General features: G+C 44.3%; 5 protein-coding genes and 1 long non-coding RNA gene across 15 annotated transcripts; 4 read left to right on the top strand and 2 right to left on the bottom strand.

Annotated features, from left to right (window-relative positions):
- Positions 1-85,421: 85,421 nt before the first annotated feature.
- LOC137325582 (complement C1q tumor necrosis factor-related protein 3-like) lies at positions 85,422-138,238 on the top strand. Of its 2 annotated transcripts, none has more exons than XM_067990923.1 (6): positions 85,422-85,572; positions 87,895-88,009; positions 108,301-108,455; positions 111,181-111,310; positions 128,630-128,729; positions 137,144-138,238. In XM_067990923.1, exons 1-6 carry the CDS (start codon positions 85,489-85,491, stop codon positions 137,301-137,303), a joined length of 744 nt encoding a protein of 247 aa, XP_067847024.1. In that variant the 5' UTR covers positions 85,422-85,488; the 3' UTR covers positions 137,304-138,238. The 2 variants fall into 2 exon arrangements, with proteins under 2 accessions (XP_067847024.1, XP_067846984.1); XM_067990883.1 differs by having other exon boundaries at positions 85,422-85,788.
- A 109,246-nt stretch (positions 138,239-247,484) lies between these two features.
- amacr (alpha-methylacyl-CoA racemase) lies at positions 247,485-320,788 on the top strand. Of its 9 annotated transcripts, none has more exons than XM_067984194.1 (7): positions 247,497-247,591; positions 268,871-269,027; positions 287,609-287,862; positions 299,712-299,855; positions 301,885-302,045; positions 302,566-302,752; positions 320,320-320,788. In XM_067984194.1, the coding sequence occupies exons 3-7, from the start codon at positions 287,619-287,621 to the stop codon at positions 320,727-320,729; spliced, it is 1,146 nt and encodes a 381-aa protein (XP_067840295.1). In that variant the 5' UTR covers positions 247,497-247,591; positions 268,871-269,027; positions 287,609-287,618; the 3' UTR covers positions 320,730-320,788. The 9 variants fall into 9 exon arrangements, with proteins under 9 accessions (XP_067840252.1, XP_067840321.1, XP_067840295.1 ...); XM_067984167.1 differs by lacking the exon at positions 247,497-247,591 and adding an exon at positions 248,884-249,133; XM_067984151.1 differs by lacking the exon at positions 268,871-269,027 and having other exon boundaries at positions 247,485-247,591.
- A 30,636-nt stretch (positions 320,789-351,424) lies between these two features.
- Positions 351,425-441,022, top strand: slc45a2 (solute carrier family 45 member 2). The gene is made up of 7 exons (XM_067990784.1): positions 351,425-351,927; positions 352,342-352,518; positions 367,714-368,060; positions 368,689-368,832; positions 404,862-404,985; positions 418,297-418,502; positions 438,546-441,022. The coding sequence occupies exons 1-7, from the start codon at positions 351,492-351,494 to the stop codon at positions 438,768-438,770; spliced, it is 1,659 nt and encodes a 552-aa protein (XP_067846885.1). The 5' UTR covers positions 351,425-351,491; the 3' UTR covers positions 438,771-441,022.
- LOC137321648 (uncharacterized) lies at positions 393,020-399,403 on the bottom strand. Its single transcript, XR_010962874.1, has 2 exons — positions 399,324-399,403; positions 393,020-399,167 (listed from the first exon to the last, which is right to left on the bottom strand). It is a non-coding gene; the product is annotated as an uncharacterized lncRNA (long non-coding RNA).
- Positions 441,023-471,041: 30,019 nt separating the features above from the next.
- rxfp3 (relaxin family peptide receptor 3) lies at positions 471,042-473,063 on the bottom strand. Its single transcript, XM_067990654.1, has one exon. The coding sequence runs from the start codon at positions 472,932-472,934 to the stop codon at positions 471,651-471,653; it is 1,284 nt and encodes a 427-aa protein (XP_067846755.1). The 5' UTR covers positions 472,935-473,063; the 3' UTR covers positions 471,042-471,650.
- Positions 473,064-485,850: 12,787 nt separating this feature from the next.
- Positions 485,851-1,041,892, top strand: LOC137323130 (A disintegrin and metalloproteinase with thrombospondin motifs 12-like). Its single transcript, XM_067986912.1, has 26 exons — positions 485,851-485,974; positions 486,156-486,514; positions 584,474-584,578; positions 670,231-670,275; positions 685,141-685,168; positions 685,766-685,929; positions 692,460-692,543; positions 696,054-696,178; positions 697,554-697,703; positions 698,972-699,115; positions 713,893-714,037; positions 740,205-740,297; positions 781,203-781,348; positions 798,784-798,953; positions 807,659-807,792; positions 875,012-875,132; positions 933,050-933,294; positions 937,804-937,945; positions 948,502-948,628; positions 952,871-953,081; positions 968,488-969,717; positions 976,261-976,413; positions 978,208-978,381; positions 978,511-978,657; positions 987,115-987,271; positions 1,041,119-1,041,892. The coding sequence occupies exons 1-26, from the start codon at positions 485,851-485,853 to the stop codon at positions 1,041,298-1,041,300; spliced, it is 4,905 nt and encodes a 1,634-aa protein (XP_067843013.1). The 3' UTR covers positions 1,041,301-1,041,892.
- The last annotated feature ends 111,541 nt before the right edge of the window (positions 1,041,893-1,153,433 follow it).

Here is a 1,153,433-nt window from a genome sequence, read left to right as displayed (position 1 = left end):
ATTGAGGTAAAAATATTACAGGGCTGATTTTCCTGACCTTTGCTCCCAAAGAACATTCAGTAACTTTCAGTGCAAATGTAAGGAAAAAGGGGCGGACACCCAGATCACCAGATCTCCTCACCTTTTAATATTGCTTCAGATTTATAGAGCTTTGCTGGGGGGTGGGTAATAAAACTTGGCCTGAACCTGCAATAATGAGGCATGAAGGGACGTTCCTGGACTCCTGCCTTATTGTCCTGTTTGACCACTTGCTGAGCACTACAGCACAGGGGCATCAGAAGATCATGATACTGTGGCCTGCCTCCAGACCCCTTGCCAATCATACAGTTGTTGGGGGTCCTGGGGCAGGCTGAAGAAATAAGGTGAATGCATTGTTTAATCCCCTCCCCACCACCCTCACAGGAACTTTTTGTCCAATCAGGAATTTCTGACTGCTGATCATTGTATGTTACAGCACAGAAGGAGGCCATTCAGCCCATCATGCCTGCGCCAGCTCTTTGAAAGAGCTATCCAAGTAGTCCCACTCCCCTGCTCTTTCCCCATAGTCCTGTAAATTTTTTCCCTTCAAGTATTTATCCAATTTCCTTTTGAAAGTTATTATTGAATCTGCTTCCACTATCCTTTCAGGCAGAGCATTCCAGATCATTGCAACTCTCTGTGTAAAAAAAAATGTTTCCTCATGTCGCTTCTGGTTCTTTTGCCAATCACCTTAAATCTGTGTCCTCTGATTACTGACCCTTCTGCCGCTGGAAATAGTTTCTCCTTATTTACTCTATCAAAACCGTTCACGATGTTGAACACCTCTATCAAATCTCGTGGACACCTCTATCAAATCTTCATTGCTAGCCAGAAGCTCCCAATCTCTGAAGCCTGAGAAACAGCTGCAGGTCTGACTACGTCTCTTATTCCTGTCCCTTCAACTGGTTCTATGCCCTGCCAGCAGGAGGGCTCACACTGGGGGTGCCCCGAGGACAGGAAGTTCTAGTTGGTTCTGGGACTGACCAGAAGTAGTGCACTTTGGGGAGAGGCAGGAAAATCTGCCCTTACATACTGAAAGGTTCGGGCCTCACAGATATAAGCACAAATTTTGTGAGATCGGTAATATTGAGGTTGTGCTTGTCTGCTGTATAGGTGAACCCATGGTGGCAACAGGAAGAGCTGTCCTTACTGAATTTTGTGAGGCAAGCCTCTCCTGTTCACTTCAATAGGTTTTCTGTACATGGAAAACGTGCACAGGGAAGCTGGGTGGGAGCATTATCGGCTGAGGGGGGTGGAAAATCCTGTCAGGCAGCAACTCTTTAAAGCTTGCTTCTAGCCCTTAAAGGGGAGCTAAATTCTTGGTGGCCAAAAAAGACCATACTGGCAAAAGAAATAGATGCAATAAGACATGCAGGCAAAATATTTCCATTTGCTTACAACACCTTGGAAGTCCTGCTGTAGGACGTGCAGCAAAGGAGAATGCCTCTTGTTAGGGTAAAAGCCCAGCCTTCTGTGAAGCCTAAAATGCAAACAGCATAGAAGAATCTTTCAAAGTGAGGTTAATGCAGTCTTCCAGATCCATCATCTCAGGGATCAGTTTGCTGTTTGTCTACAAAAGGCTTGGCCTCAGTGGAAATTTGTCTCCTCTGCACCCCCAATAAGGTAGCATATAGAGAACACTGACCCCTATTTCCAATGCTCCTTCATACAACAGAAAAAAAGAGGGCATAATTGCAGTGGGGCGCATTAATATCTTGCAGTTTATATAGTACTGTCATCAGAATCATCATGTAAGCTAATTTTTCAAAGTTCTGATCGAAGGAAGGAGATAGCCTGTGCAGTGGGGCGCCATTTGAGGTGGTTAGATAGTTGCTACCATCTTCCTAAATGTGTTCTGCTTACAGGCTAAGGCAGAACACAATAACTGAAAGTGAACAAGGACAGGCTATGGACTGCTAAAGCAGCTCATCAGCTAAAGGAGATAGCCGTGGCCTTTTTGGCTGAATATTTGTGGAAGGGACTATGCAGACAAGGGTTTGAAGCTGTAGTGCCCAATACCCAGCAAATATCCTCTATTATTAGTCTCCCTGTACTCACTTTCTTAATCCGCCCCACATGGGATACACCTGCTCAGAACAGGAAAATGTCTTATGGTTTTAATTCTCTTTGATTCATTGTAAATCATCTTCCTTCTCTCTTTCTATAGTTTCTTCTCCAGATAAAGCAAGAACAAGTCGTACCATGGACTCTGCCAAATCACAGTATCAGATATGAAATGGGATGAAAGATGGTAGGCGTCTTTTACTGAATGTAATTCTTGATTACTATATTTTAGGCCACTTGCCCTCCCTTTACATCATTGACCTCCATCTCTGACTCCTTCTTGTCATCGGTCTCTTTTTGTAAGACTGTTGCCCGATTGGCCTCCTCAACCTTTTCTGCATGCTCATTCTTCTTTGTATAACATATTTGTGCAGCATACATCAGATAGAGATCATCCTAGATGAAAGGTGACAAAAACATGTTTTGTCTGACGTACCCAAGTAATGAATGGCATTATCTGTAAACATAGGTCCTCGAATGTTGACAGCAAAGAACATCCTCCCCAAGGCGTTGTACCACTTGATGTTGTACCACTTGATGTTGTACCCTTATGAATTGGCTCTTCTCATCTAATTCATGTAGCACTGTGGGAGTAGGCAAAGGGATTCCCTTCTGCTCAACTTTGCTCATGTGTGCCAATAGCCCAGGAAAGTTCTTCAGGATCCCTCACGGCTTTGGGCCTTTCAGTGGTGCGTTGTAGTGGGTGGCTCTGAAATGCCTTTGCAGCCATGGACTTCCCACCTGACCATTTTAATAATCTAGTCCCTGAGATTTTGGATGGGATCTTCATGGGCTGACAGAAGTCTGCTCCATTGCACTTGCACTGGCTGAGGGAGATTCCCTGAATTTTGGGCCCTAGCACCGAGAATTTACTTGGAGGTTCTCTGGTAGGTGATTGGCGGAATCCCCAGAGAATGGCATAAACTGCTAAAAACGGCCATTTACACCACTTCTCCAGGCTTCCTCCGAACTTCCACCAAAATAATGGCAGAAATCAGAAGAACCTGCATAAGTTCTTCCACTAGTTGTTTAAGAATCTCATAGCCAATGAGACAGGTAATTGCACTACAACAATGACCTGACAGAAAGGTCACACCCTGAAATAGCAATTCTCTATGGCAGGCAAATTAAGATATTAAAATGAATATTAGCAAATAATCTCCTTCCAGGTAAAAGTTACCTTCTTTAGGTGTGTTTAAAAATAATACAAATGGGGTCTTTTTTTATACAAAGCATTCTTCATAGACTTTAATTCTGCTTTAACGTACTCAAATATTTTATTTTTAAATTCTTTAACCATTGTCCCATTAAGCAACATGAAGGAGCAGACACTGAGTCCTAGACTCTGGACGCTGAGTTCAGCACTCCTTGTTTTCAATCCTGAGCCAAGCATTTGACTATAAACTTTTAATAGGAATACATACATGGTGAGAGCACAGAAAGAACTGGAGAAATTGTGCTGGGTTGTCAGTGGGCAAGCCAGAGCTTTTCTATAGCCTTATTTCATGCTCCAAAAACCCTGTTTAGGAAGGAATTGATAGCTTTGCATTTGTAGTTCTTTGTACAGAATTCGACGTTGTGTAGATTGTTACAGCTGTATTTGCTGCTTGAACTCTGTGGAATCTATCTGTGTGAATCAGTCTCACTGTGATCTCTTTGGTTTATCTGTTTCTATGATTGATTCGTTTTCCTATTACATAAAGTTGAACTTCCTGCTGTGACACCTTGTGCAATCAGTCTGTGTGGATCATGGAAAACCTCACATGTTGTCAGAAGTTGAATCATATTCACTGAACACAAAAGTAAATGGTTAATCTAAACTGCTGAAGTGTTCTCAGTAATCAAGAAAGAAAACAGAAGCCAGTATGTAGGAAAGTCAAAGGTATGTGAAGCGCAGGTGAAACACTGTTAGGAGATTCCAAAAGGCGAGTTTAGTTTCAATCAAAATTAATTATTACAGGAATTGAGATATCTAAGCTTCTCAAGCCAAATTTAATTTTTTCTAAGTCTGAGGAATGGCTGAGCTGGAAAAAGCATTGGGACTGCCATCATATTGCATCAGAACGAATGGATTGAGTGGAAATTAGACTAGTAAATGAACTGACTTACTGTTTGGGTGATAAAGCAGTGGATATTCTGGCATTATTCATTCTAACAGATGGATAAAGCTTGACACAATGATGGAAAAGCGAAGCATTTCACCATCAAGGTAAAGGTGATTTATGAAAGAACATTTGAGCAAATGTCATTGGTCAAAGCAGGTGATCCACTGTAGGCACTACAAGCAGCGGCATCCACAGATGCAAACAAGTGCATGGACAAGGTAATATGTAAGTTCAAGTGCAAGAAATGTTATATTATGTCTGGCAAGTGTAATAGATATGCATATCTGGCAAAGAATTTCTAACTGACTTGTATGTTGTTTCCCTGTTGGAATTAGGAGCAGTGGAAAATAATGCCGATTGTGTTGAAGACATCATGGTTGGCAACACTAAAATTAATTTCAAGCATAATCGACAGCAGTACACAAGCTAACATCATAAGACAGGAGCACCACAACAAGATATAGCTTAATGACAATGGCCTGGATTTTAACTGCCAGAGGATTTTCAGCAGAAAGCCACACTGGTGAGTTTACTTGTTGCCCACCTGTGACAGAATGAAGCTTGGCCTCTTCTGTCCCGGGTTGGCCTGGTAGGAAAGATGTAGCGACTTCCCCACTCAGGCCTGAGTTAAAATAGTGGGTACTGTAGCGTAGTGGTTATGTAACTAGTAATCCAGAGGCCCGGATGAATAATCCGGAGTCATGAGTTCAAATCCTGCCATGGCAGCTGGGGAATTTAAATTTAATTAATTAAATTAAATCTGGAATAATAAAAAAAAAACTAGTATCAGTAATGGTTGCCATGAAACTACGGATTGTCGGAAAAACCTATCTGGTTCACTAATGTCCTTTAGGGAAGGAAACCTGCCGTCCTTACCCAGTCTGGCCTATATGTGACTCCAGACCCACAGCAATGTGGTTGATTCTTAATCGCCCTCTGAAATGGCTTAGCAAGGCACTCAGTTGTACAATCTCGCTACAAAAAGTCATAATAAGATTAAAACCGGACGGACCATCCGGCATTGCACCACTAGGCACCGGGCACGACAAAAGCAAACCAAGCCCAGTCGACCCTGCAAAGTCCTTCCCACTAACATCTGGGGACTTGTGCCAAAATTGGGAGAGCTGTCCCACAGACTAGTCTAGCAACAGCCTGACATAGCTATACTCACAGATTCATAACTTTAAGCCAATGGCATAGACTCTCCCATCACCATCAGAGGTGGCGGTACAGTGATATACAGTTGGGAGACTGGGAGTCCTCAACATAGATCCGGACCCCATGAAATCTCATGGCATCAGGTCAAACATGGGCAAGGAAACCTCCTGCTGATTACCATCAACCGCCCTCCCTCAGCTGATGAATCAGTCCTCCTCCATGTTGAGCACCACTTGGAGGAAGCACTGAGGGTAGCAAGGGCACAGAATGTACTCTGGGTGGGGGACTTCAACGTCCATCACCAAGAGTGGCTCGGTAACACCACTACTGACCGAGCTGGCCGAGTCCAGAAGGACATAACTGCCAGACTGGGCCTGCGGCAGGTGGTGAGCAAACCAACAGGAGGGAAAAACCTACTTGAACTTGTCCTCACCAATTTACCTGTCGCAGATGCATCTGTCCATGACAATATCGGTAGGAATGACCACCGCTGAGTCCTCGTGGAGATGAAGTCCCATCTTCACACTGAGGACTCCATCCAACGTGTTGTGTGACACTGACACTGTGCTAAATGGAATAGATTCAGAACAGATCTAGCAGCTCAAAACTGGACATCCATGAAGCGCTGTGGGCCATCAGCAGCGGCGGAATTGTATTCCAGCACAATCTGTAACCTTATAGCCTGGCATATTCTTCACTCTACCATTACCAACAAGCCAGGGGATCAACCCTGGTTCAATGAGGAGTGTCGAAGAGCATGCCAGGAGCAGCACCAGGCGTACCTAAAAATGAGGTGCCAACCTGGTGAAGCTACAACTCAGGACTATGTGCATGCTAAACAGTGGAAGCAACATGCTATAGACAGAGCTAAGCGATTCCACAACCAACGGATCAGATCAAAGCTCTGCAGTTCTGCCACATCCAGTCGTGAATGGTGGTGGACAATTAAACAACTAACGGGAGGAGGAGGCTCTGTGACCATCCCCATCCTCGATGATGGCGGAGTCCAGCACGTGAGTGCAAAAGACAAGGCTGAAGTATTTGGAACCATCTTCATCCAAAAGTGCCGAGTGGATGATCCATCTCGGCCTCCTCCCGATATCCCCACCATCACGGAAGCCAGTCTTCAGCCAATTCGATTCACTCCACGTGATATCAAGAAACGGCTGAGTGCACTTGATACAACAATGGCTATGGGCCCTGACAACAACCCGACTGTAGTGCTAAAGACTTGTGCTCCAGAACTAGCTGCGGCTCTAGCCAAGCTGTTCCAGTACAGCTACAACACTGGCATCTAACCAACAATGTGGAAAATTGCCCACATATGTCCTGTCCACAAAAAGCAGGACAAATCCAATCCGGCCAATTACAGGCCCATCAGTCTACTCTCAATCATCAGCAAAGTGATGGAAGATGTCGTTGACAGTGCTATCAAACGGCACTTACTCACCAATAACCTGCTCACCGATGCTCAGTTTGGGTTCCGCCAGGACCACTCGGCTCCAGACCTCATAACAGCCTTGGTCCAAACATGGACAAAAGAGCTGAATGAGATGAGAGTGACTGCCCTTGACATCAAGGCAGCATTTGACCGAGTGTGACACCAAGGAGTCCTAGTAAAAGTGAAGTCAATGGGAATCAGGGGGAAAACTCTCCAGTGGCTGGAGTCATACCTAGCACAAAGGAAGATGTAGTGGTTGTGGACAGCCAATCATCTCGGTCCCAGGACATGGCTGCAGGAGTTCCTCAGGGCAGTGTCCGAGGCCCAACCATCTTCAGCTGCTTCATCAATGACCTTCTTTCCATCATAAGATCAGAAATGGGATATTCGTTGATGATTGCACAGCGTTCAGTTCCATTCACAACCCCTCAGATAATGAAGCAGTCCGTGCCCACATGCAGCAAGACCTGGACAACATCCAGGCTTGGACTGATAAGTGGCAAATAACATTCATGCCAGACAAGTGCCAGGCAATGACCATCTCCAACAAGAGAAAGTCTAACCACCTCCCCTTGATGTTCAACGGCATTACCATCGTCAATTTTTAAAAAAATTGTTCATGGGATGTGGGCATCGCTGGCAAGGCCAGCATTTATTGCCCATCCCCAATTGCCCTTGAGAAGGTGGTGATGAGCCTCCTTCTTAAACTGCTGCAGTCCATGTGGTGAAGGTTCTCCCACAGTGCTGTTAGGAAGGGAGTTCCAGGATTTTGACCCAGCGACGATGAAGGAACGGCGATATATTTCCAAGTCGGGATGGTGTGTGTACTGGAGAGGAACGTGCAGGTGGTGTTGTCCCCATGTGCCTGCTGCCCTTGTCCTTCTAGGTGGTAGAAGTCGCAGGTTTGGGAGGTGCTTTCGAAGAAGCCTTGGTGAGTTGCTGCAGTGCATCCTGTGAATGGTACACACTGCAGCCACTGTGAGCCAGCGGTGGAGAGAGTCAACGTTTAGGGTGGTTAATGGGGTGCCAATCAAGCGGGCTGCTTTGTCCTGGATGCTGTCAAGCTTCTTGAGTGTTGTTGTATCTCCATTCATCCATGCAAGTGGAGAGTATTCCATCACACTCCTGACTTGTGCCTTGTAGATGGTGGAAATGCTTTGGGGAGTCAGGAGGTGAGTCACTCACCACAGAATACTCAGCCTCTAACCTGCTCTTGTAGCCACAGTATTTATGTGACTGGTCCAGTTAAGTTTCTGGTCAATGGAGACCCCCAGGATATTGATTGTGGGGGATTCGGTGATGGTAATGCTGTTGAATGTCAAGGGGAGGTGGTTAGATTCTCTTTTGTTGGAGATGGTCATTGCCTGGCACTTGTCTGGCGCGAATGTTACTTGCCACTTATCAGCCCAAGCCTGGATGTTGTTCAGATCTTGCTGCATGCGGGCACGGACTGCTTCATTATCTGAGGGGTTGTAAATGGAACTGAACACTGTGCAATCATCAGCGAGCATCCCCATTTCTGACCTTATGATGGAGGGAAGGTCATTGATGAAGCAGCTGAAGATGGTTGGACCTCGGACACTGCCCTAAGGAACTCCTGCAGCAATGTCCTGGGGCTGAGATGATTGGCCTCCAACAACCACTACCATCTTCCTTTGTACTAGGGCTCCTTGGTGCCACACTCGGTCAAATCCTGCCTTGATGTCAAGGGCAGTCACTCTCACCTCACCTCTGGAATTCAGCTCTTGTGTCCATGTTTGGACCATGGCTGTAATGAGGTCTGGAGCAGAGTGGTCCTGGCGGAACCCAAACTGGGCATCGGTGAGCAGGTTATTGGTGAGTAAGTGCCGCTTGATAGTACTGTCAACGACACCTTCCATCACTTTGCTGATGATTGAGAGTAGACTGATGGGGCGGTGATTGGCCGGATTGGATTTGTCCTGCTTTTTTTGGACAAGACATACCTGGGCAATTTTCCACATTGTCGGGTAGATGCCAGTGTTGTAGCTGTACTGGAACAATTTGGCTAGAGGCGCGGCTAGTTCTGGAGCACAGGTCTTCAGCACTACAGCCGGGATGTTGTCGGGACCCATAGCCTTTGCTGTATCCAGTGCACTCAGCCATTTCTTGATATCACATGGAGTGAATCGAATTGGCTGAAGACTGGCTTTTGTGATGGTCGGGATATCGGGAGGAGGCCGAGATGGATCATCCACTCGGCACTTCTGGCTGAAGATGGTTGCAAACGCTTCAGCCTTGTCTTTTGCACTCACGTGCTGGATTCCGCCATCATTGAGGATGGGGATGTTTGCAGAGCCTCCTCCTCCCGTTAGTTGTTTAATTGTCCACCACCATTCACAACTGGATGTGGCAGGACTGCAGAGCTTTGATCTGCTCCGTTGGTTGTGGAATCGCTTAGCTCTGTCTATAGCATGTTGCTTCCGCTGTTTAGCATGCATGTAGTCCTGAGCTGTTGCTTCACCAGGTTGGCACCTCTGTTTTAGGTACACCTGGTGCTGCTCCTGGCATGCTCTTCCGCACTCCTCATTGAACCAGAGTTGATCCCCTGGCTTGTTGTTAATGGTAGAATGAGGAATATGCCAGGCCATGAGGTTACAGATTGTGCTGGAATACAATTCTGCTGCTGCAGATCGCCCACAGCACCTCATGGATGCCCAGTTTTGAGCTGCTAGATCTGTTCTGAATCTATCCCAATTAGCACGATGATAGTACCACACAACACTACAATTACATTTGCTTTGGCATCAATCCCAGGAGTTTAATTCTGTCAGCAGGGAGCAATTCACAATGCCAGCAACTGAATATATTGGCCCTGAAAATCCAGGTGGGTGCAACCCTGGTAGTTACTGCAGGTTCATACATGAGTGGAATTCTGCCGTTGATCCTGCTAAGAAAATTCCACAGAGATCCACAGGGCAATGCTGGTTATATTTAACCATTTTATTGCAATATGGGAAATGCTTGTGTATTTCTCAAATCCTTCCAATAAATGCTGGTGTATGGGTAACACTCATTTGTAGTTTTAAGTCAGCTTTTCTTCGGGTAAAAATGCATGCTCCAATGACTAGGGTTTTCAGGAATGGTAAAATAAGCAACTCCTAACAGGTAAGGGTTTGTTTTGAATATTTGGTTTGTTTAAAAATAATACAATTTGGGAGTACTTTGTACAGTAGTTATTCTTCCTAGCCATTCAAACTTACCTTAACTTACCAAAATATTTTCTTCATTAGTCCTTTAACAGATGTCCCATTCAGTGAGAAGAGTGTGAAGGTAAATGCTGGAAATGCAAAATTAACAGAAAATACTGGAAACACCAAGCAGGTCAACCAGCATCTTAACGAGACAAAAAGAGATTAATGTTTTGAGTAACCCTTTGTAAAAACTAAAAGTTTTCTTTTACTTTCAGACGCTGTGCATTTCCGGTACTTTCTGTTTTTTTACTCCGTTTTACTTGTTTGATTTACTATTTGTTTTGGATTTTTAACAGTTTGTCAAAGATCTTTGCTTTGCTAACCCAAACAAATTTATTGGTTTATAGAAGAGATCTTCATGTATTCAGTAATAACATCAAACCCACTTAGAGCAAAGTGTAGCACACAAGATTAAGATAAGCAGTATAGATATTCCTCCTAATTCAGATAGAATGGGATTCGGAGAACATTTTGTTCATTAGTTTGTGGAGAGATGGCCAACGGACACATGAAGTGAAGAATATCCAGATACAAACCCCTCTCTCCCCAGCATTTGATAAAAAGAACGTTAAGAAATACAGCGATTAATGGTAAATATTTTGCAGTGTTTAATTTCCAGCCATAAAATAAGAACATTTTTAGAGATTAATAAAATAATTTTAAGCTGTACAAGATCAGATCTAGGTTAGATGTCAGGAGGTGATTCTTTTCCCAGAGAACAGTGGACCTCTGGAACAGGCTGCCAGCTCATGCGGTGGAAACTGATTCACTGAATTCCTTCAAGCGAGAGCTGGACCTGTTTCAGGCTGGGGCGGAGATCACCTCTTACAAAAGGTAGGTAATGTAATGCATAGAATTATCAGGGCCAGAGTGATCTCCTGGACTAGTTTCGATCGCCAAAGGTGTCGGAGAGGAATTTCCCAGATTCTTTTTTCTCCCAAATTGGCCTGGGCTTTTAATCTGGTTTTCCACTTCTCCCAGGAGATCACATGGTGTGGGGTGGGGAGTGTAAATATTGTGATATGCAAGGTATCATGATTGTGTGGGACAGGCTGGCTGGACCAGAGGGTCTTTTCCTGTCCGTCATTGTTCGTATGTTCGTAATACTTGCCTGGTCGACCTGCCATTTTTGACAGTTTTTGTTTTTGTTACGTTGTTTTCCTTTGTCACCCAGATGTTATGGGGTAATTCCCTGACTCCAGCTGTGGTTGTGTTGAGGAAAGGGCACAGGCCTCAGTGGCTGCCAATTGGACATGTTGTTCACTGTGGTGAAGAGGTCAAATGTAAAGGGAAATAACTGTGAAAGATGAGAGATCTATCTTGTTTAGAATCATAAAAGGCTCTGGAGCCGAAATTTATCAGGAACGCAATCCTTTCTTGAAAAGCAGTAAGGGCCTGCATGTAAGTTTTCTGGATGAAAAAAATCTCACTCTAATCTTCCCCGGGGAAAAGGCCAGTGTGTGTCAGTTCTCACTGGGCATACTCGTCTGCAAAGATGCTTCCACCTTCTGCGAGGCTGAGATCATTGGAACTGTCAACAACTGTCCCTGCTCCTGGCCCCAGCCATTCAATGTCACTGGCCTTATAACGGGGCAGTCACAGGCTCTGCCCCTTACAAGGCCCCATGGGAACTCCCAGTGCAGGCTCGGACCTGACATATCCGTGTGCTGGCCTATTTTACAGCCCTTCAGTCACAAACCCACCAGTGTTATGGCAAAATTGTTTTAGAAGGACCAAAGAATTTTCTATTTATATTTTTAGTATTTCTTTAAGGCAATTTGTATATTGGTAGGATTGTGAGTTTAAAATGTTTCCATTATGTTGCATAAGGCTGTCTGTTTCTTTGTACTGGGGGAAATATATGTCTTGACTAATACACGACAACGCAAAATCGTCGAGCAGAAATTGATAGCCAAGTTCCGCACCCATGAGGACGGCCTCAACCGGGATCTTGGGTTCATGTCACGCTACACGTTACCCCACCAGCGAACAAATGTTATCTGTTTTTAATATAATGGGTCATTTGCTGGCTCTCTCTGCCTTCCGGATGTTTCTGCCTCTCTCTCTGTTTTTTTTTCTCTGTTTTTTTTCCCTGTTTGTTTTTTTATTGAATGTGTATTCGGAGGTTCTGCAGGTAACACCTCTCTGTCTGAACACGGTGATTGCCTTGGCAACGGGCAGTTGCAGGGGCAGTCTGTAAACACCATTTATTATTGTTCAATATGTATAAATGCGTAGGCTTCAAGGAGATCTTGAAACATTTGCCTGAGGAAGGAGAAAATCTCCGAAAGCTTGTGAATTTAAAATAAAATTGCTGGACTATAACTTGGTGTTGTAAAATTGTTTACAATTGACTAATAAATTATTGCCATTGTGACAAAAGTAAATGGTTCAAAATTGGTCTTTAGGCCTCATTATTGTGTGAGCTGCCAGTACCTGTCGCACCTCCACAGGCAGCTCGCCTCTTCTCTAAAGGTGAATTTCAGGCCCTGTGCCTCGCCGGCAGCGGCCTGAAGGTAAGACCCAAGAGGAGGTTTGAAGCGGCAATGGCGGGGGGAGGGGGGGTTGATGCTGACTGCGAGTGCTGTGAAGTTGGGGGAGCACTCCTGCTCAGCAGCCATGATTGCTGATTTTTTAAAAAATAAAATAAACTTATGTTTCGTTGGCGGCCGCAGGGGCCGCTGAAGAATCGCGAGCAGATCCTGCTCCGCTCATCGCCAATCAATTTCAACAAAGGTTAGGCTCCTCAATTACAAATGTAAGAGGGAGGCCTAATGCCTGTGTTAGCCTGCCACCAGTGGTGCCTGAAAAACGGGCTTGACAAATTTTGCATTGGCCCGAACGCCCTCACAGATTGGGTACGTGCCGCACCACTGCTAAATTGGTCATTGCTGTGCCTGTCTTACATCCGAAAAATGCATACCAATTTCTACCCCAGTCTGTCTGGACCTTCTGAAGGATATTAGTCAAGCTAGGTAACTTACATAGTTGGTGAGAAAGGGTAAAGGAGCCACCCCATAAGAAAATGACTTATACCCTAGTTTAGCATAGCACTTACAAACTATGGAGCTGAAGATCTGCAGCCCTAGTGCACCCCCCATACATCTATCAGGAGTGCTGTGGCAGTGCTAGAATTGAGGCCAGGTTGTGGATACGCTGGACCCTGTCCGTTAGAGGACTCTGCCTACTCCAAACAAGGACACCAGTTAAGAGAGGGTATGGCTGGGGCAGGGGATTCTTGTGGGGAGTCCAGCTTGGCAAGTGAAAGTTTGCCGTCTTGGGGCCTATTTGATGTCCAGGCTTTGGTCGTGGCCTGGACTCCCAAAAATTGTCAACATTTTTGAAGAGTTATTGGCCTCTGAGAAAATTGGCCAATGAGAAAACCATGCTTGTGGAGCCTTGATGTATGCAAATTAGTTACCGCATTTGCCTACAGTCTAGATATTTCGGGGGGGGATTTAGCACTCTTTGTGGTGTAGGTGTGGGATTAATGGCCCCCAGGGTTCAGCATCTGTATCCAGCTGACCAGAGCTCGGCGAGGAGTGTGCCCCCCCCCCCCCGACGTGGACTCTCCAGAGCTGTCCCTGCCACCTCTCTGCTTGTGCTTACTTGTGAACTCTGACTCACCAGGTGTTAACGCAACTAGCTGTCTAACAGGACCCACCGAAGTGCGAGTATTTGCGCTGGTGCCTGGTAGTAAGTCTTGTGACGGTGCACCCTTAGAAGGAATCAGGTCTTCTGAGGAATTATCCTCCGGAAAGTCGACAGATTGCTGCTTTATGTATGAAGGCCCTGAAGGAGAGAAGAAACGGATATGAATTAGTACTGGGAATTAACAATGTTGTCACTCAGCATTATTACGCTTATCATATTTCACTCATTGCTGAAATGAAGTCAACATGATTTGGTCTTGTATGAGATGTGGGTCAGAGATGTTTTTAATTCTGTCACCAGGCAGCTGCGAAGTCTCAATCTCTCCATCTCTGATGGTCAGGGACGCAGAGATGTCACTGATCTCCATGGACTCTTCCTCTGCAGCTGTTAGCTGTACAATCTGTGGCAGGCCACCTCCAGCCCTCTCTCTCTCCCTTGTGTTTTGTGCTCTCTTCTCCTGCAACGGGGAAAGAACAGACCTATGAGTGACTTCATCCGATGGATGCAGTGCATTCGGTGAGGGTGACTATCAGGCAGATGCATCACATTCCCTAAGGATTGGGGTGAGTGGCAGTGGTGGATGGATAAAGGAGGACATGAGAAAGTGAATAGAAAGTGAACGGTGGGTGCTCTTGAAACTTAAGTAGCTGTGAGGAGTGATGTCATGGAGTGGGCTTGACAAGACAGAGTGGGGGAGGGGCAGGTATTGTACACTACAAGATGTAGGTGAATCTGCAACTGTACTGACCTTTCCTGACCTGATTAGGTTATTAAATTACTTCCTGCTCTAGATCCAGGAATGGGCCACATTACTCCTACTGCTGACCTCCTCAGCCACCTCCAACCATACCTCCCACGAGGCAGCAGCAGGTTTCTTCCTCTCTTTACTGAGGAAGATTATCTCCTTTCTGCTCCTCACTGTACCCAGCAGTACTTCACGTGATGCGTCGTTAAATTGGGTCACAGCCCTTGATCGCCCAGAATCCATGTTTAAATTTCGCCGTCTCTTTGCACAAACTCCTAACTTCTCCCATTTCCATCTTTGAATTGGCCCTTTAAATAGTCGAGTTGAGATTGAGACATACGAGTGCGCATCACACCCGCTGTCGAGCATTGGAGACACGAAACCCTGAAGTAAAATTATAATTAGGCAGCCATGTTGAAATCGGACATTCCGATGCACCGCAACTTCTTTCAGGTTTCGTGCTCGCTACTGCCCCCCCCACCGCTCAGAACCCACCTCCGCGTAATTATCAGGTCCTTTGTCTTGGTAATAACCAAATTCAAATCAAAACAAGAAGTTAAAAATCACGAATTAAGAGTGAGAAAGGAAATTGGGCAGACCTTTTCACCCAAAAGTTAATTAAATTGTGGGATAAATTACCAAGTGTCAGCCTTGGCTCAGTTGCTAGCACTCTCACCTCTGAGTCAGAAGCTTGTGGATTCAAGTCCCACTCCAGAGACTTGAGCACATAATCCAGGCTGACACTCCAATGCAGTACTGAGGGAGTGCTGCACTGTCGGAGGTGCCATCTTTTGGATGGGACGTTAAGCCAATGCCCCGCCTGCCCCCTCAGGTGGAAGAAAAATCATCACATGGCACGATTTCAAAGAAGAGCAGGGGAGTTCTTTCCAGTCTCCTGGCCAATATCTATCCCTCAACCGACATCACTAAAAAAACAGATTATCTGGTCTTTATCTCAGTGCTGTTTGTGGGAGCTTGCTGTGCACAAATTGGCTGCCGCCTTTCCTACATTACAACAATGACGACACGTCAAAAGTAATTCATTGGCTGTAAAACACTTTGGGACATCCTGAGGTCATGAAATGCTTTATATAAATGCAAATCTTTATTTTTCTTTTTTCTTTCAGAAGGTTGTGAGCTCAATCCCCACTCCAGAAGCTTCAGAATTAGGAATTGACGGATATGACAAAAAGTCAGGCAGATGGGGTTGTTCTATGGAAAAGTGATGGTATTTTTGGGCTGGTTCTTAAAAATAGTTTGCCTTAACTTTACACTGTATGATATTGGTATACGAACGCACGCACAGCGTAAATGCAAGGTTCTTGTGTCGTTTAGATATGCCTCTTCCTTTTGCAAGCTGGTCCTGGGGAGGATCATGGCATTAAGATAGAGACCTTCTGCCCTGCTATTTCTTTGTACTGGCTTATGCTCCTCAGTTGTCGCTGGAAACTTTGATTCCTTCCTCTTCCATCTAATGTGGGATATATCACCTTTCTCCTTAGGTGCCATAATGACTTCTTTATCTAATGCACCAGCTGTCATTTGCAATACGCTGATGGAATTCCATGAGGCATTTTTAGGTACAGCAGGGACTAATGTATCCTCTTTCAGACAAGCTTGATTTCAAGTTGGCAACTGTATCAAATTTTCCATTTAATATAGCAGTAAGTATTTCCAGCAGCAGATGCAGCTGTAACAATATTTAGGTTAATTTTAATGTAGAAATTGTGAATATTTGACTCTATTGTTCATTGTCTGAGGAGGATATATTTTAAAAATGACTGACTAGAACTCTATTTTTGGTTTTAATTCTTCAGCTGGCAACTGGTCCATGGAAATTCAAAACTCCCTGGGCTAGCCATTTTTAAAATTTCCAACTCACACACCTGCGATGCCTGTCAGAGGAGAGGATCCTGCAATTTTCCTGGTTTGGGTATACTCCCAGGACAAACCTGTACCCTGGCTGGGCCTTGCACCAGACAGCATGACAGGAAACAGGAGCACAGTTGTAGGCCTGAGAGGCTTGCAGTACACTCTTGGCCACTGGCATCAAGGCCTTTTGGCTATTGCTCGAGAACAGTAGCCGGAAGGTCCCAAGGTCCAAAGATCATCCAGGGTGTGGGAAGTAAAAAGTACCTAAAAGCAGTCATCCAGGTCTACTCTTTGATCTTCAGGCTCCCCCTGGGACTCTTGTAGTCCCTCCAGTGTTTGGGGGTCTGGGCTCAAGCCCTATTACCAGGTTTCTTCTGGCATGCCTGCTCCAGGCGCAGGTCCAGCGATCTCAATTTGGGAAGCCCCATGAAACTCCAGGGCAGAGACCTGACGTAATGAGTTCCCACTGCGTATTCCTCCTTACTACAGCTGGGGATTCGGCATTCCCCAAATGCAATGAAGAGGAAAATCCAATCTACTGTTACTAATAGTAAAAGAGCTACCCAAGAGTTCTACCCATAAGTTTATTCATGCAATATTCACCCTATTCATCAAAAATTAATTAATAAAATTAATACATTTTAAAAAATGTAAACACCAGTCGGGTTCATTTTCCAGCAGTGGATATTGGAAATTCGGGCATGTGCTGCACATGATTTTCCGACCATTTAATCCTAACCCTTTTATTTCTGCTCACTCTAACTTCCTACTGTAACTGTTCTATTTTTATTATTTGAACTTTTACTTTTATTATTATTATTCTAACTGGTGTTCTTTATAATCTTTATAATCTAACCATTTTCTAACTTGGAAATCTTTCATTTGCTTTCTTTCTACTTTTAGTTCACACTGTCTAGTTGGAGATGTGAGCAACTTAAAAAAAAATTAAAATTGCCCAAAATCTGTCTCCAAAGGCATTTTTTCAACAAATAGAAGGGTAGTGGAGGGAGATCATACAGTCCTGATGCAGAGAATTCTTGGGCACTGCATCTTGGGTTCTGCACGCGTTCTATAGTGCATTGTGCTTTAAAGCAAGGTTAGCTCACTTCAGTAATTTTTAATGCTCCCAGGGCATAGCACCTGGTATGCTGGGAGCATGCAGGGATAGAGGACAGAATATCCAGCGCTGTGTGTCCTGGTTGTAGGAAGGCATGAGGCAGACCAGTACCACTCCAAGATTTTGCTATGGAGATGCTTTGTAGAAGGTAGTACGGAGAAGAGTGGATTTTCTGGAGTGGAGGGGCACTGTTCAGTCAAGGCTACTGCCAAAACATGGAGGTTGCAAAGATGGTTAATGCCATCTCATCTGTGGCCTGAATGAGGAGCAGGTGTGGAAGAAATTCACTGGGCTACGTAAGGTATCTTAACAGCACTTCACTGTAAGCTTGATTACAGTATCACAAAGTGACAAGGCATGGCTCTCTAGCAATTGTTCATCTACTTCTTCATCATCTTCAGCCAGAAGTGCCGAGTGGATGATCCATCTCAGCCTCCTCCCGATATCCCCACCATCACAGAAGCCAGTCTTCGGACAATTCGATTCACTCCACGTGATATCAAGAAACGGCTGAGTGCACTGGATACAGCAAAGGCTATGGGCCCCGACAACATCCCAGCTGTAGTGCTGAAGACTTGTGCTCCAGAACTAGCTGCGCCTCTCGCCAAACTGTTCCAGTACAGCTACAACACTGGCATCGACCCGACAATGTGGAAAATTGCCCATGTATGTCCTGTCCACAAAAAGCAGGACAAATCCAATCCGGCCAATTACCGCCCCATCAGTCTACTCTCAATCATCAGCAAAGTGATGGAAGGTGTCGTCGACAGTGCTATCAAGCGGCACTTACTCACCAATAACCTGCTCACCGATGCTCAGTTTGGGTTCCGCCAGGACCACTCTGCTCCAGACCTCATTACAGCCTTGGTCCAAACATGGACAAAAGAGCTGAATTCCAGAGGTGAGGTGAGAGTGACTGCCCTTGACATCAAGGCAGCATTTGACCGAGTGTGGCACCAAGGAGCCCTAGGAAAATTGAATTCCATGGGAATCAGAGGGAAAACTCTCCAGTGGCTGGAGTCATACCTAGCACAAAGGAAGATGGTAGTGGTTGTTGGAGGCGAATCATCTCAGCCCCAGGGCATTGCTGCAGGAGTTCCTCAGGGCAGTGTCCTAGGCCCAACCATCTTCAGCTGCTTCATCAATGACCTTCCCTCCATCATAAGGTCAGAAATGGGGATGTTCGCTGATGACTGCACAGTGTTCAGTTCCATTCGCAACCCCTCAGATAATGAAGCAGTCCGAGCCCGCATGCAGCAAGACTGGACAACATCCAGGCTTGGGCTGATAAGTGGCAAGTAACATTCGCGCCAGATAAGTGCCAGGCAATGACCATCTCCAACAAGAGAGAGTCTAACCACCTCCCCTTGACATTCAACGGCATTACCATCGCCGAATCCCCCACCATCAACATCCTGGGGGTCACCATTGACCAGAAACTGAACTGGACCAGCCATATAAATACTGTGGCTACGAGAGCAGGTCAGAGGCTGGGTATTCTGCAGCGAGTGACTCACCTCCTGACTCCCCAAAGCCTTTCCACCATCTACAAGGCACAAGTCAGGAGTGTGATGGAATACTCTCCACTTGCCTGGATGAGTGCAGTTCCAACAACACTCAAGAAGCTCGACACCATCCAAGATAAAGCAGCCCGCTTGATTGGCACCCCATCCACCACCCTAAACATTCACTCCCTTCACCACCGGCGCACTGTGGCTGCAGTGTGCACCATCCACAGGATGCACTGCAGCAACTCGCCAAGCCTTCTTCGACAGCACCTCCCAAACCCGCGACCTCTACCACCTCGAAGGACAAGAGCAGCAGGCGCATGGGAACAACACCACCTGCACGTTCCCCTCCAAGTCACACACCATCCCGACTTGGAAATATATCGCCGTTCCTTCATTGTCGCTGGGTCAAAATCCTGGAACTCCCTTCCTAACAGCACTGTGGGAGAACCGTCACCACACGGACTGCAGCGGTTCAAGAAGGCGGCTCACCACCACCTTCTCGAGGGCAATTAGGGATGGGCAATAAATGCTGGCCTCGCCAGCGATGCCCACATCCCGTGAACGAATAAAAAAAAACTTTCCAAATTCATTAGGAATGCCCATGTTTTACCAGGACACTTTGCATTGCTGTCGGTGCAATGTATTTGCTCTGTGCCTTCTGAAATATTTTAGGTAATAAACACCAAGCATGTTGCCCACATAAAATACCTGTCATTTCCATGTTCATGTGCTCACATAAAGTGGCTGCTGCTCTGGGCGTTTGGGGACACACATCTCTCATATTCCTTATTCCAACATATATTCCTTTTCAATCTGCTTCTAGCGAATGCAGACAGGAGGCGGAGACACTTAACTTGAAAAAATAGTGCCATGGGATCTTTTACATCCACCGGTGAGGTCAGATGGGGCCTCAGTTTTAACGTCTCATCCGAAGGACGGCACTTTCGACTTTAGATTTTGGGTGTGGGGACATCGAGGGTGGGGAGGACGGGGGAGTTCAGAGGCATCTCCCAAACTCATCCTTTGTTCTATCTCCCTGTTCATTTATTCGTTCACTCCTTCACACATGCGTGCACTGTAGCATTACAGTACAGCACACTACAAAGCCTTGCCATGCAAATTCTCTTTAGAGGGTTATCTTACTGCTAACATTTTAAAATAATCATCTTCTTCTCATATCGATAGATGGCCTCAATCAAGCACCTTACAGCATTTTGCATCATGGCAAAAGAACCAAAGGCGACGTGAGGAAAAACTTTTTTACGCAATGAGTAGTTATGATCTGGAATGCATTGTCTGAAAGGGTGGCGGATGTAGATTTAATCATGGCTTTCAAAAAAGAATTGGATAAATATTTGAAGGGAAAAAATTTGCAAGGCTATGGGGAAAGAGCAAGGGAATGGGACTAACTGGCACTCTTACAAAGAGCCGGCACAGGCTCGATGGGCCGAATGGCCTCCTTCTGTGCTGTAATGATTCTATCCGTTCCTACCCTGGTGATCAGGCCCACCTGCTGCTTGACCTGATTGTCGAGGCTGCAGCTCCTCCTCTTCCTTCAACTGTTACTCCATCTAAAGCAATGAAGCAAAAATTGGCACTCATGATAAGCTGTAAGAGGTTAATCGGGGTGAGTAAGGCAAAAAAAACCAGCAACAAGCATTCTCCAAGCTAAAAAATCCCTTGGAAATCCACTAAGCACAAGAACACACAAATTCCTGAGTGCTCCTTTAAATTCTGCTTCCGGTCAGTGCCTGTAGCCAATCCCATGAGGTTTTACTCAGCGATTTGGCTGCTGGGCGAGACTTCCGTCCCGCCCAGTTAAAATCTCATCAGGGTCCTAATTACAATATAGGACCCCGATTTGCTTGAGGCACCGCCTGATTCTGGTGGGCATGTCAGCCGCCTAATGAAGTGAGGAGTTAAAATGGTGGTCAGCGGGACTGGGGCGGTAAGTCGACTCAATTGATTTTAATGGTTCCCCATCCGATTCTGCCAGATGGGGTGGGATAAAAATGACTCCTAAGTTGTAGATACAGTAGAAAACTTAAGTGGATTATGTAGTTTCGATGTGACAACAGAACAGAGGGAGACAGAGACAGTAAATTTCCTTTTTCTTATTTCTTTTATTGACCATTTCTGACTATACATACAACCAATTAATATTCTGATTTTTCTCTATTTACACCTAGGTTATTTGTATCTCAGGAAATGTAGTTTTCTTGACCTTTTCTTGCCTTAAGCAATTATTTCTATATCCCCCCCCCCCCCACCCCTGTATCAACTTTTGTTTTCTCAAGGGGCTCCTTGAGTACATCTGATATGTGATTGGGTCATTCTGTATCTTTCCACTTTGTACATTAACTCCAAGAATTACTTTCTTTACTGTGGGTGATACATTAATTTACATTTTGTTAACAGCAGTAATTAGTCATACAATTCCAATAATTTCAACAAAATCGGTAGTCAAAATCCAACATATGGGAGGAGTCCGTGACCCACATCTGTGGAGTGCTGCATGACTACCTGACTGAGCTGTTGATCACCTTGTAAAGCGTAGCCACTGTAGGGTCTGTGCAGCAGAGCCTTACTTGGCTGAGGTTCAAACTCAAGCATAGCTTTCATCACAAATGCTTTGACTGGGGCTCTTGAACCTGGGCTCCAATCTACAGAGGCCTGAGTTGTATGGATCCACCATATTGGAGAACACAGGGCTGCAACAACTTAATTGCTGCACAATGGTCTGCTTTCACATCGATTTCCAGCCATGCTGAAGGAATGCCCACTTAACGTTTAATGGCAAGAGCTGCCGTGGATGATGGAGACGTCTCTCAGGGAGGATGGCCTAAAAATGTGAATAATAGTGTTTGTAACAATATTTATGAGCTCTAGGGAAACAGAAAGAGCTAATGCCAAAAAGCTATGGGTACTTCAGACAGCCTATCTGAGAACAAAGTATCTAATTAGTGCCAGACCTAGGGGCACCTGGGCTTGTCATGGTTGAATGGAAGGATTATGTTGTTGTTTGACCAAAATACATGTATCTGAGCCTCTTAAGAAAAGAAACTCTTATCTTTCCTTTTCTCTCTGCTGATATTTACGCCTGGAAAAAAGGCAGGGAGTTTTTGTAATTATTGAGCATATCAGGCTTCATTCAAGTAATTAAAAATTTGCTCTTATAAATTCTTGACATGTGAATGGTAAATCTCTCTGGTAAGGAGTTAAGGTGAAGGGATTAAAAATTTGTCTGGTACTCTTTGATTAATAATCCTTGTAAGGTTTATGGATTCTCCCATGTCACATCCATAACAGCCAGTCATGCTGTTCAAATGACTTCAGATATGACTGATAGAATACAGGCCCAGGTAACCACTGTATCAATGTTAATCCAATACAGTGAGATAGCGGATCACCTCCTTCCCTAAAGGCAGACTGTTGTAAATTTGGGTCCATTGTAAATACCTTCTCAGGTACAGTGATGCCCACTGATCTGAGCATCTTACTTTTTTGGGAATTGACTCATTGCCCTATTTCTACATGTACTATAGTGTGATCTAGGCTTGTAACAATCGTACACACTTGTGACCTGAATTGGATATTTGTGTCTTTCTTCAATCTCAAGGTGGACCAGGCAAATACTTGGTGAGAAGAAGTCACATTGGAATTATGAAGCTGATGGGACTGCCCTTGCATGGTTCCACCCTTAGCTATCCAGTCATAGCTAGAGAATCTCCTGCAGTGGCTTCTCTTTCCACCCCCACACCATGACCTCTGGAGACGCCCATGAATCTATCCTTGGCCCTCTCCTATTTCTTATCTAAATGCTGCTCCTCGGTGACATCATCCGAAGACATTTCTGAATCTCAACTGAACCTGTCCAGTTCCGTTTTGAAACCCATTATGGTTTCTTGTCCCACCACCCATGCTGGTAATCTGCTCCACCTACTTACCACCCTTTTAGTAAAATATTTCCTCCTGCAACCAAGCAATGAAATATGCCCATGAAAACAGATGGGGTCCAGCCTTAAGGATCTCTGAGTAAGTTAATTTCTTGAAAAACAGCTGAACAAGTTAACAGAAAAAGAGCTAAATAACAAAGAAGCTTTGAAATGAGTAGAATGAAACAACAGGTACTGGCAGCAAGTCGGTCACTTTTAAGGTAAAGGACCCAACTTATGGGAAGGGGCTTCACATGTAGGATCCATTTCATACAGGCACTGAGCGTTTGGAGTGTTGTTCAGGGAAGCTTCACACAAATTATGGGGCCCTTATTGGGTGCACAATAGGTACGCAGGCTTTCAATACCACAGATGCAATAATGTATGCTCTTCAAACGGATACTTAGCAGGCCTCAGTATCCCATAATATGGAGTGCCCTTGCATGGTTCCCATTTGTGGGATGTGTAGCAGCAAAGTGGAAACCAAAGATTGCATTATTGGCCCCCAAGGTTAGAACAGTGTTAATTGATATGACTGGTTCAACTTGACCTATTTTTCACATCTAAGTATGAAGTGCATCCCAATTAATTAATGGGCCAACCCAAAACACAAGCAGATGTGTCAGAGGTTTTCTAAGTTTTCAATTTTGCAAGGGCTCCTTGGTGCCATTCTCAGTCAAATGTTGCCTTGAAGTTGAGGGCAGCTACTTTCATTCCTCATCTGGCTCTTGTGTCCATGTCTGCATCTAGGCTGTGAAGAGGTCTGAAGCCAAGCAGTTCTGGGAGAACCCAAACTGAGCATTAGTGAACAGGTTATTGGTGAGTAGGTGCTGCTTGATGGCACTATTGATGACTTCTTCCATCACTTTACTGATGATTGGGAGGAGGCTGATGGGGCACTAATTGGATTTTTCCTGTTTTTTTTGTGGATAGGACAACCTAGACATTGTTGGGTAGATGCCAGTGCCATAGCTATACTGGAATAACTTGGCTAAAGGAGCAGTGACTTCTGGTGTGTGGGTCGTCAGCACCGCAGCTAGTGCTCTCAACTGTTTCTTAATGTCACATGGAGTGACACTGACATCTATGATGGTGGGGACCTCGGCAGGAGGTCAAAAATTTGGCAAGATTTTTGCAGTAGTTTTGAGGCCACTTCTGGCCCATTTTACTAATCGTTTTTTTCCCCTCCTCCTGGTTCTCATGAGATTTTGTGCCATCTGTTTAATTTTTTTCTGGCACCATTACTGGGATCAATAGATTTTCCAATGGGAATCCCCCTGTTTGCGATGCTTGGGAGAAGAGGAGGACCACCGAAGAGATAACTGGCACAAGGGGCTGTTTAAAAAAAACAGGCTTCATGAATGCGCAATAGGCACAAGGTCTTCTCTTGAGATTCCCCCCCCCCCCCCACCACCATGCCAGTCTTGCACACGTGCGACTAATGCAGACAAACATAATATGGGCCCGATATTAGCACCCGCTATCGCGAGCGTTCCTGGCGGGGGGGGCTTCGAAAATCGGGGATTCCCGGAGCGGGTCGGGAGCCCGGCTCCAACCCGCCCACTTCTGGGTTCCCCACAGACGCGCGACGTGTGCGCGCAGCCCCCGCATGTGGGAATCCCGCAGGCAATTAAAGCCGGCAGGGTGCCACTTGAGAGTATTTATTCTGCTATTTCAGGTCGTTAACGGACCTGATTAAGGGAATATGTCAGGAGGGGTGGGATTTTAGAAACAACTGGGACTGTTTCCCGTACTGGGGGAAACACTCCCAGTTCAAATGGACGTGTTGCAGCTATCAGCCTGTGGCAGCTGCAAAGGTCCATTTGACAGGTGGGGGGAGACCCTCACTCATTGCAGGAGGCCGCTCTGTCACTTTGGACAAAGTTTGGCCTCCACCACCCTCCTCCTAACAATCAAATTCACCAACTTGCACACTTACCCCGGGGTCCAGACACATGTACCTACCTTGCGGACCCCCTCAGATGTACATCTTCCGGATGGGGGCCGCCGTAGCTGCAGTCATGACCTCCTCGGAGGATGAACAGCATCACCAGCCTCGTCGGCCACGCCGTCCACCTCTGACTCGTGGAGCTCCAAAACACAGTGCGTGACACATCCACCTGCACAGCAGGAGGGAGGGCAAAGGCAGAGAGAGATGCGTCACAGAGGGCACTACCCTCGCCACAGGGCCCACAGACCGAGGCTCAGCCTCCTGGACCTCTCTGAGCAGCAGTGCACATGGAGGCTCAGAGTCACTCGACATGTAGTCGTGGACATCTGCAGCCTCCTTCATGCCGAGCTGCCCCCGGCTGGTCCGAGCACCATCTTCTTACCTGTCGCTGTCAAAGTCACCACTGCCCTCAACAACTTTTCCTCCGCATCCTTCCAGGGTGCCACCGGGGACATCGCCGACGTCTCTAAGTCGTCTGCACAATAGAGCCCTGCAAATACACCTATACCCACTCTATAGTGACCACTGGGTGGCATCAGTTGTGGGTCTTCATTGTGATCCTCAGGAAAGGGCATTGTTGCACGAACCAGACAAGATTCGCAAAGACGTGGCAGTAGGGGTGCCAATATAATATGTGATGTGAGTTGATCAGACATTAAATATAAGTAACAACCATGACAAACCCTCAAACACCCTTGTGCATCCCCTTCATGCTCACGACATGTTTGCCTTACGCTTCCTACTGCACATATGTGATGCATGCCCTGTGGCTGCAGCACAGGTAGTGGCAGGTTGAGTGAGGCTGACCGTGAAAGAGATGCATGAGAGGGTGAGTATGAGATAGAGCCATGAGACTGGGACTTTTTTCCCTGGAGAGTAGGAGGTTAAGGGGTGATCTTATAGAAGTCTATAAAATAATGAGGGACATAGATAAGGTCGATAGTCAAAATCTTTTCCCAAAGGTAGGGGAGTCTATAACGAGGGGGCATAGATTTAAGGTGAGAGGGGAGAGATACAAAAGGGTCCAGAGGGGCAATTTTTTCACTCAAAGGGTGGTGAGTGTCTGGAACGAGCTGCCAGAGGCAGTAGTAGAGGCGGGTACAATTTTGTCTTTTAAAAAGCATTTGGACAGTTACATGGGTAAGATGGGTATAGAGGGATATGGGCCAAGTGCAGGCAATTGGGACTAGCTTAGTGGTATAAACTGGGCGACATGGACATGTTGGGCCGAAGGGCCTGTTTCCATGTTGTAACTTCTATGATTCTATGATTGTATGAGGATTGGGTTGAGTGGTAGTGGCGGGATGAGTACTGGCGTGGTGAGTAAGTGCAGGTAAGATGATGAGCTTTGAGTGGGTGTGAGGGGTGATGTGACAGAGTAGTGTTGGCAGTGCAGAAGGAGATGTGGGGTGGGGGCGGTGATGTGGCAGATGGAGCGTAGGGGAATGAGTAAGTGTACTCACTTCGGCTGACCTACTTAGGTCATTGCAGCGCTGCCTGCACTGTATGCAGGTGTGCAATATGTTGGTGGTGCAGGTGACTTCCTCTGCCACCTCGAGCCAGGCCTTCTTGGTGGCAGAGGCAGGCCGCTTCCTCCCGCCCGCCGGGGGGAAGATCTCTGTCCTCCCCCTCCTCCTCACCCCCTCCTCCTCACCCCATCCAATGATGTCTGGAGTGAGGCATCATTAAACCTGGGAGCAGCCTTCCCCCTGGGCTGCTCCATGCTGTAATTTTTCCTATTTGTTGCAGCATCAGTCAGTGGAGGACTGCCCCTTTAAATCGAGCTCCTCCAGCTGACAGACCTTACTGCGCATGCGCAGTCAGCCCGCCGCGCAGCTCTGCAGCGGGGGACCCGGAAGACCAGGTAAGTGGATCCAATTAGGCTGCGATTGTGCGCGGGGCAGACTGATTTCACCGGGCGCGTTACCCATGCGCCCGATAGCCCCCCGCCACGAACCCGCCGCCCTCCTAATATCGAGCCCATTTGTGAAATTGGACATGGACATGGACGGGGACAGAAAACGGGCAGAATCATGTTTGCCGACTTTTGTACAATGCACCCAATATTTAGTTCTATGAAGTCAACAGAACAGAATATCGGACGGGGCGTATAACAGGTGACAGATATGATACCACCTGGTTTCAGCAGCTGCCGAAAACTAATTTTTACCCCAGGATTTCAGTGGATCAATTGCTGGTCGGAGTTTACCTGAATGAAATCATGGACCTTCCTGGTCTGTATGGATCAGTTCGTCCTTAACTACTAAGCCATTGGTGGAATTTGGTCAGACTTTTACAAATTAGCAATTCATATTTGGGACATGGGATTGTCATAACTTTGTTGAAACTTAACTATTCCTGTGCAGGCTTTATGCTGCACTGTATTAAGCAAAATGTAATTGCATTTTTCACACAACTACACTTTCTCCTGTGTTCTTTGTTGTGAAAAATAGCAGTTTGAAATGATTTTGAAATCCTTATTCAAAGTACCTTTGAGAAGCCAAGAAGTGGTTTGCTGTCTTCTTTACCTTTCCATGCTGTAGTAAATGGAATAAAGATTAACTGATAAAAGATAATTCACGAGTGACTGGCATGAAATGTTTGACGATTCTTTTCACAATTAATGAAAAGCAAGCATGACTAAAGAATATTTATTTCAATGTATATTTCCACAAAACAGAAAGACCCATGAGAACAGGAAAAATAAAACTAAACTGACAGTGTGGTAAGACTTGAAATAAATTGGAATATGAATTGCTCTACCTGGGTTACTTAGCTTTTTATGTTTTAAAATTATTTTGACCTTATCTGTGTTTTAGTATTCACTGAAAACTTTCATGTTCAGTAAATTATTAAGTCAATGTAAACAGCCTCTTAATTTGTGGTACTTTATTCTCAGAGGTCTATTGATTTTTTTTGTTTAGGCATAATCACTGATATAGACTAGTTGGGCCGAATGGTCCGTTTCTGTGCTGTAAATTCTGTGTGACATGAAGCAAAATGGTCCCTGCTGCTTCATTAGATACGCATTCATCTGAAGTGGGATCTGTCATGGAATGATACATGGCCTCCACAACTAAATCAGTCAGAGCGTGAGCGAACAATTTACCCAGAATATTGCACACATAACCAGTAACAGTTCTCAAAGAGTCAGAACAACTGATACCCTTTGAAAGTATCTCTGAAATAACTTGGATCACAGAAAATAAGCTCAGAAAATGGATGACTCCAAAAGGACTGGAGCATCAATGTGTGAAAACAATCAGTTAAGAAGCCAATCCTACAATATCTCATTCTTGTCTTTCCTGTACCTTGAGTGTGAAGAAATTTTGATGGACAGAAATGTTCCATTTAAAATGTGTTTCATTTCTATTTGCCTTCAATAATGTAAATAAAATGTCCACTAAAAAATATCCATTGTTGTGGCTCATTTATTTGAATGTTCCTTTGGTAATTTTGTGCACATTAATTTAGATAATAGGCTTTGTGATAGGACATTGGTTTCTCACTGAGTCTGAATCTGTCAAAACTAACAACAAAATCGATTACAGCAGGAAAATTGCAAGAAATACTGAATAATAAAAGTTTGTACTGAATTAAATAATTGTGTTTATACATTGGGAAAGCTCTGATTGTGTGTGATTAGGAGGATATGGAGGTGAAATTCTCTTTGATTGAGAAATGGAAAGATGTCAGTTTTTCTCCATAATGACAGCTTGCTGATGAGTTTGCATTCCTAGAAATTGCATATTTCAGTGCCACACAATTTTATTAGTGGGTCATTAATTATGAAGAGTCATTCTTCTGATTTTCATTGAGAGCAATTTCAGGACTCAGAGAGGGACAAGAATGCGGCCCATATGCCTCGTCACACACAGCACTGTGCAAAGTGCTGGGAGTGCCAGAGTTGGCGGATACCAGCAGTCAGTGAGAGCGTGATGGCTCGCAGTTAATGTGTCAGATATATTCCCGTCATGGGGGGATTGGCACCAGGAACATGGGATGCCGGACATTGAGGACACTGGTGCCAGGGTACCAAAGGTTGAAGAGATAACATCATGTACCGCTGTGGTTAATGTGCTGCCTCCCCACCATGGCCCGAGAATAATTCCTACTATAGAGTTTGAATGAAAATATTATTACATTGTGCAGTATAGATGAGATAAACTTTAAAAACATGGTGATCAAAGCAGCCATTTTAAAGTTTGCTTTTACTGTGTAAAAATAAGCATGTAATTTATTTACTGCCTTTTATTTGCAGACATTTTAATTATGATCTCATCATCAGTTTATTTTTCCTACAGTGACATTTCTGTTTAAAAATAAATTGTTTCTTGACAGAAAACAATTCCCCCTTTTCATGGAACACATTTTCTAAATAGTTCTGACAAATGCTGCATAATTTTATACTCTGGGTTCTCATTCCTTAATTCATGCATGTAGAATGTCTTTGGCTAATACCTTGCAAATAACCATGATGTCGTGTGAAACATTCAATTATAATACTGTCTTGACTACAAGGGTAGCTAGCAGAATATTAATACGTGCAAAAAATTAATAATACAAAGTGCAAGTATCAATGCAAGTGTATGAAGAATTCCTTCATGCACAGCTTACATAGTTCCCAATAACTAGCTGCATTTGGTATTTTAGTCAACTTGACATTCTTTTAATAGTATGGGAAAGATATTAGAGTAAATTTGCTATTTTCAGCTCATGGGATGGAGCCCTCTGGAAGTGCACACAGGAAATCATGGGGGTTAAATTGGATGATCCCCAAAAATGGGCGAGGGGATCGTGGCCCTCAATTAACCCACACCCGTTCATTGTGCAGCAGGCAGCATGTTAAATTGATGCTGCCTGCTGATTTCCATGATTCCTGGGTGCAGCCAGCACTACCTGCGCTGTTCATTGGCTGCACATATCAACTGGGGGCCTGATTTTGTGAGTGCCTAGCGCTACTTAAAGGCAGCCTGTACCTCTTAAAGGGGAGGTGCATTGTGGCTGCAAGAGGTGGTGGGAGTCCTTTGAAAACTGTATCTGATACTTTGAGGAATGGCTTAACATGCAAGACAGCGTGCACCAAGGTTTTCTGATAATACACTGGAAGCATTGATGCAAGAGGTGGAGAGAAGGAGAGACATCCTGTATCTGCAGAGGGGTAGAAGGCCCTCGAGTCATATGTTCAGGAGGAAGTAGCGGTGGAGGTCAATGCCAGGAATATAGCTCCAAGAACATGGATACAATGTAGGAAGAAGTTTAATGATCTGAAACGAGTCGTCAAGGTGAGTGAGTTCAATCTTCAAATGGCATATCCTAACAACTGTACCACTAGCCTCATCTACTGCTCAATTCACTACACCCCCATCGCTCACCTACCAACAATCTCTATCAATCAATACTCAACCTTTCAATTCATCGAGTTACATTGAAACTGCAGCACAGAAACAGGGCATTTGGCCCAACTGGTCTAGGCCTGCATTTATGCTTGACACGAGCCTCCTCCTTCCCTACTTCTTCTAACCTTATCAGCATGCCCTTTTAATCCTTTGTCCTTCATGTGATTATCTAACTGCTTCTTAAATGTATCCAGGCTATTCACCTCAACTACTCCTTGTGGTAGCGTGTTCCACATTCTTACCACTCTTTGGGTAAAGACGTTTCTCCTGAATTCCCTATTGGATTTATTTAGCGATTATTTTATATTTATGACCTCTCGTTTGGACACCCCCCACAAGTGGAAACATTTTCTCTACATCTACCCTATCAAACCCTTTCATTATCTTCAAGATCTCTATCAGGGATCGGTGCTGGGACCACTGTTGTTCACAATTTACATTAATGATTTGGACTTGGGAATCGGAAGTACAATTTCAAAATTTGCAGACGACACCAAATTGGGATGTATGGTTAATACAAGGGAAGAATGCGAAAAAATACAGGAAGACATTAATAAACTTGCAGAATGGACTTGTAAATGGCAAATCAATTTCAATATAGATAAGTGTGAGGTGGTGTATTTTGATAGGAAGAATAAGGAGGCCACATACTGCGTGGATAATCAGAGTCTAAATGGGGTAGAGGAGCAAAGGGATCTCGGGTTACAGATACACAAATCACTAAAAGTAGTAATGCAGGTTAATAAGGCCATAAAAAAAGCAAACCAAGCACCAGGGTTCATTTTGAGAGGGATAGAATTGAAATGCAGAGATGTTATGTTAAACTTGTATAGAACCTTGGTTAGACCACACTTGGAGTATTGTGCATAGTTTTGGTCTCCATATAGAGGCATTGGAGAGGGTGCTGTCGAAAACTTAATTACCCCTTATATACAATGCATTAACTCCAAACACTTATTTTCAGGCAAGTAAGAATTTTAATTAAAAGAAACTTGAGCTCAAGGGAAGATCTGCTCTGACAATGGTCAGAACTACCACTTCCCTGGACAAAGGACACAGTTCACATTTATACAGTTCAATCAGCAATATCTGTCTATCATAGAATATGGGCGTACATGTACATTCCCCATTAGTTCAAGTGGTTAGTCAATGGTCTTTATGGTTTTCCACAGTGCAAACAAGATTCACAAGGATGATACCAGAACTGAGAGGATATACTTATTAGGAAAGGCTGAACAGGCTGAGGTTCTTTTCTCTAGAAAAGAGAAGGCTGGGGAGTAAGCTGATAGAGGTCTTTAAGATAATGGAAGAGTTTGATAGGGTAGACATAGAGAAAATATTTCCATTTGTAGGGGTGTCCAAAAGGAGAGGTCATAAATATAAGATAGTCACTAATATATCCAACAGGGAATTCAGGTGAAACTTCTTTTCCCAAAGAGTGGTAAAAATGTGGAACATGCTACCACAAGGAGTAGTTGAGGCAAATAACATAGATGCATTTAAGGGGAAGCTGGATAAGCAAATGAGGGAGAATGGAAAAGAAGGATATGCTGATAGGGTTAGATGAAGAGGTGTGGGAAGAAGCTCACGTGGAGAATAAATGCCAGCATAGACAAGTTGGGCTGAATGGCCTTTTTCTATGCTGTAGACTCCATGTAACTCTATGTAACTATGTAGTCACCAGCTCAGAGACTGCACTCAGTGTACTTTAGAGGCTAGGATAGAAGAGGGATCTGCACGTAGTGAGACACCGGACACAAGTGTGCAGGAACCAGGGGGGCAGAAAGCATACTGCAGGTGCCAGCTTGCCACTAATTCTGCTGCAGAGGAATCAGAAGAGGACTTTGATGGGCCAGGGTACAGAAGAAGGCTGGTAGGTGTACACAACCTTGATGCACTGGAAAGCCTGCCAGAACAATGTCAAGGGGCATGGAGGAGTCCAGCTCCAACTTGGCACAAGGCTTTGTGCAGAGCTTGGAGCCTATCCTTTCCAACATGGAACGGCTGGTCACATCCATCAGTACACCTGTGGAACTCATCATGATACAGCGTCTGATGACTGATGTCACAGCTTCCATTGCAGCACAAATAGCTTCCATCGAAGCTCTGGCTGCTGCCTTGGAAGCTCAGATTGCTGCCATTGTGGCTCTGTTGAAAGGAGCTTCCAGGGCATCACAGCAGTCCAGCAATCTGTTCTCCTACAGATCACCAGGATTGCTGAGACGCTGCCCAGGGAGAATGCCCTGTGGCTCCATGGAATAGGTACCTGCTGTCTGCTCTCACCCTGCCACTCCACCAGCGCCCTTGCTGTTGCCTGTCATCCAGACAGCCCAGACTGCTGCAGCCCAGGCCAAGATGGTGCAGGCTGAATCCAGGCCCTCCCGGCCCAGAGCTGCTTGAGGGCGTCCTCCAAGGCCATCTGCACGCTCCTCAGTCGAAGGTCAGCAGCCTTCCACCTCCCACCTTGTAGGTGCACTAGGAAAGGTAAAGGCACACGAACAACAGACACTAAGGGAATGCACAAGAGTGCCTTAGTTTCATTTTGTATGCATTATTTAACGAGTGAATTGATGAATTTGGATTTGAATTTGCATTTGGCGGTGGTTTTTATTTCTGCGGTGAACTGAGGGAGGAACCAATATGTGTCGTCAGAAAGAAGACAATGTGATGGTCAGTGATAGAGGAAAGGTAAGGAGTGTGGGACCATTGGTAAATGGGGAGGTGCATTTGAGGTTACTGGTATCGCTCATTAATAATCTGATCACGCAAAGCCCTGGCAGAAAGGGACGTTGTAGCCTCCCTTCCTCTTCCTCCACTTCCACTTGCACTTCTTGCCCCTCCACTTCCTCCTCCTCCTCTTCCTCGTGTTCCAGCTCCTCAGCTTCTCCAGCAGCAGCCTGAAAGGAGCCAGAGGCATAAGTATTAAGAGCCATGGTTACCTTGACAGCCACAGACAATGCTGTCGTTGCCCTGCTTTGAGGCTGCAGTTGTGGCTGCAGTAGTTGACAGATTTCACTCACAACCTCTTTTGTGAACCAAAGACGTCTGATACACTGGTCATCACTGAAGTTGAAGTAAGAGAATTGCTCCCTGAAGACCCTTCGCGTATTTGGCCTCCTGCCCTGCTCCACCTCCTCCTCCCTCTTCTAGCAACTTGTCCTGCTCTGTGTGGCCTCTCTTCATTCTCCCAGTCATGTTCAATTCCCAGAGGAAGCCCTAGCAGGTCACTCATGTCTGGAAGCAATTTCTTTCAGCACAATATTTTAAATTACATAAAAAGTACTACAAGACCATCCAGTCCACTCCCTGTAGAGTACAGAAAACTTCAGTATAGGAAACCTCCAAAAATGTGTACAATTGCACCAGCAGCCAGAAGAAATAATCCAGCAACTAACCTTTAAGTACTTCATGATCCCTTTAAATAGCGCTGGTGAGGGTCCTTCATCCCGTTTAACATTGTGTTCAGGTGTGTGAGGTTAAGACTGGCTGCAGTGTGGAGGTTGACTGAAGTGTGGAGTTTCAAAATGGCAGTGGTGGCTTCAAATCAGCGTTGCACACTGATTCGCGTCATGATCTCGTTAGGCATGTGCGTGCAAACCCCTTTACCAAAATGGTGTCCTGCGCACTTTCCATTTTAGAGCAGTCAGAACTCTTCCAACTGCTACTATATTGCCATTGGTGACATATACATTCTGGAATGAAATTATCCTTAGCACACAACAACAAAGAACAACAACAATTTGTATTTATATAGCGCCTTTAACACAGTAAAATGTCCCAAGGCGCTTCACAGGAATGTTATCAAACAAAATTTGACACCAAGCCACATAAAGAGATATCAGGACAGGTGGCCAAAAGCTTGGTCAAAGAGATAGGTTTTAAGAAACGTCCTGAAGGAGGGAAGAGAGGCTGAGAGGTGGAGAGGTTTAGGGAGGGAATTCCGAGATTAGGGCCTAGGCAGCTGAAGGAACGGCTGCCAACGGTGGGGCGATGGAAATCGGGGATGTGCAAGAGGCTGTAATTGGAAGAGCGCAGCGATCTCAGAAGGTTGTAGGGCTGGAGGAGGTTACAGAGATTGGGATTGCTGAGGCTATGGAGGGATTTGAATGCCATTCGAGGTGATACCGGACCGGGAGCTAATGTAGGTCAGCGAGCACAGAGGTGATGGGTGAATGGGATTTGGTGCGAGTTAGGATAAGGGCAGCAGAAATTTGGATGAGCTGTAGTTTATGGAGTTTGGAAGGCTGAAAGCCGGCCAAGAAAGCATTGGAATAGTGGAGTCTGGAGAACAAAGGCATGGATGAGGGTTCACCTGCCGATGGGCTGAGGCGGGACAGAGAGGGGCGATATTACGGAGGTGAAATTAGGCTGTCTTGGTGATGGAGAGGATATGGGGTTGGAAGCTCAGCTCAGGGTCAAATAGGATGCCGAGGTTGCAAATAGTCTGGTTCAGCCTCAGATAGATATAAGCTTTGCATTAAACAGGAGTTAAAATGTTTGCTCATTTTTTTAAATGCTCACAGGAACACGCAACTTTACTCTGTGCCCTTTCTGGAAGCTCGGGTGTACTTCTGCAAAATTGCTACCAAACTAATTAACCAGCTGTTTCACCGGTATAATAGAGCAGTGTGGGTCTTTATAGCTGTGGAATGACAATTTCTATGAGAAATGGAGGGAGAGCATGGAAAGCATAAAGATAATGATTTGTAGGTCATAGTGGCGGGTGCGGTGAAGTGGTCTCCACCTGAGAGGACAAAATTATCAATTTGTAGGCAATGATCACAAAATGGTGGAGGTATTTAATAAGTACTTTGCATTGGTCTTTATTAAAGCAAAGGATGTCAGAAAAGAGCTGAATCCTGAAGTGGTTGAGAGTGAGACATTATGATGGATAAAAGGAAAATTTTATGTAAGTTATTTAGGCTAAAGTAAGACAAGGCATCAGGGATAAATCCTAGGATCCTGAGGGAGATAAAGGAGGAAATTGCTGAGGCCCTAGAAATTATTGTGTGTGCCAAAGGAATGGTCAATGTAATACATTTTCTTAAAAGGGATTCAGAACTAATCCAGGTAATTATAGGCCAGTTAATTTAAACTCTGTAGTATGGAAAATTTTAGTGCCTTTAATTAAGGTTGAAATGACCATGTATCGAGATAAAGAGAAAATAGTTAGAAGTAGCCATCATAGATTTCAAAAGGAACAATCATACTTAACAAACCTCAGAATTCGGAGGAAGATGCAGTATTCAAGGTGCAGTCTGACTAAAGCATTAGAAAGTTTAATCATTACCTCCTCTGACCTATATTCTACTGTTTTGGCTATGTGGTTCAACATTCTATTGGCTTTGGTGATTGTTGCTCTACATTGGTTAGACATGTAGAGCATTAAGGCTAGTAAGACACCTAGGTCTCTTTGAGCTTCATCCGTAACTATTTCAACACCATTCCTGGAGTTATCTATTTTTTCTTCCTATGTGCAGACTCTTGGCCTGAACTCTGTGCTGGGAATGGCCAACTCCAAGCAGCCCCTCCCCTCACCAGATGTCTTCTGATAGGCGCAGCTCCTGCTTGTGCTGGTTGCTGGTGCTGCTGCTGCTCCGCTTCCTGCAACTGTTCCTCCAGCCAGAATAAAGTAGCAATGATTGCCCTCAAAATAAGCACAAACAGCTTATTGAGAGTTATAAGGCCAAAACAGTGCGAAAGAAGTGATCTGGAAGTTGGAAACTCTCCTGGAAAACCAGACATCTATGAACCAAAGAGCTGCAGCTGAGTGTCTTTTTATATACAGTTTCAGTGGCTTTGAGGCACCAATCCAGCCAGGTTTTACCTGCGGGTCCAGGACTGGGCGTCACTGCCACAACTTTCAGTTAAAATGTCAAGTGTCGAGATCTGGATGATGTCAACGGAGCGCGATTTTTGCATTTTAATTAGGCCCCCCCTAACTGTGACAGACACCCCCCCCCCCAAATAAAAAATCACGCAGTTAAAATGGCGGTGGGCACGAACTCGTTGGGAATGCAGCGGGAAGTACCTGACTGCCATTTTCACCATCTGTCTTCCCCATTTCCACCGGACAGGTAGGGTTAAAATCGGTCCTTGAGTCATTTATGTAAATTAGAATTGGCAGTGATTCTAGCACTGAGCCCTGAAGCACCCTACTCAGTAGCCCCCCCACCCACACTCCCCCCACTCTCACATACCTCCTCTAACGAGCACTGGTTATTTCCTATACTTCAATCAGTTTCTGATCCATTCCCAGGGCTTACCTTGAATCCCTACATCTTTGAGTTTCATTAATAGCCTTTCACGAGGAACTATGTCAAATGCCTTTTTGAAGTTGAGGTACACCACATCATACAGCTTACCACAGTCCACTTGGGTTATCGCTGCTGCAAAAAAATTGAAGAAGTTGGCCAAGCAGGATCTTCCTTTTCTGAATCCATGTAGACTTCTGTTTATTGGATTGATATTGTACAGATGACCCTCAAGTTTACTCCTGATAATCGGTCCCAATATTTTGCATGGATTGAAAGTAAGTCTAATGCGTCTGTAGTTTCCTGTGTCTGTTTTGTCACCTTTTTTGAATATGGGCACCTCATTAGCTTATTTTCAATCTTCAAATCCTTCCCCAGTTTCCATTGACTCCCTGATAATGATCGTCAATGCTTCATAAATCTCTTCTCTAGTCTCCATCATCATTCTGGGATCAATGCCATCTATCACTGGGGATTTATTTATTTGCATCTGATTAGCTTGTCGCGGACTTCCATCTCATTTATAACAAAGTCATTGATTATACTTGGGATATCTTTGTTTGACGAGGGTATGGTTGTACATGTCTTCCCTTGTACCAAAGGTACTAAGGATATGGGCCAAAGGCAGGTATATGGAGTTAGATCACAGATCAGCCATGATCTTATCAAATGGCGGAGCAGGCATGAGGGGCTGAATGGCCTACTCCTGTTCCTATGTTCCTATGTTGTGAATATTTGGAGGAAATAGCCATTCAGAATAGTTACTATTTTATTCTCATCCTCAGTTTCAAGCCCATTTGCATTCTTTATGGTTTTCACCTCTTTTCTGACTGCCCTCTTATGTTGGGAATTTCCTCAGGGCTTCTCCAAATTGGCCGCTGTACCTTCGGCAGAAACCCCGGATAAAACACTTAAATAGGGTTTTTCTTTGAAGTTACAGCGGCCAATCGGTGAACCACCCCAAGGAAATTCCCAGCAAATGTGTTCTCACCAAGCATCGGTGACATCGGTCCTTGTTACAATTGTGTCTAGCTGCACTCTGCTATTGTGCTATCTAATACACAAACAGGAGAAAAAAAGAACGGAAACCCAATCCTACTCCCAGCGGTTAATTTCCAGATTTCCACAGTCTGGCTGATTACATCATGGAATGCTGCTGGGTCAGGATTGAAGCACGGCATATGGGTTGAATTAATGAACATCTGCTTTATATTTCATTTCTATTAGCTATATTGCACTTTATCAAATCTGAACAGAAGCACACACTATTTTGGGTTTGTTTCAGATGGGCTCATACATCCAAACTTCATGCACAGAATGTCCCTTTTAGCTTGAAGAGACACATTGGGAGCACTATTTTCATGCTACTTAGTGTCAGGCAAAGAATTGCAAGTTAGCAATTAATCTTTGTTTGATAGTGCAATGTCACATTTCTAAGTATGATTTAATTCTGCTGGACTGCAGAGATTTCTATTTAAGTTTTAATCTGCACAGGGGCAATCCTCTCTCTTTCCACGATGGATCTAGATCAGTCCTTTCTCGACAGATACGAGTGGTCCAACTTGGAAGCACTGTATTGTGCGTGGTCCTGAATGATGCTATTTTTTCTGTTTAAAAAATGTAATTTTGTTTTTGCTTGTACGTACTAGAAAATCTAAAAGGATTCTTTTAGTCGATCTAATTGAGCAAAGTGTTGTTCTGCTGCAGCAGGCAGAGTAAAGTCACTGAATTGTTTTGTTTTTCCTGTTACTTTGTTGCAATGAACTCCTTCTCTCTCACAAGAACCTGCCTAGCACACCACATGACTCTGGAAATTAGTAATGAAGAGGCCCAGCTGCAGGTCAAGGGGAGGAAGTTGGGCCATGAGCACAGGTCTTTGTTACTTGTTTAGGATACATATTGCAGGTATCCTAAACTTAAATATTAGGCAGAAGGAAAGGTAGGTGTGAAATCAGTGGGGCCACTTTCGAAGTGAAAGTGTTGAAGTGCTAGAAAGGCACCTCCAGGGTGGGCAGGGAAGAAAAGGGATTACATAAGAACATAAGAAACAGGAGTAGGAGTAGGCCATACGGCTGCTCGAGCCTGCTCCGCCATTCAATCAGATCATGGCTGATCTTCAACCTCAACTTCAATTTCCCGCCCGATCCCCATATCCTTTGATTCTCCCAGAGTCCAGAAATCTGTCTATCTCAGCCTTGAATATACTCAATGACTCAGCATCCACAGCCCTCTGGGGTAGAGAATTCCAAAGACTCACAACCCTCTGAGTGAAGAAATGCTTCCTCATCTCAGTCTTAAATGGCTGACCCCTTTATCCTGAGACTATGCCCACTAGTTCTAGACTCTCCAGCCATGGGAAATAACCTCTCAGCATCTACCCTGGTCAAGCCTCCTCAGAATCTTATGTTTCAATGAGATTACCTCTCATTCTTCTAAACTCCAGAGAGTATAGGCCCATTCTACTCAACCTCTCCTCATTGGACAACCCTCTCATCCCAGGAATTATTCTAGTGAACCTCCGTTGCACCCCGTCTAAGGCAAGTATATCCTTCCTAAGATAAGCAGACCAAAACTGTATGCAGTACTCCAGGTGAGGCCTCACCAAAGCCCTGTACAATTGTAGTAAGACTTCCTTACTCTTGTACTCCAACCCCCTTGCACTAAAGGCCAACATGCCATTTGCTTTAATAATTGCCTGCTGTACCTGCATGCTAACTTTTTGTGTTCTTGTACCAGGTCTCTCTGGACACCAACATTTAATAGTTTCTCACCATTTAAAAAATATTCTGCTTTTTTATTCTTCCTATCAAAGTGAATAACCTCACATTTCCCCACATTATACTGCATCTGCCACCTTCTTGCCCACTCATTTAACCCGTCTATACCCCTTTGCAGACTCTTTCTGTCCTCCTCACTGCTTATTTTCCCACCTAGCTTTGTATCGTCAACAAACTTGGATACATTACATTCGTTCCCTTCATCTAAGTCATTGATGTAAATTGTAAATAGCTGAGGCCCAAGCACTGATCCTTGCGGTACCCCACTAGTTACAGCCTGCCAACCTGAAAATGATTTGTTTATCCCTACTCTCTGGTTTCTGTCCGTTAACTAATCCTCTATCCATGCTAATATGTTACCCCCAACCCCATGAATCCTTATCTTGAATAACAACTTTTCATGTGGCACCTTATTGAATGCCTTTTGAAAATGCAAATATACTACAGCCACTGGTTCCACTTTATCTACCCTGCTAGTTACATCCTCAAAAAACTCTAATAAATTTGTCAAACATGATTTCCCTTTCATAAAACCATGTTGACTGTGCCTAATCATTTAATGATGTTCTAAGTGCCCTGTTCCCACTTTCTTAATTATGGATTCCAGCATTTTCCCGACGACTGATGTCAGGCTAACTGGCCTGTAGTTCCCTGTTTTCTCTCTCCCTTCTTTCTTGAATAGCAGGGTTACATTTGCTACCTTCCAATCTGCTAGGACCGTTCTAGAATCTAGGGAATTTTGCAAGATCACAACCAATGCATCCACTATCTCTGCAGACACTGCTTTTAGAACCCTCAGATGTAGGCCATCAGGTCCAGGGGATGTATCGTCTTTTAGTCCCATTAGTTTCTCAAGTACTTTTTCTCTATTGATAATAATTACTTTAAGTTCCGCACTCTCATTAGCCCCTTGGTTCCCCACTATTTCTGGTATGCTTTTTGTGTCTTCTACTGTGAAGACTGATACAAAATATTTGTTTAACTCATATGCCATTTACTGATTCCCCAATATAATTTCTCCTGTCTCAGCCTCTAGGGGACCAACGTTTACTTTTGCTACTCTCTTCCTTTTTACATACTTGTAGAAGCTCTTACAATCCGTTTTTATATTTCTTGCTAGCTTATTTTCATGTTCTATTTTCTCCTTTTTTATCAATTGTTGTCGTCCTTTGCTGGTTTCTAAAACTCTCCCAATCCTCAGGCTTACTATTCTTCTTGGCAGCATTATAGGCCTCTTCTGTTAATCTAATACAATCCTTAACTTCTTTAGTTAGCCATAGGTGGATCTCTTTTCCTGTGGAGTTTTTATTTCTCAATGGAATGTATATTTGTTGGGAATAGGCAAGGAGTATGTTACCTTGTCTGCCTTAGTAAGGTCATTGATCTGGTCAACAGTCCTGGGGGGTGAGAGAGTTGTGAATCAATGCCAGTGCCACCTCCCTCCAGGACATTCCTGGCAGGTTTGCTGGCATGGACACCCAGGAGTCTGTGCCTCCCTAATTCAATTTCCTTTAAAAGGGCTTGGAGGTCCGAGTTAGTAAAATTCAATTTTACCACCCACCCCCCCCCCCAACCCCCCGACGGTCAGGAAAGGATCAGGTGAGGGGTTAAAACAGCGTAAATGGCGATCCCGCCCAACCCGTCTCGTTCCAGTCCGCTTCAATATTAAAGGCGCCAAGTAGTGGGACTGACGAGCCTCTCATTATCAAGAGGTGGGTGGCTCGTGAATAGTCTGGATCCGATGATGCAATTAAGATGGGGTTGTTATTTTAACTGCTGCCGCACCTGAAACACAGAGTTTGCGAACATTGCTAGGGGAACCCTAGCGGGATTAGATTGGCACTGTTCAGTATGCTGGAAGTAAAGGGGCCACAATGACAATACAGCTGCAACAATGGTTTTTCACTGCATAGCGGGCTGTGACTTTATAGTCAGTGTTGTGCTTTTTTGGAATTTAATGATTCTTCCTAGAAAGTCGGAAGAGGTCAGTGGCCCCACCTACTACGTGTGGAAGTTGTACACCAACATAATATGCACAATATCCTGTCCACCACACATGCTGGATGAGTGGTGGGCAAGATGGGGAGATTGGGGGCTAAATTGGGCCATGTAGCGCCCATCTTATAGGCGCTACATGGGCACCTAATTCCCGAAAATGGTGTCTGAGATGTGCGCGCACACATTTCCGATGTGAAGTGCGCAGGGCACCATCTTGGTAAAGGTGGTTGCGCACGGGCACCTAACGATCAGTGGCAGCACATAGATTAGGGAGATTATGATGCGAATCAGTGTGCAACGCTGATTTGAAACAACCGATGCAATTTTGGAACTCCACGTTCCAGCCAACGCGCTGTCTTAACCTCGAACAGCTGAATAGGGCTTAAATCGCATGAAGGACCCCCTACCAACACTATTTAAAGGGATCATTAAGTACTTACAGGTTATTTATTCTGGCTGCTGGTGCAATTGTACGCGTATAGGAACATAGGAACAGGAGTAGGCCATTCAGCCCCTCGTGCCTGCTCCGCCATTTGATAAGATCATGGATGATCTGTGATCTAACTCCATATACCTGCCTTTGGCCTATATCCCTTAATACCTTTGGTTGCCAAAAAGCTATCTATCTCACATTTAAATTTAGCAATTGAGCTAGTATCAATTGCTGTTTGCGGAAGAGAGTTCCAAACTTCTACAACCCTTTGTGTGTAGAAATGTTTTCTAATCTCACTCCTGAAAGGTCTGGCTCTAATTTTTAGACTGTGCCTCCTACTCCTAGAATCCCCAACCAGTGGAAATAGTTTCTCTCTATCCGCCCTATCTGTTCCCCTTAATATCTTATAAACTTCGATCAGATCACATCCTTAACCTTCGAAACTCTGGAGAATACAACCCCAATTTGTGTAATCTCTCCTCGTAACTTAATCCTTGAAGTCCGGGTATCATTCTAGTAAACCTACACTGCACTCCCTCCAAGGCCAATATGTCCTTCCGAAGGTGCAGTGCCCAGATCTGCTCACAGTACTCCAGGTGTGGTCTAACCAGGGTTTTGTATAGCTGCAGCATAACTTCTGCCCCCTTGTACTCCAGTGCTCCAGATATAAAGGCCAGCATTCCATTAGCCTTATTGATTATTTTCTGCACCTGTTCATGACACTTCAATTATCTATGTACCTGAACCCCGAAGTCCCGTTGGACATCCACTGTTTTTAACTTTTTATCATTTAGAAAGTACCCTGTTCTATCCTTTTTTGATCCAAAGTGGATGACCTCACATTTGTCCACATTGAATTCCATTTGCCACAGTTTTGCCCATTCACCTAATCTTTCAATATCGCTTTGTAATTTTATGTTTTCATCTACACTGCTTACAATGCCACCAATCTTTGTGTCATCAGCAAACTTAGATATGAGACTTTCTATGCCTTCATCTAAGTCGTTAATAAATATTGTGAATAATTGAGGCCCCAAGACAGATCCCTGCGGGACTCCACTAGTCACATCCTGCCAATGTGAATACTTACCCATTATCCCTACTCTCTGTCGCCTTTTGCTCAGCCAATTTCCTAACCAAGTCCGTACTTTTCCCTCGATTCCATGGGCTTCTATCTTAACTAACAGTCTCTTATGTGGGGCCTTATCAAATGCCTTCTGGAAGTCCATATAAATAACATCCATTGACATTCCCCTGTCCACTAATTTAGTCACCTCTTCAAAAAATTCAATCAGGTTTGTCAGGCACGACCTACCTTTCACAAATCCATGCTGGCTCTCCCTGATTAACTGAAAATTCTCGAGGTGTTCATTCACCCTATCCTTAATTATAGACTCCAGCAATTTTCCCACAACAGATGTTAGGCTAACTGGTCTATAATTCCCCAGTTTCCCTCTCTATCCTTTCTTAAAAAGCAGAGTGACATGTGCAATTTTCCAATCCAGAGGGACAGTTCCTGAATCTAGAGAACTTTGAAAGATTATAGTTAGGGCATCTGCAATCTGCTCACCTACTTCCTTTAAAACCCTGGGATGGAAACCATCTGGTCCTGGGGATTTGTCACTCTTTAGTGCTATTATTTTCTTCATGACTGTTGCTTTACTTATGTTAATTTTATCGAGTCCCTGTCCCTGATTCAATATTAGTTTTCTTGGGATTTCCAGCATGCTATCCTCTTTTTCTACTGTAAATACTGACGCAAAGTAATCGTTCAACATGTCCGCCATTTCCCCATTGTCAATGACAATATCCCCACTTTCAGTTTTTAAGGGGCCAACACTGCTCCTGACCACCCTCTTTTTCCTAATATGACTATAAACGTTCTTCGTATTGGTTTTGATATCCCTTGCAAGTTTCTTTTCATACTCTCTTTTTGTAGTTCTTACCATCTGTTTTGTGACCCTTTGTTGATCTTTGTATCTTTCCCATTCGCCAGGATCTGTGCCATTTTTTGCCTTTTTGTATGCCCTTTCCTTATGTCTTATACTGTCCCTTACCTCTTTAGTTGTCCGTGGCTGTTTTTTTTTTGGCAAGTAGAGTTCTTGTCCCTCAGGGGTATAAACCGGTTCTGTATTTCATTAAATGTTTCTTTGGACATTTCCTATACTTGGATAAAGTTGCAATATTCCAAAGATAGTGGTCTGGCTGGTCTTGCAGTACTGTTAGTGGCATTTAAAATATAGCGCTGAAAAAAGTTGCTTCCTGACATGGGTGGCCTGCGAGGGCTTTCTCTGGGAGTTGAACATGATTGGGAGAATGAAGAGAGGCCATGCAGAGCAGGACAAATTGCTAGAAAAGGGAAGAGGAGCAGGACACTCAGCAGGAGGCCATATGCAAGGAGGGTCTTCAGGGACCAATTTCCTTACCTCAACCTCAACGACGACCAGGACATCAGCTCGCAGTTTGCAGTGCACTACTGCATAAGGGAGGTCACTGAAGCTCTGTACGCACTGAGAAACATCTCATTCCCCCTTGTCAGAGACAAGCAGGAGGAGCGAGCAGATTGGAATGCATACTCCACATCTGAACTTGGCCATATTCATGAACAGAAAGGGATTCCACTCCCTCAATGTGCAGCTGGTGTGCGATCACACAGTGCATCATGCAGATCAATGCCTGCTCTCCTGGCAGCAGTCATGATTCCTTCAACCTGCAACGGTCCTCTGTTCCACTTATATTTCACCCAGCACGACAAGTCAAATGCTGGCAACTGGGCGTCAAGGGTTATCTGCTCACGAAATGCTCATTACTCCGGTCCCGAGCGCATGCACATGTGCACAGCAGGCCTGCAATGAGAGCCTCACAGAATGCTGCCACACAGAATATCATAGAGCACACCATTGGTGTCCTCAAGCAATGCTTACGCTGCTTGGACCGCTCTGGAGGTGCCCTGCAGTACTCAGCTGAGCGGGTATCAAGATTTGTTGTTGTATGCTGCATGCTGCATAAACTTGCCATTATGAGGGAACAGCCTTTGCCATCGCCTCTCAAGCGTTAACCTGAGCCAAGAGGAAAAGGCAGAGGAGGAAGAAACAGAGGAGGAGGAGGAGGACGAGATTGAGGAGGAAGCTGGCGAGCTTGCACCTGCGGTATCCGTTCTCCCCACCCAGCTCCTGCGCACTTGTGCTCGGTGTCTCATCACATGCAAATCCCTCCTTTATCCTAGCCTCTAAACTACACGCAGTGTCAGTATCTGAGCTAGTGGCTGCGAGTGTAAGATCTACTGACGGTGTGTCTTTTTTTTTATTCGTTCATGGGATGTGGGCGTCACTGGCGAGGCCAGCATTTATTACCCATCCCTCATTGCCCTTGAGAAGGTGGTGGTGAGCCACCTTCTTGAACCGCTGCAATCCGTGTGGTGAAGGTTCTCCCACAGTGCTGTTAGGGAGTTCCAGGATTTTGACCCAGCAACGATGAAGGAATGGCAATATATTTCCAAGTCGGGATGGTGTGTGACTTGGAGGGGAACGTGCAGATGGTGTTGTTCTCATGTGACTGCTGCTCGTGCCCTTCTTGGTGGTACAGGTCGCGGGTTTGGGAGGTGCTGTCGAAGAAGCCTTGCCGAGTTGCTGCAGTGCATCCTGTGGATGGTACACACTGCAGCCACTGTGCGCCGGTGGTGAAGGGAGTGAATGTTTAGGGTGGTGGATGAGGTGCCAATCAAGCGGGCTGCTTTGTCTTGGATGGTGTCGAGCTTCTTGAGTGTTGTTGGAGCTGCACTCATCCAGACAAGTGGAGAGTATTCCATCACACTCCTGACTTGTGCCTTGTAGATGGTGGAAAGACTTTGGGGAGTCAGGAGGTGAGTCACTTGCCGCAGAATACCCAGCCTCTGACCTGCTCTTGTAGCCACAGTATTTATATGGCTGGTCCAGTTAAGTTTCTGGTCAATGGTGACCCCCAGGATGGTGATGGTGGGGGATTCAGCGATGGTAATGCTGTTGAATGTCAAGGGGAGGTGGTTAGACTCTCTCTTGTTGGTGATGGTCATTGCCTGGCACTTATCTGGCGCAAATGTTACTTGCCACTTCTCAGCCCAAGCCTGGATGTTGTCTAGGTCTTGCTGCATGTGGGCATGGACTGCTTCATTATCTGAGGGGTTGCGAATGGAACACAGGAACACATGAATAGGAATAGGCCATTCAGCGCATCGAGCCTGCTCTGCCATTTGATAAGATCATGGCTGATCTGTAATCTAACTCCATGGGCTCGATTTTAGGGTCGGGTTACCTGCGGGTTTCCAGCGGGGGGGCCCCGAAAATCCCGATCTCCGATCACGTGACCGGATTCGGACGAAATCCCGGCCACTTCCGGGTACCGCGCTGACGTACGGGGCTGCGCGCGCAAGCCCCGCTGGTGGGAATCCCGCAGGCAATTAAAGCCAGCGGGGTTCCACTTGAGAGCACTTAACTTGCTCGTTGTGGTCAGTTAATGAGCTGAAGCAGCTGTCAAAAGAGGAAGTGTGGGATTTTACGTTCAAAGCAGTCAGTTTCCCACACTGGGGGAAACAGGACCCTTCAAAACAGGCGTGTTGCAGCCAGCAGCCTGTGGCAGGTGCCAAGGTGCGCTCCACGGGGGAGCGCCCTCACCCACGCAGGAGGCCACCGCGTCACATAGGGCAACCCCTGCCCTCCACCAACCCCCGCCAAGCCAGAGTACAGACCGACACGAAACCGCAGCCCCAGTCCGAGGACCCACCCACCTACCCTGCACAACCCCTCACACCAACACCTGCCAGATGGGTGGTGCGTTGACATCGTCGGAGGACGAACAGGATGACCAGCCCCAGCAGCCTCGCAGTCCACGCCGTCCGCCTCGGAGAGGTGGGGCCCCCCAACACGGTGCTGCGGCACACCCACCTGCACAGCAGGAGGGAGGGCAACCGCAGAGAGAGATGCGTCGCAGGAGGCACTACCCTCCGCACAGGGTGTACAGAGCGAGGCTCAGCTTCATGGACCTCTCCGAGGAGCAGTGCATACGGAGGCTCAGAGTCAATCGCCAGGTAGTCGCCGACATCTGCAGCCTCCTTAACGACGAGCTGCTCCCTGATGGACCAAGCAGCATCTTCTTACCTGTCGCCGTCAAAGTCACCACTGCCCTCAACTTCTTCGCATCCAGTTCCTTCCAGGGTGCCACCGGGGACATCACCGGGGTCTGTCAGTCCTCTGCACACAAGTGCATAAGGCAGGTCACCGATGGGTTGTTCCGCAGGGCCTCCCACTACATCAACTTCGCCATGGACGAGCGCAGCCAGATGGAGAGGGCGGTTGGATTCCATGCCATGGCCGGCTTCCCACGGGTGCAGGGTGTAATCGACTGCACCCACATCGCAATACGGGCACCTCCGCATGAGCCAGGGCTGTTCATCAACAGGAAGGGGTATCACTCCATGAACGCCCAGCTCATCTGCGACCACCGCCAGAGATTCCTACACGTGTGCGCCAGATACCCCGGCAGCTGCCACGATGCCTTCGTCCTCAGGGAGTCCGCCGTCCCGCCCATCCTGCAGGCACCCAACGCCGGCAACGGCTGGCTCCTCGGCGACAAGGGGTATCCCCTCCACACGTGGCTCATGACACCTCTGAGGAACCCCATCACCGAGCCGGAGCGTCGGTACAATGACAGCCACACTGCTACCAGGTCTACAATTGAGCAGACCATAGGGCTTCTCAAGATGCGCTTCAGGTGCCTTGATCGTTCTGGGGGAGCGCTCCAATACACACCATTCAGAGTGGGACGAATCATAGTTGTCTGCTGTGCCCTGCACAACATGGCCCAACAGAGAGGGGTGCCGCTGGAGGAGGCCCCATCCACACCCGCCACCCACATTGAGGAAGGCGAGGGCGAGGAGGAGGAGGAGGAGGAGGCGGAGGAGGAGGAGGCGGAGGAGGAGGAGGCGGAGGAGGAGGACGCGCCCGAGGATGTTGGACGACCCATGCGCCGAGCCGCGACTCACCGGGATGGTCGCCGGGCCAGGGACGCACTCATACGTCAACGGTTCTCCTAGAGTCAGACACTGCGAGGCGCTCGCATCTCCTCACCTGCACATGCGAGCGGCCATACCAGCCCCCTCCACTGAAGAGTGCTGCCAGTAATCCTGCACCCACAGCAGTGTGCCCAATGGGTGGCAGCAGGTGTTCGCCGTCATGATGGCCTCCACGGAACGCAACTATTGCACAAGCCGCGGAAGAATGGACGAGAGGTGGCAGGAGTGGTGAGAATAGACTATTTAATATCTGGAATGTGACATCATTTAAGAAACAAAGTACAAAATAATAAACACCCTGGTGTATTCCCTTTGTGATTATAAGGCCTTTGGAATTCTTCTCCGGGAACCCCTACGTGGTGCTACCCCTGTGGCTCCAGCAGAGGTAGTGGCAGGTTGCTCGTCTTCTTGCCTTGACCGGGTAGATGCTTTTGGCGGACGGCCCCTGGGTTTCGGTGCCCGTGAGGGCACCTCCACAGACTGCTCCTCCTGCACCGGGGCAGGGGCAGACTCGGCCACCTGGAGAGGAGGCACCATTGCGGGTGCTGGTTGAGAGGTGGGCGACGGGTGGGACGTGGGGACGCCTTGAGAGGCGTCCCCGCTTCCATGTCCCCGGTCACCATCATCCCTCTCTTGGCCTCGGCCCACATCACCCCTTCCACCCTGCTGGACGGCAGTTTGGATGGCATGTGTGAGGCCTTGCAAGGCCACCCCTAGTGTATCCCTCAGCCTGTTGGTGGCGTCGGAATGTTGCTCACCCTGAATCCGTACAGACGTTGTCAGGACCTGCAAGGACTCGAAGTGGAGCTGTGCGTGACGCTCGAGGGAGGCCAGCCTATCCTCCACCGCAGACAGTCCCGCACCTACCCGCGACACTGTGTCGCCGGTACCCTCCTGTGCCTGCGCCACCAATGCCCACATGCAGGAGGTGGACTCCTCCATCGCCTGCGCTATTGTGGACAATGCGCGCGGCACCTCTGCCAGCACCTCAGCAATTAGCTGGTGGCCCTGGACGACTCTCCTTTTCTCTGGTGGCCCCCTGGGTTCAGCATCTGGGTCCGGCTGAGCAGAGCCTGGAGATGAGTGCTCCCTCCGTCGCGGACCCTCCGCGGCTGCCCCTGCCACCAGGGTCTGCTCATGCTCACTCGTGCGCAGTGACTCACCAAGTGCTACCCCAACTAGTTGGCGAGGGGGACCCACCGAGGTGCGTGTCTCTGCGCTGGTGGATGGTTGGCTCTGATGTGACGATGCACCCTCAGAGACCGCCATGTCCTCTGAGGAATCGCCCTCCACGCTCGCTTGATCCAAAGACGGACCTGCAAGAGAACAGAGGGCACTTTGAGGCATGTGGACCAACTTGACAGTGCGCCTGATGGCAGGTGATGATACGGTCACTCGCGATCATGGGTGTTGAGTGTCAGCTTTCCCTTACCGGCCGTTTCGGCAGCGACACACTCGCCATCGGCCACCGACAGGCAATGTCGCGTGCGGGCGAGGTCGAGCGCCTCCACCTCTGCGTCGGTGAGCTCCACCACTTGCGGCGGCCCACCTCCGGTGCGTGCCCTTTCGCGGTTGTTCTTGCTCCTCTTCTCCTGTGAAGGCAAAACACAGATGTGTGAGTGGGTGCGTCTTGCATCGTGAGACGCATCGAGCATCGGTGTGGTTGGGTTGAGCGTGGCGCGGAACGGATGGGAGGAAGTGTGGGCCACGTGCCCATCCCATTGCATGGGGATTGGGGTGTGTGGTAGTGTTCGGGTGGGGTCAGGGACAGTGGGTACTTGCGTGCACGGCGAGGATGGTGAATGAGTGGCTGTGAGGATTGCTGATGGAGCGCAGTGGTGGCTGTGCAGGAGGGGGTTGTGATCTGCTTGGCGTGATGGTGGGGACGGGATGTGGGAGGGTGCGTTGGTGTACTCACCTTGCCAGACCTAGTCAGGTCATTGAAGCGCTTGCGGCACTGCTCCCAAGTCCTTGGGGTGTTGCCCCTGCTGCTCACCTCCGCCGCCACCTCTGCCCATGCCTTCCTGGTTGCGGCGGCAGGGAACTTGCGCCCATCCTCAGGGAAGAGTGTTTCCCTCCTCCTCCTCACGCCCTCCAGCATCAGCTGCAGTGCCAGATCTGAAGAACGGGGCGCAGCCTTTCCCCTTGGTTGAGCCATTCTCCCAGACCTCTTGCTTGCAGCAGGAGGGGCTTTGGGAGACTGCCCCTTTAACTGGAGCTCCTACATCGCGTCGACGGTACTGCGCATGCGCAGCCGGCCGGCACGCAGCTGGGGAGCGCAGAACCCGGAAGCAGGGCTTAATGGGTCCAAATATCCCGCGATCGCGTGGGGGACGCACACAATTACCCGTCCGCGTTTTCCACGCTCCCGGAGGACCACCCGCTGGGAACCCGCAGGCCTGCTAAATTCGAGCCCCATATACCTGCCTTTGGCCCATATTCCTTTATACCTTTGTTAGCAAAAAGCTATCTATCTCAGATTTAAAATTATCAATTGAGCTAGCATCAATTGCCGTTTGTGGAAGAGAGTTCCAAACTTCTACCACCCTTTGTGTGTAGAAGTGTTTTCTAATCTCACTCCTGAAAGGTCTGGCTCTAATTTTTAGACTGTGCCCCCTACTCCTAGAATCCCCAACCAGCGGAAATAGTTTCTCTCTATCCACCCTATCTGTTCCCCTTAATATCTTATAAACTTCGATCAGATCACCCCTTAACCTTCGAAACTCTAGAGAATACAACCCCAATTTGTGCAATCTCTCATCGTAACTTAACCCTTGAAGTCCGGGTACCATTCTAGTAAACCTATGCTGCACTCCCTCCATGGCCAATATGTCCTTCCGAAGTTGCGGTGCCCAGAACTGTTCACAGTACTCCAGGTGTGGTCTAACCAGGGTTTTGTATAGCTGCAGCATAACTTCTGCCCCCTTGTACTCCAGTCCTCCAGATATAAAGGCCAGCATTCCATTAGCCTTATTGATTATTTTCTGCACCTGTTCATGACACTTCAATGATCTATGTACCTGAACCCCTAAGTCCCTTTGGACAGCCACTGTTTTTAACTTTTTATCATTTAGAAAGTACCCTGTTCTATCCTTTTTTGATCAAAAGTGGATGACCTCACATTTGCCTTCATTGAATTCCATTTGCCACAGTTTTGCCCATTCATCTAATCTATTAACATCCCTTTGTAATTTTATGTTTTCATCTGCACTGCTTACAATGCCACCAATCTTTGTGTCATCGGCAAACTTAGATATGAGACTTTCTATGCCTTCATCTAAGTCGTTAATAAATATTGTGAATAATTGAGGCCCCAAGACAGATCCCTGCGGGACTCCACTAGTCACATCCTGCCAATGTGAGTACCTACCCATTATCTCTACTCTCTGTCGCCTTTCGCTCAGCTAATTTCCTAACCAAGTCCGTACTTTTCCCTCGATTCCATGGGCTTCTATCTTAGCTAACAGTCTCTTAAATGGGACTTTATCAAATGCCTTCTGGAAGTCCATATAAATAACATCCATTGATATTCCCCTGTCCACTACTTTAGTCACCTCTTCAAAAAATTCAATCAGGTTTGTCAGCCATGGCCTACCTTTCACAAATCCATGCTGGCGCTCTCTGATTAACTGAAAATTCTCGAGGTGTTCAGTCACCCTATCCTTAATTATCGACTCCAGCATTTTCCCCACAACAGATATTAGGCTAACCAGTCTATAATTCCCCAGTTTCCCTCTCTCTCCTTTCTTAAAAAGCGGAGTGACATGTGCAATTTTCCAATCCAGAGGGACAGTTCCTGAATCTGGAGAACTTTGAAAGATTATAGTTAGGCATCTGCAATGTGCTCACCTACTTCCCTTAAAACCCTGGGATGGAAACCATCTGGTCCTGGGGATTTGTCACTCTTTAGTGCTATTATTTTCTTCATTACTGTTGTTTTAGTTATGTTCATTTTATCAAATCCCTGTCCCTGATTCAATATTAGTTTTCTTGGGATGTCTGGCATGCAATCCTCTTTTTCTACTGTAAATACTGACGTAAAGTAATTGGTGCCACATTCGGTCAAATGCTGCCTTGATGTCAAGGGCAGTCACTCTCACCTCACCTCTGGAGTTCAGCTCTTTTGTCCATGTTTGGACCAAGGCTGTAATAAGGTCTGGAGCTGAGCGGTCCTGGCGGAACCCAAACTGAGCATCAGTGAGCAGGTTATTGGTGAGTAAGTGCAGCTTGATAGCACTGTCGACGACACCTACCATCATTTTCCTTATGATGGAAAGTGGACTGATGGGGCGGTAATTGGCCGGATTGGATTTGTCCTGCTTTTTGTGGACAGGACATACCTGGGCAATTTTCCACATTGTCGGGTAGATGCCAATGCTGCAGCTGTACTGGAGCAGTTGTTAACCCTTGTTAAATGCATCTCCTGACCAGTGTCGGGCACAAACCTTTTTTAAATGAAACTCACTGTGTGGAAATTCTCCCCCCACCATGTACTTTCATGCAACAGTAGGTTCAGTGAATGTAAACTAATTGAAATAAAAAATAAAACAAAGGCAATCTAGCCTATGGCTGGTAAATGATTTTATCTTGAAATGGATATAAAACCACATGAATGATTCCCTGTCGATTATAAGGTAAATTTTACAAGGCTCCACTCATGATGCAAAGCTTTGCCGGTGGTAGGCACAGACCAGAAAATTGGGTTCTGATCTTGTGCACTCAAATCACAAAATGACATATTTTGTGCAGTGCTATTTTTGAGTTTGAAGAAGGATATGTTGCAGCAAATGGGAACATCATTTAAATGTGATATTTATTCACATTAAGTCCCGCACTGAATATTGCATATAAAAACCAGGTCTGGCCTGCTTTGCACCAGTTGTTAAAGTGTGCTTTTATTTCATTTTGATGGGTAGAAAATCACGGGGAGCAAGAATATAATTCCTGATTTTACATGCTTGGTATGTGAGGCTCTGTACCAGGTGTGTGATTTTGTTAAATTATTCCTTATTCGTTTGTTTAGCTATGAGTCAAATTGTGTTTCTCATCTTTTTTCAAAGTTTCAGATAGGCAGGAAGATGATAGGGAAGATGTTCCAGATTGAGATAGGTGAGGGCTTGCAGCCGTACTGGAAATGGGGAGGTCATGTGGTTTGGTAGTGTTAGGAGGCTGTGAATATGATGATAATGAATTCTCAGAGCTCAGAGGAAAAATATCTTTGTTCGTGGACTTACTGATGTCCAGGACTGGAGTTTCTGAATATGGTGTCTAACTTTCTACTCTCAGCGGCCCTCCTACTATTCCATCACCAACTCCCTCCACAACGACGCCTCCCCATGGAGAATAAGCACAGAAAATGCTGGAAATGCTCAGCAGGTTAGGGCAGCATCTGTGGAGAGAGAAGCAGAGTTAACGTTTCAGGTCGATGACCACATGGAGTAGTTGAGGCGAATAGCATAGATACATTTAAGGGGCTGCGAGATAAGTATATGAGGGAGAAAGGAATAAATGGATATGCTGATAGGGTTAGATAAAGTAGGGTGGGCGGAGGCTCGTGTGGAGCATAAAGACCTGATGGGCCGAATGGCCTGTTTTTGTGCTGTAATTTCTATGTAATTCCTGCTCTGTCCAAACACTTTTTTTTGAACTTTTGGTAACAAATGCTGCATGAGTCAGATTTACCTGTGGCATTTTCGGAATGGATTTCTGCAAAAGTAAATTGTTTTGACAGAAAATCAATCTAATAGCTATGTCATGCAAGCAGAGGAATGATCTGTGTCGTGTGCAAAAATTGATTGATCATATGCTGCGAGGATCAGTGCTGAGCTACAGCTATTTACAATCTGTATTAATGACTTAGATGAAGGGACCGTGTGTAATGTATCCAAGTTTGCTGACGATAAAAAGATAGGTGGGAAAGTAAGCAGTGAGGAGGACACAAAGGGCTCAATTCTGAAATGGTGGTGGTTGGCAGCGGGGGGAGGGTTAAGGTCCGCATGACAAACCCAAATAAAAAAAACATACCTTTTCCGATGTGACCGTGATGTAATTGATGGTGATTAAAGTTGTTTCCGGATTTCGCAGCAGGCAGCCAGCCTGATTGACAGCTGGCTGCCAACATTAGCTGCAAAGCCGAGGTGGGGGGAAGAGGGGGGAAAGAGAGAGAGAGCCTTCATCTGGTGCTCGAACAGAGAGTGGAGGGCACTGAAGATTGGGGGGGGGGAAAGAGGGGGAGGTGGGGGGGAGAGGGGTAGATCGGAGAGGGACATCGGGGGGGAAGGGGGAGATCAGAGAGGGAGACCTTGGGGGCTGAGAAGGACATCGGAGAGGGAGACATCGGGGGCTGAGAGGGACATCAGAAAGGGAGACATCAGTGGATTGGAGAGACATCGGAGAGGAAGACAACGGGGGCTAAGAGGGACATCGGAGAGGGAGACAACGGGAGCTGAGAGGGACATCGGAGAGGGGGATATCGGACATCGGAGCAGGGTGGAAAGGTAGGTTTATTTTGTTTTTCAACTTTGTGCAATGGTTTTCTTTTAATTTATTTCATTTACTTTTGCCTGGTTTCACCAGATGTGAATCGGAAGCCGTGGGAAAGCCGCCCAGGTAAGTTTAAAATCGTTTTAACTATCTACTTTGTCAGAAACAAAGTACCTTTAGTACCTCAATGAGGTACATTTGCTTCTTTAACTATCATCCTTCCGGCTTTAATTGCCTGCGGGACTTCCTCATTCGGGAAGCGCGCTCGCACACAGACGCGTCTGTGGGAAACCCGGAAGTTGGCAGGTTGGGGCCGACTTCCTCACCTGCTTGGGATTTCCCTGATTTTTGCAGCCCCCCGCCCCCAACGCACCCACAATTTCATTTGAAAATCAGGGCCAAAGAGTCTGCAAAGGGATATAGTCGGGTTAAATGAATGGGCAAGAACGTGGCAGATGGAGTATAATGTGGGGAAATATGAGGTTATTCACTTTGGTAGGAAGAATAGAAAAGCAGAATATTTGTTAAATGGTGGGAAACTATTGAATGTTGGTGTTCACAGAGATCTGGGTGTCCGCGTACAAGAAATAGACAAAGTTAACATGCAGGTACAGCAAGCAATTAGGAAGGCAAATGGTATGTTTGCCTTTATTGCAAGGGGTTTGGAGTACAAGAGTAAAGAAGTCTTGCTGCAGTTGTAGAGGGCTTTGGTGAGAGCACGCCTGGAGTACTGTGTACAGTTTTGGTCTCCTTATCTAAGGAAGGATATACTTGCCTTGGAGGCGGTGCAACAATCTCAATCATCAGCAAAGCGATGGACGGTGTCGTTGACAGTGCTGTCAAGAAACAATTACTCACCAATAACCTGCTCACCGATGCTTAGTTTGGGTTCCGCCAGGACCACTCGGCTCCAGACCTCATTACAGTCTTGGTCCAAACATGGACAAAAGACTGAATTCCAGAGGTGAGGTGAGAGTGACTTCCCTTGACATCAAGGCAGCATTTAACCGAGTGTGGCACCAAGGAGCCCTAGTAAAATTGAAGACAATGGGAATCAGGGGGAAAATTCTCCAGTGGCTGGAGTCATACCTAGCACAAAGGAAGATTGTAAACAATTTTACAACACCAAGTTATAGTCCAGCAATTTTATTTTAAATTCACAAGCTTTCGGAGATTCTCTCCTTCCTCAGGTAAATGTTCAGGATCTCCTTGAAGCCTACGCATTTATACATATTGAATAATACATGGTGTTTACAGACTGCCCCTGCAACTGCCCGTTGCCAAGGCAATCACCGTGTTCAGACAGAGAGGTGTCATCTGCAGAACCCCCGAATACACATTCAACAAAAAAACAAACAGGGAAAAAAAACAGAGAAAAAAAAAACACAGAGAGAGGCAGAAACATCCGGAAGGCAGAGAGAGCCAGCAAATGACCCATTATATTAAAAACAGATAACATTTGTTCGCTGGTGGGGTAACGTGTAGCGTGACATGAACCCAAGATCCCGGTTGAGGCCGTCCTCATGGGTGCGGAACTTGGCTATCAATTTCTGCTCGACGATTTTGCGTTGTCGTGTGTCTCGAAGGCCGCCTTGGAGTACGCTTACCCGAAGGTCGGTGGATGAATGTCCATGACTGCTGAAGTGTTCCCCGACTGGGAGGGAACCCTCCTGTTTGGCGATTGTTGCGCGGTGTCCGTTCATCCGTTGTCGCAGCGTCTGCATGGTCTCGCCAATGTACCATGCTCTGGGGCATCCTTTCCTGCAACGTATGAGGTAGACAACGTTGGCCGAGTCACAGGAGTATGAACCATGCACCTGGTGGGTGGTGTCATCTCGTGTGATGGTGGTATCTGTGTCGATGATCTGGCATGTCTTGCAGAGGTTACCGTGGCAGGGTTGTGTGGCGTCGTGGACGCTGTTCTCTTGAAAGCTGGGTAGTTTGCTGCGAACGATGGTCTGTTTGAGGTTGGGTGGCTGTTTAAAGGCGAGTAGTGGAGGTGTGGGGATGGCCATAGCGAGGTGTTTGTCCTCATTGATGACATGTTGAAGGCTGCGGAGAACATGGCGTAGTTTCTCCGCTCCGGGGAAGTACTGGACGACAAAGGGTACTCTGTTGGTTGCGTCTCGTGTTAGTCTCCTGAGGAGGTCTATGCGATTTTTTGCTGTGGCCCGTCGGAACTGTCGATCGATGAGTCGAGCGTCATATCCCGTTCTTACTAGGGCGTCTTTCAGCGTCTGTAGGTGTCCATCGCGTTCCTCCTCGTCTGAGCAGACCCTGTGTATTCGCAGGGCCTGTCCATAGGGGATGGCCTCTTTGACGTGGTTAGGGTGGAAGCTGGAAAAGTGGAGCATCGTGAGGTTGTCCGTGGGCTTGCGGTAGAGTGAGGTGCTGAGGTGCCCGTCTTTGATGGAGATTCGTGTGTCCAAGAAAGAAACTGATTCTGAGGAGTAGTCCATGGTGAGCTTGATGGTGGGATGGAACTTGTTGATGTTATCGTGTAGTCTCTTTAGTGATTCCTTGCCGTGGGTCCATAGAAAGAAAATGTCGTCGATGTATCTGGTGTATAGTGTTGGTTGGAGGTCTTGTGCAGTGAAGAAGTCCTGCTCGAACTTGTGCATGAAAATGTTGGCGTATTGGGGTGCGAATTTGGTCCCCATGGCTGTTCCGTGTGTTTGGGTAAAGAACTGGTTATCGAAGGTGAAGACATTGTGATCCAGGATGAAGCGGATGAGTTGTAGGATGGCTTCCGGAGATTGGCTGTTGTTGGTGTTGAGTATTGATGCTGTCGCAGCGATGCCGTCATCGTGGGGGATACTGGTGTATAGTGCCGAGACGTCCATCGTGGTGAGAAGTGTTCCTGGTTCAACTGGTCCGTGGGTACTGAGTTTTTGTAGGAAGTCTGTAGTGTCGCGACAGAAGCTGGGGGTTCCCTGTACGATGGGTTTCAGGATGCCCTCGATGTATCCAGAGAGGTTCTCACACAGGGTTCCGTTGCCTGATACGATGGGACGTCCGGGTGTGTTGGCTTTGTGTATCTTTGGGAGGCAGTAGAAGTCTCCCACGCGGGGATTACGTGGGATGAGAATGCGTAGGATGCTTTGAAGGTCTGGATCGAAGGTCTTGATCAGTTTGTTGAGCTGGTGGGTGTGTTCTTTGGTCGGATCTGCGGGTAACCGTCTGTAGTGTTCCTGGTTGTCCAGTTGTCGGTATGCTTCTTTGCAATAGTCTGTTCTGTTCTGTATGACTATGGCTCCTCCTTTGTCCGCTGGTTTGATGACGATGTTGCGGTTGGTAGTGGTTGTTGGAGGCCAATCATCTCAGCCCGAGGACATTGCTGCAGGAGTTCCTCAGGGCAGTGTCCTAGGCCCAACCATCTTCAGCTGCTTCATCAATGACCTTCCCTCCATCATAAGGTCAGAAATGGGGATGTTCACTGATGATTGCACAGTGTTCAGTTCCATTCGCAACCCCTCAGATAGTGAAGTAGTCCATGCCTGCATGCAGCAAGACCATGTTACTTGCCACTTATCATTCCGAGCCTGGATGGACAACATCCAGGCTTGGAATGATAAGTGGCAAGTAACATTCACGCCAGACAAGTGCCAGGCAATGACCATCTCCAACAAGAGAGTGTCTAACCACCTCCCCTTGACATTTAACATCATTACCACCGCTGAATCCCCCACCATCAGCATCCTCGGGGTCACCATTGACCAGAAACTTAACTGGACCAGCCACATAAATACTGAGGCTACAAGAGCATGTCAGAGACTGGGTATTCTGCGATGAGTGATTCATCTCCTGACTCCCCAAAGTCTTTTTTTTTTTTTATTCGTTCACGAGATGTGGGCGTCGCTGGTGAGGCCAGCATTTATTGCCCATCCCTAATTGCCCTCAAGAAGGTGGTGGTGAGCCGCCTTCTTGAACCGCTGCAGTCCGTGTGGTGACGGTTCTCCCACAGTGCTGTTAGGAAGGGAGTTCCAGGATTTTGACCCAGCGACAATGAAGGAACGGCGATATATTTCCAAGTCAGGATGGTGTGTGACTTGGAGGGGAACGTGCAGGTGGTGTTGTTCCCATGCGCCTGCTGCCCTTGTCCTTCTAGGTGGTAGAGGTCGTGGGTTTGGGAGGTGCTGTCGAAGAAGCCTTGGCGAGTTGCTGCAGTGCATCCTGCAGATGGTGCACACTGCAGCCACAGTGCGCCGGTGGTGAAGGGAGTGAATGTTTAGGGTGGTGGATGGGGTGCCAATCAAGCGGGTTGCTTTATCTTGGATGGTGTCGAGCTTCTTGAGTGTTGTTGGAGCTGCGCTCATCCAGGCAAGTGGAGAGTATTCCATCACACTCCTGACTTGTGCCTTGTCGATGGTGGAAAGGCTTTGAGGAGTCAGGAGGTGAGTCACTCGCCGCAGAATACCCAGCCTCTGACCTGCTCTTGTAGCCACAGTATTTATATGGCTGGTCCAGTTAAGTTTCTGGTCAATGGTGACCCCCAGGATGTTGATGGTGGGGGATTCGGCGATGGTAATGCCATTGAATGTCAAGGGGAGGTGGTTAGACACTCTCTTGTTGGAGATGGTCATTGCCTGGCACTTATCTGGCGCGAATGTTACTTGCCACTTATCAGCCCAAGCCTGGATGTTGTCCAGGTCTTGCTGCATGCAGGCTCGGACTGCTTCATTATCTGAGGGGTTGCGAATGGAACTGAACACTGTGCAGTCATCAGCGAACATCCCCATTTCTGACCTTATGATGGAGGGAAGGTCATTGATGAAGCAGCTGAAGATGGTTGGGCCTAGGACACTGCCCTGAGGAACTCCTGCAGCAACCCACTCATCTCAGGCACAAGTCAGGAGTGATTTGCAAAACTCTCCACTTGCCTGGATGAGTGCAACTCTAACAACACTCAAGAAGCTCGACACCATCCAGGACAAAGAAGCCCACTTGATTGGCACCCCATCCACCACCCTAAACATTCATTCCCTTCACCATCGGCGCACCGTGGCTGCAGTGTGTACCATCCACAGGATGCACTGCAGCAACTCGCCAAGGCTTCTTCGACAGCACCTCCCAAACCCTCGACCTCCACCACCTAGAAGGACAAAGGCAGCAGGCACATGGGAACAACACCACCTGCACATTCCCCTCCAAGTCACACACCATCCCGACTTGGAAATATATCGTTGTTCCTTCATTGTCGCTGGGTCAAAATCCTGGAACTCACTACCTAACAACGCTGTGGGACAACCTTCACCACACGGACTGCAGCGGTTCAAGGCAACGGCTCATCACCACCTTCTCAAGGGCAATTAGGGATGGGCAATAAATGCTGGCCTTGCCAGTGACGCCCACATGAACGAATAAAAAAAAATCAAAAAAGATATGAAGACATTTAGATAGAAAGGGGGGAGATAATTGATAAACTAATTAAACTTAGAGAGGATGAAACCCTGGTCCGGAAGGATTGCATCTGTGCATATTAAAAGTAGTTAAGGAGGAGATAGCAGAGGAACCATTACATATATATAAAAATACATTAGAAAAGGGAATAGTGCAAGAGGACTGGCGGACAGCTAATGTTATTCCTATATTTAAAAAGGGAGATAGAACAAATCCAGGGAACTATCGACCAATTAGCTTAACATTGGTGATAGGAAAGATAATGGAATCCTTACTCAAAGATTAAATAGAAAGATATCTAGAAACTGAAAATATAATAAAGAATAGTCAGCATGGATTTCAAAAGTGAAGGTCATGCTTGACCAACCGTACTGAATTCATTGAAGATGTAACAGAAAGAGTAGACAAGGGTAATGTAGTAGATGTAATATATTGGATTTTGAAACAGCATTCGATAAGGTGCCACATAGTAGGCTCATGACTAAGGTCAGAGCATGTGGAGTCAGGAGACAAGAAGCAGAATGGATACTTAAGCAAGCTGGCTACTAAACAGAAACAGAGAGTAGTGGTTAAGGTAGTTACTCAGATTGGCAAAGGGTGGGAAGTGGTGTTCCACAATGATTGGTGCTGAGACCACTGTTGTTCATCATTTACATAAACAATTTGGACTCAGGAATTGGATTTACAATTTCAAGATTTGTGGATGGGGATAATAATTAATACTGAGGAGGACTACGACAAAATACAGGAAGACATTAATAAACTTGCAGAATGGGCGTGTAATTGGCAAATCAATTTCAATATAGATAAGTGTGAGATGGTATATTTTGGTAGGAAGAATAACAACTCCTTGGAAAGTAAGAGTCTAAATGGGATAGAGGAGCAGAGGGATCTAGGGGTACAGATACGCAAATCATTAAAAGAAGCGATGCAGGTTAATGAGGCCATAAAAAAAGCAAACACAGCACTGGAGTTCATTTCTACAGGGATACAATTGAAAAGCAGGGAAGTTATGTTAAGCATAAGCGTAAGAAATAGGAGCAGGAGTAGGCCATAAGGCCCCTCGAGCCTGCTCCACCATTCAACAAGATCATGGCTGATCTTTGACCTGAACTCCACTTTCCTGCCTGATCCCCATATCCCATGATGCCCTTAGAGTCCAAAAATCTATCGCTCTCAGTACATAAGAATATAAGAACATAAGAAATAGGAGCAGGAGTAGACCATCCAGCCTCACGAGCCTGCTCCGCCATTCAACATGATCATGGCTGATCTTCTACCTCAACGCCATTTTCCTGCACTATCCCCATATCCCTTGATACCTTTAATATCTGTAAACAATCTTACAACACCGGGTTATAGTCCAACAATTTTATTTGAAAATCACAAGCTTTCGGAGGCTTCCTCCTTCATCAGGTGAATGTGGAAATCCTTGAACGTTTCGCATTTATATTCAGAGAACAATACCTGGTGATTACAGATAATCTTTCCAACTGCCCGTTGTCATGGCAATCAAAGTGTTCAGACAGAGAGGTGTTACCTACAGGACCACCGAATATACAAACGGCCAGAACACAAAACAGAGAGAGAGAGGGAGAAACATCCGAAAGGAAGAGAAAGACAGAAAATGACCCGTTGAATTAAAAACAGATAACTTTATTCGCTGGTGGGGAATATCTAGAAATCTATTGATCTCTGTTTTGAATGTACTCAATGACTGAGCTTCCACAGCCCTCTGGGGTAGAGAATTCCAAAGATTCACCACCCACTGAATGAAGAAATTTCTCCTTATCTCAGTCCTAAATGGCCTACCCCTTATTCTGAAACTATGACCCCTGGTTCTAGACTCCCCAGCTAGGGGAAACATCCTCCCTGCATCTACCCTGTCAAGCCCTGTAAGAATTTTGAATGTTTCAATGAGATCACCTCTCATTCTTCTAAACTGTAGAGAATATAGGCCTAGTCTACTCAACCTAGGACAACCTTCTCATCCCAGGATTCAATCTAGTGAATCTTTGTTGCACCGCCTCCAAGGCAAGTACAGCCTTCCTTAAGTATGGGGAGCAAAATTATACACAGTACTCAAGGTGTGGTCTCACCAAAACCCTGTACAATTGCAGCAAGTCTTGCTTACTTTTGTACTCCAACCCCTTTGCAATGAAGGCCAACATATCATTTGCCTTCCTAATTGTTAAATTTGTATAGAACCTTGGTTAGACCTTACTTGGAACATTGTGAACAGTTCTGGCCTCCATATTATCATAAGGATATAGAGGCATTAGAGAAGGTACAAAAAGATTTACTAGGATGATACCAGAACTGAGAGGTTATACCTATCAGGAAAGATTAAACAGGCTGCTGTTCTTTTCCATAGAAAAGAGAAGACTGAGGGGTGACTTGATAGAGGTCTTTAAGATTATGAAAGGGTTTGATAGGGTAGGTGTAGAGAAGTTGTTTCCACTTGCGGGGGAGACCAGAACTAGGGGCCATAAATATAAGATCATCATTAATAAATCCAATAGGGAATTCAGGAGAAACTTCTTTACCCAGAGAGTGGTTAGAATGTGGAACTTGCTACCACAAGGAATAGTTGAGGTGACTTGCATAGATGCATTTAAGGGGAAGCGAGATAGACACATGGGGGAGAAAGTAATAGAAGGTTATGCGGATAGGGTTAGATGAAGAAGGGTGGGAGGAGGCTTGTGTGGAGCATAAACACCGGCATGGACCTGTTGGGCCAAATGGCCTGTTTTTGTGCTGTACAAAAAAATATAAAATATAAAAATATAAATCTCCTGCTATCCTGTCTAATCCTGCAGATCTCCTTCAGGACCCCAACAAAAGAAAAATGTGATATCATGCCATCAATAAAATATCACACACAGATTGATTTCCTTTATTCACATTTAAGTTTGCCCTTTGAAATGCGTTTGCCATTCATAATTTTGCAGAGTGAGAGAAGATCATAGCACATTTCCTGGATAATGGATGTCAACAAAGGGTCAAAAAAATAAATGAAAGAATGTGAACCAACTGCAACAGGCATTGGCAACTAATGATGGAATCTATGTGGATCTACATAGCAGCTGCCCTAACTCAATCATTTTCTGACGGAATGAAATCCCCTTTTTTGCACTTGTTTACTTTTCCTCTATGCAGTTTTGCAGGTGGGCATCCAACACCCAGACAGCCCCATATATTGCTTTTCAACGAACTGGGTGGCACAACACACCAGGTTGTGGGTGATTTTCACTTCCCACACGAGAAAGCATCTGTTTCTCCACAGCACTGTGGCAGTGGGCGATTCTGTGTTGATCGAGCACACTGCTCCACTGAGCTGTCAAATAATCACCAAATTATACAAAGTATTCCGAAGTCATAGAAAATCTCAATCACATTCAGAGAGTGAATGGGTGACCAACAGACAGAGGAAGAGTAGGAAGGCAGTGCAGGGGTCCCCTGCGGTCATCTCCCTCCAAAACAGGTATACCGTTTTGGATACTGTTGGGGGAGATGGCTCACCAGGGGAAGGTGGCAGTGGCCAGGTTCATGGCACCGTGGCTGGCTCTGCTGCACAGGAGGGCAGGAAAAAGAGTGGCAGAGCTATCGTGATAGGGGACTCGATTGTAAGGGGAATAGACAGGCGTTTCTGCGGACGCAACCGAGACTCCAGGATGGTATGTTGCCTCCCTGGTGCAAGGGTCAAGGATGTCTCGGAGCGGCTGCAGGACATTCTGGAGGGGGAGGGTGAACAGCCAGTTGTTGTGGTGCATATAGGCACCAAAGATATAGGTAAAAAACAGGATGAGGTCCTACAAGCTGAAATTAGGGAGTTAGGAGTTAAACTAAAGAGTAGGACCTCAAAGGTAGTAATCTCAGGATTGCTACCAGTGCCACGGGCAAGTCAGAGTAGGAATGACAGGATAGCTAAGATGAATACGTGGCTTGAGAGATGGTGCAAGAGGGAGGGATTCAAATTCCTGGGCCATTGGAACCGGTTCTGGGGGAGGTGGGACCAGTACAAATTGGACGGTCTGCATCTGGGCAGGACTGGAACCAATGTCCTAGGGGGAGTGTTTGCCAGTGCTGTTGGGGAGGGTTTAAACTAATGTGGCAGGGGGATGGGAACCGATGCAGGAAGTCAGTGGGAAATAAAATGGTGACAGAAACAAAAGGCAGTAAGGGAGAGTGTACAGAACATGACCGGACAGATGATCTGAGAAAGCAGGGCAAAGACCAAGGGAAGTCTAGATTAAACTGCATTTATTTCAATGCAAGAAGTCTGATGGGCAAGGCAGATGAACTCAGGGCATGGATGGGTACATGGGACTGGGATGTTATAGCTATTACTGAAACATGGCTAAGGGAGGGGCAGGACTGGCAGCTCAATGTTCCAGGGTACAGATGCTATAGGAAAGATAGAGCAGGAGGTAAGAGAGGAGGGGGAGTTGCGTTCTTGATTAGGGAGAACATCACGGCAGTAGTGAGAGGGGATATATCCGAGGGTTCGCCCACTGAGTCTATATGGGTAGAACTGAAAAATAAGAAGGGAGAGATCACTTTGATAGGATTGTACTACAGACCCCCAAATAGTCAATGGGAAATTGAGGAGCAAATATGTAAGGAGATTACAGACAGCTGCAAGAAAAATAGGGTGGTAATAGTAGGGGACTTTAACTTTCCCAACATTGACTGGGACAGCCATAGCATTAGGGGCTTGGATGGAGAGAAATTTGTTGAGTGTATTCAGGAGGAATTTCTCATTCAGTATGTGGATGGCCCGACTAGAGAGGGGGCAAAACTTGACCTCCTCTTGGGAAATAAGGAAGGACAGGTGACACTTTGGGACCAGTGATCATAATTCCATTAGTTTTAAGATAGCTATGGAGAAGGATAGGTCTGGCCCAAAAGTTAAAATTCTAAATTGGGGAAAGGCCAATTTTGATGGTATTAGACAGGAACTTTCAGAAGTTGATTGGGAGAGTCTGTTGGCAGGCAAAGGGACGTCTGGTAAGTGGGAGGCTTTCAAAAGTGTGTTAACCAGGGTTCAGGGTAAGCACATTCCTTATAAAGTGAAGGGCAAGGCTGGTAGAAGTAGGGAACCTTGGATGACTCGGGAGATTGAGGCACTAGTCAAAAAGAAGAAGGAGGCATATGACATGCATAGGCAGCTGGGATCAAGTGGATCCCTTGAAGAGTATAGAGATTGCCGGAGTAGAGTTAAGAGAGAAATCAGGAGGGCAAAAAGGGGATATGAGATTGCTTTGGCAGATCAGGCAAAGGTGAATCCAAAGAGCTTCTACAAATACATAAAGGGCAAAAGGGTAACTAGGGAGAGAGTAGGGCCTCTTAAGGATCAAAAAGGTCATCTATGTGCGGAACCACAAGAAATGGGTGAGATCCTGAATGAATATTTCACATCGGTATTTACGGTTGAGAAAGGCATGGATGTTAGGGAACTTGGGGAAATAAATAGTGATGTCTTGAGGAGTGTACATATTACAGAGAGGGAGGTGCTGGAAGTCTTAACGCGCATCAAGGTAGATAAATCTCCGGGACCTGATGAAATGTATCCCAGGACGTTGTGGGAGGTTAGGGAGGAAATTGCGGGTCCCCTAGCAGAGATATTTGAATCATCCACCGCTACAGGTGAGGTGCCTGAAGATTGGAGGGTAGCAAATGTTGTGCCTTTGTTTAAGAAGGGCGGCAGGGAAAAGCCTGGGAACTACAGACCAGTGAGCTTGACATCTGTAGTGGGTAAGTTGTTAGAGGGTATTCTGAGGGACAGGATCTACAGGCATTTGGAGAGGCAGGGACTAATTAGGAACAGTCAGCATGGTTTTGTGAGAGGAAAATCATATCTCACGAATTTGATTGAGTTTTTTGAAGGGGTAACCAAGAAGATAGATGAGGGCTGTGCAGTAGACGTGGTCTACATGGACTTCAGCAAAGCATTTGACAAGGTACCGCATGGTAGGTTGTTACATAAGGTTAAATCTCATGGGATCCAAGGTGAGGTAGCCAATTGGATACAAAATTGGCTTGACGACAGAAGACAGAGGGTAGTTGTAGAGGGTTGTTTTTCAAACTGGATGCCTGTGTCCAGCGGTGTGCCTCAGGGATCGGTGCTGGGTCCGCTGTTATTTGTTATTTATATTAATGATTTGGATGAGAATTTAGGAGGCATGGTTAGTAAGTTTGCAGATGACACCAAGATTGGTGGCATTGTGGACAGTGAAGAAGGTTATCTGGGATTGCAACGGGATCTTGATCAATTGGGCCAGTGGGCCGATGAATGGCAGATGGAGTTTAATTTAGATAAATGTGAGGTGATGCATTTTGGTAGATCGAATCGGGCCAGGACCTACTCCGTTAATGGTAGGGCGTTGGGGAGAGTTATAGAACAAAGAGATCTAGGAGTACAGATTCATAGCTCCTTGAAAGTGGAGTCACAGGTGGATAGGGTGGTGAAGAAGGCATTCGGCATGCTTGGTTTCATTGGTCAGAACATTGAATGCAGGAGTTGGGATGTCTTGTTGAAGTTGTACAGGGCATTGGTGAGGCCACACTTGGAGTACTGTGTACAGTTCTGGTCACCCTATTATAGAAAGCATATTATTAAACTAGAAAGAGTGCAGAAAAGATTTACTAGGATGCTACCGGGACTTGATGGTTTGACTTACAGGGAGAGGTTAGACAGACTGGGACTTTTTTCCCTGGAGAGTAGGAGGTTAAGGGGTGATCTTATAGAAGTCTATAAAATAATGAGGGGCATAGATAAGGTCGATAGTCAAAATCTTTTCCCAAAGGTAGGGGAGTCTATAACGAGGGGGCATAGATTTAAGGTGAGAGGGGAGAGATACAAAAGGGTCCAGAGGGGCAATTTTTTCACTCAAAGGGTGGTGAGTGTCTGGAACGAGCTGCCAGAGGCAGTAGTAGAGGCGGGTACAATTTTGTCTTTTAAAAAGCATTTGGACAGTTACATGGGTAAGATGGGTATAGAGGGATATGGGCCAAGTGCAGGCAATTGGGACTAGCTTAGTGGTATAAACTGGGCGACATGGACATGTTGGGCCGAAGGGCCTGTTTCCATGTTGTAACTTCTATGATTCTATGATTCTAGGACAAAGGACAAGGACAAGGCCCTAAACCAAGTTTCCCCCTCCCACAGACTCATCCTACTTTGCACACCATTCCAGGATGCCAAGACACCCTTCTTCACACTTCCGCCCAGACCAACAGCAATAGGAACCCTGATGCCAGTCATGGAAGACCATTTCCTGCACTCCTGAGAACAATACACTCTGAAACATGACTAAAGTGGAATAAGACGGTCCCTAGCAATGGAATGCAAAAATATTACATCCAAAGATGACCATTTGGACCTAAATGCAGAATTGCAAAGAAATAAGAACATAAGAACATAAGAAATAGGAGCAGGAGTAGGCCATCCGGCCTCTCGAGCCTACTCCGCCATTCAACAAGATCATGGCTGATCTTCTACCTCGATGCCATTTTCCTGCACTATCCCCATATCCCTTGATGCCTCCAATATCTAGAAATCTATCGATCTCTGTTTTGAATATACTCAATGACTGAGCTTCCACAGCCCTCTGGGGTAGAGAATTCCAAAGATTCACCACCCTCTGAGTGAAGAAATTTCTCCTCATCTCAGTCCTAAATGGCCTACCCCTTATTCTGAGACTGTGACCCCTGGTTCTAGACTCCCCAGCCAGGGGAAACATCCTCCTTGCATCTACCCTGTCGAGCCCTGTAAGAATTTTGTATGTTTCAATGAGATCACCTCTCATTCTTCTAAACTCTAGAGAATACAGGCCTAGTCTACTCAATCTCTCCTCATACAACAATCCCGCCATCCCACGAATCAGTTTGGTGAACCTTCGTTGTACTCCCTCTGTGGCAAATATATCCTTTGTGAATAATGAAAACCGTCTGTCCACCATGCAGGACATGCGCTCAGAATTCCATGATGCAAACTCCCAAAACAGAGCATCAGATCAAGGAAACATTGACCCATGTCTTTGAAGGTGATGAAATGGCAGCAGTGCTGCAAGCCCAACTAACCTGCCTACTTCGGAGGAACCAGGAAATAGCTGCTAACGTAGATTCCTTCAACAATTGAAAAGGCATCAAAACAATATCCAGATCTTTGGCATCTCTGAAAGTCAGGGACAACAGCTCAACTGCTGTTGTTGGTGGAAGAAAGGCTAATAATCTATCAACAATAAACAATTGATTACAATTTTGTTTTGCCCCCAAAATAATTTCAAGCCTTGCCACTTTCAATGTGGGCACACTGAGTAGACTACAGCAGCATTTTCCTGCCCACCTGCAGTCTGATCCAGTTCATCAGCTGATCGTAAGACAGCATCAGAGGCAATTAGATAATCACTGCAAATATCATTCCCTCTGACCCAGAAGGAAGACAGCACCAGCTGGGCTATAGGTGAAATAAATAAATTTTAACAAACAAATATTAATTTCACAATAGAAGTACTTTCTGGAAGAAAAAAGTACGATATGCTCATTAAAAGAAATCTGTTGTAGCCTATTTATAGCCTTCCAGAATACCCAATTTGCAGCCTTTAGGTGTCAGCTGTGGCTCAGTGGTAGCACTCTTGCCTCAGAGATAAAAGGTTTTGGGTTCAAGTCCCACTCCAGAGTTTTGAGCACAAAATCTAGGCTGACACTTCAGTGCAGTACTGAGGAAGTGCTGCACTGTTGGAGATGCCACCTTTCGGATGAGACATTAACCTAAGGCCCTGTCTGGAAGCAAAAGTTCCCATGGCACTATTTTGAAGAAGTGCAGGGGAGTTTTCCACGGTGTCCTGGTCAATATTTATCCTTTAACCAACATCACTAATCAGATTATCTGGTCAATATCACATTGCTGTTTGAGGGACCTTGCTGTGCGCAAATTGGCTGTTGCATCCCCTACATTGCAACTGTGACTACACTTTTAAAAAAAGTACTTCATTGGCTGTAAAGCTCTTTGTTTCTGAGGTCGTTAAAGGTGCTTTATAAGCGGAAATCTTTCTTTCTTTAACATCTTCAGCTAATTTGATGACTTTTAGGATTGCTCTCTAATGACTTTCAAGGTTAAAATCCCATTTCTGTCATTAATAAGAGAATAAAAGGGAAATATTTAAAATAATGTAAAATCAGAAAAAGAATAAAACTTAAAAAAGAGATGAACATTGTGTTTGCATTAGCCAAATCTATGCAATTAGCTGGACTGACCTCCCCCTTCCCCTCATATATTCTCGCACGGATAAGCTGTGGTGAATCCTAACTGGAAAATGTTAGGAGGTGATAAAGTTAGTTGGTCATGGATATGGTAAGGATGGCTTGAAAATCAACTACGACTGTAATCATATAACCTGCTAAATCTAATTTTAAAATCTTGCGTGTTTCTAACAGTGATGTGATTTTCCTCTTTTCCATTGTAGGGGAATGCTTAGTTTTATAAAATGTAAAACTGACAACGGGAGTGTAACCTCTGGATTTATTACTTCTGTCTGAGTTCTGTTTATAGCTTAAGTACTTCCATAATGTGCTGACTGAAAGTAACTTAAAAGTTCCATTGTTTCATCTGGCATGCTTGAGATTCCAGTAATCAGAGGCTTAATGATTTCAGCACCTGCTGTTTCTTATGAAAACATGGGCATCTGTCTTTTAGCAATGTCTTGCATGAGTTGTCCTTATTACTTATAACTCAGCTTCTGTTTAAAGCTGCTACAAATAACATTGTCAACTTAATGTCCATAATACAGCTGCCACATCAGTTATTATATAGTGAAGCATTCTTTTCTTTTGCTCTCCCAACCCAGTTCATTTCTGCTTCGATTATCCTTCGAAACCCTTAACTTTCAACATGTGAGAATTATTCTGTTATTGTTTCCTTTATTCCTCCTTCACCAAGATTCTGTTCTTTTCATTTAAACATTTGCCTTTTATATTTTTAAATTTAATTTGTAACTTACTTTAGGCAGCGAACTTGCTCCAGGCCTCTGCCTATACTATTTTGGAGCTGGGCACTCAAAGGCGCCAGAATGTTTCAAGGAGTGACTCACTTTTTGGTATTCTTTCCATCCCAGTGAAAAGATACCTGGATTCCACTTGATGCCATGACCTTGATGCAATGGCCAAGGTTGGAGGCTCAGTGCATGCTGGAATACGAACTCAAGTCGGTGCCCTGGTACAGCATATTGGAGTATCACTGCACGCTGTCCAACTTTGCCACTGTTATTCTTCAGTCATTACCTTTATTCTCTTTCCTATAATTAAAAGAAGTTCAGATGACCAAGTGCTCCAGTAGCACAATATGATGGTATACCAATGGGCTGTGCAACAGAGCAATAGAAAATGAATGGTTACTTACAATTCACTGCATAACAATTTTCTGATCTCTGTCAGATTGTAGATTGGCATTTAGAAGAAGACTAGGAGCAGGGGACCAAATTTCTCTGCAAATTTTAGCAAAAGATAGATGTGCAAAAGGAAAGAAATACTTGAATTTATATCTCTTGGAGGTGGTGGATAATTACTATAATCTCAATCTCGCCACATAACTGAAGTCTCTCATCCCTGGTATCCTCCTGGTAAACCTCCTCTGTACTCTCTCCAAGGCCTTGACATCCTTCCTAAAGTGTGGTGCCCAGAATTGTACACAATATTTCAGCTAAGGATCTCAAACTAATCTGGCTTGCAAGAAACACAATTCTGTTAACTACCTCATCTGTTAACCCAGCTAACTGACCTAATTAACATCATAGGTAGTTGGTGTCTTTGGCAAGTTTACCCTTTGTAATCCAAATATAACTTCATAGCAACAATGCTAATTAACTTGAAAACCCTTTCTAGGTCAAATAGGTTAAGCATTTTGAAACATGACACCCAACATGCAACATTCTGCTCAAGTTTGTTATCATTGTGGGCGCATATTCACAAATCTTTGCAGGTGGCAGGGCAAGTTGGTAAGACGGTTAAGAAAGCGTATGGGTTACTTGGCTTTGTAAATAAGGGCATTGAATACAAAAACAAGGAAGTTTACAAATCACTGGTTAGGCCTCAGCTGAAGTATGGTGTACAATTCTGGACGCCACACTTTAGAAAGGATGTCAAGGCCTTGGAGAAAGTACAGAGGAGGTTTACCAGGAGGATACCAGGGATGAGGGACTTCAGTTATGTGGTGAGGTTGGAGAAGCTGGGATTGTTCTCCTTAGAACAGAGAAGGTTAAGGGGAGACCTAATAGAGGTATTTAAAATAATGGGGGGGTTTAATAGAGCAAATAGGGAGAAACTGTTTCCTCTGGCAAGTGGGTCGATAACCAGAGGTCATAGATTTAAAATAATTGGCAAAAGAACTAGAGGGGAAATGAGGAGAAATTTTTTCACACAGAAGGTTGTTAAGATCTGGAACACACGACCTGACAGGGTGGTGGAAGCAGATTCCATAGGAACTTTCAAAAGGCAATTGGACATGTACTTGAAAGGGACTAATTTGGAGGTTATGGGGAAAAAGCTGGGGTGTGGGACTAAATTGGACAGCTTTCAAAGTGCCAGCAGAGGCACAACGGGCCAAATGACTTCCTTCTGTGCTGTAAGATTCTATGATTGGCCTGTAAAAAGGATCTAATAATCAAAAGGCAATGGAAATGAAAATGGGGAGAGATGTATAACGGGTGACTGATCCAATATCGCCTATCGTACACTCTTACCTAAAGTCAAAATTATCCCCCTAGAGTTCAAATCCCATCATCGCAGTTTGAGAATTTGAATTCAGCTAAAAAAAATCTGGAAATTAAAAGAAGCTCTTATCAATTAAAATACATTGGATTGTTGTAAAAGCGCAACTGGTTCACTAATGATCTTTAGGGAAGGAAACCTGTTATTCTTACCCAGTCTGACCTATATGTGACTCCAATCCCATACCAAATGTGGTTGGCTCTTAACTGCCCTCTAAAGTGGCCTCGCAAGCCACTCAATCATATCAAACTAAAGGTGGGCAATAAATACTGGCCTTGCATTTAATTTTTAAAAAGAGTCTAATTGATGGCTTCCCAGGGTAAATGGTGAGCTGTGTGAGAGACAAAAGACCTGATTCAGTGACTAACCCTACTGTAACTCCAGGAATGTCCTTTGCTGGAATCACTGCTTTCAGAATTGGCGCCTGTAGTTATTTCTGCAGGACTATATAAAGGCACAGACTGCTGCTAATATGATTGCCAACCACTTGCTCCTATGCCTCCCTGTGAATGTCACAGCTGGAGGCCATCTGTGTATCTAACAGATTTCCTACCTGAAATTTATGGGTGGAGTCTTAACACCTCTGTGCTCCCCATCTTTACTCCAAGCAGTCTCTCCAATTAAAGGAGAGGGATCAGCATATCCTTCTGCCACTACCGTCTGAGCCAATGGAACAAAGGACATTTAGGACTGAGATGAGGAGAAATTTCTTCACTCAGAGGGTGGTGAACCTGTGGAATTCTCTACCACAGAAGGCTGTGGAGACCAAGTTACTGAATATATTTAAGAAGGAGATGGATAGATTTCTAGACAGAGAAGGCATCATGGGGTATGGGGAGAGAGCGGGAATATGGTATTGAGATAGAGGATCAGCCATGATCATATTGAATGGTGGAGCAGGCTCGCAGGGCCGAATGGCCTACTCCTGCTCCTATTTTCTATGTTTCTATGTTTAATCCCTATATTTGAAAAGGGAGATAGAACAAGTCCTGAAGGGAAAATGCAGCTCAAACATTCAGAGAACTTTACTTCAGCAGTAGTATAATGGGCTGGACTTTGCTGTGAGAAGCAAACGAATGGTGCTAGCCGTTCGGTAGACTTGCACTAGCCCATAGACTCTCTATGATCTTTTGCATGGCAAGTTACTCTAAGTTAGAGATCCATTCAGCACGGCGCCCTCTACAGGGCATCTGGGACCTTTGTGAACAGGACAAGCAACTGTGTATCTCCTTAACCAATCAGATTGAAGAATCGCTAATGAGCAGCACAAAGACTGAACCAGGAAGTGTAAGAATAGTGAATTCAATGTCAAATCAGATACAGAAAGCAAAACAAAGAGAGGGAAAAAAAGATTGGATTAAGAGACTGAGATAAAAGAGACAGAAAGAAAAAGTAAGAATTTTTTTAAATTTAAATTTTAAAAACAATTTCTAACAATAATTAAAAGCTGAAGGAATGAGACTCCACACTTGTAAAAGTTAATTTTCAGTGCCAGAGAGGTCGTTTGGCAGTAATTAATACTTACTACACCATTAAAAAGGTGCTGACACTGGAAAGGACAAGCCCTTACTATACCTTACTTTATTTGGTTAGTTTAGTCCGTACTACGACGTCAATATGCTGTTCAATTCATTTGAATGGTGCGTCAGCCAGCGAGATGTTGTTTTCACGTAGCTTTTGGAGAGCAGGGTATCTTGGTCAGCAACTTCCCGATTCCCGTGTTTAACTGCGTATGTGCGGTCGCCAAAAGTTACTGTTCGATTTGCACATATATAATGGTGAGTCCTGTTAGCCTCTCCGGTATTTTTACAGAAAAATACGGCCCAATATATTGTTTAACTGTGAACTGAATGTTTTAAACATAGTGACATAAACTAAATTTAAGATAATTAGCAAAAGAATCAGAGGCGAGACGAGGAGAAATATTTCAAGCAGCGAGTTGTTATGATCTGGAATGCACTGCCTGAAAAGGATGGTGGAAGCAGATTCAATCGTAACTTTGAAAAGGGGATTGGATAAGTACTTGAAGGGGAAAAATTTGCAGGGCTATGGGGAAAGGGCAGGGGAGTAAGACTAATTGGATAGCTCTTTCAAAGAGCCGGCACAGGCATGGTGGGCCAAATGGCTTCTTTCTGTGCTGTATTATTCTATGATTCTATTATTATATGATTCTACATTAGTAACGTATGGGGCATTAACCTTCACCTCACAATGTGCAATATTGACTTTTAGTTACTGAACTAATGCTGAAAAAATAAATTGATTAATATTAATATATATATTCTCTTTATTTTCCTTTTTTTGTCTACTGTATTTTTGTTTATGCTTTTCAGTTTAGCAAATTTCTGGCCTTTTTGAGATATCTCAATATGCATTTAAACTTGTTTTCCTGCTGTTTTGCTGAGCCATGAATAATGTTACATGGACTGGTTGAGCTGAATGGCGTGTCTCACACAAAGACCTGGTTAGCCCACACCTGTGTCCAGTTCTGGGCACTGCACCTTAGAAAGGATATATTGGCCTTGGAGGGAGTGCAGAGTAGATTTGCTAGAACGATACCTGGACTCCAAGGGTTAAATTACAAGGAGAGAATACAAAGGTTATATTCCCTGGAATTTAGAAGATTAAGGGGTGATTTGGTTGAAGTTTTCAAGATATTAATGGGAACTGATAGGGTAGATAGAGAGAAATGATTTCCACTGGTTGAGGAGTCTAGGATTAAGGCCCATAGCCTAAAAAGTAGAGCCAGGACTTTCAGGAGTGAAGGTGGTAGAAAACACTTCTACACATAAAGGGTGGTAGAAGTTTGGAACTCTCTTCCGCAATCAGTAGTTGATGCTAGCTCAATTGTTAATTTTAAATCTGAGATTGATAGATTTTTGTTAACGAAAGGTATTAAGGGATATGGGGCTAAGGCAGGTCTATGGAGTTAGGTCACAGATCAGCCATGATCTCACTGAATGGCAGTACAGGCTCGAGGAGCTAAATGGACTACTGCTGTTCCTATGCCTCCATGTTATAACTTCTCTGTGCATTTGAGACTGACTATGGAGTGATGGGTCCTTATGCGTCTTAAAATCCCAGCCCTTTATGCTCCCGTTATTTAGTCATGAAAACATGTCCACTGTACTCTTAAAAACTTCTTCTGTCTGGAAATTTTCATCTTGCTTTTTTAAAAAAAAGTTTCTTTTGCTTTTCAAATTTTTTTTCTCTTCTGAATATGTTGCCTTTTGCTGGCTTGCAGATTCACATTGGGTGACATTCTTCAATCATACTTCATTCAAATAACATTCTTTATGCCTGAACATATAGTACTGTGGGCCATTCAAGGAGTGGAGGAGAATGCAAATCGAGTGCATTGCTCATTTGGGGTGGGGTTGCATAATTCAGTGAGGAACCGAGATCCATGGTTTTCCGTCCCATTTGGGTTCCATCAAAAATCCCAATCACGTCTTCCACCCGCTCCATTTACTTCCAGCAGCGTTCCTGGTCTCCTCTGGGAATTTTACCCAGGACACCACTTGATGGGCCCAGGAGGACTTGTGCCTGCTAAGAGCAGGCTTAAGTCCCGCACTGGGCTTTAAGTAGGCCTCAAGATTAAGTAGGCCTCCAGAGGGATTGATTACATTTTAATTTGACCCCATAGCTTCCTGAGGAGTAGTCAAAAAAAATTGCTGCCATTTATTTTTGGTTCTTCCCAGGCCCAAGGTTCGCCCTGTCAGAGCAGCACCTCATTGGTGAGGCACCTCTGCAGGCACAGGCTGCCCCTTCCTGACTATGTAAATGACCCAGTCCCTAAGACTTGGGATGGTATTAATGCTAGGGCACAGTGGCAGCCAAAAGTCCCTCCCCACCACAATTCTGGCAGCTGTAAGGAATTCCTTATTTTGTGTGATTCTTGGACACTGGACAAATAGTCAAGCAAAGAAAGTCACCCTCACTCGTGGTAGTTTCGTTAATCAAAAGTAATTATTTAATAATGTTATCATTCGTACAAGCATTTATGAAGCAATATCAAACCATACATATGGCTTTCCTCTATAAAATCCAGTCATACTCTTAATAATTCATAACATTATTATGTAATGACTTAACAATTCATACACATATCAGGCAAATCATTAATACATATACAACCTTTAAACCAAGGATTTTGCTCATCGGGCCTGAAGGTTGATCAGCTCTTCAGAACTCGAGGTCCTCTTCTTCTTGCGAGATGTTCAACTGCAGTGTGCGTTCCTTGTGACTGCCGGGTAGTGAAGAAGAGAAGAGACTGTTCTTCTCTCAAAGTATTTTTATATTGTTTTTAACCAACATGACGTAGGATTGGGGGGGGGGGGGGGGGGGGGGGCATTCTTTTTGTCCAATCGATCCCTGTTGCTATGCCTCAATCATTAACATACTTCAATGATTGACAGTTTAAGCTTTGATCATGTGACTGGAGACCTTTTGATGCAGAATCATAGAAAAGTTACAGCACGGAAGGAGGCCATTCGGCCCATCGAGTCCACGCCGGCTCTATGCACGAGCAATCCAGCTAGTCCCCCTCCCCCGTCCTATCCCTGTAACAGTCCTTGCATCTTGGGAAGCGAGATGTTCATAACTGAGAAGCCTACAATTTCTCCCCCCACCCCAGGACAGGTTTTCTCAGCTGAAAACCATTGGAAAGCACAAATGTGACCGTCAATCTCATAAATCAATGTCTCAAATAAACTGTCTAGTGACTGGGAGAATTCTCTTATCAGCTATTAGCTCAGCGAGTCTCCATTTTAGTCCTGTAGTATCCCCCCCAAGAAAAGCATTACACAAGAGACAGAAATTTACATTTCCATGAAAACCACTCCATGTCCTTTAGCGCTATACAGAGAGCTGGGGTGTTGCTCCTAATACTGTGCAAGGGGGCAATAAACCTGTTCTCTTTGGAGAGATTACAATAACATGGGGAGGGGGAACAGTAGCCAAATCATTAAGTGCTTTGGGTGCAGCCACTTCAGGATACACCATTCTATCAACTAGTCCCTTATAAAATTCAACATAGTTTTTGCATTTCATTGACACAAAACAGCTGAAATACAACTGCAGTAAAGCAATCATTCTAATGGCACAATAAATTCTAGCAATTGTTACTGGACCATCTTGAGTAACCAATTGAATAGGAAACACCAACATTACAAATACTTACATGGTACTGCTGCAACAGTTTTCCAACCAGGGAATTGATGGTGGCACCACCAAGTGTTCTGGGCATGGGAAGAGAGGGAAAAAAAGAGCCAGGGGTGTTTTTGCCCCCAGTTGTTACCCAGTGACTCCCTGCTGGAAAGTACACGTGCGGATGTCAGGTGAGGATAGAATGTAGGTTGGCTTTGATGCTCCACTCAATAACCGGCCACTCTCTTGGCTCACACATTAAGAATGACCACTTGGCTAAAGCACTGGACATCCTCCAGCCGGCACAACTGTAAAATCAGCACAAATCACAGTCTTCAAGAAAAGAGGGTTTTTCAAAAAAAGTGAAAATTTTGGGAGTGGGGGGGAATTCCATGCACGTCTGGTACATTCTTACCTACTCTCAAACTATCCCATATTCAATTCTCAGGATAACCTCCTAATTAATCATTCAAAATAATTAGGGAGTGATGAACCAGATTTATTAATTCTCAATTTGTTCTAATTAGCACTGTAATATCACCCAAGAACTACAGCCTCAGGGATTCATAATAACAATCAGCTTTACAGCTTACAGTAAAAAGGATTCTGCAAAATAATCAACTCTGCTTTCAAGTAATGTTCCACTTTCTAGGAAAATAAGTTAACAAAGCATTATTTTGTTTTGGCATTGTAAAAAACATTTTTTTGTCTGTCCTGAAAGAAGTTGCAACTCAACCCTGCACTTGATGAATAATTGTGAAAGCAAAGTTTGTAGTAATGTATTGTACTTGTGAAAGGATTCAACACAAAGAATTATGTACCACTTTCAACATTCGTTTCTAATTATTATCGATCTGTTGGCAATAGAAAAGGTTTACTTCAGAAAAGACCATGTGCTTGATTGATAGGTTGTTAAAGGCCCCTTTACTGTCTCTATTTATGGCCTTTCATGTAGAAATAACCCCCTTGCATTTCTACGCCCAGACATTCTTAATGCTTCATTGGCTTCAAGTCCATTCCCTATACCATTTGACCAGATGCTGGATGCAATGCTATTTGATGTTTTACAAATCCCAGTTATATTGAACAGATTACCAGATAGGAATGAGAGGCCAATGCTTTTATCACACATATCATTGCTTTCCTGATCCGAAGCCTTTGATGTATGTCCTTGTTGAAAAGCTTGTTGAAAAGTGTTTTGAAAGCCTGACAACGCTTTAAGCTCAATATCATCCATCTAGCTTTTTTATTTAATAATCTAGATATCTATTCACAGTACAATGTCTTCGATCCTGAAACTCATACTTCTCCAATGCCATCAGTGCCATTGAGGAAAAAACAGAATTTGCGAGAACGGAGTTCATCACATTACTGTGTTTGCAGGCTTTCAAATGTCTTTGTTTAAAAGGGGTACAGTTAACCCTTTCCTTCAAATGTCTTTTGTTAAAAGGGTTTTGAACCCTACAGGATGGAGTAGTGCTCCAGGAATTTTAGCTCCAGTGAGTGTTGTCAGGCAATTCAATAGTGCAAGGTATCCCGGTGGAGCCAATCCCACCCTCAGCTGACACACACAAAGGTGCACTTTCTAGACGGGGGCCACTGGATAGCGATCATGAGTATGAATCTTGGCCAATTTTTGTCCTCTCTCCTTAGGGGCACTGAAGTAGTTGTAACATCCCTACTCCTTAGTGGACTTTAAAGGTTCTCTGGCACTATTCAAAGAAGAGCAGGGAATTTCCCCAACATTCCTCCCTCCGCCAATGCCACCAAAAAAAATGATTATTTTAATATTTGTGAAATGTTATTGATGTAGAATAGCTGCTCTTTCTGTCTACATTGCTGTAATTCATTGTATGAATTGACTTGAGACATTTTGACATGACAAATATTGGATCAATGCCAGTATCTCGCAAGCGTACATTTATAAAAGTGCGTTTTAATCTTCAGCCTACTGAAAACCTGAAAATCAATTTAAATTTGTTGTGAAAATCATTAGCAGGCTGAGAGTTAAATATATTTGTGTAAAGCTGAAGCCTCATCACAGAAACATCCTGGCAATGAGCAGAATACTCCTTTTACCCAATTATTTGAAAGAAGGAAATACAATCCAAGGGTTAGACTACCACTACAGTCAATGGGTGAAAATCTAACTGAAACAGTGTGCTATTGTTAAATGGCAATAATGTATCTTGTAAGCAAAGTAGTCATTAATTACCTTCCAACATCTGATCTGCATTAGTTAATAAAGAAGTTTAAAACTATTCCACTGAGCACCTTAGCATTTGATCACTTTCTACTGAAAATACAGTCAATGTTGTTCTTTGAAAAAAAAACTAATTGGCACTCAACACAAGGAATCGCAATACTTGATTAACTATGTGAAAATATAATTTTGTTTCTAATTTTGATTTAACGATTACAGTGTATCCTGGTGGGAAGAGAGGTTAGGAGAAATTTGTTTAGGCAGAGAGTTGTTGGAGCATGGGATGCTTTGCCACAGTAAATAGTTGAGGCAGAGATCATTAGGTCGTTTTTTTAGGAAAAATGGATAAATATTTGAAGCAGAAGAAGATATGGGGCTACAGGGAGAGGGCAGAACATTAGGATTAGTTTTGGACTGTTCTTGCAAAGAGTCAGCATAGACACAGTGAACAGAATGGCTTCCTTCTTTGCTGTAAACTTCTATGGTTCTAAATATGATATTAAATAAGGCCTGAAATTACGATTGTGCCCTGGATGAAAGTGGGGCAGATCAATTCACAGGAGACCAGAAAATGGGGCGGAATATGGTTCTGCCGGCATTCTGCCCCATGCTTTCTGTTCTGCCGTTTTCCAGTGGAGTGGGCCATGGATGGATCTTCTGCCTACTCCCTCATATCAAGGGGAGGTGTCTGGGGAGTTCCCAAGCTACCCTGGGAATTCTACCATTTGCACCTTTTGTAGGCTTCAGTGGAACTCATGCCAGCTGAGACTAAGAAAGGCAATCAATCCTGAAGGAGGTCAATTACCTTCCACAAGAGGCCTGCAGGCTCCTTTGGGAGCAAAATAACTAAAAAGAATGCTTTTCTCTGGTGCCTCCGCTATTGGAGCAGCATGGCATTCTGCTGGCAGTTCAAGGTGACATCACTGATGCGTCCTTGCAAGCACAGGCAGCCTGGTCTGGCCAAGCAGATGATCAATCTCTGGGATTTTGGATGAGGTCTCCACCTTAGGTGGTCGGGGTTCCGCCAACAGAGTGGCCCCCCAGAATTTCAGGCATATAGTGTAACATAGTTGAATCCAAAATTGATGCATGTAGACAATTTGCAGTGTGCCCTACCTAAATAGGTAGCCTGTGGCAGTTCCGATGTAACAGTCGATGACAGCACCCAACAATCTACTGATATCACAGCTTCATCATACATATTGCATTACTACCCCATGTAATTATTGGTATGTGCTAGGCACTCTACCTTCAAACTGGTAGACTCACATTGCTAAGTAGATTTAAAGGCATGTGGCTGGGTAAAGCAAACTACACAAAGAACTAATTGCACCTATGCACTCAACACCCTGTGTACATATCTGCATATGTGCACTTGTATTACAAATTTTGACCAAAATCAAAGTGTTGCTGACTAGGGTAAGGAGAACTCTGCTTCCATAAGTGAGATGGCATTATTTACTAACCTTAGCTGCACTAGCAGCCTTACTAGAACAAAGGCATAGGAGACCAAGTTTTAATCCCATCATCAATATCCCATCATCACTCATACTTACATTTCCCTGATATGGTGACTTTTGCCAGTCTTGATTCGGGTCTCCAGGTGGTAGAGAGAAATTAGGGGATAGCAAGTCTTCCCTTTCTCATCAGGCTTGCATTTTGACTGATTGACCAAGGAAAAACATTGGTATTTTTGGAGATATGAGATGGAATGAAGAGACTAGCTGTAGACTCCAAGAAGATATCAATGGGTTGGTGGAGTGGGCGGAAAAGTGGCAAATGGAGTTCAACCCGGAGAAGTGTGAGGTAATGCACTTAGGGAGGGCAAACAGTAAAAGGGAATACACAGTAAATGGGAATATATTGAGAGGGGTAGAGGAAGTGAGAGACCTTGGAGTGCATGTGCACAGGTCGCTGAAGGTGGCAGTACAGGTAGATAAGGTTGTGAAGAAGGCATACGGAATGCTCTCCGTTATTAGCCAAGGTATAGAATACAAAAGCAGGGATGTAATGATGGAACTGTATAAAATGCTGGTAAGGCCACAGCTGGAGTATTGTGCACAGTTCTGGTCATCACATTGCAGGAAGGACGTAATTGCTCTGGAGAGAGTGCAGAGAAGATTTATAAGAATGTTGCCAGGGCTTGAAAATTACAGCTACAAGGAGAGATTGGATAGGCTGGGGTTGTTTTCCTTGGAGCAGAGGAGGCTGAGGGGTGACTTGATTGAGGTGTACAAAATTACGACAGGCCCAGATAGAGTAGACAGGAAGTACCTGTTTCCCCTAGCGGAGGGTTCAAGAACTAGAGGATATAGATTTAAGCTGATTGGCGGAAGGATTAGGGGGGACATGAGGAAAAACTTTTTTACCCAGAGGGTGATGGGTGTATGGAATTTGCTGCCTGAATTGGTGGTAGAGGCAGGGACCCTCAACTCTTTTAAAAAGTACCTGGACCCGCACCTAAAGTGCTGTAAGCTGCAGGGCTACGGACTGGGTGCTGGAAGGTGGGATTAGAATGGGCACCTGGTGTTCTTCGAGCCGGCGCAGACACGATGGGCTGAATGGCCCCCTTCTGTGCTGTATCTTTTCTATGGTTCTATATCTGCACCAGAGACTGTCCCATAATCTCCAGACCAACAAGCAGAGAGGATTAAAATTTGAGAAGGAACACAGGATAAAAATGGAAAATAAAAGTACTTAGATTTGCTAATTTGAAAGTGGATCTGTTGCAATGCTGCCTACGCGCTGTGCTTAGCAAACAAGCTGAAAGCAAAAGATTAGAAAAGATGCAGGTTGAAGTCCTGCTCCACTCAGATCCTAATATGAGTCATGCCAGGCATGGAGGTGCTGAATGGAGATCTCAGCATATCCCAGCAGGGGGAAGGGAAAATTGGAGAGGAGAGAAATGACTCAGCAATTCCTGGCACCTCCTGGCAGCTGGCTACAAGGAGTATTGGCAGCTCCCAGGGAACAAGTCTTGCATCTGCTTTCTTGGCTGTAGGATTCAGATGAAGTGAACTAAAAAAAAACTGGGAAACACACGCAAAACACATTTCTCCTCATAAAAATAAAGCTTAAAAAAATGCAATGAGATTTAACTCCCAGCATGGGGTGGGGGGGGAGGGAAAATTGGAGAGGAAGGGGCTAATTTTCGGAGTTGGGTGCACATCGAGTGGGCGGTGGTCAGAGTGATCGCGCTGCCTGTCCGATGGCACCAATAGGAACCCTGTACTATTTTCACGATCGGGTCTCATCTGCACAATTTCAGAGAACTGCTCGCGTTCAGCAAGCAATGACAATCAGCTCACTGATCGAGGTGGGGGGAAATCGACAGTTCCTCTGCAGAGCCAAGCTGGAAGTATTCCCTTAAGGTGGGGGGGGGGGGGGAAATCAATTCCTAAAGCTATACGCATTCTGAAACACTATCTTATGTTCATTACTTTCCACCAAAGTGCAGTTTCCGCACTGATGCCACATAAATCATGCAAAAAAACCTAGAAAAGCATAAATGATCTTTGTCAGGTCAGACAGTGGTACATTCCTTGCATCTTATGTCATCTTACATTGCGCTCCCTGACCAAAAGTCACTAGGCAGATATTGTCAGCAACAATTCATGCTCATCTTACCTCAACCCTTGCTCCTTTACTCCTGAATCTTCTATCTTTCTTTCATCTATCCACCTATTCTTTTTCATTTGCTTAATTTATTTTGTGCCTTCGTTCTATTTATCTATTTTCCTACCTTACAACAGTGACTACACTTCAAAAGTACTTCATTGGCTGTAAAGCGCTTTGAGGTCCTGAGGTCATGAAAGGCGCTATATAAATGCAAGTCCTTCTTTCCTTTCTTTAATCTAAATACATATTTATCTATCTAGCCATAATCACTTTGTTATTCAATTATGCCCCATCAATTAGAATAGTTCTAAACACTATCCTCGGTACAGGTGGAATTAAAACTATGCAAGGGTAACAAATAGTGCCTGATGTACCCCATGATCTCCTGCTACCAAAGGAAAGAAAGACTTTTGGGAATATTATGACTGATAGAAAAATGTCAAACATCACAATAGCTAAAGACTTTTGACATGTATCCACACAAAATTGTGACCGTGCATACATTTTTTATACTTCAATCAGTAATTTAGTTCCACAATTTTTCATGGCTTCTGTTGATTTCTGTTCTTCGGACTTGAACTTTCCTTGCTGTGCATTAGTCCAGTTATGGGAAAGTGTCATCAGATATTATTTCAAAGATTTAAAGGGGAAATGCTTCTACAAAATTGCCCCTTAATGGTAAATATTACAAATAAAGATATCTTTACAGTTATCAGTATTGTTCAGTCATCCCCCTAGAAATGCTGGCTCGAGACAGTCTGGGAGCAGACACTTTTTATAGTGTTCCCTCTGCTGCCATGACATCAGAAAATTTAGCTCCAGTGAAATCATGAAGTTCATACCATCATAGCAGTAAGGAATACCACACAAATACCTGCTCCTGGCTGACAATAGCCAGCACAGAACAGCGTAGCAAGAGATGACTGCAAGACACCTGTAAATGTACAGATATTGAGGTAGGCTTTAGCTTTCACCTCCGGATGGAAAACTGACGGTAGTGGATCGACTGCCCATTATACATGTTACCTGATTTTCCTTTCTTTGAAAGTAAATGGAAAGAAAATTCAGGTGTAGTGTGTAATGGGCAGCCGATCCACTACCACCAGTTGTCCGCCCGCCAATGAAAGTTAAAATCTACCTCATCATCTTCCGGATGTTTTAGATTATAATTCCCCCAACATTCTTCCCTTCCTTTATTTTTAAATGAAAGATATAGTTAATCAGATATAGTTAGATTGGCCCTGACTTTTACGGGGAGGCCGGGAGGGAGCGGGGTGATCGTAAGCAGCTGGGAAACCCGGAAATGTGGGAAAGGCGGAAGTCCTGCCAAATTGTGACCGTGCATACATTTCTTAGATCTCAATTCCAGATTGAAGGCTGGCAGGCTGCTGGGTTAGAAGGCCTGCTGTACGACGCTGCAGCAGGGGACCGGAAGAGGAGGGAGGGAGGGAGGGAGGGAAGGATAGATCGCACGGGGTTGGGGGGTGGTTTGGGAGAGATAGCCGGGGTGTCGGCAGTTCATGGCGGTGGGGAGAAACATTGGATTGCAAAGGGTTAGGCAGATAGTGGAGGATGGGGGAGAGATTGGCGGCAAGTTTGTTGAGGGGAAGCACTCCTGCTCCTCTTTTTTTTATTCATTCATGGGATGTGGGCGTCGCTGGCGAGGCCAACATTTATTGCCCATCGCTAATTGCCCTTGAGAAGGTGGTGGTGAGCCGCCTTCTTGAACCGTTGCAGTCTGTGTGGTGAAGGTTCTCTCACTGTGCTGTTATAAAGGGAGTTCCGGGATTTTGACCCAGCGGCGATGAAAGAACGGTGATGTATTTCCAAGTCGGGATGGTGTGTGACTTGGAGGGGAATGTGCAGCTGGTGTTGTTCCCATGTGCCTGCTGCCCTTGTCCTTCTAGGTGGTAGAGGTCATGGGTACTAGCCCACAAGCAGTGCTGGTAAAGCACTTACTTGTTGGATTCAGCAGTTCTCGCCTTCCCTGGGAAACCCGGCTTGGAGCTGTTAAATCCAAATGGCAGCTAAAATCTAAGGCTCGCAGCCTTATTAACATATTCTAATTACCAACCTGCCTCTCGAGAGTGGGTTACTTGCCTGCCCCCGAACCACCAGGTTAAACCGGAAATAGGCCCGTTTTTAGCGGGTTGGAGTCGGGTTTACCATTTTTAAGAATCTAACTCCTCCACCACCCCCCCTGCCCCTCTCCCGCCCATCCTGGGGGGTTAAATTTCTGCCCATTGTTTCCCATCACTTACAAATAGAATGAGAGAACTCTTTGACATTTTCAAAGATTCATTCAGACACGTGGGGATTTCAAATCTCAATTTAATTCTTACTTACTGAAAATCTGTGCATTTTTATATATAACATAATGTCTGGTTTTGTAATGAGTCACCCCTTGGCAAAAGTCCCAATGTTCAACAACATCATTCTTAGTGCAGTGCCATTAATCACATTGACTGAAATGAAAGAACAGTTTGTCTGTTGCCTCACTCTGTTTGTCATACACAGCATCTTTATGCAACAAATTGTGAGAAAAAGTATCTAGGTCATGTATAATCATTAACGGTGTTGAATATTTTGAAAGTTATTACAAGTGCATCATCTTCTTCCCTTTGAAATATATTTGTTGCCAAAGTTGCTACATATTTAATATCTGGTAGGTTTAACAAAAGTTCCAAATGTTTGGACTTTAATTAAAAAAAAAACAAGCCATGCATTTATCCAGTTAGGGATGTCAGTATAACGAGATTACCACATGGTTCCATTTAGGAAAATTCTGCATTAGTCACAAGTTCTCACTTTCAACAAAGTTTTTCACACTTGAGCAAAAACAGATCTACTCCGAATGTTAAATGAATAACTGACACTAAAATATGGGAGACAAGGGAACTCTCAATATGGGTAGACTTAATCCATGAAAATCCACCTCTTTGTGTGACTGTGGTTAATTGATGAAGAAGTCACACTTCATTTAAGTAATATGATCCATTTTTCTCGATAGGTTCAACCGATCACAGCTGAGAGATTATATCACTGGGCTGTCCCAGAGTTTTCTGTACCACGAGCTGACAGTACTATAAAACTGTACGCTTGGTGCAGGCTTCATTGGGATTGAATTTGACTGGAGGATAAGACTGGCATCTCGCTGCTGGCCCCATCCCATAGAATATGGCGCTGAAGGCTTGTGTACGCTGGTCCCTGCTCATTTTCTTCTTCCTTCCGTTTTGCCTATGTCAGGAAGAATACTCGGAGGTGAGCGTGAAAGGTATTGCAAACTTGACAAAAGTAGTTGAAAACCGTGAAGCTTCCAGGTATTTAAAGAGCGAACAGCCTGAAGCTGCAAACCACACAGGTGGGTTAAACTCCAGACCGACCTCAGCTGACAAGACAGGAAAAGTACAAAAAAAGCCGAAAAGAAACAAATTTGAAACTAAGGTGATAGAACAGCCAACTCCTAATAGCATCCAGGTACTCCAAACTGATTTTATACACAAAGATAGTAATAGTCCTGAGGCAGTTTGGCTTCGACTGGCTTAAACTGGAACAATTTGAATTTTAGGATAACAAAGTTTAGTTGATTTTCAGTTAATGCTTGAACTTCCTGTCTCCTCAAATTCCATTAAGAATTTTGTTGAAAGGGAAAAGAGAAACGTCTTTGAATGTTTATTACAGCTCCAGTCATTAATTTCTTCTGTTGCTTGTAAAATAAATTAAAACCAACTGTTGAAACAGGATTGAACACTTTTCAAATTGAATAGTCATGTGTTTCATATTTAACTCTTATTAAAAAAGTACAATTTAAAATACATTTCCTTTCCTATTTCCTAAATTATGGGGCAGTTGAAATTTATAAATTAATTTTCTCTCATTATATCCTCCCTAAATTTAATGATGGAAAATATATGAGAATTAATTAGAATTTTAATTTGTTACAACCCTTATTGGAAATGTTAGAAGTTACAATTTTAATATTTGAATCAGATATGATTATCTATTGTCAGTCTAATTTGAACAGGGTTGTAGGTGGTAGGGTGAGGAGGGATCAATTATTTTAACAATATCAAATTAGACAATGTACTTCCAGAAGAAATGGTAAGGAATTCAAGGGACTCTACAGACTCTGAATGTTTCAGTTATGATATAGTCTAAATTATGCACTGCATAATTACTTTAATGGCAACTTTTCTCTATGATAATACAGCAGTGATTTGTCTCACAAAAATTTGCATTGAGCTGTGACGTAAATGTTATTAATATAAATTAGATACTTAGCTCAGGCAAAATGGAAAATGTTTAATGAATTGCATAGCAGCTGTCAAATTATACTGATATATTCCCATCAGCTACCTTTTTTTCATTTTTTCAGTAAATGTAGTATTGTATCCAATCGAGTAATATAATAAACAGACCCCGATCTTATACATGAGCCTCCAAATAAAACAATGGTCAGAATGTAACTGTTTTTGTCAAAATAGAGCAAATAACATAAATAAAAATGACACTTCAACCTGTGTGTGTCATAGGAATTTCAGCACAGAAGTAGCTCATTTGGCCCATCATGCCTGTACTGGTGCTAGCTCCATTTCAGAGCTATCTACTACAGTGTAACTTCCTTGTCTTTCCTCATACCCTTTAATATTTTTCTTCTTGAAGTTTTATCTAATTCCCTCTTAAATATTGTAACTCATTTGATTTCAATATACTGTGGCAATGCATTTCATATTCTAACACCATTGTGGAGGCACATCATCACAAAGACTACAGCAGTTCAAGGAAAAGGCTCATCACCATCTTCTCAGGGCAACCTGGATGGCAATAAATGTGTCTTCCACAACCCGAGAACAAGTATAAAAACAAATCTTATTAACTAAATAAAAGTTGTGTCATAAATCTGCCAAAAGCTTGACTTATGTAAAAGAGGAAGTTGCATAGGTTTGAAACTGTGATGATTATGGATCCTTAAGGTAATGTTTTATTCTGTAGTTGATTTTTCAGATGCCTGTTATGGTAATAAATATATTTTTGTTTATGTTCTGATTGTTCTGAATCTATACTTCAAATTTTATTTCTTTTATTATATATTTAAACATTCCTTAAATATTAGCCATGTGATGGAAATATATGCTGGATAATTAATCCCATGTATCTTAAAAACTGTATTATGACATGTTATAAAAGGCTGATTAATTTTGGTTACCTGATTGCCATGACCTCTTCACTTATGCTATAAGTGTGTCCTGAATCAGAAAATCCGGGGGTGATTTTCAATTGCTGGCCAGCCATTTCTTGCCCGACAAACACTTCTCCAATCAATAAAAACACTGAGAAGATTCTAACATTTTGTAAAAATAAAATAGCTACCAGTGTGATATAATATTGACATAACTAATTTACCTGAACCATGGGATACACTCTTTTTCTCTCCAAGAAACAAAGTCAAAAGTAATAAAAAGGAAACTTGTTATCCTAAAATCAGATCAGTTGCCTTTAGTGACTTTTTTGGCTGGTTAATTTAGATTGTTGCTAAAGTACTAAAGTAAACTTGCAAATTAAGAATTCATTTTCTTTTTTGAGGAACAACATGAGGTTGTGGATAGGCCTTCTCATTTAGAATGTAGCCAGTGCTGTCACCGAGGAGAGACTGGTCCCCGTGGATGGCCTGGTCCTCCTGGCCAATCTGGAATTCCAGGTAAGTCATTATTGTATTGTTTTTATGTTTCTTTTTTCTCCTCCAATTTTGTCATCTCCTTTCCTCCTGAAGTTAATTATTCTTGCTGGGGTATCATTCCACAGGGGCCAGTAGATGCTTCAGTACCTCACCCAAAATACCAGCAGGCCATTCAATTCTGGGAGATCAGGGGCTTGATTTTAGCACCCGCTATTGGGTGCGTTCTCGGCGGGGGGGCCCCGAAAATCGGGAAATCCAGGAGCGAGACCGGATCCCGCCTCAATCCCGCCCACTTTCGGGTTCCCCGCTGACGCGCCGGCGTGCGCGCGCAGCCCCCGCTGGTGGGAATCCCGCAGGCAATTAAAGCCAGCGGGATGCCACTTGACAATATTTAGTTTGGTATTTCAGGTCATTAACTGACCTGATTAAGGGACTATGTGGGATTTTTGAACAACATGGGACTGTTTCCCACACTGGGGGAAACACTCCCAGCTCGAATGGACGTGTTGCAGCTGTCAGCCTGTGGCAGCTGCAAAGGTCCATTTGACAGGTGGTGGGGGGGAGACCCTCACTCATTGCAGGAGGCCACTCTGTCACTTGGGACAAAGTTTGGCCTCCACCACCCTCTTCCTGACGGTCAAAGTCACCAACCTGCACACTTACCCCGGGGTCCGGAGACATGTACCTACCTTGCGGACCCCCTCAGATGTACATCTTGCGGATGGGGGCCGCCGTAGCTGCAGTCATGACCGCCTCGGAGGGCGAACAGCATCACCAGCCTCACCAGCCTCGCCATCCATGCCGTCCACCTCTGACACGTGGAGCTCCACAACACAGTGCTGTGACACATCCACCTGTACAGCAGGAGGGAGGGCTACTGCAGAGAGAGATGCGTCGCAGAGGGCACTACCCTTGCCACAGGTTCCGCAGACCGAGGCTCAGCCTCCTGGACCTCTCCGAGCAGCAGTGCACATGGAGGCTCAGAGTCACTCGACATGTAGCCGTGGACATCTGCAGCCTCTTTCATGCCAAGCTGCTCCTGGCTGGCCCGTGCACCATTTTCCTACCTGTCGCTGTCAAAGTCACCACTGCCCTCCCGAACTTCTCCTCCGCAGCCTTCCAGGGTGCAACTGGGGACATCGCCGATGTCTCTCAGTCGTCTGCGCAGAAGTGCCCTGCAAATACACCTACACCCACTCTGCAGTGACACAATGGGTGGCATCAGTGGTGGGTCCTCATAGTGATACCCAGGAGCGGGCATTATTGCACAAACCGGACAGGATTCGCGAAGACATGGCAGTAGTGGTGCCAATATAATGTGTGATGTGAGTTGTTCTGAAATGCAATATAAGTAACAACCATGACAAACCCTCAAACACCCTTGTGCATCCCCTTCATGCTCACGACACGTTTGCCTTACGCTGCCGACTGCACATATGTGATGCATGCCCTGTGGCTGCAGCACAGGTGGTGGCAGGTTGAGTGCCGCTGGCCGTGAGAGAGATGCACGAGAGGGTGAGTATGGGATAGAGCCATGAGATTGTATGAGGATTGGGTTGCGTGTTAGTGGCGGGGTGAGTACTGGCGAGGTGAGTAGGTGCAGGTAAGATGAGGATGGGGTTTGAGTGGGTATGAGGGGTGATGTGACAGAGTAGTGTTGGCAGTGCCGAAGGAGATGTGGGGTGGGGGCAGTGATGTGGCAGACAGAGTGTAGGGGAAGGATTACGTGTACACACTGTGGCTGACCTACTGAGGTCATTGGACCGCCTCCTGCACTGTGTGCAGGTAGGCGATATGTTGGTGGCGCAGGTGACCCACTCTGCCACCTCGAGCCAGGCCTTCCTGGTGGCGGAGGCGGGCCACTTCTTCCCGCCCGCCAGGTGGTGGATCTCTGTCCTCCCCCTCCTCCTCACCCCATGTATTGATACCTGGGGTGAGGCATCATTAAACTGGGAGCAGCCTTCCCCCTGGGATGCTCCATGCAGTCATCTTTGCTATTGGTTGCAGCATCTGTCAGTGGAGGACTGCCCCTTTAAATAGAGCGCCTCCAGCTGACAGATCTTACTGCGCATGTGCAGCCCGCCCGACGCGCAGATCAGCAGCGGGGAACCCGGAGGAGCAGGTAAGTGGATCCAATTAGTGGTTTGCCTGCTACGATCGCGCTGGAAACCCACTAATTTCACCGGGCGCGTTACCCACGCGCCCGCTAGCCCATCCGCCGAGAACCCGCAGCCCTGCTAAAATCGGGCCCCAAGTCTCATTTTCAGCTTGTGGGAGCGGCTGAGGGTGGGTCATTGGATGAGAAGTAAAATCCTGGCTGATTATTTTCTATTCTCTAGCCAAGAAGGCTGAGTGACTCTTTTTTCTTCTACGCTTTCTTATAGGAACATGGGAACATAGGAACAGGAGTAGGTCATTCAGCCCCTCAAGCCTGTTCCACCATTCAATGGCTGATCTGTATCTTAATTCCATCCACATGCCTTGGTTCCATATCCTTTAATACCCTTGGCTAGCAAATATCTATCGATCTTAGATTTAAAATTATTAATTGAGCTAGCATCTACTGCTTTTTGTGGGAGAGAGTTCCACACTTCCACCACCCTTTGTGTGAAGAAATGTTTCCTAACTTCTCTCCTGAATGGCCTGGCTCTGATTTGAAGGTCATGTCCCCTTGTCCTAGACTCCCCCACCAAGGAAAAAGTTTCTCTCTATCTACCCTATCAATTCCTTTCAAAATCCTAAAAACCTCAATCAAATCACCCCTTAACCTTTTATATTCCAGGGAATACAAGCCCAGTTTATGTAATCTCTCCTCATAATTTAACACTTGGAGCCCTGGTAACATTCTGATGAACCTGCACTGCACTCCTTCCAAGGCCAATATATCCTTTCTAAGGTGCGGTGTCCAGAACTGTACACAGTACTCCAGATGTGGTCTAACCAGGGCTGTAGCAAAATTTCCTCCCATTTAGATTCTCGCCCTCTAGTTATAAAGGCTAACTAGCCTTTTTGATTATTTTTTGTACCTGACTCCTACATTTTAGCGATCTCTGTACATAGACCTCCAGACCCCTAAATCTCTTTGGACCTCCACTGTTCCTAAATTTCACCATTTAAAAAATACTCGGATCTATCCTTTTTTGGTCCAAAATGGATGACTTCACACTTATTTGCGTTGAAATCCCATCTGCCACATTATGGGGTTTAAATTGGTTAACCCCCAAAAATGGGTGCTGGGATTGTGGTGCGCAATTGACCTGCGTCCATTGGTTGTAATTCGTGACATACCATTCGTGCTGCCTGATGATTTCAATGATATCTGTGTGCAGCGAGTGCTACCTGCACTGTTGATTGGCTGCACACATCAGCAGGGGGCCTTGATATCGGGACTGGCTAGCACTACTTAAAGGCAGCCTGCACCTCTAAATGGGGAGGTGCACTGTGGCTGCAGGAAGTACTGGAAGTGCTATGGGAAGCGAATCTGTGGTGGAATATACTGAGAGAGAAAGCATGCACGAAAGGTTCTCAGACGGTGCACTAGAGGCCTTGGTGGAAGAGGTGGACAAAAGGAGGATCAGCCTTTATCCGCGAGGGGGCAGGAGGCCCTCCAGACACATCCTCAAGAGGCAGTGGGAGGAAGTCACGCACAAAGTAAATGCCAGGAGAATCGCACCACGTACATGGATGCAGTGAAGGAAGAAGTTCACGATTTGGCACGAGTGGTCAAGGTGAGTGAATTCAGTTTTCAAGTGTCATCTCTTACCACCTGCACCACTAGCCTCATCCACTGCTCCACAGCACTGTACCCCCCATCACCTACCTACCAACAAACTCTTTTGTTTACTACTCAACCCTTCAAATTAGATGCTTCATCTCATCCTTTGTAAACAATTTTACAACACCAAGTTATAGTCCAGCAATTTTATTTTAAATTCACAAGCTTTCGGAGGCTACCTCCTTCCTCAGGTGAACGATGTGGAAATGAAGTCCTCGAAATGAAGTCGCATTTATAATTCACAGAACAATGCTGGTGATAACAGACAGTTTTTTCAACTGCCCGTTGCCAAGGCAATCAGTGTGCAGACAGACAGGTGTTACCTGCCAGGTCTCAGAATATACAAATCACCAAAAAAAACAACAAACAAAAAAAAACAGAGATAGAGAGGTAGAAACATAGAAAAGACAGCAACTGACCCGTTCTATTAAAAACAGATAACATTTGTTCGCTGGTGGGGTAACGTGTAGCGTGACATGAACCCAAGATCCCGGTTGAGGCCGTCCTCATGGGTGCGGAACTTGGCTATCAATTTCTGCTCTACGATTTTGCGTTGTCGTGTGTCTCGAAGGCCGCCTTGGAGTACGCTTACCCGAAGGTCGGTGGCTGAATGTCCTTGACTGCTGAAGTGTTCCCCGACTGGGAGGGAACCCTCCTGTCTGGCGATTGTTGCGCGGTGTCCGTTCATCCGTTGTCGCAGTGTCTGCATGGTCTCGCCAATGTACCATGCTCCGGGGCATCCTTTCCTGCAACGTATGAGGTAGACAACGTTGGCCGAGTCACATGAGTATGAACCATGCACCTGGTGGGTGGTGTCCTCTCGTGTGATGGTGGTATCTGTGTCGATGATCTGGCATGTCTTGCAGAGGTTACCGCGGCAGGGTTGTGTGGTGTCGTGGACGCTGTTCTCTTGAAAGCTGGGTAATTTGCTGCGAACGATGGTCTGTTTGAGGTTGGGTGGCTGTTTAAAGGCGAGTAGTGGAGGTGTGGGGATGGCCATAGCGAGGTGTTCGTCGTCATTGATGACATGTTGAAGGCTGCGGAGAACATGGCGTAGTTTCTCCGCTCCGGGGAAGTACTGGACGACAAAGGGTACTCTGTTGGTTGCGTCCCGTGTTAGTCTCCTGAGGAGGTCTATGCGATTTTTTGCTGTGGCCCGTCGGAACTGTCGATCGATGAGTCGAGCGTCATATCCCGTTCTTACTAGGGCGTCTTTCAGCGTCTGTAGGTGTCCATCGCGTTCCTCCTCGTCTGAGCAGACCCTGTGTATTCGCAGGGCCTGTCCATAGGGGATGGCCTCTTTGACGTGGTTAGGGTGGAAGCTGGAAAAGTGGAGCATCGTGAGGTTGTCCGTGGGCTTGCGGTAGAGTGAGGTGCTGAGGTGCCCGTCTTTGATGGAGATTCGTGTGTCCAAGAAAGAAACTGATTCTGAGGAGTAGTCCATGGTGAGCTTGATGGTGGGATGGAACTTGTTGATGTTATCGTGTAGTCTCTTCAGTGATTCCTCGCCGTGGGTCCATAGAAAGAAAATGTCGTCGATGTATCTGGTGTATAGTGTTGGTTGGAGGTCTTGTGCAGTGAAGAAGTCCTGCTCGAACTTGTGCATGAAAATGTTGGCGTATTGGGGTGCGAATTTGGTCCCCATGGCTGTTCCGTGTGTTTGGGTAAAGAACTGGTTATCGAAGGTGAAGACATTGTGATCCAGGATGAAGCGGATGAGTTGTAGGATGGCGTCCGGAGATTGGCTGTTGTTGGTGTTGAGTATTGATGCTGTCGCAGCGATGCCGTCATCGTGGGGGATACTGGTGTAGAGTGCCGAGACGTCCATCGTGGTGAGAAGTGTTCCTGGTTCAACTGGTCCGTGGGTACTGAGTTTTTGTAGGAAGTCTGTAGTGTCGCGACAGAAGCTGGGGGTTCCCTGTACGATGGGTTTCAGGATGCCCTCGATGTATCCAGAGAGGTTCTCACACAGGGTTCCGTTGCCTGATACGATAGGACGTCCAGGTGTGTTGGCTTTGTGTATCTTTGGGAGGCAGTAGAAGTCTCCCACGCGGGGATTACGTGGGATGAGAGTGCGTAGGATGCTTTGAAGGTCTGGATCGAAGGTCTTGATCAGTTTGTTGAGCTGGTGGGTGTGTTCTTTGGTCGGGTCTGCGGGTAACCGTCTGTAGTGTTCCTGGTTGTCCAGTTGTCGGTATGCTTCTTTGCAATAGTCCGTTCTGTTCTGTATGACTATGGCTCCTCCTTTGTCCGCTGGTTTGATGACGATGTTGCGGTTGGTCTTGAGAGCGTTGATGGCGTTGCGTTGTGCTCGGGTGACATTCTGGACTGTCTTCTGAGTGCGGCTGATGAATCTGGCATTGACGCATTTCCTGACAGCTTGAGCATACATGTCCAGCTGAGGGCAGTGACCCTCTGGAGGAGTCCAGTTTGACTCTTTCCTCTTCGGTTGCTGTACCGCGGATCCCTCTGTCTGCTGTTCCGGATCGTCGATTGTCTCATTGGGTTCGCTGCTGAAATTTTGTGGTTTGTGGTAGAATTCCCGGAGCCTCATTCTCCTGATGAATTCCTCTGTGTCCGCCGCGAGACTCGTGGGGTCCATTTTGGTAGTGGGGCAGAAATTGAGCCCTCGGCTGAGAACTTCGATTTCGTCTGGTTGAAGGGTGTGGTCGGACAAATTGACGATAGACTTCCCTGTGGTTGCAACCGTGGTACCAGGGGAAGCTTGGTCGATGCTGGTGGTGATGCCGAGTTTCTCAAGCTTCCTGCTCTTGGTTTTCATGTAGGCAGCGTAGTTCCGTTGCCTCGTCTGTTTGGCGGTATAACGTAGCTGGTCTGCTGTGTCCTGAGTACAGGTTGAGAGTGTGGACTCTATCTTGGTTTCGAGGTTGTGGCGTCTGCTGTAGAGTTGGTGTACGAGATGGTTGTTTACAATTGTCAACCCCAGTCCATCACCGGCATCTCCACATCATGACTACCATCGACACCACAAACTGCCGGCTCACAGTGGAAAGGATATCCAAGAAGATCGCGCATTTAGACACAGACATCAAGTTTTTACAGAGCTGCAAGAAAGCAGACAAGATCCCGAAAGGACTCCAGATCACGAACCCACTCAGGTCCACATACAACTCGGATTATGCTGAGAGACTCTGCCGCCGTACATCTCGCACACTCCGCAACCATCTCGTACACCAACTCTACAGCAGACGCCACAACCTCGAAACCAAGATAGAGTCCATACTCTCAACCTGTACTCAGGACACAGCAGACCAGCTACGTTATACCGCCAAACAGACGAGGCAACGGAACTACGCTGCCTACATGAAAACCAAGAGCAGGAAGCTTGAGAAACTCGGCATCACCACCAGCATCGACCAAGCTTCCCCTGGTACCACGGTTGCAACCACAGGGAAGTCTATCGTCAATTTGTCCGACCACACCCTTCAACCAGACGAAATCGAAGTTCTCAGCCGAGGGCTCAATTTCTGCCCCACTACCAAAATGGACCCCACGAGTCTCGCGGCGGACACAGAGGAATTCATCAGGAGAATGAGGCTCCGGGAATTCTACCACAAACCACAAAATTTCAGCAGCGAACCCAATGAGACAATCGACGATCCGGAACAGCAGACAGAGGGATCCGCGGTACAGCAACCGAAGAGGAAAGAGTCAAACTGGACTCCTCCAGAGGGTCACTGCCCTCAGCTGGACATGTATGCTCAAGCTGTCAGGAAATGCGTCAATGCCAGATTCATCAGCCGCACTCAGAAGACAGTCCAGAATGTCACCCGAGCACAACGCAACGCCATCAACGCTCTCAAGACCAACCGCAACATCGTCATCAAACCAGCGGACAAAGGAGGAGCCATAGTCATACAGAACAGAACGGACTATTGCAAAGAAGCATACCGACAACTGGACAACCAGGAACACTACAGACGGTTACCCGCAGACCCGACCAAAGAACACACCCACCAGCTCAACAAACTGATCAAGACCTTCGATCCAGACCTTCAAAGCATCCTACGCACTCTCATCCCACGTAATCCCCGCGTGGGAGACTTCTACTGCCTCCCAAAGATACACAAAGCCAACACACCTGGACGTCCTATCGTATCAGGCAACGGAACCCTGTGTGAGAACTTCTCTGGATACATCGAGGGCATCCTGAAACCCATCGTACAGGGAACCCCCAGCTTCTGTCGCGACACTACAGACTTCCTACAAAAACTCAGTACCCACGGACCAGTTGAACCAGGAACACTTCTCACCACGATGGACGTCTCGGCACTCTACACCAGTATCCCCCACGATGACGGCATCGCTGCGACAGCATCAATACTCAACACCAACAACAGCCAATCTCCGGACGCCATCCTACAACTCATCTGCTTCATCCTGGATCACAATGTCTTCACCTTCGATAACCAGTTCTTTACCCAAACACACGGAACAGCCATGGGGACCAAATTCGCACCCCAATACGCCAACATTTTCATGCACAAGTTCGAGCAGGACTTCTTCACTGCACAAGACCTCCAACCAACACTATACACCAGATACATCGACGACATTTTCTTTCTATGGACCCACGGCGAGGAATCACTGAAGAGACTACACGATAACATCAACAAGTTCCATCCCACCATCAAGCTCACCATGGACTACTCCTCAGAATCAGTTTCTTTCTTGGACACACGAATCTCCATCAAAGACGGGCACCTCAGCACCTCACTCTACCGCAAGCCCACGGACAACCTCACGATGCTCCACTTTTCCAGCTTCCACCCTAACCACGTCAAAGAGGCCATCCCCTATGGACAGGCCCTGCGAATACACAGGGTCTGCTCAGACGAGGAGGAACGCGATGGACACCTACAGACGCTGAAAGACGCCCTAGTAAGAACGGGATATGACGCTTGACTCATCGATCGACAGTTCCGACGGGCCACAGCAAAAAATCGCATAGACCTCCTCAGGAGACTAACACGGGACGCAACCAACAGAGTACCCTTTGTCGTCCAGTACTTCCCCGGAGCGGAGAAACTACGCCATGTTCTCCGCAGCCTTCAACATGTCATCAATGACGACGAACACCTCGCTATGGCCATCCCCACACCTCCACTACTCGCCTTTAAACAGCCACCCAACCTCAAACAGACCATCGTTCGCAGCAAATTACCCAGCTTTCAAGAGAACAGCGTCCACGACACCACACAACCCTGCCGCGGTAACCTCTGCAAGACATGCCAGATCATCGACACAGATACCACCATCACACGAGAGGACACCACCCACCAGGTGCATGGTTCATACTCATGTGACTCGGCCAACGTTGTCTACCTCATACGTTGCAGGAAAGGATGCCCCGGAGCATGGTACATTGGCGAGACCATGCAGACACTGCGACAACGGATGAACGGACACCGCGCAACAATCGCCAAACAGGAGGGTTCCCTCCCAGTCGGGGAACACTTCAGCAGTCAAGGACATTCAGCCACCGACCTTCGGGTAAGCGTACTCCAAGGCGGCCTTCGAGACACACGACAACGCAAAATCGTAGAGCAGAAATTGATAGCCAAGTTCCGCACCCATGAGGACGGCCTCAACCGGGATCTTGGGTTCATGTCACGCTACACGTTACCCCACCAGCGAACAAATGTTATCTGTTTTTAATAGAACGGGTCAGTTGCTGTCTTTTCTATGTTTCTACCTCTCTATCTTTGTTTTTTTTTGTTTGTTGTTTTTTTTGGTGATTTGTATATTCTGAGACCTGGCAGGTAACACCTGTCTGTCTGCACACTGATTGCCTTGGCAACGGGCAGTTGAAAAAACTGTCTGTTATCACCAGCATTGTTCTGTGAATTATAAATGCGACTTCATTTCGAGGACTTCATTTCCACATCGTTCACCTGAGGAAGGAGGTAGCCTCCGAAAGCTTGTGAATTTAAAATAAAATTGCTGGACTATAACTTGGTGTTGTAAAATTGTTTACAATTGTCAACCCCAGTCCATCACCGGCATCTCCACATCATCTCATCCTCACACTTTACCACTCTTGCAAGCCGTGTACCCACAACTCACAGGTCACACACACTGGCAGCTATTCAACCATGACAGCCACATCACCCAAACATCTTACAGGTCACTCACTGACACACTTCCCTCATTCTTGCAGGAGAAGGTGGCGCACAACAGCTGGAAGCAGGAAAGACTGGACGGAGGACAGGCTTGCCTACACACCTCACCCCCATGGAGGAGACAGTGCTGGTGATAATTGGGTGGGCCGTGGGAGAGCCCGTGCCAACTGGCAATGCTGGAGGGATCGATGATGAGGGTCTGTGCATACCTAATCCTCCTTCTCACTTTCCACGTCTCCCTCATCCCACAATCTTTTCTGACACACATGCTGCAGATGGTGTCAGCACGCATGTCTTACTTTCTCCTCTCTCCTCACCACAGCTCAACCCGTGTCCCTTTGTCATTTCATATACCCAAGAACTGGAACCTGCCCAGTCAGAGGAGACAGAGGCAGACGACAGTGATGATGCAGACACACCGTCACTCAATCTTACACTCGCAGCCACCAGCTCAGATACTGACACTGTGCATAGTTTAGAAACTAGGATAGAGGAGGGATCTGCAAGTGGTGAGACACTGGGCACAAGTGCACAGGAGAAGGGGCGGGGGGAGCAGATACCACAGGGGTGCCAGCTCGCCGGAGGGCGAGGTCACTCAATGGTTCTGTTGTGGAGGAGTCGGATGATGACTTCGATGGGCCAGGGTACAGAAGAAGGCTGATGGCCATACACCAACAAATGCTTGGTGCACTGGAAAGCCTGCCAGAAAGCCTGCACACAATGTCAAGGAGTATGGAGGAGTCCAGCTCCAACTTGACACAGGGCTTTGTGCAGAGCTTGGAGCCCATCCTTTCCCACATGGAACGGGTGGTCACCTCCATTAGCACGCCTGTGGAACCCACCATGACACAACATCTGATGACCAATGTCACTGCTTCCATTGCAGCACAAACATCTGGCACCCAAGGTCTGACTGCTGCTTTGGAAGCTCAAACCGCTGCTATTGTGGCTCTGGGTTCCACTGTTGAAAAGGGCTTCCAGGGTGTCACAGCAATCCAGCCATCTGTTCTCTAGCAGGTCACTAGAATTGCTGAGGCGCCGCCCTGGGAGAGCAGCAGTGGCATCATGGAAGAAGAACCTGTTGTCCTCTCTCAGGATGACAGCATTCCTGCTCCCACCCCTGCCAGTCCGCCAGTGCCCTCGCTGTTGCCTGTCAGCCAGACAGCCCAGACTGCTGCAGCCCAGGCCGAGATGGTGCAGTCTGAAGCTGGGTCCTCCCGGTTCAGAGCTGCTCAAGGTCGTCTTCCACGACCATCTACATGCTCCTTAATTGAAAGTCAGCAGCGTTCCACCAGCCACGCTCCAGCCACTGGGGATGCACCTCGTAGGAGCACTACGACAGGCACTAAGGGAATGCACAAGGGTGAACAGTATCAGTTTGTTTGAATCATTTGTTGTGTAAATCTGTAAATGCGGTTATGAATTTGTATTTAGTGTTGGTTTTTATTTCTGCGATGAACTGAGGAAGGAAGCAATGTGTAATCATAAGGAGAACGATTTGGTGGTCATGTGGGAGAGGAAAGGTAAGGAGTGTGGGACTGTTGTTGAATGGTTAGGTGTCATTGAGGTTACTGGTATCGCTCGTTAATCATCTGATTACGCAGAGCCGTGGCAGACAGGGCCTGCCTACCTTGTTGCCTCCCTGCCTCTTCCTCCACTTCCTCCTCCTCCACTTCCTCCTCTATCTCCTTCTCTTCCTCCTACTCCCTCTTCTGCCTGCTTGCTATGCTCTGTGTGGCCTCTCTGCATTCTCCCAGTCATGTTCAATTCCCAGAGGATGTCCTAGCAGGTCACCCATGTCTGGAAGCAACTTTGGTCAGCACACTATTTAAAATGCCACTAACAGTACTGCAAGACCAGCCAGACCACTCTCTAGGTAATATTGCAACTTTCTCCAAGTATAGGAAACTGCCACAAACACCCACAATTGTACCAGCAGCCAGAATAACTGATCCAGCAACTACTCTGTAACTCTTGCATGCTCCCTTTAAATAGCTCTGGTGCGGGGTGGGGGGCGTCCTTCATGCCCTTTAACTCCTGTTCAGCTGTGGGACGTTAGGTCAGTGCGTTGGCTGGAGCGTGGAGTTCTAAAATGTCGCCAGCTGCTTCAAATCAGCGTTGCACCCTGATTCGCGTCATAATCTCCCTACTTTACATCCTTCTGGCGATCGTTAGCTGTGCAACCACCTTTACCAATATGCTCACGTCACGCCGGAAGTGCATCTCGGACATCATTTTGGGGGCTTAGATGTCCGCGTAGCGCCTACAAAACGGGCGCTACGGGGCCCAATTTAGCCTCTTATGTATCTTATGCATTTAGAATATCTGCAAGTTGATTGCAAAAGGGGTTGATTCCAAGGCAGTAATGGTAAATATTAATGTTCAACATATTCCTTTTTCCCATATTAACGGAAGTAAGCAATGACCTTGCTGGTGATTACATACTTTGCACAATTCTGTCAGATTCAAGTCGCTTATTCCATACAAAAATACTGAAAATACACACCAGGTCCTTCAGCATCTGTAGAAAGCAAAGATTGGTGGGTCTGGTAGTGTAGTGGTTATGTTACTGGACTAGTAATTCTAGAGACTAATAATCCAGCACAAGTGAGTTTAATTCCTACCATGGTAGTTTGAGAATTTGAATTCAATTTACAAAATCTGGAATTAAGAAGCTGCTATCAGTAAAAGTAACCATGAAACTGTTGGATTGTTATAAAAACCCATCTGGTTCACTAACATCCATTAGGGAAGGAAATCTGCCATTCTTACCTGCTCTAACCTATATGTGATTCTAGTCCCACACCAAGTGTGGTTGAGTCTTATAGTGGTCTAGCAAGCCACTCAATTGCATCAAACTTCTTCAGTTCAAGAAGGCCCACCACTGCTTTCTCAAGGCAACTAGAGATGGGCAATAAATTGTCAGCCTTGCCATTGAGACTCACTTCCCAAGAATGAGTTAAAAAAAGTTTAACCTTTATAATGTTGGTTTAAGCTTCATGAGTTACCGTAGAATTTTTTTAAGCCATTGCATATTCACAAGTCCTAATCACTTATTGTGTAAAAAAAAAATCAGCATCGGCTGTTTACCTTCAATAATGTATAATTATAATTTAGTATTCCTACTGGATGTGTTTTACATTCAAGCCTTACAGTGTCAGCAGGCCCAAGGAACTCCAGCAACACTGAACTAGCTATTTTCACTCAGGTTTTTACTTGACTCAGTGCAACACTGAAACAAGCCTTAATATCTCAGTAATAAATGTGCTCAAATGTCAAAAGCAGTTTTATTACAGTAAATATTATTCCTACACAACAAAAAGAAGTTAAGGAATTGTAAATAAAAGAATTTGGAGGTGAAATTGTCCAATGCCAATAGCACAGAGCGGGCTCATAGCAAATCGGCAGCCCATTGACTTCACTGGAAAAGAAAATTGGGCGTGGTGTAAAATGTGCTGATGAAGGAGGCATATGACATGCATAGGCAGCTGGGATCAAGTGGATCCCTTGAAGAGTATAGAGATTGCCGGAGGAGAGTTAAGAGAGAAATCAGGAGGGCAAAAAGGGGATATGAGATTGCTTTGGCAGATCAGGCAAAGGTGAATCCAAAGAGCTTCTACAAATACATAAAGCGCAAAAGGGTAACTAGGGAGAGAGTAGGGCCTCTTAAGGATCAACAAGGTCATCTATGTGCGGAACCACAAGAAATGGGTGAGATCCTGAATGAATATTTCACATCGGTATTTACGGTTGAGAAAGGCATGGGTGTTAGGGAACTTGGGGAAATAAATAGTGATGTCTTGAGGAGTGTACATATTACAGAGAGGGAGGTGCTGGAAGTCTTAACGCGCATCAAGGTAGATAAATCTCCGGGACCTGATGAAATGTATCCCAGGACGTTATGGGAGGTTAGGGAAGAAATTGCGGGTCCCCTAGCAGAGATATTTGAATCATCCACCGCTACAGGTGAGGTGCCTGAAGATTGGAGGGTAGCAAATGTTGTGCCTTTGTTTAAGAAGGGCGGCAGGGAAAAGCCTGGGAACTACAGACCAGTGAGCCTGACATCTGTAGTGGGTAAGTTGTTAGAGGGTATTCTGAGGGACAGGATCTACAGGCATTTGGAGAGGCAGGGACTAATTAGGAACAGTCAGCATGGTTTTGTGAGAGGAAAATCATGTCTCACGAATTTGATTGAGTTTTTTGAAGGGGTAACCAAGAAGATAGATAAGGGCTGTGTAGTAGACGTGGTCTACATGGACTTCAGCAAAGCCTTTGACAAGGTACCGCATGGTAGGTTGTTACATAAGGTTAAATCTCATGGGATCCAAGGTGAGGTAGCCAATTGGATACAAAATTGGCTTGACGACAGAAGACAGAGGGTGGTTGTAGAGGGTTGTTTTTCAAACTGGATGCCTGTGTCCAGCGGTGTGCCTCAGGGATCGGTGCTGGGTCCGCTGTTATTTGTTATTTATATTAATGATTTGGATGAGAATTTAGGAGGCATGGTTAGTAAGTTTGCAGATGACACCAAGATTGGTGGCATTGTGGACAGTGAAGAAGGTTATCTGGGATTGCAACGGGATCTTGATCAATTGGGCCAGTGGGCCGATGAATGGCAGATGGAGTTTAATTTAGATCAATGTGAGGTGATGCATTTTGGGAGATCGAATCGGGCCAGGACCTACTCCGTTAATGGTAGGGCGTTGGGGAGAGTTATAGAACAAAGAGATCTAGGAGTACAGATTCATAGCTCCTTGAAAGTGGAGTCACAGGTGGATAGGGTGGTGAAGAAGGCATTCGGCATGCTTGGTTTCATTGGTCAGAACATTGAATGCAGGAGTTGGGATGTCTTGTTGAAGTTGTACAGGGCATTGGTGAGGCCACACTTGGAGTACTGTGTACAGTTCTGGTCACCCTATTATAGAAAGGATATTATTAAACTAGAAAGAGTGCAGAAAAGATTTACTAGGATGCTACCGGGACTTGATGGTTTGACTTACAGGGAGAGGTTAGATAGACTGGGACTTTTTTCCCTGGAGAGTAGGAGGTTAAGGGGTGATCTTATAGAAGTCTATAAAATAATGAGGGGCATAGATAAGGTCGATAGTCAAAATCTTTTCCCAAAGGTAGGGGAGTCTATAACGAGGGGGCATAGATTTAAGGTGAGAGGGGAGAGATACAAAAGGGTCCAGAGGGGCAATTTTTTCACTCAAAGGGTGATGAGTGTCTGGAACGAGCTGCCAGAGGCAGTAGTAGAGGCGGGTACAATTTTGTCTTTTAAAAAGCATTTGGACAGTTACATGGGTAAGATGGGTATCGAGGGATATGGGCCAAGTGCAGGCAATTGGGACTAGCTTAGTGGTATAAACTGGGCGACATGGACATGTTGGGCCGAAGGGCCTGTTTCCGTGTTGTAACTTCTATGATTCTATGATTCTATGATTCGATATGAGCCGTTTCATGCTACTGGCATAGACCAATTACACCTCCTTTAACTTTACAAGTTCTGACTTCCTGTTTTCTGCACACTCTATTTGAAACTGTCTCACTTTTATTTTAACTTTAATTTTACTTCTACTTTATTTATCACTAATATAACCTGTTCTAACTACCCTATACCTTTAAAAAAAATTGCAAATTGAAAATACTTTACTTACCCAATATCCAACATGGAAAAACTTGACCTCTGTTTGGCGCAAAACTGATTCGAATGGTCAGTTTTCCAGCCAATGGAATACACAAAGTCTGATAATTGTATGGTCATACAAAAGACAATATAGGTCAATGTTTGTTGCATTTTACATGCCTGATTGCACTCAGATGAGGTAGCTCATTCATTCTTCTCCCAGTCTTCAAAACACTGGAATGTTTTTGGAAACACCCATTCCCTGGGTAAAAAGGTCAGGAAAAAGGGGATGGAGATCCATAATGCTGGATCCCCACCCCTTTACATTGCCCTGGGGGGGGGAGGGGTGAAGCTAAGTCTATGTGATGCAGGCCTATTGCTGTCATGTTAATAAGATGGGAGGCGGCATTCACGGCCTCCCAGCATTTTTCTTGTATTTGAGACACAGGTGAGTCCCAATAAGCTAGCAGAGTGCTTTTGCTGGGACACGCCTCTTGAAAGTTCTGTGGGGGGCCTGGAAGAAAGCAAAGGAGGAACCCAAAAGCACATTTAAAAAGGCAAGTTTTTAAAAACTACCCACCAGATATTTGGGCATTGGCTTGGCTGCTGCTCCTTCTTCCTACCCTATTTTCTGGTGCTAGGCCCAACTTGGAGAGGTGAACCTGGACTGGGGTGTCACTGGGCCGTGTTAATGTCCTGGGAAAGGAAACTCAGGAACACGTGGGCCTGGACAGTTGCAGCGCACTTTGGACGCAGAACTCCTGTTCAGTATAGGGGGTTAGGAAAATTGGCCCCACCTTCTCCACAAAGCATAAGAACACAAGAAAGCATGGGATGAAAAAAATCCATTCAGCTCATCAAGCCTGGTTCTATCATCATCTGAAATTTGCAACATGTTTTTTGTAGCAAGAGTAACTGAATAATGATCAGGATCAGGACCTTTGCTTATTTTTCTCCTTGCTAACCCAGGAGTACTGAGTCCAATTGCAGTGTCCCTACCTTCCACCTCTACTAACTTAGCAGAGAATCTGGACCCTTCCTGGTTCACAATGGCTCAGTTCCAGAACCTGTGCAATTATCAACTGAACCACTGGAGAACCCAGTTTTCTATTTTTGGCCATGAAGGATATTAGTCTAGGTATTATCTTTATTTGTTATTGTCTAAACGAAACTGGTAACAATCAAATTGACTCCTACAATACAAATAATAGAATCATAAAATCATAGAATGGTTACAGCATGGAAGGAGGCCATTCAGCCCGTCGAGTCCGTGCTGGCTATCTGCAAGAGCAATCCAGCTAGTCCCACTCCCCCACCCTATTCCCGTAGCCCTGCAAATTTTTTCCCTTAAAGTACTTATCCAATTTTCATTTGAAAGCCATGATTGAATCTCCCTCCACCACACCCTCGGGCAGTGCATTCCAGATCCTAACCACTCGCTGTGTAAAAAAAGTTTTTTCTCACGTCTCCTTTGGTTCTTCTGCCAATCACCTTAAATCTATGTCTCTGGTACTTGACCCATCCGCCAATGGGAACAGTTTCTCTCTCTCTACTCTGTCCAGACCCTTCATGATTTTAAATACCTCTATCAAATCTCCTCTTAACCCTCTCTGCTCTAAGGAGGACAACCCCAGCTTTTCCAGTCCATTCATCAGTAACTGAAGTCCCTCATCCCTGGAATCATACTAGTAAATCTCTTCTGCACCCTCTCTAAGGCCTTCACATCCTTCCTAAAGTGCGGTGACCAGAACTGGACACAATTCTCCAGTTGTGGCCAAACCAGTGTTTTATAAAGGTTCATCATAACCTCCTTGCTTTTGAACTCTAAGCCTCTATTTATAAAGCCCAGGATGCTATATGCTTTCTTAACTGCTTTCTCAACCTGCACTGCCATCTTCAAGGATTTGTGCACATAAACCCCCAGATCTCTCTGTTCCTGCATCGCTTTTAGAATTGTACCCTTTACTTTATATTGCCTCTCCTCATTCTTCCTACCGAAATGTATCACTTCGTACTTTTCTGCATTGAAATTCATCTGCCACGTGTTTTTTTTTTTATTCGTTCACGGGATGTGGGCGTCGCTGGCGAGGCCAGCATTTATTACCCATCCCTAATTGCCCTCGAGAAGGTGGTGGTGAGCCGTCTTCTTGAACCGCTGCAGTCCGTGTGGTGACAGTTCTCCCACAGTGCTGTTAGGAAGGGAGCTCCAGGATTTTGACCCAGCGACAATGAAGGAACGGCGATATATTTCCAAGTCGGGATGGTGTGTGACTTGGAGGGGAACGTGCAGGTGGTGTTGTTCCCATGCGCCTGCTGCTCTTGTCCTTCTAGGTGGTAGAGGTCGCGGGTTTGGGAGGTGCTGTCGAAGAAGTCTTGGCGAGTTGCTGCAGTGCATCCTGTGGATGGTACACACTGCAGCCACAGTGCGCCGGTGGTGAAGGGAGTGAATGTTTAGGGTGGTGGATGGGGTGCCAATCAAGCGGGCTGCTTTATCTTGGATGGTGTCGAGCTTCTTGAGTGTTGTTGGAGCTGCACTCATCCAGGGAAGTGGAGAGTATTCCATCACACTCCTGACTTGTGCCTTATAGATGGTGGAAAGGCTTTGGGGAGTCAGGAGGTGAGTCACTCGCCGCAGAATACCCAGCCTCCGATCTGCTCTCTTAGCCACAGTATTTATATGGCTGGTCCAGTTCAGTTTCTGGTCAATGGTGACCCCCAGGATGTTGATGGTGGGGGATTCGGCGATGGTAATGCCGTTGAATGTCAAGGGGAGGTGGTTAGACTCTCTCTTGTTGGAGATGGTCATTGCCTGGCACTTATCTGGCGTGAATGTTACTTGCCACTTATGAGCCCAAGCCTGGATGTTGTCCAGGTCTTGCTGCATGCGGGCTCGGACTGCTTCATTATCTGAGGGGTTGCGAATGGAACTGAACACTGTGCAGTCATCAGCGAACATCCCCATTTCTGACCTTATGATGGAGGGAAGGTCATTGATGAAGCAGCTGAAGATGGTTGGGCCTAGGACACTGCCCTGAGGAACTCCTGCAGCAATGCCCTGGGGCTGAGATGATTGGCCTCCAACAACCACTACCATCTTCCTTTGTGCTAGGTATGACTCCAGCCACTGGAGAGACTTCCCCCTGATTCCCATGGACTTCAATTTTACTAGGGCTCCTTGGTGCCACACTCGGTCAAATGCTGCCTTGATGTCAAGGGCAGTCACTCTCACCTCACCTCTGGAATTCAGCTCTTTTGTCCATGTTTGGACCAAGGCTGTAATGAGGTCTGGAGCCGAGTGGTCCTGGCGGAACCCAAACTGAGCATCGGTGAGCAGGTTATTGGTGAGTAAGTGTCGCTTGATCGCACTGTCGATGACACCTTCCATCACTTTGCTGATGATTGAGAGTAGACTGATGGGGCGGTAATTGGCCGGATTGGATTTGTCCTGCTTTTTGTGGACAGGACATACCTGGGCAATTTTCCACATTGTCGGGTAGATGCCAGTGTTGTAGCTGTACTGGAACAGCTTGGCTAGAGGCGCAGTGTCCGCCCATTCCACTAGCCTGTCTCTGTCCTCTTGAAGTCCATCACTATCCTCCTCACTATTCACTACACTTCCAAGTTTTGTGTCATCTGCACATTTTGAAATTGTGCCCTATACACCCAAGTCCAGGTCATTAATATATATCAAAAAGAGCAACGGTCATAGTACTGACCCCTGGGGAACACCACTGGATACCTCCCACCAGTCTGAAAAACAACCGTTCACCACTATTCTCTGTTTCCTATGACTTAGCCAATTTTGTATCCATGCTGCCACTTCCCCCTTTATTCCATGGGCTTCAACTTTGATGACTATTATGCAGCACTTTATCAAATGCCTATTGGAAGTCCATATGCACCATATCAACCGCATTGCCCTCATCGACCCTCTCTGTTACCTCTTCAAAACACTCAATCAAGTTGGTTAAACACGATTTGCCTTTCACAAATCCGTGTTGGTTTTCCTTTATCAATCCATACTTGTCCAAGAGACTCTTAATTTTGTCCCGGATTATCGTTTCTAAAAATTTCCACACTACCGAGTTAAACTGGATTTATCCTTGCACCCTTTTTTGAACAAGGGTGTAACATTTGCAATTCTCCAGTCCTCTGGCATGACCCCTATATCTAAGGATGATTGGAAGATTATGGCCAGTACCTCCGCAATTTCCATCCTTGCTTCCCTTAGCAACTTAGGATGCATCCCATCCGGACCGAGTGACTTATCTACTTTAAGTACAGCTAGCCTTTCTAGTACCTCCTCTTTATCAATGTTTAGCCCATCCAGTATCTCAACTATCCCTTCATTTACTGTGATTTGGCAGCATCTTCTTCCTTGTTAAAGAGAGATGCAAAATACTCATTTAGTATCTCTGCCATGCCTTCTGCCTCCATAAGAGACCATAGAGCATAAGACCATAAGACCATAAGAGATAGGAGCAGGAATAGGCCATTCGGCCCCTCGAGCCTGCTCCACCATTTAGTGAGATCATGGCTGATCTGATTTTTACCTCAACTCCACTTCCCCGCCCTTTCCCCATATCCTTTGGCTCCCTTGCTGATCAACGAGTAGATCTCCTTTTTGGTCCCTAATAGGTCCCACCCCTCCTCTTACTACCTGTTTACTGTTTACATGCATATAGAAGACTTTTGGATTCTCTTTTATGTTAAGTCTATTCTCATACTCTCTCTTTGCCTCTCTTATTTCCTTTAATTAATTAAATAGGAAACCATGGAAACAATGGAAATAATGGGCTCCCAGGACATGAGGGCATCAAGGGTGAGCAAGGTAATAAAGGGGATTTGGGACCACGAGGAGAACGTGGACTGCAAGGAATTCAAGGAGAGAAGGGACAAGCTGGGATTCCATCAGAACTCAAAGTAAGAATGATTATATTCTGTTCACAATAAACATACTACATATTACAGTCCAGCATTGTGTGAAGCTAATGGACAATAAGTTAGTCAATATGCAGCAAATTACATATTCAGGAACAAAACAATGACATAATATGAAAATAATCTTATTTCTCAACAGGTTGGTGTACATTACTGTGTCACCAAGCAATTAGCACAAATTATGAATTAGGCACACTAATTTTTGATACCATTTTGCACATTATTGCTGTTATTATCTGACCTTTAATTATAATGTACACACAATGCCAGTCTTATTTTGAAATTTTTTTCTCATCAATTTAAATGTTGTACTATACTGAGAACATTTTTATAACAGCTATTGGCAATCTTTGTTAGGCCATCACTACTACCACTCCATGATTGTTAGGAGTTTGCATTCCTGAATGGTTTTTATGAGAATAAAAGAAATAGAATGGTAACCAAATCCATGATACTTTTGAAGTCTTGTGCAATAAATGTGTTATTTTCTATAATTGCTTAATTGGTAGATTGCTACAATGAACAATTGTCTCATTGAGAAATCAAAGCATGAAGTTGGTTATTATTCTGGCTGTAATAATATTTCTTTGCAATATACAATAATCTCTGTTGTGCATAATTATAGCCTTAATATAAATCTTGCCTTGCAACAGTAATCACCAGGAGAGAAATTTGCCAGTAACAACAACCTGCATTTTCATAGCACTTTTAATATAAGTCATTGCAAAGTGTTTTGGCTGCTATGCCCTCAGCTGCCTAGGCCCTAAGCTCTAGAATTCCCTTTTTAAACCTCTCCACTTCTCTTTCACTCTCACCTCCTTTAAGACACTCCATAAAACCTACTTCTTTGACCAAGCTTTTAGTCACCTGTCCTAATATCTCTTTATGTGGCTTGGAGTCAAATATTGTTTGATAACGTTCCTGTAAAGCATCTTGGGACATTTTACTACTTTAAGGTACTATATATTAAATAGAGAATTACAGAGTCTACAGTACAGAAACAGGCCATTCGGCCCAACTGGTTTATGCCGGCATTTATGCCCCACGTGAGCCTCCTCCCACCCCTCTTCATCTAATCCTATCAGCCTATATGCAAGTTGTTGTTTTACAGAGTCAAAAATAACTGGACACTGAGCAGTAGGTGGAGAAGGATTAGGGTTAATGAAGGCATGATCAAAGTAAGAATTTGGAGGAGGATTTTGAAAGAAGGGAGAGTTGACAAAATGACTGAGCATTTGAACAAACATGAGCTGATCAAAGAAAGTCAGGATGGATTTGTGAAGGGTAGATCATGTCTGACTAATCTAGTTGAATTTTTTGAGGAGGTCACTAACAAGATGGACAGGGGAGTGGCTATGGGTGTTGTCTATATAAACCTCCAGAAGGCATTTGATAAGGTTCCATGCAAGAGATTATTAGCAATAAATGAAAGCACATGAAATTGGAGGTAACCTATCGGTTGGTAATTTGCTGTGAGATAGGAGACAGAGTAGAGAAAAAGGAAATGTACTCTGGGGAATTGTGAAAGGAGGTATTTCCCAGGGATCTGTACTAGGGCTTCAGCTTTTCATCATATACATCAATGACTTGGATGAAGGAATAGAGAGTTGTACATCCAAATTTGCAGAAGTCATTAAATTAGGAGGCATAGTAAGTTGTGTAGATAGGATCAAGATGTTACAAAGTGACATAGACAGATTAAGTGAGTGGGGAAAACTATAACAGATGGCGTTCAATGTGGGGAAATGTGAGTTAATCCACTTTGAATCCAAGAAGGACAAATCAGAATATTTTCTTAATGGCAAGAGACTAGAAACTGGAGTAGCAAAGGGATTTTGGTACCAAAAGTGATCAAAAAGGCTAATGGAATGTTAGCCTTCACCTCAAGGTGGCTGGAATTCAAAGGGGAGAAAGTTGTGCTTCAGTTGTAAAGAGCCTTAGTCAGATCCCATCTGGAGTACTGCGTTCAGTTTTGGGCACTGCACCTAAGGAAGGATATATTGGCCTTGGAGGGCAGATTCATCAGAATGATCCCAGGGCTTAAAGGGTTAAATTACAAGGATTCCCCTGAGTTTAGAAGGCTGAGGGGTAATCTAATTGAGGTGTTTAAAATGATAAAAAGATTTGATAGAGTAGATACAGAGAAGTTACCTCCTCTGGTGGGAGAATCCAGGACAAGGGAGCACAATCTTAAAATTGGAGCTAGGCCATTCAGGAATAAAATCAGGAAGCATTTTTTCACACAAAGGCTAGTGGAAATGTAGAATTCTCTCCTCCAAAGTATGTGGATACTGGGTCAATTGAAATTTTCAGGACTCATATTAATAGATTGTTATTAGGTAAGGGTATCAAGAATATGGATCAAAAACAGGTAAATGGGGTTGAGGTACTGATCAGCCACAATCTAATTGATCCAGGAGTTAAAATGACTTGGGCCTCACGCTGAACTCTCTACGGAGATTTCCCTCCCACCCTGATTGCGTTAAAATTGACCCCACTGAATCACATTTATTCAAGTAGCATTTTGATGTGAAAGAACAAAGGTCTACCATGCACAGAGCTCTATTATCTCTGGTTTGAAAGTAATTGTGGTAATTGTCCTATGTTCCTATGTTCCTTTAATAATATTGGCAATTTTGTACAAATCAAGTGTTACCTGATGTAATTTGCTTTTCTCATTTTAATTAACTCCTTTGAGTTTTCATAGGTTGCTTTTATGGCTTCTATGGCAACCCATTTCACAAACCAGAACAGTGGCATCATTTTCAGCAGTGTGGAGACCAATGTTGGGAGCTATTTTGATGTTATGACTGGAAGATTTAGTGCACCTATAGCAGGTAAGTTGATGACATTATAGTTGGTTGATTTGCAAAAAAGTATGTAAAGCTCTTTTACTTTTTCACACAATGGGTAATAGAAATCTAGAACTCTCTCCCCCAAAAGGTTGTAGATGCTAGGACAATTGGAGCTTTCAAGTCTGAGATAGATAGATTTTTGTTAGGTGAACGCATCAAGGGATGCGGAGCAAAGGCGGGAAAATGGAATTCAGGTGCAGATCAGCCATGATCTAATTGAATGGCAGAGCAGGATCAAGGGGCTGAATGGCCTACTCCTGTTCCTGCATTCCTATTTGCAAAATGTATGTAAAGTACAAAACCGGTGTGCAATTAATGAGTGATTACTAATTAATGGTTATAAATAATTATATTTCTGAACTTTCTGTGTGAATGTTAATGCTCATCAAGGTGAGGAATGTGGTACTGTGGAATGGAAAACTGTTCATTTTAGACCCTCTGAATTCATCAAGCACTCTCAGGTCAGGTACGGCACAGTTAGATGTATACTAAAACTCCTGCTACTCTACATCAGCAATATGCCTCAGCCTCAATATTTGAAGAACTCCTCCTATTGCACCAGGACACATTCATAAAACAGCTAGAATCTTTAATGGGAAGATGGTAGGTATTCTAGAAGGATGAGATCAAATAGGCTGAAGGGTCGTCTTCATTCAAACAGTGAGGTTTCCAGTTTAAGAAGCGAACTTGCTCTCAGCAGTATTTGTAACACAAGTGTGCGTGTATGCAATTCTAAGCATTATTTGTGCACATTCATTAACCTGTTTCCTTTAAATGTCAAACACAGTTGACAACAGTTTTTAACCCCTTATTTTCAATTAATTCTGAATTAACAGCATTTGGAAAAGAAACCTCCAGATGACCTTGCTGAAGTTTTCAAGGTTCTGAAGCTGATCCAGATAAATTGTTCACTATGGGAATCTATTCAAATACCAGGAGACACAATTTAAAAACAAAAACAGTAAAAAGCTGGGAGTACTCGGCAGGTCAAGCAATATCTGTGAAGAAACATAAGTCAGTCAGTTGACGTTTCAGGTTTGAGACCCTTCCTTGGGACATTTCCTACCAGCTTTGAGGAAGGGTCTTAGACCTGAGACATCGGCTGACTGGTCTCCATTTTTCCACAGATGCTGCCTGACCTGCTGAGTATTTCCAGCTTTTTTAGCTGGTTTTGTTTTCAAATTTCCAGCATCTTTAGTATTTTGCATTTTTGATTTAATTCGAGAGCTGATTTTAACCCAGCCTGTCTGACAGGAATGAGGTGGACAGGGTGTTAAAAATGCATCTGGGGGCTCGCCACGCCTATCCTGCATTGTTCCTACCCCCCACCATTTTAACTCTGCAGTTTCTGGTTGTGCGTAGGGCGCCCGCCTTAGGCAGGTAGGGTCTTAATTAAAAGGACAATGTCGCACTCTGATGGCGTCTTACCCGCCCCACTGCATTTTAAATAGCGGACGTCCCGCCCATTCCTCGACCCACCAGCAAAACCTGCCGAGATTGGTGTCTAACAGCTTCTGAAGCACTACAAACGGGGGCTCTCAGATGCAGCTCACTGGATCTGAGAATCTTATGTTGTCTGGTTTGCTAGGAGAGTTTCCAGCTTCCAGATCACTACTTTTACACTTTAAGTGCCTTACAATCTTTTAGTAGGCTTTCTCTACTTACTATGGATGCCATTCTTGCTTCTTTGTTCTGGATGGAACAAGACTTGGAGGAGGAGGAAGAGCAACAGCAGCTTCAGCAGCCACCATCATCAGCACCTGCACCACTCAGTAGACAAAAGGTGAGGGAGGCACGGAGGAGGCTATACCCAGCACACAGGGTCTACAGGCCAAGAGTCACCTTCTTGGGCCTATCTGAGCAGCAGTGCAGGAGGGGGCTGCACTTCTCCAGGCAAGCTGTTGCTGACTTTTCAACCTCCTGCAACAGGACCTGCTGTCTGTTGGACCAGAGGGCATGCCATGCTAATGGCCCTCAGAGTCACCGCAGTCTTGAATTTTTGTGTGACCGGATCCTTTCAGTCTGCTACGCAGGACATCAGCTGCATTTCCCAGTCTGTAGTTCACAGCTGCATTAAGCAGGTGACTGATAACCTTTTTGTCAGGGTCAAGCAGTATATCCTCTTCCTCACTGGCCTCAGCAGTCAACAGGAGAGAACTCGTGGCTTTGCAGCAGTGGCTGGCTTCCTTCACATGCAGGGCATGACTGACTGTACACACGTGGCCATCAGGGCACCGGAGCACGAACCATCAACATCCATCAACAGAAAAGGATACTCTATCAATGTACAGCTACTGGCCGATCACAGGAACAACATCATGCAGGTCTGTGCAAGGTACCCAGGCAGCTGCCACAATGCTTTTATACTCAGGCATTCTACCATCACCAGCACTATTCCGACACTGTGAGGAAGGTGACAGGGTGGCTGCTAGTGGACAAGGAGCCCCCCTGCAGACCTGGCTGATGACATCCCTGCACAGCCCCCACCACGCCCGAGCAACACAGATAAAATGAATGTGGTGTGAACAACATAGATGATGCGGCAAAAGGTTGAGAAGTTGCATGACTTACGATAGATCACAAAAGTAAAGCATGAATATTATAGTAAAATTGTAGGGACATGGAGGAATTTTGTATTCACTAAAAATATATGCCAAAAACAATGCAATGTCACAGAGGGAGTGGATTTTAACTCACAGTGGGTTTCCAGCAGGAAACCACACTGGCGAGTTAATTTCCCACCCGTCTTGTGGCCATGCCGATTTTAACTGCTGGGCCTCATTAACATGCCACCGGCTGACTTCTCACCTGCCGAATCCGGCGGGACGTATAACGGGGCAGTCAATCACCTGCCACAGTTGAATTTAATCCCCAAAACTACTTAGAGCAAACTGTTACTGGTCTATTTGGGAGGAAAAGCTGGGATATGTAGAGGTTGGATGAAAGCACATCATTTGTTTCGATGTTTCAAAACAGTTCTGACAATTGTGTTGCTGATCATAAATTACAAAGAAAAACAAACATTTCTCCTGTTTTCTTTACAAACAGAAGAAAGTATGAACCCTAGTTATGAAGTTTTTGCATTCCATTTTGCTTTGTAGAATGATTAGCAGATCAATTTTAAATGTAAAAATAATCATTTACTTTTTTTCATTACCAATTGAAACTGTAAATGGGATGATGACATTTTCATATCTGGATCATTTAACTTGATATCTTGCTTTTAGTAATGAGGCATTTTCAACATGAGGGAGAGTATGTTAAATTACAACTTGTAACCAACCAAAAATTAATCTATTCATTTGAGAGGAATTCCTGATGCTGAGTGTTAAATGAGCTGATGATTTGAATAAATCAATTTTACACACACAACTTTCAGTAAATTCATGAAACTAACTCACAAACTCCTACAAAATACAATTAAGAAATTAAGTAATTCTATTAAAGTGGAGAGGCAGGGATTTAAGTGACAGAAAGAAACCGGCAACTAAAGCCAGAGCTCCCTGGATGACAAAAGAAATAGAGAGCAAGATGAAGCAGAAAAAAGTGGCATATGACAGATGTCAGGTTGATAATACAAGTGAGAACCAGGCTGAATATAGAAAGTTCAGTGGGGAAGTGAAAAAGATAATAAGAGAGGCAAAGAGAGAGTATGAGAATAGACTGGCGGCCAACATAAAAGGGAATCCAAGAGTCTTCTATAGGCATGTAAACAGTAAACGGGTAGTAAGAGGAGGGGTGGGGCCGATTAGGAACCAAAAAGGAGATCTACTTATGGAGGCAGAGGGCATGGCTGAGGTACTGAATGAATACTTTGCATCTGTCTTTACCAAGGAAGAAGATGCTGCTAGAGTCTCAGTAAAGGAAGATGTAAGTGCGATACTGGATGGGCTAAAAATTGAGAAAGAAGAGGTATTAGAAAGGCTAGCTGCATTTAAAGTAGATAAGTCACCCAGGCCGGATGGGATGCATCCTAGGTTGCTGAGGGAAGTAAGGGTAGAAACTTGGGGAGGTACTGGTCATAATCTTCCAAACATCCTTAGATGCAAGGGTAGTGCCTGAGGATTGGAGAATTGCAAATGTTACACCCTTGTTCAAAAAAGGGTGTAAGGATAAACCCATTAATTATAGGCCAGTCAGTTTAACCTCGGTGGTGGGGATACTTTTAGAAAGGATAATCCGGGACAGAATTAGCAGTCACTTGGACAAGTGTGGATTGATTAGGGAAAGCCAGCACGGATTTGTTAAAGGCAAATCATGTTTAACCAACTTGATAGAGTTTTTTGATGAGGTAACAGAGAGGGTCGATGAGGGCAATGCGATTGATGTGGTGTATATGGACTTTCAAAAGACGTTTGATAAAGTGCCACATATTGGGCTTGTCATCAAGATTGAAGCCCATGGAATAAAGGGGGCAGTAGCAACATGGATATGAAATTAGCTAAGTGACAGGAAACAGAGAGTAGTGGTGGACAGTTGTTTTTCGGACTGGAGGGTGGTGTACAGTGGTGTTCTCCAGGGGTCGATGCTGGGACCACTGCTTTTCTTGATATATATTAATGACTTGGACTTGGATGTACAGGGCACAATTTCCAAATTTGCAGATGACACAAAACTTGGAAGTGTAGTGAACAGTGAGGAAGATAGTGATGGACTTCAAGAGGATATAAACAGGCAGGTGGCAGGGGATAATGAAATTCAATGCAGAAAAATGCAAGGTGATACATTTCAGTAGGAAGAATGAGGAGACGCAATATAAACTAAAGGGCACAATTCTAAAAGGGGTACAGGAACAGAGAGACCTAGGGGTTAAAAAACATACAGGACCCTGGGCTTTATAAATAGAGGCATAGAGTAAAGCAAGGAAGTCATGATGAACCTTTATTAAACACTGGTTCGGCCATAATTGGAGTAATGTGTCCAGTTCTGGGCACCGCACTTTAGGAAGGATGTGAAGGCCTTAGAGAGGGTGCAGAATAGATTTACTAGAATGATTCCAGGGATGAGGGACTTTAGTTACGTGGATAGACTGGAAAAGCTGGGGTTGTTCTCCTTGGAACAGAGAAGGTTGCGAGGAGATTTGATAGAGGTATTCAAAATCATGAAGAGTCTAGACAGAGTAGATAGAAAGAAACTGTTCCCATTGGCAGAAGGATCAAGAACCAGAGGGCATAGATTTAAGGTGATTGGCAAAAGAACCAAAGGTGACATGAGGGAAAAACTTTTTTACACAGCGATTGGTTAAGATCTGGAATGCACTGCCCGAGGGGGTGGTGGAGGCAGATTCAATCGTGGCCTTCAAAAGGGAACTGGATAAATACTTGAAAGGAAAAAAAATTGCTGGGCTATAGTATAAGGGCGGGGGAGTGGAACTAGCTGGATTGCTCTTGCATAGAGCTGGCACGGACTTGATGGGCCGAATGGCCTCCTTCCATGCTATGATCTTTCTATGATGCTATGATTCTAAAGGAAAGTAACTGAAGAACATCAGAAATCATAAAATGAGAAAAGACCATTTGGGATGTCAGATTTTTACATCTGCTCTTTCATGGACTTCATCCAACTAATTTAATCTTCTGAAAGTTTCTCTCCAGCTCCATGCAAATATGAATCAAACTAAACTCCAGAATATCTATCCAGCTTGTACGCCCTATGTAATTTATTGGTGCCCAATTGCCATTCTTTGCATGACAGTTCCATGGTCACCATAGGTCAGACAGGAGCTATCATATTTCACACAGCATTTACTCATTTCTACCTGCATACGAACATACGAAATTGATGGGCAGGAAAAGACCAGCTGGTCAATCCAGCCTGCACCACACTATGATGGCTGGATCAGCATGACTGGACATTTCCTTATCCCCCACCGCAGCTATGTAATCTCCAGGGAGAGGCAAAAAAATCAGAGAAAAAATGCAAGACCAATAAGGGAAAAAATACTCTGGAAAATTTCTCTCCAATCAAAACCAATCCACAAGATCACAGGGACCAAATGTTATCTATAAAGACATTTATCTTCAATATGATGTGATCTCTGCCCCAGTCAAGAACTGATTCAGCCCACCCTTGAAGGCATAGAGAGTCAGCACCCACCACACCAGCCGGCAATATATTCCAGAGGTTCACTACTCACTGGGATAAGAAGAACTGCCTAACATCAAGTCTATTCCTACTCTTACATAATTTAAACTCATGTCCCCTGGTCCTCCTCAATCTGTTAAACTGGAATAATCTATCATTTGGCACACTATCCAGCCCTTTAATTATTTTATAGATCTTTATCATTTGTCCTTATAACCATCAGCCATATTCCAAACATTTATATTTGCAGATATATTTTATGAAGCCATTGTATCTTTTGATTGCACAATGCTTGTGAGAAGGTTCTTGACATTGCTGTGCATGCACCAGGAGCAATGCTGATCTAGGAGTTAAAGAAACTTGTTCAATCTTGCTTTGTGAGGGTTCATTAGACCTAGGAACCAAAGGAGGATGGTAAAAGAGGCCTCTCATATCCTTGCTCATATTGATTAAGATTGCTTCCTTTCATGGTCAGTGGGTCGGTTGCTGTGCTATGGAAGGCGCTTTTCGCTCAATGAACCTCTCCAGACTGCTTGGTGTTTTTCCAGGTCCTAGTGAAGGTGAAACATCACTTTCTCTGATTGGGATTTCTCCAAAACTTGAGTGCAAAAGACAAGGCTGAAGCGTTTGCAACCATCTTCAGCCAGAAGTGCTGAGTGGATGATCCATCCCGGCCTCCTCCCACGATCCCCACCATCACAGAAGCCAGTCTTAAGCTATTTTGATTCACTCCAGAAATGGTTGAGTGCACTGGACACAGCAAAGGCCATGGGCCCCGACAACATCCCGGCTGTAGTGCTGAAGACTTGTGCTCCAGAACTAGCCGGGCCTCTAGCCAAGCTGTTCCAGCACAGTGACAACACTGGCATCTACCCGACAATGTGAAAAATTGCCCCGGTATGTCTTGTCCACAAAAAGCAGGACAAATCCAATCCGGTCAATTACCGCCCCATCAGTTTACTCTCAACCATCAGCAAAGTGATGGAAGGTGTTGTCGACAGTGCTATCAAGTGGCACTTACCAATAACCTGCTCACCGATGCTCAGTTTGGGTTCCGCCAGGACCACTCGGCTCCTGACCTCATTCTAGCCTTGGACCAAACATGGACAAAACAGCTGAATTCCAGAGGTGAGGTGGGAGTGACTGCCCTTGACATCAAGGCAGCATTTCACTGAGTGTTACACCAAGGAGCCCTAGTAAAATTGAAGTCAATGGGAATCAGGGGGAAAACTCTCCGGTGGCTGGAGTCATACTTAGCACAAAAGAAGATGGTAGTGGTTATTGAAGGCCAATCATCTCAGCCCCAGGACATCGCTGCAGGAGTTCCTCAGGGCAGTGTCCTAGGCCCAACCATCTTCAGCTGCTTCATCAATGACCTTCCCTCCATCATAAGGTCAGAAATGGGGATGTTCGCTGATGATTGCACAGTGTTCAGTTCCATTCGCAACCCCTCAGATAATGAAGCAGTCCGTGTCCGCATGCAGCAAGACCTGGACAACATCCAGGCTTGGGTTGATAAGTGGCAAGTAACATTTGCGCCAGACAAATGCCTGGCAATGACCATCTCCAACAAGAGAGAGTCTAACCACCTCCCCTTGACATTCAACGGCATTACCATTGCCGAATCCCCCACCATCAACATCCTGGGGGTCACCATTGACCAGAAACTTAACTGGACCAGCCACATAAATATTGTGGCTACAAGAGCAGGTCAGAGGCTGGGTATTCTGTTGCGAGTGACTCGCCTCCTGACTCCCCAAAGCCTTTTCACCATCTACAAGGCACAAGTCAGGAGTATGATGGAATACTTTCCACATGCCTGGATGAGTGTAGCTCCAACAACATTCAAGAAGCTTGACAGCATCCAGGACAAAGCAGCCCGCTTGATTGGCAACCCATCCACCACCTGAAACATTCACTCCCTACACCACTGGTGCATCGTGGCTGCAGTGTGTACCATCTACAAGATGCACTGCAGCAACTCGCCAAGGCTTCTTCGACAGCACCTCCCAAACCCACGACCTCTACTACCTAGAAGGACAAGGGCAGCAGGCACATGGGAACAAAACCACCTGCACATTCCCCTTCAAGTCACACACCATCCTTACTTGGAAATATATATCCGTTCCTTCATCGTCGCTGGGTCAAAATCCTGGAACTCCCTACCTAGCAGCACTGTGGGAGAACCTTCACCATACGGACTGCAGCAGTTCAAGAAGGCGGCTCACCACCACCTTCTCGAGGGCAATTAGAGATGGGCAATAAATGCTGGCCTCGCCAGCGACGCCCACATCCCATGAGTAAATAAAAAAGAATGTATCTCAGGCACATATTTGTTTTGGAGAGGACTGCACTTTGCCACAGAGTGGGGAAGCAACTTCTTTCAGTTAGCTGCATCTGATCGCTTGCTTACTGTGGGAGACACTCACTCCCAAGTGGGCAGGCCCAACAATCACTCGGCTTGGTCCTCTGGAATTGCAAGAATTGTCCTGATCCTTATGATTTCTCAGACTGCTGTCCATATATTCATTCAACTCTTTTTTTAAAGGTGGAAACAAAACACTGGCTTGGGGAAAGGTAATTATTGTGCATGTTATAGTAATTTGATATATTACCACTGACGAAGTGGTTGCTAACTTTTACCCAAGCTCCTAATATCACTGCTCGGAGTAAAGTGGTTTAACACACTTTAATATACTGACCCTGTGTTAATACTGTTTTTGGTTATTAAGGATTAATTGAAGGGATTATTCAAAAACTCCCTAGGCTTGACATTTAGCAGAAAAATTGTGTATAACATCTTTTCAGATCTGTCATTAGAGCAGTGGAAAGAATTGGAAGGTGTGTGAAATGACTTGAAGCTGATAAAACCTACTGACATTCAACTTGTTATTACCAGGACATTATTGTATTTAAATTTTCCACAGACTAAAGGCATTTAAGTCATGGTTTTAAAAAGTACTCCCAAACATGCATATGTTTACAGGTTGTGATGTGTCAAAATGACTCCAAAGTGAACACAGGTGTTGGCTGCTGCTATTGTAACTAGAACCAGAAACTATATAAAGCATTGTACATGACCTATAGGTTCTACATTGATCTTCAATCATGTAATTTTGTTTTATGAAATATATGTGTGATTTAGTTCTTAAATCAAGAGATCAAGCTATTCTTTGTATGATAAATACATAGCAATACCAAGGTACAGATCAGTACAAGGACATACAGAATAAGTAACTAAAATGTACAATTAGTTTGGGTTGCAAGATGCAAAACTTATTTTATTATTACTTTGTTTCATGCCACAGGAGTGTAGAGGACCAGAAAAAACCATTACGGTCTATTTGGTTGTCCTGGTATAGTGGTTCCACATAAATATACCAAATTTTGGAAAAAAAATACAAAGCAAAACTAAGATCATTAGCTTCGCATTAAATGTTCCGTTGAAGTACAGTAATACTTGCATTCTTTGTGACTTTGCAATGCAAAATAATGAACATTTTTTAAGATACCATGGGCATCATTTTAGCACCCGCTATCGGGTGCGTTCCTGGCGGGGGGCTCCGAAAATCGGGGAACCCCGGAGCGGGACCGGAGCCCGGCTCCAACCCGCCCACTTCCGGGTTCCCCACTGACGCGCGGGATGCCACTTGAAAGTATTTATCTTGCTCGTTCAGGTCGTTTACAGATCTGATTGAGCTGTTTTATTAGGAGGGGTGGGATTTTACACTGAACTGAGACTGTTCCCCATACTGGGGGAAACACTCCCAGTTCAAACGGAGGTGTTGCAGCCAGCAGCCTGTGGCAGCTGCAAAGTTGCATTCGACAGGTGGCCACTCCGTCACATTGGACAAAGTTTGGCCTCCACCACCCTCCTCCGTGAGGACAACACAGTGTGCTGAGAGTTCGGTACGTGTGGGAGTTTGGTAAAGTGGGGGAAGGAGGTGCTGCTTTGCCTTGCTTTTCCTGCAGAGCGGTAGTGGACCTGAGAGCGGTGAGCGGCGGTAAAGAGCGAGACCAGAGCGGGGATAAAAACAGCGCGGAGAGAGCGAGAGTCCAGTCGGTGAGCGGCGGTAAAGAGCGAGACCAGAGCGGGGATAAAAACAGCGCGGAGAGAGCGAGAGTTCAGTCGGTGAGCGGCGGGAGAGAGCGAGACCAGAGCGGAGATATAAACAGCGCGGAGAGAGCGAGAGTCCAGTCGGTGAGCGGCGGGAGAGAGCGAGACCAGAGCGGAGATATAAACAGCGCGGAGAGAGCGAGAGTCCAGTCGGTGAGCGGCGGGAGAGAGCGAGACCAGAGCGGGGATATAAACAGCGCGGAGAGAGCGAGAGTTCAGTCGGTGAGCGGCGGGAGAGAGCGAGACCAGAGCTTACTCTGAGAGCGAGACTCTGAGACCAGCGGCAGAGTTCAGGGTGACGTCACCAGTCAAAAAGTGACGCGGCACAGGGGAGGCAGCTGATTGGTGAGTAGGTTTCAGGTGAGTATTTCTACCATTTTACTGTAAGTAAAGTAATAAGAAAGGGAAGATCTGCAGGTTTTATAGCAGATAGTGTTTTTTTTTAGTGAACCTAGGTCCCTAGTATAGTTAACATTTTCTAATTTCAACGTAATTTAAAAGGGGTAACTAAGCTAAGGCAAGTCATGGCAGCAGACCTCGCACCCGTGATATGCTCCTCCTGCAAGATGTGGGAAGTCATGGACACTACCAGTGTCCCTGCCGACCATGTGTGCGGGAAGTGTGTCCACCTGCAGCTACTGACCGATCGTATCTCGGAGCTGGAGCTGCGGGTGGACTCACTGTGGAGCATTCGCGATGCAGAGAAACTCGTGGATAGCACGTTTAGCGAGTTGGTCACACCGCAGGTAAAGGGTATACAGGCAGGAAGTGAATGGGTGACCACCAGGAAGAGTAAGAGATGCAGGCAGGTAGTGCAGGGGTCCCCTGTGGCCATCCCCCTCTCAAACAGATATGCCACTTTGGATGCTGTTGGGGGGGATGACTTATCAGGGGAAGGCAGCAGCAGCCAACTTCCTGGCACTACGGGTAGCTCTGCTGCACAGGCTGGGAGGAAAAAGAGTGGCAGAGCTATAGTGATAGGGGACTCAATTGTAAGGGGAATAGACAGGCGTTTCTGCGGCCGCAACCGAGACTCCAGGATGGTGTGTTGCCTCCCTGGTGCAAGGATCAAGGATGTCTCGGAGCGGCTACAGAACATTTTGGAGGGGGAGGGCGAACAGCCAGCTGTCGTGGTGCACATAGGCACCAACGATATAGGTAAAAAAGGGGATGAGGTCCTAAAAGCAGAATATAGGGAGTTAGGAGGTAAATTAAAAAATAGGACCTCAAAGGTAGTAATCTCAGGATTGCTGCCAGTGCCACGTGCTAGTCAGAGTAGAAATAGGAGGATATTTCAAATGAATACGTGGCTAGAGGAATGGTGCAAGGGGGAGGGATTCAAATTCCTGGGACACTGGAAACGGTTCTGGGGGAGGTGGGACCAGTACAAACCGGATGGTCTGCACCTGGGCAGGGCCGGGACTGCTGTCCTAGGAGGAGTGTTTGCTAGTGCTGTTGGGGAGGGTTTAAACTAAAGTGGCAGGGGGTTGGGAACCTGAGCAGGGAGAGAGAGGAAAGCGTAACAGGAAGGGACAGAAGGTATGGAGTAATAGGTAAAGTGTTAAAAAAGGAAAAAGCAGGAACTAAGCGTCACAAAACAGATTTGAAAGTTCTTTATCTGAACGCACGTAGCATTCGTAATAAAATGGACGAGTTAACGGCACAAATAACTACGTATGGGTATGCTCTTGTGGCCATTACAGAAACATGGCTGCAGGGTGACAACGACTGGGAATTAAATATGCCAGGGTATTTAACAATCAGGAAGGACAGGCAGGAAGGAAGGGGAGGTGGGGTGGCTATGTTAATAAAGGAAGGAATCACTGTAATACAGAGAAATGATATTGGGACAAAGCATCAAGATAATGAAACAGTTTGGGTGGAGATAAGGAATAATAAGGGAAAAAAAACATTAGTGGGCGTAGTATATAGGCCTCCTAATAGTTGCAACTCTGCTGGAAGAAGTATTAATCAGGAGATAGTCGGGGCATGTAATAAGGGAACAGCCATAATTATGGGGGATTTTAATTATCATATTAACTGGACAAATCAAATTGGGCAGAGCAGCCTTGAGGACGAGTTCATTGAGTGCATCAGGGATGGATTTCTTGAGCAGTATGTAACTGATCCTACAAGGGGGCAGGCAACCTTGGACCTGGTCCTGTGTAATGAGTCAAGATTAATTAATAATGTCCTAGTTAAGGATCCCCTTGGAACGAGCGACCACAACATGGTTGAATTCCATATCCAATTAGAGGGTGAGAAGGTTGATTCTCAAACAAGCGTACTGAGCTTGAATAAAGGAGACTATGATGGTATGAGAGCGGAATTGATTAAAGTGGACTGGGAAAATAGATTAAAGGGTAAGACGGTACATGAGCAGTGGTGTTCATTTAGGGAGTTATTTTACAACTTTCAAAATAAATATATTCCACTGAGGAAAAAAGGGTGTAAAAGAAATGACAGCCATCCGTGGCTAAGTAAAGAAATCAAGGATAGTATCCGACTAAAAACAAGGACATATAAGGTAGCCAAACTTAGTGGGAGGATAGAAGATTGGGAATTCTTCAAAAGACAGCAAAAAGTAACTAAAGGATTGATTAAGAAAGGGAAGTTAGATTATGAAAAGAAATTAGCAAAAAATATAAAAACAGATAGCAAGAGTTTCTATAGTTATATAAAAAGAAAAAGGGTGGCTAAGGCAAACATAGGTCCCTTAGAGGATGAGACCGGGAAATTAATGGTGGGAAACATGGAGATGGCAAAAATACTGAACAAATATTTTGTTTCAGTCTTTACAGTAGAGGACACTAAGAATATCCCAACACTGGACAAACAGGGGACTCTCGGGGGGGAGGAGCTAAATACAATTAAAATCACTCAAGAGATGGTACTCAGTAAAATAATGGGACTCAAGGCGGATAAATCCCCTGGACCTGATGGCTTCCATCCTAGGGTCTTGAGGGAAGTGGCAGTAGGGATTGTGGATGCTTTGGTGATAGTTTTCCAAAATTCCCTGGACTCAGGAGAGGTCCCGGCAGATTGGAAAACTGCTAATGCAACACCGTTATTTAAAAAGGGTAGTAGGCAGAAGGCTGGAAATTATAGGCCAGTTAGCTTAACATCTGTGGTGGGTAAAATTTTGGAGTCTATTATTAAGGAGACAGTAACGGAACATTTAGATAAGCATAATTTAATAGGACAAAGTCAGCATGGCTTTATGAAGGGGAAGTCATGTCTGACAAATTTGCTTGAGTTCTTCGAGGATATAACGTATAGGGTGGATAAAGGGGAACCAGTGGACATAGTGTATTTAGACTTCCAGAAGGCATTCGACAAGGTGCCACATAAAAGATTATTACTTAAGATAAAAAATCACGGGATTGGGGGTAATATTCTGGCATGGGTGGAGGATTGGTTATCGAACAGGAAGCAGAGAGTTGGGATAAATGGTTCATTTTCGGACTGGCAACCAGTAACCAGTGGTGTTCCACAGGGGTCGGTGCTGGGTCCCCAACTCTTTACAATCTATATTAACGATTTGGAGGAGGGGACCGAGTGCAACATATCAAAATTTGCAGATGATACAAAGATGGGAGGGAAAGTAGAGAGTGAGGAGGACATAAAAAACCTGCAAGGGGATATAGACAGGCTGGGTGAGTGGGCGGAGATTTGGCAGATGCAATATAATATTGGAAAATGTGAGGTTATGCACTTTGGCAGGAAAAATCAGAGAGCAAGTTATTTTCTTAATGGCGAGAGACTGGAAAGTACTGCAGTACAAAGGGATCTGGGGGTCCTAGTGCAAGAAAATCAAAAAGTTGGTATGCAGGTGCAGCAGGTGATCAAGAAAGCCAACGGAATGTTGGCTTTTATTGCTAGGGGGATAGAATATAAAAACAAGGAGGTATTGCTGCAGTTATATAAGGTATTGGTAAGACCGCACCTGGAATACTGCATACAGTTTTGGTCTCCATACTTAAGAAAAGACATACTTGCTCTCGAGGCAGTACAAAGAAGGTTCACTCGGTTAATCCTGGGGATGAGGGGGCGGACATATGAGGAGAGGTTGAGTAGATTGGGACTCTACTCATTGGAGTTCAGAAGAATGAGAGGCGATCTTATTGAAACATATAAGATTGTGAAGGGTCTTGATCGGGTGGATGCAGTAAGGATGTTCCCAAAGATGGGTGAAACTAGAACTAGGGGGCATAATCTTAGAATAAGGGGCTGCTCTTTCAAAACTGAGATGAGGAGAAACTTCTTCACTCAGAGGGTGGTCGGTCTGTGGAATTTGCTGCCCCAGGAAGCTGTGGAAGCTACATCATTAGATAAATTTAAAACAGAAATAGACAGTTTCCTAGAAGTAAAGGGAATTAGGGGTTATGGGGAGCGGGCAGGAAATTGGACATGAAGCTGAGTTCGGATCGGTCAATGCCCTGTGGGTGGCGGAGAGGGCCCAGGGGCTATGTGGCCGGGTCCTGCTCCGACTTCTTGTGTTCTTTAGATTTGTGGTTGGGATCAGATCAGCCATGATCTTATTGAATGGCGGAGCAGGCTCGAGGGGCCGATTGGCCTACTCCTGCTCCAATTTCTTATGTTCTTATGTTCCTAACAAGAAAATTCACCGACCTGGAACCGCAACCCCGGTATGAGGACACACTTACCTACTTTGTGGACCCCCTCAGATGTACATCTTCCGGATGGGGGCCTCCGTAGCTGCAGTCATGACCTCCTCGGAGGGCGAACAGCATCACCAGCCTCGCCGTCCACGCCGTCCACCTCTGACACGTGGAGCTCCACAACACAGTGCTGTGACACATCCACCTGCACAGCAGGAGAGAGGGCAACCGCAGAGAGAGATGCGTCACAGAGGGCACTACCCTCACCACAGGGTCCACAGACCGAGGCTCAGCTTCCTGGACCTCTCTGAGCAGAAGTGCACACGGAGGCTCAGAGTTACTCGACATGTAGTCGTGGACATCTGCAGCCTCCTTGATGCCGAGCTGCTCCTGGCTGGCCCGAGCACCATCTTCTTACCTGTCGCTGTCAAAGTCGCCGCTGCCCTCAACAACTTCTCCTCCGCATCCTTCCAGGGTGCCACCGGGGACATCGCCGACGTCTCTCAGTCGTCCGCACAAAAGAGCCCTGCAAGTACGCCTACACCCACTCTGCAGTGACACAATGGGTGGCATCAGTTGTGGGTCTTCATAGTGATCCTCAGGAAAGGGCATTATTGCACAAACCAGACAAGATTCGCAAAGACGTGGCAGTAGTGGTGCCAATATAATATGTAATGTGAGTTGATCAGAAATTAAATATGAGTAAAAACCATGACAAACCCTCAAACACCCTTGTGTATCCCCTTCATGCTCACGACACGTTTGCCTTACGCTGCCTACTGCACATATGTGATGCATGCCGTGTGGCTGCAGCACAGGTAGTGGCAGGTTGAGTGAAGCTGACTGTGAAAGAGATGAATGAGAGGGTGAGTATGAGATAGAGCCATGAGATTGTATGAGGATTGGGTTGAGTGGTAGTGGTGGGATGAGTACTGGCGAGGTGAGTAAGTACAGGTAAGATGAGGATGAAGTTTGAGTGGGTGTGAGGGGTGATGTGACAGAGTAGTGTTAGCAGTGCAGAATTAGATGTGGGGTGGGGGTGGTGATGTGGCAGATGGAGTGTAGGGGAAAGAGTAAGTGTACTCACTTTGGCTGATCTACTGAGGTCATTGGAGCGCCTCCTGCACTATATGCAGGTGGGCGATATGTTGGTGGTGCAGGTGACCTCCTCTGCCACCTCGAGCCAGGCCTTCGTGGTGGCAGAGGCAGGCCGCTTCCTCCTGCCCGCCGGGGGGAAGATCTCTGTCCTCCCCCTCCTCCTCACCCCATCTAATGATACCTGGAGTGAGGCATCATTAAACTGGGAGCAGCCTTCCCCCTGGGCTGCTCCATGCTGTGATTTTTTCTATTTGTTGCAGCATCTGTCAGTGGAGGACTGCCCCTTTAAATAGAGCTCCTCCAGCTGACAGATCTTACTGCGCATGCGCAGCCCGCCCGACGCGCAGATCAGCAGTGGGGAACCCGGAAGACCAGGTAAGTGGATCAAATTGGGCTGCGATCGCGTGGGGGGCTGATTAATTTCACCGGGCGCGTTACCCACGTGCCCAATAGCCCCCCCCGCCGCGAACCCACTGCCCTGCTAACATCGAGCCCCATGAATTAATTCTCTCTGTATTTCAGTGTAAAAATGTCTCCCAATAATATATAAAGCCTCAAGGCATATGTTATGCTCAGCTCCTCACGGTTTTTAAAACCATCACTAGCCTAGGTGTTCAGCTCTTTAAATTGAAGGAGTTAGTGGCCCAGTTAAAATAGTGGGAGAGGAATTTGAGAGGATTAAATGTTCATATAATAACATCATGCACAGTAATTTCCAGGGTACAACATTGAAAATGAGCATAAAAAAGTCAATAGCAAGTAACAATCTAGTTGCATGAACAAATAACACATATTGAATCTTTTTTTTTAAAAAAAGGTAAATGGGTAATTTTAACTCTTGGCGATAGAATCGGCCACCTGTTATACACCAAGGAAAATCGGAAGAGATGCATATTAGATGGCCATTCCGATATCGCCAATTTTACACTATCAAAAGTTAAAGTTACTCCTAAGGAAGTCGTTATGTGGGGGTCAATGGCATAGATCAGTGCACAACTTATATATATTTCTTAAGTGGAATGTTAAGATATTAATTGACAAAAATGTACAGCCAAAACTTCAGGCTTCAAACTGATCCAGACATTTGACCAGCTACTCCTTGGACGATCAAATAACTGGAGTTGGGTATCATGACTGATTGTGTAGAAGATGATGGGACTCTCACCCACTGTATGTGGTATCACACAGTCTTGTATCACTGGTTAGTGGTGGGGGTCTGACACATGAAGATATCCAGCCAGAGTCAAGAAAGATTACAATTCACGGTTTGGTATTGCTACAAATATAGCATAAGCTTTGTGAAAATGACCATTAAATGAAACAAATTAAAAATGGCAAAGATATCAGCAGAGCGATTGAATTTGTTTTATTTTCTTACAGGAGTTTATTTCTTTATTTTCAACATGATGAAGCATGAAGATGTAGAAGAGACTTCTGTCTACCTCATGCACAATGGAAATGCCATCATAAGCATGTATAGGTATGAAACCAAACTTCACCAATCAAGTGAATTTTAACATTTTAATTTTCAAAACAAAGTCTACAGATTTCCCAGGCAGTTTGCTAGAGGGCCTGCAAGATTTTAATGGCACCCAAGTGAATTATTTTCTAATACTAAAAAATGTGGCTGCCATTGAACTCTATCCACACATATGAACAAATATGAAGCATATTTGGCTATGATGTATCATAGTATTGATTTCTTTCTTTTATAGGGTTAAAAACTAGATTCACTTAGAGAAAATGGCCCATCTCGTTTTGATGCACAATAGCTTCAGAATATAGATATATCTGCCCCAGGGAGGGGCCAAGCTTTCCATTCAAATACAAGCATCTTGTGGGTTTTGCTTGTATATATGTTTGACTGGCAGTTATTTTTGAGTTTAAAAGACTCATTAGAATTTCCTTTTCCCGGTCACATTTTGTAAAGTATTTCTCATCCTCTCTTGTTCTAATTCAGTAATCTGTTTGAAGCTATCGCAGAGAGATAGATAGTTCAGACAAAATCCATAGATGGTCCGCAGCAATCCATCATGTAAATATTCAGAGTGCCTTGGCTAGGCTTAGTTCACAGTACCACAGCAAGTGCTTCTGTTTGTTACTTTCTATCATCTGATAGTTAATCCTGTAATAACTGTAAATCTGCAATGTGTCATTGCTTCTGTTCATTTTAACATTTATCGGTTAATAAGTCTGTTTGATGGTTTATAGCCTAAGCGCAGTTTAAAAGAATGGTTATTTAACCACCTGCCGAGGTCAAGAAAGATTATCTGAGGGCATGTGATATGACCAGTAAACCAAAATAAAGTGATCAAGTTTTTCTGTTCAATTCTCGGGCTAGCAACAAAAGACTTTGGGCAGGTTAAGGTAGGGATCAAGGCACAGGAATAGTCTGAGATATGGGGCACGATTTTAACATTGAAAAACCGTTGGGCTGGGGGCAAGGGGCATTCAAAATCGCAACCATTTCAGACGTGCCACCAACCCACCTCCAACCTGCTCATTTCCGGTTTTCACTGGGGCAGGACGAGGGGCGGGTGACCAACCCGCTCCCAAGAGGCAGGTTGGTGATTAAAACTTTTCAAGGAGGCTGCTGCCCTCCATTTTTACAGATTTTGCAATTTCAACCCCTGGGGGCCGGGATTCCCAGGCCTCCTCCTTCGCACCACGTGAAAGGAGGCGAGAAGGCCCGAAAATGCAGGTAAGTGCCTTTCTGGCACAGCTTGTAGGCCCAACAAGCCTACCTGCAGTGGCCCTCCAATGATCACTGACCTCCCCCCACGATCTCCAACACCCCTCCCAATGAATGCGGACCCCCCCCCCCACGATCTCCCCCATCCCCCCCACCAACGAACGCAGGCCCCTGCAATGACCCTCGACCCCCCCCCCCAACGATTGCGGACCCCTGCAATGGCCCCCAATCCTGACACGCCCCCCCCACCCCCCGTGACTGACCCTCCATCCCTTCCCCCATGACTGACTCCCTCCCCGTGATCCCCATGCCCACCTGTGTCCCTGTGCCCACCCATGATGCCCCCCCCCCCATCCATACAAACAAAGACTTACCTGAACACGTCCTCTCCCTGGCTGCTCTCCCATCCGACTGAGGTCAGTCTGTCAATCAGACCGGTCAGTTGGACGGCAAACCGACAAAAAAAAATAAAAGATGTCCTTATGTCAAAATCGTAAGGACGTCTGGGAAACCTGTTACTTTCCCATCCACAATTTGACCCCCACCACCCCATTCCCGGCTCAGGGTCAAAATAATGCCCATGCTCTTCAAAGAGTTGGGACATATGACAATGAAACAGATTTTGCTTTCTTCACATTAAACTCTCTTGTGGGCTGGTTTGATATTTGCATAGGCTCGCCCCATCCTGAATTTAAGTGACCTGAAGCAGCACACCACAATGTCTTTACATGATGCCATGATCCTCCGCACATATGTGTTAGACTGAATCTCACGCCCAGTTTTTAACTGCCCCCACCTGCCGGAAACCAGGCGAGGGGTGGCAGTTAAAATAATGCAAGTCACTTACCCCCTCCGATCCCACTGCCTTCCTGCCGTGTCCCGATATTAACCTGTTCTTTCGAGCAGGGCACCCACAGAAAGGAAGTGGGTTCTACTTTAAATATGCAGATCGGGTCCAATAATGTCATCAGGTCATGGTCTGCAATTTCAACCTGAGTCCTGAGCCGGGGGGGCAGTGTCGGCTCCCCCGTCAGGCAAACTTGTCGGGAGATGCATCCCGGACCAGAAGAGGCCCAGAGGGTTAGTTTTAAAGTTTTGTTTTCGGCTTCCTTGTGGGCCAGGAGGGGCAGGTGTGCTGCTCCAGACCTCCAATCATGCCCTGCCTTACTGATTTTGGATATAAAATTAATTAAAAGTGTCCAGTTGTAGAAGCAGTGAAAAGGAGCCAATACTTTTATATTCAAGATTAATGAAATACCAAGTAAGCAGGACACTCTCTCATTTGAGGTGCTGTGGCATTGTGAGAGGAATAAATATACCCCTTTTCCACCCACCAACTTTTAACTCCCCACAAATCCCAAGTATGTCTAAGACTTTGATACTATTCCCGTATCTTGGGAGGCTCTTCAAACTCCTTTCTTGCACTTCTGGATTTAAAAAAAAGCCTGTTGTCTGATCCTTCTCTCACCTTTAGCTGCTAACCTCTCCCTCTTTCTCTCTATGTTGCAACCTAGTGTGTCTCTCTGTTTTTATTGGTACTACTTCAGTCACTGCTCCTCAGAGCAGGGTTATTCAGGTTACAAGTCACACTGTGCTAGTTCAGGGGCCTCGGAGAGTCCACGAGGGGCTGCCTCCTCTGGGCTGAAGGGACTTAGGAGAGGCAAGCATGGCTTCACCACAGTATTGCACCTTTTCACTTCTGTCAACTAAAACTTACTTTTCCATTATTCCATGGGAGTAAATTTTGACCTTTAGCATTTCCATTGCAGTCCATCTTTCTCTAGTTTCTCTCCTTTCTCCCCTAATGCAGACTCCAAGCTCATCTTATCCATGAAACCCACCTCCTGCTCTGTGGACCCTTTTCCCTCTAAACTGCTGACCACCCAACTTTCCTTCCTGGCCCCCATGCTATCTAATAGCCCTGGTATTAGCCATGGCTCAGTTGGTGGAACTCTTTCCTCTGAGTCAGAAGATTGTGGGTTTAAGTCCCAGTCCAGAGACTTGGGGCATGATTTTAACCCTGAAGAATGGGTGGTTTGGGGGAAGAGGGGGGCAGTAAAAATTTGGAGTGGGAACGAGTCTCGGCTCCAACACGCCGAAAAATAAGTGTGACCCAGATGTGCGTGCGCTTCGGAAACCCGGAAGTCCTGCCGGCAATTAAAACCGGTGGGATGACATTTAAAGGGGGAATTAAGAGCGTTGAAGTTACTTAAAGCAATTAAATATGTGGGGATTGAGGCAGACAAACGATTTTAACTCTGCCTAAACATGTCTCCCATGGCCTCTAAAACACGCCATGGAAATGGAGGTGAGTTGCAGCCAGCAGCTGTTTGGACATTTAAACCAGTGATTGACAAATGGGGATAAAAGGTGAGTTTTTGCAGCAGGGCAAGCAGTTCTCTCAGACAAATATTTGACTGGGAGTTCTTAGTGTTTAGACTGAGATTTCTTTGTTCACACTCGGAATTCTTCTGTTCACACATATTTGCTTGCATTTTGGACCTCCTCAAACCGACACCATTAGGATTGGGGGGCGCAATGGATGTATTCAGCATTACATCTGAGGAGAAGGCACATCACCATCCACGCCAGGTATGGCGTGCAGTTATGGGAGTTGCAGCTGCACAAGACAGAGGTGCGCCACATGGACCTGCAGAAGAGCAGAGAAGGGAACAACAGGGGGCCTGACGTCGCAGAAGGCACGACCCTCGTGAGAGGCTGTACAGGCAGAGGCTGAACTCCCTGGACCTCTCTGAGGAGCAGTGCCTACGAAGGCTAAGATTGAGTGGCCAGGTGATCACAGACATCTGCAGGTTCCTTCATGCAGAGCTGCTCCCGGCTGGGCCTGATGGCCATGCATTGCCCGTCACAGTTAAAGTAACCACTACCCTCAATTTCTTCACCTCCGGATCGTTCCAGGGCGCCACCGGTGACATCACCAGGATTTCTCATTGTCTGCCCATAAGTGTATGCGACAGGTCACGAATGGCTTGTTTGCCGGGTCATCCGACCATGTCAACTTCCCCATCGATGATATCAGCCAGACTGAGAGAGCAATGGGTTTCCACTCTCTGTCTGGCTTCCCACGGGTACAGGGCACAATTGATTGCACACACGTAGCAATCCGAGCACCTCTACGTGAGCCAGGACTGTTCATCAACTGAAAGGGATATCACTCCATCAATGCGCAGCTGGTTTGCGACCACTGGAAGAGGTTTCTGCAGGTGTGTGCCAAATTCCCTGGCAGCTGTCATGATTCCTTCATTTTGCGTGAATGCAACATCCCGGCCCTCTTCCACACACAAGACACACTTAAGGGCTTGCTCCTTGGAGATGGGGGATGCCCCTGCACACGTGGCTCATGATACCTGTGAGGAACCTCACCAGCGAGGCATAGCAGCAGTACAACGACAGTCACAGCACCACCAGGTCTATCATTGAACAAGCCATAGGAATGCTGAAGATGCGCTTCAGGTACCTGGATTGATCGGGGGGAGCCCTTCAGTACTCACCAGCGAGGGTGTGTAGAATAATAGTCATTTGTTATGTCCTGCACAACATCGCTCAACAGAGAGGGTTACCGGTGCATGATGTCCCATGCCCTCCAGAAGCAGCCAGACCTGCCAACAACATTGAAGAAGATGATGAGGATGAGGAAGAGGAGGACGACAATGATGGGTGAACCATCAGCAGAGCAGCGTCTCATCTGGCTGCTTGTCATGCCAGGGAGTCACTCATATTTGATAGATTCTAATAGGAAGATCTGCAAAGTGACTACAGCCAAGTACTGAAACCACCTGTAAGGACCACCATAACCACAAACCACACCTCCCTCCGCACCCCCCCACCCCGGTTCCACAAAATAGTCACATGGTGCATCCCCAGTGGCTGCAGCAGAGGGAGTGGCAGGTTGCTCGGATTCATGCCCTGACTGCTTAGATGCTTTCGGCCTATGACCTCTGGGTATCGGAGTCTGTGAGGGCCCCTCCAAAGACTGCTCCACCTGCACCTGTGCAGGGGCAAACTCGGCCATCAGGAGAGGAGACAGCATTGCAGGTACTAGTGGGGGGGGGCAACGGGTAAGACGTGGGAGTGCTTTGAGTGGCGTCCCCACTTCCATGTCCCCTCTCGCCATCATCCCTCTCCTGGACTGTGGCCACATCATTCCTTCCACTCTGCTGGACAACAGCTTGGAGCAGATCTGTGTCTCGTTCGAAAGCCACGGCTGAAGTATCTCTGCTTGCTTAAGGCGGCAGACATGTTGGCATCCAGGGTCCGCATAGCCGTTGACAGGGCTTACATGGACTCATTTGTGAGCCATGCTTGAAGCTCAATAGAGGCTGCCATTCTCTCCATCGCAGACATTTCCACACTTTACCAGTACCAACAATCCACCAACGATGGAGTTGGACTCCTCCATCCTCTCCGCTATTGTGGCGTGTGCATGGCACATTTTCCACTCCCTCGCAAAGTTGCTCATGTACCTCTATCATTCTCCTTTTCAAGGATGGCCCCCGGGGTTCAGCATCTGTGCCCAGCTGAGCACAGTTTGGAGAGGAGTGCGCCCCCCTGATGGAAACTCTCCACAGCTGCCCCTGCCACCAGTGTCTGCTCATGCTCACTTGTGTGTGGTGACTCACCAGGTGACAACCCAACTCCCTCTCTAATAGGACCCACCGTGGTGTGAGTATCTGCGCTGGTGGATGGCTCACTGAGATGTGACGGTGCGCCCTCAGAGGCAGGGAGCGCCTCTGAGGAATCGCACTCAACCACGTCTTCTGCCCATGACGTTTCTGGAAGAGAACGTACAGTAATACTAATAATCATCTCAGAAGTAATGTTGCGATGAGCATACTGAGGTGTGCAACAGGTCAATCATTGATAACAAAAATCCATGTTGTGTGCGAGGGATGTTTGCAGCGTGCCAGTCTCGGCATCCCCTACGGCCAGGCACTCCACTGTTCGGCTTATCTCCAACCCTCCTCCTCCACTTCTGTGAGGGCCATGATTTGAAGGCCCCCCTCCAGTCCTCACCCTCTCCCTTGCATTTTGCACTCTCTTTTCCTACAATGGGAGAAAGTACAGATGTGAGTGAGGGTGACGTGGTCACCTGATGGATGCATTGCTTTGGGTCAGGATGAAAATGAAGCAGATGCATCAGAGGGTGACTATCAGACAGATTGATCACCCTGCATCAGGATTGGGGTGAGTGGGAGTGGTGGGTGCAAAAATGGGGGGTGAAGAAGTGCACAGAAAGTGAAGGTAAGTCGAGACTGAGCCTTAAATGGGTGTGAGGAGTGAAGTGATAGAGTAGGCTTCGCAGGGCAGTGTGAGAGTGTGGGGGTGGGATTAATGTTCACCATGGAATGCAGGTGAATAGGTAACTACTCATTTTTCCTGACCTGATCTGCCACCTCCAGCCATGCCTTACTCCTGTCTGCTGAATAAAGCATCTCCCTCCTGCTTCGCACTGCCTCCAGGGCAGCGTCGGAGAACCTAGATGCTGGCTTGGCTCTGGAATGTTGCATAGTGATTGTAGGCATTGATGGAGTGGCCCTTTAATTAGTGGCTTTAAACGCGTCACGCGGGTGCGCAGTCCATCCGCTGCGCAGCTTGAGGACGCGAAACCCGGAAGTTCAGTTAAGTGGCTTCAATTGAGTGATGATCGCTCGGGAAACTAAACGATTTTTTTCTCTGGGCTTCCCACACTATTATTAAACCCCCCTCCCCCCAGCTAAGATCCCGCCACCATGTTAAAATCATGCCCCTGAGCACAGAATCTAGGCTGACACTCCAGTGCGGTACTGGGGGAGAGCTTCACTGTTGGAGGAGCCATCCTTTGGATAAGACATTAAACCAAGGACCCATCTGCCCTCTCAGATGGACGTAAAGGATCCCACACCACTATTTTGAAGAAGAGCAGGGGAGTTCTCCCCAGGACTTCTGATTAGGAGTTGTCCTGGTCAATATTTAATCTCTCAACCAACATCACTAAAACAGATTATCTAGTCATTTTCTCATTGCTGTTTGTGGGACCTTGCTGTGTGCAAATTGGCTGCTGTGTTTGCTACATTACAACAGTGATTACACTTCAAAATTATTTCATTGGCTGTAAAGCACTTTGGGGCATCCTGTGCTTGGGAAAAGCACTATATAAATACAATTCCTCCCTCCCTCCCTCCCCACCCCTCAGTCCTTGCAAACTGCCGAGGTATAGAATACAAAAGCAGGGATGTAATGATGGAATTGTATAAAACGCTGGTAAGGCCACAGCTGGAGTATTATGAGCAGTTCTGGTCACCACATTACAGGAAGGACGTAATTGCTCGGGAGAGAGTGCAGAGAAGATTTATAAGAATGTTGCCAGGGCTTGAAAATTGCAGCTATGAGGAGAGATTGGATAGGCTGGAGTTGTTTTCCTTGGAGCAGAGGAGGCTGAGGGGAGACTTGATTGAGGTGTACAAAATTATGAGGGGCCCAGATAGAGTAGACAGGAAGTACCTGTTTCCCCTAGTGGAGAGTTCAAGAACTAGAGGACATAGATTTAAGCTGATTGGCGGAAGGACATGAGGAAGAACCTTTTTACCCAGCGGGTGGTGGGTGTATGGAATTTGCTGCCCGAATTGGTGGTTGAGGCAGGGACCCTCAACTCTTTTAAAAAGTACCTGGACCTGCACCTAAAGAGCTGTAAGCTGCAGGGCTACAGACCGGGTGCTGGAAGGTAGGATTAGAATGGGCACCTGGTTGTTCTTCGAGCCGGTGCGGACACGATGGGCTGAATGGCCCCCTTCTGTGCTGTATCTTTTCTATGGTTCTGCTGCTCCATCTCCAACTTCCCTTTCCTCTCCAAAGTCCTCGAACATGTTGTCACGTAATCAAAGTCACAAATGAAATACTCTGTGACAGTGCACCTTGGTCACAATCACTCCTCATCTTTCTCAACCTGTCTGCAGCCTTTAACATGGAACAGAGTCTCACAGTTCTGGGGCTATTGTTTTAGTATCTCATCCAAACTAGTTCTCCTAATTGTGCCATCAGCCTCTATACACGTGTACATTTTTAAATCAATTAATTGAAAAAAAAAGTTGTTTGATCATAATTCTTTTAACTGTTTTATCATTTTAACAGACGATATGGATGGTGAGGTCCCTTCTTTATCAAATATGTTGTATTTCTCTTATTTTGTTTTGTCACCTTTTCAGCTCTGAATCCAAGGGCAAACACGATACTGCAGGAAACAGTGGCGTGCTTAAGCTTGCAACGGGAGATGAAGTGTGGCTGCGGATGGGGAATGGAGCACTGCATGGTGACCACCAAAGATACTGTACATTTTCTGGCTTCCTCCTTTTTGAGAGTATCTAAAAACCTTAGTTATTAATGCTGTTCCTCAATAACATTAGATGCACCATGCTGAGAATATAATAAAACATTCTGACCTAATTTAACCCATTATCATGCCATGGTCCATTCAGAGTGGTGAGGGAAGCTTCATTAAAACATAAAGGGGCCATTCTTCCTTCCGTGCTTGGCTTTGAACCAAGTATTTTTAGTGTTTTCATTCTTACGCTGCCCTCCTCCATCCTAGCCTATGGTTACTGGTGCTGGAAAGATTGTGTCTGGTCCATGGATAAATGTCATGCTGGTCAAGATGAGGGCACACTGATATTTCGTGCATCCCGCCTCAAAACATTTCCTTGTGGAGCAGACATAAGGCAGTCTAAAAGTATATGCACAGTCAAGACATGCATAAAGGAGGTTTCACCAGTGGACTCCAGTGCCAATGCAGACAATAGCCTAGTCTGTGAGCTGCCCTGCTCTTTCCAATGTTTTATAGCATAAAATGTAGGCAAAACCTGGAAGTAATACATCTATCGTTTGACTGCCACCTGCTCCCATTCTCCACGCATAGCTCAGAAAATAGCTAGCGAGTGTGCTATAGCAAATTTTCTTATGAATATTTTGGCTCTGAGCAACAAACAAGAAAATTATAATTTTGAGCATGGTCACAAGTTGGATATGTCCATATAATGGTCCATATGATGGTCCATATAATTAACAATGACATATTATTAATGCATGACATTAATAAAATGTACTTTATGTAGAAATTTTAAGTAAGGTTAAATGTTTTTGTCAATTCAGACAATTTTTGGCAAGATTATGTCTAGAGAGTTGATAATTTCAGGGGTAAATTTTAAAAAACCGAAGCATCATAATGCAATTTAATTAACATGTGTAAAGTACACATGCTGGTAACATATCCAGGGTTAACATCTTTAGTGATAGAGACTGTACAATGCCAGCAAATAAATCTATATACACAACACCACTGATCCTTGATTCGTTATGAGTTGTGTTACTCTATGTTAGTTGATGTTGTGATATTCTTTATTATATATCTGGTCATATTTTTTGTTTAATTTTGTTTCCATATATCTTTGATACTCATAATATGGCCTGGTGACCATTTACAGTCGGCCTTCCTTTAAAACCTTGGCCTTGTCAGACTTGCTGCTTGTGTCTTCATTACCGGCCATGGGATCAGCAAGGACTCAATGTTTTTCCCTTTATTTTGCCCTTCAGCAAAGAAGCCAAGAGAATGCTATTTGGAGGCTTCATTATTCCAGCATCCACGTAACATGTAAAAAGAAGCCCATTTAAGAATGAACTACTACTTTTCCCCTTACACAAGTGAAGAGGTACCTAGCATCCACTTGACAACTGCCCACAGTAATATGATTGAAATTGGGAACACACTGGGATCCCATTCCGGCAGCGAAGGCCAGAGCCATTTTGAGGCCAAGATTTTATTTAAATGGAGCCGACGAGCTGAGGTTGCCAAATATACGTCCCGAGTCTCAGAGAGTGCATGGCATAGGACCCCACTTTACATATTAAAAGGGGCCTATAGCCTGAAACAGGCAATGGCTTCGGCCACCCAGCGGTAGGCCCCTGTAAAAGTGGCAGCGGGCCAATTGTCAGCGTTAACTGGCCGGTAAGTCTCCTGACCCCATTTTAAGCCGTTACTGTGCCATTAATCCTGATTTCAGTAAAATTGACCCCACTGTGTGGGGAATCACAAATGCAAACTCACCCCTTACTTGGTGTTATAACGTATTGCAGCAATTTTGAGAGTGGCATTTGAACAAAATACTGATTGGGATCGAATAAAAAGTTAGTCAGTAAAGCTGCCTTATGCATACCCAATAATGTTTTGATTTGGAATTTATTTATACTGTACCTTCTCCTGCTTTTGTTGCATCATTTTTGTAAACCATCTGAAATATACAGATACATTCATGCGCCATTGTCAGGAATACTCCAGAGACTTGAGCTCAAAATCTAGGCTGACACTCCAGTGCAGTTTTGAGAGAGTGCTGCACTGTCAGAGGTGCTGTCTTTCGGCTGAGATATTAAACTGAGGCCCTACCTGCCCTCTCAGCTCGTAAATGATCCCATGACACTATTTCAAGAAGAGCAGGGGAGTTCTCCCCGGTGCCCTGGCCAATATTTATCACTCAACCAACATCGCTAAAACAGATTATCTGGTCATTCTCACATTGCTGTTTGTGGGACCTTGCTGTGCGCAAATTGGTTGCCGCATTTCCTACATTACAACAGTGACTACACTTCAAAAGTACTTCACTGACTGTAAAGCACTTTGGGACGTCCTTAGGTCATGAAAGGCACTATATAAATGCGAGTCTCTTTCTTTTAGTGGTTTGCAGTGACTGAACAAATAAAATTCCACTGTTATGTGATTCTGGCTGGTGCTGTTGGGATCACTAGCTGTTTTTGTTGCATTTCATGCATTCCATTTTTTTTCTGTGAAAATGGAAAACCAATGGCCTTGCCGATAATATGCAAAAAAGCTGTGGTCCCCTATGGTCATTGTCACTGGATTATGGTGACTGAATACGTGGTATTCTGGGATTTTTATCAGTATTTTGAGGATTGAATTTCATGATTTTTCTTCGAAAACTGAGAACTAGTAGCCTCGACTGCAGCTTTTGTGATAACGTGCATTTTCCTTATTATGGTCGTCACTGCCATGAACAATTTAACAAACCTGTCTAAGCTCCCATCTCCCATATCACTCATTTATTAGTTCAAATGTAATGATTCATGAGCACAATTACAGGTTCTGGTTGCCGCATGACTATCCTTTTAAATTCGATTGAAAGGAGCTCAGCATAATCGAAAAACGTCAGGAAAATTTATCTCTGCCCAGTTTGCAACCTGAGTTGAAATGTTCTCAAACAGAAAATGTGGCCAGATTCTTTACACATCTTCATTATTTTACATTATATAAATCATAAACAAGCATGGAACAAGAAAAGGCAAACTACCATAATGACCAACAGACCAGATAAAATCCTTCCTGTCATAAACTACCCCATTTATTTAACCTCCGGAGGCAAAATTCTGTATAAAATGCTTCCTTATTCACGAAAGCAATCAGGAGAAACTTAACTATCTATCCATTTCCACTATTCAGACCTGCCCTCCACCGATCACAACTGTCACAAACCTCATCACAGGAACCATCATGCCTCATTGCGGTATGATTATCTCAGCATATATATCAGTGAAGGAAGAAAGCATGATGGTAGAGAGCATTGTGGAGGAAAATATATTTAAATTGTGAATTGAGGGACAGTGGGGGCGATCTTTGACTACTGCCCAAAACAGGCGTGAGGACGGTGAAGTAGCCAAGGGCCCCACCAAAACTGACTTCGGGAGGCCTGAACCATTCCAGAGCACTAAATGAGCAGGGAGGGAAAATCGGTCGGTTCCAAAGCTAAGCCGGCCAGCAGGTCAGGTCAGGCCAGGGGTGGGGAAGGGGCGGGTGGTGGAGGTGATCCTGGAATGGGTCCCACATGGGCCGGCCGTGGACTGGGGTCCAGGAGGATTTGTACCTCAAAATTGCCACTGGGGGTCCTACAACCACCGTAAGACACAAATTTGCATACCTAAGCATCCTTCCATCGGCAACAGGCTGCTCAGCCATTTACAGGCCCGCCTGAAAATTGTATCAGGTGGGCCTTGGGCATCAAGTGGACGGACGATGTGCCCCCTCCACCTCTAATTTCAACTGTTGGACACTTGTTTCTCAGGTGAGTAACGGGCAACCGACAGTTTAGGATTGATGCATAGTACTGTGACATAAGTATACTGTGTGATTTGTTTAGATTTGTGCAGGACTTGCAACTCTTTTTGAATTTAGTTGTCAATTTATTCAAATGCATAAGCTCCAGTAACTGTTTGGGAGCATTTGTGAATCTGAGCTATTCAATGGTGGTGACATTTCTTTAAGCCCATTTTCGGCCCGGAAATGGGTGCCGCACAATTGGGCGTCGGGCCTCATTAATATTATTTGGGTGAGCTTTCTGGTGCCTGACATGCAGCTTGCCCATTTTAAGAAAACAAACATTTGGGTGCTTGCCTCGCCAACATTGGCCTGAAGATAAGTCTCGGCAAGGGGGCGGAGCAGCAACAGGGGGGTGGTGAATGAGATACTGTGGAGTCAGGGGAGAAGGGAGCACTCCTGCTTCTCCTGGTGCCACACCAACAATTATTAATTTTTTTTAAAGAAAACTTGCCCGCCGCTGAAAATTTCTGAGCAGATGGGCTGGACTCCTGCTCTGCTCATCAGTACCCGATTTCGGCAAGGGGCCTAAAACAGGCATTAGGTCCCTCATTTACATATACCAAGGACGCTTGGAAAAATAGTTCTACCCAATATAGGCTTACCTTGGGCGAGGGACGTGGGCCCCGAAATCTGCCCTCGTTTTGCCTGTTTTGCATCTATAAAATGGGCGCAACAAGGTCCAATATCTACCCCATTGAGTCAGTCTGGAACTTTGCAGACATAGTTCCCACAGTTGGTAAGAATATAAGAAAGGAATAACAGCATGTATAAAAGTTAATTATAAAATATATAGTGTAGTATGAAAATTGTGAGCTATTTATTATTTTCCTTCTTTTGAGGAAGTTAGCATAGCCTATCTGCTGTAAATGTTTTGATTTATTCACTTGTTCCTCTATTGCCCATTAAATTCACTTGGCATTTAAACCATAAAATAAGGTCTGGTCATGTGATATTTTACCACTTCTCAGAAGATGCAAGAAGAATTCCATGGAAGCACAGGATAGATCCAGAAGCTAAAGAAATCTAAAGATTTTCTGTTTGTTATTCTGAGCATGTTATCAAAAATTACCGAGACATCAGACCGAGTAAATACATTATTCAGGCCATAGATGGTTAAGAGTCATCTATGAGAGTATTTTAACACATGTAAGCTGAAATGTCTAGAGTACGAAGTGTAGAAAAGACCACAAAACATGCCATAATATATTAAAGAGCGGTTACAATTCACAGCAGCTTATTACCAACTGCCAAAACAGGAATCTGGTTTTCTAAATTACAAATGTGGGAGTACAGTTCCTTACCTGTTTTTATTATTTGGAGACCATCACTATGACAAGAGATATTTTCTTAACAGCGAGAGACTAGAAACTGTGGAGGAGCAAAGGTGTTTGGGTGTCACATGACCAGGCCTTATTTTCTGGTACACAAATCACTAAAAGTTAGTGCACAGGTACCAAAAGTAATCAAAAAGGCAAATGGAATGTTGGCTTTTATCTCAAGAAGGTTGGAATACAATAGACAGGAAGTTATGAACTGGGTACGACACCTCAGGAAAGATATATTGGCCTTGGAGGGGGTACAGCACAGATTTATTTATTTATTTATTTATTTTTATTCGTTCACGGGATGTGGGCATCGCTGGCAAGGCCGGCATTTATTGCCCATCCCTAATTGCCCTCGAGAAGGTGGTGGTGAGCCGCCTTCTTGAACCGCTGCAGTCCGTGTGGTGACGGTTCTCCCACAGTGCTGTTAGGAAGGGAGTTCCAGGATTTTGACCCAGCGACAATGAAGGAACGGCGATATATTTCCAAGTCGGGATGGTGTGTGACTTGGAGGGGAACGTGCAGGTGGTGTTGTTCCCATGCGCCTGCTGCTCTTGTCCTTCTAGGTGGTAGAGGTCGCGGGTTTGGGAGGTGCTGTCGAAGAAGCCTTGGCGAGTTGCTGCAGTGCATTTACCAAAATAATACTATGGCTTAAAGGGTTAAATTATGAGGATTGGTTGCATAAGCTTGGGTTATACTCCCTTGAGTTTAGAAGATTAAGGGGTGATCTAATTGAGGGATATGGATCAAAGGCAGGTAAATGGAGTTGAAGAACAGATCAGGCATGATCCAATTAAATGGAAAAACAGGCTCGATTGGCTCAATGGCGTACTTCTGCTCCTGTGTTTCAATGTTCCTAGATGATAAAACATGGTGTAATCTGTCATTAGGATAGTGTTGGTGACTGCTGTAAAACCATCAAGAAAAGCAGGACCAAATCCATTCACATATTTTCTTTTTGCTGCGCTGCCAAATTTGACGTGCAGCTTCCAATAATAAAAATGTGAATTTTACAGAGCTCTGGATTGAACAAGAAGCAGCTAATATAATGCCTGCAAAACGACACTTACTATACTTCAAAGTAATCCATGTTATATGTGAAGCGCTTTGAGACATATGGGGCTCGATTTTCGGATGTCTGAGCCGGCAGGTTCATGGCAGAGGGGCTTCGAAAATCGGGGATTCCCGGGGCGGGTCCGGAGCCTGGCTCCAACCCGCCCACTTCCAGGTTCCCCAGTGACGCGATTAGATGGGCGCGCAGCCCCCGCATGCGGGACTCCCGCCGGCAATTAAAGCCGGCGGGATCCCACTTAAATCAATTAAGTAAATAGTTCAGGTCGCTTGCAGACCTGATTTGTAGGATATTTTAGGAGGGGTGGGATTTTCAACTCAACTGAGACTGTTTCCCGTACTGGGGGAAACACTCCCAGTTGAAATGGACGTGTTGCAGCCACCAGCCTGTGGCAGCTGCAAAGGTCCATTTGACAGGAGTGGGGGGGGGAGACCCTCACTTATTGCAGGAGGCCACTCTGTCACTTTGGACAAAGTTTGGCCTCCACCACCCTCCTCCTAACAAGAAAATTCACAAACTTGCACAATTACCCCGGTGTGCAGACACATTTACCTACCTTGCGGACCCCCTCAAACGTACATCTTCCGGATGAGGGCCGCCGTAGCTGCAGTCATGACCTTATCGGAGGACGAACAGCATCACCAGCCTTGCCGGCCACGCCGTCCACCTCTGACACATGGAGCTCCACAACACAGTGCTGTGACACATCCACCTGCACAGCAGGAGGGAGGGCAACCACAGAGAGAGATGTGTCGCAGAAGGCACTACCCTCGCCACAGGGTCTACAGACTGAGGCTCAGCTTCCTGGACCTCTCTGAGCAGCAGTGCACACGGAGACTCAGAGTCACTCGATGTGTAGTCATAGACATCTGCAGCCTCCTTGATACGGAGCTGCTCCCGGCTGGCCCGAGCACCATCTTCTTACCTGTCGCTGTTAAAGTCACCACTGCCCTCAACAACTTCTCCTTCACATCCTTTCAGTGTGCCACTGGGGACATGGCCGGCGTCTCTCAGTCGTCTGCACAAAAGAGCCCTGCAAAAACACCTACACCCACTCTGCAGTGACACAATGGGTGGCATCAGGTGTGGGTCTTCATGGTGATCCTCAGGAAAGGGCATTATTACGCAAACCAGACAAGATTTTCAAAGACGTGGTGGTAGTAGTGGTGATAACAATTTTTAATGATTTTTTGCAAAACAAAGGAAAATAAATCAAAAACATGACATTTCATCTTACACCCTTTGTGCTCACAAATCCTTCGACTTACGTTTACGGAAACCCCTACGTGGTGCTACCCCTGTGGCTTCAGCAGGGGTCAACAGTTTGGAGGACTTTTGTGAAGCCTTGGAAGGCCAGTGGTAAGGTATCTGTCAACCTGTTTAAGGCGGCAGAATGTTGCTCACCCTGAATCCGAACGGCCGTTGTCAGGGCCTGAATGGACTCATTGTTGAGCTGTGCTTGAAGCTCGATGGAGGCTAGCCTTTCCTCCATCGCAGACATTCCCGCACCTACCCATGACACTATCTCAGAGATCTCAGAGATGCCTTCATGTCCCTGTGACAGTTTTCCACTCATGCAGGAGTTGGACTCCTCCATCCTCTGCGCAATTGTGGAGAGTGCACGTGGCAACTGTTCCAGTACCTCGGCAATGTGCTGCTGCCCCTCAATGACTCTCCTTTTCATGGCTGGCCCCCAGGGTTCAGCATCTGGGTCCAGCTGAGCAGAGCCTGGAGAAGAGTGCTCCTACCGACGCGGACTCTCCACGGCTGCCCCTGCCAACAGGGTCTGCTTGTGCTCACATGTGCGTGGTGACTCACCATGTGCAAGCCCAACTAAGTGAGGACGGGGACACACCGAGTTGTGTGTATCTGCGCTGGTGGATGGCTGGCTCAGACGTGACGATGGACCCTCAGAGGCCGGCAGGTCCTCTGAGGAATCGCCCTCCACAGTCACGGCGCTTGCAGATGGCCCTGCAAGAGGGCATAACCTTAAAATCATAGCCAGGCTGTTCAGGGTTGATGTCAGGAAGCACTTATGAGGCCAGTTAGCCTGATATCAATGGTAGGGAAAATGCTAGAATCTATTATTAAGGAAGTAGTAACAGGACACTTAGAAAATCATAATATGATTAGGCAGAGTCAACACGGTTTTATGAAAGGAAAATTGTGTTGACAAATCTATTAGCGTTTTTTGAGGGTGTAACTAACAGGGTAGATAAGGGGGAACTAGTGGATGTAGTATATTTGGATTTTGAAAAGGCATTCGATAAGGTGTCATACAAAAGGTTGTTACACAAGATTAGGGCTGATGGGATTGGGGGTAATATATTAGCATAGATTGAGGATTGATTAACGGACAGAAAACAGAGAGTATAAATAAACAGGTCATTTTCAGGTTGGAAGTTTGTAACTACTGGGGTGCCGCAAGGATCGGTAATGTATCCAAGTTTGCTGACGATACAAACTGTCGATAGGTGGGAAAATAAGCTGTGAGGAGGATGCAAAGAGGCTGCAAAGGGATATGGACAGGTTAAGTGAGTGGGCGAGAAGGTGGCAGATGGAGTATAATGTGGGGAATTGTGAAATTATCCATTTTGGTAGGAAGAATAGAAAAGCAGAATATTTTTTAAAAGGTGAGAGACTAAGAAATGTTGGTAGTCAGAGGGATTTGGGTGCACTTGTACAAGAATTAGAGAAAGTTAACACGCAGGAACGGCAAACAATTAGGAAGGCAAATGGTATGTTAGCCTTTATTGCGAGGCGGTTGGAGTATAAGAGTAAGAAGGTTGTACTTATATAGGGCTCTGGTGAGACCACACCTGGAGTACTGTGTACTCATTATTTAAGGATGGATATACTTGAATTGGGGAGGGGGGTGCAACAAAGGTTCACTAGATTAATTCCTGGGATGAGAGAGTTGTCCTATGATGAGAGATTGAGTAGATTGGGCCTTTACTCTCTGGAGTTTAGAAGAATGAGAGGTGATCTCATTGAAACATATAAAATTCTTAGAGGGCTTGATAGAGTAGATGCTGAGAGGCTTTTTCCCCTGGCTGGAGCGTCTAGAACTAGGGGTCATAGTCTCAAGGGGTTGGCCACTTAGGACCGAGATGAGGAAAAATTTCTTCACTGAGGGTTGTGAATATTTGGAATTCTCTACCTCAGAGGGCTGTTGATGCTTAGTCGTTGAATATATTCAAGACTGAGATCGATGGATTTTTGGACACTAAGGGAATCAAGGGATATGGGAATAGGGCAGGAAAGTAGAGTTGAGGTTGAAGATCAGCCATGATCTTATTCAATGGCAGAGCAGGCTCGAGGGGCCGTATGGCCTGCTCCTGCTCATATTTTTTATGTTCTTATGTTCTTCACACAAAAGGTAATGGAAATCTGAAACTCTCTTCCCACTTCAATTTCAAAACTGAGATTGATAGATTTTTGTTAGGCAAGGGTATTATGGGTTACGGAACCAAGGCGGGTAGATGGAGTTATGATACAGATCAGCCATGATCTAATTGAATAGTGGAACAGGCTCAAGGGGCTGACTGTCCTACTCCTGTTCCTGTGTTCCTATGTGTCAAGATACTACCTGGCCTGCTGAGTGTTTCCAGCATTTTCTGTTTTTTAAAGAAAAAGGAAGACAGGCATAAAGCCCCGAATTTCCTCATGGATTCCACCTGACCCCGGCCATAATTCTGACAAGACTTCGACGGAACCCACCAGGGAACGACAAGAATGACCCGGCTCTCCGATTAATGGAAACGTTTTATTTTAAGTGTTTGATATGAATCGGCCCCCCTACATCGGGTCTAAGAGGGCACTCAATGTGGTCTGGGGATGCCAGGGTAACTGTCACCCAATAGCAGCGAGCACCAGATTTTCTGGCAGTTTGGGACAGGCAGGTGCCGGAGATGTCCCCGTAGTGGTTATGCAGTGAGCGGGGAATAGTTACATACTATAAATTGATTATTTCTCCAGCAAATGCAGTGAGTGGAGGATAGTTACATTCAAATTATGTCTGTAAAATCAATCCCAGTCACTTACAGCAGTGCGATCTCCAGGCACGATTGACGGGGGAATTACCCAATAATCTCCATTCTGGCCGGGTATAGTGGTGTCACTACATGCAGCTGAGCTACTAACATCCTTCAATCTTTGAGGAACTCCGATTTTCCTCAGTATTGCTTTCCTCCTGCAATATACAGGTTTTTAAAATCCAGCTTCATTCTGATCTTTTCTGCTATTCTTTTCAACCTTCGTAATGTCCTGTGCCCTTTCCCTTAACAAAATACAAAAAATAGCATTATCAGAAACACTGAAAAGAAGCAGTACATTTTATTTTAGATATACATAAATATGTTTTATACATGCCAAGCCACACTGTATGACTGATGATAGGCCATAATAATAAAGGCTGTCAGGGCTGCAAATGTGTAAAACTTTACTGTTGTTCATGAACATCATATTCAAAGCATTATTAGAAGTAATTCTGGTTGGAAAAGTTGTCTGTCAATTTTATTGGCCTCTCCAGAGTTAGAAGCTACGAAGCAGAAAACAAACTTAATTACCTTCATAAAACAATGTTGAAGTTAAGATGCTGTAAATCCTTTGGGTGTAACTTTTGCTGACACAGTAAAGAACATGTGGTGCTGTGATCTGCCAAATAGTTATACACTAAGCATTATATAACAACAACAACTTGCATTTAAATAGCACCTATGAAATAGAAAACATCCCAGTGTACTCAGAGGACGAATAGCAACAAGAGGTTGCATGATCAAATACATAGGTTTTGAGAAAGTCTTTAAAAGCGAGGAAACAAGCAGCAAGACAAAGTGGTTTAGGGAGAGAGATCTAAAGAGTATGGCTGAGGTGGCTGAAGACTGCCACTGATGATGGAGTGGAGGAAGGAGATGCAAAGGAGGACAGAATTGAAGGACTGAAGAGCACAAGCTGGGATGTAGCGTTGGAGGAGGATGAAGGGATAAGGTGTAGTGGGGTCATGGAGTGACTTTAATATGGGGAAGAGCATTTTGAATTTGACATGGATGGGCAAGTGGGTCTTAAGAGAGACTGCACAGCAGCAGTGGCATTTTGGACAAGTCACATTTTGTGTCTGGTTGAGCTTAGGATGCCAGTGAGTCTGGAGTTAACAAAAACATGGAAATGGGATTCGGCAGTGGTATGGTTGAGGTAAGGGCAGAGGCAGGCAAGATTATAGAAGCAAGTGGGATTGTTGTTGAATGGCATATGGGAAGCTCAACTCAGGGTCAACAGTACACTGAGGATTTGCAAAGTTTGGTTCAATCATGGTGAGCACCTGAGTAGGGAAATTGAATCAGGGGCGAAGGTACATAATTGTTGGTGGGAATTGAGGAAGGTGGCTTTGGTCTTCCCAATGTTCAATGGAGATGGAGCACTGATGAGAGGTGGTGGAGAAGGATGGATTGGTTGACTATGCCGAATGCCACAGAGATGTCAAGGAGTAAAGGAAAGATAATGCACCATGGTTGCAGATACACAGGGTGTTGTTGGTGACTTTGAACAGGATAGTGTCAATGCTGTGGGTAGGAGGAAGCCTGACTGAAAGATTTCAAACCGAGGATTGTGGGAGAGGTAAGCATGTTCAAGAACCATTAGGGGAAAAAGGGGGTTCAAGGTAGATTGCAGTTGGAGAGGACAGAAAGGTTGCAGCAAGTGAGCAAGGGGAGGGGAATGATGCCTATGCAAAAAGATTTATTTATGATGTCAGTGAACACTAGGGGAGGGAAAGGTTGGTTAGGTGTGTTCTGGGAACACTAAGTCCAGCAAAGTTATCAGGTGGCTTAACAAACACACAGATCTTTTCCAGAAATATACACAGACTACCAAATGGATATATATATATATACACAGAGAGGCAGTCTACACATTCATATATACAGGTATAGACGATAAACTGTAAAATAATTCTACTCATATCTCTCATACAGTTTCTTCAACCAAGATAGTACAACCATAACCAGCACAGTGTCTTTGAAAGAAAACAAGGAAACTATCAGTGTATACGAGTAGCGTGTGAAACTGGACACAGGGAAATGTTTGATTAAAGGCCTTCTTCCGTCAAATCCATAGCTGATTCAAAAAATATTATACAAATGTATCTCTTGTGGGTATAATTAGTTCTGAATCTCCAGATCTGAGGTTGGCTGTGTTAGATCAAGCTTACATGAATTGCAATTTTTTCTGCTGACTGAACTATCATAGGAACATAGGAACAGGAGTAGGCCATTCAGCTCCTCGAGCATTTTCCACCATTCAATGAGATCATGGCTGATCTGTATCTTAGTTCCATCCACCCGCCTTGGTTCCATATCCCCTAATACCCTTGGCTAGCAAAAATCTATCGATCTCAGATTTAAAATTATTAATTGAGCTAGCATCTACTGCTTTTTGTGGGAGAGAGTTCAACACTTTCACCACTCTTTTTGTAAAGAAGTGTTTCCTAACTTCTTTCCTGAATGGCCTGGCTCTGATTTTAAGGAATCTTACAACACCAGGTTATAGATTGTTGTACGATTCTTTACAATTGTCAACCCCAGTCCATCACCGGCATCTCCACATCATCTGATTTTAAGGTCATGTCCCCTTGTCCTAGACTCCCCCACTAAGGAAAAAGATTCTCTATATCTACCCTATCAATTCTTTTCAAAATCCTAAAAATCTTATTCAATTCACCCCTCAACCTTATATATTCCAGGGAATACGAGCCTAGTTTATGTAATCTCTCATCATAATTTAACCCTTGTATTGCATCCAACATATGGTCAAATGATATAAGGAATGGATTTGAAACCATTGAAGCAATTAAAATTGGAGACATCAGGACCATTAAGAATGTCTGTGCATAGAAATGAAAGGGACTATCTCTACATGAAAGGCTATAAACATAGATAGTAAAGGGGCCTTTTATGTTCCATCTTCGATCCCGAAACTCAGGAGTCCTGATAACATTCTGGTGAATCTGCGCTGCACTCTTTCCAAGGTCAATATATCCTATCTAAGGTGCAGTGTCCAGAACTGTAGACAGTACTCCAAATGTTGTCTAACTAGGGTATTGTATAGCTGTAGCAGAACTTATTTCCCTTTATATTCTAGCCCTCTAGTTATAAAGGGTAGTATTATCTAGAATATTCCTTATTTCCTGTGATTCTTGGAACTGGACGAATAGTCAAGCAAAGAAAGTCACCCTCACTCATGATAGTTTCATTCATCAAAAGTAATTATTTAATGATGTTATAATTATATGAGGATTCATGAAGCAAAATCAAACCATACATATGAATTTCCTCTATAAAATCCAGTTATACACTTAATAATTCACAATGTAATTATGTAATGACTTAACAATTCATACAGACATCAGGCAAATCATTAATACATATACAACCTTTAAACCAAGGATTTTACTCATCAAGGCAGCTCAGAAGTAATCAGCATTTTGTATCTCAAGGTGCTCGTGCTCGTGCTCTTGCTCTTGCTCTTGCTCTTGCTCTTGCTCTATGTCCAACTGCAGTGTGCGTTGCTTGTGATTGTAGTGTGGTGAAGAGACTGTTCTTCTCTCAAAGTCTTCCTTTTATATTGTTTTTTACCAATAGGATGTAGCATTGGGGAGGGTCATTCTTTTTGTCCAATCGCTCCCGTTGCTATGTCTCAATGATAAACATACCTCAATGATTGACAGTTTAGGCTTTGATCATGTGACTGGAGATCCATGATGTAGAAAAGACCATGTGCTCGAATGATGGAACATAAAAGGCCCCTTTACTATCTCTGTTTATAGCCTTTCATGTAGAGATAGTCCCTTTCATTTCTATGCACAGACATTCTTAATGGTCCTGATGTCTCCAATTTTAATTGCTTCAATGGTTTCAAATCCATTCCTTATATCATTTGACCATATGTTGGATGCAATACTATTTGATGTTTTACAAATCCCAGTTCTTTGAACAGATTATCAGATAGGAATGAGAGGCCCATGCTTTTTTCACATATATCATCGCTTTCCTGGTCCGAAGCATGTCCTTATTGCCTTTTCTTACATTACCCTCTGCTGTGTTGAAAAGCTTGTGCTTCCAAAAGCCTATGTGTTTTGGAAGTCTGACAATGTTTTAAGCCCAATATTATCCATCTAGCTTATTTATTTAATAATCTAGATATCTATCCGCAGTACAATGTCTTCGATCCCGAAACTCATACTTCTCCAATGCCATCAGCGTCATTGAGGGAAAACAGGATTTGCGAGAGTTATATTACTGTTTTTACAGGCTTTCAAAAGTCTTTGTTTAAAAGGGGCACAGTTAACCCTTTCCTTCAAATGTCTTTTGTTAAGGGGGTTTGAACCCCACAATCCCTCCTCAAGTGGGTCTTTAGGAATCTTCTGACTGATCCATTTCATACCTTGAGCATTGTCCTTGGTTGTTAAGTTTTTATCATTGATTCCCGTTTAGGATGGGCTGGCCATGACAGACACAAAAATAATATTTCTTTTCCATGTTTTCTAATCAAATGTTGCATTATACATAAGCAAATTATCATAATAAACACTAGTATACATTGCATATATCTTAAAGTTACACTAATTATTCTGATCCAAGGGTGTTGTCCCATATTATACACTGATTCCCACCACTCATGGTCTCTGAGCTTTTCTACTGTGTTCTATAAGCACATTGGCTTGTTTCATTTTAACTGGGTGGTGAAGTGAGATTAACACGTATCTCCACTACATTGTGTGGTCGCACTAGCATGAGAATATGTTCCCCAACCTGAGTAATTTCCGTAGGGGTGAGAAAGAAAGGAGAATAAGTGATAGGACAGATAGTAGTACTGTGCCTGAATGTAACGTCACTGGTGGTTATACAATACCGACCTCGGATTTGAATCGGTCACAAGGGTATCAACCCACCTATTGATAACGCTCACCAGGCATTCAGAGTCCTCATCCCCCTTATTTATACCTTGTAAAATACCTTTTAGTTGTTTCTGCATCGATTCATCATGTTCCCACATTGATTCAATATATAATCTATTCCATGTTGCAGTGCCTGCAGTAGCCCCAATATCTATCCACTCGGCTACACCCTTTTATGTATGTTATGGCCAGGTCTGTGAGGTTGTGGGGGCCATGCTTGGTCTAAACCCTGACCTGCATTTCACTGGTGAAAGTGATGTACTATCTCCTGCGGTATTGCACAATATGATTTACTGTGGGCCTGATGACATTGCCTTGATAGAAAGGCTATCTCTGAAAGGGATGTTAACACCGGTACCAACTCATAATGGACATCATTATGAACTCCTTGCCGAGTCCGGATAATGACTATCTTACTTCATTACACAACCATTCACGAATTTCAACAGACCGTTTCCGGGTCCTAGATTTAGGATTGGGCAGGGTGGCTCCCCAGCTTCAGTCCCAATTTTATTGTTAACTCAAAGGAACCCAACCCTGAATTTGGTAATCCAAGTTTTTATGACCCTCTTTACTTTAATTTCAATCCCTCTGATAGGTACTAGTTGTTTAACTCTATCCTGATTATTTCATTAATTAGTCGGTTTCACTATGGAGGATGTGTCAGTGCCTCCTCTCCTGAGCCACATTAACCATTTCATCTCCCTCTGCAGGGTCCCAATGTCTCAGGTAATGGTCAGGCTATCAAATGCAGTTTTCTCATTGTTCAGCATAGGCAAGGACACAAATATCTCCAAGAGAAAGCTATCAATCAACCATTTCACCTCATTCATCAGATCTCTAGAGGAACTTTACAGTCCAATGCAATATTTACATTAACCCTTAAAACATAGATTAGATGTTTCCAACCTGGTCCAAGTTATACTTAATACATTTTTGATTATTGTTCCTAAACTCTTCTTGCACCACTTTTATTCCCAAAGTATTCAAAAAGTATCATTTCAAAATGATCCCATTTACAGAGAGCAGTATTATTGGACTGACAGGACTTGTCAATGTACAATTTTATTTCCCCAAAATATTTCCTCTGATACATAGCACTGGACAGCAACCACTTGGACTGGATTCTTTTTGTTTTAAATAAATTTGATCATCCCCTTAAATTTTAAACAAATTTTCCCTTCTCAAGTGTTTGAACAGCAATTCTTATCAATTACAATTGTTTTACCGATTTCAATTTCATAAACAAGTTATAACCAGGCTTAGTGGTTTTACAGTAAAGACAGAAGTGCTTGGAATTACTTTTGGAGGTAACTCCCATATCTTCCCCTCCTCGAGCACTTTGTCTCCGAAAATAGCAAATAACCCTGAATTGGTTAAAACTGAGCCTTTGAGAGGCAAAGTTTTGGTCCACCATGTTGTGACATTTGGGGCTCGATTTTAGGAGGGAGGTGGGTTGGCAGCGGGGTGGGGGGGGGTCGACTGGTTGCGTGGGTAACGCGCCCAGTGAATTCAGGGTGCTCCGCACATGATCACAGCCTAATTGAAGCCACTTACCTTGGCTTCCGGGTTACGCGCTGGAAAGTTGCGCAGTGGGCGGACTGTGCACCCGCACCATAGGCTGTCAGCTGGAGGAGCCCTATTTAAAGGGGCAGTCCTCCACTGACTGATGCTGCAGAAAGGAGCCAAAATTACAGCATGGAGCAGCCCAGGGGGAAGGCTGCTCCCAGGTTTGATGATGCCTCACTCCAGATCCTACTGGATGGGAGGAAGTGGCCTGCCTCTGCCACCACGAAGGCCTGGCACAAAGTGGCAGAGGAGGTCACCAGCACCACCAACATATCACGCACCTGCATACAGTGCAGGAGGCGCTTCAATGACCTAATTAGGTCAGCCGAAGTGAGTACACTTACTCATTCCCCTACACTCCGTCTGCCACATCACCGCCCCCACCCCACATCTCCTTCTGCACTGCCAACACTACTCTATCACATGACTCCTCACACCCACTCAAAGCTCAACCTCATCTCACCTGCACTTACTCACCTCGCCAGTACTCATCCCACCACGACCACTCAACCCAATCCTTATACAATCTCATGGCTGTGTCTCATACTCACCCTCTCATGCATCTCTTTCATGGTCAGCCTCACCCCACCTGCCACTACCTGTGCTGCAGCCACAGGGCATGCATCACATATGTGCAGTAGGAAGCGTAAGGCAAACATGTCGTCAGCATGAAGGGGATGCACAAGGGTATTTGAGGGTTTGTCATGGTTTTTATTTATTTTTGATTTCCGGTCAACTCACATTACAGATTATATTGTCACCACTACTGCCATGTCTTTGCAAATCTTGTCTGGTTTGTGCAATAATACCCTCTCCTGAGGATCACCATGAAGACCCAGAACCAATGCCACCCATTGTGTCACTGCAGAGTGGGCGTAGGTGTATTTGCAGGGCTCTTTTGTGCGGACGACTGAGAGACGTCGGCGATGTCCCCGGTGGCACCCTGGAAGGATGCGGAGGAGAAGTTGTTGAGGGCAGTGGTGACTTTGACAGTGACAGGTAAGAAGATGGTGCTCGGGCCAAACGGGAGCAGCTCAGCATGAAGGAGGCTTCTGATGTCCATGACTACATGTCGAGTGACTCTGAGCCTCCGTGTGCACTGCTGCTCAGAGAGGTCCAGGAAGCTGAGCCTCGGTCTGTAGACCTTGTGGCGAGGGTAATGCCTTCTGCGACACATCTCTCTCTGCAGTTGCCCTCCCTCCTGCTGTGCAGGTGGATGTGTCACAGCACTGTGTTGTGCAGCTTCACGTGTCAGAGGTGGATGGCGTGGCCGGCGAGGCTGGTGATGCTGTTCGTCCTGCGAGGAGGTCATGACTGCAGCTACGGCGGCCCCCCTCTGGAAGATGTACATTTGAGGGGGTCCGCAAGGTAGGTAAATGTGTCTGCACACCGGGGTTGAGGTTCCAAGTTTGTGAATTTTATTGTTAGGAGGAGGGTGGTGGAGGCCAAACTTTGTCCAAAGTGACAGAGTGGCCTCCTGCAATGAGTGAGGGTCTCCCCCACCACCTGTCAAATGGACCTTTGCAGCTGCCACAGGCTGATAGCTGCAACACATCCATTTCAACTGGGAGTGTTTCCCCCAGTACGATGCTCAGTTTGGTTGAAAATCCCACCCCTCCTAAAATATCCTACAAATCAGGTCTGCAAACGACCTGAACTATCACATTAATTGGTTTAAGTGGGATCCCACTGGCTTTAATTGCCGGCGGGAGTCCCACATGCGGGGGCTGCGCGCGCATCTAAGCCCGTCACTGGGGAACCTGGAAGTGGGCAGGTTGGACCCGGGCTCCGGATCCACCCCGGGAATCCCCGATTTTCGGAGCCCCCCAGCCACGAACCCGCCGTCTCCGACGTCCGAAAATCGAGCCCTTGATATCTGCCAATGTCTGCAGATAAGGTCTTAAATTCCTAACGTCACTGGATCACTTCCTGCACCAAAAGGGTGAGAAATGCATCAAATTCTCCTGTTATTGATCATGTCATTATATTAATACTAATTTCTCCTCCCTTCGTTTATGATATAGGATTGGGGAGGGCCATTCTTTTTGTTGAATCGATTCCTGTTGCTATCCCTCAATCATTAACATACCTCAATGGTTGACAATTTAAGGAGTCGCACAACACCAGGTTATAGTCCAACAGCTTTATTTGAAATCACAAGCTTTCGGAGCTTTGCTCCTTCGTCAGGTGAGTGAAGGGTTACATAAAGGCACAGCATTCACCTGACGAAGGAGCAAAGCTCCAAAAGCTTGTGATTTCAAATAAAGCTGTTGGACTATAACCTGGTGTTGTGCGACTCCTTACATTTGTCCACCCCAGTCCATCACCGGCATCTCCACATCACGTTGACAATTTAGGCTTTGATCATGTGACTGGAGACCCTTTGATGTAAAAAAGACCATGTGCTCGAACCATGGAACGTAAAAGGCCCCTTTACTGTCTGTTTATGGCCTTTCATGTAGAGATAGCCCCTTTCTTTTCTATCCACAGACATTCTTAATGGTCCTGATTGTTTCAATGGTTTCAAATCCATTCCTTATATCATTTGACCATATGCTGGATGCAATACTATTGGATGTTTTACAGATCCCAGTTCTTTGAACGGATTACCAGATAGGAATGAGAGGCCCAAGCTTTTATTGCACCTATCATTGTTTTCCCGATCCAAAGCCTTTGATGCATGCCCTTGATGTCTTTTCTTACATTACCCTCCCCTCCCGTGGTTCCAAAAGCCTATGGGGGTTATATTGGATAACCCCCAAAACCGGGTGCGGGGGTCACGGTGTGTGATTAACCTGTGTCCGGTCATTGAGACACAGGCAACACGTAACATTCGTGCTGCCTGGTGATTTACCTGATTGCTGCATCCAGCCAGCATTACTTGTGCTGTTGAGTAGCTGCTCACCAGCAGGGGGCCCAGATATCACAAGTGGCTAGCACCACATAAAGGCAGCCTGCACCTCTTAAAGGGAAGGTGCACCGTAGCTGCAGGAAGTGGTGGAAGTCAATTGCGAAGTGAAACTGTGCTGCAACTGTGATGGGACCTCTGGAATTTTTAATGAGCAACAACTGAGCTGCTCAACGTTTGCGGGACTCCGATAATTGCAAAATATAAGATACAGATCTGCATGGAGTCTGAATGGAGATCAGATATCGCACATGTAAAACACAGATGTAGGTCCTGTCCCCATGTTTACAAACTCTTGAGTTATTTTAAAACATTGAATAAAGGTTGCGTACTACTAAATCCCACATCCTCCAATCTGCACACCAGACCTCACCTTGGTGAGACCACACCTGGAGTACTGTGTGCAGTTTTGGTCTCCTTACCTAAGAAAGGATATACTTGCCATAGAGGGAGTGCAGCGAAGGTTCACCAGACTGATTCCTGGGATGGCAGGACTGTCGTATTAGGAGAGATTGGGTCAACTAGGCCTGAATTCACTAGAGTTTAAAATTCTGACAGGGCTAGACAGACTGGATGCAAGGAGGATATTTCCCCTGGCTGGGGGGTCTAGAACGAGGGGTCATAGTCTCAGGATACGGGGTAGGACATTTAGGACTGAGATGAAGAGAAATTTCTTCAGTCAGACGGTGGTGAACTTGTGGAATTCTCTACCACAGAAGGCTGTGGAGGCCAAGTCACTGAATATATTTAAGAAGGAGATAGATGGATTTCTAGACACAGAAGGCATCAAGGGGTATGGGGAGAGAGCTGGAATATGGTGTTGAGATAGAGGATCCGCCATGATCATACTGAATGGCGGAGCAGGCTCGAAGGGCCGAATGGCCTACTCCTGCTCCTATTTTCTATGTTTCTATGTAATCTGCTGATCTGAGTTTGTACCAGGCCTGCGAGAGACCATGCACCAAGGTTTCCTGATGATGCACTAGAGGCCTTGGTGCAAGAGGTGGTTAGAAGGAGGGGCATCCTATATCAGCAGGGGGCAAGAGGCCCTCCAGACATATGCTCCCGAGGCAGTGGCAGGCAGTAGGGGACAAAGACAATGCCAGGCACATAGCACCACGAACATGGATGCAGTACAGGAAGAAGTTCAATGCTTTGACACGAGTGGTCAAGGTGAGTGAGTTCAACTGTCAAGTGGCATCTCCTACCAACTGCATTATTGGCCGCATCCACTGCTCCATGCACTACACCCCCCATCACCCACATGCCAACAAACTCTTTCAATCAATACTCAACTCTTCCAATCAGATGCTTCCTCTCACTCTCAACCTCACACATTACCACTGTTGCATGCCGCACACCCACAACTCACAGGTCACACACACTGGCAGCTATTCAACCATGATAGCCATATCACCCAGACATCTTGCAGGACACGCACATACACATGTCCTGTTTTCTTGCAGGAAAAGGTGGTGCATAACAGGAGGCAGCACATGGCAGTGGCTCCATGGAACGTGAACCTGATGTCCTCTCTCAGGGTGACAGCATTTCTGTCCCACCCCTGCCACTCCGCCAGTACCCTTGCTGTTGCCTGTCAGCTAGCCATCACACTCCCTGTAGAGTATTGAAACTTTATTATAGGAATATAAGATAGGAACAGGAGTAGGCCATTTAGCCCCTCGAGCCTGTTCCGTCATTCAGTGAGATCTTGGTTGATCTGTGACCTAACTCCATATACCCGCCTTAGCCCCATATCCCTTAATACCTTTGGTTGACAAAAAATCTATCAATCTCAGATTTAAAATTAACAATTGAGCTAGCATTGACTGCCGTTTGTAGAACAGAGTTCCAAACTTCTACCACCATTTGCGTGTGGAAGCATTTCCTAACTTCACTCTTGCAAGTCCTGGCTCTAATTTTTAGGCTATGTCCCCTAGTTCCAGCATTCAAGTATAGGAGACCTCCAAAAACAGGTACAAATGCATCAGCAGCCAGAAGCAATAATTCAGCAACTAACCTGTAACTCCTGCATGATCCCTTTAGATAGCGCTGGTGGGGGGGTCCTCCATGCTGTTTACGATCTGTTCAGCTGTGCAAGGTTAAGACAGTGTATTGGTTGGAGTGTTGAGTTCCAAAACTGCACCTATCCCTTTAAATCAGCATTGCACACTGATCTACTGCATATTCTCCCTACTTTACATGCTACCAACGTTTGCTATCTGCACATGCGCGAATGCCTTTGCCAATGTGGCTTCCGGTGCACGTCATGCTAGAAGTGTGTGCGTGCATTCTGGATGCCATTTTGGGTCCTTAGAAGTCCATGTAGCGCCTACACAACAAGCGCTATGTAGCCCAATTTAGAGCCCTTAGTGTTTTGAAAGCCTGACAACACTTTAAGCTCAATATTATCCATCTAGCTTGTTTATTTAATAATATAGATATCTATCCGTAGTACAATGTCTTCGATTCCGAAACTCATACTTCTCCAATGCCATCAATGTCATTGAAGGAAAACAGGATTTGCGAGAACACAGTTTATCACATTACTGTGTTTGCAGGTTTTCAAATGTCTTTGTTTAAAAGTGGCACAGTTAACCCTTTCCTTCAAATGTCTTTTGTGAATGGGGTTTCGAACCCCACACATCCAATTGGCCTATTTGATTATTTTTTGTACCTGACTACTACATTTTAGTGGCCCACTAGCTAATCCACACCAAAAAGTAAAGAAGTTCTAAAGATCCACCAAAGCCACTATTCCAATAATCTGTTTTATAATGACTCTGGTGGATGAATGGACCTTGTTGCAGCAGCACTCGGCTGGTGTCCTATGAAAGCACCCAAGTGTATTGCTGTAGAGGATAACCATGATTTCCCAGGATCCACCCAGATACGCAGTTGCCAAACATTTTCTTTTCATACCGAAAAATAACTTTTCCAAGCCCCCATTCATGATATTCATGCAGGGGCCTGTGAAACAGTTGGTTTCCCAGCAGCAAGTCCTGAGAAATCTCCTTAAACTGTCCCATCTCTGGCGCATCACCATGCATGCAGGCAGCACACAGATTTTCCACAGGTGCTGTCCTCCGTCCTCCCAATGATTCATCTCAACCTCTCTCCGGTCATTTGCTTTTGTATGAACCAGTGCTCGAGTCGTGACTCCTGAATGTCTCCCATGCGTTGTTCTTCCATTGTGACTGTTGAGAACAGCACCCCTCAGTCTCTCCGTATATGATACATGACTTTGGAAGAGGAGCATATGGAGGTTGTTTGAGTATCGCTCTCCTATAACGTATCAATAAAGTAATAGCACCTCGTGATCCTGCCAGGGAACATATTAGGTACAATAACATAGACTTTGGAAACTTTATATAAACTGACAGTTGCATTCTGAAGCTTCATGGTTGTTTTGCAGAGCAGTAGAATATATGATAGCATTAGTGCAGTCGATCAGCTGAGCTATCACAAGAGGTGAGCAATAGAGGCTTTGCATTGATTCTAAGGTTCACAGAATGACTATTGACAAGTTTCAGCATAGAGCATTGCTGTATGTTAAAGAAATGCTTTCATGTATAAACAATTCAGCTGAGTTGACTTCGGTCAATTTATTTCTCATCCCTTCGAAGTTAGCCTTAATTAAATTTAAAAACTTGGTTTGTGACTCTTCCTCCTCCCTCTCAAACTTAATGGCCTGGAAATTGATCATAAAATAACAGCAAAGCTAACAGGGATCACTATTATTTCAGAGCAAATAGAAGAGCAAGTAACAGTGAGGGCACATGCGCAGTCAAACGCAGAAATCCGGAAATTGCTCTAACATTTGCTCTGCTCATTTGAAAGCTGTGTGGGAAGGTCAGCTCGCCGGCTGAATGAATGGACCAGCACAAACTTGCTCTCCTGCTCGGCTGGAAACAAACTAATCTCTCCATAAAAAAGTTGCGCTGGGTTTTTTAGGCCTAAACTAACTTTAATGTAAGTCGTAATGACTGCCAAACAACCTCCCTGGCACTGAAAATTAACTCTTAAAAATGTGGAGTCTCATTACTTCTGATATTAATCGTTGTTGGACATTATTTTTTTTACTTTTTCTGTCTGTCTCTTTTATCTCTGTCTTTTAATTGGATATTTCTTACACTCTCTTTAATTCACTTTCTCTAACTGATTTTACATTGAATTTACTGTTGTAGCTTTCACTTCCTGGTTCTGATTCTGCGCGGCTTGTCAAGGATGCTTCAAGCTGATTAGTTGAGGAGAGAGATCCTTTCCACGCTCTCACAGCTCACAGGAGCCCAGGAAAGGACATTGCACTTTTTGCAGCTCACCATTAAAGGAAATTCCTGCACGAAAGCCTGTGAATAGTTTGTGGGTGAGTTTATAACTAACGAGTGGCAGGTGATGCTCGTTCGCCACTCAGCACAATTTCCGGGCCATTAAATCATATTATAATCACTAGATAAGGAGTTCCAGAATTTTGACCCAGCAACCTTGAAGGAACGGCAATATGTGTCCAAGTCAGGATGTTGTATAGCTTGGAGGTTATGGTGTTCCCATGATCCGCTGTCCTTGTTCTTCTAGGTGGTGGAGATCATGGGTTTGAGAGGTGCAGCCGGAGAAGCCCTGGAGAGTTGCTGCAGTGCATCCTGTAGATAGTACACATTGCAGTCCTCATACACTGGTGGTGGATGAAATGACAATCAAGCAGGTAGCTTTATCTTGGATGGTGTCAAGCTTCTTGAATGTTGTTGATTTTTCACCCATCCAGGCAAGTTTATTTTATTCATTCATGGGATGTGGGCGTCACTGGCAAGGCCAGCATTTATTGCCCATCCCTAACTGAGCTTGAGAAGGTGGTGAGCCGCCTTCTTGAACCACAACAGTCCATGTGGTGAAGGTGCTCCCACAGTGCTGACAGGTAAGGAGCTCCAGGATTTTACCCAGCAACGATGAAGGAACGGCAGTATATTTCCAAGTCAGGATGGTGTGTGACTTGGAGGGGAATGTGCGGGTGGTGGTGTTCTCATGCACCTGCTGCCCTTGCCCTTCTTGGTGGTAGAGGTCGCGGGTTTGGGAGGCACTGTTGAAGAAGCCTTGGCAAGTTTTTGCAGTGCATCTTGTAGACACACTGCAGCAACGGTGCGCCGGTGGTGGAGGGAGTGAATGTTTAAGGTGGTGGATGGATGTTGTTGAGCTTCTTGAGTGTTGTTGGAGCTGCACTCATCCAGGCAAGTGGAAAATATTCCATCACGACCTCTGACTTGTGCCTTGTAGATGGTGGAAAGGCTTTGGGAAGTCAAGAGATGAGTCACTCGCTGCAGAATACCCAGCCTCTGACCTGCTCTTGTAGCCACAGTATTTATGTGGCTGGTCCAATTAAGTTTCTGTCAATGGTGACCCCCAGGATGTTGATGGTGGGGGATTCGGCGATAGTAATGCCGTTGACTGTCAAGGGGTGGTGGTTAGACTCTCTCTTGTTGGAGATGATCGTAGCCTGGTGTTTGAAAGGGGACCAGGAATATTAAGTAAAAGAGGACACTGGCATTACTTGGTTGGTACCAAGCTATCAGACTCTTTCTGGCCCACGCCCTCAATTGAGTTGTCTCCAATTATTTGCAGGTCTGCCACCTTGTGTCTTCTCAAGTTGCAGGGTTGCCATCTATCCTGTTTGTCTTCCTTAGGTTGTTGAAAACCATCTCCTTTAAAGCCATCTGCTTTAACAGCAGCTGCTCTGTAGACGTCCTACTCCTTGTCAATCATAGCACCCTCTCCGCTTAAGAAAAACATACAGAGAACGTATTCTAATTATATTCGTGAGCTCACCTCACAGATTTTGGCGAGGTCAGCTGTCCAGTTCTGTTGCGCAATGTCCTGTGAGAGCGCAGTGATCCCAGGGCCATCGTTAGCAAGGTTTCCTAAATCAGCCCCGTGGTGCAAAATACAGTAAAATTTGAGTGGACGCTATCAAAGAGGAAATACATATAGGTCAGCCTTGCCATCTCCAGAAAAGTAAATAGAAAAAAGTTACAGAACTCCTGAGAACTAAAGGCATGACAAACCCAACAAGACTTATTCCCGAGCATACCCTGGAAGTATGCAAATATTAAATGAGTACATTCTATTTTCATAAAAGCAGGTCCAAGCAGCAAAATACCACAAATACCAGCCCTCCCTCCAAACACCACCCCAAAGAAAAATGAGCAGAATGCAAAGGTAGCTCACTGTGGTCTGGTGTCCTTACTCTGCAACGGAAACCATAGATAAATCCATAGTTGCTGATGCAAAAAAAGTTTATTGCAGTACATAGGACAGCAACACCCACCACCACCACTACCAACAACAACTTACATTTATATAGAACTTTTAATGTAGAAAAAACATCTCGAGGCGCTTCACAGATACATAAGCAAAAAATGGACATTGAGCCAAAGAAGGAGATATTAGCAGGGGTGACCAAAAGCTTAGCCAAAAAGGTGGGTTTTAAGGAAGGTCTTAAAGGAGGAGGGGGTGGTGGAAAGGAGGAAGGGTTTAGGGAGGGAATTCCGGAGCGTAGGGACTGGATGGCTGAAGGCATGGCCGCCAATGGTGGGACAAAGAGCGAGGGGATTGATAAGAGGCCAGGGTCAGAGGCGATGAATGGTGGCAGGGGCAATAAAGGAAAACACAAGAATTATTCCTACACTATCAGGCCAATGATTAAGAAAAGAATTATTATGAAACAAAATAGTATGAAATAAAAAGAAGGCCAACTAAAGTAAATGTATGGCAGCTGTCCCTATAGCCAAATATATTGCATAGCAACAGAAAAACAAACCAAAACCATAGCTTTTGCTCTCCAGCAAAATAATACTCAACCCCTCCTCCCCATTACAAGAATCTGAAAACTAATAATACCCAAAGCACAATACTTGCAAATCTTCAGCATTAGTACTGACTGTCAAGCTTCTTTATCCCTTCTACAATAAACACCTTGTGTTCAGCAGAATACAGCAAGCTCTTTCAATGGATTATGATAGTTGCCATAATCATTTAAATTGAACAACTTAGGATGAAGATTTACTTTGGGTTAGCAAAACCGTGGGTTGGATTTTCAGCCCTTCCGCCTATCGCTGGGTGGCCAGAGTGACCCATGGAATGGTGGTAGGCCAGTTTAAGATGGAAATCAGGGTCTGATGATATCAATAGAAATCAGTTTGCCATTTTGGGATGGATCTGGCCAGAGCTTGCGCTGTGCACACTGTGACACCGCATCAGGCGGAAGACCAGCCAAAGATGACCCGAAAGATGAGATCATTTTTTGTGGAGCTGATAGGAGCAGCAGTGCTCCTCCTGGCCCCGCAAACCGAGCCTGCACCTTTTCTGCTCCGGCTCCCCTTTCTCCGCAGATCGGGTCACCCCCAGAAACCTATTTTCCTCCGGTCCAGAGGTCGACCAGATTGCCCAATAATTGCAGCGGTTTGGAATTGGTGGGCTTCCCTGGGATGCTTGGTTTTCGGCTGGTGAGTTCTGCCAGCCTACAGCCCGGATAATGCTTGAGGGTAAAATCCACTCTTGTCATTCTGTTCTCTTATATTACTTAGAATTTTGTTACAAATAGTGAACACTGGAAATCTTGGTACTATTTTAACAATGCCACTAACACAAAATGACAGAAAAAATTTCTCCCCTTAGACTGTTCCTAAGTATTTCATTGAGAAGTATTACAACTTGCCTGGATGAGTACAGCTCCAACAACACTCAAGAAGCTCAACACCATCCAGGATAAAGCAGTCCACTTGATTGGCACCCCATCCACCACCTTAAATATTCACTCCCTCCACAACTGGCGCACCATGCAGTGTGTGCCATCTACAATATGCACGGCAGCAACTCTCCACGGCTTCTTCGACAGCACCTCTGAAACCTGCAAACTCCACCTTCTAGAAAGACATGGGCAGCAGGCACATGGGAACACCACCACTTGCACGTTCCCCTCCAAGTCACACACCATCCTGACGTGGAAATATATCGCAGTTCCTTCATCGTCGCTGAGTCAAAATCCTGGAACTCCCTTCCTAACTGCACTGTGGGAGAACCTTCCCCACATTGAATGCAGTGGTTTAAGAAGGTGGCTCATCACCACCTTCTCAAGGGCAATTAGGGATGGGCAATAAATGCTGGTCTTGCCATCGACGCCCACATCCCAATGAACAAAAAAAAACTCAGCTAAATATTTCAATGGTAGCATTCCCAAGAATAACTGGTAACAGTTTAACAACAACAATAACTTGCATTTATATAGCACCTTTAACATAGTGAAACATCCCAAGGCGTCTCACAAGAGCAATTTTCAAACAAAATTTGAAACTGAATCACATTAAGGAGATATTAGGACAAGTGACCATTAGAATAAATCGAGTCTAGAGGTAACAAAGGAATGGATGAGGGTTTCAGCAGCAGATGAGCTGAGGCAGGGATGGAGACGGGTGATGTTACGGAGATAGAAGTAGACAGTCTTGGTGATGGAATGGATATGTGGTTGGAATCTCATCTCAGGGTCAAATAGGATGCCAAGGTTGCGAAAGGCCTGGTTCAGCCTTAGACAGTGGCCAGGGAGAGAGATGGAGTCGTGGCTAGGGAACGGAGTTTGCAGCTGGGAGCAAAGACAATAGCTTCGGTCTTTCCAATATTTAAGTGGTTTTTAATTAATTAAATAAATCGTGTGTGGAAGGCTCTGTGCAAAGTGTCAAGCAGCTATTAAATGCCAGAAGAAATATCCACCCAAAACCATTGTGGGAGCATTTTCACTGCAAGGACAGCAGTAGTTCAAGAAGAGGGCCCACCACTTCAGGGCAACTAGGGATGGTCAGTAAATGCAGCCAAACCAGCATCAACCTCACCTTGTGAACAACAATAACAACAACATGCATTTGTATAGTGCCTTTTACATAGAAAGATAGCCCAAGGCACTTCACAGAGGCATATGGAAAAATGAACTCCTAGCTATTGAAGGTGATATTAGCAGCGGTAACCAAAAGCTCGGCCAAAGAGGTTTTTAGGAGAATCTTAAAGGAGGAGAGGGAGATAAGAAGAATGAAAGAAAGAACTTGCATTTATACAGTGCCCCTGGACATCCCAAAGCGCTTTATAGCCAATTAAGTACTTTTGAAATGTAGTAACTGTTGTAATGTAGGAAATGCAGCAGCCAATTTGCACACAGTTGGAGAGGCAGAAGGGGTTTAGGAGGGAATTCCAGAGCTGGGGCATAGGTGGCTGAAGTGGCAGAGTCAGAGGAATGGAGAGTTTAAGGGGTTGTAGGGCTGGAGGAGGCTACAGATATTGGGAAGGGTGAGCCCATGAAGAAAAGCATTCATTACAGTGATTGTAAACAATTGGGTTAGCCCGCAACAGGTGCAGAGTCTAGAAGAATGGAAATCTGATTTTACATTCATATAGCGCCTTTTCACGTCTCTCAGAAACCTTTCAAAGCTCCTTACAGTCTATTAATTTCAAGTGCAGTGATTGTTGTTATGTAGGCAAATGCAGCAGCTATTTTGTACACAATGATTCCACAAACAGCAGAGAAAAATGATCATTCAATATATTTTTGCTGATTTGGATTGAAACAGGAATGTCAGACAAGACAGCTAGAGAACTCTCTTCCTCCTTGAATAGTGTTGTGTAACCTTTAACATCCACTTGAATTATAGGAACAGGAAGATGATGCCTTGGTTTAACATCTTATCCAGAGGACAGAACCTCCGACAATGCAGCTGTACATTAGTTGTGCTCTTGAATGTCATGCTCAAGGCATGTGCGCTCAAGGCTTTAAGTAGGGCTTGAACCTATAACTTCTAAGTCAGAACTAATGGGACTTTCAACTGATTGAAACTGACTCGAGACAATCAGCCAGGCAGAAAAACTAAAGTTCAGATTGGCTGTGAACAAATATATTGTCTTCCCAGATATACACATGATGAAAGACTGATTAAACAGATCCGGCAGCATAAAACATTAACAAATTATAAAAATGAAGACAAGACAAATGGTAACCCTGCCTTGTAGTATGTAAACAAAGTCAGCAGGTCACAAGAACAAGTGAGGGATCACAGAGGAGCAGCTATCGATGGAGTCTGGTTTCAACAAAGCCTATGGGCTCGATATTAAGAGGGAGGCGGGTTGTCAGCGGGAGATTGACTGTGCGGGTGGGTAACCTGCCCAGTAAAATCGGTGGGTTCCCCACGCGATCGCAGCCTTGGCTTCCGAGTTTCGCGCTGGAAAGCTGCACAGCAGGCGGACTGCGCACCCGCAGCATAGGCTGTTAGCTGGAGAAGCCCTATTTAAAGGGGCCGTCCTCCACTGCTGATGCTGCAGAAAATAGGCAAAATTACAGCATGGAGCATCCCAGGGGGAAGGCTGCTCCCAGGTTTAATGATGCCTCACTCCGGGTCTTACTGAATGGGGTGAGGAGGAGGAGGAGGAGGAGGAAGAGGAGGAGGGAGATCTTCCACCCAGCGGACAGGAGGAAGTGGCCTGCCTCTGCCACCACGAAGGCCTGGCTCGAAGTGGCAGAGGAGGTCACCAGCACCACCAACATATCACGCACCTGCATACAGTGCAGAAGGCGCTTCAATGACCTCAGTAGGTCAGCCGAAGTGAGTACACTTACTCATTCCCCTACACTCCGTCTGCCACATCACCGCCCCACCCCACATCTCCTTCTGCACTGCCAACACTATCACATCACTCCTCACACCCACTCAAAGCTCATCCTCATCTTACGTGCACTTACTCACCTCGCCAGTACTCATCCCACCACTGCCACTCAACCCAATCCTCATACAATCTCATGGCTCTATCTCATACTCACCCTCGCATGCATTTCTTTCACGGTCAGCCTCACTCAACCTGCCACTACCTGTGCTGCAGCCACAGGGCATGCATCACGTATGTGCAGTAGGAAGCGTAAGACAAATATGTTGTGAGCATGAAGGGGATGCACAAGGGTGTTTGAGGGTTTGTCATGATTTTTACTTATATTTGATTTCTGATCAACTCACATTACATATTATATTGTCACCACTACTGCCACTTCTTTGCAAATCTTATCTGGTTTGTGCAATAATGCCCTCTCCTGAGGATCACCATGAAGACCCACAACTGATGCCATCCATTGTGTCACTGCAGAGTGGGTGTAGGTGTATTTGCAGGGCTCTTTTGTGCAGACGACTGAGAGACGCCGGCGATGTCCCCGGTGGCACACTGGAAGGTTGCGGAGGAGAAGTTGTTGAGGGCAGTGGTGACTTTGACAGCAATAGGTAAGAAGATGGTGCTCGGGCCAGCCGGGAGCAGCTCAACATGAAGGAGGCTGCAGATGTGTATGACTACATGTCGAGTGACTCTGAGCCTCTGTGTGCACTGCTGCTCAGAGAGGTCCAGGAAGCTAAGCCTCGGTCTGTAGACCCTATGGCGAGGGTAGTGCCTTCTGCGACGCATCTCTCTCTGTGGTTGCCCTCCCTCCTACTGTGCAGGTGGATGTGTCACAGCACTGTGTTGTGGAGCTCCACGTTTCTGAGTTGGACTGCGTGGCCGGCGAGGCTGGTGATGCTGTTCGTCCTGCGGGGAGGTCATGACTGCAGCTATGGCGGCCCCCATCCGGAAGATGTACATTTGAGGGGGTCCGCAAGGTAGGTAAATGTGTCTGCACACCGGGGTTGAGGTTCCAAATTTGTGAATTTTATTGTTAGGAGGAGGGTGGTAGAGGCCAAACTTTGTCCAAAGTGACAGAGTGGCCTCCTGCAATGAGTGAGGGTCTCCCCCACCACCTGTCAAATGGACCTTTGCAGCTGCCACAGGCTGGTGGCTGCAACACGTCCATTTCAACTGGGAGTGTTTCCCCCAGTACGGGAAACATGCTCAGTTTGGATGAAAATCCCACCCCTCTTAAAATATCCTGCAAATCAGATCTCCTAACGACCTGAACTATCACATTAATTGCCTTCAGTGGAGTCCCACATGCGGGGGCTGCGCGCGCATCTAAGCACGTGACTGGGGAACCCGGAAGTGGGCGGGTTAGAGCCGGGCTCCGGACCCGTCCCGGGAATCCCTGATTTTCGGAGCCCCCCGCCATGAACCCGCTGGCTCGGACGTCCAAAAATCGAGCCCTATAATTGGGAATTTGGTGAGGGGATTTTTAATGGTTGATTTTTATCTAAAATTTGACTAAGTTTGGCAACAAGCATTTAACTTAAATTTAATCTTAACTTGCAGTTTTCAGTTAGTGGTAAACAAGCAACCTGAAGTGGCAGTTGGTCACCTAGTTAATTAGGTGACTGGTTAGAACTGGAAATCTACTGTCAGCTGGGGCTGACTCAGGTGACTGACATTCTAGCTAGCATAAATTTGAAAGGATTTTGCTAATGCATGGGGTGAGGGAGTATGGAGTAGCAGCCATTGATGGAGTCTGGTTTCGACAGAGTCTATAATTGGGAATTTGGTGAGTGAGGGGATTTGGTGCAGTAAGGGGTGAGGTGCGTTAGTTTAGACAGCAGAGAGGAGCGTACCGAGAGTGGGTCTCAGTAACAACAAAACCAAACTGCAGTGTAACGTCACAGGTAAGGCTGGTAGGTGATTGGTGGTGAGTATCTCTTCTGTTTTCTTCTTTCTTGGGACTGTGGGCGAAGTAATATAGCATAAAACTACATTTAAAAAAAAACTAAACTTAATTTAATAAATTCAACAAGGCCAGTACTTGGTTCAACCTAAAAATAATTTGATTGGCATTGTAGTAATCAATTGAATAAATAAAATAGTTATGACAGGGCAGGAGATGTGTTGCAGCTGCAATATGTGGGAGCTACTGGACAGTTTTGTCCAGGGCGACTACATCTGCGGTAAATGTCTGCAGCTCGAAGAACTTCGGCTCCAAGTTGAGGAGCTGGAGTCTGAGCTGCAGACATTGCGAGGCATCAGGGAGGGAGAAAGTTACCTGGACACTTTGATCCAGGAGGCAGTCACGCCCCTTAGATTAAATACTGTAGGATTGGCACATGGTCAGGGATAGGAGGGTGTGACTGCGAGTGAGGCAGGTACGAGGATCCAGGAGGTAGCATTGCAGGAGCCTCAGCCTCTGCACTTGTCCAATAGATATGAGGTTCTTGCAGCCCTTGTGGACGAGTGCAGGGACTGCAGGGTGGATGAGCAAACTGGCCATGGCACCGTGGTTCAGGGGACCATTCAAGTGAGGGGAGTAAAAAGGAATGTGGTTGTAGTAGGCGACAGTATAGTTAGAGGGATAGACACTGTTCTTTGCAGCCAAGAGCGAGAGTCCCGAAGGCTGTGTTGCCTACCCAGTGCCAGGGTTAAGGACATCTCCTCAGGGCTGGAGAGAAACTTGGAGTGGGAGGGGCAGGATCCAGTTGTCGTGGTCCACGTAGGCACCAACGACATAGGTAGGACTAAGAAAGAGGTTCTGCTGAGGGAGTTTGAGCAGCTAGGGACTAAATTAAAAAGCAGAACCACAAAGGTGATAATCTCCTGATTATTACCTGAGCCATGAGCAAATTGGCACAGGGTAAATCAGATCAGAGAGATGAATGCGTGGCTCAAAGATTGGTGTGGGAGAAGTGGGTTTTGATTCATGGGGCACTGGCACCAGTACTGGGGAAAGAGGGAGCTGTTCCGTTGGGACGGGCTTCACCTGAACCATGCTGCAACCAGTGTTCTGGCAAACTGAATAACTAGGGCGGTAGAGAAGGCTTTGAACTAAATAGAGGGGAGGAGGGCTCGTGTGGGGCAAAGTTTAGATTGATAAAGAGAAAAGACAAGGAAGTAGTACAGGAAAGTGATGGGGGTAATGATAAACAGAGTGTCAGGAAGGGACAGAGCGTACTAGCAAATGGGGCCGGGGTAGGAATGAATGATAAAAAGACAAAATTAAAGGTTCTTTATCTGAATGCATGCAGCATTCGTAATAAGATAGATGAATTGACGGCACAAATAGAAACAAATGGGTATGATCTCGTGGCCATTACAGAGACGTGGTTGCAAGGTGACCAAGGTTGGGAGCTAAATATTCAGGGTTATTTAACATTTCAGCAGGATAGGAAAAAAGGTAAAGGTGGTGGGGTAGATCTGTTAATAAAGGATGAAATTGGTATAATAGTGAGAAATGATCTTGGCTCAGAAGATCAAGATGTAGAATCAATTTGGGTGGAGGTAAGAAATAGCAAGGGAAAGAAATCACTGGTGGGAATAGTATATAGGCCCCCTAACAGTAGCTAAGGGGGGGGGCTTGTAAAAAAGGTAATGCAATAATCATGAGCGATTTTAACTCTCACATAGATTGGGCAAACCAAATTGGCAAAAATAGCCCTGAGGAGGAGTTCATAGAGTTTCTTAGACCAATACATTGGGGAACCAACCAGTGAACAGGCCATTTTGGATCTGGTAATGGGTAACGAAACAGGATTAATTAATGATCTCAAAGTAAAGGATCCCTTGGGAAGCAGTGATCATAACATGATAGAATTTCACATCCAGTTTGAGAGTGTGGATCTTGGGTCTGAAACTACTGTATTAAACTTAAATGAGGGCAATTATGAAGGAATGAGGGCGGAATTGGCTAAAGCGGACTGGGTAAACAGATTAGATGGTATGATGGTGGATAAGCAGTGGCAAACATTTAAAAAGATATTTTATGACTCGCAAAAAAATATATCCCTGTGAGGAGGAAAGACTCCACAAAAAGGGTGAACCAACCATGGCTAACTAAGGATGTAAAGGATGGTATCAGGTTAAAAGAAAAAACACACAACATGGCAAAGATTACTGGTAAGCCCGAAGATTGGGAAAACTTTAAAAACCAGCAAAGAATGACTAAAAGAATAATAAAGAGGGAGAAAATAAATTATGAGAGTAAACTAGCAAGAAATATAAAAACTGACAGTAAAAGCTTCTACTAGTATATAAAAAGAAGAGGGTAGCTAAAGTAAACATTGGTCCCTTAGAGGATGAGACTGGGGAAATAATAATGGAAAACAAGGAAATGGCAGAGGAATTGAACAGATATTTTGTATCTGTCTTCACAGTAGATGACACTAATAATATACCAATAATAGTAGAAAATCAATGGGCAAAGGGGAGGGAGGAACTAAAATCAATCACTATCACTAGGGAAAAAGTACTATGTAAACTAATGGGTCTAATGGCTGACAAGTCCCCTGGACCTGATGGCTTGCATCCGAAGATCTTAAAGGAAGTGGCTACAGAGATAGTGGATGCATTGGTTGTAATCTTCCAGAATTCACTAGATTCTGGAAAGGTCCCAGCAGATTGGAAAACCGCAAATGTAACACCCCTATTCAAGAAGGGAGTGAGACAGGAAGCAGGTAACTATAGACCAGTTAGCCTAATATCTGTCATTGGGAAAATGCTAGAATCCATTATTAAGGAAGTAGTAGCAGGACATTTGGAGACTCATAATACAATCGAGGAGAGTCAACATGGTTTTTTGAAGGGGAAATCGTGTCTGACAAATTTATTAAAGTTCTTTGAGGAAGTAACGGGCAGGGTGGATAAAGGGGAACCAATGGATGCATTATATTTGGATTTCCAAAAGGCATTCGAAAAGGTGTCACATAAAAGATTACTGCACAAGATGGTGTTAGGGGTAATATACTGGCATGGATAGAGGATTGGCTAACTAACAGAAAACAAAGAGTCGGGATAAAAGGGTAATTTTCAAAATGGCAATCTTTAACTAGTGGGGTGCCGCAGGGTTCAGTGCTGGGGCCTCAACTATTTACAATATATATCAATAACTTGGATGAAGGAACAGAGTGTCTTGTGGCCAAATTTGCTGATGATATAAAGATAGTTGGAAAAGCAAGTTGCGATGAGGACACAAAGTGTCTGCAAAGGGATATTGACAGGTTAAGCGAATGGGCAAAAATTTGGCAGATGGAATATAACATGGGAAAATGTGAAGTCATCCACTTTGGGAGGAAAAATAAAAAAGCAAAATATTATTTGAATGGAGAAATACTACAAAATGCTGTGGTACAGAGGGATCTGGGTGTCCTCGTATATGAAACACAAAAAGTCAACATACAGGTGCAGCAGGTAATCTGGAAGGCAAACGGAATATTGGCCTTTATTTCAAGGGGGATGAAGTATAAAAGCAGGGAAGTCATGCTACAACTGTACAGGGTGCTGGTGAGACCACACCTGGAGTACTGCGTACAATTCTGGTGCCGTTATTTAAGGAAGGACATACTTGCATTAGAGGCAGTACAGAGAAGATTCGCTAGGTTGATTCCGGGTATGGAAGGGTTGTCTTATGAGGAGAGATTGAACAGGTTGGTCTATACTCATTGGAGTTTAGAAGAATGAGAGGAGATCTTATTGAAACATACAAGATTCTGAGGGGACTCGATAGAGTAAATGCTGAGAGGATGTTACCCCTCATGGGGGAATCTAAAACTAGGGGGCATAGTCTCAGAATAAGTGGTCACCCGTTTAAGACGCAAATGAGGAGGAATTTCTTCTCCCAGAGGGTCGTAAATCTTTGGAATTCTTTACCCCAAAAAGCTGTGGAGGCTGAATCATTGAATACATTCAGGGCTGAGTTAGACAAATTTTTGATCAGCAAGGGAGTCAAAAGATATGGGGAAAAGGGCGGGAAAGTGGAGTTGAGCTAAAAATCAGATCAGCCATGATCTCATTGAATGGCGGAGCAGGCCTACTCCTGCTCCTATCTCTTATGGTCTAATGGTCTAAGAACAGCCTGCGAAGTCCCTGACAGAAAGCTAATGGCTAACCTAATCACCAAAGTAATCACCGAATTATGAATCAAGTTGCAGCATTCTGCGAGAACAATTAGAGGAACTATTTCATCATTGAGCAACTGAGAAAAGCAATTAAACACCTAATTGCTCAATTAACAAGCTGAAAAGGGAGAGATGCAACAATAAAATTATGTATCTCTCGGGAATGGCCTAAATATGATTAGAAGAGTTAGCTGAGGAGGACTGGGAGTGCGAGTGATTGGACCTGGAGTAGTCCTTCTGACTTGAGTCCTATGGAGCTTGTCCAGAGGATGTGGTACTGTTGCAATCTTATCGTTCATTAGCCTGTAATTGAAGATCCTGATATTAATGCCACCAAAGGATTTTCAGGTATGAATGCATTGCAGCTAGGAATTTCCATGCAATCTCTAGAGATATGAAGGGCATTTCACCTACTTGACTACCAGGTAGGGTAAAGCATTCAATATCAATTGCTTTCTTCTCTCAGTACTTGTTTGCTATTATCAAAGAGGGAACACTACTTAAAAAGCCCTGGGAACAAGTCTCCATAAAAAGAGAGACTGTTGATTGCATACTTCAACAAACTTGACAAATGCACAAATGTTGATTGGGTAGCCATTTTATAACGTGTTAGCTAAGTTTCTTTATACTTTTGCCTGAAGCCATATCGTCAAAGATTACAACCAGTGAGCTAATGTAAAATTGGGCAAAGATCAATAAATAATTAAAGATGTGAGAATAGGTGGTAGTGAGTTTGGTAGGCAGAAGTAAACTAGCTTGAAATCATTCCACAGACCTCCATTATTAAAATTTCTTGAGGCCTGGGAGTAAAATTGCCCGAGTCTCATGCTGGCATGTTTGTGGGTCTTTCCCTCCCACTCTGGCCCTTGCACACCACACTTCTGGCCCAGGTTAAAATTGGGGCGTTTGAGTTTTCCTTCCTCTGCCTCTTTTACATAGAATTACATAGATTTTACAGTACAGAAACAGGCCATTCGGCCTAACTAGCCCGTGCCGGTGTTTATGCTCCATACTTCATCTAACCCTATCAGCATATCCTTCTATTCCTTTCTCCCTCATGTGCTTTTCTAGCTTTCCCTTAAATGCATCTCTGCTATTCGCCTCAACTATTCCATATAGTAGCGAATTCCACATTCTAACCACTCTCTGGATAAAGAAGTTTCTCCTGAATTCCTTATTAATGACTATCTTATATTTATAACTCCCAGTTTTCTCTTCTCTACGTCTATCCTGTGGCCACTCTTTCTTCTAACTGTATTCTTTCTTCTCTATTCTTTCTTCCTTCTCTCCTTCTTGACTACTTTCTCCTTCCTTCCTTCACATCCCTGTCTTCATCCCCTATTTTTCTCTTCTGCTGTTTTTATTTATACCTTTTCTCTTGCTTGTTTTTCTCCCCATCTCCTATTCCTCTTCTCTGCTCTTTTATTTTTCTTCCTGTGTGTGCCTGTGTCCTTCAGCAGTCAAGCTACCATGTGGGGAGGCTGCAGAGGCCAAGTTGCGGATGGCTCAGACAGCTGAGGTTGACATGATTATTTATTTAATTTTTTCTTTAGCCCTTTAGTAATACAGGATCCATTTCAAATTGCTATAGCCCGATGGAACAGCAAGTACTTGGTCCCCTGTGATAAAGGAGTGAGGTGCCATGAGTCCCCCATGACTGATTGTTTTCTTTCTCCTCTCTCTGGTAAGGTGTGTGATATTTTTAATTCAAACAGTCTCTACTGAAGTTTTGGCAGAACTCCACCAGACCCTGATTCCAGAGGCCGAGTCACCAGTTAAAAAAAAAATTAAGCAAATAAATGACTGGATGCCTGCAGATTTTAATAACGAGCAATGTTTGTGCATTTGCCAGTACAATGGCATAACCATTAAAAAAAATCATAATTTATGTTTGTTCTAGTTATGGATGAAAGCGCATAACAGCTTTTGCTGTATTGATGCCAATAATCCATGGTAGAAAGGATTACTGTAAGAGCATCTGATTTAATATAGTATGATTTCATCGTTTTGGAGCTGTCAGACACGCAAGAAAATATCGCTGCTCAGACTTCTCACACTGCAGTGGTGACAAAATAAATCTAAATCTAATTACTGTACTTTTCCAAGCAAATAAATTTCTGTTGCAGATTAGTATAGAGACAGTCGATTGTCTTATAGAATACAAGATTTAATTTTAAGCGTTCATGAGGCATGAATGTGAACAATTTTTGCTTCATTTATTTATTTTACTGGATGTGTAATGGAAAGCTTCTATCTCATGTTAATCTTCCAAACTTTCTGTCTATGTTAGCCTCCAATGTAATGACTCTCGACACCACCATTAGAACAGTGGCAATGCAATGTCTGCTGAGATTTAAACCAGTGGCTAACTAGGTTGTTAGGAGACATGGTACAAAACCAACTTGCATTTATATAGCACCTTTAACATAGAAAAACGTCCCAAGGCACTTTACAGAGACATAATCAAAAAATGGATGCTGAGCCAAAAAAGGGGTATTAGGAAAGGTGATCAAAAGCTTGTTGAAGAGGTGAGTTTTAAGGAGGGTCTTAAAGGAGGAATGGTAGATGGAGATGTAGAAGGGTTTAGGGAGTTAATTTCAGAGCGTAGGGCCTAGGCAGCTGTTGGCACAGCCACCAATGGTGGGGCAAAGGGAGGAGGGAGGCAAAAGAGCCTGGAATAAGAGAAACACTGGTTCAACCACAACTGGAGTATTGTGTCCAGTTCTGGGCACCGCACTTTAGGAAGGATGTCAAGGCTTTAGAGAGGGTGCAGAAAAGATTTACTTGAATGATTCCAGGGATGAGGGACTTTAGTTATGTGGATAGACTGGAGAAGCTGGGGTTGTTCTCCTTGGAACAGAGAAGATTGGGAGGAGATTTGATCGAGGTATTCAAAATCATGAAGGGTCTAGACAGAATAGATAGAGAGAAACTATTTCCATTGGCAGAAGGGTCAAGAACCAGACGACATAGATTTAAGGTGATTGGCAAAAGAACCAAAGGTGACATGAGGAAAAACCTTTTTACGCAGTGACTGGTTATGATCTGGAATGCACTGCCGGGGTGGGTGGGGGGGGGGTGCAGGAAGGGGGGTGGAGTCAGATTCAATCATGGCTTTCAAATGGGAACTGGATAATACTTGAAAGGAAAAAAATTGTTGGGCTACTGGGATAGGGCGGGGGAGTGGGGCTAGCTGGATTGCTCTTGCATAGAGCCGGCATGGACTCAATGGCCGAATGGCCTCCTTCCGTGCTGTAACTTTTCTATGATTCCATGATTCTAAACAGAGAGTTCAGGGGGGTTACTGCACCAGAGAAGCTTATGGAGCTCGGGAGGGGCAAAGACATGGTAGGATTTAAACAAAGAATGCAAAATTTAAACTTGAGGTGTTTGGAGGGTCCGGGAGCCAATGTAAATCAGTGAGGACAGGAATGATGGCCAAGTGGGACTTGGTGTATAATAGGATACGGGCAGCAGAGTTTTGAATAAGCTGATGTTTACAAAGGGTGGTGGATGGGAGGCCCTTCAGAGGAGCATTGGCCAAGTAGGAGACAGGTGATGGAAGTGATCTTTGTGATTGGAGAGCACATAGGGCTGGAAATTCAGCTTGGGGTTGAAATGACACTAAGGTTACAAGCAGCCTGGTTCAACCTGAAACAGTGGCCAGGGAGGGAGATGGAATCGGTAGCACTGATACGGAGTTTGTGGTGAGGGACAAAGACGATGGCTTCAGTCTTCCTGATATTTATCTGGAGGAAATTGTGGCTCACCTAAGACTTGATGTTGGACAATGAGTCTGACAACCCAAAGATAGTGGAGCGCTCGAGTGAAATGGTGAAGAGGTAGAGCTAGGTGTCATCAGTGTACATGTGGTAGCTGATCCCATGCCTGTGCTTGATGTCACCAAGGGGCAGCATGTAGATGAGGACTAAAAGAGAGACTAAAAGCCAACAAATGCACTAGACCTGATGGCCTACATCCTAGGGTTTTAAAAGAGGTGGCTGCAGAGATAGTGGATGCATTGGTTTTGATCTTCCTAAATTCCCTAGATTCTAGAACGGTCCCCGTGGATTGGAAGGTAGCAAATGTTACCCTGCTATTCAAGGAAGGAAGGAGGGAGAGAGAAAACAGGGAACTATAAGCCAGTTAGCCTGACATCAGTAGTAGGAAAAATGCTGGAATCTATTATTAAGGATGTAGTAACAGGGCACTTAGAAAATCATAATATGATTAGGCAGAGTCAATACGGTTTCATAAAAGGGAAATCGTGTATGATAAATTTATTAGAATTTTTTCGGGGGTTTAACTAGCAGGGTAGATAAGGGGGAATCAGTGGATGTAGTACATTTGGATTTTCAAAAGGCATTCAATAAGGTGCCACACAAGAGCTTGTTACACAAGATTAGGGCTCATGAGATTGGAGTAATATATTGAGGATTGGTTAACGCACAGAAAACAGAATAAGAATAAACGGGTCATTTTTGGATTGGCAGGTTATAACTAGCAGAGTGCCATGAGGATCAGTGCTTGGGCCTCAGCTGTTTACAATTTATATCAATGACTTAGATGAGGGAACTGAGTGTAATGTATCCAAGTTTGCTGACGATACAAAGCTAGGTGGGAAAGTAAGCTGTGAGGAGGAAGCCAAGAGAATGAAAAAGGGTTATTGACAGGTTAAGTGAGTGGGTGAGAAGGTGGCAGATGGAGTATAATGTGGGGAAATGTGAGGTTATTCACTTTGGTAGGCAGAATAGAAAAGCAGAATATTTTTTAAAAGGTGAGAGACTAAGAAATGTTGGTAATCAGAGGGATTTGGGTGTCCTTGTACACGAATCACAGAAAGTTAATATGCAGGTTCAGCAATCAATTAGGAAGGCAAATGGTATTATTGCAAGGGGGTTGGAGTATAAGAGTAAGGAGGTCTTGCTGCAATTATACAGGGCTCTGGTGAGACCACACCTAGAGTATTTTGTACAGTTTTGGCATCCTTATCTAAGGAAGGATGTACTTGCCTTAGAGGTGGTGCAACGAAGGTTCATTAGATTGATTCCTGAACTGAGAGGGTTGTCCTATAAGGACAGATTGAATACAATGGGCCTATATTCTCTGGAGTTTAGAAGAATGAGTGGTGACCTCATTGAAACGTATAAAATCCTTAGAAGGCTTGACAGGGTAGATGTTGAGAGACTGTTCCCCCCTGGCAGGAGAGTCTAAAACTAGAGGTCATAGTCTCAAGATAAGGGGTCAGCCATTTAGGATTGAGATAAGCAAAAATTTCTTCACTCAGAGGGTTGTGAATCTTTGCAATTCTGTATCCCAGAGGGCAGTGGATGCTGAGTAATTGAGTATATTCAAGATGTGGAGATGCCGGTGATGGACTGGGGTTGACAATTGTAAACAATTTTACAACACCAAGTTATAGTCCAACAAATTTATTTTAAATTTCACAAGCTTTCGGAGGCTTCCTCCTTCCTCAGGTGAATGTTGTGGAAGAAAACATTTCCACAACATTCACCTGAGTATATTCAAGACTGAGATCAATGGATATTTGGACACTAAGGGAATCAAGTGATATGGTGATGGAGCAGGAAAGTGGAGTTGAGGTAGAAGATCAGCCATGATCTGATTGAACGGGGGATCAGGCTCAGGGAGCCCTACGGCCTACTCCTGCTCCTATTTCTTATGTTCTTAAGAGGAGGATAAATCCTTGGGGGGCTCCTGCGGTGGCAGTGTAGCAGTGAGAAGAGAAGCCATTGGTGGAGTCATATATAAAACAAAACTTTTGTAATGAACGTTGAATGGTCTCTTTGATTCTCCCAATTTCCTGCAGGAGATTGGCGTAAACCCCAAGGAAACTGCATAAACAGCCATTTTTAGCCAATTATACTGTTATTCTGCGGCTTCACCAATCATCCACCTGACTACCTCATTGAAATTTCAGACGTTTAAATGTAAGAAAGGAAAGCAGATGCTAGCAAGTTTTCCATTGTTCTCAGAGTGGGGATTGTCATTGACTTCAAATTACTGTTACTGGCCTCTTAGCCGTAAGCAGAACCATTTCTTATCTCTGGACAGGTTAATTGTGTTTCCTTTGTGAAGTTCTTGCTAAAAAAAAGTTCTTGCAATGTTGTAAATTAAGTAAAATGTTTGTAGAGATAAATGAATGTTTCCACTAAATGATGTTGGCTTCTCACAGGCCCAAATGTGTATTCCCATCAATTGGATTTTAGGTAGGTATGTAAATTATGGCCTTTGTTTTGTTGAATTGTATCTCATTATGCAACATATTGAAAATGTAAAGATAACTAGTGGATCTCCCATGGTCTTACTCTGGGGGTAATACATATAATTTACTGAAACATTATACCACGTGGCTGACTCAAGGTAAAAATGTGACATACCTTACTGATTGGAAGGATATGGGCATCACAAATATACCATTTATAATATTATTTACCACTTTAAAAATCATTCTTAAGATGCAAGTGACTGTTTTTGTTCTTCCCTCCCCAAATCCTCTTAGCTCCCAATTACATTCTAAAATACTTTTTTGCCTCATCTCCCACAGTGAATTTACAATGTTTGATTCATTTCAAGTACTCTAAATATTTGTTTATTCTTCCCTCCTCTCTCCCCAAAAGCTTACTTCTGTTTCTATGTTATTTACAAGATTATAAAAGATATTGTTCTCCCTTTTACACCCATGGTGGATTTATATTTCTTGCTGAAGCTGTCAGAGGTATGGCACTATCTTGGAAGGCTTTTCTCACTGTAGAGTCTCCAGTAACTAGAATTGACTGGCTTACTGACTGCAGCACAATGTTTGAAGTCAGCATCAAAGCACCTCATAAACACTCCCCTATCAGTCCAGTGCATATACAAATCTCCTTAAGCGACAAAAATACTTCATCCCAAATTACATTATTGGTCAGAATTTTTATTTTGCAGCTTAAACTGCAAAAAACACTGAGAAAAATAAAATTTTTATTTTAATATTTTTTCTACCACTTGTACTGCTTGTATCAAGCAATTTTGTTGTACTTTTCTGCCTAGTTAATAGAATTATAAAAAGTGCAGCAGAGAAGGATACCATTCAGCCCTGTGCTGGTGCTAGCTCATCAACTGAAGCTATCTCCTGTATCCTATTTCTATTGGCTGTCACAATATACACCAGGCATTGTAGTTCCACAGGAGCAGGTTGAAAAATACAACTACTATGATGAATCTCTCTCACATACATACAGAATTTTCCAAAGGAGCTCCAATCCCTTGGTCATTTTCTATTTGGTTGTCATGTTTGGTATGGTACATTCTTGGTATTGTAGTTCCACAGTAGCAGAGTGAAAATTACAACTGTCATGATGCACCATTCTCAAACACACAAAGAATTTGTCCACAGCAACTGCAAATTCCAAGGCCCATTGAAAATTCCAACTCAAGCTCCAGACAGAACATGGGGAAAGTCTTGCTGGCATTTCTAATATTATATAGTCAATTCTACGGGTGTGTTTTAGTGATTTTGTGCAATTTTTTATGTGTTACGCTATAAATTTTAGAGTAATTTAGTTTTAATTTCTTCACATATTGTCAGCCTTGGCTCAGTGGTAACACGTTCACCTCTGAGTCTGAAGGTTGTAGGTTCAAGTCCCACTCCAGAGAATTGAGCACATAATCTAGGCTAGCACTTTAGTGTCGTACTGAGGGAGTGCTGCACTGATGGCGGTGCTGTCTTTCAGATGAGATGCTAAACCGAGGCCCAATCTGCCCTCTTAGGTGGATGTAAAAAACACCATGGCACTATTGGAAGAAAAGTAGGGGAGTTCTCCCAGTGTCCTGGCCAACATTTATCCCTTAACCAACACCTAGCAAACAGATTATCTGGTCATTTACTTCACTGCTGTTTGTGAGAGCTTGCTGTGCGCAAATTGGCTGCCGCGTTTCCTACATCCCTACAGTGACGACACTTCAAAAGTACTTAATTGGCTGTAAACCGCTTTAGGACATCCTAGGGTTGTGAAAGGCACTATATAAATGGAGGTCTTTCTTTATTTGGTTACTTAACGGATAATTGGTTATTTGTGCCAATCATGATATTTTTGGCCAGCATACATGACAGTTCAGAGGTGCGATGTCAAAGTGTGACACTTTTGAGGTGTGACACCTCTGAGGCCACACTGCTGATAACTTTGAATGGTGTGATGTGATTTTCATGTGCTGGAACCAAAACGTACATGGATGAATGGTGCAATACTTCATTTATGTATTTACCAACTGTAGTTTAATGGCAAGATTTGATATTGTTACTTCAAATGTTTTGTTTTTATCAGAGTAGACCACAGAAAGATAGTAGATGCACAATAAGGCTAAAATTTCCCCTTTTGGATTAAAAATTTATTTACCTACATATATCATTCAATTTCAAGTAGCCTGAGGTTAACAAATTGTGAACAAATCACACTGGATCTTTTTATGTTTTAACATAGTTGTTTTGTCTTCTGGCAGTAGCTTTGGAAAACGATGATAAAGCTCACCTTGTCATACTTTGACAGAGCAAGGTCATTAATTAAAGACTTGACGGATCTTTCAAGTTTAAACTCAAAGGCTGAAGTTAGCAGCACTGCCCTTGGGCACTGATCAGCTTTCCTCCTTTATCATAAATTACATGTCACCACTTTTAGACATTAAAATAGTCAAGAAAGTGTTTCTGGTATGACCCTACACATTCATTTTCTTTGCAGTAAGTCTAGATTGATTAGCTTCCTGAAAGTTGACAATAATCCCTTCAGGCTTTACTAATCATTTTTTTAAAATGCAAATGACCTAATTTGTCATGTCAAGGCCCTTACAGAAAAGAAGTATGTTACTGCATAGAGGAAGAGGCAATGAGATTAATTACCTTTTGAGTTTGAAGAAGATAAGGGGAGATAGAAATTGCTATAAGATGACAGCTTGCTATTGACAGGCACATAGTAATACAATAGTAAAATACATAACACAAATATGATCATTCCCCTTTCCTACTGGTTGGCTATGGAAGGGAATAATTGGGTCATATAAATTCCAAGAGGTACCTGTACTACACTGGCTTGATAGCTGATTTGATGCTATCACTTCTTAATTTAAGTATGTCAGCAGATACCCAGTAGATAAAGAACTTAGGCCCATAGTCCAGGTGCAGCCAAGGGTAAAAAGAGAGGGTCTGGGATAAATGAAAAAAAGTGGTGATGAAATTATGTTAAGTTTGGATTTTAGAAGCCTGTAGATTTTAGGAGGAAGGAAAGATTGTGGAAGGTAAGGACATTTTTAAGATTCTGAGAAATAGCTAAAGCAGGAGATGGTGTGATGAGTCATGATTTCAATGCATTGGGGTGGAGGAAGGAGGAAGGGACTGTGAGAGCATGAGGAATAAGAGAGGAGAAATCACCATTGTAATAAAAATAAAATAGAGACAACAGAGCTGCAATTGGGAGGGAGGTTGAAGAAAACAGTTGGGCCTCGTACCTTTTGTTCTGTCTTCCCTTTTTTTTTATTCGTTCATGGGATGTGGGCATCGCTGGCGAGGCCGGCATTTTATTGCCCATCCCTAATTGCCCTTGAGAAGGTGGTGGTGAGCCGCCTTCTTGAACCACTGCAGTCTGTCTGGTGAAGGTTCTCCCACAGTGCTGTTAGGCTGTTTAGCTGGAGAGCATCTTTTTCTCCTGAGTAATAATGTCTATCGAGCAAAAACTCCACTTAGTAGCAGGGTTGAAAACCAAAGAAAACAATTTTCCCAAATCTGATAAGTAACTCATGATCTTATAGGGAACTATTACATTAACCATTAACCTGATTGTCTCAGAGAAGGTTTCTTTTTCATCACCTATTGTATTGATAATAATAATTGAAATAATAGGGTCAATTTTAACTCCCCCCTTCCAGCGGAAACCAGATAGAGGGACAGTTAAAATGGAGTGGGAAATTCACCCTCTCAGTTGCCACCCTGATCTAGCCAACTGAAAGTGCAGGCAGCAAGGACACCCAACCAAAGCCGCTTCGGCCCTTCTTTAAATGTGCAGCTGGGGCTCCAATGATGTAATCGGGGCCCGATTGCTATTTTTAGCTGAGGCCTAAGTGGCATAGCAGCGGTTGCAACCTTGCCACACTAAACCTGCCGGGAGCTGGATTGAGGGCCAGAAGAGTAAATTTTAAATTTTTGATAGGTTTCCTTGTGGACTAGGAGGAGAAGGAGTGATAGAACATCATACCACAATGAAGTTATTTGGCCCTATATGACCATCCAAGTCATAATCACCTGATTGAATGGGGGGTAATTTAAACCCCCCAAAGAACGGGTGAAATGTAAAAATAACAGCTTCCGCGTTTAATCCAGGCATGTTTGGATGTGCGCACACATTGGAAAGCTGGAAGTCCCGTCCCCATTTAATACCATTGGGCGGATTATTAAAGGGGCAATGTATCACATTGCAATGGGTGAGACATTTAATTTTTTGTGTGTTATGAAGGTGAAACAAATTTAACCTTACCTGCATGGGTTTCCCACGGCTTCTGATTCTCGTCAGGTGAAAGCAAGTGAGAAGGGCCGTATCCATGAGGTGAGTGCCTTTACCGCACTGTTTGTGGGTCCAGAGGAGCAGGATTGCTTCATCCAGGCCCAACAAGCTCACCTGGTGTGATTGGACCCCCGCGATCGGCCGACCGCACCCCCCCCATGGTAGACCCTCCCCCATGGCAGACCCCCTCATCTCTGACTTTTCACCCGACCTCCGATCTTTCCTCCCAAACTGCGACCTCTTCGACCAACCTCCGATCTCTTCTCCCGATCTGCAACCTCTTCACCCGACCTCCAATCTTTTCCCCCCAACTGCGATGTCTTCACCTGACCTCCGATCTCTTCTCCTGATTTACGACTTCTTCACCTGACCTCCAATCTCTTCTCCTGAACTGTGATCTCTGACTCTCCTCATGAAGGTTTGGCAACAGGTTTGACTAGGAGGATTTGTATTGATTATGGGATGGAACTATTATATAGGAAGGTGGAGGGAGGTCTCCTGTCATTTGATAGCGGCTCTGGGAAGAGTTGGCAAACATCATCATCAGCTGTCAAGAGGGCATATAGTTGTTGCTCTTCATCTGCCTTTGATCTCCTCCGGGCATCACGCAACCCCCCCACCCCAATCACCACCTCCGGCATCAGAACCCCCCCCCCCAACCTTGGATCTCCACCCCCGGCATCACCCCCCCACCCCAATCTCCATCCCTGGCAACACCCACCCGACCTCCACCCCCAGCATCAAACACCCCCACCCTTGATCTCCACTCCACCCCCAGCATCAGAACCCCACCCCCCGATCTCCAATCCTGGCATCACCCCCCCACCCCATCGATCTCCACCTCCGGCATTACCTCCCCCCCTCGATCTCCATCCCAGGCATCAGACCCCCCCCCCCCCCACCACCAATCTCCACCCCCGGCATCACCCCCCACCCTCCTCCGATCTCCATCCCAGGCATCAGACCAACCCGCCAATCTCCACCCCAGGCATCAACCCCCCCCCCCTTCCCCCACCTTGATCTCCACCCCCGGCATCAGACCACACCGCCCATGATCCCTCCCTCCCTCTTCTCTGATCCCCAGCCTTCCTGCCCGACAGCCTATTAATCAGACTGGCTGCCACGTGCGAAGCCCAGAAGTAAAATTTATTGCCTCAATTGCATCTCTTGACCTATTGCCTGGGCAACTTGGTGTTGCCTTTTGCGTACCATTTGTGTTGTGCTCTGAGTGGGAAGGTGTGGCATGTGTTGTTGTCCTCAGAAATGGCAGCTTCATGCAGGCCAACTCCAGCTGTTGTCATTCCACTGGGCACTAGATCTGTGCCCCCATCGATCAGAGGGCTAGCCGGTCTGATGGCCTCTATCAAATTTTAAAGTACTGTGAGACAGCAGCCTGCATATCGGCTCTCAGGGTGTGAAAGCTGGTATGAATGGCGCCATCTATTCTCTCCACTACTGCCACAAGGGCAGCCGTCTGTGCTTTGGTGGAGGGAAAGGCACTTCTGAGGTGGGCGCCTGTCACAAATTTCAGTGAAGGTGCCACAGGCTTCATTTATGGCTGCAATGAAAAAAATTGCCCTGAGGGGGCAGCAAATGAAGGCTGCGGATTCTAGAGTCACACCTGTCAATTGCTACATATTCTCGGAGACTATTTCACTTAGTTGTGACGTTCCTTCTTTTCAAGCGAGTTTTAAAAAATTCGTTCATGGGATGTGGGCGTCGCTGGCAAGGCGGCATTTATTGCCCATCCCTAATTGCCCTTGAGAAGGTGGTGGTGAGCCGCCTTCTTGAACCGCTGCAGTCCGTGTGGTGAAGGTTCTCCCACAGTGCTGTTAGGAAGGGAGTTCCAGGATTTTGACCCAGCGACGATGAAGGAACGGTGATATATTTCCAAGTGCCTATGAGATCTGAGTCCCACGACTCTGAAGACACGGTCATCCATTCTTCTTAATCAGCTTAACTGAATGTCATAAATGTATAAGTTTTTAAGAGATGTGCTCGATAAAGTCCCGCACAGGAGACTGGTCAAGAAGGTACGAGCCCATGGAATCCAGGGTGCCTTGGCACTTTGGATACAAAACTGGCTTAGTGGCAGAAGGCAGAGGGTGATGGTCGAAGGTTGTTTTTGTGACTGGAAGCCTGTGGCCAGTGGGGTACCACAGGGATCGGTGCTGGGTCCCTTGCTGTTTGTGGTCTACATTAATGACTTGGATATGAATGTAAAAGGTATGATCAGTAAGTTTGCTGATGATACAAAAATTGGTAGGGTGGTAAATAGCGAGGAGGATAGCCTCAGTCTGCAGGACGATATAGATGGGTTGGTCAGATGGGCGGAACAGTGGCAAATGGAATTTAACCCGGAAAAGTGCGAGGTGATGCACTTTGGAGGGACGAACAAGGCAAGGGAATACACAATGAATGGGAGGACCCTAGGCAAGACAGAGGGTCAGAGGGATCTTGGTGTGCAAGTTCACAGATCCCAGAAGGCGGCAGAACAGGTAGATAAGGAGGTAAAGAAGGCATATGGGATACTTGCCTTTATTAGCCGAGGCATAGAATATAAGAGCAAGGAGGTTATGATGGAGCTGTATAAAACACTGGTTAGGCCACAGCTGGAGTACTGTGTGCAGTTCTGGTCGCCACACTACAGGAAGGATGTGATCGCTTTGGAGAGGGTGCAGAGGAGATTCACCAGGATGTTACCAGGGCTGGAGCGCTTCAGCTATGAAGAGAGACTGGGAAGATTGGGTTTGTTTTCCTTGGAGCAGAGGAGGCTGAGGGGGGACATGATTGAGGTGTACAAAATTATGAGGGGCACAGATAGGATGGATACTAAGGAGCTTTTTCCCTTCGTTGAGGGTTCTATAACAAGGGGACATAGATTCAAGGTAAAAGGCGGGAGGTTTAGAGGGGATTTGAGAAAGAACTTTTTCACCCAGAGGGTGGTTGGAGTCTGGAACTCACTGCCTGAAAGGGTTGTGGAGGCAGGAACCCTCACAACATTCAAGAAGCATTTGGATGAGCACTTGAAATGCCATAGCATACAAGGCTACGGACCAAATGCTGGAATATGGGATTAGAGTAGACAGGGCTGATGGCCGGCGCGGACACGATGGGCCGAAGGGCCTCTATCCGTGCTGTATAACTCTATGACTCTATGATAGCCGTAAATGTTGTACATCCGTTATCTTACTGTTCTTTATTAAAGACATTACATAACTGCAAGTTGTTATCATGAGCTTTTGCCTCATCGGGCATCCATTACCAACAATGGTCACTAGATTGTGGACCCCTGGATACTTTCTCCTCCTAGCCCAGGGATGATGAAGCCAAATGTAGCACCCTTACTGCCACCCCGGCTGATATCTTTAATTCAAAATAAACTGGGGATTGAATCTAGGACCTTCCTCATTTGTATGACTCAGTTATTCACTGGATAAGCTTACTGTGCTATTGGAAATGACCTCATCTGATGGATTCTCTGCAGCAAAGAACTCTCTGGCCTAGAAATTAATTTGGCCCATTTTCAGGCCTACGCTCGGCGCCGCTTGACCAGCGGGTGCCCGAGCCGAGAGGCCTGAGGATCAATGGAATTAGGTCCATGGACTTTATCAACATCCTTGGTAACACCTCCACAGGCAGCTCACCCAAGTAAACACATCAGTGTCGGACTGCCTACCTCGCCGGCAGCAGCCCTCTATTAAGTCCTGGGAGGGGAAACTGAAGCAGGCTACGGTGGGGGGGGGGGGGTGGCGGGGAGAGCTAGATTGTGACTCCTGTTGAGTTGGAGGAGCACTCATGCTCCTCCTGGCTCCACAGGAAGAGATTTTATTTTATAAATAATTTATTTGACGGCTGTGGAGGTCGCTGAAAAGTCCTGAACGAGGTAGCCCTGACTCCTGCCTCACTCATTGCCGCCGAATTTGAAAAGGGGTCCTTTGGCAGGCCTTAGGCCCCAAATTTACATACTTAAAGATCTTAGCGCCTGTTTTAGGTAACCCTAAAAACAGGCTCCCAGTGAATTTAGCAGTGGGATCAACGCCTGTGCAGATTAGGCGCAGGCTGTCCCAGTGCTAAAATACTACACGTTGTGCCCATTTTACTCCCGAAAAATGGGCGCAACGCATACAAATTTCCAACTTTTTGTCTTCATTCATGACTTTTTGAAATGATGAGATGCCAGTGAACTGGTAATTTCCGGGAACATGACCAATACCATGTGGGCCAAAACATAGGGGAAGCCTAGATGGGATAAAAGACCACAAGTGAGGGAAGCCTCCAAAATTAGACAAAGTAAGAAATCTGAACGACTACTCAGCATTTCAGTGCTGTACCTCACTGAGCTGTCACCCTAATTTGCCTTGCCATAAGGCCGAAATGGCATTAAAACCATGCCTGGACACAGGGTTATACTGATAAATTGGTGTGTGTGACATTGTATGGAGCCAATACAGTGTCTGGTGCTGCTATATAACTTGGCTGTGCTCCATAGCCATATTGCTCACTGTGTTATCATGTAATTGATTTGATTACTTTAAATACAAAATTAGATCATCAGGAATTAAAAGCTATAGCTCTTATATGACAAACTAGAGTCTGCAAACAATTAATTGAAGTAAAAATCAAATACAATTTAATTTCTGCCATGGCTGGTCCATGTGCCTGCTCTCTCACTGTGTACAGAGGAAAAAATAGCTGCCATGAGGTATTGGCCTGGATATTAACTTGGAGCCGGGAAGAGAGCGGAGGCGAAGTTTATCAGAAGGGAAACCCAGAAGTGAAGTTAGCGGGTCGGAATCTACGATCACAGTATAATTGAAGTGATAAATTTTTTCTTCCAGATTTCGCGTCTCGCAGCGGGCGTACTGTGTACCCGCATGACGCAATCTGAAGTCCACTATTTAAAGGGCCAGTGCAAAAATGGAATTTGGAGGAGAAAGGAGGAAGTGAAGCCATGGATTCACAGAAAGCAAGTCCAGCACCCAGATTCACAGATGCTTCCCTTGAAGTACTGCTGGGTGTAGTGAGGACCAGGAGGAAAATAATTTACCCCAGCAATGGGAGGAAGAAACCTGGTTCTGCTAACATAAAGGCATGGCTGGAGGTGGCTGAGGAGGTGAGCAGTGGGCGCATGGTGCCCAGGTCTTGGTTGCAGTGGCTGGAGGTGGCTGAGGAGGTGAGCAGTGGGCGCATGGTGCCCAGGTCTTGGTTGCAGTGGCTGGAGGTGGCTGAGGAGGTGAGCAGTGGGAGCATGGTGGCCAGGTCTTGGTTGCAGTGGCTGGAGGTGGCTGAGGAGGTGAGCAGTGGGACCATGGTGCCCAGGTCTTGGTTGCAGTGCAGGAAGCATTTTAATGACCTAACCTAATCAGGAAAAGTGAGTACAGTTGCTGATTCACCTACATTCTGTGGTGTACAACACCCCTCTCTCATTCTGTCTTACCCAGCGCACGCATCATATCACTCCTCACACCCACATAATTTTCAGCAGCAACCATCCTTCACTTTCTATGTACTTCCTCACCTCCCCATTTATCCATCCACCACTGTCACTCACCCCAATCCTTATGCAATTTGATGCATCTGTCTGATAGACACCTTCTCCCAATGCACTTTATCCATTGGGTGAATACGTGACCTACAGTCATTCACAGGTCTCTTCTTTCGCCCCTTGTGGGATACAAGAGCGCAAAATGCAAGGGAGAGGGCGAGGACTGGAGTGACCTTCCATTAATAATGCAGCTTACACATGCAGAGGAGGATGCCATTGAGTCAAGTGGCACATCTGCATCCCTCTCAATCGGAGATGGAGAGACTGGGAACTCGCAGATACCTGGTGACAGAATTTAAACATCTTTCACAAACATGATGACTTTATTTCATCAATGACTGACTGAACTATGAGAAGACTGAGTTTGGTGATTGGCAAGATTGTTAGTTTGTCATGACTAATTCATATCGCATTCTTTTGTCTTCCAGGGCCTTCACATGTACAAGAAGAATGTGTGGAGATACATGACAACGATGAGGGTGCATCGTTACAGGGCACACAGCTTTGCACCAGCACAGATACTGGCACTTTGGTGGGTCATGTTTGCCAGTTAGTTGGGTTGTCACCTGATGATTCACCACTCACAAGTGAGCACGAGCAGACACTGGTGGCAAGGGCAGCTGTGGAGAGTCCACATCAGGAGGTGCACTCCTCTCCAAGCTCTGCTCAGTTGGACACAGATGCTGAACCCCGGGAGCCATCATTGAGAATGAGAATGATTGAGGTACAGCTGCAACTTTGAGAGGTACTGGAAAACATGCCAGGCACACTCTCCACAATAACAGAGAGGATCATAGAATCATAGAAAGTTATGGCACAGAAGGACGCCATTCGGCCCATCGTGGCCATGCCAGGAACTAAATTTAAATTCTCACAACTGCCATGGTGGGATTTGAACTCACATTCTCTGGAATGATTGGTCCAGGCCTACTGGATTAGTAATCCAGCAATATAACTACACCACCGTACCCACTTAGAGGATGGAGGATTCCAACTCCAACTGTAGTGGGTTGATGTTTCAGGTAATAGCGAGAATGTCTGCCATGGAGAGAATGGCCTCCTCGATGCAGCTTCAAGCACGGCTCTCAAATGAGTCTATGCAGGCCACGATCATGGCCGTGCAGACTTTGGAAACTAGCATGTCTGTCGCTTTAAACAGGATGACAGAAATCTTATCCATGGCATTACAACATGTCACTGATCTGCACCACGCTGCTCTCAAGCAGAGTGGTAGAAGTGATGTGGCGCTGGCTCTGAAGAGGGATGATAGCAAAAGGGGACATGGAAGTGGGAACTTCACTCAAAGCGCACCCATGTTGCCCGCCTACCCCCCCCACCGCCCCCAAACAGTGCCCAACATGCTGCCTCCTCTCCCAATGGCCGAGTCTGCTCCTGCACAGGTGCAGGTGAATAAGTCTTTGGCGGGGCCTTCACGGGCTCAAGACCCAGAAGTCGTAGGCCAAAAGCACCTAAGCAGTCACGGCAGGGATCAGAGCAGCCTTCCTCTACCTCTGCTGAAGCCACATGGGATGCACCACGTAGGAGCAGTAGGAGACATATGTTCAAGAAATTGTAGTTCACCAAGGGTATGCACATGGGTGTTTGACAAAATGTTATGTTGTGAAGTTTCCTTTTTTTAATACTGGCATATAAAATTTATGGATTACCACCACTTTCACGTCTTGACCGTTGTTGTATCCTGAGTGCCAACTTGCCCTTTCATTTGCTTCATGATGAATGTCAAGACATGACGGGACCCATTGGGCAGATGTGAAATGGGTGTATGCTTGGTTAAAGTACTGTTTTGTGCAAGGGGTGGGGGGGCGGGGGGGTTGACGGTGGTGGTGGTGGGAGCCAGCCACAGTAGTTTAATGTTTCTTTTTTCCCACACTGACTAAGAGAATCTTTGAGATATGAGGGCCTCTCTGGCAACCCGGGCAGCAATGAACGTGGCTAGTCTGGCAGTGGATGCCCCATCTTCATATTGCTCATCGTCTTTCTCCTCCTCCTCTTCAGTGTTGTTGCCATCAGAAGATGATTGAGGTGCGCCTTGGTCATCCTCCACCTTTAATCTTCCCTGCTGCGCAATGTTGTGCAGGATGCAGCACACCACAATGATTCTTGAAGATGTCGAGTATTGGAGGGTGCCTCCAGATCTATCTAGGCACTTGAAGCGTATCTTCAACATGCCGATGGCTTGCTCAATGACACATCTGGTGGTCATGTGGCTCTGGTTGTAGCACTCTTGCGCCTCATTGGTGGGGTTCCTCACAGGTGTCGTAAACCAAGTTTGAAGGGGGTATCCCTTGTCTCCAACAAGCCAGCTCTTAAGTCTGTCTCCTGGTAGGAAGAGGTCTGGAATGTTGGACTGCTGCAGTATAAAGGCATCATGACAGTTGCCAGGGAATCCAGCGCACACCTGCATGAATCTCTTCTTGTGGCTGCACACCACCTGTGCATTGATGCATCCCATATGGTTGATGAAAACTCCTGGTCCATGTGGTGGTCCTCAGATTGCCATGTGTGTGCAATCGATTGTGCCCTGCACCTGTGGGAAGCCAGCCAGAGAGGCGAAACCAACTGCCCGCTCATTCTGGCTATTGCAGTCGCGGGGGAAGTTCACATAAGTGGACACTCTGGCAAATAACCCATCAGTCACCTGCCTTATGCATTTATGTGCAGACGACTGAGACACCCTGGAGATGTCTCCGATCTTTGTTGTGCACTTCTTTCTTGCGCACCTGCAGATCCCAACAGAGCACGACGTCGCTGCTGTGGATGGTCAATGTCTTCCTCCTCCAATGCCCTCTCCAATACATTCATTGCACTCCCCAAAGTTTTGAAAAAGCTGTATCAACACAAGAACTCTCTGCCAAACGTTTGCCAGAGGGAACTGAGACACCAGCTGTAATAACTGAGTTTTTATTCTCATCGGACAATCACAACTTTAAATACCCGCATGATCTGCGGCTCCATTTTGCCTCCGTTTCACTGGCAAGATTCACGAGTCCCAAGAAACCCGTGCTGGAAGCGTTAACTTTACAGGTAAGTGAAATTAAATTTAAAAAGACCTAATTAATGTCTCATAAGGACGTTAATTGCTGCGTTAATTACCTGCCCACCTGATCTAATTAAGGTCCCAACTACGTGAGTAGGTTATTCCCATGCATCCAAATGTGCCTCCGTTAAACCCGGTAGTGGGCGTGTTGGAGCCGGCTTGCTGTCACACTCCAATAATCAAATATTTTAACGACCCACGAGCCCCCAACCCACCCATTCTTGGTGGTTAAAATTCCTCCCAGTTTCCAGGCTCCCATTGCTCAGTAGTGTACACCATTCTCCACCACTGCAGCACTCTTGGCCAGGATTGAATTTCAAAACGATTTACAGCCCCGAACAAGAAGGATACAGTCTCCACTGATTTTTAAAATATATATATATAGATATTGTTAGACAGCACTATCGTCTCTGAGCCTCTTTTGTCCCACAAGCAGTAATCCTAGAACAAACCGTACTTAAAACACTTTTTATATAGTTACAAAACACAAAACTACACACTACATTGTACACAGACCAATGTCCTCGCAGGGAGGTTAACTAGTGCTGTGGGGTAGGGTTTAAACTAATTTGGCAGGGGGGTGGGCACCAGAATGAAACATTAGAGAGGAGAAACAAGGTGCACAGAGGACTGGGTGGGACAAGTAGCACTAAAGTAAAGAATAGTTCAGAAATTGGAAGGATCAGACAGGGGGCAAATGCTAGGCAATCTAAGATGAGTTTAGAGTGCATGTGCATAAATGCACATAGCGTGGTAAATAAGGTTGGTGAGCTGCAGGCTCACGTCGTCACATGGGGCTATGAAGTAATGGCAATAACAGAGTCCTGGCTCAAAGAAGGGGAGGATTGGGTATTCAATATTCCTGGCTACAAGGTATTCAGGAAAGATAGGGAAGGAAAGAAATCTGTTCTTGGGTTTTGGCAATACTGGCAAGGCAGTATTTATTGCCCATTCCTAGTTGCCCTTTCAGGGTCAATTTTTCTGGTACTACCCCACAAATTACCAGATTTATTGAATTCACGATAGGATTTGATTTCCTAATGTCTGGGTTACTAGTCTAGTCCCATAACCACCAGGGGACGTATTTGCTCCTGTAGTTTGGCCATGGGAATCATCTGACAATTTCTGAACCTGAAATGTCAGATATCATGAAGTTTGCAGGGAGGAATTAAAAGATAGATATTTTTTCTTTAAGGTAGGAAATTTTTTTTTAAATGTGAAATTCCTAAAAGAGAGGAATCATTTGCATTGGTTGTCGTCCCTCTTACAGGATTGTGATATACTTAGTAGATTTTACTTCTATTTGATAGCAATTAGCTTTCTAACTCACTCTTAAATTCTCACTGTGTTTGATAATCTGTTTCAATAATGCTTTACAACTGCCTTTGATCTTCTAGAAATTGCCCAGCTAATACCTTAGCTATCAGAAAGGAAATCCCACTGGTGGGACATGACTATTAGTGACCAATAAAAATGATCAACTCAATCACATGGATCCTTTTTATTCAAATGGACAGAGACAAGTCAGAAACTGAAATTGCTTAATTTTAAAATTAGCTTGACAGATGACAAACCTTTAATGAGATGCTTCGCTCTACTGGTTTATAATGCTTAAACCATTCCTGATATTAAGGACAATAACATGTTAATCATATTGATCTGTGGCAAGTGATTCAGGCGGTACATGATATTCATGCTGCCTGATCATTTGTCAGGCCCCGTTCAATTGGCACCAGAGTTTCAATCGGAAATATTTAGATGAACCATAATGTGTGAATCCTTTGCCTGTGATTTGTGTTGAAGAATTTGGCGGCAAGCAAAGATTAACCCTTCTAATTTTCCCAGAATGTTTTCCGTGCGTCCATAAATGTACCAGTTTTCCTACTATATACATATTATGGTTATTGTATGGGATGAAGCATTCATATTTCCTACACCCATCTGGACATTTTCCCCTTCATCCCGGTGGAAGCAATTAACTTAGCCCCCATTTTGCATCTCTCACTTAATGTTTCCTCTACAACCTCTACCACTAAGAAGGACAAGAGCAGCAATATTGTGGGAACACCATCACCTCCTAGTTCACCTCTGAATCACATACTGTCCTGAATTGGATATATATTGCCATTCCTTCATCTTTTTTGGGTCTGAATTCTAGAATTCTCTACCTAACACCGTCATCATCATGAGGACTTTGTAGATTTAAGGAGCCGGCCCACCACCACCTTCTCAGGGTAACTAGGGATGGGCAATAAATGTGGCCTTGTCAGTGCTGTCCAAATCCCGAGAACACGTTTTTAAAAAAAAAATTCCAATGACTAGTTGGACCAAAGTGGATATTTATTGTCTTTGGTTTTATATTGTTTTAAATAGTTACAGTATATCGGTATTAAAAATAGTATCAAGTACCCTTGTCTCTGGGATGTCTTTATGAAATTTATTTTGTGGCAACATTAGTTTGTGGATGTCCAATCCATGTAACTGTCTGCAATGCAAATTGCCTCATCAACTTATTTAACATGAATGTCAGAACTAAATGTATTTTTGATGACTGGATGCCCAAAACATAGCCCATTACTTGTTTCCATGAGGTCCTCCTCAGAGCTACTTTATTTGAATTTATCTTGATCATTGCAGTCTAAAAAGGTAGTTTTGAATTGTTGTCAAGTACTAAAATCAGTCTAGTTACAAACATGTAAATGCTACTGAAAGGAGACTTGATTCCAGAGCTATTCATCATCCCTTATTTGCTGAATTGGTTACAAACAGAATTTAAGCAATCTTTGAGGAGACGATCAATATATAAATGTCAAGCCTCATAGCTGTTCCTCAGTTTCAAAATCATCATGCCGCTGCACAGATAGGAAGAATAGAACTCTGTAAGCAAAAAGCCTGCTTTTCTAAGAATTTGCTGAGAGACTCTTGAAGAAACCAGTCTCTTTTTAAAATGGTCACAACAGTTTGTAGGAAAGAGGCTCCACGATCATTATAAAACCTTATAACAGTGAGCCTAGGTTGGAGAACCGTGGATTTGGTGAATCCGACTCATGCTCGCTGCTAGTGAGGCTCCTCCGTCGACAGTGGGGTCTCACAACATATCCGATGCACTGTAAGCTTGACAATTGTGTCGTACAGTCATTTTCAAAAGCCTTTCCACTTCTGTGTATTTTATCTGTAAATTGATCTTGACAGCAATTTGGACCTGTACAGAGTAGTCTAGTGGTGTGGTATTTTCCACCATCAGGAGACCATGGTGAACATCCTACTTATTTTTCAGCAAGCAATGTTACCACGATTGGGGTTGTTAGACCTGGGCTAGGCCAATCTATTTCCAGCAGAGAATAAAGAAACACATTTCATTTCATAAGAGACTCAGGCCTAGAAATCCAATCACTCAGAATCGGGCACGCAGGGGGCAAGGGATGCACTGCATGCGCCTGTTGCAAGTAACTCAGACAGCACTTGATATTTGTGCTGCTTGATCATTAACATCATGCAGGCGTGCAGCCAGTGCTAACCGCTCTACTCATTGGCTGCACACTGGATATCGGGTGTCTATGACGCCACTTAAAGGCAGCCAGCACTTCTTAAAGGGGAAGTGCATTCTGGCTGCTGACACCAGGGAAACAGTTCTGCTTGAAGATATGGCTGAAACAAGTAGGGAGAGGGCACCAAGTCTCTCTGATGCTGCCTTGGAGGCTCTGGTGCAGGTAGTAGACAGGAGGGGGAACATCCTCTCCCCCGCAGGGGGCAGGAAGCCTATGTGATGCATTACATGTGGTCGTAAACCAGCTGTAGATAAGGGAGTGTAATCCCTTTCGATTGATCAAGGTGCCATGCTTGTGATAGGGAGCACACAAGGCAATATGTGTCCAGTCTATGGCACCATGTACCCTGGGAAAGTCTGCCCTGTGGGCAAAAGCTAGTGCTCTCTCGTTCTTAGGGAAGGATATGTAGGTGTTCCTCATGGCATAGAGAGTCTTGGTGACCCCCCGATACATCCGTGCACTGCAAACTGTGTGATAGGGCTGATGTCAACTGTTTCAGCCTGAAAGGAGCCTGTGGCATAAAAGTTAAGGGCCAACATGACCTTGACAGCCACAGGCAGTGCTGTCCATGCCCTGGTTTGTGGCTCAAATTGTGGCTACATCAGGTGACATAGCTCGGTGGCAGCCTCCTAATGAAGCGAAGGCGCCTGAGACATTGCTCCTCAGTAAGGTTAATGTAGGAGAAGTGCTGCCTGAATACCTGCTGTGGATATGGCCTCCTGCGTAGTGCCCTCCCCCTCCTCCCTCTTCTGGCAGCTGCTGTTGCTCTGTGGTGTCTTCCTTGCTGCTCCTACTCGTCCTCCAGCTCCGAAGGCAGCCCTATGAAATCTCCCATGAATACAGTCAAACAATTTCTGAGGCAGCAAAAAACAGTGCAAGGCATAGAAAAAACATAGAAACATAGAAAAATAGCAGCAGGAGTAGGCCATTTGGCCCTTCGAGCCTGCTCTGCCATTCAATATGATCATGGCTGATCCTCTATCTCAGTATCATATTCCCGCTCTTCCCCCATGCCCCTCGATGCCTTTTGTGTCTAGAAATCTATCTAGCTCCTTCTTAAATATATTCATGATGTGGAGATGCCGGTGATGGACTGGGGTTGACAATTGTAAACAATTTTACAACACCAAGTTATAGTCCAGCAATTTTATTTTAAATTCACAAGCTTTCGGAGGCTTCCTCCTTCGTCAGGTGAACGATGTGAAAATGAAAACCTCGAAATGAAATCGCATTTATAATTCACAGAACAATGCTTGGTGAGTGCAGACAGTTTTTTCAACTGCCTGTTGCCAAGGCAATCAGTGTGCAGACAGACAGGTGTTACCTGCCAGGTCTCACAGAATATACAAATCACCAAAAAAAAAACAACAAACAAAAAAAAACAGAGATAGAGAGGTAGAAACATAGAAAAGACAGCAACTGACCCGTTATATTAAAAACAGATAACATTTGTTCACTGGTGGGGTAACGTGTAGCGTGACATGAACCCAAGATCCCGGTTGAGGCCGTCCTCATGGGTGCGGAACTTGGCTATCAATTTCTGCTCGACGATTTTGCGTTGTCATGTGTCTCGAAGGCTGCCTTGGAGTACGCTTACCCGAAGGTCGGTGGATGAATGTCCATGACTGCTGAAGTGTTCCCCGACTGGGAGGGAACCCTCCTGTTTGGCGATTGTTGCGCGGTGTCCACGGACCAGTTGAACCAGGAACACTTCTCACCACGATGGACGTCTCGGCACTATACACCAGTATCCCCCACGATGACGGCATCGCTGCGACAGCATCAATACTCAACACCAACAACAGCCAATCTCCGGACGCCATCCTACAACTCATCCGCTTCATCCTGGATCACAATGTCTTCACCTTCGATAACCAGTTCTTTACCCAAACACACGGAACAGCCATGGGGACCAAATTCGCACCCCAATACGCCAACATTTTCATGCACAAGTTCGAGCAGGACTTCTTCACTGCACAAGACCTCCAACCAACACTATACACCAGATACATCGACGACATTTTCTTTCTATGGACCCACGGCAAGGAATCACTAAAGAGACTACACGATAACATCAACAAGTTCCATCCCACCATCAAGCTCACCATGGACTACTCCTCAGAATCAGTTTCTTTCTTGGACACACGAATCTCCATCAAAGACGGGCACCTCAGCACCTCACTCTACCGCAAGCTCACGGACAACCTCACTATGCTCCACTTTTCCAGCTTCCACCCTAACCACGTCAAAGAGGCCATCCCCTATGGACAGGCCCTGCGAATACACAGGGTCTGCTCAGACGAGGAGGAACGCGATGGACACCTACAGACGCTGAAAGACGCCCTAGTAAGAACGGGATATGACGCTCGACTCATCGATCGACAGTTCCGACGGGCCACAGCAAAAAATCGCATAGACCTCCTCAGGAGACTAACATGGGACGCAACCAACAGAGTACCCTTTGTCGTCCAGTACTTCCCCGGAGCGGAGAAACTACGCCATGTTCTCCGCAGCCTTCAACATGTCATCAATGAGGACAAACACCTCGCTATGGCCATCCCCACACCTCCACTACTCGCCTTTAAACAGCCACCCAACCTCAAACAGACCATCGTTCGCAGCAAATTACCTAGCTTTCAAGAGAACAGCGTCCACGACACCACACAACCCTGCCACGGTAACCTCTGCAAGACATGCCAGATCATCGACACAGATACCACCATCACACGAGAGGACACCACCCACCAGGTGCATGGTTCATACTCCTGCGACTCGGCCAACGTTGTCTACCTCATACGTTGCAGGAAAGGATGCCCCAGAGCATGGTACATTGGCGAGACCATGCAGACGCTGCGACAACGGATGAACGGACACCGCGCAACAATCGCCAAACAGGAGGGTTCCCTCCCAGTCGGGGAACACTTCAGCAGTCATGGACATTCATCCACCGACCTTCGGGTAAGCGTACTCCAAGGCAGCCTTCGAGACACACGACAACGCAAAATCGTCGAGCAGAAATTGATAGCCAAGTTCCGCACCCATGAGGACGGCCTCAACCGGGATCTTGGGTTCATGTCACGCTACACGTTACCCCACCAGTGAACAAATGTTATCTGTTTTTAATATAACGGGTCAGTTGCTGTCTTTTCTATGTTTCTACCTCTCTATCTCTGTTTTTTTTTGTTTGTTGTTTTTTTTTTGGTGATTTGTATATTCTGTGAGACCTGGCAGGTAACACCTGTCTGTCTGCACACTGATTGCCTTGGCAACAGGCAGTTGAAAAAACTGTCTGCACTCACCAAGCATTGTTCTGTGAATTATAAATGCGATTTCATTTCGAGGTTTTCATTTTCACATCGTTCACCTGACGAAGGAGGAAGCCTCCGAAAGCTTGTGAATTTAAAATAAAATTGCTGGACTATAACTTGGTGTTGTAAAATTGTTTACAATTAAATATATTCAGTGACTTGGCCTCCACAGCCTTCTGTGGTAGAGAATTCCAGAGGTTCACCACTGTCTGAGTGAAGAAATTTCTCCTCTTCTCAGTCCTAAATGTCCTACCCCGTATCCTGAGACTGTGACCCCTCGTTCTGGAGCCCCCAGTCAGGGGAAACATCCTCCCTGCATCCAGTCTGTCTAGCCCTGTCAGAATTTTATATGTTTCAATGAGATCCCGGTCATTCCTCTAAACTTGAGTGAATACAGGCCAAGTCGACCCAATCTCTCCTCATATGACAGTCCTGCCAACCCAGGATTCAGTCTGGTGAACTCGCTGCACTCCCTCTATGGCAAGTATATCCTTTCTTAGGTAAGGAGACCAAAACTGCACACAATACTCCAGATGTGGTCTCACCAAGGCCTTGTATAACTGCAGTAAGACATCCTTGCTCCTGTACTCAAATCCTTTTGCAATGAAGGCCAACATACCATTTGCCTTCCCAACTGCTTGCTGCACCTGCATGTTTGCTTTCAGTGACTGGTGTACAAGGACACCCAGGTCCCTTTGTACATCAACATTTCCCAATCTATCACCATTTAGATAATACTCTGCCTTTCTGTTTTTCCTTCTGTAGTGGATAACTTCACATTTATCCACATTATTCTGCATCGGCCATGTATTTGCCCACTCCCTCAACTCGCCTTGAAGCCTCTTTGCATCCTCCTCACAACTCACGATCCCACCTAGTTTTGTGTCATCAGCAAACTTGGAAATATTACATTTGGTTCCCTCATCCAAATCATTGATATATATTGTGAATAGCTGGGGCCCAAGCACTGATCCCTGCGGTACCCCACTAGTCATTGCCTGCCACCCTAAAAAAGACCCATTTGTTCCTACTCTCTGTTTCCTGTCTGTTAACCAATTTTCAATCCATGCCATTATATTACCCCCAATCCCATGTGCTTTAATTTTGCACATTAACCTCCTATGTGGGACTTTATCAAAGGCCTTCTGAAAATCCAAATAAACCACATCCACTGGTTCTCCCTTATCTATTCTACCAGTTACATCCTCAAAAAACTCCAGTAGGTTTGTCAAACATGATTTCCCTTTCATAAATCCATATTGACTTTGTCTAATCCCATTGTTATTTTCTAAGTGTCCTGTTATCACATCCCTTATAATAAACTCTAGCATTTTCCCTACTACTGATGTTGGGCTAACCAGTCTGTAGTTCCCTGTTTTCTCTCTCCCTCCTTTTTTAAATAGTGGGGTTACATTTGCCACCCTCCAATCTGCAGGAACTGTTCCATAATCTATAGAATTTTGGAAGAATTCAACTAATACATCCACTATTTCCATGGCTACCCCTTTTAGTACTCTGGGATGCAGATTATCAGGGCCTGGGGATTTATTGGCTTTCAGTCCCATTAAGTTCTCCAGCACTATTTTTTTACGAATACTAATTTCCTTCAATTCCTCCCTCTCACTAGTCCCTTGGTTCCCTAATATTTTGGGAAGTTATTTGTGTCCTCTTCCGTGAAGAGAGAACCAAAGTATTTGTTTAATTACTCTGCCATTTCCTTGTTCCCCATTATAAATTCTCCCATTTCTGACTGTAAGGGACCTACATTTGTCTTCATTAATCTTTTTCTTTTTGCATACTTGTACAAGCTTTTACAGTCCACTTTTATGTTCCTTGCAAGTTTACTCTCATACTCTATTTTCCCCCTCATAATCAATCTCTTGGTCCTTTTTTGCTGAATTCTAAACTGTTCCCAATCCTCAGGCTTGCTACTTTTTCTGGCAACTTTATGTGACTCCTCTTTGGATTTGATACTATCCTTAATTTCTTTTGTTAGCCATGGTTGGGCCACTTTTCTTTTTGTGTTTTTGCACCAGAAAGGAATGTATAATTGTTGCAATTCATGCATTTGTTCCTTAAATGTTAGCCATTGCCTATCCACCATCATGCCTTTTAATGAAGTTTCCCAATCTATCATAGCCAATTCACTCCGCATACCTTCGTGGTTTCCTTTGTTTAGATTTAGGACCCTAGTTTCGGATTGGACTATTTCACTTTCCATCTTAATGAAGAATTCTATCATGTTATGGTCACTCTTCCCTAAGGACCCCGCACAACAAGATTATTAATTAACCCCTTCTCATTGCACAATGTCCAATCTAGGATAGCGTGTTCCCTGGTTGGCTCCTCAACGTACTGGTCTAAAAAACCATCTTGTACACACTCCACGAATTCATCCTCCACAGTATTATTGCTAATTTGGTTTGGCCAATCTATATGTAGATTAAAGGCACCCATGATTACTGTAGTACCCTTGTTACATGCATCTCTAATTTCCTGTTTGATGCCGTCCCCTACATTACCACTACTGTTTGGAGGGCTATGGACAACTCCCACCAGTGTTTTCTGCCTCTTGGTGCTTCTTAATTCCACCCAGACTGATTCTACATCCTGATTTTCTGAGCCAATGTCCTTTCTCATTATTGCTCTGATTTCATCCTTTACTAACAACGCCACCCCACCTCCTTTTCTTTTTTGCCTGTCCTTCCTAAATATCGAATACCCTTGGACACTCAGCTCCCAGCCTTGGTCACCCTGCAGCTATGTCTCTGTAATTGCAATTATATCATATCCTTTTACATCTATTTGTGCTGTTAATTCGTCTACCTTATTATGAATGCTTCCTGCATTCAGCTACAGTGCCTGTAGATTTGTCTTTTCAACATTTTTAGACATCTTAACATTTTTTGTACGATGGCCCTATTTGTCTTATTACCATTTTTTCTTACCCGGACCCTATTTGTTAGTGCACTCTTTTGTTTGTATGCTCTGTCCCTTCCTGACACAATCTGGTTATCCTTACCCCAATCAATTTCCTGCATTCTAGATTTCTCTCCACCGGGACCCTCTCTTCCCACCGCCCCCCCCCCCCCCACCCGCCTTATTTAGCTTAAAGCCCTATCTACCTCCCTAGATATTCAATTTGCTAGAACTCTGGTTCCAGCATGGTTCAGGTGTAGTCCGTCCTAACTCTCTCTTTCCCCAGTACTGGTACCAGTGCCCCACGAATCGAAACCCACTTCTCCCACACCAATCTTTGAGCCACACATTCATCTCTTTGATCTTATTGACCCTATGCCAATTTGCTCGTGGCGCAAATAATCCAGAGATCATTAACTTTGTGGTTCTGCTTTTTAATTTAGTCCCTAGCTGCTCAAACTCTCTCAGCAGAACCTTTTTCTTAGTCCTACCCATGTCCTTGGTACGTACGTGGACCACGACAACTGGATCCTTCCCCTCCCACTCCAAGTTCTTCTCCAGCCCGGAGGAGATGTCCTTACCCGTGGCACCGGTTAGGCAACACAGCCTTCGGGGCTCATGCTCCTGGCTGCAGAGAACAGTGTCTATCCCCCTAACTATACTGTCGTGTACTACAACCACATTCCTTTTTACTCCCCCCCACTTGAATGGCTTCCTGTACCATGGTGCTGTGGTCGGTTTGCTCATCCTCCCCTCAATCCCTGCACTTTTCCACAAGAGTTGCAAGAACCTCAAATCTATTGGACAAGCGCAGGGACTGAGGCTCCTGCAATACTATCTCCTGGATCCCCGTACCTGCCTCACTCGCAGTCACACCTTCCTGTCCCTGACCACGTGTCAATTCTAAAGTATTTAATCTAAGGGGGTGTGGCTGCCTCCTGGAGCAAAAGGTCCAGGTAGCTTTCTCCCTCCCTGATGTCTCGTAATGTCCGCAGCTCGGACTCCAGTTCCTCAACTCGGAGCTGAAGTTCCTCGAGCTGCAGACACTTACTGCAGATGAAGTCGCCCCAGACAAAAATGTCCACAAGCTCCCACATATTGCAGCAGCAGCACATCTCTTGTCCTCCCATTATTTTATTTATTTAATTAATTAATTTAGTGTTAATCAAATTATTTACCTCATTTAATTTATTAGATTAATTAAATTAAATTTAGTTTTAAAAATGTAGTTATATGCTATATGTTAATTAACACTTAGCCCACAGTCACTACCAATCACTTACTTGTCTCACACTGCAGTTTTCTCTTGTTGCAAGACCAGCAAAATCTGTCTGTGTTTACAATTGTAAACAATTTTACAACACCAAGTTATAGTCCAGCAATTTTATTTTAAATTCACAAGCTTTCGGAGGCTTCCTCCTTCCTCAGGTAAACATTTACCTGAGGAAGGAGGAAGCCTCCGAAAGCTTGTGAATTTAAAATAAAATTGCTGGACTATAACTTGGTGTTGTAAAATTGTTTACAATTGTCAACCCCAGTCCATCACCGGCATCTCCACATCATGTCTGTGTTTAGACAAAGTAAACTTTCCATAGTGATAAAACACATCAATATACAAGCAGAAGTCAACCAGCAGGCTGAAATGAGAAACCAACAACTGAACTGTAAGTACAGCATGATCCCTTTAAATATCGTTGATGGCAGCCTTCCTGCCATTTAGCGCCAAGTTGTGCTGTGCGAGTTCAGCACGTGGCAAGTGAAGCATTGGGGCATTCGAAAATGGAGACCGGATCCTGCAAGAAGCACAGGACAGTAATTTGAATGAATTATTTCCCCCTTTAAATGTTCCCGGCGTGCGCTCCTAATGCCAGTGCAGCTACCTTCACCAATATGATGGTTGGGTGCACTTCCAGCCGGAAATGTGCGCACACTTCCTGCCCACTATATTGGGACCTTGGTCAGCGCCCAAAAATCAAGTGCTGCACGGCCAAGTTTCTAGGCCTCAGTGTGCTTCTGGAGAAAGGTGTTGGCAATAGCTTGAACTATAACAGACCTACTGGGAACTCACATGTGGGGAATGACAAGGGTAAATCTACCTTTGCTATGATACAATACTAAGATTTTTTTTTAAATAAAAAGATAATGACATATTGACAAAATTGCTGCAGCACATTACTTCTGAACTCTCAAAACCATATAATATGTGATCTGAAGAGAAGACTCAACAGCCCAGATATTTATGGGAGGCGGGGAGGGAGTGGGGGTGCAGCGGCTGGGAAACCCGGAAATCCGGATTTCCCGGAAGTCCGGCCCAATTTAACGGCAGGACCTAATATAAATTTTTGGACTCTGTTTCCCGGCCACTGCCAGCCAGATCGAGAGGCTGGCTGGCTGTCGGGTGGATTGGCCTATGGCACCAGACCGCAGCTGGAGAGCGGAGAGGAGGGAGGGAGAGATCGTGGGTCAGGAGGACATCGGGGGGGGGTTAGGGGGGGTGGATCGATCAGGAGGGCCTGAGGCAATGGGGCGGAGACCCGGAGACATCAGAGGAGCCGGAGACATCGGAGGGCCCAGAGAGATCGGTCATGGGGGTACATCGGGGAGGGGGACCTGGAGAGATCAGTCAGGGGTTAGAGAGATGGGTTGAGGGTTGAAGAGATCGCTGGGGGGTGGGTATTGGGATTGCGGGGGGGGGCAATCCAGAGAGATCGGTCAGGTGCTGGAGAGATTGCAGGAGAGAGTGGTCCAATCACAGGGGTCCGGAAAATGGGGGTGGGGTGGGGCCAGAGACACCGATGGGGCCATTCTCACCTCCCTTCAGCTGCCGGGTTTCCCAAGCCCTGGAAATTACCCCCAATAAGACTATCAATGAAGAACAAGCTGAGAAATCCTTTAACTGAATTTGAAAGTTACCTGATGGTTGCATCCAGTTGAAAATACCTTGTTAAGCTTGTGTATTGACCATTACTTCTCTCAGAAGACTTGTTCTGAGACTGGATGCTGGAATCAATTTTATCCCATTGATACAGTCATCCCATTTATTTTGCAATCTGCTGATGTGAACTAAATCCTTGTGTAAGTTATAGCTAATTTAGTCATGATAAGATGGCAACTATAATTCATGGAAGAAAATATTTGAAGAGTATTGAATAGGTAGAGCTGAGAAAGCAGATTTTATATGACACAACACTTAAAGCAAAAGTGTGCACAGAAAATATCCATAATGGCAAAAGCATGGAGAAAACATCTTCTCTGCTGGGGACATCTAACTAAATTGCTGCTACTGAATTAGAGAAATTCTATAAAAACTATTGATATATGACAGTTCATTTTATGAATTTGCACTCCTGGCACAAAGGTTCGTACACAAGAACACATATCAGGGATTCGGGCACTTCAAACTGTCCTGCATCACCTTTAATAAATGATATTGGGGCTGATTTTCCTCTCTGGATTACCAATGGGCACCCGACAGATGCAACATACCAGAGATGCGCTGCACCTGTGAGGAGAGGAAGACACTCAATTTTCCAAGCCTGAGCATTAACATAAGAACTGAAGAAATAGGAGCAGGAGTAGGCCATATGGCCCCTCGAGCCTGCGCCGCCATTCAAGAGATCATGGCTGAACTTCAACCTCGACTCCACTTTCCCGCCTGATTCCCATATGCCTTGATTCCCCTAGAGTCCAAAAATCTATCTATGTCAGCCTTGAATATATTCAATGACTCAGCATCCCACATCCCTCTGGGGTAGAGAATTCCAAATAGTCACAGCCCTCTGAGTGAAGAAATTCCTCCCAGGTTCAGTCTTAAATGGCTGACTTCACCAGATATGCTACGGTAGGCGACTCCACCCTAAACTTATATTAATGTTATGTATTAAATATGCATGGCAAAAATTAATTACCTCTCACCCACATAGTCTTATGGTGGTTTCAAAGCTTCTCATCACTGCCCATTATGTACCAGGTTACAATTCACAGCAGCTCCCCTTCCCATTAATGCATCCTTTCATCACATCCTCATCTACTGTTCTCCCCCTGACAAATTTTTCCATGTACTGCACCTGCATGAAGCATGTCCCTGTACCCACATTCGGCAACATGCTGATACATGCGTGTCAACATACAGCCTCCTGTCAATACTATTGAACCCCCTTCAATTCTAATTTTGGATGACTGCACATAACAAAAGAGAGCAAAGAAGCACACGAAAAGGACTTCCAACCATTTTCTTCTTACTTACTTTGAGATGGCAGCACAAGCAATCAAGGCAAAAGAAAATGGAGGAGACAGGCGGATGAGAAAGTGCCTGGCCTCTTCTCATGGCTCATTTGCCAAATAACCACTCCCAGCTTTTACAATCTCCAAAATAAAAACAGAAAATGCTGGAAAAGCTCAGCTAGTTAGGAACATAGGAACAGGAGTAGGCCATTCAACCCCTCGAGTCCGCTCCGCCATTTGATAAGATCATGGCTGATCTGTGATCTAACTCCATATACCTGCCTTTGGCTCATATCCCTTAATACCTTTGGTTGCCAAAAAGCTATCTATCTCACATTTAAAATTAGCAATGGAGCTAGCATCAATTTCCGTTTGCGGCAGAGTTCCAAACTTCTACCACCCTTTGTGTGCAGAAGTGTTTTCTAATCTCACTCCTGAAAGGTCTGGCTCTAATTTTTAGACTGTGCCCCCTACTCCTAGAATCCCCAACCAGCGGAAATAGTTTCTCTATATCCACCCTATCTGTTCCCCTTAATATCTTATAAACTTCGATCAGATCACCCCTTAACCTTCTAAACTCTAGAGAATACAACCCCTCTAGAGAATACAACCCCTGTTAGGCTGCATCTCTGGAGAAAGAAACAGAGTTTACGTTTCAGGACGAAGACCTTTCGTCAGAACTGGAAGATTGTAAAGAATTAACAGTTTTTAGGCAAGTACAGAGCCAGGGAAAGGGTTGAAGGTGGCGGGGGGTGGGGGGAGGAAAGAACAAAAGGGAAGTTCTCTGATAGGATGGAGGGCAGGAGTGATTAAATGATGTCGAAAACTTAATTACCTATTATACACAATGCATTAACTCCAAACACTTAATTCAGACAAGTAAGAATTTATTAAGAAACTTGTACAAGTTGGAAGCTGTGTCCAAGCAATGGTTGGAACCACCTCTTCGCTGAGCAGATGAAATGGTTAACTTTTATACGGTTCAATTAGTAATGTCTGTCCATCATAGAATATGGGCGTACATGTACACTCTCATTGGTCAAGTGGTTAGTCAATCAAAAATAGGGACCCCAACCTTTTTGGTTCCCATGCCTGTTCAACATCACGAGACAATGTCTAGGGGAAAGTGGCTTTCCCCTAAGAAAGTGTTTTTATTATCAGTTTTGTACTCAGTCTCAAGGCTATATAGTCATTCATTTCTGCTAGTCAGACAGTTATCTCATAAGCAGACAATAGCTCTTCTGTGTGTCTTTGCTGGGAACCGAACATAAGCGTTCTATTGTATTCAGCTGGTCAGCTAACATGGTCAACTTATTCCATCATGCTTTGCTTCTTTTATGGTTCAGTATTTCTACATTAATATGGTCAGCTTTATGGTTTAAGTGTATTAGAAAGTCAATTTAGTAAGGCAAAGCTTATAGTTTTCCACAATGACAAAAGGGATGATGGTGCAAGGCAAGGAGGGTGGTAATGGGACAAATAAAGAAACAAACAATGAGCCGTAAATGGCAACAGGAGAACCATTACCAGCAGCTGCAGTCCCACAAAAAAAATGGAAGCAGTGGTTATGGTCTGAAGTTATTGAAATCAATGTCGAGTCCAGAAGGTTGTAAAGTGCCTAATCGAAAGATGAGATGCTGTTCCTCAAGCTTATGTTGAGCTCCATTGGAACAATGTAAGAGGACAAGGATAGAGAGGTCAGAGTGGAAGTGGGACGGGGAATTAAAATGGCAAGTGACCGGCAGGTCAGGGTTACGCTTGCCATTTTAGTGGAGGTTTTCAGCAAAGCGATCACCCAATCTGCGTTTGGCCTCCCCAGTGTAGAGGAGACCGCATTGTGAGCAGCAAATACTGTGTAGTAAATTGAAAGAAGTACAAGTAAAATGTACAAAACAATGGGTGCTACACGGCCCAATTTAGCACCCTAAGAGGCTAAATGGGGTAGAGGAGCAAAGGGATCTAGGAGTATAGATACACAAATCACTAAAAGTAACGATGCTGGTTAATAAGGCCATATAAAAAGGCTAACCAAGCACTGGCATTCATTTCTAAAGGAATAGAATTGAAAAGAAAAGTTATGTTAAACTTATATGGAAGCTTGATTAGACTATACTTGGAGTACTGTGCATAGTTCTGGTCTCCATATTATAAAAAGGATATAGAGGCAGTGGAGAAGCTGCAAAAAAGACTCACAAGGACGATGCCGAACTGAGAGGATATACTTATGAGAAAAGGCTGTACATGCTGGGGGTCTTTTCTCTGGAAAAGAGAAGGCTGAGGGATGACCTGATAGAGGGCTTTAAGATTATGAAAGAATTTGATAGGATAGACATGGAGAAGATACTTCCACTTGTGGGAGAGTTCAAAACTAGAGGTCATAAATATAAGATAGTCACTAATAAATCCAATAGGGAATTTAGGAGAAACTTCTTTACCCAAAGAATGGTAAGAATGTGGAATGTGTCACCATAAGGAGTAGTTGAGGCGAATAGCATAGATGCATTTGAAGGGAAACTAGATAAGCACATGAGGAAGAAAGGAATAGAATGATACACTGATAGGATTAGATGAAGAGGGTTAGAAGGAGGCTCATGTGGAGCATAAACGCCAGCACAGACCAGTTGGGCCAAATGGCATGTTTCTGTGCTGTAGGCTCTATGGGCTAGAAATTGGGCCATGTAGCGCCCGTTGTTTCGACGCTACGCAGCCTCCTGAACATCCAAGATGGCGTCTTGGCTGCGCATGCACGTTTCCAGCGTGACGTGCGCCAGATGCTATGGTATAGGTATTGGCGCACGCACAATATACCAAACACCGGCAGCATGTAAAGTAAGGAGAAAATGGATACAATCAGTGTGCAATGCTGAGTTAAAGTGATAGACACCATTTTGGAACTTAACGCTCAACTCAATGCACAGTCTTAACCATGACCATCTGAATGTGTCTTAGAGTCTTGGAGGACCCCCACCAGTGCTATTTAAAGGGACCATGCAGGATTTACAGGTTAGTGGCTGGATTATTGCTTCTGGCTGCTGAGACACTTGTAACTGTTTTTGGAGGTCTCCTTTACTTGAAGACTAGATATGGGGACATGGCCAAACATTTAGAGCCAGGACGTGCAGGAGTGAAGTTAGGAAACGCTGCTACACGCAAAGGGTGGGAGAAGTTTGGAATGCTCTTCTGCAAACGGCAGCTGATGCTAGCTCAATTGTAAATTCTAAATCTGAGATTCATAGATTTCCATGAACCAAGGGTATTAAGGGATAATGGGCTAAGGCGAGGAAATGGAGTTAGGTCACAGGTCCACCATGATCTCATTGAAAGGCGTAACAGGCTCGAGGGGCTAAATGCCACTGCCACTTGCTGCCTCCTGATATGCGCCACCTTCTCCTGCAAGAAAGCGAGACGTGTGTCTGGGTGATATGCCTGTCATGGTTGAACAGCTGCCAGTGTGTGTGGCCTGTGAGTTGTAGGTGGGCAGCTTGCAACAGTGGTAATGTGTAACGGTTGGCAGGTTTGAGTGCTGATGGAAAGAGTTTGTTGGTATGTGGGTGATGGGGGGGTGTAGTGCATGGAGCAGTGGATGTGGCTAGTGATGCAGTTGGTCGGAGATGCCACTTGACAGTTGACCTCACTCACCTTGACCACTTGTTTCAAAGCATTGAACTTCTTCCTGCACTGCATCCATGTTCATGGATGCATGCACCCCCCCCCCCCAACGGGGATATAGGATGTCCTTCCTTCTGTCCACCTCTTGCACCAAGGCCTCTGGTGCATAATCTGAGAACCTTGGTGCACGCACTCTTGCTGGTACAAACTCAGATCGGCAAATTGGTAAGGTCTGGCGTGCAGATTTGAAGATGTGGGATTTGGTAGTGCGCAACCTTTATTCAATGTTTTAACATAACTCATCAGGGACAGAACCTGCATCTGTGTTTTACGTGTGCGGTGTCTGATCTCCGTTCAGACTCTGTGCAGACAGCAGACTGTTATTTTTAGCAAATAACAGGTACCGGCTACCTTTAAGAGATTTTAAGAGACATCCTCCCTGTAAGAGATTGGGGCTTCCCCCTGCTGGTGGAAGTGCAAATTGCATCGAATCCTCACGTCAATGCTGATTTCCAACGTTACTTGCAGGTAAGTCCTCAGGCCTGACGAAAGTCTCATCCTGCCTGCGGAGGGGCCATTGGGCACGGGTTAATAGCAGATCATGCTGCTCATACCCAATAACAGGCCTTATTGAATTTTCCCCCCTATGTAACTCTATGTAATTCCCATTGCTGATCAGTTTTTTTTATGATGTGGAGATGCCGGTGATGGACTGGGGTTGACAATTGTAAACAATTTTACAACACCAAGTTATAGTGAAAGCTTGTGAATTTAAAATAAAATTGCTGGACTATAACTTGGTGTTGTAAAATTGTTTACAGTTTTTTTTAGTTATTAAATGGAAGGGAAAACTGCCAAACAGAACTGTAGATCTGCAATCGGAAATAATTAAAGGTGAGATGTAAAGGATACAACACAAACATATTCCTCTATTTTTTCCAGCAAACCCACTTTCTACATATACTCACACTTCCAAAAGATTTTCTTTCATATAACATTTCAGCACTTCTTCAAAAACCTCTATTAAATTTGTCTAACACACTTGCCTTTAACAAATTCATGTTGGCTAGCCTTTGATTAACCCATACATTCCTAAATGCTGGCTAATGAGATTAACTGGTCCATAGTTACCTGATTAACCTTCTCTCTCTTCTTGAACAAAGGTGTTACATTGCTTATTCTCCAATCTAAGGGCACAATTTAGATATTTAAGGAGGATTAAAACATTATAGTCAGAGCCTCTGTTATCTACTCTGATTTCTTAACAACCGAGTGTGCATGCCATCAGGGCTCAGTTACCTATTCGCACAGAGATAGAATTTCCATAGATTCTATCAATCCCTCCTGGATTGCGCCATGGCTGGCACCTATGTCTTGATCCTCCTAGTCTTCCTCTCCTTAGCCTGCCCAGCTCGTGGCACAGGAAACAATGTGGAGATGACCGCCCTTCAGATCTTATTTTTCAATCTAGTGCCCAATTCTTTAAATTCTCCCTGCAAGACTTCAAATGTGCTTTTATCTATTTCATTGGTTCCAACATGGACCATGAAATTTGGCTGCTCTATTTCCCTTTCCAAACGTTTTTCCAACCAATCTGTGAAAGGTCATCAACCTGAAACATTAATTCAGTTTCTCTCTCTGCAGATGCTTCCTGACCTGCTGGGTGATTCCAGCGTTTTCTATTGTTCTTTACTCTGGCACCAGAAGTACAAACATACTATTCAGGACTCCTGGTCATGACAGCAAAAAAAGGCCATCTATACCCCTAACCATGGAAACTCCCGGTGTTACTCTCCTAATCATCTAGTCTATCTGCCTCTCATCTCCTTATATAGTTTCTTGCTCCAAGGTGCCACAATATTGTTCAGGACCACTGTTCTCAATACATTATCACCAACCACCTCATTGTTGTCTAACACTACAGTATTGAATTTCTGTGGGAGTTCTTCTGATCAACCGTTGTAATCTAGGTGGAAGATCCACAAAAACCCTGGAGAAACAGGATAAACCCCCATGGAAATTCAAGCCTATCTATTGGACTTCAGAATATTTTCCCAAATAGGGCAGCAGTGCAGCATGCTTTCAATAAACTGAGGCATAAAAAATAAAGATACCATCACAGCCACTGACAGTGCTGCGCTTGTGATAGAGTTTGAATATTTGACCATTTGGTCCATCTAGCCTGTCCCAAATAGTTTTGATGCCCGATGCATTATGATACATACACTCCCTACCCACCTGGAGCCATGTAATCTCCAGGGAGAGAGGAGAAACCTGATAAAGAGCTAGGCCAATTAGGGAAAATTCAAGTCAGATTGCAGCATCTATTACTGCCTCCCTGGTAAATCAGAGCCTTTGCACAGAGAGTTCCTTGAACATATCCAGGTAGGCACGCCTCTGCCTAAGTATTACAGGTGAAAGGGTAACAGCAGATAGCCTGTTGTGGTATAACCTCACTTATGTTAACTCTCTGTTGTTCCTCCTCTTCCTGCCATAATTGCAGCATGTGGGAGTTTGTGGAGAGCGGCATGATCCCAGGCAGCCACATCTGCAGTAAGCGTCTGCAACTCGAGGAACAAGAGTTGTTGAGCTGGAGTTCGAGGTGCAGACATTGTGATTCATCAGGGAGGGGGAGAGTTACCCCGACACTTTGACCAAGGAGCCAGTCACACCCCTTAGGTTAGGTAGTGGTTTAGATTTGGTTAGTGGTCAGGGACAGGAGGATGTGACTGCAAGTCAGGCAGTTAAGGGGACCCCAGATGTAGTGGTGAAGGAGCCTCAGCCTTTGCCCTTGTCCAACAGGTTCGAGGTACTTGCTACCTGTGTGGATGAGAACAAAGGGAGGATGCAGGGAGGATGGGCAAATTGACCACGGCACCGTGGTACAGGAGGCCATTCAAGTGGGGGGAGCAAAAAGGAATGTGGTAGTGTTAGGTGATAGTATAGTCAGGGGGATAGATACTGTTCTCTGCAGCTGCGACCCATGAGTCCCGAGGCTGTGTTGCCTGCCCGGTGCCAGGTTTAAGGATATCTCCTCATGGCTGGAGAAGAATTTGAAGCAGGAGGGGGAGGATCCAGTTGTCGTGGTCCATGTAGGAACCAACGACATAGGTAAAACTAGGAATGAGGTTCTGCTGAGGGAGTTTGAGGAGCTAGGTTCCAAATTAAAAAGCAGAGCCTCAAAGGTAATAATCTCTGGATTACTAACTGAGCCACGTGCAAATTGGCATAGGGACAAACAGATTAGATGGTTAAATGCGTGGCTGAAAGAGTAGTGTTGGAAGCAGGGGTTTCAATTCATGAGGCGCTGGCACCAATACTGGGGAAAGAGGGAGCTATTCTGTTGGGATGAGCTCCACTTAAACTGGGTAGCCCTGATATAAAGGATGAGATAAAGACAGTAGTGAGAAAGGATCTTAGCTCAGAAAATCAGAATGTAGAATCAGTATGGGTGGAGCTAAGAAATAACAAGGAGCAGAAAACACTGGTGGGAATAGTTTATAGGCCACCTAACAATAGTTAAAATATTGGACAGAGTATAAATCAGGAAATTAGAGGAGCATGTAACAAGGGTAATGCAATAATCGTGGGGGACTTCAATCTTTATATAGACTGGGCAAACCAAATTGGCGGTCTGAAGGATGAATTCACGGAGGACGGTTTTCCAGAACAATATGTCGAGGAACCATCTAGATCTAGTATTGTGTAATGAGACAGGGTTAATTAGTCATCTTACAGGTAAGGATCCTCTGGGGCAGAGTGATCATAATATGATAGAATTTCATATTGAGTTTGAGAGTAATGCAGTTAAGTCTGAAACTAGCATCTTAATTTTAAGCAAGCTAATTATGTAGCTCTGAGGGGCGAGTTGGCTAAGGTAAATTGGGAAATTAGATTAAAAGATATGATGGTAGATAAGAACTGGCAAACATTTAAAGAAATAATTCATAATTCTTAACAAATATACATTCCCTTGAGAGATAAAAACTCCATGGGAAAAGTGATCCAACCGTGGCTAACTAGAGAAGTTAAGGATAGTATTAGATTAAAAGAAAATGCTTACAATGTTGTCAAAATGAATAGTAAGCCTGAGGAGTGGGGAGGGTTTTAGAAATCAGCAAAGGATGACTAAGAAATTGATAAGGAGTGAGAAAATTGAATGAGAGTAAACTAGCAAGAAATATAAAAACAGATTGTAAGAGTTTCTAGAAGAATGTAAAAAGGAAGAGAGTAGCAAAAGTAAACATGGGACCCTTAGAGGCTGAGACAGGAGTAATTATAATGGGAATAAAGAAATGGCAGAGATGTTAAACAAATATTTTGTATCTTTCTTTGCAGTAGAAGACACAAAAAAATACCGTAAATAGTGGGGAACCAAGGGTTTAATGGGAGTGAGGAACTTAAAGTAATTAATATTAGTAAAGAAAAAGTACTGGAGAAATTAATGGGACTAAAAGCTGACAAATCCCCTGGACCTGATGGCCTACATCCTAGGGTTCTAAAAGAGGTGGCTGCAGAGATAGTGGATGCATTGGTTTTGATCTTCTAAAATTCTCTAGATTCTAGAACGGTCCCAGCAGATTGGAAGGTAGCAAATGTAACCCCGCTATTCAAGAAAGGAGGGAGAGAGAAAAGAGGGAACTATAGGCCAGTTAGCCTGAGATCAATAGTAGGGAAAATGCTAGAATCTATTATTAACGACGTAGTAACAGGACACTTAGAAAATCATAATATGATTAGGCAGAGTCAATACGGTTTTATGAAAGGGAAATCTATTGGAGTTTGACAAATCTATTAGGGTTTTTTGAGGATGTAACTAGCAGAGTTTTTTATATTCGTTCATGGGATGTGGGCGTCGCTGGCAAGGCCAGCATTTATTGCCCATCCTTAATTGCCCTTGAGAAGTGGTGGTGAGCCACCTCCTTGAACAACTGAGTGGTTTGCTAGGCCATTTCGGCAGGCGATTAAGAATCAACCACATTGCTGTGGGTATGGAGTCACATATAGGCCAGACCCAGTAAGGACAGCAGGTTTCCTTCCCTAAAGGACATTAGTGAAAACAGATGGGTTTTTACGACAATCTGGTTGTTTCATGGCCACCATTACTGATACCAGTTTTTTTTAATTCCAGATTTTATTTAATTAATTGAATTTAAATTCCCCGGCTGCCGTGGTGTGATTTGAACTCATGACTCCGGAATATTAGTCCAGTAACATAAACACTATGCTACCGTACCCGAAAATGTAGATAAGGGGGCACCAATGGATGTAGTACGAACATACGAACATATGAATTAAGAGCTGGAATAGGCCATTCGGCCCCTCGAGCCTGCTCTGCCATTTGATAAGATCATGGTTGATCTGATTGTGACTTCAACTCTACTTTCCCATCTACTTACTATAACCTTTGACTTCCTTGTTAATCAGGAATCTATCTAACTCAGCATAACTTTAAGTATATTTGGATTTTCAAAAGGTGCCACACAAGAGATTGTTACACAAGATTAGGGGTAATATATTAGCATGGATTGAGGATTGGTTAACAGACAGAAAACAGAGAGTAGGAATAAACGGGTCATTTTCGGGTTGGCAGGTTGTAACTAGTGGAGTGCCACAAGGATCAGTGCTTTGGCCTCAGCTGTTTACAATATATATCAATGACTTAGATGAGGGGACCGAGTGTAATGTATCCAAGTTTGCTGATGATACAAAGCTAGGTGGGAAAGTAAGCTGTGAGGAGAACACAAAGAGTCTGCAAAGGGATATAGACAGGTTAAGCGAGTGGGCAAGAAGGTGGCAGATGGAGAATAATGTGGGGAAATGTGCAGTTATTCACTTTGGTAGGAAGAATAGAAAAGCAGAATATTTTTTAAAAGGTGAGAGACTAAGAAATGTTGGTATTCAGAGGGATTTGGATGTCCTTGTACATGAATCACAGAAAGATAACATGCAGGTACAGCAAGCAATTTTTTTTTATTCGTTCATGGGATGTGGGCGTCGCTGGCGAGGCCGGCATATATTGCCCATCCCTAATTGCCCTTGAGAAGGTGGTGGTGAGCCGCCTTCTTGAACCGCTGCAGTCCGTGTGGTGAAGGTTCTCCCATAGTGCTGTTAGGAAGGGAGTTCCAGGATTTCGACCCAAAGACGATGAAGGAACAGCGATATATTTCCAAGTCGGGATGGTGTGTGACTTGGAGGGGAATGTGCAGGTGGTGTTGTTCCCATGTACCTGCTGCTCTTGTCCTTCTAGGTGGTAGAGGTCGCTGGTTTGGGAGGTGCTGTCGAAGAAGGCAAATGGTATGTTAGCCTTTATTGCAAGGGAGTTGGAGTATAAGAGTAAAGAGGTGTTGCTGTAATTATATAGGGCTCTGGTGAGACCACGCCTGGAGTACTGTGTACAGTTTTGGTCTCCTTACCTAAGGAAGGATATACTTGCCTTAGAGAGGGTGCAGTGAAGGTTCACTAAATTGATTCCTAGGATGAGAGGGTTGTCCTACGAGGAGAGATTGAGTAAAATGGGCATATATTCTCTGGAATTTAGAAGAATAAGGGATGATCTCATTGAAACATATAAATTTCTTAGAGGGCTTGATAGGGTAGATGCTGAGAGGCTGTTTCCCCTGGCTGGAGAGTCTAAACTCGGGGTCATAGACTCAAGATAAGAGGTCGGCTATATAGGACCGAGATGAGGAAAAATGTCTTTAGTCAGAGGTTTGTGAATCTTTGGAATTCTCTACCCCAGAGGGCTGTGGATGCTCAGTCGTTGAGTTTATTCAAGATCGATAGATTTTTGGACACTAAGGGAATCAAGGGATATGGGGATAGGCCAGGAAAGTGGAGTTAGGAACATAGGAACAGGAGTAGACCATACAGCCCCTCATGCCTGCTCTGCCATTTGATAAGATCATGGCTGATCTGTGATCTAGCTCCAAATACCTGCCTTTGGCCCATATCCCTTAATATCTTTGGTTGCCAAAAAGCTATCTATCTCACATTTAAATTTAGCAATTGAGCTAGTAGAAGATCAGCCATGATCTTATTGAATGGCGGAGCAGGCTCGAGGGGCCTACTCCTGCTCCTATTTCTTATGATCTTATGTTTCTCCCAAAAAGACAAAACTACTGAGATTGCAATAGGTCAACTCATTATCCCACATTTTGACTTAAGCAAAATCTGTTCTGAAAGAACGCTTCTCAACAAATAAGTGGGCAAATAAAAGGGGCGTCAAAAAAGGACAAAACGACTTATAAAGCATCCTCCTGAGCATTAGTTTGATTTTCTTATGCCTTTAAATCGCCTTTTCAGCACTGAACAGCTGCTCAGCAACACTGGGTCTCTGTACATGGGGATATCAATGGTTGAATTTAGAACCATTGTAAACATCAGGAAATTGCAGAGACATCTATATATAGCTTCATCCCCTCATCAAAATATTAAATGAAGCTCCTAGAATTATAGAATCATAGAATGGTTACAGCACAGAAGGAGGCCATTTGGCCCATTGAGCCCATGCCGGCTCTTTATAAGAGCAATCCAGTTAGTCCCATTCCCCTGCTCTTTCCCCGTAGTCCAGCAAACTTTTTCCCTTCAAGTATTTATCCAATTCCTTTTTGAAAACCATGATTGAATCCGCTTCCACCACCCTTTCAGGCAACGCAGTCCAGATCATAACTACTCGTGGCGTAAAATTTTTTTTCCTCATGACGCCTTTCGTCCTTTTACCAATTAACTTAAATATATGCCCTCTGTTTCTCAACCCTTCCGCCAATGGGAACAGTTTCTCTTTATCTACTTTATCTAAACCCTTCATGATTTTGAACACTTCTATCAAATCTCCTCTTAACTTTCTCTACTCTAAGGAGAACAACCCCAGCTTCTACAGTCTATCCACATAACTGAAGTCCCTCCTCCCTGGAACCATTCTGGTAAATCTTTTCTGCACCCTCTCTAAGGCCTTTACATTCTTCCTAAAGTGCGGTGCCCAGAATTGGACACAATACTCCAGCTGTGGCCGAACCAGTGTTTTATAAAGGTTCAACATAACTGCCTTGCTTTTGTACTCTATGCCTCTATTTATAAAGTCCAGGATCCCATATGTTTTTTTAACCGCTTTCTTAACCTGTCCTGCCACTTTCAAAGGTTTGTGCACATATATTCCCAGGTCTCTCTGTTACTGCACCCCCTTTAGAATTGTACCATTTAGTTTATATAGCCTCTCCTCATTCTTCCTGCCAAAATGTATCACTTCGCACTTCTCTGCATTAAATTTCATCTGCCATGTTCCGCCCATTCCACCAGTCTGTCTATGTCGTCTTGAAGTCTGTTATAATCAACCTCACTGTTTACTATATTTCCAAGTTTTGTGTCATCTGCAAATTTTGAAATTGTGCCCTGTACACCGAAGTCCAAGTCATTAATATATATCAAGAAAAGTAGTGGTCCTAGTACCAACACTTTGGGAACACCACTGTATACCTTCCTCCATTCTGAAAAACAACCATTTACCACTACTCTCTGTTTCCAGTCACTTAAGCCAATTTCGTATCCATGCTGCCACTGCCCCTTTTATTCCATGGGCTTCAATTTTGCTGACAAGCCTATTATGTGACACTTGATCAAACGCCTTTTGAAAGTCCATATACACATCAACCGCATTGCCCTCATCAACCCTCTCTGTTAGCTCATTAAATAACTCAATCAAGTTAGTTAAATATGATTTGCGTTTAACAAATCCATGCTGGCTTCCCTTATTAATCCACACTTGTCCAAGTGACTATTAATTTTGTCCTGGATTATCGTTTCTAAGAGCTTCCGCACCACCGAGGTTAAATTGACTGGCTTGTATTTGCGGGGTTTATCCTTACACCCTTTTTTAAACCAGGGTGTAACATTGGCAATTCTCCAGTCCTCTGGCACCATCCCCATATCTAAGGAGGATTGGAAGATTATGGCCAACACCTCTGCAATTTCCACCCTTACTTCCCTCAGCAACCTAGGATACATCCCATCCAGACCATGACTTATCTACTTTAAATACAGCCAGCCTTTCTAGTACCTTCTCTTTAGCAATTTTTAGCCCATCCAGTATCTCAACTACCTCTTCTTTTACTGTGACTTTGGCAGCATCTTCTTCGTTGGTAAAGACAGATGCGAAGTACTCATTTACTAGCCATGCCTTCTGCCTCCATGCGTAGATCTCCTTTTTGGTCCCCAATCAGCCCCACCCATCTTCTTATTACCTGCTTACTATTTATATGCCGTTAGAAGACATTTGGATTCCCTTTTGTGTTTGCCACCAGTCTATTCTCATAATTTCTCTTTGACCCTCTTATTTCCTTTTTCACTTCTCCTCTGTACTTTCTATAGTCAACCTGGTTCTCACTTGTATTATCAACCTGACATCTGTCACACGCCCCTTTTTTCAGCTTCATCTTACTCTCTATCTCTTTTGTCATCAAGGGAGCTTGGGCTTTGGTTACCCTACCTTTCCCCCTTGTGGAATGTACCCAGACTGTACCCAAACCATCTTCTCTTTAAACGGCCTGATCCGTTCTCAATCCATTAAAATTGGCCCTGCTCCAATTAAGTATTTTTACTCTAGATTGCTGCTTGTCCTTTTCCATAACTAATCTAAATCTTATGACACTATGATCACTGTTCCCTAAATGTTCCCCCACTTGCTCCATTTGTCCCACTTCATTCCTCAGAACCAAATCCAGCAATGCCTCCTTCCTCATTGGGCCAGGAACACACTTATCAAGAAAGTTCTCCTGAACATGCTTCCGAAATTCCTCCCCCTCTTTGCCCTTTATACTATTCAGGAGTGTGATGGAATACTCTCCACTTGCCTGGATGAGTGCAGCTCCAACAACACTCAAGAAGCTCGACACCATCCAAGATAAAGCAGCCCGCTTGATTGGCACCCCATCCACCACCCTAAACATTCACTCCCTTCACCACCGGCGCACTGTGGCTGCAGTGTGCACCATCCACAGGATGCACTGCAGCAACTCGCCAAGGCTTCTTCGACAGCACCTCCCAAACCCGCGACCTCTACCACCTAGAAGGACAAGGGCAGCAGGCGCATGGGAACAACACCACCTGCACGTTCCCCTCCAAGTCACACACCATCCCGACTTGGAAATATATCGCCGTTCCTTCATTGTCGCTGGGTCAAAATCCTGGAACTCCCTTCCTAACAGCACTGTGGGAGAACCGTCACCACACGGACTGCAGCGGTTCAAGAAGGCGGCTCACCACCACCTTCTCAAGGGCAATTAGGGATGGGCAATAAATGCCGGCCTTGCCAGCGACGCCCACATCCCGTGAACGAATAAAAAAAATTAAAAAAAACTATTTCTATCCCAGTCTATATTAGGATAGCTCAAGTCCTCCATTATCACTACTCTATAATTTTTGCACCTCTGTAATTTCCCTGCAAATTTGCTCCTCTATATCCTTCCCACTGGTTGGTGACCTATAGAATAATGATGCCTCTATTGTTTCTTAACTCTAACCAAATAGATTCTGTCTTTGCCCCCTCAAGGCCATCCTCTCTCTCCAGCATTGCAATATTCTCCTTAATCAGGACTGCCACCCTGCCTTCTTTTTTTCCTTCCCTATCTTTCCTGAACACCTTGTATCGAGGAATATTTAGTATGGAATCCTGCCCTTTTTTGAGCCAGGTCTCCGTTATCACCACTACATCATATTCCCATGTGGCTATTTGTGTCTGCAGCTCAAATAATGTTAGGTTGCATACTTGATCATCTATACTGTACTTGTTCTTATGGCATTCAAAACTGAAATCTGGTTCCTTTGTTACAGGAATTAATTGATATGGAATTAAGTGATTTTGGTGCGATTTTATGATTACTTATTACTATGTAGGGAAAAAAATGTTCTGCTCCTTGATTTCATTTGAATCTTGCCAGTTTTCTACACATGTTAGTGTTCTGCAATTGCAATCAGTATAATTAATTGGCTATGCATTTCAGCATTGTAAAGACTTAGATGGCAACCCCCCAATCTTCTTTTTTCCAATAAAAAAGTTAAATTCACTTATTTATCTTCTAACTTAAGAACAAAATCAATCTTGCTGTTCTTCTCTGAATCTTCTCCAATGTATAAATGTCTTTTTGAAATTGGATGGGTGTTGCATTTTTCAGTCTTTTCTAACTCTCATACCTTGTTGTATGTTTGTGTACAAATAGGAAGCAGTAAAGCAAAACTGGAACAATTGAAGCATCAATTCCCTTTGGAGCTGATAAAACAACCATTAATACTCACAGCTCCAAAGGCCAGTTTGTACTATGTTCGCTGTCATGTTATGAAACATTATCTTGTAATTTAAGTGATGCTCTTGGAATAATAAGGCTATGTATTAGCATGACTATCAACTTTTGGAAAGGCTTGGAGGCAGATTTTACATAGAAGTTTATGGAAGTGGGCACCAAATGTGCAAATTCTATCTAGAGTTCTGACAGCATGTTTCCCCAAGACATTTTGTAAAAATAAGGAACAGGACTAAGCTATTCAGCCCCTTAAGCATATTCCACCATTGAATTAGATTATGGCTAAACTGTGTCTTGGAAGTTTAGAAAGTTTTGTAATGCAGGAGAATGAAGCAGCCAATATGTGCACAGCAAGGTCCCAGGGACAGCAACAAATAGATGATCATATGATCTGTTTTTGGGGTATTGGTTGAGGGAGTAAATATTGACCAGGATACTGGGAGAACTTCCCTGCTCTTCTTCAAATAGTGTCATGGGTTCTTTTACTTCTGTCTGAGCAGGCAGAGGTGCCTTGGCTTAATGTTTCCTCTGAAAGACAGCACCTACTACAATTTATTGATTGGTTGGTGTACCCCAGCTTCATTAATTTATTGATTTGTTTCTGTGCTCATTACTCTATGAATTTATTAATTCAGTATGCCCGGTGCTTCATTCATTTATTAATTGTTGATGCCTACTTCTTTTATAATTCATTCTCCAGATGTGGATGTCGCTGGCGAGGTCAGCATTTATTGCCCATGCCTCGTTGCCCTTGAGAAGGTGGTAATAAGCCTTCTTCTTGAACCGCTGCAGTCCGTGTGGTGAGGATGCTCCCACAATACTGTTCAGTAGGAAGTTCCAGGAATTTGACCCAGCAACCACGAAGGGACAGCGATATATATCTAAGTCAGGATGGGGAGTCTTGGAGGGGAACTTGGAGGTGATGGTGTTCCTATGCACCTGCTGCTCTTGTCCTTCTAGGTGGTGGAGGTCATGGGCTTGGGAGGTGCCATCAAAGAAGTCTTGGCGAATTGCTGCAGTGCATCCTGTAGAGCGTACACATTACCACAACTGTGTGCCGGTGGTGTTGGGAATGGATATTTAAGGTTTTGGATGGGTTGCTGATCATGCAGACTGTTTTGTCCTGGATGGTGTCAAGCTTCTTGAGTGTTGTTGGAGCTGCACTCATCCAGGCAAGTGGAGAGTATTCCATCACACTCCTGACTTGTGCCTTGTAGATAGTGGAGAGGCTTTGGGGTGTCAGGAGATGAGTCATTTGCCAGAATACCCAACCTCTGACTTGATCTAGTAGCCACAGCATTTATGTAGCTGGTTCAGTTCAGTTTCTGATCAATGGTGACACCCAGGATGTTGATGGTGGGTGATTTGATGCTATTGAATGTCAAGGGGAGGGGTTAGGCTCTCTCATGTTGGAGATGGTCATTGGCACTTGTGTGGTGTGAATGCTACTTACCATTTATCAACCCAAGCCTGGATATTGTCCAGGTCTTGCTGCATGCGGGCATGGACTGCTTCATTATCTGAGGAATTGTGAATGGAGTTCAACACTGTGCAATCATCAGCGAACATCCCCATTTCTGACCTTATAATGGAGGGATGGTCATTGGTGAATCAGCTGAAGATAGTTGGGCCTAGGATGCTGCCATGAGGAACTCCTGCAGCGATGTCCTGGGGCTGAGATGATTGGCCAACAACAACCACAACCACCTTCCTTTGTGCGAGGTATGGCTCCAGCCGCTGGGGAGTTTTACCTCTGATCCCCATTGACTTCAGTTTTACTAGGGCTCCTTGGTGCAACGCTTGATTGAATGCTGCCTTGATGTCAAGGGCAGTCACTCTCACCTCACCTCTGGAATTCAGCTCTTTTGTCAATGTTTGGACCAAAGTTGCAATAAGGTCCGGAGCCAAGTGTCAGCTACAGCTCAGTGGTAGTACTGTCACCCCTGAGTCGAAAGGTTGGGCATTCAAGTCCCACTCTAGAGACTTGAGCACATTATCTAGGCTGACAATTATGTGCAGTACTGAAGGAGCGCTGTACTGTCTAATTTTTAAAAATTCGTTCATGGAATGTGGGCATCGCTGGCAAGGCCAGCATTTATTACCCATCCCTAATTGCCCTTGAGAAGGTAGTGATGAACGGCCTTCTTGAACCGCTGCAGTCCGTGGGGTGAAGGTTCTCCCAGAGTGCTGTTCGGTAGGGAGTTCCAGGATTTTGACCCAGCGACGATGAAGGAATGGCGATATATTTCCAAGTAGGGATGGTGTGTGACTTGGAGGGGAATGTGCAGGTGGTGTTGTTCCCATGTGCCTGCTGCCCTTGTCCTTCTAGGTGGTAGAGGTCGCGGGTTGGGAGGTGTTGTCGAAGAAGCCATGGCGAGTTGCTGCAGTGCATTCTGTGGATCGTACACACTGCACCATGGTGCGCCGGTGGTGAAGGGAGTGAATGTTTAGGGTGGTGGATGGGGTGCCGATCAAGCGGGCTGCTTTGTCCTGGATGGTGTCGAGCTTCTTGAGTGTTGTTGGAGCTGCACTCATCCAGGCAAGTGGAGAGTATTCCATCGCACTCCTGACTTGTGCCTTGTAGATGGTGGAAAGGCTTTGGGGAGTCAGGAGGTGAGTCACTCGCCACAGAATACCCAGCCTCTGACCTGCTCTTGTAGCCACAGTATTTATGTGGTCCAGTTAAGTTTCTGGTCAATGGTGACCCTCCAGGATGTTGATGGTGGAGGATTCGGTGATGGTAATGCCGTTAAATGTCAAGGGGAGGCGGTTAGACTCTCTCTTGTTGGAGATAGTCATTGCCAGGCACTTGTCTGGCGCGAATGTTACTTGCCACTTATCAGCCCAAGCCTGGATGTTGTCCAGGTCTTGCTGCATGCGGGCACGCATTGCTTCTTTATCTGAGGGGTTGTGAATGGAACTGAATACTGTGCAATCATCAGCGAACATACCTTTTTCTGACCTTATGATGGAGGGAAGGTCATTGATGAAGCAGCTGAAGATGGTTGGGCCTAGGACACTGCCCTGAGGAACTTCTGCAGCAATGCCCTGGGGCTGAGATGATTGGCCTCCAACAATCACTACCATCTTCTTTTGTGCTAGGTATGACTCCAGTCACTGGAGAGTTTTCCCTCTGATTCCCATTGACTTCAATTTTACTAGGGCTCCTTGATGCCACACTCGGTCAAATGCTGCCTTGATGTCAAGGGCAGTTACTCTCACCTCACCCCTGGAATTCAGCTCTTTTGTCCATGTTTGGACCAAGGCTGTAATGAAGTCTGGAGCCGAGTGGTCCTGGCGGAAGCCAAACTGAGCATCGGTGAGCTTCTCTTGCTCCTCTTCCCCCAGCCTTGCAAATGCGGTGCCTCCTTTGCCCTCTTGCTCTCCAATGTGCCTCAGTTGACCTCTTCAAACTTTGCTGCCTTCAGTAAGAGTTCCTGTTAATTTTTGTTATTTCATTATTCATGGGATAGAAGAGCTCAATAGTCATGCATGTTTTGCGTTTGGCGAAGGAACAGTTGGATGTGGGACAAACTTAAATCTGCTTAAACTATTCAATGTGCAGATGAGATGATGTGTTTGAAGGATGAGCAATGAGCAACAACGAGAAAAGCTGCAGCTTTTCAGCTTTAAAAAGAAACATTTCACAGCTGATCTTGTACATATAAGGTAGCCAAACTTAGTGGGAGGATAGAAGATTGGGAAGTCTTCTAAAGACAGCAAAAAGTAACGAAAGGATTGATTAAGAAAGGGAAGATAGATTATGAAAATAAATTAGCAAAAAATATAAAAACAGATAGCAAGAGTTTCTGCAGTTATATAAAAAGAAAAAGGGTGGCTCAGGCAAACGTAGGTCCCTTAGAGGATGAGACCGGGAAATTAATGGTGGGAAACATGGAGATGGCAAAAATGCTGAACAAATATTTTGTTTCAGTCTTTACGGTAGAGGACACTAAGAATATCCCAACAGTGGACAAACGGGGGGCTCTATGGGGGGAGGAGCTAAATACGATTAAAATCACTAAGGAATTGGTACTCAGTAAATTAATGGGACTCGAGGCGGATAAATCCCCTGGACCTGATGGCTTACATCCCAGGGTCTTGAGGGAAGTGGCAGTAGGGATTGTGGATGCTTTGGTAATAATTTTCCAAAATTCTCTGGACTCGGCAAAGGTCCCGGCAGATTGGAAAACTGCTAATGTAACACCGTTATTTAAAAAGGGTAGTAGGCAGAAGGCTGGAAATTATAGACCAGATAGCCTAACATCTGTGGTGGGTAAAATTTTGGAGTCTATTATTAAGGAGACAGTAGCGGAACATTTGGATAAACATAATTTAATAGGACAAAGTCAGCATGGCTTTACGAAGGGGAAGTCATGTCTGACAAATTTGCTTGAGTTCTTTGAGGATATAACGTACAGAGTGGATAAAGGGGAACCAGTGGATGTAGTGTATTTAGACTTCCAGAAGGCATTCGACAAGGTGCCACATAAAAGATTATTGCTCAAGATAAAGAATCACTGGATTGGGGGTAATATTCTGGCATGGGTGGAGGATTGGTTATCTAACAGGAAGCAGAGAGTTGGGATAAATGGTACATTCTCGGACTGGCAACCAGTAGCCAGTGGTGTTCCGCAGGGGTCGGTGCTGGGTCCCCAACTCTTTACAATCTATATTAACGATTTGGAGGAGGGGACCGAGTGTAACATATCAAAGTTTGCAGATGATACAAAGATGGGAGGGAAAGTAGAGAGTGAGGAGGACATAAAAAACCTAAAAAGGGATATAGACAGGCTGGGTGAGTGGGCAGAGATTTGGCAGATGCAATACAATGTTGGAAAATGTGAGGTTATGCACTTTGGCAGGAAAAATCGGAGAACAAGTTATTGTCTCAATGGCGAGAAACTGGAAAGTGCTGCAGTACAAAGGGATCTGGGGGTCCTAGTGCAAGAAAATCAAAAAGTTAGTATGCAGGTGCAGCAGGTGATCAAGAAGGCCAACGGAATGTTGGCTTTTATTGCTAGGGGGATAGAATATAAAAACAGGGAGGTATTGCTGCAGTTATATAAGGTATTGGTGAGACCGCACCTGGAATACTGCATACAGTTTTGGTCTCCATACTTAAGAAAAGACATACTTGCTCTCGAGGCAGTACAAAGAAGGTTCACTCGGTTAATCCCGGGGATGAGGGGGCGGATATATGAGGAGAGGTTGAGTAGATTGGGACTCTACTCATTGGAGTTCAGAAGAATGAGAGGCGATCTTATTGAAACATATAAGATTGTGAAGGGGCTTGATCGGGTGGATGCGGTAAGGATGTTCCCAAGGATGGGTGAAACTAGAACGAGGGGGCATAATCTTATGATAAGGGGCTGCTCTTTCAAAACTGAGATGAGAAGAAACTTCTTCACTCAGAGGGTGGTAGGTCTGTGGAATTTGCTGCCCCAGGAAGCTGTGGAAGCTACATCATTAAATAAATTTAAAACAGAAATCGACAGTTTCCTAGAAGTAAAGGGAATGAGGGGTTATGGGGAGCGGGCAGGAAATTGGACATGATTTTAGATTCGAGGTTAGGACCAGATCAGCCATGATCTTATTGAGTGGCGGAGCAGGCTCGAGGGGCCGATTGGCCTACTCCTGCTCCTATTTCTTATGTTCTTATGTTCTTATGTTTACACTTAACGGGATAGAGAAAGCACACTTTAGGATATCCTGACGCACCACAGAGAGGGAGGTGCTGGAAGTCTTAACGCGCATCAAGATAGATAAATCTCCGGGACCTGATGAAATGTATCCCAGGACGTTATGGGAGGTTAGGGAGGAAATTGCGGGTCCCCTAGCAGAGATATTTGAATCATCGACAGCTAGAGGTGAGGTGCCTGAAGATTGGAGGGTCGCAAATGTTGTGCCTTTGTTTAAGAAGGGCGGCAGGGAAAAGCCTGGGAACTACAGACCGGTGAGCCTGACATCTGTAGTGGGTAAGTTGTTAGAAGGTATTCTGAGAGACAGGATCTACAGGCATTTGGAGAGGCAGGGGCTGATTAGGAACAGTCAGCATGGTTTTGTGAGAGGAAAATCATGTCTCACGAATTTGATTGAGTTTTTTGAAGGGGTAACCAAGAAGATAGATGAGGGCTGTGCAGTAGACGTGGTCTACATGGACTTCAGCAAAGCCTTTGACAAGGTACCGCATGGTAGGTTGTTGCATAAGGTTAAATCTCACGGGATCCAAGGTGAGGTAGCCAATTGGATACAAAATTGGATTGACGACAGAAGACAGAGGGTGGTTGTAGAGGGTTGTTTTTCAAACTGGAGGCCTGTGACCAGCGGTGTGCCTCAGGGATCGGTGCTGGGTCCGCTGTTATTTGTTATTTATATTAATGATTTGGATGAGAATTTAGGAGGCATGGTTAGTAAGTTTGCAGATGACACCAAGATTGGTGGCATTGTGGACAGTGAAGAAGGTTATCTAGGATTGCAACGGGATCTTGATAAATTGGGCCAGTGGGCCAATGAATGGCAGATGGAGTTTAATTTAGATAAATGTGAGGTGATGCATTTTGGTAGATCGAATCGGGCCAGGACCTACTCCGTTAATGGTAGGGCGTTGGGGAGAGTTATAGAACAAAGAGATCTAGGAGTACAGGTTCATAGCTCCTTGAAAGTGGAGTCACAGGTGGATAGGGTGGTGAAGAAGGCATTCGGCATGCTTGGTTTCATTGGTCAGAACATTGAATACAGGAGTTGGGATGTCTTGTTCACGTTGTACAAGACATTAGTAAGGCCACACTTGGAATACTGTGCACAGTTCTGGTCACCCTATTATAGAAAGGATATTATTAAACTAGAAAGAGTGCAGAAAAGATTTACTAGGATGCTGCCGGGACTTGATGGTTTGACTTATAGGGAGAGGTTGGATAGACTGAGACTTTTTTCCCTGGAGAGTAGGAGGTTTAGGGGTGATCTTATAGAAGTCTATAAAATAATGAGGGGCATAGATTAGGTAGATAGTCAAAATCTTTTCCCAAAGGTAGGGGAGTCTATAACGAGGGGGCATAGATTTAAGGTGAGAGGGGAGAGATACAAAAGGGTCCAGAGGGACAATTTTTTCACTCAAAGGGTGGTGAGTGTCTGGAACGAGCTGCCAGAGGCAGTAGCAGAGGCGGGTACAATTTTGTCTTTTAAAAAGCATTTGGACAGTTACATGGGTAAGATGGGTATAGAGGGATATGGGCCAAGTGCAGGCAATTGGGACTAGCTTAGTGGTATAAACTGGGCGACATGGACATGTTGGGCCGAAGGGCCTGTTTCCATGTTGTAAACTTCTATGATTCTATGATTCTATGTACAAGTTACAGGATATCAGCTAGTAATATATGAATAGTCTTGTATCTGCATGCACTTCCTGTTGTGTAACATTTACTTTCTGTAACACTTTTTGTGCTAAGTCACATTTGTGTGTAACTATTTAATAAAATAAAATTTAAATTTCAACCTTTTATCAAAACTAGGTGGGATTGTGAATCAAAACTAGGTGGGATTGTGAATCAAAACTAGGTGGGATTGTGAGTTGTGAGGATGATGCAAAGAGGCTTCAAGGCGACTTAGACAAGTTGGGTGAGTGGCAAATATATGGCAGATGCAGTGTAATGTGAATAAATGAGAAGTTATCCACTTCAGAAGGAAAAATGGTGATAGATTGGGAAATGTTGATGTACAAAGGGACCTGGGTGTCCTTGTACACCAGTCGCTGAAAGCAAACATGCAGGTGCAGAAAGCAGTTAGGAAGGCAAGTGATATGTTGGCCTTCATTGCAAGAGGATGACAGTACAGGAGCAAGGATGTCTTACTGCAGTTATACAAGGCCATGGTGAGACCACACCTGGAGTATTGTGTGCAGTTTTGGGCTCCTTACCGAAGAAAGGATATACTTGTCATAGAGGGAGTGCAGCAAAGATTCACCAGACTGATTCCTGGGATGGCAGGACTGTCGTATGAGGAGAGATTGGGTCGACTCGGCCTGTATTCATTCGAGTTTAGAAGAATGAGAGGGGATCTCATTGAAACATATAAAATTCTGACAGGGCTAGACAGACTGGATGCAGGGAGGATGTTTCCCCTGGCTGGGGGGGTCCAGAACGATGGGTCATAGTCTCACGATACAGGGTAGGACATTTAGGACTGAGATGAGGAGAAATTTCTTCACTCAGAGGGTAGTGAACCTATGGAATTCTCTACCACAGAAGGCTGTGGAGGCCAAGTCACTGAATATATTTAAGAAGGAGCTAGATAGATTTCTAGACACAAAAGGCATCAAGGGGTATGGGGAGAGAGTGGGAATATGGTATTGAGATAGACGATCAACCATGAACTTATTGAATGGCGGAGCAGGCTTAAAGGGCCGAATGGCCTACTCTTGCTCCTATTTTCTATGTTTCTATACCTCTTAATTTCTGTACTGTAGCCCCTGCACCTGACTGTTCCCTGAGCTGTTGGGACCCCAAATGGTGACTTACTCCTGCCACTTTTACCATCTCCCTAGCTTGATCCACCACCTTTGACCTCCCCCACTCATTCTCAGCTGCTGCCCAGCCTGCTCCCTGACAGCTTGCTATTCGGGTCTCAGCTACTTTGTATTCCTCCTATGGCTATTGGACCTCTGATCAGGCTGTTTCCCATGCCCTTGTCTTTGTCCTTCTGTTTCCATTGTCATCTTCCTTGTAGCCTTTCATCTTTGCTGACAGTTTTTTTTAAGTGCTTATAACATCATAGTCTATTGACAGGTGTCAGCCTCGGCTCAGTGATCGTACTCTCGCCTCGCATCCAGAAAGTTTGTAGGTTCAAACCCAACTTCAGAGACTTGAGCACATAATCTCGGCTGACACTCCATTGCAGTACTGAAGCAGTGCTGCACTGATGGAGGTGCCCTCTTTCAGATGAGATGTTAAACCAAGGCTCCATCTGCCTTCTCAGGTGGATGTAAAGGATCCCATGGCACTATTTGAAGAATGGTATCCTGGCTAATGTTTATCCCTGAACCAACAAAACAGGTTATCTGGTTGTTTATCTCTTGTTGACCTTCCCTTGTGCAATTTGGCAATCACATTTCCCTACATCACAACAGTGCCTGGACTTCAAAGGTAATTAATTGGTTGCAATGCATTTGGGACATCATGAAAGACATTAAATAAATGAAAGTTCCTTCTTTTTTTCTTCTGTGTCATTGAATCAGTCAAATGTATGCTAAACAATTTCAAAATGTATCTAAATTTCTTGAATAGTGATGTACATGTTTATCCCTGAATTGCCAGAGTGGTCCTGCACCCGGTCTACCATGCAATCCTAGCGTTTTTTTTTGTTTTTTTTTTATTCGTTCACGGGATGTGGGCGTCGCTGGCAAGGCCGGCATTTATTGCCCATCCCTAATTGCCCTCGAGAAGGTGGTGGTGAGCCGCCTTCTTGAACCGCTGCAGTCCGTGTGGTGACGGTTCTCCCACAGTGCTGTTAGGAAGGGAGTTCCAGGATTTTGACCCAGCGACAATGAAGGAACGGCGATATATTTCCAAGTCGGGATGGTGTGTGACTTGGAGGGGAACGTGCAGGTGGTGTTGTTCCCATGCGCCTGCTGCCCTTGTCCTTCTAGGTGGTAGAGGTCGCGGGTTTGGGAGGTGCTGTCGAAGAAGCCTTGGCGAGTTGCTGCAGTGCATCCTGTGGATGGTGCACACTGCAGCCACAGTGCGCCGGTGGTGAAGGGAGTGAATGTTTAGGGTGGTGGATGGGGTGCCAATCAAGCGGGCTGCTTTATCTTGGATGGTGTCGAGCTTCTTGAGTGTTGTTGGAGCTGCACTCATCCAGGCAAGTGGAGAGTATTCCATCACACTCCTGACTTGTGCCTTGTAGATGGTGGAAAGGCTTTGGGGAGTCAGGAGGTGAGTCACTCGCCACAGAATACCCAGCCTCTGACCTGCTCTCGTAGCCACAGTATTTATATGGCTGGTCCAGTTAAGTTTCTGGTCAATGGTGACCCCCAGGATGTTGATGGTGGGGGATTCGGCGATGGTAATGCCGTTGAATGTCAAGGGGAGGTGGTTAGACTCTCTCTTGTTGGAGATGGTCATTGCCTGGCACTTATCTGGCGCGAATGTTACTTGCCTCTTATGAGCCCAAGCCTGGATGTTGTCCAGGTTTTGCTGCATGCAGGCTCGGACTGCTTCATTATCTGAGGGGTTGCGAATGGAACTGAACACTGTGCAGTCATCAGCGAACATCCCCATTTCTGACCTTATGATGGAGGGAAGGTCATTGATGAAGCAGCTGAAGATGGTTGGGCCTATGACACTGCCCTGAGGAACTCCTGCAGCAATGCCCTGGGGCTGAGATGATTGGCCTCCAACAACCACTACCATCTTCCTTTGTGCTAGGTATGACTCCAGCCACTGGAGAGACTTCCCCCTCATTCCCATTGACTTCAATTTTACTAGGGCTCCTTGGTGCCACACTCGGTCAAATGCTGCCTTGATGTCAAGGGCAGTCACTCTCACCTCACCTCTGGAATTCAGCTCTTTTGTCCATGTTTGGACCAAGGCTGTAATGAGGTCTGGAGCCGAGTGGTCCTGGCGGAACCCAAACTGAGCATCGGTGAGCAGGTTATTGGTGAGTAAGTGCTGCTTGATAGCACTGTCGACGACACCTTCCATCATTTTGCTGATGATTGAGAGTAGACTGATGGGGCGGTAATTGGCCGGATTGGATTTGTCCTGCTTTTTGTGGACAGGACATACCTGGGCAATTTTCCACATTGTCGGGTGGATGCCAGTGTTGTAGCTGTACTGGAACAGCTTGGCTAGAGGCGCAGCTAGTTCTGGAGCACAAGTCTTCAGCACTACAGCTGGGATGTTGTCGGGGCCCATAGCCTTTGCTGTATCCAGTGCACTCAGCCGTTTCTTGATATCACGTGGAGTGAATCGAATTGGCCGAAGACTGGCTTCCGTGATGGTGGGGATATCGGGAGGAGGCTGAGATGGATTATCCACTCGGCACTTCTGGCTGAAGATGGTTGCAAACGCTTCAGCCTTGTCTTTTGCACTCACGTGCTGGACTCCGCCATCATTGAGAATGGGGATGTTTGCAGAGCCTCCTCCTCCCGTTAGTTGTTTAATTGTCCACCACCATTCACGACTGGATGTGGCAGGACTGCAGAGCTTTGATCTGATCCGTTGGTTGTGGAATCGCTTAGCTCTGTCTATAGCATTGTTGTCCCACGATGTTAGCTGTATGTTGCTTCCGGGTTCTGCAACAGGCTGCCTCCACCTGTCCCTCCACCACCTAAATGAATTAAACATGCCCCACAAATGGTGCACCCTACTCCCAACCGGGCAGTAAACCACATGGCCCCCTATGTCTCCTTCAGAACACATAAGACACATAAAGCTATTGCAGCCTACATGCTGTGTGGTGCCAACATGCTTCCCAAATATTCCATATCCTCCTGTGTGGATAAGCACACTCTCGCAAGATATGGTGCCCTTTTAAATTCAGTGGGTGAGGTGAGGGTTAAACTTGCTGCCTGCCTTTCTCTGAGCCCTTGGGTGTGGATGACAGGTTGTACCTCCTCCAGCCGCCTCCGTTAAGTATTATCCAGGGTTCTCTGAAATGTGAAACCCCTAGCAACAGGGCCTGTCAGATGTTGCACAATGTGGATAAATGTGAACTTATCCACTACGGAAGGAAAAACAGAAAAGCAGAGTATTATTTAAATTGTGATAGATTGGGGAATGTAGATGTACAAAGTGACCTCCACTTTAGCCTTCTGGGCATCTTCTGATGTGGGGTACCTTGGGCAAGTCGATCAGCAACTTCTGCAGCAATTGAGGCTGCAGCGCCCTGATCTTTTTTTCCCGAGCTGGTTGTCTATAACCTTCTCTGTAGCTACATCATTCCCTATCAAGAAGTCAAACGGCATGTAGGAATAAAATTTCATTTTCATGACCCCACAGTATTTCAGTCAGTCTCTCACCATGGGTACTTCTGTGGTCATTCACAGCCCCTGAATGCAGGCAAGTTTGTCTTTTATGTAATCGTTGCCCTTCACCAGACTACCATGCACTATTGTGAATGAGCAACCAGTGTCTCGCAACCCCCTTACATGCATCCATTCATAGTGACTGGGTAAAGGTAAGTCAATCAGTCTACATCAGCAGGTACTGTAGAATGCAGCCCCCAGTTTCAGTCGCAGGATTCCCTAGAGACCAGAACTCATTTGTTTTGTGGCCTGCTGTGCCACATTTAAAACATGATTTTGGGTCGACTCGGCCTGTATTTGCTCGAGTTTAGAAGAATGAGCGGGGATCTTATTGAAACATATAAAATTCTGACAGGGCTAGACAGACTGGATGCAGGGAGGATGTTTCCCCTGCCTGGGGGGTCCAGATCGAGGGGTCACAGTCTCAGGATACAGGGTAGGACATTTAGGACGGAGATGAGGAGAAATTTCTTCACTCAGAGGGTGGTGAACCTGTGGAATTGTCTGCCACAGAAGGCTGTGGAGGCCAAGTCACTGAATATATTTAAGAAGGAGCTAGATAGATTTCTAGACACAAAAGGCATCAAGAGGTATGGGGAGAGAGCAGGAATATGGTATTAAGATAGAGGATCAGCCATGATCATACTGAATGGCGGAGCAGGCTCGAACGGTCAAATGACCTACTCCTGCTCCTATTTTCTATCTTTCTATGTTTAATACATGGAACTATAGTTAGTAGAAGGGGCCAGAGGCACCAGGCACAGGGGTTGCATGTTGATTTCCACACAGTACATGGGCTTCCGGAGTATGGGAGAATCGGTCGATGTGGGAGCGCACCTAGTGAGGGGCGCATGGTTTTTGGTCCACAGTTAACCAGCTGCCTGAGGATAGGGTTTATATACTAACATAACCTAAGCCTCCTATTACGACTGTGCAATATAGACTATAAACTCTGTTCAGTGATTATTGTAACCCAAGACTTTGAAAGGTACTCTGTCATGCAGCTAAGTGAAACCCAGCTAATGCTGAAATATTGTATTAAAGTCAAGTTTAACATTTTATTAACTTAAATTCTGTTGGTCTATGCTACAAGGTAGAAATGAAGGTCACCTCTCCAGTCACTGTCTCAGTTACGGTCACGGTCTGGCCTATATGTAACTCCAGACCCACAGCAATGTGGTTGATTCTTAATTGCCCTCTGAAATGGCCTAGCAAGCCACTCAGTTGTAATACCTCACTAAAAAAAGTCACAATAAGAATAAAACCGGACGGACCACCCGGCATCAGACCACTAGGCACCGGACACGACAAAGGCAAACCAAGCCCAGTCGACCCTGCAAAGTCCTCCTCACTAACATCTGGGGACTTGTGCCAAAATTGGGCGAGCTGTCCCACAGACTAGTCAAGCAACAGCCTGACATAGCCATACTCACAGAATCACACCTTTCAGCCAATGTCCCAGACTCTTCCATCACCATCCCTGGGTATGTCCTGTCCCACCGGCAGGACAGACCCACCAGAGGTGGCGGTACAGTGATATACAGTCAAGAGGGAGTGGCCCTGGGAGTCCTCAACATTGACCCTGGACCCCATGAAATCTCATGGCATCAGGTCAAACATGGGCAAGGAAACCTCCTGCTGATTACCACCAGACTGGGCCTGCGGCAGGTGGTGAGCGAACCAACACGAGGGAAAAACTTACTTGACCTCGTCCTCACCAATCTACCTGTCGCAAATGCATCTGTCCATGACAGTATTGGTAGGAGTGACCACCGCACAGTCCTCGTGGAGATGAAGTCCCGTCTTCACACTGAGGACACCATCCAACGTGTTGTGTGGCACTACCATCATGCTAAATGGGATAGATTCAGAACAGATCTAGCAGCTCAGAACTGGGAATCCATGAGGCGCTGTGGGCCATCAGCAGCAGCAGAATTGTATTCCAGCACAATCTGCAACCTCATGGCCCAGCATATTCCTCACTCTACCATTACCAACAAGCCAGGGGATCAACCCTGGTTCAATAAGGAGTGTAGAAGAGCATGCCAGGAGCAGCACCAGGCGTACCGAAAAATGAGGTGAAGCTACAACTCAGGACAACATGCATGCTAAACAGCGGAAGCAACATGCTATAGACAGAGCTAAGCGATTCCACAACCAACGGATCAGATCAAAGCTCTGCAGTCCTGCCACATCCAGTCGTGAATGGTGGTGGACAATTAAACAACTAACGGGAGGAGGAGGCTCTGCAAACATCCCCATCCTCGATGATGGCGGAGTCCAGCACGTGAGTGCAAAAGACAAAGCTGAAGTGTTTGCAACCATCTTCAGCTAGAAGTGCCGAGTGGATGATCCATCTCAGCCTCCTCCCAATATCCCCACCATCACAGAAGCCAGTCTTCAGCCAATTCGATTCACTCCACATGATATCAAGAAATGGCTGAGTGCACTGGATACAGCAAAGGCCAAAGGCCCCGACAACATCCCGGCTGTAGTATTGAAGACTTGTGCTCCAGAACTAGCTGCACCTCTAGCCAAGCTGTTCCAGTACAGCTACAACACTGGCAGCTACCCAACAAGGTGGAAAATTGCCCAGGTATGTCCTGTCCACAAAAAGCAGGACAAATCCAATCCGGCCAATTACCGCCCCATCAGTCTACTCTCGATCATCAGCAGTGCTGTTGGGGAGGGTTTAAACTAATGTGGCAGGGGGATGGGAACCGATGCAGGAAGTCAGTGGGAAATAAAATGGTGACAGAAACAAAAGGCAGTAAGGGAGAGTGTACAGAACATGACCAGACAGATGGTCTGAGAAAGCAGGGCAAAGACCAAGGGAAGTCTAGATTAAACTGCATTTATTTCAATGCAAGAAGTCTGATGGGCAAGGCAGATGAACTCAGGGCATGGATGGGTACATGGGACTGGGATGTTATAGCTATTACTGAAACATGGATAAGGGAGGGGCAGGACTGGCAGCTCAATGTTCCAGGGTACAGATGCTATAGGAAAGATAGAGCAGGAGGTAAGAGAGGAGGGGGAGTTGCGTTCTTGATTAGGGAGAACATCACGGCAGTAGTGAGAGGGGATATATCCGAGGGTTCGCCCACTGAGTCTATATGGGTAGAACTGAAAAATAAGAAGGGAGAGATCATTTTGATAGGATTGTACTACAGACCCCCAAATAGTCAATGGGAAATTGAGGAGCAAATATGTAAGGAGATTACAGACAGCTGCAAGAAAAATAGGGTGGTAATAGTAGGGGACTTTAACTTTCCCAACATTGACTGGGACAGCCATAGCATTAGGGGCTTGGATGGAGAGAAATTTGTTGAGTGTATTCAGGAGGAATTTCTCATTCAGTATGTGGATGGCCCGACTGGAGAGGGGGCAAAACTTGACCTCCTCTTGGGAAATAAGGAAGGGCAGGTGACAGAAGTGTTAGTGAGGGATCACTTTGGGACCAGTGATCATAATTCCATTAGTTTTAAGATAGCTATGGAGAAGGATAGGTCTGGCCCAAAAGTTAAAATTCTAAATTGGGGAAAGGCCAATTTTGATGGTATTAGACAGGAACTTTCAGAAGTTGATTGGGAGAGTCTGTTGGCAGGCAAAGGGACGTCTGGTAAGTGGGAGGCTTTCAAAAGTGTGTTAACCAGGGTTCAGGGTAAGCACATTCCTTATAAAGTGAAGGGCAAGGCTGGTAGAAGTAGGGAACCTTGGATGACTCGGGAGATTGAGGCACTAGTCAAAAAGAAGAAGGAGGCATATGACATGCATAGGCAGCTGGGATCAAGTGGATCCCTTGAAGAGTATAGAGATTGCCGGAGTAGAGTTAAGAGAGAAATCAGGAGGGCAAAAATGGGATATGAGATTGCTTTGGCAGATCAGGCAAAGGTGAATCCAAAGAGCTTCTACAAATACATAAAGGGCAAAAGGGTAACTAGGGAGAGAGTAGGGCCTCTTAAGGATCAACAAGGTCATCTATGTGCGGAACCACAAGAAATGGGTGAGATCCTGAATGAATATTTCACATCGGTATTTACGGTTGAGAAAGGCATGGATGTTAGGGAACTTGGGGAAATAAATAGTGATGTCTTGAGGAGTGTACATATTACAGAGAGGGAGGTGCTGGAAGTCTTAACGCGCATCAAGGTAGATAAATCTCCGGGACCTGATGAAATGTATCCCAGGACGTTATGGGAGGTTAGGGAGGAAATTGCGGGTCCCCTAGCAGAGATATTTGAATCATCCACCGCTACAGGTGAGGTGCCTGAAGATTGGAGGGTAGCAAATGTTGTGCCTTTGTTTAAGAAGGGCGGCAGGGAAAAGCCTGGGAACTACAGACCAGTGAGCCTGACATCTGTAGTGGGTAAGTTGTTAGAGGGTATTCTGAGGGACAGGATCTACAGGCATTTGGAGAGGCAGGGACTAATTAGGAACAGTCAGCATGGTTTTGTGAGAGGAAAATCATGTCTCACGAATTTGATTGAGTTTTTTGAAGGGGTAACCAAGAAGATAGATGAGGGCTGTGCAGTAGACGTGGTCTACATGGACTTCAGCAAAGCATTTGACAAGGTACCGCATGGTAGGTTGTTACATAAGGTTAAATCTCACGGGATCCAAGGTGAGGTAGCCAATTGGATACAAAATTGGCTTGACGACAGAAGACAGAGGGTGGTTGTGGAGGGTTGTTTTTCAAACTGGATGCCTGTGTCCAGCGGTGTGCCTCAGGGATCGGTGCTGGGTCCGCTGTTATTTGTTATTTATATTAATGATTTGGATGAGAATTTAGGAGGCATGGTTAGTAAGTTTGCAGATGACACCAAGATTGGTGGCATTGTGGACAGTGAAGAAGGTTATCTGGGATTGCAACGGGATCTTGATCAATTGGGCCAGTGGGCCGATGAATGGCAGATGGAGTTTAATTTAGATAAATGTGAGGTGATGCATTTTGGTAGATCGAATCGGGCCAGGACCTACTCCGTTAATGGTAGGGCGTTGGGGAGAGTTATAGAACAAAGAGATCTAGGAGTACAGGTTCATAGCTCCTTGAAAGTGGAGTCACAGGTGGATAGGGTGGTGAAGAAGGCATTCGGCATGCTTGGTTTCATTGGTCAGAACATTGAATGCAGGAGTTGGGATGTCTTGTTGAAGTTGTACAGGGCATTGGTGAGGCCACACTTGGAGTACTGTGTACAGTTCTGGTCACCCTATTATAGAAAGGATATTATTAAACTAGAAAGAGTGCAGAAAAGATTTACGAGGATGCTACCGGGACTTGATGGTTTGACTTACAGGGAGAGGTTAGACAGACTGGGACTTTTTTCCCTGGAGAGTAGGAGGTTAAGGGGTGATCTTATAGAAGTCTATAAAATAATGAGGGGCACAGATGAGGTCGATAGTCAAAATCTTTTCCCAAAGGTAGGGGAGTCTATAACGAGGGGGCATAGATTTAAGGTGAGAGGGGAGAGATACAAAAGGGTCCAGAGGGGCAATTTTTTCACTCAAAGGGTGGTGAGTGTCTGGAACGAGCTGCCAGAGGCAGTAGTAGAGGCGGGTACAATTTTGTCTTTTAAAAAGCATTTGGACAGTTACATGGGTAAGATGGGTATAGAGGGATATGGGCCAAGTGCAGGCAATTGGGACTAGCTTAGTGGTATAAACTGGGCGACATGGACATGTTGGGCCGAAGGGCCTGTTTCCATGTTGTAACTTCTATGATTCTATGATTCTATGAAAGTGATGGAAGGTGTCATCGACAGTGCTATCAAGCGGCACTTACTCACCAATAACCTGCTCACCGATGCTCAGTTTGGGTTCCGCCAGGACCACTCGGCTCCAGACCTCATTACAGCCTTGGTCCAATCATGGACAAAAGAGCTGAATTCCAGAGGTGAGGTGAGTGCGACGGCCCTTGACATCAAGGAGCCAGAGTAAAATTGAAGTCAATGGCAATCAGGGGGAAAATTCACCAGTGGCTGGAGTCATATCCAGCACAAAGGAAGATGGTAGCGGTTGTTGGAGGCCAATCATCTCAGCCCCAGGGCATTGCTGCAGGACTTCCTCAGGGCAGTGTCCTAGGCCCAACCATCTTCAGCTGCTTCATCAATGACCTTCCCTCCATCATAAGGTCAGAAATGGGGATGTTCGCTGATGATTGCACAGTGTTCAGTTCCATTCGCAACCCCTCAAATAATGAAGCAGTCAGAGCCTGCATGCAGCAAGACCTGGACAACATCCAGGCTTGGGCTGATAAGTGGCAAGTAACATTTGCGCCAGACAAGTGCCAGGCAAAGACCATCTCCAACAAGAGAGAGTCTAAGCATCTCCCCTTGACATTCAACGGCATCACCATCGCCGAATTCCCCACCATCAACATCCTGGGGGTCACCATTGACCAGAAACTTAACTGGACCAGCCTTTTAAATACTGTGGCTACAAGAGCAGGTCAGAGGCTGGGTGTTCTGCGGCGAGTGACTCACCTCCTGACTCCCCAAAGCTTTTCCACCATCTACAAGGAACAAGTCAGGAGTGTGATGGAACACTCTCCACTTGCCTGGATGAGTGCAGCTCCAACAACACTCAAGAAGCTCGACACCATCCAGGACAAAGCAGCCCGCTTGATTGGCACCCATCCACCACCCTAAACATTCACTCCCTTAATCAGCGGTGCACAGTGGCTGCAGTGTGTACCATCCACATGGTGCACTGCAGTAACTAGCCAAGGCTTCTTCGACAGCACCTCCCAAACCCGCGACCTCTACCACCTAGAAGGACAAGAGCAGCAGGGGTACATGGGAACACCACCACCTGCACATTCCCCTCCAAGTCACACACCATCCCGACTTGGAAATATATCGCCGTTCCTTCACAGTCGCTGGGTCAAAATCCTGGAACTCCCTACTTAACAGCACTGTTGTAGAAGCTTCACCACACAGACTGCAGCAGTTCATGAAGGCGGTTCACCACCACCTTCTCAAGGGCAATTAGGGATGGGCAATAAATGCCGGCCTCCCCAGTGACGCCCACATCCCATGAACGAATAAATTTTTAAAAAGTTTGAACCAGACCGTTTGCAACTTGCCATCCTACTCAACCCAGAGCTGAGCGTCCAACCCAATATCCTCTTCATCACAAAAAATGCCTACTTGTACCTCCACCCATAACCCCCTTCCACCTTTGACCACTACCTACTCATCTCCTCGCCCGCCCTCTCTATTCTCCTCCCCTAGCCTACCCGCCCCTTTTTCTCTACCAGCCCACGAGCCCCTTCTCCTCTTCCACCCAGCTCGTCTTCTCCAGCTCCTCCCCTCCGACTAGCTCCTTTCTCCTCCCCCCAGCCTGCCTGCCCTTGCTCCTCTTCCCACCCAGCCAGCCCCCTTCCTGCTCACTTCTCCTCCTCGCAGCCCGTCCCCTTCTCCTGCCCCCACCCCTTCCCCGTCTTCTCCGCCCCCCCCCCAGCCCATCCCCTTCTCCTTCTCCCCCAGCAGTTTCCCTCCCTCCCCTTCCCCCACCCAGCCTGTCCACTTCTCCTACCCACCCTACCACCCTCCATCTGCTCCTTTCCCCACCCACCCCCTTTTCCTCCACGCCCACCAGCCTTCTTCTCCTCCTCTCTCTCCTTCATCTCCCCCTACCCGAAGCTTTCTCCTCCCCCTCAACCACCTCACCATCTTCTCCCCGGCCTCCTACCCACAAGCCTGCCCTCCCCTTCTCCTCTCCCATCCAGCCCGTCCTACTCCTCCCCCTCACCTGTCCACTTCTCCTCTCATGCCCTTCTACTTTCCGCCACTTCTCCTGCCCCCAGTCCAACCTCTCCCTTCTTCATCACCCAGGTCGCCCGCCCCTTTTACATCCTCCCATCCCGCACCCCTCGTCCCCCCACCACCTCCCCTTCGCCCTCCGTTCAACTCCTCCTCCCAAGCCCCATTCGCCGCTTCCACCGCCCCTTCTCCTCCCCCCCCATTCGCTAATTCCCAATCGCCCCCTTATCCTTTCCTCATGCACCCCCTATTCCACCACGCCGACTTCCACCTTCTCCTCCTCCACCCACTCCCTGCTCCTCTCTCCCCAGCTGATCACCCCTCTCGCTACCCCTTCCGCCCGCCTCTTCTCCTCAACCAGCTCACCCACTCCTTCTCCTCCCCCAGCTCGTCTTTCTCGTTCCCGCCTTCTTCTCATCCCCGCCTCCCTGCCCTATTTTCCTCTCCCCTCCCCTCACTCCCTTCTCCTCCAACAACTCCGATCCCGCCTACCGTCCCTATTCCTCGCCCCTCATCTGCCCCCTTCTCCTCCCCTCCCTCACCCCTTCTCCTCCCTCCATCTCCCTACTCCCCACCCCTACTCTTCACCTCCCTCCATCTCCCTACTCCCCACCCCTACTCTTCACCTCCCATTGTTCTCCCTACTCCCCACCCCTACTCTTCACCTCCCTCCATCTCCCTACTCCCCACCCCTACTCTTCACCTCACATTGTTCTCCCCCTCCACCACGTCTCCTCCCTGCCCATCCGCTTCTTCACCCCTCACCCGCTCCTTCTCTTCACCCACCCCCTTCTCCTCCCCTCATCCCCAACTCGCCCTTCTCCTCCTCACCTTCCTTCTCCTCCTCTCCCTATCCCGCCCCCTTCTGTTCCCTCCCTCACCCGCCTGTTCTCCTTCCCCTTCATCTGACTCCTTTTCGCCCCCCCCTTCTCCTCTCTCCCCAAACTCATCCCCTTCTCCTCCCACTCCACCTCCCCCTTCTCCAACCCCACCCACTTCTCCCCCTCACATGACTCCTTCTCCACCTCCGTTTTCTTCCTACTCCCTACCCCTCCCCATCCCTTGTTCTCCCACTCCACCACCCCGTCTTCTCCCCTCCCCCTCCGCTTCTCCACCCCTCACCCGCCCCCTTCTCTTACTCTTACCCTTACCCTCATCCTCCCTCTCCTCCCTTCCTTCTCCTTCCCCTCAGCTGCCCCCTTCACCTCTCTTCCCCAGCTTGCACCCTTCTCATCTCTCCTCAGCCACCCCATTCTCCACTCCCCCATCCCCCTCTTTCCCTCAACCACCCCTGACTCGGCCCCTTCTCCTTCTCCCCCTGCCCCTTCTCCATCTCCACCATGCCCCTTCTCCTCTCTGCCCCTGCCCCTCCTCCACATCCTCTCCCCTCCCCCCATTGCCCCCCTCCCCTCCCCCATTCCTCCCCCTCCCCTCTGCCCCTCCCACCATTGCCCCTCCTCTCTCCTCCCCCTCCCACCATTGCCCCTCCCCCTCCCACCATTGCCCCTCCCCCCTCCCACCATTGCCCCTCCTCTCCTCCCCCTCCCACCATTGCCCCTCCTCTCCCTCCCTCCCACCATTGACCCTCCTCTCCTCCCCTCCCTCCCACCATTGCCCCTCCTCCCCTCCTACCATTTCCCCTCCTCTCCTCCCCCCGCCTCCCACCATTGCCCCTCCTCTCCTCCCCCTCCTCCCACCATTGCCTCTCCTCTCCTCCCCCCCATCATTGCCCCTCCTCTCCTCTCCTCCCCCCCGCCCACCCTGCCCCTCCTCTCCTCCCCCCCATCATTGCCCCTCCTCTCCTCCCCCCTCCCACCATTGCCCCTCCCCCTCCCACCATTGCTCCTCCCCCTCCCACCATTGTCCCTCCTCCCCTCCCACCATTGCCCCTCCTCCCCTCCCCCCCCACCATTGCCTCTCCTCCCCTCCCCCCCACCATTGCCTCTCCTCCCCTCCCCCCATCATTGCCCCTCCTCTCCTCCCCCCTCCCACCCTGCCCCTCCTCTCCTCCCCCCATCATTGCCCCGCCTCTCCTCCCCTCCTCCCACCATTGCCCCTCCTCTCCTCCCCCTCCCCCCATTGCCCCTCCCACCATTGCCCCTCCCCCTCCCACCATTGCCCCTCCCACCATTGCCCCTCCTCTCCTCCCACCCTGCCCCTCCTCTCCTCCCACCCTGCCCCTCCTCTCCTCCCCCCCTGCCCCTCCTCTCCTCCCCCCTCCCACCCTGCCCCTCCTCTCCTCCCCCCCATCATTGCCCCTCCTCTCCTCACCCCCTCCCACCATTGCCCCTCCTCCCTCCCACCATTGCCTCTCCTCCCCTCCCCCCCACCATTGCCTCTCCTCTCCTCCCCCCCATCATTGCCCCTCCTCTCCTCCCCCTCCCACCCTGCCCCTCCTCTCCTCCCCCACACCATTGCCCCTCCCACCATTGCCCCTCCTCTCCTCCCCCCTCCTCTCCTCCCCCCTCCCACCATTGCCCCTCCTCTCCTCCCCCCCTCCCACCATTGCCCCTCCTCTCCTCCCCCCCTCCCACCATTGCCCCTCCTCTCCTCCCCCCTCCCACCATTGCCCCTCCTCTCCTCCCCCCTCCCACCATTGCCTCTCCTCTCCTCCCCCCCATCATTGCCCCTCCTCTCCTCCCCCCTCCCACCATTGCCCCTCCTCTCCTCCTCCCCTCCCCTCCCACCATTGCCCCTCCTCTCCTCCCCCGCTCCCACCATTGCCTCTCCTCTCCTCCCCCCCATCATTGCCCCTCCCACCATTGCCCCTCCTCTCCTCCCCCCGCCCACCATTGCCCCTCCTCTCCTCCCCCCCTCCCACCATTGCCCCTCCTCTCCTCCCCCCTCCCACCATTGCCCCTCCTCTCCTCCCCCCTCCCACCATTGCCCCTCCTCTCCTCCCCCCCTCCCACCATTGCCCCTCCTCTCCTCCCCCCTCCCACCATTGCCCCTCCTCTCCTCCCCCCCTCCCACCATTGCCCCTCCTCTCCTCCCCCCCTCCCACCATTGCCCCTCCTCTCCTCCCCCCTCCCACCATTGCCCCTCCCACCATTGCCCCTCCCCCCTCCCACCATTGCCCCTCCTCCCCTCCCACCATTGCCCCTCCTCCCCTCCCACCTCCCACCATTGCCCCTACCCCCCTCCCACCCTGCCCCTCCTCTCCTCCCCCCCTCCCACCCTGCCCCTCCTCTCCTCCCCCCCATCATTGCCCCTCCTCTCCTCCCCCCTCCCACCATTGCCCCTCCTCCCTCCCACCATTGCCCCTCCTCCCTCCCACCATTGCCTCTCCTCCCCTCCCCCCCACCATTGCCTCTCCTCTCCTCCCCCCCATCATTGCCCCTCCTCTCCTCCCCCTCCCACCCTGCCCCTCCTCTCCTCCCCCACATCATTGCCCCTCCCCCTCCCACCATTGCCCCTCCTCTCCTCCCCCCTCCCACCATTGCCCCTCCTCCCCTCCCCCCCATCATTGCCCCTCCTCCCCTCCCCCGCATCATTGCCTCTCCTCCCCTCCCCCCCACCTTTGCCTCTCCTCTCCTCCCCCCCATCATTGCCCCTCCTCTCCTCCCCCTCCCACCATTGCCCCTCCTCCCCTCCCCCCCCCCACCATTGCCCCTCCTCCCCTCCCCCCCCCCACCATTGCCCCTCCTCCCCTCCCCCCCCACCATTGCCCCTCCTCCCCTCCCCCCCATCATTGCCCCTCCTCCCCATCATTGCCTCTCTTCCCCTCCCCCCCACCATTGCCTCTCCTCTCCTCCCCCCCATCATTGCCCCTCCTCTCCTCCCCCTCCCACCATTGCCTCTCCTCTCCTCCCCCCCACCATTGCCCCCCCTCTCCTCCCCACTCCCACCATTGCCCCTCCTCTCCTCCCCCCTCCCACCATTGCCCCTCCTCTCCTCCCCCCTCCCACCATTGCCCCTCCTCTCCTCCCCCCCTCCCACCATTGCCCCTCCTCTCCTCCCCCCTCCCACCATTGCCCCTCCTCTCCTCCCCCCCTCCCACCATTGCCCCTCCTCTCCTCCCCCCTCCCACCATTGCCCCTCCTCTCCTCCCCCTCCCACCATTGCCCCTCCCACCATTGCCCCTCCCACCATTGCCCCTCCCCCCTCCCACCATTGCCCCTCCTCCCCTCCCACCTCCCACCATTGCCCCACCCCCCCTCCCACCCTGCCCCTCCTCTCCTCCCCCCCTCCCACCCTGCCCCTCCTCTCCTCCCCCCCATCATTGCCCCTCCTCTCCTCCCCCCTCCCACCATTGCCCCTCCTCCCTCCCACCATTGCCTCTCCTCCCCTCCCCCCCACCATTGCCTCTCCTCTCCTCCCCCCCATCATTGCCCCTCCTCTCCTCCCCCTCCCACCCTGCCCCTCCTCTCCTCCCCCACATCATTGCCCCTCCCCCTCCCACCATTGCCCCTCCTCTCCTCTCCTCCCCCTCCCACCATTGCCCCTCCTCCCCTCCCCCCATCATTGCCCCTCCTCCCCTCCCCCCATCATTGCCTCTCCTCTCCTCCCCCCCATCATTGCCCCTCCTCCCCCCCATCATTGCCCCTCCTCCCCTCCCATCATTGCCCCTCCTCCCCTCCCCTCCCCCCCCCACCATTGCCTCTCCTCTCCTCCCCCCCATCATTGCCCCTCCTCTCCTCCCCCCATCATTGCCCCTCCTCTCCTCCCCCCCATCATTGCCTCTCCTCTCCTCCCCCCTCCCACCATTGCCCCTCTCCTCCCCCCTCCCACCATTGCCCCTCTCCTCCTCCCCATCATTGCCCCTCCTCTGCTCCCCCCCTGCCCCTCCTCTGCTCCCCCCCTGCCCCTCCTCTGCTCCCCTCCCCTCCTCTGCTCCCCTCCCCCCCTGCCGCTCCCCCCCCCCTGCCCCTCCTCCCCCCCCCCCTGCCCCTCCTCTGCTCCCCTCCCCCCACCATTGCCCCTCCTCTCCTCCCCCCACCATTGCCCCTCCTCTCCTCCCCCCCATCATTGCCTCTCCTCTCCTCCCCCACCATTGCCCCTCTCCTCCCCTCCCCTCCTCTCCTCCCCTCCTCCCCACCATTGCCTCTCCTCTCCTCCCCACCATTGCCTCTCCTCTCCTCCCCCCCACCATTGCCTCTCCTCTCCTCCCCCCCATCATTGCCCCTCCCCTCTCCTCCCCACCTGCCCCTCCCCCCTCCCCCTCCCACCATTGCCCCTCCCCCTCCCACCATTGCCCCTCTCCTCCCCCCTCCCACCATTGCCCCTCTCCTCCCCCCTCCCACCATTGCCCCTCTCCTCCCCCCTCCCACCATTGCCCCTCTCCTCCCCCCTCCCACCATTGCCCCTCCTCTCCTCCCCCCCATCATTGCCTCTCCTCTCCTCCCCCACCATTGCCCCTCTCCTCCCCTCCCCTCCTCTCCTCCCCTCCTCCCCACCATTGCCTCTCCTCTCCTCCCCACCATTGCCTCTCCTCTCCTCCCCCCCACCATTGCCTCTCCTCTCCTCCCCCCCATCATTGCCCCTCCCCCCCATCATTGCCCCTCCCCTCTCCTCCCCACCTGCCCCTCCCCCCCTCCCCCTCCCACCATTGCCCCTCCCCCTCCCACCATTGCCCCTCTCCTCCCCCCTCCCACCATTGCCCCTCTCCTCCCCCCTCCCACCATTGCCCCTCTCCTCTCCTCCTCTCTCCCACCATTGCCCCTCTCCCCTCCCACCATTGCCCCTCTCCTCTCCCACCATTGCCCCTCCTCCCCCCCACCCACCATTGCCCCTCCTCCCCCCCACCCACCATTGCCCCTCCTCCCCCCCACCCACCCACCATTGCCCCTCCTCCCCCCCACCCACCCACCATTGCCCCTCCCCCTCCTCTCCCACCATTGCCCCTCCCCCCTCTCCGGGCGGGTCGTCACCTTGTGACGTCAGTATTCGGTTGGTGACGGGGACACGTTCTAACTGCGCGCGGCCCGAATGAGCCTCCTGTCCGGGGCGGGGCCTCCTTCACAGGCTGGGAGGAGGAGAGAGGGGAGAGTGGTATTGTCTGTTTGATGGTGTCGGTTGTTGGCAGTCTTGTAAGTTTAAGGCCTTCGGCGGCCCGGTGTCTTATGTATTTGAGCCGTGAATTGTCCTTTCGCAGGACAGGGGCCGCCTGTTCTGTTGTGGTGGTGGGGTCGACAGCTGGGAAGTTGAGGACGAGTTGAGTGTTCCCGGTAGGAAAGGTGCTCCTTCCTGTTGTTGCAGACATGGAGCCTGTTCACGGGTGAAAGTGCGTGGTTCCCGCTGGGGCGCAGTGTTTGCCTCTAATATCAGTAATCTGAACGAGTTAATGCAGCAACTGATTGTGTTTTCCTAACGAGCTCTGAAGATATTGAAATGGCAGTGCTGTGCTTTAATAAGTATGCACTGCACAAAAATATTAGCATAAACCCAGATTCACTGACCATAACAGGAGGAGGTTCTTGGCTTTGTGGAAAAATATTTAAACTATGGAGAGTGTGTTCCCCTTTCTCTTCCCGAGACCTAACATTTCCTGTTCCAGGGAACTGTTCAGCTGACTTTAGCCCTATATCATACACTTAGACATCGTTTGCAATACTGAATATTAATCCAGAGGCATCTATGTAGGGGACCCTGTAATAAAGCTGCAGCCGGATAATTCATGAGGAATATTAACCAAAAGGTGCTAGATAAATCTTTACCCCTTTTTTACCACAATTCCATAAGAAAACTGTTTGTTTGGAAGTTAAAATCCATATCTAAGGGAGATTAGAAGCCTAAAAAAGTGTCTGACCGGACTGTTATATTAACTAGTTGAAGTATATGGACAGTTACACAAACAAACACTACTTACAAACTAAACATACTACATAAGAAAGAGTACTCAACTGAATGAACTAGTTGACTTCTGATTTCCATTATACTCAAATAACAGTCTGACTGAAAATAACAATCACTTTTTTATTTGCCACTTGGCAAAATCCCTAGTGTCAAAGGTTTGAATTCTGAAAAAAGATTGGAGAAATTTGGGCTTTTTGGCCCAGAAAGAAGGCATCATGGAGGTGCGGATATTACACAGTGTGCTGAGAGTTCGGTACGTGTGGGAGTTGAAGGGTTAATCTCTTTAAATCTAGTGCATATTGCTTCAACTGTTTAAGGTCAATTTAAAAGTTTAAATTTCTAAGTTTCTGTCAGGCTTCAGCAGAGAGCTGCTGTAGCAAGTTAATTGGTTAGCTAGATTCAATTGGTCCCTGAAGGTGGGGCAGGCCTGACTCATCTGAGTCTCAACTGTAGAAATACAGGGGCCTGTCAGTGCGGACTGCACGGTGTGCGGATATTACACAGTGTGCTGAGAGTTCGGTACGTGTGGGAGTTAGGTGAAGTGGGGGAAGGAGGTGCTGCTTTGCCTTGCTTTTCTTGCAGAGCGGTAGTGGACCTGAGAGCGGTGAGCGGCGGGAGAGAGCGAGACCAGAGCGGGGATATAAACAGCGCGGAGAGAGCGAGACCAGAGCTCACTCTGAGAGCGAGACTCTGAGACCAGCGGCAGTTCGGGGTGACGTCACCAGTCAGAAAGTGACGCGGCACAGGGGAGGCAGCTGATTGGTGAGTAGGTTCAGGTGAGTATTTCTACCATTTTACTGTAAGTAAAGTAATAAGAAAGGGAAGATCTGCAGGTTTTATAGCAGATAGTGTTTTTTTTAGTGAACCTAGGTCCCTAGTATAGTTAACATTTTCTAATTTCAACGTAATTTAAAAGGGGTAACTCAGCTAAGGCAAGTCATGGCAGCAGACCTTGCACCCGTGATATGCTCCTCCTGCAAGATGTGGGAAGTCATGGACACTACCAGTGTCCCTGCCGACCATGTGTGCGGGAAGTGTGTCCACCTGCAGCTACTGACCGATCGTATCTCGGAGCTGGAGCTGCGGGTGGACTCACTGTGGAGCATCCGCGATGCAGAGAAACTCGTGGATAGCACGTTTAGCGAGTTGGTCACACCGCAGGTAAAGGGTATACAGGCAGGAAGTGAATGGGTGACCACCAGGAAGAGTAAGAGATGCAGGCAGGTAGTGCAGGGGTCCCCTGTGTCCATCCCCCTCTCAAACAGATATGCCACTTTGGATGCTGTTGGGGGGGATGACTTATCAGGGGAAGGCAGCAGCAGCCAACTTCCTGGCACCACGGGTAGCTCTGCTGCACAGGCTGGGAGGAAAAAGAGTGAAAGAGCTATAGTGATAGGGGACTCAATTGTAAGGGGAATAGACAGGCGTTTCTGCGGCCGCAACCGAGACTCCAGGATGGTGTGTTGCCTCCCTGGTGCAAGGATCAAGGATGTCTCGGAGCGGCTACAGAACATTTTGGAGGGGGAGGGCGAACAGCCAGCTGTCGTGGTGCACATAGGCACCAACGATATAGGTAAAAAAGGGGATGAGGTCCTAAAAGCAGAATATAGGGAGTTAGGAGGTAAATTAAAAAATAGGACCTCAAAGGTAGTAATCTCAGGATTGCTGCCAGTGCCACGTGCTAGTCAGAGTAGAAATAGGAGGATATTTCAAATGAATACGTGGCTAGAGGAATGGTGCAAGGGGGAGGGATTCAAATTCCTGGGACACTGGAAACGGTTCTGGGGGAGGTGGGACCAGTACAAACCGGACGGTCTGCACCTGGGCAGGGCCGGGACCGCTGTCCTAGGAGGAGTGTTTGCTAGTGCTGTTGGGGAGGGTTTAAACTAAAGTGGCAGGGGGTTGGGAACCTGAGCAGGGAGAGAGAGGAAAGCGTAACAGGAAGGGACAGAAGGTATGGAGTAATAGGTAAAGTGTTAAAAAAGGAAAAAGCAGGAACTAAGCGTCACAAAACAGATTTGAAAGTTCTTTATCTGAATGCACGTAGCATTCGTAATAAAATGGACGAGTTAACGGCACAAATAACTACGTATGGGTATGATCTTGTGGCCATTACAGAAACATGGCTGCAGGGTGACAATGACTGGGAATTAAATATGCCAGGGTATTTAACAATCAGGAAGGACAGGCAGGAAGGAAGGGGAGGTGGGGTGGCTATGTTAATAAAGGAAGGAATCACTGTAATACAGAGAAATGATATTGGGACAAAGCATCAAGATAATGAAACAGTTTGGGTGGAGATAAGGAATAATAAGGGGAAAAAAACATTAGTGGGCGTAGTATATAGGCCTCCTAATAGTTGCAACTCTACTGGAAGAAGTATTAATCAGGAGATAGTCGGGGCATGTAATAAGGGAACAGCCATAATTATGGGGGATTTTAATTATCATATTAACTGGACAAATCAAATTGGGCAGAGCAGCCTTGAGGACGAGTTCATTGAGTGCATCAGGGATGGATTTCTTGAGCAGTATGTAACTGATCCTACAAGGGGGCAGGCAACCTTGGACCTGGTCCTGTGTAATGAGTCAGGATTAATTAATAATGTCCTAGTTAAGGATCCCCTTGGAACGAGCGACCACAACATGGTTGAATTCCATATCCAATTAGAGGGTGAGAAGGTTGATTCTCAAACAAGCGTACTGAGCTTGAATAAAGGAGACTATGATGGTATGAGAGCGGAATTGATTAAAGTGGACTGGGAAAATAGATTAAAGGGTAAGACGGTACATGAGCAGTGGTGTTCATTTAGGGAGTTATTTTACAACTTTCAAAATAAATATATTCCACTGAGGAAAAAAGGGTGTAAAAGAAATGACAGCCACCCGTGGCTAAGTAAAGAAATCAAGGATAGTATCCGACTAAAAACAAGGACATATAAGGTAGCCAAACTTAGTGGGAGGATAGAAGATTGGGAATTCTTCAAAAGACAGCAAAAAGTAACTAAAGGATTGATTAAGAAAGGGAAGTTAGATTATGAAAAGAAATTAGCAAAAAATATAAAAACAGATAGCAAGAGTTTCTATAGTTATATAAAAAGAAAAAGGGTGGCTAAGGCAAACATAGGTCCCTTAGAGGATGAGACCGGGAAATTAATGGTGGGAAACATGGAGATGGCAAAAATGCTGAACAAATATTTTGTTTCAGTCTTTACAGTAGAGGACACTAAGAATATCCCAACACTGGACAAACAGGGGACTCTCGGGGGGGGGGGGGGGGGAGGAGCTAAATACGATTAAAATCACTCAAGAGATGGTACTCAGTAAAATAATGGGACTCAAGGCGGATAAATCCCCTGGACCTGATGGCTTCCATCCTAGGGTCTTGAGGGAAGTGGCAGTAGGGATTGTGGATGCTTTGGTGATAGTTTTCCAAAATTCCCTGGACTCAGGAGAGGTCCCGGCAGATTGGAAAACTGCTAATGTAACACCGTTATTTAAAAAGGGTAGTAGGCAGAAGGCTGGAAATTATAGGCCAGTTAGCTTAACATCTGTGGTGGGTAAAATTTTGGAGTCTATTATTAAGGAGACAGTAACGGAACATTTAGATAAGCATAATTTAATAGGACAAAGTCAGCATGGCTTTATGAAGGGGAAGTCATGTCTGACAAATTTGCTTGAGTTCTTCGAGGATATAACGTATAGGGTGGATAAAGGGGAACCAGTGGACGTAGTGTATTTAGACTTCCAGAAGGCATTCGACAAGGTGCCACATAAAAGATTATTACTTAAGATAAAAAATCACGGGATTGGGGGTAATATTCTGGCATGGGTGGAGGATTGGTTATCAAACAGGAAGCAGAGAGTTGGGATAAATGGTTCATTTTCGGACTGGCAACCAGTAACCAGTGGTGTTCCACAGGGGTCGGTGCTGGGTCCCCAACTCTTTACAATCTATATTAACGATTTGGAGGAGGGGACCGAGTGCAACATATCAAAATTTGCAGATGATACAAAGATGGGAGGGAAAGTAGAGAGTGAGGAGGACATAAAAAACCTGCAAGGGGATATAGACAGGCTGGGTGAGTGGGCGGAGATTTGGCAGATGCAATATAATATTGGAAAATGTGAGGTTATGCACTTTGGCAGGAAAAATCAGAGAGCAAGTTATTTTCTTAATGGCGAGAGACTGGAAAGTACTGCAGTACAAAGGGATCTGGGGGTCCTAGTGCAAGAAAATCAAAAAGTTGGTATGCAGGTGCAGCAGGTGATCAAGAAAGCCAACGGAATGTTGGCTTTTATTGCTAGGGGGATAGAATATAAAAACAAGGAGGTATTGCTGCAGTTATATAAGGTATTGGTGAGACCGCACCTGGAATACTGCATACAGTTTTGGTCTCCATACTTAAGAAAAGACATACTTGCTCTCGAGGCAGTACAAAGAAGGTTCACTCGGTTAATCCCGGGGATGAGGGGGCGGACATATGAGGAGAGGTTGAGTAGATTGGGACTCTACTCATTGGAGTTCAGAAGAATGAGAGGCGATCTTATTGAAACATATAAGATTGTGAAGGGTCTTGATCGGGTGGATGCAGTAAGGATGTTCCCAAAGATGGGTGAAACTAGAACTAGGGGGCATAATCTTAGAATAAGGGGCTGCTCTTTCAAAACTGAGATGAGGAGAAACTTCTTCACTCAGAGGGTGGTAGGTCTGTGGAATTTGCTGCCCCAGGAAGCTGTGGAAGCTACATCATTAGATAAATTTAAAACAGAAATAGACAGTTTCCTAGAAGTAAAGGGAATTAGGGGTTATGGGGAGCGGGCAGGAAATTGGACATGAAGCTGAGTTCGGATCGGTCAATGCCCTGTGGGTGGCGGAGAGGGCCCAGGGGCTATGTGGCCGGGTCCTGCTCCGACTTCTTGTGTTCTTTAGATTTGTGGTTGGGATCAGATCAGCCATGATCTTATTGAATGGCGGAGCAGGCTCGAGGGGCCGATTGGCCTACTCCTGCTCCAATTTCTTATGTTCTTATGTTCTTATGTATAGTGGTATATCAGATCCTGCAGGGATTGGTGCTTGGGCCCCAGCAATTCACAATGTATATCAATGATTTGGATGAGGGGATCAAATGTAATATTTCCAAGTTTGCTGCTGATACAAAACTAGGTGGGAATGTGAGTTGTGAGGAGGATGCAAAGAGGCTTCAAGGGGATACAGACAGGTTAAGTGAGTGGGCAAGAACATGGCAGATGGAATATAATGTGGAAAAATGTGAAGTTATCCACTTTGGTAGGAAAAACGGAAATGCAGAGTATTTTTTAAATGGTGAGAGATTGGGAAATATTGATATTCAAAGGGACCACTGTATCCTTGTACACGAGTCACTGAAAGCTAACATGCAGGAGCAGCAAGCAATTAGGAAGGCCAATGGTATGTTTGCCTTTATTACAAGAGGATTTGAGTACAGGAGTAAAGATGTCTTACTGCAATTATATAGGGCCAAAGTGAGACCACACCTGGAGTATTGTGTAGAATTTCAGTCTCCTTACCTAAGAAAGGATATACTTGCCATAGAGGGAGTGCAATGAAGGTTCACCAGACTGATTCCTGGGATGGTGGGATTGTCATATGAGGAGAGATTGAGTGGACTAGGCCTGTATTCTCTAGAGTTTAGAAGAATGAGAGGTGATCTCATTGAAACATCCAAAGTTCTTACAGGGCTTGACAGGGTAGATGCAGGGAGGATGTTTCCCTTGGCTGGGGAGTCTAGAGCCAGGGGTCACAGTCTCAGAATAAGGGATAGGCTATTTAGGACTGAGATGAGGAGAAATTTCTTCACTCAGTGTGGTGAATCTTTGGAATTCTCTACCCCAGAAGGTGTGGAGGCTCAGTCATTGAGTACATTCAAAACAGAGATCAATAGATTTCTAGATATTAAAGGCATCAAGGGAGATGGGGATAGTGCAGGAAAATGGCGTTGAGGTAAAAGATCAGCCATGATCTTGTTGAATGGCGGAGCGGGCTAGTGGGGCCATATGGCCTACTCCTGCTCCTATTTCTTATGTTAAGATAATTAAGGGAAAGGAAAAGGTAAACCTAGAATATTATTTTAAGTTAAATGATGAATACAAGGGGATGTAGATTCAAACTAGTAAAAGGTAAATTAACTGACATCTGGGACCAGGATAAGGAGGGCAGGTTCTGTGTAATTTCCTCTAGAAGTTTCCTTGTTGAGACTGAAGTGTTGCATCTTTTGAGTTTTTTCTCCAGATAATTTTCTGTGGTTTAGTGTCTCAGACTACGCCTGTTAAGTGAGTCCTTGCTTTCTATGACTCAAAGAGGGCCATTATCCACTGAAGATCCAGATAAATTTTAGGAAGCTCAGGGGTTAAACAAAACCCTTGTAACTGTACCTCAGTCACAGTACATAATGCTTTCAGTGGCAGTGATGAATAGCAAGTCTAGCTTGCTTTGGACATAGCAACCATTTCAGCAGGCCCTGGAACACCTACTTGGCCATGACTGTGGGAAACTGTCTTTTCAAGGAGTGCAAGAATACCTGTAGCTACCATGCAACATCTGGCTGGCATGTTCAGTGACAGTGTTAGCAAGAAAGTACTTGCATTCTTTTACTTCTTCAGAATGTCCCAAGCCAATTAATTACTTTGGAAGTATAGTCACTGTTATTTTGTAGGCAAACGCAGCAGCCAATTTGCACACAGCACGGTCCCACAAATAACAGTGTGATAAACGACCAGTTAATCTGTTATGGTGGTGTTGGTTGGAACACCAGGGGAACTCCCCTCCCCGAATGATCAACTGTTGCCTGAAACTTGGTTCCAATTCCTTGCCTCAGCTGCAGTGCTGAACTATGAGATGGTGGTGTGGAGTGGCACAGAGGACCATTGTCTTTGCAACCACCTCATGCAGCACCTTCTCCACTTAATCATCCATCAAACAGAGGGTTGTGTCCTGGGCTGCTGCTTCAATTACATGCAGACTAATGCCTGAAGTTTTAGTTCCATTTCCCTTCATTTTTGACTCTTTTTAGTCCCTGATCCTTTAGCCTTAGTAACGGCTGATAATAGGTTGAGATGCTTAATCTGGCTTTTAGATTTTTTGCCATCCTATTATGCTCCCATTTAATTGTCCCCATCCCTTTAATTTTCATTGACATGCAGTTTTCCACTCTCAATAGTGTGCTCCCTGCATCTTAAGCTATTCAAATTTGGATGCAAATAGCCCATGTCCATTTCCACCTGTCTAAAACTCAGCAGTAGCCATACGAATTAAGAGCAGGAGTAGGCCATTTGGCCCCTCGATCCTGCTCTGTCATTTGATAAGATCATGACTGATGTGATTGTGACCTCAACTATACTTTCCTGTCTACCTACTATAACCTTTGACTCCTTTGTCAATCATTAATCTATCTAACTCAGCCTTAAAAATATTCAATGACCCTGCCTCCACCGCTATCTGGGGAAGGGCGTTACACAGACTCACGACCCTCTAAGAGAAAACATTTCTCCTCATCTCTGTCTTTTAAATGGGAGACCCCTTATTTTTAAACTGTGGCCCCTAGTTCTAGTCTCTCCCACAAGGGGAAACATCCTCTCAGTATCTACCCCTTCTAGTCCCCTCAGGATCTTATATGTTTCAATAAGATCACCTCTCATTCTTCTAAACTCCAGTATATACAGGCCCAACTTGTCTAATCTTTCCTCATAAGATAACCCCCTCATCCCAGGAATCAGTTGAGTGAACTTTCTCTGAACCACCTCCAAAGCAATTATGTCCTTTCTTAAATAAGATGACCAAAACTGCACACAGTATTCTAGATGTGGTCTCACCAATGCACTTTACAACTGTAGCAAAACACTTCAACTTTTATATTCCATTCCCCTTGCAATAAATGACAACTTCTATTTGCCTTCCTAATCACATGCTGGGTGTACCTGCATACTAACTTTTTGTGATTCATGTACTGGGACACCCAGATCCCTCTGTATCTGAGTTCTGCAATCTCGCTCCATTTAAATAATATACTGCTTTTTTATTCCTCCTGCCAAAGTGGACAAGTTCATATTTTCCCACATTGTACTCCATCGGCCAAATTTTTGCCCACTCACTTAAACTATCTATATCCCTTTGCAGACACCTTATGTCCTCTTCACAACTTACTTTCCTACCTACCTTTGTGTCATCAGCAAATTTAGCAACCATACATTCGGACCCTTGATCCATGTCATTGATATAGATTGTAAATAGTTGAGGCCCACGCACTGATCTCTGTGGCACTCCACTCGTTACATCTTGCCAACCCGAAAATGACCTATTTATTCCTACTCTCTGTTTCCTGTTAGCTAACCAATCCTTTTTCCATGCTAATATGTTACCCCCTACACCATGAGCTCTTATTTTGTGCAGTAGCCTTTGATGTGGCACCTTGTCAAAAGCCTTCTGGAAATCCAAGTACACCACAGTCACAGGATCCCCTTTATCTACGTTGCTTGTTACTTCCTCAAAGAACTCTAATAAATTAATCAAATACGATTTCCCTTTCACAAAGCTGTGTTGACTCTGCCTGATTGCATTGAGATTTTCTAAGTGCCCTGCTATAACCTCCATAATAGATTCTAGCATTTTCCCTATGACAGATGTTAAGCTAACTGGCCTGTTGTTTCCTGCTTTCTGCCTCCCTCCTTTCTTGACTAGAGGAGTTATATTTGCTATTCTCGTGATTCATGTCTTAAACTATGCCAAAAGTAGAAAGTCTAGGCTTTTAGATCTCATGGTTGGCATTGGACTGATCCATTCATAGGACTTGTACTATCTCTTTAACAAAGGATGGAATGTACTATTCTCATGAGAAAACTAGTTGAAGTTGTTTTGTGATGTCTTGTATGTGTGAAAATATAGTTTTTGTTTCAACTGTTAGAGAACTCAAAGTTTGCTAAACCAAGGCCAGTTTTTTTTCCAAGGTCAACAATAACAGCTTTGCTATTTGTCTAGTGTCTTCCAAGGCCAAAAACCTCCTCCCTGGCCTGTTCTTCTCAGATTAGCACGAAATGCCATAGCTTGCTTTATGTCTGTTTTCTGTCAGCGGTGCTGCCTTCTCTTGGTATCCTGATGAGAGAGAGTTAAGAAATGGTGAGGGTTCAGATTTGTCAGCAGTGTGATTGCTAATATTGTAATTATATTAACAATGTTGTCAAATTTTTTTTAGGTCTTTACAGTTTTCCTTAAAAATAAGGTACCTCTGCCTGAGCTGTTGTTTTCTTTGAAGGGGCTGAAGCAACAGGAGTAGCAGCAGCAAGAATCTGAATGCAGGGCCATGATTGCTGAAGGCTCTGCCAGAAATGGTGAAGCAGAGCAGAGAGGGGACATAGATTAAAGTCCAAGTCAAAAGGGTGGAACATTGGGCTGGAATAAGTTGTAGATAAGCCCACAAAAAGATTTGGAAATAAGGGCAAGAATTATGAGGTCACCGTGCTGCAGCATGGGGAGGTTGAGAAAAGCAAAGCCTGATAAGAGTGGGACATAATATATGATAGGATGTGAGTCAAGTTGGTGTTTGTGAAGGTTGGCAGGAAAGCATTGGCAAAGTCACTTGATGTGCTTTCCTTGCAACCAGCAGCCTGATACCATTCCTCAATCATTAAATGCTGGAGAAGTAAAAGTGATGGGCTCACTGTTGTTAGTCTGTGACTTTATATGACCCTATCAACAGCGTAATACAATTTGAATTTGCTAGATTGAGGTATGGTCACCTAATTTAATGGAATTAAAAAATAAAACCTCAGAAGCAATGAGGTTAAGAAATGAATTGTTTCTTTCAATTTTTATCTTCAGTTCATGTTTATAATTGTATCTTTACATGCCTCAATGCCTTGCATGTCTTTTCAGACGGCCTTTGATAAAGTCCCACATAAGAGGTTAGTGTGCAAAATTAAAGCACATGGGATTGGGGGTAATATACTGGCATGGATTGAAAATTGGTTAACAGACAGGAAACAGAGTAGGAATAAATCGGTCTTTTTCGGGGTGGCAGGCTATGACTAGTGGGGTACCGCAGGGATCAGTGCTTGGGCCCAGCTATTCACGATAGATATCAATGATTTGGATGAGGGAACCAAATGTAATATTTCCAAGTTTGCTGACAACACAAAACTAGGTGGGGTTGTGAGGAGGATGCAAAGAGGCTACAAGGTGATTTAGACAAGTTGAGTGAGTGGGCAAATACATGGCAGATTCAGTATAACATGGATAAATGTTAGGTCATCCACTTCGGAAGGAAAAACAGAAAGGCAGAGTATTATTTAAATGGTGATAGATTGGGAAATGTTGATGTACAAAGGGACCTGGGTGGAAAGCAAACTTGCAGGTGCAGCAAGCAGTTAGGAAGGCAAATGGTATGTTGGCCTTCATTGTAAGAGGATTTGAGTACAGGAGCAAGGATGTCTTACTGCAGTTATACACAGCCTTGGTGAGATCACACCTGAATTATTGTGTGCAGTTTTGGTCTCCCTACCTAAGAAAGGATATACTTGCCATAGAGGGAGTGCAGCAAAGGTTCACCAGACTGATTCCTGGGATGGCAGGACTGTCGTGTGAGGAGAGATTGGGTCGACTCGGCCTGTATTCACTCGAATTTAGAAGAATGAGGAGGGACCTCATTGAAACGTATAAAATTCTGACAGGACTAGACAGACTGGATGCAGGGAGGATGTTTCCCTGGCTGGGGAGGTCTAGAACAAGGGGTCACAGTCTCAGGATATGGGGTAGGACATTTAGGACTGAGATGAGGAGAAATTTCTTCACTCAGAGGGTAGTGAACCTGTGGAATTCTCTACCACAGAAGGCTGTGGAGGCCAAGTCACTGAATATATTTAAGAAGGAGCTAGATAGATTTCTAGACAAAAAAGGCCATCAAGGGGTATGGGGAGAGCGGGAATATGGTATTGATAGAAAATCAGCCATGATCATATTGAATGACGGAGCAGGCTTGAAGGGCCGAATGGCCGACTCCTATTTTATATGTTTCCTTCCTGGCTTGCCTCGTCTGAATTTTGATGTATTTCTTTATCCTATCTCTTTACCTGCCTCCCCATCTTCATTTTGATTGACCCCTGCTAATTAAGAGGGTGGATAAAGTTGAGGTTTGACTCGGTTTTAGAAAAGGCATACGGTTGATTCACATCCCGATATTGCTATTGGAGTTGTGAAGGGTTTAGCTTCGTACCAGAGCCCTCTTAGTTTTAGTGTTATTTTAAAATGACTGGATAGCACAATGGGTGTCTAGAAGGAATGGTGTTAATCCCCCAGTGCTTGGCACTATGTCATAATAAATTAGCACATTGATATTAATATTGGGCTCAAAGTTCCCATTTGATAAAATACTGAGGAACTCCAGCAGCAATATCCTGGGGCTGAGATGATTGGCCTCCAACAACCACCACCATCTTCCTTTGTGCTAGGTATGACTCCAGCCACTGGAGAGATTTCCCCCGATTCCCATTGATTTCAATTTTACTAGGGCTCCTTGGTGCCACACTTGCTTAAATGCCGCCTTGATGTCAAGAGCAGTAACTCTCACCTCACCTCTGGAATTCAGCTCTTTTGTCCATGTTTGGGCCAAGGCTGTAATGAGGTCTGGCCCGAGTGGTCCTGGCGGAACCCAAACTGAGCATCGGTGAGCAGGTTATTGGTGAGTAAGTGCCGCTTGATAGCACTGTCGTCGACACCTTCCATCACTTTGCTGATGATCGAGAGTAGACTGATTGGGCGGTAATTGGCCAGATTGGATTTGTCCTGCTTTTTGTGGACAGGACATACCTGGGCAATTTTCCACATTGGCGGGTGGATGCTAGTGTTGCAGCTGTACTGGAACAGCTTGGCTTGAGGAGCGGCTAGTTCTGGAGCACAAGTCTTCAGCACTATAGCCGGAATGTTGTCGGGGCCCATAGCCTTTACTGTATCCAGTGCACTCAGCCGTTTCTTGATATCATGTGGAGTGAATCGAATTGGCTGAAGACTGGCTTCTATGATGGTGGGGATATCGGGAGGAGGTCGAGATCGATCGCCCACTTGGCACTTCTGGCTGAAGATGGTTGCAAATGCTTCGGCCTTGTGTTTTGCACTCACGTGCTGGACTCTGACATCATTGAGGATGGGGATGTTCAGGGAGCCTCCTCCTCACTTTAGTTGTTTAATTGTCCGCTACCATTCACGACTGGGTACGGCAAGACCGCAGACCTTTGATCTGATCCGTCGGCTGTGGAATCGCTTAGCTCTGCCTACAGATGTTGCTTATAGAATCATAGAATCATAGAAGTTTAAAACATGGAAACAGGCCCTTCGGCCCAACATGTCCACGTCGCCCAGTTTATACCACTAAGCTAGTCCCAATTGCCTGCACTTGGCCCATATCCCTCTATACCCATCCTACCCATGTAACTGTCCAAATGCTTTTTAAAAGACAAAATTGAACCCGCCTCTACTACTGCCTCTGGCAGCTCGTTCCAGACACTCACCACCCTTTGAGTGAAAAAATTGCCCCTCTGGACCCTTTTGTATCTCTCCCCTCTCACCTTAAATCTATGCCCCCTCGTTATAGACTCCCCTACCTTTGGGAAAAGATTTTGACTATCGACCTTATCTATGCCCCTCATTATTTTATAGACTTCTATAAGATCACCCCTAAATCTCCTACTCTCCAGGGAAAAAAGTCTCAGTCTATCCAACCTCTCCCTATAAGTCAAACCATCAAGTCCCGGTAGCATCCTAGTAAATCTTTTCTGCACTCTTTCTAGTTTAATAATATCCTTTCTATAATAGGGTGACCAGAACTGTGCACAGTATTCCAAGTGTGGCCTTACTAATGTCTTGTACAACGTGAACAAGACATCCCAACTCCTGTATTCAATGTTCTGACCAATGAAACCAAGCATGCCGAATGCCTTCTTCACCACCCTATCCACCTGTGACTCCACTTTCAAGGAGCTATGAACCTGTACTCCTAGATCTCTTTGTTCTATAACTCTCCCCAACGCCCTACCATTAACGGAGTAGGTCCTGGCCCGATTCGATCTACCAAAATGCATCACCTCACATTTATCTAAATTAAACTCCATCTGCCATTCATCGGCCCACTGGCCCAATTTATCAAGATCCCGTTGCAATCCTAGATAACCTTCTTCACTGTCCACAATGCCACCAATCTTGGTGTCATCTGCAAACTTACTAACTATGCCTCCTAAATTCTCATCCAAATCATTAATATAAATAACAAATAACAGCGGACCCAGCACCGATTCCTGAGGCACACTGCTGGTCACAGGCCTCCAGTTTGAAAAACAACCCTCTACAACCACCCTCTGTGTTCTGTCGTCGATCCAATTTTGTATCCAATTGGCTACCTCACCTTGGATCCCGTGAGATTTAACCTTATGTAACAACCTACCATGCGGTACCTTGTCAAAGGCTTTGCTGAAGTCCATGTAGACCACGTCTACTGCACAGCCCTCATCTATCTTCTTGGTTACCCCTTCAAAAAACTCAATCAAATTCGTGAGACATGATTTTCCTCTCACAAAACCATGCTGACTGTTTCTAATCAGCCCCTGCCTCTCCAAATGCCTGTAGATCCTGTTTCTCAGAATACCCTCTAACAACTTACCCACTACAGATGTCAGGCTCACCGGTCTGTAGTTCCCAGGCTTTTCCCTGCCGCCCTTCTTAAACAAAGGCACAACATTTGCGACCCTCCAATCTTCAGGCACCTCACCTGTAGCGGTGGATGATTCAAATATCTCTGCTAGGGGACCCGCAATTTCCTCCCGCTTCCGCTGTTTAGCATGCATGTAGTCCTGAGTTGTAGCTTCACCAGGTTGGCACCTCATTTTTCGGTACGCCTGGTGCTGCTCCTGGCATGCTCTTCTACACTCCTCATTGAACCAGGGTTGATCTCCTGGCTTGTTGGTAATGGTAGTGTGAGGAATATGCCACGCCATGAGGTTACAGATTGTGCTTAATACAATTCTGCTGCTGCTGATGGCCTACAGCGCCTCATGGATGCCCAGTTTCGAGCAGCTAGATCTGTTCTGAATCTATCCCATTCAGCACGATGGTAGTGCCACACAACACATAGGATGGTGTCCTCTGTGTGAAGACGGGACTTTGTCTCCACGAGGACTGTGTGGTGGTCACTCCTACCAATACTGTCATGGACAGATGGACCTGCGACAGGTAGATTGGTGAGGACGAGGTCAAGTAGGTTTTTCCCTCATATAAGTTCACTCACCACCTGCCGCAGGCCCAGTCTGGCAGCTATGTCCTTCAGGACTCGGCCAGCTTGGTCAGTAGTGGTGCTACCGAGCCACTCTTGGTGATGGACATTGAAGTCCTTCACCCAGAGTACATTCTGTGCCCTTGATACCCTCAGTGCTGATATTAATTACTTTAAGTTCCACAGTCTCATTTGCCCCTTGGTTCCCCACTATTTCTGGTATGCTTTTTGTGTCTTCTACTGTGAAGACAGATACAAAATATTTGTTTAACGTCTCTGCCATTTCCTTATTCCCCACTATAATTTCTCCTGTCTCAGCCTCTAAGGGACCAATGTTTACTTTTGCTACTCTCTTCCTTTTTAAGAAGCTCTTACAATCCGTTTTTATTTTTTTATTATTCGTTCATGGGATATGGGCGTCGCTGGTGAGGCCAGCATTTATTGCCCATCCCTAATTGCCCTTGAGAAGGTGGTGGTGAGCCGCCTTCTTGAACCGCTGCAGTCCGTGTGGTGAAGGTTCTCCCATAGTGCTGTTAGGAAGGGAGTTCCAGGATTTTGACCCAGCGACGACGAAGGAACGGCGATATATTTCCAAGTCGGGATGTTGTGTGACTTGGAGGGGAACGTGCAGGTGGTGTTGTTTCCATGTGCTTGCTGCCCTTGTCCTTCTAGGTGGTAGAGAAAGTGGGTTTGGGAGGTGCTGTCGAAGAAGCCTTGGCGATTTGCTGCAGTGCATCCTGTGGATGGTACACACTGCAGCCACAGTGCGCCGGTGGTGAAGGGAGTGAATGTTTCGGGTGGTGGATGGGGTGCCAGTCAAGCGGGCTGCTTTGTCCTGGATGATGTCGAGCGACTTGAGTGTTGTTGGAGCTGCGCTCATCCAGGCAAGTGGAGAGTATTCCATCACACTCCTGACTTGTGCCTTGTAGATGGTGGAAAGACTTTGGGGAGTCAGGAGGTGAGTGACTCGCCGCAGATTACCCAGACTCTGACCTGCTCTTGCAGCCACAGTATTTATATGGCTGGTCCAGTTAAGTTTCTGGTGACTCCCAGGATGTTGATGGTGGGGGATTTGGCGATGGTAATGCCATTGCATGTCAAGGGGAGGTGGTTAGACTCTCTCTTATTGGAGATGGTCATTGCCTGGCACTTGTCTGGCGCATTTTTATATTTCTTGCTAGTTTACTTTCATATTCTATTTTCTCCCTTTTTATCAATTTTTTGTTCATCTTTTGCTGGTTTCTAAAGCTCTCCCAATCCTCAGGATTACTACTCTTCTTGGCAACATTATAAGCCTCCTCTTTTAATCTTATACTATCCTTAACTTCTTTAGTTAGCCACAAATGAATCACTTTTCCCGTGGAATTTTTATTTCTCAATCGAATGTATATTCTTTGAGAATGTGGAAATATTTCTTTAAATGTTTGCCATTGCTTGTCAATCGTCATACTCTTCAATCTATTTTCCCGTCTAGCTTTGTCAACTTGCCCCTCTTAGCTGTATAATTGGCTTCATTTAAGTTTATGACTCTAGATTCTGACTTAAGTACGTCACTCTCAAACACAATGTGAAATTCTATCATATTATGATTACTCTTCCTCAGGGGATCCTTTACTGTATGATTACTAATTAACCTTGTCTTATTGCTCAGTACAAGATCTAAAATAGCCTGTTCTCTGGTTGGTTCCATAATGTATTGTTATAGAATCATAGATTCAGAGAAACATAGAATCATAGAAAATTTAAGGTACAGAAGGAGGCCAATCGACCTATCGTGTCCACGCCGGCCGAAAATGAGCCACCCAGCCTAATCCCACTTTCCAGTACTTGGTCCATAGCCTTGTAGGTCACTGCACTTCAGGTGCACATCCAGGTACTTTTTAAATGAGTCGAGAATTTCTGCCTCTACCACCCTTTCAGGTGGTGAGCTCCGGTACCCCTACCACCTTCTGGGTGAAAACATTTTTCCTCAGCTCCCCTCTAATCCTTCTACCAGTCACTTTAAATCTATGACCCTGGTTATTGACCTCTGCTAAGGGAAATTGGTCGTTCCGATCCACTCCATCTCAGCCACTCATAATTTTGTAAACCTCAATTAAATCACCCCTCAGCCTCCTCTGTTCCAAAGAGAACAACCCCAGCCTATCCAATCTTTCCTCATAGCTAAAATTCTCCAGTCCTGGCAACATCCTTGTAAATCTCCTCTGTACCCTCTCTAGTGCAATTAACTCCCTGTAATGTGATCAGAACTGTACATAGTACTTAAGCTGTGGCCTAACCAGTGTTTTATACAGTTCCAGCATAACCTCTCTGCTCTTACGTTCTATGCCTCTGCTAGTAAAGTAAAGTATTCCTTATGCCTTCTTAACCACCTTATCTACCTGTCTTTCCACCTTCAGGGATCTATGGACATGCATTCTAACGTCCCTCACTTCCTCTACACTTTTCAGTATCCTCCCATTTATTGTGTACTTTCTTGCCTTGTTTGCCCTCCCCAAATGCATTACCTCACACTTCTCCGGATTGAATTCCATTTGCCACTTTTCTGCCCACCTGACCAGTCCATTGATATCTTCCTGCAGTCTACAGCTTTCCTCCTCACCATCAACCACACGGTCAATTTTTATATCATCTGCAAACTTCTTAATCATGCCCCCTACCTTTAATTTCAAATCATTAATATATATCACAAAAAACAAGGGACCTAGTACTGAGCCCTGCGGAACCCCATTGGAAACAGCCTTCCAGTCACAAAAACACTCGTCGACCATTACCCTTTGCTTCCTGCCACTGATCCAATTTTGGATCCAACTTGCCACTCTCCCTTGGATCCCATGGGCTTGTACTTTTTTGAACAGTCTGCCATGTGGGACCTTGTCAAAAGTCTTGCTAAAATCCATGTAGACTACATGAAATGCACTATCCTCATCAACCCTCCTTGTTACCGCCTCAAAAAATTCAATCAAGTTAGTCAGACATGACCCCATAACAAATACATGCTGACTGTCCTTCATTACTCCATGCCTTTCTAAGTAACGGTTTATTCTGTCCCTCAGAAATGATTCCAATAATTTGCCCACGACCGAGGTTAGACTGACTGGCCTGTAATTACTTGGTCTATCCCTTGCTCCCTTTTTAAACAATGGTGCAACGTTAGCAGTCCAGCAATCCTCCGGCACCACACCTGTATCCAGTGAGGATTGAAAAATGATGGTCAGATCCTCCGCTATTTCCTCCCTAGCTTCTTTTAACAGCCTGGGATACATTTCATCCGGCCCTCATAATTTATCTACTTTCAAAGATGCTAATCCCCTTAATACTACCTCCCTCACTAAGTTTATCCCATCCAATATTTCACACTCCTCCTCCTCCTTAACTACAATGTCTGCATTGTCCCTCTCTTTTGTGAAGATGACGCAAAGTATTCATGAAGAACCATACCAACATCTTCCGCCTCCACACATAGGTTACCTTTTTGGTCTCTAATAGGCCCTACTCTTTCCTTAATTATCCTCCTGCTCTTAATGAATTTATAAAACATCTTTGGGTTTTTCTTGATTTTACTTGCCAGTATTTTTTCATGTCTGCTCTTTGCTTTCCTAATTTCCTTTTTAATTTCACCCCTGCACTTTCTATACTCCTCTAGGCTTTCTGTAGTATTGAGTTCTCGGTGTCTTGACATAAGCTTTCCTTTTCTGCCTTATCTTACCCTGTTTGCTCCTTGACATCCAGGGGGCTTTAGATTTGGCAGCCCCACCCTTTTTCTTTGTGGGAACATATTTATTCTGCACCCCTTGAATCTCCCCCTTGATTGCCTCCCACTGCTCTGACATTGATTTACCTTCAAGTAGCTGTTTCCAATCCACTTTTGCAAAATCACTTCTTAGTTTAGTAAAATTGGCCTTTCCCCAGTTGAGAACTTCTACTGCTGTTCCATCTTTGTCCTTTTCCATAACGATGCTAAAACTAACTGAATTATGATGACTGCCACCAAAATGCTCTCCCACTGATACTCCTTCCACCTGCTCAGCCTCATTTCCTAAAACTAAATCCAGAACTGCCCCCTATCTTGTTGGGCTTGCTACGTACTGACTAAAAAAAGTTCTCCTGAATGTAATTTAAGAATTTTGTGCCCTCTATACCCTTCAATCTGTTTGTGTCCCAGTTAATATTAGGGTAGTTGAAATCCCCTACTATTACTGCCCTACTGTTTTTGTACTTCTCAGAAATTTGCCTACATATTTGCTCTTCTATCTCCCTCTGACTGTTTGGAGGTCTATAGTACACTCCCGGTAGTGACTGCCCCTTTTTTGTTCCTTAGCTCAACCCATACAGCCTCATTTAATGCTTCTAACATATCATCCCTTCTCACAGCTGTAATTGTTTCTTTAACCAAAATTGCCACCCCCCCCCCCCTCCTTTATCCCCTTCTCTTGTTCTAGGAAACTGTCTCGAATGCATTCCATGAACACGTTCTCCAGACTACCTTTGCCAATTTGATTTGTTCAGTCCATATGTAGATTAAAGTCCCCCATGATTATTGCATTACCTTTGTTACAAGCTCCTATTATTTCTTGATTAATACTCTGTCCAATGATATTGCTACTATTAAGGGGGCCTGTAAACTACTCCCACCAGCGTTTTCTGCCTCTTGTTATTTCTTATTTCCACCCCTACTGATTCTACTTCTGATCTTTCGAGCTAAGATCCTTTCTCACCACTGACCTTGTGTCATCCTTTATTATTAGGGCTACACACCCTCCTTTTCCATTCTGCCTGTCTTTTCGGAATGTCAAGTACCCTGGAATATTTAATTCCCAACCTTGGTCACCTTGCAGCCGTGTCTCCGTAATGACTATTGGATCAAACCCATTTATCTCCATTTGTGCAACTAATTCGTCTGTCTTGTTACGAATCCTCCGTGCATTCAGATAAAGAGCCTTTAATTTTAACTTTTTACCATTTTTCCCTGCTTTGACCTTATTTGCTGATGCACTATTACCATTAAACTCTCTGACCCTTCCTGCCACACTCTGCTTATCTTTACCAAATCACTACACTGCTCTGTTGCCTTGACTTTTCTCATTAGATTTCTAAATTTCCCCTCACCTGACCCCTCCCCCTTTCTTTTTAGTTTAAAATCCTATCTACAGCCCTAGTTATTCGATTCGCCAGGACACTGGTCCCAGCCCGGTTTAAATGGAGCCTGTCCCAACAGAACAGCTCCCTCTTTCCCCAATACTGGTGCCAGTGCCCTATGAATCGAAACTCCTGTCTCCCGCACCACTCTTTGAGATACACATTTAACACTCTGGTCTGTTTGTCCCTATGCCAATTTGCACATGGCTCAGGTAGTAATCCAGAACTTATTACTTTTGAGGTTCTGCTTATTAATTTAGACCCTGGCTCCTCAAACTGTCTCAGCAGAACCTCCTTCTTAGTTCTACCTATGTCGTTGGTTGCAACGTGGACCATGACAACTGGATCCTCCCCCTTCATGCTCCAAGTTCTTATCCAGCTGTGAGGAGATGGCCTTAACTCTGGCACCGGGCAGGCAATACAGCCTTTCAGACTCTTGGTTGCGGCTGCAGAGAACAGTGTCTATCCCCTTGACTATACTATCCCCTACCACTACCACATTCCTTTTTACTCCCCCACTTGAATGGCCCCCTGTACCACAGTGCTGTTGTCAGTTTGCCCATCCTCCCTGCAGTCTTTGTTCTCATCCCTACAGGTAGCATATACCTCGTACCTGTTGGACAAGGTCAAGGGCTGAGGCTCCTCCATCACTACATCCTGGGTCCCCATTACCTGCCTGACTCGCAGTCACATCCTCCTATCCATGACTACTGAACAAATCTAAACTGCTACCTAGCCTGGATCAAAGTGTCCAGATAACTCTTTCTCCCCCCCCCCCCCCCCCCCCCCCTCCCGGATGCATCGCAATGTCTGCAGCTCGGTCTGCAGCTTGGACTCCAGCTCAGCAACTCTGAGCTGAAGTTCCTCGAGCTGCAGACACTTACTGCAGATGTGGTTGCCTGGGATCACGCTGGTCTCCACCATTTCCTACATGCTGCAGTTATGACACACCTGCCATCTCTAACCTTGTTTTATTTAATTCACTTTTAAAAAGTTTTTATTCAGTCGGTTATTTATAGTTTTATTGTTTTATTAATCTAGTTTAAGTAATTAATATAATAGAGTAATAGCAGTTTTTTTCTCCCAGTTTTTCATTTAATTCTACCCATCACCCTAACTGAGAGGAAAACAAATGCTGTAATACTCACCAGCCAGTCACCGTACCTGCTGTTCTGTGACGCCGCTGCTTGTTTTTTCTTCGATTCCACCGACCAGGTTTGCTCCCGCCCCCTCTGCTGCTCCAGGTGAGTTTAGGCCTTCGAGCTGCGATTTTTATTTGCTTCCCTCTGCTGCTCCGTTTCTCGTCCAGGTCCGCTCCCACCACCTCTGCTGCTTACAACGCAGTTTCTTAACAACATGTCTTTTGTTGCTGTTCTGATCAGGTTTCCTGTAGAAAAGAGCTCTGTAATTTATGGACCAACTATTCAGAACATAGGAAATAGGAACAGGAGTAGGCCATACGGCCCCTCGAGCCTACTCCGCCATTCATTAAAATCATGGCTGATCTTAGACCTCAGCTCCACTTTCAAATGTTGTACTTGAAAATTCTGCTGTGGAAATTTAAGCATCTGTTAGAAGAATAGGAATGATATACTGAATGACCTTTTCTCTTTTCATCAGTCTTTTGGATGAGACGTTAAACCTCTCAGATGGACGTAAAAGCTCCCATGGCACTACTTTGAAGAAGAGCAGGGGAATGCCCCTAGTGTCCTGGCCACCTCAACCAACAACACTTAAAAAAAAAATGATCTGGGCATATATTGCTGTTTGTGGGGCCTCACTGTGCGTAAATTGGCTGCCACATTTCCTACTTTCCAAAGTAACTACACGTATTCATAACACTGCAAAGGATGTAAGACTGGTAGGAGTTGTCTCAAGGCCTCCTGATAGAAGTGATGTAGTAGGGGATGTATAAATACGGAGATCAGGGAAGCATGTAGCAAAAACAATGTGCTTATAATGGGAGATTTTAACTATGGCATAGACTTTTGAGAAGCAGAACAGCTCAAATAGTAAAGGCAATTAATTTCTAGAATGTATTCAGGGCAGTTTTCTAGAACAATATATTTTAGAACCGACAAGGGAACAGGCCATACTGGATTCAGCGATGAGTAATGAACCAGAATTCATTAACAATTTGACAGTAAGGAATCATCTTGCAAATAGTAACCATAATATGATTGAATTTGATATTAAACTCGAAAGAGAGACAGGAGAGTCCTACACTGAGGTTTTAAATTTAAGGAAAACTTTGAAGGGATGAGAAATGAAAGGGTTAAATTATGAGGACAAGTTGCATAGACTAGGCTTGTGTTGGGTGTGTGTGTGTATATATATATATATATATATACACACACACTCGGTCTTAGGGGAGCCCCTGCTCCGCTACTCACTTACCAGGTTCGAAAGATTCGAGTCATAGAAACATAGAAAATAGGAGCCGGAGTAGGCTACTCGGCCCTTCGAGCCTGCTCCGCCATTCAATATGATCATGGCTGATCCTGTATCTCAATACCATATTCCTGCTCTCTCCCCATGCTCCCTGATGCCTTTTGTGTCTAGAAATCCTTCTAGCTCCTTCTCAAATATATTCAGTGACTTGACCTCCACAGCCTTCTATGGTAGAAAATTCCACAGGTTCACCACCCTCTGAGTGAAGAAATTTCTCCTCATCTCAGTCCTAAATGTCCTAACCCGTATCCTGAGACTGTGACCCCTTGTTTTGGACCCCCCAGCCAGGGGAAACATCCTCCCTGCATCCAGCCTGTCTAGCCCTGTCAGAAATTTATATGTTTCAATGAGATCCCCTCTCATTCTTCTAAATTCGAGTGAATACAGGCCGAGTCGACCCAATCTCTCCTCATATGACAGTCCTGCCATCCCAGGAATCAGTCTGGTGAACCTTCACTGCATTCCCTCTATGGCAAGTATATCCATCCTTAGGTAGGGAGACCAAAACTGCACACAATACTCCAGGTGTGGTCTCACCAAGGCCTCGTATGACTGCAGTAAGACACCCTTGCTCCTGTACTGTCATCCTCTTGTCTTGAAGGCCAACATACCATTTGCCTTCCCAACTGCTTGCTTCACCTGCATGTTTGCTTTCAGTGACTGGTATACAAGGACACCCAGGTCCTTTCGTACATCAACATTTCCCAACTATCACCATTTAAATAATATTCTGCCTTTCTGTTTTTCCTTCCGAAGTGGATAACTTCACATTTATCCACATTATACTGAATCTGCCATGTATTTGCCCACTCACTCAACTTGTCTAAATCGCCTTGCAACCTCTTTGCATCCTCCTCACAACTCACAATCCTACCTAGTTTTGTGTCGTCAGCAAACTTGGAAATATTTCATTTGGATCCCTCATCCAAATCATTGATATATATTGTGAATAGCTGGGACCCCAGCACCGATCCCTGCGGTACTCCACTGGTCACTGTCTGCTCCCCCGAAAAAGACCCTACTCTCTGTTTTCTGTCTGTTAACCAATTTTCTCTTTCTTGTCTGTTAATCAATTTTCAATCCATGCCAGTATATTACCCCCAATCCCATATGTTTTAATTTTGCACACTAACTTCTTATGTGGGTCTTTATCAAAGGCCTTCTGAAAATCCAAATAAACCACATCCACTGGTTCTCCCTTATCTATTCTACCAGTTACAGTCTCAAAAAACTCCAGTAGGTTTGTCAAACATGATTTCCCTTTCATAAATCCATGTTAACTTTGTCTAATCCCGTTGATATTTTCTAAGTGTCTTGTTATCACATCCTTTATAATAGACTCTAGCATTTTCCCTACTATTGATGTTAAGCTAACCGGTCTGTAGTTCCCTGTTTTTTCTCTCCCTTTTTTAAATAGTGGGGTTACATTTGCCACCCTCCAATCTGCAGGAACTGTTCCATAACCTATAGAATTTTGGAAGATGACAACTAATGCATCCACTATTTCCATGGCTACCTCTTTTCGTACTCTGGGATGCAGATTATCAGACCCAGGGGACTTATCGGCTTTCAGTCCCGTTAATTTCTCCAGCACTATATTTTACTAATACTAATTTCCTTTAATTCCTCCTTCTCACTAGTCCCTTGGTTCCCTAGCATTTCTGGGAAGTTATTTGTGTCCTCTTCCGTGAAGAGAGAACCAAAGTATTTGTTTAATTGCTCTGCCATTTCCTTGTTCCCCATTATAAATTCTCCCGTTTCTGACTGTAAGGGACCTACAGTTGTCTTCACTAATCTTTTTCTTTTTATATACTTGCAGAAGCTTTTACAGTCCACTTGTATGTTCCTTGCAAGTTTACTCTCATACTTTATTTTTCTCCTCATAATCAATCTCTTGGTCCTTTTTTTGCTGAATTCTAAACTGTTCCCAATCCTCAGGCTTGCTACTTTTTCTGACTATGTGACTCCTCTTTGAATCTAATACTATCTTTAATTTCTTTTGTTAGCCATGGTTGGGCTGCTTTTCCTTTTGTGTTTTCGCACCAGAAAGGAATGTATAATTGTTGCAATTCATGCATTCGTTCCTTAAGTGTTAGCCATATCTACCATCATGCATTTAAATGAAGCTCCCCAATGTATCATAGCCAACTCACTCCTCATACCTTCGTAGTTTCCTTTGTTTAGATTTAGGACCCTATTTTCGGATTGGACTACTTCACTTTCCATCTTAATGAAGAATTCTATCATGTTATGGACACTCTTCCCTAAAGGACCCCGCACAACAAGATTATTAATTAACTCCTTCTCATTGCACAATACCTAATCTAGGAAAGCCTGTTCCCTGGTTGGCTTCTCAACATACTGGTCTAAAAAACCATCTTGTGCACACTCCAGAAATTCATCCTCCACAGTATTATTGTAAATTTGGTTTGGCCACTCGACCCCAACTGGTTTCAGTGGTGCATACTTTATTATGAAGAACAGCTTAATACACCTGTATTTAAGCAGCAGTTTACAGGATGGAAACTGGAGGTATGTTACCCACTTCCACTCTGGGTAGGGCTCATGCCTTGGCCTTTCATGATCCTCACGGCCTCCACCCTCTTGGATCCCACAGATCCTGCCTTTTGCAGACTTCTTTCCTTGTTCCGACACGGGCGTTGGGCTCCTGCCAATACATCCGCGTTAATAACTGGTATGCTGCCTTGGAGGGACCCCCTACGAAGATACTAGGTTGAACTGTTTGTTTGTACACTGTTCAGCAGGATGTCCTGTTGTGTGCCGACTACACATCCCCAGCCCAGATGATGAGGTAGGATAAGTGATGCAGTTCATCAGCTTGACAAAAGAGTCTTGAGCGGCTGGCACCAAGCTGACATCATCGACTTGCAAGAAATTCAATCTCATTAGGAGGAGCTGGGTTAATGTTCCTAATGTAAGGAGTTGCACAACACCAGGTTATAGTCCAACAGCTTTATTTGAAATCACAAGCTTTTGGAGCTTTGCTCCTTTGTCAGGTGACGAAGGAGCAAAGCTCCGAAAGCTTGTGATTTCAAATAAAGCTGTTGGACTATAACCTGGTGTTGTGCACCTCCTTGCATTTGTCCACCCCAGTCCATCACCGGCATCTCCACATCAATGTTCCTAATGACATGGAACAATGGCGAGGTACTCAACCTCATCAAGAGGAGATGGGCTGTTATCTCTCTGGGAGCCGAGACAATGGCAAAGCCCTTACCCAGTCATCTCAAACCAAGGGTGAGCTGTCTCTCTGGAATATACATCTCCCTGCTGATCACCTTAAGATGCTGGGTGTCTGTGGCTGTCCCCAGGAACAGCCCCAAGTTACAGGCTTATGATTTATACAGCATGTGGTTACAGTTAAAAGTATTTCATGATACATAGAGTGTGTAAAACCAGTTCTTTGATATTCATTGCACACAAACCTGCATAATCTAACACTTGTATTCCCTTGAGTATGGAAGATTAAGGGGTGATTTAATTGAGGTGTTTATATGATGATTAAAGGAGTGGATGGAGTAGATAGATAGAAAGAAACTATTTCCTTTGGTGGGGGAGTCCAGAACAAGGGGGCATAACCTTAAAATTAGAGCTAAGCTGTTCTGGGATGATATCAGGAAGCACTTCTGCACACAAAGGGTAATGGAAATCTGGAAAACTCTCCCTCCAAAAAGCTGTTGAGGCTAGATCAATTGAAAATTTCAAAACTGAGATTGATAGATTTTTGTTAGACAAGGGTATTAAGGGTTACAGAACCAGAGCAAGTAGATGAAGTTAAGATACAGATCATCCATGATCAAAGTAAATGGCGGAACAGGCTTGAGGGACTGATTGGCCTACTCCTGTTCCAATATTCCTATGATCCAAAAGTCTGGATTGTAAAGCTGGCTGAGGTGATAAGCCTTTTCTTGTTCTCAATCTGAATAATAGGTTCAATTGTTGAATAAGACCTACTAATTTATCTATGCTGACTGTTTTGTGAAAGATTACTGTTGAGCATATATCATGATCAGCAGAGTGACAAAATAAACATGCACACAAATAGGGTGACTGGGTGGTGTAATGGCAAGTTCCAAATCAATTCACGGTCAGCAAATTGTTCCCAATTTTCAACAAATTGGTATTCATGCTCAGAGTTCACAAGAAGGCTGATATTGGAAGTCAATATCTGAAAGAGAAAGATAGATGAATGTTTGGGGTGGGAATCTTCATCAGAACTTGCTGCAATTGGGGCACATGATGTTGAAGCTCAAGGCACATTATTTGGACGAGTAGATGTAACTTTACATGCTTCCGTGCAATATTTGATGTGGGAATGCTTGATATTAATACTTGATGCATAAAGTAAGGAAATGTCCCTTTTTTTGTATTAATATCCTTCGCTTTGAGCACAGAAATTCAACAATAGAACAATCTGAATTGAAATCTTGCAGTATATAGAAATGTACAGGACTGGAAAAGACCATTTCAATCCATCCGGTTGACCCAGAGTTGAAAAACAGAATGCACAGCTATCTACCTAAATCCCTCAATTGACTCATGTCAAATGCCTGGCCAACTGCCTCTTTAAATTATTGCTGTTACCAGCCTTGATTGCCTCCCTGGCAGTCCATAACAAATGTTCACCATACCCGCTGTGACATAGAAACATAGAAAATTGATGGCACAGAAGGAGGTCATTCAGTACATCGTGTCTGTGCCAGTTGAAATAGAGCGACCCAGCCTAATCCCACTTTCCAGCACTTGGTCCTTAGCGTTATAGGTTAAGGCATGTCAAGTGCACATCCAAGTACCTTTTAAATGCGATGAAGGTTTCTGCCTCTACCACCTTTCAGGCAGTGAGTTCCAGACCCCCACCACCCTTTGTGTGAAAAAAATTCTCCTCAGCTTCCCTCTAATCCTACCAATTACTTTAATTCTATGCCCCCTGGTTATTGACCTCTCTGCTAAAGGAAATAGGACCTTCCTATCCACTCTATCTAGGCCCCTCATAATTTTATACACCTCAATTAAATCATCCCTCAGCCTCCTTTGTTCCAAAGAAAATAACCCCAGCCTATCCAATCTTTCCTCGTAGCTAAATTTCTCCAGTCCTGGCAACATCGTCATCAACCTCCTCTGTACCTTCTCTAGTGCAGTCACATCTTTCCTGACTAGAACCATATGCATTACTCAAGCTGTGGCCTAACTCGTGTTTTATACAGTTCTAGCATAACCTCCCTGCTCTTAGATTCCATGCCTTGGCTAATAAAGGAAAGTATCCCGAATGCCGCCTTAACCACCTTGTTTACCTGCCCTACTACCTTCAGAAATCTGTGGACATGCACTCCAAGGTCCCTCTCTTCCTTTACACCTCTCCGTATCCTTTCATTTATTGTGTATTCCCTTGCCTTGTTTGCCCTCCCCAAATGCATTACCTCCCACTTCTCTAGATTGAATTCCATTTGCCACTTTTCTGCCCACCTGACCAGTGATATCTTCCTGCAGTCTACAGCTTTCTTCCTCACTATCAACCACACTGCCAATTTTTATATCATCTGCAAACTTCTTAATCATGCCCCCTACATTTAAGTCTAAATCATTAATATTTACCACCAAAAGCAAGGGACCTAGAACTGAGCCCTGCAGAACCCCACTGGAAACAGCCTTCCAGTCACAAAAACACCCTTTGACCAGTACCCTTTGCTTCCTGCTACCGAGCCTATTTTGGATCCAATTTGCCACTTTCCCTTGGATCCCACTGGCTTTTACTTTTTTGACCAGTCTGCCGTGTGGGACCTTGTCAAAAGCCTTGCTAAAATCCACGTAGACTACATCAAATGCACTACCCTCATCGACCCTCCTTGTTACCTCCTTAAAAAATTTGATCAAGTTAGTCAGACACTAACTTCCTGTAACAAATCCTGCTGACTGTCCTTCATTACTCCATGCCTTTCTAAATGACGGTTTATACTGTCCCTCAGAATTGATTCCAATAATTTGCCCACCACTGAGGTTAGACTGATTGGCCTTTAATTACTCGGCCTATCCTTTTCTCATTTTTTAAACAACGGCACAATGTTAGCAGTCCTCTAATCCTCCGACACCACGCCTGTAGCCAGGGAGGATTGGAAAATGATGGTCAGAGCCTCCGCTATTTCCTCCTTTGCTCCTTTTAACAGCCTGGGATACATTTCATCTGGGCCTGGCAATTTATCTACTTTCAAAGATGCTAAACCCCTTAATACTTACTCTGTCACTATGTTTAGCCCATCCAATATTTCACAGTCCTCCTCCTTAAGTACAACCTCTGCATCGTCCCCCTCCTTTGTGAAGACAGACGCAAAATATTCATTAAGAACTATACCCACATTTTCCCCCTCCACACATAGGTTACCTTTTTGGTCTCTCTGAGGCCGTACCCTTTCCTTAGTTATCCTCTTGCTCTTTATGTATTTATAAACCATCTTTGGGTTTTCTTTAATTTTACTTGCCAGTATTTTTTTTCATGCCCTCTCTTTGCTTTCCTAATTTCCTTTTTAATTTCACCCCTGCACTTGCTTTAGTTATGTCTAGTTATAGTTATGTCTAATTTATCCATTCATCTTTCCTCTTCTATAGTTTATGGGGCCATTAGAGTTTCTCAGGGTTCAACTCGTCGAAATCCTAAAGGATCTTGAATACCTCAGTAATATTCCCGCAGTCTTCTCTTTAAGAAAGAACGAGCTTGCATTTATTCATGTACTCCATGAATGGTGTTGAAATTGCTAAGGATGAAGTTAAAAGAAATCTAAGAGTCGTGATAGACTCACCACTAAACACGTCCAACCAATGCAGAGCAGTAATCAACAAAGCCAATAGAATGTTCAAACTTCATAGCTGAAACAGTAGAATATGTTAGAGGAGGTTGTGATCAAACTGCAGTGCTCTGGTCAGACCTCAGCTTGAGTGCTGTGACCAATTCTGATTGCTGAAATCCAAGGCAGGCATTCAAGTGCTGGAGGCAGTGCAAAGAGCCATAAGGCTGGTCCCTAGTATCGGAGGAAAGACTGGAGGAGCTTGGGGTCTTCAGCCTGGAAAGGATGTGTCTGAGAGGTGATCTTACAGAGGTATGCAGGATAGTTATGGGTATGGAAAAGGTAAATCCAGAATATTACTTCAAATTAAATTGTGAGAATAGGCTGGGTCACAGGTTCAAACTAGTAAAAGGCAAACTTAGGACTGATAACAGAAAATTCTTCACAGAGAATGATTGATGTATGGAATGGACTCCTATATGTAGTAATAGAGATGAAAACCCTGCAATCATTCAAGAAACAAATGGACACTGCAATGTGGGGACCGTAAAGCATTTCTGGATGAATGTATTAAGATAGGCCAAATTGCCGCCCTCATCATAATTGTTATGATCTTATGATATAGTGCCCTTCATGTCCCCACAATATCCCAGTGAACTTCATGGGCAATGAATTACTTTTAAAGTTTAGTCATTTTTTTAAGTAAACATGGCAGTTAATTTTGCACATAGCACAGTTCCACAAAGAGCAAATGAGATGTATGACCAGTTAATCTGTTCTGGTAATTTTGGTTGAGAAATTTATTTGGCCAAACTCTGCCTTTCTTCGGAAAAAGTACCATTGATTCTATTCTATCCGTCTGAACAAGGCCTTGTTTTAATGTTTCATTTGAACGATAGCACCTAGGACAATGCAGCACTCTGCACTGAAGTGTCAGGGTGGATTACGTACAGATGTCCTGGATTGAAGCTTGAACTCGCAATCTTATGACTCAGAAGCGAGAATACTATCACTGAATTATGCTGACGCGGTAAGAAAACTCAGGATCTAGAATCTCTTCAGGCACCTGAATAGCTCAGGTGCCTGATACCAGGTATTAGACAGGTAGTCCTTTACCATATTTCCAGTGCCATGTTATCCTTGTAAAATGTTGACTGAACTGCATGCATTAATCAATATGGGTTTGAACCACTGCTAAGCTTAATATTACGTTCTGTGATTTGTCTTCTATTCTACGCGTTATACACACAAGTTCCAATCTGTTCATCAATACCCTCAAGTCCACTGTCAGTTTCTATATGTGCACTAGTGATCCCTAACTCTGTTTCTGTCACCAGCATCGGCTACAAGGCTATTGTTGTAATAGGTTTAACTGCTTCTTTCTACTAGTAGTCGGCACATTTTACCTTTTATCTGTTAATCTCCTCTACCATTTTGGTTTGGTCAGCCCTATAAAGGAGCTAGCCTGCCTGCCTTTTTCAGCTCTGTTGAGGGTTCTGCGCTCAAAACATTAACCCATCTTTTTTCCTTTCAGATGCCGATGGACATGCTGTGTATTTCCACCATTTTCTAATTCTATAAGATTTCCATTTTTTTATGTCTACTTATCAATATTATTACAGACACAGTGAAATGCGCAGGGATAGCCTCAGTAAAAATATCAGAGGGCAGTAGATGGTTATTGAGAGCTAGCATTGATAATATTACAGTATTGATCAGATTAGTATAAAATGGGTTTTAACAGGGAATACAATGGGATTGTAAAGTCAAGTATGGCTGTAAGATGAAATGGTATTGTAAATAAAGGTAAAATAGAGCAGCGAGGGACAACAAAATAAGTTTGTAAAATTGATCAGGCTATTAGGGATAAAGTGTAGTAACAGGGTTCTAAAATAAATAATTTAACTGTAAAAATACTGTAATTAGATGATAAGTCATTGAAATTGGATAAACTAATGTTAAATTTGGTAAGAGAAAATGAAATTGGACAAAGTGACAATTGATAACAACCTAAAGTGCAAGGTGAACAAGTGGATAGAGGTAAGTAAGAGGCTGCAGGAGTTGTAGTGTGATCGTAATGGCACTTTTCAATAGCCCAGAAGTAAAATGGACAGAACAGGGGCGTGTGAAAGTACAATTAATTTGAAAGGTAAACAGTGACTGCTTTTTAACATGGCGTGTGAAGCTGAGGTACTATGACAGATGGTACACATATTTTGTAGACCACCAGAATTATTTTAATAACCTGGAAGTGAGTGAAAACATTGTTTTTGGATTTAATAATGTAATTAAGTGTGCCACAAACTCTGGCATCAGTTGACATAGGTTAAAGCTTAGAAGAGGGAATGTGCACGTCAGTGTACAATACTGTATGTGGAATGTAGTGAGAGGGGCGGGGAGGCGGGTAGAATGGAAAAACCGAAGGGAGAATTGAGATTGTGAGGTATAGATTTTTGAAACTAGCCAACATTAAAGCCTTTTCTGGTCCTGTACTTTCCTGTATTTCTATCTTCCTAAGACTAAGGCCAAAATTAACAACGTACATTTGTGAAACTTGAGAACAGCAAACTGAAGCTGTGAGAAAAGTTAAAGGGATGATTAAATGGGGGAGTGGACAGGAAGGATAATACAGGAAATGGAATTATTGTAAGGCTGCTTTAAGGTGTAAGAAAATAGAAAAATATCAAATTTAAGACCGCAGTAGCTTGCTTAGTAGACCATATGCAATCCAAAGGTGAAGCAAAAGTATTCTATAAGTTACAAAGAAATAGAGCTATGAAGACTGAGTCATGCAAACGTCAATTGTGGATAATATCCTTGTTATCTCCCCCAGCCCTACAACCCTCTCAGATCTCTGCGCTCCTCTAATTCTGGTCTCTTGCGCAACCCCGATTTTTATCGTTCCACCGCTGGTGGCCGTGCCTTCAGCTGCCTAGTTCCTAAGCTCTGGAATTCCCTCCCTAAACCTCTCCTCCTCTCTACCTCTCCTCATTTGAGACGCTCCTTAAAACCTGCCTCTTTGACCAAGCTTTTGGTCACCTGTCCTAATATCTCCTATGTGGCTCACTGTCAAATTTTGTTTGATAACGCTTCTATGAAGCGCCTGGGGACGTTTTACTACATTAAAGTTGCTATATAAAAGCAAGTTGGCATTGTTGTAATGTGGAGAGCCTTGGCTTTTCAGAAGATGTTTAATAAAGTTTACAAGAAAAATTAAGCAACATGCAATTGAGTGCAACCTCATGAAATGGATTGGAAACTGGTTGGGAGGTAGGAGGCAGAGTGCTGGGATAAAAGGTACTTTTTTGGATTAGTGGGAAATGACAAGTGGTGTCCCTTAGGGATTAGTGGTGCGGCCCCAGTTTTTCATTCTATGTATAAATGATCTGGGTTTGGAAATATAGGGGAATATATTTAAATTTACATATGCTACTTCAGTGGAAGCTGTGGTGAATTGTGAAGTAGAAAATTGCAAAGGGACACTGGCAGATTAAGGTGGAACAGTGGCAAATGCAGTTCAACCTAACAAAATGTGAAGCAGTATTTTTTGGATGTAAAAATGGCAAATGGAAATCACCTGAGTGGGGGCGGGGGGGAGGAATAGCTGGAGTTGAACAAAATGACTTAGGGGTCCAAGTAGATAAGTCATTTAAAGGTGGCTCACTGGTGCAAAAACTGTTCAATGGCCTGCTAGGCTTCATCATAAGAGATATAGAATATAAGATCAATAAAGTACTACTGCAGTTATAGAGTGTGCTGGTCAGACATTATTTGGAGTATTGTGTTCACTTTGCAGGCACCTCACCTTTGAGAGGATATACTGGTTGCAGGAGTCCAGTGACAATTTGCCATGGTGGAACATAGAAACAGAAATTTTAGTACAGGAGGAGCCCATTAGGCCCTTCTTGCTTTAGCTAAATTTAGGACGCTGTCAAATGCTGATTTTACAAAGCTGTCCAGTGCATATAATTTCCTTGGATTTTCAGAAGGCATTTATTAAAGTTCTGTATGCAAAGTTTTCACCAAGATTTGGCTCAAGGAATTGATGGTTTATTAGTTGCATTGAAAACATTCTTGGCAGTAGAAAGCAGTTGACAATGAAGAGAAAAAGCTGTGACTTGGCAAAGGGGATAGTGCCTGAGAATGGAGTTCTCTGCTGTTTGTCATATACGTAATGTGAAGGATACTTCTTTTCATAAGAACATAAGAAATAGAAGCAGGAGTAGGCCATCCGGCCCCTCGAGCCTGCTCCGCCATTCAACAAGATCATGGCTGATCTTCTACCTCAATGCCATTTCCCTGCACCATCCCCATATACCTTGATGCCTTTAATATCTAGAAATCTATCGATCTCTGTTTTGAACGTACTCAATGACTGAGTCTCCACAGCCCGCTAGGGTAGAGAATTCTAAAGATTCACCACCCTTTGAGTGAAGAAATTTCTTTTTCTATCACTTTTCCTATGGAATTTGCTAATGAAACATGAGTGACTAGAAGAATACATATAGGATACTGATTTTATTGAAACACAGGATTAGAAGAATTCTCTGCCCTCCCCAAATAGAAGAGTAAATTAGTGTAACAAAGTTCCAACTAAAGTCAATTGATACTCCTTCAGAAAGGCTTGCTAAGCAGCCTGGTTAGAAATAGAATCGATAATTATATGACTAGGTGAATGTATATTGGATATTGATACCTGAAGAAGGGTAATGGAAGTGAAGAGATGTGACCAACCTGCAGTAATTGCATGAAAAATATTTGATCTTCTTTGCTCCCTGTGGCTATACAGTATTCCTGTTTGGCTTATTACAGTAGGACCTTCCAGGTATATAGAGGGTACAAGGTGAATGCCAGTGAATTAGATGGCAGCTATCCGATCAAGAATTGGATTATTGAGTGTAATTCCCAGACTTCAGCGTTTATGCATTTTTATTTATTAAAAAATTCAAAAATATTTTTCCTGCTGTCAGAGCATTGATTATATGCATTGTTACTTAAGATCTCACAGGATTACTGATTCCCGTGTCAGCCATATCTATGGGCCCTTATACCTCCTAGGGTTCATACAGGGAGAATCAGGTGAAAGCAACTTGCATGTGCTGCTCTCCCGTTTTTATATTGATCTCTTTAAAGGCCTGTTGGTCCCTATCTTCCAGACAGTGTAGTGCCAATTTTAGAAATGGGTACATTATACTTCAAGTATAAAGGATTTATATTTCTGAGCAGAATTATGGATATGCAGAAAAATTAGATTTTTGACACTTTGTTGCTTTCACCAGCGTTTTAATTTACTCTATATGTGTGTGGGTGTATAAATATCAAATATATGTATTTTCTAATCTGTACGCTGCTAAATATGAGAGAATATTCCCCACCGAGCTGGATTGAAAACTATTATGGTGAGTCATGTACGTCATGGCAATCTATTAACGAAATAATACATTTGCTGCTTACTATACCACTATACTTTAAGCTCAGAAATTACTGCTGTGATATTAGTATGATACTCTGCTGACTTAACAAGGGCATTAACCCATTTATTTTAAACCGATAAACACCTCAGTTAAGCATTTGTCTACTAAAATCACCAATAGTAATTTGCAGGCTTTGGTCTCAAAATGCATTCCGTAATATAAAACAAAAATAGCTCTTTATTGTAGTAATTGCCACAGAACCGTATGATTTTCATTTCTACATTACAACATTGATGACACTTCAAAAAGCGTTTCATTGGCTGAAAAGCACTTTGGGATGTCCTAAGGTCATGAAAAGCACTATATAAATGCAAGTACTTTCTTTCTTGCTAATATTACCTTGACCTTAAGAACATAAGAAATAGGAGCAGGAGTAGGCCATACGGCCCCTCGAGCCTGCTTCCACCATTCAATCAGATTATGGCTGATCTTCGACCTCAACTCCACTTTCCTGTTCGATGCCCATATCCCTTGATTCCCCTAGAGTCCAAAAATCTATCTATCTTAGCCTTGAATATATTCAATGACTCAGTATCCACAGCCCTCTGGGGTAGAGAATGCCAAAGATTCACAACCCTCTGAGTGAAGAAATTCCTCCTCATCTCAGTCTTAAATGGCCAATCCCTTATCCTGCGACTAAGCCACCTTGTGTGATATGTCATCTTGTCTTTAAGACCTAAAACCCTTAGCCTTTAAAAATAAAACATGGATATACTCAGTATACCCTTGATTACATGCTTCCAAAAAGTGGGCATACTATTGCCTTTAAAAATAAAAATATGGGTATCTATACCCCTGCCTGTAGAGCTAATTTTATCTGAACTTAAGCACATTGTTTCTATGCACGCACAAATATCTTGTGAAATGCACATTAATGTGGATGGGCCATGGGCACCAATGTCGTGCATCAGTGCATTTAGCAGACTGGAGGAGAAAACATAGATCTGATAGCAAAATCCAAGCTGCATGAAAATCATGGGTCACTACCGCTTTCGGCTCTTTTTGTGGTCGTACCATTTGTATTCAGGTGTCTTGACAATGGATGGAGTAAGATTGTCAATTTGAGTGCTATCAGTGCTGAATTGCAAACAGTTTTGTGTTCTGGGCCTGCAGGCACTAGGAACTGTTTTTAGATTGATCCAGCTCATTTCATGTGTGATCCATGCAGTTCAGTAATGATCCACCTCAGCTGAGTTAACAGGAATGTTAATACCATCCAACTCAATGTATTATTATATAACTGATCTCTGATGATATTCACATGAACAAAAAAGTATATATTTTCCAGTAACTGACTGTACTCCAGTGAAAGTGCAGTGGAATAACAGGTATACCTGAAACTTCAATTATGACAAACCCAACATTCCATTTTTTTTTTGTATGGTGGAAGATTGTGGCAAAAATTGAGGTGATTTTCCCTCATTTTCTGTGGAGAAATTGCAAGCTGTTTTCTATGTATTGGTACTCTGTTTTGTTTTAACATTTTTTTATATGGGTGTCACATTAGCACTCTCTCTTCCCCCCTCCCCCCGTTCATGTTGCCACTTCCAGTTCCCAATTCATGTTGCTGCTTCAGGGGATGGAACTCCACTGAGAGTGGGAATTTCTCATCTCTCAAAGCTATTGTGTGAATTCCTGCCCACAGTAGCATTCCAATCCCCAGACCAGCAGCAAAATCAGGTGGGAGACAGGAACAGCACTAAGGGACAAAGTCAAATACAGAAAAGTAGACACTGACCTCAAAACACTGCCAAATACTATTAATGGCCCAGCTCCAGGACACCTGGCTGCCCTTGCTAATATATTGTGCCAGGAGACTAATCTAAATAAGTTACTTAGTACCAGGCCAGTGGACTTTGATTAGAGAATGAGCTGCTTTCTGTGGTGGGCAATCATTAACAACCTGTGCCTCAAAATAAGATCTCTTTAGAATGTAATTCAAAGTACAAAATAGTGTCCAATGGAGGAAACATTGTTAATTACTTAATCTTTACTGGGAAGTGAATTTAGTAATGCCTGAAAGAATATGTTCCACAGAGAAAAAAATATAAACTGGCAGAAGCAAGCAGGAAACAGAGAAAAATATGGAAAGAAACAAAAGCTCAACGGAAAAACTCAGGTGATAAACAGTTGACTTGAGATGATGGAAAAAGCCAAATTTCAGAGGAACGGCATCAGTAGAAAGCCCCATAACTATCGTAAATGGACAGGTACCAAGGCCGAGCAAACAGCATTCATTCGTTGAGCAGTGGAGCCGCTTTCCCTTTCCCTCTTCTCCCTCCCTCTCTTCACATGAATGAGCAAGTATACGGCCCCCTCCCCATCTCCCCTTCCTTGCCTCTCCATTCCCCTCCTATTTTCCTCTCCTTTTTCCTCCCCCTTCCCTGCTTCCCTACATTGGTTCCATTATGCTTCACCCTCTAATCCTGTTTGACCTGAAAAAATCAAATTGGTCTTGACCAACTGTGTGCAATGCCTTAAGAGGTAAAATAATATATGCTAAAAAAAAATAACACATGAAAAGGAAAAGACAGACCCAAATAAAAGCAGAATGCAGAAGCAGCAGACCTTGCTTTGGTAGAACCTCTTCAGACAGTTAATATTATTAAATATGTAAGATGGGCACAATGAAGGTCTCTCTTGCCCCTCAGCAGCACTCCAAGTTCCTTCTTGTTGCTACAGATTTGGGGGAACAGAACTTTATGGTGGACAGGAATTTCTGATCTCCTAACATGATTGCAAGTATCCTACCCACAGCAGAATTCCACTTCCACAGGGCAGCAACGGGCAGGAGCTGGGAGCGTTGCTGGAGACTGGCTCAGATTTTGTGTACACACATATGAATGTTGACTGTTACCATGTATGATTCTGGCAAACCAAGACATTATAGTAGCAATGGGCAGCTCATTTTCAAAAGCTGGTTCACCAAGTATTGTATCGTGTCAGTTGGTATTGTCACTATATTTAAGGAGCATTTTTAGAACATTCTTTTTGCGGGGACGGGTGAATAACACTAACAAGGGCATGAAAATATAAACTGAAAAATGTATGTTTTTCCTTTAATGTGCTATTTATCTAACGGCAGAAAATTGGCATTCAAACAAGTAAAGTAATTAAACACACAGATTTTCAGCATCTGAGACAAGAACACAAAATGCTGGAAACATCTCTGGAGAGATGAGATGACTTAACATTTTAGGTGTCATTTTGCACTAAGTTAGGGTCTAAACTTTTCAATAGATTGAGCTTGAGTCTATTTTGAGAATATTTGACCAGTTTTGATACTCCTGCATTTGTGTTATTTGGCCTTTTCCTATGTTTGCACCACATTTGTATAAATAGAATAGTTTTAAAAAATTCACCACTATTGGTATATTACGGTGTTTAAAAAAAAAATGGACAGTAAAATAAATACTGCAGATGCTGAAAATCTGAGACAAAAATACAAAATGCTGGAAACACTCAGCAGGTCAGTCAGCATCTCTGGAAAGAATAGATGAGTAGACTTACTTCAGGTGTGGACTCTGTCAGAATGCTAAAAAATAGAATCTCTGAGAAAAACACAAATATGGTTAGTAAGAGTCTGCATTATGGATTCAACTAAACTATGGAAAATCCATCTTTCATACCTGTTATTAACCAGTTAGCCTAACATCAGTAGTGGGGAAAATGCCAGAGTCTATTATAAAAGATGTGATAACAGAACACTTGGAAGGCATTAACGGAATTGGACAAAGTCAGCATGGGTTTATGAGGGGGAAATCATGCTTAACAAATCTACTGGAGTTTTTTGAGGATGTAACTAGTAGAATAGATAGGGGAGAACCAGTGGATGTGGTGTACTTGGATTTTCAGAAGGCTTTTGATAAGGTCCCACACAAGAGGTTAGTGTGCAAAATTAAAGCACATGGGATTGGGAGGAATATACTGGCATGGATTGACAGACAGGAAACAGAGAGTAGGAATAAACTGGTCTTTTTCCAGGTGGCAGGCAGTGACTAGTGGGGTACCGCAGGGATCAGTGCTTGGGCCCCAGCTATTCACAATATATATCAATGATTTGGATGAGGGAACGGAATGTAACATTTCCAAGTTTGCAGACGACGCAAAGCTTGGGTGGAATGTGAGCTGTGAGGAGGATGCAAAGAGGCTCCAATGTGATTTAGCCAAGTTGGGTGAGTGGGCAAGAACATGACAGATGCAGTATAACGTGAATAAATGTGAGGTTATCCACTTTGGTTGTAAAAACAGTAAGGCAGATTATTATCTGAATGGTGATAGATTGGGAAAAGGGGCAATGCAACGAGACCTGTGTGTCCTTATACACCAGTCGCTGAAAGCGAGCATTCAGGTGCAGCAAGCAGTTAGGAAGGCGAATGGTATGTTGGCCTTCATTGCAAGAGTATTTGAGTACAGGAGCAGGGTTATCTTATTGCAGTTGTACAGGGCCTTGGTGAGAACACATCTGGAGTATTGTGTGCAGTTTTGGTCTCCTTATCTGAGGAAGGATGTCCTTGTTATGAAGGGAGTGCAATGAAGGTTTATCAGACTGATTCCTGGGATGGCAGGACTGACTTATGAGGAGAGATTGGTCGACTAGGCCTATATTCACTAGAGTTTAGAAGAATGAGAGGTGACCTCATCGAAACATATAAAATTCTAACAGGACTAGACAGACTAGATGCAGGGAGGATTGTCCCGATGGCTGTGGAGTCCAGAACTAGGGGCTGCAGTCTCAGGATACGGGGTATGCCATTTAGAACTGAGATGAGGAAAAATGACTTCACTCAGGGTGGTGAACTGTGGAATTCTCTGCCACAGAAGGCAGTGGAGGCCAAGTCATTAGATGTATTCAAGAAGGAGATAGATATATTTCTTAATGTTAAAGGGATCAAGGGATATGGGGGGAAAAAGCAGGAACAGGGTACTGATTAGACGATCAGCCATGATCATTTTGAGTGGCGGAGCAGGCCCAAAGGGCCGAATGGTCTACTCTTGCTCCTATTTTCTATGTTTCTATTAACAGGTTGCTGTTATTATATCTGAAAGCTAGACTTCCTGCAATTACTGTTTGTTTAACAAAGAACCATCTTTCTTTCACAGCTGAAACAGAATGGCTCTGGCAGGAATCCGTGTAATAGAACTTGCTGGTCTGGCACCTGGTCCCTTGTGTGGAATGATTCTGGCAGATTTCGGTGCCAAGGTTGTGCGCATAGATCGAACAAGGACAGCTACAAATGACGTGTTGGGACGAGGCAAACGCTCAGTGGCCTTGAATCTGAAGAAACCAGAAGGAGCAGAAGTGCTGAAGCAGCTTTGTAATCAATCTGATGTTCTCATTGAACCTTTCCGTAAAGGTAAGATGCTAACAAATCTCACTGGTGCATTCTTAGATACCAATGTATCATTGTATTTAAAAATATATACTTTGGCAAATTTTAAATGCAGTTTAAAGTATATCCCCATAAATGATACAAAAACAGCAAATGCTGAAAATAACACACAGGGTCATTCACCAGCATCTTTGAAGAGAAAAGCCCAGCAAACGCTTCAAGTATAAACCTTCATCGAAACTTAGTTGACTGATTTATTGTGTACTTCCAGCGTTTTCATTTTCGTTTGATTTCCAACATTTGCATTTCTTTTGATTTATCCCTATAAATGCGTGTCAGGAACTAATCAGGCCAATGAGGGAATGAAAGCAATAATTTGATATCCGTCATCATACTGGAGAGTATTTTTAAAAATGAATTATAAAATCAGTACTGCAACCAAGTAAAGTAAAATACTGCAGTCTGTTTTCTCCACAGCTGTTGACTGACTTGCTGTGTTTCCAGCATTTTCTGTTTTTGAAGAAGAGTCCTTATACTCAATATAACATGGTTACACTGGTGGGATATGAAGTGTTCCAATTCACAATTTAAAAAAAAAATCAGTTTACAATGCAGCAGAATTTGGCATATGAACAGCTCAACAGAGCAGAATCAGAAACTTGTGGCTGTCATCACCGTGAATCTGAACTAAAAGTTATGTAGTAGTTGTTCTGATTTTCAAGCCCTGCATTGTAAACCTGATTTTCTTTGTCGATTTCCTGGATCAAAGCAGTATTATAATATTTTCTCACATTAATTGGGTAGAGTTCTGTATTCCTTTCACATTTTCCCCCTGATTTCTTCTGCTTGTTGCCTTTAACTGAGATTACCCGCCTATAGTTGATTCTTGGTCTGCCTGCTAATGATCATGTCCCATTATGGTTTCTCTAGCCTGGACTCCTTAATTAACTTCAGGTTTTGTGTTATCTAGCACTAAGGTAGGGTCTTAACTTTTCCATTGATTGAGCTCTAGTCTTTTTTGATGTATTTGGCTAGTTTTGATACCACTGTATTTGTGGTATTGGGTCATTTCGTATATTTGCCTTGCGTCTGTATAAATAGAATAGTTTTTTTTAAAAAACTGGCCACTGTTGATATATTGCAGGTGTTATTTCACATATGAAGAAAAACCCATCAAAACTCCCTTGAAAGTAATGGTGATGGATGACTTCCAGCAGTCAATTTCATGTAATTTTAAAGTTGACATCTTTCTGAAAATGTCAGGATAATGAAATGCCATTTGCTCAGCTTCTGATGCATATTGATACATTTTTGTCAGCTACAGAGAACTTAAACATACAGCAAGAGCCAAATGAACACATGAAAAGAAACACAAGAAAAGACTGAAGTACACCCCATCCAATTAATGTGCAACTTCATACACCGTTCTTGTACTCAACCACTCAATCTCCTGGGAAAGACAAAAAAGAATTGTGGCCAATTCAGGAAATACTCTGAAAATTTATCTTCAACACCCTAAGGCAATCAAGCAAACTCCGATATTAAAGACCCCCCCCCCCCAAATGGGGGAGTGGGGGCCATGGGTTAAAACGTCAAATACTCTTTGCCGTTTTTACAGCAGCGGATATCGGGGCGTCCGAGTATCCCGCCGTGGAAAGGCAGGTGTGTCATTAACATATTTAAATCGGGTTCCCACAGTGCAATTGTGAGCCCGACTTAAAATTCGTTGCTGTGCGGATTTCCCAGGGGTCGAGAAACCTGGCAGGGAGGCGGGAGCTGCCAGCTTCACAAGGTAAGTGCCTTTTCCTGCACTACTTGTGGGCCAGGAGGAGCAGGAGTGCTCCCCCCAGGCTCCTCAAGGAAGCCATTGGCCTCCTCCCAGCCCTGATTGCCGGCCTCTTTCCCCACCCCCCCCCACCCCAACCACAGCCCCGATTATACCCATTAAGTGCGATTGACCACATGCAAGCCCATGTAAATTGGTCTAAAACCTATTGATTTGGTCTGAATTACTAATCCTCTTGCACTTTTTTGTATTATCTGCAAAATTAAGAATAATTCAATTTAATCCCTCCTCTGAACATTAATGACAATGAAAGATCAGCACAGTCCCAGTATTGATCCTTGTAGAGTTCCATTTGTAACTGATCCACTCCCCTGCGCGCTCCATCACCATTATGGTCACTTTCTCAAAGAATTCAATCAAGTTAGTGGTGCAGGAACCAAGTTTCTTGAAGCTATGCTGGGTATCCCTATTAGCCACCTAATTCTCCATGATTATATATTACAACCTGTATATATTACAGAGGCCAAACTCATGTTATTTCCAGGGCCCAATTTCTTAAATAAGGGGACCAATATAAACTGCCCTCCGATCAATGGGAACAAATGCAGACCTGAATGAAATATCTCTGTTGTGATCAGCAGTTTGCAGGTCACTTAACACATGGCTCTCTCTGTAATTGATATATCTGTTGGTTCTTTCCCCCTCTCCTCCTTTTCTCTCTCTTTTTCCAACTTTACTAAAATTACTATTTATCTCTCAGCCTTCAGTTCTGATGAAGGGTACATGTCGCAAATGTCATAAGCTGCCTTTTCTCTTTACAGCACTTTTTGTTTTTATTTCCTGAATGATCTATTAATGATATGCGCCAGCGGTTCACATGTGACCTCCCCCATTTCACTGAACTGCGGTAAATAGCATCAGGTCATAAAACACTCTCGGCCTTAAGCTACAATCATTCCGCAGTTACTTCTAAAGCAATTACACTTGCCCTGTAATACTGGGACCATGGCACTGTCTTCAGAAATGAAAACTGATGCAAACATCTGTTTAGCTCTTCAGCTATTCCTTTATTTTCATGCCTAACCTACCCTGACGAAGGGTTAAAAGAGATAAAGGTACAAAAAATAATTAAAAAGGCTAATTGAATGTTGGCCTTTATCTCACAGGGGCTGGAATACAAAGGGGTGGAAGTTATGTTAGTTATATAAAGCTCAGATTAGACCCCATTTAGAGTACTGTGTTCAGTTCTGGGCACCTCACCCCAGGAAGGATATATTGGACATGGAGGGGGTGCAGCGCAAATTCACCAGAATGATGCCTTAGCTGAAAGGGTTATGTTATGAGGACAGGTTGCATAGACTAGGCTTGTATTCCCTTGAGTATAGAAGATTAAGGGGTGATGTAATTGAGGTGTTTAAGATGATTAAAGGATTTGATAGGGTAGATAGAGAGAAACCATGTCCTTTGGTGGGGGAGTCCAGGAGAAGGGGGCATAACCTTTAAATTAGAGCTAGGCAGTTCAGGGGTGATATCAGGAATCACCTTTTCACACAAAGGGTAGTGTAAATCTGGAACTCTCCCCAAAAAACTGTTGTGGCTAGGTCAATTGAAAATTTCAAAACTGAGATTGATAGATTTTTGTTAGGCAAGGGTATTCAGGGTTACAGAACCAACGTGGGTAGATGGAGTTAAGATACAGATCATCCATTATCTAATTGAATGGCAGAACAGGCTCAAGGGGCTGAATGGCTTACCCCTGTTCCTATGTTCCTAAAGCCCTCATAGGACCAATGTGGTCCTTGATTGTTTTATGACTTGTAACAAAACTAAAAAAGCCTTGCTATCACCACCACAATTGTCCACTATCCTTTGTTCTAATACCATTTCACCATTCCTAATACTCGGTTTCGTTATCCTTGGTTGTTTCTTTTTCATACATATTCCAACTTTCCTGACAATTGAACCTTTTAAACATAGTGAAATTCTTTTTCGTTTGGTTCATTTCGTGATGAACATTCCTATTTAGTTATTTTGCCTTCCTTTTGTAAGGCCTCCTTGCCATTTAGCATAGATTTAAAAGTACTTTTTCTTCTTTATCATTTTAGTGCCCAGCAGCATACCCTAATGTGCCTTTTCCAAATCTTTCCTCGTAACTGCAAAATTGTCCCTCCTGAAACAAGGCACTAACATTAAATTATCAGCAGTATAAATTCATCCCAGCAACTGAAATTTAACAATATACTAATTACTTGCCCAGATGCTCCCTCCACATTGAGATAACAGGCAAGAAATTCCTTTGCAGGGTCAGGTAATTAGAAAATGCAGAGGCTTGTCTAAACACAGTCTACAAGGTCTCAGATAATTTAGGAGGACTGGGCTTGAAAATATTGAAGAGGCTGGATTTACACCCTGAATGGCTGCCATGGAGGGAAGTGGAGAATACAGATGGGAGCAGAAAAGACCTGTGTAGTAACAGGAAATAAAACCTGCTGTTGCTTAAGAAGGAATTGACAGCACTGGAAGAAGCAAGAAATTTGGAAGACAGTGATGGCAGCCAGAACCAAGAGGAGAGCAGTCAATTTTAGAGACTCGGACCTGGATGTCTCCCAATTGGAGATACACAGCAGAAGTCAGCCCTGGCTCCCAAACCTCAGACTTGGATCTCTGGGATCCTGCTCTAAAAAACAAAATGCTGGATGAGCATTACACTGACACGGAGGCACTGAAGATCATCTTAGAGGAGCTTAACACACACGGCACAGTGGTGTCCTTTGCCATCTGAGTGCCAATATCCAAGAAAAATTTTACACAATGCAGTGCCACCTGGAGTGAATGGCAGCATCAGGAATATCTGCACCTGTGTGTCCTGACACAGGCCTCCACACCAGCCAGTGTATCCAACCAGGATGATTTGACCAGTGGTTTTCAGACCTTGAGGAAATGTCTGAAGAAAAAGATGGCAAACAGCTTCCAAGAAATTTGAGGCAGCATCTCTCAGGGTCTGCAGTATCAAAGCGATATCAACAATCAGATCCAGATGCCAGCACAAGTGGCTCGGCTAGAATCCTCTTTCATAATGACAGTTCATATTACTTTTCCAGCTAGCCCCCTCAGATGGCTATTCGTGTTTGACAGCAGGATACAGGATCAGGCTGCCCATGCATCTGCAGTGGTGATGCAGTTTGCAGAAGAGTAAAGAAGTTTCCAAGACTCAGAAGCCTCCTCGGTCCCAAGAAGATAGTGATACCACACTGCAGTCAATCACCATTGGCATCCCTGTTCCTCAGGTAGCATCAGAATAGGTTTAAGAGAGGGCATGGTTTAAGAGGAGTAGGCACAGTGATTAAACAATGGTTGTAAATAAATACTTTGATATGAAGTCCAGTGTTCCAAAGTATGGCTGTTCTATGTTTGGTTTTGTGTTTGAGGGGACGTTTGGAGGTCAATTTGAAAGGAAACACAGTTCCTTCCATGCCTTAATGAACCATTGCATCCTTAAGCAAACCTTTTCATCGAGTGAGCGGGTGGTTTGTACACTCTGGTGTAGCGTTATCCCGCATGCCTCTGTCTTTTCCTCTTACTCCTGTTCCTGTTTTGCCTCATTATCCTGTCATTTGCATACATGCGCCACTTTAGGTGTGGGGGTGGAGGGGGGCATCTTCTGCCACCAGCCAAATCTACCAGAATTTAGAACACGTTTAATTCTGGTGTATCTGATTTATTCCCCATATTCCAGTTTCCCACACCAAAATTACACCACATTTGCACAAAAAAATTGGAACTTCAGAGCCATCCTCTCTGGAACACCTAAATCTAGTACTTTCCTTAACATGCTTAACAAGGAAACAATCATCACAGGATGACTACGTAACCCAGTCTTTTCTCCCTCTTGGCTGCTGCGCAGTAGACCACTCGATGGGAGGATAGTTAAAGTCCTCCATGATAACATTTACACTTCTGCTTTTCTAATTGAGGACAAATCTCTCTTCTGTTCTATCTGTTGCCCCTCAAGCATTTTTTTAAAACATTTCTGAGCTATTATAAATTTTCACGAACCTCATGAACAACTCTAAAATTGTTGAGTTTCAGGAAGTAGCAGCCCAATGTTTTAGACATTTATTTGATATTTTTGTGGTAATTGGGATGAGGATTATTGAAGCTGGAAAACAGACCATAAATGGTCAGGGAACAAATAAGTGCAAAATGACTGTTAAAAACAAAGTGAGGGGAACAATTATTAAAAACAAATTAAATTGCTTGTACAGCAATATGCACAGCATCTGAAACAAAATGGGGGAACTAGAAGCAATAATTCGTAGCGAGGAGCCAGATGTAGAAGGGATAACTTAAACATGGCTTAATAAAGAATAGGACTGGCAGTTAAATATTGCAGGATAAAACGTATTTAGAAAGGATAGGGAAGGAAGAAGGCGGGGAGGGGTTGGGGTAGCTGTACTAATAAGTGACAGTAATATTACTTCTGTCCCTTTTTTCTACTACCATTATGTATTATAATGGTAGTAGAAAAAAAGGACAGAAGTAATGTTAAGATAGAAAACAAAACCATATGGATTGAGACACAGGATAAGAAGGGATCTATCACGTTAATAGGTATATTCTACAGACCACCTAATAGTCGAAGGGAAGTGAGGATGAAATATGTAGGCTAATCTATGAAATGAGTAAAAAACATCAAATAATAATCATGGGAGATTTCAACTACCCCCAAATAAACTGGCAAGAAGAGGTAGGGAAAGGGGAATGGAGTTTTTACAGAGTGTACAGGACTCCTTTCTTATCCAGTATGTGAGAAGCCCAACCAGAGAGGAATCACTGCTGGATCTAGTATTGGGAAATGAACGGGAGCAGATAGGACAAGTAAGCATAGGGAAACACCTAGGCAATAGTGATAATAACACAGTAAGGATTAAAAGACTTAAGTGAGACAAAGACGAAAGTAATAAATTGGAAAAAAGCTAATTTTGAGGGGATGAGAATGGAACTAGGGATGGTAAACTGGATAATTTTATTGACAGATAGAACAGCAGTGGGAAATATTTAAAACAGTGATTAATAGACAGGAGAAATATAATCCTTTTTTTAAAAAAAACAAGAACAAACTAGCCAACAAAGAGATCAGGGTAAAATTGAAACTGAAGAAAAAGGCATACTGTAAGTACATAGACAATAAAGGAGAGGATGACAAAAGGCAATATGAAGAGGTTAGGAAGCATGTCAAAAAAAACATTAGGAAATGCAAAGAGGAACTACGAAATTAAGTTATCAAGGAATCTAAAAAGAAATAGTAAGGTATTCTATAGACACAAATAGAATCATAGAAAGGTTACAGCACGGAAGGAGGCCATTCGGCCCATCAGGTCCGCGCCGGCTCTATGCCAGAGCAATCTCCGGCCCTATCCCCGTAGCCCTGCAAATTTTTTCCCTTAAAGTATTTATCCAGTTCCATTTTGAATGCCATGATTGAACCTGCCTCCACCACCCCCTTGGACAGTGCATTCCAGATCCTAACCTCTGTGCACAAAAAAAAAAGTTTTTCCTCATGTCACCTTTGGTTCTTTTGCCAATCACCTTAAATCTACATCCTCTGGTCCTTGACCCTTCCGCCAATGGGAACAGTTTCTCTCTATCTACTCTGTCTAGACACTTCATGATTTTGAATACCTTGATCAAATCTCCTCGCAACCTTCTCTGTTCAAGGAGAACATCCCCAGCTTCTCCAGTCTATCCACGTAACTAAAGTCCCTCATCCCTGGAATCATTCTAGTAAATCTCTTCTGCACCCTCTCTAAGGCCTTCACATCTTTCCTAAAGTGCGGGGCCCAGAACTGGACACACTACTCCAGTTGTGGCCGAACCAGTGTTTAGTAAAGGTTCACCATGACTTCCTTGCTTTTGTATTCTATGCCTCTATTCATAAAGCCCAGGATCCCGTATGCTTTTTTAACCGTTTTCTCAACCTGCCCTGCCACCTTCAACGATTTGTGCACATATACCCCCAGATCTCTCTATTCCTATACCCCTTTTAGAGTTGTCCTCTAGTTTATATTGCCTTTCCTCATTCTTCCTACTGAAATGTATCACTTCGCATTTTTCTGCATTAAATTTCATCTGCCACGTGTCCGCCAATTCCACCAGCCTGTCTATAACCCCCTGACGTCTATCACTATCCTCCTCACTGTTCACTACCCTTCCAAGTTTTGTATTATCTGCAAATTTTGAAATTGTGCCCTGTACACCCAAGTCCAAGTCATTAATATATATCAAGAAAATAACAAAAGAAAAATCAGGATAGGGATGCACAAGATAAACTCATAGGTAATAACAGCGAAATGGCAGAAATATTGAATAGTTACTTTGCCTCAGTATTTACCAGGAAGACTAACAAGGTGGGTATGATATTAGAAGAAGAGATCAAGAAAGATATAAAGACATGTAAGATAGAAAGGGGGGAGATAATTGATAAACTAATCAAATTTAGAGGGGATAAAACCCCTGGTCCGGATGGATTGCATCTGTGCATATTAAAAGAAGTTAGGGAAAAGACAGCAGAGGCACTATTACACAGAGATAAAAATTCATTAGAAAAGGGAATAGTGCCAGAGGACTGGCAGACAGCTAATGTTATTCCTATATTTAAAAAGGGAGATAGAACAAGACCAGGAAACTATAGACCAGTTCGCTTAACATTGGTGGTGGGAAACATAATGGAATCTTTACTCAAAGATGTAGTGGAAAACATCTAGAAAACAAAAATATAATAAAGAATAGTCAGCATGGATTTCAGAAGGGAAAGTCATGTTTGACCAACCTGATTGAATTCTTTGAAGAAGTAACAGAAAGAGTAGACAAGGATAACATGGTAGATGTAATATATTTGGATTTTCAAAAGGCCTTTTACAGTGCAAGGTACTGCATTGTAGACTCATGACTAAGGTCAAAGCATGTGGAGTCAGGGGACAGGTAGCAGAATGGATACAAGCTGGCTACAAAACAGAAAAGAGAGTAGGGATTAAGGTAGCTGTTCAGACTGGCTAAAGGTGGGAAGTGGTGCACCACAGGGATCAGTGCTGGGACCATTGTTGTTCACAATTTATATTAACGATTTGGACTCTGGAATCGGAAGTACAATTTCAAAATTTGCGGACAACATGAAATTTGAGGTTTTTTTTATTCAATCATGGGATGTGGGCGTCGCTGGCAAGGCCAGCATTTATTGCCCATCCCTAATTGCCCTTGAGAAGGTGGTGATGAGCCACCTTCTTGAACCGCTGCAGTCTGTGTGGTGAAGGTACTCCCGCAGTGCTGTTAGGTAGGGAGTTCCAGGATTTTGACCCAGCAACGATGAAGGAATGGCGATTATATATGGTGTTTGTCATGGAGGGGAACGTACAGGTGGTGTTGTTCCCATGCACCTGCTGCTCTTGTCCTTCTAGGTGGTAGAGGTCGCAAGTTTGGGCGGTACTGTCGAAGAAGCCTTGGCGAGTTGCTGCAGTGCATCCTGTAGATGGTACACACTGCAGCCACGGTGCGCCGGTGGTGGAGGAAGTAAATTTTAAGGTGGTGTAGTTAGTACAAGGGAAGAATGCATCAAAATGCAAGAAAACATTGCTAAACTTGCTGAATGGGTGTATAATTGGCGAATGAATTTCAATATAGATAAGTGTGAGGTGCTGCATTTTGGTAGGAAGAATAAGGCGGCCACATACTGCTTAGATAATAGTCTAAATGGGGTAGAAGAGCAAAGGGATCTCAGGGTACAGATTTACAAATCACTAAAAGTAATGACGCAGGTTAATAAGACCAGAACAAAAAGTCATTTCTGGAGCGATAGAATTGAAAAGCAGAGAAGTTATGTTACCACACTTGGAGTCGTGTGCAGAGTTCTGGTTTCCAAATTATAAAAAGGATATAGAGGCATTGGAGAAGATACAAAAAAGATTCACAAGGATGATACTGGAACTGAGAGGATACACTTATCAGGAAGGACTAAACAGGTTGGGGCTCTTTTCACTAGAAAAAAGAAGGATGAGGGATGACCTGATAGAGGTCTTTAAGATAACAAAAGGGTTTGATGGGGTAGATGTAGAGAAAATGTTTCCACTTGTGGGGAGTCCAAAACCAGAGGTTGTCAATAGAAGATAGTCGCTAATAAATCCAATAGGGATTTCAGGAGAAACTTCTTTACCCAAAGAGTGGTAAGAATGTGGAATGCGCTACCACAAAAAGTAGTTGAGACAAATAACATAGATGCATTTAAGGGGAAGCTAGATTAAAAACAGGAGGGAGAAAGGAATAAAAGGGTATGCTGATAGGGTTAGATGAAGTAGAGAGGGAGGAGGCTCGTATGGAGCATAAACGCCTGGGCTGAATAGCCTGTTTTGTTGCGTAGACTTGCTACTGCATTAGATTTTTGGACTTTAAGGTAATTAAGGGATACAGGATCAGGCGGGAAAGTGGAGTTGAGGTCGAAGATCAGCCATGATATAATTGAATGGCGGAGCAGGCTCGAGGGGCCGTATGGCCTACTCCTCCTATTTCTTATGTTATTAGTGTAATTTTTCCATTTGGCACACCAGTTATCTGTACAGCTTCCCTGAAGGAAATTATTAACTCATTGCCACTTTGTGCTGAATTACAGGCAATACTGTACTGCGGAACTGTGCTCACTATAATTGGATGGAGACTGTCAAAATTCAATCTACTTCGGATCCATATAACTTAATCCACTTAGGACCATTGTAACTAGCAGAGAGGGGAGATGTTGTTCAGTCTCTCTGGGCTAGCCTCAAGCACTGGAGTAGAACATGAACCCACAACCTTGTGACTCAAGCGAGAGTGATACCCACTGAGCCGTGGCTGACCCTTTGACAGGACTTGGTATCACTTCAAGGTTCTACGTAAATATGTGCAAATTCAGAACTTACCTCCTGTATCTGTCTTGGACTCTTTTACTGTTTTTGACTGTAGTTGCAGCAGATTAACTAGTATATAGTATACATAGTTTTTTGCTTTTGAAGTTACATACATTTACTTTGCTTTTGATCTTTTATACAAAAAACAGAATTCTGATTACTTTCACAGCCCTTAAAAATAGTTTCTGTGGGGGTTTTAGTTCTCAGTAATTTTCAATGATGGGAGTGGGAGAGAGGAAGTGATCACAAATGACAAATCCTGGCATGGTCTCTGAATGTTCAGCCTTGCTATCAGTCAATGTCTGGGAGTTGTGCCACAGGTGCATGTGGTGTACTGTAGCCTACTACCTTGCTGAGTTTCTTCAGCTGATGGCAGTAGATCCGGAAAATCATACAAATCTGGGGCTAAGGCTTCACAAATAGATGAAGGTCCCCAGTGAAACATATTGTTAGATGCATTTAAGGGGAAGCTAGATAAACACGGAGAAAAGATTAGAAGGTTATGCTGATGGGGTTAGATGAAGTAGGGAGGTAAGATGCTCGAGTGGAGCATAAACACCGGCATAGACCTGCTGGGCTGAATGGCCTGTTTCTGTGCTGTACGTTCTATGTAATTTCTATGTTTTAAAAAAAATCCATATTCTAGAAGTGAAATCACAGTGCTTTAACCCACTGCAAAAAACAGTGCCCCTTAGTAGCTGAAACTGTTAAATGGAAATCTCTACTGTGGAATATTTCTATTTTGTGTTAGAGGTAAAATTTGTTTACAGGACAATGGGAGTATCAATCCCCAGAAAAATTAAGTGATAAACTACTAAAATAATCTGAGTAAAAACAAAATACACTGGCTAGAATCATAGAATCGTGCAGCACAGAAGGAGACCATTCGGTCCATCGTGCCTGTGTCAGCTCTTTGAAAGAGCTATCCGTTTAGTCCCACTCCTCTGCTTTTTCCCCATAGCCCTGCATATTTTTCCTTTTCAAGTATATATCTTCTGCATTCCCATCAGGCACCAGCTGCCTACCATGGAATATTTACTTGCATTACTTTTCACTTTCTTGCCTTACTTTTATGCAACATTGTTATTGTGCTCTTCAAAGAGTTAGATGGTTCCTGGCTGATCCAAGTGCACTAAACTGGTGTCTCTTCATAGGTGTCATGGAGAAGCTGGGTCTTGGCCCTGAAAATATACTTGGGCAGAATCCAAAGCTTATCTATGCCAGGCTAACTGGGTTTGGACAGAGTGGACTATATTCCAGAAATGCCGGGCATGATATAAACTACATTGCTGTGTCAGGTAATTGGAATGGTTTTATCATCATCATGTTCATCAGAAATGAATTAATGTTGTCATGATCTGGAATGCAATGCCTGAAAGGATAGTGGAAGCAGATTCTATAGTAACTTTGAAAAGGGAATTAGATAAATACTCGAAGGGAAAAAAATGACGGGAATAGGACTAATTGAATAGCTTTTCCAAAGAGCCGGCAGAGGCACGATGGGCCGAATGGCCACCTCCTGTGCTGCATCTACTATGATACTATGTTACTCTGTGTCCAATGGGCTATTGTAAAATGACCACTTACACAGGAGTTAAACAGATTTTGACAGGAGGGGGAGATTCAACTAAAATGCTATTCTGATAGATCAGCTTAGGTTTGCATTTTACTGAATCCTTTCTAATTTTTTTTGTTTTTGCAATTATTTTCCTTGGAACTTTAAATTCTTGCTATGACTATAATATTTATATGACAAATCGATCCAACTGAATAATGTGCAAGTTGTAAAACTGAGGCAGACATGCAGCAAATGAAAGTTACACATCAGTTAGTGATATCATACAGTGTAGTCTGGAAATAGTTTTTTGATGTTTGCTCATGGGTTGAGCAGTGTAACTCATGGTGTAAAATACTCCCTGACTGAGAAGGAGTAAGCAAGTTATTCTCAGGCTACCTCCTATTTGCCTGTTCATTGGACCACTATGTAGGGATATCATTAATTTGTTTTCCCCTTCAGTATTAGTTGTTTTGTTGCCAGCCTACAGCAGCGACACTAGCTATAGAACATTTTAAAGTGGCACTAAGGCACCTTCATGCAGAAGTGCTTTTTTTTCTCAAATTGTTCTGATTACCAAAAATATAAAATGCAACTCTGCTTATCCAGATAATGCAGATTAAGAAATATTGGGACCAGATTTCGCCCCCTCTGCCAGGCACAAACAGGGAGGTAGCACGATTAAAATAGCAGTTACTGTCCGGTTTCCGCTGCCATTTTGGTGGGACATTTAAGTGGTGGTTCAGATGCCCATAGGAATCGAGCAGGGACCTCATTAGCCCATGAAATTGGAGTCCCATGATGATAATCTTCAAGTACCAATGGGTGGAGTGTGTGCAGTGCACGCTCTCCCGATTGGTACTCAGTGATAAACGGCCTAACCCGCAGTCCTTAGAGGGATTGCTGCAAACCACTGCAAAAAGCTTTTTTAAAAAAACAATGCAGGTTTGTAAGTGATGTTTGTGGGGTCAGGAGGAGCACTAATGCTTCGCCGACCCCACAAAAATCAATCTCCACGATGCTTGACCCTCCATGGCCCTCCCTCAAGATTGTCTCCCCCTTTAATTTAATAAATGGGGTAAGGACGGTCTGAAGGAGAGTTGATGCAGGCTACTATCAAGGAAACAGACGGTAATGTACAGTTGGCTACTTCTATAGCCAACAACACTAAATAAAACTGACTCCATCAATTCACTCTTATTCCTCTCCATATGAAATATTGGTTTGTATCCTTTAAGGTCAGGAATGTGATGGAATACTCTCCACTTGCCCGGATGGGTGCATACACAACAACACTCGCGAAGCTCAACACCATTCAGGGAAAGCAGTCTGCCTGATCAGCATCCCATCCACCACTGGTGCACCGTGGCTGCAGTGTGTACTATCTACAGGATGTACTGCAGCAAGTTGCCAAGGCTTCTTCGGCAGCACCTCCCAAACCCATGACCTCCACCACCTACAAGGGCAGCAGATGCTGGTAACACCATCCTGACTTGGATATGTATTGTCATTGGGTCAAAGTCCTGGAACCACCTAACTAACAGCATTGTAGGAGTACCTTCACCACATGGACTGCAGCAGTTCAAGAAGAAGCCCACCAGTATCTTAAGGGCAACTAGGGATGGCAACAAATGCCTGCTTTGCCTGCAATGCCCATAATCCCGAGAATGAATTAAAAAATGTTTAACATTAAGATCTGTTTCTCTGCAGGAAAATTTGTACAGCTGTGTTTTTGTTAAACAATTTACTAACAGCATTTATTTGGAACTTAGGTCTGCTGTCAAAATTTGGCAAGAAAGGTGAGAATCCCTATGCACCATTAAATATTGTAGCCGACTTTGCTGGAGGTGGGGTTATGTGTGCTATGGGTATAATCATTGCTCTGTATGAGAGAATGCAATCTGGAAAAGGACAAATCATCGATGCGAGCATGGTGAGCTGATTTTTTTATCGTAGGTAGTCAGTTGCATGTTTATCTATAGAAACCTTAAAACTTAATTTCTTAAGCATTAAATGGAACTGATTTAATTTTTTTTTTAAAGTTGGAATTGCTTCAGCAATCCTTTTTCTGCATGCCTTAACTAAGTGATTAGATAATTAAAAGGTCGGTATTGTTCCTGTGGGAAAATTATTTGTGCTCTATCAAAATAAAGGTGCACTTTGTAATTTCCTAGAAATGGATATTTATAAATTCTGAGTTGAATTCTGTGATAATTATTCAAAATCCACATGTGTTTGTATTTTTGCAAAAGCTTGTTTGGTGTCACATTACAAACATTAAACTACAGATGCAGAGGATTTGATATTTTTAAAAATGTATAAAATTAGAGGAAAATTCCAATGGTGCTTCTTGTGTTCACGGATCTGAAAATGAGCAGGTTTCATTGTGCTGATTTTCAAATTTCCTGCATTACCACGTTTCTATTAGTTTAAATCCGTCTGGTGTTTGTCAGGTCGAAGGATCAGCTTACTGTGGCACCTGGTTTTGGAAATCACAAAATTTGAGTATTTGGAATCGGCAAAGAGGTGAAAACCTACTGGACACTGGAGCGCCATTCTATGAAACATATAAGACTTCTGATGGAAAGTACATGGCTGTCGGTGCATTGGAACCTCGATTCTATGACCAGCTGATAAAAGGCAAGTGTGTTATTTTTAAGTTCATATGTAGTGCATTTTAACTGTTTTGTGCCGCCCTCCGCCTCCACAAGTTAATCATTTGATTCCAAAAGTCTAATCCAGCGTAACAGTGGATTTCTCATGGTGTTGCTGCCGGTGGGTCAGAGGATACGTTGTATTGTAATGACTAGGTTAAAACCAATAATGTATTATTTTATAACGAGAAACACAATCACTCGGTGTGCGCTGGAATACTTCCTCAAGGACTGTTAACAAGGGATTGTTTGCATTTCCTGTACTTTACTTCCCTAGGTCCTCACTTTTTTAAGTGTAGATCAAGTATCAGCTTTGACTGTCTGAGCAGGTGATTTTCTTGTTCTTTGAGAAAATTCCTGAGAGTTGCTTTGAAAAGTAACTGGAAGAAATGTACTTATAACAACTGAGGAAGAGAAGAAAATCCCTTTCTCCTAGAAAGGAAATATTTCTTTTGATGGCATTGCTCTAATGGAAAAAAATATGAAACGGGGAAACAGTAGAAAATGTACAATTTATTAAACTTTGTGCTCATCAAGAAAGGAGATGTTAGTGCTGGGGAATGAAACTCTTTCAATTTCAGACACCCAGAGGGTAATTTTAACTTGCCGGGCAGGAAACCCACTGGATTGGGTGGAACACCAGTTTTACACCCCACCCAATATTACCCTGCATTGACTTCAGCGGAGATTAAAATTGATAGGGTGTAAAAGCAGCGTTGCACCGATCTCGTCAGTTTCCCGATGGGTAGGTCAGGTTAAAATCGCCCCCTCCACCCCCCCACCCCCAGTTTTAGCAGTAAACATTCCATGCTCAAGTTCAGTACAGTAAAGACCTCTTTGTCCTGCCCCAACAACATGCTTCAGCCCCAACCTCTCAAGAGCACCCCATGCTGCACACATGTGACAGTTTTTACCATTTATCACATGACGTTACACCGGTAATCTCATGGATGGGCAGTATTGCCTGTATTTCTGTTTGGTTTGCCTTAGCATTGTGCAGATCTGATGCTGGTGACAGATAATCTGTGATTTACCCTCTTCAATTGTGACTGTTTTTACAAAAGCTATTATTCTGAAGAACTAACAAGCTTACAATTTTTGTTTTATGCCCAAGATACTTTCATTATTGTCAATTGGATCTTTCAACTTATTTTAATTTTGCTTTCATAACAATTCAAATGTGTAGAGAATCATTCTGTTCTATGGAAGAAAATGAGTCTCTGTTTTGAAATTTGAAAGTTTTTTATTTTTACAATCTACCATCATCATTTAAAAGTCTTCTATATGTTGTGCATTTACTATACACATTGCCCTTACTTCCTGTGATGTGAATTTTCAGTAATGCAATTACATCAACATTTATAATGTAAACATTTCTACTGGGAATTCCTGTATTAACAATGTGCGCACTTAACTGTCACATTGTAAATAGGTTTCCTGCCACTGGGTGGCACTGTAGACCCTCCCCATCCCACCACCCAGCTATTAAACTTCCACCAGAAAATATTCTGTTTATCTGCCTATTGCGTCCTTGCTTGTAAATGAAACATTTTCTCAAGTAAAAAAAATATTAAATTCTAGCTGTTTGCTGCAAGTTTTAAATTTCTTTACCTCAAGCCCTGTTCTCTCTGAGGCTTCTGGCCTGATGCGCACACTCATTTTCTGGCCTCTAGTACTCTCCGTGCTCGAGCCAAGGCATGCTCAATTTTCCTTGCCTCAACCTAGCTGCCAGCCCCGCTCACTTAGCTCTCTTGCATCTGGCCCAGTTGTTTTAGGTCCCAGAAAAGCTGTTTTAGACCCTGGCCTCAATCAGATTTCCCCTATACCTAGACCTGCTTAAATTTGAATGCCTCCCATCTTCCTGGTATCGAGTAACCATTCCCCCTGAGTTTTCTCCATCCACACTCTTTATGAATGAATGAAAAAGGCATGATTCTACTCTTGGTGACCAGCTCCCTCTGACCTCCTTTACCCAAATTTAAATGGCTCTCTCCCGCCCTGCTCCCCGCTACTCTTGCTCTTGCTCCTGTTGCCTGATGTCCCTCTGGCCTCTTTAATGTTTCGCTTGCTCCTCTTAACCCTATCTTGCTCTCTGGCATATTTCCTCTTGCTCCCAATGTGCCTCAGGTGACCTCTTCTAACTTTGCTGCCTTCAGTGACATCAGCAGGAATTAAAGAGAACTTATCTCCAAGCAGGCAATCTTAGTAGCTAACAATTTCTTCTCAGTCATAGGATACAGCCAAAGGAGACTTAGACTTGACAGGAAAGGGAACATTACAGTTCAGTGCAGGAAGATCAGAGTTTAGAGAAAGAAAATGTTTCCATAAAGTATGATTACATTTTACAGGAAGGGAATTATTTCACTCAGTTGCTGAGTATAAGAATGTTTAGTTAGGAACATGTTAATGTTTTTTTCCCATTGCCTGTAAATGTGCAGAAATCATAAGTACCTCAGTAGCAGTTCCTGTCGATCTTATTTCATTATTCATGGGATAGAAGAGCTCAGTAGTCATGCATGTTTTGCCTTTGGCGAAGGAACAGTTGGATGTGGGACAAACTTAAATCTGCTTAAACTAGACATGGTGCAGATGAGATGATGTGTTTGAAGGATGAGCAATGAGCAACAACGAGAAAAGCTGCAGCTTTTCAGCTTCAAAAAGAAACATTTCAGAGCGGATCTTATAGATCTTTATACTTAATGAGATGGAGAAAATACACTTTAGAATATCCTGACACACCATGTACGGTTGATTTGCTAGTTATGTAAGAATAGTCTTGCATCGACCTGCACTTCATGTTGTGTAACTTCTATTTCCAGTTACACTTTCTTTGTCACATTTTTGTATCAAGTCACACTTGTCACATTATTTAAATAAAATGAAATTTGAATGTAAACGTTGTATCAAACCTCTTAATTTCTGTTTTGTGGCACCCGCCCCTGACTATTTCCTGCCACTGCTGGGACCCTAAACGTTATTCCTGCCACTATTGGCCTCGTATCTGTTCCATCCAATACCTTTGACCTCCCCCAACCATTCTCAACCGCTCCACTCAGCCTGATCCCTGCCACCTTGGTATACGGCCTCAGTTACTTTGTTTTCTACCTATAGCGTTTGGACTGCGGATCTGGTTCGTTTACAGGCCCCTGTTCCTGTCCTTCTGTTTTCATTATCATTATTCCTCGCCATCCTTCATCGTCACTGACAGTTCATTTTTAAAGTGCTTAGAGCATTGTGGCCCATTTATAGGTATCAGCCTTGGCTCAGTGATAGCACTCTCGCCTCTGATTCAGAAGGTCGCGTGTTCAAACCCAACTTCAGAGACTGAAGCGCATTATCTAGGCTGGTGCTTCAATCTAATACTGATGGAGTGCTGCATTGTCGAAGGTACCGTCTTTCAGATGCAATGTTAAACCAAGGTTCTGTCTGCCCTCTCAGGTAAACGTAAAAGATCCCACGGTATTATTCGAAGAAGAGCTGGTGAGTTCTCCCTGGTGTCCTGGCCAACATTTATCCCTCATCCGACTTTGCTGAAACAGACGCTAAAACTGATTATCTGGTCATTTACCTCATTGCTCTTTGTGGCATATGTGTGCAATTTAGCTGCCATGTTTCCCTGCATTACAACAGTGACTACATTTCAAAAGTGCTTAATTGGCTGTAAAGCACTTTGGGAAGTCCTGAGGTTGTGAAAGGCCCTATATAAATGCAAGTTCGTTATTTCTTTCTGAAATAAAAATTTGATGTTTGTCCAGTTTAGTGCTCTCTGGCCAGGCTGAGGAGGGGAAGTAAGGGGACAAGGGAGGAGATGGGGGTGAGGGGAAGGGGAGGATACGGAGGTAGTGGAAAGGGTTGGAGGGAAGCAAGAAGGATGGAAAACAGATGTGATGTGAAGCAGAGGCAAGGCCGTATTGCAGCAAGGGTAAGTGGATAATAAAGGAGTAAGGGAGATGATGGAAATGAGGCAGTTGTGGGATGAAGAAGTACTAGAGGAGGTGCCAGAGTATGGAGCTTTGGGTGCAGATATGGGGTAAAAAGGTAAATGCTGCACCCCCTTGTTGCTTTCTGGAGCCACCTATAACTTGATGCCTGGCCAGATTCCTACCCCCCCACCCATGACCCTAAAGCAAACTTACAGCCATGGCTGGATCTGTCCTTCACCTACCACCTACCACCCAGCACCTGCAACCTGCCACCTTAAAGCAAGCCTGCAGCTGTTGGCCAGATTCCTCCTTCACCTGGCACCTGGAACCAATTAGCCTGCAGCCCTTAGTGGATAGCTATCCACACTGAGAATGCGGTCTACGGCTGCCTACCCCTCCCTTCTTTGCTCGACCGAGCACCAACGGAAAATATGGCCTGCAGTCCTCGACAGCTCTGTTTCCCGCCATGGCCACTATCTCTCACCCAAAAGGAAAGAATTGAGAGATAGGGGAAAAAGAAGAGTGAGAGAAAGCATAGCCAAAAAAAGAGAAAGAAGACAGAAAAAAGCAGCAACACAAAGACAGAAGACATTATTCATGGGATAGAAGAGCTTTGCGGGAGGTTCATTAGTAAATATAGTTTTTTGGGTGGGTTCTTAAGACCATAGAGAAATACTTGCATTTCACTTGGATTTGAAATGAGGTGAACAGACTTCTGATCCAAAGTAATCAAGACATTGTAAATGATGTTTCATCTTAAGATTTCTTAAAGCTCTTTCAATTTAATTGCAGTGACCGCTTCAGTTCAGAATTCAGTTGAGCAGTTTGCATTAATATAAGTTTTCTGAATTCTATCGCTAAAGCTACCTTTTCTCTCCCACTACATGTAGAGTCCAAGAATGTGTAGATGATGTAGAAGCTTTACAATTATCTGATTCTTACAGGAGATGGCTGTGGTAATCCTGTGGGCTACCTTCACCTCTTAAAAGTTCAGTAATTCATTTAATGTATACCAAAATGTTTTAAAGGTTCCACATACATAGTGTTCCCTTTGAGCACCTTCAGGAATTAATATTGAGATTATTTATCCCATTACCAAGTTATCCAACTTAGGCCCTGATTTCAATTGATCATCTTTGAAAGACCAGTGTTGTTACTGAACTGCTTTCTTCCGAACATTGCCATGGTTCCCATTTTGGAATCGCGACACCAAGAAATAAGTTACGATATGATGCATTTGCTACAGCATTACAGCAACGTACTTTGTTTTAAGAAAAAAAGTAATTTTTACAAATTGCAGGAAGATGCCAAGAGCATTTATTCCAACAATTTTCTTCAGTTAAAACCATTGTACTTGCATAGTATTTCTACTTTATAGTTTCTTTAAGTCCTAATTTTGAATTTGGTTGCTGAAATGCAGAGATTGAGCAATTTTCCTGCTAGATACCTCTTCCCAGAATGTTAACAAAATCTGTATAACTTGTATACATAAGAGATTGAGTTATTTGTTGGAGTCAGGGAAATTATTTGGTGCACTTGGAAGCACTGATGGTCCGAAGGATATTAGTGTCTGGTCCTCTGTCAACTACTATTTGTGATTTCGGACATCTCCCTCCATTAATAAAAGGGGAGGCCTGGGTAATACAATGTGTTAGTACATTATCTTTTTGGCTTCTAGATTCAAGTCCTGCTGACACTAATGAAATGAAAGTCTCTCCTCTATTGGTTGTAAAGGTCCAAAAGATTTGAGCAGTTTCCTGTGGGCTTTAGCCCATAGCAAAAATTTGGCATAATTCAGCACTAAATTGGCAGTCTCATTCAGAAGCTACTTGAAGGGCTGGTGTGAGAAGTGGAAAGATTGAAACTGTTGTGGTGGAGTTTGCTTTTCAGATATTGGGGTTAAGGTGCACTGTTGCACTAGAATCATGGGAGCTAAATCTGCGCTGGTAGTACTATATATTACGTATGTCCAACCTTTTGGAGTAGGTAGCCGGATCCTGTTGGCAGAGCCTTTGAGTGGGCCACATATTACTGAAATTCAAAGTTCACCCAAGCTACAAATTCCAACCACCATACATAAAATCATACCTCCCCACACTAAAAGTCATACCACCTTTCCTTTATCTTCTCTCGGGTACTTCGCCCCTGCACACTAAATCCCTACCCCATCCCTTCACTGTTCTTCTGCCCCCCTCCTCTCCTGCTGCCATCCCAGGCTTGAATCTCACTTGGAAAAGCCCACAGCTATCCTCTGAGCATCTCTTGACATTCTCCAAGCTGTTCATCGAGGCACCGGTTGTTCCCTAAAATGAGCAGCATTCCCAACTGCCCCATCTTCCTCTTACTGACCTTCCTGCCCAGCATGCCTGCTGGGGGCTAATTTTGCCAACCACCTTCCCAGCCCACACTGCTGACCCCTTAGACTTTGCCAGCAGTTCAACAATCACTGCCTCTCTCTGAATTTTCCTCCAGAATGTACATTCACTCGCCAACAAGGCCCTTGCCATCCACAACCTCTTTGATGATCATTGCAATCATCACTTTGACAGAAACTTGTCTCATGGGTGGTGACACCTTGCCCATTGCTGAATCCTCTCTGCCTGGCTATATTTTCCATCAGCTGCCCTGCCCAAACCACCATGGTGGCAGTGTGGCCATTATCATCAAATCTCCCTTACTCCTCTGGAACCTCCTCTTATGATCACCTCATCTTGTTCAACCCCTCTCGCCTCTCCTTTAAATTCCTCGTTCTCTACTGCCGCCCCCAAGCCCCACCTTGAGTTTCTCACCAAGATATCTTCACTCCTGTCCTCATTCAGTGTCTGTACTGAGTAACTCCGTATCCTCAATGATTTCAATCTCCATCTCAGCTCACCTTGCCCTTTCTGCTCTGATTTCACTGCCCTACTGTCCTCCTTGAACCTGTGTCACTGTATAAACTTTCTTATCCATTTTCATGGCCATCCACTTAACCTTGCTATCTTATGTGGCCTCTTTACTCTCATCGTCTCAATCACAGACAATCACTTTCTTGCCCCCCTCATCACTCACTTCCTCCAGCTCTTTCCAACCCCACTTCCTTCTGTATCCACCCCTGGAAGAAGGGTTGAAGATTTGTACATATCTGGCACACAACTGGTTTAGCCATCCATCGCCAGATTTGGCTGGACCACATCAAGCACTGTCGGGCCCTGCTCTCCTCTAGCAAAGCTTCTTAATGTTCCAGGATCATCCTAGAATGCAAAGGTAAACCCCGGCTTCTTTTCTTCATTACCATCCATCTCCGTAAAGCCCTCTCATCTGCCCCCTCCACCCTCGCCTCCAACAAGGGCGAGGAGCTCATGGACTTCTTTGGCACTAAGATTGAGACCATCCATTGAGCTGCCTCTGCCGCACCCTCCCCTTCCCCTTTCCCACCAGATTTCCAGCAAGGTTCCCCCCACATATCCAAGCTTGCCGATGAAACAAAGATAGGCAGCATTGTAAGCAGTGTAGATGGAATCATAAAATTACAGAGATATTAATAGATTAAGTGAATGGGCAAAACTGTGGCAAATGGCTTTCAATGTAGGCGAGTGTGAGGTCATCCACTTTGGACCTAAAAAGGATAGATCAGAGTACTTTCTAAATGGTGAAAAGCTCAAAAAAGTGGAGGTCCAAAGAGACTTAGGGGTCCATGGACATAGATCATTAAAATATCATGAACGGGTACAGAAAATCAAGAAGGCTAATGGAATCCTGGCTTTTATATCTAGAGGACTAGAATACAGGGGGTAGAAGTTACGCTACAGCTATACAAAACTCTGGTTAGATCAGACCTGGAGTACTGTGTTCAGTTCTGGATATATTGGCCTTAGAGGGAATACAGTGTAGATTTACTAGAATGATACCTGGACTCCAAGGGTTAAATTACAAGAAGAGATTACACAAACTAGAAACATGGAAAATAGAAGCAGGAGTTGGCCATTCGGCCCTTCGAGCCTGCTCCGCCATTCAATATGATCATAGCTGATCCTCTATCTCAATACCATATTCCCGCTCTCTCCCCATTACCCCTTGATGCCTTTTGTGTCTAGCTATCTATCTAGCTCCTTAAATATATTCAGCTCCTTAAATATATTCAGCCTTCTGTGGTAGAGAATTCCATAGGTTCACCATCCTCTGAGTGGAGAAATTTCTCCTCAGTCCTCAATGTCCTAGGACTAGGGTTGTGTTCCCTGGAATTCAGAAGAATAAGGGGTGATTTGATCAAAGTTTTCAAGATATCAAGGGGAACTGATAGGGTAGATAGAGAGAAACTGTTACCGCTGGTTGGGGAGTCTAGCACTAGGGGACGTAGCCTAAAAATGAGAGCCAGGACTTTCAGGAGTGAAGCTAGGAAACACTTCTACATGCAAAGAGGGTAGAAGTTTGGAATTCTCTTCCGCAAACGGCAGTTGATGCTAGCACAATTATTGTTTTAAATCTGAGGTTGATAGATTTTTTTGTTAACCAAAGGTATTAAGGGATATGGGGCTAAGGCGGCGATATGGAGTTAGGTCACAGATCCACCATGATCTCATTGAATGGCAGAACAGGCTCGAGGGGCTAAATGGCCTACTCCTGTTCCTATGTTCATTTCCCAAGAATTGTTCAGTGTTTCTTTTTTTTTCTTTCAATTTTTTCTTCTTTCTGGGCTAATTCCCAGAAGCTGCCACACTAATTGTCTACAAATAGTGACACCAGCCTCCAGTTCACATACTACTGGCACTGTTTTCACTCTTTCATAAGTCTGAATGGCCAACTTTTTTGAGCCCTAGTGCCGGAACACTGCAAGCTGTCCATAGTGACAGCCACGGGTTTGAAGCTGCCTTCTGCCATTCATCGGCATCATATTTTTTGTACTGCTCTGCACGTGATAATTCTTGTGCAGATTTTAAGGAACAAGTTGCTACTTGGGCTAAAAACATAGAATGTACCGAGAAACAAGCCATTCGGCCCAACAGGTCCATGCCAGTGTTTATGCTCCACACAAGCCTCCTCACTCCCTACTTGATCTAATCCTATCAGCATATCCTTTTATTCCTTTTTTTCCCTCATGTGCTTATCTAGCTTCCCTTTATATGTATCTATGCTATTTGCCTCAACTACTCCTTGTGATAGCGAGTCCCACATTCTTACCACTCTCTGGGTAAAGAAATTTCTCCTGAATTCCCTATTGGATTTATTAGTTACTGTCTTATATTTATGGCCCCTAGTTCTGGTCTCGCCCGCATGTGGAAACATCTTCTCTACATCTATCCTATCAAACCCGTTCATTATCTTAAAGACCCCTCTCAAATCACTCCTCAGTCTTCTCTTTTCTAGAGAAAAGAGCCCCAACCTGCTCAATCTTTCCTGATAGGTATAACCTCTCAGTTCTGGTATCATCCTAGTAGATCTTTTATGCACCTTCTCCAGTGTCTCTATAGCCTTTTAATAAAATGGAGACCGGAACTGTTCACAGTAATCTAAGTGTGGTCTAACTAAGGTTCTGTACAAATTTAACATAATTTCTCTGATTTTCAATTCTATCCCTCCAGAAATGAACCCCAGTGCTTGGTTTGTTTTTTTTATGGCCTTATTAGCTGGTGTCACTACTTTTAGTGATTTGTGTATTTGTACCCCCAGATTCCTCTGCTCCTCAACCCCACTTAGGCCCTTATTATACAAGTAGTATGTGCCCTCCTTATTATTCCTACCAAAATGCAACACCTCACACTTATATTAAAATTCATTTGCCAATTACATGCCCATTCTGCAAGTTTATTAATGTCTTCCTATATTTTGTCTGTCTTCCTCAGTATTAACTATACTCCCCAATTTGATGATGTCCGCAAATTTTGAAATTGTACTTCCGATTCCAGAGTCCAAATCGTTTATGTAAATGGTGAACAACAGTGGTCCCAGCACAGATCCTTGTGGAACACCACTTCCCACCTTTTAAGGTGAGAGGGGAGAGATACAAAAGGGTCCAGAGGGGCAATTTTTTCACTCAAAGGGTGGTGAGTGTCTGGAACGAGCTGCCAGAGGCAGTAGTAGAGGCGGGTACAATTTTGTCTTTTAAAAAGCATTTGGACAGTTACATGGGTAAGATGGGTATCGAGGGATATGGGCCAAGTGCAGGCAATTGGGACTAGCTTAGTGGTATAAACTGGGCGACATGGACATGTTGGGCCGAAGGGCCTGTTTCCATGTTGTAACTTCTATGATTCTATAACCCCTACTCTCTTTTCTGTTTTGTAATCAGCTTGCTATCCATTCTGCCACTTGTCCCTGACTCCATATACTCTGACCTTAGTCATGAGTCTACTATACTGTACCTTACCAAAGGCCTTTTGAAAATGAAAATATATTATATCTACCGCATTACCCTTATCTACCCTTTCTGTAACTTCAAAGAATTCAAGGATTGTATCAAGATGAGCAAATTTCTCAATCTATGAATCTAGGATGTCCCAGGTAATTAGAGATGCATGCAACTTATGACCATAAGAAGTAGTTCATATTGAATCTGTGCCAGTATGAAATAATGAAGTACAGTCCTAAGAGGTTGAATGCACCTTCCTACAGCACAGAAGTACATCTACTAAAACAATTTTAGATAATTTATTAACCACTCGTTTCATCTTTTCTATAATAGAAGAGGTGCTAAAATAACTATTACATATGAAGCACATTTCTACTGGGATGAAACCAAATATGGGCCCATCCAAGTTTGTTAATTCAGAACTGATGCAAAAACTGAGCTAGCTTACTGCAGTCTATCTGATTCATCAAAGAGGGTTCTCCTTTGCATTCTAATAAATAACCCAAGTACTGTATATACTTATCTCTTATGATAAGCTACATATAAGTCATCCCCCCGACCCTCTCGCTTTCCTGCCTTAAACCCTTCAAACAACGATGTGGAGATGCCGGTGGTGGACTGGGGTTGACAATTGTAAACAATTTTACAACACCAAGTTATAGTCCAACAATTTTATTTTAAAATTCACAAGCTTTCGGAGGCTTCCTCCTTCCTCAGGTGAATGTCAAGAGATCCTCGAACCTCTCGCATTTATAAATCACAGAACAATGCCTGGTGATTACAGAAAGTCTTTTCAAACAACAGCAGAGCAAAGCAGGAGCTCTACGATCAAACAGCATCGGATTCAAATTTCAATTACAGTTGCAGAAGCTCTCATTGCACTCAAAGTTCTCTGACTCCTGCTCAGCCTTCTGGCTTTCTTCTTCCCACCTGCTGGTTCCCAGTCTCTTGCTGTCTTTGTGATTCCCACTCCCTTGCTCCTGAATTATGTTGGCAGTAGCAATACATGAAATAGTCAGTGCATGTTAAAATCAAATTTCCTGCTTCTTTTGGAGTTGTGTGACTTATGGGACGACAACGTGCATAGAATGATACAGCACAGAGGAAGGCCATTTGGCCCATCCTGCCTGTACCGGCTTTTTGAAAGAGCTATCCCAATAGCTTTTGAAAGTTATTATTGAATCTGCTTCCACCACCCTTTCAGGCTGTGCATTCCAGGTCATGACAACGCACCTCTTTTTTTTGCCAGTTACCTTAAATCTGTGTCCTACCCTTCTGCCATTGGAAATGGTTTAAGAAACATAAGAAATAGGTGCAAGAGTAGGCCATACAGCCCCTCGAGCCTGCTCAGCCATTCATTAAGGTATTGGCTGATCTTCGACCTCAACTCCACTTTGCCACCCGATCCCTTGATTCCCTTAGAGTCCAAAAGTTTCTCCTTATTTACTCTTATCAAAACCCTTCTTGATTTTGAAAACCTATATTAAATCTTCCCTTAACCTTCCCTGCTCTAAGGAGAACAACCCCTGCTTCTCTAGTCTCTGCAGGAAATTTAATTTTAAAATGACTATTATTCCAGTCAACAGCCTTATAAATGCTGTGCACGCCATCTTAGGAAGTCGCTATCATTTGAGTGAAATAAGCATTAGTCTTTACCAGAAGGCTGCTCCCTGCTTGTCAGTCACAGTAAAAAAATGCGTTCAAACAATTTACCTATCCTGTGCCTGATGGGTTTTCGGAGAAGGTGCGTATGGAAATACCTTGTGACAAATAGAATTTTGCATAATTTTGAGAAAAAAATTAGGATATGGCCCGATATGTGGAAAATCTTTTTTACACAGCGAGTGGTTATGATCTGGAATGCACTGCCTGAGGGGTGGTGGAGGCAGATTCAATTGTGGCTTTCAAAAGGGAATTGGATAAGTACTTGAAGGGAAAAAATTTGCAGGGCTATGGGGAAAGGGCGGGGGAGCGGGACTAGCTGGATTGCACTTGCGGAGAACCGGCACAGACTCGATGGGCCGAATGGCCTCCTTCCATGCTGTAAACCATTCTATGATTCTATGACAGCTTTGTAGATTCACCACGTGAGATGCAATTGATCCCCAATCAAAGTCAAACTTGTTCTTCATGGTAAAACTAAAGCTGTTAAAATTCATATTCGAAATTTTATCTACTTAATTTCAATGATTCACATTGAGAGTGGATGAACTTATTTAAATCCCATGCTAAGGCAATGGAAGGTGCAGCGATGTTCTGAAGTTATTTTGTTTAGATATGAAATTAAAAGGGAATTTTAGAAACATAAACTGCAGCAATTATCACTATGAAGCTAAAAATCTTTTGTCATTTTAAACTTTTAAGACATAACACATCTTAATAGGAGTAATCCTAAAGCCTGTCCTTTCAACAGCAATGAAATCAAATTGAGGCTTCCTTGGGCGAGAACAATATATGGTTGTAAATATATCCCTGATATTATTGCCCTGGCAAGAAACCTGACTGGTGATCCTATACTGGGTGAGAAAGTTGGAACAGCAGTGATTTCTGAGCCCAAATATGATGGGCAGAGCTCCATCTATCCTGCAAATGTGGAAAAGGAGAAAGCGTATAAGAATTTGATTTTCTGAGAAAAGATAGCCAAGACCGTTTAGGGCTGCTCTAGTACCCTGTTATTGAGTAGTATCCAACGGAGAATTTCATCAGAAGACATGGCTAACAAATCCACATCTGAGCTAAGTGTCCATTTGTGGAAATATGCTTTAATATTGGGCACCACACTTTAGGAAGGATGTGAAGGCCGTAGAGAGGGTGCAGAAGAGGTTTACTTGAATGGTTCCAGAGATGAAGGACTTCAGTTACGTGGATAGACTGGAGAAGCTGGGGTTGCTCTCCTTAGAGCAGAGAAAGTTGAGAGGAGATTTGATATCGGTATTCAAAATCATGAAAAGTCTAGATAGAGAGAAACTGTTCCCATTGGCGGAAGGGTCAAGAACCAGAGGGCTTAGATGTAAGGTGATTGGCAAAAGAACCAAAGGCTACCTGAGAATCTTTTTTACATAGCGAATGGTTATGATCTGGAATCCACTGCCTGAGGGGATGGTGGGGGCAGATTCAATCATGGCTTTCAAAAGGGAATTGGATAAGTACTTGAAGGGAAAAAAGTTGCAGGGCTACGGGGAAAGGGCGGTGGAGTGGGACTAGCTGGATTGCTCTTGCAGAGAGCTGGCATGGACTCAACGGGGCGAATAGCCACCTCCTGTGCTGTAACCATTCTATAATTCTATATTGCAAAAAGCATCCACCACTATATTGTCTACACCCAGTATTTACTGAATTGAACATTTATTTAGTATTCATGGTATAATCAGGAAGGTGTGCCAGTGTATGGGTTAGGAACAGTTTCTATCCACCCCTCCCCATTCATTATTCACCTTGATGTAGTACAGAGGTGAGTAACCAGGATAATTCTGGGTATCAGAAATCTAAATTATGAGGAGAGATTAAGGAAATGGAGCTTGTTCATTTTGGAAAAGAGGCTTTGAGGTGAAGTTTGCAGTATGAATCAGATTTGCAAATTGTTCACTATTCTAAAGGATTAAAATACTAGCAGATACAAGATCATTCAAAAAGGGATTGGATTTTTAGGCATAATAGCCTTTTCCTGTTCCTAATATTTCTTTTGCATACCTTTTAAAAGTTTACTGTTGGATAATAGTGTGAACAAACTGTAATGCTAGCTACATGAATTGAAATTTGAATTGGAATTTGTCATGGATTCATTGGGTGGCTATTATTTCATCCTTAAAATGAACATGATGTACTGTAAGCTAAATTCAAGATTACAGTACTGTATTATTTTGCAATCAGTACAAAATTGTTTCCAAATCAATCAAAATATGTTTTGTTTTAAAAACATTTTGTTTTTGATCTTGATCCTGAGAAAATAATTCAATTAAATCAATAACTTGCTATTACTTAAAGATTGATAGATTTTGGATTTTATAGAATCAGTTTAGTCATCAGAATTTCTGTTATTTACTGTGGAAGCTGACGACACTGGTTTTAGATTGATTTGGAAGAAAAAGTGATTAATGCAGTTAGTATTATTATTATCATGAATTTACCCCTGTATTTATGTGCTTGGCTGACCGCCATCTCAGCAGATAACCACATGATCTCGCAGCTGACATCTGTTCTTGGAGAAATGGCCTTGTTCTCAAAGACTCCTGTGTACTTTGTAGAAATGGAATGTGTGTGACTTTATTAGCAGGAGAGGTCTCAATACTTAGTTGGAATAACTGATAAGAGAAGTCTCCCACTGTTAAACAGTAATTCCAGGTTTGAATTTGTCATGACAAATCTAACCCATGTTGGACTATTAGGTTGCAGTTATATTGAAGTCAGTGTGCAGCCAAAGTAGTGCAGGACTACTGGAAAGGATCTTGCCCCCTTACCTAAACTGCAGTCTGGTCACAACACCCAAATTACACCACACAGTTTCTGTCAGTGTGAAGCTGGCTTCACATCAATTAAAATGGCTCAAGATTTAAATGATCTAGAATGACATAGACTTTACAGCACAGAAACTGGCCATTTGGCGCAACTGGTTTATGCTGGTGTTTATGCTCCACATGAGGCTCCTCCCACCCTACTTTGACTCTATCAACAAATCCTTCTATTCCTTTCTCCCTCAAGTACTTATCTGGCTTCCCCTTAAATGCATCTATGAAAATGTAACTAGAAGAGAGTCTTTAAGATATCAAATGCTTGTGTTCTTTACATTAATTTAGGTAAAATGTTAGTATACATATTACAATCAGATGAATAAGTATTAATGTGCATTGAAGTGAATCTAAATTATTAAAAGCAGTACCACTCGCATTCTTTAACTCCTACTATAACATTTTCTTTTATCCAGGTAGAAGAATAACCTGTCACATATTTTATGCTAAAATAAGGCACTGAGAGTCAAATTAAAGCATGAAGCGCCATTCTCTGTTCTTATCCAGTAAAAAAAGCGCAAATACTTTATCATACATCATTGACAGTTAATTTCCAGTAGTAACTGTTAATTATCACTTAGATTTGCAGTGTTTGTAACACAGTCATTAATCTTTCAGTGAGGATGTCATCAAAATAAAATAGCATTAGATTTAACCCATGTTGAACTATTAGGTTGTAGTTATATTAAAGCCAGTGTGAAGCCAAATCTTCAATTAACAATGAAAATAAAATAGCATTAGATTGACACAAAATGCTAATTCTTCCTCTAGGCCCGGGGTAGCCAATCAGTGTCTCATGAACTGTATGAAACTCCACTGTAGTTGAAGTGCAGCCCTTTGATGCTTTGTTTACCTACCCACTCCATTCCAATGTCAGAGGTGCTGAATAATACAAATTAACAGAGAAACACGATCAGCCACAACACCAAAACAGTCTTCCTTCCCAGGTAACCTTTATTTTTGGAATAGGCCCGGATAGCACTCATTGGTGCCCTCCAGAGCTGACCCTGCTTTCGTTGGTGGCGTCAGCAGGAGGGCATCTACCTTGAATAGGCTGACAGGCGTCTGGTGCCCACCTGACCCATGCAGCTGGAGACTCCGACGCCTTGCTTTGGAGGGAGGGGGGGGGCGCATAGAATTACATGGACTTTACAGCACAGATTTTTTAAAGAAAGACTTCTGGCCTTTCTGTGCAGGGTCTAGGCTGCTTTCCTGACCTGGACCTTCCTGGGGAAGCCTGTTACTGCTAATCTGGAGGCTGGTATGCCTGATCTCACTTGGAGTGCTGGCCTCCAATCCAATGCTGGGTCCCAACTGAGCTGCAGAAACAGGAACTCTGACATAGGGAGTCAATGACCTGCCTCTGGGGCTGCGCCGTCGGTGTTATTTGCCTTGTATGGGGAAAATGGAGATTCTTCTCCTTACAAGATTGGTTGGAAAATCCTGGAAATAGCAGAGACCTGGAGCACCCAGGTTCCTGTTATTTTCTGAGATTCTGTAGGAATTACGTCAAGACTCCAGCAAAACCCCTGCAGATTTTGGGGGCTAGAAATCCTAAACTCAGGTTTTAAAGCTTTTATTTGTATAATCAGTCCTTTTTTAGGGAATAGACTTTATGGTCTTCTGAACCAAACCCCTTCCAAATGTTAATATTGGATTAATTAGAAATTTTTAATGTTAATGTGTTAAACGCAGTACTTTTTTATCTCTGATTCATGAAGATGGTTATCTTCCTGATTACAGCAAGGTTGCAAGATCTGCCTGTAGGTTGTAGTCATCTCTGCAAAATGTCTTTTTTTATTAAGTTGATTCATTTCTTGGGGTGAAGGTTAATAAAAACATCTTGCATTTATTTAGCATCTTTAACGCAGGAATACATCCCAAGGCACTTTACAGGAATATAATTAGACAAAAATTGACACCGTGTCAAAGAACAAGGTATTAGGAAGGGTGACTAAAAGCTTAGTTAAATAGATAGGTTTTAAGGAGGGTCTGAAAGGATGAAAGATAAGTGGAAAGGGCTGAGAGATTTAGGAAGGGAATTCTCTAAAAACTCCGATGAAAATCGGGGCCCAAATCTAAGATTTCTAAGCTGAGAACCACTCGTGTATAGATTTATTTTTTGGTCAGCATATTGTCATATGGGAAATCTGTCACCACGTTTAAGAATCTCCAAACCAAATTACTAAGAAATCCACATAAGTAGAGTTTCAATCTGCATGACATGGATTGTGTAGTTTCTTCCTGTAGGGACTCATCTTATTTACTTAAGCCCAGACAAATCTTAGGTACAGATAGGTAAGAGCCAAGGCTTAGAGACCACAAGTGTGTATATCTGCTACTTATCAGCACAAAGCACCGAGCTTCCCACTGCTTGTCCAGCAAGGAACATCCTTCTCATGTTGGCTTAGTAGGTAGTGCTCTAGCTTCTGAGTCAGAATGTTGTGGATTCAATCCTCACTATGGACTTCAGCACATTATCTTAGCTGACACTTCAGTACATTACTGAGGGAGTCTCAACAATGCAGCACTCCCTCAGTACCGCACTGAAGTGTCAGCCAAGGCTTTTGGAAATTAAACTGAGGCCCCTAAATGCCTGCTCAGATTCCATGGCATTATTCAAAGAAGAGCAGGGAGTTCTCCCAGTGAATACCAAGTCAATCACTGTTCTTTTTAAAAAGAACCCTTCAAAGTCAGTTCGCTCTGAATTAAGTGTTAGGATTGTTTATTTTCTAACCTAGATTTGATGATGGTTTCTTGTGCAATTGATCCTGTTTTTCTCTGTATTTGATTGTAGGTCTCGGCTTGGATTCTACCAAACTCCCCCCTCAGATGAGCCAATCTGACTGGCCAGAGTTGAAAAGAATCTTTACAGAAGCATTTGCTACGAAGACCCAAGAAAAGTGGACCGAGATCTTTGATAGGACTGATGCTTGCGTCACTCCTGTTTTGTCATTGCAGGAAGCTGTCAATCATCCACACAACCAAGAAAGAGGATCTTTTATTACTAATGTGGAAGGACAAGTCTGTCCTCGGCCAGCTCCTCTCTTGTCGCGGACCCCAGCCACTATGAGTCTGGAAAGAGACCCGGAAATCGGAGAACACACACAACGTGTGTTGATTGAATATGGTTTCACCAACGAGCAGATAAATAAGCTGCTGTCTGCTGGGGTTATTGAATGTAATAGATTAAAAGCTTGTTTATAACAAATTTATATATATAACTTCATTATATGGCAATAAAATTTAGTGCCTTTGTACAACAACATGATTTGCCACTGTTTTAATTTTTCTCCACCAAATTTATTTTATATTATGCATACTGAACAGTAAGCAATTAAAAATTAGTTCTCTAGAGGGTTAATAAACAGTTGAACCAAATGCATCTACACAAACCAAATGAACCCAATCACATGCTGTCAAAAAGTACCACATTGGGAAAGATGGAATTAAATGATCAAGGTATTCATAGAAATTTTTGTGCCGATGTTGGCCTAGAGATTCAGCCCTTTAGCCACTGTTTTTCAGGCACTAAACAGCCTCCAATATGGTGGATAGGAAGCGCATTTATGAGCCAGAAAAGCGCTGCCTGCCATATTGGTAAAAGCCAAAAAGGGTACAATGCCCACACCTGAAACAGGCCTTTGGCCCTTTGCAAATTAGGGGCATAATGTCTGTTTGAGGCCCCCACTGCAAGATTGATTTGCCCTGAGGCAGCCAGCTGCATTCAGGAGAATCAGGTCTATATTATGCCGCAACCAGCATGGTATGATTTTTAAATAAACTTACCTGAATGTGGAGCTGGGAGGAGCAAAAGCTCATTTTCCCACCACCCGATCATTCCCGCTTCCGCTCGTCCCGATCGTCGCTGCACCCCAACCCCCCCGATCGTCTGCACTGCCCCTTCCCATCGATCGTTGCCGCTCCCCCTCCCCGAATCATTGTCCCCTCCCTGGATCATCTTCGCTCCCCTCCCCACAATCGTCTCCGCTGCTCTCCCCCCGATAGTCTCCGCTCCTCCTCCCCCCCCCCCCCCCCACCCCTGATAGTCTCTTCTCCTCCTCCCCCCCCCCCCCCCCCGATAGTCTCCGCTCCTCCCCCCCACCGATCGTCTCCACTACCATCTCCGGGTGACTGTCTCAGCTCCACACCTCCCCCAATCGTCGCCGCTTTTCCCCACCCTCGATCGTATTGTGTCTGTGCTGCTTCTTGCTAAAGCAATCCAAAATCAATCCCACTGCCCTGCTCGTTCACTCTTCATCTGTCCGAAGTTTTTGAAAATTCACTCTCGGGATATGGGCGTTGCAGGCAAGTCCGAAATTTGTTGCCCATTCTTAGTTATACTGAGAAGCTGGTGATTGGCCGCCTTGAACCGCCGCAGTCTAAGTAGGGAATTCCACAATTTTGGCCCAGCAACGACGAAGGAAGGGCAGTATATGTCCAAGTCAGGATCCTGTGTGACTTATAGGTGCTGTCGAAGAAGCCTTGGCCAGTTGCTGCATTGCATTCTGTAGATAGTACACATTGTAGCAATGGTAGGCCATTGTGAAGGGGGGTGAATGTTTAGGTTAGTGGGTGAGGTGCTGATCAAGTGGACTGCTTTGTCCTGGATGATGCCGAGCTTCTTGAGTGCTGTTGCAGCTGCACCCACCTGGGTAAGCATACTCCTGACTTGTGTCTTGTTGGTGACGGAGAGGTTTTGCGGAGTCAGGAAGTGCGCTACTTCCGCAGAATACCCAGCTGTTTATCCTGCTCTAGTAACCAACGCATTTATGTGGCTGGCCAATGGTCACATCCCCCCCACCTCCAGAATAGTGGTGGGATTCTCAGCGATGGTAATGCCATTGAATGTCAAGTTAAACTCTTGTTGGAGATTGCCATTGCCTGTCATGAATGTTACTTGGCACTCATCAGCTAAAGCCTGGATGTTGTCCAGGTCTTGCTGCATGTGGGGAAGGACTGCTTTATTATCTGTGGAATTATGACAAGAGCTGTACAAGAAAAAAACAGGGAGGTGGGGAGAAAAATTGCTGACCTGGAAGAAGCACATGGCTGAAGAAAATAGAGATTTGATAAGTGTTTTGAAAGCCTCTATCAGATTACCCTTCTCAGTTCTAGTGAAAATAGCTCTAACTTGTTAAGTCTGTCTTCATAGACAGTGAGAGTGGGGAAAAAAGCAGCAGCAGATCTGCAACAAGAGAAAACTACTGTGCGACGTCGCAGGTAAGACAGGAGAGTCCAAGAGGTGAGCACATTATAAAAGGAGAGACCGAGAGCGGGAGGAGAGTCTGAGAGGTGAACGCAGTGAAAATCCAAGGCAAGTCATGGCAGCAGAGCTCGCACCCGTGATATGCTTCTCCTGCACTATGTGGGAAGTCATGGACACTACCAGTGTCCCTGGTGACCATGTGTGCAGGAAGTGTGTCCAGCTGCAGCTACTGGCAAACCGCATTTCTGAGCTGGAGCTGCGGGTGGATTCACTGTGGAGCATCCGCGATGCTGAGACTATCGTGGATAGCACGTTCAGTGAGGTGGTCACACCGCAGGTAAAGATTACGCAGGCAGAAAGGAAATGGGTGACCGCCAGGCAGAGTAAAAGGTCTAGGCAGGTAGAGCAGGAGTCCCCTGGGGCCATCTCCCTCTCAAACAGATATTCTGCTTCAGATACTGTTGGGGGAGATGGCTTATCAGGGGAAAGCAGCAAAAGCCAAGTTCGTGGCACCACGGGTGGCTCTGCTACACAGGAGGGGAGGATGAAGACTGGCAGGGCTATTGTGATAGGGGATTCAATTTTAAGGGGAACAAATAGACGTTTCTGCGGCCGTAAACGTGACTCCAGGATGGTATGTTGCCTCCCTGGTGCTAGGGTCAAGGATGTCACGGAACGGCTGCAGGGCATTCTGGAGGGGGAGGGTGAACAGCCAGTAGTCGTGGTCCATATCGGTACCAACAACATTGGTTAAAAAAAAGGGATGAGGTCCTGCAAGGTGAATTCAAGGAGTTAGGAGATAAATTAAAAAGCAGGACCCCAAAGGTAGTGCCACGTGCTAGTGAGTACAGGAACAGGAGAATAGACAGGATGAATGCGTGGCTGCAGGGATGGTGTAGGAGGGAGGGATTTAGATTCCTGGGACATTGGGACCGGTTCTGGGGAAGGTGGGACCTGTACAAGTGGGACGGGTTACACCCGAGCAGGACCGGGACCGATGTCCTCGTGGGGGTGTTTGCTAGTGCTGTTGGGGAAGGTTTAAACTAGAGTGGCAGGGGGATGGGAACCTTAGCGGGGAGGCAGAAGGGAGTAAAGTTGAGAGCAGCAAGAGAGGGGAAGACCCAGGGGAAATTTACAATACAAATAGTACAAACAGTTGTTCAAGAACAAGTGAAAGGGAAAAGCGTAGAGCAGCAGGATCTAAGACTATAGTGGGAGTTGTGTATAGGACCCCTGGCAGCAGCTCTGAAGTGCTCGATTGTATAAATGCAGAGATTAGACAAGCGTGTAACAAAGGCATAGTGGTCTTAATGGGGGACTTTAACCTTCACATAGATTGGGAAAAGCAGACTAGCAACTGTCAGAAAGATAGTGAATTTCTTGAGTGTGTCCGGCAAGCCATACTCGATTTAGTAATGAGTAATGAACCAGATTTAGTTAACAGCTTAACTGCGTGAACATCTATCCAATAGCGATCATAACATGATCAAGTTCAATGTAGTGTTTGAAAGGGAAAAAAGTGAATCAGCTACTCAGATTCTAGACTTGGGTAAGGCCGACTTCAATGGGATGAGACAGAGATGGTCGACAGTAAACTGGGCAAATCTGTTAATGGGTAAAACGACTGATAATCAGTGGGAAATGTTTAAAGAAACATTTAACGAGATACAGAACCGGTTTATACCCCTGAGGGGCAAGAACTCTACTTGACAAAAAAAACCAGCCATGGACAACTAAAGAGGTAAGGGACAGTATAAGACATAAGGAAAGGGCATACAAAAAGGCAAAAAATGGCACAGATCCTGGTGAATGGGAAAGATTCAAAGATCAACAAAGGGTCACAAAACAGATAGTAAGAGCTACAAAAAGAGAGTATGAAAAGAAACTTGCAAGGGATATCAAAACCAATACGAAGAACTTTTATGGTTATAGTAGGAAAAGGAGGGTGGTCAGGAGCAGTGTTGGCCCCTTAAAAACTGAAAGTGGGGATATTGTCATTGACAATGGGGAAATGGCGGACTTGTTGAATAATTACTTTGCATCAGTATTTACAGTAGAAAAAGAGGATAGCATGCCGGAAATTCCAAGAAAACTAATATTGAATCGGGGACAGGGACTCGATAAAATTAACATAAGTAAAGCAACAGTAATGAAGAAAATAAGAGCACGAAAGAGTGACAAATCCGCAGGACCAGATGGTTTCCATCCCAGGGTTTAAAGGAAGTAGGTGAGCACATTGCAGATGCCCTAACTATAATCTTTCAAAGTTCTCTAGATTCAGGAACTGTCCCTCTAGATTGGAAAGTTGCACATGTCACTCCACTATTTAATAAAGGAGAGAGAGGGAAACCGGGGAATTATAGACCAGTTAACCTAACATCTGATGTGGGGAAATTGCTGGAGTCTATAATTAAGGATAGGGTGACTGAACACCTCGAGAATTTTCAGTTAATCAGAGACAGCCAGCATGGATTTGTGAAAGGTAGGTCGTGCCTGACAAACCTGATTGAATTTTTTGAAGAGGTGACTAAAGTAGTGGGCAGGGGAATGTCAATGGATGTTATTTATATGGAATTCCAGAAGGCATCTGATAAGGTCCCACATAAGAGACTGTTAGCTAAGATAGAAGCCCATGGAATTGAGGGAAAAGTAGGGACTTGGTTAGGAAGTTGGCTGAGCGAAAGGCGACAGAGAGTAGGGATAATGGGTAAGTACTCACATTGGCAGGATGTGACTAGTGGAGTCCTGCAGGGATCTGTCTTGGGGCCTCAATTATTCACAATATTTATTAACGACTTAGATGAAGACATAGAAAGTCTCATAGAAAGCCGATGACACAAAGATTGGTGGCATTGTAAGCAGTGTAGATGAAAACATAAAATTACAAAGGGCTATTGATAGATTAGGTGAATGGGCAAAACTGTGGCAAATGGAATTCAATGTAGACAAATGTGAGGTCATCCACTTTGGATCAAAAAAGGATAGAACAAGATACTTTCTAAATGGTAAAAAGTTAAAAACAGTGGATGTCCAAGGGGACTTAGGGGTTCAGGTACATAGGTCATTGAAGTGTCGTGAACAGGTGCAGAAAATAATCAATAAGGCTAATAGAATGCTGGCCTTTATATCTGGAGGACTGGAGTACAAGGGGGCAGAAGTTATGCTGCAGCTATACAAAACCCTGGTTAGACCGCATCTGGAGTACTGTGAGCAGTTCTGGGCACCGCACCTTCGGAAGGACATATTGGCCTTGGAGGGAGTGCAGCGTAGGTTTACTAGAATGATACCCGGACTTCAAGGGTTAAGTTATGAGGAGAGATTACACAAATTGGGGTTGTATTCTCTCAAGTTTCGGAGGTTAAGGGGTGATCTGATCGAAGTTTATAAGATATTAAGGGGAACAGATAGGGTGGATAGAGAGAAACTATTTCCGCTGGTTGGGGATTCTAGGATTAGGGGGCACAGTCTAAAAATTAGAGCCAGACCTTTCAGGAGTGAGATTAGAAAACATTTCTACACACAAAGGGTGGTAGAAGTTTGGAACTCTCTTCCGCAAGCGGCAATTGATACTAACTCAATTGCTAAATTTAAATGTGAGATAGATAGCTTTTTGGCAACCAAAGGTATTAAGGGATATGGGCCAAAGGCAGGGATATGGAGCTAGATCAGAGATCAGCCATGATCTTATCAAATGGCAGAGCAGGCACGAGGGGCTGAATGACCTACTCCTGTTCCTGTGTTTCATACATGTAACTCCGAGAGAATTTATGTTGTGACTTTGCTATTGCTTTTATATCCTTCCTATAATGGTGTGCCAAAACTGTACACAATACTCCAACTGCAGTCTAATTAAATTCAACATTATCTCTTTATTTTTCTGTACCTCTAGATACAAAACTAAGGATTCTCTTTGCCTTTTCCATGGCTTTATCTACTTGCGCTGCCACCTTTAAGGACCTTAATAAGATTGAGAACATTTATTCAGCTGCACCATCTCTAACTATCCTCAGTTCTCCAGCCACTGTTTCATGTTGAACCAGACAGTTTGCACCCTTGGCATCCTATTCGATGCTTAGCTGAGTTCCCCATTCTCTATCCTCTCTGTCACAAAGACTACCCACTTCCACATCCATAGCATTGCCCGTTGACTTCAGTTCAGGCTCCTTGGTGTTACAGTTGGTAAAATGCTACCTTGATGTCAAGAGTCGTCATTCTCCGCTCACCTCTGGAATTCAACTCTTCTGCCCATATTTGGACAAAGGCTGTAATGAGGACCAAAGTCAGGTGGTCCTGGGGAACTGAGTATCGGTGAGTAAGTTATTGCTGAGTAAGTGCCACTTGATAGCAATGTCAATGACTTCTTCCCTCACTTTGCTGATGAATGGGAGATGGCGGATAGGGCAGTAATTGTTTAGCCACCTTTCCCTTAAAAGATTTAATAATTGAGTCTGGAGGTGACAAAGGCATAGATGAAGGTTTCAGCAGCAAATGGGCTGAGGCAGGGGTGAAGGCGGACGATATTATGGAGGTTCAAGTAGGTGCTCTTTGTGAAAGAGAGGATATGGGGTTGGAAGCTCAGTTCAGGGTCAAATAGGATGCTGAGGTTGCGAACAATTTGGTTTAACCTGAGACAGTGACCAGGGAGGGGATGAAATCAATGTCAAGGGTATGAAGTTTGTGGTGGAGGCCAAAGACCATGGTTGCAGTCTTCGCAATGTTTAACTGAAGGAAATTGTGTCTCAAATATTACCACAAGGAGTAGTTGAGGCGAATAGCATGGATGCATTTAAGGGAATGAGGCATATGAGGGAGAAAGAATCAAAGATTATGCTGATGGGGTTAGATGAAGTGAGGTGGGGGGAGGCTCATGTGGAGCATAAAACCCGCCATAGACCTGTTGGGCCAAATGGTCTGTTTCTGTGTTGTGCATTCTATGTAATCCTATGTAATCCACAATTGGATATACAAGATTGGAAAGTTGAATCTGCTATTTCAATTTGTTACAAGGAACATGCGTACTAGTGTTTAATAGGTGTTAACGTTATGCTACTCTAACCAAGACATAGTCAATGACGGTGGATTCATTGCCAGAACTACAGCTTGGGAATCTTTGATAGATGAGGATATGGTGGTCTGATCTTTTGATTCCAATCTGGCAAATGGACTATGAGGTAAATGCAGTGCACCTCAGTTTGCTCCCTCAAATTTTCATCCAAACTGGGATTTAATAACACCTTCAGGAGAAGTGGAGGGGGAGGGGGGTAAAGAAAATTGGTTAAAAAGATTAAAGGTGTGTATTGGGAACTAACACCTCTTTACACAAGGTGCTAATACAAAGTGGGAAACCAATGAATTGCCATCTGAATTAATTGAAACCAGGGAGAAAGTTGAAGATGACTCAGAATATTCCAGGAAAATATTCCACACAACAATTAAGACATGAATAATGCTGAAAATCTAATCTATTAATGTTAAAAGAACTTCTAAATGTACTAAAGGTTATTAATAAAAACAGAAAATGCTGGAAACACTCAGCAAGTCAGGCAGCATCAGTGGAGAGAGAAACAGAGTTAACGTTTCAGGTTGATGGCCTTTCATCAGAACTGAAAGAAGTTAAAGATTTAACTGTTTATAAGCAAGAACAGAGCCAGGGAAAAGGGAGAGGAGGGGACGAAAGAACAAAAGTGAAGATCTGTGATAGGGTAGCGGGCAAGATGACGAAAGGGACGATGGTGCAAGGCAAAAGGGGATAATGGGAAAAGTAAAGAAACAAACGATGGGTATAGAGAAGCTGTAAATGGCAACAGCAGAACCATTACCAGCAACTGCTGTCTGAAAAAATGGGAGCAAAGGTTATTATTGCAAAGGCAGTATTGATTAAGGAGAATATTGCAGTGCTGGAGAGAGAGAGGGGTCAAGGACAGAATCTATTTGGTTAGAGTTAAGAAACAATAGAGGTGCCATCACACTACTGGGTGTATTCTATAGGTCACCAACTAGTGGGAAGGATATAAAGAAGCAAATTTGCAGGGAAATTACAGAGGTTCAAAAGCCATAAAGTAGTGTTAACAGGGGACTTCAACTATCCTAATATAGAAATAATATAAAGGGCAAAGAGGGGGAGGAATTTTTGAAGTGTGTTCAGGAGAACTTTCTTGACCAGTACGTTTCCGGCCCAATGAGGAAGGAGGCATTGCTGGACTTGGTTTTGGGGAATGAGGCGGGCCAAGTGGAGCAAGTGTCAGTGGGGGAACATTTAGGGAACAGTGATCATAGTAGCATAAGGTTTAGGATTGCTATGGAAAAGGACATGGACCATGCTAAAGTAAAAATTCTCAATTGGAGGAGGGCCAATTTCAGTGGGATGAGAACAGATCTGGCCTGGGTAAATTGAAATCAAAGATTGGCAGGCAAAACTGTAATTGAACAATGGGTGGACATTAAGGAGGAGATGGTTCAGGTACAGTCTAGGCACATTCCCACAAGGGAGGAAGGAAGGGCAATAAAGCCAGAGCTCCCTGGATGACAAAAGAGATAGAGAGTGAGATGAAGCAGAAAAAAGGGACATATGACAGATGTCAGGTTGATAACACAAGTGTGATCCAGGCTGAATATAGAAAGTTCAGAGGGGAAGTGAAAAATGTGATAAGAGGGACAAAGAAAGAATATGAGAATAGACTGGTGGCAAACATAAAAGGGAATCCAAAAGTCATCTAAAGGAATGTAAACAGTAAACGGGTAGTAACAGGAGGGGTGGGGCTGATCTGAGACCGAAAAGGAGATCTACTCATAGAGGCAGAGGACATGGCCAAGGTACTAAATGAATACTTTGCATCTGTCTTTACCAAGGAAGAAGATGCTGCCACAGTCCCAGTAAAGGAAGATGTAGTTGAGATACTGGATGGGCTAATAATTGATAAAGAGGAGGTACTAGAAAGGCTAGATGTACTTAAAGTAGATAAGTCACCCGGTCCGGATGGAATGCACCCTAGGTTACTGAGGGAAGTAAGGGTGGAAGTTGCAGCGGTACTGGCCATAATCTTCTAAACATCCTTAGATACGAGGCGATGCCAGAGGACTGGAGAATTGCAAATGTTACACCCTTTTTCAAAAAAGGGTGTAAGGATAAACCCAGCAACTACAGGCCAGTCAGTTTAACCTCGGTAGTGGAGAAACTTTTAGAAACGATAATCCGGGACAGAAATAACAGTCACTTGGACAAGTGTGGATTGATTAGGGAAAGCCAGCATGGATTTGTTAAAGGCAAATTGTGTTTAACTAACTTGATAGAGTTTTTTGATGAGGTAACAGAGAGGGTAGATGAGGGAAATGCAGTTGATGTGGTGTATATGTACTTTCAAAAGGCGTTTTATAAAGTGTCGCATAATAGGCTTGTCATCAAGATTGAAGCCCATGGAATAAAGGGGGCAGTAGCAGCATGGATACAAAACTGGCTAAGTAACAGGAAGCAGAGAGTAGTGGTAAACGGTTGTTTTTCGGATTGGAGGGAGGTGTACAGTGGTGTTCCCCAGGATTCGGTACAAGGACCACTGCTTTTCTTGATATATATTAATGACTTGGACTTAGGTGTACAGGGCACAATTTCCAAATTTGCAGATGATACAAAACTTGGAAGTGTAGTGAACAGTGAGTAGGATAGTGATAGACTTCAAGAGGATATAGACAGGCTGGTGGAATGGGCGGACACGTAGCAAATGAAATTCAATGCAGAAAAGTGTGAAATTATACATTTCGGTAGGAAGAATAAGGAGAGGCAATATAAACTAGAGGGCACAATTCTAAAAGGGGTGCAGCAACAGGTAGACCTGGGGGTATATTTGCACGAATCGTTGAAAGTGGCAGGGCAGGTTAAGAAAGCGGTTAAAAAAGCATACGGGATCCTGGGCTTTATAAATAGAGGCATAAGAGTATAAAAGCAAGGAAATCATAATGAACCTTTATAAAACACTGGTTTGACCACAAATGGAGTATTGTGTCCAGTTCTGGGCATCGCATTTTAGGAGAGATGTGAAGGCCTTAGAGAGGGTGCAGAAAAGATTTACTAGAATGATTCCAGGGATGAGGGACTTTAGTTACATAGAAGCTGAGGTTGTTCTCCTTGGAACAGAGAAGATTGCGAGGAGATTTGATAGAGATATTCAAAATCATGAACGGTCTAGACAGAATAGATAGAAAGAAACTGGTCCCATCGGCGGAAGGGTCAAGAACCAGAGGACATAGTTTTAAGATGATTGGCAAAAGAACCAAAGGTGACATGAGGAAAAACTTTTTTACGCAGTGAGTGGTTAGGATCTGGAATGCACTGCCCAAGGGCTAGTGGAGGCAGATTCAATCATGGCCTTCAAAAGGGAACTGGATAATATTTGAAAGGAAAAAAATTGCAGGGCTACGGGGATAGGGTGGGGGAATGGGACTAGCTGGATTGCTCTTGCACAGAGCCGGCACGGACTCGATGGGCCGAATGGCCTCTTTCCGTGCTGTGACCTTTCTATGATTCTAATGCTATTTAGAGCTCCCCTGATGGCCTGGTGGGGAAAGATCAATATATCTCCAACCCATATAGACAGAAGGTCCGAAGTGCAATTTCCGGTCTATGCTGAATAAGCTAATTGCATATGGAGTGTTACAGCTGGATATTCCTGGATTTGGAAGGGAACAAATCAGCCAGGGTTCCAACTCCCTTGCTATGGGCAGCCTTGCTCAACTCCCTTGCTCAAGGCAGCCTTGAGGAAGAGTTTATTGAGTCTATTAGGGATGGATTTCTTGAGCAGTATGTAACTGATCCTACAAGGGGGAAAGCAACCTTGGACCTGGTCCTGTGTAATGAGCCAGGATTAATTAATAATGTCCTAGTTAAGGATCCCCTTGGAATGAGTGACCATAACATGGTTACATTCCATATCCAATTAGAGGGTGAGAAGGTTGGTTCTCAAACAAGCGTATTGAGCTTGAATGTAGGAGACTATGATGGTATGAGAGCAGAATTGATTAAAGTGGACTGGGAAAATAGATTAAAGGGTAAGACGGTACATGAGCAGTGGTGTTCATTTAAGGAGTTATTTTACAACTTTCAAAACAAATATATTCCACTGAGGAAAAAAGGGTGTCAAAGAAATGACAGCCATCCGTGGCTAAGTAAAGAAATTAACGATAGTATCCGACTAAAAACAAGGACATATAAGGTAGCCAAACTTAGTGGGAGGATAGAAGATTGGGAAGTTTTCAAAAGACAGCAAAAAGTAACTAAAGGATTGATTAAGAAAGGGAAGATAGATTATGAAAATAAATTAGCAAAAAATATAAAAACAGATAGCAAGAGTTTCTACAGTTATATAAAAAGAAAAAGGTGGCTAAGGCAAACATAGGTCCCTTAGAGGATGAGACCGGGAAATTAATGGTGGGAAACATGGAGATGGCAAAAATGCTGAACAAATATTTTGTTTCGTCTTTACGGTAGAGGACACTAAGAATATCCCAACACTGGACAAACAGGGAGCTCTGGGGGGAGGAGCTAAATATGATTAAAATCACTAAGGAATTGGTACTCAGTAAATTAATGGGACTCAAGGTGAATAAATCCCCTGGACCTGATGGCTTCCATCCTAGGGTCTTGAGGGAAGTGGCAGTAGGGATTGTGGATGCTTTGGTAATAATTTTCCAAAATTCTCTGGACTCGGCAAAGGTCCCGGCAGATTGGAAAACTGCTAATGTAACACCCTTATTTAAAAAGGGTAGTAGGCAGAAGGCTGGAAATTATAGACCAGTTAGCCTAACATCTGTGGTGGGTAAAATTTTGGAGTCTATTATTTAGGAGACAGTAGCAGAATATTTGGATAAACATAATTTAATAGGACAAAGTCAGCATGGCTTTACGAAGGGGAAGTCATGTCTGACAAATTTGCTTGAGTTCTTTGAGGACATAATGTACAGGGTGAATAAAGGGGAACCAGTGGACGTAGTGTATTTAGACTTCCAGAAGACATTCGACAAGGTGCCACATAAAAGATTATTGCTCAAGATAAAGAATCACTGGATTGGGGGTAATATTCTGGCATGGGTGGAGGATTGGTTATCTAACAGGAAGCAGAGAGTTGGGATAAATGGTTCATTCTCGGACTGGCAACGAGTAGCCAGTGGCGTTCCGCAGGGGTCGGTGCTGGGTCCCCAACTCTTTACAATCTATATTAATGATTTGGAGGAGGGGACTGAGTGTAACATATCAAAGTTTGCAGATGAGACAAAGATGGGAGGGAAAGTAGAGAGTGAGGAGGACATAAAAAACCTACAAGGGGATATAGACAGGCTGGGTGAGTGGGCGGAGATTTGGCAGATGCAATACAATATTGGAAAATGTGAGGTTATGCACTTTGGCAGGAAATATCAGAGAGCAAGTTATTATCTTAATGGCGAGAAACTGGAAAGTACTGCAGTACAAAGGGATCTGGGGGTCCTAGTGCAAGAAAATCAAAAGGTTAGTATGCAGGTGCAGCAGGTGATCAAGAAGGCCAATGGAATGTTGGCTTTTATTGCTAGGGGGATAGAATATAAAAACAGGGAGGTATTGCTGCAGTTATATAAGATATTGGTGAGACCGCACCTGGAATACTGCATACAGTTTTGGTCTCCATACTTAAGAAAAGACATACTTGCTCTCGAGGCAGTGCAAAGAAGGTTCACTCGGTTAATCTCGGGGATGAGGGGGCGAACATATGAGGAGAGGTTGAGTAGATTGGGACTCTTCTCATTGGAGTTCAGAAGAATGAGAGGCGATCTTATTGAAACATATAAGATTGTGAAGGGGCTTGATCGGGTGGATGCAGTAAGGATGTTCCCAAGGATGGGTGAAACTAGAACTAGGGGGCATAATCTTAGAATAAGGGGCTGCTCTTTCAAAACTGAGATGAGGAGAAACTTCTTCACTCAGAGGGTAGTAGGTCTGTGGAATTTGCTGCCCCAGGAAGCTGTGGAAGCTACATCATTAAATAAATTTAAAACAGAAATCGACAGTTTCCTAGAAGTAAAGGGAATTAGGGGTTACGGGGAGCGGGCAGGAAATTGGACATGAATTTAAATTTGCGGTTAGGATCAGATCAGCCATGATCTTGTTGAATGGCGGAGCAGGCTCGAGGGGCCGATTGGCCTACTCCTGCTCCTATTTCTTATGTTCTTATGTTCTTATCCGGTGATCCCTGCTGCAAAGTGCACATGTGTCAGGTGAAGAAAAGATCATGCTCAACTATGATGAATCATAGAATCATAGAATGGTTTCAGCACGGAAGGAGCCCATTTGGCCCGTCGAGTCCATGCCGACTCTCTGCAAGAGCAATCCAGCTAGTCCCACTCCCCCGCCTTTCCCCGTGGCCCTGCAAATTTTTTCCTTTCAAGTACTTATCCAATTTCCTTTTGAAAGCCACGATTGAATCTGCCTCCTCCACCACCCCCTCGGGCCATGCATTCCAGATCATAACCACTCGTTGTGTAAAAAAGTTTTTTCTCATGTCGTCTTTGGTTCTTTTGCCAATTACTTTAAATCTATGTCTTCTGGTTCTTGACCCCTCCGCAATTGGGAACAGTTTCTCTCTATCTATTCTGTCCAGACCCTTCATGATTTTGAATATCTCCTCTCCTCTCAAGCTTCTCTGCTCTAAGGAGAACAACCCCAGCTTCTCCAGTCTATGCACGTAACTGAAGTCCCTCATTCCTGGAATCATTCTAGTAAATTTTTTCTGCACCCTCTCTAAGGCCTTTACATCCTTCCTAAAGTGCGGTGCCCAGAACTGGACACAATACTCCAGTTATGGCCGAACCAGTGTTTTATAAAGCTTCTTCATAACCTCCTTGCTTTTGTACTCTATGCCTCTATTTGTAAAGCCCAAGAACCTGTATGCTTTCTTAACCACTTTCTCAACCAGCCCTGCCACCTTCAACTATTTGTGCACATATACCCCAGATCTCTCTGTTCCTGCACCCCTTTTAGAATTGTACCCTTTAGTTTATATTGCCTCTCATTGTTGTTCCTACTGAAATGTATCATTTCACACTTTTCTGGGTTGAATTTTATCTGCCACGTGTCTGCCCATTCCACCAGCCTGTCTATATCCTCTTGAAGTCTATCACTATCCTCCTCACTGTTCACTACCCTTCCAAATTTTGTGTCATCTGCAAATTTTGAAATTGTGCTGGGACACCACTGTATACCTCCCTCCAGTCTGATAAACAACTGTTCACCACTATTTTATATAGAAAACATGTTTCCTCAATAAATTAGATTCTTCACGCGCATACTGAATTTCAATTGTACATTTAAGTGCACTGAATACCTGGAATGGATTAGAATCATAAGCAAAATGCCCTTGATATTTACCAACAGACATCATTATAAGGGGTATTTTTTCACTAAGCGGCAAAATATAAATGTCAGAAACTTTCAAGGCATAAAGGATGAAACATATTGGCCTCGATATTAACTCCTGCATGACAGGCAGGTTAAACCGTCAAATGCACAAAATGCGATCCTAGCAAGACATGGATGCGCCTGTTGCCGTTTAAATGGCAGTGGGTTTTGAGGCATCCAAGTGTCCCACTATGGAGAGGCAGGACACTTCAATAACATATTTAAATCGGACTCCCACAGTGCAATTAGGAGCCCGACATAAAATTCACTGCTGCTGCACGGGTTTCCCAGAGGTCGGGAAACCCAGCAGTGAAAAGGAGGCGGGAGCTGTCGGCTCCAGAAGTGCATTTTCCAGCACTCCTTGTGGGCCAGGAGGAGCAGGAGTGCTTTCTCTGGACCCTCAATGAAGCCTTCGGCCTTCCCTCTGCTGATTGCGGCCTCTCTCTCCCCCACCTGATTGCCAACCTCCTCCCTCTCCAGCCCTGATATCCTCTTTCTCCCCCTGCCCCAATGTCCTCTCTTCCCCTGCTATAATGTCTTCTCTTCCCTCCCACTACTGTGCTGTCCTCTATTCTCCCCCCCGCCGCGATGGCCAATCTTGGTCCCCATCTGCGGCCTCCTGCTGTTGGTTTTCCCTCCCGGCTACCGGCCTGGCTGTCAATTTGTCCGGCTGCCATGCGGGAATCGGATCCAAAAAATGATAACGGGATTCTGCCGTTAAGTTCGGAAGGACCTCCGTGTCCCTGGCTTTGCTGTGTTCTTCGGCTGTTTTCAGCCTCCCCCGTGCCCTCCCCGCCTCCCCGTAAATATTGGGGCCATTGAATCCTTTGTGGTATATGAAGATAAAGATGAATTCAGTCCGATTTTAACACTGGGCTGGTGGGTGATGAGGTGAGTTGGAAAATCACCCGCTGCTGCAGAAATCAGGCCTGGGCTATTTTAACTTCCCGGCTTAGTCAACATGTTGCTGGTCGACTAGGGGCAGTGTAAAATCAATCAACCCAGAGATCACCCGCCAACACAAGGTAGGTGGCGGTATCGGTCCCGGGACGCCTCGTGTGTGTTTTGCATTTGGGAAGGGGGAATGGGGAGGTCAGGGCTGGGGAAGCCTAAGTTTTCCTTGTGGGACCCTCCTGCTGCTCCTGGCTCCACAAATGAAAGAAAAAATAAATGTTTTCAGCCTCTTCTGGGTCTGATCTTCTTCTGTCCCGGGTTGGCCTGGCAGAAAGCCGCAGCCTGATTTAAAATTGTAGTCGGGGGTCCTGTTGACGTCATTGGGACCTGACATGCATATGTAAAGAAGGATCACGTCCTTGGGCGGGTGTTCCAGTTGCCTGCCCAGGAGAGCAGGTTAAAATTGCAGACAGTGGGATCCAGATGGTTCAGGACCAGATAAGTAGCTCGGGGTATTTTAACTGTCTAACCACCTAGTTTTTTCCAGGTGGGTAGGCTTAAAATCACCATTAATTTTTTATTTAAAAGCACCTATCAACAACAGGATGGCGATCCTGATCAGCAGGATTCCGATAACGAGTCGGCATGGTTCCTTGTTTTCCAACACAAGTGAATTCCAAGCTTCAAGTAAAGCAAATTGCTACAATCCTTACACTTGCATTTCTCTGAGAGCAAGCACAAACATGAGAGGGAACCTCATCATATCAAAGTATTTCTCATGAAAGTACAATCAAAAAGTACAGTGGTTTTATGGACCATATATGGGAATATAACCTCTTGAAAAAAAAATAGTAGAAAAATGCAATTACAAACAGTTCAACCTAGTATCTTCGTAGGGGGTCCCTCCAAGGCAGCATACCAGTTATTAACGCGGATGTATTGGCAGGAGCCCAACGCCCGTGTCGGAACAAGGAAAGAAGTCTGCAAAAGGCAGGATCTGTGGGATCCAAGAGGGTGGAGGCCGTGAGGATCATGAAAGGCCAAGGCATGAGCCCTACCCAGAGTGGAAGTGGGTAACATACCTCCAGTTTCCATCCTGTAAACTGCTGCTTAAATACAGGTGTATTAAGCTGTTCTTCATAATAAAGTATGCACCACTGAAACCAGTTGGGGTCGAGTGGCCAAACCAAATTTACAATAATACTGTGGAGGATGAATTTCTGGAGTGTGCACAAGATGGTTTTTTAGACCAGTATGTTGAGAAGCCAACCAGGGAACAGGCTTTCCTAGATTAGGTATTGTGCAATGAGAAGGAGTTAATTAATAATCTTGTTGTGCGGGGTCCTTTAGGGAAGAGTGTCCATAACATGATAGAATTCTTCATTAAGATGGAAAGTGAAGTAGTCCAATCCGAAAATAGGGTCCTAAATCTAAACAAAGGAAACTACGAAGGTATGAGGAGTGAGTTGGCTATGATACATTGGGGAGCTTCATTTAAATGCATGATGGTAGATATGGCTAACACTTAAGGAACGAATGCATGAATTGCAACAATTATACATTCCTTTCTGGTGCGAAAACACAAAAGGAAAAGCAGCCCAACCATGGCTAACAAAAGAAATTAAAGATAGTATTAGATTCAAAGAGGAGTCACATAAAGTCAGAAAAAGTAGCAAGCCTGAGGATTGGGAACAGTTTAGAATTCAGCAAAAAAAGGACCAAGAGATTGATTATGAGGAGAAAAATAGAGTATGAGAGTAAACTTGCAAGGAACATACAAGTGGACTGTAAAAGCTTCTACCAGTATGTAAAAAGAAAAAGATTAGCGAAGACAAATGTAGGTCCCTTACAGTCAGAAACGGGAGAATTTATAATGGGTAACAAGGAAACGGCAGTGCAATTAAACAAATACTTTGGTTCTGTCTTCACAGATAAAGACACAAATAACTTCCCAGAAATGCTTGGGAACCAAGGGTCTAGTGAAAAGGAGGAATTAAAGGAAATTAGTATTAGTAAAAAACTAGTGCTGGAGAAATTAATGGGACTGAAAGCCGATAAATCCCCAGGGCCTGATAATCTGCATCCCAGAGTACTAAAAGAGGTAGCCATGGAAACAGTGGATGCATTGGTTGTCATCTTCCAAAATTCTATAGGTTATGGAATAGTTCCTGCAGATTGGAGGGTGGCAAATGTAACCCCACTATTTAAAAAAGGAGGGAGAGAGAAAACAGGGAACTGCAGATCGGTTAGCATAACATCAGTATTAGGGAAAATGCTAGAGTCCATTATAAAGGACGTGATAACAGGACAGTTAGAAATTATCAACGGAATTAGACAAAGTCAACATGGATTTATGAAAGGGAAATCATGTTTGACAAACCAACTGGAGTTTTTTGAGAATGTAACTGGTAGAATCGATAAGGGATGCGGTGTATTTGAATTTTCAGAAGGCCTTTGATAAAGTCCCACATAAGAGGTTAGAGTGCAAAATTAAAGCACATGGGATTGGGGGTAATATACTGGCATGGATTGAAAATTTGTTAACAGACAGGAAACAGAGAGTAGGAATAAATGGGTCTTTTTCAGGGTGGCAGGCAGTGACTAGTGGGGTACCACAGGGATCAGTGCTTGGGCCCCAGCTATTCACAATATATATCAATGATTTGGATGAGGGAACTAAATGTAATATTTCCAAGTTTGCTGACGACACAAAACTAAGTGGGATAGTGAGTTCTGAGGAGCATGCAAAGAGCCTTCAAGGCGATTTAGACAAGTTGAGTGAGTGGGCAAATACATGGCAGATGCAGTATAATGTGGATAAATGTGAAGTTATCCACTTCGGAAGGAAAAACAGAAAGGCAGAGTATTATTTTTAAATGGTGATAAATTAAGAAATGATGATGTACAAAGGGACCTGCATGTCCTTGTACACCAGTCACTGAAAGCAAACATGCAGGTGCAGCAAGCAGTTAGGAAGGCAAATGGTATGTTGGCCATCATTGCAAGAGAATTTGGGTACAGGAACAGGGATGTCTTACTGCAGTTATACAGGGCCTTAGTGAGACCACATCTGGAGTATTGTGTGCAGTTTTGGTCTCCTTACTTAAGAAAGGATATATTTGCCATAGAGGGAGTACAGCTAAGGTTCACCAGACTGATTCCTGAGATGGCAGGACTGTCGTATGAGGAGAGATTGGGTCGACTCGGCCTGTATTCACTCGAGTTTAGAAGAATGAGAGGGGATCTCATTGAAACGTATAAAATTCTGACAGGGCTAGACAGACTGGATGCAGGGAGGATGTTTCCCCTGGCTGGGGAGGTTTAGAACAAGGGGTCACAGTCTCAGGATACGGGGTAGGACATTTAGGACTGAGATGAGGAGAAATTTCTTCATTCAGAGGGTGGTGAACCTGTGGAATTCTCTACCACAGAAGGCTGTGGAGGCCAAGTCGCTGAATATATTTAAGAAGGAGAAAGATAGATTTCTGGACACAAAAGGCATCAAGGGGTATGGGGAGAGAGCAGGAATACCGTATTGAGATGGACATAGGAACATAGGAACAGGAGTAGGCCATTCAGCCCCTCGTGCCTGCTCTGCCATTTGATAAGATCATGGCTGATCTGTGATCTAACTCCATATACCTGCCTTTGGCCCATATCCCTTAATACCTTTGGTTGCCAAAAAGCTATCCATCTCACATTTAAATTTAGCAATTGAGCTCGTATCAATTGCCGCTTGCGGAAGAGAGTTCCAAACTTCTACCACCCTTTGTGTGTAGAAATGTTTTCTAATCTCACTCCTGAAAGGTCTGGCTCTAATTTTTAGACTGTGCTCCCTACTCCTAGAATCCTCAACCAGTGGAAATAGTTTCTCTCTATCCACCCTATCCGTTCCCTTTAATATCTTATAAACTTCGATCAGATCACCCCTTAACCTTCGAAACTCCAGAGAATACAACCCCAATTTGTGTAATCTCTCCTCGTAACTTAATCCTTGAAGTCCGGGTATCATTCTAGTAAACCTAAGCTGCACTCCCTCCAAGGCCAATATGTCCTTCCAAAGGTGCGGTGCCCAGAACTGCTCACAGTACTCCAGGTGCGGTCTAACCAGGGTTTTGTATAGCTGCAGCATAACTTCTGCCCCCTTGTACTCCAGTCCTCTAGATATAAAGACCAGCATTCCATTATCCTTATTGATTATTTTCTGCACCTGTTCGTGACACTTCAATGATCTACGTACCTGAACCCCTAAGTCCCTTTGGACATCCACTGTTTTTAACCATTTAGAAAGTACCCTGTTCTATCCTTTTTTGATCCAAAGTGGATGACCTCACATTTGTCCACATTGAATTCCATTTGCCACAGTTTTGCCCATTCACCTAATGTATCAATATCGCTTTGTAATTTTATGTTTTGATCTACACTGCTTACAATGCTGCCAATCTTTGTGTCATCGGCAAACTTAGATATGAGACTTTCTATGCCTTCATCTAAATCGTTAATAAATATTATGAATTAATAATAGACATAGTTTCCGAGAAATCGATCTACTAGGTGAATCTGCTCTGCGTAATCTCTTCAGAGAGCACAGTTTCTCGGCTTTGATCCATTTTGCGGGGTTGAAGGCTGTGGGAGAGTCTGTCCAGAAGCCTCTTCTTTATTATAAAGTCAACCTGACGGGAACAATTAAACTACTGGAGACCATGAGAGAACATGATGTCAAAGACATTGGATTCAGCATTTCACCATGATCATAATGAATGGTGGAGCAGGCTCTGAGGGCCGAATGGCCTATTCCTGCTCCTATTTTCTATGTTTCTATGTGAATGAATGCATTTTATTATGGAATCAGCAGTTCATCCCCCCAGCTATCACAAACATGTGCAGCATACGTCATTTCTGTATGTCTGTTTATGAACATGTGATACGTACTTGCTTATGGTGATGTGATTGTGACAAAAGATAGTGGTCAGCTGTTCCACAACCTAGCCATTTATAATCGCTCTCCCCAAATCCTCTTTATCACACGACATGCATGAAATTCAAAATATAAAGTATTCACAATGGAAATGATTCTTCTTTCTCCTTACTGTTGACTAATAATCCATTACTGTCTGAGTTGTGGTTTTTGTATAGTTTAATGTCCTGGTTATGCTGTCCCAAGCAGTGCACTGTCAATTGAGTTATTAACAGTCACGTAGAATCATAGAATCATAGAAAAGTTACAGCATGGAAGGAGGCCATTCGGCCCATCAAATCTGTGCTGGCTCTATTCAAGAGCAATGCAACTAGTCCCACTCCCCCGCTCTATCCCCATAGCCCTGCAATTTTTTTCCTTTCAAGTACTTATCCAGTTCCCTTTTGAAGGCCATGATTGAATCTGCCTCCACCACCCCTTCGGGCAGTGTATTCCAGATCCTAACCACTCGCTGTGTAAAAAAGTTTTCCCTCATGTCACCTTTGGTTCTTTTGCCAGTCACCTTAAATTATGCCCTCTGGTCCTTGACCCTTCTGCGATTGAGAACAGTTTCTCTCTATCTACTCTGTCTAGACCCTTCATGATTTTGAATGCCTCTATCAAATCTCCATTCAAACTTCTCCAGTCTATCCACGTAACTAAAGTCCCTCATCCCTGGAATCATTCTAGTAAATCTCTTCTGCACCTTCTCTAAAGCCTTCACATCTTTCCTGAAGTCCGTTACCCAGAACTGGACACAACACTCCAGCTGTGGCCAAACCAGTGTTTTATAAAGGTTCATCATGACTTCCTTACTTTTGTACTCTATGCCTCTATTTATAAAGTCCAGGATCCCGTATGCTTTTTTTAACCGCTTTCTCAACCTGTCCTACCACCTTCAACAATTTGTGTACATATACCCCCAGATCTCTCTGTTCCTGTACCCCTTTTAGAATTGTGCCCTCTAGTTTATATTGCCTCTCCTCATTCTTCCTACCGAAATGCATCAACTCGCATTTTTCTGCATTAAATTTCATCTGCCACTTGTCTGTTTATATCCTCTTGAAGTCTATCACTATTCTCCTCAATGTCCACTACCCTTCCAAGTTTTGTGTCATCTGCAAATTTTCAAATTGTGCCCTGAACACCCAATTCCAAGTCATTAATATATATCAAGAAAACAAGAACCAGGTATCTGCAACGACAATGCCTGATCACTTTTCTATTAAGTTGCATGGAAGTCAAAGCCAGAACTCAATGCATCTGTACTGAAATGCATGAATGAAATGTTGCTTCCTGGCATCCAATTGTTGGTCAGGTGGACAGCCAGCTTTTTCCTAACCTTAAAAAGTAAAATTGATTGAATTGCCCAATTAAGCTTTTAAAAATTTAAAAAACATAGGCCCCAATTTTAACTTCGGCAGGTAAGCAGCGATGTGAGTTAGAAACTGACCTGCTGCTCCAGAAGAAAGACCCAGGATATTTAAACTCCCAGGCCTCATTTAAATCTCAACAGCTGACTTCCCATCTATTCTGGCCAGGAAGTTGGTGGGAAGCAGCTGAAAATCACCCTATCTGATTTTCCTATCTTCACTAATGCTTTGGGGGAAAGCTAACATGAATAAGTGGTGTAATGTCAGTAAATAGTAGTAATAGACACTGAGCGAGGATGTCCTCAGATCCAAAAAGGAATTCACAAAAGTAGTGAAAAGTGAATAAGAAGACAATATGCTATGGCCTTCTTATGCTCCTGATCTCACGATTTCTATGCCCCGTAATTCTGTGCTACTCTAGTTTCATTAATTAAATTTACATTTATCTGCCCAATCTTGCAGAATCAGGCTCACACTGTCTCAGCAGTGAACTGCTGTTTTGGCCAAATTCGCTTCCTTCCATCCTCTCAGCAGGAACTAACTTTGTCAGCCTTTCACTTAGCTGGCTGCTCACAGCTCAAGAAATCTGATTTGTGTTAATTTTGACTGAGGGAGGATTATAGGCTAGGATGTCAAGGGAATTTATTTTTTTTATTCGTTCACGGGATGGTACACATTACAGCCACGGTGCGATGGTGGTGGAGGAAGACAATTTTTAAGGTGGTGGATGGGGTGCCAATCAAGCGGGCTGCTTTTCCTGGATGATGTCGAGCTTCTTGAGTGTTGTTGGAGCTGCACTCATCCAGGCAAGTGGAGAGATTCCATCACACTCCTGACTTGTGCCTTGTAGATGGTGGAAAGGCTTTGGGGAGTCAGGAGGTGAGTCACTCGCCGCAGAATAACCAGCCTCTGACTTGCACTTGTAGCCACATTATTTATGTGGCTGGTCCAGTTAAGTTTCTGGTCATTGGTGACCCCGAGGATGTTGATTGTGGGGGATTCGGCGATGGTAATGCCGTTGAATGTCAAGGGGAGGTGGTTCAAATCTTTCTTGTTGGAGATGGTCATTGCCTGGCACTTGTCTGGCGTGAAAGTTACTTGCCACTTCGCAGCCCAAGCCTGGATGTTGTCCAGGTCTTGCTGCATGCGGGCATGGACTGCCTCATTATCTGAGGGGTTGCGAATGGAACTGAACACTGCAATTATCAGTGAACATCCCCATTTCTGACCTTTCTGATGGAGGGAAGTTCATTGATGAAGCAGCTGAAGATGGTTGGGCCTAGGACACTGCCCTGAGAAACTCCTGCAGCAATGTCCTGGGGCTGAGATGATTGGCCTCCAACAACCACTACCATCTTCCTTTGTGCTAGATATGACTCCAGCCTCTGGAGAGTTTTCCCCCTGATTCCCATTGACTTCAATTTTTCTAGGGCTCCTTGGTGCCACACTCGGTCAAATGCTGCCTTGATGTCAAGGGCAGTCACTCTCACCTCACCTCTGGAATTCAGCTCTTTTGTCCATGTTTGGACCAAGGCTGTAATGAGGTCTGGAGCCGAGTGGTCCTGGCGGAACCCAAACTGAGCATCGGTGAGCAGGTTATTGGTGAGTAAGTGCCGCTTGATAACACTGTTGACGACACCTTCCACCACTTTGCTGATGATTGAGAGTAGACTGATGGGGCGGTAATTGGCTGGATTAGATTTATCCTGCTTTTTACGGACAGGACATACCTGGTCAATTTTCCACATTGTCGGGTTGTAGCTGTACTGGAACAGCTTGGCTAAAGGCGTGGCTAGTTCTGGAGCACAAGTCTTCAGCACTACAGCTGGGATGTTGTCGGGGCCCATAGCCTTTGCTGTATCCAGCGCACTCAGCTCTTTCTTGATATCATGTGGAGTGAATCGAATTGGCTGAAGACTGGCTTCTGTGATGGTGGGGATATCGGGAGGAGGCCAAGATGGATCATCCACTTGGCACTTCTGGCTGAAGATGGTTGCAAACACTTCAGCCTTGTCTTTTGCACTCACATGCTGGACTCCGCCATCATTGAGAATGGGGATGTTCAGGGAGCCTCCTCCTCCTGTTAGTTGTTTATTTGTCCACCACCATTCCCGACTGGGTGTGGCAGGACTACAGAACTTTGATTTGATTCGTTGTTTGTGGAATCGCTTAGCTTTGTCTATAGGATATTGCTTCTACTGTTTAGCATGCATGTAGTCCTGTGTTGTGGCTTCACCAGGTTGGCACCTCATTTTTAGGTATGCCTGGTGCTGCTACTGGCATGCTCTTCTATACTCCTCATTGAACCAGGGTTGATCCCCTGGCTTGTTGGTAATGGTAGAGTGAGGAATATGCCAGGCCATGAGGTTACAGATTGTGCTGGAATACAATTCTGCTGCTGTTGATGGCCCACAGCGCCTCATGGATGCCCAGTTTTGAGCTGCTAGATCTGTTCTGAATCTATCCCATTTGGCATGGTGGTAGTGCCACACAACACATTGGATGGTGTCCTCAGTGCGAAGACGGGACTTCGTCTCCACAAGGACTGTGTGGTGGTCACTCCTACCAATACTGTCATGGACAGTTGCATCTGCGACAGGTAGATTGGTGAGGACAAGTAGGTTTTTCCTTCGTGTTGTTTCACTCACCACCTGCCACAGGCCCAGTCTGGCAGTTATTTCTTCAAGACTCGGCCAGCTCGGTCAGTAGTGGTGCTACCAGAGCCACTCTTGGTGATGGACATTAAAGTTCCCCACTCAGAGTACATTCTGTGCCCTTGCTCAAGTGGTGCTCAACATGGAGGAGGTCTGATTCATCAGCTGAGGGAGGGCGGTAGATGGTAATCAGCAGGAGGTTTCCTTGCCCATATTTGACCTGATGCCATGAGATTTCATGAGGTCCAGAATCAATGTTGAGGACTCCCAGGGCCACTCCCTCCTGACAATATCACTGTACCGTCACCTCTGGTGGGTCTGTCCTGCCGGTGGGACAGGGCATACCTAGGGATCGTGATGGAATGTTGGCTGAAAGGTATGATTCTGTCAGGCTGTTGCTTGACTAGTCTGTGGGACAGCTCTCCCAATTTTGGCACAGGTCCCCAGATGTTAATGAGGAGGACTTTGCAGTGTCAATTGGGCTTGGTTTGCCTTCGTCATGTCTGGTGCCCAGTGGTCCGTCTGGTTTTATTCTTATTGTGAATTTCTGTAGTGAGATTGTACAACTGAGTGGCTTGCTAGGCCATTTCAGAGGGCGATAAAGAATCAACCACATTGCTGTGGGTCTGGAGTCACACATAGGCCAGACCAGGTAAGGAGGCAGGTTTCCTTCCCTAAAGGGCATTAGTGAACCAATACCAGTAGTTTCATGGTCACCATTACTGATACTAGCCTTTTTTTTAATTCCAGATTTTTAAAATTGTATTTAAATTCCCCATCTACCATGGTGGGATTTGAACTCATGACTCCGGATTAGTCCAGTAACATTACCACTATGCTACCTATTCCTAGGTATCCAGAGGATTTATATGAATTTAATGCCTTTCATGGCCTCAGGATTGCTTCATAACCAATTAATTACCTGTAAAGTCTAGTAACATTTTAGGACGGCAAATGCAGAAGCCAATTTGTGTATAGCAATTTATTATAAACAATAATGAGATGAATGGCCAGTTAATCTGTTTTAGGTGGCATTGGTTAACATAAGAACATAAGAAATAGGAGCCGGAGTAGGCCATACGGCCCCTCGAGCCTGCTCCGCCATTCAATCAGATCATGGCTGATCTTCAACCTCAACTCCACTTTCCAGCCCGATCCCCATATCCCTTGATTCCCATTCTATCCAAAATTCCCATTCAGTCCAAAAATCTATCTATCGCAGCGTTGAATATATTCAATGACTCAGCATCCACAGCCCTCTGGGGTAGAGAATTCCAAAGATTTGCAACCCTCATCTCAGTCTTAAATGATCAACCGCTTATCCTGCTTCTATGCCCCCTAGTTCTAGACTCTTCAGCCAGGGGAAATAACCTCTCAGCATCTACCCTGTCAAGCACTCTCAGAATCTTATATGTTTCAATAAGATCACCTCTCATTCCTCTAAACTCCAGTGATTATAAGCCCATTCTACTCAATCTCTTCTCTTCGGACAACCCTTAACCTAGTGAACCTTCGTAGAACCGCCTCTAAGGCAAGTATATCCTTCCTTAGATAAGGAGACCAAAACTGTACACAGTACTCCAGGTGAGGTCTCACCAAAGCTCGTAAAATTGTAGTAAGACTTCCTTACTCTTGTACTCCAACCCCCTTGCAATAAAGGACAACATCGCATTTGCTTTCCTAATTGCTTGCTGTACCTGTATTGCTAAATTTTTGTGTTTCTTGTACCAAGGATACCCAAGTTTCTCTGAACACCAAGATTCAATAGTTTCTCACCATTTAAAAAATATTCTGTTTTTCTATTCTTCCTACTAAAGTGAATAACCTCACATTTCCCCACATTACACTCCATCTGCCACCTTCTTGCCCAGTCACTTAACAAGTCTATATCCCTTTGCAGACTCTTTGCATCCTCCTCACAGCTTACTTTCCCAATCTACCTTTGCCAACTTGCCCCTCATAGCTATGTAATTGGCTTTATTTAAGTTTAAGACTCTAGTTTATGACTTAAGTACGTCACTCTCCAACTCAATGTGAAATTCTATCATTTTATGATCACTCTTCCTCAGAGGATCCTTTGCTATGAGATTACTAATTAACCCTGTCTCATTACACAATAGAAGATCTAAAATAGCCTGTTCCCTGGTTGGTTCCATGACGTATTACTCTAGGAAACCGTCTCGAATGCATTCAATGAACTCGTCTTCCAAACTACCTTTGCCAATTTGATTTGCCCAGACTATATGAAAATTAAAGTCCCCCATAATTACTGCATTACCTTTGTTACAAGCTCCTATTATTTCATAATTAATACTCTGTCCAACGGTATAGCTACTATTAGGGGACTTTAGATTGCACTGCAATATGCTGTTTGGCATTAGGGGGTTGAGAGGCCAAGATTAGCTAGGACAGCAGGATAACTCCCCTGCTCTTCAAATAGCACCATGGGATCTTTAATGTCCGCCTGTGAGGGCAGACAGGGTCTCTATTTAACATTCCATCTAAAAGACAATGACAATGTCCCTCACTCCGACAATGCAGCATTCCTCCATTACTGCACTAAAGCTTGTAAATGGCCCAGCATGGCACAGCAATTACTTGATGTGGCTTTAAAGGGATATTTTGGCTGGGAATTTCCTTGGAGCTGTTTCTGCCCACTGCTGTTCAAATGGACCCCTTCCTGCCAATTTTCTTGTACATCCAGCACGCCTCCGGCTGAGAAATGAAGTGATACCCTCCCCGGCCACTTTTTGAATAACCTAATGAAGACCCTGCTTTGGACAGGAGTATCAAACACCCACCCCAAGTCTAACAGAACAAGGAGACCCTAATAGTGTGCAAGGCATACCAGAAGACAATCATTCACCTGAGCACCAATCTTCACTTCCCCCCAACTTGTTAGGCACCGGCACAGACATGCATTATGGGTGAAGATTATAGTGAAGTTGAGGAACACAGGGTGAGGTACCTAGCACTATAAGGGTAGCAGTGGTAGATGTTGATGAGGTACACAACAGGGGTCCAATATGCCATAGCCTCTCCTAAGTTCTAGTCCGAAACAATCCTCAATAAACCTAGTTTTCAATGAAGACCGTTAGAACACGAGGTGTGTGTCGAGCAGTCAATTGCCTCCATACATTTGTGATTAGAAAGTGATGTGGTTAGGTTGAACTAAATGCTTTCTGCACTGCAATCTGCTGTTCAGCATGTGACAACAACAGTGGCATTTGCAGCAGGAACTTCAATTACATGTTCATAACGTAGACTAACACACCAGTGCAGTACCCAGTGAATGCTGCATTGTCAGAGATATTCGCCGGAACTTTCAACTTCGACAGGAGGTGATATTGGATTGGCTGCCTGTTGTACACGCTGGGCGGCCAATCCGATATCACCCATTAGACACTCCCGTCACAGTTGAAAGTTCCGCCCATTATTTTTTCAATGAGATGTTCAGCCAAGGTCCCATCTGCCTGTTCCAGTGGTACAGGTGAATGTTAAAGATCCCATGAAGCTATTCAAGACAAAATCCAGGCTTGGGCTCATAAGTGGCAAGTAACATTCGCGCCAGATAAGTGCCAGGCAATGACCATCGCCAACAAGAGAGAGTCTAACCACCTCCCCTTGACATTCAACGGCATTACCATCGCCGAATTCCCCACCATTAACATCCTGGGGGTCACCATTGACCAGAAACTTAACTGGACCAGCCATATAAATACTGTGGCTACGAGAGCAGGTCAGAGGCTGGGTATTCTGCGGCGAGTGACTCACCTCCTGACTCCCCAAAGCCTTTCCACCATCTACAAGGCACAAGTCAGGAGTGTGATGGAATACTCTCCACTTGCTTGGATGAGTGCAGCTCCAACAACACTCAAGAAGCTCAACAACATCCAGGACAAAGCAGCCCGCTTGATTGGCACCCCATCCACCACCAGCGCACTGTGGCTGCAGTGTGTACCATCCACAGGATGCACTGCAGCAACTCACCAAGGCTTCTTCGACAGCTCCTCCCAAACTCGCAACCTCTACCACCTAGAAGGACAAGAGCAGTAGGCACATGGGAACAACACCACCTGCACATTCCCCTCCAAGTCACACACCATCCCGACTTGGAAATATATCGCCGTTCCTTCATCGTCGCTGGGTCAAAATCCTGGAACTCCCTTCCTAACAGCACTGTGGGAGAGCCTTCACCACACGGACTGCAGCGGTTCAAGAAGGCAGCTCACCACCACCTTGTCAAGGGCAATTAGGGATGGGCAATAAATGCCGGCCTCGCCAGCGATGCCCACATCAAATGAACGAATAAAAAAAGTGAGGTAGATTTAATTTTTTATCCATAAAGCAATTAGAAGTCACTTTTTTTGTTAATGGAGAGATTTTTCTATAAACTGGAAATGATGTTTTATTTCTCTTTTTTAATTTTATTTTTAAATGTACCACAGAAGTACATATATATATCTGAACTTTGATATGTGCGTCTTAAAACTTGAACATTTACACACCACTAGATTTCCTGTGGCATTGCTCATGTTGAGTCAGAGATTATACAGTTGTGAGATGGGGAAATGGGTGAGGGATGCACATTTTTAGTGAAAGTATCTGGAAACAAATTTCTAAGACTCCTCTTTAGAAACATTATAGTAAGTAGTTTTAACTGATCAGATGTGTTTGTCACCCACTGTAGGTATGTGATATGTGTTTTTCAGTCGCAGGTAAACTGAGGCAGGGGTGGAGACAGGATATATTAAGGAGGTGGAAGTAGGTGGCCTTTGTGATGGAGATGATATAGGGTCTGAAACTCGGCTCAGAATCAAATAGCACACTGAGGTTGCGAACAATCTGGTTCAGTCTGAGATAGTGGCCAGGAAGGAGGATAGAATTAGTGGCATGGAAACGGAGTATGTGGCGAGTGCGGAAGACAATGGCTTCGGTCTTCCCAATGTTTAAGTGGAGGAAATCGCAGCTCATCCAGGACTGGATGTTGGACAAGCAGTCTGACAACAGAGGCAGTGATGGAGTCAAGAGCGGTGATGATGAAGTAGAGCTGGGTGTTTTCAGCATACATTTGGAACCTGACATCATGTTTTAGGATGATGTTGTCAAGGGACAGCATGTAAGTAAGAAACAGGATTTATTTGTGACTTTGATTAAAGCTGTTTCAGTGCTGTGGCAGGGGTAGAAACGAAAGGTTCATCATGTGGGAAAGATGGACACACATCAGTTCCAATGTGAAGAAAAACTTCTCCATTAACAAAAATACCTTCTAATTGACTTTGGGGTAAAACAAGAAATCCAGTCTGACTTCCAAGGTGAACAGTTAGAAAGAAAGAACGTCAATTTTATGCCTTTTTTCAATCTGCAATCTTAGATATCTGTTCCTTTGCTTCTTTGGAAATTTTGCTGTTAAGGGTTTATTTCCATAAAAATTATCACCATAGGAATGAAGGGAGAGAGACTAGGATTTTTTTTAAATGCAGAAGGTTATTACAACATGGAATGCCTAACCAGAAACAATGGTGGAAGCAGAATCCATAATAGCTTTTAAAAAGGGAAATGGGTAAATATTTGAAAAATAAAAATGTAAAAAAGGCTGCAGGAAAAGGGCAGAAAGTTGGCACAGGCATAATAGGGTGAATGGCCACTTTCTGTGAAGTAAAATTCTATGGTTCTACAAAACAATACTATGACATAAGCCAACGAGCTAAACATTTAACTGATTTGATCATGGCTGTGTCCCCCACTGACAACAGAACTTTTGAAAAAGGTATCAATTAAATTTGTAAATGACAGCTTGGATCAATTGGTAGCATATACCAAAAACCATGGGTTCAAACCCCACCCCTCCCAAGACTTGAGCACTTAATCTGATACATCAGTGAATTATTGAGGGAATGCTGCATTATTGGAGGTGCCATCTTTTTTGGATGACCTGTTAAGGGGGCCACTTTCAATTAACACCACCGAAACAGACCTGCATGTAAGTTGGCTGCCATGTTTCCTTACACTTGAACAAGTAACGTGGTAATTCGAAATCCTGAGGAGGTGATGCACAAAATGAATGCAGATTTCTTTATTAGGATTTTATATTGAAAGTTGGGAAATAAATGCAGTTTGTCAAAAAGACAGTTGTAATGATCAGAATAATTGTTATATCAGCTTTGTTATATTTGAACAAAAAAAGAAAAAATACAAAGTTATCAATTTTAGGAGAAATTAAGATAAATACTACTCAAAGAGCTTACATAAGGCAAGTTGCGTGGGACTTATACAAGTTACTATTAAATATAGAGTGTGTGCTGTACATGCAATCGCGCTCACACAAGTTTAACAAACCTGTGACTGCTCAGATGATATTTTTCTGCACACTCCAGATCTGCGTCATAGGGGAGCATAAATGTTTTTGCTGCTATCCCCGACGAGTTAAACGTGTGCAGGACTCAGGGAAAGGAAAGAAAGGAGCCATGACACGTTTAACAGCGGTGCCCAGGGACGACTTCAGCCAACTACCTCAAACAAAGACGCGGACCAGCAGCGAGGAGGTGGACAGTACCAGCAGCAGGTCGGATGGGGAGATGTTCGCCCTGGTGGAGCCTCCCAGGAGGTCCTCGGTTAGGCTGATCATGCACGGCATGGTGATGTTTGGAAGGGAGTTCTGCTACGCCGCAGAAGGGGCTTTCGTGACCCCGGTGCTGCTAAGTGTCGGGCTCCCTCGCAGCTTCTACAGTCTGGTGTGGCTCATCAGCCCCATTCTGGGCTTCGTCCTCCAACCCATCGTCGGCTCCGCCAGCGATTACTGCCGGTCCAAGTGGGGCAGGAGGAGACCCTACATCTTGGTCATGGGGGTCCTGATGGTGGTGGGAATGACCCTGTTTCTCAACGGAGAAGCCTTCGTAATAGGCAAGTTGGCATTTTTCCGAAATTGGCAGGGCTGAGACAGGGTCAGAGTTATGGAACTGCAGCATTGTCTCATTCTCACAGAACTATTACACATTAGTAGTCGCCTTACTTTTTAGAAGTTCAAAAGTCTCGATTTTAGTCTAAAAATCTTAATAACGTTAATTTCTTACTCAACGAAATAACGATATCTGTCTTAAATACTTGTCTTGGTTTGAATAATTAATAGTTTTTAAAAATATGAAAGTGATAACCGTAAATAGCGTAGTTTCGGTGAAACACGTCAGTCTTCCTTCAAGAGGATCAGAAAATACATAAAAATGTACACTGCAAATCTACACATTAAAATAACTTCATACTCAAATCTGTTGGAGAACTTCTTTCGAGATTAATGATCTGATTGAAAATTTCTTTCAGCTGTCATAGACGATAGGAAGCAAAGGCAAATTTGGGGTATCCTTATCACTATTTTCGGCGTGGTCGTCTTTGACTTCTCAACTGACTTCATCGACAGCCCTATCAAAGCTTATTTATTCGATGTCTGCTCCCATCAGGATAAAGAGAGGGGCTTACACTTCCATGCACTGTTAACTGGTGAGCGCATTCGTTTTAATCCTGTCAGTTGGCCGTGTATAATTATCACGAGTTTCTCCTCCACTTCAGCAGAACTCAACTCGTGATCTTGTCAACCCGAGGCAGAACAACAGGCAAAAAAAAGTTAACTTGGTATTAATTTTCCAAAATTTCCTAGATTCTGAAAGGGTCCCATCAGATTGGAACTGGTAACTCTTCTATTCAAGAAAGGAGGGAGACAGAAAGCAGGAAACTACAGGCCAGTTAGCTTAACATTTGTCATAAGGAAAATGCTAGAATCTATTATTAAGGAGGTTATAGCAGGGCACTTAGAAAATCTCAATGCAATCAGGCAGAGTCAACACGGCTTTGTGAAAGGGAAATCGTGTTTGACTAATTTATTAGAGTTCTTTGAGGAAGTAACAAGCAACGTGGATAAAGGGGATCCTGTGGATGTGGTGGAGTTGGATTTCCAGAAGGCTTTTGACAAGGTGCCACATCAAAGGCTACTACACTAAATAAGAGCTCATGGTGTAGGGGTAACATATTAACATGGATAAAGGATTGGTTAGCTCACAGGAAACAGAGAATAGGCATAAATAGGTGATTTTCAGGTTGGCAAGATGTAACGAGTGGAGTGCCACAGGGATCAGTGCTTGGGCCTCAACTATTTACAATCCATATCAATTATCTCCTGTGACATTACGGGTAAATTTCCATGGGAGTTCTCAACGTCATCCGCCTCAACTTTGGCAGATGAGCTGCTGAAACCCTGGAAAGATGGAGTAAATCCCATTTTCTGGGGTTTTGTGGCTCTTGCATTGAAGTTGTGGTGGTTGTGTGGGAGAAGTCCCAGGGAAATTTACCTTCAGGGAGTGAAGAGCAAGTGTAGAATCATAGAATGGAATCATAGAATGGTTACAGCACAGAAGGAGGCCATTCGGCCTGTCGAGCCCATGCTGGCTTTCTGCAAGAACAATCCAGCTAGTCCCACTTCCCCCGCCCTTTCCCCGTAGCCCTGCAATTTTTTAACCTTCATGTACTTATCCAATTCCCTTTTGAAAGCCATGATGGAATCTGCCTCCACCATCCCCTCAGGCAGTGGATTCCAGATCATGACCACTCGCTGCATAAAAATGTCGCCTTTGGTTCCATTGCCAATTACCTTTAAATAAGACCATAAGAGATAGGAGAAGGAGTAGGCCATTCGACCCCTCGAGCCTGCTCCGCCATTCAATGAGATCATGGCTGATCTGATTTTTACCTCAACTCCACTTTCCCGCCTTTTCCCATATCCTTTGACTCCCTTGCTGATCAAAAATTTGTCTAACTCAGCCTTGAATGTATTCAGTGACTCAGCCTCCACAGCTTTTTGTGGTAAAAAATTCTAAAGATTCACGACCCTCTGGGAGAAGAAATTCCTCCTCATTTCCGTCTTAAATGGGCGACCCCTTATTCTAAGACTATGGCCCCTAGTTTTAGATTCCCCTATGAGGGGTAACATCCTCTCAGCATCTACCCTATTGAGTCCCCTCAGAATCTTGTATGTTTCAATAAGGTCTCCTCTCATTCTTCTAAACTCCAATGAGTATAGACCCAACCTGTTCAATCTTACCTCATAAGATAACCCTTCCATACCCGGAATCAACCTAGTGAACCTTCTCTGAACTGCCTCCAATGCAAGTATGTCCTTCCTTAAATAAGGGCACCAGAACTGTATGCAGTACTCCAGGTGTGGTCTCACCAGTACCCAATACAGTTATAGCATGACTTCCCTGCTTTTATACTCCATTCCCATAGAAATAAAGGCCAGTAAAATCTGTGTCCTCTGATTCTTGACCCTTCTGCCAATGGGAACAGTTTCTCTCTATCTACTCTGTCCAGACCCCTCATGATTTTGAATACCTCTATCAAATCTCCTCTCAACTTTCTCTGCTCTAAGAACAACTCCAGCTTCTCCAGTCTATCCACGTAATTGAAGTCCTTCATCTCTGGAACCATTCTTGTAAATCTTTCATGCACCCTCTTTAAGGCCTTCACATCCTTCCTAAAGTGCGGTGCCCAGAATTGGACACAATGCTCCAGTTGTGGCCGAACCAGTGTTTTATAAAGGTTCACCATAACTTCCTTGCTTTTGTACTCTATGACTATTTAAAAAGCCCAGGATCCCGTATGCTTTTTTAACTGCTTCCTCAACCTGCCGTGCCACCTTCAACAATTTGTGCACATATATCCCCAGGTCTCTCTTTTCGTGCACACCCTTTAGTATTGTAGTCTTAATTTATATTGCCTCTCCTCATTCTTACTGCCAAAATGTATCACTTCACACTTCTCTGCATTAAATTTCATCTGCCACTTGTCCACCCATTCCACCAGCCTGTCTATGTCCTCTTGAAGTCTATCACTATCCTCCTCACTGTCCACTACTCTTCCAAGTTTTGTGTCATCTGCAAATTTGGAAATTGTGCCCTGTACCCCCAAGTCCAAGTCATTAATATATATCAAGAAAAGCAGTGGTCTTAGTACCAACCCATGGAGAACATCATTGTATACCTCCCTCCAGTCTGTAAAACAACCGTTCACCACTACTCTCTGTTTCCTGTCACTTAGCCAATTTCGTATCCATGCTTCCACTACCCCTTTTATTCCATGGGCTTCAACTTTGCTGACAAGCCTATTACGTGGCACCTTATCAAACGCCTTTTTGTCTTCGGGTAAAGTGAGTTAATGGGTGGATGATAAATAAACATAATTCAGTTCTCATTCTGAGGTCTATATTCTGCCTTTATTTTGTATAATACTTTGATTTATATGATTTGTAGTTAATTACTTCCCGTTGTCAACAGTCTAGCATCTATGGCAACTTGGGAAGCAGAGAAACAAAGTTGTTTGGAGCATCGGAATTTCTCTGCAGTACAGGTTGAGGAACTGGGAGAAACAAAATTGAGGTGGTACAGTGAGTATTGCCTCTGGCTGGATGGTGAAATATCAGTGTGACAAGTTTACATAGGCAGTTGCCATTATAAAGGTGGACATAGGAATTTATAATGGGAAATGTTGACAACGGGAAGTAAGGTTTTGTAGACATGAAGTGTGCACAGACATAATATTGTCAATAAATTATTATATATACTATTCAACTGGTAAGTTAGAGAATATAGTCATTCGCTTGCCTGTATCTGACGTCTGCATGTTGCTGTTTCTCTCTGTCACTTCTGTTATGCTTCTGTCATCTGCTCTCTCTCTTCTGCTTCTCTCTCCTTAACTTTTCTGCGTTCCTTTCAGGTGGGAGTTGGTGGATGGTATGGGGAAAGGATTGTACGAAGGGACAATGGTAACTCAGAGAGTTACCCTCTCACCTTCCCTGTAGAGAAATACTTACCCTCAGTCTAGCATCTTTGCCTAGCTTTATCACCAAGATTGGAAAATCACTGTGCTTGGATTAAGAGGCACGATTGCATATCCTGGCACTCTGGGGCACAGAATGTTAGAGTACCAACTTGCCACACAACTATGTTATTAATGTTATGCAGGTTGACAGAATTTGGACAACATCATGTGACTGGAACAGCACAAAATGTGTCAGAATTTGCTATAGCAGGGCATCTAAGACCATTTTCCATTAGTTAGACTTGTCCTTGCACATTTGGGTTTTTAAACTTTTTGCGTGGCAAGTTTCTGAAAGTGCGACCTGATAACGTCACAGCGAGGGAAAGAGGGCATCTGGGACCTGAGTGAACAGGGCAAGCAACTGTGTATCTCCTTAATCAATCAGATTGAAGGATCATAGGAACATAAGAACATAGGAACAGGAATAGGCCATTCAGCCCCTCATGCCTGCTCCGCCATTTGATAAGATCATAGCTGATCTGTGATCTAACTCCATATACCTGCCTTTGGCCCATATCCCTTAATACCTCTGGTTGCCAAAAAGCTATCTATCTCACATTTAAATTTAGCAATTGAGCTAGTATCAATTGCCGTTTGCAGAAGAGAGTTCCAAACTTCTACCACCCTTTGTGTGTAGAAATGTTTTCTAATCTCACTCCTGAAAGGTCTGGCTCTAATTTTTAGACTGTGCTCCCTACTCCTAGAATCCCCAACCAGCGGAAATAGTTTCTCTCTATCCACCCTATCTGTTCCCCTTAATATCTTATAAACTTCGATCAGATCACCCCTTAACCTTCGAAACTCTAGAGAATACAAACCCAATTTGTGTAATCTCTCCTCGTAACTTAACCCTTGAAGTCTGGGTATCATTCTAGTAAATCTACGCTGCACTCCCTCCAAGGCCAATATGTCCTTCCGAAGGTGCGGTGACCAGAACTGCTCACAGTACTCCAGGTGTGGTCTAACCAGGGTTTTGTATAGCTGCAGCATAACTTCTGCCCCCTTGTACTCCAGTCCTCTAGATATAAAGGCCAGCATTCCATTAACTTTATTGATTATTTTCTGCACCTGTTCATGACACTTCAATGATTTATGTACCTGAACCCCTAAGTCCCTTTGGACATCCACTGTTTTTAACTTTTTACCATTTAGAAAGTACCCTGCTCTCTCCTTTTTTGATCCAACGTGGATGACCTCACATTTGTCTACATTGAATTCCATTTGCCACAGTTTTGCCCATTCACCTAATCTATCAATAGCCCTTTGTAATTTTATGTTTTCATCTACACTGCTTACAATGCCACCAATCTTTGTGTCATCGGCAAACTTAGATATGAGACTTTCTATGCCTTCATCTAAGTCGTTAATAAATATTGTGAATAATTGAGGCCCCAAGACAGATCCCTGCAGGACTCCACTAGTCACATCCTGCTAATGTGAGTACTTACCCATTATCCCTACTCTCTGTCGCCTTTCGCTCAGCCAATTTCCTAACCAAGTCCATACTTTTCCCTCGATTTCATGGGCTTCTATCTTGGCTAACAGTCTCTTATGTGGGACCTTATCAAATGCCTTCTGGAAGTCCATATAAATAACATCCATTGACATTCCCCTGTCCACTACTTTAGTCACCTCTTCAAAAAATTCAATCAGGTTTGTCAGGCACGACGTACTTTTCACAAATCCATGCTGGCTCTCTCTGATTAACTGAAAATTCTCGAGGTGTTCAGTCACCCTATCCTTAATTATAGACTCCAACAATTTCCCCACAACAGATGTTAGGTTAACTGGTCTATAATTCCCCAGTTTCCCGCTCTCTCCTTTCTTAAAAAGCGGAGTGACATGATCGAGAAATAAATAGCGCAAGGACTGAGAATGAAGTGTAAATTATAGTGGGTGAATTCAATGTCGAATCAGGTAGATGTAAGGAATCTGACAACACCAGATTATAGTCCAACAGTTTTATTTGAAAATCACAAGCTTTCGGAGGCTTTCTCCTTCGTCCCTGATTATCGTTTCTAAAAAATTCCCCACCACTGAGGTTAAACTGACTGGCCTATATTTGCTGGGTTTATCCTTACACCCTTTTTTGTACAAGGGTGTAACATTTGCAATTCTCCAGTCCTCTGGCACCACCCATACCTGATAGTTATAACTTCTCAGTTCTGTTATCATCCTAGTAAATCTTTTTTGCACCTTCTCCAGTGACTCTATATCCCTTTTATAATAGAGACCAGAACTGTTCAAAGTACTCCAAGCGTAGTCTAACCTAGGTCCATACAAGTTTAACGTAAAGTCTCTGCTTTTCAATTCTGTCCCTCTAGAAATGAACCCCAGTGCTTTGATTGCCTTTTTAAAGGCCCTATTAAGCTGCATTGCTACTTTTAGTGATTCGTGTATCTGTACCCCCAGATCCCTCTGCTCCTCTGCCTCATTTAGACTCTTATTATCCAAGCAGTATGTGGCCCCCTTATTCTTCCTATCAAAATGTCGTACCTCACATCTAGTGTATCGCAGTCTTCCTCAGTATTATCTATACCCCCAATTTGGTGTCATCTGCAAATTTTGAAATTGCACTTCCGATTCTCGAGTCCAAATCGTTTATGCAAATGGTGAACAACAGTGATCCCAGCACCGATCCTTGAGGAACACCACTTCCCATCTTTTGCCAGTCTGAGTAATTACTTTTAAACCCTACTCTTTGTTTTCTGTTTTGTAGCCAGCTTGCTATCCATTCTGCAACTTGTCCCCTGACTCCACATGCTATAACCTTAGTCAGGAGTTCACTTTATCGAAGGCCTTTTGAAAATCCAAATATATTACATCTATTACACTACTCTTGTCTACCCTTTCTGTTACTTCTTCAAAGAATTCAATAAGGTTGGTTAAGCATGAACTTCCCTTTTGAAATCCATGCTGACTATTCTTTATTATATTTTTGATTTCTAGATGTTTTTCTGTTACATCTTTGGGTAAGAATTCTATTATCTTTCCCACCACCGATGTTAAACTAATGAGTTTATAATTCCCTGAACTGGTTCTATTTCCCTTTTTAAATATAGGAATCACGTTAGTTGTCCGCCAGTCCTCTGGCACTATTCTCTTTTCTAATGAATTATTATATATATGTAATAGTGCCCTTGCTATCTCTCCCCTAACTTCTTTTAAAATTTGCGGATGCAATCCATCTGGACCAGGGGTTTTATCCTCTCTAAGTTTGATTATCTGCCCCCTTTCTATCTTAAATGTCTTTATATCATAATGTGGGGTTAAGGCTTGTTACAAGAGTAGAGTCATGGGAGCATTATTCTTCAACCGACTTGGAAGCGGTTGATGCTTTCACTTGGCGACCAATGTTGCAACATTTCCCATTCTCTAACACATTCCTTCACTGTAATAAACACAAAAACAAAATCGACAAAGAAAGGGAGGAAAAAAATGTTCTGTATTCTCACTAGAAGAATAAAGATTGACAAGCAACATGGTACAAGTTTTTTAAATGCTGAATGAACTCTCCCAATGCCCACCAAGTTTATCCAATGGATAGCTGAAGCAGGAAGATCCTAGGTTTAATCCCCAGTCTGTGTTGAATTAGCTGTTCTCAGAGTTAGCTGGCGTGATAGTAAATTTGCTTTGCTGCGGTTCAGTGGGTAGCACTCTTGCCTCTGAGTTAGAAGGTTGCGGGTTCAAATCCCACTCCAGAGACTTGAACACAAAGTCTAGGCTGACACTCCAGTGCAGTACTAAGGGAATGCTGCACTGTGGAAGGTGCTGTCTTTTGGATGAGACATTAAACCACCCTCTCAGGTGGATGTAAAAGATCCCATGGCATTATTTCAAAGAAGAGTAGGTGAGTTCTCCCCGATGTCCTGGCCAAGATTTTTCCCTCAACCAGCATCACTAAAATACAGATTATCTGGTCATTATTACATTGCTGTTTGTGGGATCTTGCTGTGTGCAAATTGGCTGCCACGTTTCTTACATTACAACAGTAACTACACTTCAGAGGTACTTCATTGGCTTCTTCCTTTCTCTTTTTTCTTTTCTTTCTTTTCTTTCCTTCATTGACAGTAGGACTTCAAAGTTAGGGAGTGGAAAATCAGCCAATGTTCCCACTGCTGGTCTTTATCCAACCGTTTGTGTGGACCTTGGACAAGAACAGGGGTATCTGTGATACCCCAACAATTAAGTAAAGAAAGACAGAAAGAACTTGAATTTATATAGTGCCTTTTACAACTTCAAAGTGCTTCACAGCCAACTTTTGAAGTGTGCCAGGGAAGTAGCCAGCCAGAACTCACTGTCACGTCCCAGACTTGAGTAATGGCCACTGACAAGTAATTGGTGCCAATAGAAGCATACCCCAGCGCTGAACCAGAGGCTTGAGAAGAGAAATGGAAACAATTGGAGAGAAAATGAAAAAAATGCTTAACAGGATGAAATGGATAAGCTGTGATTGCAGAACTAGAGGACAATGTAATATTAATAGCAAGATAGGAATATAGGAACAGAAGTAGGCCATGTAGCCCCTCGAACTTGTTCTGCCATTCAGTGAGTTCATCGCTGACCTGTGACCTAACTCCATATACCTACCTTAGGCCCATATCCCTTAATATCTTTGGTTAACAAAAATCTATCAATCTCAGATTTAAAATTAACAATTGAGCTAGCAGCAACAGCCATTTGTGGAAGAGAGTTCCAAACTTCTACCACCCTTTACGTGTAGAAGTATTTCCTAACTCCACACCTGCAAGTCCTGGCTCTAATTTTTAGGCTATGTTCCCTAGTCCTAGACTCCCCAACCAGCGGAAATAGTTTCTCTCTATCTACCCTATCAGTTCCTCTTAATATCTTGAAAACTTCAATCAAATCACCCCTTAAGCTTCTAAATTCCAGGGACTACAACCCTAGTTTGTGTAATCTCTCCTCGTAATTTAACCCTTCGAGTCCCGGTATCATTCTGGTAAATCTATGCTGCACTCCCTCCAAGGCCAATATATCCTTCCTAAGGGGTGCTGTGCCCAGAACTGAAAGCAGTACTCCAGGTCTGGTCTAACCAGGGTTTTGTATAGCTGTAGCCTAACTTCTATCGCCTTGTATTCTAGTCCTCTAGATATAAAGGCTAGCATTCCATTAGCCTTTTTGATTATTTTCTGTACCTGTCCATGATATTTTAATGATCTATGTACATTGACCCCTAAGTCTCTTTGGACCTCCACTCTTTCGAGCTTTTCATCATTTAGAAAGTACTCTGATCTATCCTTTTTGGGTCCAATGCGGATGACCTCACACTTGCTCATATTGAGATCAAATTTGCCACAGTTTTGCCCATTTACTTAATCTGTTAATATTTCTCTGTAATTTTATGCTTCCATCTACACTGCTTACAGTGCTGCCTATCTTTGTGTCATTGGCAAACTTGGATATGTGGCTCTCTATCCCATTATCTAAGTCGTTAATAAATACAGTGAATAGTTGAGGCCCCAACACAGATCCCTGGGGACACCACTTGTCACATTCTGCCAATTTGAGTACCTACCCATTATCCCTACTTTCTGTCTCTTGCTGCTTAGCCAATTTCCCAACCAGATCAATAATTTGCCCTCAATTCCATGAGCTTCAACTGTAGCTGTCTCTTATGAGGGACATTACCGAATGCCTTCTGGAAGTCCATATAAACAATTCCCATAGACATTCCCCTGACCACAACTTTAGTCACATCTTCAAAAAAATTCAATCGGGTTCGTCAGGCATGGCAAATCCATGCTGACTCTGATCAGCTCAAAATTTTCACGGCGTTCAGTCTCTCTATCCTTAATCTAGTAATTTCCCAACAACAGATGTTAGGATAACTGTTCTATAATTTCCTGGTTTCCCTCTCTCACCTTTCTTAAATAGCGGAGTGACATGTGCAATTTTCCAATCTAAAGGAACGATTCCTGAATTGAGAGAACTTTGGAAGATTATAGTTAGGGCTTCTGCAACATTCTTACCTACTTCTTTTAAACCCTGGGATGTAAACTATCTGGTCCTGGGGATTTGTCACTCTTAAGTGCCATAATTTTCTTCGTTACTGTTAATTTCCTTATTCCTAATTTCCTTAATTATGGTGAGTCCCCATCCCTGATTCAAAATTAGTTTCCTTGGGATGTCCGGCATGCTATCCTCTTCCTCTACTGTAAACACTGACACAAAGTCATTATTTAACATGTCTGCCATTTTCTTATTTTCATTTACAATATCCCCATATTCAGTTTTTTAAGGGGCCTACAGTGCGCTTGACCACCTTTTTCCTAATATAATTGTAATTTTGTTTGTGTTGATTTTGATATCCCTTGCAAGTTTATTTTCATACTCCCTTTTTGTAGCTCTGATTATCTGTTTTGTCACCCTTTGCTGTTCTTTGTATCTCTCTCTGTCACCAGGATCTGTGCTATTTTTTGCATTTTTGTATACTTTTTCTTTTAGTTTTATGTTGTCCCTTACCTCTCTTGTCATCCATGGCTGTTCTTTTTGGCAAGAAGAGCTGTTGCCCCTTAGGGGTATAAACTGGTTCTGTATCACGTTAAATTCTTTTTTGTACACCTCTCACTGATCTTCTGTCGTTTTACCAATTAACAGATTTGCCCACTTTACTATGGACCGTCTCTGTCTCATTCCATTAAAGATGGCCTTACCTAAATTTAGAATCTTAGTAGCTGTTATGGGTTTCTCCTTTTCAAACTTTGAACTCAATCATATTATGATCGCTATTGGGTAAATGTTCACGCACCGTTAGGCTGTTAACTAAATCTAGCTCATTATTCATTATTAAATCTAATATGGCCTGCCCCTTTGTTGGTTTGAGGATATGTTGTTGCAGAAAGCTGTCCTGAACATAATCAAGAAACTCGCTACCTTTCTGACATGAGCTCATCTGCTTATTCAATCAATATGAAAGTTAAAATCCCCCATTAAAACTACTCTGCCTTTGCTACATGCTTGTCTAATCTCTGCATTTATACATTTTGCTACTTCACAGCTGCTACCAGGGGACCTGTACACAACCCCCTCAATAGTCTTAATCCTTTTCTATTTCTTAATTCTACCCATAAAGTCTCCACTGCTTGCTTACCTCTCGTTATATCCTCTCTTATCATTGAAGTAATTTCATCCTTAATCACTAAGGCTACTCCTTCCCATTTACCAGTTTCCCTATCCTTCCTATAGACCTTATAATCTGGTATATTCAGTTCCCAGTCCTGACCACCTTGCAGCCATGTCTTAGGAATGGCTAACATGACATACCCTCTAAGTTGAATTAGTGCCTGCAATTCATTCAATTTGTTCCTTATACTCTGTGCATTTGTACAAAGAATGCTTGTTTGAGCCACACACCCTAACTTGTCCTTCTGCTCTAAAGTTGTTTTTCTCACACATTACTTATTCCTCTCTCCTGATTTAATTACTTTACATCTTTTAGTTTTCCATTTACCTGTAGTGCTTAAAGCATAATTTCTGACTATTACTCTACTCTCTTACTTTTCGTTTGTTTTAGAATTATTATTTATACTACCTTTTCCACCTGAGCCCTCCCCCCACCCCCATTTATTAGTTTAAAGTCTATGTGACCGCCCTATTTATCCTTTCCACTAGGACCCTGTTCCCAGCCCGGTTCACGTGGAGCCCATCCCAACGGTACAGTTCCTTCCTGTCCCAGTATTGGTGTCAGTGTCCAATGAAATGGAACCCCTCTTTCCCAAACCACTCCTTCAGCCACTTGTTCACGTCCATAATCTGTTTATCCCTACGCCAATTTGCACGTGGCTCGGGTAATAATCCATAGATTATAACCCTTGAGGTCCTGTTTTTTAATTTAGCTCCTAGCTCCTGGTACTCTCTGAACACGACGTCCAGCCTACTCTTTCCTATATTGTTGGTACCAACATTGACCACAATGACTGGAACCTCCACCTCCCTCTCCAATATCCTTTCAAGCCGGTTCGGGATGTCCCTCACCCTGGTACCAGGTAGGCAATATCATGTGGGGCTTTTGATCCTCCTTACGAAGGATGCTATCTGTCCCCCTAATTACTGAATCCCCTACAATTACCACACCACGTTTCTCCTCCTCCTCCCAGCCCTATGGATAGCTTCCTGCTCCAAGGTGCCATGGTCAGCATTCTGGCTGTCCTTATCCTCACAGTTAGTAAGTACATTGTACCTGTTGGATAGGATCAGCTTCTGTGTATCCTTGTTCTCATAGAAACATAGAAAATAGGAGCAGGAGTAGGCCATTCGGCCCTTCGAGCCTGCTTTGCCATTCAGTATGATCATGGCTGATCCTCTATCTCAATACCATATTCCCGCTCTCTCCCCATACCCCTTGATGCCCAGGATAGAATAACGTGATAGAATTCTTCATTAAGATGGAAAGTGAAGTAATCCAATCCGAAACTAGGGTCCTAAATCTAAACAAAGGAAACTACGAAGGTATGAGGAGTGAATTGGCTATGATACATTGGGGAGCTTCGTTAAAAGGCATGACGGTGGATAGGCAATGGCTAACATTTAAGGAATGAATGCATGAATTGCAACAATTATACATTCCTTTCTGGTGCAAAATCACAAAATGAAAAGCGGCCCAAGCGTGGCTAACAAAAGAAATTAAGGATAGCATTAGATCCAAAGGGGAGTCGTATAAAGTTGCCAGAAAAAGTAGCAAGCCTGAGGATTGGGAGCAGTTTAGAATTCAGCAAAAAAAAACAAGAGATTGATTAAGAGGGGAAAATAGAGTATGAGAGTAAACTTGCAAGGAACATAAAAGTGGACTGTTAAAACTTCTACAAGTATGTAAAAAAAAAGATTAGTGAAGACAAATGTAGGTCCCATACAGTCAGAAACGGGAGAATTTATAATGGGGAACAAGGAAATGGCAGAGCAATTAAACAAATACTTTGGTACTGTCTTCACGGAAGAGGACACAAATAACTTCCCAGAAATGCTAGAGAACCAAGGGACCAGTGAGAAGGAGGAATTAAAGGAAATTAGTATTAGTAAAAAAAATAGTGCTGGAGAAATTAATGGGACTGAAAGCCTCCCGGAGTACTAAAAGAGGTAGCCATGGAAATAGTGGATGCATTAGTTGTCATCTTCTAAAATTCTATAGATTATGGAACAGTTCCTGTAGATTGGAGGGTGGCAAATGTAACCCCACTATTTAAAAAAGGAGAGAGAGAAAAAACAGGGAACTACAGACCAGTTAGCCTAATGTCAGCAGTAGGGAAAATGCTAAAGTCTATTATAAAGGATGTGATAACAAGACACTTAGAAAATATCAACGGGATTAGACAAAGTCAACATGGATTTATGAAAGGGAAATCATGTTTGACAAACCTACTGGAGTTTTTTGAGGATGTAACTGGTAGAATAGATGAGGGAGAAACAGTGGATGTGGTGTATTTGGATTTTCAGAAGGCCTTTGATAAAGTCCCACATAAGAGGTTAGTGTGCAAAATTAAAGCAAATGGGATTGGGGGTAATATACTGGCATGGATTGAAAATTGGTTAACAGACACGAAATAGAGAGTAGGAATAAATGGGTCCTTTTCGGGGTGGCAGGCGGTGACTAGTGGGGTACCGCGGGGATCAGTGCTTGGGCCCCAGCTATTCACAATATATATCAATGATTTGGATGAGGGAACCAAATGTAATATTTCCAAGTTTGCTGATGACACAAAACTAGGTGGGATCGTGAGTTGTGAGGAGGATGCAAAGAGCCTTCATGGCGATTTAGACAAATTGAGTGAGTGGGCAAATACATGGCAGATACAGTATAGTGTGGATAAATGTGAAGTTATCCACTTCGGAAGGAAAAACAGAAAGGCAGAGTATTATTTAAATGGTGATAGATTAGGAAATGTTGATGTACAAAGGGACCTGGGTGTCCTTGTACACCAGTCACTGAAAGCAAACATGCAGGTGAAGCAAGCAGTTAGGAAGGCAGATGGTATGTTGGCCTTCATTGCAAGAGGATATGAGTACAGGAGCAGGGATATCTTACTGCAGTTATACAGGGCCTTGATGAGACGACACCTGGAGTATTATGTGCAGTTTTGGTCTCCTTATCTAAGAAAGGATATTCTTGCCATAGAGGGAGTGCAGCGAAGGTTCACCAGACTGGTCCTGGGATGGCAGGACTGTCATATGAGGAGAGATTGGGTCGACTTGGCCTGTATTCACTCGAGTTTAGAAGAATGAGAGCGGATCTCATTGAAACACATAAAATTCTAACAGGGCTAGACAGACTGGATGCAGAGAGGATGTTTCTTCTGGCTGGGGGGTCCAGAACCAGGGGTCACAGTTTCAGTATACGGGGTGGTACATTCAGGACTGAGATGAGGAGAAATTTCTTCATTCAGAGGGTGGTGAACCTGTGGAATTCTCTACCACAGAAGGCTGTGGAGGCCAAGTCACTGAATATATTTGAGAAGGGGCTAGAAGGATTTCTAGACACAAAAGACATCAAGGGGTATGGGGAGAGACCGGAATATGGTATTGAGATAGAGGGTCAGCCATGGTCCCATTGAATGGCAGAGAAGTCTCGTATGGGCCAAATGGCTATTCCTGCTCCTATTTTCTATGTTTCTATTGCTGCAGGAGTTCCTCAGGGCAGTGTCCTAGGCCCAACCATCTTCTGCTGCTTCATCAAGACCTTCCCTCCATCATAAGGTCAGAAATGGGGATGTTCGCTGATGATTGCACAGTGTTCAGTTCCATTCGCAACCGCTCAGGTAATGAAGCTGTCCGTGCCCGCATGCAGCAAGACCTGGACAATATCCAGGCTTGGGCTGATAAGTGGCAAGTAACATTCGTGCCAGACAATTTCTAGGCCAATGACCATCTCCAACAAGAGAGAGTCTAACCACCTCCCCTTGATATTCAACGGCATTACCGTTGCCGAATCCCCCCACCATCAACATCCTGAGTGTCACCATTGTCCAGAACCTTAACTGGACCAGCCACATAAATACTGTGGCTACAAGAGCAGGTCAGAGGCTGGGTATTCTGCGGCGAGTGACTGACCTCCTGACTCCCCAAAGCCTTTCCACCATCTACAAGGCACAAGTCAGGAGTGTGATGGAATACTCTCCACTTGCCTGGATGAGTGCAGCTCCAACAACACTCAAGAAGCTCGACACCATCCAGGACAAAGCAGTCCATTTGATTGGCATCCCATCCACCACCCTAAACATTCACTCCCTTCACCACTGGTGCACCGTGGCTGCAGTGTGTACCATCTACATGATGCACTGCAGCAACTATCCAAGACTTCTTCGACAGCACCTCCCAAACTTGCGACCTCTACCATCTAGAAGGACAAAGGCAGCAGGCACATGGGAACAACACCACCTGCACGTTCCCCTCCAAGTCACACAATATACCGACTTGGAAATATATCGCCGTTCCTTCATGGTCGCTGGGTCAAAATCCTGGTACTCCCTTCCTAACAGCACTGTGGGAGAACCGTCACCACACGGACTGCAGCGGTTCACGAAGGCGGCTCACCACCACCTTCTCAAGGGCAATTTGGGATGGACAATAAATGCTGGCCTTGCCAACGATGCCCACATCCCATGAACAAATTAAAAGAAAGCTCCCCAAGCTTGTTTCCTAATATATCATCAGCATCTATTGTTTTAAAAAAAAATGAGGGAAGGAAACTTATCACTAACTTAATTGGAAGCAGATACTGATGGTGACAGTGATGGGTTTTACAGTAGTAAGTTACTTTGATACAAATTGCTTCATTTCTATAAATTTTAATGTCTCTGCCTTCTTTTTGTGTAGGCCTTGGAGGTGCTCTAGGCTACCTAGCTGGTGCCATAGAATGGAACCACACTATTCTGGGAAGGATTTTAGGATCTGAATATCAGGTTATTTACGTTTTTGCAACAACTATTTTCACCATAGTTCTAATAATACACCTGTGCAGCATTCCGGAAATTCCATTTGGTCAAGAAGTAGATCCTCAGAAATCAAATTTGTTGGAAAATAATACTTCTGGCTATGGAACCATTGCGAGTCCTGCAAACGGGCACCATGATTCAAATTTTTATAAGCCAAGATCTTTTTCAGTGGTGGAAGAATTGGAAGACAGTTCGCAAATTGCTTGCAATAAACCACCAAACGAAAAGGTAATTATGCTTTATTGTGAATTTTATTTTAAAATTAAACTTTACTGGTGCTGCAAGCAGGGAAGATTTTTTTAGTTTATCCAAGGATTATTGTCTTCTAAATCAATTTAAAGGTTTCTTCATATTGGCATGTTTTCCATGATGGGACCAATTCATGTATCTATAAACAAGTCAACTATAGATATGTATATACATAGAGTTGAAAATGACATCGTTGACAGTGTGTGTATATATATACACACATTGCATTTTGTTTTTAAAAAAATCAACTTGTTCATGTATTTGGGGAGTAAGCAAGGATACCAGTAATTATTTTTAGATATCATGGAAGACTTCAAAGAAGAGAAGACTCTCTGAAAATACCTTTTTGATACCAAAAAAATTCTGTTTGCCCTAGCAGTCACATCAGATCATTGAGTTTTTATACTCAAGAAATGATTACTTACACCATGGAACAGGTGATCACACATGAAGATAGGAAAGTATCAATTTTCTATTTGTATCACACATATGGTTTCCATCTCCATAAAATCTTTTTGTATTTCAGTAACATCACTAGAACCTCTCCACAATATATGTATTGGTGAAAGTGGATTTAGCTGCACTGATATTTTTTATTTGTTTCCAGGTACAGAAGCGTATAACCCTAAAGTCCCTGATTAAAGCTCTGTTCAGTATGCCTTCTCATTACCGTTATCTATGTGTTAGTCACCTCATAGGATGGACAGCATTTCTCTCAACTATGCTCTTCTTCACTGACTTCATGGGACAGGTAAAAATAAAATATGGCATTGGCTAATCATTAGTTTGGACTTAATTCTGATATTTTTTGACATCCATTATGAACAAGAAAACACATTAATATAGCCAAATTGTGCCTTTCATTCACACAAATGCCTCATAACGATTCTAAAGGGGATGCAGACCTGGGGTATATGTGCACAAATCTTTGAAGGTGGCAGGACAGGTTGAGAAAGTGGTTGAAAAAGCATACGGGATCCTGGGCTTTATAAATAGAGGTAGAGAATACAAAAGCAAGGAGTTATGTTGAACCTTTATAAAACACTGGTTCGTCCACAGCTGTGAAGGCCTTAGAGAGGTGCAGAAAATATTTACTAGAATCGTTCAAGGGATGAGGGACTTCAGTTACGTAGATAGACTGGAGAAGCTGGGGTTATTCTCCTTAGAGGAGATTTGATAGAAGTGTTCAAAATCATGAAGGGTTTAGATAAAGTAAATAAAGAGAAACTGTTCCCATTGGCGGTAGGGTCAAGAACTAAAGGACACTGATTTGCAAAACAACCAAAGGTGACATGAGGAAAAACTTTGTTACGCAGCGAGTAATGATTTGGAATGCGCTGCCTGAAAGGGTGGTGGAAGCAGATTCAATCGTGGCTTTCAAAAAGGAATTGGATAAATACTTGAAGAGAAAAAATTTGCAGGGCTATGGGGAAAGAGCGGGGCAATGGGACTAACTGTATGCTCTTGCAAAGAGCCGGCATGGGCTCAATGGGCTGAATGGTCTCCTTCTCTGCTGTATCCATTCTATGAGTCTATGAACGAACATAAAGTCATGCAGTATCTTTTCTAAGCAATTGTGTTGCCTATAGGTATTTATTTGGTGGCTTATCATGTCATCAGGACATCCCAACGTACTTTACAACCAATGAATTAACAGCAACCTATTTATGTACAGCAAGGTCCTGCAAACAGTAATTGAAATGAATGATCGGATAATCTGTTTTTGATGGTGTTGGTTCAGGGAAGAATGTTGGTCAGGACTGGAGAACTCACTGCTCTTCTTCAAATTGTTACATAGAATTACATAGAGTCCACAGCTGAGAAACAGGCCATTTGGCCCAACTGGTCTGTGCCGCCATTTATGCCCAACACAAGCCTCCTCCCACTCCTCTTCATCTAACCCTATCAGAATATCCTTCTATTTCTTTCTTCCTCATGTGCTTATCTAGCTTCCCCTTAAATGCATTTGTGTTATTTGCCTCAACTACTCTTTGTGGTGGCATGTTCCACATTCTTACCATTCTTTGGGTAAACAAGTTTCTTGTGAATTCCCTATTGGATTTATTAGTGCTATCTTATATACATGACCTCTCATTTTGGACTCCCCCACAAGTGGAAACATTTTATCCACGTGTATCCTATCAAACCCTTTCATAATCTTAAAGACCTCTATCAGGTCACCCCTCAGCCGGCTCTTTTCTAAGAAAAGAGCCCCAGGCTGTTCAGCCTTTCCTGATAAATACATCCTCTCAGTTCTGGTATCATCCTTGTGAATCTTTTTTGCACCTTCTCCAGTGTCTCTATATCCCTTTTATAATACAGAGACCAGAACTATGTACAATACTCCAAGTGTGGCCTAACCAACGTTCTATGCAAGTTTAACATAATTTCTCTGCTTTTCAATTCTATCCCTCTAGAAATGAGCCCTAGTGCTTGGTTTACTTTGGTCTAATTTACCTGTGTCACTTCTTTATGTGATTTGTGTATCTGTACCCTGAGATCCCTTTGCTCCTCTACCCCATTTAGACTCTTATTATCCATGATGTGGAGATTATTATCTTATTATCTTATTATCCAAGCAGTATTTGGCCTCTTTTTTCTTCCTACCAAAATTCACCACCTCACACTTATCTATATTGAAATTAATTTGCCAATTACACATCCATTTTGCAAGTTTATTAATGTCTTGTTATATTTTGTCGCATTCTTCTGCAATATTAACTATGCCCCCCAATTTTGGTGACGTCTGTAAATTTTGAAATTGTACTTCTGATTCCCAAGTCCAAATCATTATTGTAAATTGTAAACAACACTGGTCCCAGTGCCGATCACTGTGGAACACCACTTCCCACCTTTTGTCAGTCTGAGTAACTACCCTTAACCCTACTCTGTTTTCTGTTTTGTAGCCAGCTTGCTACTTGTCCCCTGACTCCACATGCTCTGACCTTAGTCATGAATCTACTATGCGGTTCTTATTGAAGGCCTTTTGAAAATCCAAATATATTACATCTACTACATTACCCTTGTCTACTCTTTCTGTTACTTCTTCAAAGAATTCAATATGGTTGGTCAAGTATGACCTTCCCTTTTGAAATCCATGCTGAGTACACTTATTATCGGATCTTTTGCCTCAAACTGTGTAGACAGATTGAGCCCTGGTTCACTATTTCAATCCGAAATTCAGCAATTCTAACAATGCAGCACCCCCATGAGTATTGTATTGAAGTGGCTGCCTGGATTATGGGCTCAAGTTCTTAGTGAGGCTTGAATGCATGACCTGTAACTCAGAGGAGAGTGTTACTAACTCAGCTAACTTGACACGATGGATGAAGATTATCTGTGTGTAGCAAAGTGGTAACCTGGGGTTTGAAAAACATGTTTATGATTTTGCTGCAAACACGAATAGAGGAAATCTTTCCCTTATGTTCATAGAATCATAGAAAGTTACGGCCCAAAAGGAGACCATTCGGCCATCGTGTCCATGCCGGCTGAAAAAGAGCTAGTCAGCTTAATCGCACTTTCCAGCACTTGGTCCGTAGCCCTGTAGGTTACAGCACTTCAAGTGGTCATCCAAGTACTTTTTAAATGAGTTGAGGGTTTCTGCCTCTACCACCCTTTCAGGCAGTGAGTTCCAGACCCCAATCTGGGTGAAAAAAAATTCTTCTCAGCTCCCCTCTAATCCTTCTACCAATTACTTTAAATCTATGCCCCCTGGTCACTGACCCCTCTGCTAAGGGAAATAGGTCCTCCCTATCCACTCTATCTAGTCCCATCATAATTCTATATACCTCAATTAAATCTCCCCTCAGCCTCCTTTGTTCCAAAGAAAACAACCCCAGCCTATCCAATCTTTTCTCATAGCTGAAGTTCTCTAGCCCTTGCAACATCCTTGTAAATCTCCTCTGTGCCCTCTCTAGTGCAATCACATCTTTCCTGTAATATGGTGACCAGAACTGTATGCAATACTCAAGCTGTGGCCCAACCAAAGTTTTATACAGTTCTAGCATAACCTCCCTGTTCTTATATTCCATGCCTCAGCTAATAAAGGAAAGTATCCTGTATGCCTTTTTAACCACCTTATCCATCTGTCCTACTACCTTCAGGGATCTGTGGACATCCACTCCAAGGTCCCTTTGTTCCTCTACACCTCTCAGTATCCTCCCATTTATTGTGTACTCCCTTGCCTTTCTGCCCTCTCCAAATGCACTTCTCTGGATTGAATTCTATTTGCCACTTTTCTGCCCACCTGACTAGTCCATTGATATCTTCCTGCGGTCTACAGCTTTCCTCCTTACTATCAACCGCACGGCCAATTTTTGTATCATCTGCAAACTTCTTGATCAAGCCCCCCACAATCAAGTCTAAATCAGTAATATATACCACAAAAAGCAAGGGGCCATTACTGAGCGCCGCGGGACCCCAGTGGAAACAGCCTTCCAGTCACAAAAACACCCATCAACCATTACCCTTTGCTTCCTGCCACTGAGCCAATTTTGGATTAATTAGCCACTTTCCCTTGGATTCCATAGGCTTTTACTTTTTTGACCAGTCTATCATGTGGGACCTTGTCAAAAGCCTTGTTAAAATCCATGTACACCACATCAAACGCGTTACCCTCATCGATCCTCCTTGTTACTTCCTTAAAAAATTCATTCAAGTTAGTCAGACACGACCTTCCCTTAACAAATCCATGCAGACTGTCCTTGATTAACCCATGCCTTTCTAAATGACGATTTATGCTGTCCCTCAGAATCAATTCCAATAATTTGCCCACCACCGAGGTTAGACTGACTGGCCTATAATTACTTGGTCTATCTCTTTCTCCCTTTTTAAACAACAGTACAACATTAGCAGTCCTCCAATCCTCTGGCACCATGCCTGTAGCCAGGGAGGATTGGAAAATGATGGTCAGAGCCTCCGTTATTTCCTCCCTTTCTTCTCTTAACAGCCTGGGATACATTTCATCTGGGCCTGGCAATTTATTTACTTTCAAAGATGCTAATCTCCTTAATATTTCCTCTCTCACTGTTTATCCCATCCAATATTTCACAATCCTCCTCCTTAATTACAATCTCTGCATTGTCCCTCTCTTTTGTGAAGACAGATGCAAAATATTCATTAAGAACCATATCCATATCTTCTGCCTCCACACATAGGTTACTTTTTTGGTCTGTAATAGGCCCTACTCTTTCCTTAGTTATCCTTTTACTCTTTATGTATTTATAAAACATTTTTGGGTTTTCCTTAATTTTACTTGCCAATATTTTTTCATGCCCTCTCTTTGTTTTCCTAATTTCCTTTTTAATTTCACCCATGCACTTTCTATACTCCTCTCGGCTTTCTGCATTATTGAGCTCTTGGTGTCTGACATAAGCTTCCCTTTTTTGTCTTATCTTACCCATGTATGCTCTTTGTCATCCAGGGGACTACCAAGAATGATAAAAGTTTTAACATTTAAAAAAATAGATTTCTAATAATTTCCACCATTTATTTCCTCAATTGCTGCCCTGTATACGTTGTGATCTGGTTGACATTGACCTCTCCAGATTACCTGCAAAGACCTGGAGTCCTTCGTTCAATGCCTCCCCATTGAATTGACGGACTCGCCTGGATTTCTCATGAATTAGGGAAAGATTAGCAGATGTTCCTGCAGCTGCTCTTTTCTCCAGGCTGCCCCGCAATGAGTTGAGCCCCCCCCCCACCTTCAACCTCCATGTGTCTGATGCTCTGCAAGCCCCCCACTCTTCTTCATGACAGGACCCCCGAGATCTTCATCCCTTTCCATTGAGTTTCTCTGTGTTTCAGTTATCTGTCCTATTATTCATCTGAAAGCACTGGTACGTTTGCTGACCTAGTGAGGTCATTAAACGTTTTCCCATACTGCAAGGGGTTCCTTGTGGTTATGGAGATCCCGCTCATAGCCGCAGCCACACCCTTCCACACGATCCGTGTTACTGCAGGTGATAGCGTTTTCTCTGGTAGTCCAACTATTGTACCCCTCCTTTCTCTAATTTGGGCCAGTAGCATTTCCTTTTTAATTTCACCCCTGCACTTTCTATACTCCTCTAGGCTTTCTGCATTATACAGAAGATAGAAGCTTGCATTTTCCCATCTTTAGCTCCAGCCATTCAGTTCCCTCTTCCAAGAGCCTGCTCAGCCATTTAACTGCATGGCATCCTTTAAATATGGAAGTTAGTCTATCCTCATACGGAATATTCTGTGTCCCCGTCAGGCGGCACTCCTGCCTTTGTGCCATCAGCATTATTTAAATAAGCTGATCCCAGAATTTGAGGTCAGCCTCCTCCAATTTCAGTTGACATGAGTCATGCTCCACCACACTTACACGGCCACATTGGGGACCCAGAAAGTTTCAGGCCATGATGTTTATGTTAATGTGGTTGTGTCCTCCCCTCCCCTCATTTCTTTCCATATTTTATAAAAATTTCCTATGCTCTCGAATTGAAATTTCTTTTTCAAACTGTTGTGCATGTATTTGGAGACCTTTTAAAATGTCATCTTAATGTAATCCCTTACTTGAATGCCAAAAAGTTTTAGAAGAGTCAATGGATTTTGAAATACATGTAACTTTACTGAATTGCCAGTTGTCCAGGGAAGCTGTTTTTTAAATTTTATTATTAATTCTCGTGGTGGCACTAGCAAGGCCTGGAGTTATTGTCAATCTCCAGTTGCCCTTGAGAAGTGGGTAGTGGGCATTCCTTTTGAACCGCTGTAGGTGGTGAAGGTGCTCCAATAATGCTCTTAGGTAGAGAGTCCCAGGATTTTGACCCAGTGATGATGAAAGAAGGGCGATATATTTCCAAGTCAGGATGGTGTGTGACATTGGAGGGGAACTTGGAAGTGGTGGTGCTCCCAGGCACATATTGCCCTTGTCCTTCTAGGTGGTGGAGGTCACGGGATGGGAGTTGCCGTCGATGAAGCCTTGGCATCCTTTGGATAGTACACACTGCAGCCACAGTGCGCTGGTGGTGGAGGGAGTGGATGTTTAAAGTGGTAGATAGGCTGCCGATTAAGCGGACGTGAAGAGTTTTTCATCACATTGTGCCTTGTAGATGGTGGAGGCTTTGAGGAGTCATGAGGCGAGCCACTTGTTGCAGAATACCCAGCCTCTGACCTGCTCTAGTAGTCACAGCATTTATGTGGCCGGTCCAGTTGAGTTTCTGGTCAGTGGTGACCTCCAGGATGTTGATGACGGGGAATTCATTTATGGTAATATCCTTGAATGTCAAGGGGAAGTGGTCAGGCGCTCTCTTGTTGGAGATGGTCATTTTTTTTATTCGTTCATGGGATGTGGGCGTCGCTGGCGAGGCCGGCATTTATTGCCCATCCCTAATTGCCCTTGAGAAGGTGGTGGTGAGCCGCCTTCTTGAACTGCTGTAGTCCTTGTGGTGAAGGTGCTCCCACAGTGCTGCTAGGAAGGGAGTTCCAGGATTTTGACCCAGCGACGATGAAGGAACGGCGATATATTTCCAAGTCAGGATGGTGTGTGACTTGGAGGGGAACGTGCAGGTGGTGTTGTTCCCATGTACCTGCTGCTCTTGTCCTTCTAGGTGGTAGAGGTCGCGGGTTGGGGAAGTGCTGTCGAAGAAGCCTTGGCGAGTTGCTGCAGTGCATCCTATGTGGCATGAATGTTATTTGTCACTTATCGGCCCAAGCCTGGATGTTGTTCAGGTCTTGTGACTGGATCGGAACACTATACAATCATCAGCGAATAGCCCCACTTTTGACCTTATGATGAAGGGAAGATCATTGACGAAATAGCTGAAGATAGTCGGGCCCAGGACGCTGCTCTGATGAACTTCTGCAGGAATGTCCTGGGGCTGACATGATTAGCTTCCAACAATCTTATTTTGTGTCAGGTATGACTCCAGCCACTGAAGAGTTTCTTCCCTGATTCTCATTGACTTCAGTTTTGCTATGGCTCGGTGCCGCACTTGGTTGAATGCTGCCTTGATGTCTTTCAGGCATCTTTGGGGCGCAGGACGTTGGTCCCCCAAATTGAACCATGTTGTGCCCATTTTACAACCGTTTTTACCCCTTAGGCTTTTCAGTATTAAAAGGAGTTCTCCAAGAGATGATGTACATAAGATAGCAAGTGGTATAGAAAAGGAAAATTTTAAAAATTACTTTAAAATTAGTTTAAAAATTATGACAATAGGAGAAGTGGGGGGTGGGGGGAGGGACGCAGGTTCAAATGACTAAAAGTCAAATTCAGGATTTATATAAGGAAGTTCTTCACACAAAGAGTGATCAACATATTGAATGGACTTCCAGGCAGAGTACTGGGGGTGGAATCATTTAAGAAATAATTGGATGCTGCAGTGGGTAAGCTAAGATGGGTTGATTAGCATTCTTGTGAATCTTGTGATTCATCTGGAATTTTGTTGCAGTAATTCAGAATTTATATACAATGCCATTCCTATTTTACTTGTTTTTGGCATTTCAGGTACAAATTATTGGGACCAGCAATGGTGTTTTCAGATCCTATACGTTCCTGTGACCTGCACCTATTTCTAAAGGGGCTGAAAGGGTGGCTGACCAAAGTGTGTGTTTCTCTTTTAATTGAAGAGTCTAGGTGGAGGGTCAAGCCCCATAGGGTAAGACATGACCGAGGTTGAAAAGAATAGGAGAGAAGAATCAATATCTCCAATAGTTTGGTGGCACTAGGATCGGGTTTTAAAAGTCTGTAGATTGTAGATATGAACACACGAAAATGATGGGCAGGAAAAGACCAGCTAGTCCATCAAGCCTGCCCCAGACCATGATGTCCGGAGTATCACCACCCCCCCCCCCCGACCCCCGCACCCCACCCCTCCCCTCCACCGTCGGCAGCCATGTAATCCCCTGGGAGAGGCAAAAAAACTGAGAAAAAAACCCAGGACAAATAAGAGTAAAATACTCTGGAAAATTCCTCTCCAACCCCTTCAGATGATCGAAGCCAGTCCAGGAGATCACATGGACCAAGTGTTATCTATAAAGACACTTACCTTCTGTATGATGTGATCTCTGCTCCAGTCAAGAACTGATCTAGCTCCCTCTTGAAGGCTTAGAGAGTCAGTACCCACCAAACTAGCCAGCAATGCATTCCAGAGGCTCACTACTCTCTGGAAAAAGAAGAACCGCTTAACATCAAGTCTATTCCCACTCTTACATCATTTAAACTCATATCCCCTGGTCCTCCCCAATTTGTTAAACTTAAATAGTCTATCAATAGGCACGCTATCCGCCATCCGCTGTTTTATAGACCTCCATCAGGTCACCTCTAAATCTATGCAGCTCTAAAGTAAATAGACCAAGATCCATGAGCCTGTCTGTGGAGCTGTGGTTCTTTAAGCTAGGAATCATTCTTATAGTTCTCCTCTGGATTTTTTCAAGATATATCACCCACAATGTGGAGGGACCAAAACTGAACACAGTACTCCAGGTGCGGTCTGACCAGTGACCTGTATGGTGTCGAAATGGTGTTCTTTGATTTATACTGAATGGTTCTATTAATACAACCCAATATTCTGTTAGCTTTAGCTGGAGTGTCTCTACATTGGTCATGAACCTTCAGTGATCTGTGCACAATAACACCTAGATATTTTTCTCTCTCAATTTCTTTCAGTAATGTTCCCTGCAAACGATACGTGCATTCTGTGCTGGCCCTACCAACTTGCATGACACAACATTTATCTAAATTAAACACCATTTGCCATGGTGTGGCCCAATCCTCTCGCACATCTACATTTTTTTTACATTTGATTGCACTTCTCTACTGTCTTAACCTTTGCACAAATTTTGGTGTCATCTGCAAACTTACTGACCACACACCACTTTCGAAGTCATTAATAAAAACAGTGAGCAGGAGCAGGCCTAGGACTGATCCCTGGGGGCACCACTAGTAATGTGTGTCTAGGCTGAACCAAATCCATTAACTACAACTTTTTGGCTGCGGGACTGATGCCAATTCCTAGTCCAGCATTTCAAATTTCTACTGATACCACCTACTGATACCATAAGATTCTATCTTGTGAAGTAACCTAATGTGAGGTGCCTTTATCAAAGGTTTTCAGAAAGTCCAGGTAGACAATGTCTACTGGATTTCCCTCATCCACCACCCTAGTGACTTCCACAAACAGCCTCCATCAAATTTGTATGACACAACCTATTTATTTGGAAGCTGTGTTGTGAATTTCTAATGGCCCCTTCACTTTCCCAGTGATCATAAAGGGCATCTCTTATGATCCTTTTTAGCATCTTCCCAATAATGGAAGTTGGCTGATATTGTCCCATTTTTTTTGGAAATAGGAACTACATGAGCTAGCTTCCAGTCTGAGGGAACTATCCCTGACTCTATTGAACTATTGAAGATACGGGCAAGAGGCTCACAGAGCCATCTCTTTAATCACCCTTGGATGTCTGAAGGAAGTAAAAAGTTACATAGTTGTGAGGTGCTGGGAAGGAGTAAACTAAAGTCAGAGATGATGCAATGAGCCTTGATTTCAATATAGTTCAAGGAGGAAGAAGCGTGTTGGATGGAATTTTTGGAGCTTAAGAAAGGAAAGTTAAGAGCAGCAATAACCAATAATAAAAACAAAGGCAAAAATGGTTACCACAAGAGAAGGAACCATTTTTATTATGGGGAGGAGGAAATTTCTCCCAAGGGCATGTGCGCTGTCCCTGCCTCCGATGCATGTACAACGCAAAAAGTTGGAAATCTTTTGAGGTGACATTATTCTTCCTATCAATCCTTACCTTATGTTACTAACAATTAAATTCTATCTTCTACAAACCGTATCATCTTGTCCACGTGTGCTTGAACCTATGTGTCAGAAGGTAATATTGCAATGAGCAGACTATTTCATAGAACAGAATACCCTTACAGTACCCTACTATATACTATGCTCAGCATAGCAGAAATATCATTGTTCTTGTCAAACTGTACTTTGTTCATATTTTCTGACAGTTATTTCAAATTAATCTTTTTGAAATATTTGTCCTGTTTTATACCTGGTTATTTGAATTGTTTGAAAACAATGGATATTTTAACCTTGGTAGTACTTTAGGGCAGATTAAACATCAAGCACATACAGTAGGACTGGAGCCACGTGTAGGCCAGACCAGGTAGGGATGGTAGGTTCCCTTCCCTAAACCCAGTTGGGTTTTTACAACAGTCTGGAAGCTTTCATGGTTATTTTTCTAGTGCTAACGTATAAATTACCAGATTTATGGAATTCAGTTTCACATTTTGCCGTGGTAAGATTTGAATTTATGACCTCTGGATTGCTAGTCTACAAGCATATCTACTAGACTATTGTAGTCTGTTAGCAGATCAAGGAGGAGGTCCACTAGAGATGAGCAATAAATGTAGTCCGTGTCGCCCAGATTCTGAGAACAAATAAAAGACTATCAGTTTTGCCTGTGTCTGTGTCTGTGTATTTGGAAAAAGGTTGATTTTCAGGGGATGAGATTGGATCTAGGGAAAATAAACTGGAAAAATTTACTGATAAACAAAAAAAAGAACAACAGTGGGAAATATTTAAAAAGGTGGTCAATAAAGTCCAGGAGAAATATATCCCACTAAAAGGCAAGAACAAACTAGCAAGTAATGATACACCATGGATGAATAAAGAAATAAGGGCAAAATTGAAACTAAAAAAAAGGCATACACTAAGTACAGACATAACAAAGGAGAGGATGACAAAAGGGAACATGAAAAGGTTAGTAAAGAAGTCAAAAAGCATTAGGAAGGCAAAGAGAAACAAAAAATTAAATTATCAAGGAATATAAAAAGAAATAGCAAAGTATTCTACAGACACATGAATAACAAAAGAAAAATCAGGACAGGAATAGGGCCACTAGAGGATATACACGATAAACTCACAGGTAATGACAGTGAAATGGCAGAAATATTAAATAATTACTTTACCAGGGAGACTAAAATGATTGGGCATGACAACAGAAGAAGAGATCAAAAAAAGACATTTTGTTTATTCATTCATGGCATGTGGGCATCGCTGGCAAGGCCGGCATTTATTGCCCATCCCTAATTGCCCTTGAGAAGGTGGTGGTGAGCCGTCTTCTTGAACCGCTGCAATCTGTGTGGTGAAGGTTCTCCCACAGTGCTGTTAGGTAGGGAGTTCCAGGCTTTTGACCCAGCGACGATGAAGGAACGGCGATATATTTCCAAGTTGGGGTGGTGTGTGACTTGGAGGGGAACATGCAGGTGGTGTTGTTCCCATGTGCCTGCTGCCCTTGTCCTTCTAGGTGGTAGAAATCACAGGTTTGGGAGGTGCTGTTGAAGAAGCCTTGGAATGTTGCTGCAGTGCATCCTGTGGATGGTACACACCGCAGCCACAGTGCACCAGTGGTGAAGGGAGTGAATGTTTAGGGTGGTGAATGGGGTGCCAATTATGCGGGCTGCTTTGTCCTGGATGGTGTCAAGCTTCTTGAGTGTTGTTAGAGCTGCACTCATCCAGGCAAGTGGAGAGTAATCCATCACACTCCTGACTTGTGCCTTGTAGATGGTGGAAAGGCTTTGGGGAGTCAGGAGGTGAGTCACTCGCCGCTGAAGAATACCCAGTCTCTGACCTGCTCTTGTAGCCACATTATGTATGTGGCTGGTCCAGTTAAGTTTCTGGTCAATGGTGACCCCCAGGATGTTGATTGTGGGGGATTCGGCGATGGTAATGCCGTTAAATGTCAAGGGGAGGTGGTTAGACTCTCTCTTGTTGGAGATGTAAAGAATCTTACAACACCAGGTCATAGTCCAACAATTTTATTTGAAAATCACAAGCTTTTGGAGGCTTTCTCCTTCATCAGGTGAACGAAGGAGAAAGCCTCAAAGCTTGTGATTTTCAAATAAAATTGTTGGACTATAACCTGGTGTTGTAAGATTCTTTACATTTGTCAACCCCAGTCCATCACCGGCATCTCCACATCATTGTTGGAGATGGTCATTGCCTGGCACTTGTCTGGTGCAAATGTTACTTGCCATTTATCAGCCCAAGCCTGGAAGTTGTCCAGGTCTTGCTGCATGCGGGCACAGACTGCTTCATTACCTCAGGAGTTGTGAATGGAACTGAACACTGTGCAATCATCAGTGAACATCCCCATTTCTGACCTTATGATGGAGGGAAGGTCATTGATGAAGCAGCTGAAGATGGTTGGGCCTAGGCCACTGCCCTGAGGAACTCCTGCAGCAATGTCCTGGGGCTGAGATGATTGGCCTCCAACAACCACTGCCATCTTCCTTTGTGCTAGGTATGACTCCAGCCACTGGAGAGTTTTCCCCCTGATACTCAGTGACTTCAATTTTACTAGGGCTCCTTGGTGCTACACTCGGTCAAATGCTGCCTTGATGACAAGGGCAGTCACTCTCACCTCACCTCTGGAATTCAGCTCTTTTGTCTATGTTTGGACCAAGGCTGTAATGAGGTCTGGAGCCGAGTGTTCCTGGCAGAACCCAAAACTGAGCATTGGTGAGCAGGTTATTGGTGAGTAAGTGCCGCTTGATAGCACTGTCGATGACACCTTCCATCACTTTGCTGATGATTGAGTAGACTGATGGGGCAGTAATTGGCCAGATTGGATTTGTCCTACTTTTTGTGGACAGGTCATACCTGGGAAATTTTCCACATTGTCAGGTAGATGCCAGTGTTGTAACTGTCCTGGAACAGTTTGGCTAGAGGCTCAGCTAGTTCTGGAGCACAAGGCTTCAGCACGACAGCCGGGATGTTTTCGGGGCCCGTTGCCTTTGCTGTATCCAGTGTTCTCAGCCATTTCATGATATCACGTGGAGTGAATCGAATTGGCGGAAGACTGGCTTCTGTGATGGTGGGGATAGCGGGAGGAGACTGAGATGGATCATCCACTCGGCACTTCTGGCTGAAGATGCTTGCAAACGCTTCAGCCAAGTCTTTTGCACTCACTTACTGGACTCTGCCATCATTGAGGATGGGGATGTTTACAGAGCCTCCTCCTCCTGTTGTTTAATTGTCCACCACCATTCACGACTGGATGTGGCAGGACTGCAGAGCTTTGATCTGATCCGTTGGTTGTGGAATCGCTTAGCTCTGCTTATAGCATGTTGGTTCCGCTGTTTAGCATGCATGTAGTTCTGTGTTGTAGCTTCATCAGGTTGGCACCTCATTTTTAGGTACGCCTGTTGCTGCTCCTGGCAATCTCTTCTACACTCCTCATTGAAGTCATTTAAGATAGAAAGGAGGGAGATAATTGATAAACTAATCAAACTTAGAGAGGATAAAACCCCTGGTCCGGATGGATTGCATCTATGCATATTAGAAGAAGGTAGGGAAGAAATAGCAGAGGCATTAATACACATATATAAAAAATCACCAGAAAAGGGAATAGTGCTAGAGGACTGGCAGACAGCTAATATGATTCTTATATTTAAAAAGCAAGATAGAACCATGTCCAGGGAACTATAATGTGGAGATGCCGGTGATGGACTGGGGTGGACAAATGTAAGGAATCTTCCAACACCAGGTTATAGTCCAACAGTTTTATTTGAAAATCACAAGCTTTCGGAGATTATCTCCTTCGTCAGGTGAGTGAGTGAATGAGAGGTTCTCAAATCGCATATCTTATATTAGGCTGGGAATCAAAGGTGTCATTGGTGTTCAGACAGGTTAGCCACGGAAAACAGTACGTCCCAGTATACTGAATACACAATGGGTCAAATTACACAGACAAAGAGAGAAAGAGACCCGAAAGGCAGAGAGAGAGAGAGAGAATGTCCAGTTGTTTTAAAAACAAATAACTTTTTTTTTCCCCTGCTGGTGGGGTTGCGTGTAGCGTGACATGAACCCAAGATCCCGGTTGAGGCCGTCCTCATGGGTGCGGAACTTGGCTATCGATTTCTGCTCAACGATTTTGCGTTGTCGTGTGTCTCGAAGGCCGTCTTGGAGAATGCTTACCCGAAGATCGGTGGCTGAATGTCCTTGACTGCTAAAGTGTTCCCCGACTGGGAGGGAACCCTCCTGTCTGGCGATTGTTGCGCGGTGTCTGTTCATCCGTTGTCGCAGTGTCTGCATGGTCTCGCCAATGTACCATGCTCCGGGGCATCCTTTCCTGCAACGTATGAGGTAGACAACGTTGGCCGAGTCACAGGAGTATGAACCATGTACAAGGTGGGTGGTGTCCTCTCGTGTGATGGTGGTATCTGTGTCGATGATCTGGCAAGTCTTGCAGAGGTTGACGTGGCAGGGTTGTGTGGTGTCGTGGACGCTGTTCTCCTGAAAGCTGGGTAATTTGCTGCGAACGATGGTCTGTTTGAGGTTGGATGGCTGTTTGAAGGCGAGTAGTGGAGGCGTGGGGATGGCCTTAGGGAGGTGTTCGTCGTCATCGATGACATGTTGAAGGCTGCGGAGAACATGGCGTAGTTTCTCCGCTCCAGGGAAATACTGGACGACGAAGGGTACTCTGTTGGTTGCGTCCCGTGTTTGTCTTCTGAGGAGGTCTATGCGATTCTTCACTGTGGCCCGTCGGAACTGTCGATCGACAAGTTGAGCATCATATCCCGTTCTTACAAGGGTGTCTTTCAGCGTCTGTAGGTGTCCATCATGTTCCTCCTCGTCTGAGCAGATCCTGTGTATTCGCAGGGTCTGTCCATAGGGGATGGCCTCTTTGACGTCTCTCTCTCTCTGCCTTCCGGGTCTCTTTCTCTCTTTGTCTGTGTAATTTGACCCATTTTGTATAGAGCATACTGGGACGTACTGTTTTCCGTGGCTAACCTGTCTGGACACCAACGACACCTTTGATTCCCAACCTAATATAAGATATGCGATTTGAGAACCTCTCATTCACTCACTCACCTGACGAAGGAGATAATCTCCGAAAGCTTGTGATTTTCAAATAAAACTGTTGGACTATAACCTGGTGTTGTAAGATTCCTTACAGGGAACTATAGACCAACTAACTTAACTTTGGAAAGATAATGGAATCCTTACTCAAAGATGTAATCGAAAAACATTTAGAAGCCGAAAATATAATAGTCAGCACGGATTTCAAAAGGGATGGTCATGCTTGACCAACCTTATTGAATTCTTTGAAGAAGTAACAGAAAGGGTAGACAAGAGTAATGTAGTAGATTTAATATATTTAGATTTTCATAAGGTAAGGTACCACATTGTAGACTCATGACTAAGGTCAGAGTATGTGCAGCCAGGGGACAAATAGCAGAATGGATGGCTGGATGGCTACAAAACAGAAAACAGAGAGTAGGGTTAAGGGTAGCTACTCAGACTGGCAAAAGGTGGGAAATGTTCTTCCACTAAGATCGGTGCTGGGACGACTCTTGTTCATCATTTACATCATCGATTTGGCCTCTGGAATCGGAAGTACAATTTCAAAATTTGCAGAGGACATCAAATTAGTTAATACCGAGGAGGACTACGACAAAATACCGGAAGACGTTAATAAACTTGCAGAATGGGTGTGTAATTAGCAAAGGAATTACACACCCAGCAGAGGGATCTGGGGGTACAGATACACAAATCACTAAAAGCAATGACACTGATTAATAAGGCCATAAAAAAAAGCAAACCGAGCACTGGGGTTCATTTCTAGAGGGATAGAATTGAAAAACAGAGAGGTTATGGTAAACTTGTATAGAACCTTGGTTAGACCACACTTGGAGTACACTGAACAGTTCTGGTCATCATAATATAAAAGGGATATAGAGGCACTGGAGAAGGTGCAAAAAATATTTACTAGGATGATACCAGAACTGAGAGATTATACCTATCAGGAAAGATTGAGCAGGCTGGGGCTCTTTTCTCTAGAAAAGAAAAGACTGAGGAGTGACCTGATAGGGTAGATGTGGAGAGGATGTTTCCACTTGCGGGGGAGATCAGAACTAGGGGCCATAAATATAAGATAGTCACTAATAAATCCAACAAGGAATTCAGGAGAAACTTCTTTACCCAGAGAGTGGTTAGAACGTGGAACTCGTTACCACAAGGAGTTGTTGAGGCAACTAGCATAGATGCATTTAAGCGGAAGCTAGATAAACATGAGCGAGAAAGGAACAGAAAGATATGCTGATAGAGTTAGATGAAGTAGGGAGAAGGTTCATGTGGAGCATAAACACCGGCATGGATCTGTTGGGCTGAATGGCCTGTTTCTGTCCTTTACATTCTATGTAATTCTATGTAAAATAAAAAAAGACTATTCAGGCCATTTTGCTAACTCCATTGAGCGCCTATATATATGGCTATCCTATTATAGACTTCCCTCCCTAACTAAGGAATCAACAGGTTCTACCAACTAATACGAATAATTGTGCTGTTAAATATCTCCCTAACACCCAACTCCACGTTGAAGGTGCCATTGTGCCCTGAATTAATAGCTTTCCCACATTGGTCATTGTCCTATGCAAGGGAAAAAAGGAAACTTCTAGCCTTGCTTGAGGCTTTTATATTTATGTCCTAATGTCCTTTGCTATCGTGCAAAATAAGTAGCTAATTTACTTCAACCTTAAACTTTATTTTAAAAGTTTGCATTGTGTCTTTCCTCCAGTGAAAATAAGTTTAGTCACTTGAGCCTTCATGATTTAATTCCCTAAGACTTTCAGCTGTCCTGGTCACTCTTCTCTGAATCCTTCCTAATGCATCTTTATAATTTTTGAGGCAGTGTGACCAAACCAATTTGACACGGTCCCACATGGCAGACTGGTCAGAAAGGTAAAAGCCCATGGGATACAGGAAAATGTGGCGAATTGGATCCAAAATTGGCTCAGCAACGGGAAACAACGGGTATAAGTCGATGGATGCCTTTTCGAATGGAAATCCATTTCAAGTGATGTGCCACAGGGCTCAGTGTTGGGTCCCTTGCTGTTTGTGGTATATATTAATGATTGGACTTGAATGTAGGGGGCATGATTGGCAAATTTGCAGACGACACAAAAATTGGCCGTGTGGTTGATAGTGAAGAAGATAGCTGTAGACTCCAAGAAGATATCAATGGGTTGGTGGAGTGGGCGGAAAAGTGGCAAATGGAGTTCAACCCGGAGAAGTGTGAGATAATGCACTTAGGGAGGGAAAACAGTAAAAGGGAATATGCAGTAAACGGGAATATATTGAGAGGGGTAGAGGAAGTGAGAGACTTTGGAGTGCATGTGCACAGGTCCCTGTAGGTGGCAGTACAGATAATACAAAAGCAGGGATGTAATGATTGAACTGTATAAAATGCTGGTAAGGCCACAGCTGGAGTATTGTGCGCAGTTCTGGTCACCACATTACAGGAAGGATGTAATTGCTCTGGAGAGAGTGCAGAGAAGATTTACAAGAAAGTTGCCAGGGCCTCAAAATTGCAGCTACGAGGAGAGATTGGAAAGGCTGGGGTTGTTTTCCTTGGAGCAGAGGAGGCTGAGGGGAGACTTGATTGAGGTGTACAAAATTATGAGGGGCCGAGATAAAGTAGACAGGGAGTACCTGTTTCCCCTAGAGGAGAGTTCAAGAGCTAGAGGACATAGATTTAAGCTGATTGGCAGAAGGATTAGAGGGGACATGAGGAAAAACTTTTTTCCCAGAGGGTGGTGGGTGTATGGAATTTGCTGCCCGAATTGGTGGTAGAGGGAGAGTCCCCCAACTCTTTTAAAAAGTACCTGGACCTGCACCTAAAGTGCTGTAAGCTGCAGGGCTACGGACTGGGTGCTGGAAGGTGGGATTAGAATGGACACCTGGTTGTTCTTCGAGCCGGCGCAGACACGATGGCCCCCTTCTGTGCTGTATCTTTTCGATGGTTCTATGGTTCTAACTGAACATCATATTCCAGACCCAAGAGATGTTGCAAGTGCATAAACAACTCGAGCAGGTAACTTCAGATAGGCAAACTTGAAAGATATGAAAGCTGCACTTGGCAACTTAGTGGTGTGGTGGGGTGGGGTGGGGTGGGGGGTAGGGGGGCTGGTGGCATTGCTGAAGGACAAATCTTTAAGGATTAATTGTTATAATTGAAATCATTATGCAAGGCATAAAGGACAAGCATGTACCCAAGTTCTCCAGGAGCAAAGTAAATAAAATTGCTCTAAAAGTGAATCAGCAGGGAAATTAAAGATTAAGAAAAAAAGATTTACAAAGCTTGTAGGGAGAAAGGAGAGGGTGTTTACAAGAAGCAGGTTATAAAGAGATGAGTGATGCCAAGAGATAACTGGAAATGCAAAACCTATGCTAAAAAGATTCTTCCATTAGCATAACAGCAAGAGGGTAGAAAGGGAAAAAGTCAAAACTTAAAGGACTCATTTGAAGTTGGAAATGAGGATGAACAGGAGATTGTGAACATGTAAAATAACTAATTCTTTAGAGGCTTTTAACCAATGAGAATTCTAACAATACACCATCTATTATCAGACACATATTGGGTTTGATTTTAACCCTACCTGCCTGGTGGGCAGTTATAATTGACCAAATGATTTCTTTGCCAATGTCCCACCCGGATCCCACCACCTTCCATCTTAACCTGCGCTTCAGAGCAGGTGGCAAAGGCACCAGCTTGAAGTCGGCAGGGTCCTTCTTTTAAAATACAGCGCGGGATCTGATGGCATCATTGCGATCTGACCACTGTTTAAACTTCAACCCAAGCTGGGAAGCTGCTGTGGCTTTATTTCCAGGTGAACTGCAGTCAGAAGCGGAAAGGAAGCAGAAGAGGCCATTCACCAAAAGTTTTTTTTGCTTTCCTTTGTGGGGCCAGGAGGAGCAGCGATGACCCTTCAGGGCCCACAAAGAAAGTTTCGGCTTCCCCTTGATGCAGGACCCCCTGGATCAGAGTGGATCATGAACCGAGTGGGAACTTGAGAATTTGGTGAGAGTGGAAACTGTGGTAAAGTAGTGGGTGAATTGAAGTTAAAATTTAACTTAGAACTATAAAACTTTAAAAGAAAGTGCAAGTTACTGAATGGTTAACAGAAACTGCACGTCAGTGGCAGTTAACAGACAATCAGCTGTAAGTGATTGCCTGAATAGGGCTAATTAAATTGAGCTGGAGGCTGACTGAGCAGTTGTAACTGCTGTTCTCAAAAGGTATATAAATTAAGAGGTTATCCATTGAAGCACAGAGTGCATTGCAAATAGAATGGATTGTGAATTGAGTAGGAACTTGAGAATTTGGTGGGAGTGGAAATCTGTGGTAAAGTAGTGGGTAAATTGAAATTAAAATTTAACTTAGAATTTTAAAAGAAACTATAAGCTGGTTAATGGTTAACAGAAACTGTAAGTCAGTGATAGATAACAGTCAACCAGCTGTAAGTGATTGCCTGAATAAGGGGTAATTACTGAGAGCCAGAAGCTGATTAAGCAGTTGTAACTGGTGTTCTCAAAAGGTATATAAATTAGGAGGGTATCTGCTGAAGCACAGAGCATACTGAACAGAATGGAACTTGAGAATTTGGTGTGGATTTTTTTAAAAAGCAAGAAAAACAGACTAAACAGTAATTATAAGTAAAGATAGACTAAGATATAGCAGAGCAGGTTGTGTGTCTGGACTATAGTATGTGAGGGTTTGTGAACATTGAGAATGTCCCAAATGAACACATCTGCAGTAGATGTCCCTGTCTTGAATCTCTCCAGCTCAGTCATTGAGCTGGAGTATGAATTGGAGACACTCTGACACATAAGGGAGAGGGAGGAGTGTCTGGTTGGTTTGCTCCAGACCTTGGTCACCTCTGAGAGGTACAGGATCAGAATGGGGTTGGTGTGACCATTAGTGCACAAAGTAAGGGGAACTTGGGTGAGAGAAAGAACAAGGATCTGCAGAAACTGATCCTATCCAACAGGTACAATGTACTTCCTACCTGTGAGATTAAGGATAAAGACTGTCAGAAGGACAGCCAGAATGCTGACCACAGCACCTTGGAGAGGGAGGCTGTCCAAAGGGAGGAGGAGGAGCCTGATGTGGTAGTTATAGGGATTCAGTAATTTGGAGGACAGATGGCATCCTTTGTAAGCAGGATCGAGAGTCCCACATGGTAGGTTGCCTCCCTGGTGCCAGGGTGAGGGACATCTCAAACTGGCTTGAAAGGATTTGAGAGGGAGGGGAGGATCCAGTTGTTGTGGTCCATGTTGGGACCAACAACCTAGGCAAGAGTAGACAGGAGGTCCTACTTAGAGTACCAGGAGCTAAATTTATAAAACAGGGCCTCGAGTTATAATCTCTGGATTATTACTCAAGCCATGTGCAAATTGGTGTAGAGATAGACAGATTAGGGAGGTGAACAAGAGGCTGAAGGAGTGGTGTGGAAAAGAGGGGTTCCATTTCAAGAGACACTGGTACCAATACTGGGACAGGAAGGAACTGTACCATTGGGATGGGCTCCATGTGAACTGGGCTGGGACCAGGGTCCTAGTGGAAAGGATAAATTGGGTGGTTTCAAGGACTTTAAACTAGTAAATGGAGTGGAGGGCTCAAGTGGAAAAGGTAGTGTAAATAATAATTTTAAAACAACCAAAGAGGAAGAGTAGAGTAATAGTCAGAAATTATGCTTTAGGCCCTACAGATAAAGGGAAAACTAAAAGATGTAAAGTAATTAAATCAAGAGAGAGAAAAGTAATGTGTGAGGAAAAACAACATTACAGCAGAAGGACAAGTTAGGGTGTGTGGCCCAAATAAGCTTTCTTTATACAAATGCATGGTGTATAAGGATCAAATTGAATGAATTTCAGGTGCAAATTCATCTGAAGGAGTATGACATGGTAGCTATTATTGAGACATGGCTGCAAGACGATCAGGACTGAGAACTGAATATACCAGGTTATAAGGTCCTATAGGGAAACTGGTAGAGGGGGAGGAGTAGCCTTAGTGATTGAGGATGAAATTACTTCAATGATGAGAGGCTATAACAAGAGGTAAGCAGGTAGTGGAGACTTTGCTATAGATGTGATCCAGAACCAGTTTATATCCCTAAGGGGCAAGAGCTCTACTTGCCTAAAAAAAAAAGCCATGGACAAGAAGAGATAAGGGACAACATAAAACTAAAAGAAAAAGCACAGATCCTGACAACTGGGAGAGATATAAAGAACAGCAGAGTGACAAAATAAGAGCTACACAAAGAGTATGAAAAGGAACTTGTAAGAGATATCAAAATCAACACAAAACAATTTTATTAGGAAAGTGAGTGATCAAGAGCATTGTGGGCCCCTTAAATTGATAATGGTGATGTTGTAAATGAAAATAAGGAAATGGTGGACATGTCAGTATTTACAGCAGAGGAAGAGGCTAGCATGCCAGATACCCCAAGGGAACTAAGTTTGAATCAGGGATGGGAACTTTCCATAATTAACATAAGGAAATTAACAGTAATGAAGCAAATAATTTCACTAAAAAGTGACAAATCCCCAAGACCAGATGGTTTCCCAGTGTTTTAAAGGAAGTAGGTGAGAATGTTGGAGAAGCCCTAACTATAATCTTCCAAAGTTCTCTCGATTCAGGAACCGTTCCTATAGATTGGAAAATTGCACATCACTCGGCTAATTAAGAAAGGTGAGATAGGGAAACCAGGGAATTACAGACCAGTTAGCCTAACATTGTTGTTAGGAAAATACTAAAGACTATAATTAAGGACAAAGTGACTGAACACCTTAAATTTTCAGCTGATCAGACAGAGCTGGCATAGATTTGCAAAGTTCTTGCCTGATGAACCTGATTGAATTTTAATTGAAGAGGTGACTAAAGTAATGGACAGGGGAATGTCTATGGATGTTGTTTAAAGAAGGCATTTGATAAAGTCCCTCATAAGAGACTATTAGCTAAAGTTGAAGCTCATGGAATTGAAGGCAAATTATTGACCTGGTTAGGAAATTGTCTCTTGCTGCTCAGCCAGAGTAGGGATAATGGGCAGGTACTCAAATTGGCAGAATGTGACGAGTGGTGTCCCACAGGGCTCTGTTGGGACCTCAACTATTCACTGTATTTATTAACGACTTAGATGCTACAGGAGTTCCTCAGGGCAGTGTCCTAGGCCCAACCATCTTCAGCTGCTTCATCAATGACCTTCCCTCCATCATAAGGTCAGAAATGGGGATGTTCGCTGATGACTGCACAGTGTTCAGTTCCATTCGCAACCCCTCAAATAATGAAGCAGTCCAAGCCCGCATGCAGCAAGACCTGGACAACATCCAGGCTTGGGCTCATAAGTGGCAAGTAACATTCGCACCAGATAAGTGCCAGGCAATGACCATCTCCAAAAAGAGAGAGTCTAACCACCTCCCCCTGACATTCAACGGCATTACCATCACCGAATCCCCCACCATCAACATCCTGGGGGTCACCATTGACCAGAAACTTAACTGGACCAGCCATATAAATACTGTGACTACGAGAGCAGGTCAGAGGCTGGGTGTTCTGCGGCGAGTGACTCACCTCCTGACTCTCCAAAGCCTTTCCACCATCTACAAGGCACAAGTCAGGAGTGTGATGGAATACTCTCCACTTGCTTGGATGAGTGCAGCTCCAACAACACTCAAGAAGCTCGACACCATCTAAGATAAAGCAGCCCGCTTGATTGGCACCCCATCCACCACCCTAAACATTCACTCCCTTCACCACCGGCGCACTGTGGCTGCAGTGTGTACTATCCACAGGATGCACTGCAGCAACTGGCCAAGGCTTCTTCAACAGCACCTCCCAAACCCGCGACCTCCACCACCTAGAAGGACAAGAGCAGCAGGTACATGGGAACAACACCACCTGCACGTTCCCCTCCAAGTCACACACCATCCTGACTTGGAAATATATCACCGTTCCTTCATCGTCGCTGGGTCAAAATCCTGGAACTCCCTTCCTAACAGCACTGTGGGAGAACCGTCACCGCACGGACTGCAGTGGTTCAAGAAGGCGGCTCACCACCACCTTCTCGAGGGCAATAAGGGATGGGCAATAAATGCTGGCCTCGCCAGCGACGCCCACATCCCGTGAACGAATAAAAAAAAAACATATCCAAGTTTGCCGATGAGACAAAGATAGGTAGCATTGTGAGCAGTGTGGATGGAAGCTTCAAATTGGAGAGATATTAATAGATTGAGTGCCAAATGGATTTCAATGTAGGCAAGTGTGAGGTCATCCACTTTGGACCTTAAAAGTATAGATCAGAGTACTTTCTAAATGGTGAAAAGCTCAAAACAGTAGAGGCCCAAAGAGACTTAGGGGACCATGTACATAGAGCATTAAAATGCCATGGACAGGTACAGAAAATAATCAAGAAGTCTAATAGAATGCTGGCCTTTATATCTAGAGGACTAGAATACAAGCAGGTAGAAGTTATGCTCCAGTAGTACAAAGCCCTGGTTAGTCCACACCTGGAGTACTGTGCTCAGTTCTGGGCACCGTACCTTAGGAAGGATATTTTGGCCTTGGAGGGAGTGCAACATGGATTTACTAGAATGATACCTGGACTCCAAGGGTTAAATTACAAGGAGACATTACACAAACTAGGGTTGTATTCCCTGGAATTGAGAAGGTTGTGTGTGATTGGATCTAAGCTTTCAAGATATTAAGGGGAACTGATAGGCTAGATAGAGAGAAACTATTTCCACTGGGGAATCTACTAGGGGACATAGCCTAAAAATTAGAACCAGGACTTTCAGGAGTGAAGTCAGGAAAAATTTCTAAACACAAAGGGTGGTTGATGTTTGGAATACTCTTCCACAAATAGCTGTTGATGCCTGCTCAATTTGTTAATTTTAAATCTGAGATTGATTGATAGATTTTTGTTAACCAAAGGTATTAAGGAATATGGAGCTAAGGTGGGTATATAGAGTTAGGCCGCAGATCAGCCATGATCTCATTGAATGGCAGAACAGGCTTGAGGAGCTAAATGGCCTACTCCTGTTCCTAGGGAACCCCAGTCCCCACACTTACCTGAGTGGCAGCAGGTTGTCGAAAACTTAATTACCTATTATACACAATGCATTAACTCCAAACACTTATTTTCAGACAAGTAAGAATTTATTAAGAAACTTGTACAAGTTGGAAGTGTACCTCAATCAAGGGTTGAGACTACGACTTTGAAAGACAAAGGAGGTGGCTATTTTTATACACTTAATTCAGTAATGTCTGTCTATTATTGAATATGGGCGTACATGTACACCCTCAGTGGTCAAGTGGTTAGTCAATCAAAAATAGGGAATCCACCCTCTGACATCCATAGCTCATTCCTGTTCTGGCACGTAGGCTTCACAGGCATGAGAGAACAACACCTCCCTAAATTCCAAACTGTTTAATCACAGGGCTGAAGTCAGAATCAAGGCTACATGGCCTCTTCAAGAACTGTATTCTCATTATATTATAAGCTAGCATGTCCTTATCTACAGGGGGGGAGGGAGGGGAGGCCAAACAGTACCAAGCACCTGGACAGCCAACTGAATTATCAATGTACTAAGGACAATTGTGTCTTTCTGTGAGTGCGAATGAAATTGTAACTACCCTATGTATAGGAGTCAAGGAGTTAACATTGGTCAAATACCTATCATGCTGTTCTCTTTTATGGTCAAGTAACTGTTCACGTATTTCTACATTAATGTGGTCTTTATAGTTTTCCACATTCCCTCCTTTTGTCCTACATATATATATATATATATAAGGACAATACTCTAATAAAGCATTATTCTACCCAGACGTTCAAACTCCTCCTGGACCTCATCCTGTGTCACCCCTACTTGTACCATCAAATTTGTGGGCGCTATATGTGTACCCAGATTGGACATCATAGCACAGCAACACTTAAGTAAGCAATAAACTATAAGAATTATAACAACGAATATGACTAGCCCTTGAACTAGCGAAGTCCCAATAGAACTCAGACATGTTTGATCAATACGCCTTTGTACTCTTATCTCTTCTCAGGAACAGACTCCTTCTAAACATTTCTCAAGTAAGCTGCGAATGTCCTTGGTCAGCTAAACCTATTCATGTTAGTTTGAAAAGGGCTAACATAGTCAAATATCCCATGGTGTTTTATATTTTGTTTCCAGCCTAACTAGACTGAATGGTACCTTCAGACCATTTTATACCTGTGAATTGGGGCCCTCCCCTTTATATCCGTTAATCCAAATGTTATCCCTACAATATCCTCTTAGATACTGTACCTCATCTTAACCAGGTTCCCTTCGTGATGGCCACCAGTCCGGGTGGAAGAGAGGCAGAGCATCTGATAATCCTATCAAACTATGATTGTCTTCCCTTTTCCATGCACCTTACCCCAGCGGGTGCTACTCCCGGTACCATTAAGATGTGTTCTTAGTTGAAATCACAGAGACAATGGGGACATTCTCACCCAGGCTCTGTTTTACTACCTTTGTCAAACCCTTCATCCTCTACTTACATTTATTACATGCAATGAAAATCAAGAATCATATTGCAACAAACTGCACTACGACTAATACATATGAAACTAATCTAATCCAAGGATGGATTTGTATATTCAGTCCCAAATTCCAGAGGTCATCTCACCAAGTGGTGACTTTAATTTGGTCAATGTCATGCTTAATGTCTTTATTGTCCTGTTGTAGGTTATAATAAACCTTCTGGGAGAGTCATATCTCCATTCACCATGCTTTCAAGTATTTAGGCAACAGGGGTGTCAGATACCCAAATGTGTCCTGATATTCTTTTAAGTCCTTTTTGACATTCTCAGAAACTTGTAAGGTGGTGAGGTTATGCCGGTGTATCTCTACCAGTTCCTTGAGTCCAATCCGAACCGGGACTTCAGGAATGGAGTAGAATTGTGTACTTAAAATATCACAAGTTAGATTGGCATATTTAAATGTTTTCAAATTAGTTGTATCACAGTATTCGCCCTCTCGGGCATATGCCACTTGAGTGGGTTTTAGATCCGCCTGTAGGGCCTCCATGGTACAGTTAATATCCTGATTGGTACTGGTATTGTTAAACCCACACTGTGCTTCTAGGCTGTGTCCAACACTGTGTGGACATACAGTGACAGCATGTCTAGTAACACATCCCTCTAATTTTGTTCCAGCCAATCAGCTTAAATCTATGTCCTCTAGTTCTTGAACCCTCTGCTAGGGGAAACAGGTACTTCCTGTCTACTTTATCTGGGCCCCTCATAATTTTGTAATTTTGTATCCATCGTGCGGATATCTTCTAAGTATTGTTTCTCCCAATTTCATTGTTAACTGATGGGAACCTAACCCTGAATTTTGGAAATCCAAATTACTATGTCCCTCTTTACTTTAATTTCAGTCCTTCTGATTGGTACTAGTGTTTCCTGACTGTTTCATTAATTAGTTGGTTTCTCTATGGACCATGTGTCAGTGCCTTGTTTAAAAGGATTTCTCACTCGCCTGGACCACATTACCCATTTCACGTTGTGCTGTTGTCAAGTAACTGAGCCTGTCTGAGACTCATTCTTCAGTGTATCTTCTTCATGTATTTCCGCATACTAGCAACATATCATAGGAATGAGCTTAGTGTTCTTGGATATTAACTTTCTGCTGGCCAGTCTCTTCTTCCTCACGGTATTTCCGAACGTTTTCCATGGCACACATCATATGTAGGATTCAGTCCTGTAAAAGCAACTGGTTTGTTTAAAGAGTGGTTGCACTAGCTCACCAGGCCATAGGCCTTTGTAATCATGTTCTTCATCCTGATCTCCGTTTCAGATGATGGCAACATACATTTGTATCTTTTATGTCCACTGTAGCCATTCTTAGGTTTTCAGGTTATCTTATCAAAAAGATCAGGGGCGTCTAGAGTGCTTATCTCCCCCTGCGTGGTCCCGATGTCAGGGTAGTGGCCAGGCTATTGAGTGTAGCTTTCTCATTGTTCATTATAGGCAAGGACACAAATATCTCCACGAGAAAGCTGTCAATTTACTATTCTCAACTACATTTTCCTGACTTTCACTAGATTGTATATTTATGCCAGATTGATTTTTTTTTTTAAATCATGCCCAATTCAATGACTTTAGAGAAATTCCCATTTGTTGTAATTTCTCTGTTTCTTTACTTTAATTCTCAATCACTTCCTCTCATCTAATTTTACATAACCCATTATATTACCTATCATGAGCCCTGGAGGAACGTTACTGTCCGATACAATATTTACAGTCCGGTCCAATATCCCAAAATTTATTTATTTTACGTAATTTCTTTTGAACCGCTTTTCATTTCCCAAAATATCCCACTACATTGTGCCCGAGTCCCTTCTATCATTTCACAATTATCCCAACTTGAGAGCAGTATTGTTGGACTGACAGGACTTGTCAATGTAAAATTTTCTTCCCTCGCGAAAAGAATTCTTCCTTGATACACAGCATTCAATAGGAACCATTTAGACTGGACTTCTTTTATTTTAAAATATAATTTGATTATCCCCTTAAATTACAAGTAATTTTTTCTTTCTCGAGTGCTTGAATAGCAACTCATATAAATTTTTCTTATCAATTCCAATTTCAGAAACAAATTATGTCCAGGCTTTGTGGTTTTGTTATAGTCGAGATGAAGTGCTCGTAATTAATTTTGGATGTAACTCCCATATCTTCCCACCTCGAGCACTCTGTCTCGGAAGACAATAAATGGGTTAAAACAAAACAAATCAAAATGTTTTCAAAAGAAGAGAATCAGGTTGACATCACCACGCTGTGACATTTGGTATCTGCCGATGTCTGCAGCTAAAGTCTTAAATCTTTAACACCACTGGATCGTTTCCTGCACCAAATTTCTCCAGCAAAGGTTGCACCGTGACTTTGTAAAGCCATTTTATGTCAAAGAACTACTCTTGGTAATCCTGCACCATCAACACTCACGTGGTCCCAAAAACCAGGGTCACCTGTTTTAAAATAAACACAGAAAATCCATTGCGGCTCTTCTTGAGAGCGCAAGGGGTTAATTTGTCAAATCATCAGTTTTATTTATTTTGTCCAAAGGAGTAATCCCTTTACCCGAAACAAATCCAGAAAATAAAACAGGAGAGAGAAATTGCCTAGTCCCTCTCTCTCTCTCTCTGGAGCACGCAGTCTATCTGAAATAAACCCTGTCTCTCCCACATACAGATGTACGTAGGACTGCAGACTGGAATTTCTAACTCCAAGTCCTAATCTCTGTGTTTTCAAGATGTCCAAATCAATGGTGTTAACAACTGAGGCACCGTATTAAAGGCAGTTGCTATATCATTTATCACAGACCTTTACGTCTCCATATTTGTCTATCCCTTTTTACGATGTCCACCTCGCTTTGTTTAACACTTGAGTTAGGAGGTGTTGATCTAATTGTTGAGTTTTCTTAGCATTCTCAATGCGAGTTATATAATTTGTCAGGGAAGGTCTCCCCTCTTTGGTCAGATCTTGTATTGGAGCTACTATTAGTTTCAAATAAAATTGAATAGCCCCAGAACTTGTCGAACTTCGTTATCATAATGTGGCGGGGTAAAACTGATAGGCGTTTAGTACCCTGTGTCAGTACATAGCTCAAATAATGGACTTCCAATTGTCTAACCTATGCTTTCTTTTCATACGATTTGTTTTACATTCCTTTCTTATCAATTTTTTTTTCACTGTAGCGTGAAAACTTGTATCTCAGTCAATTGTAGCCTTTGGCATTTCCGAGTGATTGGGTCAATTTTAATAATATAACCTATACCAATTGTTACCTCATGTTCACCTGTGTTCTGGGCAAGCCTCAGACAGTTCTCACATAAATTCTTTTGTTTAGAAAAAATTCATACCGGGAAATAACATCTCCCATCGTACATTTTAGTTTATAGTTAGTCTTCGTAAGTTTTATAAGTTGCTGTCCAATTCATTTTTTTTCACATACTTTTAGTGGGTTTGATTATAACCAACTCTCCGAGCTGTTCCAGCTTTCCGACTTTTCCTATCACGGTGATACCAGATAGTTTTTTTTTATCTGTCCCGTTAATTTTTTTTTTGAACCCTGTTTTTTTAAACCACAGCCAATCACAAGATAAAAATTCAAAATGCCAATTTTTTAGAAGATCCCATGTCTGGAATTTGACATGCTCACATTTTATAAGAATCAGAATTTAATTGGTCACTTCACCTCAATAACTCCAATTTTAATTCAGCAATATCAGAATTAAACACAAGACAAAACAGATACATCACACAAAAGAAGAAAACATGTAGGACGCAGTAAGAAGGGGGCGTGGCCCACAACACCGACAAAAAAACACACTGATCAGGACAGGCTTTTTAAAGGGACAGTACACTAAAACAACAGAACCTTTCTTTTTCGGGTCTCTGTCTTTTACACATTTTTCTAGTCACTTAATTCTATCCATATTAAATGTACCGTCTTTGGGAAAGGGATATTTCTTAGTTCTGGTCCATTTGGACCAAACTATCAACTCGTCAGTTGTTTCTTTCCCAAAGTTTCTGTACATGTAAGCAGCAGGTGTTCCTTTTTTTTTAGGGATTTTGCTTATAGTTCCTCCACACTGTAATTACACAACAATCAAGGCCTATCTTAACTATCACAATTCTATACTTGATAATTCAGCTGATTGGACAAGACGTCATGTGTTCTCTACACCCACTCCAGGGTCCTGGCCCCAATAACCAGCCCAGGCTAGGTGCGTGAGAGAAACGTCTGCACTTAGTTGAATCAGCTGACTTACGCAAGACTTTTTTTTAAAGTGCTCCTTCCCTTGAGCACTATCAGTGTTTCTACCGAAACACTTAATTCAGGTAAACCAGAATTTCACACTTTTCCGAATCCACGACATCCACATCAGTCTGCGTTTGTCGCCACTACAGACTTGCAATTTCACACTTTTCCAAATTACGCAACATCTAGCCTGCGCTTGTCCAAATGACAACTTCACACTAAGAATTTTTTTTTAAACAAGTCTGTAAACTGGTTACCTCCTTTCCTGGCGCCTCTATCCACTCGGAGCTGACAGTCTGTCGGTCCCATACAGCAACCTCAACTTCACTCCTAGTATCACCGGTATCACAGATCTACTCCGTTATTGCTCTCTCAGCCCGTTACTACAACACCGCAGCTGACAATATCGAGTAATCTGTCGCGCGTCTCTCTTTTTTTTCTTTCCTTGTCTATACGAAACACATTTCGTATGATCGCCTTCCAATTCCTAAAGGCAAACAGAAGAATTAGTCACGTCAGTTAATGCATACACTTATTCAATCGCTGTGTGTCTGGGTTTGTACAGACAACTTGTTTCCGTACTGACCGGAGATCACAAGCGATCTCGGTGGAACCTCCAAGAAACTGTCGAAAACTTAATTACCTATTATACACAATGCATTAACTCCAAACACTTATTTTCAGACAAGTAAGAATTTATTAAGAAACTTGTACAAGTTGGATGTGTACCCCAATCAAGGGTTGAGACTACGACTTTGAAAGATAAAGGAGGTGGCTATTTTTATACACTTAATTCAGTAATGTCTGTCTATCATTGAATATGGGCGTACATGTACACTCTCAGTGGTCAAGTGGTTAGTCAATCAAAAATAGGGAATCCACCCTCTGACATCCTTAGCTCATTCCTGTTCTGGCACGTAGGCTTCACAGGCATGAGAGAACAACACCTCCCTAAATTCCAAACTGTTTAATCACAGGGCTGAAGTCAGAATCAAGGCTACATGGCCTCTTCAAGAACTGTATTCTCATTATATTATAAGCTAGCATGTCCTTATTTACATGGGGGGAAGGGAGGGGAGGCCAAACAGTACCAAGCACCTGGACAACCAACTTAATTATCAATGTACGAAGGACAATTGTGTCTTTCTGTGAGTGCGTATGAAATTGTAACTACCCTATGTATAGGAGTCAAGGAGTTAACATTGGTCAAATACCCATCATGCTGTTCTCTTTTATGGTCAAGTAACTGTTCACGTATTTCTACATTAATGTGGTCTTTATAGTTTTCCACAAGGTGGCTAAGGGCTGCTTGAATTTCCACAAGCCAACAGTTGCTTCCCACCTGTTCCGGGCAGGAAGTTTTCCAGCAACATGTTAACGAGGCCCACCAGTTAAAATCACCATGGCCTCATTCTGCCACGCGCAGATGGGAATCTAAGAAACCAATGAAAACCAGCTGGTGATTAAAATTCCTCCCCCTCAATTGTGTGTGTTTTGGGATTTTAGCACTTAGTGAAATGGAGGTTTAAAAAGCTGAAAATCAATTAACTGGAATGGATGAACTTTATTCCAAGGTATTTAGAGAAAGAAAGTGGGAAATTTTTAATGCACCTTGAGGAGGTCCATTAACACTGGGGAGGTTATGATAGACTGGAAGTAGATAAAGATGTTTCCCATAATCAAAAAAAGATGACTGAGCTATACTTGGCGATAACAGGCTCATTAGCTTGGCGTCAGTAATTAGAAAGGTAATGAATTTGATAATTAGAACTAAAATAGAAGAGTACACATCATACTAGGTACAGCACAGTAGGAGACCATTTGGCCCATCTTGTCTGTGCTGGCTCTTTGAAAGAGCTATCCAATTAATCCCATTCACTAGCTCTTTCCCCATAGCCCTGTAAATTTTTTTCCCTTCAAGTATTATCTAATCCCCTTTTGAAAGTTACTGTTAAGTCTGCTTCCACCATCCTTGCAGTACATTCCACATCATTACAACTCGCTGCATTAAAAAAGATGTTTCCTTGCATTCTCTTTGGCTCTTTGCCAATCACCTTAACTCTGTGTCCTTTGGTTACCGACCCTTCTGCCACTGGAAACAGTTTCTCCTAATTTATTCTATCAAAATCGTTCATGATTTTGAACGCCTCCATCAAATCTCCCCTTAACCATCTCTGCTGTAAAGAGGCCAACTCCAGCTTTTCCAGATTCTCCACATAACAGAAGTCTCTCATCCCTGGTACCATTCTGGTAAATCTCTGCTGCACCCTCTCGAAGGCCTTGACATCCTTCCTAAAGTACAATGCCCAGAATTGAACACAGTACTCCAGCTGAGGTCTAACCAGTGTTTCATAAAGGTTTAGTATAACTTCTTTGCTTTTGTACTCTATGCCTCTATCAATAAAGCCCAGGATTCCATATGCTTTTTAACAGCATTCTCAACTTGTTCTGCCACCTTCAAAGATTTGTGTCTATGCATCCCCAGCTCTCTCTGTTCCTGCACCCCCTTTAAAATTGTACCATTTAATGTATATTGCCTCTCCTCATTCTTCCTACCAAAATGCATTACTTCACACTTCCCTGCATTACATTTCATCTGCCACGTGTCTGTCCATTTCACCAGTCTGTCTATTTTTTCCTGAAGTCTGTTACTACCCTCCACATTATTTACTACATTTCCGAGTTTCATGTCATCTGCATACTTTGACATTATATCCTCTATACCCAAGTCCAGGTCATTAATACATATCAAAAAGAGCAGTGGTCCTAATATTGACCCTGGGGAACACCACTGTATACTTTCCTCCAGTCTGAAAAACAACCGTTCACCACTACGGTCTGGTTTCTGTCTTTGTTTTTTTTTAAGTACTGCCAAGGCTTTAAGTACCTTCTTTTCATCTATAGTCTAATAAATGACAGCCAATTTGACATCAGCAATGTTATATGTTACATGACCAACCTTAGACTTTTATAAGGAGGTTTCATCATAAACTGACCAGAGAAAGCCATATGATGTAGTATTGCCTAGATTTTTTTTAAAAACCTATGGTTAAATAAGAAAGAGCTTGCTTTTATATATCACCGTTCATATCCTCAGAATGTACCATAGCACTTTGCAAGCAATTAATTACTTATTGAAGTGTAGACACTGTTGTAATGTAGGCAAACACAGCAGCCAATTTGCACACAGCAAGGTTCCACAAAGAGCAATGAGATGAGCGACCAGTAAATCTGGTTTTGGCTGAGGGATTAATTTTGGCCAGGCCACCAGAAGTGCTCCCCTGCTCTTCTTGAAACAGTGTCATTGGACTTGAACAAGCAGAGGAGACCTTGGCTTAGCATCTCATTCAAAAGACATTCTGACAATGAAGGACTCTCAGTACTGCACTGAAATGTCAGTCCCAGAGTGGGGTTTGAACCCACAACCTTAGTGCTATCACTGAGCCAAGCTGACACTTGAGCTAAGCATACTCAAGACGCTTTTGCAAAAGTCAATGGATATAGGGACAATCATGGATATACATGGGAATCTGGCTAAAGGGAAAGAAGCAGGAGAACATCCATTTTTGCCTGATTATGCCTCTATGAAGATCCTTGGGATGTTTTCCTACTTTAAAGGTGCTATATAAATGCAAGTTGTTTTTGTTGTAACAGTCATGAGAGGAGTTAGGTTGAAATGAGGAAGGCATTCAGTGGGGTGCCCCAGAGGTCTGTGCTGGGAGTCCTGCTGTTCCTGGTACACATAGAAGACCTGGATTTCAAAATTCAAGGTAGTTACATCTGCAAATAACACCAAGCTTACCAAGGGAGCTAGACATGAATTCTAACTGCTCTGATCAACAGAGGGTAGGGTTGCCAACACTCCAGGATTGTCCAGGAGTCTCTAGGAATTAAAGATTAAAATGCTCTTTTTAAATTTTATTTGAACACTTTTGTTTATTAGTTATAAAAATATTCGAGATGGGGAAAAAAGCTTCTTAGACTGGGCAGGGCAGTGGGAGGTCCTGTGATGAAGCCTCCAGGAATACAACCAACCAGAATTGGCAACAATAATGGGAAGGGGAATGACCGAGAAGGAGGGGGTGTGATCGGGTGGGGAAGGGGGTGTGATCGGGTGGGGAATGGGGCGATTGGGTTAGGAGGTAATGGTGGCCAGGAGGTGAGGAAGGGTGGTAGCAGTGGCCAGGGGGGGCAGAATAGTGGTGCCAATCAGTGGGGGAGGGGGGCAAGGGAGTAGTACCCGGCAGTGGCCCACATTCTTTGAATGTGCTCATCCCGACTCCACATTCAGGTAAGTATATTTTAAAATTTTACCTTGTTGGCTGTGGCCTAACAGGCGGTCCCTTTTAGGAGCACATGTTAAGCCACATGTAGACCTGGTTTTCTTGAGTGCAATCCTGCAGAGAGTGCCTCAAATAGGCATTTGGCCCCTTATTTACGTGTGCAAAGGGGCCTAACACCTGTATCAGGCGTGGACACTACATGACTTTTTTTGTGGCCTTTACCAATATGGCTTGTAATGAGTGCGTGCTTCCTGCCCACCATATAGGAGGCTTAGGATGCCAGTTAGAGCTTGCAAATCAGGTGCTAAATGGCTGAATTTCTAGACCATAGTCTCACATTAACCAGTTTAATTTCCTTTCTTTTGTATTCTGACCAAAAATCAGGATAAGATTTTGAAACTATTTCTATTAATAGAAACTGGTTTTGATACCACATGACTAGAGATGCAATAATGATGCAGCAGACCAATAAATTTATGATCTGGCTGGCTACTTAACAAATAAATGTTGATCATTGTCAGAAACGAACAAAGATGCGAGTTGCTATCTCAATGATCAGTGCCTTATTAGATACTTTACAGTGTTCAGCAATACTGTGCATGTGGTGCTCTCGACAGAATTTTTGCAAACTTGGAAAATCCAAAGTAAAATTAAAGGATAGGTTTGAAAACTAACAGAGAAAGAAATCAGGAGAAAATCACGCTGCATTAGATTTTCTAAATGGCAATTATCCCACTTGTCCCTTTTGGCACTTTTTGCATCATGAGATGTTCCAGCCTTTAATTCTGATAGGAACTAATAATCATGACTTTTAAGTGTTTAATAAAAAAAAATTGCCTTCCATTTTGTACATAGTATCACAGTAGGTACAGCACAGATGGAGGCCATTCGGCCTATTGTGCCTGTGCCGACTCTTTGAAAGAGCTATCCAATTAATCACATTCCTCTGCTCTTTCCCCATAGCTCTGTAAATTTGTTCCCTTCAAGTATTTATCCAATTCTCTTTTGAAAGTTACTATTGAATCTGCTTCCACCTCCCTTTCAGGCAGTGCATTCCAGATCATTACAACTCACTGGGTAATACAATGTTTCCTCATGTTGCCTCTGGCTCTTTTGCTGATCACCTTCCATCTGTGTCCCCTGGTTACCGACCCGTCTGCCGCTGGAAACAGTTTCTCCTTATTTACTCTGTCAAAAGCATTCATGGTTTTGAACACCTCTATCAAATCTCCCCTTAACCTTTTCTGTTCTAAGGAGAACAACTCCAGCTTCTCCAGTCTCTCCATGTAACTGAAGTCCCTCATCCTTGGCACCACTCTTCTGCACCCTCCCTAAGGTCTTGACAGCCTCCAGCTGAGGCCTAACCAGTGTTTAATGAAGGTTTAGCATAACATGAAGAGGATAGCAATTTTTTTTCCAACAGCACTATCTGGAGGTTAGAAGAATGAGAGGTGATTTCATTGAAACATAAGATTCTGAGGTGGGCTTGACAGGGTAGATGCGGAAAGGTTGTTTCCCTTGGCTGGAATGTCTAGAACTAGGGAGCATAGTCACAGGATAAGGGGTCGGCCATTTAAGACCGAGATGAGGAGGAATTTCTTCACTCAGAGGGTTATGAATCTTTGGAATTCTCTACCCCAGAGGGCTGTGGATGCAGAGTCATTGAGTGTATTCAAGGCTGAGATCGATAGATTTTTGGACTCTAGGGGAATCAAGGGATATGGGGATCGGGCGGAAAAGTGGAGTTGAGGTTGAAGATCAGCCATGATCTTATTCAATGGCAGAGCAGGCTCGAGGGGCCGTATAGCCTATTCCTGCTCCTATTTCTTATGTTCTTAGCACGGTATGTCCATATTTTTATAATGTTTTCACTTAATCTCTTTATTTAAACCTTTCAGATAGTGTACAGTGGTGATCCATATACAAATCACAGCTCTACCTCATACATTACCTACGAGCGAGGTGTTGAAGTAGGATGCTGGGGCTTGTGCATTAATGCTATTTCTTCAGCATTGTATTCATGTAAGTGCTAGAGATTGAATCCTTCACTGTTTTCTGCATGCTGAGTGCCTCTTTGCTTTAATAATATTGAGATAGATTATAATGAAGGTTTCCCACTAATTGCAAGCTCTTATTCAAATATGATGGTATATATGTTAGTAGCAATAACAGATAATCAAATCATTGTGATTAAATAATGTGATCAGCAATTTTAAAATATATCTATTTTCTGCCCATTCAACTCAAGATATTTGCATTCTCCTTTATCTGCATTAATTTTTATCAATAATTGGTGATTTGCATTTTCAGTCACTTGACTGGATTCCAACCCAATATACTTCAGTATTTTTAATTTCCTGTCACTTGTTAATATAAAAGAAAAACAAATCTATTGGAAATTTATTTTGTATTTAATTGCGATTAATTGTTTCACCTGGTAGAATTTGCAGCTATGGTGTCGTATTAAATTGCATTATTTACTTCCCATTTTCTCTGCTTCCACACTTCCATGCCTCAGACACATTTTTTTATGGACACTATCCATGCCACCTCTAACACGACTCCACTGGTAGGACAAGTGCTCAAAGAGACAATGATACACCTTTGCGTTCTTTTGCACCATTTTCTGATTACACTTTCTGTGAACAGACAACAATTTACATTTCTATAACACTCATTACATTCAAAAAGATAACTCAGAGTGAAGGTTTGGAAAGAGCAACCAAGTTATGGGGAAGTCAGGGGGGGCGGGGAAGGAAGAATGTCACTAAGGGCAAAAACACAGCCAACAAAGAGAGAGGCCTTGAAGTTTTGACGGCAAGTAGGGAAGTGGAATGCCCTTGACATCAAGGCAGCATTTGACGGAGTGTGGCACCAAGGAGCCCTAGTAAAATTGAAGTCAATGGGAATCGGGGAAAACTCTCCAGTGGCTGGCGACATACCTAGCACAAAGGAAGATGGTAGTGGTTGTTGGAGGCCAACCATCTCAGCCCCAGGGCATTGCTGCAGGAGTTCCTCAGGACAGTGTCCTAGGCCCAACCATCTTCAGCTGCTTCATCAATGACCTTCCCTCCATCGTAAGGTCAGAAATGGGGATGTTCACTGATGATTGCACAGTGTTCAGTTCCATTCGCTACCTCTCAGATAATGAAGCAATCCGAGCCCGCATGCAGCAAGACCTGGACAACATCCAGGCTTGGGCTCATAAGTGGCAAGTAACATTCATGCCAGACAAGTGCCAGGCAATGACCATCTCCAACAAGAGAGTGTCTAACCACCTCTTCTTGACATTCAACGGCATTACCATCATCGAATCCCCCACCATCCTGGGGGTCACCATTGACCAGAAACTTAACTGGACCAGCCATATAAATACTGTGGCTACAAGAGCAGGTCAAAGGCTGGGTATTCTGGGGCGAGTGACTCACCTCCTGACTCCCCATGCCTTTCCACCATCTACAGGGCACAAGTCAGGAGTGTGATGGAATACTCTCCACTTGCCTGGATGAATGCAGCTCCAACAACACTCAAGAAGCTCGACACCATCCAGGAAAAGCAGCCCGCTTGATTGGCACCCCATCCACCATCCTAAACATTCACTCCCTTCACCACCGGCGGACAGTGGCTGCAGTATGTACCATCCACAGGATGCATTGCAGCAACTTGCCAAGGCTTCTTCAACAGCACCTCCCAAACCCGCGACCTCCACCACCTAGAAGGACAAGAGCAGCAGGTACATGGGAACAACACCACCTGCACGTTCCACTCCAAGTCACACACCATCCTGACTTGGAAATATATCGCCGTTCCTTCATCGTCGCTGGGTCAAAATCCTGGAACTCCCTTCCTAACAGCACTGTGGGAGAACCTTCATCACATGGACTGCAGCGGTTCAAGAAGGTGGCTCACCACCACCTTCTCGAGGGCCATTAGGGATGGGCAATAAATGCTGGCCTCGCCAGCGACACCCACATCCCATGAACGAATAAAAAAAAGTACAGCACATAAACCATACATTCACCAGGATAAAACAGCTACTCAAATTTAGTAATGAAATTGGGTAGAGTTATAAATTAGTGAAATGGACCCGTACTAGATTACAACTGGTATTTATAACACTGTTGATCAGAGCTCTCACCAAGCTCCCCAGCAGTTAGAACTGTTTCTTGGAATTAAAACAAAGCTCTCAGTACTGCCGCAATGATTAACAGTTCAGTCTTCTCATAGTCCTTGGTAACAGAATGTTGTCTCGAACTGTATCACCCTGGTAGTATAGTTCACACAAAATATGTGGGCCACACATTCACAGAGCTCTTTTCACAAGATAATTATTTAATGATTTAACAATTCATACACACAACAGACAAATCATTAATATAGATAACCTTAAACCAAGGCTTTTTCATCAAGGTCTGAAGGGTGATTAGCTCTTCAACATTTGAGGCTCTTTTCTTCCTGTTGTTGGACCTTCCTGTAAGCTCTTCGACTTCAGTAAGAGAGAGAGATTTTGTTGCAAAGTCTTTTTATATTGTCTTGGACCAATGAGATGTAGGATTGGGAGAAAGTGTCATTCTTTTTGTACAAATGCTTTATTTGTTACTTGGACTAGGTCTATTTGATGTATTTTAAGAATGTGTGCAGCGATCTCAATCATGGAATGTAGGAGGCCTCTTTATTACCTTCGTTTATGGCCTTCCATGCAGAGATTGCCCCTTTCATTTCTATACACAGACATTCTTAATGGTCCTGACCTCTTCAATCCTAGTTGCTTCAATGGTTTCAAATCCATTCCTTATACCATTTGCTTTTATAGTATATCATATACTGGATGCAACACTCTGTATTTTACGAAACCCAGTTTTTTTTTTATTCGTTCATGGGATGTGGACGTCGCTGGCGAGGCCGGCATTTATTGCCCATCCCTAATTGCCCTTGAGAAGGTGGTGGTGAGTCGCCTTCTTGAACCGCTGCAGTCCATGTGGTGAAGGTTCTCCCACAGTGCTGTTAGGAAGGGAGTTCCAGGATTTTGACCCAGCGATGATGAAGGAACGGTGATATATTTCCAAGTCAGGATGGTGTGTGACTTGGAGGGGAACGTGCAGGTGGTGTTGTTCCCATGTGCCTGCTGCTCTTGTCCTTCTAGGTGGTGGAGGTCGCGGGTTTGGGAGGTGCTGTCGAAGAAGCCTTGGCGAGTTGCTGCAGTGCATCCTGTGGATGGTACACACTGCAGCCATTGTGCGCCGGTGGTGAAGGGAGTGAATGTTTAGGGTGGTGGATGGGGTGCCAATCAAATGGGCTGCTTTGTCCTGGATGGTGTCGAGCTTCTTGAGTGTTGTTCTGCACTCGCCCAGGCAAGCGGAGAGTATTCCATCACACTCCTGACTTGTGCCTTGTAGATGGTGGAAAGGCTTTGGGGAGTCAGGAGGTGAGTCACTCGCCGCAGAATACCCAGCCTCTGACCTGCTATTGCTTGACTAGTCTGTGGGACAGTTCTCCCAATTTTGGCACAAGTCCCCAGATGGTGGTGAGGAGGACTTTGCAGGGTCGACTGGGCTTGGTTTGCCTTGTCCGGTGTCTAGTGGTCCATCCGGTTTTATTCTTATTGTGACTTTTTTTAGCAAGATTTTACAACTGAGTGGCTTGCTAGGCAATTAAGAATCAACCACGTTGCTATGGGTCTGGAGTCACCTACAGGCCAGGCCAGGTAAGGATGGCAGGTTTCCTTCCCTAAAGGGCATTAGTGAGCCAGATGTGTTTTTATGACAATCTGGTAGTTTCATGGCCACTATTACTGATACTGGTATTTTAATTAATTAATTGAATTTAAATTCCCCAGCTGCCGTGGCGGGATTTGAATTCATGACTCCGGATTATTAGTCCAGGCCTCTGGACTACTAGTCCAGTAACATAACCACTATGCTACCGTACTCCTTTGAACAGATTGCCAGATAAGGATGTGAGGCAGATGGCTTTGTTGTCAACAACCTTCTTCTCTTACATCACCTCCTGCTGTGATGAAAAGCTCGTGTTTTAAAAGCCTAACAGCCCTTTAAGCTCAATATTATCCATCTAGTTGATTTATTTAATTATCTATATATATCTATCCGCACAGTACAATGCCTTTAGTACCGAAATTCATCCTCTCCAATGCCATCAATGTCATTGAGGGAGAAAAACAGGATTTGTGAGAACACAGTTTAAACCAATTCTGTCTACATCACTGTGTTTGAAGTTTTTCAAATGTCTTTTTTTAAAAGGGGTATAGTTAACCCTTTCCTTCAAAAGTCTTTTGTTCAAAGGGTTTTTAACCCCACATTTCAAACACCTCCTTTCCAGGCTGAGAAGTCCAGCTCTCTCCAAACTTTCCTCATAACTCAGCCCTTCAACACTAGGGATCAGCCTTGTGTCTCTTCTCTGCACTATCTCGAGAGCTTGAATCTCACTTTTGCATTTTGGTGACCAGACCTCGGCACACTACAGTGTTCTGGTGAAACCACACCATGAAGAGTTTGGTTATAACTTCCTCTGACTTCTATTCAACCATTTTGGCTATATAGTTCAACATTCTATTGGCTTTGTTGATTGCTGCACTGCATTGGTTGGGCATGTTCAGAGTTGAGTCTAAAACTCCTAAGTATCTCCTGGTTTTATGCTTGGCTATTTCAACAACATTCAGAGCTTACATATCACTTTTTTTTCTTATTTGCGGTGCTTTACATTTGTCTGCAGTAAATTTCATCTGCAATTGCTCCAACCAGTTACATATTTTAACCAATTTATTCTGTAATTTCTGAACTGCCTCCTCCAATTCCACTGCCACTCCTAGTTTGGTCTTAGTTGCAAATGTGAGACACTGCTTTGCTTTTGACTAATAGCCTTTCAAGTGGAACTTTGTCAAAAGTCTTTTGGAAGTTTAGCTACACTGTATCACAGGGCTAGCGATGATCCACTTGGCTTGTCACTTAGATTATAAGAACATAAGAAATAGCTTGCATTTGTAAAGTGCTTTCATGTCCTCAGGATGTCCCAAAGCACTTGGACTCTAAGGGAATCAAGAGATAATGGGGATTGGGCAGGAAAGTGGAGTTGAGGTCGAAGATCAGCCATTATCTTATTGAATGGCGGAGCAGGCTCAAGGGGCCGTATGGCCTAATCCTGCTCCTATTTCTTACGTTCTTGAGTGCTTCACAGCCAATGAAATACTCATGAAGTGTCACTGTCGTAATATAGGCAAACACGGCAACCAATTTGTGTACAGCAAAGCGACATGGACAGCAATGAGGTAAATAACCAGGTAATCTGTTTAAGTGATATTGGTTGAAGGATAATTGTTGACCAGAACACCGGGAACTCCCCTGGTCGTCTTCACATCGTGTCAATGGATCTTTGTCGTCCACCTGATCAAGCAGACAGCATGCCTGACAGGATAGTACTCCCGCAGTACCGCACTGAAGTGACAGCTTGGATTATGTACTCCAGTCTATGAGTGAGACTTGAACCCATGACCTCTGAGTCTGAAGTGAGTGTGCTACCACTGAGCCAAGACTGCCTTCCTCAAAGAAGTCAAGGAGGTTGGTCAGGAAAGATGTTCCCCTTCTGAATCTATGCTGATTGCTTTTAACTAGGTTATTATTTTGCCAATGATCTTCAAATTTATTTATGATTAATTTCATTATTTTACATGGTGTACAAGTGAGACTAATGTATCTGCAGTTGCATGTGCCTGTTCTGTCTCCCTTTTTGAATATGGGGATCACATTATCCTGATTCCAGATTCTCCCTCGGAATTATTGTCGGTGTCCCACAAATCTTCTCTCAACATTCTGAGATAAAGACAAATACCATCTGTCCCTGATGACTTTATATGTTTTGAGCCTTTTTAGCCTGCTTAGGACTTCCATCTCATTTATATTGAAGTCCTTGATACTTGAAAACAACCTTCAGAATCCAGCCAACCCAAAAGGAAGCCATGCATGGGCAAAAAGCTACAGTTCCAATGTGGTTACCTCCACAGAGAAAAATCTAGAGCAACCAGTTTTAGCAAACAACCATGACCAAACCATATTTGAGAATGATGTTGCACAGGGGTGAAATTCATCTAAGGAATTCCTGACTTTGCATTCAATGCCTGGAACTAAGTGGTTAGAGTCAATTTCTAATAAAGCTTGTAAAACATAATATAGGTTATTGTATTTACACTTAGTCCTTTAACCTAACGAATTGCCTTTTTTCCTGTGAAATAGGTAATCAACCTTCTTTAAAGTAGTCACCTTTTCAACTCTTGATTGGGAAGAATGCTGTTAGTGATTTATTGGAAAGAAACCACACGCATTTCATTGTCACTGGGGGCTTGGGTGCAACCAGGAGACAGTCTGTACTAGACCGTTATAGAGAGATCATTATTCAGTGGGGCAAATGCACTGAAGGGGATACGTCTGCATGCATCAGCCCAGTGTACGCATTCTGTACCTAATATCTGCAATGGATCTTTACAGAACAGCCTACAGGTGATTTTTTTTTTAAAGTACAATTTGAAAAGTTATGCAAGGCCAAGGAGGAATTGAGCAAGTGATAGTGTGAGAAGATAGTTTGGTTTGAACAAGAGTTGATAGTGCTGTACAGGGTTGGACAAGTGCTGGTGTAACTGAGGATTGGGCTGTAGTTTAATGGTAAAATTAACCAGATTGTGTTGTGTGTGCAATTTGATTTGAAAGAGTGGTTGAGAATTCCTGAGTGTGTCATTGAGTAGATTCCTGTTGATATATAATAATGTTGTGCTAGTGAGAGGATTCATGAGTTGTGAGAAGCTGAGTAAGTGAAATGCTGACAGAGTTTTGCTGAGAGGGCGCAAGGAACTGAATTTGACCTGACCAGGAATCTTGCACAGAAAGAGAGAGTGCAAGAGTGGGCAGATAACTGAAAATTACTTCTATTTAATTAAGCCTAGAGGAGCATTCAAGTTAGGAGCTATGCCTGTTGGTAGTCCCATGCTCCACTTTAAATAAAGCTGACAAACTTTAAACTGTTTGGGAATGGTCATTGAACACATGGCAGAAGGGACCACTTAGATCATTGAATGGTCTTTAATGCACCATTGGTGTATACTTGATGTATGATTGGTGTGTTATTTCATATTGAACTTTTTCATGATGCCATGGAATGCATATTGTGCGTGAAAGCATTTAGCCTCAAGGCCAGTAGATGGAGTCTATGCTAAATTCCTGGAATTTATTTTGAAGAGTATTGCCATTTTGTGGAAGGAAGATGAATGTAATAGGTGTGGAAAATATGTTCTGCAAAAAACCCAAATAAACCAAAATATATGGCCATTTCACGTTCTGGTTGAAACCAACTCTTAATTAAGCCCACTGTGTACGAGGAAAGTGTATTCTGTGCATACATTAGAGTAATTCTCCAGACTTGCAAAAACAGTCACAAGCTTAGGTATCAAACAAAATTGAAAATCATAAAGTAAAGTTGGACAAAAATAGAAAAAAGTTATGGCCGATAAAATGAGGAAGATGGCAACTAAGTTTTTAAAGGATTTTCAGAAAGATGCTAATTTGAAACAAAATTGAAAAATTGACAATTGGATGTGGCGATACTGGTAGGGCCACATTGTATTTTCCATCACTAGTTGCCAGAGAGAGTGATGGATCTTCTTTGTGATTGTTTTACTAATGTCTGACTTGCTGGATCACTTTAGAGGTCATTAAGAGTCAACCACATAGTGTGGTCTGGAGTCACAGGTAGGTCAGACCAGTTAGGGTTGCTAGTCCAGTAGCACAACTGCCATTCCCATTGATAATGGAAGATTATATGGGCAAGAGAGAGGCGGTTACATTGGTGGCATTGTAAGCAGTGTAGATGAAAACATAAAATTACAAAGTGACATTGATAGATTAGGTGAATGGGCAAAACTGGCAAATGGAATTCAATGTAGACAAATGTGAGGTCATCCACTTTGGATCAAAAAAAGGACAGAACAGGGTACTTTCTAAATGGTAAAAAGTTAAAAACAGTGGATGTCCAAAGGGACTTGGGGGTTCAGGTGCATAGATCATTGAAGTGTCATGAAGAGGTGCAGAAAATAATCAAGAAGGCTAATGGAATGCTGGCCTTTATATCTAGAGGACTGGAGTACAAGGGGGCAGAAGTTATGCTGCAGCTATACAAAACCCTGGTTAGACCACACCTGGAGTACTGTGAGCAGTTCTGGGCACCACACCTTCGGAAGGACATATTGGCCTTGGAGGGAGTGCAGCGTAGGTTTACTAGAATGATACCCGGACTTCAAGGGTTAAGTTACGAGGAGAGATTACACAAATTGGTGTTGTATTCTCTGGAGTTTCGAAGGTTAAGGGGTGATCTGATCGAAGTTTATAAGATATTAAGGGGAACGGATAGGGTGGATAGAGAGAAACTATTTCTGCTAGTTGGGGATTCTAAGAGTAGGGGGCACAGTCTAAAAATTAGAGCCAGACCTTTCAGGAGCGAGATTAGGAAACATTTCTACACACAAAGGGTGGTAGAAGTTTGGAACTCTCTTCCGCAAACGGCAATTGATACTAGCTCAATTGCTAAATTTAAATCTGAGATAGATAGCTTTTTGGCAACCAAAGGTATTAAGGGATATGGGCCAAAGGCAGGTATATGGAGCTAGATCACAGATCAGCCATGATCTTATCAAATGGCAGAGCAGGCACGAGGGGCTGAATGGCCTACTCCTGTTCCTATGATCCTATGTACCTATAAGAAGAGAATCTCTTGAGTAGAAATTGAAGACAAAAAATAGTGGTGAAAAATCACAACTATAGATTTGAGTGGGGACTAAGAACTATAGATCTGGAGATAGGACGGACATGAGTAACATGCCCTCCCCAAATGGAGATAACCTAAACAAAATCATTGACTAATATTAATGAGATGGAAGTCCTAGACGTTTTAACTTCTCCTGAATGTGGCTTCTGAAACACATCATGGAAACGGAGGCGTATTGCAGCCGGCCCTCATTTGGATCTTTAAACCAGTCATTGACACGTGAAGAAAGGGTAAGTTTTTGCAGCAGGGCAATCAGATCTCAGGCAAACCTTTGGCTGGGAGTTCTTTGTGTTTAGACTGAGATCTCTTTCTTCACACTCAGAATTCTTGTGTTCAGACGTATTTACCTACATTTTAGACCTCCTCAAACTGACATCATCAGGATGGGGGGCGCAATGGATTCATCCGAGGAGGAGGCACATCACCATCCATGGCAGGCACAGTGTGCAGTTCTGTGAGTTGCAGATCCACAAGACAGAGGTGTGCCACAAGGAGCTGCTGAAGAGTAGAGAGGGACCAATGGAGGGGCCGACGTCACCGGAGGCACTACCCACGTGAGAGGGTCTATAGACAGAGGCTGAGCTTCCTGGACTCCTCTGAAGAGCAGTGCCTGAGCAGGCTGAGATTGAGTCGCCAGGTGGTCGCAGACTCCTTCATGCAGAGCTGTTCCCAGCTGGGCCTGGTGGGCATGCAATGCCTCATTGCAGTCAAAGTAACCACTGCCCTCAATTTCTTCGCCTCTGGGGGTGACATCACCAGGGGGTCGCAGTCGTCTGCACATAAATGTATACGACAGGTCACGGATGGCCTGTTTGCCAGGACATCTGAATATGTCAACTTCCTCTGCGACAACATCAGCCAGACTGAGAGGGCAGTGGGTTTCCACACTCTGTCTGGCTTCCCACAGGCACAGGGTGCAATTGATTGCACACAAGTAGCAATCCAAGGACCTGCACATGAGCCAGGACTGTTCATCAACTGAAAGGGATATCACTCCATCAATGCGCAGCTGGTTTGTGACCACCAGAAGGGGTTTTTGTAGGTGTGTGCCAAAATTCCCTGGCAGCTGCCATGATTCCTTCATTTTGAGTGAGTCCAACATCCGGCCCTCTTCAACGCACAAGATAGACTTAACGGCTGGCTCCTCGGTGACAAGGGATACCCCTTGCAGATGTGGCTCATGATACCTGTGAGAAACCCCACCAGCGAGGCACAGCAGCAGTACAACGACAGTCAGATCACCACCAGGTCTGTCATTGAACAAGTCATTGGAATGCTGAAGATGCGCTTCAGGTGCCTGGATCGATCGGGGGGAGCCCTTCAGTACTCACCGGCGCGGGTGCGTAGAATAATAGTCGTGCATTGCATCTTGCACAACATCGCTCAACAGAGAGGGTTACCGTTGGAGGAGCTCAAATGTGCTCATGAAACATTCGCATCTGCCGGCAACATTGAAGAAGATGAGGAGGAGGAGGTTGACGAAGTTGAGCAACACATCACCAGAGCAACGGCACACATGGCTGCTTGTGATGCCAGGGAGTCACTGATATCTAATAGGATCTCATAAGGAGATCTGTGAACTATTCAGACCGCCTGGAGCAATCACCACTACTCCCCACGCCCCCTGCTCCCCGCTTGCACAAAACAGTCCTTCAACCACGCATATACTCATTGTAAAGGCACCCAATGGGTGGCATCAAGTCTTGGCGTTCATGATGAAGCACATGAAAGGATGCTTTCACAGAAGAGACTCAAGAATGGACAAGACGTGGCAGTGGTGGTGACCATTATAACATTTAATGTGCATGTAAGAAAAAAACAAATGTAAATGAAAAACATGACATTTGGTCAGATACCCTTGGTGATTCCAAAGCTTTAGCCTTCCTCTTCCTAGTGTTTCTTCGTGGTGCATCCCCTGTGGCTTCAGCAGAGGTAGTGGCAGGTTGCTCAGGTCCCTACCCTGACTGTTGAGAGGCTCTCTGCCTACGCCCTCTGGGTTTTGGAGTTCATGAGGGCCCCGCCAAAGACTGCTCCACCTGCACCTTTGCGGGGCAGACTTGGCCATTGGGAAAGGAGACAGCATTGTGGGCATCGGTTTGGGGTGGGGGGGGTTGCGGAAATGGGTGAGACGTGGGATCTCTTTGAGTGGAGTCCCCACATCCATATCCCCTTTCGCCATCATCTCTCTCTCCTGGGCCACGGCCACATCACTCCCATCACTCTGCTGGACAACACCTTGGAGCACTTCTGTGTCGTGCTCTAAGGCCAAGGCTAAAGTATTTGTCTGCCTGTTTAAGGTAGCAGAAAAGTTGGCACCCTGAGTCCGCATGGCCCTGTCATGGCCTGAACGGCTCATTTATGGGCCATGCTTGAAGCTCAATGGAGGCTGCCAATCTCTCCATTGCAGACTTACCTGTGCCATCATTCCACTAGTGCTGGAGATGACCTCCTCCATCCTCTCCGCTATTGTGGAGAGTGTGCACGGCATGTTTTCCAGTACCTCTCAAAGGTGCAGCTGTGCCTCAATCATTCTCAATCTCAACGATGGCCAGCTGAGCAGAGCTTGAAGAAGAGAGCGCCTCCCCGACGCAGACTCTCCACAGCTGTCCCTGCCACCACTGTCTGCTCAAGCTCACTTGTGAGTGGTGAATCACCAGGTGACAACCCAACTATCTGTAACAGGACCCACCAAAGTGTGAGTATCTGTGCTGGTGCGTGGCAGGGTATCATGTGATGGTGCACTCTCAGCGGAATGTAGTTTTTCTGAGGAATCGCTCTCTTTCATGATGCGTACCTCTTCGTCAAATCATGAAGGCCCTGGAAGAGAACATAAAGCAATATTAACAATCATCACAGAGGTTACTTTGCAATGAGCCTACTGAGGTGTGCAACAGGTCAATCATTAATAACATCAATTCAAAATGTGTGTGAGGGATGTTAAAGTTCTGTCACCAGCCATTTGCGGGTTGCCAGTCTCACCATCTCCGGCCAGGCATTCAACCATGCGGCTGAGCTCCAAGGCCGCCTCCTACGCCTCTGTCAGGGATACTATTTGTGTTGGCCCCCCTCCATCCTACTCCTCTCCTGTGCATTTTGTGCTCTCTTCTCCTACAAGGGGAGAAAGAACAGACGAGTGAGTGAGGGTGACGTGGTCACCCAATGGAGGCATTGCTTTGGGTGAGGCTGCCAATGAAAAAGATGCATCAAAGGATAAATATCAGACAGATTGATGATATTGCATCAGGATTGGGGTGAGTGGGAGTGGTGGGTTCACAAATGGGGAGGTGAGGAAGTGCACAGAAAGTGATGGTAAGTTGTTGGTGAGACTTAAGTGGGTGTGAGGAGTGATGTGATGGAGTCGGCTTGGCAAGACAGAGTGAGGGATGGGGGGTGGTGATTTGCATCACAGGATGTAGGTGAATCAGTAACTGTACTCACTTTTCCTGACCTGGTTTAGTCATTAAAGCGCTTCCTGCTCCTGCTGCCCAGCTCCTCTGCCATCTCAAGCCAGGCCTTCTTGGTGGCAGAGGCAGGATGCTTCCTCCTATCACTTGGGTACTGTATGTTCCTCCTCCTCCTCAAACTAGCCAGTAGCAACTCAAGCGAAGATTTGTTTAACCGGAAAGCTGGCTTCATCCTTTGATGCTCCATATCTTCAAATTTCCTCCTTTCTCCCTCAAAATCCAGTATTGCAATGGCCCTTTAAATACTCCAATTCCCAGCACATCATTCAGGCCTGCTGCGCAGCTTGGAGATGCGAAACCCAGAAGTCACATTAAGGGCCTTCAATTGAGTCGCGATTGCTCGAGCCAACACACACAATTTTTCCGGGTTTCCCACACGACTATTCACCCCCCTCCCCCGTTGAGTCACCACCATGTTAAAATTTACCCCGTTGTGTTAGCTTTGAAATGCTTCATATGTGCCATTTTTTTACAATTCAATGCTTTTCTGTAAAAATTATACCTTGCCATTGTGTTGTCACATTTTTAAGAGAAAGTTTTGACACCTAAGCTTTAATGGCAATAGTCAACTTTTTAAGTTGAAATCACATCTAGTTAAAAGTATATACACTTAGCTGATTTATATGGAAAGTGTGCAGTTTAAGATGGACAGCTTGTGGCATTTGTGAGTTATTGGATCCAACCACAGTTAATGGTATATTTTCCATGCAGCATCACTACCCAGCATGTATTATCTTTATAATAATTCTATGCAAGTTTACAAACAGAAAATGTGTAAATGCAAACTATGTTAATCGGCATCTGAATGAGAAAATGTTACCATTTCAGGTATGATACATAATCCGATCTCCAATTTCTGATGAAGGATCATGCCTAAAATATGAACTCAGTCAGCATCTGAAAAAGAAACATGAGACTGCCAGCTGTGCATTTCCAATGCTTTCTGTTTTTATTTCAGATTTCTAGCATTTGTAGTTTTACAGTATTGGTTCTATACTGTTCATGAAATAATTTAAATTGTGTTTTGTTGTCATTTATTCTCTTTCAGATTTACAGAAGGGCCTTTTGCCTCTAATAGGATTGAAAGGATTGTACTTTGTTGGGTATTTTCTGTTTGGCCTTGGAACGGGGTTGATTGGCCTCTTCCCTAATGTTACCTCCACGCTGGTCCTCTGTACAGCTTTTGGAGTGATGTCTAGTACTCTTTACACCGTGCCATATAACTTGATAACTGAATACCACAGAAAAGAAAAGGTAAGTCTATAGAACTGAAATGCAAGAGAGGGAGTGGATGCTATATTGGATTAGAACTATCTCCTTTTCTTCTGGGAACTAGTTTTAAATCTAGTTAGGACCCATGGGACTAAAGTCTACTCTCTCTGACTGTCAAAGGTCCTAGGAATTTAGATCAGGTGGTCTCAATCTAGTGTGCAAGCAGTCATAAAGACAAAATATCTCATAATTTGCTGCTAATTAACCTTCCCATAACACCTGACTGAAGTGGAAATGGAAATATTGCTTTGGGGCATATATTCTTCTGAACCTGAGACCGAGTCAGAGTAGAAGGCCCCTTGTTGTACACCTAAAAGTACATCCGACTTAGAAATGATTGGTGATACTGTAGGAATGTTCCACTTTCTCCTGTTAACTAACATTTTCCAATGTGATTAATTCACCAAAAATGTTGAAAAATAAATTTTTAAACTAAGTAGAGATGGAATACTAAATCAAACCAATTTGCCTCCTCTTACCATCTCACCAAAGAGTAGAAACAATCTATCACAATTCATCTTATCATAATCCTTCATTATCTTTAATACCTCTATAAGGTCACCTTTAACCTCATCTCACGTGAAAAACATCCTAACTTTTCAAGTCTCTCTTCATAACAGCAACCTATCATCCCTGGTAACATCCTAGTAAATCTATACTGCACCTTTTCCATTGATTTTCTATCTTTCCTGTAAATTGGAATCCCCAAAATTGCACACAGTGGCCCTGAAATTCTTGGGCTCTGAGAAGGTAGAAAGCAAGGTTTCCACCTACAGAAAGCCAGGAATTTGGGGTGGTACCAGGTTATGCTGGGTTTCCACCCTATTTATACTGGATCTTTAAACTCTGATAAGGAGGGCCATGGGCAGACCATCTGCCCATGCCACCACATCAAGGGAGCCTTGTTTGGGGGAATTCCTATGCATCCCCTGGAAATTCCGCCCATTGTGCCCTTAAAAAGCCTCAGCTGAACTCATGAGACCAAGGAATGGCCCCAGAAGCTCCCAAGCAAAAGCTAATCAAACGATTATCTTTAAAATGCCTGCTTATTGCTTCTTCAGCAGGAAATACGAAACTAGCTGGCAGTATTTCTTCAGCCCAGTAAGAGACATCAAGGTGAAACATTTAGGTGTCATTCTGACATTGGCCAATGGATCAGGGTGGGCACATAAATGTGCCCATCCAGTCATTTAAATAACCACATCGCTGTGATTTGGGATGTGGTCTTCAGCTTCAACTGCAGGCTGATGGCAGTTCTGCCGCTCCTCCAGCAAAATAGGCCCCCAGGAATTTCAGAACTCTCAACTGTGGTCTAGCTAAAATCTTGTACAAATCCAATATTGTCTCCATATTTGTTCAAAGAATTTTTAAGGTTGATCTGTATTTTAGAAATTCATGCTGGCTGGCCTTCATGCTTCTCCAAGTGCTTAGTAATTTTGTCCATATCATAGACAATAACAGGTTATGAACAATTGAATTAAGATTAGTTGGCCTATAATTTACTGGATTGTCCCTGTCTTTTTTGAAGTGAGATGTCACATTTGCCACTTTCCAGTCCTCTGGCACAATTTTCTTTTCTGAAGAAGTTTGGAAAATTTTAATTGGATCCTTTGCTATTTCTTTCCGTTCTTCCCTCAGGATCCTTAGGCCTCTAGATACAAAACCAAGGATTCCATTTGCCTTTTTAATGGGCTTATCTATTTGCATAACAAGGTCCCACTACTCCATTTAAAATTTCCTTATTCTTACTTCCAAAATGATTACTTTTTATTTTTATACATTGAACAGAATCTGCCATCTACTTGCTCACTCTGATCATCTATATATATGTCCTCCCTATAGTCTTTCACAATCCTCATCTCAATTTGCTATACCCATAATTAGGTGTAATTGCCATATCATCCCCTCAATTCTTAAGTCAATATTGTTTATGTATATGGTAAATAAGAACCAACACAGACCTCTGTGGAAAACTTCTGGGACTGGAAAGATGTACTAGATGCTGAATTTTAGCCCCACCTAAAATGTAAAGCTCCGGATTACTGCATACAATTTGTGACCAGATAGATATGGTTACCATGAAACCACTTCTGAGGGCAGCACTGAAGCCACTTCAAAAACCATCTTAAGACCATCCTCTTCAAGTATGTTTTTGTCTCTTCTGTTTTTTTTACCCCTTCTCCATGTTCATTCACTATCCACTGCCCTGTAAAGTACTGAGAAAATCTGCAGAGGTACATTGGTCACTTACCATATCTCCAGTGGGAGACCAGGAGAACAAGAAAATGTCAGGAACCTGGTTCTGTATGCCTTTGTAACCTGGATTTCCTCTGTGTGCATTTGTGTGCGCAATTTGGCTGCTACTCCGGATATAAGCCCATAACTTCTAAGTCCTTTCTTTTTTCCTCTTTTTACCCTTCTCTCCTGTCTCCTCCCCTTCCTGTTACCCAGTCATTGCCTCCTTTTATTACTCCACTGTCTGGTACTTTGGCCGCCCCCCCAAATCCCTACCCCAGCTTTTCACTTTTCCTCCACCTTCCTATTCCTGCTGCTGCCCCAGGCTTGACTCCCTCCTCTCTCACCAACCTTCCCACAGTTCCCAACTGCCCTAGCCCTGAACTTGCATCTTTCTCTAGTTATAAACTATATGGAATTTTGAGTGTGTAGAAAACCAGTCTTGTAGAAAATGAAAGAGGCCATTTGATCCATTGCATCTGTGCCAGCTCTTTGCTAGAGTAATGCAAAACTAATCCCACTGCCCCACTCTCTTCTCATAACCTTGTATCTTCCTCTGCTTCAAATATTTTTCAATTTTTCCTTAAAAGAAGCAATGGTCTCTGCCTCAACCCCACCCTGTGGCAAAGCATTCTATGCTCTAAGATTTGTGTAAAAAAGAAAAAAAATTCTCTTACCCTCTCTCTCTTAGTGACCATTTTAAATTAATGATCCCTCATTGCTGACTCTCCATCCAGAGGAAATAGTCATTCCCTATTCACTATCAAAACGCTTCAGAATTTTAAAACTTCTATTAAATCCCTTTTCAGCCTTCTCTGCTCCAGTGGAAATATTCCCAGTATCTCAGGTCTCAATTATATTTCCCCATTCCTGGCAAAATCCTCATTAATGTACGCTGATTGCTCTCGAGGGCTTTAATGTCCTTTGCATAATAGGGTGCCCAAAACTGCGCGCACTACTCTAACTGTGGCCCTACCAATGTTACGTACAAATTTATCATTACTTCTTTACTCTTATATTCTATGCCCCTGTTTATAAAACTCAAAATTCCAATGACTTTCTTTATGGCTTTTTCTACCTGCGCACTCACATTCAGGGAAGTATGCATTTGAACCCTAGGGGCATGATTTTAACTGGGAGCCGGGAACCCAGCCTGTCTTTAAATATTCGCCTGGGGAACCTGGCAGCCAAAAGAGTGCGTCGCAATCTGCGATCGCAACTCAATTGAAGGTAAGTATTTGTGCTTCTGTGTTTCCCACACGTCAGGAGGGAGGGAAAGGAGTCGTGAATCAGAGAGGGGGGAGGGAGGGTAAGAGAGATCGTGGGCCCAGGAAGAAATTGGAAGAGTGGGGGGGGGGGGGGGGGGTGGGGGGGGTGGTAGTGGTGGGGGGGTGAGGTGAGGGGACATGGATAACATCGGGTGAGCCTTGGATAAAATCGGGGGGTCCAGTATCGGTGGGAAAGGGTCCAGCATCCAGGGGGGGAGGAATTGGTTGATTACGGGGTCATGTTGCACCAGGAGAGCTTGTTGGGCCTGGAAGAAGTACTCCTGCTCCTCTGGACCCACAAGCAGTTCAATAAAGGCACTCACCACATGGATCTGGCCCATCCCACCTGCTTTCACCTTACGTGAATTGGAAGCAAGGGGAAACCTGAACAGAAAGTTGTTTTACTTTTGTAAAACACAAACATTAAGTGTCTCATCTATCGCAATAAAGTACATTGCCTCTTTAAGTATCAGTCCGCTAGCTTTATGTGGGGGTGGGATTTCCAGGTGTCTGTTGCGCACACGCATCCAAACGCGCCTGGGTCAAACCCAGAAGTGGGCGCATTGGAACCGGGATGTGGTCCCGCTCCAAAAAGCCACGATTTTTACTGCTCACCCGCCCCCAACCCCGCCCCCCGTTCTTGGGGGTTAAAATTACACCATAGGGGCCCCGATATTAGAGTGGAGGCGGGATGGTAGTGGGGGGGGTGATTGGGCTTGTGGGTAACCACCCAATAAAAAATGTCCATTTTGCATGCGATCACGAGTCAATTGGTGCCACTTACCTTGGCTTCCGGGTGTGCCGTCCGAAAGCTGCGCAGCGGGCGATCTGCGCACCCACATCACAGGCTTTCAGCTGGAAGAGCACTATTTAAAGGGGCAGTCCTTCAATGGTTTCTCCTGGAGCAAACATCCACACACTGAATTGGAGCAGTACAGGGGCAAGACTGCTCCAAGATTCAACGATGCCTCACTCCAGATGCTACTGGATGGAGTGAAGAGGAGGGATGTGTCTAACCCAGCGGACGGGAGGAAGTGGCCTGCCTATGTCACCAAGAAGGCCTGGCTTGAGGTGGCAGAGCAGGTCACCAGCAGCAGCAACATATCCCACACCTGGATCCAGTGCAGGAAGCGCTTCAATGACCTAACTAGGTCAGCCAAAGTGAGTACACTTACTCATTCTCCTACATTCCGTCTTACACATCACCACTCCCACCACCCCCCCCCCCCCAACTCATTTTGCACTGACAAAACTACTCTGTCACATCACTGCCCACACCTACTTAAGGCTCATCCTCAACTTACCTGCACTTCCTCACCTCCCATTAGTCACGCCATCACTACCACTCAACCCAATCCTCATACAATGTCATGGCTCTGTCTCATACCTACCCTCTGATGCATCTCTTTCATGGTCAACCACACCCAAACCAATGCATTCATCGGTTGGCCATGTCACCATCATTCACTCTCACGTGTCTGTAGTTTCTCCCCTTATAGGAGAAGACAGCCCAGAATGCACGGGAGAGGGCAACAACTGGAAGGATGCCGCAACAAATTGTCATCCTCGCAGACGTTGAGCAGGAGGCACTGGAGCTCAGCTGAACCCTCGAGTGTCTGTCTGTCGGGGACTTCGAGACTGGCACCCAACAAACGTCTGGTGACATAACTTTAACGTTCATGAATTGATGTTAACATGCCTTACCATCTTCAGCACCTCAGTATGCTCATCGCAACATGACACATCTGTGATGGTGCTTGATATTGCCTTCTGTTCTCTTACATGGCCTTCAGCGACTGCAGTGATGGCAGAGGGCAGTTCCTCAGAGGACCTGCTGACCTCTGAGGGTGCACCGTCACATCTTAGCGAGCCATCCACCAGCACAGATACTCACACCTCGGTGGGTCCTAGTCCTCAGTTAGTTGGGTTGGCACCTGGTGAGTTACCACACACGTGAGCTCGAGCAGACACTGGTGTAAGGGGCAGCTGTGGAGAGTCCAGGTCGGTGGGAGCACTCCTCTTCAGGCTCAGCTCTGCTGGACGCAGATGCTGAACCCTGGGGGCCATCCTTTAAAAGGAGAATGATCGAGGGACAGCAGCACATTTGCGAGGTGGTGGAACAGGTGCCACACGCACTCTCTACAATAGCACAGAGGATGGAAGAGTCCAACTCCTGCATGATTGGAATGGTGGCACAGGTATGGGAGGGAATCTGTGAGATATTGTCACAGGGATGTGAGCAGCTCGCTGAGGGACTGTCACGGGTAAGTGCAGGAATGTCTGCAATGGAGAGAAGGCTAGCCTCCATTGAGCTTCAAGCATGGATCACAAATGGGTCCATTCAGGCCCTGACAACAGCCGTTTGGACTCACAGTGAACAACATTCTGCCGCCTTAAACAGGCAGGCAGATATACGAGCACTGGTCTTACAAGGCTTCACATATGTCCTCCAAACTGTTGTCCAGCAGAGTGGTAGGAATGATGTGGGCCTGGCCCAGGGGAGGGATGATGGCAAAAATGGACATGGAAGTGGGGTCACCACTCAAAGTGCTCCCACGTCTCACCCGTTGCCCCCCTCTCAACCAGTACCCGCAATGCTGCCTGCTCTCCAAGTGCAGGTGGAGCAGTCTTTGGAGGGGCCCTCACTGGCACCAAAACTCAGAGGGCATAAGCCCAAAGCATCTAAGCAGTCAGGGCATGAGCAAGAGCAACCTGCCACTACCTCTGCTGCAGCCAGAGTGGATGCACCACGTAGAAGTAGTCGGAAGAGAAAGGCGAAGGTTTTGTAAGCATGAAGGGGATGCACAAGGGTGTTTGACTGTTGGTCATGTTTTTTATTTATTTGCTTTTTGTTAAACTTACATTAAATATTATGATTGTCACCACTACTGCCATGTCTTGGCCAATTTTGACTGACTTTTCTAATAGGGCCCTTTCATGAGGTTCACCATCACCAGCGACATTTGATGCCACCCATTGGGTCACTTTACAGTGGGTGTATGTGCAGTTGCAGGACTGTTTTGTGCAGGGAGGGGTGGGGCGGTGGGTGCCTGGTGTGGGCGCTGCTCTATTCAGGTGGTGTGAGGACTGGACTCTTCACACTTTCTGATGTTAGGAGAACCGTTCACATGCTCCTCCTCCTCCTCCTCCTCCTCAAAGTGGGTGGCAGATGTGGATGGGGCCTCCTCAAGCGGCACCCCTCTCTGTTGTTGCCCTCTGTGCTCTTGGGCAGGTGCTTGTGGCGCAGCACTGTGTTGTGGAGCTCCAAGTGGCGGAGGTGGATGCCGTGCCTGGCGAGGCTGGTGATGTTGCTGGACCTCCGATGTAGTGGTGAATGTAGCCATGGCACCTCCCCATCCTAATGGTGTGAGTTTGAGGGGGTCCGCAAAGTAGTTAAATACGTTTGAACAGAAGAATTGTGAGTGGAAAAGTAAGAATTTTCAGTGAAAACACAAAGATTTTGCAGCCAAATCTTTGACTGAAATAACAGAATGCCCTACTGCAATTAGCAACCTTTTCTCCCTATCTGTCAAATAAGCATTTGAATGTCTCACTGGCTGCTGGCTGAAACACATCTGTTGCAACAGGGTGTGTTTCTACAGCACGGGAAACACGCTGAGGATGCTTCAAAATCACACACCTGCCAAAATGTGGAGAAAATTAAGTAGTTCTACTACTTAAACTATCTCGACAACTGTGCAAAGTATGATTCCGTCAGCTTTAAATGCCGGTGGGACTTCCGCATTCGGGAAGCACGCGCGCACCCAGACACGTTAATGGGGATCCTGGAAGTCTGCGGGTTGGAGCCGGACTCCAAACCCGAACGGGATCTCCCCGATTTTTTGGAGCCTCCCACCCCCAATGCGCTCACAATTCCCTGGGAAAATCGAGCCCTAGTCCTCTGTTCATCCACACCCTTCACTGTCTTTCTATTGAGTGCACACTCCCATTCCCAGTCTATTTCAGATCTTGTATTGTGTAATGAGACAGGGTTAATTGGTAATCTTATAGTAAAGGAATCTCTGGGGAAGAGAGATCATATGAGAGAATTTCACGTTGAGCATGAGAGTGACAAACTTAAGTCAGAAACTAGAGTCTTAAACTTAAATAAAGCCAATTAAATAGGTACAAGGGGCAAGTTGGCTAAGGTAGATTGGGAAATTAGATTGAAAAGTGTGACAGTAGATAAGCAATGGTAAACATTTAAAGAAATAATTCAATATTCTCAATGAATATACATTCCATTGAGAAATAAGAACTCCATGGGAAAAGTGATCCATCCGTGGCTAACTAAAGAAGTTAAGGATAGTATTAGATTAAAAGAAGAGGCTTATAATGTTGCGAAGAAAAGTAGTAAGCCTGAGGATTGGGAGAGTTTTAGAAACCAGCAAAGGAGGACCAAAAAAATGATAGCGGGAGAAAATAGAAAATGAGAGTAAACTAGCAAGAAATATAAAAACAGATTGTAAGAGCTTCTACAAGTATGTAAAAAGGAAGAGAATAGCAAAAGTAAACGTTGGTCCCTTAGAGGATGAGACAGGAGTAATTATAATGGGGAATAACGAAATAGCAGAGACATTAAACAAATATTTTGTATCTGTCTTCACAATATAAGACACAAAAAGCATACCAGAAATGGTGGGGAACCAAGGGGCTAATAAGAGTGAGGAACTTAAAGTAATTAATATCAGTAGAGAAAAGGTATTAGAGAAACTAATGGGACTAAAAGCCGATCAATCCACTGGACCTGATGGCCTAAATCCTAGGGTTCTAAAAGAAATGGCTGCAGAGTTTGTAGATGCATTGATTGTGATCTTCCAAAATTCCTTAGATTCTAGAAAGGTCTCAGCGGATAGGAAGGTGGCAAATGTAACACCGCTATTCAAGAAAGGATGGAGAGAGAAAAAAGAACTACAGGCCAGTTAGCCTGACATCAGTCATTGGGAAAATGCTGGAATCCATTATCAAGGAAATGGTAACAGGGCACTTAGAAATTCATAATATGATTAGGCAGAGTCAACAAGGTTTTATGAAAGGGAAATCATGTTTAACAAATTTATTAGTGTTTTTTGAGGATGTAACTAACAGGGTAGAGAAAGGGGAACCAGTGAATGTAGTATATTTGGATTTTCAAAAGGCATTCAATAAGGTGCCACATAGAATCATAGGTTACAGCACAGAAGGAGGTCATTCAGCCCATCGAGTCCAGGCCAGCTCTATGCAAGAGAAATCCAGCTAGTCCCACTCCCCCGCCCTATCCCCATAAGCTCTGCAATTTTTTTCCTTTCAAGTACTTATCCAGTTCCCTTTTGAAAGGCCACGATTGAATCTGCATTCCAGATCCTAACCACTCGCTGGATAAAAAAAGTTTTTCCTCATGTCACCTTTGGTTCTTTTGCCAATCACCTTAAATCTATGTCCTCTGGTCCTGGACCCCTCCGCCAATTGGAACAGTTTCTCTCAACCTACTTTGTCTAGACCCTTCATGATTTTAAATATCTCTATAAAAATCTCTCAACCTTCTCTGTTCCAAGGAGAACAACCCCAGCTTCTCCAGTCTATCCATGTAACTAAAGTCCCACATCCCTGGAATCATTCTGGTAAATCTTTTCTGCACCCTCTCTATGGCCTTCACATCTTTCCTAAAGTGTGGTGCCCAGAACTGGTCGAACCAGTGTTTTATAAAGGTTCATCATGACTTCCTTGCTTTTGTACTCCATGCCTCTATTTATAAAGCCCAGGATCCCGTATGCTTTTTTAACTGCTTTCTCAACCTGTCCTGCCACTTTTAACGATATACCCCCAGATCTCTCTGTTTCTCTACCCCTTTTAGAATTGTGCCCTTTAGTTTATATTGCCTCTCCTCATTCTTCCTACCGAAATGTATCACCACATTTCTCTGCGTTAAATTTTATCTGCCACGTGTCTGCCCATTCCACCAGCATGTCTATATCCTCTTGAAGTCTATCACTACCCTCCTCAATGTTCACTACACTTCCAAGTTTTGTGTCATCTGCAAATTTGGAAATTGTGCTCTGTGTCATTAATTTATATCAAGAAAAGCAGTCGTCCTAGTACTGACCCCTGAGGAACACCACTGTACACCTCCCTCCAATCCGACAAACAACTTTTCACCACTACTCTCTGCTTCCTATTACTAAGCCAATTTTGTATCCATGCTGCTACTGCCCCCTTTATTCCATGGGGTTCAGTCTTGATGACAAGCCCATTATGTGGCACTTTATTAAATGCCTTTTGAAAGTACATATACACCAGATCAACCGCATTGCCCTCATCGACCCTCTCTGTTACCTCATCAAAAAACTCTATCAAGTTAGTTAAACACGATTTGCCTTTAACAAATCCGTAATGGCTTTCCCTAATCAATCCACACTTGTCCAAGTGACTGCTAATTCTGTCCCAGATTATCGTTTTTAAAAGTTTCCCCACCACCGAGATTAAACTGACTGGCCTATAGTTGCTGGGTTTATCCTTACACGTTTTTCTGAACAAGGGTGTAACATTTGCAATTCTCCAGTCCTCTGGCAGCACCTCCATATCTAAGAATGTTTGGAAGATTATGGCCAGTACCGCCGCAAATTCCACCTTTACTTCCCTCAGCAACCTAGAATGCATCCCATCTGGACCGGATGACTTTTCTACTTTAAGTACAGCCAGCCTTTCTAGTACCTCCTCTTTATCAATTATTAGCCTATCCAGTATCTCAACTACATCTTCCTTTACTGAGACTCTGACAGCATCTTCTTCCTTGGTAAAGACAAATGCAAAGTACTCATTTTGTAACTCGGCCACGCCCTCTGCCTCCATGAGTAGATCTTTTTGATCCCTGATCGGCCCCACCCCTCCTCTTACTACCCTTTTACAGTTTGCTTGCCTATAGAAGACTCTTGGATTCCCTTTAATGTTTGCCACCAGTCTATTCTCATAATCTCTCTTTGCCCGTCTTATTTCCTTTTTCGCTTCCCCTCTGAACTTTCTGTATTCAGCCTGGTTCGCACTTGTATTATCAACCTGACATCTGCCATATGCCCTTTTTTTTCTGCTTCATCTTACTCACTATCTCTTTTGTCATCCAGCAAGCTCTGGCTTTAATCGCCCTACCTTTCTCCCTTGTGGGAATGTACCTATATTGCACCTGAACCATCTCCTTCTTAAAGGCTGCCCATTGCTCAATTACAGTTTTGCCTTCCAATTTACTTGGACCAGATCTGTTCTTATCCCACTGAAATTGGCCCTCCTCCAATTGAGTATTTTTACTGTAGCGTGAACCATGTCCTTTTCCATAGCTATTCTAAACTTTGATACTATGATCACTGTCCCCAAAATGTTCCCCCACTGACACTTGCTCCACTTGGCCAGCTTCATTCCCCAGAACCAAATCCAGCAATGCCTCCTTCCTTGTTGGGCTGGAAACGTACTGGTCAAGAAAGTTCTCCTGAACACATTTCAAAAATTACTCCCCCTCTTTGCCCCTTATTACTGTTGCAATCTACATTTGGATAGGTACAGTCCCCCGTTATCACTACTCTATGACTTTTGCACCTCTCTGTAATTTCCCTGCAATTTTGCTCCTCTATCTCCTTCCTACTAGCTGGTGGCCTATAGAATACACCCAGTAATGGCACCTCTATTGTTTCTGTATATAAAAGGTTGTTACGCAAGATAAGGGCTCAGGGGGTTGGGGATAATATATTAGCATGGATAGAGGATTGGTTAATGGACAGAAAACAGAGAGTGGGAATAAATGGGTCATTTTCAGGTTGGCAGGCTGTAACTAATGGGCTGCCACAAGGATCAGTGCTTGGGCCTCAGCGATTTTACAATCCATATTAATGACTTAGATGAAGGGACCGAGTGTAATGTATCCAAGTTTGCTAACAATACAAAGGTAGATTGGAAAGTAAGCTGTGAGGAGGACACAGAGTCTACAAAGGGATATAGACTTGTTAAGTGACTGGACAAGAAGGTGGCAGATGGAGTATAATGTGGGAAAATGTGAGGTTATTTACTTTGGTAAGGTGAATAGAAAAACAGAATACTTTTTCAATGGGGACTATCAAATGTTGGTGGTGAGAGAGATTTGGGTGTCCTCGTACAAGAAAAAGAGTTTAGTATGCAAGAAAAAGTTAGTATGCAAGAACAGCAAGCAATTAGGAAAGCAAATGGCATGTTTTCCTTTATTGCAAGATGGTTGGAGTACAAGAGTAAGGAACCCTTGCTACAATTGTACAGAGCTTTGGTGAGACCACATCTGGACCACCGTGTACAATTTTTGTTTCCTTAACTAAGGAAGGATACTCTTGCCTTGGAGGTGATGCAACGAAGGTTCACCAGATTGATTCCTGGGATGAGAGGGTTGCCCATGAGGAGAGATTGAGTAGAATGAGCTTATACTCCCTCGAGTTTAGAAGAATGAGAGGTGATCTTCATTGAAACATATAAAATTCTGAGGGGGTTTGACAGGGTAGACGCTGAGAGTCTAGAACTAGGGGACATAGTTGCAGGATAAGGGGTCAGCCATTTAAGGCTGAGATGAGGAGGAATTTCTTCACTCAGAGGGTTGTGAATCTTTGGAATTCTCTACCCCAGAGGGCTGTAGATGCTGAGTCATTGAGTATATTCAAGGCTGAGATAGATAGATTTTTTGGACTCTAGGGGAATCAAGAGGTATGGGGATAGGGCAGGAAAGTGGAGTTGAGTTTGAAGATCTTAGGAAAAAGAGGGTGGTCAGGAGCAGTGTTGGCCCCTTAAAAACAGAAAGTGGGAATATTTTCATTGACAATGGGGAAATGGTGGACATGTTGAATGATTACTTTGCGTCAGTATTTACAAGAATGCCGGAAAATCCAAGAAAACTAATATTGAATCGGGGACAGGGACTCGATAAAATTAATATAAGTAAAGCAACAGTAAAGAAGAAAATAATAGCACTAAAGAGTGACAAATCCCCAGGACGAGATGGTTTCCATCCCAGGGCTTTAAAGGAAGTAGGTGAGCACATTGCAGATGCCCTAACTATAATCTTTCATGGTTCTCTAGATTCAGGAACTGTCCCTCTAGATTGGAAAATTGCACATGTCACTCCGCTTTTTAAGAAAGGAGAGAGAGGGAAACCAGGGAATTATAGACCAGTTAGCCTAACATCTGTTGTAGGGAAAATGCTGGAGTCTATAAATAAGAATAGGGTGACTGAACACCTCGAGAATTTTCAGTTAATCAGAGAGAGCCAGCGTGGATTTGTGAAAGGTAGGTCGTGCCTGACAAACCTGATTGAATTTTTTGAAGAGGTGACTAAAGTAGTGGGCAGGGGAATGTCAATGGATGTTATTTATATCGACTTCCAGAAGGCATTTGATAAGATCCCACATAAGAGACTGTTAGCTAAGATAGAAGCCCATGGAATTGAGGGAAAAGTAGGGACTTGGTTAGGAAGTTGGCTGAGCGAAAGGCGACAGAGAGTAGGGATAATGGGTAGGTACTCACATTGGCAGGATGTGACTAGTGGAGTCCCGCAGGGATCTGTCTTGGGGCCTCAATTATTCACAATATTTATTAACGACTTAGATGAAGGCATAGAAAGCCTCATATCTAAGTTTGCCGATGACACAAAGATTGGTGGCATTGTAAGCAGTGTAGATGAAAACATAAAATTACCAAGGGATATTGATAGATTAGGTGAATGGGCAAAACTGTGGCACATGGAATTCAATGTAGACAAATGTGAGGTCATCCACTTTGGATCAAAAAAGGATAGAACAGGGTACTTTCTAAATGGTAAAAAGTTAAAAACAGTAGATGTCCAAAGGGACCTAGGGGTTCAGGTACATAGATCATTGAAGTGTCATGAACAGGTGCAGAAAATAATCAATAAGGCTAATGGAATGCTGGCCTTTATATCCAGAGGACTAGAGTACAAGGGGGCAGAAGTTATGCTGCAGCTATACAAAACCCTGGTTAGACCGCACCTGGAGTAATGTGAGCAGTTCTGGGCACCGCACCTTCGGAAGGACATATTGGCTTTGGAGGGAGTGCAGCGTAGGTTTACTAGAATGATACCCAGACTTCAAGGATTAAGTTATGAGGAGAGATTACACAAATTGGGGTTGTATTCTCTGGAGTTTCAAAGGTTAAGGGGTGATCTGATCGAAGTATTAAGGGGAACGGATAGGGTGGATAGAGAGAAACTATTTCCGCTGGTTGGGGATTTTAGGAGTAGGGGGCAAAGTCTAAAAATTAGAGCCAGACCTTTCAGGAGAGAGATTAGAAAACATTTCTGCACACAAAGGGTGGTAGAAGTTTGGAACTCTCTTCCGCAAATGGCAATTGGTACTAGCTCAATTGCTAAATTTAAATGTGAGATAGATAGCTTTTTGGCAATCAAAGGTATTAAGGGAGATGGCCCAAAGGTGGGTATATGGAGTTAGATCACAGATCAGCCATGATCTTATCAAATGGCGGAGCAGGCACGAGGGGCTGAATGGCCTACTCCTGTTCCTATGAATGGCAGAACAGTCTTGAGGGGCCATATGGCCTACTCTTGCTCCTATTTCTTATGTTCTTATTCCATGTTTTTCCTCCCAAAATGTATTACCTCACATTTATTCACATGAAATTGCATCTCCCACCTGATTCCTTTCTGCTAACCTGTCTGTGTCTTCCAGAAGTCTTTTACAGTTCTCCCTGCTATTTGCCAACCCTCCTACTTTTGTGCCATTAGCAAATTTCATGATTGGTTGGGCCAAATGACCTATTTCTGTGTTGTAACTTCTGTGTACCCTTGCATGACTCGATTTGCTGTTCAGAAACCACCAAATTCAAAATTAGAGCATTGCAAAAAATGTTTAAGATTTTTGGTTGGCACAGCTGCCCACTTGTGCCACTGAAAGGTGCTACAGTGGTATATCCTCACCCTCCCCTATCTGAGCCAGCACTCTGAAAATGTACACATTCTTGCACAAAATATGCTGATCTCCCTGGCCCCAGGATTTGGGTCCCAGCTCCTCCACCAAAGCCCCCCAGAGGAATTCCAGGTCTATTATTTCAGAGTTTCGGAGGAAGCAAAATAAGGGCTTCAGGTGCTTTGGAGTCCCTGCGTGCTGCAGTTACTCAGATGTGTCATTTCCAAGTGAACTGAAGCCATCTGGTCTGTCACACACACGTACTCCATCAATGATGTGGAGATGCCGGTGATGGACTGGGGTGGACAAATGTAAGGAATCTTACAACACCAGGTTATAGTCCAACAATTTTATTTTAAAATCACAAGCTTTCGGAGATTATCCCCTTCACCTGACGAAGGGCATAATCTCCGAAAGCTTGTGATTTTAAAATAAAATTGTTGGACTATAACCTGGTGTTGTAAGATTCAATACTCCATTAAGGCAGCTGGGAACAAGAGATAAAGACATCTTCATGAGTGTTCAATCCTCCAGCACTTGAAAGGAATTACACATATATAAAAACATTTTAAAAACCAGAAGCTTACATAATCGTTCAAAGGATCCATAATTTAACTAGCAGATGTTAATGGGAACATCAAAGATTTCACAAATAGAAGAGAGTTCCTCATCATTTAGCATGGACAAAGTTGTGCATCGACTGTGTGACAAGGCAAAAGGAGCAAGGAATCCTTAACAGAAATAGCAGTTATCAGAAACTAGTTTGAATTTGCCAATTTTGACCTAACTAATCCTCTTCTAAAATGAAATGAGGAATAATTTCTCAAACTTGCACTCCTGATCCTCAGCACCCTAGTAGTCTTGCAGTGCAATGGCTTAATCATTATATCTTGGTCTCTTCCACGCTGTTCAATTGGGCATGTTTTTTTTCAATTCTTCAGAGACACAGGGCTGAATTATCTTCTGAATTTTGGGGTGGTTTTGATGCAGTACATAAGAACATAAGAAATAGGAGCAGGAGTAGGCCATATGGCCCCTCGAGCCTGCTCCGTTATTCAATAAGATCATGGCTGATCTTCAACCTCAACTCCACTTTCCTGCCCGATCCTCATATCCCTTGATTCCCCTAGAATCCAAAAATCTATCAATCTCAGCCTTGAATATACTCAATGACTCAGCATCCACAGCCCTCTGGGGTAGAGAATTCCAAAAATTCACAACCCTCTGAGTGAAGAAATTCCTCCTCATCTCAGTCTTAAATGGCCGATCCCTTATCCTGAGACTATGCCCCCTAGTTCTAGATCTCTAGTAAACTGAGTAAATTGAGACAGTAATGGCTACTGCTCAAAACTACTATTTCATGAATTTTCCTGCCAAAATATTACCAGTCCCCTTTAAAGCCCTTCGGAAATGTGTTGTTCCACAATTAAATGGGGTCAAAATGGGCATAGCTAACCTCTGTGACCCATTTTTCCAATTCCATCCCAAATTATTACTGCCACTATATAAATATTGGTATGAGCGTTACTAAGATATCCTTGAGGGGGCGATTGCTTGGAGGAAGCCATTTTGTTTGCTGCAGCTGAAGGTTGGTATTACTTTGCCTGCATATTGAACTGTTTTAGTACTTTGAGGTTTTGTCAGGACTTTTGCAACCATTTTTAGTCATCTCTGCAAATAGCATAGTTTTGGACTGGGGTTGTGGGTTTTCCAATTGGAATCCTCTATTGTGTTATGAAGAGGAGAAGGAGGAAGAAATGGATGAGGCTAGATTGGCGGCACTTAGAGTGAGGCATCGTGGAAGACGTTTGTTTCCTCCACATGCGTACCCACTCAGCTCGGTTTAGAGGCTAAGAAGGTCTTTCTTAGACTTTTATGAATATCATTGTCTCAAAAAAATTGAGCTTTCCCTTGGAGGTGAGTGTGGAGAAATTCCAACTGCTTCCAGCAGGAGAACAGCATTGTCTGTACCAGTCAAGGTCATACTGCTATGAATCTCTTTCCCATGGAACCTCCAGGCACATTAGTCAGGCAGTAGCTCACCACTATATTTGAGGGTCACTGATGCTCTCTACAGGCGTGATGCCAGAGAAGCAGATAGATGGAGAGCTATCCAGTTCTACAGACTGGCAGGGTTTCTACAGATGCAAGGAGCAGTTGATAGAATGCCTATGCCCTGAAAATCCCCCTCAATTTCAAGAGCAGAAAAAGCTTTCATTCCATTAATGTGCAGCTAGTAGGCGATGCTAACCACCTTATCCTGCACATGAATCTGCTACCCAGGAAGCTGCCACAGCTTCTCCTGCCGGCCTATGATAACTATCGCCTCCTGTTCATGCAGACTCAGGTGGCTGGAATTTCTGCGGGGCTTCTCCCGATAGTCCACCATAACTTCAGCGAGAGATCATCGGAAACACGGAAAAATGGCATAAGTTGCCTTTTACTCTGTTTCTGCAGGGTTTCTGCCAGAGTTGCAGCGGGAGATCGGGAAAATTAGCAAAAATTGTACGCCATGGTTTTTTGTGATGGTCCTCCTCACCTAATTGCATTTCTTTGGCATTATGGGCCAGCTTTTCCTCTTATTGAAGGCATGTGAGTGCCATGAACAATTCACCCATAGATCTCCTGCATCTCATTACAACAAGAGTTACATGTGCATTATCTCTTTAAATGAAGGCAGAAATTACTTGCGAAATAACAGTGAGCTCAACAGCGCTCACCGTTGTTCGTGGCGAAATGGAGGAGCAAGTTCTGGCGTTCGCACACGTGCAGTGAAATGCGAAAATCTGGAACTTGCTCTTACTGATTCACCGGCAATATGATAACTTCAAATTAAAGGGATATCACACGCTGCAATCAGAGAAACCATTGAAAAAGCATCAACTTGCTTATCTGCCCAGCTGGAAAGTAACTAATTATGCCACAAAACAGGTATGCTTAAAAATACCAGGTCTAAACTAAGTTTTAACAGCACACTAAGTCTTAATGACTGCCAAACAACTAAAAATTAACTTTTAAAAATATGGAGTCTCATTACTCCCTATTTTAATAGTTTTTGGTTATTAAAAACTTTAAAAATTTTTTTTTAACTTTTCCCTTCTGTCTCTTTTATTTAATTATTTCTTACCCTCCTTTTTTGTTGTCTATAACTGTTTTTACATTGATTTTAATGTTGTACCTTTCACATTGATTTTAATGTTGTACCTTTCACTTCTTGCTTTAACGTTCCAAGCCTGCAGAGAGTTGCACAGCTTGTCAAAAATGCTGCGATCTTCTCGGTCAAGGGGAGAGATCGCTCCTCTCACTTCTCCCAGGGTCCTAGCTTCACTTGAACTGAAGCTGGGCTCTTCTCCGCTTCCTATTCGAGGAAGTGCCCGAAGAATAGGTCACGGTAAGTTAGTGGGTTAGTATAAATCTATGGAGCAGCGAGCACTGTTGGTTTGCTGCTCCGAGCAATTTCTGCCCCGACATGCCTTGAAAACGAGCAGAAGCTCTTGTGGCAGACAAAGTGAATTGACAGAGTGGTTTTGAGTAATGATGGTGCTTGAGTGTTTGCAGAGCTTGCCCTTCGAATAAATGATTTTATCTAACACTCAGGTTCTGATAAAAAGTGTAACGGGTGAGTGAAGGCTGTATCTGCGGTATAGGATGCGGATTGGCAACAGTGTCTTGACTTTCCTTGGCCATCCTTGAGATATCATTGAATCTCAGTTTGCACTGTTTGATAGTACTGACTGCTTCTGGCATCTCCCTCCAGACAGTCTGTACCGCCCTCTAAAGAGGCTTCCTGGCCTCAGTGCCCAACTTTCTTGCTCTTCTGGCCTTGACTTCTGCCAAAAGGACTTCCATGGATGTATCAGAAATCTGGGGGCTGCTCCAGCTGCTGATAGCCCCAAGGCTGCTGCTCTGATAGATTGGCCATTTCTGTTTCTTTCTCACCTCAAACACTTTTACTTGGCTGCAGCATTTCAACTGTGGCAGCATTGAATTTCCTTCCCTCTCAGTGGTGGTAAACCTATGGGGAGCAATATTACTGCTCCAAACTCACCCCACATAACTAATGAGGCCACAGGAAGATAAAGTGCAGGATTAGTGGCTGAGTCAGGTAGTCGTGCTGTGCCGCTAACCCGCCAATTGGAAGAAAATCCAGCCCACGGTTTCTCCAAGTATTTGGCAAGTCTAACTGTCAGCTATCACCTTTGCTGGCCATCTTCTTATTTCTCCTTCATTTTATTGCCATTCTTGGCCTCCTTGTCTCCTCTGCCCTGAATTACCAAAACTACTTCCAGGGCACTTAGCAATAGAATTTCCATCGGGATTCTCCCAATCTCTTGCCATAGCTTTGGCAGAAGGTCGACGGAAACCCTGGCAAAACGGCGGAAACATCAATTACATCGTTTCTCTGGGATCCCTGCCGAAGTTATGGTGAGAGATGGGGATGTGCACCAACAAGAAAATAATGGGGCAGAAATCGGTCCTGAAATAATGGAGGAGCTCAATTGCACTCTCCATTGTTAATAATGGCAAATTGAAGAGCAGGTTCACACATGCGCAGTGAAATGCGGAAATCCGGAACTTGCTCCTAATGGCTTGCTGGTGATAATGACAGTTTTGAATTAAAGGGACTTTGCACACTGCAATCAGAGAAATCATTGAAAAAACACCAACTTGCTTATCTGCCCAGCTAGAAAGTACTAATTACGCCACCTAACAGGTACGCTTAAAAATAGAGGCCTAAACTAAATTTTAACAGTGCGGTAAGTCTTAATGACTGCCAAACAACTGAAAATTAACTTTTAAAAATGTGGAGTCTCATATTATCCTTATTTTAATAGTTTTTGGTCATTAAAAAAAATTACATTAAAAAAATTAAAATCTTTTTTACTGTTCCCTTCTATCCCTTTAATTCAACTATTTCTTTGGCTTTTTATATAAAAAAAAATAACAATTTTATTTACAATGACATACAGAATACTAACTTTAAATGAATGAAGTCTGCTTGCCTTCTTGAGCAACGCAGTCTGAATCTGTGGGCATGACTTCTCTTCCTGACAGATTTTGTGGGCATGTCTTCTCCTCTCTCAAATTTTTCCAGCAACTCAAGCTGCTCAGTGGCTGGGTTGATAGCGCACAATTTTTTTAAAAGTTCAAATTCAAGCAATTCAACGCCACAGAGTCCGTAGTAAGTATTTTTGGTAATTTAATTTGCAGGATCGGCATGAACATTGCCTTGCTGTTTGGAACGATTTCTGGCCCAATACATTTCTTTTAGCATTTTCTTAAAGGAGCACCATTTTCATGATAAAGTGTCTGGTGTCCCTTTATTCATTTACTTACAAACATGAGCTACAATGAGGTAAGTCACCGCAGAGTGCAACTTTGCTTCACTTGCTGCTGTTATCATGACAAAAATTATCCATCCCTCTTTTAGTTCTCTCTCCTTGAACAAAAATTGTTTTGTCAAATCACATATTTTTCTTGACGATCGTGCCCCTTTAAAATGAAATAAATGATGATGATAATAAGGATTACAGTGCTCATAAAGTTCCTGTGAGATTGAATCCTCAATTTTTCACGTGGTTATGGTCTTTCTCTGTTTTCAGATGCAAAGAGCAAAAGACGGAAAAGCTTCGGATGAAAGCAGGGGTAAAGGTAGTGACTGTGCCGCACTCACTGCTATGGTGCAGTTGGCACAAATCCTGGTCGGAGCGGGAGTTGGGGCTTTGGTGAACTTGGCTGGCACTGTGCAGGTTGTTGTGATTACTTCATCTGCCATCTCCTTGATTGGCTGTTGCTTTGTCTCATTGTTTATCCAATATGTTCAGTGAGATCACAAAAGTGTAAAGATAATGATCAATTTTTTTTTAACTTCCTTAAACATTCTGATTTGTTAACTGTGCCTTGCATTCAGCTCCCCCAATAACTCCAACAGAGCCATAACTCTGATATAGTATGGTAATCGATCCTATCATGGTCTGGGTCCTTTCCTGAGGCCTCACCAGGACTCACGCCAATTCTTAGATCATGTGAGTGTCGCTGAGCCTTTTAAAGGATGTACGGACAGAATTGTTGAGTAACGAGTATGAAACTGAGCTGTACAGACCAGGAAGTTTACTGTCTAGTATGAAACTGAGCTGTGCAGACCAGGAAGTTTACTGTCTAGTATGAAACTGAGCTGTGCAGACCAGGAAGTTTACTGTCTAGTATGAAACTGAGCTGTACAGACCAGGAAGTTTACTGTCTAGTATGAAACTGAGCTGTGCAGACCATGAAGTTTACTGTCTAGTATGAAATTGAGCTGTACAGACCAGGAAGGCACCAGGTTTAATTCCCAGTCTGTGCTGAGTTAGCTGATCTCAGCTGGGACAATAGTAGGGATGCTGCAATTGTCAATGCTTTACTGCTTGGAGAGGGAAAAAATTACCTGGATGCAGGTGCCTGATAGCTATCTAGGGACTTCTGCTGAAGAATGCGTGATCAAGTAACATGCAGCACTCACTAGGGCTGATTCCCTGATTAGGTGCTCTGGGCACTAGCAAGGAATGCTGGTCAGGAATTTGGGGGCTTGCAGATCTTGATGTTGTATGTATTTAAATTAATGGGCATAAAATGAGAGTCTCCGAGCCCATGATTCCCTGACCAGTGCGCCCCGTCCCACTCCAGACCAGGAATGCCCGATTGGGGAACTACTTCTACTGTATAGTTTACTTAGATGAGGTACCAGAGAGTGCCTGGTATAGCCCAACACCAATCAGCACCTTCAGGAGATGGGAGTGGGAAGAGTAAGAGAATGTGTTATGGATATCTATAAATGCATTAAAAGTAAATGTGTGGGACTTGATTGTGGCCAAATATAATTGTGAATTTGACTTTCTTTTTAAACAGCTTTCTTTTTGTCCTATGAGTTCTTCCCCTCCCTGTAACCTACAAACAAGGCATAGATGTTTTTTTTTTCTTAACAGACAAGAATCAATCAAGGATCTTATTTCACACCACACTCCTCATAATTTTCTTTTTTAAAGGACTTATTACCTTGGAGTGAGATTGGGGAGGGTTCCCTTCCTGGAACAGTGAACCCTCATTTTAAAACACCATGGGGTAGATCTTGACTTTGTGCGATAGTGTAAAATGGGTGATAACGATTCAGCAGCCCTTTTTACATCTCTCCCCATTTTTTTTATTTCTGTTGACTTCAATTGGGAGAGATGTAAATCAGGCTGCTGACTCGCTATTACCCGTTTTACACTATCGCACAAAATCAAGATCTGCCCCCATCTTTTAAAAATAAATTAACTACAAAAAACAAAAGATGTCCATGTCATTGTGCCAGTGTATATTTTTCTGTTTATAAAACCTGAAAAAAACTTTACAGGGTAACAATGGCTGTCACAATATCCATGAATCTGGCAGCTAGGCTTAAAAAGCACAAATTCCCAATCAGTCACCTAATGTGGAAGTTCGAGCTGAAGATGCTACACTTTACTGTGTACATTTAAAACTATGGTTCGGTCTCATCACCATGAACTTATGACCAGCAAAATCGCTTTTTGTGATTAGGGATTGACATATTTGTGAGTTTGAGCAACTTTACCTTACACTCAAATTTTAAAAAGCTTCATTCGGGACCAGAGTTTATTAAAAAGCGATTTGTAATAACTCTATACTGTAGTTTAGAAATAGATTTTACTGTAGTAGAAATATTTTTTGAAGGGAACCATTATCATCAAAGTGTTTGACAAGCTTGTTTTCTATTTTTATTTATAAGCTTACAACATGATGTAAGAAACTCACAATTTATACATAAAATGATACACAGCTCTTCTCTTCCTCCCCCCTCCAACAAAAATAAAACAAGTTTATCAAGCACTGTTTTATCAACAAAGCATCCCTCTCTCATTCAGGCTTTACCTAAGTCTCTTGGCAAATAATGACCTCAACCCAATTAATGAGCAATGCTGATAATGTGCACAACTGTATAAGACTCTAAGTATATGTATATGCAAGTACTATATAACTTGTAATGCACTATATTGTATCATGATCTGAGCATGGTTAAAATTTTGTGCAAAATAATAAAAGAAAGGACCTTTAAATGAAGAGGCTCTTGTTAAATATATCTTTAGTAGGCAAATATCTCATGTGGCAGATTTTATTTCTCACTGATCTTTCTCGGGCAATTTTCTACCCTCTCCTGAAGGCTGATTCCTTGCTGGAGTAGGGTCCCATAATATTGGTAGTCCTCTGGGCCTTGCCAAAGTAGTCATTATTCAAGTACGAGCCTTGACAGTGAGTATCAGCAGGCTGTTCTACCATATGGGACATCACAGCTCTGTCCTATCCTGTTTTCACCCATCCTCCACGCCTGCGTACTTTTAACAGGTCGAAAGATAGAAATAAGCAGCAGGGACTCGAGTTGATTTTTCCTTCTCTAACCCAGGAGGCTCAGGCCATTTGCAGTATCCCTACTGCACACTTCACTGAGATCAGATAACTATGAGACCAGGGATCAAACCTGGTCTATATGGTTCAGTTACTTACCAATTAAACTCATTGAGCACAGTTAAAACAAAAGCAAAATACTGCAGATGCTGGAAATCTGAAATAAAAACAGAAAATGCTGGGGAACACTCAGCAGGACAGGGTGGAACACTCAGCAGGACAGGGTGCATCTGTGAAAAGAGAAACAGAGTGAAAGTTTTAGGTCAATGCAAGTACAGAGCTAGGGAAAAGGGGAGGGAGGAAAGAACAAAAGGAAAGGTCTGTGATAGGGTGGAAGGCAGGAGTGATTAAATGACAAAAGGGATGATGGTGTAAGGTAAAAGGGAGTTTTCTAAACTGAGATGTCTGATTTTAAAAATGCACCTGTAGATGTAACAGTAGAAAGAGTCATATCAGCATTAAATCCTGCAAGCTTATCATGAATAATGTGCTGATCACCAATGAGAAAAGTTGCTGTGGTATGTACTTTAATGATTATTAACAGTTAAAAGATTGGTTTAAGAAGTCATCTGAAAAGATTTCTACCTGCCCTGGTGTGATTTATTACACACACAAGTTACAATGTGCAATCAGGCCATTCAGGCCAATCAATCCATGTCAGGTTGTTGTTTACCCTCCACATGAGAAAATAGTCCTAATCAGATTTACCCACCCTGTTCCCATAACCCATTACTCCCTTTTCCTTCATCTACCTATCCAATCTAATCTTGAATGTAGACATAGTTTCTGCCTTAACCACTCCCCCCTGGAAGTGAATTCCACAATTCTCTGTGTCCTATTTTCTAAATCTCTTACATTTAATCTTTTATCTCTAACCTCTTGTTCTGGACTCCTCAACTGCATAAAACAGTCTGCTTCTATCCATCCTGCCCCGTCCTTTCATAATTTTAAACACTTCTATCAGATCTGTAGCCTCTTTGCATTGAATGTCAAAGAATATTTTGTAAAATAAGCAGTTTTATGCTTATTTGGTCTTTATTGTGCATAAATACTTTTGTACCAGGAGCATTACTTGATTCAGTTATTATAAAGTTGTGCTTTCTTGCATATTATATTTTGAATTGCTGAATGTACAGTTGTTCGAATAAAGTAAATTTAATTTCCTCTGGTGGAAATCTCTAGGTGTTATCCGGTGATCTTTGCTCGAGCCAAATCACAATCTCTAATCCAGCCATCTTCTGAAGGTCTGGTGTCTCTGGGTGGGGCCCAGCTTTCTTCTCATGCTTTTTTTCTTGCTCTCATTCCACCATCAGGTTTATCAAAGTCAGAAAAGGTGCCTGAAATGGAGTTTTCTAAGCTGAGATGTCTGATTTTAAAAATGCATCTGTAGATGAAACAGTAGAAAGAGTCACATTAGCATTAAATCCTGCAAGCTTATCATGAATAATGTGCTGATCACCAACAAGAAAAGCTGCTATGGTACGTACTTTAGTGATTATTAACAGTAACTGGGCTGCCTATCAATTGTTACTTCCACTGTATTACTGTCACTGCACAACATATATGCCTACAGTCAGATTTTGTGTGTTCCAGCACTGTGGCATTTTTAAATGATGATATATAGTTGTCTTGATCAGAGCTATTCAATTAGAATCAAAGAACGTTACAGTACAAGTCTGTGCTGTTGTTTTTCTCCACAGGAGCCAGATAGACTAATTTCCACTCTCCTGCTCATTCATCGAGGTGTCATTTTGACTGCGATAGTGTAAAATGGGCTGCCGACTCGTTATCACCCATTTTACACTATTGCCCAAAGTCACAATTACCCCTATCATACCATTTAATATTCCTCTTTTTCAAGCAATTACATAATTCCCATTTTAAATAAATTATGGACTCTGCTTCAACAATTGTTTGTGATTTCCACATTATAAACATCCTCTGTGTAAATAATTTTTTTTGTAACCTCCACTTTAATTATTTTTTGTGGTTATCTTAAATTCATGCCCTTTTGTTACTATCTCGCCAATCAGTGGAAGCAACCGATCATTGTTTACCGTAACTCTTCATAACTTGAAGACTTCTATTGGAGAACGAGTGGCTTTTACTTTTACGACTCTCCATCAAGTCAAATCATGACAAAGACACAATTATTGGCCAGGAAATTCCTCAGAGCAGCTCCTGCCCCACCAGCATTACTTCGCCGGAAGTGTGGGGTAACCCTGGTTACACACATTGGTGCTGCTGGCGGTTAGAGATCTCCACTGGAAGTACAGACTCATCACCTTACTCCCTTTTATTTCAGTCCTAGCTGGGATATATATTCTATTTTATAATTAGATTGAAAAGGATGTTTTTTCTATGTGCAATATGTGTCTAGATAATTTGTAATGCCTGACAGTTCCATAAAACAGGCAAATCTGTTTTTATTTTAGATTTCCATCATTTGCCATTTTTCTTTTAATCTCTAATTTACATGGCTTTACATTGTTTGGTATATTTATTTCCCATGTTCTAATGCTCCTACTCTGAAAAATGTATCTTGTGGTCCTGAGTCCCACAATAGATGGTACCAAGTAAGGCATGATGGCTATAAGGAACCAATAGGGAACAGGCCATACAGATGGGCTGATGTTGGGCGGTTTAAAACTACGTACTGGGGTGGGTTTTATTTTTATTATTATCCACCAATTCAAATCATGGCAAAGACACAATTATGGATGTTATTATTTTAACTGGTTTATCTACTTGATCATTTCTGTTCTTATGATTTTCTTCATACCATGCTGCTAATGAAAGCCTCGGGGGCTTCCAGCGTCCATTAAATTGTACCCCAGCAATAGTCAGTGCCTTCATGAAAGGAGGGGCAAAACTCTTGTTATATGTCATAGAGTCATAGAGTCATAGAGTTATACAGCACGGATAGAGGCCCTTCAGCCCATCGTGTCCGCGCCGGCCATCAGCCCTGTCTACTCTAATCCCATATTCCAGCATTTGGTCCGTAGCCTTGTATGCTATGGCATTTCAAGTGCTCATCCAAATGCTTCTTGAATGTTGTGAGGGTTCCTGCCTCCACAACCCTTTCAGGCAGTGAGTTCCAGACTCCAACCACCCTCTGGGTGAAAAGGTTCTTTCTCAAATCCCCTCTAAACCTCCCGCCTTTTACCTTGAATCTATGTCCCCTTGTTATAGAACCCTCAACGAAGGGAAAAAGCTCCTTAGTATCCATCCTATCTGTGCCCCTCATAATTTTGTACACCTCAATCATGTCCCCCCTCAGCCTCCTCTGCTCCAAGGAAAACAAACCCAATCTTCCCAGTCTCTCTTCATAGCTGAAGCGCTCCAGCCCTGGTAACATCCTGGTGAATCTCCTCTGCACCCTCTCCAAAGCGATCACATCCTTCCTGTAGTGCGGCGACCAGAACTGCACACAGTACTCCAGCTGTGGCCTAACCAGTGTTTTATACAGCTCCATCATAACCTCCTTGCTCTTATATTCTATACCTCTTATATTTACCTGAGGAAGGAGGAAGCCTCCGAAAGCTTGTGAATTTAAAATAAAATTGCTGGACTATAACTTGGTGTTGTAAAATTGTTTACAATTCTATACCTCGGCTAATAAAAGCAAGTATCCCATATGCCTTCTTTACCACCTTATCTACCTGTTCCGCCGCCTTCAGGGATCTGTGAACTTGCACACCAAGATCCCTCTGACCCTCTGTCTTGCCTAGGGTCCTCCCATTCATTGTGTATTCCCTTGCCTTGTTAGTCCCTCCAAAGTGCATCACCTCGCACTTTTCCGGGTTAAATTCCATTTGCCACTGTTCCGCCCATCTGACCAACCCATCTATATCGTCCTGCAGACTGAGGCTATCCTCCTCGCTATTTACCACCCTACCAATCTTTGTATCATCAGCGAACTTACTGATCATACCTTTTACATTCATATCCAAGTCATTAATGTAGACCACAAACAGCAAGGGACCCAGCACCGATCCCTGTGGTACCCCACTGGCCACAGGCTTCCAGTCACAAAAACAACCTTCGACCATCACCCTCTGCCTTCTGCCACTAAGCCAGTTTTGTATCCAAAGTGCCAAGGCGCCCTGGATTCCATGGGCTCGTACCTTCTTGACCAGTCTCCTGTGGGGGACTTTATCGAAGGCCTTACTGAAATCCATGTATACCACATCCACTGCGTTACCCTCATCCACACGCCTAGTCACCCCCTCAAAAAATTCAATCAAATTAGTCAGACATGATCTTCCCTTGACAAAGCCATGTTGACTATCCCTGATTAATCCTTGCTTCTCCAAGTGGAGACTAATTTTGTCCTTCAGAATTTTTTCCAATAATTTTCCTACCACTGATGTTAGGCTCACTGGCCTGTAGTTCCCCGGTTTTTCCCTACTCCCCTTCTTGAATAATGGTATTACATTAGCGGTTCTCCAGTCCTCTGGCACATCCCCTGTGGCCAGAGAGGTTCTGAATATATGTGTCAGAGCCCCCGCAATCTCCTCCTTTGCCTCACACAGTAGCCTGGGATATATTTCGTCCGGGCCTGGGGATTTATCCATTTTTAGGCCTGCCAAAACCGCCAATACCTCCTCCCGCTCAATGTTAATATGTTTGAGTATATCACAGTCCCCCTGCCATATTTCTATGTCTACATCGTCCTTCTCCATAGTGAAAACAGATGCAAAAAATTCATTTAGAACCCCTCCTACATCTGCCGGCTCCACACACACATTGCCATTTTTGTCCCTAATGGGCCCTATTTTTTCCCTAGTTATCCTCTTACCCTTAATATACTTATAAAACATCTTAGGATTTTCCTTTATTTTGCTCACCAGTGTTATTTCATGGCCCCTCCTTGATCTCCTAATTTCTTTTTTAAGTATCCCCCTGCACTTTTTGTACTCCTCTAGGGTTTCCTCCGTCTTTAGCCTTTTCTATCTGCCAAAAGCCCTCCTTTTTTTCCTAATCCATTCTCGTATATCCCCTGACATCCAAGGTTCCCTGGAGTTCTTGGAACCACCCTTGACCTTTACGGGAACATGTTGCCATTGTATGGTCTCAATCTCCCTTCTGAAAGACTCCCATTGCTCTGATGCGGATTTTCCTACAAGCAGCTGATCCCAGTCCATTTTGGCCAGATCCTGCCTTATCCTATTAAAATCGGCCTTCCCCCAATTTAGAACCTTTATTTCCGGCCCCTCCCTGTCCTTTTCCATGACCACCTTAAATCTCACCAAATTATGGTCACTGTCACCAAAGTGCTCACCTACTAGCACTTCTTCCACTTGGCCGGCCACATTCCCTAGAATTAGGTCCAGTAGCGCCCCCTCTCTTGTAGGACTTCCTACATGCTGGCTCAAAAAGCTCTCCTGGATGCACGTTAAGAATTTTGTACCCTCTAAGCCTTTTACACTCTGAGTATCCCAGTTAATATTGGGGAAGTTGAAATCCCCCACTATTATTACCCTATTATTTGCACAATTTTCTGAGATTTGCCTACATATCTGTTCCTCTATCTCCCCCTGACTGTTTGGGGGCCTATAGTACACTCCCATCAAAGTGCTTGCCCCCTTTTTGTTTTTAAGCTCCACCTCCCAATTGGATTTGGGGAAAATAACTTTTTAATTATTCACCAGTTGATGTTTCTTATTGACTAACACTTAATTTTGGACCAGCTGTGTGACGTATGGGACAACTGATGACAAAGCATAGCTGGTGTGTTTGGGAAGCCATTTCAAATTGACTCAGTAGCCGATGCAAACAAATAATATGATTATGTGTGCATTCAAAAAAAGCACTTTAAATATTATTTGACAGAATATTAACCTTAGGTAATGCTGTTAAAATATAAAATATCTTTTGCTGTGTTAGAACGACACATGTACACATGTCTGGTGTGGAAATGATGCATGAATAGAGGATACTTAATGGAGAATTGTGAGGTAAAGGGGTAGAAATTGGTCCTTGTTATGCCTGTTTTCCACGTGGAAAACGGGGGCAAAAAGGAACAATTTTGGGGGGAGTATGTCCTGCGCCCCAAGGACGCCTGAAATACGTCCGATGCCACATTGGCCTCGGAATATATTCAGGCGTTCCCTGTGGTGCCTTAAAAAGGCCCCTTGAATATGTTAATGAGACTCACTACGTGTTAAAGAGAATCCCTTGAAGAAATTCATCAGCGCTAAGCAGAGCAAGTGCTGGGCTTTCAGGAGTTTGCTGCGGCTGCCATAAAAAGGTTAGTTTATCTTTTTCAAACTTATTTTAATGTGGAGCTGGGAGGGGCAATAGTTCTCCTCCCAGCGGCTCCTCCCAGCTCCATAGCACTAATGCAAAGCTCAGCGTCTGTAGTGCCATTGCATTATCATATTATCAGGTGCTGAGGCCTATTTTGTGCCCATTGCACCCAGTGTGCTACAGTATAGTGGGGAAGTAACTGGTGCTGAAAACCTGCACAACAGGCATGTGCTGGATTTCTTAAAGCCTCAAAAGAAATGTTAATAACAAATCATTGCCTTATAATAAGAAACTGGACCCGGAGTGGGCCATACGGCCCCTCGAGCCTGCTCCGCCATTCAGTAAGATCATTGTTGATCTTCAACCTCAATGCCACTTTCCCAACCTATCCCCATATCCCTTGATTCCCTTAGAGTCCAAAAATCTATTGCTCTCAGTCTTGAATATACTCAACGACTGAGCATCCACAGCCCTCTGGGGTAGAGAATTCCAAAGATTCACAACCCTCCGAGTGAAGAAATTTCTCCTCATCTCTGTCCTAAATGGCCGACCCCTTGTCCTGAGACAATGCCCCCTAGTTCTAGGCTCTCCAGCCATGGGAAACAGCCTCTCAGCATTTACCCTGTCAAGCCCTCTCAAATCTTATATGTTTCAATGAGATCACCTCTCAGTCTTCTAAACTCCAGAGAGTATAGGCCCATTCTACTCAATCTCTTCTCATAGGACAACCCTCTCATCCCAGAAATCAATCGAGTGAACCTTCATTGCACCGCCTCTAAGGCAGGTAAATCCTTCCTTAGGTGAGGAGACTAAAACTGTACACAGTACTCCAGATGTGATCTCACCAAAACCCTGTACAATTGTAACAAGACTTCCTTACTTTTGTATCCCAACCCCTATGCAATAAAGGCTAGAATACTATTTGCCTTTCTAATTGCTTGCTGTAACTGCATGTTAACTTTGTGTTTTGTGTACAAGGACACAAAAATCCCTCTGAACACCAACATTTAATAGTTTCTCACCATTTAAAAAATATTCTGTTTTTCTATTCTTCCTACCAAAGTGAATAATCTCACATTTCCCCACATTATACTCCATCTGCCACCTTCTTGCCCACTCACTTAACCTGTCTATATCCCTTTGCAGACTCTTTGCATCCTCCTTACAGCTTACTTTCCCACCTGGCTTTGTATCATCAGCAAATTTGGATACATTACACTTGGTCCTTTCATCTAAGTCATTGATAGATTGTAAATAGCTGGGCCCAAGCACTGATCCTTGCAGCACTCCAGTAGTAATAGCCTGCCAATCTGAAAATGACCCGTTTATTCCTACTCTCTGTTTTATGTCCATTAATCAGTCCTCTATCCATGCTAATATATGACCCCCATGAGCCCTTATCTTGTGTAACAACCTTTTGTGTAGCAGCTTATCGAATGCTTTTTGAAAATCCAAATATACTACATCTACTGGTTCCCCTTTATCTACCCTGCTGGTTACATCCTCAAAAAACTGTAATAAATTTGTCAAACATGATTTCCCTTTCATAAAACCATGTTGACTCTGCCTAACCATATTATGATTTTCTAAGTGCCTTGTTACCATGTCCTTAATAATGGATTCCAGCATTTTCCCAACAACAGATGTCAGGCTAACTGGCCTGTATACCCCAGTTTTCTCTCTCCCTCTTTTCTTAAGCTCTAATGGTATTTTTGAGGTCCTGTAATGTGATTGCAGTACCTGAACAACACCGCTAGAGCTCATTGCTCAATGTTGGATGGTTGCCCTGTTTAGCCATATTAGTTCCCGTTCCTTAGAAGGGAATCTGTTTAGTAGTTCCATCAAAGAGCTGCATATTATCCCATTGATTTCAATGTTTATTTCATGTTGACCTTGGATTTCAGTACTACAGCTATTCACACCACCTTAAGCTGGTACTGTATCGGCTATTTAGTTATTAGCCGAGGGAACTGAAATTGAGCTAAGCCATAATAGGATAATTCAGCATCCTGCTGGCCATCCTCTCGCACTACTGGTTCTGGAGGAGGAATGGTAAGGTCAGAGGTGACATACAGTAAAAACCAACCCACATATCCGAAATGATTGCAATCTAATGCATCTTGGACAATCATTTCCTGCCAAGAGCCATTGCCACAATTCCGGTGGAGAGGAAGAAAACCTGCTTTAACTGGTGGCAGAAGAGAACCCCAGCTATCGGCCGCCTCATTGACATCTGTGGGCATGCAGCATACAGGTACCTTGTGTTAATGGTGTTCTTTGTGTTTGTTCCTTGCCACATTTGATCGGCTACAATGCAAATCAAGGGGGAGTCAAGGGATATGGGGATCGGGCAGGAAAGTGAAGTTGAGGTCGAAGATCAGCCGTGATCTTATTGAATGGCGGAACAGGCTTGAGGGGCCTTATAGCCTATTCCTCCTATTTCTTATGTTCTTAAATGAATTGATATGGCAGCAATATGGAGGACAGTGCTAAAACATGAATATAACTGTGCATTTGAAAAGTACATGAGCAGTTCTAGAATGCTGTACATTCTCCCTCTCGATGTTCCATTACACTTACCGAGAAGTGCTAAGATGCATTGTAAGGCAACATTGTAAAATTAAGCAGGGTATGAACAACAACAACAACTTGCATTTAAATAGCACCTTTAACATAGTAAAATGTCCCAAGGCATTTTTTGGGAGCTTTTTCAAACAAAATTGACACTGAGCCACAAAGAATCATAGAATGGTTACAGCACAGAAGGAAGCCATTTGGCCAACTGAGCCCATGTCAGCTCTTTGTAAGAGCAATCCAGTTAGTCCCATTCCCTCACTCTTTCCCCGTAGCCTGCAAATTTTTGCCCTTCAAGTACTTATCCAATTCCATTTTGAAAGTTACCATTGAATCTGCTTCCTCCCCCCATTCAGGCAGCGCATTCCAGATCATAACTACTTGCTGCATAAAATGTTTTTTCCTCATGTTACCTTTGGTTCTTTTGTGAATCACCTTAAATCTGTGTCCTCTGGTTCTCAACCCTTCCGCCAATGGGAACAGTGTCTCTTTATTTACTTTATCTAAACCCTTCATGATTTTGAACACTTCTATCAAATCTCCTCTTAACCTTCTCTGCTCTAAGGAGAACAACCCCAGCTTCTCCAGTCTATGCATGTAACTGAAGTCCCTCATCCCTGGAACCATTCTAGTAAATCTTTTCAGCTCCCTCTCTAAATTGCATCCTTCCTAAAGTGCGGTGCCCAGAATTGGACACAATACTCCAGTTGTGGCCGAACCAGTGTTTTATCAAGGTTCCTTGCTTTTGTACACTATGCCTCTACTTATAAAGCCCAGGATCCCATATGCTTTTTCTAACCACTTTCTCAACCTGTCCTGCTACCTTCAAAGATTTGTGCACATATACCCCCAGGTCTCTCTGTTTCTGCATCCCCTTTAGAATTGCACCATTTAGTTTACATTGCCTCTCCTCATTCTTCCTGCCAAAATGTATCACTTTGCACTTCTCTGCGTTAAATTTCATCCACCATGTGTCTGCCCATTCCACCAGCCTGTCTATGGCCTCTTGAAGTCTATTACTATCCTCCTCAATCTTTACTATACTTCCAAGTTTTGTGTCATCTGCAAATTTTGAAATTGTGCCCTGTACACCCAAGTCCATTGTATACACCACTGTATACCTTCCTCCAGTCCGAAAAACAACCGTTCACTACTACCCTCTGTTTCCTGTCACATAGCCAATTTCGTAGCCATGCTGCCACTGCCTCTTTTATTCCATGGACTTCAATTTTGCTGACAAGCTTATTATATGGCACTTTATCAAACGCCTTTTGAAAGTCCATATACACCACATCGACTGCATTGTCCTCAACAACCCTCTCAGTTACCTCATCAAAAAACTCAATCAAGTTAGTTAATCACGATTTGCCTAAAGAGATATTAGGACAGGTAACCAAAAGCTTGGTCAAAGAGGTTATTTTTAAGGAGCATTTTAAAGGAGGAGAGAGTGGTAGAGAGGTGGAGAGGTTTAGGGAGGGAATTCCAGATCTTAGGGCCTAGGCAACTGAAGGTATGGCTGCCAATATTGGAGCAATGAAAATCAGGGATGCGCAAGAGGCTAGAATTGGAGGACCATAGAGATCTCGGAGGGTTGTAGGGTTGGAGGACGTTACAGAGATAGGGAGGGACGAGGTCATGGAGGGATGTGAAAACAAGGATGAGATTTTTAAATCGAGACATTGCCAGACCGGAAGCCAATGTAGGTCAGCAAACACTGAGGTGAAAGGTGAACGGGACTTGGTGCAAGTTGGGATACGAGCTGCAGTTTTGGATGAGCTCAAGATTAGGGAGGGTGCAAGATGGGAGGCCGGCCAGAACATTGGAATAGCATTGGAGAGTAAATTTTCCTTTCTTTCTCACCTGCTTTTAGGATCTGGTCACAAGTGAAACTGCATTCTCTCTTTTTACTATCTCCATCCAGACTGCTCTCACACTACTGTTCAGAGGAGGTACCCCTCCACTCCAAAAATGATCATCCTTCTCTCCAGCACCTCATACCATAGGATCTGCAAAGTTGCGCTCGGGAAGAGTCTCATTGGTCAAGTTGGTCTTCTTGCAGTTATTTCTAACCCTCAGAAACAGTACAGCTTTAAGGTGACCAACAGTCCTTTCAGGGCCACTGGTGTCATACAATGCATTCCTTTGCTCTGTGTGCCAGGAGTGCTACATTATTATGCAAAGGTGTGTTACAGGTGCACACAGTGTTCCAACTGCTATAGACCAGTAAAAGAAGATGATTACAAACAAAGCCATCATAGATGCATAAATGCAGAAACTCATAAAGATATCTATGCATAAATATATACCAAAACATAGATGCAATTATACGCACATACGTTCATTATTAGGTGAGGTCAAAGATTATTCAGACCTAAGGTAGCACTTTACATTCCACTTTAGCCATTGCTTCCTTGTCCACCCTGTGCTGAACACACCAGAACGGGAATAGGTGAAAATATCTTAAAAAGTAGACTCATCTTCAGTAAAAGATTACGGGAATTAGTATTTTTTTTGCCATAATCTGAATTTATCAGTAAAGGCAGCTCTGATGTTAATTGTATGATTTATATCAATTGGGGTTAATTGTATTCAGGTGGTGGGTATCAATTGGGGACTCTCTTGCATCCTTTTTATAGGAGAGCTTAGCTAGGGTGTGGTGTGTGTGTAAGGGGAATCTTTGTGAATAAAGGCTTGGAAACAAATAAAGACCAGGCTCTAGTATTCTATCCTTCACCACATGGCTATCCGATTTTAACATACTTGCATTGGAGGCAGTTCAGAGAAGGTTCAGTAGGTTGATTCCGGGTATGGAAGGGTTGTCTTATGAGGTAAGATTGAACAGGTTGGGGCTATACTCAATGGAATTTAGAAGAATGAGAGGAGATCTTATTGAAACATACAAGATTCTGAGGAGACTCGATGGGGTAGATGCTGAGAGGATGTTACCCCTCATGGGGGAATCTAAAACTAGGGGTCGCCCGTTTAAGATGGAAATGAGGAGGAATTTCTTCTCCCAGAGGGTCGTGAATCTTTGGAATTCTTTACCCCAAAAAGCTGTGGAGGCTGAGTCATTGAATACATTCAAGGCTGAGTTGGACAAATTTTTGATCAGCAAGGGAGTCAAAGGATATGGGGAAAAGGTGGGAAAGTGGAGTTGAGGTAAAAATCAGATCAGCCATGATCTCATTGAATGGTGGAGCAGGCTTGAAGGGCCGAATGGCCCACTCCTGATCCTATCTCTTATGGTTATCTAATATCACATTTATTCCCTGCAAATTGAACTTACATTACAAAAATTAATTACATCACCAGTTTCACATTAGGTGAACATTAATTATAAAGCTCAAGTAAGGTGGATACTTAACAAAAGGTGAGCTAGCTTTACAGCCAATCTAAGTAGTGGGCACAATTTTATTTATTTTCATTAGTAAAAAGGAATTAATTATTAACTGCTGTCTGTGGTTCATTTTTAATTGAGAAATCTAAGTGAAGGGCCAAGATCCCTAGTGCAAGACACCGCCAAGGTTGAAAAGAGTAGGAGGGAAGTACAGGTAAATCAAGAATTAGTGATTAGGTAATGCCAAGCTTGGGTTTAAAAGCTAAACTATAAATAGTCAGATTAAGGTAAGACTGAAGGCGTTATGGTGAAATTCTGTTGGTTTTACATCATCTGTCTGTACATTCATATAGAAAGTAACCATTACACTTAGAATAGAGCTATTACCATTTACATGTATTAAAGAGATAGTAGAAATACAAAGGGACTAAAAGACAAAGCAAGAGAGTTGAGTAAATGGAAGAGGGTGTATCATTCCATACTTATGATCTATGATAGTTAGTTGGCGTGGACAGTTATGTTAATAAAACATTTTGTAACCATACACATGGAAAGTACTTTGAATCGAAGCTCTGAAACAGGGATATATGAGAATAGTTCACCTTAAATTCAACTGCAAAATGGCTGCAGACAAAGGAATGGAGCCGAGAGAGTGAATCAATCTCCCTTATTGGAAATACCTGTCTTTTTATTTCAGCTAGACACTTTAATTAAAATTGGTTGCTTCAGATTCTTTAAAAAAATCACACCTTTCCAGCTCCTGTGATTCATTACCACCCCCAGTTTAAATTGTTATTGTGCCACAAATCATCAGATTACTGAACAAAACATGCAAGACAATATCATAGCTATGAGTCATGAAGAGCATTAAAACATTGCATTTGATATTAGATTCAAAATAGAATGCATTTTTCCATTTGTTTCGGTTTTATTAACTCTTCTGACTGGCAGCTTGTTAAATAAGATTCATTTGAATATGCAATTAAGTTTCCCACCTGAAATGCTATAGCTATGAATGTGAGTGGCCTAATACCAAACTCAGAGATATTTCCCTTTAATTCTATGAAAAAAATTGCAATTTCGCTAAAACTTTGTTGACAATCCAATTATGTATCTTAGCAAATTAAAAGGACTTCTCTGTTCATATTGACAGTAATCTTGTATGCTATGGCTGGGAGACTGGAATAACTAACACATTTTTAATGAGGATAAAGTGTCAGATCAACTGTGCAATGAGACAGCAAAGATACTTCAGTTCATTATGTTCTCCTAAAATCAGTGAAGATGTTACAAACTTGCTCTGTGTTCCGGCAATCCGGTTCTATCTTTCACTAGGCCAATCAATTTAAAACATTGCCCCGCACTTGTTCAACCTAATTAATAGTCAGTCAGGAAATTATGGCACAGTCTTCATTTCCAGATGATTACTCAGAGTTCGTGCCGCTGGAATTCTGAAAGTAATTACACATCAAGGGAAAATAATAATTTTCAAAATGACTGAACCTATGAAAATAACGGCCCCGATATTTGCGGAGAGGGAGCGGGGACGCCTGTCAGCGTCCGGGAAACCTGGAAATATCGGGAAGGCAGAGGTCCTGCTGAATTTAATGGCAGGACCACATTAAAATTTTCTTGCTCCCATTCCCGCTTGGCAGCTGGCCAGATTGAAGGCCGGCCACCTGCCGAGCAGGAAAGCCTGCTGTAGAAGGGGATCAGGGAGGAGGGAGGGAGAGACTGTGGGGAGGATAGATCGGATCGTGGAGGTGGGGAGACGTCGGATCACGGGGAGGAAAAGATCTTGTGGGGGTGGGGGGGGGAGGTCGGCCGATCGCGGGGAGTTCGGAAGATCACAGGGAAGGAGAGACCACGGCAGAAGGTTGGTTTGAGAGGGGGGAACACTCTTGCTCCTTCTGGTCCACAAGCAGTCCTGGAAAAACACTTACCTGCTGGATCTGGCAGCTGCCACCTCCCTTTAGCTGCCAGGTTTCCCAAGCCCTGGGAAGCCCGTGCTGGAGGCATTAATTCCAAATCGCTGACAAAACCTGAGGCACGGAGCTTTATTTAAATATTATAATTACCAACCCATTGCTTCAAAGTGGGATACTCAGCCAACCCCAAACCTGCCGCAGTTAAACCGGAAGTAGGCGCATTCATGGCGGGTTGGGGTCGGGTTTCCCATTTTTAACAATTTAACCCCCCTTCCGCCACTGTCCCGCCTGTCCTGGGGTGTTAAAATTCCCCCCGACATGTCTGTAAACATGTTTCACTACCTGTGACTCATTATGTATTAAACAGCATCGTTCTATCCCACTGTCACTTCTGCAAACAAAAGAGACTGAGGTTGCACAATATTTCACTTCTTCTGAAACTGGTCTGGGCTGTATTCTAAGAATAGTCATTGGGACATCTCTGCCTCCTTGTATTGTTCAAACACTCTTGTATGAGAAAGAACAGGTAAAGAAAGCTCTTATTTTTCTCCTCTAATTTTGTCCCTGTCATGTTTCAGGATTTTTGGTCATTTTTTTCATGGACAGAATTTAGGAATAAGATATGTTTAACTGTTGTGTTTTAAAACAAAATGATTTTGCACAGATTTCAAAAGCCACAGGCTGCTCACAGGGTTTATTAGTAGGATTCCAAATGTGAAATTCAGGTACAAATGGGTGGAGTGTGCAATGTGGATGCTCCGCCTAATTGTACAAGATCTCGAGTGGCCTAACTAACGGTCCTTAAAGGGATCACTAGAAGCCACTCAAAAAAAAGCCCAATAAATTCTTAGTTTGTACTTTTGACTGGAGCACAAAGCGGTCACTCCACCAACTTTGCTCTTGTTTTGGGTGCAAGTCCAATTTCTTCCCCAATGAGTCAATTGTCCATCCCAGACCTATTAATTCAATTAATTTTGAAAATAGCAAATGTGCATCCAAAGAGGTAGCTGCTATTATTGGCAAATCACTGAACGGTCAAAAAGTCAGAAGGACTCCCCTCCCACTTGCTGGGAACACCCAGAGGAAAGGAAAGGGATACAGGTGCAGTCAGTCAGCCAATTAGGTCTGGGGTAAAGCTGGCCCAATAAGGGAAAGATTGCTCATTTTGGGCGTCATTTTAGCACCCGCTATCGGGTGCGTTCCTGGCAGGGGGGCTCCGAAAATCGGAGAATCCCGGAGTGGGTCGGGAGCCCGACTCCAACCCGCCCACTTCCGGGTTCCCCACTGACGCGCCGGCGTGCGCGCGCAGCCCCCACTGGTGGGAATCCCGCAGGCAATTAAAGCCAGCAGGGTTCCACTTGAAGCTATTCATTTTGCTTGTTCAGGTCATTAACTGATTAAGGGATTATGTGTGGAGGGGTGGGATTTTAGAGCAAACTGGGACTGTTTCCCACACTGGGGGAAACACTCCCAGTTCAAATGGACCTGTTGCAGCTGTCAGCCTGTGGCAGCTGCAAAGGTCCATTTGACAGGTGGGGGGGAGACCCTCACTCATTGCAGGAGGCCACTCTGTCACTTGGGACAAAGTTTGGCCTCCACCACCCTCCTCCTGACAATCAAAGTCACCAACTTGCACACTTACCCCGGGGTCCAGAGACATGTACCTACCTTGCGGATCCCCTCAGATGTACATCTTCCGGATGGGGGCCGCCGTAGCTGCAGTTATGACCTCCTCGGAGGGCGAACAGCATCACCAACCTCACCAGCCTCGCCATCCACGCCGTCCACCTCTGACACAGACCGAGGCTCAGCTTCCTGGACCCCTCTGAGCAGCAGTGCACACGGAGGCTCAGAATCACTCGTCATGTAGTCATGGACATCTGCAGCCTCCTTCATGCCAAGCTGCTCCTGCTGGCCCAAGCACCATCTTCTTACCTGTCGCTGTCAAAGTCACCACTGCCCTCAACAACTTCTCCTCCGCATCCTTCCAGGGTGCAACCGGGGACATCGCCGACGTCTCTCAGCCATCTGCACAAAAGAGCCCTGCAAATACACCTACACCCACTCTGCAGTGACACAATGGGTGGCATCAGTTGTGGGTCTTCATAGTGATCCTCAGGAAAGGGCATTATTGCACAAACCAGACAAGATTCGCGAAGACATGGCAGTAGTGGTGCCAATATAATATGTAATGTGAGTTGGTCAGAAATTCAATATAAGTAACAACCAAGACAAACCCTCAAACACCCTTGTGCATCCCCTTCATGCTCACGACACGTTTGCCTTACGCTGCCTACTGCACATATGTGATGCATGCCCTGTGGCTGCAGCACAGGTGGTGGCAGGTTGAGTGAGGCTGGCCGTGAAAGAGATGCACGAGAGGGTAAGTATGAGATTGTATGAGGATTGGGTTGAGTGGTAGTGGTGGGATGAGTACTGGCGAGGTGAGTAGGTGCAGGTACGATGAGGATGAGGTTTGAGTGGGTATGAGGGGTGATGTGACAGAGTAGTGTTGGCAGTGCAGAAGGATATGTGGGGTGGGGGCGGTGATGTGGCAGACGGAGTGTAGGGGAAAGAGTAAGTGTACTCACTTTGGCTGACCTACTGAGGTCATTGGAGCGCCTCCTGCACTGTATGCAGGTGGGCGATATGTTGGTGGTGCTGGTGACCTCCTCTGCACCTCGAGCCAGGCCTTCGTGGTGGCAGAGGCAGGCCGCTTCCTCCCGCCCGCCGGGGGGAAGATCTCTGTCCTCCCCCTCCTCCTCACCCCATGTATTGATACCTGGAGTGAGGCATCATTAAACTGGGAGCAGCCTTCCCCCTGGGCTGCTCCATGCTGTAATTTTTTCTGTTTGTTGCAGCATCTGTCAGTGGAGGACTGCCCCTTTAAATAGAGCTCCTCCAGCTGACAGAGCTTACTGCGCATGCGCAGCCCGCCCGACGCGCAGATCAGCAGTGGGGAACCCGGAGGAGCAGGTAAGTGGATCCAATTACGCTACGATCGCGCGGGGAGCTGACTGATTTCGCCGGGCGCGTTACCCATGCGCCCGATAGCCCCCCCACCGAGAACCCGCAGCCCTGCTAACATCGGGCCCTTTAAGTTCAGATCCAGTTTGAATCAGAAGGCTGCCCAGGGAAAAATTGAGCAAGCTTGCTAAAATGGCCAATGTGGTGTAATTATATTTTTCTTGTTCTTGAGGAGGGTTCCTTAGTTAATTGAATCAAGCTGAGATTTGATTACATCTGTTACTGTGTACATTCACTTGCTGTCTGTAAAATAAAGCAACTTAATGAATTGCATCTGACCTTGTCTCACTAAAATGTTTCAGTCTACCTTTGGAAAGATTGAAGAAACAATTGTGGGAACGAATATCCAGTTCACATCACAAGTGGGATACTATTGTTACCCCGCAGGATAAGCTATTGTATAATTAGATATTAGGCAATACTTATATACTCCTGAATGTAACACGCTTGGACCACCTGCAGGATTGACCAGCACCACTGTACCCAAGAGACTATCTAAAGCAGACCCAAACTTGTAACAGTACCCTTATACCTTCTTTCCTCAAGGCATCAACTCATGCTGGCCTAGCATTCTTGCTCATGTGCATTACTTATATGACAGCTAGAATAATGAGTGCTAGTAAGTATTCACCACGCACCACATCACACATAAGCCTGATCCTACCCTCACCTGATGTTGACATATGCATGTTCGATTCCACCAAGGGTCACTAAATAATGTGCAGGAGCAGTCATCCTGGATATTTCTCCCTTTCCAAGCTTGGGAATGTTGAGGCCAATTGTAGTAACACATCCACCATTGCCTTAGCTGAGATTGAGATTGACACAGTGATCGAAGTTGGAAGTTTACTGGTCTGCATAAACTCATTACCACACCACATGGTTCATTTATTCACTGAGGACTGAAGGGTGTTGGAGTTGGAATATAAAGCTGCAGAAGATTTCAGATGTGGGGTGGGGCAAGGCTGTGGGATTTAGTAGTGTGCAAACTTTATTCAAATGTTTTAACATAACTCATCAGTGTGTAAACATAGGAATGGGACCTGCATCTATGTTTTACGTGTGTGATGTCTGATCTCTGTTCAGACTCTGTGCAGACAGCAGACTGTTATTTTCAGCAAATAACAGGTACAGGCTACCTTTAAGAGAGTTCCAGGAAACATCCTCCCTTTAAAAGATTGAGCTCCCCCTGGTGGTGGAAAGTGCAAATTGCATTGATTCCACGTGCAAGGCCCAGAATGGAATGCTGATTGCAGGTGAGTCCTCGGGTGGTCCGAAACTTGCGTCCTGCCTGCGCAGGGGTCATTGGGTGCAGGGTAATAGCACATCACTCTACCTACACCCGAAAACGGCCCCTATCGATTTTTTCCCCCAGTATTTTTCCATAACAAACATATACATGTTACATGTGATGCATTTGTAACCCTTTGTAATGCATGTGATGCCCTTAAATATCCCCTTCAAATAGTTAAAACCTTCTAAGCTTATGGATGATCTGATCAATCACACCCTCACCTCCATCTCTGATGCCCTTTCCCCATTAAAACCATTTTTCTCTCTCACCCTGGTCATTCCCCCTGCTACGGCCCTCATCTCCGCTCCCTTAAGTCCAAGAGACGCAGACTGGAACGTTTATGGCGGACAACTGGTTTAGCCATTTATCACCAGATCTGGCTGGACCACATAAAGCACTATCGGCTCCTGCTCTCCTCTGCCAAAACTGCTCACTATTCCAGGATCATCCTGGAATGCAAAGATAACCCCCTGCTTCTCTTCACTACAAACCGACTTCTTAAACCCCTCTCCTCTGCCTCCTCTACCCTCACCTCCAATAGCATCGGTACCAATGACATAGGCAGAAAGAGGGATGAAGTCCTGCAGGCAGATTTTAGGGAGCTAGGAAAGAGATTAATAAGCAGGGCCTCAAAGGTAGTAAACTCTGGATTACTCCTGGTGCCACGCTCCAGTGAGTACAGAAATAGGAGGATAGTGCAGATGAATGCATGGCTGGAGAGATGGTGCAAGAGGGAGTGCTATAGATTCCTTAGGCATTGGGGGAGGTGGGACCTCAACAGGGCCTGGACCAATATCACCATTGGGAGTGCTATTGGGGAGGGTTTAAATTGGCAGGGGGATGGGAACCTGAGCATAGATTCAGAAGGGAGAGAAGCAGAGCTGGAAATAGAAGGCAGAAAATTAGTAAGCGAGTTTGGAAGGCAGAGGAAACAAAGGCTAGAAAATAGACAACAAAGGAGTTTGGCAGTGCTTAATGGTATATACTTCAATGCAAGGAGTCTAGTGATTAAAGCAGGTGAACTGAGGGCACAGATAGACACTTAGAATTATGATATCATATCTATTACTGAAACATGGCTTAAAGAAGGGCAGGAATGGCAGTTCAACATTCCTGGTTACAGGGTTTTCAGAGAAGATAGAGGGGGGATAAAAAAAAGGAGTGGGGGGGTTGCAATATTGTTTAAAGAAACAATTACAGCCGTGAGGAGGGATGATATGTTGGAAGGATCATCAAATTAGGCCATATGGGTTGAACTGATGAACAAAAAAGGGGCAATCACACTACTGGGAGTGTACTGTAGACCCTAAACATTCAGAGAGAAATAGAAAAGCAAATATGTAGGCAAATTTCTGAGAAGTGCAAAAACAATAGAGCAGTAACAGATTTCAACTACCCTAATATTAACTGGGATAGAATCAGTGTAAAAGGTATAGAGGCCTCAGAATTCTTAAAATACATTCAGGAGAACTTTTTTAGCCAGTACGTGGCAAGCCCAACAAGAGAGGGGACAGTTCTGGAATTAGTTTTAGGGAATGAAGTTGGGCAGGTGGGAGGGGTATCAGTGGGAGAGCATTTTGGTGGTAGTGATCATAATTCAGTTAGATATGGTGTAGTTATGGAAAAGGACAAAGATAGAACAGGAGTTAAAGTTCTCAATTGGGGAAAGGCCAATTTTACTAAGCTGTGATGTGAATTAACAAAAGTGGACTGGAAACAGTTACTTGAAGGCAAATCAGTATCAGAGCAGTGGGGAGGCATTCAAGGAGGAGATAGGGGGGGTTCAGAGTAAATATGTACCCACAAAGGAAAAGGGTGGCACTCCCAAATCTAGAGCTCTCTGGATGTCAAGGAGCATACAGGGTAGGACAAGGCAAAAAACAGAAACCTATGTCAGATACCGAGAGCTCAATACTGCAGAAAGCCTAGGTGTATAGAAAATGCAGGGGTGAAATAAAAAGGAAATTAGGAAAGTAAAGATGGGGCATGAAAAAATATTGGCAAGTAAAATCAAAGAAAACCAAAGATGTTTTATAAAGACATAAAGAGCAAGAGGATAACTAAGGAAAGAGTAGGGCCTATTAGAGACCAAAAAGATAACCTATGTGTGGAGGCAGAAGACGTGGGTATGGTTCTTAATGAATACTTTGCATCTGTCTTCACAAAAGAGGGGGACAATGCAGACATTATAGTTAAGGAGGGGGAGTATGAAATATTGGATGGGATAAACATACTGAGAGGAAATATTAAGGGGTTTAGCATCTTTGAAAGTAGATAAATCGCCAGGCCCAGATGAAATGTATCCCAGGCTGTTAAGGGAAGCAAAGGAAGAAATAGCGGAGGCTCTGACCATCAATTCCCAATTCTCTCTGGCTACAGGCATGGTGCCGGAGGACTGGAGGACTGCTAATGTTGTACCGTTGTTTAAAATGGGAGAAAGGGATAGACCGAGTAATTATAGGCCAGTCAGCCTAACCTCGGCGGTGGGCAAATTATTGGAAGAAATTCTGAGGTACAGTATTAATCGTCATTTAGAAAGGCACGGATTAATCAAGGACAGTCAGCATGGGTTTGCTAGGGCAAGGTCGTGTCTTCAGCTGCCTAGGCCCTAAGCTCTGGAATTCCCTCCCTAAACCTCACCGCCTCTCTACTTTTCTCTCCTCCTTTAAGACACTCCTTAAAACCTATCTCTTTGATCAAGCTTTTGGTCACTTATCCTAATATCTCCTTCTGTGACTCAGTGTCAAATTTTTTTTGATAACGCTCCTGTGAAGCGCCTTGGGACATTTTACTACGTTAAAGGTGCTATGTAAATGCAAGTTGTTGTTGTTGATGCCTCTTTATAATAACTTTTTTTTGGTGGCCATTAATTGATATTATCAAGAGTTGACTGAGCATTAAGTATATTTTAACTTCATCTTTTTAAATTAATATTTTTAAAGGTATGAAAATGACAAAAAAAAAGAAATACTTGCATTTATATAGTGCCTTTTATGATCTTATGATGTCCCAAAGCACTTTACAGCCAATTAAATACTTTTGAAATATCGTTACTGTTGTAATGAAGGAAACACAAATTACAAAATTCTGTTACCGTTACAGACATCAAACTTTTCCTACAACTTCCAGTCCCTTGGAAAGCAGCTTCTTACAACTACAGCTATAATTTAGAGTTTGCTTTGATCACTGCATTTAATTTTTATGTTTTCTTCCGTTTCTATTTCTCACACTTCATTAGTCATTCCATCACTTCTTTTATTTTTAATGCCATATTTGTTAATTCTTCAGAATATAAACATGACAGAATTTTTGGACTACTCCATACAATTCAAATGATATTACCCCAGGTTAAATAATTAAGTTCCCTTTGTACCACTATTGGAACCTTACAGTATATATGGATCTTTGCTGTATTTGAGATATCATTTATAACGGCATCACACAATGCTCCAATCTTAATCAGAATTTAAAGATACTGATCATCCATTTTAGAAAAATAGAAATACCTATATGGAACCCTATCTCTGTGATTCCTCTGTCTCCTGTTTTCTCCTTTGCTTTTGGTCCAATTTTCTAGGATCTTTTATTGCACACATTCTCCATAAATGTCTGTTTCTCCTTTGTGAAGCTCTCTGGGATAGTTACAACATTAAAGGCACTATATAAATGCAAGTTGTTGTTGATAGCGGTGAATTATATGTTGGAATTTACATAGGTAGTTCTAATACATATTCAGTATATTGGTTAATGAAAAAATCACACATTAAACCAAACTTGTACAGATTAAAACAACTAATCCAATTTATTTACACTTAAATAATATACAGAAGCAAATATTTTAGGCATATACTAGAAAGTCAAGCAATATTTTAAAATAGATACATCATAAAGAATCCACTATCCTCTCAGTTCCTTCTGGACTGAATTAGTCTCAGAATAAAAATTAAAATGTGTGAATACACCAACCACTCGTGGATCTCTTTGTCAAAGTCCTTAGAAACTCAGTAAGAAGAACGAATGTGCATTTACATAGCATCTTTCATCTCCTTAGGATGCCCCAACGTGCTTCACAGCTAATGAACCCCTTTTGAAGTTAGACACAGTTGTTAGCTAGGCAAATGTGCCAGCTAATTTGTGTACAGCAAGGTCCCACAAACAGTAATGACACATATGAACAGTTAATCTGTTTTGGTGGTGTTGATTGAGGAGTAAATATTGGCCAGAATACTGGGATTACTCCCCTGCTCTTCTTCAAATAGTACTATAGGATCTTTTATATCCATCTGAGAGGGCACACAGGGCCTTGCTTTAAAGACAATTACCACCAACAATGTAGCACTCCCTCAGTATTGCAATGAAGTATCAGCCTAGATTATGTGGTCAAGTCCTGGGGTGGTTCTTAAAGCTGAGAATACTACCATCGAGCCAAGGCTGACATCTACGAGCTAAGAAAAGACAGAAAGGACCTGACTTTTATCTCCCTTAATTTCTTTATAGGAGAGAAATTCTTTGATGTAGAAAATAATTTTATTGATGCAAAAATATAGACATTCTTTAATAATGGGGAAACATTTTTTTGTGTAATCAGGACCCATCACACATAGCTTTCATAAATAACCATAACCTTTAACATGTGACAACAGTTGCTAATCCTATGACAGTCTGATACCAAACTACAACAAACTTTTCAAACAAAACTCCCGACTCACAATTTATTAGCTATATCAGGATACTGGGCTTCACACTGCCAAGGGCAATGCTTTATTTTCAAAGAGGGACCCTTATGTAAATTAGGATGAAATAGCTCAGCCCCTTTGAAATATAAACAATAAATTGAATCTGATTATTGAAAACTGAGAACAAAGCACCCCTCTTACTTAATCCTGACTAGCCAATGCTGGTCATTAAAAAAAACAGCACAAATGTCATCATTTGTAATGGGTGTTTTTACATTAGGGAAATGCCGTGAATGGCTGACTTGCCATTCTTCTCCTGTCGATGGTACACTCAAACGTAAAGGGCATGACCTCCAGTGTCTTAATGGCACCAGAGACCTATTTATATCTTGGGCCTCACAAACTGCTATCGGATTAGCTGCTTCTTGGGCAGTACACAGTCAATTCCATACATCGGCATACTTTGCAAATTCCACTGTGAATTTTCTGCTTTGGTCTCTAACACACCATCCGGGTGATAAATATAAATCAGGGAGAATCATGCATTGAGATCATTAAAGTGCCACTCTCTTGAGACTGAATACCACAAGATCTGGAAGGTAAAAACAGGTTTTATAAAACCTTCTTTCGCTGTCATGTGACTTCACATGTTTTATTCATATAAATGATAACCAGTACCACAATAACAACAAAATGTCATTGACAGATAGTTCGACTTTCTGTCTCTTAGGATATTAATCTATTCATTATTACAAAAGGTAAAAAAGCAAAGTTTATAGTATAGACCTAGGAATGTACTGATGTAGGTTATTTATTTGATGTATATATTTATGATAGCACCAGAACACTTTTAGTGGGGGTAATTTTAATCTAATTCAATGGAGAGTAAAATCTGGTAGGGTGTAAAACCAGCGTTGCACCCAATCCCGTCAGTTTCCCAAAGGGTGGATTAGGTTAAAATAGGTCCCAGTAGTGTGTCACAACTTTTTTTTGTCTCCTCTCCCCTCTTGAAGCCGCTGTCATTTGCTGAGTACAGATCTATGGATGCTTATTACCCTTTGATGTGTCAAGCAAGTGGTCATTCTTCATATGTTATCATAGGCAGTGAATATGGCAGGCTACCTGACCATGAAGGTGACTACACCTGAGCACAAGCCTGTTTTCACCCAATAGCCATAAACACAACTTTCAGGAAGAAACACTGGATAGTAATGAGAGTTCAGTAAGTTTGTTGTTTTCCCCCAACCTTATTCCAAGGGTACTGAGATTAATTACAACACCCAAACCGCCATGTCTGCAGTTTGAACATTCCCTTTTGCACTTTCCTACCATTCAAAAAAAGTTGTTGGTGCTGTGTCTGCATTGAAATCAGAAACATCTTTATGATATTCTGCACAGCAGAACATGTTTTTTTTAGTAAAACCATTTCTTCCTGTCAACTAACAGCCTTTTATGCTTTCCGGGCTGGCCTCCCATCTGCCACCATCTGTAAACTTCAGCTCATCCAAAACTCGGGTGTTAAATTTTGTCTGATAATATTCCTATGAAGCGTCTTGGGATGTTTTACTACGTTAAAGGCGCTATATAAATGCAAGTTGTCATTGTTTCAGGCACTGGTCTTAGATTGCAGTTATACTGTATAACCAATATAACTGGAGTTATATTGGATAACCACTGAAACCGGGCATGGTGGTCAAGGTGTGCGATTAACCTGCGCCCGGTCAATGAGGTGCAGACAGCACGTAACATTCGTGCTGCCTGGTGATTTCTATGATTGCTGCGTGTAGCCAGCCCTACCTGCGCTGTTGAGTGGCTGCTCACCAGCGGAAGGCCCAAATATCACAAGTGGCTAGCACCACTTAAAGGCAGCCTGCACTTCTTAAAGGGAAGGAGCATTGTGGCTGCAGGAAGTGGTGGAAGTCAATTGGGAAGTGAATCTGTGCTGCAATATAGTGAAGCATGGTGATGATGGGACCTCTGGAATTTTTAATGAGCAACAACTGGTTGCTCAACGTTTGCGGGACTCCAGTATTTGCAAAATATAAGATACAGATCTGCATAGATTCTGAATGGAGGTCAGACATCGCACACGTAAAACAAAGGTCCTGTCTCTATGTTTACAAACTGTTGCATTATTTTAAAATTTTGAATAAAGGTTGCACACTACTAAATCCCAGATCCTCCAATCTGCACACCAGACCCTACCAATTTGCCAATCTGAGTTTGTACCGGGCCTGCGAGAGAGTGTGCACCAAGGTTCTCTGATGATGCACCAGAGGCCTTGGTGCAAGAGGTGGACAGAAGGAGGAGCATCCTATATCTGCAGGGGGCAAGAGGCCCTCCAGACATATGCTCTGGAGGAAGTGGGAGACAGTACGGGACGAAGTCAATGACAGGCGCATAGCACTACGAACATGGATGCAGTGATGAAAGAAGTTCAATGCTTTGACATGAGTGGTCAAAGTGAGTGAGGTCAACTGTCAAGTGGCATCTCCTACCAACTACACCACTAGCTGCATCCACTGCTCCACGCACTCCACCCCCCCATCACCCACCTACCAACAAACTCTTTCAATCAGATGCTTCCTCTCACACTCACACATTACCACTGTTGCAAGCCGCACACCCACAACTCATAGGTCACACACACTGGTAGCTATTCAACCATGACAGGCACATCACCAAAACATCATGCAGGACACTCACCGACACACGTCCCACTTTCTTGCAGGAGAAGGTGGCGCAAAACAGGAGGCAGCAAGTGGCAGCGGCTCCATGAAACATGAACCTGCTGTCCTCTCTCAGGATGACAGTGTTCCTGTCCCACCCCTGCCACTCCACCGGTGTCCTTGCTGTTGCCTGTCAACGAGCTAGTCCACTCCCCGTAGAGTATTGAAACTTTTTTATAGGAACATAGGAAGATAGGAACAGGAATAGGCCATTTAGCCCCTCGAGCCTATTCCGCCATTCAATGAGATCTGTGACCTAACTACACATGCCCGCCTTAGCCCCATATCCTTTAATACCTTTGGTTAACAAAAGTCTATCAATCTCAGATTTAAAATTAATAATTGAGCTAGCATCAATTGCCATTTCCGGAAGAGCGTTCCAAAGTTCTACCACCCTTTGCACGTAGAAGCGTTTCCTAACTTCACTCCTGCAAGTGCTGGCTCTAATTTTTAGGCTATGTCCCCTAGTTCCAGTATTCAAGTTTAGGCGACCTCCAAAAACAGGTACAAATGCATCAGCAGCCAGAAACAATAATTCAGCAACTAACCTGTAACTCATGCATGATCCCTTTAAATGGTGCTGGCAGGGGCTCCTCCATGCTGTTTAAGACCTGTTCAGCTGTGCAAGATTAGGACAGTCGTTGGCTGGAGTGTTGAGTTCCAAAATCGCATCTGTCCCTTTAAATCAATGTTACACACCAATGTACTGCATATTCGCCCTACTTTACATGGTGCTGGCATTCGTTATCTGCACGTGCGTGAACACCTTTACCAATATGGCGTCCGACACACGTCACACTAGATGTGTGCGCACACATTCCGGACGCCATTTAGGAGGTCGCGTGGCACCTACTAAATGGGCGCTGTCCAGCCCAATTTAGCCCCGCAAGAGTGGAAATATACCGCGGGCTGCAAGTTACTTCCTGCGCACCAGGAGAGCTCTGTGTATGCATTTAAATATCTGCTACTTCACCAGCAACTTTTTTCTAATGTTAGGAAAGTGCAGAAGGGAGTATCCATTTTTCTGTATCATTAGAATGACTCAATTCTAAGTTTATAGGGCAAAGAGATTGAATGGATAGCATGAGCATATTTTTAAGATTCACTTCAGACTGGACTGGAGTGATGTTTCATCTGGGGCTAAGCTTAAGTAATGTGAGACAGTTGGATGAAGATGGTTTCACACTGCTTGATATATTGGGTCCAGATTCTGGAGTTATACTGGCACTCTCACATCAACACGCACCCAAAACTATTTTATATCAATGCAAAAATGGTACACTAACTCCAACTTTCAAAAAAATCTCATTTTGATATATAATGCATAAAAGAACTACTGACTTCAAACGAATTATAGTTATAAATATCAAAGGGGTCTCTCTAACAGAACTAACCAGCAAAAGAGAAAAAATGCAAACTGCTGTGAAAAAAGAATGCATCCTGGGATTTGGATTATATTTATAAATCGCTGACTCATCTAAAATCCTTGTGTGTGGCTTTGAAATATATTCCTGCACATCCATTATTCTTTACATATCTCACCTCAAATGTTTTATTGTACATATAATATTTCAATTAATATTACACAGTCTTTGTCGTTCATGTCATTATGGTAAGAATATTGTATTTATCAATTATAGCCTGAAAATTGCAATCAATATTTGTTTCATTGAAGTAATAAAAATAAAAAAGGGAAATGTTTAGTTCATTTTCTCCTGACATTAATAAACAATAATTTCAGTCTACTGCCCATTAATGTCAACCTGAAGGCAATAATGCAAATTAACTTTTCATATCCGATGGTTCTTTTTCATTTAGTAATGCGGGTAACAGCAGCTAAAGCTAGCTTCATCGAGTAATATCATTAACAAGTTTTGATTTCAATTGCCATAATAAAGACACTCTCAGAATTCACAATATGTGACTGAAATTCCACTGGGTGATTTCAGGCTAAGGAATTAATAATAGCAAACATCAACTGAATTTTACTGGTTGTAATTGGTAAAATGCTGTCCAGTTCAGCTATGGTTAGAATTTTTGAATACTCTTTAGATTTAAGATAATTGATAGATTTTTGTTAACCAAAGGTATTAAGGGATATGGGGCTAAGGTGGGTATATGGAGTTAGGTCACAGATCAGCCATGATCTCATTGAATGGCAGAACAGGCTCAAGGGGCTAAATGGCCTACTCTTGCTCCTATGTTTCTAATTGGCAAAAGAACCAGAGGGGAGATGAGGAGAATTATTTTATGCAGCATGTTGTTATGACCTGGAATGCAATGCCTGAAAGCGTGGTGGATGCAGATTCAATTGTAACTTTCAAAAAGGAATTGGATAAATACTTGAAAAGGAAAAAAATGCAGGGCTATGGGGAAAGAGCAGGGGAGCGGAACTAATTGGTTACTTCTCACAAAGAGCCAGCACAGGCACGATGGGCCAAATGGCCTTCTTCTGTGCTTTATGATTCTATGATTCTTAGTATAATGCGACTTTTCGACTGCAGTTCTACTCTAACCAGTGTGAAACCCAAACTGTGTAAGAGCATATCTTGGAGCAGTTAGTCCTTTCACAGTCAGATTGCCACCCTGACTCCTGAGTTATACTACCACTTATGCGTCAATGCATATCTGAAACTGTTTAGCATCAATGTGAAAGAGGCAGTATAACTATGATAAATTACTAAAGTATTTTAGCACAATAATCCTCCAGGTAGTTAACAATAGTATGTTACACGCAATGTTTTCAATATAATTTTGTTTCCTAACTTTAATTTGCAAAGTATGAGTGCCAAAACTGGTGATATGAAACCAATTACAGTTGTGTAATGACACCTTGAATCTTTAATTTTGGCAGTGGTATTATAAACCGCAAAATGAATTCATATGTATGTACCAGAATCCTAGAAATAGCAGGAACTAAAGGTTAAACGAGTGGAATATTGTAAACAAGGGACCTATACATGCAGATTTAGAATACAACAGTTAACCTCTAACAAACGTGTTACCCACAAAATAAAAGAGCTTTAATATATCTAAAGTTCTGTGTATTTTTAAATTAAGGGTAATTACTGGATTGGTTCTACCAAATATTATTGTTTAGTAAAACTGAATCACGAGTCATAACCATATCGCTGTGCCAGAAGCTCCGTAGTTTGGGGAGGTTTAGGTAATAAATCTGTCATCTTGCATGTGAAAAGAGAATTATTTTATAGATGGAGAATATTAAATATGGTTTGATGGGTCTCCAGCTGAAAAGGGAGGAACAGCTGAAAGGAAAGACACGCCAAGAATAAACTGAAATTTGGAACTCAGATCGGTTGCTATTTGAATAACAGATTGAAAACGATTCTGTGCATGACTATATCAGGGCCTTTGCAAAGATGTGGCAACCAATCACACTGTTGCTATCGTTTCACTCAATGCCCAACTGTTATTAAACAAAAACAGAAAATGCTGGAAATACTCGGCAAGTCAGGCAGCATCTGTGGAGAAAGAAAGAGAGTTAACGTTTTAGGTCGAAGACCCTTCGTCAGAACTGGAAAGATGTAACAATTTTTGAGCAAGTACAGAGCAAGGGAAAGGGGGGAAGAAGGAGGGGGAAGGAAAGAACAAAAGGGGAGGTCTGTGATAAGGTGGAGGGCAGGAGTGATTAAATGACAACAGGGATGATGGTGCAAGGCAAGGAGGGTGGTAATGGGACAAGTAAAGAAACAAAAGATGGGTCTAAAGGAGCAATTGCTGCCCAATTGTTATTCTATGGTTGTGTATAAAAAAAATAGATTTATTTTCTGCTCAGTTTGTTGATCGGTTAACACAAAAAAAAATTGAGTCTGTTACATCATGTTTCCTATTATCATTGTCTTTTATTGTTTGTGAATGTTGTTAAGAACTATTTTAAGAGAACTTCCATCGTACAATGTTGTATAGTTATTCTATTGTTTTAACAATAGCTGGAGTACCTTATTTCATGGGTTTTGAAGCTGTATACTGAAGGAACTGTTCATGGTCTCGACCCGATTTCTGCTACCATTTCACGATAGTTTCAAAAAAATGTGATTTGTGTTTAGTTTCAATAACTTTTGACGGTTGTTCTGCTTTTAATTCGCTCCCAGTGCGCGGATATCCACTGCTCGGCTGATTCCGTGTAGATATATTAACCTAACAAGCAGATCTTTGGAAAAGGGAATCTTCCCCCTAAAGTTATTTTTAATGTTGTGAATTGGCACTGCTGCGGTTTGAACTGCATGACGATTAACACATATTTTAACCTCGTCTCTATAAACAATTGGACTAGAATGGCAAAACCATAACAATTGGCATTTGTGAGCTAACGGGTGTAAAAGGAAACCGAGGCAGACTTACACTAAATGATCCATTCACGATGATTTTAGAAACACAAAATATCGTCCCTCTGAAAAACGGAACAATTTAATCTGTCCCACTGAGAGACTTCTAATATCGGCGTTCCGCAGAGTTGGCGGGCAAGATATCATATCGACCATTGTACATCACAACCCCTGGGGGGTAGTACAACATTTCTGGCGGCACTGGGTTTGTTGGAATTATGGCATGTCTCTGCTCATCCTGTTCTGGCTTAGTGGTAGCTGTGAAGGGGCGCATATGTATAATGGTTGGGGAGGTCATCCTCCAAAACATGCTCTTCAACGCCTTCCTAAACTCTCTCCTCATCAGGCAGTACAGAACAGGGTTCAAGCAGCTGTTAGTGTGAGCCAGGCAGACGGTTATGGGGAAGATATAGGACTGGGTGGTGTAGTACTCGTAGTTAAAGTGAACGACGTTGAGCTTGACCAGGACACCCCAAAAGGTCAAGGCTTGGTTGGGAAGCCAGCATAGAAAGAATGAAAGGACAACGATCGTGACTGACTTGGTCACCTTCGACCTCCTCTTGGTGCTGCAGGTGCTAATGTTTTTGTTGGTAACGTAACTCAGAAGGAGCAGGTAGCAGACGGTGATGATGACTAGAGGAATTAGGAAACCCAACAAGACCTTTTGGATCTGGTACAGGCCGAGCCAGAACTGGCTAGAGTCCTTCTGGTCTGGGAACTTGAGCAGGCAGAACTCCTCGTTGGAGAACGTGAGGGTTGTGGAAAAAACGGCGTGGGGAATGGTGGCCAAGATCGCAGAAATCCAGATCAGGATACTCATCCATTTAGCGGAGCACCCGGGGAGCCTCCTCTTGGGCTTCAGTGCCGATGCCACTGACCAATACCTCGCAATGCTCATGGCCGTCAGGAAGAAGACGCTGGCGTACATGTTCATGACCGTCACCGAGGAGACTATCTTGCACATGACCTTTCCAAAGGGCCAGCTGAAGTCCAAGGCGGTATCCACTGCCCAGAAAGGAAGGGTCAAGACGAACTGAAAGTCCGTCACTGCCAGGCTGGTCACGAACAGGTTGATGGAGGATTTCTTCCACCCTTGCCTGCTCTTCATGAGGTACAAGACCAGCACATTGCCGAACAGCCCCAGCGCGCAGACCACCGAGTAAACTATAGAGATGGTAATTCGCACGGCGGCAGACCCGTCCCCAATGATGCCCTGCTCGTCCACGTCAAAATACTTCAGCAACTCGTTCAGAGACTGGTTGGTTTTGTTCAACACGAAAAGTTTCTCGAGGGGGGAAGCGGGAAGCGCCTCCGTTTTGTCCCTGTCGACCATGGCAGCTTCTAAAGGGGCCGAGCGGTTACTGGGGATGAAACTGACCTCCATCACCATGTTCTAATTCACTGGGCATTAGGCGCCGAGCTCTCGCCGTTTCATCCTTTATCCTCGCTCGGAACCGTCTCCAAAGCGGAAAGTAGCCAGCGAGCTAGCGGGACACATCTTTATATCTCACCCTTAAAAACCTCCCTCAAATTACGCCAGCAAGTAGGAAGCTCATTTCCAGCGCATGCGTTCGCGGCGCTAAGCTCTCCAGCAGCTGAGATGCCTGGAGACCTTTCCTCACCGCTTACACCATATTATATGAATGGAAATCCAGCTTCAGAACTCCAGTCTCCGTTTTGCAAGACATCGCATCCGCTAATTTTTAAACACCGGCCGATGTACATCTAAGGGAGGTGCAGGACATTGGGATTGAACCAGTGAGAAGGTGACTGACTGTCCAGTACTGTTGCAGTTTGCCGCCATCCTTTAAATACTGAAGCATCACTTTTTAACGATTGGCTTCATATTTCAGGCTTGGGTTTTGCACTAGCACCGACTAGCGATTATATAATAGTTTGGAGTCCAATGGGTGGTCAATCAGTAATTTGGGCTCTTAATTCATATATTTTGAAAATGATTTAACTGCACACACCAGGAGCAGACCCGCTCTTCTATTTCGTATTTGAAATGTCAACTACATTTCTGCAATCCACACGAAACCGGGATCTTTCACCGCAGTGTCACTGGACTCGGTGCTGCCCCATTTACCTGAAAGGTTTTGGAGCGTGTCCCATGGGGTTGGCCAAATGTTAACATACGGCGATAGATTCGACTGGATACGGATACATTTTTAATCGTTTTCCTTATACAATTCCACTTTGTTTCGTTTTATTGTTCTTTGCTTTCCCACGCAGTCTAAGATAATTTGGTTTGCCTACCTTGTTGCATTTAGTGATTCATGTTTTGCTGTATAAATGCAAGTTGTTGTTGTTTTGATGTATGTTATTGCACAGAGTCCTGCACTGGATCTAGCCATTGCAACATGGTCAGTATCGCCTATCATCTGAACACCGATATCAGCGATTCATTTTTACTTCACAGTTATTTTATTTGCTTCCACCGATTAAAATGTTTTTTTTTCATTGATGTGAAACTTTGAGGGAGTGATCGGAAAGGCACCAGACTGAGGGAGAATGCAGAAAGAGAGAGACCGGCTACCACCCTTAGTGTCAACAAAAACAAGACTACAAGAAGAACAGAAAGCGAGGCAAACACTCAGTTGGTCAGTCAGCACCTGTCGAGAGAACAGGCAGGTTGACGTTTGGAGCGTGTCATTGGGAACTGACAGCACTGAACCCGGGCTGACCATTTGTTAACGAACGGCGGTAGGGTGAGCGAGATATGTAGATCTAATTTCAATCGCTATCCTCAATAGTCTCCACAACCCAGAACTGCAGCGGCCGCTCTCTCTTTTATGCAGAATCTTTGAATTACAGATTTGCTTTCTTCAAGGTCTGTTAGGGGTCTTCGTTTAAAACAAGATCAATTTAACATAAAACAAAAACAAAATACTGTGGATGTTGGGAATCTGAAATGAAAACAGTAAACGCTGGAAACAGCGGGTCAGGCAGCATCTGTGGAGAGAGAAACAAGAGTTTACGTTTCAGGCCGATGACCTTTCATCAGAACTGTTTAACATAAAGACTTTTTTAAACGCGGAGTCTTAATTCAGACTATGTTTTACAGGTTTATACACAGTCTTTATTTTTGGTTCTGCTTTCCGTGCTGTGTTTCTATAGGAAGTTTGTTTGATATTTATTCATCTATAAACAGCCTACTTTATGAAGGCACGGTTCCTTTTTCAAGATGTTTGCTTTCTAAAGCGTTTTTTCTATCTGTTTTTTGTCAGGGATGTCATTATTTTATATAGGGTCCTTGCTTTTTATAGGATCGGTTTTGTAATACTTTCTATAAGGACTTCTGTTTTGAAAAGGGTTTCTACTTTGAGACGGAGCTTCTTGTTTTATATAATGAGCAGGGAATTAAGTGATTTTATATCAATTTACTGATGATGCCGTACTTTAGAATAAATCGAGGTCCGTTTCCTGACAATGTAATAAATGCAATACTGCGCTAAAATCCCTCTTGCTGAGAGAGCAGGATTACTTTCGGAGGGCACACCTTCACGGGAACTAAAGTAAAACAAGGAGAGGCAAACAACATATAGAACCGGAAATAAAACACGAAGAGGCAGCAATATAGAGAAAGGAAGCAGGCTGGGTGATTAAAATGAAAGGAAAGATTAAATAACAGGAAATCATAAAAGTGAAAAGAGATGGGAAGATCTGGAAGAGAACACGAGTATTGACCTGGTTGTAATTCAATGAAAGCCTTGTGCCAGGATTAATAGAGAGGGGCAGTGTTGTCCTGCTGCATTTGATCTCAGTCGGGATGACAGTAACCTGCAATTGGCCTTGGTGTCCCTGTGTTTGGGAGGAGATCCCCCTCATGATTGCTAACCAGGATAGTGTGCATGTACAGAAGACAGAGGTTGTAATCCCTCTCATGGCGCAAGTGGGGCTCAGGCTTTGGTCATGACCTAAAGATTGAACACATTTTTGAACAGATTTCAGCTTTCTTACAAAGGGGGCTGAGAGGGCAGGTGTGCCTACTTTCCGAGGGGATCTCAACAATTCCCATACTGGCACTCTTTCACTGCAGTTTGCAGCCTGTAAGGACTGTCAGGAGCCCAATATGTATCCGTAGTCTCATGGGTTCCCGCTGTTTTTTTTTTAAACCTTTGTTGGAGGTCCTGGACTAATGCATCCCAGCACTTACATTAAGATACTCTCCCCTTACCACATATAAATTTGCAACCCAATGTGTTTATCTAATTCACTCTTAAATATTGTAACACTTGGCATCACTAGTCATTTGTGGTATAGCATTCCATATCCTAATAGCCTTTTGCATGAAGACATTCCTTCTAACCTTCCCAATAATGCTTCAAGTACTAATCCTAAATTTATGCTCACTCGTTGCAAGGTCCTGGCTATGTATTTCAACATTCCACTGGCTCTGTTGATTGCTGTTCTGCATTGGCTGGACATTTTGATTGTTGACTCTACTAAGACTCCTTGGTTTCTCATTCTTAGCCATTTAAACATCATTCATGGAGTATTTTGTCCAGCTCATCCTGTAATTTCTGAGTGCCTCCTCTGATTCACTGAGCAGTGGAACTAATCTTTTGCTCTATCTATTTACCCTCTCAAACCCTTTTATAATTTTGTACATTTCTTTTAGTTCCCCATAACCATCACTGCTCTAATGAAGACAGCTGTAGTTTTTCAAGTTTCTCATCATAACAATATTTTCTCATCTTTTTAAAAAAATGTTCTTGTGATGTGGGTGACACCAGGAAGGCAGTATTTATTGCTGATCCCCACATTGCTCTGAGGGCATTAGGAGTCGACCACATAATGTGGAGCTAGAGTCACATGTAAACCTCACCAGGAAGGATTCGCAGGTTCCCTTCCCTGAAGGACATTAATGAACCAGTTTTTTTTTACAACAATCCAGCAGCAGGGTATTTTCTGGTGCTAGAATTTATTAAATTCAATTCCACAACTTGCCATGATGGGTTTTGAACTCATGATATCTAGGTTACTAGTCCAGTACCATAATCACTAGGCTACTGTATCCTCTTTGGAGCAGGATTCTCCTCCCAGTGGCAATGTTCCAATGGGCTGCTACTTCTGCCCACTCTACCATGCTGCTACAACCCTGACCCAATTACTTGCACTGTGGGCTCCTGGTTGATTTCCAAGAGGAAGCCACAAAATCTTGGCAGTGCTTCAGTAGAGCCACTGATGCGGCATCTGAAGAGGTGGCTGGGCATTTAAGGTGGCAATAAAGTCCCAAAGATCAGAGAATTGGCTGCCTTGCAGGCCTCAACGGAGACTGAGGTCTACACAGATGCCAGATTGGAATGAGAAGAGTCCTCAATGAAGCCCTCTTCCTCCATTAGGGGACCTCGTGGCCATTACCACTGTCTCCTGGAGCTTACTGCCATCTTCAAGGTTTAGCTGGGAAAGAGGGGGTCAGCTGAAAGGATAACTTCAGAACTCGAAGTGAGGAAGGATGCTGCACTGCCAATTGTTTTTTAAATCATAATTTCTTCTATGAGTCAGGCTGCTACTGGCAACAACTAAAACAAACTGCACTGACTGCTAATGGATCTGCTATGTATTTCCAGCATTTCCTATTTTTATTTCAGATTTGTAGCATTTGCAGTTTTTCTGTTGATCAGTGTGCTAAACCAATACCTTCATCCATAGTATCTTCTCTGTACATGGACCCCTAAATCTCTTTGGACCTCCACTGTTTCTAGCTGTTCACCATTTAAAAAATATTTGGATCTATCCTTTTTGGTACAAAACCGTTGACCTCATACTTATCTGCCTTGAAATCCATCTGCCACAGTTTTGCCCACTCACTTAATCTATCAATGTCTCTTTGCAATTTTATGCTGCTGTCTACACTACTTATTGTGCTACCAATCTGGGAAGGAAGCGGAAATAACAGATAAAAGTCAAGAGTCAGCTGCACTAATTATTATAACAAAAAGAAAGCTAATAGTCAATGATTTTTTGTTAAAAAACGCACAGCATGTTTGTCAGTTTATGTAAAGAAAAAACACAGGCTAATTTTTCCGGCATATACCCTTCTCCAATAAGAGGGCAGATCTTAGCTATCATGGTAAAAATGCTGTCCTGTTGACAAAAAAATAACTGCCGTGTCAGAGCAGCTGACCCACCTGATTTATGAGTAATCAGGCCAAAGTGTTTAGCTACGAGATGAATATTACTGACCATGAAGTCTGGGACAGTGTGCGTGCGTGTGTTTGACTGCCGATAGGATGGACTTGATGACAAATTATATAGCCAATGATTTCTTTGAAGTTATAAACAATCTGAAATTCAAGCCGGCTTGTTGGTCATCTGCTAACCAGTCCTGGTTAACATAGCTAGCAAAATAGCTGCTAAGAGAAGGAGAGTTGTTAGGAGAAAGCAGAAGATCTTTAAAGCGGTACATGGAGCCTCGTCAGAGCAATACAAAATGGCTGTAAAAGTAAATTATGATAAAGTGTGTCATCAGGCCAGCAGGGTTATTAGGTAGATGAAGGCCCTAAGCTCTGGAATTCCCTCCTTAAACCTCTCCACCTCTCCCTACCTCTCTCTCCTCCTTTAAGATGCTCCTTAAAACCTACCTCTTTGACCAAGCTTTGGTCACCTGTCCAAATACCTCCTTATATGACTCGGTGTCAAATTCTGTCTGATAACACTCCTGTGAAGCATCTTGGGACGTTTTACTACGTTAAATGCGCTATAGAAATGCAAGTTGTTGTTATTGGTGAAGGTGGATTAGTGGGTTGGGTTCGTTGGCAAGGGTGTGCAATTACACAAAAATGATCCTAAATTGTTTTTCTGTTGGCCACATTGTGTCACAATTACGGTCAAAAGTGTTCCTCTGGGTTAGTGCAAATGACTAACAATTTGCATGCTGTGCAAAAAAAGACTGTGAAGGATTTTTTTGGGAGGAGGAAAGAGCATCAAATTTGCTCTCTCTATACTAATACTGTAGTATGCATCAGTCATATGGAGTTTGGAAAAGTGTAGAATGTGCTGCACAGATAGAAAACTTCAATGTACCAATTTAGTGGGAGGAATTATTACCTAATTAATGGCAAGGAGGGATGGAGGAGGAATGGCAATGATCTTGGAGAAAAGGGTCAGGAACTACCAACTTGCCTTGGAGCTCCCTTCTGAGGCTAATGAATAGGACTCTGAGGTATACATATCATCAATGCTCCAGACTGCAGTTAAATTTCTATTCACACAAAGGACGGCTTTCAGGGTAATCAGAAAGAAACAGGTTGGATTTCACTCTCATTAAGAATGTGTAGGGCAGGTTGTGGCTTTGTGTGAGCTTGCAGAGCATCATAAAACTGAGGGGAAACCATTTACATTTACTTTCCAGTTTTCATAATGTTTTCAATGTATTGCCTTATGTGGCCCTTATGAAGAAGCTAGACACTATGGCAGTATGTGGCCAAATTCTGGATTTGGATTTTATTCAGTTGGTGCCCTTCAGCTTTAAGATTCACCAAGATTCATTTGAAAGAGGAGTGAGGCAATGTTATCATTTATCCGGTTTGATATCTTCATTAAAGATGTGTTGAAAGGTAGTTTAGGCATTTCTGATGGTACTGTGGTACTGCTATTTGCAGATAATATTGGGCGTGATTTTATCCCTACCACAGTTAAAATTGATTGGGTGACTTACCTGACAATGTCCCACCTGAATCCCGCGGTCTTCCATTTTACCCTGCTCTTTTAAGCAGGTGGTAAAGGCACCTGTCTGCAACTGGCAGGCTCCTTCTTTTAAATATGCAGATTGGGGTCCGATGTCGTCACCCTGATTATTTTATCTCTGGCCTGAGCAGGGAAGCCGTTGTGGCTTTCTCACTAGGTGAAGACAGCGAGAAGAGGATCTGAGACCTGAAGAGACCAATTTAAGGTAGGTTTTTTTACTTTCCTTTGGGGCCAGCTGGAGCAGGAGTGCTCCTTTCCACAAGGAAAGTTTAGATACCTGCTGCCCCATGTTGCTCCCTTCCCTGTGACTTACCTACTTGCCGGTGAGCCTTCTTTTGCTGTCAGCTGGCAGCCTTCTGCTACCAGAATTTACACCCACCGGCCAGCTGCTGCTTTCCTCCCATTTCAGGTGGATTGCTGACCGGCAGCATGCAGATGAGGCGCAAGAGTTAAGATCGCCTGGACCTCATGCTGCCGACATGGAGCACATTTGGCACTCACCCCAGCCAGTCAATATTTTTTAAAGCTGAAAAGAGAAGAATAAATGCTGGTTTATATATAAAGATCACCTGTCAGATGTATACATGCATTAGAAAGACGAAGGGATAGTTGAAAACCAAATGTAGGGGTATTAAGTGGGAGGTAGATGTGGAAAATAGAGTGAGGGATGACAAGGTTTGAAATTGCTAAGTTCATATAATTACATAGAAATTACAGCACAGAAACAGGCCATTCAGCCCAACTGGTCCATGCCGGTACTTATGCTCCACATGAGCCTCCTCCCACCCTCCTTCATCTAACCCTATCAATATAGCTTTCTATTCCTTTCTCCCTCATGTATTTATCTAGTTTCCGCTTCAATGCACCTATGCTATTCACCTCAACTATGCCATGTGGTAGCGAGTTCCACATTCTAACCACTCTCTGGGGTAAAGAAGTTTGTCCTGAATTCCTTATTGGATTTATTAGTGACCATCTTATATTTATGATCCCTAATTTTGGACTGTCCAAAAGTGGAATTATCTTCTCTACGTCTACCCTATCGAACCACATCCAGAAAGCTTCAGAATTCCAAAGTGAAAGATGAGATATTGCAGTATATCTTTGTGTTGATCATCTGTCTGAGCAGATCACCTGCCCATTGTAGATTGGAACAGTGTACACTAAAGACAAAAAGGTTGGCTTGGAAGCGGGAGAGTATGTTGAAGTGGCAAGTCACAGGGAGCTCAGAGTCACACTTGCAGATACAGCAAGGATGTTCAGTAGAGCAACTGTCCAATTTGCATTTAGTTTCCCTAGTTTAAAGGAGACTACGCCATAAGCAGCAAATGTAATATATCAGATTGGGAGATCTACACTTAGATTGCTGTCTCACCTAAAGTGTTTGGGGTGCTTAACGATGGTGTGAAAAGAAACGAATGGACAGATGTATTTCGGAGTTGTTTCGCTCATCTTTTTCTCTTAATGCCTTTTCACAATTTGACTCAGTTCACCTTTCTGTAACATTCAGCACTTTTCACCTCTTTCTAAGCTGCTAAGGATCTGTTCGCAGGCCATGTGCTGGCTGTTTTCAATTATAGTTAGCATATATCTGTAGTTTTGACCGTTTTCTATTCTTCTTCCCTTACCTTGGCCTTCTGGTCAGTCCTATATAGAGACTCTTCTGCTTTCCCTTTTCCAGTTCTGACCATCTGAAACAGGGGTGGATTAGCACATGGGCCTATCTATGGCTTGTGCCCTGGGCTCCAGCCAAATATAGGGTCCTGGTAAAACTCACCATAATGCAGAAAAGTACATACAACTGCTGGCTCAGTTTTATTTAAGCATAGTATATTGTGATATGATCTGCTTTATTATTAATGCAGTGTAAACATTTTAAGGGCCTACTTTTTCATGTAATTTTCTAGACATTTCAGTTTTAATGGTGGTGGTGGGGGGGGGGGGGGTTTGGAGGAGTCCTGAATGTACTTGGTGCCCAGGTCTCCAAGAAGTCTTGATCTGGCTTAATATAAAAAGGAAGAGAGTAGCTAAAGTAAGTATAGGTCCCTTAGAGGAAAGAATAATGAAAAACAAGGAAATGGCAGAGGCATTGAACAGATATTTTGTATCTGTCTTCACAGTTGAAGACACTAAAAGCATAGTAGATAATCAAGGGGCAAAGGGGAATGAGGATCTAAAAACAATCACTGTCACTAGAGAAAAAGTACTAGGCAAACTGATGGGTCTGCTGGCTGACAAGTCCCTTGGACCCGATAGCTTGCATCCGAGGGTTTTAAAAGAAGTGGCTATAGAGATAGTGGAGACATTGGTTGTAATCTTCCAAAATTCACTAGATTCTGGAAAGGTCCTAACGAATGGGAAAACCGCAAATGTAACGCCCCTATTCAAGAAAGGAGGGAGACAGAAAGCAGGTAACTATAGACCAGTTAGCCTAATATCTGTCATTGGAAAAATGTTAGAATCGATTATTAAGGAAATAGTAGCAGGACATTTAGAGACTCAAAATAAAATCAAGGAGCATCAACATGGTTTTATGAAAGGGAATTCATGTCTGACAAATTTATTAGAGTTCTTTGAGGAAGTATCGAGCAGGGTGGATAAAGGGGAACCAGTAGATGTAATGTATTTGGATTTCCAAGAGGCATTCGATAAGGTGCCACATAAAAGGTTACTGCACAAGGTGAGAGCTCATGGTGTTGGGGGCAATATGTTAGCATGGATAGAGGATTGGCTAACTAACAGAAAACAGACAGTCGGGATAAAAGCGTCATTTTCAGGATGGCAAACTGTAACTAGTGGGGTGCCGCAGGGATCAGTGCTTGGCCTCAACTATTTACAATATATATCAATGACTTGGATGAAGGAAGCAAGTGTCTTGTGGCCAAATTTGCTGATGATACAAAGATAGGTGGAAAAGTAAGTTGTGAGGAGGACTCAAAGTGTCTGCAAAGGAATATAGATAGGTTAAGCGAGTGGGCAAAAATTTGGCAGATGGAGTATAAAGTGGGAAAATGTGAAGTCATCCACTTTGGTAGGAAGAATAAAAAAGCAAAATATATAAATGGAGAAAGACTACAGAGGGATTTGGGTGTCCTCGTACATAAAACACAAAAAGTTAGTATACAGGTGCAGCAGGTAATTGAGAAGGCAAATGGAATATTGGCCTTTATTTCAAGGAGCATGGAGTATAAAAGCAGGGAAGTCTTGCTACAACTGTACAGGGTGCTGGTGAGACCACACCTAGAATACTGCGTATAGTTTTTTTAAGGAAGGACATACTTGCATTGGAGACGGTTCAGAGAAGGTTCACTAGGTTGATTCCGGATATGGAAAGGTTTTCTTATGAGGGAAGATTGAGCAGGTTGGGCCTATACTCACTGGAGTTTAGAAGAATGAGAGGAGATCTTCTTGAAACATGTAAGATTCTGAGGGGATTTGACAGGGTAGATGCTGAGAGGATGTTTCCTCTCATAGGGGAATGTAGAACTAGGGGGCATAGTCTCAGAATAAAGGGTCGCCCATTTAAGACGGAGATGAGGAGAAATTTCTTCTCTCAGAAGGTTGTGAACCTTTGGAATTCTTTGCCCCAAAGAGCGGTGGAGGCCGAGTCATTGAATATATTCAAGGCTGAGTAAGACAAATTTTTGATCAGCAAGGGAGTCAAAGGATATGGGGAATAGGCGGGAAAGTGGAGATGAGGTAAAAATCAGATCAGCCATGATCTCATTGAATGGTGGAGCAGGCTCGAAGGGCCGAATGGCCTACTCATGCTCCTATCTCTTATGTTCTTATGTACTTATGGCTCTGATCCGAAATATCTAACCTATTTTTATTAGGTGCGGTAGACCTCCTCTGTAATTACATTAACTGCTTATATTCCCCTTTTTGGCCCTGGGTTAGGAAGAACAGGATCACCGACCTTTATTTCTGACACCTTCTGACTTCTTCACGAAAGGGCAGCCACTTCGAGACAGAAGAAATAGGAAGTAAAACATAGGAGAGGAAGAATGGGACAGAAAATAATACTACACAAGTCGAGATTTGAGTTTTGTTTTACAGATTTCTCCGAATGCCTCACTTTAGACGAGTTATGTCAATTCCAGTCACTGTTGGCCTCTGCCATTAGGAACACGTAACGACTGGAGAGTCACTAAGCAAAATATGTGCACTTTATGGACTATTCAGCAGAGCTCGCTCCATGGATAGAGGGGGAGAAGACATGTCACACCATAAATCAGAAACTTTTCGATCCACGGTGCTTTGATTTAGGGGTTTATCATTTCAGAGATGTGGAAGATTCTCTACAATAGCTGTTAACCTCCTGATCCCGGTTTGCTGCTCGGGAGATGCCGCCTAGAATTAGATATTTGGATAAATATCGTGCGTTGTGTAAAACTGCCACGCGTCCCGACTCCAATTTTTATCACGAGTTAAACGTCTTCCTCATACTCGCCGCTAGATGACTCTAATGACCGATTTCTGCTTTTATAGGGGAATCTTCACAGCCAAATTACACTGTCCTCACTCACATCCACGGACTGGACAAAAAAATACACGATGTGTTTGATTTTTATGTTAAATGGCTTTTAAGCAGGGCTTTCTATTGATGCAACTTCCCCTGCATGACACTGGAGTTGTACCAATTATTTTAAATGCTGTTATTACAAAGTGACATCGTTCTCTGTTAGAATTAGATATTTGGACAAATATCGTAGGTTGTGCAATACTGTAAAGTCCTGTAATCACTGGTATAAAGTATGTTTCAGCCTATTATTTATCGTTAACCTAAAATAGTCACAAACATCCTCCTGTCCAAACTGGTCTTATTGTCGACAAGCTACTTTATTTGCATCGTGGTGATGATTTCCGGATATTGGTTACAAGAAGTGTTCAAAGGCGTTTTTGCGTTAAAGGACTTTATAATGGGACTTGCGCAAAAAATATTTTAATGCCACTTCAGTTTTCATTTTGCGGGATTGACATTTGTTCGAAAAGCAAAGCTGATTATTAACCATTTGAAGGTCGCATCTGTTTGTGCGAAGATTAAAAACGCAACAAAATATCAATGTATAGAGATCAATTGTCTGTGCGCGTCTAACTCGACCTTCTGGCAGTTTTCCGGATGGAAAAGATCTCCAGATTGCCAGTTAAATAGGCGTTAGGTGATCAAAGGCGCATTTTACATATACTGCAGTGTATCAAGGTTACCCAATATTTACTATAGTTAAGTTTTAGCTGAGTGGGTCGCGTGGAATCCGATTATATAGAATCATAGAGCACAGAAAGAGGCTGTTCGGCCGATCGTGCCTCTGCCGGCTCTCGGAAGGGCTACACACTCGTACGTTTAATGTAAAAATATTTTAAACGCCTTACAAGTTGCAATTTAATTTAAAATACAAGGGTGAGAGGATGTTGTGGAAACGGAGCTGAACTGAAACGCCAATCCAATATATGTTTTAGAACTGCGTCGTAGTATTGCTTTAGTATTTAGTCCTGCTTTCAGGCTGGTGAAGGGTAACGCTGCAATTTTATGTCTCCAGGGCTAAACAGCAATTACAAGTATTGCCAGGCTATTTTTTCCCTCAATTCTAAACACGCTTTCCCGGAGGAAAAAGCTGATGTGACCATATAGCTAAAATTGATTTTATAATATAAACACAATTTCTCTCCTGTCTAAGGTGGGTTTGGAGGTCAGACTCCTGTTTAATTAAATCTATTGGGGAGCGCTTGTCCACGTCTGCACACAAGGGAAAGCACTCTGGAGCTGTGTGAGTTGAAACTTGCGCTGCTGCTGATAGTGCAGTCAACATCAATCACGTTTGATGGGAGGAGGTCAGAATCGACATTTAGTCGGTGGAGAGAGAGAGAAAAAAGGTTTAATTTAAAAGCCCATCGCTAATGTAGTAGAGCCAGGTCGTACGGCGATAAATATAGGTGTCTAAAGACTTAGCAGAAACTGTTAATTAAAGACTCTGCTTTTGCCCTCCCTTATCGACACCACCAGGTCCAATTTGGAGCCAGGAACCTGGGAGATTTCAACTCCTTCAAACTTTCCCACGTGTTTTTTTCTCTCTTGCTTCTACAGTTGCAACGTGTGAAGGCACAGTGTTACTAGATTCCACTCCGTTCATTGCCCGGGCTGTTTGTTTTTTGAATGAATGAAATTAACACAGACACACACAAGATCGAAAAAGGAAACGTTTAAAACCAGAATTCTCAATAAGTACTGTCAGCGGGGGGAGGGTCGGGTCTGGTAGATTTGGTGCTACAATCTATTTAGATTGTCACTGCGTGCGTTAACATGCACATATCTGTACAGAATTGCACACCCGTTCATGTAAACAGGAGTTAACTGGGGCGATTTTTTTTATTTGGAAATCGCCATGGGCAGTTATCGAACCCTCCCTCTTTCCTCAAGAAATAAGACGCCGAAGTTTTCGATCACTCCTCCTCCAGCGATCGCCTGCTTTTTATTTTCTGGCCGATCACCTTCTCCCATCTGGACCCTTTTTTTTGTTGCCGACCCATGGACGGGGCCCGTGCATCGATCCCGCTCTCTCACAGTCTGTATGCATTACCTCCTTTAAATCGATGCAACTTTTAACTGAACCATGCTCCGTGTGGGAGAACGCTTTATCACATGCGTTCCTTTTCTTTTTAAAGTCTTTAGCTTTCTGTCAACCAGCCACGGCAGTCGTCAACCGGACAGTTTGCATTTTGCAGACGAGAAGCAAGGTTTGTGAATTTTCGAAAAAAAACTATCCGTGCCGTTCCCACTCATGCCATTGCATTTGTGATTAAACTTCATTCAATACGTTGTTTCGTGTAGACCCCTACTAACTAAAACAACTATTAAGTAACGTCGCCGGCGCCCTTGTAACATCTATATGGTTATGTGGTGTTGTTTTTCTTTCAGAAAAGTTTATTAGGAGTTTGCAAAGTTATGAAATAGTTCATCCCGTCAAAGTGGACGAAAGTGGAACTTTTCTCTCCCGGGATGTCATTCATTATGTCAATCACGTTGGAAGGAGGGACCTTGGAAAGAGAGAGGATCACGTTTATTACCAAATTGCTCACGGAGAGGGAAAACTGCTTTTTAACTTGACCATCAATCGACCCTTTCTTTCTCCGGGCTACGTCCTGGAGAAAAGGTACGGAAACGTAACTGGTGCCACGGTTCAGGCCCATGCAGACAACACGTGTCATTTCATAGGCAGAGTAGAGCATCAAGATCTGGGGAGTGGCACTGCTGCCATCAGTACCTGCAGAGGACTGGTAAGTGGTAAAGAGAGATTTAGCAGGGATCGTCCTGCAACGCGGAGAATGTGCAAGGGCTAAATTGGTTTTAATCTTATTGAAAGCGGGCTAATTCCCTCTCCTCCCTCACCAGAACAATCCAAAAAAAAAACACATATGATGTGCTGTCCAGTACATGACCTACCACATCACACCACACATCAGAAATGATCAGACGTGCCATTAATCATGACAATCATTCATACAAAAAAAAACTACAAATGCTGGAAATCTGAAACAAAATCAGAAATTGCTGGAAACAATCAGCAAGCACAGTATCTGTGGCGAGAAATGAGCAGTTCACATTTCAGGCATAACTCTTCATCCGGTTAACTGGTCACTTCTTTCCACAGACGCTTTGCCTGACTTGCCGAGTGTCACAAAACGAGTAAAGGCAGGAAACAATCATTCATTTTGATAAATGCCACTTTTAAACGCCAACACAGCTTCTTGTATTTGGATGGGTTTCACTGCACGTCTTGCCTCCCTGCTATGCGGTTTCCACATCACAGAAACGCAAGATAAGGAAGTGCCATAATTTTTTAAAAAGGTCTCTTTTAAAAAATTAAAAACTGGACCATCAGTTCTACTTACCTGTTGTTTGAAAACAACAAACTGGCCTTCCCTGATGAATGAACACGTTTATCCGGTGAATAGAGAGCCACACAGACCATGAAGGTCCCAAGTTTGACCCTGATCTGTGCTGAGTTAACTGATCTCAGTTCAGGTAGCTTTGGGACACTGTAGTTGGCATCACCAGCCTTGTATTATGGAGGGGAACATTGACCATGGTACTGATTCGTATCAACCCCTGCTGGAAGTGTGCACGCAAGGACTTTGTGTGAGATGTGAGAACAAATATGAAACCTGTACAGTCGAATATCCGGGTGGCACCCACCGCTGAATCTTACTGATGAATAATAATAATGATACAGAGGGCAACTAGTGTCCATTGAACTATGATTCAGTAAGGTGTCAATGTCTTCAGGAAAGGAGGGAGATGGATACGATTAGTTTTTTTAAAAAGTCAACTATCTCATCAAGTCTTTCCTATATTAGAAGTCTCACCAGCAGTTGGAGGTCGTTGAGCAGAAATGTGTGTGCGCATTTAAATGCATTTGTACAGAGCTCTATTTTGCCTGAATAGTGAGTGGATGACATAACTTGATTCTACCCATTGCACTGCTCTAAAAAAAGCATTTGTGTCATCAGTAGATGCAGTATAACTGTGATCTTAAATCTCCCATCTAACATTACTTTGATGTCTATAGCTTCTAGGTTATACAGTGCACATGTGTTTCTGCAGTTCATGGGATTGTCACATTTTAACCAGCTCTTTTTATTTGGGGGACTGGGGAGGGGGGAGAAGACATTTTCTAATCTTGTCATTTCAGCAGAATTCAGGCCAATATTATACCTTTGAGCCAAAACTTACTTAACCCCTGTGCTCTGATGACCCAATAACCAAATGCCGATGGGCTCATTTTCAATAGGGTACTGGCCTAAGGATTGTTTGGCTTGAAAGCCAGAAATTCAAGGGCAACAGCCAATTCTGAGTATGGAAGATAGTTGTGAAAGTACAAATCCTCCGTAACTCTTACTGTACATCTTGAGCAGTTCCAGATAACACAAGAAAACTACCTCTTAAAATTCGTCTGTGCACAAGGATGATTCCTCCAACCACAACTCTGGGTCATTCCTCTACTGGATAATGCAAGTACTCCAGTTGAAATAGTATTTATGCTTTAAAGCAAAATAGAACCATAATGCAATGTTTCAATACTATGTTAAGCTGTGTTTAGTTTTTGATAGTACAAAGGAAAGATTTAAAGCTACAATGTTTTGGTAAAAGACTGATCAGGAGCTGGAAGCTCAAGCTATATGTGGAACAGTCTTTGTATAAAAACTTTTGTATATTACATGATATAAATTACCATGTATAGAATGACATAACTGCAAAAGAAACATGCTGTAGACTTACAAAACAGAGTTTTGTGACACTTCTTGTTGGTGCTCTCAGTATCAAGAAAGCAGGCAGGAAGAACTGGAAACTCATCCATCGGTCCATAGCTATGAGTGACATTTTATATTGCAACTTGTAGGAGACATATTTCTGACGAAAAGGAGACATTGAAATCTCTGTCTGTGATGAGCTAGGGGTAAACTCATTGAATTTATGGACTTCCTGGGGCTAGTTCCTTGCTGGGACTAGCTATGCCATGAATTCCAGTTCAATTTTCCAATGAATATAGGATATCTGGCAGGGTTTTGTAGTTTACTAAAAATATAAATTGAAAACATTGCTTCCGATTAGTGGATTTACAGTTCAAGAAGTTAACTGTCCATCTCAAAATACAAGCTGCCAATGATGTGAGGTATCCAGCTGCAATGGGTGTTTTAATGGGATGGAGAGCCTAGGAGAGTGTCTTTTGTTCAAAGTACTCCCCCGTTGTGTATCTGTAACTATAAAAAGAAATATATATTTTACCATATTTTACCATAATTATGAATTGTTACTTTGGGTATCTGTCCTTCCACAGTTGCTCCAGTAATGTTAGCCATGGGGAGGAGTTGCTTGCATCCCATTGTAGCTCCCTTTGTTTCAGTGGGAGTCAATTCAAAATGGCTTGGGAAAACACACTTGGATTTGGAAGCAATGAAGCCCTTAGACGACTTTATGATATCTTAACAGTTGTTTGAGGTATTTTTCTTCCAGGAAGTGATTTAAAAATTCTTATTCATCAATTTAAGAGTTAAATAAGTGTTACATCTTTAGCTTATTTTCTTATTTGGTTGTGGATTGATATATGTGTGCACGTGGTACCTCCTCTAGGTCGGAGTTGTTGAAGTGGGGTAGGTAATGCTAGATACCTAATGCTTTATGGCATTGTTACTACCCGATTATCGATGCCCACAGTTGCAAGCACTGTCTTGTTTGAGGATCACTGTCAGTAGTGCTCCAATGCACTGCACCACGGGGTGGTGACACATGGATCCGTAGTTTTATTACATCCCTTTCACTTGCTTGGCAGATGCTGTGATAGCCATGCTGGCGAGCAAGAAAAAGAGATGAATAGTACTGGATCTCAGCTCTGACAAGCAGATAATAAATGGAAGCAGATGAAGCAGCAAACCTGCCAAGGGTCAAAGGTGTTGTGGGGGGGGGGGCGGGGGGGGGGGGGTAGGGAAATGGGACCACAAGTTCAATTCCTCATAGCATACTTTGTTTCACTCGTGCTGGATTTGGCCTGCCTTGGGACTGAGTATGTGGAAAATCTATCAGTGGTGTTGATTAAATCTGCTGCAGCTGTTTAATTGTGAGCATTATGAATTGGTGCATTTTTGTCTATGGTGCATCATCTATTGGCTTCTTTCTTGCTTTCAGAATACATTGGGGCATCTGAGACCTCAGTGAACGACGGGACCAACATTGTGTCTCCTTGACCAATTCAATTTAAAGATTATTGAGGAAGATACAGAGGAATGACAGAGAGGGAGAGTGAATTAGAGTGGGTGAATTAGAGTCAAATCAAGTACAGAGAGAGAAATAAAGAGAGGGAATGAAAGATTGGATTAAGAGAGAGAAAAGAAAAGACAGAAAGGAAAAGCAAGAAAAATATTTTAAAATTTAAAATTTGAAATTTTTAAAATCTCTAAGAATAATTTGCTACATGCAGGAACGAGACGCAGTAATTAAAATTATTCTCTTTCTGGGCCAGAGAGATTGATTGGCATTGCATTAACAATTATCACGTTGATAAAAGGGTACTTACGCTGCTAATTATGAGCCCTAACTTTCTGCGGCAAGGTGAACGGGCAGTTAATGTGAAAATCCAGAAAGTTCTTAAAAATAACGGGGAGGCTAAGGGCAAGATGCCGTTTGTGCGAGGCAAATGGCGATGCGATGTAAATCGACCAGCAAGTCCTGGAGATTCACAACTCACGGCATATCTCTTCGTCCCTTGTGCTTGCTGGCTGATTTGCGCTAAATAACTACGTGCATCGTGAAGACGCCGTTATTTTTCCAGGAAGATTTCTGGAAATCATATGTTCCTAAGATTTGGCCCGTTATTTCTGTCCCAGCTATTTGAGGGAGGGGCCAAGCCATTCAATTCAAAGACAAACATCTTCAGCATTTTTTAAAACATCTGTTTGATAGATGTTTGATTGGTGGCTCTTTTTCAGTTTAAGAGACATGCATTTCAATTTCCTTTGTATGACCAAATTTTGAAAAGTATTTCTCAACCTGTCTTGTCCCAGTTGAGTAGTCCATCTGAAGTCATCAGACAGAGATAGATATGTCGGAGCAACTCCGTGGATGGTTAGCAACAAACCTTCATATAAAGATGAAAATTCAGGGGGCTTGATTCAGGTACTGTAGTTTAGTGAGAAGGAATAAGTAAGCTTATAACCACTCTAAATCTACAGTGTATAATTGCTACTGTTCACATCCATTTATTGTTTAATTAATTTGTTTAGCAGTTTATAGGATAAGCTGTGGTCCAGTGTATCATTTATTACTCTGCTTTCTGAAGTTGAGAAAGATAGCATGAAGACATGTGATATAACCCACAAAATGAAGTATGGTAACGATGGTGTTCTGTTTGATCCCTGACCTCACTACAAATTGTCTAGATATTGGGCAAATAGACACACAAGAAGTCATAAGAAGTGAGGGCTTACCTAGTGGAGTGGTCTAAGACACTAAACTTGAGAGAAATATCTAGAATAGAACCACAAAGGCATAATAGTTACTTTAAAAATATACATATATTGCTCAATAATTTTCTCTCTTCCTTTTTTGAAGACATAGATGGGGTATGGTTTCATTGCTGCCAGTAACCATCCAGTGCCTTGCCCAGGTGGCCATTATTCATCCGTGAGCCTTGATAATGAGGACTGGATTTTCCTCTATTTGGCCATCCATTTTTCAGCATACCCTGGGCAGCGAATGGAGGAAAATTGGGTGTTGAAACTCAACACCAAGTCTCTACCCTAAAAATTTTTCAGCATATCTTTCCCTGTCCCCACAGGGAGCAGACATCTTCGAGTAGTGCACCCTTACCCCACCATATATAAATGGTGGCGGGTGGGTGTGGCTTGATGCGGGCTACATTTCCCTCAGTTATTACTCAGTGGCCACCAGCGGTAGAGAACACCTCAGGGGAAGAGGCATGGGCGTGTTTTCGGCAGGCTTCATTGTTGAAGGCCAGGAGAAGCCTGGAATAGCCTGAAGGGAAGTAGTTAAATTTTATTAGTTAAGTTTATAAAACTTTTTAACTCTTTTAAAGAGTTTCATGATTTTTTGTAAGTTTCTTTTAAGCTTTTAAAAAATGGTTATGGCCTGAGACTTGGGAATCAGTGAGATGTCCTTTGGGCCTCTTCTGCTTTAAGGAGGAAGGAGAGGAGGATCAGGAGGCCCATGGGAGGGATGTCAGGTTGTACAGGCACAGTAGGGGGCTTCCGACCCCTGTCTATTGGTACTCACATCTCCCCGTCTGCAGATGTAGTAGGGCTACTTCAATGTGATGCTCAGTAATGATTGGGAAGGCTATGCTTCCCTCATAAAGCAATAATTGACTTGTCAGACAACTATGAGCCCACCTCATAAGGGAGACTGCAGCTAAGTAACACCCAAGGCCACTACCAAATGAGTCCTGCCACGATAATCCCCTTTTGGCAACAGACTCAACTCGGTCACTTGCTGACATTGAGCTCCCCATCCCAATTTCTAAGGCTCCCATTTGGAGATCATTCGACTACTCTTTCGCTCAGGCATTCCATTGTCTTTCCCCAGATTATTCTGTACATATCACACCAGGTAACCTTCTTGTCAATGGTGACCCCCAAGTTGTTGATGGTGGGGGACTTGATGATGGTGGTGCCATTGAAGGTCAGGAGGAGGTGGTTGAGCCATTTCTGGGTCATTACCTTGCACTTGTGTGACACAAAGAGCAGGCTACAGTCACAGCCTGCAGGAAGAGAGTGGTGAATTGGCGGGTGAGCTCCCAGGTGATTTTAACTGCCCACCTGCCCTGTTTCCAGTGTGGTCTACCTGAGTATTGAAAACACTGTATTGCATTCTCATCTGATTTGAGTTGAATAACAACTTTCCTCCCATGGTAGATTGCTGTGTGGTCCAACACATTCTTCACTGCAGTGTACAATCAGTGGTATTGAATTTATCGTGAATCGCTGTTCATGGGTGACCAATTGCTCGTCATCTTCAATTCGTAACTACGGTATTTGATTTCTCACTGACTTTAGTTCTTTTCCTGACATTTTTTCATCCTATTTTGCTGTTTTTATTTCTTTGCCAAACTGATAGGATTTAGTAAGCTCCGGATCTATAAACCCCAACAAGAATGGGGGATTAAAATAGGGGCAGAGAAATTACCTCCCGTTTCGCGCTGCACCGCTATCAATTTAACTCCTGGGTTTCTGGAGGATTGTGAGGCACTTGCCACAGACAGGCGGTGACCTCATAAATATTCAAAAGTTGGGGTCTCATGACATAATTCGGACCCCCAGTGTGATTTTAACGCGCCGATGCACGACTCTATCTGAGTGCTGGATCCGCCAGAGAAAGCTGGCAGCAAGCAGGATTGGGGCCAGAAGAGGCCCAGGTAAGTATTAATTTTTTGAAGGTTTCCTTGCCCAGGCCTCCGCCAGGCACCACAATGAAACCTTGGGCTTCCCCTGCCCCTGGCTTCCTCCGCCTCGCCCGACCATGACTGTTTCCTCGGGTCCTGGCGGTGGCTCCCTGCCCCCCAGAAATCCTGCTTCAGCCCACCGGCCACGTAGCGATTGCCACCGGGCGCGGGCGGGAGACTCAACTCCAGGATGCAGATGAGTTAAAATCTCCTGGGCCTCACGCCGGCACGGCTATCCGAGTTTCCTGCTCACAACGTGCTCGCACACTGAGTTAAAATTGGGGCTATAGTTATTATGAATGGAATTTTCTACTAATAATTGGTTACTACTAATGAGAGCTGAATGGACTGGTTGGACACAGGACAATGGTGTGATGAGGCCCAATTTCACTTTGGGACCCGAGCCCAATGTGCATGTATTTCCTGCTTATTGGCTTTTGCATGGAGTAGGTGCATGTGTGCCCTACAATTGGGCGCATGCCCACTTTTCAAAAAAAGTTAGGGGCTGCTGCAGAAGATTAAAGGGGCAGTGTTTTTTTGGTTGGCTGTTGTCACTGTGGACTGACTACATTGTCTCTGCTTCTGTTTCTGGCTGGCTGTATTTGGTCTTTTTGATTTTGGGATTAGGTTGCATTTGAGCCTATTCTTTGTATTGTCTGGCTGCACTTGTCACTTTGTTACTAAAGTCGCTTGTTGTATCGGTCAATGGTCCAGGAACAAATAGGGCACCCTGCTTTGTGAAGGACGCTGTTGAACAGCTGCTGCCGAAAGTCCAGGAGAGGAAGGCAGTGCTGTTCCCCCATCATGTCTGTAAGATGACCATGGCTGTAAGCAAAGGAGGATTGCAGGAGGTGGCAGACGAAATTAATGCTATCAGCATTGTGCTGAGGACATGGCTGCAGTGCTGAAAAGAATTCAATGACCTCACCAGGAGGGCCAAGGTAGGCAGCTTCATTGGCACCTCTTTGTTTATTTGCAGGAGCCTTCTACCCATGTATTCCTCCAGATTCTTTCAAATCATCCTGTGATTGTTTCTGACGTACCACTATGCATATGCCATCACAGTCCTTGTCCAGCACCCCTTCCTTCTGCACAAACATGGCCAGAAAAAGAGACCACCAACTGCCTGCTGAAAATGTCTATCTTCACAATCCTTCCAAAGCATACCTTCACACATAGTGGGAGGCAGATTTCATGCACACATTGTCACATCCCTTTTCCTGTTTTTTCTTTTGGAGAAGAAGGCCACTCACAACAGAAGGGAGTACATAACAACAGGAAAAGGTCAAGGTTCTATCCTCAAACTCAACATTTGAGGAATGGCTCCTGAAAATTAATAGCACAGGAGTTGTCAGAGATAGTGAAATAGGAGACAGTGCCTCAGTGCAGAGATTGTTTGCCAAGGATGCTTCCTTAACCATCTTCCCACGAGTACTGATACACAAAATTTTGACAGGGTGCAGAAGAGATTTACTAGAATGATTTCAGGGATGAGGGACTTTAATTACATGGATAGACTGGAGAAGCTGGGCTTGTTCTTCTTGGACAGAGATGGTTGTGAGGAGATTTGATAGAGGTATTCAAAATCGTGAAGGGTCTAGACAGAGTAGATAGAGAAAAACTGTTCCCATTGGCAGAAGGGTGAAGGACCAGAGGACATAGATTGACAAAAGAACCAAAGGTGACATGAGGAAAAGCTTTTTTACACAGCGAGTGGATAGGATCTGGAGTGCACTGCTCGAGGGGGTGGTGGAGGCAGATTCAATCATGGCCTTCAAAAGGGAACTGGATAAGTACTTGAAAGGAAAAAATTTGCAGGGCTACGGGGAAAGGGCGGGAGAGTGGGATTAGCTGGATTGCTCTTGCATAGAGCTGTCGCAGACTTGATAGGCCGAATGGCCTCCTTCGATGCTGTAACCTTTCTATGATTCTATGATTCTACAAGCTGACAAGTACTGCTCCAGCTGCTTGCTGAGGGCAGCAGTACCCTGTGTTGTTTGGAGTTTTTTCTAACAGTTTGCTCTTTCTGTCTCAACAGATATGGCAAAAGAACCTGCAGTGAGTCCTCCTAGAAACAGTCTCCAAGCACCTCACTTGGCACCCTGGCATTGCATCTCAGTTTGGCAATAAGAGAAAAGACAACCACCCAGGGCATTTTGACAGCTAGATAGAGGGCAGTAAAATGGGTGATGCACAGAGCACAAGTCAGCAGGGGTAGTTGGAAGTGGAGGTAGAGGAAGTACCTGATGAGGCCAGGGATCTGAACCTAGCATTTAAAAGAAGGATGCTTTCTGAGTATGAGAGATTGTTGAAGCCATGGAGGGATGGGCCTAACAGCTTCTGACACATGGTGCAACCCTCATGTGTGGGGTGCTCATGCTCATGGAAATATGCAGGCAGCCTTGCAGCTCCAGGGCCATCTGCAGCACAACTCCTCTGGCCAGAAGCCATATTGCTTTCTCTTTCCTGAATGCTCGGAATGCTGTCATACAGGTTTTGGGCCGTAATGTTAGCTCTTCTTTGGACAGATTATCAGACTGGCTTGGCTGAATTGAGAGAATTATCGATAGGAACTTCAGCAGTGTCATTGCTGCAATGGGGTCTGCTCACTCACAGATCAGCAGGCACAGTGACCTGGAGACATCAAGCAGGGGCCTGCTGGAACTGCCAAGGGATGATGCTGTTCTCTTCCCCGATGGTAATACTTCCCCAAGACTTCAAAAGAGCCAGAAAGCAGACCGAGCCAGACTGACATCGTATCAGGAGAAATGTGACAGCCTGAAGCAGGCCCCTCAGGGGTACAAGCTGAGAGAGGTTGAAAGCATCCTCATTCCCAGCTCCCTCTCCTGAAACACAGGTGACAGCAACCATCCTGGCACCTGCCACAGGACTTTTACTAAAAAGAAACGAGGATATGTGATCACAGCAGTCATCAAATATTAGGGAGGGGCACTAGGCACAGACACACATTGGAGATCGGGATAATAAATGATTTTCAAAGTGACGGTAGTTTTTGAGTGTGGTCTGCAATATTTGTTGATACAGTGGTGAAAAGAAATCAGAAAATGAAAAGGGTTTTGAGGAGAAAATCAGGGGTTCATAGTGCTAGCTGGTGTTTGACATTTATTGCAGGGTTAGGGGAGTTATTATTTGGAGAATGGAGAGGCTCGGTTGTGTTTTAACTTGAGTGAAAGCTTCTTTAATCAGACTTTCTTTAGCAGCCGTGCTTCTTCTGTCTTCTGATTGGCGAGCTCCTGTCTCTCTTCCTCAACTTCCGGCTGTAGCTGCTCCAGATGGATTCCTTTTTCCAGGGCTATTGTGCTAAGATGGCACAAGGGAGTTATTGGCCAAGGCAGCAGTGTGTAGTCCTGATCTCCAAAGAACCAGCCTTTCATTCACTGTCAATCTGCAAAACAAGGGTTGAATAGATGGAGTGCTGTGGAATGAAGGCATCATGGTTGCAGTCTGGATATTTGGCAGTTAATTGCACAAAGGGTGTTGATTTATTTAGGGGCACTCCTGCCAGGAGGAGTCAAAAGGCCTACTGATATATTACCCTCTGCACTTTGGGAAATCCGGCCATTTGAAAAAAGCCTAGTGCTCAGGTCTGAATCTCCCTGGGCTCCATGGGAACTTTTTATGGTTATTTGCTCTTGTGTACAAAGCATTTAGCACCTGCTGCATGTGCCTAAGCACTGCAGACTGATTAATGTCACAAATATCTCCAGTGCCACCATGAAATGTTCCCAAGCCAACGATCTTAATGCAGTGGTAACCTCAACTGCTACAGGGAGAGCCATGCTTGCCCTGGAGCTGAAGTTCTTCCTCTAGCAGGTTGCAAAGTTCAACAAGCACCCTCTTGAGGAACTGTAGATGTTGACGGCAATGCTCTTTTGAAAAGTTTAGAAAAATCCTTTGTGGCTAATAAATGCACCCAACAGGGTAATGGTAGGTAGATGCCCTCCCCCTCTTATGATGCCTGACCTCTCTGATATCCAACGTAGTCTCCTCCTCTTTTAAATAGACCAATTATAAAGTCATGCCAATGGAAATCCCATTGTAAATATGGTACAGTACTGTAGTAGTTCTGTTACTGGACTAGTAATTCAGAGGTCTATACTAATAATCCAGAGAATGTGAGTTGAAATCCCATGTGAATTCAGTTTAAAAAGGAGGTATCAGTAAAAGTGACCATGAATTTGTCGGATTGTCATAACAACCCAACTGGTTCATTAATGTCCCTTCGGGAAGGAAATTTACCACCCTTCCTGGTCTGGCCTATATGTGACTCCAGTCCTCACACCTATGTAATTGACTCTTAATTGCCCTCTGAATTGGCCTAGCAAGCCACTCAGCTGTACAAGGGCAACTAGGGACAGGCAATAAATGCTGACCTTGTCAGCAAGGCCCACATCCTGAGAATGAGATTTTAAAAATCCCCATTGTGATAAAGGAGTTGGTGCCTTCTTAGCACAACACACATGAAGCCTGAAAGCCTAATAGCTGACTGCTTCCCTACTGTTGCAGTCAAGTTGAAAAATTTAGAACCAACCTTTCTCTAGATTGAGGGTTGACCCATTTTCAAAGTAGTTTTTTAACTTCATTTTTCTGTATTCTTTTTGCCTCTCCCAGAACATTATGTGGCTGCTGGTGGCTGGGAGTATTGGGGGTGATGATGCTTACATGCAACATGACTGTACGGGACAGGCTCAATGGATCAGTTGGTGTTTTCCTATCTGTCATTTTTGTATGTTCACCCTAAACTCCCAGCACCCACTTTGTGTAGCTCAGTGCAAACAGAGGAAGGCTAGTCTCGGTTCTCATTGGTGTCACTTGACCACTGATGGGAACACCTCTTAGAGGCAGAAGGAAGCAGGCCACCAGCATAGTGTGACTGGAAGTTGGGTGGAGTGCTATCAGGGTGGCAACCAGCTGTGACAGGTGTTGTCACGTTTTTCCTCCAGTATGCACCCTAAAGGGTAGCTGCATTTGGGGGTGTCCAGGGCAGGAAAATAGGCCCTGCTCTCTGTAATTAGCTACTAGGTTGCTGATGGCATACGTCTTTCTGGCTAGGCAGTCAGAAGGAGGAATGCTGAAAGATGTGGAGGCAAACCTCGGGCCAACTCAAGATCAGACATTACACACTTCACAATTGCCATTCATCTATAGGAGATGATTGCAGAGGGACTGCAGCCAGAAGAGATACCTTCCTACTCATATTCTGATCATACCCCCAGCTTCAGATATGCTGGAGGTCGGTCTGGGAGACTACAAGGACCATGGTGAGGTCTCACACCCAAATGCCAGGAACAAGACAAATTAAATTGAGCTTTATTAACCTTATTTATTGCCCCTACTGAGTACACAGACATGCCAAAAAATTCACTGTACCTTCAAATGTCGTGCAGGTTTTGTGCAGACGAATTGTACGATAGCATTACAAAATATGTATCTATAGAAACTTTCAAAAGAATAACATTAAAAGAAAATTCAGTGCAATCAGGTACAGTTTTTGGAGTTCAGTCTCAGAGTGAAATAATGCCTGGTTTGTGTATACTGACTGTTGCTCTTTGACCTTGTGTTCCTTCTGATTGGATAATCAGGTCACAGGGTCAAGAGGTGCAGATCAGTAGAATGTGCAGAACACTGTTGAACTTGTGCTTTGAGGCAAAAGCTTGGAATATTTTTGGAACAGATGATAGGTTTTTATGACACACGTACGTCTGAAAAGTATAATTGTGGGGCTGTGCATATTTAATATGTATTTCATGTAAAAACATTTCCATCCTACCTACTTGTACTTATACTGCAGAGATATTGGGGATTAAATTGGTTAACCCCTGAAAACTGGCACAGGGATTGTGGTGTGCGATTGACAAACGCCCGGTCATTGAGATGCAGGCAGCCCGGAACATTCGTGCTGCCTGCTAATTTACATAATTTCTGTGTGCAGCCAGCGCTACCTGCACTGTGAGTGGCTGCACACACGAGCAGGAGCTCCTGATATTGGGAGTGGCTAGCACTAATTAAAGGCAGCCTGCACCTCTTAAAGGGGAGGTGAACTGTGGCTGCAGGAAGTGGTGTGTGAAGTGATTCCTGGGCTGGAACACATTGACAAATGTAAGGAATCTTACAACACCAGGTTATGGTCCAACTGTTTTATTTGAAAATCACAAGCTTTCGGAGGCTTTCTCCTTCGTCAGAAGAGTGAGCCCACACTCACCTGACGAAGGAGAAAGCCTCCGAAAGCTTGTGATTTTCAAATAGAACAGTTGGATATAACCTGGTGTTGTAAGATTCCTTACATTTGTCCACCCCAGTCCATCACCGGCATCTCCACATTGCTGGAACACATTGAGGAATGGCTGCGCCTGCAAGAGTTCGGCACCAAGGTTTTCAGACAGTGCGCGGGAGGCCTTGGTGAAAGAGGTAGACAGATGGAGGGCCATCCTATATCCACAGGCGGGCAGGAGGCCCTCCAAGCAGATCCTCAAGAGGCAGTGGGAGACTGTGGCACATGAGGTCAATGCCAGGAGCATCTCTCCACGAACATGGATGCAGTGCAGAAAGAAGTTCAATGATTTGACGCAAGTGGTCAAAATGAGTGTTTTGAACTGACACGTAGCATTTCCTACAAATTGCACCACTAGCCTCGTCCACTGCTCCACACATGACACCCCCCCGTCACCCACCTACCAGCAAACTCTTTCAATCAGTACCCAACTCTTCAAATCAGATGCTGCATCTCAACCTCACACATTACCACTCTTGCAAGCCGCACACCTACAATTCACAGGTCACACACACTGGCAGCTATTCAACCACGACAGCCACATCACCCAAACACTTTGCAGGACACTCACTGACACACTTCCCTCTTACTTACAGGAGAAGGTGGCGCATAACAGCAGGCAGCAGGAAAGACCTGGGGGAGCACAGGCGCGTCAACACGTCCCCACCCCCATGGAGCACACCGTGCTGGCGATCATTGGGCAGTCCGATTTGAAGAGTCGAGTACTGATTGATCATTGGGCAACTAACCGGAGGAGGAGGCTCCATGAACATCCCCATTCTCAATGATCGCAGAGTCCAGCACGTGAGTGCAAAAGACAAGGCTGAAGTGTTTGCAACCATCTTCAGCCAGAAGTGCCGAGTGGTTGATCCATCTCAGCCTCCTCCCGATATCCCCACCATCACAGAAGCCAGTTTTCAGCCAGTTCGATTGACTCCACGTGATATCAAGAAACGGCTGAGTGCACTGGATACAGCAAAGGCCATGGGCCCCGACAACATCCAGCTGTAGTTCTGAAGACTTGTGCTCCAGAACTAGCTGCGTCTCAAACCAAACTGTTCAAGTACAGCTACAACACTGGCATCTACTCAACAATGTGGAAAATTGCCCAGGTATGTCCTGTCCACAAAAAGCAGGACAAATCCAATCCGGCCAATTAACGCCCCTTCAGTCTACTCTCAATCATCACCAATAACCTGCTCACCGATGCTCAGTTTAGGTTCCGCCAGGACCACTCGGCTCCAGACCTCATTACAGCCTTGGTCCAAACATGGACAAAAGAGTTGAATTCCAGAGGTGAGGTGAGAGTGACTGCCCTTGACATCAAGGCAACATTTGACTGAGTGTGGCACCAAGGAGCCCTAGTAAAATTGAAGTCAATGGGAATTAGGGAGAAAACTCTCCAGTGGCTGGAGTCATACCTAGCACAAAGGAAGATGGTAGTGATTGTTGGAGGCCAATCATCTCAGCCCCAGGACATTGTTGCAGGAGTTCCTCAGGGCAGTGTCCTAGGTCCAACCATATTCAGCTACTTCATCAGAAATGGGATGTTCGCTGATGATTGCACATTGTTCAGTTCAATTTGCAACCCTTCAGATAATGAAGCAGTCTGTGCCCGCATGCAGCAAGACCTGGACAACATCCAGGCTTGGGCTGATAAGTGGCAAGTAACATTCACGCCAGACAAGTGCCAGGCAATGACTATCTCCAACAAGAGAGAGTCTAACTACCTCCCCTTGACATTCAACGGCATTACCATCGCCGAATCCCCCACCATCAACATCCTGTGGGTCACCATTGACACACACATAAATAGTGTGGCTATAAGAGCAGGTCAGAGGCTGGGTATTCTGCGGTGAGTGACTCACCTCCTGACTCCCCAAAGCCTTTCCACCATCTACAACGCACAAGTCAGGAGTGTGATGGAATACTCTCCACTTGCCTAGATGAGAACAACACTCAAGAAGCTCGACACCATCCAGGACAAAGCAGCCCGCTTGATTGGTATCCCATCCACCACCCTAAATATTCACTCCCTTCACCACTGGCGCACAGTGACTGCAGTGTGTACCATCTACAAGATGCACTGCAGCAACTCGCCAAGGCTTCTTCGACAGCACCTCCCAAACCTACATAGGAACAGGAGTAGGCCATTCAGTCCCTCGTGCCTGCTCTGCCATTTGATAAGATCATGGCTGATCTGTGATCGAGCTCCATATACCTGCCTTTGGCCCATATCCCTTAATACCTTTGATTGCCAAAAAGCTATCTATCTCAGATTTAAAATTAGCAATTGAGCTAGTATCAATTGCCGTTTGCGGAAGAGAGTTCCAAACTTCTACCATGTAGAAATGTTTTCTAATCTCACTCCTGAAAGGTCTGGCTCTAATTTTTAGACTGTGCCTCCTACTCCTAGAATCCCTAACCAGCGGAAATAGTTTCTCTCTATCCACCCCAATCCGTTCCCCTTAATATCTTATAAACGTCGATCAGATCACCCCTTAACCTTCTAAACTCTAGAGAATACAACCCCAATTTGTGTAATCTCTCCTCGTAACTTAACCCTTGAAGTCCGGGTATCATTCTAGTAAACCTACGCTGCACTCCCTCCAAGGCCAATATGTCCTTCCGAAGGTGCGGTGTCCAGAACTGCTCACAGTACTCCAGGTGCGGTCTTACCAGGGTTTTGTATAGCTGCAGCATAACTTCTGCCCCCTTGTACTCTAGTCCTCTCGATATAAAGGGCAGCATTCCATTAGCCTTATTGATTATTTTCTGCACCTGTTCATGACACTTCAACGATCTATGTACCTGAACCCCTAAGTCCCTTTGGACATCCACTGTTTTTAACTCTTTACCATTTAGAAAGTACCCTGTTCTATCCTTTTTTGATCCAAAGTGGATGACCTCACATTTGTCTACATTGAATTCCATTTGCCACAGTTTTGCCCATTCACCGAATCGATCAATATCACTTTGTAATTTTATGTTTTCATCTGCACTGCTTACAGTGCCACCAATCTTTGTGTCATCGGCACCTAGAAGGACAAGGGCAGAAGGCACATGGGAACAACACCACCTGCATGTTCCCCTCCAAATCACACACCATCCCAACTTGAAAATATATCGCCGTTCCTTCATTGTCGCTGGGTCAAAATCAAAATCCTGGAACTCCCTATTTAACAGCTCTATGGGAGAACCTTCACCACACGGACTGCAGCGGTTCAAGAAGGCGGCTCAACACCACCTTCTCAAGGGCAATAAGGGATGGGCAATAAAATGCTGGCCTTGCCAGCGATGCCCACATCCCATGAACGAATATTAAAAAAAAGTCTGTCGCTGCGCCATGGCCACTGGCGGTGCTGGAGGGATCGATGATGAGGGTCTCTGCATATCTAATCCTCCTTCTTGCTTCCCACTTCTCCCTCATTCCACAATCTTTTCTGACTCACGTGCTGCAGATGGTGTCAGCACGCACGTCTTACTTTCTCCTCTCCCCTCACCGTAATTCAACCCGTGTCCCTTTGTCATTTCATATACCCAAGACCTAGAACCATCAGAGGAGGCAGAGGAAGATGACAGTGATGATGCAGACACACCGTCACTCGATCTTACACTCGCAGCCACCAGCTTAGATACTGAAACTGCACATACTTTAGAGGCTAGGAGAGAGGAAGGATCTACACGTGGTGAGACATCAGGCACAATTGCGCAGGAGTTGGGGCGGGTGGAATAGATACCGCATATGCCAGCTCGCCGGAGGGCAAGGTCGCACACTAGTTCTGCTGCAGAAGAGTCAGATGATGACTTCAGTGGGCCGCTTATCATAGCTGTCTGCTCCCATCGGCTTTCTGCTGGGAATTAAAATTGGCCCATATATAAATGCAAGCTTGCTCTCTCTTTCTTTCTTTCTACCTGCAACTGGCTATTCTTTCTTGTATGAGTCTTGGCAGTGCAGTTTGAGAGGATATTTGATCATGGGGATATTGAGGGCTCCATAGCCAAATCCAATCTTGTCCTCATACTTCCCAGGACTATTTTAAAGTGTTTATAGTGACTGTACTATGTTCTGAACTCTTCAGGGAATTCTGGCAATGAATGTTTTTCTTCATAGGAGTCCTTCTGGCAATTCCACTTTGGCTAGACAACAAGAATGATGAGGAGCAGCAGGAGCAAGAAGAAAAAAGCAATCAAAGCTGCAGGGAAAGCAAATAGGAAGCATGCTTGCTGAAATAATACCCTCTCAACAGAATATGTAGGTCCAGGATAAAATACCTGCAGATTGCTGAGGAGCAGCGCATATGAAGGCTGCACTTCTCTAGGAAAGCTGTCACTGCCTTGTGTCACCTCAACTAACTGCCACAGCTAGCACAGCTGGCTGCTTGAGGACAAGATCTATCCCCTGAAAACTTGGCTTATGACGTCACCCTGAAACCCATGTCCGGTGGTTGAACTGTGTTACAATCAGATTTGTGGATCAACTAGATACCTCATCGAGCAGACCATTGGAGCCCTAAAACAACGATTCCACTGCCTGACAAACCTATTGTTTCTTTTCTCTGAAAAGAGGAAAGGAAGGGAAGATGCCTAAACACCATGCTATGCATGGTCTCCAGCCCCGCCATCTCCAATGCTGCCTGACCTCTCTCTGCCAGTGCTGTCAATGCTCATTCTTCATTGGTGTCAGAGCGAGGATAAGAGGTAACAGTAGCTGTGAGGGCAGTAGCATGTATTGAATGTGTGACAGCAAGCAGAAGGAGGTATAGTGAAGTGTCTCATTGTAATTGGAGGATTAACATGGGAAGAGGGGGAGAGAAGGTTGGATAGTGTTGGGGCTAAAGTAGGGTGGTGCAGAGCATGCAAATAGTAAGAGAGGTGTGATGGGGAGATTATCTGGGCATTCCTGGTGAAGCCATTAAATTTCTTCCGGCACTACAGCCAGATCCTTGGAACGACGTCGGTGGCATTGACCTGCTCAGCCACCTCTCTCCACTGCTGCTGGCTGATTTGTCAGGGCCCCCCATCACCCAACAGAGGGGAAGACAACCTCATTCTTGTTTCTCATGCTCCACAAGCACCTCCACTGCTGCATCAGAGAATCTGGATGATGCCATGCTGTCTGGTGCTTCAATAACCCGCTCTCCATTGAGCACCTTAAATAAAATTCACCTTCCGCTATAGCGCTACAGGCTGGCTTTAAGTAACATCTGCCTTGCTGGATTTGCTGCCCTCCCAATTGATGAGCTGGCAGCTTATCTTTAGGTGGGTGGAGCAGACACACTGCTCACTGCCTGTCCGATATATGCCATTAACAAAAAACATACCTCTTTAGGTCTTCCACACTGGGTGCGTGTTTACAAATTGAGAAGATTAAAGACTTAGGACTTCCTTTTCAGGAGGACTGGATGTTTTTTTTTTCATTTTCAGGTGTCGCAGGCAAGGTCAGTATTTATTGCCCATCCCTAATTGTCCTTGAGAAGGTGGTGGTGGGCCTTCTTTTTGAACCACTGCAGTCCGTGTGGCGAAGGTGTTGCAGGTGAATCAGTAATTCACCATGTTCATTCTTTTTTTTTTATTCGTTCATGGGATGTGGGCGTCGCTGGCGAGGCCGGCATTTATTGCCCATCCCTAATTACCCTTGAGAAGGTGGTGGTGAGCCGCCTTCTTGAACCGCTGCAGTCCGTGTGGTGACGGTTCTACAACAGTGCTGTTAGGGAGGGAGTTCAAGGATTTTGACCCAGCGACGATGAAGGAACGGCGATATATTTCCAAGTCGGGATGGTGGTGTTGTTCCCATGTACCTGCTGCTCTTGACCTTCTAGGTGGTAGAGGTCACGGGTTTGGGAGGTGCTGTCGAAGAAGCCTTGGCGAGTTGCTGCAGTGCATCCTGTGGATGGTACACACTGCAGCCACAGTGCGCCGGTGGTGAAGGGAGTGAATGTTTAGGGTGGTGGATGGGGTGCCAATCAAGTGGACTGCTTTATCTTGGATGGTGTCGAGCTTTTTGAGTGTTGTTGGAGCTGCACTCATCCAAGCAATTATGGAACGGGTTTTCACACTCCACAGTTGGATAATAAAATATTTAACTGTTACATGATTTATGTGTCAATTTAACTGGTTGAGAAATGTGAAAGGAACTTTCTAACAGGTGAAGCTGACTTTTGTTGGCTCTAATGTATTCAGATTACGCAGAATCTTCAGCAGGGGAGCAAAGGCTCCTGTATTTATTCATTGCTTTATTAATTATTTTCTTCTCCACTCCAAGAAAATTGATCAAACATAAATTTGTTCTTTCTGAATGCCCACTAAATATCTGGGGTAAATATTGAAATACCCTGTCTTCCTTGAGTCTGTGTACGTGAAAGTGAAGAATTGGCTGTTTGTTTTTGATCAAATATTTCCGGTTTACAAGAAAAGAACATTTCTAATGCCAGTATCCCTTTAATCTTGATTGGCCTCTGCTATGCCTGTCACAGGTTATTAGTGGCCTAGATCCAACTGTGGTGTTCCATGATGACCGTTCTCCACTTGCTCATCTTGTGTTAGAGTTAGCCATGGTGACTTAACTGTTTCACTGCCAGCTGGTTTGTTTTTTTTTCTTTAAAACATATTTTTTCCCCTTACTTCGCTCCTGACGGTATTCATTGTTGAGTGTGTGCTGGAGGATGACCTCCTGGGCACCATTCACTCTCTAGGAGCTTACCCAAGTTCCATTGTTAATGTGCGAGCCTTGAAAGTGTAGCAGTATTCAGAGTGACAAAAATGGAAATAAGGTCTTGTAGACACGAACTATGTACATAATTTAAGCTTTTTAATATTAAATGATAGGTTTATCACATAATACCGGGATACTGTGTTGACTATCGAAGGTTGTTAACTTGCCTTGATATCTATGCCCTGCTTGAGTGAGAAAAACAGATTATCACAATGAGGTCTGTCCTTCTTGGAGTTGATGAATTGATTAGATTTTTGTTTACTATATTATTAACAGAGCGGCAGTTGCCCAGCGTAGCACTTCTTGCCTTCAGATATTAATATGGTGTCAGCCTTGGCTCAGAGGTAGTGCCCTTGCCTGCTGAGGCAGAAGGTTGTGGGTTCAAGTCTAACTTCCAGAGACTTGAGCACAAAATCTAGGCTGACAGTTCAATGTAGTAAGACTTTGCTAATTTTAAGATAATTGGCAAAAAATCCAGGGTTGAGATGAGATTTTTTTTTATGCAGCAAGTTGATGTGATCTGGAATACACTGCTCGAAAGAATGGTGGAAGCAGATTCAATAGTAACTTTCCAAAGGGAATTGGACATATACTTGAAAAGGAGAAATTTTCAGGGCTATGAAGAAAGAGCATGGGAGTTGGACTAATCGGATAGCTCTTTCAAAAGCCGGCCTTCTGTGCTGCATTAGTCTACGATTCTACTACTAAGGGAGTGCTGTATTGTTGGAGGAACCGCCCTCTAGATGGGATGTTAATGCCAACTCAAGGGAATGTAAAGGATCCCATGCCTCTATTCAAGAAAGAGCAAGGAAGTTCTCCCCAGCGTCCTGGTCAATATTTATCTCTCAACCAACATCACTAAAACAGATTATCTGGTCATTATCTCATTGCTGTCTGTGAGACCTTGCGGTGCGCAAATTGGTTGCCATGTTTCCTATATTACAACAGTGACTACACTTCAAAAGTATTTTGTTGGCTGTAAAGTCCTTTGGGACTTCCTGAGGTTGTGAAAGGCACTATATAAATGCAAGTTATTTCTTCCTTTGATATTAATATTGCCCCAAATCCAGCATCAGGACTATAAAATAAATGAAGTGGCACTGGTGCCTGAGTTGATGTAGAATCTCACTTCAATTACACTCTACATTGCTGATTTGCAATGCCACTGGCAAAATACCTAAAAAGGTATTAGTGTTGAATGCAGTATTCCATTATTTTTTGTCAATGGAAAAAAAAGTAAAGACTTACCTTGTTTAACATTGTATTGCATTACTGTTGTTCGTGCATTGATCCATTTGGTACAATTGGAATTTGCAATTAAGTCCTTGTGATTTGTGAATATTGGAAAAGTGGTTTATGAGGCGTTTTATCTAGAATTTCTTCATGTTGAAAGCAATAGATTCAGGAAAGGTTCCCAGAAATGGTATTGTGAGCAATTCCTTTATAACTAACATTTCCTTAAATAAGAAAATTAAGTTTAAATTTACCTACATAGGATATTTTATTTCTTACTCAGCAAATGGCCATCCACGTATCATTATGTTTGCAACCATTAAATGTTTCCTTTTTCTTATGGGATGTATTTCACGAGGAAACCCAGTTGCTATTTCACACTTCTTTGCAAGGCATTGCAGGAATAAAAAAGGGTGTAAGGATAAACCAAGCTACTGCAGGCCAGTCAGTTTAACCTCTCCTTCCTTAGGAAAAGCCAGCACGGATTTGTTAAAGGCAAATCGTGTTTAACTAACTTGATACAATTTTTTGATGAGGTAACAGAGAGGGTTGATGAGGGCAATACGGTTGATGTGTATATGGACTTTCAAAAGGCGTTTGATAAAGTGCCGCATAATAGGCTTGTCATCAAGATTGAAGCCCATGGAATAAAAGGGGCAGTAGCAGCATAGATACAGAATTGGCTAAGTAACAGAAAACAGAGAGTAGTGGTGAACGGTTATTTTTCAGACTGGAGGGAGGTGTACAGTGGTGTTCCCCAGGGGTCAGTACTAGGACCACTGCTTTTCTTTCTTTATATATTAATGACTTGGACTTGGGTGTACAGGGCACAATTTCCAAATTTGCAGATGACACAAAACTTGGAAGTGTAGTGAACAGTGAGGAGGATAGTGATAGACTTCAGGAGGATATAGACAGGCTGGTGATATGGGCAGACACGTGGCAGATAAAATTTAATGAAGAAAAATGAGAGGTGATACATTTCAGTAGGAAGAATGAGGAGAGGCAATATAAACTAAAGGGCACAATTCTAAAAGGGGTACGGGAACAGAGAGATCTGCGGGTATATGTACACAAATCGTTGAAAGTGGCAGGGCAGGTTAAGAAAGTGGTTACCAAAGCATACGGGGTCCTGGGCTTTATAAATAGTTGTAAACAATTTTACAACACCAAGTTATAGTCCAGCAATTTTATTTTAAATTCACAAGCTTTCGGAGGCTTCCTCCTTCCTCAGGTAAATGTGGCATAGAGTACCTCCTTCCTCAGGTAAATAGTGGCATAGAGTACAAAAGCAAGGAAGTCATGATGAACCTTTATAAAACCCTTGTTCGGCCATAACTAGTGTATTGTGTCCAGTTCTGGGCACCTCATTTTAGGAAAGATGTGAAGGCCTTAAAGAGATTGCAAAATAGATTTACAAGAATGATTCCAGGGATGAGGGACTTTAGTTACGTGGATAGACTGGAGAAGCTGGGGTTGTTCTCCTTGGAACAGAGACAGTGGCGAGGAGATTTGATAGAGGTATTCAAAATCATGAAGGATCTAGACAGAGTAGATAGAAATAAACCGTTCCCATTGGCTGAAGGGTCAAGAACCAGAGGAGATAGATTTAATGTGATTGGCAAAAGAACCAAAGGTGATATGAGGAAAAACTTTTATACGCTGCGATCTGGAATGCACTGCCTGAGGGAGTGGTGGAGGCAGATTCAATCATGGCCTTCAAAAAGGAACTGGATAACTACTTGAAAGGAAAAAAATTGCAGGCTATAGGAATAGGGCAGGGGAGTGGGATTAGCTGGATTGCTCTTGCATAGGACATGATGGACCGAATGGCCTTCTTCCATGCTGTAACCTTTCTAAGATTCTAAAAAGCATTGGTACCATTTGCTGGCGAAGTAAAGCATAATTAGAGTGTTCAAATGAATTTCTCAACAGTGCGGGAACACACATTTCTTTTTTATGACATTGAATCTTGTTTGTTTATTTGATACACGAGTACACAGGAAGATTCTCATCACCATGGCTGTTCTCCCCGGGACCATGTATACAAAATTTGTTAATGGAAGGCAGGCTGTGTCAAACACTTATGATAAAAAATCATAACTTATGGTTAATGATTTGAATCCATTGCACCCGACAAAACAGAATGTGCAGCTAAACCAGACGGAAGTGAGCTTACGATTATTGAAAGTAGAAGTCACTGCCAGTCCCCATGGTGAATAAACCTACATTTTAAAGATTTTTTCTTTGCATAAGATGTATATCTGTTTGGTGAGAGAGACTTAGAGGATTGCAGAGGCACTGGGCTCCTCCTACCGCCAGCACTACCACAATCATATGGGATGGATCAAGAGGCATGCTCCCTTTTCAATCCTCCGTCCTCATTCCCGATTTACATGATTGCTGGGTGTGTACGATGCTGATGGTAGAGCAGGCGATGTGTGGCTGCATCAAATTAATACCAGATGAATTTCCTAGGTTTTCACATCCACGGTCTGTGCGGGCCTATCCCAGCCATCAGGGCTAGAAATGAAACTTTCAAACATGAGGAAATTATTTATCTGTTGCCACCAGTGCGGTGGAATGCATCCCACAAAGTGGGAGAAATGGCTCGCTAAGATATATAAAAAGAATGATTATTAAAACAGTGCTTTTGTGAAAATCAAGGGGAAAATGCTCCAGAACCATCCGAAGCAAGTACCCCTTACATATGTAGGACAAGTCCAAAAGATTCCTACATAGCATGAAAAGAGTTAAAATATTCGTACAAATTATACCATACAGACTTTCATTTTTGCGGGGAGAACAGAGAATGTTATTCTACATAATCTTCTCTTCCCTTTTTGAAGCGTTCTCATGTTATGCGCTATTTCTTTGCCGAAAGAGTCTGGAGGTGTCTTACCAGTCTCTGCCAATGCTGCTGTATAACTGGTGGCCAGTAATGTGCAAAAGAAGCCTGAGTCGAATTGCTCCCTTGATTTCCCCCTCATTCTCTGTGTGGAAATAAATACCTGGGGCATGATTTTGACCCCGAGTCGGGAAGGGGGCGGTCGGGGGGGCAATTTGCGATTTTGATGTAAGGACGTCTTCTATATTTTTTTTGTCGGTTTGCCGTCCGACTGATCGGCCTGATTGACAGGCTGGCCTCAGATGGACGGGAGAGCAGCCAGGGAGGGGACGTGTTCAGGTAAGTCTTCAGGTAAGTCTTTTATTGTATGGGTGGGCACGGGGGCATAGGGACATGGGTGGGCTTGGGGGCATGGGTGGGCACAGGGCACAGGTTGACATGGGGCACTGATGGGCATGGGGGCACCAGTAGGCATGGGGCCATGGGGGAAGTCAGTCATGGGTGGATCGGTGGTCAGTCAAGGGGGGTGTCGGGATCAGGGTCATCGCGGGGGTCCGCGATCGTTGTGGGGGGGTCGGGGGTCATCGCGGGGGTCTGCAATCTTTGTTGAGGGTTGGGGAACGGGGGGGTTTGGCAATCGTTAGGGGGGGGTCGAGGATCGGGGGGTTTGTTGGGGGGTCGTTGCAGGTATGCTTGTTGGGCCCGGGGGAAGCACTCCTGCTCTTCCGGGCCAACAAGTTGTGCCAGAAAGGCACTTACCTACAGTTTCGGGCCTTCTCGCCTCCTTTCACATGGCGGGAAGAAGAAGGCCTGGGAATCCCGGCCCCCAGAGGGTGAAATTGCAAAGTCTGCAAGAATAGAGGCTCGATGCCTCCTTGAAAGGTTTTAGTCACCAACCCGTGAGTGGTTGGTTGCCCGGCCCTTGTCCCGCCCCGGTGAACATAAGAACATAAGAACATAAGAAATAGGAGCAGGAGTAGGCCAATCGGCCCCTCGAGCCTGCTCCGCCATTCAATAAGATCATGGCTGATCTGAACCTAACCTCAAATCTAAAGAACTCAAGAAGTAGGAGCAGGACCCGGCCTCTCAGCCCCTGGGTCCGCTCCGCCACCCACAGGGCCTTGACCGATCCGAACTCAGCTTCATGTCCAATTTCCTGCCCGCTCCCCATAACCCCTAATTCCCTTTACTTCTAGGAAACTGTCTATTTCTGTTTTAAATTTATTTAATGATGTAGCTTCCACAGCTTCCTGGGGCAGCAAATTCCACAGACCTACCACCCTCTGAGTGAAGAAGTTTCTCCTCATTCAGTTTTGAAAGAGCAGCCCCTTATTCTAAGATTATGCCCCCTAGTTCTAGTTTCACCCATCTTTGGGAACATACTTACTGCATCCACCCGATCAAGACCCTTCACAATCTTATATGTTTCAATAAGATCGCCTCTCATTCTTCTGAACTCCAATGAGTAGAGTCCCAATCTACTCAACCTCTCCTCAAATGTCCACCCCCTCATCCCCGGGATTAACCGAGTGAACCTTCTTTGTCCTGCCTCGAGAGCAAGTATGTCTTTTCTTAAGTATGGAGACCAAAACTGTATTCCAGGTGTGGTCTCACCAATACCTTATATAACTGCAGCAATACCTCCCTGTTTTTATATTCTATCCCCCTAGCAATAAAAGCCAACATTCCGTTGGCCTTCTTGATCACCTGCTGCACCTGCATACTAACTTTTTGATTTTCTTGCACTAGGACCCCCAGATCCCTTTGTACTGCAGTACTTTCCAGTTTCTCGCCATTAAGATAATAATGTGAAAACCGGAGGTGGGTGGGTTGGGGGCGGGTCTGAAACGGTTGTGCTTTTGAATGCCCCCGCCCATAACCCATCTGTTTTTTAATGTTAAAATCAACGCCCCTTACCTCTGCTCTGCACCTCTCCCCTGATGATGCTGCAGCAATGGTGCAAACTTGTACCATTTGAAATGAGGAGGAATTTCTTCTCCCAGAGGGTCGTGAATCTTTGGAATTCTTTACCCCAAAAAGCTGTGGAGGCTGAGTCATTGAATACATTCAAGGCTGAGTGAGACAAATTTTTGTTCAGCAAGGGAGTCAAAGGATATGGGGAAAGGGCAGGAAAGTGGAGTTGAGGTAAAAATCAGATCACCCATGATCTCATTAAATGGCGGAGCAGGCTCGAGGAGCCGAATGGCCTACTCCTGCTCCTATCTCTTATGGTCTTATGGTCTCTTATGGGACATCAGACTGAAATACTGACATTAACTGCATGTAGCAAATCATAGGCACAGACTAGTAACCTGCCACACCATGATGCACTGTGTTGGAGCACCAATGCCTTGCAGTGCTGTGTAAGGATTAGCATTCATTATGGGGCTGTTGCTTTTATTTCAAAAATAATTTGTCATATCATTAACTTATACCTGCAAAGAAACAAACTTGATTCTACATCTGCCTTGCATAACCACCTCAATAAAAGAGAGAAAAACAGCACAATTTCACTTTCTGGTTGACTTGCATTGCTAGGTGACAGAAAGTAGCTGCAAGCTCTCATTGCCATTAAGTGACCCTGAATTAATATCAGACAGCAGAAGCTGTGGAGTTATATAGTAATATCTGCGGAACACAGTACAAAGTACTGGCTGACCATGTTGACAGTAAATAGTAAGTTGCTTTGAGTTGAGCTGTTTCACCTTTCCACTTGAACATTTATGTAAAACGGGCAGATGGACCTTTTTCAGCTCCATTTAATTCAAGGGCGAGGAGTTAGTGTACTGCCACATCTGAGGTGTATTATTTTACTAATAGAAGTTCAATGAAGGGCATCAGTTTGTAACAGCAAAATTATGAAAATAATCACCTTTTACAGATGTGTCTCCCTTTTCACAATTGCTTATTAAACACTCGCATGACAACATTTACGAGGTGGAATACTTCAAAGGGCGCAGCTGTCGTTTCAAACAAACAAGGCTGCTTGAATACAAATCCAGTGATACTGGAGAACTGAAATGTTGAGTAAGGCTTTTCAAATCCATAAAACTGTGATGCTCAGCACTTTGTTCTGCAAAATTATTTTTCATAGATTCTGTGGGTGTGGGTGTCATAAAAATGGCATTCGCCAGCTGACAATTTTCAAAAGATTGTGGCTAAGCATCCAGGTAGATGGGCTTTGGAAAAGCTGAAATGTATTTCTTTGAATCCAAGACTTGAATATTAATTGTCTGGTCCACAAAATCCATAAGGGGTTCTTGCCATTTCAGCTTAGTGGCGCCCTAATTATTTTACGAGGTCATTCAGTGGTGTTACCCTTTCTTTTATTAAGAACCTTAGGTGAAGGACCCTAGTGCAGGACATCATCTAGGTTGAAAAGGGGTAGGAGAAAAGTTAGGATAAATCAAACAGTAACGATTAGGTGACCCAAGCCTGGGTTTTGAAAGTTGGATAAATTGTAGGAGGATGGGAAGACTGAGGGTGATGTTGAGTTTCACAGTTTTGAGGTCTTGGGTAAGACTGCGTTAAAGAGTAGGACGTTTTAAAATGAGTCTTGATTTCATCACAATTAAGGTGCAAGGAGAAGGGAGACCATTAATGCAACATGTTTGGAACTCATGAGGAATGCTATATAAATGCAAGCTGTTGTAAAATGGAAGGGATCACAGTAGAACATGTATGCGAGAAACTTGCAAGTAAATGGGAGGGATGGCAGCTATGGTAACTTCAGAATAGAGGGATTACATCATGCCAAGGAGGAAGATGAGCTATTGGAGGAAATTATGTGATGGTGTATGCTGGCACGGCAGGGAAGAGGGGTGGGGGGAATACCTGGATTGTACAGGCTAAAAATTTACAATGGGCTACACTGCTGTCACTTGAAGCTCCTAATAGTGGCATGTTATAAGCTCGTTAGAGGCTTGAAAATTTGGTAGATGAGGTCTGGGCTTTCCTGTCCCTCATTTTGTGTGCCAGTCTCAGAGAAGTACAGTAATATCATCGCTCTGGGCAAATTAAAAGCAGGTGCTTCACTTACTGGATTTTCTTAAAGGTGTCTTGACTTGTTTTAGGAGTGACAGATTTTCTTATTTTTTTGCTTTTTGGGTTGCTTCTATTGCACTTAGAAGAAAGAACAAACTTACATTTATATAGTGACTTTCACATTCTTAGGACTCCCTAAGTGCTTCACAGCCAATGAACTACTTTTGTATTTTGGTCACCGTTGTTATGTAGGTAAACACAGCAGCTAATTTTTGCGCAGCAAGTTCCTCAAAGAGCAAATGTGATAAATAACCAGTTAGTCTGTTTGATGGCGTTGGTTGAGGGATGAAAGTTGGCCTGGACACTGATAAAACTTCCTACTCTTCTTTGAATAGTGCCTTAAGATCTTTTATATCCACCCAAATAAGTAGACAGGGCCTCGGTTTAATGTTCCTCCAAAAAAAATGGCACCTCTGACAATGCAGCATTTATTTAGCTGCAACATTTTTCAACATAATCTTGCATTGTTATTTTGCACCATTCAGGAGTTTTATCACACTGAACTTGAAAGGTGGGCATTCCCTTAGGAAATCTTCTTGCCCTCAGGGAAAGAGAGGGTGAGAAAGTGCTAGAGATATGCAGAGCAGATGTACTTGCATCTGCCCTGAGCCACCATTATCTAAGTCTGCCATCTATAAATCCCACTAGTGCTATTTGGACATATCAGAGGACATGTGCTTTCACCACTTATGCTTCACCAGGCAATGATTACTGCAGAACGGGATTGTGCCAGTGATGTTTCATTTTGTTTTATAAGCAGAAAAACAGTTCCGCAATGCGAAAATTGACGGAACACATGCACCACGAGAAACATGTGCCCAACTTTAAAGGCCAGTCTGTGTAACATTAATACATCATGTAGCTAGATTGTGTTACAATGACTTGAGATATAATGCCCTTGGAAAATATGAGTAGGGCAAGACTTTCAATTTTACATTGCATCTTGAATTTTTGCCCTATTGAGATATGAGTGCACAAGAGATGCAATGAAAGGATGGTAAGTTTTGTGTGAGGTCTTGGCATAGGTGAGATTCAAATGTAGAACAGATTGATAGGCAACACCTGTGGCATAGAATCGCGGGCCTTCCGCCTGATACTGGGTAGTCATAACTCACCAGATTCCTTAAAGTGTCCTGTCCTCTGCATGCATCCCAAGTCCTGCAACGTGTGTACACAACAATAAGCCTGGTCATCACCTGCTACCAGGAATGGTGTACTACTATCCTCTGGGCAAGGCTCCATGAAATGACAACAGGGCAACCCCCCACGCCTTCCTGCTCGCCCTCATCTTCTGCAACAACTCATCAACTTTGCCAGCATCAACCAAGGGTCAGGTGGGGTATCACTTGCAGCTATAATTAATATTCAAATAAGCTGAACCTGCAAAACTGGGAACAGTCAGCTCACTGCATTGTTGGCTAGTTTTGCACCAGCAACTAGGCAGAAAACCCTAAACTTAGCATTGACCACAAGATTGACGCTACCCCTGGCAATCTGTGAGGTGACCACCCTCTGGAACATCTGCTCCAGAAAATGTTCTCCCTCCCGAATGTTACGGAGTGTGTCCAGTGGACTCTCAAGCTGTGCAACTTTCTGCTTGAGGAGTGCAACCTTTTCACATTCCATACACATGTATTCACCCTGGATGGTACATGAATCCAGGCAGGTACACATCATGCATGCCGCACACATCACTCCAGACTCTGATCCTGCTGTACCTATTTATATGTTGAACCCAACAGATATTTAAACCAGATGTTGTCAAGTTATTGTTTATTGAATTATTTCTGTTTACTCATTCTAATTTAATATTTTTACTTAATATGTTTTGAAAGACTCTGTCCTACCCCCTGAAATGATTACATAGTAAAAACTGTAAATTAAAGTTCAGATGAATAATTAAAAAATAATACATTGCTAGTAGGTTTTTTTTGGTGGGTAGAAGTGGGGGGGAGGGGTGGGGTGGTGGTGGTTAAACAATCCAGTAATGGATTGTTGGGGCTTGTACTATGAAAAAGAAGGTGGCTGATTTACCTGCTAACATTGCTAAGTGGTGGTGACGCCATCTGCAAATACCCGGTCCAGTATTCACTGCATCCGAACCAGCAATTGTGAGTGTTGGGGAAAACGGCCAGCGTACATCCATTCTACTTTCCTTCTCCCCGAAAGCAGTACTACTGGCCCCTCCTCAAAGAACTGCTCCCAGATTTTGCTTCTCCCATTCCTGCAAAGCCCCGTTCCCCACCAACCCCCTCCCAGCTACTCCCCTCTCTCCTACTTCAAAGCACTGTTCTTCCCTCTCTTTCCCTATCCAAAGCACCACTCATGACTTGCCTTATTTCTTCACCTTCTCCAAGTGCTGCTTCTGGCTTTTCCCCTCAAAGCACTGTTGCTACTTTGTCCCCTCTTCCTTTGTCCCCAGAGCAGTGCTCCCAGATTCTCTCCTCTCTTTTCCCTGGCCCTAAAAGTACTAATCCCAGCTTTTCCTAGCTTGCTGCATACTAGAATGATCATATAATCAGTAAGAATAGTATGCTTTTGGGTATTTTTATTTAATTAATTAACACTTTCTTCTCCCAGTAACAGATTATGTGCAGCTATGGAGCTTTGTTGGGTTTCATGAAGCGGTCCAGGAGAAATATCAATCTTTTATCTTCTTGGAAGTTTGACCTGTGATTATTCACCAGGGTATTAATCAAGTGGACATCGTACTTCATAGGGATGTAGTATATCTGCATTGTTCACTAACTTTGTGTTGAGAGCCACAGTCTCAAGCCATGTCTGGCTAGAGGGCTGCTCTCAGTGATGCTCTAACACAGCACCACACAGGGAAAGGTTTGCACTTGTAATTCCATACATGATGAGCTCTTTATTTCAAATTTGCCAACCTGAAGTTGTTAAGTGGAGGCCAGGGACAGGAAGGGGAAAGACAAATCTATGGGAGTGATTTTTTAAATAGAGCCTTCTCTTTGAATGCTGGAACAAAATGAATACTGGAACAACATAAGATAGATAGGATGACAGCTATATGCTTAAGTCAATAATGTGACGAGCTGTTGACCTTTCTTTGAAGACTGCTTTCTGGAGTGAGGAGAAAAGAAGGGAAGTCTTGTAAAATAGTTTGACAGTGCACGTACAAGTGTCTTTGTGTGTGAAGTGCTGAATTGAGAGGGAAGGGCAACAGCCGAGGATGGTATGGATTGATAAGCCTCCAAATTTCCTACAGAATTATTGTCTTCCCACATGCCACCCATTAAGCCTGAAGTTATTTAAATGAAGTTCACATACCTTAGTGGCACCTTGGCCTTTTCCCGTTAATATTAAGTTAAACTATTACACATAAAACATAGAGGTCAGCTACTCGTTCCTGAGAGAAAGTTGCAGTCACTGACTGATCAGGCTACTAAATGTATTGGGGTAGAAATATAACTTTGCTGCGTCCATTTTATGAGTGTAAAACGGGCACAACGAGGTCTAATTTCAGGAACCAATGTCCTGCCTCCCAAGAATATTGGGTTGTGTTATTTTTCAGGCATCCCTGGCGACAGCCTAAAACAGGCATTAAGACCCTTGCATATGTAAATAAGGGGCCTAATGCATGTTTTAGACCCCCCGCATGAAATTGCATTCTGATGAACAGAGCAGGCCTGCTCCGCTCATGATTTTTCAGCGCTCACTGCGGCCTAAGCAGCGACCACCACCAATAGGTATGCTTTTTTTAAAAGAATCATTCTTCTGGGGCCAGGAGGAGCAGGAGTGCTCCCCCAGACTCTCCACCCGCCCCTGGGACTTAACTTAGGGAATCCGAAATTCAGCTTGATAAAATGGGTGAACTGCCTCTGACTGGTGCCAGCAATTCACCCTGATTATTTAGATGAGGCCAGAGGCTTAACTTTGGGCCTGTCTTGGCCCTCCCAGTTTGGGCACACGTTGCGGCCACATCATCGCCTTTGTCCCTGAAACCAGATGCTGACGAATTTTTACCCTGTTTAATCTAGCGTCATGTCTGTTTGTCCTAATTTCACTGACTAACTAGATGGTATGTTGTTGCTGAAGTTAACTGTCAGATGCAAGCACTGCGGTTCTTCACTAACTACCGGATAAAAGGCATGTCAAAGTGACGGACAACCACAGGTGCAGGAAGTGTCGTCAGCTGGAGGAGCTCAAGCTCCGGATTTCAGAGCTTGAGCAACAGCTGGAGTCACTGCAGTGCATCGGCGAGGCTGAGAGATTCATGGATAGCACATTTCAGGAGGTGGTCACCCCATAGCTTAAGAGAGTGCAGGCAGGGAGGGACTGGGTGGACAGACAAGGAGGACCAGGCAGGTAGTGAAGGAGTCCCCTGAGGGCATCTTGCTCTCTAACCAGTATTCAGTTCGAAATACTGGTGAGGGAGAGGGTTCCTATGGGGAGTGCAGCCAGAGCCAAGTCCACAGCACCATGGGCGCTCAGCTGTACGGGGTGGGGGAGGAGGGATTCTATAGTTAGGGGAACAGATAGGGGATTCTACAGTTAGCGGAACAGATAGGCGTTTCTGCGGCCGCAGACGAGATTCCAGGATGGGATGTTGCCTCCCTGGTGCCAGGTTACTGAGTGGCTGCAGAACATTCTGGAGGGGGAGGGCGAACAGCTAAAGGCCGTGGTCCATATTGGTACCAACGACATAGGTAGAAAGAGGGATGAGATCCTGCAGGCAGGTTTTTTTTTTATTCGTTCATGGGACGTGGGTGTCGCTGGCGAGGCCAGCATTTATTGCCCATCCCTAATTTCCCTTGAGAACGTGGTGGTGAGCCGCCTTCTTGAACCTTTGCAGTCCTTGTGGTGAAGGTTCTCCCACAGTGCTGTTAGGTAGGGAGTTCCAGGATTTTGACCCAGCGACGATGAAGGAACGGCGATATATTTCCAAGTCGGGATGGTGTGTGACTTGGAGGGGAATATGCAGGTGGTGTTGTTCCCATGTGCCTGCTGCTCTTGTCCTTCTAGGTGGTCGAGGTCGCAGGTTTGGGATGTGCTGTCGAAGAAGCCTTGGCGAGTTGCTGCAGTGCCTCCTGTGGATGGTACACACTGCAGCCACTGGGCGCCGGTGGTGAAGGTAGTGAATGTTTTGGGTGGTGGATGGGGTGCCAATCAAGTGGGCTGCTTTGTCCTGGATGGTGTCGAGCTTCTTGAGTGTTGTTGGAGCTCCACTCATTCGGGCAAGTGGAGGGTATTCCATCACACTCCTGACTTGTGCCTTATAGATGGTGGAAAGGCTTTGGGGGGGTCAGGAGGTGTGTCACTCGCCACAGAATACCCAGCCTCTGACCTGCTCTTGTAGCCACAGTATTTATGTGGCTGGTCCAGTTAAGTTTTAAGGAGTTAGGAAAGAGATTAATAAGCAGGACCTCAAAGGTAGTAATCTCCGGATTACTCCTGGTGCCATGCGCTAGCAAGTATAGAAATGGGAGGATAGAGAAGATGAATGCGTGGGTGGAGAGATGGTGCAGGAGGGAGGGCTTTAGATTCCTGGGGCATTGGGACCAGTTCTGGGGGAGGTGGGACCTGTACAAGCCGGACGGGTTGCACCTCAACAGCGCCGGTACCAACATCCTTGCGGGGAGTTTTGCTAGTGCTGTTGGGGAGGGTTTAAACTAGCTTGGCAGGGGGATGGGAACCTGAGCGTAGATTCAGAAAGGAGAGAAGCAGAGCTGGAAATGGAAGACAGAAAATTAGTAAGCGAGTCTGGAAAGCAGAGGAAACAAAGGTTAGAAACTAGACAACAAGGGAGTTTGGCAGTGCTCAGTGGTATATACCTCAGTGCAAGGAGTATAGTGAATAAGGCAGATGGCACAGATAGACACGTGGAAGTACGATATTACAGAAACATGGCTTAAACAGGGACAGGAATGGCAGCTCAACATTCCTGGTTACAGGGTTTAAAGACGAGATAGAGAGGGGGATATAAAAGGCGGGGGGGGGGTGGCAATATTGGTTAAAGAAACAATTAGGGCTGGGAGGATGGATGATATGTTAGAAGGATCATTAAATGAGACCATATGGGTTGAGCTAAAAAATAAAAAAGGGGCAATCACACTACTGGGAGTGTACTATAGACCCCCAAACAGTCAGAGGGAGATAGAAGAGCAAATATGTAGGCAAATTTCTGAGAAGTGCAAAAACAATAGGGCAGTAATAGTAGGGGATTTCAACTACCCTAATATTAACTGGGATACAAGCAGTGCAAAAGGTATAGAGGGCACAGAATTCTTAAATTGCATTCAGGAGAACTTTTTTAGTCAGTACGTAGCAAGCCCAACAAAAGAGGGGCAGTTCTGGATTTAGTTTTAGGGAATGAAGCTGGGCAGGTGGATGGGGTATCAGTGGGAGAGCGTTTTGGGGATAGTAATCATAATTCAGTTAGATTTAGCATAGTTATGGAAAAGGACAGAGATAGAACAGGAGTAAAAGTTCTAAATTGGGGAAAGGCTAATTTAACTAATCTGAGAAGTGATTGAGCAAAAGTAGACTGGAAACAGCTACTTGAAGGTAAATCAGTGTCAGAGCAGTGGGAGGCATTCAAGGGGGAGATTCAAGGGGTTCAGAGTAAACATGTTCTCACAAAGAAAAATGGTGGGACTGACTGCCAAATCTAGAGCCCCCTGGATAACAAAGGAGCATACAGGGAAAGATAAGGCAAACAGAAGCTTAGGTCAGATGCCAAGAGCTCAATACTGCAGAAAGCCTAGAGGAGTATAGAAAATGCAGGAGTGAAATTAAAAAGGAAATTAGGAAAACAAAGAGAGGGCATGAAAAAATACTGACAAGTAAAATTAAGGAAACCCCAAAGATGTTTTATAAATACATAAAGAGCAAGAGGACATCTAAGGAAAGAGTAGGGCCTATTAGAGACCAAAAAGGTAACCTGTGTGTGGAGGCGGAAAATGTGGGTATGGTCCTTAATGAATACTTTGCATCTGTCTTCACAAAAGAGGGGGACGATGCAGAGATTGTAGTTTAGGAAGAGGAGTGTGAAATAGTGGATGGGATAAACATACTGAGAGAGGAAGTATTAAGGGGTTTAGCCTCTTTGAAAATAGATAAATCACCAGACCCGGATGAAATGTATCCCAGGCTGTTAAGAAAAGCAAGGGAGGAAATAACAGAGGCTCTGACCATCATTTTCCAATCCTCCCTGGTTACAGGCATGGTGCCAGAGAATTGGAGGACTGCTAACCTTGTACCATTGTTTAAAAAGGGAGAAAGAGATAGACCGAGTAATTATAGGCCAGTCAGCCTAACCTTGGTGGTGGGCAAATTATTGGAATCGATTCTGAGGGACAGCATAAATCGTCTTTTAGAAAAGCATGGGTTAATTAAGGACAGTCAGTATGGATTTGTTAAGGGAAGGTCCTGTCTGACTAACTTGATTGAAATTTTTGTGCAAGTGATAAGGAGGGTCAATGAGGGTAGCGTATTTGATGTAGTGTACATGGATTTTAGCAAGGCTTTTGACAAGGTCCCACATGGCAGACTGGTCAAAAAAGTAAAGGCCCATGGGATGCAGGGGAAAGTGGCTAGTTGGATTCAAAATTGGCTCAGTGGCAGGAAGCAAAGGGTAAAGGTTTTTGCGACTTGAAGGCTGTTTCCAGTGGGATCCTGCAAGGCTCAGTATTAGGTCCCTTGCTTTTTGTGGTATGGATTAATGATTTGGATTTGAATGTGGGGAGCTTGATCAAGAAGTTTGCAGTTGATACAAAAATTGGCTGTGTGATTGATAGTGAGGAGGAAAGCTGTAGACTGCAGGAACCTATCAATGGACTGATCAGCTGGGCAGAAAAGTGGCAAATGGAATTCAATCCAGAGAAGTGTGAGGTAATGCATTTGGGAAGGGCAAACAAGGCAAGGTACACAATAAATGGGAGGATACTGTGAGGTGTAGAGGAACAAAGGGACCTTGGAGTGCATGTCCACAGATCCCTGAAGGTAGCAGGACAGGTAGATTAGGTGGTTGAAAAAGCATAAGGGATACTTTACTTTATTGGCCGATGCATAGACTATAAGAGCAGGGAGGATATGCTAGAACTGTATGAAACATTGGTTAGGTCACAGCTCGAGTACTGTTTGCAGTTCTGGACACCACCTTACAGGAAAGATGTGATTGCATTAGAGAGGGTACAGAGGAGATTTACGAAGATGTTGCCAGGGCTGGAGAATTTTAGCTATGAGAAAAGATTTGATAGGCTGGGGTTGTTTTCTTTGGAACAAAGGAGGCTGAGGGGAGATTTAATTGAGGTATATAAAATTATCATGGGACTAGATAGATTGGATAGGGAGGATCTATTTCCCTTAGCAGAGGGGTCAGTGACCAGGGGGCATAGATTTTAAGTAATTGGTAGAAGGATTAGACGGGAGCTAAGGAGAAATCTTTTCATCCAGAGGGTGGTGGGGGTCTGGAACTCACTGCCTGAAAGGGTGATAGAAGCAGAAACCCTCAACTCATTTAAAAAGTACTTGGATAAGCACTTGAAGTGCCGTAACCTACAGGGCTACGGACCAAGTGCTGGAAAATGGGATTAATGGATGGCCCCGATATTTACGGGGAGGCGGGGATGGGTCGTAGCGGCCCGTAAATGCGGGGAACGTGGAGGTCCTGCCGAATTTAACGGCCGGTCCTCATTTAATTTATTTTCTCTGTATCCCAGCCGGCAGCCAGTCAGATTGAAAGGCTGGCTGGCTGTCGGGTGGGGGGGCCTGTGCTGGTAGTTCTCTTTCGGCCAGCACGGACACGATGGGCCGAATGACCTCCTTCTGTGCCATAACTTTCTATGATTCTATGATTGCATGTCACTATATAACTGGCTCTGGATAACTTCTAGTAAAAATATACTCGCCTGGATTTTAACTGCCAGCGGGTTTCTGGCAGGATACCGCACAGATGAGTTAATTTCTAGTCCAACCATAGCACAATGAAACCATGCCACTTTTAACAGATGGGCCTCATAGATTCTGCTGCCTGACTTCTCGTCCAGAGTTGGCATGAAATCAGTGGGAAGCGGTGAAAAAAACCTGTAGTGAAACTGCCTTTAGTCTTACATGAAACCAGGGATGAGGGACTTTAGTTATGTGGAGAGACTAGAGAAGCTGGGGTTGTTCTCCTTAGAGCAGAGAAGTTGAAGGGGAGATTTAATGGAGGTGTCCAAAATTTTGAAGGGTTTTAATAGAGTAGATAGGGAGAAACTTACCATTGGCAGGAGGGTCCGTAACCAGAGATACAGATTTAAGATAATTGGCAAAAGAACCAGGGGGAGATGAGGGGCAATTTTTTTATGCAGCAAGTTGTCATGATCTGAAGTGCACTGCCTGAAAGGGTGGTGAAGAAGATTCATTAGTAACTTTCCAAAGAAAATTGGATATATATTTGCAAAGGAAAAATTTGCAGAGCTACGGGGAATGAACAGGGGATTGGGACTAATTGGATAGCTCTTTCAAAGAGCTGCCACAGGCACGATGGGCTGAATGGCCTCCTGTGCTGTATGATTCTATGGCCCCGATATTTACGGGGAGGCGTGGAGGGGTCCCCACAAATGCGGGGAAAGTGGAGGTCCTGCCGAACTTAACGGCAGGTCCTCATTTAATTTTTTTTCTCTGTATCTCAGCCGGCAGCCAGTCAGATTGAGAGGCTGGCTGGCTGTCGGGTGGGGAGGCCTGCGCTGGTAGGCCTCAGGTGGAGAGCAGAGAGGAGGGAGGGAGGGGGAGATCACGAAGTGGGGAGATTGTGGGGAGGGTGGGGGGAGATTGCGGGGGTGGGGTAGCATGGGATCATGGGTCAGCCTGGAGATCGGGGGAGGGGGCTTTGGATCGCGGTTTTGGAATAGTTAAGCTTGTATCCTGAGAATTAGCCAAACTCCTTGATTTTTTTGGGATATGTTATCAGCTTTGCTGCTTCATGTTTAGCTTCTCCAGCCTCTACTCCATGGATGTCTACATGGATGGACAGTTGTGTCCAATTTGATAGCCATGAATTTGGCCGGTGTTTTGTAGTCAGTGCTGAGCATGGTTATAGGATTCAGAAGGCGAGGACCTTGCCTTTTTTGCGAACCAGTGTTCAAAGGTGCTTTGAAAGTGTGTGGGAGGGTGCTCAACCGCATCTCCTCCCGAGAGAGGTGGGAGAGGGGGATGTTGGCAGTGTGGTGAGATGTTACCTGAGGAGGTGACATGCATTTACTTTTGGTGTACAGAGAGGCATAAAGTCCACAAGCTCCTTGTTCTCATTGGGATCTGAGGTTAGCTTGCTCACCGCATTCTTAATTGGTGCCAGAGACCTGCTGTACACTTCGCAGGATGTATACTAAGAGCTTTCTACTTTTGTTCCCCAGTCCATAACATTTTTCTTTGTAGTATTGGAGGATATTACTGCTCCCACTGGTAAGAGACTGTTTAGTTCATCTCTGTCCTGTATCTGGGGTCACTCATTGGAATCTAAATTCCTGACGCCCCAAACTGGGTGCAATTCCGGCAGCATGCAGTGACAGTGTACCTGAACGGAGAAGCTCGAGGACTGAACTAACTTCGTCCTTGGGTCTCATCATAATAATTCAGGCAAGCTGCGGGCGCCAATCAGGTGCCCAGACATAGCTTGCCTGTCAGGGATTTACCAATTTCGCCCTGCACAGAGGCCCACAGGTAAGTACGGGGGACTGAAGTCGATTGGGATGGGGCCGAGAGCAGGCTGGCAACGGCCCGCATTTATTTTGTGGAGCCCTTCCGACTCCACAAAAAACAACATTTTGAAAGTTTTGAGGGAATTTTATTAATGCTGCTCAAGACCCGGAAATACCAGTCGGAGATTGCGCAATGCATTTCCCAATCCGGCTCGAAAATGAGTGCAGGAGCCTCGTTTCAATATTGCCTGCGGCTATTTCAGATGGCTGCCAGGGCTGCCTAAAAAAAGGCCCCGACCAATTTAGCAGTGGCCCAGGCGCCTGTGTAGATCAGGCGTGGGCCTCTGCCCTGCTAATTTGGCTCTTGTTGTTTACATTTTAGGGCCAAAAAATGGATGCAACGATGTCAAATTTAGACCCCATTGTCTCCAATTTGTGTTGTTTGAAATTTTTAGCGGATAGTGCCTGTGGCAATAAAAATCCTTAGTGATTCTTAAATCTTGCTAATTGGAATTTTAGTGGCATATGGGACAAAAGGCCTTTCACATTTTCTGGTGTAATTGACTTTTCCTAATTAACGTGAGGCATAAAAAGATTGTTTGTTGCTGAACACTTGGTATAATAAATTCAGTGTGCCTATAGTAGTCAATTCAAATTACATTTGGTTTAATGAAATAAAATCATTATGCCTTCTAAAGTGCTTTAAAAGTTAATGTCAAATTGTAAAACATTTAATAAGTGAAAAGTAAAACACATTTGCCTAACTTACAATGTTACCGCTTCTGAAATATCGAAATACATTAAGTCAGACATCCGTCTAAATTTATTCTCTTAATGACATTAACGTGTGTAATGGAGAAGAAAATCAAAGAGATGATGCTTTTTTAATATGGAGTTTATGCAAAAGCATTCGTCACTTCATCGTCGCTGGGTCAAAATCCTGGAACTCCCTTCCTAACAGCACTGTGGGAGAACCTTCACCACACGGACTGCAGCGGTTCAAGAAGGCGGCTCACCACCACCTTCTCAAGAGCAATTAGGGATGGGCAATAAATGCCGGCCTCACCAGTGACGCCCACATCCCATGAACGAATAAAAAAAATGCATGTCACCTCTGCTCTTTTGAGTTTCTTCACTCTGGTCAATAAAAACATTAAGGTTAAAGTAAATTGGAAGATGGTGCTCACCAGATACAGGAAATGTATTTTTATAGTGTGAGGTGTGACTGATGAGGTTCATAAGAACATAGGAATGGGAAAAGGTCTTTGTGCTCAGATCACTGTTAAGGACCCACACAGACCATCCCTCCCTCCGCAGTGCTGTACTCTCACTCATCATCTCCCTTTGAAATCAGGAATTATTTTCCTTTTTTGAGTAGGTAATGGGTTTAGGGAAAATAAGTGTAAATATATTGCATATTCATTCCAATGTTGTGCTGCATTAAATGATTGTATCACTGCAGCTTTACAAAGATATTTTGTGGAGCCATTAGACTAAAATGATACTGCTGACTTCCTGTCACTCTCTCGCCAGGTTAAGTACAGTTCTGTTTTTACGTTCAAGGATTCATGAACAGATCCAACTGCTGATTCTCTTGACCAGCGGCACCAAACCTTATACTACAGAATAAATTTAAGCATGTAATTCTGCTCAGATTGAGGTTCTTCTCATACAGAGTTCAGTGCTCTAACCTCCCTGCACCAGAAGACTGCTCACACCTATAAAGAATAGCAATGGCATCAGCAACTTCCCGCAACTCGCTGTTACTACAAGAAATGCTTAAGGAAGATGCAAGAGTTGAGGATTTAAGTATATTTTGAAGCAAAGCGGGATGAGAAGAAACAGGATTCACTGGACCTATATTTCATACACTTTTAGAAAAGTTTCCAGGGAATAGCTTGTTTGAATTATCACCTCACATTCGTATGAGTAACAGTCTGAAATCTTTATGTTCCTCACGGTGATCGGGAATGGGACTTTTCCATTTGGACATTCAGTATCTGCATCAAGCATTCTCAGGTCAGGCATAGCACGGTTTAGCTGCAGAGAAAAGTGTCATTTACTCTAGCCCAACAATGTGCCTTATTCCAGCACTGCATTCCCCACTCCAACCAACCTTGTACCTTTCTGAATCAGATTGCCAAATTAGGAGTAGGTGAAAAGATAGTGTGCACATCCACTGCACCGCCCAGCTCCAGAATTTGATATGCCATTTATATTACAAAATGATTCTCTTCCTCACCTGTGGAAGCAATGGGCCAATGTTGGAAATCATAAATGATTGTTAGGGCTGCCAAGTTGTTCTGGCCTCAGACTGACCGAGCTCTTAGCCCACCTGTTCAGGTGAGCAAGGCAAGTTTTACAGAGCTGGTCAACATAGGTGGGGGAGGTCGAAGGGAAAGGGAAGGAATTAATATTTAACTAGAGGGAAAATTCAATGAAGCTAAGCTCAGAGGTGTGCTTAGCCAGACAGGAGTGTAAGTTGGAGATAAGGCTATAACACCATAGCTCTGATTCTATAACCTGCACTCCCAGTTATCGAAGCTCTGCTCTAGAAGTTCAGCCTTACTGAATGCACTCTTATGTTCCCATCGATCTCACAATATCAGAGCAAACCATGAGCCTTTATACTTTGCTCATGACGATAGTCACATTTAAAGGCAATAACTGTTAGTGAAACTGCTCCTTTATACCGCAGGGTGTGTTTTACTAAAAAGAGGGAAGAGGAAACATGGTTGATTCCTGCCTCCTGTCTTTCTATTCCACCCATCAAGCATTTTTTACTAGTTCCTTCCCTTTGTTAACCCTATTCCTTTCCTGAAGCCCTGCCTAGGGACTGTACCTTGACGTGGTGGGTAGGCTTGCCTGCTCCTGAGAGCTATGCTGGCGAGAGTATAACTTCTGGTAGAACCACTCAAGCCAGACAGATCAAAAGGTAGAAGCCAGACTGGTAGAAAGTTAGCAGCAGGACTAAAGGCAGACCGGTCCTCCTGGTAGAGGGTTGTGAGTGAAGCTAATGACCTGTCCACCTAAAAATGCCTTTTGTTGTGGAATCAACCCAGAGACAAGACAAATCTGATACAGACTTGCAAATATAAACATCACTGTGGAGAACCACGATCTGTTGGGTGTAAATCAAGATGATAGTCCGATGGAGTCAAATATGTTGCTCAGGACAGACAACAGTGGAAGAAAAAGCTCACTTCATGTGCGATTAGGCACAGAAAACTCTAACTAACTAACTAACCTTCCTGAAGACATTATCTTATGCTGGAGTACATGTCTTCAGATGATTTCAGTGCTCCAATACTTTGTCAAAGTGGCCATTCATCAATTATAAACATAGGCAGTCAGCGTTGGTGGACTATTCCATCGTGGAGTGCATCAAATATGGTTTAAAAGAGATTTCACCTTTAATCATCTTTGCTACAATGTGCAACAGAGCTGAAGAAAAACACTGAAAATCTGTGCCCATGGCAACACTCTGCATGCATCACAACTGACATGAATTTCACTTTTAGGTAAGTTGGAATAAATAAATCAACGCTGTGGGATATAGGGGTAGGTTAAAATGGTGATTCTTTTGAATTAAATAAATTTTCAGGGTTTGTCGTGGTAAATGGGAGCTGAATTCTTTTTTTTTCTAGTTTGCCTCTGTAAGTTAGGCATTCTGGAATGGACAGCTTTGTGCGTGGTATATGTCTGGTCCCATGTTTGAGAAATATTTTAGACACGTAGGCCTAGAACTTAGTGCGCAGGGCTTACCTGCCGGCATGAATTAGACGCTGGGAACAATCCCTGAGCTGGAACGGGTGGGCACAAGACAGACCGGACCTAATTTACATGATTTTTTAAACAAACTTACCTTGTTGATGGCTGCCTCCGGCGATCCCTTTAAGGACCGCTGGTTAGGCCACATGTAGACCTGGTTTTCCTGAACATAGCCGGCCTGGTGCCAGCAGCGTTCAGGGTAGACCAATTTCAGGAAGGGGACCTGAAACAAACGTTACGCCCCTCGTTTGACTATACAAAGGGATTAACGCCTGTTTCACACGTAGGCCTTGGATGCCTTTCTTTCTGCATTCACCAATATAGTGGGCGGTACGAAATATGTGTGCCGCCGCCCGCCATTTTGGTCACTTTGCGCCTGTTTTATTGCTGCATAATGGCATTGGGACGGCGTCAAACATTTCATAGCCGTAGTATTAGGGTTATCGAACTAATAATGAAACAGGACTGACAGGGTATGATTAATACTTACCACTGCTCCTGCACGTCATTGTAATGTAAAGTGATCTGCACTGTGTAAGAGTACATACCATAGCTCAGCCAACACATCTCACTAAGTTGTGTGTGCTTGTTGAGACAGAACCACATATAGAGGAATGGTTGGTGTAGGATTAGTTTGCTCTGCATAGCATTCCGATTTGTTAATTTCCAAAATTGCATAATCTTTCTTTTCAAACAAATTGCTAAATTTGATGTTAATTAAATTAAATGAGACCATTCAATCTGGTGTAAAAATCACATCTTCAAGACTATATATATATATATATATATATTGTACAGAAAACAAAACAGCAGCCATAAAAATAAGGCAGCAGGCACACCCCCTCCCCCCACCAAGATAAATGCACTGCCCAATATGGAACTCAGCCATATGGACCTGGAAGGCCCCAGCTTTGATCCCCAGTTGGTACTGAATTACCTGATTTCAGTCAAGGTGTTAGTAGAGGTGCTACTAAGGGGTTCAGTGTTCATGGTTTAGGAAGAGGAAAGATAAAATAGGCTAAGATAAAAAGATCCAATGACTCCTGCTAGAAATTTACATCAGGCAAGGGCAGGGTGGGACTCAGCAGAGTTGCCTCCTATGGTGGAATAGGAGAGGAAAGAGAAAAGCAAGAAGAAGGAAGATACGATTTAAAATCTTAATTTTCTGCTCAGCATAGGGTGAATGATTGTATCTGAGCAAACTATACCAAGTTCATTGTTTTAAATTAAATTAATGTGGAATTTCTGGCTGCATTTTAGGTCCCTTAAGAAAGAAAAAGCTCTCCATTCTCACATTTTGAATGTGCAAAGTAGTGGCTCTGTGTACCCCATCGGTAGCCATTCTTCCTATGCAGCTGCAGTACGCTGTGGCACTTTGCCGTTACATAGGAACAGGAGTAGGCCATTCAGCCCCTCGTGCCTGGTCCACCATTTGATAAGATCATGGCTGATCTGTGATCTAGCTCCATATACCTGCCTTTAGCCCATATCCCTTAATACCTTTGGTTGCCAAAAAGCTATCAATCTCAGATTTAAATTTAGCAATTGAGCTCATATCAATTGCCGTTTGTGGAAGAGAGTTCCAAACTTCTACCACCCTTTGTGTGTAGAAATGTTTTCTAATCTCACTCCTGAAAGGTCTGGCTCTAATTTTTTAGACTGTGCCCCCACTCCTAAAATCCCCAACCAGCGGAAATAGTTTCTCTCTATCCACCCTATGTGTTCCCCTTAATATCTCATAAACTTCGAACAGATCACCCCTTAACCTTCTAAACTCTAGAGAATACAACCCCAATTTGTGTAATCTCTCCTCGTAACTTAACCCTTGAAGTCCGGGTATCATTCTAGTAAACCCAAGCTGCACTCCCTCCAAGGACAATATGTCCTTCCGAAGGTGCGGTGCCCAGAACTGCTCACAGTACTCCAGGTGTGGTCTAACCAGGGTTTTGTATAGCTGCAGCATAACTTCTGCCCCCTTGTACTCCAGTCCTCTAGATATAAAGGCCAGCATTCCATTAGCCTTCTTGATTATTTTCTGCACCTGTTCATGACACGTCAATGATCTAAGTACCTGAACCCCTAAGTCCCCTTGGACATCCACTGTTTTTAACTTTTTACCATTTAGAAAGTACCCTGTTCTATCCTTTTTTGATCCAAAGTGGATAACCTCACATTTGTCCACATTGAATTCCATTTGCCACAGTTTTGCCCATTCACCTAATCTATCAATATCGCTTTGTAATTTTATGATTTCATTTACACTGCTTACAATGCCACCAATCTTTGTGTCATCGGCAAACTTAGATATGAGACTTTCTATGCCTTCATCTAAGTCGTTAATAAATATTGTGAATGATTGAGGCCCCAAGACAGATCCCTGCGGGACTCCACTAGCCATATCCTGCCAATGTGAGTACTTACCCATTATCCCTACTCTCTGTCACCTTTCGCTCAGCCAATTTCCGAACCAAGTCCGTACTTTTCCCTCGATTCCATGGGCTTCTAACTTAGCTAACACTCTCTTATGTGGGACCTTATCAAATGCCTTCTGGAAGTCCATATAAATAACATCCATTGACATTTCCCTGTCCACTACTTTAGTCATCTCTTTAAAAAATTCAATCAGATTTGTCAGGCATGACCTACCTTTCACAAATCCATGCTGGCTCTCTCTGATTAACTGAAAATTCTCGAGGTGTTCAGTCACCCTATCCTTAATTATAGGCTCCAGCAATTTCCCCACAACAGATGTTAGGCTAACTGGTCTATAATTCCCCCATTTCCCCATCTCTCCTTTCTTAAAAAGCGGAGTGACATGTGCAATTTTCCAATCTAGAGGGACAGTTCCTGAATCTAGAGAACTTTGAAAGATTATAGTTAGGGCATCTGCAATGTGCTCACCTACTTCCTTTAAACCCTGGGATAGAAACCATCTGGTCCTGGGGATTTGTCACTCTTTAGTGCTATTATTTTCTTCATTACTGTTGCTTTACTTATGTTAATTTTATTGAGTCCCTGTCCCCGATTCAATATTAGTTTTCTTGGGATTTCCGGCATGCTATCCTCTTTTTCTACTGTAAATACTGACGCAAAGTAATTGTTCAACATATCCGCCATTTCCCCATTGTCAATGACAATATCCCCACTTTCAGTTTTTAAGGGGCCAACACTGCTCCTGACCACCCTCTTTTTCCGAATATAACTATAAAAGTTCTTCGTATTGGTTTTGATATCCTTTGCAAATTTCTTTTCATACTCTCTTTTTGTAGCTCTTACTATCTGTTTTGTGACCCTTTGTTGATCTTTGTTTCTTTCCCATTCGCCAGGATCTGTGCCATTTTTTGCCTTTTTGTATGCCCTTTCCTTATGTCTTATACTGTCCCTTACCTCTTTCGTTGTCCATGGCTGTTTTTTTGGCAAGTAGAGTTCCTGCCCCTCAGGGATATAAACCGGTTCTGTATCTCGTTAAATGTTTCTTTAAACATTCCCCACTCATCATCAGTCGTTTTACCCATTAACAGATTTGCTCAGTTTACTGTGGACAGTCTCTGTCTCATCCCATTGAAGTCTGCCTTACCTAAGTCTAGAATTTTAGCAGCTGATTCACTTTTTTCCCTTTCAAACACTACATTGAACTCGATCATGTTATGATCGCTATTGGATAGATGTTCATGCACAGTTAAGTCGTTAACTAAATCTGGTTCGTTACTCATTACTAAATCTAGTATGGCTTGTCCCCTTGTTGCCTCTTGGACATACTGCTGTAGAAAACTATCCCGGACACACTCAAGAAATTCACAACCTTTCTGACAGTTGCGAGTCTGCTTTTCCCAATCTATGCCCTTGATACACGCTTGTCTAATCTCTGCATTTACATAATCTAGCACTTCAGGGCTGCTGCCAGGGGTCCTATACACAACTCTCACTATAGTCTTAGATCCTTTCCTATTTCTCAATTCAACCCATAAGGTCTCTGTTAGCTGCTTACCTCTCGTTATATCCTCCTTTATCATTGAAGTGATTTCATCTCTAATCACTAAGGCTACTCCTCCCCCTCTTCCATTTTCCCTATCTCTCCTGTAGACCTTATAACCCGGTATATTTAGTTCCCAATCCTGACCATCCTGCAGCCATGTCTCAGTAATAGCTATCAGGTCATACCCTCCAATTTGAATTTGAACCTGTCGTTCATTTAATTTATTCCTTATACAGTTACAGTTTAATATTAAAACTGAAATAGTATGTAGGAAAATAAAATATCACACTGCAATGTCAGATTGTTATTGCCAAGTTAGTAAGGTGACATGGAGGATGATAATGCAATGTCTGGCACATTATCGGCCCCTGTTTGCTCGTGTTTTAAAATTATGGCGGTAAGTGACCGCTTGAAATGGAGCTTACAGGGCAAGATATTAGTGTTATACTGCAGCATTGCAGTGCATGTGTGAGCGAGTAAGGAGATATGCAAACCAAAAGATGATATTAGCCATGAGCTCGAAGAACGACTCCAATTGAAGATCCATCCCATTCCTTTTATTGCTTTGACACCAAGAATCCCCAGGGCTCATTGTAAGGAGTTGAGAATCTATGCTTAGGAGACCCTCCCTTTGTCTGCACACGGTGTCCTGCAGGCCTTCTCCTGCAAGCAGATAGAAAAGACATATACAGGAAAGAGTAATCTGCAAGTAGATATGTTCCTAGGCCAGGAGCCACATTACGTGAATCTGTGAACGTGAAGCTGTAAAGTACCTTGTGTTGGTTGCATGTTTGCTATTTGTTCCTTGCCATGGGTAATGACCCACGGGGCATTACGTTGCCATGGCAGCACTACGTAGTGCTCTGGTGAAACATGATAGATACATGAACTATTGACAGACTACTGTGTATTTTCCTCCTGTGATGCTGTTCCAAACTTAAGCTGAATTGCTATCAAAACACCTGATAAGGCAACATTATAAAATGAAGCGCTTGAGCAGAACTTACCTTTTCTGAGACCAGCAAATATCTTCCTCCCATGCTCCCAGGTACAGTGCACAGAAGGGACAGCATTCATTCTTTTAGCCATCTACATCCAGCCTACAGGGCATTGCTCTTCACTGGAAGGTGGCTTTAAACTCCATGAAGGACCAGACTTTTTTACAAGGTACCTTCTAACAGCATCTCTAAAACTGCTGCACTAAATAGAGTTGTCCCAGGACATGCACTTCCTACAGCTATTTCTTCCCCTTGTTCAGGAGCGGGTTTGATTTAATGGTGACCAATAGCCTTTTAAGAGCTTCTGGCACTGGATAATCCACCTCTTGAACCTGAGGCATTGTGTTCTGTGCACTGGAATGCCGCAAATTTATTATAGTGTGTTATCGTATGAGATCTGCCCACTGTGCTATTGGCACATACAGTACCAGAATCACATTCAAGGTGTCTTCTAACAGCATCTCCAACACTGCTTCACTAAATTGAGTTGGTCCAGCACATGCACTTTCTACAGCTATTTCTTCCCCTTGTTCAGCCCATAATGTTAATGTGAGCAGCACAGATTACCATTTTGTAAGAGGCATCGATGTCAGGTTGGGGTGTTTCGTGGGCTAGCTCAATTTTTCTTATGCACAAAAAAAGCGAATATTCATTGGTTTAAGTGTAACTCACAGCACTGGTAGCATGAAGGATTTGAAAGAAATAAGAATAGAAAACTTTTATATATTACTGAATCATTTCTGAATTTCATTGTGCCTAATCTTCCCCATTTATATATTGCACGGTAGATCTTGCAACGGCGGGAAGCTCATTATTAATGAATCTAAATGACGGTACTATGCAGCAATTTATGGTTCACTGGTGGCACTAGACCACTGTGTGACAAGGGCCACATCAAGGAAAAGGAGCAATCTGCTTAGAATGTTTAACAGAACTGCTTAACTCAGGAGCTTCTTTTAATGGGGATTTTCTTGCTGCAGCTTTGACTTTCATCTGGTTTGCAGACAGGTTTCAAACTCGACTAAAACTCAGTCAAAGGAGATGAAGCGGCCTGCAGCTCCTTGCGACTTGGTCTCATCTGACCAAGGGTCAAGTCCTCAGTGGCTCTACATGCATAGAGTTGCCATGGAATCAATGGAGAGATTCTTTTGCTTCAACCAGCAGTGTATTGGGAGCCATGATTTGATAAATACAAAAAAGATCTGGAACCACTGCTTCTTTTGGCTCTGTGTAATTTTCACAGCCTGGTGTTACAATACGAGCAGTGATGTGCTGGTTAAATGCACTGCTGTGTGAAGTGTATTGAGGCATACTATTGCAGATGCCAGTTAAACAGAATACTGCAGAAAATACACATAACTGCAAGGTGTGAAATTTTACAGCCTGTCAGTCAGCTGTGTCAGAATATAACTGACATGATGATAATGAATACAAGTGATAGGGATATAGAGAGTTTAGGAACGACAGAGTAGACAAGAAAGGAGGTGGTGTGGCCTTATGTGTCAGGCATATCTGAGAGATTAAAGAAGGTGATCCTGTGGGATTGGAAAGTTACACAATGAGCTACTCTGGTTAGACATCTTTAATGTGAAAAAGACAAAGCTAATACAAAGGTTACATCGAGTTACATCAAAACTACAGCTCAGAAACAGGCCATTCGGCCCAAGAGGCCTATGCCGGCATTTATGCTCCGCATGAGCCTCCTCCCTCCCTACTTCATCTAACCCGATCAGCATATCCTTCTATTCCTTTTCCCCTGTGTGCTTATCTAGCTTCTCCTTAAATGCATCCATACTATTTGTCTCAATTACTCTTTGTGGTAGCACGTTCCACGTTCTTACCAGACTTTGGGTAAAGAAGTTTCTCCTGAATTCCCTATTGGATTTATTAGCAACTATTTTATATTTATGACCTCTAGTTTTGGACTCCCACACAGGTGGAAACATTTTCCACACGTCTACCCTATCAAACCCCACCATTATCTTGAAGACCTCGATCAGGTCTTCCCTCATCCTTGTTCCAGGCCCCAGCCTGTTCAGTCTTCCCTGATAAGGATAGCCTCTCAGTTCTGGTATCATCCCTGTGAGTCTTTTTTTCACCCTCTCCATTGCCTCTATATCCTTTCTCTAATATGGAGACCAGAACTGTGCAGATCAGCCATGATGTCATTGAATGGCGGAACAGGCTTGAGGGACTAAATGGCCTACTCCTGTTCCTCTGTTCCTGTGTTCCTGTGTGCACAATACTCCAAGTGTGGTCTAACTAAGGTTCTATGCAAGTTTAACATAACTTCTGTCCCTCTAGAAATGAACCCTAGTGCTTGATTTGCCTTTTTTATAGCCTTATTAACCTGCGTTGTTACTTTTAGTGATTTGTGTATCTGAACCCCTGGATCCCTTTGCTCCTCTATCCTGTTTAAACTTTTATTATCTAAACAGTATGTGGCCTCCTTATTCTTCCTACCAAAATGCACCACCTCACATTTATCTATATTGAAATTCATTTTCCAATTACATGCCCATTCTGCAAATTTATTAATATCCTCTTGCATTTTGACACATTCTTCCTTTGTATTAACTATACCCCCCAATTTGGTGTTTTCCGCAAATTTTGAAATTGTGTTTCTGATTCCCGAATCCAAATCGTTGGTGTAAATTGTGAACAACAATGGTCCCAGCACGATCCCTGTGGAACACCACTTCCCACCTTTTGCCAGTCTGAGTAGCTGCTCTTAATCCCTACTCTCCGTTTTCTGGTTTGTAGCCAGCTTGCTAACCATTCTGCTACCTGTCCTCTGACTCCACATACTCTGACTTTACCCATGAGTCTACAATGTGGTACCTTATCAAAGGCCTTTTGAAAATCCAAATATATTACATCTACTGCATTACCCTTGCCTACTCTTTCTGTTACCCCTTTAAAGAATTCAATAAGGTTGGTCAAACATGACTTTCCCTTTTGAAATCCCTGCTGACTATTCTTTATTATATTTCCATTCTCTAGATGTCTTTCTATTACACCTTTGAGTAAGGATTCCATTATCTTTCCTGCCACTGACATTAAGCTAGACCACCAGATCAGAACAAGGTGGAGATAGTTTGCTCTATGAAAAGATGAAAAGGGTATGTGAGAACAGAATGTTTATTTAAATTAGAGATTTCAAATAATGTAAGACAAATTGGAAATACAAAGTGATTTGGAGCCTGAGTTTGTAAATATAATAAATTACTTCTTCATGACCCAGTGCTTCAGGGGAAACATGAAAGACAGTGCATGCCTTGACATGGTAATGATAAGTGATCCAGATAACATACAGAGAATGGAAATCATGACACCTCTAATGGATAATGACCACAGAATGCATGAGTTTGACATGCTGTAGGATTCAGAACTAGGAGCCAGATATATAGGGTATGATTTTTAATTGCAGCCGGGAACTCAGCGGGTGGGTGGATTTTCGAGTGGGAAACCCAGAATTGAAGTGTGTGGGTTGGAATCTGCGTTCGCAACTCGATTAAAGGTAATTACTTTTGCTTCTGGGTTTCCCACGTGACAGCCAACCAGATTGACAGGACTGTTTGGAGGGAATCGGAAAGGAGGGAGGGAGGCTGAGATCATGGGCTGCGAAGGATATGCGGGGGAAAGGGGCCCTGGAGAAGATTGTGGGCAGGGAGGTGGTCAGGTCGGCAGGTGGAGGTCGTACATCGGGTGAAGATTTGGAGGTAGTGGGGGGGTTTACCATCGTAGGGTCTTGGCCACGGTGGGGGTCTCTCATCTGGGTGTCTCCCATCGGGGGGAGTCGGACATCGTGGGGGGGCGGTGGTTGAACAGCGGTGGTGGGGGTGGGGTTTGGCCGATCACAGGGGATCGATCACGACAGGTAAGCTTGTTGGGCCTGGAGGGAAGAACACTCCTGCTCCTCCTGGCCCACAAGCAGTGCAATAAAGTTGGTTACCTCATGGTTTGGCACTTCATGCTTCCTTTCACCTGATGAGATTCGGAAGCCATGGAAAACCCATGCAGGCGAGGTTAAATTAATTTTAGCTTTAGAATCAACAAAAAAATTATGTACCTCAACTATTTCAATGTAAATTGCCCCTTTAACAATTGACCTGCCGGCATTAAGGAGGACGGGACTTCCGGGTTTCGGCTGCGCGGACATCCAACGCGCCTGGATTAAATCGGGAAGTTGGCGCGTTGAAGTCGGGTTGCGGTCGCGTTTCAAAAAGCTGCTACTTTAACCTCCCACCCACCTCCAACCCACTCGTTCTTTAGGGTTAAAATTACTCCCATAATTTCAAAAGGGCTAACTTCAAAATATGAGGAAACCGCTTAAGCACACTGGTGGGGGCAGGGTTATGCAATAATACTTCAGTAGAGAACAAATAGAATTCCTTTAAAGGCACAATACTGAGCATGCAGGATAAATAGGATCAGCTCGTAGAGTCTAAACAAACATGACTTTAAATGGATTAATAAGTTAGAGGCAAAATAAGGAAAAAGAACAAACTCTGGATAAGGTGGTGGATGCAAAAACCTAGGAATAACTTAAGAAACAATTAAATGTCATGATGGCTTGCAGGATTTTCTGGATGTATGAACTTTCCTCATCTGTATTCATCTTGTAGCAGTAGGGGTTTTAATCACCATGTTGATGATAGGCAATTTATATTGTATAGAAATACTATGTGTGGAAGTGTCATCTCTTTGAGCTCTGGAATGTGCCCCATTTACACTAGGGGACAGATTCTACAGCATTGGCAGCAGTACATAAACAATGCAATGTAAATTCTGAACAGCTTGTCTGCTGGCGACTGGAAAAAATATGGCTTTATGGAATGGTTCATTTGAGCCAGAGGCAGATACGAGGTTACGGGGAGAGAGAAGGGCAGTGGGATTAGTTTAGGATTACCTCTAGCAAAGTGCCAGCGCAGACACATTGGGCCAAACGGTCTATTTCTGGGCTGCAAGATTCTATGGTTCTGTATTGCTGCCATTTATGTTTCCTGCCATTGATAATGCAAAAATCACCTTATGAGATGGTTTTTCATGCTCCACATTTATATTACAGCGCTGCTGCTGAAGTTGGGGGCAGTGGCAGTGGTGTTGTATACATGCAATAAGGGGGACAAGTAAAATCATTTATCAGGATCTGAACCAGATTGGAAAACATATTGAGTGCTCACGGAGGCACCCGGCACCAGTGCGCTCTTGTACTGTCGCAGAGTGATGGAATGAAAATCATAGAATCATAGAAAATTTACGGCACAGAAGGAGGCCATTCGGCCCATCGTGTCCGCGCTGGCCGAAAATGAGTCACCCAACCTAATTCCACTTTCCAGCTCTTGGTCCGTAGCCATGTAGGTCATGGCATTTCAGGTGCACATCCAGGTACTTTTTAAATGAGTTGAGGGTTTCTGCCTCTACCACACTTTCAGGCAGTGAGTTTCAGACCCCTAGCACCCTCTGGGTGAAAACATTTTTCCTCAGCTCCCCTCAAATCCTTCTATCAATCACTTTAAATCAATGCCCCCTGGTTATTGCCCTCTCTGCTAAGGGAAATAGGTTCTTCCTATCCACTCTATCTAGGCCCCTCATAATTTTGTACATCTCAATTAAATCACCCCTCAGCCTCCGCTGCTCCAAAGAAAACAACCACAGCCTATCCAATCTGTCATCATAGCTAAAATTCTCCAGTCGTGGCAACATCCTCGTAAATGTCCTCTGTACCCTCTCTAGTGCAATTACATCCTTCTTGTAATGTGGTGACCAGAATTGTACTGTGGCCTAACCAATGTTTTGTACAGTTCCAGCATAACCTCCCTGCTCTTATATTCTATGCCTTGGCTAATATGCCTTCTTTACCACCTTATCTACCTGTCCTGCTACCTTCAGGGATCCGTGGACATGCACCCCAAGGTCCCTCACTTCCTCTACACATTTCAGAATCCTTCCATTTATTGTGTACTTTCTTGCCTTGTTTGCCCTCCCCAGATGCATTACCTCACACTTCTCTGGATTGAATTCCATTTGCCATTTTTCTGCCCATCTGACCAGTCCATTGATATCTTCCTGCAGTCTACAGCTTCCTTCCTCACTATCAACCAACCGGCCAATTATTGCATCATCTGCAAACTTCTTAATCATGCCCCCTACATTTAAGTCCAAATCATTAATATATATCACAAAAAGCAAGGGACGTTGTACTGAGCCCTGCAGAACCCCAGTGCAAACAGCCTTCCAGTCACAAAAACATCTGTCAACCATTACCCTTTGCTTCCTGCCGATGAACCAATTTTGGATCCAACTTACCACTCTCCCTTGGATCTCATGGGCTTGTACTTTTTTGACCAGGCTGCCATGTGGGACCTTGTCAAAAGCCTTGCTAAAATCCATGTAGATTACATCAAATGCACTACCCTCATCAACCCTCCTTGTTACCGCCTCAAAAAATGTAATCAAGTTAATCAGACATGACCTTCCCTTAACAAATCCATGCTGACTGTCCTTGATTACTCCGTGCCTTTCTAAGTGATGGTTTATCCTGTCCCTCAGAATTGATTCCAATAATTTGCCCACCACCGAGGTTCGACTGACAGGCCTGTAATTACTCGGTCTATCCCTCGCTCCCTTTTTAAACAATGGTACACAATGTTAGCAGTCCTCCAGTCCTCCAGCACCACGCCTGTATCCAGTGAGGATTGGAAATGATGGTCAGAGCCTCCGCTATTTTCTCTTTTGCTTCTTTTAACAGCCTGGGATACATTTCATCCGGCCTTGGTGATTGATCTACTTTCAAAGATGCTAATCCCCTTGATACTTCCTCTCTCACTAAGTTTATCCCATCCAATATTTCACACTCCTCCTCCTTAACTACAATGTCTGCATCAAAATGATCAATAAAGTATAATAGTGAATGATTGATACCAGACCTCAGGAATTTTTAATGTACTTGTATGGTGACATATGCAGATGCTTTGATGCATTGGTACCCAGTGATGTCCTGAAATTCCCCTGGGTGTAACAGTATTGAAATGATGAATGCAGGTCAAACTATGTGGGAGTCCCCACGTGTCGTAATACGATTAGATGGGAAACTAATTATAGTAGAGAAGAAGATCTTTATAAAATGCTTCAGGAGCAAATTCAATTCGAAGAGTGATTGATCGATCAGGTGAGATTTTCTCAGTGTGACTTGCCCAGATTTTGGGGCCTGGCTGATTTGACACAGGCAGAATCACTGTATCATTTATTGGAATAAAAATTGAAGGAATGAGACTGAATTGCTCTGAAACTTTTCTACAGTTGCCGCAGCAGGGCAGATATGTTTCTGTTTTAAAAATACAAAGAGGCAGACTACGAATGACTGCTTCTTTTTGGACTTCCATCCATGTACTTGGTCTGAAAAAATATGCTTTTTTTGTAAATATAAAATCTCTTCTCCGTACACTAAAAAGAGATCAAATTATTTCTCTGTACGCTGACAGAGATCAAATCAAACTATTCTGCAGTCTTTTCATAGAATCATAGAATCTTACAGCACAGAAGAAGGCCATTCAGCCAGTCGTGCCTGTGCCAGCAATTTGAAAAAGCTGTCCAATTTAGTCCCACAACCCAGCTTTTTACCCATAACCCTGCAAATTAGTCCTCTTCATGTAAATATCCAATTGCCTTTTGAAAGTTCCTATGGAATCTGATTTCACCACCCGTTCAGGTAGTGCATTCCAGATCTTAACAACTCTCTGTGTGAAACAATTTCTCTGCATTTCCCCTCTGGTTCATTTGTTAATTATTTTAAATCTATGACATCTGGTTACCAATCCACTTGACAGAGGAAACAGTTTCTCCTTACTTGCTCTATCAAAACCCCTCATAATTTTGAATAGATCTATTAGGTCTCCCTTTAACCTTCTCTGCTGAAAGGAGAATAATCCCAGCTTCTCCAATCTCTCCACAGAACTGAAATCCCTCATCTCTGGTATCATCCTGATAAATTTCCTCTGTACCTTTTCCAAGGCCTTGACATCCTTCCTAAAGTGCGGTGCCCAGAATTGTACACAATACTCCAGTTGAGGCCTAACCAGTGATTTGTAAAGCTTTAGCATGACTTCCTTGTTTTTGTTACATCGAGTTACACTGAAACCACAGCACAGAAACAAGCCATCCGGCTCAACTGGTTCACGCTGGCACCCATACTCAACCCCAGAAACAGAGCATCAACTATTTTCCTCATTAGCTGGACTTTTTTTTATTGTCATTATGCTAAACGTCCCTTCAATTTCTTTTCATTGTCTTGCTACTCCTCCACTGGACTATCTACAGCTGGGAAGCCACCAACTTCACTTTAGCAGTAGGTGTCCCATTTGAGTGACTTTCAAGATGAAGCGCCTTGTCAGTGTGGATACGATGAGAGGTCATTGCTGTGTATGATTCAGGTTCCATGAAAACCGATGAACAATTTTTGCTGGTAATTTCAGATACTCTAAATTTCAGAATAGAACAATATGAATTGAGATATTTTGGGATTTTTTGAAGCACTCTTGCAATTTTGATATCTTTAACAATTTTGATAACGACACATTCTTTCATTTGGGCTGAAGATTTAATAAGTTCTGCTACACTTGTGAAAGAATCACCATCATGAAGAGCTCCGTTGTGACATTTTGCTACTCCTTGTAACTAGTAAATAGCAATACATAGAAGTTACAACACAGTAATAGGCCATTCGACCTAACCACTCTGTGTCTTCATTTACCCTCCGCATGAGGAAATAGTTCTGATCAGATTTACCCATCCTGTTCCCATATCCCTTCAACTCCTTTTTCTTCATTCACCAATCCAATCTTATCTTGAATGTCTATATAGTTTCAGCCTCAATTACTAACCCTGGAAGTGAATTCCACAGCTGCACAACTCTCAGTGTGAAGAAGCTTCTTCTGCTCTCTGTTCTAAATTTCTTTCATGTAATCTTGTATCCAAGGCCCCTTGTTCTTGACCCCTCAACTACTGGTAGCAGTCTACACCTCTCTGCCCTGTCACAGGAACATAGGAACAGGAGTAGGCCATTCAGCCCATTGAGCCTGCTCAATTGAATTAAATCATGGCTGATCTGTACCTCAACACCATAGAAATGGGGATGTTCGCTGATGATTGCACAGTGTTCAGTTCCATTCGCAACCCCTCAGATAATGAAGCAGTCCGTGCCCGCATGCAGCAAGACCTGGACAACATCCAGGGTTGGGCTGATAAGTGGCAAGTAACATGAGCACCAGATAAGTGCCAGGCAATGACCATCTCCAACAAGAGAGAATCTAACCACCTCCCCATGACATTCAACGGCATTACCATCACCGAATCCCCCACCATCAACATCCTGGGGGTCATATTGACCAGAAACTTAACTGGACCAGCCACATAAATACTGTGGCTACAAGAGCTGGTCAGAGGCTGGGTATTCTGCGCCAAGTGAATCACCTCCTGACTCCCCAAAGCCTTTCCATCATCTACAAGGCACAAGTCAGGAGTGTGATGGAATACTCTCCACTTGCCTGGATGAGTGCAGCTCCAACAACACTCAAGAAGCTCAACACCATCCAGGACAAAGCAACCCGCTTGATTGACACCCCATCCACCACCCTAAACATTCACTCCTTTCACCACTGGTGCAACGTGGCTGCAGTGTGTACCATCTACAGGATGCACTGCAGCAACTCACCAAGGCTTCTTTGACAGCACCTCCCAAACCCGTGACCTCTAACACCTAGAAGGACAGCAAGCATATGGGAACAACACAACCTGCACATTCCCCTCCAAGTCATACACCATTCTGACTTGGAAATATATCGCCGTTCCTTCATCATCATCGCTGAGTCAAAATCCTGGAACTCCCTACCTAACAGCACTGTGGGAGAACCTTCACCACATGGACTGCAGCGGTTCAAGAAGGCGGCTCACCACCTCCTTCTCAAGGGCAATTAGGGATGGGCAATAAATGCTGGCCTTGCCAGCGACGCCCACAGTCCATGAACTAATAAAAACAAAACCTGCCTTTGTTCCATATCCCTGGATACCGTTGCCAAACAAAAATCTATTGATCTCAGTCTTGAAAATTTCAATTGTCTCAGCATCCAGCTTTTGGGGGATCGAGTGCCAAATTTCGACAACCCTTTATGTGAAAAGGCTTCCTGATTTTAATCCTACATGGCCTAGCTCTAATTTTAAGATTATATCCCCTTGTTCTGGGTTCCCTCACCAGAGGAAATAGTTGATCTGTATCTATCCAATCGAATCCCTTAATCATTTTAAACACTTCGATTAGATCACCCATTCAGCTTTCTATGTCAGCTGAGGCTCAGTTGGTAACACTCTTGTGTCTGAGTGAGAAGGTTGTGTGTTCAGGTCCCACTCAAGAGACTTGAGCACAACCAGTACAGTACTGAGGGAGTGCTGCACTGTCAGAGGTGCTGCCTTTCAGATGAAACAGTAAAGCGTCTGCGTGCTGCATAATATCGCTATCCAGAAAGGATTACAGAAGGACGAGGCAAATGATGAGGAACAGATGGACAAAGGCGAGGGTGAAGAAGAGGGAGGAGGTCCACCAAGCCTTGCAGCCAGAGTTACAAGGGATGCATTAATTGTTCAGTGCTTCAGATGAGCTGCTCAGTCCATTTTCATGAAAACTGAAACCAATCTCCTTTGCAGTAGCAGTCCTGGTAACCTCGGTCATCACTCCCTTAATCCTGCATTGTCTAACATTGAAACCATTCTGCCAACTTTAACATCAATGACTCACTGGCAAAGCTGACTCATAAACTGCTCCATAAATAGTCTCAGCAAATAAGGAGTTTGTGAACTCACAATGGCCATTTTGAAAGGAATGAAAGAACTTGCATTTATTTACATAGAATTACATAGAATGTACAGCACAGAAAAAGGCCATTCGGCCCAACTGGTCTGTGCCAGTGTTTATGCTCCACAAGAGCCTCCTCCCATCCTACTTCATCTAACCCTATCTGCATATTCATTCTAGTCCTTTCTCTCACATGTACTTATCTAGCTTCCCTTTATACTATTTGCCTCAACTACTCCTTATGGTAGTGAGTTCCACATTCTTACCACTCTCTGGGTAAAGATGTGTCTCCTGAATTCCCTATTGGATTTATTAGTGACTATCTTACATTTACATCTTATACATCTTATACTTATTGTGTATTGAAGGTGATGTGATGAAGGCTTTAATGTGTACTCAAACACAATCTGTTGCAGCAAATCATTAATCACTCAGATGTCAACCCAGATGCCTTTTTTAAAAGAAGGTTTACTCACTCTGTTACTTCTGCAAAATACCAGTGGCTTCAGCAGAACTATTAGCAGTTTGCTGTAGATGATGTTGGGACCCTTGAGACGTTCATGGCCAGTGAAGTCTGGGAGCTCAAGCTCACGAGGGCACAGCTGCAGACTATAGCTCCTCAGCTGCTGCTGGGGCCGCACAGAGCTTGTTGCAAATTGGATCCTGCCCAAGAGGGCCAACATAGATGGTATTGTACAGGAGACAAGGTAGGTCTGTACAACCAGCTTGTCGTCATCTTTAACATTTTCAATTGATGAATTCATTGTTGCTGTCATTTTATAACAGTGCCTAATCTCCTGTTTAAAATATTTGTAGGTGGATGTTGACTGCATGTTGACAAGCAACTAATTAGTTACCCTCCCCCTACATCGAAGAAGCTTTAGTGTAGTTTACTTTCAATTTACAGACAGTTGCTTAAAAAAGAAGTGCAAATAAACTTTGAATAGTCTACAAGGGGATTCTTAAACATCTGTTAATACTTCCAGGAAAGGTCCTCTAAAGGGCCTTTCATCATTTTCATATAAATATATATAATCCCCATGGTGGCAACAGAACAGTATTAATTATGTATAGAGTAATGCGAAAGGAATGTTTCTAGTTTATAGCCTTATTGTTCCCCCCTCATTGATTTGGTTTACATTTTAAAATTCCTAATGTTTAAGAGGTTTCAGATGAGTATTTTTGTACTCATAGTAAGTAATGTTAAAAAACAAAATCCCAAACACACAAAAAAAATACTGTAAACAGCCTATTCCATGCAGTTATTGCTATGTTAATTTTATTTGATTCTCCAATTTTCTATGCTCATCTACTGAAGGCATTGATTCTTGTTGGGGTGCAATTTGACAGCACTGAGGTACTTCACCTAGTGGCTATTCGTCATTATTCTTCATTAGTAAACTTAGACATGACCGTTAGCAGACTATTTGAAATGGGGGTTGGCATCATAGCCAAGCTTGATCCTGTCCTCCTGTCCTCATTGATATCGATGCGTGTGCATTTGTCAATAAGGATCGCTGGTTAGTGAAGATGAGCTTCCCTGTGGATGCTATGGTCAATTTTAGCACCACCATTGTTTCCCTATCTGAGATCAGCTAACTCTGTACAGACCAGGGATAGAACCTGGGACCTTTCTGCTCTCGGAGTCAATATCATACTGTGACTTTTTGATTTAATAATAGCTTGTTAATCATTGCTGGCATTTTGGTGCCACCTGGCAATATCATCATTCAATACTAGTTGAATTATGTTTTGGACTAGGTACAGTGGGGTAAACTTTAACCCTGAAGAACAGGTTGGGGGCGGGTGGGCAGTGAAAATTGTCAGTTTTGGGAGCGGGACCGCATCACGGCTCCAACCCACCGACTTCCGGGTTTGACCCAGACGCATCTGGGTGCGCACGCGCTTCTAAAACCCGTACGTCGTGCTGGCACTTAAAGCCAACGGGACGATATTTAAAGGGCCAATTGAGCTATTTAAACTACTTAAGGATGTTAAATTTTTTGATTTGAACTGCACAAGCCATTTTAACTGCTTCTGAACGTGTCTCCTGTGGCCTCTGAGACACGCCATGGAAACGGAGGCGAGTTGCAGCCGGCACCCATTTGGACCTTTAAACCACCTTTAACGGGTGAGTTTTTGCAGCAGGGCAATCAGTTCTCTCAGACAAACCTTTGCCTGGGAGTTCATTGTGTTCAGACTGAGATCTCTTTGTTCACGCTCAGAATTCTTGTGTTCACACATATTTACCTACATTTTGGACCCCCTTCAAACTGACACCATCAGGATGAGGGGCGCAATGGATTTATTCAGTTGAGGAGGAGGCACATCAGCATCCATGGCAGGCACGGCAGTTCTGGGAGCTGCCACAAGAGGTGCGCCACAAGGACCTGCAGAAGAGCAGAGAGAGGACCACCGGACAGTCCGAGGTCGCAGGAGGCACCAAGATCGTGAAGTACTCAGACTACCTGGAACCACCACCGCCAGCCTCCCTCCCCCCCCCACCCCCCTCGTGGTTTACACAAAACAGTCCTACAACCACATATACACCCATTGTAAATGCGGCCAATGGGTGGCATCAAATCTTGCCGTTCATGATGAGGGACATACAAGGGCGCTTTAACAAAACGGACTCAAGAATGGACAAGATGTGGCAGTGGAGATGATAAGTATGTCATTTATTGTGAATATTAAAAAAAAACAAAGAGAAATGAAAAACATGACATTTAGTCAGACACCCTTGTGGATATCCTTGGTGATCACAAAATCTTCACCTTCCTCTTCCTACTACTCTACGGGTTGCATCCCTTGGAGCTTCAGCAGAGGTTGTGGCAGGTTGCTCAGATTCATGCCCTGACTGCTGATGCTCTCGGCCTACGTTCTCTGTGTTTTGGAGCCCGTGAGGGCCCCGCCAAAGATTGCACCACCTGCACCTGTGCAGGGGCAGACTCGGCCACCTGGGGAGAAGGCAGCATTGCGGATACTGGTCGAGGTGGGGGGCGGCAACAGGTGAGACGTGGCAGCGCTTTGAGTGGAGTGCCCCTTTCGCCATCATTCCTCTCCTGGACCAGGGCCACATCACTCCCACCACTCTGCTGGACAACAGCTTGGAGGACATGTGTGATGTCTTATAAGGCCACTTCTAATGTATCTGTCTGCCTGTTTAAGGCGGCAGAATGTTGGTCACCCTGAGTCCACAGGGCCGTTGCCAGGGCCTGAATGGACTCATTTGTGAGCCGTGCTTGAAGCTCAATGGGGACTGCAATTCTCTCCAAATTTCCGCACTTACCCGTGCCACCATTCCACTAATGCTGGAGGTGGACTCCTCCATCCTCTCTGCTGTTGTGGAGAGTGAGCGTGCCATGTTTTCCAGTATGCCGCAAAGGTGCATCTCTACCTGTATCATTCTCCTTTTCAAGGATGGCCCCTGGGGTTCAGTATCTGTGTCCAGTTGAGAGGAGCTTGGAGAGGAATGCACCCCCCCGATGCAATCTCTTGACTGCTGCCCCTGCCACCAGTGTCTGCTCGTGCTCACTTGTGAGTGGTGAATCACCAGTTGACAACCCAACTAACTGTCTGATAGGACCCACCGAGGTGTGAGTATCTGCGCTGGTGCATGGTTCGCTATGACGTGACGGTGCGCCCTCAGAGGCATGGAGCGCCTCTGAGGAATCGCCCTCGTCTAGGTCACGTGTCTCTTCAGCACTCCTTGAAGGCCCTGGAAGAGAACATACGGCAATATTAAGAATCTTCGCTGAAGTGATGTTGCGATGAGCATACTGAGGTGTGGTCAATCATTGATAACATCAATCCATGTTGTGTGTGAGGGACGTTAAAATTCTGTTACCAGACGTTTGCAGGGTGCCTGTCTCGGCATCTTTGACAGCCAGGCATTCCTGTGCTCCAAGGCCTCCTCCTCTGTTTCTGTCAGGGCCACTATTTATGGTGGCGACCCTCCAGTCCGACTCCTCTCCTTTGCATTTTGTGCTCTCTTATACAAGGGGAGAAAGAACAGACGTGTGAGTGAGTGAGAGTGACGGGGTCACCCAACGGAGGCATTGCTTTGGGTGAGGCTGCCCATGAAAGAGATGCATCAGAGGGTGAGTATCAGACAGATTCATGACATTGCATTAGGATTGGGGTGAGTGGGAGTGGAGGGTTCACAAATGGGGAGGTGAGGAAGTGCACAGAAAGTGATAGTAAGTTGATAATGATACTTTAGTGGGTGTGAGGACTGATGTGATGGAGTAGGTTTGGCAAGACAGAGTGAAAGGGGGAGGTGATGTGCACCACAGGATGTAGGTGAATCAGTAACTGCTCACTTTTCCTGACCTGGTCAGGTCATTTAAGCGCTTCCTGCACTGCACCCACGACCTTGCCACCGAGCTCCTGCTGTTCAGCTCCTCTGCCACCTTGAGCCAGGCCTTCTTGGTGGCAGAGGCAGGGTGCTTCCTCTTATCCCCCAGGTATAGGACTTCCTGCCTGCTCCTCACACCGGCTAGTTGCAACTTAAGTGAGGAGTTAGTAAAGTGGGGTGCTGGCTTTGTCCTTTGTTGTACCATTTCTCTAAATTGCTCCTTTCTCCCTCAAAACCCATGCTTGCAATGTCCCTTTAAACACTTCAGCTCCCAGTACATCATTCGGGTGCGCAGTATGCCCACTGCGCAGCTTGGAGACGCAAAACATGGAAGTCACATTAAGGGCCTTCAATTGAGTCGCAATCGCTCAAGAAAACGCACAATTTTTTTTACCGGTTTTCCACCCCCCCCCCCCCCCCCCGCTGAGACCCTGCCGCTGTGTTAAAATTTAATATGTTCAATAACTATCTAGTAACACTTCTACTTAGGAAATGCTACTGAAATATAGTACTAAAGGATCAAAGGGGGCCTATAACAATGAATTTGCATGAACTATCTGTCCTGGTTTAACACTTTTGTGTCAGCTTTTTAACCAAGATCTCTCTTCTTTGATTATCTCCTCCAAATTTTAAGCTCAATAGTGAAAAATACATCTGCTTTGGAGAGCACTATAAAAAGAAATTATAGCTTGGAAAGTAACATTTTTTGACAAGAAATGATCTTATGAATGATCGTCCAGCATGTAAAACCCACTCACCCCTCAGCCATTCTACCTGAAGAAATGTTCTCCACTTTAATTCTAGCACAGTTACTTTAATAATGTCTGTACCTACATCTTGTAAATCAAGTAAAAGTTCACTGAAAATATTTAAAATTCTTTTTGTAATTGGAAAGTTGAATCATGACTTTCAATTTGGTCTGGAGTACAAAGGCGTGGAAGTTATGTTACAGTTATATAAAGCTCAGATTAGACCCCATTTTCAGTACTGCGTTCAGTTCTGGGCACCGCACCTCAGAAGGATATATTGGACTTAGAGGGGGTGCAGTGCAGATTCACCAGAATGATACCGGGGCTAAAAGGGTGAAATTATGAGATCAGGTTGCATAGACTAGGCTTGTTTTCCCTTTAGTATAGAAGATTATGGAGCGACCTAATTGAGGTGTTTAAGATAATTAAAGGAATTGATAGGGTAGATAGAGAGAAACTATTTTCTCTGGTAGGGGAGTCCAGAACAAAGGGGCATAACCTTAAAATTAGAGCTAGGCCGTGCATGGGTGATGTCAGGAAGCACTTCTTCACACAAAGGGCAGTGGAAACCTGAAACACTCTCTCCAAAAAGCTGTTGAGGCTAGGTCAATTGAAAATTTAAAAACTGAGATTGATAGATTTTTGTTAGGCAAGGGTGTTAAGAGATACGGAACTAAGGAAGGTAGATGAACTCATACAGATCAGCCATGTTCTAATTGAATGGCAGAACAGGCTCTGGGGGCTGAATGGCCTACTCCTGTTCCTATGATCCAGGCAAAGTTTGGTTGCAACTTAGCCCAATCTGCTTATTCAAACTTACATCTGTTTTGAAATTTACACCAGTAATACTATATATTTTCTATCAATTTAAAGTTGAGACCATTTTGCTTCAATTTAAAATGTGTAGTGTAACTGCAACTGGTGAGAAGTGAAGTTTAGAATATTCAAAGGCAGTCCAACTTATTAAACTTTGTTTTTAATATTTTTATATCAAATGTTTCAATGTTTGGATGTTTAATTATAGATATTTTTCTCAAGTTCAGCATCTCAGACCACTCCCATAGGTGAGCCCTTTCTCCCAACAAGAATGCGCCTTTACCTGCCCATTATCTAAGTAATTTGTAGTGAGCTCAGAGATTAAACAGAAAACCCTTGTTACTATATTTTGGCTGTTAGTTATTTCATGCCCTTATGTGATCGTCCTCAACTTCAGAAAGCAGTAGAATAAACGTGCTCCTATACCATGATTTAGGCTATGAACTATCAAAAAGATATATTAAATAGTAAATGGATAGGTGGACATTGGCATTGGCACACTAGATTAGACAATAGTTACAGGCTTAATTACCCCTCGGAAGAGGTAACATTTGCATCTGATGTACAGGCCTGTACTAGGCATGCGGCTAATCCATGCAAATAACCTAGGCCACCAAATCCAGGCAAATTGAAGTGCTGAACCTGCCCAATGCCTGGGCATGGCGGGGGGTGGCGGGCGGGGTTATTTGGACTGTAATATCTATATGTTGGAGCTATTGTATATCGAAACACACTGGACCATTTTTGTACCCTTGGGACATTTTACTACATTAAAAGCGCTATATAAATGCAAGTTGTTGTTGTAGTAGTAGTAGTAGTAGTAGTACCCGGTAATAACCATGACAGAAAGAGAGAAAGAAAGATACATCATAGACAAAATGAGTAGTAAAACAGCAATTGATGAAAAGCGAAATTTGTAACATCCCCAGACAATCCACCATTTAAAATTTTGTTCTGAACCTTTTTGATGTTAGCAGGCAGCACACTGTTCTGTTGGTTATTTATTTATGTTCAACCAGCATACATGAGTGGAGCTCTTGACACATGTGCTTGAATGCATGTGCAAAGCTGTGCTTCCCTTGACTAACAAGTGTCAAAGACTGTCTGCTGGCTCTGCAATGCGCAGGTGCCAATCTGAAACTGGTGTCTGTGATATAGCTTCAATACTGTGTTCGCCTTTACTGAGAAACTTTTAGAATTTCTTGGAGTAGTTACAGGTTTACTTACCACTCTTCAGAAGGGGTAACATTTGCATCTGCTCACCGGGCCTGTACATGGCTGATCCATGCAAATAACCCAGGCCATCAAATCCAGGCATTTGACCCAACAGTAAAGATGTAGAAGAATGAAGGTTTATAGAGCACCACTAGGAGTGCTGGCTACAATCTGCGTGTTATATAGGAACAGGCCATTTGACCCATTGAACCTTCTCTGTCACTGTTAGCTATAGCAGCTGTAACTCTTTAATCCTGCTCACTCTCCATATCCCTTAACACTTTTAAATACTTCAATTGATTTTGCATCTGTGACCTTTTGAGGCAATTCATTTCCTTGCTACAGTCCTTTATGTGGAGAAAGGTTTCCTAGATATACTTTTAACTTGTTTAGTTCTGGTTTTAAGATTATGTCTTGCAGGAACTGATTATGCAGGAAGCAAAGGGTAATGGTTGTTGGGTGTTTTTGTAACTGGAAGGCTGTTTCCAGTGGGGTCCCTCAAGGCTCAGTACTAGGTCCCTTGCTTTTTGTGGTATATATTAATGATTTGGACTTGAATATGGGGAGCTTGATCAAGAAGTTTGCAGATGATACAAAAATTGGCTGTGTGGTTGATAGTGAGGAGGAAAGCTGTAGACTGCAGGAAGATATCAATGGACTGTTCAGGTGGGCAGAAAAGTGGAAAATGGAATTCAGTCCAGAGAAGTGTGAGATAATGCATTTGGGGAGGGCAACCAAGGCAAGGGAGTATACAATAAATGGGAGGATACTGACAGGTGTAGAGGAACAGAGGGACCTTGGAGTGCAGAAACCCTCAACTCATTTAAAAAGTACTTGGATGTGCACTTGAAGTGCTGTAACCTACAGGGCTACGGACCAAGTGCTGGAAAGTGGGATTAAGCTGGATAGCTCTTTTTCGGCCAGCAAGGACATGGTGGACCGAATGGCCTTCTTCTGTGCCGTAATTAACTTTCTATGTCCCTGGTTCTGGATTTCCCTACTAGAAGGAAAAATCTTTCCCTATATACCCTATTAATTCACTGTCAATTATTTTAAAAACTTCAGTCAGATCACCCTTTAACCATTTCATCTGTATGGTTTACCCAGTCTGTCATCATCGCTAAGTGTTAAATTATAAACTGCACATTAGGTATAGACTATAGACCACTGGTTCTCAGAATAATTACAGACCTATGTAGGAATGTGTACCAGTGGATGAATAGATACCATTGTTATATGATAAAGATTAACAACATGAGTGCAAGGCTGTTATTTCCACTATTGAAACAATTTAGAATTATTTAAAATAGACCAATGGTACTTTAGATGTTAGACAATCTAGAGTGTATGACAAAAGGAAGGTAAAGGCAGTAAATATTGTTTGTGGATAAATGCACCACCTGGTGTGGTACTGAGTTATACAAGCAAACAATGTCTCAGGTTCAATTCTTGGTCTGATCCCAGCCAGGGGAAGTGTTATAATTGGTCTCAATGTTCCTGAGCTAGGGGAGAAGGGGGAATTCCATCAAAGTTAATTTCTGATCACTTTACATTGACCCTCGTAGAAAGGTACATATATATAATGAGTGAGGATAGGATCAGGCCTGGCTGTGATGCCATTAATAGTTGAAAAGTCTGCCTACACACTTTCTGGGCTCACATATGAAGAATGGGCTATCTGAAGACATGCCCAATAGGCTACCTTCATTAGTGGAGGTGAGAAAACTGAGGAGGATAAAACGGTAAATATCACCATGAAGAAGTTCTGTAGTTCTTGGGCTATAATAGAAATGATTTCTGGGCAGAGAACAACAACTTGCATTTATATAGCGCCTTTAACGTAGTGAAATGACCCAAGGCGCTTCACAAAATTTGACACCGAGCCACATAAAGAGATATTAGGACAGGTGACCAAAAGCTTGGTCAAAGAGGTAGGTTTTAGGGAACGTCTTTAAAGGAGGAGAGAGTGGTAGATAGGCAGAGAGGTTTAGCAAGGGAATTCCGGAGCTTAGGGCCTAGGCAGCTGACGGCACGGCCATTAGTGGTGGAGCAATTAAAATTGGGGTGCGCAAGAGGCCAGAATTGGAGGAGTGCAACGATCTCGGAGGGTTATAGGACTGGAGGGGGTTACAGAGATAGGGAGGGGCGAGACCATGGAGGGATTTGAAAACAAGGATGAGAATTTTAAAATCGAGGCATTGCTGGACCGGGAGCCAATGTAGGTCAGCGAGCACAGAGGTATTCGGTGAAAAGGATTTGTTGCGAGTTAGGATACGGGCAGCAAAGTTTTGGATGAGCTTAAGTTTATGGAGGGTGGAAGATGGGAGGCCGGCCAGGAGAGCATTGGAATAAACAGGGGGTGGAATTTAGGGTCATAGCCGGACATGCTGAGCCATTGTCTGTTTTTGCCCCCGTCAGAAATTCTGACAGATTTGGGGCAGGTGCATAGTATAAAATGGGATGCTTATGCAAATAAGGGAAATTCCACCTAGCACGAGCAGGGATTTAAAATGTAAAAGACTTGTTTCCAAAAGCATTCAATCACAGTACAATCAATTTTGCGAAACCGGCCTCCAGAGAAATTGGAACAAATTTTTTGAAACTTGTCAGCACTATTGGCCCAGTTAGGCTGCTAATTCCCTCCACTTCCTCCCCACCCCTCTGCCCCCCGCCCCCCACCTCCACCAGCTGAGGGCCTTTGGAGCCATAAATGGTGTTGACCCATGTCACAATATGCAATATACACCTAACCCTGGGACCTGGCATGGGGTTGGGCCTCATTCATGGCACCGGCAGGATCCACCCCTAAAAGGCCTCTTGCGGAATTTTGACACCCACACACCCAGCTTTGTGGATGAACACAAACTTGTGACAGCAAGCTCTTTCTCCTTCGCAAAGACTTGTTGTAAAGTCGATGGAATGTTAATCTGTCCTTGTGTACTTTTTAACTTGAACATCTCTTAATTTAAAAGAGTAAGATATCCTGAAATACACTTACCTTAATATTACTGTGCCATTTCCATGACCTTCCTGCTGCTTAGCAACTCTAGATTTCCATTTCCATTTGACATTCTGTACAGCAGAAAATGGTGTGCAAGATGGCTTTGCATGCAAATACATATTTAAATTAAGTTCCCACCTGTTTGAGGTGGGTGCTTTCACCTGCCTCCAGAAATGGTGATGGAAAAGAGGGCAGGTGCTAAAATGAATGGAGATCCAGCATAACAGATCTCCATCCATTTCCCATTGCCATCTGCCTCATTAGTGCTGTGTCTATTGTAATTTTCATAACTCTGCCATTTTCACTTGTGCTCTGCCACTTGCTCCATCTTTGTTAACATTATTCTGGATCTTTTGCCAAATCACAAGATAAATACACATAAGGAAGGCATTTAGCCCATCTTAGCTTATCCTTCCAGAAAGATCCTCCAGTTTTCGTTCACGGCATTTCATTGTCCCTCTTAAGTGATTCCAGGGTTTTTCACCTTCACTATCCACCCAGAAGTCCATTCCATGTATTGGTCACTCTTTGTATGAGAAAGAATTTCCTGACATCACTCCTAAATGTGCCTTTTCCTAGTTTAAATCTGCAACCCCTTATCCTACTCTCAAAGTAAGACAGTTTATAACGTTTCAGGCCAGTATTCATTTGTTAGCATTTGTGAACGATGATCAATGGGATTGAAACATCCACAGAGGTTTCGCCATGAGCCACTGTGGCTCATATGCATGCGCTGTCACTCCCTGTGACTCCCACGTTTAGCAGAGATAAATCAAAGTAAGGACTGAGATTTGACTTCCTCTGCAGCATGTGTAGCTAAATAGAGGCTACAACCTAAAGACTGAATTTATCATCTATAGGGGCCTGTGGGAAATTTATAAATTATATAAAAATACAAATGTATCTAATGCGTAACTTCTGCTGTCAAATGAGGGGCAGTTTGCGATCTTAGTGCATGTGGTTTTTGCGGGTTTGTTGCTTGTCTCAGTTGCAGGGAATGTAGGACAGTGCCAGGCTGGTTGATGGTAGTGGGAGAAGCCAGGCAGTGATAAAGTCTCCCAAACCTCCAAGAATTTGACACAAAAAAAATCATGGCTTCAGGCGTGGCAGAAAGGTGTGTGGGTAGCAGTGCTAACTGTTTCCCCAGGGCCACCTAATTGTTGAACACTTGTATAGAAGGCACTTCACAAAACACCAATGGGAGGATGAACTCAGACTGGCTGGCACCTTGCTAGGGGGATAGAAGACGCTCCCGCACCAGACCGCCTCCTGCCCCAGAGCAGTTCTCAGGTGGAGGGAAATGCTTATCTCCTCGTCAGGCACAGATCCCCTCAGGCACCTTGTGGTGGTGGGCAAGGAGGGAATGCCCTTTCAACATATTCCATCAAGATACACCTTCTCGATGAATTGAGTATGTAGGTGAAAATAATTTTGATATTTTTCCTAACATTTAATAGGACTGGTTGCAAATTATAACACAAATTTTGGAAAAACAGCAATAATCTTCAATATTTCCAAGAAATTTTTATTCCTAAGGGAATTAATTTTAAAACCTTTAGCTTAACTCGGTATTTTATTAATTATCAACATTTAGTTAGCCTGTATGCAAATTTTGCTGGAAATATTTTAAAATGAGCAATAAGTCAGATACAACAACAACTTACATTTATATAGCACCTTTAATACAAAGTACTTCACAGAAGCATGATCAAAAATTGAACACCAAGATAAAAAAAGGAGCTATTAGGAGAGGTGACGAAAAGTTAAGTCAAAAAGTTGGGCTTTAAGGAGGGTCTTACGAGGAGACGGAGGTGGAGAGGCAGAGAGGTTTAGGAAGGGAATTTCAGAGCATGGGGCCCAGGTGGCTGAAGGAATGGCTGCCAATGCTGGAGAGTGGAGAGTGGAGGGGGGATGCACAAGAGGCTGGAGGCAGAGGAATAGGAGAGTTCTGGAAGGGAGGTGGGGTTGTAAAGCTGGATGGAGTTTTTTAGAGAATGGAGGAAGTTGATGAGGTCACGAAGGCCATTAAAGGGAAGGATGAGAATTTCAAATTACAGTGAAACCTGTAAATTAGGGACACCTAAGGGATTTGCATCAGGTGTCCTTTATTTGCAGAGGTCCTTATTTTCAAAATGGTCTTTGTATGTACAGTAAACCGGATGGGCCAAATATCCCAGGATTGTCTATCTCCTGCAGCGTTCCTTCTTTTTTTCACCCTCACTTTGGATCGTGCCTAATTCTGGAGGCCTGTCAGCGGGATGTGATTTCAGTTCATTTTCTGTTTGTTGGCTTTCCCAATTCATTGCCATCCTGGGGTCCTTTTCAGTTGAGGAAGGGATGTCCTGATCCTGGGATCTGCTACATTGGCAGCCTGCACAGGGCGAAGTGGCTGCTGTAGGGCGGAGTGTCTGGGACATCCAAGATAAAAGAGAGGGGATTCATGTCCTACAGACCGTTGTCCGGGACCCTCTCCCTCCATGTGCTGCAGCTGCTAATGTTTGAAGTGCTGGTGGGTGGGCCGATAGCAGCTCATCAGTGCCTGACGTACTGGTGGAGTGAGACGTGATGTTGCCCGGTGCAGTTCCCGGCTATTGTGGAATGTGGAGTTCTTTATTCAGCATCCATATCAGCATAGAAACCACTCTATCCCTGGGATAGAGCTGTGCAAGCATTCAATCTCAGAGATAGAGCGGTTTCTCTGCTGCTATGGATGCTGGGTAAAGAGATCTCCATTCCACAAAGGCCATTTCTTTCACCCGCTGCTGCCTTGCACTTACCTGCATGCCCTGTTGTAAACAGGCGTGGTGCATTGAAGGCTGTCTGCAGTTCGTAATTTGCGACTGTCCATGGTTTCAAGGTCAGTTTGTATCCATTACAATGTAATAGACTTTGCAGGTGTCCGGTTTTTTGGAGTGTCCGTTTGCGTAGGTTTCACTATAGAAGCATTGGGGGACCAGGAGCCAATGTAAGTCAACAATGACAAGGGTGACGGGCGAGTGGCAAGTAGGACTTGGTGCAAGATAGGATACAGGCAGCAGAGAAAAATATTATTAACTGCATATACTTCAGAAAAGTGATTTGCTTTTTAATTTAGTCATCAAAATTTAATAGCTTAGAAAATGTTATTACCATTTTTAAGATCTTACATGTCTATTTTTGTTGAAATCTATTTGAGTTAATTATTAATGATTTAGTTATTCGCATCAGAGAGGAGTGGGACATGATTCTACAGTGGGTGGGGAGAGAAGCAAACGATCGGCTGATCTAACATAAACTACAGAATACTGGAAAATGCATTAAATAAGGTGACAAAAAAGTAAATTTGCTGAGAGGGCAGGCCCAGTCCTTCCTAGCAAATAAATCTTGTGCCAACTACACTTGTATCCCCCTTCAGTCTTTTGTGCACTTATATTTTTGTGAAGAAATTTGGGGGTCAATTCCACATTCATGCACTCCCAGCAGGAAGCAGCACTGGCAGGGAGTGAGTGCATGTGGGAATTCATGGGCACAGAACTCCTGATTTTCCACCTTGGTGGAATGTCATGAGCTATATGACTCAGACTTGCCAGTGATATCCAGAGAATGAACTTAAAGAAATCCAGAAGTTTTCATAATTATTTTTCTAGTGTTATCCCACATATTATCAGATTCAATTTCATAACTAGGATTTGAGCTCAGGACCTTTGGGCTGCTTATCCAGTACTGTAACCACTAGGCCACTGTAACTCAGCATAGCAACATTCATGAAAGCTTGCAAGCAGGTCATTGCCTGCTTTTTCGACTTTGGGCGCAGTGTAAGTTGCATGAAGTCTTAGGGCGGAGGAGGAATTGTTTTATGAGAAAAGCTTATCCTCTTTTGAGCTTCCCTGTAGAAATAAGGGGTCCCCAGTTTTGAAGATGAGTAGGTAATCTACTTCCAAGATTCTTCTTTCACCCTTTCTAGCATCATAAAGTACTGTGTGTCAGTTCAATTGTTTCTTTCGAGGAAGTACTTAGACTTTGTTTGACAATGCCCCCAACCACTGGCATACCGTGGCTGCACTGTGTACTATCTACAGGACGCACTGCAGCAACTTTTGAATTGGAACAAATGTTCTTTTAGGTAGGGGGTGAAATCTACTATACTTTAATGAGGTTGAGTTTTCACCATTTAAAACACAGATGATGATGGGACTGAGGTGTAACAGACAGTTATCTCATATCTATTTTTGTAGTAAAATTAGGTTTGAACCTATGTCAAACTAGCAAGTACAGCCATCTTATAGATGACTCTTAACAAGCTCCACTTTCTTAATTTTTTTAGGAGATGAGTCAAGTTAGCCTTGGAATTGGGGTCAAAGTGAAGAAAGGCAATCAGTTAAAATGTGAAACATCTGAGCCTCATTCTTTTAATGCCAAAAAGATGGTGAGGGAGAAAGGGGATACTAAATAGAGTTCAGAACTGTAACATTATGTTGCAGAGGAAATTAAATACAGGGAATCACATGGAGAGGGGGAATTGGATGTAAACTGCTGGGGATGCACAATATTACAGTGAGAATTAAACCCAATCTTTGAACCTAGATATCCATTTCTAGATGCCTGGGCGTGAAGTTTCCATATGATTTATGCCCAGATATCAGCGTAATCTGGGCGGAATCGAATGAAACAGCGCTAAAGATCACAGAATTTTAAACGTAAATGAGTTGCACCCATAACCACTTTACGCTGGAGTATCCACGATCTTTTATGCTGGTTCAAAAGTCCATTCACCCGAAGCACCAAGCTGGCCACGTCCCCAGGCCGGTAAAGCGAGTTTCCGCCCATTGTGTCCATTCGGGGGTGTTCATCGCATTGCGCCCAGAATCTCGAGTGTACAGGCACCTGTGGTCACATGAATTCAGCGTTAATCACCTGTACCTGCAGTGGCCAGCAGACAATTGAAGCCTGACCCCGGTGCGTTTCCCCTGCTGCTGTTGCAATGATTTTGTATTACTTTCAATTCAGTTTAAATTAGTCTAAATTCAGTCAATTGCAGCAGAGCAGGATACACCTGTGTGGCTTCAGATCAAAGCAGTCAATTGAAGCCAATTATAAAGTAAGACCAATCAGTCCGTTGAAGAATGGCTCATTCCCTGGCAATCCCACTCCTCTTTGTGACACTGGAGAATGCCCTGTTCCAGTCACAAATCGATTACACTGCTTGATTGCGCTGATTCATGGGAGATTTTACGTTCGGTCTTCTGCTAATGAGTTTGTGCGAAAACTTGAGCGTAACTTCACCTCGGCAAAACTGGTAGTGTTCAGCCCATTCTGCTGGTTGTGCCCATAGCAGAAATGCCACGCCCTGAACATAAACAACTGAAATTTCAGAATAATAATGTTTTAAAGTGGTGTTTTTATGTTTTTCCACCCGCATTGCTTTAATTATCGTGGTGGTGTCAAGAGCAGTTGGTAGTTAATGAATTCCTTGCTTGATGTAGATGATAGCTGACACTTTGAATTATACCCCATTTTAAGAGATAGATGCTTATTGAAAAAGTCTTACTAAATCAATTTAAAGTCAGAGAACAATTAGCAGCCACACAGTGGTACAAGCTATTAGTATTGCAGAAATCAATGTCACCTCATGTTGTGTCCCAGTTATGTAATCAGGAGAAAGATACAAAACAAAGCCAATTGGTTTCCTTTCATCCCAGGTTGAGAGAAAAGAAAATCAGCAAGTGAGGCATTCCAGGCTACTGAGTGCGTACCTTCTAGAAGTGAATGATTGGCAGAGCCCAGGGGGCATATTTTCTGTCTACCCTCTTGTCCAGGGAATGGTGCATGGTGGAAGGAGGTTTAAAAATGAGATATTCCATTGGGACTAGACTAAAGTAGATTCACTACCTGACTGAGCACTGGCTTTTGCCACGCCCTGTTGTGTATCAAGGGTAATAGCTTGCTCCAGAGTGTTAGTGGTAGTACTCTTGACTTGGAGTGAGACAGTTATGGGTTCAAACCCCACTGCAAGACTTGGGTATATAATCTAGACTGACACTTCACTACTGTACTGAGGGAGAGCTGCATTGTGAGAGGCGCCTTGGGATGTTTTACTATATTAAAGGTGCTATATAAATGCAAGTTGTTGTTGTTGTTGTCTTTCTGATAAGATGTTAAATCTGGCTGTTTGTTTAGTTGGAGGTCCCATTGCACTATTCAAAGAAGAGCATGGAGTTCCTGTGGCCAATATTTATCCTGGATTACCTGGTTATTCATCTCATTGCTGTTTGTGAGACCTTGCTGTGTGCAAATTGACTGTGTGCGTTTGCCTATATAACAACAGTGACTACACTTCAAAAGTAATTCATTGGCTGTAAAGTAGTTTGGGACATCGTAAGGACATGAAATGTGCTATTTAATGCCAGTTCTTTACTTTAGAGACAGATCTCAGTAACCACCTTTATATTACAGAGCACACTATTTATATTACAGAAATGCTTAAAGAAGACGTGGCCATGGAATACTGTCGGACTCGTGTGCAGTGGGTTCCGTAGCATCAGAATAAACAGCTGTGTATAAAAAGAAAGAACTTGCATTGATATAGCACCTTTTACAAGCACAAAACATCCCACAGAGCTATGTCGCCAATAAATACTCACGATTATTTCGTAGACAAATATGGTATAGGACACTGGGAAAACTGCTCTTTTTCAAATGATGCTATGCGACTTTTAGTATCCACCTGAAAAGGCAGATAGGGTCTTAGCTTAATATCTTATCTCAAAACAGCACCTCAATATGTATTGAAAAATTAATCTTGATAATCTTGCACAGTGAGGCATGAACGCACAACCTTCTGCCTCAGAGGTGAAAGCGCTGCTACTGACCTAAGCTGACACTTAGGGTTTTGCTACCACTTGATAAGCAAGATTGTGTAGGTGCATTTGCTTGAATGTTATGATTTATAACCTAATTTCTGGCTACTGGACCTTGTGCAATGGCAGAGAAAGCTCCATATAAGTCAGCAAGGGAAAAGAATACATCACTAGCCTGAATGAGTGGTCTGAACAGTCGGCTTGTTGACAGCCAGAAAAATACTTTTGCATTCTATTTATTTCACATGTGCTACTACTTTTGTAGAGATTAAGGAAAAACCTGTCTATGTGTCTCTTAGTACTCCCAGCGCAGCAGCACGACCTCATTTACTTTACAGAAGAGCTGCCAAAGTCAGAACTGCTATTGGCACCAGCTTTGTAAGGTAAATGGGCCATAAATCACTTCATGCAAAGGACTCTGCTTACTTGTACATTCATGGACAGGATAATAGACAAAGACAAGCTTAGACTTCTTGCTGTAAATTATTAATATGATGGGTATAAATCTCTGGCCAGAAAGTATTTTTACCAAGAAGGAAAGATGATATGAAGGCGACAGGGAGGTAATCCAGCAGTCAGGAAATTTCCCTGGAGTACTAGAGAAAATTTTGTACCTAAATTTGAGAGCACCTTTCCTTAGCTCCTAGCTAATATTATTTCAGATGTTCTGACACTCTTGTCTGGTGCTATATTCCATCACTGATTGCCCCTCAGGAGTGCTCCTCCCGGCTCCACAGCACTCCTGACGGCCGTAGCCAGCCACGATCGGCCCCCGTCTTGCGGGCCTTCCTAAACGTCCTCTCCTGGACTTGTCTGAGGCCTCATTTCCTTCACTCCACCATTGGTGGCCATGCCTTCAGCTGTCTCGGCTCCAAGCTCTGGAATTTCCTCCCCAAACCTCTCCATCTCTCTCTCCTCCTTTGAGACGCTGCTTAAAACCTACATCTTTAAACAAGCATTTGGTCATCTGCCCTAATGTCTCCTTCTTTAGCTTGGTGTCAACTTTTGTCTGATTACACCCCTGTGAAGTGTCTTGGGAAGTTTGACGACATTAAAGATGCTGTATAAATTCGACTTGTTGTTCCTGTTGCTGCAGTCCTTGTGCAGTCCTGATGTTGCTCCTATGGTGATGTTAGGAAGGGAATTGCACGATTTTGACGCAGTGATGATGAAGGAACTTAGGTGTACGCCCAAGTCAGGGTGTATGTGACTTGGAAGGGAACTTGGAAGTGATAATGTTTCCATGATGTTGCTGCTCTTAACCTTATCCTTTTTGATGGTAGAGGTCTTGGGGCTGGGAGGAGCAGTGCACTCTGTAGGTAGTACATATTGCAGTCACAGTGCACTGGTGATGGAGAGGGTGGACATTGAGTTCAATGCTAAGGGCATGAAGCAAGCAGGTTGTTTTGTTCTCAATGGTGTTGAGTTTCTTGAGTGTTGTTGTAGCTGCACCCATCCAGGCAAGTGTTGAGTATTCCAAAATGCTCCTGATTTGAGCCTTGCAGATGGTGGAGAAGCTTTGAGAGATCAAGAAATGTGTTATCCATCGCAGAGTGCCCATCCATTGCCCTGCTGTTGTAGCCACGTTGTTGATATGGCTGGTCCAGTTAAGTTTGTGGTCAATGATGACACAAGATGTTGATGGTGGGAGACTCGATAATGGTATCATTGAAGGTCAGGGGTAGGTGGCTGGGCCTTTTCTTGTTGGAGATGCTTATGTGGCACCAATGTTATCTGTCACTTGTCAGCTCAAGGCGAGATGTCAAATTCCTGCTGTGGGCTGGCATAGGTTGTTTCATTATTGGAGGAGTTGTGAATGGAGATTTAGAATCATCAGAAAACAGCACCACTTTGGACCTTATGACAGAGGGAAGCAGCTGAAGGTGGTTGGGCCAAGGATGCTCCCCATTGGAATTCTGGCAGTGATGTTCTGGATCTCTGATGGTTTGACTCTGACAACCAGGACCATCTTTTGTGTCAGGATTGATTCCAGTCACTAGAAGCTTTTCCCATCAATTCCCTTTCATCTCAGTTTTGCTAGGGCCCCCTGGTGCCATATTCAGTTGAATGCTGCCTTGATGTCGAGAGCAATAATCATCTCTCCTCTAGCATTTAGTGTTTGTGTCAATATCTGGATCAAGTCTGAAGCCGAATGGTTCTGGTCAAACCCAAACTGCGTATCACCAAGCAGATTATTGTTGAGTAAGCATCACTTGATGAACCATTAATGACTTCTTCTATCACTTTGCAGATGATTAGATGAAGGCTGGGTATAGGCAGGTGCAAGGTAAATCATGCAGTAGGTCCAAGGAATATAAATTGGAATTTCTGAAAAATAAATTTAAAATAGTTGTTGGAAAAATATTCATCAGTCAAATGGTAAATGATTTGAATAATCTACTATGTAAGCTATTTACCAAAATGTACCATCTCACATTTACTAACACAGAATTCTATCTGTCCCATTTTTGTCTGTTCCACCATCTTATTAATATCCCATTACAGTTTCCTTTGGTGCTCAGAATTATTAACTATGCCCCATTTTAGTATTGTCTGATAATTTGGACTCCCTCTAGCCCAATATCCAAATTGTTGATGTACTGTGGTCTATCTTCTTCCAACCATTCATCTGCTTGGCAATTTACCACCTAAGCCATGTTCCAGCGAAGTGTTATTCCTCCAAAGTTGAGGAAGATCATGTGAGGGGACATGACATAATTGGTAAACTGAAGCAATAAGCTGCTGGATTCCACTTCAGCCAACCGATGTTTGAATCTAAGCTTAGATTGTCATTCAAGTCCTGTTCCTTCAATTAATGAGTTTGGGTAATTATTCACCAGGTTGACTTAAAGGTTATAGAAAATGCTGACAGGTCCAAATTCACTGCATTAAGAGCCTCATGTTACCTTCTATTGACCATTTATAGAGCAGTGTGTGTATTAGCGCAGCAGTCAGTGATGTACAGTGAAGGAGAAACATGGACAGAAGATGATAGCAATGGGATTTCAATAGTGGAAAAATATCAAAGAGCCATTTTCAAACCCATCATGAAATAAATTTTTCATGTGCTCTCTATAAATGAATACATAATTTGGGAAGAGTTTCCCCTTTGGACATGGAACTGCTAAAAAATGCCACTAATCAACTCCCCAAGATGGCCATGGGCAGCCTTCCAGAAGTTAAGAGATTTATTTTCTAGGCTTTTTTACATTAAATTCTGTAATTGATATCGTTCTGAAGTGCAGCTTTGTTACTATTCATTATCTCCTAGTATGCAGTTCTGTACTGTGCCATCTGGTTGCTGTGAAAATAAGAAAGTTTGTTCCTACACGTGGGGCATTAAAATTGCATTGTTAAGAACGGGAAAAAGCTTATCATTTGATAGGCAATGGGACTTCAATAGTGGAAAAAAATATCTTTGTGGACTGCAGTCTACAGTCACTCTTTCACTTCTAACATCCAACCATGCTCTCCATTGTAAACTTACTACTTTGGTCATCATTCCTCTGTACTTTCCTCTCCTATCTTCTAAAGAAAGAAGAAAGAACTTGCTTTTTAGTGCATTTTTCATGTCCTCAGGATGTCCCAAATCACTTGGCTAACTACTTTTAACCAATTAACTACTTTTTATGAAGTACAGCAACATAAGAACATAGGAACAGGAGTAGGCCATTCAGCCCCTTGTGCCTGCTCCGCCATTTGATAAGATCGTGGCTGATCTGTGATCTAACTCCAAATACCTGCCTTTGGCCCATATCCCTTAAGAGAGTTCCAAACTTCTACCACCCTTTGTGTGTAGAAATGTTTTCTAATCTCGCTCTTGAAAGGTCTGGCTCTAATTTTTAGACTGTGCCCCCTACTCCTAGAATCCCCAACCAGCGGAAATAGTTTCTCTCTAACCACCCTATCTGTTCCCCTTAATATCTTATAAACTTCGATCAGATCACCCCTTAACCTTTGAAACTCCAGAGAATACAACCCCAATTTGTGTAATCTCTCCTTGTAACTTAACCCTTGAAGTCCGGGTATCATTCTAGTAAACCTACGCTGCACTCCCTCCAAGGCCAGTATGTCCTTCCGAAGGTGCGGTGCCCAGAACTGCTCACAATACTCCAGGTGCGGTCTAACCAGGGTTTTGTATAGCTGCAGCATAACTTCTGCCCCCTTGTACTCCAGTCCTCTGGATATAAAGGCCAGCATTCCATTAGCCTTCTTGATTATTTTCTGCACCTGTTCATGACACTTCAATGATTTATGTACCTGAACCCCTAAGTCCCTTTGGACATCCACTGTTTTTACCATTTAGAAAGTACCCTGTTCTATCCTTTTTTGATCCAAAGTGAATGACCTCACATTTGTCAACATTGAATTCCATTTGCCACAGTTTTGCCCATTCACCTAATCTATCAATATCCCTTTGTAATTTTATGTTTTCATCTACACTGCTTACAATGCCACCAATCTTTGTGTCATCGGCAAACTTAGATATGAAACTTTCTATTCCGTCATCTAAGTCGTTAATAAATATTGTGAATAATTGAGGCCCCAAGACAGATCCCTGTGGGACTCCACTAGTCACATCCTGCCAATGTGAGTACCTTCCCATTATCCCTACTCTCTGTCGCCTTTCGCTCAGCCATCTTCCTAACCAAGTCCGTACTTTTCCCTCGATTCCATGGGCTTCTATCTTAGCTAACAGTCTCTTATGTGGGACCTTATCAAATGCCTTCTGGAAGTCCATATAAATAACATCCATTGACATTCCCCTGCCCACTACTTTAGTCACCTCTTCAAAAAATTCAATCAGGTTTGTCAGGCACGACCTACCTTTCACAAATCCGTGCTGGCTCTCTCTGATTAACTGAAAATTCTCGAGGTATTCAGTCACCCTATCCTTAATTATAGACTCCAGCATTTTCCCCACAACAGATGTTAGGCTAACTGGTCTATAATTCCCTGGTTTCCCTCTCTCTCCTTTCTTAAAAAGCGGAGTGACATGTGCAATTTTCCAATCTAGAGGGACAGTTCCTGAATCTAGAGAACTTTGAAAGATTATAGTTAGGGCATCTGCAATGTGCTCACCTACTTCCTTTAAAACTCTGGGATGGAAACCATCTGGTCCTGGGGATTTGTCACTCTTTAGTGCTATTATTTTCTTCATTACTGTTGCTTTACTTCTGTTAATTTTATTGAGTCCCTGTCCCCTATTCAATATTAGTTTTTAGTTTAATCACTGTAATCACTATTATTTTGCTGGCAAACATGGCAGCAAACTTTCGCACAGCAAACAACAATGAGATGAATGACCAGATGGTGCTGTTGGTTGAGGGATGAATATTGACCAGGGCATTGGGTAGAACCTCTTTGCAAAAGCGCCGTGGGATTCTTTTACATCCATCTGAATAAATAGAATAGGTCTTGGTTTAACAATACAGAACTATGCTGAAGTAGTAACTTAGATTGTCTGATCATATCCTGGAATGGGGCTTTAACCCACAGCCTCTGACCTGGAAGTGAGAGTGTTGCCAGAGCCAACCTGACATTTAAGAGTTAGAAAGGTTTTAAAGATAACTAAAATAAACTATTACAGAGCAGAATAGTTTGAAAGCTCTGACTGTTTATGTGGCTTTTGAAATAGAGGAATAACAAATCCTGTATCCCTGAAGGTAGCTATTCCCTGGATATGGCCAGTCCCTGGATGTGACTGGATCCCAGTGTGGACTGTGTCTGGAATACAATGACCTGCTCCCTCCTTCTTGTTGCATCCTCATTGCATTGAAATCAAGACTCAAATTTCTTACCTCTCTCTAAATTCTTTTCCTATTGCAATCTACAGTTTATCTATATTACAACAATGACTGCACGTCAAAGAAATTAATTGTATGCCAGGCATTTTGGGAATTTCTAATAGGTGAATATGGTATTGAGATAGTGGATCAGCCATGATCATATTGAATGGCGGAGCAGGCTCGAAGGGCTGAATGGCCTGCTTCTGCTCCTATTTTCTATGTTTCTATGTTTCTATGTGAGAGAAGAAATCATATCATTGCTAGTTCTCTTTTCTTACTAACCTGCTAAAACCCAAGCATGGCATTGTTTCAATTAACACTTCTTGATTTATCTTGTCTTCTCTCGTACTCTTGTCTGAAGGTGTTATGCTGTGCTAGAGCCTGCTCCTAGGTTTCTCAATTTAAAAAGGTCATGAAATAATCATCAGAATGAGATACTGCAAATTTGTCTTTTGCTTGTCATTTTTAAGCCCCCTCTGCCCAGGTGACATTCCATTTCTGAACCAAGTTGACAGTCAGATTAGTTGCTTCAGGACACCTTTGGTTTGCTCAATGAGAGCTCTGGTTTGAGTATGGCTCTTGTTGTACTGAGTGTAGCTCCCGGGGTGGCAGTGGCCCAGATTATGCACTCCTACTCCTCTGGGCCCACAGAAATAATTGGGCACTTACCTTCGGCGGGCTTCTTCAGCTCCATCACCCGTGAAACTGATTGGAGCCTGCACAGCACAGGTTTTGACCAGTGACCAGTTCGAACCAAAAATGGCAATCGGGGTCATATTTACACCATAGGACCCTGATTTCCATATTAAAAGGAGCCTATTGCCTGAATCAGTTGGGTGCTTTGGATACTCGCCGGTAGGTCCCTTTCAAAATGGAGCCAGCCGTATCGCCGGTGTTAACGGGGGCGGTAAGGCTACCCATTCCATTCTGATGCCGTTAGTACTCCGTTAACACCAAGTGAAGACAGTGAAAACCGACCCCATTGTTCCAGAAAACTGTCCCGAATATATTCTAGAAATTCATTGTCTTTACTGCTTGGGCTTGCTTCTCCCAGTCTATGTGATAATTAAAATCTCCCATTGTAACTTGTTTCCGCTGCTGCTGTTGCCATTGCTGTGGCAACCTCAATGGTAACCCCAGCAACATTCTCATCTTTTCCGGTACTCTTGCAGCCAATAAAGTAAAACAGTGCAGCTGCAGCCAATCGTCAGCTGTCCAACAGCTCTGTAGTATCCAAAACTGCCAAAACTCAGCCAAATCAGCCAAAAATTTCCCAGCAGCCAAAAACGACTAAACCGAAGATTTACCTGAATGGAGGTAGATCACTGCTTCAGCCTGCTCCCCGAATGTTCACGCCGTGTTTTTTTTTGGGGGGGGGGGGAGGTATATGAATGAGCAGGTCAAACGCTCCCAGGCACCAATTTCACTGACTGGTCTCTTGAGAGCAGGTTACTCGCCCATCCCCCAATGTGCTGTGATTAAACCAGAAGTAGGTGTGTTCATAGAAGGTTGGGATCGGGTTTCACATTTTTAAGAACTTAACCCCACCCTTCTCCCGCCCTAGGGGGTTAAAATTCACCCCTGTATTTCAGATGAAAGGGTTTGTTAAAGCTTTATTTGGGGAAGAAGAGCAGTGCTTCATTTTTGCTGTGCTTTGATCAGACACAAGTGATATGATAATGTATGTTAAAACTATTTACATTATCGTATTGTGTGTTTTCAAAAATTTTATTTATGCTTTCAAACACTTTTCATGAAGATGGTGCCTCTTTAAGCTGTTTCTAATGAGCAAAGATTTTCTAGAAATAATTGTCCCCTGGTGAAGTTACTTAGTGGGGATGTGACATGTTGTAAAGTATCCATTTGGAATATATAGGAGGTGCACAGTGAGGCTGGTCCTGAATTGCTTTAAGGTTGCTGCAAAAATGAGATGTGCAATCATTTATCCACAGAAAAGTAATAAAATCAACATAGGAACGTTAGGAACAGGAAGAGGCCATTCAGCCCCTCGGGGATGCTCTGATATTCAATTGGATGATGGCTGATCTGCACCTCAACTCCATTTCCGCTCCTTTGTTCCATATCCCTTGATACCTTTACCTAACAAAAATCTATCTACGTCAATCTTGAAAAGCTCTGAGATATGCTCCTAGTGATGGGGCACTCGGTTCCTTTATTTAAATAAGGGAACCTTTTTTCGCCTCATAAACTTTGGCAGGGTCAGTGCTGGAGGTCACCAGCAGGCAGTTTATAGTGGGATCAAAGGTCGGCAGGTTTTCATCCCTTCCAGATCGTTCTTTCTTTCCACTCTTTTTCTTTCTTTCCGTATGACTGTGATATACTTTTCTTATTGTAGCGTTTGTGTTTCTCTTCACATCTGACTTTATTCTCCATCACTCTGTAAATCACTCCTTTTTTTTCATTCTTGGAATGTGGGTGTCGCTGCCTAGGTCGGCAGTTATTGCCTATCCCAAGTTGCTCTTAAGATGGTGGCGGTGAGCCTTCTTGAACTGCTGCAATTTGTGTGGTGAAGGTGCTTCCACAATGCTATTAGGAACAGTGTTCCAGGATTTTGATCCAGCGACAATGAAGGAATGGCGATAAATGTTCAAGTCAGGGCGGTGTGTGACTTGGAGGGGAACTTGGAGGTGATGGTGTTCCCATGCACCTGTTGGTCTTGTCCTGCTAGATGGTGGAGATTGCAGGCTTGGGAGGTTCTGCGGAAGAAGCCTTGGCGAGTTGCAGCATTGTCTCTCCTTTCTTCTGTATAGCCTTCACATATATTCTTTCACTAATATACTCAATTTCTAAGTCTTACCTCTGTGAAAGCCCATGATATGCAGCTAGATAACAATCAGTATGTCTCGGTATGGAGTTGGGTACCAGGATCAGGTTGGGATAGGCTGACTGGAAGCTGGTGCAACATGAACAGGTTATAAAGAACCTGAGTGTTGAGGCTGGGAGGGAACAGTAGTATTGGTTCCTTGGGTTTGTGTGTGAAATACATTGGGTAGTAGCAGCAGGAGTTGGGGCTTGGTCCAGGTCTTGGGAGTAGAGAGGGCAGTATGGAACCTGGCAGCACTTGTGAAAGGTGGGAAGTTACTAGAATCTTGCGGCACTGGATGGGATGCCTGGAAGCAGGTGAGTCCAGGGCCTGGACCAAACAGCTGGTGGAATTGCAGGATAGAGATGACAGAATGGACTGCCTGATCTAATGCAAAGGGTGGCCTCAGAAATGCAGCCTCTTTCTCCTTTGCTACTACTTTTAAAGGAGCAGCTTGAACCTAACTTGCACACGACCTGCACTTGACGTAAGTAAAGAAAAACCAGGACCAGATGCTGCCAACCTATCTCCAATATCTCTTTCTTCTTCAAAGCCCTTGAGCATATGTCATCTCCCAGATCTATGCCCATCTCTCTCACAACTCCCTGTTGGAATCTCTCCAATCAGTTTTCTGCCCCTCCCAAAGTGCTGAAAGTCACAAACGACATTCTCTTTGACTGTAACTAACTGCATTATCCCTCTCCTTAACCTCCCTGCGTTTTTTTTGTTCGCTCAGGGGATGTGGACATCGCAGGCAAGGCCAGCATTTATTGCCCATCCCTAATTGCCCTTGAGAAGGTGGTGGTGAGCCGCCTTCTTGAACCACTGCAGTCTGTGTGATGAAGGTACTCCCACAGTGCTGTTAGGTAGGGAGTTCCAGGATTTTGACCCAGCGACGATGAAGGAACGGCGATATATTTCCAAGTCGGGATGGTGTGTGACTTGGAGGGGAACGTGCAGGTGGTGTTGTTCCCATGTACCTGCTGCTCTTGTCCTTCTAGATGGTAGAGGTCGCGGGTTTGGGAGGTGCTATCGAAAAAGCCGTGGCGAGTTGCTGCAGTGCATCCTGTGGATGGTACACACTGCAGCCATGGTGCGCCGGTGGTGAAGGGAGTGAATGTTTAGGGTGGTGGATGGGATGCCAATCAAGCATCAAGACTGTCAACTTCTACCTTTATAATATCACCCACCTCAGGTTACGCGCTACTGAAACCCTTATCCTCTAGTTTCAACTGTTCCAGTGCTCTCGTGGCCAGACTCCTCAACAAACTTTATCTCATCCAAAACTCTGCAGCCTATATTCTATCCCTGACCAAGTCCCATTCAGCCAACAACCTTGTCCTCACTGATCTACAGTCTTCTAATGCTTCAGAATTAAAATTCTTCTCATGTTTAAATCTATCCATGGCCTTGCCAACCCCCTTATCTCTGTAATCTTGTCGAGTGCTACAAACACCCTGTCTCCCAAACTCTATTCCTCTGACTGGCCTCTTGTGCATCCTCCCCTCCAACCACCTCATTGATATTGGCCACCTAGGCCCCACACGCTGGAATTCCCTCCCCTAATCCCTCCAGCTTCCCATCTTTATGAGTCACTTGTTTGACCAAGCTTTTGGTCACCTCTCTCAATATCTCCTTCTTTGGCTCAGCATCTATATTTTGCGTTAGGCCTCTGTGAAGAGCTTTGGAATGTTTTTTTACATTAGAGGTGCTATATAAAAGTAAATCATTGTTGTTGATGTCATCTAAAGGCTATTTTAATCTCATGCAAATGCAATTGCTGGTTCAGGAGCAATGCAGTTTTGAGGCCAAGAAAATTGTGGGGCAGCACAAAACCAGGAGAAATTGGGTGTAACACCTCTGCAACCATTTTTTTTTCAAATGCACCCAAAAATCAAGTAAAAAAATGGAGGAAAATTAAAGGACTGAGGGGCCATTAATTTCAATAATAATTTCAATAATAATAATAAGCTTTGCTTCCTTTCCAAGTAAAAATATTGTAACCTATTGGAATCTCTATCTATTTTGTTTTAAAACAGCTCCTATAGTCTTTGATGAATCTTGTGCCTATATTTATACAGTCTTATGAATTCTTCGCAGTTGACCACCTTTTATTTCCTTTATGGATCCTAGTGCAGAAAAGTTTATACTCATTCTGGTTTGTAGTTTTAGCAGTCTCCAATGTTTTCTTTGATTTGTTAAAGTTGCTGAATCCACATAGTCAACACCTATGGCAGTGGTTTGGCATACAGGTACTCCGAGAGCTAGGAGACTTTGCTGCAAGTCTGCACTGTACTATTATGGAAAACGGTTGCATTTTGATCCATCAGGATTTAGGGATTGGATATGGACCTTCTATTTTAATACCAAATGTGCTACCAGCAACACCAGAGATGGTGGGTGCATTCTTTTTCAATAGACATTGACCCTAAAAATCCAAGGAGGCAACATCCAACATCCTGGCATTAGTGCTGACCTTGTTGGAGTAGGCAAAGTCAGGGGGAGGTTGCTTCATTAAAATGCCACTGGTGGGCACACACACCACTAGGGGCACGTCTTGAGAACCTGCCAGTCGGAGAAGGTTAGTAATTCCAATGGAGAATTTCTGCTTTGAGGTGAGGTGTTGAGGCTTCTTTCAGAAAGGTGCCATCTGTGCCCCATTGGGTCTCTTTATAAGGGAGCCGAAAATACTTAAACTGTTTTTAAAATCTTTGAGAAACCAAGCCACAATCCAAGCCTAGACTTCCAATAAAAACAGAAACTGCTGGAAATACTCAGCAAGTCAGGCAGCATCTGTGGAGAAAGAACAGAGTTAACGTTTCAGGTCAATGACCTTTCATCAGAACTGGAAGAAGTAAAGATTCAACAGTTTTTAGGCAAGTACAGAGCCGGCAAAGGGGGAGAGGAAAGGGAGAGGAGGAAAGAACAAGTCTGTGATAGGGCAGAGGGCAGGAGTGATTCAATGACAAAAAGGATGATGATGCAAGGCAAGGAGGGTGGTAATGGAACAAATAAAGAAACAAAAGATGGGTCTAGAGGAGCTGTAAATGGCAACATCAGGACCATTACCAGCACCTGCTGTCCAAAAAAAATGGGAGCACTGGTTATGATCTGAAGTTATTTGAAATTAATTTTGAGTCCGGAAGGTTGTAAAGTGCCTAATTGAAAGATGAAGTGCTGTTCCTCGAGCTTCCATTGAGCTTCATTGGAACAGTTTAGGAGGCTGAGGGCAGAGAGGACAGAATGAGTATGGGACGGAGAAATAAAATGGCAAGTGACCAGCAGGTCAGGGTCACGCTTGTGGACTGAGCGGAGGTGTTCAGCAAAGCGTTCACCCAATCAGCGTGTGGTCTCCCCAATGTTGAGGAGACTGCATCGTGAGCAGCAAATACAGTGTAGCAAACTGGAAGAAGTACAAGTGAACCGCTGTTTCACCTGGAAGGAGTGTTTGGGGCCCTGAATGGTGGGAAAGGAGGAGGTGAAAGGGGAGGTGTTGCATCTCCTGCGCTCGCTGTGGGGAGGAGAGCGGGTGTTGGGGGTGATGGAAGAGTGGACCAGGGTGTTGCGGAGGGAACGGTCCCTTCGGAATGCTGAAAGGGGAGGGGAAGGGAAGATGTGTTTGGTGGTGGCATCGCACTGGAGGTGATGGAAATGGTAGAGGATGATACGCTGAATGTGGAGGGGTGGAAGATGGGGTGGAAGGTGAGGACAAGGGGGACCTTATTGTGGTTCTGGGAGGGAGCGGAAGGGTGAAGGCAGAAGTACGGAAAATAGGATGGACACGGTCAAGAGCCCTGACAACTACAGTGGAGGGGAATCCTCAGTTGAGGAAAAAGGAAGACAGATCGGAAGCACTGGTGTGGAACGTGGCATCGTTGGAACAGATGTGACGGAGACGGAGAAACTAGGAGAATGGAATCAAGTCCTTACAGGAAGCGGGATGGGAAGAAATGTAATCAAGGTAGCTGTGGGAGTCGGTGGGCTTATAGTAGATATTGGTTGATAGCCTATCCCCAGAAATGGAGATAGAGAAATCGAGGAAGGGAAGAGCCTGTTACAAATTGGATAGCCAGGTGGTGAAGGATAGAATACTAGAACCTAGTCTTCAGTTGCTACAAGTCTTTATTCACAGAGCTCCACATTACACCCACCCCACACCCTAGGTCAGCTCTCTTATAAATGGATAAAGGAGAGTTCAGAATTGATACGCACCACCTGAATACAATTAACACTAATTGATATAAATCACATGGATACAATTAACAGGGAAGAGTCGGAGATGGACCATGTGAAGGTGAGGGAAGAGTGGAAATTGGAAGCAAAATGTCCAGCAACTGGACCTCAAGCAGGGCCCCACATATGCTGGCCAACAGGTCAATAATCCTACTTTCACTGGGTGTACAGATCAGCTGGTGGATTCCCAGGCTGGGAATGAGGAAACTCCTGGCTTAGGGGTGCCCTTCCCTGCCCGTGCCTCCTCTAATGCAGGTGACTTTGTTCAGGTTGGGCAGAAACGCTCCAAATAAGGCCCTGCAGAACTAGCAGGGGAAGCTGGCACCCAGTGTATCCATGTCCCGACCTCATTTCTAGCCCTTCTGACACATTCCTACTGGACTTACAGTGGGATTGTGGTGGATGGACAATGGAATTTTGGTCCTACTTTGTTTTTTTATAGATTGCATTGAATCAGACATTCTCCAGTAAACTGTTAAAGAAAAAAATATATGCACACTAGGTTGTCAGGGATAGGATTCAAAAGGACAAGCCATTTTGAAAGCCAAAATCTGATGTTCTGATCACACAAATCCTGCTTCTCAATCTACCTCCTAAATCCTGGGGGCCAATTTTTGGATGGCGGAACGGGTGTGTTAGGGGCGGGGGGGGGGCTTTTAAAATGGCGGAATCCCGGAGCGGGTTCGGAGCCCGGCTCCAACCCGCTGACTTCCGGGTTCCCAAGTGATGCGTTCGGGTGCATGCGCACCTCCCAAATGCGGGACTCCTACCGGCAATTAAAGCCGGCGGGATGATAATTTACATAGTTAGGCAGGTAGTTGAGGTACTTGAGAGACCTCATTGAGTGGACATTTTGGCAGGGGTGCAATTTTGAAGGATCCTCAGCGTGTTTCCCGTGCTGTGGGAAACACACCCTGTTGGAGCAGACGTGTTTCAGCCAGCAGCCAATGGGAGATGCAAAGGATTATTTGACAGGTGGGGGGAAAACCTCATTTATTGCATCAGGGCACTCTGTCACTTCAGACAAAGTTTTGGCTGCAACACCTTTGTCTTTTCATTCAAAATTCTTAATTTATACCCAAAACTCTGCTGTGCAAACACATTTACCTACTTTGCGGACCCTCTAAAACTCACACTGTCAGGATGGGGGGGGCGCCATGGCTGAATTCATCACTTCATCCGAAGACGAGCAACATCACCAGCCTCGCCAGGCATGCCATCCACCTCTGCCACGTGGAGCTCCACAGGCACCTGCACAAAAGCACAGAGGGCAACAACAGAGAGAGCGACTACCCTCGCAACAGGCTGTATAGACAGAGGCTCAGCTTCCTAGATCTCTCTGAGGAGCAGTGCATACGGAGGCTCAGAGTCAATCTGACCAATTACCGCCCCATCAGTCTACTCTCAATCATCAGCAAAGTGATGGAAGGTGTCGTCGACAGTGCTATCAAGCGGCACTTACTCACGAATAACCTGCTCACCGATGCTCAGTTTGGGTTCCGCCAGGATCACTCGGCTCCAGACCTCATTACAGCCTTGGTCCAAACATGGACAAATGAACTGAATTCCAGAGGTGAGGTGAGCGTGACTGCCCTTGACATCAAGGCAGCATTTGACTGAGTGTGGCACCAAGGAGCCCTAGTAAAACTGAAGTCAATGGGAATCATGGGGAAAACTCTCCAGTGGCTGGAGTCATACCCAACGTCATACCCAGCGCAAAGGAAGATGGTAGTGGTTGTTGGAGGCCAATCATCTCAGGCCCAGGACATTACTACAGGAGTTCCTCAGGGCAGTGTCCTAGGCCCAACCATCTTCAGCTGCTTCATCAATGACCTTCCCTCCATCATAAGGTCAGAAATGGGGATGTTCACTGATGATTGCACAGTGTTCAGTTCCATTCGCAACTCCTCAGATAATGAAGCAGTCCATGCCTGCGTGCAGCAAGACCTGGACAACATCCAGGCTTGGGCTCATAAGTGGCAAGTAACATTCGTGCCAGACAAGTGCTAGGCAATGACCATCTCCGACAAGAGAGAGTCTAACCACTTCCCCTTGACATTCAACGGCATTACCATCGCCGAATCCCGCACCATCAACATCCTGGGGGTCACCATTGACCAGAAACGTAACTGGACCAGCCATATAAATACTATGGCTACAAGAGCAGGTCAGAGGCTGGGTATTTTGCGGTGAATGACTCACCTCCTGACTCCCCAAAGCCTTTCCACCATCTACAAGGCACAAGTCAGGAGTGTGATGGAATACTCTCCACTTGCCTGGACAAGTGCAGCTCCAACAACACTCAAGAAGCTCATCACCATCCAGGACAAAGCAGCCCACTTGATTGGCACCCCTTCCACCACCCTAAACATTCACTCCCTTCACCACCAGCGCACCGTGGCTACAGTGTGCACCATCCACAGGATGCACTGCAGCAACTCGCCAAGGCTCCTTCAACAGCACCTCCCAAACCCGCGACCTCTACCACCTAGAAGCACAAGAGCAGCAGGCACATCGGAATAACACCACCTGTACATTCCCCTCCAAGTCACACACCATCCCGACTTGGAAATATATCACCATTCCTTCACTGTCGCTGGGTCAAAATCCTGGAACTCCCTTCCTAACAGCACTGTGGGAGAACATTCACCACACGGACTTCAGCGGTTCAAGAAGGCAGCTCACCACCACCTTCTCAAGGGCAATTATGGATGGGCAATAAATGCTGGCCTTGCCAGTGATGCCCACATCCCATGAACGAATAAAAATAAAGTCAGTTGCCAGGTAGTCGCGGACATCTGCAGCCTCCTTTATGCTGAGCTGCTCCCGGCTGGCCCGAGCAGCATCTCCTTACCCGTCGCTGTCAAAGTCACCACTGCCCGGACTGAGAGACCCCGGCAATGTCTCCGGATTGTTCCAAGGTGCCACTGGAGACATCGCCAGGGTCTCTCAGTCGTCTGCACACAAGTGCATAAGGCAGGTCAACGATGGCTTGTTTCGCAGGGCCTCGCAGTACGTCAACTTCATGGATGAACTCAGCCAGACGGAGAGGGCAGTCGGATTCCACGCTGCGGCTGGTTTCTCACGGGTGCAGGGTGTTATTGATTGCACCCATATAGCAATACGAGCAGCTCCATACGAGCCAGGACTGTTCATCAAGAGGAAGGGCTATTACTCCATCAACACTCAGCTCATCTGTGACCACCGCAAGAGATTCCTTCACGTGTGTGCCAGATACCCTGGCAGCTGTGACGATTCCTTCATCCTCCGGGGGTCCAACATCCTGCCCCTCTTCCACACACCGAACACCCTCAAAGGCTGGCTCCTCGGGGACAAGGGATACCCCCGGCACACGTGGCTCATGACACCTCTGAGGAACCCCACCACCAAGCAACAGCATCGATATAACGACAGGCACATCGCTACTAGGTCTACGATTGAGCATGCCATAGGGCAGCTCAAGATGCCCTTCAGGTGCCTTGATCATTTTGGGGGAGCGCTTCAATACGCACCAGACAGAGTGGGACGCATTATAGTCGTCTGTTGTGCCCTGCACAACACGGCACAACAGAGAGGGGTATTGCTGGAGGAGGCCCCATCCACATCTGCCACCCACATTGAGGAGGAGGAGGAGGAGGAGGAGGATGAGGACGAGGCGGAGGAGGAGGAGGCAGAGGAAGAGGAGCAACCCATGGGCAGAACAGCGGCTCACTTGGCTGCTCGTGAGGCCAGGGAGTCACTGATATGTGAACGGTTCTCCTAACATTAGACAGTGTGAAGAGTCCAGTCCTCATCACCTGGACAGAGCAACGGCCACACCAGCCCACCCTTCGCCCCCTGCACAAAACAGTCCTGCAACTACACATAGACCCACTGTGGAGTGACCCAAATGGGTGGCATCAAGAGTGGACGTTCATGGTGAACCTCATGAAAGGGCCTTATTACACAAGCCAGTCAAGAATGGCCAAGAAATGGCAGTAGTGGTGACAATAATAATATTTAATGTGTGATTAACAAAAAGCAAATATAAATAAAAAACATGACCAACTGTCAAACACCCCTTTGTGCTCACAAAGCCTTCGCCTTTCGCTTACGAGTACGTGGTGCATCCCCTGTGGCTGCAGCAGAGGTAGTGGCAGGTTGCTCTTGTTCATGCCCTGACTGATTAGATGCTTTGGGCCTACGCCCTCTGGGTTTTGGTGCCCGTGAGGGCCCCTCCAAAGACTGCTCCACCTGCACCTGTGCAGGGGCAGACTCGGCCACCTGGAGGGGAGGCAGCATTGCGGGTACTGGTTGAGAGGGGGGCAACGGGTGAGACATGGGGGCACTTTGAGTGGCATCCCCACTTCCATGTCCCTTTCGCCATCTTCCCTCCCCAGGGCCAGGCCCATGCCACTCCTACCACTCTGCTGAACGACAGTTTGGAGGACGTGTGTAGCCTTGTAAGGGCAATGCCAGAGTATCTGCCTGCCTGTTTAAGGTGGCAGAATGTTGTTCACCCTGAGTCCGAAGGGCCGTTGTCAGGGCCTCATGGACTCATTGGTGAGCCGTGCTTGAAACTCGATGGAGGCTCGCCTTCCCTCCATTGCACACGTTCCCGCACTTACCCACAACACTGTCTCAGGGATACCCTCATGTCTCTGTGACAGTATCTCAGAGATGCCCTCCCATACCTGTGCCACCATTCCACTCATGCAGGAGTTGGACTCCTCCATCCTCTGCGCGATTGTGGAGAGTGCGCGTGGCACCTGTTCCAGCACCTCGCAAATGTGCTGCTGCCCCTCGATCATTCTCCTTTTAAAAGATGGCCCCCAGAGTTCAGCATCTGTGTCCAGCTAAGCAGAGCCTGGAGAAGAATGCTCCCACCGACACGGACTCTTCACAGTTGCCCCTGCCACCAGTGCCTGCTCGTGCTCACATGTGTGTGGTGACTCACCATGTGCGACCCCAACTAACTGAGGACAGGGACCCACCGAGGTGTGTGTATCTGCGCTGGTGGATGGCTCGCTCAGGTGTGATGGTGCCCCCTCAGAGGCCGGCAGGTCCTCTGAGGAATCGCCCTCCGCTGTCACAGCGTTCATTGAAGGCCCTTTAAGAGAACAGAAGGCAATATTAAGCATGATGACAGATGTTGAGGTGCTGAAGATGGCAAGGCATGTTGACATCAATTGCTATTGTGAGTGCTGAATGTTAAAGTTCTGTCACTAGCCGTTTGTTGGGTGCCAGTCTCTGCTTCTCCGACGGACAGGCACTCGAGGGTTCGGCTCAGTTCCAGCGCCTCCTGCTCAGCGCCTGTGAGGACGACTAGATGTTGCGGCCCCCCTCCGATCCTCGCCCTCTCCCGTGCATTCTGGGCTCTCTTCTCCTATAAGGGGAGAAAGTAGAGAAGCATGAGTGAGTGATGGTGACGTGGCCAACTGCTGAATGCATTGGTTTGGGTGCGGCTGACCGTGAAAGAGATGCTTCAGAGGGTGAGTATGAGACAGAGCCATGACATTGTATGAAGATTGGCTGGAGTGGTAGTGGTGGATGAGTACTGGGGAGGTGAGGAAGTGGCGAGTAAGTGCAGGTAAGTTGAGGATGAGGTTTGAGTGGGTGTGAGGAGTGATGTTATAGTGTTGGCAGTGCAGAATGAGTTGTGGGGTGGGGCCGGTGATGTGGAAGACGGAATGTAGGAGAATGAGTAACTCACTTTGGCTGACCTAGTTAGGTCATTGAAGCGCTTCCTGGACTGTATCCAGGTGCGGGAGACGTTGCTGCTGCTGGTGACCTCCTCTGCCACCTCCAGACAGGCCTTCTTGGTTGCAGAGGCAGGCCACTTCCTCCCGTCCGCCGGGTAAAAGACATCCCTCCTCCTCCTCACCCCATCCAGTAGCACCCGGAGTGAGGCATCACTGAATCTAGGAGCAGCCTTTCCCCTGGGCTGCTCCATTGTGTAATTTTGGTTGTTTGCTTCAGGAGAAACCATTGGAGGACTGCCCCTTTAAGTAGAGCTCCTCCAGCTGACAGCCTGTGATGTGGGCGCGCAGTCCGCCCGCTGCGCAGGTTTCCGACGGGAACTCCGGAAGCCATGTTAAGTGGCTCCAATTTACCCGCGATCGCGTGGGGAACGGACGGATTTTACTGGGCGGGTTACAGCCCTGCTGCCATCCCACTTCCCCGGTAATATCAGGGCCCTGGAGTTCTCCTTGCAAGACCTGAATCTTATTCTTCCCTTCACCTGATCTGAAACATGACTTCCGGCTGATACCCTTCGCTTTTCAAGAGCTTCAGCACCTGCTCCGTTAAGTCCTTGCTAAAGCAATGTTTGCTGCTCTGCGATTCCTTGGCTGTGGAATTTAGCACCTGCCACAGAATTTCTCCTCTGCTATGTTTTTCTTCTTGTTTTCTCCATTCTAACTGTACTGGTGTATCAGTAGAATTGTGTGGTTCTGGCCCATCAAACCCCATGCATCTCACACTTTCACATTTCACCAGTGAAACATGAAAGATGTTAAATGCATTTTAATTAAAGATTTGCATTTATATAGGATTAGAAGTTGGTATCACTTAGCCATAGACGTTTACAGTAATAAAGGAGGCCATTCAGTCTATCGCATCTGTGTTAGCTTTTTGCTAGAACAAAATTTGGATACTCATGAATGAATCCCAAATGGTCTTAAGTGAGCTTTTAATTAAGATTGGAGCTCATCTTAGGTGTTTCCCCTCTCATTTTATATAAATTATTTTCAACAAATTCATCAGTAGTTATCCTTGCAGAGTAGTTGTCCTAGTAATCGGATCTGAAATTGTCTGAACTAAGTCATTGGAGAAATTGAGTCTTGATATGGATAAGGGTTTCAATGGCATAGGGGTGGAGATAGTGATGGAGGCAGACAGAACAAAAACAGTCTTACACTGGAAAAGAAAATCAGGCAAGGTATAAAATGGGCTGCCAATTTGTTATCACACTTTTTGTCCAGTGATAAAAGTTAAAATTACTCCCTTAGTGTTTGAAGTATCAATATCTGCCGCCGTCAACATGCTTTATTTCAATGATCACTAAATGTATTTGGTTTGCTGTCAATGCAGTTCCTCTACTATTGTAATCTTACATATAATTAAGAAAGAAAGAAAGATCTTGCAATTATAAAGCACCTTTCACGAATTCAGGATTCCCAAAGCACTTCGCCGCCATTGAAGTACTTTTGAAGTGTAGTCACTGTTGTAAAATAGTGAAATTAATCCTGAGCCAAAGGTCCCGATTTTAACTCCGGGTGGGTTTTGGGCGGGTGGGTGGGGAGGTGAATTGGGAACTCAGCCATTGCTGCAGAAATCAGGCCTGGGCTATTTTAACACCGTTAACATGCCGCCAGTCCACTTCCTGCCCAGAACGGAAGCGGCGGAAAATCGTGCAGCCAAGAGGCCTCCCGCCAACACAAGCTAAGTGGTGTGAATGGGTTCTGGAAAGTCTCGCGGGGGTCTCCTGATTGAAAAGGGGGGATTCCAAGGCAGGGGAGGCCTAACCATTCATTGTGGGACCTGGAGGAACACTCCTGCTCCTCCTAGCCCCACAAAGGAAAGAAAAACACTTACCGTTTCTGTGTCTCTTCTGACACAGAAATCCTGAAATACTTAAAAGAGCGGTTTGCAGCAATGGCGAATACAGAAATTCCTGAAGTGAGTGCTGAAGGTATGAGATTTATTTCCTAGGAATATCTGGGTGCATGTTTCAGAAGATTTTAATTTTTAACACTTTATTTTATACATTATCCAGCATTTTGGAGTCCATTGTAGTTTCTCCTGGAAGGGTGGCAGATATTTTAAATATGAAAAGTATTGACTTTCAACACAACTTTACAGATAAAGTTAAAATAAATGGGCACGATTTTAAAACTGAAAAACGGGTGGGTTGGGGCGGGGGGGCATTCAAAATCGAACGCATTTCAAACCCGCGCCCAATCCGCCTCCAACCCGTCCATTGCCGGTTTTCACTGGGGCGGTATGAGGGGCGGGTGACCAACCCGCTCCCAGGAGGCAGGTCGGGCCTTAAAACCTTTCAAGGAGGCTTCAGGCCTCCATTTTTCCACAATTTACAATTTTAACCTCGGGGGGCCGGGATTCCCGGGGCTTCTATTTCACGCCACGTGAAAGGAGGCGAGAAGGCACGGGACTAACAGGTGGGTGCCTTTCTGGCACAGCTTGTGGGCCCGGAGGAGCAGGAGTGCTTCCCCCAGGCCCAACAAGCCTACCTGCAGCGACCCCCAAGGATCGCGGACCCCCGCCCCCGATCTCCGTCCTCCCCACAATGATCGCGGACCTCCGACCCCGATCCCCCCCCTCCAACAATCGCGGACTCCCACGATGACCCTGATCTCCACACCCACCTGTGACTGATCCCCAATCTCTCCCCCCATGACTGACTCCCCTGTGACCCCTGTGCCAACTCATGCCCCATGCCAACCCATGACCCATGCCAACATATGCCCACCACGCCCTCTGTGCCTGCCTGTGCCCCCCATGCCCCCCGATCCATACAAACAAAGACTTACCTGAAGACGCCCTCTCCCTGGCTGGTCTCCCGTCTGACTGAGATCAGCCTATCAATCAGACCGGTCAGTCAGAAGGCAAATCGACAAAAAAAATAAGACGTCCTTATGTCAAAATCGTAAGGACGTCTGGGAAACCTGTACTTCTGAATTTCCCATCCGCAATTTGACCCCTCCCAGCTCGAAGTCAAAATAAGTTAAAATAATGGAGAAAGGAATGTAAAAAATAACACTATTAAGCATTCATCCATGATTATCAGCAGCAGTGATTTCTAGCCTATGTTGCTCTTTTGATTTTGTCAAAAAGGGTTATTTTTCTCCACTGGAATTACACATTGCAATCACTAAAAAAAAATGCACAAAAATATTGTTCCCAGAAATAGACACGAAGAGCTGATATTGTGCACTTGGGCGCACCTGACTGGTTATCTGGGGTTGACTGATTATTCATATCATCCTGTGGATGTGGCCCACTCTAATATAGGTAGTGTGGGCCCTTTCCCTGATGAGTCCAGAGGAACAAAAGACCCAGTCGTACGTACAATAAACAAACCGAAAACAGCTAAGTTATTGAACATAACTGGGAACTGTGACTCACTGTGACTGACATACAAACAAGCCAATGGTCCATCCCACACATTATATAGTAGTAAAATGCTAAATATGGGAACTCAGTGTCATTTGTTTAAATTAAGTAAAGCTCATCACCATTTCTACCCCATTCTTTATTTCCAAAACGTGGCAATTCCTCCATTGCAGTGACTTAATAAAACCAGTTAATGCATTGATTCCACGGAACATTCTCCTTATCTCGGAAAAGCAGCTGCAACCAGTCTTGAAGAAAATAAACCTACATTTGGAGCAACAGCTGGATATATCCCAGAAAGGTCCTTTGAGGAAAAGGATTTTAGCAGCTTATTTGCTGTATCCAGCTTCTTTGGAGACAGACACTAAATAAAACACATGTCACTGTGATTCTCAGAAACTGTCAGCTTATCTCAAACCTTTCCTGTTCAAGTTTCTCCACAAGAAACAGGGGGAGAAAACATTGGTTCTCACAGCCTTCAGTCCTACCCTCCAATAGATCTGATTGGTTCGTTTTTGATAACCTCCAATCCCAGTGAAAATGTTAATTTTTCTTGTGACACACAGGCAAATGAATCAAAAGTTGGTTTGTATGGAGATGTTGGCAGACTATTTAACCACAGGGGCATCAGAGCTGAGCCTGATCTTGCCCTCACCCAAACCTTGCATCAGGAATGACTGATTTTGTTTTCCTGCTCAGATCAATTATAATGTTCTAATTATTGATCATCTAACTCTGCACACACCAAGGATAGAACCAGTGCCCTTCAGGTGTGTAACAGTTTATTACTACACTAGGTGATGCCGTATCTACTTGGCTATCCAGGAGCTCTGCTGTTTCTAGGTCCCACACCAACAGCCATCTTTATCACCCCTCTAAAATTTCCCCAGTTTGTGTTAATGTATGGGTGGTTTTACGATGTGAAATCAAAACAGTGCAACTAACTGTGGAATTGAGTTCTAATTCTGCTTGCCCTTCTCTACAGCACGGTTTGTTCCGTCTACGCAGTGGAGACTATTTTATTGAACCTATTCATGGCCACCCAAGGAAAGAAGAAGAGCAGCAACCGCATATTATTTACAAGAGACATGTTATCCAGCATTCTCACAGGAAGCGCCGTGATTTCACCTCGACGGGCACATGTGGAATACAAGGTATGGTTAACGGCTAATGTACACAATTTCATGAGGAGGATAATACTTCTAGGAAGGAAAATAAAATACTGTAACTGCAGATGAAAGTGTAAGGATCCTGCTGAGAGCTCATATTTTTCAATTGCATAGAAACTGGAGCTTCTACAAAGAGGAGGCGGTGTGTGCAAAGAAAGTCGAAACATTATTCTGAAGGCTTGAATCCCTCCATTTTCTCTCCCGGGTCTGATCAATCCATGCACTGAGTGCAGCCAAGAGATTATGTGGATAACCTACAGCCTGGACCTGGCCACTAGGAGATGCCTGAAAGAAGCCCAGGAATGTTCTCCAATTCTTTTCCTCCTTTCTGTGGGAAGCACCTAGCCTCTACTTACTGGGTGTACAGGTTAGCACAACTGAGATTAGGAACTCAATGGAGAGGCTGTGAAATTTGAGGCACTCCACTGGGAAAAAGATGTGCAGATAGAATACTTAAATTATTATATTTATTTCTTATCATATTTATTTCTGCTACGCAATTTCACCATTGTGTAAGGACAGACTCAAGGAAGTGTTAAAACTGACTAATTTGACTGTGTGAAAATGCCTGTGGACCATTCTAAAGTTAAAAGGTGTTATTGCATTGTATTTTTGTTTGGTGATATTCTTAAAATGAATCCGCTTTCCTTCTTGAAAGAAATTAGGCAGATAAAAGTAGGTTCTATCCTCAGAACTTTTAGAGGAAGCAGAGGCCAGGTAAAAGGATTCTGCTTGGTAGTGGCTGTAAGCTGCTGCTTGCTGGCAGGGATCCGCTCTGCATACTAAGTGCCCTGACACAGGAGAAATGTTCACAGTCAGGTTGGCGGGCAGAAGCCTTGCGCCAACTCCTGGGGTGAGAAATGGGAAAGGCAGACTTATAACTCGATCTAGTTTTGCAAATAAATTTCATCCGTTGTTTTAGCTTTTTAAATCTCTGATCCATGTGCAATATCCCTCATTGCACTCATGTTTGCAGCTTGTCCCTGCAGCCTAACTGTTATACTCTTCCATACAGCTTGCTGCCTTATTACACTTAAAAATAAAGTCAGAAAAAAGTGCGTTTTTAAAAAAATGATGAAATAAGAGTAATAGAACTGACCACCAGTACAAGCAGCTCATTCTTCCTAAATCCTTCGATGCCGAGTTCAGATTATGACAACAATGCTTAGTATATAAGAGACTTTAGATAAAACTTGGCCTCTAACTGCTCCAGAATCAAATAGCAACGGCAGCACTGTGTCTCTGTTCTCATAACCTATGTGTTCAGAATTAAACAATTACATTTTCCACATGTTTGTGGACCTGGCTTTATTGTGGTCGTAATAAATGAGTACTTTGATATGATCAGCTGGGCAGAGTTGAATGGTGAGTGATTAACTGTAAATAGAAGCCCCTTTTATTGAAGTAATAAATCACAAAGGCATCATGGTAATGCGTGGAGAATTGGAAGCATTCTTGGCCTTTCATTTAAAACTAATTTTACAGAGATTGGAGATCAGCTGTTAACACTTTCCTTTGAAATGAACAATACCTTGTTTTAATCAGCTTTTTGACTGAAAATGTAACAAGTTCTGTTGCTTTAACCTGCCTCCGAAGTGTTTATATTGCAGAACGTGGAAGTGATTCAGACGGCTGGTGTATGCCATTTTTACATTGCAAGGTGAACTTGCAAAGTACAGTGCTAGCTGTGATACTGAAGTCTCTGGCTGTGGACCTTCCCTAGTTTCAGATCGTGGCTAGGTGATCATACAGCCCCAAACAAATTGATGGCCCACCACATCTAGGGCTGTCAGCATGAATTGATTAGGTTTGTAGCTGACAGTGCTTTTCCCACAATAGTTCAGACAAAAACAATTCGTGGAGGTTGCTGTCTATGCCACTGAAGGCATCAGTGTTGCCACATTTATTTTACTGTGCTGTTGTTGAGTCAGGACTGCCTCAAGCAACAGCACAGTGATGAAAATGCAGCCTTAGCGATGATGTGTGTGCAGGGCTGTGTAGAGTCTATGCTGTGCTATTGATAGGAACCACCGGCCCTACCTAACTCTGTGTCAATTCCCATTAATATGACAATTAGGAAAGCAAAGAGAAAATATGAAAATACAATATCAAAGAATATAAAAAGAAATAGCAAAGTATTTTATAAGGATATTACAACAGTTAAGGGAGAAAGAAAAGGGATTCTAACCAAACTTAAGGAGGACAAGACTTTTGGTCCAGATGGATTGCACTGGCAGATACTCAAGGAAACTAGGGAGAAGATAGCAGAGGCACTAGCATCCACATACAAAATTTCAATAAAAAAGGAATACTGCCAGAGGACTTGCAAACAGCAAATGTAATTCCTATCTTCAAAAAGGGAGATACAACTAATACAGGGAACCATAGACCAGTTAACTTAACATCAATGGTGGGAAAGATATTAGAATTTTTGCTAAAAGATCAGATAACGAAACACCTAGAGATAGAGAGTATAATAAAAAAAGCCGGCATGGATTTCTAAAAGGAAAGTCATGTTTAACTAACCTTATTGAATTCTATGAAGAAATAACAGAAAGAGTAGACAAGGGCAATGCAGTAGATGTGGTATTCATGGACTTTCAGAAGTCCTTCATTAATGACCACTATTATCATTTCTTCGTGGGTTCTACATTACTCAATTTCTTGAAGATCAGTTTTCCAGCCAATCACTCGAGTCTTAGTTTGAAAAGGTCGTAGCATCAGGTTAATCTTTAATTTGTTAAAACCAGAAAAGGATTCTGCCAAATGAATATGCTCATCTGAGCACTGAACTATTATTAGAATTGTGGAATAAGTTACCAGGGAAGCTCAATGAAGCTGACAGTATAAGTGGGTCGAAGAGACAATTAGAGAGGCTCCTGGAGAGAGAGATAAAAGTGAGAGTAATGGTGAAGGTAGGTAAGGGAGGTTAATTACAAAAGGAATTTTTTGGGGGGCTGAAAGGCTCTTTTTCTGTTTCTAGAAATGCTTGCATTCTTACACTGCAATTTATCCGGTTTAGGCAATTTAAAAAATCTAGGGCCAGATTTTTCTGGTTAGACTTACACTTGCCCTTAGACTTTCTGTGGGATTTTGCACAGCAAGTTGCTGTCAGCCAAACACCCAAACAGTGCAAGACCCTCTACAGGGCATCTGGGACCGGTGTGAACAGGGCAAGCAGCTGTGTACCTCCTTAACCAATCAGATTGAAGAATCGTTAATGAGCAGCGCAGATTCTGAACCAGGAAGTGTAAGTTAGAATAATGAATTCAATGTCAAATCACGTACAGAAAGCAAAATAAAGAGAGAGAAAGAAAGATTGGATTAAGTGAGAGAGAAAATAGAGACAGAAAGAAAAAGTTTCAAAAAATGTTGTTTCCATTTTTTGAAAATCTCCAACAATAATTAAAAACTGAAGGAATGAGACTCCACGCTTGTAAAAGTTAATTTGTAGTGCTAGAGAGGTTGTTTGGCGGTAATTAAGACTTACCGCGCCGTTAAAAGGGTACTTAGACTGGAATGGATAAGCCCTAACTTTTTGTGGCGCATTTAGTCCGTATCTACGGTGTCAGTACAGGAACTTCACGCTGTTCAATATATTTGAATGGGGAGCCAGACTGCGAGATGCCGTTTTCGCGCAGCTTATGGAGAGGCAGCACATCTCGGACAGCAACTTCCAGATTTTCACATTTAACTGCACATGTTGCTGTCCAATTTGCTGTTAGCCTCATGTTATTTTCACTGCAAAATCCGGCCCATACAGTTTAGTACGCCTCACTATTTTCACATGTTACATTTAGAAATATCAGTGTCTTGCAAAGTCACTTAATTGCCTTGTTATAATCAACATTCTACATAATGCAGTGGAGCAGTACATAGTAAAATCAGCTGTACAGTTTAAGTGTGTTAGTCTGATAAATTGTATTAGCTTTAGTGTCTGACTGTGCACAGCAAAAAAATAGATTGCACTGAAAATGTGCAACAGTAAATTCTAGTAATAATTATGCTGTAAGTCAGTTCTTTTCAAAACATGCCATCTAAAGTAACTGGGGTAGCTTACAAATGTCAAAAGCAACTGACAAGCTTCTTTGGATAGAAATTATTTAAGGAATGAGTATGCAGTGTTCTGACACGTTAATCCTCATGCACTTACTTACAAAATGAATCATTGATTCGCTGATACCTTGCCCTCCTATAGTTTCACCCCCTATGATGAGAGATGAGTAAAAGTGAGTGCTTAGAAAGGAAGTTGGCATCTTTCAAAATCAATGTAAGAAGGCATGAGGAACTTCTAAATTCTGCCACATAAAGTAGTGCAGTTAGAACCCACTGTGCTCCATTTATGTTGCAGAATATATTGAAGCAGTCCTGCAATGAGCTGGGTTTTCCAATGCTGTGGAATTTGTATTATTTACACTGTGGGGCAAAATTCACAGAATTGCAGGTGTTGGCACAATTGTGACCTTTGTTTACTGGGTACATACCTTCCCTGCTGGCTCGGAAAAGTCGTACAGGCCAGCAATGCAAGACACTGCGCTGGGGCTTTGAATGATCAGGCAAAATGGTGGTTAGCCCTGCGGTGTATGTTTACATTTCTGTGTGGTAGTACAGCTGCCACTGTAGGAATCTTGTGCATCTATTTCCTGAGGTGGCCTTTAGGAACACAGGAACAGGAGTAGGCCTTTCAGCCCCTCAAGCCTGTTCTGCCATTCAATTAGATCATGGCTGATCTGTACCTCAACTCCATTTACCCGTCTTAGCTTCATAGCCCCTTAATACCCTTACTTAATAAAAATCTATTGATCTCAGGCTTACAAGCTTCAATTGACCCAGCATCCACAGCCTTTTGGGGGAGAGAATTACAGATTTCTACAAGCCTTTGTGTGAAGAAGTGCTTCCTGATTTTCATTCTAAATGGCCTAGCGCTAATTTTAAGATTATGTCCCCTCGTTCTTGATTCCCCATCAGAGGAAACAGATTCTCTGTATCTACCCTATCTAATTCTTTTAACATCTCGAGCACATCACCCCATAATCTTCGGTAATCAAGGGGCTGGTAACAGTAACAGTTAATGCCTAATGTGTCTTGCAGCGCTGCCAGTAATGGGAGTACTGTAATGTAAAAGGCTCATTAGACTGACAATGAGTTAACTGTGACTTGGTTAGCAGAGTAGAATCCTGTTACATAAGCAATATTGTGAGGCAGGCAAAAAACCAAGGCCGAGGTTTTCCGCTTTTGCGCTCCACAGTCTGTGATTTTTATTTTTGACCATTCACTTTAATGTGCGTCTGGAGAACAGAAAGAAAGAGCTTGGATTTATATAGCGCCTTTCACAACCTCAGGATGAATCAAAGCACTTTACAGCCAATTAAGAACTTTTGAAGTGTAGTCCCCAATGTAATGTAGGAAACACGGCAGCCAGTTTGTAAACAAATATGTGCTACAAACAGCATTGTGATCATTTGCTTAGATGTTGGTTGAGAGATAAATATTGGACAGGTCACTGGGAAGAACTCACCTGCTTGACTTCAAATAGTGCTATGGGATCTTTTACATCCACCTGAGCGGGTAGACAGGGCCATGATTTAATGTCTCATCCGGAAGGTGGCACCTCCGACTGTGCAGCACTGCATTGGAGTGTCAGCTGAGATTTTGTGCTCAAGTCTCTGGTGTAGGACTTGAACCCACAACCATCTAGCTCAGAGACAAAAGTACTACCAACTAAGCCACAGCTGACAACCTGTGGAAGTGAAAAACCGAGGCCCAAATATAAATTAAAAAAAATAACAGTGGCACTTTGGAATCAGAGAACATAGAACCATAGAAAGGTTACAGAACGGAAGGAGGCCATTCAGCCCGACGAATCCGTGCCGGCTCTATGCAAGAGCAATCCAGCTGGTCCCACTCCCCCGCCCTATCCCCGAGCCCTGCAAATGTTTTCCTTTCAAGTAAATATCCAATTCCCTTTTGAAGGCCATGACTGAATCTGCCTCCACCACCCCCTTGGGCAGTGCAATCCAGATCCTAATCACTCGCTGTGTAAAAAACTTTTTCCTCATGTCACCTTTGGTTCCTTTGCCAACCACCTTAAATACATGTCCTCTGGTCCTTGACCCTTCTGCCAATGGGAACAGTTTCTCTCTATTTACTCTATCTAGACCCTTCATGATTTTGAATACCTCTATCAAATCCCCTCTCAACCTTCTCTGTTCAAAGGAGAACAACCCCAGCTTCTCCAGTCTATCCACGTAACTAAAGTCCCTTAACCCTGGAATCATTCTAATAAATCTCTTCTGCACCCTCTCTAAGGCCTTTACATCTTTTGCAAAGTGCGTTGCCCAGAACTGGACACAATACTCCAGCTGTGGCCGAACCAATGGTTTATAAAGGTTCATCATGACTTCCTTGCTTTTGTACTCTATGCCTCTATTTACAAAGCCCAGGATCCCATATGCTTTTTTAACAGCTTTCTCAACCTACGCTGCCACCTTCAACGATTTGTGTACATATACCCCTAGATCTCTCTGTTCCTGTACCCCTTTTAGAATTGTGCCCTTTAGTTTATTTTGCCTCCCCTCATTCTTCCCATCAAAATCATAGAATCATAGAAAGTTACAGCACAGAAGGAGGCCATTCGGCCCATCGTGTCCGTGCCGGCCGAAAAAGAGCTATCCATTTTAATCCTACTTTCCAGCGCTGGGTCCGTAGCCCTGTAGGTTACAGCACTTCAAGTGCATATCCAAGTACTTTTTAAATGAGTTGAGGGTTTCTGCCTCTACCACCCTTTCAGGCAGTGAGTGCCAGATCCCCACCATCCTCTGGGTGAAAAAAATTCTCCCCAGCTCCCCTCTAATCCTTCTACCAATGACTTTAAATCTATGCCCCCTGACCACTCTGCTAAGGGAAATAGGTCCTCTCTATCCACTCTATCTAGTCCCATCATAATTTTATATACCTCAATTAAATCTCCCCTCAGCCTCCTTTGTTCCAAAGAAAACAACCCCAGCCTATCCAATCTTTTCTCATAGCTAAAATTCTCCAGCCCTGGCAACATCCTCATAAATCTCCTCTGTACCCTCTCCAGTACAATCATGTCTTTCTTGTAATGTGGTGACCAGAACTGTATGCAGTACTCAAGCTGTGGCCTAAGCAATGTTTTATACAGTTCGAGCATAACCTCCCTGCTGTTATATTCTATGCTTTTGCTAATAGAGGAAAGTATCCCGTATGCCTTTTTAACCACATTATCTACCTGTCCTGCTACCTTCAAGGATCTATGGACATGTACACCAAGGTCCCTTTGTTCCTCTACACCTCTCAGTATCCTCCCATTTATTGTGTACTCCCTTGCCTTGTTTGCCCTCCTCTAATGCATTACCTCACACTTATCTGGATTTAATTCCATTTGCCGCTTTACTGCCCACCTGACCAGTCCATTGATATTTTCCTGCAGTCTCCAGCTTTCTTCCTCACTATCAATCACACGGCGAATTTTTGTATCATCTGCAAACTTCTTGATCAAGCCCCCCATATTCAAGTCCAGATCATTAATTTATATCACACAAAGCAAGGGACCTAGTACTGAGCCTTAAGGAACCCCACTGGAAACAGCCTTCCAGTCGCAAAAACATACATCAACCATTACCTGTTGCTTCTAGCCAATTTTGGATTCAACTAGCCACTTTCCCTTAGATCCCATGGGCTTTTACCTTTTTGACCAGTCTGCCATGTGAGACCTTGTCAAAAGCCTTGCTAAAATCCATGTACACTACATCAAACGCATTACCCTCATTGAACTCATTGTTACCTCCTCAAAAAATTCAATCAAGTTCGACCTTCCCTTAACAAATCCATGCCGACTGTCCTTTCTAATTGACGATTGATGCTGTCACTCAGAATTGATTCCAATAATTTACCCACCACCGAGGTTAGACTGAATGGCCTATAATTACTCTGTCTATCTCTTTCTCCCTTTTTAAACAACGGTACAACATTAGCAGTCCTCCAAACCCCGGCACCACGCCTGTAGCCAGGGAGGATTAGAAAATGATGGTTTCATATATATAGACATGGTGAGCCTCCGCTATTTCCTCCCTTGCTTCTTTTAACAGCCTGGGATACATTTCATCCGTGCCCAGTGATTTATCTACTTTCAAAGATGCTGAACCCCTTAATACTTCCTCTCTCACTATGCTTATCCCATCCGATATTTCACACTCCTCCTTATTAACTGCAATGTCTGCATCGTCTCTTTTCTGAAGACAGACGCAAAATTCATCCTAATTTTCTTTTTAAGTTCATCCCTGCACTTTTTATACTCCTCTAGGCTTTCTGCAATATTGAGCTCTTGGTGTCTGACATAAGCTTCCCTTTTTTGCCTTATCATACCCTGCATGCACCCTGTCTTCCACGGGGCTCTAGCTTTGGCAGTCCCACCCTTTATCTTTGTGGGAACATGTTTACTCTGAACCCCTTGAACCTCCCTCTTGAATGCCTCCCACTGCTCTGACACTGATTTACCTTCAAGTAGCTGTTTCCAGTCCACTTTTGCTAAAACACTTCTCAGCTTAATAAAATTGGTCTTTTTTCCAATTTAGAACTTTTACTCCTGTTTTATCTTTGTCCTTTTCCATAACTATGCTAAATCTAACTGAATTATGATCACTATCACCAAAATGCCCACTCACTGATACCCCTTCCACCTGCCTAGCTTCATTCCCTGTAACTAAATCCAGAACTGTCCCCTCTCTTGTTGGGCTTGATACGTACTGGCTAAAAAAGTTCTTCTGAATGCAATTTAAGAATTCTGTGCCCTCTATAACTTTTGTACTGATTGTATCCCAGTTAATATTGGGGTAGTTGTAATCCCCTACTATTATTGCCCTATTGTTTTTGCACTTCTCAGAAATTTGCCTGCATGTTTGCTCTTCTATCTCCCTCTGACTGTTTGGGGGTCTATAGTACACTCCCAGCAGTGTGACTGCAATTTTTTTGTTCTTTAGTTCAACCTATACGGCCTCATTTGATGATCCTTCTAACATATCATCCCTCCTCACACCTGTAATTGTTTCTTTAACCAATATCACCAACCCCCCCCTCCTTTTTTATCCCCCTCTCTATCTCGCCTGAGTTGCCATTCCTGCCCCTGTTTAAGCCATGTTTCTGTAAGAGCTAAGATATCATACTTCCACGTGTCTATCTGGGCTCTTAGCTCATCTGCCTTATTCATTATACTCCTTGCATTGAGGCAAATACCACTGAGCACTGCCAAACTCTTTTGTTGTCTAGTTTCTAATTTTTGTTTCCTCTGCCTTCCAAACTCACTTACTAATTTTCTGTCTTCCATTTCCAGCTCTGCTTCTCTCCCTTCTGAATCTACGCTCAGGTTCCCAACCCCCTGCCGAGCTAATTTAACCGCCCCCCCCCCAACGGCATTAGCGAACCTCCCCGCGAGGACATTGGTCCCGACCCTGATGAGGTACAAACCGTCTGGCCTGTACAGGTCCCGCCTCCACCAGAACTGGTCCCAATGCCCCAGGAATCTAAAGCCCTCCCTTCTGCACCATCTCTCCAGCCACGCATTCATCTTCTCTATCCTCCTATTTCTGTACTCGCTAACGCATGGCACCGGGAGTTATCCAGAGACTACTTCCTTTTAGATCCTGCTTATTAATCTCTTTCCTAACTCCTTAAAATATGCCTGCAGGACCTCATTCCTCTTTCTACCTATGTCATTGGTACCGATATGGACCACGACCTCTGGCTGTTCACCCCCTCCAGAATGTTCTGCAGCCACTCAGTGACATCCTTGACCCTGGAACCAGGGAGGCAACATACCATCCTGGAATCACGTCTGCGGCCTTAGATAGGCCTATTTGTTCCCCTAACTATAGTATCCCCTATCACTATCGCTCTCCTGACCTTTCTCCTTCCCCCCCCTTTACAGGTGAACCACCCGTGGTGCTGTTAACTTGGCTCTGGCTGAACTGCTCAGAGGAACCCTCTCCTTCATCACTGGTTAGAGAGTGAGATGCCCCCAGGAGACTCCTGCATTACCTGCCTGGTCCTCCTTATCTGTCTGGCGGTCACCCAGTCCCTCTCTGCCTGCACTCCCTTAAGCTGTGGGGTGACCATCTCCTGAATCGTGCTATCCACGTAGCTCCCAGCCTCGCCGATGCACTGCAGTGACGCCAGCTGTTGCTCATGCTCCGAAATCCGGAGCTCGAGCTCGTCCAGCTGACGACATTTCCTGCACATGAAATGTATCACTTCGCATTTTTCTGTGTTAAATTTTATCTGCCACGTGTCTGCCTATGTCACCAGCCTGTCTATATCCTCCTGAAGTCTATCACTATCCTCCTCACTGTTCACTACACTTTCAAGTTTTGTGTCCTCTGCAAATTTGAAAATTGTGCCCTGTACACCCAAGTCCAAGTCATTAATATATATCAAGAAAAGCAGTGGTCCCAGCACTATACCTCCCTCCAGTCCGAAAAACAACTGTTCACCTCTACTCTCCAGATCACCACTAATGATTTGCTTCTGTCACACTGCAGTCTGTCACTGACAGTACAGCAACTTCAGCAACATAACAGTGTGTGTCACACTGAGCCTGACCTTGAACCTGAGCCCGAGCCCGAGCCCCAGCACTGTCTGCTGACCCTACACTGACACCTATGCACATATTTAAATATATATTTTTTTAAAATTACAATTATATTTACTTAAATATTTACAATTGTAAATGCTTATAATTGTATCCATTTCCAATTAACCTGCTAATATAGGGTCCATGGTGGGACTAACTAGGCCTGGTCTGTGGAAGTAGGTGCTTGATAAGCTAATTAGCTTTTCCTTCATATGTGCTTTCTTATTTTCCTTATTAACATATCAATAATAGACTTTTTCCAGATACTTTAAATATTCATGTCCTTAGACTGTTTCTATGAATAAAACTACAGAACTATTCAACTAATTAGCATCATGCTTTCCTCTATCCAATTACTATTTATTTAATTATCATACTGCATATAGCCTACAATCTCCAGACAAATGAATCTCAACACATCTCCATCAAGTCAGTAATTATGATTACACAGTTATGTAACAAATCTTCTTTCTACACAACAATAACTTGCATTTATATAGTGCCTTTAATGTAGTAAAACATCCCAAGGTGCTTCACAGGAGTGTTATCAAACAAAATTTGACATCGAGCCACATGAGGAAATGTAAGGACAGGTGACCAAGAGCATTGTGAAGGAGCTAGGTTTTACGGAGTGTCTTAAAGTTGGAGAGAGAGGTAGAGAGGCAAAGAGGTTTGGGGAGGGAACTCCGGACCTTAGGTCCTACGCAACTGAAGGCATGGCTGCCAGTGGTGGAGCGATGAAAACGGGGATGTGCAAGAGGCCAGAATTGGAGGAGCGCAGAGATCTCGGAGGGTTGTAGGGCTGGAGGAGGTTACAGAGATCGGGAGGGGCGAAGCCATGGAGGGGTTTGAAAACAAGAATGAGAATTTTTAAATCGAGACGTTGCCAGAGCAGGAGGCAGTGCAGCTTAGTGAGCACAGGGGTGCTGGGTAAACGGGTCTTGGTGCAAGTTAGGATACGGGCAGCAGAGTTTTGGATGAGCTGAAGTTATGGAGGGTGCAAGGTGGGAAGTTGGCCAGGAGAGCATTGGGATAGTCGAGTCTAGAGGTAATAAAGGCGTGGATGAATTGAAAGAAAGTTGTTCTCTGGAAACTATGGCAGTTACTAAAAAAAATTAGAGGCTAATATGAGAAAGAATCAGTAGAGTAAATAATAAGTCTATGAATAAAGAAGACGATTGGGAGATTGTTTTAGAAAATAACATTGATGATGCAAGCTTGAAGCTCTGGTTAACATTCCCATTTATTGCAGTCTGGACCTGTGATGTGAGAACCAGTCCTTTAACTGTTGTTCATTACTCTAATTGGCTTCATTGGAATCTGTACTTGTGCAGTTGGAGACAATTGTTGTTCATTCTGACTGCCAATGACAATAATATTTCACAGTGTACTAACATCTTTACAGAAAGTACTGAAATCTTTTATTGTCAGAATGAGAAGTAATTTTGCTTTCAAGGTTTTGCATAACTGATAGTTCTTTTCACTTGAGATGAACACATTGATGCATTTAAGGGAAAGCTAGATAACTACATGAGGGAGAAAGGAATAGAAGGATATGTTGATAGGGTTAGATGATGTAGAATGGGAGGAGGCTTGTATAAACACTGGCATAGACCAGATGAGCCGAATGGCCTGTTTCTGTGCTGTAAATTCTGTGTAATTCTCTGAATAAGAGAGGGCCTGATTAGGAAACACCAGATAGTTCTGTACATTGTTTTTCCATAGTACACAGTACCTGTCACATCTTTTAATATTATTTAAACTAGGCATGTATCAGTGATATCAAACACTTTGAAGATGAAGATTACTGGCTATGATGAGCGGCTTTAAATTGTACCACAACATCCCATACCCCTTTGCTACATCTTGCATCAAAAGCTAGACCCAGGCAGATGAATGTATGGAAATGAAGGGATAAATGTCATCTATCAGAAATCCCATCATTTCTACCAGTACTGAGCTTGAGTTGACTCATACCTGTATAAAGCAGGCATGAGTGTCAGAATTGGTGTATCGGACAGGAAATTGCTGTTTACGGTGCTTCTGGGTGTTGTAAAGCTTTGGAGGATATCTCTGAAATTGCAGGAGAGATTTGGGAAAGTTTTTGTGCTTAACTACACAGGAGGGGACCAGTTTATGGCTCAAACATTTATTTTTGCGCCGTCGCTGTGGCCTGACCAGGGGTTTCTCTATGGGCATAGAACCTTTGAATGCTGTAATGATGGAGGCAGTACAGGAGCAGGATGAAGATTTGAGAGATGCATAATGGATGAAGCTGCGCTGAAGGAGGCTGAGACCCACTTGGCGTTAGCCTTTCACCAGAGTCTACAAGCCTCTCCGCTCCTTCGAAGATGTTTCACGAGCGATGTGCTCCAGTAAGCTATGCTTCAATAAAAAAGTATGGGAGAAACTTTGGGGGCAATTTTAACCTAACCTGCCCATCATGAAAACTGCTGGGATCGGGTGCAAAACTGATTTTACACCCCGCCCGATTTTACTCTGCATTGAAGTTAACAGAGAGTAATATTGGGCGAGGTGTAGAACCAGTGTTCCACCTGATCCCATGGGATTCCCGCTCAGCGAGTTAGATTAAAATCGCCCCCTTTGTGTGCTGTTGCAGACAGACCTGAAAACCTCCTCTCGTACTAGGACTACACTGTCAGTCCAAGTGAAGGTTACCACAGCCCTCAATTTTTATGCAACGGTGTAATTTTGGGCAGTAACTGGGGACTTCACCAACGTGACCCAATTTCCAGCCTATTCCTGCATCCGTCAGGCTATTGACGCCCTTTTTAGCAAAGCATCTCTATTCATCCTTTTCAGAATTTCAGCAGAGGAAAGGCATCATCAGAGGGCTTTATGGTTTTACCATGTGGCAAGCTCCGCCAGGGTGTAAGAAAAGCACTTCCTGTTGTACACTTTAAGGAAGTCCCAAGAAACGGGAAAACAAAGGTAAATTGGTCTCAGAGGGAGTGGTTAGCTTTACAGTACTTTCCCTCTGCTCCCTATGGGGCATTGCTGAAAATAATTTCCTTCCTTATCTTCAGCCTGAATCGGGCCCTGCGTACCATCTGTTGCTGCTCCGACTTCCACCTCCTCAGCAGGGCAGGCACGCTAGAGGCAGGCCTTCTGCCCCAAACATATAAATAACTATCTCTCTGGGATTTAGGACAGGGTCAACGGTAGGCCAGTCCTGCCCCACCACACTTCCACCCCCTCTAAAAGGTCTGCCAGATTTTTAGGCTCACATGCTTAACCTCCAAATGTTGATGCTATCATTTCTTGAGGCTTTCAGCAGCTACTGAGTTTGTTATTACAGGAGGTGTATTAATGTTCACTGTTGATGCTGAATGGTCCTTAGGCTGGTGATGTGTCCCTGCTAATTGTAATTCCAGCTCTTTCCCATTCAAGCTCAGTACCCCCATGAAGCCGATACTCCTGCTGTCAGTGGCAATTATTGTTCAGACAAAAATATCTTGGAAAATTGACAGAAATTGATGAAGCAGATCTAAAAGTAGTTGATAATAACTACAGCTTTTTGTTACTGCTTGATAGTAAGAGTCCCAATTTCAGGCTCGAGGAATATAATGGAGGAGCCAACATGTTTGCATTGTTCCAATCGTGCTGTAATTGGCTGCACCTCAGCTGTAACCAAATAAAGCAGTCAGTGAATTTAATGACTCTTGGCAGCTTCATAATTTGACCTACTTGATCAAAAACAAGCAGAGTGAAATATCTCATCTGACCTAACTTTGTATAATTAAAATGATTGGAAATGATGTTAGGCCTGACTCAAGAGTGTGAGAAAAATAACTAGTCAAGATTCTCTCAACTATTTTAGGAAACTTGGAAATCCTACATTCATCTTAATGTGAAGACAAACCTACTGTTTTTTTTTGTCAGCCATTGCACTGATTATTCTGTGGTTTCTTTTGGCTGCAGAGCCAGATTTCTGTTAATTCCCAAATGATAATAGCTATTCCTTAGTAAAAAGTGTAAGGGGGGGGGGATTTTTTTGAATAAGCCACCAAAACTATTTCAAAAGATCTACTCTGAGGCCCGTTCATTGACCATTGTATGTTTTCTTTATGTTATCTTTGCCACAGAAACACTTTAGGCGAGTCCTCCGTTCCCACAACCTCACATGTAAACATTTTTCTATCTTAAAATTATGTAGAGCAAGGACCTACTTTATACAGCTGCTGTACATTTTGAAACATTCAAAAATGAACTGTACATGATCTCATGCTCATTGTCAGCTGTTAGCTTGAGTTGAATAGACTGGAAGTACATTTCATCAAGCTTTTGACAGTTGCATTACATCTGGGCCCCTTGACTCCAAAGGCTGCAGTATGTTCTGGTTTTTATTGTACAAAATATTAAGATGTTCTCCATTCCAGAATATCATTTCACTCCTGAATACATAGGCTTTGAAAATGGGTCCATTCAGGTACATCACCGTATAAAAGCTCAGCCCTATTTGGCTTTGAGATCCTGTGGATAGTTTTCAGGCTGATGCAATCATAAAACATATATATTTTATTTCCTTTGTTCTGGAACTTCAAAGGAGGTCAAAGTATATCATGGGCATAATTGCCTCAATTTAGCCATCTTTCTGATAGCGTGAGAGAGAAGAGGCTCAGCGGGAGGGGAGAGTTATGCAACGTAAAGTCAATGTTAAGGGATGTTATCAAGTGCAGTTTTACTGTGAGATTAATGCGCGAGATGCAACTTTTGAGGGCGAATTTCATCAACAGACTCCAGCTATAACTGCATTGGGAGTTTGGCAGAACAGCTTGGCAATAGGTTGAGACCTGGATACATCGGGTTTTGGCTAATCTGGGAGTCCTTGCTTGGTTTTGTAATTGTAAGGAACGGATCCCTTTATAAGGCTACTGATGCATAAGTGTTTTTTTTTTATTCGTTCATGGGATATGGGTGTCGCTGGCAAGGCCAGCATTTGTTGCCCATCAGGGTTTGGGACTGAGGGTGGAAACCGCTTTCGCTGGTAGTTCCTACTTCCCTAGCCCACATGCAATTCATTGTGTGTCTGGAGGCTGGTATGCCCCATGAGATGAGGTATACCACTCTCCGGAAGAGTACAAATGGGCCCCCGTGGAGGGGTGTCCAGGTCAGGAAAGTGGCCAAGATCCTATAGATGAGAATTAAAAAAAAATTGTACTGGCCCTCTTGGTAAAGCAGCTGAAGAGGTTGCAGAAGAGTTTTCTCCAGAGGAAGGGCAAAGGCATCCCTCTTCCAGATGGCAACCAGGCACCAGGGGCTGGAAAAAACGGGTGGGTTGGGGGCGGAGGGGGGCATTCAAAATTGCAACCATTTCAGTCCCGCCCCCAACCCTCCTCCAACCCGCCCATTTCCGGTTTTCACCAGGGCGGGACGAGATGTGGGCGACCAACCTGCTCTCAGGAGGCGGTTCGGTCACTAAAACCTTTCAAGGTGGCTGCGGGCCTCCATTTTGAAAGGTTTTGTGATTCTAGTCTCTGGGGGCTGAGATTCCTGGGCCTTCTCCTTAACACCGCGCAAGTGGAGGCGAGAAGGCTCGAAACAGCAGGTAGGTGCCATTTTGGCACAGCTTGTGGGCCCAGAGAAGCAGGAGTGCATCCCCCAGGCCCAACAAGCCTACCTGCAGTGACCCCCCCCAATGATCACGAGGCCTCCCCAACGATTGTGGACCCCCGGGATGACCTCCTGATCACAATCCCCTCCCCTCAGTGATTGACCCCCCCCCCCCCCCCCCCCAGTGACTGACTCCAAGGTGACTGACCACCCGTTTCCCCCCTACTAATGACTGACTCCCCCCATGACTGATCCCCCCAGTGACTGACGTCCGATCACCGACCAACCCCCCGATGACTGTCCCTCCTTCGTGAGCCCCATGTCCACCGATGCCTCCGTGCCCACCGATGCCCCCATGCCCACCGATGCCACCAGTGCCCCCATGTACACTCATGCCCATGTGCCCACCCATGCCCCCCCACCCATACAATCTAAGACTTAGCTGAACACTTACCTTTTCTCATCCTCTTCCTTGCTCTGCCCCCGTCCGATTGAGACCAGCTTGTCAATCAGGCTGGCCTGTCGGACAGGAAACTGACAAAAAAAATAAAAGACGTCCTTACCTCAAAATCGTAAGGACATCCAGGAAACCCGTACTTCTGGGTTTCCCGTCCGCGATTCAACCACCCTGCCCCCTTCCCGGCTCCGGGTCAAAATTCTGGCCCAGATGCCTGGCTGCATGGAGCTGTTGGGGGCCTGAGATATGCCCATTGTAGCACTAGTGCCTGCTGGCACCATGCAAATGAGGTGTCCTTCCACTGAGACCATGAACTCCAGCCAGGATCATACCCGCTGGAAAGCCAACGGGTATGATCCTGGCATAACTGCTGGGAATACAGTTTATGGATTTTCAGGCCCATTATTTTCTGTATTCCAAGGATATGTTCTGCCTACTACTATAATTATTTTGTTTATCTTTGCTATTGCATTCCTACCTATTTATTAATACATTTGTTTAGAAGCTCACAGCCTAAGCCATGGTCCGAGGGAGTGTCTATTTTAACATTTTTAGAAGTCAATGTGAGGGCATGTGACGTATCCAGTAAGTACAGTGACAAACATTTCTGTTCAAAACCTGGAATCAGTACAATTATATTGGACAAATAAAGACACACTCTGGTTCATAGGGAGAAAGGGTTTACTAATAAGAAGGGTCTTTGGTGCTAAAAACAAGGAAAGTTTCCAGTTCAAAGACCCAAAATGTAACAGTGGAAGGTTTAAATTTTTTGAAGACGAGATGTGCATGACCAACTATGTTGGAAATAAAACTCAGGCACTAGTCCTCAAGCAAGTTTTGACAAACAACATTACTAAAAATAATAAACCTGAAGGAGAGGCCACTCCCTGCATTATTTTACTGATGACTATCAATGCATCTTAATTACCATTTATTTTGATTTTATGTATGTACGATGGAAAATGACTACACCTGTTCAAGTGCTGTATTTTATGGCTCTTGTTTAGGGGGCTGTATAATAAGTATATTGCTTAGGCGCTGTATAATGAGTATAGGAACATAGGAACAGGAGTAGCCTGTCGAGCTTGTTCCGCCATTCAGTGAGATCATGGCTGATCTGTACCCTAACTCCATTCACCCACCTTGACTGCGTATCCCTTAATACCCTTGGCTAGCAAAAATCTATCGATCTTAAATTTAAAATTGTTAATTGAGCTAGCAGCTACTGCTTTTTGTGGGAGAGAGCTCCACATTTCTACCACCCTTCACGTGAAGAAGTGTTTATTAACTTCTCTCCTGTATGGCCTGGCTTTGATTTTAAGGTTATGTCCCCTTGTCTAAGACTCCCCCACCAGCAGAAAACGTTTCTCTCTATCTACCCTATCAATTCCTTTCAAAATCCTAAAAACCTCAATCAAATCACCCCTTAATCTTTTAAATACGTAAGAACATAAGAACATAAGAAATAGGAGCAGGAGTAGGCCATACAACCCCTCGAGCCTGCTTCACCATTCAACCAGATCATTGCTGATCTTCGACCTCAACTCCACTTTCCCGCCTGATCCCCAGATCGCTTGATTCTGCTAGAGTCCAAAAATCTATTCATCTCAGCCTTGAATATATTCAATGGTTCAGCATCCACAACCCTCTGCGAGAAGAAATTCCTCCTCATCTCAGTCTTGAATGGCTGACCCCGTATTCTGCGATTATGCCACCTAGTTCTAGACTGTCTAGCCAGGGGAAACAATCTCTCAGCATCTACCCTGTCAAGCCCCTCATAATCTTATATGTTTCAATGAGATCACCTCTCATTCTTCTAAACTCCAGAGAGTATAGGCCCATTCTACTCAAACTAGTTTATGTAATCTCTCCTCAGGGGGAAAACTCACCAGTGGCTGGAGTCATACCCAACACAAAGGAAGATGGTAGTGGTTGTTGGAGGCCAATCATCTCAGCCCCAGGACATTGTTGCAGGAGTTCCTCAGGGCAGTGTCCTAGGCCCAACCATCTTCAGCTGCTTCATTAATGACCTTCCCTCCATCATAAGGTCAGAAATGGGGATGTTCGCTGATGATTGCACAGTGTTCAGTTGCATTTGCAACCCCTCAGATAATAAAGCAGTCCATGCCCGCATGCAGCAAGACCTGGACAACATCCAGGCTTGGGCTGATAAGTGGCAAGTAACATTCACACCAGACAAGTGCCAAAGCAATGATCATCTCCAACAAGAGAGAGTTTAACCACCTCCCCTTGACATTCAACGGCATTACCATCACCGAATCCCCCACCATCAACATCCGGGAGGTCAACATTGACCAGAAACGTAACTGGATCATCCACATAAATACTGTAGCTATAAGAGCAGGTCAGAGGCTGGGAATTCTGCGGCGAGTGACTCACCTCCTGACTTCCCAAAGCCTTTCCACCATCTACAAAGCACAAGTCAGGAGTGTGATGGAATACTCTCCACTTGCCTGGATGAGTGCAGCTCCAACAACATCAAGAAGCTCGACACCATCCAGGACAAAGCAACCCACTTGATTGGCACCCCATCCACCACCCTAAACATTCACTCCTGGTGCACTGTGGCTGCAGTGTGTATAATCAACAGGATGCACTGCAGCAACTCGCCAAGGCTTCTTCGACAGCATCTCCCAAACTCGCTACCTCTACCACCTAGAAGGACAAGGGCAGCAGGCACATGGAAACAACACCATCTGCACGTTCCCCTCCAAGTCACACACCATCCCGACTTGGAAATATATCGCCGTTCCTTCATTGTCTCTGGGTCAAAATCCTGGAACTCCCTTCCTAACAGCACTGTGGGAGAACCTTCACCACACGGACTGCAGCGGTTCAAGAAGGCGGCTCACCACCACCTTCTCAAGGGCAATTATGGATGGGCAATAAATGCTGGCCTCGCCAGCAACGCCCACATCCCATGAACAAATTAAAAAAATAATAATTTAACCCTTGGAGCCCTGGTAACATTCTGGTGAATCTGCAATGCACTCCTTGTAAGGCCATTATATCCTTTCTATGGTGCGGTGCCCAGAACTATACACAGTACTCCAGATATGGTCTAACCAGGGCTTTGTATAGCTGTAGCAAAACTTGCTCCCCTTTATATTCTAGCCCTTTAGATATAAAGGCTAACATTCCATTAGCCTTTTTGATTATTTTCTGTACCTGACTACTACATTTTAGTGATTTGTGTACAGGGACCCCTAAATCTCTTTGAACCTCAATTCTTCCAGCTTTTCACCATTTAAAAAATATTTGGATCAGGAGTTGTTATACTGAGTATACAGTTCAGAAACTCTATACTGAGTATCGTGGCTTTGGAGAAAGTCCAGCGAAAGACAACCTGTTCATAGGCGATGTGGAACGGCTTATGGAAACTTCCTTTGCACTGTACACATGAGTAATGTGTATTGGATGAGAGCCTAAAATGTAATGGAGAGTACTTGGAATACATTTACATTCTAGATATTAAGGTCATATATGCTATAACTTTCCTCATAATTGATTTTAGGCTAGCCTTCGATAATCCTGAATTAACAACATCATAATTGTAATGCTTTTGTGGGTTGCTTCACCAAGGACGAGGAGTAGGGGCAACAACAATGACACCACAATTGTCTCAGAGCTCTTGGAGCAGGAAAGGGAGAGAATGAACCAAATTTCCCACCCCTGATAGCCTCCAGTGACTCCTCCTACGTGATTGTTGGGTCCAGACAATATCAGCTACAATGCAGACCCCTCCAAACACAACCATACCCACAGTTGAATAGCCAATCGACAGTTACTCTCAAGACTCACATGTGAATAAATAGCCACTTGACCAAGGTACCAGAAACAAAACCATGACTCACAGCCTTCAGGAGAGGGGGAGAACATTGGAAAAACTAAGAAACGACAGTGGAACTTGCCAACATGTAGAATATTGCTGCAACAAAAAGAGGCTAACAATAAAATAAAACCACCACCTAAAATTGAAGACTATCTATTAAAACAACAGCAGGCAGTGACTGCAAGACTCAAATCTAATCTCGGGGTACACGTGACCAATTTAACACGCTTAAGCATTATTCATTGATGCTTCCTATTAGATTATGTCTTGAATAATGGATATCTGGAAATGATTGCAAGATGGTAATCTGATCAAGGGGTTCAGCAAATATAGCTTGAGCAGTTTATAACCATTGTCTGGAACCTAAGGTTAGATTTGAGCCTTAAAATCACTGTCTAGTATTCATTTCCCTCAACAGAATTTCATCTTAGTCTTTAATGTCATAGGGTAAGAGTTGTAGATCAAATAATTTCATGAACATTTTCCATTAAATTTTATAGTAACTGAAATGCCAATGGTTCATGTATGTTGGCCTTAATTCTATGGTATGGATTTTAACCCTACTTGCCCAGCAGAAACTAGTAGGCAGTTAAAATGCCCTAAGTTACATGCCCACACTGGAACTGTCAGGATCCTGCCGTCAATGATTTTAACCTGCTTTTCTAAGCAGGCGGCAAGGACACCTGCCTAGAGTCTGAGGGGTCCTCCTTTTCATATGCATGTCGGGTCACATGATGTCGTTGGGCTCTGACTGCAATTTTAGCTCAGGCCTGAGCGGGCAAGTCGTTGCAGCTTTCCCACCAGGCCAACCCGGGGCAGAAGAGTATCATCCCCAAAAGAGGTTGAAAAAGGTAAGTGTTTTGCTTTTATTTGGGAGGCCAGGAAGAGCAGAGTGGTCCTCCAGGCCCCACAAGGAAAGCTTGTGCTTCCCCTACCCCAGACTCACACCTCCTTCGTGAATTCGAGACCCCAACAAGGTGCCCTCAGAACCTAATCCCACCACCAGGCAGCAGGCAGCTTCCGTATGATGCGATATTCCATCATTACCTGACAACTTCAGCTCGAGGGGTTTAAATGAGCTCCGGGAGTTAAAATGGACCAATATCTGGAGCAGTGGGTGAAATTTCAACTTACCTCGTCATCCACCTGGCCAAATCCTACCCGGAGTTAAAATCAGGGCATTTGGCTTTAAATATTCTGGTAATGTGCAAAGCTAACATTTTGGATGCAGAATTTCCTGTGGGCCATTATGAGTTTACCATTAATTAACAGATAGATATTCTATTAAAGATGTTTTAATGTTTAATACCAGAGAAAAGGAACAGTGAAAAATGGATGGATGTCCTGGAAAAAATAATGGCCTGAATTTTGGCGCAATGACGGCCTATAAACTAGTAAGATGGGGGGAGGGGTCTGGTGAGGATAACATAAGTCTGAAGATAAAAGAAATAGGAAATGAGAGTTGAAGATCAGACCCAGGTAAGGAATAAGGGTAACATAAATGGTCAGGCAACAAATACAGTTATAGAACATTAGCATAAAATGACTGTTAAAAATAAAGTAAGGAGAAAAATGACTAAAAACAAATTAAATTGTCTGTACAGCAGTGTGCACAGCATCCAAAACAAAACGGGGAAACTGGAGGCAATAATTCGTAGTGAGGAGCCAGATGTAGTAGGGATAACTGAAACATGGCTACATAAGGAACATGACTGGCAGTTGAATTTTGCAGGATATAATGTATTTAGAAAGGATAGGGAAGGAAGAAGGCGGGGAGGGGTTGGGGTAGCTGTACTAATAAGTGACAACATAATGGCAGGAGAAAAAATGGACATAAGTAACATTAAGATAGAAACAGAATCCATATGGATTGGGACAAAGGATAAGAAGGGATCGATCACATTAATAGGAATATTCTACAGACCACCTAATAGTGGAAGGGAAGTGGAGGATGAAATATGTAGACAAATCTATGAAATGAATAAAAAAAATCGAATAATAATCATGGGAGATTTCAACTACCCCCAAATAAACTGGCAAGAAGAGGTAGGGAAAGGGGAAAAGGGAATGGAGTTTTTACAGTGTGTACAGGATTCCTTTGTTATCCAGTATGTGAGAAGCCCAACAAGAGAGAAATCACTGCTGGATCTAGTAATGGGAAATGAACCAGAGCAGGTAAATGAATTTCAATATGGATAAGTCTGAGGTGGTGCATTTTGGTAGGAAAAATAAGGAGACCACATACTGCTTGGATAATAAGAGTCTGAAAGGGGTAGAGGAGCAAAGGGATCTAGAGGTACAGATACACAAATCACTAAAAGTAGCGACACAGGTTAATAAGGCCATAAAAAAGGCAAATCAAGAACGGGTTCATTTCTAGAGGGATAGAATTGAAAAGCAAAAAAGTTGTGTTAAACTTGTATAGAACCTTGGTTAGACCACACTTGGAGTACTGTGCACAGTTCTGGTCTCCATACTATAGATAGAATGTGGAGTCAATGGAGAGGGTGCAAAAAAAGATTCATAACGATGTGCCAGAACTGAGAAGATATCCTTATCGGGAAAGGCTGAACAGGCTGGGGCTCTTTTCTCTAGAAAAGAGAAGGCTGAAGGATGATCTGATAGAAGTCTTGAAGATAATGAAAGGGTTTGATAGGGTAGATGTAGAGAAAATGTTTCCACTTGTGGGGGAGTCCATGGAGAGGTCATAAATGCATTGGGTTTGTTTTACAGGCAATTATGGTGTAAGTGAGTTACACCATTATTTACGCCGTGCCATAATTTCTTGGGACTTTTGCGCCACTCCGCCAATACCCTCGCTGAAACCATGCAAAATTGTTTTTTGTAGCTCCACCCCTCAGTCAAGTCAATGGCGAATGCAAATTTCTTGGATTTGCACCAGTTTTCTCGGCCCAACCATTTAGACTTACACCAGTTTCAAGTGTAAATGTTCTCGCCATTTACAGGCCCACCTCAATATTGCACCAGGTGCGCTTTGGGTATCAAAGAGACGGCCGAGGAGCCCCTCACCCCCCTCACCCCCCTCACCCCCCTTTCCACTGCTAGCCACACATTTTTCAGGCACAGAATGGTTTCAGGGATGCGGGACTTCAGTCACGTGGATAGACTGGAGAAGCTGGGGTTGTTCTTCTTAGAGCAGAGAAGGTTGAGAGGATATTTGATAGAAGTGTTCAAAATCATGAAGGGTTTAGATAAAGTAAATAAAGTGAAACTGTTCCCATTGGTGGAAGGGTCGAGAACCAGAGGACACAGATTTAAGGTGATTAGCAAAAGAACTATGGGCGACATGAGGAAAAACATTTTTGCGCAATGAGTAGTTATGACCTGGAATGCGTTGCCTGAAAGCAGATTCAATCATGGCTTTCAAAAAGGAATTGGATAAATACTTGAAGGGAAAAAATTGGCAGGGCTACAGGGAAAGAGCGGAGGAATGGGACTAACTGGATTGCTCTTACAAAGAGCCGGCACGGGCTCGATGGGACCATTGTCCTCCTTCTGTGCTATAACCATTCTATGATTCTATGAAAATGGCCATCAGACATGTGCCAGGCAATGACCATCTCCAACAAGAGAGAGTCTAACCACCTCCCCTTGACATTCTATGACATCACCATCGCTGAATCCCCCACCATCAACATCCCTGGGGTCACCATTGACCAGAAACTTAACTGGACCAGCCACATAAATACTGTGGCTACGAGAGCAGGTCAGAGGCTGGGTATTCTGCAGCAAGTGACTCACATCCTGACTCCCCAAAGCCTTTCCACCATCTACAAGGCACAAGTCAGGAGTGTGATGAAATACTCTCGACTTGCCTGGATGAGTACAGCTCCAGCAACACTCAAGAAGCTCGACACCATCCAGGACAAAGCAGCCCGCTTGATTGGCACCCTATCCACCACCCTAAACATTCACTCCCTTCACCACCGACGCACAGTGGCTGCACTGTGTACCATCCACAGGATTCACTGCAGCAACTCACCAATGCTTCTTCGACAGCACCTCCCAAATCCGCGACCTCTACCACCTAGAAGGACAAGAGCAGCAGGCACATGAGAACAACACCACCTGCACGTTCCCCTCCAAGTCACACACCATCCTGACTTGGAAATATATCACCGTTCCTTCATCATCGCTGGGTCAAAATCCTGGAACTCCCTTCCTAACAGCACTGTGGGAGAACCTTCACCACACGGACTGCAGTGGTTCAAGAAGGCGGCTCACCATCACCTTCTCAAGGGCAATTATGGATGGGCAATAAATGCCGGCCTCGCCAGCGACGCCCACATCCCATGAACGAATAAAAAAAAGTTGAATTTCTCCCCCATTGAATTTTGTTATGCAGTATAATATAGCGATCTGGTACCTGTGAGGCTTCCTTATTGTCTAGCAGGCTTTGTGTTAAAATTCAGAGACAGAGTACCAGGAATAATAATAGGAAATGTGTTGTAATAAAAACAGAAGTTATGAGAAACCCCCAGCAGGTCACAATCACCATTTTGAGATCAAACCCTTCACCAGAATTCTTAACTTTCAAATACCTGTGTGTGGGACTCTGTGATACTGGCCTGGATATTAACTCGGAGCTGGGAAGAGAGCAGGGATGGGAAACCCGGAAGTTAGGGTTTCCCGCACGTGATGATTTGGCGGTAGGACATCTTTAAAAAATTTTCAACAGGTTGTGCGCCCGACAGCCAGCCAGTTTAACAGGCTGACTGCCTGTCGGGTGGGAAAGCAGCTGGAGAGAGATCGGAGTCTTGTGGGTTCGTATGAGTTGGGGACAATTGCGAGGGGGTGGAGGGAAGTCGGACATCGTGGGGGGTGTTGGGATGCATCGGACATCGGGGGTCTCGGCTGATCGTGGGGTGTTTAAAAGGTAAGCTTGGTGAGCCGCAGTGAAGCACTCCAGCTCCTCCTGGCCCACAAGTAGTGCAATAAAGGCACGTAGATCTGGCCCTTCTCACCCCCTTTTACTTGCACTGATTCCCGCAGCCGGTAACTTGTGCTGGAGGCGTTAATTTCAAAGGTCTCTTAAATTCAATTTAAAATCACCTAATTTACATCTTATAATCAGGTAAATTGTTCCGATAAGTACCCACCCGCCTGCACTAATTATTGACCCGCCTCTGGCGAGTAGGTTACACGCACGCAGCCGAACGCACCTCCGTTAAACCCGGAAGTGGGCGAGTTGGAGCCGGGTTGTGGGTGCGCTGCAAAATTGTGTTAATTTAACATCCCACCTGCCCCCAACTCACCTGATATTGGGGCTTAAAATTCCCACCACTGTGTCAAGAGCCAAGGCTCTTAGAGAACTGCTTCCATTTGAAGTGGCATTGTAATATATATATTAGATGCAGGGGTGAAATATAGTTCTTAACAGGACTTTATTGCTAGGATCTTCCTTATCGTGCCTAAAGTGAAATAAATGTATCACAATCTATTCTGTATGATCCTGCGTTCCCGCTAAGCAGAGAAAATGGTGTGCAATCATGGACATTTTCTCAGAACTTACAGGTTGAATAAATGTGGAGAAGGAATTTCTACTTTCCCTCTTGGGATCCTACATACTTTGCTTCAAAATCTTGTAAGAAATCTCTGGAGTTCTCCTGGAATTTGGCTTTGGAATCCCATGGGATAGTTGGCCATTGGCATGTCAAATGCATTCAACGACTGAGTGAAGTCCAATGTGTTCCAACAGTAGTTCACAGATTTATAGAAATAACAAGCTGTACTGGGAAACGGATAGAAAGAAGACAGGGGCGATAGCCGCAGGGAAGTTTGAAAGAGTAGAACAAAGTAGCTATTGTGAATTATGAATGGTGGTGTTGCAAAACAGCGAAGTGGTGGTTTGGAGTTGTAGCTCCACACTGACAGCTGAAAGAATAATTGTGGTGAGTTATATTCCTTTTTAAAAATGTCACAGTTAGTACCAAGTCTACAGTTAGCATAGAAAGAAAGCAAAGGAACCATGTTTGCAAGCAAATCTGGCTTTACAAGTGGCTTTTGTGCTTTATATGAAACATTTGAGCGGTATAAAAAGAATTAAACTAATACTCTTTTCCAACAAAGTCTAAAGCCATACATTGCAAATGGATTTTTCCTTCAAATTATGCTGGCTCCCTGGTGTAATTTGGGTGCAATGGGTCAATACATTTTTTATGAACCACTCTGCCAGCTCCCTGGTCATCTCTTGCCACTTCTGTATTTCCCACTAGAAGTGATGGGTGGCATAACATCTTCTAAATATGGGCAGGTGTATTCAAATTCCATGTGAATGCGTCAGACAACAAAACTAGGGGGCATAGTCTCAGAATAAGGGGTCGCCCGTTTAAGACAGAAATGAGGAGGAATTTCATCTCCCAGAGGGTCGTGAATCTTTGGAATTCTTTACCCCAAAAAGCTGTGGAGGCTGAGTCATTGAATATATTCAAGGCTGAGTTAGATACATTTTTGATCAGCAAGGGAGTTAAAGGATATGGGGAAAAGGCAGGAAAGTGGAGTTGAGGTAAAAATCAGATCAGCCATGATCTCATTGAATGGTGGAGCAGGCTCGAGGGGCAGAATGGCCTACTCCTGCTTCTATCTGTTATGGTGTTATGGTCTTATGGTTCTGTCATCTACACACTAGCAATGTCGAACACAAGGCCGTTCCTTAGAATTTAAAAAAAAATTCTTCCGGCCTGCCAGCCGTATTGTGCTACGGCATGCCTCCAAAGCTATTTTCCACGCCCTTCCAGACAGGCTTCTTGGCAAAAGTTGGGGATCCTGCCTCAGTTATGCAAAAGGAGTCTGACATCAGAAAATTGGCCTGGGTCAGGGGAGCTTCTTTTGGAGGGTGGAACTCCATGACTGAGATGCACCAGGATTCTGCCAAAATGGAGAAGATATTTGTAACATTGAAAATGTTGTACACTGATCCTGGTCTAAAACCACTGACATATGAGCTAAGTGTAGACATGATTTTTATTGCAGCGTTTTGCACTCTGTGGTTTGTGTTTCCGCTGAAGCAGCAGCATATTGTCTGTCCCCCAGCTTTCAATTTTTCTTCATCATCTTCTAAAGGCAATACTTCTGGTAGGAATATTATTATAGTCCTCCAGCACCATGTAATTTTTCACCTGTGCACCCAGCTAAGAGTGTTGGCGAGCTATTAAATTGGATGAAGCATCCCAGCCAAACCCGATACTGTCCTCATGTAAGAACATTAGAAAAGACAAGGACAAGAAAAGGCCATTCAACCTCTGGCAGCTCCTTTTTAATAACCTAACTGTCACATTATAGCATTCAGTTGCATTTTGAATACTCTAATGTTTTGGCCTTTGTTACTCCAGCAGATTAATCTAAACATTTACCACTGAGCGAGCTTAAAAATAATCATAGAGTCATAGAAAGGTTACAGCATGGACTGGCTCTATGCAAGAGAAATCCAGTTAGTCCCACTCCGCCTTCTTAATACCTGTTTTAAAATTACTTTTCACTAAATTAAATTTGGACCCTGCTTTCCTGGCTTACGCTGGTTTACCTTATGTATACTGTTTAATATTTTGTATACTTTAATAAGACTCGCTTTTTGCCTTTAACTCCCTTCTTTCTAAACCATAGATCTTAAGCTCGACTAAGCTTTTCTCACAGTTCATCCCCTTTGCACTTGTGATCAGTTCTGTTGTCCTACTCTGTATCCTTTCCAATCTGCACAGGCTGATTTTCCTCTATGGGTGTCCTCTGGGAGTCAGGTGCATACATTTTTCCTCACCCAGGGATAGGCCTGTCCCCTTGCACATGAACAATGTGGAGGAATAGGACTGTCCTTTGGACTTTTCTGCTGTTGTTGGAGAGCATTTGTTGGGGGGGGGGGGAAATCACAAAATATTTTGCAACTTGACTGCTTAATCTTCAGCTTGCCCCAGGACCCCTGCACATCCTGAGGTAAATGAGGTGGGAGGCCAGGAATGCTTCCTCCTGCCTCATTAAAATACAAAATGCTGGTCCTGCAACGATGACATGCACAGACCCACCTACTTCCGTTGGAGAAGCCCCAGGAAATTGTGGGGCAGTGCAGGGTGCGTGGAGATGAGATGTAACTGTCTCCAGCCCTTTTTCCTCTTCTTTGTATCTGGGGAATGCCAATTTAAAACAGGAAACAGTCAGTCTGGGTGATGTGTATTGAGTCATGTGGCATTGTTGGACCCCTTTTGTTTCAAATCCAAATAGCCTTGATGTCAAAACTATATGTAAGTTTGTCAAATTATATTAATTAAGGAGACCAGCAGAGACAAATAATTTACCCTTACTTCTTTTTGTGGCAAGGTGACCAGATTTGAAGTTAGTTGCTGATCAGTTAATTTTAAACATAGGAATATAGGAACAGGAGTAGGCCATTCAGCCCCTCGTGCCTGCTCCGCCATTTGATAAGATCATGGCTGATCTGTGATCTAACTCCATATACCCGCCTTTGGCCCATATCCCTTAATACCTTTGGTTGCCAAAAAGCTATCTATCTCACATTTAAATTTAGCAATTGAGCTAGTATCAATTGCCGTTTGCGGAAGAGAGTTCCAAACTTCTACAACCCTTTGTGTGTAGAAATGTTTTCTAATCTCGCTCCTGAAAGGTCTGGCTCTAATTTTTAGACTGTGCCCTCTACTCCTAAAATCCCCAACCAGCGGAAATAGTTTCTCTCTATCCACCCTATCTGTTCCCCTTAATATCTTATAAACTTCGATCAGATCACCCCTTAACCTTTGAAACTCCAGAGAATACAACCCCAATTTGTGTAATCTCTCCTCGTAACTTAACTCTTGAAGTCCGGGTATCATTCTAGTAAACCTACGCTGCACTCCCTCCAAGGCCAATATGTCCTTCTGAAGGTGCGGTGCCCAGAACTGCTCACAGTACTCCAGATGTGGAGATGCCGGTGATGGACTGGGGTTGACAATTGTAAACAATTTTACAACACCAAGTTATAGTCCAGCAATTTTATTTTAAATTCACAAGCTTTCGGAGACTTCCTCCTTCCTCAGGTAAATGTTCAGGAGCTCCTTGAAGCCTACGCATTTATACATATAGAACAATACATGGTGTTTACAGACTGCCCCTGCAACTGCCCGTTGCCAAGGCAATCACCGTGTTCAGACAGAGAGGTGTCACCTGCAGAACCTCCGAATACACATTCAACAAAAAAACAAACAGGGAAAAAAAACAGAGAAAAAAAACAGAGAGAGGCAGAAACATCCGGAAGGCAGAGAAAGCCAGCAAATGACCCATTATATTAAAAACAGATAACATTTGTTCGCTGGTGGGGTAACGTGTAGCGTGACATGAACCCAAGATCCCGGTTGAGGCCGTCCTCATGGGTGCGGAACTTGGCTATCAATTTCTGCTCGACGATTTTGCGTTGTCGTGTGTCTCGAAGGCCGCCTTGGAGTACGCTTACCCGAAGGTCGGTGGATGAATGTCCATGACTGCTGAAGTGTTCCCCGACTGGGAGGGAACCCTCCTGTTTGGCGATTGTTGCGCGGTGTCCGTTCATCCGTTGTCGCAGCGTCTGCATGGTCTCGCCAATGTACCATGCTCTGGGGCATCCTTTCCTGCAACGTATGAGGTAGACAACGTTGGCCGAGTCACAGGAGTATGAACCATGCACCTGGTGGGTGGTGTCCTCTCGTGTGATGGTGGTATCTGTGTCGATGATCTGGCATGTCTTGCAGAGGTTACCGTGGCAGGGTTGTGTGGCGTTGTGGACGCTGTTCTCTTGAAAGCTAGGTAATTTGCTGCGAACGATGGTCTGTTTGAGGTTGGGTGGCTGTTTAAAGGCGAGTAATGGAGGTGTGGGGATGGCCATAGCGAGGTGTTTGTCCTCATTGATGACATGTTGAAGGCTGCGGAGAACATGGCGTAGTTTCTCCGCTCCGGGGAAGTACTGGACGACAAAGGGTACTCTGTTGGTTGCGTCCCGTGTTAGTCTCCTGAGGAGGTCTATGCGATTTTTTGCTGTGGCCCGTCGGAACTGTCGATCGATGAGTCGAGCGTCATATCCTGTTCTTACTAGGGCGTCTTTCAGCGTCTGTAGGTGTCCATCGCGTTCCTCCTCGTCTGAGCAGACCCTGTGTATTCGCAGGGCCTGTCCATAGGGGATGGCCTCTTTGACGTGGTTAGGGTGGAAGCTGGAAAAGTGGAGCATCGTGAGGTTGTCCGTGGGCTTGCGGTAGAGTGAGGTGCTGAGGTGCCCGTCTTTGATGGAGATTCGTGTGTCCAAGAAAGAAACTGATTCTGAGGAGTAGTCCATGGTGAGCTTGATGGTGGGATGGAACTTGTTGATGTTATCGTGTAGTCTCTTTAGTGATTCCTTGCCGTGGGTCCATAGAAAGAAAATGTCGTCGATGTATCTGGTGTATAGTGTTGGTTGGAGGTCTTGTGCAGTGAAGAAGTCCTGCTCGAACTTGTGCATGAAAATGTTGGCGTATTGGGGTGCGAATTTGGTCCCCATGGCTGTTCCGTGTGTTTGGGTAAAGAACTGGTTATCGAAGGTGAAGACATTGTGATCCAGGATGAAGCGGATGAGTTGTAGGATGGCTTCCGGAGATTGGCTGTTGTTGGTGTTGAGTATTGATGCTGTCGCAGCGATGCCGTCATCGTGGGGGATACTGGTGTACAGTGCCGAGACGTCCATCGTGGTGAGAAGTGTTCCTGGTTCAACTGGTCCGTGGGTACTGAGTTTTTGTAGGAAGTCTGTAGTGTCGCGACAGAAGCTGGGGGTTCCCTGTACGATGGGTTTCAGGATGCCCTCGATGTATCCAGAGAGGTTCTCACACAGGGTTCCGTTGCCTGATACGATGGGACGTCCGGGTGTGTTGGCTTTGTGTATCTTTGGGAGGCAGTAGAAGTCTCCCACGCGGGGATTACGTGGGATGAGAGTGCGTAGGATGCTTTGAAGGTCTGGATCGAAGGTCTTGATCAGTTTGTTGAGCTGGTGGGTGTGTTCTTTGGTCGGATCTGCGGGTAACCGTCTGTAGTGTTCCTGGTTGTCCAGTTGTCGGTATGCTTCTTTGCAATAGTCTGTTCTGTTCTGTATGACTATGGCTCCTCCTTTGTCCGCTGGTTTGATGACGATGTTGCGGTTGGTCTTGAGAGCGTTGATGGCGTTGCGTTGTGCTCGGGTGACATTCTGGACTGTCTTCTGAGTGCGGCTGATGAATCTGGCATTGACGCATTTCCTGACAGCTTGAGCATACATGTCCAGCTGAGGGCAGCGACCCTCCGGAGGAGTCCAGTTTGACTCTTTCCTCTTCGGTTGCTGTACCGCAGATCCCTCTACAGACTGTACCGCGGATCCCTCTCTGACACTACAGACTTCCTACAAAAACTCAGTACCCACGGACCAGTTGAACCAGGAACACTTCTCACCACGATGGACGTCTCGGCACTGTACACCAGTATCCCCCACGATGACGGCATCGCTGCGACAGCATCAATACTCAACACCAACAACAGCCAATCTCCGGAAGCCATCCTACAACTCATCCGCTTCATCCTGGATCACAATGTCTTCACCTTCGATAACCAGTTCTTTACCCAAACACACGGAACAGCCATGGGGACCAAATTCGCACCCCAATACGCCAACATTTTCATGCACAAGTTCGAGCAGGACTTCTTCACTGCACAAGACCTCCAACCAACACTATACACCAGATACATCGACGACATTTTCTTTCTATGGACCCACGGCAAGGAATCACTAAAGAGACTACACGATAACATCAACAAGTTCCATCCCACCATCAAGCTCACCATGGACTACTCCTCAGAATCAGTTTCTTTCTTGGACACACGAATCTCCATCAAAGACGGGCACCTCAGCACCTCACTCTACCGCAAGCCCACGGACAACCTCACGATGCTCCACTTTTCCAGCTTCCACCCTAACCACGTCAAAGAGGCCATCCCCTATGGACAGGCCCTGCGAATACACAGGGTCTGCTCAGACGAGGAGGAACGCGATGGACACCTACAGACGCTGAAAGACGCCCTAGTAAGAACAGGATATGACGCTCGACTCATCGATCGACAGTTCCGACGGGCCACAGCAAAAAATCGCATAGACCTCCTCAGGAGACTAACACGGGACGCAACCAACAGAGTACCCTTTGTCGTCCAGTACTTCCCCGGAGCGGAGAAACTACGCCATGTTCTCCGCAGCCTTCAACATGTCATCAATGAGGACAAACACCTCGCTATGGCCATCCCCACACCTCCATTACTCGCCTTTAAACAGCCACCCAACCTCAAACAGACCATCGTTCGCAGCAAATTACCTAGCTTTCAAGAGAACAGCGTCCACAACGCCACACAACCCTGCCACGGTAACCTCTGCAAGACATGCCAGATCATCGACACAGATACCACCATCACACGAGAGGACACCACCCACCAGGTGCATGGTTCATACTCCTGTGACTCGGCCAACGTTGTCTACCTCATACGTTGCAGGAAAGGATGCCCCAGAGCATGGTACATTGGCGAGACCATGCAGACGCTGCGACAACGGATGAACGGACACCGCGCAACAATCGCCAAACAGGAGGGTTCCCTCCCAGTCGGGGAACACTTCAGCAGTCATGGACATTCATCCACCGACCTTCGGGTAAGCGTACTCCAAGGCGGCCTTCGAGACACACGACAACGCAAAATCGTCGAGCAGAAATTGATAGCCAAGTTCCGCACCCATGAGGACGGCCTCAACCGGGATCTTGGGTTCATGTCACGCTACACGTTACCCCACCAGCGAACAAATGTTATCTGTTTTTAATATAATGGGTCATTTGCTGGCTTTCTCTGCCTTCCGGATGTTTCTGCCTCTCTCTGTTTTTTTTCTCTGTTTTTTTTCCCTGTTTGTTTTTTTGTTGAATGTGTATTCGGAGGTTCTGCAGGTGACACCTCTCTGTCTGAACACGGTGATTGCCTTGGCAACGGGCAGTTGCAGGGGCAGTCTGTAAACACCATGTATTGTTCTATATGTATAAATGCGTAGGCTTCAAGGAGCTCCTGAACATTTACCTGAGGAAGGAGGAAGTCTCCGAAAGCTTGTGAATTTAAAATAAAATTGCTGGACTATAACTTGGTGTTGTAAAATTGTTTACACAGTACTCCAGGTGCGGTCTAGCCAGGGTTTTGTATAGCTGCAGCATAACATCTGCCCCCTTGTACTCTAGTCCTCTAGATATAAAGGCCAGCATTCCATTTGCCTTCTTGATTATTTTCAACAAAACCTCTGTAGATTTCTACTTTATTATTCTGTCTATTCCAATAGTATTTTTAAAAATTGCTTAGCCACATTATGTAGGCATTAAGGGTCATTTATCACTATTATTACCAGGTTGCTTACTAAGGCTATCTAGGTTAATTCAATTCGATTCATTGTATACTGTTGATGCATATTTTCAACCAATGTGTAATATTTGAAATCTCTCAGTGCTAATTTAATTTGCCATGTCTACCCAGTCTCAAAACCAATCTAAATCTTTCTTTAATTCTTTTGCTGCATTCTCTGGCCTAGAAATTCGGCCATGCATTGCCCATTTTTCAGGCACTAAACGGCGTTCTAAGCCCCCTTATGAAGCTGGCAGGAAGACCAGCTGATTACAAGCTGAAAGTACACTACCCGCCATATTGGTAAATTCCAAAATCTGTGGATGCTGTGCTCAAGCCTGAAACAGGCTTTGCAAATGCAAAGGACCTAACGCCTTTTTGAGGCCCCCACTGCAAGATTGGTTTACCCTGAGGCAGCCGGCGCTGGCTGCACTCAGGGAAACTCGGCCAACCTGCAGCCTAACAGGCGCAACCAACAAGGGAAGTTTTTAAAATATACTTACCTGAATGTGGAGCCGGGAGGAGCAGGAATGCTGCTCCTGACCCTACATTCAAGGAACATGGGCCACTGCCGGAAACCGATGGCCCCTCTGATCACCATTGCCCCCCCCCCGCCAACCCCCAACCCCCCGTGGACAATGATCTCCCCCCACCGATTGCCGCCCCCTGCCCCTCCATGGACGCTGATCCCCCCCTCCACCACCCCTCCATGGACAATGATCTCCCCCCACCGATCGCCGCCCCCTGCCCCTCCATGAACACTGATTCCCCCCACCCACCGATTGCCGCCCCTCACCTCCCAGCCATGGACGCTGATTCCCCCCAACCGATCGCTGTCCTCCGCCCACCCCATGGACACTGATTTCCCCCCCCCCCACAATGATCGCCACCTCCCACCATGGACATTGATCTACCACCACCCCCCCCCACCATGGACATTGATCACCGTCCCTTGCCCCCTCCCCCATGGACACTGATCCCCCCCCAATGGTCACCACCCCTCCCCCTCATGGACACTGATCCCCCCAACGATTGCTGCAGAACCCCCCCCCACCCCCCGCCATGGACACTGATCTCCCCCCACCGATCGCCACCCCTCCCCCTTTGACACCGATCTCCCCCCACCGATCGCCACCCCTCCCCCTTTGACACCGATCTCCCCCCACCGATCGCCACCCCTCCCCCTTTGACACCGATCTCCCCCCACCGATCGCCATCCCTTCCCCATTGACACTGATCACCCCCCCCCCCATCGGTTGCCGCCCCCTTCCCCCTTTGACACCGATCTCCCCCCACCGATCGCCGCCCCTCCCCCGTTGACACTGATCTCCCCCTTCCCCGCTGCCACTACCCCGGCCATCGTTACCTCCCAACCCAAACGGCACTTTCCAGGTCGCCCCATTACGATCTCTCCCTTCCTCACTTACCTTAGGGTCGCAGCGAGCTGCCTGTTGCTCTCCGCAGTTCACCGTCTCCATGTAAATGAGACACGAGGCCCAACATCAGGGGAGCCTTGGGCCTCCCCATTCAGGCGCAGGGACTATGTGGCCCCGCGCACCAAATTTCTAGGCCTCTATCTCTACTGCTTTCCTTAATTCATCTAGTTTGACAAACTTACATTGTGGTTTTGATATTTAGGTCATTAACATAGATTTGAAGCAATAGGGGTTTTCAACACTGATCTTTACGGGAATTGACTCAACACCTACCGCCCAGGCTGACATACTCCTCTGTGTTCTGCTTTTAATTGACTTCTTATTCAATTTCATATTCTACCCTGGATTCCTGCAGCTTTTATGTTTAATTAGGAATCTTTCATGCGGGACTTTGTCACAAATTTTCTGAAGATCCATTGCCCTACTTCATATGGAGTTCCGCCAGCTCCATTATCTGAATCTTTCCTTCCTAAATTCATCTGGCTGTTTCTTATTAAGTTAATCCTATACAGGTGATTTTTCAGGATACCCCTTAGGATTGTTTCCATTATTTTACCTGTTACTGATGTCAACCTAATAGGTCTGTAATTTCCTGAGTCAGATTTGTTGTTCTCTTTAAATATAAGCACTTATTTGCTGTCTTCCAGTCCTGCCGAATCTCTTTAGTGCTTAATGATTTCTTCATGAATGATAGCCAGTGTCCCATACATTTCCTCCTTAGATGCCACTTGGATCAGGGGATTTGTTAGACTTAAATTCCATTAACTTATAAAGTGCCTATGCCACACAAAATCATCAAGTGTTTAGGATCCACTACAAAAATGGGATATTTAGCATTTATTGCCCATCCCTAATTGCCCTTGAGAAGGTGGTGGTGAGCCGCCTTCTTGAACCGCTGCAGTCCGTGTGGTGAAGGTTCTCCCACAGTGCTGTTAGGAAGGGAGTTCCAGGATTTTGACCCAGCGACGATGAAGGAACGGCGATATATTTCCAAGTCGGGATGGTGTGTGACTTGGAGGGGAACGTGCAGGTGGTGTTGTTCCCACGTGCCTGCTGCCCTTGTCCTTCTAGGTGGTAGAGGTCGCGGGTTTGGGAGGTGCTGTTGAAGAAGCCTTGGCGAGTTGCTGCAGTGCGTCCTGTTGATGGTACACACTGCAGCCACTGTACGCCCATGGTGAAGGGAGTGAATGTTTAGGGTGGTGGATGGGGTAACAATCAAGTGGGCTGCTTTGTCCTGGATGGTGATGAGCTTCTTGAGTGTTGTTGGAGCTGCATTCATCCAGGCAAGTCAAAAGTATTCCATCACACTCCTGACTGTGCCTTTTAGATGGTGAAAAGGTTTTGGGGAGTCAGGAGGTGAGTCACTCACTGCAGAATACCCAGCCTCTGACCTGCTCTTGTAGCCACAGTATTTATGTGGCTGGTCCAGTTATGTTTCTGGTCAATGGTGACCCCAGGGATGTGTTGATGGCGGGGATTTGGCGATGGTAATGCCGTTGAATGTCAAGGAGAGGCGGTTAGACTCTCTCTTGTTGGAAATGGTCATTGCCTGGCACTTGTCTGGCGTGAATGTTACTTGCCACTTATCAGCCCAAGCCTGGATGTTGTCCAGGTCTTGCTGCATGCGGGCTCGGACTGCTTCATTATCTGAGGGGTTGTGAATGGAACTGAACACTGTGCAGTCATCAGCGAACATCCTCATTTCTGACCTTATGATGGAGGAAAGGTCGTTAATGAAGCAGCTGAAGATGGTTGGGCCTGGGATACATTCTTCTAAAAAATATGCATGAAATATTTTAACTATTTTACCTTTTTATGATTTTTAAAAATGTTATAATGTACCCCAAACTACTATAAGAAATATTTAATAATACAAACATAAGCTGATACCCAGTCCAACATGTAAAACATCATGATCATAAACTGTGGTAGAGATATTCCTCTTAACCCCTATAATACTCCCATATCTCCCCAACTAATTAAACAAAAACAAGTAAGCAACAAAATAAAAAGAAAAGAACTGTTTCTTTGCTTCACCCCAGAATGGGCCCAACATTCCCCACCTTAGCTCCCACCTGCTCTCTGACCCCAAGAGAAAAATCATGCCCTGGAGAAACATAAGAAATAGGAACATAAGAAATAGGAGCAGGAGTAGGCCAATCGGCCCCTCGAGCCTGTTCCGCCATTCAATAAGATCATGGCTGATCTGGACAATCCAGACTGGGGAAGCCAGCATAAAGCAAAATATTCCAAATGAAACATAACTTGCGGATTGCAATAGATTAACAAGATAGGCCCAACCATCTTCAGTTGCTTCATCAATGACCTTCCCTCCATCATAAGATCAGAAATGGGGATGTTCGTTGATGATTGCACAGTGTTCAGTTTCACTCGCAACCCCTCAGATAATGAAGCAGGAAGCAGTCCATGCCTGCATGCAGCAAGACCTGGACAACATCCAGGCTTGGGCTCATAAGTGGCAAGTAACATTCGCGCCAGACAAGTGCCAGGCAATGACTATCTCTAACAAGAGAGTGTCTAACCACCTCCCCATGACATTCAATGGCATTACCATCACCGAATCCCCCACCATCAACATCCTGGGGGTCGCAATTGACCAGAAACTTAACTGGACCAGCCATATAAATACTGTGGCTACAAGAGCAGGTCAGAGGCTGGGTATTCTGCGGCGAGTGACTCACCTCCTGACTCCCCAAAGCTTTTCCACCATCTACTAGGCAAAAGTCAGGAGTGTGATGGAATGCTCTCCACTTGCCTGGATGAGTGCAGCTCCAACAACACTCAAGAAGCTCGACACCATCCAGAACAAAGCAGCCCGCTTGACTGGCACCTCATCCACCACCCTAAACATTCACTCTCTTCGCCACCGGTGCACTGTGGCTGCATTGTGTACCATCCACAGGATGCACTGCAGCAACTCGCTAAGGCTTCTTCGACAGCACCTCCCAAACCCGCGACCTCCACCACCTAGAAGGACAAGAGCAGCAGGCACATGGGAACAACACCACCTGCACTTTCCCCTCTAAGTCACATACCATCCCGACTTGGAAATATATCGCCGTTCCTTCATCGTCGTTGGGTCAAAATCCTGGAACTCCCTTCCTAACAGCACTGTGGGAGAACCTTCACCACACGGACTGCAGCAGTTCAAGAAGGCGACTCACCACCACCTTCTCAAGGGCAATTAGGGATGGGCAATAAATGCCGGCCCCGCCAGCGACGCCCACATCCCATGAACGAATAAAAGAAAATTCAGAAGTGCTTCCCAAATGCTGACATTTAGGCAATGATGTTATTTGAAGCCCTCAACTATTTTGTCTTCCATTTGAGCAGCACTTTTATCTTTTAAAATTGCTTCCTAATTACTCTTTTACTGTTATGATACTGGAACATCTTTAATACTGTTTTTAGCATGTTTTGCCATTCTGTGGGTTGAAATTATGTGGTGTGATATTAGTAACAAACACATAACGCATCACGCATCTGCATGAACATCCCGGTCTGATAGTTTAATGAAAGTGCTAACCCATCTTGCACGCACTCCGTCACCTTCGCACCAACCTAATTTATCTCCAAACAAGTCTATATTATGACACCATTCTGCCATTACTAACAGGTTAGCCATCCATTTACTTCTATATCACTATTTGTGGATTCTCTTCTCTGGTAATATTACTAGCTACACAGCCTTACAGCCCTCTCTTTCACTATCAGCAAAGGATAACTAATGTGAGATGGAACTTTCCCCCTGCTGCCTTTAGCTAACGCAACACAAAAGTGCTCTGACCTGGGACTTTTCAGGTGACTTAGCATAATCTCACACCAGTTGGTGTATTTACCCACTGAACCATTAGGATGGTCCATGCAATAAAAAATTCCAACAGGAGTTATTCATTTGTTGTAAACTATCCCCCATCCCCTGGGTGGGGGATAGTTTACAACAAATGAATAACTCTCAACAATTTCACAACAAATGAATAACTCTCTTTATGGAAAATGTTTGAGTTTGGGATTTTTTTTAAGCAATTAGTTTAGTTTATATTTTTCATTGATTTTGAACTGCTTTATGTGATGTTACAATCTGTTTCCTGATATATCTCTCATAATATCACCAGTAAATTTGTCTGAAATTGGCGAAAAGCAGTTAAAATTGAAGTTAAATTCTTTAAAAATGTGTTTTATTCAAACCGAAGTATATTGTATTAACAGCACCTACATCAGAAAACAGGTAGCTTACAAAAATAAAACCTTCATCTTGTAGTGTCTGTGATACATAAGGGAGTTGACAGTTACATGACCTAGTCAGTTGCTGGCTTACTTTTTGTGAATCACTGTTTCCTGACAAGTATCCGCCACGATTATGTTACATGGAACAGAACTCTGCGTTATCTGGGAAATTTCATACAGGAGACAGCTATGTTTCAATTTATTTACTGATTGAATAACTTAGGAAAAACAATCCCTGCTTCACCATGATTCGACTTTCGGTAAACCCTTAAACCCAGCCATATAAGGTATAGGTCTTCTGTAAACACTTTCACAACATAAATGTGTCTTCCAGTTCTGACGAAGGGTCACATCGACCTGAAACGTTAACTCTGTTTCTTTCTCCACCGATGCTGCCTGACTTGCTGAGTATTTCCAGCATTTTCTGTTTTTATTTCAGATTTCCAGCATCCGCAGTATTTTGCTTTTGATAAATGTGTCTTTGGAACTGCCGTTCTTGAAACTGAAAAGTGCATCACTGTTCCTCTGATGGTATAGTGATGGCAAATTCAGTGAGACTGCATCTCCACAGCCTGTCTTGCTAGATGGCAGCATGGAGTGGTGAATCACACTAAAGTCTAGAAAGCTTCTGCTTCAGAAGTTCAGCCTCCCTGAATTTAGTCTAGTGAATAACATGAGTCAGGGTGGCACAGAGCCACACTGACAAGGATGGCTCTAGGTTCATGCAATGGTCTGTGCTTCAGTTAAGCCTTTGGTCTCGGGAGGTGAGTCAGGTGCATACCCCTGATTGCAATCCTACTAGAAATGGCATCTGTGTGAACAACATGAGTGGATAGAATCAGAATTGTGATCCTCCCTTAGTAGAATAGCCTGTCAACACTTACTGAGTAGGCTTTGACGTGAAAAGTGCCCTCTTGGGTGAGATAGCAGAGATCTGCTGCACCTATGACACAGTACCTGAGCAAGATTTTCAGGAGTGAAGGCGAGAAGGAAACTAGATACTATGGGGTTGAATTCCCATGGGAGTTCTCCTGTCGTTTCTCCGGGGTTTCCGCAGATCTTCCATCGAAGTAATGGCGGATGATCGGAAGAAATACCATGAAAATTCAACCCCCATGAATTCGTTTTTTATGATTCTCCTCCTCCTTACAATGTATTTCATGAACTTATCTTTGTAATATATTAAATCAGCTGATTCCAACCAGCCCAGATTTTAGAATCTTTCAACCTCACAACCAGAGTTGTCCCCATAATTTATTTCCTTATGTCCATGGTATTTTACTTCAGTAGCTAGACCCACTCAGGCAGTTATCAGGAACCAAGTTTGTTGATTTCCCCCTCTTCAAGTGCTGTGATTTCCCTCGCTACCTTCCTTCCAAAGGCTGCAGCCACTTTGGGTGTAGATTCCTTTCTAAAGTGCACCACTTGCAAATTCATTATTAAAAATTTCACCTTCTTCATTTATCCATTGAACAGATGGCACTGGGCTGTGCATAGGAAAATAATGAATTAAGTTAATGTTTTCAGAATATTAATGAGTACTTTGACACATTAGAAAGAAATGGAAATGAGGCATTGCAGTCAGCTTGGGTATTGTAAAGAAAGGTCTTTATTTTTGACTTTTTGAATAATAAAAATGGTTTTGCTGCTTCAGTCCTTGCAGAACATTGTTAGTCATTTACATTTAGTGATAGAGGCGGTATCAGTACTGTGCTACCCCATTCCTTTTGTGTTATAACGTATTTAGAAGCAGCTGGTGGAAACAGCCACAAAGCCTTTGGAAAGCTGTTGAAACCATTCACCTTGCCCTCTCCTGAGCCATGAACAACTGTTTATCTTTCACAGAGCCCGTATTCTTCACTGCACAACTGTTCCATGCCACCTGGAGAAGCCTCACAGTCAAACCAACACCCTCTTCCTTTTCCCGCATCGTCATTCTTCATACCCGCACTTCATTCCTCTGTTCCTCCACCACAGCAGTGCTGCCCTCTTGCACAATTGTTTGCACGGCAGACTGTATAGATGCCCAGACTACCGTGTGGAGTGCTGCTGCCATCCCAGCCATGGCACAGTAGCACAAACTCATTCACGCATTACAAAGCCACATGAAGACCATTAACAGGCAAATCGCAGCTTCTGGCACAAATAAGTTAAATTACAAACTTACCAAAATTCATCAAAAGTTGGCAGCGTACAAATACGTCTTCATGACCTTTAAAATATAAAGATCTCCTGAGTCTCTCGTGGGGCTTCCATTTGAACTGCTGCTTTGACATTGCTACTGCCGTTAAGACCCAGACAGCAGCAGGACTTTTTCTCATGTTCCTCATTGTACCCAAGGGAGCACCTCCAGCAGCGCCTGAGTCCACCCTTATTATGCTAACGATGTTAGTAGAGAGTTCTAGCACAAATTTCCTTCATGGGCACAGCACATTTCTGGTTCATTGGGGATGAAGTTGGCCTTGGGAGTAGTGCAAAACGGTCGATAGCAAATCAGCAGCCTGTTTTATATCCCGCTTGTGTTTCTTACCCGGAAAAGAAATTCAAACGGGGTGTAAAACAGGCTGCTGATTTGCTATCGCCTAAGACTAATTTCACCCCATTATGTTGAGATTGTCCCCGAACAGCACCCACCCAGGAAAATCGACGGATGGTCTGCAGTCGATTATCTGAAAATTGTGATTCCCATATGAATTATATAATTGTATTTAAATGCGTTGGACAGATCTCTATTTAAGTTAAATGCATAAATTCTACGTGACTGTTGGGAGGTTTTCAGTCCTTTTGAGGTAATCTGCAGAACGAGCTCTTCTACATACAAGGGAATTTTAATCAGAGATATTTTAAAGTTATAAAAATAAAATGCCATACATTTTTCTTGGGCAACATGACTACTGTCCTATTAAATAAAGTGTAATATTTGAACTGGAAAACAGCTTAAAATCCTGCGAGTGGACAAAGCTGATAATCAGTAAATGTTGATTGTTCTGCGTTCAATGTTTATTTAGATGTATCACTGTGTTTCACATTTTCTCTCACATCATTTGAAGCATTTTTGAAAAGTTTACTAAAAGTTATCAGCGGACGTCTTAGAGCAAAGAAATGGGGATTCGTGGGGACATAGGAGTAACAGTAGGCCATTCAACCCCTTGAGCCTATTCTGCCATTCAGTTAGAACATAGCTGAGCTGTATCTCAACTCCATTCATCCACCCTTTCTCCATATCTCTTGATACCCTTAGCTATCAAAACTCTATCAGTGTCTTGAAAATTTCAATTGAACCAGCGCTCACAGCCTTTTGGGGGAAAGAGTTCCAGATTTCCACTACCCTTTGTGCCAAAAAGCGCTTCCTGATTTCACTCCTAAATGGCTTAGCTCTAATTTTAAGATCCTAGCCCCTTGTTCTGAATTCCCCCACCAGAGGAAATAGTTTATCTGTATATACTCTATAAAATCCCTTTATCATTTTAAATATTTTGTTTACTTGAAAACTTCTAAGGGAATACAAACCAAGTGTAGGCAACCTGTCCTCATAATTTAACCCTTTAAGCCCTTGTATCATTCTAGTGACTCTGCGCTGTATGCCCCCAAGGGCAAAATATCGTTCCTGAGGTTTGGTGCCCAAAATTGAATGCAGTGCTCAAGATGGGGTCTGACCAAGGCTGTGTACAACTGAAGCATCACTTCCTCACTTTTATATTCCAATCCCCTTGAGATAAAGATCAATATTCCATTTACCTTTTGATTACTTTTTATATCTGTGCACTAGCTTTTTATGATCTGAATGTGTGAACACCCGAATCCCATGGCTCCTCCACAGCTCCTAGTCTCTCACCATTAAGAAAATATTCTTATTTGTCTTTCTCGGATGCAAAGTGAATGACCTCATACTTCCCCTTATTGAACTCCACCTGCCACAGTTTTGCCCACTTATTTAGTCTGTCTATGTCCCTTTTTAACTTCATGCTCCCATCCAAACAATTTACTGTACCACCTAACTTAATGCCATCTGAAAGCTTGGATATACAACTCTCTATTCCTTCGTCCACGTCATTAATATATGATGAAAAGCTGAGGCTCCAGTAAAGATCACCACTTGTCACATCCCGCCAATCAGAGAAAGTTCCTTTTATCCCTGCTCTCTGCCTCCTACCTCCCAACCAATTATCAACCCTTGTCACAAGGTTACCTCCAATTCCGTGCATTTTCAATTTTGGTAATCTCTTGCACGGAACCTTATGAAATCCCTTCTGGAAGTCCATTATAGACAACATCCGTAGACATTTCCCTATCCACCATGCTAGTGACCTCCTCAAATATTCAGCTAGATTAGTCAGATATGCCCCACCCTTCACAAATCCATGCTGACTTGTCCAAGTGCTCAGTCACTTGACTCTGATGATAGATTGCAGTAATTGCCCCACAATTAATCTGTTATTTTCTCCCTTCCATGCCACCTTAAAATTCATATACTTCTTTAGCTAACTGTGAGAAAGAAGATAGTGGAACACTGCATCTGCTGCTTATAGATATTCTTTCTGCTTATCGCTTAAGTGGCTGTAGCTGTTTAGTCTATTTAGCAAAGCACAAATCAGAGTGTTTGTTTTATTTTTCCCAGATGTACCCACATGATAATTAATCTTGTGGTCAAATTAAGAATAAAGCTAAACATATTGCAGTTAATTTGAGAAATGGGAGAGGTAATGGGTTGTTGTTCTAACTCCAACTGAGTTGCAGAGATTCATGAATGTAAAACATTGTGATTCTAGGCTTTTCTGATGTGAGATTTAGTTGAAGAAACAAAATGTATTGAAAAGGATATTATTCCCTGTGAATACTGAGGCAAGCCACAAAGATGATTCTTGGTCTCACAAATTTATGTTTGTGATCAAGGTTAAGAAACCTGGGCTTGTTTTCTTGGACTTATGCTGCATTTGTACGCTTGATTACTCCCAGTGCCACGCGCTAGTGAGTACAGAAATAGGAAGATAAAGCAGGTTAATGCATGGCTAGGGACACGGTGCAAGAGGGAGGGCTTCAGATTCTTGGGGTATTGGGACCAGTTCTGGGGCAGGAGGGACCTGTTCAAGACGGATGGGTTGCATTTCAACACAGCTGGGACCAATGTCCTCATGGGGAGGTTCACTAGTACTGTGGGGGAGGGTTTAAACTAATTTGGCAGGGGGATGGGCATCAGGATGTAGCATTAGGAAGGAGAAACAGTGCACAAAGGATTGGGAGAGACAGATAGCACTAGAGTAATAAATAGTACAGTATTAGGTGGGATCAGACTAAGTGAGAATACGAGAAGGTCTAAGATAGGTTTAGAGTGCATGTGTGTAAACACACGAAGTGTGGTAAATAAGGTTGGTGAGCTGCAGGCGCAAATAGCCACGTGGGAATATGATGTAGTAGTGATAATGGAGACCTGGCTCAAAAAAGGACAGAATTGGGTACTAAATATTCCTGGATACAAGGGGGAAAAAAAAAATTGGATAAGGCCTATTATTGGGCGTAGGTAGCGCGATCCTCTATTGACGCGCGCTCAGCGGCCCCTGCGCAGGCAGGACGAGAACTTCGTCTGGCCTCAGTAGTCCCCTTCAAACAACAATGAAATATAGGCCTTACACGTCGATTCAAATAAATGCGCACTTTCCACCAGGAGGGAGCCCCAACCTCTTAAAGGGAGGATGTCTCATAAAATCTCTTAAAGGTAGGCGGTACCTGTTATTTGCCAGAAATAACAGTCTGATGTCTGAACAGAGGTCAGACATCGCACACGTAAAACACAGATGCAGGTCCCGTCAGTATGTTCACAAACTGATAGTTATGTTAAAACATTGAATAAAGGTTGCACATTACTAAATCCCACATCCTCCAATCTGCATGCCAGAACTCACCAATCTGCCGATCTGAGTTTGTACCGGGTCTGCGAGAGTGCGTGCACTAAGATTCTTTGATGCACTAGAGGCCTTGGTGCAAGAGGTGGACAGAAGAAGGGACATTCTATATCTATGGGGGAGGGGGTAAGAGGCCCTCCAGATGTATGACCAAAAGACAGTGGGATGCAGCGGGGAACGAAGTTAATGCCATCATGAACATGGATGCAGTGCAGGAAGAAGTTCAATGCTTTGACATGAGTGGTCAAGGTGAATGAGGCCAACTGTCAAGTGGCCTCTCCTACCAACTGCACCATTAGCCGCATCCACTGCTCCACGCACGACACCCCCATCACCCGCATACCAACAAACTCTTTCCATCAGTACTCAATTCTTCCAATCAGATCTTCCTCTCACCCTTACACATTACCACTGTTACAAGCCGCCCACCCACATCTCACAGGCCTCACACACTGGCGGCTATTCAACCATGACAGGCACATCACCCAGACACAAAAGAAGCTGGCGCATATCAGGAGACAGCAAATGGCAGTGGCTTTTAGCCCCTCGAGCCTGTTTTCGCCATTCAATGAGATCATGCTGGATCTGTGATCTGACTCCAAATACCCACCTTAGCCCCATATCCCTTAATACCATTGGTTCTCAGAAATCTATCAATCTCAGATTTAGAATTCACAATTGAGCTAGCATCAACTGCCTTTTGAAGAAGAGCGTTCCAAACTTCTCCCTTTGCATGTAGAAGCTTTTCCTAACTTCACTCCTGCACGTCCTGGCTCTAAATGTTAGGCTATGTCCCCTAGTCCTAATGTTCAAGTGTAGAAGACCTCCAAAAACAGTAACAAATGTCTCAGCAGCCAAAAGCAATAATCCAGCCATTAATCTGTAAATCCTGCATGGTCCCTTTAAATAGCGCTGGTAGGGGGTCCGCCAGGCACTGTGAGACATGTTCAGATGGTCGTGGTTAAGACTGTGCGTTGAGTTGAGAGTTAAGTCCCAAAATGGTGTCTATCACTTCAAATCAGCGTTGCACACTGATTGTATCTATTTTCTCTTTACTTTACATGCTTCCGTCGTTCAGTATTTGTGCATGCGGTAACTCCTATGCCAAGATGGCGTCCGGCGCACGTCACACTGGAAACGTGCGTGCGCAGCCAAGACGCCATCTTGGATGTTCGAGAGGCCATGGTTCAATTTAGCAGCCAAGGTGTTTAGGAAAGATAGGGAAAGAGAAAAAGGATGGGGGGGGTGGCAGTATTGATTAAGGAGAATATTGCAGTGGAGAAAGTGGATGTCTTGAGGGGCCAAGGACAGAATCTATTTGGTTAGAGCTAAGAAACAACAGAGGTGCCATTATAATACTGGGTGTATTCTATAGGCCACCAACTAGTGGGAAGGATATAGAGGAGCAAATTTGCAGGGAAATTACAGAGAGGTGCAAGAACTATAGAGTAGTGATAATGGGGGACTTCAACGATCCTAATATAGACTGGGATAGTAATAGTGTAAAGGGCAAAGAGGAGGAGGAATTTCTGAAGTGTGTTCAGGAGAACTTTCTTGATCAGTATATTTCAAGCCCAACGAGGAAGGAGGCATTGCTGGATCTGGTTCTGGAGAATGAGGTGAGTCAAGTGGAGCAAGTGTCAGTGGGGGAGCATTTAGGGAACAGTGATCATAGTATCATAAGATTTAGATTAGTTATGGAAAAGGACAAGCAGCAATCTAGAGTAAAAATACTTAATTGGAGCAGGGCCAATTTTAATGGATTGAGAACGTATCTGGCCCGGGTAAATTGGAATCAAAGATTGGCAGGTAAAACTGTAATCGAACAATGGGTGGTCTTTAAAGAGGAGATGGTTTGGGTACAGTCTGGGTACATTCCCATGAGGGGGAAAGGTAGAGCAACCAAAGCCAGAGCTCCCTAGATGACAAAAGAGATAGAGAGTAAGATGAAGCAGAAAAATGGGGCGTATGACAGATGTAAGGTTGATAATACAAGTGAGAACAAGGCTGAATGTAGAAAGTACAGACGAGAAGTGAAAAACGAAATAAGAGAGTATGAGAATAGAATGGCGGCAAACATAAAAGGGAATCCAAAAGTCTTCTATAGGTATATAAACAGCAAATTGGTAGTAAGAGGAGGACCAAAAAGGAAATCATTGCATAGAGGCAGAGGGCATGGCTAAATGAGTATTTTGCATCTGTCTTTACCAAGGAAGAAGATGCTGCCAAAGTCACAGTAAAAGAGGAGGTAGTTGAGATACTGGATGGGCTAAAACTTGATAAAGAGAAGGTACTAGAAAGGCTGGTTGTTCTTAAAGTAGTTAAGTCACCCAGTCCGGATGGGATGCATCCATGGTTGCTGAGGGAAGTCAGGATGGAAATTGCAGAGGTGCTGGCCTTAATCTTCCAATCCTCCTTAGATATGGGGGTGGTGCCAGAGGACAGGAGAATAGCAAATGTTACACCCTTGTTCAAAAAAGGGTGTAAGGATAAACCCGGCAACTACAGGCCATCCAGTTTAACCTCGGTGGTGGGGAAACTTTTAGAAACGATAATCCGGGACAAAATTAACAGTCATTTGGACAAGTGTGGATTAATAAAGGAAAACCAGCACAGATTTGTTAAAGACAAATCGTGTTTAACTAATTTGATTGAGTTTTTTGATGAGCTAACAGAGAGGGTTGATGAGGGCAATACGGTTGATGTTGTGCATATGGACTTTCAAAAGGTTTTTGATAAAGTGCCACATAATAGGCTTGTTAGCAAAACTGAAGCCCATGGAATAAAAGGGGCAGTGATGGATTCAAAATTGGCTAAGTGACAGGAAACAGAGAGTAGTGGTGACCGGTTGTTTTTTGGACTGGAGGGAGGTATACAGTGGTGTTCCCCAGGGGTCGGTACTAGGACCACTGCTTTTTTGATATATATTAATGTCTTGGACTTGGGTGTACAGGGCACAATTTCCAAATTTGCAGATGACACAAAACTTGCAAGTGTAGTAAGCAGTGAGGAGGATAGAAATAGACTTCAAGAGTACATAGACGGGCTGGTTCAATGGATGGACTCATGGCAGATGAAATTTAATGGAGAGAAGTGCAAAGTGATTTGTTTTGGTAGGAAGAATGAGGAGAGGCAATATAAGCTAAATGGTACAATTCTAAAGGAGGTATATGTGCACAATCTTTGAAGGCGGCAGGATGGGTTGAGAAAGCGATTAAAAAAGCACATGGGATCTTGGGCTTTGTAAATAGAGGCATAAAGTACAAAAGCAAGAAAATTATGTTGAACCTTTATAAAACACTGGTTCGGCCACAACTGGAGTATTGTGTCCAATTCTGGGCTATGCATTTTAGGAAGGTTGTGAAGGCCATAGAGAGGAAGCAGAAAAGATTTACTAGAACGATTCCAGAGATAAGGGATTTCAGTTATGTGGATGAACAGGAGAAGCTGGGGTTGTTCTCCTTAGAGCAGAGAAGGTTAAGAGGAGATTTGATAGGAGCGTTCAAAATCATGGAGGGTTTAGATAAAGTAAATAAAGAGAAACTGTTCATATTAACTGAAGGATCAAGAACCAGAGGATACAGATTTAAGGTGATTGGCATAAGAACCAAATGCGACATGAGAAATAACTTTTTTACGCAGTGAGTAGTTATGATCTGGAATGCGCTGCCTGAATGGGTGGTAGAAGCAGATTCAATTGTGGTTTTCAAAAAGGAATTGGATAAATACTTGAAGGGAAATAATTTGCAGTGCTACGGGGAAAGAGCGGGGGAATAGGACTAACTGGATTGCTCTTACAAAGAGCCGGCATGGGCTCAATGGGCCAAATGGCCTCCTTCTGTGCTCTAACCATTCTATGATTCTACGACGCTATGATTATACTGCAGCTCTAAGTCTGTGTATCTGTGATTCCATGTAAGAGCAGAGGTCTTCTCCAGCTGATAACATTTAAACGATTAGGGAATGTAGATGGGAGCGTCCAGTTTGTAAATATTTAAATTAATTCCAGGTAAGTTTAAAAGGAGCATAGGAGGTTCATTTTGAAAATCTGTTTGTAACTGATTTCTGGTGAAAGATATTACAACATAAGAACATAAGAAATAGGAACAGGAGTTGGCCATATGGCCCCTCAAGCCTGCTCCGCCATGCAATAAGTTCATGGCTGATCTTCAACCTCACTCCACTTTCCCGCCTGATCCCCATATGCCTTGATTCCCTTAGAGTCCAAAAATCTATCTCAGCCTTCAATATACTCAATGACTCAGCATCCACAGACCTCTGGGATAGAGAATTCTAAAGATTCACAACCCTCTGAATGAAGAAATTCCTCCTCATCTCAGTCTTAAATAGCCGACCCCTTATCCTGCGACTATGCCCTCTAGTTCTAGACTCTCCAGCGAGGGGAAATAACCTCTCAGCATCTACCCTGGTCAAGCCCCCTCAGAATCTTATATGTTTCAATGAGATCACCTTTCATTCTTCTAAACTCCAGAGTATAGGCCCATTTTACTTCTCCTCATAGGACAACCCTCTCATCCCAGGAATCAATCTAGTGAACCTTTGTTGCACCGCTTCTAAGACAAGTATATCCTTCCTAAGATAAGGAGACCAAAACTGTATACAATACTCCAGGTGAGATCTCACCAAAGCCCTGTACAATTGTAGTAAGACTTCCTTACTCTTGTACTTTAACTTCCTTGGAATAAAGGCCAACATGCCATTTGCCTTCCTAATTGCCTGCTGTACCTGCATGCTAACTTCTTGTGCTTCTTGTACCAGGACACCTAAGTCTCTCTGAACACCAACATTTAATAGTTTCTCACCATTTAAAAAATATTCTGTTTTTCTATTCTTCCTACCAAAGTGAATAACCTCACATTTCCCCACATTATACTCCATCTGCCACCTTCTTGCCCACTCACTTAACCAGTCTATATCCCTTTGCAGACTCTGTGTCCTCCTCACAGCTTACTTTTCCACCTAGCTTTGTATCGTCAGCAAACTTAGATACATTTCACTGGGTCCCTTCATCCAAGTCATTAATATAGATTGTAAATAGCTGAGGCCCAAACACCGATCCTTGTGGTACCCCACTAGTTACAGTAACAATATTTAGTTCCCAATCTTGGTCACTTTGCAACCATGGGCATGATTTTAACAGTGAAAAATGGGTGGGTTGGGGTCGGGGGAGGAGGGGCATTCAAAATTTCATCCATTTCAAACTCGCCCCCAACCTGCCTCCAACCCGCCTATTTCTAGTTTTCACTGGGGCGGGTACTGCTCCCAGGAGGCGGGTTGGGCCTTAAAACCTTGCAAGGAGGCTTCAGGCCTCCATTTTCCCACAGTTTCCGATTTCAACCCCAGGGAGTCGGGATTCCCGGACCTTCTCTTTTACGCCTCATGAAAGGAGGCGAGAAGGCCTGAGACCAACAGGTAGCTGCCTTTCTGGTACAGCTTGTGGGCCGAGAGGAGCAGGAGTACTTCCTCAAGGCCCAACAAGCCTACCTGCAGCGACCCCTCAATGATCGTGGCCCCCCCCGATCCCCATTGCAGACCCCCCCCAATCCCCAATCGGGGACTGCCCCCCCCCCCCCCCCACCGATCCCCAATTTCGGACCCCCCATCCTGATTGCCGATCGCCGATCCTCACCCGCAATGATCGTGGACCCCTGACCACGATTGCGGACCCCCGACCCCGATACCCCCCAACGATTGCGGATCTCCGCGATGACCCCCGATCCCGACACCCCCCCCCCATGACTGATCCCCATTCCCTCCCCCCATGACTGATGATATCAATGGGTTGTTGGAGTGGGCGGAAAAGTGGCAAATGGAGTTCAACCCGGAGAAGTGTGAGGTAATGCACTTAGGGAGTGCAAACAGTAAAAGGGAATACGCAGTAAATGGGAATATATTGAGAGGGTTAGAGGAAGTGAGAGACCTTGGAGTGCATGTGCACAGGTCGCTAAAGATGGCAGTACAGGTAGATAAGGTTGTGAAGAAGGCATATGGAATGCTCTCCGTTATTAGCCGAGGTATAGAATACAAAAGCAGGGATGTAATGATGGAACTATATAAAACGCTGGTAAAGCCACAGCTGGAGTATTGTGCGCAGTTCTGGTCACCACATTACAGGAAGGACGTTATTGCTCTGGAGAGAGTGCAGAGAAGATTTACAAGAATGTTGTGAGGGCTTGAAAATTGCAGCTACGAGGAGAGATTGGATAGGCTGGAGTTGTTTTCCTCGGAGCAGAGGAGGCTGAGGGGAGACTTGATTGAGGTGTACAAAATTATGAGGGGCCCAGATACAGTAGACTGAAAGTACCTGTTTTCCCTAGCGGAGGGTTCACGAACAAGAGGACATACATTTAAGCTGATTGGCGGAAAGATTAGAGGGGACATGCGGAAAAACTTTTTTACCCAGCGGGTGGTGGGTGTATGGAATTTGCTGCCCGAATTGGTGGTAGAGGCAGGGACTCTCAACTTTTTAAAAAAGCACTTGGACCTGCACCTAAAGTGCTGTAAGCTGCAGGGCTACGGACTGGGTGCTGGAAGGTGGGATTAGAATGGGCACCTGGTTGTTCTTCGAGCCGGTGCGGACACGAATGGCCCCCTTCTGTGCAGTATCTTTTCTATGGTTCTATGAACCCCCGTGCCAACCTACGCCCCCCTGGCTGGTCTCCTGTCTGACTGAGACCAGCCTGTCAATCTGGCCGGTCAGTCGGATGGTAAACCGACAATAAAAAAGACATCCTTACGCCAAAATCGTAAGGACAATGCGTCCGCAATTTGACCTCCCTGCCCCCTTCCCGGCTAGGGGTCAAAATCATGCCCATGATTCTGTAATGGCTATTAGATCAAACCCTTTTATCTCTATTTGTGCAACAAATTCATTTATCTTGTTATGAATGCTCTGTGCATTCAGATAAAGATCCTTTAATTTTGACTTTCTACCATTTTTTCCTGCTTTGACCTTACTTGTTGATGCTCTATTATTGGTAAACTCTCTGTCCCTTCCTGCCACACTCTGCTTATCTTTACCTAAATCACTGCTCTGCTCTGATGCCTTGATTTTCCTCATTAGATTTCTATTTCCCCATACCTGACCCCTCCCCCTCCTTTATGGTTTAAAGCCCTATCTACAGCCCTAGTTATTTGATTCGACAGCATGCTGGTCCCAGCCCGGTTTAAGTGGAGCTCATCCCAACGGAACAGCTCCCTCTTTCCCCAGTACTAGTATCAGTGCCCCATGAATCGAAACCCCTGTCTCCCACACCACTCTTTGAGCCACGCATTTAGCTCTCTGATCTGTTTGTCCCTATGCCAATTTGCACGTGGCTTAGGTAGTAATCCAGAGATTATTACCTTTGAGGTTCTGCTTATTAATTTAGACTCGAGTGCCTCAAACGCTCTCGGCAGAACCTCATTCTTTGTTCTACCTATGTCGTTGGTTCCAACATGGATCTTTAGGGAAGAGCGACCATAACATGATAGAATTCCTCATTAAGATGGAGAGTGAAGTAGTTGAATCTAAAATTAGGGTCCTGAATCTAAATAAAGGAAATTACGAAAGTATGAGGTGTGAGTTGGCTATGATAGATTGGGGAACTTTACTAAAAGGGATGATGGTGAATAGGCAATGGCTAATATTTAAAGAACGTGTGCAGGAATTACAACAATTATTCATTCCTGTCTGGTGCAAAAATAAAACAGGAATGATGGCTCAACCGTGGCTTACAAAAGAAATTAGGGATAGTATTAGATCCAAAGAGGAGACATATGAAATTGCCAGAAAAAGCGGCAAGCCTGAGGATTGGGAGCAGTTTACAATTCAGCAAAGGAGGACAAAGAGATTGATTAAGAGGGGAAAAATAGAGTATGAGAATAAACTAGCAGGGAACATAGCAACTGACTGTAAAAGCTTCTATAAATATGTCAAGAGAAAAGGATTAGTGAAGACAAATGTAGTCCCTTACAGTCAGAAACCGGGGAAATTATAATGGGGAACAAAGAAATGGCAGAACAATTAAACACATACTTTGGTTCTGTCTTCACAAAGGAGGACACAAATAACCTCCCAGAAATGTTAGGGAACCAAGGGTCTAGTGAGAGGGAGGAACTGAAGGAAACCAGTATCAGTAAAAAATAGTGCTAGGGAAATTAATGTGGCTAAAGGCTGACAAATCCCCAGGGCCTGATAATCTCCATCCCAGAGTACTAAAGGAAGTGGCCCTGGAAATAATGGATGCATTGATGATCATCTTCCAAAATTCTGTAGACTCTGGAACAGTTCCTACAGATTGGAGGGTGACAAATGTAACCCCACTATTTAAAAAAGGAGGGAGAGAAAAACCAGGGAATTACAGACCAGTTAGCCTAACATCAGTAGTGGGGAAAATGCTAGAGTATATTATAAAAGATGTGATAACAGAACACTTGGAAGGCATTAATGGGATTGGACAAAGTCAGCATGGGTTTATGAAAGGGAAATCATGCTTAACAAATCTACAGGAGTTTTTTAAGGATGTAATTAGTAAAATAGATAGGGGAGAACCAGTGGATGAGGTGTACTTGGATTTTCAGAAGGCTTTTGATAAGGTCCCACACAAGAGGTTAGTGTGCAAAATTAAAGCACATGGGATTGGGGGGAATATACTGGCATGGATTGAGAATTGGTTGTCAGACAGGAAACAGAGAGTAGGAATAAACGGGTCTTTTTCCGGGTGGCAGGCAGTGACTAGTGGGGTACTGCAGGGATCAGTGCTTGGGCCCCAGCTATTCACAATTATTTGGATGAGGGAACTAAGTGTAACATTTCCAAGTTTGCAGACGACACAATGCTGGGGTGGAATGTGAGCTGTGAGGACGATGCAAAGTGGCTCCAATGTGATTTTAGCCAAGTTGGGTGAGTGGGCAAGAACATGGCAGATGCAGTATAATGTGGATAAATGTGAGGTTATCCACTTTGGTTGTAAAAACAGAACGGCAGATTATTATCTGAATGGTGATAGATTGGGAAAAGGGGAGGTGCAACGAGACCTGGGTGTCCTTGTACACCAGTCGCTGAAAGCGAGCATTCAGGTGCAGCAAGCAGTTAGGCAGGCGAATAGTATGTTGGCGTTCATTGCAAGAGGATTTGAGTACAGGAGCAGGGATGTCTTACTGCAGTTATACATGGTCTTGGTGAAACCACACCTGGAGAACTGTGTGCAGTTTTGGTCTCCTTATCTGAGGAAGGATGTCCTGGCCATGGAGGGAGTGCAACAAAGGTTTACCAGACTGAATCCTGGGATGGCAGGACTGATGTATGAGGAGAGATTGGGTGGACTAGGCCTATATTCACTAGAGTTTAGAAGAATGAGAGGTGATCTCATCGAAACATATAAAATTCTAACAGGACTTGACAGACTAGATGCAGGGAGGATGTCCCCAATGGCTGGGGAGTCCAGAACCAGGGGTCACAGGCTCAGGATACGGGGTATGCCATTTAGAACCGAGATGAGGAGAAATTTCTTCACTCAAAGGGTGGTGAACCTATGGAATTCTCTACCACAGAAGGCAGTGGAGGCCAAGCCATTAGATGTATTCAAGAAGGAGATAGATATATTTCTTATTGCGAAAGGGATCAAGGGGTATGAGGAAAAAGCGGGAACAGGGTACTGAGTTAGTCGATCAGCCATGATCATTTTGAATAGCGGAGCAGGCCCGAAGGGCCGAATGGCCTACCCTTGCACCTATTTTCTATGTTTCTATGGACCACAACCACGATAATTGGATACTCCCCCTCGTGCTCCAAGTTCTTTTCCAGCCGCGAGGAGATATCCTTAACCCTGGCAACCTTCGGGACACTTGCTCGCGGCTGCAGAGAACAGTGTCTATCCCCTTGGCTATACTATCCCCCATCACTACCACATTCCTTTTTACTCCCCCACTTGAATGGCCCCCTGTACCACAGTGCTGTGGTCAGTTTGCCCATCCTCCCTGCAGTCTTTGCTCTCATCCCTACAGGTAGCATATACCTCGTACCTGTTGGACAAGGTCAAGGACTGAGGCTCCTCCATCACTACATCCTGGGTCCCCATTACCTGCCTGACTCGCAGTCACATCCTTCTGTCCCTGACTACTGAACGAATCTAAACTACTACCTAAACTAAGGCGTGTGACTGCCTCCTGGATCCCGCTCTGCTCTCTCTATTCTCGGGCCTTCTGCCGCTGCTTTATTGCCTTCCTCTCTCCTCTCACTCTACTCTCGGGCCTTCTGACAGCCAATCATCTACCTGCTGTCCTGTGACGTCACTCCTTGAGTTTATCCTGAAGATTTACCGCCTCCGATGCTCCAAGTGAGTTACGGCTTTCGATCCCCGACTTTTAGTTACTTGCCTCTGCCTCTCCGGTCCCCGCTCCCGCCTCCCCTGCTCTCTGTTCACTGTCCTTCCCCCTCTAGACGTAATTCCCCCTCTCACCAAATTCTCAAGTTCCCATTCTGTTCGCAATCCACTCTGCTCGCTCTGTGCTTTAGCTCTGTAAGGAATCTTACAACACCAGGTTATAGTCCAACAGTTTTATTTGAAAATCACAAGCTTTCGGAGCTTACCTCCTTCGTCAGGTGAGTGAGTGAAAGGTTCTCAAATCGCATAGCTTATATTAGGCTGGGACACGATCACACCAATCAAATGTGTCATTGGTGTTCAGACAGGTTAGCCACGGAAAACATTACATCCCACAATTTGGACCCGAGGTTAGCAGGGCTGCGGGTTCTCGGCGGGGGGGCTATCGGGTGCGTGGGTAACGCGCCCGGTGAAATTAGTCAGCTTCCCGCGCGATTGTAGTAGACAATCCACTAATTAGATCCACTTACCTTGTCTTCCGGGTTCCCCACTGCTGATCTGCGCGTCTGGCAGGCTGCGCATGCGCAGTAAGATCTGTCAGCTGGAGGCGCTCTATTTAAAGGGGCAGTCCTCCACTGACAGATGCTGCAACAAACAGCAAAAATTACAGCATGGAGCAGCCCAGGGGGAATGCTGCTCCCAGTTTAATGATGCCTCACTCCAGGTATCAATACATGGGGTGAGGAGGAGGGGGAGGACAGAGATCTTCCTCCCAGCGGGCGGGAGGAAGCGGCCTGCCTCTGCCACCAGGAAGGCCTGGCTCGAGGTGGCAGAGGAGGTCACCAGCGCAACCAACATATCGCCCACCTGCATACAGTGCAGGAGGCGCTCCAATGACCTCAGTAGGTCAGCCAAAGTGAGTACACATAGTCTTTCCCCTACACATCACTGCCCCCACCCCACATCTCCTTCTGCACTGCCAACACTACTCTGTCACATCACCCCTCATACCCACTCAAACCTCATCCTCATCTTACCTGCACCTACTCACCTCGCCAGTACTCATCCCGCCACTACCACTCAACCCAATCCTCATACAATCTCATGGCTCTATCTCATACTCACCCTCTCGTGCATCTCTTTCACGGCCAGCCTCACGCAACCTGCCACTACCTGTGCTGCAGCCACAGGGCATGCATCACATATGTGCAGTAGGCAGCGTAAGGCAAACGTGTCGTGAGCATGAAGGGGATGCACAAGGGTGTTTGAGGGTTTGTCATGGGTGTCACTTATATTGAATTTCTGAACAACTCACATTACATATTATATTGTCACCACTACTGCCATGTCTTCGCGAATCCTGTCTGGTTTGTGCAATAATGCCTCTTCCTGAGGATCACTATGAAGACCCACAACTGATGCCACCCATTGTGTCACTGCAGAGTGGGTGTAGGTGTATTTGCAGGGCTCTTTTGTGCAGACGGCTGAGAGACGTCGGCGATGTCCCCGGTTGCACCCTGGAAGGATGTGGAGGAGAAGTGGTTGAGGGCAGTGGTGACTTTGACAGCGACAGGTAAGAAGATGGTGCTCGGGCCAGCCAGGAGCTGCTCGGCATGAAAGAGGCTGCAGGTGTCCACGGCTACATGTCGAGTGACTCTGAGCCTCCGTGTGCACTGCTGCTCAGAGAGGTCCAGGAGGCTGAGCCTCGGTCTGTGGACCCTGTGGTGAGGGTAGTGCCCTCTGCGAAGCATCTCTCTCTGCGGTTGCCCTCCCTCCTGCTGTACAGGTGGATGTGTCACAGCACTGTGTTGTGGAGCTCCACGTGTCAGAGGTGGACGGTGTGGATGGTGAGGCTGGTGATGTTGTTCGCCCTCCGAGGAGGTCATGACTGCAGCTATGGCGGCCCCCATCCGGAAGATGTACATCTGAGGGGGTCCACAAGGTAGGTACATGTGTCTGGACCCCAGGGTAAGTGTGCAGGTTGGTGACTTTGACTGTCAGGAGGAGGGTGGTGGCGGCCAAACTTTGTCCCAAGTGACAGAGTGGCCTCCTGCAATGGGTGAGGGTCTCCCCCGCCCCCCCCCCCCCCCCCCCCCCCGACCTGTCAAATGGACCTTTGCAGCTGCCACAGGCTGACAGCTGCAACACGTCCATTTGACCTGGGAGTGTTTCCCCCAGTACGGGAAACAGTCCCAGTTTGTTCTCAAATCCCACCCCTCCTCACATAATCCCTTAATCAGGTCAGTTAATGACCTGAAATACCTACATAAATACTTTCAAGTGGCATCCTGCTGGCTTTAATTGTCTGTGGATTCCCACCAGCGGGGGCTGCGCGTGCACGCCGGCGCGTCAGCGGGGAACCCGGAAGTGCGCGGGTTCGGGGCGAGCTCCAGTCCAGCTCCGGGATTCTCCGATTTTTGGAGCCCCCCCGGCCAGGAATGCACCCGATAGCGGGTGCTAAAATGACGCCCTTTAGCTCTGTGTTCGGTGTTGAAAATTCATCGACTGAGCCATATAATTTTATGTGCTTTCTTGTGTATGGTGATGCTGTCCTTTTGGATTAATATGTATATTTAAAGAAAAATGAAGAAAAAACGTGCATTTACATTGCACCTTTCATGACCTCAGGACCCCCCAATTTGTTTTACAGCCAATGAAGTATTTTTGAAGTGTAGTCACTGTTGTAATGTAGGCAATGCAGCAGACAATTTGGGCACAGCAAGGTCCCACAAACAGCAATGAGATAATGGACAGATAATGGGGTAGAAATTCTGGAAAGATCCCTGCGTCTGAATGGTGAAGCCCAAGGCACCCCCAATATTGGGCCTTGGGCCTCATTTCATTGGATCCAGCGTGACACGAGCAGCCAACCAGCAAACAATAAATGAAGATCGGGCCGTTGTTAGTGCGTAGTGGCCCTCAGGTAAGTTAGGACCGGGGTAGGGGGGGCATCGGAAATTGGGTCAGGAGGGGGATAGGAGATCGGGTTGGGAGGGAGATAGGAGGTCAGGTCAAGAGGGAGATAAGAGGCTGAGGGTGGGGATAGCAGAAACATTTCTGTACTAAAGGCTGCGGAAGAGTCGGAGGCTGGGTCAGGAGGGAAATAGGAGATCTGGTCCGGATGGAGGAAGGATACCAGGAAGGGTGATTGGAGGCCGGGTTCGGTGGGAGATAGGAGACCAGGGAGGGGGATCGGAGGCCGGGAGGGTAAGGAGATCAGAGGCCGGCGTTGGCGGGGGTGAGATCAGAAGTCGGGTCGGGAGGAGCAGCAGAGATCAGGGTGGGAAACGGCCCATGTTCTTTAAATGCGGGGTCGGGATAAACACTGTTTCAGGTGTTGGTACTGCACAACAATTTTTTTCTTTCCCAATGGGGCGGGTGGCGGACTTCCAGCCAGAAATGCACGTGCACTTCCTGCCCGTTATAGTCGGGGTTTAGTTGGCCGGTTAGCGCTGGAAATACGGGCGCTGCACAGCCGAATTTATAGGCCAATCCTTTGTTGGTCATGTAGCTCGAGGGATAAATATTGGCCAGGACACCAGGGAGAACTCTTCTGCTTTTCTTCGAATGGTGCTGTCAGATCTTTTACGTCCACCTGAAAGGGCAAACAGGGCTTCGGTTTAATGTCTCATCTGAAACACAGCACTTCTAACAGTGCATCACTCCCTTAGTACTGCACTGACATGCCAGCCTAGATTATGTGCTCAAGTCTCTGGAGTGGGACTTGAATCCATGACATTCTGATTCAGAGGTGAGATTGCAAACCGTTGAACCAAGGCTGACATCTAGATTACTTAAAAATAGATGCAAAATGATTGAAAAAGTTGTGAATGAAATACACTACTTTCATTTCAGTAGTTTCATTTGCTGGAATATACTGAAAGCTTAAAGGTCACATATTTCAATTATTTACTGACCCTTTTCAATTTCAATGAGAAGAAAAATGCCAAGGGTACCTTATTTTCAATCACGGTTACACTTGCAAAGTAATGTTACCCAAAGTTCAACAATGAAGAGGGTGAGAAATTTTTCCCACTAAAGCCTTTTGAGATAGCAGAAACATTTCTGTACTAAAAATGAAAAGGACACTTTTTTTTGCTTATTCCCTAAATAAGATCTGTTTTATGAACAATAGAGGGTATAAATTCAACATTGTTGTGCCCATTTTACGGGCATAAAAGAGGCGCAATGAAGACCAATTTAGCAGGGCAGAGGCCCAAGGCTGAACCGCACGGGGTTCGCACCACTGCTAACTTGGTTGGGGACTTTTTTTTAGGCAGCTTTGGCGGCTGCCTGAAATGAGCACAGGCCTTATTTCAATGTTGAAATGAGACTCCTGTGCCCATTTCAGAACTGCTCAAAAAAAGGCGTCAAAACTTCGCTAAAATTTTGTTTTTTGTGGAGCCAGAAGGAGCAGGAGTGTTCCTTCTGCCTCCACAAAACAATGCAGGAAACTGTTGGCCTGCCCTTGCACCCTCCCCCCCCCCCCCCACCCCACCCCACCCCACTGATCGCCTTCCCCCTATGAACTTACCTGTGGGCCTTGGCTGAAACTGATTAGGTCCCAACAAGCGAGCTGCATCAGGGAGCCAGCCCGCCTAAATTATGACTATGAGGACCGAGGACGAATTTAGTCTGGTCCTTGGGCCACTCTGTTCTGGCGTGCCAACGTTACCCTAGAATTAAACATGGAAACATAGAAAATAGGAGCAGGAGTAGGCCATTTGGCCCTTCAAGCCTGCTCTGCCATTCAATATGATCATGGCAGATCCTCTATCTCAATACCATATTCCTGCTCTCTCCCCATACCCCTTGATGCCTTTTGTGTCTAGAAATCTATCTAGCTCCTTCTTAAATATATTCAGTGACTTGGCCTCCACAGCCTTCTGTGGTAGAGAATTCCACAGGTTCACCACCCTCTGAGTGAAGAAATTTCTCCTCATCTCAGTCCTAAATGTCCTACCCCATATCCTGAGACTGTGACCCCTTTTCTGGACCCCCCAGCCAGGAGAAACATCCTCCCTGCATTCAGTCTGTCTAGCCCTGTCAGAATTTTTATATGTTTCAATGAGATCCTTTCTCATTCTTCTAAACTCGAGTGAATACAGGGCGAGTCGACCTAATCTCTCCTCATATGACAGTCCTGCCATCCCAGGAATCAGTCTGGTGAACCTTCGCTGCACTCCCTCTATGGCAAGTATACCCTTTCTTCGGATTACACCCGGTTTGGGGTGCTAACAAAGTTAGGCCCCTACATCTCTAGAACTGACCGTCAACATTTATTATTAGAAACCTTTATAAATGTTTCTATCTGAACTTACGTTGGAGCAAATTCAAAGTAAAACCTGGGATTGGATATGAAATTGACTATAGGGTAGGGAGCAGCAGCAGGTACTTATTAAAGGTGCAATGCCAGATTGGAAGGAATTGCTGTGTGAAGTGCCACAGGGATCAATGGTGGAGATCCTACTGTTTCTAGCTTACATTAATGACTTGGGTTCAGAAGTTCATTGGATATTGGTCAAATTTGCATTTGTAGATTGGGCTTTTTAGTTTTGAAAGAAAGCAACTGAGAGTTGGACATCATAGAGTCATATAGGATAGAAAATGATATAGAAAAGGTAAATCAGGAACATACTTCAAATTAGACCATAACAATAGGAAAAGGAGACAGCGGGGTAGATTTTCAACTTACCGCCAGCCATAAAACTGGCATTGCAGAACGTCCAACCGTTATAGCAATCTATGGAAATTAAAATCGAGCTGTTTATATAATGGGTGGCCAATCCACAATGCTGGTTTGATGCCCAGGCGGTAAGTTGAAAGTCTAACTCACAGATTCAAACGTCAATAGGTCCAATGTCACAAGGTCATTCTTCACATCCAGAATGATCATGCATGGGATGGATTTTATGACAGGGTACGCAGAAGCCAAATACACTGATGTCTTTTAAGAAACAGTTGGATGTTTTGATGGGGAATCTCTCGGTTATCTGTGGATGGATGAGCTCGGATGGGTTGAATTATCTTCCTCAATCATACTTATCTTGTGAAAGTAATGACAGAATATATTAGGTTAAGAAAGTACATAATATGAAAACAGAAAATATTTTGTGGCATTCAAGAGACTAATATTAATATTTTTATGAGGACAATATTCCTGTTAAATCATTATGAATATTAATGGATCAGGTATTTTAAATGGGAAATGTTCTCGGCACAATATTTTCCTCCGGGTAGTTATTTTTAAATTTCTTTAAAAACTAGTATTTTGAAGAGCTTATCTGTGGGTCTTCAACTTTTTTTCTGTTTAATGCTTGAAGAAATGAAATGGTTCTACTCTGTTAATGTTAGCAAAGGGACCTCCATGGCAAAGAGTGCACCAGTTGTTACCTGACATTTCTGTGGCATATTTCAAGCATTTCTATAGTTATAATAAAAGCAGGTAATGCTGGAAATGCACATTAGATAAATAAGCATTGGAAAGAAAGGTTAATGAATAGAACAAAAGCATTGTGTTGTGAATTACCATTTACTTCAGATTTACAGGATTTGTGCTTTTCTCCTTTTATCATGTTAAACATTGTTATTTGTTTGTAAAGTTGGTCTCTGCTGTGATTTTGTTGTGACACTCAACCAGGTCCATGAGCAAGGTAGCAGCCGACAGATACAAGATCACAAGATGAAGGCGGCTATTCGGCTCATCTTAGTTGACCCCTCCAGAGAGATACTAACATCCCACTATTGTAAAATCAGATTGTTATTTCAATGATTCCAGGATTTTAACTTTTACTAGTCTCTCTGGAAATTTATTCCATATGTTGATCACTCTTTGTGTGAAGAAGAATTTCTTGTTATCGGTCTTGAAAGTTACCTTTTACTAGTTTGAACCTCAATCCCCTAGTTCTAGTCTCATGGTTTAACTTAAAAGTATTCCAGGTTAATTTTTGTCATACCTTTAACAATCTTGTATACCTTTATAATATCAGTTCTCAAACACCTTCTTTCCAAGCTGAAAAGCCCTATCTATTCAGTCTGTCCTCATATCTCAGACCCCTGACACTGGAGAATATCTCTCTTGTTTCTTGGAGACCAGAACTGGATACATTATAACGTTTGATCATTATCTCCTCTGACCTATATTCTACTGTTTTGGCTATGTAGTTTAACATCCTATTGGCTTTGTTGATTGCTGCTTTGCATTGGTTGGACGAGTTTAGCTACTAAACCATTAGATCTCTTTCAACTTCATTCTTAACTATTTCAACACCATTCATGGAGCATGCACATCATCTATTTTTCCTTCCTATGTTAGCGCATTGTACTGTCTGACTTAAATTCAATCTGCCAACTTGCATACTTTGTCCAACTCATTCTGTAATTTATGAACTGCCTCTTCCGATTCCTTCTAGCTTAGTAATATCTGCAAATTTGGCCACTTTGTCTTGAGTTTCTGAATCCAGGTCATTCATGCAAATTATAAAGAGTAGTGGTTCCACTACTGAGCCCTGAGACACCCCACTCAGTACTTCCCCCACTCCAACATAACTCCTCTAACAAGCACTCATTGGCCTGGCGCTAAGTGGATGACACGCCTGAAATACGCGCTCGACGAGGGGGGCACAAAGTTCGCTGAAAAGTGGGCCTCATTTCCATAAAACCGGCTAGCTGTGGAAACCAATCGGACATCTCAATACAGCTCACCCGTCAGAGCCTCTTCAAAATCGGATGCCGAGCCAGCTCGCAGGGAAGTACTGGTGGAGGGGAGGTGAATGTGAGGGGGTCAAGCATGGACTGGCAGTGGCCAGCAGTATTGCTGCAGAGCCAGGAGGGGCACTCTTCACTTGTTGAAAATATGTTCATGAAATGAGCCCACCCTGATACCGAAGGTCAGTGGTGCCTGCTCCGGCAGCAAAGTAGGCCCAAAGATTTTCGGGGCCTAAGACTTCAAAATCTAGACCCACGTTAATATTGACTGAATTTGGACCACTGGTTATGCCACGGTATATCTGGAAAAACTTAACTCAGCATGCCCCACTCATTTTCTACCGAATTTGGCAGAGGGGTCGTAAAACAGGCATTGGCCCTTGATTAACATATTCAACGAGGCCTAACGTCTGTTTTAGGCAGGCATCCCATGCACTCAGACATTGCCGGCTATCAAAACCGAGGGAAATCTGGCACAGGAGAACGCGCCCAGAAATTGGTCCCCCCAATGTGTATTTTGTGCCAAAAAAGAGGTGCAACGGAGACCAGTTTCTACCCTATTGTTATTTCCTACCCTTCAGCCAGTTTCTTATCCATTCCCAGAGTTTATCCTGAATTCCCACAGCTTTGAGTTTAATTAATAGCCTTTCATGTGTTAACTTTGTCAAATTTATAATGGGGAAAAGCGGTCAGGTTCACCCTTTATGTTTCCTAAATCCAAGCACTATTTGCCATCATAAGCTGTTTGAACTGTGAGTTTCAAATGAACATCACCAGGAACGAAGCACACCCAAGGGTTAGGTTCCTTGGTGCTGGTGATTTAGATGCATTCAGACATTTGACAGTGAGTCCCCACAGAGCAGCAGAAATATTATTCCTTTTCCTGTTGGCCGTTTTCCCCCTCTGTTTATCCACTCCCATACTGCTCACCATCTGTGATTGTTAGCAGATATATTATAAAAGAATCATTCTTTTTAAAGTCTGTGAAATTGCATCATGTAGCGCCCATCTCGCAGGCACCTAAAGCCCTGAGCTCTCCCTTGAGGGCGATTCTCCCGCCCCCCCCCGTTGCGATACTAACAGCGGACCGACCTTCCTTCAGTTTTCGGCAGAGTGCTCCTCCTGCCATACCGGCTTCACATTAATTAGGTCCATTGTCCAATATCCGGGGCTCCTCGGACCTCTCTATTCTGCCACAGGGATCGTACCCTTTGCTGCTCCCCCCTCCCACTCCCCACCACGTGCCCAGAAATGGGTGCTCCCAAATTTCTGGGCCTGTCTGTCCACACAGATATATTGCACATGCAGCATGCAGTCGCATTCGCTAACTGTATAATTTAAGTTTGAGAATCACCACATGTATCTATTAGTGCTTGTTTATTCGAGTTATTCATCAGTGTAGACAGGACAGCTTCATTAACACACCCAGGCAAATCGAAGTGATGAGTCATGATAACAGCAGCGGGTCTTGGCATGAATTAGGTTTTGGGTGTAATTGATCTGTAATTGTTGATCTTGTCTCCATCTGTTTCTAGTGTCTGTCCTCATACTTCACCTGTAGCTTCACCAGCTACTTTCTTCCCTTGTATTTTAACAGTTTATCATGACAACAAATATTATTATGGAAAGGTTTCACCATAGTTCCCCGCTGTTACAGAGGCAAAAAAGTTTTTAAGCAGGATTAATAAAAGTATTGAGATTGTTGTTAATTTGCTGTTGAGAAATCGTAATGAGTCCAGAATGTGCTGACTTGGCAGGTTCAATTTATGTTTGCTGTGTTTATCGAGCAAATGGGCCAGGTTATAAGTCTAACATATGAAAGAATCAGCATTGTGAAAATGTCGCAGGGCTTCACAAGCAAACTTGACAAATCTATTAGAGTTTTTTGAGGGTATAACTAGCAGGGTAGATAAGGGGGAACCAATGGATGGAGTATATTTGGATTTCCAAAAGGCATTCGATAAGGTGCCACACATGAGGTTGTTGCAAAAGATTAGGGCTCATGGGATTGGGGGTAATACATTAGCATGGATTGAGGATTGATTAATGGACAGAAAGCAGAGAGTAGGAATAAACAGATCACTTTCGGGTTGGCAGGTAACTAATGGGGTGCCGCAAGGATCAGTGCTTGGTCCTCAGCTGTTTACAATATATATCAATGACTTAGATGACCAAATGTCATGTATCCAAGTTTGCTGACAGTACAAAGCTAGGTGGGAAAGTAAGCTGTAAGGAGCACGCAAAGAGTCTGCAAAGGAATATAGACCGGTTAAGTGAATGGGCGAGAAGATGGAGCATAACATGGGGAAATGTGAAATTATCCACTTCGGTAAGAAGAATAGAAAAGCAGAATATTTTTTAAAAGGTGAGAGACTAAGAAGTGTTGGTGGTCAGAGGGATTTGGATGTCCTTGTACACGAATCACAGAAAGTTAACATGCAGGTACAGCAAGCAATTAGGAAGGTAAATGGTCTGTTGGCCTTTATTGCAAGGGGGTTGGAGTATAAGGCCTTGCTGCAATTATACAGGGCTCTGGTGAGACCACACCTGGAGTACAGTGTATAGTTTTGGTCTCCTTATCTAAGGAAGGATATACTTGCCTTAGAGGGGGTGTAACGAAGGTTCACTAGATTGATTCCTGGGATGAGAGGGTTGTCCTGTGAGGAGAGATTGAGTAGAATGGGCCCATATTCTCTGGAGTTTAGAAGAATTTTTAAAATTCAATCATGGGATGTGGGCGTCGTTGGCAAGGCCAGCGTTTATTGCCCTTGAGAAGGTGGTGGTGAGCCGCCTTCTTGAACCGCTGCGGCCCATGTGGTGAAGGTGTTCTTATTATGTCTTTTTGTAGTGGGATTGTACAACTGAGTGCCTTGCTAGGTCATTTCAGAGGGCAGTTAAGAATCAACCACATTGCTGTGGGTCTGGAATCAAATATAGGCCAGACCGGGTAAGGACGGCAGGTTTCCTTCCCTAAAGGACATTAATGAACCAAATGGATTTTTACGACAATGTAGTAGTTTCATGGTTACCATTACTGATACTAGCTTTTTATTCCAGATTTTATTTAATTAACTGAATTTAAATTCCCCAGCTGCTGTGGCGGGATTTGAACTCATGAGCTCGATTTTAAAATGGAACTGCGGGTGCGTTGGGGGCGGGGAAGAAAATCGGGATTTCCAGGAGCGGGCAGAAATCCCGGCTCCAATACGCCTAAGGATGTGCACGACCCAGAATCATCTGGGTGCACACGCCGTTCCCGAACCCGGAAGACCCGCCGGCAATTAAAGCTGTTGGGATGATATTTAAACAAGGAATTCAAGCACTTAAAGTACTTGAAATGTGCATAAATCGAACTAATAGTGAAGGCAAGCGATTTCAACGCTGCCTCAGTGTGTTTCCCACATTGTGTGAAACACGCCATGGGGAACGAGTTGTGTTTCAGCCAGCAGCTATTTGGACATTTAAATCCCTGTTTGACAGATGGGGATAAATGGTGAGTTATTGCAGCAGGGCACTCAGTTCTCTCAGACAAACTTTTGGCTGGGAGATCTTTATGTTTAGACTGAAAATTCTTGGTTTACACTCAGAATTGTTCTGTTTACACATATTTACCAACTTTTCAGACCCCCTCAAACTGACACCATCAGGATGGGGGGGCGCGATGGCTGCATTCACCAGTACATCCGAGGACAAGGAACATCACCATCCTCGTCAGGCACGGCGTGCACTTCCGCCACTTGTAGCTCCACAACACAGTGATGTGCCACAGGCACTGCACAAGAGCACAGATGGGAACAACAGAGGGAGCGACGTCGCAGGAGGCACTACCCTCGTCAGAGGGTCTACAAACCGAGGTTCAGCTTCCTGGACCTCTCTGAGGAGCATTGCATATGGAGGCTGATAGTGAGTCGCCAATTGGTCACAGACATCTGCAGCTTCCTTCATGCCGAGCTGCTCCCAGCTGGGCCTGGCGATATCTCATTATCTGTCGCCGTTAAAGTGACCACTGCCCTCAACTTCTTCGCCTCCAGATCATTCCAGGGTGCCACCGGTGACATCGCTGGGGTCTCTCAGTCGTCTGCACACAAGTGCATAAGGCAGGTCACCGACGGTTTGTTTCAGGGCTCGCAATACGTCAACTTGCCCATGGACAACCTCAGCCAGAAGGAGAGGGCAGTGGGATTCCACTGGCTGGCTTCCCACGGGTACAGGATGCATTTGATTGCACGCATATAGCAATCCGAGCACCTCCACACGAGCCAGGACTGTTCATCAACAGAAAGGGTTATCACTCCATCAACACTCAGCTCGTTTGTGACCACCGCAAAAGATTTCTTCACGTGTACACCAGATTCCCTGGCAGCTGCCACGATTCGTTCATTCTGAGGAAATCCAACATCCCGGGCCTCTTCCACGCACCAAACACCCTTAAGGGCTGGCTCCTCGAGGACAAGGGATATCCCCTGCACATGTGGTTCATGGCATCTTTGAGGAACCCCATCAGCGAGCAACAGTGTTGACACAACGACAGCCACGTCACCACCAGATCTGTCACTGAACATGTGATAGGGCTGCTGAAGATGCGATTTCGGTGCCTCGATCGTTCTGGGGGAGCGTTTCAATACGCACCAGCAAGAGTGGGTCACATTATATTAGTGTGTTGTGTCCGGCGCAACAGAGAGGGGTACTGGTTGAGGAGGCCCCATGCCCTCATCCAACATCCATGTCTGCCATCAACATTGAGGAGGAGCAGGAGCAGGAGGAGGAGGAGGAGGAGGAGGAGGAGGAGGTTGAACCCATGGGCAGAGCAGCAGCTCACCTGGCTATTCCTGAGGCCAGAGGGTCACTGATATGTGAACGGATCTCATAAGATCAGAAAGTGAGAAGAGACCAGTCCTCACACCACCTGGAAAGAGCAGCGCCAACTCCAGCCCGCACCCCCCTCCCCGGCACAAAACTGTCCTGCAACTACACATACATCCAATGTAAACTCACCCACTGGGTGGCATCAAGTGTCACCGTTCATGATGAGGCACATGAAAGGGCCCTATCACAAAAGGTAGTCAAGAATGGGCAAGACGTGGCAGTAGTGGTGAGAATGATAACATTTAATATGACTTGAACAAAAACCAATTATAAATGAAAAACATGACAGTCTGTCCGACATCCTTGTGCATACCCTTCATGATCACAAATCCTTAGTCTTTCTCTTCCTACTGCTTCTACGTGGTGCACCCCCTGTGGCTGAAGCAGAGGTAGTGGCAGGTCACTCATGTCCATGGCTGGACTGCTGAGATGCTTTCGGCTTATGCCATCTGGATTTTGGAGCCTTTGAGGGCACCTTCGAAGACTGCTCCACCTGCACCTATGTAGGGGCAGACTCGCCCACCTGGAGAGGAGGTAGCAGTGCGGGTACTGGTTGAGAGGGGGGCGACGGGTGAGACGTGGGAGTGCTTTGAGTGGCTTCCCCACTTCCATGTCCCCCTTCGCCATCATCCCTCTCCCGGGCCAGGCCCACATCACTCCTATCACCCTGCTGGAGAACAGTTTGGAGGACATATATGATGCTTTGGAAGACCAGTTGTAAAGTTTCTGTCTGCCTGTTTAAGGTGGCAGAATGTTGTTCACCCTGAGGCCGTTTTCACGGCCTGAATGGACTCATTTGTGAGCAATGCTTGAAGCTTAACGGAGGCTAGCCTTCTCTCCATCGCAGACATTCCCGCACTTACCTGCGACACTATCTCAGACATTTCCACAGTTACCTGCGACACTATCCCAGAGATCCCCTCCTGTACCTGTGCCACCATTCCACTAATGCAGGAGTTGGACTCCTCCATCCTCTGCGCTATTGTGCAGAGTGCGCATGGCACCTGTTCCAGTACCGCGCAAATGTGCTGCTGTCCCTCGATCATTCTCCTTTTAAGGGATGGCCCCCGGGGTTCAGCATCTGTGTCCATCTGAGCAGAGCCTGGTGAGGAGTGCGCCCACCGACGCAGACTCTCCACAGCTGCCCCTGCCACCAGTGTCTGCTCATGCTCACTTGTGTGTGCTGACTCACCAGGTGCCAACCCAACTAACTGACTACTAGGAACCACTGAGGTGTGAGTATCTGCACTGGTGGATGGCTCGCTAAGATGTGACAGTGCACCCTCAGAGTCCGGGAGCACCTCTGAGGAATCACCCTCTGCTGTCACTGCAGTCGTTGAATGGCCTGTATGAGAACAGAAGGCAATATTAAGCATCATCACAGGTGTGTCATGTTGCGATGAGCATACTGAGGTGTTCAACATGCCAAGCATTGTTAACATCAATTCATGTGTGTGATGAATGTTAAAGTTGTGTCACCAGATGTTTGTGGGGTGCCAGTCTCAGCGTCCCCAACAGACAGGCACTCGAGGGTGCGGCTGATCTGCAGGGCCTCCTCCTCCGCCTCTGTGAGGACCACTATTTGTTGTGGCCCTCTTGTGTGCATTTTGCACTCTCTTCTAGAAGAGGAGAAAGTACAACGTGTGAGTGAGTGATAGCGAAGTGGCCAGCTGATGACTGCATTGTTTTGGGTGAGGCTGACAATGAAAGAGATGCATCAGAGGGTGAGTATGAGACAGAGACATCACATTGGATCAGGATTGGGGTGAGTGGTAGTGATGGGGTCACAAATGGGGAGGTGAGAAAGTGCTCAGGAAGTGAAGATAAGTTGAGGATGAGCCTTAAGTGGGTGTGAGGATTGATGTAATAGAGTAGTCTTGGCAGTGCAGAATGAGTTGGGGTGGGTGGTGATGTGGAACACGAAATGCAGGAGATTCAGTAAGTGTACTCACTTTTGCTGACCTAGTTAGGTCATTGAAACGCTTCCTTCACTGGACCCAAGTGCGGGATATGTTGCTACTGCTCGTGACCTCCTCTGCCACCTCGAGCCAGGCCTTCTTGGTGGCAGAGGCTTCCTCCTGTTGGCGGGGTAAAATAGTTCCCTCCTCCTCCCCACCCCGACCAGTAGCACCTCAAGTGAGGCATCACTGAATCTCGGAGCAGCATTGCCCCTGTGCTGATCCATAGGGTCATCTGGCTCTTTGCTTCAGCAAAATCAACTGGAGCACTGGCCCTTCAAATCTAGATGCTCCAACTGACAGCCTGTCATGTGGATGCGCAGCCCACTGCGCAGCTTTCGGACGGCAAATCCGGAAACAAGGTTAAGGGGCACCAATTAAGTCGCGATCGAGTAGGGAACGGTAAGTTTTTATTATTCAGGTTTGCCGTGTGCCTATTGACCACCCCCTACCTTCCCCCCCGCTGCCATCCTGCCACCATTTCAAAATTGAACCCCATGTTTCCGGATTGTTAGTCCAGGCCTCTGGTTTACTAGTCCAGTAACATTACCACTATGCTACTGTACCCGAGAGCTACCGAACTGCAATGAATGGTGATCTCATTGAAAAATATAAAATGCTTAGAGGGCTTGACAGGGTCGATGCTGAGAGGCTGTTTCCACTGGCTGGAGAGTCTAGGACAATGGGTCATAGTCTAAAGATAAGAGGTTGGCTGTTTAGGACCGAGATGAGGAAAAATTTCTTCACTTAGAAGTTTGTGAATCTTTGGAATTCTCTACCGACAGGGCTGTGGATGCTCAGTCATTGAGTATATTCAAGATTGAGATCGATAGATTTTTGGACATTAAGGAATTCAAGAGATATGGGGATAGGGCAGAAAAGTGAAGTTAACGTAGGAGATCAGCCAGGATCTTATTGAATGGCAGTGCAGGCTCGAGGGGCTGTATGGTCTATTTCTGCTTCTATTTTTTTTTATTCGTTCATGGGATGTGGGCGTCACTGGCAAGGCCAGCATTTATTGCCCATCCCTAATTGCCCTTGAGAAGGTGGTGGTGAACCGCCTTCTTGAACCGCTGCAGTCCTTGTGGTGAAGGTTCTCCCACAGTGCTGTTAGGTAGGGAGTTCCAGGATTTTGACCCAGCGACGATGAAGGAACGGCGATATATTTCCAAGTCGGGATGGTGTGTGACTTGGAGGGGAACGTGCAGGTTGTGTTGTTCCCATGTGCCTGCTGCTCTTGTCCTTCTAGGTGGTAGAGGTCGCTGGTTTGGGAGGTGCTGTCGAAGAAGCCTTGGCGAGTTGCTGCAGTACATCCTGTAGATGGTACACATTGCAGCCATGTTGCGCCGGTGGTGAAGGGAGTGAATGTTTAGGGTGGTGGATGGGGTGCTAATCATGTGGGCTGCTTTGTTCTGGATGGTGTCGAGCTTCTTGAGTGTTGTTGGAGCTGCACTCATCCAGGCCAGTGGAGAGTGTTCCATCACACCCCTGATGTGTACCTTGTGGATGGTGGAAAGGAGGTGAGTCACTCGCCGCAGAATACCCAGCCTCTGACTTACTCTTGTAGCCACAATATTTAAGTGGCTGGTCCAGTTAAGTTTCTGGTCGGTGGTAACCCCCAGGATGTTGATGGTGGGGGATTCCGTGATAGTAATGCCGTTGAATGTCAAGAGGAGGTGGTTAGACTCTCTCTTCTTGGACATGGTGATTGCCTGGCAATGTTACTTGCCACTTATCAGCCCAAACCTGGATGTTGTCCAAGCCTTGCTGCATGCGGTCATGGACTGCTTCATTATCTGAGGCGTTCCAAATGGAACTGAACACTGTGCAATCATCAGCGAACATCCCCATTTCTGACCTTATGATGGAGGGAAGGTCATTGATGAAGCAGCTGAAGATGGTTGGGCCTAGGACACTGCCCTAGGAACTCCAGCAGAAATATCCTGGGATTGAGATGATTGGCCTCCAACAACCACGACTGTCTTCCTTTGTGCTAGGTATGACTCCAGCCGCTGGAGAATTTTCCCCCATTGACTGCAATTTTACTAGGGCTCCTTGGTGCCACACTCGGTCAAATGCTGCCTTGATGTCAAGGGCAGTCACTCTCACCTCACCTTTGGAATTCAGCTCTTTTGACAATGTTTGGACCAAGGCTGTAATGAGGTCTGGAGTCGAGTGGCCCTGGTGGAACCCAAACTGAGCATCGGTGAGCAGGTTATTGGTGAGTAAGTGCCACTTGATAGCACTGTCAACGACACCTTCCATCACTTTGCTGATGATTGAGAGTAGGCTGATGGGGCGGTAATTGGCCGGATTGGATTTGTCCTGCTTTTTGTGGACAGGACATACCTGGGCAACTTTCCACATTGTCGGGTAGATGCCAGTGTTGTAGCTGTACTGGAACAGTTTGGCTAGAGGCGCAGCCTGTTCTGGAGCACAAGTCTTCAGCACTACAGCCGGGATGTTGGCGGGGCCCATCATCTTTGCTGTATCCAGTGCACTCAGCCGTTTCTTGATAGCACGTGGAGTGAATTGAATTGGCTGAAGACTCTCTTCTGTGATGGTGGGGATTTCGGGAGGAAACTGAGATGGATCATCCACTCGGCACTTCTGGCTGAAGATGGTTGCAAACGCTTCAGCCTTGTCTTTTGCACTCACGTGCTTGACTCTGCCATCATTGAGGATGGGGATGTTTACAGAGCCTCCTTCTCCCGTTAGTTGTTTAATTGTCCATCACCATTCACGACTGGATGTGGCAGAACTGCGGAGCTTTGATCTGATCCGTTGGTTGTGGAATCGCTTAGCTCTGTCTATAACATGTTGCTTCCGTTGTTTAGCATGTAATCCTGTGTTGTCGCTTCACCAGGTTGGCATCTCATTTTTAGGTACGCCTGGTGCTGCTCCTGGCATGCTCTTCTACACTCCTCATTGAACCAGGGTTGATCCCCGGCTTGTTGGTAATGATAATTTCTGCTCCTATTTCTTATGTTCTTAAGTTATTTAGTGCAGCCGTGGCCAAAACATGGCTTGTGAGCATGTGTGGCTCTTCTACTGTGGAGCTGTCGCTCTTTGACCTTTGAATATGACCAACAGTAGTATGGTTATCTGTTTGAGGGTGCTCGCAGGAATATATGCTATAACCAGGGAGAGTGAAGCACCATATTCATTGGAAGCCATATTTCCAGGGATTAGCATTAGTGGGAATTGACTCCACTGCTTTACAAGCAGGACTAGAATGAGGGCAGGACTATAAAAACCTGACTGGGATTTTCTGAAGAGCACTGAGCAGTGGGCAGTGTGGTTCACAAGCAATAACACTGAGGGGATGATATTAAACCCCAAGAACGGGTGGGTTGGGGACGGGTGGGAGTTGAAACTTGTTTTTTTGGGTTGCAACCGTAAAATTGTCGAACTTTGCATTCCCAGTGGGAAGCCTGTACTTTTATGCACCGACGTTAAACCCAGAAATAAAGCCGGGTTGCAGACGCGACCCAAAAAACAACTATTTTCAACTCCCACCCGTCCCCAGCCCACCCGTTCTAGGGGTTTAAAATCACCCCCTGAGAGAAGAGTGGCATCAAGAGAACAGGGGCAGGTAAAATGGTATGATAAAACCTGGTGATCTTGCTGTCTGTCAAGGTCAAGATGATTTTAGCTTCAAAAATGTTATTTGTCACTGATAATGGATTGTAAATTTTCAGCTTAATATCCCAAATTCTGAAATTTTCTGAGATGTCACATGCTGTTTTACTGAATTCCTTTTGAAGAGTGAAGGCTGAAGTGAAATCTTCTATAAAATACTTTTTCTTAAAATAAAACTCAGTTTAAAAAAAAGAGGTATGACCTGCTATCCTCCTGTCCTGGTATGATGCAAAAGAAGTGAACGAAGATGAAGGCAAATGGAATGAAATCCCCACAGGATGAGCTACGAATGCTTTAATTGATCGTATTGAGCTGATGCCTCTCCTTCATGGAGTCCAAGGGCCAGAGTGCATCACACACTTGTTTTCATGTTGGTGCTGAGGTGAATCCCTGAGGCCCAGAGAGTGCCATACTAGTATTTTAAAACACTTGACCCTGAGCTGAAGTTCAGATCCATCGTTCTTGTGCCATTGGCAGCACTCCAGAATATCAATGACCTCCCTCTGTTAAGCTGACAGCAGTGGAGACCCACGTTTGACCACTTTCCCAGGATATCAGCTGTAATGTATAAGAACCTGAACATTTTGTCAAGTCCAATTTTCTTTTTCTGACTGTTGAGCTTTGAAAAGTCGGCCACCCCTGATTTACTGTAAACGTGGTGCCAACTATTATCACCTCAACAAGTCGCTTCTCCTTGTGGCACTGGAGACAAGGTGCCACCAGTGACAAACATAAGTGGTTTTAACTGTATTTAACAGTTTTAGGAAATTAAAAGTATAATCGAGTGCAATTAAAATACAGCACATATTTCTCTTGTCTCGTTACTTTCCTATCATGTTATAGAATGATACAGCACAGAAGGAGGCAATTTGGCCCATTGTGCCTGTGCCGGATCTTTGAAAGAACTATCCAAGTAGTCCCACTCCCTTGCTCTTTCCCCATAGTGCAAATATTTCCTTTTAAAGTATTTATCCAACTCCCTTTTGAAAGTAACTATTGAATCTGCTTCCATCACCCTTTCAGGCAATGCATTTAAGATTGTAACAACCTGTTGCGTAAAAAAAAATTCTCATCATCTCCCCTCTGGTTCTTTTGCCAATTATGTTAAATCTTTGTCCTCTGGTTACTGACCCACCTGCCAGTGGAAAAAAATTCTCCTTAATTACTCTATCAAAACCCTTCATAATCTTGAACACCTCTTTGCAATCCCGCATGGATGGGATGCATCCTAAATTGCCGAGGCAAGTGCAGGTGGAAATTGCAGAGATGCTGGCCATAATCCTTCCAATCCCCCTTTGATATGGGGGGGTAGTGCCAGAGGACCGGAGAATTGCAAATGTTACACCCTTGTTCAAAAAAGGATAAACCCGGCAACTACAGGCCAGTCAGTTTAACCTCGGTGGTGGGGAAGCTTTTAGAAACGATAATCCGGGACAAAATTAATAGTCACTTCAACAAGTGTGGATTATTAAAGGAAAGCCAGCACAGATTTGTTAAAGGCAAATCGTGTTTAACTGACTTGACTGTGTTTTTTGATGAGGTAACAGAGAGGGTTGATGAGGGCAATGCGGTTGATGTGTATATCGACTTTCAAAAGGCGTTTGAAAAAGGACCACATAATAGGCTTGTCAGTGAAATTGAAGCCCATGGAATAAAAGGGGCAGTGGCAGCATGGATTCAAAATTGGCTAAGTGACAAATATGCTTTTTTTGATATATATTAATGACTTGGACTTGGGTGTACAGGACACAATTTCAAAATTTGCAGATGACACAAAACATGGAAGTGTAGTAAACAGTGAGGAGGTTAGTAATAGACTTCAAGAAGACATAGACAGGCTGGTGGAATGGGCGGACACATGGCAGATGAAGTTTAACGCAGAGAAGTGCAAAGTGATACATTTTGGCAGGAAGAATGAGAAGAGTCATTATAAACTCATCAAAATTCTAAAGGGGGTGCAGGACAGAGAGAGCACACAAATCTTCGAAAGTGGCAGGTCAGATTGAGAAAGTGGTTAAAAAAGCATACGGGATCCTGGGCTTTGTAAATAGAGGCATAGAGTACAAAAGCAAGGATTTACGTTGAACCTTTTAAAAAACACTGGTTCCACCACAACTGGAGTATTGTGTCCAATTCTGGGCACTGCACTTTAGGAAGGATGTGAAGGTCTTAGAGAGGGTGCAAAAAAGATTTACTAGAATGGTCGCAGGGATGAGGGACTTCAGTTACGTGGATAGACTGGAGAAGCTGGGGTTGCTCTCCTTGGAGCAGAGAAGTTTGAGAGGAGATTTGATAGAAGTGTTCAAAATCATGAAGGGTTTAGATAAAGTAAATAAAGAGAAACTGTTCCTCTTGGTGGAAGGGTTGAGAACCAGAGGACACAGATTTAAGGTGATTGGCAAAGAACCAAGGTCGACATGAGTAAAAAGTTTTTTACGCAGCGAGTAGTTATGATCTGGACTGCGTTATCTGAAAGGGCGGTGGAAGCAGATTCAATCATGGCTTTCAAAAAGGAATTGGATAAATACTTGAAGAGAAAAAATTTGCAGGGCTACGGGGAAAGAGCGGGGCAATGGGACTAACTGGATTGCTCTTACGAAGATCCAGCACAGGCTTGATGGGCTGAATGGCCCCCTTCTGTGCTGCAACCATTCTATGATTCTATGATTCTATCTAGCAAACTCTCACATAAAATGAACTTTATTGTAGCAAATTGGTGATTCTGATCTGTGCAGTTGACTGCTGTCTATTTTGTGGTGGACATCAAATGTATGTGTAAAAAAAGAATAATTTTTCAGAAAGTACTGAAAGGTAGCACAACTTCAGGTGAAAGATTTAGATTGAATTTTGCAGCATACTGATTTTTTTTTCAAATTCTAAGTTGTGTTATCTTGTGGTACACCAGCGTCAGTCTCCTGCTTAGAGAACTTCATGTGGGGATGAAGTGAACTGATCAGAGGATAAGATCGTTTGGCTGGTTCAGTGAGGTGGGGGGAAACGAAACAAGCTGTTGCCTGGCCCAGTTCAGTAACTTTCTGACATTTAAAAAAAAAATTGCCTGTTCTTTTCAAACTGGAGCCTTGTTCTTCCTGCCAGAAATTTTAGTACACAAACACTAAGGCAGTGGCTTGAGCCTAGATTTCCCGATCATGTTTGCCTGATTTGTGAGTGTAAGTTATGTCATATGGCCCATTTTGTGACCTTTCTGCCTCGTACACTATTTGCTGCTCCTATCCACGTAAAACCAGTGTTGCTAGGAGCTCTAGAGAAGATGGAAGAACATTTAAAGATTTAGATTGGTAGTATGTTTCTGTAGACGAGTACTTCGTCTCTCCGGTTATGCCATTTGCTGTGGGGCTGCATTTTTCCTCCCACCAGTTTATACAATTGTAAACAATTTTACAACACCAATTTATAGTCCAACAATTTTCAAATAAAATTGTTGGACTATAACTTGGTGTTGTAAAATTGTTTACAATTGTCAACCCCAGTCCATCACTGACATCTCCACATCAGTTTATACAGAGCACCTTGGCAGTTCCACTGTATCATTGATTTTCAGAAGGAGGACAAACAGAGGGATGCCAGACTGCACTAGAGGTATTCTGTGCCAATACACATCAACAGACAAAGGCAAACTCAGTTTGACAGACAAAAGCAAACTCAGTTTGGCAGACTGTTGGCGCAGGCAGAAGCTACAATTCATAGAGGAAGCAGAGACGGTAGACCCAATGCCGTCACTAAGACATGTGAAGGCCCGACTAAGTGGAATGTTCGATTCTCCATAATCATTTATCCAGTGTGCCGTGCACTGCATGAGAAAAGGCCGCCACGGTATCCACAGCTGGCATACCCTGATTGGCTGCACTCACAAAATGCCACCAACTGCACCTGCAGGTCCTAGCATACCAAGCTGACAGCAACCGTAGAGAACTGTCTTCACAGGGTCTGTATCATCAGAAATTCAGATGCAGAGCTGCATCATCAGCAGTAATGACACCTGCAGCTAATATACAGCACAGGACTGGCACATCATGTGACATTAATGGTCAGCTGTGGACTGAAACTTGACTTTTTTTTATTCATTCATGGGATGTGGGCGTCACTGGCGAGGCCGGCATTTATTGCCCATCCCTAATTGCGCTTGAAAAGGTGGTGGTGAGCCGCCTTCGTGAACTGCTGCAGTCCGTGTGGTGAAGGTTCTCCCACAGTGCTGTTAGGAAGGGAGTTCCAGGATTTTGACCCAGCGATGATGAAGGAACGGGGATATATTTCCAAGTCGGGATGGTGTGTGACATGGAGGAGAACGTGCAGGTGATGTTGTTCCCATGTGCCTGCTGCCCTTGTCCTTCTAGGTGGTAGAGGTCGCGGGTTTGGGAGGTGCTGTCGAAGAAGCATTGGTGAGTTGCTGCAGTGCATCCTGTGGATGGTACACACTGCAGCCATGGTACGCCGGTGGTGAAGGGAGTGCATGTTTAGGGTGGTGGATGGGGTGCCAATCAAGCGGGCTGCTTTGTCCTGGATGATGTCGAGCTTCTTGAGTGTTGTTGGAGCTGCACTCATCCAGGCAAGTGGAGAGTATTCCATCACATTCCTGACTTGTGCCTTGTAGATGGTGGAAAGGCTTTGGGGAGTCAGGAGGTGAGTCACTCGCCGCAGAATACCCAGCCTCTGACCTGCTGTTTTAGCCACAGCATTTATGTGGCTGGTCCAGTTAAATTTCTGGTCAATGGTGACCCCCAGGATGTTGATGGTGGGGGATTCGGTGATGGTAATGCCGTTGAATGTCAAGGGGAGGCGGTTAGATTCTCTCTTTGTTGGAGATGGTCATTGCCTGGCACTTATCTGGTGGAAATGTTACTTGCCACTTATGAGCCCAAGCCTGGATGTTGTCCAGGTCTTGCTGCATGCAGGCTCAGACTGCTTCATTATCTGAGGGGTTGCGAATGGAACTGAACACTGTGAAATCATCAGCGAACATCCCCATTTCTGACCTTATGATGGAGGGAAAATCATTGATGAAGCAGCTGAAGATGGTTGGGCTTAGGACACTGCCCTGAGGAACTCCTGCAGCAATGTCCTGGGGCTGAGATGATTGGCCTCCAACAACCACTACCATCTTCCTTTGTGCTAGGTATGACTCCAGCCACTGGAGAGTTTTCCTCCTGATTCCCATTGACTTCAATTTTACTCGGGCTTCTTGGTGCCACTCGGTTGACTCCACCCCCTTCCAGGTATGTTGCAGTGCTGGCCTGCGGCGATTGTGCTGTGGAGTGGGACAGAAGGCAACTCCTCTTGAAGTTACCTCATGTGGCAACAATCCTTACTTCAGCAGTCATCGAACAACGAATCAATTGCTGAGCTGCTCCCTCACTTACCTGCACCTTGGATTTACTTTCCCTTCAGTTTTTTCAATTTGCTTCTTAGTTCCCTGCTCCTTCAGCCACTGGCAAAGGCTGCTAATGGATTGGGATACAAATTGTGCCTTTCTAAAGTTTTTCAGAATTTTTGTCACCCTTTTGTGATACACCCCTTTAATTGTCATAATTCCTTTAAATTTTGCTTTCATTCAATTTTTTTGCTTCCACTGCTGATATGCTTCCTGCTGTTGTCTAAATCTGAACTAGATCTATAATTAGGATGATGAGCTGTCCTCGAAAAATTGGATATAAATTACACACTTTAATTTGTGTCCATGCAAAACCCATCTCTAATCACTCTGATGTAAGCTGCACCCATCTTATAATCTTAATTTAAGAGTCTAATTCAGTTACAACAGATCCCTGTGTAACATTTACAACCCAATATCATTGAGAATTACTGTCACAAAAACTGAAGAAAGACTTGCATTTACACAATGTTTTATTACATCTCAGAAAGATCTCAAAGTATTTCACATACGACGATTTAGATCGAGGTGTAATGACTATCGTTACATGGGTAGCTACTTTGCAGACAGCAAGATATTTCAAACAATATTGAAATGAATGACCAGTTAATAGAGCTGATTCCTCTGATCCTTGTGTCTAGTGAGTGCTCAATTCCACAGTTATAAAGAACAGGAAAAAAGTGACAGAGACCCAGATGGCTGGGTTTCTGCCCCGGGATCTCAAAGGCTTTCTGGGGAGGTGAAGTCTGGCCTGTGTCTGCATAAGATGCGGAAAGTGGTGTTTTCTGCCTCCCATGTCATTTCCCTGGTGTATCAGTGTAGTGGCACCTAAAGAAGATGACACTGTGGCCTGCTTCTGTACTTCTACTGACCACAGGGGTTCCAGGGATAGACTGTTATTGCATATAGGTCCTAATTTTTAGGGCTTCCCCCCCCACCCCCACCCACAGGATCTTGCTACTGAATCAGGACCTTCTGATTGCTGATATCCAAAACACCATGGCCACACCTGCAGCTGCAGGCTTGAGAGGGCTGCAGCTGACCCTGATTTTTCTGCTGCTAACATTGGTGCTGAGGCCTGTCAGAGGGGATGGCCTGTTCCTGGGCCATTTAAATTGCCTGGGACAGGAACACCAGCCAGTATTTTGGGGCTGGATAGGAGCAGCGCATTTTGGATGTACTGATTCTGCCTAGTGCTCAGGCTGGGATGGCACCAAGAAAGTTGGCTTTAATAGGTTTTTGGCAGCGTTGGCTGAGGGTTGGAATGTAGCCAGTATTTTGGAAAACTCTGTGTTATCAAAAAGCCACAAAAAAACTGCAGATGCTGGAAATCTGAAACCAAAACAAGAAGTATTGGAAAGACTCATCAGATCAATCAGCATTTATGGAGAGAACATATGAGTTAATGATTCGTGAGCCGATCCTTTGTCAGAACAGGTGAAGGCTCACACCAAGACACGCTAACTCATCAGTTCTCTCCGGAGATGTTGACAAGCTCTGTGTCATGTTTGAACTTGATCCTTGTTCATTAAAATATTGCACGCTGGTCTTTCCATAACGAACAGTGCACAGATTTGCAAAGGTGTAATGAGAAGATCCAATAAGAGGAGTTAGCTGCTTAAGGTTCAATGAGGTGTGTAAAAAAGCTTGCCAGGAGCATCACCAAGTGTACATGAAAATGAAGTGCCAACCTGGTGAAGCTGCAACACAGGATTACAAGCATACTGATCAGTGAAACAGCATGCTATAGACAGAGCTAAGCGATCTCACAACTAACTGAGCAGGTAAAAACTCTGTTGTCTTGCCACATCCACTTGCAAATGATGGTGGACAATTAAGCAACTAATGGGAGGAGAGGTTCCATGAACATCTCCATCTTCAATGATGGCGGAGCCCAGCACAAAGGTGAAGCGTTTGCAACCATCTTCAGCCAGAAGTGGTGATTGAATAATGCTTCTCGGCCTCCTCCCGAGATCCCAACCATCACAGAAGCCAGTCTTCAGCCAATTTGATTCACTCCATGTGACATCAAGAAATGGCTGAGTATACTGGACATTTGTAAACAATTTTACAACACCAAGTTATAGTCCAACAAATTTATTTTAAATTCCACAAGCTTTCGGAGGCTTCCTCCTTCGTCAGGTGAACGGTGTGGAAATATATTGTCATATACTGGACATAGCAAAGGCTGCTGGGCCCGACAGCTTCCTGGTTGTAGTGCTGATGGCTTGTGATCCGAACTAACCGTGCATCTAGCCAAGCTGTTCCAGTGCAGCTACAACACTGGCATTTACACGACAATGTGGAAAATTGCCCAGGTACGTTATGTCCACAAGAAGTAGGACAATGCAACCCAGCCAATTACCGCCCTATCAGCCTATTCTCTGTCATCAGCAAAGTGATGGAAGGTGTCGTAGACAGTGCTATCAAGCGGCACTTACTCACCAATAACTTACTCACCGATGCTCAGTTTGGGTTCCGCCAGAACCACTCAGCTCCAGACCTTATTACAGCCTTGGTCCAAACATGGACACAAGAGCCGAATTCCAGAGGTGAGGTGAGAGTGACTGCCCTTGAAATCAAGGTAGAATTCGACCAAATGTGGCATCAAGGAGCCCTAGTAAAATTGAAGTCAATGGGGATCAGGGGGAAAACTCTCCAGTGGCTGGAGTCATACCTAGCACAAAGGAAGATAGTTGTGGTTGTTGGAGGCCAATCATCTCAGCCCCAGGACATTGCTTCAGGTGTTCCTCAGGACAGCGTCCTGGGCCCAACTATCTTCAGCAACTTCATCAAAGACCTTTCCTCCATTGTATGGTTAGAAGTGGGGATGTTCGTTGATTATTGCACAGTGTTCCGTTCCATTTGCAATTCCAGATAATGAAGCAGTCCTGCAGCAAGACCTGGACAACATCCAGGCTTGGGCTCATAAGTGGCAAGTAACATTCGCACCACACAAATCCCAGGCAATAACAATCAACAAGAGTGGTTAGGATCTGGAATGCACTGCCTGAAAGGGTGGTGGAAGCAAGGTCAATTGTGGCTTTCAAAAAGAAATTAGATAGGTACCTGAAGGAGAAAAATTTGCAGGGCTACGGGGAAAGAGCGGGGGAGTGGGACTAGCTGGATTGCTTTTGCAGAGAGCCGAGGCAGGCTCGATGGGCCGAAAGGCCTCCTTCTGTGCCGTAACCATTCTATGATTCTAAGAGAAAACCTAATCACCTGCCCTTGACATTCAGGAGCATTACCATCACTTAATCCCCCACCATCAACATCCTGAGGGTCACCATTCACCAGAAACTGAACTGGACCAGCCACATAAATGTCGTGGCTACTAGACCAGGTCACATGTTGGTTATTCCGTGGCGAGCGGCTCACCCCCTGACTCCCCAAAGCCTCTCCATCATCTACAAGGCAGAAGTCAGGACTGTGATGGAATACTCTACTCGCCTGGATGGGTGCAGCTATAACAACACTCAAGATGTTTGACACCATGCAAACAAAGCAGTCCACTTGATAGGTACCCCAAGCATCAACTTAAACATTCACTTCCTTCACCACCGGCGTACCGTGGCTGCATTGCGTACCATCTGCAGGGTGCACTGTCGAAAGTCACCAAGGCTTCTTCGGCAGCACTACCCAAACCCGTGATCTCCACCACCTAGTCCTGCGACCTCCACCACCTAGTAGGACAAGCGCAGCAGGTGCGTGGGAACACCATCATCTCCAAGTTCTCCTCCAAATCACACACAATCCTGACTTGGACATGTATCGCCGTTCCTTTATTGTCACTGGATCAAAATTCTGGAACTCCCTCAACTAGAGATGGGCAATAAACGTCGGTCTTGCCAGCAACACCAATATCCCGAGAATGAATTTAAAGAGAGACATTACTGATGCTTCCAGTCCTCCATGCAATGATTGTCCATGATTGACTTGTGAATTGAGTAGTAGCAAGATTCACAAATTGGTTTAGTTCCTCAGACCTTGGCTGATGATGACTGTGATGTAGAGGCTTCATCTCACAAAAAAAGATTGCTGCTACATCCTGAGGAATTTGCATGGTATTCTTCAAAAGATCTAACTATATTTTTTATCTATTCAACTTTAGATTGGCAGTCATGCAGCTCTATAATGACAGTCTGACAGTCTACTGAATGGACAAGTAGGCTATTGTAGAATATTCTTTTTGACTGGAAATAAAAATCCAAGATGCTAACATTTAAATTCAAGAATGTCCAATCTGTCAAAATACAAAAGATTGTTCCGTAGGTTATCAATGAAATATTACCATTTTGTTGAGAAATTTTTCTTTTGCATCTCCATTTATTGCTGAAAAAAGGATTGTTTCCTGTCACATTTTAATGGCAGCTGTCATGGGCTGGTTTTGCAGATTCAGTTTATAATGATGGGGTATAATGACATGGTATTGTACCGCTTGATTTAATCTGCAGTGATACTGGCTTATATTTTCTTGCTTATTAAAGGAGAATAGCATACCCTGTCCATATTAAAACAGAGAATGCTGGAATTACTGTAGTTGGTAATAGCCCCTTAAAGCTTTCCAATTAAACTTAATTTGCTGGCTGTATTTATCCCAGAGACAGGATGCATTGAACAAAAAACTTTGCCAAAAAACCTTCAACACTCACTTTAGCACAGTAATTATGAGGAAACACCTGCAGTGAGCTTTCATTGCCTCCAATTGGAACAGTGCAAAACGGGATAAGCATCAGTTGTTCAACCAGATTCAGGAATGAAAGAGACCTCAGAGGCTTCAGAGTAAATGATTGGAGTTTATCACTGCAGAAAGCAGAATGGGAGAAGTGGGTCACGATCTATAAATTGTAAAGTACAGGTGTTGATGGAGGTGACTGACAGTCTCCATAGTCTTTAAGCAGGAGAGTACTGTACCCACACACACACAGCAATAATGAAATGTATGTTTCTTTGGCCACAGTATATTCAATGCCACTGTTGGAGCTTGCAAAAATGACATTTTCTTCCAGTTAACATTGATTTCCTAATGTTACCATCAGTCATTTTGTTATGGGAGCACAAGTTAAATTAAAGTTTTAGTGAACACTGCCATTCGAAAATGAAGTCACAAATTTCCTTCTGCTCACAGTAGAAATTGTAGCATGTGAATTGTTACTAAGATTTTTTCATTATTAAAGAAGCTGGTGAAGATCCAAGGCCATAGTGCAGTACACCACAAAGTAGGAAAGAAGATGAGATAAATCAAGTAGTTATTGGATAATGCCAAGCTTGGGCTTTAATGCCTGTAGATTGCAGGAAGAAAGGAAGACTGAGGGATTTGAGGAGTATAATATCAACAGAGTGAGGGAGGCGGAAAAGCATGGGGATCGGAACATTTGGATCTTAGGAGGAACAAGAGAGGAAAGGTCAGAGGAGCAACGACTATGATAGTGCTGATAAAAAAGATAAAGTCAAGAAAACTTATAATGGAGAAAGGGGTTGGAAGTTAGAGAAGGATAGTCTGTGAGACAGTCTTTTTCTTGTAAGTGCCCGAGAGGGTAAAAGAGGAACTCAGATGTGGGAGCAGTATTAAACTGTTGTGAGGACTTGGGTTTTATAGAGAGGAGTGTTTGATGGGAAAGAAAGAGAAATTGAGCTTCTTGGAAGCATTTATATAACGCCTTTCACAACCTCAGGACATCCCAGCGTGCTTTACAGCCAATGAAGTACTTTTGAAATGTAGTCACTGTTGTAATGTAGGAAATGCAGTAGGAGATTTTAAGGTCAAAGTTTCATGATATTAAGAAGGTCAATTGATGAAGATGTTGGAGCTAATGAGCTAAGAGATGATAGCTGTTAATTGAACATGGTGAGAGATATGAGGGCCGATTTTAACTTGGATCGCCAGACAACCACAGACGGATAGCGGCTCTAAAATCGGAATGCTGCACTTACCGCCCCCTTACCGCTCCGATCCTGATCTCCACCATTTTGCCTGGGGCCTTTACAAGGGCGGCCCAGGCGCCTGTGTGAAGCAGGAGGGAGCCTCATTAAAGTATGCAAATCGGGGCCTAAATGGAAATTTTTAGAAAATCAGATTTGAATAGTAGCTATAACTGGATCACCTGGTTTTGCACAACCAGCTTTATAATGTGTTGCTGAATTGGAGCAGCATTTATTTATTTTGAAATAAAAGCAGAAAATGCCGGAAACACTCAGCAGCACCTGTGGAGTGAGAAACAGAGTTAGCGGCCCCGATATTAACGGGGAGGCAGGGAGGGAGCGGGGGAGCGTGGTAGTGTGGGAAGAACCCAGCAAGGCCAGGGACGTGGAGGTCCTGCCGATCTTAACGGCAGAGCCTCATTTAAGTAATCTTCTGCAGACTCCCGCCCGACAGCCAGTTAAATTGACAGCGTGGCTGGCAGGCGGGAGTGCAAATAAGCGGCAGGAGGTCGCAGCCTGGGACATGTATGGAAGGTCCCCGGCAGTCAGTAGAGGCTGAAGGCTCCAAGCGGCGATCAGGGTTGGGGGGGAGGGGAACGAGAGGACATCGGTGCCACTATCGGGGCTGTGGGGGGAGCGTGGACGTCAGGGCCATGATTGGGATTGTTGGGGACTGAAGGCTTCCTTGTGGGGGTAGAACACCTGCTCCTCCTGGCCCACAAGGTGTGCTAAAAGGAGCTGGTTTTCAGCACTTACCTTGGCCAGTCGGCACCTCCCGCCTTGGATCTGCCAGGAATCCCATAGCGCGGGCCTCCCTTTCATTCACTGTTAAATTTAAGGCGTGGCGCAGATGATGTCTTTGGGCCGCGACTTTTGAATGTTAATTAGGCCCCGCCTAACTTTTACGGGAGCCTCATCGATGGCCTGATTTGTGTCTGTAAAAATTTAAATGGGCGGGAATGGAGTCGGGTTGCTCGATCCCAATATTTTAACCCCTCCTCCTCCTCCTCCGACCGACTCCCGCCCGTCGGGTAGGTTAAAATCAAGGCCAACGTTTCAGGTCGATGATCTGAAAGGTTTTCAACCTGAATTAACTCTGTTTCTCCACAGATGCTGCCTGACTTGCTGAGCGTTTCCAGCATTTTCTGTTTTTATTTCAGGTTTCCAGCATCTGCAGTATTTTGCTTTTATTTATTTTGATATATATTAACAAAATCTCTCCTAACCAATGCATCAATCACTGTTTCAGCAAATCATATAACGAAGAAATAAATGATTCTAAGAACTCTGCAGTTATGCTTTAGTTATTTACAAAACGTAAGTGGTAGAAGAAAACTTCATGACCACACTTCTTTAGAAATTACTCGTGCACTAATACAATGCTATGGAGGATGCTCTGGATCTTGCAATTTATGTATTCAGGTTGAATGTTCATTTAAATAAGGTGTTGATGTACTTGAAAAAGCACTTGAATTTCCAGGACTGACACTGCAGTCTGTCCTAATGGAACCAACCTCTCAACATGAGTGTGCTTTAGCCTTCTACAGAGTGGAAGGCTTCCCAAGAGTGCAAGGGGCTGTGGATTGCGCTCTCATTGCCAGCATAAGTTGATGACATTGTTTCATACATTAACAAAAAGGGATTCTACTCTCTCAACATACAACTGATTTGTCAGAACAGGAATAAGTTTCTGCATGTTAATACTAGGTATCCTGGAAATTGTCATGATACCTTCATTATGAGGCAGTCCTCAGTGCCAGCACTGTTTTGCAGATCAAAGGCAATTGAATGGATTGCTACTTGGAGACAGGGAACACCCTTTACAGACCCTGGCTGATGACCCATGTTAGGAATGCTTGCCTTTTGACTCTGGGTGCCTTAAAACCTTGATTTAATTGTGAACTTCTTGTAGGTGCTACTTGTGTGCTTGAGGGGATGACCGGCCACTCTCTCTGCGTTGGAACTGATTTGAGGTGGTTGATGTCTCTGGCAGCCATTGTCCTGAGAGGGACTAGCTGTAGCTTGTATCTCCAATGCCTGAACGTGCTGGTTCACGGCAGTATAAGCAACCTTCTTGCCCTCAAAGCTTCCAGTAATACATCCATCTCTGCTTCGCTTAAATTAGAATTAAATTCTGGCTGCCAGGGCCTTTCGGCTTCTCTCCAATGCTGCAATTGCTGCCACTTCCCCTTTAAGCTGCTGTGGGCCTTTAAATCCTACAAGCTCCCAATTACTGACAGTTCTGCAGCAGATGACTGCCAATGTTTATGCAAATTAGCTGACCATGGGAAATCTGCCCAATCAGAAGCAGGATCAATGGGCAGATCTGCGGCATTTCTGCCAATACAAATGTGCATTGAGAAATCTGGTTCTTTTTCCTTAAAGAATGTAAAGAAACATGATTTTCAATGCCCATCATTGAGGTCTTGAGGAAATCAAGATTCAGATTAAACCACTGCTGCAGGGAATGGCATTAGAGTAGACAGTTCCAATTAAAGAGCTAACATTAATACAGGTATGCTTGGTCGAAGAGTCACTTTCTGTGCTGTAATTGCCAAGAACTGCAAGAGGAATGAGATTGGCGTACATCTGTGCTGTCTGAAGGAAGTTGATGGAAAAAGAATTATAGGATGAAGGATGAATTATTGCTTCTGGCATAGATAGAGTGACTGACAATAAACTACAAAACCAGCAACATAACTTAGGTGGAAGATCATTTTATGATTGTTTATTTAGAAGTGCACACTATGCCAGATAATATTGAAGGCAATGCTTCCTACTAATGAGTGAGTGAGTGAGTGAGTGAGTGCAGATTTGCAGAGGCAATGCGCTCACCTGTCGAACATTCTTCTCAAAAACTATACACAGATTATACAAAACAGCTTGCTTTTATATGGATCCTTTAACATCTCAAAGTGCTTTACAGCCAATTAATTACTTTTGAAGTGTAGTTCTGAAGTGCTTTCGTAATAACACATTAGCCAATTGCACACTGGTCCCATAAACAGTAATGGGATAAGGACCAGTTAATCTATTTTAGGTTGATGGATAATCTGTTGCTAGTCAGGAAATTGGCAGAATTTCCCTGCTCTTCTTCAAATAGTGCCATAGGATCTATTCTATTATCTGCACAGTTAGATGAGGCCTGAGTTTAATATCTCATCAGAAAGACAGCACCTCATTTAATGCAGCACTCTCTCAGTACTGCATTAAATTGTCAGCCTAGTTTATGGGCTCAAGGCCTGCCATGCCATGGGGCTTGAACCCTTGGCCTTCTAACTGAGAGTTAGGAATGCTACAACTGAGTCAAAGTGGCACTTGATGATGGATCATAGAGAGTTAACAACATCCTCTGTAACTTTTGAAGTACACAGATAAGAGCAATAGGGTAGTAATTGGAAGAATAAGAAGGATGATCTTTGTTAAGGATTGATTGAACTCAAATTTTCAAGAAGAAAAAGTAAGAAAGTTGTAGGAGAGGCTGATGAGATTGTAGAGAATAGGGGGGCAAATCGATTTTACTTATATATTTTAACTGCATCTTAGAAATAAGAACAAACCTTACTGTGCAGTAATTGACAAAATGCATGCTGTATATTCTGTACTGGTGAATAAGTTAATTGTTTTCAGGGTATTTCAGAAAGTAATTCTATGAGTGCTAATGGAACATTCATCTATTAAATCACAAAATCGGAAGAGGTTCAGCTTTCACTTTATTGAAAAAATTACATTGGTGCAGCAAGTAGTGTCAGCTGTGGCTCAGTTGGTAACACTCCTGTCTCTGAGTTAGAAGGTTGTGGGTTTAAGTACCACTCCAGAGATTTGAACACACAGTGCAGCACTGAATTGTCAGCCTCGATTATCAGAGGTGTTGTCTTTTGCATGATATGTTAAATTGAGGCTCCATCTGCTCTCTAAGGTGCATGTAAAAGATCCCATGGCACTCTCTGAATAAGTGCAGAGGAGGTCTACCTGGTATCCTGCCCAATATTAATCCCTCCACCAAAACAGATTTAATTTGTCATTTATCTCTCTGCTGTTTGTGGGACATCGCTGTGCACAAACTGGTTGCTACATTTCCTACATTACAATAGTGACTACAGTTCAAAAAATACTTCATTGGCTGTAAAGCGCTTTGGGATGTCCTGAGGTCATGAAAGATGCTATATAAATGAAAGTTCTTTTTTTTCTTTCAAATGGAATGGTAGGCATTATATTGGATGCAGTTATACTGTGAAGCTGGTATCATTGGTGTTACTGAAGTTATAGCCAGGGTCCCCCTGTTAGAAGTTCATGTAAACATTGAGGACAGGATCGGGATTGTTTGTTGTGCTCTGTCCCCTCAATACAGTCAGAAAGAGTGTTAACGGTAATCGGGGCAGACTTTGGATCGTGTGGGTACAGTGCTTCCACATTTGGGAGCCTCCTGGATTTTCCAGCCAAGTGAATATGATTTTTAAAAATTTGGGTAGTAATATTAGTGGATTGTGTATTTTAGTAGTAACTAGTTGATATCCCATGGCGTTGCACACAGGGAGTGAAGAGCAAGTGCAGTTTTCAGGTTGAATGGGGTTAGAGGGTGTGGGCACAATTGAACTTGGCACAGACAGGACTGATGTGGGGACCAGGAGGTGAAAGAAAATTGGGGTGGGGGGAGGAGAGAGAAAGTAGGGAAGAGTTAATAGCCAGGAGGGGAGAGAATTAAAAGATGCTGGAGTAAAGCCAGAGTGTACATTACAGCCACTGAGTAGACTAAATGTGTAAATACCCCAGTCACAAAGCTATTGGCACTGCAGGCTCCATGATCACTTTGATCCCAGCCAATACAGCTAAGAAAACCAAGAGTCAGACCCTGCCCAATACAAGCATCATTGGAGCAGCCAACAACCCCACGGGGCCAGGGCTGATCACGGTTCCCATCCTGATTACCTCAGGTATCGGAGATCCATGGTCACAGGAGCAACAGGAGCCGTCCTTGAGCAATCAGTCTTGCTCCTGGTGCAAATAGTAGAAGATCGCGACTGGAAGGGGGGAGCGCAAGAGCAAGAGACGGGCCAATTGGCAGGAGTGCCAATGACGTCCTTGGGGGGGAAGTGGGTGGCTTAAGGCCCAAAGCCTGGGTGGGAGCATGGGGGTGAGCTGCGTCTGGGCTAGTGAGATGTGTACCAATCCACATTCTCAGCCGGGTGGGGGGAGAAGGGACGCTCTTAAGGGGCGCCAGGGGAACTATGCAGAAAATAGGCTGGGGCTTCATTACTGGTGAGGGGGGTAGTGGGGGAGGAAGCCAGGCTTTCTTTTGATGATTGAGGCTCCCGTCGAATCAACTGATGAGTCTCAGTTGTTGTGTGTGCTGAAGGGAAAAGATCCCAATCCCGAACACATCACTGCCAGCGATGCAGGTGAATCAAATTGTTCCCATGGTGACCAGCGAGCTGCCTTTGCAGGCACAACAAGTGCTGGCAGCTCGCTGCAATTATTAAAATGAGGCCCGAGGCCCAATTTCTTTAAGAGCTTTGTGCAGGAAAGGATCTTGAAGGCATGGAGGATGTAGGATAGAGTGTTTTAGTGGATTGCAAAAGATTGCAGCCCGAGTTTTCCAGTATTGTGCTTGCCTGCCTGTACTCTTTGGTCCATTAAAATGAATGGGGACAAATTTCCAGGCAGGTGAGTGGAGAAACAAAAAATCCCAGCCTGAGCGTCCGAATCTGAAGGAGGATTATGGAGACTACTAGAAGAATTGGAGGGAGAATTGCAAAGATGCAGAGTGAGCATTGGAGGGAAAACCTTGCAGTGAAATAAAAAGGAAAAGATGCAAATGCTGGAAGTATAAATAAAAACAGAAGTGCTAGAAATGGACGGCGGGTCAGTCAGCATTTGTAAATAGAAAAGACAGGTTCTAATCTTTTGGGTGTGTACCCTTCAACAGGCATGCAGTGCTGATGTGGAGAGGGAGGTTGTGAAAAGTTATCAAACACCTTTAGAGTGGTTCAGGCTTGTTCATAGTAGAATGTTGTCTATAAAATGTTATATACAATTAGAAAAAATGACTTAACATGCATGCTCCTCCAGAGTGACCTGGCCTTTGAGAGGAACATAATGCACTCTCGCCCAACATTACATCCTTTCTAACCCTGTCCTTACTTGCTGTTTACTTTTTATTTCATCGTTTAAGTGTACAATTGTGCTGTTTTGTTTCTGTAAGAAGCTAACTCAACACTTGAGGACATGCTCAGTGTCTAAGATATGTTCAGTGATGTATGCTACATGTATGTTATGGTCTATTCAAATGTTGATTTTGTATGTTGTTTCACTGATGCGGATAAATTCACAGTTCACATCTAATGTTTTATGTACAATTGCCTTCCATTGTCGTCTTGTTAGCACAGTCAGATTTTATAAATGTTTTCTCAATGACCTCTTTAGCTTTGGATATTTTAAGTTGCAGTTAGCTTTCATTCAGTTCAAAGATATCTTGTAGTATTGGTTTGCTAATTAGTTACAGTGTTTAGCTTTGTAAGATGTTTGAATGTTGTGTTGGTAGCACGTGGTTTGCTAAATTAATTTTTTACTTTTACTTAATTTATGTTTCATTACGCTGTTTGGATAATGGTGACACAGTGATGCAGAGTGTTAGAGTATCAATCTGACACATCACAACTGTGGGGATACTAATTCTACCTCCTAGAGGAGACACTAAACAGAGGCCAGGCACTCCCAATAAGGAGGGAGGGAAATCATACAGTTTTTCAAGGCTGCTCTTATGCACCTCTTAGTGACTGGCTTAGAGCAACATTGTTGAAGACCTAGGAAAAGGAAATATCTCCTTCCAATCATCTACAGGACATTCAAGGATGTTTCTGAAATTGCCCTCCTCAGATCAGTTCAGACATTGAATGACATGCAGTCTGTTCAGATAAATGCAGCTTTTGGACAGAGTCTGTGCTAGTTGCACAAGGAAACCAATAGTTGCAGCAAAGTAATTTCAAAGTTTATATTTAGTCCAATGTATAGATCACCACTCAAATTCAAACTTAGTAGTTGGGGGTCACTTGATGATGTTCAGGTATTAATTGCCTGAAAGATGTGGATCTTTAATCTATAGCTTTTGTTGATGCCAACCATTGCATTATCTAGGATTCTAAAATAGGAGTCAGTTCCAAATTGCAGATCCAATTTTTTAGAGTCCTGTATTAGCTTCAAAGAGCCAAAGTAGACACAAATATTCCGTGATAATGATGAGTTGACTCAAATAAATTCATGATGCTTTGTGAAAATATATGATACAGCCTGTAGTGTTGCTCACAGACACACGTGAAAAAATTCTCACTCTTCCTATACTTATCCTCCACTTTCTAATCCTCCTTCTCTTTCCACCCCTACACTTTTGTGGACTCTGCCACTCTATTTGTGACTCTTTTCCTCACTATCAGCCTTGGTTCAGTGGTCATGGGTAGTAACCGCCACCTAAGAGACTTGAATTTATAATCTAGGCTGAAACAATAGTGTACTACTGAGGGAGGGCAGCACTACTGGAGCTGCTGTCTTTTGGATGTGATGTTAAACTGAGACCTTGGGGGCAATTTTAATCCTAACCGCCCGGCAGAAGCCAGATGGGTGGGTACTTAAAATCGCCCAGGTTACTTATCTGTTGCAATGCAACCAGCAACTCACCATTCCGGTCTACTGAGCAGGCAGCAAGGACACCCGCCTAATGCTTTCCTTTGAACCCCACAAGGAAAGCCAGGTCTCCCCTGAGCAGACTATACTCCTCTTCCCGAGTGTAAGACACCCACTAGATGGCCGCCAAAGTCGATCCCACCGTCTACCCAGTGTCAGCAAGCAGCCTCTGGGACATGCGATTTTACATTGCTTTCTACTGACTTCCCACCCATTCTCGGCCAGTGGGGTTTAAATGAGGCCCAGGAGTTAAAATAACTCAGGCCTCATTTCTGGAGCAGTGGGTGAGTTTCTAACTGACTACGCACCCACCCAAAACCCGCCGGGAGCTAAAATAAGGGCCCTCATCTTCCTCTCGGGCGGATGTTAAAGATTCCATGTCACTATTTAAAGACGAGCAGGAGAATTCTCCTAGAGTCCTGGCCAGTATTTGTCCCTCAACCCAACCACCGAAAACAGATTCTTTGTTCATTTGTCATTTGGTCTTTGGTCGTTGCTATATGTGGGTCCTTGCTGTGTATAAAATTGGCTGCTGCATTTCCCTACATTATAACATTGACTATACTTCAATGGCTGATAAGGACTTTGGGATGTCCTAAGGTTGTGTGAGGCACTATATAAATGTAAGTTCTTTCCTAAGTTGTTTCTATTTCTCTCTTTCTCACTGTTTCTCTCTTTCTCGAAGTCCATCTTTCCCACACACTCTCTGCTTCTCAACATGCTTTAGGGTAAATGTTCTGATATGGGTGCAGTTTATTCCCAAATGGTAAGAAACTGATACAAAGCTCACCTGAAGTGACGAATGCTGTTTGCCACACAATTTTCCTTGGTCAGTTCATTATTATAATTATGCATAGGTGTGGACTTCTGGTTGTGTGCAGTCAGCACACTAGTGGTCGAGTAGAAAATTGTGCTGTAGGTGCAATTGAATGGGAAGTGGGAGAATAGAGAGGCAAACGTTTATTGCAGCCTTAGGAAAGGCTCAAAAGTCATCTCAACTCATTGCAACCTTTGCCAAGACTGAAGGGGGAGAGAGCTAAGAAGTGATAGGAAAGAGCAGCCTAACAACCGATCCCACTATTTCATGTCTACTGAAGTGCAGTGGAGGCGGTGCTGTATGAGTTAGTTGCAAGCTCTTTGCCACTCCAGGACACTATCCTTAAAAGACTCCATTAGAGCATGCCTGCAAACAGGTGAAATCAGGGTTAAGGTCTCAGTTGACCAGTACTGTCACTGTGCCAGCCATAAGGTAATTTTCAGCAGGTCAAGAATGATTGATGCTGTGCTTTCTGCAGCCATATTACTGGACCTCAACTCCTGAATCAAGGATTAGCTCCTATTGCAACAACATCTCAATTTGCTTTTCACACAGTGGCAAACAAGGAATCGCTTTCTGATTTGGTTGCCATGAATCAACAGTGAGTGAAGGATTGAATAAAAAATGAATAATCAGAAAACATTGGCAACAAACTCCTGCCACTCCATATTACCTCAGCTATAGATCTCTTGGGCTTCCTCTTTAAAAGGGGTAAGAGTCACCTTGAGGGAACCTGCCTCTCTGCATCCTGCTGTTTTTTCAACTGCTGTTAGATATGTCAGCAAAGCTTTAGAAAGCTGTTTGTCCTGAGAGCTTTTTGGCCAGGAAAAAAAGCAGATGCCACTTTAAGCTCTTGCAAGCCTTTAAGATCTGAAGCAGCACAGATCCTCCACCCAATGGGAAACTCAGAGGTGATATTCCCACCATTCCTGCCTCCCACTGGTTTAAAGCCTTGACACCAAAATTGATCCCAGTGTGTTGTACATGGTCTATGGAATCATTTGGCTCAACAGATTGAATGGCCTTTTCTCATTCCTGCTTTCTTTTGTTCTTTGACAATTTGGGAGTATTTGTTTCAGCATACATTGTAGAAACATAGAAACATAGAAAATAGGAGCAGGAGTAGGCCGTTCGGCCCTGCGAGCCTTCTCTGCCATTCAAGTGACCATGGCTGATCCTCTATCTCAATACCATATTCCCGCTCTCCCCCCATACCCCTTGATGCCTTTTGTGTCTAGAAATCTATCTAGCTCCTTAAATATATTCAATGACTTGGCCTCCACAGCCTTCTGTGGTAGAGAATTCCACAGGTTCACCACCCTCTGAGTGAAGAAATTTCTCCTCATCTCAGTCCTAAATGTCCTACCCCGTATCCTGAGACTGTGACCCCTCGTTCTAGACCCCCCCTCCAGCCAGGGGATACATCCTCCCTGCATCCAGTCTGTCTAGCCCTGTCAGAATTTTATATGTTTCAATGTAAAGGATTTGAATGTGCTTACGTTTGCTTGTCCTTCACGTGGTATTTTGAATGCTTTTGTTTTGGTCAGCTTAGTGTCTGACATATGCAAAAACCCATCACCACGTTTAAGAGTCTGAAAGGAAAGCTACTGTAAATTCCATAGAGGGAGAGATTCTGTTTGCTAGATATGGAGTGCACACTCTCTCCCCATGGGGAAACATGGGGCAGATTTTACCCAGGTTTTACCATGGATCCTCGGTAGAGCTCCAAAAGGTGGGGGCAATAATTTGGGAAGGAAGCCATTTGCTGTCTTTTTTATTCAGTGATGCTTAAGAAATGTAAGTCTGAAAATTCCTGTTGCTGATATTAGTGGACAATATTCCGCATTTGAATCACATTCCTTTGCGATTTTAATGCAGGTGTTAACCTGTTTGTTTTAACTGGGTTTTAACTATTTTATCTATCTTTTTAGTTTTCCGGTTTTAATGGAGGTGGGTTGGGGGACTGGCCACCAACTCACTCTCAGGAGGCGGGTCGGTCAGTAACATCTTTTAAGGAGGCTGTGTGCCTCCATTTTGCTAGGTCTTTTTATGTTTAAATCCTGGGGGCCGGGATTCCCGAGCCTTCTGATTCTCACCAGGTAAAAGGAGGCGAGAAGACCCGGATCAACAGGTGAGTGCCTTTGTTGCACTGCTTGTGGGCCAGGAGGAGCAGGAGTGTTTCTTCCAGGCCCAACAAGCTTACCTGCTGCGATCCCACACACGCGATCGGCCGTTTCCTCTCCCCCCCCCCCCCCCCCCCACCATGTCCAACCACTCCTGCCCCACCCCCCCCCCCCCCAATCATAGAAAGTTACGGCACAGAAGGAGGCCATTCGGCCCATCGACTCTGTGCCGACCGAAATAGAGCTAGCCAGCCTAATCCCACATTTCAGCTCTTGGTCCGTAGCCTTGTAGGTTACGGCATTTCAGGTGCATATCCAAGCACTTTTTAAATGTGATGAGGGTTTCTGCATCTACTATCCTTTCAGGCAGTGAGTTCCAGACCCCCACCACCCTCTGAGTGAAAAGATTTCTCCTCAGCTCCCCTCTAATCCTTCTACCAGTTACTTTAAATCTATGCCCCCTGGTTATTGACCTCTCTGCTAAGGGATATAGGTCCTTCCTAGCCATTCTATCTAGGCCCCTCAAAATTTTCTACACCTCAATTAAATCATCCCTTCGCCTCCTCTGTTCCAAAGAAAACAACTCCAGCCTATCCAATCTTTCCTCATAGTTAAATTTCTCCAGTCCTGGCAACATCCTCGTAAATCTCTTCTGCACCATCTCTAGTGCAATTACATCCTTCCTGTAATGTGGTGAGCAGAACTGTACGCAGTACTCAAGCTGTGACCTAACCAGTGTTTTATACAGTTCCAGCATAACCTCCCTGCTCTTATATTCTATGCTTCGGCTAATGAAGGAAAGAATTCCATATGCCTTCTTAACCACCTTATCTAGCTGTCCTGCTACCTTCAGGGATCTGTGGACATGCAATCCAAGGTCCCTCATTTCCTGTACACCTTTCAGTATCCCCCCATTTATTGTGTACTCCCTTGCCTTGTTTGCCCTCCCCAAATACATTACCTCACACTTCTCCGGATTGAATTCCATTTGCCACTTTTCTGCCCACCTGACCAGTCCGTTGATATTTTCCTGCAGTCTACAGCTTTCCTCCTCATATCAACCACACGGCCAATTTTTGTATCTTCTGCAAACTTCTTGATCATGCCCCCTCCATTCAAGTCCAAATCATTAATATATAGCACAAAAAGCAAGGGACCTAATACTGAGCCCTGCGGAACCCCACTGGATACAGCCTTCCAGTCATAAAAATACCCATCGACCATTACCCTTTGCTTCCTGCCGCTGAGCCAATTTTGGATCCAACTTGCCACGTTCCCTTGAATCCCATGGGCTTTTACTTTTTTGACCAGTCTGCCATGTGGGACCTTGTCAAAAGCCTTGCTAAAATCCTTGTAGACTACATCAAACGTGCTACCCTCATCAACCCTCCTTGTTACCTCCTCAAAAAATTCAATCAAGTTAGTCAGACATGACCTTCCCTTAACAAATCCATGCTGACTGTCCTTGATTAATCTGTGCCTTTCTAAATGACGATTAATACTGTCTCTCAATTGTTTTCAATAATTTGCCCACCACTGAGGTTAGGCTGACTGGCCTTTAAATACTCAGTCTACACCTTTCTCCCTTTTTAAACAACGTTAGCAGTCCTCCAATCTAATGGCACCATGCCTATAGCCAGGGGAAGATTGGAAAATGATGGTCAGAGCCTCCGCTATTTCCTCCTTTGCTTCTTTTAACAGCCCGGGATACATTTCATCTGGGCCTGGCGATTTATCTACTTTCAAAGATGCTAAACCCCCTAATACTTCCTCTCTCACTGTTTATCCCATTCAATATTTCACACTTCTCCTTAACTACAATGTCGGCATCGTTCCCCTCTTTTGTAAAGACAGACGCAAAGTATTCATTAAGAATCATACCCACATCTTCTGTCTCCACACATAGGTTACCTTTTTGGTCTCTAAAAGGCCCTATTCTTTCCTTATTTATCCTCTTGCTCTACTTGTCTAGGCTTTCTGTGGTATTGAGCTCTCGGTATCTGACATAAGCTTCTCTTTTTTGCCTTATCTTACCCTGTATGCTTCTTGTCATCCAGGGGTCTCTAGATTTAGCAGTCCCACCCTTTTTCTTTGTGGGAACATATTTGCTCTGAACCCTCCCTATCTCCTCTTTGTATGCCTCCCACTGCTGAGACATTGATTTACCTTCAAGTAGCTGTTTCCAGTCCACTTTTGCTAAATCACTTCTCAGCTTACTAAAATTTGCCTTTTCCTATTTGAGAACTTTTACTCCTGTTTTGTCTGTGTCCTTTTCCATAGCTATGCTAAATCTAACTGAATTATGATGACTGCCACTAAAATGCTCTCCCACTGATACTCCTTCCACCTTCCCAGCTTCGTTCCTTAAAATTAAATCCAGAACTGCCCCCTCTCTTGTTGGACTTGCTACGTACTGGCCAAAAAAGTTCTCCCGAATGCATTTTAAGAATTCTGTGCCCTCCATACCTTTTACACTGATTCTATCCCAGTTAATATTAGGATAGTTGAAATCCCCTACTATTACTGCCCTATTGTTTTTGCACATCTCAGAAATTTGCCTATTTGCATATTTGCTCTTCTATCTCCCTCTGACTATTTGGGGGACTAAAGTACAGGCCCAGTGAATGATGTCCGACCCTCCCCCTCCCCCTCCCAGTAAGGACATCCGGGAAACCCATACTCTTGATTTTCCTGTCCGTAAATCCATCCACCACTCTCCCCCCACCCCCCCCGACCCCCGGCTCTCCTCATGGCTCCGAGTAAATATTGGGTCCTATGATTCAGTTTGATTGTTTGGTTACCTTCTAGAATTCTCTTACTACCAACTTTGTTAAAGAATATTTATAGTTACCAATTTATAATTTTTATAGACTTCAAATCCCCAGGACTTGATGGTTTGAGCCCTCAGGTTTTAAAGGAAGTTGGTGAGAAAAATTGCAGATGTTTTAGTCATAATCTTCCAAAGCTCTCTCAATTCAGGAATAGTCCCTTTAGATTGGAAAATTGTAAATGTAACTCCATTATTTAAGAAAGATGAGAGAGAGAAAGCAGAAAATTATAGACCTATTAGTCCAACATCTGTTTTGGGGAAGTTATTGGAATCTATAATTAAGGACAAGCTGAGCACTTAGGGAAATTTGAGCTGATTAGAGAGAGCCAACATAGATTTGTAAAGGGTAGTTCATGTCTAATGAACCTAATTGAATTTTTTGAGGAAGTATCTAAAGTAATAGGCAGGGGACTGTTTAATGATGTCGTTTATATGGACTTCCACAAGGCATTCGATAAGGATCCACATAAGAGACTGTTTGCTAAAATTAAATCTCAATTGAAGGCAAATTTAATGGAATTGAAGGCAAATTATTGACTTGGTTAGGAGATTAGTTAGGTGGTAGAAGACAGAGAATACGGATAATGGATCTGTACTTGAATTGGAAGGAAGTGACTAGTGGTGTCCCACAAGGATCTGTGCTGGGGCCTCAATTATTCACGATATTTATTAATGAATTAGATAATATAATAGACAGCCATATATCCAAGTTTGCCGATGACACAAAGATTGATGGCATAGTAAGTAGTGTAGACGGGAGCATAAAATTGCAAAGAGACATTGATAGACTAAGTTAGTGGGCAAAACTGTGGCAGATGGATTTCAATGCAGGTAAGTGTGAGGTCATCCATTTTGAACCAAAAAAAAGACAGATCCGAGTATTTTTTAAATGGTGAAAAACTAGGAAGATTGGAGGTCCAAAGAAATTTAGGGGTCCATATACACAGATCACTAAAATGTAGTAGCCAGGTACAAAAAATAATCAAAAAGGCTAATGGAATGTTAGCCTTTATATCTAAAGGGCTAGAATATAAAGGGGAGGAAGTTTTGCAATAGCTATACAAAGTGCTGGTTAGACCACCTCTGAAGTACTGTGTACAGTTCTGGGCATCGCACCATAGAAAGGATATATTGGCCTAGGAAGGAGTGCAGTGCAGGTTCACCAGAATGTTACCAGGCCTCCAAGGATTAAATTATGAAGAGAGATTACATAAACTAGCTTGTATTCTCTGAAATGTAGAAGGTTATGGGGTGATTTGATTCAGGCTTATAAAGGAAAGTATCCCGTATGCCTTCTTCACCACCTTATCTACCTGTCCTGCTGCCTTCAATGGTCTGTGGACATGCATTCCAAGGTCCCTCTCTTCCTCTACACCTCTCAGTATCCTCCCATTTATTATCTATTCCCCTGCCTTGTTTGCCCTCCCCAAATGCATTACCTCACACTTCTCTGGATTGAATTCCATTTGCCACTTTTCTGCCCACCTGACCAGTCCATTGCTATTTTCCTGCAGTCTACAGCTTTCCTCCTCACTATCAACCACATGGCCAATTTTTGTACCATCTGCAAGCTTCTTAATCACGCCTCCTACATTTAAGGTGTGGAGATGCCGGTGATGGACTGGGGTTGACAATTGTAAACAATTTTACAACACCAAGTTATAGTCCAGCAATTTTATTTTAAATTCACAAGCTTTCGGAGATTTTCTCCTTCCTCAGGTAAATGTTTCGAGGAAGGAGAAAATCTGAGGAAGGAGAAAATCTCCGAAAGCTTGTGAATTTAAAATAAAATTGCTGGACTATAACTTGGTGTTGTAAAATTGTTTACATTTAAGGTAACAGGGGCCAGAGGAAGAATAAAGTTACTGAGGAAAAAAAGCTCAGACCTGACTTTGCTTAACCTAACAAAATTGCAGTAAGCTTGATTCTTTTGACTTAGACATGCTGCTATGCCCATTTTTCCCATGTTCAATGTTTGTTGAGGCCTTTTCCTCCTCATTGTAAAGTGCTCTGAGATGAATTCCTACATGTGAGGAGCAGGCTGTAAATATAAGTAATTGATAAATGGTCTTTCACAGGGGTAGATGAAGCTTTTTCCTTCTTTGCTTTCTGTTGAGAGTTGGGTTAAAATAAGAAAGAAAGAAAGAAAGAAAATAAGAAAGACATTTTTATTGTGTCTTTCATGACCTTAGGATTTCCCAAAGCGCTTTACAGCCTGGTACTTTTGATGTGTAGTCACTGTTGCATATAATTAATATGACTGAGTCAAAGAAGCAGTATATTCCTAATGTGCTTGTTGCTTTTTTCTGTACAGATTCTGTTAATATCCTGCAGCCAGAGAGACGGAGAGAGAGATGGGAAGAAATTCATAGAAAAGGCCGCAGGATCTCCCAGCGATCAGTCAGCAAAGAACGATGGGTTGAAACTTTAGTAGTTGCTGACACCAAACTGATAGAATATCATGGCAGTGAAAATGTGCAGTCGTACATCTTTACCATAATAAATATGGTAAGATTAATTAAATTTTATATCTTTTTTTCTGAAAAAAAATGAAGAAAGTTGAAGTAGGAAAGCTGAAGTAGAATAAGATGGTGAAGTATGATGACATACCAATCTCAACACACATGAAACAACTCCACCAGGCCGAAAATCCTCAGATCCACTCTGCCGCACACCTCTGCTCCTGACCATGCTGCAGTATCTAATATTTAAATATTTCTGGTGGGCGCCCACGCCAGTATCAATGCAACTTGATGCCCACGGGGATGGGGGGGCGCATCATGCAGTGCTGGCAAGCCACTGGCCCTATCTCATCAAAATGTTGCCAAATGACCCCATTTTATAAAAAGGCTGATCCTGTTGGCAATCTTCTGAGGTGTCCAGATCCCTAGGAGATCAGTAGAAGGACCTTTTGAGAATTCTGGTGGGAGAAGCCTGCCCACCAGCCCCGTCTCCGTCTGATGTCACAGGAACTTCTGTTTGCCTCAAGGTCTAGTGGGAAATCTCTAGTTGTTCTAGGTCAGCTTATGGATGCTGACTGACCTGTGTATTTCCAGCATTTTCGTTTCTTAAAATTATATTTGTGTCCCCCAGTTTCATTTTAAATTACTCAATCATTGACGGCTCATCCTATCACTCTTTTTCTATTAACTCAAGGACCGCCTCCACATATCATACAACCCAACCACTCTCCTGCTGCTGATTCGAATACACATTCATCAACTTTTGTCAGATCATGCACCTTCAGTCCTCACATCCATCAGGTGTGCAGTCACTGAATTCTAACATCTTAATCTCCTCTTTGCTTTTCAATGAGGCAATGAAAATCTTTCAGTTTACCCAAGACAATTCTTTTTGTGTCAGTTTCTTTTCCTTGCTTGAAACTCTGAATAACAGCTGCTCCCTTTTACCTTTACACCTTCTATCCTTCTTTATCTATTGATCTTTTTTGCCTCACTATCTACTTTGACCATAAATGGAACTATCGCATCTTCCTAGATAAATCTCCGGGACCTGATGAAATGTATCCCAGGACGTTATGGGAGGTTAGGGAGGAAATTGCGGGTCCCCTAGCAGAGATATTTGAATCATCCACCGCTACAGGTGAGGTGCCTGAAGATTGGAGGGTAACAAATGTTGTGCCTTTGTTTAAGAAGGGCGGCAGGGAAAAGCCTAGGAACTACAGACCGGTGAGCCTGACATCTGTAGTGGGTAACTTGTTAGAGGGTATTCTGAGGGACAGGATCTACTGGCATTTGGAGAGGCAGGGACTGATTAGGAACAGTCAGCATGGTTTTGTGAGAGGAAAATCATGTCTCACGAATTTGATTGAGTTTTTTGAAGGGGTAACCAAGAAGATAGATGAGGGCTGTGCAGTAGACGTGGTCTACATGGACTTCAGCAAAGCCTTTGACAAGGTACCGCATGGTAGGTTGTTACATAAGGTTAAATCTCACGGGATCCAAGGTGAGGTAGCCAATTGGATACAACATTGGCTTGACGACAGAAGACAGAGGGTGGTTGTAGAGGGTTGTTTTTCAAACTGGAGGCCTGTGTCCAGCGGTGTGCCTCAGGGATTGGTGCTGGGTCCGCTGTTATTTGTTATTTATATTAATAATTTGGATGAGAATTTAGGAGGCATGGTTAGTAAGTTTGCAGATGACACCAAGATTGGTGGCATTGTGGACAGTGAAGAAGGTTATCTAGGATTGCAACGGGATCTTGATAAATTGGGCCAGTGGGCCGATGAATGGCAGATGGAGTTTAATTTAGATAAATGTGAGGTGATGCATTTTGGTAGATCGAATCGGGCCAGGACCTACTCCGTTAATGGTAGGGCGTTGGGGAGAGTTATAGAACAAAGAGATCAAGGAGTACAGGTTCACAGCTCCTTGAAAGTGGAGTCACAGGTGGATAGGGTGGTGAAGAAGGCATTCAGCATGCTTGGTTTCATTGGTCAGGACATTGAATACAGGAGTTGGGATGTCTTGATGAAGTTGTACAAGACATTAGTAAGGCCACACTTGGAATACTGTGTACAGTTCTGGTCACCCTATTATAGAAAGGATATTATTAAACTAGAAAGAGTGCAGAAAAGATTTACTAGGATGCTACCGGGACTTGATGGTTTGACTTATAGGGAGAGGTTAGATAGACTGGGACTTGTTTCCCTGGAGAGCAGGAGGTTTAGGGGTGATCTTATAGAAGTCTATAAAATAATGAGGGGCACAGATAAGGTCGATAGTCAAAATCTTTTCCCAAAGGTAGGGGAGTCTATAACGAGGGGACATAGATTTAAGGTGAGAGGGGAGAGATACAAAAGGGTCCAGAGGGGCAATTTTTTCACTCAAAGGGTGGTGAGTGTCTGGAACAAGCTGCCAGAGGCAGTAGTAGAGGCGGGTACAATTTTGTCTTTTAAAAAGCATTTGGACAGTTACATGGGTAAGATGGGTATAGAGGGATATGGGCCAAGTGCAGGCAATTGGGACTATCTTAGTGGTATAAACTGGGCGACATGGACATGTTGGGCTGAAGTGCCTGTTTCCATGTTGTAACTTCTGTGATTCTATGATTCTATGATTCTATGATTCCTCCATTGCTAAAGCTGCCTCCAAAAAAAAATAGGTTGGATGATGAAAGCCCTTCAGCCTATTTGGGCTACATCTTCCACCTCAATGTTGCTTTTTAAAAAAAAATGTTCTTAGGGTGTGGGTAGCGCTGGCAAGGCTGCATTTATTGTCTATCCCTAGTTGCCCTGCGAAGGTGGTGGTGGGCCGCCTTCTTCAACCACCGCCATCTTCGTAAATTGCTCACACAATAGTGTTAGGTAGAGAATTCTAGGACATTGAGATATGGCACTGGAGATAGTTGGGGTGGGGGGTGGGTGGTGGGGGGGCTCGAAGCTCGTAGTAGTGGTGTAGACATCCCAGCTGATCAGCCCCCTTTATAAGAGGACCAGTAAGGAAAATGGCATTGCAGCATTTCTTGGTCAGTCAGCATCTGAAAGAGAATCACACACCAATGTTTGGGTGATATTCTTCATTAGGATTGGCCAGGAGGAGAGACGTTTACATGCAATAAATGCAGCCTTGTCAGCACCACTCACGTCCTAAGAACACATCTTTTAAAAAGCAACATTTACAATGAATGGGTGTAAAATCTAGCCCAAATTAGCTGAAGGGCCAGCGTTTAAATTAAAAGGTAAAGGGATGGGAGAGTAAAGAAATGCTCATTATTTTCACAGAGGCAGATAATGCATTTATAAGCCCATAAATAGATGTTAAATGTTGGAAAGAGCTGATAGGATCAAAGTTGAAGGATAAAATATTGGACTTATTTCACAAATCATCTGGTAAATTATTGCATGCTGCTTTGTTTCATTTTTGTCCAGTTTGGGATATCAATCTCTATTATTTTTTCACTCTCTTTCTATCTATCTAATAAAAAAGTTATGTCTGTTCATGTATAGCCTGTTCAAGTCAAAAGTCGGTTTGGCTCAGCTGGTAGCCTACTTACTCCTGAATCTGAAGGTATTGGGTTATAGCCTCACTCCAGGAATTGAGCATTTAATCTAGGTTGAGACTCCAGTACAGTACTGAGGGAATGTTGCATTGTCAGTGGTTCTGTCCTGTGGATGTAAGACAAGCAAAAAGGTCTTATGGCTAACATTCTTCTATCAAACAGTATCACAAAAAGCAGACTAACTACCCAGTCATCCGTTTCTGGGATGTTGTGTGTAATTGCCTGTGCAACAATATGACAACACTTCAAATAATAAGTAATTCATTGGCCGCAAAACTCTCTGGCATGTCCTAAGGATGTGAAACGTGCTGTATAAATAAAAGTGATTTCTTTCTCTTTATATAAATGTCTGTTTGAGATATTCCTTTGATTCATCCTAACTGCAAGGGACCAATCCCCACACTCCCACTGCTGACATTTAGCCTTTCCATTCAATGGAACTTCAATGGCTTCTCAATTCCCCAACCCAGTACCCCCCCTCTTAACGAGCCTTTTCTGTTCCAGACCTTAGCCTCACCACTCCTGACTCCAGCCTTCCAAATGTCTGTTAGTTGTATCTGATAGTTTCCTGATATTTGATAATAAAAAGTTGCACCTGCTTAGCAGACGCCCCACACCTGCATAAGAACATAAGAAATAGGAGCAGGAGTAGGCCATATGCCACCTCGAGCCTGCTCCGCCATTCAATCAGAACATGGCTGATCTTCGACCTCAACTCCACTTTCCTGCCCAATCCCCATATCCCTTGATTCCTGTAGAGTCCAAAAATCTATCGATCTCATCCTTGAATACACTCAACGACTCAGCATCCACAACCCTCTGGGGTAGAGAATTCCAAAGATTCACAACCCTGAGTGAAGAAATTTCTCCTCATCTCAGTCTTAAATGGCCGACCCCTTATCCTGCAACTATGGCCTCTCTTTCTATACTCTCCAGCCAGGGGAGACATCCTCTCAGCATCTATCCTGTCAAGCCCCCTTAGAATCTTACATGTTTCAATGAGACAATCAACTATGGAGCAACAGTTTGACATTGTAGCTTTTAAACCTGATAAAAACCTCAAGTTCATCAATTGAAACGATTATAGATATTTAGAGCATTACAATCAACTTGCATGTGATTTTGGTCATATGCTGGCATGAACAGAATGAGGCATAAGCACGCAGCTTCCTTATCCCTGCTTATAGTGACAGGGCGTAGTCACAGGATAAGGGGTCGGCCAGAGTCATGCATGTACAGCAGCAGATTCCCGCATCAGTAGGCTCTCCCTCTCTCTCTCAAACACACAGTGTTTCCCCCGCATTAGCATCTCCTGATTTCTTCCCCCCACCCCCCATCCACTGTACCTTCCTGCTCCTGGTTCCCACTCGCTCTTATCCACAGGCTGGGCCCTCCTGTTCCCTCTGAGCACCAGGTTGTGGCTGTTCTTTGGTTATATTTGCTGACCTTGGTCTCTCTGCTCCCTCCCGGTTCAGACCCTGCTGCTCCCCAGTTCCCTTCCAGGATTCCAGTTTCTTTCTCGACTGGTCTATTGCAACTGCTGCTGGATGTACCAGTACCAATCAGGGCTATGGCGCTGCATTCACCATAACAATGGTAGGAAGACCCCAGGAGGGGTAGAGCTGGATCCAACACAGGCCCTGGGCTCCTTGTGTCTCTTAGACCTAGTCTATAGTCTGCCCCTGCTCCCTCCCTGTCTAGAAACTGAGGAAAATTCCAACCCGAAGAAATTTTACAAGGGAATGTAAAAATGTTGAAAAAAGCTGAACTGTAATACCCACAGCATCATACCTTAAGGGAACCATGGATTCTTCACTCATTCCAGTTGGACAACAAGTTGAACGATTGACTTGGAGATATGTTGACTGCTGAAATGTGGCAATGCAATCACCACACTCTTAGGGAAGAGCCGACAACGGCTCACATATGAGATGCAGGAAAAACGTTGAACAGAAGTTCGGCATGCTCCAACCTGGTGCCTAATGCTTAAATAGTACACAAATGAATTTCAATTCTTTTGAGTTCTCATGTCTCATATTCAATTTTTGGTGAATTAACTGATCTCAGTCAAAATGGTGGCAGAAGTACTGCAATTGGTCTTGGCATCGTTGGAGAGAAAGAAAGATCAGCCGGGGTCTGATTGCTATCCAGTGACCCCTGTTGGAGTGCACATGTGCAGGTATTGGATGAGTACTAGATTGAGCTGAGATACTTCTACACGCAAATAGCCTCCAATGTACTCCTCTGACCATCCACTCTCCAGAAACTCAATTTTCCAAACCCCAGCCACCTATATCTTGTCCAGGCCAAGTCAGGGTGCATTTGCATATACAATAAATACATTACTTGAGCCTGTTGAAATTGCAACTCACCTGTACAACTACTGAGCTCACACAAGAGAATTATATAGCGTGTCAAGAATGTACACAGCTCATTGATGCAAATAAAGTAGTTACAATTTGTAGCTGAATTCTTCATTAGAGTTGGGATCCTACTGTATAATCTCCGGTGTTCTGCTATATTATGTTATGAATATGCAATGAAACAGTACAAGTCTAAGACAGATCATCTGACATGGCAAAGTACATCCATGGGAACAGATAGTGCTCAATCTTAATGGAAGTGCATAACATGAATGACAATGATCAATTCAGTACTGCTGCTTATGCTTCAATCTACATGGTAATTGTGAAATAAAATTGGAAATGTTTTCCGCATGATTTAATTTGCCTGTAGTCATATTTTGCATGAGTAAAGTGCTGTGCACAGATAGCTCTGTTTTTGTTCCTCCAGTATACTGCATCTTTAGTAGGATTTTGCAGATCTTGCAGTGTGTGACATTCTGTAAACCAGTCCTTTTGCAGAAGATACAATACGTCAACTTTTCATTCACTAGGGTTAATGTGAGGAAACTGTGATTGAATAACAATCCTCCAATGCCAAGTTTGTTTCAATCTGTGTTGGAAGTTTTCTGGATTGAAGGACCAATTAATTTCTCTCTTCTGACTTTGGCACAGGTTACAAGCTTGTTCCACGACCCTAGTATCGGCAACGCAATCCATATCGTATTGGTGCGTCTCATTTTACTAGAGGAGGAGGAGGTATTATTACTGTTACTTCATATTTTTCATTTTTAACTATTTATGTAAGGAGTCAAGTTGTATATTAAAATTAGGTATGAAGTTTCTAATTAGAATCAATAAATTGCCAGTGCATTTCCTTCTCAGAGTTACTAAATTTCTCAACATAATCAGTATTTACTTATGGTATAGGAAGTCAAATATTAAACTCAAAAACCTGAATATTAATTGCCCTTTGTTAATTCTAAGTAATCTTTATCAGGTTGTTTGATGCAGTGTTACTAACATTTTATTGAGGGTCACAATCCCAATCAATGTCTTGCTCAGATGCCGTTTTTAGTAATGTCACAGCATGTTACACCATGGAGTCTGTATGTAATGAGCTCCGATTTTAATTATGGACCAAGTGAAACCAAATACTTCCCTTCAGGAAAGGGAAAAAAGTTGGACCAATAATTCTATTAAATATTTAAATTTTAATATGATCCTTTTGCTTACTTTGTAGTCTTTGCTTCCTAACAGTATTCCCTTGACTTCTTTTGCTGGAGAGCAAGAAAAAGAGATGAAATCGCACTGAATTCTAGCTGAGGCAACATTGCATGGCCTGCAGGGCTGGAGCGAAGCCCCAGAAGCATGTGAAATAAAAAGTCTGCCGAGACATACATAATAAATGGTCCTGCGCCATCTTATGTTGAGATGTGATAGCGGATATCATAGCCCACAATTAACTGAAATACTTATTGGCAAGAATGCAGTTAACAAAAATAGGATCCAAAGATGGCAAAGCAAAGTGAAGATACTCAAATCATCTCCCACAGTTATTGCTTTGCTCTTGTCTGATTGCAATGGTCAAAAAGTACGGTAAAGAACTGTCAGTGCAATTATTAGTACACCACGATGAAAACAGGGAGTAAATCTTGGGTTTGAAGGATGTGGAACAAGTATCCAAATATGAATTTTAAAAAAATACCAGTTCTTTAATTTTAAATAATTAAATTTAAGCACAAATATGTTAAAAATCTATATTTAGCAAGTTTCTGTACTTTTTGCAATAACAACAATGCAACAGCCATTTTAATAACATTTAAGACAACTCACTTTTTTCCAGTAGTGGTCTTTTTTAGCTATCTGATGTGCAGAAACCCATCCCCATCTTGAACAATCTCCAGACTAAGCTACTGAGAAATCTACACAAATTTTTGTTTGTGCAATACAGAGTGCACTCTCTGTAGGAACCCACCACACTTCCCCAAGTCCAGAAAACGTAGGTATAGGTTGGCACAGCCAAAACATTTATACCCTCAAGTATACCCATGGATACAGCTGGAGTTTAATCAGCATAGATCACTGGTAAGCTTCCAGCTGCTTGGTCAGCTAATATGACCCCATCTGTTGGACTCTAAGGGAATCAAGGGATATGGGGATCGGGCAGCAAATTGGAGTCAAAGATCAGCCATGATCTTATTGAATGGCAGAGCAGGCTCGAGGGGCCGAATGGCCTACTCCTGCTCCTAGTTCTTATTTTCTTATGTTTGGGCATTGATTTGTGATGTGATCTGATGCCGAGTGGAAAGAACCCCAGCCCTTAATGGAAAGGTAGGGGTAATCTGAAAACATTGATGATGAAATAGTGTCCGATTAGCTTTTTATAGTTCAGTTCACTGCTTATAATGTATTTTTCAATACATTCATGTTCGCTGTACTTTTGATTTGGTTAATCATAAGGCATCTCCAAATGTAAATTAAATGCCTCTATATAGTGCAATCCTAGCTCAGGAAATTATATTAAAGGTTTTAATTGCTGAAGAAAGATTAGTTCAGGCTGAAAATGAATTGTTTATTCGTAAATTCTACCGTTTCTAAAAATACCAAATGAATGAGCTCAGTCCAAATCTGCTACTCTGATTCAGTGATTAATTGCAGTGATTAATTGCAGTGAAGGAATTATGCAACAAATATGAAGTTAGAGACAGGTTTCTATACTGGAAATGTTCCTGGGATAAGGGCTTTTTAAAATTCCAGCCTTGAAGCAAATTTGAAGACTGGAAACCTTTGAAGTCCAAGTGTATACTTTTATTGTATTTTTAAAACATTTTCTCCCTTATTCTCTACCCCTGTCCATGCTTTCATATAGTTCCATAGCTGCCAGCAGCCCTCTCATACCTCATCCAAGTGTTAGAAATTTCTATAAACATAGATGATATTGCCATTACTAGTAGCAAAAATAACTCTGTCAAACTGAATTGTCTATTCAAACAAAAATTAAACATAAAATACATCGGCCCAGGATCTGAAAAGAGAAAAGAGAGGTTAACTTTTTGGACAGAAGACCTTTGCCAGATTTCTGCCAGACCCGTTGTCAAACCCCAGTGCCGGCAAAGAATTTCTATCTGAATTGTTAAGCTATGCTGATGGACCATCTGTGTTTGTCTGGCATTATCTGGTATATTTCCAGATTGCCAGCATTTGCAGTTTTTGCTTTTCATCCCTATTTATAAGGGACCAGTACGTCATAATGTGCAGAAAATATTCACCTATCATATTACATATGGCATGACCAGCAGGGCGCTGGGACCCAAGACTGAGCATGAAACATTGGCCTCGATTTTGGTCTTCGGCATATATTGGACAGAACGATTGCAACAACCGTCCGATGTCGCCAGTGAGAGGGAAAACCAATTTAATGGCTGGCCTCATTTAAACTCAGTTGTTGACCGACTTGAGTGTTTTGAGCGTCAACACGTAGCTCACCATTTTGGGTGGGCAGGAAATCTGGCGGGGCAGCCATAAAGCTTGGGCCTGTAGCAAAGGGTTAAAGAGGAGGGCTGAGCCATTCGGGGGGATGATATAGAGCATTAATGAAGGGAGGATCATCAACATTGAGCAGGGAAATTAATAACAGTCATCCTGAAGCTAAAAAACTGTCAAATAAATTAATTTTATTCTTGGCAGTGATCCCTTTAAGTGACGCTGGTTCTGGCTGTTCCCAGCTCCGTGTGGTAGACATGAAGGGGCATCATGCTAAAGGCTACTAAAAAGGCCTTGTGGTACTAACTACATCATAGGACCCTGATTGGCATAGCTTAGTGAGGCTCCTGCCTGTTTCTGCTGGGATTGCTAGCTGCCTAAATCAAGGCCCATTTGAAAATTGCAGTGGACAGGCCTCAGGCAGGAAGTCGGCAGGAAGTTACTCTTTGCAATTTAGTCTTGTTACTGCCCCATTCATGCTGAAAAACAGGGAGGTAGAGTGACCAAAATCACGGCCATTACGTTTCAGCACCCAGCCTTGAAAATCATGCAAGGCGACAGCCCTGATTGGCAGGCCAGCTGCTGTGTGTTTTTCGACCTTTATACATGTAAAAAAATAAATCCTCTCCCTCTGGGCATTGCCAGTTAAATTTTGGACAAGTACTGCAAGGTAAGAGCATAGTCCATCCTGCAGTATTCATTTCAGCATATTTTAATATACAGCAAATCAATGCTGCTTCTAACAGGCTTTCGCTTGAATAACATTCTTCCAACCCTTTACAGAAAGGACTAAAAATCATTCATCATGCTGACCATACTCTTTCCAGTTTCTGCAAGTGGCAAAAGAATGCGAATCCTAAAAGTGACTCCAGTCCAAATCATCATGATGTAGCCGTATTGTTGACTAGGTGAGTTTTTTTTTTAAAGACTGGCGATGATAAGCAGTTGAACTCATTATTAAGGAATCTTACAACACCAGGTTATAGTCCAACAGTTTTATTTGAAAATCACAAGCTTTCGGAGATTATCTCCTTCGTCAGGTGAGTGAGTGAAAGGTTCTCAAATCGCATATCTTATATTAGGCTGGGACACGATCACACCAATCAAAGGTGTCGTTGGTGTTCAGACAGGTTAGCCACGGAAAACAGTACATCCCAGTATACTGAATACACAATGGGTCAGATTACAAAGCCAGAGAGAGAAAGAGACCCGAAAGAGAGAGAGAATGTCCAGTTGTATTAGAAACAACTGGACATTCTGGAAACTTTTTTTTCCTGCTGGTGGGGTTACGTGTAGCGTGACATGAAAACGATGGATACCACAGCTGGTTGATTTTCAAGGGAAAAATAGTTGAACAGTTTGGTGTCATCAGAAGGATAAAGGGTGAGTTAAATACAGCAGTAAACTGGAAGGGAAAGCAGTGGGAATGTGGAAGGGAGAATCCAACAAGAAAAATCAGGAAGAGAGAAGTCGGAAGTTTTAAAATCAATGCTCATAACAAAGGGGTTAAGGATTTCTATTGTTATATGAAGCACACTTGACTTACTACCGGAGAAGGCGTAACTTTTACTTTTGTTATTTGTATATTTCCATGCTTGTGGTATAAATAAATCATACAGTATAAATCACTGTTTTACTTAAATGTGAATAACTGCTTTAGAAAGCAATTTATGCTAGTTTTCTGCAGGCTTAGATTTAAGCCAGAAAATAGAGGCTCAGCAGGGACCAAAGTCACCCAGGGGTGGGAACTCCCTACTCTAGTTTATTCAGGACCTGGCTTAGCATTGGAGGCCAGTATTCCAGTGAGTGGAACTGTACCCTAGAGTTTTACAGTGATTTTTTGGTGTGTGTTTTTTCTATTTTTTCTTACTGGGACCTGCATTAGATTTTACATATCTTTTAATGCTTTTTTTTATGGCATCAGAAGATGTTACATTAAATTTGAAAAGCTTCCACAGTTTTCTTGAACATGCTGTGCCTGATGTGCATAGTAATGGTTTGATGGCTTCAAACTTTAATTTTCATAAATAAAGAGGGATTTAAAGATGATATATTGTGTAAATTCTGTGTTTTCCTCGGACCCGTACTGTTCATGCTGATTTCTGCTAGTTTACACTGGTTTTTACGTTCTGACTTATGCTAATTGGCAGGAATTTTTGGTGTAAGGATGGTGTAGAAACCGACATAAATTTCAGCATATTCTTTCGATTTACGCCGATCCAGGAAATTCTGGGCCATTATCTATAGTCAGTTTTAAATGATCTAAATGCCTTTTAATTGCAGGAAGGATCTCTGTGCTGGGATGAATCGTCCATGTGAGACATTAGGTCTGTCCCATGTCTCAGGAATGTGTCAACCACATCGAAGCTGCAACGTTAATGAGGATTCTGGATTGCCCGTAGCATTTACAATCGCACACGAGATTGGTCACAGGTATCTCAACTTTTCTAAACAGAGGTAATAGTTCTGTACCACAGCACGCAGTTCATTTCAAGTGTACAGATCAGTTCCTACAGATTAGGGAAGCCCTGTCTAGAGTTAGCTGTTTTCTGTTGGGGCAGCGGTTGGGATGTACACTTGGCCTCAGTGGTCCTAGATTTGCAAGGATTAAAACCAGCTAAGGTTTCCACTCCTGATTGTTAGCCAGTAACTCGCAGTTGGCAAGTGCATGGGTGAGGACAGGAACATGCTAGACTGAAATGACTGTGATGCACATTTAGCTTGCCGACAATCACACATGAACCAATACTGGGGATCAACCAGTACCTGTGGAACTGTGCCCCAGTAAGAGGCAGCACTTACAGGAGAGAGGAAAAGCATATGAAAAATAAACAGAGGTAGTTAATTACAACTGTTCTGGTGTTGTGGATTAATGTTAATTTGGTTTGTTGTTTGGGCTTACTTAGCTTAATGGGAAAGTTGATATTGATAGATCATGTAAATTTTCTACTTGAGGCCCGAGGTAAATTAAAAACTGCAAGCCCATTGTTATATTTTCAAAAATGCTGTTTTTGAAACCTTTAAATGATGTGACCTTCGTAGGCGTTCCTCTGTGAAGATTATGTTGTATGAACCTTTCAAAGATAAACACTATTGAAATGATTGTAGATTACAAACACTCCATTATAATGCCGGACGCTGTCATCTTGAGCTGTTACATTTCTGTCATCTGCTCCCTTCCCCAGAAAAATAATGTTGTTTTGAAGTATTTATTTCTTCTCTTTCCCCTGCTTATTTTATAACATTTTCTATTTCCTTCTTAGATTCGTCCAGGTCTTCTCACTGTCACCTGAGATGGGGTGGGCAAGTGACCTGTGCATAGATCTCTCACTGTCCTTCTCTTGATCTGAGAAAACATAAGGCAAAAATTTCACCTAGGCACTTGGTACAGTGAAATCATGAATCCATTCTTTATAAGCAAATTTATCATTTCGCTACTCTTAAGACACAGAGGAAATCTTCCCCAATAGCATTTTAATTAGGATTTCCTAGTTGAGATTTTGCCTAAGGGCCACTGATCAGAGCTTTGAAACAGTGCAACCAATGAATATGTATTTTTTAAAGTACCCACAGAAATTAAAATTCTTATTATTTGTTCTAAAAAAGATGGATATAATTTGAAATCTTCCAGAAAGGAAGTAGATTACTTCACTGGTAATATGGCTGATGAAACATCACTACATGTGCTGTTGTTATTGCAGTTTTGGCATCCAACATGACGGACAGGGTAATGACTGTGAACCCATGGAGAAGCATCACTTTATCATGTCCCGACAGCTGCAGTATGATCAGTCTCCTCTCACATGGTCCCACTGCAGCAAAGATTACATCACACGATTTCTGGAGTGAGTAATTTATTTAACATATTCAATTCAAAGTAAAAAAAAAATGGCATAATTGTCCATTTTCTGTTTTGGTTTACTTGCAAATTGCCTCATTTGTCATGGAGAAAATTGTTCAGTTGTGGCATGACAAGGGAAGACTATATGGAGCAGAAATGAAAAAAAGAAATTTCTGATGAAAAATTACAAAGTTGCAGAGTTTCTTGAAATTGTATGGATAAATAAGCCAGTTCTAGCTCTAAAAAAGTAGGACCAGAGGATGGAGACGTTTATGTTTGCTGAATTCTTGTCAGGATTTTGCCTATCAGCTCTACTGAATAGTTCATAGCTAGTTCTGGCTCTGGAAAGCCATGAAAGGGGAAACTTGAAATAGTACACATTAACAGGTTGTAAAGTGCCACTGCTAATTTTTTTTAAAGATAAGTGGCCATGGGGGAAAACATTGTTGCAGTCTTTACAAATTGTGCAAATATTTTAAAAGTATATTTCATCTTTTAAAAAAGTGACTTGGGCAACAAAAAAAAACAAACAAAATAAATGTGGATGCAGGAATTGAGTAGAGCAAGTAACGGTGTGGGCCAACATCTGAGCCCCCAATGATGGTTGGCAAAGTGAAATTGGTGCTGCATGAAGTGGGTGTGAGCAGGATTGCCTTATTTAGCACTCCGTAGCACTATCCCTCAAGGATCGCAGTACAACATGCCTAGAAGGAGGTGGCGGGCAGGATCAACACTGTGTGCGCTGCCTGCACAACCTGGGAACAGATGTAAAAGATGGCACACTTTAAAGGAAGCTGCAAGGTAAGACAAACCAGCATTTCCATTTACCATGCAGATGTCTCAAATATGCACAAAGTATTATCTCCCAAGATGTTCCATATTTATTGCTTGCCCATACCAAGCTCTCGCACAACCTTACAACTCTTTCTTTACATATTGTGCTTGCCCAAACTACAGCAGGCTACACATTGAAGCTGTGGCTTGCAACTGAAACCCTTGGTTCACCCACATTTTCAAAGCGCTCTACTCAAAAGCACGAAGACATTTGACTCGCGTAGATCCACAATCACTTACTGGCACGAAGGATGACCGCATAGCTGCCATCAGCAACCCCTCTACTTTGGGAAAGTGGGGTGAGATTGGGTTGCTTGTCAGTAGAGATAAAAATGCATTGATACATATTGGGGCAGGACATAAGAGAATACTGCAGATAATTCCTATATTACTGTGGAATGAAGGCAGAAACAAAAAGGTTGAGGGAGGAAGTGCTTTTGTTGTCCTTATGGTGCAGATTAACTGCACATGACCTTACAACAGATGGACAGATTGGCAACTGGGTTTGTGTAGACGTAGAACCTATGGAGCCAATTCCCCACAATCCTTGTTAAATAGGTATGCCAGGGCCTGCAGGTGGTAGATGTGGCCAGTCCAGGTATAGTGCCTGCTGATCTCCGTACCATGTTTTCTTTCAACTCATACCATTTCAACAATGATATACTGTATTTGTAATGCTTCAGTGCCAACCTCTAGCATTAATTTTAATTTGACAATAGCTGCCATGGGACTTTTCACTTAGATTCATTATTGCTTCCTGAGATCCAGTGAAAGTTTATATTAAAGAGCACCTTTCTCACGCCCCTCTTATCAGTTTTGTTCTGGTTCTGCTGAAGTCTTGGAAATGCTTCAGTTACAGTCAGCTCTTTAGTAAATTTGAAGCCAGTGTTGGGCTTATAAACATTGCATATTGTTAAGAGAAATAAAAAGATAATTTTTTTCCTCAAATTATTGGAGCCAGCCCTGAAAACATGCTACAAAATGGGAAAATATTGCTAAATGTCCTAGGCCCTTTAAGAGCTCTATTGCTTATGGAGTTTCGTTCAGGCAAATGAGTGCCCAACCCAATACCATCTGAAGTGAACAGAAAATCACACTCTGCTTGCTTCATTTGTGCTTTATAACATTTCAATGAAGCTGTGGCTACTTTTTGGTGAGACCACTTAAGGCTGATTTAAAAGGTCTGTGGTAAAATCGCACTCGGCACTAAAGTGGCACAGATCCAGCTATATCAGGGTAACTATTCCACTGTGCCCACTGCTGGTACCACCGAGAGGGCATTTTCCAATTAACTTCAGTGGAAACAAAAATGTGGCCGGGAGGACACAATGTTGTGATGTGTACTCTTGATGCACACCAGGAGCAGACTCTGAAGTTTAACCTGTTCTGCTTATACACTATAGCCCTTAATGACTGGTAAATGCACCATATATATTTTATTTGCAACATCTTAAGCACTTTTTTTTTACATTTATCCTTTTTTTTTCCTATTTTCTTCCCTTCACTCTTCAAGGTGCTCATTCTACACAGATGTGGGTCCGTAGAGGACAGGAGCCCTCCAGTCCCAAACCCATATGGCCATTTTTCAGGAGTGAGCTTAAATAGTGGATGGCAGCAGGGGACCCATCCCCTGGTGGTATGGGATATTGAGGACAATTTCCTCCAATTATGGGTGTCATCCATAGCTCAGTGATAGCACTCTCACCTCTGAGTCAGAACATTGTGGGTTCAAGTCCTAGGCCAGAGATGTGAGCACATAATCCAGGCTGACACTCCAGTGCAGTACTGAGGTAGCGCTGCACTGTTAGAGGTGTCGTCTTTCAGATGAGACATTAAACCATTCTGCCCTCTTAGATGGAGATAAAAGATCCCTTGGTGCTATTTTGAAGAAGAACAGGGGAGGTCCCCCCAGTGTCCTGGCCAATATTTATCCCTCAACCAACATCACTAAAAACTGATTATCTGGTCATTATCACGTTACAGTTTGAAGGACCTTGCTATGTGCAAAATTGGCTGCCGCGTTTCCTACATTATAACAGTGACTACATTTCAAAAGTACTACATTGGCTGTAAAGCACTTTGGGACATCCTGAGGTCATGAAAGGCACTATATAAATGCAAGTTCTTTCTTTCAATTCAACTGAATGTTCCAAAACTTATTGAACACCATGGACCTCATTCCACTTAAGTTTATGCTTCTTCAAACTCACTCGTGTGCAGTGCAAATCTCAAATTGCAGTGAAAATGAACTCAGATGATTTTTTTTTTGTCAGATTGATAATTGAGAAGCTTGTGCAGAACAGAATGTTATACTATTGTATTAAAAAAACAACAAAGACTAGGATTTGTGAAAAAATCAGTTAAGGATAAATAAAATGAGTATTAGAAGAGAGAGAAATGTTGGATAGCCTCAAGGGGGATTAACTTTTTACGAAGCAGATAGTGTCAAAGATGGGCTCGGCTTTTGAGGGATAAATTGAGCACAGATGTTGGTAAGGGCAGAGAGTGAATTGCTAACAGAGTGAGGACTTTCAACTGGGAATTTGGTGCAGAGGGGGAAGGAGGTGCCATGTGATTTAAACCAAGGGACTACAAAATAATCTACTCTTAAAACTTAAATAAAAAAACACATAAAATTTTTTAAAAGACGAAGTACTTACTAATTATTTTGAAATCAAGCTAAATCCATTTACTAAATATAATCTAGATGTCAAGTGATTCTATTAGTCCTAGAAATAAACTACTGATTAAATAAATAAAAATGAGAAATGGCAGCACAGGTTGTGTGTTGGGACTTTGATATATGGGGGTTTGTGGACAGTGGGCACAATTTTAAAATGCCAGCTGGATGGCAACAGGAGTGGGGGGTCAATGGGCGCATGGGTAATCGAATAAAAATCTTACCATTACCCACGCGATCGTGGCTTAATTGGTGCCCCTTAACATTGTTTCCGGGTTTGCCGTCCAAAACCTGGGCAGACTGTGCACCCGCATGACCTGCTGTCATCTGGAGTGTCTGGATTTAAAGGGCCATTGCATCAATGGCTTTTGCTGGAGCAAGGAGCAAGCACGCACAATGGAGCAGCAGAGGGGCAAGCCACCTCCAAGATTCAGTGATGCCTCACTTGAGGTGCTGCTGGCTGGGGTGAGGAGGAGGAGGGAACTATTTTACCCGGCCGACAGGAAGAAGTGCCCTGTCTCTGCCACCAAGAAGGCCTGGCTTGAGGTGGCAGAGGAGATCACCAGCAGTAGCAACGTCTGCCGCACTTGGGTCCAGTGCAGGAAGCTTTTCAATGACCTAACTAGGTCAGCAAAAGTGAGTACACTTACTGATTCTCCTGAATTCTGTGTTGCACATCACCACAACCCCCCAACTCATTCTGCACTGCCGAGACTACTCCATCACATCAATCCTCACACCCATTTAAGGCTCATCCTCAACTTATATTCACTTCCTGACCTCCCCATTTGTGAACCCACAAATACCACTCATCCCAATCCTGATCCAATGTGATGTCTCTGTCTGATACTCACCCTCTGATGCATCTCTTTCATGGTCAGCCTCACCCAAAGCAATGCATTCATCGGCTGGCCACTCCATCACTCACATGTCTGTACTTTCTCCCCTTGTAGGAGAAGAAACCGCAAAATGCACGCGAGACGGCGAGGACTGGAGGAGGACCACAACAAATAGTAGTCCTCACACACACTGAGGAGGTGGCCCTGGAGATTAGCCGCACCGTCGAGTGCCTATCCATTGGGAACGTCGAGATTGGCACCCCACAAACGTCTGGTGACACAACTTTAACATTCATCACACACAACATGAATTGATGTTAAGAATGATTGGCATGTTGAACACCTCAATATGCTCATCGCAACATGACACATCTGTGATGATGCTTAATATTGCCTTCTGTTCTCTTACAGGCCCGTCAATGACTGAAGTCACGGGAGAGGGCCATTCCTCAGTGGGGCTCCAGGCCTCTGAGGGTGCACCGTCACACCTTATCAAGCCAGCCACCAATGCAGATACTCACACCTCGGTTGATCCTAGTAGTCAGTTAGTTGGGTTGGCACCTGGTGAGTCACCACACACACGTGAGCACGAGCAGACACTGCTGGCAGGGGCAGCTGTGGAGAGTCCGTGTCGGCAGGTACACTCGTCTCCAGGCTCTGATCAGCTGGATACAGATGCTGAACCCCGGGGGCCATCCTTTAAAAGGAGAATGATTGAGGGACAGCAGCACATTTGAGAGGTACTGGAACAGATGCCACACATACTCTCCACAACAGCAGCGAGGATGGAAGTGTCCACCTCCTGCATTAGTGGAATGGTGGAGCAGGTAAGTGTGGGAATGTCTGCGATTGAGAGAAGGTTAGCCTCCATTGAGCTTCAAGCATGGCTCACAAATGAGCCCATTCAGGCCCTGACAATGGCCATTCAAACTTGGGGTGAACAACATTCTGCCGCCTTAAACAGGCGGACAGAAACTTTACAAGTGGGCTTCCAAGGCATCACACATGTCCTCCAAACTGTTGTCCAGCCGGGTGGTAGGAGTGATGTGACCCTGGCCCAGGAGAGGGATGATGGCGAAAGGGGACATGGAAGTGGGGAAGCCACTCAAAAACACTCCAATGTCACACCCGTTGTTTCCCACCCCCCACCGCCCGCAATAATGCTGCCTCCTCTCTAAGTGGCCGAGTCTGCCCCTGCACAGATGCAGTCTTTAGCAGGGCCCTTGCAGGCTCCAAAACACAGATGGCATAGGCTGAAAGTCAGGGCATGACCATGAGCAACCTGCCACTACCTTTGCTACAGTCACAGGGGATGCACCATGTATAAGTAGTAGGAAACGAAAGGCTAAGATTTGTTAATCACATAGGGTATGCATAAGGGTGTCTGACAGACGATCATGTTTTTCATTTATATTTGTTTTTTGTTAAATTCACATTACATACTATCATTCTCACCACTACTGCCACCTCTTGCCCATTCTTGACTGGCTTTTGTGATAGCGCCCTTTCATGTGCTTCATCATGAATGGTGAAACTTGATGCCACCCAGTGGGTGAGTTTACATTGGGTGTATGTATAGTTGTAGGACTGTTTTGTGCAGAGGTGGCGGGGGGTGGGGGGAGCTGATGTTGGCACTGTTCTTTCCAGGTGGTCTGAGGTCTGGACTATTCTCACTTTGCAGATCTCCTCATGAAAATCAAATATTAGTGACGCCCTGGCCTCATGAGCAGCCCGGTGAGCTGCTGCACTGCCAGTGGATTCCACCTCCTCAATGTTGATGGCAGATGTGGATGCTGGATGAGGGCATGGGGCCTCATCAACAATGTACCCCTCTGTTGTGCCATGTTGTGCCGGACACAACAGACGACTATAATTTGACTCACTCTTGCTGGTATGTATCGAAGCGCTCCCCCAGACTGATCCAGGCACCGAAATCGCATCTTCAGCAGTCTTATCGCACGTTCAATTACAGACCTGGTGGCGATGTGACCCTCATTGTACCGATGCTGTGCCTCGCTGATGAGGTTCCTGGGAGGTATCATGAGCCGTGTGTGCAGGGGGTATCACTTGTCTGAGGAGCCAGCCCTTAAAGCTGTTTGGTGCAAGAAAGAGGGCCGGGATATTGGATTCCCTCAGAATGAACGAATCATGGCAGCTGCCAGGGAATCTGGCACACAGGTGATGAAATCTTTGCCAGAGGTCACAAACGAGCTGATTGTTGATGAACAGTCCTGGCTCATGTAGAGGTGCTCGGATTGCTATATGCGTGCAATCGATTGCACTCTGTGCACATGGGAAGCCAGCCACAGAGTAGAAACCCACTGCCCTCTCCGTCTGGTTGAGGTCGTCCATGGGGGAAGTTGATGTAGTGGGACGCCCTGCGAAACAAACTGTTGGCGACCTGCCTTATGTACTTGTGGGCAGACGACTGAGACACCCCGGCAACGTCATCAGTGGCACCCTGGAATGATCTGGAGGTGAAGAAGTTGGGGGCAGTGGTCACTTCAACTGCGACGGGTAATGAGATGCTGCCAGGCCCAGCCGGGAGCAGCTCGGCGTGAAGGAGGCTGCAGGTGTCTGACCAAGTGGCGACTCACTCCGTAGGCACTGCTCCTCAGCGAGGTCCAGGAAGCTCAGCCTCGGTCTGTAGACCCTCTGACGAGAGTAGTGCCTCCTGCGACGTCGGTCCCTCTGTTGTTCCCTCTCTGCTCTTGTGCAGGTGCCTGTGGCAAACCACTGTGTTGTGGCAGAAGTGCACGCCGTGCCTGGCGAGGATGGTGATGTTCCTCTTCCTCGGATGTACTGGCGAATGTAGCCATTGCGCTCCCCCATCCTGATGTCAGTTTGAGGGGGTTTAAAAAAAATAGGTAAATATGTGTGAACAGAATAATTCTAAGTGTGAACCAAGAATTTTCAGTCTAAAACAAAGATCTCCCAGCCAAAAATTTGTCTGAGAGAACTGAGTGCCCTGCTGCAATAACTCACCTTTTATCCCCATCCATCAAACAGGGATTTAAATGGCCAAGTGACTGCCAGCTGAAACCTGTCTAGTTTCCCATGGTGTGCTTCACGCAGCACAGGAAATAAATTGAGGCAGCATTGAAATTGCTTGCCAGCCTGATTAATGCAGATTTCAAGTACTTCAATTCTGGGTTTAAATATTGTCCTGCCAGCTTTAATTGCACCTGCACTTTGATGTTAAAATCGTGCCCAGAGAGTCTGTCCTGGATTGCCACATCTGCAGTAAATGTCTTCTGGCTTGAAACACTCCGGCTCAGAGTCTTTGAGCTGGAATGCAAGTTAGTGACACTCCGACACATAAGGGAGGGGGAGTTAGAGAAGGAGGACTCGCAGACATTGGTCCTATCCAACAGGTACGAGGTACTTGATAACTGTGAGGATAAGGATGAAGGCTGCATCGAGGATGCCCAGAATGCTAACCAGGGGACCATGGAGCATGAGGCCGTCCAAGGTCGGCAGGGGGGGGATCAGAATAGAAAGGTTATAATCATAGGGAATTCTATAATCAGGGGGATGGATAGCATCCTCTGCAGTCGCGACCAAGAGTCCAGGAGGGTGCGTTGCCTACCTGGTGCAAGGGTAAAGAATATCTCGGAGCAAGTGGAGAGGAACTTGGAAAGGGAGGGGGAGGATCCAGTTATTGTGGTCCATGTAGGCACCAACGGCATAAGGAAGAACAAAGAGGAGGTGCTGCTAAGGGAATATCAGAAGCTAGAAACTAAAGAGCAGAACCTCACGGGCGGTAATCTCAGATTTACTACCATGTGCTAATTGGAATAGGGAAAGGCAGGTCAGAAAGATGAATGCATGGCTGAAAGAGTGATGTGGGAAGGAGGAGTTCCATTTCATGGGACACGGGCACCAGTACTGGGGCAGGAAGGTGCTGTACCACTGGGAAGCACTGCACCTGAACCAGAGTCCTAGCAGAAAGGATAAATAGGGTAGTGCATTAGGCTTTAAACTAGCAAGATGGGAGGCGGGGGTGGGGAAGTGATCTGGTAGCAATGACAAAAGCTTAAAGATAAAAGGAACAGGCGATGAGTGTAAAGGTCAGACCAGCGTAAGGAATAAATATAATAAAATGGTCAAGGAATAAATACAGTTTTAAAACAGAAGTATAAAAAGGACTGTTAAAAATATTGAGTAAAAGCAACAACTATTGAAGATGAATTAAACTGCCAGTACAGCAATGCACACAGCACCCAAAATAAAACAGGTGAACTGGCGGCAATAATCTATAGTAGGAATAATTTAAATGTGGCTACGTAAACAAGACTGGCAACTAAATATTGCAGTCTGTAACATAATTAGTAAGGATAAGGAAGGAAGAAGGGGGGGGGGGTGGAGTAGCTGCCACTCCAACCCCTAATTAGAGATAGCAAAATGGCAGTAGAAAAAAGGGACATAACTAACAGAAGGATAGAAACAGAATCCATATGGATTCAAATAAAAAAGTAATCGATCACACTAATAGGGATATACTACAGACCACCTAATAGTGGAAAGGAGGTGGAGGAAGAAATATGTAAGCAAATATATGGAATGAGTAAAGGACATAGAATAATAATCATGGAAGATTTTAACTATCCCCAAATAAACTGGCAAGAAGAGGTGGGTAAATGGGTACAGGGAATTAAGTTTTTAACAGTGTGTGCAGGACTCCTTTCCTACCCTGTATGTAAAATGTCCAAGAGAAGAAGCACTGCTGGATCTAGTAATGGGAAATGAACCAGAACAGATAAGAGAAGTAAGCATAGGGGAACATTTAGGCAATAGCAATCACAACATATTAAGGCCATGATGTGGAGATGCCGGTGATGGACTGGGGTGGACAAATGTAAGGACTTGCACAACACCAGGTTATAGTCCAACAGTTTTATTTGAAATCACAAGCTTTCGGAGCTTTCCTCCTTCCACCTGACGAAAGGAGGCAAGTCTTAACATATTAAGGTTTAAGATAAAGATTGAGAAGTACATAACTTAGACAAAGACCAAAGTAATAAATTGGGGGAAAAATGGTTTTCAGGGGATGAAAATGGAACTGGGGAAAATAAACTGGAAAAATCTACTGATAAAGAAATAGAACAGCAGTGGGAAACATTTAAAATGGTGATGGAGAGTCCAGGAGAAATATATCCCACTAAAAAGCAAGAACAAATTAGCCAGTAATGACACATCATGAATGAAGAAATAAGGGCAAAATTGAAATTAAAGAAAAAGGCATACACTAAGTACATAGGAGAGGATGACAAAAGGTAATAGAAAAAGGTCAGGAAAGAAGCCAAAAAAAAGCAATTAGGAAGCAAAAGACAAACTACAAAATTAAGTTACCAAAGGAATATAAAATGAAATACTAAAGTATTCTACAGACACATAAATAACAAAATAAAAATCAGGATAGGGATAGGGCCACTAAGGGAGACACACGATAAACTCACAGGTAATGACAGCAAAATGGCAGAAATATTAAATAATTACTTTGCCTCAGTATTTACCAGGGAGACTAACATTAAAAGAAGAGATTTAAAAAAGAAGAGATTTAAAAAAATAAAGACATTTAAATAGAAAGGCGGGGAAAGATAACCAAAAAACTAAATCAAACTTGAGAGGATGAAACCCCTGATCTGGATGGATTGCATCCACGCATATTAAAAGAAGTTAGGGAAGGGATAGTATAAGAAAATAGAAGGAGGAGTAGGCCAAACAGCCCCTCGAGCCTGCTCTACCATTCAATAAGATCATGGCTGATTACATACATACTTTCAAGTAACTGAAGGTTGGATTTTCAAAAGGCCTTCAATAAAAAAGGTACCACATAGTAGACTCATGACTAAGGTCAGAGCACATGGAGTAGATTGTAGTAGATTGTTTTCTGTTTTGTAGCCAGCTTGCTAACCAGAGAGTAGGGGTTAAAGGTAGTTACTCAGCTTGTACTGCCATCTCTTGTTTTTATTTATTTAATCAGTAGTTTATTTCTAGGACTAATAGAATCAATTGACATCTAGATTATATTTAGTAAATGGATTTGGCTTCATTTCAAAATAATTAGTAAGTACTTAGTCTTTTTTAAAATTTTATGTATTTTTTATTTAAGTTTTAAAAGTTGATAGATTAATTTATAGTCCCTTTGTTTAAATCACATTGCACTTAATTCCCACACTCACCAAATTCCCAGCTGAAAGTCCTCACTCTGTTACCAAGTCATTCTCTGTCCTTACCAACCTCTGTGCTCAAACTGTACACTTTTGTGAAGATCTTTGTACTATATACCATTCTAACGCACCTTAATTACAACTGGTTAGTCAACTTCCAGTCACAATAATTAAACCTAGTCAGGAACCTACTTACAGCTGATTGTTAACTATTAACTGCCACTGATTTGCAGCTCTGTAAAATTAGTAAACTAAGTTTCAACTAAGTTAAACTTCAGTTTGATAAAAATAAAACACACTACTTACCAGTGAATTCCCACACTCACCAAATTCCCAGTTAAAAGTCCTCACTCTATTAATGGTTCACTCTCTGTCTTTACCAACCTCTGTGCTGGTTTTCAGAAGTCATTCGGTGGAATTCCACATCTAAGGCTTTTAAAGAATATAAAAGTGCACAAATTCAATAGCAATTTAGTTCACTGGATTGAAAATTGCATTTACAATAAAAAGTAGAAGCAGAACGAAATGGTGCAGTGAGTTAAACACTGATCTTTAACCTCGTAAATTGTCCCAATTTCAGCACTAACTGACAATCTCACTCAGTGAGGCCACAGAACAACCTGCTGTGTGATTATAGAAACAGTGCCATATTGGGTGCAGTAATTGGTGCTTTTCTGAGATTTCTGCTGAGGCACATTGATAGGGCAAAGTAAAGGAGGTCACTTTACATCTCCACATGGATTACCCTATATTCATACATTTTTTATGCTATGCAGACCTGGGAATGGTACCTGAAATACAAAGGTCCATTCCTCAGCATCCCTCACCTTGGTGAGCATAATTTCCATTTAATTTTAAGATGAAAGCAGCAGATGATGAGCAGTGAAGAAAGCCATGACTTAATGGCCGTGATAAGGGGAATTCTAAAGGGCTATGTTCCAGATCCGTTGCTGCTTATAATAAAATTATATGGATGAGAGCACTTCCAGTAATATAACATTTGTTTTTCATATCAAGCTATTAAGTCAGGTAAACAGTATGAGGGAAATAGAAACCATTCAAAATAATCTATGCAAATTATGTACCCGTCCTTGCAAATAGTGAGTGGAATCCATTTTAGAAAAATATAAGGTATAAAAAATGTGGAACATCTGTACACAATAAATGGATGAAGACATTGATAAACAGCAAACAGATTTGGATGTGATTATTGATCGTTCAGTGAAAGTATCCGGTAAATGGGAAACTGTTAATAAAAACAGTAATCAAGTATCAACCCATTTAGTCAGTGGGACCCTGATGCTCTTGAGGTCACTAAGTTTCAGCTCCTTCTCCTCAGCCTTGAGTTTATTACATAGAATTAATTGGAAATTATAGCACAGAAACTGGTCATTCAGCCTAACTGGTCTATGTCGGTGTTTATGCACCAGATGAACCTCCTCCAGCCCTACTTCATCTGACCCTATCAGTTTGCGCTGACACTCCTACTCATCAACACTCACAGTTATCATCAACGTTCAGGATGTGTTGCTCCTTTACCTCCTCTATTTTAAGCATCTCTAACTAATATGCATGTTCCTTGCCCTTTTGCTCTGCAGCCAATCAGGCTACTTATAGCTTTTTATTCTCATCTCTCTGTGCCCTTGGCAACTTCAAATAATACTACTTCCTTCTGCCTGTTTAATTTGATTTCAGCCAATTGGTCCGTATGTGATAATAATATCTTACCATTGCCACCAATTGCTACGATTCCAGCTCTAACCAGTTACTTTCTTTGTATCTAAGACAAAATTAAGCTCCAATGGGTAACCATGCTCACTCCCTGTGACCTGGAATGTGATTAGTGCACAAAGTAATCTGGGTTCACACTTCCTGGGCGAATAATAGACCTGTTTATTGTCTGCAATAATGTGTAAGATTTTACTCTATGCATCCACGTCACTTTATTAATAGATACGTTATTCATAGATGAGGACTGATTCCTGATGGTGGCCGGCACTTTCAGGGAGCACTGATCAGGAAATCATGGGTCCACTGGCCTGATTTTTCATCCATTCAATTTAATAGATGGTGGACTTTTCTCCAATCCAAATAATGAATAGGCAGGATATCAGAAATGTAATTTTATCAAAAACCTATACTTCTCGCACTCTTTCATCTACATTCTTTTCCATTGATAAGACATTCTGAGTCTAAGGCAATTATTGGTGCAGTGGGCAGCCAGTACATTGCACATACACCAAGGACTGTCAAAGAACACCTGGAGGTTTGGCTAAACTAAGATTGGTTGAATGGACTGTTATATTGATGTGGAGATGCCGGTGATGGACTGGGATTGACAATTGTAAACAATTTTACAACAACAAGTTATAGTCCAACGATTATATTGACTAATTGCCAATTGATCCTTGTAAAATGATCCTTGTTATATTGACTAATTGCCAATTGATCCTTGTAAAATATTTCTTGTATGAGTCAATAGGGGTGAAATTTGTCTTGGGCGGTTTCGTAAAACGGGCGACATGTCTTGCCCCCCACTTGAGGAGGAGTCCTCGGCCACTGGCGAGGCTGGACAAAATGTCCTGCAGGGTTTTTGTGAATCTTACCCTCCTTTTCCCTTCCACCTCCAGCATCACCCTACACACACTGCATGACCAAGTGTAGCTGCTTTCAGCAGTCATTCATCTCTCTCTGCTTACCCTTGACACTGACTGTCCCTCTTTACCATTTCAGGTCCAGAAGCTATACAGGGACCTGGGCGAGAAGAGGAACAGGAGGGCAGCAGAATACGAAATGAAGTGTCACTCGACCATACCCTTGCAGGAACCAGCTCGGATACTGGCACTCCACGTAGATCAGAGGGTCAATTAGACTGGTCTGTACAGGGAGATGCGCCCAGCACTAGTGCACTGGAACAAGGATGTGGGGATCGGATGGCCCAGGAAGCAGCTCGTAGCGGGGTGGAGGGGAGCTCGCATCTGAGTCCTGCTGCGGAGAGCACAGATGATGACTTTGACAGCACAGATTATAGAAGAAGACCGATGGCTGTACCGCAGGAATGTTTAGGTGCAGTGGGTTGCCTGGCAGCGAGCCTTTGCACACTGGCACAGGATATGGAGGTGTCCAACTTCACCCAGGGTGGGGTCCTCACGCGGGGCATCGCAACACAGCTGTCAACCAGGGAGCAAATGGTCAGCTCTGTGAACACTGCAGGAGGACCCACAGCTAAGGAGCCTCTGGTGGCAGCTCTGACAGCCTTACTGGAAGCTCACACCACTGCCATTTCCTCTGGCTTTTAAGACATGAGGAACACAATGAGTAAAGTGAGGCTTTGAGAGTCTCACTTTACTCTTCCACTCAGACAGTGCAGTGGGAGTGCTGTGGCTCAGCCCCTTGAGAGTGCCGGTGCACCTTGGGAGCGGCACGTGTTGTCCTCTCTCAGCACCGCAGCATCCCTGCTACCCCGCCAGCTTCTCAGCCAGTGCCTTGTTGGTGTCAAGCAGCCAGCGAGGCCAGACTGCCCCAGTTGCTGCCGACTTGTAGCAGTCTGCAGTCATTCCCTCTGCACCCAAAACTCCTCGAGCTCGTCCACCATCGCCATCTCAAGTGCCCTCAGTGGAAGTCCAGCAGACGTCCACCTCCCAAGCTCCAACCCCGTGGAAACCACCTCATAGGAGCACCAGAATAGGGAAAGGAGCTGAGAGGTCAGGCTCCAGGGCTTTGCACAAGGGTGATTTGTAGTTGTCTATTGTCAATTTTGTGCAATAATGAAACAAAGAATGAACTCTACAACTCTACTTAGTATTGCTGGTCTTCTGTTTACTGTGTTGATGGTTTGACTTTTATACTGAGGGTAAAGTGAGACCGAAGAAGATTTGTACTTTGAGAGCATTAATCTGGTGAGATGGGAGCAGGGAATGTTGGTGCATTGCGGAGGGAAGGGATTATTCAGGTGAACCTCTCCTCGATGAATTACTGCATGACAGCTCTGGCAGGCGGCGAATTTGGTCGCCCTCGCTCTTTTTCATCATCCTCACCATCTTCCTGTTCCTGCACTTCTTCCTCCCCAGATGGTTCCAAGGGGTGGCCCCTTTTGGAGGGAAATGTTACAGAGCATGCAGCAAATGACCATGAATTTGAAGACTTGATCTGGGCAGATTGGGAATTCAGACACAGGCCTTTATGATTTTTCATCCATTAAGATTGCCCCTTATATATATTGTACCAATAAGCTTTTCTGTTTTTCTATCTACAGTCGAGGTTGGGGCTTCTGTCTCAATGATCCACCAACTAAACAGGAATTAATGGTTCCCACCATAGCTCCAGGAGTAGTGTATGATGTTCATCATCAATGTCAGCTCCAATATGGACCCAACTCTACCTTCTGTGAGGAAATGGATGTAAGTTACTATCTGTAAATAAAAATGGGAGTGGCAGGTTTCAGTGGACATGTTTATGGCATCATATTGAACCCCATCATCAATGTGCAACTGCTGAATGCAGCAACAAGATTTTTTTCTTTTCTTGACGGCTGCTCACAATGGTGCAATTTGGAGAAATAAGAGCCATGCCCCATCCTATTATGAACTGAAATAAATATTTAATTATAGCATTGAGAAGTCTCACACCACAACATCTTTACATAAATTGATTTGTAGAAATTTTAATTGCTGTTGTTGGTTTGAGGGAAACCAATACCAATTGACATAAAGGTTAATTGTTTGCTAATTCTTGCTAAGTGTCAATTGTGATAACCAGAAAACAAGCAGTAAACAAATCAGCTACTAGAGTGTTTTTCCAGAGCCAGGTAGCTCCAGATAAGCTCCCAGTCTGCTCCAAAGTTCTGTGTCCCATTGAAATGAATGGATTCTAACTGGTACACAGGCTATACTTTCCTGTTGCAAGCATCTCCAAGCTGGTTCTGGAGAAATGGAAACTCAAAAGAGCAATTTTCAATGAATCCACATATTTGATAAAATTTTAATAAAATACAAAACAGAAAGGCAGGAAAAGATCAACTGGTCCATCAAGCTTGTCCCATGGGGCAACCTACACGTCCAATCAATGCCATCCCACATCCACAATTACACAATCTCCAGAAATAGATACATTTATCATTGTATATTTCCACTTAGACAAAAGGCTGCACTTTGAAGGTGAAGTACTTGGAGTATTGTGCACAGTTCTGGTCTCCATGTTATAGAAAGGATTAGAGAAGGTGTGGAAAAGATTCACAAGGATGATACCAGAACTGAGAGGATATCCTTATCAGGAAAGGCTGAACAGGCTGGGGCACTTTTCTCTAGAAAAGAGCAGGCTGAGGGGTGAACTGATAGAGATCTTTAAGATAATGATAAGGTTTGACAGGGTAGACATAGACAAAATGTTTCCACCTGTGGGACAGTCCAAAACTACAGGTCATCAATATAAAATAGTTGCTAATAAATCCAATAGGGAATTCAGGAGAAACCTTTTTACTCAAAGTGTGGTAAGAATGTGGAATGCGCTACCACAAGGAGTAATTGAGGCAAATAGCATAGATGCATTTAAGGGGAAGCTAGATAAGTACATGAGGGAGAAAGGAATAGAAGGGTATGTCCTGTTCCACCGGCAGGACAGACCCACCAGAGGTGACAGTACAGTGATATACAGTCAGGAGGGAGTGGCCCTGGGAGTCCTCAACATTGACTCTGGACCCAATGAAATCTTATGGCATCAGGTCAAATATGGGCAAAGAAACCTTCTGCTGATTACCACCCACCGCGCCCCCATAGCTAATGAACCAGTCCTCCTCCATGTTGAGCACCACTTGGAGGAAGCACTGAAGGTAGCAAGGGCACAGAATGTACTCTGGGTGGGGGACCTCAATGTTCATCATTGTGGCTCGGTAGCACCACTACTGACTGAGCTGGCCGAGTCCTAAAGGACACAGCAGCCAGACTGGGCCTGCGGCAGGTGGTGAGCGAACCAACTCGACGGATAAACCTACTTGACCTTGTCCTCACCATCTACCTGTCGCAGATGGATCTGTCCATGACAGTATTGGTAGGAGTGACCACCGCACAGTCCTCGTGGAGAGAAGACACGTCTTCAAGCTGTGGACACCATCCAATGTGTTGTGTGGCAAAACCACCATGCTAAATGGGATAGATTCAGAACAGATCTAGCAGCTGAAAACTGGGCATCCATGAGGCACTGTGGGCCATCAGCAGCAGCAGAATTGTATTCCAGCACAATCTGTAACCTCATGACCCGGCATATTCCTCACTCTACCATTACCAACAAGCCAGGGGATCAACCCTAGTTCAATGAGGAGTGTAGAAGAGCATGCCAGGAGTAGCACTAGGCATAACTAAAAATGAGGTGCCAACCTGGTGAAGCTACAACACAGGACTACATGCATGTTGAACAGAGGAAGCAACGTCCTAGAGACAGAGCTGAGTGATTTCAACCAATGGATCATATCAAAGCTCTGCAGTCCTGCCACATCCAGCCGTCAATGGTGGTGGACAATTAAACAACTAATGGGAGGAGGAGGCTCTGTGAACATCCCCATCCTCAATGATGGCGGAGTTCAGCACGTGAGTGCAAAAGACAAGGCTGAAGTGTTTGGAACCATCTTCAGCTAGAAGGGCCGAGTGGATGATCCATCTCGGCCTCCTCCAGATATCCCCACCATCTTCAGCCAATTCGATTCACTCCACGTGATATCAAGAAACGGCTGAGTGCACTGGATACAGCAAAGGCTATGGGCCCCGACAACATCCCGGCAGTAGTGCTGAAGACTTATGCTCCAGAACTAGCCGCGCCTCTAGCCAAACTGTTCCAGTGTAGCTACAACACTGGCATCTACCCAACAATGTGGAAAATTGCCCAGGTATGTCCTGTCCACAAAAAGCAGGACAAATCCAATCCGGCCAATTACTGCCCCATCAGTCTACTCTCAATCACCAGCAGAGTGATGGAAGGTGTCGTCGACAGTACCATCAAGCAGCACTTACTCACCAATAACCTGCTCACCGATGCTCAGTTTGGGTTCCGCCAGGACCACTCGGCTCCAGACCTCATTACAGCCTTGGTCCAAACATGGACAAAAGAGCTGAATTCTAGAGGTGAGGTGAGAGTGACTGCCCTTGACATCAGGCAACATTTGACCGATTGTGGCACCAAGGAGCCCCAGTAAAATTGAAGTCAATGGGAATCATGGGGAAAACTCTCCAGTGGCTGGAGTCATACCTAGCACAAAGGAAGATGGTGGTGGTTGTTGGAGGCCAATCATCTCAGCCCCAGGACATTGCTGCAGGAGTTCCTCAGGGCAGTGTCATAGGCACAACCATCTTCAGCTACTTCATCATTGACCTTCCCTCCATCATAAGGTCAGAAATGGGGATGTTTGCTGATGATTGCACAGTGTTCAGTTCCATTCACAAACCCTCAAATAATGCATGCAGCAAGTCCTGGACAACATCCAGGCTTGGGCTGATAAGTGGCAAGTAACATTCGCGCCAGACAAATACCAGGCAATGACCATCTCCAACAAGAGAGAGTCTAACCACCTCCCCTTGACATTCAACGGCATTACCATCACCGAATCCCCCACCATCAACCTACTTGGGTTCACCATTGACCAGAAATTTAACTGGACTAGTCACATAAATACTGTGACTACAAGAGCAGGTCAGAGGCTGGGTATTCTGTGGCAAGTCACTCACCTCCTGATTCCCCAAAGCCTTTCCACCATCTACAAGGCACAAGTCAGGAGTGTGATGGAATACTCTCCACTTGCCTGGATGAGTGTAGCTCCAACAACACTCAAGAAGCTCGACACCAACCAGGACAAAGCAGCACGTTTGATTGGCACCCTGACCACCACCCCAAACATTCGCTCCCTTCACCGTGGCTGCAGTGTGTACCATCTACAGGATGCACTGCAGCAACTCGCCAAGGCTTCTTCGACAGCACCTCCCAAACCTGCAACCTCTACCACCTAGAAGGACAAGGGCAGCAGGCACATGGGAACAACACCACCTGCACGTTCCCCTCCAAGTCACACAACATCCCGACTTGGAAGTATATCGCCGTTCCTTCATTGTCGCTGGGTCAAAATCCTGGAACTCCCTACCTACTAGCACTGTGGGAGAACTGTCACCACACGGACTGCAACGGTTCAAGAAGGCGGCTCACCACCACCTTCTAATGGCAATTAGGGATGGGCAATAAATGCTGGCCTTGCCTGCGACACTCACATCCCATGTTCGAATAATAAAAAAAGGTTTAGATGAAGTATGGAGCGAGGAGTCTCGTGTGGAGAATAAACACTGGCATAGACCAGTTTGGCCGAATGGCCTGTTGTTCACTTTGCTGTAGTTTCAATGTAACTCGATGTACTTCCTCTAACTTTAAGAGGAATCAATGGTAAAAGATAAATTTTAACCATATAACTTTTTCATTTTTCCCAAGTTATTTTGTTATTTTTTTTCCCCTTTGAAATCTCTGTATGCCAAAGCTCTTCATCAGGCAAAAAGATAGGGTAGTTACCCCTCCCAGGTTTATGCCAGTGTAGATGGACTTTGGAAAGCATGTATGGGTGACTTCAGGTGGCCGACACTCTGATGCTCCCTCCCTTTGGCACCTTCTCAAAATGACAAATTTGAGATCTGGAATTCATTGTGTAGCATATCACAAATACAATTGTATCTGAGAAGATGGTGGAGGGGTTTCTTCTTCATACAACTCAGTGCCTTTCTAGGTCACTTCAGAGGGCAGTTAAGAGTCAACCATGTTGGTGTGGGACTGGAGACACATTTAGGCCAGACTGTGTAAGGAGGGCAGGTTTCCTTCCCTAAAGATACAAGTGTATTCTTCCACGCTGTGATGCAATGATTGAAGCTCCAATGTGCTGATTTCAGGGAGTCTTGTGGTTTTGCTTGAATGTGATTTAATTCACACCAGATACTGAATAGCTGTTCATTTTCATTAGTGATCAAGCACTGGGGTTCCACTGTGGTCTGTTGGTAGGAATGCAGGGGAGGATGGAATTGAAGAAATGTGTCTGTATTCTGTAGCAGTCTATTTAGGCTTGTCTGCTGACTTATATTTTTGGGATGAGTTTTTGACTGAAGAGCACACAAATCTATGAGTTGCTGAGCTGAAACCCAAAGAAGGAAACTAGCAAAGGATAGCTAACTGTAATCAGTAAAAGTGACCATGAAGCTGTTAGATTGTTGTAAAGTCCCAATTGGTTCACTGATGTTCTTTCGGGAAGGAAACCTGCCCTCCTTACACAGTCTGGCCTAAATGTGTCTCCAGTCCCACACCAACATGGTTGACTCTTAACTGCCCTCTGAAGTGACCTAGAAAGGCACTGAGTTGTATGAAGAAGAAAACCCCCCACCATCTTCTCAGAGTAACTAAAGATGGACAATAAATGCTGTCTTTGCCAGCGACATCCACATCCTGAAATGAATGAAAAAATAAATCTTCTCTGCATCTCTGAGAGTGCCACCCCAACACCCTCTGTGATCTTAAAAGCATAAGAAACCATGGAATGAGGCATGGATATTTAACCTATCCAGTTCCTTCAATAAACCATGTATGATCCACCCTATCATGGACTGTACCTTATCCATTTAACCTGTTGAGGGAAAGTTCTGCCAGGATACTTACTAATCTGCAAAAGTAATCACGTGAAATAGAGATCCCCCTTTTCATTTTTGTGATTTCTCTCTATCTTCTCCAGCTGTGCAAAATACATTTGCCAATAACTGTAACATGAATGTCGATTTGATAATAGAAGGTGGTAATTCCTTACCAGATTGTTTGATGTCTCCATTGGGTCATGTCTCACTCGCTCATTATCTATCCCTGCAAATGTAGCACCACTTATTATCCTCCAAAACTCAAAATTTAAAAAATTAATGAGAGATCTTCATGATGGTTTCCATCATTACAGAGAAGGATAGCCTTGATTTACATGAGTGTTCTGAAACTTAATTATATCTGTGGGACTACAAGGCCAGTGAGATGAGGCCAAGGAGAAGAGTGGTTTGGGGAAAGGAGGGGAGAGAAGAGGATTTAAGTGGGAAAATGGGAACATAAAGAATGTATACTTGGATCTTCCATTGGGGAATTAAGCCTCAAACTTATGAGGGTTGTTAAATAAAAGGCCTCTGACTCTAATAGAAAATGCCTGATTGGTAACATCTTGAAAAAGGCCAAACTAATGTCCTTCAGATCATTAATGTAGTTTTCAAAGTGGTCTACTACACTTGGGTGGCACATGAACATTTGAAAGACAAACCCATTTACGGGAGGTAGAAAAGAGCAAATGTACAAATCTTGTTATACATCTACACGTCTCTGGATAGCATACAAAAACAAGTTCAATCTGCGAATATTTTTTTGATTTCTATGAAAGAAAGAAGAAGGAACTTGCATTTATATAGTGCCTTTCATGACCTCAGGATGTCCTAAAGTGCTTTACAGTCAATGAAGTTCTTCTTGAAGTGGAGTCATTCTTGTAATCGGCACCAGTCTATTGCCTACAATCTCCAGCCTTTAAAACCAAACCTTGATCTCATTAACTTCTTGATCAATTTGTCTACTGTCCTCCTTTTTTCAGCATTGGTACTGTCTTGAGTTATTAACCTTAGCTATTCACTGCAGTTTCTTCAAAAAAATGATGAATGTAATTGACTTTCACAGGTAGAGCATCCCAAGTTAGTAACAGGCAACAGATGAGTGTGTTATAAATTGAATAGCCAGGTGGTGAAGGATAGAATACTAGAGACTGGTCTTCTGCTGCTTCTAAGCCTTTATTCACAGAGATCCATACACCAGCACCACAACCTAGATAAGCTCTTACATATATGGATACATGAGAGTCCCCAATTGATACACACTGCCTGAATACAATTAACACTAATTGATATAAATCATACAATTAACAGATTCCCTTCTCTCTTTAAATAAAAAAAATAAACTTTGTATATACAATAGAAACAAAAATTTCAAAAATCAAAAACTTCCATACTTTGTACAATTTATACTATATTTTTTTATTCGTTCATGGGATGTGGGCGTCGCTGGCAAGGCCAGCATTTATTGCCCATCCCAAATTGTCCTTGAGAAGGCACTGGTGAGCCGCCTTCTTGAACCACTGCAGTGCGTGTGGTGAAGGTTCTCCCACAGTGCTGTTAGGGAGTTCCAGGATTTTGACCCAGCGATGATGAAGGAACGGCGATATATTTCCAAGTCAGGATGGTGTGAACTCGGAGGGGAACATGCAGGTGGTATTGGTCCCATGTGCCTGCTGCCCTTGTCCTTCTAGATGGTAGAGGTCGCGGGTTTGGGAGGTGCTATCGAAGAAGCCTTGGCGAGTTGCAGCAGTGCATCCTGTGGATGATACACACTGCAGCCACAATGCGCCGGTGGTGAAGAGAGTGAATGTTTAGGGTGGTGGATGGGGTGCCAATCAAACGGGCTGCTTTGTCCTGGTTGGTGTCGAGCTTCTTGAATGTTGTTGGAGCTGCACTCATCCAGGCAAGTGGAGAGTATTCCATCACACTCCTGACTTGTGCCTTGTAGATGGTAGAAAGGCTTTGGGGAGTCAGGAGGTAAGTCACTCGCTGCAGGATACCCAGCCTCTGACCTGCTCTTGTGGCCACAGTAGGTATGTGGCTGGTCCAGTTAAGTTCCTGGTCATTGGTGACCCCCAGGATGTTGATGGTGGGGGATTCGGCGATGGTAATGCCGTTGAATGTCAAGGGGAGGTGGTTAGACTCTCTCTTGTTGGAGATGATCATTGCCTGGCACCTGTCTGGCACGAATGTCACTTGCCACTTATCAGCCCAAGCCTGAATGTTGTCCAGGTCTTGCTGCATGCGGGCACAGAATACTTCATTATCTGAGGGTTTGTGAATGGAACTGAACACTGTGCAATCATCAGCGAACATCCCCATTTCTGACCTTATGATGGAGGGAAGGTCATTGATGAAGCAACTCAAGATGGTTGGGCCTAGGACACTGCCCTGAGGAACTCCTGCAGCAATGCCCTGGGGCTGAGATGATTGGCCTCCAACAACCACATACATCTTCCTTTGTGCTAGGTATGACTCCAGCCATTGGAGAGTTTTCTCCCTGATTCCCATTGACTTAAATTTTACTAGGGCTCCTTGGTGCCACGCTCGGTCAAATGCTGCCTTGGTGTCAAGTGCAGTTACTCTCACCTCTCCTCTGGAATTCAGCTCTTTTGTCCATGTTTGGACTAAGGCTGTAATGAGGTCTGGAGCCGAGTGGTCCTGGCGGAACCCAAACTGCATCGGTAAGCAGGTTATTGGTGAGTAAGTGCCGCTTGATAGCACTGTTAACGACACCTTCCATCACTTTGCTGATGATTGAGAGTAGACTGATGGGGCATTAATTGGCCGGATTGGATTTGTCCTGTTTTTTGTGGACAGGACATACCTGGGCAATTTTCCACCTTGTTGGGTAGATGCCAGAGTTGTAGCTGACCTGGAACAGTTTGGCTAGAGGCGCGGCTAGTTCTGGAGCACAAGTCTTCAGCACTACAGCCGGGATGTTGTCGGGGCCCATAGCCTTTGTTGTATCCGATGCACTCAGCCGTTTCTTGATATCACTTGGAGTGAATTGAATTGGTTGAAGACTGACTTCTGTGATAGTGGGATATCAGGAGGAGGCTGAGATGGATCACCCACTCGGCACTTCTTGCTGAAGGTGGCTGCAAACGCTTCAGCCTTGTTTTTTGCAATCACGTGCATTACATTGTGAGATGGCCCTTCTCCAGGACCCCTAATAATTTCTTTGTACATGTATTTACATAAGAACATAAGAAATAGAGCAGGAGTAGGCCAATCAGCCCCTCGAGCCTGCTCCGCCATTCAATAAGATCATGGCTGATCTGATCCTAACCTCAAATCTAAATTCATGTCCAATTTCTTTTAGTGAAACAATCTGACTGTTGATGGTTTGAATCCACCCATTAAATTTTAGAGATTTCCTTTCTCGCCAGCATTTGTTTCAAGCCAGCAAGGTCAATCTGTAATCTTTTCTCACTCTGTGTCACTGCGGAAGGCCTCATTTGTTCCATGAAGGCTGAAGGGAATGATTTTTTCCCCAGGATTTTTTTTTAAGGCAGCAAACATTTGATCCAACAGAGTTTCCTTTTCCGAGAACTGGACACCAGTTAGGACCAATTGCCTAACCATATGAGACACCTTGGCACAATCTAGTAATTTAAACACTAGTACCAATCCAGGGATTCCCAATTTGAACTTTGTCCACCATTTGTGCAACTTGTTAAAGTCCATGATATAATCTTCCATTGAACGATCGTCCGTTTTCTGAAATCTATCAAATGCTGACCAGGCCTCAAAGGCACTTAACAGGTCATCTTTCTTGTAAATTTGATCCAGAAATTCTATTGGAAAGACAAAATCTTAATCATTATCCAAAAGATCTGCATCCATCTCAGAAAATAACTTACTTCTGATTTTACTTTGTTTGGGAAGCGACAACATCAAGGCCATGCCTTGTTTTCTCTTTGACAGAATAGTAACCTGTGTCCATATATCAACCTCATTCTTCCACTGGTTATATGGTTCAAACTCCGAGAACATTGGAGGGAAATCGTACTTCAACGATTTAAACTTGCTTTCTTCCATTTTCCAAAATGGCCATTAGGCTTTCAAATTTTGTTTTATGTCCAAAAAAGAAAATCGTAGTTTCCAACCTCTACCTTTAGGTAACCATTCCCTGCTACCATGTTATAAATTGGATAGCCAGGTGGTGAAGGATAGAATACTGGAGCCTGATCTTCAGTTGCTTCCAAGCCTTTATTCACAGAGATCCACATACCAACACCATACCCAAGCTAAGCTCTCATATATATGGATACATGAGAGTCCCCAATTGATACACACCACCTGAATGCAATTAACACTAATTGATATAAATCATACAATTAACATGGTGCGAAGTTACTGGAGAATAATCACAAAAATGAACTTTCTTCATGAAATGATGTAAGCAAATAGATGACTTTGGGCTGGATTCTCCTCCCTGGTCCTACCCAAAAAGGTGATATGGTAGCCAAGAATTAGGCATAATGGTGAGGCCTGCCACTACTTCAGTACCATGAACTGGATTTCCCACCCCTTGCCTGAGCTGGGACTGCTGCTGGCTACAACTTCCTTGCGCGCCGCTTGCCAGTGGCGACAGCAGCAAATGGGTGCGGAGCCTGGCGTCCAGGGTTGGGGTTCCTGATGGGTTTTCCTGGTGTTCGCTCCAGTTAAAGCCACTTCTCAGGACTACCATGTGGAAAGTTGAGGTAGGTCTGAGAAGCGGTGATAATGGCCCTGAAGTCCTCCAATGGAGAGAGAGGTCCTTGTAGCAGCATCCTTTTCCGGGGACTGGTGGGCTCCTTCTCGGTGGCAGGAATACTACTGGGAGCCCACGAGACACCTTCAGTGACCTCTGACCCAGGAAATGGGTCAGGGTTGGAGTGGAGTCAGAGGGCAGGTGGAGGTCCTGCTCTGCTGGACCTCTGCCCGAAGAAGAGAATCCAACCCTTTTTGTCCAAGTACTGTAACTTTCTGGAAAACTGAAGAGATATCATCACCAGTACTCCAGTATCACAATAGATCTTGAGATTGAGATAAAATTGGCCAAAATTGCAAGGCATACTAAGTTAAAATACAAGATCCCACTAATGAAGCTGAGGATGCTCTATAGATTTCCTAAAGCTCTATAACAATATATTTAAAAGAATTGGAATGATAGAATTGGCCAAGTATTGGAGGAGGTTCCCTGAAGGTCCAAATGTTCCTGATAAGAGTAATCTCATTCACAGAAAATCATTTTGAATTTTTAGTGCTGTTGATTAAATGAAAAGCAGCTTTTATCTTCGCTTAAATTGAAATGTGCTTAAGTTGAAATGACTTAAATTTATTCTTCCGGGTAAATCACCATTAATTTGCTCAGCAGTTATTCAATACTGCATCTACAATGATTAAGGATTATTGATTAAGGAGAATATTGCAGTGCTGGAGAGAGAGGATGTCCTGGAGGGGTCAAGGACAGAATCTATTTGGTTAAAGTTAAGAAAGAATAGAGTTGCCATTACACTACCGGATGTATTCTATAGGCCACCAACTAGTGGGAAGGATAGAGAGGAGCAAATTTGCAGAGAAATTACAGAGAGTTGCAAAGGCTATAGAGTAGTGATAATGGGGGACTTCAACTATCCTAATATAGACTGGGATAATAACAATAATAGGGGCAAAGAGGGGGAGGAATTTTTGAAATGTGTTCAGGATAACTTTCATGACCAATACGTTTCCGGCCCAACGAGGAAGGAGGCATTGCTGGACTTCGTCCTAGGAAATGAGGCGGGCCAAGTGGATCAAGTGTCAGTGGGGGAGCATATACGGAGCAGCGATCATAGTATCATAAGGTTTAGAATAGCTATGAAAAAGGACACGGATCACTTTAAAGTAAAAATACTCAATTGGAGAAGGGCCAATTTCAGTGGGCTGAGAACAAATCAGGCCCAGGTAAATTGGAATCAAAGATTGGCAGGCAAAACTGTAATTGGACAATGGGCGGCCTATATGGAGGAGATGATTCGGGTATAGTCTAGTTACATTCCCACGAGGCAGAAAGGTAGGGCAACTAAAGCCAGAGCTCCCTGGATGACAAAAGAGATAGAGAGTAAGATGAAGGGGAAAAAAGGGCATATGACAGATGTCAGGTTGATACAAGTGAAAACCAGGCAAAATTTAGGAAGTTCAGAGGTGAAGTGAAAAAGGAAATAAGAGGGGCAAACAAAGGGTATGAGAATAGACTGGCGGCCATCATAAAAGGGAATTCAAAAGTCTCCGACAGGCATGTAAACAGTAAACTGGTAGCAAGAGGAGAGGTGGGGCTGATTAGGGACCATAAAGGAGATATACTACTGGAGGCAGAGGGCATGGCCGAGGTTTTAAATGAGTACTTTGCATCTGTCTATACCAAGGAAGAATATGCTGCCAGAGTCTCAGTAATCTGGGACAGAATTAACAGTCACTTGGACAAGTGTGGATTGATTAGAGAAAGCCAGCACGGATTTGTTAAAGGCAAATCTTGTTGACCAACTTGACATGAGTTTTTTGATGAGGTAACAGAGAGGGTCAATGAGGGCAATGCAGTTGATGTGTTGTGTATGGACTTTTAAAAGGCGTTTGATAAAGTGTCGCATGGTTGACTTGTCATCAAGATTGCGGTCCATGGAATAAAGGGGGCAGTAGCAGTATGAATACAGAATTGGCTAAGTGACAGGAAACAGAGAGTAGTGGTGAACAGCTGTTTTTTGGACCGGAGGGAGGTATACAGTGATGTTCCCCAGGGGTCGGTGCTGGGACCACTGCTTTTCTTGATATATATTAATGACTTGGACTTGGGTGTACAGGCACAATTTCCAAATTTGCTGATGACACAAAACTTGGAAGGGTAGTAAACAGTGAGGAGGATAGTAATAGGCTTCAGGAGGATATAGACAGGCTGGTGAAATGGGTGGACACGTGGCAGATGAAATTTAACACAGAAAAATGCGAAGTGACACATTTCAGTAGGAAGAACGAGAAGAGGCAATATAAACTAGAGGGCACAATTCTAAAAGGGGTACAGGAACAGGGAGATCTGGGGATATATGAGCACAAATCGTTGACGGTGGCAGGGCAGGTTGAGAAAGCAGTTAAAAAAGCATACGGGATCCTGGGCTTTATAAATAGACATGATGTGGAGATGCCGGTGATGGACTGGGGTTGACAAATGTAAGTAATCTTACAACACCAGGTTATAGTCCAACTGTTTTATTTGAAAATCACAAGCTTTTGGAGGCTTTCTCCTTCGTCAGGTGAGCAAGTGTGGGATTCCATGGAAGGTTACCGCATTTATAGTCAGAGAACAATACCTGGTGATTACAGATAATCTTTCCAACTGCCCGTTGTCAAGGCAATCAAAGTGTTCAGACAGAGTGATGTTACCTACAGGACCACCGAATACACAAACGGCCAGAACACAAAACAGAGAGAGAGAGGGAGAGAAACATCCGAAAAGACGAGAAAGACAGAGAATGACCCGTTGTGTTAAAAACAGATAACTTTTTTTCGCTGGTGGGGTTATGTGTAGCGTGACATGAACCCAAGATCCCGGTTGAGGCCGTCCTCATGGGTGTGGAACTTGGCTATCAATTTCTGTTCGACGATTTTGCGTTGTCGTGTGTCTTGAAGGCCGCCTTGGAGAACGCTTTCGGATGTTTCTCTCCCTCTCATGTAACTGTCCAAATGCTTTTTAAAAGACAAAATTGTACCCGCCTCTACTACTGCCTCTGGCAGCTCGTTCCAGACACTCACCACCCTTTGAGTGAAAAAATTGCCCCTCTGGACCCTTTTGTATCTCTCCCCTCTCACCTTAAATCTATGCCCCCTCGTTATAGACTCCCCTACCTTTGGGAAAAGATTTTGACTATCTACCTTATCTATGCCCCTCATTATTTTATAGACTTCTATAAGATCACCCCTTAACCTCCTACTCTCCAGGGAAAAAAGTCCCAGTCTATCTAACCTCTCCCTATAAGTCAAACCATCAAGTCCCGGTAGCATCCTAGTAAATATTTTCTGCACTCTTTCTAGTTTAATAATATCCTTTCTATAATAGGGTGACCAGAACTGTACACAGTACTCCAAGTGTGGCCTCACCAATGCCCTGTACAACTTCAACAAGACATCCCAACTCCTGCATTCAATGTTTTGACCAATGAAACCAAGCATGCCGAATGCCTTCTTCACCACCCTATCCACCTGTGACTCCACTTTCAAGGAGCTATGAACCTGTACTCCTAGATCTCTTTGTTCTATAACTCTCCCCAATGCCCTACCATTAAGGGAGTAGGTCCTGGCCCGATTCGATCTACCAAAATGCATCACCTCACATTTATCTAAATTAAACTCCATCTGCCATTCATCGGCCCACTGGCCCAATTTATCAAGATCCCGTTGCAATCCTAGATAACCTTCTTCACTGTCCACAATGCCACCAATCTTGGTGTCATCTGCAAACTTACTAACCATGCCTCCTAAATTCTCATCCAAATCATTAATATAAATAACAAATAACAGCGGACCCAGCACCGATCCCTGAGGCACACCGCTGGACACAGGCCTCCAGTTTGAAAAACAACCTCTACAACCACCCTCTGTCTTCTGTCGTCAAGCCAATTTTGTATCCAATTGGCTACCTCACCATGGATCCCATGAGATTTAACCTTATGTAACAACCTACCATGCGGTACCTTGTCAAAGACTTTGCTGAAGTCCATGTAGACCACGTCTACTGCACAGCCCTCATCTATCCTCTTGGTTACCCCTTCAAAAAACTCAATCAAATTCGTGAGACATGATTTTCCTCTCACAGAACCATGCTGACTGTTCCTAATTAGTCCCTGCCTCTCCAAATGCCTGTAGATCCTGTCCCTCAGAATACCCTCTAACAACTTACCCACTACAGATGTCAGGCTCACCGGTCTGTAGTTCCCAGGCTTTTCCCTGCCGCCCTTCTTAAACAAAGGCACAACATTTGCTTCCTTAGGTCCAAAGTGGATGACATCACACTTCCCCACATTGAACTCTCCATCTGCTACAGTTTTGCCCATTCACTTAATCTATTAATGTTCCTTTGCAACTTTCAGCTCCCATCTACACCATTTACTGTTCCACCTAACTTGTTGTCATCAGCAAACTTGGATATACGGCTTTCTATTCCTTCATCTAAGTCATTTATAAATATAGTGACAAGCTGAGGCCCCAGTACAGATCCCTGGGGGACATCACTAGTTACATCCTGCCAATTTGAATACATACCCATTATTCCTTCTCTCTCTCCTACCTCCTAACCAATTCCTTACCAATGTCAATCGGTTGCCTCCAATTCCGTGGGCTCTCATTTTTGCCTCTTATGTGGAACCCCTTATCGAATGCCTTCTGGAAGTCCACATAAATAACATCCATAGATACTCCCTTATGTACCAAGTTAGTTACCTCCTCAAAAAATTCAGCTTGGTTCGTTAGACATAACTTATCTGTTACAAATCCATGTTGGCTCTCCCTGATCAGTTCATGTTCATCCAAGTGCTCAGTCATTGGGAGTAATTTTAACCCCCAAGGATGGGTGGGTTGGGGGTGGGTAAGCAGGAAAAAATTGTAAAAATGTAAAATCCAAACCCAATTTGCCTCTTACCCACCCACTTCCGAATTTAATGGAAATGGGTCGGGGGACGGGCGACCAATCTGCTCACAGGAGACGGGTCAGTCAATAAAATCTTATAAGGAGGCTGGTTGCCTCCATTTCAATAGTTTTTTATTTTTAACTCCTGGGGGCCAGGATTCCCGGGCCTTCTGATTCTCGCTGCGTATCACCTGCGAGTCGAGCCAGATCAATAGGTGAGTGCCTTTGTTGCACTGCTTGTGGGCCAGGAGGAGCATGAGTGTTTCCTCCAGGCCCAACAAGCTTACCTGCCGCGATTGGAAAAAACACTATCAGCCAACCCCTCGATCTATCCAAGGCCCCCCCCACCAATGTCTTCGACCCCTCCCACCCTGATGTTTCTGAACACCCTCCCCCCCCCGCTGCCTATGACTGAGCCCCTTGTGACCGATCCCCTACCATGACTGACCCCCCCTCCCCGATGTCCAGCTGCAAGCTCCCCGACTTTCGACTTACATGGCATTCGCTCCTTGCCTGCTTTCCCGTCCGACAGGCAGCCAGCCTGTCAACCTGCTGAAAAAATTTAAAAGACGTCCTGACGTCAAAATCGTCAGGACGTCCGGGAAATTCATACTTCCGGGTTTCCCGTCCAGAAATGCTCTCCCCAGCTCTCCATGGTTCGGAGTAAAAATCCAGGCTTCTGTCCCTAATAACAGATGCTAGTAACTTCCCCACAACAGACGTTAGGCTAATAGGTCTATAATTTCCCAGTTTATCACTCCCACTCTTCTTAAATAATGTAGTGAAATCGGCAATTTTCTAATCCAAGGGGACAATTCCTGAATCAAGAGAGTTTTGGAAGATTATGACTAATGCATCTACAATTTCCTCACCTATTTCTTTTAATACCCTGGGGTGGAAATCATCGGGTCCTGGGGATCTTTAGTCTCATTATTTTCTCCATTACCATTTTTTAAACATATTAAACCTAGTAAGTTCCTCCCCTTGATTCTTAGTTTCCCTCGTATCTCTGGTGCTTTATGCTCATCCTCCAAGACATATACAAATTAAGCATTTAGAATTTCTTGATTTTCAATTACAATATCACCTGTGTCTGTCTTTAAGGGGCTCTCATTACACTCTTTCTCTTAATATACTTGTAAAAACCTTTAGTGATACATTACATTACAATGAGTCTACAGCACAGAAACAGGTCATTCGGCTCAACTGGTCCATGCCGGCGTTTATACTCCACACGAGCCTCCTCCTTCCCTACTTCATCTACCCCTATCAGCATGCCCTTTGATTCCTTTCTCCTTCATGTGCTTATCTAATTTCCCCTTAAATGTATCAATGCTATTTGCCTCAACTACTCCTTGTGGTAGCACATTCCACATTCTTACCATTCTTTGTCCTTGATATCCCTCGCAAGTTTTTCTTGTATTCTCTTTTTGCAGCTCTTACTACTCTCGTACAAGGATAAGATGGTATGCGTTGTTTTATATTGAATAGTTCTATTTATGCAACCTAATACCCTGTTTACTTTGGCTACGGCTTCTCGGCATTGGTCATGAACCTTTAAAGAGTTATGAACAATAACGCCAAGATCCCTTTGTCTTACAACTGAATTTAATTCGATAACATGTAGAGTGTAAGTACACATGGTATTGGCCTTGCCCAAGTGCATTACACTGTACTTATCTAAACTAAAGGAAATCTGCCAGACTTTGGCCCATTCCCCCAGCACATTTAGATCTGCTTGCAGAAGTTCCTTCTCCTGCAGAGCCCTGACACTCGCATTAACTTTAGTGTCATCTGCAAACAATCCCCCAATACCTACGTCTTGGTAATTTATAAAAACAGTAAAAAGTAATGGCCCCAAGACTATCCCTGTGGGACACCACTAGTAATCGGCCTCCAAGCAGATCTATACCCTTTAACCACAACTTTCTGCCTAAAATACTGCTGCCGAGAATGCATTCGTCAGATGACTGACACACTACAGGAGAGCTGGGGAACTCATTGCTTTTGGCATCACAGCAAGGCAACAGCAAGAAAGGACCATGCAGTTTTACATGGTTGAGGATTTGAGAGATGCCACATTTGATATAAGCATGTTGAGGATTTGAGAAATGCCACTTTCTCTTTCCTTCCCTTTTAATTTGTTTGTTAATCTATTTAGGGCCATGCTTATTTACTTTGAACTTGTTATTCTTAGGTTTGTACTTGTCCTGCATGTCCAGTATTATTCTTTTAAAGATGTCCCATTTGTCTTCTGCTGAAATATTGACAAAAATTTATAAACTTGGATCCTGGTCTTTGGCAACAATTGGATTCCAGTTCATGTTAAACTTGGTCATTGTGTGGTCACTGTCCTTCAGGGCACACTATTGCTTCTCCGACAACTGCATCATTAATGAATATTAAGTCAAGATGAGCTCTGCCTCTTGCGGCTTCCCATATATCCTTAGTTATGCGTTACATTTACCAATTCTGACTAAACCACTGACGTTTCCTAATTATTACTAGATTGACTGAAGTCTCTCATTAAAAGAACTTCCTTGTAATTGGGGAGGCAATCACTATTATGAATTTTTAAACACCTTTAAAATACACCCATGTTGGTATTATTATTCAATTGAATAACTTCTGATGTATAATATCTATTTAGTCATAAAATGTGAGCTGCTGAACCAGAGTTTGTAGAGGGGGCCGAAGTCAATTGCTACGGTCTTCCGAAAGCTTAGCTGTGGAAAATTGCAGCTCATTCAAGACTGGATGTTGGACAAGCACAGAGGTAATGGAGCAGTTGAGAAGGGTGGTGGAGAGGGAGAGCTAAGTGTTGTCAGGGTACATGTGGAAGCAGACCCCATATCTAGGGATGATAACAGCAAGGGGCAGCATATTAATGAGGAAGAGGATGGGCCAAGGATAGATCTTTGTGGGACTTCCAAAGTGACAGTGTGATAGTGGGAAGAAAAGCAATTGCTGGAGATGCTGTGGTTACGATTGGATAGGTAACAGTGAAACCAAGTGAGGGCTATCCTTTCGAGCTGAATAATGGAGGAAAGCATTAGAAGATGGTCGATTATGTCAAAGAGAGATCAAAGAGCATGAGGAGGGATAATGCACCATGGTCACAGTCACAGAGAATTTCGTTTGTGACTGGATGGGGCCATTTCAGTGCTGTGGGAGGGATGGAGATTCACATAAGGGCCTGGTGTGGGATTAAATGACCGGCTAGATACGATGATGTGGTAATTTGCACATTTATAAAGGGACTACAATGTAGCACTGTTAATGCGTTGTCTCAGATGAAATTTTTAAGTGCGAACAGGGAAACAAATATTTTGAATATACTTTAAAATGATGCACCTTTCAGATAAAGCTAATGATGGTATATTTCAAATGTGAGAGGGATTTTCAGAATCCATGAAACAGTTAAATCTTAAAACATGGGTTATTTTGGGAACTGGGTGGGGATCACGGGTATAATGATCAAGTTCTGTAAGATCATTCCGTAAATAAGCCTGAGGTAGATAACCAGTCAGTAATGTAACAACACCTATCCTAAGCAATTCTAAACATGTGAAGGAAATTACTGCCTTTGACAGGTCACAGGGATGAGCAATGAACATCATCTTGGGTATCAAGAATTTAAGTTAAGATGAAAGGTTAAGAAAGTTTGGCTTATTTTCTTTGGCAAACAGGAGAATTTGACATGATCTAATTGAAGGGTTTAAGATTCTGAAAGGATTTGACAAAATTGATGGAAATAAATTGTTCACCACGGGTTCAGATACCAAGAGATACAAGTTAAAAATTAACATTCAGGAATCTGAAGCACAGTCAGGCAGAATATTTTCGTCCATGAATAATAGAGTCATGGAATAAGTAACAAGGGTAGTCCATTGAAGCAGAAAATATGAATAATTCGAAGAAGCAATTAGATTTGCTTCTGGAGAGCAAAAACAAATTGAGGGTTGTGGTGAGAAAGAGAATCTGCCAAGATAGGAACCAATGGCCTTTTCCTGTTCCTCTTGGACCTAATTAGAATGAAGGAGGTACAACATATGCGCATATGATGCATACGGGCACACTATTGACAGCCGCCATGAAGAGAAGAAGTTTGGGTGAATCCTGGGCCTAAAAGGCATCTTTCACCTTTAAAGAGGCATGTACAGTGGAAGCCCCATGGAAGAAAGAGCAATTTTGCTGGATTCTCAGGTGTTTGGGATATCAAATATTAAAAGTGGCAGCAGAACCACAGCAGTACTGGTGATTGCTGAAATTAATTATAGCCACCAAAGGTTGTGACTTTCATTTCTGTGGTCTTCTCATTTAGTGAAATGGGACATTCCCTGTGAATATCTTCATGTTGCTATGTCATGGCTGGAATGGCAGCAGCACCCCAAGCAGCGATCTGAGTGCCCCCGCAGTCTGCCGTGGAGGGAAGCTGGTAATAAGGTGGCACTGTAGTGCCACGCATTAGGTAGAGGAACAGGGAAAACAAGTGTGGATATGAAGAATGATGGTGCTGGTTTGGTTGTATGGCTTCTCTTTCTATCGCAGGTGGCTTGGAGCAATTCAGGGGAGGTGAGGGATGTGGGGGGTGGGGGGGTAATTCCTGTTCAGTGGAAGGGAAACCATTGTTAGTTGTTCAGGAGAAGGCCAATTGAATGAATTCAACAACTGTCAAAGGTGCCTTTGATTGTGTCCAGCTGCAGCTATTGTTTGACCGCTTGACGGCTCTGGAGCTGCGGATGGATTCACTTTGGAGCATCCGCGATGCTGAGAAAGTCGTGGATAGCACGTTCAGTGAGTTGGTCACACCGCAGATAAAAATTACTGAGGGAGATAGTGAATGGGTGACCAACAGACAGAGGAAGAGTAGGAAGGCAGTGCAGGGGTCCCCTGCGGTCATCTCCCTCCAAAACAGGTATACCGTTTTGGATACTGTTGGGGGAGATGGCTCACCAGGGGAAGGTGGCAGTGGCCAGGTTCATGGCACCGTGGCTGGCTCTGCTGCACAGGAGGGCAGGAAAAAGAGTGGCAGAGCTATCGTGATAGGGGACTCGATTGTAAGGGGAATAGACAGGCGTTTCTGCGGACGCAACCGAGACTCCAGGATGGTATGTTGCCTCCCTGGTGCAAGGGTCAAGGATGTCTCGGAGCGGCTGCAGGACATTCTGGAGGGGGAGGGTGAACAGCCAGTTGTCGTGGTGCATATAGGCACCAACGATATAGGTAAAAAACAGGATGAGGTCCTACAAGCTGAATTTAGTGAGTTAGGAGTTAAACTAAAGAGTCGGACCTCAAAGGTAGTAATCTCAGGATTGCTACCAGTGCCACGGGTTAGTCAGAGTAGGAATGACAGGATAGCTAAGATGAATACGTGGCTTGAGAGATGGTGCAAGAGGGAGGGATTCAAATTCCTGGGCCATTGGAACCGGTTCTGGGGGAGGTGGGACCAGTACAAATTGGACGGTCTGCATCTGGGCAGGACTGGAACCAATGTCCTAGGGGGAGTGTTGCCAGTGCTGTTGGGGAGGGTTTAAACTAATGTGGCAGAGGGATGGGAACCGATGCAGGAAGTCAGTGGGAAATAAAGTGGTGACAGAAACAAAACGCAGTAAGGGAGAGTGTACAGAACATGACCGGACAGATGGTCTGAGAAAGCAGGGCAAAGACCAAGGGAAGTCTAGATTAAACTGCATTTATTTCAATGCAAGAAGTCTGATGGGCAAGGCAGATGAACTCAGGGCATGGATGGGTACATGGGACTGGGATGTTATAGCTATTACTGAAACATGGCTAAGGGAGGGGCAGGACTGGCAGCTCAATGTTCCAGGGTACAGATGCTATAGGAAAGATAGAGCAGGAGGTAAGAGAGGAGGGGGAGTTGCGTTCTTGATTAGGGAGAACATCACGGCAGTAGTGAGAGGGGATATATCCGAGGGTTCGCCCACTGAGTCCATATGGGTAGAACTGAAAAATAAGAAGGGAGAGATCACTTTGATAGGATTGTACTACAGACCCCCAAATAGTCAACGGGAAATTGAGGAGCAAATATGTAAGGAGATTACAGACAGCTGCAAGAAAAATAGGGTGGTAATAGTAGGGGACTTTAACTTTCCCAACATTGACTGGGACAGCCATAGCATTAGGGGCTTGGATGGAGAGAAATTTGTTGAGTGTATTCAGGAGGAATTTCTCATTCAGTATGTGGATGGCCCGACTAGAGAGGGGGCAAAACTTGACCTCCTCTTGGGAAATAAGGAAGGGCAGGTGACAGAAGTGTTAGTGAGGGATCACTTTGGGACCAGTGATCATAATTCCATTAGTTTTAAGATAGCTATGGAGAAGGATAGGTCTGGCCCAAAAGTTAAAATTCTAAATTGGGGAAAGGCCAATTTTGATGGTATTAGACAGGAACTTTCAGAAGTTGATTGGGAGAGTCTGTTGGCAGGCAAAGGGACGTCTGGTAAGTGGGAGGCTTTCAAAAGTGTGTTAACCAGGGTTCAGGGTAAGCACATTCCTTATAAAGTGAAGGGCAAGGCTGGTAGAAGTAGGGAACCTTGGATGACTCGGGAGATTGAGGCACTCGTCAAAAAGAAGAAGGAGGCATATGACATGCATAGGCAGCTGGGATCAAGTGGATCCCTTGAAGAGTATAGAGATTGCCGGAGTAGAGTTAAGAGAGAAATCAGGAGGGCAAAAAGGGGATATGAGATTGCTTTGGCAGATCAGGCAAAGGTGAATCCAAAGAGCTTCTACAAATACATAAAGGGCAAAAGGGTAACTAGGGAGAGAGTAGGGCCTCTTAAGGATCAACAAGGTCATCTATGTGCGGAACCACAAGATATGGGTGAGATCCTGAATGAATATTTCACATCGGTATTTACGGTTGAGAAAGGCATGGATGTTAGGGAACTTGGGGAAATAAATAGTGATGTCTTGAGGAGTGTACATATTACAGAGAGGGAGGTGCTGGAAGTCTTAACGCGCATCAAGGTAGATAAATCTCCGGGACCTGATGAAATGTATCCCAGGACGTTAAGGGAGGTTAGGGAGGAAATTGCGGGTCCCCTAGCAGAGATATTTGAATCATCCACCGCTACAGGTGAGGTGCCTGAAGATTGGAGGGTAGCAAATGTTGTGCCTTTGTTTAAGAAGGGCGGCAGGGAAAAGCCTGGGAACTACAGACCAGTGAGCCTGACATCTGTAGTGGGTAAGTTGTTAGAGGGTATTCTGAGGGACAGGATCTACAGGCATTTGGAGAGGCAGGGACTAATTAGGAACAGTCAGCATGGTTTTGTGAGAGGAAAATCATGTCTCACGAATTTGATTGAGTTTTTTGAAGGGGTAACCAAGAAGATAGATGAGGGCTGTGCAGTAGACGTGGTCTACATGGACTTCAGCAAAGCATTTGACAAGGTACCGCATGGTAGGTTGTTACATAAGGTTAAATCTCATGGGATCCAAGGTGAGGTAGCCAATTGGATACAAAATTGGCTTGACGACAGAAGACAGAGGGTGGTTGTCGAGGGTTGTTTTTCAAACTGGATGCCTGTGTCCAGCGGTGTGCCTCAGGGATCGGTGCTGGGTCCGCTGTTATTTGTTATTTATATTAATGATTTGGATGAGAATTTAGGAGGCATGGTTAGTAAGTTTGCAGATGACACCAAGATTGGTGGCATTGTGGACAGTGAAGAAGGTTATCTAGGATTGCAACGGGAAATTGGGCCAGTGGGCCGATGAATGGCAGATGGAGTTTAATTTAGATAAATGTGAGGTGATGCATTTTGGTAGATCGAATCGGGCCAGGACCTACTCCGTTAATGGTAGGGCGTTGGGGAGAGTTATAGAACAAAGAGATCTAGGAGTACAGATTCATAGCTCCTTGAAAGTGGAGTCACAGGTGGATAGGGTGGTGAAGAAGGCATTCAGCATGCTTGGTTTCATTGGTCAGAACATTGAATGCAGGAGTTGGGATGTCTTGTTGAAGTTGTACAGGGCATTGGTGAGGCCACACTTGGAGTACTGTGTACAGTTCTGGTCACCCTATTATAGAAAGGATATTATTAAACTAGAAAGAGTGCAGAAAAGATTTACTAGGATGCTACCGGGACTTGATGGTTTGACTTACAGGGAGAGGTTAGACAGACTGGGACTTTTTTCCCTGGAGAGTAGGAGGTTAAGGGGTGATCTTATAGAAGTCTATAAAATAATGAGGGGCATAGATAAGGTCGATAGTCAAAATCTTTTCCCAAAGGTAGGGGAGTCTATAACGAGGGGGCACAGATTTAAGGTTAGAGGGGAGAGATACAAAAGGATCCAGAGGGGCAATTTTTTCACTCAAAGGGTGGTGAGTGTCTGGAACGAGCTGCCAGAGGCAGTAGTCGAGGCGGGTACAATTTTGTCTTTTAAAAAGCATTTGGACAGTTACATGGAGAAGATGGGTATCGAGGGATATGGGCCAAGTGCAGGCAATTGGGACTAGCTTAGTGGTATAAACTGGGCGACATGGACATGTTGGGCCGAAGGACCTGTTTCCATGTTGTAACTTCTATGATTCTATGATTCTATGATCACAAAGTTGGGTGGGGGGAGGGAGGAATGGCATAGTACTGAACATGGCCTCCAACACTAAGTGTGAAATACTAACAACAAGAAGTTGTGAAGCAGCAAAAACACTTCTTATTGAAAAAGACAAAAATAAAGACCTATCCTGACAGTACCAGCTTGTCCCTTAAGAGAGATGGCACAAACTAAACAGCAGCTCAGGAATCAAATAGTGCCAGCTTTTTTTGAAGGGCAGTTTGCCCCAAACTGCACCCACTGCTATTAGAGGAAATCTGTATGCAAAGGCCTCTGACATTTATTTGCACATAACTTGTATTGCTGTACCCTCTTCAGGCACAATCAATTGCAGATATCAGATAAGCCATACAGGAAGTTCGGGTACAGTGGTGTTCAGATGCAGAATGGGTGGAAGGATTAATGCTTATTTTTTCTCTGTATTGCACCAGTTTTTTTGGGCACTATTTGGGAACATGGTAAAGAAAATTGGCCCCTTTATAGTCTATTTAGGTTTTGCAAAATAAGCAATTTCAGGATGTTTAAAGGGAACTTATTCCATCGTCACAGAAAATGCTTAGTAAACCATCTTAGTGTAAAAATACAACAGTGATGATGTAAATCCTGTTGAAATACACCATCATCTCAATTTCACATAACTTAATTCATTAACCTTCCTACCATCTATAACTGCAAACCCAAAAATGTTGCCCGATGTTTGTTTCCTTGGACAGCACTCCTTTAATACATGTTTCTTTTTAATTTGTTTTGGTCCTGAAGCTTTGATACTTGTTTAAGTAATTAGGTTTTTCTGTAGCGATTTCCTTTCATATTGAAAAGAATGGGAGAGGAACTGCTAGCCAATATTACCTTGAGCTGGGACATGATGGATTATTTCATGTTCTCTCAAGCTTTTATTGTTAGTCAATGAAACTGTGAACAATTAATATGTTATAACCAATGCATCTATCTAACAATTATGTTCTTTAAATTTACATAATACATAAATATGTGAACATTAACACAAGTCTAAGTGAATACAATTTAAGTTTCAGGATTGCAGTGACAGTTCTACCCTTAAATTCACTCCCTAAACTTCTCCACCTCTCTACTTCTCTCTCCTCCTTTAAGACGCTCCTTAAAACTTACCTCTTTGACAGCTTTCCTAATGTCTCCTTCTTTGGCTCGGTGTCAATTTTTTTTGTCTGATACGCTCCTATGAAGCATCATGGGTCGTTTTACCATGTTAAAGGTGCTTTATAAATGCAAGTTGTTGCTGTTAAGTCAAAACCATGATAGACGTTTGAAATTATCCTTAGAATAACATGACCAGGGCCATTGATTTAGAATCATAGAATCATAGAAAGGTTACAGCCAGGAAGGAGGCCATTCGGCCCATCGAGTCTGTGCCGGCTGTATGCACGAGCAATCCAGCTAGTCTCACTCCCCCGCCCTATCCCCGTAGCCCTGCACATTTTTTCGTTTCAAGTACTTATCCAGTTTCCTTTTGAAGGCCATGATTGAATCTGCCTCCACCTCTCCCTCAGGCAGTGCATTCCAGATCCCAACCACTCGCTGTGTCAAAAAAGTTTTTCCTCATGTCACCATTGGTTCTTTTGCCAATCACCTTAAATCTGTTTCTTGACCCTTCCGCCAATGGGAACAGTTTCTCTCTATCTACTCTGTCTAGATCCTTCATGATTTTGAATACCTCTATCAAATCTCCTCTCAACTTTCTCTGTTCCAAGGAGAAAACCCCAGCTTCTCCAGTCTATCCACATAATTTAAGTCCCTTATCCCTGGAATCATTCTAGTAAATTTCCTCTGCAATCTTCCTAAAATGCAGTGCCCAGAACTGGACACAATATATCAGTTGTGGCCGAACCAGTGTTTTATAAAGGTTCATCATGACTTCCTTGCTTGTGTGCTCTCTGCCACTATTTATAAAGCCCACCCCGGATGCTTTTTTAACCGCTTTTTCAACCTGCCCTGCCACCTTCAACGATTTGTGCACATATACCCCCAAATCCCTCTGTTCCTGTACCCCTTTTAGAGTTGTGCATTCTAGTTTATATTGCCTCTCCTCATTTTTCCTACCAAAATGCATCACCTCGGATTTTTCCGCGTTAAGCTTCATCTGCCGTATGTCCGCCCATGCCACCAGCCTGTCTATATCCTCTTGAAGTCTATCACTATCCTCCTCACTGTTCGCCACTCTTCCAAGTTTTGTGTCCTCTGCACATTTTGAAATTGTGCTCTATACTACCAAGTCCAAGTCATTAATATATATCAAGAAAAGCAGTGGTCCCAGCACTGACCCCTGGGGAACACCACTGCACACCTCCCTCTAGTCCAAAAAGCAACCGTTCACCACTACTCTCTGCTTCCTGTCATTTAACCAGTTCTGGATCCATGTTGCTATTGCCTCCTTTATTCCATGGGCTGCAATCTTAATAGCAAGCCTACCATGTGGCACTTTATCAAATGCTTTTTGAAAATCCATATACAACACATCAACTGCATTACCCTCATCGACCCTCTCTGTTACCTCATTTATGATGTCACAGTAAGCCACATTCCATTTCTATTGCATTTTTATAATGCTTTACCCTGATGTATTCCTTTGGCAACCACCAACTCACTTTCAGGTACATGGTCAATATAATGTCTTACATTTATTTAACACAGTTCAATGCTTGATTCCTTTGTCCTCTTGTTTATTGACAGAACATTTGCCAGACCCTCTGGTGCTCACTAAATGGCTCTTGTCGCTCCAAACTGGACGGTGCAGCAGATGGGACCAGATGTGGAGAAAAGAAGGTGCGTAAAGGACTTCATTTCCGCTATAAAAATAAACCCCAATGCCCTTGCACTATTCACAAAGGGTTCAGAATAAAATTCAGTCATTTCTTTCAGCCAAGATGCAGTCTTTTACAATTTTCATCGAATTTCAAAACTCTTGAAATGTATTTTTCCAGTTTTCTCCCCCCTCTCTTCTGAAGGCACTGGTCTGGGCTGGTTTCGAGTTTCAAGGGTGCTGAGCACCTACTGGTTCCTCGCCCAAATGGTCAGTCTTGACAAAGAGCATCAGTAGGCTTTTAGATTGTGACCAATATCCACAAGCACACTTTGTAGCACAGATCATTAGACAGCGAGCAGGAGCAAGAACCCAGGTGAGAACAACTAATTCCTGGACCTGGTTTGAGATCATTAGCGAACATAAGGGGTGTAAATTTGGTTTTGGGCAGTAAAGCGTCGACAGCCAGTTTTACATTCTGCCCGATTTTCTTTTCCAGTGGAGTATAAAATGGGCTGTCGATGTGCTAGCGCCCATTTTGCGTTACTGCTGAAGACCAATTTCACCCCATAGTGTGCAAATGACAAAATTAATTCCCTATCAGCACAAAGGACGTACTGCTTTGATGAAAATAGTGCATTTATTACTTTAGGATTTGTAATAGGCCAAAGACTATTTTAACATTTATCATTGTTACAAGGAACACTAGGACAATTTTATTACTGTGGTCCATTTAGTACTTAGTATAATTGCGGTGGGAGGCCCAGTCCATTTTGAGGGCTGGTCCTCGTTTAAACCAGGACAGCAGGCTGCGGCTGGAGATAAAGTGTCCCGGGGACCCCCGCTGGCTCCAGGCCCATCACAATATCGGGCAGCCCAGCAAACCTCCGGGCCAAAGAAGGTAGGCCCATTGCGAGGCCAATGTTTGGAAGGGTGGGGGAGGGGGGAGCTGGATTTGCTCTCCCGGCCCCACAAAAAAAAGGGTCACTAACCTGTGGGATTTTATTTCGCGGGGCTGACAGCTGATACTGGCTGGAGGATGCACGACAAATGCTCTGCCCACCTCAGTCCAAAAATGGCAATCGGGGTCATAGGCCGTCAGACAGTTGGCCCCGGTGAACATTCCTGGGGCCACAGCGATGGTGGCAACATGGCGGTAGGTTCATTGCCCACCAATTCCACCGGGCAGAAGGGGCTGTAAAATCAGCCCATATCCTCTAGTTATGTGCACTCAGTCCAAGTTAAATAGCCTGTCTCATTTTCATTATTTGTGAAAATGCTCCCCCGCGCCCCCCCCCCCCCCGCCCCCGTTTTTCACTCAGCCCTTTGAAGGGACATTAGGGGTAATTCCGTGCTCCTTACCTAAGGAAGGATATTCCTGCCTAAGAGGCGGTACAACAAAGGTTCATTAGATTGATTTCTGGGATGAGAGGGTTGTCCTATGAGGAGAGATTGAGTAGAATGGGCCTATATTCTCAGGAGTTTAGAAGAATGAGAGGTGATCTCATTGAAACGTATAAAATTCTTAGAGGGCTTGACAAGGTAGATGCTGAGAGGCTGTTTCCCCTGGAATTCAATCCAGAGAAGTGTGAGGTAATGCCTTTGGGGAGGGCAAACAAGGCAATGGAATACACAATAAATGGTAGGATGCTGAGAGGTGTAGAGGAACAAAGGGACCTTGAAGTGCATGTCTGCAGATCCCTGAAGGTAGCAGGACAGGTAGATAAGGTGGTTAAAAAGACATATGGGATACTTTCCTTTATTAGCTGAGACATAGAATATAAGAGCAGGAGGTTATGCTAGAACTGTATAAAACATTGGTTAGGCCACAGCTTGAGTACTGCGTACAGTTCTGGTCACCACATTACAGGAAAGATGTGATTGCACTAGAGAGGGTACAGAGGAGATTTACGAGGATGTTGCCAGAGCTGGAGAATTTTAGCTATGAGAAAAGATTGGATAGGCTGGGGTTGTTTTCTTTGGAACAGAGGAGGCTGAGGGAAGATTTAATTGAGGTATATAAAATTATGAAGGGACTAGATAGAGTGGATAGGGAGGACCTATTTCCCTTAGCAGAGGGGTCAGTGACCAGGGGGCATAGATTTAAAGTAATTGGTAGAAGGATTAGAGGGGAGCTGAGGAGAATTTTTTTCACCCAGAGGGTGGTGGGGGTCTGGAACTCACTGCCTGAAAGGGTGGCAGAGGCAGAAAGCCTCAACTCATTTAAAAAGAACTTGGATGTGCATTTGAAGGGTCGTAACCTTGAGGGCTACGGACCAAGTGCTGGAAAATGGGATTAAACGGGATAGCTCTTTTTCAGCCGGCATGGACAAGATGGGCCGAATGACCTCCTTCTGTACCATAAAGTTCTATGATCCTATGAAAGACACACTAAAGTCAGGAGAACAAAGGACTCACCATGAACATTAACACAGGAGATTTTCTGGTCGTTCAAAACTGTTTTCCTTTCTATGCATTACAACATAGCAGCAATGATGAAAAAAAAAGGTCCAAACACAGTTGGAATAAAATTAATTTGCACAACGTTGTCTGAAAAGTGGAGAGCATTTTATTCATAGAGCTTTGGCATTGTTCTAGTCTCTTGCCTCTCATTCCTCTTGTAACAAACAAGTTACATAGGATTGAAAATTCTTATGAATATCACGTACTACATTCTGTTTAGGTCAGATTAGGATGTCATTTGTTAGCAGAATGTTGCCCAAATCATCCTTACACCAGCGTTTCCCAAACGATTTTGGCTCCCGCCCCACAGTAGTGAAGGGGAGCACTCTCGCGCCCCCCCCCCATAAATGCAAACATTAGATATGTGCGGTTAAATTGAAAAACATAAAACAAAGTTCAATAAATCACAAGTATAAAAATAAACCATACTGTTTTCCTAATGGTACTGGCTCCTACTCTACAGGTCTTTACTGTAAAGCAGCGTTTCCCAAACTCTGGGATGTCCACCCCCACCCCCAACCCCGGCGCGAAGAGGTCGGAAGAGTAAAATATTTTCAGAAAGAACTTTTGCTGTGCTCCCTACACCCTACACGTGTAGCGGTTTGGGACACTGCCTTAGATTGCCATAATCCACTCGAGGAAGTCCCACAAAATCGCAATGGGCTGTGTGTGTGGGAGGCAAATGTCCACTTTGGGACACACTTCAACATCGTTTTCTCTGAAAATATTTTATTTTTCCAACCTCTTCGCCCCCCCTCCCCATAACAGTTTAGGAAATGCTATCTTACACTAAACTCTATTATTAGCTAATATTATAGTTATTTATTTGTGCTAGTTAGATTAAATTTTGCCAAAAAGTTTAATTCCCAGTTGTAGTAAACACAGGGAATTAAACACAGGGGAGATGTACTGATCTTATCTAAAGGCATGAAAAAACCCTATGTTGTGCATAGCTACAGCACTAAGATGCGAGAAAGAGAGAGAGAGAGACCTTATTGTATCTGCCCACAAAGGCCCAGAATTTAACCGCCTGCAGTAAACCATGCTATCATGTTAATTTCCCGACCGCTCACGCCACAATGAGACCCGGTGGATTTTTACAAATAAACTTTGCCATGTAATTGGCAAATGAATTTCAATATGGATAAGTGTGAGGTATTACATTTTGGTTGGAAGAATAAGGGGGCCAATACTGCTTGGATAATGAGAGTCTAAATGGAGTAAAGGAGCAGAGGGATCTGGGGGTACAGATACACAAATCACTAAAAGCAGGGATGCAGGTTAATAAGGCCATAAGAAAGGCAAATCAAGCACTGGGGTTCATTTCTAGAGGGATAGAATTAAAAAGCAGAGAATTAATGTTAAACTTGTACTGAACCTTGGTTAGACCACACTTGGAGTACTGTGAACAGTTCTAGTCTCCATATTATAAAAAGGATATAGAGACACTGGAGAAAGTGCAAAAAAGATTTACTAGGATGATACCAGAACTGAGAGCTTATATCTATCAGAAAAGATTGAACAGGCTGGGGCTCTTTTCTCTAGAAAAGCAAAGACTGAGGGGTGACCTGATAGGGTCTTTAAGATTATGAGAGGGTTTGATAGGGTAGATGTAGAGAAGATGTTTCCACTTGCGGGGGAGACCAGAACTAGGGGCCATAAATATAAGACAGTCACTAATAAATCCAGGAGAAACATATTTACGCAGAGAGTGGTGCGAATGTGGAACTCACTACCACAAGGAATAGTTGAGGCGACTATCATAGACGCATTTAAGGGGAATCTAGATAAACACATGATGAAGAAAGGAATAGAAGGATGTGCTGATAGGGTTAGATGAAGTAGGGAGAGAGGAGGTTCATCTGGAGCATAAACACTGGCATGGACCTGTTGGGCTGAATGGCCTGTTTCTATGCTGTACATTCTATGTACATTCTATGTAATTCTCAGGTGGGAAGTCAACAGGAAGTGATGGAAAATCACACACCCCAGAAGCCCCATGTGACATCAGGTAGCTGGAGGGATCTGAGTCTTTGCCGTGTCCAGTGCAGTCAGCCGCTTCTTAATGTCGAATGGGGAGTTAAGTTGGTTAACCACCGAAAATGGGCGCGGGGATCGCGGTGCGCATTTAACCCTCACCTGGTCGTTGAGATGCAGGCAGCAGGTAACATTTGTGCTGCCCGCTGTTTTACATGATTGCTGCGTGTAGCCAGCACTACCTGTGCTGTTGAGTCGCTGCTCACCAGCAGGGGGCCCAGATATTGTGAGTGGCTAGCACCACATAAAGGCAGCCTGCACCTCTTAAAGAGAAGGTGCACTGTGGCTGCTGGAAGTGGTGGAAGTCAATGGTGAAGTGAATCTGTGCTGCAATATAGTGAAGCATGGTGATGATGGGAACTCTGGAATTTTTAATGAGCAACAACTGGGCTGCTCAAAGTTTGCGGGGTCTGAACAGAGATCAGAAATCACACACGTTAAACACAGATGCAGGTCCTGTCCTTATGTTGAATTATTTTAAAGCAATGAATAAAGGTTACTCAAAACTACATCCCACAACCTCCAATCTGCACGTCAGATCCCGGGCCTGCAAGAGAACCTGCACCAAGGTTCCCCGATGATGCACTAGAGGCCTTGGTGTAAAAGGTGAAGAGAAGGAGGGGCATCTTATATCCGCGGGGTGGGGGGGGAACAAGAGGCCCTCCAGACATATGCTCCCGAGGCAATGGGAGGCAGTAGGAGACAAGATCAATGCCAGGCACATAACACCACGAATATGAATGCAGTGCAGGAAGAAGTGCAGTAATTTGACACGAGTGGTCAAGGTGAGTGAGTTCAACTGTCAAGTGGCATCTCCTACCAACTGCACCATTAGCCGCATCCACTGCTCCAAGCACTACAGCCCCCATCACCCACCCACCAACAAACTCTTTCAATCAATACTCAACTCTTCCAATCAGATGCTTCATCTCACCCTCATACATTACCACTGTTGCATGCCGCACATCCACAACTCACAGGTCACACACACTGGCGGCTGTTCAACCAGGACAGTTACATCACCCAAACATCTTGCACGACACTCACCGACACATGTCCCGCTTTCTTGCAGAAGAAGTTGGCACATAACAGGAGGCAGCGAGTGGCAGTGGCTCTATGGAACATGAACCTGCTGTCCTCTCTCGGGATGACAGCATCCCTGCCCCACCTCTGCCACTCCGCCAGTGTCCTTGTTGTTGCCTGTCAGCTAGCCAGCCCACTCCCTGTAGAGTATTGAAACTTTATTATAGGAAGATAGGAACAGGAGTAGGCCATTGAGCCCCTGGAGCCTGTTCTGCCATTCAATGAGATCATGGCTGATCTGTGACCTAACTCCACATACCCTCCTTAGCTCCATATCCCTTAATACCTTTGGTTAACAAAAATCTTTCAATCTCCGATTTAAAATTAACAATTGAGCTAGCATCAATTTCTGTTTGCGGAAGAGAATTCCAAACTTCTACCACCCTTTACATCTAGAAGCATTTCCTAACTTCACTGCTGATAGTCCTGCCTCTAATTTTTAGGCTATGTCCCCTAGTCCTAGTATTCAAGTATTGGAGACCTCCAAAAACAGGTACAAATGCATCAGCAGCCAGAAGCAATAATCCAGCAACTAACCTGTAACCCCTGCATGATCCCTTTAAATAGTGCTGGTGGGGGGGGTCCTCCATGTCGTTTACGACCTGTTCAGCTGTGCGAGGTTAAGACAGTGCGTTGGCTGGAGCGTGGAGTTCCAAAATCGTATCTGTCCCTTTAAATCAGTGTTGCACACTGATCTACCGCATGATCTCCCTACTTTACATGCTACCGGCGTTCATTAGGTGCGCATGCGCAAACACCTTTACCAATATGGCGTCTTGCGCACGTCATGCCGCAAGTGTGCACGAACATTCCTGACGCCATTTTCAGAATATAGGAGGCCGCCTACACAGCGGGCGCTACGCGGCCCAGTTTAGCCCCATGGAGTGAACCAAATTGGCTGGACACTGTTATCTACGATGGTGGGTACCCCAGGAGGAAGCTGAACAGAATCATCCACTTGGCACTTTTGCTTGAAGACACTTTAAAACACTTCAACCATGTCTCTTGCGCTCACACGCTGAGCTTCAACATATTTGAGGATTGGGGTGTTCATGGAGCCTCGCTCTCTTGTTAGTTTTCTGGTTGTCCACCACCATATCGAGTGGGTGTAATAGGACTACAGAGCTTTTCTCTGATCTGTTATTTGTGAGACCACTGTGTCTATAATCTTCTGCTTTCAGTGGTCAGCATGCAAGCAGCCCTGCCTCTTTACTACCTCATCCAAGGTATCCCTAGCTTATTGGTGATCACAAAGTGGGGAATGTGTTGGGATATGAGGTTACATATTCCAGTGCTGTACTGCTGCTGATGGACCATAGCACCTCATAGTTTTGGGCTGCCATATCTGTCCTTAGGCTGTTCCATTTAGCCCAGTTATAGTGTGATATTACACAATGGAGGCCTGGTCCATTTCGAGGGCCAGGACTCTTTAAAATGCCCCATTAATGCCAACGCTTTTACTGCTGCTATTTTACATGTGCCTGTGGCTGGGTGGCTGAAGTGCCTGCCTGTTTCAGGCTGTAGGCCACTTTTAATAAGCAAATCGGTGTCCTATGGTGTACATCAGCACTTTAGGACAGAACTGGACAGTGCAGCACCATGCTCAGTTTTACTGGAGACACAGCCGAAGAAGCCCAAAAAGGTAAGTTGTAAATTATTTTTGTGGGGACAGGCGGAGTAGAGTGCTCGATGGATCTCACAATAATAATCTGGGCCGCTGCCGCCCCGGGCACCCACATCCACGATCGCGATCCCCCACACCCCACCCCCCGATTTATCTTGCTACCGGTTCAAGGGCCTCCAGGATATCATTAGAACTGACTTTGCTAAAAATATTATGCACCCTATTCATATGGAAATATGCAGGCCTCGCAAATATAACATTTGTAATACCACTTACTAGTTTACAAAACTTACTTAATATCACCCTATAATTTCTTATTCTGAATTATTTGTGTTATATTTTTTGATCATGGTGGATTTGCAGAATTTGCTGATGACGGAAGTACTGGATTTGCTTATGGTTCCCTCCTCTCTCCCCAAAACTTTCCTTCATTTTCTCATTGATATGCATGATTATAAAAGCTATTTTTCTTCTTCTTACTTCCCAATCTGTCATTGATGGCCGCTGCTAGCTCGCACTCGGTCCTCCTGCATTTTCCTCCACCCACCTCCTAAGACTTACCAGCAATGCAGCAGGCCCAAATTTGATCCTTGATCCTTGATATCGGGCAAGCTGCCCCTATCAACCTCTCCCTCCCAACTTCCACCCCCACCCCATGGGTCCCAATCTTACCAATTACCCCTCCCCAAGTCCCAATCTCAGCAACTCCCCATCGCAATCTCCCCAACTTCCCCACCCCCCCTCGAATCCCAATCTATCCCTCCCCATCCCAATCTCACCAATGCCCCCTCACCATCCCAATCTCACCAACCACCCCTCCCCGAGTCCCAATCTCACCAACCTGTCTCCCAGTCCCAATCTCACCAACCCCCCCTCCCTGTCCCAATCTCACCAACTCCCCATCTCAATCTCATCAACTCCCCCACCTCCCTCGAATCCCAATTTTCCCCTCCCCATCCCAATCTCACCAACCCCTTCCTCTCCATCCCAATCTCACCAACCCCTCCCTCCCCATCCCAATCTCACCAACTCCCCCTCCCCATCCCAATCTCACCAACTCCCCCTCCCCATCCCAATCTCACCAACTCCCCCTTCCCATTCCAATCTCACCAACCCCTCCCTCCCCATCCCAATCTCACCAACTCCCCCTCCCCATCCCAATCTCACCAACTCCCCCTCCCCATCCCAATCTCACCAACTCCCCCTCCCCATCCCAATCTCACCAAACCCCCTACCCATCCCAATCTCATCAAAGCCCCTCCCCATTCCAATCTCACCAACCCCTCCCTCCCCATCTCAATCTCACCAATCCCCCCCAGTCCCAATCTCACCAACTCCCCCTTCCCATCCCAATCTCACCAAACCCCCTCCCCAACCCAATCTCACCAAATCCCCCTCCCCATCCCAATCTCACCAACGCCCCCTCACCATCCCAATCTCACCAATCACCCCTCCCCGAGTCCCAATCTCACCAACCTGTCTCCCAGTCCCAATCTCACCAACCCCCCCTCCCTGTCCCAATCTCACCAACTCCCCATCTCAATCTCACCAACTCCCCCACCCCCCCTTGAATCCCAATCTATCCCTCCCCATCCCAATCTCACCAACGCCCCCTCACCATCCCAATCTCACCAATCACCCCTCCCCGAGTCCCAATCTCACCAACCTGTCTCCCAGTCCCAATCTCACCAACCCCCCCTCCCTGTCCCAATCTCACCAACTCCCCATCTCAATCTCACCAACTCCCCCACCCCCCCTTGAATCCCAATCTATCCCTCCCCATCCCAATCTCACCAACGCCCCCTCACCATCCCAATCTCACCAACGCCCCCTCACCATTCCAATCTCACCAACTCCCCCTTCCCATCCCAATCTCACCAATCCCCAAATAGTCCCAATCTCACCAAACCCCCTCCCCATCCCAATCTCACCAACTCCCCCTTCCCATTCCAATCTCACCAACCCCTTCACCCCATTCCAAACTCCCCAATGCCCCCACCCCTCCCGAGTCCCAATCTCCCCAACTCTCCCTCCCTATCCCAATCTCACCAACCGGCCTACTCCCCGACTCCGAATCTCCCGAACACTTCTCCCTCCCCAAGACCCAATCTTCTGACCACTATTCCCCATTCAACCTCTTCCAGTCCGCCCAACCCAACCACACACCTCTCCCCTCCACAAGCTGGTCCCATTTCTAGTCGCCCCTGAGTGGGGGCCGGCTCTCTGTTCATGGGAGTGATGTCATGGAACGGAGACACAGCTGCAGTGCAAAATTTAAAAGTTGCAGTTTTCCCGGGCTGTTATAGGATCATAGAATGGTTACAGCATGGAAGGAGGCCATTCAGTCTATCGAGTCTGTGCCAGCTCTCTGCAAGAGCATCCAGCTAGTCCCACTCCCCCGCACTATCCCCGTAGCCCTGCAAATCTTTTACTTTCAAGTACTTATCCAATTCCCTTTTGAAAGCCATAATTGAATCTGCCTCCACCATCCCCTCAGGCAGTGCATTCCAGATCATAACCACTCGCTGCGTAAAAAAGTTTTTCCTCATGTCGCCTTTGGTTCTTTTGCCAATCACCTTAAATCTATGTCCTTTGGTTCTTGACCCTTCTACTAATGAGAACAGTTTCTCTGTATCTACTCTGTCCAGACCCTTCATGATTTTGAATACCTCTGTCAAATCTCCTATCAACCTTCTCTGTTCCAAGGAGAACAACCCCAGCTTCTCCAGTCTATCTGTGTACCTGAAGTCCCTCATCCCTGGAATCATTCTAGTAAATCTCTTCTGCACCCTCTCAAAGGCTTTCATATCCTTCCTAAAGTGCGGTGCCCAGAACTGGACACAATACTCCAGTTGTGGCCAAACCAGCGTTTTATAAAGTTCATTATAACTTCCTTGCTTTTGTACTCTATGCCTCTATTTATAAAGCCCAGGATCCTTTATGCTTTCTTAACTGCTTTCTCAACCTGCCCTGCCACCTTCAACGATTTGTGCACATATACCCTGAGGTCTCTCTGTTCCTGCACCCCTTTTTGAATTGTACCTTTTAGTTTATATTGCCTCTTCTCGTTCATATTACCAAAATGAATCACTTCACACTTTTCTGCTTTAAATTTCACCTGCCACGTGTCCGCCCATGCCACCAGCCTGTCTATATCCTCTTGAAGTCTATCACTACTGTTCACTACACTTCCAAGTTTTGTGTTATCTGCAAATTTTGAAATTGTGCCCTGTACACCCAAGTCCTAGTCATTAATATATATCAAGAAAAGCAGTGGTCCTAGTACCGAACCACGGGGAACACCACTGTACACCTCCCTCCAGTCTGAAAAACAAACGTTGACCACCACTCTCTGTTTCCTGTTACTTAGCCAATTTCATATCCATGCTGCCAATGCCCCTTAGATGCAGTGTTCTGGAGATTTGTTTTCTATTCTGGCAACCTTAAGTACAGTACACCGCAGGCCAGATTAAGCTGTTCGGCGGGATGTATGTTTGACAGCCCTTGAATAGAGTAAGGAGTATAAATCGAGAAATTGTATCTTATTAAAGCAGACTCCCAGCTGTGAGTGCATGATTGGTGAATTCACCCCATATATATACTCTAACCAATCAGTTCAGGCATTTCGTATTCTGATGTAGTACATAGAATTGCAGTAAAGTGATAGAATGAACTGCCTGCAGCGACACACTACATAGTTATTTCCCCTGTATTCCAGTTGCTACTGTTTTATCTTTGTGTATGTGTGTCAGACACATACCCTTACTAAAACAAGAACATAAGAAATAGGAGCAAGAGTAGACCATACGGCCCCTCAAGCCTGCTCCGCCATTCAGTAAGATCATGGTTGTTCTTTTACCTCAACTCCACTTTCCCGCCCGATCCCCATATCTCTTGATTCCATTAGAGTCCAAAAATCTATCGATCTCAGTCATGAATGTACTCAATGACTGAGCATCCTCAGCCCTCTGGGGTAGAGAATTCCAAAGTTTCACATCCCTCTGAGTGAAGAAATTCCTCCTCATCTCAGTCCTAAATGACCAACCCCTTATGTTGAGACTATGACCTCTAGTTCTAGACTCTCCAGCCAGGGGAAACAACCTCTCAACATCTACCCTGTCAAGCCCTCTAAGAATTTTATACATTTCAATGAGATCACCTCTCATTCTTCTAAACTCCAGAGAATTTAGGCCCATTCTACTCAATCTCTCCTCATAGGACAACCCTCTCATCCCAGGAATCAATCTAGTGAACCTTTGTGGCACTCCCTCTAAGGCAAGTATATCCTTCCTTAGGTAAGGAGACCAATACTGCACACAGTACTCCAGGTGTGGCCTCACCAGAGCTCTATATAATTGCAGCAAGACCTCCTCACTCTTATACTCCAACTCCCTTGCAATAAAGGCTAACATACCATTTGCCTTCCTAATTGTTTGCCGTACCTGCATGTTAACTTTCTGTGATTCATGTACAAGGACACCCAAATCCCTCTGAATACCAACATTTCTTCGTCTCTCACCTTTTAAAAAATATTCTGCTTTTCTATTCTTCCTACCAAAGTGGATATTTCACATTTCCCCATGTTATGCTCCATCTACCACCTTCTCACCCTCTCACTTAACCTGTCTATATCCCTTTGCAGCCTCTTTGGGTCCTCCTCATAGCTTACTTTCCAACCTAGAATCATAGAAAGAATCATAGAAAATTTACTTTTAGCTTTGTATCATCAGCAAACGGATGCATTACACCCGGTCCCCTCATCTAAGTCATTGATATATATTGTAAACAGCTGATTGTTGTCATAGAATATAGTCATAGAATATAATTTAAGTTGTGACTCCAATTAACTAAATAATTTCAGCCACTGAGTAAATTTGAATTCAATCTTGACTGATTAGGGTAGATTTTCTGATTGGTTATGCTCACTTTACGCAGATGTAACCAATCGGAAAATGTTACAGCAATAATCTTTAGGCTGTGAGCAAGCATCATTTTCTGACTATACCCTTGCGTGCACAGATTAATGACCCCAGAAAGGCTCTTTAAATGCCTATAATTGACCTTCTCCATAAGTGTTCTAATCTTTGTTCTCTGATTCCCTTTATTCTATTTTATAACATCTTTCACCAATTTTATATCCTTCTTTCCTGGTCCACTTTGTAGAGACCTCCTTGTAATTTCTCTATCCATCACGCCCTTTCCTCATCAGTAAGGCACGCGATTTGACAAGGCACAACATCCTACGACAAGTCTCGCAAACATATCACGTGTTGCAGTTTGTTGCGGGAGTACAACTTTTTTGCATAAAAGGTCTCAGAGGCAGTGAAATTGCCAGTTTCTGAGTGGATCTGACCAGTAATAAATAACTTGCCACAACAATTCACTCACCCCGCTCATTAGCAAATCTCAAATGAGCCTAGAGATTAGAAGAATGTAATTTCTCCTCAATAGCACACATTTTAACCCTGAAGAACGGGTAGGTTGGGGTGGGTGGGCAGGGAAAATTCTCCATTCTGGGAGTGGGACCGCATCCCGGCTCCAACGCGCCAAATTCCGGGTTTGACCAAGATGGGTGTGGGTCCTCGCGCGCGCTTTGAAACCCGGAAGTACCGCCGGCGACAATATTTAAAGAGCCAACTTAAAGATGTTAAATTTTTGTGGTTTGAACTACACAAGCCATTTTAACTGCTTCTGAATGTGTCTCCCGTGGCCTCTGAAAGACACCATGGAAACGGAGGCGAGTTACAGCCAGCTCCCATTTGGAATTTTAAACCAGTGATTGCCACATCTGAAGAACAGGTGAGTTTTTGCAGCAGGGCAATCGGTTCCCTCGGACAAACCTTTGGCTGGGAGTTCTTTGTGTTTAGACTGAGATTTCTTGGTTCACAGTCAGAATTTTTGTGTTCACATATATTTACCTACATTTTGGACCCCCTCAAACTGGCAACGTCACGATGAGGGGTGCAATGGGTTTATTCAGCAGTACATCTGAGGAGGAAGCACATCACCATCCATGGCATCCATGGAGGAAGCACATCACCATCCATGGCAGGCACGGTGTGCAGTTCTGGGAGTTGCAGATGCACAAGACAGCAGTGTGCCATAGGGACCCGCAGAAGAGCAGAGAGGGGACCAATGGAGGGGCCGATGTCGCAGGAGGCACTACCCACATGAGAGGGTCTATAGACAGAAGCTGAGCTTCCTGGACCTCTCTGAGGGGCAGTGTCTATGAAGGCTCAGATTGAGTCACCAGGTGAAAGCAGACATCTGCACGCTCCTTCATGCAGAGTTGCTCCCGGTTGGGCCTGGTGGCCACGCATCACCCGTCGCAGTTAAAGTCATCACTGCCCTCAATTTCTTCGCCTTCGGATCCTTCCAGTGCTCCACCGGTGACATCAACAGGACCTCTCGGTCGTGTATACGACAGGTCACAGGTGGTTTGTTTACCAGGGCATCCGAATACGTCAACTTCCCCTGTGACGACATCAGCCGGACTGAGAGGGCAGTGGGTTTCCACTCTCTGGCTGGCTTCCCATGGGTGCAGGACACAATTGATTGCTCACACGTAAGGGCTATGAGGGGCCCTCCAAAGACTGCTCCACCAGCACCTGTGCAGGGGCAGACTCGGCCATCTGGAGGGGAGGCAGCATTGCAGTACTGGTTGAAGGGGGGGCAACGAGTGAGACGTGGGAGCGCTTTGAGTGGCCATGTCCCCTTTCGCCATCATCCCTCTCCTGGGCCATGGCCACATCACTCCTGCCGCTCTGCTGGACAGCAGCTTGGAGCAGATCTGTGAAGTGTTGTAAGGCCACTGGTAAAGTATCTGTTTGCCTGCTTAAGGTGGCAGAATACTGGTCACTCGAAGTCCGCAGGGCCGTTGTCAGGGCCTGAATGGACTCTTTGTGAGCCGTGTTTGAAGCTCAGTGGAGGATGCCATTCTCTCCATTGCAGACATTCTGCACTTATCTACGCCGCCATTCCACTGATACTGGAGGTGGACTCCTCCATCCTCTCCGCTATTTTGGAGAGTGAGCATGGCACGTCTTCCAGTATGTTGCAAAGGTGCATCTGTATCTCAATCATTCTCCTTCTCAAGGATGGCCCCCGGGGTTCAGCATCTGTGTCCAGCTGAGCAGAGCTTGGAGAGGAGCATGCCCTCCAATGCAGACTCTCCACAGCTGCCCCTGCCACCAGTGTCTGCTCGTGCTCCTTTGTGAGTGGTGAATCATGAGGTGACAACCCAACTAACCATCTAATAGGACCCACCGAGGTGTGAGTATCTGCGCTGGTGCATGGTTCGCTATGATGTGACGGTGCGCTCTCAGAGGCAGGGAGCTCCTCTGAGGAATCGCCCTTGTCCAGGTAGTCTGCTGCTGCCGCACTCCTTGAAGGCCCTGGAAGAGAACATACAGCATTATTAAGAATCATAACAGAAGTGATGTTGCGATGAGCATACTGAGGTGTGCAACAGGTCAATCATTGATAACATCAATCCATGTTGTGTGTGAGGGATGTGAAAGTTCTGTTACCAGACGTTTGCAGGGTGCCAGTCTCGGCATCTCTGACAACCAGGCATTCCTGTGTCCAGCTGAGCTCCATGGCCTCCTACTCCGCCTCTGTCAGGGCCACTATTTGTGTTACCCCCCCCCCCTCCAGTCCGACTCAGCTGTCTTGCATTTTGTGTTCTCTTCTCCTACTGGTGGAGAAATTACAGACATGTGATTGAGTGAGGGTGACGGGGTCACCCGATGGATGCGTTGGTCTGGGCCAGGCTGACAATGAAACAGATGCATCAGAGGGTGAGTATTGGACAGATTGATCACATTACATCAGGATTGGGGTGAGTGGGAGTGATGGGTGCACAAATGGGGAGGTGAGGAAGAGCACAGAAAGTGAAGGTAAGTTGATAATGAGCCTTAAGTGGGTATGAGGAATGATGTGATGGATTAGGCTTTGCAAGGCAGAGTGAGATGGGGAGTGACAGAATGCAGGTGAATCAGTAACGCTACTCACTTTTCCTGACCTGGTTAGGTCATTGAAGCGCTTCCTGCACTGCACCCAAGTCCTTGAGACGGTGCTCCTGCTGGTCACCTCCTTTGCTACCTCGAGCCAAGCCTTCTTGGTGGCAGAGGCATGTTGCTTCCTTTTGTCAGCCGGGTACAACGTTTCCCTCCTGCTCCTCACACTGGCTAACAGCAACTCCAGCGAAGAGTCACTGAACCAGGGTGCTGGCCTCGTCCTCTTCCTACTCCATATTTGCTGCTTTCTCCTTTCTCCCTCAAAACCCAAGCTTGCAATGGCCCTTTAAATAATCCGGTTCCCAGCACATCATTCGGGTGCGCAGTTCGCCTGCTGCGCAGCTTGGAGACGCAAAACCCGGAAGTCACATTAAGGGCCTTCAATTGAGTTGCGATTGCTCAAGAAAACTCATGAAATTTTATTTCGGGTTTCCCACACGCGCATTGACCCCACCTCCCCCCCGCCCCACCCGCTGAGATTCTGCCGGTATATTAAAATTTACCCCATAGTAGTTGATTCCCAAGCAGCTGTATTAATTAACTGCATCAAAAGGACGTATAGAAAACAAAATACTACGGATGGTGGAAATCGGAAATAAAAAAAGAAAATGCTGGAAACACACAGCAGGTCAGGCAGCATCTGTGGAGAGAGAAACAGAATTAACGTTCCCTTAACCTTCCATCGGAACTGGAAGATGTTAGAGATGTGATTAATATGTGATAAATAAATATGTGATTTTGAATAGATTTGAAAGGATAATAAGAGATGATTGAATACTAAATGGAATGGATCAATTTTCCTGTACTGTTGAACCTGGGGAGATGAACTTTTCAAGCTGTCATCGTTGGAGGGCAGCAGGCCAGGTTAAACAGTGCAGATGTGGAGATGGATATATATATATATATATATATATACACACACAGATATCTATATATTATGTACTCAACAACAAGCATCTAAATGTGCTGGCAGAGTGCTCTGCGCCCTCAGTATTGGCCTGCTTTTCTTCTTCTACCACACTCCTGAGCCACTGGAGCAAACTTTACATTGCCAGTTTCTCATAGAATCATAGAATGGTTACAGCACACAAGGCTATTCAGCCCCTCGAGCCCATGCCAGCTCTTTGTAAGAGCAATCCAGTTAGTCCCATTCTCCTGGTCTTTCCCCGTAGGCCTGCACATTTTTTCCCTTCATGTATTTATCCAATTCCTTTATGAAAGCCACGATTGAATCTGCTTCCACCAACCTTTCAGGCAGCGCATTCCAGATCATAACTACTCGCTGCGTAAAAAAGTTTTTCCTCATGTCGGCTTTGGTTCTTCTTCTGTCCTTTGGTTCTCAACTCTTCCACCAATGGGAACAGTTTCTTTTTATTTACTTTATCTAAATCCTTCATGATTTTGAACGCTCCTATCTAATCTCCCGTTAACCTTCTCTGCTCTAAGGAGAACAACCCCAGCTTCTCCAGTCTATGCACATAACTGAAGTCCCTCATCCCTGGAACCATTCTAGTAAATCTTTTCTGCACCCTCTTTAAGGCCTTCACATCCTTCCTAAAGTGCGGTGCCCAGAATTGGACACAATACTTCAGTTGTGGCCGAACCAGTGTTTTATAAAGGTTCATCATAACTTCCTTGCTTTTGTACTCCATGCTTCTATTTATAAAGCCCAGGATCCTGTATTTTTTTTAACTGCTTTCTCAACTGTCCTGAGACCTTCAAAGATTTGTGCTTCCCTTTCTACCATCTTATTGCCCACCCCTTTAGCTGTCTCTTATATGTCTTTTATTTCTTTAGTTTCTCTCATTATGCCTCTTGTCTCATGCTTATATCACTTCTGCCATTTGGTCATCCCCTGTGAAGCACTTTACAGGTCATTCTATTTCTCTCCCTGTGTGTGCTTGTGTTTTATTACACTCTCCCTTCCCCTTGTTATGTTCCTTTTTTAAATGCTGTTCATTTGTAAGATTTTCCTATTCTGACGGAGTCCATACCTGAAACGTACAAACTTGTCTGTCCTCTCCACAGATGCGGCCTGACCTGCTGAGTGTTTCCAGCATTTTCTGTTGTTGTTAGTTATAATTGGTTTGGTTTGAATGTATGGCAGTGACTGGGCTCTGTTATGAATGGAAATGAAGGTTGTCTGGAAAAGACCAGGAAATGATTTTATGTTCTATAATTGGTTGACGATAAATTCATTATTATAGAAAATGGGATAGAATTTACTGTCAAAATAATGGTGAGGCTAATGATACTCACTATTATTTATGCGCAAATTGCACAGCAACTTCAGGCGAGGGCAGATGCGCAGTTAAACGCGAAATTCCGGAAGTTGCTGTCCGAGATGCACTGCTCTGCCAATAACTTCCTGAAAATGACATCTCGCTGTCTGACTCACTGTTCAAATGCATTGAACGGAGTGAAGTTCCTATATTTTAGTGGTAGATACGAATTAAACTCGCCACAGAAAGTTAGAGCTTATCCATTTCAGTCTAAGTACCCTTTTTAACGGCGTGATAAATCTTAATTACTGCCAAACAACCTTTCTGGCACTGAAAATTAACTTTAACAAGTGTGGAGTCTGATTCCATCAGCTTTTAATTGTTGTTGGAGATTTAAAAAAATATATTTTTTTACATTGTCTCTTTTTTCTCTCTCTTAATCCAATCTTTCTTTCCCTCTCTTTATTTCGCTTTCTGTACCTGATTTGACTTGAATTCACTATTCGAACTTACACTTCCTGGTTCAGAATCTGTGCTGCTTATTAACATTCCTTCAATCTGATTCGTTAAGGAGACACACAGTTGGTTGCCCTGTTCACACAGGTCCCAGATGCCCTGTAGAGGGCGTTGCGCTGTTTCCCTCTCTCTCTTCCAGTGCAAACTCTCATGGAAATTAAACTGGCAAGGGCCGTTCACTCACCGGCTACGGTAAATTCTGACCCAATGTTATGATAAATAATTTATAGTTTAACTGCAAATTATTTTAATCCAAATTTATCTGACTCTTGCTTGTGTACAGTTCCACTAGTAGCATCTGTCCCCCAGTACTTCACTTAAGTGTTCATTCTTTATGTGTGAGCCTGGACATTGAGTGTCAACAAGCTATTCAATCATGGGCAGCATCACAGCCTGGCCTCATCCAACGTCCAGATTCCAGGATGATCGCTAAATACCAATCAGGAGGAGGAACCCTAGCTGATTTTATTTTCTCCCATCCCTAATCCAGAGGTGATGAGGCCACTTATAATATCCTCTGCTGCCACCCTGGGTGAGATTAGTTAACGCAGCACAGATTGAGGTCTGTAACTAAGATCTTGGAAGATTCTAATTGCTCAGTTAGTAGAAGCATTTTGGAATCATACCATCCAAATGAGAAGGTCCCACTAGATTGTGTTACTTGGCAGCACAGATGCTACAATTGGCCTCAGTAACTCCTTCTGGAAAATATGCAGGTGAGGACATGGTGAGCTTGAATTATTCAGTAGCCTACAGATACTTGGGCCTGGATTCTTCACTGTTATCCGTGCCCAAATTTCTTTTTGAATAGCTTTGTTTTATTATCTTTATAATTTAATGCAAATGCTGGCAGGCAGGCGAGGTCCAGGTTCCTGGCCCATTTCTCTCTCGTCCACCTACCTTACCACCGCTCCCCAGGTGTGTGGTAGACCCTGGAAGACGGCCTACCAGCAGCCACCTCTCCTTCCATTTCCCCCCAATTTCTTACCTGCTGAAGGCCTCGGTCTCGGCCAAGGCCTTCAGTAAAAGATCTGCTGCAGTCCGCGGCTCTTCTGCCCCTTTAGTTGGCCTCCCACCAGTGGTAGCACCACTTTGATTCTGCTTAAGGCTATTGGCGGGCTCCTGTTTGCTGGTGGGAAATCTGCTGGGAGACAGCCATGAATATATAACCCCCATCCCAGGAAAGTGGGCCGAAGACATGGAGGTGGGTAGAAGTCCTGCCCCAAGCCTGTAAGAAAAGGGAAAGAAAAATCCAGCTCTAAAAACAAATTTTGAAATGTGTCCAGAATAACTTTCTTGACCAGTACGTTTCCAGCCCAGTGAGGAAGGAGGCATTGCTGGACTTGTTTCTAGGGAACGAGACGGGCCAAGTGGAGCAAGTGTCAGTGGGAGAGCATTTAGGGAGCAGCGATCGTAGTATCATAAGGTTTAGAATAGCTATGGAAAAGGACACGGACCACTCTAAAGTAAAAATACTCAATTGGAGGAGGGCCAATTTCAGTGGGAGGGGAACAGATCTGGTCCGGGTAAATTGGAATCAAAGATTGGCAGGCAAAACTGTAATTGAACAATGGGCGGCCTTTAAAGAGGAGATGGTTCGGGTACAGTCTAGGCACATTCCCACGAGGCAGAAAGGTAGGGCAACTAAAGCCAGAGCTCCCTGGATGACAAAAGAGATAGTGAGTAAGATGAAGCGGAAAAAAGAGGCATACGACAGATGTCATGTTGATAAAACAAATGAGAACCAGGCAGTTTATAGAAAGTTCAGAGTGGAAGTGAAAAAGGAAATAAGAAGGGCAAAGAGAGAGTATGAGAATAGACAGGTGGCCAACATAAAATGGAATCCAAAATTCTTCTACAGGCATATAAATAGTAAACGGGTAGTAAGAGGAGGGATGGGGCCAATTAGGGACCATAAAGTAGATCTTATGGAGGCAGAAGGCATGGCCAAGGTACTAAATGAGTACTTTGCATCTATCTTTACCAAGGAAGAAGATGCTGCCAGATTCTCAGTAAAGGAAGATATAGTTGAGGTACTGGATGGGCTAAAAATTGATAAAGAAGAAATACTAGAAAGGCTAGCTATAGTTAAAGTGGATGGGCTCGATTTTAGGGTCGGGTTTCCAGCGGGGGGGCCCCGAAAATCCCGATATGAGGTCACGTGACCGGATCGCGCCGCGATCCCGACCACTTCAGGGTTCCCCGATGACGTGCGGGGCTGCGTGCGTGGCCCCCGCTGGTGGGAATCCCGCTGGCAATTAAAGCCAGTGGGGTTCCACTTGAGAGTACTTACCTTGCTTGTTGAGGTCAGTTAATGAGCTGAATCAGCTGTCAAAAGAGGAAGTGTGGGATTTCACCTGCATCGCAGCATGTTTCCCACACTGGGGGAAACAGTCTCTCTCCAACCAGGCGTGTTGCAGCCAGCAGCCTGTGGCAGGTGCCAAGGTGCACCCCACGGGGGAGAGCCCTCACCCACGCAGGAGGCCACCGCGTCACATAGGGCAACCCCTGCCCCCCACCACCCCCCGCCAAGCCAGAGGACAGACCGACACGAAACTGCAGCCCCAGTCCGAGGAACCACCCACCTACCCTGCACAACCCCTCAGACCAACACCTGCCAGATGGGTGGTGCGTGGACACCCTCGGAGGACGAACAGCATGACCAGCCCCAGCAGCCTCGCAGTCCACGCCGTCCGCCGCAGAGACGTGGAGCCCCCCAACACGGGGTTCTTGCACGCCCACCTGCACAGCAGGAGGGAGGGCTACCGCAGAGAGAGACGCATCGCAGAGGGCACTACCCTCGCCACAGGGTCCACAGACCGAGACGCAGCTCCCCGGACCTCTCCGAGCAGCAGTGCACACGGAGGCGCAGATTCGCTCGACATGTAGTCCTGGAGATCTGCAGGCTCTTTCATGCCGAGCGGCTCCTGGCTGGCCCCAGCACCAACTGCTTACCTGTCGCTGTCAAAGTCACCACTGCCCTCCACAACTTCTCCTCCGCATCCTTCCAGGGTGCAGCCGGCTACACCTCGGATGTCTCTCAGTCGTCTGCGCGGAAGAGCCCTGCAAATACACCTGCACCTACTCTGCAGTAACACGATGGGTGGCATCAGTGGTGGGTCCTCATAGTGATACCCAGGAGCGGGCATTATTGGACACAACAGACAGGATTCGCGGAGACATGGCAGTGGTGGTGCCAATATAATGTGTGCTGTTTGTTGCTCTGAAATTCAATATAGGTAACACCCATGGCAAACCCTCCGACACCCTTGTGCACCCCCTTCATGCTCACGAAACATTTGCCTTACGCTGCCTACTGCACATATGAGATGCATGCCCTGTGGCTGCAGCACAGGTGGTGGCAGGTTGAGTGAGGCTGGCCGTGAGGGAGATGCACGAGAGGGTGAGTATGGGATAGAGCCATGAGATTGTATGAGGATTGGGTCGCGTGTTAGTGGCAGGATGAGTACTGGCGAGGTGAGTAGGTGGAGGTAAGATGAGGATGGGGTTTGAGTGGGTATGAGGGGTGATGTGACAGAGTAGTGTTGGCGGTGCCGAAGGAGATGTGGGGTTGGGGCAGTGTTGTGGCAGATGGAGTGTAGGGGAAAGACTTCGTGTTCTCACTGTGGCTGACCTACTGAGGTCATTGCAGCGCCTCCTGCACTGTATGCAGGTGGGCGATATGTTGGTTGCGCAGGTGACCCCCTCTGCCACCTCGAGCCAGGCCTTCTTGGTGGCAGAGGCTGGCCGCTTCCTCCCGCCCGCCGGGTGGAAGATCTCTGTCTTCGCCCTCCTCCTCACCCCATCTGATGATACCTGGGGTGAGGCATCATTAAACTGGGAGCAGCCTTCCCCCTGGGCTGCTCCATGCTGAAATTTGTTCCATTGGTTGCAGCATCTGTCAGTGGAGGACTGCCCCTTTAACTAGAGAGCCTCCAGCTGACAGATCGTACTGCGCATGCGCAGCCCGCCCGACGCGCAGACCAGCAGCGCAGACCCCGGAGGAGCAGGTAATTGATTCCTATTAGTGGTTTGCCAGCTACGATCACGCGGGCAACCCACTAATTTCACCGAGCGTGTTGACCACGCTCCCGAAACCCAACCCGCCGGAAACCCGCAGGCCTGCTAAAATCGAGCCCGATAAGTCACCCGGTCCGAATGGGATGCATTTAGATTGCTGAGGGAAGTAAGGGTGGAAATTGCAAAGGTACTGGCCATAATCTTCCAAACATCTATAGATACGGGGGTCAGAGGACTGGAGAATTACGAATGTTACACCCTTGTTCAAAAAAGGGCTTAAGGATAAACCCAGCAACTATAGGCCAGTCAGTTTAACCTCAGTGGTGGGGAAACTTTTAGAAACGATAATCCGGGACAGAATCAACAGTCACTTGGATGAGTGTGGATGGATTAGGGAAAGCCAGCACGGATTTCTTAAAGGCAAATCGTGTTTAACTAAACTGATAAAGTTTTTTGAAGAGGTAACAGAGAGGGTAGATGAGGGCAATGCAGTTGATGTGGTGTATATGGACTTTCAAAAGGCGTTTGATAAAGTACAATATGGTAGTCTTGTCATCAAGATTGCGGCCCATGGAATAAAGGGGGCAACATGGATACAGAATTGGCTAAGTGACAGGAAACAGAGAGTAGTGGTGAAAGGTTGTTTTGCAGACTGGAAGAATGTGTACAGTGGTGTTCCCCAGGGGTTGGTGCTGGGACCACTGCTTTTCTTGATATATATTAATGACTTAGACTTGGGTGTACAGGGCACAATTTCCAAATTTGCAGATGACACAAAACTTGGAAGGGTAGTAAAAAGTGAGGAGGATAGTGATAGACTTCAAGAGGATATAGACAGGCTGGTGGCATGGGCGGACACGTGGCAGATGAAATTTAACACAGAAAAATGCGAAGTGATATATTTCGGTAGGAAAAATGAGGAAGGCAATATAAACTAGAGGGCATAACTCTAAAAGGGGAACAAGAACAGAGAGATCTGGGAGTATATGTGCACAAATCATTGAAGATGGCAGGGCAGGTTGAGAAAGCGGTTAAAAAGCATATGGGATCCTGGGTTTTATAAATAGAGGCATATATACAAAAGCAAGGACGTCATAATGCAGGGTGAAGAAGAGATTTACTAGAATGATTCCAGGGATGAGGGACTTTAGTTACGTGGATAGGCTGGAGAACTTTGGATCACAGAAGGTTGAGAGGAGATTTGATAGAGGCATTCAAAATCATGAAGATAGAGAGAAACTTTTCCCATTGGCAGAAGGTCAAGAACCAGAGGGCATAGATTTAAGGTGATTGGCAAAATAACCAAAGGTGACATGAAGAAAAACTTTTTTACACAGCGAGTGGTTAGGATCTGGAATGCACTGCCCGAGAGGGTGGTGGAGGCAGATTCAATCATGTCCTTCAAAAGGGAACTGGATAAATACTTGGAAGTAAAAAAATTGCAGGGCTACAGGGATAGGGGAGTGGGACTAGCTGGATTGGTCTTGCACAGAGCCGGCACGGACTCGATGAGCCAATTGGCCTCCTTCCGTGCTGTAACCTTTTTATGATTCTATGATTCTACAGTCTGGGTTCAAACATGAAGAATTGCAACTTGGGAAAAGTGCTGCAAGGGACCAGCAATCGTGAAGCCGTGACCCAGCATGGGTCTGGACTTTCAGAACAGGAGAGGAGAAGCAAGTAGGAAAAAAATAATAAAATTGTTCAAATAAAATGTCAAGGCCTTGAAGAGGGTGCAGAAGAGATTTACTAGAATGGTCCAGGGACGAGGGACTTCAGTTATGTGGAGAGACTAGAGAAACTGGGATTGTTCTCCTTAGAGCAGAGAAGGTTAAGGGAGATTTAATAGAGGTCTTCAAAATTATAAGGGGTTTTGATACAGTAGATCTAGAATAGACCAGAAACTGTTTCCACTGGCAGGAGGGTCGGTAACCAGAGGACACAGATTTAAGATAATTGGCAAAAACACCAGAGGAGAGATGAGAATTTTTTTACACAGCGAGTTGTTATGATCTGGAATGCACTACTTGAAAGGATGGTGGAAGAAGATTCAATAGTAACTTTCTAAGGAGAATTGGATAAATACTTGAAAAGGAAAAATTTGCAGGGCTATGGGGGAAAGAGCAAGGGAATGAGACTGATTGGATATCTCTTTCAAAGCCCTGACACATGCACGATGGGCTGAATGGCTTCCTTCTGTGCTGTACCATTCTATGATTCTATGACAAAAGACCTGGACCATCCTGGTCTGTGTAACTCAGTACCATATGGACCACCCATTTATCTACTGAACCAATGTCGGACCGCTATCGTTCTGTTTACGTTGCAATTTAGAGCTTGATTCAGACTTTAAATTTTGAGGCCTGATTTAACTCTGACCTTGAGTAATCACTGGGGTATGTTTCATTCCAGGAGCAGTTCAAAGATGGTGCAGTCTAAACACTTCCAGTCGCATCCTCCCCTATTTGACCCATTCCCATGCCCCATCTATCTTGCGCCATCTGCTGCTCATTCTAAATGAAGAGAAAACACATGGAACGGTAAACAAAGAAGAGGCAGGCACAGAGCGAGCAGATAGAAAAAAGCAAGATGGGACAAGAAATGAAGAATGAGATTAGGGACAGACGTGAGAAATGAAGGATTGAGAAAAAGAACAAGAAAAGAAAGAAATGCAATAATTAATAATTCTAACTAGCTTTTTGTGTTGAGAAATTTGAATTATCTAATAATTTGGATTAAACACTATAAATCAAACAAAGTGAGAATTTAATACTTAAAAAACTAATTATCAGATCATTTGAATTAAGCAACTTAGAATTGAGGAGTAGCGTGTGTCTGCATTTATAAAGCACCTTATCAAAATGTCCAAAGAGATTCAGATATCTGTTCTTTATGAGCAATGTCCCACAAACAGCGATGAGATGGATGACCAATTAATTTTATTTTTTAGTGGTGTTAGTTGAGGAAGGAATGTTGGCCAGGACAGTGAGAGAACTCTCAGTTGATTGAATAGTGTCATTGAATCTTTAATGTCCACCTACGCAAGCCTATGGGACCATAGTTTAATGTCTCTTCTGAAGGAAGGCACCTCTCACATTGTAGTTTTGGAGCAGGCCTTAAACTCACAACCTTCTGACGAAGAGGCAGGAATGTTACTGTTAGTAGATAAGCTGAGCTAAAAGACAAGAGGAGCAAGTAAAAGAAAAAGAAAAAGCACAGAAAGAAAAATGATAGAAAGTGAGATTGAAAGGAGAGAAGGAAAGAAAGAACAAATTTGTATTTTTATAGTCCCAAAGTGCTGCACAATGATTTTCTTTGTAGTTACTGATGTTATGTAGGCAAATGTAGCAGCCAATTTTCATACGGCAAGGTCCCATAGATGGTAATTATCAGTTATTCTGTTTTAGTGCTGTTGGTTGAGGGATAAATACTCGCGAAGACACCAGGAGAATTCCACTGCTCTTCTTCAAATAGTGCCATGGGATCAGGGCCTTTGTTTCTTTTAAAACTTTGACAGGTTGTTTGGTTTAACATCTCATCTGTAAGGTAGCACCTCCAATAGAGCTGCACTCCCTTAGTACCGCACTGAGGTGTCAGCCTAGATTACATGCTCAAATCCTGGAATAAGCACGAACCTGTCATCTTTTGATTCAGAGGCAAGAGTGTTACCAATGAGTCAAGCTAGCACTGTAAAGAGGCCACAAAGAACACAGATACCTGAAATCCAGCACAGAAAGATGAAAGATGCCTTAGAAAGAAAGAGCGATCCGCCATGCACACATTTGCTCATGTTTTCACGCACATATGATAATAAATATGCATTCCGCATGTTTTTTCCACAGTTTTGTGTGACAATATTTTACAAACTTGGGTCTAGAAGTTTGGCCACAAAGTGCCTGTTTCTTGGGTGTTAAATGGCCTACTAAGGCTCCAATGAGGCGGACAGGAAGCGCACGGTCATTATGGGCTGGAAGTGCACCGCCCAAAAAATCAGTGTCCAGGGCCCACATAAGCAAACAAGGGACCTAGTGCCTGTTTGAAGCCCCCTCTGCAATATTGGTTTGCCCTGAGGCAACCAGTGCAGGGCCAGCTGCATTCAGGAAAGCCAGATCTACATGCAGCCTAACAGGTGGTCCTTAAATGGACTGCCTGTTAGGCTGCATCCAACAGGATAAGATTTTAAAATATACTTACCTGGGAGGAGCAGGAGTGATGGCCGCTTGGGCCTGATCTTCCATTCCTCTTCACTGGTGAGCTGCCTGGGGATGCCTATATTCCTGATGCTCGCCAGCTCAATGATAATGAGGCCCGAAGCCCATTATCATTGTCAATCCATTTAGGCGCAGGCCTTTGCGTCCAAAAATGGGCGCACTTGAATTTCCAGACAAGAATATTTTTGCCTGGAATTTGCACAGAGGTTCTCTGGATGGAGATTGGCAGACACCTGGAAAATGGTGTGAACAAGTAAAAGACAGCCTAGTTATGGTGGGACATCAGAAGAACCCACAAAGTTCAGGGCTTATCCAGAGATGCAATTTATACACCAAGGGTTAAGGCACTTTAAATAACGATCTCAACTGAACCTCACTAATACTCCAAACTTCAGAAAGAATGTATTTTACACAGATTTCTGCCGCTGGATTTCCTGCTGACTTACTGCCAAACAGATACTCCTGCCAATTGTCGCTTGGTCCAAATGTTAGAAAGAAAACAGTCTCAGTGTATTTATTTTTGTTTTAAAAATTACTTTCTCCTTACTAGGAACAGTTCCACAAGTGGCAGCATTCTTCCATATCTCATCAGAATGACCATTATTCGAGTGTGCGCCTTGACAGTCAGTCTCAGTAGGCTTTTTGGTCACAGGGGCAGCACGGTCAAGCCCACTTCAGTTGTCACCCAAGGTTTGCAAAGGTCACTGGATAGCAATCAGCCAGCGACAGGAATCCTTACCAATTTCCCCTTTGGTGGTCCTGGGATGCTGAGCCTTTGCTGCCACCCTTGCTGAGATCAGATAATAAATCAGGGATCAAACCTCGTACATTTCTGGGCAGTACTTCTGAGTTGCGTACTGGATAAACTCACTGAGGTCTAGAGGGGCTGTTTTGTAGTTACCTCGGGAAACACTGCAACTCTTCATTAAAAACAATTCTTAATGCTCTATATTACCTTCCTATATGACAACAGTGACTATACTTCACAAGTACTTCATTGGCTGTAAAGCACCTTGGGACATCCTGAGGTCATGAAAGGCACTGTATAAATGCAAGTGTTTCTTCTTTTTTCTTCTAATTTTAGGATCTGTTCAGGTGTTCTCCCACAAGTGCTGATTTCTATTGCCAGTTCCTTGCGTCTGTGATAAAAACAATTTACACAAACCAGTCACGTTCTATCATCGGCTCCATAAAATGAATAACTTCCATTTTTTTACTTTTACCAGGCCCATGGCTCCTCAATGAAAATATTCTCATGTGTTTTGCAACCATAATAAGAAGCTCTGTAACTCCATATAATAAACACATAAAAATCTCACTGCAGCCTACAACTATTATCATGGGACTTAGATGCATATTGAAAAACATAGCAAGAATCCTTTTAAATTCTTCATCTCTTGTGACTTCTCATAGAATCAGTTCAAGCCAACCACAATTACACCAGGCTCACATTTGTAGCAGTCTTAAACAAAACTATTCCTTCCCTTCTGCATGTTTGTCCCCTCAAGACGCAGCCTGTTGCTGGCGTATGGTTATAAAGGGGTCGGCAGTCATGATGCAAGTAGCTCTTGTTCCTCCAAAGCTCAAAAAACTTCCCTCTCTTATTTATGTTCCCTTGTCTCTTGAAGTCTCTGACCCATCCTGGGGTATAGTTCCACAGGTACCAACCACTCTCTGATTCTTCACTCAAGTGGCCACTTTTCATGTGTGAACCTCTGCTATTTGATTGGGTGAGGGGGCATCAAAACTAAGCTATCCTCACCTACCATCCACAAACATGCACATTATAGCGGAGTCACCTAGGCTATTTGACCGGAGGAGGGGAGCATCAGAGCTGAGCTGCCTTTACCCAACTTCAATCCATGCACATGCAAATTCTAGCAGGAGGTACTGGATGTTGATCAAGACTTGGAATCCCAGGGTGTTGAGATACTCTGTTCTCACTGACCCTCTCCCTCCCATTCCCAGCATCAACTTCCAGTTGTCGCCTTTCATTAGCAAGGCAGCCACAATCCGGACAGAACACACTAGAGTTGGGAATCAGACTAATGTTCCTCCATGGTCTGCAGTATACCACGTTGTCCCCTCAAAGATTATCGCAGTCAGCACTATGGGAGTCATTTCTGAGTTCTCACAACCAGCCGTGCATTACAGGAAATTGTGGGTGCACTTCCATTATTGGTTTATCATCCATTAAAATTAATGAGCGGTTGGTGGAAGCAAGGCTCCCTGCTGGATAGCATGAGCTTGGAAAATCGGCCCTTATATGTCTACAGTGTGGTTTGAATTAACTTGGCTGCACTTTAAATTGTCAAACTCTGCGGATATTTCAATTTCTTTTTGGAAAGATGCCAAGTTTTTTTCCGCATGCATTTAGTACGAGCTCTGTCATATCATTTATACAAGCTCCTAAATAAAAGTCTGACAGCTCTTTACTGCAGTCTTAAGTACTTCAAGATGTTGGATGCACAGAAAAATAATCCTCAGGTTTAGCTGTTGACTGCTTTAAAACATCACCAATTGCTACATGGCCTAATAATCCTTTAAGGATTCCAGTAACATTTCTGCAGTAAAAATCAATAATAAAATGCTTACTTTTTACTTTATTCCACAAAAAAAACAATCTTTGCACACCTCTAGTCATGACTTATACATTAAATCACTAAAGATTTATAGATAAACATAACTTCAGATGGTGCCACAATCGGTGTGAAAGAATCTAAGTGGAGGTCTTTGTCCCCAGATGGTCGGCAGTAGAGTAACAGGCTGACCACAAGTCATTAGTTGCTGGTGAAGATATTTAGGAATTTTTAAACAATGTACAAGAGCAAAATCCAAAATATATCATTAAAAAATTTCTCCCACTTATTTTTGTTCTCTCCTCTCTTGAAGGTATTGACCCATGCTGGGATATAGTTCCACAGATACCAACAACTCTCTGGTTCTTCACTCAAGTGGCCATTTTTCATGTGTGATATTTTTTATGATATTTGGCTGGGGGAGGAGGGTGTCAGAACTAAGCTATTCTCACCTATCATCCACAAACATGCACATTATTAGCAGAGTCACCTAGACTATTTGACTGGGGGAGGGGAGCATCACAGCTGAGCTGTCCTCACCCATTACATTAAGAAAAATAATCCCCGTAATTATAACTGTCAACATTAGTAAGGCAAAACAAATAGACCTCAGCCATATTCAAAGATAGAATTCTGAGAGGACTTAAATATTAATCTTAATTATTGATGCCAGAGGAGTTCCTCTCCTCAGTCCACCTATTGTCTCTTTATCCAAGAAAAGTAGAACCTTGTAGTTTTAAAATTAAATGATGCTTAGGGAGAACAAGTCTGGGTTTACTGTCAAAGCAACAATTCCTCATTATTTTTGTTTGTTCTCAGCTCTTTCTCAGAAAGAAACTTGCAACGTTTGGTCCATGTGAAGAATGACTTTGTTCTTGTCTCCTGTACTGAGTCGGCAATTCATTGTAATGTAATGGAAAGTCACAGACCAGACGTTCACTTGCAGAAACAATCACTCATTTTGATTTTTGTGTACAGTCCTCTTAACCCTTAGACTGTGAGTCGGTCCAGGGAATCTCCTGTCTCTCTCAGCCTACTACTTCTACCCTATTCTATCATTTTTTAATACATTATACTTTATATATTTTACATTTTTGTACATATCCACTTATCCTATCTTTCCTAACTCTATCTTGAAAATGCGTTAAAACATTTATCGATCTGCTTTCTTCTTGCTCCCACTTTCCATTTGGAGTTTATTTTTAAAAGAGTTGTCCTTCAGAGTTCCACCCCATATAAACTCCAGCTCATCCAGAACGTCACTTCTCGCATCATATCCCTCACAAAGTACCCCTTGCCTATCACTCCTCTCCTTGCCAATCTCTGTTGGCATCGTGTCTCCCAATGTTTTGAATTCAAGATCCTCATCTTTGTTTACAAATCGTCTCCCTACTCCACTCTTAACCCCTTTGCATACCTTCCTATCCTTCAGCTATCTTGCTTCCACACTCTGGAACCTTCTCCATAAACATCTGCATCATGCTACCAATCTTCCCATCTTCAAAAGCCTGCTAAAATCTTTCACTAGCCATGCCTCTGGCTATCTGCCCTAACTCTTCTCTTGCTACTGTGTGGTATTTATGGCAGGATCATCCTGGAATGCAAAGATAACTTCTTCTCTTCACTACAAACTGTCTTCTTAAACCCCTTTCCTCTGCCTCCTCTACCCTCACCTCCAACAACAAGTGCAAAGAGCTCATGGACTTCTTTGTCACTAAGATTGAGACCACCGTTCAGCTGCCTCTCCACTGTCCCCCTTCCCCTAGCCCACCAAGCCAAACTTCCCCTAAGGTTCCACCCTGCCCTAGCCCTGAACTCATATCTTTCTCTAGTTTCTCTCCTATCGCCACTCATGCCCTCTCCGAGCTCATCTTGTCCATGAGACCCACCTCCTGCTCCCTCGACCCTATTCCCACCAAGCTGCTGACCAGCCAAATTCCCTTCCTGGCCCCCATGTTAGCTGATATTGTTAACGGTTCCCTCTCATCAGGTACTGTCCCCCTCCTCTTCAAATCTGCCATTATCACCTCCCTCCTCAAAAAACCCACCCTTGACCCCTCTGTCCTTGCAAACTACCGCCCTATCTCCAACCTCACTTTCCTCTCCAAAGTCCTTGAACAAGCCTTCCAAATCCTTGCCCATCTTTCCTGCAACTCCATGTTTGAATCCCTCCAATCAGGTTTCCGCCCCTGTACTGAAACGGCCCTAATCAATGTCACAAATGATATCCTATGTGACTGTGACCATGGCGAACTATCCCTCCTCATCCTTCCCGAACTGTCTGCAACCTTTGACATGGTTGATGAAACCATCTTCCTCCAACGCCTCTCCTCTGTTGTCCAGCTGGGTGGGACTGTGCTCACCAGATTTCATTCTTATCTATCCAGTCGTAGCCAGAGAATCACCTGCAATGGCTTCATTTCCAGTTCCTGCACCATTACTGGAGTCCCACAAGGATCTATCCTTGGCCCCCTCCTCTTTCTCATCTACATGCTACCCCTTGGTGACATCATCCGAAAACACGTCAGGTTCCACATGTATGCTAACGACACCCAGCTCTACTCACCACCATGTCTCTCAACCCCTCCACTGTCTCTGATTTGTCACACTGCTTATCCAACATCCAGTACTGGATGAGCAGAAATTTCCTCCAACTAAATATTGGGAAGACTGAAGCCATTGTCTTCAGTCCCTGCCACAAACTCCGTTCCCTAGCCTCCAGCTCCATCCCTCTCCCTGGTCACTGTTTGAGGCTGAACCAGACTGTTCGCAACCTTGGCATCCTATTTCACCCTGAGATGAATTTCCGACCCTGTATCTGCTCCATCATCAAGACTGCCTACTTCCACCTCCGTAACACTGCCCTTCTCCGCCCCTGCCTCAGCCCATCTGCCGCTAAAACCCTCATCCATGCCTTTGTTACCTCCAGATTTGACTATTCCAATGTTCTCCTGGCCGGCTTCCCATCTTCCAACCTCCATAAACTTGAGCTCATCCAAAATTCTGCTGCCCATAATCCAAACTCGCACCAAGTCCCGTTCACCCATCACCCCTGTGCTCGCTGACCTACATTGGCTCCCGGTACGGCAACACCTTGTTTTAAAATTCTCATCCTCGCCCTCCCTATCTCAGTAACCTCCTCCAGCCCTACAACCCTCCGAGATCTCTGCACTCCTCCAATTCTGGCTTCTTGCCCATCCCCGATTTTAATCACTCCACCATTGGCGGCCTTGCCTTCAGCTGCCTAGGCCCTTAGCTCTGGAATTTCCCCCCTAAACCTCTCCGTCTCTCCACCTCTTTTCCATCCTTTAAGACGCTCCTTAAAACCTACCCATTGAATAGAATGGGCCTTTACTCTCTGGTGTTTAGAAGAATGAGAGGTGATCTCATTGAAACATATAAGATTCTGAAGGGGCTTGATGGGGTGGATGCTGAGAGGTTGTTTCTCCTGGATGGAGAGTCTAGAACTAGGGGCCATAGTCAAAGGATCAGGGGTCGGCTATTTAAGACTGAGATAAGGAAGAATTTCATCACTCAGAGGGTTGTGAATCCTTGGAGATCTCTACCCCAGAGGGCTGTGGATGCTGAGTCGTTAAGTATATTCAAGGCTGAGTTCGATAGACTTTTGGACTCGAGGGGAATCAAGGAATACGGGGATCGGGCGGGAAAGTGGAGTTGAGGTCAAAGATCAAAGATCAAACATGATCTTATTGAATGTGAAAGCAGGCTCAAGGGGCCGTATGGCCTACTCCTGCTGCTATCTCTTATGTTCCTATCTCTTCGACCAAGCTTTTGGTCACCTGCCCTGATATCTCCGTATGTGGCTCGGTGTCAAATTTTGTTTTGAAGCGCCTTGGGATATTTTACTATGCCAAATGGAGCTATTTAAATGCAAGTTGTTGTTTATTCTTTTTTTGCTGCTGGGATGTTTTGCTGGTGAAAATTGACTTTGAAGACTAGTTTTCCAGAAATCAAAAGCACAAACCTGCAAGGTTAATCTGGTTGCATAATAGTTGTGACCATATGAATCAGTTAAATCAAAACCCAGAAGAGGATCTTGTGTTTGAAAGCTGGTGAAGTGGCTCTGCTGCTGCTTGAGGTGAGTGCAAGGAAAGGGTAGAGCTCTGCAGGAGGTGGTGCTCTAGCTCAAGACTGTGTACACTACCAACAGGACCCAGGATTGGATGAGCTGATGTTAACAGAGTGTGGATGACGGGCGTGCAGCCAGGAGAGAATTGGATCTGGTGCTTACAAAGGCATGGACAAGGGTTTCAGCAGCAGATGGGCTGAGACAGAGACAGGAACAGAGGCCAGTGTTGTTAATGACTCACTGAGAATTCGTGACTCACTCAGACGAGACCACCCTGGGTGCACTTCCATACAAAAGCTTGGAGGGAATAGGGAAACGTGAAACCACAGAACTGCCCCAAGCACAGGACTGGTATCATCTGCTTTTATGCCTTGCATCGCTTCACAATCACTCACACACAAGCAGGCATACACGCAAGCACAAAAACATCACACAATATATTGCAAGGCAGGCTCTGTTTGAAGATATCTCTTGCAGCCAAAATTCCAACATCTGTTCTTTTTCTGTCATAAGAATGTAAGAACAACCTGCCAACACTGCCAGTATCCGAGCACAAGGAAATACTACTGTACATCACCCTGCTTTTCTATCTCATCAAAGTTTGCAAACACCAGCACAGATACACACATTTTGGAGGATGCAGTTAGCTTGAGAGATAGCGCTGGTTGAGTCACAGTGCACAGCTGAGGAGGAGCAAGAACTAAAGGGAAAATGGCTGCCATTAATAATGCCTGTGCTATCATAAATGCAGTAGTGCGGTGAAATTGGGCAACCATGGCATGCTCCTAGAAACATAGAAACATAGAAAATATGAGCAAGAGTAGGCCATTCAGCCCTTCGGGCCTGCTACACCATTCAAAATGATCATGGCTGATCGTCTAACTCAGTACCCTGTTCCTGCTTTTTCCCCATATCCCTTGAACCCTTTAGCATTAAGAAATATATCTATCTCCTTCTTGAATACATCTAATGACTTGGCCTCCACTGCCTTCAGTGGTAGAGAATTCCACAGGTTCACCACCCTGAGTGAAGAAATTTTTCCTCATCTCGGTTCTAAATGGCATACCCCATATCCTGAGACTGTGACCCTTGGATCTGGACTCCCCAGCCGTCGGGAACATCCTCCCTGCATCTAGTCTGTCTAGTCCTGTTAGAATTTTATATGTTTCGATGAGATCACCTCTCATTCTTCTAAACTCTAGTGAATAAAGGCCTAGTCGACCCAATCTCACCTCATACGTCAGTCCTGCCATCCCAGGAATCAGTCTGGTAAACCTTTGTTGCACTTCCTCCATGGCAAGGACATCCTTCCTCAGATAAGGAGACCAAAACTGCACACAATACTCCAGATGTGGTCTCACCAAGGCCCTGTATAACTGCAGTAAGACTTCCCTGCTCCTGTACTCAAATCCTCTTGCAATGAACGCCAACATACCATTCGCCTTCCTAACTGCTTGCTGCACCTGAATGCTCGCTTTCAGCGACTGATGTATAAGGACACACTGGTCTCGTTGCACCTCCCCTTTTCCCAATCTTTCACCATTCAGATAATAATCTGCCTCTCTGTTTTTTCAACCAAAGTGGATAACCTCACATTTATCCACGTTATACTGCATCTGCCATGTTCATGCTCATTCACCCAACTTGTCTAAATCACATTGGAGCCTCTTTGCATCCTCCTCACAGCTCACATTCCAACCCAGCTTTGTGTCGTCTGCAAACTTGGAAATGTTACATTTAGTTCCCTCATCCAAATCATTGATATATAATGTGAATAGCTGGGGCCCAAGCACTGATCCCTGCGGTACCCCACTAGTCACTGCCTGCCACCCGGAAAAAGACCTGTTTATTCCTACTCTCTGTTCCCTGTCTGTTAACCAATTCTCAATCCATGCCAGTATATTCCCCCCAATCCCATGTGCTTTAATTTTGCACACTAACCTCTTGTGTGGGACCTTATCAAAAGTCTTCTGAAAATCCAAATACACCACATCCACTGGTTCTCCCCTATCTATTCTACTAGTTACATCCTCAAAAAACTCCAGTAGATTTGTTAAGCATGATTTCCCTTTCATAAACCCATGCTGACTTTATCCAATCCCGTTAATACCCTCCAAGTGTTCTGTTATCAAATCTTTTATAATAGACTCTAGCATTTTCCCCACTACTGGTGTTAGGCTAATTGGTCAGTAATTCCCTGGTTTTTCTCTCCCTCCTTTTTTAAATAGTGGGGTTACATTTGCCACCCTCCAATCTGTAGGAACTGTTCCAGAGTCTACAGAATTTTGGAAGATGATCATCAATGCATCCACTATTTCCAGGGCCTCTTCCTTTAGTACTCTGGGATGTAGATTATCAGGCCCTGGGGATTTGTCAGCCTTTAGCCCCGTTAATTTCCCTAGCACTATTTTTTTATTAATACTGGTTTCCTTCAGTTCCTCCCTCTCACTAGACCCTTGGTTCCCTAACATTTCTGGCAGGTTATTCGTGTCCTCCTTTGTGAAGACAGAACCAAAGTATGTGTTTAATTGTTCTGCCATTTCTTTGTTCCCCATTATAATTTCCCCCATTTCTGACTGTAAGGGACTACATTTGTCTTCACTAATCTTTTTTCTCTTGACATATTTATAGAAACTTTTACAGTCAGTTTTTATGTTCCCTGTTAGTTTACTCTCATACTCTATTTTTCCCCCTCTTAATCAATCTCTTTGCCCTCCTTTGCTGAATTGTAAACTGCTCCCAATCCTCAGGCTTTGCGCTTTTTCTGGCAATTTTATATGTCTCCTCTTTGGATCTAATACTATCCCTAATTTCTTTTGTAAGCCACGGTTGAGCCACCTTTCCTGCTTTATTTTTGCGCCAGACAGGAATGAATAATCGTTGTAATTCCTGCACACGTTCTTTAAATATTAGCCATTGCCTATCCACCGTCATCCCTTTTAGTAAAGTTCCCCAATCTATCATAGCCAACTCGCACCTCATACTTTTGTAATTTCCTTTATTTAGATTCAGGACCCTAGTTTCGGATTCAACTACTTCACTCTCCATCTTAATGAGGAATTCTATGATGTTATGGTCGCTCTTCCCTAAGGGACCCCACACAACAAGATTGTTAATTAATCCTTTCTCATTGCACAACACCCAATCTAGGATCGTCTGTTCTCTAATTGGTTTCTCAACGTATTGATCTGGAAAACCATCACGTACACACTCCAGGAATTCCTCCCCCACAGTATTATTGCTAATTTGGTTTGACCAGTCTATATGTAGATTAAAGTCACCCATGATTATAGTTGTACCCTTGTAAGCGTCTCTAATTTCCTGTTTAATGCCCTCTCCTACATCTCCACTTCTGTTTGGGGGCCTATAGACAACCCCCATCAACGTTTTCTGCCCCTTGGTGTTTCTTAGCTCCACCCATAAAGATTCCACATCGTGATTTTCTGAGCCAATATCCTTCCTCACTATTGCATTGCTTTCCTCTTTTACTAACAACGCTACCCCACCTCCTTTCCTTTTTGCCTGTCCTTCTTAAATATTGAATACCCCTGGATGTTCAGTTCCCATCCTTGGTCACCCTGCAGCCATGTCTCCGTCATCGCAACTATATCATAACCATTAATATCTATCTGTGCTGTTAATTCATCTACCTTATTGCGAATGCTCCGCGCATTAAGACACAAGGCCTTTAGACTTGTCTTTTTACGATTGCTAGTCATCTTAGTTATATTTTGCACTGTGGCCCTATTTGTTTTTTGCCCTTGTTTTCTCTGCCTTCCACTATTGCTTCTTCCCTTTCTGTCTTTTGTTTCTCTCCTTGTTTCCCCCTCCTCTGTCTCCCTGCTCAGGTTCCCACCCCCCTGCCATTCGAGTTTAAACCTTCCCCAACAGCACTAGCAAACACCCCGCGACATCGCTCCCGATCCTGCTCGGGTGTAACCCGTCCCACTTGTACAGGTCCCACCTTCCCCTGATCCGGTCCCAATGTCCCAGGAATCTAAATCCCTCCCTCCTACACCATCCCTGCAGCCACGCACCCATCTGGTTTATTCTCCTGTTCCTGTACTCACTAGCACGTGGCACTGGTACTAATCATGAGATCACTACCTTTGAGGTCCTGCTTTTTAATTTATCTCCTAACTCCTTAAATTCACCTTGCAGAACCTCATCCCTTTTTTTACCTATGTTGTTGGTACCGATATGGACCACGACTACTGGCTATTCACCCTCCCCCTCCAGAATGCCCTGCAGCCGCTCCGTGACATCCTTGACCCTAGCACCAGGGAGGTAACGTACCATCCTGGAGTCACGTTTGCGGCCACAGAAACGCCTATCTGTTCCCCTTACAATTGAATCCCCTATCACTATAGCCCTGCCACTCTTCTTCCTCCCCTCCTGTTCAGCAGAGCCACCCGCGGTGCCACGAACCTGGCTCTTGCTGCTTTCCCCTGATAAGCCATCTCCCCCAATAGTATTCAAAGCGGTATATCTGTTTGAGAGGGAGATGGCCCCAGGGGACTCCTGCTCTACCTGCCTAGTCCTTTTACTCTGCCTGGTGGTCACCCATTTCCTTTCTGCCTGCGTAATCTTTACCTGTGGTGTGACCACCTCACTGAACGTGCTATCCACGATAATCTCAACATCGCGGATGCTCCACAGTCAATCCACCCGCAGCTCCAGCTTCGAAATGCGGTTAGCCAGTAGATGCAGCTGGACACACTTCCTGCACACATGGTCGCCAGGGACACCGGTAGTGTCCATGACTTCCCACATAGTGCAGGAGGAGCATATCATGGGTGCGAGCTCTGCTGCCATGACTTGCTTTAGATTTACACTACGCTCACCTCTCAGACTCTCTTCCCACTCTCGGATTCTCCTTTTACACTGCACTCACCTCTCGGACTCTCCTCCCGCTCTCGGACTCTCCTTTTACACTACGCTCACCTCTCGCACACTCCTCCCGCTCTCGGACTCTCCTTTCACACTGCGCTCACCTCTCGGACTTTCCTCTCACTTTCGGACTCTCCTTCCGCTCTCAGATTCTCCTCTCGCTCTCAGGACTTTCCTCTTACACTGCGCTCACCTCTCGGACTCTCCTCTAGCTCTTGGACTCTCCTTTTACACTGCGTTCACCTCTCGGACTCTCCTCCCGCTCTCAGACTCTCCTTTTACACTGCGTTCACCTCTCGGACTCTCCTCCCGCTCTCAGACTCTCCTTTTACACTGCGTTCACCTCTCGGCCTCTCCTCCCGCTCTCGGGACTCTCCTTTTACACTGTGTTCACCTCTCGGACTCTCCTCCCGCTCTCAGACTCTCCTTTTACACTGCGTTCACCTCTCGGACTCTCCTCCCGCTCTCAGACTCTCCTTTTACACTGCGTTCACCTCTTGGACTCTCCTCCCACTCTCGGGACTCTCCTTTTACACTGCGTTCACCTCTTGGACTCTCCTCCCGCTCTCAGACTCTCCTTTTACACTGCGTTCACCTCTTGGACTCTCCTCCCGCTCTCAGACTCTCCTTTTACACTGCGTTCACCTCTTGGACTCTCCTCCCGCTCTCAGACTCTCCTTTTACACTGCGCTCACCTCTCGGACTCTCCTCCCACTCTCAGACTCTCCTTTTACACTGCGCTCACCTCTCGGACTCTCCTCCCACTCTCAGACTCTCCTTTTACACTGCGTTCACCTCTTGGACTCTCCTCCCGCTCTCAGACTCTCCTTTTACACTGCGCTCACCTCTCGGACTCTCCTCCCACTCTCAGACTCTCCTTTTACACTGTGCTCACCTCTCGGACACTCCTCCCACTCTCAGACTCTCCTTTTGCACTGCGCTCACCTCTCGGACTCTCCTCCCGCTCTCAGGACTTTTCTTTTACACTGCGCTCACCTCTCGGCCTCTCCTCCCGCTCTCGGGACTCTTCTTTTAAACTGTGCTTATCTCTCGGACTCTCCTCCCGCTCTCGGACTCTGTTGCTCTTCAGTGAGAAAGAATTATGGTAATCTAGAACTCTCCCCCAGAAGGCTGTGGATGCTGGGTCAATTGAAATGTTCTAGACTGAGATAGATTAAATTTATTAAGTAAGGGTATCAAAGTGCTAACCACGCTGACTCAGGCTGTGTGACCAGCACTTTGGCTGCCACTGGCAGTGCATTGCCTGTGATTAGCTGCAGATATTGTTGCAGCAGATAGTAACGCTCTGCAATGGGCTTCCTGCTGACATAGAAGCAGCGGAGGTGGTTGACTTTGGTTAGTAGCAAGTTGTGCGTGGCATGGTCTGCACATATTGCTGTTTTGCATAATGGCGGGTGTTACCAGTGTGGCTCAGATGCCTGGTGATCTCCCTGGTGACCCTTCTTTAATCTTATGCCATTTCAGTCAGGAAATACTGGAGCTGAGAATCAGCGGGTCATGATCCTGGCAGTCATGCTGGGATCGGACCTGCTGGCGACCTCAAGCACTGAGCCTGCCAGAGTTTTGGGCTTCACTGGGAAGGCACCTCGTTTGCATTGTGCCGGCGGGCACCTGCCACCCCTTTGGGTGCTCGCCTGCCCCATATTTCTGGAAATTCCAATGTCTGCTAGTTATCTGGGGGTGGGGGAAATCTAGGTCTTCCTGGAGTTACGGCAGGAATCTAATGAAACAGGTGAGGAGATTTGGCCCCACTGTATTTTGAGCGTATCCAAACCAACACCTATCATTAATTTTGTCTTTACTTGCCACTCATCATGGGAGCCTGCAGCTTGCAGTTAGATGCCTTGTGTCTCCCTGAGTCGCTCTGAAAATTAGTTTTGGAAGTGTTCCTTTTCATGTGCTCTTCATTTTTCATCTGTTCATGTTCTGTTGAAGTTCTGTAAATACTTCACTTACGGTCCACTTTCTGGTGATTGAACAGCCAATAATGAACTATCCTGGCCCAAAAGCCTGGAACATAGGAACAGGAGCAGGTCATTCAGTCCTTCAAGTCCATTCAATTAGATCATGGTTGATCTGTATCTCAACTCCTGTGATCCATATCCTTTGATATCCTTATCTAATAAAATCTATCGATCTCTGTCCACAATATTTCAATTGACCCAGCATTTACAGCCTTCTGGGGGACAGTTCTAGATTACCACCACCCTTTCTGGGAACGGTTCCCGGCATGAAGCTAGTGCTGGGGGTCAGGTTTCCACAGGCACTGCCAGTGCTGGGAGGGAGAGGCAAGGCTGGGGAAGCCTAAGAACTCCTTGTGGGACCCGGGGGAGTGCTTATGCTTCTCCTGGGACACTACCAATCTGCAGAAAAGATAAATTTATATACTTACCTTCTGGCCTTTCCACTGACTGTTGCCAGCTCCTGCTGTTGGGTTTGGCCCCATGCAAGCCTCCCTTCAGTTAAAATGGTGTTTTGGCGCCAAATACATCATCAGGCCACTGTATTTGAACGTAAAGCGGATCTACCTCGGGCGGGCGGCCCTACGCTGCCTCTTCTGAGGTAAGTTAAGATGATGGTGGGCGAGATCGCATCGGGAATGTGATGCAAGCCTCCCACCATCTTAACCCTCACCCCACCCCCCGACCCCAACATTTCCGCCAGGCGGGCAGGATTAAAATTCACCCTCAAATCTCTGCATCAGACACTCACAGGTCAGTTATATGTGGACTAAAGCTCAATCTGTTTTGCCACCAACTATATGCTTCAGCATCAAAAGATCATCCCCTACAATTTAATACCCATGCTCATTGGACTGACACTGCACAAACTCATTTCATGTAGGAAACTTTCACTCCTGGGAGTCGATCCTGACTTTGTGTGATAGTGTAAAATGAGTGATAGCGAGTCGGCAGCCTGTTTGACATCTCTCCTGATTTTTATTTCCGTTGGAGTCTGCCGACTTGCACAAAGTCAATATCTACCCCTGATATCTGGGCTGGAATTGTACCCATTTTCTGTAAGTAAACGGTCAGTATCTAACTCAGTGCACTGTCCAGTTCGATCAGGTAATGTAGCACAAACTTTGTGCAATTCACTTTGATCCTCAGCTACCTGCCTTTCTTCTAACAAGACGATTCGCTTTATGTTTCAGTGGTGTTTTAATGGTGAGTGTGTAACTGTCGGAAATCGTCCAGATACTGTTAATGGAGGATGGAGCACCTGGAGTTCCTGGTCACATTGCACACGCACATGTGGAGCAGGAGTTCAAGCAGCGGAGAGACACTGCAGCAATCCAGTGTGAGTATGTTGGGTAACAGGGGGATCAAAGAATAATGTTGAATATTATCTCAAACATTTTACTTGAACAATTTCATAAGAATAAAAATTAAGTTGAGATTCAAAATGGAACAAAGAGAGAGAAAAATACACCTCAGCGTGGAAATTCATTTTAGCCTGTTTCTGGGCCTGAAGTAGGTGGCCCACTGGGACCGCGCACCAGAAGCCGGAGGCCTTAAGCCTCATTAGCGGGTTGCCAGTGAGCTACAGGTGCCAATTGGGGGCCCAGAGGCAGCACGCTGGCTGCCTCTTTGGCAGAGGCCGTCAGATAAGTCCTGGGAGTGCTGAAGGAGAACGGGAGGTGGGGAAATCATGGACCGTCAATGGCTTGCAGGAGTGCTGTGGAGCCGGGAGGAACACTCCTGATCCCCTCTGCTCCACATAAAGATAAGTTTATTAAAATTTCTCAGTTTCTCAACAGAGACCTTATGGGTTGAATTGAGAAATAGGAAAGGATCTAAGACGATAGTGGGAATTGTATATAGGACCCCTGGCATCAGCTCTGAAGTGCTAGATTGTATAAATGCAGAGAATAGACAAGCGTGTAACAAAGGCATAGTGGTCTTAATGGGGGACTTTAACCTTCACATAGATTGGGGAAAGCAGACTAGCAACTGTCAGAAAGGTAGTGAATTTCTTGAGTGTGTCCAGGATAGCTTTCTACAGCAGTATGTCCTAAAGGCAACAAGGGGCAAGCCATACTAGATTTAGTAATGAGTAATGAACCAGATTTAGTTAACGGCTTAACTGTACGTGAACATCTATCCAATGGCGATCATAACATGATCGAGTTCAATGTAGTGTTTGAAAAGGAAAAAAGTGAATCAGCTGCTAAGATTCTAGACTTGGGTAAGGCCGACATCAATGGGGTGAGACAGAGACTGTCCACAGTAAACTGGGCAAATCTGTTAATGGGTAAAACGACTGATAATCAGTGGGAAATGTTTAAAGAAACATTTAACGAGATACAGAACCGGTTTATACCCGTAAGGGGCAAGAACTCTACTTGCCAAAAAAAACAGCCATGGACAACTAAAGAGGTAAGGGACAGTATAAGACATAAGGAAAGGGCATACAAAAAGGCAAAAAATGGCACAGATCCTGGTGAATGGGAAAGATTCAAAGATCAACAAAGGGTCACAAAACAGATAGTAAGAGCTACAAAAAGAGAGTATGAAAAGAAACTTGCAAAGGATATCAAAACCAATACGAAGAACTTTTATAGTTATATTCGGAAAAAGAGGGTGGTCAGGAGCAGTGTTGGTCCCTTAAAAACTGAAAGTGGGGATATTGTCATTGACAATGGGGAAATGGCGGACATGGTGAACAATTACTTTGCGTCAGTATTTACAGTAGAAAAAGAGGATAGCATGCCGGAAATCCCAAGAAAACTAATATTGAATCGGGGACAGGGACTCGATAAAATTAATATAAGTAAAGCAACAGTAATGAAGAAAATAATAGCACTAAAGAGTGACAAATCCCCAGGACCAGATGGTTTCCATCCCAGGGTTTTAAAGGAATTAGGTGAGCAGATTGCAGATGCCCTAACTATAATCTTTCAAAGTGTGGAGATGCCGGTGATGGACTGGGGTGGACAAATGTAAGCAATCTTACAACACCAGGTTATTGTCCAACAGTTTTATTTGAAAATCACAAGCTTTTGGAGCTTACCTCCTTTGTCAGGTGATTGCCTGACGAAGGAGGTAAGCTCCGAAAGCTTGTGATTTTCAAATAAAACTGGTGGACTATAACCTGGTGTTGTAAGATTGCTTACAATAATCTTTCAAAGTTCTCTAGATTCAGGAACTGTCACTCCGCTTTTTAAGAAAGGAGAGAGAGGGAAACCGGGGAATTATAGACCAGTTAGCCTAACATCTGTTGTGGGGAAAATGCTGGAGTCTATAATTAAGGATAGGGTGACTGAACACCTTGAGAATTTTCAGTTAATCAGAGAGAGCCAGCATGGATTTGTGAAAGGTAGGTCGTGCCTGACAAACCTGATTGAATTTTTTGAAGAGGTGACTAAAGTAATGGGCAGGGGAATGTCAGTGGATGTTATTTATATGGACTTCTAGAAGGCATTTGATAAGGTCCCACATAAGAGACTGTTAGCTAAGTTAGAAACCCATGGAATCGAGGGAAAAGCACGGACTTGGTTAGGAAATTGGCTGAGCGAAAGGCGACAGAGAGTAGGGATAATGGGTAGGTACTCACATTGGCAGGATGTGACTAGTGGAGTCCTGCAGGGATCTGTCTTGGGGCCTCAATTATTCACAATATTTATTAACGACTTAGATGAAGGCATAGAAAGTCTCATATCTAAGTTTGCCAATGACACAAAGATTGGTGGCATTGTAAGCAGTGTGGATGAAAACATAAAATTACAAAGGGATATTGATAGATTAGGTGAATGGGCAAAACTGTGGCAAATGGAATTCAATGTAGACAAATGTGAGGTCATCCACTTTGGATCAAAAAAGGATAGAACAGGGTACTTTCTAAATGGTAAAAAGTTAAAAACAGTGGATGTCCAAAGGGACTTAGGGGTTCAGGTACATAGATCATTGAAGTGTCATGAACAGGTGCAGAAAATCATCAAGAAGGCTAATGGAATGCTGGCCTTTATATCTAGAGGACTAGAGTACAAGGGGGAAGAAGTTATGCTGCAGCTATACAAAACCCTGGTTAGACCACACCTGGAGTACTGTGAGCAGTTCTGGGCACTGCACCTTTGGAAGGACATATTGGCCTTGGAGGGAGTGCAGCATAGGTTTACTAGAATGATACCCGGACTTCAAGGATTAAGTTACGAGGAGAGATTACACAAATTGGGGTTGTATTCTCTCGAGTTTCGAAGTTTAAGGGGTGATCTGATCGAAGTTTATAAGATATTAAGGGGAACGGATAGGGCGGATAGAGAGAAACTATTTCCGCTGGTTGGGGATTCTAGGAGTAGGGGGCACAGTCTAAAAATTAGAGCCAGACCTTTCAGGAGTGAGATTAGAAAACATTTCTACACACAAAGGGTGGTAGAAGTTTGGAACTCTCTTCCGCAAACAGCAATTGATACTAGCTCAATTGCTAAATTTAAATGTGAGATAGATAGCTTTTTGGCAACCAAAGATATTAAGGGATATGGGCCAAAGGCAGGTATATGGAGCTAGATCACAGATCAGCCATGATCTTATCAAATGGCAGAGCAGGCACGAGGGGCTGAATGGCCTACTCCTGTTTCCATGTTCCTATGAAATGTACTTTAAGGCCACATTAGGAACCAGGAAATTGAAAGGAGCAGGCCCGATGCCTGCTCCGATCAGCACTGACCAATTTCATTGAAAGCTCCTTAACCAGGGATTAGGCACCTCATTAACACATTCAAAGGGCCTATCCCCTGCTCGAGGCTACCACTCGGGACACCTGAATATTGTTTGAGGCTGATATTGCATCAGACGTATTTCAGGCATTCTTAGGGCACTGGACATAGCCCGTGAAATTACTAATTTTTGCTTCCATTTCCACCTGGAAAACAGGCACAAGAACCAATTTCTACCCCAACATAGCTATAATCCCCAAATAGTGACCATATTGAATGTTAGGGAAATGCCAAATGTCCTGTTGGCTGTTTGCTATAATTACAAGCTTAAAGGTAGTCCAACAACAATTTGGCTGCAATATAATGCACAATTTGTTTTGCTGCAAAACAATGATCAAAATGTGCTGTTTAAAAATGGCAGCAGCAGCAGTACATCTGGTGTGACTTCTCATATCGTATCTCTGTGCTATAGTTGGATGCATTAACTGCGAGAGTGATTTCAGCCTGCTACACCCCCATCCCAAAGCCAAGCAATTAAGTGTAATGACAGCTAACTGGACCCTCAAGAGCAGAATGCTGTCATAGCTGAAAACAAAATATCAAAACAAGTTTAATTTTGAAACTTGTGAGTTTTCCCACACCCTCTCCCCAATGGGCTAGCAGGTAAAGGCTAGTTCCCAGTATATACAAAGCAAATGGTCCCAAGTTTGATCCTCAGTCAGTTCTGGGCTTGTTGATCTCAAGTGGAACCAGTTGAGGTGTTGTAACTGGCCATTTAGTTCATAGTTAGAGAGTGGGGGGGAAGGCAGGCAGGGTTTTTGTTTCTGACCTCTTTCTAATGACCTCTTTATCTCTTCTATTATCTGGTGGCACGTGCTGGAAATTATGCATGTATGCGAGGCCAGGGCCAGGCTCAGCTGTGATGAACACATAATTGAACAGCTCCTTCACACTGAGGGTGGAATTTTAACCTCCCCATTCCCCACCCCCACCCCGGTCCAGTGGAAACCGGCCGGGGGGGTGCTGGCAGTTAAAGTGAAGTGGGAAACTTGCCCACTCTCTGCTTCTGCAACAATCTGGCCAAGTGGGGGGCTGCCATTGTCAGTGGAACCACACTCCAGCAAGGAATTAAAGCCTTCCAAAGACAGGGAGAGAAAAGGGAGAAGATTTAGACATTATTAAAACAAAAGTCATGGCCAAAATTTTGATAATGAGGCGGGACTTCAGCGGGGTGGAGGGGGGGGGGGTCAATAAATGGGTGGGAAACCCGGAAATTTTTTTTGTGCGTTTTCCCAAGCGATCGCGACTCAATTGAAGCCACTTAACTGAACTTCTGGGTTTCGCGTCCTCAAGCTGTGCAGCAGACGTACTGCGCACCCGCAAGAGGTGTTTAAAGCCCACTATTTAAAGGGCCACTCCAACAATGCATTTTGACGGAGAAAGGAGGAAAATTATGATGGAACGTCCTGGAGCAAAGCCTGCACCCAGGTTCTCAGATGCCGCCCTGGAGACACTGGGCGCTGTCAAAAACAGGAGGGAGGTGCTATACCCGCCAGACAGGAGGAAGAAACCTGGTTCTGCCACAAAGAAGGCGTGGCTGGAGGTGACAGAACAAGTAAGCAACAGGAGCACGGTGCCCCGGTCGTGGCTGCAATGCAGAAAGTGATTTAATGACCTAACCAGGTCCGGAAAAGTGAGTACAGCTACTGATTCACCTGCATTCTGTGGTGAACATTACCCCCCACCCCCCCACCCCCCCGACACTGCCCTGCGAAACCGACTCCATCACATCACTCCTCACACCCTCTTAAGGCTCACTGTTAAGTTACTTTCACTTTCTGTGCACTTCTTCACCCCCCCATTTGTGCACCCACCTCTCCCACTTACCCCAATCCTGATGCAGGGTGATCAATCTGTCTGATAGTCACCCTCTGATGCATCTGCTTCATTTTCATCCTGACCCAACGCAATGCATCCATCAGGTGACCGCGTCACCCTCACTCACTCACACGTCTGTACGTTCTCCCCTCGTGGGAGAAGAAAGCACAAAATGCAAAGGAGAGGGCGAGGACTGGAGGGGGACCTCCACAAATAGTGGCCGTCACAAAGGCGGAGGAGGAAGCCTTGGAGATAAGCCGTATGTTGGAGTGCCTGGGCATCGGGTGGGGCACCCCGCAAACGTCTGGTGACATCCATTTTGGTGGTAGTGATCATAATTCAGTTAGTTTTAGCATTGTTATGGAAAAGGATAAAGATGGAACAGGAGTTAAAGTTCTCAATTGGGGAAAGGCCAATTTTACTATACTAATAAGTGATTTAGCAAAAGTGGACTGGAAACAGCTACTCAAAGGTAAATTAATGTCAGAGCAGTGGGAGGCATTCAAGGGGAAGATTCAAGGGGTGCAGAGTAAACATGTTCCCACAAAGAAAAAGCAGGGGGGGCTGCCAAATCTCGAGTCCCCTGGATGTCAAGGAGCATATGGGGTAAGATAAAGCAGAAAAGGAAAGCTTATGTCAGACAGCGAGAACTCAATACTACAGAAAGCCTAGAGGAGTATCAAAAGTGCAGGAGTGAAATTAAAAAGGAAATCAGGAAAGCAAAGAGAGGGCATGAAAAAGTATTGGCAAGTAAAATCATGGAAAACCAAAGATATTTTATAAATGCATTAAAAGCAAGAGAATAAGTAAAGAAAGAGTAGGGCCTATTAGAGACCAAAAAGGTAACCTATGTGTGGAGGCGGAAGATGTTCGTATGGTTCTTAATGAATACTTGCGTCATCTTCACAAAAGAGAGGGACAATGCAGACATTGTAGTTAAGGAGGAGGAGTGTGAAATATTGGATGGGATAAACTTAATGAGAGAGGAAGTAATATGGGGATTAGCATCTTTGAATGTAAATAAATCACCAAGGCCGGATGAAATGTATCCCAGGCTGTTAAAAGAAGCAAAGGAGGAAATAGCGGAGGCTCTGACCATAATTTTCCAATCCTCATTGAATACAGGCGTGGTGTCGGAGGATTGGAGGACTGCTAACATTGTACCATTGTTTAAAAAGGGAGCGAGGGATAGACCGAGTAATTACAGGCCAGTCAGTCTAACCTCGGTGGTGGGCAAATTATTAGAATCAATTCTGAGGGACAGGAAAAAACTGCCACTTAGAAAGGCATGGAGTAATCAAGGACAGTCAGCATGTATTTTTTTTTACTTGTTCATGGGTTGTGGGCGGCGCTGGCGAGACCGGCATTTATTGCCCATCCCTAATTGCCCTCGAGAAGGTGGTGGTGAGCCGCCTTCTTGAACCGCTGCAGTCCGTGTGGTGAAGGTTCTCCCACAGTGCTGTTAGGAAGGGAGTTCCAGGATTTTGACCCAGCAACGATGAAGGAACGGCGATATATTTCCAATCGGGATGGTGTGTGACTTGGAGGGGAACGTGCAGGTAGTGGTGTTCCCATGTACCTGCTGCTCTCGTCCTTCTAGTTGGTAGAGGTCGCGGGTTTGGGAGGTGCTGTCGAAGAAGCCTTGGCGAGTTGCTGCAGTGCATCCTGTGGATGGTACACACTGCAGCCACAGTGCGCCAGTGGTGAAGGGAGTGAATGTTTAGGGTAGTGAATGGGGTGCCAATCAAGTGGGCTGCTTTGTCCTGGATGGTGTCGAGCTTCTTGAGTGTTGTTGGAGCTGCACTCATCCAGGCAAGTGGAGAGTATTCCATCACACTCCTGACTTGTGCCTTGTAGATGGTGGAAAGGCTTTGGGGAGTCAGGAGGTGAGTCACTTGCTGCAGAATACCCAGCCTCTGGCCTGCTCTTGTGGCCACAGTGCTTATATGGCTGGTCCAGTTAAGTTTCTGGTTAATGGTGACTCCCAGGATGTTGATGGTGGGGGATTCAGCGATGGTAATGCCGTTGAATGTCAAGGGGAGGTGGTTAGACTGTCTCTTGTTGGAGATGGCCATTGCCTGGCACTTTCCTGGCGTGAATGTTACTTGCCACTTTTGAGCCCAAGCCTGGATGTTGTCCAGGTCTTGCTGCATGCGGGCTCGGACTGCTTCATTGTTTGAGGGGTTGCAAATGGAACTGAACCCTGTGCAATCATCAGCGAACATCCCCATGTCTGACTAACTTGATTGAATTTTTTGAGGCGGTAACAAGGAGGGTTGATGAGGGTAGTGCATTTGATGTAGTCTACATGGATTTTAGCAAGACTTTTGACAAGGTCCCACATGGCAGACTGGTCAAAAAAGTACAAGCCCATGGAATCCAAGGGAGAGTGGCAAGTTGGGTCCAAAATTGGTTCAGTGGCAGGAAGCAAAGGGTAATGGTCGACGGATGTTTTTGTGACTGGAAGGCTGTTTCCAGTGGGGTTCCGCAGGGCTCAGTACTAGGTCCCTTGCTATTTATGATATATATATTAATGATTTGGACTTGAATGTAGGGGGCATGATTAAGAAGTTTGCATATGATACAAAAATTGGCCGTGTAGTTGATAGTGAGGAGGAAAGCTGTAGACTGCAGGAAGATATCAATGGACTGCTCAGGTGGGCAGAGAAGTGGCAAATGGAACTCAATCTGGAGAAGTGTGAGGTAATGCATTTGGGGAGGGCAAACAAGGCAAGAAAGTACACAATAAATGGGAGGATACTGAGAGGTGTAGAGGAAGTGAGGGACCTTGGAGTGCATGTCCACAGATCCTTGAAGGTAACAGGACAGGTAGATAAAGTGGTTAAGAAGGTTTACAAGATACTTTCCTTTATTAGCCAAGGTATAGAATATAAGAGCAGGGTGTTTATGTTGGAACTGTTTAAAACACGAGTTAGACCACAGTTTGAGTATTGTGTACAGTTCTGGTCACCACATTACAGGAAGGATGTAATTGCACTGGAGAGGGTACAGAGCAGGTTTATGAGGATGTTGCCAGGACTGGAGAATTTTAGCTGTGAGGAAAGATTGGATAGGCTGGGGTTCTTCTCTTTGGAACAGAGGAGGCTGAGGGGTGATTTAATTGAGGGGCCGAGATAGAGTGGATAGGGAGGACCTATTTCCCTTAGCAGAGAGGTCAATAACCAGGGGGCATAGATTTAAAGTAATTGGTAAAAGGATTAGAGGGGAGCTGAGGAAAATATTTTTCACCCAAAGGGTGGAGGGGGTCTGGAAGTCACTGTCTAAAAGGGTGGTAGGGGCAGAAACCCTCAACTCATTTAAAAAGTACCTGGATGTGCTCCTGAAGTGTTGTGACCTATAAGTGCTGGAAAATGGGATTAAGCTGGGTGGCTCATTTTTGGCCAGTGCAGACACGATGGGCCGAATGGCCTCCTTCTGTGCCTTAAATTTTCTATGATTCTATCCTTCACACACAACATGGATCGATGTTATCAATAATTGACCTGTTGCACACCTCAGTATGCTCATCGCAACATCACTTCTGAGATGATTCTTAATAATGCTGTATGTTCTCTTCCAGGGGCGTCATGGACTGTAGATGTAGATGAGGGCAATTCCTCTGAGGAGTTCCCTGCCTCTGAGGGCGCACCATCACATCTTAGTGAACCATGCACCAGCACAAATACTCACATCTCGGTGGGTCCTATTAGACAGATAGTTGAGTTGTCACCTGGTGATCCGTTACTCACAAGTGAGCACGAGCAGCCACTGGTGGCAGGGGCAGTGCTGGAGAGTCCGCGTTGGGGGGTGCACTCCTCTCCAAGCTCTGCTCAGCTTGGCATAGACGCTGAACCCCGGGGGCCATCCTTGAAAAGGAGAATGATCGAGGGTCAGACGCACCTTTGCGGCGCACTGGAAGACGTGTCATGCTCGGTCTCCACATTGACGCAGAGGCTGGAGGAGTCCACCCCCAGTATTAATGGACTGGTGGCGCAGGTAAGTGCGGGAATGTCTGCGATGGAGGGAATGTCAGCCTCCATTGAACTTCAAGCACGGCTCACAAATGCGTCCATTCAGGCCCTGACAACGGCCATGCGGAATCTGGATGCCAACATGTCTGCCACCTTAAACAGGCAGATAGATATTTTAGTCTTGGCCTTAGAACGCATCACAGATCTGCTCCAAGCTGTTGTCCAGCATAGTGGCAGGAGTGATGTGACCGTGGCCCAGGAGAGGGACGACAGTGAAAGGGGATATGGAAGTGGGAATGCCACTCAAAGCGCTCCCATGTCTCACCTGTTGCCCCCCTCTCAACCAGTACCCGCAATGCTGCCTCCTTCCCAGGTGGCCGGGTCTGCCCCTGCACAGGTGCAGGTGGAGCAGTCTTTGGAGGGGCACTCACGGGCTCCAAAACCCAGAGGTCATAGACTGAAAGCATCTAAGCAGTCTGAGCATGAATCTCAGCAACCAGGAACTACTTCTGCTACAGCCATAGGGGATGCACCACGAAGAAGCTGTAGGAGGGGCAAGTCAAAGAATTGTAATCACCAATGGTATGCACAAGGGTGGCTGACAGACTGTCATGTTTTTCATTTATATTTGATTTATGTTAAATTCACATTAAATGTTATGATTATCACCATCACTGCCACATCTTGCCCATTCTTGAGTCTCTTTTGTGAAAGCACCCTTTCATGTGCTTCATCATGAACGCCGAGACTTGGTGCCACCCATTTGGTGCGTTTACAATAGGTGTATGTATAGTTGTCAGACTGTTTTGTGCAACCTTGGGGGGGAGTTGGTGGTCTTGGTGGTTGTTACAGGTGGTCTGAGTACTTGACTACGTCACTTTGCAGCTCTTCCTTTGAGAATCTATCAACTATAAGTGACCCCCTGGCACGACGAGCAGCCTGGTGAGACGCTGCTCTGCCAATGGTTCGCCCATCGTCGTTCTCCTCCTCCTCCTCCTCCTCCTCCTCGTCTTCTTCAGTGTTGATGGCAGGTGCGGCTGCTTCTTGAGCGCATGGGACCTCAAGCCTCAAACCTCTCTGTTGAGCGGTGTTGTGCAGGACGCAACACACGACTATTATTCTACACACCCTTGCTGGTGAGTACTGAAGGGCTCTCCCAGATCGATCCTGGCACCCGAAGCGCATCTTCAGCATTCCTATGGCTTGTTCAATGACAGACCTGGTGGTGCTGTGACTGTCGTTGTACTGCTGCTGTGTCTCACTGTTGGGATTTCTCAGAGGCCTCACGAGCCATGTCTGCCGGAGGTATCCCTTGTCTCCAAGGGGTCAGCTCTTAACTCTGTTTTGTGTATGGAAGAGGGCCGGAATGTTGGATTTGCGCAGAATGAAGGAATCATGACAACTGTCAAGGAATTTGGCACACACCTTCAGAAACCTCTTCCTGTGGTCGCTGACCAACTACGCATTAATGGAGTGATATCCCTTTCAGTTGATGAACAGCCCTGGCTCATGTGCAGGTCCTCGGATTGCTACGAGTGTGCAATCAATTGCACCCTGTCCCCGTTGGAAGCCAGCCAGAGAGTGGAAACCCATTGCCCTCTCAGTCTGGCTGATGTCGTCAATGGGGAAGTTGACGCAGTCAGATGCCCTGGCAAACAGGCCATCTGTGACCTGTCGTATACACTTATAGGCAGACGACTGAGAGATCCTAGCGATGTCACCAGTGGTGCCCTGGAAGGATCTGCAGGCAAAGAAATTGAGGGCAATGGTGACTTTAAATGCAACGGGGGAAACATGGCCACCAGGCCCATTCGGGAGCAGCTCTGCATGAAGGAGCCTGCAGATGTTTGTGACCACCTGGCGACTCAATCTGAACCTTCGTAGGCATTGCCCCTCAGAGAGGTCCAGGAAGCTCAGCCTCTGTCTGTAGACCCTCTCACGAGGGTAGAGCCTCCTGCGACCTTGGCCCCTCTGTTCTTCCTCTCTCTGCTCTTCTGCAGGTCTTTATGGCGCACCTCTGTCTTGTGGAGCTGCAGCTCCCAGAACTGTACGTCGTGCCTGCCGTGGATGCTAATATGCCTCTTTCTCAGATGTACTGCTGAATACATCCATTGTGCCCCCCCATCCTGATGGTGTCAGTTTGAGGGGGTCCAAAATGTAGCTAAGTATGCGTGAACAAAGAAATCTCAGACTAAACACAAAGAACTCCCAGCCAAAGGTTTGTCTGAGAGAACTGATTGTCCTGCTGCAAAAACTCACCTTTAATCCCCATTGGCCAATCACTGGTTTAAATGTCGAAATAGCTGCTGGCTGCAACTCACCTCCATTTCCACGGCATGTTTCAGAGGCCACGGGAGACACATTCAGGTAGAGTTAAAATTATATGTCGGCCTCAATCCACAAAAATGTAATTCAGTTAACTACTTCAACTATCTTAGTTGCTCCTTTAATTGTCATCCCGCCGGCTTTAATTGCTGGCAGGACTTCCGAGGTTTCTGAAGCGTGCACCCATCCAGATTCATCTTGGTGAAACTCGTTATTCGGCTGGTTGGATCTGGGATTCGTTCCCGCTCCAAACTTTTATAATTTTTAAGGAACCCAACCGCCCCAACCCACCCATTCTTCCAGGTTAATATTTAGGCCCAGGAGTGTGGTTTTCTACACTCCAATACAAAAAACACTTCAAAGCATCAATGTTAACATTAATACTATTGAAAGTTTTGTGGCTTTAAGAATGTAAAGATGTATTATTTTAGAGTATAAAAACATTGCTCATTGAATCTTGCTAAATGCTTGGTATTGTCGGCCATGCGGTCAGCATGGACCAGTCACATCTGGTGAGTCGATTCTACGAAAACACACAAGGAAGCCATAGAATCATTGAAGTTAAAGATCGAAAGGAGGCCAATCGGCACATTGTTTCTTTACCAGCTCTTTGCCAGAGCAATTCAAGACTACTGCTCTGCACTCTCCCCATAGAACTTGCATCTTTAACTGCCCCGTGGAAGATTTTATGCTTACTTTGTGTTATTTTTTCTTCTGCCGACTCACCCAATTTCCTGCCCACCTTGAAATGTTTTTGAATTATGTTAATGGTAATTGAGGCACTGCTGCAAAGGGTTAGATTTCCATCTTCAATCCGCTGGGGCGGTAATCGGGTGGAGTTGACTGCTCGTTCTTTATAGAACCTGCCCAATTTTCAATCTAGTGATAATGGAATGAAAATTTGGTGGGCTCTATAAAGGGTGGGCTGTCTGCTCCACCAGGTTATTGCCCAGGTGGTGAAGATGAAAATCTGCACCGCACTTTCAATGCAAAAATCGTAGAATTCCAGCTTGAAAATATTCCGAACACTCCTGCAGCCCTCTGTAATAAAAACACAATTTGACTTATTAAATCATTGTAAACCAGTGATCCTGATAATACATTGGATGTTACAAAACATAAAACAGTACATATTCTGACTCACCATGAGCAACACTGCAGGTGATCAGCAAGCCTATTTGTAATTGTAAATGTTTATATTTATAATATTAGATTATAGAATCAAAGAATCATAGAATCTTACAGCACAGAAGGAGACTATTCAGCCCATCGTGACTGTGCCAGCTCTTTGAAAGAGCTGTCCAATTTAGTTCCACTCCTCAGCTTTTTTCCTATAATTTTTCCTGCAAACTAATCCTCTTCAAGTACATGTCCAATTGCCTTTAGAAAGTTCCTATGGAATCTGCTTTCACCACCCTTTCAGGTCTTGTGTTCCAGATCTTAACAAACCTCTGTGAGAAAAAAAATTCTCCTCATTTCCCCTCTAGTTCTTTTGCCAATTATTTTAAATCTATGACCTCTGATTACCAAACCACTTGCCAGAGGAAACATGCAGAAGGAGGGAAGCAATGTGTTGAAAGAAAATGCCCTTAAAATTAAGGCAATTAGTTATGGATACATTACCTTGATGAAGATGTTACAGCTGCCTGGTTTTCTTTTGTCTCAAGTAGGGTTCTCAGGAACACAGGGCTAAACCTCCTGTACAAACATTTTTCACTGGCTTCTTTGTATAGTGGCTAGATACTAATGTACATTTTATATATTTATTTAACTGTTCAGACAATTATCAGACAAAATAGCAAGGTTGAACCAAATTCAAACCAATGACGTTATTTTCATACTAACACAGAATGAGTGACCTCCTATAGCATCATCAGATAACAAGTGCTATTTGCTCTATCAAAACCCCTCATTATTTTAAAAATTCTCCCAACCTTCTCTGCCCTAAGGAGAACAATCCCAGCTTCTCCAATCTCTCCACAGAACTGAAGTCCCTCATCCCTGGTATCATCCTGGTAAAACTCCTCTGTACCCTCTCCAAGGCCTGGACATCCTTCCTAAAGTGTGGTGCCCAGAATTGTACACAATGCTCCAGCTGAGGCCTTACCAGTGATTTGTAAAGGTTTAGCATGACCTCCTTTTTGTATTCAGTGCCCCTATTTACAAAGCCAAGTATCCCATACGCTTTCTTAATCACCTTATCAAATTACCCTGCATCTTCAAAGGTTTGTGAATATGCACCCTCAGGTCCCTCTGCTCTTGCACCCCCCTCAAAATAGGACCATTTAGATTATACGGCCTCTCCATGTTATTCCTCTCAAAGTGCATCGCTTCACACTTATCTGCATTAAATTGAATCTGCCATGTGTCTGCCATTTCACCAGTCTGTCTATGTCCTCCTGAAGTCTGCTACTATCCTCCTCACTATTTATTATGTTGTCACGTTTTGTATCATCTGTAAATTTCAAAATTGTACTCCCAATACCCAAGTCCAGGTCATTTATATTTAACAAGAAAAGCAATGGTCCTAATACTGGTCCCTGGGAGACCCCACTGCATACTTCTCTCCAGTCAGAAAAACATCCGTTCATCACTGCTCTCTGCCTCCTATCACTTAGCCAATTAAGTACCCAAGTTACCACCGTCCTTTTACTCCCATGTGCTTCTATTTTCCGAATAAGTCTGTTATGTGATACTTTATCAAGTGCCTTTTGAAAGTCCATACATACATCTACTTCATAACTGCCTCTAATACTTCATCAAAGAACTCAATCAGGATGTGGAATTATTAAACGCATTGAAATCCTCTCTCTATGGTCATTTTGTGAACAGCACCACAGAAGATTTATTAATTTTCAATAAATATTCATGGTTACATAAAGGCTTAAACATCACGATGGCATTGTATAGATTGCATTTTTAATATTTTAAAAGATAATATTGGTTACTCTGCAATTGATTTTTGATAAATGCAGCTCTGAAGGAGATTATGATTTCATTGTAATTGTACAGATATACATTTCATTATCTGGCACAACACTTGCAAGAATAATTTTCCTCAAATTTCTAATGCTGGATAGCATTAATTAGGATTAAAGATACGAGCAGAAATTCTTTGATCTGGTGCTCCCAGCTATGCTTGAAGAAGTGTGAGTCAGAATTGGCACTGCAGTGCTATAAAAATGCACAATTGTTCGTTCTTTCTTTCGTCCATTTTCTCGTTCTTTCTTGTTTACTTCCTTTCTTCCTCCCTATCTCCATCCCCATACTGCCTTTCAAGTGCGGCTCTTTGCTCAAAGCGTGGGATCAGTGAATGCACCCATTACTGTATAGGAAACTGAAGCCCATTTTCTCATTTCTTGGGGTCAATTTTAACCTTACTGACCTCGTGGAAGTTGGGCAGATAGGCAGTCAAGATCAGCTGGGTGACTTACCCACCTGGATCCTGTCGTCTTCCATGTGGCAAACGCACCCACATGAAGCCGGTGGGGTTCTTCTTTAAATATGCAGATCGAGTCCAATGAGGTAATTGGGCCCTGACTGCAATTTTAACTCCAACCTGAGCAGGGAAACCACCAGGTAAAGTGAGGTGAGAAGCAGATCAGATGCAGAAGATGCTATTCAAGGAAAGTTTTTTTACTTTCCTTTGTGAGGCCAGGAGGCACAAGAATGTTCGTCCGGATCCCACAAGCAAAGTCTAGGCTTCTCCTGCTTAAGACTCTCCCCTTCCGTACTGTGAGACCCATCCCGGAACCCCACACTTAACTGAGTGCCGAATTTCTGTAGGGAGGCAGCTGCTTCCAGCCCATTCCAGCTGGCAACATATTAATGAAGCCCGGTTAAGAACGGTGGAAATCCTGGAGAAACAGTCGAAATATTTGTGCCATTTCTCCGGGGGTTCCGCCGATCTCCTTCAGTTCTGTGCAGGTGGGTAGAAATCAAACTGAAGGAGATCAGCGGAACTCCCGGAGAAATGGCACAAATATTTCGACTGTTTCTCCAGGATTTCCACCGATCTTTTACTGAGGCTATGGTGGACATTTCGCGGAACCTGGCCCAGCAGAAATTATCCCCCGCAGAAATGGCAGAAACATTTGCGGCATTTCTCTGGGGAATTCCGCCCAACTCCCACCGGCGAACCTTCATGGAAATTTCAGACACTTGTTATGGCAAGCAAGATATGATTATACAAAGAGGTTCCTTTGTGCGTAAATACTGTACTTACTGGCAAAGTAAATAAAATGTGGGATGAGAAACATTTAACCATCAATTATAGCTAAAGAGAGAAAGATATTAGAAGATGAAATATGTGTTCCAGAAAGTAAAATGAATGAATTGTTCTCCAAACTTCATGGAACGACAATAGGAAAACTGCACCAATCATTGAGATAGAACAGCTCGAGAAGCCTTTCCAATGAAGCGATGAGTAAATGCACTGTAAGAGACTTGACAGTGAGTGTTGAAGGCTATACACTGGTAGTGGGAGAAAGGCAAAGACATTACAATGAAGCCAATCTTGTCCTCAGCAGACATCCAGCAGGAGAAGACCAAGAACAGGAACGCTGTACGATTTTGTTTTCCCCTTCCTAGGACTCAAACTGAGCTCTAACTGTGATCAGTTAACATAGCACAGACTAGAGATTAAACCTGGGACTTTCCTAGTTTACATGGTTGAGTACCATACTAGATGGTGCTTTTTATTTATTTGGTCTCAGTATGTTGGTGATGCTAACAAGATGGGATATTGCCCATTTCTAGTTGCTTGAAAGGGTGGTGATGGGCCTTCTTCTTGAATCACTGAGGTCTTCATGACGCTGGTGCTCCTACAATGATGTTAGATAAGGAATTCCAGGAATGATTCAGCGACGGTGAAGGGACGGCATATTGGGGTGAAATTCAACTTCGGCGGGGATGGAAAACGGGCGGTAACAAATCATACGCCTGTTATACAGCCCACCCACTTCACCTCTCCATTTACTTCAAGTAAGGATGGTATTTGACTGGGAGAGGAACATGAAGGTGATGGTGTTCCCATGACATTCCTCCTTTTGTCCTTCTCAGTAATAGAAGTCTCAGGAAGGAAGTGCTTGACCCACTTTTAAAAATTAATTTTAATATACGGAGTTTTTAACACAAAGTACTCCCATAAGTGTGAGCTACATCTTACCTCTCTTGAGAGAGGACTGACAGCCATTTTGAAGGTATCCTAAATGAAGATGATTTATTGGAGTGTCCACTTGGCTCAGTGCTAGCACTCTTGCCAATGAGGTGGATGGTTGTGGGTTTAAGCACATCATCTAAGCTAGCACTTCAGTGCAGCACTGAAGTCTTTTAGATGAGATGTTCAACTGAGGTCCTATCTGCCATTCAGGTGAATATAAAAGATCACATTTATTTCTTAACCAGCACCAGCAAAACAGATTGTTTGGTTATTCATGTCATTTCTTTTTGTGGGACCTTGCTGTGTGCAAATTGGCTGCTGCATTTGCTTACATTACAACAGAGACTTCATGTCAAAAAAGTAATTAATTGGCTGTGAAGTGCTTTGGAAGAGCATGAGGATGTGAAAGGCGCAATATAAAAGCAAGTTATTTCTTCATTAAGATGACTGGATAACCCAGCCTGCAATGCAGTCTGGGCTCCACAGTGAGTACAGGGTCGGTATGAATTCTTCAGCTGTGGCTTGGTATTAGTTAAAAAGTGGACAAATGTGTGTTTAAATTTATTGCTGGCCACTCTAAAGAATTATATCATTTTCAATCTGGAGAACTTTATGCAGTGACAGTAGGATAATGTTAGCATTCACCAAAGTATACAATTATGGAATGTAACTTCACATTTAATTGTTCATAGAACTACTATTGGAAATATTACTGTTTTACTAAGATCATTTTTCTTTTGTCCAGTCCAAAGTTTGGCGGGAAGTATTGTACTGGAGAGCGCAAACGATATCGCATCTGTAATGTCAACCCGTGTCTGCAGGAGACACCTACATTCCGTCAGATGCAGTGCAGCGAGTTCGACACAGTTGTTTACAAAAATGAACTCTACTCTTGGGTTCCAGTTCATCATGCTGGTATGTAGTTCATTTGGATCGAATGTTTTACTTAGTAGTCCAAACGTGTGTATCTGGTTGAGGCTTAAGGGTAGATTTTCCAAACTCTCGCTCTCGCCCCAGAGCTTTGAATGCTCGAGCCCATATTGAGAACTTAGGTAGGAAGATCAGAGTGTCAGCATGATTGTGTATCCATTAAAATTAATAGATGGAAATTTCTGCAGGATGTGTTGATCTCCGTGTCCTTGGTCATAATATTCACTCTTGGGGTAAAGAAACCTTGAGGAGGCTTTGATCATGTTTGTTTTCTTTTTACACTATAGTCAGTAACACATAGTTCGATTGCATTCTCTGAACACTTCTGCTTCTCCTCAGTTAAAGCCCTCCCTAAAACCCAGATCCTCTCCTACAACCTCCTTTTTTAGCCTGGCATCTGTTTTTCTCATGCCTCTATGAGGTGCTTTGGGACATTTTTCTATATTAAAGGCATTACATAATGGAAGTTGTTGTTTTAAAATTGAAATATTTGGAATAGTTTTGCATTGTAACATAACTACAGTCCCTAAGATTAAAATTACCCTCTTTAGCAAATGTTGTTAAAGCTAAAATAACTGTATAAATTTATACAAGGGTAAGTTATTTTAGTCTTACCCTAGAAAAGAGAAGACTGAGGGCTAACCTGATAGAAGTCTTCAAGATAATGAAAGGGTTTGATAGAGTAGACGTAGAGAAAGTGTTTCCACTTGTGGGGGAGTCCAAAACTAGAGGTCATCAATATAAGATAGTCACTAATAAATCCAATAGGGTATTCAGGAGAAACTTCTTTACTCAAAGAAAGGAAAGAATGTGGAATGTGATACCACAAGGAGTAGTTGAGGCGATTAGCATAGATGCATTTAAGGGGAAGCTAGATAAGCACATGAGGGAGAAAGGAATAGAAGGGTATGCTGATAAGGTTAGATGAAGAGGGGCAGGAGGAGGCTCGTGTGGAGCATAAATGCTGGCATAGACCAGTTGGGCTGAATGGTCTGTTTCTGTGCTGTAGACTCAATGTAACTTGATTTAAATAGGCACTGTCATATTTGGGGTTGGAAAGGACTTGGTCAGACTTAATTATTCAATTAGCTAAAAGTAGTCTACTCTGAAAACTGTTTGAGTGCAACCATTTTGTAATGACTTTGTAAAACTAGTATTTCACATAACAAATATATATTATATTTTAAATATAAAGCATTTTAATAGCAGATATGATCAGTGCTGTGATTATGCCATTGCATCCTTCCATACTTCTTCATTTACAAACTTTACCAGACAACAAAACACCTTTAAATCTTAAAGTCAGATTAGTTTCAACAACAACTCTATAGTGTTCCTCATGCAGGAAGATATTGTGAAGCACTACATTAAGGAGGAAAATAAACAGTGGATGGCATATAAAAAGGGAAAAGAAAAAATGGAGAGGGTTAGTCTAATTTGCCAAAAAAACGTCCAACTCTGCATAGATGTTACAGCACAGATATTACACAGTGATTCTTCTGTACCCTGTTTATATTTGTAAACAATTTTACAACACCAAGTTATAGTCCAGCAATTTTATTTTAAATTCACAAGCTTTCGGAGGCTACCTCCTTCCTCAGGTGAACGATATGGAAACCTGAGGAAGGAGGTAGCCTCCGAAAGCTTGTGAATTTAAAATAAAATTGCTGGACTATAACTTGGTGTTGTAAAATTGTTTACAATTGTCAACCCCAGTCCATCACCGGCATCTCCACATCATGTTTATATTTGAGCACTGGCTGCGGAGACAATGTGGCTAATTCCAGAAACAGTGAGGCCTGCCTCAACATGTGGGTTTCAAGGGTCTCTACTGGATTCCTCTGCTTCTATTTTGTTCTGACTACAGGTGGGCTGTGCCCTGAGCAGATTTTGTTGGGCTGTAAGGTCCTTCTTGTGCACTGGGGTAAGGTCTGCAGTCTGCTGATGAACTTATTGAGCTACTGTGGACATGTGATTTTGAAATTGCTTCAGCATTGCTCTCCTTGGTCTGACTCTGTCCCTCTTGCAAACAGGGTGAATTCAGAACACCACAAGCCTGTCATGCAGCAAAGAATCAGTGAAAGCAGTTCTTCAATATAAATGAGTTTAGTACTTTGAGTTTATAAAGCCAATTACACGTGAGATTGGTAGCTATCATTATCAGCTGTCTCAGATGACGCTCTATTTTATTGACAAGCATACTGAAAGTAAGTGCACGGAGTGCACTGCTACTGGGATTTAAAACTTAGATTTAGATACCAGAACCGACCCTGGTGTACTGCACTATCGCACACATCTTTAAAACTTATCAAAGTTTTGTCTGAAGAATAAAACTTTCTTTTGTTTCCAACTTTCTTCATATTACTCCTCTTCATGATGATGATCAGGAGCAGGAGCCATGGCTGATTTTTCCCATTCTTAACCCTAGGGTGCTGAGGCCGATAATAGTGCCCCTGCCACCTTCCCTGGCTGGGATCGTCTGACTTTGCACAGGCTGGGGATGGAATCTTTTTTTTATTCGTTCATGGGATGTGGGCATCGCTGGCACAGCCAGCATTTATTGCCCATCCCTAATTGCCCTTGAGAAGGTGGTGGTGAGCCGCCTTCTTGAACCGCTGCAGTCCGTGCGTAGCGAGATTGTACAACCGAGTGGCTTGCTAGGCCATTTCAGAGGGCGATTGAGAATTAACCACATTGCTATGGGTCTGGAGCCACATATAGGCCAGACTGGGTAAGGACGGCAGGTTTCCTTCCCTAAAGGCCTTTTCTGCTCTTTGTGGCTCAGTACCATACCGGGTGAGATAAACAAACAAAATAACTTACTATGCCTCCTATTTTAGTATTGTCTACAAATGTGGACAGCACTCCCTCGAGCCCCATATCCACATCACTGATGTACGCAGACAACAGAAGTGGTACCAGAACAGAACCCTGTGGGAGCCACTCCAACCATTCTGAGAAACTGTCTTTAAGTCCTACTCTACTCTCTGTTTCTTTCATTTTTAATCCGATTTGCTACCCCTGCCCTAATTCTATATCCCTTATTTTTCCCCAATAGTTTCCTGGGTGCTACCTTGTCAAAGGCTTTCTCAAAGTCCATGTGCATCACATACATTACATACACTGCATTTTTCCCATTCACCATATCTGTCACCTCTTCAAGGAACTTATCAACCATTGCTCGGCCCACTCATATATTTTGTTTAACTCATTCGGTAGTTTCTGGGCTTCCTCTTTATTTTTTCCAATGCCACTCCAAATTTAGTATTGTGTATAAATTTAAACTATTTGCATTGAATGCAAGTCATTGGAGTAAATCAGAAACAGTAGTGATCCCAATACTCAGTACTTTCCCCTCTCCCTGATATTATCCTTCTAACCCGTATCAATTGTTTTCTGCCCTACAGCCAATTTCTTATCCATACCTAAGTTTTGCCCTAAATCCTCACAGCTTTGAACTTAATTAATAGTCTTTTCGGTGGAACTTTATCAAATGCATTTTGAATAACTAAGTACACAACATTGTAGGGTCCGTCAGTGTTGACTAGAGTTGTCAGATAGGATCTTCCCCTTTTTAACCCTCGGTGACTGCTGTTTACCTGGTTGTTGGTGTGCAGATAATCCTCAAGTTTACTCTTGATAATCAATTCCATTACTTTACATGAAATTGAAATAAGACTTTGGGTCTGTAGTTGCCTGTGCCATTTTTGTCACCCTTTTGTAATATGGGCATCACATCAGTCTATCAATTATATTAATCTTTCAGTCTTTCAATCTATTAGTACTTCCCCAGTGTCCATTGACTCCCTCATAATAATTGTCAGTGCCTCACAAATCTCTTCACTAGTCTTTCTCAAAACTCTGCAATAAATATCATCTAAACCTAAGGATTTACTTGTTTTAAGTCCTTTCAGCCGGTCTAGGACTTCCAGCTCATTTCTATCTAAATCTTAAAATACGACTTGGTACTCTTTTATTTTGGAGGGGGGAGGACATGTTACTCAAGTGAATACTTTAATGAAATAAACATTCAGAACATTTATAATCTTGAGCTCACCCTCATTTTCAAGCCTTTTTACACAGTTTAATCTTCTCACCTCTTCTCTCCGTCATCTTGCAATTGTGACACTGCACAAATTTTCTACTGTTGTGTTTTGCCTCTGCAACTATGCTTTTTTCTAGATCTCCCTTATTCCATCTGATCACCCTTTTAACTTGTTTCCGCATGATCATATTAGTTCCATAGCAGTGAGCTTCCTCTCCTTTCTACCTACAGGATTTCTAGAGGACATTTTTCCTCATTTTATTCTTGTTGATCTTAGGTTTGTATTTGTCCTGCATGTCCAACATTATTCTTTAAAAGATGTTCCATCTACTGAAATGTTGGTAAACTTGCTCCTCCATTTCATTTGTTTGAATTTTTCCCTCTTTGAATCTTTCCGTTTTATAATTGTAAACTTGGTTCCTAGCTCACTATTCGAAGAAGATCCTGATGTCCCGATTAACATTTAACCCTTAACCAACACCATCAAAACAGATTATCTGATCATTTATCTCACTGCCAATTGTAGGATCTTGCTGAGTGCAAATTGGCTGCTGTGTTAGCCTACATTACAACAGTGCCTACACTTCAAAATGTACTTAATTAGCTGTGAAGTGTTTTGCGACATCCTGGAGACATAAAAGACGCCATATAAATTCTTTCTTTTCTTTTGAATGAACTGACCTATGTAAGATATGGTTCTGCAGGAATTGGCAGTTTTTTGGTATCTCACCTAAGTACCTATTTTTTATATGTAACCGTATACAATGAGTGTTAGTTGATCTATTGTCTGCAACTGTATTTAATACTGAGCTACCTTCCTTCCTTTCCCACTTATTCTTCAACCTTATTTAGCATAGAATTTTACCTGAGTTAATAATGGATAACTCCAAATATCTGGATCTTAAAGATACTTTAATAGATTAGCAAGAGACAAATAACATGTAAAATAGAACAGCAGTTGTGTAATTGTTTTAAAAGTGCTTTTGACAACTTGCTTGAGGGTGGCAGATCAATCACTGGAAACTATAATAATAGTTTGATCTGGATTTCAATTTTTAAAACCACTCATATTTTTTTCCACAGCTACCAATTTGGTATCAGCAACTATCACAGAATGAACCAATGAAAGCACGAAAAATATTTCAGCCATTTCAGTGGCCATATAGCATTCCCACCTACTGCATGATATAACTCAGCAATTACACTTAAACCATAATAAAAACATTAAAAATACATAATTTAGAAAAAAATCAGCAAATCTACCCATAAGCTTACCCATGGTATGTTACAGCTAACTATGCCAGGAATGGAAAACCTGGCTAATTTTTTCCCTTGCTAGCAATGGGGCACTGTAACCAATTATAGCACCACTAGTGCTGCCAGCTGAGATCAGCTAACTCAGTATAGATCAAGGATTGAATCTAGGGCCCTCCTGGTCGATATGGCTAGTATTATACTGGATAAAGCATTTATCTGCTAAATCATCAGTGGAGCTTAGTAAATAATTTTTTCATTTAACATTCCTGAAAACAGTAAGTAGGACATATATTTACCTCTGTTTGATGTACCAAAAAAAATCTGGTATGAATATTAAGCATTACTCTACATTAAACTCATGCCTACTTTTCCAGTAATAATGGAGAAATATATTTCTATGGCTTCAATGGATGTTAGAAAATCATAGAAATTACAACACAAGGAAGGCCATTCAAATTATTGTATCTGTGCCGATACTGGCTGTTCAGCTGGAGCCATCTATCCAAATGCCATTTGCCTGCCCTTTCCCTATATCTATTTCAATAGATTCACAGAAGGCACCTTTCAATTGTGATGATCTTTGTTTAAAACTGTAGTTGGTATTGTGTTGCTTTTTAAATTGTTTTGTACACTTTTATTCTTCAACTTTATTTTAGATTCCTGATTGTTAGAGTTGCTCTCTTTCAAATCTTATACTGTAGATGTATTGCCGAATGACTTGCTGTCCAGAATGGTCCTAGTTGGGACTGATATCTGAACACAAACATTGCAAACTGAGTCTCTCATTCAGTTCACGTAGTTCCTTTAGAAACATTGGGCCCGATTTTAGCAGGGGTGGGGGTTCTCGGCGGGTGGGCAAGCGCGCCCGGTGAAATTAGTGGGTTTCCCACGCGATCGTAGCAGGCAAACCACTAATTGGAGCCACTTACCTGCTCCTCCGGGTTCCCCGCTGCTGATCTGCGCGTCAGGCGGGCTGTGCATGCGCAGTAAGATCTGTCAGCTGGAGGCGCTCTATTTAAAGGGGCAGTCCTCCACTGACAGATGCTGCAACAAATAGCAAAGATGACTGCATAGAGCAGCCCAGGGGGAAGGCTGCTCCCAGTTTAATGATGCCTCACCCCAGGTATCAATACATGGTATGAGGTGGAGGGGGAGGACAGAGATCTTCCACCCGGCGAGCAGGAGGAAGCGGCCCGCCTCCGCCACCAGGAAGGCCTGGCTCGAGGTGGCAGAGTGGGTCACCTGCGCCACCAACATATCGCTCACCTGCACACAGTGCAGGAGGCGGTCCAATGACCTCAGTAGGTCAGCCAAAGTGAGCACACGTAGTCTTTCCCCTACACTCCGTCTGCCACATCACTGCCCCCACCCCACATCTCCTTCAGCACTGCCAACACTACTCTGTCACATCACCCCTCATACCCACTCAAACCTCATCCTCATCTTACCTGCACCTACTCACCTCGCCAGTACTCACCCCGCCACTACCACGCAACCCAATCCTCATACAATCAAATGGCTCTATCCCATACTCACCCTGTCGTGCATCTCTCTCACGGCCAGCCTCACTCAACCTGCCACCACCTGTGCTGCAGCCACAGGGCATGCATCACATATGTGCAGTAGGCAGCGTAAGGCAAACGTGTCGTGAGCATGAAGGGGATACACAAGGGTGTTTGAGGGTTTGTCATGGTTGTTACTCATATTGAATTTCAGAACAACTCACATCACACATTATATTGGCACCACTATTGCCATGTCTTCGCGAATCCTGTCCGGTTTGTGCAATAATGCCCGCTCCTGGGTATCACTATGAGGACCCACCACTGATGCCACCCATTGTGTCACTGCAGAGTGGGTGTAGGTGTATTTGCAGGGCTCTTCTGCGCAGACGACTGAGAGACATCGGTGATGTCCCCGGTTGCACCCTGGAAGGCTGTGGAGGAGAAGTTCGGGAGGGCAGTGGTGACTTTGACAGCGACAGCCAGGAGCAGCTCGGCATGAAAGAGGCTGCAGATGTCCACGGCTACATGTCGAGTGACTCTGAGCCTCCGTGTGTACTGCTGCTCAGAGAGGTCCAGGAGGCTGAGCCTCGGTCTGTGGAACCTGTGGCGAGGGTAGTGGCCTCTGCGACGCATCTCTCTCTGCGGTAGCCCTCCCTCCTGCTGTACAGGTGGATGTGTCACAGCACTCTGTTGTGGAGCTCCATGTGTCAGAGGTGGACGGCGTGGATGGTGAGGCTGGTGATGCTGTTCGCCCTCCGAGGAGGTCATGACTGCAGCTACAACGGCCCCCATCCGCAAGATGTACATCTGAGGGGGTCCGCAAGGTAGGTACATGTCTCCGGACCCCGGGGTAAGTGTGCAGGTTGGTGACTTTGACTGTCAGGAGGAGGGTGGTGGAGGCCAAACTTTTTCCCAAGTGACAGAGTCGCCTCCTGCAATGGGTGAGGGTCTCCCCCCCCACCCCCCCCCCCAACCTGTCAAATGGACCTTTGCAGCTGCCACAGGCTGACAGCTGCAACACGTCCATTCGATCTGGGAGTGTGGGAAACAGTCCCATGTTGATCCAAAATCACACACAGTGGCATCCCGCTGGCTTTAATTGCCTGCGGGATTCCCACCAGCGGGGGCTGCGCGCGCACGCCGGCGCGTCAGCGGGGAACCCGGAAGTGGGCGGGATCGAGGCAGGATCCGGTTGGGATCCTGCATTTCACGATTTTCGAGGCCCCCCCGCCGAGAACGCACCCGATAGCGGGTGCTAAAATCGGGCCCATTATCTTTGTGTTGTCGTAGTTCTTGATAGACAGACATGCCTTTCTGTTATTCGGGGACACACTTGATAAATACATCCAGGTAGATTTTGTCATCAGTAATTTACTTGGGTGTTCTCACGATCTCCCGCTGTAAAGTCAGCTGGAGATTAAGGGAAACTCAAGGGAAATGGCGTAAATGGCTGTTCACGCCATTCCTCCAGGGTTACTGTTGAAGTTACGGTGGGAGCTCGGGAACATGCTGATCTCACGCCTCACCATCAGATGTGCAAATCAGGAATTCAAGTGCAGATGTCAACACACCCAAAAGAATTTTCCATCATTAATTTTAAGTGATTTCTTACACAGTGGCACTGTTAAAGGATTGGAAGCATATCAGTTATCTGTCCTATTGGCCAGGGAACGGTATGTAATGTTGGTTGGGTGGCCTAAAGAGGCAAAACGACAAAGAAAAGAAAGTGAATAGTGTCGGCAGTAAAGAGGGGTGACAAGAGAGAGAAACAAATGACATCAGTATTTTACATGCTACTTGCCAGTTGTTGTTTGCTAAAGTTCTGGTCAGGAATTTAAATGCACATTTTCAGTTGATTTTTAAACATGCTATCACTCTTTAAGCTAATCCCTGTGAACTGCACTGCCGGCCCATTGAGGGACAGTTCTCTGAGAAGATGCTCGATGCAGCGATTGATGGAACATTATGCACTGAGGTTGCAAACAGCAGGGATATCTGCATCAATGGCATATGTAAGGTAGAGTTGGGTATGTTTCCTTTGTATAAAGTCAAGCTTTTCGTCTACCTCCTCAGCAGTGTGAAGTGACAAGCATATGGTAACATGTGTTATTAAATCTTTCCCTGTCACCTGTAAATTTCAAAGAATGATCTATGACTGCAATTGTTTACTGCCGTAAATGAAATAGATGCCTTGGGAATAGCAGGCATAGGTAAAAAAAATTGCACTCATGAGATTGTTCTTTGCGGGTTATGTCACCTTGGTATCACTCTGAGCTGGTTTCATGTACATTGCATTGTTCCATTTACAGTCATCCTATTCATTTGTAACTTACAGCCTGTCTGAAATGGTGTAACTTTACACAATCAACAGGCGTGAAAGCCTGTTTCTGAAGTTCAAAGTTGGAAATCAGTTAAAAACAGATCCTAAAATAAGCTCTTGCTTTCTAAAGTGGACTCACTTTGAGCTTGATCACTGGCTTATGTGTCATTGAAACCAACAGGTGAACAACATAGACACAAGAATGGTGGGGAGGGGGATTAAAAATTCAAAAACGTGAAACCTGACCCCGACCCGCCTCCAGCGGAGCTAGGTTGCGGGGGTGGGGGGTGCGACCAACCCGCTCTCCATTAGCGGGTCCCTAATTTAAATATTTTAATAAGGCTGCGGGCCTCAAATTTTATCTATGTTTTAAATTTAATGGCTGTGGACCGGGTTACCCAGGGCTCGGGAAACCCGGCAGCTGAAGGGAGGCGAGAACGACTGGATCCAGCAGTTAAATGCCTTTTCAGCATTGCTTATGGGCCAAAAGGAGCAGGAGTGCTTCCCTCCGGCCCCAGAAGCACCAGATCGGGCCCCCGCAATTGGACGACTCCCCCCCCCCCCCCCCGCCGTCCCCGCGATCGGACCGCCACGATCGGACCCACCCTGATCTATCCATGCTCCCCCTCCCCCGATGTCTCCTGGCCTCCCCGATCAATCCACTGCCCCTCCCCCCCATGACCCCCCCCAACCCATGATCTCTCCCGACTTGGAAATATATCGCCGTTCCTTCATTGTCGCTGGGTCAAAATCCTGGAACTCCCTTCCTAACAGCACTGTGGGAGAACCGTCACCACACGGACTGCAGCGGTTCAAGAAGGCGGCTCACCACCACCTTCTCGAGGGCAATTAGGGATGGGCAATAAATGCCGGCCTTGCCAGCGACGCCCACATCCCGTGAACGAAGAGATTTTGACTCCATGAGCCTCATTTAAATGTTTAAGCTCTGTCTCCTGCTCGAGCCCAGCAGGAATGACTGCCTGGCCAGCCGGCAGGAGCAGAAGTTCGTCCGGCAGGAGACCACATATTAAAATTACCTTGCTGGGCCTCTTCTGGTCCTCAATCCAGGTCCCGGCAAGTTTCAACTGGCAGTGAAGCCACTCTACTCCTCCACTCAGGTTGAAATCGCAGATCAGCCCCTGAAAACGGCATCGGAGCCTGACCTGCATATTTAAATATCGCTCCTAGCCAGTTGGGTACAGCTGAAGACTCAGGCGGTAGATATCTGTCCAGGGTCAGTTGGCTTTTGATCAGCCTTCAGGCCTGTTCTTCCTCTCCTGGCCTTTTCTTACATTCTACTTATGATATCGCAGCATAACTAGATAACTGTGCACCTGTGGTTATACTTTATTTATTGTAAACAATTTTACAACACCAAGTTATAGTCCAGCAATTTTATTTTAAATTCACAAGCTTTCGGAGATTTTCTCCTTCCTCAGGCAAATGTTTCAAGATCTCCTTGAAGCCTACGCATTTATACATATTGAACAATAATACATGGTGTTTACAGACTGCCCCTGCAACTGCCCGTTGCCAAGGCAATCACCGTGTTCAGACAGAGAGGTGTTACCTGCAGAACCTCCGAATACACATTCAACAAAAAAACAAACAGGGAAAAAAAACAGAGAAAAAAAAACACAGAGAGAGGCAGAAACATCCGGAAGGCAGAGAGAGCCAGCAAATGACCCATTATATTAAAAACAGATAACATTTGTTCGCTGGTGGGGTAACGTGTAGCGTGACATGAACCCAAGATCCCGGTTGAGGCCGTCCTCATGGGTGCGGAACTTGGCTATCAATTTCTGCTCGACAATTTTGCGTTGTCGTGTGTCTCGAAGGCCGCCTTGGAGTACGCTTACCCGAAGGTCGGTGGATGAATGTCCATGACTGCTGAAGTGTTCCCCGACTGGGAGGGAACCCTCCTGTTTGGCGATTGTTGCGCGGTGTCCGTTCATCCGTTGTCGCAGCGTCTGCATGGTCTCGCCAATGTACCATGCTCTGGGGCATCCTTTCCTGCAACGTATGAGGTAGACAACGTTGGCTGAGTCACAGGAGTATGAACCATGCACCTGGTGGGTGGTGTCATCTCGTGTGATGGTGGTATCTGTGTCGATGATCTGGCATGTCTTGCAGAGGTTACCGTGGCAGGGTTGTGTGGCGTCGTGGACGCTGTTCTCTTGAAAGCTAGGTAGTTTGCTGCGAACGATGGTCTGTTTGAGGTTGGGTGGCTGTTTAAAGGCGAGTAGTGGAGGTGTGGGGATGGCCATAGCGAGGTGTTTGTCCTCATTGATGACATGTTGAAGGCTGCGGAGAACATGGCGTAGTTTCTCCGCTCCGGGGAAGTACTGGACGACAAAGGGTACTCTGTTGGTTGCGTCCCGTGTTAGTCTCCTGAGGAGGTCTATGCGATTTTTTGCTGTGGCCCGTCGGAACTGTCGATCGATGAGTCGAGCGTCATATCCCGTTCTTACTAGGGCGTCTTTCAGCGTCTGTAGGTGTCCATCGCGTTCCTCCTCGTCTGAGCAGACCCTGTGTATTCGCAGGGCCTGTCCATAGGGGATGGCCTCTTTGACGTGGTTAGGGTGGAAGCTGGAAAAGTGGAGCATCGTGAGGTTGTCCGTGGGCTTGCGGTAGAGTGAGGTGCTGAGGTGCCCGTCTTTGATGGAGATTCGTGTGTCCAAGAAAGAAACTGATTCTGAGGAGTAGTCCATGGTGAGCTTGATGGTGGGATGGAACTTGTTGATGTTATCGTGTAGTCTCTTTAGTGATTCCTTGCCGTGGGTCCATAGAAAGAAAATGTCGTCGATGTATCTGGTGTATAGTGTTGGTTGGAGGTCTTGTGCAGTGAAGAAGTCCTGCTCGAACTTGTGCATGAAAATGTTGGCGTATTGGGGTGCGAATTTGGTCCCCATGGCTGTTCCGTGTGTTTGGGTAAAGAACTGGTTATCGAAGGTGAAGACATTGTGATCCAGGATGAAGCGGATCCTACAACTCATCCGCTTCATCCTGGATCACAATGTCTTCACCTTCGATAACCAGTTCTTTACCCAAACACACGGAACAGCCATGGGGACCAAATTCGCACCCCAATACGCCAACATTTTCATGCACAAGTTCGAGCAGGACTTCTTCACTGCACAAGACCTCCAACCAACACTATACACCAGATACATCGACGACATTTTCTTTCTATGGACCCACGGCAAGGAATCACTAAAGAGACTACACGATAACATCAACAAGTTCCATCCCACCATCAAGCTCACCATGGACTACTCCTCAGAATCAGTTTCTTTCTTGGACACACGAATCTCCATCAAAGACGGGCACCTCAGCACCTCACTCTACCGCAAGCCCACGGACAACCTCACGATGCTCCACTTTTCCAGCTTCCACCCTAACCACGTCAAAGAGGCCATCCCCTATGGACAGGCCCTGCGAATACACAGGGTCTGCTCAGACGAGGAGGAACGCGATGGACACCTACAGACGCTGAAAGACGCCCTAGTAAGAACGGGATATGACGCTCGACTCATCGATCGACAGTTCCGACGGGCCACAGCAAAAAATCGCATAGACCTCCTCAGGAGACTAACACGGGACGCAACCAACAGAGTACCCTTTGTCGTCCAGTACTTCCCCGGAGCGGAGAAACTACGCCATGTTCTCCGCAGCCTTCAACATGTCATCAATGAGGACAAACACCTCGCTATGGCCATCCCCACACCTCCACTACTCGCCTTTAAACAGCCACCCAACCTCAAACAGACCATCGTTCGCAGCAAACTACCTAGCTTTCAAGAGAACAGCGTCCACGACGCCACACAACCCTGCCACGGTAACCTCTGCAAGACATGCCAGATCATCGACACAGATACCACCATCACACGAGATGACACCACCCACCAGGTGCATGGTTCATACTCCTGTGACTCAGCCAACGTTGTCTACCTCATACGTTGCAGGAAAGGATGCCCCAGAGCATGGTACATTGGCGAGACCATGCAGACGCTGCGACAACGGATGAACGGACACCGCGCAACAATCGCCAAACAGGAGGGTTCCCTCCCAGTCGGGGAACACTTCAGCAGTCATGGACATTCATCCACCGACCTTCGGGTAAGCGTACTCCAAGGCGGCCTTCGAGACACACGACAACGCAAAATTGTCGAGCAGAAATTGATAGCCAAGTTCCGCACCCATGAGGACGGCCTCAACCGGGATCTTGGGTTCATGTCACGCTACACGTTACCCCACCAGCGAACAAATGTTATCTGTTTTTAATATAATGGGTCATTTGCTGGCTCTCTCTGCCTTCCGGATGTTTCTGCCTCTCTCTGTGTTTTTTTTTCTCTGTTTTTTTTCCCTGTTTGTTTTTTTGTTGAATGTGTATTCGGAGGTTCTGCAGGTAACACCTCTCTGTCTGAACACGGTGATTGCCTTGGCAACGGGCAGTTGCAGGGGCAGTCTGTAAACACCATGTATTATTGTTCAATATGTATAAATGCGTAGGCTTCAAGGAGATCTTGAAACATTTGCCTGAGGAAGGAGAAAATCTCCGAAAGCTTGTGAATTTAAAATAAAATTGCTGGACTATAACTTGGTGTTGTAAAATTGTTTACAATTGTCAACCGCAGTCCATCACCGGCATCTCCACATCATACTTTATTTAGAGAGAGAACTGAGAACTTTAAATAGATGAATAAGCCTTGATTAGAATGAGGCCGTAGGAGTATAAAATCAATCAGTTCTTCTCGCGTCTTGCCCAGTGAGTTTGGATTGTTCAATTAAGCTTTTTTATACAGAAAAATCTTTTAAAGGAGTTATCATGGGGGTGAGTGTCTGAGTTTATCCTCTCAGTGATGAATCTCAGCCATCAGCTGAGCATATTAAGCAATCTCAGGCCCACAATTTCCCATCAATTAATTTTAATAATCGAAAAATTGTGGGCACCGTGCCCGCAATTTCTTAATATGTGTGGCCATCAAGCAAGGCTCCTCGCCAGTGGTGCGAACTTGGCCCTGTGTACCATCGTACAGCCTAACTAAAGGCTTTTCAACAGCAGGAAATGCTTGCAGGTTGGCCCTAGCCTTATCCAGCAACAGAATCCTAATTTTCAGGAAATATATAAATCACTATTTTTTGAATACTAGCAGATCTCCCAAAGTGCCACTCACAGTAATCAGAGTTAACAGTATTCTATAACAATGGGGTGTTATCAACAAAACGTGTTGGGGAAAGTGTTATAGGATGTAAATGTGACATTTGCAGGAAGTGTGTGATTATATAAAAGATTTTTAATATAGAATCATAGAATCATAGAAGTTTACAACATGGAAACAGGCCCTTCAGCCCAACATGTCCATGTCGCCCAGTTTATACCACTAAGCTAGTCCCAATTGCCTGCACTTGGCCCATATCCCTCTATACCCATCTTACCCATGTAACTGTCCAAATGCTTTTTAAAAGACAAAATTGTACCCGCCTCTACTACTGCCTCTGGCAGCTCGTTCCAGACACTCACCACCCTTTGAGTGAAAAAATTGCCCCTCTGGACCCTTTTGTATCTCTCCCCTCTCACCTGAAATCTATGCCCCCTCATTATAGACTCCCCTACCTTTGGGAAAAGATTTTGACTATCTACCTTATCTATGCCCCTCATTATTTTATAGACTTCTATAAGATCACCCCTAAATCTCCTACTCTCCAGGGAAAAAAGTCTGTCTATCCAACCTCTCCCTATAAGTCAAACCATCAAGTCCCGGTAGCATCCTAGTAAATCTTTTCTGCACTCTTTCTAATTTAATAATATCCTTTCTATAATAGGGTGACCAGAACTGTACACAGTATTCCAAGTGTGGCCTCACTAATGTCTTGTACAACTTCAACAAGACATCCCAACTCCTGTATTCAATGTTCTGACCAATGAAACCAAGCATGCTGAATGCCTTCTTCACCACCCTATCCACCTGTGACTCCACTTTCAAGGAGCTATGAACCTGTACTCCTAGATCTCTTTGTTCTATAACTCTCCCCAACGTCCTACCATTAACGGAGTAGGTCCTGGTCTGATTCGATCTACCAAAATGCATCACCTCACATTTATCTAAATTAAACTCCATCTGCCATTCATCAGCCCACTGGCCCAATTTATCAAGATCCCGTTGCAATCCTAGATAACCTTCTTCACTGTCCACAATGCCACCAATCTTGGTGTCATTTGCAAACTTACTAACCATGCCTCCTAAATTCTCATCCAAATCATTAATATAAATAACAAATAACAGCGGACCCAGCACCGATCCCTGAGGCACACCGCTGGTCACAGGCCTCCAGTTTGAAAAACAACCCTCTACAACCACCCTCTGTCTTCTGTCGTCAATCCAATTTTGTATCCAATTTGCTACCTCACCTTGGATCCCATGAGATTTAACCTTATGTAACAACCTACCATGCGGTACCTTGTCAAAGGCTTTGCTGAAGTCCATGTAGACCACGTCTACTGCACAGCCCTCATCTATCTTCTTGGTTACCCCTTCAAAAAACTCAATCAAATTTGCGAGACATGATTTTCCTCTCACAAAACCATGCTGACTGTTTCTAATCAGTCCCTGCCTCTCCAAATGCCTGTAGATCCTGTCTCTCAGAATACCCTCTAACAACTTACCCACTACAGATGTCAGGCTCACCGGTCTGTAGTTCCCAGGCTTTTCCCTGCCGCCCTTCTTAAACAAGGGCACAACATTTGCTACCCTCCAATCTTCAGGCACCTCACCTGTAGCTGTCGATGATTCAAATATCTCTGCTAGGGGACCCGCAATTTCCTCCCTAACCTCCCATAACGTCCTGGGACACATTTCATCAGGACCCGGAGATTTATCTACCTTGATGCGCGTTAAGACTTCCAGCACCTCCCTCTCTGTAATATGTACACTCCTCAAGACATCACTATTTATTTCCCCAAGTTCCCTAACATCCATGCCTTTCTCAACCGTAAATACCAATGTGAAATATTCATTTAGGATCTCACCCATCTCTTGTGGTTCCGCACATAGATGACCTTGTTGATCCTTAAGAGGCCCTACTCTCTCCCTAGTTACTCTTTTGCCCTTTATGTATTTGTGGAAGCTCTTTGGATTCTCCTTTGCCTTATCTGCCAAAGCAATCTCATATCCCCTTTTTGCCCTCCTGATTTCTCTCTTAACTCTACTCCGGCAATCTCTATACTCTTCAAGGGATCCACTTGATCCCAGCTGCCTATGCATGTCATATGCCTCCTTCTTCTTTTTGACTAGGGTCTCAATCTCCCGAGTCATCCAAGGTTCCCTACTTCTACCGGCCTTGCCCTTCACTTTATAAGGAATGTGCTTACCCTGAACCCTGGTTAACACACTTTTGAAAGCCTCCCACTTACCAGATGTCCCTTTGCCTGCCAACAGACTCTCCCAATCAACTTCTGAAAGTTCCTGTCTAATACCATCAAAATTGGCCTTTCCCCAATTTAGAATTTTAACTTTTGGGCCAGACCTATCATTCTCCATAGCTATCTTAAAACTAATGGAATTATGATCACTGGTCCCAAAGTGATCCCTCACTAACACTTATACTATTGCTCCTGGTGTAGCTTATGGTGCATTGTTGCAAACGGTCCAGCTGTCTCTGTCATCTTCATGTTGATATTTCTGTCTCTGTCTCTCTCCTTTTTTCTCTTTCTCTCTGTTTTCTTTTGTGTTACTCTGTCCCTTTTTCTTTTGTGCTTGTCTCTGGCTCTTGATCTTTTCTTTTTTCTCCTTGGCTTTTTGCTTCTCTCACTCATTTTCTTCTTTTCTTTCCTTTCAATTGAGGGATAATGGTGTGACCGATGTGAATAGGGCTACATGATGGTTTTCAGTTGTGGGTGAGGGAGGGATGTGATCAGGTCGAGGTACGTTTTGGGTCATGAGTAGAGGGGAGGAATTTGGGAAAGGTCCAGGGTGTTTCCATCGCTACCCCTTCACAATACACCCTTGCTGACATTGCCTCCAACTACACATTCATGCCTTGCATGCTACCATGCCCCTTGCAGCCATATTGTGGTCCCTCCTATCCCAGCTCCTCCTCTTACATCGTGCATCCTGTATGGAATCCCATCCCCATCACTTCTCCCGTCTCCCTCTTTACCAGTAACTTATCCCCATCAGCACTTCTACCCTTTACAGGTGCTAGGCCTGTTCCCCTTCCAAGTACCACCTTGCTTCCATTGTCTACTTTGCAGTAGTCCCTCATTACCTATATGCTGCCTTCCATGTTATCCTATTCCCTTAACTACTATTGCCATTGCCTCCACCTCCTATCATCCCTCCCTCAACCCAATATCCCTACTTGTCTGAGTGATGGCTCTATCCCCTGTTTTCTACTTTAATCCTGTAACCTCTCACTGGCAGACATCCTTTTGTATCCCTCTCGGGCTGTACCCTCCTATCGATTCTCATTGATTGCCCCCATCTCCACTCTCTGTCTGATCCTGCCCCTTACACACCAAGCTCTCCCTTTTCTGCCCCCTCCCAATCACCATGCTCTTGATGACCCTCCCACAACCCTTTCCTGGCTGCTCTCCCCATGTCACTGAACCCCCCCCCAATCTTCTATGTAATTCACCCCATTTTCCTCTCTAGCTGACCCCCCATTCACCCCTAAAGTAAAAGTTTAGATAATACATAGCTCTTTTAGCACTTTGAAGAACAAGGAACAGGACTGGGCAGGCTACATAAGCAAGTCCCCCCAAAGTGGGGTGGGAGGGTCAGACCCGTTATAGATGGGTGAAGAAAGGGGGGAATGAGGGGGAATAATAGGGGCAGCAGGACAGGTAAAGAAAAGGGATGACTGCTGACAGTGAGGGACCAAAGCCCACCAACGGGTGAAGAAAAGGCAGGTCCAAGGACAAGCTGAGCCCATGAACAGGCAAATGATGGGGGAGCAGTGGATGTGGCCAGGGAAACACATTTAAAACCAGCCGAAGTGGCCGTAATTGCCAAGTAATATTAAAATATTAAAAGAAAAAAAATGACCTGCAGAGAACGTTGTAAACTTAACAACAAAGCCATCTAAAAGATGGAGATGGGAAATGGAGCTGTAAGCAGTGTTGGGGAGGCTGAAAGGTAAGTATAATGGTGTGTGTACCTTAGAATTTATTTTATTTATTATACTTTATTTCCTATGTCAAAATAATACCCAGGTGTGAGATCTACTGCTGACACATAAGTCTCAATAAGGGGGGGAGGTTCGGATCGTATGCCCAATTTACACCCCACCCAATTTTACGCTCCATTGTCCTCAATGGAACCAAAAAATGGGCGGGCTGTAAATTGGGTGTCCGACCTAAACCCACCCCTTCTCATCAAGTGGGTTAGCTGTGATGGAAATGTAGGTGTGATTCGACATCATGACACAGGAAATAAGATGAGATGTGTAGGTCATAAACAAGACTTTTACCATATAATAGACATTTTGATTTAAAAAAATAGGTTCATGCTGAGCTCTAATAAATGGGATGGACCAGATACTCCAAGTCCAGATTGCACAATTGGGTGATCCTGATAATGTGCATGGTAATGGAGATCGGCAAGTGCATAAATTTGATTGTTCTTTTAAAAGAAATACTGGCCTCAGTGATTGAGAAACCTTTTCCTTGTGAAGGGCTGAAAGAGCCTCGCATCATTTCATCACGAGCACATGATGTTCTGATACCTCTCAATGCGATTAATGTCATCATTCTTGATAAGAAAACATTTGTCAAATATTCTTTCATGAAGTGCCCCAGTAATCAAACAGCAAGTAAAATTTTAAAAATCAGATAGGGTCTGATTATTCAGGTCGAATCATGATGTCAAATCATTTGAGTATTAATTGTTTGGATAATGGCATGTAACTCCTTTAACTTCAAACAACAGATTTTCAGCATCTTAAGAACAAAAAGAAAGCCTAGGAATACTTGAGAAGATGTAATTGGACCTGTTAAGTCCACACCTTCCATGTACTAAGCACAATTTGTTCTGTTACGGGGTTCTACTCAAACTATTTAATCTTGAGGAATGGTTCTACAAAGTTTCTCCCCATACTTAAATGAAATAAAACTGCATAACGTCTATCTAATTTTATACCCTATATTGTACATTCCAGCAAACAGTTGTCAGATATGTCCATGGTTTCAGGAACCATTACATTAAAAAGCATGAAATTACAGAAATGGGAAATCGAAAACAAAATCAGATAATGTTGGAAACACTCAGTCGTTCAGTCGGCCTTTGTCTTTAATACATTTCACTCTCAATGTCCTGAAATTTTGCCTGATAATACTCCTGTGAAGTACCTTGGGATATTTTACTATGTTAAAGGCACTACATAAATGCAAGTTTTTGTTGATGAAAGGGAGATATCAAGGACTAACTTTAGTTAATCTTTTCGGTGCACGTGTGATACCACTATCTGTCAGAACTCTTGCGGCTCCTGTCGATCAATAGGTTTCAATTTCTAAGGTCAGATCAACAATTTGTTCTCATAACTATACCATCTAGTTAGTTCAGGTTGTGTGCCCTTGATGTCCTGGATGGCATGAGCATGCGCATCCTCCAAAATAGGTTCAGTTCACTGAGTTTCTATTCGCCTTTTTTTTTATTCGTTCACGGGATGTGGGCGTCGCTGGCGAGGCCAGCATTTATTGCCCATCCATAATTGCCCCTGAGAAGGTGGTGGTGAGCCGCCTTCTTGAACCGCTTCAGTCCGTGTGGTGAAGGTTCTCCCACAGTGCTGTTAGGAAGGGAATTCCAGGATTTTGACCCAGCGACGATGAAGGAATGGCGATATATTTCCAAGTCGGGTTGGTGTGTGACTTGGAGGGGAACGTGCAGGTGATGCTGTTCCCATGTGTCTGCTGTCCTTGTCCTTCTAGGTGGTAGAGGTCGCGGATTTGGGAGATGCTGTCGAAGAAGCCTTGGCGAGTTGCTGCAGTGCATCCTTTGGATGGTACACACTGCAACCACGGTGCGCCGGTGGTGAAGGGAGTGAATGTTTAGGGTGGTGGATGGGGTGCCAATCAAGCAGGCTGCTTTGTCCTGGATGGTGTCGAGCTTGTGTGTTGTTGGAGCTGCATTCATCCAGGCAAGTGGAGAGTATTCCATCATACTCCTGACTTGTGCCTTGTAGATGGTAGAAAGGCTTTGAGGAGTCAGGAGGTGAGTCATTTGCCGCAGAATACCCAGCTTTTGGTAGTCTAAACAACACAGACTCCTCTGGCTGATTGCCCCTTACAAGATATTGTGTGGGGAGACCTCGACCCCTTTGCATGCCCTTACTTGGCATGGTTTCACTATGGTAGTAAGAGTTTCCTCACACTGGGACCTGACTTCTACCTTCGGTGCTTGTGAATTATTTCAGACCTCCTCAGCTCTGTAACCTTTGCTTGACTCCAAGTCACCACCCAAGCTTTCTCCTTTTTAAATATATTTGACGTAATGGGTTGAATTTTTCTGGGGGTTGTGCTGCTCGTCCACTGTAACTGCGGCAGAAAAGTCGTGGAAATTCCAGAAAAACGGCACAAAGCAGTGATATATTTTACAGTTTTGTAATCTATCCTATACATCAGATTGACCCAAGAAAACGTCATGAGTACTTTACTGCTCAGTGTTGGTATTAATCGTTTAGCTCAAACTTCCTTTTTCCACTTATGGTGGTTTGCTGATAATTCCAAGGCTGTAATAAATTTGTCAATATTGTCCCCTTGTTTAAAGTTTGGTATCAAATTGGATTTCATGAAATTATTCCCAGTATAGTTTTGTACTAAATGAATTGTGACCTCATTTATTGGACTGACTGCTGATATGTGTCCTGCTGACAGTTCAAGAGCATGTGTGCTGTCTCTCCTCTTCTGCCTCATACTGACACTTTCTCTTGTTCTTTCCCATCTCAAAACCATGGAATGTCTTACCTTCCTCAGTGTTGCCTTTTCTTTCATTCTTCAGGGTCTTATAACCTAAATTTGGCAACATACAATCTCTACTTCTTGTTTCGTCTTTACAACTTCAGGAAACCCTGCCCACTCAGTCTTGGACTTCACCTTGATTTCTCCATTTTCTTTTTTAAAAAGGCTGATATCTCAACCCAAGACGCTATCTAGCTCTTTAAAAAACTTATAATTAAAGACATGTACAGCAGAGAATTTTAGAGAAGCATATCTATGATTTTTTTTAATACAGAAAGTATTAACATACCCAGCAAGGCACAATGGGGGAAAAATTGGATAAGGGTCCGTTCTGGGCGATGGTAGCGCAATGCGTTAATACCCCGCGCCGGACGGACCCTGGCAGGCAAGACGCAAGTTTGGACCCAAGGGAGCAATTACCTGCAATCGGCGTTCCTGTCCAGGCCTTGCACATGGAATCAATGCAATTTGCACTTTCCAACACCAGAGGGAGCTCAATCACTTAAAGGGAGGATGTTTCTTAGAAATCTCTTAAAGGTAGCCTGTACCTGTTATTTGCTGAAAATAACAGTCTACTGTCTGCATAGCGTCTGAACAGAGATCAGATATCGCACACGTAAAACACAGATGCAGATCCCATCCCTGTGTTTACACACTTTATTCGTAGCGAGCTCCCATTAATGCAACCTGCCAGTGATTAGAAGCTCCTTATGTTGGATGTGGGATATTCGCACTGATGGGCATTACCATCACAGAAGAGAATTCCAGAGTGCTTGAGTGGAGGTGACGCAAAGTGCAATGCTGTGTTCACAACCAAGGCTCCAAAAGTGGAAAACGTTTGTAAATCTGACACGATTAGTCAAAGTAAGACTACACACCCTTTATACCGAGCAGTTGGCAAAGTATGCATACAACAAAGTATGCATACTTTGCCAGATAGTAAGAGCTACAAAAAGGGAGTAGAAAAGAAACTTGCAAGGGATATCAAAATCAACACAAAATTTTTTTACAGTTATATTCGGAAGAAGAGGGTGGTCAAGAGCAATGTGGGCCCCTTAAAAACTAATAATGGTGATATTATAAATGAAAATAAGGAAATGGCAGATGTGTTAAATAATTACTTTATATCAGTATTTACAGTAGCGGAAGAGGATAGCATGCCGGACATCCCAAGGAAACTAATTTTGAATCAGGACAGGGACTCACCATAATTAACGTAAGGAAATTAACAGTAAAGAAGAAAATAATAGCACTAAAGAGTGACAAATCCCCAGGACCAGATGGTTCCATCCTAGGGTTTTAAAGGAAGTAGGTTAGAACATTGCAGATGCCCAAACTATAATTTTCCAAAGTTCTCTCAATTCAGGAACCGTTCCTTTAGATTGGAAAATTGCACATGTCACTCTGCCATTTAAGAAAGGTGAGAGAAGGAAACAGTTAGCCTAACATCTGTTGTTGGGAAATTACTAGAGTCTATAATTAAGGATAGAGTGACTGAACACATTGAAAATGTTCAGCTGATCAGAGAGAGTCAGCATGGATTTGTAAAGAGTAGTTCATGCCTGACGAACCTGATTGAATTTTTTGAAGAGGTGACTAAAGTAGTGGACAGGGGAATGTCTATGGATGTTGTTTATATGGACTTCCAGAAGGCATTTGATAAAGTCCCTCATAAGAGACTGTTAGCTAAAGTTGAAGCTCATGGAATTGAGGGCAAATTATTGACCTGGTTAGGAAATTGGCTGAGCGGCAGGAGGCAGAGAGTAGGGATAATAGGCAGGTACTCAAATGGTGACAATGTGACTAGTGGTGTCCCATAGGTATCTATTTTGGGGCCTCAACTATTCACTGTATTTATTAACAGCTTAGATGACGGGATAGAGAGCCACATATCCAAGTTTGCTGATGACACAAAGATAGGTAGCATTGTAAGCAGTGGTAGACGGCAGCATAAAATTACAGAGAGATACTAATAGATTAAGTGAATGGGCAGAACTGTGACAAATGGGTTTCAATGTAGGCAATTGTGAGGTCATCCGCATTGGACCCAAAAAGGATAGATCAGAGTACTTTCTAAATGGTGAAAAGCTCAAAAGAGTGGAGGTCCAAAGAGACTTAGGGGTCCATGTACACATATCATTCAAATGTCATGGACAGGTACAGAAAATAATTAAAAAGGCTAATGGGATGCTGGCCTTTATATCTAGGGGATTAGTTATACAAGGGGGTAGAAGTTATGCTACAGCTGTACAAAGCCCTGGTTAGACCACACCTGGAGTACTGTGTTCAGTTCTGGACATCGCACCTTAGGAAGGATATATTGGCCTTCGAGGGAGTGCAGTGTAGATTTACGAGAATGATACCTGGACTCCAAGGGTTAAATTATGAGGAGAGATTATACAAACTAGGGTTATATTCCTTGGAATTTAGAAGATTAATGGGTGATTTGATCAAAGTTTTCAAGATATTAAGGGGGACTGATAGGGTAGATAGAGAGAAACTATTTCTGCTGTTTGGGGAGTCTAGGACTAGGGAACATAGCCTAAAAATTAGAGCCTGGACTTTCAGGAGTGAAGTTAGGAAACATTTCTGCATGCAAAGGGTGGTAGAAGTTTGGAATCCTCTTCAGCAAATGGCAGTTGATGCTAGCTCAATTGTTAATTTTAAATCTGAGATTGATAGATTTTTGTTAACCAAAGGCATTAAGGGATATGTGACTATATGGAGTTAGGTCAGGGATCAGCCATGATCTCATTGAATGGCAGAACAGGTTCGAGGGGCTAAATGGCCTACTCCTGTTCCTATGTTCCTATTTCTTCCCACTTAGATTACATTACAGAGCTTTGAAAGCTTACCGTGTGTGCCTCATGGAATAAAGGGGGCAGTAGTAACATGCATACAGAATTGGCTAAGGGACAGGAAACAGAGAGTAGTGGTGAATGGTTGTTTTTCGGACTGGAGGGAGGTGTACAGTGGTGTTCCTCAGGGGTCAGTGCTGGGACCACTGCTTTTCTGGATATATATTAATGACTTGGACTTGGGTGTACAGGGCACAATTTCAAAATTTGCAGATGACACAAAACTTGCAAGGGTGGTAAACAGTGAGGAGGATAGTGATAGACATCAAGAGGCTGGTGGCATGGGCAGACACGTGGCAGATGAAATTTAACACAGAATAATGCAAAGTGATACATTTCGGTAGGAAGAATGAGGAGAGGCAATATAAGCTATAGGGCACAACTCTAAAAGAGGTACAGGAACAGAGAGATCTGGGGTTGTATGTGCACAAATCATTGATGGTGGCAGGGCAGGTTGAGAAAGTGGTTAAAAAAGCATATGGGATCCTGGGCTTTATAAATAGAGGCATAGAGTACAAAAGTATGGAAGTCATGATGAACCTTTATAAAACATTGGTTCGGCCACAACTGGAGCATTGTGTCCAGTTCTGGGCATCGCACTTTAGGAAAGATGTGAAGGCCTTAGAAAGGGTGCAGAAGAGATTTCCTAGAATGATTCCAGGGATGAGGGACTTTAGTTACGTGGATAGACTGGAGAAGCTGGGATTGTTCTCCTTGGAACGGAGACGGTTGCGAGGAGGTTTGATTGAGATAGTCAAAATCATGAAGGGTTTAGACAGAGTAGATAGAGAAAAACTGTTCCCATTTGCAGAAGGGTCAAGGACCAGAGGATATAAATTTAAGGTGATTGGCAAAAGAACCACAGCGAGTGTTTAGGATCTGGAATGCACTGCCCGAGGGGGTGGTGGAGGCAGATTCAATCATGGCCTTCAAAAGGGAACTGGATAAGTACTTGAAAGGAAAAAATTTGCACGGCTACGGGGAAAGGGCGGGGGAGTGGGACTAACTGGATTGCTGTTGCATAGAGCCGGCGCAGACTCGATGGGCCGAATGGCCTCCTTCCGTGCTGTAACCTTTCTATGATTCTATGACTCTATGATTCTAGTCAAGTATCGGAGACCTCCATAAACAGTTGCAATAGTCTCGGCAGCCAGAAGCGATAATCCAGCCACTAATCTGCAAATCCTGCATGGTCCCTCTAAATAGCGCTTGTGGGGGTCCTCCAGACAAGTTCAGATGGTCGGGGTTAAGACTCTGTGTTAAGTTGAGCGTTAAGTCACAAAATGGTGTCTATCACTTTAAATCAGCTCTGCACACTGATTGTATCCATTTTCTCCTTACTTTAAATGCTTCCTCCGTTCGGTATTTGCGCCTGCGCTAACTCCGATACCACGATGGCGTCCGGCGCACGTCATGCTGGAAATGTGCGTGCGCAGCCAAGACGCCATCTTGGATGTTGGAGAGGCCATGTAGTGCCAAAACAACGGTCGTTACATGGCCCAATTTAGCGCCAAATTTCTTTACAGTCATTTTTTTGTGATATTAGAAACAATGGGGTAGATTTTAACTTTATTTATCTTTATTGTTTTTAGTTATTGTGCTATTAGTTTCTTGCTGTACCTTAGTGCTTTTGTGTATTATTTTACTTGTAAATAAATATGACGATCAGTTTTATCCCATCCACATTGATCTGATGGTTCTTTGGATAAGAAAAGAGAATGTGGTGGTTATCTCACCTAATTACAGTGGTGGGCTGCTGCCTGACTATTATGGCAAAGGTCGCCAAATGCTGCCTGACAGGATCCAGCTGCAAATAAATTCAAGGCAGTTGTAGCGCCCCAAAACCACCTGAAAACGGGCAGTAAATCAAACAAAAATCCAGCTGTCTTATTGTCCGGTAATAGTCTCAGCCCTGACAGTAACTGAGGAGAGGGAACCGTTAACAATATCAGTTAACATGGGGGCCAGGAAGGGAAGTTGGGTGGTCAGCAATTTGGTGGGAATAGGATCGAGGGAGCAGGAGGTGGGTCTTGGAGACGGTATGAGGGGAGATAAGAGAGAAACTAGAGAAAGGTGCGAGTTCAGGGCTAGAGCAGGGGGAACCTTCGGGGAAGTTTGGCTTGGTAGGCTAGAGGAACAGAAAAGATGCCAGCACCAAACTTGAGGCATTCTGTTCAGTACTTCTGATTTGACATTACCAAAAAAAACCCACTTCTTCCTTACAGCAAATTCCTTATCCATGTCCAGTTTTTACCTTGAATTCAAGCTTTAGTTTCAGTAGGAGTCTTTCATGAGGAACATTACTGAAGGATTTATATCATCATATTAGCTTTGCGCTGTCCACTTTGGGATGGCACTTTCTCAAGAAAGTCAAGAAGGTTCGTCAGACAGGAAGGGAATTCCAGAGCTTAGGACCGAGGCAGCTGAAGGCGCGACCACCAGTGGTGGAGTGAAGGAAATCGAGGATGCGCAAGAGACCAGAATTGGAGGAGCGCAGAGATCTTAGAGGATTGTAGGGCTGGAGGAGGTCACAGAGATAGAGACGGGCAAGGCTTTGGAGGGATTTGAACATAAGGATGAGAATTTTAAAATCAAATTGTTGCTGGACCGGGAGCCATTGTAGGTCAGCAAGCACAGGGGTGATGGGTGAGCAGGACTTGATGCGTGATAGGATACGGGCAGCCGAGTTTTGACTGAGCTCAAAGGTGGGAGGGTGGTAGGTGGGAGGCCGGCCAGAAGAGCATTGGAATGGTTGAGTCTGGAGGTAACATAGGCATGGATGAGGATTTCAGCAGCAGATGGGCTGAGGCAGGGCTGTTACAGAGGTGGAAGTAGGCGGTCTTGCTGATGGAGAGAATATGGAGTCAGAAGCTCAGCTTAGGGTCAAATAGGACTTTGAGGTTGCAAACAGTCTGGTTCAGCCTCACTCAGCGGGCAGGGAGAGGGATGGAGTCGGTGGCTAGGGAACGGAGTTTGTGACAGGGACCAACGACTTCATTCTTCCCATTATTTAATTGGAGGACATTTCTGCTCATCCAATACTGGATGTCGGACAAGCAGTGTGATAAGTCAGAAGCAGTGGAAGGGTTGAGAGAGGTGGTGGTGAGGTAGAGCTGGGTGTCATCAGCATACATGTAGAATCTGACTTTGTGATTTCGGATGTTGTCGCCGAGGGGCAGCATGTAGATGAGAAATAGGAGAGGGCCAAGGATAGATCCTTGGAGGACTCCAGAGATAATGATGCGGGAGTGGGAAGAGAAACCATTGCAGGAGATTCTCTGGCTATGAATGGATAAATAGGAATTGAACCAGGCAAGGGCAGTCCCACCCAGCAGGACAACGGATGAGAGATATTGGAGGAGGATGGTGTGGTCAACCTTGTCAAAAGCTACAGACAGGTCGAGAAGGATGAGGAGGGATAGTTCACCATGGTCACAGTCACATAGGATGTCTCCAGTTATTAACCTTAGAATAATGGGTCTGTAAGTTGCCTGAATTGGATTTGTTCCCTTTCTTGAATATGTGTACTATATTAATTTGTTTCCAACCTAGTTTTACCTCCCCAACATTCATTGATTCTCTTATAATGATTGTTCACACTTCACAAATTTCATCGCTAGTCTCTTTAATACACTGGAATAAGTATTATACTTCCTCAAGGATTAGTTTGTTTGGAGCCCTTTAAACCTGACATTAACCACCTTCTTGTTGGTATCAATATCTGTAAATCTGCATGGATTACTTTTGTCACAGGAGGGCATATTGCTATAAACAATAATAAGTACTACAAGGGAGTATTGATTTATTACACTAAGTACTCTCTTCGTCTATCCCCATCAGCATTCTTTAAGGTTATCACATCTTCCTGACTGCCCTCTTGTTGTTGTGATACTGGATGGATTTAGAATTGGATTGTTACTGAAACAGGCCATTTGGCCCATGAAATCTGTACCACACAACTTGTAAGAGGTCTTCAAGATTATGAAGATTATGAAATAATATAAATAATATAACCATGCATGTATAAATGATTGAAAAATCACTGCGCATGTTCCAAGATCACATTACAGCAATTTATAATCTATATTAATGACTTAGATGAAGGGACCACGTGTAATGTGTCCACGTTTGCAGACCATACAAAACGGGAAAGTAAGCTGTGAGGAGGACACAAAGAGTCTGCAAAGGGATATAGACAGTATAAGTGAGTGGGAAAGATGGTGGCAGATGGAGTACAATGAGGGAAATGTGAGGTTATTCACTTTGGGAGGAAGAATAGAAAAACAGAACATTATTTAAATGGTGAGAAACTATTAAATGTTGGTGTTCAGAGGGATTTGGGTGTCCAAGTACATGAAGCACAGAAAGTTAACATGCAGGTACAGCAAGCAATTAGCAAGGCAAATGGTATGTTAGCCTTTATTGCAAGGGAGTTGGAGTACAAGAGTAAGGAATCTTGCTGCAATTGTACAGGGCTTTGATGAGACCGTACCTGGAGTGCTGTGTACAGTTTTGGACTCTTTACCTTAGGAAGGAAAAACTTGCCTTAGAGGGGATGCAACGAAGGTTCACTAGGTTGATTCCTGGGATGAGAGGTTTGTCCTATGAGGAGAGATTGAGTAGAATGGGCCTATATTCTCTGGAGTTTAGAAGAATGAGAGTTGATCTCTTTGAAATATATAAAATTCTTAGAGGGCGTGACAGGGTAGGTGCTGAGAGGTTGTTTCCTCTGGCTGGAGAGTCTGGAACTAGGGGTCATAGTCTCAAGAAAAAGAGTCGGCCATTTAGGACCAAGATGAGGAAAAATTTCTTCACTTAGAGGGTTGTGAATCTTTGGAATTCTCTACCCCAGAGGGCTGTGGATGCTCAGCCGTTGAGTACATTCAAGACTGATATCGATAGATTTTTGGACACTAAGGGATATGGGGATTGGGTGGGAAGTGGAGTTGAGGTCGAAGATCAGCCATGATCTCAATGAATGGAGGAGCAGGCTTGAGGGACCATATGGCCCTCTCCTGCTCCTATTTCTTATGTTTTTATGTTCTTATTACTGAAGAAATCATTGCATAAAAATAAAATAAAAATATATTCATTGTTCTGCTGGTGGCCTGCTCCTCAGGCTCCTCTAATTGCATTCCACTCAGTGCCTTTCCTGGCTCCCATTTCCTGTTGCTGCTGCCCAAGATGATTGAATATTTCTGTATATTGTGGCCCAGAATTTCTGCCCAGCAACAGAAGGTGGGAGTTGGGAGTGGCACTGAGGAGGAGAGGTGTGAGGTACGGTGAATGCCAAACATTTCAGCAGCAGCAGAATTGTATTCCACCACAATCAGTAACCTCAAGGCCTGTCATATCCCACACTCTACCATTACCATCAAGCTAGGGGAATCAACTCTGTTTCAATGAGGAGTGCAGAAGAGCATGCCAGGAGCCACACCAGGTGTACCTAAAAATGAGGTGCCAACCTGGCAAAACTACAATATAGGACCACATGCATGCTAAACAGCGGAAGCAGCATGCTATAGACAGAGCTAAGCGGTCCCACAAGCAATGGATCAGATCAAAGCTCTGCAGTCCTGCAACATCCAGTCGTGAATGGTGGTGGACAATTAACCAACTAACAGGAGGAGGAGGCTCCGTGAACATCTCCTTCTTCAATAATGGCAGAGCCCAGTATATGAGTGCAAAAGACAAGGCTGAAGTGTTTGCAACCATCTTCAGCCAGAACTGCCGAGTGGATGATCCATCTCGACCTCCTCCCGATATCCCCACCATCACAGAAGCCAGCCTTTAGCCAATTCGATTCACTCCACTTGATATCAAGAAACGGCTGAGTGCACTGGATACAGCAAAGACAATGGGCCCCAACAGAATCCTGCTGTGGTACTGAAGTCTTGTGCTCCAGAACTAGCCGCGCCTCTCGCCAAGCTGTTCCAGTACTGTTACAACACTGGCATCTACCCGACAATGTGGAAAATTAGCCAGGTATGTCCTGTGCACGAAAAGCAGGACGAATCCAACCCGGCCAATTACCGCCCCATCAGTCTACTCTCAATCGTCAGCAAAGTGATGGAAGGTGTCATCGACAGTGCTATCAAGTGGCACTTACTCACCAATAAGCTGCTTACCGATGCTCAGTTCGGGTTCTGCCAGAACCACTCAGCTCCAGACCTCATTACAGCCTTGGTCCAAACATGGACAAAAGAGCTGAATTCCAGCGGTAAGGTGAGAGTAACTGCCCTTGACATCAAGGCATCATTTGACCGAGTGTGGCATCAAGGAGCCCTAGTAAAATTGAAGTCAGTGGGAATCAGGGGGAAAACGCTTCAGTGGCTGAAGTCACACCTGTCACAAAGGAAGATGGTAGTGGTTGTTGGAATCCAATCATCTCAGCCCCAGGACATTGCTGCAGGAGTTCCTCAGAGCAGTGTCCTAGGCCCAACCATCTTCAGCTGCTTCATCAATGTCCTTCCCTCCATCATAAGGTCAAAAGTGGGGATGTTCACTGATGATTGCACAGTGTTCAGTTCCATTCACAACCCCTCAAACAATGAAGCAGTCTGTGCCCGCATGTAGCATGACCTGGATGACATCCAGGCTTGGGCTGAGAAGTGGTAAGTAACATTCGCACCAGACAAGTGCCAGGCAATGACCATCTCCAACAAGAGAGAGATCAACCATCTCCCCTTGACATTCAATGGCATTACCATCGCTGAATTGCCCACCATCAACATCCTGGGGGGTCACCATTGACCAGAAACTTAACTGGACGAGGCACATAAATACTGTGGCTACAAGAGTAGGTCAGAGGCTGGGTATTCTGCAGTGAGTGACTCACCTCCTGACTCCCCAAAGCCTTTCCACCATCTACAAGGCACAAACCAGTGCAAACCTGCATCTCTTTGTCCTACTTCCAAGGTTTACTTGAAGTAATGCCCTGGATTTCCATTTTCTATACTGTTTACCATCATATATATTTATATCTCCTCACAGTTGCCTCTTATCAAGACTGAAGAGAAGTTTCACAACATCACAAGATATAATTTTGGCCCAACCTAGCTCATTCATCCAGAAAAAAATGTATATTTCCCCAGCTGATTCTTTAAATGATTGCAGGGAATTTGGCTCCATAACTGTTCTTGGAAGTTTATTTCATGTGTTAATCACTGTTTTTATGAAGAACTTCCTGACATCAATCCTAAATAGTTTGGACTTCTCTCCCCTTTTCCTACTGTCATGTTCTAGCTTGAAGTAATGTTTAGATTTTTCTTTTCAATATAATTTACTATCTCACGAGGTCCTCTCTCAGTCTCTTCACTTGAATAGCCCAAATTTCTTCAGTTCTTTAATGCTATGGATCAGTCTTGTGGCTCTCATCTGGACTCTGTCCTGGATTGGACTACCTCCCTTGTGTCTCAGTGATCAGAACTGAACATAGTACCCAAGTGAATCAGTTAATGGTTTAAATTATGACCCGAAATCTTGCTGCAAAATTTCTGTTTCCATTTTCCCTAGCTTTTTTTGTTGTTCAACATTATGCAAATGATTTTATTTACAATCTTATTTCAAGTGTCAACTTGGCTCACTTGGAAGCGCTTTCATAGAATCATAGAAGTTTACAACATGGAAACAGGGCCTTCGGCCCAACATGTCCATGCCGCCCAGTTTATACTACTAAGCTAGTCCCAATTGCCTGCACTTGGCCCATATCCCTCTATACCCATCTTACCCATGTAACTGTCCAAATGCTTTTTAAAAGACAAAATTGTACCCGCCTCTACTACTGCCTCTGGCAGCTCGTTCCAGACACTCACCACCCTTTGAGTGAAAAAATTGCCCCTCTGGACCCTATTGTATCTCTCCCCTCTCACCTTAAATCTATGTCCCCTCGTTATAGACTCCCCTACCTTTGGGAAAAGATTTTGACTATCTACCTTATCTATGCCCCTCATTATTTTATAGACTTCTATAAGATCACCCCTCAACCTCCTACTCTCCAGGGAAAAAAGTCCCAGTCTATCTAACCTCTCCCTCTCAGTCAAACCATCAACTCCCGGCAGCATCCTAGTAAATCTTTTCTGCACTCTTTCTAGTTTAATAATATCCTTTCTATAATAGGGTGACCAGAACTGTACACAGTATTCCAAGTGTGGCCTAACTAATGTCTTGTACAACTTCAACAAGACATCCCAACTCCTGTATTCAATGTTCTGACCAAAGAAACCAAGCAAGCTGAATGCCTTCTTCACCACCCTATCCACCTGTGACTCCACTTTCAAGGAGCTATGAACCTGTACTCCCAGATCTCTTTGTTCTATAACTCTCCCCAATGCCCTACCATTAACGGAGTAGGTCCTGGCCCGATTTGATCTCCCAAAATGCATCACCTCACATTTATCTAAATTAAACTCCATCTGCCATTCATCGGCCCACTGGCCCAATTTATCAAGATCCCGTTGCAATCCTAGATAACCTTCTTCACTGTCCACAATGCCACCAATCTTGGTGTCATCTGCAAACTTACTAACCATGCCTCCTAAATTCTCATCCAAATCATTAATATAAATAACAAATAACAGCGGACCCAGCACCGATCCCTGAGGCACACCGCTGGTCACAGGCCTCCAATTTGAAAAACAACCCTCTACACCCACCCTCTGTCTTCTGTCGTCAAGCCAATGTTGTATCCAATTGGCTACCTCACCTTGGATCCCGTGAGATTTAACCTTATGTAACAACCTACCATGCGGTACCTTGTCAAAGGCTTTGCTAAAGTCCATGTAGACCACGTCTACTGCACAGCCCTCATCTATCTTCTTGGTTACCCCTTCAAAAAACTCAATCAAATTCGTGAGACATGATTTTCCTCTCACAAAACCATGCTGACTGTTCCTAATTAGTCCCTGCCTCTCCAAATGCCCGTAGATCCTGTCTCTCAGAATACCCTCTAACAACTTACCCACTACAGATGTCAGGCTCACCGATCTGTAGTTCCCAGGCTTTTCCCTGCCGCCCTTCTTAAACAAAGGTACAACATTTGCTACCCTCCAATCTTCAGGCACCTCACCTGTAGCGGTGGATGATTCAAATATCTCTGCTAGGGGACCCGCAATTTCCTCCCCAACCTCCCATAACGTCCTGGGATACATTTCATCAGGTCCCGGAGATTTATCCACCTTGATGCGCGTTAAGACTTCCAGCACCTCCCTCTCTGTAATATGTACACTCCTCAAGACATCACTATTTATTTCCCCAAGTTCCCTAACATCCATGCCTTTCTCAACCGTAAATACCGATGCGAAATATTCATTTAGGATCTCACCCATCTCTTGTGGTTCCGCACATAGATGACCTTGTTGATCCTTCAGAGGCCCTACTTTCTCCCTAGTTACTCTTTTGCCCTTTATGTATTTGTAGAAGCTCTTTGGATTCACCTTTGCCTTATCTGCCAAAGCAATCTCATGTCCCCTTTTTGCCCTCCTGATTTCTCTCTTAACTCTACTCCGGCAATCTCTATACTCTTCAAGGGATCCACTTGATCCCAGCTGCCTATGCATGTCATATGCCTCCTTCTTCTTTCTGACTAGGGCCTCAATCTCCCGAGTCATCCAAGGTTCCCTACTTCTACCAGCCTTGCCCTTCACTTTATAAGGAATGTGCTTACCCTGAACCCTGGTTAACACATTTTTGAAGGACTCCCACTTACCAGACGTCCCTTTGCCTGCCAACAGACTCTCCCAATCAACTTGTGAAAGTTCCTGTCTAATACCATCAAAATTGGCCTTTCCCCAATTTAGAATTTTAACTTTTGGGCCAGACCTATCCTTCTCCATAGCTATCTTAAAACTAATGGAATTATGATCACTGGTCCCAAAGTGATCCCTCACTAACACTTCTGTCACCTGCCCTTCCTTATTTCCCAAGAGGAGGTCAAGTTTTGCCCCCTCTCCAGTCGGGCCATCCACATACTGAATGAGAAATTCCTCCTGAATACACTCAACAAATTTCTCTCCATCCAAGCCCCTAATGCTATGGCTGTCCCAGTCAATGTTGGGAAAGTTAAAGTCCCCTACTATTACCACCCAATTTTTCTTGCAGCTGTCTGTAATCTCCTTACATATTTGCTCCTCAATTTCCCGTTGACTATTTGGGGGTCTGCAGTACAATCCTATCAACGTGATCTCTCCCTTCTTATTTTTCAATTCTACCCATATCGACTCCGTGGGCGAACCCTCGGATATATCCTCTCTCACTACTGCCGTGATGTTCTCCCTAATCAAGAACGCAACTCCCCCTCCTCTCTTACCTCCTGCTCTATCTTTCCTATAGCATCTGTACCCTGGAATATTTAGCTGCCACTCCTGCCCCTCCCTTAGCCATGTTTCAGTAATAGCTATAACATCCCAGTCCCATGTACCCATCCATGCCCTGAGTTCACCTGCCTTGCCCATCAGACTTCTTGCATTGAAATAAATGCAGTTTAATCTAGACTTCCCTTGGTCTTTGCTGTGCTTTCTCAGACCATTTGTCCGGTCATGTTTTGTACACTCTCCCTTACTGCCTTTTTTTTCTGTCACCACTTTACTTCCCACTGACTTCCTGCATCAATTCCCATCCCCCTGCCACTTTAGTTTAAACCCTCCCCAACAGCACTAGCAAACACTCCCCCTAGGACATTGGTTCCAGTCCTGCCCAGATGCAGACCGTCCAATTTGTACTGGTCCCACCTCCCCCAGAACCGGTTCCAATGTCCCAGGAATTTGAATCCCTCCCTCTTGCACCATCTCTCAAGCCACGTATTCATCCTAGCTATCCTGTCATTCCTACTCTGAGTTGCGGGTTCAAGCATCAGGGTATCAGCATACAATCTAGTTTTATGGTTCAGTGCAGTACTGAGGGAATGCTGCATTGTTGGAGGTGTCACACTTTGGATGAGATTTTAAGCCAAGAATCCGTCTGACTGTTCCAGTGATTCAGGTGGACATAAAAGGCCCCATACACTACTTGAAGGAGAGCAGGGAGTTCTCCTGATATTCCGGCCAACATTCCTCTCTCAAGCACCACTCAGAACATATTGGCCTGGAAATTGCTCAATAAATAACTACAAGAATAACAAGGCTCACTGTTATTTCAGGGCAAATGGAAGAGCAAGTTCCGGCGAGCGTGCATGCGCAGTCAAACGTGGAAATCTGGAAAATGCTCTTCCTGATCCCTTGCTGATCTGACTGCTTCACGTTAAAGAAATATCGCGGGCTGGAATCAATGGACCAGCACGAACTTGCTCTCCTTCCCAGCTGGAAATGAACTAACCTTAACGAAAAAGGGTATACTCAGTTATATCAGGTCTAAACTAACTTTTAACAGTGTGGTAAGTATTAATGACTGCCAAACAACTTCTCTGGCACTGAAAATTAACTTTGAAAAATATGGAGTCTCAATACTCCTGATTTTAATAGCTTTTAGACATTTAAAAAACATAGCAAAAAACATTTGCAAGTGCTGTTGGGGAAGGTTTAAACTAGAATGTCAGGGGGATGGGAACCTGAGCCGGGAGACAGAGGAGGGGGAAATAAGGATAGAAACAAAAGACAGAAATGGAAGAAGCAATAGTGGAAGGCAGAGAAAACAAGGACAAAAAACAAATCGGGCCATAGTGCAAAATAAAACTAAGATGACTAGCAATCTTAACAAGACAAGTCTAAAGGCATTGTGTCTTAATGCGCGGAGCATTCGCAATAAGGTAGATGAATTAACAGCACAGATAGATATTAATGGTTATGATATAGTTGTGATGACGGAGACATGGCTGCAGGGTGACCAAGGATGGGAACTGAACATCCAGGGGGGGGTATTCAATATTTAGGAAGGACAGGCAAAAAGGGAAAGGAGGTGGGGTAGCATTGTTAGTAAAGGAGGAAATCAATGCAATAGTGAGGAAGAATATTGGCTCAGAAAATCAGGATGTGGAATCTGTATGGGTGGAGCTAAGAAACACCAAGGGGCAGAAAACGTTGGTGGGGGTTGTCTATAGGCCCCCAAACAGAAATGGAGATGTAGGGGAGGGCATTAAACAGAAAATTAGAGACGCTTGCAAGAAGGGTACAACTATAATCAGGGGTGACTTTAATCTACATATAGATTGGTCAAACCAAATTAGCAATAATACTGTGGGGGAGGAATTCCTGGAGTGTGTACGTGATGGTTTTCTAGATCAATACATTGAGAAACCAATTAGAGAACAGGTGATCCTAGATTGGGTATTGTGCAATGAGAAAGGATTAATTAACAATCTTGTGTGGGGTCCCTTAGGGAAGAGCGCTCATAACATCATAGAATTCCTCATTGGGATGGAGAGTGAAGTAGTTGAATCAGAAACTAGGGTCCTGAATCTAAATAAAGGAAGTTACGAACGTATGAGGTGTGAGTTGGCTATGATAAATTGGGGAACTTTACTAAAAGGGATGACGGTGGATAGGCAATGGCTAATACTTAAAGAACGTGTGCAGGAATTACAACAATTATTCATTCCTGTCTGGCACAAAAATAAAACAGGAAAGGTGGCTCAAGCGTGGCTTAAAAAAGAAATTACGGATAGTATTAGATCCAAAGAGGAGACGTATAAAATTGCCAGAAAAAGCGGCAAGCCTGAGGATTAATAAAGCATACGGGATATTGGACTTTATAAATAGAAGCATAGAGTACAAAAGCAAGGAAGTTATGATGAACCTTTATAAAACACTGGTTCATCCACAAATGGAGTATTGTGTCCACCTGAGCAGCACACTTTAGGAAGGACGTGAAGGCCTTAGGGAGGGTGCAGAAAAGATTTACTAGAATGGTTCCAGGAATGAGGGACTTCCATTATGTGGATAGACTGGAGAAGCTGGGGTTGTTCCCCTTAGAGCAGAGAAGGTTGAGAGGAGATTTGAGAGAAGTGTTTAAAATCATGAAGGTTTTAGATAAGGTAAGTAAAGAAAAACTGTTCCCATTGGCAGAAGGGTCGAGAACCAGAGGACACAGATTTAAGGTGATTGGCAAAAGAACTAAAGGTGACATGAGGAAGAATTTTTTTAAGCAGCGAGTAGTTATGATCTGGAATACACTGCCTGTAAGAGTGGTGGAAGCAAATTCAAGCATGGCTTTCAAAAAGGAATTGGATAAATACTTGAAGGGAAAAAAAATTGCAGGGCTACGGGGAAAGAGCAGGGGAATAGGTCTAACTGGATTGCTGTTACAAAGAACTGGCACAGGCTCGATTGGCCAAAAGGCCTCCTTCTGTACTGTGACCATGCTTCACACTATGATTCTACGATTCCTGGTTTTTAGTCTGTGTGGTTTGTGAAATCCTTTATTTCCTGATTCTCACAGCATAGCTTGCTTCAAGCTGATTAGTGGAGGGGACACAGAGATCCTTTCCTCCTCTCACAGCTCAGAGAAGCTCAGGAAAGACCACTGCATTCCCTGCAGCTTTCCATTCAAACAAGTTGGCACCTCGAAGCCCGTGAAAAGTTTGTGGGTGAGTTAGTTACTTTCGAGCAGTGGGCGACATCTGTTCGCTGCTCAGCACAATTTCCGGCCCACTAACTGGTCTTTTATCTCACTTACTATTTGTGGGACTGTAATGTGTGCAGATTGGCTGTTGCATTTACCCACATAACAACAGTGATTGCGCATCAACTCCCAAGTATGTGCTACACCACTTTTACCCAGTTTGTACTGGCAGTTATCCCAGTGCCATATGTATTCGAACAATTAACCTATTGCTTCCGAAGTTTGGGATTCAAATGATCTTGTTTTATCATTTAGCAGTTCATTCGTTCTGTCTATCTATCTATCTATCTATCTATCTATCTAACTATCATCTTCCATTCACTGTTTATTTTCTAGCACTTGAAGTAATAAATACAACTCAAAGAGCAGTGTAGCAAACAGTAACAATCATGGATGTTTTACCATCTCCTTGCTTTGGGCCAGTAGGATTTATTGAAGACCAAATGTGATCACTATAGCCAATTTCAGCTAATTTTTAATTTAAATATCGCTGCTATATAAAATTAACTTTTTTTATATGAGGAGATGATATACCATTCGAATACACCTGGTATTTGCTTCTTTCTTTCTTGTTTCTTTCTTTTTGTCTCTCTCTCTGCGTTTACTCAGTTTCTCTCTCTAGGTTTGTTCACTTTTCATTCAGAACATTCAGCACTTGCATTTTACACTCCTCATCGCCTCTTTCTGTCTACACGCCCGGCAAAGGTCAAGGAAGAGTTGTATCTGTTTTGGCAATCTCCAGGGAACAAATAATTCTGCATTATCACAAAACCCAATTCACTTTTTTTTTTGCCCTTTTTCTCAGTAATTCACCACATCGTATTCAAGGTTGTTGATTTGCTTTTTAATCAAACAACTATTTGTCTTTTGAACTGTTCTGATATTCTAATAATTATTTATGCTGTGGTAACTCCAGCTGGTCACAGCTGTAATCTTATGCTGGCTCGGGCTTTAAAACCCTGGGGGAAAAAGTGCAAAGCTTGCTTACGGTTGTTATCCTTTAAGCTGTATTGCAAACTTATTCCAGAATTCCACATGATGCATATGTGTTTGTTAAAGAGGTAATTGAGCATGCCTTGTGAAATAAAAACAAATGTAAAGCTGGTTATTTTTACATGTCAGACCTCTTAGATAAATGAGGATCTGCTGTAGCAGTAGCTTGAACAGAGAGGAGCCAAGGCCAACTATTAATCAATTTGATACGGAGTACAGAGTCTCATCGATGTCAGTTCGTCAGTCTCTGAAAAATAATTTACAAAAAGTGAAGAAATACCAAAATCTATTTGTGGTTTTAGTAAATATTAAAAGCATATTCTTCGCCAACACAATATCAATCAAATACTAATAATTTAATGCTACTTGGAGGGCCAGTCTTTACTGAGTATCAAACACATTCCTTTCCCATATAAGAATATTTTGTCAAACTGATTAACGTTTAGGCTTGTTTTGCACTGCAATGAACTGTACAGGCAGTTTGAATTTTGGTTCAGTGTTAGAGGAAGGTAGATTTTACAGCCTGATAGTGCAGTTTGTCTCAACTCAAAAATCTTTCAATTTGCTCCAAATATTAACCAACATATATATTTTCAAAACCTCAAATTCTCATTGCAATGATGAGAAGTCACTTTTTGCCTCATGTCAAAGAACACATGAGACAACTAAGTCAAATCTGTTGTTTCAGGATTTTTTTCAGCAAATTTTTTAATTCCTTCTCCTGAAGACACTCACTCGCGTTTACTTCCAAAGGTGCAAACCGTTCTCTGTTTTTTTCCTGTGAGTCTATATAATGAATATTATTACACTGTTTGGCATCACAAGGCATCATACTGGGCAATTTCCAGCTGGAGGCATTGGGTGGCAATCAGGAACAGCAGCCCTGACTTAGGATTTTTTTTTCCTTTTTCATATTGTCAAACTATTTTCCAAATGTTGAAAGTAAAAATCAATCTTTTTACTTTCAATGTAGGTGTTTGTATGAGGGTTATTCAAAACGGAAATGTTTAAACTTAGTTATAGTGCTTGCACAGGCTGATGAAGTTCGTGGAAGACATTGATTAAACTTAGACTGCTTCCCCTGCAGGTGATAGCATCAGACAAGAATATTATGTAACTCCATCAAAGCTCACTGCATGTCAGTTAGTTTATTGGCCAAAAAATGTATCAACCTTACAAGGTTAAGAGGAAATTTAATAAAGGCATTCAAAATTATGAAGGGTTTTGATAGAGTAAATAAGGAGAAACTTGTTTCCACTGGCAGGAGGGTCGGTAACGTGGCAGTACGATATCTTAACTATTACAGAAACATGGCTTAAAGAGGGGCAGGACTGGCAGCTCAAAGTCCCTGGTTACAGGGTTTTCAGACGCAATAGAAAGGAAACAATTACAGTTGTGAGGAGGGATGACATTTGAAGGAGCATCAAATGAGGCCTTATGGGTTGAGCTAAAGAACAAAAAAGGAGCAGTCACACTACTGGGAGTGTACTATAGACCCCCAAACAGTCAGAGGGAGATAAAGGAACAAATATGTAGGCAAATTTCTGAGAAGTGCAAAAACAATAGGGCAGTAATAGTTGGGGATTTCAGCTGCCTTAATATTAACTGGGATACAAACAGTGTGAGTGGTATAGAGGGTACAAAATTCTTAAATTGCGTACAGGAGAATTTTTTAGCCTGTATATAGCAAGCCCAACGAGAGGGGAGGCAGTTCTGGATTTAGTTCTAGGAAATGAAGAGGGGCAGGTGGAAGAAATAGCAGTGGGAGAGCATTTTGGTGGTAGTGATCATAATACAGTTAGTTTTAGCATAGTTATGGAAAAGGACAAAGACAGAGCAGGAGTTAATGTTTTCAATTGGGGAAAGGCCAATTTTGCTAAACTGAGAAGCGATTTAGCAGAAGTAAACTGGAAACAGCTACATGAAGGTAAATCAGTGTCAGAGCAGTGGGAGACATTCAAGGGGGGAGATTCAAGGGGTTCAGGGTGTAAACATGTTCCCACAAAGAAAATGGGAGGGGCTGCCAAATCTAGAGCCCCCTGGATGTCAAGAAGCATTCAGGGTAAGATAAGGCAGAAAAAGAAAGCCTATGATAGACACCGGGAACTCAATACTATGGAAAGCTTAGAGGAATATACAAAGTGCAGGGGTGAAGTTAAAAAGGAAATTAGGAAAGCAAAGAGAGGGCATGAAAAAATATTAGCAGGTAAATTCAAAGAAAACTCAAAGATGTTTTATAAATACAATAAGAGCAAGAGGATAACTAAGGAAAGAGTAGGGCTTATTAGAGACCAAAACGGTAAACTATGTGTGGAGGCGGAAGATGTGGGTATGGTTCTTAATGAATACTTAGCATCTGTCTTCACAAAGGAGAGGGATGATACAGGGATTGAAGTTAAGGAGGAGGAGTGTGAAATATTGGATGGGATAAACATAGTGAGAGAGGAAGTATTAAGGGGATTAGCATCTTTGAAAGTGGATATATCACCAGGGCCGGATGAACTGTATCCCAGGCTGTTAAAAGAAACCAGGGAGGAAATAGCGGAGGCTTTAACAATCATTTTTCAAACTTCACTGGATACAGGCGTAGTGCCGGAGGATTGGAGGACTGCTAACATTGTACTGTTGCTTAAAAAGGGAGCGAAGGATAGACCGAGTAATTACAGGCCAGTCAGTCTAACCTCGGTGGTGGGCAAATTATTGGAATCAATTCTGAGGGACCAGGATAAACTGTCACTTAGAAAGGCATGGCCTAATCAGGACAGTCAGCACGGATTTGTTAAGGGGAGGTCGTGTCTGACTAACTTGATTGAATTTTTCCAGGAGGTGACAAGGAGGATCGATGAGGGTAGCGCAATTGATGTAGTCTACATGGATTTTAGCAAGGCTTTTGACAAAAAAGTAAAGGCCCATGGGATCCGAGGGAATATGGCAAATTGGATCCAAAATTGGCTCAGTGGCAGGAAGCAAAGGGTAATGGTCAACGGGTGTTTTGCGACTGGAAGGCTGTTTCCAGTGGGGTGCCACAGGGCTCGGTACTAGGTCCTTTGCTTTTTGTGGTACACATTAATGATTTGGACTTAAATGTAGGGGGCATGATTAAGAAATTTGCGGATGACACAAAGATAGGCCATGTGGTTGATGGTGAGGAGGAAAGCTGTAGACTGCAGGAAGATATCAATGAACTGGTCAGATGGACAGAAAAGTGGCAAATGGAGTTCAATCCGGAGAAGTGTGAAGTAATGCATTTGGGGAGAGCAAACAAGGCAGGGGAGTACACAATAAATGGAAGGATACTGAGAGGTGTAGAGGAAGTGAGGGACCTTAGAGTGCATATCCACAGATCCCTGAAGATAGCAGGACAGGTAGACAAGGTGGTTAAGAAGGCATATAGAATGCTTTCCTTTATTAGCCGAGGCAGGGATGTTATGCTGGAACTGTATAAAACACTAGTTAGGCCACAGCTCGAGTATTTTGCATGGTTCTGGTCACCACATTACAGGAAGGATGTAATTGCACTAGAGAGGGTGCTGAGGAGATTTACGAGGATGTTGCCAGGACTGGAGAATTTTAGCTATGAGGAAAGATTGGATAGGCTGGGGTTGTTTTCCTTGGAACAGAGGAGGCTGAGGGGTGATTTCATTGAGGTGTACAAAATTATGAGGGGCCGAGATAGAGTGAATAGGAAGGACCTATTTCCCTTAGCGGAGGGGTCAATAACCAAGGGGCATAGATTTAAACTGATTGGTAGAAGGATTAGAATGGAAACGAGGAAAAACTTTTTCACCCAGGCGGCGAAGGGGGTCTGGAACTCATTGCCTGAGAGGGTGGTAGAGGCAGAAACCCTCAACTCATTTAAAAAATACCTAGATGTGCAGCTGAAGAGCCGTGATCTGCAGGGCTACGGACTAAATGCGGGAAAGTGGGATTAGGCTGGGTGGCTCGTTTCTCAGCCGGTGCAGACACGATGGGCCGAATGGCCTTCTGTGCCGTAAATTTTCTATGATTCTATTAAACCAGAGGACACAGATTTAATATAATTGGCAAAAAAGCCACCGGGGAGATGAGGAGAATTTTTTTATGCAGCGAATTGTTATGACCTGGAATGCCTGAAAGTGTGATGGAAGCAGATTCAATAGTAACTTTCCAAAGGGAATTGGATATACACTTAAAAAGGAAAAATTTGCAGGGCTATGGGGAAAGAACAGGGGAGTGTGACTAATTGGATAGCTCTTTCAAAGAGGTATGATAGAATGGCCTCCTTCTGTGCTGTATCATTCTATGAAGTCAACAAGTTCATGCACTAACGACTCATTCTTCTGAATTTTTCTAATTTTGTCCATACGGCGATAAGCACCTCAATATCAAGCAGATATCTGGTACTGCAATGTGCGTATAATCCATTCAGAGGCCTCCGGATATCTAACTTTACAATCTACTTTACCCAACATGCAGACACTGGCCTTGATAGCCACCTGTGTGCTCAAAGACAATGGGAGAATACAAAGATAAATATGACCTACCAGTTATATCACTGACTTCATCAAAATCAATGTGACAACTATTATCATCCCTGCCTATTTGCATTTTACAGATAATTTTCCTATCGTCATTACTGAATTAGAGCTAAGGCATTCCGCACAATATTTTGTTCCCTGTATCTGTAGTTTCTTTGGTGAGTTGTTCAGGTGAGAGTTGCTAGTCCTGGCAAATGGAACATGTACCCATTTCAGGTCATCTATATCAGCAACCGGCACAATGAGGCCATTAATAGATCAGGTTAAATGCAGAGTAAAGGTTCTCCTACTGCAGCCCAACAAAGTGACTTAACCCAAACCTCAGAAAAGCACATCATACTCTCTATTCCCCACAGTAACTATTATTGTGGCCTTTTCGAAATGAAATTGCCAATTAGTGCTAAATTAGTAGCAGTTTTGTGTTGTGGACCCATATTGACTAGGAACTGCCTTGAGATCTCCCGGACTCATTCCATGTAAGACTCTTACATTTATCAAGCAAAGAAGATTTTCTTCCGATCGGTCTGGGGTAGATTGTAATACAGGTCCCAGAGCCAAAGGCTCATGCGCCTTCTGGAAGGGACCTGCTGCTGGCTGCTTTTCTGGAACTTGTTCCTGGCCAGCCTGGTGTTGTCTCCTGCTTTCCACCAGCATGATGCTCTGAGGAGGAAAGCCAAAGGGCTGGCAGGTGTTGTCCTGAGAGACGCAGTATTAGGCAGGTGGACTTCATTCATTGCCATTCCACAGGGCCCTGGATCTGTAGCCCCACTGATCAGTGGGACGGCTAGTCTAATGGTAACTATCAGATCCTGAAAGACAGCAGTATGTATTAAGGCACCGTGGTCTGGAAGCCACTATTCAGCATGCTTTCTATTTTCTTCCCTATTGCCACCAGAACTGAAGTCTGTGCTTTTGTGAAGGTATTGACTGGTCCAGGCTTTCTCGTTAGGATTTCCTCATTTTTCGGGTTTCCCATGTGACTCTTCACTTGCCCCACCTCCCCCCCGCCTGCTGCTGAGTTCCCGCCGCCATATTAAAATTATGCCAGTCCAATGTTTCTGAAACAAACTTCTTTTGTATTGAGTACCCATGACTCTGAAGCCATGAACAACCTTCTCCTCAGTCAGGAAAATGGCGCATCCTCACCTACCCCACTTTTCCAGCTCCCTCGTGCTCTGTGAATCACTTGCTGCCATACCCTCAGTAACACTATCTAATTCCACGGGTGCAAGTATCTAAGCCGATACATTGGTTTGACAAAGCAAGTGATGCAATGGGTGAATTTGAGGCAGAGGAACATGGGTCAGATCTTGCTCAATGGACTGAAGTGTGGTCTGGTCCTCATCATCCTGTTCTTCATCATCATTATCATCATTATAGTATTTGAGGAAGAATTTAAGCCCGTCTCCTTCTCCTCATCATCTTACTCTTCTTCATCCTCCTGTCCCCCCTATTACTATTGTGGATTTTCAGGAAAGGACTGTGCAAGCTAAGAATGGTTGAACATTACCCTCTAGAGATGAAGGGGACCGAGAAAGGGGTGGAACCTTGTGGTTCTTCATAGGATGCCACAGTGACAGTCTAGGTGTTCAGTCAACAGCCTGTCATTGGCAATCTGCTCCCTACCTGGCCATCTCCATAGAAACAGCAAAGTGCCTTCCGATGGCATTCTCCTCAGAGGCTTGAGTTGCTTCAAGTTGGAGATGTTCCCTCCAGTGGTCTGTCTCTCATGAGCATTATTCACCATTCTGCAACAGAAATGAGTAAATTAGTGCAAGGCTAGCAATTGAGGAATGTGTGCCAAGTGGCATGTGAGAAGGAAAGGGTATTAGGGTTGTACATGCAAGTCATTGTTGTTAGGGGAGATGGGTACCCATACTGTAGAATCTCGAGTTATTGCCCTCCTTAAGCGGAGTGCACTGTGAAGGGTTAGTTGTTACTTTTAGAGGGTGAAGTGTGTGCTAGTGGCCAAGGAAGAAAAGGGAGAGTGCCGGTATGTTAATTTGCATGCCCTTGCCAGGTCATTGAACTTTTTGTGTCACCGGTCTGCAGTCCTGGGGCTAAGAGTGCAGTGCCACCTCCCTCCACATGGTACACTGCTCCTGTTGTATACATGCTTGAAAAGTGACACTAAAACAGTTCTGAGATATTGGGGGAGAAATTAGTATGCGTGCATCCATTTTTCAAGTGTAAAATAGGCGCATAACCTACCAATCTTGCAGGGCTATGTCCCACCCACCCCCCCCCCAAGCCGGGCCAGGTGTGTTCAGGAAAACGTGGTCTACGTGCGGCATAACCACTGGTCCTTAAAGGGACTGCTGCCCGCTGTCACCAAAAAGTGCTCCTCCCGTCTCCACTGCAATGCCGAAGACCGTTGCCTGCCCACGATTGGCCCCCTCCTTCCCTCCCAATCAGCCCCATTCCTCCCCATCAGCACCCTCCATCCTGATCGCTTCCTCCTTCTACCTGGACCTACCTGAGGGCTGCTGCCGGCAAAGCAGCAAACCAAAATTGAAATCCTCAATGCCTGCGAGTTGCCTGGGGCCAAATAGCAGACGCCTGAAGCTCTCCAGCCTCATATAAATGAGGCTCGAGGCAAAATATCAGGTGTGCCTCAGGCCTACCTGTTCCAGCACAGGGATTGATCCGTGCGAACCAATTTCTAGGCCAATATTTCTACACTGGATTTTTTTTTACAGTAAGCTATATAAAGAGTCTAAATTAGGTTTAGCAACATTACATTGACTTGCTATAAAGAACACTGACTTTGATAGCCTAAATTCAATAAAGCAAAAAGTAAAGTCAAACACAGCACTTATAAAAAGCTGACTGTCTTCCTTGCATAGCTAATAATTTAAAGTGGGGTGGCACTTTTAAATTCATCATTGTGACATGGATTGTAAATAATTTGATAGCTGGTGGGACTGTTGAAGAGAGTATTCATGTACTTTGGCACATTACAGTGTAATTTTAAATATGATTACAGAGGGTTAGTCTCTGCTTTTCTTGATGTGGAGATGCCGGTGATGGACTGGGGTGGACAAATGTAAGGAATCTTACAACCTGGTGTTGTAAGATTCCTTACATCTGCTTTTCAAAATTTGCAGATGACACAAAACTTGGAAGGGTAGTGAACAGTGAGGAGGATAGTGATAGACTTCAAGAGGACATAGACAGGCTGGTGGCATGGGCTGACATGTGGCAGATTAAATTTAACGCAGAGAAGTGTGAAGTGATACATTTTGGCAGGAAGAATGAGGAGAGGAATTATAAACTCAAGGGTACAATTCTAAAGGGGTACAGGAATAGAGAGACCTGGGGTATATGTGCACAAATAGTTGAAGGTGGCAGGGCAGGTTGAGAAAGCGGTTAAAAAGTCATACGGGATCCTGGGCTTTAGAAATAGAGGCATAGAGTACAAAAGCAAGGAAGTTATGACGATCCTTTATAAAACACTGGTTCGGCCACAACTGGAGAATTGTGTCCAATTCTGGGCACCGCACTTTAGGAAGGATGTAAAGGCCTTTGAGATGGTGCAGAAAAGATTTACTAGAATGGTTCCGGAGATGAAGGACTTCAGTTACGTGGATAGACTGGAGAAGCTGGGGTTGTTCTCCTTAGAGCAGAGAAAGTTGAGAGGAGATTTGATAGAGATATTTAAAATCATGAAGGGTCTAGACAGAGTAGATAGAGAGAAACTGTTCCCATTGGCGGAAGGGTCAAGAACCAGAGGACATAAATTTAAGGTGATTGGCAAAAGAACCAAGGCTGATACGAGGAAAAACTTTTCTACACAGCGAGTGGTTAGGATCTGGAATGCACTGCCTGAAGGGGTGGCGGAGTCAGACTCAATCGTGGCTTTCAAAAGGGAATTGGATAAGTAATTGAAAGGAAAAAATTTGCAGGGTTATGGGGTAAGGGCGGGGGAGTGGGACTAGCTGGATTGCTCTTGCAGAGAGCCGGCACAGGCTCGACGGGCTGAATGTCCTCCTTCTGTTTTGTAACCTTTGTATGATTCTATGAAAAGACATCTGTCTCTGAAAAAATGTGCAAGTTTTTTTACCTACTGGTCAGCCTTTATTATAATTTTTACCTTTATACAATGATTTTCAAAAAAATCCAATGAATTTGATGACAACTTCCTAAAAAAAACATGCATACTATGCCTCATTTTAGTTGGGTCAGAATAGCTGTCATTCCTCATTACTTGCATCTTTATTAATGACAGTTGCTACTTATTAAGTTATTCAGGAAAGATGAATTTGGTTGTTGTTATTATGGTTTTGATTTGATATATTGCTATACTGCCAGATGTTCTTCCTGGGTACTTGGAAATATAACATCAATGACTAGTACGAGCGTTTTCAATCACATGAGCAGCACTTTTTTCTACCTTTCCTTAATGCTTGAGCACCATATGGAGCACAACTGACTCATGCAAATCAGAAGGTCTCAGGTTTGATCACTTGTCTGTGTTGTGCTAACTGATCCCAGCTGGAGCAGCATTTGAGGTGCTACATATTGACGTCAGTATTCCTGGTTTAGGGAAGGGAAGAGCCAGTCATCATTTCTACTCCTGCTTATTCTTCATTAACTCCTGCTGGAAAGTGTGACTGCGTGGTCACTGAGTGAGTACTAGAATGCCTTCCACGGTTAAGTAACCTGCTAATACTCACTAGATAGGGTTATACATGAAAATGGTTACTTGGATGATGCTCCTCCAAGTCTCCATATTCCATTTAGGTTTCTTTGCCACCTATGGAATCATACTCCAGAAAGAGTTGGTATCTTCAGGTGACCATCTGAGAAAGTTGAAAAAAACATAGGGTTGTGCTTGAAGGAGATCTCAACCCAAAAGCTAGTTTGACCAGTGCCCGTTTATCAGACGAAATCGGGGTCTCTGGGGCCCTAAATGGCATTTGATGTGCATGCTGATTCCATGCTGGAAGTGCACCGCAGGCAATATGGTTAGGGCACCCTGTAGATGTCGAAGGCGGCTCCTGAAACTGGCGTTAGGCCCACTGCTTATGCAAATCAGGAGCCTAATGCCTATTTCAGGTCTCTTTCCGAAATTGGTTTGCAACTGACCCCAGCATGCATTGTGTGTGCAGTGGTCAGTTTTCTCAGGTGCACAGCAGCCAAATCAGCGGTCTTTAAAGGGATCACTGGAGGCCACCACCAAAAAAGTTAAGTCATTTTTACTTATCTGAATGTGGGAGCCAGGAGGAATAGGTGTGCTCGTCCTGGGTTCACATTACAACTTTGGGCTGCTGCCGGCCACCTCTCGCAACCGCACCCCCCTTCCCCCGATTGCCTCCACCTAATCCCAGACTTACCTGCTGCTCTTGGGCTGGCGTCCCAGCCAGCCGATGCTGCTCCCCCTGCAACTGGTGAGTTGCCTCTGAGGCCACATCTGGCGCCCATAGTTCACCAGTACTTTACTAATGAGACCAGCGGACCAATTTCCTCTGGGCCTGGCACCAGCCTTTTTAGGCATGTGCAGCTGCACCAGGAACACACTCCAATTCGGGTGCAATCCAATTTCTAGGCCCTCTTGTTCACTGAGGCAGATCGGCATTTGTTTTGTTTCACTCTTGCTCTTTCAGCACCAGTGCCAATAGCAATGCATTGTACACTTATGACATATATTGTCAGACATGTTCAAAGCTGATCAGTGGCTTTAATGTTAATGGAATTGCATGAGGATAATCCATAGTAAGAGTATCTTTCAAGTAAATAGCATGTTGAGAGATTTAGATGATGCCAGAAGCTTTAAAAGCAAAGCATGGGTCATTTATTTACTTGTCATTCTGAACTCGTCAATCTGTTTCTGTATCAAAATACTTTCCAGCCTCTGTTATTTTTATCACAATATGTACGACTGCAGTTTATGGAAACAATTCTGTTCCATTTTCATTGAAATATTTGGCACCAGAGTTGGGTGTTCTGATGTATAGTGCTGTACGATAGCATCCTGCAACCATTTCACATAATTCTATCTGAAGTGCTATTGTGAAATGTGTGTGGAATTGCAGTGATATTGGGTTTTATTTTGTTGTATGTGACAGGACACCTGACACAGCCTGCAAATTTTAAAATGGGAGATAAATAAGTGAAATATTGCTCAATTGTACCACTGATGTACTGGCAGATAATAATCAATAAAGGGATGAATAGATAAGAGGAAATCAATCCATTTTAGAGCATTTTGTACTGGTTAGCAATAAATGTTGATAATAAAACAATGGAGTATTCGAAATGTGATTCATAGAATCACAGAATCTTACAGCACAGAAGGAGGCCATTTGGTCCGTCGTGCCTGTGCCGGCTCTTTGAAAGAGCTGTGCAATTTAGTCCCACACCCCAGCTTTTTCCCCTTAACCCTGCAAATTAGTCCTCTTCAAACCTTTTGAAAGTTGCTATGGAATCTGCTTCACCAACCTGTCAGGTAACGTGTTCCAGATCTGAACAACTCTCTGTGTGAAAAAAATTCTCCTCATTTCCCCTCTAGTTCTTTTGCCAATTATTTTAAATTCAGATTATCTGGTCATTATCACATTGCTGTTTGTGGGAGCTTGCTGTGTGCAAATTGGCTTCCCTGTTTCCTACATTACAGCAGTGACTACACTTCAAAAATACTTCATTAGCTGTAAAGTGCTTTGGGACATCCTGAGGTTGTGAAAAGCACTATATAAATGCAAGTGTTTCTTTCTTTTTATCGACCCACTTGCCAGAGGAAACAGTTTCTCCCTATTTGCTCTATCAAAACCCCTCATTATTTTGAATACCTCGATTAGGTCTCCCCTTAACATTCCCCGCTGTAAGGAGAACAATCCCAGCTTCTCCAATCTCGCCACACAATTGAAGTCCTCATCCCTGGTATCACCCTGGTAATACTCCTCTGTACCCTCTCCAAGGCTTTGACATGTAATATTTTTTCTCAAACATTTATCTTAAAGTTATAATTAAGATCCCTTCCATGCTTTCCAATAGCCTTCCATTAGCTTCATGAAGTAATGAAGAGGCTGCTCCCTACGACTGGTGCAAGTGTTTCCAATCTCCCTTCAAACAAGCAGCTCCCTTTATTTAAGCTCAAACTTCACCCTGTTGTTGTTATCTTTAAATTACCTAATGGTGTGGTACTGTATGTTTCCTTTCTCTGCTGTACAGTAAAATTAAAGCTAGGAAATGCTATTAGGATATGGAGTAGTGCACACGCAAAGACTGAGCTTTATAAAAACGATCTAGTTTCAAGGGTACTATCAGTAGCTTTCCTTCCCCCCCCCCCCACTCAGTAACTGGCTAATGCACATTTGAACATAGAAATTCTGGCAGTACCATTGTTGCACTTAAAATGAGATGGGGCGGAACTTCTGCTTGCTACTTTGCTCCCATCATGACCCCATCACAAATCCTGGGAACGTTTGTCTGCTTTCAGGAAACATAGGTATCTCCGGCCCAATTGGAGGCATATCCTGAATTAGCCTGGGAACACCCCCAGGTATGCCCACCCTAGCTGCAGGGCAGACTAGAGATTGAATTTGGGACCCTTCTAGTCTGCAAAAGAATAAGAAAGGAAGAACTTGCATTCACATAGCGCCTTGCACGACCTCAGGACATCCCAAAGCACTTTACAGCCAATGAAGTACTTTTTTGGCGTATGTCCTGCTGTTCAGACATAGGGGTGTGGGCAGAAGAAGACTCCCTCCCATGCTCAGTTGCAATTTCCTGCTGCTAAGCCAAGTGGGCAGAAACTGAGCAGATCTGGGTTCCGTTCAAATTCCGGTGCCTTCACTGACTTTGTGCCCAAATTAGAAGGAACAGAATTTCTAGGCTTTGAAATCCGTGGTTCAGCATGTAGAGAACTGCTGGCACGGATTCAAGTCCCAATGATCTGTAATGCAACAATTTGAAGAGTTGCTTAGAGTGGCCCTTGCGCAAGACATTGATTGGGATGTGACCTTTAACAATCGGATATTGATCAAAATGTTCATAAAAATGCAACTTAATAAACAGAATTAGATTAGATCAGGAGAAATAAATAAAACACTTGTTAAGGCTGGTTTGTCACTTGTGGCATCCTTCAATTAATAAATGCTGAGGAAGGCTCTAAGCAGTGAGCTGAAACCTGTGATAAGGATTTCCTTACAGCACAAGAAGGGGGATCGCAACTCACCACACACAATCCTCAGGATTCATATTCACCTATTAGTTTTGTTCAGTAGCTCAACTGATTATTGCAGAAGAGTAAGCTGCCTTTAAGCCCCAAATACTGACTCACATTTTCACGTTGTGACTTATCATCTGAAAGTACACAGACCATAACAAAAGGGTGTTCTCTGATTTCAACAAATAAGCCTGTGGTATAAAGCATTGCAGGCATGTTTGCAATATTTTGACATACTACTTAACAGAGCTGAAGTGATGCAATCTATATAACAGCAGGAACGCACTTTTCCAAGTACTGTTAAACACCTATTGTGCTATCACCGTAGGGCTTTATATGGGTGAGTGATAGGCCCTAACATGCTTATTTAATTTGTACCCAGAAAACTAATGAACCTTGTACTAATGAAGATGAGATAAATGTTTGTCTTTTGCCTGCAGCTCTGCTGCAGAAGTGCTAATGGACAATAAATGAGCCTGATGACTTACTCCTTCAGTGGTTCAGTGGGTAAATGCACTGTTCACTGTGAAAATGAGCCATACATTACAACAGTGACTACACCAAAAAAGTATTTCATTGGCTGTAAAGCGCTTTGGGATGTCCTGAGGTCGTGCAAGGTGCTATATGAATGCAAGTTCTTTCTTTCTTATTCTTTTACAGACTAGAAAGGTCCCTAATTCAATCTCCAGTCTGCCCTGCAGCTAGGGTGGCAGTAGGTATGTTACAATTTGACTCAATAATCCTGGGCTAAGAAATAAAAATCAGCCAGGGTTCCTAAACCTGATGACTAGCTGGTAACCCATACTTATGTGTAGACATTGGAGGAAATATTCTGAGCCTGCAGTGGTATATGTACTCAGAAAATTTCGGCTATTGAGTGAGGACAGGACCAGTCTTCACTATGATGCCCCTTATGGTTGAATAGGTTTGTACATAGAGAATGGCCATTTAGGTGAAGTTTTGGAGAGTGGCCAGCACCTATGCCACTGTACTCCAGAATAAGCATGGAGTAATTTTACAAAATTGCTCTCAGAATGGGGAGCCTCAAATACCAGGAACACATTTTGAGGAAATTGACCTTGGTGTCTTCAAGAAAGGGCAGGAGATAACAAAAAAATACCCAAAGAGTTTAAGATCTGGAGCCTACACCCAAGGAGGACCTATAGGTAGTCTGTATTTTAAAGGTGGCAGATTTCCTCATGGCTGCATCTTTCAAACATCAAGTATGCATCATTCATCATTAAATGATAAAGGAAAATTTTAGTTGGAAACTGCTTCGTGTCTAAAGTGAAATGAAGCTGACCTTCACAATTCAGTACTTAATGTCCAAAAAAAGCTCCCCGAAGTTTGGCATTAATTGGAACTAAATTGGCATTCTCACATGGAGAGGTCATTGAGTGGCTTGTGTGGTTACTAAATGCAGTAAAGGTTGAGGTTAAGATGCTTTATTGGGGCACAGTAGAGATAATGCTATGACACAATTAGATATGCTAGCCTGGATTTTCTGATTGGGTGCTAGTCCGAAAAGAACCACATTTTGAAAAAAAATTATCCTTCATCAGTTCCCTTGCTCGGGGCTGATTGAAGCAGTGCCCAATTTCTGGATGCACCACCTACTCCATCTAAAGGAGGTGCTCTCCCACTGAACCCGCAAATTCTGACAGGGTTACTGTTGAATCACCACGGATGGAATTTTGGGGGTCAGAATATCTGGCAGGTTTTCAGTAGACCAGATAATCTTTTCTAGTGATGTAGGTTGAAGGTTAGTGTTAGTCAGGACATGAGGAGAATTCCCTGACTCTTCTTCAAATAGTGTCATGGGATCTTTTGCATCCACTTGAGAGGGCAAGCAGGTCCTCGATTTAATATGTTTTCTGAAAAACGGCACTTCTGACGGTGCAGCATTCCCTCAGTGCTACACTGAAGCGTCAAATTATATTATGTGCTCAAGTCTCTGGAGTAGGGTTTGAATCCACAATATTCTGATTTACAGGCAAGAGTGCTACCACTAAGCCAAAGCTGACATCTAGGAGAAGTCCATTGGTGCATCTAGTCTCATCCTTTCAAACTACTCATCAGTTTACTTATGTGATTCTAGAACTAATAGTCCTATATCCCTTTTCATCTGTTTTTAAAACCTATTATGGCTTTCTTTTCCACCAGTCTTGGTAATCCGTTCCAAAATTCTTTCACCCTCTCATTCAAAAAAAGTTGCCTAAATTTCACCTTTACTTTTGACGCCCTTAACTTTAAACTGTGCCAACTTGTCCTCAAATCCTGTGCCTGATGGAAGAATTTTCCTGGTCCAAATACTTCTGATCCATAAAAATCTTAAAGATCTCCATCAGATCCCCTCTCATCCTTCTCATAACTAACCCCTCTAAGTTCATAAATCAGCTTCATTTCCCTCCTTTGAACTCCCTCCAGTAATTCTATATTTTCCTGAAGTTCCCAGGACCTCTGGTCCTGCAAGCTTGTTACACCACATGCCGGCACTCAAGCAGTCTCTTCCGAGCACCGGTTCAGAGACACCCATCATGAGACAGTTGGAGAGTAAGCAAGAAAGGGTGCACTGAGTGACAGCCATGAGCATGAATGAATGGGAAAAGCTGCCGATGGCGCATGAGGAGGAATAATTTGCTGACCTGAGGGTCAAGTGAAGTATTTATTTGGCCAAAGAGCTTGGAGATCTGGATCACATGGGATCTGCTTACAAACATCTGCATCAAACATTGGTACAGACATTAGCAGCCCTGCCAGATTGCGCTACAAATGGTGACTCAAGTGTAGGAGTCCATGAACAACGTGCGCAGGACATTGGAGAATAGATTTGCAATTTGTCAGCTCACAATTAAATGAGTGTGGCACCTCTGGTGAGGTGTGCCTTGGCGGTCCCTGTTGAGATTATATAGGATATTGTCATATATGCCTACTGCCCATATGTGGAGGTATTATAGGATATTGTCATACATCCTTTACCTCTAATACTAGTTCAAGGACTAGGAAACATATTGAAATGTCTAAGTCAATGAGATAATAAAACACAACTCCTTACGTACAGTGCATATGAGATATAGGTATCATAACATACATACCAAGGACTCCTCAGGAGGTTGCAAGCATGTCATCTTGACTGCTTACACTAGCCTCAGCAAGACTAGAACATAATAACATAAGAAATAGGTACAAGAGTAGGCCCTATGGCCGCTCAAGCCTGCTCTGCCATTCAATAACATTGTGGCTGATCTTCGACCTCAACTCCACTTTTGTGCCCAATCCCCATATCCCTTGATTCCCCTCGAGTCCAAAAATCTATCTATCTCAGCCTTGAACATATTCAATGACTCAGCATCCACAGCCCTCTGGGGTAGAGAATTCCAATGATTCATAACCCTCTGAGTGAAAAAATGCCTCCTCATCTCAGTCTTAAATGGCCGACCCCTTATCCTGAGACTATGCCCCCGAGTTCTAGACTCTCCATTCAGGGGAAACAACCTCTCAGCATCTACCCTGTCAAGCCCACACAGAATCTTGTATGTTTCAATGAGATCACATCTCAATCTTCTAAACTCCAGAGAGTATAGGCCCATTCTACTCAATGTCTCCTCATAGGACTGCCCTTTCATCCCAGGAATCAATCTGGTGAACCTTCTTTGCACCGCCTCTAAGACAAGTATATCTTTCCTTAGATAAGGAGATCAAAACTGTACACAGTACTCCAGGTGAGGTCCCACCGAAGCCTTGTACAATTGTCGTAAGACTTCCTTACTCTTGTATTCCAACCCCTTGCAGTAAAGGCCAACATGCTATTTGCCTTCCTAATTGCTTGAATAACCGCATGCTAACCTTTTGTGTTTCTTATACGAGGACACCCAAATCTCTCCAAACACCAACATTTAATAGTTTCTCACCATTTAAAAAATATTCAGTTTTTCTATTCTTCCTACCAAAGTGAATAACCTCACATTTCCCCACATTATACTCCACCTGCCACCTTCTTGCCCACTCACCTAATCTGTCTATATCCCTTTGCAGACTCTTTGTGTCATCCTCACAGCTTACTTTCCCACCTAGCTTTGTATCGTCAGCAAACTAGGATACATTACAATTGGTCCCTTCATCCAAGTCATTAATATAGGTTGTAAATAGCTGAGGCCCAAGCACTGATTCTTGCAGCACCCCAATAATTATAGCCTGACAACCAGAAAATGACCCATTTATCCTTACTCTCTGTTTTCTGTCTGTTAACAAATCCTGTATCCATGGAATTTATTACCCCCAACCCCATAAGCCCTTATCTTGCGTAACAACCTTTTATGTGGCACTTTATCGAATGCCATTTGAAAATCCAAATATACTACATCCACTGATTCCCCTTTATCTACCCTGCTTGTTACTTCCTCAATAAACTCTAATACATTTGTCAAATATGATTTCCCTTTTATAAAACCATGTTGACTCTACCTAATCATATTATGATTTTCTAAGTGCCCTGTTACTACTTCCTTAATAATAGATTCCAGCATTTTCCCGACCACTTTTTTTAAAATTCATTCACGGGATGTGGGCGTCGCTGGCAAGGCCGGCATTTATTGCCCATCCCTAATTGCCCTTGAGAAGGTGGTGGTGAGCCGCCTTCTTGAACCGCTGCAGTCCGTGTGGTGACGGTTCTCCCACAGTGCTGTTAGGAAGGGAGTTCCAGGATTTTGACCCAGCGACAATGAAGGAACGGCGATATATTTCCAAGTCGGGATGGTGTGTGACTTGGAGGGGAACGTGCAGGTGGTGTTGTTCCCATGCACCTGCTGCCCTTGTCTTTCTAGGTGGGAGAGGTCGCGGGTTTGGGAGGTGCTGTCGAAGAAGCCTTGGCGAGTTGCTGCAGTGCATCCTGTGGATGGTGCACACTGCAGCCACAGTGCGCCGGTGGTGAAGGGAGTGAATGTTTAGGGTGGTGGATGGGGTGCCAATCAAGCGGGCTGCTTTATCTTGGATGGTGTCGAGCTTCTTGAGTGTTGTTGGAGCTGCACTCATCCGAGCAAGTGGAGAGTATTCCATCACACTCCTGACTTGTGCCTTGTAGATGGTGGAAAGGCTTTGGGGAGTCAGGAGGTGAGTCACTCGCCGCAGAATACCCAGCCTCTGACCTGCTCTCATAGCCACAGTATTTATATGGCTGGTCCAGTTAAGTTTCTGGTCAATGGTGACCCCCAGGATGTTGATGGTGGGGGATTCGGCGATGGTAATGCCGTTGAATGTCAAGGGGAGGTGGTTAGACTCTCTCTTGTTGGAGATGGTCATTGCCTGGCACTTATCTGGCGCGAATGTTACTTGCCACTTATCAGCCCAAGCCTGGATGTTGTCCAGGTCTTGCTGCATGAGGGCTCGGACTGCTTCATTATCTGAGGGGTTGCGAATGGAACTGAACACTGTGCAGTCATCAGCGAACATCCCCATTTCTGACCTTATGATGGAGGGAAGGTCATTGATGAAGCAGCTGAAGATGGTTGGGCCTAGGACACTGCCCTGAGGAACTCCTGCAGCAATGCCCTGGGGCTGAGATGCTTGGCCTCCAACAACCACCACCATCTTCCTTTGTGCTAGGTATGACTCCAGCCACTGGAGAGTTTTCCGCCTGATTCCCATTGACTTCAATTTTACTAGGGCTCCTTGGTGCCACACTCGGTTAAATTATGCCTTGATGTCAAGGGCAGTCACTCTCACCTCACCTCTGGAATTCAGCTCTTTTGTCCATGTTTGGACCAAGGCTGTAATGAGGTCTGGAGCCGAGTGGTCCTGGCGGAACCCAAACTGAGCATCGGTGAGCAGGTTATTGGTGAGTAAGTGCCGCTTGATAGCACTGTCGACGACACCTTCCATCACTTTGCTGATGATTGAGAGTAGACTGATGGGGCGGTAATTGGCCGGATTGGATTTGTCCTGCTTTTTGTGGACAGGACATACCTGGGCAATTTTCCACATTGTCGGGTGGATGCCAGTGTTGTAGCTGTACTGGAACAGCTTGGCTAGAGGCGCAGCTAGTTCTGGAGCACAAGACTTCAGCACTACAGCTGGGATGTTGTCGGGGCCCATAGCCTTTGCTGTATCCAGTGCACTCAGCCATTTCTTGATATCACATGGAGTGAATCGAATTGGCCGAAGACTGGCTTCCGTGATGGTGGGGATATCGGGAGGATGCTGAGATGGATTATCCACTCGGCACTTCTGGCTGAAGATGGTTGCAAACGCTTCAGCCTTGTCTTTTGCACTCACGTGCTGGACTCCGCCATCATTGAGAATGGGGATGTTTGCAGAGTCTCCTCCTCCCGTTAGTTGTTTAATTGTCCACCACCATTCACGACTGGATGTGGCAGGACTGCAGAGCTTTGATCTGATCCGTTGGTTGTGGAATCGCTTAGCTCTGTCTATAGCATGTTGCTTCCGCTGTTTAGCATGCATGTAGTCCTGAGTTGTAGCTTCACCAGGTTGGCACCTCATTTTTAGGTACGCCTGGTGCTGCTCCTGGCATGCTCTTCTACACTCCTCATTGAACCAGGGTTGATCCCCTGGCTTGTTGGTAATGGTAGAGTGAGGATATGCCGGGCCATGAGGTTACAGATTGTGCTGGAATACAATTCTGCTGCTGCTGATGGCCCACAGCGCCTCATGGATGCCCAGTTTTGAGCTGCTAGATCTGTTCTGAATCTATCCCATTTAGCACGGTGGTAGTGCCACACAACACGTTGGATGGTGTCCTCGGTGCGAAGACGGAATTTCATCTCCACGAGGACTGTGCGGTGGTCACTCCTACCAATACTGTCATGGACAGATGCATTTGCGACAGGTAGATTGGTGAGGACGAGGTCAAGTAAGTTTTTCCCTCATAGTTGGTTCGCTCACCACCTGCCGCAGGCCCAGTCTAGCAGCTATGTCCTTCAGGACTCGGCCAGCTCGGTCAGTAGTGGTGCTTCCGAGCCACTCTTGGTGATGGACATTGAAGTCCCCCACCCAGAGTGCATTTTGTGCCCTTGCTACCCTCAGTGCTTCCTCCAAGTGGTGTTCAACATGGAGGAGGACTGATTCATCAGCTGAGGGAGGACGGTAGGTGGTAATCAGCAGGAGGTTTCCTTGCCCATGTTTGACCTGATGCCATGAGATTTCATGGGGTCCAGAGTCAATGTTGAGGACTCCCAGGGCCACTCCCTCCTGACTGTATATCACTGTACCGCCACCTCTGGTGGGTCTGTCCTGCCGGTGGGACAGGACATACCCAGGGATGGTGATGGAAGAGTCTGGGACGTTGGCCGAAAGATATGATTCTGTGAGCTGTTGCTTGACTAGTCTGTGGGACAGCTCTCCCAATTTTGGCACAAGTCCCCAGATGTTAGTAAGGAGGACCTTGCAGGGTCGACTGGGCTTGGTGTTTTGCCGTTGTCGTGTCCGGTGCCTAGTGGTCCGTCCGGTTTTATTCTTATTATGACTTTTCGTAGCGAGATTGTCCAACTGAGTGGCTTGCTAGGCCATTTCAGAGGGCAATTAAGAATCAATCACATTGCTGTGGGTCTGGAGTCACATATAGGCCAGACCAGGTAAGGGCAACAGGCTTCCTTCCCTTAAGGACATTAGTGAACCAGATGGGTTTTTACGACAATCCGGTAGTTTCATGGCCATCATTACTGATACTAGTATTTTAATTCTAGATTTTTATTTAATTAATTGAATTTAATTAATTAATTTTAAATTCACCAGCTGCCGTGGCGGGATTTGAACTCATGACTTTAGTCCAGGCTTCTGGATTACTAGCCCAGTAACATAACCACTATGCTACCGTACCCGATATTGATGTCAGGCTAACTGGCCTGTACTTCCCTCTTTTCTCTCTCCCTTCTTTCTTGAATAGCAGGGTTATATTTGCTACCTTCCAATCTGCCAGGGCCGTTCTAGAATCTGGGGAATTTTAGAAGATCATAACCAATGCATCCACTAGCTCTGCAATCACCTCCAGGTTGTAGGCCATCAGATCCAGGGGATTTATCGTCTTTTAGTCCCATTAGTTTCTCCAGTACTTTTTCTCTACTGATATTAATTACTTTAAGTTCTTCACTCTCATTCGCCCCTTGGTTCCCCACTATTTCTGGTATGCTCTTTGTGTCTTCTACTGTGAAGACAGATACAAAACATTTGTTTAACGTCTCTGTCATTTCCTCATTCTCCATTATAATTTCTCCCGTCTCAGCCTCTAAAGGACCAACGTTTACTTTTGCTACTCTCTTCCATTTTACATACTTGTAGAAGCTCTTACAATCGTTTTTATATTTCTTGCTAGTTTACTTTCATATTCTATTTTTTTCCTTTTTATTAAATTTTTGTTCATTCTTTGCTGGTTTCTGAAACTCTCCCTATCCTTAGGCTTACTACTCTTCTTTGCAACATTATAGGCCTTCTCTTTTAATCTAATACTATCCTTAACTTCTTTAGTTAGCCACGGATGAATCACTTTTCCCGTGGAGTTTTTATTTCTGAATGGAATGTATATTCGTTGAGAATATTGAAATATTTCTTTAAATGTTTGCCATTGCTCATCTACCGTCATATTTTTAAATCTAATTTCCTAATCTACCTTCACCAACTCGCCCCTCATACCTATGTAATTGGCTTTATTTATGTTTAAGACTCTAGTTTCGGACTTAAGTACGTTGCTGTCAAGCTCAAGGTGAAATTCTATCATATTATGATCACTCTTCCCAGAGGATCCTTTACTGTGAGATTATAATTAACCCTGTCTCATTACACAATACAAGATCTAAAATAGCCTGTTCCCTGGTTGGTTCCATGACATATTGTTCTGGGAAACTGTCTCAAATGCATTCCATGAACTTGTCCTCCAGACTTCCTTTGTCAATTTGATTTGTCCAGTCTATATGAAGATTAGAGTCCCCCATGATTACTGCATTACCTTTGTTACAAGCTGCTATTATTTCTTGATTAATACTCTGTCCAACGGTATAACTACTGTTAAAGGGCCTATAAAATACTCCCACCAGTGTTTTCTGCCCCTTGTTATTTCTTATTTCCACCCATACTGATTCTACTTCCTTATCTTCCGAGCCAAGATCCTTTCTCACCACTGTCCTTATGTCATCCTTTATTATTAGGGCTACACACCCTCCTTTTCCATTCTGCCTGTCTTTTCGCACCCTGGAATATTTAGTTCCCAACCTTGGTCATCTTGCAACCACGTCTCTGCAATGGCTAGTAGATCAAACCATTTATTTCTATTTGTACCACTAATTCATTTATCTTGTTACAAATGGTTCGTGCATTCAGATAAAGAACCTTTAATTTTAAGTTTTTACCATTTTTCGCTGCTTTGACCTTATTTGCTGATGCACTGTTACTGTTAAACTCTCTGTCCCTTCCTGCCACACTCTGCTTATCTTTACCAAATCACTACACTGCTCTGTTGCCTTGACTTTTCTCTTTAGATTTCTAAATTTCCCCCCACCTGACCCCTCTCCCACACCTCTTTTCAGTTTAAAGCCTATCTACAGCCCTAGTTATTCGATTCGCCAGGGCCCTGGTCCCAGTCCGGTTTAAGTGGAGCACATCCCAATGGAACAGCTCCTTTTTTCCCCAGTACTGGTGCCAGTGCCCCATGAATCGAAACTCCTGTCTCCCACACCACTCTTTGAGATACGCATTTAACACTCTGGTCTGTTTGTCCCTATGCCAATATGTGTGTGGCTCAGGTAGTAATCCAGAAATTATTACTTTTGAGGTTCTGCTTATTAATTTAGACCCTAGCTCCTCAAACTGTCTCAGCAGAACCTCATTCTTTGTTCTACCTATGTCGTTGGTTGCAACGTGGACCATGACAACTGGTTAGGAAATTGGCTGAGCGAAAGGCGACAGAGAGTAGGGATAATGGGTAAGTATTCACATTGGCAGGATGTGACTAGTGGAGTCCCGCAGGGATCTGTCTTGGGGCCTCAATTATTCACAATATTTATTAACGATTTAGATGAAGGCATGGAAAATCTCATCTCTAAGTTTGCCGATGACACAAAGATTGGTGGCAGTGTAAGCAGTGTAGATGAAAACATAAAGTTACAAAGGGATATTGATAGATTAGGTGAATGGGCAAAACTGTGGCAAATGGAATTCAATGTAGAAATTTGTGAGGTCATCCACTTTGGATCAAAAAAGGATAGAACAGGGTACTTTCTAAATGGTAAAAAGTTAAAAACAGTGGATGTCCAAAGGGACTTAGGGGTTCAGGTACATGGATCATTGAAGTGTCATGAACAGGTGCAGAAAATAATCAATAAGGCTAATGGAATGCTGGCCTTTATATCTGGAGGACTGGAGTACAAGGGGGCAGAAGTTATGCTGCAGCTATACAAAACCCTGGTTAGACCTCACCTGGAGTACTGTGAGCAGTTCTGGGCACCGCACCTTCGGAAGGACATATTGGCCTTGGAGGGCGTGCAGCGTAGGTTTACTAGAATGATACCCTGACCTCAAGGGTTAAGTTATGAGGAGAGATTACACAAATTGGGGTTGTATTCTCCAGAGTTTAGAAGGTTAAGGGGTGATCTGATTGCAGTTTATAAGATATTAAGGGGAACGGATAGGGTGGATAGAGAGAAACTATTTCCACTGGTTGGGGATTCTAGGAGTAGGGGGCACAGTCTAAAAATTAGAGCCAGACCTTTCAGGAGAGAGATTAGAAAACATTCCTACACACAAAGGGTGGTAGAAGTTTGGAACTCTCTTCCGCAAACGGCAATTGATACTAGCTCAATTGCTAAATTTAAATCTGAGATAGATAGCTTTTTGGCAACCAAAGGTATTAAGGGATATGGGTCAAAGGCAGGTATATGGAGCTAGATCACAGATCAGCCATGATCTTATCAAATGGCGGAGCAGGCACGAGGGGCTGAATGGCCTTCTCCTGTTACTATGTTCCTATGATCCTCCCCTTCATGCTCCAGTTCTTTTCCAGCCGTGAGGAGATGTCCTTAACCCTGGCACTGGGCAGGCAATACAGCCTTCTGGACTCTTGGTCGCGGCTGCAGAGAACAGTATCTATCCCCCTGACTATACTATTCCCTACCACTACCACATTCCTTTTTACTCCCCCCACTTGAATGGCCTCCTGTACCACAGTGCTGTGGTCGGTTTGCCCATCCTCCCTGCAGTCTTTGTTCTCATCCACACGGGTAGCAAGTACCTCGTACCTGTTGGACAAGGTTAAGGGCTGAGGCTCCTCCATCACTACATCCTGGGTCCCCATTACCTGCCTGACTCGCAGTCACATCCTCCTATCCGTGACCACCGAACGAATCTAAAGTACTACCTAATCTAAGGTGTGTGACTGCCTCTTGGATCAAAGTGTCCAGATAACTCTCCCCCTCCCAGATGCCTCCTTTTATGCTCCGCTCACCACTCACTCTCGAGCTCCTTTTATGCTCCGCTCACCTCTCACTCTCGGGCCTCCTTTTATACTCCACTTTATCAAAAGTCTAGATCAGTGTGTTGTATCTTTTATATGTATAATTACGTCCTCCTAACATTATGCCGTTATGTCAATGCGTCCTCCTTTCATCTGGTCAATCTCCCTTCAATGAGTCTGTGCAATAACATCTGTTTCTTGTTCATTGCACTCATTAATGAGAAATCGTGGGTATCAGTTACGACCTTCCTTTCTCATCTCTTCCCAGTACATCCGTAACTAGCTCTTATTTATCCAGCGGACGCTGGAAATCTGAAATAAATTTATTTCAGATTTCCAGCAACTGCAGTATTTTGCTTTCAATTTAGTGTTACGTTCACTGCCCCTTCTCTTCCAGGAATGCCCGCCTTGAAGAAGTTCTGCTCTTCTCTCCGACGGGATTTCCATTTCTCTCTTTCACCTTGTTCACCTTCATTGCTTTCCAGTTCTGACCTCGACCTGAAACGTTAACTCTGTTTCTTTCTCTACAGATGCTGCCTGACTTGCTGAGTATTTCTGGCATTTTCTGTTTTTATTTCTTATTCACAGTGTTGCCTCCTCTCTGTATTCTTGACTAATTCACTATATATCTACTATATTTCTTGTCTCTTCTCGTGGATGGTTAACAAGATAATGTCTATTATACTCCAGTCTTGACCTTGTATAACCATTACAACCACTGCATCCACTAAACAATCAATCGTTAATATGTAGATATATATTTTTAAAGCTTACTATGGCTACTGCACCTGGCACACCTATATTTACAGTCCCCAAAACAGAGACCCTGATGACAGCCTATGCTTCTCCCGTGGATACTCAGAATGCTGCCTTTGAAACCTGGGGTAACAAATTGGAGATAATTGTTTATTCTGCCCTCCAAAAGGTTGAGACTGGGCTACAGGCAAGTATTATACAGGATTTCACGGGTCTCATTAGGACCATTAGGTCTGCTTTTCCATAGGTAGTGGCCATGTTGAGCTAATACAAGTGGCATGGCAGGAAAGATCATGGTGCTGTGTCTCAGGATGGCAACACATGCAAGCTCCTCTGCCAACCCCTTCTGATGCCTCGACTTGTGGCAGAAAGAACTCTGGACTGCCCTTGTAGGAGGTCCAACTCGGTCCCAGGAGGCCCCGAGTGCAAAACATCAGCCAGCCTGAGCAGGGAAGCGATATCATTGGGCCCTGACTCCAATTTTTACTGGTGATCTGAGTGGGGAAGTCACTGTGGCTTTCCCACCAGGTGGAGCTAGTGGGAAGAGGAGCTGGGACCATAAGGGGCCCAAACACGTAAGTTTCTTTTTAACTTGTTTTTACTTTCCTATGTGCTCCTCTGGGCCCCACAAAGAAAGTTGAGGCCTTACATGCCCTGGGCTCTGCCACGCGCCCCTCCCCCCCCACCCCCGGCCTCCCCGATCGCAAGGCCCTCCTGTAACTCCCCTCCTTGTGACTTGAGTGCAGGGGACGTTCCTTCGGTTCCAGGTGTTGGCCTCCTGCTGCCCGACATTGCGCTCCTGTAAGCTACCGCTTCCTGTCGATTTCGGACAGGTTCCTGACCGAGGGCATACAGATGAGTACTGGGAGTTAAGACCTCCCGGGTCTCACGCTGCAGAGTTCAGACGGTTTGTCGCCAGCCTCAGCCCTCTGCCCGTCCGATTCCCACCCCGTGTTAAAATCCAGGCTTTAAGCTTTACACTGAATGGGAAATGCTTTCACAGTTCATCTTGTACTACAAATCACTGTAGCTGTATTTAAAGAGATACATGAGAGTTTGATGCTGGTCCCGGCATCATCACACTGAACTCGGGCCCCGAGTTAAAATCGGGGCTATAAGCTTTACATTGAATGGGAAATGCTCTCACGGTTCATCTCATACCAATTCAGTACTTGTTCTGTGTGGTGGTGCAGCCAACAAAATGTCACCAGCTTTGGATTTCCCACCAGTTTAGACTGGCTCAATTGAACTAACTCATTTAAGCCTTTTTTGATATCTAGCCTAGACTCGGTGTCATGCCAATAATTTATATCTGGAAACAGCAGCTTGAACATAGATTTCAAAAATATATCTTAATGACTCCTGAGACTAGGCCTCTAGGCTGGTTGGTTTTTGAGGTTTCAGCTCATGATACTGAAACAAACGCTAATTTCACAGCAATATTAACGCTCAGATTTTTGGCGTAGAATTATTTATATAACATTATTATACGATTTGTAAAATAAATACCACAAAACAGATTAACTGCTCATTCATCTCGTTGCTGTTGCGGAATCTTGCTGAATGCAAAATTGTTGCCATGCCCGCTTACATAATAACAATGATGGAACTTCAATTTAATTAATTGTATGCAGGCCTGTTCCTGTGGTAATGGTCGCTAGCTGCAGAGCATACTGGCTGCTGTCCAAAAACAGCAGCAAGTACAAAATCACCAAGCTTCAAGCTGGACAAGAACTTCACCCCTCTAGAGCCTCGAATTTCCACTACTTACAATTGCAAAAGAAAGTACTTACTTTCTTCATGGCACCCAGGCTACATTCAAATCTCCAATATGAGCAGGGCTAGATGTGAAACCCAAGGCCCAGTTCTTCTCTCTGCTCCTCCAAAAGGGCACCTACCCATCATTACAAAAGGAAGAAGAGGTGGGAGGGCTTGATATGTCTGCTTACTCTCAGTGTGCGCATAAACATACTGCATTTCTTCAGGGAACCTGAGGAAATCCCTGGGAAACGCTAAGGAGATGCAGACCTGCTGTTACAAGCCCTCCCACCTCTTTTTCCTTTTGTAATGATGGGTCGGTGCCCTCCCCAGCGCTCATCCTTTTCCCCTGCCTTGCATCTAGGAATTGAAGGTCGTCTGGGCCCGTAGCAGAGGAAAACCAAAGTGCAGTCTTTCTAATGTGTTTTGATGCACCGATCCAAGTAAACTTTTAAAAAATCTTTTTAACTGCTTTTTAAACAGCAAGTAATGGGGAACATGTAAATTTACTCTGGATTAACTTCATTCCCATACTGCATTAAACATAATGAATGTTTAAATAACTGTAGCTAACATGGCAGGACAGCTGGACCTGTCGCATGCACATCCTTTGCCATGTGGGAACTCCAGAACGCTTTGTGTGTCCTGGAAAACCACATGTTCAGGAAGTGCCGCCAACTGCTCGAGCTCAAGCTCAGAGATTCTTAGCTTGAGGGGCGGCTGGTGTCACTACAGTGCATACAGGAAGCTTAGAGTTTTGTGGATAGCACGGTTCAGGAGGTGGTCACCCCATAGCTACAGAGAGTTCAAGCGGAGAGGGAGTGGGTAACCACCATACAGACTAGGAGGTACAGGCAGGCAGTGCAGGAGCCTCCTGGGAGTGTGGCACTCACAAACTGGTATTCAGTGTTGAGTGTGTTAACATCTTGGGGATTGCAGTCAGGAGCAAATCCACGGCACCGAAACTCAGCTGCACAGGGGGGCAAAAGAAATGCACTTGTTGTAGGGGATTCGATAGTCAGGGGGATAGTTAGGCGTTTCTGCAACCGCCGATGTGAGTCCCGCATGGTGTGTTGCCTTCCTGGTGCCAGGATAAAGGACATCACTGAGAGGGTGCAGAATATTTTAAGGGGGGAAGGGAAACAGCCAGAAATCATAGTCCATGAGGGAACTAATGACATAGGAAGGAAAAGGGTCGAGGTCCTGCAGTCAGAGTTTCAGGAGCTAGGGAAGAAGTTAAAAAGCAGGACCTCAAAGGTAGTAATATCTGGATTATTCCCAGTGCCATGCACTAGTGAGTATAAGAATAGTAGGATAAGACAGGTTAATGCGTAGCTGGTGCAATGGTGCAGGAGGGAGGGCTTCAGATTCCTGCAGCATTGGGACCAGTTCTGGGGCAGGAGGGATCTGTTCAAGATGGACGGGTTGCACCGAGCTGGGTCCAATGTCCTTATGGGGAGGTTAACTAGTGCTGTGGTGGAGCATTTAAACTAATTTGGCAGGTGGGTAGGCACCAGGATGAAACATTAGAGAGGAGAAACAAGGTATACAGAAGACTGGGAGGGACAAGTAGCATTAGACTAAAGAATAGTTCAGAAATAGGAGGGATCAGACAGGGGGCAAATGAGATGCAGTCTAAGATGAGATTGGCATGCATGTGTGTAAATTCAGGCTCAAGTCGCCAAATGGGACTATATAGTGGCAATAAGAGACCTGGCTCAAAGAAGGGGAGGATTGGATACTTAATATTCCTGACTGCAAGGTATTCAGGAAGGATAGGGAAGGAAAGAAAGGAGGGTGGGGTGGCAGTATTGATCAAAGAAAATATTATAGCACTGGAAAGGGATGATGTAGTTTTGGGGTTAAAGACAGAATCTATTTGGTTAGAATTAAGAAACAATAGAGGAGCTAATATGCTACTGGGTGTATACTATAGGCTACCAAATAATGGGAAGGAGATAGAGGACCAACTATGCAGGCAAATTACAGAAAGATGCAAGTACTATAGAGTAGTGATAATGGAGGACTTCAATTATCCCAATACAGACTGGGAGAGTAAAAGTGTAAAGGGCAAAGAGGGGGAGAAATTCCTAAGATGTGTTCAAGAGACCTTTCTGAAACAGTGTGTTTCCAGCCTAACCAGGAAGGAAGCATATGAACATATGAATTAAGAGCAGGAGTAGGCCATTTGGCCCCTCGAGCCTGCTCTGCCATTTGGTAAGATCATGGCTGATTTGATTGTGACTTCAACCCTACTTTCCCGTCTACCTACTATAATCTTTGCGTGCTGAATTTAGTTCTGGGGAATGAAATGCGGCAGGTGGAGCATGTTTCAGTGGGGGAGCATTTGGGGAACAGTGATCATAATATCATTAGGTTTAGAATAGTTATGGAAAAGGACAAGGAACAATCAAATGTGAAAATACCAAACTGGAGGAGGGCAAATTTCAGTGAATTAAAAAGGGATCTTGCCCAGGTGGATTGGAATCAAAAATTGGTAGGCAAAACAGTAATTGATCAATGAGAGGCCTTCAAGGAGGAGTTGGTTCAGGTACAGAATCGACACATCCCTATGAGGGGGAAACGAAGGGCATCCAAAGCTAGAGCTCCCTGGATGACTAAAGATATAGAGATTAAAAGGAAACAGTAAAAAGAGGCTTATGATGAATGTAAGGTTCATAATACAATAAAGAACCAGGCTGAATATGGAAAGTACAGAGGAGATCTAAAAAAGGGAAGAGTATGAGAATAGATTAGCAGCAAACATAAAAGGGAACCCGAAAGTCTTTTATAAACATATAAATAGTAAAAGGTAGTCAAAGGAAGCGTGGGACTGATTAGGGACAAAAAAGGAGATCTTCTTGTGGAGGCAGAGGGCATGGCTGAGGTACTAAATAAATACTTTGTATCCATCTTCACGAGAGAAGAGGATGCTGCCATTGTAGCATTAAAGGAGGATATTGGCCATAGCTACAATGCTTGCAATGAATCCATACTGCACACGCTGACAATTTGGTCCAGAGTTCGATGACCCTCTGCAAAAAGAAAAGTTTCCTGACATGTAACCTAGTTCTATGCTTATGTAACGTAAATGCACGTCCCCTGATCCTCCCTAACCCATTTAACTCATATAGTCTATCCATATGGCCAGAGACTAATCTCTTTATTATTTCAATCAAAGCTCTTTGCATTCTATCCTTTTATAAATTAAAAAGAGCCAGTTCACTAAACCTATCATGGTAGATATGAATCCAGTGGCACTCCACTAAATCTTTCCAGGGTCTCTTTATCACCTACCAGGTGAGGGGACCCAGATTGTAAAGACTATAAAGAGCCACATCCCTGACATCAATTCCTGCAGGACTTCACCAGTAACTGGTCCCCATGCAGAACCACTGTCATTAATAACAACCTTCTGTCAATGAGAATAGGTTGTATATTACAGTCAGAAACGGGAGAATTTATAATGGGAAACAAGGAAATGGCAGAGCAATTAAGCAACCAATTACTTATCCAACCCAGGATCTGCCTGACAAGCTTTAGCTGAGCTCAGTACCGACCCAGTTCTGCTGAGAACTATTTTCATTTAGTCTATAAAAGTAGTTTTGTTTACGTCTGATTTGCCCTTGCACATGACCGATTAGCTACTTTTGGGTTTTTTTTATCATTTATCCTTCTTTTGACTCTTGGAACAGACATAAATTTTGTTTGCATTAGGATAGTTTTAAAGATATTCCATTTTTCTTCTGTGTCGGTAATTTCCCCATCTAGCAGGAATTAGGTAGGTACCTGAAGGACAAAAATTTGCAGGGCTACGGGGAAAGAGCGGGGGAGTTGGACTAGCTAGATTGCTCTTGCAGAGAGCCGGCGCAGGCTCGATGGGCCAAATAGCCTCCTTCTGTGCCGTAGCCATTCTATAATTTTACGGTTGTCCAGTTGACCAGATTCAAGACCACTGCCATCTTTGCGAATCTAGCCATCTTCAAATCTGGAACTAACATTAAACTCTTGACAACACTGCTTTGGCTGATCAAGTGGAATCGAATAATATTGTGGTCACTGTTGCCTAAGTGTTCCCCCAAATGCAGGTCTGTAGCAGGGTCACTACTAAAAACCAAATCAAGTGCCTGATTACCCCCAATTTCTTGACTAATGTGCTGTGTCAGGAAACAATAATTTATGATATCTTCAAATCTATCAGCTGCCTTGCCTTCAAAACTAGATCACTCACCACTGCACCAGCGGATCCCTTGGAAAATAAAATCCCCCAGTATACAGGCATGTCCTGATTCAAGATGCCAGAATGACAGGTTGATTCCTGGGAGGCGTAGGTCAACTGCGCCAAAAATGTTTGCAACAGAATATTCAGAGTTTTGTTCTGAGGTTGTTTGTTTGAAAAGAATCAAAAGAGCTTTACATAAGAAACATAAGAAATAGGAGCAGGAGTGGGACAAATGCTTGCTGGTATCAAAAGCTGGTATCAGAGCAGCCAATAGGTCAATGGAGAAAATTGTAATGGATAATTTTTGTAGCAAGAGTAAAATTTTTTTCAGCAATGTTAGGCTTCAGAAGGCCATTAAGGGCCATTGAATTTATTGATATCCTGGAAAACAGGTTTTTTTAACAACTTGGATCTCCTTCCCAAGACAATCCTAGCAGCTGTTTCCTGTTGTAAACTACATGAATTGGATAAACACTGGAAGGGAAAACATTTATAGGGCTTTAGGGAAAGGGCAGGGGAGTGGGACTAATTGGATAGCTCTTTCAAAGAGCCGGCACAGGCACGATGGGCTGAATGGCCTCCTCCTGTGCTGTACCTTCTATTAAGGATTCCTCAGAGCAGATTAAGGTGGACTCCCAGGATATGGCAGAGGTTTTAAATGCTACTTTGCATCAGTCTTTACTCCAGGGATGATGTTGTGTTAACATTGACAGTTACCTCTAAAGTTGAAAGTGTCAAAGTAGATGCAGATATAATGCTGGATGGAATAAAGAATCTCAAAACAAATCTTGGCTTGATTTCAACTGTAGGAAAGTTGCTAGAAGGGATCAGCAGAGATACTCTGTATGACTACCTGGTCAGAGAAAGGGTTAATAGAGACTCTGAACATAACTTCTAGAAAAGTACGTTCTGTCTTACCAACCTTGTTGAATTTTTGGAGGAAGTTACTACATTGATGCATCTAGGAAGCCTGATTGACATTGTGTACCCTCGAGCCTGCTCTGCCATTCAATCAGATCATGACTGAATTTCGGCCTCAACTCCACTTTGCTGCCTGATCCCCTTATCCCTTGATTCCCCTAGAGTCCAAAAATCTATCTCAGCCTTGAATATATTAAACAACTCAGCATCCACAGCCCTCTGAGGTAGAGAATTCCAAAGATTCACAACCCCCTGAGTGAAGAAATTCTTAAATGGCCGACCCCTTATCCTGCGATTGTGCCCACTAGTTCTAGACTCTCCAGCAAGGGGAAACAACCTCTCAGCATCTACCCTGTCAAGCCTTCTCATAATCTTACATGTTTCAATGAGATTACTTCTCATTCTTCTAAACTCCAGAGAGTGTAGGCCCATTTTACTCAACCTTTCATAAGACAACCCTCTCATCCCAGGAATTAATCTAGTGAACCTTCGTTGCACCGCCTTCTAAGGCAAGTATATCCTTCCTTAGATAAGGAGACCAAAACTGTACACAGTACACCAGATGAGGGCTCACTAAAGCCCTGTATAATTGTAGTAAGACTTCATTACTCATAGAAGTTACAACATGGAAACAGGCCCTTCGGCCCAACATGTCCATGTCGCCCAGTTTATTCCACTAAGCTAGTCCCAATTTCCTGCACTTGGCCCATATCCCTCTATACCCATCTTACCCATGTAACTGTCCAAATGCTTTTTAAAAGACAAAATTGTACCCGCCTCTACTACTGCCTCTGGCAGCTCGTTCCAGACACTCACCACCTTTTTAAGTGAAAAAGATTGCCCCTCTGGACCCTTTTGTATCTCTCCCCTCTCACCTTAAATCTATGTCCCCTCGTTATAGACTCCCCTACCTTTGGGAAAAGATTTTGACTATCTACCTTATCTATGCCCCTCATTATTTTATAGACTTCTATAAGATCACCCCTTAACCTCCTACTCTCCAGGGAAAAAAGTGCCAGTCTGTCTAACCTCTCCCTATAAGTCAAACCATCAAGTCCCGGTAGCATCCTAGTAAATCTTTTCTGCACTCTTTCTAATTTAATAATATCCTTTCTATAATAGGGTGACCAGAACTGTACACAGTACGCCAAGTGTGGCCTCACCAATGCCCTGTACAACTTCAACAAGACATCCCAACTCCTGTATTCAATATTCTGACCAATGAAACCAAGCATGCCGAATGCCTTCTTCACCACCCTATCCACCTGTGACTCCACTTTCAAGGAGCTATGAACCTGTACTCCTAGATCTCTTTGTTCTATAACTCTCCCCAACGCCCTACCATTAACGGAGTAGGTCCTGGCCTGATTCGATCTACCAAAATGCATCACCTCACATTTATCTAAATTAAACTCCATCTGCCATTCATCGGCCCACTGGCCCAATTGATCAAGATCCCGTTGCAATCCCAGATAACCTTCTTCACTGTCCACAATGCCACCAATCTTGGTGTCATCTGCAAACTTACTAACCATGCCTCCTAAATTCTCATCCAAATCATTAATATAAATAACAAATAACAGCGGACCCAGCACCGATCCCTGAGGCACACCGCTGGACACAGGCATCCAGTTTGAAAAACAACCCTCTACAACCACCCTCTGTCTTCTGTCGTCAAGCCAATTTTGTATCCAATTGGCTACCTCACCTTGGATCCCATGAGATTTAACCTTATGTAACAACCTACCATGCGGTACCTTGTCAAAGGCTTTGCTGAAGTCCATGTAGACCACGTCTACTGCACAGCCCTCATCTATCTTCTTGGTTACCCCTTCAAAAAACTCAATCAAATTCGTGAGACATGATTTTCCTCTCACAAAACCATGCTGACTGTTCCTAATTAGTCCCTGCCTCTCCAAATGTCTGTAGATCCTGTCCCTCAGAATACCCTCTAACAACTTACCCACTACAGATGTCAGGCTCACCGGTCTGTAGTTCCCAGGCTTTTCCCTGCCGCCCTTCTTAAACAAAGGCACAACATTTGCTACCCTCCAATCTTCAGGCACCTCACCTGTAGCGGTGGATGATTCAAATATCTCTGCTAGGGGACCCGCAATTTCCTCCCTAACCTCCCATAACGTCCTGGGATACATTTCATCAGGTCCCGGAGATTTATCTACCTTGATGCATGTTAAGACTTCCAGCACCTCCCTCTCTGTAATATGTACACTCCTCAAGACATCACTATTTATTTCCCCAAGTTCCCTAACATCCATGCCTTTCTCAACTGTAAATACCGATGTGAAATATTCATTCAGGATCTCACCCATCTCTTGTGGTTCCGCACATAGATGACCTTGTTGATCCTTAAGAGGCCCTACTCTCTCCCTAGTTACTCTTATACTCCAACCCCCTTGCAACATGCCATTTGCTTTCCTAATTGCTTGCTGTACCTGCATGCTATCTTTTTGTGCTTCTTGTACGAGGACGCCCAAATCCCTCTGAACACCAACATTTATTAGTTTCGCACCATTTAAAAAATATTCTGTTTTTTTATTCTCCCGACCAAAGTGAATAACCTCACATTTCCCCACATTATACTCCACCTGCCACCTTCTTGCCCAATCACTTAACCTGTCCATATCCCTTTGCAGACTCTTTGTGTCCTCCTCACAGCTTACTTGCCCATCTAGTTTTGTATCATCAGCAAACTTGGATACATTACACTCGGTCCCTTCATCTAAATCATTAATATAGATTGTAAATAGCTGAGGCCCAAGCACCAATCCTTGCAGCACCCCACTGTTTACAGCCTGCCAACCTGAAAATGACCCATTTATCCCTACTCTCTGTTTTCTGTCCATTAACCAATCCTCTATCCATGCTAATATTTTACCCCCAACCCCATAAGCCCTTATCTTGTGTAACAACCTTTTATGTGGCACATTATCGAATGCCTTTTGAAAATCCAAATATAATACATCCACTGGTTCCTCTTTATCTACCCTGCTAGTTACATCCTCAAAAAACTCTAATAAATTGTCAAACACGATTTCCCTTTCATAAAACCATGTTGACTCTGCCTAATCACATTATGATTTTCTAAGTGCTCTGTTACCACGTCCTTAATAATGGATTCAAGCATTTTACTTTGATTAGGACCACACAATGGTGTAGATTTTAACTATTGGGAGGCCAACTGGCAGAGCGTGTCAGCTCACCACCTAATCCTACTGGCTGGGCCTCATTATCCTGCCGCCAGTGAGCTGTGGGCATCAAACGGGCATACCACTGCAACTCGCCAGCTCTGTGCCTGCCCAATATAGGACAGTCCTGAGGCCAACACAGCTGACTGGAAGGTATGTCTGGGGGAGGATAGGATTGAGGAGGGAGAGGGAGGAAGGCTCGGGGAGGCAGGGGCCCACGCTATTCTCACTCCGACTCCTCCTGACCCCAAAAAATTATTTTAAACTTAACTTTTTGGTGCCTCATCTGCTGTACCTCCCAGTTGACTGTCACAATTGCAATAGGGGGTTCTGTGTATGTTATAGGGACTTGATTTGCATATTACCAGGGCCTTCCGACTGAAACAGGCGATCGCTCCGGCCGCCCTGCGGAAGACTCCTTTGAGGATGTAAGCGGGGCGGTAAGACATTTCTGAGTCGTTCCAGCCCCATTTATGCTGGGCGACTCAAGTTTAAATCAATCCTATTACCTGATCTGAGAGCACTTAATGCTTTCAAAAATGGAAATGTTTCATTTTCCAGCACTAACATTCCTTTCTAATGAGCTCAAGATTCACTAAAAAAGGCAACAAGGGCTACAGTATGGCAATTTTTAAAAATATATTTATTTTTGTGATAGTTCTTTGTGGTCCTTGTGGATACCTGGACTTCAAGGGTTAAGTTACGAGGAGAGATTACACAAATTGGAGTTGTATTCTCTAGAGTTTAGAAGGTTAGGGGATGATCTGATTGAAGTTTATAAGATATTAAGGGGAACGGATAGGGTGGATAGAGAGAAACTATTTCCGCTGGTTGAGGATTCTAGGAGTAGGGGGCACAGTCTAAAAATTAGAGCCAGACCTTTCAGGAGAGAGATTAGAAAACATTTCTACACACAAAGGGTGGTAGAAGTTTGGAACTCTCTTCCACAAACGGCAATTGATACTAACTCAATTGCTAAATTTAAATCTGAGATAGATAGCTTTTTGGCAACCAAAGGTATTAAGGGATATGGGCCAAAGGCAGGTATATGGAGTTAGATTACAGATCAGCCATGATCTTGTCAAATGGCGGAGCAGGCACGAGGGGCTGAATGGCCTTCTCCTGTTCCTATATTCCTACGTTCCTATGTTCCTATGTCCTCTTTAAAATGAGAGTTATTATTGGTGTTAAAGAACTCGGCATACAGATTCGACATGAAAAGCTCCTAATTAAGGTACAGAGCAATAATCTCATTACTGAGCCTCAACAGTGTGTTTTAACCCCAGGAGCTCCCTTTATCACATCTCAGTGACACATTGAGCTCGATTTTACAATGGTGGCGGGTTGGCAGCGGGGGAGTGAAGGTGCGCGTTGCAAACCCATACAAACAAAACTTACGTCAGGAGCTGCAACGCGGGGGTGGGGGTCGATAAAGAGAAAGACAGAGCCAGATGTCATCCGGAGCTGGAACGGAAGACCTGGGGGGGGGAGAATGGGAGATCCGGTGCTGGACTGGAAGACCGGAGGGGGGGGGGGAGAGGGGAAAATCGGGGGGAGAGGGGAAGTTCAGAGGGGAGAGGGGAAGACCGGGGGCGGGGGGGGTGGAGGGGAGTGGGGATGATCGGGGGGGGGAAGAGGGAAATATCTTGGGAAGATCGTGGGGAAGATCGGAAAGACATCGGTGGAAGATCGAGAGGGTGTAGAGGGGGACATCAGGGGCTGAAGAGGGGGACATTGGAGCAGGGAGCAAAGGTAGGTTCATTTAGTGTTTTCACTTTGGTCCATGGTTTTTTATTTAATTTATTTAGTTACTTGTTCCCTGATCAGGCCAGACGTGAATCAGAAGCGGTGGGCAAGCCGCCCATGTGAGTTAAAAATCGTTCTAACTAAATCTGTCACGGGTAAAGTGCCTTAAATACCTCACTGAGGTTCATTTGGCCCTTTAACTGTCATGCGGGACTTCCGTTTTCGGGTCGCCCATGCATACGCAGGTGGGTCCCTGGGAAACTCGGAAGTCAGCGGGTTGGAGCCCGCTTCCAAACCAGAACGGGATTTCCGTGATTTTCGGAGCCCCCTCACCCACAACGCACCCGCAATTGCCTCCTAAAAGCACCCCCATTGAATTTTCACTTGGTTCATCCTTGTGACCTCTCTGAGTAATATAGTGATAATTGTTCTGAATTGTCAGCGGTAATGTGCTTGCACTCATTAGGAATTAGGTTGAGACTGACTCAAACTGATTTCATGTCAGGACCTTATAGATGGCAAAAAGGGAAAAATAATTTCAACCGATTTATGAATTTGAACCCAGGTCCTAAGATCAAAGACTAGTCTTAATCTTGTTGAAATAATCTTGAGCTTTTATTGTGTAATATGTAGAAGAAAGAAAGAATTTATGAAGTGCCTTTCATGACCTCAGAGCAACCCAACAGCTTCACAGCCAATTAAGTAATTTTGAAGGGTAGTCACTATTGTAATGTTGGGAAATATAAGCAGTTTGATCAATGATTTGATACAGAGACAGAATGACAGATGCTAAATTGTTTGCATTTCTTCCAGACTGTAGGGTGTGACTATGAAATAGAATCCAATGCAGTTGAAGATCAATGTGGAGTGTGCCATGGGAATGGCTCTTCCTGTCAGACAGTAAAGAGGACGTTTGAAGAGAGTGAAGGGTTAGGTAAGAACTTTATCAACAATCTTATTTCTTTGTTTGTAAGCAGATAACATTGATGACAATGTTGACAAGTTCCCGAGCACCCCGTGTCCTGACAACCTCTCCCCCTTTTTTTTTATTTGTTCATGGGATGTGGGCGTCGCTGGCAAGGCCAGCATTTATTGCCCATCCCTAGTTGCCCTTGAGAAAGTGGTGGTGAGCCGCCTTCTTGAAATGCTGCAGTCCGTGTGGTGACGGTTCTCCCACAGTGCTGTTAGATAGGGAGTTCCAGGATTTTGACCCAGCGACGATGAAGGAATGGCGATATATTTCCAAGTCAGGATGGTGTGTGACTTGGAGGGGAACGTGCAGTTGGTGTTGTTCCCATGTGCCTGCTGCCCTTGTTCTTCTAGGTGGTAGAGGTCGCAGGTTTGGGAGGTGCTGTCGAAGAAGCTTTGGCGAGTTGCTGCAGTGCATCTTGTGGATGGTACACACTGCAGCCACGGCATCCCGGTGGTGAAGGGAGTGAATATTTAGGGTGGAGGATGGGGTGCCAATCAAGCGGGCTGCTTTGACCTGGATGGTGTCGAGCTTCTTGAGTGTTGTTGGAGCTGCACTCATCCAGGCAAGTGGAGAGTATTCCATCACACTTCTTACTTGTACCTTGTAGATGGTGGAAAGACTTTGGGGAGTCAGGAGGTGACTCACATGCCTCAGAATACCCAGACTCTGACCTGTTCTTGTAACCTCAGTATTTATGTGGTTGGTCCAGTTAAGTTTCTGGTCAATGGTGACCCCCAGGATGTTGATGGTGGGGAATTCGGCAATGGTAATGCCGTTGAACGTCAAGGGGAGGTGGTTAGACTATCTCTTGTTGGAGATGGTCATTGCCTGGCACTTGTCTGGCGCGAATGTTACTTGCCACTTATCAGCCCAAGTCTGGATGTTGTCCAGGTCTTGCTGAATGTGGGCACAGATTGCTTCATTATTTGAGGGGTTGCGAATGGAACTGAACACTGTGCAGTCATCAGCGAACATCCTCATTGCTGACCTTATGCTGGAGGGAAGGTCATTGATGAATCAGCTGAAGATGGTTGGACCTAGGACACTACCCTGAGGAATTCCTGCAGCAATGTCCTGGGGCTGAGATGATTGGCCTCCAACAACCACTACCATCTTCCTTTGTGTTAGGTATGACTCCAGCCACTGGAGAGTTTTCCCCCGATTCCCATTGACTTCAATTTTACTAGGGCCCCTTGATGCCACACTCGGTCAAATGCTGCCTTGATGTCAAGGGCAGTCACTCTCACCTCACCTCTGGAATTCAGCTCTTTTGTCCATATTTGGACCAAGGCTGTAATGAATCTGGAGCCAAGTGGTCATGGCAGAACCCAAACTGAGCATCGGCGAGCAGGTTATTGGTAAGTAAGTGCCGCTTGATAGCACTGTCGACAACACCTTCCATCACATTGCTGATGATTGAGAGTAGGCTGATGGGGCGGTAATTGGCCGGTTTGGATTTGTTCTGCCTTTTGTGGACAGGGCATACCTGGGCAATTTTCCACATTGTCGGGTAGATGCCAGTGTTGTAGCTGTCCTGGAACAGTTTGGCTAGAGGCACGGCTAGTTCTGGAGCACAAGTCTTCAGCACTACAGCTGGGATGTTGTCGGGTCCCATAGCCTTTGCTGTATCCAGTGCACTCAGCCGTTTCTTGATATCATGTGGAGTGAATCGAATTGGCTGAAGACTGGTTTCTGTGATGCTGGGGATATCTGGAGGAGACCGAGATGGATCATCCACTCGGCACTTCTGGCTGAAGATGGTTGCAAATGCTTCAGCCTTGTCTTTTGCACTCACCTGCTGGACTCCGCCATCATTGAGGATGGGGATGTTTGCAGAGCCTCCTTCTGCTGTTAGTTGTTTAATTGTCACCCACCATTCACGACTGGATGTGGCAGGACTGCAGAGCTTTGATCTGATCCATTGGTTTTGGAATCACTTAGCTCTGTCTATAGCATGTTGCTTCCGCTGTTTAGCATGCATGTAGTCCTGTGTTGTAGCTTCACCAGGTTGGCAGCTCATTTTTAGGTTCGCCTGGTGCTGCTCCTAGCCTGCTCTTCTACACTCCTCATTGAACCAGGGTTGATCCACAGGCTTGTTGGTAATGTTAGAGTGAGGAAATGCCAGGCTATGAGGTTAGAGATTGTGCTGGAATACAATTCTGCTGCTGCTGATGGCCCACAGCGCCTCATGGATGCCCAGTTTTGAGCTGCTAGATCTGTTCTGAATCTATCCCATTTAGCACGGTGGTAGTGCCACACAACACGTTGGATGGTGTCCTCAGTGTGAAGACAGGACTTTGTTTCCACAAGGACTGTGCAGTGGTCATTCCTACTAATACTGTCATGGACAGATGCATCTGTGACAGGTAGATTGGTGAGGACGAGGTCAAGTAGGTTTTTCCCTCATGTTGGTTCGCTCACTACCTGTCGCAGGCCTAGTCTGGCAGTAATGTCCTTCAGGACTCGGCCAGCTCGGTCAGTAGTGGTGCTACCGAGCCACTCTTGGCGATGGACATTGAAGTCCCCCACCCAGAGTACATTCTGTGCCCTTGCTACCCTCAGTGCTTCCTCCAAGTGGTGCTCAACATGGAGGAGGACTGATTCATCAGCTGAGGGAGGACGGTAGGTGGTAATCAGCAGGAGGTTTCATAGAGTCATAGAGTTATACAGCACGGATAGAGGCCCTTCGGCCCATCGTGTCCGCGCCGGCCATCAGCCCTGTCTACTCTAATCCCATATTCCAGCATTTGGTCCGTAGCCTTGTATGCTATGGCATTTCAAGTGCTCATCCAAATGCTTCTTGAATGTTGTGAGGGTTCCTGCCTCCACAACCCTTTCAGACAGTGAGCTCCAGACTCCAACCACCCTCTGGGTGAAAAAGTTCTTTCTCAAATCCCCTCTAAACCTCCCGCCTTTTACCTTGAATCTATGTCCCCTTGTTATAGAACCCTCAACGAAGGGAAAGAGCTCCTTAGTATCCATCCTATCTGTGCCCCTCATAATTTTGTACACCTCAATCATGTCCCCCCTCAGCCTCCTCTGCTCCAAGGAAAACAAACCCAATCTTCCCAGTCTCTCTTCATAGCTGAAGCGCTCCAGCCCTGGTAACATCCTGGTGAATCTCCTCTGCACCCTCTCCAAAGCGATCACATCCTTCCTGTAGTGTGGCGACCAGAACTGCACACAGTACTCCAGCTGTGGCCTAACCAGTGTTTTATACAGCTCCATCATAACCTCCTTGCTCTTATATTCTATGCCTCGGCTAATAAAGGCAAGTATCCCATATCTTTACCACCTTATCTACCTGTTCCGCCGCCTTCAGGGATCTGTGAACTTGCACACCAAGATCCCTCTGACCCTCTGTCTTGCCTAGGGTCCTCCCATTCATTGTGTATTCCCTTGCCTTGTTAGTCCCTCCAAAGTGCATCACCTCGCACTTTTTCGGGTTAAATTCCATTTGCCACTGTTCCGCCCATCTGACCAACCCATCTATATCGTCCTGCAGACTGAGGCTATCCTCCTCGCTATTTACCACCCTACCAATCTTTGTATCATCAGCGAACTTACTGATCATACCTTTTACATTCATATCCAAGTCATTAATGTAGACCACAAACAGCAAGGGACCCAGCACCGATCCCTGTGGTACCCCACTGGCCACAGGCTTCCAGTCACAAAAACAACCTTCGACCATCACCCTCTGCCTTCTGCCACTAAGCCAGTTTTGTATCCAAAGTGCCAAGGCGCCCTGGATTCCATGGGCTCGTACCTTCTTGACCAGTCTCCTGTGGGGGACTTTATCGAAGGCCTTACTGAAATCCATGTATACCACATCCACTGCGTTACCCTCATCCACACGCCTAGTCACCCCCTCAAAAAATTCAATCAAATTAGTCAGACATGATCTTCCCTTGACAAAGCCATGTTGACTATCCCTGATTAATCCTTGCTTCTCCAAGTGGAGACTAATTTTGTCCTTCAGAATTTTTTCCAATAATTTTCCTACCACTGATGTTAGGCTCACTGGCCTGTAGTTCCCCGGTTTTTCCCTACTCCCCTTCTTGAATAATGGTATTACATTAGCGGTTCTCCAGTCCTCTGGCACATCCCCTGTGGCCAGAGAGGTTCTGAATATATGTGTCAGAGCCCCCGCAATCTCCTCCTTTGCCTCACACAGTAGCCTGGGATACATTTCGTCCGGGCCTGGGGATTTATCCATTTTTAGGCCTGCTAAAACCTCCAATACCTCCTCCCGCTCGATGTTAATATGTTCGAGTATATCACAGTCCCCCTGCCGTATTTCTATGTCTACATCGTCCTTCTCCATAGTGAAAACAGATGCAAAAAATTCATTTAGAACCCCTCCTACATCTGCCGGCTCCACACACAGATTGCCATTTTTGTCCCTAATGGGCCCTATTTTTTCCCTAGTCATCCTCTTACCCTTAATATACTTATAAAACATCTTAGGATTTTCCTTTATTTTGCTCGCCAGTGTTATTTCATGGCCCCTCCTTGATCTCCTAATTTCTTTTTTAAGTATCCCCCTGCACTTTTTGTACTCCTCTCGGGCTTCCTCCGTCTTTAGCCTTTTGTATCTGCCAAAAGCCCTCCTTTTTTTCCTAATCCATTCTCGTATATCCCCTGACATCCAAGGTTCCCTGGAGTTCTTGGAACCACCCTTGACCTTTATGGGAACATGTTGCCATTGTATGGTCTCAATCTCCCTTCTGAAAGACTCCCATTGCTCCGATGCGGATTTTCCTACAAGCAGCTGATCCCAGTCCATTTTGGCCAGATCCTGCCTTATCCTATTAAAATCGGCCTTCCCCCAATTTAGAACCTTTATTTCCAGCCCCTCCCTGTCCTTTTCCATGACCACCTTAAATCTCACCGAATTATGGTCACTGTCACCTACTAGCACTTCTTCCACTTGGCCGGCCACATTCCCTAGAATTAGGTCCAGTACCGCCCCCTCCCTTGTAGGACTTTCTACATGCTGGCTCAAAAAGCTCTCCTGGATGCACGTTAAGAATTTTGTACCCTCTAAGCCTTTTACACTCTGAGTATCCCAGTTAATATTGGGGAAGTTGAAATCCCCCACTATTATTACCCTATTATTTGCACAATTTTCTGAGATTTGCCTACATATCTGTTCCTCTATCTCCCCCTGACTGTTTGGGGGCCTATAGTACACTCCCATCAAAGTGCTTGCCCCCTTTTTGTTTTTAAGCTCCACCCATATGGCCTCATTAGAGGAACCTGCTAATATATCATCCCTCCTTATGGCAGTAATTGATTCTTTAATTAATATTGCGACCCTCCCTCCTCTTATACCTCCCCCTCTGTCTCGCCTGAAGATTCTGTACTCCGGAATATTGAGCTGCCAGTCTTGCCCCTCCCTCAACCATGTCTCTGTGACAGCAACAATATCATACTCCCATGTGTTTATCAACACCTTCAGTTCATCCACCTTATTCGCAAGACTCCTTGCATTAAAATAAATGCCATCCAGCCTTGCCCTCACATATTTGCCCTGTCTTCCAAGCTGACTTGTTTTTTTCTCTATATTTGGCTGCACATCACCCCCTATTGTAGCTCCACTCTGTATCCCATCCCCCTGCCAAGTTAGTTTAAACCCCCCCCAACAGTGCTAGCAAACCTCCCCGCAAGGATATTTGTCCCGCTCTGGTTCAGGTGCAACCCGTCCGACTTGTACAAGTCCCACCTTCCCCAGAACATAAGAACATAAGAACATAAGAAATTGGAGCAGGAGTAGGCCAATCGGCCCCTCGAACCTGCTCCGCCATTCAATAAGATCATGGCTGATCTGATCCCAACCACAAATCTAAAGAACACAAGAAGTAGGAGCAGGACCCGGCCACACAGCCCCTGGGCCCTCTCCGCCACCCACAGGGCATTGACCGATCCGAACTCAGCTTCATGTCCAATTTCCTGCCCGCTCCCCATAACCCCTAATTCCCTTTACTTCTAGAAAACTGTCTATTTCTGTTTTAAATTTATCTAATGATGTAGCTTCCACAGCTTCCTGGGGCAGCAAATTCCACAGACCTACCACCCTCTGAGTGAAGAAGTTTCTCCTCATCTCAGTTTTGAAAGAGCAGCCCCTTATTCTAAGATTATGCCCCCTAGTTCTAGTTTCACCCATCTTTGGGAACATCCTTACTGCATCCACCCGATCAAGCCCCTTCACAATCTTATATGTTTCAATAAGATCGCCTCTCATTCTTCTGAACTCCAATGAGTAGAGTCCCAATCTACTCAACCTCTCCTCATATGTCCGCCCCCTCATCCCCGGGATTAACCGAGTGAACCTTCTTTGTACTGCCTCGAGAGCAAGTATGTCTTTTCTTAAGTATGGAGACCAAAACTGTATGCAGTATTCCAGGTGCGGTCTCACCAATACCTTATATAACTGCAGCAATACCTCCCTGTTTTTATATTCTATCCCCCTAGCAATAAAAGCCAACATTCCGTTGGCTTTCTTGATCACCTGCTGCACCTGCATACCAACTTTTTGATTTTCTTGCACTAGGACCCCCAGATCCCTTTGTACTGCAGTACTTTCCAGTCTCTCGCCATTAAGAAAATATCTTGCTCTCTGATTTTTCCTGCCAAAGTGCATAACCTCACATTTTCCAATATTATATTGCATCTGCCAAATCTCCGCCCACTCACCCAGCCTGTCTATATCCCCCTGCAGGTTTTTTATGTCCTCCTCACTCTCTACTTTCCCTCCCATCTTTGTATCATCTGCAAATTTTGATATGTTGCACTCGGTCCCCTCCTCCAAATCGTTAATATAGATTGTAAAGAGTTGGGGACCCAGCACCGACCCCTGTGGAACACCACTGTTTACTGGTTGCCAGTCCGAAAATGAACCATTTAGCCCAACTCTCTGCTTCCTGTTCGATAACCAATCCTCCACCCATGCCAGAATGTTACCCCCAATCCCGTGATTTTTTATCTTAAGTAATAATCTTTTATGTGGCACCTTGTCGAATGCCTTCTGGAAGTCTAAATACACTATGTCCACTGGTTCCCCTTTATCCACCCTGTACGTTATATCCTCAAAGAACTCAAGCAAATTTGTCAGACATGACTTCCCCTTCATAAAGCCATGCTGACTTTGTCCTATTAAATTATGCTTATCTAAATGTTCCGTTACTGTCTCCTCAATAATAGACTCCAAAATTTTACCCACCACAGATGTTAAGCTAACTGGCCTATAATTTCCAGCCTTCTGCCTACTACCCTTTTTAAATAACGGTGTTGCATTAGCAGTTTTCCAATCTGCCGGGACCTCTCCTGAGTCCAGGGAATTTTGGAAAACTATCACCAAAGCATCCACAATCCCTACTGCCACTTCCCTCAAGACCCTAGGATGGAAGCCATCAGGTCCAGGGGATTTATCCGCTTTGAGTCCCATTATTTTACTGAGTACCATCTCCTGAGTGATTTTAATCGTATTTAGCTCCTCCCCCCGTAGAGTCCCCTGTTTGTCCAGCGTTGGGATATTCTTAGTGTCCTCTACTGTAAAGACTGAAACAAAATATTTGTTCAGCATTTTTGCCATCTCCATGTTTCCCACCATTAATTTCCCGGTCTCATCCTCTAAAGGACCTATGTTTGCCTTAGCCACCCTTTTTCTTTTTATATAACTATAGAAACTCTTGCTATCTGTTTTTATATTTTTTGCTAATTTATTTTCATAATCTAACTTCCCTTTCTTAATCAATCCTTTAGTTACTTTTTGCTGTCTTTTGAAGAATTCCCAATCTTCTATCCTCCCACTAAGTTTGGCTACCTTATATGTCCTTGTTTTTAGTCGGTTACTATCCTTGATTTCTTTACTTAGCCACGGATGGCTGTCATTTCTTTTATACCCTTTTTTCCTCAGTGGAATATATTTATTTTGAAAGTTGTAAAATAACTCCCTAAATGAACACCACTGCTCATGTACCGTCTTACCCTTTAATCTATTTTCCCAGTCCACTTTAATCAATTCCGCTCTCATACCATCATAGTCTCCTTTATTCAAGCTCAGTACGCTTGTTTGAGAATCAACCTTCTCACCCTCTAATTGGATATGGAATTCAACCATGTTGTGGTCGCTCGTTCCAAGGGGATCCTTAACGAGGACATTATTAATTAATCCTGACTCATTACACAGGACCAGGTCCAAGGTTGCCTGCCCCCTGGTCGGATCAGTTACATCCTGCTCAAGAAATCCATCCCTGATGCACTCAATGAACTCGTCCTCAAGGCTGCTCTGCCCAATTTGATTTGTCCAGTTAATATGATAATTAAAATCCCCCATAATTATAGCTGTTCCCTTATTACATGCCCCGACTATTTCCTGATTAATACTTCTTCCAGCAGAGTTGCAACTATTAGGAGGCCTATATACTACGCCCACTAATGTTTTTTTCCCCTTATTATTCCTTATCTCCACCCAAACTGTTTCATTATCTTGATGCTTTGTCCCAATATCATTTTTCTGTATTGCAGTGATTCCTTCCTTTATTAACATAGCCACCCCACCTCCCCTTCCTTCCTGCCTGTCCTTCCTGATTGTTAAATACCCTGGCATATTTAATTCCCAGTCGTTGTCACCCTGCAGCCATGTTTCTGTAATGGCCACAAGATCATACCCATACGTAGTTATTTGTGCCGTTAACTCGTCCATTTTGTTACGAATGCTACGTGCATTCAGATAAAGAACTTTCAAATCTGTTTTGTGACGCTTAGTTCCTGCTTTTTCCTTTTTTAACACTTTACCTATTACTCCATACCTTCTGTCCCTTCCTGTTACGCTTTCCTCTCTCTCCCTGCTCAGGTTCCCAACCCCCTGCCACTTTAGTTTAAACCCTCCCCAACAGCACTAGCAAACACTCCTCCTCGGACAGCGGTCCCGGCCCTGCCCAGGTGCAGACCGTCCGGTTTGTACTGGTCCCACCTCCCCCAGAACCGTTTCCAGTGTCCCAGGAATTTGAATCCCTCCCCCTTGCACCATTCCTCTAGCCACGTATTCATTTGAAATATCCTCCTATTTCTACTCTGACTAGCACGTGGCACTGGCAGCAATCCTGAGATTACTACCTTTGAGGTCCTATTTTTTAATTTACCTCCTAACTCCCTATATTCTGCTTTTAGGACCTCATCCCCTTTTTTACCTATATCGTTGGTGCCTATGTGCACCACGACAGCTGGCTGTTCGCCCTCCCCCTCCAAAATGTTCTGTAGCCGCTCCGAGACGTCCTTGATCCTTGCACCAGGGAGGCAACACACCATCCTGGAGTCTCGGTTGCGGCCGCAGAAACGCCTGTCTATTCCCCTTACAATTGAGTCCCCTATCACTATAGCTCTTTCACTCTTTTTCCTCCCAGCCTGTGCAGCAGAGCTACCCGTGGTGCCAGGAAGTTGGCTGCTGCTGCCTTCCCCTGATAAGTCATCCCCCCCAACAGCATCCAAAGTGGCATATCTGTTTGAGAGGGGGATGGCCACAGGGGACCCCTGCACTACCTGCCTGCACCTCTTACTCTTCTTGGTGGTCACCCATTCACTTCCTGCCTACATACCCTTTACCTGCGGTGTGACCAACTCGCTATACGTGCTATCCACGTGTTTCTCTGCATCGCGGATGCTCCACAGTGAGTCCACCCGCAGCTCCAGCTCCGAGATACGATCGGTCAGTAGCTGCAGGTGGACACACTTCCCGCTCACATGGTCGGCAGGGACAATGGTAGTGTCCATGACTTCCCACATCTTGCAGGAGGGGCATATCACGGGTGCGAGGTCTGCTGCCATGACTTGCCTTAGCTGAGTTACCCCTTTTAAATTACGTTGAAATTAGAAAATGTTAACTATACTAGGGACCTAGGTTCACTAAAAAAAAACACTATCTGCTATAAAACCTGCAGATCTTCCCTTTCTTATTACTTTACTTACAGTAAAATGGTAGAAATACTCACCTGAACCTACTCACCAATCAGCTGCCTCCCCTGTGCCGCGTCACTTTCTGACTGGTGACGTCACCCCGAACTGCCGCTGGTCTCAGAGTCTCGCTCTCAGAGTAAGCTCTGGTCTCGCTCTCTCCGCACTGTTTTTATCCCCGCTCTGGTCTCGCTCTCTCCCGCCACTCACCGACTGAACTCTCGCTCTCTCCGCGCTGTTTATATCCCCGCTCTGGTCTCACTCTCTCCGCGCTGTTTATATCCCCGCTCTGGTCTCACTCTCTCCGCGCTGTTTATATCCCCGCTCTGGTCTCGCTCTCTCCGCCTCTCACCGACTGAACTCTCGCTCTCTCCGCGCTGTTTTTATCCCCGCTCTGGCCTCGCTCTCTCCTGCCGCTCACCGACTGAACTCTCGCTCTCTCCGCGCTGTTTTTATCCCCGCTCTGGTCTCGCTCTCTCCCGCCGCTCACCGACTGAACTCTCGCTCTCTCCGCGCTGTTTATATCCCCGCTCTGGTCTCACTCTCTCCGCGCTGTTTTTATCCCCGCTCTGGCCTCGCTCTCTCCGCCGCTCACCGACTGGACTCTCGCTCTCTCCGCGCTGTTTTTATCCCCGCTCCGGTCTCCCTCTCTCCGCCGCTCACCGAAGCAGGCCCAGTGATCCAGGAAACTAAAACCCTCCCTCCTGCACCAACTCTTTTGCCACGCATTCATATGTTCTATCCTCCTATTTCTATACTCACTAGCCCGTGGCACTGGGAGTAATCCAGAGATTACAACCTTTGAGGACCTGCTCTTTAATCTGCTACCTAGCTCCCTAAATTCTTGATGCAGGACCTCATCTCCCTCCCTATGTCGTTGGTCCCAATGTGGACCACGACCTCTGCCTGCTCACCCTCCCCCTTGAGAATGCCCTGTAGCCGCTCAGTGACATCCATGACCCTGGCACCAGGGAGGCAACAAACCATCCTGGAGTCACGTTTACGGCCACAGAAACGCCTGTCTGTTCCCCTTACGATAGAATCCCCTACCACTATAGCTCTTCCACTCTTTTTCCTCCCAGCCTGTGCAGCAGAGCTACCCCTGGTGCCAGGAAGTTGGCTGCTGCTGCCTTCCCCTGATAAGTCATCCCCCTCAACAATATCCAAAGCGGTATATTTGTTTGAGAGGGGGACGGCCACAGGGGACCCCTGCACTGCCTGCCTGCTCTTCTTACTCTGCCTGGTGGTCACCCAATTACATCCTGCCTGTACAACCTTTACCTGCGGTGTGACCACCTCACTAAACGTGCTATCCACGACGTTCTCAGCATCGCGAATGCTCCTTAATGAATCCATCCGCAGCTCCAGTGCCGCAATGCGGTTTGTCAGTAGCTGCAGCTGGATACATTTCCCGCACACATGGTCGTCAGGGACACCGGAAGGGTCCCTGATTTCCCACATAGAGCAGGAAGAGCATAACACGGGGCTGGGCTGTCCTGACATGACTTACCCTTTAACTAATTAATTCAAATTAAATGAATCCCACCAATTTCACTTCAATTAAAAGGTATACTCAAGGGCCCTTGCTGAACAGCAGTCCCCCACTACACAACAGAGACCCGAGAATCCACAAACTCTAACCTTAGACAAATTCAGCAGGAAAATACTCACCAGCCAATCACTTACCTCTTCCTTGGTGACGTCCCACTTGGATTACTTTTTGTTTCTTATTTATCTCAGGTCCAGGAGTTAAGTCCCTGTGATGTCGCACAGTAGTTGTCTCTTGGTGCAGGTCTGCTGCTGCTTTTATTCCACAATCTCATTTCTTCTACTCTCAGGTCCACTACCGCTCTGCAGGAAAAGTTTGGAAAAGCAAGGCAAAGCAGCACCTCCTTCCCCCACTTCACCAAACTCCCACACTTACCGAACTCTCAGCACACTGTGTAATATCCGCACACCGTGCAGTCCGCACTGACAGGCCCCTGTATTTCTACAGTTGAGACTCGGATGAGTCAGGCCTGCCCCACCCTCAGGTACCAAAGTTTCCTTGCCCATGTTTGACCTGATGCCATGAGATTTCATGGGGTCCAGAGTCAATGTTGAGGACTCCCAGGGCCACTCCCTCCTGACTGTATATCACTGTACCGCCACCTCTGGTGGATCAGGATATACCCAGGGATGGTGATGGAAGAGTCTGGGACGTTGGCTGAAAGGAATGATTCTGTGAGTATGGCTATGTCAGGCTGTTGCTTGACTAGTCTGTGGGACAGCTCTCCCAATTTTGGCACAAGTCCCCAGATGTTAGTGAGGAGGACTTCGCAGGGTTGACTGGGCTTGGTTTGCCTTTGTCGTGTCCGGTGCCTGGTGGTCCGGTTTTATTCTTATTATGACTTTTTGTAGCAAGATTTTACAACTGAGTGGCTTGCTAGGCCATTTCAGAGGGCGATTAAGAATCAACCACATTACTGTGGGTTTGGAGTCACATATAGGCCAGACCGGGTAAGGATGGCAGATTTCCTTCCCTTAAGGACATTAGTGAACCAGATGGGTTTTTACAACAATGTGGTTGTTTCATGGCCACCATTACTGATACTAACTTTTTTTATATTCCAGATTTTATTTAATTAATTGAATTTAAATTCCCCAGCTGCCGTGGCGGCATTATGAACCTGACTCCGGATTACTAGTCCAGTAACATAACCACTATGCTACCATACCCATATGCTGCTGTACCCTGTATCAGAGCTTCTCACATTAGCTTGGATGATATATTTCCTGCCAGTACTTGTTTCTGGTGATCAAAGTGCTATGTACATGGTATTATTGTCATCTCCTCCAAATGTGCCATGCTGCTTCTGCTGAATGAAGAATTATTTCAAAAAAGGTTATTTGCAGCTTATTTTCATGAGGGTGCAGGAGCTAAATATTTACCTCGAGTCCATGCCTTGTTTGAAATCTGTATACAAAGGTACCCGCACGTACCTTGGCATTTCTCCTGATGCCACTGAACTTCTTCATTGTTTGTTCCCAGGTACGGTGAACCCAGGAGATTGTTTTCACTCACTTCGCAGCCTCCATCCATGCAACTTGCAACTGCGATTTTACAGGCGGTTGCCCTTCACTACAGAAAGGGCCACTCGCTTTCATTGAACTTCCTGCAGTAACACCTCCAACAACTCATTACTGAATTCAGGATTTTTTAGTGCCGCCCTCATTACACACTTGGTGCTTCCAAATCAGTTGGTGCCTTCAGCTGAAAAATTGCAGGCAACTCCTCATAAGGATAGGTAGCATTTTAGGAGATGCTGGCTCGCCCAGTTTTGTGATTTGCAGTCAGACAGCTTCCAGGCCTTGCATATCGCCTATCAGATGGCAAGCCTTTTCTTTTAATCTGTCTAGACAGGGGCTAGAAGGGCTTCTGCATATCTGGAAGCAGTATTCAATTATTGGAAGCATTTTTGTTTTATAGAGAGTTAAGAGCTGTTGATGGGAAAAAATGTTTGGAATGTTGGAAATTTATTTTTGTAGTCCTATCCTTGTGTGCCAAGAATGAGTTCAAGACGCAGAGTCAAACACTTGCACATTTATTAAGGCTTAAATGAACATACGTACTCACAACCAACACTGAGATTACAAGAGATGCTTGCTGTAGAACAACACACATTACAGCCAGTTGAGCTCAACCTGCTCTCTTCTCTCTCTCTCTCTCTCTTCTCCTTCTGTTTCTTCATCTAACTTCCTTACAATGGTCTTACTTTTTAAGCTCAGCTGAAAGGCCATTACATCACCTTCTCCATCACCTTCACTCTTAGTTTTACATTAGGTATTATTAGCTCTCAACATACCAAAGACTCAAAAAGGCTCCACAGCACGGTCTTGGGACATAATATAAACTACCTTATCTATTTACATGTACAGAAAAGAATACACATATGGATGTATCCATGAGAAGATTAGAACTATCCACGGGCGTTTTACATGATGACAGGTGCAGCCTTACAGATTTGTTGAAATTCTACAGATTTCACCTCTTTCAGCAAATCTCTGAAGAAGCTGCCTTTTATCCACAAAATGGAATCTTTAATTCAAAATGGAATCCAAATACAACTTCACCTAACATAGCTTCCCTAACAGGTAAAAAACAGAAGCTTCTTGGAGCCACTGTGGCAGATGTGGGTTTCCACTTGAGGTCAGGGTAGATAATAAGGCCAAGAATGCCTACTTATGAAGCAGGATAAAGGGTGGAGCCGTCTGAGGTAAGTGGTGCATTAGCTGAGTTAGACCTAGGAAGCCCTGAAATTCCATGGGGATTCTCCTGGCCGCTTGCCATAGCTCCGGCAGGAGACCAGCAGATCCCCTATAAAAACAGTGAAAATCTGTGGTTTTTTTGGAGGGCTTCCCCGGTTTCCCGCTGGAATTGTGATGGGAGACCAGGATAATTTCAAGGCCAGGGAAACAAAAGAAAGAAAGAACTTACCTTTATATAGTATCTTTCATAACCTCAGGATGTTCTAAAGCACTTCACATCCAATGGGGTATCATTTTTTTATTCTGTTTCCCAGGTGAGGTGAGAGTGACTGCCCTTGACATCATGGCAGCATTTGACTGAGTGTGGCACCAAGGAGCCCTAGTAAAATTGAAGTCAATGGGAATCAGGGGGAAAACTCTCCAGTGGCTGGAGTCATACCTAGCACAAAGGAAGATGGTAGTGGTTGTTGGAGGCCAATCATCTCAGCCCCAGGGCATTGCTGCAGGAGTTCCTCAGGGCAGTGTCCTAGGCCCAACCATCTTCAGCTGCTTCATCAATGACCTTCCCTCCATCATAAGGTCAGAAATGGGGATGTTCGCTGGTGACTGCACAGTGTTCAGTTCCATTCGCAACCCCTCAGATAATGAAGCAGTCCGAGCCTGCATGCAGCAAGACCTGGACAACATCCAGGCTTGGGCTCATAAGTGGCAAGTAACATTCGCGCCAGATAAGTGCCAGGCAATGACCATCTCCAACAAGAGAGAGTCTAACCACCTCCCCTTGACATTCAACGGCATTACCATCGCCGAATCCCCCACCATCAACATCCTGGGGGTCACCATTGACCAAAAACTTAACTGGACCAGCCATATAAATACTGTGGCTACAAGAGCAGGTTAGAGGCTGGGTATTCTGCGGCGAGTGACTCACCTCCTGACTCCCCAAAGCCTTTCCACCATCTACAAGGCACAAGTCAGGAGTGTGATGGAATACTCTCCACTTGCCTGGATGAGTGCAGCTCCAACAACACTCAAGAAGCTCGACACCATCCAAGATAAAGCAGCCCGCTTGATTGGCACCCCATCCACCACCCTAAACATTCACTCCCTTCACCACCGGCGCACTGTGGCTGCAGTGTGCACCATCCACAGGATGCACTGCAGCAACTCGCCAAAGCTTCTTCGACAGCACCTCCCAAACCCGCGACCTCTACCACCTAGAAGGACAAGAGCAGCAGGCGCATGGGAACAACACCAACTGCACGTTCCCCTCCAAGTCACACACCATCCCGACTTGGAAATATATCGCCGTTCCTTCATTGTCGCTGGGTCAAAATCCTGGAACTCCCTTCCTAACAGCACTGTGGGAGAACCGTCACCACACGGACTGCAGCGGTTCAAGAAGGCGGCTCACCACCACCTTCTCGAGGGCAATTAGGGATGGGCAATAAATGCCGGCCTCGCCAGCGACGCCCACATCCCGTGAACGAATGAAAAAAAACCCGGCAGCTGGACAAATTGACAGGCTGGCTGGCTGCCGGTGGGAAAACCAGTGGCAGGAGGCCGCAGCCAGGGACCCTTAGGGACGGTCCCCGGCAATCGGGAGGTGGGCAAGCTGCAGATTGTGGCTGGGGAGGCGCGGGGGGATCGGCGATCGTGGCAGGGACTCGAGAGAGTCCGCAATCGGCAGGAGGAAGGCCAAAGGCTTCCTTGAGAGGCAGGGGGGGAGGTCTCCTGCTCCTCCTGGCCCACAAAGAGTGCTAAAAATGCATTTACCTTCTGTAGCCGGCTGTTCCTGCCACCATTTTGTTGCCGGGTTTCCCAAGCCTTGGGAAACCTGGCCGGAGGCAGTTACATTTAAATCAGGCTCCCAATTGCACTGTGGGAGCCTGATTTAAATATTATAATGAAGTGTCCCGCTTCTCCAAGACGGGACACTCGCATGCCACGAAACCCGCTGCCATTGGGGCCGCTTTTCCAGTTTTTTCTCTTGTTGGAGATGGTCATTACCTGGCACTTGTCTGGCGTGAATGTTACTTGCCACTTATCATCCCAAGCCTGGATGTTGTCCAGGTCTTGCTGCAGACAAACAGCAGGCAGACTGCATTTCTGTCTTTGCACTTGTGGAATTGCCAGAATTTAGATATAAAATAGGGAGCAGAGTTAGAGTGGTGATGAATTTTACTTAATTAAGAAAAAAGTTCACTGAGATTCTTATATTTAAGATATTACTCGATGTACTACTATGATGGGGTCGATCGTGACTTTGCGCGATAGTGTAAAATGGGTGATAGAGAGTCGACAGCCTTTTTACATCTCTCCTGATTTTTATTTCCATTGACTACGGTCGGGAGAGATGTTAAACAGGCTGCCGACTCGCTATCACCCGTTTTACACTATTGCACAAATTCAAGATCCACCCTGATGTGTGGTGTAGAACATTGACTTGTTTATGGATGTAATGCAACGGCAGCTATGTTCAATAACTTTCAAAGTTGCTTTCAGTTTATTTATGTATGCATGGTCGAAGTCCCTTTGTTATTGGGAGCAAGGCTGCATCATTCATGTCAGAGCGGTCGCATTTATGGAGAGCGGCATTAATAATCAATGAAACATAATAGATTGCAAACCTCAGAATGCAGGCAGTCTGTTGGGTGCACCTGAGAGCATAAAATTCAAATCCCAATGTCTGCTTCCACAAACCACATTTTCATGCACTTTTGTTTTATTTTCATTTTTATTTCCAGAACAAAAGCTAAATATTACCTTTGATGATAATAACATATGACTGTTTGACACATTCTTTTTGACATTCCTCTGTCCACTATTTTAACTGAGGATATTAATGTGCCCTTTTAGACTTTACTGTAAAGTTCTATTGAGATTCCTACAAGCAGTATTATTTTCATAATTTAAAATATCTGCAATACTTCCAACATAAATATTTTTTGTCTTGAAAGAGACAATTAAAGCAGACTCCAAAATACACTAAATAAAGTTTCAAAGATAAAAACTTTCTGGCATATTCCCAGATTTCCTCTAGAAAATAAATCTTGCATCTTTAGCACTAACATCTCCTTTCAGCAACTTCTGTGTCCACTATTGCTACAAACTGTGCTTCTACGTACTTTGATATTTTTTCGCTTGCAAGAAAAGTGATGGAATGTTTGGTATCCTTGCAGCTTAAATAATGCAAGCCCATGTCCCACTGGACTCTTGATCTAACTCCTTGCCTTCATGTGTCTTCCCAAAATATTTGGATCCATGGTTTTATGGAGGCATAGAGTACAAAAGCAAGGAAGTTTTTCTGAACCTTTATAAATCACAGGTTAGGTCTCAGCTGGAGTATTGTGTCCAATTCTGGCAACAACCCTTTAGGAAGGATGTCAAGACCTTGGAGAGGATGCAGATAAGATTTACCAAAATGATACCAGGGATGAGGGACCTCAGTTATCTGGAGAGACTAAAGAAGCTGGGGTTGTTCTCCTTAGAGCAGAGAAGGTTAAGGGAAGATTTAATAGAGGTGTTCAAAATTATGAGGGGTTTTGTTAGAGGAAATAAGGAGAAACCTTTTCCACTGGTGAGAGGGTCAGTGACCAAAGCATACAGATTTAAGATAATAGGCAAAAGAACCAGAGAGGAGATGAGGAGAATTTTTTTCACATAGCAAGTTGGTATGATCTGAAATGCTCTGCCTGAAAGGGTGACGGAAGCAGATTTGATAGTAACTTTCAAAAGGGAATTGGATATATACTTGAAAAGGAAAATTTGCAGGGCAATGGGGAAAGATAGGGGGAGAGGGATTAATTGGAAAGCTCTTTCAAAGAGCCAGCGCAAGCACAATGGGCAAATGGCCTCCTTCTGTACTGTCAGATTCTATGATTCTATGGGGGTGATTTTAAACCCCAAGAACCGGGGGCAGGTGGGAGTTGAAAATAGTTGTTTCTTGGGTCACGACCGCAACCCGGCTTTATTTCTGGGTTTAACGTCGCCGCGTAAAAGTACAGGCTTCCCACTGGGAATGCAAAGTCTGAAAATTTTGTGGTTGCGACCCAAAAAAATAACTATTTTCAACTCCTACCCGCCCCCAACCCACCCGTTCTTGAGGTTTAAAATCACCCCCTATGCGTCACTAGCTCTATAATCAGTGCTGTTTTGGGGCTCAGTCAATGTTTTTGAAACTTTTGGTCAGCTTTTGCTAGTTTTCTAGGTTGGAATGTAAACAGGCCTTGCCATTAGGCAGGCAGAAGAACATAGGCAATGAAAACCAGTACCATAGAGACACCATTTACAGAAAGAACCAGTCACTCAACCAGACACTATGGCTGTGTGTAATAGAGGGCACTCAAGTGTTGGATGCATCCAGTGCACATCATTAATCTATAATTGTGTGCCGTGCCCTTGGTGAATTGGTCATCATGGCTATTGGCCACAGCCTAGTTCCCCCTAACTATCTTAATTGTTAATGGAGTGTGATTTCCAGCCTCAAATAGGACCGGTTTCCATAGGTACACCATCTGCAGCTGGACCTCTAACTCTTCAGCATCAAAGGGAGCAATATTATCCACATGACTCTCTGCTGTAAACAATTCATGCACCTTTATGTCACCACCACAACTTCCCCTTTAATGGTGAGCTGCATCCCTTTAAGAACTACTGCCTTGCTTCATTTTCACCTCCCCACCAAGTGTGCTACAGGCCAAGCGCTCTGTGTATGCCAGTAGCCTATTCAAATTGGAGGGAATTCCTATTACAAAATGTAGCTTTGCCCATCCTCTGAACTCCTATTGCAGGTGAGCCTGCTTCATTGGCTAGCTCATCTTCATTATCACCATTTTTCGCAAAATTAAGGCTAATAAATTCAGCAGTGGAACAGCTATGCTGAAAACCAGATCAGCAATTATAGATCATGCTTATTTGAGAACTAACAGAAGCTTCCATAACTTTAGAAAGCATTGATGTAAGGACAATATGGCAACAGTTTGTAAGGTAAAAGGGATCGTCTAAAGGGAAAACACAAGCACATTTCCAATTGTATAGAAAAGGGGTTTGCTCAATAGATAATACTATGAACACCAGCATCTGGGATTTTTTGGGGGGTTCTCCTGAACGCCTGTTCAGCGTAAGATTAGTGGAATCCTTGGAGAAGGGTTTTCACCAATCTTTCACTGAAGTTATAGTGGGATATCAAGGGAACCTGTGGAAATTCACCTCCCAGAGTCCAGAGTAACAGTGATAACACTTAATATTGGTCTCAATGGTCAAGCAGATTGGAGCAAAGAGTGTAGGAGACTGAATAATGTGGGGGTCCTCCCAATTATCTGCTGTAACTTTGGCAGATGATTCACAGCAACCCCAGAGAAATGGCGTAAATGTGTTTACGCTGTTTCGCCAGGGTTTCCGCTGATCTTCCGTCAAAGTTAGGGTGGGCGATTGGGAGAAGCCCTGCAGAATGGAACCCTTGGATCCTTACCAACATCATCAGAATGAATATTGGAGGATAAAAGTGAGTCGAAAGCCAGCTTTTTCTTTAGGAAAGCTAATTAGTACAGAAGCGTGGTGTAAAAGTCACAGAAATTACAAGAGACAATTTTGGCAAGAGACCAGAAGAGTTAGCAATTATACCATCAGAACAGAGGAAGGGTGGAAAAACAGATTCATATATGTTACAAGAGACAATTTTGACAAGGTTTCAAAAATAGCAGTTGCTTGAAGGGCAGGGTGACAGCAGCTGGTGCTCCATTTCAGTATGTTTTGTTGTGCGAATCCAGTTTGGATTTACAGAAGTGATGAGCAGAGATAAACTTAGCTCAGAATGATCAAAAAGCCACATGTGAGAGGCAGATGTTTTTATGAGTCTCACCATGGTTGAACCAAAATGTAGCATCAGTTCTGGCAGAAGAGGAAAAATGAGGCAGGAAATTGCCCATTTCAATTAGGATAATATAATTGAAGCTGTCAGAAAAGTTAAAAGAATGAAAGTGGCAGTTGGATAGCAGAGAAATGTAACAAAGAATTCTTGAAGACCATCCCAGTTGGCTAACTTTTATTGCCAAACAAGATGGGACTCTGGTTTACAGACTGTTTTCTTGCAGGGTATTCTGCCTGAAGCAGATATGAGATCATGTTCAGAAAATTTTGTGGAGAGGCAACAAAATGGGGTCGATATTCAGTTTGGGTGGACATCGGCCAGGCAGTGGGTGAAACATGCTCACTGCCTGCACTGGCAAGAGGCCAGGCCAACTTTCATGGTTGGGCCTCATTAACATGCCATTAGCGAGCTGCTCGCACATTTGGTGTACAGATAGGCAGCCCGCTGATTGGGCAGCAGCAGTAAATCTAATGGCTCCTGCGTGGAGCTAAGCCAGCCAAATTCTATTGGGGGGGGGGGTGTTGGGGAGGAACCAACAGCAGGTGGTTGAATTCAAGCTTCTGGTAGCCCCACAGAAATCATTCAAAAACATAGCTTTTCCATTTTCAGGGCTTCCAGCAGTCCCTTTAAGAACCCCCTAGTTAGGCCGCTCTATGTACAGTCCCACAGGGTGCAGCCTGTGCAGCATGCACTCCATCCAATGAAAGCCATAAATTGCATTGGGGTCCTATGTATGTCGTAAGACCCCAATGCTTTCATGGGCTAATGAGACGCCTGTCTGATTTTGGCGAGCGCCTGGGCTGCCCATATGAAGGACCCCACCAAAATGGCGGCAACCCCAGATGTTGATGGGAACGGGGCAGTCAGTTCATTTTCAGAGCAATGCTGCTCTATTCCCGCTTGGCTGAAGGGATGAAGATTGGCTTCGTTCAGTGTAAGAGTTAAGACTGGAGGCAAGAAAAAGGTTTTAGCGATTAATTGAATTACTAGGATGACCAGAGATAGTGTGATTAAAAAATTCCATAATATCATTCAGGATAGCAAAGGTCTTGCCATTAGTACTAGGTTGATGAGTAGAAGAGAAGTGAATTCACTGCTGAGAATTAACACTGACGTTACCAAGAATGGTGATATCAGCAGAAGGAAAATTGGATTCTGTTTCATAGAAAATTGAAAAGTTCTCGAGTTATACGTAAATATAATTGCATTTATAGAGCACCTTATCACCTTGAAACATCCCAAAACACTTTATGCAACAAATCACTTTTGAAGTGCTGTAGCTATTACATAGATTAGCAGTTCATCCGCTGCCATCTAACACAGATATCAAGGTTTAGGAGGGCAGTGGAGACAGCAGATTCATTTAATGAGATGAGGGAGAGATACTTTCAGCCACAGGAGACTGGAGTCGAGTAAGAAGTAATGTGAGTGGCGAGGATTTCAGAATGAAAATAAGCAAAGGCACAGCCATTTAATTAGAAGGTGGAGTAAAAGTGCAAGAGGGAAAAGCCAGAAAGAAGTGAAATGTGCATTTCAGTGAGAAACAAAAGAGGAGTAGCTAGGGAAATGGATAGAATGAAAATTTGATGCCACAGCTATTGCCGAGGTGCCGGTTAACGTGAGAAGGGGAAGCAATGATGCAGTTACACAGGCACGATAGTGGCGTATTACATTACTGGACTAGTAATCCAGAAAACGTGAGTTCAAATCCAAATTGAAATTCAGTTTAAAAAATCTGGAAATAAAAAGCTGTTATCAGTAAAAGTGACCGTGAAGCTGACAGATTGTCGTAAAAGCCCAACTGGTTCACTAACGTCCTTTAGGAAGGGAAACCTGTTGTCCTAATCTGGTCTGTCCTATATGAGATTCCAGTCCCACACTAACATGGTTGACTTTTAACTGCCCTCTGAAGTGGCATGACAAGCCACTCAGTTACCATCTTCTCAGGGCAACCAGGGATGGGCAAGATATTCTGGCCTTGCCAGCGACGCCCACATCCCAAGAATGAGTTTTAAAAAAATTGTTACTGCTCTGAAAACCTCAAAGTAAGTTATGAATATTTGGGCTATTCTTTCATTTTGGTCATGATGTTGAAACCATAGAAGTTTACAGCACAGAAGGAGGCCATTGGGCCCGTTGTCTCTGTGCCAGCTCAAGAGCAATCCAAAACTAATCCCACTGCCCCACCCCTCCCAATAGCCCTGTACCTTCTTAAGCTTCAAATATTTATTCACTTTACCTTTGAAAGATGCAATTGCAAGATGAAAGATCAACAATTTCTAGTAGCAAAGAATTCCATGCTGCAACAGCTCTTTACATAAAGAAACATTGCCTAATCTCTCTTCTTATTCTTTTAGTGACAGTTTTAAATTGAGATCCCCCATCACTGACTCCTAAACAAGAGAAAATTATCTTTCTCTATTTGCCCTAATAAAACCCTAAATAAACCTCCATTAAATCTCCTTTTAGCTTTCTCTGCTTCATTGGAAAAACAAGGATAAAAGCTATCATCTCTGTAATGTGAGAGAGGGCTGACACATTCCCCATGTCATGCCATGTAGCCCACATATAGCTACGCGGTATGTCCCCCACACCCCCTCAGTTGGGAACAGTCAGTGCAGCAATGCCTGGATTTTCAAATGCTGATGGGACAGTTTGTCAAAGTACTCAATAAATTCAGGCCCCTAACAATCAGCAGGCTATACAATTTGATCAGCTGCCCTCCAATGGGAACCCATTTTCTAACACCTTGAGAAACAATGGAGCTAAGAGGAAAGAATCACGTGGGGAAAAATTGGATGAAGAATGGGGAAGAAAATTAGATGAAGAGCTGAAGAACCAAAAGTGTGGTTGAGGTTAAAAAAAAATTAAAATACTAGGGCGTGGTTATAAAAACGTAATGGGGGAAAGAGAGAAATGGTTAAAGACAGGGTTCTGGCAACTACTCCAGGACATTGGAACTTAGAACTACCGATGAGAATTGGCAGTGACGGTATTACCCAGGTGATATAAGAAGGTCTCATCTTCCCACGACAGGAAGAAATATGGCCCTATTATCTAACCTATATCTAACTGACATCAGTTGAGGCACTCGTAAAGCAATCTTGAATGCTTGCCATAAAGCAAATCACAACAGGATAAGAGTTGTGGAAGCAACCACACCTGATTTCACTGAAACAGTGGAAGTGGAGTTTGAGTTTAACTGTGATGAAATGATTTTGTGCAATAAGGACTGCTTGAGCAGCCTATTTCCAGACTGAGTTGCTTCTCCCAATCTAAGTAGCTCTCCAGCTGTGCCTAGCTGTTCGGGGAGAGAGCCTCAGGGATCTGTCATTTTTCTGGGTTAGCAGTTCAATGATAGCTCCCTCTGAATAACAGGTTTATGTTTCCCTTGGACCTCTAGAAATGTTTTGAAAGGAGATGACGTCTACCTGGAAGTTATTCCCAGTCGGGCACAGATGGTTCAGGTAGTGTCCCTTCTGTGTCACTCCTTTGCTTCCCCTGGCCATATAGAAAAAGCCTCAGGGATCTAGCTTCTTTCTAAGTCGATATGAATAAGAATCTGACTTAAATTGGCTATGCTTACTGTCCCTTTCCCAAAAAAAGAACAGATGCCACTAAATCAAAAAGACCCACTTCCAAATAATTTTCTTTAGTTAGTCTAGTCTCTGCCATTACTTAAGCGGTGTTTAGCATTAAGTGGATGCTGCCACCAGTAAACTACCACAGACAAGGGTGAATGAGCAGTTTCATTAGCACTCCAAGTAAAATTCAGCCTTGTCTGTCATTCAAACTCACTTGATTTCTGTGGATAAATATCTGAAGTCCTTATTCAGGGCATGAGAGGGAGCCATGTGTGATTAAAGGGACACTCCATCCAACAGGGATGGAAAAACAGACAGAATCAGTCATGTCCAAAGAAATTAGCTTCCTGTCAGTCAGTCGCAGTGTGATGTAAGTAGTGGGTATGAATGATTCCATAGCACAGACTCTTTTGCCTTCTTAACTCTCAGATGAAATATAGTGATGGAGGACTGCAAGGAGACAATGCAGATAAGTTACATAAAACCTAAAGGCCTGGCAGGTGTATTTCCTTGCCATTTTCAGCACATTCATAGTGCATAATGGTGCAGGAATTTTTTTCAGTCAGGGAAATTAGGCGGAAGCTATTGAAACACTTGCTCCAAGTTCCCTCCTGCTTTTTGAACCTTCCCATGATCCTCCTGCTGAGGCCCGACTGACCCTCATTTGCATAGGTCAAAATGAAGGCCAGTGGTGCAGCAACTCCGAGTTTCCTGGCTTTACACTCTGGGTAACTTAGACTGAGATTTATAAAGCACAGCAGCTGCCAGGATTAGCTGGTCCAGGTGAAATGAGGAGTTCCTGAGCCTGAAGAGTCTGGAGAGTTTGAGTAGAAATTTCTACAACTGGCAAAAGACATTTTTTGCAATATACTGACAGATTTATTCCCCCCCCCCCCTGCACTTCCTACCCTCAGTGAGGGCTTCCCAGGAGCAAGTATGGCACGAATGCTCGTAAACGTGGTTTTTGCCGTACTTCTGGCGCAGTTAAGACAATGCAGCGGCAGAAGGATATAGACACGCTGGTGGCATGGGCGGACACAAGTTAAACACAGAAAAATGCGAGTTGATGCATTTCAGTAGAAAAATGAGGAGAGGCAATGTAAACTAGAGGGCACAATTCTAAAAGCGGTAGAGGAACAGCGGGATCTGGGGGTATATTTGCACAAATCATTGAAGGTGGCAGGGCAGGTTGAGAAAACGGTTACAAAAGCATATGGGATCCTGGGCTTTATAAATAGAGGCATGGAGTACAAAAGCAAGGAAGTCATGATGAACCTTTATAAAACACTAGTTCGACCACAACTGGAGTATTGTGTCCAGTTCTGGGCATCGCACTTTAGGAAGGATGTGAAGGCCTTGGAGAGGGTGCAGAGGAGATTTACCAGAATGATTGCGTGGACTTGATGGGCCGAATGGCCTCCTTCCTTGCAGTAACCTTTCCATGATTCTATGAAACATGGTTTCATCAACCAAATAGCACAGATGAAAGCCACTTGTTTGAGGGTAATATATCTTTAAGATGTGATGGTGCTTGCATGAGGTGTTGTCCTAAGCCCAATTTTAAAAAAAGCAGCTCATTTGTAAAATGGTCAGAAATTAGGTAGATTTTAGGTAAGTGGAGTTAAGACTATTTAATAAGAGAATGGAACCATTTGGGAAAGTGGATAAACACATGACTTTCACCATTTGGGAAAGTGGATAAACACATGACTTTCACCTGTGCTCTTTGGTTGATGAAACCATGTTTCATAGAATCATAGAAAGGTTACTGCAAGGAAGGAAGCCATTCAGCCCATCAAGTCCACGCCGGGTCTATGCACGAGCAATCCCAGCGTTTTTTTGTTTCAAGTACTTATCCAGTTCCCTTTTGAAGGCCATGATTGATTCTGCCTCTACCACTCCCTCGGGCAGTGCATTCCAGATCCCAACCCCTCACTGCGTAAAAAAGTTTTTCCTCATGTCACCTTTGGTTCTTTTGCCAATCACCTTAAATCTATGCCCTCTGGTTCTTGACCCTTCCACCAATGGGAACAGTTTCTCTCTATCTACTCTGTCTAGACCCTTCATGATTTTGAATACCTCTATCAAATCTCCTCTCAACCTTCTCTGATCCAAGGAGAACAATCCCAGCTTCTCCAGTCTATCCATGTAATTTAAGTCCCTCATCCCTGCCATCATTCTGGTAAATCTCCTCTGCACCCTCTCCAAGGTCTTCACATCCTTCCCAAAGTGTGGTGCCCAGAACTGGACACAATACTCCAGTTGTGGTCGAACTAGTGTTTTATAAAGGTTCATCATGACTTCCTTGCTTTTGTACTCCATGCCTCTATTTATAAAGCCCAGGATCCCGTATGCTTTTGTAACCGTTTTCTCAACCTGCCCTGCCACCGTCAATGATTTGTGCAAATATACCCCCAGATCCCTATGTTCCTCTACCGCTTTTAGAATTGTGCCCTCTAGTTTACATTGCCTCTCCTCATTTCTCCTACCGAAATGCATCAACTCGCATTTTTCTGTGTTTAACTTCATCTGCCACGTGTCCGCCCATGCCACCAGCGTGTCTATATCCTCTTGAAGTCTATCACTATCCTTCTCATTGTTCACAATCCTTCCAAGTTTTGTGTCATCTGCAAATTTTGAAATTCTGTCCTGTATTCCCAAGTCCAAGTCATTAATATATATCAAGAAAAGCAGTGGTCCCAGCACCGACCCCTGGGGAACACCACTGCACACCACCCTCCAGTTCGAAAAACAACCGTTCACCATTACTCGCTGTTTCCTGTCATTTAGCCAATTCTGAATCCTTGTTGCTATTGTCCCCTTTATTCCATGGGCCGCAATCTTAATAACAAGCCTACCATGAGGCACTTTATCAAATGCTTTTTGAAAGTTCATATACACCACATCAACTGCATTGCCTTCATCTACCCTCTCTGTTACCTCATCAAAAAACTCTTTCGAGTTGGTTAAACACGATTTGCCTTCAACAAATCCATGCTGGCTTTCCCTAATCAATCCACATTCATCCAAGTTAGTGTTAATTCTGTCATTATTCTGTTAATTATCGTTTCCAAAAGTTTCCCCACCACCGAGGTTAAACTGACTGGCCTGTAGTTGCTGGTTTTATCTTTACACTCTTTTTTGAACAAGGGTAAAATTTTGCAATTCACCAGTCCTCTGGCACCACCCAGTATCTAAGGACATTTGGAAAATTATGGCCAGTACCTCTGCAATTTCCCCCCTTATTTCCCTCAGCATCCTAGGGTGCATCCCACCCGGACCAGGTGACTTATCTATTTTAAGTACAGCTAGCATTTCTAGTACCTCTTCTTTCTCAATTTTTAGCCCATTCAGTATCTTAACTATATCTTCCTTTACCGAGACTCTGGCAGCATCTTCTTCCTTGGTAAAGACCAATGCAAAGTACTCATTTAGTACCTCAGCCATGCCCACTGCCTCCATGAGTAGACCTCCTTTATGGTCCCTAATCGGCCCCAGCCCTCCTCTTATTACCCGTTTACTGTTAATATGTCTGTAGAAGTCTTTTGGATTCCCTTTTGTGTTGTCTATTTTCATACTCTGTCTTTGACCCTCTTATTTCCTTTTTCACTTCCCCTCTGAACTTTCTATATTCTCTCTGGTTGGCACTTGTTTTATCAACCTGACACCTGTCATATGCCGCTATTTTCTGCTTCATCTTACTCTCTATCTCCTTTGTCATCCAGGGAGCTCTGGCTTTAGTTGCCCTACCTTTCTCCCTCATTGGAATGTACCTAGACTGTAACTGAACCATCTCCTCTTTAAAGGCCACCCAAGGCACAGGAATTAGTGCTCAGAGCTATATGCTGAAATGCACATCTGAAGATAAATAAGGTATAACATGCAAACACACCAAAGTATTTTTGACACTTAGCCAAGGTGTGAATAGATGCTGTAGCCATGACTATATTTGTATGTGAATAATCTAATGTAAAAACTTTAATTTTAGTTCCCATTGGTATATTTTCTCAATTTATACCTTTCCCCCATTTTAATACTTTATTGCTCACATTGGCAACTGGAGGAAATTATGCTTGATTTGTAACAATTCTACAATGGTCTAATTTAATTCCGAATTTATTTCTTTATCATTTTTTTAAGCAGACTTGTTTTTGCCACCAACTGCACGAGCTATCCAAAGGTTATGAGTTCAAATTCCACTGTGGAAAATATGACATTGAATTCACTGAATCTGGTCATTTGTGGGAAGGCACGAGAAAAAAAACTGACCGTGAAAGCTGTCAAATTGTCAGGGGAGGGAACCTGCTGCTGTTACCCGGTCCGGCCTACACATGGTCTAGTTCACACTTTACCATTGACTAATCATATCCTCTGAAGTGGCCTAGCAAGCCACTCAGTTGTAAAAAGGATTGCTGGAAAACATGCAGTGGGTCAAGAAGAAGGTCCACCACCACCTTTATAGTACATGTAGGGATGGGCAATAAATGGGCCAGGGCAGCATCACTCACATCCTGAGGACAAAAAAAGATTTATTTAAACTCATACTTTCAGGGAATTATACATTGGAGCCCCAAGATTTCTGTTCACTCGCACCCTTCAGTGTCTTTTGATTAAGTCTCTACTCACAACATAGAATAGAATCATAGGATGATACAGCGCAGAAGGAGGCCAGTCGGCCCATCGTGCCTGTGCCGGCTCTTTGAAAGTGCTATACAATTAGTCTCATTCCCCTGCCCTTTCCCTATAGCCCTGCAAATTTTTCCCCTTCAAGTATTAATCTGATTCCCTTTTGAAAGTTATTATTGAATCTGCTTCCACCACCCTTTCAGGCATTGCATTCCAGATCATTACTACTCATGTGTAAAAAAATGTCTCCTCCTTTCAGCTCTGGTTCTTTTGCCAATTACCTTAAAACATCGCTTGCCTCCCAAAATGTACCACCTCGAACTTCAGCACATTAAATTGCTATCTTTGATCCCTTGTCAAAGTTGTCCCTTGAAACTTATGTGAATATTTCTTTCCACACCGCCCCAACCTTCACCCCTCTGTTCTGATGGTACAGTTGCTAGCTCTTCTGGTCTCTTGCCAAAGCTGTCTTTTGTAGTTTCTGTCTTTAACAGTCCTCCTCAGTGCCAAATCCCCTACTTTTCTCAGCAAATTTTGAGATCATGCTCCCTGCGTCCAAGTCTGAATTATCTATATATATTGAGAACAAAAGTGGACCTAGCATTGACCCCTTGGGTACAGCAATTCCAATCCTTTTCCAATCCAAGCAATACCTGAGTAACAAATACTAAAAATAACTGTAATCTGTCCAAAATGTCCAGTCCAAAATGCTGGAAAATGCAGCACATTAGATTCAAAAATCAAAATGTCATGCCCGCAGGAGTTTAACCTTGCATTTTCAATGCTCACATCCCACTTCATAAATTTCTAGATCCACCTCTGTGAAAAAGGTGTTTTTGTGTACTTCAGTTTTGCCCTCCAATACAAGTGATAGATTGGATGGATTCTCCTCTTCAGGGTGGAGTTCCAGTGAGACGGGACTTCCTTCCATTCTGTGATTCTGCCTTAACCACGACCCATTGCCCTGGATCATCTGATATGCATGGCAGGGTCCCGGTTACAAAATCCCCGATGGTGCTGCAGTGAGACGTCCACTACAGCACCAGAAGCGGCATCCGGGAACTTAAAGGCGCAGAAGAGCTCCTTAAAAAAGATTTTAAAATTGGCATTGTGGTAGGCTTCGGCAGAGGTAACTGGGGGCCAAACTGGAGGGAGAGGAGGCCACTACAGGGCCCTCTCGTTCCATTGGGGGACCTCAGGGCCATTAACACCATTGCCTGAGACCTTCCGCATGGTGGTCACAGGAAGTGTCAGTAACTGGGGCAGGAACGTTTGCCAGGGACCCTGCCACCATTTGTCAGGGAAGGGGCAGCTAGCAATGGTCACAGCAGAAATGGGAGCAGGGGAATACTGGTTGGGTGGTGAGGTGGCAGTAGATCTCACTGCTGGATTTTGGCTCATTCACTGCCGTTTCCCTACCTGTGGAATCATGGAGGAGAATCCAGCCTCTCATGTCCCACTGCACTATCAGCATATCTCCTTATTTTCATGCCATAGACTTTGCTTTTCACAGTAAAAGGGTTTGAATTGCAAAATCTAATCCCCAAACACTAGTGAAAATCCTGGAATGCCATGTTATAAAACAGAATTTAACTTATCCTGTTACCATAAAGCAATAGCCCTGATGGGCTGTTATTGAGTTATTGGTTGTTATTTGAATTGTCAACTTATTTAGGCATGTGTCAGCTTTTCTGGAGCTGTTGGTCAGCTTTAGCGAGTATTCTAAGTTGAAATTTCTGTTACTTAACAAGTCAGCATAAAAATTGCAGTTAATTTTCAGACTGCAGAGGACCCATTATATTGGCCCAGATTTTGCTGCCAAAATAACGGCGAGTTTAATGCACATGGCGTTGTTAGTGTGTAAAATTGTCCAGCAGCTTGTGGGAGGAAGAAAACTCCGTGAATTGCGAATCACCGCAAGTTGCTGGACGATTTGCGCCGCTCCGCCGTTTGCCTCACGAGAACAGCAGCTCGCCCTCAACCTCCCCGTAAGTTTCAAGAAATTGCTGCATTTGCCAATTAAAAGCACTGCAGAAAGTTAAGGCTAGTACTTAACAGCATAAGTACCTTTTCAATGATGAGATTTATGTTTTTGCAATGCCAATCAGCCTCTTTGGCCTAGAAAGGGAACAATTGAAACTGTGGTTGTTAGAGATTTTTAAAATTTAAAATTTTACATTTTAGAATCTTCTCCTTTTCCTTTCCCTCTCTTTTTCCCTCTCTCTTAATCCAATCTTTCTTTCCCTCTCTTTATTTCTCTTTCTCTACCTGATTTGACTCTAATTTGCCCTATTTCCTTCCCTGTCGTTCCTCTGTTTCTTTCTCAATCCTTAAATCTCGTTGGTTGAGGAGATAGACTGTTTGTCCCATCATTCACCAATGCCCGAGATGCCCTCAACTTGCACTTCCAACAACTTGCAGTGAAAAAAATTTTCGAGCTGAAGGGTGAGGGGAAAAAGCTTAACTAATGGGGCACGCTCCAGCAAATTCTGAACCATTGGGGCAGAAATTGCTTGGAGCGGCGAACCAACAGTGCTGGCCACTCCATTGATTTATACTAACCCATTAATTTACCCTGGTCTTTTCTTTGGGCACTTCCTCGAATAGGAAGTAGAGAAGGGCCCAGCATCAATTTAGGCGAAGCTAGGATCCTGGGAGAAGCGAGAGGAGCGATCTCTCCCCTCGACCAATCAGATCGCAGCATTTTTGACACGCTGCATTCACTGTCTCTGCAGGCTTGGAATGTTAAACCAGGAAGTGAAAGGTACAACATTAAAATCAGTGTAAAAACAGTTATAGTCGGCAAAAAAAAGGAGGGTAAGAAATAATCGCATTAAATAAACGAGACAGAGGGAAAAGTAAAAACAAAATTCTTTTAATTTTTAAACAATGTTTTTTTAATGACCAAAAATTATTAAAATAAGGAGTAATGAGAATCTACATTTTTAAAAGTTAATTTTTAGTTGTTTGGCAATCATTAAAACTTAATTTAGATCTGGTATTTTTAAGCGTACCTGTTTTGTGGCGTAATTACTTTCCAGCTGGGTAGATAAGCAACTTTGCACTTTTTCAATGGTTTCTCTGATTGCAGCGTGTGATATCCCTTTAATTCGAAGCTGTCATGTCACCGGCAAACCAGTAAGAGCAAGTTCCAGATTTTCACGTTTCCCTCCGCATGTGTGAACACCAGAACTTGCTCCTCCATTTCGTCACGAACAACGGAGAGCGCTTTTGAGCTCATTGTTATTTTGTAAGCAATTTCTGCCCCAGTGTCAACTACAGTGCTTTTAAAGGAGCTGTAAATTATCCATGAATATACTCAAATTCTCTTTTCATTTATGTTTCGGCAGTATGGATTTAAATATCTATACTGGAGAAATGTTTATTCCCAGTATGATTACTTCATACAGTCAAGTGATTCTTTTTGATGAATATTTCTGGCTGACTGTTTCTCTAGTGAGCACTTCAAACCCCAGTCAGAGTTTTTCCTTACAGACACCGTAGACCGTAGTGCATATTAACTGCCTCCCTTTGATAGACTCTCAAAGACTATAGGGTAAATTTTAACCCCACGAATGGGTGGGTTGGGAACGGGTGGGAAGGTAAAAATGATTAAAAAAGTAAAACCCAAGCCCAAAACGCCTCGAACCTGCCCACTTCCGGTTTTAACAGAGGAGCGGGCGACCAATCCACTGTCAGGAGGCGGGTCGATCAGTAAAATTTTTTGAGGAGGCCTCCAGGTTTTTTATTTTTAACTCTTGGGGACCGGGATTCCTGGGCCTTTTGCTACATGCCTCGTAAGAGGAGGTTAGAAGGCCCGGTTCAGCGGGTAAGTGCCTTTATTGCACTGCTTGTGGGCCAGAAGGAGCAGAAGTGCTTCTTCCAGGCCCAACAAGCTTACCTGCCACGATCCCAAAGACGCGATCAGCTGATCTCCCACCCCCAATATCCTAGCCCTGCCCCCACGATCACCAAACGCCCCGCCCCATGTCCGACCGCACCACCATCTCCGACCCCCCCAGATGTCCGACCTCCTCCGATTTCTGCCCCCCACCACGACATCCTACCCCCTGCACATCCGACCCCCCCCACGATCTCCGACCGCCTCATGATCTCCGACCCCATCCCATGATCATTGACCCCCCCCCACAATCTCCAAACCCCCACGATCCCCAACACCCTCCCACGATCTTCAACCTCCCCATGATCTCCGACCCCCCCCCGATGAACTCCCAAAGACTGCCGACCCCGATGACCCCCTCAATGACTGTTGAACCCGTTGATTCCCCCCGATGACTCCCCCCCATGACTGAGACCCCCCCCCACCCCGCCCCGATGACCAACCATCCTCCTCCACTGGCCTAAGACTTACTTGCTGGCATCTGCTCTCTGGCCGCTCTCCCATCTGACTGACAGCCAGCCTGTCAATCTGGTTGGCTGTCAGGCAGGAAACCTACTGAAAAAAATTGAAAGACGTCCTTACGTCAAAATCGTAAGGACGTCCGGGAAACCCAAACATCCGGGTTTCCAGTCCGGAAATTCCCCTCCCCTGCTCTCTTCCCAGATCCCCATTAAAATTTACCCCTAAATAATATTGCCTGCTTCTGCTGATAGCCTTTTGTTGATGCTGACTCCTTTCTTGGATATGGGTGCTTCAGGACCTGTTTGATGCAAGTTGCATTCTTCATTACTAAATAACACTAAAGCCTGGATTTTCTGATTGTAAAATTAGGCAGCGTTCCATCTTGCCAGATCTCTGCCCATTTTACGTCATCTAGGAGCTTGGGTATGCCGGCAGTGGAAATTCCCACCTCAAAAAGGCAAGAAGCTTAATTTAGATATTAACTTGAGGTAACATCCTGCATGCTGCTTCCTGACATTCTGATATACAGGATGTTTGCTCCAGATAATGTCCATGTGAGATAGGCATCCAATGGTTGTTGGGAATTAGATTTGGATGGTAGTTGATGTACACTAACTGCATTGATTCTGCAGTTTCAAAGCCATCTCTTGACTGTTTTTGTTCTGTTTTCTTGTTTCTTTTAATCCTGCTGGCACATTAGGTTCTCACGAGGCTTTGTGCAGTAGTTCTAATTTATTTTGCTCCCAGCATCATTCTCCCCACCAATGAAGTTACATTGTTACATTGGGCTCGATTTTAGCGTCGGGTTTCCTGCGGGTTTCCAGCGGGGGGGCCCCGAAAATCCCGATATAAGGTCACGTGACCGGATCGCCCCGTGATCCCGACCACTTCCGGGTTCCCCGACGACGTGCGGGGCTGCGTGCGTGGCCCCCGCTGGTGGGAATCCCGCAGGCAATTAAAGCCACTTGAGAGTACTTACCTTGCTTGTTGAGGTCAGTTAATGAGCTGAATCAGCTGTCAAAAGAGGAAGTGTGGGATTTCACCTGCATCGCAGACTGTTTCACACACTGGGGGAAACAGTCTCTCTCCAACCAGGCGTGTTGCAGCCAGCAGCCTGTGGCAGCTGCCAAGGTGCACTCCACGGGGGAGAGCCCTCACCCACGCAGGAGGCCACCGCGTCACATAGGGCAACCCCTGCCCCCCACCACCCCCCGCCAAGCCAGAGGACAGACCGACACAAAACCGCAGCCCCAGTCTGAGGAACCACCCACCTACCCTGCACAACCCCTCAGACCAACACCTGCCAGATGGGTGGTGTGTGGACACCCTCGGAGGACGAACAGCATGACCAGCCCCAGCAGCCTCGCAGTCCACGCCGTCCGCCGCAGAGACGTGGAGCCCCCCAACACGGTGTTGTTGCATGCCCACCTGCACAGCAGGAGGGAGGGCTACCGCAGAGAGAGACACATCGCAGAGGGCACTACCCTCGCCACATGGTCCACAGACCGAGGCGAAGCTCCCCGGACCTCTCCGAGCAGCAGTGCACAGGGAGGCGCAGATTCGCTCGACATGTAGTCGTGGAGATCTGCAGGCTCTTTCATGCCGAGCTGCTCCTGGCTGGCCCCAGCACCAAGTGCTTACCTGTCGCTGCCAGAGTCACCACTGCCCTCCACAACTTCTCCTCCGCATCCTTCCAGGGTGCAGCCGGCTACACCGCCGATGTCTCTCGGTGGTCTGCGCGGAAGAGCCCTGCAAATACACCTGCACCTACTCTGCAGTAACACGATGGGTGACATCAGTGGTGGGTCCTCATAGTGATACCCAGGAGCGGGCATTATTGGACACAACAGACAAGATTCGCGGAGACATGGCAGTGGTGGTGCCAATATAATGTGTGCTGTTTGTTGCTCTGAAATTCAATATAGGTAACACCCGTGGCAAACCCTCCGACACCCTTGTGCACCCCCTTCATGCTCACGAAACATTTGCCTTACGCTGCCTACTGCACATATGTGATGCATGCCCTGTGGCTGCAGCACAGGTGGTGGCAGGTTGAGTGAGGCTGGCCGTGAGGGAGATGCACGAGAGGGTGAGTATGGGATAGAGCCATGAGATTGTATGAGGATTGGGTCGCGTGTTAGTGGCAGGATGAGTACTGGCGAGGTGAGTAGGTGGAGGTAAGATGAGGATGGGGTTTGAGTGGGTATGAAGGGTGATGTGACAGAGTAGTGTTGGCGGTGCCGAAGGAGATGTGGGGTTGGGGCAGTGTTGTGGCAGATGGAGTGTAGGGGAAAGACTTCGTGTTCTCACTGTGGCTGACCTACTGAGGTCATTGCAGCGCCTCCTGCACTGTATGCAGGTGGGCGATATGTTGGTTGCGCAGGTGACCCCCTCTGCCACCTCGAGCCAGGCCTTCTTGGTGGCAGAGGCTGGCCGCTTCCTCCCGCCTGCCGGATGGAAGATCTCTGTCTTCGCCCTCCTCCTCACCCCATCTGATGATACCTGGGGTGAGGCATCATTAAACTGGGAGCAGCCTTCCCCCTGGGCTGCTCCATGCTGAAATTTGTTCCATTGGTTGCAGCATCTGTCAGTGGAGGACTGCCCCTTTAACTAGAGAGCCTCCAGCTTACAGATCGTACTGCGCATGCGCAGCCCGCCCAACGCGCAGACCAGCAGCGTGGACCCCGGAGGAGCAGGTAATTGATTCCTATTAGTGTGTTGCCTGCTACGATCGCGCGGGCAACCCACTAATTTCACCGAGCGTGTTGACCACACTCCCGAAACCCAACCCGCCGGAAACCCGCAGGCCTGGTAACATTGAGTCTACAGCACAGAAGCAGGCCATTTAGCCCAACTGGGCTATGCCAGCGTTTATGCTCCACACGAGCCTCCTCCCTCCCTACTTTATCTACCCTTATCAGCATATCCTCCTATTCCTTTCTCTCTCATGTGCTTATCTAGCTTCCCCTTAAATGCATCTATGCTATTTGCCTCAACTATTCCTTGTGATAGCGCGTTCCACATTCTTACCACTCTTTGGATAAAGAAGTCTCTCCTGAATTCCCTATTGGATTTATTAGTGACTATCTTATATTGACAACCTCTGGTTTTGGACTCCCCCACAAGTGGAAACATTTTCTCTACGTCTACCCTATAAAACTCTTTCATTATCTTAAAGACCTCTATCAGCTCACTCCCCAGCCTTCTCTTTTCTAAAGAAAGCAGCTCCAGCCTGTTTAGGCTTTCCTGATGGGTAAAACCTTTCAGTTCTGGTTATACTATTAAATATCCTAGCAAATATTTTTTGAACCTTCTCCAGAGCCTCTATATCCTTTCCATAATATGGAGACCAGAACTGTTCACAGTACTCCAAGTGTGGTCTAACCAAGGTTCAATACAAGTTTAACATAACTCTTCTGGTTTTCAATTCTACCCCTCTAGAAATGAATCTCAGTGCTTGGTTTGCCTTTTTTATGACCTTATTAACCCGCGTCACTACTTTTAGTGATTTGTGTATCTGTACCCTGAGATCCCTTTGTTCCTCTACCCCATTTAGAATCTTATTATCTAATCAATATGTGACCTCCTTATTCTTCCTACCAAATTCCCAATGAGAATCTAATGTGTTTGGAAAAAGAAGGGTGGGGGGGATCCAATATAGAGGTTAAGGCAGGTCAGGCTGCATGAGAGATGCTGTGTGCCCACTCACTGGTAAGTACATACCCACATCAGCAGGCAGATGTAAATATACCACATATTGGCACAATTAATACATGTGGAGACTCCTAGGGAGATTTTCAGGTTGCCCACCTGGTGGAAACGGGATGGTAGCACCCCAAAAATGGTGGGATATGACTTACAGCTTCATTTCTGCCGACAGCATGGCTGACGCTAGCTTCCCAAGGGCCTGGGTCAGGCGGTAGGCCCTTCTAATATGGAAATTGCGATCCTAGGATATACATAAGACCCTCATTGCCATTTTAGGACTCAACAGACCTGGACAAATAATCCGGAGTCATGAGTTCAAATCCCACCACGGCAGCTGGGGAATTTAAATTCAATTAATTAAATAAAATCTGGAATTTTAAAAAAAAAGTATCAGTAATGGTGGCCATGAAACTACCGGATTGTCATAAAAACCCATCTGGTTCACTAATGTCCTTTAGGGAAGGAAACCTGCCGTCCTTACCCGGTCTGGCCTATATGTGACTCCAGACCCACAACAATGTGGTTGATTCTTAATTGCCCTCTGAAATGGTCTAGCAAGCCACTCAGTTGTACAATCTTGCTACAGAAAGTCACAATAAGGATATAACCGGACAGACCAGCATCAGACCACTAGGCACCGGACACGACAAAGGCAAACCAAGCCCAGTCTACCCTGCAAAGTCCTCCTCACTAACATCTGGGAACTTGTGCCAAAATTGGGAGAACTGTCCCACAGACTAGTCAAGCAACATCTTGACATAGCCATACTCACAGAATCATACCTTTCAGCCAACATCCCAGACTCTTCCATCACCATCCCTGGGTGTGTCCTGTCCCACCGGCAGGACAGACCGACCAGAAGTGGCGGTACAGTGATATACAGTCAGGAGGGAATGGTCCTGGGAGTCTTCAACATTGACTCCGGACCCCATGAAATCTCATGGCATCAGGTCAAACATGGACAAGGAAACCTCCTGCTGATTACCATCTACCACCCTCCCTCAGCTGATGAATCAGTCCTCCTCCATGTTGGGCACCACTTGGAGGAAGCACTCTGGGTGGGGTCTTCAATGTCCATCACAAGAATGGCTCTGTAGCACCACTACTGACCGAGCTGGCTGAGTCCTGAAGGATATATCTGCCAGACTGGGCCTGTGGCAGGTGGTGAGCGAACCAACATGAGGGAAAAAACTACTTGACCTCGTTCTCGCCAATCTACCTGTTGCAGATGCATGTGTCCATGACAGTATTGGTAGGAGTGACCACCGCACAGTCCTTGTGGAGATGAAGTCCCGTCTTCACACTGAGGACAAAATCCAACGTGTTGTGTGGCACTACCACCGTTATAAATGGGATAGATTCAGAATAGATCTAGCAGCTCAAAACTGGGCATCCATGAGGCATTGTGGGCCATCAGCAGCAGCAGAATTGTGTTCCAGCACAATCTGTAACCTCATGGCCCGGCATATTCCTCACTCTACCATTACCAACAAGCCAGGGGATCAACCCTGGTTCAATGAGGATTGTAGAAGAGCATGCCAGGAGCAGCACCAGGCGTACCTAAAAATGAGGTTCCAACCTGGTGAAGCTACAACTCAGGACTACATGCATGCTAAACAGTGGAAGTAACATGATATAGAAAGCGATTCCACAACCAACGGATCAGATCAAAGCTCTGCAGTTCTGCTACATCCAGTCGTGAATGGTGGTGGACAATTAAACAACTAACGGGAGGAGGAGGCTCTGTAAACATCCCCATTCTCAATGATGGCAGGTTACAGCACGTGAGTGCAAAAGACAAGGCGGAAGTGTTTGCAACCATCATCAGCCAGAAGTGCCGAGTGGATGATCCATCTCAGCCTCCTCCCGATATCCCCACCATCACAGAAGCCAGTCTTCAGCCAATTCGATTCACTCCACGTGATATCAAGAAACTCAACTGGGTGGACCGTGCGCCGTGCACACTCTTCTCAGGATCAGCTGGCAGTCCAGCCGAAGAGGACCTCAGAAGCTAAGTTTCAGTTTCTTTTTATAGAGCCAGGAGGAGCATTAGTGCCCCATCAGGCTCCTCAAAAGCAATGTGGGCCACTGCCACTGTCACACCAGGACGCCCCTCCCAAGAACAGCCACTCTTCCCAACCGCACCCCCCCCGCACAACAGACCGGTCTTTTTCCAGGCCCCAAGGCTGGCCGGGCCATTTGATATTGCAGTAAAATTAATATATTTCTCCTGCTCTTAGCTGGTTCGCTCAAACAAGTGAAAGCCCCCTCCCCTCTCCCCACCCCAGCAATCAGAAACAGTCCAGTGGTTCTCACTGCAACATTTTTTGATATACTAATGCCTTTAATACAACGCTGATTAGTTTAGGCTGCTTAACTGTTAAAGAAACCACTTAAATCTGTTTTTGCTAACATGCTCCTTACAATAGCACATATAATATACAATAGCTGTGAAACTCCTTAACTCTGGTGGCCATTTTCCCAGAGGGGAGGAGGGGACGCAGAAACTTGGGACTGCACCAGTGTGCCAGAAATGCTCTAGTTTCCAGCTGCCAACTTAAGCTTGATACTGTTCAGAGGCAACTGAACGAACATAATATCCAGTTCAACAGAGTTGCAGAATTTCCCAGGATCATTGGTGCTATCAACTGCAGTCACATGGCTCCTCATGAGAACCCTCACCTTTTCATTAATCGAAAAGATTTTCACTCTATCAATGTATAAGTTATATGTGATTCTAGATGCCAGCCCTTCACGTGAATATCAAGCATGCCGGCAGCTGACCTGATGCATTTATACTTTTGTAAACAATTTTACAACACCAAGTTATAGTCCAGCAATTTTATTTTAAATTCACAAGCTTTCGGAGGCTTCCTCCTTCGTCAGGTGAACGATGTGAAAATGAAATCCTCGAAAAAAATTCATTTTCACATCGTTCACCTGACGAAGGAGGAAGCCTCCGAAAGCTTGTGAATTTAAAATAAAATTGCTGGACTATAACTTGGTGTTGTAAAATTGTTTACAATTGTCAACCCCAGTCCATCACCGGCATCTCCACATCATGACTACCATTTATACTTTGGCAGTCGAGCATTCCTGTTATGTTTCAGAATGAAGGGCAAGTGCCAGGATAGCTCTTTGGAGACCAAGGATCTCATCTCCTTCCTTGGCTCATAACACCACTGCACAGGACCATGAATACACTGAAGAGAACAGTGCGATCCACACTGGAAACAATGACATAGATGGAAGTATGAGGCATTGAAGAGAGAGTTTAAGGATTTCGGCACTAGATTGAAAACAAATAGCTTAAGGGCGATATGTTCTGGGTTGCTTCCTGTGCTACGCGCTGGACAGGTAAAGGAGAGGAAGATTCGGAAGGTCAATACATCGCTGCAGGGCTGGTTTGAGGCTACAGAGGGAGAGCTGGATTAATAAAGCTATTGGAATAGAAGCATTGAGTGGTATGGAGGTGAATGCACGAAACAAAATCGAAGATTAGAAGCATTAATAACTATGGAGGGATACGATACAATACAATACGATATATCTTTTCTGGAGATGTGGTTTAATTTGGACAGGACTGGGAACTTAATATTTCTGGTCATAACATTTTCAGAAGAGATTAATGAAGGAAAAAAGGGTGTGGTAGCTGTGTTGGCGAAGGATTCTATCATGACGCTGGAACATAAAGATTTCCTAGGGGTTTGCATTAAGATAGAATCCATGTGGATAGGGTAAAGGAATAGGAAGGGCGATGGTACAATCCTTGGTGTGCAGTACAAGCCATCAAACGGTGAAGATGATACAAAGGGGTAGGAATTTGTCTGGGCCTGCCTGCTTAGCCTCAAAACCCTCCGAGTTGCTGGTCTGGAAAAGAGGCTGGAGGCTATTGGTCTCCCCCTATATGGCCTGGAAGTCTGATGTCAATGCTTCCAGTTGTAATACATTGACTGGCCTGGAAGCCTCATTGTTAAGGGGAATGCATGCAGATGTTCCTGAAGATTGCACTCTCACCAGCAAGCACTGCATGGAAGAAAATGCCTCTCAGACTGTGCATCAGAAGTTAGCATTGCACACCAAGGCCATGCCAGTGACCTGCTGCAAACCTACTGAGAGGCTATGCAGTGCCTCCACATGTGTATCATGCTCTGCAAGCATCCTTCATTTCAAGGCAGGATCCATGAGATCATCGTCTACTTGTTCTGCGACTGGGAATTATATTTCCAAAGCCTCCCCTCAGCGACATCATCTTCCACGCCCACACATTCATCCTTCGGCTTGCTTGTACTCGGAGACTCACCCGATGACAGTTTCTCATCTGCACTATGTTAGTGATTCCCAATGATTAGGCTGGTGCGAGTGAGAGTGATAGTGATGGGGTGGGTGCGTTTCTACAGCCAGTGTTAGGGTGTCCTTCACCTATAGCCTGCAGTTCTCTAATATTGTGTGCTAACTTTTCCTGGAAGAATAATGTATTCATCTGATATTGCAGCAGCAGCGTCAAACTTTTATCTTAAGTGAATGCTAGCTTTCAAAGTGTAGTGTGAAATGGAAGCAGCTGTACTGACACTTAACATGGAAAATGAGCTTCAGCAGGCTAACATGCATGGCAGGGTGCGGGGTTGATGAAATGGGGGCATCCGCATGAGAAACATACTGGTGCATGGAGCAACATATGTTCTGTGCCAGTGCAGCTTCAAATATTAAGGGCAGGGAGAGATGACTTCTCTCTGAGGGCCTTACCAGGTACTTAATTGAGATGTCATTTACCCTTGCTGCCCATGAAAGGTCATTAAATTTCTTCCAACATCACACGGATAGCAGCATTGGCAGATTAATTGCCTCTAGAACAAATAACTGTTCCCTTCTCTGCCTTATTTCACCCAGCATTACATTCACATGGCACTCTGTAAGGTTTGAGGCCCTTTTCTTTGCTTCTTTTGGAGGCGCCATCTCTGAGTCTCCCTCAGTTTAACGTGGTACAGCCCGTTAAATGTGACCTGCGGCCTTGAACTCCAGTCTCCTCTTCTCCCCCCACCCCCGAGTTTTCTGGGGCCTCCCAGGGCATAACTGTCCTATTGCTTGCTGGACTTTCATCAATGTCCTGCCCATCGATATTCAAATAAGCTGACCCCATTATTTTTAACAGGGTCAATGCCTTATCGCAATGGACGCCTGGAAGCCCTGCACTTCCGTTGGCAGACTGGGAGCCCAAGAATCTCAGGGCCAGTGTTTCTGGTTTCCTCATTAATAGAATCGTATCAAATATAATAATAAAAAATAAAAGTGAAACTCTAAAACATCGTCACTATAATGTAATGTTCATGTGGCTCCAGAGGGTTTGCTATAATGGGGACAATCATTTTTTAAAATAATGTCAGAGACCATTTTAACATTGTTTTCTGCGGAGGCATACAATAAATGACCAGGATCTATTTAAACATCACCAATTTCTAATTCTAGCTCCTATCATGAATACCCCACCACATCTGTAAACCCATTTATTACTGCCCACAGGCTGGCAGTAAATTGACCATTCTTGCTCAGAGTGAGCATGTAAATGGTTGTTGCAGGAAATGGAGAAAATACCTGCTGGTGCAGTGGGAGAGCTCTACTGAAGTTGAAGTTAAAGTGTATTATTGGGGCAGCTAAGAGAGAGTTTCTGGTCATTCTGTATCCCTGTATTCAATACTGACACAAGATAAAAATAAAAGTGTTCCATTCCTTAGCTGTGACACTGCTCACTTTGATAATTCTGCAAAAAATATAGGTTTTGAGATTATGCTGAGGGATACCAGCATCTCAATGTGTTTGAAATAACTCTCTCTGGTATTTTAGTGGAAATAGCAACTCAAAATACGTGAATGGGTTAAGCATATATATTCTCACAGCATAATTTTAAGGTCACAAAGTCTAAATGGAGAGAGAAAAAAGAAATTTACACTTACCACTTAGAAGGGAAGCAAGACAAACATATGATTGCTCACTGCTTATGACTCTCTACCGCTATCCTCACCAATTAGAACCGTTAACAGGACCTGATTAGAAGTCTGAGCTCAGTGTTAACTCTATAAACGCATGCCTTCTGAGCAAATTTATATGTGGATTGAGATTTGTATCATTCTGTCTGAAATGATAGTCAATCAGTATCACTCTTTATATTAAATTTTTCCCAATGAATTACATTGCAAGGTTCAAACATTGCTTCCTGTTGCACTGTCATCTACAGATATAGCGGGTGAAATTGGACCTCATTGTGTCCATTTTCCAGGCAGAAAACAGTGTCACAGATGTCTGAATTAGGGGGCCAGCATCTCGTGCCCAACAGCGTCGGAAACACGTCTGACGCCATATTGGTTCGGGTGCTCCAGCAGCGTTCCTGGCATCTGCCTAAAACAGGCGTAAGGCTCCTTGAATACTCCAACAAGTGACCTAACATCTGTTTTAAGACCCCTTTCCCAAATTGGTCAAGAATTAGGCAGAACTTGTGCCACGCAAGCACTGACTAGCTCATCCAATTCTACAGTGTCCTAACCAGTGGTCCTTAAAAGGACTGCTGGAGGCCGCCAAAGACCATGTAAGTTTCAACTTTTAAACTTCAAAAAACTTACCTTAATGTGGAGTCAGGATGAGCCGGAGTGGTCCTGCCGCCACAGCAATGGCTGTAGGCTGCTGGCGGCCCGTGCTTGGCCCCCTCCCGATCACCTTCCTCCCAATTTATCTGAGGGATGCTTCCAATGTTGCAGCTGCCCGAAATTCATCTCCACTTTGCCAGCAAGCTGCCTGTGGACATGCAGTATGCATCCGCAGCTCGCTGGACTTATTAAAATGAGGCCCGAGGCCCAATATCGATCGAGCCTCAGGCCTACCTGTTCCAGCACAGGGATTGTTCCACGCGCGCAGGTATTGCTGGCCTAGTAAATTAATTCCTACTTTGTGAGGTGAGATTCTCCATCAGTTGATGGGTTAGCAGCAGTGCAAACCCATGCTAACCCTCTGTTTCTTCCTTAAGAGGCTCTAATTAGGCATATAGAGTGGGTTAGAATGCCGTTCCTCAGTGGGTCACTGTTGCTACTGGATCCGCTGTTCCATGTCATCGCTTTCTGTGCACCCTCCACATATTGTGGGGATGGAGGTCTTTGCCTGTTATCTTCATTATCAGTCCCTCCATCTTCTATGAATGCCTATAGTTTGCTCTAGCTCATTTCTTGTCGTGCCTTGGGCCTTATTCCATCTGTTTTCCTTTTTTGCCTGCAGAAGTCTCACTGGAGTCATTAGCCATGACCACAAAGAATAACCTTGACCACCAACAAACCATTCTGACTAATGGCTTTTTAAAAATTCATTCTTGGGATGTGGGCATCACCGGCAAGGCCAATCGATATTGGGCCTCGGGCCTCATTTTAATAAGTCCAGCAAGCTGCGGATGCATACTGTATGTCCACAGGCAGCTTGCTGGCAAAGTGGAGATGAATTTCGGGCAGCTGCAACATTGGAAGCATCCCTCAGATAGATTGGGGGGAAGGTGATCGGGAGGGGGCCAAGCACTGGCCGTCAGCAGCCTACATTTCCCAAATGTAGTTGCCCATGAGATGGTGGCAGTGAGCCTTCTTCTTGAACTGTGCAGTCCGTGTAGTGAAGTTGTCCCCGCAATGCTGTTAAGTAGCGACTTCCAGGATTTTGATCCAGTGACAATAAAGAAACAGCAATATATGCCCAAGTCAGGATGTTGTATGACTTGGAGGGGAACGTGCAGGTGGTGTTGTTCCCATGCACCTGCTGCCCTTGCTCTTCTACGTGGTAGAGGTCGCGGGTTTGGGAGGTGCTGCTGAAGAAACCTTGGCGAATTGCTGCAGTGCATCCTGTAGATAGTACGCACTGCAGGCACAGTTCGCCAGTGGTGGAGAGAGTCGATTTTTAGGCGAGTGAATGAAGTGCCGATCAAGCCGATGGATGGTGTTGAGTGTTGTTGCAACTGCACCCATCCAGGCAAGTGGAGAGTATTCCATCACACTCCTGACTTGTGTCTTCAAGGTGGTGGAAAGACTTTGGGGAGTCAGGAGGTGAGCCACTCTCCGCAGAATACCCAGCCTCTGATCTGCTCTAAAAGCATTTATGTGGCTGGTCCAGTTGAGTTTCTGGCCAATGGTCAACCTCAGGATATTGATGGTGGAGGACATAGCAATGGTAGTGCCACTCAATGTCAAGGGAGGTGCGTAGGTTCTCTCTTGTTGAAGATGGTCATTGCCTGACATGGGTGGCGCGATTGTTACTTGCCACTTATCAGCCCAAGCCTGGACGTTGTCCAGGTCTTGCTGCCATCATCAGTGAGCAACCCCACTTCTGATCTTATTATGGAGGGAAGATCACTGATGAAGCAGCTGAAGATAGTTGGGCCTAGGACGCTGCTCTGAGGAACTCCTGCAGTGATGTTCTGGAGCTGAGATGATTAGCTTTGAGTTATCAGGACTGGTATGGTGAATTGGTGCATGATGAAAGCGTCATTACAACTTCCTGGGTATTGGGCATCAACGTGCAGGATAAAATAATTGGCATCACACACTAGTCCCACATTAATCGAATGAAAGCTTTTTTTCGTCATAAAATTGAGATTGTCGTATGGGGCTTTGATTGCCACATGTATTATCTCAATTGTTCCATGCACCTATGGGAACCCTGGCAGTCTGTAGAATTGGATAACTCACTCTTTGTTTAGCTGGTCCCACTGAGAAGGAAATGAAGTGCATGGCCTGCCTGAAGAACAGCATCCGTGACCTTCCTACAGTGATGAGCTGCTGCTTGGCTAATGTGACAAAGGTCACCAGATGCTAGCCGAAAAGATCCAGTTTAAAACAAATTCAATTTAGTGGTGGCTTTGACTGGTACAGACAATGCTGTTCTCAGTTACCTTCAGGGAAAAGCACAACCTTCTGAGGCAGTGTTATGGAGAAAAACATGAGTAAGACCTTCTAGTTCTGTAAACCCTGTTGAGTGAGTATCTATTGTAGGGGGTGGTGATGTGTGTCAGCTTCACCTTTGACTTCTGAGCGGTTCGAATCGCTCCCACACCCTGGGTTCTAGACCTTGGACTTATTTGGGGGTTGTGACAAAGTGCAGCAGACAACTGGTTTTGATGCAAGAAAACTGGGTTTATTGAAGTCACAAATGAACTTATAACATTAGGATAACACTGAGATTATACAGACCTACAAAAGTACACTTAGTTAAGAATGGGGAACACACGGCATAACGAGGGAAAATCACGCTGCTAATCCCCTTATCCTTGTCCCACCCCCAAAACCTAACTAAATTGAACTAGGAGAGGTCAGGGATCATGATCACCAATCAGGGTTCCTTGACAGTTCGAAATCCAGCCAGGTAAGCCAGTTGCAGTTTTGGGGTACGCTCTTTGTGTCCTTTGGGGCCTGCCGTCCCCACGTGGTCCTGGTCTGTGGAATCTGCGAAGGTTCTTCAGTTGGGTGGAGTCCGCTGATGCGGTAAGGCGCGGTTGTGGGTGGTCGATCTTCATGGAGAGCTGCGGCCTTGTTGTCTTCGGTTGAGCCTGCCACACCGTGCCCCTCGCCGTGATGTTGCCTGCGGGCCTGCGAACCTCCGGATCTCCTTCCTTCGCTTGGCTCAGCTCTCTCTCCCTGCTTAAACTCTGCTTCCACTCTGCTTAAACTGCTTCCACTCTGCTTAAACTGTTTAAAACCCACCCCCTTCGTAACTGGTGGCCCAGTTATACTGTTTTTCGAATTTCTTATCTGAGCGCCAAATCAAGGTTAGTTCTTTGTCTGATTTTGATGGGCTTCTTCAGGTGATTGTTGTCTCGTTGTTTTTAATGGGCTTGCATAATGTTTATCGTTTCCTTCCTGCCCCCGTAACTAGTCTTGAACTGAAAGCCATTGTATTTGTGAAGTCTTGACGGCTTGCATAAGAAATTGGAGCAGGAGTAGGCCAATCGGCCCCTCGAGCCTGCTCCGCCATTCAATAAGATCATGGCTGATCTGATCCCAACCACAAATCTAAAGAACACAAGAAGTAGGAGCAGGACCCGGCCACACAGCCCCTGGGCCCTCTGCGCCACCCACAGGGCATTGACCGATCCGAACTCTGCTTCATGTCCAATTTCCTGCCCGCTCCCCATAACCCCTAATTCCCTTTACTTCTAGAAAACTGTCTATTTCTGTTTTAAATTTATCTAATGATGTAGCTTCCACAGCTTCCTGGGGCAGCATATTCCACAGACCTACCACCCTCTGAGTGAAGAAGTTTCTCCTCATCTCAGTTTTGAAAGAGCAGCCCCTTATTCTAAGATTATGCCCCCTCGTTCTAGTTTCACCCATCTTTGGGAACATCCTTACTGCATCCACCCGATCAAGCCCCTTCACAATCTTATATGTTTCAATAAGATCGCCTCTCATTCTTCTGAACTCCAATGAGTAGAGTCCCAATCTACTCAACCTCTCCTCATATGTCCGCCCCCTCATCCCCGGGATTAACCGAGTGAACCTTCTTTGTACTGCCTCGAGAGCAAGTATGTCTTTTCTTAAGTATGGAGACCAAAACTGTATGCAGTATTCCAGGTGCGGTCTCACCAATACCCTATATAACTGCAGCAATACCTCCCTGTTTTTATATTCTATCCCCCTAGCAATAAAAGCCAACATTCCGTTGGCTTTCTTGATCACCTGCTGCACCTGCATACCAACTTTTTGATTTTCTTGCACTAGGACCCCCAGATCCCTTTGTACTGCAGTACTTTCCAGTCTCTCGCCATTAAGAAAATAACTTGCTCTCTGATTTTTCCTGCCAAAGTGCATAACCTCACATTTTCCAATATTAGATTGCATCTGCCAAATCTCCGCCCACTCACCTAGCCTGTCTATATCCCCTTGCAGGTTTTTTATGTCCTCCTCACTCTCTACTTTCCCTCCCATCTTTGTATCATCTGCAAATTTTGATATGTTGCACTCGGTCCCCTCCTCCAAATCATTAATATAGATTGTAAAGAGTTGGGGACCCAGCACCGACCCCTGTGGAACACCACTGGTTACTGGTTGCCAGTCCGAAAATGAACCATTTATCCCAACTCTCTGCTTCCTGTTCGATAACCAATCCTCCACCCATGCCAGAATATTACCCCCAATCCCGTGATTTTTTATCTTAAGTAATAATCTTTTATGTGGCACCTTGTCGAATGCCTTCTGGAAGTCTAAATACACTACGTCCACTGGTTCCCCTTTATCCACCCTATACGTTATATCCTCAAAGAACTCAAGCAAATTTGTCAGACATGACTTCCCCTTCATAAAGCCATGCTGACTTTGTCCTATTAAATTATGCTTATCTAAATGTTCCGTTACTGTCTCCTTAATAATAGACTCCAAAATTTTACCCACCACAGATGTTAAGCTAACTGGCCTATAATTTCCAGCCTTCTGCCTACTACCCTTTTTAAATAACGGTGTTACATTAGCAGTTTTCCAATCTGCCAGGACCTCTCCTGAGTCCAGGGAATTTTGGAAAACTATCACCAAAGCATCCACAATCCCTACTGCCACTTCCCTCAAGACCCTAGGATGGAAGCCATCAGGTCCAGGGGATTTATCCGCTTTGAGTCCCATTATTTTACTGAGTACCATCTCCTGAGTGATTTTAATCGTATTTAGCTCCTCCCCCCGTAGAGTCCCCTGTTTGTCCAGCGTTGGGATATTCTTAGTGTCCTCTACTGTAAAGACTGAAACAAAATATTTGTTCAGCATTTTTGCCATCTCCATGTTTCCCACCATTAATTTCCCGGTCTCATCCTCTAAGGGACCTACGTTTGCCTTAGCCACCCTTTTTCTTTTTATATAACTATAGAAACTCTTGCTATCTGTTTTTATATTTTTTGCTAATTTCTTTTCATAATCTAACTTCCCTTTCTTAATCAATCCTTTAGTTACTTTTTGCTGTCTTTTGAAGAATTCCCAATCTTCTATCCTCCCACTAAGTTTGGCTACCTTATATGTCCTTGTTTTTAGTCGGATACTATCCTTGATTTCTTTACTTAGCCACGGATGGCTGTCATTTCTTTTACACCCTTTTTTCCTCAGTGGAATATATTTATTTTGAAAGTTGTAAAATATCTCCTTGAATGAACACCACTGCTCATGTACCGTCTTACCCTTTAATCTATTTTCCCAGTCCACTTTAATCAATTCCGCTCTCATACCATCATAGTCTCCTTTATTCAAGCTCAGTACGCTTGTTTGAGAATCAACCTTCTCACCCTCTAATTGGATATGGAATTCAACCATGTTGTGGTCGCTCGTTCCAAGGGGATCCTTAACTAGGACATTATTAATTAATCCTGACTCATTACACAGGACCAGGTCCAAGGTTGCCTGCCCCCTTGTAGGATCAGTTACATACTGCTCAAGAAATCCATCCCTGATGCACTCAATGAACTCGTCCTCAAGGCTGCTCTGCCCAATTTGATTTGTCCAGTTAATATGATAATTAAAATCCTCCATAATTATGGCTGTTCCCTTATTACATGCCCCGACTATTTCCTGATTAATACTTCTTCCAGCAGAGTTGCAACTATTAGGAGGCCTATATACTACGCCCACTAATGTTTTTTTCCCCTTATTATTCCTTATCTCCACCCAAACTGTTTCATTATCTTGATGCTTTGTCCCAATATCATTTATCTGTATTACAGTGATTCCTTCCTTTATTAACATAGCCACCCCACCTCCCCTTCCTTCCTGCCTGTCCTTCCTGATTGTTAAATACCCTGGCATATTTAATTCCCAGTCGTTGTCACCCTGCAGCCATGTTTCTGTAATGGCCACAAGATCATACCCATACGTAGTTATTTGTGCCGTTAACTCGTCCATTTTGTTACGAATGCTACGTGCATTCAGATAAAGAACTTTCAAATCTGTTTTGTGACGCTTAGTTCCTGCTTTTTCCTTTTTTAACACTTTACCTATTACTCCATACCTTCTGTCCCTTCCTGTTACGCTTTCCTCTCTCTCCCTGCTCAGGTTCCCAACCCCCTGCCACTTTAGTTTAAACCCTCCCCAACAGCACTAGCAAACACTCCTCCTAGGACAGCGGTCCCGGCCCTGCCCAGGTGCAGACCGTACGGTTTCTACTGGTCCCACCTCCCCCAGAACCGTTTCCAGTGTCCCAGGAATTTGAATCCCTCCCCCTTGCACCATTCCTCTAGCCACGTATTCATTTGAAATATCCTCCTATTTCTACTCTGACTAGCACGTGGCACTGGCAGCAATCCTGAGATTACTACCTTTGAGGTCCTATTTTTTAATTTACCTCCTAACTCCCTATATTCTGCTTTTAGGACCTCATCCCCTTTTTTACCTATATCGTTGGTGCCTATGTGCACCACGACAGCTGGCTGTTCGCCCTCCCCCTCCAAAATGTTCTGTAGCCGCTCCGAGACGTCCTTGATCCTTGCACCAGGGAGGCAACACACCATCCTGGAGTCTCGGTTGCGGCCGCAGAAACGCCTGTCTATTCCCCTTACAATTGAGTCCCCTATCACTATAGCTCTTTCACTCTTTTTCCTCCCAGCCTGTGCAGCAGAGCTACCCGTGGTGCCAGGAAGTTGGCTGCTGCTGCCTTCCCCTGATAAGTCATCCCCCCCAACAGCATCCAAAGTGGCATATCTGTTTGAGAGGGGGATGGCCACAGGGGACCCCTGCACTACCTGCCTGCATCTCTTACTCTTCCTGGTGGTCACCCATTCACTTCCTGCCTGTATACCCTTTACCTGCGGTGTGACCAACTCGCTAAACGTGCTATCCACGAGTTTCTCTGCATCGCGGATGCTCCACAGTGAGTCCACCCGCAGCTCCAGCTCCGAGATACGATCGGTCAGTAGCTGCAGGTGGACACACTTCCCGCACACATGGTCGGCAGGGACACTGGTAGTGTCCATGAATTCCCACATCTTGCAGGAGGAGCATATCACGGGTGCGAGGTCTGCTGCCATGACTTGCCTTAGCTTAGTTACCCCTTTTAAATTACGTTGAAATTAGAAAATGTTAACTATACTAGGGACCTAGGTTCACTAAAAAAAACACTATCTGCTATAAAACCTGCAGATCTTCCCTTTCTTATTACTTTACTTCCATTAAAATGGTAGAAATACTCACCTGAACCTACTCACCAATCAGCTGCCTCCCCTGTGCCGCGTCACTTTCTGACTGGTGACGTCACCCCGAACTGCCGCTGGTCTCAGAGTCTCGCTCTCAGAGTAAGCTCTGGTCTCGCTCTCTCCGCACTGTTTATATCCCCGCTCTGGTCTCGCTCTCTCCCGCCGCTCACCGACTGGACTCTCGCTCTCTCCGCGCTGTTTATATCCCCGCTCTGGTCTCGCTCTCTCCCGCCGCTCACCGACTGGACTCTCGCTCTCTCCGCGCTGTTTATATCCCCGCTCTGGTCTCGCTCTCTCCCGCCGCTCACCGACTGGACTCTCGCTCTCTCCGCGCTGTTTATATCCCCGCTCTGGTCTCGCTCTCTCCCGCCGCTCACCGACTGGACTCTCGCTCTCTCCGCGCTGTTTATATCCCCGCTCTGTCTCGTTCTCTCCCGCCGCTCCATTGTTGCCTTCCTGCCTTAGTGATTATTTATGCAAGGTTTTGATGGGCTTTAGTTTCGAGTAAGATGAAGTCTTTCTCTGGGTTGATTGTTTTAAAGGGAAGAATGCGTATTCTGTCTCCTCTCGTTATCTGGTTTCAGGCAACAATCCACACTGCACCCAACAAGCCCGGGCATGTCAAGTCCCAGGCCCTCATGGACCTAACCTCCTGTCTGCAGGGTTCCACATTTAACCCAGCAGTTGGGTCCTCTGCCATAAAAGTCCAAAAGTCATATCCTTGTTGGTGATATGAAAAATGTGAGAATTTTGAGAACCCTTCACTATGTATAGGGAAGAAATGTCTTCTGTGATGCCTCACCCTTAATGCCTCCAATCTAGCCTCTTCCATATCCTCATCCTGCTCAGAACATATAAATAGTCTAGTGGCCCAGAGGCCATCGTGGTTGGGCGGAGGGGGTGGGAAGCCTTGGGCAGAGAAGGCCAAAGGTTTCCTTGTGGGGAGGAGTGCCACACAGTTCCTTGTGCTGCACAGTCTTGAAACTGCCAGTGAAAGCTGGTGGCAAGCAGCATCACAGCAGTAGGAGGCCCCCTCCGACCCATGATCATCCCCCTCCATCCTCGATCCCCTGATCCTCCCCTTTCGACCCCAACCCCGATCCTCCGATCCTGATCCTCCCTCTCTGACCCCGATCCCATTTCTCCGACCCGCGACCCTCCCCGTCAACGACCGTGGACCCCCGCGATGACCCCCGATCCCTGACCCCCCCTATCGCATCCCCTTGACTCGTGACCATCCATGCAAATAAAGACTTACCTGCAGATGTCCTCTCTCTGGCTGGTCCCCCATCCAACTGAGACCAGCCTGTCAATCAGCCAGTCTGTCGGATGGGAAACCGACAAAAAAAAAGACATCCTTACATCAAAATCGTAAGGATGTCCGGGAAACCCGTGCTGATGGGTTTCCCAACTTCAAATTGACCCCCCGCCCCCTTCCAACTACGTTTTAAAATCATCCCCCATATGTGAGAGCAAGGGCAAGAGGGAGCAGGAGTATTTAATATGGAGTCACAGTGGTTGATTGGGTCTATTGGCATGCTGGACTGCTTTTTTAGTCCAAAGACTTTCCTCAGTTACATAGGTTTTCATTTGGCAAAAGTTTAAAATGATAGGCACCCAAATTCAAAAGTAGTGCTGCACAGGAAATCAGAAGCAAATCGAAAAGAGTCAAAATAAAGCCAGGCAGTCCCGAGACGCAGCAAATGATGCGGGGGATTGGGGTCGGGGAACCGCGCTCGGGAGTCGGGGGTCCGCAATCGGAGGGGGTCCGTGATCGGGGGGATGGGGGTTTAGTGCAGGTAGGCTTGTTGTGCCTGGGGGAAGCACTCCTGCATGTTTATCAGCAGAATGTGGAACAGCTGGACAAGTTTCGAGGAGAGTGGGAACAAGAACATATCAATTCCTATGTGGAGCAGTCTAAAGCTTAGTGCTGTTACCATTAACAACTAAATATCCGAAGGGACTAAATACCAATTGCCAACCTCTTGACTACCCATTCACCTCATTCACTGTGCTACACAAATACTACTGCAGACTTTTCCTACAATTTTATTACAAAGAAGTCATTGTGAATGAATTGTAAATAAAGAGCTGTTCTTTGTCATTGTAGTGTATATGTTGCATATCTCGAGATAAACAGTGCACAGTGCAACATAAGAACATAACAAATAGGAGCAGGAGTAGGCCATACGGCCCCTTGAATCTGCTCCGCTATTCAATAAGATCATGGCTGATCTTCAAACTCAACTCCACTTTCCCGCCCAATCCCCACATTCCTTCATTCCCTTAGGGCCCGATTTTAGCACCCGCTATCGGGTGCGTTCTCGGCGGGGGGGCCCCGAAAATCGCGAAATCCAGGAGCGGGACCGGATCCCGCCTCGATCCCGCCCACTTCCGGGTTCCCCGCTGACGCGCCGGCGTGCGCGCGCAGCCCCCGCTGGTGGGAATCCCGCAGGCAATTAAAGCCAGGGGGATGCCACTTGACAATATTTAGTTAGGTATTTCAGGTCATTAACTGACCTGATTAAGGGACTATGTGGGATTTTGGAACAACATGGGACTGTTTCCCACACTGGGGGAAACACTCCCAGCTCGAATGGACGTGTTGCAGCTGTCAGCCTGTGGCAGCTGCAAAGGTCCATTTGACAGGTGGGGGGGTGTGGGGGAGACCCTCACCCATTGCAGGAGGCCACTTTGTCACTTGGGACAAAGTTTGGCCTCCACCACCCTCCTCCTGACGGTCAAAGTCACCAACCTGCACACTTACCCCGGGGTCCGGAGACATGTACCTACCTTGCGGACCCCCTCAGATGTACATCTTGTGGATGGGGGCCGCCGTAGCTGCAGTCATGACCCCCTCGGAGGGCGAACAGCATCACCAGCCTCGCCATCCACGCCGTCCACCTCTGACACGTGGAGCTCCACAACAGAGTGCTGTGCCACATCCACCTGTACAGCAGGGGGGAGGGCTACCGCAGAGAGAGATGCGTCGCGGAGGGCACTACCCTCGCCACAGGTTCCACAGACCGAGGGTCAGCCTCCTGGACCTCTCTGAGCAGCAGTGCACACGGAGGCTCAGAGTCACTTGACATGTAGCCGTGGACATCTGCAGCCTCCTTGATGCCAAGCTGCTCCTGGCTGGCCCGAGCACCATCTTCTTACCTGTCGCTGTCAAAGTCACCACTGCCCTCAACAAAGAGCCCTGCAAATACACCTACACCCACTCTGCAGTGACACAATGGGTGGCATCAGTGGTGGGTCCTCATAGTGATACCCAGGAGCGGGCATTATTGCACAAACCGGACAGGATTCGCGAAGACATGGCAATAGTGGTGCCAATATAATGTGTGATGTGAGTTGTTCTGAAATTCAATATAAGTTACAACCATGACGAACCCTCAAACACCCTTGTGCATCCCCTTCATGCTCACGACACGTTTGCCTTACGCTGCCTGCTGCACATATGTGATGCATGCCCTGTGGCTGCAGCACAGGTGGTGGCAGGTTGAGTGAGGTTGGCCGTGAGAGAGATGCATGAGAGGGTGAGTATGAGATAGAGCCATGAGATTGTATGAGGATTGGGTTGCGTGGTAGTGGCGGGATGAGTACTGGCGAGGTGAGTAGGTGCAGGTAAGATGAGGATGGGGTTTGAGTGGGTATGAGGGGTGATGTGACAGAGTAATGTTGGCAGTGCCGAAGGAGATGTGGGGTGGGGGCAGTGATGTGGCAGACGGAGTGTAGGGGAAAGACTACGTGTACTCACTGTGGCTGACCTACTGAGGTCATTGGACCGCCTCCTGCACTGTGTGCAGGTGGGCGATGTGTTGGTGGCGCAGGTGACCCCCTCTGCCACCTCGAGCCAGGCCTTCCTGGTGGCGGAGGCGGGCCGCTTCCTCCCGCCCGCCGGGTGGAAGATCTCTGTCCTCCCCCTCCTCCTCACCCCATGTATTGATACCTGGGGTGAGGCATCATTAAACTGGGAGCAGCCTTCCCCCTGGGCTGCTCCATGCAGTCATCTTTGCTATTGGTTGCAGCATCTGTCAGTGGAGGACTGCCCCTTTAAATAGATTGCCTCCAGCTGACAGATCTTACTGCGCATGCGCAGCCCGCCCAATGCGCAGATCAGCAGCGGGGAACCTGGAGGAGCAGGTAAGTGAATCCAATTCGTGGGTTGCCTGCTACGATCGCGCGGGAAACCCACTAATTTCACCGGGCGCGTTACCAACGCGCCCGCTTGCCCATCCGCCGAGAACCCGCACCCCTGGTAAAATCGGGCCCTTAGAGTCCAGAAATCTATCGATCTCAGTCTTGAATACACTCGATGACTGAGCAGCCACAGCCCTCTGGGGTAGAGAATTCCAAATATTCATGACCCCCTAAGTGAACAAATTCCTCCTCATCTCAGTCCTAAATGTCCGACCCTTTATCCTGAGACTATGCCCCCTAGTTCTAGACTCTCCAGTCAGGGGAAACATCCTCTCAGCATCTACCCTGTCAAGCCGTCTTGGAATCTTATATGTTTCAACGAGATCACCTCTCATTCTTCTAAACTCCAGAGTATAGGCCCAATCTACTCAACATTTCAAGAAACTGGCTGCTAATCTAGTTGTAATTTTTAGATGAGAAAACCTAAGAGCCACATTTGAAAAAATAAGGTCAAAGCAGAATTGACTGGATTATGATAGGTGGACTCTGCTTTAACAGAAAATTGTAAACAATTTTACAACACCAAGTTATAGTCCAGCAATTTTATTTTAAATTCACAAGCTTTCGGAGGCTTCCTCCTTCCTCAGGTGAACGAGGCTTCCTCCTTCGTCACCTGACGAAGGAGGAAGCCTCCGAAAGCTTGTGAATTTAAAATAAAATTGCTGGACTATAACTTGGTGTTGTAAAATTGTTTACAATTGTCAACCCCAGTCCATCACCGGCATCTCCACATCTTAACAGAAAATGGCAGAAGCTACCTGCCTGTCATTAATGTGTTTGATTAAATCAAAGCCAATTTCTATTCTCTACCCCATTAACAGTTAAAAGGAATCTTTCTTTCTCCTATCTGCCATCCGGTGGATGAATGAGTCCGAAGTTCAGTCTCTTTGTTTTCCCAACATGTGGAATAATGCAGCAGAAAGCAGAAATATTAAGAAAGTAGAAAAGCACTGCAAAATGCAAATTTTGAAAGTATAATTAAATTGCAGCCTTTTATCTATCCATAATATATTAAAATTCTTGAATTTTTCACATATTTCCCATTGGCATAATTTAATAATGCTTTTCTGATATTTGGTAACACCAAGAGGAAATGCTGCTTCTTTTGATCAGTAACACTGTAATGCCTGCTATTCACTCCTCTCACCAATCGTGGCACTGTGGTGAGTTACCCTCCTCAGGCCACCGTTTTCATTTTCCGTTGTTAATTTAACTTTGCCGAAAGGAAAATATGCCTTCAATTTACAAGTGTTCGCTGACTTTCTCCTGAGGAAAAACCTCACAATCTATTTCGCTGCTATGTCTAGTGGTCTCCAACACCCATTTCTCTGGGCTGTGTCTCATGGTCTCTCGGTGTCCTGGAGACCACCTACTTCTCGTCATTGACTCTCACTGATCGCCTCATTTTCTCAGCCCCGGCCTGTTTCTGCTCCTCTCTATTCACCACCTGCCAATCTATTCTCTCCTCTGTCCACCTGGCTATCTACCTCACCACTATTCCTTACACTAAGTTTCCATTTTACATTTTTTTAAACTTCAGTGAAGTCCTTGCTTTTTGCAGCTTTTGTCACTGATTTTAACAATGATTAAAACATAAGAAAACAAAAGGAAACAAAACCATGGTATTCAACTATAAAAAGAAAACCGGAAACTCTCGATAGACCATGAAGGAAGTGGGTAGGAGGGGGGGGGAACATAATTTTACAGGTAGATAAAATGTAGGTAAAATAAAAACAAATACATTTACATGAATAATACATAAACAAAAAAACAGAAATTGTAAGAAACAAATAAATTAAAAAGAACTATAATAGAAATAAAAACTTCTCCTTTCAAACAAGATGACCCACATGAGATGGGGGCATTGTTGGGGGAGGGGGCTCCCAGGCCTGGAGTCTCCTCGTCCCTGGCTTGGTAATTCACTGGTGGGCTGGTATCCCAGTGAAAGCAAGCGATAGTGGTCTGGACCATCAAAGATTTTTTAAAAAATTTTTACCTATTTTTCAGCTCACTTATAAAGATACAGCCCTACTGCACAGGCACCCCGCCAGCAATATTTGAATGGGGAACCTGCCCCTATCTCCGGCAGGCACAGCGCTGGGAGTTTCTGCTGCACACATCCTGGCACTTAAAATAAAACCTTTTACTATTAGGATATTCACTGGGAAAAGTGCAGGATACTGCTGTATACTCTTGATCTCTACTGATGGAAAACACCATACTGGCAGACCATTAGTTCAGATTAAATACTACTAATTCATTGTTCATTAAGAACAACAACAGCTTGCACTTATCAGAAAAAAAATGTCCCAAGGTGCATTAAAGAGGGATAAGCGTAGGACTTTGGTGTAAATTACTTGCATAACTGACAAAACAACTTACTGGAGATTGGGGGATGGGAGGGGGGGATGGGGGCGGGCGGGGAGGTTGCACAGTAGTATAAAGTAAGAGAGGCAATCTGGGATAAGTATTGGAGAAAGATGCAGAGGCAGGGGGAGCAGTGCCATTGTGGAGTTTGTAGATGAGGGCAGGGAATCTGAAATCAACCTGTATCTACTGTAAACAATATAAAGGGGTACACTGGTATTCATATAACACACATTCTTTGCACCAAAGATACAGATATTTTTTGTCTGGGAGCATATGATGGAGATGGGTGGAAAATCCCATTTATACAGCTGTTGGACCCCATACACTGAGTTTTACACAACAACAACTTGCATTTATATAGCACCTTTAATGTAATAAAACATCCCAAGATGCTTCACAGGAGCATAATCAGACAAAAATTGACACCAAGCCAAAGAAGGAGACATTAGGACAGGTGACCAAAAGCTCAGTCAAAGAGGTAGGTTTTAAGGAGTGTATTAAAGGAGGAGAGGTGGAGAAGCGGAGAGGTTTTAAGAGGGAATTCCAGAGTTTAGACGGCTGAAGGCATGTCCACCAATGGTAGGGTGAAGGACGTGAGGGATGCACAAGACACCAGAGTTGAAGGCAACTGTTATGAGGAATTCATTGGTCTGGACAGCCCATCATTGCAGCTAATGACATTGGTAGACACAGTTTGCAAAATAAGATAAAATATGCTAATAAATTATTGATTTGTCTGTCTAAACTTTCATTCTGTTCTATTTACAGGTTATGTAGATGTGGGTCTGATTCCTGAAGGAGCACGAGATATCCGGGTGGAAGAGGTAGCTGAAGCAGGGAATTTTTTGGCCTTAAGAAGTGAAGACCCAGAGAAATATTTCCTCAATGGAGGGTTTATTATCCAGTGGAATGGAGATTACAAAGCAGCAGGAACAACATTTAAGTATGAAAGAAATGGGAATCTGGAAAATCTGACAGCCCCAGGACCTACAAAAGAACCTGTTTGGATTCAGGTAACCTGGAACATTTTCAGTTTTTATTATTATTCAAAAAAGTAAAAGTGGTAGTATGTTCAGAAGTTTTCTGAGGGGAGCGCATAAATGCTTTTAAAGGTCCTGGGCCGATTCCTGGGACAATCCAAGGAAATGGAATGTTTCCTGATATGGACTACCATTAGATTTAAGGTGGGCCAGGTACAATGGTAGACTCCATCTATACTGTCCTGACCTTCAGGAGACTAGCACTAAATATTTATATTCCTTTAATTTTGTATTTAACATGCTGGATTATGTTTATCAAATTGGTTTTAATTCTTTAATACAAAACGAATTAAGGGACTATTAAGTCGTACATTGAAAGATGTCTTCATAGAATCATAGAAAATTTACAGCACAAGAGGAGGCCATTCGGCCCATCATGTCCGTGCTGGCTGAAAATGAGCCACCCAGCCTAATCGCACTTTCCAGCACTTGGTCCGTAGCCTTGTAGGTCACGGCACTTCAAGTGTTTTTAAATGAGTTGAGGGGTTTTGCCTCTACCACCCTTTCAGGCAGTGAGTTCCAGACCCCTACCGTCCTCTGGGTGAAAATGTTTTTCCTCAGCTGCCCTCTAATCCTTCTACCAATCACTTTAAATCTATGCCCCCTGGTTATTGACCCATCCACTAAGGGAAATAGGTCCTTTCTATCCACTCTATCTGAGCCCCTCATAATTTGTACACCTCAATTAAATCAGCCCTCAGCCTCCTCTTTTCCAAAGAAAACAACCCCAGCCTATCCAATCTTTCTTCATAGCTAAAATTCTACCAGTCCTGGCAACATCCTCATAAATATCCTCTGTACCCTCTCTAGTGCAATTACATCCTTCCTGTAATTGAGTGGTATATTCCCATGGGAACACAAAATTCTGGTTAAAAATAACTGTTTCAAAATTCCACCCATATCTGCAAACACTTTTTTGTATTGAATTATGTAGAAAGAACTTTTGTTTATGTAGTACCTTTCAGATCCTCGTGATGTCCCAAAACATTTCGCAGGTCATGAATTACTTTTGAAGTGTAATCACTGTTGTGTCAATATGAGTGATTTTTGTTTTGAAAAATCTAGGTGAAGGGCCCACCTTTTGGAGCTGGGGATTCAAATGCCTCTGTCAAAATCATTGATTGGGCCACATATGATTACTTAGTAATCTGTGCTCCATATACACAAAACATGAGACTCTCATACATAAAAAGCAAGACCCTGCTTCACACAAAAGCAGTACACAAAAGTTCCAAGCCCCCACCCATTATAATTCCTCCTCTCCCACCTCCCTCCTCCACCCAAAATCCCTTCTCCCCCCCTTCCTCCCTCCCCTCCGTCTTCTCCCTTCTCCCTCTCCAAGATCCTTCCCATTGAAAGGAACTGAAACAAAATCCATGGCTGGTCACATTGGACACCTGATAGCACTCAGTGGCATTGCAGAGACCTGAGAGCAGGTCCTCAGCCTGTCCTCTCTCCTGGGATAGGTACTGGATGCTGAGAGACATTGGGGAGAAAAAAATCTCCCTTTCAATGTAAGGACTAATATTCACCAGCTGGACTTTTCCCATTTGTATAATCTATACAATTGAAAAAATGAAAATACATGTAAATATTTGAGTATAATATGCACTTCTCCCCCATATTTTCTAAACATTACTTGTGTGTATCATATGTGGCTAGTAAAATTCATCTAAAATATTTCAATTTTTATTAAAATTTACTGCACAAATTGATGTGCATAGTATATATATTTGCCAAAACTTTCTAATTCAACAGGGGCGTAAAAGGGGCAAGATCAGCGGCCATCCCGTACACATTCCGTTTGATTTTCCTTTCCATTGACTTCAACTTGGAAAATCAGGCGGGGTTTGTAATGGGCATCCGATCCGATTTTGCTTGTTTTGTGCCCCTGCCAAAGTTCCTCGTGATTTAAAGATTTACAGTAACCCATGTGTTTTGATGCCTTTGATTGTGGCATGCCATAGAAAATTTGTCTCTGGAAATGACTTCAAATTTAAATAAGAAGGTATTTTTGTTCCGTGTAACTTTTATATTTTGTGAATTATGGCGTATTCACATAAATATAAGCTTGTTGTAAAGATGTCAGAATGACTGATGTTAAGGTAACATTTTAGTGTCAGACTAGTCCTAAAAATTTGGAAGCAACGCATGTTTTTTAACACATTTTTAAGCCTCTCTTCACTCACTGGAGATTTCGTTCTTGAAAATAAGCATGACGGAAAACTGATGAACTGGTTCACCCTGTTTCTGATGATCTTTGTGACTTACCACAATAAGTCATTTTACTGATCTTGTATCTCTTTTAAATGTTTAGCTTTGAATAATGTGTCAAACAATATTTGACTCTTTATTATCATAATTGGTGTAACAGTGCTATATTAACAGCTCCCATTCTGTCACTTCCCCAGGATAACATGTTGTAAAATTGTTTACAATTGTCAACCCCAGTCCATCACCGGCATCTCCAGACCAGGATAACATGGCTGAGATCAAAAACTCCAATGATTAATGAGTGTGAATGCATGTCTTACCAACAGCACCTGGGAACTGAGTCACACTGCACCTTTGTCTTTGTCCTTTATGAACAGATGGTAGCATTTTAGAGTGCAGAGGAGATTAACTAGAATGGTACCAGGGATGAAACTTAAGTTACGTGGAGAGACTAGAGAAACTGGGGTTGTTCTCCTCAGAGCAGAGAAGGTTAAGGGGAGATTTGAGAGAGGTGTTCAAAATCATGAAGGGTTTTGATAGAGGAAATATGGAGAAACTGTTTCCAGTGGCAGAAGGGTCAGTAACCAAAGGACACAGATTTAAGGTGATTGGCAAAAGAACCAGAGGCGACATGAGGAAAACAATTTTCTGAAAAAATTGCCTGAAAGGGTAATGGAAGCAAATTCAGTAGTAACTTTCAAAAGGCAATTGGATAATTACTTGAAGTGGAAAATTTTGCAGGGCTATGGAGAAAAAGCAGGGGAGTGGGACTAATTGGATAGCTCTTTCAAAGAGCCGGCACAGGCACGATGGGCCAAATGGTCTCCTTCTGTGCTGTATCATTCTATGATTCTATGATATGAATAATTTTTTACCGAATTTCTTGGCAAGAATTAATATCTTCTGTCTGTACATAATGCAAAATGGTTCTGCGTTTCAGTCTGAAACAACATACATTTGTTCCATCACATTTTACTCAAGTTGATTTTAACTGGCGGCAGAGAATGAACGGACGGCAGGCGGGCAGTGGATGGAGTGTGCCCACAGCCCATCTGTTCTTGCCAGCACGAGGCCCAAGCCATTTAGAGACCCGGGCCTTGTTCTTATTCCGCCGGTGAGCTGCACGCGCCGATCGGATGTCCCGCTGCAGCTTGCTGGGTCAGGCCGGCACAATACCAGGTGTTTCAGAGGCCAAGCTGAGCCACAGGCAGATCTTGGGAGGGGGTAAGGCGAACGTGGAGGGGGCGAGGTGGGGGTTGAGTCCGGGCCGGGAGTGATCCACGGTATTTTTGTGGTGTCAGGAGTAGCAGGGCTGGTCCTCCTGGCTCCATAAAAACAAAACCCCAAAAAAATTTCTGGGTCATTTTCTTGGCGGCCACCACCCATTTATACCTTGAAATTGCAATGGGGTCCGATGTACGTCATAGGGTGTCAGCCTTGGCAAAGTGGTAGTACTCTCTATTAATAAGGTCAGGAGTGGGGCTGTTCGCTGATGATTCTGCAGTGTTCAGCGCAACGTCATCTAGGTCAGAACATTTTGCCTGATTGGTGTCCCTGCCAAAGGACTCAATATCCACACCTTCCACCACAGGCATACTGTGGCGACAGTATGTACCTCACACCATTATGCATGCTGCCACACAACCCCCCCCCCCCCCGCCCCCGATACACCCCAATCCAGTGTAGAGGTAGACAGGAAGCACACTCATCTGAATTGTGTTAGCTGTTCTAAGCCCAGGCAGCAGTCGAATCACTTCAAATTAATCCTGTGCCTGTAAGCTAAAGTGCAGAATAATTGGCCAAGGCTCCTGCTGCTGGTTACTGGAAGTCAGTGTTTTTGTGAATGAGAACAATGTCAGGCTCAGCTGCACTGACAACACAGCAGATTAGTTCACTATGCAGGCCCCCGCATAAAGGTTAGCTGCAAACGCAAGGTACTACAGAGCAGTTGCCATCTATGGATTTGTACAGCAGTAAGTGTCACTGACTCCAGACGAGAAGCAGCAAATGACAAAAATTAGAGAAGAAATTAGAGGGGAGAAAAAAATAGAATCAGAATTTATGTTTGTATTTGCATTATGTTTGGTGAAAATCTGAATCCAATTTTGCTAATTCAGGTAAATCTGGATAGATCTGAGTCAGTCCAGTTAAAGATTCAGAAATGATTCTGGAGCATATCCATGTTAGATATTACAAAGTGGATGGTTGGTTTCTCTCTGGAATGTCTGGCTTACAATCCTTTTAACAATAACACTCTGCAAATTACAGTTATTGTTCCAAGAAACAAACCCTGGAGTCCGATATGAGTACACAATCAAGAAAGACACAGAGGAAGAGAACATAATTGGGCAGCCAGAGTTCTTCTGGAAATATGGAGCTTGGACAGATTGTAGTGCCCCATGCGGAACAGGTAAAGTACTTACAAATGGTTTCCTGATCAGAACCAGAAGTGTTCCTAGATTCATATCATAACTGAGCGCTATTCAGTTATTTTTTTTCTCTCAAGAGTGTATTTCCCTTAAAAAGCTTGTTGTTACAATTATACTCCTCCCCCCACCATCGAGAAGTAAATCTGTGCTGGAATATAGTGAGGAATGGCTGCGTCTGCGAGAGAGTGTGCACCATGGTTCTCGGATGATATATTAGAGGCCTTGATGGAGGAAATGGACAGATGGTGGGGCATCCTATATCCGCAGGGGACAGGAGGCCCTCCAGATATAAGCTCAAGAGGCAGTTGGAGGAAGTAGCGGACGAGGTTAATGCCAGGAGCATAGCGCCAAGAACATGGATGCAGTGCAGGAAGAAGTTCAATGATTTGACATGAGTGGTTAAGGTGAGTGAGTTCAACTGTGAAGTTGCATATCCTACCAACTGTACCATGCACTACACCCCCCAAAACCTACCTACCAACAACTCTTTCAATCAGTTTGCAACTCTTCAAATCAGATGCTTCATCTCACCCTCACACATTAGCACTGTTTCAAGTCGCACACCTACAACTCACAGGTCACACGCACTGGCAGCTATTCAACCATGACAGCCACAGCACCCAAACATCTTGCAGGACACTCACTGACACACTTCCCTCATTCTTGCAGGAGAAGGTGGCGCACAACAGGAGGCAACAGGAACAACCTGGGGGAGGACAGACATGTCCTAACCTCCATGGAGGAGACAGTGCTGACCATCATTGGAAGGGCCACTGCTGAGGCCGTGGCCACTGGTGGTGCTGGAGGGATCCACGATGAGGATCTCTGCATACCTAATCCTCCTTCTCACTTCCCTATTCTCCCTCATCCCACACTCTTTTCTGACTCATCGGCTGCAGATGGTGGAAGCATCGTCTTACTTTCTCCTCTCCCCACATCACAACTCAACCAGTATCCCTTTGTCATTTCAGGTGCCCAAGAACTGGAACCGGCACCGTCAGAGGAGGCAGAGGAAGCCGACAGTGATGATGAAGCTATACCTTCACTCAATCTTACACTCGCAGCCACCAGTTCAAAGACTGACACTGTGCGTAGTTTGGAGGGTAGGATAGAGGAGGGATCTGCACATGGTGAGACACCGGGCACAAGTGCGCAGGAGCCAGGGCGGGGGGGAACAGATACCGCAGGCGCCAGCTCGTTGGAGGTCGCACACTAGTTCTGCTCTGAGAAGTCAGATGATGACGTTGATGGACCAGGCTACAGAAGAAGCCTGATGGGTGTACACCACCAAATGTTTGGTGCACTGGAAAGCCTACCAGAAAGCCTGCACACAATGCCAAAGGGCATGGAGGAGTCCAAATCCAACTTGGCACAGGGCTTTGCGCAGAGCTTGGAGCCCATCCTTTCCCACATGGAATGGGTGGCCACCTCCATCAGCACACCTGTGGAACCCACCATGATACAGAGTCTGATGATCAATGTCACAGCTTCCATTGCAGCACAAACATCTGCCATCAAAGGTTTGACTGTTGCATTTGGAGCTCAGACTGCTGCCTTGGAAGCTCAGGCTGCTGCATTACAAGCTATCACGGCTGAGTACTACTGCTGAAAGGAGTTTCCAGGGCACCACAGCAGTCCAGCAATCCCTTCTCACCAGGATTGCTGAGGAGCCGTCCCGGGACAGTGCAAGTGGTGCCATGGAGCACGAACCTGCTGTCCTCTCTCAGGATGACAGTATTCCTGCTCCCACCCCTGTCACTCTGCCCTGCCCTGCCCTTGCTGTTGCCCGTCAGCCAGGCAGCCGAGGCAGCTGCAGCCCAGGTTGCGATGGTGCAGTCTGAAGCCGGGCCCTCTAGGCCCAGAGTTGCTCAAGGTCATCCTCCAAGGCCATCTGCACTCTCCTCAATTGAAGGTCAGCAGCCTTCCACTACCTATGCTTCAGACACTGAGAATGCACTAGGAAAGGTGAAGGCACACGAATGACAGGCACTAAGGGAATGCACAAGGGTGAACAGTCTCATTTTGTTTGAATCATTTCATGTGTTAATTTATAAATGTGGATTTGAATTTGCATTTGGTGGTGGTTTTTATTTCTGTGATGAGCTGAGGGAGGAAGCAATGTTTAATCATAAGGAGGACGATTTGATGGTCATGTGAGAATGGAGAGGTAAGGAGTGTGGGACTGTTGGTGAATGGGGAGGGGTCATTGAGGTTACTGGTATCGCTCATTAATAACCTAATCACGCAAAGCCCCGGTATGCAGGGACTGTCTATCTTGTAGCCTTCCTGCCTCTTCCTCCACTTCCTGCTGCACTTACATAAGAACATAAGAAATAGGAGTAGGAGTAAGCCATACGGCCCCTCGAGCCTGCTCCGCCATTCAATAAGATCATGGCTGATTTTTGAACTCAACTCCACTTTCCTGCCCTATCCCCAGATCCCTTGATTACCTTAGTGTCCAAAAATCTAGACTCTCCAGCCAGGGGAAACATCGTCTCAGCATCTACCCTGTTTAACCCTCTAAAAAATGTTTATGTTTTAATTAGATCAACTCTCATTCTTCTAAACTCCAGAGAATATAGGCCCATTCTACTCAATCTCTCCTCATAGGACAACTCTCTCATAGCAGGAATCAATCTAGTGAACCTTCGTTGTACCCCTCTAAGGCAAGTATATCCTTCCTTAGGTAAGGAGACCAAAACTGTACACAGGACTCCATCTCTCTCAACAACACCCTATAACACTCCTTTCACCCTCACCCCACCACTCTAAACAGTTCCCTCCCCTCCATCACATCCCTCAACATCCAATGACAAGGGCACACTGCAACACCTCTCTTTCTCAAACATACTCACCTTTTCCTTTGCTCTCTTCACACCACACACTAACAGCTTTAACATTGAAAGTACCTATCACAGCATTGTCTAAAGAAGTAACAGTTACTGCAGGTATGTACAATGAGTTTTCAATTAAGCAATCCCCCACCACCAAATTTAATATATAGGTAGACGATCTCCCTTGGTGTTACACACAGTAAGTTGGTGAATATGGTCACTCTCTTATCTGACTCTGATGTCTTTGCTTTGCTGTTTCTTTTTACCTCACCTCTTCAGCTCCTGCTTCTTTTCAACTTTCTTTCTGGACAAAAGGTGTTGTGGAACACTGTGGTGGGGAGAGAAACCACCATCAGCTGCAGGCTGCATTTGGGGTGGAAGTAATGGGAAAAATGGTCCTTAATGGCTTCCTTTCCATTCCTCTCATCACTTATGCTTGCCCCCATCCCTCACTCCCATCGCATCTCCTGCCCCTTCACCTTCTCACTACCCAGTCCCCTTCCAACTACCCCCTTCCTTCCACCACTACCCCTACCTCTTCTTCAAATGACCCACTTTCCTCCTCTGCCTCTTGTTCCATTGTCACTAAGCTCAACCTTAACTCTCCCTTAAAATAGCCCAATACCATTTGCTGCCTTCAAGGGTGTGGAGAGGTGGGAGGTCCTAACTCTCAAACAGTTTCCCTCCTTTCCTTCCTAACCTCCCTTCTTACTTTCTTCCCTCAAAGAGGCTGTATTCACTTTCAAAATTCAATTTCTTTAAAGAAACAGATCAAATTTGAATGAGTGGAAAAACCAGCCAATCTGCCTTTCTCTCTTAGGGCCGATTTTTAACCCCTCCACCGGGCAGGAACAGGGTGGGAGCACAAATAGCAGCAAAACACTTACAGCTTCGATCCCACTGATGTCTGGGTCTCCACCATCTTGGTGGGGTCTTGAAATGGGCAGCTCAGGCATCCGCTGGAAATGGAGGGTGCCTCATTAGGCCATTCAAATCAGGATCCTATGGTGTCAATAGGACCTCGAGGTAATTTTGAATTTTCAATGGGCAGAGTGTGGCAGGCTGCTCAAAAAAAGTTTGTAGATGCTTTTTGTGGGGTCAGGAGGAACATTAATGGTCCGCCTGGCCCCACAAAAATCAATTCCCCTGATGCCCGAAACTCCACCAGATAGATAGAAAGGTAGAGAGAGAGATAGATAGATGGATAGATAGATAGATAGATGGATAGAACAAACATAGTAAATAGTGAGGAGGACAGTAGCAGACTTCAGGAGGACATAGACAGACTGCTGAAACGGGCAGACACATGGCAGATGCAATTTAAGTGTGAAGTGATGCACTTTGGGCGCAACAACATAGAGCGGCCGTATAATCTAAATGGTCCTATTTTGAGGGGGGTGCAAGAGCAGAGGGACCTGAGGGTGCATATTCACAAACCTTTGAAGAAGGCAGGGCAAGTTGATTAAGCGGTTAAGAAAGCATATGGAATATTTGGCTTTGTAAATAGGGGCATTGAATACAAAAATAAGGAAGTCATGCTAAACCTTCACAAATCACTGGTTAGGCCTCAGATGGAGTATTGAGTACAATTCTGGGCACCACACTTTAGGAAGGATGTCAAGGCCTTGAAGAGGGAACAGAGGAGGTTTACCAGGATGAGGGACTTCAGTTCTGTGGAGAGATTGGAGAAGCTGGGATTGTTCTCCTTAGAGCAGAGAAGATTAAGGAGAGACCTGACAGAGGTATTCAAAATAATGAGGGGTTTTGACAGGGAAATAGGGAGAAACTGTTTCCTTTGGCTAGTGGTTTGGTAACCAGAGGTCATGGATTTAAAATAATTAGCAAAAGAGCTAGAAGGGAAATTAGGAGAATTTTTTTTACGTAGAGGGTTGTTAAGATCTGGAACACACGACCTGACAGGGTGGTGGGAGCAGATTCCTTAGGAACCTTCAAAGGCAATTGGACATGTACTTGAAGAGGATTAATTTGCAGAGTTATGAGGAAAAAGTTGGGATGTGGGACTAAATTGGACAGCTCTTTCAAAGAGCCAGCACAGGCACAATGGGCTGAATAGCTTCCTTCTGTGCTGTATGATTCCATGATCCTATAGATAGATGTGCCATATGTAATCGTCCTCAGGATTTAGCTATTTTACATATAAAAAAACTTGAGCTCTACTTCAGTAATTTATGACATAATCAGAATCCGATTTATTGTATCACCAGAACCACTTGACCTAGTTATTTATATCCATCACTTATCCTACATGTAAGAGTCATGGCCTTGCAAAAACTGATAAATGATTTGTAAGCTGTTTCAGATTTGCTTTTTATGTTCAGTCACTGTATCAGTTTGTAGAACATTTAGGCTGGGAAAGGTAATCTGCTTAATAGGATTTCATGGATGCCTGTGATCCTTCATAACATTTATGGGAGCATAAATGTACTAAGATTGCAGAACAGGCATCTTGGCTTCACTTCACTTCCCATGGCCCTGGCTTAGTCTATTCCCTTATTTAGCATGATGCAGTGTAATTACTGGCAGTACTAAGTGGTTTCCAGAGTAATTTTGAACTTGGCATTTCGTTACCTTTTAAAAAATATTATTGGGACTTGGTGTTCTTTATTTATTTATAAATTGATTTAAAGAGTGCACAAGTTATACGATTTGAACTGCTGCATTTATAAATCAAAGAAATTATAGCTTGTATCATTTGCAATGGTAGAACATTATGACAGCTAATTTTTTGACCTGCTTTTAAACCTGGAAAGTTGAACTCTTGTGAAAATAAAAGATCTGTCTAAGAACCATCCTCAGGAGGCTTTTCTGGAGAGTCACAAAGCAAGACAATGATCCGTAACAGGCATACGCCTTTTCACCATTTCACTGTAATAGTTTCTGATACACTAGGTACAATGATCGCAGATTCTGGCCTCAAAAGGCATATAAAAGAATGACAGCGAAGGCATGTCAATGTGTCTCAACTCATAACACAACAAATAATACAAGCATTCATTATAAGATCTAACAGATTTGCAATGCTTGATGCTGCCTTCCAGAAAGCTCTGAAAGCGGAAAAAGCTAAAAAAGATCACACAGTGAGACTTGTGTTTTGCTAACCCAATTCTATCACAGTGTATCTCATTCATGATTGTTTGATGCACACAGACCAATCTATGTTTTTTAAGTTGTCGGTTCACTTTTCAACCCGTGTGTCAGACTCAGAGCATTTTACAAGAAAAAAAATCCGCTTTATTCAGTGGCAATATTGACCAATCATTTGGAAGTTAGGTCTGAAGCCTATCAGAACCAGAAAGGTTGGAAGATGGGACTAGAAACAATCCTATATTATTTTCTCCCATTGTTTGTTGTGCACAAACTTGAGGCAGAAAAGATTAAGATGAGGTGTTGGTTTTTGAAAGTCCCAATTATAAATATGTTTGTTTAATGTATGGCCCAGAAATTGGATCGTGCTGCCCCCATTTTGCAGGCATAAAATGGGCGCCTAAGGGTCCAGTATTGCAAGTAGCACAGCGTGCATTCATTCCATGCCAGCAGTAGGCTTCCAGGGCATGAGCCGGAAACATTTGAAAAGCTCATTATAATATTTAATCAAGGGGGTAAACCTAATAATATCAAATAAATGCTGTAGATGTGGTGGATGAAGACTCCGCTGCTGGAAACTTCCACTTAAGCTCAGGACCTGGCGTATCTGGGTTCCATCAGAGTATCTGGCCTTTCTGATAGACTCTTACTGGAGTTATGACAGTTATCGAGTGGAACTTCTGAGCAAATTCAGGACCAGATAGTTTAGGGCTAACTTTTGGCCAGCTTTGTCTCTTCCTCTTATACAGTGGTCTTGTACCCAGAAACACAAAGAAACGTTCATCTTATTAGACTGAGATGCAGGTGAATTGTGGTCTCTAAAGAGCAGAACAATATACTGTGCCTCTCAGATATCAAGTACATTAAAAAAAAGAATGATTTGCAATTTTATATTCCCTTATCTCTCAGAAACACTTTACATGCAGTGAATAACTTTGCAGTGCAGTAGCTCTTGTTATGTAGACAAGTGAGATAACCTTCCCACAAACAACATTGAGAAGAATGACCAATTAATCTGCTTTTAGTGGTGTTGGTTAAGGGAAGAACACTGAGAGAACTTCCTACTTTTCTTCAAATAGTTCTATTAAATCTTTTAACATTCACCTGAACCACCAGAAAAGGAATACGGGGCTTTGGTTTAAAGTTTCATCGAAAGGACAGCACCTCCACCAATGAAGTACTTCCTCAGTACTACACTGAAGTCTCAACTTAGATTAGAACAAACATTCATGAGGAAAAGAGCTGGGCTGTTCTGAGGATTTTCAGTCAATCTTTATCTATGCCTGCTTAATTGGCATCCCAACCGCTTGACTAAATACCTACCCCCTTCACCACTGGCACATGATGAATGCAGTGTGTACTATCTACAGGATGCACTGCAGCAACTCGCCAAGATTTCTTCGGCAGCACCTGCCAAATCCCTGACCTTCACCACCGAGAAGGACAAGGGCAGCAGGTGCATGGGAACACCAATACATTCAAATTCCCCTCCATATCACACGCCATCCTGACTTGGACATATATCACCGTTCATTGTCACAGTGATAAAATCCTGGAGCTCTCTACCTAACAGCACTCTGAGAGCAAATTCACCACATGAACTGCGGTGGTTCAAGAAGAAGGCACAGCACTAACTTCTCAAGCACAACTAGGGATGGGCAATGAACACCATTGACGCCCACATCCAGAGGATGAATCAAATTTTAAAAAATCATCCGCACTATGCAAAGGTAGCAGAGTGCTAGTCATCTTCATTTACGTGACCATCAGCTTCTCTGGTGAATCTAGTAAATTCATGTCTCTCACCCAAACATGTACAGTGTAATTACAGTGCAGACCTAATTATTGATTCAGCACGTTTTATGTCTGTGGTTTTTGTCATAAATATTAAGAATCATTTTCATATTCTGCTACCGCACTGCGATTTTGGCAGGCTAAGCTACAAGATGCAGTCATGATCAATCCATATAGCTGCACCTTGAGCCATTGCCTCCAGAATCCTTTACTTGATTCAGAAATGTTTTGATCTTCACAGCAACAGCACGATGTTTGTTAGAAGACACTGCTGAAAGAAAACACTGTACCTTTAGCTTTTGCAAAATATGGGGTCTGAAATTCTGCTCCCATGTGCCAGTGGTGCAGGTGTGCACCAGGCATAAAGGGATCAGAAAACTGGGTTCAGAATTAGTGCACCCGATTCACACTTGCCCTGGGGTTTTCTAGTGGGCATGTGCTGGAGGCTTGTGTTGCTCTTGGCAGGGCTTTATTGCAGGATTCATTTGGGGCTTGTTGGTAGTGTGTCCTTGCTGCTGTGGGAATTCTGATATGTTGTACCCTTGGCTTAATATCAGTGCTGTGTACCTTAAAAACTGGAGCAAAGTACATGTCTGCAGACACAGAGCAACTGGAAGTCATTTTAAAACTGCCCAGACTGACCTCTTGTTGAGATTTGACCTGATCTTTTTGCCATTTTTGGTATCTTGGCGTTGCACCATTGCTTTTGTTTTGGATGTTTATTCTTTTCTATTGTTTGGGTTCAACTTTACTGCTGGACCCTACCATTAAAAACACTTTGCCTGACATAGGTTGCCATCCCTGCCTCCTGGGCATTAGCAGCCACCTGTCTCATCTTGGCAGAATGCACAGCAGAAAATGGCCAGCTTCAAAGTTTACCCCCAGTGGGAAATACAGGCACCACTTCAGGAAGCTACGCCAGCACTTTCCTGCTACTGCCGAGAAAATTCCGACCTCCAAGCTCCCAGCACTGTGTGAGGCAAAGGAGGAGATTGCGGGGGCTCTGACACATATATTCAGAACCTCTCTGGCCACAGGGGATGTGCCAGAGGACTGGAGAACCGCTAATGTAGTACCATTATTCAAGAAGGGGAGTAGGGAAAAACCGGGGAACTACAGGCCAGTGAGCCTAACATCAGTGGTAGGAAAATTATTGGAAAAGATTCTGAAGGACAAAATTAGTCTCCACTTGGAGAAGCAAGGATTAATCAGGGATAGTCAACATGGCTTTGTCAAGGGAAGATCATGTCTGACTAATTTGATTGAATTTTTTGAGGGGGTGACTAGGCGTGTGGATGAGGGTAACGCAGTGGATGTGGTATCCATGGATTTCAGTAAGGCCTTCGATAAAGTCCCCCACAGGAGACTGGTCAAGAAGGTACGAGCCCATGGAATCCAGGGCGCCTTGGCACTTTGGATACAAAACTGGCTTAGTGGCAGAAGGCAGAGGGTGATGGTCGAAGGTTGTTTTTGTGACTGGAAGCCTGTGGCCAGTGGGGTACCACAGGGATCGGTGCTGGGTCCCTTGCTGTTTGTGGTCTACATTAATGACTTGGATATGAATGTAAAAGGTATGATCAGTAAGTTCGCTGATGATACAAAAATTGGTAGGGTGGTAAATAGCGAGGAGGATAGCCTCAGTCTGCAGGACGATATAGATGGGTTGGTCAGATGGGCGGAACAGTGGCAAATGGAATTTAACCCGGAAAAGTGCGAGGTGATGCACTTTGGAGGGACTAACAAGGCAAGGGACTACACAATGAATGGGAGGACCCTAAGCAAGACAGAGGGTCAGAGGGATCTTGGTGTGCAAGTTCACAGATCCCTGAAGGCGGCGGAACAGGTAGATAAGGTGGTAAAGAAGGCATATGGGATACTTGCCTTTATTAGCCGAGGCATAGAATATAAGAGCAAGGAGGTTATGATGGAGCTGTATAAAACACTGGTTAGGCCACAGCTGGAGTACTGTGTGCAGTTCTGGTCGCCACACTACAGGAAGGATGTGATCGCTTTGGAGAGGGTGCAGAGGAGATTCACCAGGATGTTACCAGGGCTGGAGCGCTTCAGCTATGAAGAGAGACTGGGAAGATTGGGTTTGTTTTCCTTGGAGCAGAGGAGGCTGAGGGGGGACATGATTGAGGTGTACAAAATTATGAGGGGCACAGATAGGATGGATACTAAGGAGCTTTTTCCCTTCATTGAGGGTTCTATAACAAGGGGACATAGATTCAAGGTAAAAGGCGGGAGGTTTAGAGGGGATTTGAGAAAGAACTTTTTCACCCAGAGGGTGGTTGGAGTCTGGAACTCACTGTCTGAAAGGGTTGTGGAGGCAGGAACCCTCACAACATTCAAGAAGCATTTGGATGAGCACTTGAAATGCCATAGCATACAAGGCTACGGACCAAATGCTGGAATATGGGATTAGAGTAGACAGGGCTTGATGGCCGGCGCGGACACGATGGGCCGAAGGGCCTCTATCCGTGCTGTATAACTCTATGACTCTATGACTCTATGAGCACATAATGCAAATAGCACGATGTAAATAACGGGAGAGCGATAAAATCCTAGGAAGCTGCTCTGTGCACTGGGCAAAATGTCCTAGCGCAAGCCAGTGTGCCTGTGATGCAATTTCTACGAAACAATGAAAGCTTAAATTCGTACAGCTCCAAAATTGCTAAATTTCTGGCTCATTAGTAACGTAACTCCTGCAGCGGAAGTCCCTTGGTTTGGGCCAGGATTTTGATGTTCTTAAATGTTTTTAAATTTTGTCATAGTTTTAATGCATTTATTCATTACTACCTCAGGAGTTCAGCGTCAGATCGTTCGATGTGTGGAAAAGACACCCAGAGTAGTGGAAGACAGGTTCTGTGATGCAAGGACTCGCCCCGATGACAGGCAACAGAAATGCAATGAACTGGATTGCCCTGCCAGGTAATTTCTCATTCATTGCTAATGAAGCAAGCAGTACATTTAGTTGTATACCTATATACTCCAATATAAGGTGACCCATCTATTAAGCCGCCAAATTGTATCCCAAAACTGATTTAGTGGTGGATCTGGGCTAGAATAATCATCGGGGACCCATTCTTCTGGGTACTGGCTCCTTTTTGTGGCTATTTCCATCTTTCAGCCTCACTTGCGTCGAATGCCAGAAGTGTCTCGCCAATTATAATGAGGTTTTAACCACAGAATAATGTCATCTGTCACATTTATATCGTTACCACCATGTTATGCTGCTAGGGCCACAGACAGCACAATCGATTGCAGGGTAATCGATGCTCTCTCTTTCATGCAAGCCGAATTTGCAGGCTTTTTAAAAGTGGCCCTTTAAACTGTTGCAGGCAACCAAGTCCTGCAGCAGCTAACAATATCCGGCCCTCCTAATCCACCATGGTGGGCTGTCCAATATATGGAGCCTGCTAAAATATTCAAATTAGGCTGGCAGCGGGAAATTCAATGGTAATAATGGTTGGGAAGTTGGGTCAGCCCAAAGCTCCACCCCTCCGCCACAGTGGAACGGCCTATTGGGGGGAAATCCCAACAAAAAAAAATCCAAGAAGAGGATTAACATTACAGAGCTTCTGTTGACCAAAGTTCTTCCTTCATGTCAGCGGGCAACAACAAGTACATTTCCTCTCTGTTCTTTCTCAGTTCATCCAGCATATCCCTATCAGCTGTTGTTACTAGATGTTCCACTCAGCTCCTCCAATACTCTGGTATTTGAATGACAACATTTCCTTCTGGCTACTGCTTTGGATTTAAAATGATCTTGCCTTGCACCGACCCTGCTGGGTTGTCTTCAATTTTAAATCAGCGACAGGAACCTGGACCAAAGTTAGGAGGGAGAATTCCTATTTCAATATCACAGTGCTGGTGGAGACAAAGAATAACTGATAGGAAAACATCCTGCTCCTCCAGTACTGTGACATTTGAACAACGATCTCCCTCCTGAATTCATTCCAAGCTCCCATAGCTGATTTAAAATCAAAGACAACCCGGCAGGATAAATAATACCCATGTGTATAAGATATTCTCCAATTTTTTTGCCCATAACAGTAATGAAAGTCAAAGAGATCAGTTGGTATTTTGCTTCTTCCATTCTCTCCCAGTACATAAAGGTTTATGTAGTCAGTAGTTAATGGTCTGATTTTCGACCAGGGTAAAGTGGGTGGAAGAGGCCTGGAAGGGGCAGAGAAATGGGTAGGTTCCAGAAACACCGGGTCACTGCCCTAGAGAGCTGGCAAAGAGAATTCCCGCTGTAGGCTGGGGCATCAGGTGGAAGTTCCATCTGCCACATACAACCAGCCCTCGCTCTTTACAAATGGGTGGGTAAATTTAGATGCCCAATATCTGCTTGTGTAGCATTACCCAGTGATTGAACAGAAACCCCCATCACTATAATAACTTTCTGGAATTGTCATGAGCCCTCCTGTTTCCTCCTAGTCTGCGGATAGTGAAAGAATAAACATCCATCAATAAGCATCTTTCAATCTCCCCCTACAACTTTGGCGGGCAGAAGCTGGCAACCCCTGAAAAATGGAGCAAATATTGTTTAAAACAACAACTTGCATTTATGTAGATCCTTTAATGTAGAAAAAACACCCTCGGGCACTTCACTGGAGCATAAGCAGACAAAAATTGATACTGAGCCAAAGAAGGAGATGTTAGGAGGGGTGACTAAAAGCTTGATCAAAGCATTGGGTTTTCAGGAAGGCCTTAAAGGAGGGAGGCGGAGATAGGGAGGGGTATAGGGAGGGAATTTCAGAGCTTAGGGCCTAGAAAGTTGAAAGAACCACCAATGGTGGGGTGACGGGAGTGGGTGATGTATAAGAGGTCAGGGTTTGAGGAAGACAGAGTTCTTGGATGATTGTTGGGCTGGAGAAGATTACAGAAATAGGAAAGGGCGAGACCATTAAGGGATTTAAACGTGAGGATGAGAGTTTTAAATTTGAGGTGTTGGAGGCCGGGAGCATATGTATGTCAGCGAGGACAAGGATAATGGGTGAATGGGAATTGATGCGGATGGGATATGGGCAGCAGAATTTTGGATGAGCTGAAGTTTATGGAGGGTGGAGGATGGGAGGCTTGTCAGGAGAGGATTGGAATAGTTGAATCTGGAGGTGACAAAGGTCAGGATTTCAGCAGCAGATGGGCTGAAGTGGGGATGTAGACGGGCAATGTTACAGAGGTGGACATAGGCAGACATGGTGATGGAGAAGATATTGGGTTGGAAACTCAGCTTGGGGTTAAGTAGAACACTGAGGTTACGATCAGCCTGGTTCAACCTGAGACAGTGTTCAGGGAGGGAGATGGAATTGGTCTTCCTAATGTTTAATTGGAGGACATTGAAGCTCGTCTATAACTGGATGTCAGAAAACATAGAGTCACTGGAAGGGTCAAGAGAGGTGGTTGTGAGTTTATCAGAGTAAATGTGGAAGCTGACCCCGTGTCTTCGGATGATGTCATATAGAGGCAGCATGTATATGAGGAATAAGAGGGGGGTAAAGGTAGATCCTCGGGGGAACCAAGCAAGGGCAAACCCACTAAATTGGATAACAGAGGAGAGGCATAAGAGGAGGATGGTGTAGTTAGCTGTGTGAAAGGCTGCAGAGAGGTTGAGAGGGTGAAGAGGGACAGTGCGCCATGGTCACAGTAATAGAGGATGTAATTTGTGACTTTGATTATGGCCATTTCAGTGCAGTGGCCGGGGCAGAAACCTGATTAGACAGATTCAAACATGGAGCTACGTAGAAGATAGGCATGAATTTGGAAGGTGACAACACATTTAAGGTCTCTGGAGAGGAAAGGGTGGTTGGAGATGGGGCAGTAATTTGCAAGGACAAAGAGGTTGCAGATGGGTTTTTTGAGGAGGAGGGGTTATGACAGCGGTTTTGAAATGGAAAATTGTCGTCTTTTCTCTGGTGTTTCTGCCAAAGTTACAGTGGAAGATTGAGAGCACCCCTGCGGAAATTCTACCCCACTGTCTGACCACCCAACTTAGGTTATAAACTACAAATTAGATTTATTAAAAGTAAATTGCATTTGATTACATTGCCCCTGAAATTGCATCGGGGTTCTACTGATCTCAGGGTGTAACTCCAACAGAGGACTAGAGGAACCCCCCGGAGTAATAGCTCGAAACGTTAATTTTAATGGACAGAAAATCCTGTGGGACCTACTGGCCTCCCCACCCAAATTCCCAATATGCACACCCGGACCAGAAAGCTCCACACTGGGAGTGCCAATTCTTAAAACCCCTATGTTTTCACAGTTCTGTGGAGCTCTCTTACTCTACTTACATTGCTTGCCAAACAAATTTATGCTATTCAGTCGGCTTAAGAAATCGAATGTTAAGAGTAGAAACCACGGAGGATGATAGGAGAAAATGAGAAAAGACATTGGAAGATTAAATAAAAAAATGAGGAGCAGACATTTGTAAAAGAGTCACAGATTGAACGAGAAAGGATTAGAGCTTTAATTTAAAGGTTGGGACTAATCACATATGAAAGCATTCAGCAGGACTTGGATCAAGTCCTGACCCATGTTCATTCTTAATGCAAACTTCCTGTCATCCACTCAGATCTTTAGCCATGAAAATATCCACCATTAAAGAGATTGCTTGTTACGTGAAACAGCATATGTTGCATGGAGATGAATTGGAAATCTTTCATTGTGAAACAGTAGCATGGTAACAAGATTATGATAAAAATGATGGAATAATAAAGGCATTTAACTAAAGTAGCATTAAATTGCCTAAGCCTGCAGTATTAGTCAATGTAAGATAGTCTAGTTGAAATGAAATATCTTCCCTTATGTACTGTATACCACGGGGCAGAATTACGCCGTGTCTCCGGGAATTCCGCCAATATTCTGCCAAAGTTGCGGCAGATAACTGGAAGAACCGCAATTGATATTCCAAGCATGTGCTAAAGCATTCACAGAAACTTTAAATAAATAGATTTGAAACCATCTTTTATGGTTTAAAGGCCTTGAAATGGTTTTACAGAGAAAGAATAGACAATGAGCAAAAAGTGAAGCTGCACTTTCTTGTCAATTTTATAAATTCAGAATCAATAAAGAACAAACTTTCTCTTAACACTGATGAAATGGGTGTATGACCATTTGAAAAGGTCTCTTCTATCAAGATCCTCACTTTGATGCAATTTCTTACAGATGGTGGACTGGTGAATGGCAGAAATGCTCAACAACATGTGGTGACACAGGTATCAAGAAACGCACAGTTCTCTGTATTCGAAATGTGGGGACAGACGAGCAGGCACTACCCAGTTCAGAGTGTAAGCAACTTCTCAAGTCAAGAACTCAAATACCATGCAACAGAGATATTCCTTGCCCCTCAAACTGGACTGTGGGTAATTGGAGTGAAGTAAGGCACACCTTTCCTGCATATGCATTCTTTTTTAAATTAAGAGTGAAACGAGTTATAATGAAATTGCCTTTTTCTTGTACATAATGATATCTATATTTATCTAAAACAAATATCACAAAGTGCTTCACCCAATGAATTACTCTTGGTTTGTAGTTGTTATGTGGGGAAATGTGGCAGTCATTGTGCATCAGGAAAGTCATACAAATAGTGGTATTAGTTGAGGGTAAAATGTTGGACAAGATACTGGGAGAACCGACAGTTGTTCTTCAATGGGATCTTTAATGTCCAATTAAACTAGGTGAACCGACTGTTGGAACCTTGGTTGAACACCTCATCGTAATGGCCTCCCATCGTTGCAGCACTCTAAGATGTTTTGATGTGATATGGTGTTACAAAAATCTACTGTACTGGATTGTCAGTATAGCTTATGAGCTCAAACCACAATATGAGTATTGAATCCACAATTTCGGACCCAGAGGTAAGAGTGGTACCACATATTATAGAATCATAGAATGATACAGCGCAGAAGGAGGCTATTATGCCCATCGTGCACGTGCTGGCTCTTTGAAAGAGCTATCCAATTAGTCCCATTCTCCTGTCCTTTCCCCCTATCCCTGCAAATTTTTCCCCTTTATCCAATTCCCTTTTGAAAGTTATTATTGTATCTGCTTCCACCACCCTTTCAGGCAGTGCATTCCAGATCATAACAACTTGCTGCGTCAAAATATTTCTCCTCATCTCGCCTCTGGTTCTTTTGCCAATTACCTTAAATCTGTGTCTTCTGGTTACTGACCCTTCTGCCACTGGAAACAGTTTCCCCTTATTTACTCTATCAAAACCCTTAATGATTTTAAACACCTCTATTAAATCTCCCCTTAACCTTCTCTGCTCTAAGGAGAACAACCCCAGCTTCTCCAGTCTCTCCAAGTAACTTTAGTCCTGCATCCCTGGTACCAACCATTCTAGTAAATCTCCTCTGCACCCTCTCTAAGGCCTTGACATCCTTCCTAAAGTGTGCTGCCCAGAATTAGACACAATATTCAAGCTAGGGCCTAACCAGTGATTTATAAATGTTTTGCATAACTGCCTTGCTCTTGTACTCGATGCTTCTACTAATAAAGCCCAGTATCCCTTATGCTTTTTTAACAGCCATCTCAACTTGTCCTGCCACCTTCAAAGATTTATGTATGTGCATCCCCAGGTCTCTCTGTTTCTGCACCCCCTTTAAAATTGTATCATTTAGTTTATATTGCCTCTCCTCATTCTTCCTACCAAAATGTATCACTTCACAATTATCTGTGTTAAGTTGTATCTGCCATAAGTCTGCCCATTTCACCAGTCTGTCTGTGTCCTCCTGTAGTCTGTTACTATCCTCCTCACTGTTTACTACATTCCCGAGTTTCGTGTCATCTGCATGCTTTGAAATTGTACCATCTATACCCAAGTCCAGGTAATTAATATATAACAAAAAGATCAGTAGTCCTAATACTGACCCCTGGGGAACACCACTGTATACTTCCCTCCGGTCTGAAAAACAGCCGTTCACCACAACTCTCTTCGCCAATTTTGTATCCATGCTGCCACTGTCCCTTTAATCCCATGCGCTTTTAATTTTGCTTACAAGTCTATTATGTGATACTTTATCAAAAGGCTTCTGAAAGTCCATATACACAACAGCAACCGCACTACCTTCATCAACCCTCTCCATTACTTCATCAAAGAACTCAATCAAGTTAGTCATTTGCTTTTAACAAATCCGTGCTGGCTGTCATTTATTAACCCATTTTTTTTCCAAGTGACAATTAATTTTGTCTCGCTTTATTGTTTCTAAATGTTTCCCCACCACCGATGTTAGGCTGACTGATCTGTAGTTGCCAGGTTTATCCATCTCCCCTTTTTTTGAACAAGAGTGCAACTTTTGCAATCCTTCAGTCTTCTAGCATCACCTCCATATCTAAGGAGGATTGGAAGATTATGGCCAGAGCCTCTGTTATCTCCACCCTTACTTTCCTCAGCAACCTAGGAAGCACCCCATCTGGACCGGGTGACTTTTTTATTTTGACCGTTGCCAATCTTTTAAGTGCTCCCTTTTTATCTATTTTTATCCTATCCAATTTCTGTACTATCTCCACCTTTACTGTGACACTGGCTGCATCCTCTTCTTTAGTGAAGACAGATGCAAAGTACCCATTTAGTACCTCTGTCATGCCCTTTGTCTCCACAAAAAGATCTCCTTTTTGGTCCCTAATCGGCCCCACCCTTCCTTTGACTATCCTTTTAGTATTTATAGGCACGATTTTAATAAGGCGGCGGGGTGGCAGTGGGGGGTGGGTGGGGGTCAATGGGCACGCGAATAATAAAATCTTACCATTACCCACACGATCGCGGCTTAATTGGTGCCCCTTAACATTGTTTCCGGGTTTGCCGTCCAAAACCTGCACAACGTGGGCAGACTGTACACCGCATGACCTGCTGTCAGCTGGAGTGTCTGGATTTAAAGGGCCATTGCACCAATGGCTTTTGCTGGAGCAAGGAGCAAGCACGCACAATGGAGCAGCAGAGGGGCAAGCCACCTCCAAGATTCAGTGATGCCTCACTTGAGGTGCTGCTGGCCGGGGTGAGGAGTGGGAGGGAACTATTTTACCCGGCCGACAGGAGGAAGCGCCCTGTCTCTGCCACCAAGAAGGCCTGGCTCGAGGTGGCAGAGGAGGTCACGAGCAGTAGCAACATCTCCCACACTTGGGTCCAGTGCAAGAAGCTTTTCAATGACCTAACTAGGTCAGCAAAAGTGAGTACACTTACTGAATCTCCTGTACACCGTGGTGCCCACCCACCCCCCGCAACTCATTCTGCACTGCCAAGACTACTCTATCACATCACTCCTCACACCCACTTAAGGCTCATCCTCAACTTACCTGCACTTCCTCACCTCCCCATTTGTGACCCCACCAATACCACTCACTTCAATCCTGATCCAATGTGATGTCTCTGTCTCATACTCACCCTCTGATGCATCTCTTTCACGGTCAGCCTCACCCAAAGCAATGCATTAATCGGCTGACCACTTCACCATCACTCACTCACACGTCTGTACTTTTTGCCCTTGTAGAAGAAGAGAGCGCAAAATGCACGTGAGAGGGTGAGGACTGGAGGGGGGCCACAACAAATAGTGGTCCTCACAGAGATGGAGGAGGAGGCCCTGAAGATCAGCCGCACCGTCGAGTGCCTGTCTGTCAGGGACGCTGAGACTGGCACCTCACAAATGTCTGGTGACACAACTTTAACATTCATCATACACAACATGAATTGTTGTTAACAATGCTTGGCATGTTGAACACCTCAGTATGCTGATTGCAATATGACACATCTGTGATGATGCTTAATATTGTCTTCTGTTCTTTTATAGGCCTTTCAATGACCGCAGTGATGGGAGAGGGTGATTCTTCAGAGGAGCTCCTGGCCTCTGAGGGCATACTTTCACATCTTAGTGAGCCATCCACCAGCACAAATACTCACACTTCAGTGGGTCCAAGTAGTCAATTAGTTGGGTTGGTACCTGGTGAGTCACCACACACAAGTGAGCACGAGCAGACACCAGTGGCAGCTGAGGAGAGTCCACCTCGGCGGGAGCACTCCTCTCCAAGCTCTGCTCAGCTGGACACGGATGCCGAAACTTGAGTGCCATCCTTTAAAAGGAAAATGATCGAGGGACAGCAGTACATTTGCGAGGTACTGGAACAGGTGCCACGCACGCTTTCCACAATAGCGGCGGGGATGGAGGAGTCCACCTCCTGCATTAGTGGAATAATGGCGCAGGTAAGTGTGGGAATGTCTGCGATGGAGGGAAGGCTAGCCTCCACTGAGCTTCAAGCACGGCTCACAAGTGAGTCCATTCAGGCCCTGACAACGGCCGTTCGGACTCAGGGTGACCAACATTCTGCCACCTTAAACAGGTAGGCAGATATACTAGCACTGGACTTACTGGCCTCACACATGTCCTCCAAACTGTTGTCCAGCAGGGTGGTAGGAGTGAGGTGGGCCTGGCCCAGGAGAGTGATAATGGCGAAAGGGGACATGGAAGTGGGGACTCCACTCAAAGCCTTCCCACGCCTCACCCGTTGCCCCCCTCTCAACCTGTACCCGCAATGCTGCCTCCTCTCCAGGTGGCCAAGTCTGCCCCTGCACAGGTGCAGGTGGAGCAATCTTTGGCGGGGCCATCACGGGCTCCAAAACCCAGAAGGTGTAGGCCAAAAGCATCTAAGTAGTCAGGGCATGAACAACCTGTCATTACCTCTGCTGCAGCCACAGGGGATGCACCACGTAGGTGTAGTAGGAACAGAAAGGCTAAGGTTTTGTGATCACGAAGAGTACGCATAAGGGTGTTTGACAGACTGTCATGCTTTTCATTTGTATTTGTTTTTTGTTAAATTCACAATAAATGTTATACTTCTCACCACTACAGCCACGTCTTGCCCATTCTTGACTGCCTTTTGTGATAGCGCCCTTTCATGAGCTTCATCATGAACGGTGAAACTTGATGCCAGCCAGTGGGTGAGTTTACAGTGGGTGTGTGTGTAATTGTAAGACTGTTTTTTGAGGGGACAGAGGGGTGGGTGCTGGTGTTGGCGCTGCTCTTTCTAGATGGTCTGAGGACTGGGCTATTCTCACTTTGTGATCTCCTGATGAGAATCGTTCAAATATTAGTGACTCCCTGGCCTCACAAGCAGCCAGGTGAGCCACTGCTCTGTCAATGGGTTCCTCCTCCTCGTCCTACTCCTCCTCCTCCTCCTCAATGTTGAAGGCAGATGTGGATGCTGGATGAGGGCATGGAGCCTCATCAACTGGTAACCCTCTCTGTGGTGCCCTGTTGTGCAGACGACTAGAATTTGACCCACTCTTGTTGGTGCGTTTTGAAGTGCTCCTCCAGACCGTTCCAGGCACCAAAATCACATCTTCAGCAGTCCTATTGCAATTATAGACCCGGTGGCGATGTGACTGTCGTTTTATCGATGCTGTTCCTCGCTGATGGGGTTCCTCAGAGGTGACATGAGCCATGTGTGCAGGGGGTATCCCTTGACTCCGAGGAGCCTGTCCTTAAGGGTGCTTGGTGCATGGAAGAGGGCCGGGATGTTGGATTCCCTCTGAATGAATGAATGAATGGTGGCAACTGCCAGGGAATCTGGCACACATGTGAAGAAATCTTTTTCAGTGGTCACAAACGAGCTGTGCGTAGATGGAGTGATAACCCTTTACGTTGATGAACAGTCCTGGCTCATGTGGAGGTGCTCGGATTGCTATATGCGTGCATCCGATTGCATCCTGTACCCGTGGGAAGCCAGCCACAGACTGGAAACCCACTGCCGTCTCCGTCTGGCTGAGGTCGTCCATGGGGAAGTTGATGTAGTGGGACGCCTTGCGAAACAAACCATCGGTGACGTGTCTTATGGGCAGACGACTGAGAGACCCCGGCGATGTCACCATTGGTGCCCTGGATGGATCCGGTGATGAAGAAGTTGAAGGCAGTGGTCACTTTAACCGCGACGGGCAATGCGATGCCACCAGACCCAGCCGGGAGCAGCTTGGCATGAAGGAGACTGCAGATGTCTGTGACCACCGGGCAACTCACTCTCAGCCTCCGTAAGCAATGCTCCTCAGAGAGGTCCAGGAAGCTCAGCCTCGGTCTGTAGACCCTCTGACGAGGGTAGTGCCTCCTGCAATGGCGCTCCCTCTGTTGTTCCCTTCTGTGCTCTTGTGCAGGTGCCTGTGGCGCAGCACTGTGTTGTGGAGCTATGAGTGGTGGAAGTGCACGCCGTGCCTGGTGAGGATGGTGACGTTCCTTGTCCTCGGATGTAGTGGTGAATGCAGCCATCGCGCCCCCCCATCCTGATGGTGTCAGTTTGAGGGGGTCCACAAAGTAGGTAACTATGTGTAAACAGAACAATTCTAAGTGTGAACCAAGAATTTTCAGTCTAAACGCGAAGACCTCCCAGCCAAAATTTTGTCTGAGAGAACTGAGTGCCCTGCTGTCATAACTCACCTTTTATTCCCATCTGTCAAACAGGGATTTAAATGTCCAAATGGCTGCCAGCTGAAACTCGCCAAGTTTCCTATGGCGTACTTCACACAGCACAGGAAACACGTTGAGGCACCGTTGAAATCGCTTACCAGCATGATTAATTACATTATGGCAGATTTCAAGTAATGCAACTACTTCAGTTGTTGGTTTAAATATCGTCCCGCCAGCTTTAATTGCCGGCAGGACTTCCGAGTTCGTGAACGGCACGCGCATCCAGATGGGTCTGGGTTGTGCGTGTTTTTCGGCGGGTTGGAGCTGGGATTCCTTCTCGCTCCGAAAATGCCCGATTTTGTTTGCCCCCGCTCCCAACCCACCCGGACTGCAAAGTTAAAATCGTGCCCAATATGTTTATAAAATACTTTTGGGTTCCTTTTAATGTTAGCCGCTAATCTATTCTCATATACTCTGCCCCTTTTATTTCCTTTCTCAGGTCTCCCCTGTACTTTCTGTATTCAGCCTGGTTCTCTACTCTATTATGAGCCCAACATTTATCATAAGCCTCCTTTTTCTGTTTTATTTTAATCTCTATATCTTTTGTCATCCAGGGAGCTCTAGCTTTAGATACCCTTCCTTTCCCCTTCGTGGGAATGTGTCTGGTCTGTATACAAACTATCTCCTCTTTGAAGGCCTCCCACTGCTCATTTATTGAAGGTGCATTGTATTGATGTATGTAAGTATGCAGTTTACGCAGCTTGCATATATAAATATACAATTATTAATGCAGTTGTGGGTCAGGAAATGAGGCTGACTTCAAAACTGCAGACCACTTTTAATTTCAAATTTGAGTTGCTGCCTTTTGTGGAAGCATTTCTCTTTTTATTAGAATGCAAAAAAATATCCAAATCATGTGAATCATTTAGAGAATACTTAAGGAGGGCGGTAAATTTACAGGGAATATTTTTTATGCTGGATTGAGTCTACTGAAAACAATGGTCTGAGTATGCAGCCTTGTCCCACAGGTTTGTGTGGCTCCAAAGCCACTCTCAGACTGGGTTGAAGCTAGCTTTATTTTAAGTCGTCCTTTATTCCTCAGAAGGCAGTAGAGAGGGTTTGTGGTGGCAGGAGGCATGCTGATTGATTTTTATGCCTCAAAGGTGGGAAATCTGGCAACCTCTCCCTGCCCCTCAAGCTGCCTGTTCTCTCATGCTGAGTTTATTCAAAACCAATTGAAAATTTTGATGCGGTACTTTTCGAGGACTTCTGCTTCCTTTAAATCTGACCTTCCCAGGTCAGATGCCGCAGCAAGTACCCTGCCGCAGCATGATTTTTTTCTTCCTATCAGTGGTGGCTTTCCACTAAAGACTGGAGCTATCACTGGAAGTCCGCTGTGCTTACTTAAAATGGGTTGAGGTTGTGGCAGTGTCGAACTGGCAGGTGAAAGCCCCATCCAACCCAATTTTGCCAGCAATACTGCCATTAAAAAAAGTATCTTCTTGCCCTTCCTGCTTTCTAACACACAGATGATGCTAATCGTTTGCACTGTTTCAGAGAGAGAACACCAACTTCATTGTCTCAGCATTTTGCTTTAATAACACAGTAAATGAATGTCAAATCTAGCAAATATAGCAGTACAGAGTATGAGGGTGGAGCAGGGAAAATATAAGATTGTTATATTTATGTGTTAAAAAGGATTGTTGGTCTGACAGATTGTGCATCAGAAGAAAATGAAAGCTCTGACATTGTTAAATGTATTTCAAAATAATGTGTCATACAGAATAGAGATGGAAAAACGTTCGATCTTGATGGAAATTTAAGGTAGGCTTTGCAAGATCACAAGATAAATATAGATGAGGAAAACCATTCACTATTTCTTACCTCACCCATCTCGAAAAACCTCCATTATTCAACTTTCTTTTAAATACTTCCAAAGTTTGCTTGAAGAACACCTGACGTTAGTTCTAAATTTGCTTGTTTGAGCTATCCGCTGGAACGTCCAACTTCGGCAGGTGTGTAAAACGGGTGTTATCGGATCGGACGCCTGTTGTACACCCCGCCCGTTTTTTGCTTTCTATTGACTTCAATGAAAAGGAAAATCTGGCAGGCGTCCAACGGGCAGTCAATCCGATATCACCCGACTTATACTCCAGCCGAAGGCGACAGTTCCGTCCATTGCTTCCTTGCCCTAATGTCAAGGTTGAACTAGTGCTCTGCATTTCCATCCGTGCACGTCCATCAGGGGCTCACCAACACTGGATAAATACACTGAGCTGTTGAGAAATTGATTTTTTATAAGCCAGTTATATTACGCAGTTTGTATTTGGGTAAAGTTGTTGCAACTTCACACTGATGCGATTTGCACAGCATCATTTAGGCACAAATTCCCCCTGACGTGTACTTCAGCAAGAGTTATGAGACCTTCTCTGCAGGCAGTCTCAAAACAGACTCCTACTGCCGTATTGCTAACAGCAAAACCTAGTTAAAATGTTCCTAAGGCAAAAATGTTCAATTCTGTTAAATTAGCATTAAAATGTAATTAGCATTCAGATACTAGAGAGCGTATCACTGGGTACTGAGCTGCATGCAAACTGGCAGTTTAATTCAGATTTGCCAGCCTTACTTTGCACGATGGTACCAGGTGAAATTGTTGTATTTTACTGATTCAAATTATGGGACACAAATTAATATAGAATTCAGAACCTTGAACTTTCAAAGCTCTATTGCGAACATACTGAAATAAAGTAATTATGCTGACGATCAAATAGTTAAAGTTATTCAGCTTCAAGCTTTAACTGAAAATCTTTTTCCAAAAGTAACTAACGGGTTATGTCAATATTATGGGACACAAATTATTATACAATTCAGAACCTTGAAGTTCCAAAACTCTGTTGCAAACGTATTGAAATTAAGTAATTCTGCTGAAGATCAAATAGTTAAAGTTATTCAGCTTCAATTTTCCAACAGTAACTAATGGCTTATGTCAATATTATTTCTCTTGAGATGAGAAGACTGCATTTACAGCTGAATCATTGTACTGTTCTGTTCAGTGCTGGTTAACCACAGTCTCAGAAGCCTTCTCAGCCCATTACTTAGGATGTATAAAATGACACCTAAACTTAGCTTGACTTACCTCAAAGAAACCAGACCAGACCTTGAAAGGAAATCAGAATTGGTTGCTTGATAGACATCTTCTGAATGTGGAATTGCATGGCTTCCTATTAAAAACAGAAGTTGGGGGTGTATGACTTACCAAAAGGATAGTATTTTTCCTAGTTTATCTGAGGAACGCTGAAATATTTGGACAGCAGGAGGGGCATCTTATATCTGCAGGAGGGCAAGAGGCCCCCAGACATATGCTCCCGAGGCAGTGGGAGGCAGTAGGGGACGAAGTCAATGCCAGGCGCACAGCACCACAAACATAGATGCAGTACACGAAGAAGTGGTCAAGGTGAGTGAGGTCAACTGTCAAGTGTCATCTCCTACCAACTACACCACTAACCTCATCCACTGCTCCACGCACTACACCCCCATCACCCACCTACCAACAAACTCTACCAATCAGTAATCAATTCTTCCAATCAGATGTTTCCTCTCACCCTCACACATTACCACTGTTGCAAGCCACACACCCACAAGTCACAGGTCCCACACACTGGCAGCTATTCAACCATGACAGGCACATCATCCAAACATCCTGCAGGACACTCACCAACACACGTCCCACTTTCTTGCAGGAGAAGGTGGCGCAAAACAGGAGGCAGCAAGTGGCAGTGGCAATTAGCCCCTCGAGCTTTTTCTGCTGTTCAATGAGATCATGGCTGATCTGTGACTTAACTCCATATACCCGCCTTAGCCCCATATCCATTAATACCCTTGGTTAACAAACATCTATCAATCTCAGACTTAAAATTAACAATTGAGCAAGCATCACCTACCATTTGCGGATGAGTGTTCCAAACTTCTCCTTCCCTCCTGCAAGTCCTGGCTCTAAATGTTAGGCTATATCCCCTAGTCCTAGTATTCAAGCATAGGAGACCTCCAAAAACAGGTACAAATGCATCAGCGGCCATAAGCAATAATCCAGCAACTAACCTGTAAATCCTGCATGGTCCCTTTAAATAGCATTGGTGGGGGGGTCCTCCAGGCCGTCTAGGACATGTTTAGCTGGCCGTGGTTAAGACAGTGCGTTGGCTGCAGTGTTAAGTGCCAAAATGGTGTCTGTGCCATTAATCAGCGATGCACACTGATCTAACGCATATTCTCCTTACTTTACATGCTGCTGGCGTTCATTATCTGCACTTTCACGAAACCCTTTACCAAGATGGCGTCTGGCGCACATGACGCTAGAAGCCTGCGCGCACGCGCATCCTGGACGCCATTTTGCAACTTCAAGAGGCCGCGTAGCACCAAAACAACGGCCCAAATTTCTAGCCCTCTTTTTTTTTAACATAATCATGAAAGCTTTTGCTGTTATCTTTGATATCCCCTGCAAGTTCGTTTTTTGATATTCCCTTTTGCCCCTGTTTTGTATCTCTTTGTTGTTTTTTGTAGCTCTCCCAGGCTGCTGGCTTACTACTTTTCCTTGCATTTGTGTAAACATTTTCTTCATCCCTCCTATTGCTTGAATGTAATCATCCTGGTTAGAAATCAGGATCATTTTGGCAGTTAATTACTTTACTGCTGAGTAAAATGAGTCACCTTTTAGAACTTTTTTAACCTATGTCCACGTCTTTCCTCATCAGTGTTTTAATTAAAACCTGATTTATACCCCTCCACTTTACAGTGCTTCCACCCATGACAACCTTGACCTTGGAGTTGTAATATAAAAGAGATAATGCTGCTGTCTCAGGAAGAGTGCAGAACTACCTCAAAAGATAGTTTTCCAAAGCTGCTATGGTGCCCACAATGATGAATGTAAATAGCCACCACAGTTCGTAGCACCAGAGAAGAAAAAAGAAATAGCACCAGAATTTACTGTCAAAATAACGGTGAGGCTAATGACACTCACCGTTATTTATGTGCAAATTGCACAGCAACTTCAGGCGAGGGCAGACACGTGCGGCTAAACGCAAAAATCTGGTAGTTGCTGTCTGAGATGCACAGTTCCACCGTCAGCTTCGCGAAAATGGCATCTCGCTGTCTGACTCAAATACATTGAACGGCGTGAAGTTCCTGTATTTTAGTGGTAGATACAAATTAAACTCACCACAGAAAGTTAGGGCTTGTCCTTTTCAGTCTAAGTACCTTTTTAACGGCATGATAAATCTTAATTACTGCCAAACAAACTCTCTGGCACTGAAAATTAACTTTTACAAGTGTGGAGTCTCATTCCTTCAGCTTTTAATTGTTGTTGGAGATTTTGTTAAAAATGTAAATACATTCTTTTTTTACTTTTTCTTTCTTTCTCTTTTTTCTCTCTCTCTTAATCCAGTCTGTCTTTCTCTCTCTTTATTTTGCTTTCTGTATCTGATTTTGACCTTGAATTCACTATTTTAACTTACACTTCCTGGTTCAGAATCTGCGCTGTTCATTAACGATTCTTCAATCTGATTGGTTATGGGGACACACAGTTGCTTGCCCTGTTCACACAGGTCCCAGATGCCCTGTAGGGGGCGCTGTGCCGTGTTGTTTGGATCTCCAACCTACAGCAACTTCCAGTGCAAAAGTTCATGGAAAGTATATGGGCAAGGGCAAGTCTAATGAATGGCGGGTGTCATGTATTCGCCGGCTACAGTAAATTCTGGCCCAGTGTGTCACAAAGAATTGTGAACATGGCTCCTATAATAACATTCCTCCATTAGATTGGCCTACCCGCCAAAGAAAACTATGATGGGACGAGTCTGACAACATGTGAGCGATAAACAGCAATTAGAATTAGTGCGGCAGCTTCTCAAACATAATTAACGTGACAGTTCCTGTTGCCTACATATTTTCAACTTTTTCTGTAATGACGGTATCTTTTTATAGTACTGCTCACATTTCTGTACCGTTCACTTTCATCCTTCACCCGTCATGATTTTCTGCTGCCTTTCTCCCCTATGATTTTTGCAGGCCTTCCTTTGTTTTTTAAAAAATCTCTTTATTTTTTAAAGTCATTTTCCCTCAGTTTTACTATCTATTTATAGGTTTTACAATTCTGCAAAATCTTGGCAGTAACGCTGTTAAAAGAATGGTGTGATTGAAAAGGGTAGATAATAATAGAGTATGTGGAGGAAGGCCAACAGATATGTGGGGTTAACAAGAATGAAAAGCAAGGTGGATTGTTGATTGGAAAATGACAGCAGTCTTTGGGGGGACTACATTCTTTTCCAGTGCAAGTAATTAGTGCCAGTCAGAGAATGGATACGGAGGGCCAATTTCAAATATGCTGCAAACTGAACCGCCAGTGGAGGGGCGTCCATTACCGGCAAGCTGCCAATACTCAACGAGCATTGAAAGCAACTCGCCATTCCGGGGGAGTGGGAAATCCGATGGCTCCTCTGCAGAGCCATGCCAGAAGTAAGCCTTAAAGTAGGTGGGGTAAGCAATCTGGGGTGGGGGCCTTTGAGCAACTGACAACTGGTGGGAAGATTTTTGTCGGGTTGGGAGGAGCATTACTTTACTCCTCATCTACCCTGTGCTATACCTAACTGGAGAAAAATAAATCAAGCGATATTTTGCCTTCTATGGAAAGACAGAAGAGCTAAAACAAAACAACAACAGCAACAACCTGCATTCATATAGCACATTTAACGTCATAAAATGTCACAAGGCGCTTCACAGGAGCGATTATCAAACAAACCTTGACACCGAGCCACATAAGGAGATATTAGGACAGGTGAAAGAGGTGGGTTTTAAGGAGCATCCTAAAGAGGGAGAGAGTTAGAGAGAGAGGAGGAGAGGTTTTAGGGAGGAAATAGAACAAAGAGATCTAGGAGTACAGGTTCATAGCTCCTTGAAAGTGGAGTCACAGGTGGATAGGGTGGTGAAGAAGGCATTCGGCATGCTTGGTTTCATTGGTCAGAACATTGAATACAGGAGTTGGGATGTCTTGTTGAAGTTGTACAAGACATTAGTAAGGCCACACTTGGAATACTGTGTACAGTTCTGGTCACCCTATTATAGAAAGGATATTATTAAACTAGAAAGAGTGCAGAAAAGATTTACTAGGATGCTACCGGGACTTGATGGTTTGACTTATAGGGAGAGGTTGGATAGACTGAGACTTTTTTCCCTGGAGAGTAGGAGGTTTAAGGGTGATCTTATAGAAGTCTATAAAATAATGAGGGGCATAGATAGTCAAAATCTTTTCCCAAAGGTAGGGGAGTCTATAACGAGGGGGCATAGATTTAAGGTGAGAGGGGAGAGATACAAAAGGGTCCAGAGGGGCAATTTTTTCACTCAAAGGGTGGTGAGTGTCTGGAACGAGCTGCCAGAGGCAGTAGTAGAGGCGGGTACAATTTTGTCTTTTAAAAAGCATTTGGACAGTTACATGGGTAAGATGGGTATAGAGGGATATGGGCCAAGTGCAGGCAATTGGGACTAGCTTAGTGGTATAAACTGGGCGACATGGACATGTTGGGCCGAAGGGCCTGTTTCCATGTTGTAAACTTCTATGATTCTATGAAATTCCACAGCTTAGGGCCTAGGCAGCTGAAGGCACGGCCGCCAATGGTGGAGCGATTAAAATAGGGGATGCGCAAGAGGCAAGAATTGGAGGAGCGCAGAGATCTCCGAGGGTTGTAGGGCTGGAGGAGGTTACAGAGATAGGGAGAGTGAGGCAATGGACGAATTTGAAAACAAGGATGAGAATTTTAAAATCGAGGCGTTCCCGGACCAGGAGCCAATGTAGGTCAGCGAGCACAGGGGTGATGGGAGAACAGGACTTGGTGCAAGTTAGGATACGGGCAGCAGAGTTTTGGATGAGCTCAAGTTTATGGAGGGTGGATGATGGGAGGCCAGCCAGGAGAGCATTGGAATCGTTGAGTCTAGAGGTAACAAAGGCTTGGATGAGGGTTTCAGCAGCAGATGGGCTGAGGCAGGGGCGGAGACGGGCGATGTTACGGAGGTGGAATTAGGCAGTCATGGTGATGGAGCGGATATGTGGTCGGTGTAAGAAGGATGGAGGTGGTTCGCACCTCGTTCCTGACGTATCCACCATTTATACTTGTCTGAATTGAGGCACAGGAAAGCCTCCCGCCCCAGAGGAGTGGCGGCCTAATTTCAATGTCAATGTCACATCCCGATGCCAACATTAGGATGTGCACGCAGACCCGACTGAGGCCTGCAGAATCTCCAACCCGCCAGCAAAAGCCAGGAGTGCTCCCCCTGGCCCCACAAGGATACCTTGGACCTTCCCTACCCTAAGCTTTCACCCCCTTCCCCTGATTGCAGACTTGATGACCCCTCTGATTCCATACTTACCTCTCCGAGTACCATTTCCATGAGTCCCCAGTGGCGGCCTGACCCCCCCCCATCAACTGTGACTCCTGTCTGTCGGCGGTAATGTCAATTCCGCCAGCCTAGGGTGGGAATCAATGTCGGAGCACGCATATGAGGCTCAGGAGTTAAAATCTCCCAGGACCCATACTCTGAGGCACCGAACGGTTTGCTCTCCGTTTCGGCCTCCACAGCCGCGATTCCCACCCCGAGTGAAATTCGGCCCTTTGGTCACTCAAATCTGTCAATTGCAGAAATTATAGGCGACTAGCATTACTTCAGTGGTATGAAAGAACTCAGTATATTATTAGTATGAATTCAATAGTGTGAACATATTCAATAATACATTATCAGTGTTAGTACACTAGTTTGAAAGTATTAAGTACTGCATTACCCATATTAATTCACTAGTTTGAAGATACTCAGTAGTACTCATTGGTGTTCATTCACTGGTATGAAAGTACCCAATACTACAATGCTAGTATTAATTCACTGGTGTAGAAGTATTCGGTGATTTCTTACTGGTGTTAGTTCACTGGTGAGAAAATGAAACCTGACTTCTAAACACTGCTGTACTGCACATTGAGAAATATAAGCTGTTTAGCTTTAAAATTGCAATGTGAAGAATGAAATGCTCGCTTTATGTTTCTGTTATTTAGAAACTATATAGTTTTATCATTTTAGCAATTCTTTGAAATGTTGATAGCCTCACCTGACCAAAGAAAACTATCCAGAGTCAAGAACTGGGTGGAGGAATGAAGAAAAGGGTCTAAAATAGTAACAGAGTAAAGAAAATGATTTTCTGAATTGTCTTTTAAATATTAATACAGACCGGAGTGATAATAACATGCATAAAAGGGCTATTTATGTCATATGGAAGTGAATTCATTGCATTGTGCTTTGCATGCTTAAGGCACAATTCAACTGCACTGTGTGATTGATCCCTTTTGAGCTTTGCTATTTATTTTTCAGTGCTCGGTTACATGCGGAGGCGGATTCCGCATACGGACGGTGACGTGCACCAAGAATAATGAGGAGTTCTGCAATATTTTTAAAAGGCCAAACACTAAAAGCTTGTGCGGCTTACAGAACTGCCCCATCAATAAGAAAATACTGTTCCCTCTGCGGAAGCCCAAAGGTGGCAAGATTTTTACCAAAGACCTCCCTAGTAGGATGGGGCCCAAATTTGGCCCGAACCACTCAGGTGCAAAAGTTCAACCTAAACCCAAACGAGTGCTCGTCACAACTGAGCAGCCTTTTCCTGTCAACATCACTGTGCAGTCAGCTGGCAGCACAAACCCTCTAACTACTACTTGTGCAACCACAAAAAAACAAATGTATTTGCAAAATAAACCTGCCCCTAATCAGGAAAACAAAAATGAGTCACATGACGGACATTATGATTACAATTTTATTGTTATTCACCAAGACCTGACTCATGAGGGTGATGCCACTAATGGAAAGAGGGTCCCTGAAGCTGAAAGCATTACACCTACAATTCAAAATATGAATGGGACACACAGTACCACTGGTGAAAATGACAGTACCTCTGAAGATGAACACATTACCACAGATGAGGTTGATGATCGTCCTCTATTTACAGAAGAACCTCAGGTTAATCGCATAACAGAAGAATATGATGATGAATTTGGAGCAACGACTGCAACTCCTATCAATGCTGAGGAATCAACTTTGTATAATAGTCAATGGACAACACTTGTGACTACAGTAAAGCCTGGTAGTGTGCAGCTAGTCAAGCCAAATGTAAGAGCACCATCTCCAGGTTTTGTACATAGAAAGACAGGTTTTCCAAGGTTAAAAATTAATCCAAAAGTCAAAGCAACTGTCAAGCGGCTGAGAATGAAACTTCTAAAAATGCTGAATCCAGAGCACTTTTCCAATATTAGTGACATCCTAGCCCCTGGTCTAGATTTTAATGATGAAAACAAACTGGAGGACTATCCTGAGCTTACTACTTCTAATGCAGTTGGTATCACACATTCAACATCGGTAAAACTCTCAATGCCACTTGGAAGTAAAGCGCCAATCTCCAAAATACAATCTACCACTAAAGTACCTTTGAAGGAAACGTCAGCTACAAATAGACCAAATAATTTCATCAACGTTACAATGGACTATGATGATTTTGAGACTGAAGTTAGTGTGGACAATGTTTTCTGGAAGGTTGGAAACTGGAGCGAGGTGGGTCTTTGCACAAGTATTAAACAGTAATTCCAGTTAATATATACGTCACATTTTAGTATGGTTAGAAGTTTTAACTTGTAGAATACACTGTGTAGAAACTCTGATTCATATTCCGCTCTTACTTATCCAATCATAGCTAGAGTATCTTCAACAATGGTTTCTCTTCCTACCCCTGCACCCTTACCGTCAGAGTCCTCCAAGTAATCTGTTCTCGGCCCCCTCCTCTTTCTCATCTACATGCTGCTCCTTGGTGACATCATCTGAAGGCATGGGGTCAGCTTTCACACATACGCTGACAACACCCAGCTGTACCTCTCCACCACCTCTTTCAACCCTCCATTGCCTTTGTGTTGTCAGAATGTTTGTTGGACAACAGGTCTTGGATGAGCTACAATTTCCACCAGTTAAACATTGGGAAGATCAAAGAGATCAAAGCCTTTGTCTTTGGCACCCAAACAGATTCCATCCCCCTCCTGGGCCACGTCCTCAGGCTGAACCAGACCATTCGCAACCCTGCCGTTCTATTTGACCCCGAGCTGATTTTCCAATCCCATTTCCTTTTCATCGATAAGGCTATCTACTTTTATTTCTAACACTGCTCACCTCCTTCCCTATCTCAATCCATCTGCTGCTGAAACCCTCGTCCATGCCTTTGTCGTCTCCAGATTTGATTATTGAATGCTCTCCTGACCAGCCTCCCATCCTCCAACCTCCATAATCTTCAGCTCACCTAAAACTCTGTTGCCCGTATCCTATCATACACTAAGTCCTTCTCACCTATCACACCTGTTCTTAATGACCTCTATTGATTCCCAGTCCCCCAACGAATCCAATTTAAAATTCTCACACTCAGGCCTAGTTTGTGGCCAATCAACCCTCAATTTAAGGGCTAAAATGAATCTGAGGCAGAATTTTAATGGGAGGGAACCAGACTAGGAGACAGGCCTGGATCCCCAAGTGGGCCCCATTTACACTGCTGAGCCAGGCTATATACCGGGTTCATTCTGGTGTCTAGGTCACTTGGCAGTAGGGAGTCCAGAGCAGAGGAAATTCCTGGAGTAGGAATTGCCACCCCCCCCCCCCCCACCGCCGACCGCCACCACTTCAAGGTACACATTTGGGCTGGAGAGAAGTTCCATGTGCCTCAAACCCCTACACAAATTGGGATACAGTGGGTTTCGGAGTGGAAACTCAACATCCCCAGATGCAGTCGGAAACTCTGACCCCGATTTTAACCTCCCCCCCGACCCCCCATCTGTTGGGCAGGAGAGGGCCGGGGATGGGGCATTAAAATATCAGGATCAGGCACCCCACCCCCTAATATTTTAAAGTGGATAATTCAGATCATGGACGAGGCTCCCACAAAAGGCAGACGGGGTCCTAATTACCATACCAGAAGTCACGACCTGACGACATCGTTGGTGCCATGACTTAAATTTAACAGAAAGCGAAGGGGAGACCCGAGCTGTGGGATTCCCGGCAGCTGAACTGAGGCGGGAGTTGATGGCTCCTCAAGGTAAGTGACTCTTTCAGCACTCCTTGTGGGCCAGGAGGAGCAGCGATGCTTCCCCCAAACCCCTTAAGGAAGCCCGCAACCTCCCCCAGCCCTGATGTCCAGCCTCCCCCACCCCCAGCCCCAATCTCCAGCCTTCTCCCAGCCCCAATGCTCCCAATCATAGGCACCCCCCCCCTCCCTTCCCAATTGTCGACCAGAGATTCCTTCACAGTGCTGAACTCCTCCCCACCCCCCACCGATTGCTGACCTCCCGCCCCCCCCCCCCCACCCCGATTGCCGATCTCTCCGCCACCTCCTGATTGACGACTGGAACTTCCTTCTGCCCCCTCCCGATTGCCAATCTTCCTCCCCCACTTCCGATTGCGGACCTCCCCCCTTCCCACCTCCTGATTTTCTAAACTCCCCCTCTCTCCCAATTGCCAATCTCCCCATCCTCACTTTACAAATGCCGACCGGGGCTTCCTTCCCAGTGTCGGGGACTGACCCCAAGGATACCCAGCTGCGACCTCCTGCCACTAATGTTTCCTCCCACCCGGCGACCAGGCTGTCCATTTGGCCGGCTGCCGGGCGGGAGGCGGGGCTGCAATATGTCAATGAGGTAACGGCAGGGACTCCATGTCTCCGGCCTTTCTTCGGCCTCACCCGCATCCTCCCCGCCTCCCATTTATATCGAGGCCTCTGTCTCCATTAGGCTTCCTTTGGCTGACCTGTGCCATGGGAACATGGTTGGAGCTGAGGAATTTCAGCCCCGAGGTTCACTATTCTCCTGTAACGTGCATTGAACCTTATATCATTGCAGTTTAAATTATGTGGCACAAAATAAACTAAAATGCATCATCAAATTCACACCTAGATCAAAAGATTATGTGGCTGTCAAGACAGATAAAGTAACTCTGAGCAGTCTTCTTAGATGTAAAAATAAGTGGAATCTGGTATACAAAAGTAAAATACTGCGGATGCTGGAAATGTGAAATAAAAACAAAAATGCTGGCAACACTCAGCAGGTCGGGCAGTATCTGCGGAGACCAGGTCTGATGAAAGGCCATCAACCTGAAATGTTAACTCTGTTTCTCTCTGTACAGGTGCTGCCTGACCTGCTGAGTAGAATCATAGAATCATAGAAAGGTTACAGCACGGATTGAAGCCATTTGGCCTATCGAGTCCATGCCAGCTCTATGCAAGAGCAATCCAGCTAGTCCCATTCCACCACCCTATCTCTGTAGCCCTGCAATTTTTTTCCATTCAAGTACTTATCCAGTTCCCTTTTGAAAGCCACAATTGAATCTGCCTCCACCACCCTCCCTGCAAGTGCATTCCAGATCCTAACCACTCCTGAATAAAACATTTTTTCCTCATGTCACCTTTGATTCTTTTGCCAATCACCTTAAATCTATGTCTTCTGGTTCTTGACACTTCCGCCAATGGGAACAGTTTCTCTCTATCTACTCTGTCTCGAACCTTCATGATTTTGAATACCTCTATCAAATCTCCTCTTAATCTTCTCTGTTCCAAGGAGAACAACCCCAGCTTCTCCAATCTATCCACGTAACTAAAGTCCCTCATCCCTGGAATCATTCTAGTAAATTTTTTCTGCACCCTCTCTAAGGCCTTCACGTCTTTCCTAAAGTGCGGTGACCAGATCTGGACACAATACTCTGGTTGTGGTTGAACCAGTGTTTTATAAAGGTTCATCATGACTTCCTTGCTTTTGTACTCTATGCCTCTATTTATAAATGATGTGGAGATGCCGGTGATGGACTGGGGTGGACAAATGTAAGGAGTCGCACAACACCAGGTTATAGTCCAACAGCTTTATTTGAAATCACAAGCTCCGAAAGCTGTTGGACTATAACCTGGTGTTGTGCGACTCCTTACATCTATTTATAAAGCCCAGGATCCCATTTGCTTTTTTAACCGCTTTCTCAACCTGCCCTGCTACCTTCAATGATTTGTGCACATATACCCCCAGATCTCTCTGTTCTTGTACCCCTTTTAGAATTGTACCCTCTAGTTTATATTGCCTCTCCTCATTCTTCCTACCGAAATGTAGCACTTTGCATTTTTCTGCATTAAATTTCATCTGCCATGCGTCCGCCCATTCCACCAGTCTGTCTATGTTCTCTTGAAGTCTATCACTATCCTCCTCACTGTTCACTACCCTTCCAAGTTTTGTATTTACAGGATTTTCCATTTAGATCTGGTATACAATTAATTTAAGTGTATACTTAACCTAATCAGACAAAATCTATCATTTGATACAGGCATACTAATGTAATGATATTGATACCATGGTAGAAGCTAGTTTCTCAGTTACAGGATGCGTGACTTCATCAGCCCTGAAATTCCGGGGACTTTTTGCACCAGTGGGCTGGAATCTGGGGCACAACCCAGTTCCACCAGGAATCTGCCCTATGTAAGAAGCCCAGGAGATTTCCATAGTGGAGAGTGAGTGTGTCTTCCACCTGCTCCCGCTACATCGAGAGAGCATGTCAGAGGGAGCTCCCGGGCTACCCTGGGAATTCCTCCATTGAAGCCCCCATTAGACCCAACATCTTGCCAGCTGAGAGGTGGCATGAGTTCTGTTGAAGGCCTAAATGAAGGCCCCAACAGTCAAAGGCAAAGCTAATCAATCCCGGAGCTGAAGAATTCATTACCTTTATTTACATTCGCCTGGGAAGGACTTTGGGGTCCCCTATTGGAATGCCTGGGTGCCACTCTAAGTTACGTTGGCAGATCAAGGAAGGCACCCCTGATGTGCTCTTATTAGTTGCTTTCCGCCCACCCTGAATGTAATAATGACCATCTCCCTGCAATTTGGGACGGGGTCTGTGGTGGGCTTAACGTATAGATCTGCTCCACCGCACTTCTGAGGATGCCTCAAATTTAGTCCCCGAGGATTGTAGTTGAAGAGTAAATTGCTGGATTTGTAGTTGATACAGCCATATTTTTCTCAAAATCTTGGGCTAGATTTTCCTCTTTTCGCATTATTACCACCAGAATCACTGTTGTGGGTTTTAGAGAGATCAAAATGGAAGTGGGCAAGTTACACCCAATTTTCTGTCAGCTCATTAGCATAACTCCAGGTATACGTCTAGAGCTGACTAGTGGTGCGAGAGAAAATTGTATGGACATCAAACTTGCAAGGGATGGGGACAATTAAAGGTGAATGTCACAATAGTAGGACAAAAATTTTAAAAGCCTTTGCAGTCTCGAAAGAAAATCTCAATCTAAAAGGTACATGGAGTTGACTAGTGGAGTGCCTCAGAGCTCAATGCTGGATGCTTTGCTGTTAACAATGTGCGTAAATGATTTAGAAGGCTGAACTGAAAGAGAACCATCTGAATTTGTTGATGTTAGCTAAATCAGTGTGTGAGGGAACTGTCAGTAATAGGGAATAAGTGTATAAAATGCAAAAAGATTTGGATAGATTGAGAAATTGGGATGATGCACTTGCCAGAGGGATAGTACTCTAGAAATATAATGTGGATAAATGCATGATGCTGAGTTTGAGGAAGGGGAATAAGTGATGGGAAATCCACTCATTTTGCTCTCCCAGTGGAGGGAGGGCAGGAATTCTAACCAAGATACCTGAACATTGTCAACAGGGTCTCTCTGGTCTATCTTCTCTCTCTGATGGCTTCAGACAGACTACTAATTTGAACAAGACGGGCTGAGAAATACTTTTCGAAGAATGATGAGAATGAACAAAATTTAAATATGTGTTTCTTAAACTCAGCAAGAGCTGCCCATCAAACATATTGCAAGATGCTTGTATTTGAATTGAATGCCATGGCCCCTTCCTTGGACATTCGGCCACAATTTTCTGCTCGAGTTATATCAAGGAGCCAATGTAGCTCAAAGTAGAACACAAAGGAAATATTTTCAGGGGCAATTCCATCAGTTCCCCTTTATGCCACTTCCAGCATTTTCCGTAAGAAGTGACATTGGGCGTACAATAAGTCCATGTAAATATGGAAGGCAGTACTAAAATTGCATGAAATTAAGGGAATATATCATACAATGTATTTCCCATCATTTGCTCTTTAGCAATACTCGATGTAAGGGATGCCTCTTCACCCCGGCTTTAGCTTTGCTGTGGGTGATAGAAGGGCACCCATGTTGATATTGCTCCGTTTCATTATCATATTATGAAAATATTTATGCCCAAGTCCTCCACCAACCCCTTGGGAAAACCCCCAGAAATTTATGGGTAGCACAAAGGGTGCCGAGATCCAGGATCGTGGCTCCCTCTGCCTCTTTTGCTTCTGCTTTGCAACTGAGAAATAAACTCAAAGCAAAAAGCTGAGGAAAATCGAGCCTTATAACTAATCCACCTCCAGTTTCCTTTAATACTCTCAGATGGAAACTACCTGGGCCTGGAGGGTTGTCTAGTTTCAATCCCATTATTTTATCCACTAAACTTTAAAAAAATTTATACTGATACCTGTAAATGTCTCCCTTCACTAATCTCTGGGGCGGAGGGGCAGCATCACGGATAAATCTGATCCTGTCCTTGCTCAACTTTCACACACTCATGCTTCTAACAGGAGTCACTGGATAGTGATCAGGAGATGGAATCCCAACAGATTTTTTGTTCCCTAACCCAGAGGCACTGGGCCAATTGTAGAGCCCCTACTATCATCTTGGCTACCATCAGCAAACTCAGCACAGACCAACAATTCAAACTGGTAACTTCCTGGTCTGTATTGCTTAGCTACACATTGCCTGAACTTACTGAGCCATCTGGAAAACATAAAATTTAGGGGTAACCTTTCTGTGCCTCTAGCCCAAAGCTGAAGCAAGTTTTGCAAAATTGTGCACTGCCAGCCCATGATATTCTCTCCATTGAAATCGTGTACTGTGGTTGCGTAGCTTTGTGATGTGCCCTTCTGGCATGCGCATGAGTGTGGGGCCAAGCTTTTCTATATGTTATTGCTAACAGTAAATTTAACAGACTGCTGGGAATGTTTTCAGTTGTGATGGCTTTATGCGCTTCAGTTTTTCCCTAACTTTGTTCTGTGCAGTGTTCTACCACATGCGGAGTTGGTGCTGTGTGGAGACAAGTCGAGTGTGGCACGAAGGAAGACTCAGACTGTGGAAAGATTAAAAAACCCGTCCCTGCTCGGAGGTGTTTTGTACGCCCATGTGCTAGCTGGAAAATAGGTAACTGGAGCAAGGTAAGCAACAAGTGCAAATTATAGAGCGGAGAATTGGTTTTTAAATTCTCCCCCCCTCCTTCCCCCCCACCCGAGGTGTTCCCACCTCTCTGTCAATTTGACAGATGCTCATTATCATACGATATTTCACCAAATGGACAGTCTTCATTGGCGAGCTTACACAATGAAGAGCCATTTTATGTTGCTCCTGCATCTAGGGAATTGAGTGATCCCCAGGTGCAAGGGTAAGGAAAAGTGGGTGGAGGCCCAGATTGCCAGGTCTGTGCTACTCTAATGCCGCCCTAGATACCTGGGGCTTTCCTGCAGGGGTAGAGTGTGGCCTATGCTTGCAGAAGATTCAGGTTAGATGGACCAATGTTAATAAAGTGAGGTGGGGTATTCGTGGTCTTCCACCTCTTTTTCCATTGAAAATGCATTCTGGGCACTCAAGCACATGATCTGTGGGGAGACCTGCGGGCAGGCTGAAGATCTGAAGGTAGGTCTGAACCAATATTATTTTGTCCCTCTCCCAGAGTTTTAAACTACAATTGGGACCTCCAAGTTGTCAATCTTCACTGCGAGTTTGAAAGTCCCAATCACTGAAGGCAGAGAGGCAGCTCAAGCCTGAGAGACTTTTCACACCTTCTGAATTTCCCCCCCCCACTGCTGGGACTGCCCCTAGACCATTTGAATGGCCTGGGATATGAAATAAGGGTGATCTTGTGGATGGACAGATGCAGCGCACTCCGGATATGCTGCACCTGTTTAGTGCCCAGGCAAAGGGGGCCCACGAAAAACAACCCTTGAGTGTTGGGAGGGTATCGATGAGTGCCATCACAGCCAAACCCAATCCTGTTCTCACCTAACATAAGCACATGCGCACTTTCCAGCACCAATCACGAGGCACAGTCTTCAGAGGAAGATGGGAAAAGGTTGGTGGAGGGGAGATGAAAATTAGTCATTTATTTTAGTTCTAGGTATCTGTTATCCTGTACTCATCAATTAATCCCTCTTGTTTTTGCATGGAAAGCATGCAATATATTTGAATGAAGTCAGCATAATGAAAAATATTCATAACTCCATTTCCAGAATCTAATAAATAGGACATCAAACCAACATCTGATCATATTTTAATTTCCATTTGTCAGTTATTAACTGTCAATAGACTAGAGCTAGAATATGCACCAAATGGATGTTAATATATGTTAATATATAGTAATTTGATGTATTAGCATTAAGGAAGCATTTACACATTTTTGTTCACACTCCCAAAATTCCTTCTAGGATAGAACTAGTCTATTGCATATTAATGCACAAACCTTGTATTAAGGTTTTTGGCCTGTTAAAGGTTTCTAATGCACCAATTACAGGTGATTATGCAGATTTGCACATTACCTAGCTTCCTGCCTATGTCATGTTAATGATGTCTGCTGTCAAATTAAGGTAGAGTAAGAGGCATTGAAAGGAGTAACTTTCACAGTACAAATTAGCTAATCAGAGAAATGCTAATCATACCACTTATGTAATAGTTAATTAACCTCTTACCAGTCCAAACTAGTGGAGAGATAACGCACTAAATAACAAAATGTAAACAGGTCCTGGTATTGAACAGCTAGAATGGAGTGTTCAAATTAAAAGGCAATAAAATAAATCAGTACTCATGTCCCAAACACTCCCACTGAGTTTAAACTCCATACCATTTGGCCTTTTGCATTTCACTGGTTTCTCGGTGCTTAAATAAGACATGTGAAACCATTTTTGTCTTCATGACTGATGAACTGTTTCCACTTAATATTCTTTCCTCTATATTCGCAGTGCTCAGAAAACTGTGGAGGTGGTGCTAAAAACCGTGACATACAGTGTATAGACACTCGTGACAAAAGACCACTGCGACCTTTCCACTGCCAGTTCCTAGGAACCAAACCAATCACAAGTCTTCGCTGCAATCTAAAGGCCTGCGTAGAGTGGCATTTTTCTGCTTGGAGTGAGGTGATTAAAGGGGTTGAGGGAGATTCTCGTTTCTGATCTGCAATTTAAAATAAGCTTTGAGTTTAATAAAATGACATAATTTGATTTTAAAAAAGGTCTTGAATATTTCATGAATGCATTTGCCTCCAGTGTTCAAGGACATGTGGCGGTGGGATTCAAGAACGACTAGTTCACTGTATGGAATACAGGCATTGCAACATGAAGGCCAAGCTTCAAACCACCATGCCTTGCAATGTTCAGCCATGTACCGAATGGGTAGCTGGAACCTGGAGTGAGGTAAATGAAACATTCAACCTTTGGGACCTGAATCTCTGTTGTAATTTATGACAAAAGAGTAAATTCTACAGCAGAATTAAAGAGGGAATCTCTCTAATTGAATAGTTAAACATTAGGATGTAACTAGCAGGGTAGATAAAGGGGAACCAGTGGATGTATTATATTTGGATTTTCAAAAGGCATTGATAAGGTGCCACCCAAGAGGTTGTTTCACAAGATTAGGGCTCATGGGATTGGGAGTAACATATTAGCATGGATAGAGGATTGGTTAACCGACAGAAAACAGAGAGCAGGAATAAACGGGTCATTTTCGGGTTGGCAGGTTGTAACTAGTGGGGTGCTGCAAGGATCAGTGCTTGGGCCTCAGCTATTTACAATATATATCAATGACTTAGATGAAGGGACCGAGTGTAATGTATCCAAGTTTGGTGACGATACAAAGCTAGATGGGACAGTAAACTGAGGTGGACGCAAAGAGGCTGCAAAGGGATATGGACAGGTTAAGTGAGTGGGCGAGAAGGTGGCAGATGGAGTATAATGTGGGGAAATGTGAAATTATCCACTTTGGTAGGAAGAATAGAAAAGCAGAATATTTTTTAAAAGGTGAGAGACTAAGAAATGTAGATAGTCACAGGGATTTGGGTGCCCTAATATATGAATCACAAAAGTTAACATGCAGGTACAGCAAGAAATTAGGAAGGCAAATGACTTGTTAGCCTTTATTGCAAGGGGGTTGGAGTATAAGAGTAAGGAGATCTTGGTGCAATTATATTGGGCTCTGGTGAGACCACACCTGGAGTACTGTGTACAGTTTTGTTCTCCTTACCTAAGGAAGGATATACTTGCCTTAGAGGGGGTGCAATAAAGGTTCACTAGATTGATTCCTGGGATGAGAGGGTTGTCCTCTGAGGAGAGATTGAGTACAATGGGCCTATGTTCTCTGGAGTTTAGAAGAATGAGAGGTGATCTCATTGAAACGTATCAAACGTAGATGCTGAGAGGCTGTTTCCCCTGACTGGAGAGTCTAGAACTAGGGGTCATCGTCTCAAGATAAGGGGGTTGGCCATTTAGGATCGAGATGAGGAAAAATGCCTTCACTCAGAGAGTTGTGAATCTTTGAAATTCTCTGCCCCAGAAGGCTGTGGATGCTCAGTCGTGAAGTATATTCAAGACTGAGATCAATGGATTTTTGGGCACTAAGGTAATCAAGGGAAACGGGGATAGGGCGGGAAAGTGGAGTTGAGGTCGAAGATCAGCCATGATATTATTGAAGGGCGGAGCAGGCTCGAGGGGCTGTATGGCCTGCTCCTGCTCCTATTTCTTGTGTTCTTCTTATGTTATTATAATGATTACTTTAAACCCTTTTTTTCTGTTTCTGTTGGATTTTTAAAAATTATTTTGATATATTCAGCTGTATGCCAATAATTTCACCGTGGGACTTTACAGTTTCAGGGTGCAGTTATAATACATGTATACTGTTTGGGGGCAGTAACTGTTTAAACCAACACAAGATATGAGTACCACAGGCAAGTCAGCATCGTTCTCTGGCCAGAGAAAGAGCTCTGCATGTATCCTCACATGCTTATGAAATCATAGAAATTCTGCATAGATGGAAGCCATTCAGCCCATCATCTCTATGCATTCCAATACTAACAACTTTTTACACAAAGAAATTTCATCTAAATTTTAATGCTAATCTTAAATTTATGCCCCCTTGTAACTGACTCACTGATCAATGGACATAGTCTCACTGTTTACCTTCTGAAATCTTTTCAAAACTTGGAACCTCTCATTAGATCCCCTTAACCTTCTTTGCTCTAGCGAACAGCATTCTAGTTATTTAAGTCTCTCAACACAACTATATCTCCTTATCTCTGGTGGTATCCTAATGAATCTACATTGCACCTCTTCCATATCCTTTCTATAAGAGCATGCCTAAAACTGCACAGAATAGTCCAATGAGACCAACGTCTTATACAGGTTCACCATCACCTCCTTGCTTTTGTATCAGATGGCCCTATATATAAAACCCAGAATACTTTTCACCTTTTTATAACTTTTTCCACCCGCAGTCCTGTTTTCAAAGACCTATGTATCTACACCCCTAGATCTCTCTGTTCCTCCACTTCTAAATGTGGACGTTAGAAGAAATTTATTTTCATGCATTTTGAATATTTTGCCAAACTGAGTCAATTTGGGGATAGGGCGTGGGAGCGGGACTAGCTGGATTGCTCTTGCATGGAGCCAGCGCGGACTCGATGGGCTGAATGGCCTCCTTCCGTGCTGTAACCTTTCTATAATTTCTATGATTCTAATTGTTGCATTTAAGAGGACTTTGAACACTTGAAGAAAGATGTTAAAAGGTAAGGGAAACAGTAGGGATTAGAATTTGAATAGATAGCTCCAAGGGTGAGCTAACACTGCCACAGGTACAGATGGGTGGAATGTTAATCTTCTGAACTGAAATTTTAATGATTAAAAAGATTAAAATGAAGTTTTATAAGTTCCCAGTGTGAAATTGAAGCAGCATGAGACGATCTTCTAAATTTAATTCAGGTGACTTCATACCCCTTACGTTTCATGGGATTTGTTGATGCAAACCGCAAACTGCTTCTCATTAACACAAAGGCCCCTAAATGTTGAGGGCTGAAAAGGGCAGACAGTGGGCACACCACCCAGCGGAGAGCTGGAGTTTTGAGTGGAACCTAGTTCTGTCAGGATTCCGACCCATCTAACCAGTGCACGGAATTCCAATCAGGAGGGAGCAGGCAAGTCTTCTGCCCATGACTCCCTTTGTCAAGGGGACATGTCTGGGAAGTTCCCAGACTATCCCAGGAATTTCACCCATTATGCGTGGGCTTGTAAGGCCCAATGGAACTCTTGCTACCTGAGAGATGGTGTGAGCTCTGTAGAGGGCCTTACCAAGGATCCAAAAAGTACTGCTGGCAAAGGTAATCAATTGCTTTGCTGGATTTGGGCACTTGTTCCCTTAGGAGCAAGTCAGAAATTTTTAACCTTATCTTTTGAGCCCTTCCTGGGCCTCTGTTTCGCCATCGGAGTGGTATGGCATCACTTTACAGGCATAGGCAGGTCACCTCAAAAAACAAATTACAACTGAAAAACAGCCCTGAGTAAAGGCCTAAGACCAAAGCTACTGCTTCAACGTGACTGAATAAGTTAAATTTGTTTTATTACATTGGATTTCAGGATTTTTAAAAATGCTTTTATTAGTGTTTCACATTCAGAATGTAGTTTGTTTTTCTGTGAAAGCTGAAACTCAATGACTCATGCATGACGTACAAAAATAAATAGTTACAGTGGGAACTTGTCATGACTAAAGCTGCAACAATACCCAATATTTCATTTGTTATAATGTAGGATAAAAAAAATCAAAGTACACAAAAGTACAATTTTTGCAGTGGGAGATTTAGAATTTTTTGTAGGGGAAAGTGAATTTCCAGTATGCTCCCAGGAAATGTGATTTTTTTTTAACACATTTTTGTGGATTTTACAGCATTTGAAGTGCATTGTGATTTATTGAATAATTTATTCCAGAATAACTATTAAATATTATAATACTAAGCTAAAAATTGCAACTGACTCTTCATTTTTGCACCATCAGGAGATAATATTCAAGCTCACCCAAACCAATGAGACTATTAAAAGCTAAATATGGTGGGTTTTATGTTTACTTATGTTCCAAAATCAAACTGACACACGATTGGATTCTCATCCCTTGCAGTCGTTGATGAATGCTATATTACAGGAAACAGGTTAATTCTTTCAGAAACCTCGAACAATTGCCAAACAAATCTGCAGGTATCAGTGCTGTGACACCTCAGATAGCAAATTAGAGTAGCCTTCCCTTAGATGTCTTTCTTCAGGTGACATCAAAAGGTGACACTGAAGCCTGTCAGGGTGGGCTTTAAGTGCACAACCACCAGATCACTGGGACAGACACCAAAGGGCTCAATTATCAAATCAGTTATAAAGTAGGGCATAAGAATACCACACCATTTTTCCCTTTTAGAATCCATTAATTCAGTAAACCTTCTTTTACCTTTCCTAATTAAAGGACATTCATTTTTTTTTACAAACAAAGCTTTAGTAAAAGATTGTCTGCTATTACGAATGAAACATACACCTTTTCATAAATTACCTCAAACATGCAATGTAGTTTCATTAGGAGGGCACCATCATGGTAAATCACTGTTAGGCAATGTTGTGCTGCTTTGTAAACAAATATGAGACTTTAGACTTTCTAGATTTGCAGGTCCTGGGTTTTAAAATTCAAGTATGAGCCCAGAGTCTGAATTTACTTAAATGTTTATTTCTACCCTTTTAGCGGTCAAACCACAGGCTGATGCACAAGGCCACTGATTTGGGGAAAATGATCCCTTAAACACTGGTAAAAACCCTGGAAAAATCATGTAATCCTAAAAATGTGGCTTAACAATCCCAAAAAAATCCAACGGAATTCATTTTCAATGGACAGACTTTGAAATCACTGAATAAAAATCCTGGAATCCCCAGCAATAAAAACGAAATTTAATTTATTGACCATTGTACGTCTGAAGTGTGCCCCACCTGACATAATCTGAAGCTGCCTGAATGTTTGGCTTCACGTTATTACCATTAGCCTGATGTTGCCAGGGCACAGGGACAGCCTGCACCCAGAACCATGGGTAGAAATTCAGTACTGTAGTAATGGCCATTGTCCAAAAACAATAGCCAGAAGGCTTCCGGTACCGATGATCCATTGCAGATATGTAAAAAGAGGGAGCACATACTTCTTTAGATTTAATTGGTGTTACTGCCTGCATTTGGGTACTTGCATGGCATAAGAACATAAGAACATACAAATAGGAGCAGGAGTAGGCCATACAGCCCCTCGAGCCTGCTCCACCGTTCAATCAGATCGTGGCTGATCTTCAACCTCAACTCCACTTTCCCGCCCGATCCCCATATGCCTTGATCCCCCTACAGTCGAAAAGTCTATCCATCTCAGCCTTGAATATATTCAATGACTCAGCATCCATAGCCCCCTGGGGTAGAGAATTCCGAAGATTCACAACCCTCTGCGTGAAAAAGTTCCTCTTCATCTCAGTCTTGAATGGCCGACCCCGTATCCTGCGATTATGCCCCCTAGTTCTAGACTCTCTAGCCAGGGGAAACAATCTTTTAGCATCTACCCTGTCAAGCCCCCTCATAATCTTATATGTTTCAATGAGATCACCTCTCATTCTTCTAAACTCCAGAGAGTATAGGCCCATTCTACTAAACCTCTCTTCATAGGACAACCCTCTCATCCCAGGAATTAATCTAGTGAACCTTCGTTGCACTGCCTCAAGGCAAGTATATCCTTCCTTAGACAAGGAGACCAGGTGAGGTATCACCAATGTCCTGTACAACTGTAGTAAGACTTCCTTACTCCTTAGTAAGGGCTAACATGCCATTTGCCTTCCTAATTGCTTGCTGTACCTGCATACTAACTTTTTGTGTTTCTTGTATGAAGACACCCAAGTCTCTCCGAACACCAACATTTAGTAGTTTCTCGCCATTTAAAAAAATATTCTGTTTTTCTATTCTTCCTACCAAAGTGAATAACCTCACATTTCCCCACATTATACTCCACCTGCCACCTTCTTGCCCACTCACATAACCTGTCTATATCCCTTTGCAGCCTCTTTGTGTCCTCCTCACTGCTTACTTTCCCACCTAGCTTTGTATCATCAGCGAACTTAGATACATTACACTCGGTCCCTTCATCTAAGTCATTAATATAAATTGTAAAAAGCTGAGGCCCAATCACCGATCCTTGCGGCACCCCACTAGTTACAGCCTGCCAAGCTGAGAATGACACATTTATCCCCACTCTCTGTTTTCTGTCCTTTAACCAATCCTCTATCCATGCTAATATATTACTCCCAACCCCATGAGCCCTTACCTTGTGTAACAACCTTTTATGTGGCACCTTATCGAATGCCTATTGAAAATCCAAATATACTACATCCACTGGTTCTCCTTTATCTACCCTGCCAGTTACATCTTCAAAAAACTCTAATAAATTTGTCAAGCACAATTTCCCTTTCATAAAACCATGTTGACTCTGCCTAATCATATTATGATGTTCTAAGTGCCCTGTTACCACTTCCTTAATAATGGATTCAAGCATATTTCTGACTACCGATGTCAGACTAACTTGCCTGCAGTTCCCTGTTTTCTCTCTCCCTCCCTTCTTGAATAGCAGGGTAACATTTGCTACATTCCAATCCACTGGGATCGTTCCAGAATCTAGAGAATTTTGGAAGATCATAATCAATGTATCCACTCTCTCTGCAGCTGCTTATTTTCGTATCCCCAGATCTAGGCCATCAGGTTCAGGGGATTTGTTAGCTTTTAATCCCATTAGTTTGTCCAGTACTTTTTCTCTACTGATATTAATTGTTTTAAGTTCCTCACTCTCATCTATCCCTTGGTTCCCCACTATTTCTGGTATGCTTTTTGTGTCTTCTACTGTGAAGACAGATACAAAATACTTGTTTAACGCATCTGCCATTTCCTAATTGCCCATTATAATTTCTCCTGTCTCAGCCTCTAAGGGACCAACGTTTACTTTTGCTACTCTCTTCCTTTTTACATACTTGTAGTAGCTCTTAAAATTGATTTTTATATTTCTTGCTAGTTTACTTTTGTATTCTATTTTCTCCCTTTTTATCAATTTTTTGGCCATCCTTTGTTGGTTTCTTAAACTCTCCCAATCCCCAGACTTATTACTCCTCTTGGCAACATTATAGGCCTCTTCTTTCAATCTGATACTCTCCTTAACTTCTTTAGTTAGCCACGTGTGGATCACTCTTCCCGTGGAGTTTTTATTTTTCAATGGAATGTATATTTGTTGAGAATATTGAAATATTTCTTTAAATGTTTGCCATTGCTTTTCAACTATCAAACCCTTTAATTTAATTTCCCAATCTACCGTTGACAACTTGCCCCTCATAGCTATATAATTGGCTTTATTTGAGTTTAAGACTCTAGTTTCTGACTTAAGTACATTACTTTCAAACTCAATGTGAAATTCTATCATAATATGATCGCTCTTCCCCAGAGGTTCTTTTACTGTGAGACTACTAATTAACCCTATCTCATTACACAATACAACATCTAAAATAGCCTGTTCCCTGGTTGGTTCCATGATGTATTGCTCTAGGAAACTATCTCAAATACATTCCATGAACTCGTCTTCCAAACTTTCTTTGCCAATTGATTTGCCCAGACTATATGCAGATTAAAGTCCCTCATGATTACTACATTACCTTTGTTACAAGCTCCTATTATTTGATGATTAATACTCTGTCCAACAGTATAGCTACTATTAGGGGGGCTATAAATTACTCCCACCAGTGTTTTCTGCCCATTGTTATTTCTTATTTCCACCCAAACTGATTCTACTTCCTGATCCTCTGAGCCAAGATCCTTTCTCACCACTGTCCTTATGTCATCCTTTATTATTAGGACTACACCCCCTCCTTTTCCATTCTGCCTGTCTTTTCTAAATGTCACGTACCCTGGAATATTTAGTTCCTAACCTTGGTAATTTTGCAACCATGTCTCTGTAATGGCTATTCGGTCAAACCCATTTATCTTTATTTGTGCAATTAATTCATCTATCTTGTTACGAATGCTCCATGCATTCAGATAAAGAGCCTTTAATTTTGACTTTTTACCATTTTTTCCTGCTTTGACCTTATTTGTTGTTGCACTATTATTGGTAAACTCTCTGTCCCTTCCTGCCACTCTTTGCTTATCTTTACCCAAATCACGACACTGTTCTATTGTCTTCCCTTTACTCATTAGATTTCTAGATTACCCCTCACCTGACCCCTCGCCCCCTTTTTAGTTTAAAGCCCTATTCTCAGCCCTAGTTATTCGATTCACCAGTGCGCTGGTCCCAGCCCGGTTTAAGTGGAGCCCATCCTGTCAGAACAGCTCCCTCTTTCCCCAGTACTGGTGCCAATGCCCCATGAATCGAAACCCCTTCCTCCCACACCACTCTTTGAGCCACGCATTTAACTCTCTGATCTGTTTGTCCCAATGCCAATTTGCACGTGGCTCAGGTAATAATCCAGAGATTATTACCTGCTTATTAATTTAGATGTGGAGGAAATTGGGAGGAGAAAATCCAAAACTTAAAGGTCCAAATGCATGAAAGTTCCTTTTAAAATGTTTTGCTAGTTAAGAAACAGCCATCGTCTTAGACTTGCTTTATACTTAACATCGTTTTCACTGTGCATATGACTTGCGGCTGGAGCAAGTACTTATATTATCAATGTTTTCCTGTCAGTGAGGCAACAGCAATGTTTCCACAAGTCTTAAAGATTGATTATACTAATGAAGATAGAAGATCGATTTTTATTACACTGTTGTATAAAAATAATACTTGTTCTCATATCGTAGTGCTCTGCATCCTGCGGAGGAGGCTTACAGCACCGGATAGTGAAGTGTGTGGACGTGGAAACTAATAAGACGGAGGAAGACAGCAGCATATGTGAGCTTGAGCCATCCCCAGATGTGGTACAGGAGTGCAACAACCAGATGTGTATGAGTAACAACGGTAAGAGGGAACCGTTAGGAGCCAATGTAGGTCAGGGTGATGGGTGAACAGGGCTTGGTGCGAGTTAGGATACAGGCAGCAGAGTTTTGGATGAACTCAAGTTTATAAAGAGTGGAAGATGGGAAGCCAGCCATGAGATCATTGGAATAGTCAAGTCTAGAGGTAACAAAGGCCTGGATAAAGGTTTCAGCAGCAGATAAGCTGAGGCAGGGGCGGAGACGGGCAATGTTACGGAGGTGGAATTAGGCAGTCTTGGTGATAGAGCGGATATGTGGTCAAAAGCTCACCTCAGGGATAAATAGGACGCCAAGGTTCCGAACGGTCTGGTTCAGCTTCAGACAATGGCCAGGGAAAGGGATGGAGTTGGTGGCTAGGGAATGACGTTTGTGGCGGGGACCAAAGAAATTGGCTTCGGCCTGTCCAATACTTAGTTGGAGGAAATTTGTTGGGGGTGGATTTTTTGAGGAGGGGGGTAATGACAGCAGATTTGAAGGGGAGGGGACAGTACCTGAGGAGAGGGAACTGTTAACAATATCAGCTAATGTGGGGGCCAGGAAGGGAAGTTAGCTGATCAGCAGTTTGGTGGGAATAGGGTCAAGGGAGCAGGAAGTGTGTCTCAGAGAAAAGTTGAGCTCAGAGAGGACATGACGGGCGATAGGAGAGAAACTAGAGAAAGATGCAAGTTCAGGGCTAGGGCAGGGGGGACCTTAGGCGAATTTGGCTTGGTGGGCTAAGGGAAGGGAGGGAAATGTCAGAGGCAGCTGAATTGGATGGTCTCAATCTTAGTGACAAAGAAGTCCATGAGCTCCTCGCACTTGTTGGTGGCAAGGGTGGAGGGGGTAGGGGAGAGGGGTTTAAGAAGATGGTTTGTAGTGGAGAAGAGAAACTGGGGGTTATTTTTGCAATCCAGGATGATCCTGGAATAGTGAGCAGTTTTGGTAGAGGAGAGCAGGACCCGATAGTGCTTTATGTGGTCCAGCCAGATCTGTCGATGAATGGCTAAACCTGTGTTTGGTATATCTGTGAGAGACAGATTTTCCTCAGAGATATACAACTGAAATGAACAAAGACATCAGTCCCTCCCTCCCACATTCATTCTTTGCGCTCGGCTGGCTTTGTTTTACCTCAGTCAGCAAAATGTAAATTTTTTTCCCCTCTCATGTTTTTGCTTTTTTGACTTTAACAATTTTTTCCTTAATTTTCTTCTCTCTGCTCCTAAAGACTTTGATTCCTTGCTGGGTTAAAGTTCCATGAGGACTGGTCTCCCTCTAGTACCTCACCCATTGTTCCTTTGAGAGTTTAGATAGTGAAGGTTGACGGGTTAAACCTGATTATTCTCTTACTCGATGTCGACAGCAAGGTCACTGGACAGCAATCAGGAGCAGCATCCTTGGTGACTTTCCTCTCCCTAGCCCAGAAGTGTTGAGGTTACTGACACCAACTGTCGTGCTCCTAACAGAACCCTGGCTGAGATCATCAAACTCTGCACACATCGTGAGATCAAACTTATGAGCCCCGATTTTAACGCACGAATGGGGCAGATGGGTTGTTAAAATGGTATCAGGGGTCATGCTGCGTCCCTGATGCGTTCCTGGCCCCTGCCATTTTATCTAGGCAGAATTCAAGCACGAAAGGGCCGCCCGACCCAGGCAGTCAGGGTCCAACATGCTGAAGTCACAACCTGATGATGTCATCGGCAGCACAAATGCGATTTTAACTCTAGAAGGCGTGCACAGCACCAAAGCCGCGAATGAAACCTAGCAGGAGTTAGCAGAGTTGCCAGAAGAGGCCAAGGTAAGTATATTCTTTAAGTGTCTGTGAGGAGTCCTTTTGGGCTAGGAGGAAGGGGAGTGCTCCTCCAGGTCCTGCAAAGAATGCTTAGGCCTCCCCAGCCTTATTCTTCCCTCTCCCTCCCAGCATCCCCCAGCCTAGGACTAACCTTGTGCCGGAGACCATTCCCTCGGACCCCAATGATTTCCGACTCTCGCCCCAATTCACGTTTTCGCCCACCAGCGTTGACGACATTCCTGTCGACTTTGGGTGGGAGACAGTTCAGTGCTATTTAAATGTGACCCAGGAGTTAAAAGGGCCTCGGCCTCACGCTGAACTCTCCACAAAGGTTTCCTGCCCACCCTGCCCTGCCCACCCTGAACACAACCCGAGTTAAAATCAGGGCTGTGATCTTCCTGATCTAAATTGCTCAGGCAGTGTAATTGCCAACTGGGGTGTGGAGGGGAAACAAAATGACTTTAATTAAACATTTGATGTGTGGTAAATAATTGCCATAGTAAAGGACTAGTTCTTAAGTAAAATCTCATCATTTATTTGAACTCTGTATAAAATGCCTACTTGTATTCTTGCTATGACTCTCACGGTACAAAGCTCAATGCCAAAAGTTTTTCTTTTTAAGCAGAATGGTACCACACTCCTTAATCCAATGCTAATTTAAATTCCTTTAATATCTTTAGTCAAACTTCTTGGAGAGATTACTCAACCATGGCATTCACTCAAGTTAAACTGAACTCTGCTTTCAGTGATGTTTTGCTTGACATTATTGCAGCTGCTACATAACTGGGAATTGAACTTCAAAAGACATGAAACAATCTTAATTAAGGAAAGGTACAATACAGAAACAGAATCAATAAAATTAAAGGCTGTGCTTTAATGAGGATTTTATCTTTTGAAAAGTGTCAATTGGAATGCCAAAAACCTGCTGTGATATTTATTGCTGCAATACATAATATACTCAGTAAGAGCTGCTTTGCATTTTATAGGAAAGCACAGAATGCATTGAAGGAACATAAGAATATAAGAAATAGGAGGAGGTGTAGGCCATACGGTCCCTCGATCCTGCTCCACCATTCAGTAAGATCACGGCTGATCTTTGACCTCAACTCCACTTTCCTGCCCGATCCCCATATCCCTTGATTCCCTGAGAGTCCAAAAATCTATCGATCTCAGCCTTGAAGATACCCAATGACTGAGCATCCACAGCCCTCTGGAGTAGAGAATTCCAAAGATTCACAACCCTCTGAGTAAATAAATTCCTCCTCATCTCAGTCTTAAATTGCCTTATTCTGAAACTATGCCCCCAAGGAGAAACAGAGCTGTAACACAGATTTAATCAGCAACTTCAAACTGTTCATCAAAGAATTATGAAAAATTATCAATTTACTCTGGGATTATGGAAAGTATTGTACAAGTGAGTTATAATCAGCTCCCATATGGAAATATTTGTTGTAACGCTACTTGCTTTTAAATATTGTTTTTTAGGAGGGCCCAATAGCACTGTGAGATAAAGCACCATTACAACCACCTATATTATGACATTACACTTCAAAAGTACTTCATTGGCTGTAAAGCGCTTTGGGCCATCCTAATGACGGGGGAAATTGCTACAGTCAATAATTTTGGCAAAAACTTTAACTTCAGTACAAAATAATGAAATGGTCAGATTTTCACTTTATTATATTTTTATTTAATGTTCTATTCTCTTTGTTTACCTTCACATTTTCTGAAAAGCCAAATAATGCATCCACAGGTGATGTTCCTGGGAGGCCTGAAGGGAAAATGCTGAGCAGGCAAGAGGGCAGTCATGTTAATCAGCATGTGCAAAGTTGAGAATGTGGCCAGCAGTGATTTTAGGTTTGATATTCCAAGCAATGAGGATAATTATCAGCTGACCACTGGGACAACTACTACCAACCAGTCTTATGCCTGAAAACGATACTCAGGGGTTGCAGTTACTTGTGGTTTAGAGCTCTGCATTAGTATATAGTCAACGGGGGTAAATATCTCCTTTGTCGCTTGGCAGTAACCTGGTGGAGGGGATCGTCCGTCTGTTGTAGAATTCGCACGATTTTCACCCCATTGATTTTCCAGCAGTTTGACAAAGCTGCTAAGGGATTACAGAAATATTTGCAATTGAGCAGAGGTATGGCAAATGAAATTCACCCGTTCAAGTGAGGTCACCTTCTACAGATCCTGCGAACTCCCGTGGGGTCAGCGTTGGAGATCTCCAGTGGGCACAGTTCTGGCATAACCAAGATCACTGGCCCGTGCATTTTCTGGGCTAGCAAATAGGGAAAGACCATTTCCTCTGATTGGGGACAGGAACATTGGAACAGGAGTAGGCCATTCAGCCCCTCGAACTTATTCTGTCATTCATTGAGATCATGGTTGATCTGTGTTTTAACTGCATTTACCCGTCTTGGGTAAATCCCTTAATACCCTTGCCTAACAAAAATCTATTGATCTCAGTTTTGAAATTTTCATTTGACCTAGCTTTTTGAGAGAGTTCCAGATTTCCACTACCCTTTGTGTGAAGAAGTGCTTCCTGTCATCACCCCTGAATGGGTTAGCTCTAATTTTAAAGTTTGCCCCCTTGTTCTGGACTCCCCCACCAGAGGAAATTATTTCTCACTATCTACCCCATCAAATCCTTTGATTATTTTGAACACCTCAATTAGTTGAGCCCGTAATCTTCTATACTCAAGGGAAGACAAGCCTAGTCTATGCAACCTGTCCTCATAATTTAATACTTTTCGCCCCAGAGTCATTCTGGTGAATCTGCGCTGCTCCCTCTCCAAGGCCAATATATCCTTCCTGAGGTGCAGTGCCCAGAACCTAATGCAGTACTCCAGATGGGTTCTAACCATAGCTCGATATATAATTTCTATTTCAGCCCCCTTGAGGTAAAGGCCAACATTCCTTTAACCTTTTAAATTATTTTTTTACCTGTCCACAAGCTTTAAGTGATTTCTGTACTTGGACCCATAAATCTCTCTGCTCATCCACAGTTCCTAGCTTCTCACCCTTTAGAAAATACTCTGCTCTATCTTTCTTAGGTCTGAAGTGTTTGACCTCACACTATCCCACACTGAACTCCATCTGCCACCGTTTTTCCCACTCACTTAATCTATCATTGCTCCTTTGCAACTTTCTGCTCCGATCTACACTATTTACTGTGATACCTAACTTTGTGATGGGAGTGCAGCGTAGGTTTACGAGAATGATACCCAGACTTCAAGGGTTAAGTTACGAGGAGAGATTACACAAATTGGGGTTGTATTCTCTGGAGTTTCGAAGGTTAAGGGGTGATCTGATCGAAGTTTATAAGATATTAAGGGGAACAGATAGGGTGGATAGAGAGAAACTATTTCCGCTGGTTGGGGATTCTAGGAGTAGGGGGCACAGTCTAAAAATTAGAGCCAGACCTTTCAGGAGTGAGATTAGAAAACATTCCTACACACAAAGGGTGGTAGAAGTTTGGAACTCTCTTCCGCATACAGCAATTGATACTAACTCAATTGCTAAATTTAAAGTGAGATAGATAGCTTTTTGGCAACCAAAGGTATTAAGGGATATGGGCCAAAGGCAGGTATATGGAGTTAGATCACAGATCAGCCATGATCTTATCAAATGGCAGAGCAGGCACGAGGGGCTGAATGGCCTACTCCTGTTCCTTTGTTCCTATGAATAGTCATTGATTTAAAATTGTCATTAAGAAAGTGAGGAGAGAGGTTAGGAGATATATCTTTACTCAGAGGGTTGTTGTCACAGGGAGAGGTTGAGGCAGAGTTTTTTGTAAGGGAAAGTTAGATAGATATTTGAAGCAGTGAATGATACCGGTTTATCGGAAGACCACTTGGCAGTGAGATTAATTTTATATTGCTCTAGCAAAGAGCCAGCACAGGCATGAATGGACCCCTTCTGCACCATAAACTGTTATGGTTCCTTGATTCTGTAATTGTGTTGAGACCAATTTGAGCTGATGAATTCAGAACATCCCACAAGAAATGTAATGGCTTAAGTACGATTTTTCTCACTTGATATTGGAAACCCTACATTGAGTATGCCGTGTGAAGAGATTGTACCAGACTTTCAGTGGAAACTGCTAGTGTATCCTAATTTAGTTCTTGATACAGATACTGAAAACCCAAAGTGGTGCATTTCCTAGCATTGGCATCCCTCACTTTGATAAACACAGAAAAATCATCCAAAGATTTAAAGAGAAAGATGAGACTAACAATGCTTAGAACATATAAAATGCACGGTCAAAAAAAAATTCTTAAATCCATGTCTGGAGTAGGCGCTTGATAGGTGGACAGTTTAGGGAGGAGGAGAGGTGACACGATGGCAGCTATGTTAATCTGTTGATGATCTAATGAAATTTGCCAGTACTTACAGTGCCAGGGGCTCAGACTTCAGAAAAATTGACAGAAAAAAAACTCACATCTAATCATAGGAAAGCTCCCATCCTATTGAGAAGGTACAACAATAAAAATTATTCTGGATATCAGGAAGAGAATTACTGTTTGGTGAGCTGCACCACTTATACATCGATGCAAAAATTTTTGCGCCCACTGGTGGTCTGGAGAAGTATTTACACAAGACTTTCCAGATAAGTAAGGAACAGTCCTTTGCTCGCTCACTTTATTGTCAGCTAACTTGACTGCACGTCGAATCTTTTCCTACTACTTGTCAAGAATGTCCAACACAGGAGCAGCTGGCACAGGCAGCCAACCAAGGGGCCAGAGCAAGGCACAGAGGCAGAGAAGAAAATGTCACAATTTCAGGAGACACAGACTGCTGGGTGTCTGTGTCAGAAAACCTACTAGAAATGTCACCCGTGCCACTCTCTCACCCCCCCAGGACATGCAGACCAGTGCCGCAAGAAGAGTGCAATGACCTCTCCAGTGCAGTCAAGGTCAACACACCGACTACTCTCCTGTTTCTTCCTTGGCTATGCTCAAAAGTAACTGCTCAACAACTAACCCTTCACAATACACTACGGTTAAGGGGGGGGGGGGTGGTTAATTCAAGTTCTTACAGTATGGCTTCCCATCTCTCCTAACAGCAACACATACACAACCCTAAAAACTCTTCCTTCACTTGAACAGGGTGATACCATCACATATCTTACTTCAGCTCTCCCATGCTACTTGGCACACGCACCACTACTAGTCTTCCCCTCTTGCTGCAGCAGAAATTGGCACACAATGTCTGTGAAAGGCAGGCCACTGGAGGGAAATTCCCAACCTTAAACAACTCACGCCCTATGAAGAGAAGGCCATGGAGTTCATGGGGAGGCACTCTTCTTTCCATCGAAGATGACGAGGTTGGAGGATATTGCTAGCACCAGGTTAGGGTGACTGAACCCCAACCTTTGGCATCCTGTGAAGCATCTCACTGACACAAACTTCCACCCCCCAAATCCCAAGGGCATAATGCTCACCCATTCTTAGCTTCAACCCTCCTTCTCTTCAGATCTACCTCAGGAACGAGAGGAACAGGAGGAGAAGGATGATAATGATGAGTAGAAGGAAGTGCATAGACATAACTGCTTCCTTGTGAACTATGATGATCAGGCAGAAGATGAAGAGAGAGATGAAGAGGTGAAGTCAGACTCAAATCCCCCATGAGTCCTCCTGCCTCAACCCCTGCCACTTCACCCCCTCCCTCACTTGCTTCTTCACTCCATGTACCAGTTCAGAAACGTTCATCCGGGAGGAATTAAATAGTATCAGTGAGGATGTGGCACTGGGTGGTTCACAAAGCACAAGGGAACTGAAGGAGTGGGAAGTGAGTGAGATTGCTGGCTGATTCAACAATTTCAAACTTTACACACAAAATAAATCATGAAAATTGTTTTTATTCTGACTGGACAGTTATCCATCAAAAACCGAATTTACAGCCTGCTGACACAAATTCAAAAGGAAGACTTGCTGTCAATCAGAAAATCCTTTCCAGTAGGGTGAGCTTTGGAGCACAGCAATTTTGTTTAATCCAATCAAACTTTATAAGGAAGCCAACAGTTAAACACCACATTGAAAAAAATATGTGGCTGTAATTGAATTTGTTATTGGAATGAAATGGCACTTCAGCCGTGGGCCACATTTTATAAACAGGCTATTAACACATCTGAGTTCACATTCCAATCCACTAATGACTGATTTAAACCAGAGTACAAAAGGTCATAAGAAACTACTAGAACAGATGCCCTGATATGTAAATGAACCACTGAATATGCTAAGTTTCCATTAGGCTCTGTTGGTAGCATTGGATAGGAACGATTCTGTGGCACTATTTGAAAAAGAGAAAGCTGTTATTCCCAGGAGGAAATTCACTTCCTCATTTCCAACATCTCCTTTTGACATTTGAATAAATTGTATTTTTCATAACATAGCTTTCTCTTGCTCCCCTGACAGTTGGTAACGCAATGCCCATTCTAGAACTGAGCCATACATATCAGAGAGTTCGAGCTTCAATTCTCAATGGGTGCTGACTGAGATAGTTAATCTAAGGCAGGGTGCTGACATGAAAACTGCAATTTATGTCAGAACCACTGAGCTACAGTGGGGAAATGTCCTTCAGGGAAGGAAAGGACTAATGTCCTTTAGGGAAAGAAACCTGCCGTCCTTACCCGGTCTGGCCTATATGTGACTCCAGACCCACAGCAACGTGGTTGATTCTTAATTGCCCTCTGAAATGGCCTAGCAAACAACTCAGTTGTAAAATCGCGCTAAAAAAAGTTACAATAGGAATAAAACCGGACGGACTACCCGGCATCGGACCACTAGGCACCGGACACGACAAAGGCAAACCAAGCCCAGTCGCCCTGCAAAGTCCTCCTCATTAACATCTGGGGACTTGTGCCAAAATTGGGACAGCTGTCCCACAGACTAGTCAAGCAACAGCCTGACATAGCCATACTCACAGAATCATACCTTTCAGCCAACGTCCCAGACTCTTCCATCACCATCCCTGGGCATGTCCTGTCCCACCGGCAGGACAGATCGACCGGAGGTGGCAGTACAGTGATATACAGTCAGGAGGGAATGGCCCTGGAAGTCCTCAACATTGACTGTGGACCCCATGAAATCTCTTGGCATCAGGTCAAACATGGGCAAGGAAACCTCCTGCTGATTACCACCTACTGCCCTATCTCAGCTGATGAATCAGTCCTCCTCCATGTTGAACACCAATTGGAAGTAGCACTGAGGGTAGCAAGGACACAGAATGTACTCTGGGTGGGGGACTTCAATGTCCTTCACCAAGAGTGGCTCAGTAGCACCAGTACTGACCGAGCTGGCCGAGTCCTGAAGGACATAGCTGCCAGACTGGGCCTGCGGCAGGTGGTGAGCGAACCAACACGAGGGAAAAACTTACTTGACCTTGTCCTCACCAATCTACCTGTCGCAAATGCATCTGTCCATGACAGTATTGGTAGGAACGACCACCGCACAGTCCTCGTGGAAACGAAGTCCCGTCTTCGCACTGAGGACACCATCCAACGTGTTGTGTGGCTCTACCACCGTGCTAAATGGGATAGATTCAGAACAGATCTAGCAGCTCAAAACTGGGCATCCATGAGGCACAGTAGGCCACCAGCAGCTCTGTTGAGGTGCAACCCCTCCAGCCTGTACAGGGCCCACCTCACCCAGAACCAGTCCCAATGCCCCAGGAATCTAAAGCTCTCCCTCCTGCACCATCTCTCCAGCCACGCATTCATCTGTTCTGTCCTCCTATTTCTATACTCACTAACGCGTGGCACCTGGAGTAATCCAGCGATTACTCCTTTGAGGCCCTGCTTATTAATTTCTTTCCTACCTCCCTAAAATCTGCCTGTAGGACCTCATCCCTCTTTCTATCTATGTCATTGGTACCAATATGGACCACGACCTCTGGCTGTTCACCCTCTCCCCTCAGAACGTTCTGCAGCCGTTCAGTGACATCCTTGACGTCTGCGGCCACAGAAACGCCTGTCTGTTCCCCTAATTATAGAATTCCCTATCACTATTGCTTTGCTGACCTTCCTCTTCCCCCGCCCCCCCCGCGCTCCCGTACAGTTGAGCTACCCATGGTGCCATGGACTTGGTTCTGGCTGCACCCCCCAGAGGAACCATCGCCCTCACCAGTATTACTGAATACCGTTTAGAGAGCAAGATGCACTCAGGGGAATCCAGCACTACCTGCCTCGTCCTCCTTGTGCGCCTGACGGTCACCAAATCCCTCTCTGCCTGCACACTCTTAAGCTGCGGGGTGACTACCTCCTGAAACATGCTATCCACGTAGCTCTCAGTTTTTTAATTAAGTAGTAAATAGCGGCGGTCCTAACACCAATCCCTGCAGGACACCACTGGTAACCAGATTCCAAGTAGATCCAAATCCATTAACTACAGCTTTCTGCCTATGGGCATTCAGTCAATTCTCAATCCACCACAGCAGATTAGCACTATTTCCACAAGATTCCATCATGCAGAGAAGCCTCTTGTGAGCTACTTTAACAAAAGCTTTCTGAAAATCCATCTGCTAACCTGGTGACTTCTTTACAGCATCTCTCCACTTTCAACAGCCTCCTCTTCAACCATGCCTTCATCACCTCTCCTAAACTTCTCCAATGATCGGTTGGCATCCATTTTCATCTTGGAATATTTCATCATGTTAAAGGCACTATAGAGTATATTTTCTGTCCTCATGTGTTAGCAGCACAAGAGCACACTGGGTACAAGGGGATGGAAGATCAGGGCAGGGGCCAAGTGCCTGAAATGCACCGAGTGCATGCCTGGCATATTCCAACTGAGCCATGCTAGGGGAGCAAGAGCTTAGTACTGGGCCAGTGTGTAAGTCTCATTGAAGGTCAAAAAATCATGCAAATGGGGGGAGTGGGGTGAAGGACATGACTACCCATCAAGAATTTTCCATCTGGAAACATCTATGGCATAATGCCATGGTGTGTGCCTATACAAACTGTTGTGGTAGAATGGCACAGCAGGCACATAGCCAGGAGAAGCCACTTCCTGATCATTTTAAAGCTGCTTGCCAAGTGGCCGGGTGAATGCCTTTTGTTGTTTCTTTATTTTGCCTTTTAATTTCCTTTTTCTTGTATTTGTTTAAGTGCTTTGCTTTTTTTCAGCTTAATTTAGCCTTTTATATTTCATTTTTTTTTGCCATCTATCAATCAGTGGAATTTCACTGTAATTTGCAACAGCACCTCCCCCCCCCCACACCGAAATGGTACAATAAGCTTTCCATTTGGAATTCAACTTGCCCTCTGAACAAGGACGATTTCAAGAGGATTCATCAGAGGCAGATCTGTACCTATGGCAGGTCGTACAGACCCCATTATGACCCGTATGGGCAGGTCCACACAGCACAACAGAGCTCCTTAGACGTGTCATGCCTTCAGCTCCTACGCTTAACCAGGGAAGTTTTTCTCTAGGTTGGCTTGTGCCCTTGAAATGCTGTCTTGTATCAACAGAAAAGTATTCTTGAGAGGTTGGAAGTTGAAGAAGCACACGTATTTGAACAAGCTGTATGCCTTTTGGGTGACATGCAGCTAGATTGTTCTAAAACGACCACTGTTGTTATGGCCTTCTAAGATGTGAGCGTGACAATAAGTTCAAATGTATTTTGCATTTTAAAGGTTTGCCTTCTCAAGATATGGGTATGAGTTGCAAATAATGAACTGTAAGGTTGCAAGAAGGCTTGGCATGGGTAAAGAATACATGTGGAACAGGCAACATTTGGAAGTGTGAAATCTTTGAGCCATCTACAAGATACACGGTACTGTTGGATAGTGCTTCCTTGCCAAATTCATTTTAGCGTGCCATTCCAGGCAGTTCACATAGTGCACAATGTTGAGCTTACTGCCAGGAATGGTACACCGCTGACCTCTTCTGTCCTGAAGTCTCAAATTGGGCAACCTTCCTTGCACCCACTTCATGTAGCTGTATGTTCATTTATCCATCCATGGTAGGGTTTTGATACTGCAGCACACTGTCAGTTGCTAACAGAATCTGTTTTGTGACTCCACATTGGGTTTCCTTTCACTTTGTGCATGCCTACCCCCTTCCCCTTCCCTCTCCCAGCCTTAGCCAAGACTGACAAATGTCTCAAATTAATTTTGAATCTTGATAAAGCTGCCAAAAGTATGTGTCCCCATATGCAGCTACTTTCTTTTACTGTACACATCCCTTTAATTTGGCTGGCCAGATTTCCAGTTATCCTTAATTTGGATTGCTCCCCAAATAAGCCAAAGCTACATTGTTAACTGTGAATAATTATTCAAAAGATCTGAAGCAGAAAATTGAGGGCAGTCAGTTTACTGAACTGCTGGTACCTTTGCTCCAATAATGCAACATAAAAGCTCAATTGCATTGGCAACAGAAAATCACCTCTTATATAAATATAAGTTGTTGGTGTAAAGAGGCGTGAGGTTCTGAAATGGTACCACACTAAATCTAGTCTGGTACCAATTCAGAACCTCAGCCTGTTTAGTATATGAGAAAAAGAGAAATAATGCAATGGACAGCGTTTTGAAAATAAAAGCTTACAACTGAAATGTGAATAATTTAAAGATCTTAAGAATTGGCAGCAATTTGTTACAGTTTTTTTTAACAGATTCACTTAACAGTTGAATGATATTCCAGTGCACATCTGAGAGATTTTATACCATCTATTAAAATCCTTCTCCAAAATAAACAATAACAACCAGTTTGAGAGGAATCACTTTATGTATCCCTACCTACCAATATTGTTATACCATCTGTGAGCCAGTCTGATGGAGATGAGATCACATCTGGTTCAAGTTGACATAGGCAAGAATCACATAGTTGAAATGAGGACTTGCTTCTGATCTTCCATGAGCTTATTTTATTTGAAAAATAAAACATTATTTGCAAGGTAGGCATGTGCCATATGAGATTATATTAAGAAATGATTCTGCGGAGAAGTCGCGCAGTCGGAGGTAGCGCTACTGCATTCAGGCCCCAACTCTCCGACCTGCTCTCCTGTAAACATGGCTTTCAGCTGGGAGTGCAGGATCACAGAATCAACCCTTTTTAATGACATCGTAATGCACCGTCACAATCCTGCCACAAAATAACAGTGTGCAAAGATTAGGAAGCATGTTTGGATGGAGGAGCCATTGTGAAATTGTTTGTTGAAGGAGACCATAACATAGTGGAATCTGTACCGGAAAGGAAGTGAATTGGTCAAAAGTCTTGTCAGGAAAGGCTTGCTCTTGGTAGCTGGGGCCTATACATTGGACAACATGGAACCTGGATGCTAAACTGAAGAAACCTATACTTGGTTATCATTTGAGTGGAAGATTAATACCTGATTCAATATAATGGACCATAATTTGCTGTGGCAGGGCATCTAACATCTGCCATTAGTTAGACTTGCCCTTGTACGTTTAGCTTTTTAAAATTTTCGCATGGCAAGTTGCTGAAAGTGTGAGCTGATAACGGTGCAGCGAGGGAAACAGGACATCTGGGATCTGAGTGAACAGGGCAAGTAACAGGGTATCTCCTTAATCAATCAGATTGAAGGATTGTGAAATCAACAGCACAAAAACTGAGAAGGAAGTGTAAATTAAAGTGGGTGAATTCAATGTCAAATCAGGTACAGAAAGAGAAAGAAAGATTGGATTAAGAGAAAGAGAAAAAAGAGATAGAAAGAAAAAGTAAAAAAGTTAAAATTTTACATTTTCAAAATCTCCAACAATTAATAACTGAAGGAATGAGACTCCACACTTGTAATAGTTAATTTTCAGTGTAATAGAGGTTGACTGGCAGTAATTAACACTTACCATTTTGTTAAAAGGTACTTAGACTTAAAGTGACAAGACTTCTATGGCGAGTATAGTTCGTATCTACTGCGCAAATACAGCAACTTCACAGCATTCAATGCATTTCAATGGTGAGACAGACAACAAGATGCTGTTTTTATGAAGCAAACAGCGGAGTGGCACAACTCAGACAGCAGCTTTTGAATATCCGTGTTTAATCACGCATCTGCCTCTCGCCTGAAGTTGCTGTACCATTTGTGCATAAATAACGGCGAGTGCCATTAGCCTCACTGTTATTTTGGCAGCAAAGTCTGGCCCATTATAACAGCTACTTCTGCAGCTTTTGGTTTGTGTTTATGTGTGCTGAGAGGCTGGGATAAAATTTGAGAACTGATTTTGAGTTGAATGAATAAATTGAATCACACCACACTGAGCTGAGCTATCAAATCTAGAGGAACTGTTCATTTCTATTGTATGTCCTCCGCCCCATTCTACTACTGCTACCATTAACACTCATTTTCCATGTTGAAAGATCTACAATTATTCCTTAACTTCAGTTAGAAGAATTGGCTTTCTGTGACTACAGTTGCTAAGTGTTAAATTATTCATTAAAGCAATTTATTGTGCCCAGTAGTAAGCATGAGTTGAAGTTTTTTTTTTCACTATGTGACTTGGCCATAGAAACTTTCTGGATTTTTTTCCCATTTCAAAATTATCAACATCTGTCACACTGAAGACTATAAACGAAATTCATGAGATCAGGGTGCTTCTCAGGAGCCTTGCTCGTCAAGAATGCAGATCACAGAATTAGGCATGGAGGTCAAAAACCTGATTCTCCAATTCATGCTCCTGGCAAGTGAAGCTCTGCGTTGGGAGCATCATCTCTCAGTTTTCCCTGTTAAAAGCTATTACTGATTTTGCTTAAGCTACTGTTTCTACTAGGGCATTCCTTTCCCTAACAATCCTCTGCGTTAAAAATGTTCTCCTAGCCTCTCCATTTTTTCTTTTGGTGTCAGCCTTGGCTCAGAGGTCGCACTCTTGCCTTCGAGTCGGAAGGTCATGGGTTCAAGCCTCACTCCACAACATGAACACATAATCTAGACTGATGCTTCAGTGCAGTACTTAGGGAGTGTTATATTGTCGAAGATACCACCTGTTAGATGAGTGGTTAAAATGAGGCCCCCATCTGCCTACTCAAGTGGATGTAAAAGATTTCATAGCACTATTCAAAGAAGATCAGGGGAGTTCTCCCAGTGTTCAGGACAATACATATTTCTCAACCAGCATCATCAAAACAGATCACCTACTTATTCATTTTCTTGCTGTGCACAACAGCAGTGGTTAAACTTCAAAAGTAATTTATTGACTGTAAGGCACTTTGGGGCATTGTGAAGATGTGAAAGGCCCTATATAAATGCTAGTTCTTTGCTTCATTCTTTCTTTGGCTTTGGGCATGATTTATTTTATCGAAACCTATATTTTTGAACACCATTATCAGATCTCCTCTTAACCTTTGATGTTCTGGTGAAAAGAGCCCCAGATTTTATACTCTCTTTTCATTATGAAAGCCTCTCATTTCTTAATAAAATTTTTCTGCATCCTCCCTGTGGCCTTCATTCCTTCCTAAGGTAGGGTGCTAAAACTAGACACAATATTCTAACTGTGTCCTAACCAATATTTTGTATATGTTTAGTACTACTTCTTTACTTTTGCACTTTATGCTTCTATTTATAAAACCTGTGATCCCAATTGCTTTTTTTTTTAACGGCCATTGTCTCAGATTGAAGCCAAATGTTTGCAACCTCGGTATCATATTTGACCCCGATCTGATCTTTGGATCCCATATCCTTTCCACTGCCTACTTCCACCTCCTGTAACATTGCCTGACTCTGCTCCACCTCAGCCCATCTGCTACCGAAAATATCATCATGCCTTTGTCACCTTCAGACTCGACTATTCCAATGCTCTCCTGTCTGGCCTCCCAACCTCCACCCTCCATAACCTTCAGCTCATCCAAAATTCGGCTGTCTGTATCCTAACCCACACCAAATCCCACTTACCCATCACCCTTTGTTTGCTGACCTACATTGGCATTTGGTCCCCCCATGTCTCCAATTTAAAATCCTAATCCTGTTGTTTAATTCCTTTCATGACCTCACCCCTCCATTTCTCTATAACCTCCTCCAGCCCTAAAACCCTCCGAGAACGGTACATTCCTCCAACTCTGGCCTCTTGTGCATGCCCCACTTCTCCTCACTATTGATCAATGTAACTTCGGCCGTCTAGGCCTAAAGCTCTGAAATTCCCTCCCTAAACCTCTCTGATTCTCCACCTCTCTCTCTTCCATTAAGACCTTCCTTAAAACTTGCCTCTTTGACCAAGCTTTTAATCACCCCTCCTAATGGGCTCAATTTTAGGAGGCAATTGCAGGTGCGTTGGGGGCTGGTGGCTCCGAAAATTGCGGAAATCCCCTTCGGTTTCAGAAGCCGGCTCCAACTCGACGACTTCCGAGTTTCCCAGGGACCCACCTGTGTGCGCGCGGGCGACTGGAAACCAGAAGGGATGACAGTTAAAGAGCCAAATGTAGGTACTTAAGGCACTTTACCTGTGACAGATTAAGTGATTGTTATGAAATTTTAACTTACCTGGGCGGCTTGCCCACTGCTTCTGATTCACGCCTGGTGAAACCAGGGAGAAAGAAACTAAATAAAATAAAAAACCATAGAGGGTAGTTAAAACACAAAATGAACCTACCTTTGCACTCTGCTCCGATGTCCAATGTCTCCCTCTCCGATGTCCCCCTCTTAACCCCCCCCGATGTCCCCCTCTTCACCCCCCCAATGTCCTCCCGATTTTCCCCTCTCCCCCCCCCCGATCTTCCCCTCTCCCCCCCCGATCTTCCCCTCTCCCCCCCGATTTTCCCCTCTCCCCCCCGATCTTCCCCTCCCCCCCCCCCGATCTTCCCCTCTCCCCCCACCCCCGATTTTCCCCTCTCCCCCCACCCCCGATCTTCCATTCCAGCACCGGATGTCGTCTCACTCTCTCTTTCTACCCCCCCGCCCCCCACCTCGCGTTGCAGCTCCTGACAGCAGCCAGCCTGTCAATCAAACTAGCTGCCGGGCATGAAACCCGGAGAGGACGTTAATCATCAGCAATCAACATGCGATCGCGTCAGAAACAGTAAGTTTTGTTTGTGCGGTTTTGCCATGCGCACCTTTGCCCACCCCCCCCTTCACTCCCCCCTCCGCTGCCAACCCGTCACCATTGCAAAATCGAACCCAATATCTCCTTTGGCTCACGTCATATATTTTCTGATTACGCTTCTGTGAAGCACCTTAGGACATTTCTCTACATTAAAGGCACTATTATAAATGCAAGCTATTGTTATTTATCAACTTGACCTCCTACTTTTAAAGATTTGTGTATCTGAACCCTTAAGTCTCTCAGTTCTTCTACTTCTTTTCAAGTTTTACTGTAACAACAAATGTCATTACAGGGTCATACACTTTAACTTCACTCTCTCACATTAGTTTTCATTTGGGTTCCAACAGCTTTGATCAAGTTGTGTTTCTATTCCAACTTTCCTGTTTCATGTCAGCAACATGACATCAGAATTCCATTCATGTTAGGGTTTTGAGGGCAACTTATGTCAGTCAACTAATGAGCCATAATGAATAAAAAGTTTCTTTGCATTTTGATTTAGTACTCAGAATTCTTACTATTTCCTATTTTGGCACTGAGGCTGTTGATGTGACATTAGAGATATTGCAACGATGTCAGTTAAGAGTAACTTGATCGTATCTCGTGGAAGGATAGAAATGACCAAAAACGGCACTATCACATGTTTTGTTATCCAAAGCTAAACACACAGTTGGAGCTTACTGTATTTACTGATAGTGAGAATTTTAATTCCAGTTTCCTTTATAGCAAATACATATGGAGAAAAAAAAATCAAGATGGTCAGTCAGGGAGATCAAAACAAAAGAATCTGACTGGGCAGCTGTGATCTCATAATGTTGGGTACAGCAATTTTGGGTGTGATATCAAATTTGGCAAGTAGCTGGAATGGCTATCTATCAATGAAGAATGAAGATTGCTTCCCCTATTTCATAACTTTTAGATTGAAAAAAACTTTGCTAATATTCATATGCAATTAGTGAATGAGACGTAGCTTGAAATCTACTCTTTTTCTGCTGTGTGAAATTTATACATCATAAATTCAGATCATAAAATCATCATAATGACGATTCTGTATGCACAGTTCATAACTATGTGCCCATAGAACACACTGTCAAAAGATAATTGGTTGCGTTAAAAAGGAATTTAGTTCTTTCTAGTTCACAACAAAGGGCCAAGATGTATCATTAGACCGTTGCTTGTCTGCAATTTTTCCGGAAAATAATTAATTCCCAAGGCTGCATGGCTGATGTGTAAATGATGTATTTTAATCAGCATTAATGCTTGCTCTCCCTAATTAAATGTTAATCAATATATATGCACATAAAAATTGTGATTTCTGTGCATTTTATTTAAAAGAGCTACAATTATCACATATATATTGGGCTGTTCACATTTCAAGCTGTGCAGCTAACATTTGTGAGTTCAGAAGATGAAGTTTGAGAAATAGGTAACAATGGAATAACCGTACGGTACTTGAAATCTAATACTCACTGCCAGTTTGCAGCTAGTTTAATGAGTGCCTTTATGCAGCAGTTCCATAAACAAATGGATTTCTAAAGTTAGATCCAATAGACTAGTGAATACATTTAAAAACAAATCAGCCTTACAATGTCATGACTGACGTTTTAGAGAAATTAAGCTATAGCCCAGAAATTACTGTTGATGACATTAGCAGACTTGTTTCCACTGATTGACGAGATGCTTACAAGAGGGCACAAATTGAAGATAATCACAAAAAAGAATTAACGGGGATGTTAGGAAAAATATCTTTGTGGTCAGAATGCGGAATCCTCTACCACAAACTATTGTTGAGTCAGAGTCCATCAATTATTTTCAGAGGGTATTGAAGCTTGCTAAAAAAAACGCTAAAGGGTTATAGAGGGTGAGCAGTAGATTTTTTTAAAGATGGATTAATGTCTCTGCTGAAATAGTGGTCAGAGGAATTGTTACAATTTGGGCTATCTCCCTAGACTCTGTACTCGTGCTCACCAAAAGGTAGCTTCCTGGACAGAAATGTAACATTATGGCATTTAGTGAATGCGATGTCGTTTGCAATCTACCATTTTGCTGCTGTCTTAAGCCAGAAGTACAATGAGAGGTTAACTGTCTGCAGTACTAAGTTCAGAACACTTTATGTGTACAGTAAATAAGAATAGCCACTGTGGAACACCTCTCCAATGTGAAAAACTTTCTCTTACCCCCTACTTTTGCTTTCTACTCTGCAAACCTCTCTCTAGCTATTTGGCCACATTCCCCTTAATTCTCTGAGGCCATTGTCTTCACCATAAATCTCTTCTGTAGCTCCTTATCAAATGCTCTTTGAAAATCCTATGAACTACATCCACTGTATTTCCTTTATCCTCTGCTATTTCTTCAAAGAATCCTATGTGGTTGGTCAAAGGCTACCTGCCTTTTAGAGACCTGTGCTGCCAGGTCCTGATTAATTCATGTTTCTCCAAATGATTAGCAGATTAATCTTGTGATGGATGTTAGTAGCGTTGCAGTAATTTTAATTGGCCTGAATTTTCTTGAATGACGTGGTTGAAGTAATGGAGGGCAGGCTGTGTCCATGAATTCATAGCCCTGCTTAAGTCATCACCTTCAGGAGAGGAAGGGAGAAAAAGAGTGAAGAAAAAATATTTTAAAAAAATTATTCACAAAAATATTGTGAAATGAAAGCCAAAGTCTGTAATAAGAGTCAAAGATAAAATAATTGCAAAATATTAAATAATTATATTTAAATGAATGCAGCTACCGACCTATCTTATTAGTACACTGATTTAATTACTACTCGTCACTCAAGAAGGTAAGATAGTTAGAACTGAAAGCATAATCACATCTCACAATAAGACTCATTTACTGAGTAAAATAATGAATAATTATACATACAATAGTGTTCAGAATTAATTTCAGTTTTGTGATCAGGATGCATTATAAATTCTATGTAATTACGTTGCTGTTCAATATTATAGTAGATCATTTCCCAAAGTCAAGTACAATGGTAGCTTCATTTGTTCCATTTATTTCATTTCTTTAGACAACTATTTAAGCAGAATGCTTTTCATATCACTTTTGTTAATTAATTATGGTAGTTATGAACACACTTCACACTAATTATAAAAGCTATGTAAGTATTTAAATTCATAAAACGATACAGAGATTCAGAAGAAATGTGTGCAATAGTGTTGAAGGATTTGTTTGTACAGAATTCTAACACAATGCGGCATACACTGGGCTGATTACGTAACCTTATTCCACAGCTTATAGTTTAAAAAAAATCCACTTGAACTCCCTCCTTACCTGTGGTGTAGAGGGAACTTAAGAAGTGGTTATGTTGTACATAATATACAGTGTGTGATGGGAGCATTCCCCACTCTCTCATTAGCACATTGAGGTAAGTTTTGACTTTGGGCAGCTGACCGTTCATTCCGGCGGCGAAGAAACCCCCGATGTTTCCACATCGTTCACCTGAGGAAGGAGGTAGCCTCCGAAAGCTTGTGAATTTAAAATAAAATTGCTGGACTATAACTTGGTGTTGTAAAATTGTTTACAATTGTCAACCCCAGTCCATCACCGGCATCTCCACATCATGACCGATATTTTTAGGTTGCGGCCTCATTTTTAAATTAGTCAGGCGAACTGCAAGGCGCCAAATGTGCGTCCTGACGCAGCTTGCCGGATTGAACACTGCCTCCGGCAAGGTAAGTTGCGGTCGGGGTCGCGATTGCAGAGAATGGGGGTCACAGAGGCCGAGATTATTTTTGTGGGCCCCGGAAGTGCACTGCTCCTCCTGGGCCTACAAAAATAATTAAATACTTACCTTTAGAGGGTCTCCTCTCATCCATCGCCCATAGAACTGATCGTAGCCTATCGACCAGCACAGGCTCCGAACAGTTCCTATCCAAAATGGCAATTGGGATCTTACTTCCGTCATAGGACCCCGACTTCCATATTAAAAACGGCCTATCGCCTGAAACAAGTGGCACTTTGGACACCCGGCAGTTTGTCCCTTTTAAAATGGAGTTGGTCACTTTGCCAGTGTTAACGGTGGGGGCGGGGTGCACGGTAAGGCTACCGACCCCATTTTGAGGCCGTTCCAGCCCCGTTAACACCAGGCGAGGGCACTCAAAACCGATCCCATTGAGTGATATGGGAGAGTGCACACAGCACATTATGCATGTTTGTTTTTCATCCCCTTGCTCAAATGACATTGTTTTCAAACAAACAAGATGTATGAAATTAGGGAATTAAAATTCTTCAAGGAGCATGGCGGACACTTTGTTTAAATAGCAAACTTTGATGACCTGTTCGTGGGAAATGGGTTGAAGAACTTGCAAAAACTAACAGCACATGTCAATTGAAAGTGTTTGTATAGATGAAATTACACAATTGGTTAAGTACTTGAATTAAAAGAGGAGAAAAATTTCAGAGATGATGGGCTTTAAAACTTAAAAAAAACCCTCTCTGGCCCCCATAATCACTGCACATATGAAATATATTTAAAATCTATCAGTCTTTTCTTACTTGACAGGAGAGCTTTTCACAATGAGAGCAGCCTGCTAGAGACCAGCAATGGTGAGTTCATCTTTGGTTGACTCTCATTGTATTGAGCAGAGATTGATATCCTTCCTAGCCATGCACACCTACACTGGGGTTGATTTTAAACTATCCCCAGCCCCCCACCCAGCAGAAACCAGACGTGTGAGCAATTCAAAATTGAGCAAGCTAGTTACCCGCTCGAAACCCAGCCCTTTCCTGCCATCTTAGATCTCAGGGTTCTGCAAGTGACTTAGACTCCTTCCTAAAGTAGGCAGGGACCTCATGAATTTAGTGCAAATCAGGCTTCCATTACAACAATAAGACCCCGACAGCATTTTAACCCAGGCCCGGGTGGGGAAACTGCAGCGGCTTTCCAGCCAGGTGGATACAGGTTGGCAGCTGTCAGGAAGGATGAAGAGGTCCTTTAAGGTAAGTGATAAACTTTCCTGTGTGGGGTCAGGAGGAGTAGGAGCACTCCTCTGGCTCCCACAAGGAAAGTCGCAGCCTTGACTGCCCCGGACTTCCTTTCCCCTTCCTCCTGCGAGAACTTTCCAGAACTTCCTTCTTGTGACTTTACTGCTTGCCTTCCTTTGGTGCCAGCCAGCAGCCCCTGGGAACCTGTTTTGGGTGAGTAGCTGACTGTCTGCTTGTAGATCGGGCCCAGGTGTTAAAATATCTCTTGGTGGACATCTTGCGTTTTGCATTCGCTCCACCCCTTGCCAGACCGAAATCTGCTGGGAGTTAAAATTGATACCCATCGAGTAGCAGCTGAGCTTGATTTCAGCCTTTAAGGATCTTTCCAGTCCCAGCTAAGATTAGGAAGAACTCAAGGGGTAAATTTTAACCTCAAAGAACGGGTGGGTTGGGGGCGAGTGGGGAGTAAAAATTCTCTGTTTTCGGAGCGGGACCGTATTCCGGCTCCAATGCACTCACCTCCGGGTTTGACCCAGACGTGTTTGGGTGCGAGCGCGCTTCTGGCAGGATTTTTTTTTTATTCGTTCATGGGATGTGGGCGTCACTGGCAAGGCCGACATTTATTGCCCATCCCTAATTGCCCTCGAGAAGGTGGTGGTGAGCCGCCTTCTTGAACCGCTGCAGTCCGTGTGGTGACGGTTCTCCCACAGTGCTGTTAGGAAGGGAGTTCCAGGATTTTGACCCAGCGACGATGAAGGAACGGCGATATATTTCCAAGTCGGGGTGGTGTGTGACTTGGAGGGGAATGTGCAGGTGGTGTTGTTCCCACGTGCCTGCTGCTCTTGACCTTCTAGGTGGTAGAGGTCGCGGGTTTGGGAGGTGCTGTCGAAGAAGCCTTGGCGAGTTGCTGCAGTGTATCCTGTGGATGGTACACACTGCAGCCACAGTGCACCGGTGGTGAAGGGAGTGAATGTTTAGGGTGGTGGATGGGGTGCCAATCAAGCGGGCTGCTTTATCTTGGATGGTGTCGAGCTTCTTGAGTGTTGTTGGAGCCGCACTCATCCAGGCAAGTGGAGAGTATTCCATCACACTCCTGACTTGTGCCTTGTATTCCATCACACTCCTGACATCAGCCATGATCTTATTGAATGATGGAGCAGGCTCGAGGGGCCGATTGGCCTACTCCTGCTCCTATTTCTTATGTTCTTGTTCTTATTATGGAAGGCTTTGGGGAGTCAGGAGGTGAGTCACTCGCCGCAGAATACCCAGCCTCTGACCTGCTCTCGTAGCCACAGTATTTATATGGCTGGTCCAGTTAAGTTTCTGGTCAATGGTGACCCCCAGGATGTTGATGGTGGGGGATTTGGCGATGATATTTAAAGGGCCACTTGAGGTACTTAAAGTCCTTAAAGCTGTTAATTTTTTGTGTATTGACCTACATAAACCATTTTAACTGCTTATGAACGTGTCTCCCGCGACCTCTGAAACACGCCATGGAAACGGAGGCGAGTTGCAGCCGACCCTCATTTGGACCTTTAAACCAGTGATTGACACAGAACTAGAGGGCATAGTCTCAGGATAAGGGGTCGGCCGTTTAAGACTGAGATAAGGAGGAATTTCTTCACTCAGAGAGTTGTGAATCTTTGGAATTCTCTACCCCAGAGGGCTGTGGACGTTGAGTCATTGATTGTGTTCAAGGCCGAGATAGATAGATTTTTGGACTCTAAAGGAATCAAGGGATATGGGGATCGGGCGGGAAAGTGGAGTTGAGATCGAAGATCAGCCATGATCTGGTTGAATGGCAGAGCAGGCTCGAGGGGTCAGATGGCCTACTCCTGCTCCTATTTCTTATGTTCTTCTGTGAAGAAAAGGTTAGTTTTTGCAGCAGGGCAATCAATTTTCTTGGGTAAACCTTTGGTGGGAGTTCTTTGTGTTTAGATTGAAATTATTTGGTTCACACTCAGAATTCTTGTGTTCAGACATACTTACCTACATTTTGGACCCCCTCAAACTGACATCAGGATGAGGGGCGCAATAGATTTATTCAACAGTACATCTGAGGAGGAGACACATCACTGTCCACAGCAGGCACAATGTGCAGTTCTGGGAGTTGCAGTTCCACAAGACAGAGGTGCGCCACAAGGACCTGGAGAAGAACAGAAAGGGGACCAATGGAGGGGCCGACGTCACAGGAGGCACTACCCACGTGCGAGGGTCTGCAGGCAGACGCTGAGCTTCCTGGACCTCTCTGAGGAGCAGTGTCTACGCAGGCTTAGATTGAGTCGCCAGGTGGCCGCAGACATCTGTATGCTCCTTCATGTAGAGCAGTTCCCGCTGGGCCTGGTGGCCACGCATTGCCCGTCGCAGTTAAAGTCACCACTGCCCTCAATTTCTTCACCTCCAGATCCTTCCAGGGCGCCACCGGTGACATCACCAGGATCTCTCAGTCGTCTGCACATAAGTGTATACGACAGGTGACAGATGGCTTGTTTGCCAGGACATCCGGCTATGTCAACACCCCCATCGACGGCATCAGCCAGACTTAGAGGGCAGTGGGTTTCCACTCTCTGGCTGGCTTCCCACGGGTACAGGGTGCAATTGATTGCACACACGTAGCAATCCGAGGACCTGCACATGAGCCAGGACTGTTCATCAACGGAAAGGGATATCACTCCATCAATGCGCTGCTGGTTTGTGACCACCGGAGGAGGTTCCTGCAGGTGTGTGCCAAATTCCCTGGCAATTGCCATGATTCCTTCATTTTGCCGAATCCAACATCCCAGCCCTCTTCCACACACAAGACACATTTAAGGGCTTGCTCCTTGGAGACAGGGGATACCCCTACTGCAGACGTGGCTCATGACACCTGGGAGAAACCTCACCAACGAGGCACAGCAGTGGTACAACGACAGTCACATCACCACCAGGTCTGTCATTGAACAAGCCATTGGAATGCTCAAGATGCGCTTCAGGTGCCTGGATTGATCTCAGGTAAGTTGATAATGAGTCTTTAGTGGGTATGAGGAGTGATGTGATGGAGTAGGCTTGGAGGGACTGAGTGAGGGCGGTGGTGGGGGGGGGAGCGGTGGTGGTAATGTGCACCATAGGATGTAGGTAAATCAGCAAATGTACTCACTTTTCCTGACCTGGTTAGGTCATTAAACCTCTTCCTGCACTGCACCCACGACCTTGAGGCAGTGCTGCAGCTGCTCACCTCTGTCACCTCGAGTCCTTTCCCTGGCTCTGTACTTACTTAAAAACTGTTTAATCTTCAACTTCTTCCAGTTCTGACGAAGGTTCATCGACCTGAAATGTTAACTCTGTTTCTTTCTTCACAGATGCTGCCTGACTTGCTAGTATTGCCAGCATTTTCTATTTTTATTTCAGATTTCCAGCATCTGCAATATTTTGCTTTTGACCAAACAGACACTAATTTGACTTCAATTTACTGCATATTTTGCTCCGAAACAATACACGAGTCTATTAGATTTTACAACCTTCACTTGTTCCTTTTGTTTTAAATCAATGTTCTCCTCTTTTCTCATGTCTGCTCCTAAATGCATTGATTCTTCTTATGATGAGTTTCATGGGGTGCTGGCAAACTTCTGGTACCTCACCCAGCTGCCCTATGCAGTGAGTGTCAGCAAGCTATTCAACTGTTGGAGGCAGCGTAGTCAAGCGCTAACATGTCCTAATAGCAATTAAAAGTGCTGGCCAATTTTTCTCTTCTTCACTCCAGCCCCAAACAGCTGCTGCCTCAGATGAGTTGAGGTAGCTCAGCTCAGACCAGGAATCAAATCTGGGACAACAACAGCAATTTGCATTTATGAAGTGCCTTTAAGATATAAAAACATCCCAAGGTGATTCACATAGATGTAATCAGACAAAAATGGACACCGAGCCAAAGAAGGAGATATTAGGAGGGGTGACCGAAAGCTTGGTCAAAGAGAGGGCTTTAAGGAGGGTATTAAAGAAAGAGAGGGAGATGGAGAGACGGGGGCGTTTCGGGAAGGAATTCCAGAGTTGGGGGGGGGGTGGAGGGGGGGTACCTGAGCAGCTGAAGGCATGGCCGTCAACGATGGGGCAAAGAGAGGGGGGATGCACAAAATGAACAGAGAGTTGAGGGGGGATGGTAGGGCTGGAGGAGGTTACGGAGATACAGAGGGACAAGTCTATGAAGGGATTTAAACACAATGATGAACAGACTATGTATAACTAGTAAGCCTACCAAGTCTCTGGCATTCAGTGGGAGATTCTGTGAGATTACGATTTCCCATCTGAGGACTGTGAAGTCACGCTTGTCGGACTGTGTTGGGATTTTCTTGCATTTCACCAGCTTTTGCTGGAAAGCACGACAATGTTGTGGAGATGGAGCTATCCCAGCACCTGTAGCAGTTGCAAAACACTCACAAATCCCATAGGCTGCAGATCGAAGGGAGAAATGGGAAAAAAAAGTCAGAGGAGAGAAAAAATGAGCAAGCAACATGGAAAAGAGAAAATATGAAATTTAATCTATACAGTGTCATCTGCAGCAGAATTTTAGTTCTCTTAATTATGGATAATGTTTCACCAGTTCTAAGCTGGCAGCTGTAGAATAGTATAGGCATTAAAGAGCTGTGATGAGATTTAATTTGAAACCTGCCTGTGCAGATCACTGGAAAACACTGAAGCACTTCCGGACTGTGACAATTCCTCCCTTTGGATAAGGCAGAGATTGTCTATAAAGGACATGGCTTCGTTCTGCTGAGATTGTTCTCTGACAATAAAATAAAAAGAGCTCTGTGCAAACTCAGAATGTAGGAGATCTCTAAAAGTAGTAATTGTAAATCAATTTAAGGAAAAAAATTGCCAGGAGCAAGCACCCACTGAAAAGGTTAAAGCAACATAAAAGAATAGAAACAGATTTAAATGGACATTTTACAAGGTAGAAGGGTCAAACGTCTGATCCCCACCCTGTGTTGAATTGGCCGATCTCTGACAGGGAGGTGGTAGAGACAGTGGCAGGTTTTTCTGGTGTCAGCTGCCTCTACTGGGGCTTCCTGGAAGGACCATGTGGAAGGTGGCACTAGGTTCTAGGAAGTGGCAGTAATGGTCCTAAGTGCTCTCACTGGAGGGAGGGAACCTTCTGGTGCCCTCCTCTCCCTCTAATCAACCATACTGGGCTGCCGATTTTCTGATCTCTAGGGCTCTTCTGCTGCTTTAAATGCATGATTGCCTCTTCTAATGCTGCAGCATCATCCGGGCACTCTTGGCAGTAGTAATCTCACTGGGAGCCAACCGTCCGTATCGAATGACCCAGGGAAGCGGGTTGGGGTGGGGGCGGATATAGATGGCGGGGTGGGGATGTCCCACTTTGGAAGAACTCTACCCCCAAAGAAAATAATCCATCCCTAAATCTTAAGCAAGATTCAGTCACTGTTTAGTTAAATCAACTATGTTCTATATCTTGACAGCAGTCACATTGCAAGCCAGCCTTCTTAACACTTTAAAAGATTGCTTTGCAAGTGCGATCTGTTGCCCTGGTGGAAATATTATACATGCACATGTAGATCAGACAAACTAAAATCGCTTATTAGCCTAGTGATTACTGTTCATAAGATAATTATAGAGGAGGAAAGCTGCTCATCCTGAAGGAAAACCCAGCACCATATGTCAAAATGCTGTCTCCAAGATGTACCATAAAGCAGTGCTTGCATTGCAATATATTGGGGGGATTTTTAACTCCCAGGCGGGAAAGCGGCCTAGCGAGCGGCCAGAAATGGCAGCAGGAGGTCCAACCAATATTAACAGCCGGGCCTCATTAACTTCCTGACCAAAATGGCCGAGAAGAAGATGGCACGTGGCAGACAGTCGAGCGGCCTGGAACGTCACCCTCCACTGGTCCTGGGGTAAGTGCGCAGACGGGAGGGGGATGGGGATTCCAGGGTGGTCGGAGGGTCAGAAAGAGGTGGGGGGTGGGATTCGGGGCATGGGATGCCTACATTTCCCTTGTGGGGCCCGGAGAATCACTCCTCCTCCTCCTCCTCCTGGCCCCACAAAGGGAGGTTTTAAACATACCATACAGGGCCTCTTCGTTGCTCTGATCAGGTTGCTGCTGTCGGGGAGGCTGCCGCAGGCTTCACACTCGCCTGAAGAATCAGGTAAGTAAAGATGCCAGCTGAGCGGGAATGGATTGTGTATTTCACCCACTCCATTCCACTATCCCTTCCCCCCCCCCCATTTTGTGTGATGTTATCGTGGCTGATTGTATCGCCCTATGCATCAGTGAATGAGTAGGGGGGACAGGACATGAAAAGTGCAGGCTGATACCATCCTGAGGTTATAGAATCATAGAAGTTTACAACATGGAAACAGGCCCTTCGGCCCAACATGTCCATGTCGCCCAGTTTATACCACTAAGCTAGTCCCAATTGCCTGCACTTGGCCCATATCCCTCTATACCCATCTTACCCATGTAACTGTCCAAATGCTTTTTAAAAGACAAAATTGTACCCGCCTCTACTACTGCCTCTGGCAGCTCGTTCCAGACACTCACCACCCTTTGAGTGAAAAAATTGCCCCTCTGGACCCTTTTGTATCTCTCCCCTCTCACCTTAAATCTATGCCCCCTCGTTATAGACTCCCCTACCTTTGGGAAAAGATTTTGACTATCGACCTTATCTATGCCCCTCATTATTTTATAGACTTCTATAAGATCACCCCTTAACCTCCTACTCTCCATGGAAAAAAGTCTCAGCCTATCCAACCTCTCCCTATAAGTCAAACCATCAAGTCCCGGTAGCATCCTAGTAAATCTTTTCTGCACTCTTTCTAGTTTAATAATATCCTTTCTATAATAGGGTGACCAGAACTGTACACAGTATTCCAAGTGTGGCCTAACTAATGTCTTGTACAACTTCAACAAGACATCCCAACTCCTGTATTCAATGTTCTGACCAATGAAACCAAGCAAGCTGAATGCCTTCTTCACCACCCTATCCACCTGTGACTCCACTTTCAAGGAGCTATGAACCTGTACTCCTAGATCTCTTTGCTCTATAACTCTCCCCAACGCCCTACCATTAACGGAGTAGGTCCTGGCCCGATTTGATCTACCAAAATGCATCACCTCACATTTATCTAAATTAAACTCCATCTGCCATTCATCGGCCCACTGGCCCAATTTATCAAGATCCCGTTGCAATCCTAGATAACCTTCTTCACTGTCCACAATGCCACCAATCTTGGTGTCATCTGCAAACTTACTAACCATGCCTCCTAAATTCTCATCCAAATCATTAATATAAATAACAAATAACAGCGGACCCAGCACCGATCCCTGAGGCACACCACTGGTCACAGGCCTCCAGTTTGAAAAACAACCCTCTACAACCACCCTCTGTCTTCTGTCGTCAATCCAATTTTGTAGGTTGGGGGAGTCCCTGGCTTCATCTTCCCCAACTGCACAGAATTAGCTTGTACAACTGCTTAGAAAGAGGCAGCGCTAAAGGAGTGCTGATAATGAAGGAACACTCAGCGGCTGTTGCTTGGCACAGAAAGCTATAATGTAGCTTTTGAAGTTTCCCTTAGCTTGGTTATCTTCTTTCTGACATGTATCCAGGTGCACTGGGCTGTACAGACAGAATTTTGTTTTTTTTCTGCAAGCTGTTGTCAAACTTGCTACACTGGCCGCTTTTCAAGAGGGTGTATTAGGAACCTCATCGCTCCAGCATCAATGTGAGCAATTCTTGTCCATTTGTCAGCAGCTTTGAAGCTTTAACCTCTGCCTGTTCTCCTGTACACACATGCAGAGGTTGAAATGGCTGCTTGAGCCACTTAAGTGCTGCTTAGCTGTACAAGTGATGACAGCACTCCATTATAGAGCGGGAGGTCGCATTACTTGCATATGATTATCAAAATGATAATATCGATTGTGAATGACCAGGTGAGCACTCTCTCAAAACCTGCAGTAATACCATAACCCTTGACATTTAATAGTGCACCAACAGCAATTTCAAGGCTTTATTTAATACATTGAGTAATGTGTAATTGATATCTGGGTTTTGCCCCTTGGTGATTGTGCTTTGATTCTGATGTGTCACCTAACATTACTTTTAAGTGATTCCTTGCAGAAGGAGTGTTGGTTGGCTTCAAGGTTCACTGATAGCCTGCTGGGATTCTGGTGTCCCAGGTCTCCCTGGGGTGTGCGTTGTATGGCCCCTGTGTGTGACTCAGCCATATCTAAGATTCTGTTGGTTGACCGATGTTGCTTTGTTTAAACTGTCTCCTTCCATGCCTGGTGCAACAGCTACTTCTGGGGAAGAGGGTGGCCACTACTCCATAAATTGTATTGTTTATCACTCTGCAGAAGGACGTTCAGCTCTTCGACTGTAAACTGTCTTTCTTCACTCAGTAATGCCCATTTTTACTGTTGACTTTATCTTCCCAGTGTTACTTCAGGTGTTTAACTGCCTCTCAGCTAATCTAAGGGATTAGTGCTGCATTGCTTTTCATTGGCTGGCCCACGGTGTAGGAGAGAAAACCACAGATTGAAAACAACAATATAAGTAAACCAACATGAGCAAATTCTCCTGGAAGCTTCTAGTAACCGATAGTTTACCATTGAACAGCAATTTTCCAGCTATTATCTCCAGCACATGTGGATGAATGATAATGTCACAGTGTGTTGTTACGTTTTTTTTAATTGTAAATAAGAAAATAGGCAACACTGTGCTAAAAATGTTTCCAGCTGCAATGGGGAATGAACCAGCTATTGTTAACAAAAGAAATGACACTAAGCAGAAACTCTTACTCTGCAGGTCATGAAAGCAGACAATCTCAGAATGATATGACTTTTTATGGTCAGACTAGCAATGTGTGGGGCAAGGTTTGAACTGCGATCTGGAAGTCCATTGTATGAAAAGTCAGGGATGAGAAAAGGCTATTTGGTCTATCAAAGCTCATCCTCCTAGTATATTAACACCTCGAATTTCCGATTTCACACTAATTTTGGCAGAACCCCTGGAGTAACAGCGTAAAACAGCTAAAAACGGCCAATCACACAGTTTCTCTGGGAGTTCCGCCGATCTTCCTTTAAAGTTCTAGTGGATGATCTGGGAAACCTCAAGAAAATTCTCCCCTTAAGTTTCTTGTCATAACATTTAAATGTGTTTTGACTAAGCCCATTATTTCCCTCTGTTATTTTGCTTGGTACGTTACTCTAGACATTTATCACATTCTGAGTCAAAATGTTCTTCCAAAATGCAATATTTTACCTTTATTAATATTACGTTCATTTGCCATATGTCTGCTCAACTGTTTACCAACTTAAATCTTAATGCAGCACTGTTCTCCTATTTTGGTGTTGTCAGCAAATTTAACCAGCTCATGGTTTGCTTTTGATATCCAGGTCATTCATGTAGGTTAGAAACAATAGGGTCCCAAGCATTGACTCTGGGGGACCTCACTCAACATTCCCTCCACAATCTAACAATATTCTTCTCAAAAGTACTTTGTTTTCTACATTTTAACCAGTTCATTATCCAGTGCTTTATATCTGTCCTGTTATTAAATAATTGCTATGTAAGTACTGCCTCAGCATGCCCTATACAATAGAGTTCACTGCTTTGCCTGTATTAGGCTAATAGTGGAACAGCTTGAAATGCTCTTGAGTTGAATGATAAAGAAAGGGCTAACCGAATAATTCAGAGATTGACTTTTTCAACTCTTACAGCATGCTTGCCATTGTGTGATGCAAGTTTTATATATAATTGGCTGTCTTGAATAGCACAGAATTACATAAAATGGCATAGAATGTACAGCACAGAGACAAGCCATTCAGCCCAACAGGTCCATGCCGATGTTTATGCTCCACACAAGCCTCCTCCCTCCCTACTTCTTCTAACCCTATCAGCATATCTTTCTATTCCTTTCTCCCTCATGTGTTTATCTAGCTTCCCCTTAAATGAATCTATGGTAGTCACTTCAACTATTCCTTGTGGTAGTGAATTCCACAATCTAACCACTCTCTGGCTAAAGAAGATTCTCCTGAATTCCCTATTGGATTTATTACTGACTATCTTATATTTATGGCCCCTAGTTCTGGTCTCCCCCACAAGTGGAAACACCACCTCCAAGTCTAACCTATCAAACCCTTTTATAATCTTAAGGACCTCTATCAGGTCACCATTCAGTTCTAGAGAAAAGAGCTCCAGTCTACTCAATCTTTTCTGATCGGTAGGTCCTGAGATCTTTCCTCTCAGTTCTGGTATCATCCTAGAAAATCTTTTTTGCACCTTCTCCAGTGCCTCTATATCTCTGTGGCAAACATTTAAAAAGATATTTTATGACTCGCAAGAAAAATATATCCCTGTGAGGAGGAAAAATTCCACAAAAAGGGTGAACCACCATGGCTAACTCAGGAAGTCAAGGATGGTATCAGGTTAAAAGAAAAAGCATACAACATGGCAAAGATTACTGGTAAGCCCGAAGATTGGGAAAACTTTAAAAGCCAACAAAGCATGACTAAAAGAACAATAAAGAGGGAGAAAATAAATTATGAGAGTAAACTAGCAAGAAATATAAAAACTGAGAGTAAAAGCTTCTACAAGTATATAAAAAGGAAGAGGATAGCTAAAGTAAACATTGGTCCCTTAGAGGATGAGACTGGGGAAATAATAATGGAAAACAAGGAAATGGCAGAGGAATTGAACAGATATTTTGTATCTGTCTTCACAGTAGAAGACAGTAATAACATACCAATAATAGTAGAAAATCAAAGGGCAAAGGGGAGGGAGGAACTAAAAACAATCACTATCACTAGAGAAAAAGTACAAGGTAAACTAATGGGTCTAAAGGCTGATAAGTCCCCTGGACATGATGGCTTGCATCTGAGGGTCTTAAAGGAAGTGGCCTCAGAGATAGTGGATGCATTGGTTGTAATTTTCCAGCACTCACTAGATTCTGGAAAGGTCCCAGTGGATTGGAAAACTGCAAACATAACACCCCTATTCAAGAAGGGAGTGAGATAGAAAGCAGGTAACTATAGACCAGTTAGCCTAATATCTGTCATTGGGAAAATGCTAGAATCCATTATTAAGGAAGTAGTAGCAGGACATTTGGAGGCTCATAATACAATCAAGGAGAGTCAACATGGTTTTACGAAGTGGAAATCATGTCTGACAAATTTATTAGAGTTCGTTGAGGAAGTAACAGGCAGGGTAGATAAAGGGGAACCAATGGATGCAGTATATTTGGATTTCCAAAAGGCATTCGATAAGGTGCCACATAAAAGATTACTGCACAAGATAAGAGCTCATGGTGTTAGGGGTAATATACTGGCATGGATAGAGGATTGGCTAACCAACAGAAAACAAAGAGTCAGGATAAAAAAGTCATTTTCAAAATGGCAATCTGTAACTAGTGGGGTGCCACAGGGATCAGTGCTGGGGCCTCAACTATTTACAATATATATCAATGACTTGGATGAAGGAACAGAGTGTCTTGTGGCCAAATTTGCTGATGATATAAAGATAGTTGGAAAAGCAAGTTGCAATGAGGACACAAAGTGTCTGCAAAGGGATATTGACAGGTTAAGCGAATGGGCAAAAATTTGGCAGATGGAATATAATGTGGGAAAATGTGAATTCATCCACTTTGGGAGGAAAAATAAAAAAGCAAAATATTATTTGAATGGAGAAATACTACAAAATGCTGTGGTACAGAGGGATCTGGGTGTCCTCATACATGAAACACAAAAAGTCAACATACAGGTGCAGCAGTAATCCGAAGGCAAACGGAATATTGGCCTTTATTTCAAAGGGGATGGAGTATAAAAGCAGGGAAGTCATGCTACAACTGTACAGGGTGCTGGTGAGACCACACCTGGAGTACAGCGTACAGTTCTGGTGCCCTTATTTAAGGAAGGACATACTTGCATTGGAGGCAGCTGAGAGAAGGTTCACTAGGTTGATTCTGGGTATGGAAGGGTTGTCTTATGAGGAAAGATTGAACAGGTTGGGTCTATACTCATTGGAGTTTCTAAGAATGAGAGGAGATCTTATTGAAACATACAAGAATTCTGAGGAGACGCGATAGGGTAGATGCTGAGAGGATGTTACCCCTCATGGGGGAATCTAAAACTAGGGGGCATAGTCTCAGAATAAGGGGTCGCCCATTTAAGACGGAAATGAGGAGGAATTTTTTCTCCCAGAGGGTCGTGAATCTTTGGAATTCTTACCCCAAAAAGCTGTGGAGGCTGAGTCATTGAATACATTCAAGGCTGAGTTAGACAAATTTTTGATCAGCAAGGGAGTCAAAGGATATGGGGAAAGGGCAGGAAAGTGGAGTTGAGATAAAAATCAGATCAGCCATGATCTCATTAAATGGCGGAGCAGGCTCGAGGGGCCGAATGGCCTACTCCTGCTCCTATCTCTTATGGTTTTATATCCTTTTTATAATATGGAGACCAGAACTGTTCACAATACTTCAAGTGTGGTTTAACTAAGCTTCTATCCAAGTTGAACATAACTTTCCTGCTTTTCAATTCTATCCCTCTAGAAATGAACCCAGTGCTTGGTTTGCTTTTTTTATGGCCTTGTTAACCTGCGTCGCTACTTTTAGTGATTTGAGTATCTGTACCCTCAGGTCCTTCTGCTCTTCCTACCCCTGTCACTTGGAAAGGCATGGTTTAATCAGGGATAGTCAGCATGGATTTGTTCAGGAAAGGTCTTGCCTTACAAATCTGATTGAATTCTTTGAGGAAGTGACAAGGAGGATGGATGAGGATATTGCAGTGGATGTTGTCCACATGGATTTTAGTAAGGCATTTGACAAGGTCCCACATGGCAGACTGGTCAGAAAGGTAAAAGGGATACAGGGAAATGTGGTGAATTGGATCCAAAATTGGCTCAGTAACGGGAACCAAAGGGTAAAAGTCGATAGATGTCTTTGCGAATGGAAATCCATTTCCAGTGGTGTGCCACAAGGCTCAGTGTTGGATCCCTTGCTATATGTGGTATATATTAATGATTTGGATTTGAATGTCGGGGGCATAATTGGCAAATTTTCAGACGACACAAAAATTGGCCATGCAGTTGATAGTACAAGAAGATATCAATGGGTTGGTGGAGTGGGCGGAAAAGTGGCAAATGGAGTTCAACCCGGAGAAGTGTGAGATAGTGCACTTAGGGAGGGCAAACAGTAAAAGAGAATACACAGTAAATGGGAATATATTGAGAGGGGTAGAGGAAGTGAGAGACCTTGGAGTGCATGTGCACAGGTCCCTGAAGGTGGCAGTGCAGGTAGATAAGGTTGTGAAGAAGGCATACGGAATGCTCTCCTTTATTAGCCGAGGTATAGAATACAAAAGCAGGGATGTAATGATGGAACTGTATAAAACACTGGTAAGGCCACAGCTGGAGTATTGTGCGCAGTTCTGGTCACCACATTACAGGAAGGACGTAATTGCTCTGGAGAGAGTGCAGAGAAGATTTGCAAGAATGTTGCCAGAGCTTGAAAATTGCAACTACGAGGAGAGATTGGACAGACTGGGGTTGTTTTCCTTGGTGCAGAGGAGGCTGAGGGGAGACTTGATTGAGGTGTACAAAATTATGAGGGGCCCAGATAGAGTAGACAGGAAGTACCTGTTTCCCCTAGCGGAGAGTTCAAGAACTAGAGGACATAGATTTAAGCTGATTGGTGGAAGGATTAGAGGGGACATGAGGAAAATCCTTTTTACCCAGAGGGTGGTGGGTGTATGGAATTTGCTGCCCGAATTGGTGGTAGAGGCAGGGACCCTCAACTCTTTTAAAAAGTACCTGGACCTGCCCCTAAAGTGCCGTAAGCTGCAGGGCTGCAGACCGGGTGCTGGAAGGTGGGATTAGAATGGGCACCTGGTTGTTCTTCGAGCGGAGTGGATACGATGGGCCGAATGGCTCCCTTCTGTGCTGTATCTTTTCTATGGTTCTACCCCCTTATTCTTCCTACCAAAATGTAATACCTCACACTTATCTATATTGAAATTCACTTACCAATTATACAGTGATTCTGTTAAGCCACAAAGTAAATATTTTTTCTTACCAGATGCTGACCTAGATTTGTTGTGCAATTGAAATATACTGGGCTGGATTTTGCTGTACAAATAATAGTGAGTCTAACAGTGCTCAACGTTACTTGTGTGCAAACAGACTGGAACTTGTGGCGACTGCACATACACAGTTAAACCTGGAAATCCGGATGTTGCTGTCCAAGGTGCGCTTCCCCTCCAAAAGCTGCGTAAAAACAGCATCTCACCATCTGACTCACATTCAAATGTACTGAACAGCGTGAAGTTCCTCTACTTACCTCATAGATACGGACTAAACTGGGCAAAAAAAGTTAGGGTTTGTCCATTCCAGTGTAAGTACCCTTTAACGGTGTGGTAAATTTTAATTACTGCCAAACAACCTCTCTGGCACTGGAAATTAACTTTTACAAGTGTGAAGCCCCATTCCTTCAGCTTTTGATTATTGTCGGACATTTAAAAAAAAAGTGTAAATAAAAAAAATTCTTACTTTCTCTTTCTGTCCCTTTTATCTCTGTCTCTTAATCCAATCTTTCTTTCCCTCTCTTTATTTCGCTTTCTGTACTTGATTTGACATTGAATTCACTATTCTTACACTTCCTGGTTCAGACTTTGTGCTGCTCATTAACGATTCTTCAACTTGATTGGTTAAGGAGACACACAGTTGCTTGCCCTGTTCACACAGGTCCCAGATGCCCTGTAGAGGGCGCTGCTTTGAATCGCACTCTAACTTCCAGTAACTTGCTGTGCAAAAGATCATAGAAAGTTTATGGGCAAGTACAAGTCTACCGAATGGCTGGCATTCACTTGCTGCTCACAGCAAAATCCCACTTGGTCTTGGGAAAAGGCACTAATCCTAGTGTTAGTGCTACACTAGGTTTCATTTTCCACCACTATTCCACCCTAAATTGAGAATGGTGGCAGAAAAATAGCAGAATAGATTGTGGTCTATCACCACCCCCAGCTGGGTGGTAATTGGACCACTGTAATTGGACACAGTGGGATAGAATCCACACAGCGGTTCTCCTGCTGTAACGTTGGCAGAACCCCCAAAGAAATTACAAGCGGCCATTCACGCTGTTTCTCCGAGGTTTCCGCTGAAGCTATGACGGGAGATCGGGTGAATCCTCCGCACAGGTCCTACCCCAGCGTCATCAGCATTCTTTGGATAGGGAGAGCATAAAGTGAGACAGAACTTCAGGTGCTGACTGCTACCCATGACCCATGCTGGAAGTTCCATGTGTGTGTAACTGTCAGGTAAGAACAGGATTACTTAGGTTGTGCTGACCTTCACAGTCAAATAAACTACTGGCACTCACTGTAGAGACTTACATTTGAAGACTAGCAACTTGAGTGGGGCACTGGAAGGCTGCTAATACTCTGCAGCACACCAGCATGACTCACTGTCCAGGACAAGCAAAGCAAATTAAATCATCAAGGAGCTATTCAAAAATGCACCAACACAATTATATATGCTTTAGCCTTATGGGGTCAGTGTTTGATGTGCATAATCTCCTTGTGATCAGGAAATGGCATTATTTTGACCTCACCCTTGGGGGGGAGTTTTAACCCCCGAGAACGGGTGGGTTGGGGACGGGTGGGCAGTAAAAATGATTGGTTTTTGAGAGGGACCACATCCCGGCTCCAACGCGCCCACTTCAGTGTTTAACCCCGGTATGTTCAGATGCGCGTGCGCAACAGAAACCCGGAAGTCCCGTCCTCACATAAAGCCGGCGGGTCGATACTTAAAGGGGTAATGTACCTCATTGCAATAGTTGAGCTACTTGATTTTTTGTGTATTAGAAATGTTAAATTTAATCTTACCTGTTCAAGTTTCCTATAATTTCCAATGAAAGCAGGCGGGAAGGGCCGGATCCATGAGATGAGTGCCTTTATTACAGAGCTTGTGGGCCCAGAGGAGCAAGAGTGCTTCATCCAGGCCCAACAAGCTCACCTGGCCTGATCGGACTCCCACAATCGGCAACCCCCGCGCCCCCCCCCCCCACTGATGTTGGACCCCCCCCCACCCCCATGCTGGACTCCCAAAGCTGGACCGACCAATCTTCTCCAAGGCCCACCCCATGTCGTCCACATCCCACCACCCCTCTGATTTCTGCCAAGGCCCACGATCTCTCCCTCCCTCCCCTGTGTCCAACTCGCGGCTCCTTTCACTTCCGACAGGCATCCAGCCTGTCAATCTGACTGCCTAGCACGTTGGAAATCCGGAAGCACAAATACTTTCCTTCAGTTGAGTTGCGATCGCAGATTGTGATGCACACATCTAGCTTCTGGATTCCCCATGTGAATATTTGCGGACGGCCTGGGTTCCGCCTCCAAGCAAAAATCATGCCCATTGTGTATGTTGTTGCTTCAGTGACATTAGCTATTTGAGCTATCTCTATTGTTGCTTCCAAAAAATAGTTAACCAGGACTGGAATATGGAACTTGTCAACTAGTCTGGGTTGAGTTACTTTGTACGTTTAGTGAGGCTAAAGAAATAAATCAATTTGTTAGTTTTCAAGGACTATCAGCGATTTTATGCCTTAAGCCCTAATATTTTGTGTATCTTGCTGCATTGGTTCTTTTCCAAGCTGTTACAGCTCACCAGTTGATCACATGATGGATTTTGCGCTCACAGGTCCATGGCAATCTTAAGAAATGGAACTGGTCAAGTAAATAACTTTACACAGTAGAAAAGCAGGGAACAGGGGCAGGCTTTTGAAGTGGATAATTATCTGATTGAGTCAGAGAAAGCAAAGAGTAATTGCTGAGGATAGGGCATCTGTATCGAAACTGATGATTAGCAAGTGCCCGGGGCTGGAATTTTCGATGTACGTTAATGATTTGGAGGAAGGATGATTGCAAAACTCACAAGTTTGCTGATGATACCACATTGGAGGGGTTGTAAATAGTAATGAATAAGAGGACCAGTTGCAGAAGGATCTGGACAGTTTGGGAGATATTTGGCAGGAATTGCCTCGTAGCTCTTAGAAACATAGAAAATAGGAGCAGAAGTAGGCCATTCGGCCCTTCGAGCCTGCTCCGCCATTCAATATGATCATGGCTGATCCTTCATCTCAATACCATATTCCCACTCTCTCCCCATACCCCTTGATGCCTTTTGTGTCTAGAAATCAATCTAGCCCCTTCTTAAATATATTCAGTGACTTGGCCTCCACAGCCTTCTGTGGTAGAGAACTCCATAGGTTCACCACACTCCGAGTAAAGAAATTTCTCCTCATCTCAGTCCTAAATGTCCTACCCCGTATCCTGAGACTGTGACCCCTCATTCTGGACCACCCAGCCAGGGGAAACATCCTCCCTTCATCCAGTCTGTCTAGCTCTGTCAGAATTTTATATGTTTCAATGAGATCCCCTCTCATTCTTCTAAACTCGAGTGAATACAGGCCGAGTCGACCCAATCTCTCCTCATATGACAGTCCTGCCTTCCCAGGGATCAGTCTGCTCCGCCACCATGACTTTGTTGGCAGTGAGTAAATGGGATTTCCGCCGCACTTCCGGCAAAGTTATGGCGGAGTGGGAGCAGCTCTTTGCAAATTCCTGGCCATTGTTTACTGTTATTTAAAACAAACAAATAAATGGGAACAGCCTAAGTGAAATGTCACAGGAGAGGGATCTGAAGATTTAAATTGAAAATAGTCTCAAAACATTTGCACAATGTGCCATGGTGGTGAAAAAGACATACAGGATCTTGGTTCGAGAAGCAGACTAAAATTTCCAAGAAGTGATAATTAGTTTGTGCAAAGCCCAAATTTAAGTACTGTTTACACGGACTGCAGCGGTTCAAGAAAGCAGCTCACCACCACCTTCTCAAGGGCAATTCGGGGTGGGCAATAAATGCTGGTCTTGCCAACGACACCCACATCCCGTGAACGAATAAAAAAAAAGTCCCAAACACTGTAACTTAGGTGGGATGTTACAAATTTCAGGTCAGCCCTAGATATTCTCTTGGGTTCAGTGTCACTGATTGCTCCTGTAAACAGATCCCAGATCCATTACAATCAGGACCTGGAGTTTCCACTAGGGGCGCTTATCAGAAAAATGCGCCCAGAATACGCTTAACACTGCATCAGTTTTGCCAAGGTGAAGTTACGCTAAAGTTTCCACGCAAACTCATTAGCATAAGTAAAATCTCCCATGATTCAGCGCAATCAATCAAATGTAATTGATTCGTGACTGGATCAGCGCGAATGGGCCCTCAACGTGGGATAGTATAAAAGGCAAGGAAAGAAAATTCCCCCTCAGAGTGAGGCTAGAGATCACGAGGTAAGCAAACTTTTCTCTCTCTCCTGCAAACTTTTAAAACTTTTACACAGTTAATTGATTTCAATCAATCTGAGCAATCTGCCCTGTCCTGCAAACTTTTAAAGCTGAGCAGCACACATCTGTGCTTTCAATTGACTGCTGGTCACAGGTTTTATGTGCCAGAAGGGCAGATCAATTGACAACAAGTTTAAACCAATTTAAACTAATTGCTGCAGCAGGAGAAACAGACCTGGGTCAGTGGCTTCAATTGACTGCTGTTCACTGCAGGTCAGGTCATTAAGGCTGGATTCACGTGACCAGGGGGCCTATGCACCCAAGATTTTGGACGCAATGTGATGAACCCCACCCCCCAACGACCTGGGGGCATGGCCAGTTTTGTGGGCGGGGATTACTTCGGGCAAAGCGACTTTTTGAACCAGCGTAAAAGTTCGCAGGTTCAAAAAGATTGTAAATTGGTCATGGGCGCAATTCATTTACGCTTAAAATTCCGTGATCTTTTGTGCTATTTGATTTGATTCTGCCCAGATTAAGCTGTTATCAGGGTGGAAATCATGTGGAAACTCCAGGCCCAGGAGTTTACCTTTACTGTCCAATATCTCGGGGTAAAATTTCCAAGGAGGGCTTCCCTTATCTCTTGCTGCAGCTTCGGTGGAAGAGCACCAGAAACCCCAGAGAAATGTTTCAGCTAGTCACTGAATAAATTTGCTAAGCCACTTCGGAAATCTATTCAAATGAACTGTATGGGTAATTACATATCAGCGATTGTACAGTGGGGCCTCCAGGAGTAATTACCTACAACTGATGGTACTATTCCATGGCGTTTCCTCCTTCTTAAAGAAAAAGTGATTTACGAGACATTCCACTCAGCAGAACACTGAATCTCAGTGCTGCTTATCTGAGTCGCCTTTAATGGGACTGTAATGATTGCGCACATTATTTATTGCTACCGTGTTTTGAATAGCAACACACTCTAATAGTTACTGTTCGTTCATTATTCTGTGAACTTAATGTGGGTGGCATTTTGGAAATGTGTTCATTTTGATAACACAGTGAGCGAGTCCCCCAGCTGCACATTGCTGGTGTCACCTAACGGCAAGTAAATGACGGTGAGTTGGCATGATTTTCCTTCCTGCTTAGCTGAAAGAGATAAGAACCGATTACTGTCTTGTTAATTTCTGGCTAATTTATATAACGTGAAAAAATGCTTTGAGAGCAGGTGGCCCAAGGGATGTTTACTTAAATTTCAATTTCTGCACATACTTCTTTCAGCAAAATATTTATTTTGCCATGAATTTCAAATGATGAATAATAATCTAAAGTGATTTATTTTGGTAGGAAGAATGAGGAGAAGCAATATAAACTAAATGGTACAATTTTAAAGGGGGTTCAGGAACAGAGAGACCTGGGGCTGTACATACACAAGTCATTGAAGGTGGCAGGACAAGTTGTGAAGGCTGTTAAAAAGGCATACGGTATCCTTGGCTTTATGAATAAAGGCATAGAGTACAAAAGCAAAGAAGTTATGCTAATCTTTTATAAAACACTGGTTAGGCCCCAGTTGGAGTATTGTGTTCAATTCTGGGCACCACACTTTAGGAAGGATGACAAGGCCATAGAGAGGTTGCAGAAGAGATTTACCAGAATGGTTCCAGGGATAAAAAACTTCAATTACATGGAGAGTGGAACAAATTAGATAGCCAGGTGGTGGAGCGAATACTAGAGCCTGATCTTCAGTTGCTTCCAAGCCTTTATTCACAGAGATCCACATTACCCACTCCACACCCGAGATAAGCTCTCTTATAAATGAATACAAGAGAGTCCCGAATTGATATGCACCACCTGTATACAATTAACACTAATTGATATAAATCATATGGATACAATTAATAGAGAGACAAGAGAAAGTGGGATTGTTCTCCTTAGAGTAGAGAAGAAGGGGAGATTTGATAGAGGTGTTCAAAATCCTGACAGGTTTTGATAGAGTAAATAAGGAGAAACTGTTTCCAGTTGCAGAAGGGTTGGTAACCAGGGGACACAGATTTAAGGTAATTGGCAAAAGAACCAGAGGCGACATGAGGAAAAAAAATTTACGCAGCGAGTTGTAATGATCTGGAATGCACTGCCTAAAAGGGTGGTGGAAGCAGATTCAATAATAACTTTCAAAAGGGAATTGGATAAATACTTATAAAAATTGCAGCGTTATGAGGAAAGAGCAGGGGAGTGGGATTAATTGGGATAGCGCTTTCAAAGAGCCGGCACAGGCAGGATGGGCCAAATGTCTTCCTTCTGTGCTGTATCATTCTGTTATGCTTTTTATTATTCTAATAAAAAGCAGCTTCAGGAAAATATAAGAGACTACTTGTGCCTTGTTTAATAATATTTTAGAGCAGAAATTCAATGGGAAAGTTCATCTAAAGGAACTCTTTAGGAGGATGAATTTCCTGGGGTTTTTCCCGCTTATCCACCATAACTTTGGTGAAGGAGTCACGGAAACCACGGAAAAACTACGTCATTGGAAATTCGTTTATACCATGTCATGTTTGTACTGAATTTTATCACTTATTTGCTGTGCATTTTTAAAGCCACTACTTTTATAGAAGGAAAGAACTTACTTTTATACAGTGTTTTTCATGGCCTCAGTATGTCCTGAAGTGTTTCACAGCCAATGAAGTTCTTTTTTGAATAGAAGCATCCCAGAAAATGTTGATTATTTACATTAATGAAAATCCTTCCTGGTAAATTTTAAGCAATTCTGTAATTAACGTATTCTTAGTCAAAAAAGGTCACATTTAGATTTTCAACAGACAAACCAGGTCATCATTTCCCCAAAAGTTATCTCGACACCCACACTCCCACATCCAACCCGCTTGTCCCAGTTCACAGAGGCACTTTAGTCCTTCCAGACCCAGTTCACAGAAACACTGCACCCTATCCAACTCCCCATCCTTCCACACAGACACTCTCCCAAACTCCAACCATTCCAGTTCATAGTAGCATTCTTCTCTCTCTCTCCTCCCTCAGTTCAACCTGGCACTCTTCTTCCCCTCCAACCCAGTTCAAGCTGATGCTCATCTTCTATCCTCATTCAGTCTGGCATTCTTCTTCCCCATCCTCTGATCCCAGTTCAAATTAGTACTTTACTCCTCAGCCCCCTCAGTTCATGCTGGCAATCTTTTCTCCTGCTCAGTTCGAACTGGCCCTCTTCCCCCTCCCAGTTTACGGTGGCACTTTTCTCCCCCCTCCCAATTAATGCGAGCACTCTCATTCTCTGGGGCCGATTCTAACTGTAGCCGCCAGCATAAGAGGGGCGGGAGCAGCCTGAAAATGGAGTCAGGTCACTTCCCTCCCCGTTTAGGCTGAAGCTTCAACCGCCACCATCTTGGGAGGGGCCTTTAGATGGGCGGACAGATTGCCTGCCCATTTCGGGTGGGAGGCCGCTTATAATATACAGATCAAATGTAAATGCTGCAGGAGTGACATCAAAACAATTCCCATGCAATTTTCCTGGCTCTCCACCTGGTGGAGGCTCAAAAGCTGAAGCATCCACAAAAAATGCACATTAGAGATTGTATCCAGCACCCTCAGATTAAAAGATCTGGGAATCATAGAAATTTACAGCACAGAAAGAAGCCATTCGACCCATTGTGTCTGTGCAAAATATAATCCCACTACACATAACCCTGTATCTTCCTCTGTTATTTATTCAGTTTTCCCTTAAAAGATTCCAATGGTCTCTGTCACAACCACTCACTGTGACCATTCCATGTTTCAGCAACCCTCCATGTAAGGAAATTTCTCCTATCCTCTCTCCTCAATCTCTTAGTTACAATTTTAAATTGATGACTCCTCATCACTGACTCCTCAAGTAAAAAAAAATCTTTCCCTATTCAATCTACCAAAACCCTTCATAATTATAAAAACTTCTGTTAAATGTATTCCTAGCCTTCTTTGCTCCAACAGAAACAGTCCCAGTATCTCAAATCCATCCTCATAGCTCCAGTTTCCCATCCCCCACATCATCCTGATGAATCTATGCTGTTCACACTTTATGGCTTTAATGTCCTTTCTATAATGTGGTGTCCAAAACAACAACAGCCACTTGTATTTGTATAGCGCCTTTAACATAGTAAAACGTCCCACGGCATTTCACAGGAACGTTATCAAACAAAATTTGACACCGAGCCACATAAGGATATATTAGGACAGGTTGGTCAAAGAGGTTGGTTTTAAGGAGCATCTTAAATGAGGAGTGAGAGGTACAGAGGTGGAGGGGTTTAGAGAGGGAATCCCTGAGCTTAGGGCCTAGGCAGCTGAAGGCACGGCCACCAATGGTGGAGCGATTAAAATCGGGGATGTGCAAGAGGTCAGAATTGGAGGAGCGCAGAGATCTTGGAGGGTTGTAGGGCTGGAGGAGGTTAGAGAGATGGGGAAGGGACAAGGCCATGCAGGGATTTGTAAAGAAAAATGAGAATTTTTAAATCGAGGCGATGCCGGACCGGGAGCCAATGTAGGCCAGCGAGTGCAGGGATGATGGGTGAACGGGACTTGGTGCGAGTTAGGATATGGGCAGCAGAGTTTTAGATGAGCTCAAGTTTATGAAGAATGGAAAACGGGAAGCCAGCCAGGAGAGCTTTGGAATAGTCAATTCTAGAGGTAATAAAATCATGGATGAGGTTTTCAGAAGCAAATGAACTGAGGCAGGATGATTTTACAGAGGTGGAAGTGGGCGGTCTTGGTGATGGAGCGGATATGTGGTTGAAAGCTCATCTCCATGTCAAATACGACACCAAGGTCTACAAAAACTACACACAGTACTCTAATCGTGACCTTATCAATGTTTTGTATAAATTTATCATTGCTTCCGGCAGAGAATGGGCTGTCCGCAACCTCCTCCCTCCTCCATACAGATACGGTTTTAGTTTTCATGATTAGTGGGGCTGGAGGCCATTAGGCTGCAGTTTTTGCACTGCAATGAGTAAGCCTGACAGCTGGCTGACATCAGTGACGCTGCAGGCTTCAGAGGCCTGCAGCAGCACACAGGGTTCCTTCTCCAATCTGGGATGCATGCCCAATTGTAGGAATGTTCTAACACCCAGGAAAGGCCAGGGCATACTAACAAGGTAAACCCAGAAACTTGTCCAGGTGTAGCTTTGTTCCAGTCAGGAACAGTGCATCAGTGCACGATCCAACTAACACTGGAGAGGAAAACGGGCCCCACTATGTTCAGTTTGAAAAAGGTCAAGGGTTCAAACCCCACTCTTGGACTGAAGTACATAATCTAGGCTGACACTTCAGTGCAATATTTTCTGAAGTACTATGTTTCTGGTAAGATGTAAATGTAGTCTGTCTGTTCAGGTGGATGCAAAAGATCTCATGGCACTATTCAAAGAAGAGAAACAAAGTTCTTCCTGTGTTCTGGCAAACATTTATCCCTCACTAAAAGCAGATTAACTGGTCATTCATCTCATTTGTTGTCTATGGGACCTTGCTGTGTGCAAACTGGCAGTTGCATTTACCTAAATAACAACAGTGACTACACATCAAAAAAGTAATTCGTTAGTGGTGAAACGCTTTGGAATGTCCAAAGGATGTGATAAGGCACTATATAAATGCAAATTATTTCCTTAATCTAACATGAAACATTGAACCCTGTTTTAAAACACATGTTTAGCACTCAAGCAAAAAATGGAAAATAGCTCCTTGGTTCATCCTGACTTAGTGGTTTATCATTAATGGCCGAGCCGTTATGGTTTTGTGGAACCTGTAGATTAGTCAATGTGGAAATTACAAACTTGCAATAATTACTCTCAAAATGGGATTATCACCGAAATAAATTCTGTTGTAGGCAGGGGTAGGGATAATACCACAGACAGCTCAAATCTAGCTCATGCTTTTAGAAAATGGGTTAAACGTTAAGAGAAAATTTGTAAAGAGCTAGTTCTATATTAGATCGCATTTATAATTTTCCAGAGAATCGAATTATGTGTGACTAACGTAAAGCTGAAATGAAAGATGAAAGGTCTGCTACACCAAGCACTTGTGTGTTGATGTATCAGTATCGAAGATTACATAGAATTGCATATAATTTACAGCACAGAAATAGGCCATTTGGTGATGGCCAGTGTTTATGATCCACATGAGCCTCCTCCTACTCTATTTACTTCATCTCACCCTATCAACGTACCCTTCTATTCATTTCTCCCTCATCTAAATGATTGGAAGGGTCTGACAAGGTCTATTATGAAAAAGCTAATAGTTCCCCTAATCCTCATGTTTACAGGGCTAACATTTCCTTCGAGGAAGTAAATATTATATAGAGGATGTCAGAGATCTTCATGGTTCTATTAAGGCACATCTATTTTCCTCAATTAAAGGTTTTGACAACTGATCAAAATTCATAGGGTGCTAGGAAGTAAACTGGAAAACACAAATCATTAATTTCATCGGAGTACTGGATATATAGGGCCTGATTTTATCAGGCCTCCGGGTTTCCGGCGGGTTGGGTTTCGGGTGCGTGGCCTCCGCGCCCGGTGAAATTAGTGGGTTGCCCGCGCGATCGTAGCAGGCAATCCACTAATTGGAGCCACTTACCTACTCCTTCGGGGTCCGCGCTGCTGGTCTGCGCGTCGGGCGGGCTGCGCATGCGCAGTACGATCTGTCAGCTGGAGGCTCTCTAGTTAAAGGGGCAGTCCTCCACTGACAGATGCTGCAACCAATGGAACAAATTACAGCATGGAGCAGCCCAGGGGGAAGGCTGCTCCCAGTTTAATGATGCCTCACCCCAGGTATCATCAGATGGGGTGAGGAGGAGGGGGAGGACACAGATCTTCCACCCGGCGGGCGGGAGGAAGCAGCCTGCCTCTGCCACCAAGAACGCCTGGCTCGAGGTGGCAGAGGAGGTCACCTGCACCACCAACATATCGCCCACCTGCATACAGTGCAGGAGGCGCTGCAATGACCGCAGTAGGTCAGCCACAGTGAGAACACGTAGTCTTTCCCCTACACTTCGTCTGCCACAACACTGCCCCCACCCCACATCTCCTTCGGCACCGCCAACACTACTCTGTCACATCACCCCTCATACCCACTCAAACCCCATCCTCATCTTACCTGCACCTACTCACCTCGCCAGTACTCACCCCGCCACTAACACGCGACCCAATCCTCATACAATCTCATGGCTCTATCCCATACTCACCCTCTCGTGCATCTCTCTCACGGCCAGCGGCACTCAACCTGCCACCACCTGTGCTGCAGCCACAGGGCATGCATCTCATATGTGCAGTAGGCAGCGTAAGGCAAACGTGTCATGAGCATGAAGGGGATGCACAAGGGTGTCTGAGGGTTTGCCATGGGTGTTACCTATATTGAATCTCAGAGCAACAAACATCACACATTATATTGGCACCACCACTGCCATGTCTCCGCGAATCCTGTCTGTTGTGTCCAATAATGCCCGCTCCTGGGTATCACTATGAGGACCCACCACTGATGCCACCCATTGTGTTACTGCAGAGTAGGTGCAGGTGTATTTGCAGGGCTCTTCCGCGCAGACGACTGAGAGGCATCGGCAGTGTACCCGGCTGCACCCTGGAAGGATGCGGAGGAGAAGTTGTGGAGGGCAGTGGTGACTTTGGCAGCGACAGGTAAGAAGATGGTGCTGGGGCCAGCCAGGAGCAGCTCGGCATGAAAGAGCCTGCAGATCTCCACGACTACATGTCGAGTGAATCTGCACCTCCGTGTGCACTGCTGCTCGGAGAGGTCCGGGGAGCTGCGCCTCGGTCTGTGGACCCTGTGGCGAGGGTAGTGCCCTCTGCGACTCATCTCTCTCTCTGCGGTTGCCCTCCCTCCTGCTGTGCAGGTGGGCGTGCAACAGCACCGTGTTGGGGGGCTCCACGTCTCTGCGGCGGACGGCGTGGACTGCGAGGCTGCTGGGGCTGGTCATGCTGTTCGTCCTCCGAGGGTGTCCACGCACCACCCATCTGGCAGGTGTTGGTCTGAGGGGTTGTGCAGGGTAGGTGGGTGGTTCCTCGGACTGGGGCTGCGGTTTCGCGTCGGGCTGTCCTCTGGCTTGGTGGGGGGTGGTGGGGGGCAGGGGTTGCCCTATGTGACGCGGTGGCCTCCTGCGTGGGTGAGGGCTCTCTTCCCCCCCGCCCCCCCCCCCCTCGTGGAGTGCACCTTGGCAGCTGCCACAGGCTGCTGGCTGCAACACACCTGGTTGGAGGGAGACTGTTTCCACCAGTGTGTGAAACACTCCGCATTGAAGGTAAAATCCCACACTTCCTGTTTTGACAGCTGATTCAGCTCATTTAATGACCTCAACAAGCAAGATAAGTACACTCAAGTGGAACCCCGCTGGCTTTAATTGCCTGCGGGATTCCCACCAGCGGGGGCCGCGCACACAGCCCCGCACGTCAGCGCGGTACCCGGAAGTGGTCGGGATCGTGGCGCGATCCGGTCACGTGACTGGATATTGGGATTTTCGGGGGCCCCCCGCTGGAAACCCACAGGAAACCCGACGGTAAAATCGAGCCCATCGAGGCTGAATACCTTGACTTTTTCTCCTCAAGAATGCCCATTCACCGGGCAAAAAGATCAGGAAAAAAAGGGGCAGAGGCTGTTACCCTAAGTCTGCACCCCTTTTACATTGCCCTAAGGTATCAGGGGATTGCCCAGAAGGGCTGAACAGTTCCTATGCCTGCAATAGGCAGAGTCCTAGTGTTGCTAGGGTATTGAAAAAGGAAATAAGAGAGGCAAAGAGAGAGTATGAGAATAGATATAGCAAAGGCAGCATACCGACAAATGAGGTGCCAACCTGGTGAAGCTACAACTACAGGACTGCATGCATGCTAAATCAACGGAAGCAACATGCCATAGACAGAGCTAAGCGATTCCACAACCAACAGATCAGATCAAAGCTCTGCAGTCCTGCCACATACAGTCGTGAACGGTGGTGGACAGTTAAACAACTAACGGGAGGAGGAGGCTCTGTAAACATCCCCATCCTCAATGATGGCGGAGTCCAGCACGTGAGTGCAAAAGACAAGGCTGAAGCGTTTGCAACCATCTTCAGCCAGAAGTGCTGAGTGGATGATCCATCTCGGCCTCCTCCCGATATCCCCTCCATCACAGAAGCCAGTCTTCGGCTAATTCGATTCACTCCACGTGATATCAAGAAACGGCTGAGTGCCTGGATACAGCAAAGGCTATGGGCCCCGACAACATCCCGGATGTAGTGCTGAAGACTTCTGCTCCAGAACTAGCCGCACCTTTAGCCAAACTGTTCCAGTACAGCTACAACACTGGCATCTACCCGACAATATGGAAAATTGCCCAGGTATGTCCTGTCCACAAAAAGCAGGACAAATCCAATCCGGCCAATTACCGCCCCATCAGTCCATTCTCAATCATCAACAAAGTGATGGAAGGTGTCGTCGACAGTGCTATCAAGTGGCACCAATGCTCAGTTTGGGTTCCGCCAGGACCACTCGGCTCCAGACCTCATTACAGCCTTGGTCCAAACATGGACAAAAGAGCTGAATTCCAGAGGTGAGGTGAGAGTGACTGCCCTTGACATCAAGGTAGCATTTGACCGAGTGTGGCACCAAGGAGCCCTAGTAAAATTGAAGTCAATGGGAATCAGGGGGAAAACTCTCCAGTGGCTGGAGTCATACCTAGCACAAAGGAAGATGGTAGTGGCTGTTGGAGGCCAATCATCTCAGCCCCAGGACATTGCTGCAGGAATTCCTCAGGGCAGTGTCCTAGGTCCAACCATCTTCAGCTGATTCATCAATGACCTTCCCTCCATCATAAGGTCAGAGATGGGGATGTTTGCTGATGATTGCACAGTGTTCAGTTCCATTCGCAACCCCTCAAATAATGAAGCAGTCCAAGCCCGCATGCAGCAAGACCTGGACAACATCCAGGCTTGGGCTGATAAGTGGCAAGTAACATTCGCGCCAGACAAGTGCCAGGCAATGACCATCTCCAACAAGAGAGAGTCTAACCACCTCCCCTTGACATTCAACGGCATTACCATCGTCGAATCCCCCACCATCAACATCCTGGGGGTCACCATTGATCAGAAACTTAACTGGACCAGCAACATAAATACTGTGGCTACAAGAGCAGGTCAGAGGCTGAGTATTCTGTGACGAGTGACTCACCTCCTGACTCCCCAAAGCCGTTCCACCATTTACAAGGCACAAGTCAGGAGTGTGATGGAATACTCTCCACTTGCCAGGATAAGTGCAGCTCCAACAACACTCAAGAAGCTCGACTCCATCCAGGACAAAGCAGCCCGCTTGATTGGCACCCCATCCACCACCCTAAACATTCGCTCCCTTCACCACCGGTGCACAGTGGCTGCAGTGTGTACCATCCACAAGATGCACTGCAGCAACTCGCCAAGGCTTCTTCGACAGCACCTCCCAAACCCGCGACCTCTACCACCTAGAAGGACAAGAGCAGCAGGCACATGGGAACAACACCACCTGCACGTTCCCCTCCAATTCACACACCATCCCAACTTGGAAATATATCGCCGTTCCTTCATCGTCGCTGGGTCAAATCCTGGTACGCCCTTACTAACAGCACTGTGGGAGAACCTTCACCACACGGACTGCAGCGGTTCAAGAAGGCGGCTCACCATCACCTTCTCAAGGGCAATTAGGGATGGGCAATAAATGCTGGCATCGCCAGCGACGCCCACATCCCATGAACGAACAAAAAAAGAACAGTAAACCTTTTAGAACAAATATTCTTGCAACTTTCCTTTAATTTTCCATCAATCCAGATAACAATGTTCTTCTGCCCACCAGTGAATAGCATAGGTAATCATCATGTAGTATTAAACTCATCCGAGCTTCACTGACTTCAAACTACCACAGACTAAACGTTAAAGAAATAGGCCCTGAAAATCTGCAGAGGTTCTGTTGTCTTCTGTCATAATTCTGGTGACCTCGTGGAACCCGCCAGGAAATGGCAGAGACCCGACTGCATTGGGTCTCTGCACTTACTCAGTTTTTCTGCCCTGCCTTGTAACATCCAGGCTTGGGCTTATAAGTGGCAAGTAACATTCGCGCCAGACAAGTGCCAGGCAATGACCATCTCCAATAAGAGAGAGTCTAACCACCTCCCCTTGACATTCAACGGCATTACCATCGCCGAATCCCCCACCATCAACATCCTGGGGGTCACCATCAACATCCTCAGTACACCAGGATTTCCAGCTTCCCTGGCTCATTCAGGACCCATCAGAGTACTAGAAGATGGTATACCAAGTGAGATGAGTATTATCAGTCCCAAGATGGATGGGGAAAAAGCAGGGGAATGGGACTAATTGGATAGCTCTTTCAAAGAGCCAGCACAGGCACGATGGGCTGAATGGCCTCCTCCTGTGCTGTACCGAATATGATATGGGCCCCGGGGGCGAAGGGGACTCAGACCAGGCAGTTGATTGAAACCCCAATGAAAGGTTAAAATATCTTGATCAGGTCTCTTACACAGAGGGGACATGATTGGAGTCTGGTGGGGTGTTTGGACAACCTCCCTCCACCAATGTCAGGCACACAACAAATTTTCCTGCTGCATGAGTCAGGCGGACACTGAAGATGTTCCCAAAGTGATCCATGCACCCACCTGCCCCATGCAAATTAGGTGCCTTTCATCTGACCTAGCAAACTCCTTCAGGGTGAGTGCTGCAGGGCACCAATCAACGCTAACCCACTGCAATCACTTGGATCACATCAAAGGATAAGATTTAGAATCAATGGGCCTGAAATTCCATGGTGGCTGCTCCACCAGCGGAAGAGTGGCAAAGCGGAACCCCTGCGTGTTCTTGTAGTCAGCCCAAATTGAGGGGACACCGTCATTTGCATGGTCAGGTTGGGCTGCCAACCCCTGGAAGGGTGTTTCATCAGCGCCCATCTCAATCCAGTTTTGTAGAGTGGAGCAGCTCACAGGTCATGCAGGTGTCCCCAGGTCCTTCTGGACCAACGAAAAGAATCATGTTATGAAGACTTTGGGGTAGAAACTGGTATGCATATATACCAGACTTTCGGGTGTAAAACAGGTGCAAAGCATACCAATTTAGCAGTGGGATGGTTTGCGCCCAGTCTGCGCAGATGTTGGTTCCGCTGCTATATTCACAGAGCCTATTTTTTAGGCGTCACAGGGACGACGTTTCAAAATTAGTCAGCGATGAGCAGGGTATTAATCGGGCCTGCCCCGCTCTGGGTTCTTCAGTGGCCCCCATGGCCGCCAACTACAGGTAGGTAGCACAGGCATCGCGATCACCACCCCACCCCCCCCCCGTACCCCGCTGCAAACCCCTCCTGAGACTTGACTGAGGGTCGCTGTCAGCATTGCAGCTGCCTGACGTTGAAGTTCACTTCACCAGCGAGCTGCCTGGGGACGCACAGCAGGCATCCACAATTCGCCAGTCTAATTTCGATAGGGTGTTGGACCTACTTGTTCCAGCACAGGGATTGTCCCTGCATCCGGTTTGTGAAATTTCTATTCCTTTGGCTCCAGAAGGAGCTATTTGTCCTGAAGATATAAAGTAAATAATCCAATCTGGGACCGATTATCTACGTCAAGGTAAAGTTTGGGACCTTTCAACAGGCATCACAGGGAGTTATGGCTGATTCACCTGCTCTCCACCCTTGATCTGGAGTTTTGGGGCTTATGCATATAAAAATAGATGATCAAGCAGCAGAGTGATGAGGTTTAATTTGCGATCAGGTTATGAGTATGAATTTTGATTATATGGTTTGAGTTCTAAATTAAATTGATACTTTATTATTCACTCGCAACCCTACGTTATTCTGTATATGTTCACAAGATTATTATTTGTTTGCTACAGTTATTCAAATAACAAAGTCAATAAGGCGCCAAACCACAGAACTAATAGAACTATTGGCCCTATGAGGGGTTTGTCTCTCTTCCAATGGCAACTGCCTGGCCTCCAGTGCTCCAAATGCTCACAGTGATATGAATCATATAATTGAAATCAGGAGCTCACCATGCCAGGATTCACAGATACAGATCCACAATTTATCACTCCATGGATTAGCATCTTGCAGTAAGCCTGAGAACAGCCCTGGAGCAAGGTATTGGTTGGGATTGTGCTTGTCAACAAAAGAGATAGTGGGGCTGATTTTGGTCTGCTGATGTAAAACCAGCATTGGGAGAGGGTGTTTGAGGGTGGGGGGAGGGGGCGATCAGAGGGGTACGGCCGCCCAGTTGAGCTGGAGGGGGGCCTGTTTCATTTTCAGGTTTCATTTGCACAGCACCAACTGTGCTTACCATAGGCAGTTTTCCTGTTTACGGTTCTTAAGGCCTGCAGTAGCTTAAAGTGTCTGACCGAAGTATTCAATGAACCTTGCAGGGAGATGTACCAGCAGAGGCCTGAGTTTTCAGATTCTGCGGTGGTGATCCTGGTGGAACAAGTTCAGGAGAGAAGACCCTCTGGTTCCTTTAATTATTATTGAAATGCCTAAATGTGTTCTACCAGCCAGGATTCTTGGACGGGACCTAGAAGTGACAATATTGGGGCAGAAAGTTCAAGAAATCACATTGGCATCGTAATGACCTCACGTGATCCTGGTTTATATTAATTTATTAGACTATAGTCTGTTTCAGACATAAGCTCTGCCAGAACCCCTGACTTAGGATTGGATTGGATTCCATTTGCTGACCACTGCAGCCTGGTTTTCAGATGTGAACCAAAATGGGCCCCAGTGAGTAGCACTGCTTATATCTATGTTGACACAATATTTTTCGATAACAGTGATCACTTTTTTTTCAGATAACACCTGCATTAAGGACAGAATGTCAGAAAAATTTTGCCTCACATTGAAGAAATTGGGTAGATGCTCAATGGGGACAATAAGGATCCAGTGTTGTCACACTTGCCAGAATGTTAACATCGTGATGACGAGAAGAGGAATCCAGCGGATTACTAGCCAAGGAGCTGCTCCGGATTCATGAAAGAGATTGAAGTTTGCATTTACACTTCAAATAACTGGAACTCTACTCCTTTAGGCAAGGTTTACATTCTGATAACTTCAGCAAGGTGCTGTTTAAACCTGTGTTGATCAATGTAGGAATCATTGCCTGGTTGACAAAGGAAATAATTACACATGCAGACATAGATGCCACATACAATTTTGCCTCATCAGATAAGCAGTCTGAGTGCACATTGGTTTTCCCATTTAGTCAATTCTTAATTGTTGCAAGCTGTATTAGTTTGCATCACAGGAAACTACACCCTTTAGGTCTAAACACCTACAGGGGACTAGTGTCCTAATTACAGAAATACCAACCTAAGGGAAAGCTATTTTTCAGTTTGGCAGGTTTTGCTCTTTCACCTTGAAAACTAGGACACTGGAAAATAAGCATTGATACCACTGTATTTGATATGAATCGATCTTCCCAGTTCTCCTTCATTTCACCTAATAGAACATTGCTGCAATAACTCACAATCATCTACTGTTGTTGCTGCATTTCAATCTGGAATTAACCTTTTCCCCACAGTAAACATCTATTATGCAGCCCTCCAAAGTGACCATATAAACACCTAGACCCCGATATTTATGGGGAGGCGGGGGGGGGGGGGAGAGCAGGGATGCGCAGTAGCTGGGGGAGGGGGTGGGGACCCAGAAGGCCTGGGGACGTGGAGGTCCTGCCAATATTAACGGCACAACCTCATTATTATTTTTTAATTCCGTTACGGCTGCCGGGCGGGAAAACCAACGGCAGAAGGCCACAGCCGGGGACCATTGGGGATGGTCCCTGGAAATTGGGAGAAATCGGGGCTTGGTTAGGAGATGGGGTGGGGGGGGTGGGTTGGTTTCAGAGCCCCGCAATCGGGAGGGAGGGAAAGATCGGGGCTTGGTAGGGGGGAGGGGTGGTCGCAGATTGTGGCAGTGAGAAGAGGCCGCGATCGGCAGAAGGCAGGCTGAAGGTTTGCTTGAGGGGCCGGGTGGGGGGTGCACTCCTGCTCCTCCTGGCCCACAAGGAGTGCTCTAAAATGCACTTAACCTTCTGCAGCCAACTGCTCCTGTCTCCATTTCGCTGACGGATATCCTGAGCCCTGGGAAACCTGGCCGGTAACCATTAAATTTAAATGAGGCTCCCAACTACACTGTGGGAGCCTGATTTAAATATTATAATGATGTGTCTCACCTCTCCAAGACGGGACACACACATGACTCATAACCCGGCACCGTAAAAATGGCAGCAGGCATGTATGAGGCAGGTTGGGGACGCGTTCCCTGATTTTTTTATTTTTATCCCCCCTCCCGACCTTCTCCCACCCTTCATGGGGTGAGGGGAGGGGTTAATATCGACCTCTAGGCTTCTGGCAGTCACAGCATTTCCTCTGTAGTCACTTCTTCACCAGTTGCGCTTCATTAAAATACAATTTACATTGAGGATTTACCTTTTGCTGAGTCCATATTTGCAGGGTCAGGGGTGGGGAGCAGGATCCCTGCTTGAGTTCTCAGGTTTGCTTTGCGATTAAGAAAATCAATTGGTAACCTTAATGACCACAACAATTAAAGCTTCCACATCACGAGACACAGAAGTAAATGGAAAAATAAAACTTTTATTTAAAATAAAGGCATTTTGTCTCCAATTAAGGTTGGAATTGCATAAGAAGGAGGCATTACATACACAGATATGCGTCATGTCGTGGCAAAAATTGACTTAAAAAGATCACTAATACACTGAGAGGAATAACGCCCAGTTTTAACCTGCCCCTTACCCTTTACCTTGGGCATCTATTGGACTAACTGTTACTTTTCTCACAATAACAAATTGCTTATAAGTTCAAATGGAACTTCTCCTGTTCATATTTTTGATTTGTCTTGACTTGCCTACTTGGGGATAAAAAAGGTTTGCATTTGTGTAACGTATTATCATGTCCCTCAGAAACAACACAAAGCACCTCATATACATTGCAATGCTTTGAAGTGCAGTGACTGTTGTTAGCTAGACAGGTGGGGGAGAAGAATGGGTTTACCTGTGTACTCTGAAAGTTGGAGGAGCTCGCAAAGGAAAATGTGTACATTTAAAGGCACATCTTTCTTCATAAAAAATATTTGTCAAGCCATATTTTCTTTGGCAAGGGAGAAGAGCTGCAAATGTTTTTCTTTGTGTTAGTGGTGATATGCTAGAGATGTATTTTGCTGAGATTTACATCTTGCTATCGTGCATGTGTAAACAAAAGAAAGGTTTAATTTTTGTGTGGATGGTACAGGTATTTCAGAGTTATAGAGATAGCTTTTCCCTCTGTGCAGCTTTCGGACAGCTAGCTGATAGTGTCGATGGGAGGCCTGGCATATTTTGATGGCTGGGTCTCTTTAACAGCACTAGCAGCAAGTCAGATTGCATAATCAGGGAAACAGTCTTGTAGCTCGATCTTCAACTCGCTTACATCTAATGCTGCTCCAGGCTGGGAGCAGAACGTCTCAATTACAGCCTTTTTCCAGCTACATAATTCAGAATGCTAGTCCAATTTCAAAAGGCCTTTAAGCATTACAACAACAGGGCTCCACCCATACCACTAGCCACTGATACCACATTGTCTATGGAAGACAGCAGATCACGGATGAATAGTGGAGATGGATGAATATATGCATTTTGCTTGACGACCATTGGAAATCAGGAGCACTTCCTCCTCTGGAACTTTTCCCCTGGAGATTAAGTGAGTGAGGCGCTGTCCAAGATCACAAAGGTAAGTACAGAGAAGAGAGGCTATTTGGTCCATCTAGCTTATCCTTCCATAGGTACTTACAATGCTCTTCATCACAGCATTCAACTGTACCCAACCCACTGCTGCCAGCTCACACTGCACATAAAGCACTTACTGCTCTAAAATGGTGCATGCAGTGTAACAGCAAAAAAAAGGGCTGCGCAATACGGTATAATATAGCATTTATTAACATGCAGTGACGCCCAGTGACACAATATCAATACTGCAGCAGTTTTTATATTTATTATATTGAGAGAACGTTGCTTTAATGGTGTCCAATTGAAATTCCGGCTGGCCATTGACTGTATTCACACTACTATGCATCATTAAAATATAATTGAAAATTCTGTAATTATTCATTTTGCCTAAAAAAGTAAGACAATTATGTTTCTGTGCTTATTGCCTGTGGGTCTCTGAGCAGTTTTACACAGCTGCTCTTACTTGCTTAGTTTTGCCTGTTTTTGCGTTGGGAAACAAGGGAATTAAAACGAGCACATAGCTGAGGCAGCAGCAGGCATGCTCCAGTTAGTCTCTGCAGTCCTAGGCTTGGGAGGAAGAAAAAAATCAGCCTTCCTGTCCCTGATTGCTATCTGAAAACTAAAACATTTATGTATAAGGAGACACACTGCCTTGAAGAATGCCCACTTGGGTGAGGGGTTACTAGAGAGCTGAAGATACCTCAGGAACCATACCCCAGCATCAGTTTAAAAAAGAGGTGTGGAGAAAATTGGAGAAGGAAAAAACATATTAAGAAAAGATTAGCACATAGAAAAATTCTTAAGTGCTCCGTGAAGTGCACACAATTTTAACAAACATTAGTGGTTAATTTTGCGATGCTTTGCTCTTATACAGAGCGTGCTGGGAGCCTCACCATGCTAAATTACCCCTTTAATAGCCATCGTTACAGAATGACTGTCACTGGTTGTCAGTACTTGTCTCCAAGAAAAGCATTTCCTGTCACCTAGGTACAACATGGTGCTATTGAATGATGGTGCTCTGTCTGTAAACTGCTAGCCTTATCTTATGAGCGTGTTGCTGGTCAGCACATTAGATTTCCGTGTATTTTGTCTGCTTGTGAAAATAAATATTAAACCTTATTAGTTTTATTACTTAAAAAATAAATAAAAAGAACTTTTAAAGGCTATTTGCTCTTGCATTTAACATACTGATGTTACCATGGTACCAGCTTATCAAGGACTTCCATGAGCCAGCTGTGCAATATTTATCCTGCGTGAAAATCCATGCAGTAAAGCTATAATGTGTACTGAGCAGTGTTGACACTAGGATTTTAGTAAAGCGTATTGGTCCATGTGTCAAATTTTCATTTAAACAGTGATTTTACAAAATTGCACTCCTAATGGAGAACTTCATCTGCCGGAAGCGTTTATAGGGAATTTGAGCATGCATTCTCCACGATTTTCCATCCATTATGGAATGTCATAAAATTGACCCAATTACATTCACTTGAATTGAAAAAAACACCCAGCAGTACAATTACAAATTCCAAACTGGGGTCCTGACTGGAGAGCGTTTTGACCTACACAACACTAGGGGGAAATATGGTGGTTACAAGTGGCACCAATGGTGGTGGAAGCAATTTGAGGGGATGAATTAATAATAGCACAGAAGAAGTGCATTGACACAACATCAAAGTATATTCATTTAAGTGCAATTTTTTCTTATTGTGTATTGGTACTGTGTATTAACACTAAACAGGACTGTGACAACATTACTATCATTTAGAGCTTGTTCTTTTTTCAGAAGAGCATGGAAATTAATTCGAGGTGCATGTTAACAATGGAATTAAATGTTTTGTGGAAAAATGTGTTTACATTATGTCTCAATGAAATATCGTTAATATTGTACTAATCTCAAGCCATAAATATTGTACTTTTGTTATTGATTTCGTATTATGTAAAGCAAACATTTATGCGCTGTGCAATAATCGTTAGTAAATCCATTGTTATACTGATGACATTGTGTTCATTTTTTTTGAAGTGCAAATGAATAATGATTTTGCTAAGAAATTTTATTCACTTAACCGTTCTAGTCTTAGATCCATTTTAACTGTTGTATCAAGTTTGATAAGAAGCTAACAATGGAATGGAAGCTGGATTGCAATTACACTACTGTAGAAACAGTCACAGTTGTTATGGATAACGGAAAATGTATTTATGTCCTCTGCTTCATTACAATATACACATTATAGTGAGAAAAGGACTTCTTCTTTAGAGGTGCCCTTATTTAAGGAAGGATATACTTGCATAGGAGGCAATTCAGAGAAGGTTCACTAGGTTGATTCTGGGTATGGAAGGGTTGTCTCATGAGGAAAGATTGAACAGGTTGGGTCTATACTCATTGGAGTTTAGAAGAATGAGAGGAGATCTTATTGAAACATACAAGATTCTGAGGGGACTCAATAGGGTAGATGCTGAGAGGATGTTACCCCTCATAGGGGAATCTAAAACTAGGGGGCATAGTCTCAGAATAAGGGGTCGCCCATTTAAGATGGAAATTAGGAGGAATTTCTTCTCCCAGAGGGTCATGAATCTTCGGAATTCTTTACCCCAAAAAGCTGTGGAGGCCGAGTCATTGAATACATTCAAGGCTGAGTTAGACGAATTTTTGATCAGCAAGGGAGTCAAAGGATATGGGGAAAAGGCGGGAAAGTGGAGTTGAGGTAAAAATCAGATCAGCCATGATCTCATTGAATGGCGGAGCAGGCTCGAGGGGCCGAATGGCCTACTCCTGCTCCTATCTCTTATGGTCTTATAGGTGGCTTTTCCATTGTTGACAGAGATGGAGTTTCTGCCACAGTTTGTTGCCAAAGGGTTTGTGGACCATTAAAAACATGGGTAAGTTAGAAGCATCACAAAGCTTGAGTATTAGAACCTGTTTCACACCTAAACAAAGTACTTGTCACTTTCACTTGACCCCTAGCACCTCATGAGGTGAAAAAGACTCTGAAACATCACTGAATTGGTTACTAAATGATTTTCATACTTAGACATTCTTTGATTCAAACACTTCATTAGTTTTCAAAAGCAAAATAATGTGGATGCTGGAATTTTATTTCTATGTGTCATGGTGAAGGTGATGATATCTTGCTGAGAGATTGGGATTGGGGTTTCCTCATATTTCAGGGGGATCATTTAGACTGCCTATGTACAAATGAAGTTGCTGCCTGAACAGTGAATGAGACCTGCACATTTAATGCAAACAGTCTCACTCACTCTTTGTTACTGTGCCTGGAACTGGATTGAACAGATAGGAATTATATGTGAACTCCTTCCCCCACCCTTTTGTACAAAGAGAAGTGAAAGGTTACCCCAGCTGTAGAGATACATGAAGCTGACAGTGTCTTCAGCATCACAGACATGGGCTCAGACTGAAAAGGATGACATGAAGGAAACAGCGATAGGAGAACATGGAAAGATTCAGGAGAGATTACACTGAAAGAATGCTAAAACAACACTGTCAAAATTACCTAGTTTCTGGAAAATTGACACAACAAGCAGGATCTTAAAATAATATAAAGCCAGGTGTGATTGTTATAATTGCAAATCAAATAACTAAACAGCTTGGATCCAATATAGGTGTTAGTGGGTGGGTCGCCTGTTATACACCCGGCCTAATATAGGTGTTAGTGGGTGGGCCACCTGTTATACACCCGGCCCAATATAGGTGTTAGTGGGTGGGTCGCCTGTTATACACCCGGCCTAATATAGGTGTTAGTGGGTGGGCCACCTGTTATACACCCGGCCCAATATAGGTGTTAGTGGGTGGGCCGCCTGTTATATACCCGGCCCAATATAGGTGTTAGTGGGTGGGCCGCCTGTTATACACCCGGCCCAATATATGTGTTAGTGGGTGGGCCGCCTGTTATACACCCGGCCCAATATAGGTGTTAGTGGGTGGGCCGCCTGTTATACACCCGGCCCAATATAGGTGTTAGTGGGTGGGCCGCTTGTTATATACCCGGCCTAATATAGGTGTTAGTGGGTGGGCCGCCTGTTATACACCCGGCCCAATATAGGTGTTAGTGGGTGGGCCGCCTGTTATACACCCGGCCCAATATAGGCGTTAGTGGGTGGGCCGCCTCTTATACACCCAGCCCAATATATGTGTTAGTGGGTGGGCCGCCTGTTATACACCCGGCCCAATATAGGCGTTAGTGGGTGGGCCGCCTGTTATACACCCGGCCCAATATAGGCGTTAGTGGGTGGGCCGCCTGTTATACACCCGGCCCAATATAGGCGTTAGTGGGTGGGCCGCCTGTTATACACCCGGCCCAATATATGTGTTAGTGGGTGGGCCACCTGTTATACACCCGGCCCAATATAGGTGTTAGTGGGTGGGCCACCTGTTATACACCCGGCCCAATATAGGTGTTAGTGGGTGGGCCGCCTGTTATACACCCGGCCCAATATATGTGTTAGTGGGTGGGCCGCCTGTTATACACCCGGCCCAATATAGGTGTTAGTGGGTGGGCCACCTGTTATACACCCGGCCCAATATAGGTGTTAGTGGGTAGGCCGCCTGTTATACACCCGGCCCAATATATGTGTTAGTGGGTGGGGCGCCTGTTATACACCCGGCCCAATATAGGTGTTAGTGGGTGGGCCGCCTGTTATACACCCAGCCCAATATATATGTTAGTGGGTGGGCCGCCTGTTTTACACCCGGCCCATTAAAGTCAATAGAAAGGAAAATCAAGCAGGGCATATAACGAGCAGCCTATCCACTATCACCCATGAGGAAGTTGAAGTTCACCCCCACCTGTCATGTGCAATGACAATAGTTTGGCTGGAAAGTATTTCCATTGTAATTAATGACTATTACATGCTGAGCCAATGTCTTTCTGAAGGATATGGCACAACTCTGCCAATACTCCGTTGCTAAATTTGCCTTCTTAGGCACATCTCTGTTGTCATTAATAAGTAGCTGTGCCAGGTATGGGCGATCCACTGCGTAAGAGAGACACAAGATTAGACTGAATGCCATGCATGCAACCAGAAACCAAAATCTTTTTTTGCCCTTGTTCATTCTTCTCTGGCAAGTCCAGTGCTAATGAGAATTGAATCAGTCCCCAAAAACCTAGAAAGAAAATTTGAATTAACTCACCTTGAAATGAAGACTTCAACTTTCTAACTGGAACCTGTTTATACTAGCCAAAAGTATTGCACCTGTAATGCATCTCTGTTGCAACATGGGGAGCTTCTGTCTTAGGTATTTAATTGCCAAAACACAGAAATTGAGGGTATCAGCGCTCAATCACCAAAGTATCCATTTGGCCATTTTGTTATTGTCAGGGACCTTGTGGTAAATAAGTGTCGTGTTGTACTCCTAACCTTGCTAGTTATTATTGCATAACTGTCGCCAATGTAAAAGCTTTGTACTGACAGCAATTTCTCTGCTAAAATGTCAACATAGGGCACAATTTTAATATGCTGGTGGGTAGAGTCCAGTGGGGGAGGTGATTTGCGGGCACCAAACCCAGAAGGGAAGTAGGCGGGTTGCGAGATCGCAACCCTAATGGGGCCAATTAAAGCCTCCTCTGGGTTTCGTGCCTGGCAGCCAGCTTGATTGACAGGCTGCCGACAGGAGCTGCACATCTGAGGACGGGGTGTGGGGGGGGCGAACAGGGAAGAAGGAGAGAGAGAGTGACCTCATCGGCCAATAGGAGAGCGATTGGGAGAGGAGACAAATATAGGAGGTGGGAGAGACAAATATCGGAGAGGGTGCAGGAGACATCGGTGGGGGGGCCTCATCAGACAACGGAGGGGGGGAGACATCGGACATAGGAAGAGGAGTGCAGGAGACATTGGACATTGGTGGGGGGGTGCATGAGACTTTGGACACCGGGGTTGGGGGGTGCAGGAGATATCGGACATCGGGGGGTGCAGGAGACATCAAGCATTGGGGGGGGGGCAGGAGACATTGGACATTGGTGGGGGGGTGCAGGTGACATTGGACATCGAAGGGGGTGCAGGTGACATTGGACATCAAAGGGGGTGCAGGTGACATTGGACATCGGAGGGGGGTTGCAGGAGACATCGGACATCAGGGTGAGGGCTGCAGGAGACATCGTTTGTCAGGTATGTTTATTTAATTTTGTACAATATGAAATGTATTTTTATTTCGTTTATTTTTCACTGATCCGGCCTTTCACCAGGCATGAATTGGAAGCCATGGGAAAGCCGCACAGGTAAGGTCAAAATCTTTTCATTGGTCCAAAAGACAAAAAATAAACTACCTTAAGTACTTTAATGAGGCACATTTGCTGCTTTAATTGCTGGCTGGAATTCCGGGTTCGGGAACGCGCGCACACCCAGATGACTCTGGGTCGTGCATGTTCTTCAGTGTGTTGGATTCGGGAATCCTGCCCGCTCCAAAAAAATCATGATTTTCTTTGCCCCCCTGCCCCCAACACACCCGGACTTTCATTTTAAAATTGAGACCATAATGTAGAATTGTGCGTGAAAAAAACACTATTGTAAAAAACTAAACAGAGTTTTCTCTTATTCACATTGCATGGAGCTTGGAATGTTAATCTGACAAAACACTATTAACAAGTTTAATAATAACCTAAAGTTCAAAGATATGTGGCACTTTCACCATTGCTATTATGAAACTTGTTGACATATTGCACTTTCTTTTTAAATTCATTGCTGTTGGATTTTCATCATTGTTGCTATAGAAAGACACACAAACATACAAATTAAGAGCAGGAGTAGTCCATTCGGCCCCTCGAGCCTGCTCTGCCATTTGATAAGATCATGGCTGATCTGATGGTGACCTCAACCCTACTTTCCCATCTACCTACTATAACATTTAACTCCCTTGTTAATCAGGAATCTATCAAACTCAGCCTGAAAAATATCCAATGACCCTGCCTCCTTTTGCTGAAGGAGATCTGCAGATGTAATTTTCACAGTTCAGAATTAAGGAAACATCTTTCCATCTTAAGTGGGCTCACCGGGTGGCAAATTTAATTTAAATGAGTTTCTACTGAGTTTCTTAACAGGAGCATAAAAAAAAAACCTGTGTCAGGACTGGGTTGTTTTAAATTCACTAATAATTACACAGCTAATCCACAGGCATAAAGGACATGTCAGAATTTAGAATACTTTTCATTTCATGCAGTATCAACAATGCTTTGTTGCAAATAATTAACAGTTTAATTCACTGGGCCCGATGTTAGCAGGGCTGCGGGTTCTCGGCGGGGGGCCACGCGCCCGGTGAAATTAGTCAGCTCCCAGCGCGATTGTAGCATACAATCCACTAATTGGATCCACTTACCTGCTCCTCTGGGTTCCCCACTGCTGATCTGTGCGTCGAAAGGGGCAGTCCTCCACTGACAGATGCTGCAACAAACAGAAAAAATCACAGCATGGAGCAGCCCAGGCGGAAGGCTGCTCCCAGTTTAATGTTGCCTCACTCCAGGTATCAATACATGGGGTGAGGAGGAGGGGGAGGACGGAGATCTTCCTCCCGGCGGGCGAGAAGAAGCGGCCTGCCTCTGCCACCAGGAAGGCCTGGCTCGAGGTGGCAGAGGAGGTCACCAGCACCACCAACATATCGCCCACCTGCATACAGTGCAGGAGGCGCTCCAATGACCTCAGTAGGTCAGCCAAAGTGAGTACACTTACGCTTTCCCCTACACTCCGTCTGCCACATCACCGCCCCCACCCCACATCTCCTTCTGCACTGCCAACACTACTCTGTCACATCACCCCTCATACCCACTCAAACCTCATCCTCATCTTACCTGCACTTACTCACCTCGCCAGTACTCATCCCGCCACTACCACTCAACCCAATCCTCATACAATCTCATGGCTCTATCTCATACTCACCCTCTCGTGCATCTCTTTCACGGCCAGCCTCACTCAACTTGCCACTACCTGTGCTGCAGCCACAGGGCATGCATCACATATGTGCAGTAGGCAGCGTAAGGCAAACGTGTCGTGAGCATGAAGGGGATGCACAAGGGTGTTTGAGGGTTTGTCATGGTTGTTACTTATATTGAATTTCTGACCAACTCACATCACATATTATATTGGCACAACTACTGCCATGTCTTCGCGAATCTTGTCTGGTCTTTTTTTTTTTATTCGTTCACGGGATGTGGGCGTCGCTGGCAAGGCCGGCATTTATTGCCCATCCCTAATTGCCCTCGAGAAGGTGGTGGTGAGCCGCCTTCTTGAACCGCTGCAGTCCGTGTGGTGACGGTTCTCTCACTGTGCTGTTAGGAAGGGAGTTCCAGGATTTTGACCCAGCGACAATGAAGGAACGGCGATATATTTCCAAGTCTGTGCAATAATGCCCTTTCCTGAGGATCACTATGAAGACCCACAACTGATGCCACCCATTGTGTCACTGCAGAGTGGGTGTAGGTGCATTTGCAGGGCTCTTTTGTGCTGAGAGACGTCGGCGATGTCCCCGATGGCACCCTGGAAGGAAGCGGAGGAGAGGTTGTTTAGGGCAGTGGTGACTTTGACAACGACAGGTAAGAAGATGGTGCTCGGGCCAGCCAGGAGCAGCTTGGCATGAAGGAAGCTGCAGATGTCCACGACTACATGTCGAGTGACTCTGAGCCTCCGTGTGCACTGCTGCTCAACGAGGTCCAGGAAGCTGAGCCTCGGTCTGTGGACCCTGTGGCGAGGGTAGTGCCCTCTGCAACGCATCTCTCTCTGCGGTAGCCCTCCCTCCTGCTGTGCAGGTGGATGTGTCACAGCACTCTGTTGTGGAGCTCCACGTGTCAGAGGTGGACGGCGTGGATGGCGAGGCTGGTGATGCTGTTCGCCCTCCGAGGAGGTCATGACTGCGGCTACGGCGGCCCCCATCCGGAAGATGTACATCTGAGGGGGTACGCAAGGTAGGTACATGTGTCTGGACACCGGGGTAAGTGTGCAAGTTGGTGACTTTGATTGTCAGGAGGAGGGTGGTGGAGGCCAAGCTTTGTCCCAAGTGACAGAGTGGCCTCCTGCAATGAGTGAGGGTCTCCCCCCCCGACCTGTCAAATGGACCTTTGCAGCTGCCACAGGCTGATGGCTGCAACAGGTCCGTTTGAACTGGGAGCGTTTCCCCCAGTGTGGGAAACATTCCCAGGTTGCTCTAAAATCCCACCCCTCCTCACATAATCCCTTAATCAGGTCAGTTAATGACCTGAACAAGCAAAATAAATACTTTTAAGTGGTATCCCGCTGGCTTTAATTGCCTGCGAAATTCCCACCAGCGGGGGCTGCGCGCGCACGCCGGCGCATCAGCGGGGAACCCGGAAGTGCACGGGTTCGAGGCGGGCTCCTGTCCCGCTCCGGGATTTCACGATTTTCGGGCCCCCCCCCGCCAGGAACACACCCGATAGCGGGTGCTAAAATGCTGCCTATTGTCTCACAAATTTGGACAATTATGTCGCATGTATACCATTCTACATTTTAGATTTTTAAAAGCTGATCATCTGGGGAGTCTTTTATCAGGTTTCATTGGAACATAGAAAGTTAAGGCACAGAAGGAGGCCATTTGGCCCATCGTGTTTGTACCGGCCGAAAAAGAGCTATCCAGCTTAATCCCACTTTCTGGCACTTGGTCCATAGCCCTGTAGGTTACGGCACTTCAAGTGCACATCCAGGTCCTTTTTAAATAAGTTGAGGGCTTCTGCCTCTACCACCCTTTCAGGCAGTGAGTTCCAGACCCCCACCACCCTCGAGGTGAAAAAATATCTCCTCAGCTCCCCTCTAATCCTTCTACCAATTACTTCAAATCTATGCCCCCTGGTCACTGACCCCTCTGCTAAGGGAAATAGGTCCTCCTTATCCACTCTATCTAGTCCCATCAGCATAACCTCCCAGCTCTTATATTCTATGCTTCGGCTAATAAAACAAAGTATCCCGTATTCCTTTTTAACCACCTTATCTACCTGTCCTGCTACCTTCAGGGATCTGTGGGCATGCACTCCATGGTCCTTTTGTTCATCTACACCTTTCAGTATCCTCCCATTTATTGTGTACCTTGCCTTGTTTGCCCTCCCCAAATGGATTACCTCGCACTTAGAGTCATAGAGTCATAGAGTTATACAGCACGGAGAGAGGCCCTTCGACCCATCGTGTCCGCGCCGGCCATCAGCCCTGTCTACTCTAATCCCATATTCCAGCATTTGGTCCGTAGCCTTGTATGCTATGGCATTTCAAGTGCTCATCCAAATGCTTCTTGAATGTTGTGAGGGTTCCTGCCTCCACAACCCTTTCAGGCAGTGAGTTCCAGACTCCAACCACCCTCTGGGTGAGAAAGTTCTTTCTCAAATCCTCTCTAAACCTCCCGCCTTTTACCTTGAATCTATGTCCCCTTGTTATAGAACCCTCAACGAAGGGAAAAAGCTCCTTCGTATCCATCCTATCTGTGCCCCTCATAATTTTGTACACCTCAATCATGTCCCCCCTCAGCCTCCTCTGCTCCAAGGAAAACAAACCCAATCTTCCCAGTCTCTCTTCATAGCTGAAGCGCTCCAGCCCTGGTAACATCCTGGTGAATCTCCTCTGCACCCTCTCCAAAGCGATCACATCCTTCCTGTAGTGTGGCGACCAGAACTGCACACTGTGGCCTAACCAGTGTTTTATACAGCTCCATCATAACCTCCTTGCTCTTATATTCTATGCCTCGGCTAATAAAGGCAAGTATCCCATATGCCTTCTTTACCACCTTATCTACCTGTTCCGCCGCCTTCAGGGATCTGTGAACTTGCACACCAAGATCCCTCTGACCCTCTGTCTTGCTTAGGGTCCTCCCATTCATTGTGTAGTCCCTTGCCTTGTAAGTCCCTCCAAAGTGCATCACCTCGCACTTTTCCGGGTTAAATTCCATTTGCCACTGTTCCGCCCATCTGACCAACCCATCTATATCGTCCTGCAGACTGAGGCTATCCTCCTCGCTATTTACCACCCTACCAATTTTTGTATCATCAGCGAACTTACTGATCATACCTTTTACATTCATATCCAAGTCATTAATGTAGACCACAAACAGCAAGGGACCCAGCACCGATCCCTGTGGTACCCCACTGGCCACAGGCTTCCAGTCACAAAAACAACCTTCGACCATCACCCTCTGCCTTCTGCCACTAAGCCAGTTTTGTATCCAAAGTGCCAAGGCACCCTGGATTCCATGGGCTCGTACCTTCTTGACCAGTCTCCTGTGGGGGACTTTATCGAAGGTCTTACTGAAATCCATGTATACCACATCCACTGCGTTACCCTCATCCACACGCCTAGTCACCCCCTCAAAAAATTCAATCAAATTAGTCAGACATGATCTTCCCTTGACAAAGCCATGTTGACTATCCCTGATTAATCCTTGCTTCTCCAAGTGGAGACTAATTTTGTCCTTCAGAATTTTTTCCAATAATTTTCCTACCACTGATGTTAGGCTCACTGGCCTGTCGTTCCCCAGTTTTTCCCTACTCCCCTTCTTGAATAATGGTACTACATTAGCGGTTCTCCAGTCCTCTGGCACAACCCCTGTGGCCAGAGAGGTTCTGAATATATGTGTCAGAGCCCCCGCAATCTCCTCCTTTGCCTCACACAGTAGCCTGGGATACATTTCATCCGGGCCTGGGGATTTATCCATTTTTAGGCCTGCTAAAACCGCCAATACCTCCTCCCGCTCGATGTTAATATGTTCGAGTATATCACAGTCCCCCTGCCGTATTTCTATGTCTACATCGTCCTTCTCCATAGTGAAAACTTCTCTGGATTGAATTCCATTTGCCACTTTTCTGCCCACCTGATCAGTCCATTGATATCTTCTTGCAGTCTACAGCTTTCCTCCTCACTACCAATCACACGACCAATTTTTGTATCATCTGCAAACTTCTTGATCAAGCCCCCCACATTCAAGTCCAAATCATTAATATACACCATAAAAAGCAAGGGACCTAGTGCTGAGCCTTGCGGAATCCCACTGGAAACAGCCTTCCTGTCTCAAAAACACCCGTCAACCATTACCCTTGCTTCTTGGCACTGAAGTTGCTTATTGCCAATTTTGGATCCAACTAGCCACTTTCCCTTGGATCCCATGGGCTTTTGCTTCTTGACCAGTCTGCCATGCGGGACCTTGTCAAAAGCCTTGCTAAAATCCATGTACACTACATCAAACACGTTACCCTCATCAACCCTCCTTGTTACCTCCTCAAAAAATTCAATCAAGTTAGTCAGACACAACCTTCCGCTGATTGTCCTTGATTAAACCAAGAGGTTTCTCTTGCCCCCTTGGGTAGAATAGAATAAAAAGCTCGTCATCTGTTAAGCAAGCCTTTTATCACCTCCTGCCTTTCTCTTTCAGTCATAACTTTCTATTTTATTCAGACTGTTCTGATCATTTTCATGTAAATTTTTCTCTCCTCAGTCAAATATGTTGCCCCATGTACTTTTCCTCCTCATTGAGATTCACTTTATAACTCAACTGCTTGATTTAATCACACTGGCACTTATAGATCGAACATCTGATGATTGTGTCTTTTGTTGAAATCCAGACTGATCATACCATCTCCTGTTCTAAAACTCTTTCCTCAGCATTCCCTTCTTTCGACAGTTCACAGGTTTTTAAAATCAAAGGGTGGCATCACTGAATCACAACATTTTTTTCTTCTCTCCCACTTTCTTCAATGTTGGTGGTATCTCCGATTATGCCTTAGCCCTTCACTTAGGTTTCTCACTAAAAATATTTGGGATTTTACTCTGCAATGCTAAGCGTGGTACCTATAGGAAGGGTGCAATATATGAAAGACTTATAGATAGCATAGTTGCAAATAGAAGAAATTATGAAAATAACAGTGAGATGTGCAAACTGCTTTGGATGAGAATACCAATCAATTATTACACCGCATACTTTTTGTTGATGTGAAGAGTCTCAGTATTGCAGTGAGAGTAAAAAAGATGCAATGTTGTCCAAATTGAGTTTAGGTAAGTGACGTAAGAAGTGTTCAAAATAATGAAAGAAATGACCAAGGTAAATAGGGAACAACTCCATCCTCATACAGAGGAATCCAGAACATAGCAACCTGGAAAACAAGCAAAAGTTAACCAATAACTTCAAATAAGGTGACACGAGAGTCAAAATCGATGGCCCTTCCTGTGCATTTTGGTAACTCTGATGGGACCGTGCCTGATGGCTGGTAATACACTGGGTCTGCAAACACAGTAACGCTGATTGCATTGGAGAAGCATGAGTTTCGAGATTGAAGACATTGTACTGCAGATATATATCTAGATAATCAAATAAATAAGTTAGATGGATAATATTGAGCTTAAAGGGTTGTCAGGCTTTGAAAACACATTGGACACTAAATTGGGCCATGTAGAGCCCGTTGTTTCGGTGCTACACGGCCTCTCCGACATCCAAGATGGCGTCTTGGATGCGCACGCATGTTTTCCTGCGTGACGTGCGCCAGACGCCATCTGGTATAGGAGTTTGCGCAGGCACAGATAACGTATGCTAGAATCATGTAAAGTAGGGAGAAAATGGCTTCAATCAGTGTGCAAAGCTGATTTAAAGTAATAGACGCCATTTTGGGACTTAACGCTCAACTCAACACACAGTCTTAACTCTGACCATCTGAACGTGTCTTAGAGTGCCTGGAGGACCCCCCACCGGCGCTATTTAAAGGGACCATGCAGGAATTACAGGTTAGTGGCTGGATTATTGCCTCTGGCTGCCAAGACATATGTAACTGTTTTTGGAGGTCTCCTAGACTTGAATACTAGGACGAGGGGACATAGCCAAACATTTAGAGCCAGGACGTGCAGGAGTGAAGTTAGGAAATGCTTCTACGCGCAAAGGGTTGGAGACGTTTGGAACGCTCTTCTGCAGATGGCAGTTGATGCTAGCTCACATGTGAATGTTAAATCTGAGATTGATAAATTTCTGTGAACTAAGGGCATTAAGGGATATGGGGCTAACACGGGTATATGGAGTTAGGTCACAGGTCCACCATGATCTCATTGAATGATGGAACAAGCTCGAGGGGCTAAATGCCACGGCCACTTGCTGCCTCTTGATATGCGCCACCTTCTCCTGCAAGAAAGCGGGACATGTGCCTGGGTGATGTGCCTGTCATGGTTGAATAGCTGCTCGTGTGTGTGGCCTGTGAGATGTGGGTGGGCGGCTTGAAACAGTGGTAATGTGTAAGGGTGAGAGGAAGCATCTAATTGGGAGAGTTGAGTACTGATGGAAAGAGTATATTGGTATGTGGGTGATGGGGGGTGTAGTGTGTGGTGCAGTTGGTAGGAGACACCGCTTGACAGTTGACCTCACTCACCTTGCCCACTCATGTCAAAGCATTGAACTTCTTCCTGCACTGCATCCATGTTCATGATGCTGTGCGCCTGGCATTGGCTTCGTCCCCCGCTGCCTCCCACTGCCTTTTGGGTATATGTCTGGAGGGCTTCAAGCCCCCCCAACCCCAGAGCATATAGGATGTCCCTCCTTCTGTCTACCTCTTGCACCAAGACCTCCAGTGCATCAGCAGAGAACCTTGGTGCATGCACTCTCGCAGGCCTGGTACCAACTCAGATCGGCAGATTGGTGAGGTCTGGTGTGCAGATTGGAGGATGTGGGATTTACATCTGTGTTTTACGTATGCGATGTCTCATTTCTGTTCAGCCTCCATGCAGACAGTAGACTGTTATTTTCAGCTAGTAACAGGTACCAGCTACCTTTAAGAGATTTTGAAGAAACATTCCCCCTTTAAGAGATTTTGAAGAAACATTCCCCCTTTAAGAGATTGAGCTCCCTCTGGTGATGGAAAGTGCAAATTGCATTGATTCCACGTGCAAGCCCTGGAAAGGAACGCCGATTGCAGGTAAGTGCTTCCTTGGGTTCAAACTTGCGTCCTGCCTGCGCAGGGTCCGTCGGGCACGGGGTGGTAGCGCATCGCGTTACTACCGCCCAAAACGGACGCTTATCGAATTTTTCCCCCATAGGCTTTTGGAAACACAAGCTTTTCAACACAGCGGAGGGTAATGTAAAAGAAGGCAACAAGGGCATCAAAAGCTTCAGATTGGGAAAGCAATGATAGGTGTGAAAAAGCATGGGCCTCTCATTCCTATCTGGTAATTTGTTCAAACAGCTGAGATTTGCAAAACATCAAATAGTGTTGCGTCCAGCATATGGTCAAATGATATAAGGAATGGATTTAAAACCATTGAAACAATCAAAATTGGAGACATCAGGACCATTAAGAATGTCTGTGCATAGAAATGTAAGGGACTATCTCTACATGAAAGGCCATAAACTGAGGCAGTAAAGGGGCCTTTTATGTTCCGTCATTCAAGCACCTGGAGGGTGATATTAGGAGGCATACGTGGGTGCGTTGGGGGCGGACGGCTCCGAAAATCGCGCAAATCCCGTTCGGGCTCGGAAGCCGGCTCCAACCCGCCGACTTCCGAGTTTCCCAGGGACTCATCTGTGTGCACGCGGGCGACCCGAAACCAGAAGTCCAGCCGGCAATTAAAGCTGGCGGGATGTCAGTTAAAGAGCCAAATGTACATCATTGAGGTACTTAAGGCACGTTACCTGTGACAGATTAAGTAGTTACAACGATTTTTAAACTACCTGGGCGGCTTGCCCACCGTTTCTGATTCACGCCTGGTGAAACCAGGCCTGAAGGGCCGGATCAGGGAAAAAGAAACTAAATAAATTAAGTAAAAAACCATGCAAGGAAGTGAAAACACTAAATGCACCTACCTTTGAAACCTGCTCCAATGTCCGATATCTCCCGTTCCAATGTCCCCCTCTTCACCCTCCCGATGTCCCCCCCGATGTCCTCCTTTTCACACTCCCGATGTCCCCCCGATCTTCTCCTCTCCCCCACGATCTTCTCCCCCGAACTTCCGCTCTCCCCCCCTCCCCCCCAGTCTACCGTTCCAGCATTGGATGACGTCTCGCTCTCTCTTCCCCCCCCCCACCACCACCGCTCGCGGTGCAGCTCCTGACGGCAGCCAGCCTGTCAATCAGGCTGGCTGTTGGGTGTGAAACCCGGAGAGGACATTAATCATCAGCAATCAACATGTTTCCGCGTCGGAAATGGTAAGTTTGGTTCATTCAAAAGTCGCGGCCCGAAGACATCATCGGCGCCCTGACTTAAATTTAACAGTGAGTGAGGAGAGGCCCGCGCTGTGGGATTCCCGACAGCAGGTCCGAAGCAGGAGGTGCCGACTGGCCAAGGTAAGTCCTGAGGATCAGTTCCTTTAAACACTCCTTGTGGGCCAAGAGGAGCAGGAGTTCTCCACCCAGGCCACAGAAGGAAGCCATTGGCCTCGCCCAGTCCCGATCGCGGCCCCAATGTCTTCACTCCCCCCCTCCCGATGGCAGCCCCAATGTCCTCTCGCTGCCCACCCCCAGCCTTCATCTCGGTCTGGAGCCTTCAGCCGCTACTGACTGCCGGGTACTGTCCCCACAGGTCCCCGGCTGTAACCTCCTGCTGCATGTTAGTGCTCCCGCCCACCAACCAGGCTGTCAACTTGGCCGGCTGTCAGGCGCGAGTCGACAGAGGATTATTCAAATGAGTTCATGCCATTAAGATTGGCAGGACCTGCACGTCCCTGGCCTTGCCTGGTTTTCCCCACGTTAATGTGCTCCCCCATACCCTCCCCACCTCCCCGTTAATATCAGGGCCATTGTTTCCCTCTATATTTAAAATAATAAAGCACAGTTCAAGTTTGAATCATTTTTTGTTTGAATAATCTTTTGGGTTCTGTTCAAAGGGGACTGATGGTTGTGAGACAGAGAACAAAGCTTGTTTGGGGCAGGAAACTTCATAATTTTAAACACTTGAAACAGTTATTTGTTTTAATGAGCAAATCCCTCAAAAAGACAGTGATTGTACTTTGAACTAAATTTGAGCTGCGTACATAATATTCTGGAACACTCATTTTTGTTTGAAATTATGCTAATAATTTTAGAGGTCTTTAGTGCATTTGCTGCTAATTGGAAGATAATTCAGGCCAGAAAACTTAGTGATTTCGCTTCCATCATTCACTATCTAAGTTAACGGGTTTACATCAAATGCTTGTGTGTGCTATTATAAAGAGAGTCCTTAACCAGTTTAAAATAAATTATTTAAAATAAATAATAGGTTAAGGACCTATTTATCCGAGAATGCTTTTATGACTTTGTTAAAAATAGCAAATATAGGAAATCCCCCTGTCATGTCAACAATGTGGCAACCAGTGGGAATCTTGGCCAAAGTAATTTATCAATAGAAGAATGTACATGGGATAAGCCCAGGAGACAAGTGATGTACAGAATATCCAGTGCAATCATTTTGGCCTCAATAGAGTTCTAACTAAAAATCACCAGCTGAAAACCGTCACCTAATGTGGCAGATTCCTGGGCAACAGTATAGTCTGTAGGAAGGAAATACTCAGATCAGTCATTGCTTAGCATATCAATGAGTTGATTATTTTCAGGTTTTTGCTCTTCTCAACTGACTTCCAACTAACTTGAATGAAGACGCCACCACAACATGAATACATAGAAGTTGCGCTTCACAGCGAGGTTGGTTCTGTTAATAATGAACTGAGACAGATTTCTGTGGCTCAAGAGACTCAGATTCTGAAAATAAAAATCAACGACGACAGATCTTGGCATCCAGCTTGGTAGCAAACCTGAGAAAATGTTTGTAATATAGAAATAAAATAATTTCACCGGTCCACAAAAGAAAGAAAGAGTGAGTTACATTTTTAAATATCTATCAATCTACATTTGTTGTCTGTACAATTATTTCTGTACTGTGAACGGTTCTGGGCACCACACCTTAATAAGGATATATTCAGGAAAGATAGGGAAGGAAAGAAAGGAGCAGGGTGGCAGTATTGGTCAAAAAAACTACTGTAGTACTGGAAAGCAATGATGCAGGCCACCAAGTAGTGGGAAGGAGATAGAGGAGCAAATTTGCAGGGAATTTGCAAGAACTATAGAGCAGCGATAATGGAGAACTTCAATTATCCCAATATAGACTGGGATAGTAGGAGTGTAAAGGGGAAAGAAGGGGAGGAATTCCTGAAATGGGTACAAGAACTTTTCTTGATCAGTGTATTTCCAGCCCAACGAGGAAGGAAGCAGTGCTGGATCTAGTTCTGGGGAAAGAAGTGGGGCAGGTGGAGCATATCTTAATGGGGGAGCATTTGGGGAACAGTGATCATTATATCATCAGGTATAGAATAGTTATGGAAAAGGAAAAGGAACAATCAAATGTAAAAATATTTAATTGGAGGAGGGCTAATTTCAATGAGTTAAAAAGGGATTTTGCTCAGCTGGATTGGAATCAAAAATTGTCAGACAAAACAGTAATTGAAAAATGGGAGGCCTTCAAGGAGGAGATGGTTTGAGTACAGAGTAGACACATTCCCACTGTGGGGGAAGGGAGGGGGTGGGGGGGAGGAAGGGCATTCAAAGCTAGAGCTCCCTGGGTGACTAAGGATATAGAGATTAAAATGAAACAGAGAAAGGAGGCTTATGACAAATGTAGGGTTTATAATACAGTAGAGAACCAAGCGAACTACAGATTGTAGAGAGGAGAGCAAAAAAAGGGAATAAGAGGGGCAAAGAGAGAATATGAGAATAGATTAGTGGCTAAAACAAAAGGGAACCCTTTCAAAAGTCTTTCATAAACACATAAATAGTAAAAAGGTAGTCAAAGGAAGGGTGGGACTGATTAGGGACAAAAAAAGAGATTTTCTTGTGGAGGCAAAGGGTATGGCTGAGGTATTTAATGAATACTGTGCATCAGTCTTCACTAGAGAAGAGAATGCTGCCATTGTAGCACTAAAGGAGATGGTAGCGATATTGGATAGGATAAAAATAGATAAAGAGGAGATACTTAAAAGGTTGGCAGTACTCAAAGTAGCAAAATCACCTGTCCAGATCATAGAATCATTGAATCATTGAATCGTTACAGCACAGTAGGAGGCCATTTGGCCCATCGATCCTCTGCCGGGTCTTTGTGAAAGCAATCCAGTTAGTCCCATTCCTCCGCTCCTTCCCCATAGCCCTGCAAATTTTTTCCCTTCAAATATTTATCCAATTCCTCTTTGAAAACCACAATTGAATTTGCTTCCACCACCCTTTTAGGCAGCGCATTCCAGATCATAACTATTGCATTAAAAAGTTTTTCCACATGTCGCCTTTGGTTCTTTTGCCAATCACCTTAAATCTGTGTCCTCTGGCTCTCGACCCTTCTGCCAATGGGAACAGTTTCTCTTTATTTACTTTATCTAAACCTGTCATGATTTTGAACACCTCTTTCAAATCTCCTCTCAACCTTCTGTGCTCTAAGGAGAACAAACCCTAGCTTTTCCAATTTATCCACATAACTGAAGTTCCTCATCCCTGGAACCATTCTAGCAAATCTTTTTTACACCCTGTCCAAGGCCTTTACATCCTTCCGAAAGTGCGGTGCCCAGAATTGGACACAATTCTCCAGTTGTAGCCGAACCAATGTTTTATAAAGGTTCAACATAACTTCCTTGCTTTTGTACTCTATGCCTCTATTTATAAAACCCAGGATCCCGTATGCTTTTTTAATCGCTTCCTCAACCTGTCCTGCCACCTTCAAAGATTTGTGCACGTATATCCCCAGGCTTCTCTGTTTCTGCACCCACTTTAGAATTGTACCATTTAGTTTATATTGCCTCTCCTTGTTCTTACTGCCAAAATGTAGTCGCACTTCTCTGCGTTAAATTTCATCTGCATGTGTCCACCCATTTCACCAGCCTGTCTGTCCTCTTGAAGTCTATCACTATCCTCCTCACTGTTCACTACCCTTCCAAGTTTTGTGTCATCTGCAAATTTTGAAATTGTGCCCTGTACACCCAAGTCCAAGTCATTAATATATATCGAAGAAGTGTGGATTAATAAAGGAAAGCCAGCACAGATTTGTTAAAGGCAAATCATGTTTCACTAACTTGATTGAGTTTTTTGATGAGGTAACAGATAGGGTTGATGAGGGCAATGCGTTTGATGTTGTGTATATGGACTTTCAAAAGGCATTTGATAAAGTGCCACATAAAAGACTTGTGAGCAAAATTGAAGCCCATGGAATAAAATGGTGTAACATTTGCAATTCTCCAGTCGTCTGGCACCACCCCCGTATCTAAGGACGGGGGGTGATGCCAGAGGTCTGCATGTCCTCCTGAAGTCTATCACTATCCTCCTCACTGTTTACTACACTCCCAAGTTTTGTGTCATCTGCAAATTTGGAAATTGTGCCCTGCACACCCAAGTCCAAGTCATTAATACATATCAAAAAAGCAATGCTCCTAGTAGCGACTCCCGGGGAACACCCTCGTAAACCTTCCTCCAGTCCGATAAACAACCATTCACCACTACTCTCTATTTTCTATCACTTAGCCAATTTTATATCCATGCTGACACTGCCCCTTTTATTCCAAGGGCTTCAATTTTGTTGACAAGCCTATTGTGTGGCACTTTATCAAACGCCTTTTGAAAGTCCATATACACATCAACCGCATTGCCCTCATCAACCCTTCCTGTTACTTCATCAAAAATCTCAATCAAGTTAGTTAAACACGATTTGACTTTTAGAAATCTGTGCTGGATTTTCTTTATTAATTCATGCTTGTCCAAGTGACTGTTAATATCGCCGTGGATTATCGTTTCTAAAAGCTTCCCCACCACTGAAGTTAAACTGACTGGCCTTTGGTTGCGGGGTTTATCATTACACCCTTCTTTGGACAAGGGTGTAACATTTGCAAATCTCCATTCGTCTGGCGCCACCCCCATATCTAAGGACGATTGGAAGATTATGGCCAACACCTCCGCAATTCCCATCCTTACTTTCCTCAGCAAACTAGAATGTATCCTATGCAGACTGGGTGACTTATCTACTTTAAGAATAGCCAACCTTTCTAGTACCTCCTCTTAATCAAATTTCACCCCATCCAGTATCTCAGCTACCTCCCGTTTTACTGTGACTTTGGCTGCATCTTCTTCCTTGGCAAAGATAGATGCAAAGTACTCATTTAGTACCTGAGTCATGCCCTCTGCCTCCATACGTAGAATTCCTTTTTGGTCCCTAATCGCTTACTACCCATTTACTATTTATATGCATATAGAAGACTTTTGGATTCCCTTTTATGTTAATTGCCAGTCTATTCTCACATTCTCTCTTCACCCCTCTTATTTCATTTTTCACTTCTCCTCTGTACTTTCTATATTTAGCCTGGTTCGCACTTGAGTTATCAACCTGACATCGGTCATATGCCCCCTTTTTCTACTTCATCTTGCTCTCTATCCCTTTCGTCATACAGGGGGCTTGGGCCTTGGTTGCCCTACTTTTCTCCTCGTGGGAATGTACCTAGACTGTAACAAAACCATCTCGTCTTTAAAGGCTGCACATTGTTCGATTACCGTTTTGCCTGCCAATCTTTGATCCCAATTTACCCGGGCCAGATCTGTTCCCAGCCCACTGAACTTGGCCCACCTCCAATTAAGTATTCTTACTCTAGATTGCTGCTTGTCGTTTTCCATAACTAATCTAAACCTTATGATACTATGATCACTGTTCCCTAAATGCTCCCCCACTGACACTTGCTCCACTTAACCCACTTCATTCCTCAGAACTAGATCCAGCAATGCCTCCTTCCTCATTGGGCCGGAAACATACTGATCAAGAAAGTTCTCCTGAACACATGTCAGAAATTCCTCCCCCTCTTTGCCCTTTACACTATTACTATCCCAGCTGTGTTGAGGTGCAACCCATCCATCTTGAACAGGTCCCTCCTGCCCCAGAACTGGTCTCAATGCCCCAAGAATCTGAAGCCCTCCCTCTTGCATCATGTCTCTAACCACGCATTAACCTGCCTTATTTTCCTATTTTCGTACTCACTAGTGCGTGGCACTGGGAATAATCCAAAGATTACTACCTTTGAGGTCCTGCTTTGTAACTTTGAGGTAAAATCAGAAAATGCTGGTAAAGCTCAGCAAGTGAAGCAGCATCTGTGGAGAACGAAACAGAGTTAACGTTTCAGGTCGAAGACCTTTCGTCAGAACTGGATGTTCCAGCATCTGCAATATTTTGCTTTTAACTTTGAGTTCTGCTTTTTAAAATGGGATGCACCCTAGGTTACTGAGGGAAGTAAGGGTGGAAATTGCGAAGACTCTGGGCACAATCTTCCAATCCTCCTTAGATATGGGGATGGTGCCAGGGGACTGGAGGATTGCAAATGTTACACCCCTGTTCAAAGAAGGGGAGAGGGATAAACCCGACAATTACAGGTCAGTCAGTCTAATGTCAGTGGTGGGGAAACTTTTAGAGACAATAATCCGAGACAAAATTAATTGGCACTTGAAAAACCATGGGCTAATAAATGAAAGTCAGCACAGATTTGTTAAAGGAAAATAGTGTTTGACGAACTTTATTGAGTTCTTTGATGAAGTAACGGAAAGGGTTGATGAGGATAATGCAGTTGATGTTGCATATATGGACTTTCAAAAGGCATTTGATAAAGCACCACATAATAGACTTGTTAGCAAAATTAAAGCACAGGAATAAAAGGGACAATAGCAGCGTAGATGCAAAATTGGCTAAGGGACAGAAAGCAGAGACTAGTGAACGGTTGTTTTTCAGATTGGAGGGAAATATACAGTGGTGTTCCCCAGGGGTCAGTATTAGGCCCACTGTTCTTTTTGATATATATTAATGACCTGGACTTTGGTATAGAGGGCACAATTTCAAAGTTTGCAGATGACACGAAACTTGGGAATGTAGTAAACAATGTGATGGATAGTAACAGACTTCAGGAGGACATGGACAGACTGGTGAAATGGACAGACAAATGGGGGGTGATTTTAAACCCCAAAAACAGGTGGGTTGGGAGCTGGTGAGAGTTGAAAATAGTTGTTTTTTTGGGTCGCAACTGCAAAATTATCGGACTTTGCATTCCCAGTGGGAAGCCTGTACTTTTACGCGCCGACGTTAAACCCGGAAATAAAGCCGGGTTGCGGTCGCGACCCAAAAAACAACTATTTTCAACTCCCACCCGTCCCCAACCCACTTGTTCTTGGGGTTTAAAATCACCCCCATGGTCAATGAAATTTAACACAGAGAAGTGTGAAGTGATGCATTTTGGTAGGAAGAATGAGGAGAGACAATATAAACTAAATGATACAATTTTAAAGGGAGTCCGGGAATAGAGAGACCGAGGGGTGTTCGTACAAAAATCTTTGAAGTTGGCGGGACAAGTTGAGAAAGCTGTTAAAAAAGCATATGGGATCCTGGGCTTTATTAATAGAGGCATAGAGTACAAAAACAAGGAAGTTATGCCAAACTTTTATAAAACACTGGTTAGGCCTCAGCTGGAGTATTGTGTTCAATTCTAGCCCCACACTTCAGGAAGCATGCCAAGGCCTTAGAGTGGGTGCAGAAGAGATTTACTAGAATGGTGCCAGGGATGAGGGACTTCAGTTATGTGGAGAGACTGGAGAAGCTGGGGCTATTCTTATTAGAGCAGAGAAGGTTAAGAGGAAATTTGATAGAGGCGTTCAAAATCATGAATGGTTTTGATCGAGTAAATAAGGAGAAACTGTTCCCAGTGGCAGAAAGGTTGGTAACCAGAGGACACAGATTTAAGGTGATTGGCAAAAGAGTCAGAGGCGACATGAGGAAACATTTTTTTATGCAGCGAGTTGTTATGATCTAGAATGCACTGCCCGAAAGGGTGGTGGAAGTAGATTCAATAGTAACTTTCAAAAGGGAATTGGATAAATACTTGAAGGGAAATAAATTGCAGGGTTATGGGGAAAGAACCGGGTGTGTAGGACTAATTGGATATCTCTTTCAAAGATCCGGCACAGGCACAATGATACGAATGGCCTTCTTCTATGCTGTCTCATACAATTATACTATGAAATTGGCCTTGGAAGGAGTGAAGCGCAGATTCACCAGAATGTTACCAGGGCTCCAAGGATTAAATTATAAGGGAGGATTATATAAACTAGGCTTGTATTCCCTGGAATATAAAAGATTATGGGCTGATTTGATTGAGGTGTCTAGGATTTTGAAAGGAATTGATTGGGTAGATAGTGAGAAACTTTTTCTGTTGGTGGGGGACGTAACCTTAAAATCAGAGCCAGGCCATTCAGGAGAGAAGTTAGGAAACACTTCTTCATGCAAATTGTGGTAGAAGTGTGGAGGAACTCTCTCCCACGAAAAGCAGTAGATGCTAGCTCAATTAATAATTTTAAATCTGAGATGGATAGATTTTTGTTAACCAAAGGTATTAAGGGATAGGATAGGCTCGAGGGGCTGAATGGCCTACTCCTGTTCCTATTTCTCTTATTCCATTCTGAGTTTTTTTTTGTTAGAATGCATGTATAAATTATAATAATTTCCATTCCTCAGATCCACAAATGTTTTTACTTATATATAGCACTATTACGTGTATTTTGGTTATGTGTTGGGAGGTTCGTGTATTCTTGTGAGCACCGAAGCCAGAACCACCTGTTAATGTGGCCCTGGTTACACTGATGGGCCGTGTATGAGTGGAAGAGCTTCACCTCAAAGCATTCTGAGGCAGTACAAGAAGCTTAAATCCTATGGTGAATTTTGTCAGTAAACACTGACAAGCAAACGCTGAAGTTTGACATGAATGAACCATCTTAAAATCTGAAGAAAGTCAGTTAAAATCAAATCCATCAAATAAACTGAGACCGAGGGTATGCTGAAGACAAAAGCTTACCTTTGCATCTCTCTCATTTCCTGTAACTATCTCTTAGCTTATACTGTTTTCCAATTATTTGTCTCTCATTCTATTTTTGTGTTGGAGTTCCATTCTTTCTGTTCCCTCTCTATCTCTCTTTCAATAATTTTCACACCCTTTCTATAATTGTCTTTGCTTCCTTCTGTTTTTGTCTGATTATTTCTAATTTTTTCTCCATTTCGCTGAGCTTTTCCTTTGTTCTGTCTGCTCTTTCATCTACATCTCCCACTTTTTCTGTATTCTTCTGACTTTTCTTTTTATCTCTCTACCTCTCCCTCTCTCTGTCTATTTCTCTCAGTGTTTTTCTTCTTGTATCTGTATGTCATCCAACGCTCTCCCTTTTCTTTAGAAAGGAACTTGCATTTGTATAATGCCTTACATGTCCTCATGGTCTCCCAAAGTGCTTCACAGCCAATGAAGTACTTTTGAAGTGCAGTTGTTGTAATATAGGCAAATGTAGCAGCCAATTTGCACGCAACAAAGTCTGCAATGAGATAAATGTTGCTTGAGGAATAAATGTTGGCTGGTGCAGTGGTAGAACTCCCCTTCAAATAGTGCCATAGATTCTTTTACGTCCACCTAAGATGGCAGATGGACCTCGGTTTAATGTCTCATCTGAAAGACAGCACTTCAGACAGTGCAGCACTCTGACAATACTTCACTGAAGTATCAGCCGAGATTTTGTGCTCAAGTCTCTGGAGTGGGGCTTACTGACCTACTGACCTAGAGATGATAGTGCTACCATTGAGCTAAGATTCTCATCTTTCATGCAACACTCAACCCTTTTGTCCTCTTCAACTACCACCACATCTCTAATCTCTTGTTCTTTTCTAAAGTCCTTGAATAAGCCAATGCCACCTAGTGCTGTATGCACTGCTCCTGAATGAATCCTGTCAATCCAGTTTGTGCCCTGCCCTCAGGACTGAGACAGGTAAGAGTGGAACTAAACATTTAAACATTTGCAGTGTTATTGAAGTGGATCACAGGTCAAAGGTTATCAGTGACATTCTTTGGTCCTGTGGCATGTTCCCAATACTCCCCCCCCTACAACCCCTTTCTCTTTAGCCTCTCCACAGTACACATAGTCCACATGGTCAATCACTTCATTTGCCTCTACTGCCCCTCATCTGTGGTCCACTTCTATGGCACTGCCAATACTTGGTTCCACCTCTACTTAACCCAACATAGGCAGCACATCCCCTGCATTGGTTTCTTGCCCCATGCCTCAGAAGTATCCATAGGTTCCATTCTTGGCCCCATTTGGTTAACAAGAAACAAAAGAAAGAACTTGCATTTAAATAGTGCCTTTCACAACCTCAGAATGTCCCAAAGTGCTTTACCGCCAATTAAGTACTTTTGAAGTGTAGCCACTGTTGTAATGTAGGGAAACATGTTAGCTAATTTGCACACAACAAGGTCCTATAAACAACTATGAGATAAATGACCAGATTATCTGTTTTAGTGATGTTGGTTGATGGATAAATATTGGCCAGGACAGCAGGAAAACCTCCCTGCTCTTTGAATAGTGCCATGGGATCTTTTACGTCCACCTGAGAAGGCAGATGGGGCTTTGGATAAACATCTCATCTGAAAGACGGCACTTCTGACAGTGCAGCACTCCCTCAGTACTGCACTAAAGTGTCAGTCTAGATTATGTGCTCAAGTCTCTGGATTGGGGCTTAAACCCACGATCTTCTGACTTAGAGATGAGAGCGCTACCAACTGAACCAAGACTGACACTTGGGTTCCTTGTTTACATGCTGCTACTCTGTGACGTTATCCATAAGCATGAAATCCCTTCCATATGTATTCTAATTATATCCAGGTCTCAATTTTGGCTGCAATTTTTTAAAAAATCAAATACACACATCGTTGGCTTATCTATCTGAGTCATTTGGCCCGGATTGGGTATCATAGTATCGTAGTAGGTACAGCACAGGAGGAGGCCATTTGGCTCATCGTGCCTGTGTCGGCTCTTTGGAAAAGGTGGGACAATCTTTTGCTCACAATCAGTTTGGTACTGGGAGTTATCAGTGCAGCAGGGAATGGAGCAATGCGGGCAGGCCAGTTAGTGGAACATTGTGGCAGACCAAGGAACGAAGCAATTGGACAGGTGGGAAGCAGGGCACATGGGGAGCTCAGAGAGTGGGACACTCAGGCGGGTTGATAAATATGATAATTAGACAGATGGCAGTGTAAAGCACGCAACCAGGCCAGACAATGGAGCACTAGGGCATCCAGAGTAAAGCGCTTGACCAGATCAGGAAATTAAACTTTCAATTTGTCCAGTATTTTGAAAAAAGGAGAAGGAAGGGAGCGAACAATAAAGACCAGAACCAGGTAGGAGGAAGGAAAAGCACTACGAGTGGCAAAGTTGTTGGCCTGGGGTTGAAGGCAGTTTATGCAGTCAATGTGACTATTCCTCTCCAATTGTTTGCAAATGGCTCAATGCAGGCTGCAATGGGAGACCTCACTCACATTAATTGGGGTAATGCCATTCCTTGGAGAAGTTCTCCATAGATCTTCCTCCATATTTCTCTAATAGTTGGAAATCATAGAATCATAGAAAGGTTACAGCACACAAGGAGGCCATTTGGCCCATCAAGTCCATGCCGGCACAATGCAGGAGCAATCCGGCTAGTCCCGCTCTGCCGCCCTATCCCCGTAGCCCTGCAAATTTTTTCCTTTCAAATACTTATCCAGTTCCCTTTTGGAAGCCATGTTTGAATCTGTCTCCACCACCCCTCCTGGCAGTGCATTCCAAATCATAACCACTCGCTGGTTAAAAATAATTTTCCTCATGTAACCTTTGGTTCATTTGTCAATCACCTTAAATCTATGCCCTCTGGTTTTTGATACTTCTGCCAATGGGAACGGTTTCTATCTATTCTGTCTAGACCCTTCATAATTTTAAATACCTCTATCAAATCTCCTCGCAACCTTCTCTGTTCCAAAGAGAACAACCCCAGCTTCTCCACTCTATCCACGTAACTAAAATCCTTCACCCCTGGTATCATTCTAGTAAATCTTTTTTGCACCCTTTCTAAGGCCTTCAAATCTTCCCTAAAGTGCAGTGCCCAGAACTGGACACAATACTCCTGTTGTGGTCAAACTAATGTTTTATAAAGGTTCATCATGATTTTCTTGCTTTTGCACTCTATACCTCTATTTATAAAGCCCAGGAACCCGTATGTTTTTTTAACCGCTTTCTCAACCTCCCTGCCACCTTCAACGATTTGTGCACATATACCCCCAGATCTCTCTGTTCCTGTACCCCTATTAGAATTGTGCCCTCTAGTTTATATTACCTTTCCTCGTTCTCCCTACCGAAATGTATCACTTTGCATTTTTCTGCATTAAATTTCATCTGCCACGTGTCCGCCCATGCCACCAGCCTGTTTATATCCTCTTGAAGTCTATCACTATCCTCCTCACTGTTCACTACACTTCCAAGTTTTGTGTCATCTGAAAATTTGGAAATTGTGCCCTGTACACCCAAGCCTAAGTCATTATTATATGGCTGACTCCTTCACCTCCTCTTTTCACTGATTTCAATGGGATGAAAATCAAGCAGGTTCTACAACGAGCAGGCGATTTATTACTGCTCAGATGGTGAATGTGAAAATTACTTCAACATTTGTATGAGATTTTTTTACCCAGTATATTATTCGAGATGTTAACCATCTTAAACAAATGATGAAGGATTCCATTAAAATAGTGCAAAAAGTGCTTATACACTAATATCATACAAAGTAAGCACCAGATATTTCCATTTATGTGGTGCCTCTTCACATTGAAATGACTCAAAGCACTTCACACAATTATTATCTTTTAAAATGCTGACTGTTGTTATGGAAGGATTCCTGAAGAGTTTTCTAACCCATGGAGTACTTTAAGTCCTCACCACCAACCCACCCCCACCCTACCCAATGCAGGCCAAAACTAAACCAAAGTTGCATTGCAATCTGTGCGCTCTCAGTTTACAATATTTACTGTTAATAATTTGCAACACCAGTATCTCTCTGTTTAGCAACCAAATAAATCACATTCAATGCACAATGAAAGTGTTTAATAGTTTAGCATATCGGTTATAAATTAACATTGACAACAATGTTAGAAAGAAAGGCAGCAGTGGTTCAATAAAATCTATTTTTGACATAACTATTGTAAATTTTTTTTTAACACAACATGTTAGGGCGAAAACAAAATCATTGAGTTTTATAGCTTTTTTGATTTACAATCTGCTGCTTTTGCTCTTTATAAGATGTTAGTTCAGGTGACTCAGAGTGGAGAAGAGCATTTATCAACCAAATATTCGCCTGCAGCCTTTGTGTTGTGTTCCAACGTCAACATCACTAAGATAATAATTTGCCAACTGACTTTGCGTTGGGTGAAATGCTAAAATAGCAGAAAGTGCAAAGTGAATTTTAGAACCACAACTTTCTTTTCTAGTAATTGTTAATTAAATGGAACAGTAGCACAGTAAGTAAGGATGAATTAATTGATTATGCAACATAATGTAATGGTAAGCCAATCACAAATTAATTATTGATTATGATAGTTTGGCTCAAAGACTGCTAGATACAAATGAGAATTGGTTTCATTTTGTTTGTTTCTTACTGGAGCTCTGAGTAGCTGTCTTAGGATGAAATTTAAAAGCCAGAACAGAAAACAAGAATGAAAGTAGGTTGTATTTTCTTTCGTGTTTTGCATTTGTATTTTCTGTTTATGCTTTTTGTTCCTCTGATCTATTTCCCAGGCTGAAGCAAAAAATGATTAAAAAAATACACGACAGATGTGCTTCCGCTCTCTCATTTCCTCCCCCCGCTTCTTTATGAATGGACCATTCAGTCCACCATACCCTTGTTTACTCTTCTCTACCTTGACTTCTGGCTGTCTTTTCCAAAGTACTTTCTCAAGCAGCCATAACAGATCTCAAGATCACAAGATAATTATAGACGAGTAAGACCATTCTGCCAATTTAATACATCTATCTAGAATGGCCCTAAAGTACCCCCATTGTAGCAGCCAATTGCTTCTTAAATGATTCCAGGGCTTTCTCCTTCACTACTCCATTCGGGATTTGTTCTATTTGTTGATCACTCTTTGTATCTGAACTTCCTGATGTCAGTCCTAAATTTACCTGTTACAAGTTTAAATTTATAGCTCCTTGTCCTACTATCATAATCATGGAATCATAGAATCATACAGCACAGAAGGAGGCCACTCAGCACATCGTGTCTGTGCTGGCTCTCTGAAACAGCTATCCAATTAGTCCTATTCCTCTGTTCTTTTCCCATAGCCCTGCAAATATTTCCTTTTTAAGTAGAGATCCAATTCCTTTTTGAAAGTTACTATTGAATCTGCTTCCGCCACCCTTTCAGATCATAACAACTCGCTGCGTAAAAAAATTCTCATCTCCCCCTGACTTTTTTGCCAATTATTTTAAATGTGTAACCTTTGGTTACCGACCCTCCTGCCAGTGAAAACAGTTTCTCCCTATCTATTCTATCAAAACCCTTCATAATTTTGAACACTTCTATTAAATCTCCCCTTAACCTTCTCTACTCCAAGGAGAACAATCCCAGCTTATCTAGTCTCTCCAGATAACTGAAACCCCTCATCCATGGTACCACTTTTCCAGATGTATCTTTTCTATACTATCCACTTGCCTCTCCCTGTAGTATTGTCCATGACTCCAAACACCCTTTCCACGCAAGACAGCAATTTACGTATTAATCCTCCACTCTAGCATATATTGTATTTATCATAGTATAGTCTCCTACACAAATGCAGTATTGGTGACTGATTTGCTGGATATCTCCTTTATATCTTCAAACATAATGCTGATCTCTGTTTAGCTCACTTCAACTTCCCTCCTGTTCCCTTTAACCGTTACAATTTTAACCTCCTCCACTACTCCAATCAAGCCCAATGCAAACTTCAGGAAAGGTAACGCTCGTTCGCAATCCTGGTAAAAATGCAGCTGGGACTGTTGCACGAATGGGATGTCTTGCACATGGAAGTCTCAATTTTAACCCAGCTTGCCTGGTGCGAATGAGATGTGTGGACAGTTAAAATGCCTGTCGGGAGGTTCGTGCCACATTCCTGATGTGTTCCTGGTCTCCGCCACTTTAACCAGGGACATTATAATCCTGGGTCGCCCATCCCAGGTAGGCAGGTGCCCACAAAATATGCTGAAGTCGTGACCCGATAAGGGCATCGGTGCCTTAACACAATTTTTACTTGAAATTGCGAGAGTCCCACAGCAAAACCTGGCAGGGGCAACAGAGTGGCCAGAAGAAGCCAAGGTAATTATTTCAAAAAAATTTTGTGAGGATGCTTTGAGGACCACGCGGAGCAGAAGTGCTGCTCAGTGCCCCACAAGGAAATCTTGGGCCTCCCTAGCCTCGGCCTTTCCTTTCCCTCTTTAGCGACCCCCCTCCCATCAGTAAGAATGGGAGAGCAATAGTGATAGGAGATTCCATCATAAGGGGAACAGATAGGCGTTTCTGCGGCCGCAAACGTGACTCCAGGATGGTATGTTGCCTCCCTGGTGCTAGGGTCAAGGATGTCACAGAGCGGCTGCAGGACATTCTGAAGGAGGAGGGTGAACAGCCAGAGGGCGTGGTCCATATCGGTACCAACGACATCGGTAAAAAAAGAGATGAGGTCCTGCAAGCAGAATATAGGGAGTTAGGAAATAAATTAAAAAGCAGGACCTCTAAGGTAGTAATCTCAGGATTACTCCCAGTGCCATGTGCTAGCGAGAGCAGAAATAGGAGAATGGACCAGATGAATGCGTGGCTTGAGAGATGGTGTAGGAGGGAGGAGTTTAAAATCCTGAGGCATTGGGACCGATTCTGGGAAAGGCGGGACCTGTTCAAGCTGGACGGGTTGCAACGAAGCAGAACTGGGACTAATATCCTCGAGGTGGCATTTGCTAGTTCTGTTGGGGAGGGTTTAAATCAAAGGGCAGGTACAGATAGGACAAATTCAGACCAGGAAACGGGAAGTAGAAAAGCAGTTAGTGATGTAGTTAGCGACTCAGAAAGGCAAAAGAAGCAAAGATTATATAGTATTCAGCACAGGAATTTGACGGGGTTAAATGGTATATACTTCAATGCAAGGAATATTACAAACAAAGCAGATGAGCTAAGGGCACAGATAGACACATGGCAGCATGATATCATTGCTATAATGGAAACCTGGCTTAAAGAGCGGGATAATTGGCAGCTCAATATCCCTGGATATAGAGTTTTCAGGCAGGATAGATTGGGTGATAAAAAAGGAGGGGTAGCATTAATGGTTAAAGAATCAATTACAGTTGTGAGAAGGGATGATATGCTAAATCGATCATCAATCGAGGCCATATGGGTTGAGCTAAGAAATAAAATAGGGGCAGTCACACTATTAGGAGTGTACTATAGACCCCCGAATAGCAAAAGGGAGATAGAAGAACAAATATGTAGGCAAATTTCTGAGTGCAAAAGTAAGAGGGCAATAATAGTAGGGGACTTCAACTACCCTAACATCAACTGGGATTCAAACAGTGTGAGGGGCACAGAGGGTGCAAAATTCTTGATCGGTATCCAGGAGAACTTTTTTAGCCAGTACGTGACAAGCCCAACAAGAGGGGATGAAATTCTGGATTTAGTCCTGGGAAATGAAGATGGGCAAGTGGGTGAAGTGACAGTGGATGATCATATTGGGGATAGTGACCACAATTCAGTTAGTTTTAGCATTATTATGGAAAAGGACAGAGTTATATCAGGAGCAAACGTTTTAAATTGGGGGAAGGCAAATTTGACAGAACTAAGAGGGATTTGGCAGAAGTGGACTGGACACAACTACTTGAGGAGAAATCAGTGGCAAGCCAGTGGGAGGCATTAAAAAGTGAAATTCTACAGGTACAATGCAGACACGTTCTCTCAAAGAAAAAGGGTGGCACTGCCAAATTTAGAGCTCCCTGGTTGTATTGAAGTATACGGAGCAAGATAAAGCAGAAAAAGAAAGCTTATGACTGTCACAGAAAACTAAATACTGCAGATAGCCTAGAGGAGTACAGAAAGTACAGGGATGACGTAAAAAAGGAAATAAGGAAAGCCAAGAGAGGGTATGAAAAGATATTAGCTAGTAAGATTAAAGAAAACCCAAAGATGTTTTATCAGTACATTAAGAACAAAAGGATAGCTAAGGAAAAGGTGGGACCTATCAGGGATGATAAAGGTAACTTGTGTGTAGAAGCAGAGGATGTGGATAGGGTTTTAAATGAATATTTTGTCTCCGTATTCACAAAGGAAAGGGATGATCTGGACGTAGTAGTTAAAGAGGAAAGGTGTGAAATATTGGATAAGAGAGAGGAAGTACTAGAGGGACTGGAATCCTTGAAAGTTGATAAGTCACCAGGGCCGGATGGATTGTTTCCTAGACTATTGAAGGAAGCCAGGGAGGAAATAACGGATGCTCTGAGGATCTTTTTTTTCATTCGGTCATGGGATGTGGGCGTCGCTGGCGAGGCCATCATTTATTGCCCATCCCTACTTGCCCTTGAGAAGGTGGAAGCCTTCTTGAACCGCTGCAGTCCAATCCTCACTAGATACAGGGGAGGTATTGGAGGACTGGAAGACTGCAAACGTAGTACCATTGTTTAAAAAAGGTACGAGGGAAAGGCCGAACAATTATAGGCCGGTCAGTCTTACCTCGGTGGTGGGCAAACTATTAGAATCAATACTGAGAGAGAGGATAAACTGTCACTTGGAAAGGCACGGTTAAATCAGGGATGGTCAGCATGGATTTGTTCAGGGAAGGTCATGCCTTACAAATCTGATAAAATTCTTTGAGGAAGTGACAAGGAGGATTGATGAGGGTAATGCAGTGGATGTTGTCTACATGGATTTTAGTAAGGCATTTGACAAGGTCCCACATGGCAGACTGGTCAGAAAGGTAAAAGCCCATGGGATACAGGGAAATGTGATGAATTGGATCCAAAATTGGCTCAGTAACAGGAAAGAAAGGGTAAAAGTCGATGGATGTCTTTACAAATGGAAATCCGTTTCCAGTGGTGTGCCACAGGGCTCAGTGTTGGGTCCCTTGCTGTTTGTAATGTATATTAATGATTTGGACTTGAATGTAGGGGGCATGATTGGCAAATTTGCAGATGACACAAAAATTGGCCGTGTAGTTGATAGTGAAGAAGATAGCTGTAGACTCCAAGAAGATATCAGTGGGTTGATGGAGTGGGCGGAAAAGTGGCAAGTGGCAACCCGGAGAAGTGTGAGGTAATGCACTTAGGGAGGGCAAACAGTAAAAGGGAATACGCAGTAAACGGGAATATATTGAGTGGGGTAGAGGAAGTGAGAGACCTTGGAGTGCATGTGCACAGGTCCCTGAAGGTGGCAGTGCAGGTAGATAAGGTTGTGAAGAAGGCATACGGAATGCTCTCCGTTATTAGCCGAAGTATAGAATACAAAAGCAGGGATGCAATGATAGAACTGTATAAAACACTGGTAAGGCCACAGCTGGAGTATTGTGCGCAGTTCTGGTCACCACATTATAGGAAGGATGTAATTGCTCGGGAGAGAGTGCAGAGAAGATTTACAAGAATGTTGCCAGGGCTTGAAAATTGCCGCTAATAGGAGAGATTGGATACGCTGGAGTTGTTTTCCTTGGAGCAGAGGAGGCTGAGGGGAGACTTGATTGAGGTGTACAAAATTATGAGGGGCCCAGATAGAGTAGACAGGAAGTACCTGTTTCCCCTAGCGGAGAGTTCAAGAACTAGAGGACATAGATTTAAGCTGGTTGGCGGAAGGATTAGAGGGGACATAAGGGAAAACTTTTTTACCCAGAGGGTGGTGGGTGTATGGAATCCGCTGCCCAAATTGGTGATAGAGGCAGGGACCCTCTCATCTTTTAAAAAGTACCTGGACCCGCACCTAAAGTGCTGTAAGCTGCAGGGCTACGAATCGGGTGCTGGAAGGTGGGATTAGAATGGGCACCTGGTTGTTCTTTGAGCTGGCGCGGACACGATGGGCCGAATGGCCCCCTTCTGTGCTGTATCTTTTCTATGGTTCTATGGTTCTGGTAACCTTATGCCAGGGACCGTTCCCTTGGATCCTTGACAATGTCAGAATCGTACCCAATTTCACATTCCCGCCCCTGCCGCCGCCCACTGGCACTGACATAATTCCTGCCGGCTTTGAGCAGGACAAAGTGCAGACACATTTATATCAGGCCCAGGAGCAAAAATGACCTGGGCCTCACATTCAGCTTTCTGTGGGGGATTCCCAGCTGCCCCAGACCCTGCCCGCCCTGAAGGTACCCTGAGTTAAAATCGAGGCCGGAGAGTGGGAACTGACCCCACCGGACTCAGTAGCGTCTGTTCATTATAATAATTAGCATGTGTTCCCTGCATATTTTTCATGAGTACAGGGAGCACTTACAGGGGTATGGGGAAAGAGCAGGGGAATGGGGCTAGTTGGATAGCTCTTTCAAAGAGCCGTAACAGGCACAATGGGCTGAATGGCCTCCTCCAGTGTACCTACTATGATATTATGATAATCTGTAATATCTCTCATATCCTTTCTGGGAGTGGACAGTTTCAAACACTAATCACCTTATAAGAGCAAGAACAGAAAGCCTTCCTCTTAAAAGTACACAAACACACTGAATTGCCAGAAATGTACAGGGTTTCCCCAAACTGCTGTTGTAACTTTGGCCAAAGATCAATGGAAGCCCTGGAGAAATGGCCGAAACAAACCTTTGTTTTAGAGAATTATTTTCCCTTTTTCTTGTTTTTAGATCTCCATTTGCAGCCAGACGCACTTCAATTATAATGTGAGCGTTGCTGAGTCAGCTTGTGTATGTCCCGGAGCAGAATTCAGCATTTCTGCAGAAGTCAACAATTTGGTTTGGTCCATTGGATACATCAGAGGCTTCAAGGTGATTCAAATGAAACTGATGGGTACAGCTTTATAATCAGCAGAGACCAGTTTCTTTGAGGATACCAACATTGGGAAAATAAGGGAAATTTTCTGTCCCAGCATTAAAGCGACAGACACATGCTGAGTGTAATAGTTGATGGCTTCCCACCAGGTCAATCTCCCAGAATTTTCATGGGTCAGCCCTAATTACCTATTCATGGTGAGCTCTCAGAAACATGTCAGGTCTGGCACTGGAAACTTGCTAAAGGGGGACGGGTGTGGAAATGCATGTTTCAACAGCCTGCAAATGTAACACCCCTGTTCAAATGAGTTCCTTAATTGTCCTGGCGTGTGCTCTGGATACCTAGGGAGCAATCTGAATATGGCAGGTGACACACTTACGTGACTGGCCTGAGATGTTGGATTCTTAGATGACTGCTTGATGCACAATCAAATTTTTAGGTGGGGGGGGGGGTCTCAAAGTCGGGAGTTCCAACATCGCTGAACAGATCCGGCCACTATCGACAGCCAGTCCATCCAGTGAAAGCAGGCATACCAGTCTGCTGACCGGTGCATGTTTTGGCCCACATTATAAATGGGGGTCAATGAGGCGCGAATATATTCTTTCCGGGTGATTCCCCAGGAACCCTCCGTCCCCCGTCCCAGGAACCAGCAGCATTGAGCTGATTTTCCAGCACCTTGTGGTGCACTAACTACACAACCCCCTGACCTTTGGCAGGTTTGGGGCATCATGGGCCTCACCAGGGATGTTTTTGAGCAATGGCTATGTCACTTTGATTGGAGAATAGCATCACAATACAGAACAGTCAGCTTTATACTTAACAACCATGGGATTAATATGAGGGGCCAGTGTCTAAATGCAATAGAGCTGATGGTCCTGAAATTATGCAGGGCTGAAAGCCAAGCATAAGTGCCAGGATGCACCCGCCCATGACCTCTGGTGATGACCCTGCCAAAGTTCACAGGGTCAAGGGAAGGCCATTACTTTAAATAAACTATCAGGTACCCACAGCACTCAGAGTGGATCTGGGCACCTGCCTGCTGCAGGAGGCTGCAAAATGTGGAAAACAGTGCCGTGTCTTGAAAGAACACAGAAGTGCTCCCTCAGCCCCCTTTGTATGGGGGGAAAATTATACCATCAACATTTCTCTGTCTGTGGAGGCCTAGGCTGCATCCCAATCCTGGACCCAAAGGTGAACTCCACATTTGCCATTCGATGGACTGGGTCACCTGGTCCCACTTGACGTGTCAGTCTGCCGCTCTTCTGCCAGGCCAGGAAGACAGGGACTGCTGGCCTAGAGATCCACATCCCAAATGAGCATCTCCTATATCATTGGCCATTTGGGCTGAGTGGAGCTCTTCCCCTTTACAATACACAACAGAAATCTCCAGGCATGGCCAGGACCCAGAAACACCAATTCCTCCCTAAATCATAGGGGCATAGGAATAGGAGTAGGCCATTCAGCACTTCAAGCTCGTTTCACCATTCATTTAGATCATGGCTGCTCTGTACCTCAACTCCATTTACCCGCCTTTGATCCATTTCCCTTGACACCCTTATCTAGCAAAAATCTGTCAATCTCAGTCTTGAAAATTTTAATTATCCTTCTGGGGGAGAGAATTTCAGATTTCCACTACCCATTGTGTGAAAAAGTGCCTCCTGATTTTACTCAGCTCCAACTTTAAGACTGTGAAAAAACGTTTCCCGATTTCACCCCTGAACGGCCTCGCTCTAATTTTAAGCTTGTGCCCCCTTGTTTCCCAACCAGAGGAAATAGCTTTTCTCTATCTACTCTAACAAATCCTTTTATTATTTTAAATACCTCAATTAGATCACCCCTCAACCTTTGAAACTCAAGGAAATACAATTCAAGTTTATGAAACGTAGCTTCATAACTTAACCCTTTAAGCCCTGGTTTAATTCTGGTGAATCTGCACTGTATGCCTTCCAAGGCCAATATATCCTTCCTGAGGTGCGGTGCCCAAAACTGAATTCAATACTCCAGATCGGGTCTGACCAAGGCAGTGTACAACTGAAGCATCATTTCCTCACTTATGAATTCTGAACCGCTTGAGATAAAGGCCAACATTCAATTATCCTTTTTGATTTCTTTTTGCACCTGTGCACAAGCTTTTAGTGATTTATGAGCCTGGACACCCAAATCCCTTTGCTCCTCGACAGCTCCTATCTCTCACCATTAAGAAAATATTCCAATTTGTCTTTCTTGGTCCAAAGTGGATGACCTCACACTTTCCCACATTGAACTACATCAGCCACAGTTTTGCCCACTCACTTAATATGCCTATGTCCCTTTGTAACTTACTGCTCCCATCTACACAACTTACTGTGCCTCAGAACGTCGTGTCATCTGCAAACTTGGATATGCAACTCTCTATTTCTTCATCTAAGTCATTTATATATATGGTGAAAAGCTGAGGCCCCAGTACAGATCCCTCCATTACCACTTTTGTGCTTATATTCAATCTAATAAGTTTTTCCGTAGGATTATTGTTATTTTTGTTTATCCTAGGTTTAGGGAAATATCCTTATTACTAGTTCTAACCTTGAGCAGAGACAACAACCACAGAAACTGCTACTAAGATTACTAAGCACTTTATTCGATTGCCAAATGACAATAACCAACAGACCTAGACAATATTCACAAATGAAATACAGTTCAGAATGTCGGTTGACCAAAACATTTTGTTCTCGATGAGGGAGCCCTGGAATGTCTACCAATGTGATTCTTCCATGTCTTCATCTTCCTCCACTTCTTCATCTTCTCTCTACATGTGGCCTCTCCCTGATGTTTACCTCTCCTCCCCCAAGAATAGATCAGTTTGTTCTCCTTTTATACAGTTTTAAGGAAACCAAAGCGATAGTGAATAAAGAGATTTTCTTTGTCTCAGCCTTGTGGCTTCTGACTACCATAAAAAAAAGGCTTCTTCTGCCCTCTTGCAGATGGCATTCTATGTCTGTTCAACAGCTTACAGGCTGGGATTTCCATTTACCCAACAAGTCCAAAGAGTCATTATTCTTACAAATTGGCTATGCTAACATTTACCAAAAATCCTGTAACCTACACTTCCCCTTGATGTATCTTGAGATTCCCTTGTACCACTGGTAAGTTGTCCTCTCCCTCAACTGTGAAAACGGTTACAAAGTATTCATTTAACAAGTCTGCCATTTCCTTATTTTCTATTATAGTATCCTCTGCATCTGCCTTCAATAAGTCTACATTTTTTTTACTCGTACATGGGATGTGGGCGTCGCTGGCGAGGCCAGCATTTATTGCCCATCCCTAATTACCCTTGAGAAGGTGGTGGTGAGCCGCCTTCTTGAACCGCTGCAGTCCGTGTGGTGAAGGTTCTCCCATAGTGCTGTTAGGAAGGGAGTTCCAGGATTTTGACCCAGCGACGATGAAGGAATGGCGATATATTTCCAAGTCGGGATGGTGTGTGACTTGGAGGGGGACATGCTGGTGGTGTTGTTCCCATGTGCCTGCTGCCCTTGTCCTTCTAGGTGGTAGAGGTCGCGGGTTTGGGAGGTGCTGTCGAAGAAGCCTTGGCAAGTTGCTGCAGTGCATCCTGTGGATGGTACACACTGCAGCCACTGTGCGCCGGTGGTGAAGGGAGTGAATGTTTAGGGTGGTGGATGGGGTGCCAATCAAGCGGGCTGCTTTGTCTTGGATGGTGTCGAGCTTCTTGAATGTTGTTGGAGCTACACTCATCCAGGCAAGTGGAGAGTATTCCATCACACTCCTGACTTGTGCCTTGTAGATGGTGGAAAGGCTTTGGGGAGTCAGGAGGTGAGTCACTCGCTGCAGAATACCCAGCCTCTGACCTGCTCTCTTGGCCACAGCATTTATATGGCTGGTCCAGTTAAGTTTCTGGTCAATGGTGACACCCAGAATGTTGATGGTGGGGGATTCGGCGATAGTAATGCCTTTGAATGTCAAGGGAAGGTGGTTAGATTCTCTCTTGTTGGAGATGGTCATTGCCTGGCACTTGTCTGGTGCGAATGTTACTTGCCATTTATCTGCTCAAGCCTGGATGTTGTCCAGGCCTTGCTGCATGCGGGCACGGACTGCTTCATTATCTGAGGGGTTGCGAATGGAACTGAACACTGTGCAATCATCAGCAAACATCTCCATTTCTGACCTTATGATGGAGGGAAGGTCATTGATGAAGCAGCTGAAGATAGTTGGGCCTAGGACACTGCCCTGAGGAACTCCTGCAGCAATGTCCTGGGGCTGAGATGATTGGTCTCCAACAACCACTACCATCTTCCTTTGTGCTAGGTATGACTCCAGCCACTGGAGAGTTTTCCCCCGATTCCCATTGATTTCAATTTTATTCGGGCTCCTTAGTGCCACACTCGGTCAAATGCTGCTTGATGTCAAGGGCATTCACGCTCACCTCACCTCTGCAATTCAGCTCTTTTATCCATGTTTGGACCAAGGCTGTAATGAGGTCTGGAGCTGAGTAGTCCTGGCAGAACCCAAACTGAGCATTGGTGAGCAGGTTATTGGTGTGTAAGTGCCGCTTGATAGCACTGTCGACGACACCTTCCATCACTTTGCTGATGATTGAGAGTAGACTGATGTGGCGGTAATTGACCGGATTGGATTTGTCCTGCTTTTTGTGGACAGGACATACCTGGGCAATTTTCCACATTGTCGGGTAGATGCCAGTATTGTAGCTGTACTGGAACAGTTTGGCGAGAGGCACGGCTAGTTCTGGAGCACAAGTTTTCAGCACTACAGCTGAGATGTTGTCAGGGCCCATAACCTTTGTTGTACCCAGTGCACTCAACCATTCCTTGATATCACATGGAGTGATTCGAATTGGCTGAAGACTGGCTTCTGTGATGGTGGGGATATCGGGAGGAGGCCGAGATGGATCGTCCTCTTGGCACTTCTGGCTGAAGGTGGTTGCAAACGCTTCAGCCTTGTCTTTTACACTCACATGTCGGACTCCGCCATCATTGAGGATGGGGATGTTCACAGAGCCTACTCCTCCCGTTAGTTGTTTAATTGTCCACCACCATTCACGACTGGATGTGGCAGGTCTTTGATCTGATCCGTTGGTTGTGGAATCGCTTAGCTCTGTCTATGGCACATTGCTTCCGCTGTTTACCATGCATGTATTCCTGTGTTGTAGCTTCACCAGTTTGGCACCTCATTTTTAGATACACCTGGTACAGCTCCTGGCATGCTCTTCTGCAATCCTCATTGAACCAGGGTTGATCCCCTGGCTTGTTGGTAGTGGTAGAGTGAGGAATATGCCGGGCCATGAGGTTACAGATTGTGCTGGAATACAATTCTGCTGCTGCTGATGGCCCACAGTGCCTCATGGATGCCCACTTTTGAGCTGCTAGATCTGTTCTGAATCTATCCCATTTAGCACAGTGGTAGTGCCACACAACACGTTGGATGGTGTCCTCGGTGCGAAGACAGGACTTCGTCTCTACAATGACTGTGTGGTGGTCACTCCTACCAATACTGTCATGAACAGATACATCGGCGACAAATAGATTGGTGAGGACAACGTCAAGTAAGTTTTTCCCTCATGTTGGTTCGCTCACCACCTGCCGCGGCCCCAGTCTGGCAGTTATGTCCTTCACGACTCGGCCAGCTCGGTCAGTAGTGATGCTACCGAGCTAGACTTGGTGATGGACATTGAAGTCCCCCACCCATAGTACATTCTGTGCTCTTGCTTCCCTCAGTGCTTCCTCCAAATGATGCTCAACATAGAGGAGGACTGATTCATCAGCTGAGGGAGGGCAGTGGGTGGTAATTATGAGCAATGTACCTAAACTGTACCAGAACCATGTCCTCTTTAAAGGTTGCCCATTGTTTGATTACATTTTTGCTTGCCAATCTTTGATTGCAATTTATCCAGGCCAGATCTGTTCTCAACCCACTGAAATTGGCCCATGTCCAATTAAATATTTTTATGCTACATTGCTCCTTGTCCTCTTCCATAACTGTGATAATTGTATCCACTACAACTGATCTGTGTTAATTTGGATTAACACAAATATTTGGATTTTCAAAAGGCCTTGGATTAGGTACCGCAATGTAGACTCATGACTAAGGTCACTTGGAGTCAGGGGACAGAATGGATTGCAAGCTGGCTACAAAACAGAAAGTAGAGGTTAAGGGTAGCTGCTCAGACTGGCAAAAGGTGAGAAGTGGTGTTCCACAGGGATCAGCGCAGGGATCACTGTTCACTATTTACGTTAACGATTTTGACTCGGGAATCGGAAGCTCAATTTCAAAACTTGCGGATGGCCTTGTGCCTACATATGAGGAAGCTTCAGACATGGTCCTGGCTCCCTTTGCCACTGCAAGAGAAAGGCTTTTGGTAGCAGGGTCATGTGGGACAGCTGCTTCCCTGAGATGAGAGTCACCTCAGGCCTCTGAGGCTCTAGCTGCAACATCCCAGCCACCCATCTCTCAACCTCATTCCACTGAGCAAGCACCTTATGGGAGTAGTAGATTAGGAGCACAATAAGTAAGTTAGCTGTCACGAAGGGTAGACATGGTGATAAGAAATTATTGTGGATGGGGTGATTGGAATGTTAAGCACTTTTTGGAGAATGCATTATTGTGTGAAATAAACATGGCTTGTGAAGAGTTCTGAGTTCATTGCTGTGCATACTTTCTGCCTTTGTTGGGAAAATGGCAGGGAAAATGTAGACTTCTGTCTTACGAAGGAACCTGGCAGAAGCCTTTGGCAGTGGGGGACTTGGTCAGGGTGTGAGCGGAGAATAGGCAGGTGCAAAGTGATTTTATTTGGTGAGTGAACCTTTATTTATTGAAAGCACTGAGCTATCAGTTGCATCCTCCTTTCCCTGCCTGCTAGATGCCCTGTGCCATGTCCTCTCCTTCCTGTGCACATTTCTCATGCTGTGGGGAGGGAGGTCCTTCCGTACCCATTTCATCATCATCGCCTTCAGCTTCTGGAAGCAGTAAGCTTTGTTGCATTATTATGGAGAACGCAGGAAGTTACAATGGGAGTGAAATTAGTCTTGTGCAGTAGCGCCAAACAGGTGATAGGGAATCGGCCGCCCGTTTTACGATCCACCTGCTTTTCTTTTCAATTGATGAAAATTGGGCTGATTCTCGGTACCACCAGCTGGCAAAAGTGCAGTTTTGATGCTATTTCGGCGGGGAATCTGCAAATGAGAAAAATCTAGCTCATGTTGTTTTGTAAGTTTTACTTTGAACAACTGCACGATACCAGCCACCTGCTGGAGCCTTAGAGGCCTGAGGTGACTCTCATCTCAGGGAAGCAGCTGTCCCACAGGGACCTGCTACCAATAATCTTTCTCTTGCAGTGGCAAGGGCTGCCAGGCCTATGTTACTTCAATGGGAATGAATTTCATTTGATTTATTTTTTAGCGAAGCTGTGAGTAATTGTCTTTAGAAGAAAATGAAAGGTTGGAACAGAAAATGGAAATGAATACAAAAAATTAATAATTGTTCCTGGGCTGTTTTTTGTGTCTTGTAATTGAAATTTTAGTTTAGTTCTGTCTTTTCTTACTCTGATAAATCCCCAAGCTTTTATCTTCACTCTTAAATGTAACAGGTGAAAACACACACACACAGCTCTACATAAATCTCTAATATGTGATGACAAAGCATTCTCAGCAGGCAGCTTCTAATGGTAACGAGCAGACACAAAACAAAATTACGAGGTAAAGTAGAGAGATTTAACCTGCTTCACCCCTTCCAACAGCAGCTAGCTGGTCAGTGTTCTTGCTTTTTGTTCCCGCTGTTTGTGTTGTTGTGTCACATTGTCAGTGCAGCCTGACTTACGAGTATTCAATGTTTTCACTGGATTGCCTTGGTTTTAATTACAGAGGAAGCATTGCCATCCTTACCGATTTGAGAGGAGAACAAAAAGTTAAATAGAATTGTGTTTGACTTGGAAACAGAAAGAGCGACTAGAGAGGAATACTTTCAGTACGATGTCCTACTCCACATGTATATATTTCAAAAACAAACCAAGGAATCATATCCTCTTGGCCAAAAACTTTGATTTAGAGAATTATTTTCAATAAAGCCCTTTCGTAATCCTTTGCCATGTCCCCAGACAACCATTCAGCTCGAATGGTGCCAGAGATGAGGCACTTCAGTTATGTGGAGAGACTGGAGAAGCTGGGGTTGTTCTCCTTAGAGCAGAGAAAGTTAAGGGGAGATTTGATAGAGGCGTTCAAAATAATGAACGGTTTTGACAGAATAAATAAGGTGAAGCTATTTCCAGTGGCAGGAAGGTCAGTAACCAGAGGACGCAGATTTAAGGTGATTGGCAAAAGAACCAGAGGCGACATGAGGAAACATTTTTTTATGCAGTGAGTTGTAACGATCTGGAATTCACTGCCGGAACAGGTTGTGGAAGCAGAATCAATAATAATTTTTAAAAGGGAATTGGATAAATACTTGAAGGGGACACATTTACAGGGCTTGGGGGAAAGAGCAGAGGAATGGGACTAATTGGATAGCTCTTTCAAAGAGCTGGCACAATGGGCTGAATGGCCTCCTCCAGTGTACCTACTATGATACTATGATAATCTGTAATATCTCTCATATCCTTTCTGGGAGTGGTCAGTTTCAAACACTAATCATCATATAAGAGCAAGAACAGAGAACCTTCCTCTTAAAAGTACACAAACACACTGAATTGCCAGAAATGTACAGGGTTTCCCCAAACTGCTGTTGTAACTTTGGCCAAAGATCAACAGAAGCCCTGGAGAAATGGCCGAAACAAACCTTTGTTTTAGAGAATTATTTTCTCTTTTTCTTGTTTTTAGATCTCCATTTGCAGCCAGACACACTTCAATTATAATGTGAGCGTTGCTGAGTCAGCTTGTGTATGTCCCGGAGCAGAATTCAGCATTTCCGCAGAAGTCAACAATTTGGTTTGGTCCATTGGTTACATCAGAGGCTTCAAGGTGATTCAAATGAAACTGATGGGTACAGCTTTATAATCAGCAGAGACCAGTTTCTTTGAGGATACCAACATTGGGAAAATAAGGGAAATTTTCTGTCCCAGCATTAAAGCGACAGACACATGCTGAGTGTAATAGTTGATGGCTTCCCACCAGGTCAATCTCCCAGAATTTTCATGGGTCAGCCCTAATTACCTATTCATGGTGAGCTCTCAGAAACATGTCAGGTCTGGCACTGGAAACTTGCAAAAGGGGGACGGGTGTGGAAATACATGTTTCAACAGCCTGCAAATGTAACACCCCTGTTCAAATGAGTTCCTTAATTGTCCTGGCGTGTGCTCTGGATACCTAGGGAGCAATCTGAATATGGCAGGTGACACACTTACGTGACTGGCCTGAGATGTTGGATTCTTAGATGACTGCTTGATGCACAATCAAATTTTTAGTTGGGGGGGGTCTCTCAAAGTTGGGCTTTCCTATATCCCTGAACAGATCCGGCCACTATCGACAGCCAGTCCATCCAGTGAAAGCAGGCATACCAGTCTGCTGACCGGTGCATGTTTTGGCCCACATTATAAATGGGGGTCAATGAGGCGCGAATATATTCTTTCCGGGTGATTCCCCAGGAACCCTCCGTCCCCCGTCCCAGGAACCAGCAGCATTGAGCTGATTTTCCAGCACCTTGTGGTGCACTAACTACACAACCCCCTGACCTTTGGCAGGTTTGGGGCATCATGGACCTCACCAGGGATGTTTTTGAACAATGGCTATGTCACTTTGATCGGAGGATAGCATCACAATACAGAACAGTCGGCTTTATACTTAACAACCATGGGATTAACATGAAGGGCCGGTGTCTAAATGCAATAGAGCTGATGGTCCTGAAATTATGCAGGGCTGAAAGCCTAGCATAAGTGCCAGGATGCACCCGCCCATGACCTCTGGTGATGACCCTACCAAAGTTCACAGGGTCACAGGAAGGCCATTACTTTAAATAAACTATCAGGTACCCACAGCACTCAGAGTGGATCTGGGCACCTGCCTGCTGCAGGAGGCTGCACAATGTGGCAAACAGTGCCGTGTCTTGGAAGGGATGCCATGGCACCCCCTGGAAAGAACTCACAAGTGCTCCCTCAGCCCCCTTTGTATGGGGGGCAAATTTTACCATCAACATTTCTCCGTCTGTGGAGGCCCAGGCTGCATCCCAAGCCTGGACCCCAAGTTGAGCTTCACATTTGCCATTGGATGGACTGGGTCACCTGGTCCCACTTGACGTGTCAGCCTGCTGCTCTTCTGCCAGGCCAGGAAGACAGGGACTGCTGGCCTAGAGATCCCCATCCCAGATGAGCATCTCCTATATCATTAGCCTTTTTTGGGCTGAATAGAGGCTCTTCCCCTTCACAATATCCAACGGAATCTCCCAGGCATGGCCAACACCTGGAAACACCAATTCCTCCTTAAATCATAGGAACAGAAGTCAAAATCCTGGAACTCCCTTCCTAACAGCACTGTGGGAGAACCGTCACCACACGGACTGCAGCGGTTCAAGAAGGCGGCTCACCACCACCTTCTCAAGGACAATTAGGGATGGGCAATAAATGCCGGCCTTGCCAGCGACGCCCACATCCCGTGAACGAATAAAAATTTTTTTTAAAAGTAGGCCATTCAACTCTTCAAGCCCATTTCGCCATTCATTTAGATCATGGCTGCTCTGTACCTCAACTCCATTTACCCGCCTTTGATCCATTTCCCTTGACACCCTTATCTAGCAAAAATCTGCCAATCTCAGTCTTGAAAATTTCAATTGACCCAATATCCTTTAAGGGGAGAGAATTCCAGATTTCCACTACTCATTGTGTGAAAAAGTGCCTCCTGATATTATTCAGCTCTAATTTTAAGATTGTGCCCCCTCGTTCCCCCGCCAGAGGAAATAGCTTCTTTCTATCCACTCTTTCAAATCCTTTTATTATTTTTATATACCTTAATTGGATCACCACTCAGCCTTCAAAACTCAAGGAAATACAATCCAACTTCATGATACCTAGCTCCATAACTTAACCCTTTAAGCCTTGATATAATTCTGAATCTGCACTGTACCCCTTCCAAAGCCAATATATTCTTCCTGAGGTTCGGTACCCAAAACTGAAAGCAATATGCCAGATCGGGTCTGACCAAGACTGTATACAACTGAAACATAATTTCCTCACTTATGAATTTTGAACCACTTGAGATAAAGGCTGACATTCAATTCACCTTTTTGATTTATTTTTGTATCTGTGCACAAGCTTTTAGTGATTTATGTGCCTGGACACCCAAATCCCTTTGCTCCTTCATATTTCCTAATCTCTCATCATTAAGAAAATATTCCAATTTGTCTTTCTTGGTCCAAAGTGGATGACCTCACACTTACCCACATTGATCTACATCTGCCACAGTTTTGCCCACTCACTTAATCTGCCTACGTCCCTTTGTAACTTCCTGCTGCCATCTGGCCAAGTGGAGCAAGTGTCAGTGGGGGAACATTTAGGGAACAGCAAAAACAGTATCATAAGGTTGAGAAGAGCTATGGAAAAGGACATGGACCACGCTAAGGAAAAATACTCAATTGGAGGAGGGCCAATTTTAGTGGGATGAGAACAGATCTGGCCCGGGTAAATTGAAATCAAAGATTGTCAGGCAAAACCGTAATTGAACAGGGAAAGGTATCAGAATGAATAGCAAGCTGGCTATGAAACAGAAAACAGAGAATAAGGGTTCAGGGTAGCTACTCAGACTGGCAACAGGTGGGAAGTGATGTTCCACAGGGATCGGCACTGGGCCACTGTTGTTTACAATTTACATTGATGATTTGGACTCGGGAATCGGAAGTACAATTGCAAAATTTGCGGACGACACCAAATTAGGGGGTATAGTTAATATAAAGGAAGAATGTGCCAAAATGCAAGAACTCATTAATAAACTTTCAGAATGGGCCTGTAATTGGCAAATGAATTTCAATATAGGTAAGTGTGAGGTGGTGCATTTTGGTAGGAAGAATAAGGAGGCCACATACTGCTTGGATAATCAGAGTCTAAATAGGGTAGAGGAGCAAAGTGATCTCAGGGTACAGATACACAAATCACTAAAAGTAGTGATGCAGGTTAATAGGCAATAAAAAAGGCAAACCAAGCAGTGGGGCTCATTTCTAGAGGGATAGAAGTGAAAAGCAGAAAAGTTGTATAGAACCTTGGTTAGACCCACTTGGAGTATTGTGCACAGTTATGGTTTCCATATTATAAAAAGGAAATATAGGCATTGGAGAAGGTGCAAAAAAGATCCACAAGAATGATACCAGAACTGAGAGGATTTACTTAACAGGAAAGGCTAAACAGGCTGGGTCTCTTTTCTTTAGAAAAGAGAAAGATGAGGGGTGACCTCTTAGAGGTCTTTAAGAGAACCATAGGGTTTGATAGGGCAGACTTAGAGAAAATGTTTCCACTTGTGGAGGTGTCCAAAACTAGAGGTCATAAATGTAAGGTAGTCACTAATAAATCCAATAGGGAATTCAGGAGAAACCTCTTTACCCAAAAAGAGTGGTAAGAATGTGGAACTCGCTACCACAAGGAGTAGTTGAGGCAAATAACATAGATCCATTTAACGGAAAGCTAGATAAGAACATGAGGGAGAAAGGAATAGAAGGGTATGCTGATAGGGTTAGATGAAGCATGGAGGGAGGAGGCTCGTGCGGAGTATAAACGCCGGCATAGACCAGTTGGGCCGAATGGCCTGTTTCTGTGCTGTAGACTCGATGTAATTCGATATAACCACAACTGAACTGTATTAATTGTATCAACCACAACTGATAATTGTGTCTAGTGCCAGAAGGAGGAATGCTCTTATGATTGTGATTTTTATCAGAAAGACCAGATAGGAACGAGAACCTTCTCGACAGAAATGAGAAGACCTATAAATGGCAAGATACACAACAACCCACTGGAAAGTATAAAAGAAAGATACCACAAGCTTGAGAAGGAGACCAAAAGGGCACAACAGTGGACTAGCTAACCACCGAGTGCTGACAACTATTGACCAGCAACATGAAGATGGAGAGGACAAAGATGCACCAAGATAGTCACTTCGGCTCTCCCAGGACAATGGCTTTATCACCTTGCGATCTGGACTGGGCTTCGCAGTTGTAAGCATCACTTTTAAATATTTATATTGTTGAATGACAGTCAATAAACTGGCTTAATTAACATCAATCTCTTGTTACTGTCACAGCTTGGGGTCCAATCAACTGAAATTTTGAATTTACAATCCCTATAGCTAGGATTTTTGCCATCCCTTGTGCAGTGTTATGAGGCACAGGGCACCCTTCCAACCACTTGGAGAAAGTGTCCACCTCCACTATGATGTAGCGATCACTGCAGGATGGGACTCACATGGTCAATCCGGAGGTTGATCCATGGCCTGACAGCAGGACAAATATGTTGCAGGAGCATATTCTTGATATTGGAATCTGGGATGAAATAGCATGCGGGTGATCGCTCTGTCTGCCTGCAATTCTTCTGGTGCTTTGTTTGTGCCCGGGTGGCCCTGGAGAAGGAAGACGCGGTGTCCGCCGATACGCTTGAGGCCTTCCGCAACCGGCGGGCACCGCAGGGACTGGAGGGCATGTTGGACACAATATTATTATTTAATTTGATACGTTTCCTTTGTTTTTTTTTATGATTTAGTTTTCTAATAGTTGTGTCCCTTTAAAAAGGGGGTACCTTTGTTAGGTTTTTTGTTTGATGTCCCTGGCGCAACCCAATGTCTCCTTACAGTTAATTAAAGAAAAGGCATCCTCAGAAAAAGAGGACACTATATATAAATGACATGGAATTGGGTATAGGGAGTACAATTTCGAAGTTCGTGATTGATAAAAAGCTTGGCAATGTAGTAAATAGTGAGAAGGATAGTAGCAGACTTCAGGTGGACAAAGACAGACTGGTGAAATGGGCAGACACATGGCAGATGCAATTTAATGTGGATAATTGTGAAGTGATGCACTGTGGGAGAAACAACATGGAGAGGCAGTATAATCTAAATGGTCCTATTTTGAGAGGGGTGCAAGAGCAGAGGGGCCTGGGGGTGCATATTCACAAATCTTTGAAGACAGCAGGGCAAGTTGATAAGGCAGTTAGGAAAGCGTATGGGATACTTGGCTTTGTAAATAGGGTCATTGAATAAAAAGCACGGAAGTCATGCTAAACCTTTACGAATCATTGGTTAGTCCTCAGCTCGAATATTGTGTAGAATTCTGGGCACCATACTTTAAGAAGGATATCAAGGCCCTGGAGAGGGTGCAAAGGAGGTTTACCAGGATGATACCAGGGATGAGGGACTTCAGTTATGTGATGAGATTGGAGAAGCTGGGATTGTTCTCCTTCGAGCAGAGAAGGTTAAGGGGAGACCTAATAGAGGTATTCAAAATTGTGAGGGGTTTTGATAGAGCAAATAGGGAGAAGTTGTTTCCTCTGGCAAGTGGGTTGGTAACCAGAGGTCATGGATTTTAAATAATTGGCAAAACAACTAGAGGGGAAATGAGGAGAAATCTTTTCCCCCGGGGGTTGTCAAGATCTGGAACACACGACCTGACAGGGTGGTGGAAGCAGATTCCATAGGAACTTTCAAAATTGCAATTGGACATGTACTTGAAGAGGTCTAATTTACATGGTTATGGGGAAAAAGCTGGGGTGTGGGACTAAATTGGTCAGCTCTTTAAAAGAGCCGGCAGAGACATGATGGGCTGGATGGTCACCTTTCGTGCTGTAAGATTCTATGATTCTATGACCTGGTTTAGGCGCTCTAATGTGTTACTGGGTTATTGATGTCCTGCTGTGGGGGCATCATGTAAGACTTTTCTTTTAGCTTGGTACTGTCCTTTATCTAGCTTGTTGACTATGGTTACTTAACTGCACAAGTGGAACTTTTGGCTTTTAGGCATACATACTGGTTTTGTATTTTACCAAGAAATTATTTGAAAGCTTCCCACTGTTTGTCTGTAGGTTTACCCATTAAATACAGCCCAGTTTACTCTGGTCAATTTATTTCTCATCCCCCTCAAAGTCTGCTAAATTGAAAACCTTGGTTTGTGACTCTTTCTTCTTCCTCTCAAACCTAACATCAAATTCAATCATATTAAGTTAATTCTTTGCAAGATATTCCTTTACATTCAGATTATTAAGTAATTTTGATTTGTTACTCATCAGTAAATCTAGTATGGCCTTATCCCTTGTCGGTTCTAAAAGCTATTCCAGAAAACCCTAATTGTATTCTAGAAATTCATTGCCTTTACTACTTGAACTATTCTGTTTCTTCCAGTCTAAGTGAAAATTAAAATCTCCCATAGTAACCACATTGTTTCTGCTACATGCATCCCTGATCTCCCTATTTATACCTTCCCCAACTACATCATTACCATCAGGAGTTCCATAGACAACTCCCACCAGACATTTGTATCCTTTACTGTTCCTTAATTATATCCATACTGTTTCCACTGCACTGGGTACAACATGGTAGCCATTACTGAAAGATGGCTGCAAGATGGTCAGGACTGGGAACTGAATATACCAGGTTACAATGTCTATAGGAAGAAGAGGGAAACTGGTAGAGAGGGAGGAGTAGCCTTAGTGATTAAGGATGAAATTACTTCAATGATAAGAGAGGCTGTAACAAGAAGTAAGCAGGCAGTGGAGACTTTATGTATAGAATTAAAAAATAGAAAAGGATTTAAGACTGTTGTGGGGGTTGTATATAGGCCCCCTGGTGGCAGCTGCGAAGTGGCAGAATGTATAAATGCAGAGATTAGACAAGCATGTAGCAAAGGCAAATTGGTTTTAATGGGGGGGTTTTAACTTTCATATTGATTGGAATAAGTAGACGAGCTCATGTCAGAAAGGTAGTGAGTTTCTTGAGTATGTTCAGGACAGCTTTCTGCAGCAATATGTCCTAGAACCAACAAAGGGGCAGGCCATATTAGATTTAATAATGAATAATGAGCCAAATTTAGTTAACAGGCTAACGGTGCGTGAATCTTTATCTAATAGCGATCATAATATGATTGAGTTCAACGTTGTATTTGAAAGTGAGAAACCCGTATCAACTACTAAGATGTTAAATTTAGGTAAAGCCGACTTCAATGAGATGAGACAGTGACTGTCCACAGTAAACTGGGCAAATCTGTTAATGGGTAAAACGACACAAGGTCAGTGGGAGGTGTTCAAAAAAGAATTTAACGTGATCAAGAACCAGTTTATACCCCTAAGAGGCAAGAGCTCTGCTTGCCAAAAAATACAGCCATGGATGACAAAAGAGGTAAGGGACAACATAAAACTAAAAGAAAAAGCATACAAAAATGCAAAAAATAGCACAGATCCTGGCAACTGGGAGAGATACAAAGAACAGCAAAGGGTGACAAAACAGACAGTAGAAGCTACAAAAAGGGACTATGAAAAGAAACTTGCTAGGGATATCAAAATCAACACAAACATTTTTTGCAATTATATTATGAAAAAGAGTGTGATCAAGAACAATGTGGGCCCCTTAAAAATTGATAATGGTGATATTGTAAATGAAAATGAGGAAATGGTGGACATGTTAAATAATGACTTTGCATCAGTATTTACAGTCGAGGAAGAGGATAGCATGCTGGACACCCCAAGGAAATTAATTTTGAATCAGGGATGGGGACTCACCATAATTAACATAAGCAAATTAACAGTATTGAAGAAACTAATGGCTCTAAAGAGTGACAAATCCCCAGGACCAGATGGTTTCCATCCCAGGGTTTTAAAGGAAGTAGGTGAGAACATTGCAGATGCCCTGATTATAAACATTTAAAGTTCTCTTGATACAGGAACCATTCCTTTAGATTGGAAAATTGCATTTGTCACTTTGCTATTTAAGAAAGGTGAGAGAGGGAAACCACAAAATTATAGACCAGTTAGCCTAACATCGATTGTTGGGAAATTACTAGAAGTTATAATTAAGGATAGAGTGACTGAACACCTTGAAAATTTTCTGCTGATCAGAAAGAGTCAGCATGGATTTGTAAAGGGTAGGTCATGCGTGATGAACCTGATTGAATTTTTTGAAGAGGCGATTAAAGTAGTGGACAGAGGAATGTCTATGGATGTTATTTATATGGACTTCCAGAAGGCATTTGATATAGTCCCTCATAAGAGACTGTTAGCTAAAGTTGAAGCTCATGGAATTGAGGGCAAGTTTTTGACCTGGTTAGGAAATTGGCTGAGTGGCAGGAGACAGAGAATAGGGATAATGGGCAGGTGCTCAAATTGGCAGGATGCGACTAGTGGTGTCCCACAGGGATCTGTGTTGGGGCCTCAACTATTCACTGTATTTATGAACAACTTAGATGACAGGATCGAGAGCCACATATCCAAGTTTGCCGATGATACAAAGATAGCCAGCATTGTAAGCAGTATAGATGGAAACATAAAATTACAGAGAGACATTAATAGATTAAGTGAATGGACGAAACTGTGGCAAATGGATTTCAATGTAAGCAAGTGTGAGGTCATCCACATTGGACCCAAAAAGGATAGATCAGAGTACTTTCTAAATGGTGAAAAGCTCGAAAGAGTGGAGGTCCAAAGAGACTTAGGGGTCCATGTACATAGATCATTAAAATGTCATGGACAGGTACAGAAAATAATCAAAAAGGCTAATGGAATGCTGGCCTTTAAATCTAGAGGACTAGAATACAAGGGGGTAGAAGTTTTGCTACAGCTATACAAAGCCTTTGTTAGATAGACCACACCTACTGTGTTCAGTTCTGGGTATTGCACCTTAGGAAGGATATATTGGCCTTGGAGGCAGTGCAGCGTAGATTTACTAGAATGATACCTGGACTCCAAGGGTTAAATTATGAGGTGATATTACACAAGCTAGGGTTGTATTCCCTGGAATTTAGAAGGTTAAGGGGTGATTTGATCGAAGTTTTCAAGATATTAAGGGAAACTGATAGGGTAGATAGAGAGAAATTATTTCCGTAGGTTGGGGAGTCTAGGACTAGGGGACATAGCCTAAAAATTAGAGCCAGGACTTTCTGGTGTGAAATTAGGAAAAGCAAAGGGTGGTAGAAGCTTGGAACTCTCTTCTGCAAACGACTGTTGATGCTAGCTCAATTGTTAATTTTAAATCTGATATTGATAGATTTTTGTTAACCAAAGGTATTAAGGGATATGGGGCTAAGGCAGGTATGTGGAATTAGATCACAGATCAGCCATGATCTCATTGAAAGGTGGAACAAGCTCAAGGGGCTAAGTGGCCTACTCCTGTACCTATGTTCCTATGTTCCTGTTCATCCTTACTGAAATCCTTACTTTCCACTGCTGTAGTTGTGTCTTTTATCAATATTGCTAATCCTCCTCGCCCAATTTCCCTGTCCTTTCTGAAGATCCTATAGCCTGGAATATTTGGCTCCCAATCATGCCCAGCTTGTAGCCAGATCTCTGTAGTAGCTACTACATCAAATCCTTTAAGCTGAATTTGTGCTTCAAACTCATTTGTTTTATTTCTTATGCTATGTGCATTTGTGTACATAACTCTTATTCAGGTAGCTGCCCCCACCCTGCCCATATGCCATATTCATTGTACCGCAGTTATTTATTGATATCTCGTGCTCATTTGCCTTGGGAGTCCTCAACATTGACTCTGGACCCCATGAAATCTCATGGCATCAGGTCAAACATGGGCAAGGAAACCTCCTGCTGATTACCACCTACCGTCCTCCCTCAGCTGATGAATCAGTCCTCCTCCATGTTGAGCACCACTTGGAGGAAGCACTGAGGGTAGCAAGGGCACAAAATGTACTCTGGGTGGGGGACTTCAATGTCCATCACCAAGAGTGGCTCGGTAGCACCACTACTGACCGAGCTGGCCGAGTCCTGAAGGACATAGCTGCTAGACTGGGCCTGCGGCAGGTGGTGAGCGAACCAACACGAGGGAAAAACTTACTTAAACTCGTCCTCACCAATCTACCTGTCGCAAATGCATCTGTCCATGACAGTATTGGTAGGAGTGACCACCGCACAGTCCTCGTGGAGATGAAGTCCCGTCTTCGCACTGAGGACACCATCCAACGTGTTGTGTGGCACTACCACCGTGTTAAATGGGATAGATTCAGAATGGACCTAGCAGCTCAAAACTGGGCATCTATGAGGCGCTGTGGGCCATCAGCAGCAGCAGAATTGTATTCCAGCACAATCTGTAACCTCATGGCCCGGCATATTCCTCACTCTACCATTACCAACAAGCCAGGGGATCAACCCTGGTTCAATGACGAGTGTAGAAGAGCATGCCAGGAGCAGCACCAGGCGTACCTAAAAATGAGGTGCCAACCTGGTGAAGCTACAACTCAGGACTACATGCATGCTAAACAGCGGAAGCAACATGCTATAGACAGAGCTAAGCGATTCCACAACCAACGGATCAGATCAAAGCTCTGCAGTCCTGCCACATCCAGTCGTGAATGGTGGTGGACAATTAAACAACTAACAGGAGGAGGAGGCTCTGCAAACATCCCCATCCTCAATGATGGCGGAGTCCAGCACGTGAGTGCAAAAGACAAGGCTGAAGCGTTTGCAACCATCTTCAGCCAGAAGTGCCGAGTGGATGATCCATCTCAGCCTCCTCCCGATATCCCCACCATCACGGAAGCCAGTCTTCGGCCAATTCGATTCACTCCACGTGATATCAAGAAACGGCTGAGTGCACTGGATACAGCAAAGGCTATGGGCCCCGACAACATCCCAGCTGTAGTGCTGAAGACTTGTGCTCCAGAACTAGCTGCGCCTCTAGCCAAGCTGTTCCAGTACAGCTACAACACTGGCATCTACCCGACAATGTGGAAAATTGACCAGGTATGTCCTGTCCACAAAAAGCAGGACAAATCCAATCCGGCCAATTACCGCCCCATCAGTCTACTCTCAATCATCAGCAAAGTGATGGAAGGTGTCGTCGACAGTGCTATCAAGCGGCACTTACTCACCAATAACCTGCTCACCGATGCTCAGTTTGGGTTGCGCCAGGACCACTCGGCTCCAGACCTCATTACAGCCTTGGTCCAAACATGGACAAAAGAGCTGAATTCCAGAGGTGAGGTGAGAGTGACTGCCCTTGACATCAAGGCAGTATTTGACCGAGTGTGGCACCAAGGAGCCCTGGTAAAATTGAAGTCAATGGGAATCAGGGGGAAAACTCTCCAGTGGCTGGAGTCATACCTAGCACAAAGGAAGATGGTAGTGGTTGTTGGAGGCCAATCATCTCAGCCCCAGGACATTGCTGCAGGAATTCCTCAGGGCAGTGTCCTCGGCCCAACCATCTTCAGCTGCTTCATCAATGACCTTCCCTCCATCATAAGGTCAGAAATGGGGATGTTCGCTGATGACTGCACAGTGTTCAGCTCCATTCGCAACCCCTCAAATAATGAAGCAGTCCGAGCCCGCATGCAGCAAGACCTGGACAACATCCAGGCTTGGGCTCATAAGTGGCAAGTAACATTCGCGCCAGATAAGTGCCAGGCAATGACCATCTCCAACAAGAGAGAGTCTAACCACCTCCCCTTGACATTCAATGGCATTACCATCGCCGAATCCCCCACCATCAACATCCTGGGGGTCACCATTGACCAGAAACTTAACTGGACCAGCCATATAAATAATGTGGCTACTAGAGCAGGTCAGAGGCTGGGTATTCTGCGGCGAGTGACTGACCTCCTGACTCCCCAAAGCCTTTCCACCATCTACAAGGCACAATTCAGGAGTGTGATGGAATACTCTCCACTTGCCTGGATGAATGCAGCTCCAACAACACTCAAGAAGCTCGACACCATCCAAGATAAAGCAGCCCGCTTGATTGGCACCCCATCCACCACCCTAAACATTCACTCCCTTCACCACCGGCGCACTGTGGCTGCAGTGTGCACCACCCACAGGATGCACTGCAGCAACTCGCCAAGGCTTCTTCGACAGCACCTCCCAAACCTGCGACCTCTACCACCTAGAAGGACAAGAGCAGCAGGCGCATGGGAACAACACCACCTGCACGTTTCCCTCCAAGTCACACACCATCCCGACTTGGAAATATATCGCCGTTCCTTCATTGTCGCTGGGTCAAAATCCTGGAACTCCCTTCCTAACAGCACTGTGGGAGAACCTTCACCACACGGACTGCAGCGGTTCAAGAAGGCGGCTCACCACCACCTTCTCGAGGGCAATTAGGGATGGGCAATAAATGCTGGCCTCGCCAGCGACGCCCACATCCCGTGAACGAATAAAAAAAAAATGATTATTGAGGGATTTAATTTGATTTCTGTTAGTTACTTCTACTGCTCAGTTTAGTATATTTAGCCTATGCCGCCTGTTTACTTAAAGCTGATAGTTTGGTTTTTGTCCTTGACTCTTATGTATTATTTATTTTAAGTTAAGTAGCTCCTTAATCTACTATATAGTTAAATTTTAAAGCGTGAATAAATAATTCAATATTAAGCTTTTATTCCTCGGGCTCCGCTGCTCCTCCCTCTGTATTAACTATGATGTCCCTTTCTCAAATTCTTCGCCCCGTTTGTTTCCATTCTGTCTTCACTTGGATTCCCTCTGTGCTGTGTTTAAATTGTTTCTCTTTGCCTTTCCCATGATTCTCCTCTCTGTTACCACTCAGATTCCCTCTGTGCTGTTTTAAATGCTCCCTCTGGGCGTTTCCCATGATTCTCCTCTCTGTTACCACTCAGATTCTCTACGTGCTGTTTTAAATGCTCCCTCCAGGCCTTTCCCATGATTCTCCTCTCTGTTACCAGTTGGATGCTCTCCATGCTGTTTTAAATGCTCCCTCCAGGCCTTTCCCATGATTCTCCTCTCTGTTACCAGTTGGATGCTCTCCATGCTGTTTTAAATGCTCCCTCCAGGCCTTTCCCATGATGGTCCGCTCTGTCACCGCTCAAAATCCCCTTGCGCTGTGTTTAATTGCTCTCGTCGGGCCTGTCCCATAGTGTTCCCCTCTGTTACCATTCAGATTTCCCCAGTGCTGTTTTAAATGGTCTTTCCGGGCTTTCCTTGCAATGCCCCGTTCTGTCACTGCTCGGATTTTAGACGTAAATTTACATCTGTTCAGAACGGACATCAAAGCAGGAAACATGAGTTCTCTGCTCTTTTGCATGGGGGGCTGAGCTATGTTAACAAGCGACAGAGAGTTTCAGCAGAGGTTTCACTGAATCGGTGCAAACAATTGAGGAAACTCTGGCCTAAGTGATTCATACCGAATTTCCTTGATCTTTCATGCTAAAAATCGGCATTACACCATACTTACACCGCTGTTTTGGTGCAAGTTTTCAGGAAATCCTAGGCCATTGACTTTACACTTCAGGGAGCTATTGCTGGGGATTCTAGGAGTAGGGGGCACAGTCTAAAATTTAGAGCCAGACCTTTCAGGAGTGAGATTAGAAAACATTTCTACACACAAAGGGTGGTAGAAGTTTGGAACTCTCTTCCGCAAACAGCAATTAATACTAGCTCAATTGCTAAATTTAAATCTGAGATAGACAGCTTTTTGGCAACCAAAGGTATTAAGGGATATGGGCCAAAGGCGGGTATATGGAGTTAGATCACAGATCAGCCATGATCTTATCAAATGGCGGAGCAGGCACGAGGGGCTGAATGGCCTACTCCTGTTCCTATGTTCCTATGTAGCAGAAGCCTGTTCTTGACTGAAGCAAAAGTAAACAAGACATACTTGTTTTCTTCCAAATCGTGCAACACAAAGACAGATGAAGATCACCCACTTCATCCTCCAATTCAGATTTACAACAAAGCTATTCAAATGATTTGCATTTGGCCCTATTATTAATTTATGAAAAGACACATCACCATAGTCACCAACACAGTGGGAATCAAATCTGTGCAATTAATAGACAACTTGGTATCAATTGTGATTAGAACTCACTTGATTTTCATTCAATACCATGGAACTTCTCTCTTTTATTTTCACACCACCCAATAATTATGCCTTTAGGTGTAGTTAGCAGCAATGTGATAATTAAATGCATTTTATATCTGATATATTCTTCAAAATTGCTTTGTCTGATTTTCTAAGTCAACATACTGAAACATGTTAAAATAGGCAGTAGGAATCTGCAATTAGTAGATAAGAATGAATACAATTTATAGAGAGTAATGTTCTGAAAGACGAGGTGCTTCAATGGACTACCTTGCTGTTTGATAATCTATAGGACCTACGTTCAAAGCCAGCCCTGACTAATGAGGTAAAAATCTTTTCTTTCTGCTGACTATGAGGATTCTGCGAGTTTGCACAGTCTTCAGCCACTACAGCGTGAAGCTGCCTCTAATTTGGTACCGATTTGACAATATCAAGTTGCTTTTATATTTTGGTGGTAGTGATCATAATTCAGTTAGTTTTAGCATAGTTATGGAAAAGGACAAAGATAGAACAGGAGTAGAAGATCTCAATTGGGGAAAGACAAATTTTGCTAAGCTAAGAAGTGATTTAGCAAAAGTGGACTAGAAACAGCTACTTGAAGGTAAATCAATGTCAGAGCAGTGGGAGGCATTCAAGGGGGAGATTCAAGGGGTGCAGAGTAAACATGTTCCCACAAAGAAAAAGGGTGGGGCTGCCAAATCTAAAGCCCCCTGGGTGAACCGTCACTTAGAAAGGCACAGAGTAATCAAGGACAGTTAAGGATTTGTTAAGGGAAGGTCGTGTCTAACTTGATTGAATTTTTTGAGGAGGTAACAAGGAGGGTTGATGAGGATAGTGCATTTGATGAAGTCTACATGGATTTTAGCAAGGCTTTTGACAAGGTCCCACCTGGCAGACTGGTCAAAAATGTATGTGGGATCCAAGGGAGAGTGGCAAGTTGGATCCAAAATTGGCTCAGTGGTAGGAAGCAAAGTGTAATGGTTGACACGTGTTTTTGTGACTGGAAGGCTGTTTCCAGTGGGGTTCAGCAGGGCTCAGTACTAGGTCCCTTGCTTTTTGAGATATATATTAATGATTTGGACTTAAATGTAGGGGGCATGATTAAGAAGTTTGCAGATGATACAAAAATTGGCCATGTGGCCAATAGTGAGGAGGAAAACTGTAGACTTCTGGAAGATATCAATGGACTGGTCAGGTGGGCAGAAAAGTGGCAAATGGAATTCAATCCGGAGAAGTGTGAGATAATACATTTGGGGAGGGAAAACAAGGCAAGTGAGTACACAATAAATGGGAGGATACTGAGAGGTGTAGAGGAAGTGAGGGACCTTAGAGTGCATGTCCACGGATCCCTGAAGGTAGCAGGACAGGTAGATAAGGTGGTTAAGAAGGCATATGGAAAACTTTCCTTTATTAGCCAAGGCATATAATATAAGAGCAGGGAGGTTATGCTGGAACTGTATAAAACACTAGTTAGGCCACAGCTTGAGTACTGTGTACACTCCTGGTCACCACATTACAGGAAGGATGTAATTGCACTAGAGAGCATACAGAGGAGATTTACGAGGATGTTGCCAGGACTGGAGAATTTTAGCTGTGAGGAAAGATTGGATAGGCTAGGGTTGTTCTCTTTGGAACAGAGGAGGCTGAGGGGTGATTTAATTGAGATGTACAAAATTATAAGAGGCCTGGATAGACTTGATAGAAAGGACCTACTTCCCTTAGCAGAGAGGTCAATAACCAGGGGGCATAGAATTAAAGGATTATAGGGGAGCTGAGGAAAATCTTTTTCACCCAGAGGGTAGTAGGGGACTGGAACTCACTGCCTGAAAGGATGGTAGAGGCAGAAACCCTCAACTCATTTAAAAAGTACCTGGATGTGCACCTAAAGTGCCGTGACCTACAAGGCTATGGACCAAGAGCTGGAAAGTTGGATTAAGCTGGATAGCTCTTTTGCAGCCGAAGTAGACACAATGGGCCGAATGGCCTCCGTCTGTGCTGTAAATTTTCTGTGATTCTATATTGACGCTGTTTTAGTTTAGTTTCCAGGAGATCAATGTCTGTGAGCCAGTTCTCGGCATTTGCAGTACAAAATGGGGCTCTCTCAATTGTGGGAGAAAACTAATGGATTTAAAGAAGATTGCATCTATGAGTCAGCTGTTGGGATAAAACAGCCAGATTTAGTATCTTGAAGGCTTGGAGCCAGCTCATGGTTGCTAGCCGTCTGTCACATTTGCACCATTAAAACAGTGGCTTCATTGAGAGACACCATGAGAAAGGCTAGTGTTCGAAAGTGTCACGTTTGTGCAAGTAGTGTAAGAAATCCACTTGATAGGGTGGGGTTAAAGCACTTTGCTAAGGGAGAGTAGAAAGATCTCTCTGCACTTAATCCATGTTAAATGTGACCTCGGAGTGACTGACGCTAACATTGTGAGCCCAAAATGGGAATGATGCCAGGGACAGCATCCTCTCCTTCATCAGCACAAAACTTTCAAAACAAGTTCTGAAATATTTTGTGGCCAAATCAATGATCCCAGTTAAAATGGAACTGGGATTAATGCACTCTTGCAGCACTTCAAAGAGCAAGAATAGCTAGCTGACTTTACCCAATTCTGCTAGGTCAGCTCATGAGTAGAATTAGAATTGGTTCTCTGTGTGTTGTTCATGAGCATGGGCAATACTGTGATTGACACAGGGGTGAGATATCTAGAGAGCATCATCTTAATTGCAGCTCAGAGTTGATTTATTGCTGCTCCCTTCTCATTGGCTGGCCTACTTTGGAAGAGAATTTCCACAGTTTTGTCCAGAGACTGAAAACAGCAATATCGGCCATAGTAACATTGTTGTAAAAGGGGTTTCCGACACACTTCCGACAAAGTTGCGGTGGCGCAGCAGCTGAAAGTCCGAGGACATTCATGGTTAAGCCAGCAAGAGAAAATTCCTCAGAGACTTGTAGTAACCGACACTCGACTCTTGAATCGTGCACCAATTGCAATTTTTAGGCCAGATCGAATCTGACATTGAGTAGCAGGCTCATAATAATATGATGAGTAGTCAGCTTTAAGTAGAAATTTTAAGCAGTAATTACTATGATGTGTAAAGTATTTCCACACTTTAGATGCTATTGGAGTGTGATGAAGTATAATGGGGATGATTACAGTTTGGCAACAATGTCCTTGACCATAAAATCACTTGCCCTTTGATTAAGCTCCTTGACCTACAGAGTCAGCATTTAGTCAGCACAGAAACCATCAGTTGTGGAGGATGGGATCATTTTAAATCAGAGTGGAACTGTAATATGTCTTTGTGTGCACTAAACTATCAATAGAAACAGCTATCCATTTACCACAGGCACAATATAAGTGAAACTTGAAAAGCAAGTAAAATAATTGGGATAAATTAAAGGTTTGTAACTTGTTGCTAATATACTGAGAAACTGATGAGGGAAATCAAGAACGAGAGGATGTAATCTTAAAATTAGAGCTAGGCCATTTAGGAGCAAAATCAGGAAGTACTTTTTCACACAAAGGGCAGTAGTGATCTGGAATTCTCTACGCCAAAAGGCTATGGGACAATTGGAGCTTTCAAGACTGAGATCGATAGATTTTTGTTAGGTAAGGGTATCAAGGGATATGGAGCTAAGGCAGGTAAATGGACTTGAGGTACAGATCAGCCATGATCTAATTGAATGGTGGAGTAGGCTTGAGGGGCTGAATGGCCTACTACTGTTCCTATGTTTTTATGAGCTTGAGCTTTATTGTTTTCTGCTCTTTTCAGCTGACTTGTACATTCCCATAAAGCTGAACAATGTCAGATGTGCTCATTGTTGATCCAATACTGGTCCAAGCAGGGTCAGATTTGAATCATAGAATCCACATGTATGGTAACATAATAAAAACATCTTTAAGAATAGTTCATTTTAAAAAATTCTTGTCAGCTTTTATTCAGCTGATGATTAGACAGTGGCGTATTTTAAAGATTTCAGGCCACGTAGACTGGGACCCTTCATCAGGCCGTGAGATGGAGGTTAGGCCTTTAATTCTCTCTCTACCAACAATTAGTAGTGGCACCCTTTTCATAGTACAAAAGCAAACCAAGAACAGTGTGCTAAAATAAATTGGTTGAAAGACATTACAAAGCTGTGGCATTAATCACCAGGCAGCTGGATGAGTCCATGAGTGGTATGCTAATCAAATGGAAAGCCTTGACATTTATGTATCATATTCTTGTTGCATCCTTAGATCTCAATTATTACTGTTCATTTCCCTCTGATGTGCTAACTATGCTGTGATGTGTTGATCAAATATGAAGTTCTGAAATGTTCAGCTGTGCACTTGTTCTATTACTCATAACCCCAACAGGCATCTTTGGCATGCAAGCTTAATGTTGTTGGGCTAGGCTGGAGCAAAACTCATAACTGTTATAAAAGTTTTATTTGAAAGCTCTGTTTATATTAACACTACCTGAGGAACATTGCTTTATCACTGGCTGGTCACAATTTATGTTCAGGTATCCTTGGGCATGGGATACACCTGCATGGTTTTAACATCAATTGAAGATCTTTCTTGACAAGTTAACTTTCCAACATAATTGATTATTATTCATGGTCGCTTCCTGATTTGTTGCTAAGATACCTACTCATCTGATCACTTGGTTTCCAAGTCATACACCTTTTTAACAGACATATATGCTTCAGTCTCGTAGGTCTTGCAGTTTAGCTCTTGACATTTGTTCAAAGTGGCTTCTGTTAGTGCAAATTTTACATTTGTGGAACAAAGCTTGGCCCTTTGTCCACCTGAACTTAACAATCATAAACCAGGAGTTATGTCCTTCTACAGTTATAGAGGTGCAATTGCGATTTAACTTCTGGATTTCTCTTTCTATAGTGTAAATTTCAGTGTTAATATTATATATAAAATATTAAAAAGTCTTTGACTGGAAATTAAACTGAATTAATGGTTAATATCAATTCATCACAGTCACAAACATACATTAAAAAAAAATCACATTTCTGGTTTAGTTGCAAAAATCAGTTGAACTTTGACTTGCGAATCCAGACGAAATGCGTTAAAATAAATTGATATGAAACAACTGACTCCAGAGTAGTTTGACAGCATCAGGGTGATATTTTGCAAGAAACTATTTCTGAGCACTAGATGTTGTACCATGTGATCAGAATTGACATGGCTGATATCACTACCCCAGGGTACTTATAGTATGTTGTATATGGTAGTGTAGTGGTTATGTTACTAGACTAACAATCCTGATAACGTGTAGTACAAATCCCACCACGATATTTTGGGAATTTGAATTCAGTTTATAAAAGTCTGGAAGTAAAAAGCTGGTGCCAGTAAAAGTGACCATGAAGCTGCCAGATTGTGGTAATAATCCAACTGGTTCATTAATGGCTTTCAGGGAGGGAAACCTGCCATCCTTACCTTATCTGGCCTATATATGACTCCAGTGTCACACCATGTGGTTGACTCTTAACTGCCCTCTGAAGTGGCCTAGCAAGCCACTCAGTTGTATCAAAGAATACAGACTGTGGCAGTTCATAAAGAAGGCCCACCTCCACTTTTTCAGGGCAACTATGGATGGGCAATAAACACCAGCCTTGCCAGCGATGCCCACATTCCGAGAATGAATAAAAACGAAACTCCAGAAACACAACCAAACCAGCACACAGACAATGATGAGATAGATTGTTTTAGGTGATGGGGCCGGGTAGAACTAGGAGCCACCTATTTAAATTGAGAGAGCAGGAAGTGAGATTGGATGTTTAGAAGTTTTATTTTTCTAAGATGGTGATGGTGATTGACCTTTGGAACAGGACTCTGGAGGTGGTAGTGAGGAGTGAGATGCATTTTTAAAAATCGGCCTGGAATTTCCTGTGGGAGCATAACCCTGAAGCTGCACCCGAAACTGTGGCCATTCCTGCACCCATTCTGCCCAAGTTACGCCAAAATTTCCTGCCAATCTCATTAGCATATGCCAGTAAATAAAAATGAGTGTAAATCAGTGGAAATGGCTAGTGTGATTTGAATATAATTTGAACATAACCAATGGGACCTCAAAGTGTTAAGTTGGAGCACTCTAAAGTTGGGGGTGGGGGGAAATTCTTCAGAGTGAGGCTGGGAAATGCAAGGTAATTGGCAGACAGTTCTCTGTCTTAAAGATTTTTCATGAATTCATTTAAATTGCTCATTTGAGAGTCTCCATTGTCTCACTCTTTCCCTTCTCACAGATGAGTGCTGCTGAATCCTAAGAAAAGGCTGCCAGAAAGGCTGGATCGGCTCCTCAGCTCCCCCACATCCCAGCCCTCACATGTGGCCAGGAGGTGGCCATGGACTGAAGTGGCAGAGGCACTGAGTGTCACATCCATAGTCCCCAGGATGGTGGAGCAGTGTCATAAGAAACTCAATGACCTGAGCAGAGCAGGGAAGGTAAGACACTCACCGTGCTCTCCCTTTCTTCCTCAGCCATCGTGGGCACCAAACTCAAGTCCATGAGGCAGAATCCCTGAGAAAATTGCAGATCAGTTACACCTTCACTTGTTCCACATATTCAAATGACTGCAAGCCTAATGTTTCTCTCTTTTTGTCTTTGCAGGGCAAGATGGTGCAAAATACCTGGAAGAGGTCAAGGACAGGTGGTGGGTCCAAACCTGTGCTACCTGAACCCCCATGAGGAGAAGATAGTGGAGCTAGTGTGTTGTCTCACCATTGTGACCATGGTGGGGGCCAAGGTGGGGGGTGGGAGAGTCCAGAGCCAGATGAGTACCTGTCACCAGTCTGCTTTCTATCTCTCAATGCTCCAGTATAGGGGCCCAGTCTCCCATGGGACATCTCAGAAGTGGCAAAGGCAATTACTCTAACCCTCTTTTTTTCTTCCTACAGGTCATTCAAGGTGCCAAACGGCAGTTGCTGTCCAGGAGGATGGGCACAAGGGGGAGGTGAAGGAGGGGGCAAGGATGGAGGAGAGGGCAGGGGAGCAGCTTCTGGAGGAGCTGGAGAATGTGGGTCCTGGCTTTGCCATGCAACTTGTTCTCATTGAATTGGCACATGAGTGGGCAAAGGAAAGCCGGAGCCTCACACCTACCTTCTTGCCTGGGAGTCCACCCTCTTCCCCACCTTCAGGCCACCCTCAAACAGAGTTGGTGTCACTCGGCTCTTCTTATCCGGATACCAGCGTGGACACATTCCACCAGGGCAAGCGAGCACCTCAAGACTATGTCACCTCTCCAGCACCAGTTTTAGGGACCAGAGAGACTTTGTGAAACTGGAGGATGCCACCACCTCTCCGGAGAAACTGGCTAGAAGGTTACCACTGACTGGTGAGTTAGTGGAATCTGATTTGACGACTGCAGGCCTCAGGAGGCGTCTGCTGGCGGAGCATTAGAGGAGCATGAGGACTCTGGGATCCATCAGCAATGACGTGGAGCTTCTCGCAGGTGTGGTCTCTGAGTCTGCTGTAATGCTCAGCCCCAACATTGCACAGGCAATAATTAGAGATGCGACAAGCAATGCAGTAGGTGGTGGCTGCATTGCGACATGCAGCAGGTAGTCCAGCAGGGGATGGTGAGGGAGCAGTCAGGGCTTCCACCTTGATGGAAGCTCAAACTTCTGCTCTTGAGGCTTTGGGTGACAGACTGGAGGGCGTGACTTGTGGGAACTGACGCTGCCAATGTGCCAGTCGAACACCACAGTGGAAAGGCGGCAGCACGAGTCAGGGTTCTGGCCTCCCAACAGTAGGCATGGTGCCACCTGTACACGACAGGCTGCACAAGGCAGCTCAGGATCTCCCTCCTGGGACATAGCAAGCAGCAGCCCTGGTCCAGGAGCATAGGGTCGTCAGCATGGACTGAACACAGACCCCCACGGCCTGGCATCCTCCCATTACGCCCCAGGCCTCTGGTCCTGAGCGTAATAAATTGGATAGCCAGGTGGTGGAGGATAGAATACTGCAGCCTGGTCTTCAGTTGCTTCCAAGCCTTTATTCACAGTTCTCACTAATCTCTTCTATGAGCCTCGTATATTCCTCATCAACTACACCTGCATCTTTTAATCAGGATCTTTAAACGCTGACAAGCAGGGTGGGCAAATTGTCTATGTAACTTTAAGACAATTTGTTTTGTTCTCTCTTTTATCCTTATTGCCTGATGCCTTTAATACTTGCCTAACACACTGATGAGAAACATCAGGATTTATTAAGGGGATACAATCAACACTGAATTTACTGGGACGTGGTGCAGGGGAGCAGTCGGCCGGAGGGCACTGGGGCCAAGCGTGGTGCCTGGAGGGAGTAAAGGGAAATATGATTCCTGTCTCTACGACCTCCTCTTTTTCCTATTTTTTCTGTGGGGGGGTTTTGGAGGGAAGCTGCCTGGCTGGAAGATTGTGAACGTCACTGTCATGTCATGTTCGATGACTACTTAGATTTATAACTGTTATTGCTGCTACGTAAAACCTTTTTGATACAAAGAGGTTAAATCTTTATTTAAATTTCAAAGTTTGGCAAAGTTGAAACAATTGTTAAAGTTTACATAAGTTTCAGGTTTCCAACGGTTCCTAATGTTGAATAATGTTCATTAAAGGTTTATCATTGTAAATAGTAGGTCAAATTTTAAAGTAGTTCAAAGAGTTTAACATTGCTATAAAACTCTGTTTGTAATTAAACTATTTTGCTCAGGGCCTGTTTGAGGTTTATTGGAGTTCCTGGAATAATTTGTTCAAATGTCTAAATATAGTTTAACATTTTCAGGATACATTTACAGTTAGTTGTTAAAATTTCTAGTTAATGTTCACTAAACATACGAGACATTTTTTTGTAATGGTAAGTCTTTGAAGTTAAAGAGAGCCGTGTCTGACCCTCCTTCTTGTTGCGAATCTGTGGGAATGATCATTGGGTAAAGTGTGCAGCCCAAACCGTGCTCTGACCACCCTGACCCTCCTGCAGATGTGTCACGTCCCATGGCTCTGGGTCCCACAGTCCAGGATCTTCTGTTTCAATTGGCTCCCCCTTCGGTATGTCAGGGTCCAGACCTTCTGCCGTGGCATAGTTGTGCAGGGCGATCAAAATGGTAGGAGTTGTGGGGGAGCTGGGAAGTGTGCACCGGAAGTGCGTGCCCGCCATATTGATATAAGCATCAAAAGAGGCATCCAGGGTGCTTGCCTGAAACAGGCGATAAGCCCTTTGCATTTGTAAATAAAGGAGCCTAATGCCTTTACCAAATTGGTTTACTCTGAATGCAGCCGGTCCATTCAGTGAAACGTAGTCTACATGTAGTCTACAGGAGCTCCTGAACATTTACCTGACGAAGGAGGAAGCCTCCGAAAGCTTGTAGATTTCAAATAAAAATTGTTGGACTATAACTTGGTGTTGTAAAATTGTTTACAGATGTAAATCCAAAGTGCTACAGTACCACCACTGGTGAGAGGATGTAATTACAGCATGGCAAGTGGTACATCGGCAATGTGGACATAGGAATTTATGATGGTAAAAAGTTCACACAGTTTCATAGACAGGAAATGTGCACAAACATAAGAATTTTAATACATCCTAAATATAACAATGTGAAACCTTGTTAAATGCTCTCTGAAAATCCAAGTATATATCAGCTGCATTCCGTATGTCCATCATGTCAACAATCTTCTGTGGTTTAGTTAAACTTCACCTCCCTTTCATGAGTTCACTCTTGACTGCTGTTTAATACGTTATGCTTTTATTAATGCTTGGGCCTTGAGATTATTCTGTTCAGATTCACATAGAGTCATTTCAAGATTTCTCAGCCATATTTTTCCCTGTAAGATGTTATATTTATTGACCAATAGTTTTCAGGTCTGTCTCTGGAACTTTAAAAAAAAAATGAGTTCAGATGCATTTCCACATGAAGTGCTCCACATTGTGAAAATGTAGCTATTTGTGAATAACCCCAAATGGCTAATTTGTTGTTTTAAATTCAATTCAGCACTTATTTATAATTCCTTCTAACTTTTTGCTGACTATTCCATTTCATTCAGCTGCTGAATTACAAAAGGGTATTAAACATATCATAAAAGGCAATGTACCGGAGGAGAGCTGTCATCGGTGAAGCTGTACTCCACCATGCTTTTAGGACAGGAGAGGAGATTGGCAGGCAAAGAAAATGGTAGGAGAATAACATCTGATGCATCAAAGGATAACTGCTGATGTGTTCTTTTCAAAGTAATTAGAATGGCATATGTTGATGTTCCATTAACTTCACGTGCATAAATATTGTATGCTCGGCTGATCAAGACCCCATTTATTATGCAAGTTAGGAACATCCTCATTATGCATTGGCTCCTGGTCCCCCAAGTTCTCAAATTTAAAATTCTCATCCTTATGTTTAAATCCCTCCCTGATCTACTCCATCTCCTATCTTTATAACTTCATGCAGCCCTACGACCCCCCAGCCCCCTACACCCTCCCACCCAACCTTACATTCTTCTGACTTTGGCTTCCTGTCCAACCCTATTGCCTTTGCCCCATCTTTGGCAGCTATGCCTCAACCACTAAGGTACAACTTTCAGGAATTCCCTCCCCAAACCCCTCCACCTCCCTTGCCTCCTTTTAAGACCCTCCTTAAAAACCTCCTCTTTGACCAAGATTTTGGTCACCCATCCTAATAGCTCCTTCTTTGGCTCGGTGCTATTTTTGCTTATACTTCTCCGCAGTACCCTGGGACATTTTGCTGCGTTAAAGATGTTATATAAATGCAAATTGATGTTAGGATCATTCTTGTTGCTTCTCTTGCTGTGGAAGCAAACTCAGGATCTTGTAGTGTGCACTGCTTATGCCAATTTATATTGTAACACTAGCATCTGTGAGCCAACTCCCGGTATCTTTTTTTAATTCATTCTTGGGATGTGGGCGGCGTTGGAAAGGCCAGTATTTATTACTCATTCCTAGTTGCCCCTGAGAAGGTGGTAGTGGGCCTTCTTCTTGAATTGCTGCAGTCAGTGTGGTGAAGGTGCTCCCACAATGCTGCTAGGTAAGGAGTTCGAGGATTTTGGCCCTGCCATGATGAAAGAATGGTGTTATATATCTATATCAGAATGGTGTGTGACTTGGAGGGCAACTTGGAGTTGGTGTTTGCATGGGTCTGCTAGCTTTGTCCTTCTTAGTGGTAGAGGTTATGGGTCATGCTGCTGAAGAAACCCTGGTGAGTAGCTCCAGTGCATCCTGGAGATAGTACACATTGCTGACACAGTATGCCAGTGGCTCTTTTAATGATACCAGAACTTAGACCTATAAACAATTCTTCAATCACTGTGATAAGGCGAGCAGAATGCAGAAAGCTGGCTCCAGACACTGATCAACTGGACTCCAAACTAAACAATTGGCAGCATAAAAGTGTTTTTTGAGAATCCTATGTAATATCTTTAGCCACAAGGTCATTGGGAGAGTCCATCTAGTTCTTACTTTTAAAGGTGTTTATCCACATTGCTGCATCTGCTCTGTAATCTTGTAATTGGGCCTGACTTCTTGAACTCTGCCTGCTAAGATTCTGTGCCACTAGCAGAGATGCAGAAAATTCTCCATACTGTGTACACCAGTAAAAAAACACGTATGACAGCCATGCAGACAACATAAGAGGAGAGAAGAAACAAGAAGTTTCATTTATATAGCGGGGCCTGCTTTTGCTGTATGGGTGAATCTAACGCAATCTGCCATTAGTTAGACTTGCCTTTGCACGTTTCGGTTTTTATTTTTTTGCGTGGCAAGTTGCTGAAAGTGCGAGCTGGTAATGTCGCAGCGAGGGAAATAGGGCATCTGGGTGAACAGGTCAAGCAACTGTTCACCTCCCTAAACAAGTGTGAAATTAACAGCACAAAGACTTAAATGGAAGTGTACATTAGAATGGGTGAATTCAATGTCAAGTCAGGTACAGAAAGAGAAATAAAGTGAGGGAAAGAAAGATTGGATTAAGAAAGAGAGAAAAAAAAGAGGCAGAAAGGAAAAGTCCTTCTTACTACGTGAAAAGTGTTACATAAATGCAGGTTGTTGTTGTATTGGTATGATCACTGAGGGTTAATGATGAATACAATTTTTAAGCTACATGAGGCTTTGGGAAATCCACACTCGGAGTATTGTGACTAGTTTTGGACCCAGCACTTGAGGGAATTTGAGGCATTGGAGAGAATGCAGAAAGAGTAACAGGATGATCCCAAATCTTCGAGCTCTTAATTATGAGGACAGCCTGTGAGAGTTGGGGTTATTTATTTTGGTGAAGTGCAGGCTGAGAGGGGATATGATGGATGTCTTTAAAATGATGAAGTGGAGATGCCGGTGATGGACTGGGGTTGACAATTGTAAACAATTTTACAACACCAAGTTATAGTCCAACGATTTTATTTGAAATTTACAAGCTTTCGGAGGCTTCCTCCTCCCTCAGGTAAATGTCAGGAACTACTCGAAGCCTCCTCGATGCGTAGGCTTCGAGGAGTTCCTGACATTTACCTGAGGAAGGAGGAAGCCTCCAAAAGCTTGTAAATTTCAAATAAAATCGTTGGACTATAACTTGGTGTTGTAAAATTGTTTACAAAAATTTAAAATGATGAAGGTATTGGATGCAATGTGGTTATTTGAAATGGAAGGGATGGTAGGACTGGAGGCTGTGTCTATGGATACCTGATAGTATGACTTGTCACAGAGTCTTCACCCTCTGGAACAAACATATGCAACCTGTGGTGAATGTGGATTCATTGCAGTCTGTTAAAAGGGAACTTGACAAGTTCCTGAGAGAACATTGATAGTTGTAGGGAGTTAGTGATTAGTTTAGATTGTGATGTGTCTCTCCTGGAGCCTCAGAGTGTGGGAGAGGAATTGCTCAGAGTTTTTCCTGAATTGGCTACATTTCTTTGTCTGCTCTAAGAGAAAGCATTACTAGGAGGTGGGATGGCAGCATGCAGGATCGTACTGCCTATTGCATGGGATGAGGTGGATGGGCCTGATAGTCTTTACATGCCTTTCTTTTTGTACGTTTGTATGTGCAGACTGGGGATTGCCTCTGGGCCCACCCTGGTGTGTGACTCAGAGAGTTCACCCAGTCAGTAGCTGAGTCCAGGGACAATCTCCATTCTGTAATCCCCATCGGAGGACACATCTCTTCCCCTTTCTGTTCCTTACTATGATCTATGCACAAATCAGAAAACACAGTTAGTCAATTTTCCTTCCATGTTTATTTCCAGATGTGAAACTTCTCACATTTAAGTCGTTGGAATACAGTGCGATTGCTTTTCCACTCCTACTCTGCAGACACCATCTGAACACAGGGCCTTGCAGCCTGGTCTCCAGCTCGGTACCAGCAGCTACTACCCGGACATTCAGTGATGACTTGAAACCGGTTGGTGGGTTGTCCAGAGTTCCCACTTCTGTGCTGTCCTGCTGAACAAAAACTGTCCCAATCCTTTTTTTAAAACAAAGTGCCAACTGAAACATCCTTTAATTCACTGGGACCTGATCCCATTTCTTTAATTCACTGCAATCTAATCCCAAGCCTTCTGCTGATTACCACCTACCGCCCTACCTCAGCTGATGAACCAGTCCTCCTCCATGTTGAGCACCACTTGGAGGAAGCACTAAGAGTAGCAAGGGCACAAAATGTACTCTGGGTGGGGGACTTCAATGTCCATTACCAAGAGTGGCTTGGTAGCACCACTATTAACTGAACTGGCTGAATCCTGAAGGATATAGCTGCCAGACTGGGTCTGTGGCGGGTGGTGAGCGAACCAACATAAGGGAAAAACCTACTTGACCTCGTCCTCACCAATCTACCTGTCGCAGATGCATCTGTCCATGACGGTATTGGTAGGAGTGACCACCGCACAGTCCTCGTGGAGACAAAGTCCCATCTTCGCACTGAGGATACCATCCAACGTGTTGTGTGGCACTACCACTGTGCTAAATGGGATAGATTCAGAACAGATCTAGCAGCTGAAAACTGGGCATCCATGAGGCGCTGTGGGCCATCAGCAGCAGCAGAATTGTATTCCAGCACAATCTGTAACCTCATGGCCTGGCATATTCCTCACTCTACCATTACCAACAAGCCAGGGGATCAACCCTGGTTCAATGAAGAGTGTAGAAGAGCATGCCAGGAGCAGCACCAGGCGTACCTAAAAATGAGGTGCCAACCTGGTGAAGCTACAACTCAGGACGACATGCATGCTAAACAGTGGAAGCAACATGCTATAGACAGAGCTAAGCGATTCCACAACCAACGGATCAGATCAAAGCTCTGCAGTCCTGCCACATCCAGTCATGAATGGTGGTGGACAATTAAACAACTAACGGGAGGAGTAGGCTCTGTGAACATCCCCAAACTCAATGATAGCAGAGTCCAGCACGTGAGTGCAAAAGACAAGGCTGAAGTGTTTGGAACCATTTTCAGCCAGAAGTGCTGAGTAGATGATCCACCTTGGCCTCCTCCCGATATCCCCACCATCACAGAAGCCACACTTCAGCCAATTTGATTCACTCCACGTGATATCAAGAAACGGCTGAGTGCACTGGATACAACAAAGTCTATGGGCCCTGACAACATCACCTGTAGTGCTGAAGACTTGTGCTCCAGAGCTGGCCACGCCTCTAGCCAAACTGTTCCAGTACAGCTGCAACACTGGCATCTACCCAACAATGTGGAAAATTGCCCAGGTCAATTACCGCCCTATCAGTCTACTCTCAATCATCAGCAAAGTTATGGAAGGTGTCGTCTACAGTGCCATCAAGTGGCACTTACTCACCAATAACCTGCTCGCCGATGCTCAATTTGGGTTCTGCCAGGACCACTCGGCTCCAGACCTCATTACAGCCTTGGTCCAAACATGGACAAAAGAGCTGAATTGCAGAGGTGAGGTGAGAGTGACTGCCTTTGACATCAAGGCAGCATTTGACCAAATGTGGCATCAAGGAGTCCTAGTAAAATTCAAGTCAATGGGAATCAGGGGGAGAACTCTCCAGTGGCTGGATTCACACCTGGCACAAAGAAGATGGTAGTGGTTGTTGGCAATCAATCATCTCAGCCCCAGGACAATGCTGCAGGAGTTCCTCTGGGCAGTGTCCTAGGCCCAACCATCTTCAGCTGCTTCATCATTGACCTTACCTCCATCATAAGGTCAGAAATGGGAATGTTCACTGATGATTGCACAGTGTTCAGTTCCATTTGCAACCCCTCAGATAATGAAGCAGTCCGTGCCTGCATGCAGCAAGACCTGGACAACATCCAGGCTTGGGCTGATAAGTGGCAAGTAACATTCGTGCCAATCAAGTGCCAGGTAATGACCATCTCCAACAAGAGAGAGTCTAACTACCTCCCTTTGACATTCAACGGCATTACCATCGCCGAATCCCCCATCACCAACATCCTGGGGGTCACCATTGACCAGAAACTTAACTGGACCAGCCACATAAACACTGTGGCTACAAGAGCAGGTCAGAGGCTGGGTATTCTGCGGCGAGTGACTCACCTCCTGACTCCCCAAAGCCATTCCACCATCTACAAGGCACAAGTCAGGGGTGTGATGGAATACTCTCCACTTGCCTGGATGAGTGCAGCTCCAACAACACTCAAGAAGCTCGACACCATCCAGGACAAAGCAGCCCGTTTGATTGGTATCCCATCTACCACTCTAAACATTCACCCCCTTCACCACCGGCACACTGAGGTTGCAGTATGTACCATCCACAGGATGCACTGCAGCAAGTCGCCATGGCTTCTTCGAGAGCACCTCCCAAACCCGCGAGCTCCACCACCTAGAAGGACAAGGGAAGCAGACACATGGGAACAACACCACCTGCACGTTCCCGTCCAAGTCACACACCATCCCGACTTGGAAGTATATCGTCGTTCCTTCATCGTCACTGGGTCAAAATCCTGGAACTCCCTACCTAACAGCACTGTTGGAGAACCTTCACCACATGAACTGCAGCGGTTCAAGGTGACTTATCATCACCTTCTCAAGGGCAATTAGGGATGGGCAATAAATGCTGGCCTTGCAGCGATGCCCACATTCCATGAACGAATAAAAAAAAATCACTGGTACTGAGTTACTGAGCCAGCAGTGATTGGATGAAACATTGATGGGCAGAATGGGGCAGAATTTGGACCTAATCATCGGGAAGCATCGGGTACAATTTATCTGGGGAAAATCTCTTAAGGCATGACCTCCTTTTAAAGACATTTTTTTTTTAGATGTCCTAATTTTGGAGGGCATGCCCACATGTTTTTCCCCAACCTGCCTGGCTTCTGTAGTGTTAACTTTTAGTACACTCCAGAACTCAGTATGTTGACACCCAAAGGCAACCCAGATCGAAGAAAAGAAACATAGCAAACAGTCCCCCATAAGGTCCAAGAGTCAACCAGGTGGGTGGAAAATGCCTTGTTACTTGAAGAATGAAGAGGAGCATACATAGGAGCAACTTACAAGGAGTCTGATCTTCAGACATTCTGCTCACACTGCGGGGGCTAACTAAGTAGTACTGAGGACAAGGAGGATGGAGGTACTTGTATAGGAACTGAGGCTTAAATGACCAGGACAGACATGATAAAGTGAGCATTACCCATGCATGCCAATCTGAACAGTGATGTCTGGTGGAGATATGAGGGTGACTCCATGTTGAAGATGTTTTTGTGACACAAGTAATATGTCTACCACAGTTGGCATCACACTGCTGGTATACCCTAATCTAATAGGGATTCCATCTCAACAGCCAGGCCATCAAGCAGAAGCTGGCAGGATCCAAATCCAGATCCTGATGGTTCAGCTTACTGTTTGGATCTAGCGCCCATAAATAACACTCACTTTCTCCTGTTTGTCCGGTGAGCCGGAATTTGTTCCCTTCTCACCCTGAGTACCAGTTGGACAGTATCGAGCAGTGTGTGGAGGAAGTCAAAAAATAAAGATTCCCTAAAAAGAATAGGGTGGTCTTTACTCTTCAAATGACTTGGTGTTCTCCCGTGGACTTCTGAAGTCAGATTGGTAGAATTGAACACCGGGGTTTCTGAGAAGCACGGTTCGTGAGGCTAGTAAAGGTTAACCAGAACCATCTTCTGCTGCATGTTTCTGTAGCATCCTGGAGATCAGGCAAACCCGAGCAACAGAATCTAGAAACAAAAGAATGAAAAACTGTCTCAGCCTCCACCCTGACTGCCTGAGGTACTCGAACAGATTGGTGATTATTTGCTGATGCAAGCAAGTCGATCAATTTGGTAACCACACCGCCCCCCCCACTCTCCCCACCAAGTCCTGAGGATATTCTGGACTACCTCAGTGTGGATCATCCACTCATCAGGGTGGACTACAGAGCAGCTGAGTGTGCCGACTGTTGTGTGGTCCACTCCGGCCAAATGTGGCAACAAGAGTGTCACTCCGTCATTCAAGCACCAATGGAAAGCAACGTGTCATCTTGACAGAGGGACCCGGGAGTGGGTCCCACCATGTTTGTAGACATACTGGCATGTTGTCTATCTGGAGACACACTTACTTAGCCCGCACCAAGTCTGAAAGTGGATAATGTCCTATTGTACCGTTCACACCTCAAGACTGTTGAAACACCAAGTGAAGTCATCCATGTCCACTGTACTAGAAGCCCATTCATCCTGACTGTGGGCCCCCACACCCATATGTCAAAGCATTAGTTGAAGAGCCTTGTGGCTGTAACATCAACCCCTGGAGGACACTGTGCTCCCAGGACTAACAGCTCTAGTTCAGAAGCTGTGACAAAGGAGGCCTGTGGAAACATTACTGTTGGAACAAGGCTCAACTGGAGAAATATCCCCAACAGTTGAGCCTTCTGGAGGGCGAAGCTGACTGTGACAATCACTCACTCGCTCTCAGTGTGAATGGTAAAAGACACGGATGTCACCTACCAATATGCCCACTAGTTGATGGGTCCTCTGATGGTCAAACTAAACCACATTGTGAAAATGTGGAGGCTCAATCTATAGTAGGCTATCAAGGCAGGATCAATGCTTGAGAAGGTGGAGCTGCACAGGGTGTCGAAGGTTACTTGTTGCGAGCACCCTGCAATCCAGGTCCTAATCTGCAATGGCAGGCTGGCATGTTACAAGGAGATTACAGTCCGCCTAAAGCCTTGAAATGGCTCTGAAGGTGGTCCTGCTGATAAGAAAAGCTGGCCACCCTGTGGATTTGGAGGCAGGGAATACAGATGTGCGCCATAACCTGCAGGAATGTCCGCCAGATCCCACATGGGTTCTGCTGAGTGGAACAGGACTGGTTTCCTGGGCGGTAACCTTCCTTCTGATGCTTTCATGACTGAAGTTCGCCAGCTGGATCTGTGAACTGAAAGGTGTGAAGCAGGGCGGTGATGCCCTTCTGGATGCTGTTTGCGTTTGCCATAACAAAGGTACTTATCAAGACCGCCCAAACTGCATGGAGATTGGTAGGTTGAATCCTGCAATGGTTGGTACCTGAGGCCTCTGTCAGAACCCAAGTAAAGACTCAACCCTTAAGGTGCAGGGTCTTCCAGAACTGACAGTTTCAGACACTAGGTCACACTTGTGGTGAATACATGAAAAGGCCTCAGCGACTTTTGGTCGCCGTCTGTCTTAGGCTCCCAACTGGGATTCCGAAGATGGGAAATCCAGTTGGGATGGTTCCCACCGAACTGAGGAAGGTCCGCCAGATCCTGCCGGTATGCCCACTAGTTGATGGGTCCTCTGATGGTCAAACCAAACCATGTTGTGAATACACAGAGGCTCAATCTGCAAATGCATTGGATACTCACTACTTCTGGTATCCTGGGCCCAAGAGTCCAGAGTGATCCACTTCCACATGGACGTATTGGGAATGACGCACCCATCCAGTTCTGTGCTAGGCTATCAAGGCCGGATCATTGCTTAAGGAGGTGGAGCTAGACAAGTTGTCAAAGGTTACTTGTTGCAAGCTCCCTGCAATCCAGGTCCTAATCTGTAATGACAGGCTGGCATGGTACAAAGGCATTGCAGTCCAGCTAAAGCCTTGAAATGGCTGCTGTCGCTGGTGGGGTAAGCTAAAAACTGAGACAGTGTTCCCTTGGGTGCCAATCTGGGAATGCCTAAAGGTTCTGCTGGACATGCTCATAGCCCTGCAGTTGCTCACCACTTGCTCGCCAAAGAATTCCTCAGCACAAAATGATATCTGCTCTAGTGCTGCTGCAGTTCCTTAAAACACCCTAAGGTGCGCAGCCAAGTTAAGTGGTGATGCCAGATCCACTGGATGATAGACCCTGCTCCCACATTGAGGACACCCACACAGCCTACTGCTGCAGTGATGGTCTCTGAAGGTGGTCCTCATTCTGTGGCAGGGATTGTTCCCTCAACTCACCTGCGAGGCATTAGCCTGCTGATAAGAAAAGCTGGCCATCCATTGGATTTGGCTGCAGGGAATGCTTTCACAACTGAAGTTCGCCAGCTGGATCTGCGAACTAAAAGGTGTGAAAGCAGGGTGGTGATGCCATTCTGGATGCTGTCTACGTTTGCCACAACAGAAGGTACTTATCAAGACCGCCCAAACTGCATGGAGATTGGTAGGATGAATCCTTCAAAGGTGGGTGCCTGAGGCTTCTGCAAGACCCCAAGTAAAGACTCAACCCTTCAGGTGCAGGGACTTCCGAAACTGACAGTTTCAGACTCTAGGTCACCCTAGTGTTGAATACATGAAAAAGCCTCAGCGACTTTAGGTCGCCGTCTGACTCAGGCTCCCAACTGGGGTTCTGAAGATGGGAAATCCAGTTGGGATGGTTCCCACCGAACTGAGGAAGGTCCTCCAGATCCTACATGACCCACCATTTAGATTCTGGTGGGTGGAACAGCAGTAGTTTCCTGGGCGATAACCTTCCTTCTGATGCTTTCACGACTCAAGCTCATGACTACAACCGTTGGTCGAGTCAAACTAGCGAGCATGAGCCCCAGTGACAGCTCCCACAAGTGACAGGGGCTGATGTCTGGACGCCCCTCGGTAGTTGAAGGGAGCAGCTGGAGCTGGATCCACAGTGACGGGGGACAGTCACAGACCTGTAAAAAATGAACGGGGACTTTTTTTTTTATTCGTTCATGGGATATGAGCATTGCTGGCGAGGCCAGCATTTATTGCCCATCCCTAATTGCCCTTGAGAAGGTGGTGGTGAGCCACCTTCTTGAACCGCTGCAGTCCGTGTGGTGAAGGTTCTCCCACAGTACTGTTAGGAAGGGAGTTCCAGGATTTTGACCCAGGACGATGAAGGAACGGCGATATATTTCCAAGTCGGGATGGTGTGTGACTTGGAGGGGAACGTGCAGGTGGTGTTGTTCCGATGTGCCTGCTGCCGTTGTCCTTCCAGGTGGTAGAGGTCGCGGGTTTGGGAGGTGCTGTTGAAGAAGCCTTGGCGAGTTGCTGCAGTGCATCCTGTGGATGGTACACACCGCAGCCACAGTGCACCGGTGGTGAAGGGAGTGGATGGGGTGCCAATCAAGCGGGCTGCTTTGTCCTGGATGGTGTCGAGCTTCTTGAGTGTTGTTGGAGCTGCACTCATCCAGGCAAGTGAAGAATATTCCATCACACTCCTGAGCAGCTGGAGGTGGATCCACAGTGGTGGGGGACAGACACAGATCTATAAAATGTGAATGGAGATCTGCGATCGCCCTTACCAAAGTGGAACTCACCTGCAGCATACGTGACCCTGAGTGGGGTCGAGTCCTCTGAGGGTGGTGCCCCCAAAAAAGCTGGTGCCAACCGGAGAGAAATCTTCCAGGGCTGGGTTGGCTCTGGCATGGACATCTCACAGCAGTTGGTTCCAGCAGAGGACTCTTCCTCTTTGTCCTGGGAGGCTTCAGTACAAGTTGGTACCGGGGCTTCACCTGATGGTATGGATTGGGATGGCAGGGTCTGTTCGGCGAGTGGCCTGAACTAACCCGTCCCATTCTAAACCATCGAGGCAACAACCAGAGCGTCCCCCCTTGAGACTTTCCTGTTCAGTCCCAAGATGGACCTCTCACCAACATCGGTCGGAGATGGGCTGGGCCCTAACCAGGCCAATCCGAACTGAGCCTGGAGTTGGAGTAGAGTCGGTGCCTGGCCATCAATTAAAAAACAAATTAAAAGATGTAGAGTTGGCACTGAGAAATGGATGGGACACATATGGAGAATTTTAGTTGCACTTAGTTCAGGATGTGTTCTCTCGCTCATCCTGATACCAACCATGTACCTGTGGCAGAAGAAGAAATTACACCAACCATGTACCTGTAGCAGAACAAGAAATTACACACAAAAATACTGGATTGCAACAAGGACAACTACAGCCATTTTATAGCTCCCCCCATATAGTAAACCATTTAACCTGTAAATATACTGGGTGAAAATCTGATCGACTTGTTTCTTTTCTTGTAACGTTACTGGCCACACAGTCTGGTGCCACCTGAGTATTAAAGGCAAAAGATTCCACCGGTTCTGGAGTTGGACAATTGACACCTTCTTCAGAATCAGGGAGAAGGTCCAGAATGGCTGCAATGCCATCAGGTGAACCAGGATCACTGGCACTATCAGGGTGCATTAGATGGCAGTACCTTTCTGCTCCCATTGACACTACTTACTCTACCAACTAACTTAGTGTTGTCAGCAAACGTGGATATACGGTTGTCATTGATAAATATAGTGAAAAGCTGAGGCCCCAGTACTGGGGAAATTAATATATATTAATGACCTGGACTTGGGTGTATAGGGCATAATTTCAAAATTTGAAAGTGTAGTAAACAGTGAGAAAGATAGTAACAGACTTCAGGAGGCCATAGACAGACTGGTGAAATGGAAAGTCCCATGGCAGATGCAATTTAACGTAAGAAATTTGAAGTGATGCATTTTGTTGGGCAGAATGAGGAGAGAAAATATAAACTAAATGGTGCCATTTTAAAGGGGGTGCAGGAACAAAGAGACTGGGGGTGTATGTACGCAAATCTTTGAAGGTGCTGTTAAAAAAGCAGATGGGATCTTGGGGCTTTATAAAAAGACTTAAGGCAGGATTTTAGCATGGAGCCGGCAACCCAGCCCTTGCATAGATAATCGCGTGGGGGACCCAAAGTCAAATGAGTGCGTCACATTGTGTGATCGTAACTCAACTGAAGGTAATTATTTGTGCCGCAAATCAGAGAGGAGGGAGGGTGGGAGAGAGTGATCACGGGCTATGGAAGAAATCGAGGGGAGGGAGTTGGGGGGACATGGATATCATCGGGTGGACCTTGGAGAAGATCGGTGGGGGGGAGTCCACCATCTTGGGAGGTCCACCATCAGGGGCGTGGGGGTCCACCATCACTGATTACTACATTTCCAAGTTCCCCCGATTTCTTCCATGGCCCGTGATCACTCTCTCCCACCCTCCCTCCTCTCTGATTTCCAAGTTTCATGTCATCTGCAAATTTTGAAATTATGTCCGATACACCCAATTTGTTTTACATTTCTAATATTCAAAAAATGAAGTGCCTCAACTATCGCTATGAGGTACAAGGCCCCTTTAAGTATCGGCCCGCCAGCTTGAAGTGGAGATGGGACTTTTGTGTTTCTGTTGCACGTGCACATCCGAATGTGCCTGGGTTAAACCCGAAACTGGGCGCATTGAAGCCGGGATGTAGTCACACTGAAGAATTCAACAATTTCTACTACCCACCCCACCCCAGCCCACCCATCTTGGGAGTTAAAATTACGCTCATAGAGTACAAAAGCAAGGAAGTTATGCTGAACATTTATAAATCACTGGTCAGGCCCCAGCTGAAGTATTGTGTCCAATTCTGGGCACCACACTTTGGGAAGGGGAAAAATTTGCAGGGCCATGGGGAATGGGACTAATTGGTTAGCTCTTTCAAAGAGCCGGCATAGGCACAATGGGCCGAATGGCCTCCTTCTGTGCTATATCATTCTGCAATTCTGCGATTGTATGAACACCACTTATCACATCCTGCCCATCCAAGAACATTCCCTTTATCAATATTCTATGTCTCCTATCTCCCCTTTATCAATATTCTATGTCTCCTATCTCCCAAACAATTACAAATCCATGTCAGAAGGTTACCTCCAATTCCATGCACTCTCGATTTTACTAATAATCTCCTGTGTGAATTTTATAAAGTGCCTACTGGAAGTCCATATAGACAACATCCATCATGATGGTGATCTCCTCAAGATGTTTTACTAGATTAGTCAGACATGACCCTACCATTCATAAAGCCATGCTGACTTTATTTGACGACCGGAGCAATACTATGAGAGAAATATCAATGATGTTAAGTAGTTGTATACATTTACAGCAACAGCGAGTGATCACCAAACTTAAGGACTAACAGCAGTTGATCAGTAAGGGACAACAGTGAGGAACCTGAGATTGGACTCAGTAACCATCAGTAACCAGGGTCCAGGCCCCAGATGACTGAGTGTCAACAAAATGAACTATTCCAGCCGAATGCGTATCAATATTATTGGGTGGGTTAAACTGTTCAACAAATTATGATATTTCAATGTCTGCAATCTTCAGTCTAATCTGTTGGTTCATGTTTTCATCGATTGTGTTCCCTTCACAAACTAAACATGTTAAGATCTTCTACCCGACCACATTCACTCCTAAATAGATCAGCCAGTTAGTTACAGTCAGTGCAGCTCCCTTTCCTTCACTTAAACTGGTTGTGCAGCCTCCCGCCTCAAATTTACCCAGTTTACAAACTTATTGTGATGTCTGATCTCACTGTGATGCGTGGTGTGAGGGTGAGGCTTCACTGTGATGTCACAGTTTGCCTCATCCAGTTAAAGGGGTGCCTCACCTTGATTTAGGTTACAATGACTTGATGTGCTAGAATGGAATAACAAATTTCCATGTGGTTATGATCCAGAGAACAGGGTGTGCAGGCGATGGGCAGTGATGGGATTGTTTGCCTTAATTAATTTAATCCACCATTTAATTAGATGATTGCTGATCTGTATCTCAACTCCATTTACCTGCCTTTGATCCATATCCCTTGATAAACTTAGGAACATAGCAACTGGAGTAGAGGTTCTCTATCTTAACTCCATCTACCCAACATATCCCTTAATAACCTATCTAACATAAGTCTTTCACTCTAATATTTGAAATTTTTGATTAACCTAGCCTCAACAGCTTTTTGGATGAGGGAGTCCCTAACGTTCCACTACCCTGACATCAGCCCTGGACGGCCTAGCTCTATCTTTAAGGTTCTACCCCTTGTTCTGGACTCCCTCACCAGAGGAAATTGTTTCTATCTACTCTATCATATCCTTTAATCACCATAAACACCTCAATTAGATCACCCCTTAATCTTCTATACTCAAGGGAACATAACACTGGTCTATGCAACATGTCCTCATAATTTAACCCTTTTAGCCCTGGTATCATTCTGGCAAATCTGCTCTGTACCCCCTCCAAGGCCAATATATCCCTCCTGAGGTGTGCTGCTCAGGACTGAACGTAATAATCCAGATGCGGTCTAACCAGAGCTCGATACAACTGTAGTATAACTTCCAACCTCCTTGAGATAAAAGCCATTAGCTTTTTAAATTATTTTTTAGACCTGTCCACCAGTTTCTCACCATTTAGAAAATATTTGTATCTATCTTTCTTCGGTCTAAAGTGGATGACTTTGCATTTCCTCACATTGAACTCCATCTGCCATAGTTTTGCCGACTCACTTGATCTATCAATGTCCCTTTGCAACTTTTCGCTCCCATCCACACCACTTACTATGACAGCTAACTTAGTATTGTGAGCAAACTTGGATTTATGGCTTTCTATTCCTTCATCTAAGTCATTGAAAAATATAGTGAAAAGCTGAGGCCCCAGTACAGAACACCACTCATCACATCCACCAATCAGAGAATATACCCTTTATCCCTACTTTCTGTCTCCTATCTCCCAACCAATTACCAACCCATATCAGAAGGTTACCTCCAATTCCATGCATTTTTGCTAATGATCTCCTGTATGGAACCTCATCAAATGCCTTCTGAAAGTCCATATGGACAACAGCCATAGACACTCCCTGTCCGCCGTATTAGTGACCTCCTCAAAATGTTTCATTAGATTAAACCTTCACTAATCCATGCTGACTTTCTTTGACTACCTATGAGCAATGCCATGGGAGAACTATCAATGATGTTAAGTAGTTGTATACATTTACAGCTACAGCGAGTGATCACCAAACTTAAGGACTAGCATGCAGTTGATCAGTAAGGGACAACAGTGAGGAACCTGAGATTGGACTCAGTAACCATCAGTAACCAGGGTCCAGGCCCCAGACTACCTAGTGTCAACAAAATGAACTATTCCACCCGACTGCGTATCAATATTATTGGGTGTGTTAAACTGTTCAAATTGCTCGTTATGACTTTCACAAATTATGATACAAGATAAACAGGTAAAGACAAACCTTTCAATGTCTGCAACCTTCTGTCTAATCTGTTGGTTCATGTTTTCATCGATTGTGTTCCCTTCACAAAGTAAACATGTTCGGTTCTTCCACCCGACCACATTCACTCCTAGATAGATCAGCCAGTTAGTTACAGTCAGTGAAGCTCCCTTTCCTTCAGTTAAACTGGTTGTGCAGCCTCCTGCCTCAAATTTACCCAGTTTACAAACCTATTGTGATGTCTGATCTCACTGTGATGCCTGTTGTGAGGTTGAGGCTTCCCTGTGATGTCACGGTTTGCCTCATCCACTTAAAGGGGTGCCTCATCTTGATAAACAGTGTTTGGCAAACCCTTGGGATTCATTTAGGTTACAATGACTTGATGTGCTCGAATGCAATAACAGATTTCCATGTGGTTACGATCTCGAGAACAGGGTGCGTGGGCGATGGGCAGTGATGGGATTGTTTGTCTTCTCCGTGCCCCCTTCTCTTGGTGAAGGATGATTTCAATGCTCCAATGTCCTTCTGAAACAGCATTTGTGTTTCTTGGGTTTGGAATGCAGTGGGGCTGGGCGCTCCAGGTCATCGGTGGTGCCGGATACCATTGACCAGAACTGACGGATGCTGGGTTGTTGCCAGTGAAGCGGCAGAGCTGGCTATTATGTACCTGCAGGTAGCAGGGGTAAATGTCTGTCTTTAGGGTGAGGTCCAGTAAACATTTATAACCGTGGTCCAGTAAACATTTATAACCCTGGCCCTCCAACTGACGATCCTGAGCATAGCCATGGGAGATCTACCAATGATGTTAAGTAGTTGTATACATTTACAGGACAGGGAATGAGCACCAAACTCAAGGTCTGGCAGCAGCTGGTCAGTGAGGGACAACAGGGAGCGACCTGAGAGTGGAGCTGAGTAACCATCAGTAACGAGGCTCCAGAAAACCCATGAGAAATGCCATGGAAGATCTACTAGTGACAACAAATACAACTAATCCAACCGACTATGCATCACTATTACTGGGTCTATTAAACTGTTCATATTGCTTGTAACAACTATCACAAATTATGATACAAGATAAACAGGTAAAGACAAACCTTTCAATATCCGCAACCTTATGCCAAATCTGTTGGTTCATGTTTTCATCGATTTCAATGCTCCAATGTCCTTCTGAAACAGCATTTGTGTTTCTTGGGTTTGGAATGCAGTCGGGCTGGGCGCTCCAGGTCATCGGTGGTGCCGGATACCATTGACCAGGACTGACTGATGCTGGGTTGTTGCCAGTGAAGCGGCGGAGCTGGCGATTATGTACCTGCAGGTAGCAGGGGGTAAATGTCTGCTGTTAGAGTGACGTCCAGTAAACATTTATAACCGTGGTCCAGTAAACATTTATAACCCGACTTCATTCACTCCTCAATAGATCAGCCAGTTAGTTACAGTCAGTGCAGCTCCCTTTCCTTCACTTAAACTGGTTGTGCAGCCTCCCGCCTCAAATTTACCCAGTTTACAAACCTATTGTGATGTCTGATCTCACTGTGATGCGCAGTGTGAGGGTGAAACTTGCCCTGTGATGTCGCGGTTTGACCCGTCCAGTTAAAAGGGCCTCACCTTGATGAAACAGTGTTTGGCAAAGCCTTGGGCTTCATTTAGGTTACAATGATTTGATGTGCTAGAATGCAATAACAGATTTCCATGTGGTTACGACCTAGAGAACAGGGTGCGCAGGCGATGGGCAGTGATGGGATTGTTTGCCTTCTATCAATGATGTTAAGTAGTTGTATACATTTGCAGCAACAGGAGTAGGGCATTAAGATCTGTATCTTAACTCCATCTACCCACCATATCCCATAATAACTGGACACCCTCACCAGAGGAAATTGTTTCTATCTACTCTATCATATCCTTTAATCATAAACACCTCAATTAGATCACCCCTTAATCTTCTATACTCAAGGGAACATAATACTAGTCTATGCAACATGTGCTCAGAATTTAACCCTTTTAGCCCTGGTATCATTCTGGCAAATCTGCTCTGCACCCGCTCCAAGACCAATATATCCCTCCTGAGGTGTACTGCCCGGGATGAACGTAATACTCCAGATGCGGTCTAACCAGAGCTCGATACAACTGTAGTATAACTTCCAACCTCCTTGAGATAAAGGCTAACATTCCATGAGCTTTTTAAATTATTTTTTAGACCTGTCCACCAGTACCTGGTTTCTCACCATTTAGAAAATATTCTTACCTATCTTTCTTAGGTCTAAAGTGGATGACTTTACATTTCCTCACATTGAACTCCATCTGCCACAGTTTTGCCCACTCACTTAATCTATCAATGTCCCTTTACAACTTTCCGCTCCCATCCACACCACTTACGATGACACCTAACTTAGTATTGTGAGCAAACTTGGATTTATGGCTCTCTATTCCTTCATCTAAGTCATTGAAAAATATAGTAAAAACCAATCAGAGAATATACCCTTTAGCCCTACTTTCTGTCTCCTATCTCCCAACCAATTACCAACCCATATCAGAAGGTTACCTCGAATTCCATGCATTTTTGCTAATGATCTCCTGTGTGGAACCTCATCAAATGCCTTCTGGAAGTCCATATGGACAACAGCCATAAACACTCCCTGTCCGCCGTGTTAGTTACCTCCTCAAAATGTTTCATTAGATTAAACCTTCACTAATCCATGCTGACTTTCTTTGACTACCTACTAGCAATGCCATGGGAGAACTATCAATGATGTTAAGTAGTTGTATACATTTACAGCGACAGCGAGTGAACACCAAACTTAAGGACTAGCATGCAGTTGATGCTAGTCCAGGGTCCAGGCCCCAGATTACCTAGTGTCAACAAAATGAACTATTCCACCCGACTGCGTATCAATATTATTGGGTGTGTTAAACTGTTCAAATTGCTCGTTATGACGTTCACAAATTATGATACAAGATAAACAGGTAAAGACAAACCTTTCAATGTCTGCAATCTTCTGTCTAATCTGTTGGTTCATGTTTTCATCGATTGTGTTCCCTTCACAAAGTAAACATGTGGGGGGAAACTTTCATATGAGATTATTTGTTTTAAATGAACTCAACAGTTAGGTGTTCACAAAGTTAACTGGTTCTGCATGCTTCTGCCTGTAAATGGTTCAGATAGCCGAGTGACATTACCCGACCACATTCACTCCTAGATCGATCAGCCACTTAGTTACAGTCAGTGCAGCTCCCTTTCCTTCACTTAAACTGGTTGTGCAGTCTCCCACCTCAAATTTATCCAGTTTACAAACCTATTGTGATGTCTGATCTCACTGTGATACGTGGTGTGAGGGTGAGGCTTCCGTGTGATGTCGCAGTTTGCCCAGCTAAAGGGGCACCTCACCTTGTTAGCAGTGTTTGGCAAACCCTTGGGCTTCATTTAGGTTACAATGACCTGATGCGCTAGAATGCAATAACAGATTTCCATGTGCTTACGATCTAGAGAACAGGGTGCGCGGGCGATGGGCAGTGATGGGATTGTTTGTCTTCTCCGTGCCCCCTTCTCTTGGTGAAGGATGATTCCAACATTCCAATGTCCTTCTGAAACAACATTTGTGTTTCTTGGGTTTGGAATGCAGTGGGGCTGGGCGGTCCAGGTCATCGGTGGTGCCGGATACCATTGACCAGGACTGACGAATGCTGGGGGGACCTTAGATGGAGCTGAACCTAATTCCTGCTGGGCCATACATATTGTTGGAGTTGTGGCTTTTCAACAAGTCCTTGCCTGAGAGAAAGACCACGGGAGATGAACCAGTTCCGTTAAGCTCTATTATGTACCTGCAGGTAACACGGGGTAAATGTCTGCCTTTAGAGTGAGGCCCAGTAAACATTTATAACCGTTGACAGGAAATGAGCACCAAACTCAAGGCCTGGCAGCAGCTGGTCAGTGAGGGACAACAGGGAGAGCTGAGTAACCATCAGTAACGAGGTTCCAGAAAACCCATAAGATCTGTGCATCACTATTACTGGGTCTATTAAACTGTTCATATTGTTTGTAATAACTATCACAAATTATGATACAAGATAAACAGGTAAAGACAAAACTTACAATATCCGCAACCTTCTGCCTAATCTGTTGGTTCATGTTTTCATCGATTGTGTTCCTTTCGCAAAGTAAACATGTTCAGATCTTCCACCCGACTTCATTCACTCCTCAATTAATCAGCCAGTTAGTTACAGTCAGTGCAGCTCCCTTTCCTTCACTTAAACTGGTTGTGCAGCCTCCTGCCTCAAATTTACCCAGTTTACAAACCTATTGTGATGTCTGATCTCACTGTGATGCGCAGTGTGAGGGTGAAACTTGCCCTGTGATGTCACGGTTTGACCCGTCCAGTTAAAAGGGCCTCGCCTTGATGAAACAGTGTTTGGCAAAGCCTTGGGCTTCATTTAGGTTACAATGATTTGATGTGCTAGAATGGAATAACAGATTTCCATGCGGTTACGACCGAGAGAACAGGGTGCGCAGGCGATGGGCAGTGATGGGATTGTTTGCCTTCTATCAATGATGTTAAGTAGTTGTATACATTTGCAACAACAGGAGTAGGCTATTGAGCCCATTCTACCATTTAATTAGATGATGGCTGATTTGAGTAGGCTATTGAGCCCATTCTACCATTTAATCAGATGATGGCTGATTTGAATCCATATGCCTTGATAAGACCATCTATCCACCATATCCCTTAATAAACTATCTAACATGTCTTTCACTCTAATATTTGAAATTTTTGATTGACCTCGCCTCAACAGCTTTTTGGACGGCCTAGCTCTATCTTTAAGGTTCAATCCCTTGTTCTGGACTCCCTCACCAGAGGAAATTGTTTCTATCTACTCTATCATATCCTTCAATCACCATAAACACCTAAATTAGATCACACCTTAAACTTCTATACTCAAGGGAACATAATACTAGTCGATGCAACATGGCCTCATAATTTAACCCTTTTAGCCCTGGTATCATTCTGGCAAATCTGCTCTGCACCCCCTCCAAGACCAATATATCCCTCCTGAGGTGTGGTGCCCGGGACTGAACGTAATACTCCAGATGCAGTCTAACCAGAGCTCTATACAACTGTAGTATAACTTCCAACCATTTGTATTCCAGCTGCTTTGAGTTAAAGGCTAACATTCCATTAGCTTTTTAAATTTCTCTTTTGACCTGTCCACCAGTACCTGGTTTCTCACCATTTAGAAAATATTCTGATCTATCTTTCTTAGGTCTAAAGTGGATGACTTTGCATTTCCTCACATTGAACTCCATCTGCCACAGTTTTGCCCACTCACTTGATCTATCAATGTCCCTTTACAACTTTCCGCTCCCATCCACACCACTTACGATGACACCTAATTTAGTATTGTGAGCAAACTTGGATTTATGGCTCTCTATTCCTTCATCTAAGTCATTGAAAAATATAGTGAAAAGCTGAGGCCCCAGTACGGAACAACACTCGTCACATCCACCAATCAGAGAATATACCCTTTATCCCTACTTTCTGTCTCCTATCTCCCAACCAATTACCAACCCATATCAGAAGGTTACCTCGAATTCCATGCATTTTTGCTAATGATCTCCTGTGTGGAACCTCATCAAATGCCTTCTGGAAGTCCATATGGACAACAGCCATAGACACTCCCTGTCCGCCGTGTTAGTGACCTCCTCAAAATGTTTCATTAGATTAAACCTTCACTAATCCATGCTGACTTTCTTTGACTACCTACGAGCAATGCCATGGGAGAACTATCAATGATGTTAAGTAGTTGTATACATTTACAGCAACAGCGAGTGAACACCAAACTTAAGGACTAGCATGCAGTTGATCAGTAAGGGACAACAGTGAGGAACCTGAGATTGGACCCAGTAACCATCAGTAACCAGGGTCCAGGCCCCAGACTACCTCGTGTCAACAAAATGAACTATTCCACCCGACTGCGCATCAATATTATTGGGTGTGTTAAACTGTTCAAATTGCTCGTTATGACTTTCACAAATTATGATACAAGATAAACAGGTAAAGACAAACCTTTCAATGTCTGCAATCTTCTGTCTAATCTGTTGGTTCATGTTTTCATCGATTGTGTTCCCTTCACAAAGTAAACATGTGGGGGGAAACTTTCATATGAGATTATTTGTTTGAAATGAACTCAACAGTTAGGTGTGCACAAAGTTAACTGGTTCTGCATGCTTCTGCCTGTAAATGGTTCAGATAGCCGAGTGACATTACCCGACCACATTCACTCCTAGATAGATCAGCCAGTTAGTTACAATCCCTTTCCTTCACTTAAACTGGTTGTGCAGCCACCTGCCTCAAATTTATCCAGTTTACAAACCTATTGTGATGTCTGATCTCACTGTGATACGTGGTGTGATGGTGAGGCTTCCGTGTGATGTCTCGGTTTGCCCAGTTAAACGGGCACCTCACCTTGATAAACAGTGTTTGGCAAACCCTTGGGCTTCATTTAGGTTACAATGACCTGATGTGCTAGAATGCAATAACAGATTTCCATGTGCTTACGATCTAGAAAACAGGGTGCGCGGGCGATGGGCAGTGATGGGATTGTTTGTCTTCTCCGTGCCCCCTTCTCTTGGTGATGGATGGTTTCAATGCTCCAATGTCCTTCTGAAACAGCATTTGTGTTTCTTGGGTTTGGAATGCAGTCGGGCTGGGCGGTCCAGGTCATTGGTGGTGCCGGATACCATTGACCAGGACTGACGGATGCTGGGGGGACCTTAGATGGGGCTGAACCTAATTCCTGCTGGGCCATACATATTGTTGGAGTTGTGGCTTTTCAACAAGTCCTTGCCTGAGAGAAAGACCACGGGAGATGAACCAGTTCCGTTAAGCTCTATTATGTACCTGCAGGTAACACGGGGTAAATGTCTGCCTTTAGAGTGAGGCCCAGTAAACATTTATAACCGTTGACAGGAAATGAGCACCAAACTCAAGGTCTGGCAGCAGCTGGTCAGTGAGGGACAACAGGGAGAGCTGAGTAACCATCAGTAACGAGGTTCCAGAAAACCCATAAGAATTGCGATGGAAGATCTACTAGTGACAACAAATCCATCTATTCCACCCGACTGTGCATCACTATTACTGGGTCTATTAAACTTTTCATATTGTTTGTAATAACTATCACAAATTATGATACAAGATAAACAGGTAAAGACAAACCTTTCAATATCTGCAACCTTCTGCCTAATCTGTTGGTTCATGTTTTCATCGATTGTGTTCCTTTCGCAAAGTAAACATATTCAGATCTTCCACCCGACTTCATTCACTCCTCAATAAATCAGCCAGTTAGTTACAGTCAGTGCAGCTCCCTTTCCTTCACTGAAACTGGTTGTGCAGCCTCCTGCCTCAAATTTACCCAGTTTACAAACCTATTGTGATGTCTGATCTCACTGTGATGCGCAGTGTGAGGGTGAAACTTGCCCTGTGATGTCACGGTTTGACCCGTCCAGTTAAAAGGGCCTCACCTTGATGAAACAGTGTTTGGCAAACCCTTGGGCTTCATTTAGGTTACAATGATTTGATGTGCTAGAATGCAATAACAGATTTCCATGTGGTTACGACCTAGAGAACAGGGTGCGCAGGCGATGGGCAGTGATGTGATTGTTTGCCTTCTATCAATGATGTTAAGTAGTTGTATACATTTGCAACAACAGGAGGAGGCTAACAGGGTGTGCAGGCGATGGGCAGTGATGGGATTGTTTGCCTTCTATCAATGATGTTAAGTAGTTTTATACATTTGCAACAACAGGAGTAGGCTATTGAGCCCATTCTACCATTTAATTAGATGATAGCTGATTTGAGTAGGCTATTGAGCCCATTCTACCATTTAATCAGATGATGGCTGATTTGAATCCATATGCCTTGATAAGACCATCTATCCACCATATCCCTTAATAAACTATCTAACATGTCTTTCACTCTAATATTTGAAATTTTTGATTGACCTCGCCTCAACAGCTTTTTGGACGGCCTAGCTCTATCTTTAAGGTTCAACCCCTTGTTCTGGACTCCCTCACCAGAGGAAATTGTTTCTATCTACTCTATCATATCCTTCATTCACCATAAACACCTCAATTAGATCACACCTTAATCTTCTATACTCAAGGGAACATAATACTAGTCCATGCAACATGGCCTCATAATTTAACCCTTTTAGCCCTGGTATCATTCTGGCAAATCAGCTCTGCACCCCCTCCAAGACCAATATATCCCTCCTGAGGTGTGGTGCCCGGGACTGAACGTAATACTCCAGATGCGGTCTAACCAGAGCTCTATACAACTGTAGTATAACTTCCAACCATTTGTATTCCAGCTGCTTTGAGTTAAAGGCTAACATTCCATGAGCTTTTTAAATTTCTCTTTTGACCTGTCCACCAGTACCTGGTTTCTCACCATTTAGAAAATATTCTTATCTATCTTTCTTAGGTCTAAAGTGGATGACTTTGCATTTCCCCACATTGAACTCCATCTGCCACAGTTTTGCCCACTCACTTGATCTATCAATGTCCCTTTACAACTTTCCGCTCCCATCCACACCACTCACGATGACACCTAACTTAGTATTGTGAGCAAACTTGGATTTATGGCTCTCTATTCCTTCATCTAAGTCATTGAAAAATATAGTGAAAAGCTGAGGCCCCAGTACAGAACACCACTCGTCACATCCACCAATCAGAGAATATACCCTTTAGCCCTACTTTCTGTCTCCTATCTCCCAACCAATTACCAACCCATATCAGAAGGTTACCTCCAATTCCATGCATTTTTGCTAATGATCTCCTGTGTGGAACCTCATCAAATGCCTTCTGGAAGTCCATATGGACAACAGCCATAGACAATCCCTGTCCGCCGTGTTAGTGACCTCCTCAAAATGTTTCATTAGATTAAACCTTCACTAATCCAAGCTGACTTTCTTGAGCAATGCCATGGGAGAACTATCAATGATGTTAAGTAGTTGTATACATTTACAGCAACAGCGAGTGATCACCAAACTTAAGGACTAGCATGCAGTTGATCGGTAAGGGACAACAGTGAGGAACCTGAGATGGGATTCAGTAACCATCGGTAACCAGGGTCCAGGCCCCAGACTACCTAGTGTCAACAAAATGAACTATTCCACCCGACTGCGTATCAATATTATTGGGTGTGTTAAACTGTTCAAATTGCTCGTTATGACTTTCACAAATTATGATACAAGATAAACAGGTAAAGACAAACCTTTCAATGTCTGCAATCTTCTGTCTAATCTGTTGGTTCATGTTTTCATCGATTGTGTTCCCTTCACAAAGTAAACATGTGGGGGGAAACTTTCATATGAGATTATTTGTTTTCAATGAACTGAACTGTTAGGTGTGCACAAAGTTAACTGGTTCTGCATGCTTCTGCCTGCAAATGGTTCAGATAGCCGAGTGACATTACCCGACCACATTCACTCCTCGATAGATCAGCCAGTTTAGTTAGTCAGTGCAGCTCCCTTTCCTTCACTTAAACTGGTTATGCAGCCTCCTGCCTCAAATTTATCCAGTTTACCAACCTATTGTGATGTCTGATCTCACTGTGATGCGTGATGTGAGGGTGAGGCTTCCGTGTGATGTCTCGGTTTGCCCCATCCAGTTAAAGGGGCACCTCTCCTTGATAAACAGTGTTTGGCAAACCCTTGGGCTTCATTTAGGTTACAATGACCTGATGCGCTAGAATGCAATAACAGATTTCCATGTGGTTACGATCTCGAAAACAGGGTGTGCGGGCGATGGGCAGTGATGGGATTGTTTGTCTTCTCCGTGCCCCCTTCTCTTGGTGAAGGATGATTTCAATGCTCCAATGTCCTTCTGAAACAGCATTTTTGTTTCTTGGGTTTGGAATGCAGTAGGGCTGGGCGCTCCAGGTCATCGGTGGTGCCGGATACCATTGAGCAGGACTGACTGATGCTGGGGGGGACCTTAGATGGAGCTGAACCTAATTCCTGCTGGGCCATACATATTGATGGAGTTGAGGCTTTTCAACAAGTCCTTGCCTGAGAGAAAGACCACGGGAGATGAACCAGTTCCGTTAAGCTCTATTATGTACCTGCAGGTAACACGGGGTAAATGTCTGCCTTTAGAGTGAGGCCCAGTAAACATTTATAACCGTGGACAGGAAATGAGCACCAAACTCAAGGTCTGGCAGCAGCTGGTCAGTGAGGGACAACAGGGAGAGCTGAGTAACCATCAGTAACGAGGTTCCAGAAAACCCATAATAAATGCGATGGAAGATCTACTAGTGACAACAAATCCATCTATTCCACCCGACTGTGCATCCCTATTACTGGGTCTATTAAACTGTTCATATTGCTTGTAATAACTATCACAAATTATGATACAAGATAAACAGGTAAAGTCAAACCTTTCAATATCCGCAACCTTCTGCCTAATCTGTTGGTTCATGTTTTCATCGATTGTGTTCCTTTCGCAAAGTAAACATATTCAGATCTTCCACCCGACTTCATTCACTCCTCAATAAATCAGCCAGTTAGTTACAGTCAGTGCAGCTCCCTTTCCTTCACTTAAACTGGTTGTGCAGTCTCCCGCCTCAAATTTACCCAGTTTACAAACCTATTGTGATGTCTGATCTCACTGTGATGCGCAGTGTGAGGGTGAAACTTGCCCTGTGATGTCACGGTTTGACCCGTCCAGTTAAAAGGGCCTCACCTTGACAAAACAGTGTTTGGCAAAGCCTTGGGCTTCATTTAGGTTACAATGACTTGATGTGCTAGAATGGAATAACAGATTTCCATGTGGTTACGACCTGGAGAACAGGGTGCGCAGGCGATGGGCAGTGATGTGATTGTTTGCCTTCTATCAATGATGTTAAGTAGTTGTATACATTTGCAGCAACAGGAGTAGGGCATTCTGCCCGCTCCACCATTTAATTAGATGATGGCTGATCCCTTAATAACTGGACACCCTCTCCAGAGGAAATTGTTTCTATCTACTCTATCATATCCTTTAATCATAAACACCTCAATTAGATCACCCCTTAATCTTCTATACTCAAGGGAACATAATACTAGTCTATGCAACATGTGCTCAGAATTTAACCCTTTTAGCCCTGGTATCATTCTGGCAAATCTGCTCTGCACCCGCTCCAAGACCAATATATCCCTCCTGAGGTGTGCTGCCCGGGATGAACGCAATACTCCAGATGCGGTCTAACCAGAGCTCAATACAACTGTAGTACAACTTCAACCTCCTTGAGATAAAGGGTAACATTCCATGAGCTTTTTAAATTATTTTTTAGACCTGTCCACCAGTATCTGTTGTTTCTCACTATTCAGAAAATATTCTTATCTATCTTTCTTAGGTCTAAAGTGGATGACTTTGCATTTCCTCACATTGAACTCCATCTGCCACAGTTTTGCCCACTCCTCACATTGAACTCCATCTGCCACAGTTTTGCCCACTCACTTGATCTATCAATGTCCCTTTGCAACTTTCCGCTCCCATCCACACCACTTACGATGACACCTAACATAGTATTGTGAGCAAACTTGGATTTATGGCTCTCTATTCCTTCATCTAAGTCATTGAAAAATATAGTAAAAACCTGAGGCCCCAGTACGGATCAACACTCGTCACATCCACCAATCAGAGAATATACCCTTTATCCCTACTTTCTGTCTCCTATCTCCCAACCAATTACCAACCCATATCAGAAGGTTACCTCCAATTCCATGTATTTTTGCTAATGTTCTCCTGTGTGGAACCTCATCAAATGCCTCTGGAAGTCCATATGGACAACAGCCATAGACAATCCCTGTCCGCCGTGTTAGTGACCTCCTCAAAATGTTTCATTAGATTAAACCTTCACTAATCCATGCTGACTTTCTTTGACTACCTACGAGCAATGCCATGGGAGAACTATCAATGATGTTAAGTAGTTGTATACATTTACAGCAACAGCGAGTGAACACCAAACTTAAGGACTAGCATGCAGTTGATCAGTAAAGGACAACAGTGAGGAACCTGAGATTGGACTCAGTAACCATCAGTAACCAGGGTCCAGGCACCAGACTACCTCGTGTCAACAAAATGAACTATTCCACCCGACTGCGTATCAATATTATTGGGTGTGTTAAACTGTTCAAATTGCTCGTTATGACTTTCACAAATTATGATACAAGATAAACAGGTAAAGACAAACCTTTCAATGTCTGCAATCTTCTGTCTAATCTGTTGGTTCATGTTTTCATCGATTGTGTTCCCTTCACAAAGTAAACATGTGGGGGGAAACTTTCATATGAGATTATTTGTTTTAAATGAAGTCAACAGTTAGGAGTGCACAAAGTTAACTGGTTCTGCATGCTTCTGCCTGTAAATGGTTCAGATCGCCGAGTGACATTACCCGACCACATTCACTCCTAGATAGATCAGCCAGTTAGTTACAGTCAGTGCAGCTCCCTTTCCTTCACTTAAACTGGTTGTGCAGCCTCCTGCCTCAAATTTACCCAGTTTACCAACCTATTGTGATGTCTGATCTCACTGTGATGCGTGATGTTAGGGTGAGGCTTCCGTGTGATGTCACAGTTTGCCCCATCCAGTTAAACGGGCACCTCACCTTGATAAACAGTGTTTGGCAAACCCTTGGGCTTCATTTAGGTTACAATGACCTGATGCGCTAGAATGCAATAACAGATTTCCATGTGGTTACGAGCTAGAAAACAGGGTGTGCGGGCGATGGGCAGTGATGGGATTGTTTGTCTTCTCCGTGCCCCCTTCTCTTGGTGAAGGATGATTTCAATGCTCCAATGTCCTTCTGAAACAGCATTTGTGTTTCTTGGGTTTGGAATGCAGTAGGGCTGGGCGCTCCAGGTCATCGGTGGTGCCGGATACCATTGACCAGGACTGACTGATGCTGGGGGGGAACTTAGATGGAGCTGAACCTAATTCCTGCTGGGCCATACATATTGTTGGAGTTGAGGATTTTCAACAAGTCCTTGCCTGAGAGAAAGACCACGGGAGATGAACCAGTTCCGTTAAGCTCTATTATGTACCTGCAGGTAACACGGGGTAAATGTCTGCCTTTAGAGTGAGGCCCAGTAAACATTTATAACCGTTGACAGGAAACAAGCACCAAACTCAAGGTCTGGCAGCAGCTGGTCCGTGAGGGATAACAGGGCGAGCTGAGTAACCATCAGTAACGAGGTTCCAGAAAACCCATAAGAAATGCGATGGAAGATCTACGAGTGACAACAAATCCATCTATTCCACCCGACTGTGCATCACTATTACTGGGTCTATTAAACTGTTCATATTGCTTGTAATAACTATCACAAATTATGATACAAGATAAACAGGTAAAGTCAAACCTTTCAATATCCGCAACCTTCTGCCTAATCTGTTGGTTCATGTTTTCATCGATTGTGTTCCTTTCGCAAAGTAAACATATTCAGATCTTCCACCCGACTTCATTCACTCCTCAATAAATCAGCCAGTTAGTTACAGTCAGTGAAGCTCCCTTTCCTTCACTTAAACTGGTTGTGCAGCCTCCTGCCTCAAATTTACCCAGTTTACAAACCTATTGTGATGTCTGATCTCACTGTGATGCGCAGTGTGAGGGTGAAACTTGCCCTGTGATGTCACGGTTTGACCCGTCCAGTTAAAAGGGCCTCACCTTGACAAAACAGTGTTTGGAAAAGCCTTGGGCTTCATTTAGGTTACAATGACTTGATGTGCTAGAATGCAATAACAGATTTCCATGTGGTTACGACCTGGAGAACAGGGTGCGCAGGTGATGGGCAGTGATGTGATTGTTTGCCTTCTATCAATGATGTTAAGTCGTTGTATACATTTGCAACAAAAGGAGTAGGCTATTGAGCCCATTCTACCATTTAATTAGATGATGGCTGATTTGAATCTCAACTCCATTTACCTGCCTTTGATCCATATGCCTTTATAAGTCCATCTATCCACCATATCCCTTAATAACCTAACATGTCTTTCACTCTAATATTTGAAATTTTTGATTGACCTCGCCTCAACAGCTTTTTGGATGGCCGAGTTCTATCTTTAAGGTTCAACCCCTTGTTCTGGACTCCCTCACCAGAGGAAATTGTTTCTATCTACTCTATCATATCCTTTAATCACCACAAACACCTCAATTAGATCACCCCTTAAACTTCGATACTCAAGGGAACATAACACTAGTCTATGCAACATGGCCTCATAATTTAACCCTTTTAGCCCTGGTATCATTCTGGCAAATCTGCTCTGCACCCCCTCCAAGACCAATATATCCCTCCTGAGGTGTGGTGCCCGGGACTGAACGTAATACTCCAGATGCGGTCTAACCAGAGCTCTATACAACTGTAGTATAACTTCCAACCATTTGTATTCCAGCTGCTTTGAGTTAAAGGCCAACATTCCATGAGCTTTTTAAATTACTCTTTTGACCTGTCCACCAGTACCTGGTTTCTCACCATTTGGAAAATATTCTTATCTATCTTTCTTAGGTCTAAAGTGGATGACTTTGCATTTCCCCACATTGAACTCCATCTGCCACAGTTTTGCCCACTCACTCAATCTATCAATGTCCCTTTGCAACTTTCCGCTCCCATCCACACCACTTACTATGACACCTAACTTAGTATTGTGAGCAAACTTGGATTTATGGCTCTCTATTCCTTCATCTAAGTCATTGAAAAATATAGTGAAAAGCTGAGGCCCCAGTACAGAACACCACTCGTCACATCCACCAATCAGAGAATATACCCTTTATCCCTACTTTCTGTCTCCTATCTCCCAACCAATTACCAACCCATATCAGAAGGTTACCTCCAATTCCATGCATTTTTGCTAATGATCTGTGTGGAACCTCATGAAATGCCTTCTGGAAGTCCATATGGACAACAGCCATAGACCCTCCCTGTCCGCCGTGTTAGTGACCTCCTCAAAATGTTTTATTAGATTAAACCTTCACTAATCCATGCTGACTTTCTTTGACTACCTATGAGCAATGCCATGGGAGAACTATCAATGATGTTAAGCAGTTGTATACATTTACAGCAACAGCGAGTGATCACCAAACTAAAGGACTAGCATGCAGTTGATCAGTAAGGGACAACAGTGAGGAACCTGAGATTGGACTCAGTAACCATCAGTAACCAGAGTCCAGGCCTCAGAGTACATAGTGTCAACAAAATGAACTATTCCAACCGACTGTGTATCAATATTATTGGGTGTGTTAAACTGTTCAAATTGCTCGTTATGACTTTCACAAATTATGATACAAGAAAAAAAGGTAAAGACAAACCTTTCAATATCCGCAACCTTCTGCCTAATCTGTTAGTTCATGTTTTCATCGATTGTGTTCCCTTCACAAACTAAACATGTTCAGGTCTTTTACCCAACCACATTCACTCCTAGATAGATCAGCCAGTCAGTTACAGTCAGTGCAGCTCCCTTTCCTTCACTTAAACTGGTTGTGCAGTCTCCTGCCTCAAATTTACCCAGTTTACAAACCTATTGTGATGTCTGATCTCACTGTGATGCGCAGTGTGAGGGTGAAACTTGCCCTGTGATGTCACGGTTTGACCCGTCCAGTTAAAAGGGCCTCACCTTGATGAAACAGTGTTTGGCAAACCCTTCGGCTTCATTTAGGTTACAATGACTTGATGTGCTAGAATGCAATAACAGATTTCCATGTGGTTACGACCTAGAGAACAGGGTGCGCAGGCGATGGGCAGTTATGGGATTGTTTGCCTTCTATCAATGATGTTAAGTAGGCTATTCAGCCCATTCCACCATTTAATTAGATGATGGCTGATCCGTATCTCAACTCCATTTACCTGCCTTTGATCCATATCCCTTAATAACCTATCTAACATCAGTCTTTCACTCTAATATTTGAAATTTTTGATTGACCTAGCCTCAACAGCATTTTGGATGAGGGAGTCCCTAATTTTCCACTTCCCTTTGTGTAAAGAAGTACTTCCTGACATCAGCCCTGGACGGCCTCGCTCTATCTTTAAGGTTCTACCCCTTGTTCTGGACTCCCTCACCAGAGGAAATTGTTTCTATCTACTCTATCATATCCTTTAAACACCTCAATTAGATCACACTTTAATCTTCTATACTCAAGGGAACATAATACTGGTCTATGCAACATGTCCTCATAATTTAACACTTTCAGCCCTGATATCATTCTGGCAAATCTGCTCTGCACCCCCTCCAAGACCAATATATCCCTCCTGAGGTGTGGTGCCCGGGACTGATCGTAATACTCCAGATGCGGTCTAACCAGAGCTCTATACAACTATAGTATAACTTCCAACTATTTGTATTCCGGCCTCTTTGAGATAAAGGCTAACATTCCATTAGCTTTTTAAATTATTTTTTAGACCTGTCCACCAGTACCTGGTTTCTCACCATTTAGAAAATATTCTTATCTATCTTTCTTAGGTCTAAAGTGGATGACTTTGCATTTCCCCACATTGAACTCCATCTTCCACAGTTTTGCACTCACTTAATCTATCAATGTCCCTTTGCAACTTTCCGCTCCCATCTTCATCACTTACGATGACACCTAACTTAGTATTGTGAGCAAACTTGGATTTATGGCTCTCTATTCCTTCATCTAAGTCATTGAAAAATATAGTAAAAAGCTGAGGCCCAAGTACGGAACACCACTCATCACATCCACCAATCAGAGAATATACCCTTTATCCCTAATTTCTGTCTCCTATCTCCCAACCAATTACCAACCCATATCAGAAGGTTACCTCCAATTCCATTCATTTTTGCTAATGATCTCCTGTGTGGAACCTCATCAAATGCCTTCTGGAAGTCCATATGGACAACAGCCATAAACACTCCCTGTCCGCCAAGTTAGTGACCTCCTCAAAATGTTTTATTAGATTAAACCTTCACTAATCCATGCTGACTTTCTTTGACTACCTACGAGCAATGCCATGAGCGAACTATCAATGATGTTAAGTAGTTGTATACATTTACAGCTACAGCGAGTGATCACCAAACTTAAGGACTAGCATGCAGTTGATCAGTAAGGGACAACAGTGAGGAACCTGAGATTGGACTCAGTAACCATCAGTAACCAGGGTCCAGGCCCCAGACTACCTAGTGTCAACAAAATGAACTATTCCACCCGACTGCGTATCAATATTATTGGGTGTGTTAAACTGTTCAAGTTGCTCGTTATGACTTTCACAAATTATGATACAAGATAAACAGGTAAAGACAAACCTTTCAATGTCTGCAATCTTCTGTCCAATCTGTTGGTTCATGTTTTCATCGATTGTGTTCCCTTCACAAAGTAAACATGTTCGGTTCTTCTACCCGACCACATTCACTCCTAGATAGATCAGCCAGTTAGTTACAGTCAGTGCAGCTCCCTTTCCTTCACTTAAACTGGTTGTGCAGCCTCCTGCCTCAAATTTATCCAGTTTACAAACCTATTGTGATGTCTGACCTCACTGTGATACGTGATGTGAGGGTGAGGCTTCCCTGTGATGTCACGGTTTGCCCCATCCAGTTAAAGGGGTGCCTCACCTTGATAAACAGTGTTTGACGGTTACAATGACTTGATGCGCTAGAATGCAATAACAGATTTCCATGTGGTTACGATCTAGAGAACAGGGTGTGCGGGCGATGGGCAGTGATGGGATTGTTTGCCTTCTCCGTGCCCCCTTCTCTTGGTGAAGGATGATTTCAATGCTCCAATGTCCTTCTGAAACAGCATTTGTGTTTCTTGGGTTTGGAATGCAGTAGGGCTGGGCGCTCCAGGTCATCGGTGGTGCCGGATACCATTGACCAGGACTGACTGATGCTGGGTTGGTGCCAGTGTAGCGGCCGAGCTGACTGATGCTGGGGGGGACCTTAGATGGAGCTGAACCTAATACCTGCTGGGCCATACATATTGTTGGAATTGAGGCTTTTCAACAAGTTCTTGCCTGAGAGAAAGGCCACGGGAGATGAACCAGCTCCGTTAAGCTCTGTTATGCACCTGCAGGTAGCAGGGGGTAAATTTCTGCCTTTAGAGAGAGGCCCAGTAAACATTTATAACTGTTGCCCTCCAACTGACTATCCTGAGCATAGCCATGGGAGATCTACCAATGATGTTAAGTAGTTGTATACATTTACAGGACAGGAAATGAGCACCAAACTCAAGGTCTGGCAGCAGCTGGTCAGTGAGGGACGACAGGGAGAGACCTGAGAGTGGAGCTGTGTAACCATCAGTAACGAGGCTCCAGAAAACCCATGAGAAATGCCATCGAAGATCTACTAGTGATAACAAATACATCTATTCCACCCAACTGTGCATCACTATTACTGGGTCTATTAAACTGTTCAAATTGCTTGTAATGACTATCACAAATTATGATACAAGATAAACAGGTAAAGACAAACCTTTCAATATCCGCAACCTTCTGCCTAATCTGTTGGTTCATGTTTTCATCGATTGTGTTCTGATCTTTTACCCGACTTCTTTCACTCCTCAATAGATCAGCCAGTTAGTTACAGTCAGTGCAGCTCCCTTTCCTTCACTTAAACTGGTTGTGCAGCCTCCCGCCTCAAATTTACCCAATTTACAAACCTATTGTGATGTCTGATCTCACTGTGATGCGCAGTGTGAGGGTGAAACTTGCCCTGTGATGTCACGGTTTGACCCGTCCAGTTAAAAGGGCCCCACCTTGATGAAACAGTGTTTGGCAAACCCTTGGGCTTCATTTAGGTTACAATGACTTGATGTGCTAGAATGCAACAACAGATTTCCATGTGGTTACGATCTAGAGAACAGGGTGCGCAGGCGATGGGCAGTGCTGGGATTGTTTGCCTTCTATCAATGATGTTAAGTAGTTGTATACATTTGCAACAACAGGAGTAGGCCATTCAGCCCGTTCCACCATTTAATTAGACGATGGCTGATCTGTATCTCAACTCCATTTACCTGCCTTTGATCCATAACCCTTGATAAACTTAAGAACATAGCAACTGGAGTAGAGGATCTGGATCTTAACTCCATCTACCCACCAGATCCCTTAATAACCTATCTAACATAAGTCTTTCACTCTAATATTTGAAATTTTTGATTGACCTAGCCTCAACAGCTTTTTGGATGAGGAAGTTCCTAACTTTCCACTACCCTTTGTGTAAAGAAGTACTTCCTGACATCAGCCCTGGACAGCCTAGCTCTATCTTTAAGGTTCTACCCCTTGTTCTGGACTCCCTCACCAGAGGAAACTGTTTCTATCTACTCTATCATATCCTTTAATCACCATAAACACCTCAATTAGATCACCCCTTAATCTTCTATACTCAAGGGAACATAATACTGGTCTATGCAACATGTCCTCATAATTTAACCCTTTTAGCCCTGGTATCATTCTGGCAAATCTGCTCTGCACCCCCTCCAAGACCAATATATCCCTCCTGATGTGTGGTGCCCGGGACTGAACGTAATACTCCAGATGCGGTCTAACCAGAGCTCTATACAACTATAGTATAACTTCCAACCATTTGTATTCCGGCCTCTTTGAGATAAAGGCTAACATTCCATTAGGTTTTTAAATTATTTTTTAGACCTGTCCACCAGTACCTGGTTTCTCACCATTTAGAAAATATTCTTATCTATCTTTCTTCAGTCTAAAGTGGATGACTTTGCATTTCCCCACATTGAACTCCATCTTCCACAGTTTTGCACTCACTTAATCTATCAATGTCCCTTTGCAACTTTCCGCTCCCATCCACACCACTTACTATGACACCAAATTTAGTATTGTGTGCAAACTTGGATTTATGGCTCTCTATTCCTTCATCTAAGTCATTGAAAAATATAGTGAAAAGCTGAGGCCCCAGTACGGAACACCACTCGTCACATCCACCAATCAGAGAATATACCCTTTATCCCTACTTTCTGTCTCCTATCTCCCAACCAATTACCAACCCATATCAGAAGGTTACCTCCAATTCCATGCATTTTTGCGAATGATCTCCTGTGTGGAACCTCATCAAATGCCTTCTGGAAGTCCATATGGACAACAGCCATAGACAATCCCTGTCTGCCGTGTTAGTGACCTCCTCAAAATGTTTCATTAGATTAAACCTTCACTAATCCATGCTGACTTTCTTTGACTACCTACGAGCAATGCCATGAGCGAACTATCAATGATGTTAAGTAGTTGTATACATTTACAGCTACAGCGAGTGATCACCAAACTTAAGAACTAGCATGCAGTTGATCAGTAAGGGACAACAGTGAGGAACCTGAGATTGGACTCAGTAACCATCAGTAACCAGGGTCCAGGCCCCAGACTACCTAGTGTCAACAAAATGAACTATTCCACCCGACTGCGTATCAATATTATTGGGTGTGTTAAACTGTTCAAGTTGCTCGTTATGACTTTCACAAATTATGATACAAGATAAACAGGTAAAGACAAACCTTTCAATGTCTGCAATCTTCTGTCCAATCTGTTGGTTCATGTTTTCATCGATTGTGTTCCCTTCACAAAGTAAACATGTTCGGTTCTTCTACCCGACCACATTCACTCCTAAATAGATCAGCCAGTTAGTTACAGTCAGTGCAGCTCCCTTTCCTTCACTTAAACTGGTTGTGCAGCCTACTGCCTCAAATTTACCCAGTTTACAAACCTATTGTGATGTCTGATCTCACTGTGATACGTGGTGTGAGGGTGAGGCTTCCCTGTGATGTCACGGTTTGCCTCATCCAATTAAAGGGGTGCCTCACCTTGATAAACAGTGTTTGACAAACCCTTGGGCTTCCTTTAGGTTACAATGACTTGATGCGCTAGAATGCAATAACAGATTTCCATGTGGTTACGATCTAGAGAACAGGGTGCGCGGGCGATGGGCAGTGATGGGATTGTTTGCCTTCTCCGTGACCCCTTCTCTTGGTGAAGGATGATTCCAACATTCCAATGTCCTTCTGAAACAGCATTTGTGTTTCTTGGGTTTGGAATGCAGTAGGGCTGGGCGCTCCAAGTCATCGGTGGTGCCGGATACCATTGACCAGGACTGACTGATGCTGGGTTGGTGCCAGTGTAGCGGCCGAGCTGGCTGGTGCTGGTGGGGAACTTAGATGTAGCTGAACCTAATACCTGCTGGGCCATACATATTGTTGGAATTGAGGCTTTTCAACAAGTTCTTGCCTGAGAGAAAGGCCACGGGAGATGAACCAGCTCCGTTAAGCTCTGTTATGCACCTGCAGGTAGCAGGGGGTAAATTTCTGCCTTTAGAGTGAGGCCCAGTAAACATTTATAACCGTTGCCCTCCAACTTACTACCCTGAGCATAGCCATGGGAGATCTACCAATGATGTTAAGTAGTTGTATACATTTACAGGACAGGAAATGAGCACCAAACTCAAGGTCTGGCAGCAGCTGGTCAGTGAGGGACGACAGGGAGAGACCTGAGAGTGGAGCTGTGTAACCATCAGTAACGAGGCTCCAGAAAACCCATGAGAAATGCCATCGAAGATCTACTAGTGACAACAAATCCATCTATTCCACCCAACTGTGCATCACTATTACTGGGTCTATTAAACTGTTCAAATTGCTTGTAATGACTATCACAAATTATGATACAAGATAAACAGGTAAAGACAAACCTTTCAATATCCGCAACCTTCTGCCTAATCTGTTGGTTCATGTTTTCATCGATTGTGTTCTGATCTTTTACCCGACTTCATTCACTCCTCAATAGATCAGCCAGTTAGTTACAGTCAGTGCAGCTCCCTTTCCTTCACTTAAACTGGTTGTGCAGCCTCCCGCCTCAAATTTACCCAATTTACAAACCTATTGTGATGTCTGATCTCACTGTGATGCACAGTGTGAGGGTGAAACTTGCCCTGTGATGTCACGGTTTGACCCGTCCAGTTAAAAGGGCCTCACCTTGATAAACAGTGTTTGGCAAAGCCTTGGGCTTCATTTAGGTTACAATGACTTGATGTGCTAGAATGCAACAACAGATTTCCATGTGGTTACGATCTAGAGAACAGGGTGCGCAGGCGATGGGCAGTGCTGGGATTGTTTGCCTTCTATCAATGATGTTAAGTAGTTGTATACATTTGCAGCAGCAGGAGTAGGCCATTCAGCCCGTTCCACCATTTAATTAGATGATGGCTGATCTGTATCTCAACTCCATTTACCTGCCTTTGATCCATAACCCTTGATAAACTTAGAACATAGCAACTGGAGTAGAGCATCTGGATCTTAACTCCATCTACTCGCCATATCCCTTAATAACCTATCTAACATGAGCCTTTCACTCTAATATTTGAAATTTTTGATTGATCTAGCCTCAACAGCTTTTTGGGTGAGGAAGTTCCTAACTTTCCACTACCCTTTGTGTAAAGAAGTACTTCCTGACATCAGCCCTGGACGGCCTAGCTCGAGAGGAAATTGTTTCTATCTACTCTATCATATCCTTTAATCACCATAAACACCTCAATTAGATCACCCCTTAATCTTCTATACTCAAGTGAACATAATATTGGTCTATGCAACATGTCATCATAATTTAACCCTTTTAGCCCTGGTATCATTCTGGCAAATCTGCTCTGCACCCCCTCCAAGACCAATATATCCCTCCTGAGGTGTGCTGCCCGGGACTGAACGTAATACTCCAGATGCGGTCTAACCAGAGCTCTATACAACTGTAGTATAACTTCCAACCATTTGTATTCCAGCCTCTTTGAGATTAAGGCTAACATTTCATGAGCTTTTTAAATTATTTTTTAGACCTGTCCACCAGTACCTGGTTTCTCACCATTTAGAAAATATTCTTATCTATCTTTCTTCGGTCTAAAGTGGATGACTTTGCATTTCCCCACATTGAACTCCATCTTCCACAGTTTTGCCCACTCACTTGATCTATCAATGTCCCTTTGCAACTTTCCGCTCCCATCCACACCACTTACTATGACACCTAACTTAGTATTGTGAGCAAACTTGGATTTATGGCTCTCTATTCCTTCATCTAAGTCATTGAAAAATATAGTGAAAAGCTGAGGCCCCAGTACAGAACACCACTCGTCACATCCACCAATCAGAGAACATTCCCTTTATCCCTACCTTCTGTCTCCTATCTCCCAACCAATTACCAACCCATATCAGAAGGTTACCTCCAATTCCATGCATTTTTGCGAATGATCTCCTGTGTGGAACCTCATCAAATGCCTTCTGGAAGTCCATATGGACAACAGCCATAGACCCTCCCTGTCCGCCGTGTTAGTGACCTCCTCAAAATGTTTTATTAGATTAAACCTTCACTAATCCATGCTGACTTTCTTTGACTACCTGTGAGCAATGCCATGGAAGATCTACCAATGAAGTTAAGTAGTTGTGTCCATTCACAGATGTGAGCACCAAACTCATGAACTGGTAGTAGCCAGTCAGTGAGGGACAACAGTGAGGGACCCGAGAGTGGGGCACCGTTAACATCAGTACCCAGGCTCGAGTTCCCAGACAACTTATCGGCAACACCATGGAAAATCTACTAGTGGTAACAAATGCAACTATTCCACCCTGCTATGCATCAATATTACTGGGTCTGTTAAACTTCATATTGCTCGTCATGATTTTCACAAATAATGATACAAGATAAACCTTTCAATGTCTACAACCTTCTGTCTAATCTGCTGGTTGATGATGTTTTCATTGTTTGTGTTCCCATCACAAAGTAAACATGTTCAGATCTTCTTCCCGACCACAATCACTCCTCGATAGATCAGCCAGTTATTTACAGTCAGTGCAGCTCCCTTTCCTTCATTTAAACTGTTAGTGTAGCCTCCTGCCTCAAATTGACCTGGTTTACAAACCTATTGTGATGTCTGATCTCACTGTGATGTGCAGTGTGAGCTTGAGGCTTGCCCTGTGATGTCACGATGTGACCCGTCCAGTTAAACGGGCCTCACCTTGATGAAACAGTGTTTGGCAAACCATGTAGGCTAATCTTAAAATTAGTGATAGGCCATTCAGAAGCGAAATCAGGAAGAACTTTAGAACATAAGAACATAAGAAATAGGAGCAGGAGAAGGCCAATCGGCCCCTCGAGCCTGCTCCGCCATTCAATAAGATCCTGGCTGATCTGATCCTAACCTCAAATCTAAATTCATGTCCGATTTCCTGCCCGCTCCCCATAACCCCTAATTCCCTTTACTTCTAGGAAACTGTCTATTTCTGTTTTAAATTTATTTAATGATGTAGCTTCCACAGCTTCCTGGGGCAGCAAATTCCACAGACCTACTACCCTCTGAGTGAAGAAGTTTCTCCTCATCTCAGTTTTGAAAGAGCAGCCCCTTATTCTAAGATTATGCCCCCTAGTTCTAGTTTCACCCATCCTTGGGAACATCCTTACCGCATCCACCCGATCAAGCCCCTTCACAATCTTATATGTTTCAATAAGATCGCCTCTCATTCTTCTGAACTCCAATGAGTAGAGTCCCAATCTACTCAACCTCTCCTCATATGTCCGCCCCCTCATCCCCGGGATTAACCGAGTGAACCTTCTTTGTGCTGCCTCAAGAGCAAGTATGTCTTTGCTTAAGCATGGAGACCAAAACTGTATGCCGTATTCCAGGTGCGGTCTCACCAATACCTTATATAACTGCAGCAATACCTCCCTGTTTTTATATTCTATCCCCCTAGCAATAAAAGCCAACATTCCGTTGGCTTTCTTGATCACCTGCTGCACCTGCATACTAACCTTTTGATCTTCTTGCACTAGGACCCCCAGATCCCTTTGTACTGCAGTACATTCCAGTTTCTCGCCATTAAGATAATAACTTGCTCTCCGATTTTTCCTGCCAAAGTGCATAACCTCACATTTTCCAATATTGTATTGCATCTGCCAAATCTCCGCCCACTCACCCAGCCTGTCTATATCCCCTTGTAGGTTTTTTATGTCCTCCTCACTCTCTACTTTCCCTCCCATCTTTGTATCATCTGCAAACTTTGATATGTTACACTCGGTCCCCTCCTCCAAATCGTTAATATAGATTGCAAAGAGTTGGGGATCCAGCACCGACCCCTGCGGAACACCACTGGCTACTGGTTCACAGTCCGAGAATGAACCATTTATCCCAACTCTCTGCTTCCTGTTAGATAACCAATCCTCCACCCATGCCAGAATATTACCCCCAATCCAGTGATTCTTTATCTTGAGCAATAATCTTTTATGTGGCACCTTGTCGAATGCCTTCTGGAAGTCTAAATACACTACGTCCACTGGTTCCCCTTTATCCACCCTGTACGTTATG

This window comes from Heptranchias perlo, chromosome 1 (assembly GCF_035084215.1).
Source record: "Heptranchias perlo isolate sHepPer1 chromosome 1, sHepPer1.hap1, whole genome shotgun sequence".
Taxonomy (NCBI): domain Eukaryota; kingdom Metazoa; phylum Chordata; class Chondrichthyes; order Hexanchiformes; family Hexanchidae; genus Heptranchias; species Heptranchias perlo.
Note: the sequence above shows the minus strand (reverse complement) of the source record. Positions and strands in the feature narration are given on the sequence as shown.

Coding starts and splice junctions, on each gene's coding strand:
- LOC137325582 (XM_067990883.1), top strand. CDS start 85,489: ATGGCGCTGAAGGCTTGTGTACGCTGGTCCCTGCTCATTTTCTTCTTC. Junction 108,456..111,180: donor GGATTCCATCAGAACTCAAA/GTAAGAATGATT, acceptor GAGTTTTCATAG/GTTGCTTTTATGGCTTCTAT. Junction 111,311..128,629: donor ATTTAGTGCACCTATAGCAG/GTAAGTTGATGA, acceptor ATTTTCTTACAG/GAGTTTATTTCTTTATTTTC.
- amacr (XM_067984151.1), top strand. CDS start 287,619: ATGGCTCTGGCAGGAATCCGTGTAATAGAACTTGCTGGTCTGGCACCT. Junction 287,863..299,711: donor CATTGAACCTTTCCGTAAAG/GTAAGATGCTAA, acceptor GTCTCTTCATAG/GTGTCATGGAGAAGCTGGGT. Junction 302,753..320,319: donor CTATGACCAGCTGATAAAAG/GCAAGTGTGTTA, acceptor ATTTGATTGTAG/GTCTCGGCTTGGATTCTACC.
- slc45a2 (XM_067990784.1), top strand. CDS start 351,492: ATGACACGTTTAACAGCGGTGCCCAGGGACGACTTCAGCCAACTACCT. Junction 352,519..367,713: donor CTTCCATGCACTGTTAACTG/GTGAGCGCATTC, acceptor CTTTTTGTGTAG/GCCTTGGAGGTGCTCTAGGC. Junction 368,061..368,688: donor ATAAACCACCAAACGAAAAG/GTAATTATGCTT, acceptor ATTTGTTTCCAG/GTACAGAAGCGTATAACCCT.
- rxfp3 (XM_067990654.1), bottom strand. CDS start 472,934: ATGGTGATGGAGGTCAGTTTCATCCCCAGTAACCGCTCGGCCCCTTTA.
- LOC137323130 (XM_067986912.1), top strand. CDS start 485,851: ATGCTCCGTGTGGGAGAACGCTTTATCACATGCGTTCCTTTTCTTTTT. Junction 486,515..584,473: donor TCAGTACCTGCAGAGGACTG/GTAAGTGGTAAA, acceptor CCTTCTCTACAG/CACGGTTTGTTCCGTCTACG. Junction 699,116..713,892: donor TACATCACACGATTTCTGGA/GTGAGTAATTTA, acceptor TTCTATCTACAG/TCGAGGTTGGGGCTTCTGTC.